At 43.0% G+C, this 1,153,433-nt stretch overlaps 1 protein-coding gene and 1 pseudogene across 1 annotated transcript; one reads left to right on the forward strand and one right to left on the reverse strand.

The window, feature by feature from the left end:
- The first annotated feature begins 145,150 nt into the window (after nt 1-145,150).
- LOC124788774 (lipase member H-like) lies at nt 145,151-625,814 on the forward strand. Its single transcript, XM_047256057.1, has 9 exons — nt 145,151-145,196; nt 185,294-185,432; nt 208,418-208,698; nt 472,617-472,716; nt 535,767-535,900; nt 571,540-571,788; nt 581,532-581,726; nt 617,585-617,741; nt 625,264-625,814. Exons 1-9 carry the CDS (start codon nt 145,151-145,153, stop codon nt 625,517-625,519), a joined length of 1,557 nt encoding a protein of 518 aa, XP_047112013.1. The 3' UTR covers nt 625,520-625,814.
- Nucleotides 625,815-885,243: 259,429 nt separating this feature from the next.
- Nucleotides 885,244-885,361, reverse strand: LOC124790647 (annotated as a pseudogene).
- Nucleotides 885,362-1,153,433: the final 268,072 nt, after the last annotated feature.

Below are 1,153,433 nucleotides of genomic sequence, written 5' to 3' on the forward strand. Positions count from 1 at the left end.
GCCGTGGTCGACGCATAGAACTTCTCCTATCTTTTCATCTCCGACTGCACGAGACATCTTCAGAAGTAAAACGGCGATCTGCAACCAGAAGTTGAGGGAGCGCCGTCTCGTTGAACACAAGAGCAATTGTACCCTGGGACTTACGCATAAATCGGCCGTAGCGGAACATGTTTGTCAAGAGGGTGATCATGAAGTAAAATTTAGTGAGACGAGCCCATCTCGACATCATCACATTATCATGCACGCATATATAGAAAGGTTACTGAGATATATAAACATCGTAACAATTTTATCAGGAAAGGGGTAAGAGCTAAATTAGATAAAACTGGATGTAAACGTTGCACCATAAGAATGATGATCAATTACCTTCAGTGGAGAAGGTTGGCAATACCAGACATAATCTCGTAACCGACGTCATGTGATGGATTGTGGTGCCCTCTACACTGCCTATATATTCGCCACTCCCTCGAGTTCTGATTGCAGTTCGCCACTTCACCTGTGAAGGTGTCTCCCGTAACCGGAGATGAAATTTTACGGGACGTTTTATGCATCGAACACGGCCTATCCACCCCTGAAGTTTTAAGTGAAGTGGTATAACACACGTGGCCATGATACACGACGTCAGAATTGTGGTCGCTAAAAGGTACTGACTTAAAAGGATCGGAGAAACGTTTCACGAATTTTGAATCAAAATTACTTTCAAACCCGACAACAAGAACTGCAGGCAATGAATAAAGGTCCTTTCATTGCTCACACAGGAACATGAAGACAACAGCAAAGTTCATCGGGCTGGAAAAAATATGATTAGTTTTCTGAAAACTCCCACACACTATTACGTCTCGATTGGTCTGCGAAATCATCTGACTTGAACCTCATAGAATATGTGTGGGACATGTTGGAACAGCGGGTAAAACACAGACATAAGCATCCGCGTAATTTGGTGGAATTGTGCGATAAAATCCGCGAGTCGCTTAACTTGAATGCGACGTACTTGCACAACCTTGTGGACTCACTTGCTAACCGAAACCAGGCGGTTATCAAGTCCATGGGAAGAATTAAACAGCATAAAATGATGGCACCACCATCAAACAAAATCTTCCGTCATGCTGTATAAGAATGGATGTGAGTGTAGAACAAAATGTGATAATAGTAAGATTAGATTTTGTTGATGTGCGCCTTACTCATTTCTGATGGAAGTTGTATACAGGGTGACTTAGCTTCCCCTAGCAACGGGGTTTATGCAACCTGCAACACCTTCAAAAACCATGCACGAAGTTTTCATTTTCTCTCACTCGTTATGTGCAAATTATTAGACTACTGAAATAATGAATGTGACCTTTTTGTAGGAAATTTAATGTAGTTAAATCTTGTATTGGGATACATTCCACTGGATGCCACGAGTTTCTAGTTATACAAGAAAAAGTACAAAAATGGCCTTCAAATGCACGTCCACCTCAACACTCATTCCTCACTAGTCAGCATTTCTAGTATGCTGTTGTTAATGGGACTCCCTCCTACCACTCTACAAAAATTTCGAACTTCACGAACTATTCCCGATATTCGTTCTTTTTTAGTCTCTGTTGGTTGGCTGATTTGGTGGGAGGGGACCAAACAGCGAGGTCATCGGTCCCATCGATTAGGGAAGGATGAGGAAGGAAATCGGGCATGCTCTTTCAAGTAAATCATCTCTGCATTTGCCTGGAGCGATTTACGGAAATCACGGAAAACCTAAATCAGGATGACTGGACAGGGGTTTGAACCGTCCTCCTCCAGAATGCGAGTCGATTGTGCTAACCACTGCGCCACCTCGCTCGGGTTTGGTCTCAATTGAGTGAGCTATTAAAGCACAATCATAGTCGGCTGTTTCTTTAATATTATCAAGTGAAACGTGCTCGTAAGGGTAATGAAAGAAAAACTACTTTTGCGAACGTTACACTAAAACTAATTACGTTGACAATTCAGTCCAAACTAAAGCGCTTACAAACACAGTAGTTTTGTAGTGAGAGGACCTGACCAATACAACGATGCAACTTTTTACGTTACGTTGTTAAAATACACAAAAATGCAATGCCAAATTTACACGAACATCAGTTTTACAATTTGTAAGTGCTCGATTAAGTTGGTGGCGTAACAAGGCCACGCAATGAAGATCAGAAAAGGTCGAATATCATAAATAATTCGTGCAGTCCCATATTATTGTACAGTGGTAGGAGGGAGAACTATGAACAACGTATCATGACAATGTATTAGAAATCCTGACCAGTGGGGACTGAGTGTGGGAGTAGGGGTGTGTTTGAAGGTCACTTTTGTACGTTTTTCTTGAATAACTCGAAAACTATGACCTACAGTGAAATTGTGTCCCAGTCCGAAATGTAACTACAATAAAGGCTCTAATAATTTTTTCTGTGGGAGTAACAGTTTCCACATGGCGAGCGAGAGAGCGTAAAAATCTCGCGCGTGGTATCTAAAGGTGTTGCGCAATCCATCGGTAGGGGCAGCTAACTCACCATGTATACATGTCTACATCTACATTTACTTGATTACTCTGCAATTCACAGTTAAGTGCCCGGACAGTAGAGGCAACAAAAGAAAAATTTGGGGTAGGAATACAAATTTAAGGGGGAGAAATAAAAACTTTATGGTTTGCCGACGACATTGTAATTCTGTCAGAGACAGCAAAGGATCTGGAAGAGCTCTTGAACGGAATTGACAGTGTCTTGAAAGGAGGATATAAGATGAAAATCAACAAAAGCAAAACGAAGATAATGGAATGATGCTGAGGAATTAGATTAGGAAATGAGACTCTTAAAGTAGTAGAGGAGTTTTGATACATGGCAAGCAAAATATCTGATGATGGTCGATGTAGAGAGAATATAAAATGTAGACTGGCTATGGCAAGTAATGCGTTTCTGAAGAGCAAAAATTTGTTACCATCGAGCATAGATTTAGGTGTCAGGAAATACTTCCTGAAAGTATTTGTGTGGAGTGTAGCCATGTATGGAATTGAAACATGGAAGACAAATAGTTTAGAAAAAAAGAGAATAGAATCTTTCTAAATGTTGTGCTACAGAATAATGCTGCAGATTAGATGGGAAGATCACGTAATTAATGAGGAGGTGCCGAATAGAATCGAGGAGAAGAGGAATTTGTGGGACAAGAAGAAGGGATCGCCAGGTAGGACACAATCTGAGGCATCAAGGGAACACCAATCTGGTACTAGGGGGAAGCGTGAAAGGTAAAAGTCGTAGAGGGAGACCAAGATTTGAAAACACTAACCAGATTCAGAAGTATTTGAGTTGCAGTAGTTACTCGGAGATGAAGAGGCTAGCACAAGGTAGAGTAGCATGGAGAGCTGCATCAAACAAGTCTCAGGACTGAAGACGACAACAACAACATGACTAATTTATGTGTACAATTAAACAGCGTCGTGCACTAACTGGACAATATACACTACTGGCCATTAAAATTGCTAACCACGAAGATGACGTAATACAGACACGAAACTTAACCGACAGGAAGAAGATGCTGTGATATGCAAACGATTAGCTTTTCAGAGCATTCACACAAGGTTGGCGCCGATGGCGACACCTACAACATGCTGACATCAGGAAAGTTTCCAACCGATTTCTCGTGTACAAACACCAGTTGACCAGCGTTGCCTGGCGAAACGTTGTTGTGATGCCTCGTGTAAGGAGGAGAAATGCGTACGATCACGTTTCCGACTTTGATAAAGGTCAGATTGCGGCCTATCGCGATTGCGGTTTATCGTATCGCGACACTGCTGCTCGCTTTGGTCGAGATCCAATGACTGTTAGCAGAATATGGAATCGGTGGGTTCAGGAGGGTAATACGGAACGCCGTGCTGGATCCCAACGGCCTCGTATCACTAGCAGTCGAGATGACAGGCATCTTATCCGCATGGCTGTAACGGATCGTGCAGCTACGTCTCGCTCCCTGAGTCAACAGATGGTGACGTTTGCAAGAAAACAACCATCTGCACGAACAGTTCGACGACGTTTGCAGCAGCATGGACTATCAGCTCGCAAACCATGGCTGCGGTTCGTGCAGCTGCGGCACAGACAGGAGCGCCTGCGATGGTGTACCTAACGACGAACCTGGGTGCACGAATGGTAAAACAACACTTTTTCGGATGAATCCAGGTTCTGTTTACAGCATCATGATGGTCGCATCCGTGTTTGGCGACATCGCGGTGAACGCCCATTGGAAGCGTGTATTCGTCATCGCCATAATCGCGTATCACCCGGCGTGATGGTACGGGGTGACATTGGTTACACGTCTCGGTCACCTCTTGTTCCCATTGACGGCACTTTGAACAGTGGACGTTACATTTCAGATGTGTTACGACCCATGCCACTAACCTTCATTCGATCCCTGCGAAACCCTACATTTCAGCAGGATAATACGCGACCGCATATTGCAGGTCCTGTACGGGCCTTTCTGGATAATGTTAGACTGCTGCCCTGGCCAGGACATCTCCAGATCTCTCACCAATTGAAAAAGTCTGGTCAATGGTGGTCGAGCAACTGTCCCGTCACAATACACCACTCGCTACTCCTGATGAAGTGTGGTATCTTGTTGAAGCTGCATGGGCAGCTGTATCTGTAGACGCCATCCAAGCTGTGTTTGACTCAATGCCCAGGCGTATCAAGGCCTTTATTATGGCCAGAGGTGATTGTTCTGGGTACTGATTTCACAGGATCTATGCATCCAAACTGCGTGAAAATTTAATCACATTTCAGTTCTAGTATAATATATTTGTCCAATGAATACCAGTTTATCATCTGCATTTCTTCTTGGTGTAGCAATTTTAATGGCCAGTAGTGTACACAAAAGCGTCAGTGTGGACAAAGAGACATAGATCTGAGCTCTACGTAGTAGTTACAGAACTCTGCTTGCAACGGACCGGCGGGAACACGACTGCCAGTGGCGTAGACGTAATCGGTTGATGCTCCGCCTGACGCCCTCGCAGCAGAGCTGGCGCTCTGTCGCTGCAGCCTGGGCGGCGTCTCGCATTTCCAAGCCGCGAAGTGGCCTCTGTTTACGCGAATCTAATTAAGCATGCAAGGCTGAATCCCTAGCAGCGTCGAGGAACGCGCATCTCGGTCACAGGCTGCTGCAGTCTCACTTTCTAAATTCATTAAAGCTTCATTTACACTGATTACGGCGTTTTAGGGATTCCACACGAAACCTCGGGAGTGTTTTAGAACTGGAATGTTGAAGTGACCTGATATCTTACAGATTAACTCTCAGCACGCTAGCCAGCGGATGTGCCGTGTAGCTTAACAATCCAGAAATCTGGCACTGGCAACACAGATACTAACTAGCGTAATAAGAATCCCGAGAAACGCACGCAGCTCTGAAGATATTTTATTCCCTGACAAGTATTTGTCCTTTCCATAATGAAAGCCGCTGCATACTATTGGCTGTAACGAATTATACGCGCTACGTAACAGGAAAATGTGATGAAATCAGTCAGGATGACTATTGGTACTTCCTCACTACAGAGAGCCACAAAACACTTTAAGAGAGAAATGCAAAGAAAAGGTGAGCCGGTTTTCCTTTCAAAGTACATTCACCGTACTAATTCAATGAAATACAAATAAGATAAAGATGAAAGGAAATTTGAAAAGGAAAGTACACAGTCCAGTCATATTAATGTGACCATCGCACATGTTCCACGTCAAAGTGCAATAGCCACTCACGGACGGCAGGTGGCAGCTATACGGGTGTGGGGTGTATAAAGCGTGTCGGGGGGATGCCGACAACAGTGCCGTCATTGTAATGCAGAAACGGCGCGATTGATGTGACGTCCAACTGGACAGGATCATTGGCTTTCGGGCACTTCCGAAACGGCTAAATTTGCAAGCTGTCAGCGTACCGCCGTGGTTAAAGTATACCGTACATGGCAAAATGGCGCTACCAAAAAAAAAAAAAAAAAATGGCTCTGACCAGTATGGGACTAAACTTCTGAGGTCATCAGTCCCCTAGAAATTAGAACTACTTAAACCTAACTAACCTAAGGACATCACACACATCCATGCCCGAGGCAGGATTCGAGCCTGCGACCGTAGCGGTGGCGCGGCTCCAGACTGTAGCGCCTAGAACCGCTCGGCCACTCCGGTCGGCGGCGCTATCCAAATCGGCGCCGAGGCAGCTGTGGCGCACCACGAGCCATACATAACATGGGTGAACGACAGCTGCAGGGATATGTACAGGCGAATAGACATGCAACTGTTGAGTAATTGACCGCCAGGATGAAACAAGGGGCTACTAACGGCGTCTCCTCAACGATCTCGCAGCAAACATTACTGCGTATGTGTATCCGCGGCAGGTATCTGGTTCATGCCGCCATGACGGGCCATAGAGGATAGGCTGCGGAGATGTGTACGCCGGAATCGATGTGCAACTGTTGAGCAACTGACTGCCCAAATCAGACAAGGGGCTACCAACATTGTCTGCTTAACGATCGTTCAGCGAACGTTGCTGCATATCGGTCTTCACAGCAGGCATCAATGCCTGCTGCTGTTCATCAGCGACGAAGGCTGCGATTTTCTCGCCAGTACAGCAACCAGACGTCCGCTTTGGACATCCACTGAGCGGCGACAGTTGGTCTTTTCAGATGAATGACGTTTTATGCTCCATCAGACAAAAAACAAACACCTTGTAACAATCGTTGCAAGGGTCCACGCCGGAGGAGGGAGCGTTATGCCTTAGGAAACGTTTTCGTGGCGTTCCCTGGGATGATCTCGTCATTCTGGAAAGCACAGTGGGTCAACCACAAGAATGTATCTATCCTTGGCGACCATGTCCATCCCTACATGCAGTTTGTTTATCCTCAGCATGTTGGCATCTACGAGCAGGACAATGCAACGTGTCACACAGCTCGACGGCTCATCATTGAGGCAGATGTCAATGCCAAGCACCTGGCTTGGCAGTCTGGGGACTCTGATCCCAAAGGCTGCCTCCTCCTTTACCTGGAGGATACTTTAGCGCTATTGGTCTATGGCCCCCACGAACATACCCATATCCCAGTTCGTTCTAACTGCCAGTCAGATGTTCTGGATGTGGCCATTTTCAAAAACATCACCACTCAGTTTTCACTGGAAGTTCTCGACAAACTGGCCTGCAATCATGACCCAGTACTACTGCACCTCACCGATGCTGCCCTTTCATTTGATGTTCGTTCCACTGTGACCCTCAGCGATTGGGACAAGCTTGGCAGTGTATTTAATAACACCATTCGACACGACCTCGACTGGACAACACCAGCCAGTATAGTCCGTGCTGTGGATTACCTTACCGTCAAAAGTACTGAAAGCAGTGAAACTCTCCACCTCCCCTGTACCTCAGGCTTTAACCCCCCTGGACGATTCGCCTTCCCTGTTACAGAAGCTGAAGATTCAAAAGAACCATTACCGCCAACGGTGGAAGCAGTTTCGCGATCCTCAGGACAAACGCCAAATGAGACGCCTCCATTGAGAATTCTGCCACTGGCTCGCCAACGGGAGGTCTGAACAATGGGAGGACAGAATGTCCGCTTTCCTCCGCCACCATAAGTGTGACAGGGCTGTCATTCGCCCCCTGCGGCGTTCTATTCTGGCCATCCTATTTGCACAGCAATTGGCTTGTCATTAATACCTTCCAAATTGTGGAAACGCTGGCGGATGCGTTTGAGGCCCAAAACCACCCCCTTGTCCAGGACCTTTCTCCAGATGAACTACAGGACGAACACGATATCCTGACAGCTGTTGCCACTTTCCGTAACTGTCCAACCCAGGCTTCCCCCCTCCTTACGTCTATGGCAGAAATTCAGCGTATGCTATGATGGAAACGTGGCCGGTCAGCCCATCGGTTGGATAGACTTTTTAAAAAAACATTTTTGCCATCTGCCGCGCAGGTCTTGGTCACCAAGATTTTAAACTGTTGTTTCACATCTGGCTTTTTCCCCCTCCAGTGGAAACAAGCCAAGCTGATTGCGATCTCCAAGCGGTTCGAGGACCCTGCAGTCCCCACCAACAACAGGCCCATCAGCCTCATAAATACTATGGCGAAGGTCCTTGAATCTGTGATCCTCCACCGACTTTCCCAACCCCTGGTGGCGGCTGGGACGATCCGACGTGAACAGTTTGGATTCACTTCGCAACTCTCTGCCGAAGTTCAGGTCCTATGGATCAATGAACACGTCAGCAAAGGCTTCAACAGCGCCAAGTCGACAGCTGCCGTTTTTCTGGACTTGCAGAACGTCTACGACAACATCTGGCAAGAGAACCTAGTACACAAGATGCTGGCGCAGACCCCTATACTAGATATTTATGTCAAGATCGTGGATGACTTCCTCTGCAGTAGGGCTATCGAAGTGGCTAAATGGAGAATGTGTTCCAGCATTCGCCAATTGTTGGTGGGCACTCCACAAGGATCAATGTTGTCTTCCATCCTTTTTAATACTTATGTTAATGATATGCTGGTCATCCCCGAGTGCACCTGGCATAATATGCTGACAACACAGCACTATATACCACTGGCTGTATCACTGACGCCATTGTCGCCCGTCTCCAGCGACAGGTAGACGCCACCATCAGCTGGTGCCGAACAAACAAAAAAATGGTTCAAATGGCTCTGAGGACTATGGGACTTAACATCTATGGTCATCAGTCCCCTAGAACTTAGAACTACTTAAACCTAACCAACCTAAGGACATCACACACATCCATGCCCGAGGCAGGATTCGAACCTGCAACCGTAGCAGTCACGAACAAACAAAATAGCTCTAAATGCCGCCAAAACTACGCCAGTCTATTTCACCAAGCGGTGCCCAGTCCTCCACCTCAATATTTCGATTGCAGGCGTGTAGGTGACCTGGTCCCCAACGACCACCTATCTTGGGGCCTGGATGGCCAACATGTTGCTCTTCCACCATCATGCGGAATATGCCGTCAACAAGGGGCTGGGTTTTGTACACCCTCCTCCACAGCAGGGAACCTAACTTGCATACCAAGCTCCACATCTACCCAGCAGTTATCCTGCCTGTCCTCACATATGGCTCCGCTGCATGTGAACGTTGCAGCGCCGGCAGAACAAGCTTCTCAGGTGGAGCCTGCACGCCCCGCCACTCACGACAATTGTGACTATCCACGTGGAAGAGGATATCCCCTCAAGACAACCATACACAACAATGCGTGGCGGTTACATGAGAAAGTGGATGACCTGCAGGACACTGTCCATGGGTTACGCCACGTTGGGACCACACTTCCAGGCCACTGACATCGACATCCGGTTAATCTAACTATCCTAGAGGAATCGCATTCCGACCACGGCTAACTATAGGCCTGGCATGCCCACCAAGAATGCATCCTTTGGCGGGACTGGCCCCATATTCTACGTCCACTACTTTCCCACCCTACCTGCCCACGATGGGCTAAGTTTTTCTGCCTGACTGATGTAGTACTGTCACCGTTGAAGATTGGTAGGGGACTCCAAGTCCCACCACCACTCCTCCAAAGTGTATTGCAGTGATGCAGCATTACTGCCCTATGGATAAATTTACTGTCTCACCAACACAGCTAGACCGCAAAAGACCAGTGATGCTGTATTGTACCATATCACATATGGAAAAAAACTCTTGTCCACCCCCACCCCCCCACTTCCCTCCTGTTTTTCCCCGCCAACCCTCTATTTCACTCCATTTCTCTCCCCTGAGTCCTTTTGCTTTCCCCTCCTCTGCCTTCCCCACTCCTTCTCGCGTCTGCCGTGACCCCCCCCTTTTACGTGTCTTCTCCCTCCATCGGCTCCCTCCTCTTTTCTTCCTCTCATCTGTCAGGGTCCTCCAACCCCTGCCCCCAAATCTGCCTTAGGCTGTGGTGTGCTATCTTCATGTCTAGTCTATAGTGCAGTTAAGTGTTCCCCTTTTTTTTAAGTGTTGCGTACAGAAACCGTAATGTCGCTATATGTGTTTTTTATCTCTTGCGAACAGAAACCAGACTGTCGCCGTGTTTCTTTTTTTTTTTTTTAATTTTATCTGTCTACTTTGTGTGTGTATTCATTCGCATCGTCAGCCCAGTGTTTTTCTATTTTATCTTCCACAACTATCCGCCATTTTACAGTTTTTAAAAAAGTCACCGTTTTATCGCTTGTTTTTTTATTGTTTTGCTATCTTCTCATTATGTTTTTAACTCTTCTGTAGGCTGTAGAGCGGCATATTAAGCTGCTGCCAGTCCCCCCCCTCCCCCCTCTGGGTGGGAATCGAAATTCAATAAAGGAAGAAAAACGCTTGTCCAGTCATAATAATTGCGCGGAAGACATACTCTTGTTGAAATGGAACGTTTAACAGTCGCCAAAAAGGTAGATATGGTGTTTATGTGGCTATTGTGATCAAAATGCCCAACAAGCTTGGGCTATGTATGTTGATGGTTATCCTGACCGAGAGCATCCAAGTGTACGGACCTTTTGTCGGATAGTAAATGTATTGAAAGTAGCTGGAAGAGTTTAGCCAAAGAAGAAGACGCACCCAAGAACTGTAACACATGAAGATGCCCGAATATGTGTTTTAGCTGCAGTTGAGGCTAATTTGCACATCAGTAGCAGACAAATTGAGCGGGTATCGGGAATTTCAAAAACGTCGGTTTTGAGAATTCTACACCATCATAAATTTCACCCTTACCATATTTCTATGCACCAGGAATCGCATGGCGATGATTTTGAAGGTCGTGTAAATTTTTGCCATTGGGCACAAGATAAACTACGAGACGTTAACAGTTTTTTTTTTCAAGAGTTCTATTTAGTGACGGAGCGTCATTCACAAACAGAGGTAACGTAAACCGGCATAATATGCACTGTTGGGCAACGGAAAATACCGATGGCTGCGAGAAGTGGAACATCAGAGACCCTGGTGGGTTAATGTAGGTGTGGAATTAAGGGAGGACATCTAATTGGCCCTCATTTGATAGATGGCAATCTAAATGTTGCAACGTATGCCGATTTCTTAATTAATGTTTTACCGATTCTACTACAAGATGTTTCACTTCATGACAGAATGGCGATGTACTTTCAACATGATGGATGTCCGGCACATAGTACGAGTGCAGTGAAAGCGGTATTAAATAGAATATTAAACAACAGGTGGGTTGGTCGTAGAAGCACCATACCATGGCGGGCACGTTTACCGGACCTTACATCTCGGAACTTCTTTCTTTGGAGAAAATTGAAAGATATTTGTTATCGTGGTCCACCAACAACGCCTGAAAGCATGCGTCAGCGCATTGTCAATGCATGTGCGACAATTACTGAAGGCGATCGACTCGCTGTTCAGAGGAATTTCGTTACGCGTATTGCCAAATGCATTGAAGCTGAAGGACATAATTTTGAGCATTTATTACGTTAATGAGGTTATTACGGTTGCTCACGCAGTAACAGCATGCGTTCACATAATTTATGATAAGATCACAAAAGTAAATGTATCACATTGTAATAACAGAAATAAAGTCCAAACGTAGCTATTTTTTGTGTTTTAATTAAAAAAAACTACAGGGTGATTCAAAAAGAATACCACAACTTTAGGAATTTAAAACTCTGCAACGACAAAAGGCAGAGCTAAGCACTATCTGTCAGCGAATTAAGGGAGCTATAAAGTTTCATTTAGTTGTACATTTGTTCGCTTGAGGTGCTGTTGACTAGGCGTCAGCGTCAGTTGATGCTAAGATGGCGACCGCTCAACAGAAAGCTTTTTGTGTTATTGAGTACGGCAGAAGTGAATCGACGACAGTTGTTCAGCGTGCATTTCGAACGAAGTATGGTGTTAAACCTCCTGATAGGTGGTGTATTAAACGTTGGTATAAACAGTTTACAGAGAATGGGTGTTTGTGCAAAGGGAAAAGTTCTGGACGGCCGAGAACGAGTGATGAAAATGTAGCACGCATCCAGCAAGCATTTGTTCGCAGCCCAGGAAAATCGACTCGCAGAGCTAGCAGAGAGCTGCAAATTCCACAATCAACTGTATGGGGAGTCCTACGAAAAAGGTTAGTTATGAAACCTGAACGTCAACTACCCGAGGCGATGGATCGGCCGCCAGGCAGCCCGTGACAGAGCACTTCATCACTGGCCTCCAAGAAGCCCTGATCTTACCCCCCGCGATTTTTTCTTATGGGGGTATGTTAAGGATATGGTGTTTCGGCCACCTCTCCCAGCCACAATTGATGATTTGAAACGAGAAATAACAGCAGCTATCCAAACTGTTACGCCTGATATGCTACAGAGAGTGTGGAACGAGTTGGAGTATCGGGTTGATATTGCTCGTGTGTCTGGAGGGGGCCATATTGAACATCTCTGAACTTGTTTTTGAGTGAAAAAAAAACCTTTTTAAATACTCTTTGTAATGATGTATAACAGAAGGTTATATTATGTTTCTTTCATTAAATACACATTTTTAAAGTTGTGGTATTCTTTTTGAATCACCCTGTACATTGTTACCAGCTATGCATCTAAATGGGTGAGGCATATTATAAGTGTTAGAATATTACAGCGTCATCCATCACAAAGCGAAACAAATGTCCCAAATGAAACATTCATATCTATTTACGTACTATACGAAACTGTAATAAAAATGGGGGTACTTATTTTAAAAAATGCAGTTTCTATCAATCTGACCTATTGCAGCGCCAAATAGTGAGCCATCCATAGCGCCATCTGTTTTGCGCCGTCACGTTCGAACAGATTTGTTCTTCTAATTTTTTCGTTTAATCCTAATTTCGTGAGATATTTAGTCCGGTCACTATCAATGGACCACCCTATATGTATAAATGGCTTGGTAGTAAGAATCGATCTCGAGGCTGGGGACATCTACGCTGTGAGAATAACTGACACTAATTGTACCTGGCGAGTCACTTTAATTTGGGTGCTCGTCGGCCTGATTGGCTAACTTCAACGCTAATTAACTCGGAAACGACGCAACGTATCAAATTTTTTTCTTAACATTTATTTCTCACCACAGCCTACCCAGTAACGCTCTTACAAGGCTGTCAGACTGTTTCTTAGAACCTTGAGTGTAATGGAGCGTGCTAGCTAAGTAAGAAGGAGAGGAAAGCGTCGTATCGAATCTGTGTGGCGGATCAACGACCATTGCCGTAGCGCAGAGGCAATGCTGAGTGTCGTTTATGTGCGAATTCCCACGCTCGTTTAGCCAAATGCTGGGCTTATACTTAATATTCACCTCAAAAAATATCATACACAAACAGGTAAAATGGGATAACAAACATGACTAAGTTAACAAGACTTACACGCAGATAGCGCACACTACATCTCTGTCGTAGATTGCCTTGACGACTGTGGCGACTCGAAGGGCATGAAGACACGGAGATAAATCGAAATAAAAAAAATTGCCAAATGATGAAAACTGCTAACCCGTACTGCTGGATAAACAATAGCTAGAAGAGAGTGAGCGAGCTAGAAAGAAAGAGAACTAATGTGCATGCAGACTTTTTTCGGAAGGATAGATAGAATCTATAAGTATCGACGATCTTAGAGATTTCTTGATCATACCATAAAGAGTACCTAATTTTTGGTAGTTGAGAAGTAACGGCTCTTTGAGTATTACGTACAAAAGTCAGTGAAAATGAATAGCTCAGCCATTATCAGCCATTTCACTCCCACTGCTTGATAATTGGATCTTCTACACCGCAATTTCTGTATTGCCTGTACTACCAGGTGTAACAAGATACTGTTAACCGCTGGACGTATTTGGCTTCCCCGAACTCAAGGATTTTGCCTGTAAGTGTCGCAACTTAGCGCGATTTCTGGGCGTCGGTGTGGACTTCAGTCAGCGTAGCAACATCCTTCAAATGCAATCTCTTCCTTACAGGCAGTTCAGTGCAACAGTATTTCGACCAGTCTTCCAGTACGCTTGATTTCGAAGCGGCTACACCAGTGACTCGCAAGATCACTATGAACATCCAATGAAATAGAGTTCTGGCATTGGTAATGTGCTTTGTTTATCGTGTTGAAGTGCGAGGTTTCTAACCAGTAGCTGGTGCCGGAGATCTCTTTGCTTCTTTTATGTAGCACTTCACAAATGTAGTGACTATGAATGAAATGAATGAGTGTGACATTAAAGATGTAGGCGTATCGCTATTTGATTATTAACTCCGCCGATGTTCGTTATTTTCTTCGAATTGTAAAGCTGACACTGTTAGGGCGAAGAACATCTGCAAGAGTTGCACTGTTCTTAACCGTGAGTGGCATGAGTAAAGTATAAACCGAAAATTATTAACTTAATTTCACAATAATTCTTCACCTGGTTTGGTTCATTCATTTTGACATACCCTGAGGTGACGAAAGTCGTGCGATAGCCATATGCATACGTACAAATGGCTTTAATATCGGGTACACAAGGTATAAAAGGTCACTCTATTGAGTGTCATTTGTACTCAGATGCTTCATTTGAAAAAGTTTCCGCCTGTATTATGCCTAACGACGGAAATTAATAGACTTTGAACAATTGGAGCTACACGCATGGGACATTCCATTTTGGAAGTCGTTAGGGAATTCAGTATTCCAAAAACCAGAAAGTCAAGTGTGTGCAGAGAACATCAAATTTCAGACATTACCTCTGACCATAGACAACGCAGTGGCCGACTGCGTTCGCTTAACGACCGAGAGCAGCTGTGTTTGCGTGCCAGAAGACAAACACACTGCGTGAAATAACCGCAAAAATCAATTTGAAAAGTACGACGAACACATTTATTAGAGCAGTGCGGTGAAATTTGGAGTTAATGTGCTACGGCAGCAGACAATCGAAGCTAGCTCCTTTGCTACCCTACAAAATCCCCTGCAGCCCCTCTCCTGGGCTCGTCACCATATCAATCGGACTCTGGACGACCGGAAAACTGTGGCCTGGTCAGATGATTCCCGATTTCAGTTGGTAAGATGTGATGGTAGGGTTCGAGTGTGGCGCAGAACCCACGAAGCCATGGACCCAAGTTGTCAGCAAGGCAATGCGCAAGCTGGTGGTGGCTCCATAATGGCTTGGGCTGTGTTTGCATTAAATGGACAGGGTTCTCTGGTCCAACTGAACTGACCGATGACTGGAAATGGTTGTGTTGGGTTGCTTGAAGATTTGCAACCATTCATGGACTTCATTTTCCCAAACAACGATAAAATCTTTGTGGATGACAATGCGCCATATCACTGGGCCACAATTATTCGCGACTGATTTGAAGAACATTCCGGACAGTTTGAGCGAATGGTCTGGCCACCGAGATCGCCCGATATCAATCTCATCGAAAATTTATGGGACGTAATCGAGCGATCAGTACCTGCACAGAAACCTGCACCGGCAACACTTTCGCAATTATGGATGGCTGTAGAGGCAGCATGCCTCAATATCTCTGCAGGGGACTTCCAACGACTTGCTGAGTCCATGCCACGTCGAGCTGCTGTACTACGCCGGGAAAAAGGAGGTCGGAAAGGATGGTAGCAGGTATCCTGTGACTTTTGTCACAAGTTACCAGTACGAGAGTGCTGTCAAAATGATTGATAAATGTGTATGTGTGAGGCTGCCATATTACATACTGAAATATCTTACTGTGGAGCTGACCCTGAGGAAGCACAATACCAAACTCAGGTGACCAGCAGGGTGGAGAACCACCGAAGATGGTCATGTAAATTAATGTAACACAAGGATGCTGTTGCACAACGTAAGCGTCTCATACAAACGAATGTTAGTAAGTGTCGCTCAATTAAGCATGAAACAAATGGTTAACATACCACTCACATAGATATATTAACGGGAGGAGAGATTTTTTAATTATGAGTTGAAACAAATGATCACTATAGCCATTAGATTAGAACTGCCCCCTGATATTTATGAACATCCGTTCACAAACGGACAGTGGATTAGAACTCTAAAGTATAACTATATGAAGATGCTCTCTGTTCTTTCGGACATGTCCGAAAGAACAGATACCATCTTCATATAGTTAAGGCTAACCGGCCATTGACCTCCTTCTTCCGTGCTGGATGCACACGCATTGTCCGAACTCTTACGGGACTCGGTAAGATTGTCTGCCGCGAGTAATCAGTGTAATGGGCAGGGACACTACGAATGTAGTGTGTGGACATTAAGTTGGGAATGTGGGTCTCACGGGGAGCGTGCAAGGGATAAATCCCTGCAGTCGCACTATCCTCTGTGCTCTCGGTGGCTCAGATGGTTAGAGCGTCTGCCATGTAAGCAGGAGATCCCCGGTTCGAGTCCCGGTCGGGGCACACATTTTCAACTGTACCCTTTGATGTATATCAACGCCTGTCGACAGCTTAGAGTCTTGAGTTAATTATCATTTCATTCTAAAGTATAACGTTGGTGCAGGTTGTTGAGGATGACGAAACACAGTTACGTTAATAATTAGTGACACGTCCAATGAATGTGTAAGCTGTTACATAAATACTGAAAGCACAGGGAGAGATAAGAGCGAACACCGCAAGACTGCCGAAATTGCGCATTGAAAGTGACAAGCAGGATGCTTGACTTTAAAATCGCGTACTCGACTCCTGATGGGAGCGAATTAACTTCTTGCCTCAACTACGACTTCGCATGCTACGATAGCCTATCTTACCGAACATGTGGATTGTCATTTCAGCCCTCTCTTTCTACTTAATACTTAAGTACAGACACCCTCCTAGTGGCAGCAAGGCTCGTCTCAACAGTAATCCTCCCCCCCCCCCCCCCCTACCGTCTTAACCTGGAGTCTTATATCTCCGAAAATCTAAAGTTAAATCATTACTCTGCAAAAGTCTACAGTAAAGTGTTTCTTCATCAAAAGCCTATAGAGAAGTGTTTACTCTCCCGAAGTGTAACACTAAGGTCCTCGTCCTGGTCGGCCTGGAACCTTGCAGTTTCTCGTCAGAATTTTGACAAAAATTCCAATTGCTGGCCAGTAAAACTCAAGCGAAGCTGTTAAAGAATCTCTTTCTCTCGTATATTTTCTCAGTGTTGAAACAATGGGGCTGTCAGCTATGGAGGAAGCCAGAGACTCTTTCCCACTGCATGTTGAAATTCTAAAAGGGGTCTATCCCATGCTCTGCATGTAGACATGGAAAGGAAATGCGGGCTTTCCAGAACATAACAGTACGACCCAAACAGAAGGCTGGATTCTGAATGTTTACACCAACGTTATTCCGAGGCGTCGTAACGGCACCTGGCTGGAGATCTGATATCTTGCTAAAACTCTTTTGTGAAGAATTTCATGTTTCTTTCGACATAAACACTCCTGTCTAATGAGCTGGGGGAGTGAACAGACGGGAATGCCAGTTTGGCTACCTGAAGCTCATGGCAAATTCCTCGTAAAAGGACCACTACCTTGCGCAGGCAGCTTGTAAGCTTTCAACTCTTCTAAACCTCCACCGTAAAACAAAGGAAAGGCAGAGAAAGGAACAGTGTAATGAACACAGCCACTGGCAATGTTAATCCAGATCTGCCGTTACAGAGCAGTATAACTGAACGATGTAACTGAACTACTACTTGGTCAAGAAAATTTGCGTATCATCCTCTGAAATACGTTAGTGGACAGTTTCAGAGAAAATGGCCACGTTACATTACCTCCTTTCGGAGTAAAATAACGGATGTTGTCGAAAGAGATTTAACAACACGTTGGGCAAACGTGACCCACTGGCCCCTCTCCCCTCCCCCGCACCCCCACTACTAGAAGGGCTCTGATTGTCACTCCGCTGTACAGTACACTACAGTACTTCATGCTCGGGAAATAGGTGGCTGCAGTGCGGCGGAGCGAATGAGAAACAACCGGTACGCGTGAAAAATCTTGACCGGAAGGAAGAACTGGGAAGAAATGTGGTCTATATTTTCGCGCGGGATCGAGTTCTGGGACTGACGTCTTTCAAGTGTGCTTCTTCTCCTCAAAGTACGAGGTGAAGTCGGTGATGTTAGTGCTGCCTGTGTGTAGCCGGGGTTAGTGGTCGTGTATCTGTAATTCCTCCTTCAAGTCAAACTTTCTTTATTTGTCTTACATGCACAAGATTTCTAAGCAACCTCTTTTCCCTTTAATGTACGTATGATCAGCTACTTCTCAACTGTCGTAATTCCACAGCCTGAAAGTGTCTTTGTTTTACTTGTATCTAACCTAAAATGTTCTTGTCTGTCCAGTATCCTTTGCCTCATATAAGGTGCAAGGGATTTTATATACTTCCAATCTTTCAAATTTTATCATATTGTTACCGAAGTTATGCCTCAGGTTATAGGTCAACAAATTATTCATATAAACATTTCATAAGCTTAAGTCTTCTGTCGTCCTGCTTTCTCAAAGTCGATACTTCTGCTTCGTACGAGGCCACGCTCCATACCAGGAATTCCACTAGTCAAATAGTGGAATTCTAAATTGTATCAATTTCGTGCTCCACATGTGCTTTTCTGTCGCAACTTTTTCTGTATTTCCTCTATATCCTCTTCTGTATTATCAACAAATAAAGGCATGTCATCTACGTATCGTTTGTAATAGATACTTTTCTTTCCCTTACATCCTGGTGAGATTTTAAAGTTTTATCTTCCAAGTCATAAATAAAATTGTAAGATATTGATTCTTAAATAATGGAACAACAGCAAAAGCATGTTTTGAATTTAAAACATCTGGATGAAAGTGAAATAGTAATTATTGTAACAGACCTAAGAATTCTGTTCCTCTTGCCTGGAAATTTTATTGTATTTAAGGAAATTCCTTCAAATAACCTCAGCCGTTCTTCTAACGGGAACAATGGAATACAAGCTCTTAGCCTCAAGTGAAACTCAGTACTACCTCACATCCGACAAATGTGTAATTCAAATTTCTTTGCAAGGGGTCCTTCCGTATAAAACTGAGAGAAAGATATTTTTAACGAAAGAACCGTTGTTGCCCCAGGCGGTATAGTAAGTAAAAGGAGAATTAACTAACGGGGGATACTACCTGGCTGAAATCGATAGCTTGATATTGTAAAACCTCGTAAAATTCCTTACTTTATTACGACATGAGAAGAGATATTTACACATCAATAAAAATTAAGGGGCTAAGAAATATTTAGTTTTATTACTAAAAATTTTTCGGCAAGGATACATTACATTTGTATGAAACACTTTGTATAAAAAATTAAGTTCTCGGCTAAAACCAATAAAATATGTTTGTCATCCATCGTGGATACGGGACAGCGCCGGTCATACATTTACCAAAGAAAAATCTCCAAACAGCAGTATGTTTTCAGAAGTGTCACTTAATTTACACGATCAGTTTCGGCATCTCATTAATGCCATCTTCAGACCCCTATGCACTCCATGTATAGAGAATCAGATATATAGCTGCATGCTTAACCGGAGCCACCAAAACATGGATTCCGCAAATTTTTTTTGTGAAGTGTGTACTTCGAAGACATCGGGTGTTTGGTGATTTTTCATTGGTAAAAATAAAATGTGTTGTCATGAAGTGTTAGTTTTGCATGTTTTATCACATTTGCCACATGCCACTCTGGCTTTTGTTTCGTAAGATTTCCGCCGTATATCGACAGCGTTACAGTTCCAATGTGACCTGAAATCGGCTGTCGGTTTTCCTGGGTCGTGGTGCTGCGGCACACTCAGCTGAAATATGACACAGTGCACCTCATTTCCCCCTACCTGCCAGTCCCCCTTGGATACACTGTTGGTAAAAATTTTTTAAGAGGATCAAACGTAAATCTATTCAAATTTAAATTTTCTGAAATGTTATCCACTTTTTTTTCTAAGTATTAATAGCAGCTATTAAAAAGTTTATTATATTGCTGAACATCAGTTAAAATATTCCGGGCAATATTGTGGCTGGCTGATTGATTGGAATTAGCTGCTAGCGCTCGCCTGGCAACTAGGGGGTGAGGAACAGGAGAACTAATTGCACTCACTGTCATTAAAAGCAATCGAATTACGTACTGCGAGGCTTCCTAACTACATGCGATAATACCATTATAACTGCAGCTGTTGTTAGCCATTTATTCTGTACTCGCGGCGAAAACGCCATTTATACCTGCTCTCCTGCAAAGGATAAACTTCTGTCTACAAAGCTGAAGGTCACAGATACTCCATGTAGTACTGTCACCGCAAGGAGCAGCATGTTTGGATCGTGTGTTGTACACTCTTTACACTCTAGGTATACATATGTAGCTTTTGTTGAGGTAACTATGTAATTTAACAGTCTTTGTAACGTTGTTATTATGTCTTCAGTCGGTCGTCGCGTGACTAGGGCCTCCCGTCGGGTAGACCATTTTCCTGTTGCAAGTCTTTCGATTTGACGCCACAACGGCGACTTGCGCGGCGATGGGGATGAAATGATGATGATAACACCCAGTCCGTGAGCGGAGAAAATCTCCGACCCAGCCGGGAATCGAACTTGGGCCCTTAGGATTGACATTCTGTCGCTCTGTCCACTCAGCTACCGGGGACGGACACGTCTTTAGTAAGGAGAGTGGATTGATGCTGCTCTCACCGCTAGTCTATCCTGTGTAAGCCTGTTCGTCTCTGTCTAACTACTACAAAGTACATCCATTTGAACTCACGTGTTCATGCCTTGGTGTCCCACTACAATTTTCAACCCCCCCCCCCTCCCCAAATTCCTTCCACTACCAAATTAATTATTCATTGATGTCTAAAGATGTGTTCTATCAACTAATTCCTTCTTTTCGTCAAGTTGTTCCATTAATTTCTCTTTTCCCCAATTCTGTTCAGTACCTCCTAATTAGTTTTCGATACACACATTTAATCTCCAACACTCCAACATTCTTCTGCAGCACCCCATTTCAAATGCGTCTATTCTCTTCTTCTCTGCGCCATTCATCGTTCACGTTTTACTTCCGTGCAAGGCTACACTCCATACAAATGCCTTCAGAAAATATTTTCTAACATTTACTTTTTATTCAATATTAACAAATTCTTTTCTTCAGAAACATTTTTCTTCCTATTGCCTATTTGGATTTTATATCTTCTAATTTGGACACTGTCACTTATTTTGCTGCTCAAATAGCGAAACTCTTATATTATTTTTAGTGTCTACATTATATAACTATTACACAATAAAAAAAGTTCGCACCACGAAGGTGTTATTCGAATAGGGCGGAAATCAGTATATGTAATGTTCTTGTACAGACAAAGAAATTAATAATTTCGGAACAAATTGGAAGATTTATTCAAGACAAAGAGCTTCACAAATTGAGCAAGTCAATAGCGCGTTGGTACACCTCTGTCCCTATAAGCAATTATTTGGCTTGGCATTGATTGATAGAGTTGTCGGATGTCCTCCCTAGAGGTATCGTGCAGATACTGTGCAATGGGCGCATTAGATCTTCAAAATCTCGAGACGGTTGAAGGACCCTGGCGATGATGCTGCAAACGTTCTCAGCTGCTGAGAGATCTGGCGACGTCTCTGGCCAATATATGGTTTGGCAAGCGGAAGATCAGCAGTAGAGACTCTCGCAGTATGCGGACGATTAGTATCTTGCTGAAATATAAGCCCTTAATGACGTGCGATGAAAGGCAACGAAACAGGACGTACTATATTCGACGTACCGCTGTGCTGTAAGGACGCCGCAGATGACAACCAAAAGGATCCTGTTATGAAATGGAATGGTGCCCCAGTCAGGCTGGTATTCCACCGCTGTCCGCTGCGTCTCCAGACACATCTTCGTTGGTCACTCGTTCTCATTTCGAAGCGGAACTCATCATCACCGAAGACAATTCTATTTCAATCAGTAATCGATGACATTACAGGCCGAAGACGTGTCTCGAGACGCGCCGGACAGCAGTGGGGTACGAAACTGACTGCCGCCCGCCATACGGCCCTACAACCAGGAGTTATGGTCTGGGGTGCCACTGAATTTCATTTCATAGCAGGATCCCCTTGGTTGTCATCCGAGCCACCCTTGCACCACGGCGGTACGTCGGCGATATTCTACGCCCCGTTTTGCGGCCCTTCATGGCAAACCTTCCAGAGCTTATATTCCAGCAAGTTGATGCCCGTCCAAACACGACGAAAGTTTCTACTGCTTGTCTTCGAGCTTGCCAAACCCTACCTTGGCCCACAAGGACGTCGGACCTCTGCTCAATTGAGAAAATTTGGCGCATTATGGGCAGGGCTTTCCAACCAGCTCGGCATTTTGACGACCTAACGCGCTAGAATTTGGCACGATATCCCTCATGTGGATATCCAACAACTCTATCAATCAATGACAAGCCGAATAGCTGCTTTCATAAGGGCCAACAGGTGGACCAACGCGTTATTGACTAGCTCAATTTGTGAAGTTCTTTTTCTATTGAATAAATAATCAAACTTTTCTGAAATTATAATCATTTTTCGTCAATACATGTACAACACATATACCGATTTCATTCCTAAACGGTACATAATTTTGTTATATCCTACAGTGTATTTTCGTTGCTGGCCGCTGTGGCCGAGCTGGTTCTAGGCGCTTCAGTCCGGAACCGCGATGCTGCTACGGTCGCAGGTTCGAATCCTGCCTCGGGCATGGATGTGTGTGTTGTCCTTAGGTTAGTTAGGTTTATGTAGTTCTAAGTCTATTGTATTTTCGTTTTGTTTTTGTTCGTTTTATAAACTGTCTACAGGGTAATATCCGTTGCATTCAGCTGATCTTTCAAGTCCTTTGCCGTCATGACAATATCATCGGTAAGCCTCAGAGTTTTTATTTCTTCCCTCTAAACTGTAATTCTCTTTCCAAAATTATCCTTGCTATCCGTTACTGCTTACTTAGTCTACGGAGTAAATAACGTCAGTGACAGGCTACAACTCTGTCTCACTCCATCCTCAACTACTGCTTTTCCTTTCATGCCCCTCGAGTCTTGTAACTGCCATACAGTTTCCACACAACTTTTAGATACCTTTTCACTCTCTATATTTTCCCCCACCACATTTAGAATTTCAAAGAGTGCTCTCCAGTCGACATTTTCAAAACTTCTCTCTAAATCCACAAATTCTATAAACGTAAGAAAAATCGTTCAAGTGGCTCTAAGCACTATGGGACTTAACATCTGAGGTCATCAGTCCCCTAGTCGTAGAACTACTTAAACCTAACTAACCTAAGGACATCACACACATCCATGCCCGAGGTAGGATTCGAACCTGCGACCGTATCAGCAGCGCGGCTCCGGATTGAAGCGCCTAGAACCGCTTGGCCACAGCGGCCGGCATAAACGTAAGATGTGGTTTTATTTAACTTGCCTTCTAAGGTAATTCATGGTGTCAGTATTGTCTCGAGCATTTCTACATTTCTCAGGAACCCAAATCGATGTTCTCAAAGGTTGGCATCTACAAATTTTTCCGCTCTTTTGAAAATAATTCGTGTCATTGTTTTTCAACTGTGTGTCATTAAGTTGATGGTTCTTAATGTTCACACCTGTTTGCACCTCCCTTGTCTGAAATACGAATTCTTACATTCTTCTTGGTCTGAATGTGTTCCTCCTGCCTCATATGTCTTCAGGCGAGGTGTAATAGTTTTATTGACATCAGCGAACTTCGACACTCTATCCCTTAACGCATGCGTTTCACAGTTAACAGAATAGACGGAGAATAGATGGGATACAGTGCTTTATTATGTAAACTGAAGGTGGACGGGGGCCAACGGCCTTACTGAAGTGGTAACACCTGTTCCCGTCAGATCACCGAAGTATAAGCGCTGTCGGGCTTGGCTAGCAGTTGGACGAGTCACAGTCAGACTCTGCAGAGTGATGTCAGCAAGCTGGGTGCACTCAGCCCTTGTGCGGCCAACTGAGGAGCTACTTGATTGAGATGCAATGGCCGGCCGTTGTGGTCGAGCGGTTCTAGGCGGTTCAGTCCGGAACCGCGCAGCTGCTACGGTCGCAGGTTCGAATCCTGCCTCAGGTATCGATGTGTGTGATGTCCTTAGGTTAGTTAGGTTTACGTAGTTCTAAGTTCTAGGGGACTGATGACCTCAGATGTTAAGTCCCATTGTGCTTAGAGCCATTTGAACCATTTAATCACATTACCCTCCATATACGCATCCGATGACGTCTAATGATGAGGATGACACGGCTGCCGGTCGGTACCGTGGACCTGCAAGGCTTGTTCGGACGGTATTTGGTTTCTGTTTGAAGGTGGAGGGGGGAGAAAGGAAAAGGAAGGGAAAGAACAGATGACATCAGCTGCATCGGGACTTTATGTGGAATCAGAGGCGACGCGTGAAGTATGTGTGCTGGACAGGGATTCGAACCCGGAATCTCCTGTGTATTACGGAGTTGCGTTAACCGCCGCGCCACCCGGAGACGGAGTTTTATCATAAATGCCTGGACTAGTTTGGCACGCTCCCCAGCTAAGACAAACTCCCACCTATCCACAGTCCCCGTCTCTGTCCTCCATGCTCGCTGATTTTAGATTCCTGCTGGAGATCGAATGTAAATGTGCATCAGCACTAAGGGTTGTGGATTCACTGCCCGTCGTGGCAAATTAATTACATGAACGTGTGGGGCCTTTTCTTTCAAACGTGTCTGAAAGAACAGATACCACACATTCATCTAAGTACTTTTATTGCCACATTTGCCTTTTCAATGTTGAAAAACGTAGATAAATTCATCACCAATTGTGAAATGGAGAGTGGATACATGATGTACACCAATATTACCGAAAACATTTTCTGGGTATTTTGAAGTAACAGACCTGTGGTCTCCGGTTGTTAGAGTTGCGTTTCGTTTCATTTTCAACCTCAATTTACCTTTGTATCTCTATTTCACTAAAAATATTTGCACAACATCTACACAGACATATATGGGTTCATGACTACTTTTTATACTATTACTCTGCCGTTCCGTTACTTGGGAAGAACGGACACCTAAATCTTTCTTGGCTAACTCTGATCTGTCTTATTTTATCAAAAAGGTCATATCTTCTTATACAGGAGGCATTTAACGCAATGTTTTGTCATTCGAAGGAAAAGCTTGGCGATTGTAATTTCATGAAAAGACCTCGACACATTAAAAATGCCTTTGGTTTAATAATTACCACCCAAACTCCGTATTATATCCGTCATACTATCTCGCCTATTTAGTGATAATGAAAAACGAGCTGCCCTTCTTTCGTGCAACCGAAGTTCACCGGAATATTTTTAGTGCGCACGTGGATGATCTCACACGTTTTATTGTTCGGGGTCAGTTGTCACTTTTCTGATCTTGCAGGTATTTTGTGTAAATCATTTTGTAATTCGATTAGATCTTCCGATTTCACTAGACGATTAATTACTGCATCATCTTAAACAATCTAAGAGGATAGATTAAAACAGCAGATCACCTACAACAGTTCCTTGGGGAACACCAGATATAATTTCGGTTTCGCTAGATGACTCACCGTCGATCACTACGAACAGTGACATTCCAGAAAGGGGAATCCAGAAATAACGAATCCAGTCGCACAGCTGATACGACACTCCACAGGCAGGCAGTTTGAGAAGAAACCACCTGTGTGGATGATGGTGATGATGATGATAATTGGTTTGTGGCGCACTCAACCGTGCGGTCATCAGCACCCGTACAAAGTACCAATTTTTACACAGTCTAAACTTTTTTCACACTCCAATCAAGCCACTGTCAAAAATCATGATGATGGTGATGATGATGATGACAACACAAACACCCAGCTCCCGGGCAGACAAAATCCCCATCCGGCCGGGAATCGAGCCCTTGGCCCCGAGATCCAGAGGCAGCAACGGTAGCCACTCGACCACGAGCTGGGGACACCACCTGTGTGCAACAATGTCAAAGGCTTTCCGGAAATATTGTAATAATCATCTTGATGTCTCGAGTCGATAGCACTCATTACGTCGTGTACGTAACGTGTCAGTTCTTTCTCAAGAACGATATTTTCTTAATCTGTGATGGTTTTTTGTCAATACATCGTTTTCCTTCAAGTGTTCCATAATTTTGAGACACAATAAACAGGGTGGTTACAATTAAATTTTTACTACTTGATCCAGTATAGACAGAAAACTACGCACTGTACGGATATCCAAATTTGGAGAAATGATGTTCAAACTGCGTTGCAGGATTTACGTTTTAGCAGCGTTAATATCATGACTTGCCGTTAGGCGCCAGTACTGGTAAGGTGACATACGGCTGTAACACAAACATCAGTGTGCATTTCAGATGCAGACAGTCAACATGGATCTGGACGAGGTGAGCAGGGCTTTACTCGTAAAGCTGTTTTATCAAAACAACAGCAGTAGAGGTGCTGGTCTTCCCGACTATCGACGCATTAAAAAAATGAAGAACATGATTCGCATTAACTTGCGATTTGGAAAATATCCCTCGGAGAGGCCGACGGCCAGTTGCGCCACAAATTTTTGAAGAAGTTAGTGTTTACATGGCTGACAACACTGGAGGCAACGTGTGATCTACAAGAAGTGTACGAGTTCTGTAATGATAATAGAACACTACATAGTCCACTGTTCGAAAAGTTGGGCAGTAGTAGAGCAATCTCTAGTGCTGTTCCAGGTTCTCATGGATGTAGATGTGCATCATACTAAAAAGTCTAGATTACTTCAAGATGACGCCTAGCATATACTACAAAACAGGCGCAAATTACTAGTAATTTATTAAAACGTGAACATGTCCAATATTTAACTCTCAAAACAATATTTTCCTCAGATATGACATGTATTTGACATTTTCGCTTACTTCGTTCATTGCAGAACGGTAGTTTCATATCAGAGTACAATTGTCTATAACTTGATATAAATGTCTGAATAACTGTTCTATTAGCACACAGCCGCATCTGTGCTACGACAATACTGTCGTCGTAGGTGATGATTAGAAGTGGTTGATGATAACACAGAGACTCGCTTGAACGGCTCCACAATCAGACATAAATACACTGAAGCAAGAAAAAACGTATAGGCATGCGTATTCAAGTACGGAGATATGTAAACAGGTAGAATACGGCGCCGCCGGCGGCAACGCCTATATAAGACAACAAGTGTCTGGCGCAGTTACTGGTGCCACAGTCGAGGGTTATCAAGATTTAAGTTGGTTTGAACGTGTACCGTGAATATCAGGAATCCGGTATAATATCAAATCTCAGACATCGCTGCGGCCGGAAAGAGATCCTGCAAGAACGGGGCTAACGACGACTAAAGAGAATCGTTCAACGTGACAGAAGTGCAAACCTTCCGCAAATTGCTGCAGATTTCAGTGCTGGGCCATTAACAAGTGTCAGCGTGCGAACCATTCAACGAAACGTCATCGACATGGGCTTAGGAGCCGAAGGCTCACTCGTGTACCCTTGATGACTGCACGACACAAAGCTTTACGCCTCGCCTCGGCCCATCAACACCGACAATGGACTGTTGATGACTGGAAACATGTTGCCTGGTAGAATGAGTCTCGTTTCAAATTGTATCGAACGGATGGACGTGTAAGGGTATGTAGACAACCTCATGAGTCAATGGACCCTGCATGTCAGCAGGTGACTATTTTAAGCTGCTGCAAGCTCTATACTGGTGTGGGACGTGTGTAGTTGGAGTGATATTGGACCCCTGATACATCTAGATACGACTCTGACAGGTGGCGCGTGCGAAAGCATCTTGTCTGATCACCTTCATCCATTCATGTGCATTGTGAATTCCGACGGACATGGGCAATTCCAGCAGAACAATGCGACACTGCAGACGGCCTGAAATGCTAAAGAATGGCTCTAGGAACACTATTCTGAGTTTAAACACTTCCGCTAGCCACCAGACTCTCCAGTCATGAACATTATTGAGCATATATGGGATGCCTTGCAACGATCTGCTGGGAAGAGATCTCCACCTCTCGTACTCTTACGGATGTATGGACAGCTCTGCAGGACTCAAGGTGTCATTTCCCTTCAGCACTATTTCAGACATTGCTCGAGTCCATGCCACGTCGTGTTGGGGCACCTCTGCGTGCTCGCAGCGGCCCTACACGATATTGGGCACGTGTACTTGTTTCTTTGGCTCTTCAGTGTATCTTTCCGACAGTGGCGGCGAAAGGAAAGACATAGGGACGTTTCTACGCCGACATCTCCGATTCGTTAATGCTTTTGGCAACGACAGTCTACTTGTGGTGCTGTCGTGTGGTACCAATTTTTGCTTAAGATCTCTTTCTGCTGACTACACCACAGGTTTTAACCTGAAACTTAAACATGGTATGCAATTAACGAATGTTACCCTCTCATGAGGAAATTAAAATATATTTCTTTCAATGGTTCAGTCGATATTTCTCTTCCGCCAGTCCTTACAAATGTTTCCACATAATTTTGCACTTACTCTCGTTGTCGTACGACCATTCGCTTTTCGTGGAGGCTCTCTCAAGTAGCGAAAGTTTAATTATAACCACTCTGTGTATTCCAAAATAGTTCTAGACACTGATGTCAATCATATGGACCTATAGATCGGAGATTTACTTCTGTTTCAAAACTTCAGATGAAAACTCTGTGCCGGACCGAGACTCGAAATCGAGACCTTTGCCTTTCGCGGGTAAGTGCTCTACCGACTGAGCTACTGAAGCACGACCCACGACCGGTCCTCATAGCTTCAATTACGGCAGTATCTCGTCTCCTACCTTCCAAACTTAGCAGAAGCTCTCCCGCAACTGACACAAAGTCTGGACCGAAAGACTTGCCTTCATTAACTGAGCTAAATTGCCTCGCTACACCGATGGCGTCTTCATCAAATTTTTTCATGTTGGTAGCCGCTCCTGATTGGAATTCTTGAATATATACTGCATTTTCTTTGGCGAAAGAATTTCGGAAACATTGCAAATATCAGCAGTGTGTGCTGTGTGTCTTGTTCAGAAACCAATTTGTTCTCTGTACTTGCTGCTGAAAGCGGTACTGCCCTTGAAATTCTTCATCCTCGGGCTTTCATTCAGAACTACTCGGTTCTGTCCTGCCTTTGTGTTCCCAGCAGTGTTACTTGTATGTTGACAGTGATAAACAGCACAATGGATAGGTTTACTGATAACGTAATAAGCAATGTGTTTCGTATTGTACGTTTTAGTGATTCCATATTACAGGCTTTTTCACTATTATGAAGATATTTTTACATAAAAAGGTAGGGTAACAATCTGAATGAATCGTAATTACATGATTACTATGTAACGATCACCGGAGACCATAGGCCCCTTATATCAATATACTGAGAAAATATCCTTGAACAATCTCCGAAATTTCCTCCATGAGTTGGGGTCCACCTCGTATAATTATGACAGTTAGCTGTTCTCTTGAACTTGTGTACTTCCCAATATTTATTTCATTTTACACAGGTTTACATAGTGATGAGCTAATATTTTCGTCACTAGGTAACTCGATAATGTTTGGAAAGCTAGCAAATTCTTCTCTATGCCCTTTCTGCTACCACTATCTTCTTTTACAAATACATATTTCTGATGTAAACATTATGTATTTACACAGAAGAGCCAAAGAAACTGGTAGACGCGCCTAACATTGTGTAGGGCCCCACGAACACACAGGAGTGCCGCAACACAACGTAGAGTGCACTCGATTAATGTCTGAAGTAGTGCTGGAAGGAACTTACACCATGAATCCTGCAGGACTGTCCATAAACCCGTAAGAATACGAGGGGTGGATATCTCTTCTGAATAACACGTTGCAAGGCATCCCAGATATACTCGGTACCGTTCATGTCTGTGGAGTTTGATGGCTAGCGGAAGTGTTTAAAGTTAGAACACTGTTCCTAGAGCCATTATGTAGTAATTCTGGACTTGTAGGGTGTCCCATTGTACTGCTGGAATTGCCCATGTCCGTCGGAATGCACAATGGACATGAATGGAAGCAGGTGATCAGACAAGATGCTTCCGTACGTGTCACCTGTCAGAGTCGCATCTAGACGTATCAGGGGTCCCTTATCTTTCCAACTGCACACACCCCACACCATTACAAAGCACGTAGCGGCTTGAACAGTCCCCTGCTGATATGCGGGCCCCATGGATTAGTGACGTTGTCTTCACATCCGTACACGTCCATCCACTCGATACAATTTGAAACGAGACTCGTCCGACCAGGCAATACCTTTCCAGTCATCAACATTCCTATGTCGGTGTTGACGGTCCCAGGTAAGGTGTAAAGTTTTGTGTCGTGCAGTCATCAAGAGTACACGTGTGGGCCTTCGGCTCCGAAAGCCCATATCGAGGATGTTTCCTTGAATGTATCGCACGGTGACACTTGCTGATGGCCCAGCATTGAATTCTGTAGCAATTTGCGGAAGAGTTGCACTTCTGTCACGTTGAACGATTCTCTTCAGTCGCCGTTGACCACGTTCTGGCAGGATATTTTTCCGGCTGTAGTGACGTCTGAGATTTGATGTTTTACCGGATTCCTGATATTTACTGTACAGTTGTGAAATGTCGTATGCGAAAATCCCCCGCTTCATCGACCTCGTAGATGCTGTGTCCCATCGCTCGTACTCCGACTATAACACCACGTTCAAGCTCACTTAAATCTTGATAACCTGCAATTGTAGCAGCAGTAAACGATCTAACAACGGTGCCACACACTTGTTGTCTTATATAGGCGTTACCGACAGAGCGCCGTATTCTGCCTGTTTACATATCTCTGTATTTGAATCTGCATGCATATATCAGTTTCGAAGGCGCTTCAGTGTAATTTGCTGTTCCACAGAAGTTCAGTACAGTTGTTTTACGTGCACCCTTCTAGCCGAAATTGTTAGAATAATGAAAGTGATAATTCTATGTCGTATAATGTGTTATTTCGTAGCCTTCTTTTCTGCCTCATAGTCCTTCTGAAAGGATATGGAGCTTCAAGAATTTTGAGGTAAGGAATTTTTTAAAATTACAACCATGCCAAGCAAGAAAACTCAATGGAGGTCGTTGACATTATTCTTGAGCCGGCAGTGATCGTTTTTGTGGTATTCATTGAACGCTAGAAACCTTTCTAGTAGCATTCAGTCTAATCTTAAGAATTTTCAGTCGTTTATTTAACTATAGTACCCTCCGTAGGAAAAAAGGAAGTTATACTAGAAACTAATTTTGAATCTTAACAAGGACTGGCCTTGTGAAATGTTATTATTATCGTAATGAGGCAATCTCTTTTTGTATTTAAGAATGAGAGGGTCGCTGCAGTGTAAATAACAGCATAACAAACTTGACCATTAGTCACCAGATTCTCAAACTTTTGTTCCCATAACAAAATACCATCAAAAGTAAAATGTAATTTTTATTAATTAAGTGATTTTGTAGCAGTATGACATACACGTTTCCTCAGTTAAACAGACCATCTGAAGCCATTTCGTAGACGCACCACCAATTGCAGCCTTAATGAAATCGCCCTTTATAGTGAAATGAGGGAAATAGAATAATTAACAAATCAAAATTGCCTGAGGGAGCAGATATTAGGCGTATGATGTTTACTACATGGCCAACAAAAATCAGGGGGCGAAAAAAGGTTTTGAAAAACAAATGTACGTTCCAATAGAGAACAAAATGTAAATTTCAGTGTCCGTCGCCTTCTACTATTTGAACCTAATGTTTCCCTCAAATCTTAGTGTTACAATTTTTAGTTATATGTTTAGACTCGACGCGCAGGTTGTTGTAACCGTCGTCATCTGTCACAATTTTTTAGTCGAAACGTACAGTCACTATGACACTGTGCCGTCAGTCGTTATTACATTCTTTCTTGGGATAAATATTTCCCGTATTTCTCTGTAAGGATTGGGAAAATCAATGGTTTCATCGCCTGGTATAACGTTACTGTAGGAGAGTTGGCAAATGTAGGCTTAGGATGTAACCTCGTACAAATTCGAAAAACTGCAGCAAGAAACAGGCGCTTCATTTTTTAAAACGAACGTATCATTGGAATACGAAGCCAGTGAATTGTAATTACCAGGTGGATATAAGGTGCAACTGATATGAAAAAAACTGTTTTCTAGGGTAACTCACAAATATTTCAGCACATCTGTACCATCATCAGCAGGTTTTCTTTATTGAAATCTGTGAAATGTGGACATATGTATTTTAAGTGGTAATTAATCTACGAAAATTAGGCCTAAAGAACAGTTTTTCTGTTATTATCTTAATTATACATTATACGCTCATGTAGGACCATTTGTAGATTATCATATGGTTTTAGGTTGTCATCTGCAACCAAACGATGTTAAAATGAATTTGGTTTGCGAGTTAACACAACACTTTATGTTTAAGTGTAATTCTGTTGTGTCAGGGTATTTCGCCTGTATATTTGGTATTACTTACATTTTGATTTGGCAGATACTTTATTTTTTGCGTTTTCATGAGTCATTGAGAAGCACACACAAATACTGCATATATTTTGTCGATTTTTTTTTTGTAACGAACACTTTCCACTTGACCAAAACAAAGTGCAAACAGAAGGACACATGATAGACAACACAACGCAGAGAAGGCTCAGAACACAGGAAACAGCCACAGATAAATTCAACAGATCAGGCATATATGAACTCAAATACTACACATGCCAATCAGTATACTTTGGACTAACGTGCTAGAATTTTAAGACAAGATATTGAGACAAGCTCAGGGCCCTGAGAACTAACAGCTCACACTGCACGTATGCTGACCACCTAATAGCCCAACTACAATAGAAAAAGATTGAAAAATACTAAATTCGAGTCACATAAAGTGACTATACCATAAACTAACAAGCTTCCATATACAAAACGCAACAACAAATATTATAAACGAATATACCACGCTATGAAAAGGCACCGTGTAACTCAGCGGAGGAGCCTTACAGAAAATACAACAGAAACAGTTAATAAACGCACGTACGCACGCACGCACGCACACACACACACACACACACACACACACACACACACAGTGACAACGTTTACATTGTGTTTTGATACAGTGAAAAGTATTCGTTACAACTAAAATTATGGAAAACATGTGTAGTATTTGTGTGTGCTTCTCAATAGCTCATGAGAAAACAAAAGAAAAATACGCCAAAGCGAAGCGAAAGTAATAAGATATTCACGAAATATCCTGACACAACATAATTATGTTTAAACATAAAGTGGTGAAATCAGATGGAAGTGTAGGGTTCCAGAGATCTTTTCATGTCCCAGACATACATATAGATTCAGTTCGGTTGGCATGATGTTTTTGTGTTATAGGAGGTGTCTGATGGGAATAAACAAGGAATCGCTTCATGGGAAACACAAGCAGATACCGCCTAAAGTAATATAGGTATGTGAACAGGGGAATTTTCTAATTCACATCTCAGTACGGCCTCCACGATGCTTCATAATAGGAATAGTGTCGTTTTATCTGCTGCCTCACTGGAGTCGTTAGAAGTTATCATAGTATGCCAAGTAGCCACCTATCATTTCGAGAGGGTGAAATGGCGGGAATGAAAACGCGCCGCAGACTACTCTCTGGGAGTGGAGTTGGGTTGTTCAGTTCCCGGGCCGGCTGTGCTGTCGCAGCCGACAGAGCTTTTTCTTGCTGAAGTGCGTCACTGGTCGGGGAGCGGTGGGGGGGGGGATGGTGGGGGAGGGGGGGGGGCGTCTCGGCCTTTTACTGCCGCCAGGCATGCGGGGCGCCACGGCGCTCTGTTATGTGGTCGGCTTGCGGGTTTCCGCAGATTTTCTCTGGCGAACGTGTTGTAGCCGTCGATACTGCCACCGCCACGCAGCCATTGCCTTCTTTTGCGCCTTAGGCTCTTTTTCACACTCCCATCGATCAAGTGCCATCTACAGTGATCTCTCAAAGACCTTCAATTGAGTAGATCATGATACTCTCTAAGATAAACTTAAGTTTTATGGAATTGACGACTTTACACACTGCCTGTTGTGATGAATAAGTCAGACAATGCCCCAAAGGTGGAAAATGTTATTGACTGGGGTAAAAATCACATAGGGGTTCCTCTTAACATTCAACAAGCTAAATCGGTATTTTTTGCAGATTACAATAGTTTTACAATAAATGCCGTTGTAGAGAAAGCAACGAAAATGATAGTAAATGATATTTTTCAAAGAATTATTAAGTGGTTCTCTGAAAATGAACTCTTCCTAAATTTTGAGAGAAACACACTACATTCACTTCTGTGCAACATACAGTCAGTCACAGCAACAGCTGATGAAGCACATGATGAGTCAGTAAGTATGGTAGAATGTTCCAAATTTTTGGGTGTGCATATAGATGAAAACTTGAACCGGAAGAAGAAAACTATGTAGTTCATTCACTTTTCCTCTTCGTATAAGAGCTAACCGTGGAAACAAAAGCATCAGCTTCGTGAGATATTTTGCATATTTCCACTCTGCAACGTCGTGCGGGATAAGTTTCTGGGGTAACACATTGCATAGACAGAAACTACCGAGTGCGCAAAAGCGAACAGTAAGAATGTATGGTGTTAACCCATGGACGTTATGTAGGTGCCCTTTCAAAGAGCTAGGCTTTTTAACTCTACCGTCACAGTACATATTTTCGCCGGTGAAATTAATCACAAATAATCCATCCCTATTTGATAAGAACAGTGATGCACATATCTACAACGCGATCTTAATACCCATTTTTAAAGCTGTCAGTGGCTCAGAGAGAAAGTTCAATATGAAAAAAAAAAACAAAAAAAAAACAAAATTATCCTTTGCCCAATAACATAAAACGTCTGGCAGTTTACAAAACAAGTTCTAAATCTAATTTAAAATCGTTTCTTCTGTACAACTCGTTCTATTTGTACTTAAAATCTTGTTTTTAGGTGTAGTTGCGTAAGTAGGAACAAAGTGATGTTTTCTATAATGTTAATAGTAATCATCCATGCATACATAACCTGTAAACCGACTCGTTTCACATGATTTCGATAAAAGAATCGTTCATATGATCTATACAACATGTAACTAACTAGGCAACGAACTATGTAACTAACTAACTCTCCTCCTATACTCATCAAAAAAAGTTTTGCATCACCTTGGTTCCGAGAATTCCAGAACCTGTACAGAAAATTGGAATAGAGATCAACATAAACATCATATTCGCCCTTTTCATTGCTCATGAAAACCACACACTGCATGTTGTACCACCATACAGCGATACCTTCAGAGGTGGTGGTCCACATTGCTGTACACACCAGTACCTCTAATACCTAGCAGCACGTCCTCTTGCGTTGATGCATGCCTGTATTCGTCGTGGCATACTATCCACAAGTTCATCAAGGCACTGTTGGTCCAGATTCTCCTACATCTCAACGGCGATTCGGCGTAGATCCCCTACAGTGGTTGGTGGGTCACGTCGTCCATAAACAGCCCTTTTCAATCTATCCCAGGCATGTTAGATAGGGTTCATGTCTGGAGAACATGCTGGCCACTCTAGTCGAGCGTTGACGTTATCCTGAAGGAAGTCATTCACAAGATGTGCACAATGGGGGCGCGAATTGCCGTCCCTGAAGACGAATGCCTCGCCAATATGCTGCCGATATGGTTGCTCTATTGGTCGGAGGATGGCATTCACGTATTGTACAGCCGTTACGGCGCCTTCCATGACCACTAGCTGCCTACGTCGGCCCCACATAATGCCCCCCAAAACAGCAGGGAACCTCCACCTTGCTGCACTCGCTGTATGGTGTGTCTAAGGCGTTCAGCCTGACCGGGTTGCCTCCAAACACGTCTCCGACGATTGTCTGGTTGAAAACATATGCGACACACATCGATGTGTTGTTGGGCCTATCTGTACCGCGCTGCAAGGTGTGGTGGTTGCAAAGATGGACCTCGCCATGGACGTCGGGAGTGAAATTGCGCGTCATGCAGCCTATTGTGCACAGTTTGAGTCGTAACACGACGTCCTGTGGCTGCACGAAAAGCATTATTCAACATGGTGGCGTTGCTGTCAGAGTTCCTCCAAGCCATAATCCGTAGGTAGTGGCCATCCACTGCAGTAGTAGCCCTTGGGCGGCCTGAGCGAGGCATGTCATCGACAGTTCCTGTATTTCCTTATCTCCTCCATGTCCGAATAACATCGCTTTGGTTCACTCCGTGACGCCTGGACATTTCCCTTGTTTAGAGCCCTTTCTGGCACAAAGTAATAACGCGGACGTGGTCGAACGGCGGTATTGACCGTCTAGGTATGGTTGAACTACAGACAACACGAGCCGTGTACCTCCTTCCTGGTGGAATGACTGGAACTGATTGGCTGTCGGACCCCCTCCGTCTAATAGGAGCCGCTCATCCATGGTTGTTTACATCTTTGGGCGGGCTTAGTGACATCTCTGAGCAGTCAAAAGGACTGTGTCTGTGATACAATATTCACAGTGAACGTCTGTCTTCAGGAATTCTGGGAACCTGGGTGATGACTTTGTTTGATGTGTGTATCTTCATTCACAAATATCAAAGTTTGTGCATGTGTAAACTTAAAGTGATATGACGTGCTTTGTTAGACTCACATTCGAACCCAGCACGTTATCATTTGTGAAGTTTTGGACTACCAGAAGTCAGACGTGGACCTGTAGAGACGAACAGTAGTTAAATATTAGTTTATTTCACCAGTAGGGAGACATACATATGTTTGAACTGGAAATAACGTGAGGAAGAGCTCTGTTCTGACTGGGAGTCGAATCCTCAAATATCGTTGTTGACAAGAGAAAGAGCTCAGCCAGCCTTTGTGGCCGAGCGGTTCTAGGCGCTTCAGTCTGTAACCGCGCGACCGCTACATTCACAGGTTCGAATCCTACCTCGGGCATGGATGTGTGTGATGTTCTTAGGTTAGTTAGGTTTAAGTAGTTCTAAGTCTTGGGGACTGATGACCTCAGATGTTGAGTCCCATAGTGCTCAGAGCCATTTGAACCATTTTTTTTTTTTGAACAAAGAAGTTAGAGAACCTACAAGGAAGTTGCGATATGTGGTTTGCATACAAATCAGGCGGAACGCAATCTAGGTCGTTCGGATTCTTTTGAGCATGTTACTCTACATTTAGAAACATGCCACAGATAAAAAGTGCTAATGTGTCTTGTCTAGGCCCCGTGCCTTCATGCCACTGAGCTCATCTTAACCGCCATCAAGCTAGGTGTGCATGCCTTCTACAGTTTCCGTGCATTGTGGGCAGTTATTGTGAGGCTGTGGACCAGGATAGATCTCTGACGCATCTTATGTTGCATGGAGATCTTTCCATAAAGCTTAGCCACCTTCGTAAGAGCTAAAGGTGTACGGTACACGCTACTTAGTTGGTCCCTATTGATCAATAACTGACAGCGCATGTTTTCAGTGAACCGACACGTTATTTCTTTGCAATAGCTTAACGTTATGTCACTTGTATGATTATCAGAGGCTAGAAACTAGCACACTTCAACGTGGTGGAGGAAGAACATTGTTGCAATATCGCTAAAAGAAGCATTTCGGCATTCAGGGTCAGATAACTGCTCTGTTTTGTGCTTAGGGGTCCAACGTCACCATGTCCATCGAAGTGTTATTGTAACAGCTGCTGCTAATAGTATTTCATATAAGCTCCAAATCTAGGCTGTGGAACTAAAAGAACTACTTCATGTATTCATTGGTCTAGTGGTTTCTGTGTGTGTGTGTGGTGTGTCTGTGTGTGTGTGTGTGTGTGTGTGTGTGTGTGTGTGTGTGGAAAGAAAAATAAGCCTATTTTGTATAAATAGGGATCGCGGTAAACTCTCTTGTGACAAATATGTCGTTTAGGTAACAACTTGTTTTTGCTGCATCTGCAAAATGACCGCAGAAGCAGACTAAGGAAATAGGGATACGTGAAAATCATCACGGTAGTGTGTTTTGACAGTACTGAATTTTGATCTCACAAATCTTGCTGATTGTACAGGATATGAAATTTATTAGAAAATAAACGAAATAACTGTGTCTCGTAAAGACTCAGTCACCAGTCACGTAAGGCGGGACGGAATATGTGGCTTCGGCTTGGCGGAGTCGGGCATCTAGTATCATTTTAGAAGCGGGCGAAGAAACGAGACCGGTTGCCCACTTTGAGTGACACAGCCACTCGTAACTGCTGGAAACCTTCCGTAGACGACTGCTGAGATCAAACGTCCTCCAGAGTCCGCCACGAGGCCTCTGAAAAGGTCAGGGTGGACGAAGCATACCGCTAACCAAGGCTTCCAGCAACTCGTAGTCTCCAAGGGAACGAGAGTTTGCCTAACGACGTTTTGAGTGCTGACAGGCTGTGTTTATTCAGGAATATCTTCCGATGGCATTATTCACGGATTTCTTTGGTGTATACTCCTATTTTTTTCCTTCCTTGTTGTGGCAAATCCCGCAAGGATCCGAACAGTATGCAGAGGTAACTCATGCTTTGCATTTAGGTAACTTCTACTCTAGGAAAAACTGAACCGCACATTTCGCCTCAATACAACGACAATTATCATCATATTTTGGAGGAAGTAGAGTGACTGTTGACTCGTTTTGGTGCACGTACTCTCAGAATTGTGCTTGGAGATCTCTTTTCGAGAAACATAGTCTGTCTTGAAGCGTCTCCAATTGCAGTTTGTTGAGCCCCTCTGCGACACTGCCCCGCTGTTGTAATGGTACACGACGGTTATGCCCTGTCACTTTGCAATTTCTTGTCAGTGGTCAATACTTCCAATAATGGTGGATGAAACACATCCTTGCCTTGTACTGCTATGAGCAAAGTCAAACATTACAATCAGAGTGAGTTATGCTTTACCGCTATGTAAAGTGCATCCCTTCTTTACATTACAGACGATCGCTAAACCCTTGCACAGTCAGTCTTGTAACAACACGTCTGAAGCGATATTCTAACCAGTGATTCCAGTTCTAAGGTTTTAAAGACTATTAGTACGTGATAAATACAGCATGGTGTTTCTCCTGTATTGATCAGACTAAAGACTGTTAGAACCAAACTTGCTTTAACGATCGCTGTAACTAATCCTTCACGACCATTTCATGGAATCAGCATATCCCACAAAATATTATATCATTACTAGGTAATACTCAGTCGAAGAAGAAAAAGAAATGATTAGTTGTGAATCAATGTACTCGTTCAATATAAACTAATCTTTTAATGTTATTCGTTTAAACTATGCCACTATGTAACTTCGAATACTTGACTCTACGGACCACAGAATATACCGAGTGTCGTTCTTTTAAAATGACTTGTCAAAGCAACTATCTTCTCCTAAGTAAATCTCACTAGTCATCATTCCTTAACGCCCGTCAGTCCTTCTACGGAAAGCATAAAATAACTGTAGTAGAAAATGACTAATCTTAATAGCGATACCAAAGCTTACACACGCTTCACGAATCGTGAACTAATATTTATATCCCTGACACTGAATATCAACCGTACACAATAACCTCTGCATTAAGAGCCTACAAAAATGCCGGCCGGGGTGGCCGAGCGGTTCTAGGCGCTACGGACTGGAACCGCGCTGTTTCTACGGTCGCAGGTTCGAATCCTGCCTCGAGCATGGATGTGTGTGATGTCCTTAGGTTAGTTAGGTTTAAGTAGTTCTAAGTTCTAGGGGACTGATGACCTCAGAAGTTAAGTCCCATAGTGCTCAGAGCCATTTGAACCATTTTGAACCCACAAAAATAATTTATTTATTATACGATATTATACAAAACGCTAACTAAATTTTAAGGTTACCTGTTTATTTGGTTATTCCCGTTCCCGCAAAACTGGATGGTTTTAGTCTTCTTTTGTTCTTTAACGTTCTCAACAGGCAAGCAAAGACATATTTTACCTCAGACAGCGATGAACTACTTACCGCTTCTTTTGATATTTCATTAAAGTTCATTTTGCAATAATATTTCTTTCGATAGTCTTCATCGAACTGGTACCTGGAATGTCACATATACGAGGCCTATTCGGAAAGTAAGGGACGATTGATCGCGAAACGGGAGCCACAGCGAAAATTAAAACGGCTTTATTTGCAACAGTTAGCTACAACTTCTAGCTAGTTGTTTACATAGTCGCCGCTTCGACTTAGACATCTATCGTAGAGTTGTACCAGCTTTCCAATACACGCCTCTTAGAAGGCAGCCTCCTGTATTTTTCGACAATTTTCTACCCTGAACCGCAGCTCGTTGTCTGTGTCAAATGTTATCTTCACAGCCAACTGTTCATTTGTGAAGAGAAGACAATCAGAAAGAGCCATGTCCGTACTGTATGATGGATGATCAAACATTTCTCATCGAAGACGCTGCAGAGGCGTCCTCGTTGCCCATACAGTTTGAGGCCCAGAACTGTCATGAAGAAGTAAATGCATGAAGTGAGGCGAAATCTCTCCCCGGCAGACACCCATACTTGGCGGGAGACATTATTTTCTATGCATCTTTATACTCCCACTTGTGGGGCGGTGGGTGGAAGTATTGTTATTATATGTTCCTTTTGGATTTGTTTATTGCTGTTGTTTGCCGTTCTCAACACTGGCTCTCTAACTACAATATTGGCAACCAGAAAGTGATTAGCAAAACGTGAAGCCAGCAATTAGAATTCCTAGTGCCCACTTCATCTGAGAAATACATTTATAGCTACAGCTTATAGCTCTGAGGAATTAGGAGATTGTCTGGGATTCATAATCAAAAACGATTCTCTCTAAAATGTTCACTATATTCTGAAAGTCACAGACCAAAAAGAATCTGCACAATCCAACTACCAGAGCAGTTCAGAGTCTAATGCGCTGATGCAACTATAACTGTTCAAATTAAATGTTTAAATGAATGTTCGCCATAATTTGATGATAATGTTCATCAAACGCCACGCTAAATAATGGTAGAATGTCTGTCCCGTGGCGGCACGTGAAAATACGACGTACACAAACTTAAGATAGATCATTAAAGTCATCCGAGAATTAACACTTCACTCGAAAATGATTTCATGGTTACATGTATCCCAAGTAACTTATTACGGCATCCGAGGCTGTTTATAGCAATGATACCGACGCGACGCGGCTCCCGGCACAGTTGGTGCGCTAATCAGCGTCTGGAGAGAACTGGAGCCTTTTTCCTCGCACAGCGTTCTTATATATAAAGCCGCGGTGCGGACGGCTAAGGGAACGCCTGATCAAATCCGCTCTCCCGACTAGCCGCTGGGCTAGTAATGCACCACTTTAAGTTATCGAATAAATCATTGTTTCCTTTGCTGATGGCCGATGAAGCTCTCAATTTAAATGTGCAATCAGCACACAGGTAAGTAATCATAATAAAAGTCTGACGTGGCTAAGTCAAATATTTTTGGCGAGAGAATTAATTTAATTACACTACACGCAGTATACGAGCTCTGAACTTGCCCTTTGGAGATACGCTATCGCTATAGTTTTATATTTATTCAGTTGAAACTTCTCACATCTTTATAATTATAGCGAATCTCCCTTCTACTTAAATTTAAACATCCTAGCCTTATTTATTCGCCTACTTAATCTATCTTGCTTCCTTCATTTCTAAGACAAAAACCAGAAAATCATGAATTTCAACAAAAATTTTAATTTGTGAGATTCAGAATACTGTTTCTACTAAATTATTATGCAAAGGGAATCTAAATATAAATTTTTAAGTTTCTATCTCTTTTCTGTTGCGCCAATGATTTTTACAGAAAAACATCCAAATTTTGAAAATGGTTAAAGTTATTGAATTGATATCCAACACATATTGATTTAGTATTACTCCTGACATGCTAGAAACGTTTCAGGTTATTTACTTGATTTTTAAAGCATTGCGCAACATTTATGACGTCAGAGCTAGTTACAGCGGACTAGGCTGGCACACAGTGAAAAGACTGACGTGAATTTTATAAGGCGTGAGTATGCTGCTTCCCTACACACTGTGCGCTCATGATTGAGAAGAGCGACATAACGCTATCTACGGGCATCCTAGAGAGAGTGCCCAACACACCTGTGCAAAGCTTCATCGGATTTTCACTGTTGCTTCAATCTAGCGATCGATCGTTCCTTATTTTCAGAAAAGCCCTCGGACTTATTTCTTGTAGTTGGAATTGTTCTTATACTATGTTTTCGATATCATTTAGTTCATATAATTATATTATTCTTTCGCAAACCAACGACTCAGAGTACTTTTCAAAACTTTCACTGTAATTCTGTTTTACCTGTTTTTCTTTATTTAACTTATTCTCACCATTTAGATCAATAATATTTCTTTCTTACTAAATGCAGTTGAAATTATTACGCATATATTTCTAATAATTTTTCTTTCTCTTTCCTTTATGTTCTCTTTTGACTCGTTGCACAGATATCCAATAATAGATCGTGAAATTGTTCTTGAAACATTTTATGGGATAAATTGGATTTTATTTTTATAAACACCAAGTTCTTCAAGAAATAAAATGCCATTACAGTGATTCGCCGACGTGCACGAGCCTCCGAGTGCGCCAAAAGAACTGACCGAACTCTATCAACAACAACAAATGTCTCCACCGCCAAATTTACCCTACATTTAACATTGGTAACCAAAATCTCAGCCTTTTTAGGCACTGGTCCCTGACTAACTCTCTGTCCCAAGAATTATTCAACACTTCAGACACTCGTCACAGATATCTTCTTAATGGCTCCTTTGCTATTCCAAGTAATTTAATAAAATCAGCAGAAAATCTTTACACAATTTCGAACCAGTTATGAGTGACGATCCACAGTTGCTCAATAAAAATTACGAACTTTGATTCGTAAATTGGGCATCTAAATTGACTTCAGCAGTACTGTTTATTGTTAACAGATGAAAATTTGTGCTCGATCAGGGCTCGAACCCTATTTCCTGAATTACGCTAGTGGTCGCCACAATCACATCGGCTATCCGAGCAAACCTCTAGGACCGACCCAAACTTCCATGTGTCACACTTGTCCACATCTCGTAAGGTTGGCAAGCACGCGCGCGCACTCCGCACTCTCTCTCTCTCTCTCTCTCTCTCTCTCTCTCTCTCTCTCTCACACACACACACACACACACATACACACACACACACACACACACACACACACACACACACACACACACACACACACCCTACGGGCCGGTTGTACAAACTCCGGTTAGCAGCCGGTTAAGTTCTATTTTTGGAATAGCGAGGAAAACGCGTTGTACCAAACCCAAATAGGGTTTAACCGGACCGAAATTCGGAATAACTTAACGGGCGATTTCGCGCTGTGTTATAACTGGAGAATAAGTTCTTGCTGACAGGAATAATGATAGAATCAGACAGTGATGAGAAGATCTTGACGGAATTATTTGCTAGAATGAGGAAGGAGAAGAAAGTGTGACGTCGCCTCAATTACTTTGAAGAATATGACGATTCTGAATTTATATGCAGATTTCCTCCGTTGAAAGAAGACGTCATTCGTTTTTTAGATCTTGTACGTGAGAAAATTAAGTTTATGACTGACAGGTGAGACTATTTCTATGTTTCTTAGCATATGCCATTTATTTGATTTATGATATACTGTCATGTTATTTATGTAAACTAGCTGCGTAAAGTGATAGTTCATAGCAAAATAGCTTCATTTATCAGGCATGTGTTATAATTACTGTGGTGTTAGAAAGAACTACTTTGTTTTATATAGCAGACAGTGTCAAAATAGACCTAATCTAACCGAAAATCCACACTAGTCTTGGGCGCTATATATATTAACACTTGTTTCAATATTAGACAACATTATGATTTTTAATGTAATAAAACGTTTGATAGTACACTATTGCGCCTAGTTTACTCGTCATATTATATCTATAGGAGAAAATGTTGTTCACTCTTATCTCCCACTGGGGCAATAACTTTCCATCTTTTAGTTAATGCTTCAGAACAACAAAATTGTCTGCTACATATCGTTTTTCCTATAAATTTGTTAACTCCTTATGCTTACTGAAGCTAAGTTTAACACAGTAATATCAATAGCAAATTAAGTATTTCCTCTTCTATAAAACACGCCATAAAATATAGCTGTTTTGTTTCCCAGTTACTAGTATTATCCATATAAGTACCTCCATATTTACCATAGCGTAATAGTTATCTGTGTGTTATAAGAGCGTAGGTACTTGTCAGGAATCTTTAATTATTTAACCTTCATAATCATAAGACTGGAAGGCGTCACACAAATTGCCTCATGCACTTCTTTTCTTCCTTCCAGAAATGACTCTGTTCCACCAATGAGCCACCTACTACAGACACTCAAATGCTTTGTCTTTGGTGATTTCATTCTGTCCACTGGAGATTTCATTGGTACTGACAAGGAAAGAGCCAGCAGGATTTTAAAACAATGCGTATGGCAATGTGCAACAAGCATAAGAGACACTTGGCATTAAAATGAAAGTAAAATCAACAAATCTGTATTGATTAATATACTTCCAGTCTGAAATAATTTGTTTTAAGTTTTCTTTTCTGATCATAATTATAAGCTTCATGCTCCCTATTTAGCAGGTACAGTTCTCTCTTTCTTGTCGTGTTACTTTTGAAGTAACACCTTCCGCAACTCTGCTAATTCTTTTACTTTCGAGAGTAGGTATTTTTATTCTGAAAACCAAATTGGCAGTTTTAAGCTGGGATGATTGTAGAAATGACAGAACAGAAAAGTGAAGGTGTCACGTCTCCAGCTACTTCACCTTTCCTCCCAGTTTACGTATTTCTGCTCGATATGACTGCATACCCCAAGATTGTGTATGAAATAGCTACTGATCTTCAAACATTTTGGGTGAGATACAGTAACAGCCTCCCGTCTGGATGCGTGCCGTAGGTACATTTATTCCTCAGAAACATAAAAGTATTATCGTTCTTCACTGTAAATCTTAGTATCTCTTTCTTCGTATATGCCCCCTGTATAATTATTAATAGTCATGACATCATAGAAACAGCATCTGTATGTGCCCAAGAACTGCAAATAGTGTATGCACAAACAGTGTTCAATAATTCAGCAAGGGGACTTTTTGTAGAGCACCCACTAACAAAAGCAAGCTAGCCAGTATCACGGCTCAGAATTGTTAGTCAAATTGGCTTATCTGTGTTGTCACGGTTTGTTGGAGACTATGAAAAGATTATCTGTCTCACAAAGCAGACTGCATTTCAAAGTTGCTACTATATTAGGTGCTTTCTTACAATTCATCATCTATCATACAGCTCCGTTTGCCGGAATATTGTCTTACCTAGAAATGTTGCATCTGAATCGAACTGACTGTGGCGTCCTTCAGTTGACAACATATGACATCGTGTATTTCATTGCACATAACTTGGAACTTAACATTCCACATAGGGACCGAGGGGCCGCCATCAGTCTGTAGCCTCTGCTGCATGCACAAACAGTGATGATATATATGTGTTTGGTTCTTAAATAAAACAACAAATACCTCATCCCTTAACTAACTTCAAGATACTTCGTTATATGATTCATATAAGCACCTTACAAACTTAGTTACATGTTTGCACTAATCTTTTTGTTGCATGAGACCGCAGAAGTTTTCGTTTTTCCTAATATGCTCTTGAAATCATTTACAGATCGAACAGCCTCGAAGCAGTCTAAACCGCATATTTTTGCGATCAGCGGGGATATCGCTCATGTTAAATTCACTATTTCTGCAGACGACGATGAAATAACTACATAAAGACGTGCGCGAAAATACCCAGTGTGTTGTTGCCAAATTAACTGGACTGGTACGCCATATCAGGAATAGCTACCCGGAAAATAAAATGGCTTCGAACAACGCGCACTCCAAGTTAACCCGTGGTTGCCCATTCTTCGGTCACTTAGGGATCTATCCCTGTATTTATTCCGAGATTGTACAGTTGGCTCTAACTAATTGCTGTCAGAAAGGGATAGTCGATATGATCGTCGTTTTAACCTGTCAAGGCATGTAATATTTATTATTTAAATATACAGTGTCTGTGTTGACAATTCCCATGAAACAATGTTCTTCAGACGTGCGTGCATTTGTTGAAGTCTGCCTAACGCCTTTTTCCTCAAGTGCATACCTGTAGTCTGGGTCCTCGGGGACTCTGTTATAAGGTCTCAGTCTGAAAGAGGTTTGTTGGGAGTTTGTTATCTGCATTTCTGGAATTTGTACATGCTTTGATGTCTCAGATGCTAAGCGGCAATTTTAAATCGCTTATTATTCGTGCCCAGTCTTTGGTCAGAGTAGCTGTGTTGTTGAAAGATATGTTTGATTCTGTCATCGCTGCTTGGCAGCGAGGAGCGCAGGAATTCTATCGTTCGAGCAGTATTGAGAGGAAGTGCATCTGAGGTTAAGTAAAATAATATGTTTTTGAATATTGTAAAATAGAGGAGAAATATTTGGTTAGTGATTTAGAATGAAATGAGATGTAAGGACATTAAAAAAGTCTTATGAAGAGTAATGAAAGTAATATTTCGTTATTTAGTGGCACAGCACTCGCGCGTAGTTAGGCTCAATTATTGAATGAGACATCCATATCAGGGAACTTTAGCTTTTTCATTAAAGATTTTGTAATTTTCCCTGTAAGGTATTTTTTATGTTTATCAGTTACTTGCTAACATTTGTGAGAGTAAGAGTTTGATATCAGTGTTGCCCTTGGTCAATGTTAATGAGTGTTGTACCATGAATTTCATACAATTAACAATATATCAGGTAGTTTAAAAACAGTTTCTATAGAAATATTTCACCTACAAGCATTGTCCACATCCTTGATCCAAGTAGTTTTTATTTAAAGGGGTGTCTTAGAGATGTGTACAAAATAGTTTACTTGTTGTCTGGAGTATTGCACTAAGCTCTCAGCAACTGTAGTTAGAAATTTGTAGCTGGCGCACAGAGAACAGCAAGCACCGTGTTTCCAAGCTGTTGCATTACGAGGTAAGATACTTTCATTTCAGGATCAGTTTGCAACGAATATTATCAGCACGCAGGGATCATTTCATGAACAGCATTATTAGGCAGGTCATTAACGCACAGGGACTATTACGTTCAATTAAAGAGCTTGATAGAAAAGTTCAGGAGTTAATCAGTGTGCAAATTTTGTTAGAAAGATTATAAAACATGGCCAAATTCATGTTGTATTCTCGCACTCAGATATATTTGGTTTGTCTCGCAGTTGGAAAGTCACCCAAAGCTAAACAACGGCGAAGCTACAACCATCCAAGGAAGCCAGTACGAATTCAAAAAATCGAACGAAATAAATTTGTAACGAAAACTTTCAAGCCGTACTGGTCCTTTTGGGTTGGGGTTGTTTGGGGGAGGAGACCAGACAGCGAGGTCATCAGTCTCATCAGATTAGGGAAGGATGGGGAAGGAAGTTGGCCGTGCCCTTTCAGCGGAACCATCCCGCAATTTGCCTGGAACGGTTTAGGGGAAATCATTAAAAACCTAAATCAGGATGGCCGGAAACGGGATTGAGCCACCGTCCTCCAGAATGCGAGTCCGGTGTGCTAACCACTGCGCCACGTGGCACGGTACTGGGTTCAAAAATGGCTCTGAGCACTATGGGACTTAACATCTATGGTCATCAGTCCCATAGAGCTTAGAACTACTTAAACCTAACTAACCTAAGGACATCACACAACACCCAGTCATCACGAGGCAGAGAAAATCCCTGACCCCGCCGGGAATCGAACCCGGGAACCGGGGCGTGGGAAGCGAGAACGCTACCGAACGACCACGAGCTGCGGACACGGTACTGGGTGTAGCGTAACTTTACACTAGCACAGGAAAGATTGAGTTAATGAAAGGAGTAGGCCACAATTATCAAACATGATTGACTTTATTACAATATAACACTCTGAGCAAGTTTCATTCCTTCGTATTTATTTTAAAAAAAGGGAAAAAATACTACAGAACATAAAATTTTAAGACAAAGTTTCTCATAAAAACATTACTCTAATTAAATGTAGAAATCTCAAGAAAACAAGTTCAAGCAGACAAGTAAATGACTTTAGAGTTAACTTCTGCAGTAGTTCAACACAGGATCATCAAACAACATTAAACGAACTCGTGGTTTTAAAATCAAGCCACCACTCACGCAGCTACAAATGCACCAAGAGATAATGGTTGTAATAGGAGGCGTATACTCAAAGCAGGACTACACAGCTTTCCTTTCGTTACACACGAACCGCCGCTCTCGGTACGAGCCCTTTCACTCTCCAACAATCAACAGGCCCAGCTCGCCCGTCTCCTCAGGCAGGTCGTTGTACACACGGGAGAGAACACAAAGTAACAAGACAAGCTTCTAAAACACACTAACAGATGGTGTTAATTCAACAAGCCTCAAAAACATGTTCATACGTGCTTCAGGGAATACAGGCCAGACAGTAAACTATGGCCTGGAAAACTTCAAGCAACCAATTGGTCCAGTAAACAAAATAAAAACATTTTTAACCACACTTGATAAACCATCAAAACATGGGCATTTCACTACTAAGGAAATCGTCCAGGACAGGCAGTTGGCACAGATTGAAGTAGCTGACGAGGATTTCGAATGAGGCAACAAGAGGCAGCAATACATTAAATCACGTTGTTACCGCAGTTCATGGGCTGAAATTTTGCTCACCCAACAGAAAACTATCCATGGTTCCAATGCTGTCGTAAGCGGAAACAAGGCTGTCCACTCAGAGTTCCGTCAACCAACGAACGTCAGAATCACCAACGCCAGTACCAGCAGTCTCAGTTCTACGCGTTGCCGGCTTATACTGCCGTCCAGCGTGTTTCCAAACACAGTGCATGCGCGACTCACGCCTCCTAGCGGCTCCGTGTTCTCTCTCTCTCTTCACGTGCCTGGCCTCACGCGCGCGCTATATAGGCAAACTTTACGCCAGACGGGATCGATAACCGCTACGTCGATGCGCACACATCACTGCTCTTGTGGATCTGTGTTTATTAGGATTATTTGCTTGCTTCATTGCCATTTACTCGCTCCTTTCACTTGTACCTAGTGTCGTCAGCCTTCATGTGTATAGATATACAGGGTAGAGTCTGTGTAGAATACCGTGGTCGACAGATGCGCAGACGGCAAGCGAGAGAGGTAGTGGTGGGCCTTGCGAAAAGGTGCCACAGGGAAAGGCCGATCGCTGGAGGGGAAGTGCAGTTCTAAACTGAAGCCTAAATTCACATTTTTTATTAATATAGTGCAGATCAATTTTCTCGATGTTGTTGACAGTTAGAGACCTCCACTGAAGCCTAAAGAAAAATTCCATCTATTAACTAAGCTTCATACGCAGCAACGTATTACGTGATGAGCACCAAACGCAGAATCATAACGACTTCTATTTTTCATCGAAAACTTTTCGAATTTCGCACAGCGTTTTACTTCCAAGTAAATATCACAATAACTACGACCATTAACGAAATGATGGGCTATCATCGTGAGCTTGACATATAAAGCTACAAGTTTAGCAAAATCGAATTTTTTTTACCGATTAATTTCTGTAAAATCGTTTGCGAAAGATTGCAGGGTGTGCGCCTCGATTCCTTCATCGCTAACCAGCCATAAGGTGGCAGGCAGTGTCGGCCTCCACTTCTGAACAAATGAACGAGCTTGTCCAGCACGCCGGCCACGTTGGACGAGCGATTCTAGGCGCTTCAGTGTGGAACCACGCGACCGCTACGGTCGCAGGGTCGAATCCTGCCTCGGGCATGGATGTGTGTGATGTCCTTAGGTTAGTTCGGTTTATGTAGTTCTAAGATCTAGGGGACTGATGACCTCAGATTTTAAGTCCCATAGTGTTCAGAGCCACGTGAATCTTTTTTTTTTTTCCCCAGCACTTTGGACAAAAACTGGTTACTGCGCATCCGCCACCTTATCCTGCGTGGACTGTAGTTACAATTAAAGTGTAGTTACTCACGGAGGTAATCACTTGATGGCAGCGAAACAGGGTAGATATTCTAATTTGTTAATGCAAACCCGGTTTACACTGGAAAAAAATAGTTCCATTTTTGACCACCAGAAAGCAAATCTTCCGCTGTAGAGTATCTTGTCGACGTCCCAGTGATCATACTGAAGAAATGGTGTAAGTGGGAGTTAATAATAAAATAACATTATGCCTTTCACACTTATTTGACATAATCTATTATATATGGAAACGTTTTTATAAGTCTTTCTTGCGTTCACAGCGCCAGATTTGCACCTGGTGACGAAAATCAGAACTAATTTTTTCTGGAGTAAATCGGTTCTATACAAACGCATTAGAACATTTACAACGTTTAGATGGCATACAATAATCACAACCCACATTGGACCTCTGTGAGTGGCTGCACTTTAATTATAACTACCTGGTAGATCTATAAATCGTTATTTTTGCACACGACGGAGAACGTGGAGTCCACTCTCGAAATAAAGGGTTTACACACATCTGACGCGCAAATAACGGCGTTGAGTCTTTCTCCCTGACGCTGGTGTGTCAGCACGCTGCGCAAGTGGAGCCGAATTCCGGCCGCATTCCAGCAGCGCCGCCGCAGGGCAGTTCCTGCCGCTGCCGGCACTCGGCCGCTGCGGCCTAACCTAATAGACGGCGCGGAGTGGCGTCGATCCCAGCTGGTGCCGAGGGGGGCGCGCACCGGACGCACGCCGAATGGAGCGCCTCGATCAGGACGAACATTGATCCTGAAAGGGCGTCACAACACTGCGGCCGCGCTCCGGCACTGCCAGATACTCTGCTAAAACTGCTCTGGGGGGCCGAGAATGACTGTGGAGTCCGCCATGAATGCCAGGTCATGCGTTATGCACACAAAATTGGGCTAAATGCACATATAGAACAACAAATGGATGCATTAATACGGAACAAAATGAATATAAGTAAAACCACAATGATGATATGCACATATACAGATGGCGATAGTAACGCGTACACAGGGTATAAAAGGGCAATGCATTGGCGGAGCTGTCTTCTGTACTCTGGTGATTAATGTGAAAAGGTTTTTGGCGTGATAATGGCCGCACGGCGGGAATTAGCACACATCGAACACGGAATGGTACTTCGAGCCATCATTAGGAAATTTAGTATTCCTAGTTCCTCAGTGTAGAGGGTGTGTCAAGAATACCAAATTTGACGCATTACCTCTCAGCACGAACAACGCAATGGCAGACGGCCTTCACTTAACGACCGACAGCAGCGGGATTTGCGTAAAGTTGTCAGTGCTAACAGACACTGGGAGAAATAACCACAGAAATCAATATGGGACGTACGACGAACGTGTGTGCTAGGACTGCGCGGTCAAATCTGACGTTAATACGCTATGGCAACACACCACCGACGCTAGAACCTTAGCTAGCAGCACGATGTCTCCTGCATCACCTCTCCTGGGCCCGTGATCATGGAACAAATTGGAACACAATGATGACGCTTGGATTATAGCAGCATGCGTATGTCACAGTGAAAGTCAGCTGCCTAAATGTACGGGACTTGGCGCTTAAGGAAAGCTACAGGCAGTGGGCGCTAAGCGTGTGCCCGTAAGAAATACATCCAGGCTGCACTGAGAAGTTTTTTTTTTTTTTTTTTTTTTTGCGTCATCATATTCTTTTGATTGGTTTGATGCAGTTGGAACCTACGTCCTCAGTCATCTGCTGGATGTATTCCAATATCTAACTTTCTCCAGTTTTTGCCCTCTACAGCTCCATCTGGTACCATTCCCCGATGTCTTATGTCTTAACAAATGTCCTGTCATCTTGTCCATTCTCCTTGTCAGTGTTTTCCATATATCTCTTTCCTCTCTGATTCTGTGCAGGACCTCCTCATTCCTTACCTAATCAGTCCACCTACTTTTCAACATTCGCTTGCAGCACCACATCTCAAATTCTTCGATCCTCTTCTGTTCCGGTTTTCTCACAGTACATGTTTCACTACTATACAATGCTGTGCTCTAGACGTACATTCTCAGATATTTCTTTCTCAAATTGTAACTTTCCCGTATATAAAGATTTCCTGTACAAAACTGACTGAGAATTGAAACCGATAAATTTTGGACGTAAGCTGCGCTACGTCATGGCTCTATGAAATCAACCTGAATAAACTGCAAAATTCTTATCCCATAATGCTGTCGCCGGATAACGCTGTCTATATATCTGCTCCTAAATGGCACAGCTTAGTGCAATGCTGGCCTATCTACTACTACTGAAAAACATTTGTCTGAGATCTGCATTATTAGAAAAAACTAACTTTGCCTGTTGACGCAGCTGCATAGCTGGTCCTCTGATTATTAAACAACACGTGACTATGATCTAGGAAAATCTGTAAAATATTTAAATTCAAGTAAAGGATTGGTAAAAAATTATGTTCTGAAAAACCTTATTATTGCAAACATTTCAGCAAACTATTACAGAAAAGAAATTGAACATTACAAGTCTGACTTAATTAGTGCTGACAAGTCACAAAAAGATTGAAAAAAATTCATATTAACACCTCAGACAACAAATTTAAGTACGCGCATGGCGATGAAGAGTTTCAAAGTTTACCTTGCACTACATGGGAATGAACTGCGCTGCACCAGCGGCGACTGCTATTGCTCTCACATGGCTGACAACTGTACTGCAGCGGTGTGCTACTACGACTTCTGAGTAACAGGGACCTATTGCGGCAGCTCTGTAAGAGCGAGCGATTATTACTGCTGCCGACACTGCTCTGACCTGCGATTCTATTGCAGCAGATATGTTTTATATCGCAGGCAGCGCGTGAGCAATACATCGAAATGACATTTGGTCCAGTAGGGTAGCGAACAGTAAAACTCTTACATAATGAACCCCTTACAAAATTAAGGGCTCTGTTTGATACTAGTAGACTTCTCTTGACCAGGAATGCCCTTTTTGCCAGTGCTAGTCTGCTTTTGATGTCCTCCTTGCTCCGTCCGTCATTGGCTATTTTGCTGCCTAGGTAGCAGAATTTCTTAGCTTCATCTGCTTCGGGACAATACCCGCCAGGGTATCCGAGAGCGCTAATGCTCTGCTGATTAGACTCGAGTAGGCGCGTCGGCCCCGGATCGAATCCGCCCGGCGGATTAACGACGAGGTGCTGGTCAGCCTGCATGTGGTTTTTTGGCTGTTTTTCACATCCCACTAGGTGAATACCAGGCTGGTTCTCACTTTCCGCCTCAGTTACACGACTCGCGGACATTTGAAAACGTTCGCACTACCATGGCTTACACTAGACGCATACAGCTGGAGTACACTCATTCCATCCTGGAGAGGTTTGGGGTGGCGGCAGGAAGGGCATCCGGCCACCCTCGGAAACTAACACTGCCAAATCAATAGTGACACGGCCGACCCCGTGTGACGCGGGACAAAGGCCCCAAGAGAGAAAGAAATCTACTTCGTGGCCATTAATCCTGATATTAAGTTTCTCGCTTTTCTCATTTCTGCTACTTCTCATTACTTTCGTCTTTCATAGATTTACTCTCAATCCATGTTTTCTACTTATTAGATTTTCATTCCATTGAGCATATCATGTATTTCTTCTTCACTTTCACTCTGGATAGCAATGTCATCAGCGAATCGCATAATTGATATACTTCCATCTTTAATTTTAATTCCACTCCTGAACCTTCCTTTTGTTTGCATCATTCCTTCTTCGATGCACAGATTGAACAGTAGGGAGGAAGACTACATTCTTGTCTTATACCCGTTTTAATCCGAGCGCCTCGTTCTTGGTCGTACTCTCTTATTATTTCCTCTTGGTTATTGTACATATTGTATATTACCCGTCTCTCCGTATAGCTTACCGGTATTTCTTTCAGAATTTCGAACATCTTGCACCGTTTCAAACTGTCGAACGCTTTTTCCAGGTCCACGAAGCCTTGATTTTTCTTTAGTCTTGCTTCCATTATAAACGACCTCGTCAGAACTGCCTCTCTGGTGCCTTCATCTTTTCTAAAGCCAAACTGGTAGTCATCTAGCACATCCTCAATTTTCTTTCCCATTCTTCTGTATATTATTATTGTCAGAAACTTGGATGCATGAGCTGTTAAGCCGATTGTGCGATAATTCTCGCGTTTGTCAGCTCTTACAGTCTTCGGAATTGTGTGGACAATATTTTTCCGAAACTCTACCCACGTCAATAGCCGTTTTGTTGCCACTTCCCTCAATGATTTTAGAAATCCTGATGGAATGTTATCTATGCCTTCTGGCGTATTTGATCTTAAGTCCTCCGAAGCTCTCTTAAATTCTGATTCTAATACTAGATCCCCTATCTCTTCTAAATCGACTCCTGTTTCTCCTATCACATCAGACAAATCTTCCCCCTCATAGAGGCCTTCAATATACTCTTTCCACCTATGCGCTCTCTCCTTTTCATTTAACAATGGAATTCCAGTTGCACTCGTAATGTTACCACCCTTGCTTTTAATTTCACCGCAGGTTGTTTTGACTTGCCTATATGCTGTATTAGTCCTTCCGACTATCATTTATTTTTCGATTTCTTCACATTTTTCATGCAGCCATTTTGTCTTAGCTTCTCTGCAATTCCTACCTATTTCATTCCTCAATGACGTGTACTTCTTTGTTCCGGAATATCCCTGAATGTTTTTTTACTTCCCTCTTTCATCGATAAGATGAAGTGTCTCGTCTGTTACTCATAGTTTCTTCGCAGTTAACTTCTTTGTACCTACGTTTTTCTTCCCAACTTTTGTGATTGCCCTTTTTATAACTGTCCGTTCCTCTTCAACTGCACTTCCCACTGAGATACTCCTCATTGCAATATGTATAGCCTTATAGTTCAAGCAAGTCTCGTCATCCTTTAGGACATCTGCATCCTACTTCTTTGCGTATTGATTCTTCCTGACTAATCTGTTGGAAGTTCAGCCTACACTTCATCACTAGTACATTGTGATATGAGTCTATATCTGCTCCTGGGTACGCCTTACAATCCAGAATCTGATTTCGGACTCTCTGTCTAACCATGATGTAATCTAACTGAAATCTTCCTGTATCATCCGGTCTTTTCCAAATATACCTCCTCCACTTGTGATTCTTGAACAGAGTATTCGCTATTACTAATTGAAATTAAAGAACTCAATTAGACTTTACCCTCTCTCATTCCTAGTCCCAAGCCCATATTCTACTGTATCCTTTTCTTCTACTCCTTCCCCTACAACTGCATTCGAGTTCCCCATGACTATTAGATTTTCATCTCTCTTTGTTTACTGTATTACCCTTTCAATATCGCCATATGCTTTCTCTATCTCTTCATCTTCAGCTTGCGAAGTCGGCATGTATAACCGAACTACCGTTGTCGGTGTTAGTTTGCTGTTGGTTCAGACAAGAAGAGCCATATCACTGAACTGTTCACAGTAACATATTCTTTGTCTTTCTCCTATCTTTCTCTTCATAACGAATCCTACTCCCGTAATCTCATTTTCTGCTGCTGTTGATAATATCTTACACTAATCTGACCAGAAATCCTTGTCTTCTTTCCATTTCTTTCACTGACCCCTGCTATATCCAGATCGAGAATTTGGGTTTCCCTTTTCAGATTTTCTAGCTTCCCTACTACAGTCAAGCTTCTGACATTCCAAGCCCCGACTCGTGGAATGTTATCATTTCGTTGATTATTCAATCTTTTGCTACCGGTCGGAGTGGCCGTGCGGTTCTAGGCGCTACAGTCTGGAGCCGAGCGACCGCTACGGTCGCAGGTTCGATTCCTGCCTCGGGCATGGATGTGTGTGATGTCCTTAGGTTAGTTAGGTTTAATTAGTTCTAAGTTCTAGGCGACTGATGACTTCAGAAGTTAAGTCGCATAGTGCTCAGAGCCATTTGAACCATTTGAGCCAATCTTTTGCTCATGGCCACTTTCCTCTTGGCAGTCCTCTCCCGCAGATCCGAATGGAGGACTATTCCGGAATCTTTAAATGGTTCAAATGGCTCTGAGCACTATGGGACTTAACTTCTGAGGTCATCAGTCCCCTAGAACTTAGAACCACTTAAACCTAACTAACCTAAGGACACCACACACATCCATGCCCGAGGCAGGAATCGAACCTGCGACCATAGCGGTCGCGCGGCTCCAAACTGTAGCGCCTAGAACCGCTCGGCCACTCCGGCTGGCCGGAATCTTTAGCCTGCGGAGAGCTTATCATGACACTTCTTCAATTAAAGGCCACATGTCGTGCGGATACACGTTATGAGTCTTTAATGTAGTGGTTACCATTGTCTTCTGCATCCTCATGTCATTGATCACTGCTGATTCTTCCGCCTTTAGGGGCAATTTCCCACTCCATGGACAAGTGTGTGGCCTGAACATCAGTCCGCTCTTTCACCCTGTTTGACGAGGCCGTTGGCAGAATGAGGGTGACTTCATATGCCGGATGTCTTCAAAATTTAAGGGGTGGTGGATTTCGAACCCGGCACCCCTTAATGTGGTTCCTCGAAGTGATTCTGCCACCAAGCTTTTCAATTGGCTGACTCATGTCAAAGCTCCTACGTTTGCCAAGACATAACTCACAGATTCCGTCCAGTTATGTACTATCGCAGTAGACAGACAAATGACTACAAACTCCTTGAGGGTGACAAGTGCCTATGCTCGCGCTCGTGAATACGCGACATGAAACATGCCTTTCAACTTTAGGTAATAAACGTAACAGGAGCGTCGTATAGGAGGCGCGCAAACGGTATGCAGTATGTGAACGGTAGGAAGCAGAGTTACGGTGTACAAAGGGGATAGCAAAGGGAGGACTGCAGCTGCTATGAAAGATTGCAATTGAAACATAAGATGAAAGTAAATAGAGTGATGCTGACGAAGCACATTGGTTTGTGCAAAGATTGTGAAAGCGTAAATGGCTACAGGGCAGACTACTGGTCCTTTTGTTCTATCCTTGACGATCAGGGAACGCACGTACACACACGGAGGAGCACAGAGATCTGACGCAACAGCTGCGGGCCGTCATTTGCCGGCCGAATGCCGAGCAAACAGCCCTGGCGCCGTGCCACGTGCTGTACTTGCAGCCTCACTTGGCTGTTGTGGGCTGACCGGATGTCGCGACTGGAGTAATGGTCGGGTCTTAGGCCGGCCTATTGAGCGCAACATTCTCATCTCCACTGCAAAGAGCACCTGGAGCGCCGTGAGGTCGGACCAAAGTCACCACGTCCCGTAGCCCGCCACGTAGACTTGGGTAGAGTACCACCGAGCAAGGTGGCGTAGTGGTAACAAAGTGGGGCGCAGTAGGGAAGGCAGTTATCAAAGAAACAAGTGGGTTTCGACTATATAGGTATTATTTCCCGCCAGATTAAGTTGACAGTTAAAACCGCTCAATATAACAGGTTTCTGGAAGAACCCATTTTCGATTTTCTTTCCCATTACTTCCTGCAACAAAAGCAGAAATCGAATAAAGACAGAAAAACTTTCAATCTCAGTTTCAAGACGGATAGAATCAAAATATCAAATTAAATAAAACTTAATACTTCGATAGTTCGCTGCTTTTCCCGAAAAGTGTTAAGTTGCTGAATGCTACAAAAAATCTCCTATTGATTCTAACTTTTTTGAAATTCTTCTCAAAAATCATGTTGTAATTGCGGATCATATCACTATTTGGCCGTTACAAGTAGTCAGTGCTAAGGGGTGAAAAGTGAGGTTGAAGGACTGTTTTTCTTGATAATTTTTCCTTTCTCAAGGTCTACTAGTAGATAAAGCCATAATATGTACTCACAGACATCAGATTAGCTACTTTCTATTTTTATTGTGTACTATGAATGAAATTTGTCAAATTTTTAGTTTATTAGTGTCCTATAATTCCTTCTTTTATTATGTCACAGTAATGGCAGATAAATCTTTAATCTTTTGAAGAAAATGAAGCATTGTACTTCACTACTACGTCACTTTGTAAAAATATTTCCAAACTAAGGTTGGTATCATTATGCAATACGACAGATGTCCGGCGAAGACAGAGAGAAACTACGGTATAAACCAGGCGTGCGGGCAAATTTAGCACACTGCACGTACACACGTACCTTCAGCCACCACACACAGCAACAGAGACATTATTGTTTGAGCAATGATGTACCAATTCTTATACCATGTCTTTTTTGCTCGTTTCTGTTGGTGTTCTTACTAAAATAGCATTCATCATTTCTCCAATTTTCTACGAAAACTCACTACTTCAAAGCAATGTAAATTTCACGAATAAAAATTGCTTCTTTTTTAAAAACGGTTTATTTAAAATCGAAAAATTTTAGTACTGCTCTTATGGCTAATTGATATTTCGGTTTTTACTCGGGTGTACTAAAAAATAAAAGAATCATATCTTATGTTATGTCGGACGTTATATGTTTATAAGAAGATTAAATCATTGGCTGTTAGTTCGTGCATTGAAGGGTTTGTGGGTAATGAGGGTGGCTTATTACCTTTTAAAAAAGACCAAACAAATAACCGAAAAATATCGGTTATTCAGAACTAAAATGCCGGTATTGGATTTAATCGTCGGTTTGTTCATCTCTAATGCTCAGCTGGGAGAGGACCTGCTTCAGTTCCTCATCCAAACATCCAGGTATAGGTATTCCATGGTTTTCCTGAATCATTTAAGCCAAATGCCGGGACGACTGACTTGAAAATGATATATCAGTTTTCCTTCCTCCCTCTACCTGAGATCTTGTTTCATGTCTAGTGATATAGTCATTGATGGGACCACTGAACGTTTTTCTTTTATTATTCCTTTCGTATCACTCAAGAGCCGGACTAACGAGAGATCTGTGGATGAGCTGTACTTCCTTCGCTCGTTTCTCCCTTACCCTGCCTTAGAATTACCGTCGACTCTTGCTAACGTGAAGTTCGATAAATCGACTTTCTCGATAAATGAACTTGTTGTCAAGCCCCCTGAAAAAAATTGATAAATCGGAGAAATCCCATGTATTTTTGTACATTTGATAATTTTAAGCGACTGTCACGAGAGACTGTCCTGCAACACTACATAATTCGAAGTCAACAGTTATGTAGCATTGTGTAAAACTGTTTCGTCAGTTATTCAGTAAATTCTTTCGTCATTCGATACTTCGTAACATTCCTTTCCTTCCTCAACAATGCGTAACTTACTAGAGTACATAAATATGTCATAAAAAAATACTCCAAAAGAGTGCTTGAATTCCGCAGAAACGATGCAGATTACCGAGGCTGTGGATAATGGAGTGAAAGAAAAAGAAAGAATGTACCGAACAGTGTCGGGGTCCTGTCATTTATGCTGTCGATAATCCCGAAACAGAATGATAAGATTGCTGAAAACGTATCATGAAGCGGGAGGTAGTGGATCCGGCGTGGCGAAATCCCATGCCTTGAAGAATACTCATCGAAATGATAGCGTACAGAAAATAAACTATCTGTCGGACGTTATATGCTTATAACAAAAGTAAATCATTCGCTGTTAGTTTGGGCACTGAAGGGTTCGTGGATAAAGAGGGAGGGTGTCTTATTATCTCTAAAAAAAGATAGAACTTCATTCTTAAACAGATTTACCAAAGAAAAGCGGGAATATTGATGAAATAGTTTGCGCAGCACAGAAAAATTAATGTAATTTAAGTTTTTTTATGTATTTTCGGAAATCAGCATGCGACTTTGTTTCGAAACGTTAAAATAAATAAAAAATAATCAAGTACGTAAAGAATCGAATTTCTTTTCATTTGACTTCTAGTTGATAGTTTTTGCTTTCCTTCGTAAATAAATTTATTTAACGTGATCCTAATTTCACCTTCATCATTGGAAGTTCAGTTATATCGAGCTCTCAACTGTTTAATCTTTTTATTACGTCCCTTGAAATTCGAATTATCGATGATCGACTGTATGTAGTCCTTCTACATTAATTCACTCCGGATGGATACCCCAGATGTAACTGGTTCCAGAGGTAGGCCAGTGCTAACCCAACTGTCACGTCTGTCGATCTAATAACACGTATTAGATCACACTACATAAGTGGTGGGGCAGGTGCCAGACTCTGCAGGGAGTGCTGATCGTTTCCAGGTATTCCAGCATTTACAACTGAGTTCCTGACAGAGCGACCACTTCATTAGAACTATGTCGTCTAGGAAATACATCAGAGGGTTAGCCATGAAATCTCTCAGATCAAAAGTAGTTGCTGCTCTTTTTCCCATGTCTGATTACTGAAAATGAAGCACTTGATTTCGTTTGCTTAGAAGTCTTCAAGACAGTAGCATACCTATTCTGACTTGGAGTAAGGGAGCATGTTTTGTTCATTGCTGGCAACGGATGTGAGGTGGTCGCTCAGTACAGAGAACGCTATGCTGCAACTGTTAGGGCCTGGAGCTCTACCTTAGGACTTTCTCCTGTCACTTACCAGTTAGCTACTCCTTGTCAATGTGTGTTTACTGTGAGGAACGCCGAGTTGCACTGCAGTTCGTAGTTCACTTTAAAGAGAAGGTCTGTCTGTATGCAGAGCAAGTCAATTCAAATGCCGGAGGAAAGAACGAAACACCACCTCCAATTCGACCATAGTGCCGAAACCGTCTCTCAGTTGATGACAGCTTTATCTTTGCCTAAGAGTAAGTTCCTTGACTATAATGCAGCTGACCACAACTTAGACCAACAAAAGCATAAGGACCATTTCTTACGTTTTCGTAAGTGTTACTCACTCTTTTATGACCTTTTATTACTTTCTTGAGAAATGTTTTTTCTAAAGGTATCACCACTGTGTACGTGTACACACGTTCTTACTAAGCGCTTGATAGATTTCTCTATTTTTTACAAAAAGAGCTCTGTATCTCCATTTTGTCTAAAATAAAATAAAAGACACTTCAGCGACGGAAGAGAATTAGCGTTTTTAAGAAATGGCTTTGTGATTTCAGAAGAAAAATACATTAAGCATCAAGAGCAGCAGAGCACAACGTCTCATTAATTATTCTGCAGACTGGTTAACGGTTAAAACGTTACAGAGTGTCTCTGTAATCAGGAGGTGCTAAACACATGAAAATCGTTCCGCAGCACAAATCTGTAAGGTTTGGGGAAAAAGCAGAAGAAAGAAAAAAAATTAGTTTACCTGCGCCATAAGAGAAGAGGACGTGAATTTTGGGACTGCTGATGAAAATAAAAAAAGCTGCCACGGAATGCACCGACGAGAGAATGGCATCGTGTGTCGGGAGTTTCAAATTGAAAAATTTTACATAAACGGATTTCTTCTCTTTTTTGCGGGTCGTATGATAGATGCTATCACTTTTTGGGCCGCACTGAAACTTGCTTTGGGCCGTATGCGGCTCGCAGGGCCGGGATTGGGCACCCCTGAGGCAGAGCATTTTATTATCACCGTGCAATGCAGATGCACGAAAGCTGCACAGAGCAACCCGTCACTCACTTGCTGCGCCACCGGAGAGGCCGTGTCGGCCATGTTCGGCTAGTTACCAGTAATCCTCTGCGGTTCGTCATAAAACCCGGTTTAAATGACGCCCGCGTTTACATATCTGCGGTGTGCCTGCGCCTGCGGGAACAATCCCATGCCTGGTCAGTCAGTGGGCCATTCCAACGCTAATGCCTGGCGAAGCCTTTGACATGGCCGAGCTGACAGGTACATATGCGGAGCCCAACGTGTCCATCAAGACTGTCCTTTTAAAAAATTATACGACTGATAGAACTGCAGCTGTAGCGCACGGGACCTACGTTTGGGGATGGGAAGTGGAGGCAGAATTTTAACGTTATAATACAAAATTTGTAACTAGTGGACACATCGCAAATTTAGTACAGATTGGCTATACTCCACCGAAACTGCAGCGGACTGTCTGAAAGACAAACATCGCACACAGTGCTTATCGCAAGTGTGAACAGTTGTAATCAACTGTGAGGGATATTTTCTGCATCTATACAGCTATCAAGGACGCGAAATGTTAGTGGTATTTGTTATTTAAGATGAACATCAACAAAAGCAAAAATGGATAATGAAATGTTGTCGAATTAAATCAGGTGATGCTGAGGGAATTAGATTAAGAAATGAGACAGTGAAAGTAGTAGATGAGTTTTGCTATTTGGGGAGCAAAGTAACTGATGATGGTCGAAGTAGGAAGGGTGTACAGTGTAGACTGTCAATGGCAAGAAAAGCGTTTCTGAAGAAATTTGTTAACATCGAGCATACATTTAAGTGTCAGTATTAGAGAATAACCATGTATGCAAGTGAAACGTGGACAATAATACAAGCTTTCGAAATGTGGTGCTACAGTAAATTGCTGAAGATTAGATGGATAAATTACGTAACTAATGAGGAGGTACTGAATAGAACTGGGGAGAAGAGGAATTTGTGGCACTACTTGACTATAAGAAGGTATAGCGTCCCCAGTGAAATAATACGAAAATATTAAAAAAAACAGTATTTATAAAGAAGAGACATTTAAAAATTTAATAATATGTATTTTTATCATTTCTCTGTGTAGGCTTCGAGGGCAAAGAAATATAACAAAATGATCTAAAGAGACGACACGACACGCTCTTTTGTTAATTTTTTAGTCGTCTTCACTTCTTCTCTTGTCTTGGTTGCGTGTAGACGGACATCTTGCGAGTGCTGGCAAATGTAAGCATATTTGTATGAATTAAGCAGATAATATATTGATTTAATATTATTGTGCACTTTTAATTTGTAAGAAGTGATCCCGATTTCATGTCCGCCTTCCTTGAATTAACCTGCATTCAAGTAATTTACAGTTCAACAATCGCAGCGGCCGATGCAACCAACGGCGCCATTACGTGGCGATATTAACTTATAAAAAATTAGCGGAAGCGAAAAACTCGTCCGCTATTAACATAATATTCATTTTTCTCCACAGCCACATGAAGTTGCAGAAAATACGTAGCTTTAAGATTCTTATTTTCAGTACCATAGCCGAGAGCCAGAGCCAGGACTCCGACTACAATAGAATGGTTAACGGAGGTAAGAAAAAATACTCTCGCGCGTGTGTGGGCCGTAATTGTAATTAACTACTAAAGATTTCTTGCTTTAAAGTGATCTGACTAGCCGAGGAAATTTATATGAAAAGTTTATTCCATGGTTCAACTTATATGCTCGCGTTTCAAGATTCAGCGAGTCTAACATTCATTAACGTAACAAATAATTTAAGATTAATGTTGTTAAAAAGGAGAACTTCACAAAAGCATTTAACCGTAAATCAAAATAGAATGAAATATCATTTTTATTAAGGCCCACCATGTAAGTCGGCAACAATCAAATAATGATAATAATAATAATATATTAAATTACGGCGGCCGACGGACGCGAGATAGGGTTGGTTCTGAGGCATCAAGCGATCATGAATTTAGTATTGGAGGGAAGCGCGGAGGATAAAAATCGTTGAGGGAGACCAAGGCGTGAATACACTAAACAGATTCAGAAGGTTGTAGGTTGGAGTAGAGACGAAGAAGCTTGCACGGGATAGATTAGCATGGAGAGCTGCATCAAACCAGTCTCTGGATTGAAGACCACGACAACAACAACAACAGATTACAAAATATCTCGATGAAGCTTCTTTTGAAGATGAAAATGAGGATCAACGGAATGAAATCAAAAAGCTCCTGCAAGCGTCGTAAAATGCACGACGGAAAACAGTTGTCATTATTAGTCCTACGAATTTAAAATGCGTATGTAAAAGATGCTAAACAGATGACTTAGACGAAATTTCTTCTTGGTGTGATGAATGAATGCTAGCTCTAAGTATAGAAAAATTTAAGTTAATGTAGGTGAGTAGGAAAAACAAACCCGTAATGTTAGAATACAGAATTAGTAGTATGCTACTTCATACAGTCTCGTCGTCTAAATATCTGGGCGTTCCAGCAAGTGTCGTGAAATGCTTCCCGGATGAACAGGATAGGAAATCGGAAGTATTTTTTTCAAGGGGACCATCCCGGCATTTGTCTTAAACGACAGAAGGAAATCATGGGAAATCTTAATAAGGATGGCCAGACGCAGTTCTCACCATTGCCAAGACAACACACACCACTCCGCTAGATACATGTCTAAGTATGAGGGTGTGATAAAACAAATGTTATGACATTACAGAATGTGTTCCATGGTACAAGAAGGAGAAGTAAAGACAAAAAATGGTAAGGGTAGAAAGAGTTTGGAATTTTCACAAACAAATCAAAATACAGTTTGGTTATAGTTAAACTTTCGTTACCTGAGCTAGTGCAGACCGAGTACTATTTACCGTACGGGTACGCAGCTTTATAGGAATGATCTATTTTTTTTACGGACCTTGGGAATGATGTTTAGACAGTGTGCGGCAGAATTTACGTTGTTAGTAGTGTTAGTGCCATGACATGCCGTTAGGTGTCGGTACTGGTGCGGCGACGTAGGATTGAAACACAAATATCAGTGTGAATTACAGATGCAGACAGTCAACATGGGTCTGGGTAAGGTAAACAAGACTTTACTCGTAAACGTATTTTACCAAAACAACAGTAATAGTGCTGCTGCTTTTTGCTAGTATCGACGCAGTAAACGAATACGGAGAAGTACTCTTTCTGCATTGAGGTTCAAGAACATGAGTCGTAATGTCGAATTAACTGGCGATTTGGGAGTTACTCTGTCACTCGCCACAAGACCGATGGGTGGCGCTACATGTGTAGACAGAATTTGCCGCTAATAGGTACGCACAAAACTTTTACAAAATATCATTACCGCAGTGAACATATGCAACTACTTCATTGCTCGTGACCTGTATGTTAGATATTACAAGAGAAGTCCTGAAAGCAGATTAATATGCACCTGTTCACATTAAACTATTTTTTTACAAAATTACCTTACATCAGTGGATATACAGAACATCTTGATTACTCGTAGACTGTATGTTAGAAGTTATTAGACAGCTCCAGAAATCAGATTAATGTTCTAATGCTCAAATCAAACTGTATGTGGAACTGTACTTACTTATTTTCTAACTTACGCGTGTTACGTATCGTCATACACTCTCCAGTCACATTAATGTTACCACCGGTCAAAATCCTGAATAAGCGTCTTTCGCAGCGCGGACCGCTGCAATAAGTGCATGAAGAGAGTCACTGAGGCTCTGGAAGGTACCGACTGCAGTGCAGTGACCAGCTGCACTAGGCTTCTCGTCTGAAAATCCATGGCACAAACAACCCCATCCAAGTGGTCCCACAGATTCTCGACTGAGTTTAAATCCGGATAGTTTGGTGGTTCAGGGAAGTTCGGTAGACTCATCCTGGCGCTCTTCCAATCACCCACTTACGCTGTGACACGTTCCACTGCCCTGCATCACGCGTCCGGCCATCCTGATTTAGGTTTTCCGTGATTTCCCTAAATCGCTCCGGGCAAATGCCGGGATGGTTCCTTTCGAAGGGCACGGCCGACTTCCTTCCCCGTCCTTCCCTAATCCGATGAGACCGATGACCTCGCTGTCTGGTCTCCTTCCGCAAACAACCCAACCTAACCCCACTGCCCTGCTGGTAGATGCCATCGTGCCGAGGAAAAGAAACAAACTTCACGTAGGAGTGGACATGGTCGCCAAGGCTAGCTGCATACTTGTGTTGATCCATTGCGTCTTCTAGAATGACGAGATCACCCAGTGAATACCACGAAAATATTCCACAGACCATATCGCTCCCTGTTTGGCTCTGGACTCTTCCGAAGATTGTTGCAGTGTATGTTGTCGTACAATAGGTGTCATCCTGTAATCAAGTTCCGGCATTCCTCCGAGTGTTACGGGTAGCGGTTGAATAGTAATGGGTCGTGATGTTTTCCTAACAGTTTCAGCGTTTCTCGCAGTCTGTACTGTCATGCGTTGCCATGTCACCGGTATGAGAGGAGCGCTGCACGTTTAATAGTTCATCAGAGTGTTAGTCATATGGAACGGGTGATGATCTTTCACGATATTTACCTTTACGGGCATGTATAAAGGCCTGCCACACAGTGGCTGTAGCCTTACTGATATTCCTGCCCGAAAATCTGCCGACCTTGGCAGTGGAAAATAGATCTTTTAATTTTTATATGTATACTTTCGCAGACGAAAAGCAATAGAGCTATATAGGTAAACGCAGCATGTTGGCTATAGCGTACATGGCATTAGCAGTTGGTGGGCGGAGACATTTGGGAGTCATCCAGCTAATCGCTGTGGCATACGAAATTCAGCGCGGAGATGAACCCCGTGCCAGGAACGCCGGGAATGTACGAGAGGCGTTCAATAACTAACGGAACACTTTTCTGTGAAAGCGGGTGGGTTTTCTTCAGGACTCAACACACCATATTATTCTTCCCTCTTTTGGCTACAAAACCATTTCTCAACATAATCTCCGTTCAGTGAGACGGCTTTATGCCACCTTACTACGAGCAGCTGTATGCTCTCATGGTACCACTGTACTGACCGAAGTCTGAGCCAACGTCTTACCACATCATAGCACCCCCATCATCCACATATTGCTTCCCGAAGAGAATGTCATTCATTGGGCCATAACAGATGGAACTCGTAAGTTGTGTGAACCGGGCTGCAGGGTAGATCAGGAAGAACAGTCCAATACAGTTTTGTGAGCTGCTCTCGAATGCGCAGGGACCTTGCGTTGCCGTGGAGAAGAAGACTTGTTCGTTTGCATTTCTGTAGCGACGAACACGCTGAAGTCGTTTCTTCAGTTTCGTGAGGGTATCACAATACAGTTCAAAGTTGAAGGTTGAACCATGAGGCAGGACGTCAAACAGGATTACCCCTTCAGAGACCCAGAAGGCGTCGCCATGACTTTACCGGGTGACGGTGCGGCTTTTTTCTTCGTAGGAGAGGTGGTGTATCGCCACTCCATGGATTGTCATTTTATTTCCGTTTCGATATGTTGACGTCATATTTCATCGCCTGTGAGGATGTTCGACGAAAAGTTTTTAGCCTTGTAACGCGCGAGCAATTCCACGCGCATGATCCTTCGTTGTACCCAAACAGATGGACTAGTGTTAGCACTGCCAACAGACACATCCAGTTTACCTGCGAGATGTTTGATTGTAATCCGTCGATCAGCTCGAATGAGAGTGTCCGCACGTTCCAAGATTGCAGGAGTCACAGCTGTGTGCGGCCTTCCGGTACGCGGGAAATCGAACAGGTTTGCGCGGCCATGTCGCAATGATGACAGACGCTTCGCCCAACGACTCGCCGAGCTTTTGTTCGTTGCCAGGACTGCGTAGACATTCCACAAGCGCCTATGAATTTCTGCGATGCTCTGGTTCTCCGCCAAAAGAAACACTCTCCTTGCGACGCATCTCCTTACAGACGTCACTTTGAACGCTACGTTCAGCGCCGCCATCTATTGGAACCTCATGAAACTATAGGGACTGAAGCGAGAATATTCCACGATGTCCTACAACAAATTCTGCATTTTTTAAACTGAAATTGGCAGAGAAAAAAACCTGTGTTGCGTTACTTATTGGACTCTGCTCGTAGCAAGGCAGTTAGGAACAAAAGTGGAAATCTGACAAAAATAGATGACTGTCAGTAAACAGGAGCGAGATTGTTGGGAGTTCACATTGAGAGGGAGTACGAAACAGTCGCTTTGACATGGACAATAGATTTCCACCGATTCCCAGCTTTGAGGCTGAAATTACATAAAAAATGATCTTGTTAACTGCTTTAAGACATGTTAATGATTAAATCACCAGTTGTACAGTTGTTTATCGCCTGATATCATTACACTACCAGGTTTCAGGAACTCAGCCCCATCTTCAAGTATATCTATAAATAGTAGATCGAAGCTCCAGAATTCTTTCTCCTTCAGTTAACTGACGGGATGCATTGACGTTACGAGTAACTGTTAGGTGTTATCTGCGTGCTGTCTTCCAATAACAGTTCTGCCCTCTAATCGGCACTTTCAGGATAACGCTGGTTAGGTGGTTGATTTGGGGGGGCGGACCAGACAGCGAGGTCATCTGTCCTATTGGATGAGAGGAGGATGGGGAAGGAAATCGGCCGCGCTCTTTCAAAGGGGGCATTCCGGCATTTGGCTGAAGCGATTTAGGGAAATTACGGAAAACCTAAATCAGGACAGCCGGACGCGTGTTTCAACCATCGTCCTCCCGAATATGAGTCCAGTGCGCTAATCACTGCTCAGGGTAAGGGCCACGTATGTCAGATACAACTTAAAGGTTCTTGTTGCTCTGGCACATTTGCCATGTACGGCAGATGTGTTGCCTTTCAAGTTAGCTTAGACGTGAACGCTTCGTCATATTATTTACAGATATACGTGAAGATGGGATCGATTCTCTAAAACCTGGTAGTGTAAAGACTTCAGATAATAAATAACTACATAATTGTAGCGGATGTTTTAATCATGAACATGACATACTACAGTCGTGGATGTCTCGTCAGGAAAAAATTATGTTCATTGTGACAGGTTAGCAATGGATTTAAAGGCCACTAATTATTTATGTGCATGTGGGATTTAGTTTAGAGACGGTCAACATGACTAGTTTTATCATAAGGGTTAGACGTTTTTCTTAATGCCATAAATCGTTGATGACAGTTGAGAGTGATATATACACTCCTACTGTAAATGGTTGTTATTTCCAATGTAAACTGCTTGCTTACGTTATGCATCGTCAAGTCACATTAATATGACTATCGCCTACGTTAGACGTCGACATGCGAAACCATTCACAGGCGCAGGTGGCAGCAATAGCAGTGGAGGGTACATAAAGTGTGTCGGGTGGACGTTGAAAACAGTGCAGTCATTACGTAATGCGGATACGGAGCGATTTACCTGACGTCTAAAAGGCTGAAGGGTGCAAGAATTTCAGAAAATTGCAGGTTTTTGTAAACTGTTCGCTTTACCTCTTTGGTAAACAGAGACACAACATCAAAACTGACGTGCAAATCCGTGGGAATGAGACACAAAGACTTCAGACGCTGAATAAAAACCAGAGTATTGGAAATACTCCAGACATGGGAACTGAGAATGGACGCTAAGTACTTGGCTGAGTACCAAGTTGTAAGTAGGAGCGCCTAAATTGCTAACAACAGGCCGAAGAGGAACTCCATGCTTTCCTTAGGCAAACCGTGTAATCTCGGTGGGACTGCAGCACAACGTCGAAATTCTTTAAGAACTCTCCTTCAAAAGTGAAAGCGTCTTGCGTTTTATACTTTCAGTTGGATCTTTCTCCAGTCTTCGGTTTGCCGAGTCTGCAAGCAAAAGCTCTATTATCAATAACAATTTATGGCGTTAACGTAAATTTCAAGCCGTTATGTCACAATGATTGCAAATCATCCTAAAAAGTTTGCGAAACGTAATAAAGTACTGTTCTGTGCTACATGGAGTACATAGCCATGGGTTAAAATTAGGCAACTGTTCTCCCGTGAAAATATAATAGTTACTAGAATCAATACTAACTGTGATGTGTAATACACGGTATAATGATCTTTTTTCCTAATCCAGTGTAAGTGCTTATTATTGATAATAATATTAAACATAATAGGATTTTCTGATTCTTGTAACTATTATGTCTTAATTCTCACAGGCGAAAAATTACTTAATTTTAACCCATTATCATCTACATCGTGCAGCATACAATAGTACTTTATTAAGTATCGTTCCACTTTTAGAATAAATGTCACCCTTTTTTCTGTAGGGAATTTCAAGAATCAACAGAGTATTTATTTAATTTTTGTATGGTTTCCATCGCATATAGTCGGGGTTTATAGTGATTTTGCTCCATAATGCATGAGGTACAGATAGCAGTGACCAAATCTGCTCATGTACCATGAAGTGAATAAACTAGGAGTTTTATTAAATGAGATAGCCTACTGATTTGTAGTGTAAGAGTTTGCCGATTTTCCCTTTCTTAATTGCAAAAATGTTAATGTTTCAGTTCAGTAGTCAGTCAAGTTTTGATCAGTTAATTATTTTAAGAAGTAGAGTAGGCTGAAAAGAAAATTCTTGTTTAATTCTGTTGAGGAAAGGATTTTGGATGGTAGATCGCGCTGTATACAAAAAGCACAAATGGAAGAGACAGCCTAACCCCACAGTCAAAACAACTGTTGAAAAAGAATGTAGTTTAGCTAACGTTAATATGTCGTCAGACAGAATTAACCTTTGTGAGAAGGAACATATTTGAAGTGGGAATAGACCGATAACTTTCCCTTGTGGTTTTGATCATAGCACGAGGACGGTACGTCACAGAAATTAACTGCGTTAGAGCGCTGATAAATAACAGCTCTGACAGGAATAATTATGTGAAGTCCGTCCCTGCTTCCAAAATAATGTGTGTTTAAAAGACGCAGATGAAATATTTGGTTATGGATGTGTTATTTTATTTTATTTTTTATTCCAGTGCGCCTGAGTCATTTATTCGAGGGACCGGTAATTTATATACTCGTATTACTGCAGCTAGTTTTCAGCTTTAATACCGGTTAGCACTACAGTGCGTGTGCGTTCGTTAATTACTCGCCTACGCTGTACGTGAGCGGACCGCTATTACCATCGACATTACACTGTTATAAAAATAAAAGAAACAGGTAGAGGTCACATCGGATTTTTATTTGATTCTGTAATACTGCTGCAGCTAACACAGTTAAGGGCACATAGCGAGCAATGCGATACAAACAACATTTTACGTATGTCATTGCTCTACCGTGAAAAAATCATTTCAACTTTTTAAATGCGTATGTACTGTAGCCTAATCTTTTTTGCCATGTCATAGTTTTGTACAGTGGCGTAAGTAGGTTAACTTGCTCCCAGGGTAAACAATGTCTTTACGCCACTCCCTTTTCCCCTTCCCGTCATCACCTTCCTCCACGTGCACGCTATCACTGACGACATGCTACTCTTTTGTGTAATCCTCCTCGCTGCTTACCTGTTTATTCGTTTATTGAAATCAATGCGACTTTACAGTGACATAAAAAGTACACATTTCACTCACCATTTTTTGTATGACACAAATACCAGAAAAACTCGAAACAACTCACAGTTCAAAGTCGCGCTGCTTGCAGTATTAATGCGGTTTCTTCTTCATTATTTCATTGCCTATGAATGTAAACCCATAATTAAAGCAATAAATCGGCAGGTGTGGACGGATGTCGATGCAGTTTTACAGAGTGCTCTTCGGCATTGCCCACTTAGTTTGCATTTATCACGAATCTCTCGCTCAGGATGAAGTCCCATGTTGGACTGAATCACATTATTTTTCTATTTTTCTTTCTTTTCTTTTTTATGTATAAGCTATATGTAAACTGAATGAACTATTAGCCAAAGACACCGTCAAAGGTAAGTAAAAGAGTTGTTTTGTGGCAAGGATAATGTTTTTATACATCATTAAATATCCGTATGAAACAAAGTAAGAAATACGTTTTTCAATTAATTCATGCATATATCTTCACCCTTTTGTTTTTGGGAAGTGATAACTTACGGACGTATGCTTGGATGCGTCGTACCACAATTGTTAAAAATGTGTATTTTAACTGTTTATTAAAAGTATTATAAAAAGTTATTATAAAGGGAATACTTATTTGCACGTTTGTAAGTTCAAATCCTGTCTGTTCATCACTTCACTCGCCGCCGAGATCCTGCATCAAGATGTTCAGTGCAGATAAGAATAATTAACGCCATATCTGGAGGAGCGTTCCTGCAACGATATTGTCGCACTCAGGGCTAAGCACAATGCAATTAATATGAAGGTAATGACTCAGACTTTATAGGTACCTATTCAACTTGGTCTCCTTATACTAAAAATATTGTGCTTCGAGTGGCAGATTGACAATTTCGATGGTTGCGGTAGTTATTTGGTAACGCACACTACTGGAAGCAGCAGTACGTAATGCAAATTATGTTTATTGACCTTTAATGTAATGATATTAAAGATCTGTTGATACTGGTATCAGTTAAAGTTCACCCAAGATTGTGCACATTCATAAATTACCTTGAAACCTTTTTTTAGCTATTCTTCCCAATCATTTTTTCCAGTTATTCAAGCAATTATTAATCCATTTCCATTTCCACATCTCTGTTCAAGGTGACTGAAAACAGGTTCACGTGACGTACGAGCGACAGGCTTATTACATGTTACTAATTTTTCGGGAAGTATTTGACAAGGTATCTCACTGCAGACGGTTAAAGAAGCTCCGCGTATGCCGAATAAGTACTTAGATACGTGAGTGGCTCGAAGACTTATTCAGTAATAGAACCCAGTACGTATATGTAAATGATTTGGCGGAGAGGGTGACCAGCGGTTGCCGGCTCTTTGCTGATGACGATGTAATGCACGCTGAAGTGTCGTCGCTGAGTGAGAATGAGAACTTACTCTAAGTGTATAAATATTTAAGACAATGCATATGTGTAGAAAAAACACCCTTCTAGTGTTGGGACACAGAATCAGTGGTGCGCTGCTTGACACAGACACGTCGATTAAATATGAAGGCATAACGTTACAAAGCACTATTCGCTGGAACTCCTGGACCGAGTACTGAAGGTCGGTGTAGTAAAGGCGTATGGTCAACTCCGGTTTATTACGAGAATTCTAAGAAAATGTAGCTCATCTGCAGGAGACCGGCACGCCTTCCCGTTCGGGAAGCAGCGTGTTAGACCGTGCGGCTAATTTGGGGGGCTCATTATCATCATAGTACTGGACCACTGTTATAGTTAAAATTTCTGATCGACTTGCTCATTTAAATGTGGAACATTGTATTCCAAGAGAACATTTTATTAATCTGTATATTGAGCGAGGCTTTAATGGTCGATAACAGTTGTAACTTATCAAGCAGTCCTGGGCCAAAGTTTTGGCTCGTAGTTAAATAAATCATTTATTCATTTATTCTTGCTAGCTTGACACTATATTGACCTCATTTAAATGTGGAACATTGTATTCCAAGAGAACATTTTATTAATCTGTATATTGAGCGAGGCTTTAATGGTCGATAACAGTTGTAACTTATCAAGCAGTCCTGGGCCAAAGTTTTGGCTCGTAGTTAAATAAATCATTTATTCATTTATTCTTGCTAGCTTGACACTATATTGACCTCAGAGTGAGGTCGCTGCTACGTTCAGAGCGGAGGCCTGGCCTTCATGAGGACCTCCCATACTTCATTGCGGATTGCAGCGAGCTCTCGCTAATGTCTTCACAAGTTGGGTGTGGCAACGCTATCTCTGTACTATACCATTAGAGGTATCATTATGTCCAGGCCAAACGCCCAACAAAAGTGATGAATTCTTTTGTGCAACTGGTAAGAAGACGTTTCGAATAAATGTTTAAAATAATTGTTTCCCATTTCCCCCGATTTTGATACGTCCCTTACAAGATTTTTGCATTTAAACACTCCTTTCATTTTATTTGTGGTCCTCATCTGCCTCGAATTTCAAAGCGATAGATATAAAGCAGGAGAAACCGTAATCCAATTATAGTTATTAGTGACACTATTGTATTCAAAAGTGTCATAGCATTCATAAACTGCACAATCGTTTCAGTCTTTTCTTTGCCCCGAAATGATGCAGTGCGATATGCATGCGGTTCTTTCACGGAGTTGCACTAATCGGCTTTATTTCCACCAAATGCGGGGATAGGGGTAGGTGTCGTCTTTACGTCAGCTACGTATTTCTCCATTGTATTGCATTTTAAAGGCACGTCCTCAACACATTGACCCGAACTAAACTTTGTTATCTTGCGACTCCCTATACTGTACGTTTTGTCACATGTGTCTAATTACCTCGAAGAAAGTTGGAAACCAACAATTTTCATGTCAACTGCAATTCGAAGGGCGCGGCCTTCCAAACCTCCCTCCTGTTAATTGTGCATCATCTCTCACGAGCAGTTCTAAGCTTTTCCGAATAGTTTTCCTTCCGCACTTTCGCGAATTTCATTTTGATGCATATTTTTTGTTTTTTTTTAAAGTCTCTTTTCTGTTTACGCAGTTCACATTCAGATTTTGCGAAACGGAACCGCCTTTGCACCCTGCTTAATTATAGGCGTTTTCTCTCTTATGCTTTTGATAAAAAATTTACAGCCTATTCACTGTGACTGAAAGCTGTTACTGTATATGTTTTCTTTGGGCTAGTAGATACTCTCTTTCTGGAATAGTATTGGAACAACAATCACTATACCAACCACAATTCATTGTATCGTCAATTATTATCAACTTCTTCTAAAGTTTCCATAGTTTCTAACGAAAAGTCGACATCTTTCGAATAAATGTCCAAGAAACAGACAAATGCTGTTAGCCTGGATATATGAAGAAAGTGCAATGAATATTGATTCGGTTTTATTTCCATTATTAACACTTGCAGAAATTTATTTTTCAATTACGATCGCATTGTGCTCTGTTATCTGTTTACCGACGTTCCGTCAGTCATGTACTTATGCCCGCTGTGTTAGCCATACGCAGTAAGTTATGGCTCCGATAGGGACGTACATTCCTCCAGCGGCCTGGATGTAGCACCATTTAAAAGTTGTAATATTATAGGTACAGGACCACAGGTTTCTGCTTCTTGTGGCTTTGATGAAAGGTAACTGAAGATACAGTGGAAGCAAGGTAATTCAGAAGTACTTTGTGTACTTTACATCTTTCCAGATAAGATACACTGAAGCGCCAAAGAAAATAGTATACACATGCGTATTCAAATATAGAGATACATAAAGAGGCAGGATGCGGCAGTGCGGTCGGCAACGCCTATATAAGACAACAAGCGTCTGGCGCAGTTGTTAGATCGGTTACTGCTGCTACAATAGGAGGTTATCAAGATTTAAGTAAGTTTGAACGTGGTGTTATAGTCGGCGCCCGAGCGATGGGAAACGTCATCTACGAGGTCGATGTGGTGGGGGATTTTCCCATAGGACCATTTCACGATTGCACCGTGGATATCAGGAATCCGGTAAAACATCATATCTCCGCTGTCGCTGCGACCGGAAAAAGATCCTGCAAGAACGGGACCAACGACGACTGAACAGAATCGCTTAACGTAACAGAAGTGCTGCCCTTCAGCAAATTGCTGCAGTAAACGTCTCGGCTGGGCTCGTTAACACCGACATTGGCCTGTTGATGACTGTAAACATATTGCCTGGTCGGACAAGAATAGTTTCGAATTGTATCGAGCGGATAGTCGCGTACGGGTATGAAGACAACCTGTATTTCAGCAGGGGACTGTTAAAGCTGGTGGAGGCACTGCAATGTTATAGTCGGCGCCCGAGCGATGGGAAACGTCATCTACGAGGTCGATGAGGTGTGGGATTTTCCCATAGGACCATTTCACGATTGCACTGTGGATATCAGGAATCCGGTAAAACATTATATCTCCGCTGGCGTGTGCAGTTGGAGTGATATGGGACCCCTGATACGTCTAGATACGACCTTGACAGGTGGCATGAATGTAAGTATCCTGTCTGATCACCTGCATCCACTCATGTCCATTGTGCATTCCGGCGGACTTAGGCAATTCCAGGAAGACTATGCGACACCCCACACGTCCAGAATTGGTACAAAGTGGCTCCAGAAACACTCTACTGAGTTTAAACACTTCCGCTGGCCACCAAACTCCCCAGAAATGAACATTATTGAGCATGTCTGGGATGCCTTGCAACGTGCTGTTCAGAACAGATATCCACCCCGTCGTACTCTTGAGGCTTTATGGACAGCCCTGCAGGATTCATGGTGTCAGTTTCCTGCAGCACTCCTTCAGACATTAGTCGGGTGCATGCCACGTCGTGTTGGTGCAATTCTGCGTGGTCGCAGGGCCCCTACACGATATTAGGCAGGTGTACCAGTTTCTTGGGTCCTTCGGTGTATATCACGCAGATGTTCCGCGGTGGAATCCTCTGCACTATTGAGGAACCAGTACGCTTCGCGATCAACAAAGTTGCGCAAGACGCGGCCTTGAACAGTAACCTGTCGCTGGAGGCGGAAGCGAGCGCGTTTTGAAGCGTGACAGCCATGGGAAGTGACGGCGAGCGGGCGGTGGGAAGGCGACCTTGCGAGGCGTGGAGTGCCGAGGCGCTGTCATCGGCGCGCAGGACAGGTTTCGCCGCCGGCAGCTAGCCAAGCCGGCGCGTGGCTGCGTGTGGTCTGCAAGTGGCAAGGTGAATGCTACACGCGTCGCGCTAGTGCTAGGTCGCCGCCTGGGAAGCCCGCCAACGCCGCCCCAGTGGACGTGACCGCTCGCCAAGGTTCAGCGAGTTGTTGCTGGTTGTGCGAGTGGCACTTATGCGGAGATAGAATGTGTTGACATTACTGTGGACCTTAAGACACTTCATGTTGTTCCTCAAGTAGGATACGCCGGCCGGTCCCCCGCCACTGCTACGTGCTACTGGAAAAAGCCGCTTAGAGTAAGCAATTGGGACAGTTATTTACAGGTTCGTCCGAGTAACGATCAGAAGCAGTCATGATAACACAGATGTGTTCGGTCCAGACATTCCCCTAGTTCCATTGGGTTAAATGTGTTCGATTGTTGGCGAAAAATGGTCATGACTAGCATCGACTGGTCACAGGAATTTCTTCAGGCGATTCCAAAGCGTTTACTAACCTTCCTCCAAAGAGATAAGCCCGCAGATGAGCGCAACCGTTTTTGTTCAGTCTAGTAGCCTTCTCGTTGAAGAAAACAACTAGTAGATTTCTGCTAGCCTTTTAAAGGGGCGCCTGCCGAGGTGGCCGAGCGGTTCCAGGCGCTACAGTCTGGAACCGCGCGACCGCTACGGTCGCAGGTTCGAATCCTGCCTCGGGCATGGATGTGTGTGACGTCCTTAGGTTAGTTAGGTTTAAGTAGTTTCCAAGTTCTAGGGGACTGATGACCTCAGCAGTTAAGTCCCATAGTGTTCAGAGCCATTTTTAAAGGGTCGGCACGTCTGAACCATATGAAAATTACACTAAGGTGATAAAAGTCATGGAGTAGCGATATGCACGTATACAGAGGGCGATAGTGTCGCGTACAGAAGGAACAAAGCGGCAGTGCATTGGGGGAGCTATATTTCGTACACAGGTAAATCATGTGGAAAGGTTTCCAACGTGATTACGTCATCACGAAGGGAATTAACAGACTTCGGACGTGGAATGGTAGCTGGAGCTAGACGAATGGGACATTCCATTTCGGAAATCGTTAAGGAATTCAATATTCTGAGATCCTCAGTGTCAATAGTGTGCAGAGAATAACAAATTGCAGAAATTACCTCTCACAATGGACGACCCAGGGGCTGACGGTCTTCACTTGTAGACAAAGAGCAGTGACGTTTGCGTACAGTTGTCAATTGCTGGTTTGTGTGTTCATTGCCAACAGTAGTTATGAATCTGGTTGCAGCTTAATTTAACCAATGTGAATGTAACAGTACTGTATGCTGACAAGTAACACCGCGTGAAATAACCGCTGAAATCAATGTGGGACGAACGATATTAGGACAGTGCCGCGAAATTTGGCGTTAATGGGTTATGGCAGTAGCCGACCGACGCGACTGTTTTTCATAACAGGACGACATCACCTCTGCTGGACTCGTGAGCATATATATTGGATCCTAGACTATTGGAAAACCCTGACCAGGACACATGAATCCCGATTTCAGTTGGCAAGAGATCACGTTATGGTCCGAGTGTGGCGCACACTCCAAGAAGCCATAGACCGAAGTTGTCAACAAGGCACTGTAATAGCTGGTGGTGGCTCCATAATGATGTGGGCCGTGTTCACATGGAATGGATTGGATCCTCTGGTCAAACTGAACAGATCGTTGACTGGGAATGGTTATGTTCGACTATCTGGAGACTATTTGCAGCCATTCATGGACTTTATGTTCCCAAACAACGTTGGAATTGTTATGGATAACAATGCACCATGCCGCCCGGCCACAATTGTTCGTTTTTGGTTTGAAGAAAATTCTGGATAACTGGAGCGAATTCTTCTACAGAAATGTATTGTATATATAAATCCTGGTGCATTGAAAGCAAATGGTCCCATTATTCTCTGTTCACTTCCAAAATGAATAATTTTTGCCTTAGGTCACTCCTTGTATTCGTTACTACAAATGATATACGAGGGGCGACAATAAAGTAATGAGACTGATGTGAAAAAAATGTTGCTTACCATTTTAGTCGAGTTTAGTGTTGTCTCCTTCAAAGTAGTTCCCTTCTGATTGCACACACTTTTTCCAGCGCTTCTGCCATTGATGGTAACATTTCTGGAACTCATCTTCTGTTCCACAGCTTTTTGGACATCTTGCCTTGTTTGAAAATGGTGTCCCTTGACCGCCGTTTTGACTCTTTCAAATACAAAAAAGTCGCATGGAGTGATATCTGGTGAATAATGTGGCTGTGGTAGTACTGAAATTTGTTTTCAGATTAAAAATTGCGATACTGACTGCTGTTGTGGTGTAAGATTTTTGGGGACCATTTTTGCACAAGTCTTTCTCATACCAAGATCTTCTGTTATTACTAGACGAACCGTTTCTCAATTGATGTTCAGTTCTTCTGCAATCATTTTCATGGATAATCTTCCATCAGATCGTACGAGTTCACGCACCCTGGCCATATTGACATCCGTCCGTGAGGTGGATGGTCGTCCACTGCGGTCATCATCTTCAACATTCGTTCTGCCTTCACTAAACAGTTTATGCCAACGAAAAACTTGAGCTCTTGGCATAACCTCCTCTCCAAAAGCCTTCTGAAGCTTACCGCAAGTTGTCGTCGCGTTTTCACCCAATTTAACGCAAAAAGGAATAGCATACTGTTGTGCAATGTAATGCGGTTCCATTTCCGTGACGAGAGACATAAACACGTGTTAACTTATTACAGCACAACTCACGAATGAGCAGTTGTATCGATGTGCCGCTTGGACTAGAAGCAGCTTATAGACCAAGGTCAATGATATTGTGCCTACACATGCCTGCAGGGTTGCCACATCTTGCGAAGAAAATCAGTCTCATTACTTTATTGTCGCACCTCGCATATACATTGACTTGGCTTACTTTAGAGGGGAGGTGGCATGAATAGCAATATGCATACAGTACTGTTTCATACACATAAGCTGCAACCAGACTTATAACCACTGTTGCCAATGAACACACAAAACAGCATTTGCTCAAAATATTTGGATGTGTGATTGGGCACATTTAATAGCCAGTCGCAAAGTAACAGCAGTACACTCAAAAATGAAATATTTGCTAAATATCTTGCTCAGAAGTCTTAATTAAACTGCCATTAACTTACCCGCTGTCATAGGCCTGCCAGTGCAATGATAAAATTTTGAAAGGCATGCAAGTGAGTGACTACTTCTCAATAGCAAACTGAGGTGTGGTCTTGAACACTTAAATTGATACTACATTAACTGTTTGTGCCTTTCTAAACACAAATGGCTTTTCAGTATGAAATTAATACGTTTACATTTATGTTCGTTAATATACAGAATGACAATAGCACCAGCCACACGTTTGAACATTGGTCACATTGCAGCCACTCCCTATTAACTTCACCAGTGATAATTTTTCTTGAAATTAGATCATTGCCATCACTTGTAAATTACTAAGTATGCATATAATCGAAATATATTAAAAAATACTCAGGATGTTAATGAGGACGGTGCTAAGTAACACGAATAATTCAGTTTTCAGGAAATTAGATCATTGTCATCAGTTGTAAATTACTAAGTATGTATGCAATAGAAATATTTAAAAAATACGCAGGATGTTAATGAGGAAAGTGGTTGGTAACAGGAATAATTCAGAACTGTATTACTGTTTCTCAGCGTGTTAGATGTTCGCTCCAAGAAGCGGCGATCACAAATGGAAAGTAGAAACGTTTGAGCAGTACAAGAAGAGCAAAAGTATGAGTTAGGGCTACTGATGCCCAAAGAACGAAACGCTGAATATGCGTTCGAGAAACGATAAGGCATCATGAAGATCACAACGATCATGCGCAGTAGAGACAGTTCGAAAACGATAGTGGGTTGTCGTGATACCTTTGCTCAAACGAAGTTATAGTTCATGCCAATCTTGCTATTTCCTGGAGGAGAAAAACACAATTCCTGCTGTCTACGCTACGCTACCCAACTAAAGCGGAGAAACATATGGCAGGCTTTTTAAAGCTATAAAAACCAACGTGCCTGCATGGAACCCCGCGTATTGCATGATAGTCCTCGAAACTGCTATCGTCTAATCAGCCTAAAGACTTTGTAAAATGAGGCTTAAGAGGCTGTGTTAAAGTCTGCGACTATGGCGTGTTAACGCGAGCTGATTGACAACGAAAGCTTGTCACAGACACGTGAAAACATCGCGAGCACTCTGAGTAGTTAAAGAAATATGCGGAAGCAGGGTTACGTCGGGATGGCTGTGTTACGATCTTACTTGCTGATGGATAGGAATGCATGTGCGGTATGTTGAGTGACCAAAACGATGGATATTCATACGCAACGCAAATGTTGGCGCTGCACTACCGCGGCTGCTGCCATGCAGATCAGCTGGGTAGCGGCGACTCGCATTTAAATTAAGTGCCAAGTGCAGTAAACATGAGGCAACTGCGGCATCCGGACGGCGACTAATGGAAACCTTCGATTACGTGCAGGTATTCCTGACCAGAAGGAGCTATTTTTTTTTCCTCACTGGTAGGTGTGCGTTCGCTTACGATATCCTATGGATTTGTAGAACATTGCCATGGAGCGCATTGCTTAAATAAGATATGTTTGCGACTATTTTTTTATTGTATAGCAAACAGACGGGTGTTATAAGTTTAACATGTGTATCTCTGTATCTCTCTGTGGCATTGTGGCTCCAAAACGGAAGGTCTGACTTTAATTTTTTTAATTATTATTTGAAAGTTAGTTTAATTGGGACGGTTCTTAGCTATGTTACGTGAAAGTCTGTTCACCCATTTAAATTTCACCAGCTAAGTGTTTTCTTCTTGGTAGAACATGATAATAATATTAAAGAGGAAAATACTTCACAATGTTCTAGATGTGTTATTCTGTTTAGTATTAAAAATGTTTTCCGCCGGTGCGCTCTCTTGATACACGCAACGCAATGCATAAGAGGTACAACAGGTTTCGTAGTATCAGATTGTAGAGCTCGAAAAGATACATACAGGTTTCCGAGAACATACGTTTATGTTTTACGGTTGACCAACAGTGATGGCTTTTGTTTGTTGAAGCCGCCCGTTTCAGCACCTAAAAAGCAGAAAAATGTTGATCGTGACTCAAACGTAAAAGACAAACATATGATCACTCAGACTTTTTTGTAGTTCTTTTTGAGTTCTACAATTCAGTACTAAATCAAATGATTTTGCTGTATGAGTTTAGGCAGCCTACAGCAAGACAGCACAATCGCAGCCCCCTCTTTTCCGACCTGATTTAGAATTATCGCCTATGCTTGTTGTTTATGTTACCTAAATTAGTCAATATACAGGGTGGTCCACTGATAGTGACCGGGCCAAATATCTCACGAAATAAGCATCAAACGAAGACAACTACGAAGAACAAAACTCGTCTAGCTTGAAGGGGGAAACCAGATGGCGCTATGGTTGGCCCGCTAGATGGCGCTGCCATACGATAAACGGATATCAGCTGCGTTTTTTAAAACAGGAAACCCCAATTGTTATTACATATTTGTGTAGTAAGTAAGTAAATATGAATGTTTTAGTTGGACCACTTTTTTCGCTTTATGATAGATGGCGTTGTAATAGTCACAAACGTATAAGTACGTGGTATCACGTAACATTCTGTCAGTGCGGACGATATTTGCTTCGTGATACATTACCCGTGTTAAAATGGACCGTTTACCAATTGCGTAAAAGATCGATAGCGTGTTGATGTATGGCTATTGTGATCAAAATGCCCAATGGGCGTGTGCTATGTATGCTGCTCGGTATCCTGGACGACATCATCCAAGTGTCCGGACCGTTCACCGGATGGTTATGTTATTTAAGGAAACAGGAAGTGTTCAGCCACATGTGAAACGTCAACCACGACCTGCAACAAATGATGATGCCCAAGTAGGTGTTTTAGCTGCTGTCGCGGCAAATCGCGCGAGAATCGGAAATCTCAAAAACGTCGGTGTTGAGAATGCTACATCAACATCGATTGCATCCGTACCATATTTTTATGCACCAGGGATTGCAGGGCGACGACTTTGAACGTCGTGTACAGTTCTGCCACTGGGCACAAGAGAAATTACGGGTCGATGACAGATTTTTGGCCCTTATTTTATCGATGGCAATCTAACTGGTTCAATGTATGCCGATTTCCTACGTGATGTTCTACCGATGTTACTACAAAATGTTTCACTGCATGATAGAATGGTGATGTACTTCCAACATGATGGATGTCCGGCACGTACCTCGCGTGCCGTTGAAGCGGTATTGAATAGCATATATCATGACAGGTGGATTGGTCGTCGAAGCACCATCCCATGGCCCGCACATTCACCGGATCTGACGTCCCGGATTTCTTTCTGTGGGGAAAGTTGAAGGATATTTGCTATCGTGATCCACCGACAACGCCTGACAACATGCGTCAGCGCATTGTCAATGCATGTGCGATCATTACGGAAGGCGAACTACTCGCTGTTGAGAGGAATGTCATTACACGTATTGCCAAATGCATTGAGTTTGACGGACATCATTTTGAGCATTTATTGCATTAATGTGGTATTTACAGGTAATCACGCTGTAACAGCATGCGTTCTCAGAAATGATAAGTTCACAAAGGTACATGTATCACATTGGAACAACCGAAATAAAATGTTCAAACGTACCTACGTTCTGTATTTTAATTTAAAAAACCTACCTGTTATCAACTGTTCGTCTAAAATTGTGAGCCGTATGTTTGTGACTATTACAGCGCCATCTATCACAAAGCGAAAAAAGTGGTCCAACTAAAACATTCATATTTCTTTACGTACTACACGAATATGTAACAAAAAGTTGAGGTTCCTATTTTAAAAAAACGCAGTTGATATCCGTTTGACCTATGGCAGCGCCATCTAGCGGGCCCACCATAGCCCCATCTGGTTTCCCCCTTCAAACTACCCAAGGTTAGTTCTTTGTAGTTTTTTCGTTTGACGCTTACTTCGTGAGATATTTGGCCCCGTCACGATCAATGGACCACCCTGCATACCAGAAACGTAGTCAATGAAGATATGTGTGAATGAAAAAAAAACAAAGAAACAAAAAAAAGAAACACGCAAATCGTATAACTGAAAAAGATATGGAGTCGCTATTTCGTGTTTCGTCCCGGAAAATATTTGTGCGACTACGGGCATAAAGTGATGATCGTATTGTTGAAACTTCTACGTTATATTTTTACTTAAACTTCTGAATGCAACTGAACCTTCCTAAACTGCTGAGTGAAACTGAACGTACGGTCACTTCACTTGTTTTTATCATTACAACACTGACCTACAGAATTTTTCCTGACAAATACAACTCAAACTCATTTATGACCCACAATATACAAACGCAACGCAAACTGACTGCAAATAATTAACACCAAAGAATGGCCCTGAATTAGAAGAAATCCTTCAATAGCTTACACTTTCTCATAAGTCATTTACCTCACAGAAAATCTTCATGACACGAACGACAGCAGTAACAGCAACTACAGTCAGCTAAATAAAAAGATTCTAACTACTATAGGCTCTAACTACTAATAGGCATGTGGTTAGCAAAGAAAAGATTTTGTTGCAGAAAAAAAATGTATTTAGCAGATTTTGCCTTATTCATGTGACATCCAGTTCCAAAAGTTATATAATCATCAATAATTCCATTATCCAAACATTAACAGATAATCAATCATCATTTTATAATCCATTTTCAACCAACACTAAATCTCCATGATGGACACACATCCAGACCGTCCGCTCGCTCTAACACTTCCTAACTTCCATCACTGATAACTATTAACTCCCTGCTGCGAGTCAGTCCAACCACAGAGTCTCTTAGTGAGGACGCAGAGCGCTGTCAGTGATATTAATGCAGTCTACAGCGCTGCCAACATACAAACATATAAACAGACTACTTACACTGTGTCTACTAGTAAAATATAAAGTTTAAAAAGCAAGAAATATAACTTAAATATAAAAAAGGATAGAAAAAAACTCTAAAAGTAAAAAAAAAATGCATTGTCCATTTAAATTTAACGTAAGCAATAAAATTTCGATCCAAGTGTCATCGCATCTGGGTACCGCCAAGTAAATACAAGCACCAAGGAAACTGGTACAGTTATGCGTATTCAAATACAGAGACATGTAAACAGGCAGAGTACGGCACTGCCGTCGGCAACGCCAATATAAGACAAGTCTCTGGAGCAGTTGTTAGATCGGTTACTGCTGCTGCAATAGCAAGTTATCAAGATTTAAGTGAGGTTGACCGTTATGCTATAGTCGGCGCACGAGCGATGGGACACAGAATCTCCGATGTAGCGATCAAGTGGGGGATTTTCCCGTAAGACTACTTCACGAGTGTACCGTGAATATCAGGAATCCCGTAAAACATCAAATCTCCTTCGTCTCTGCGGCCGGAAAAAGAGTCTGCAGGAACGTGACCAACGACGACTGAAGAGAATCGTTAAACGTGACAGAAGTGCAACCCTTGCGCAAATTGCTGCAGAATTCAGTGCTGGTACATCAACAAGTCTCAGCAAGCGAACCATTCAACGAAACATCATCGACATGGTCTTTCGAAGCCGAAGGCCCGCTCGTATACCCTTGATGACTGCACGACAAAAAGCTTTACACGTCGCCTGAACCCGTCAGTACCGACATTGGACTGTTGATGACTGAAAACGTGTTGCCTGGTCTTACGAGTCTCGTTTCAAATTGTATCGAGCGGGTGAACGTGTACGGGTATGGAGACAACTTCATGGACCCATGGAACCTTCATGTCAGCAGGGGACTGTTAAGGTGGTGGAGGCTCTGTAATGGTGTGGGGCGTGTGCAGTTGGAGTGATATGGGACCCCTGATATGTTTAGATACGACTACGACATGTGACACGTGCGTTAGCATCCTGTCTGATCACCTCCATTCATTCATGTCCATCGTGCGTTCCTGTGGATTTACGAAATTCCAACGGGGCAATGAGATACCCTACATGTGCAGAATTGCTACAGGGTGGTTAGAGGAACTCTCTTCTGAATTTAAACACTTTCGCTGGCCACCAAACTCCGCAGAGATGAACACTATGGAGCATATCTGGGATGCCTTGAACGTACTGTTCAGAAGAGATCTCCGCCCCGTCGTACTCTTACGGATTTATGGACAGTCCCGCAGGATTCATGTTGTCAGTTCCCTCCAGCACTACTTCAGACATTGTTAGAGTCCGACGCCACGCCGTGTTGCGGCACTTCTGCGTGCTCGCGGGGGCCCTACTCGATATTAGGTAGACGCACCAGTTTCTTTGATTCTTCAGTGTAAAATAAAAACAGAAAATATTAGAAATGATAATCCATGAAATTTAAATACAAGTAAGCTACCTAGGTAACATAGGCAAATATCGAAACAACAATATCACATCGTTACTCCGAAAAATTCGCAATCTTCAACGACGCCTGCCCTCACACGACTGCCTGTTCGGGACGTCATACTTGGTCACGGCGCTCCGCACATCTCGCGCCGCGCGACTCGCGCTCGGTGTCTTGCATGCGTGATTTAGTACGCTGTCATCAAACCACTGCTGGATATAGGTCTTGTAAGGTAGATTAACGCATGAAACCAAGTTTGTACTAAATTATTTACTGGTTTTCATATTTTATATAATATGTAATTATATCATCACTAGCTACTATGAGGTGTGGATGCGGGAGGCACAGGCCTGGAGGAGATCATACCCATCAATAATGAAAGTATGCTGTTCTAGAAAGGATATCTGAGATTGACTTCTTATTTTTTTATTTATTTAGCGGCCCTCCGATGCGACGATGCTTGGATCGAAATATTACTACCTATATCGAACTTAAAGGGGCAATACATATTGCTTTGTAACTTTCCAGGGGTTTGTTTGTGTCAGTATTTTTTAAATTTTTAATTTTTTGTGGTACTGATGTTTCCACACGGTTGCTTTCTACAGAACATACAATTATTGGAAGTTTTGGCATTGATCACGACTGTTTTAACGCTATTCTCTGTCAGTAAAGAAATGACTGAAACTTTCCATTCAGTTTTTCGTGAATGTGTATGGTATTGAATCTGAAAATAACAGAAAGAAAGAAAAATATTAACACTTCAATTAAAAATACATTTACCCAAGAGAATACTACTATAACAATGTGTGACCGCGTCACAGACTCACTAATGGAAGATCTCAATATTAACACTCCTGGTGTGGAAAACTATTGACACTATTTAAGGCGAACAAGGCACACGAAATTCTAGTCAGAATGTACACCGAATATGGAATGCGGAATTCGCCCGTTTCCTAGCTTATATCTCTCGAGAATCCCTCGCGCAGCGAATAGCGCTGTGTGACCGGAAAAGAACGAAGCTATGACGTTCTAGCAGGACAATAAGCATGTCTCACAGAATCATCCTGAACGATGGAAAAAAACCACCAGTGTGAAACAAAGCTTGGAAAACAATAAATGGGGGGCTAGGACGTTTCAGTGTTCCCACAGTTACGTAAGGCGTTCCACGCAGTACACATCGCTGATTACAGACCAATATACGATCATACGGAGTATCTTCGCTAATATGAGATAATATGAGAGGCGTCTTGGAAGGATCTGCGGTTCTCGGCGACAGTTAACTATCCACAATTCACCGAATCCGTTCTTAAACGAGACGACAGAGGCTGGGATGACCAAGTTATTCTTCAGTGGTATGCTTCTCTTACATTCCACTACAAGATCCGTGGGTTGACGCATGGCATGACACGTAGCAGTTACCTTTCTAGCGCTGACTGCAGGAATGATCACTTCATACAGCACACATAGCCTCCACATACTCGGATGCTCATCTACCTGTCCACAGTGTCTCATCTCGTGCCGACCGCTGTGACGGAGCGGTTCTAGGCACTTCAGTCTGGAAACGCGCGACCGCTACGGTCGCAGGTTCGAATCCTGCCTCGGGCATTGATGTGTGTGATTTCCTTAGGTTAGTTAGGTTTAAGTAGTTCCAAGTTCTAGGGGACTGATGACCTCAGATGTTAAATCCCATAGTACTCAGAGCCATTTGAATCATTTCTCATCTCGTCTAACATAATCTTCGAGCGACCACAACCTTTAATTGCCTGAGAAGCTTTCAGAAAGTCCCATCCGAGAATGACGTCATGACTACACTCTTGTAAGACGATGAATTCTAAGGGCTGTGTATGGCCACTTATACCTACACGAATGATCCATCTGCCTGTAGGTTTTACATATTTCCCATTACCCACCTTCAACAGAGATGTTTCGCTGTCGACGAATACGGTTTTCTGCAACTGGCGACGGTACTTCTCTGAAATGACTGAATATGAGTCCACAAGAGCTTGAGCTGGTCGGCCGTCCATGAAGATAACGACGTAGTTTCCTATCATTTTTGTAGTGATCGACGGCGGAAGATTTTTCTCTTAGGCAGCCTCTCCTCCAAAGGAGGTCGCGCCCTTTAGTTTTCCAGGTTGCGGCGGCCAGGTGGTCGGCTGGAGTTTCTAAACGGCGATGGAGACCTTGATCTGCGTGTTGGGGAGCGTCCTCTCCAGCGGCTAGCTTGCGGCGATGGTGACCTACGTCGTCCTGCACCCACATATTGTTGTTCATCTTCATCGTCCCGGAGTTGGCGTCGACTAAGATCGGTCTGCTGTCTTCTGGCGCGGTCGTCATCAAATATCCGCCGCCTTTCTCGACAATGGCGCACCACATGTCCCGGTCGTCCGCAGTGGAAACATACTGGTTGGTTACCCTGGGTCCTCCAGACATCAGTCTTTCTTGTTGCCCAAACAGATTCCTCATGCGGCACTGTAGGAACGTAACTTCGCCTGGGTTTCGACTTTTTTACCGTTTTAAAGGGAAATGAAGGACGATTCAATGTCTGTACGACTTCTTCCCTTATGACCTCTTGAAGCGTCTCGGTTTTCTGCTCACCGTGCAATCCAAGTGCCTTCTGAACTTCCTCTCTCACTATGTGACGAATAACACTTACTATATCAGTTTCTTCCTCCATCAGAGACATCGATACGACGTTTGGAAGCCGTTCAAACTTCTTGCGTGTAATTCTTTTTTGATGCATTGTCTCGATATACAGGCATCATTTTATGAACTCGTCTGCTGTCGAAACCTCCTTCAGGAGTAGGGCTTGATAGTTGTCCTCAGCAACACTCTTCATTAGATGTGCAACCTTATCTTCTTCCTTCATTCTAGGATCCACTGTTTTTTCCCACAGCTCCAAGACGTCTTGAATGTAGGATGCTGTCGTTTCTCCTGGACGCTGTTCCCTGCACTTTAATTTATCTTCAGCCTTGCACTTCTGTCGTTGTGTGTCGCCGAAATACCTTCGCAGTTCCGTCTGGAATACTTCCCAGCTTGTGAACTTCTCCTCGTTGTTCTCATACCATTGCTTGGCAGTGCCCTCCAAACAGAAAAATACGTTAGCCAAAAACACGGTGTCATCCCATTTGTTAAATTTGGCTATACGCTCATATAACTTCAGCCACTTGTTTGGATGTTGTCCATCGTCACCAGAGAACCCGGAAGGATGTCCCATGTGGTGGCACACAGTTGCTGTCATCGTGACGTCCTCTTATTCTTCTGTCTCCGATAGATTGCGATCTGTCGAATATGGTTCGAACTGGGGTTTCTCGCCACATAAAAAGCCCGATGGGAGCCACTGTGTCGTCGATAATGTGCGGTATCACAAATTCCAATACCGAGTGCCTCCACCAGAATAATGTCACGTAGAAGAAGGTGTAAGTAGATGAATGACGAACACTCACTTCACTTAACGAAGGTTTATTCAGCACTTGCACATATAACAGCGCGGAGCGAACTGCAAGTTAAGTTTTAGAATTTATTACATTTTGTTTTCATAGTTATTGTTTTTATTGCATTAATTTGTTGAGTTCGTTTATTTCATTTCTGAAACCTTTTCCGTTTGTATTGAAATTTTGTCGAATTTGTGTCTTTCTGTGTCATGATAATGGACTTGACGGTTTCTGATTATGAGTTTTTTGGCATCGATAAATGTGGACAATAATTTTCTAATGTATTAGGAAAACATAAGGCAATAGAATTGGCAATTAATTATTTGCTTGTTGCTTTGGTGTAAGAAGGGTGATTTTGCCTTTGCTTTTGATTTCACTTTAACTACACTCCTGGAAATGGAAAAAAGAACACATTGACACCGGCGTGTCAGACCCACCATACTTGCTCCGGACACTGCGAGAGGGCTGTACAAGCAATGATCACACGCACGGCACAGCGGACACACCAGGAACCGCGGTGTTGGCCGTCGAATGGCGCTAGCTGCGCAGCATTTGTGCACCGCCGCCGTCAGTGTCAGCCAGTTTGCCGTGGCATACGGAGCTCCATCGCAGTCTTTAACACTGGTAGCATGCCGCGACAGCGTGGACGTGAACCGTATGTGCAGTTGACGGACTTTGAGCGAGGGCGTATAGTGGGCATGCGGGAGGCCGGGTGGACGTACCGCCGAATTGCTCAACACGTGGGGCGTGAGGTCTCCACAGTACATCGATGTTGTCGCCAGTGGTCGGCGGAAGGTGCACGTGCCCGTCGACCTGGGACCGGACCGCAGCGACGCACGGATGCACGCCAAGACCGTAGGATCCTACGCAGTGCCGTAGGGGACCGCACCGCCACTTCCCAGCAAATTAGGGACACTGTTGCTCCTGGGGTATCGGCGAGGACCATTCGCAACCGTCTCCATGAAGCTGGGCTACGGTCCCGCACACCGTTAGGCCGTCTTCCGCTCACGCCCCAACATCGTGCAGCCCGCCTCCAGTGGTGTCGCGACAGGCGTGAGTGGAGGGACGAATGGAGACGTGTCGTCTTCAGCGATGAGAGTCGCTTCTGCCTTGGTGCCAATGATGGTCGTATGCGTGTTTGGCGCCGTGCAGGTGAGCGCCACAATCAGGACTGCATACGACCGAGGCACACAGGGCCAACACCCGGCATCATAGTGTGGGGAGCGATCTCCTACACTGGCCGTACACCACTGGTGATCGTCGAGGGGACACTGAATAGTGCACGGTACATCCAAACCGTCATCGAACCCATCGTTCTACCATTCCCAGACCGGCAAGGGAACTTGCTGTTCCAACAGGACAATGCACGTCCGCATGTATCCCGTGCCACCCAACGTGCTCTAGAAGGTGCAAGTCAACTACCCTGGCCAGCAAGATCTCCGGATCTGTCTCCCATTGAGCATGTTTGGGACTGGATGAAGCGTCGTCTCACGCGGTCTGCACGTCCAGCACGAACGCTGGTCCAACTGAGGCGCCAGGTGGAAATGGTATGGCAAGCCGTTCCACAGGACTACATCCAGCATCTCTACGATCGTCTCCATGGGAGAATAACAGCCTGCATTGCTGCGAAAGGTGGATATACACTGTACTAGTGCCGACATTGTGCATGCTCTGTTGCCTGTGTCTATGTGCCTGTGGTTCTGTCAGTGTGATCATGTGATGTATCTGACCCCAGGAATGTGTCAATAAAGTTTCCCCTTCCTGGGACAATGAATTCACGGTGTTCTTATTTCAATTTCCAGGAGTGTATTTCCAGCGAGGCCATCGGTGTAGCACTGAACACAAAACAAACACTGCACTCAGCACTGAAAGAGAACTTCACAGAAGCACTTTGATGGTTTTTCTGGGATGGCTGGTAGGCGTGGCGCGGGCTGCAGCGGCGGGCTGGGGCGGCGGTGGGCGTTGCCATGGGCCGCTGCCCTCCCTCAGCTGGGCTCCGTACGCGACGGTCAGGCTGGCGGTGACCACAGGGGGGGCTGGCACGGCTCTCTTGTAGCCTGCCTCTATGGCGATTCTCAGGAAGTTGTTTCCTTCCCATAAGTACGAGAGGTATTTCATGACATCTTCCTGGTTTTGTTCTATTATTACATACATTGTTTGACCTAGGATCCAAGTGGTGCTTTGTTTCTTTGGTGGGGGGAAAGGTTTTATGTCCGGGGCGGTTAATAGTTCGATGTTTATCCTTTCAAGTGTACTTCCGATTATCAGTGCCCATAATTGTTTCTTTAATCCGCATTGGAAGCGATGTTCCAGAGTATCGTTTTCATTACAGGTCTGACATTTTCCTGATGGTCTGAGGTGAATTGCTGCTAACCTTTCATTTGTGGGTACAATGTTGTTTATTGCTTTGTACCACGTCGCTTTGACGTTCTTATTGAGTGTGCTTTCGTGCAGGTTGAGCCACACTTGTCTCCAATTCTGCGCGGGTTTCTTTGCTTCAATCTTGTTCCGTTTCAGTTCCTCTCTCAGTTCCGCGTAGAGCTTTTCGGTCGTCCTGGTTCTTGTGTCTCCTGCTGTGTCTAGTACGTATCCTTTTTGGATGAAGTCTTCTCTGAGGTATTTTAATTTGTAGGGTACTGCTGATACGTTTACTGGTGCTTCTTCTGAGGCTGGTCGATTCCTAATTATCAGGGCGGCTGTGAGGCTGTTTGGGTTCTTCTCTGTAATGTTGATCAGACGTTGTATCAGCAGTGCGGCGCATTCCCTCTGTACGTCGATCAGGCCTACTCCTCCTTCGTGGATGCCTAGCGTGCACGTGGAGCACTGCACTTTGAAAATTTCTCGACGCTGGAGGAGGTAATGTATTGCGCCTTCAATGGACCTTGGTATTTCCTTTGTCGGGTAGGATACTTGTGCTGGAAACCAAACTTTGGACAGGAGTTGCTCGTTAATGAGCCTCGCCTTCTGGAACAGGTCCAGCTCTCTATTGACATTCGTTCTGGCGATTCCTCTTATCGTGTGTAACACTTCCCTCCAATTTTGTGCCACCATTTTCATCGGGCACGAGCGTAGTTTCAGCCCTAGGCACTTGTATGTTTCCAGGACCTTGTACCAGGTAACTTTCGTCTTGCATCTTGTTGTTGCCAATCGGTAGTGGGGCCGGTTTGTTCTTGTTTATTTTAGCTCCTGCTGCTTGCGCGGACGTTTGAAGGACTTGGTTTACTTTTTGTTGAGGTCTTCTCTGTCTCCCACGAAGAAACCAACGTCGTCAGCGTACGCTTTGCATTTCAATGTGGTGCCATGCAACGTGATTCCTGTAATGGTGTTTTCTATTTTTCTTAGCAGCGGGTCCAGAGCAATGGCGAGCAAACTCATAGAGAGGGGACATCCTTGTCTTACTGATCTCTGTATTTGGATGACTTTCGTATTTCGGCCGTTTACCGACGCCTGTGGTGTGGAACTCCTAAGGATGTTCTTAATGATTTTAATGAATGGTTCGCCGAGGCCGTATTTTTCCATCGTTTTGAATAGGAAGTCGTGGTCCACGCGGTCGAACGCTTTATTGAAGTCTGTCGATATTATTGCAGCTTCTGATTTATTTACTGCTGTAATGCCGACGCAGCCTCTGTATTCGCCTATGGCCTCGAATATTGTCCTCCCCGGTAGGGCACATGTCTGGTGTGAGAGCTTATTACTTTTGCCATGATTATTTTTAGTTTGTCCGCCACGCATCTCACAGCTATTCTATAATCTGCGTTTAGCAGCGTGATGGGGCGGTAATCTTTCACTTTCCGGGGCGCATCTTTTTTCGGAATTAGTATTGTGTTTCCCATTGTGAAGTCTTCTGGCAGTTTCTCTCCCTGTATTATATCGTTGACCACTTCGGTGATCGTGTCGCTTATTATGTCCCAGTATTGGATGTAGAATTCGGTTGGAATTCCTTCCATTCCTGATGCTTTTCCAACCGCACTGGATTTGACAAAGTTGTGTATGTCGTCTTTTTCCATGTGTGCCACCACCTCCGCCTTTTCTGCGTCTGTCAAGTCGTGGAGTAGGGTGTCTGTTGCTGCTTCGCTCGCTTCTTCTCGCTCGAAGAGTTGGCTGAAATACTCGTGTACAAGTTTTAGGATCTCTGCTGACGCTTCTGTGGTGGTTCCGTCTTCTTTCTGCAGGTTTTTGATCTATTTTTGTTGTGTCCTTCGGACTGTTCTGTGTTTGTGGTGAAATGTGACCGGTTCTTCTTACACTGTCCATAAGGGCTGACTTCTTCATTTTATTGCTCCAGTTTGTTCTTTCTGCATGTTTACTAGTTTTGTTTTTGTGCGCCTTAATTTTGACAGGAGGGCTGGGTGATCGTTCGTCTGGGCCAGAACTCATACAGTACATATACAGCTACAGAACATTCCAGTACAAAGATGCTTGACATTTATGGATACTTCTATAATGTGCTCGAACCGAATACAGAAATTGAAATTGTACAGTCCAGGTAGGTTTTGAATTGATGACCCTCCATTCAACAGTTTATTTTAATAACCACTACACCACGGCGTACCTCAGCTTCTTTTGCGACAGTATATTTGCAGCCCTCTGCCGCTAGATTCACCGAATTGTGACGAGTAACATGGCGGTGTGTAACGTAACTATATCGGAGCATGAGAAGTAGCGTGTTGTTGGGTTGGGTTGTTTAGGGGAAAGAGACCAAACAGTGAGGTCATAGGTCTCATCGGATTAGGGAAGGACGGGGAAGCAAGTCGGCCGTGCCCTTTCAGGGGAACCATCCCGGCATTTGCCTGGAGCGGGTTAGGGAAATCATGGAAAACCTAAATCAGGATGGCCGGACGCGGGACTGAACCGTCGTCCTCCCGAATGCGAGTCCAGTGTGCTAACCACTGCGCCACCTCGCTCGGTTAGCGTGCTGTAATCCAGTTTCGAATTCGAAGGGTTTATCCAAACATGGAGCACCCTCTCCTTTAGCATGACGATGCCAGTCCACACACAAGTGCTGCGACATCTGTTACAGTCCGACGCCCTGGGTTCACTGTCATTGATCATCCTCCGTACAGTCCCAACTTAGCTCCATCCCATTTTCATCTATTTCCAAAACTTAAGTAACACCTACGAGGACTCTACTTTTCTAGTGATGAAGAGGTGCAAGCAGAGGTAAGGTTGTCAACAAAGTCAGATATTCTACAGTGACATTATCAACAAACTAGAAGGGAAAAATTTGTTCGTCGTCAGGGTGACTATGCTGAGAAATAATTATGTAGACATGAAAAATAATGATGTAGAATATTAGTAAAGTAGGTTTTATTTTTAAAAACTTTAAGAATTTACACATAAAAAATTCTGAGGTATTATATGACATGAAGTCATTCTCGAACATCAGACAGCAATGATAATTGAAATATAGGTTTCTGAAACCGGTCTGCGAATAAGATGGATCATCTCCCCGAACCAAAAACCATTTTATCTATTTTAATTTTTATCCCAACCAGCAGACCGAACGTTAATTAATAATTCTTATTTTCAGTTGTCACTAAAAACTTCGTCCGCAGCTCGTGGTCGTGCGGTAGCGTTCTCGCTTCCCGCGCCCAGGTTCCCAGGTTCGATTCCCGGCGGGGTCAGGGATTTTCTCTGCCTCGTGATGACTGGGTGTTGTGTGATGTCCTTAGGTTAGTTAGGTTTAAGTAGTTCTAAGTTCTAGGGGACTGATGACCATAGATGTTAAGTCCCATAGTGCTCAGCGCCATTTGAACCAGTGAAAACTTGAGTTGCGATCGCGGAAACAGCCTGTATAATGAGAAAGAGAATCTCTAAACGATTTGTGACGTATTTGTTCTCTTACTGATATCTGGCAAACCTATAGTACCCATAAGGGTGGTGTTGCTTCAGTCTATTGCTTTAAAAAATGCAGTACTGACTGTACTGCACATAGGTGGTGCTCTCACCTTGCTCTTTTGGACTTTCCAGACACGTAAGATCATAGCGGCCGTCGCGTCTGCTGATGCTTAAAGCTAGCCAAAGCAAACAGTAGAAAGGGAGGAGACACGTCGTATGGGTTCATATGCTATATGAATATTCTTTTATTTAATATAATTGAAGACAAATTAGTAGAAAAATGTTGATATATTCAAGTGTGCTACCCTAGCGGGGACCATCACAGTGAGATATGGGCTGTCAAGTATGGGTACGAAGGTTACCGTAGTGAGAGCTTACTCCACATTAGTTAGAAAAGAAAGTCTTCCTGTTTTTTAGTTGCTGCCACGAGGATTTACTTAATTTTGTTGTCTGAGCTATTGTTAACCATAAAGAAAGCATGACCGTTCAGAAAGACGAGCACGAAAGCAGTTTGTCAACGTCTAGTAGTGGATTCCGAAGCTGTGACGGCCTTCGGCTATGTGGCCATTGCCTGGTACGTCGATAGCGTAGACGTGTTTCGTGCGAGTCTTTCTCCGACCCCCAGGTTCGTTCTTCCTCTATTTATCCAGATGGGGCTTCACACAGTCTCTCTGGATCGTTGTAATTTTTTCTTGTTTTGTATTTTTGAACGTTTAATAGTGTGTTCTAAGTCTTGTACTCGTAGAAACGATCTCTTGCAGCTCAACCAATATGTAATTTTTCATGACGATCATAACCACAATCAAGAGAAATAGATATGACTATCTGGGGACACAGCTTTGTGTGCTGGGTCTCAGTTGTCGCCACGGTAGTTTCGTCGTCTTAATTTATTGATGCAGCAGCAGGACTTACGATACTAATGAGGGAGATCGTAATGATGTAAAAAGTGCGATCTTACATAATTTGTTAGACGTTGAATATTTTTTGTCTGTTATTTTAAATATTAGCTTAAATGTTTTGTATAAATGTGTTGTAAGATTATCAATGAACTGCATAAACAGAAATACCTCTCAATATATGTATTCCTTACTGTCATTTCTTGTTAACAATATTAGCTTATTCCCAAAAATTCCCGAGTTAATACTCGGCAGAAATAAAACCTGCATTTGGATCGGATTTCCTTAACTCTTGTGCAGAAAAGTGTGCATCCATCTTCAATATGCTACCACTCTAATTCAAAAATATTCGTAGTAATCCACTCGTTTTCAAACCGAAACTGAAGAGTTACCTCATGTGTGACTCCTTCTATTCTGTCGAGGAATTCCTCGAAAAATTAAGCTGATTCTTGTTGTACAGTTGATTGCGATTAATTAAGCTTATGGATTGACTTTTTTTCGGGTTCATAATCATTTCATTTTTATCTGTTATTACTTTTATGTAGTAATTTCATGTGCTGACACGTTACATGACCTTGGAGATTTGCTCTTCAATTTGGTCCTACGGAACTTGACGTGTAAATAAATAAAAGAAAATAAAATAAACCTCAACGGCGGAGAAGACGGAGAAGATGGACTTCGGTACGGGGGAGTTGTCGAAAGAGGCAGCCTGTTCTCAATCGGTAAAATGGACAAGAGGACACGACGGTTCCACGTGTTAGTGGCGGTATCTCGATAGCGTCGGTTCCACATGTTAGTGGCGGCTGAATCACTGAATCAGTAATATTCCGGGCTAACAACATGCTGGTCTGTGGTTCATGGTGTGGGTTCCTGTAGTCATGTCGTAGTTCATGAACCACGGGGAACGTATGAGTGCCCAAGTAAGTGGTCCCGACAGTCCGGATACCAGTTACTTTGGAATAAGGCTGGGCACCTCGGACATATTCTGAGTCGTGGTCACCTTTGTGCTCATACGGCAAAGACTACCAAATCCACCGGTTAGTCCCTCAGCCGTTAGGGGTAAAACCCAATGGGACTCGGGGCAAGTAAGGCTAGCAACCTGCTTCCCTGGTACTTTAAATATGATGCTGGCAACAATCAGAGCAAAATGCCTCGGACCTTTGGAGGTGACGGAGTCCCACCTCTAACTGACAAACCAGGGACTCCTAAGATACGACTTGGCAAACAAATGGTAATGAGATGGGGAGCTATTAATATCAATGGGGGCTACTCTGGTAAGAAGGTAGAGCTGGCAGAGGCTGCAAGTAAGATGGGGCTGGACGTTTTAGCTGTTAGTGACATTCGGGTAAGGGGTGAGAAAGAAGAGGAAGTGGGAGAATAGAAGGTCTACCTGTCAGGAGTCAAAGCAGGAATAGCACAATGGGGTGTAGGGCTTTACATCAGGAAAGAAATGGAACCCAGCGTAGTTGCAATAAGGTATGTAAACGAACGACTGATGTGGATAGATTTGACAGTGTCTAGCAAGAAAATTAGGATTGTGTCAGTATATTCGCATTGTGAAGGGACAGATCAAGATAAGATGGATAGTTTTTATGAGGCACTTAGTGATGTAGTTGTTAGAGTAAAGGACAAGGACAGTGTTCTGCTCATGGGTGATTTTAACGCCAGGGTTGGAAATCGAATAGAAGGGTATGAAAAGGTTATGGGTAAATTTGGAGAGGATATGGAGGCCAACAGGAACGGGAAACAACTCTTGGATTTCTGTGCCAGTATGGGCTTAGTAATCACAAACTCCTTTTTTAAACATAAGAACATTCACCGGTATACTTGGGAAGGCAGGGGAACCAGGTCTGTCATTGACTATATAATAACAGATCAGGAATTCAGGAAGGCTGTGAGGGACACACGTGTATTCAGAGGATTCTTTGATGACACTGATCATTATTTAATCTGCAGTGAAATTGGGAGTGTGAGGCCGAAAGTGCAGGAGGTCAGGTCCATGTGTAGGAGGATAAGAGTGGAGAAACTTCAGGATAAGGAAATCAAGCACAAGTACATAACAGCGATCTCAGAAAGGTACCAGTTAGTTGAATGTAGTCAATTACAGTCATTGGAAAACGAATGGACAAGGTACAGGGACACAGTACTAGAAGTGGCTAAAGAATGTCTTGGGACAGTAGTGTGTAAAAGTAGGATGAAGCAAGCAGCTTGGTGGAATGATACAGTCAAGGCAGCCTGTAAAAGGAAAAAGAAGGCGTATCAAAAATGGCTACATACCAGAACCCAGGTAGACAGAGAAAGTTATATTGAAGAAAGAAACAAAGCCAAGCAGATAATTGCAGCATCCAAGAAGAAATCGTGGGAAGACTTTGGAAACAGGTTGGAGACTATGGGTCAAGCTGCTGGAAAACCATTCTGGAGTGTAATTAGCAGTCTTCGAAAGGGAGGTAAGAAGGAAATGACAAGTATTTTGGACAGGTCAGGAAAACTGCTGGTGAATCCTGTGGATGCCTTGGGCAGATGGAGGAAATATTTTGAAGAGTTGCTCAATGTAGGTGAAAATGCGATCAGTAATGTTTCAGATTTCGAGGTAGAATGGGTTAGGAATGATGATGGAAATAGGATCACATTTGAGGAAGTGGAAAAAATGGTCAATAGACTGCAGTACAGTAAAGCGGCTGGGGTGGATGAAATTAAGTCGGAACTCATCAAATACAGTGGAATGTCAGGTCTTAAATGGCTACACAGGATAATTGAAATGGCCTGGGAGTTGGGACAGGTTCCATCAGACTGGACAAAAGCAGTAATCACACCAATCTTTAAACATGGAAACAGAAAAGATTGTAACAACTACAGAGGTATCTCTTTAATCAGCGTTGTGGGTAAAATCTTCTCAGGTATGGTTGAAAGGAAAGTGCGAGTATTAGTTGAGGACCAATTGGATGAAAATCAGTGTGGGTTTAGGCCTCTTAGAGGTTGTCAGGACCAGATCTTTAGCTTACGGCAAATAATGGAGAAGTGTTATGAGTGGAACAGGGAATTGTATCTATGCTTTATACACTCCTGGAAATGGAAAAAAGAACACATTGACACCGGTGTGTCAGACCCACCATACTTGCTCCGGACACTGCGAGAGGGCTGTACAAGCAATGATCACACGCACGGCACAGCGGACACACCAGGAACCGCGGTGTTGGCCGTCGAATGGCGCTAGCTGCGCAGCATTTGTGCACCGCCGCCGTCAGTGTCAGCCAGTTTGCCGTGGCATACGGAGCTCCATCGCAGTCTTTAACACTGGTAGCATGCCGCGACAGCGTGGACGTGAACCGTATGTGCAGATGACGGACTTTGAGCGAGGGCGTATAGTGGGCATGCGGGAGGCCGGGTGGACGTACCGCCGAATTGCTCAACACGTAGGGCGTGAGGTCTCCACAGTACATCGATGTTGTCGCCAGTGGTCGGCGGAAGGTGCACGTGCCCGTCGACCTGGGACCGGACCGCAGCGACGCACGGATGCACGCCAAGACCGTAGGATCCTACGCAGTGCCGTAGGGGACCGCATCGCCACTTCCCAGCAAATTAGGGACACTGTTGCTCCTGGGCTATCGGCGAGGACCATTCGCAACCGTCTCCACGAAGCTGGGCTACGGTCCCGCACACCGTTAGGCCGTCTTCCGCTCACGCCCCAACATCGTGCAGCCCGCCTCCAGTGGTGTCGCGACAGGCGTGAATGGAGGGACGAATGGCGACGTGTCGTCTTCAGCGATGAGAGTCGCTTCTGCCTTGGTGCCAATGATGGCCGTATGCGTGTTTGGCGCCGTGCAGGTGAGCGCCACAATCAGGACTGCATACGGCCGAGGCACACAGGGCCAACACCCGGCATCATGGTGTGGGGAGCGATCTCCTACACTGGCCGTACACCACTGGTGATCGTCGAGGGGACACTGAATAGTGCACGGTACATCCAAACCGTCATCGAACCCATCGTTCTACCATTCCTAGGCCGGCAAGGGAACTTGCTGTTCCAACAGGACAATGCACGTCCGCATGTATCCCGTGCCACCCAACGTGCTCTAGAAGGTGTAAGTCAACTACCCTGGCCAGCAAGATCTCCGGATCTGTCCCCCATTGAGCATGTTTGGGACTGGATGAAGCGTCGTCTCACGCGGTCTGCACGTCCAGCACGAACGCTGGTCCAACTGAGGCGCCAGGTGGAAATGGCATGGCAAGCCGTTCCACAGGACTACATCCAGCATCTCTACGATCGTCTCCATGGGAGAATAGCAGCCTGCATTGCTGCGAAAGGTGGATATACACTGTACTAGTGCCGACATTGTGCATGCTCTGTTGCCTATGTCTGTGTGCCTGTTGTTCTGTCAGTGTGATCATGTGATGTATCTGACCCCAGGAATGTGTCAATAAAGTTTCCCCTTCCTGGGACAATGAATTCACGGTGTTCTTATTTCAATTTCCAGGAGTGTAGATCTAGAAAAGGCATATGACCGGGTTCCTAGGAGGAAGTTATTGTCCGTTCTACAAGATTATGGAATAGGAGGCAAACTTTTGCAAGCAATTAATGGTCTTTACATGGATAGTCAGGCAGCAGTTAGAGTTGATGGTAAATTGAGTTCATGGTTCAGAGTAGTTTCAGGGGTAAGACAAGGCTGCAACCTGTCTCCACTGTTGTTCATATTATTTATGGATCATATGTTGAAAACGATAGACTGGCTGAGTGAGATTAAGATATGTGAACACAAAATAAGCAGTCTTGCACATGCGGATGACTTAGTTGTGATGGCAGATTCGATTGAAAGTTTGCAAAGTAATATTTCAGAGCTAGATGAGAAATGTAAGGACTGTGGTATGAAGATTAGCATCTCCAAAACGAAAGTAATGTCAGTGGGAAAGAAATATAAACAGATTGAGTGTCAAATAGGAGGAACAAAGTTATAACAGGTGGACGGTTTCAAGTACTTAGGATGCATATTCTCACAGGATGGCAACATAGTGAAAGAACTGGAAGCGAGGTGTAGCAAAGCTAATGCAGTGAGCGCTCAGCTACGATCTACTCTCTTCTGCAAGAAGGAACTCAGTACCAAGACTAAGTTATCTGTGCACCGTTCAATCTTTCGACCAACTTTGTTGTATGGGAGCGAAAGCTGGGTGGATTCAGGTTACCTTATCAACAAGGTTGAGGTTACGGATATGAAAGTAGCTAGGATGATTGCAGGTACTAGTAGATGGGAACAATGGCAGGAGGGTGTCCACAATGAGGAAATCAAAGAAAAACTGGGAATGAACTCTATAGATGTAGCAGTCAGGGCGAACAGGCTTAGATGGTGGGGTGATGTTACACGCATGGGAGAAGCAAGGTTACCCAAGAGACTCATGGAATCAGCAGTAGAGGGTAGGAGGAGTCGGGGCAGACCGAGGAGAAGGTACTTGGATTCGGTTAAGAATGATTTTGAAGTAATAGGTTTGACATCAGAAGAGGCACCAATGTTAGCACTGAATAGGGGATCATGGAGGAACTGTATAAGGGGGGCTATGCTCCAGACTGAACGCCGAAAGGCATAATCAGTCTTAAATGATGATGATGATGATGATGCTGGTCTCTGCAGTTCATAACCATGCTTTTTTTTACTGATATCTTTTAGATGACGCCGCTTGGAGGTTTCTAGGCCTGCGTTTGCTTTTTACCACCAGCGCTGAGAAGAGCGCAGTCTGATGGAACCGATGCTCTGACGAGGTAAGACCATCTCTAGTCGGACAACCGCATGGAGTAGACGAATTCGTTAGACCAATGCTAGCACTGAACACCGAAACCACAGACCAGCACAGACAAGCTAGTTGCAGCGGTAGTCGTACGCTGTAACTTGTAAGTAGGCTGTTTAGGTTTTCTTATTGTATGAAAATCACTGGCTGTGCTGTGTGCAGTCTGTGGCTAGTTTGCATTGTTGTCTGCCATTGTAGTGTTGGGCAGCGGCAGCTGGATGTGAACAGCGCGTAGCGTTGCGCAGTTGGAGATGAGCCGGCAGCAGTGGTAGATGTGGGGAGAGAGATGGCGGAGTTTTGTAATTTGTCATGAACTGCTATATATATTATGACTATTAAGGTAAATACATTGTTTGTTCTCTATTAAAATCTTTCATTTGCTAACGATGCCTATCAGTAGTTAGTGCCTTCCGTAGTTTGAATTTTTTATTTAGCTGGCAGTAGTGGTGTGCGCTGTATTGCAGTAGTTCGAGTAACCAAGATTTTTGTGAGGTAAGTGATTTGTGAAACGTATAGGTTAATGTTAGTCAGGGCCATTCTTTTGTAGGGATTTTCGAAAGTCAGATTGCGTTGCGCAAAAAAAATTGTGTATCAGTTTAAGCACAGTCCTGTACAATTGTTCAAAGGGGACGTTTCATATGTCGACCCTTAGCCGAGGATACCTCACTGGAATCTTCTGATTCTTTCTTGTAGTTTGTGTAATTAGTGTAGCTTTTGTTTATTGCTAGCGCGTAATTATAGAGAGAATTTCCTTTGTAGTTGTAGGTTTTCATTGTTGTACAGTAAAACAGTTGTGGCATGCATGTAGATTCGCAGCAAGTATTTCGCAGCTGCGCTTGCAATTAACTAGATATTATTTTCAGTGCTATGTTAATGTGTTCTCTTATTTTTGCTCTTCAAATTGTGTTTTTCTGTGTTATCGTGTGAAATATTGTGACAATAATGGCGTGTGAAAAACGTAACACTAGGCTCCAAAATAAACTGAGAAATAATAGTGACGACGAGCGTAGCTTGCCAGCACCACTGTGTAATGAATTAAGAGACGTTCAAAGTAGTAATTTGGTAACTGTGCATAGGGAAATGGAGCGGGCTGCAAACAATGGCGTAGACAGTGAAACAGGTAGTGAACAGGGAAGCATTATCGATCGATCGCTCGGCAACAGCTCGCCTCAGGAATCCGTAATGACAGGACACAATTTTGCAAATACTGTAGATTCAGGTTTTGCGTCCTCACCGTTTTCTCAAATGAATCAAGACACATTTTCCGCTTGTCAAAATGTGAATGTTGCCGGTGCAAATTCACTGCCGAAAAGCACTGAGGAACATGTTTCAGACACCAGTGCATTGTTATTACAATTCATGCAACAAATGGGACAAAAGCTTGAAAAGTTAGACACAATGGAACAAAATCAGAGACAAACACAGCAACAGTTAGACACAGTGGAACAAAATCTTAAAAAGTTAGACACAGTGGAACAAAATCTTAAAAAGTTAGACTCATTGGATCAAACTCTTGAACAAACACGTGAAGATTTAACTACTGAGTTACATAACATTGAATCGAAATCTCAAAAAGTCTGTAATGACGTAAAAACTCAAATTTGTGAGCATTTTCAACCTATTTTTTCGCGGCATGAAAATGCATTACAGAATCACGAAGCAGCCATAAAAGAACTGCAAACTACTGTTCATGAAAATCATGAGACCTTGCAAGCTAAATTTGACTCAGTTGCATCTACCGATTCGGTTACGCAACTTGCAAAAACTCAGGAAAACTTAAAGGACACAGTAGATACTCTGAAAATTGGTTCAGAAAGACACATGGAGGAAATTAGTTCATTATCAGAGAAAGTAGTTGAACTTTCGGATCAGCTAAATAATTTATCTACGAAGGTAGATGATAATCTGAATGACACAAAACCGGTAGTCTTTAATGACACAGAAGAGTGCGAACAGATTAGGAAACTGAAACAAAATCTGAATCAAATTAATACGCAACACCAAAGAGAAATCCGGGAAGTAAAAGATCAGATGACACAGGTAATACAAGAATTACGTATTTCAGAGGACACTCGCGCTCCAATACGGGAAGAGGGACATAGAAATACGGAACAGCCACAAAATAATAACACAGGGCACTTCGGAAATTATGAAAGAAATTGGCAAGGTACACCGAATTTTGAGATGGAACCGCCGAAACGACGTAACAATGACCGACATGCGACTCGCCGACATGATGATTTTGACTATAAGCTGTTCATTACTACACGTAAATTCAAAACATTTAAGAATTCTGACAACGACATTCATCCACAAGCATGGCTTCATCAATTTTCTCATTGTTTTCCTCCCAACTGGTCATTGGAGCACAGGTTAGAATTTATGTGTGGCTACTTGGAGAATGAACCAGATGTAAGAATGCCATCGGTCATTCACGATTGTCACAGTGAAGGAGATTTTTATCATGCCTTCCTCTCAGCATATTGGTCTCAAGCTACACAAGACTGAGTAAAACATAGCATCATAATGATGAAACATTTCGAACAATCTGAATTTTCCAGTCTTGTGACATATTTTGAAGACATGTTGCATAAGAATTAGTATCTTTCAAACCCATACAACCCCTCAGAACTCATCCGCATTTGCTTACTCAAATTGCCTGAACATTTACGACATATTATTTTAGCAGGACGTTGCAAAGAAGACATTGAGGCTTTTCAGGGACTGTTACAAGAACTGGAAATTGACACTGACAATCGGGGAACGCGGAAACAGGAGCACAACAATTACAGGTCACATCTGTCACAATTCCGCGATGAAAGAAATAATAACTGGACACGACAAGGCTATTCTCACAACACATATCGTGACCAAAACAGACACCACCCGTATGACAACCGTTGGCAGAGTAGTAATAATTACAGGGGAAGATCACCTCTCCGCAGTAGTGACTATCACAGAGACAATCAGAGAAACAGACAATTTGGGAACCAAAATAATTATTATCAAGTGAGACAGAATAACTTTAGACGCAACGGTCCAGCGCGCAGTTACGATTCAGGGAGAAATTCTCCACCACGTGACCGACAAGAAAGAAACTATGGAATCTACCGACATGACGACAGACGATATGTTCGTAACGACAGACCTGAATTGCATCAGAACTGGCGGGATTCAAACAGAGCAGGGTCCTCTCGAGGAGGTGAATTTGTAGAAGTTAGGTCTCCAAATCCCAATAACGACGCGCGCCAACAAAGAGATAATAGGCAATGACTCATACCGCTGGCAGCCACGAAACGTACGTATGAAACTGACGACGCAGCTGCCGTAGCTAGTAATTACGTAAAAATGGAAGACATTACGGACATCTTACTCCAGGAACACGACATAAAACATAACAACATTGCATATCCTGTGATTCACATTACTGTAAATGACGTAAAATTTACGGCAGTACTTGACTCTGGCAGTCCCATTTCAGTAATTAGTGAAACAGCTTTTAGCAAATGCAACAAATCGAACGATTGCCCCACACTTCCGTTACGTAAGATTAAATTACAAGGTGCAATCTTTGGAAAAAGTGTACATGTACGCCAACAAACCAATTTAGAATTCTTTTGTCCAAGCCACAGCTTCTCTATGAACTTTCTCATTGTTCCATTATTGTCGACGGAAATTATATTGGGAGTAGACTTTTTGAATGAATACAAAGCAATCTTAAACGTTCACGATGCTGAAATAAGTTTAGAGAAAGAAGGTAAGTCAATAGCTTTGAAATTTGAAGACTGGCTCTCAAACCATGACGAAGAAATTAATCGGCTTTACCTTCTGTTGGACAGCAGTTCGGAATTTTCTACGGAACTAGACACTAACAATCACTCTGCAAGTACTGACGGGGATGATATCGACGGCATATTTGAAACTAATTAGTTAATTCAGAATAAAATTCAAACAATTGAGAATTGTAATGACACTGATAGGCAGGACCTTTTTGAGATTTTACAACCACATTCCACAGTTTTTACTCACAAAACAGGAACAATCAAGGGATTTCAATACCAATTTCGTGTTCGTGAGCATACTAAATTTTGTGTTAGACCATACGTAATTCCAGCACATTATAGGGACCGTGTTAGAACAGAAATACAATCTATGCTTGACGAGGGCATTATTGAGCCTGCAGTAAGCTTATACAACAATCCGTTACATGTTGTTCAGAAGAAAAATGGATCGATCAGGCTTGTCTTAGATTCGAGACAAATCAATATTATCATTATTCCTGAAACAGACAGGCCGCAGACGATGGAAGAACTTCTTCAAAATTTTAATGGCGTAAAAGTGTTGTCTTCTATTGATCTCAGATCCAGCTTTTATCAGATCGAACTTCATTCAGAATGTAGAAAATACACAGCTTTCCTTTGTTTCGGCGTTTGTTATCAGTTTCGGAAACTTCCTTTTGGTCTGAACATTTCTTCAGCAGCATTCATTCGCGGGCTAAATTCCATATTACCTGAGTTCTTAAAACGTCACGTCACCTTATATGTGGACGATATTCTAATAGCAGAAGCTTCATGGGAACTACATAATCGCAACCTCAACAGTTTGTTACGTATTTTTGCAGAATCTGGAATTACAGTTAACTTGGAAAAGTCTGAATTCGGTAGGTCAAAGGTGAGGTTTTTGGGACATATTATTTCTTCTGAAGGCATTCAGCCGGATCCTGAAAAGTTAGAAGCAATCAGAGCCATTCCAGTTCCATCCACAAAAAAACAAGTCCGCAGTTTTCTAGGTCTCGTAAATTTTTACCGTCGTTTTCTGAATATGCAAATTCTTGTTACACCAAAACTTTGTTCTCTCACAGGAAAAAATACTATTTGGAACTGGGACGAACAAGCACAGTTGGAATTAAATTCTTTGAAAGAAGCGTTACTTAACGCGCCAATACTAGCTCATCCAGATCTGTCACAAGATTTCTGCCTTAGCACGGATTCTTCTAAAGTCGGTCTTGGTGCCCATTTATTTCAAGAAGCCACAGAAAATGACACTACTGTTCAGAAAACCATTGCTTTTGCTAGCCGAGTGCTAACAAAATCTGAAAAAAATTATTCCGTTACTGAATTAGAAGCTTTAGCTATCGTTTCGGCATTTAACAAATTCCGTTTCTTTCTTTCTGGTAAGCACGTAAAAGTATACAGTGATCATCGTGCATTACAATTTCTTATGTCTTCAAAATTAAATCATGACAGGTTAAAACGTGGGGCATTGTTTCTGCAAGAATTCCACTTCACAATAGTCTACATTCCCGGCAAGGAGAACATTGTTGCGGACGCACTGTCACGTGCACCGGCTGGGCTTGAGAAAAGTAACACAAAAGGCAACCTCGAGAAAAATTTCAGTATTCTTTACATTCAGAAAGTCGCCTTTGAAAACTTCATCACCACATCTTTAAAGGACATTGCTCATGAACAAGATAAAGATCCGATTTGGAAAGACATCAAGAGCAAATGGCATGAAAAGACACACACACAGATTCGGCATTATTATCTGGTTAGAAACAACATACTGTTCAAACGCTGCACTGTTGATGACAAGCTATGGGTACTTTGCATTCCTGACGATTTTGTTAATAAGCTCATTTGGTACATTCATTTCAGCTATGCACATTTTGGCCCACGAAAATGTTATCATATTCTTCGAACGACTTGTTATTTTAACAATATGGAAAAGAGAATTCGAAGAGTTTTGTCTATTTGTAAACTTTGTCAAAAGGCGAAACCATCTACGATCTCCCATCGTGCTCCGCTGTATCCTATCATTCCTTCTAAATTAAAAGAATTTGCTGCTGTTGATCTCATGGGACCGCTTGTCAGAACATCTAATGGATTTTCGTACGTTCTAGTCGCTGTTGAACTTACTTCAAAATTTGTTTCTTTCACTCCGTTACGTAAAGCCACTGGACGGTCTGTATCCAACGTCTTTGTTAAAAATTTCTTACGTGAAGTTGGACACGTTAGTAAAGTCATTTCAGATAACGGACCTCAATTCAGATCTGCTGTTTGGTCACGCATGCTTCGGAATCATAAAATCAAACCTGTTTTTATTTCATTGTACTCACCACATTGTAACCCATCTGAACGGATTATGAAAGAAATCAATAAGCTTTGTAGACTTTATTGTCACAGAGAGCATCAGCATTGGGACAGATATTTACACTTATTTCAAAATGTGCTGAATGAAATGCCTCATGATTCCACTGCTTTACCACCTACTCTTGTACTAAAGAATGAAGAACCACCGAACAGAATCAGAGAGCTTGTACCTTTCCCGAATACACGTAAACTTCGACACAAAGACATAATTGATTTGGCTCTTAAAAATATAAAATCTGCAGCAGACAAAAGGAGAAAACTACACGGTAAAGCAAATGCAAAGAAATTGTATATTGGTCAGAAAGTTCTCATTAAAGCTCATTCATTGTCACATAAGAAGAAACACTTGAGTCACAAATTCTTTCTAGTTTACAATGGACCTTATAGAATCCGACGTATACCACATGATAATTGCGTTGAAGTTGAAACTCTGCGTACTAGGAAGAGTAAAGGTTTACACCACATTTCACATGTAAAACCGTTTATTGAAAGATAATCTGCTTTTTAACTTTGTCTTTGCCATAAAACTTTTCACTTCACATTTCTAGTATGCTTTGTCAGACTTAAGAAACTGTTAACATGCAACAATGTTTGAAGTTAAATATCCAGTCAAGAACCAAGAGAACTTATTTAAACAGAAATTACGAATGCATTGTTATTGTGAACAGACGACACAGTGTTATTGTGTGTGTGCATTCTTGCTTGTTTGTTGCACGATTACGTAACGACTATAAGGCTCACATACTTAAAACATTTACCAGTATTGCTAATGAGATTTTAATGCAACATTTTGGTTTACTTGAAAATACATTATGGATTCAAGGTGCTTTCTGAGAGATACCAGATGACAAAGTGGTTAGTTTATTTGACAGCTACATGACTATACCACGACGCTACTAATGTGTGACACAATTTACCTTGTTGCTTTTGCGGTGTATCTGTTTTATATCTGCACAGTTTTTCTGAATTCTTCTGGAAAGTAAAACTTATTTTAGTAGTAACTTTTGTGGTATAGCTACAAGGAGACAGCCTTTTCTGTAGCGCAACAATACGTTACAGCACAGTACTCTCTTCATCACGGCAATAAGCGTAATAACTAAGATACCTATACTCAAAGCATTTCACTTTTGTTTATCATGAGGTAAGTACATTGACTTCTGCAGAACTTAGCTTTCGGAGGACGATAATTACGACACTTCCACAGAATTATCTTACAGCAAGACGCACATTTAGCGCTACAGGACACGCATTTGAGTGATTAATTTTGTACTTAAAACATTTATTTTTAAAGATATTTGAAGTACAATGATACAAAGTTTTTCCGTGATACATTTCATTCCATTGCAATAATCTGTAACACCTGAGGGTATAATTACATTAATCCTCAGAGGGGTACACGCTTACTTTGTGTACCATGTGTTTGGCAAGCACAAGGAGCCCTAGCTAATATGGTATTTGCTTATACAACTTTACACATCGGTACCATATTTCTCTGTCACAGAATTAAACAGCTATCTGATTATTTACCTGAGAGAGACAAACATTTATTTTACTACATCAGTGACAGACGTTTACGTAATTACACCGTAGGATAACTTCACACTTACGAAATTGTATGTTGTTTGTACTTGGTGAACTGTTCATATTTTTTCAGAACCATTGTGATACTATGAGAGCTTTGAATGATGTATTTGGTATGGGATCATAATTTTTAAAGTACGTTTGAGGTAGATGACATTATTGAAATGAGCAGAGAATTTTTTTTTGAAATTATTGGAGGAAGCTACGACGATTTTGAGAATTGACTGAGATGTTATGATATTATTATGACGACTATGTGTATTATGCTGTTGAGGTATGTTTATGATTAATAAGATGATGCTACCGTAAATGACGAATTTGATTATGTTATGTATTTATTACAATGAAATATTGAAGTGTCGCCGCAAGATTGACGTGTCGACGAATATGTATATGTGTAATAAGGTAAGGAATAATGAGTAGTGGTTAGGGACTCTGATTTGTGAAGAAGGATGTTGGAAACCAAGAATCGTACTTTAAGAGTTATGAAATGTGTGTAAATGCGTGAATGTATCACAATGCCGATGAAAACTTTTTGAACACTGTTATATTCATAGGATTTTGTTTCTACACATTTGAACGCAAATTCTCGACCTGTGAAATATTTTTATATGAGACTGTCACTGTAGCGGAAACTGGTGTCGTAAATATTTCGGTAAGAAAGTTAAGTGACCACCTGCACCTAATGTGTCGTGGGCACCCAGCTGGACGACAGCCGCCTTGAAAAAAGCCATTAGCGTGTGCCTTCCAGAGGCACAGGTGGAAAAAAAAGGGAGGCCATTATCCTCGCTATTGACGTTCCTTTGTAGAAAGCATCGGAAAAACGACACGGTCGAACTTGATAACATATGATTACACTGTGGAGCTCTTAATTTATGATATTTACTAAATTGCCTAATGAAATGATGAGAAACATTTTACATCCATTGTCTTTCTAGTTGAGAGATTCCTCATTTTGTTTAATATCTAGTTTCTAGCTGCACTGCAGCATTGGTTAAAATAAAATTTAATATATGTACTAATATAGTTATTTTATGCCTACAGATCCAGTCAATAAGAAATTTATGATCTACTTCCAAGAAAACGAGTGCACATAAATAGACATTTCCCTTCACAGGAATTGCATAAATAATTTCTTTACGATTTGGTAACTTATCTGCTAGTGTAAGTTCTCGTGATGCATCACTCTAGTGTTAAGATGTGACATAGGTATTAGACATGGCCATTTTTAATGTACTATTTTTTCTGCTTGAGCTTTGTCATGTTTAGGTATAAGTTATTTCATTTTCTGGTGCTGTTTGCCAGGCATAGTGTTACTGAATTTGACTTTGTATTACGCTGTTAAGCCAGTTTACTACGCATTTATTTTTCTTGCTTGCTGCACAGTGCCCTATATTAGTTGTAATATTGCAATTGCTTTGCCAGTTTGAACTTTTTGTCATTGATGTTTATATTAATTGTTTTGTGCTGCTGCATTGCCTCATTCCTTAGTTTAGTATCTGAGCTCAGTAGATTTAAGTTAGCTTAACAGGGGTAGACTATATAAGAGAATGAGTTGCGATGAAATGCATTGAGAAGTCATATGAAAAAAGTACAGAAAGCAGGTATAGATAGGACTTTTTGGAAATAATGAAGAACGAAGGGAAATCTCCAAGAAGTAAAGAAAGTTTTGTTCGCAAAATACTGCAGTAAAACAAACCCTGTCCTTTTCTTTTGTGTCATCCCTCTATATGTTTGTGTACCCTTGTGTATTTGTGTTTTTCCTGTCTTCATGTGTTTAGCTAATAAGAGTTATGTTGTAGAATTTTTCTAATAATATGTTATTTTCTTTGTAAAGATGTTTAGACATTATTTATTCTGTTTTGTTTTAATGCTCACATGTGAAGTTGATGTTTCGAAAGTTATTCAGACCTTTTATGTATGTACTTATGTCATAATTCCTGTAACACTGATGTATATGTTATTTTGATTCTTTTGTACAGTTTGTTACTACAAATGTTATCTGTATTGTTATGTTCTTTAAAGATGTATTTTGTACCTTTGTTATTGTATTCTCATGTTATAATATTGTAATTGACACCAGTTCTTCAAATTAAGTATCATTTCACTGCACACGTTTCTGTTGGTCATAGTATATGGACAAAATGTGAAAAGTAGGGACTGTTAGTGTTTGCACATGTGTTAATGATTCAGCAAGGGACTGGATAACAGCATTGCTGGTTCTAAGGACAATTCCAAAAACTTCGTGAGTGCACAAGTGGTGGTTATGGACTTGCTATATTCTCCGCAAGAATCTTCGATGGTGATTGTGCACCTGCACAGTCACAACAGATGGCTGCTGGCTATCTCTACAAGGACTACATTGGGGCTGCATCTTTGATGGCCCACCAATACCATTATCTCTACAGGGACTGCAGTGGGTCTCCACCTCTGGTGGCCCACCAATACCGTAATCTCTACCAGGACTACAGTGGGTCTGCTCTGTGATGACCTACCTACCAATACTCTTCAAAATTTCGACTGACTCTGCTGTGGGTTTGCTCTGTTGTGGCCCATTACTTGTTTGCATGTCAAGAGTCAGCACTGTCTTTCCGATGGAAGGACACTACTTCTTCAAGACTGCATGGAAATCCACTACTTCTGTGTGCATTCTCTTTTACTGTTCAGACTTTGAAAAAAAAGAAAAACACTGTAATTTTACTGTGATGAATCAGACTGTGAGAAAATTTTTTGACCAACATTGTATCAATAAGTGTGTGCATTTGATATCTTTGTTATTGTAATTATGAAAAATTTTATCAAATCATTATTGGCCACTGCCCAAAACAATTTGTAAAATTTTTTGTGGGGAGCATGGGGGCTATGTAAGTAGGCTGTTTAGGTTTTCTTATTGTATGAAAATCACTGGCTGTGCTGTGTGCAGTCTGTGGCTAGTTTGCATTGTTGTCTGCCATTGTAGTGTTGGGCAGCGGCAGCTGGATGTGAACAGCGCGTAGCGTTGCTGAGTTGGAGGTGAGCCGCCAGCAGTGGTGGATGTGGGGAGAGAGATGGCGGAGTTTTGTAATTTGTCATGAACTGCTATATATATTATGACTATTAAGGTAAATACATTGTTTGTTCTCTATTAAAATCTTTCATTTGCTAACTATGCCTATCAGTAGTTAGTGCCTTCCGTAGTTTGAATCTTTTATTTAGCTGGCAGTAGTGGTGCTCGCTGTATTGCAGTAGTTCGAGTAACCAAGATTTTTGTGAGGTAAGTGATTTGTGAAACGCATAGGTTAATGTTAGTCAGGGTCATTCTTTTGTAGGGATTTTCGAAAGTCAGATTGCGTTGCGCAAAAAAAATTGTGTATCGGTTTAAGCACAGTCTGTACAATTGTTCAAAGGGGACGTTTCAAACTTCGTTACCGGAGTTCGAAACTACAGGCAGACTAAGTCTTTCTGTCTTTCGACTAGCAATACAGCGAATCACGATCCACCTCCAAACTCTGCCCTCCTCACTGTCTAGTACGTAAATATTGTGTGGGAATACGTCCCGCCAGACGCGGCTTTCACGACCGTTCTTGCGGCACGTCCACTCGTTATAATCAAACCGTGTGAGCGACACACTTTGCGGGTCCGCATAGCTAATGCGACGCGTCTAGCTGTATGCTGGGGCCTCGGTTACGAGATCGCAGGATAGGCCGGAAGCGTTCCCAACCGGCTTAGGGCTGGCGTCTGGCCGCATTTGAATATGGTAATGCACAACTTCCTCTGCCGTCAGTTTCTGAGTGCCCTTCGCAAATGAGAAAGATTAAAGACGAAAATGACCAGCGGGTGGCAGGACGGGGCGCCACTGTTTTTTGTTTTTTTGTTTTGTTTTTAATATTAGTGCATTCTTGTCGATGCTGCTCAAACCTTTCCAGGCCTGTCCCACTTGATTTGATGGAAAATGTGACGTCAGCATCATTAAACCGGTCTTCCCCGGGCAGTTACTTTGCAAATTATACAGAACGAGGCAGAAACAGTCACAAAATTTCTGTTATCACCTCGGAAAAACAAAGTTAGTTAATTATTTTTTTGCTTGTTTGCGAGTCCTCGTACACACCGAAATAGAAGCGCCACCGTAGCGTAGCGGGCCAAAGGAGGAGACAAGTTAAAATGGCGCAGCCCATCGGTACGCACGCGACAGCATTTGCTTCATTACACTGAGGGCACAAAAGCCACGGGATAACGATAAGCAAATACAGAGATGGCGGTTGTATCGCGTACACGAGATATGAAAGTGCGGTACATTGGAGGAGCTGTCATTTTTACTCAGGTGATTCATATGAAAAGGTTTACGATGTGATTATGGCTCTATGACGGGAATTAACAGACTTTGAAAGCGGGATGATAGTTGGTGCTAGATGAATGAGACATTCCATTTCGGAAATCGTTAGTGAATTCTATGTTCCGAGATACACATTATCGAGCGTGTGCCGAGAATACGAAATTTCAGCCAGTACTTCGCATTACGGACAACGTAGTTGCTGACGACCTTCACTTAAAGACAGAGAGCAGCGGCATTCATCGTAGTTGTCAGTGCTAACAGACAAGCAACACTGAGTGAAATAACCTCAGAAATCAACGTGGGACGTAATACGAACGTATCCGTTAGGACAATGCGGTCAAATTTGACGTTATAGGCTATGGCAACAGACGACCGACGCGAGTGCCTTTGTTAACAGAATGACGTCGCCTGCAGTGCCTCTCCTGGGCTCGTGACCATATCGGTTGGATTTTAGACAACTGGAAGATCGTGGCGTCTCTATTTCAGCTGGTAAGGGCTGATGGTAGGATTCGATGACTGGAATATACCATTTACAGCCATTCACGAAATTCATGTTCCAAAACTGATGGATTTTTTATGGATGACGATTTGCCTTGTCACCGGGCTACAGTTGTTCGCGACTGGTTTGAAGAACATATTGGACAATTTGAGCGAATTATTTGGCCAACCAGATCGCCCGAGATGTATCCCACCGTACATTTATGGGACATAGTCAAGAGGTCATTTCGCGCACAAAATCCTGCACCTACAGTTATGGACGGCTATAGAGGCAGCATGGTTCAGTATTTCGTGCAAGGATCTTGCAACGACTTTTTGTGGGGTCCACACCGCGTCGAGTTGCTGCACTACATTAGGCAAAAGGAGGTCCGACATTATGTTAAGAGGTGTCCTATAGCTTTCAGCGCATATGCTGAAAAACTCCGAGCATAAGAACTGGATTCTTCCTGGGCTCATACCTCGAGTTCTGCTGTTGATAGAAAGGTATGGTCAAGTGTTTTGAATAGCCCTTCGGCTAGGGACCATTTTTACGCCCAACAGAAGGATCACTATCCTACAGTACAGCGTCAACGTACGAGCATTACACACTTCTTGCTCTGCATCTGCAATCCATATGCGTACTACGCAAATCAACGTACGCTGCATGGCGTAGCATGACTTATACCACTACTACTCATTTCCTTTCCTCTTCCACTGATATTATAGAGCGAGAGGAAAACGACTTTCTTAAAGACTCCGCACAAGTCCTAATTTCTCGCATTTTACTTTCATGAGCCTTACGCGAAATGTACGTTGACAGCAGTAGAGTCGTTCTATAGTCGGCCTCAAATGCCATTTCTCTAAATTTGCGCTGTACTGCCTCGCGGAAAGGGAATAGTCTTTCCTTCATTGATCGTTGTTAGAGTTCATCAAGTATCTCTGCAATACTCGTGTGCTGATCGAACCTACCGGTAACAAATCTAGCACCACAACTCTTCACTGATTCGATGTCTTCCTTTAATCCAACACTCGAACAGTGCTCAAGAATGAACGACACTAACGTTCTATACGCCGTCTGATTTATGGGTGACCTACACTTTCCCAAAGTTCTGCCACTACAGTGAAGCCAAGCATTCGACATCCCTACTACTAACATGGCGTGTTCGTTCCATTTAATATTGTTTTTTAACGTTAAATCCAAGTGAGTCAAGCTGCACCCCACTAACGCTGTATTACAAAGTTACAGGACTGTTTTTCCTACTTATCTTGCATTTTTCTACATTTAGAGCAAGCTGCCATTCATCACATCAACTAGAAATTTTGTCAAAGTCATCTTATATTTTCCTACCCCCACTCATTGATGACACCTTCACGTACATCACAGTGTCGTCAGCAAACTTCTGTAAGTCATTTATTCATATTGAGAATAAAACCAGTGCTGTCATACTTTCTTGGGGCACCTCTGACGATACCCTTGCCTCTGATGAACACTCGCCATCGAGAATCACCAACTGGGTTCTATTACTGAAACTGTCTTCGAGCCACTCAATATCTGGAGACCTAAACCGTGTGCTCGGACCTTCGTGAACAGTCTGCAGGATCAAATGCTTTCCGGAAATCCAGAAATATGGAATTTACCTGCTGCCCTCCATTCGTGGTTTGTAGGATATCATATGAGCAAAGGGTAAACTGACTTTCGCACTAGCGATGCTTTCTATATCTTTGACGGCTTTTGGACAGAAGCTTGTCTGTCTCAAGGAAATGTGTTAGATTCTAACACAGAATTTCTCAATAAGCAGCACTGACAGCCTTAGCCCACTCGATACTAAGTTCGTTTCGGCCTCACATCGAGAGAACCGAACTTCACATACCATGCAAGGTCATCGTCAGAAGACGCAAGATTGGTCATTAATTGGAACTTTTTGTGTTTTACCTCGAAGAGGCAGAATTCAGCTATGGCCCCTCGCACGCTCTGCATTCGAAGCACAAATCTGGACAGGAGAGTGTAGTCTGTAGCAATACAGACGAGGGAATAAGCAGGACGCTAGGACGCTGGTTATGAAGGACATTGACTCTTGTTTCCATTAGACTCCAAAAGTTGATTAATTCCCAATCATTTAGCACCAGCACTCACAAGAGCATCTCCTACCATATTGTTTCGCCATTGAATTCGATACTGTTGTTTTCGTGACATGCTGATCTGTATCGTAACCTGAGGAATAAGTTAGGAAGAAAGGTTCAAATCAAATGGCTCCAAGCACTATGAGACTTAACATCTGTGGTCATCAGTCCCCTAGACTTAGAACTACTTAAACATAACTAATCTAAGGACGTCACACACATCCACGCCCGAGGCAGGATTCGAACCTGCGACCATAGCAGTCGCATGGTTCCGGACTGAAGCGCCTAGAACCGCTCGGCCACCGCGGCCGGCAGGTACATAGGTGAAAGTATGGTTGTGAGTTGGTGAAGATAATGATGTGAATACGAAGTCTTCGTTGTGCTGAAATACTGTTCTCTGAGGCAGCCCAATGTGTAGTTTAGGGTGAAAGGTGAATATTAAATCTTTGTTATGTGCTCCGTGACATTCTTTGTTATAATGTGAGTGGGCTCTATATCTGACATAGCCTACGTCATTTTGCAAAATAATGAATAGCAAATCAAATGACTACTAAATGAGACAAGCATCACCATCACTTCGGTTTATTCCGTTAAAATTATTCACACAACAACTCAAAAACAATGGTAACAGTACCAACATAAAACCTCGGCATATCTGACAAAGGGGTAGTGGGGAAAGGAGGGGGAAGAGGAGATTATAATAACCATGCAAGTGGAATAATTGCAGTATCAAAGTTGCATCATGATTGCCATGGTGTTCACTGAGAGGCAGATAGTACTGAACCTGTGGTCGGAGCTGAAAGCAGACTTGATTGATTCTAAATGCAAGTCCTCGAAGTGAAACTTGAAGTGATCGGAATATTATAAAATTACTTTAATTCCCCTACTCATCAACTTGCAGTTGCTGTTCGATCCCACCATAGTAAATTGAAGGTAGAGGCTGAAGTGGCTGTAAAATCAGCCACTGGCGGCACCAGCGACCCTCACCAATAGCAAAGCCCAAATCAGACCAAATTTATTTAAGCCCATCGTTACATCAGCTCCGTTGGTGGCAGGCCGGTGGTTGTGCAGTCAGGCGGTGGAGGCACCTGAAGATCAAATTTCTCAAAGATGGCTGGCTATCAAGAATGAAGCGAAGTCTGATCAAAAGTTTACTAAAACGAAACCGTATATTCAGCGTTTTCTGTCTCTTACTGTATTTAGATTGGCTGGCATTCTGATCTTTCAAATGCTGAACAATAAAAATGCTTCTTAGAACGTACTGGTCCCCCTCCCAAGACTATCCGTCACTCGGTAAATCAGTAGCGTGCTTTCTACAATATTGCACGTAAAGAATTCTTCTCACTCCCTTTCAGTCTCTCTCTACGATCACTGAGCTTCTCTATCTAGCCTCTAGTTTGTTCATGTTAGCCAATTTTTGCAACTCATATGTCACATAAGCATTTGGTTTTTGTGTAGTCAAACGTCCAGTGGCGACTCACACCTTCAAAGGCCAAAAACGGTGCTCCCCTTTTCATTTTCGAGATGTTTATCTGTCGCATCCTGTTCTTTGCACAGAAAAACTCAGTTTTCTGCTTTTGTGCACAATGCTGCCTTCTGCTAAAAACGTTTCTCCTCCTTTGACTACTGGTTTAAACATTCGCAATAGAGGACTTGCGCCACATGAAGCCCTATTTACACTGCCGAAAAAAAAGAAAGATAATGCACCTGGAAAGACGACGTCGACTATGATTCGCTGACGTCATAAGCCACCTGGGGGCTTGTAGACATACTGACAATGATTCAACGTCGTCCGCCAAAAGACAGCGCAGTGGCATAGCTGTCAGAGTGTCATCTGTACCTATCTTTTAATAGGGAATAGCCGCAGCCAGAATGCTCCGTGTGGTGCAAACAAGTGAAGCAAGCAGGCAACCATGCCACGGGGACGTACTCGTGTTTCCTACAACATACTGGGTGATTTTCAAAGGGGTCAAATTGTGGACTTCCGAGTGGCGGGTTGGTCCTTTCGGAGAACTGCAACACAAGTTGGACGTACTGGGTCAGCTGCGCAACGATACTGGTATCAGTAGTCACGTGAACGTTCTTACACCCGTAGACAAGGTTCTGGACGTCCACGCGGCACAGAACCCCGCCAGAATAGTCGTATTTTAAGGGCAGCGGTGGAAGATCGTGCAGCTACTACAGCACGGTTAAGAGGACTTGATGGCGCAGAGGTGTGAACACGACCTGTTGCGGACCGGTTGTTAGCAGTGAGACTGCAGGAACACCTCTAGCCCTCCTTCCACTCTCGCCACAGCATCGACGTGCACGGCTCGACAGGTGCCGCCAGAGGAAATTGCAATGGACAGTTCCTATGAGTTAGTATGGACAGAAGCCATTCTTGGCATCCGCAAGACAATAATAATTGGGTCCTTTTACCCATCTCCCAGTTTAGAAGACACAATTGCTGAAAGGTTCAAAGAAATCTTGAGTTTAATTTCAAACACGTACCCGACTCTAATAATTATCGTTGGTGGCGATTTTAATTTATCCTCTATATGTTGGCGAAAATACGTGTTCAGATCCGGAGGTACGCATACAACATCGTCCGAAATCGTGCTAAATGCATTCTCTGAAAATTATTTCGAGCAGTTCGTTCACGAGTTCACGCGAATAGTAAACGGTTGTGAAAATACTCTTGACCTCTTAGAAACAAATAATCCTGAGTTAATAACTAGCATCAAGTCGGATACAGGGATTAGTGAACACAGGGTTGTCGTCTCGAGATTGAATATTGTAACCCCCAACTCCTCCAAAAATAAACGAAAAATATACCTATTTAAAAAAGCAGGTACAAATTCACTTGACGCCTTCCTGAGTGACACTCTCCACTCCTTCCAAATTAACAATGTAAGTGTAGACCAGATGTGCCTTGAATTCAAAGAAATAATATCGGCAGCAATTGAGAGATGTATACCAAATAAATTAACAAACGACGGAGCTGATCCTCCGTGGTACACATAAAGTGTCTGAACATTGTTCCAGAAGTAACGAAAAAGCATGCCTAATTTAAAGGAACGCAAAATCTCTGAAATTGACAGTCTTTTACAGAAGCTCGAAATTTAGCGCGGGGTTCAGTGCGAGATGGTTATAATAGTTTGCACAACGAAACTTTGTCTCGAAACCTGGCAGAAAATCAAAAGAGATTCTGGTGGTATGTGAAGTATGCTAGCGGCAAGACACAATCAATGCCTTATCTGCACGATAGCAATGGAACTATTATCGACGACAGTGCTGCCAAAACAGATTTACTGAACACAGCCTTCCGCAATTCTTTCATCAAAGAAAACGAAGAAAATATTCCAGAATTCGATTCAAGAACAGCTGGCAAGATGAGTAACTTGGAAGTAGACATCCTCAGAGTAGTAACACAACGTAAATCGTTTAATAAAAGCAAGTCTTCCGGTCCAGAATTTATTCCAGTTAAGTCCATTTCAGAGTATGCTGATACAATAGCTCTATACTTAACAATCATACACAATCGTTCGCTAGACGAAAGATCCTCACCCAATGATATGAAAGTTGCACAGGTCACACCAATGTTCAAGTAAGGTAGTAGGAGTAATCCAGTAAATTGCAGGCCCATATCATTAACGTCGATATGCAGCAGGATTTTGGAACATATATTGTCTTCGAACATTACGAATTACCTCGAAATTGATTGAAATACAATCAACACGGATTCAGAAAACATCGTTCTTGTGAAAAACAACTAGCTCATTACTCACTGTAAATGCTGAATGCTATTGATAAGGGATTTAAAATTGATTCCTTTTTTCTAGATTTCCAGAAGCCTTTTGACACTGTACCATACAAGCGGTTTGTAGAGAAATTGCGTGCCTGTGGAATATAGCCTCAGTTATGTGATTGGATTCTTGACTTCCTGTCATGGAGGTCACAGTTCGTAGCAGCTGATGAAAAGTCATCGAGTAAAATAGGTGTTATTTCTGGCGTTTCTCAAGGTAGTGTTATGAGCCTTTGCTGTTCCTTATCTATATAAACGATTGAGCAGACAATCTGAGCAGCCGTATTAGGTTGTTTGCAGATGATGCTGTCGTTTATCGACTAGTAAAGTTATCAGAAGATTAAAAGAAATTGCAAAATGATTTAGAAAAGGTATCTGTATGGTGAAAAATTTGGTAGTTTACCCTCAATAACGAAAAGTGTGAGCTCATCCACATGAGTGCTAAAAGGAATCTATTAAACTTAGGTTACACGAAAAATCAAAACTAAACGCCGTAAATTCAACTAAATACGTACGAATTACAATTTCAAACAACTGAAAATTAAAGGAACTATTGAAATTGAAAGGAATACATAGAAACTGTATTCCGAACCAAACACTGCATTTTGGTGGCAGGACACTCAGAAAATGTTACAGATCTACTAAGGAGAGTGCCTACACTATGCTTACCTGTCCTCTTTTAGGATACTGCTGCGCAGTGTGGGATCTTGCTAGAGAGGATTGACGGAGTTTATCATGAAAGTTCAAAGAAGGGCAGCACGTTTTGTGTTATCGCGAAATAGTGGAGAGAGTGTCAGAGACATAATACAGGATTTGAAAGCGATGTTATTAGAACAAAAGCGTTTTTCTTTGCGGTGCAATCTTCTCACGGAATTTCAATCACCAACTTTCTCCTTCAAATGCGAAAATATTTTGTATAATGAGAAACGAACATCCTAATAAAAAAAAGGGAAAATCAGAGCTCGCACAGAAAGATACAGGCGTTCGTTTTCTCCACACTCTGTACGAGACAGGAAAAATAAAGAACTATTGTGAAGCCGGTTTGATGAACCCTCTGCCAGGCTCTTAATTGTGATTTCCAGAGTATCCATGTAGATGTAGATTAGATGTCAATGTAGAGGACCACTTGAAATATGGCATGGCGTGACGGGCCGGCCGCTTTGGCCGAGCGGTTCTAGGCGCTTCAGTCTGGAACCGCTCGACCGCTACGGTCGCAGGTTCGAAACCTGCCTCGGGCATGGATGTTTGTGATGTCCTTAGGTTAATTAGGTTTAAGTAGTTCTAAGTTCTAGGGGGCTGATGACCTCAGCTGGTAAGTCCCATAGTTCTCAGAACCATTTGAACGATGGCGCGGCGTGATCTTCAGCGATGAAAGCGAATTCTGTCTGCACGCAAGTGATGGTCATTTGCGTGTGCAAAGTAGACCTTGTGAACACTATCTCGCAGAGTTCATTCGTCCAAGACGTATCGGCCACCCTACTTCTTATGGTCGGGAGGAGGGGGGATGGGGGAGGGCGATAAGCTACTACTCTCGTTCGTTTTTGAATGGTATACTAACCAGCGCTGGTACGTGCAGAATATTAGGCCTGTTCTTTTGATGGTGCTGCAATAGGAAGGTGATGTGTTGTTCTAACAGGTAGTGCTTACCCTCACTTCGTCCGTGGAGCCCAACGTGCTCTGCAAGACGTGCAGCTACTTCTCTGGTCAGCCTCATCTCCTGACCTGCCTAGAGTCAGACATGTGTGGGATATGATGGGACGAGAAGTGACTTGTGTGACTCGGCGACCAACAGCTCCTGCAGAACTACGTGAACAACCGACAGGCGTGTAATAATGTATCGCAGGACAGTACTCACCATCTGCACAATCGACTGGAAGCCAGAGTCAGCACTTGCATTGCTACCAGTGGAGGCAACACCTCGTACCAATATGACAGTTTCAGTGTGGTACCACAGAACCCCTTGTAAATGTAATCATTTCATCTATCCCATATGCATCGTAGCAATAATAAATCGAAAAGGGAGTACTAACTTTTCTTCCGGAAGTGTGTATATGTTCACGATGCCCCGGGTGCTCCAACGCAGCGTTTCAAAATGCTGTCCAGAGACTCGTGTGGGCTATTGACCTGCGCCTCCCCCAGCGCATCCTTCTGCGAAATGGCTCCAAGGATGTTGCCCCGCTTTAGTCCCCTGGCAGCGTGGCTGCTTCTGCACCGTCCCAAATCTACTTTCAATGCCCTTTCATTTACATAAGACAAGCAAATACGAATAAAGCATAAATGAAAAGTAAGTTTATATACTACTGGCCATTAAAATTGCTACACGACGAAGATGACGTGCTACAGACGCGAAATTTAACCGACAGGAAGAAGATGCTGTGATATGCAAATGATTAGCTTTTCAGAGCATTCACACAAGGTTAGCGCCGGTGGCGACACCTACAACGTGCTGACACGAGGAAAGTTTCCACAGATTTCTCATACACAAACAGCAGTTGACCGGTGTCGCCTGGTGAAACGTTGTTGTGATGCCTCTTGTAAGGAGGAGAAATGCGTACCATCACGTTTACGACTTTGATAAAGGTCGGATTGTAGCCTATCACGATTTCGGTTTATCGTATCGCGACATTGCTGCTCGCGTTGGTCGAGATCCAATGACTGTTAGCAGAATATGGAATCGGTGGGTTGAGGAGGGTAATACGGAACGTCGTGCTGGATCCCAACGGCCCCGTATCACTAGCAGTCGAGATAGATTACAGGCATCTTATCCGCAAGGCTGTAACGGATCGTGCAGCCACGTCTCGATCGCTGAGTCAACAGATGGGGACGTTTGCAAGACAACAACCATCAGCACGAACAGTTCGACGACGTTTGCAGCAGTATGGACTATCAGCTCGGAGACCATGGCTGCGGTTACCCTTGACGCTGCATCACAGACAGGAGCGCCTGCGATGGTGTACTCAACGACGAACCTGGGTGCACGAATGGCAAAACGTCAGTTTTTCGGATGAATCCAGGTTCTGTTTACAGCATCATGATGGTCGCATCCGTGTTTGGCGACATCGCGGTGAACGTACATTGGAAGCGTGTATTCGTCATCGCCATACTGGCGTATCACCGGGCGTGATGGTATGAGGTGCCATTGGTTACACGTCTCCGTCACCTCTTGTTCGCATTGACGGCACTTTGAACAGTGGACGTTACATTTCAGAAGTGTTACGACCCGTGGCTCTACCCTTCATTCGATCCCTGTGAAACCCTACATTTCAGCAGGATAATGCACGACCGCATGTTGCAAAAAGAGGTTCAAATGACTCTAAGCCCTATAGGACTTGATATCTGAGGCCATCAGTCCCCTAGACCTAGAACTTCTTAAACTTAACTAACCTAAGAACATCACACACATCCATGCCCGAGGTAGGATTCGAACCTGCGACCGCAGCGGCAGCACGGTTCCGGACTGAAGCGCCTAGAACTGCTCGGCCACAGCGGCCGGCTGGACTGTTTAAAGAAAATCTGTTACATAACATGTGATGACAGAGTGATGTGTAGCACAGCCCAAGTCTCAGGTTGTATTGGAAGGTGACAGTTTGGTTGCGAATTGGCAGCGAAGACTTCAGTTAACATGTTCCAGTTGCCATGGATGAACCTGTATTTTGGGTGGCCCGTCTTATCTGCATCACCCGGTAGCTTGGATTGCTTGTCTTTATTGTCTCAGCTTGCAGAAAGCGTTTCCGGCAGTTCGACTCGATCACATTTCGATACTGGATCGAGAACGATTTCGTGCTCGAAAGTGCTGATAATACCCTCATGAAGCTTACAACGTTGCAATTGGCCGGTGCTGTCGGTATGGTGACACTGATTTCGAATTGGAAGACCGCGGTGCTCAGCGGCCACAGAGCTCACAACGTCGCATCTGATCCCGCGCAGATCTTTTCAGGGGTCTGCAAGGGCTGAGCCGCCTGCAGCGTGGCGATACCACCGCATAGAGGCAGCCGCAGCGCCCATCCGTCCGACCGGTGCTTGTCTAGCGGAAAGACACATCTCCGGCATTATGTTGTCGTGTGTAGTGGACCTGTTAATCGTAATCCTCGCGGTAGGGAGCAGATAGGGTGTTATGCCGCGAGCCAGCAGAGCAGACGGCCGCTGCGGACAAGGCCCGGCGCGGTCACAATGACCCTTATCCCTCCCAGCGGAGCCGGCCGGGGCGTAGCGTTTCCAATAATCCGGACCGCGGTGCCAGTGGCGGGTGGAGGGGAGAGAAATACACACCGGACGCGCTTATAAGCGCGCCAATGCGATTCCGGTCGTTTTTGTGTCCCGCAGTCGGTGATGCGTGTATTACAATCATTTTCGGTGAGAAAAAACAGAGCACCGACATGAAACGGTTTTGTGAGGGACTGATTTTCTTTTTTTTCCGTTAGTCTTGTTTTATTTACGGCTAGCCTCGTGGGAGTGACGGACGTGCAGTGTCTGTCGGGCCGTCCACTTGTTTACACTGCCGCGGCGGTCAATACGCGCGGCCACGGCCGGCCTGTATCGTTTAAACCTCACCGGAGCGGCCCTCTTTACAAATCTGCCAATAAATCCCTGCCAGCGGTGAGCCAGAGCGACAACGCCGGCAGCGGTGGTCTTCGGAACTAGGACACAGGGAGAGGAAGGAAACTAAAGCAACGGCGGGGAACATCCTGCCATGTCCGCTCGATTCGTTCAGTTATGATACAGGATTGTTGTTGTTGTGGTCTTCAGTCCTGAGACTGGTTTGATGCAGCTCTCCACGCTACTCTATCCTGTGCAAGCTTCTTCATCTCACAGTACGTACTGAAGACTACATCCCTCCGAATCTGCTTAGTGTATTCATCTCTTGGTCTCCCTCTACGATTTTTACCCTCCACGCTGCCCTCCAATACTAAATTGGTGATCCCTTGATGCCTCAGAACATGTCCTAGCAACCGATCCCTTCTTCTAGTCAAGTTGTGCCAGAAACTCCTCTTCTCCCCAATCCTATTCAGTACCTCATCATTAGTTATGTGATCTACCCATCTAATCTTCAGCATTCTTCTGCAGCACCACATTTCGAAAGCTTCTCTTCTCTTCTTGTCCAAACTAGTTATCGTCCATGTTCCATGAGAAAAGAGAACGACTTGTATGAGTATCAAGAGCTCAGATGGGAACCCAGTTCTAAGCAAAGAAGGGAAAGCAGAAAGGTAGAAGGAGTATATAGAGCATCTATACAAGGGCGATGTAATTGAGGGCAATGTTATAGAAATGGGAGATATGATACAGGGTAACACAGCTAAAAGACTCCGTCCCAAATCAGAAAGAGTGGTGTCTGATTTATGGCCATAATTTTGTGCTAAGATTTCGTCTTCCGCTGCTGGAGACTTCATCAGAGACTTTAAGGTCTCACAAAGCTGTTACAGACTTAACACAAATTCAGCAAGCCGACCTGCACATATGTATCCAAGCAACGGTCGGTTCGTGACGTCATCAGACCGTTGCTTACGATCGCAGAGTCACGCCGACGTATGTTATGAGGATTGTAATGGGGAAGAGTTGGCACCGTTTGTTTCATTTAACACAAGGGCCCGCAACTTGTCTAATTTCAATCCTTCTTTTTTCCTGTTGAAACTGTTTCTGCGCTTTTCAATTTCTATGGCCCCTTTGTACATCCGAGCCCTGTAATTATTGTTGTTGTTGTTGTGGTCTTCAGTCCTGAGACTGGTTGGATGCAGCTCTCTATGCTACTCTATCCTGTGCAAGCCTCTACATCTCCAAGTAACTACTGCAAACAACATCCTTCTGAATCTGCTTAGTGTACTCATCTCTTCGTCTCCCTCTATGATTTTTACCCTCCACGCTGCCCTCCAATACTAAAATGATGATCCCTTGATGCCTCAGAATATGTCCTACTAACCGGTCCCTTCTTCTAGTCAAGTTGTGCCACAAATTCCTCTTCACCCCAATTCTGTTCAATACCTCCTCATTAGCTACGTGATCTAACCATCTAATCTTCAGCATTCTTCTGTAGCGCCACATTTCGAAAGCTTCTACTCTCTTCTTGTCTAAACTATTTATCGTCCTTGTTTCGCTTCCATACATGGCTACACTCCATACAAATACTTTCAGAAAAGGCTTCCTGACAATTAAATCTATAGTCGATATTAACAAATTTTTCTTCTTCAGAAACGCTTTTCTTTCATTGCCAGTCCACAATTTATATCCTCTCTACATCAGTTATTCTGTTCCCCAAATAGCAAAACTCACCTACTACTTTAAGCGTCTCATTTCCTAATCTATTTCCCTCATAATCGCCTGATTTAATTCGACAACATTCCATTGTAATTATTACATCTTACTAAAACCACTGTGTCCGAGAAACCAATTTGGTGGTTTCCCGGTGTTAAAGCATGATCTGCTACTGTTGATCTATCCGTCTTGCCCAGGCGACAATTGCTCTTGTGTTGCTTGAGGCGAGGGTTAATGCTACTTTTTGTAGTTCCTATCTACATTTGGCCGCAAGCGCGTAAGATTTTATATAACTTATTCCTGCTGTGCAAGTGGCGGGAGTAGGTTCCTTTCATCGTTCAGATGTTCGCGCACTTTTCTTGTTGGTTGAAACGCAGTATCTATATCGAGTTTTTGAGTACTTTGTTGATAAGATTTGTGATAGCTTTTACAAATGGAAGGAAAACTTTCCCTTTAGCTGGTTCTTTTTTCATTAGAAGCTCTAGGCCTGTAGGAAGTAGCGCTCTATTTTTCTCTTTATCGGAGTAGCCGTTTCTTTTGTAGGCCGTTCGTAAATGATCGAGCTCCTCCTCCAAGTTTCTTTCTTTCTTTCGCTTACGCCATAGTCCCGCAGCGATCGCAGGGTCGGCGTGGTTAGAACGGATTTGGCACAGTGAGTTTTAGGAGCGGCCAGATGCCCTTCCTGCCGCCACCCCATACCCCCAGGGATGGAATCAGTGTACCCCAGCTGTCTGCATCGAGTGTAAATCGTGAAAGAATGCGAACGTGTTTCAAATGTCTGCGACGCTTGTAACTGAGGCGGATCGTTGGACCAGCCCGGTATTCACCTAGCGGGATGTGGAAAACCGCCTAAAAACCACGTCTATGCTGGCACACAGGCCCTCGCCGATAATCCGCCGGCCAGATTCGATCCGGGGCCGGCGCGCCTACCCGAGTCGAGGAACAGCGCGTTAGCGCTCTCGGCTACCCTGGAGGGTGAGCTCCTCCTCCAAGTACTACATTATAAAAGGTCTAGCAGTATTCCAAATACCATCTGTGAAAGCGTATATAGTATAAATAAGGGTCTCCAGCAAAGAACGCTGCTTTGAAGTCGCATAATAGAATACAACTTTTTTGATGAAAATAAAGTAATTAACATATTATTTCAGTGTAAGCTTCATGCGGTTATGTACAATATATGATATACTCAAATGCCCTTCACTACTTTGCAGGCATATTCTCGTTCTTTCGATAAAATTATCCCTAACTTCTAGGCATATTTGCATGTTTAGCTCTGAAAGCTTGGTCTTGAGCTCTGGAGGTGATCGTGGTTCGTCGGTATATACACAAGATTACAAATCTCCATAGGTAGAAGCACGGTGTCAAATCAAAGATCTGGGTGGCTAGTTCACGCTACCATTCCTAGAAGTCATCCGGCTAGAAAATCTCTCTCGTAGCAAGGCCATTGCCGTAATCGATGTGTGACGTGTTGCGCCACCTTGTTGAAACCAGACCACCACCTCAGAAGCCACACACACTATCGAGCTCAGTCCACAACCCCTTTCATAACATACTGCAGTAGCGTTCGCCGTCAGATGTTAACATGTTTCCGGCGCCAATTTCCGAGAAGTATGACCCAATGACGCCATCAGCTCAAATGCCACATCTCAGTCACTCGTTGTGGGTGTAATGGCTTCTCCATAATTAATCGAGATTTTTTTCAGTGTACTAAATCCTGCAGTTTTGATTGTTTTCCTCACGAAATTGTAGTATCGTCGGTAGAGTGAGGTCCAGGTTACAGTTGCACCTCACGACGGCACCAGAAGCTAAAGGCATTTGCTACCAAATGCAGCCACAAAACAGTCGTCAACGAAGACACTTCTTTAGGAAGTTCCGTATACCACCGATGCCGGAAGATTACTTACGTTAGAGTGAAGTGACGATACGATACACAGAAGAACTAGTCGTCCGCTCTCAGTTTTGGAAGCACCCAATGTACAAATGCTTGCCGCTTTTTTGGTCGTTTGATTGCAGTTCTAATGTTAGATCGATTTTATAGACCCAAAGGCGCACATTTTGTTTCAGAAATCGTGTGTTGCCATTCATGAACAACATCCCAGGCGATATTTTCCAACAGGGTAACTCTCGCCCACATACCTCTGTTGTAACCCAACATGCTCTACAAAGTGTCGACATGGTTCCTTCGCCTGTTCGATCTCCCGATCTGCCTCAAATTAAGCACATATGTGGACATCATCGGACGACAACTTCAGCGTCATCGACAAACGGCCTTAACCGTCTGTGTATTGCCCGTCCAAGTGCAACAAAAAATGGTTCAAATGGCTTTGAGCACTATGGGTCGTCAGTCCCAGAACTTAGAACTACTTAAATCTAACTAACATGAGGACATCACACACATTCATGCCCGAGGCAGGATTCGACCCGCGACCGTAGCGATCGCCCGGTTCCAGACTGTAGCGCCTAGACAAATCTTGACCGTCTTCATATTCCTTGTCGATTTACAGATAAATTACATCAAGTGTCAGAGAAAGTGCTGAATAAATTTTGGAAAACACTTAAAATTTCTTATACAGAGTGATTTTTCTACCGTGTACAAACTCTAGGGATTGATAGATGAGAGGATGCGAAACAAAAAAAGGTCTAATAAACGTATGTCCGGAAATGCGTGGTTTCCATGCTAGAGACCATTTATTCAATCCTACTTTGTCACAGAGAGTGCGGTCTAATATGCGCTGGACCATGCAGCCACAGATACAGTATTCATGGTTTCCCCCTAAAGGGTGGTACTGTTTCTCATACGTCACGCCCTAGCATCCTATCGAATATTGTGACAATGATGGAGACCTCGGAGGATAAAAACTGATGCGTGGCCTATAAGAAGTGCTGGATGCAGAAGGATTTTTTATTTACTTCTTACTTTCTTCATCGGTTTCTGACAGGTGTGATGCAGAGCCCATCCACACTTATTTCCCTGCAGTTTTTACCCACTTCACCTCCTTCGTTGTCAGCAGTTTGGTATTATGCTTATCGCATAATTTCAATTCTGATACTTGTCGTTACTTTCGTCTTCCGTCCGTTAACTCTCAATGCATATTCTATTCAACTCATCGTGTAGTTCTTTTTCAGTTTCACTGAGAACAGAAATGTCGTCAGCGAATCTTATCACTAATATTCTTTCACCCTGCGTCGTAATTCTATTCTTTAACCTCTCTTTTAGTTCCGTCATTGCTTGTTTGATGTATAGATAGAACAGAAGGAGAGAAAGACTGAATCATTGTCTCTCACGCTTTTTAATCGTAACATACCGTTCCTCCTCTTCATTTTTTTTCTTTTTTTATTCCGTCTTTATTCTGGTACATATTATGCATTACTCGTCTGTTCCTACAGCTTAGAACTATTTTTCTCTAATTTTCGAACATTTTGGACCATTTTACATTATTTTATAAGTCAAAAATTCCTGTGAAAGAGTCTTTACTTCCACTATCAAGCGCAACGTCAAATCTCCTTCTCTGGTGCTTTTGGCTTGCCTAAGAGCAAACTGACCATCATCTAACAGATCCTCAATTTGGTTTTCCATTCTTCGGCAAATTACTCTTGTCAGAAACTTAGATGCATGAGGTGTTAAGCTGATTGTGCGTATCTTATCTATCGTTTCTGCCTTATTTGATCACAACCCTGACAGAGGTCAGTTAAACTTAGGCCCCAAAAACAATGCCCTGCGTCTTCCAAATCGCCTCCCATTTCTTCTGCTGTCATGCAATCAGACAATTCTTCGTCCTCAGAGGCCTGTGTACGCTTTCCACCTATCAGCTCTCTCCTGTTAGATAACAGTGGATTTTCCATTGCACTCTTAATTTTGACGCCATTGCCTTTGATTTCACCGAAAGTTGTTTTGAATTTTCTATATGCTGAGTCAGTCCTTCCGATGACCATTTATTTTTCGATTCCATCACACTTTCCCTGCAGCCATTTTGCCTTGGCTTCCCTCAAAATCCTATTTATTTCATTCCTATGTGATCGATGTTACTGTATTCCTGGTTTGCTGGGAACTTTTTCTACTTCCTTCTTTTGTCGATGACTTGAACTCTTTCTTCTGCTACCCAAAGATTCTTCTCCGTTACCTACGTTCTACTGTGTTTGTCCGTCCAACATCTGTGATTCATCGTTTTAGAGATACCCATTCCTCTTCAACATAACTGCCTAGTGAGGTGTTCATTATACCGTATCCTTAGAGAACTTCAAACATACATTAACATTTCTCAGCACTACACTATCCCATCTATTAGCATATGGATTCTTCAGGACGACTGTCTTAAACTTTAGACGTCTTGATCACTACTTAAGTATGATCCCAGTATATATCTTCTCATGGGTACGGCTTACAATCCAGTATCTGATTTCGGAAACTCTGTCCAAGCATTGTGTATACACCTGGGATCTCCTCCTGCCTCTAGGGCTTTTCCAAATCTACCTCCTTCATTTCCGGTTATTGAAGGTGTATTATCTGTTACCAGCTGAATTTTACTGCAGAACTCAGTCATCCTTCCTCCTCTCTCATTTCTACTAACGCGTCCATGTTCTCCCGTCAGTCTTCCTTCTGTTCCTCCCGTGCAGCTGCGTTCCAATCGTCCATGATAATTAAATTTCATCTCTCATTATGTGCTAAATTACTCGTTCAGTATCGTCATATACTTTCTCTATTTCCTTATGTTCTGCCTATGACACTGGCATATATATACCTGAACCATAATTTTTGCCAACCCTACAGCTGAACTGTTCACAGTAACTCTTTGCTCTCCCTTCCTGTTGTAATAGAATGCTACCATTAATTCAAACATCCACAGTAGCAGAAAAGATATTTACTGCTATTGTTCAATAAAATGGGTAGCAGGTGCTCGCTTCAAATATCAAGTCACACACTATCTTGAGGGCGGCACTAGAAAAGAAATATGGCAACGTAGTAAGAAATAACCAATGACATTTATTTAGAGTATGTTACAAAATAGTACTTCAGCGACATACAGTCCGATGCGTGGCACTTGATATACAAAATCTAGTACAGTGATATCTAAATAGCTTTGCTTCTCATGGTGGTCTGTGATATTTTCACTATGAGTACAGATAATTGTACACGGACTCGATACTGCCCTGTGTGTCCGTAAATAGCGACTACTAAGTTGGAATGTTGTCTTCTCAACGGAACTCGTAGAGCTATACTCGTAGAACTATACTCGTAGAACTATACTCCATTCCGTAGCTGCAGGAGCTGTACCGTAAATAGCGACTACTAAGTTGGAATGTTGTCTTCTCAACGGAACTCGTAGAACTATACTCCATTCCGTAGCTGCAGGACTTGTACCGAGCTGGCTATAGGAAATGTGAGCCTGCAGCACACTGTGCTCTGTGCTGGTGGCGGAGGGATTTCCATCTCCGCAAGAAGAAGGCGGAAGAAATGTAGTCTACAGTTGACAGCATTCCCTTCGGCGGCCTGGTACACAAGAATTCTATTGCCTTTATAACATTTTCTGCAACTGTTGATATTATTGCTGCACCACGTGTAAAGTGGGAAATGGAACAAGTTGCCATGAGTCACGTGTCACGTTTCGATATGCAGCTGTCCCACCCGGGGCCGACAGTTCTTTATTCTTAATTTTAAAGACAGACCACAAATTTAGATAGGGGAAGGATGGGGAAATAGACAGGCCATGTCCTTTTCAACGCAGCACTCGTCATGAGCTGTCTAGGAAAACAACAGAAAACATACACTATGTGATGAAAAGTATCCGGACAGACCCAAAACATAAGTTTTTCATATTAGGTGCATTGTTCTGCTACCTACTGCCGGGTATTCCAGTGTGGAATTCCTGAGTGATGGTCTGGATAGATGTCCGCCTATTACACATTACGAACCTCTTTAACTGTCGACGGTCTCTGTCAGGCAACAGACGAGGTCGGCCTGTACGCTTTTGTGCTGCACGTTACCCTTAATTTTTCCACTTCACTCTCACATCGGAAACAGTGGACGTAGGGACGTTTAGGAGTGTGGAAATCTCGCGTACAGACGTTCGCGTACAGACTTTCACGTACAGAGGTTCGCGTATGACGTTCGAAGTCCTTGAGTTCCGCGGAGCGCTCCATTCTGCTCTCTCACGATGTCTAATGACTACTGAGGTCGCTGATATGGACTAACTGGCAGTAGGTGGCAGGACAATGCACCTAATATGAAAAACGTATGTTTTGGGGGTGTCCGGATACTTTTGATCACATAGAGTATTTGGAAGACAGTTCTATATATAGCGAAGAAGGAAGATCTCGATAGTATCAGATTACAGCAATACTGGCCAACGCGTTGCGCACATCACGTTATTTAAGTACTTAGGTACGATGCTAAGAACTGGTGTGAAATGGTATGGTCACCTAAAATTAATGTTAGGGAAGGCTTTTGGACGATGTTTTGGAAGCGTTCTGTGAAAGCACGTAGTATCTGCAAAGGAAATCCCATGTAAGATGCTAGTGCAGAGTATTGTTCCGGGGTGTAGAGTCCTGTTCCAGTAATCATGACAACAGCCAGCGTACGAATTCAGAGACTCCCTACTAAGATCATAACTTTTAGGCGTAACCCATGGAAAAGTGTAATACAAAAAGTTGAGGAACTTAAATGGAAATTCTTGAAAGAGAGATGATTTTGTTTTCGTAAAGCCGTATTGGATACATTAGAGAACTTGTATTGGAAGAAGACTGATCCATCCTACGAGAGTGGAGTACAATGGAAATTCGATAATATTGGTAAGATGCGCCCTCCGCCAAGCACTGAGCAGTGGCTTGTGGAGTATACGGTTGGCCAGAAATAGCCATAATAGTTCTTTAGGCCGTTGAAAGGTAGGTTGTATTGAGAAACAACGGTTATGAAAAAATTCGATACCTTGCACCGTTTACGAGTTAATTAGTATTGAAATTAGGCAGTCTGGGCATTGTACTCGCTAATTGAAGCGGCCGGCCAGAGACAGTGTTATCAAAGGTGTTCTTTGTTCGATTTCCTGAAACCAAAAAGGAGAGCGTTTCAATAATTGTGTAAAGGACGCTACTAAGGCTCGAACCCGAGCCAAAGACTGAGCGAAAGGGAGAAGGAAGATTGCGGTTTAACGTCCCGTCGACATCGAGGTCGTTAGAGACGGAACACAAGCTCGGGTTGTTTCAAGGATGATGATGGAAATCGGCCGTGCCCTTTGAGAGGAACCAATCCGGCATTTGCATGAGACGATTTAGGAAAATTACGGAAAACCTAAATCGGGATGGCCAGACGCGGGCTTCAGGCGTCATCCTACCGAATGTGAGAGTCCAGTGCACTAACCATTGCGCCACATCAGTCGGCAAAGGCTGACAGTCTCGTGCTATGTGAACAACTGATCTTAATGATATCTGGCAGGCCGCTCGAATGAATTTGCCCACAGAAAAACCTGATTGGCTGAAAAACTGAGTGAACAACTTCATTATGGTCAAATTAGCATATAGAAGACTGAATCTCCTCACTGCGGGATTCGTAGCGAAAAATGGCCAACATGACGAGAACATAAAGTTGTCGTGCTCCAGGAAATTTGCTTCAACATCATTATCATCATCATTGCACAGTGTTGTAACTCCACGAACCAAGCGTCTCCAACCAAGCGTCTCCATCCAGTATGGTTATCAGCTTTGCTCAGAGTTTCCAGAAGAGGTAGACCGGAGATCTTAATTTGATCTATCCACCTGCTCACTGGTCTTCTCCTCGGTTTCTAGCCCTCAATCTTTCCTTCTATGATTATTTTCTCTACATTTCCTCCGTCTCTTATCACGTTATGGGTAAAGAACTGGGGAACCTTTGTCTGACACGAGAAGAAAGGCAACTAGAGATGTTGAGTTGTTCTTTTGGTTCATTTTATGCGCAGAATCCTATGCCATCACCAAAGCTCAAATGTATCAACACATTGCTTGTCTCTGGCCTCAAAAACCCATGTACCGCAGCCGCAAAAGGAGGCAAGTTTTTGAAGGAGGCGGACCGGTATGCTGTTCTTTATTGCTCTGTTAATTCAATCTTGGTATTCTTATCTCATCTTCACAGCTTTGTGTGTCGCAGATGGTTGACCCACAATAGGTGATAGAACGCACGAATTCCATTTCTTTTAATCGACATGTGAATTGGACTGGTGTTCCCAATCAGTTGTCGTGAATTTAGATTTTACTTAATATGCATATGATAACCCAAATTTCGTAACCCTCCACAACATATTTGACTGTGAGCCATTTTTGACATGTCAGGTAGTAGCGATTCCAGGTCACCAAAACTGACAACGCCCAAGAGAGCATCTCCATACCGCATCGAATGATGACATGGTCACAGGTAGACAAAGAAGGGCCCAGCAGGACCTGTGGAGTAAATTTACGTTTACGTTTACATTTACGTAGTTGATATTTACTTATTGGTTGATCAAACAACATTCGTGAATTCAGTTGCAGATTACCGTTCTTTGGTACATTCGCCTTGCTTCCATAATGTTCCTTGCTTGATTGTTTTGAGTGTAGTGACATATGACTATGCTTGTATATATTATACTAAATAATCAATTTAAAAAAATGCATACATAGTAAATATTATGCGAAATCAGCCCCTTACCGCGAATGGAAGAGAACATACACTACTGGCCATTAAAATTGCTACACCACGAAGATGACGTGCTAGAGACGCGAAATTTAACCGAGAGGAAGAAGATGCTGTGATATGCAAATGATTAGCTTTTCAGAGCATTCACACAAGGTTGGCGCTAGTGGTGACACCTACAACGTGCTGACATAAGGAAAGTTTCCAACCGATTTCTCATACATGAACAGCAGTTGACCGGCGTTGCCTGGTGAAACGTTGTTGTGATGCCTCGTGTAAGGAGGAGAAATGCGTACCATCACGTTTCCGACTTTGATAAGGCTATCGCGATTGCGGTTTTGGTATCGCGACATAGCTGCTCGCGTTGGTCGAGATCCAATGACTGTTAGCAGAATATGGAATCGGTGTGTTCAGGAGGGTAATACGGAACGCCGTAATGGATCCCAACGGCCTCGTATCACTAGCAGTCGAGATGACAGTCATCTTATCCACATGGCTGTAACGGATCGTGCAACCACGTTTCGATCCCTGAGTCAACAGATAGGGACGTTTGTAAGACAACAATCTGCACTAACAGTTCGACGACATTTGCAGCAGCATGGACTATCAGCCCAGAGACCATGGCTGCGGTTACCCTTGACGCTGCATTACAGACAGGAGCGCCTGTGATGGTGTACTCAACGACGAACCCGGATGCACGAATGACAAAACGTCATTTTTCGGATGAATCCAGGTTCTGTTTACAGCATCATGATGGTAGCATCCTTGTTTGGGGACATCGCGGTGAGCGAACATTGGAAGCGTGTATTCGTGATCGTCATACTGGAGTATCACCCGGCGTGATGGTATGGGGTGCCATTGGTTACACGTCTCGGTCACCTCTTGTTCGAATTGACGCCACTTTGAACAGTGGACGTCACGTTTCAGAACCCAAAATTTCATCGGGATACTGCACGACCGCATTTTGCAGGTCTTGTACGGGCCTTTCTGGATACAGAAAATGTTCGACTGCTGGCCAGGCCAGCACATTCTCCAGATCTGTCACCAATTGAAAACGTCTGGTCAATGGTGGCCGAACAACTGGCTTGTCACAATACGCCAGTCACTGCTCTTGGTGAACTGTGGTATCGTGTTGAAGCTGCATGGGCAGCTGTACCTGTACACGCCATCCAATCTCTGTTTGACTCAATGCCCAGGGCGTATCAGGGCCGTTATTACGGCCAGAGGTGGTTGTTCTGGGTACTGATTTCTGAGGATCTGTGCACCCAAACTGCGTGAAAATGAAATCACATCTCAGTTCTGGTATATTTGTCCAATTAATACCCGTTTATCGCCTGCATTTCCTCTTGGTGTAGCAATTTTAATGGCCATTAGTGTATCTTGGATGCGCTGGCCATTGGCAACGGGCTACAGCTCGTCCACGTTGGTGATTAATGACAAAATGTTCTGCCAGCGATAAAACGCAGTTCGCTTACGTTTTCCGTACTGCACGCTCGACAAGGACGCTTATTCCTTTCTGCATCGTTTCCTCGTAGCTCTTCATTACTCAGACGCTAATGCGTTGCTTACGGCAAGCGTCTGTTCATTTCACTCTCCTGGCAGCGACGCAATTGTTTCCTCTCCGCGTAGCCCCGTAAATTTCCCGCCGTCAGGGAGCGATACGGGTTTCCCTCGCCAGACTTGTCCGTCCGCTGCTTTCAAAGCCCGGAAACTGCTGAGGGAGGCCGGTATCGCGCGGCTGCTGCAGCCGAGTTCTCACGCCAGAGGCGGCGCTGTTCGCTGGTTGGACCCCGACTGGACGCGGGGTGGCCATTGTCTGCTGCTGCGCTCACACGGTTTCCCCCATTCTCCGCTGCTGGCCGTTTCTCCGTTCGCTGCCTCTACGCTCTGTAAGCAAACGCGCACTCTCGGTTCACATGCACTTCATCCAGAAATGATGTACGGTTATTGACCTAATCTTGTCGCTATACTACACAGGACGTTTCAGATAAAGTGTATGCCTGCGTAACTTACAAAATACTAGGTATAGTACACTATAGGAAAAAAAAATCGCAACACCAAGAAGGAGTCGTGCGACATAAACGAATCTTGGTAGGTGCGTTACTACATCTGGAAGATGACGACTATTAAAATTTCTCGCCAGTCGCAAAACAGTGGCGCTAGTAGCGCCACAATAAGAACGAAAATCAGGTTTGCCTTAAATACGCGCTGTAACGGTCTTGAGTTGCATTTGAGATTGGACCTGGTGAGTTGAAGTCGGTCAAGAATGCCTTTAAGGTAACAAAGACGCCTTTATCAACACCTCACTGAGTTTGAGCGAAGTCACGAGAAGCAAGATGTTCCTTCTGTAATATTTCAGAAAGATTCAGTAGGAATGCAGCTTCGACGCATGATTGCTGGCAGCGGTGGTCTCGAGAATGTACGGTCGCAAGAAGACAGAGCTCCAGACGGTTGGTTGGTTGGTTTGGTTTGTGGGGGTTGAAGGGACCAGACTACAAAGGCCGTCGGTCGCCAGCTCCGGACGGCCAAGTGGCACTACCGTCAGAGGCATCCATTTTATCCGAAACACCCTGCTTATGGCTGTCGGTCAGATTTGAAATTACAGTGCTGGTCATTAATACTGCTACGTCAGCAATATAATAAATAGCTATTATGTGTTTATAGTGTAGGCAACGGCCTTGCCGCAGTGGATAGACCGGTTCCAATGAGATCATCGAAGTTAAGCGCTGTCGGGGGTGGCCGGCCCTTGAATGGGTGACCATCCATTTTCAGTTAAAATGTCTCGTCTGTACGGTTAATAGCACTGGATGTGCGAACACTGGTTGTTGACACATGGTTCACAAGATATGAAACTTTAGGTACGACCGTGAGTCGTGTACGGATAACCCATAGCGGGCTATAGTATGGAGCATCCTTATGTCGTAACGGGACGACTTTCTATTCTTCTGGTTATGTAGACGAAGAGGAACAGCTTTCCTTTATCTATTTGTATAAAAAAAAGAAAAAAACCTTCCAAAATCCTTTTCCCTTTTTTCATATTTGTTTTTCTAGAAGTTTCTGTGTCTCCCTTAAAAAAAGATGGATAGAGCGTAATTATTTTAAAAAATGGTAAGACGGTAAGGCTCGTGATAAGTGTGAAATCTGGGTTCGAGTACCGGTCCGGCCGAAATTTTAATTGTCGTCATTCCATTCTACATCTGATTGTTGTCCACATTCTCAATTGCGAGTACATTTAATGAAATGTAATAATGTAAATGTAAATCTATTTTAAATACATTTTCCTGCAACAGAAAACTATGCCTTACATACTGAAATGTTAGAGTTTTTAAAGTTGTGTCTTTTATTCGTTTCGCTTTACAAATGTTGTACTGCTGGTTTGACAGCTTGACATTTTCGAAGGTGGTACACAGATGAAAGAGTAAAGTTAAGCACTGAAAAATGGAGTAATAATTTCACATTACGACTTTATTTTTATGTGTGTAGTTGAAAAAAGTTAAAAGTAGTAAGAAATAAAACAGTATTGATAATAAAAAAATATTAAAACATGTGAAGAGGTGAGATTTAATATTCATTTTATTGGTTAGAGGATTTCTGATCGGACATTAGCGGAATATGACTGACGTTGTCCAGGAATTCTTTTTTCCGGAGATCTTTTTGCTCATTAAGAAGTGTATCAGCCTGATTTTTCAAATGACTGAAAATTTAGATTTCTTCTAAGATATTTGTTTGCAGAATACAGAGTTTTTTGCTAATGTTTATGTATGTATGTTTTTTAGGAGATGTAGTTCAAAGGCGCTTGTGCTGCTATCGTTAGATTTTATGTGCTCTTTTGAACGCACCCAAAATTTCTACCGGTTTGCAGAACGGATAATTTGTCACAATCGTCACATCTGATTTTATATACCACTGACTTATTAGATGGGTCTGTTGTACTGGTGGAGTGTCTTATAACGTTACTAATATAGTGTTCACTACGGAACCCAATTTTTATGATCGCTTTTTTGAAATTTTTGGCTATTTTATTAGAAAAGACTCCATGATAGGGCACTACTAAGAACTTGGTTTTTTGTTTGGTTTTCTCTCTTTCTAAAGTAATTTCATTTGACTGTGATTTTTGTTTAACTTACAGTTTCTAGCTGCACATTTCTTCAATTATTTGCAGTTTGAAATTATTGACTTTAATTACATTTTCTAGTATTGCTGATTCTTTGTCGAGCTCATCTTTTTAAAGTTGAAAATACATTAATCTCCATATCACTGCATGTAGATATACTTTTTATGACTTTCTGGGCGACATTGTTCTTTACTGTTTAATATGTTTATAATGACTAGTTTTCGAAAAATTCTAATTTTCGCACTGAATTTTCTTTCTTTATTGTGATATCTAATAGTTTGATACAGTTATTTACTTCAGTTTCGTGTGTGAACTTGATTTTGTCATGCATAATATTTAGTATTGAATGGATGATGGCTATGGTTTTTTTTTGCGCCATTTAATAGGATTAATGTGGCATCAACGTAACGTTCGTAATAAACGACCTTGTTCGCTGCCTGTTTAAATTTTTCGAAAAATTTTATTTCAGTATGGTTAATGAATAGGTCGGGTAAGGTTTCTCCCATGCAAGTTACCCATGGCTAAACAGTCTGGTTGTGAGTATATGTCACCTTCAAAGCAGAAGTAGTTATATGAATGAGTTGTAATAGTAATTAAAACTTCCGGGCTAAGAAGCCGTGGTCCAATAGTAGAAATACTTCTCCCTGACGTTTCGTTGCCAGCTGCGGGCAACATCATCTGAGGTGCGTCTACGACTGGCTGCTAGGCCGTGGAGGTCCTGTTTATATAGAGCGCGTAGAGGGCGCCACCACTCGTCACGTGTTGTCAACAGTAAAACTATCTCCGGCTGGCGTCATTACTCTCGATCGAAGGTAATCGATTGTCACATCTTCGGTACAAAGTCGATCGCCATATCTTATCTAACTTCAAGCCTTCTTCTTTCCTGTTAAAACTATTGTGGTGTAAACAGGACCTCCACGGCCTAGCAGCCAGTCGCAGACTCACCTCAGATGATGTTGCCCACAGCTGGCAACGACACGTCAGGGAGAAGTATTTCTACTATTGGACCACGGCCTCTTAGCCCGGAAGTTTTAATTACTGAAGACGCCGGCCGTGAAAGCCTACACGTTATGATGAGTTGTAATAGTTCAACGAACTGGTGAATGGTGGCATGCATGTCTCTCAGTGACTCATGAAGTGATGGATGCGAGACCTGGAGTACATGCTGGCCAGGTTCGAATTCAAATGGTTGAAATGGCTCTGAGCACTATGGGACTTAACTTGTAAGGCCATCAGTCCCCTAGAACTTAGAACTACTGAAACATAACTAACCTAAGGACATCACACACATACATGTCCGAGGCAAGATTCGAACCTGCGACCGTAGCTACTGGCCAGGGAAACAGCCAAACACTGTTTCTGTGTAGACAGATGGAGACAACACGGGTAACATGTAGTCTTTCACTATCTTACTAAAAGTATCATGACCCAGATATCGAAGACAGGACACAGCCATTGGCCATATCACGTCAGAAATGTAGCGGCTCCCGTCAAATTGTCGGCTACCCGAACCAGAGGTGATCATGTAGTGTTTACAATGGCACCTCATACCCCATCACATCTGATGCTGTGCTCTTATGGCGATGACGAATGAAATCCGCCAACATTTTTTCTCCTGGGAGCATCAACTGACGGCTACATCCAACGTAAAGCTGCACACGGGACTGAGACCCTTCTGGAAAGACGAAGTTGTCGCAGTTGTGCGTCCAGTGTTGTCGTTGAACATGTGACTATCGGCGTTTCTCTGTCTGCTGCTGCGTCAAGGAAAACCACAACAGTGATGGCCCTGCTGACGGTCAGTAGTGCTCCGGACGTCCTCGAAGTGTCTGTGCAAATATTTGTCACACTGCAAGGATGCCCGTTTATGATTTAAAGTACGTCAGGTAGCTATACGAGCCTTCATTTACAGCCCTTCACGGCTAAGCGAACAATATGTCCGAACTCTCGGGTGCTGAGTTCCTGCATGAGTGCGGTTCTAGGCGCTACAGTCTGGAGCCGGGCGACCGCTACGGTCGCAGATTCGAATCCTGACTCGGGCATGGATGTGTGTGATGTCCTTAGGTTTGTTAGGTTTAATTAGTTCTAAGTTCTAGGCGACTGATGACCTCAGAAGTTAAGTCGCATAGTACTCAGAACCATTTCCTGCATGATGTTAAAAGTAGCGCCCCTGAACTCATTATTCCATATTTTCATGACATTCGTTGGATACCGACTAACAGCACATCAGTAATATTGCAGAAAGATAAACTTCATCTTTATAGGCCACAACCCAGCTTTCCTGTCGTCTTGGGACATGTGGATAGAAAGGAGAGAGGAAGCTGGGATGAATCTGTTAGTAAAAGAGTCTTCCTGGTCAATTTTAAATTTATGACTGCCAATTCCGTTCGACTTACAATACAATACAAATATGTGTCATTCCACCAGACGATGCACCGTCTCCTTTCCATACCCACGTCTCAAGAATATCATGACCAGGAAGTCAATACAATAAAGTCGATAGTCAGAAGTATTAAATTTAAATCTAAAATTGCCAAATCCTCCGTAAAAAAAAACTGAAGAAGTAGGCCAGATCTCTTCTGTGCCCAAGGAAGAAAATAGATAGACCGAAAAGGAAATGATGTAGTTTACCTTTTATAAGTAAAATTTCAAATAAGATAAGAAACATTTTAAAGCCGAAGGGTTTGTATTTGTTTTTCCAGGTAGATACTTCTCCAATTCAAAAGATAAACATTGTAGAAGTGAGGTTTGTAACATCGTCTGCCAAGATGTCAGTCTTGATATACTAGACAGACTAGGAGTCCAGTCTGCACGAGGCTCAGAGATGTCATCTGGCTATCAGATCCAACAGGAACATTTCAAATTTTCTAAACTGACCAAGTCGACTGTTAATGTGACTGTGAAGTAGAAACGTGAAGAAACAACAACAGCTAAACGAATATCAGGAAGACCGCAAGTACTGATGGGCAGAGTCCGTAGAGCGCTGTGCAGGGTGGCTGTAAGAAGTCACATAAAATCATTCTGAAGGAATCACTCGTCACTTCCGAAGTGTACCGGCAGTCCAGCTAGCAATAACAGTGCGTAAGGAGTCAAAAAAAGTGGGCTACGATGGTTGAGCAGCTCCTCACAAGCCACACATTTCTATATCAGTGATAAACGACGCCACTGGACAGCGTATGAATGGAAACGAGTGGCTTGGAGTGGCGAATCACGCTGTGGCAGTCCGATGTAAAGGTTTAGGTTTCACCTGCCGTGATGTGTAGTGCCAATAGTGAAGCGCAGAGGAGTTGGTGTTACATGGGGATGTTATTCGTGGTTAGCGTCTGGTCCTCTTGCTGCTCTTTATACATTAAAGCGCCAAATAAACTGGTATAGGCGAGCGTATTCAAATACAGAGATTTGTGAACAGGCAGAATATGGTGCTGCGGTCGGCAACGCCTACATAAGACAAGAAGTGTGTGGCGCAGTTGTTAGATCATTTACTGCCGCTACAGTGGCAGATTATCAAGATTTAACTGAATTTGAACGTGGTGTTGTAGTGGCACACGGGCGATGGGGCACAGCATCTCCGCGGTAGCGGTGAAGCGGATATTTTTCCATACGACCATTTCACCAGTGGACTGTGAATATCAGGAATTCAGCAAAACTTCGAATCTCCGACATCGCTGCGGCCGGAAAAAGATCCTGCGAGAACGGGACCAACGACGACTGAAGAGAATCGTTCAACGTGACAGAATTGCAACCCTTCCGCAAACTGCTGCAGATCAATTCTGGGCCATCAACAAGTGTCAGCGTGCTAACCATCCAACGAAACATCATCAAAATGGCCTTTCGGAGCCGAAGGCCCACTCGTGTACCTTTGGTGACTGCAAGACACAAAGCCTTACGCCTCGCCTAGGCCCTTAAACATCGACATTGGACTGTTGATGACAGGAACATGTTACCTGGTCGGACGTGTCTCGTTTCAAATTGCATCGAGGGGATGGACTTGAGCAGGTATGGAGACCCCCTCACAAATCCATGGAAGCTACATGTCAGCAAGGTGGTGAGGGCTCCGTAATGGTGTGGGGCGTGTGCAGTTGGAGTGAGGTGGGACCTGTGTTACGTCTAGATATGACTCTGTCGGGTGACACGTACGTAAACATCCTGTCTGATCACCTGCATCCATTCATGTCCATTGTGAATTCCGGCGGACTTGGGCAATTGCAGCAGGACAATGGGACACCCCACACGTCCAGAATTGCTACAGATTGGCTCCAGGAGCACTCTTCTGAGTTTAATCACTTCCGCTGGCCCCAAACTCCCCAGACATGAACATTATTGAGCATATCTGGGATGTCTTGCAACGTGCTGTTCAGAAGAGATCTCTACCCCGTCGTACTTTTACGGATTTATGGACAGCCATGCAGAATTCATGGCGTGAATTCCCTCCAGCACTGCTTCAGACACTAGTCGAGTCCATGCTACGTCGTGTTGCGGCACTTATGCGTGCTCGCGGGCTGTTCAGTGTAAAACGCTAAATGCAGAAGAAGATGAGCACATTTTAGAGCATTGTGTACTGGTTCAGTAGAAGAAGAGTTTTGAAGGGATGATTATTTGTATCAGCATGACAACGCACACTGTCGTAGCGCATCATCTGTGAGCCACGGTTTGTGGAGAATAACGTTCCTGAAATGGATTAGCGTGCCCAGAGTCTCGACCTGAACCCAACGGAACACCTTTGAGATGAGGAGGAACGTCGGTTTCGCTCCAGATACCAGTGTGCAACATCATTGTCTTCTCCGATTTCGACTGTTGATGAACAATGGGCTCCCATTCCTCCACAGACAGACAGACACCTCACTGAAAGTGTCCCCAGGAGAGCTGAAACCGCAAAGGCGAATGGTGGAGACGCCTCATATTAGTGCCCACTAATAGATAGTGCATCAATACGGTTATGTCTGATGAGCTTATCTTGAAACTGGAAATAACTTCTACGGTTGTTCTTTCTTTTTTTCAGTCGGTTGATGCCCTTAGTTGCTACAGATAAACTGTTCCAAGAACTGTAGTAAACTCTTTTTCGTCGCCTGTGTAGAATCTCAGGAGGTCGAGGCGTGTTTTTTTAAGTAAGTACCGTTTTGAAATTTAAAAAAGACGTGCTAAGGTATCTCAATAATTTTATTTTTACATGAAAGCCCGTACCTTCATGTACGCACTGACGCCATTACAGTCTGATTCTTCTTTGTTTAGGTTGTGTACTGAATGTTTAAGATGCCTCCGATAATCGTGAGTCCCGCCGACTGTGAAGTACAGGCTGTTATAAGATTTCCTAGTGCTAAAGGCCTAAAAGCGATCGATATTCATCGTGAGATCTGTGCAGTTTACGGAGAAACCTTTATGAGTGATGGAATGGTAAGAATGTGGGTGAGAGCATTTCAATATGGCCGCACAAATGTGCATGATAAACAAAGGATTGGGCGTCCTTCGGTCGTTAATGAAAGTTTGGTGCACGAAGTGGACAATAAGGTTAGAGAAAACAGACGCTTTACGATTTCCTCCTTGCGGTATGACTTTCGTAATATTTCTCGTAGTGTTTTGTATGGCATTATGCCCGATCCCTTGAATTACTGAAAATTCTGCGCACGTTAGATACCGAAAATGTTGACGGATGTGCACAAAACCAAACGTTTAGACAGTGCATTGACTTTCCTTGAGCGATACCACAACGACGGTGTTGATTTCTTAAGCCAAATTGTTACGGGCGATGAAACATGTGTGGCCTACGTCACACCAGAATCAAAGAAACAGTCCATGGAAGTTGAGCAAGGGCATCGTTTTGCTGCAAGACAATGCCCGTCCGCATATGGAGAATCAGACCAAAGATCTCATCACATCTTTTCGATGGGAAACTCGAAGTCATCCTCCGTACTGTCCCGATCTTGCGCCCCTGTTCCTGCACTTGAAGAAACACCTGGGCGGTCAGCGTCTTCGAGACGATGACGGAGTCAAAACAGTGGTGATGCAGTGGTTAACAAGTCTGGCGGCAGACTTCTATGAGGAGGATATTCAAAAGCTGGTACAACGTTATGAGAAGCGCCTCAATATTGACGAAAATTATGTAGAAAAGTAGATTAAGGTACAGGTTTTCATGTAAAAATAAAATTATTGAGATATCTTAACAAGTCTTTTTTTAATTTCAAAACGGTACTAACTTAGAAAACACGCCTCGTATCTCGTGCAGTCAACATGCTTTTCCATTATTCCGCGATTTAGTTCATTTTCCAGTGCCACGATCATTTAGCTCAGTATTTGCCATTTCGGCGGCCGGTCTGTCGCCCGTGGATATTCCGTAGTACTGCGGATAATGACACATTGCAAAGAGAGCGGGGTGCTGGGGGAGTCTACAGTTGCCGCAACACTTTGACAGCGCCGGCTGCCGGGCAGTGGCAGACGGAGACCGCAGCGGGCTGTTGTGGCGGGTCTGCGTGGCGAGAAGGAGTTTGGCCGGTCGCAAGCGTCACCCCAGCTGCCAGCGACAGCCACTGCAGCTGCCGGAGCTGCCGCATTGACGGTGCCTCTGTTCTCGCGACGAACATCTCTGCTAGTGTCGCTATGGATCCTGCTTGCGATATGAAACGCATCCTCGACACCTTCGAGGGTAAGAACTGGGAAAATTCAGTACTAAACGTATTTATCAGCGTAGACAATGTCGTAACAGAATGTTTTCGAAGGCATAACTACATTAATTGCCTCGATATAAAACTCAAGCAGACGTTTTATTCAGTGAAACAGTACACCAGCAGACCAAGAATGCGGCTGTATCCGGAGCTTTTCTTGGTGTTCAGTTTCCACTAACTGCTTTCTTGCATCAAGTAAAAACTGAAATCTACTTCCAGTGAGAAGAGAAGTGGAAAACATCAGATATAAATAATAGTATTGTGGATGTGCTCAACCTCACATATATTACGTGTCTTGGTTTCATAGCACATCAGTACACAGCACAGCTATATCTGCTGTTGCTCGGGTGAGATGCAATCGCGATTGGTTCCCTGCTTATCTGTATCACTTTAAGAAATTGTTGTGTACATAGTTCCGCGTAGTCAGTGCGTACACAACTTCCCCACTAGAGCGCGCCCCACTAAGCACAACAGCGCAGGCACAGCGCTCGTCCATCTCCGCACTACGAGATGGCGCTGCCATAGAGACGGACCAAATTCTGCTTCTGCTGATCCGTGTATTAATATGTAACGCAGCCAATGAGATTGCTGCTAATGTAGAAACTTTTCTCCTCGTGGATCACACTAGCGCAGTGATACATGAACGCACGAGGTATTATAACGACTGTACAGACCTCCAATTAGTCAGTCTGCACCAGTCTGTACCAGTTTGCATTTGTCTGTACCAGTCTATAGTCAAGTTTCAGTCTGCGCCTAATAAGATTACCATATTCCTGTACATAGCCATGAAGATAAATGTATAGACACTTTTGTCAAGTATCAGAGATATATGTGAGAATAAGATTAACGTACCAATACCAAAGGAACTTCAGATTGTGAATTATAAATAGCATCCACAACCAAGTTAAGTAATTTTTATGATTGTTATTATTTTAATAAATGTGTGTGAAAATTAATCAAGTTCTGTTTAAAGTTGGTCACCGTCAATCTGCTACTCTAAGCGTGCAAGTGGCATTTCTATCATCTGACCTAACGGCAGAAGATAAACATGCCACGATAAGACCACAAGACATATTGCTGACAATCGCCTACTTCGTTAGAGCGACAAGTCAAATAATCTGATGGTATCTGTACTGAAGGTCTTAAAGTATGCACACCACAGAAATACACACTTTTATGGCTGCAATAATTCACATTTGGGAGATATTAACCATTTAATCTTCCCATTTTCCAAGTTCTGGCAAATATACAGAACAATTCCTCTCAGAATTTCAATAAAGAATAATAATTAAATGAAAACTTTTCAACGTGGACTGTAGCGAGGCTCTGAATCCAAGCAATTCTTAGATGACTGGTAAAATTTATTTTAGTTAGTGATTTTAAAATCTGATCACAGTTCCATAGATATGGTGCAGTTACCACTTATGGTGCATAGTTATAAAATGGTTTGTATCTCAAAGAGCCCCTTTTTTTCTATTAACCAGCTTTTCCCTTTTTTGCTACTTGTTCGTTAATTTAATGTAATGAGTTCACTTCTACGTTAGGAAAAAACCAATATTTTGTAACTGATTATTGCTGAATAGTGTACATGTTTAAAGCTAAATAGGGGAAGTCACACAGATGGGCCGTATAAAACATTAACTGCTGTGCAATATAAATCCGTTCTGAATTTGCGTAGTGCATTCAAGCCGTTGACTCTCTCTCGAATTGTTGTCCACAAATTCACTGTTGCTTAGTGTCTTAGGAGATGTCCTATCAACGTATCCATTCTTTTAGTCAAATTGTGCTGTAAATTTATTTTCTTCCTTATTCGATAAAGTATTTCATCATTACTTACACGTCCACCTATCTATTCTTCTGTAAAACTGCATTTCGAAAACTTTCATTGCCTGAAATGTTTATTTTACAGCTGCAAACGTGACTGTTTTTAGTACACTGGAAGTCTAAATTAAAAAACGCCTTCAGTCACAAATTTTCGTGTATTATTAAATACACGACGCATTTCGAACCCCGTGGGTCCATCGTCAGGTGTAAATTGTCTTGATACACGGATTATTTCTACTTTTGAATGAGGTGACATGTAAGTTCTTGTCATGAAAAGGTTTGATGTTACGTTATGAATTTCGTAATTCAAAAGCGGAAAATATGTGCGATACAGTGGAGAAAATGAACATAGTAAACTTACCACATAATCCAATAAAAGTGATTTTAACTTTTCAACAGCATCACACACTGGTTTATTCAACCTGTTCTTTCATATCACTTCTCTTTGGAGACACATTTGCTTACACACTTTTGTAAAAACTTCACAGTTTTTGTTGTATGTGGTGTGATCAATGATAAATTTATTCGTAAGCCCAGAGATCTAATTATTAAACAATTGACGTATTCAGGGAATAACTTCAGAATAGGTCTTTAAAATTACAAAATTAACTCTGGCTTGCGAAATCTGTCTGGTCATTTAACGTAGATCCTGTTTTTCTGATTTAATGGAGGTGTATCTCCAATTGTTCTAACAAATTTAAGGACTTACCATTGGCTTCATTTGCAGTAGTGGCAAATTTTTTTCTATACTGTTCATGACACCTTTCGTTTCCAACATACGTTATGCAATAACTGATTTTTCGAAGTGGTTGAGCCTGAAAGCACTAATTTATTCTTGAAAACGGGCTTTGATGTTTCTGCCTATTTTCCCCACATAGTAGGTAGGACAACTCGGGAATAGTACGTTGTACGCTCCACTGCTATTGAATTTTTATGTATTTGATTTTATGTTATGGACGATTAAGTTTCCGAACTTATTACTAGTTGAGACTGTAATTGCTAATTTTTTTAAAAAGGTTAGCCATCTTTTCTGATATTCAGCCCAGGTATAAGATACTGGCAAATACTCTTCTTTCACAGTGTGGACATTTCTTACCTTACTTTTGTGTACCTGTCTGCCTAAATTATCCATTGCCTTTTTTATGGCAATGCTTTTTATTGTATCTAGCTCATTTCGAGGCCGTTTTTTTCTAAATCAAGAGAGTGTTGTCTGCGTAGCATGGACCTAAAAGAACCATGTTTCTGTGTTGTGGGATGGTATGATGAGTTTTCCAGTATTATGTCGGTATATGTGTATTTTTTGTGTATGTTGAACTTATGTTTTTGTTCATGGTTTGTGTTTTTAGGATCCAGCAAGTTTATGCTTTTGTTGTCCTCATGTTCTATGAGACGGAAGAATTTTAGTTGGATCGCATTTCTACCTATCGGAGGGTATGGATCAATTCATTAATTAGTCAATAAATGATGTAAATCCGAGTCAGTTTCAGTAAAAAATAAATTTACGAGGTTTATATGAATGGTTTACCCATATGTTGGCTGAAGGATGCAGTAATTCCATTTTCTAGCGGTGGCTCTTTTTTTCACATATCTGCTACTGACATAATTTATTGCGACATGTATGTATGATTAGACATGTTTTAACACATGACCCACAAACTATTTGTCAGGCATATGCGCTCCTCCCAGTTCACTTCTATCGAAACAGTTGCCTAATTCAAATGTACCTGAAAGATTCAGCAGGTAATTAAAAAAAATTATCTTCGATTGCCCTCACAGAATTGAAATATTCAACAACGCTCCGATCAGTTTCAATTTGTTAATTGCCTCTCCCTGTAAGAAATGTGTCTGAAAATTCCCTCCACGATACAATTGACTATACCAACTATAACAGTTTTCACGTGTTTTTCCTTAATCTTTGCTGTGGGTTTCGCTATCGTTAAAGATGCCAGTTTCTTACAGTTAAATTACAGTGAAAGCTCTACAGATTACTGTCAATGAACATACAATCGTTGACAAAGCACGCAGCCATTAATAATCCTGCAGAATTAGCGAAAGCATTAGTATCTCGCATATATGACAAGGATTTGTATTACGACTGCCACTAAGCCCTCTACTTAGTCACATATATGGGCTGATATTTCAATATCCCACATTACACTCAATGGATGAAAGCACTAAAAGCCAAAAAACGACTTTTCAGTGCCGACGAAAACCGGATTGCATTTTTTGCAGCAGCTCATACGCGCTTCATCATTTTACAACGAGCAGAGAGGGAGGTTTTTTTCTGTTCGCGACTTTCTGTCCACACATGCCGTGCATTCAGGGTTCATTCAGCCGGTTACTCGTCTAATAACAAGGCGTACCGCTTGCGGTTTTCTTTTTTAGTTGTTTTGTCATTAACCCCAAGTTTTATAGCTGCCACAGAATCCTGTGGAACATTCAAATTTTAGGCTACCGAATTTTTTTTTTGTTTAGTTCATGTACTAACCTCTCGTCGACGAACTCGTGTGTAGTGACACTCTATTCGGATGTACCCGGCTCGAGTGTGGTGGTGGAAGCATTTTTTATCTCTCATAATTTGCTGTCTAGGAGAGGAAATTCAGGTACACAGAAATACACGCTACTTCAGAATGAATCAAATAGGAAGTGCAGGGAAGCCTCATGAAAAATATGAAGGAACCGAAAACAGAAATGATTGTCGGGACTGACTCAGCATATAGAGAAGTCAAAACAACTTTCGGTGAAATTAAAAACATGGGCGGTAACATTAAAAGTGTAATGCGAAGTTCACTCTTAAGCGCAGAGGAGAGAGCGGATTGGTGGAAAGAGTATATGGAAGGCCTCTGTGAGTGAGAGGACTTGTCTAATGACGATTTAATAGAAGAAGCAGGAGTGGTGTTACAGGCAGAATTTAAAAGAGCTTTGGACGACTTAAGATCAAATAAGGCAGGAGGGATGGATAATATTCCAGCGGAATATCAGAAAATCATTGGGGGAAGTGACAACAAAACGACTATTCACGTTGCGTATAGAATGTATAAGACTTTCAGAACATAATCCACACAATTCCGATGACAGCAAGAGTCGATAAGTGAGAGAATTATCGCACAATCAGTTTAACAGCTCATGCATCCAAGTTGCTGTCGAGAATAATAAATGGAAGACTGGAAAATAAAATTGAAGATTAGTTAGATGATGGTCAATGTGGCTTTAGGAAAGGTAAAGCCACCAGAGAGGCAGTTCTGACGTTGTGCTTGATAGTGGAAGCAAGAATGAAGAAAAATAAAGACATGTTCATAGGATATGTCGACCCGGAAAAAGCGTTCCACAATGTCAAATTGTGCAAGGTGTTCGAAATTCCGAGAAAAGTAGGGGTAAGCTTTAGGGAAAGAAGGGTAATATGCAATATGTACAAGAACCAGTAGAGAACAATAAGAGTGGAAGACTAAGATTAAAAAGTGCGTAAGACAGGAATGTAGTCCTTTGCCCCTACTGTTCAATCTATATGTTGAAGAGTCAATGACGGAAATAAAAGGAAGGTTCAAGAATAGGATTGAAACAGAGGATGAAAGGATATAAATGATAAGTTTCGCTGATAACATCGCTATCCTCATTGAAAGTGAAGTAGAATTACAGGATCCGTTGAACGGAATGGATAGTTAATTCGTACGGAATGTGGACTGAGAGTCATTCGGAGGGAGACGAAAGTGATGAGAAGTAACAGAAACAAGAACAGCTGGAAATTTAACATCATGATTGATGATCACGAAGTACACAAAGTTAAGGAATTCTGATACCGAGGCAGCGAAATAAGCCATGACGGGCGGAGCAAGGAGGACATCAAAATCAGACTAGCACTGGCATAAAGGGCATTCCTGGACAAGAGAATTCTACTATTATCAAACATAGGCCTTAATTTGAGGAAGAAATGTCTGAGATGGTGGGCTTGGAACACCGCATAGTGTGATAGTTAAACACGGACTGAGGGAAAATCGGAAAAGAAGGGAATCGAAGCATTTGGGATGTGGTGCTACAAACGAATGTTGAAATAGATTGACAGATAAGGTAAGGAATGAGAAGATTGTGCGCAGAATCTGCGAGGAATGGAATATATGGTAAAACCCGCCAATAAGAAGGGACAGGATGATAGGACATATTCAAGATATCAAGGAAACACTTCCATGGTACTAGAGGGAGCTGTAGAAGGCAAAAACTGTAGAGTAAGTCAGAGATTGGAATGCATCCAGCAAATAACTGAGGACGTAGGTTGTAAGTGCCGCTCTGAGATGAAGAGGTTGGCACAGGCGAGAAATTCGTGACGGTTCGCATGAAACCAGTCAGAAGGCTAATGACTAAAAAGAAAAAGACAACGCTATACTTTAAAGCACTCATCACCGTCATCTACAAGACTCAGATACACATAACAGGTCGAAGAAAGGCAAAGCAAACCAACCTCCACTCGGACCTCGCCTACAGCGGCAGAGTGAGATTACCGCATCTATCCCAAATCTCAGTTTCTCTGTATGGCACTGACTTTTCCTGGCTCATGTACGTTACTCTCCATTGCGAAGGCATCATGAGAAGTGAAAGTATCTCATGTAATAAACAGGACTACCAAGACACGGTTCATTGACAAATAGCCAACACAGAATCACAAAATGTCGTTCTTATGAAACAAAACAGCCTCATTCCATATTTTTAGATTTCAAGAAGGCTTTTGACACCGTTTCTCACAAGCGGCTTGTAGTTGTCTATGGAGTATGGTCGCAGTTGTGTCACTGGATTAGTCATTTCCTGTCAGAAAGGTCACAGTTCGTAGTAACTGACAGAAAGTCATCGAGTAAAACAGAAGTAATACCTGCCGCGCCTAAAGGAAGTGTTATAAGCCCTCTGATGTTCCTGATTTTTGCGAAAGATTTAGATGAAAATCAGAGCGGCCTTCTTAGCCTGTTTGCCGATGTTTGCAGATGATGCATTTGGCGTCTTTTAAAGTGATCAGATGACCATTATTAATATATGCAAAATGATTTAGACAAGATATCTGTATGTGTGAAAAGTGGCAGTTGACTCTAAATAATGAGACGGGTCAAATCTTCCTTGTGAGTGCTAAATGAAATCCGGAGATTTGGGCTACACGATAAACAAATAAATTTAAATGCTGTGAATTCAACTAAATACTTTGGAAATACAGTGTCACGAATAACTTAACTTTGAACGAGGACATAGATAATGTTGTGGGGAAGCGAACCAAAGACTGTCATTTAGTGGCAGAACACACAGCAAATGCAGCAAGTCTACTAAAGAGGCTGACAGTACTACGCTTGTCCGTCCTCTTCTGGAGTATTGTTGTGCGGTGTGGGGCCCGCATCAGATAGGATTGATGGAGGACATCTAAAAATGTCAAAGAAGGGCTGCTCATTTCGTGTTATTACGAAAGATGGGAGTCAGTGCCAAGTATATGGTAAGCGAATTAGGGTGATGATCATTAAATTAAAGGCGCTTTTCACTGCGCCGGGATCTTCTCATGAAATTTTAATCACGAACTTTCTCCTCCGAGTAAGGAAATATTTTGTTGGCGGCCGCCTACATAAAGAGAAATGATCGTCGTAGTAAAATAAGAAAAATAAGATTTCACTCTATAAGATTTACCTATTAGTTTTTTCCTGCATGCTGTCCGACAGTGGAACGGTAGAGAAATTGCTTGAAGGTGCTTCGATGAATCCTCTCCCAGGCACTTGTTTATTGTAGAATAGTCATATAGATGTAGATGAAACATAGAACGTAATAAAACAATTTATGGAGTACATGTTTATATCCAAAACAATTACTGTACGAACATTTGTGAAATATCTTTCTAGTTTCGCTCTATGTGGACCATCTTGTGGCACTGGATACAAAGTCGTTTAGATCGACCATATGTTCAGTAATAACATTTCAAGTAAGTTACTACAACAGCTATAGTGTTCATAAACATATCCATCACTAAATATATTACTTCCGTGGAGCACCACTTTGCAAAAATATTAATAAAGCATTTTAATACACTCAAGAAGTACTTGGAGAAGCCGTTTGTGCTGCCATAATAGGTTTTTCGCGTCGTTGCAGTCACGTCCCTTTGCGTAGCTCGTGATTATTAGCAGTGCCTTTGTTTTGCGTTACTGTGGTGTTGCGTCAGAATGCTAACGTAGTGCGCTGGTCAGCGAAGCCAATTGAAATGGCTGGTAGACAAATATTTTTTCCGATGAAGAGGCGTGCGTAACAAAGCGGAAGTGATACAAAGCTGTATCTGTACACGGTTGCACATCTTTTAGTTTTTGAACGGTTCAAGACATCGAAACTAGTTTTTCGGTAAATTATAGTAGGCAGAGCGGCCCGTGATTTTGTTCTGTCGGTTCTGCGATTAATTCTTCCATCAAGTGAGATATTGATGCAAATACTTTTTTCCTGTTAGGCGGAACGGTTTACTCGTACTTCTTTTACGACTTGAAGCTCAATGAACAAGGTTATGTAAAGTGTGCTCCACGAAAGGTTATGTATAGTGAAACGCGTAAATGCGACGTGCTATCAGCTGGAAGCCTTTAATGTATGGACGTAATGCCTACCGAAGAACGGATGGGAATACTAAAAGAGCAGAAAAACGAAAACAACTGGTAATGCTTAGTATGAATGGGTGGCACATGCTTAAAAGCAAAACACACATTCAGTTGCAAAGACGGGTAACATTTTTTCTTAGCTGCATGACACATTTAATTGAAGTGGCAGCTTTGGAATAATGACTGGAAATATGAACAATATAAAAAGGCATCGGAATTTAATCGGGAAACCGAGTCAGCATGCGTCTTCTTTTTCTTTCTCCCTTCAAGGATCAGAATACGTCAAAATTTTGTTCCGGTGCTCATTTCATCCTAAGTCTACCCAAATCTCATTTTCCTTTCTGGAGCATCGTTTATTGCTAACTCCGAAGCTGGTTTCAGAAGTGGGAGTAGCACAAAGGACCATATGCATGCCACGGACGTATTTATAAGAAGGAACAATGAGTATACTCTTAAATTTGTCGGGGATTCTTATGTTTTAAAAAGCTTTTGACCCAGTTTCAACGCACGCTGTATAAACATCCCTCTGGAATCAAAGTTTTGATTCAGTGTTAGAATAAGGAATACTGTGTACGTCAGTGCTACATTTACCAGTAGACTTTGTCAAGAGAGAGCGATATTCAGACTAGGAAAAGCTATCAGGCCTGGAAATACTGTTCTCAGAGGTTTTCTGATCATTAAACGAGGAAAAAGTTATATATTTTACTAGAGCATATCTGAACAACTTTTCATTTTGATTCCTGTTGGCATCTTACCGTTTGACTCGGCTGTAGATCAAATTTAACAACAAATGGAAGAACTTAATGGAAAAATTGAAAGTGACACCTGAAAAACAATTGCAGTAACTCTAAAATAATGTACACTGCCTGACAAAAAAGTGAAGCACCCAAACGACTTGGCTGGATGTCAATGAAACTTCGTACTTATACACATCATCTGTAGATATTTAAATAATTAGGCTTGAAATTGTCTGTGACAAGTAGAAACAACCACCAAAGTGCATTTGTGTTGTTCGTGTTTAGTGTTGTTCCTAGGGCTGACTAGGTATATAATGACCGTGAACAGCGTCATATTTTGCGTGATTTCCGTGAAAGGCACGGAGATGCTGCGTACTCTTAGGAGACAGCTTTATCAGCACCTGACAGATTTTTAAAGTGGCCTTACTGCGGGTCTACACTTGCCCCTGGTCGAATCATGCAATATCCTGATTTGTGGGGCATTCCGACGTGACATTGGTTCGATGGACTGGTAGGAATGTGGGAGCAGGAATACTCGTAGTCAAACTTCCGGTCGGCCACGTCTGACCTCCACTAGGAAGGAACGCCGAACTGCACACCAAGCAGAATGAAACGTCTTTATATCTGTGACTATCGACCGACGACAAGTAATGGGCCACTTGCAACATCCTGTGTCATTCCGCACACTGGTTGGACTCAACCTGCAGCACCAGCAGCAGCAGTGGCATCACGCGTAGGTTGCAGTGAACGGCCCAGTACATACGGCTGCTTGAATGGTGCATGACCGCGAAGCATCGACTGCGGATGAATGGCGCCGCATTGTGTATAGTGCTGAGTCGCGGTTCTTCACTACCCCGCCTGGTCATATTCGGCGAGTACGTCGGCGAGCTGGCGTGAGGTCCCATTCTCACAGTTATTTAGATAGGGTTGGCGGTGTTACTCCCGGCGTCAAGGTGTTTATTTATATATTCCAAAAAAAGGCTCTGAGCACTTTCGGACTTAACATCGGAGGTCATCAGTCCCCTAGAACTTAGAACTACTTAAACGTAACCAACTTAAGGACATCACACACATCCATGCCCGAGGCAGGATTCGAACCTGCGACCGTAGCAGTCACGCGGTTCCGGACTGAAACGCCTAGAACCGCTCGGCCACAGCGGCCGGCAATTTATTTATTTATTGCCAAATTATAGACCGGTTACCTAAAAAAACAGATCGTACAGCTTACAATTTTCGTTATTCGTCTTTTTGCAGTGTTCTTTTCTTTTGTTTATTCTACATTAACAAAGAATAAAATTTTGTTGCTTTTTAAGAAGAATATAAAAAGGGGATTGGATAGAGGAGAGATTTGTTAGTACCATCGCCGAATGTGACTGACGGTGAATACCTCGGAATGATTTCTTCGAGCCGTTGTCACACACACACGCACGCACACACAATTGGTTGTTAGTTTTTTTTAAATTACCCTCACATATACCTACTTACGTGAAACAAAAGAACATCAAGTAGTGTTTCACATTGCTGTACTCTTTACTTCCTCATAGCACGTCGTGTTTATATACGTGAAGAATAAGTGAACTTCGTTTCCTTCCATAACAATGATTTAAACTTGAGAAAGCTAAGTAACATACGGAGTGCAAATGTACACATCAGATCAGTGATAAAAAGAATAAATTTCTTTTATTTTCGTCAATGATCACAAAACATTTGGTCCGCAGACTACAGGTTTCGGTCAGCAAAGACCATCTTTAGATCTGTTTTATAACACGTCCTATTTAATAAAGCCATAGCTCCATCGTCACAAAATATACACATAATCAGCTTAGTATCGTCGCACGTACACTCCTGGAAATGGAAAAAAGAACACATTGACACCGGTGTGTCAGACCCACCATACTTGCTCCGGACACTGCGAGAGGGCTGTACAAGCAATGATCACACGCACGGCACAGCGGACACACCAGGAACCGCGGTGTTGGCCGTCGAATGGCGCTAGCTGCGCAGCATTTGTGCACCGCCGCCGTCAGTGTCAGCCAGTTTGCCGTGGCATACGGAGCTCCATCGCAGTCTTTAACACTGGTAGCATGCCGCGACAGCGTGGACGTGAACCGTATGTGCAGTTGACGGACTTTGAGCGAGGGCGTATAGTGGGCATGCGGGAGGCCGGGTGGACGTACCGCCGAATTGCTCAACACGTGGGGCGTGATGTCTCCACAGTACATCGATGTTGTCGCCAGTGGTCGGCGGAAGGTGCACGTGCCCGTCGACCTGGGACCGGACCGCAGCGACGCACGGATGCACGCCAAGACCGTAGGATCCTACGCAGTGCCGTAGGGGACCGCACCGCCACTTCCCAGCAAATTAGGGACACTGTTGCTCCTGGGGTATCGGCGAGGACCATTCGCAACCGTCTTTATGAAGCTGGGCTACGGTCCCGCACACCGTTAGGCCGTCTTCCGCTCACGCCCCAACATCGTGCAGCCCGCCTCCAGTGGTGTCGCGACAGGCGTGAATGGAGGGACGAATGGAGACGTGTCGTCTTCAGCGATGAGAGTCGCTTCTACCTTGGTGCCAATGATGGTCGTATGCGTGTTTGGCGCCGTGCAGGTGAGCGCCACAATCAGGACTGCATACGACCGAGGCACACAGGGCCAACACCCGCCATCATGGTGTGGGGAGCGATCTCCTACACTGGCCATACACCACTGGTGATCGTCGAGGGGACACTGAATAGTGCACGGTACATCCAAACCGTCATCGAACCCATCGTTCTACCATTCCTAGACCGGCAAGGGAACTTGCTGTTCCAACAGGACAATGCACGTCCGCATGTATCCCGTGCCACCCAACGTGCTCTAGAAGGTGTAAGTCAACTACCCTAGCCAGCAAGATCTCCGGATCTGTCCCCCATTGAGCATGTTTGGGACTGGATGAAGCGTCGTCTCACGCGGTCTGCACGTCCAGCACGAACGCTGGTCCAACTGAGGCGCCAGGTGGAAATGGCATGGCAAGCCGTTCCACAGGACTACATCCAGCATCTCTACGATCGTCTCCATGGGAGAATAGCAGCCTGCATTGCTGCGAAAGGTGGATATACACTGTACTAGTGCCGACATTGTGCATGCTCTGTTGCCTGTGTCTATGTGCCTGTGGTTCTGTCAGTGTGATCATGTGATGTATCTGGCCCCAGGAATGTGTCAATAAAGTTTCCCCTTCCTGGGACAATGAATTCACGGTGTTCTTATTTCAATTTGCAGGAGTGTATTTAAAACATGGCGTAAACCGGCGGAGTCATACTAACAATAGCGCTACTGTTGCTGCTATTATGGACGATAGGGCTGTTGTCAATATGACTCCGACGCCACTCTGGCCTAGTTTACACCATATTTTAAATATGTGCGACGATACTTAACTGATGTGTATATTTTGTGATGATGTCATTATGGCTTTATTATATTACTAGGACGTGTTATAAAACAGAGGTGAAGGTTGTCATTACTGACCGAATTCGATAGTCTAAGGACCAAACATTTGTGGTCATTGACTAAAATAAAAGATATTTGTTTTGCACTTCCTGGATCACTCTTTTAATCAGCGTTCGTGTTACAACTTACAAAATCAGTGACATATATTTCGGAAAAACGCTATGGGACTTCTTCACGCAAAGTATGCTCTTACCAACGTTTCACAAATTACTGATGCTGTTTCCGTAAACCGAAACTTAAATTTTCGAAGTTATTACGTAGCTGAGTAGCCGCTGGAACTAGCTTTATGAGCTATTTAAATTTGAACTTGAACTCTTTTTCCTACTGCAAAGAACTTACGTTTCAATTTGTGTTGCTAGAAACTTTCTATTTTTCTCGAAAGATTTTCCTTCCAGGCGATAGTATACTATGCTTCTAATTCAGTTATACGACAGCTCGCTGTATATCAGACAGTAAGAACGTAAGTATGGCATTAGTAACAAAACGTTCTTCTGAGAAGAGGAAAAATTGCTGTGGAGAAGTAATACCGATTTTTGAAGCAAGTTAAATATTACTTTGGCGGGTTGCTTGGAGGAAACCGTTTCAAATTACTAACAGCTAGTGAGGAGCAGAGATGATCACTGACTCCATTGTTTTCATCTACATCTACATCTACGTCATTACTCTGCTAGTCCCAATAAAGTGCCTGGCAGACGGTTCAAGCTGTCTCTCTACCGTTCCACTGTCGAACGGCGCTCGGGAAAAACGAGCACTTAAATTTTTCTGTGCGAGCTCTGATTTCTCTTATTTTATTGTGATGATCAGTTCTCCCTATGTAGGTGGGTGCCAACAGAATGTTTTCGCAATCGGAGGAGAAAATTGGTGATTGAAATTTCATGAGAAGATCTCGTCGCATCGAAAAACGCCTTTGTTTTAATGATTGCCACTTAAATTCACGTATCATGTCTGTGGCACTATCTCTCCTATTTCGCGATTGTACGAAACGAGCCGCCCTTCTTTGAACTTTTCGATGTCATCCGTCAGCTACACCTGATGCAGATGCCATACCGCACAGTAATACTCCAGAATAAGGGCGGACAAATGTGGTGGAAGCAGTCTCTTTAGTAGGCCTGTTGCACCTTCTAAGTGTTCTGTCAATGAATCGCAGTCTTTGGTTTGCCCTACCCACAACATAATCTATGTGATCGTTCCAATTTAGGTTATTTGTAATTGTAATCCCTAAGTATTTAGTTGAATTTACAGCCTTCAGATTTGTGTGATTTATTGCGTAATCGAAATTTAGCGGATTTCTTTCAGTGCGTACTCATGTGAATAACTTCACAGTTTTCTTTATTCATGGTCAATTGCCACTTTTCGCACCATAAAGATATCTTATCGAAATCATTTCGCAATTCGTTTTGGTCATCTGATGACTTTACAAGACGGTAAATGACAGTATCATCTGCAAACAATCTAATACGGCTACTCAGATTGTCTCCTATGCCGTTAATATAGATCAGGAACAATAGAGGGCCTATAACACTTCCTTGGGGAACGCCCGGTATTACTTCTGTTTTACTCGGTGACTTTCCGTCTATTACTACGAACTGTGACCCTTCTGAAGAACGATGTCAAAAGCCTTCTGGAAATCTAAAAATATGGAATCAATTTGATATCTCCTGTCGATAGCACTCATTACTTCATGAGTATAAAGAGCTAGTTGTGTCCCACAAGAACGATGTTTTCTGAATCCGTGCTGACTATGTGTCAATAAATCGTTTTCCCCGAGGTAATCCATAACGATCGAACACAGTATATGTTCCAAAACCCTTCTGCAAATGGACGTTAGTGATATGGGCCTGTAATTCAGTGGATTATTTTATTCCCCGTTTTTGGATTTGGTGTGACAGCAATTTTACAGTCTTTAGTTACGGTTCTTTCTATGAGCAAGCGGTTGTATATAACTGCTAAATATGGAGGTATTGTATCAGCATTCTCCGAAAGGAACGTGACTGGTGTACGATCTGAACCGGAGGCCTTGCTTTTATTAAGTGATTTAAGTTGCTTTGCTAAGTTTTGGCAGCTGTTCTTGTTTGGAATTCAGGAATATTTACTTCGTGTTCTTTGGTGAAAGAGTTTCGGAAAACCGCGTTTAATAACTCTGCTTTGGTGGCACTGTCATCAGTGACTTCGAGCAGTGAAGGTATTGATAGCGTCTTGCCACCGAATACCGACACAGAGTTTCGTTGTGAAAATTATTAAAAGCATCTCGCATTGAAACTTCGAAAAACTTTGCCAATCTTGGGGATTTTGCGTTCTTTTAAATTTGGCATGTTTTTTCGCTGCTTCTGCAACAGCGATCTGACCCGTTTTGTGTACCATATGGGATCAGTACCATCACTTATTAATTTTATGTGATATACATCTCTCAAGTGCCGTCGATACTATATCTTTGAAATCATTCCACGTCTTTTCTACGCTTACGTGATCAGATCGGAAGGAGTGGAGTCTGTCTCTTAAAAAGTCGTTAAGAGCATTTTTATCAGCTTTTTTTAAATAGATGTACTTTGTGTTTCTTTTTGATGTTTTGGGTGTTACGGTATTCAGCCTAACAGCAACTATCATGTGGTCGCTAATCCCTGTATTCGTCATGATACTCGCTATTTGTCCAGGATTACTTGTCGCGAAGAGGTCAAGTATGCTTTCGCAACCATTTTAGCTTTGGGTGGGCTCATGAACTAGTTGTTCAAAATAATTTTCTGAGAACGCATTCAGTACAATTTCGGATGACGTTTTATGCCTGCCGCCGGCTTTAAATGTATAATTTTTCCAGCATATCGAGGGTAGATTGAAGTCACCACCGACTATAATTGTATGAGTGGGGTACCTATTTGAAATGAGACTCAAGTTTTCTTTGAACTGTTCGGCAACTATATCTACTGAGTCGGGGGGAGTGTGGGGCGGGGGGGGGGGGGGGGGGGGGAGGGGTCGGTAAAACGATCCAATTAATAGTTTAGTCCGATTGTCAAGTACAGCCTCTACCCATACGATTTCGCAGGTACTATCTACTCCAATTTCACTACAAGATAAAGTGCTGCTGACAGCAATAAATACTCCGCCACCAACTGCATTTCATCTATCCTTTCTGAACACTGTTAGATCGTTTGGCTGGGGCTAGTTCGCTGGAACTATTATCAGTAGCTCTAGGCGTCAACTTCTGGTAACAGTTTTGTCCATAGTGCTTACATTTTCTCTGTCATTCGACGCTGCAGTCCTTTAAAAATTTATCTTTTCACTGTATTTTTCTTAAATTTTAAGTTAATGTAATTTAGTTTTTCTTGTGTCCACTTGTCACATGTGCTGTGGACTGTGGAACATCTTTGTCAACGGTCAGCCTATTGTGACTCGTATTTTCTTCTCCTGCATGTGGATAGACAAGTCATATTTTTTATATACCGTGTTAAGATTTCACTCCACATAATTTCTGCTCCATAACAACTAAAATTCAATCAACTGTCCTTTGTCTGTTACTGTAGTTTCGAGCCCATCATGTTGCGGTCATAAATGTATGCATCAACTACGATTTTACGAAGTAATTGTTTTCGTTTACCTTGCTACTTGTTGTTTGTGTATCACCAGGCTAGGAGTTAGGTTTTATATTCAGAAGAAGGAGGCAATATAGTTTACAGTTTACATCAAATAGATAAAGACAGCGCGGAAAAAAAGAAGAATCGAATTACCACATAACGATTACTGCAAGCCGAGGTCAGTACGAGAAGCTCGAATCCTGAGGAGTTTTCATTAACTCTGTTTGACAGGTAGGGAGCCTCTTGCCATGGCTCGAAGTTGCTGATCAACAGACTTAGTGCAGGTGTCCTAGCCTAAACTCCTAACCTTTCCGCAGAGTCTCATTAGATGGGGACAGGACATGTGACACAGCTGACGATCATCCGTCCGTCAGTTAGGAGCAATCAGCTAGATATCAAAAGCACTTATCACATTCATTTACTGTGAACAGTTACGCAGGTTTCACGGACGCAGGGTGCCAATGTGCGAAGAATGATGTCCATCCCAATTTGCTCAGCGTTTTCCAGACGATAATTCCATTTGACTTTTGTAAGCTTCAGTCCACTCTCGCTATGTTCTGACGGTTTTTATATCTGTCACAAATTTCGTTGCAGGTAATCGGATATTGTTTGTTGGGGAAAGGGGTAAGATAAACAAGGGAACGTTAAGAGCAGTGACCGTCTGGATTGTACCGGTCAGACGTATCTCTTTTGATTGCAGCCTAAGCTGATTATATCTCAGTTTGACAATTAGTAGGATGCACTCAGCTTATATTTAATTATTTTGATGAACTCTACATGTAGTTATAGTCGCTGTTTGCTGGACAACAATTAGACTATAACAGTAGTGCAGTCTGCAGTCGCATCCATCATTACCTTTACAATGATATCTCTCTCAGGTTGGTGCCTTTCTGATGATATCCCCACGAAATTTACTAAAGTTCACATGGGTCCGTGTACAGGAGAATTACCGCTTCTCATTCTCCACAAGCGATTGTTAATCTTAAATTCGAACGCAACTTCGTTAATGACATCGTTATCTTCCCGCTGATTTCTTTAATTAATATTCTTCCCCTAATAAAATTGACTGCTGTCGACGTTTATCTCATTTTAAATATCCGCTGGTATCCAACATCACCTTTCTCCTCTTACGACTCTGCCTACCTCATACCTCCCCTTGAGACGTGACCCACAAGCTCACTCTCAAATACTCGACTACAAACTCACAACGTTCGAATCGAAAAACTCGCATTATAAGTGCGACAATGCATAACGAAAGTCCACCTCCAAAGATCTTGGGTTGCGGTGGATACGGTAGTAGTTCTCCTATTTCTTGCTTTAAAGTTTCCAATTGTGTGGATGATTAAGGAGTAAACGATCTAGCAAGCGTGTTTTACTACTGCCAACGTCCACTTTTCACCTCATAGCTAGTCACATTCTAAACACATTGGTCAAGACAAAATAAAAACGTCCGTTGCTCTCAATCTAGCAGGGTTCAGAAATAATGGCTGCTGGAGTTCTGTCAAAGTCTTCTAAGTATTCAGAGCGAATGTATCACGTTCACTAGCACCAAATACAGTACTGGCCACTAAAATTGCTACACCACGTAGGTGACGTGCTACAGACGCGAAATTTAAGTAACAGGAAGAAGATGCTATGATACGCAAATGATTAGCTTTTGAGAGCATTCACACAAGGTTGGCGCCGGTGGCGACACCTACAACGTTGTTTTCAGCAGTTGACCGGCGTTGCCTGGTGAAACGTTGTAGTGATGCCTCGTGTAAGGAGGAGAAATGCGTACCATCACGTTTCCTATTTTGATAAAGGTCGGATTGTAGCCTATCGCGATTGCGGGTTATCGTATCAGGACATTGCTGCTCGCGTTGGTCGAGATCCAATGACTGTTAGCAGAATATGGAATCGGTTGGTTCAGGATGGTAATACGGAACGCCGTGCTGGATCCCAACGGCCTCGTATCATTAGCAGTCGAGATGACAGGCATCTTATCCGCATGGCTGTAACGGATCCTGCAGCCACATTTCGATCCCTGAATCAACAGATGGGGACGTTTGCAAGACAACAACAATCTGCACGAACAGTTCGAAGACGTTTGCAGGGGCATGGACTATCAGCTCGGAGATCATGGCTGCGGTTACCCTTGACGCTGCATCACAGACTGGAGCGCCTGCGATGGTGTACTCAACGACGAACCCGGGTGCACGAATGGCAAAACGTCATTTTTTCGGATGAATCCAGGTTCTGTTTACAGCACCATGATGGTCGCATCCGTGTTTGGCGACATCGCAGTGAACACGCATTGGAAGCGTGTATTCGTCATCGCCATACTGGCGTATCACCCGGCGTGATGGTATGGGGTGCCATTGGTTACACGTCTCGGTTACCTCTTGTTCGCATTGACGGCACTTTGAACAGTGGACGTTACATTTAAGATGTTTACGACCTGTTGCTCTACCCTCCGTTCGATCCCTGCGAAATCCTACATATCAGCAGGATGATGCCGACCGCATGTTGCAGGTCCTTTACGGGCCTTTCTGAATACAGAAAATGTTCGACTGCTGCCCTGGCCAGCACATTCTCCAGATCTCTCTCCAATTGAAAACGTCTGGTCAATGGTGGCCGAGCAACTGGCTCGTCACAATATGCCAGTCACTACTCTTGATGAACTGTGGTATCGTGTTGAAGCTGCATGGGCAGCTGTACATGTACACGCCATCCAAGCTCTGTTTGACTCAATGCCCAGGCGTATCAACGCCGTTATTACGGCCAGGAGTGGTTGTTCTGGGTACTGATTTCTCAGGATCTATGCACCCAAATTGCGTGAAAATGTAATCACATGTCAGTTTTAGTATAATATATTTGTCCAATGAATACCCGTTTATCATCTGCATTTCTACTTGGTGTAGCAATTTTAATGGCCAGTAGTGTAAGAGTAGTATAGAAGAGTGACGTACATTGGTAGATGTGTCGTCGTCTCGCAACGGGGACAATGGAATGCATATGTAAATGCAGGAGCAGGTACGGGAACAGGGAAGCAGCGGCGCCGGTGGCGGCGGCGTGTGGCCAGGGCGCTGGCGTGTCAGCTGCCGGCGGCCAGCGGCACACATCTGTCAGAGCTCCGCCGACGCTGACTCGCTGCTTACCGCAGCCTGCGTCAGCGTTAGGTTACTGCCAGACCAGCGCCGCTGTTGCTGCCCGACGGACATAGCTCTTTCCACCGTGTAAAAGACGGCAGACGCGTCTCTCGGTTTCCGTCTTAAGTGGAAAGAGATAAAAAGTCGCAGTATCTCAATTTGTAAGGAACTGAGCGTCTATTAGACGTATGTATCGCACCACATCTCATTAATCTTCCTTCGTCCCATATAAGACATGCTTCTGCGTAAATACGCGTGAGACTGGAATGTGCGAGAATGACTGCGCACAGGCATCCTCTTAACGGCGGTATCTAACTTCCGCATTCACTGTGAAAAAAACTGAATAAAAGAATAACAAAAAGAAAAAATCCAAGTCATTCAGAAGCGGGCATTAACAACTGAAATTGTCAACTGAAAATATTGCGGTACATAACTGCAACACAATTAAAGGAACACATCCTCAAAACGCCGTAATTGTCTCCCATTACGAGGCATACGTTTGAAATTTGGCTCAAAGTTGTGCACAGCATTCATCTGTAATTATACCAAAGCGTTGCGCCCTGCAACATCATCCTCGGTCTCAGCGACGCTTCAAACAGCTACGAGTCGGCACTTTCCAAAAAAGGAACAGAACATAAAATTCATGTGATCTGTAAGGTGGGTTAATGATGTCTGATTGTCATCAAATTTCACCACAACTGTGCTCAGTGCCATCTTGGACGTGACACACGATAGGTAGGTCGTCACACTGCCCACCTTTTACCAACACTTCATCCGCTGTTTTGACGCCTCTGTGAGGGCCAGAATCGCAACGCCCAGCACTGTAATAACCTGATTTTCTTATGGATGGCCAAGGAGAACACCGCCGCTCAGAAACGACGCGATAAAGGGCTCAGGGGATGGCATAAAAGGGCGTAAATGGAACACATCTTTCCTAGGGGCGTTGATTCCCACACATTTCGCTGTCGGAAGCGACATTTCTCAGTGCAATGAGCAACAGGACGACATTCTTGACAACCTTTGATACTGCTGACGGCCCTTAAAGGTTTTGCCCTTCTCTAAGTGCGTTGTGAGAGTACATCCCCGTTGAGCGTGGTCGCACCACTCTGACGTGCAGCGCGTCTGTAATCTTTGCTCTCGTTTACGGGTTGGAACCAGTAGGGACTGTTCACAGCCATTCGATGAAACTGAACGTGATTCGAAGCAGGAAGGATGCTTATGCATTTTCAGCCTTCCTGTTTCGCTCCCCCCCCCCCCTCCCCCCCTGGCGTTAAGAAAAAGTGATCCCTTAATTACGAGGGTTGCCTAAAAACTAATGCACCGTATTTTTTCTTCTACAATTTCTTATAGAACATACGGCGAATTACACACACAAAAGAATGGTGTTTTATCTACACTCCCTATTTTTGCACGTAATCTCCATCCCGTGCTATGGCCTTCCTGCACCGTGAAACAATGGCGTGTGTTCCCTGTCAATACAAATCTTTGTCCTTGTGGCGGAGCCAGTCTTCACTGTTCTCAAACTGCTTCCACGAATGGCATCCTTTAATGGCCCAAACAAGTGGAAGTCCAAGGGGACTAGGTCAGAGCTACCGGGTGTGGCAGCCGTGGATGGTCTCCTCGAGCGCTGCAAAGCGTGGAGCTCCGCCGAACCGCCTTCTGATGACCTCACCCTCAGTACCTAGCCACTAACTGCAGTTCTGTAGACAGCAGATGCTCCATAGACATTGCACAAGCGTTTCTGAATAGTCCTCACAGTATCTTTCTCTGCAGTGAGAAATTCAATGACGGCACGTCGCTTGTAACGTACATTACCTACAGACGCCATTTTGAAAATGTCCTGCAGCTACGCTATCTGTCAGAAGTGACGAAAACTTGGCGCTCTCACTCAGGAGACTTCAAGTAATGCATACGTAGCGTTTCGCATTTGTAGCATTATTTTCGGCTGAGGAAAAAGAATGCGGTGCATTACTATCTGGGCGACCATCGTATATAACGCATAGTATTTATAAAAATCATTATGTTAATGTATGTATGAGGCTGCTGCATAAGTTCTCAGTGTTTTTCTTTGGGTATTAGTATTTCGGTTTATTGATCGATTGTCATTTTTTAATTGTAGTTCACTGTTGCTGCTTGAGTTTACACATCGTCGTTTTGTCATTTGGAGATAGTGAGTGGAGCTATGGACGTCAGAAAATCGAGTGCACCGCGAGACCGCTACGGTCGCAGGTTCGAATCCTGCCTCGGGCATGGATGTGTGTGATGTCCTTAGGTTAGTTAGGTTTAACTAGTTCTAAGTTCTAGGGGACTAATGACCTCAGCAGTTGAGTCCCATAGTGCTCAGAGCCATTTGAACCAAAATCGAGTGCCAAGTGAAGAAATCTGAATATTTCCTACATATTCTTCTGTTTGAGTTCAGTGGAGGTAGCCAGAAACATTTTCGCCGTGTATGGGGATAATCCAATTGGACAGAGTACGGCAATAAAGCAATTTTCTCGTTTTAAGGAAGATGGTTTTGACATTAGTGACTCTCCACCTTGAGGAAGGTCTTCGGAGTTTGATGAAGATCATTTAAACGCGTTAATCCATTATAATCCACTTCAGCGTACTCGAGAACTGGCAAATGTGACAAACTGTGATCTTTCCACCTACCGGGTGCCAGGTTGAGATTCATTGGGAGAGTCCTTAGAAAATGTAGTCCATCAACAAAGGAGGTGGCTTACAAAACACTCGTTCGACCTATACTTGAGTATTGCTCATCAGTGTGGGATCCGTACCAGGTCGGGTTGACATAGGAGATAGAGAAGATCCAAAGAAGAGCGCCGCGTTTCGTCACAGGATTATTTGGTAAGCGTGATAGCGTTACGGAGATGTTTAGCAAACTGAAGTGGCAGACTCTGCAAGAGAGGCGCTCTGCATCGCGGTTTAGCTTTCTGTCCAGGTTTCGAGAGGGTGCGTTTCTGGATGAGGTATAGAATATATTGCTTCCCCCTACTTATACCTCCCGAGAAGATCATGAATGTTAAAATTAGAGAGATTCGAGCGCGCACGGAGGCTTTCCAGCAGTCGTTCTTCCCGCGAAGCATACGCGACTGGAACAGGAAAGGGAGGTAATGGCAGTGGCACGTAAAGTGCCCTCCACCACACACCGTTGGGTGGCTTGCGGAGTATAAATGTAAATGTAGATGTAGAAGGGATGACATAAAAGCATACTCTGGAACGTATGAATCAATTTCAACCAAATTTTATACACTAACGCGAAAAAATGCAACATTCTCAAGGACAAACCTGTTTTATTGACAAGTGAGGTGGCAGATAGTTCATATTGTTGTAGTAGATGATAACATAGTCAGACCAAATGAAGCACACACGTCACGGTAATGGGTGCTCAAACTGTCGTATCAATAATACAGTATAGCCCCCTTTGGCGGCGAATCAAACGATTACAAAGGTATTGAACTGCATCCTGCAGTAGATTGTCCCTAGCATCTACCACCTTTTGTTTCAGTTGGTAAAAGGGTCTTACAAGTCCTGGAGAACTAGTTAATTCCCCCTTCATCGTGTCCAACATGTCGATTGGCGAGAGACCAAGTGATTTTGCTGGACAGGGCAGTTGCTGTACGTTACGAAGAACACATTGGGTCACAGAAGAAATGGAAATAGCACAAGCTGGTAACAGCCTGTGCAAAGTAGCGGGCAGACGTTAATTCACCGTGCAGACACATCAAATGTGACCACGAGTTGTAACTGATGCCGCCCCACATTTTAAAGCCAGCGTTGGAACCTGTCTTGGGTGAGTGCACTCTAGAATACGCCGCTCACCAGGTCCACACCATACACGTGAACGTCTACCACCTGCGTACAGACAGAACCTACTCTCGTCGCTGAAGACACCAAAGCGCCGTTTCACTTTCCAGTCAACACTTTCACGACACCAATCTAGCCATGCTTGGTGGTATCGTGGTGTCAATGATAGCCTGGCCAGAGGCACACATAATCTTAATCCTGCTGCAAGCAGGCAGTTCCCAGCGATCCCTGATGACTCAGTAGGTTCAACATGTAACGGATTTCGTCCCTGGATGCTGTTCGGTCTGCCACCGCTGCTCGCACAGTGGGTCGATCTTAAACTGCGTCTGTACGAGTACTATGCGGATGGAAAGAACCTGGTCTATTAGTGTGGGAATGTTCCACAGACCACTGCTGAGAGCTTCATCATGCCACCGACACACCGCGCCTAACACGTACAGCAGTACGTCGAAACGTCCACTCAACTTCCTGCAGACCCACAACGCGACCCCGTTAAAATGGCTAAACCTGTCCAACAGGTGTACATGTTGGGATATGCTTGTGGACTAGCGCAATTACTGCCTGCAGAGCGTCACAGACAGACCCCGTGCGCGCCATCTGGTCATCGAAGACCACGACAGAAGAATAACTAAAGCTAGAACCCCTTAGTATGCAAACATAGTGGTGCCACTGAACACAGTCCTTGAGGGTGTTGGATTTTTTGCCGGCCGGAGTGGCCGAGCGGTTCTAGGCGCTACACTCTGGAGCCGCGTGACCGCTACGGTCGCAGGTTTGAATCCTGCCTCGGGCATGGATGTGTGTGATGTCCTTAGGTTAGTTAGGTTTAAGTAGTTCTAAGTTCTAGGGGACTGATGACCTCAGAAGTTAAGTCCAATTGTGCTCAGAGCCATTTGAATAATTTGTTGGGTTTTTTCGGACAGTATGTACAGATGACTTATTATTTGTGTAATTATTTGGACCAAAATATTGTAGGGGTAGTATACTCCTACCACCCCCAGGAGTGAGGATTGGGATGGGAAGCCATGAAATGTAAAAATATTCGATGACGCCAGACATTAGTATCGAATCCATAATTTACGGTATCGCTTGGATCGTTGGTGACAATCCCGAAGATGTTTCATCAACAGGGATGGGAGCAGGGAAGGGGAATGGGAGCAAGATCTCTCTAACGATTGAAGTAATTTCTACCAGAGTTAGCAAATGTTGTGGCAGTACAACACTCACTGCACTTCTACGGAATGGGGGGGGGGGGGGGGTAGCGAAATTATAAGATCGTGTCGAATCTCCTTTTCCCCGGCGTAGTGCAGCAACTCGTCTTGGCATGGAGTCAACAAGTCGTTGGAAATCCCCTGAAGAAATTTTGAGCCACGCTGTTGTCAGTGCAGGATTTTGTGCACGAACTGACTTCCCGATTATGTCCCATACATGTTCAACGGGAATCAAGTCGGACGATCTGGGTGCCCAAATCATTCGCTCGAACTGTCCAGAATGTTCTTCAAACCGATCCCGAACACTGTGGTCCGGTGAAATGGCGCATTGTCATCCATAAAATTTCCATCTTTTTTTGGAAACGTGAAGTCCATGAATGGCTGCAAATGGTCTCCAAGTAGCCGAACATAACCATTTCCAGTCAATGATCTGCTCATTTGGACCAAAGGACCCAATCCATTGCATTGACGTTTTGTCATTTGGAGATAGTGAGTGGAGCTATGGACGTCAGAAAATCGAGTGCCAAGTGAAGAAATCGGAATACTTCCCACAAATTCTTCTGTTATGGGGCCACCACCAACATACAGTCCCTTGTAGACAGCTTGAGTCCATGGCTTGGGGGGATCTGCATGCCACTCGAACCCTACCATGACCTCTCACCAACTGAAATCGGACCTCGTCTGCCAGCCCACGGCTTTCCAGTCGTCTATGGTCCAGCCGATATGGTCACGAGTGGTGCTACAATGATGTCGTGCTGTTAGAAAAGGCACTCGCATCGGTCGTCTGCTGTATTAGTCTATTAACGCCAATTTCACCACACTGTCCTAACGGATACGTACGTCGTTCTTCGCATATTGATTTATGCCGTTATTTCAGGCTTGTCTGTTAGCGCTGACAATTCTAAGCATACGCCACTGCTCTCGGACGTCAAGTGAAGGCTGTCGGCTACTGCGCTGTCCGTGCTGAGAGATAACGTCTGAAATTTGATATTTTCGAAACATTCTTGACACTGTGGGTCTCGAAATATTGAATTCCTTAACGACTTCCCAAATGGAATGTCCCATGCGCCTAGCTCCCACTACCATTTCGCGTTCAGAGTCTGTTAATTCCCGTCGAGCGGCTATAATCACGTAGAAAACCTTCTTACATGGATCACCTGTGTGCAAATGACAGCTCCGCCAATGCACTGCCTTGTTTTACCTTGTGTACGCGATACTACCGCCATCTGTATATGTGCACATTATGCAACCTCATCTACTCCACTGTGTTTCCACGACATTCATTAACGTACAGACGACATTATGTTAAGGTTCAAAACGAATGTATCTCGAAAAAGTAGTTAATATCTTTGTCGGATAAAAAAGTAAAAGAAAAAGCGTAATGCGTTTTAATTGGTCCGTAGTGCTTATTGCTGTAATGCTAGCCACAGCTTTTGCGTTTCAGTTTCAACCGGCTACGATGAGTTCTCCGAGTAGTAATCTCATAGTGAATAAAAAATTTTAATTATCGCAGGAGGATTTTTTTTTTCAGCTGGTCCGGACGGCGGCAGAATTACTAATATATCAGCCAATCGGTGAAACAACACAAACAGGATACAATAAGCGTGAGTACACAAAATCTGTCTCTCTGTCTGTCTGTCTCTCTCTCTCTCTCTCTCTCTCTCTCTATGTGAGTTTTAATGGTGCATTGGGGTGCGCTTCAGTTCTTGCAGGCAGGAAATTAAAAAACACCGCCAGACCTCGTCCGCTTCCTATGGGGGAGATACTGGTGGCAGCGGTTTATTTTCCGGCAGCATGGACTGTAAACTTTAAATCAGGGATGGCCTGGCTTCATAAGATAGACGGCCTTTCTCTCTCGACTGACCGTGGACACCTTGGCTCGGTGATTACTACAGGTGCGCACAGAGTTTATTCCTATCCTGGCATACTGCTATATGTCACAGTACAATTCTATGATATTTCCGTTGGCAGGTGTAATTACAGTTTACACAGAAAAAAATATGCTAATATCCACAGTACATTTGTTCTCAAGTGTAGAGCGTAATTTCTGACAAGCAAGACTTTGATTTTCATGACTCCGAGTGTGGTGCCATTAACAAAAATACGGGAACATAGAGGAAAGTCACTTACGACTGATGCCTATCCATTAAAATACTCATCTCTCTTTGCTACACAAATATTAACTTGAACCCGCCATCTCTCAGATCACTTACAACACACGTTGTAATTACGAGAGGTAGCGTTTTTCTCATTTCTTCCATACTGTTGGAAAATTCACTTGTTCGTGTTAAGAGAAAATAGGTTTTTCTTTTAGCTGAAGGAAAAATCATCTTCACGTTTTCATTAAGTCGCTTTCTTTTCTGTTCGGTACAAATTTTGCAACTGATTTTAAACTAACTGTTCGATAACATAGAGACTTCAACCTTTCAACATACCTCAGAACTGGAAGACGAAGCGATATTAACTCGTTTTTCTTGTCTGGTGATTGGCGGAGAGCACTTTATATACCACTGCCAATTTCCATTTTCCCTGTTTCCATCGCGACTGGTTCGCGGGAAGAACGGCTGTGATGCCTCCGTGTAAGGTCGAATCTCGCTAATTTTTCCCTTCACGGTGTTCTCGCGAGATTTACGTAGAATAAAGCAATGAAGCAATATATTGTGTGACTCAAACTTAACTCTGTCGGAACAGGCCTCGGAAGACCCAACGGTACGGACCGGCCGCCTTGTCATCTTCAGCCCACAAGCGTCACTGATACGGATATGGAGGGGCATGTGATCAGCACACCGCTCTCCCGGCCTTATGTCAGTGTACGAGACCGAAGCAGCCACTTCTGAATCAAGTAGCTCCTTAGTTTGCCTCACGAGGGCTGAGTGCATTCCGCTTGCCAACAGCGCTCGGCAGACGGGATGGTCACCCATCCATGTGCTAGCCCAGCCCGACAGCGCTTAACTCTGGTGATCTGACGGGAACCGTTGTTACCACTGCGGCAAGGCCGTTGGCTATTGTGTGACTCAGGTGAAGAGAAACTGAAATAAACGTATAATTTATCTCATGTCCGGCTGGTCCCTACGGAGGTTCGAGTCCTCCCTCGGGCATGGGTGTCTGTGTGTTTGTCCTTAGGATAATTTAGGTTAAGTAGTGTGTAAGCTTAGGGACTGATGACCTTAGCAGTTAATTCCCGTAAGATTTCACACACATTTGAACATTTTTTATCTCATGTGTCTGTTGAAATCTCATCAAAATATTTGGAATCGACTGAAATTTTCACGCACACAATACTAAAAAGCAGCAAATAATTGTAAAAATTAAAATCAGTTTTAATATACCACTTTTTTTAACCGGACTAAAAAGTATAAAACAGTTTCTCCTAGTCCAATGCACATTCCTAATTCTGAAAACTTACGACTGAGTTTTTAATATCTATGACGATACATGTAAGATTTAAAGTGAAAAACGTGGTGTCAAATGGTTCAAATGGCTCAGAACACTATGAGACTTAACATCTGAGGGCATCAGTTCCCTAGAACTTAGAACTACTTAAACCTAACTAACCTAAGGACATCACACACATCCAGGGCCGAGGCAGGGTACGAACCTGCGACCGTAGCGGTCGCGCGGCTCCAGATTGAAGCGCCTAGAACCGCTCGGCCACACCGGCCGGCTAAACGTGGTTCTACGCAGTACATAATTGATGCATGAATTTTTCGCCTCCTTACTATTATTTACTGCACGCACCCTACGTTTCTCGTTTCAGGTATTACAAGTATTTTCATAGCTTTTAAAAATTCGCAATCACTCATTTTCGGGACTATATGTATGGGGTTCGGTGTCTTATGGGACTAGGAGAAATTACTTAATACTTTTTAGTCCAATTTAGAAACGAGACATATTAAAAATTCGTTTTTATTTCAATATTTTCTTAAAATCCATAGTTAGTTTGGAATTAATTCACAACAATAAATGCCCGTTGGGCTGGTTACCGTATCACAATCTGTAAGGCTTCTAGCTTATATTTGTTATTCGAGAAAAGTGATGTAAGCTGCATTTTCATTCTATTTCCCATACTTCACATGTGTATTCTGAAAATTTTTCAAATAGTAGTTTTCGGTGGTTGGTACGTTATGCCACAAAGGTTTCGAGTGCAAGCACTGTGATCTTTGTTTGCTAGTAGCATTGTCTTTACGTTAAGCATCCGAAGCTAAGCTGGTGAGAGAGTCGGCTATTGGCAGTGCTACTGAGCGGACTGAAATAGCCTGCAGGTTAATTGGGCAAGTGAAGATTATGAGGTAAAGCTATTGCTGCATTGCTTGCTTGCGCGTAATTGTGATGTGCTTGAAAAACGGAAAGTTTCAGTGGAGTCTTTATATTAATGGTTTGAGTTACTTAGTCCACTGTTCAGACGAGAGTAAGAAAAGTTGTCAGTTCACATGGCTTGCATTTTGAGGTTACAGATTTTACCACTCCATTACCGTTTTCAGAAATTAATCACGTCAGAGAAATATTTATTACAAAAAAAATGGTTCAAATGGCTCTGAGCTCTATGGGACTTAATATCTGTGGTCATCAGACCCCTAGAACTTAGAACTACTTAAACATAACTAACCTAAGGACATCACACACATCCATGCCCGAGGCAGGATTCGAACCTGCGACCGTAGCACTCGCGTATTTATTACAGAAGATAAATTTTAGTAATTATGGTTGTAATACTCAGACAATGAGTTTCAGTTTCTGATGTACAGATTTTTAAAGGTCAGTTACTTTCAATCATTTAGCAAATTCAAATTCAACCGCCGTCTTCTCAGGAAGGAATCTCATAGTTTATGATTATTTGTGTCGCCTCACTGCACCTTGCAGAATACGGTAAGATCGAAGCATAAGGTTCTTTGAATCGTTGCATGTCCTTGCTTTTCACTGTTCAACGCTTTTTATTTCCTTTTGGCTCGCTTGCTGCTGCGCTGCATACAGTATTCATCACTTTCAGCAGCACCGAGTTTTCATTACCACAGGTATGCCATAAAAATTTGTTAAGGGCAGTGTTAAAGCACTGTCAGGTTACAGTTAGATTATTTACAGCCAGTTTTGTTTTTCAATATTCATCTCAGATTCATTATAGGTAAAGGTTATTTCAAATTTCATTTCACATGCAGGGAGACTTATTATCACAGTGCAGTGTTACATTCACGTGTTTTGAAAATGTGCTTAGTAGGATTCAATACTTAAAATCACAGGAGATCTTAGCAGAAATGTTTCACTTATTTATTCTATCAAAGTTCGGCTGGTACTTTATGTAACATTTTATTCTGTTAGCCTGTTTGTTGAAATTGTAAGTCACGTATTGTGACGTGAGACTTGTAGTGCTACTCACTGTACTGCACAATACAGTTTCACAGGACACCTTAATCAGTTCACAGTTTTTTTTCTAATTAGTATGACTGAAGTTTATTAAAGTACAGTTGTATGTTTTTGAGTTTTGGCGACTCATATATCAGATAGCGTTTCAGTGATTACATCACTTGCGTTGTTTAGGATTACAAGACACATACACGACTTATAAAGAATAACAGTTCAGTTTACTCTAGTTTCAGTTCACAGGATTAAACGAAGAAAAGTTACAAATCACGATCGTCTTCGTTTTGTTCCAGATACACCAGAAAATCTTCACAAGTCATATAAAAAAGTGACGAAACAGCAGTTTCGTACATTAAAGGGATCAGCACTGCGTGTGACCGTGTACGGTTACACAGTACTTAGCTAAAAGGCGTACGTAGTAGAATTACATTGATGTCACATAATATGTGCGACCCAGCGGTACACCTGTAGAACAACAAAGAGAACTGGTCTCATCGCAATAAGTTATATCAGAAGAAACGCTTATGGAGAAAAAAATGGTTCAAATGGCTCTGAGCACTATGGGACTCAACATCTGAGGTCATCAGTCCCCTAGAACTTAGAACTACTTAAACCTAACTAACCTAAGGACATCACACACATCCATGCCCGAGGCAGGATTCGAACCTGCGACCGTAGCGGCCTCGCGGTCCCAGACTGTAGCACCTAGAACCGCACGGCCACTCCGGCCGGCGCTTATGCAGAAAAATATATAGTAATGTCGTCTATTCATGAAACATTCACCTATTGGACACGGGGATTTGTGTCAGACCTCCTCTACATCTACATCCATACTCCGCAATCCACCATACGGTGCGTGGCGGAGGGTACCTCGTACCACAACTAGCAACTTCTCTCCCTGTTCCACTCCCAAACAGAACGAGGGAAAAATGACTGCCTATATGCCTCTGTACGAGCCCTAATCTCTTGTATCTTATCTTTGTGGTCTTTCAGCGAAATGTAAGTTGGCGGCAATAAAATCGTACTGCAGCCAGCCTCCTATGCTGGTTCTCTAAATTTCCTCAGTAGGGATTCACGAAAAGAATGCCTCCTTTCCTCTAGAGACTCCCGCCCGAGTTCCTGAAGCATTTCCATATCACTCGCATGATGATCAAACCTACCACTAACAAATCTAGCAGCTCGCCTCTGAATTGCTTCTATGTCCTCCCTAATTCGACCTGATAGGGATCCCAAACACTCGAGCAGTACTCAAGAATAGGTCGTATTAGTGTTTTATAAGCGGTCTCCTTTACAGATGAACCACATCTTCCCAAAATTCTACCAATGAACCGAAGACGACTATCCATCTTCCCCACAACTGCCGTTATATGCTTGTCCCATTTCATATCGCTCTGTAATGTTACGTCTAAGCGTTTAATCGACGCGACTGTGTCAAGCGCTACACTACTAATGGAGTATTCAAACATTACTGGATTCTTTTTCCTATTCATCTGAACTAATTTACACTTATCTATATTTAGAGTTAGCTGCCATTCTTTACACCAATCACAAATCCTGTCCAAGTCATCTTGTATCCTCCTACAGTCACTCAATGACGACACCTTCCCGTACACCACAGCATCATCAGCAAACAGCCGCACATTGCTACCCACCCTATCCAAAAGACCATTTATGTAGATAGAAAACAACAGCGGACCTACCACACATCCCTGGGGCACTCCAGATGATACCCTCACCTCCGATGAACACTCACAATCGAGGACAACGTACTGGGTTCTATTACTTAAGAAGTCTTCGAGCCACTCACATACTTGGGAACCAATCCCATATGCTCGTACCTTAGTTAGGAGTCTGCAGTGGGGCACCGAGTCAAACGCTTTCCGGAAGTCAAGGAATATGGCATCCGTCTGATACCCTTCATCCATGGTTCGCAAGATATCATGTGAAAAAAGGGCGAGTTGCGCTTCACAGGAGCGATACTTTCTAAAGCCGTGCTGATGCATGGACAGCAACTTCTCTGTCTCAAAGAATATTCGAGAATCCTGCGACAAACCGATGTTCAGGATACTGGTCTGTAATTTTGAGGATCCATCCTTCTACCCTTCTTATATACAGGCGTCACCTACGCTTTTTTCCAGTCGCTCGGGACTTTACGTTGGGCAAGAGATACGCGATAAATGCAAGCTGAGTAAGGAGCCAATGCAGTAGAGTACTCTCTGTAAAACCGTATTGGAATCCCATCAGGACCTGGCGATTTATTTATTTTCAACCCATTCAGCTGCTTCACAACCCCAGGGATGTCTATCACCACGTCCTCCCTACGGGAATCTGTACGAGACTCAAACGGCGGTATGTTCTCAAATGGTAAATTTAAAATTTCAGCTTTCGTTTCCTTTAGGTGTGACTGATATAAGGGGCGATCAGAAAGTTTCCGTTAGAAGACTGTACAGTCCAGAATCGGTACGCCTATCAGGGAAAATTGCCGTGAGCATTGGATCAATCATCCTACGGACACAACAGATTGAATGTACCCGTTTGGCCAAACACCGTGTCCTGCTGCGTGAAGAAGTCCGTAACTGCCTGTTACACATCCTCTTCCGACAGGAAACGTCGCCCCTTCAAGCCCCTTTTTAAGGGACCGAAGGCGTGATTATAGTATGGGACGAGTTCAGGACTATAGGGTGGGTGCTCGAGTGTCTTCCTCCGGCTTTCGTTGCCTGTAACAATGCGCTCAAAGAACGTGTTGCCTCTTGGGCCGAATCGCTACCAGCACGGGACTTGGTGCACCGTTCTACAACGGCGGTTTTAGACAAACATGCTACCAATACGTTAGTTTTAAACTGCACCACTGCCTTAGAGACCTTAGTACTATTCTCTATTGATTTTCTTCTTTAATTATAGACAACTGCTTTTTGTAGATATACTATCTGATCAAAAGAATCCTATGCAGATGTCACAACAGGTGGACCGTTCAGTATAAAAGGAGATGGGAAGTACTGCTTTGCCAGCAGAGAAGCAGTAACAGCCGAACGAGTCGATCAGAAGAGCTCTGTGACTTCGAACGTGGACTAATCACTGGATTTCACCCGAGCAGCAAATCTACAAAGGGCGTTCAATACGTTTTGTACAGTCGTCTCTATTTTTTTTTATTTTTTGCAGGAGGAGGATGAAATTTTTTGTAAACTTACTTGGAAAATTTAGCTATACATTGAGTCTACTCAATGTAGCCTCAATCGGCTGTGACGCATCTGGCCCAATGTTCTTTCCACGATGTAAATGCACTTTGGTAAGATTCTGGGGATTGACTTTTACATCATCGCTTGACACAGGAAGTAAGGTCTCTCTCACTATCAAATGTTTTACCGCGCAGGTGGTCCTTCAGACGGCCAAAGAGGTAAAAATCAGACGGAGCCAGGTCTGGACTGTAGGAAGGATGAGGAACGATTTTCCAACCCATTTTCCTGATTTTCTCCTGCGTCATAAGGGCTGTATGGGGTTTGGTATTGTCATGGTGTAGTCTAATGAGCTGACCCTGAAGCTGTGGTCTGTAGGTCTTGATGGCACATCGCAGCTTGTCCAGTGACAAACAGTAACAGTCTCGGTTAATTGTGGACCCAGGTTCCAAAAAGTCAATGAAAATGACACCACACTGATCCCAGAAGAGGGAGGCCATCACCTTTCGGCCTGTTGTTCGTGAAAGTCTTGGTTTCTTCTTCCGAGGGGAACCCGGATGACGCCATTCCATGGATTGGGTTTTACTCTCAGGTTTGGACAAAAACTACCACGTTTCATCCTGGGTAATGACGCCGTCAAAACACTGTTTCCACTCTTCAGTAAAGCCTTCATGAGACCCTTGCATACATTCTTCCTCATCGTTTTCATTTCTCTTGTCAATCATCTAGGCACTCAACATTCACAGATTTTTCTGTACCCTAGTGACTGTACCAGCGATACCACACTACACTGTGACAAACGAGTCATTTCAGCAAGCTGTCGTGTCGTCACACATCTGTAATTTTGGATGATTTGATAAATTGTCTCCTGATTCATATCACTCACTGCTGTCGATGGTCTACCGCATCGTGGATTGTCTAGTAGAGAGAAATCACCTTCTTTAAACCTCTGCAACCACCGCTGGATACTGCTGCGATCCACTATGTCCTGCCCATAAACAGGCAGCATTTGCATCCCCTATCCCTTGCACTTTGGGCGGTTCACAGAGACCGCTATCTGCGAAAAATATAGCAATGTTCACCGAATTCCTTCAAAAGGTAAACATCTAACCAAGTTCGCTTTTCAGAGGCCACTGCGAGGGAAGTTGTTGTCTAAGCAGCCATAAAACCGAAGACCATTACGTTTAAACTGTTAGAAACAAGCACTTCTATTGGTGCACATTTCCTGTCGAATTCCCGCTTTGTCGGGCATTCTCTCTTGGAAGCCGCAGTTTCAGCCACCGTTTCCAGGTGAGAGTCCTTCTCTGAGAGAAATAGCCTAGTTTCAGTTCTTGTTGCTAGACTACGGAAGAGTAAGGACTTGGCACTGTGAGATCATGGAGTAACGACTTGTTACCCGACAACTGATGAGATGAGCCTTACTGTCATATAGAGGGGTGTCTCCATTTTTGCTCTGAATACAGAGGGCGAATTGCATTCAGTATCTCCATCCGCAACCACCGCTGCATTCACGCTACACAAGATTGGTAACATGGCTCATTGTTGGAAACACCAGTGCAGCAGCGATGCGATGATATTTAAACCCCTTCAGAGCCAAGTCCATTATTTTAACGTTTCGCAGTCAGCAAGTTGCTTTCAACATACATTATGGTGATCTCAGTGGTATTCGTATCTATTTTTCTCTGTTCTTTGCGTAATCAACTAACCACTCCCGCAGTCACTGGTCGTATAGCGAAATACTCTCACAACTACGCTTTTATCGTGCCTATCCACCTGTGCCGAAGTCAGTTCGTTCAGTTATAATCCCTTGCCTAGTTATTAAATGTTTATTCAGTATATTAGTGAATAATTCATGTGTTGAAGTTTTACATTAATAAAATAATGCGAGCGGTTCTAGGCGCTTCAGTCTGGAACCGCGCGACCGCTACAGTCGCATGTTCGAATCCTGCCTCCGGCATGGATGTGTGTGATTCCGTTAGGTTAGTTAGGTTTAAGTAGTTCTGCGTTCTAGGGGACTGAAGACCTCGGATGTTAAGTCCCATAGTGCTCAGAGCCATTTCAGCCAATAATGTGACTGTTATGGTGATTGCTTCTTTCTGTTATAGTCAGATGATCTTTCGACTCATTAACATATCTATATGTGCGATATGGTACCCATATTTTTATGCTTGATTGGACAACCACTATTTTCTCGTTTCTGTAAGAAGTTTCGGTTTGAGCAACACTGTCATTGCATGTCTATATATTTATTTCTCAACATAGACACCCTGGCGAGGAATACGTTTCCCCCAACGACAGAACGCTTTGTTGATACCTTCGCTATAGAATGTTTGACGTTGTTGATGGAGCCACTACCTCACATCTGCTTGCACCGCTTCACGCTGTCGAACTGAAGTCGTCGAATCAGTTCAAGTTTTGGAAACAGTACAAAATCAGATGGGGTCCAGTCGGGATTGGCTGGTTCAAATGGCTCTGAGCACTACGGGACTTAACATCTTAGGTCATCAGTCCCCTAGAACTTAGAACTACCTAAACCTAACTAACCTAAGGACATCACACACATCAATGCCCGAGGCAGGATTCGAACCTGCGACCGTAGCAGTCCCGCGGTTCCGGACTGCAGCGCCTAGAACCGCACGGCTACCGCGCCAGTCGGGATTGTATGGAACATGATCGATGATGGGAACCAAAGGCGTCGGACAGTTGGAGATGTTGAGGTGCTCGTGTGGGTCTAGCGTTGTCATGCTGAAGTAGATGGTGCTCCACGTGTGGACGAACTCTTCGAATTCGAAACTTGATTACATCACATTGTTTCTCACGGACCGGCTTAGTTATGTTACACACCGACATGTTGCAAACTTCAGTTCGGAGCTCTCCAGTGGCTGAAGGCAACACATATGTAGACAAGAATAATAAAAACGTTGAATGGTAAGAACGTTTGTTTAATTTAAAAAGGTCTTACAGCATTGTGTACTGCGTGAAGTGAGGAAAAGTTCAGTGACAATAATTGTTTGTATGGGCATGGCAACACATCCTGTCAAAAAGCGGCATCTATGGAGACAGTGATTTGTGGGAAGTAAAATTCCTGAAAGGGACTTACCCACCCGGAGTCGCGGAACACCCTTAATAGAACGTCAGCTTTTTCCCACATCCCGGATTCCATCGTTACTATCTTTCCCGGTTTCGACTCTTGAGGAAGAATGCGCTTTCATTCTCGCACAGATATTCAGACATCCCATTGAAAGTGACTCCAGCAGAGGCCAAGTTAGCATAAAGGCTAAAGGAGGACACACCACATATTAATGTGGATACTTTCGGTCAGACAGCGTTGCATTTCCCGTCTCCTACGTACTTTAGCCTTTAAGCGTCACAGACTTCCATACATCTCTTTTGATATTATATTTTTAAAAACATACTGTAAGCTACCCTGGTTGCTATCCTAGTTGTCAGTCGCAAAGTGGATGTCAAGAAATTAATAATTTTTATTTTCTTTCTATGTCGCTGAGGTTTTACATTCAGAACCTAGTCGTTCAAACCAGCTACGCGTGGCACTACGTAAATGCTGAATCTGAGGGCAGTACAAAGCTCGTACCGAGGCACGAAATAGCCCAGCATCCCTTGAATAGCCAATCAGGAGGCGAGGGAGAGGCCATGTGGATGACTGTATCCTTTGTCTGCGGAGACGCTTCTGACTGACACCCTCTTGTGCGTGGCTCAGGCAGTTTATCACTTTTTCTCTTGTATTCCAACTTTTCGTTTGCATCTTTATCTCTTATAAAATACGCTTGCACCTTTCTCTGCTACTCAGCTCGTGCTAAAATCTTTTAGCTTTCAGGCACCCTCCCCTATCGCCCATGTGACTAGCGTATGGTATTACCACATCCTTCCTCGTGGATCCCTTGGTAAACCTAAACAGCAATAAGCGCAGTCACTATTATCTGAGTATTTATGACATTTAATAGCTTCTGACAGCCTTCTGGCCCATTCCTCCCATATCACACATGGGCGTCCTGTACATTACTAAATATTGAGGAAGTGTTCAGATTTTTCTTTAGTCCTCTTGCTATTACCAAACACAACATTAGAGTTTCTTGGCTTGGTTCAAATGGCTCGGAGCACTATGGGACTTAACATCTATGGCCGTCAGTCCCCTAGAACTTAGAACTACTTAAACCTAACTAACCTAAGGACATCACATAACACCCAGTCATCACGAGGCAGAGAAAATCCCTGACTCCGCCGGGAATCGAACCCGGGAACCTGGGCGTGGGAAGCGAGGACGCTACCGCACGACCACGAGCTGCGGACTATAGTTTCTTCTTGAGTACTTTTCTCATAAGGTTGTGGGACTATAATACAGAAGTGCCACCCAAAACTATTTTTCAGTTTTGTATACAGCAAATATTATGTGATTATCTATCCTAGAAACCTAAAATATCATTTTTAAATTGAAAATGAAATGTGTTTTTGTAACCTATGTAAATTATTTCTGTAACATGATGTACTTTTATTGGGTTAATGCCGTTAGGGACGTTTGGGGAACTATAGTATTGTTTGTCAGTGAGTGACATGAGGAAGGTAGCCACGGTGCGAGACACTGCAGATCTTACGAATGCCATCAGCTGTCTGCGGCGGGGGGCGAGTAACTATTTCAGGCAAGATTAACGTATCTTAACTGTGCAGATAAAGGCGCGCGAGGTCTCGGAAGCACACAACAAAGTTAAGACTTTTAGCGGCTACCTTTTCATTGACATATTAATTTTCCATGCCCCCTCCACGGAGCCGAGCTTTCGCGAAGTATGGCGGACAAGGCGACTAGTGTGACGTCATAAGTTCGTTGTGGGGGCCCGTATTTCTCGTGCGCCCCAATTCAAGTAATATGATGACATAGCGAGCGCTCAGTAGAAGGACTGCAGTATCAGACACGAGAGTGAGTGGACGAGCGAGTTGCGTGTACAGTGGTAAATCAACCCTATGTAATGTGAATTTGTGAACTGTGTGGCAGAAGGGGATGACAAATGTGGGCAGATGCACAAGTCTTCAGGAACATCAAAGTCCTGCCTCTATAAGTGGTCATTACAAACTGAAGTGTGCACACTACACAGGAGCAACAGGGGCATTGTCGAGGGTAGCATCTCAACACCAAAGAAGAACTGTAAGATTTATTTCCGTTCACGTTAGTGATTTCAAGTGAACTTTATTTCAATAGTAAGTGTTGTACATACGACTTCAGTTTTCCAGTCTGTGTCATTGTCACACACATAAGTTCCAGATCCATTCCTGTCATTAAATATCCGAGTGTCGTTGCTTATAACCAAATCAACATTACTAAGAAAGAGTAATAATGCAAGTTTGTCTCCTTGTTGATCTGAAAGCATAAATGAAAGTGATTATTCAAGATGCCTCGGTAAATTAACTGTTCTGCTCTACAGTAATAATAATAATCAGAGGCAAAATTCATTCTTTTAAACTAAAATGAAGAAAAAGTAATATCTATTTAAATACCATATTACTGGCAAATCAACATTTACCTGAAACCACTAATTTTTACGCATTTCATTTTATGTCAATTGTCAAAGTATGTTATCTGTAGCACTGCGAATGTGGAAGGTCAAAAATTGTTTAGTTAAAAAATGTTCAAATGTGTGTGAAATCTTATGGGACTTAACTGCTAAGGTCATCGGTGTCTAAGCTTACACACTACTTAAGCTAAATTATCCTAAGGGCAAACACACACACACACACACACACACACACACACACACACACACACGCACACACACACACCCATGTCCGAGGGAGGACTCGATCCTCCGCCGGGGTCAGCCGCACGGTCCATGACTGCAGCGCCTCAGGCCGGTCGGCTAATCCAGCGCGGCAATTGTTTAGTCATCTGAGTAGTTTTCAGTTAGTTACAATATTACAATGTGTTTCGCTTGCAAATTCCAGAAACTTTGTGCATGTAAGTAAACGTTACTGTGAGGTTACGCAGAGATTATGTATTTAATTTATTAACGACTCAAAGTGATTGCTAATACTTTTTCATTTTTATTTTTTTCTGTGTTGTGTTGTCAAAAACGTGTGTACGAACCTACTGTTGTCACAAGTGCACTTAAACAGATGCATGATCATTGCTGTTCTCATTATCGTTCAGATACTGAACGGATATTGCCCAACTGTGCTGGTGACTGTGTTAATTACCTCTAAATTATTTCATTTGAGTTTGTTGTGGATTAATCGAGTTACGTGGTAGCCCTATTTGTTTTGTACTTTAGTGTGTGATTGGATTGTTTTATACTCACTATTCGAAATTCGAATGAGCAGAGAATAGAAGTGGAATAAGTTGTTCGTTGGGAGGATTTGTTACACAGTTCTCCCCTCTAAAAGTTATGTTTTCTTTCGGAACGATTTCCTTGTCGAAATTTGTTTCTATTAGTAGAACATGATCACGGTCAAACTTTCACGTTAATCGATAGTTCAAAGTATCTCCTCAGTTATTCACTGGATTCTTATGTGTATTAATCCGATCAGAGACTTAGAAGAATGATCTGTCAGATTTCATTCTCTCCTGTCTTCTGATGATAACACTTTCGTGTAAATACAGCTGAAATTACCTTCCAGTTACTGGACTGCTCACACTTTACAGTAACTCATGCAAAGCAAATCCGCCATAGTTGAGACACTGGAAGGACGTTTCTGGGGTGCAAATTCAGATCCCCAATCAGCCTTCTACGTGGTAGTGGTACGCAATACACCCTGTGCTACGTCTGGCGAAGTAGTGGTGTCAAGGATGGCGAAAAGACTAAAGTTTACGCTACGGTATTTTAATTTACGAAATAAATAATGTATTTAACATGTGAGCGAATCCAGCAGCAGTGGTATTTTCATATTTCAAGGTAATATGTAGGCTCTTCAACAATACAGTGAGAATAAAAATGGTTCAAATGGCTCTGAGCACTATGGGACTTAACATCTGAGGTCATCAGTCCCCTAGAACTTAGAACTACTTAAACCTAACTAACCTAAGGACATCACACACATCCATGCCCGAGGCAGGATTTGAACCTACGACCGTAGCAGTCGCGCGGTTCCGGACTACAGCGCCTAGAACCGCATGGACACCGCGGCCGGCACAGTGCGAATAATTTGGTAATAAGTTTCTTAGTTATAATGAATATAAAAGTGAGGTCTGTGCCTAGGGATTTATGTTCGGGTTTTGAAGCCTGAGACGTTGCAGAGAAGGTTTGCTGTGAGTGCTGTGTCGCTGACGTTATCTGTGATCGAGGAGGAACTGGAAGCATCGTCCTCTGGAGCGGAGTCTCGGGAGAGTCTGCTGGAGTGAGTCGGCGAGCAGTCTGTGTACTGCGCCCGTGGAGGTGCAGCCGCTGACCGAAGAGGGCACCATCACGCTACACGCGAGTGCCGGCTGTCCATCTGCCCCTTTTTCCGCTGTTGTGTACGGTTTACAGCGCCTTTGTGGATGCTACACCTATCACTTCATCTACATCTATATACGAGGGTTATTCGGAAAGTAAGGAACAATCGGTCACGAAATGGAAACCACAGAGAAAATGCGATGAAGTTTTGCCCAAGTGTGTTGGGCAGTGTCTCTAGTATGCCCGAGGATCGCTTTACGTCGTTCTTTTTAGTTCTGAGCACACAGGGAGTACATAAGGATACCTAGAACAATAGTGTCTCCCGCCAAGTACGAGGGCCTGGTGAGAAATTTCGCCTGAAGCTATGCAGCCAACATTACATAACTGTCTTGCGTTTTCTTCTTCAAGACAGTTCTCAGTCGCATTCTGCAGGGGTAATGAAGATGCTCCTCCATCGTTTTTAATTGGAAATGTGTGATTAGCCACAATATAGCCCGTAATTGTCTCCCTCTGAGTTTCATCTCTGCTCATATGAACCGCTGGCTACGAAGACAACATTTTGGCACAGACAACGAGCTGTAGGCCAGCGTAGAGAATTGGCGGAAAGCACTGGCGGCTGCCTTCTATAAAGAGGGTAATGGAAAGTTGGTGCAACGCTACGACAAACGTCTAAGTCGGATCGACGACTGTGGAGATAAGTAGCTGGAAGTTGTAGTTAACTGTTGCGAATAAAACAATTTTGATTTTCACTGTGGTTTCCATTTCGCGACCTATCGTTCCTTGCTTTCCGTATAGCCCTCGTACATACTCCACAGGGCACCTACGGAATGTGGTGGAGGGTACCCCTCACCAGTACTAGTCATTTCCTTTCCTGTTCCACTCGCAAATAGAACGAGGGAAAACCAATTGCCTGTAAGCCTCCTAATGAACCCAAATTTCACGTATCTTAATTTCGTGGTCCTTACGCGAAATTGGCAGAAGTAGAATCGTATTGCAGTCATAATCAAACTCCGGTTCACTAAATTTTCTCATTTGTCTTCCTCGAAAGAAACATGCCTTTCCCTCCAAGGATTTCCATATGAGTTCCCGAAGCATCTCTGCAGCACTTGCGTGTTGTTCGAACCTACCGGTAACAAATCTAGCAGCCCACCTTTGAATTGCCTCGTTGTTTTCCTTTAATCTGGATTCCAAACACCCGAGCAGTGCTTATCAATAGGTCTCACTAACGTCCCATGTGCGGTCTCCCTTTACAGGTGACCCACGCTGTCCCAAAATTCTCCCAGTAAACCAAAGTCGACAATTCTCCTCCCTCCCATACCACAAATCTCACATGTTCGTTGCATTTCATATCGCTTTGCAACGTTTCCAAAGATTACGGTTTTTTTTAACTCATCCGCATAAAAGTACATTTTTTACATTTACCTCTGGCTGAGATTCATCACACCGACCAGAAATTTTGTCTAAGTTATCTTGTATCCTCCTACTTCGACACATTACCGTGCACCACAGCATCATCAGCAAACAACTGCAGACTGCTGCCCACCCTGTCCGCCAGATTATTTCTGTATACAGAAGGTAACAAAGGTCCTATCATACTTCCCTGGGCACTCCTGGCGATACGCCTCACTTTCCGATATGAAGGGACGCGGAAGTGACGGGATTATGCTAGCGTGGTTCTCAGCCGTGTTGCAAGAGGGTAAACAGCCATCACGCCTGAATAGAAGGTGTTGTCTGTTTGCTGTGCTTCATCATTGTTCTGTTTTGGTAGAGCAATTTCGTCTGTTTCCTCTTTACTGCTGTGGTATAGTATAGCAGTGTGATGGGTATGTGAACTGTAGTTCATCAGTGTTTGAGTGCCGTTGTTTGGCAGACACTGCCGTTGATCAGTATGAGTGACGTTGTGTGGGATACCTTGTGTTGGTGGTGTATGAGCAACGTTGATTTAACCTGTCATTGTGGTTTACTATGGCGATGTCCTTTTCAGTAGTCTTTTCCGTCACGTTTGTGTCATGGATTGGACCGGTTTGACGTGGCCTGGTTCCATGATCTCATGTTTCGTTGAACTGGTTATATTAGTCTATTGACTATAAGATAAGATAGAGGCTTGTTTTGAATGGCAAGATTCTTCCTAGTTTGTCCCCTGCTTAAAATTATGGTTGGCTTTTCTTATTGAGTACATATCTTTCAGATCTGTTTCTTTTAAGTGATGTAGAGGAATGTGATATATGATTGAAAGTTTAATTTATGAAGGATGCCACCATTTCATTCCTTTTAAATACTTATTGCGCTAGTGGCACCGAGATTGTACAACAGATGGTGGAATATGCAGGGTGACGATTATTGAACTACATGAAAAACGTAAATTAAAAATTACTTACAATCTACGATGTGCACACACTTTATTCAACATGGAAACGTCACTACAGATATTGGGATTTAAGTTATGATATGTTCGATATGCGTGCATCATTAGCGATGATGTGGTGGCAACGAATAGCGAAATTCTGCATGACTCGCTGAAGTGTCGGCCCATCGACGCTGTCGATGACCTCCTGAAAGTCTGTTTTTAGCTCGGAAATGCTTTTTTGGCTATTGCTGTACACCTTGTCTTTAATATAGTCCTACAAAGAGGCGTCGCATGTGTTCACATCCGCAGAATATGGCGGCCAATCGAGGCCTGTGCCAGTGGCCTCTGGGTACCCCAGAGCCAGAATGCAGCCCGCAAACTGCTTCTCCAGGGAATCAGACACTCTCATGCTTCGATGGGGTCGAATTCCGTCTTGCATGAACCACATCTTGTCGAAATCAGGGTCACTTTGGATAATGGAGATGAAATGATCTTATACCGTTCACCAGTCACTATGCCATCAAGGAATATGGCACCGATTATTCTGTGAATGGACACTGCACACCACACAGTCACCAATTGAAGATGATGAGACTCCTCTATCGCGAAATGCGGATTCTCAGTCTCCCAGATACGCCAATTTTGGTTATTGAAAGTGGGTCTCGTCGCTAAACCAAACCATATTCATGTCAAAGTCCTGTTCGTCAATTCTGTGGACAATAGTGTTGGCGAAACACAACCGGCGTTCCATGGCCCTGGGGCTTAATAGCTGGTGGGTTTCAATTTTGTATGGGAAGAGATGCAGGCCTTCAACAGCAATGTGTCGCAGTGTTTCCCGATTGATTCCCACCTGTTGTGCAGCTCGTCTGATCGATTTCCTGGGGCTGGTTTGAAACACAGCGCGTGTCTGCTCGATGTTTTCAGGCGTTTTCACCCTTTTCGGACGACCGACATTGCCAACAGTGTCACGACGAACATTACCCGTTCACTCAAACTTGCGATTCAAATTCTTGATTGTTAGCACAGTTGGGCTGGCTGTCTTCAGCATGAACTCGGTCGCATACTTCCTTTGAGCCACAGCTGGGCTGTTATTGCTCGCATCGTAGGCCTTCATAAGCGCTATACGCTCAGGCACGCTGAACCGTGACATTTTCACATGCAAATGGCCGACAACAACAAGACACGTGTGCATCGGCATACTAATTCCCATCATGCGCCGCGGCCAACCGTGCTATTTGAACATCCTAACGCAAACCGTTCAGAAGTTATGACAATTTTATTTCATATAATTCAGTATCTATCACCCTGTATGTGAGAGCTGTGATTGCCACCATTTAACTCTGTTGAAGTTTAGTGCGATAATTGCGCTACTGTTTCGACAACGGTTCAATGTATGTGAAGCCTACTGATGTATGTTAGTTGTGTATGTTTTTATGGTCGTATGTAGAAGAATGTTTTTAAAACAAATGGAGGACGAACTTGTAAATGTCAAGGAGAAAGATTTACTTTCCTTATTGGTAAATAAGATGAAATGCAAATAGCTTTTAAACTGTGCTATGATCGTTGCTCTTACCATTAAGTGCAATATTGGATTGCGTATTTGCCAATAAAAGATGAATTATGTCCCGTAAAATCACCAGCACGTTCCACTTCCCACGCGCACATCCCTACCGCCACTTGCTACTAAAATACAGTCTTCAGCCTCGTAATCAGGAGAACAGGAATCTGAACTCGGTACCAAATGCGTTTCGAAATTCGTGTAGCCCTTCTCGAAACATCTTTTTTCCCCAACACTTTTCAAACACTGACTGATATGTGGTATTGTGGGTCATAAAGAGCAGTGGCGAAAAGAAGATCAAGGGCTGGGAAAAATGTGTTCGGTAAGAGCAAAGCTTCAGGATACTTCTTAGGTGTAATTTGTCTTGAAGATATATTGATCCTGTTCACACAAATTCCTACACAGATCTCATTAATTTTAATTGTTTTGCCTACTGTATCGTTTCCTTGGTCAGTTAATTCCTCTCTTTTTGTTAGTTTCTTTGTCTCCCTTTAACGATATAACCATGTACACTGATATGCCATTTGTTGAAGGAGATGGAAATGTCATAGGAATAGTGCTTTGTTGACACACCAGCAGCTTGAACCAAGAGTCAGCTGCTCATACACTAATCGTACGAGATACCTGTCTATCTTTTCTAACGTTATACGTTTTTCGGTATCGGCAAAGTCCGAATAATGTAGTTGTCGGCAAGGTTTTGAGAAGTGGATGCTTCTGTTAAAGAATATTATTTTTCTATAAAATCTGAAGAATTCTGAATAATTATTTCCTTATTATCTCTATGTTATATGAGTAAAGCGAACTCTTGTTATTACTTCGCCGAAGTTGTTTACCTCCAAATTCTGTACCGCCCGCTTAGATATTCTGACACTGCGAAGTTCCTCCCAGAAACAGCTAGAGTAGCTGTGAGTGTTTACAATAAAACAAGTGTAACATGAGGAAATTCCTACTACTATTTCAGCCGTAATAAGATACCTCTGCCATGTGCTGCATGTGAGATAGACATCTGACATAACTGTGAAACACAACAAGATTTATTTCGTTTGAGGCTTGTTTCCTTAAACGTTTCGGTAGCGTTATAGTGTAAACAACATCTGCACTCTGTTAATTATCAGTCAAGAAGTTATAGCAGGAAAAATATTGGAGATGTTCACTGAAACTGCGACTTACTAAAATTTTGTTGCACAAGTTACACATGAATGCAGCTTACGCATATTCAGTGAGGCTACTACATTGCCACGGTACGGTAGGCTGAAAGAACCGTTGCTGCAGAGATGAAACTGGTTTGAGCAACTGCAACAGGAACGGGTAAACGGTCGAGGCTGAATTTGATCAAGGACTGTGATAAAAAATGCACACAAGTTTTTCATGCATTCGAATCTGCTAACACTCTGAGGACGAAGCATTCCCACGAAACAGTCACCTACTTCTACACATTCTACGCGAGGGCGTGCGTTAATTTTTTTGCGTGTGTGTGTGTGTATGTGTGTGTGTGTGTGTGTGTGTGTGTGCGTGTGTGGGGAGAGAAAGAGAGAGAGAGAGAGAGAGAGAGAGAGAGAGAGAGAGAGAGAGAGAGGGAGAGAACAACAGAAAGAAGAGCTAGACGGAGAGCGAGGAAGAACGTCAGACGAAACAAACAAAACTGATGGGCTCGCGGAGGAAGTATGTGTGAACATTGTATGCATTATTGCGACACAAACAACTTAAATCGTAGTCACATAGTATGCAGTATCTTTAGCTATTTACATAATAAACTTAATCTGACATTCCATAGGCATTAACTTGGTAAACGAGTAATTGATGGTACGAAATTACTAGAAAAAATATTGAAATTCACGTAAGGGGTCACGAGAGTACTTGCTTGGAGCGGTTCCGACAACCACAAATCCGAAACTACAGTGTTTGATAGAAATTCAAAGATTTATGTTCCCCTTCAGGAGTTTAACTTTTCGTTCTAATATAATTTCAATATAACAATTTCAAAATTGAACGGCCCATAATCTACTATTTCATACTCCTAACCCTTAACTAATAATGTCCAAGTGACGTGTGGTTTGTGTTCTACCATCACGTGTCAGATCGTAAGTAAATACGCACTTGCTCACGAATGGATTTCTGATATCTGAACCTAATTCCAAATGACACTTCAAAACTGCTTCTAACTGACGAAAACTAATTTTACCAACAAGGTAGGAAACTTTTTCATCGAAGTGCAATTTTGGGGATATTTCTGAAACCAACGACTAGCATACTTTTCTCGACCTTGGCTTATATGTCACCACAAATGTGACGAGACTTCTTTTTCACAAAAAGAAACATCAGTTTAGCGGTGTTTGTTTCCCCTTCCTCCCCCCCCCCCCCCCCTGCAACTGAGATGATAAACGGGTATTCATTGGACAGATATATTAATACTAGAACTGACCTGTGATTACATTTTCACGCAATTTGGGTGCATAGATCCCAGAACAACCATCTCTGGCCGTAATAACGGCCTTGATACGCCTGGGCATTGAGTCAGAGCTTGGATGGCGTGTACAAGTACACCTGCCCCCACAGGTTCAACACGATACCACAGTTTATAAAGAGTAGTGACTGGCGTACTGTGACGAGCCAGTTGCTCGACCACCTTTGACCAGACGTTTTCAATCTGGAGAATGTGCCGGCCAGTGCAGCAGTCGAACATTTTCTATATCCAGAAAGGTCCGTACAGGACCTGCAACATGCGTCAATGTGAATAAGTGGTGACAGAGACGAGTAACCAATGGCACCCCATACCATCACGACAGGTGATAACGCCAGTATGGCGATGACGAATACACGCTTCCAATGTGCATTCACCGCGATGTCGCAAAAGACGGATGCGACCATCATGATGCTGTAAACAGAACCAGGATTCATCCGAAAAAATGACGTTTTGCCATTCGTGCACCCAGGTTCGTCGTTGAGTACATCATCGCAGGCGCTCCTGTCTGTGATGCACCGTCAAGGATAACAACAGCCATGGTCTCCGAGCTGATACTGCATGCTGCTGCAAACGTCGTCGAACTGTTCGTGCAGATGGTTGTTGTCTTGCAATCGTCCCCATCTGTTGTCTCAGGGATCGAGACGTGGCTGCACGATCCGTTACAGCCATGCGGATAAGATGCCTGTCATCTCGACTGCTAGTGATACGAGGCCGTTGTTGTATTGCAAACGTCCCCATCTGTTGTCTCAGGGATCGAGACGTGGCTGCACGATCCGTTTCTGCCATGCGGATAAGATGCCTGTCATCTCGACTGCTAGTGATACGAGGCCGTTGGGATCCAGCACGGCGTTCCGTATTACCCTCCTGAACGCACCGATTCCATATTCTGCTAACAGTCGTTGGATCTCGACCAACGCGAGCAGCAATGTCGCTATACGATAAGCCGCAATCGCGATAGGCTACAATCCGACCTTTATCAAAGTCGGAAACGCTATGGTACGCATTTCTCCTCGTTACACGAGGCATCACAACAACGTTTCACTAGCCAACAACGGTCAACTGCTGTTTGTGTATGAGAAATCGGCTGGAAACTTTCCTCATGTCAGCACGCTGTAGGTGACTCCACCGGCGCCAACCTTGTGTGAATGCTCTGAAAAGCTAGTCATTTGCATATCACAGCATCTTCTTCCCGTCGGTTAAATTTCGCGTCTGTAGCACGTCATCTTCGTGGTGTAGCAATTTTAATTTCCAGTAGTGTATATATCGTTCGGGTAGATTTAACACATTATAAAGTTGTTACAGAGAAATGATATTCACGAGTATTTGTTTTTTATAACGTCTTTAAGTTACTGAAACGCTATCGTTTCAGCTACTGGTTCAAACAGGCACTGCATAAAGATAACACATGACCAAGAAACAGGATGGCTAATGAATATAGTTCACAAATGTGAACTCGAGAAAAAAATATGAGGAGTTCACTGTCAAGGCAGATTGACAATATAAAATCACTGGAGAAAGTTCTGGGGCGGATATGGTACATTTGTAATGTGTCTCACATAATTAGACTATGACGGCAGTAATATTTCATAAGTAATTCAAGATATCGGTTGGATGTTATCGCGAAATGATAGTGTATTGTTGCATGGAAGTCGTATCCTCCTTTTATACGACAATACATCCTTTAAAGGTTAAATGTTTAAAAGTTTAATTTCTGACAAAAGAAGGGCAGATATATAGCTTACAAGAAAAGGAAAATGTTAAACGTTTAAATTATAAGTTACAGCCTCTAATAATTTTACTGTAATTGGGAAACGATACTGTGCTTATGGGCGCGATCGTTGTGTCACCAAACCCACCAGTCCCAACTAATTTAACAAGTTGAAATATACGTGACAGATTTTTGATTAGTGGAAAATTGTACGAAATGTACCTCCACTAAATAAAACGTAACGTGTTTTAAGCATCTCATCATTATTTCATCATAAAGTCACGCCAACAAAATATTACAGGACTTTCTCGTGTAGATGCTCGAATATGGAGAAGAACAAGAATAAGTCGTACATCGTTTTCTCATTTTTTAAAACATTAGTAACACGAAATTGCTGTAGATGGTAGGATTTGCACAAGAGGTAAACTTTCTGCAGCACAGTAAAGCCTTTGACGTTGAATCATAATGAATTGCTATAACATGTCGCAGGCCCAACTGATGTTATAGGCAAAATTATCCAAGAAGGTGCTAACTGCGAGGTCGAGTGTTGCCATCCCACCGTTCGATACAGGTCTACAGCATAGAAGTCTCGTAGCAGCTTCGCGGCTAACGAGTGACCCCTCGGTACATAACGAGTTTATCTGGTGCCTTACCGTTCTGCAACCCACAAGACCGATGTGACCTGGGGGTAGCGAAATAGCTCGAGCCGGGAAAACAATGTGCTATCACTAAATAACCAGAGCGGCCAGGACGCTCCTTGTTTGTGATTTTTCTTGTCTTTTGGTGAACTCTTGTATCCACTTCAACAAAAATTTCCGGGAAGTACAGTTCTAACCATATGGACGTGGTCTGCGAACGGGTCCTCGGCTCACAAAAAACACATTCTCCTAGCGGGTACACAGTCATAGCACGTCTGCCATCTTGGTGTGGCTGCAGATCATTAACCATTGGCCGCGGAATGCTATTGTATCGCCTACTTTCCACACGACATGTGCTGTCACCTCCTACATAGGTACAGACACGAAATTTAAAACTATATGCAGTATTCGGGCTTTGCGAGATTTTCATATTTTCTCGCTTGCTACGCGCAAACTATTAATCCAAAAAACCAGAGAAAGGAGCCTTTTTGTAGGAATTTCAATGTAATTAAACTTTGCACTACGTTACGTTTTCAAAGGAGGACACGGCTTTCGAGTTTCTCAGGAAAAACGTACAAAAGTGACTTTCAAACGCACATCCACCGTACACTCATCCCTTACCAGTCAGGATTTCTAGTTTGTTGTTCGTGGCACTCCCTCCTACCACTGTACAAATATTTCCTACTACACAAGCTGTTCCCGATGTTCGACGTTTTGTGCCTCTATTGACTGGGCTATTACGCCACTAGCGTAGTCAGCTATTTCGTTAACATTATTAATTTAAACGTCCCTTTAGGGTAATGAAAGCAAAACGTTTACGCTACAACTAACTGCGTTGAAAATTTGACCCAAGCTTAACCCTAAAGTTACAGCTACAGTTAGTAGCCAGAGGGAGTGACAAATAAAACCATATATTGTTCATTTTATGCTTTTAAAATTCACAAAACTGTTAGTTAAAAACATAAAACTCTTAGGTAAAATGTACACAAATGTGAGTTATACAATTTGTAAGTGCTCGAGTAAGCCGGTAACGTAATAGGCCAACCGGCAAAAAAAAAAAAAAAAAAAAAAAAAAAACGTGGGAAACAACTCGTGCAGCCGCAAATTTTTGTACAGTGGTAGGAGGCAGTGCCATGAAAAACATACTAAAAATTTCAACCAGTGGGGCCTGAGCGCGGGAGTGTGGGTGCGTTTAAAGGCACTTTTGTACGTTCTCCTTGAATAACTCGAAAACTACGACCTCTAGCGAAAATATATCCCTGTATAAAATTTAACAACATTATATTTCCTAACAAAAAGATCCCATTCATTTTTTTATGTATGACTGATAGTTTGCGCGTGGCTAGCGAGAGAATATGAAAATGTCGCGCGTGGTTTATATAACCAGCTATAACATTGACGGTTGCATAAAACGATATCGGTAGGTTCAGCTCAGTCACCCTGTATACAAAAGAGATTCCAAATAACGCTAGGGTCAATATATTCACACTGAAAACGCAAAAATATTCAATAGTAAATGATAAATTCAGAGCCAACAGCGGTTCTGCCACTTCACTGTATCAGCAGTATCTAGCGTTGGTAATTATTACTATTAATTACCTGATTCTAAATGCAATAAATGATGTAATCACAGCTAGTTAATTTATTTTCCCGAAGAGGTCCTGGAAATAAGAAAAGTGATTTTACATTACGTTAGTGTAGCTCAAAAACAGTATTTTTTCAGACACGAATTCATTTTCAAAATTATACCTAACCTAGATGACATGAAAATATATAACGATGTGTGTGGGATGATCAGAATCTATCGAAGCGTTACTGCTTTATGGCAGTAGAGAAAAAACAAGTCCTGGAGTACAGTGGCCTTGTAGAGATCAGCTGAAGTTAGCGGCCCTGGCGGAAAAGTTTCTCGTGCCATTCGCGAGGTGCAACCGCTTGCTAGTAAAGAGTAATCTTTTTCTAGAAGTAATGAGGCCTCGGTGACGCGGAATGGCACTGAGTTAGTCGACAACCTCGTGCCGGAGGCTGCAATTCTGCCATCGTTAGGCAGCCCTTTGCGCTACCTTACTGTAAGTAATTAGTAGAGAAGGACACATAATTTTGTTCTTCGAGATGCGGCTTCATTTTTTGGCTGCTGTGTCTCGATCAAGGAGCGTGTCTTTTTTATATGTAGTGCTACTTATCTACTAGGTGAATGCAAATATTTATAAAACCGTTGGAGACGTTAAAAGAACGGAAGACTTGATGGCAACAGTTTGGCTTCGATACTTCTACATTTGTTATGCCTATATGTGCTGCCAGTTCAAGTTTGCAGTTGTACGTGACCATTTTTCACTCAGAACGTCCACTAACATATTTCAGAGAATGATATCCAAATTCTCTTGATTCTGTAGTCATTCATTTCCCTTCTTTGTAATTTCTGATCTGGATTAGCATCGCCATTGGGTGTTTTAACTTCACTGTTTTTCTGCTTTTGGTAGGCGTTACGTAGGCCTGAAAGCTCACAGGTTGGATGGGCGAAGAAAATTAGCTGTTATAAAACTTTAATACTATCTTCCGCAGATATCAAGGCTGGCTTTAGCGTTTCCCCATCCCGGACTGCTGGAGGGAGCGGTACACATATTCCTTTTTTCAAGAAAACATGAATTTTCTCGCAGAAGCCCTTGAAGGGAAATAAAAGATCTCTAGACCTTTAACGGGATAGAAAAGAGTGGGAGATTGTTTACCGCTGTTTTTAATTCGTTGTAACTGGGAATCTCCACCCTCACTGGCGGCAAGGTCCAGTTCCGGCAGCAAGACTGCTGAGTTTAAGACGGCTCTTGAAGAAGATACTCCTTGGCAGATCGTTGGAGAGTCAGAAATTTGCTTTAGGTTTCTGTAAACTATACTTATTCTCAAGCTCCTGTAGAGTGTAAACACGTTCAGATTAGGACAGGAAAGATAACGGATGAAACGAGCCTTGTTATAGTTGGAAAGATGTCTATACTTAAGCACTAAGTACAGAAGGAAGGCTGAAGTCACATCTTCCAGCCGCTGCCGCTGCCAGACTATTTATTTACGCACTGCCCGATTGGTGAGATTGTGCATCGTTGAGGCCACCGAAATAGTTTAGAAACATCTAACTCGCTCGCTTCAGGACACGAGTATGTCGTCTTAATGTCACGTATCCAGCTTGTTGCTTTCAATGTGCATTTTTGGGAGTCTAATGGTTTTCGCTCCTGTCCTGTCTACCCGTATACTTTATACATCTAATTGACAACCTACGCAGTCTCTAGCGGTGTCCATGAAGTACTAACGTAAATGTGTTTATTCTTCCTTCCTATCTCTGCCAAGGTTTGTATTCCCTTGTCGGATTATTAATGATTCTTTTTAAGAAGCCATTGGGTAACGTTCATGTTCAAAGTCAATTAATCTGTTTGTTATTGTGTACATTTGTTTCCATTCATAGCTAGAAGATCCCTCCTCCTATTATTATACCTACGAGATCACCGAGCGAGGAGGCGCAGTGGCTAGCACACTGGACTCGCATTCGGGAGGACATCGGTTCAATCCCATGTCCGACCATCCTGATTTAAGTTTTCCATGATTTCCCTAAATCGCTCCAGGGAAATGCGAGGATGGTTCCTTTGAGAGGGCACGACCGACTTCCTTCCCCATCCTTTCCTAATCCGATGAGACCGATGACCCCGCTGTCTGATCTCCCCAAGACAACCCAACCCACCCTACGAGACGATTTCAATAAGTAAAGCAACACTTTTTTTTCTCAAAGCAGATTCGTTTTTCGAGATTTCGACTCCTCTTTTGGTTACAAAACCCTAATTTTCAACATCTCCGTTCAATGCGAGGGCCATGTGCCACCTTACTGGGTAGCCTGTGTGCCCACATGCTACTTCTCTACTGATCGACGTCGTAGCCTAGGCCTTGCTACATCAATAACCTGCTCGTCATCCATGTTCTGCTCTCCACGAAGTACATCTTTCACTTGGCCAAACGGATGGAAGTCGGAAGTTGCGAAATCCGGACCGTAGGGTGGATGAAGAAGAACACAATTCTGAGTAATCCAACTAGTGTGTGAGCTCTACCAACAGAGACATCTGTTTGAGCAACGAGGTATTTTATTGTGATCCGTTGTTAGACTCGAATGAGAGTGTCTCCACGTTCCAACACTTCAGGAGTCACAGCTGTGTGGGCTAGGCCGGTACGCGGAAGATCGGACAGCTTCGCGTGACTTTCTTGCGAAGATGACAGACGGTTCATCCAATAACTCACCGTGCCTTTATTCACTGTAGAGATACTGCAGGCGCTTATGAATATCTGCGATGGCTTGGTTCATCGCCAGAAGAAACTCAGTGACAGCTCTCTGCTTGGAACGCACCACTGTAACAGACGCCATTTTGAAAGCTACGTATAGCGCCGCCACCAATCGGGACGTCATGGAACTATAGGGGCTGAAGCGGGAATATTCCACAACATCCGACAACAAATTCCGCATTTTTTCAACCGAAATTTGCAGTGGAAAGAAGTGCTGCATTTCTTACTAAATGCCCCTCGTTTGTGAGTAATTTTGTACCCACTTGTTTCATGCTTAAACTGTCCACCCCTAATGTTCATTGAAATAATACGTTTTCCGTTGTGTGATAATATCCTTCTTTTCAATTAATTTTCGTGATTACTTTGGGTGGGTCCTCATTCTGCTGGGCGCCAGAATTTGGCTTTATGCATCCTAGGGCAATGCTTCGACCACAACCAACACCCAGCACAGGATAAAAGCCAAGAGTCGCTTGACACCAACATATTGGCCACACACCCTAATAACAGTCTTCCTGCCAATTTTCCATTTATGTCAAATTAATGACCTAAGCACATTATTGTTTTTAAGTCAGGTTTATGATGGGACGTTTTCTTTTTTTGTTATTTTATCACTTCAGAGAACTGTAGTTTTGACGTCGCGTATCAACTGGTAAGTGTCATCCTGTGGTAGCACCCCTAGGTTGGTGGAGATTTGGTATAATTAATTATTCACAAGATCATTGATCATTTCAACCGATTGTGTTTGTATGGTTAGTTGAAATACATTAACAAAGAACGATCACGAGATTAACGTTACCGACGATTCCTCTGAAAGAGCAACCATTCAGATTAATCGAAAGGTAGTCACAAAAAATTAATCACATAGAAAATTTTGTGGGGAAGTTGAACGAAACACTGCATTCTTAAATGGCGGAACACTTAGAAGATTTAACAGATCTACTAAGGAGACTGCCTACGCTATGCATGTATGTGCTCTTATAGTGTAGTACTGCGCCGTATGGGATCCTTATCAGATCAAAATGACAAAGGACACAGACTGTATTATTGCGAAGAAGGAGAGTGTCAAGGATCTGGTTTTTGGGGTGGCAGTCATTACAACAAAGGCTTTTTCCGTAGGGGCAAGATCTTTTCATAAAATTTAAATGACTAACTTTGTTCTTCGAATGCCAAAATATTTTGTTGACTCCTATACAGGATGTCCTTGGAATGTTGAAACAAAATTAGAGGGTTTATAGAGGGTGTCTTGAGGAAAAAATTGAGGTTACGAAGTGTCCGGAAACAACATCGAACGACTCAACAGAGCGTCGAAATTGTAGGCGCTTAAGCCTACCACAGGGCCACCTACCCATCCGGCAACAAACGTGCCTTTGTACACATTAGGAAAACTAACGGCAAATGGAAACCCGTGTGCGAAACTCCCTCTATAACCCCTTGAAGTTTGTCGCAACATTTCTGGGACGCCTTTTGTACGTAGGGAGAAATCTTCTTCTTTTTTCTTTCCCCCTCATCCCATACCTACAAGTGGTCGGCGTGATTAGTTATGGGATTTGGCAATGTTAGAGGGGCGCCGGATGCCTTACCTGTGGCTACTGCTTTACCCTCCGAGACGGAATTTGCGTACCGCAGCTGCCTCCGTGTAGTGTTCTGCGTGTAGTGTTATCCATGTCAAAGTGTGCGAACGCTCCCGAAATGTTTGCGAGCCGTGTAACTGACGCGGACACCGGCCCAGTACTCAACTAGCGGGATGTGGAAAACGACTTAGAAACCACATCCACACTGCTCGCCACAGCGGCCCTCATCGTTAATCCGCGGGGCGGATTCGATTTGCGGCGGTGCGCCGACGTGAAAACAAGAGATAACACGCCAAAATGTAAGTGTTCATTTTTCCCACGTGCTATTCGAAAGGGAAACAATGGAGTAATTGTGTGAAAGTGGTTCTACGAGGCCCCTGCCCAACAATACATTGTGAACTACGAAATAATCATGTAACTGTAGATGAACGTGCATCTGTTCGAGCCTACTTTCGGGATAAACAGCAATATCGTTACCTCGGAACCATAGGTGCAAGATGGGTGAGGATAGAAACACACTGTTTTGGCTGATAAATGCCAAGTAACTGGTGGATAAGGGAACTCTAGTAAAAATTGGATTTATTCTTAATGAATCTCAGTGTACATTCTGTGATATAAAACAAGTATACAGACTTCTGTTGAGTGTGGGAGAAGTCACTGCACTTTATTGAATTATCATGGGAACGTCGGTACTCTCAAGTGACTACGAAAACTATTGACCTGTCTTCAACGGCTAGCTTCAGAAAATCACCTGCGAAGGCTCTTCCATTACTGCCAGTCCAATTAGTTCCGCAGGCACGCATCACTTTCAGGAGCGACAAAAGAATTTGTCTCTGTTAACTTTCCTGGAAAGGTCAACTTTTTCTTAAGCCTGTGATTCACATTATCTTCGTCTTTTCCACGAGCTTTGAACGATGTCGCTGAACTTCCTGTCCCACGAAGCAGAATCGCCATTTCACGCAAGTGAGGGCCACGTGCCATCAAACGTCTGCCATACTGTTTCGTTATTTTCTTCATCCACACCAATGACTGTTTTAAATCTATATCTATGAATGTAGCTACAACATTAGCTTCTTAGTAAACACCCTGCTGTGTAGAATCCCAATGTCCATATCACTAGGAAATTAATTTTTTAATTGTTTTAATTGAGATTAATTTCCGGGAACATTACTATACATTACCGGTCACTTATTTCGCATTCACTTGTATCACTCAGTTATGTTAGCTACTTGCTGTTTCTTTGTAGTATTACGTATGTAATAACACCGAGTCGGTAACGTAGTCCGCAAGTATCAATATCAATCATTAAAATGTTCAAGCAGACTGTCCCAATGGATGGTGGTGTTCTCCGCTACACAACGAAGGCATCACTGACGAAAACGAAATGAGCCTACAAAACTCGCTGTAGAGCAGACATCAATCAGCAATGTAAGATTTACACTTCAATTCTTCTTTTATTTACGCAGTAGACGGTGCCAACCGTAACGTGGGAGCAGCTAATATCCTAGTTGGAGGGGCAAGTAAATTTATATATCCTCCACATTGGTTGCTTCCTCCTCCGTCGCTTCTCACTCACTTCCTCAAGCAGAAGTAATTGACAAAAACTGATAGCCGTCGGTCAAATAGCGTATATTTTGTTTCATCACCTGCTCGCCAACAGCACCCCTAGCGAAATAGCAACAAGAACTCCATGTTGGACATTAGCGAGCTCTGTAAGCGGTGGATGGCGCCCGACATCTGTTCGTAGGGCAGGCGTTTCTCTGTGAAGCTACTTAGGCCAACTAACACTGTAAAAATGACGCAGTGTTTTGTAACGAAGGTGCCAGATTAAACTGACAAAATTACCGAACATTGCCTGTCCAAAGAGTTTGCTGAGCTGAGGGTGAATACAATGAAACACATTGTAACCATTAAAGATTATATTTATTATAGCTAATTACAGCTTTCAACAATTTTTTCTGCCTTTAATGTTTTGGTAAAAGTCGCTGCATGTCGCAAACTTCAAGTTAGAACGAATGCACAGTTCTGCTTTCATAATATCGACACTCAATTAGTTTCTAGCGTCAGACCGTAAATGATTCATGTGGCTGAAGACCCTGCCCACATAGGAACAGCCACATGGAACCGCCACAACACTTGATGATTTTTTTTGTTAGACATTTCTTTTCTATTTAAAAACCTTCCCAACGAAAACGAGATCGTGCGCGTAGAAGCTTGACTTCGCAGTTGCTTAAGATTTCTCATCAGTATATGGATCTCTCAGTATAAAATGTCTAAATTCGTGATGTGAATGGAGTTCTTATATTATCGAAATACTAAACAGTTCAATAAAAAACCGATCACCGGCAACCACGTTTGTAACATTTCTGTCCCTGGAACAATAAGCTTCAGTTCTATGCTTCACTCCCTAGCAGAGACACAATGCATTACTTGATGTGTAATGACAGAAAGTGAGGTGAGGTGCGGGCAACCGATGTTACAACGAGCACACTTTCGTCAGAAATTGCACCAACTTAGTAGGCGTGTTCCTGATGTGATCAGCTGCTCCAGCAGAATATGTAGGGACTGCCCTCGGACGAGCGCGCGAAATCTAAAATTTTCATTTATAAATCTTCGTTTAAATACGATACAGATTTCGTTTGTAGTCGTGTGGAAAAATCTCTCAGTAATAAACTATCGTCCACTAAGTCCAGATTCCATTTTAATATCTTTTTTTAATAACAGTTGGATAATGAGATGAGGACTAATCAGTTCAAGGATCTTTGACTTCCCGCCGGATGGACGCCCAGCAGAGTTGTCGGGCTGCCTACTTAAGTCTTGTTGTTAGGGAGAGGTCGCGCATATAGTTCTAGACAAGTGGTCGTACACGACATGGGTTTCGGAGTGCTAAGAAGTCGCGACTCTGGGAGCAAAGCATAGAGGAACACAAGTTAGGCTGTTTAATGTGATTTGTGATCACTTTTACGATGTTTATAACGTGCAAGAATTATTATTATTACTATTATTTTGGAAATTTGTGGTAAGTTCCTGTGGGACCAAACTGCTAAGGTCATCGGTCCCTAGACTTACACACTACTTAATCTAACTTAAACTGACTTAGGCTAGGGACAACACACACACCCATGCCCGAGGAAGGACTACAACCTCCAACGGGGGTAGCAGCACGAACTGTTGCAAGGCGCCCTAGACCGCACGGCTACCCCGCGCGGCGAAACAGTTATATTAGTGAAGTGCATGTATGGTTAGTTTCGTCACGTGGGTACTTTGTAGACTTACGCATGTTACAACTTTTGTGGTAAGTTTATGGCTCTCCTGATGAAAGTACCTGCAAAAAAGCCGTTGGCCATGGTTTGGATTTTCATTTGACAGCATAGTGAGCCTTAGTCAGTTGAGTAGCAAGCTATTTACAGCCTCACTACAGGAACAGAGGACTGAAGACGTAAGTGCTTGCTACTGTGCAGGACGCGGACGACACTTGAAGACGCCAGGTGGGTGAACCTTTCCAGAATATCAGTGTTTTGCTTTGATTCGACAAGACACAAGTAGACACCTCACACGTCGTGCTAATCCAGAACGAATGGAAACAGCTGTGTGTGATGTGTGGTAACACATAGGAGGAAACACCAAAGCACATTCGCTCTGAGTGGTGGCGTACAGGAAGTGTACAAAATTATGGCAAAACAAAAACACAACGCATTACTACGACTAATACGGTGCAGGAAAACTGTGGGCATTCAAAGCAGCATTCAACCGTCTCGGAATGGGCGAATACAGGTTCTGTTTGGTTTTAAAGAGAATCTTATACAATTTTCCCATCAAAATAGAGGCAAGTTTACCTAACGATGGTGGACGTGGACAGCAATCACGCACCCTTCTCTCCAAAGTAGACCGCAAAAGGCTCAATAATAGTGAGATATAGTGACTACTGTGGCAGGAGATGTGCAACAATTCAACCTTGTGCTCACAAACGCAGCCCTGGACCATGCGAGCTGTGTGAACAAGGGTCTTGTCTTCTTGGAACACAACATTACATTTGGGAACAAGCATAGGATGGAACTCATCAGCCAAAGTGGTCACATAATGCTTGGCAGTAATACGACCTTGCAGAGTAACCTTGGAGTCCACGGAATAACATAATATGCGTGCGCATGTTTCATTCATCGGATGTAAACTCGGCCAGAAGTTGGTTACAGCCTAAAACAAGACTCATCCGACCAAATTATTTCCTTCCACTGCTCCATTGCCTAGGTTTTATGGCTTCGGCAAGACGTTTCCCTGTTACAGGCATTTGAGTCACTGTCATTTGATTTTGGGATTCCAGATCGCAGTGAAATTGTATGCTTATGGAGGCACCCTTATTGTTGTTTCAGTGCCGACAGGGTTCACGAGTGTGACATTCGGTTCTGCAGGGACTTTTGCAGCTGTCACCCTCTTCTTTTCCGTCACAATCCTCTTCAACGACTGTCGATCACTATCACTCAACACACAATTTCTGCACGTTGTGACTTAGCGGGTGATGTTTTCCTGCTTTACTTATCTGCGGTACAAATCTTCGATACGGTGCCTCTTGACACGTCAAATATTTCGTCTACCTGGTTTGTGAACCACCACGTGCGAATTCACTTAGCTCCGACGTAATGCGCTCAAAACTACGGAGAGCACTGTTCCAACCACGACTGAAACTAACAACGTATTAAGAACATTACACAGGTGCTGTGCGTGGCCAAATACACTGTGACAAACGTCATGGGATACAAGTATGCACATACGCAGATGGCGGTAGTATCGAGTACAGAAGGTCTAAGAGGGCAGCGCATTAGCGGAACCGACATTTGCACTCAGGTGATTCATCTGAAAAAGTTTCCGGCGTGATTATGGCCGTACGACAGCAATTAACAGGCTCTGAACGCGGCATGGTAGTTGGAGCAATACGCATGTGGTATTACATTTCGAAAATCGTTAGGAAATTCAGTATTTTGAGATCCACAGAGTCAAGAGTGTGCTGAAAATACCACATTCCAGGAATTCACTTAACGACTGAGAGCAGCGACTTATGGTAGGTTGTCAGTGCTAACAGACAAGCAACACTGCGTGAAATATCCGCATAAAGCAATGTGGGATGTACGACGAACGTATCCTTTAGGACAGTGCTGCGAAATTTGGCTTGAATGGGCTAAGGCAGCAGCACGACGTTGCCTGCAACGCCTCCCCTGGACTCATGACCATACGGGTTCGACGCTAGGCGGTTGAAAAACCGTGGCCTGGTCAGATGATTCCAAATTTCAGTTGGTAAGAGCTGGGTTGGGTTGGTAGGGTTCAAATGTGGCCCAGACCACACGAAGCCATGGACCCAAGTTGTCAACAAGGCAATGTGCAAGCTAGTGGTGGCTCCATAGTGGTGTTGGCTGTGTTTACATGGAACGGATTGGGTCCTCTGGTCCAATTGAATCGATCATTGACTGGAAATGGTTATGTTCGCTACTTGAGACCATTTGCAGAATTCATATTTCCAAAGAACGATGGAATTTTTGGTGGATGACAGTGCACCATGTCATCGGGCCACGGGAGACCGCGCTTGTTTTGAAGACCATTCTGGACTGCTGGAGTGGGTGATTTGGCTAACCAGATCGCCCGACATAGATTACATCAAAAATTGTGGGACATAAACGAGAGGTCAACTCTTGCACAAATCCTGCACCAGCAACACTTTCGCCATTAGGGCCGGCTGTAGAAGCAGTCTGGCACAATACTTCTGCACGGGACCTCCAATGATTTGTTGAGTCCATGCCGCGTGGAACTGCTGTATTACGCCGGGCCATATCATGGGGTATCTCATGACGTTTGTTACCTCAATGTGTAACAGCGCAATCTGCAGGCTTCGGTATCATCTGCATTTATGTTGAAGCAAGCACTTTTCGTGGTGTTTCCACACTTTTGTCAAAGACCTGTACTTCACTTTCATTTGCAGGAGTTTATTTTAAATGTTCGTCTGTGTTTTTGTTGTAAATGGATCTCTAGGCGCTATAGTCTGTTACCGTGCTACGGTCGTAGGTTCGAATCTTGTCTCGGGCATGAATCTGTGTGATGTCCTTAGGTTAGTTAGGTTTAAGTAGTTCTAAGTTCTAGGGGACTGATGACCTTAGAAGTTAAAGTCCCATAGTGCTCAGAGCCAGTTGAACCATTTTTTTTTTTTTTTTGAGGAACGAGGTTTCTTCCTGCTGCGTACCAGGACACATGGGTGTTGCGGCGAACGAAAGGGCGGATGTAGCAACCAAGGAGGCGTGTAGCGATCCTCAGTTGGTTCAGTGCACTATCACCTCGCTGTTGAGGAACAGAGTCGTATGTCGATGGGAATACGAGTGGCTAGAAGTCACTGCTGATACGCTGCGTGTAGTAAAGCTCACCACCCGGGCGTGGCGTACCTCCTTGCGGTCACCAAGACGGGATGAGTTCCTGCTCACTCGGCTTCGGATAGGGCACATTTCTATGACGGATAGTTCCTTTTTCCGGAAAGAGGATCCTCCAATGTGTGTTTTGCTTGTGATGTACAGTTAAGCGTGCGCCACAGTTTACTTGAGTGTGTTTTATTTTCGGACTAGAAGGTGGCGGGCCGGCCGAAGTGGCCGTGCGGTTAAAGGCGCTGCAGTCTGGAACCGCAAGACCGCTACGGTCGCAGGTTCGAATCCTGCCTCGGGCATGGATGTTTGTGATGTCCTTAGGTTAGTTAGGTTTAACTAGTTCTAAGTTCTAGGGGACTAATAACCTCAGCAGTTGAGTCCCATAGTGCTCAGAGCCATTTGAACCATTTTTTGAAGGTGGCGGTAGATTTGCCGGCAGATCTGCTTTCTGTTTTATGTGACGTTGAAACGAGTGTGGCTAGAGTTTTAAAACTTCGTGTTGTGTCTAACCTGTTTGCAAAAATGTTAGGGAGATGTTCTTCATGTGTTAACAGGGTGACTGGCTCAGCCACATTTTTTGTAAGTGGTCAGCCAGTCACAATTCCCTGTGTTTTTTTTTTTTTTTTTTTAGCTCTTGTGTAGTTTTGCTTCCCTTTTAATCCCACCAATAGCAACTTACACCCTTCTGCGTTGTATTAAGGCCTGCAAGATAGAGTGATTGTATGGGTCTACGCAAGTGAGCAGGGAGTGAGTGTTTGAGTGCCATTTTATAGGTTTTCTCCTCACTAAGCGACAGCAATTTTAGTCTTTTTATCCACATTTGTTTCTTTTAATTATAATTTTAATTAATATTGTGTTTATACTGGTTGCTGGTGACGAGGAAAGTTAGTTATTAGTATTTTATTTATGATCCCATTCATAAGCAGCCATATCACAGTCATCAGAGTCGCTCAAGAAAGTTGTAATTAAGCTTTACTTGTTTAATCAGTTGTTTAATCAGAATCGGACGATGACTCTCCTTGTCCGCAGTCTCAATGATTCGAAGCGATCTGCAATCCTGTGCAAATAAAATGTCTTGGTTTTCTTGCGTTGCGTAGTCGGGAAATATGAGATCAAGCGGAAAGTTAGCTTTGATAGAGATTAATTATCCGATGAAATAATGGAGCTCTTGGATCTAATAATTGCAGGTTCCTTTCCAATTCATCGGAAGTTCCGTTCTGATTACCAAAGAAACGACACCTCCGTGCAAATTTCCAATTAGAGAATACATATATAATGAAATTCCTTATACACCTTTGATGTAAATGCTCAGTATATATTTTCTTGAGTAGCATACAACATATTTTCAATCTCTTTCTTCCGGTAATCTCGATAGCAAAATTACAATTAATGAATGCGGCTATTCGGCACGGAGAAGATCCTAGAAGTCCCCTCAATACACCAGAGAGAATTTTACAAAGAGTAATTATGCGCTCATGGCATAGTAATAGTACTGTACTGCTTTGCGCATCGATTCTGCCAGTATATAGACGGTGAAGTAGGAAACGTAATTCACTCATAGAATTGTGCAGGGATAATTAGTAGAACATAAAGAGATATTACATAATATGTGTAAGGGCCTAACACACACACACACACACACACACACACACACACACACACACGCGCGTAAATTACAGTCACGTGTCGAGGACAATGTTTTTCTCGTAGGCAGAAGATACGTACTTAAGTAGTGAGGAACTAGGGTAGATTTCCTGGTTGATTCGTACTCCGTCTTTCTGTGTTGTCTTTTTTTCGATAAGTTTTTGTTCTCCCTCTGTGCTTGGGCTCTTGCTACAGCCCTCGGCACTGTCCTAGAGACAGGTAGCGCTAAAGTTCGTCTCTCTGGGCGGTAAAGAGGTAACAGTTGGGACAGAAGTTGGTCGGGTAGGTCGGGCGCGATTCATTCATGCCAGGCAGGTGGCAGGCTGGCTGCGTCAGAGCCGGCGGGCGCGTCACGCGCGGCGATTGCTGCTGCGGCTGGTGTGGCTGGCAGCGTGGTGGGAGCGCCGCGGCGGCGGTGCCGGTGCCCTCGGCCGCTGGCTGGCAGTCTGCAGTCTGCAGATGGCGCGCGCCGGCAGCCCGTGGGAGCACGAAGCACAGCTGTGGAGGAGCGCCCCGGCCGCCGGCATGTCGCCGCTGCTCCGCGCCCTGGCCGCCGCCGCCGCCTTCGCAGCACTCGGAGCCCAGCTGGCCGGTGAGTCCCCTGCTGCGGCACAAGGCCTTCGGCCACTGGGGCGCTAACGACCGGGTGGTAATTGTCAGAGGCGCGGGAGAGCCGGAGGCGGCCAGGGAGAGACAAACAGTGGGCAGTAGACTCTGGCGTGTGACTCGATCTCCATCAGGAAAATAAAACTGAAGATAATTTAAGGGGGTAGACCAGGGTGACTCGTTTTGGGAACCAATATTCTCGTTTTTTTTTTAAACAAAATAACAAAGAAATTGCAAATTTAACTTCAGATCTTCATTGTATACCCTTAACATAGTATTCTGTATTTTTAAGTAAAAAACTTGCACCCAGAAGGCACTGCACAACATCAACGAAAGCCCTTCGTGGGAGCTCTGGACACCATAATTTTCAAAGTAGAATAACATTTCAAATACTGCATTGAAACTGATGGTGTTGTTTAAAGTATAGGGATAACCAGAAAGTAACAAAATATAGAAATATCAACATTTTTTCCTAACGACATCGATATTTATCGCCAGTATCTACGTTATCGATGTTACGATTAATCGCCATTAAACACTGATTATCGAAACCAATACTTTTATTGCCTGTCTTTGCTTAACTCACAGGCACTCTAGTTCTCATCGGGGGATTTATTGCCCATTCCAGCTACTACAGTCCTTGCAGTCCAACAGTAAATGTCTTACAAAGGGCTTAATTTAATTTTACATTTAGTACTACAAAAGAGCTCCAGATTTGAACATGATCGTATTTATACTGCACATTCATGGAAGTATGTTACATCATTACAGCCACTGCAAATGGCAGGTACGAGGAGCAAAACGAACACGTTCGGTGACAGTGCTGTGTGAAAATGGTGGAAATCACCACTCCCTTCTCCCAACTATAAGGCAGAATGTGCGCTCGTTTATCCCCTGAGTACTTTTAACAGGAAAATATAGATCATTGTAAAAGTAACGTGGACTCGGCATAAAAATCACACTGCTGTTTAATGGAAAATTGGCTGTTTTTGTCTGAAATGTTTATGATAAGTACAATATTTCACGCACAGAAAACGTACCAGAAGTCTTTCACTCCACAGACTTCTCTCGTGTAGGTATGAACAAATAATATCTAAAAAAAAATCATGTTTCTATCCCGATAACGCCTATATCTACTATAAATATCGACACGATATACATCGACATTTGTAAAAATTTGCTCGCCCCTACTAAAGTAGCACTTAGGGATATGCAAAAAAAATGGTTTTTAACAAAATGGCGGCACCCTGATATAAAAGTCAAGTTTCTCGACAAAAAATCGGTGTAAAAAGGTGCACCAAAAATCGAAATTAAAATAAATCGCAAAAATCCTACGTACTACAATACAAAAAACGCCAACTCACATGTTTCCGAAAGGTATAATGTAATTGCAAGTATATTTCTTGAGTTATAGCTCCCGCCAACTAGAAAAATGTTTTGAAAAAAAAAAAAAACCGTAGCAGCTTGTGTTTTTTAACAGTGAAACTGCTCAAAACTTAAATCGGCACCAACAGTTGACCTTTTCTCGCTGATTTAGAAACACTCTCATTTTGTCGAAATTATATCGATTAACATTCTTCCTCTTACCAATGGAAGCGTTTTTTGCACGACTGGTATTGCTTTTCGAACCTTTTCTATCCGTATAAATACGTTTCTTCGTCACTTTCGACCCCTCACGTTTTGCTTCGTATTAAAAAGAAGCGAAATGACATGTCAAGCACGTGCTTGCAGATTGTTTACCAGAAACAAATCTTGTTACCAAGAGAAATCTCGTTGACAATAGTATTTTACTTGATGATAATGCCCTCTGTGAAGCTGGCCGAAACAAACAGGGCTCTTATTCCATCGGGAACTATTAAAGTGTTACATTGGTTGCATTCGAGCGCTCGGATGCGCCAGACGTCATGAATCGTGGTTTTAACATACTGAAACATTTATGGCACACTTTGTTCGAATGTATCTTAGAAAGAGACTCTCTGAGGAACACTTTAAGGCAATAAAAAATTAGGCTAAAAAATTCGATCCTATCGACCGCCTAAATTGCTGTGCGAGACCATTTCAGCCTTTCTATCAGTTTATCATACAACTGCGTTCCCACGGTTCCGTCAGCGATGGAAAGATTAGACCGTAATATGCAGGAAACTAGAAACTAGTCCCCTTTTTCAAAGCGACCGTTCCTGGAAGGGGCTGATACGAAAATCAGCGAGAACTTGCGCACAAGGGGAAATTACGGATTACTCTGCCCTCATCGATTTGTTTCGTGGTTATACCATTGAAGATCAGTGCCTAGCATCAACATCTTTAAAGAGCAGAAAATTAGTGCTTAACGTCCCATCGATAGTCAACATCCTTCCAAGAACGGTTGACAATATTGACTTAGAAGACATCTGGGCGCTGTTAAGTACAAAAACATTTCGAAACTTCTCTAAGAATCGTCCTAGCATAATTATTAGCGTCACCAGAAAATTTTAGTTGACCAAACATTTCTTCTTAAATTCTGTATCTCTGTAGTGTGAATAAACTGAACGACGTCTTGATAATGACTACGTCTAGTCTCAAAATTTGTACAACAGTACCACGTCGTACTATTGTATTTCAGCACAATAAAACACTTTTCTTAAGAAGCTTGCTTGCTTAGTGTTCCCAACTTGCAATTATGATATTGCTGGATCGATTTCCGCAAGAAGCAATTTATTCTTTGCTTTTATTTGTATCCTGTATTTCAAATCAAAGTGAAATTTTAATTAAAAATTCTAAATTATAATTTTTAAGACAATAACAATTTATTCTTAATTACCAAACATACGAAAATGTGGTTATGCATAAAAGTTTAAATTCACGATAAAAATGCTGAATGTGTTGTTGTTAAACAAAAGAAATTATGTATACAATGAGACCATGTTTAATATTGTTTTTATATTTATTCGCAATCCCTAGTAATAACAAAGCATTTTATTCTCTATTTGAAGTTTCGCACCTTCGCACCAAATTTTAATTTATTGAGCATACTCGTATTTTCATGCGATTAGTAATTAAATCCTATGTAATTTCCATTGAATTTAATTTCAGTTTGATAATGAATGTAGATTACAAACGCAGGTGAAACAGAAGGCTGCGTCTACCGAGAACTGAACCAGTGACCTCGGGATTTCCTGAACTGACAGATTGTCGCAGATATAGAAGACTGCTTAAAGCTTAGATTTTTTTGAAGTCTTAACAGCGTTCGCAAATCTTCAAAGTCGGTTCTTCTTGGCGCTTTTGAGCAGTGCTTTGGAACATTGACGTCTGGATACTGAACATTTACTGCTGTAACTAGGAAGGAAGTCAAGGAGGTTAGAGAAATACACGAGGTCCTTTTACTAAACAAAGATGAAAATGACAGCCACGCTTCTACAACTCTTGTTTATTAGGAACTGCACCATCTTTAGAAGGGCTGAACTGAAGCCGTCTTTCTTGAGTGTTGAAGGGAAAATACACGAGTAACAAGTCGAAAGTCACCCATCAGGGTCCTGGAAAACACAAGCTTTTCTTGACTGGAAGTCTTTGAAGTCTTGTTCATCCGCCTTCCTTTGTATGCATTTCCTCCTTTCCTTTACATCTTGCGAGTGTTTCATCAAATGTGTTTAACGCATACGACTGTCACAATTATGCCGTGCTATGTCGTGTTTCTGTTGACGATTAAGGCGGAGAAAAGGAAAAAGGAAGATCAGAGTTTAACGTCCCGTCGAAAGCGAGGCAATTAAAGACAAAGTAAAAGCTCGGATTATAAAAGGATGGGGAAGAAAATAGGCCGTGTACTTTTCAAAGGAATCAACCCGGCATTTGACAGGAACGTTTTAGGATAATAACGGAAAACCTAAATCAGGGTGACCGGGCGCTGATTTGAACAGTATGAAGAACGAATGGAGTGTAAACATTTACCAACGTGCAAGCCACACCTGGTGACCTCGACGTCTTACTTCTAACAGTGACATGAGACCCCAGAGTTCGAACCGAGTTCTTCGGGGTGAGCTCACCGCACTAGCCTGTGTACTTGACGGTAAAATCTGTAAGAGGGCAAGTAAATACTCAGTATACTTAAATGGCTCAATCGATAATCGATGTCTCTCAAAGACTAGAGAGCAATGTTTGAAATAAGTGCAACTATTAGATTTATGTAATCCGTGACTTCCCTGAATAGTTTCAGGCCTGTGCCGGGATGATTTTGTGAACATACTTGTGTTGTTTCCTCCCCAATGTTTGCCCAATCCGGCAGGTTTTCTTTCTGTAAAGATCTCGTCATCAGTGAAACGTTAAATGCTAAGTTTTCAGTTGTTTTTCTTTTGCAGGCTGAGAGTGAACCTCATTTACCGCTTATTGCGAAAGAGGTGATACGTAAATGACTATATTTTGATATAATCCAATTTATATCTTAGAATCGATGCGTGTCGCTCTTACGTTAAACCGTGAACCCAAACGAAGCAAATAAGTACAGTTAAACATGAGTAATCAGCCTTATCCTTAATACTGAGTGGAGCGTACATACACAGCACTTGTTTAAAAATTGAGAGTAACTCGGAAATCGATGCGTCCGGGACGAATCCTTACTCTGTATCCAATGTTCCACACACTTCGTTTTCCTTTCAGCGAACATACGTGGAAACTAAACATCTTATTTCGAGCCTGGACACAAAGGGGGAATGTTTGTGTTTCGCTATACCAGTTAGCCATGTAGAACTCAGTGGCCAAAGAAACGCCTTAGTCCAATGTAATGTACTTTTCACCATTACCAGAATACAAATGTCAGCTTCTACATAACTTCAAGGTTGACTATTTCTACCTGCGAAACCACAAACTACTATACGGTGACAATATCACTCTGAATCTGTCCAACAGTCTTCAGTGCAGACAACTTGTTTGTGAGGCAATGTCGTTCAAAGGCAGGAGACCCTTACAGTGCGACGACACTAAGGCATATCACATCTCATGTTGATAACCGATTGTCATTTTTTTCTCGTGTATCAGGACGGACAACAGTGTGTGTGTGTGTACATGTGAGCACTGCATATGTTGTACTGCGATTTTGTAGTTATAGATGAATATCAGAGAAAAATAGAAAACTGAACGACAGGTGATGCCGGCGCTCAGCTTGTTTCAGTTCGAAAAAATCAAACCAGTTGGTAAGATGTGTTTACACATCTCCCGAAGAAATCATCGCCAGTGTTTACAGTCGTCACCTTAGGACGCACCGCGAGCGAACACAGTTGACTAAATAAGTCGGTATACAAAACAGCTTTTAAAGAACTACTTCTCCAATGCTGTCTGCAGTGCCGACGCGTAAATCCCTGACTTCTCAAACAAGAGCGACCCATCTTTATCGCCATAACTCAAGCTGATGAAGGAAAATACAGCGGGCAAACAGCTCGTTGACACTGGTTTTGAAATGTACTGCATGACACAGAGAAGTTCAGCGCAAACAGCCGGTACACTTTGCAGTCTTCAGGACACGATTAGAACTGTGACAGTTCGCTAATCCCATAGCAAATCAGAAGATTCACCGTGACACACATTCTCGAGTTCGACGAAGTAAGTGTCTACTTAAATTTCTATAGTAGGTATCTTTCCGCTATTGATGAACAAAATGGTTCAAATGGCTCTGAGCACTATGGGACTTAACATCTGTGGTCATCAGTCCCCTAGAACTTAGAACTACTTAAACCTAACTAACCTAAGGACATCACAAACATCCATGCCCGAGGCAGGATTCGAACCTGCGACCGTAGCAGTCGTGCGGTTCCGGACTGAGCGCCTAGAACAGCTAGACCATCGCGGCCGGCTATTGATGAACACATCTGTTTCTTGTAACTAATCTACATTCTCATCTCTATTTACGTTTTCCGTTATTTACTTTCTTTAGTAACTAAGTGGAACTAATACACTACAGAGTTCATATGCACGCGAAGAGGAAATCAAATACCTTAGAAAAATTATACATCATTTACAAGAAATAGCGAAGAATCAGTCGTAATTGCAGATGAGTGTTTCGGAAGATGTGCCGACTGGAGACAAATTTGTATACGAATGCATAGCGTAATGTGGATTTTAAACCATTGGACGCGGCTAGAACCCCAAGAAAATTTTATCACGAGAAATTTGTGGTTAAATCGTGTCTTTCGTCATAGCCACCACAAAATGGATTAATATTAACCTGGTTTGATGTTCAGAATTTCGTCAGAAGGACTGAATGTTAGTCGTTTGGTAGTTGGATGTTATTTTTGGGAGACGATGTGAGGATTAATTGCTGTAAGTCATAAGACTAGGGTAGTATTCTGTGGATTACTGAATTAAACGAGCAAACAATGACAGAAGTTGTAGAACATTTAGTACGCAAAAACAGTTACAAACAGTCGGGGTAAAGAAATTTACCACACTTTCTTTCATTAACTGGAGAATGTTCTGATTGGGCATTTGATTATCTGATTATTCTTATCGTTCTTGGAGAGCGATTAGAGCAAATTCGTGCGGAAGGGGATTTGAACTAGTAGTAAGACTATGGTAAATTGAAGTCGCTAACATTTCACTGAAATGTACTATACTTTCCAATAGACTGAATAACAGCTTTAATTATGCTTTCGTTATGGCAATACTGAACCTTTGAGGAACTTATTGCTAGTCTACGTATAATCTTCTTACTATGGCAACATGACTGTTGCAACACATTTCAGCAGTGTTCGTTACAGTGACTCTCTCGTGTATAGTGTCTATTGACACCAGTTTACGAAAAAGCCCCGAGTCGCAGACTTCTCATTCTAGTGGATGCCATCAAAACTATCTTCCACTTAGTAGTACGTCATTTAGACATGACTCAGCCTATACGGGACAAATTTTATGTGGTATGAGTATTCGCTTCATCTCCATTACGATGTATGGAGTCTCCTTTCTTAATTAGTGCGTAAACGTGATTCGAACTAAAACGTTTTGGTTACGAAGCAAGTCTGATGCAAACTCTAACTGGAAAAGAAGTTTGAACGAGTAAATAGAAATTCCATAAATTATCATCACGTATCCGCACTTCAAAAGTATTTTCATGAGCAATTAAACGATATAAATGGAATTTTCTTTTCTTATTAAGAAGCATCTTTTTTCAACAAAGCAATGCCATTATTACAGTTAAAATTCTCACCTTTAGAAACATTGTAAATCGAAAATATCAAAATTTCCACATCAGGCTTTCGTACTAGCTGTCCCACAAAGTGGAATAATATATATCTTATTTTTCTATCAGCGAATACTACATATTGAATCCAGACATTTCAGAGTTTACGGAAATATTTTCCCTAGCACAGGCACTGACGATTTTAACGGCACATCCTGGCTCGTAAACAAGTGTCCAGAAGCGTAGTCACTATCCACACATTTCGTTGCGATTTATTTAACGTGTTTTTTATCGGGCTTGATACACACAGTAAAGTGAACGAAGACATCGTTTACCTCCTAATATCGTTTCGGACCTCCTCTGGCTGGCATAAAGCAATAACTCGACATGGCATGGACTCAACAAATCGTTGGAAGTCCCCTGCAGAAATATTGAGCCGTAACTGCGGAATTATTGTCGGTGCAGCATTTTGTGCACGAGTGACCTCCCTATCATGTCCCATAAATGTTTGACGGGATTTAAGTCGGGCGATCTGGGTGACCACGCCATCTGCATGGCCACATCATTCACTCGAATTGTCCAGAATGTTCTTCAAACCGGCGACATGGCGCCTTGTTGACAACTTAGGTCCGTGGCTTCGTGGGGTCTGTGCCAAGGTCGAATCATATCATCAGCTCTTACCAACTGAAATAGGGACTCGTCTGAACACGCCGCGGTTCCCCTGTCGTCTAGGGTCCAGCCGATATGGTCACGAGCTCAGGAGATGCGCTACAGGCGATAAGTGCTGTTAGCAAAGGCACTCGCGTCGGTCATCTGCTACCATAGCCCAATAACGCCAAGTTTCGCCGCACAGTCGTGACGGATACGTTAGTCGTGCGGACCACATTGATTTCTGCGGTTATTTCACGCAGTGATGGTTGTCTGTTAGTACTGACAACTCTACGCGAAGCTGCTGCTCTCAGTCGTTAAGTGAAGGCTGTCGGCCACTGCTTTGTCCGTCCTGAGAAATACTGCCTAAAATTTGGTATTCTAGACACACTCCTGACTGTGGTTCTCGGATACTGAATCCCCTTACGATTCCCGAAGTGGAATGTCCCATGCATCTAGCTCCAACTAACGTTCTGCGTTCAGAGTCTGTCAATTCCCATAGTGCGGCCATAATCACGTCGGAAACCTTTTCACATGAACCACCTGAGTAAAGATGACAGCTCTGCCAACGCACTGCCCTTTTATACCTTGTGTACGCAATACTACGGCCATCTGTATACGTGCACATTGCCATCCCATGACAGAACACGTTTGGCGGACACAATGAAACTATAGCAAAGTGAAGAATCGTTTCCCAGCTTTGCTTCTAGCCGTTAGGTAATTATGCTGAAGATGTATTCTCGTGCAATATTTTCCAGTGATTCCCCCAGAGCCGTTTTCATTGTGCTTGTCAGACACGGTGATGTATATTCCTGGTAACCTGGTACATCGAAGAACAGCTCCGTCTGGTGCTAACACAAAGAGGCGCGTATTTTACAATGGAGCTGACGTTGCGTTGCACAATCGCATGTTGCGTTGTTACAACTTGCACGTGGCACACGCTACTGTTGACGGACTCTGAGAACATTTATCGCAATGTCAGGGAAAAATGCGAGCTTCGGTAGCTAAGTATCCTACTAGTGCTTTATTTGCGTGTTTTGAGATTCTTGAATATACATCGTGCAGTAACATTAATGTGAACACGTTTCAAAAGCCTGCCGGTCGGTGTGGCCGTGCGGTTCTAAGCGCTTCAGTGTGGAACCGCGTGACCGCTACGGTCGCAGGTTCGAATCCTGCCTCGGGCATGGATGTGTGTGATGTCCTTAGGTTAGTTAGGTTTAAGTAGTTCTAAGTTCTAGGGGACCTCAGTAGTTAAGTCCCATAGTGCTCAGAGCCATTTGAACCATTTGAACCATCAAAAGCCTGAATAACCAGCATTTTCAGCTGGACTGGTGGGAGACGTGCGAGAAGAGACTCCGTGAGGTTCTGGAAGGTACTGACAGAGGTGTGGAACCATTCTGACTCCAGTGCCGCTGCCAGCCGCGTTAGATTTCTCGGCTGAGGATCCACTGTGCGAACCGCCCGATCTAAGTTGTCCCAGAGATTCTCGATGGGATTTCAATGCGGAGAGTTCACTAGGCAGGGGAGTACGCTAAACTTATCCAGGTACTCTCCGAACCACGCACGTACATTGGGACCTGTATAACACCTTGCATTGTCCTGCTGGTAGATGCTATCGTGCTGAGGAAAACGAACTGCACGTGGGTATGGACATGGTCCCCAAGAATAGATGCATACTTATTGTGTTCATCCACTGTGCCTTCTAGAATTATGAGACCACTCAGGGAATGTTACGAACACATTCCTGAGACCATAACTCTGCCTTCTTCGGCCTGGACCCTTCCGACGGCCATTGCAGGGTATTTGGTTTTTGTTCGATGGAGCATAAAACGAGGTTCATCTGTAAAGGCCACCTGTTCCCACACAGTGGACGTCCAGTTTCGCCAGTGAACAGCTGTCAGCGTGGATGCAAAAACAAGGTGCCTGCCGCGGAGCCCCCTAAATAGCAACGTTCGCTGAGCAGTCATTGAGTGGAGATCACTGGTAGTCCCTTGATTCATCTGGGCGGTCAGTTGCTCAACAGTTGCGCATCTATACGCCCGTACACATTTCCGTCGTTCATCTCTGTCATCTATGGCCCGTGGTGCACCACAGTTACCTCGGCGCAGGTTGTGGATAGCGCCATTTTGCCATTCACAATGTATTTTAACCACGTGAATAGTTTACAAACTTAGCCTTTACAGAATGCTTTCGTACGAACCCTGAAAGCCAATTATCATGCCCTTTTCCCCGCTATATAAGTCGTTACGTTTCTGTATTACGACAACGATTGCATTGTTGTCCGCGTCACCGACGCGCTTTGCATACCCTCCACAGCTAGTGCAGCCAGCTGCCGTCTGAGTGTGGTTAAATCGCGTGATGCCGAACGTACGCAGTGGTCACATGAACGTGACTGAACGGTGTACTATGTCTATATTAAAAACAGAGTGTACCATAATATGGAAAATTGACACAGGCGAGAGTACGCGATAGTAGAAATGAAAAGGTTCCAGTAAGCGTAGTTGAGCAGTCGAGCAGTTTGCGAGATGACTGCGAGTGTGTGGTTACTGGCCCCCGAAGACTTCAATATCATACAAGGGACAATCAAATGAAAACGAGACACTGGCAGAAAAGTAAGTAAACTGAAACTTCCTGGCAGATTAAAACTGTGTGCTGGACCGAGACTCGAACTCGGGACCTTTGCCTTTCGCGGGAAAGTGCTCTACTTGCCCGCGAAAGGGAAAGCTCCTGAGTTCGAGTCTCGGTCCAGCACACAGTTTTAATCTGCCAGGAAGTTTCTTATCAGCACACACTCCGCTGCAGAGTGAAAATCTCATTCATTAAGTAAACTATTTATTATTTCAAAAGTAATCGTCATAACTGATAATACATCAGCGCCACTGTGAGACAAGACTGTCAGTGGCTCCATGGAAAAACGTTTGCGATTGCCTGCGGAAGCCTGATTTTACCCAGGCGTGCACCTCTTCGCCCGAAGCAAATCGACATCCACGAATGTGTTTTTCTCAGGGCTCCAAAAATACGGAAATCGCATGGGGAAAAATATCTGGAACGTATGGAGGATGTGTAAGGGTTCCCCAGCGAAACTTCCGCAGCGTTGTCGAAACAGTTTTGAAAATATGTGGGTCTGCTCACGTCCTCCATCCGTACACTCCCGATTTCTTGCTGTGTGATGTCCATATTGTCGGGGGAGGGGGGTATGGGGACTTGACAGGCTGCGTTACTCGGAAGTTACACAACTGAATGCTGAAAACATACATGAAACAACGACATTCTATACGACTTCCTATGTGAAAAATAGCTCTCCGTATGTCCTATTTATGCAAGTATAAATGCCTTTATCTTCTGTTATCTGCTTTTCCCAATAGCCTGTGAACATTTAGGAATTGTGGCAAAGATAGTGATTTACAATTACGTAGTGTCAGCAGAAATAAATCTCGGAGTAACTGCATCAGCGGTAACTTACCTTCTTGCTGAAATTTTTACACGAAACAGAAAGTTCTACTAGGGAACGCATGTGCAACGTAACACAAATGGAAGAACCACACCACCCCGTCAAGGTGCATAAGAATTCTAAAAAGGACGCAAATACGGGTGACGGAAATTGGTGATTCCAGTAGATTACACACAGAACTTCGCCGTAAAGAGTAGGAGTATCTGTGTTCCTTCCGACCAGTATTACAGAATCACGAAAGAGTTAATGTTACATAGCCCCTGGAAACTTCGAAATGACTGGTAAAAGCTACTTGTAAGCACAGAGAAAAATTCAGATTGCTACCAGTTCTCAATCAATCGTCGAATGTGAGAAAAAGATCTGATGTCCTGCATCGGAAGTCTACACGTGAAAGGCAATGGAAACTGTACACCTTTACCTAACCTCATTATCAACACCGTTCGCTATCATATGAAATCTATTGCAATGCTTTCACCCTGTTGCGGTCGAACAGTTATAGCTAAGTTCGCTGGCCGAGTGTATCTACATTCATAGTCGACAAATGTTTGCAAAACTGTTTGCCACAGCTTGCTGTTCCAGGCGACGAACAAGGAAGAGCTGTCTTTGTCGAACAAAAATGAATTCTGCCGCCTAGCGTTCTCATTCGCCAAAGCTGTTGAGAGCTGTTAGCCTGTGGTAAGACAGGGTCGCACTTACTACTTTTGGCAAAGATATACCACTTTTTCAGCAAGATCCGACGCGTGACGGAATATCTGTGATGAAACAAGTGACCTACGCCGAGCGTGGTGGAATTACGTGATGCATGAAGGACACTCGTCCCAGAAAGGCCGCCTTTCGATATTCCAAGATAGCAGAGAACGGGTACATTAGAAAGCAAACCAGGCAATTCATCGCGCTAGCCAAAAATGCTCAAGTTAACACAGACGGTGGGTGGGCATCTAAATGCAATTGAAATGAAGTCCCTGATACGCCCTCCGTCGTCCCTCGAATTGTCTCAGAATGGTTTGAGAAACATTCCAAGGATGCTGATTTTTACTGAGTGTCATAGTGCAGTAGTAAGTTACTGGACTCGTAGTCTTTAAATCCCTTAAGGTTAATTCCGGCAGGATGTTTTTGAAACGGCATGGCCGAATTCCCTATCTATTCCAAGACCGTGCTGTCACGTCATTAACGGGACGTCGAAACGTAAACCTCTGGCTTTATCTTCTTCACTTTTAGTTTATATGACTTCCCAGATCATAAGACCTCAATCCTGTTGGCTTAAGCTGCAACAAGAGGCCTGCGACCTTCATGTGAATAATACGTACACCTTTTTTCAACAACTTTTTTCAACATCTTTTTTCATCACTTTATTTTGCCCCTAATACAACAGTTGTTACGATGTTTATTTGTTTGGGTGTTTCGGGCGTACCCATCATTAGAAGAACATATAAAAGGACTTAATACCTGGTATTTTGTCACATGAATACAAACTTAACAGTGAATGTCAACGATTATGTTAATTTTAAGTTTGTATTCATGTGACAAAATACCGTATATTAAGTCTCTCTATATGGTTTGACGATAGGCTGTACCCGAAACGCGTATACAAATAAACGTTTTCAGTAACAAATTAATTGTTGCTATTAGTGATCAAATGAAGCGATGAAAATAAAAATGTGCGTCTTATTCAGTCCTATGGAGCACATCGCAACGGGCCTGAGGCCTAATCCGTGAGTGGTGTTAAAGTTTGAGCAAATTTGAAACGCCAGCGAGTCGTGTGGGCCCGGTCGCAGATCCGGTCTCCGTCAGTCGTACGCGGCCGTGGATTAGGACGGCTCCACAGCGCTTGTGGTGTTTCGTGGAGACCATATCACCATGTATCAACTCCACCAGAGTGAAAACAGGCGCTATACTTGACTGGTTTAAGTCGTCAGTCTTTCGGCTGATACGATTCTGTCTTCCATATCCATCATTCTCTATAATCAAGTGTTGCACATTGTAGTCATTTTGTTTTATGTTCCCCACGCGCTGTTCCCTCCAGCGCCAAACTCATTATTCGTGGATGCAGCAGCAGATGACCCGCCGAAGTGTCTCTTCTTCTGGTAAAGATATTTCCTTATTTCGCACTTTTCTTCATTTCGTACTTTACATGTCCACTTAATTTGTAATACATGCTTCGTAGAATTCCCACATTTCACTTCCATACAATGGTGTGTTGCGGACGTACATTTTTAGGTAGTTTCTCCTCTACTTATAGTTTACGTAAGTGCTTTTACGTAGCAATCAGTTTTCGTTTGGTAGCTGTGATTGATTGTTTGCACTGCTTCCAAAATACTATAGAAACTGAATAAAAACGGACAGATTAAAACATGAGGAAATTATAATTTCTATATCAGTGACCAATGGTATCAATTCGAAAGACATGAAAAGAAAATGACGCCATGGCTAGGATTACCTACTGTAGGCGGCTGACGTCCTCTAAACAGTTTCTAAATGGTGACAGCTCACGGGACGTGGACGTCGCACTCGACTTGGATGTGACACACGTGAGCAACAGCCCTCACTGAGAGTCCATTAGTAGTTAGTCCACAGCATTAGGAGGAACCTTCCGGGTGACGCACAGACGGACAGGAGAATTACTACACATCTTGCTTCGTCCATCGTTTACTGAGTCATCAGGACCTAATAGTCCACCATCACACCATCGAATATAGCTTTCCTTCGTCAGTTACTGCCATGAGCTCAAAAATTCCTGTCATTTATTTAACTTTACTCTTACAATGCAAATCTTCACTACATATGTGATGTTCTTTTAACTAAAGAGTTGTAATATCTCGAAACTACACATCGGATCAAAAAAGTTATAATTCCAATTTGTTTGTCTCGGAAAGGACATCCGATGATGCCACATTCGATCCCCAACCCCACCCCGTGCGTGGATGGTGGTGGGGGGAGGGGGGTGCGGGGCCAATTATGCAATCTTCAATGGAAATCACTGTTTTTTTTATTGCAGATTACTATTCCATGGCAAGATCTCACGTTTGTCTGAAGCATTTTCTCGTTTCACTATAGATGGCGCTGTAGTCGGAGGAATAGAAATGGGCACACAATCGCAATTTACGAGATGATATTCAATGGCCCTTGAATATCCAATGGCAGTGGGACCCAACCTTCAGGCGTCGTGGGTAGGACAGGCCAATATTTCATAACTTCTAATTGGAAACCCCATTCAAAACGTTGTATTCTTCCGATATATCGAACAGGGGACTAATCGACGCGCCGCCGTGTCCGTGTAACGAACTACGACGTCTCATAACAGGCGACCAGACCTCACGTATCGCGCAGACGTACAAAACTGACGGGATCGTGTATACGACTGGAGATCACCTCTTCAGCGTCAGTTAACGCCTGAAGATGGTGTACTGAATCAGCGAAACTGGTAGGCAGGTGTTCAGTTTTATTACATATATTTTTAATTGCAGAGCTTTATGTTGCTGCTTCCTGTCGAACGCAGTGATTAGCACATAGGACTCGCATTTGGGGGGACGGCGGTTCAACTCTGTGTCTGGCCATCCAAATTTAGATTCTCAACGATTTCCCTAAACGCTCCAAGCAACATGGTTCCTTCGAAAGGGTACGACCGATTTCCTTTCCCATCCTTGAAAACAATCCGAGTATGTGCTCCGTCTCAAATCACCTTGATAATGGCGGGACGTTAAATCCTACTTTTCCTTCCTTTCTTCTTCTCCTTTCCGTCTTCTGTCATCAGCTTCAGGACCACGAGACACTAAATGAGAGAATTGTATCCATTAATTTACATATATTCAGAACATAGGTGGATTATCTTGTAGAACTCCCGCCGGAACCTGACTGTGGAAATTATTGTATACTTCAAGCATGGCCTTTTTCATGTATGCACGAACAGTTACTAAGTTTTCTCCATCCGATTTCCTGTAGCCTCATTTGTACAGGTAATGTAATAGTCTCTGACTTCGTAGCAATCTCCGAATGATTATTGATCATATGAAACCATTGTTAGCCTTTGCACTCTTTTATTCTTCAACATCAAAAATGTTTTGTTGATTCATTCACCCTTCATGTCGTTTATCTGTTTTCGCATATCGCTCGCTGTTCAATTTCGATATCTCTCTGCAACAAGGGAAGTGTTTAGTTTCCACTGCGATCTTTGGAGTGATTATTGCAGCCAATGAAAGCCTAGGGCGCAGTGTTGTCACGTGATCGCGTTGTATTTAGAGGAGGGAAGGGGTAATTTCCAGTCAATTTGGCAGTTGTACGGAAGCAGTTGTACTGAGGAATTCAGCCTCTTGTGAGATGAGCGCAGTCCTCTGTGGGCTTGCCATGTAGCGCAGGGCATGTTGTTATGAAGTAGCAGGAGTTGAGGAGTTGGCGCGTGTGAACAGCATGTTCTTGTGAGTTGGTGCGATCAGGCAGTGCTGAGCCGGAAGAGGCTGTTGCCACTCAGTTGCAGAGAAGGAATGCATGGCATTGGTATTGGTGTTGCGATATTAGTTTTTAGGTAGCAATCTATATCTTTGAACTGACTTTGACAAACACATGTTGCTTCTCTTTATGTATTACGCTCAGCGATTCGAGGTAAGGTGTTGCTGCTTCCCTCTCCTTACGGATTCGCGTGTATCTAGTGGCAGCGTGACTGATTAGATTTTCTAATGAACCACGTAACAGAGTGACAATTAAGCTGATCTCAGTATTCAGTACTGATTACGTTTGCGTTCAATATTTAACCATTGATCGGAAGTTTTTAAATAATTATTTTCATCCACCAAACAGATGGGAACAAGTTCTTTATTTTCTTAATATTGGCGATTCTGGAATCGAGCCAAATGTAATTGTATTAAGTTTAGCACATGCTACGTGCTGTATTAATTTATGCGAGGGTCTGATGTAGTAATTATTATATTAAACCGACCGTTTATTTGAATTTTCCAGTTTCTTCACCTTGATCGGACTAATACTCTCAGCTCACACTTTTTCTAAAGTAACAATAAAAATAAAAAAAATATTTTGCGTTTCATGTCGGTGTGGATTATAGCCTTTACTGCCTCAGTATGATTTTTATGAGGAGTCACAGATGTACGTTAGGGTCAGTTTTATAAAAGTAAGGTAAATCACACAAACGGACGATGAAGCCGGACAAGTTCTTATTCTTTTCAGGTGGTGTGGCGTTCTCAGTCCATGTATGAGTAACTGTATCTGTGAAATGATATACATTTTAACTAACTCCTTGGAGTAAGATAATCACCCAATAAATAAATTTACTGAAGTTCTTTCAATTACAATTGGTATAAATCTGTGGTTTGCTCCGCAGATTTCTGAGCATTGGCTGAAAAATAGTCCAGGTCGGTTTATTGTAAATGTTCCTTGATTTAGTCGCCCTGATGTGGCATCAGTTAGGTTTTTTAGTCTCATTCACTACCTCACAAAAATAGTAAATCTGAAAAGACTACGTCGATTTGTATCGGTTGACGCCATATGCCATCTGGCAGATTTGCTGATAATCGTTTCAGAGTAGTAAGCCAACAGAAACCGTAGTGGCGTAGCTACCAGAGCGCCACCTATGTATTCCCTATAGTAGGAAATGCTCACAGCCGGAAACCTCAGTGTGATGCAAGCAGGTAACCCTGGCACGAAGACGTACTCATGCTTCCTACAAGTAACTCACCGAGTTGGAAAGGGGGCAAAGTGTGGCCTTGGGAGTGGCGTGGTGGTCCTTTCGGAGAATTGGCACACAAGACGGGCGCGATGCATCAGTTCTGCAGTTAGGCCTCTATCAGTGGTCAGGTTAACATTCTCACACCCGTAGATGAGTTTCTGGATGTCCACGCAGCACAGGTGCCTGCCAGCGTAGTCGTATTGTAAGGGCAGCAGAGGCAGATCGTACCACAGCACAGATAAGTGGGCTTGTGAGCCCAGACGTGTCAGCATGAACTGTTGCGAACCGATTATTGACAATGGGACTGGCGGCACACACACCTGTAGCCCGTCTTCCACTCCCACCACAGTATCGACGTGCACGGCTCGATTGGTGCCGTCAGAGGATCGCTTGGAGAATGGAATGGCGCGCCTTGGTCCTTAGTGACGAAAGCAGGTCGTGCCTGCATGGAAGTGATGTTAATTTGCGTGTACGATGTGGACCTGACGAGCACTGTCTTGTAGACTGTATTAATCCGAGATACAATGGCCTCACCTCAGGCCTTGGGGTCTGGGGTGCGATAAACCACAACTTTCGTTCACCTTTGATGTTTCTATAGGGGACGCTAACCAGATCTCTTCTTCTGGCATTATTACAACAGGAAGGTGACGTGTTGTTCCAACAGGACGATGCTCGCTCACACACTATCCGTGAAACTCAGCGTGCTCTGCAAGACGTGCAGCAACTTCTCTAGCCAGCACCATCTCCGGACTTGTCTCCTCGAGCACTTGTGGTATGAGTAGGAACTAGAAGTGACTCGTTCGACTCGTCAACCAACGACTCTTGCAGAACAGTCAGCCTGCTTAACTGAAGGGTAAGATGCTTGCCTATCATGCAGCGGTCCCGGGTTTGATTTCCGGCCGGATTGGAGATTTTCTCCGCTCTTGGCCTGCGTACTGTGTTGTCCTCATCATCACTTCATCCTCATCAACGGCGTGCAAGTCACCCAATGCGGAGTCTACTGAGATGCATTCGGCGGCCGAATTTCTCCTTATGGGGCCTCCCTGCGAACAATGCCATCAACTGCATTGTCGCCAGTGTATGCTACACTACGTACTAATATGGGTGTTTCAAAATGGCTCGATACGCGGTATATAAGAACCGCTGGTGCTACTGATCTGTAAATTGATTGACGACTCCATAGAGTGCTGTGTGCACAACGACCATACACGTGAAATTAGAAAGAAGGTCAGCGTTGGCCATAATACTGATGGTTTATTGACAGCAAAATCGATTTTCAATAACATCGTGATCATCTTCAGTGCTGTAGTGTACAAATTAAACTCCTAGGCACTGGTGTTAAGTTATTATCAGTAACCAAAGCTATGAAACGATCACAATAACTCTGTAAATGTAACCATTTCATGTACTCCATATGCACTGTTGCAACAATACATCTTGAGTGAACTGGAAACCTCAAAAAGGGTGTAATATTTATTTATTTATTTTTTTGGCCGGATGTGTAGATAGGTCTATTTCCTTTTAAAGGACGCCATACAAACATTATACCAACGGTACAAACAACCCTTTTTCTTCCTCCGAGTGGATATATGGCGTAGTTACTTGTTCGTACACCAGTTTTGTTATTATTTCGTTCACGGTTTGCGTTTCTCAGCGCACTACGAGCCACTAAGCGGAAGAGTGAGGCTGGATTGGCAGAGTAGTTTGGTAAGAGGAAACGTAACAGAGTACAGAATAACAAATGAGAAGTGAAGTACGCCCTGGCCAGAGGAGAGGTAACGGCAGACACTTGAGACGGCCGAGTAGAGCGCCGCGGCTGAGCTGTGCAGCAGAGATAAGCCAAAGCAAGGCCGGGCACGGAGAGCGGCGGCGGCAGGTCGGTCAGGAGTGGCGGGGCACTACTACTGGAGCAGCTGGCGCGTCGCAGAGGCGGAGACTTCTCACCTGGGAAGCAGGGGCTGCCTTTCCCGATCTAACAACCATTTAGTTTTAATATTTTCTTTTTTTAAGTCAACGCACTTACTCACTAGTTTCCGTAAAGGGGTCTTACGGAAAGCCTGCAGAGTACTCGTCGAACTCTGACATAACTTCATTGCACTCTGGATGTCTGCGGTTCACAAATTTATATGCGGTATTAGAAGGAAGTTAGAAGATGGTAAACCTGGTGCATAAAATGGTTGCAACAACTGTCCGTACCTTAAATCCACCAGCTTCTCTGACTGCTGTGCCTTCGTGCGAATTCCCGTTGTCCTGAAGAGAACAATTTATTTTGTTGCAAAACAGACCTGTTGTCGCGGTTGATCTAAACGTTTTCTGGAGAATTCGTCAGTTATTTTTTTCCGTTTTGCAAAGTAATCATTTACGGACCCTTTTATACCCCGTCAAACACTGACAACGTCCTGTTCATTGAATGAAATCGGCATAAACTTTTTTCTTGTAACTATACTATTCCACCTACTACTTAGCTGTTTACCTAGCACATGGTAAGACAATGAACTCATCTTCGCTTGATACAAGTTTAGGTTTCTCGTAGTTTCCATAAATCGATAAAGGAAATTTCTGGGATGGTTGCTTCGAAAGGACATGGCCAATTTCCTTCGTTATCATTTCTTAATCCGAGCTTCTGTTGTGGTTCCGTCTCTAATAACCTCGTCGCCGACGAGAACAATGCGTTTCCTTCTTCATTTGTTGTTTCGTTTCTGCCTTAACGTTGATAAAATGATAATCACCATTACAAGTAAAACTACAATATCCGATGAGAAACAGCAGCACATCTGCGCGGCCCAGTCACTCCAATGTGACCACCGCCTACGTTTGGCGTCAACGTGCAGTAACCACTCACAGACGGCAGGAGGCAGCACTAGCAGTGGAGGGTATATAAAGCCGAAAATAGTGCAGTCGTAGTCATATTGCGGAAACAGAGCGATTTATCTGACAGCGGAAAGAGCGCGAGCATTCGATTTCGGGCCAAGAGTGGAAGCATATTCGAAACGGCTAAATCTGAAAAGTGTTCCAACTTTGGCACGGACAGCAGCGGCAACGTATTGTGGCATGGAAGCAATGAGGCCTTGGTAGACCGCCGCATGGAATTGGCACCACATCTGAACGCACACGTCACCTAATTCCCGTAAATTCGGAGGATGAGCACTGGCGCCATGTTCAATCGCATCCCAGATGTGTTCGATCGCATTCAGATCTGGCGAGTTGAGCTGCCAACACATCAACTGGAATTTGTCACTGTGTTTCTCAAACCACTCCAACACACTCGTGACATGGTGACATGGCGCATTATCTTGTTGAAAAATGCCACGGTGGTCGGGAAACACGATCGTCATGAACGGGTGTAGGTGATCTGCAACCAGTGTAGGATGCCTTGCACGAGCTCTGCTGGACCCATCGATGCCCTCGTGAATGTTCCCCAGAGCATAATGAAGCTGCCATCAGCTTGTCTCCGCCTCGCAGTACACGTGTCAAGGTGCTGTTCCCAAGGAAGATGACGGATTCGCGCTCTCCATCGGCGTGACGGGGAAGGTATCGAGGTTCATCAGACTATGCACCTCTCTGCCACTGCGCCAGCGTCCAGTACCGATGGTCGCGTGCCCATTTCAATGGTAGTTGCCGAAGTTGTGGTGTTAACATTGGCACCAGAAGCAATTTATCGTACTTCCTGGCACCAGAATCAATTTATCGTACTTCCTGGCTCCAAACTCCCCGAATTAAAACCCAGTCGAGATTCTGTGGGACAACTTCGATTGGGCTGTTCGCACCATGATCCTCAACCGGGGAGTCCAGCGCAGCTGGCCACGGCACTAGAGTCGGCATGGCTCCACATACCCGTCGGTATCTTCCAGGACCTCACTGACTCTCTTCTTGCGCATTTGGCAGTGGCCAGCGCTGCAAATGGTGGCTATTCAGGCTTTTGACAGTTGGTCACATTAATGTGACTGGACAGTGTATTAGTGGATATTAAATGGGATTTACCCACCCTTCTCCTTTATCATGGCTTGAACTACGTTGGGGACACTTTCAGTGAAGCTTTTCAGAGTATGTGGAGAAACTGTAGCCCATTCTTCGTCAACAGCCAAAACCAGAAAAGACAGTAACGTTGGACGCTGAGGTCTGGAATCTCATCCAACAGGTGTTCAGATTGGTTCAGGTCGGGACTCTGGGCAGGCCAGTTCATTTCAGAAATGATAATCAATGACACGTGTGCGTTCAGCTGCCCCCGTGTAAACTGTTGCAGCTAAATGGAATAGACTCCTTACTAACCTTCAAGAACTTGAACCAATTTCCGTTGGTGATTTTCCAAAATAAATAATTTTATGGAGGTGAGGCATTTCAGTTTATCCGTTGCACGTAGCACACACGACTGCTTTAAAATGCGGCATAAACATAAGTTTTTTTTTCAGTATAAATTTGCACTATTTTTGCAAGTACTACTCGTTTCCGCAGCTACTACAAAATATTTTCTTTATTTTATCTTTTTTCCTGTACAAACGTTTGTAACATTCTGTCGTGAGTAAAATTAGGAAATGCGATAGCTAACTTATTCTAAGTATTGAAGTTCCATGTGCATTGCTAGTTCAGCTAGAGACTATGCGTCCTCTGTGCCGCTGCCTGTTTATCCATGTCTTATTCTTGTTAATCCTATTCCAAAAATAGAACTCTTTCAACATAGCCCTCAGATTGCGGCAAGGCGACTCGGCAAGTTGACGAACTTGCCCTCTATATAGGTCTGTGCATTTCAAGACAGCTGTAGTTGGTAATACAGATAATGGGTTCCAAGTTTGTGAGATCGAAGCGTATGCTCCCCTTCGGCTTTTCCTGCTCGTGAATCGTGTTTTCTGGTTACGGACCACGCCGGAACTGAAACGGCTCGTGCTCAGGGTGCAGCACTTGAAGGTTTACCTTCAGAAATTAAACTCAGACCCGCCCGCGCTAACTCGCCGCTCCCTCGGTTCGGGGAGACTCGCTGGCCCCGGTCGAATCCACCCGGCTGATTTTTAATAACCATGGCCGGTGGGAAGGTCAACCTCGATGTGGTTTTCAGGTGGTTTCATACGTCGACTAGATGAATACCGGACCTCAGTTACACGATCTGAACACATTTTGAAAACGTTTTCACACTTTTGAGGTTCTTGAAAAGAGGTAGGACGGCCACATTCCTGGTGGTGTTTTGCTATTGCTGACTTAGTCTTCTGTCCCACTCGTATGTAACATTTATGCTCCGAAACGCGAATGCTAATGGGTCTCCCAGTTTCAGCAACATAGACTTCGCTGCATTCACACGGATGTTCGTAGACACTTGCAGTGTCGAGGAGCATTATCGGGATCTTTAGTGGTCCTCAACAAATCTCGGATCTTGCAACCACTCTGAAATGTAGGTCTCGTTCCTGCACGACGCAGAAACTTGCCTACACGGTCGCTGACACCTCTCATATACGGTATGCGAACAAATGGAAGTGTATATTCTGCACCTTTATCTGTTTTGTCACGCTGTTCCACATAACCCATTGTAAGTCTCTATTTTTGTATCGATTTTCACGGAATACTGTCTTGAGCTCGTTCAGTTCCTACTGTATGTGGTTCGCGTCACTAATCCGGAAAGCTCGGGCTGTCAGCGTTCTTTTGCGCTGGATGGTGGTGCGAATCCGTGTGTAGGTATCTGTTGGTGGGCTTCGGCTTCGTGTAGACTTTATGGCCTAGTTTGCCGTTAGATGTTTAGTACACCTCCACATCTAACGCGTTGTTACCTTCCGATCAGCACCCGAGTAGCACAGGCAATAGCGTACCGTACAGCCACCCCTCCATAACAACCTGTTCAAGCTGTCCAATGAGATCTCAGATATGTGACGTCGGTAGCCTCCAGATAACAAAGTGACAGTTTGTAAAGGAAGACATTCACCAGTATACAGCCGTGAAACTCCCTGAAGATGACCCTGAAGTCGTTCTAAACGTCAGCAATTTTGTTATTTTAGTAGTTTACAAAGACGTGGCCCAATATCCAAAATTGTGATATCCAAAAATGATACCGTCCTTGGAAGCCAACGAGTTTATAAAAGGCCATTTTATTATTACAAAAAATGGTTCAAATGGCTCTGAGCACTATGGGACTCAACTTCTGAGGTCATCAGTCCCCTAGAACTTAGAACTACTTAAACCTAACCAACCTAAGGACATCACACACATCCCTGCCCGAGGCAGGATTCGAACCTGCGACCGTAGCGGCCGCGCGGTTCCAGACTGTAGCGCCTAGAACCGCTCGGCCACCCCGGCCGGCTATTATTACATACCGAACGAGGTGGCGCAGTGGTTAGCACACTAGATTCGCATTCGGGAGCACGACGGTTCAAACCGCGTCCGGCCATCCTGATTTAGGTTTTCCATGATTTCCCTAAAGCGCTTCAGGCAAATGCCGGGATGGTTCCTTTGAATGGAAACGGCCGACTTCCTTCCCTGTCCTCCCCTAACCCGGTGGTACCGATGACCTCGCTGTTTGGTCCACTCCTCCCAAATTAACCAGTCTAACCAACTTATTATTAAATTTGAACAAAAGTAAACTACCTCAAAGTGTGCAACCACTATAATGGTTAACCGCGAATATCTTCAACTAGCCCCAGTCACTCCTGCTGATTATTACCTGTACACAGATGTTTCGCAATTAAGCCAGTGGTACCTGTTGTTCAACTATACGAATGTTTCACGACCAACAAAACAATCCAGAAGCGTCCAGACCATCCCGTGGGTGGAATGTACATAACGGGAGTGAGAGGTGAAGTCAAGCCAAACCTTGTGACGACTTGGTAATGCGGCGCAACTAATGAGACGTGAGAAGACAGAGGGGCTCATGCCTGACAAAGACTGGTTATGTAACTTGCAAATGAGACTTGCTCGTGACGCAGCACAAAAACAAGGAAAAGTTCCTTACGTATTATTTGCATTACATGCCACCGCAGCATTATGCTGCAGTTTGTTTCTCTTACTGAAAGCTGGAAGTGAACTTTTATGTAGCAGAGCTCACCACGTTCACGGTAACATGCAGACCAGGTGTTTCATACGTATATAGGTCCGCGGTGGTGATCTCAGTCACTTGTTCTGCATTCCCACATACCTCGAGCAAGTAGAATTCGTTTAATTGAGTTTGCAGCTTTTCCTTCGGCTTCAAGTGATGCTAGTAACAGGTACATGTATTACAATATCTGTTTCATCTATTTGTCTGATCAGTCAACGTTACGTGCAGAACTTTTCTCGTGATTTCACAATATAACATATGACGATATTCGGTGATGATATAAGCAACAAAAGACTAGTTGGTCACAAAAAAACCAAGCGCAATATAAATAAGAATAAGGACATGGCAACTTATCACCGTGATTATAACGGCTCAAATATTTCCGAAAAATAAACCACTATGGTTCATACAAAAGGATCACTCGATTACAGGGTGCGAAATTTACTGCAATCGCATTATTTTATAAAATATTGTTTGTCTTCTTACGTAATTATATTGGAATTAACGCTCAAGCTTTCAGTGATTCCAAGCCTTGGTCGCTGCCATACCTTCCACTGTGGTATTCTTTTAAAACTATTAATCGACCTGTAAATGGCTCTCGTACATTACAGAGACGCTGCAGCACAACCAACGAATATGCCAGTGCAGTAGCCAGAGATTATACCTGTATCTCTCATAGACAGATGCTGACTGGGCTACTCCTTCCGTCAGAATGTAAAGAACTCGAAGTAGTTGTCGGTAGGTTTTTATGCTGAATTTTTAATAGTAAAAATGGCCTTAAAATACATAAATATATGTACTAGCGAACGCGGCAATGCTAGGCATTTGCTAAGTATGTGTGGGAATTGGATGTATATCCTAATCTTCTTTTCCCCCGTTTTCTGTCCATGTCCTTCTCCTCCCTCTCTCTTTATCTCCTCCTCCCCCACTCTCTGGCCATCTTCGCCACCACCCTTCTCTGTCTTTCTACTTCTCCTCATTTGTTTTGGTCTTGAACTTCACTTATTGCTATTGCAAAACTAGATTCCCAAGGAGAACTCTAGTCAGAATCTGATAAATACAAGTTATTTTATGTGAAAACCGACTGCGAGGAAGAAAACAAAACAATACATTTCGGTGTATACAATTTTTGTTAAAAAATATTATAATGAGAAAGAATATGTACGACAGAAACAATGTTTCTAATGATTTAAATGCCCTACTATCGTAGTTAAAACTGATTGCGAGAAAGAAAACAAAACCGTGTATAATCACAGTAGACCAAATCACACCATTAAATCTTTAACATTATATATATATATTTCAGATATCCATATATGTATTCAAGAAAAATTTCAATAATGATATTATTATACAGAAAACTAGAAGATATAATTAGTCATTTTATATATAATGGGAAAATAATGTTAACCATAAATCGATTGAAGGGAGTACAAGGCTTTCCACAGGTAGGACAAAGTAACGCAAAGTTAACGTAGTCCGCCGTACAGTCTTATACATATCGTACACACTTTTGGGCCTTGGTGCACTCGATAAATGAGCTGTTTGTTGTTGGTGCTCGTGAATATACTGCTACGTATCCTCGTCGACGTCTTCAGACAAAAACATGTATCATTCTCTGGAGCTTCGCCTACGAGGGATAGGTTTCCTTTTTCCAGCATTACTGGAGGGAAGCCATCCACGGACTCGACCTATTCCAGCTAACGAGGAAGCCATTCGAGAATCTATACAGCAAGAAACTCAGTGAATTACAACTGATGCAGCAAGGAACATATACGTCTGACAACCTGACAACATGTGGTCGCTCCCCTTGACACGTTGCACGATGAACGACTGCATGTCTATCATTATTTCTGAAAGTACCACCAGCTTCCCGAAGTCAGCTTTCTGTGTATGTAGATTTGTGAATATTTCGAACAATAGCATGAAGCCAATGATGACTTCATTAAAAAAGTTTTTGGTACAACGGACCTGCTTTCATACGTGACGATATCTTCAATATGCACAACGCTCACTAATTGTACGTATGAAATTAAGCTATACGTCACCCGAGACTGTGGATATCAGATCTGCTTTAGCATGAGCTCATGGACAGGAATATTGGGAGACAATGTTCTGGGTCCCTAGATGTTACCGGACTAGTTTACTGAACAAAAGTGACATGCATTCCCACGAACAGTTTGCTTGTATCACTATAAGATATTCCACTTCTTGTTCGGCTGAAGATGTGGTTTTAACGTGATGGGAGAAATATGCAGCGTTATTGAAGCAGAGTCTTTGCTGGAAAACAGATCGATTGTGGACGTTCTGTTTTGTAGTGTCTGCATTCACCTGAACTCAATCCATTGAATACCTTAATGTAAACGTGGAGGAGCACGTTTGTTGTGCTATGCCGATGAATGTGAAAGAACTGATAGAGCGCTTCTGTACTGCTACTGTAACTGTCAGTGGGTGCTGCGAAAAGTTCAGGGAATATTGATACAGCGAGTCTCTAAATCTTTGGCGATGCATAGGGGTCTCTTTGAGGATTTGCTTTGGAGACTAAGGATGCTTTATCAAAGACATGCAATCACTGACTGCATATTTAAAACATTACGACTGGCCGCTCTGACTGAAAGCAATATGTATGTTTAATATTTCCATATATTTATGTTATATAGGTTACATGTAATTTATTTTTTACTGATTATTACTCTTCATGAAGTATTCTGGCATTTTTGAACAATAATTGTCATGGTCGACGTTTAAAAGAAACTATAGCTGTAGATATGCATAATTAAATAAAATTATTATTAAGTCTAACTAAAGAATTATCCATAATGAAAACGTTGGTCTTCTGGCTGAGGAAACATGAAACCGCGTTCTTTCGTGAATTTGAAAAGTAATCCTCTGAAATACACTCCTGGAAATGGAAAAAAGAACACATTGACACCGGTGTGTCAGACCCACCATACTTGCTCCGGACACTGCGAGAGGGCTGTACAAGCAATGATCACACGCACGGCACAGCGGACACACCAGGAACCGCGTGTTGGCCGTCGAATGGCGCTAGCTGCGCAGCATTTGTGCACCGCCGCCGTCAGTGTCAGCCAGTTTGCCGTGGCATACGGAGCTCCATCGCAGTCTTTAACACTGGTAGCATGCCGCGACAGCGTGGACGTGAACCGTATGTGCAGTTGACGGACTTTGAGCGAGGGCGTATAGTGGGCATGCGGGAGGCCGGGTGGACGTACCACCGAATTGCTCAACACGTGGGGCGTGAGGTCTCCACAGTACATCGATGTTGTCGCCAGTGGTCGGCGGAAGGTGCACGTGCCCGTCGACCTGGGACCGGACCGCAACGACGCACGGATGCACGCCAAGACCGTAGGATCGTACGCAGTGCCGTAGGGGACCGCACCGCCACTTCCCAGCAAATTAGGGACACTGTTGCTCCTGGGGTATCGGCGAGGACCATTCGCAACCGTCTACATGAAGCTGGGCTACGGTCCCGCACACCGTTAGGCCGTCTTCTGCTCACGCCCCAACATCGTGCAGCCCGCCTCCAGTGGTGTCGCGACGTGTCGTCTTCAGCGATGAGAGTCGCTTCTACCTTGGTGCCAATGATGGTCGTATGCGTGTTTGGCGCCGTGCAGGTGAGCGCCACAATCAGGACTGCATACGACCGGGGCACACAGGGCCAACACCCGGCATCATGGTGTGGGGAGCGATCTCCTACACTGGCCGTACACCACTGGTGATCGTCGAGGGGACACTGAATAGTGCACGGTACATCCAGACCGTCATCGAATCCATCGTTCTACCATTCCTAGACCGGCAAGGGAACTTGCTGTTCCAACAGGACAATGCACGTCCGCATGTATCCCGTGCCACCCAACGTGCTCTAGAAGGTGTAAGTCAACTACCCTGGCCAGCAAGATCTCCGGATCTGTCCCCCATTGAGCATGTTTGGGACTGGATGAAGCGTCGTCTCACGCGGTCTGCACGTCCAGCACGAACGCTGGTCCAACTGAGGCGCCAGGTGGAAATGGCATGGCAAGCCGTTCCACAGGACTACATCCAGCATCTCTACGATCGTCTCCATGGGAGAATAGCAGCCTGCATTGCTGCGAAAGGTGGATATACACTGTACTAGTGCCGACATTGTGCATGCTCTGTTGCCGGTGTCTATGTGCCTGTGGTTCTGTCAGTGTGATCATGTGATGTATCTGACCCCAGGAATGTGTCAATAAAGTTTCCCCTTCCTGGGAGAATGAATTCACGGTGTTCTTATTTCAATTTCCAGGAGTGTATATTTCATGGTCGGTACATCCCACTGTTGTATACAGAAATTTAGATTGACCAAGGAAGTGTTATTGTATTATATGGTTGGACTACTGTCAAGGTAAAATTTCTAGCGAGTCAGACAACTGGAGATGTTTCCGGCTGGAGTGGCCGTGCGGTTCTAGGCACTACAGTCTGAAACAGCGTGACCGCTACGGTCGCAGGTTCGAATCCTGCCTTGGGCATGGGTATGTGTGATGTCCTTAGGTTAGTTAGGTTTAAGTAGTTGTAAGTTCTAGGGGACTGATGACCGCAGCAGTTAAGTCCCCTAGTGCTCAGAGCCATTTGAACCATTTGAACTGGAGATGTTCCTACTATCACAGTATCATGATTATTGAAAGCGATTTTTTTGGTGTTACATAAAGCAATCAAAACTATTAAAGTATTGTTGTTCCCTATTGTGTTTGCGGATGTTGTTCTCACTTACGTCATCTTAAATTTTATAAAACCTACTTTGTTTCATTTCGAAGATCCAAGATGACTACATAGTGTAAACCTTTCTGTTATCGCTTACCACACACGTACCTTACATTCACGCTGTCCATCAACACAGATGCTTGACACCAATTACAAAGCATATGCAACACCCAAATATGTGTCAACGTGTGTGCCTTTTGATAAATGAAAGGCTCTGTGTTAATTAATTTACCTTTTTCTTAATGTGCCAAGCAATTCATCTACGTTTTAGCTGACTAATATCATTACGTGATCAAAAGTATCCGGACACCCCAAAATCATGCGTTTTTCATATTAGGTGCATTTTGCTGCCACCTACTGCCAGGTACTCCATATCAGCGATCTCAGTATCCATTAGACATCGTGAGAGAGCAGAATGGGGCGCTCCGCGGAACTCCCGGACTTCGAACGTGGTCAGGTGACTGGGTGTCACTTGTGTAATATGTCTGTATGCGAGATTTCCACACTCCTAAACATCCCACTGTTTCCGCTGTGATAGTGAAGTGGAAAAGTGAAGGGACGCGTACAACACAAAAGAGTACCGGCCGACCTTGTCTGTTGACTGACAGAGACCGCCGACAGTTGAGGAGGGTCGTAATGTGTAATAGGCAGACGTCTATCCAGACCATCGCACAGGAATTCCAAACTGCATCAGGATCCACTGCAAGTACTATGACAGTTAGGCGGGAGGTGAGAAAACTTGGATTTCATGGTCGAGTGGCTGCTCATTAGCCACACATCACGCCGGTAAATGCCAAACGACACCTCGCTTGGTGTAAGGAGCGTAAACATTGGACGATTGAACAGTGTAAAAACTGTGTGGTGAGTGACGAATCACGATACACAACGTGGGGATCCGATGGCAGGGTGTGAGTCAGTAAAATTCGGAGGCGTTTGTGTTATGGTGCTGTCGTGGTTTTCGTGGAAGGGGCTTGCACCCCTTGTTGCTTTGCGTCGCACTGTCACAGCACAGGCCTACATTGATGTTTGAAACACCCTCTTGCTTCCCACTGTTAAAGAACAATTCGTGGATGGCAATTGTGTCCCTCAACACGACCCAGAACCTGTTAACAATGCGTGATGACTGGGTGTTGTCCTTAGGTTAGTTAGGTTTAAGCAGTTCTAAGTTCTAGGGGACTGATGACCATAGATGTTAAGTCCCATAGTGCTCAGAGCCATTTGAAGCATTTGAACCTGTTCACAATGCACGGTGGTGGTGGTGGTTAGTGTTTAACGTCAATGCACGGCCTGGGTCTGAGTGGTTACACGACAATAACATCCCTGTAATGGACAGGCCTGAACAGAGTCCTGACGTGAATCCTGTAGAACATCTTTGGTATGTTTTGAAACGCCGATTTCGTGCCAGGCCTCACCGACCGACATCGATACATCTCCTTAGTGCAGCACTCCGTGAAGAATGGGTTGCCGTTCCCCAAGAAACCTTCCAGAACCTGACTGAACGTATGCCTGCGACAGTGGAAGCTGTCAGCAAGGCTATGCGTGGGCCAACACCATACTGAATTTCAGCATTACCGAAGGAGGGCGCCACAAACCTTTAAGTCATTTTCAGCCAGGTGTCCGGAGACCTTTGATCACATAGTGTAACTCCACTCTCCACCGATCGCGGGAAAACCTTTTTACCTTGCGAATATTTAGTCTGACAAAAATGTTGTTGTTCGTTAAAGAAAAGTGAAAGAATAGTCGGTCGGTGGTGATTAGAGGGATGCTGAGATGTGAATGCTGTGTAGTACAGCCGCTGGTGTTCGCGTCGTACCAGGCCTTGAGTAACCGTACAACCTATTTCTGTTGCCAAATGTGTGTTATTAAACCAGCATTTCTTAAAAACATTTCACCGAGTACTATGTAGTACTCTTCAACACTCAGTCTTTCTTTTTTTTTGAGTTTTAATTGCGAATAATACCAACAGCGCATTACGAAACAATTGTCATCATTACTTTCTACCGATGAAAGGTGCATTTCAGCTTATAGAATACTGACCTTGTCTTGTAAGATCCGTATCTCAAACCTCTGTTTGGTGAATAACAGAATAAACTGAACCGTTTACTCGTTTCCGGAAGTGCAGACGAAAACAGGCACATGGGTGACGCCTAGATATTGTTACCTTATTGAAATACAGAGGACAATCAACAAAACCGTGTTATAATGCTCCACCTTTGCCACTGCCATCTCCATTGCAAGATAAAGTTGGTCAGGTCCTCTTGGGTTCTTATTCTCAAGAGTAGATAATACAATAAACATTGGTTTGTGGCGAGGGTCAAATTAATTGATCGGAATGTTTTGAGCTTCTGCAGTTCAATTCATTCATTTATCGTCTCAGGATTGAAAGTTCTGGTGTAGGTTCTTCCTTTATTGGTACACTGTCAGCATACTGAAGTTTTTAAAGATCGAGTATTTGAGTTAAGTCCACATGATTAGACGTTGCGTGAATTGTCTTAAGTATTCCATAATAATCCATAGAAATGTATAATAGTTTTTTTTTTATAAGAAGAGAATGCCCCATTCGTTTATGTTTACAAATCATAAGCGTGCGTAGTACCAGATTTGTCATTTTCTGCGCTTTGAACTGATAATTAAGTTATCGTGTTATACTGCTGTATACTGTCTGTCTAGTCGTTCTGAGTTGAGCTGCACAAGTTTCCGCTGAATTTGCTCTTTATCACCTCGGTTACTCCCCTTTAGAAGTCGTTAATTTGCCCAGGAGCCTTCGCACAACAGACAGCAGAAAATAGCGGTTTCATGTTCATCGCCGTCATAAAGATAAGAGACATGGCTTGGAGTTGTGTTACGGTAAAGTAAGAGTGATAACGAGTGTTCTGATCATACTTGTGATAATATTCTGAATTTGACCTAACAAAGTAACAAAGCAGTAATGAAAGATTTGTGACGGCGTGTAACAAGAAGTGAAATGGTGTTTTTAACGGCGTTTCCTGTGCGATATTGCGCGCGCTATTACATTCAGACTCGTTACAATCTGGAAAGAGTATAAATCTTTTATGTGAGAAACATCTGCTCTAACTTTGCACAGAACGTAACTGCTTTTCTCGAGCAATATCCCCTTCAAAGTACGCCACTACTTACGAGTGCCAGATAAGCACTGCAGAAGTGCCTCATGAGTTACGAGTCGATAAGAGCTCAGTCCAAACACGTGCACGTTAAATATTATGTTTTTAAATTGTGCAACTTTACAGCTGCCAGACTTCCGTCTTTTTCTGATTCATTCGGTATATTTCTTCACCAACCGCTCAGAATCGCTATTCCACCCAGGCATCTGTGTTTCTTTCTGGTGGCTTGTGGTTTATAAGCGAAGGATAACAATACTTTTTCAGTTTTTCGTTATGTTAGGCAGCCTACGCCCATAAAAACTTACTGAGAGTCTAGCGAGGAAATACTTGATTTCAAAATTAGTCTAAGTTTCTCGAAAATTAAGACTGGTAGACGACGGAAGAAAACGGTATAATTTTTGTGAAAGTTGTAAGAATTTTGTACAGAAGTTTCGAAATAGTTCGAAAAGCTACTAACAGATGGTGCTCTAATCAAATCAAAAGTGCCTGTAAATAGTGCGCTGCAAGTCAGAGCGATCACTTCCACGAATGAAACGTTAGAGGAGGCTAGCGTACCGAAGGAAGAGTTTTAAATCATATATTCCAGAGAACAACAACTTTTTTCTGGTACTGGGCCATCACAGGCTAGAAACAGTCGCACGTCAACAAGGAATTGTTTTCAAAGAAGTTTTAATGTTCCAAAAACACCCGAATCGAAAACCATTCGGTAGCTCTTGGCCAAATTCCAACGAACAGGCAGTGCGGCTGGTGATCAAGCGGGGAATGTTGTTCCCAGGCACACTGTAGTTACTCTTGAAAATCTCGCCATGGTTTCTGGAATTATTCAGCGAAATACAAGGATGTATTGCAGCAGAGACTAGTTTGAAGTGTTCCAGCACGCAGAAACTACTAAGAGCCTACAAATCCAAAGTCAGCAGGCCATGTCTCTACGAGCGATGCGACGGAGGGTTTACTTTGCGAACCAGATTCTGATAATTCTTGATAATGAAGGAATTTATGTTCGATGCATGTCATTCATAGATGAAGCACACTACTACCTGAGCGCAGTCTTGAATTAATAAAACCGACGATTTTCGGGTACCGAAAATTCACATTCGTGTGAAGCGGAAGCATGTCATTCATAGATGAAGCACGCTACTACCTGAGCGCAGTCTTGAATTAATAAAACCGACGATTTTCGGGTACCGAAAATTCACATTCGTGTGAAGCGGAACCACTGTATTCTCCCCATGTTACTATTATGGCCCTTTTTTCATGTGAGAAACTGTCTCTAGTGAACGTTACGTTGCAATTTTGGAACAGTTAGTCGCCACACAGGCAGCTTTGGAGGATCTACTAGGTTGGTTGGTTTATGGAAGGAGACCAGACAGCGTGGTCATCGGTCTCATCAGATTAGGGGTGGGTGGGGAAGGAAGTCGGCCGTGCCCTTTGAGAGGAACCATCCCGGCATTTGCCTGGAGTGATTTAGAGAAATCACGGAAAACATAAATCAGGGTGGCCGGACGCGGGATTGAACCGTCGTCCTCCCGAATGTGAGTCCAGTGTCTAACCACTGCGCCACCCCGCTCGGTTCTACTAGGTACCGAGTGGTTCATGCAAGACATGGCCACACCGCATCACATCGGTGTTTCGTTTTCTTCATGAATACGTTGAAAATAGAGTCACTGCGTTGGGACTGCTTCGAATTTACTGCCGCGAGGATGAACTGGCCTCAATATTCGCTCGATCTGGCTCCTTGTGACTACTTTTTGTGGGGCACATTGAAAGACGTTGCCTGCCGGAACCACCCCACCACGCTGGACGAGCTGTCTGGCGTCTGAATCCATTTCCGTTAAGACCTTACACGACGTGACGGCAAATTTCACTGTTCATTTGCACCATCTCCGTACATGGAGTGGTGGACATTTCGAAAAGAATGTGATATGATTGCAGAGACTGCTTGCAGCAGACGGGTTTAGTTATGTACTCTCTTTTCGTGCTATTTCTATACTTCTGTAAAACTTCCGTATAGTATTCTTACAGCTTTCACAATAAACATTTCTTTTGTTGCACTCGTCTATCGATCTTTTTTCGATGTATTTAGTTTTGAAATCAGGGACTCCTTCGCAGGACACTCTGTATGTCCGTTTATGCTTTGTTTACTGGAAGCGTAGTTCTTGTAGAAAGATTACTGAGATATGGAGCAGTTCATCTCAGATGCAGGAATGGTTTTTGCCATGAATCCGAAATGATTCAGCTGGTCTCGTCTACGAGCTTATGTTACGTCAGGACGGAAACGGAGAACGATGTTACTACATTGCTTAGACAATGTAAATGTATGAACGGAAACACACCTATTAGTGTTGGTCAGCACGTTGCATTGCCCAGTCGTTTGCTATTCCGGAAACGAAGCCGTAACTGTTTTCTTCCTTCAGTTTACTTTTGTTGAGTAAGATATGTCTTTAGGTAGCAGGCACGCACCAGCTCTCTAATGACAATGGTGCGGCACGGTGGAATAGTTTACACGTTTCAAGGGATAACTTTTGATGCCAAATTAGTAGCCGAATTCTCTCGTACATTTGACGCTGAGAAAGCATTCAGTTAGCCGAAATGAAGACCTTTAGGTCTGTGAACCCCCGCAGCTAGCGTGTAGTGCCGATCTCCTTTGTCTCCTGGGCTCAACCATCCGACATTTTGTCAGTAAAAAGTTATCACTAATGAGGGGTAGCGTCAGTTTAACTCAAATTTTCCTTGTTCGCGACTCACAAGTAATGGCCTCATAGTCTAGAAATTAATGTTGGGAGACTGAACCAAATAATGAGAAGATTCAGAAGGAAGATTAGGATTTAGTATCTGGTCAACGAGGTCTTTTGAACAGATATGTTTTTCTTTACAGAAATACTGAATGTGCCAGGGATGAAATACATGGAGCGAAAGATTATTTGCATACAACTTGTACACAAATCAGACCGCACTTGTAAGAATCAAGAGACATGAAAGTGAAGCAATGGTCACGAAGGCAGTGAGACAGTGGTGTTGCCGGGCCCCAGTGTTACGTAATCTGTGTGTTGACCAATAAATAAAGGAAACCTATCAGAAATCTAGAAGAAAAATTAAAGCTCATGGAGAAGAAATTAAAACTTTGAAGTCTGCCAATGACAATGTAATTCTGTAAGAGACGGTAAGGGCTTGGGAGGGCAAATGCGTGGATTGGATAGTGTCTCGAAAAGAGATTATGAGATGAAAAACAACAACAATAAATAAATGAATTAATTGATAAATTAAGAAAGGGTAACGGAATGTAGTCGAACTAAGGATACGGAGGTAGTTACATTAGGAAATGAGATACTAAAAGTAATGGGTGAGTTTTGATTTTTGGGCAACAGACTAACGATGGCCGAAATTGTGACGATAGAAAAAGCAGTGTGGCAGTAGCAAGAAAAGCATTTATGAAACAGAAATGTTTGTGTACACAGAATATAAAATTAGGAAAATGCTGGTGGTAAGGTGTGTCTTAGCTTGTAATGTGCCGCACAGTACGCAGCCAAGCGTAAAAGTTTTCCTTCATTTCACTGGTTTTTCTTTTTCTTTTTTTTCCCACCCTTTCAAGTTATATTGGACTAACACATTTTACGATTTAATTTAGTTAAACTAGTACTAAGCTACACCACTTCCAGTAGTCACTGGACGAAACTGGAACTCTTGAGGCTGCTGTTTTAATAGAGCGTTCGACCTTGTGGGGAGCGAGGTCAGCGAGTTGCAAACTGGGCAAAATGAAGTACGCAGCCGTTTGGTCACTGTGTTGCCGACTGTAAAAGCCCGAACCAGGCAAAATAGGAAACTGCTTATTCCAAAATGGAACGCATTACAAGCGTATGCAGAATGGACTTTCTGAAACACATTTCTCGTGCTCTTCATTCTTCAAAAAATAGAAGAAACGGACTGTGATATTCTGCCATAAACTTTGTGACATGGTATCCTTTTATAAGAAAATCTAACAAGTTTTCCGTCAAGTTAGGGCTCAAGCTATGACTACTGCCGTCTCCTATTGTCTCCCTGCATCCCCATCCACTATCCCTTCCCTGCCATATTCCTATATTTTGTTCATCAGATATATTTCCCTTGGACATTTTTCCCTTGTACATTTTTTTCACTCCTTCACGCGGAACCCACTTAACAAGGAGTCATAATAATAAGTAGTATATGCAACAGCTAATGTGGGAAAGGATGTAGAACAAAATAACGGTGGACAAGTAGTGCTCTCTACCCCGTCACTCTACGCTAATAGCCGTTGTACTGTGGAAGTGATGAGCACACACAGGGAAATACATTGGAAAAACTCTGTTACCAAGTAGTAAAAAGAAATTTACTTCCAGAGAACTTCTTTTTTAAATGTCTTGGTTCTTTCAGATTGTGAATCATATGTATTTTATGCCAGTTCTTCGAAATTCACTTAAGCGCTTGAGCTAATAGCTCTTCCTCCTAGAATCGGACGCCAAAGATTGAGCAACTCTGGAGTAACGCATCCAAACTGATTACAACAAAAGTCGAAGCAGAAGGCTATCTTATAATGCAAGATCAGACCCACTGGGAAAACGAAGGCTTGACCAACAGCAAACTGTTAGTCCGTCTTAGAATATGCACCGTAATACTTTTCTTTTAAAACCATTTTATTCGATGAGGGGACTCAGCAAAAACTATGACCGACCTGAATACTTGCTTTGGTCGTCAGTTGAAGCTTTATGCTCTCCCTGTTTAACAAAATGTTCGAGTTTTTTATCGTCCGATTCAAATAATCACACTTCACTCCAGTTTTATAGTTTTTTCATGATATTTTTTCGCCAGTATATCATTTCAAACAACTTTTTTCTTGCGGCTAATTGCAGAGAACAATATACGATTTTCCGGCATTAAAATGTGTTGGTTTTTATGGTACGAAAATATTTCTAAAATACTGTTTTTAGAGGCATTTATTGGCTGATACCAACTAATGTTTCATTGAAACGACAAAGTTATCGTCACTGTCCATGCATGTGAACGTTTTTCAAAGTTCTCGGCAGTTCACACAAGTTCAATCAAATCTTCTGAAATTTCTTTGGTATTGACCGTCTTTAACTTTGTTTACTGTGTGAATACCGCGAATGTAGATTTTGCAGTTGACGTAAATCAATGCAAGGAAGTAACAGCAAATAAATATCATGAGAGATAAGATCAAGGAATACCTTCAAAGCATGAGAGTGGGGTGCTTGCCAATATCTTAGATCCCTGGCGGTAGTGACAATATGTAAGGGCTAAATTAATTGAAGTTTGTGTTGGGGAGGGCACTCAGTAGTTAGTGCAGCAATGTTGACCATCGTACTACGGTGGTGTAATGGCTAGCATTTCTGCCGAGCAAGCAAGAAGACTCGGGTTCGAGTTCCGGCCGCAACACAAATTTTAATTCATTTCGTCTGCTTCGATCATTATGAGACAATGTGTTGGGGAAATATTTGTTTTCACTGCAGCCACCGCCACTTGGTCTGTAGTTCCATCTTGATGGAACCATAATTCGTTGGTTTTGAATCTCATCCTCCTTTACGATGGGCCCTCAAAATTCAGCAATATTGACAACGTACCACACTATTGATACATTTTACACGTCAGGCGATCACACGTTAGAAACGAAGAACACTATCCAGAGGCCTGATATTTCGTTGCGCGAAACGTAAAGTTTAGTTATTAGTAAACTGTTAATATAAATGTATTTGCACAGTAACAGTGAATAAATTACTTCTGCGTTATTGTATTTTTTCTACCCAACCGCTCATCCTATGTGACCACAAACACCGCTAATTCATGCATCTTGTATTACCAATGAAGCTGCATCTCAATGCGCTGTCTTTCGTCCACTCTTGTACATCATTTTCATTGCCTATACGCCTAAGCCAGTTCCTCATACCGACAACGCCTCTTTCCTTATCCTTCCTACCCCCGGAAACGACAACGAAACCTTCAAATACATCTCAACGATTACCTACTGGTGCAACCAGTAGCTTTTGAATATCAGGTCTTCCAAGACGCAGGCAATAATTTCACCACGAACCACTTGATTACGATCTACAATCATCGTATCCGATTGAATAACACACGAAAATACCTCGCGCTAATCCTCGACCATAAACTAACAAGGAAACTGCACTTAATAATCATCCAACAAAAAGCCCACAACAGACTAGAAAAACTAAAAATCCTCTCCTACGCTAATGTGACGTGAAGTGCGGCTCCACCAAACTTACATAGTTTCTTCCAGATTATGGAACACCATGCAGACCGCTTCGTCTTTTATATCCGTCTGTCACCACATACTAGGGTCCAGTGTGAATTTATTAATTTCCCCACTCAACTATACAACATTGAACACAACTTCGGACTTCCTAAACTTCCTCGAACTTTACGCCAGTCACCCTATCGTTTCATTCCTATTAATCCTCGCCCTCTTCCACGCTTGTACCAACAGATCCACCAAATCTTACACCCCTATACTCCGCACATCCTGTCCAAACGGAACTCTAACCGCCTTCCCCACTTGATCGTAGAATCTGCCAATCTTTCCAGCTTTAGCAAAATACTCCTCTTCCCATCCACGTCAGTGTTCGGTCTCGCTCCTTTCGCCACTTTCTTCTCTCCGTTTCCAATGCTTCCTTTGGAATCTCCTTCGGCAAGTCTCTCACCCCGCGTCGTTTCCAAGACTAATTCCAACAACGCTGTTCATCTACTGCTGACTTCCAGAAACTCAGTCCAGGAAAGTGAAGTGCTCCCTTTTTGAAAGAATGGCCATCAATTGTCTGTTTTAAAAAAAGATGACAATATTTTACTTTAATGCTGCAGTATTTATAGCCTATTTTAATAGTTTTAAGAATATGTATGTATTTCACACTTAAAATTTTTTTAGTGACTGTATTTATACTTTTTATAAATACTTACGGCTAAAGAGCGGTAATGTACCGCTGCCAGACCATCGTCGTTCTGACGGCTATAGAATGAAATAATAATGAAGGAAAAATAAGTATAAAGGATGCTTTCGCTTTAAGAAAGGCTTGACAGCAAAAAATGCGGTATTACACATTCCAATGCGTCTTGAATGTTAAACTGCATATTTAACAAACAGAATGCAAAGAGTTGTTCAGAATAATTCAAATAACAATGGAGAAAGAAAAAAATTTAGTGACCTGAGAGAAACCATTGGGTCCACCAGGTTCAATTTTGGGGCCACTCCTATTCCTTATACGTCGGGATTTCAGAGTGTAAGATATACATGCGTGCCTACGGAGTATCGCATCTGTTGCACGACTGGATTTGCGATTTCCTGTCAGAAGGCTTACGGTTCGCAGTAACTGACGGAAAGTCAACGAGTAAGAATAGTAATAACTGGTATTCCCCAAGGAAGTGTTATAGGCGCTCTGCTGTGCTTGATCCATATAAACGATATTGTCCTACAATGAGGACGTTCACACCGTGGTTCTCGAATGGGCTCCGTGATGAAAGATCAGATTACAATCGTGGAGAAATTGAACGAATGGTAGAACGTTCCGACTATTGTTTACAAAGCCTTGGTGACTATGGTGAAAATTAGTGTCATGCAACTGTGCAAGCTTGCAGTGTAGTGCTAAATTAAAAAAAAAAAAGAAAAAAAAGACAACATTACTTTGACCGTCGTAAAAATGTGTAACTTACTTTTTGAAGTCTCTGGCATACGTGAACTACCTTCTGCTTAACATTCTTCGAGCAGAATCATTGCTTTTATCAGACGTTACTAGTGTTACAATACATCGAATTACAGAGTAAACGACAAAAGAAATTGTTAACGATGTTTTACAGAAACTTATTAATTGATTCTCAGAAAATGGACTCCCGCTAAATTATAGGAACACGTTATATTCAGTTCTGTGCAACGGAAGGTGTACGTTGCAAGTGATTCTCTGACGTGGAGAGGTAGGCACATCATCGTAATTCGTGGCCGATCCCATTAAAACAGTCAGAAGACTGATGACTGAAAGAAAACCGCTACGGTCGCAGGTTCGAATCCTGCCTCCGGCATGGATGTGTGTGATGTCCTTAGGTTAGTTAGGTTTAAGTAGTTCTAAGTTCTAGGGGACTGATTACCTCAGCAGTTAAGTCCCGTAGTGCTCGGAGCCATTTGAACCATTTGAACTGAAAGAAAACGACGTACCACAAATTTCTATGAAAACTTGAATAGGGAGAAGTATTTTTCTGAGCTACTCATATAGTTTAGCTACTATTGCGATTTGTATAATTAGTCTTGCAAACAAACCAATCAGCGACCTAAGATATTTTTCACTGTTCCACTCAACGTTATCTTATGGTATAATTTTCTGAGGTAGCTCATCACTTCGAAAGAAAGTACTGACTGCACAATTGCGAATAGTAAGAATATTGTGTGGTGTTCACTAGTAGTCATCTCGTAGTTCCTCGTCAAGGAGTCAGGCAGTATAACCGTATCTTCTCAGTATATATGCATTACTTAATAGTAAAATTCATCATAAAAAATCTACGACAGTTTAAAATGAACAGGGATGCTCATACCTACAACACCAGGAGATAAAAATGTCCCTTATTACCTATTATTAAAGTTGTCATTGGCTCAGAAAAGAGTTAATAAGCAACGACAAATAAATTTCACAACCATATAAAGTACCTGATATGCACAAAGCAAGTTTTAAATTTAACCTAAAATCATTTCTTCTGGGCAACTCGTTCTGTTCCAACGACAAATTTTCATTTGAAAACTGATAACCTATAAAGAAATAATAACAAAAACCATACTTTTTACGCGTTGTTACATGAAGTAAGAAATCTATGTGAAATATATGAAATGTACCCACATTTGCGAATATGGACAACGATCAGGTGTATAATGGAATGGCGGCAATGAAAATTTGTGCCAGCCCGAGGCTCGAATACGGAATTTCCGCGTATCGCGAGCGGTGGCCTTGTCATTAGGCTGTGCGAGCACGATTCGAGGCTATACCCAGAATTCCAAATTACGTCAACCATATGTCTACAACGTGCCCTCGTATACTCATTATGTATATTTCTGTACAGGAGAAATTTTAATTGAAAGTTGCTTGCTCGGTGTCGACGGTTAAATAAATTATTGGAATTCCTGTGTTGTTCAGGAGTAAATTGAAAACTTTCTTCCGACATGCATGCATGCGGCGACTACAGTCCTTATGAAATTCATAAACCATTGCATCGCACTTCTAAGTAACGAAGGCACTGCAGTATCGTATTTATCTGCCGCCACCAGGCAAGCGATTTTCAGTTAAAATGTCTCCACTGTATGGTAAAATACTTAAAGGATGTACGAGTACTGGTCGTAGATGCGTGGTTGACGACGTATGGAGGTCTGGGTCGGGTCGTGAGTTGTGCTTGGATACCCATTAGGGTTAGGTTAGCGGGAAATCGAGGTTCGAATACGGGACCGGCACAATTTCTCATTGTCTTTGTTCCAATATACAGCTGATGGTTGTCCACATACGCAAATACGAATACATTTCATGTGTTTCATAACGGTTGTAGTCGCTGCAGTTCCTGTTCCTTCGGACACGCATACTTCTGAACAACACAGGCACTGCAATATTTTATCGTGTGAGATATATGCATTCATTAATGTCAAAACTGTTCATGTACATGTGTACTGTAAACTGAATCGTTCTACATCATTTGGATAAAAAATCGTTCAAACGATATGCGGAGCACGAAACTAATTAACTAACTAGACGATGTCATCGACCTCCCAATTCCTAAGTACTCATCACTTACAAACATGCTCTCTGCTTTCGTTACACTGTATCGTGAGTACTGTATATGTAAGGCTGCAGTAGAAAGCGGTGATTAGCTAGCTGTAACGAGACACACTGACTGTTACTATAATATAGTAGATACACTGAACAGCCAAAGAAACTGGTACACCTGTCTAATCTCGTGTAGGCCCTCGCGAGCGCCGGCCAGAGTGGCCGAGCGGTTCTAGGCGCTACAGTCTGGAACCGCGCGACCGCTACGGTCTCAGGTTCGAATCCTGCCTCGGGCATGGATGTGTGTGATGTCCTTAGGTTAGTTAGGTTTAAGTAGTTCTAAGTTCTAGGGGACTGATGACCTTAGAAGTTAAGTCGCATAGTGCTCAGAGCCCTCGCGAGCACGCAGAACCGCCGCAGTACGACGTGGCATGGACTCAACTAATGTCTGAAGGAGTACTGGAGGGAATTGACACCGTGAATCCTGCAGGGCTGTCCATAAATCCATAAGTGTACGAGGGGGTGGAGATCTTTTCTGAACACCACGTTGCATGACATCCCAGATATGCTCAATAATGTTCATGTCTGCAGAGTTTGGTGGCCAGCGGAAGTGTTTAAACTCAGAGGTTTGTTCCTGGAGCCACTCTGCAGCAATTCTGGACTTGTGATGTGTCGCATTGTCCATTGCCCAAGTTCATCGGAATCACAATGGACATGAATGCATGCAGATAATCAGACAGAATGCTTACGTACATGTCACCTCTCAGAGTCGTATCTAGACGTATCCAACTGACATGCACCACACCATTACAGAGCCTCCACCAGATTAAACAGTCCACTGCTGACATGCAGGGTCATTGGATTCGTGAGGTTGTCTCCGTACACGTACATGTCCGACCGTTCGATACAATTGCCAGCCGGGATGGCTGAGTGGTTCTAGGCGCTTCAGTTTGAAACCGCGCAACCGCTGCGGTCGCAAGTTCGAATCCTGCCTCGGGCATGGATGTGTGTGATGTCCTTAGGTTAGTTAAGTTTAAGTAGTTCTAAGTTCTAGGGGCCTGATGACCACAGATGTTAAGTTCCCTAGTGCTCAGAGCCATTTGAACCATTCTTTGAATACGCATGCCTATCCAGCGTCTCTGGCGCTTCAGTGTGCTTAGGAAGGAGCTGGCTGTTGCCGCGACTCGCGAGAGCCTGCTCGGCAGCAAGTTTGGCCTCGCTCCGCCTCTCCAACAGGTGTCTGGCGGAAATTCCCCGGCGGGCGATTGGCGCGCAGCCGGCTCCTGGCTCCTGGGAGACGGTATTACGATGACGACAACACTGCGATTATACCTCCTCCCCTGCCACCGGTAAAAACAGCACCCGCCCGTCCGAGTCGCCTCCTCTTTTAAGCGACTTTAATCTCAGCCTTCCGGCAACGATAAATTCCATCCCTTGCCGTGGCGCGGCAATTTATAACGTGCACAATACAGACGGATCAGGCCCGCGCCGCCGTGCCCAGCCCATCCGCAAACATCTCCGGCGATAAATTGCTGCTCGCAAACAATTAATAACAGTCGCGGAGCTGCCGAGTGTTTGCACTCTCGCAGGATGACCCGCTTGCCGCAAGCGATCATAATATTCCCGTTGTTTACCCGTGATCACTTTTCTCGGTAGTTAACAGTGCGAGAAACAGATTTACACGCGCAGTATTTCATGTCGGTCATCCCGTTTGCTGTTGCGAAGAATCAAGTAGTTGTACCCCAACTCTGACGTAATGGTTCAAATGGCTCTGAGCACTATGGGACTTAACTGCTGAGGTCATCAGTCCCCTAGAAATTAGAACTACTTAAACCTAATTACCCTAAGGACATCACACACATCCATGCCCGAGGCAGGATTCGAACCTGCGACCGTAGCGGTCGCGCGGTTCCAGGTTGTAGCGCCGAGAACCTCTCGGCCACTCCGGCCGGCAACTCTGACGTACCATGTTGTATCAGTAAGTGTCTGCAATTGTTCTAATGCTCTTTAGGTTAACATTACGACTTCGCGCGATCGCCAGCAATTGTCTCTTAGCTTAGTGGCGGGTTTCAGTTCGCTTTCCACTCTTGTGAAGTAAACATGGCTAACAAGGGGACCTCGCCTACTCGTCACTAATGACTTCATCGAAATTTTTGAGATATGAAATGAAAGTGACAGAAGGTGGAGCTACAGATGGCCAATCATTTAGAATAAATAACACACTGACGGAAAAAAACCGCAGCTCCAAAAGGAGTTGTGCAATATAATCGAAAGTTGGTAGGCGTGTCTCTACATCTAAAAGATAATGTCTGTTCATATTTCGCACCAGTCGCTTAAGACTGGCCCTAGTTGCGCTATTATGAGGATAGATTTCAGATTTGCTTTAAATACACGTTGTAACGGTCGTGGGCGCCGGCCGGAGTGGCTGAGTGGTTCTAGGCGCTACAGTCTGGAACTGCGCGACCGCTACGGTCGCAGGTTTGAATCCTGCCTCGGGCATGGATGTGTTTGATGTCCTTAGGTTAGTTAGGTTTAAGTAGTTCTAAGTTTTAGGGTACTAATGACCTCAGAAGTTAAGTCCCACAGTGCTCAGAGCCATTTGAACCATTTGGCCGTGGGCGTTAGTTGCCTTTGAGATTGGGCGTGGCGAGTTTATGTTACTCAAGAATGCCTTTAAAGCGACAAAGACGCCTTTATGAACACCTCACTGAATTTGAACGACGTCATGTAATAGGGCTACGAGAAAATGTGTGTTCCTTCTGCGTTACTTCAGAAAAACTTGGCAGGAATATAGCCCTTGCACGTGATTGGTGGCAGATGTGGTCTCGAGAATGTACAGTCGCAACAATACTGGGCTCCAGACGGCCAAGTGGCACTACCGAGAGGGAAGGCCACCGTGCTCAGCATATGGCTCCGTCGCAGCAGTTGGTACCACAGTAACACAACGAATTGTTACAAATCGGTTACTTTAAGGACAGCTTTGAGCCAGGCGCCCTGTAGCGTGCATTCCACTGACCCCAGATCACAGCCATCTGCGACTTCAGTGGTGTCGAGCGAGAGCTCATTGGAGGGCAGGGTGGATGTCTGATGTGTTTTCTGATGAAAGCTGGTTGTGGCTCGGCACCAGTGATGACCGTGTGTTGGTTAGGAGGAGGCCAGTTAGGGACTGCAATCAACCTGTCTGCTCACTAAACACACTGGACCTACACCTGGAGTTATGGACTGGGGTGCGATTTTGTACGACAGCAGGAGCGCTCTCGTAGTTATCCCGCGCACCCTGACTGTGAATTTGTGCGTTAGTCTGGTGATTAGACATGCTGTGCTGCCGTTCCAGGGGGTGTTTTCCAACAGGATAACACTCGCCTACATACCACTGTTTTTACTCACCATATCTGTCTCCAATCAAGCACATACGGTACATCACTGGACGACAACTCCAGGGTCATCCATAAGCAGCATTAACTGTTCCTGTATTGACGGACCAAGTGAAATAGGCATGGACAGCCATCCCACAAACTGACATCCGGCACCCTTACAACAAATATATGCCCGTTTGCATGTTTGCATTAGAAATTCTGGTTGTTACACCGGCTATTAATGTACCAGCATTAGCCTGTGATTCTTGCAATGTCAATCATTTAAATATGGTACCTAGGCAAGTGTAATCCCGAAATTTCATTGCTTTACGTTAATTATTTTTTGCGGTTACGGTTTTCTTCCGTCGGTGTATTTTTGGCGCGGGTCGGGCGAGGCATGAGCCATTTACGTTAACGTAGTTTCCAGGCAGCGGTTGGCCAAGCATAAAGATTACAGAACGGTAATACGAGGGTCGTGGGGTCGAGTCTCCAAGAGGAAACTTTTTTATTTTTTATTGATTTTCAGATTTTACGTTACACGGAAAGTCACCTTCCATTTGTTCATACTCCTCTCGATCATTGACTTCTTCTGACTTAATCAACTTACCGTCGCACACAAACTTCGATAAAACTACCACTACTTCGTCTTGTATCTTACACTCCATTTGAATGTAAAAAAAAAGGAAGTTTAGATTTTAGACCCCGTCGACACTGGAGTCATTAGAGACGACAGTCTGAATGTGTTCTACAGTTATTACGGCGAAGTTCTCTGATGTGAGCAGATCATTATCAGCTCCGTTTTCAGTCGTTGCTTCGAAGCGTCGTTGTGAACATTATCATCGTTTTGTTATCCTACAGATGTTGCAGGTGCATCGATATATTTTCCTTACACTATCACACATTTTCAGTAGACGCGATACTTCTCACAATTATATCTCTGTGTACTTAGAGTATTGTCGACAATTCATGTTACTCCGTCGAGAGCTAGCAAGCGAACGACCTCTGCAACTCTAACTACTGTAGCATTGTCCCCAACGGACGATGTGCATTGTGCGCCAGGCGAGGACTGCTCTAAATAGAAATGAAAGTAACGGAATGCGATGTCCTGTACGCTTTAATTAAACCCCTTCTTAGAAATTAATTTTTTATAGTCCTTCTGGACGCTGTCACTTCAGGCCAAGTCCTACGCATACCATAAATTCTGACAATTTCGGTGATGAGTGGGTGTCATCCGCTTGTGAGACGTTATCCGATCGCACCACGGAAGAATAATGTTGTGTAATCGATTTTTGTTATGCAGACATGCAACAGAAGCTTATATACATAGGGGAATTTCAGCACAATACGGGGCAAATATTTTAGATCGACGAAATATTCAGAATCAGGCAAGCGAGCATGAAGGACGGGGAAAGAGCAGGACGTAGAGCTACATCCACTACTGAAGCAAGTCCGTTATGTTTTTGAAAAATCGACGAGTAACTGTTGGTGAAATGGCAAACCGAATGCCCATTAGTCATGGCTCTTCCAAGATAATATAGTATCGTTTATTTTATTCAGGTGACGCAGGAAGGCCAATCTTTCGTAGTAATGATATGTTTCTGTCTTATTTCCTTCCTCTGGTGTCTAGATTCCTTTAACTGTTAGATGTACTGAACTAATTTTCAGTCTAACTGAACCTTTCATTTATTAATGCATGCTGCCGTATGTTAGATTCCCATTTTCTATCAATATTTCCACTCGACTACATGCTCTTTGCTCAGGCGCAGCTCCGTTGTATAGTGTAAGGTAATTTTCTAATATTTCGTACCTTTCAACTTCTTTGTAGGGTTCCGTAGCTCTGTCGGTGAAAACGGAACCCTTGTAATAACTCTTTGTTGTCTGTCTGTCTGTCAGCTCGTTAGAGCCCCGTTCTTTCAGGAAGGGGGAGACTTATCAGGCTGAAAGCTATGTCGGTTACTAATGTCTACAATCCGTTGCGCAAACTCACTCTTCGAAACCTATAGGATACTTCCGTAGACCTAGGAACATGAAATTTGTAAATTTGAGAAGAAGCAAGATTTCACATTATGAATAAAGGAAAAGATCCGAAAATCGTTAATTTGTCAGTATATCGCTCGAAAAAATAGATATATTTTTTGTGATGATTTGATAACGTCTCTCTGTCCGCTAATACACTTTTTTTTAATATATATAAACGGGTAAACGTATCAAGTCCAGATGTGTGTCACATGCTAAGGTCTATGGTCCCTTGGCGGTGTTTCGAATTTTACACTCACGTATTGTACGTACTGAAAGATTCTAGCCGTTAGACAGTTATACCGTTAAGTATATTATGTTTTTTCGTATTGGGAAGTGCACAACTTTACATTTTTGATTGAAATCAAGTTGCCCGTCTTTTGAATCCTACGAAGATCTGACTGCATGTTTGTACAGCTTTTTTAGGATAGCATAAGTATTTCGCTATAGATAAATGCATACTCTACAAAAAGTCTGCCTTTACTTTTATGTTCTCTGTGAGATCATTAGTGTACAAAATGAATGACACATTTACCTGAAGCACGCCTGAAGTTACTTTTACTTTTGCCGATGACTCTCCGGCCAAGATAACATGCTGCGTTGTCTCTACTGAGAAATCTTTCACCCAATCACAAGTTTGGGTTGATCTCGGAAAATGTTGCAGGATTCTACAACAGATAGACGTCAATCAGACCTCAACGTAGTTTCGTGGAAACCTTCTGGTATCTTTGTTGTAGGCGAGTGTAACTTGCGCTTTCTTCTAATCGCTGGGTATACGTTCGTTAACATGGAGCCCTATTCATCTACAAATTCTGTGTATAAATTCCTTTGAGTCGTGAAGACTTGCTTAGTTTTAGCGATGTTAGCTGCTTCTCAACATCACTGATAGTAATATTAAGGGACTTGTGAAAGTATGTTACACATTGTCTGACGCCAAGTAACGTCAATTGAATGCTGCACTACACTTCGAACTGACGCAGGTAGATGAATATTTTTCAAACATAGTCACATCTGTCCACAACAGCAGGAATATTCTACCAATCTAAAATATAGAACCAAAACTCCCTCAACCCTCTAAATTGCCAGTTGTCATTTTGCTTGACCGACCAGTTTCAGTTTTACATCCCGCAAGTGAATATCGAAGGGATGGCTGTGTTAAGAAGAAAACTGCGAATACCAGTCACCGAATGCTAGCCCCTATTTTGACTGGATCAGGGATGAGATTCTTCCTACACGTCGGTCAGGGGACCTGAAGATGACGTAATGTAGCGCCGAACCTAGCTGCTCAAATAAAATAACAACTGGAAGTTTAGGAGGCTGAAGGTGTTTTGATTTGACACTTTACATTGAACAAACGAGATCCCATAACTACCTGTACACAGATGGACTTATAGAAATTCTACCAATCGTTCATTTCCTCGACGATGGAAATTCGCTCCTTGTCACGGAGTCATTCGAGAATCGCTGTGTGAACTTCCTCATCGTTGGAAAATACTCTCCCCCCTAGACGCTCTTTCAGTTAGCCGGGACATTATCGTCTGCTGTCGGTCCCGATGGCCTTCCTTGCCGCTCAGCATCACACATGTCTGTAAGTTGATTAAATTGCTGTCACAATTCCACGACGGCTGGAGGTTGCGTATGGTCCATATACCACCACAATTTCACTGTGATTTGTATGCAATTTACATGCTCTGCACACAGAAATTGTACTCAACGGTCTCCGCATAGGGCGAGATGTGTTACTTACTTTCTGAACTCCCTAGATACCTGTGTCACACGTTTTTCAAGGTACCCTCCTTAGTAAAGCTACATCCGAAATGGGAGCTCAGCTCTTCTGATTGTACTTCACTATCCTTTGTTTTAGCTCCTGTGTCATCGATGAGTGTCTGGACACTTTGGTGTCATTGATAACCTTGACACGTGACCAGAATTTGTTTGGGATATGTGGGAGGCCATTTGATGACACACTGCTACGGTGGTCATGTTGTACAAACTCATAATTGAGTGCGATTTTTTATTTTTATTGTCTTACATCAGTAAGGATTACTTTTAAATGGAACGTTGAACGTATGCTGGCATTCCTACAGTACAGATTATATAGTTTACATTTTTATAGTCGTATTAAATGAATGAAGGGCAGTGAAGTAGTACACTTTTGTCATTCTCATGTCCGTCTAGCATAAGACGTCTAGTTGAAATTCCTTGCTACTGTAACAGTTTCACTGCGATTGGAAAGTGGTGGCACAGTGTTCAGTGATGGGCTACCACGGCGTAGAGCTGGGGCTGGGTAGCGTCCGGGAACTATGCGTCATTGCAGGCGGAGGTCAACGCTCTCTGCGATTCGTGGGACAATGGGCTGCCCGTTGGTTTGCTCCGCACGCGGACTCCGCGTACCGCGTAGCTTCGCACGCCGCTCCACGCAGCGCGCGCTGCGTCAGGCCGGGTTTCGGCCGGCGCGCCGCCGAGTCCCGGGCAGCGGAAATAATAACTGCGCTGTGGGCTCCTGTCGGAAGCCACTTACCGAACTGCCGGCGCAAATACACGCGTACAGGGCACGGCAATCTGTCGGGAGAGGCAACCGCGACCGACACACTGGCCGACCACGGGCACATAATCGAATTACGTAACTCGCCGCGAAGCAGTTGTATTCAAGGTCACGTGTAGTGTCGGAAGTCCCCCGCGTACCAGTGCAAAGTACTTGTGGTCAATTAGCCCATCGCATTCAGGGCCAGTTTCATTGCACAGAATTCATTTGAAGTTACTCAGGAAAACACTGCAACACGTAAGAAATGCAGTTCAGATCACTTTCGTTTAGATTTCCGAAATTTTCAAATAATTGTGAACGATTAGAGAAAATTTTTTCTCATTTCTTATGCATCTGTGTGTGTTTATAATCATATAGAAGGACACTACACGTTTACTTAACAGCAAAATAGTTTCCAATTTATCTCGGACGTATAATATACTCGCATTTGTAATCTTCATTGACTGGTGGGCGCATTCTCGTCTTCAAAACTCAAATCCACAACACGGCTATGAATTTTCGTTTGAACTGTTGGCTGTTGACTGCGTTACGGACTGAACTGCTATTACACCTGACCGTTTTATAAATCTGCCTTTTACAGAACAGATTCATTCCTTTTTTTTTTTTTTTTAAAAAAAAAAGACCTACTGAATCACCCCTTTGTTTGGAAACTAGGGGAGTACCGACGTTTTCCTTCGAACTCTTGACTGTTGACTTCGATACTGCCTAAACTGCTAATACACTTAGGCGTTTTATAAATCTGCTTTTTACAAAATCAATCACACGTACATTAATAAAATTTTTCCGTCACCCATTTATTTCAAAATTTGGTGAGTACGAGAGTTGTCTGGGTACGTATTCACTAAAACCTATTTTTAGTGATTCCTTCCTCCTCCCATCCCCTCTCTGTTCATCTTGTCCTCCTCCCTGTCTCCGTCCTCCATCTCCAACCATGTCCCACTCTGTGTGCACGATCTCCTGCCCCTCTCACTGTCCATGTCCGCCTCCCTCTCACTCCCCATCTGTTCCTCCCCCTCGCACTGCTCATCTCCTCCTCCCTCCTGTGTCCAGGTACTCCTTCCGATTCTTCCCATCTCCTGCTCCCTCCTCTCTCTATCCATCTCCTCTTCCCTCCTCTCTATCCACCTCCTCCTCCTCTTTCAATTCTCTGTCCATCTGCTCCTCCCCCCTCTGTCTGTCTGCTCCTTTGCTCTCTGCCTATCTCTTCCTCCCACCTCTATCTGCTCCTTCCCCCTCTCCATCTCCTTCTTCCCCCTAATTATGTCCATTTCCCCCTTCCTTTTTCTACCCATCTTCTCATCTCCCTCTCTCTGTCCATTTTCTTCTTTCCCATCTCTCTGTTCATCTCCTCTACCTCTACATTCATTTCTCAGTCCATCTCGTCCCTTACCTCTTTCTGCCCATCTCCTCCTCTTCCCTTTCTCTGTCTGTCTCTTCCTTCCCCCTTGTTTCTCCACGTTATCACCCCCACCCCAAAAGAAGGTTGTTGGGTCTTACTCTCATAATATTTCTTTCCAGGTAGTAAGTAGTATGTGTACAAAGTTTGGTTGAAATAGATCCTGTCCTTTAGGAGAAGATGTGAAACATACATACATACATATATACATAAATACATATACTTTTGTAATATGAATGGATTCATAATATAGAAAACAAAAACTGGCTCTGTGGCAAGCGTATTCATTCATCTTAAAATGTGTATAGATCAGCAAGTCAAAAAACCTAAATTTGTGTAACATCAAAATCCTCTGTTGCCTCTAGGGCTTTTCTCGCAGCGTTCCCGAGCAACGTCAGTACACTGAGGTGACAAAAGTCATAGTATATCTCCTAAAATCGTGTCGGCGCTCCTTTTGCCCGGCGCAGTGCAGCGGCTCGACGTGGTATGGATTCAAAAAGTCGTTGGAAGTCCCTTGGAGAAATATTGAGGCATGCTGCCTCTATAGCCGTCCATAACTGTGAAAGTGTTGCTGTTGCAAGATTTTGTGCACGAACTGACCTCTCAGCTCTGTCACGTAAATGTTCGACGAGATTTACGTCGGGCGATGTGGATAGCTAAATTACTCGCTCGAACTATCAAGAATTTCTTCAAACCAATTGCAACCAATAGTGGCCCGGCGACATGAAGCACTGTCATCCATAAAAATCCCGTCGCTTTTTGCAGCAAAAGGTCTGCAATTAGCCGAATGTAGCCATTTCCAGTCAATGGTAGGTTCAGATGGACCAGAGAACCCAGCCCATTCCATGTAAAGACAGCCACATAATTATGGAGCCGCCACCAGCTTGCAAAAAGGCTTGGTAGCAACTTGGGTCCATTGCTTCGTGTGGTCTGCCCCATACGCGAACCGTACCATCAGCTCTTACCAACTAAAATTCCTGCTCATCTCACCAGGCCATGGTTTGCCAGTCGCCTAGGGTACAACCGACCTGTTCACGAGCCCAGGAGAGGTGCTGCTGGCCATGTCGTGCTGTTAGGGAAGGCAATGGCGTAGCTCGCCTGCTTCCATAGCCCATTAACGTTAAATTTCGCCGCACTGTCCTAAAGGGTAAGTTCGTCGTCCGTCCCAAATTGATTTGTGCGGTTATTTCAAGCAGTGTTGCTTGTCTGTTTGCACTGACAACTCTACGCAAACGTCGCTGTTCTCGGTCGTTAAGCGAAGGCCATCAGCCACTGCGTTGTCCGTGGTGAGAGGTAAGGCCAGAGATCTGGTATCCTCGGCACACTATTAACACTGTAGATCTCGGAATATTGTATTCCCTAGTCCTTTCCGAAATGGAATGTCTCATACGCCTGGCTCCGTGTACCATTCCGACTTCAAAGGCTGTTAATGTCCGTCCTACTGCCATAACCACGTTGGAAACCTTTCCACATAAATCATCTGAGTACTTATGGTAGCTCCACCAATCCACTGCCCTTTTGTACCTTGTGTACGCGCGCCATCTGTGTATATGCATATTGCTGTGCCATGACTTTTGTCACCTCAGCGTATGAGGTGGAACGTCACCTACTCGGAAGCAGGCTTGAATACGCAGAGACATACCATCAACGCTGAGCCATACCATAAATGAGATCACAATACAAATTGTCCCACTCTTCAGTGGCGATTATGAATAAGTCATGTCGACGTCCAAAAATAATTCGTTTCAACCCATCCCATACGTGTTCGATTGGGTTCACGTCCAGGGAACAGACAGACCACTCCATTCTGCTGACTATAGTATGGTGGAGGAGCGTGTTCGCGAGAACAGCACGTTGAGCACGCGAGTTATCATCCAGCGAGATTAAATTGTCACAAAAATGTTAAAGATATGGTCCCACTATTGGTTGCAGTATCTCGTCCTGCAGAGTAGAGCAGTGAGATTGCCCTCAACAACCACGACAGGTGTTTGGTCACCTTATGTCTTATGTAAAGCTCTCCCCCCCCACGAACATCATTCCACCAGCCCCCACACGACCACATTATTGCACATGTGGGACACACTGTTCGTGGCTTTCGATATCACTGGGTTGTCTCCAAACATATGGTCCGGGATTATCAGGGTACAAACACATCCGAGTTTTGTCCGTAAACAACGTCCGACGTCAACCCTAGCTCTTCCATTCTCCATGATTTCGTGCCAATCAGTACCGAAGCCCACGGTGTTGTGGTGTACGATTTGGTGCTCGCCATGGTCATCGGAAATGGAGAATCGCATCATGCAGTCGTCTCCAAATGGTTTTATGCGATATATGACGTCCTGTAGCTTCTTCGAATGTCAAATTCCATTCTGGAGCACTCAGTTCTCTTTTCCTTTGATTTAAAAGTCGTAGATATTGATGATCCTGTGCACACGGCGAACGTGGATGGCCTGTGCGGTGTAAGTGCTCAACACTAAATGTCAATCGGTGCCGATTCCACGTCCGGCAACATAACTTTGACTCCTATGTACACGTCGAGCAACTTCCCTGGGTGACAACCCTTCTGCACGTAAACGTAATGATGGGGACCCGATCATTAGTCACGACTGTGCTTCTGTAATGGGTCCCTACTGCTGCTTTTCTTTCAACTGATATTCTGAAATCCATTTGAGTGCAGCGCTCTACGTATTGGTTGCCCTCAGTATGAATATTTACAAACAGTGTCAGGAGGTGACCTTCCGATCGGTAGAGCAACAGTCACAATAACGACACACCTTACAGGAACCCCCCCACCGCTCGTACTAAACCACCAGAAATGTCTCAGTTTAGTTTGTGATTCTGTAGATTGTGGTATAAGGATGATGGGGACCCGATCATTAGTCACGACTGTGCTTCTGTAATGGGTCCCTACTGCTGCTTTTCTTTCAACTGATATTCTGAAATCCATTTGAGTGCAGCGCTCTACGTATTGGTTGCCCTCAGTATGAATATTTACAAACAGTGTCAGGAGGTGACCTTCCGATCGGTAGAGCAACAGTCACAATAACGACACACCTTACAGGAACCCCCCCACCGCTCGTACTAAACCACCAGAAATGTCTCAGTTTAGTTTGTGATTCTGTAGATTGTGGTATAAGGAGCGTACAGCATAATTGGCTACGCTTTCCCACCCGAGTTTCGCATTAATTAACTAAGTCCGTCCTTGAACTGACTTGTGAGCCGCCACGTAGGAATTCTTCCTACCTGTTATGTTGAGGTGCTCTCATAGTTTCATGTCCCCTTTGCAGAGCCGTAGCAACGCCGTCGGTTTCTGGAAAGTGCAGTACTACGGTCTATGTTTTACGTAATGAAGCGGGAAGAAGTTTCTTTTGTGCAAATAATTTTTATACGAGGTGTAAGTACAGTGAGCTTATTTAACTACCACCATAAAATGATTGTAAGCTAACTATTAACGGCACGAGAGTGTGATCTACCGCATAGCTAGATGGAAAGGCATCCTAACGACGACTGCCGACTATCGCGCACAGTCTGTACTTTGAGCGTACTTCCGTATGGTTTGTATAAGATCGTACATCTTCGGTTATGCCACAGTTACTCATTTATTTATTAACATCAACATTCGAAGCGTTGTAAAATTTCTGAAAGATAGTATTTATGACCCGTACACTCTTCCGACGTCTGAGTCGCGAAAGTCAGCTTTTGGTAGAAAATATTTATTTATAACAATTACCTGATTCGCACCAGAATAAATGTACTTTTCCTGCGTACCTCTCTGCTGACGTCACGAGCGATTTATGCATCGGCACCTCGTTCCACTGGCTCTGAAAGCACTAGATATCCAACTGACAGCGTGGAAACCTACCGTACGGCCCTTACTCCATAGGTACTGCAGCGTCGATGGGTTCACATATGTGATATATCAAAACTGGAAATAAAGTAAAAATCCACTATTATCAGCAAATAAGGGGTACCGTACAACCTTCTCGGCATATCAGGGTCATGTAAGATTTTTATTGATGTGTATATATTCTTTCCGTCATGCCAGCGGGTGTGGATAAAGTAACACTTTCCGACATGGAATACATGCTCCCATCATTGTCATATGGCTGGCTGGCTCTGAGCACTATGGGACTCAACTGCTGAGGTCATTAGTCCCCTAGAACTTAGAACTAGTTAAACCTAACGAACCTAAGGACATCACAAACATCCATGCCCGAGGCAGGATTCGAACCTGCGACCATAGCGGTCTTGCGGTTCCAGACTGCAGCGCCTTTAACCGCACGGCCACTTCGGCCGGCTGCCATATGGCGTTTATGTTTAATCAGTCACCGAACGTGTTTACATACGTAGGACTACAATCGAGACTGCCTTCTTCCGACAATACGGCATGGACAGGTCATAGTTTTTAGTGAGAGCTTTTGACCATACTGACCAGAATTTTTCTTGAAACGAGATTACAAGTTTAATACTGACAAAAGTAAAACAAGTGTAAAGTAATGTAGTCGAATTAAATCACGCGATGTTGGCGGAATCATATTACGAAAAGCCGGCCGCGGTGGTCTAGTGGTTCTAGGCGCGCAGTCCGGAACCGCGGGACTGCTACGGTCGCAGGTTCGAATCCTGCCTCGGGCATGGATGTGTGTGATGTCCTTAGGTTAGTTAGGTTTAAGTAGTTCTAAGTTCTAGGGGACTGATGACCACAGAAGTTTAGTCCCATAGTGCTCAGAGCCATATTACGAGAAGAGACACTAATAATAGTAGCTGAATATTGGTATTTGAGAAGCAAAATAATTGCTGATGGCCGAAGCAGAGAGACTTGCAGTACCAAGGAAAAAATTCTGAAGAAGAGAAATTTATTAAACTGAGTATAAATTTAAGCTTAGGAAGCATTTTCTGAAGATATGTGTGGCGTATAGCCTTGTACAATTGTAAAATGTGGACGATAAACATGTCAGATGTGATTAGAAGCTTTTAAAACGTGCTGCTACAGTTGAATGCCGAAGATCGTATAACAAATGAAGGAGTGATGAATGGAATTGGGGAGGAAAGAAGGTAATGGTACAACTTGACTGAAAGAAGGGGTCGATTCATACGACACATCCTGAGGAGTCAAGGAACAGTTAATTTGCTAATGGGGATGTGGGATAAAAATTGAGGAGGGAGACCAAAGATTCATTACAGTAAGCAGGTTAAAATAGGTGGAAGTTGCAGCAGTTATGTAGAGACGAAAAGGCTTCCAGAGGATAGAGTAGCACGAAGAGCTGCATCAAACCAGTCTTCGGACTGAGAACACAACAACAACGGCCGGATGTATGAATAAATCGTATAGTGCCATCAGCATTCAAAGGCGCAGGCATTAATCCTGACAATTTATTGAAAGATACTAATGTCATCTCTAACGTGAATACGAGTAAAACTGTAGCTTATGAACACGAGGATGAAATAAAGTCTTCCTATTTTCTTCAGTCGTAAGAATTAAATGTTACAAGGAATAGTACGTAATTACACAGAACAAACATTCAGGTTTGATATGAATCCTTCTGAAAGGAAGTTCAGGCTATTTTCGGTATCAGTGGTGAGTCTGCACTACATGACACAATTTTCATTTTACACTGTCTAGTCACATTAATGTAACCACCTGCCAAAAGCCGGAATAACCTTTTGCAGTGCGTACTGCTGCGAGACGTGCAAGATGAGAGTCAATGATGTTCCAAGAAGTCACCGGTGGGGATATGGAGGCACGCCGACTCTTGTGCCGTGGCCAGCAGCGTCGGGTTTCTCGGTTGAACAGCACGAGCGAGGCGGTCCCGCACAAACTCTACTGGGAGTGCGATAAACTGCTCCTGATGTTCTTCGAACTACGCACGTACACCACGAGCTGTGTGAAACATTGCGTTGTGGTGCTGTTAGATGCCATCGTGCCGAGGAAAATCAAACTGCATGTAGAGGTGGATATGGTCCCCAAAGGTAGAGGCATGTTTCTGTTGATCCACTGTGCCCTCCAGTATGACGAGATCACAAAGAAAATTTCATAACGCTCTCATCTCTGGCCTGGACCATTTACCGTCAGAGGCTTCACGGCACGCAAGCCAGCGGCCATCCTGCCCGGACTGTAAAACATGATTCACGTGAAAAGACCACCTGTTGCCACTCTATGCACTCTATGCACATCCGTGCACTTTAATTTAAAAACAGCTGAAGGCCAATAACTTAAAGCGCAAGCATAATCAGAAATTTAAAAGGCAAGTTTTATCTTAAAACAGTTCTTTAGTTAGACTGAAGTAAACAAGTTAAATTCAAACCGGCTGAAGGCCGAACACTTATGACTCCAAAACATTAATTTATTTTAAAAAAATACGGAAGTCCTTACATGAAACAGTTCTTTAATTTAGGCTCAAGGCCTTAAGAACAAACAACTGAAACTCAAACCGGCTGAAGGTCGAAGACTTAAAATTTCAAAAATTTCTTTTAAATGCCAAAGGCTTAGGTGACACAGTACTTTAAACTAGGCTGAAGGCCTTGTGAGCAAAACAACTCTAATTTAAAACACAAAACCGGCTAGAAGCCATACAAGCACCAACAACAAGAACAAATTTAAAAAAATAAGGCAGTACACATAAGGGCGCACAGATGTTCGAGGGTCGGCCTGTAATTCAAACATTAACGCTCGCTTAGATGAGACAGGCAGTCGGGCCAGCCATTCACGATTCTACAACAACCCAACCGACCGACAGTCAGCGGACCCACCGACAAGATAACTTCCACTTCACCCGACCAGGACACAACAGGAACAACGTAGAAGGTCTGATTCTTGAGTTTCTCCCGGCGTACTTGATAATCAAAATATCCACGGGTATGCTGCCGGTCTATAGTGTCCAACGGGCACAATATTTCGGCCATCATACATGTAGCCATCATCAGGTGAACTGAACGGACTGAGCTCCTGTGAACGTGCCGGCACGGAGATCCGTACGCTATGGCTGCTCAGAGGGAACTGGGTTCGGTCGCGGCGGCGGCCAATTTAAATACCCTCCGCCCGCGGCGCGCTCCCTCCGCCGTCCGCGCCCCGCGCCACGGTCGCGCGGTGGAACAGATTGCGACGGCGTCTGAGATGACGTCGGTGTGATGGCTCCGTCCGCCGTGGCCGTCACAACTATACGTTTGCTCGATTTACTCTTGATTAACCCGATCGCTGGTTCCCAAGCCTTGCTAAGATTATAGCCACAGTCACGGTTCATGAGGTCGTCATTGGTGCGAATTTCGAAGGCCTCTCTAACAACGCTGTCCCAGTATCGCGACGTCTGTACCAGAATCCTCGTGCGGTCATACTCCATGGCGTGATTTTCCGACAAACAATGTTCAGCGACCGCCGACTTGCTCGGATACATCAGTCGAGTGTGCCTCTGGTGTTCACGGCATCGATCCTCGACGGTACGCATCGTCTGACCAATATACGACTTGCCACATTGACACGTAATCTGGTACACGCCGGCCTTCCTCAAACCGAGGTCATCTTTGGCGCTCTCCACCAGTGCACGAGTTTTATTTGGAGGACAAAACACAGTTCCGACCCGGTGTTTCTTCAGAATGCGGGCGATTTTCCCCGAGAGTGCGCCTGTGTATGGAATAAATGCAGTGCCTACCTCCTCCCTCGTGACTTCATCCATCTCAACAGGTTGTGCTGCAGTGGTTGGGCGGAGAGCACGTTGAATCTGCCACTCTGAGTACCCATTTTTTCCGAAATACAGTTCTCAGATGTTCCAATTCCTGGGGTAGACTCTCTGCGTCAGAGATAGTACGCGCCCTATGTACTAGAGTTTTAAGTACCCCATTCCTCTGTGAAGGGTGGTGGCAGCTGTCTGCGTGCAAATACAGGTCAGTGTGCGTAGTCTTCCGATACACCCCATGACCTAGGGTGCCGTCAGCCCTTCTCTTGACCGTCAAGGAAAGGTAATTTACCCTCCGTTTCAGTCTCCATAGTGAATTTTATGTTGGGGTGTATGGAGTTTAGATGTGTAAGGAAGTCAAGGAGTTTATCCATACCATGTGACCAGATGATGAACGTGTCGTCCACGTAACGGAAAAAGCAAGTAGGTTTCCATACGGATGACGACAGGGCTTCCTCCTCGAAGTTCTCCATGTACAAATTCGCTACCACCGGTGAGAGTGGGCTACCTATGGCGACTCCCTCCGTTTGTTCGTAGTATTCTCCATTAAAAAGAAAATACGTGGAAGTCAAGATATGCCTAAAAAGTTCAGTGGTCTTCTCGTCAAACTTCTGACTAATCAATTCTAGTGACTCTCGCAGGGGTACCCTCGTAAACGAGGAGACGACGTCAAAACTCACCATGATATCTGACTCATCCAACCTGAAGCTATCAAGGCGTTTAACAAAATCCACGGAATTACGGATGTGATGAGGGCATTTACCCACATAAGGACTTAATATTCCCGTCAGGTATTTGGCCAACAAATACGTAGGTGCCCTGATGTTGCTGACAATGGGGCGTAATGGTACCCCCTCTTTGTGAACCTTCGGGAGTCCATATAGTCTAGGCGGTACCGGACCTTGGGGTAACAATTTCTTAGCGTCACCCTCCGGTAAATCTGCGTCCTTGAGAAGCGCCCTCGTCTTGTTCTCCACCTTCTTTGTAGGGTCAACGCTGATCTTCCGGTAGGAATCGTCATTTAGCAGGCTCTGCATCTTATCAGTGTAGTCCTTATGGGAGACGACAACTGTAGCACTGCCTTTGTCAGCCGGTAAGACAACAATTTCAGAGCGCTCCCTCAGATCACGAATGGCCGCCCTCTCTTTACTGCTGATATTTTACTTCATCGGCTTGGATTTCGTCAACGCACGACAAGTTTCACGACGTATTTCCTCGGCTGATTCTGGCGGAAGTAGAGCTGCAACCTGTTCAACAGCACTAACAATTTCTGCGACCGGAGTGAACTTGGGGGTGGGAGCGAAGTTGAGACCTTTCTGCAAAACCGAGACCGCATCATCACTCAACACCATGCCACTCAAATTGATGACAGTCTTGCACGGAACCTGCAGTGATGTCAAGGAGGCGTGAGAACTTAGCTGTTTGACGTCCCGTAGCCTTTTTATGGGCGGAATCAGCTGACACCCAGGTGACACCATCAATCCAATCCCAGGAACAAGAAGTGAACTTACTAGCCAGTTGCAAATGTAGTTTGAGTAATTCCTGTGAGATAAACTCAAGGCTCCGGCGGGTGAATTGCACTCTCTCACGTACCAATGCGAGGCTGGCTCGTTTCTTGATTCTCTTAGCTGCTGCAGAATCGATGTGATGCATAACCTTAGCAAAATTTGGAACAACATTCTCGGAACGACATCTCTTTAGAAAGGCAAGAGTACTTAGCAAACGACATCTACGGTGGCGCAACTTTTCAAATTTCTTCATGCTGCGATACATCTCCTCCCCGTAAAGGTGTATGATGTGATTCTTGAGTTTCTCCCGGCGCATTTGATAATCAAAATATCCACGGGTATGCTGCCGGTCTATAGTGTCCAACGGGAACAATATTTCGGCGATCATACATGTCGCCATCATCAGGTGAACTGACGGACTGAGCTCCACCGGAGGGTGGCTAGAATTTTCCAACTTGAAAATCGCGTTGTTGTTCGCGGGAATATCCCAACAGCCGACAACGAACTCTAAACGACACATTGTGAACAGTTGTGACTTGCTGGTAGGTTAAATCAAAACTCAACTTCCGTGTCAGGGACGGTGAGCCACGGACCTCGTAGCAATGGGAACAGCACCACCCACTCCGACACCGCGTAGAGACGGCCAGCAGGGTCCGTCCAAACTACGCCCCGTCGAGAATTCCTCACTGCTCCACGCCAACCGAACGACTCCTGAGAGCCACTACACCACAACATTTAAAATAACTTGTCAGTCAAAATCACACCAACTACAAGCAGTTTCACGAACACTTGCATGAAGAACTACACAGTGCTAACGGCAGTGGCTGTACATTAACAGGGACGAATCAGGAGTCGGCACACACAGCCAACCCATAAGCGATCGCCGGCCAAATACACGTCGTCCGGCAAGACGACCGGCCGACGACCAACCAAAGTCGTCCCCACTCCAATCATGTGTGTCGACAACCGTCGGGCGAATCATGGCGGTCCGGACCTCACTGCTGCCGCGCCCCGACCGAACTTGTGACGCGTGCCAAGTCAAACACTGCCAGGACCCAACTAACTCACAACAAACGACGACCGGGAAGTCATAGCAGACCAGCAAAGATAATACGGCAGGGCCTATGTCGATAAGCGCTGCTGCTGCCGCTCACGGGCAGGCAAGGCAGCAACTCAGTGACACAAGTAACTGAAACTAGCATAACGAGGTGGCAGTATGGCGAAAACAGGATGTTAAATAAGAGATGGCACGAACACGAGCCACGCACGGCTCACAATTGCATGTTGAGGTAGAACACAGGCGGTGTCCGCATTAATGTCACTGGACCGCGTATTTGTACTAACTCCTGCATCTCCATGGGAAGGTCGATGTATTTTCTGCTTTATCAGTGGGATCTAAATCGTGCGGGGTAATGTTTACCCGCGGAGGACGACGCGATAAAACAGAATCGTCGGTGCAGGATTAATTGTCCGGAGATAGAGGTGTTTTGTTTCCGGGTGTGGATGCTGCGGCTGGCACTGCGAGGGAGGAAGGACAGCGGGCGAGATAAAGCGGCGCCAGATGGGGCCGATAGGGAATTACTCACGCGGCGCGCGGCGCTGGGGTACCTGTTGCTTCAGGTCCAGGGCCAGCCCACTCTGCAGTGTCCACTGCCGCCGCTGGCGAGGACATCACAGGTTTTGTGAGGCTGCCTCATTTTGCTGCGGTCTCTCTCTATCTCTCTTTCTTAGCTGACAATCATTCCCAGTAGCGTAAGTAGAAACCGACCTGAAGGAAGTTCGAAATAGGTGCAGAAAATGAAGCACGCCAAAAATATTGAAAAAACTGTTTTTTAATCACGTAATATACTAACGTAGTCGAATTAAGTCGGGAGATGCTGAGGGAATTAGATTGGGAGCAAAATAACTGATGATGGTCGAAGTAGAGAGGATATAAAATGTAGACTGGCGATGACAAGGAAAGCGTTTCTGAAGAAGAGAAATTTGTTAACATCGAGTATAGATTTAAGTGTCAGGAAGTCGTTTCTGAAAGTATTTGTATGGAGTGTAGCCATGTATGGAAGTGAAACATGGACGATAAATAGTTTGGACAAGAAGAGAATAGAAGCTTTCGAAATGTGGTGCTAGAGAAGAATGCTGAAGATTAGATGGGTAGATCACGTAACTAATGAGGAGGTCTTCAGTAGAATAGGGGAGAAGAGGAGATTGTGGCACAACTTGACAAGAAGAAGGGACCGGTTGGTAGGGCATGTTCTGAGGCATCAAGAGATCACAAATTTAGCATTGGAGGTCAACGTGGAGGGTAAAAATCATAGAGGGAGACCAAGAGATGAATACACTAAGCAGATTCAGAAGGATGTAGGTTGCAGTAAGTACTGGGAGATGAAGGAGCTTGCACAGGATAGAGTAGCATGGAGAGCTGCATCAAACCAGTCTCAGGACTGAAGACCACAACAACAACAACAACAACAACAACAATATACTAATGCAATCTGCTACTCTACTCATTGGGAAAATTGCAACAACCAGAAGGAATGGTCTGAATCATTCAACAATCGGAGGATGTGTTGAGCAGTGGACCGTAACAAGTAATTAATACTGGAGAGAGATGGCGTGCATGTAAGCCCAGCAGAGTCCTCAGTTGTGTGACCGGCCCGGCTAGTGTTACGCCACAATTAGCTGCTGCAGAGCCGTTGGCCGAGCGGTTCTAGGCGCTTCAGTCTGCCACCGCGCGACCGCTAAAGTCGCAGGTTCGAATCCTGCCTGGGTCATGTATATGTGTGATGTCCTTGGGTTGGTTAGGTCTAAGTAGTTCTAAGTTCTAGGGGACTGATGACCTCAGAAGTTAAGTCCCATAGTGCTCAGAGCGATTTGAACCAAGTGAGAACTCAGCATGTGGGCTAGTTCGAACGGGGCAGAGTGATGGGTCTTCAGGAAAAGGGTTTATTGTACCCTGACACTGAGGCTCGCACGGGGCACCCTGCTACGACAGTGATGCACGTTTGCTGCCTGTGGAAAGAGTGGGTACTGGAGCACACAATGTTGCCACAGCACGGGGCTACTGTCATCTCGTCCGCGTAGCCGTAACCGACAGAACAGCTTCATCCACGGTGTTGGCTCCACGTTGGAGCACTGCTCCGGGTGTCGACATGCACGCGTAGATGTTTCGACGTCGTCTACTGAGGCCCATTGGTAACGTAAGGACTGTTGTTACGTATGCCATTGCGTTGGCTTCGATTGGCCACAAACCAGGAACGCCTCAGACTGCACTACACACGTCGACGCCCTTACTCCGGCGCTGAGAGCAAAGTGTAGTTTCCGGACGAGTCCCATTTCAGCTGGCCCTACAGCGATGGCCGCGTACATGTAAGACCCCCACCGTTGCAGGCGCAATCGGTTGGACTGCATTGTTGAGCAGCATGGCGGACAAAGGACAAGTCTGATTGTTTGTGGCGCCTTTGGTTATAACATGCGAACTCACGTCCTACCTATGGAGAGCAATGTGAACAGAAAACGCTTCGTGAGGGATCTCTTTGAGTCCGTGACAGTACCTCTCCTGTAGGTATATCGACATGCCATATTTCAACACGGCAATTTTAAACCATATTTTCCGAGGAATATACAAACCTCCTTCGAGAAACGACGGAGACCTGTGCTTCCCTGGCACGCATGCTTGCGTGACATATAGCCTGTTGAATATGTTTGGGATATGGTCGGTCAGCAACTTGTTCGTTCTGTTCCTCCTGCAACCAGTCCTTCGTGGACGCGGTTACGGACCGCTAGGGATGGTGGTTATCGCAGAAACAACCGGTTTTCGTCTACACCACTTCTTCTTGTCTCCAGGTTAGCCTGACTATTAAAACCTCTCTTAATAACCGGTTTCTAAAACAACCATTTTAGTTCTATATCACTGTTACTTCCAGTCATAAACGTAGACTTTGAGAAAAGAGTGAAAAATTTTAATGAAGGGGGAGGAGTAGGACATCACGATCGATACGGGCTCGAGGCAGCAACAGAAATCGGTCTCATTGTCTCCAACACAGGTTGCGAAGGTGAAAGAGACGGGCGCGGCGACAGCGAGAAGTCCCATGTTGATGACTTGCATCGTCACTTTTGTAAGATATCATTTTTCCCTCTGAATCAAGCACAAAATTAAAGGTTCAGTTACCATTCCTAGTTTACAGCACATCGATAAAATTATAGATATCTCTATCAAATTTACCTTCTTTCCAAAAAACATTGAGGATATTTACTACTTTGTCGACGGCCTTGCAGCACTGGTAACGTCGGTTCCCGTCAGATCACCGGCGTTAAGCGCTGTCGAGCTTTGATAGCACTTGGATGGGTCACTGTCTGGGTCTGCCGAGTGCTCGTAGGCCATGCCACACGTCACGGGTACATTGTCTCTGAAACGCTGTCTCAATTGTCATGTCGTTTGTTTGTTGCAAGTTTCTAACTGTAGGTATTGTTATTAAAGTATTGCTGATCGTTATCAGAGTTTCCATAACAGCTCAATATTTCGAAGCAATGGAAATTTTACGAATAAACGTTACTCGTTTATAAAACATATTTCATTTAAAATCTAAAAATTTGAGCACTATTGCTATGACAAATTGATATGTCAGTGTTTTGCGTGGTTATTAGTTAAAAACGAAAAAAAGACACCTCCGAGAAATATCGGTTATTCAGAAACAAAATACCGTTATAGGTTTTAACTGGTCGGTTTTTCCCACCCCTAGACCAGCTGGTAGTTTGTTCCCCAACAGCATATCCAGGCACTATTTGATTCCATGCCACGACGTCTACAAGCCCTGACAGCAGCTCATGGCAGCTTCAGTACGTACTGAATTCTCACGCTTGTACAGTTCTCTAATTGTAATCATTTATGTATTATCTTCTCCCTAATTTGTGGAATAAATCTCTTCGTAATCTCATGTGTGTTTCTTGGTGTATATTTTCACTAACAATAGTCTATTTCTTGCCGTAGAGACTAGCCAGGGTATTTCAAAAAGCGTCATCCAATTTCGCAAGTCCATATCTTCTAGATCATGGCTGTCCAACATACGGCCCGTGGGACACGAATAATCGGGCCCGCCATAGCCCGACGAAATTGTTTACGACCGACAAAGAACAAAATGTCAGATTTTTGGAGAACGCAAAATGGTTGAATGATTTTGCTTTCTTGGTTGACATAACTAAATATCTTGCCGACCGAAATCTAAAATTCCAAGGTGAAAATTAGCTGTGTGTAGAAACGTATCGATACATTCAAGTATTTACAAACACGCTTATCTTATTCGAAAAACACATAGGGGAAAGACAGTTGTGCATTGGGAGATCATGTCTCCGTGAAATCAAGAGACACTGGATTTCGAAAAGTCGTATCTTTGCTGCCAAAAATAAGGAATAAGTTTGAGGAAATATTCTCACATTTTAAAAATCAAGAGCCCTACGTGAAAATGTTCCAAAATTCTTTTGAGATTTAGACTGAAGACACCATGTTACGTCTACAAATGGAGTTGACTGAACTTTCAAAGTAATGAAAGCCTTAAAATAACCTACCATACTTTTCTCCAAAATGGACAGGTATAATTTTATAAAATTATATCTCACCCGATCAGTATCCTAACATATCCAAGTTACCACTTCAGCAGGTGTCCTTATTCGGAAGCACATACGTCTGCGAGCAGTTCTTTCTACGAATGAGAAATGTAAAATCTACAACGGGATCTTCGCCAGCAGGCGGCCAGGTGATCGAAATTCTCAGAATTTCGACACCGAATACACTCCTGGAAATTGAAATAAGAACACCGTGAATTCATTGTCCCAGGAAGGGGAAACTTTATTGACACATTCCTGGGGTCAGATACATCACATGATCACACTGACAGAACCACAGGCACATAGACACAAGCAACAGAGCATGCACAATGTCGGCACTAGTACAGTGTATATCCACCTTTCGCAGCAACGCAGGCTGCTATTCTCCCATGGAGACGATCGTAGAGATGCTGGATGTAGTCCTGTGGAACGGCTTGCCATGCCATTTCCACCTGGCGCCTCAGTTGGACCAGCGTTCGTGCTGGATGTGCAGACCGCGTGAGACGACGCTTCATCCAGTCCCAAACATGCTCAATGGGGGACAGATCCGGAGATCTTGCTGGCCAGGGTAGTTGACTTACACCTTCTAGAGCACGTTGGGTGGCACGGGATACATGCGGACGTGCATTGTCCTGTTGGAACAGCAAGTTCCCTTGCCGGTCTAGGAATGGTAGAACGATGGGTTCGATGACGGTTTGGATGTACCGTGCACTATTCAGTGCCCCCTCGACGATCACCAGTGGTGTACGGCTAGTGTAGGAGATCGCTCCCCACACCATGATGCCGGGTGTTGGCCCTGCGTGCCTCGGTCGTATGCAGTCCTGATTGTGGCGCTCACCTGCACGGCGTCAAACACGCATACGACCATCATTGGCACCGAGGCAGAAGCGACTCTCATCGCTGAAGACGACACGTCTCCATTCGTCCCTCCATTCACGCCTGTCGCGACACCACTGGAGGCGGGCTGCACGATGTTGGAGCGTGAGCGGAAGACGGCCTAACGGTGTGCGGGACCGTAGCCCAGCTTCATGGAGACGGTTGCGAATGGTCCTCGTCGATACCCCAGGAGCAACAGTGTCCCTAATTTGCTGGGAAGTGGCGGTGCGGTCCCCTACGGCACTGCGTACGATCCTACGGTCTTGGCGTGCATCCGTGCGTCGCTGCGGTCCGGTCCCAGGTCGACGGGCACGTGCACCTTCCGCCGACCACTGGCGACAACATCGATGTACTGTGGAGACCTCACGCCCCACGTGTTGAGCAATTCGGCGGTACGTCCACCCGGCCTCCCGCATGCCCACTATACGCCCTCGCTCAAAGTCCGTCAACTGCACATACGGTTCACGTCCACGCTGTCGCGGCATGCTACCAGTGTTAAAGACTGCGATGGAGCTCCGTATGCCACGGCAAACTGGCTGACACTGACGGCGGCGGTGCACAAATGCTGCGCAGCTAGCGCCATTCGACGGCCAACACCGCGGTTCCTGGTGTGTCCGCTGTGCCGTTCGTGTGATCATTGCTTGTACAGCCCTCTCGCAGTGTCCGGAGCAAGTATGGTGGGTTTGACACACCGGTGTCAATGTGTTCTTTTTTCCATTTCCAGGAGTGTATATCTCGAAATATCAAGGAACTCTGCACAAAAAAAAAAAAAAAAAATAAATAAAAAGACTTGTTGTTTATATCATTAAGTTTTTGTACCGACCGTACTGAAACAATTTCGAAAGACGAAATTAGGAATTTTGGCTTTTGATGTGTCACCTTTCGTTTTGGTGCCAATAAGGTCACTAAATGATCGAATAGACAACTCTGATCCGTTTAATGACTTTAAGTGACCGTAAATTCTTTGATCTGACCTTTATTTCAACCTGGATCTTTCTCATTGAGGCAATGTTCGTTGCACTGAATGAACTAAATGCGTGTCAATGGGTAAGTGCAAATAGAGTGCCTACAATGAATAAGAATATCATTCGTAAGATCAAGGAATTAAAACATAAGTCAAACATTAAAACAAATGTTCACTGTGTCAGTGACGTTGCAAAATATTGTGAAATTTGTGCTTCATATAGTATATAGTGCTCTGAATATCATAAGTTGTGTTAGTGTGTTAATCAACTGTACCTCACTCATTGCATCCCTGAGGCACTGGTTAATCAGGTAACTGCATCTCGGCCCAGAGGACACGTGAGTTGCCCACGCACACATGTAGATTCCGTATGCTCTGGGAGTATCAGCATAATGTATTTCCCTGGAGGACACTCGGTAACTGGAGATGTGCGCTGCGGTGTTGTGTTACTGGCACGGCTTTAACCCCGAACGGAATTTGCTATAGATTTTAGTCGGGCTCTTAATTTACTCCTACTCTTTAGTCTATTTCGCTAATGTTAAAAACTCTCCCTTGCGTAGTTCATGGACAGGAGTTCTTTCACATGCGCTATTTATACATCTTGAACCACACACCGTGTATCAGTTTCGAAAGCAGAGTATTGTTGGAATGCTACGAGTGCTTCTCGCGCCAATAAAGTGATACGATACAGTTAGAACAGTATTGGATCATGTCTCTTATGAGATGACTTTAACGGTCTTTATATTCATCCGTTATGGGTACGACGTGTTCTGGAGGGTGCTGCAACGTGGTACAGGTGCGTAAGAGATCATTTGACTATCAGGTAACTAAGAGGAAAGCTGCTGAACATGCTTAACGTTCAAAATGGAACTAGTAAATAAATTTAAGTTCTCTGATGCTCTGTTTTTTTTTGTTGTGACATCTAATTATTATTTATTGTAAATAATGTACCCCGTTATTGATACATGATGGTATTAAGGTTCTCATTATTGTATGTGGTACACTTTATTATTGAACTTAAGTGGGAATTACGAGACGTTATATTTTAGTACAAGTGAAATAAAGGCTACAGATATATATGTTATCTACAGTTAACTCTAGTCTATCTTGTACTTTTCTTCGCTTTACGCTGTTCTCGTTTATCATCTTACGCAAGTATAATACTTTACGATGTCTTCCAATGGCGCGGAAGTGGACAAAGAAAAATCGCTTTGTAGGAAAATCAAACAGTGATGAAAGGAATTTAAAATTACGAGACCACGGTACAGACACATCATTTTTAAGTGACATACACCTAATCTGAAACTAAAATACCTTAATACTACCGTTCAGTATATCTAGACTATTTATTAACACTCGTACATGAAAAAGTAAAGTAATGAAATGAGACATAATCAAAGTGACGAAAAAATTGCAATCAAAGGTTGTTTTAAATTTTACAAAAAATGGAAAACAGTGAAGCATATTTGGAAAGAGAAAGTGCCAACTCTTGCTTGCTCCTCTTCTCTAACAGCAAGCCCACTGCGGCGAACCGTTTGAGTTTGTAGTCTCGGGACGGAGACTGCGTATCCTCTACTGTAATCGAATATCAGCCAGATGTAACGGAATTTTGGACATTGTATCGGATCATTAAGTAACTGAGAAGAAACGATTTTATGGTTTCAGTTTCTTTGATCCTTTATTTGGGCCTTTAATGATAAAGTTTGTAGAAGTAAGCCAGACATCAATCTGAAAGTCGATTAGAACGCCGCAGTATTTACTAGTCGTCGTCTCGTTGGAGATGATATGTCGTTGCATTCCTCCAACTTGGGAACTTAATGACCCAATCGGAAACTGTATTCAATGTGGATTTTTCACATGAAGAAAAACTCTAAGAACACAAGCCATGAAAAATTAAGAAAAAGCAGGATCAAAAGCGGAACGAATATCGAACTTTTTCCTGTTACCAGGGTAGTTTTACTACCATCGATGGTATTTAACAATATTTCTGTAGCAGATGTAGTAATCATACTTCTGAGCCTCCACTAACTGCTTTGCTTCTGTTATATTAGATACAGCTGCCTGTGTTCTGGGCCTTGGACGAAATACATATGGACAAAATAAAAATGAACACACGAAACAACGGCAACACATGAAAGCAGTTGTATCCCCGTATTTCCCAAGCTGTACATTGTATTTGCTCTTAGTCACAATATCGTTCACCAATGAACAGAATATGTTAAACAGTCTGTATATTTCATACCTAGTTACAATTCAGTGCTAGATTCATGCACAAAAATTGTCACAGAGGTGTAGCATGTCTTCGTTGCAGATAACACTGCTCGCTGCACCCAACGGATGTCGCATCTCGGAAACGTTGTTGCCCGCAGTGAAAGCCGTGTCAGAAAACGTGACACACAGTGATGAGTGATCAGGTCGGCTAGGAATGTTGGAGAGCGACTTGGTGTGCTGGATAGTATGAGAATCGTGTGCACGTGTCTCTCTAACGATGTAGTAACGTTGTAGGAATGGGTAATGAAGCAGTTCCGGACGTAGTCTGTCACTCTATTCTGTGACTTCACGCACTATAAAGCCTGGAAAACCAAGAGATAACTGTTGGGATTACAACGAGCTTAAGGCAGTAGATAAGTCTTCCTCCTCTTTTGTTGAACCGATATATCATTAAAAAATGAATTAAACTTCAGGTCGGCCGGTGTGGCCGTGCGGTTCTAGGCGCGTCAGTCCGGAACCGCGTGACCGCTACGGTCGCAGGTTCGAATCCTGCCTCGGGCATGGATGTGTGTGATGTCGTTAGGCTAGTTAGGTTTAAGTAGTTCTAAGTTCTACGGGACTGATGACCTCAGATGTTCACTCCCATAGTGCTCAGAGCCAATTGAACTTCAGGGTCGGAAGACATGAGTGACGAGATTCGCTGATGGCACTGCAATCCTCTGTGGAAGTGAGGATGACTTACAGGACCTGTTCAGCGGGCAGTCTAGTTAGAGCAGAATATGGTATGAGAGTAAACCAAAGAAAGAAGGAAATGTTAGGTAGTAGCAGAGATGAGAGCAGGAAAATACTTATCAAAAAAATTGGTGACGATGCAGTAGACGAAGTCAAAGGAAACCCCCATCATGAAGCAAAACTCCGCATGACGGGCAAAGCGTGGAGGGTGTAGAAGCAGATTAGAACAGGTAAAGAAAGCGTTCTTCGTCAAAAGTAGTGTACTAGCTCCAAAAGTATGTCTAAATTGGAGAAAGAAGTTTTTACAAATGCTCGTCTGGACCACAGCACTATATGGAAATTAACTCTGTGCAGCGGGAAAATCATAAAACAAAAGAATCGAGCATTTGAGGTGTAGATTCACAAAGGGATTCTTTAAACTAAGTGGACTGGTAAGGTTAGAAATGAAGTTCTCCGCATAATTAACGAGAACGAGAATAAGTGGAGAACACTGATTAGAAGATGGCGTATGATGATAGGAAGGGCGTTAAGGTATCTGGGAAAGATATATGTTATTTTTCTTCGTGAGGTTTAAGCTCTTCCGTGCGTGTTTGCTAACAAACGAAGTTTGTTTTCGGAAGAGGTCCGCCTTGACGCAAAACATATTTCTTTTCTTTTCTTCTGTTACCCAAACATGTTTCGCTGAAGTTTCACCACCATCGGTGAGCTTCTATTTTCTTTCTATTAAAAGGAGAAACGATCTTTAGTATTTGTACACGTACAAATTGAAGTTACGTACAAATGTGAAAGGACTACAAACTTTTGTATTTACACCTTGTTCCCACACGCTGCGGTTTTCCTATTTCTTATTTTTAGGAGTAGAGTTGTTTTCCTGTCACATTCTGTCTTCTGCAACCATATAGAGCTGAGTGTAGAAAAGTTATTTATCTCTAAATTTTACTCAAATTCAAATGTGTGTGAAATCTTATATGGGACTTAACTGCTAAGTTCATCAGTCCCTAAGCTTACACACTCCTTAACCTATATTATCCTAAGGACAAACACACACACTCATGCGTGAGGGAGGACTCGATGCTCCGCCGGGACCAGCCGCACAGTCCATGACAGCAGCGCCCTAGACCGCTCGGCTAATCCCGCGCGGTTCAAATTTTACGGCTGGGACTGTTGTGGTTAGGCCTGACATCAATTAAACCTATGTGGAAGATTTTGTGTGTGTGTGTGTGTGTGTGTGTGTGTGTGTGTATACGTGTGCGTGTGTGTGCGCGCGTTTGTGTGTGTGTCTCGCAATACGTTTCATTTACTTTTTCTGGTTTCCCGATTATGTTCACTGCGAGATACTGCACTATTTAACATTCACTGTCAGTGTTCATCAAACTATGGAAACAAGATGGCGGAGATTTGAACAGTTGAATGTTTCGAATTCAGAACTCCAAGCCAGAACACATTCAGCCGTTCAACTGTAAGCCATCTTGTTTCCCTAGTTTGTAAAACAGTAACAGTACGTTTTTTCACAGTGACGATAATGGGGAAGTGTAACATTTCGCACACAGTCACACACAAGCGCGCACGTACGCACGCATACACACACACACACACACACACACACACACACACACACACACACACACACGTAAAATTTCGAGGTAAATAACTTTTCTACATTAAGTTCTATATGGCCGAAGATGACCGAATGTGAAAGGACAACAACTGAATGCAAACATAAAAAAAACAAGAAAATCACACCATGTAATAACGAAGTAGTTATAGAAAAATCTTGACGGTTTTTCAAATTTGTAAATGTTTTCTTGAAAACTCGAATTTATTCGTGTATAAATAGTAAAGAGCATTTTTCGTGTTTAATAGAAAGAGAATAAAAGCCCACTGACGATTCCGAAACTTCAACGAAATATGTCTGGCTAAAAGAAGAAAAGCTGACCTCCCTCCAAAAACAAATTTATGTTATTTTCGTTTAAACATATCAGAGTAATGTTTTAAGAATTGTTTATAGGTTAACAACCATCATTTCATCCATTCTTGAAAATGTATTATTTGTACCAAAGCAGAAGCACCCGCAGTGTACTTCGATTTCGTTCTTGCTACTGCTCCACCAAATCTTTTTAATTCTCTTATTGATTGAAATTACTACACGAAACTGTATCACTTTAAGTAATTTGTGTTATTCATGTAGCTCTACGAGATGAACTGTTTAATAAACCCTTCGCCACATAAACTGATTGTCGCAGTGCACATTTTGTACATCACCTAAAACAGACTCGTAAATTGGGACGGTCAATTTATGAAACACAAAGTCAGTTTTGTAGTCAAAATAAGACACGACATAAAACCTTTCTCCACATGTCTTATTACTTTGAAATTGTCCTGTGATTTAGTAACTAATTTACGAACACCTTGAGGGAATTTCAGGCAAGAGAATGCAGCTATCTTCTTTATCTCTTGTTGCAAGCTAACTATTTGGACAGCTGTTATTTAAGGTGCTCCATTTTAATCACTGTAAAAAGTGTATATGCATTTTTACTCTAAACACAAACAGAATAAATGTGCGAATACAAGAGTGCTGACAAAGTACTCTTGTCTACATAGACGGATAGGCGTACACATTCAGTCGAGAAGAGTCTCCAGGAGAAATTCTGCAGCAGTGGTCAAGGAGATAACGTTGTACATCTTCGTAATCTGTATAGTCGTCACCCACTCATTCTTTCCATTTATCGCGCTGTATCCAGTCATCATCGAAATCAAATCCACCCTGAGCAAGCGTATTTTTTTCTGGAATCAGTTTTCCAATGAGTTACGATGAATTTCATTTTTTAAGAACGAGTTTTTTTTCTATTCCGGAAGACACGTCGGTTTTCCTCCTCTGTCTGGTCTTTTCGCTGGTGGAGACTAAGGAGTTAGTGGATTCCGTGACAGAGAGCAAAATAATGAGATGTACGTGTAATGTTCGATAAACTTCTTTTACTTAACTTGAGGAACAACAAGTCCAGAGCAAAATCCAATAAAGTCTGTGTGGTAGGTGGAGTCCAATAGCCACAATAGGAACAGTGGCTGAGTGACAACGCTAAGACTAGACAGACAAAGCAGCATTAGCAGTCTAGACAAGCGATCGGTGCAGACTGGCGGCGCAGTCGCGTCGATTACTGCCAACTTCTAGACGTGGTCTGGCGCAACGTGGTATCGATAGCGCACGATACCACATTCTCATCCTAATCATTCTGTAACAGAGCATTCTGTAGTGATGAATAGGAGAGGACTTCCAATCTTTAGGCTTTCTGCTTCCTTTCATCAACTGACTACCATCGTAGAGCGGATGCCGGAAATGAGCGTGTGTACTTCCGGCAATGAATTTTAGCAGTCCCGTAGAAACTGCTGCCTGGGTTGTCTTCGATGGACCAGTCTCGTCAGTGGCTAGCCAATGGCAAATTTCCTCCAAGTGTTGCCAACACAGGAAAACGCAAAGTGTGTACCCTTAGGCAGAGGTGACAGTGGCAGCACCATCGGAGGATCCTGCCGACGACAGCGGATGTTTCCGAATCAGCACGCTAGTACGGGGGTGATCCCAGCCAAGCCGATTTAAACGCTCTAACGTACAAACTTCGGACAAATGTCGGTGGAATTCAGATCAGTTTGTTTTCTTCGGTCAGATCGGCCGACGTTCCCACAAGCAAAACATGCAGTGTGAGAAAGCGTTTTTGGCATCCTAAATGTGATAATGATAATAAATGACAAGGATATGTCATGGAATCTGTGGTCAGTAATCACTACTTTATCGTAAATCACAAATTTCGAACTACTTACATGTTTTATAATAATAATTAAAAAAAAGGTGAGAGGAAAAAGTGGAGTATGTATGTTTTGACGTTTTGAGTTTCTGTTGTGAATCATCTTGGCGTTGCGTGAGGTGTGCGTAATGTGTTCACGAATTATTACTTTGTTTAGAAAGTACATAATGTTCTGCGTTGAATGTATAAATTATTTGTTTCACTATTGCAGTTCGGGCCAACGGCGTTGACGTAGTGGTATCATCGCTTCCCGTCAGATCGCCGAAGTTAGGCGCTGTCGGGCTGGGCTAGTACTTGGATGAGTGACCACCCGGTGTTCTGAGTGGTGTTGGCAGGCAGGGTGCACTCAGCTCTTGTGAGGCAAACTGAGGAGTTAGTTGATTGAGAAATAGCGTCTCCGGTCTCGTAAAGTGACTTACGGCTGGGAGAGCGGTGTACTGACCACATACCCCTCCATAGCCGCATCCATTGACGCCTGTGGGCTGACGATGACACGGCGGCAGGTCGGTACCGTTGAGTCTTCATGGCCTCTTCAGGAGAATTTTTTTTATTGCAGTGTGAATCAATAGCAACAAGCGTTACATCACTATACGCGTCTTTTCCAGAGCGTTCGAATGATAGTAAAAAAGGTATAGCGTCCCATTTAAAAAACATGTACTTGCCTCATTATCTCGGTCAATATAAACGTTGTGATTTTTCTGCATGTACCAACGTATGTGCCCCATAGTCCGCTATGATTCGCCAAAAACCGCATGCCGGTACGTGCAATCGCCCCCGGAATAATGGGGATGTTATGTCTTACGCGACTCACCCTGTATATACCTGTTATCGCCAGAATTAATCCTTTCCATTGTAGGATTACAGCAATTATTATGACTGTTTGCTGGCGTTTTAACTCCAGAAGGATTGTGGTGGTTTGCAAATTTGGTGTATGCGTTTCCACTTTTCAGTGCCTTAAGTGTTCAGAGCAGCTTACTCTCAAATTTATGTATGCTTTTCACAAGTATGCTGAGTGACTGTCACTGAACGTTAAGCGAAATATGTCTGTTTTGCTGAGTGTCTGTAATCTTGTTTTTTACTGGTCGCCACCAGTCATGTTATATATCTGTAAAACTTGTTTCGTTATTTCAATAAGTGAGGCAAGAGATTCTAACCTTCTTGAGAGAACAGACTGTATCTAACCCACTTGATCCCCACCAAAAACCGACGGAGAAGATCGGACCCACTGCGACCGAACAGTCGGCCGATTTTATTAGGCGACCTCTAGCGACGGAGTATGCTGACCGTTTTCGGTGCCGCTGTGAAAGCAGCCGTGGGCAACGCATACTCGCGGTCGAAGTTCCTTTATACACCTTTCCAGTAGGCAAGGGAATGTGAGCGCATGGCGAGATGATCGTATGTTCATTCCTCTTTTGAAAGTGTAATTCGGCGTGAGCACATTTATCGCGCATCTGTCTCACGACTAGCGTTTTCCACGGCGCCGCACACACGCCCCGCGGGTCCTGCTACTCTTTATCTGCCACCTCGCACAGAGAGCTGTGCCGTTTGCGACGGGATAGCACTTAATCACTCGGCGCGGGACCCGCTCGCGGCCCTTTGTGCCGGGTCGCGGATTTCAGCGCCGCTTGCGAAACTCGCCGTCGCACCTCTGAGAAGCAGCCGCGGCCCGTCCTCCATTATGCACGCGTGCGTAACGCGAGCGCCTGCCCGTACGGCAATGCGATTACCGAGCCTGCAATATTAAACACGCTTTGCTCCAACTCTGCGGCAAACAGCTCTGCAGTACTTGCAGATTTGCTCATCAGACATTCCCTATTGGAGGGCGGTCAGCACCCGCCACAGGATCTGGCCGGTAAAGAGAAGTGCTCCAGATTGCTTCTCCGCTATTAAATGCGCCTGGGTACCTTAAACAGCCTAGGCGGACACTGGATATTACGCACAGGCGTTAACATTTCGTTCCATCGTGGCTCACATGATGGAATGAAATATTAAGGACTGCGTATAAAATCCAGTTTCGTTTCGTAGTATTTGTCCATCTTCGGTTGTGTGAAACAAATCTCTTCTACTCCAAGCTCTATGCTTTCAACATTTTGAGAAAAAGGAAAGTCAAGTAAATATTGTCTCTAAGGTACATACCTTAAAAACTATGAACACATCGTCCTCTTGGATACTATAAAACACATCTGTTCTACTGATAAAAATACCAACTTTTTCAACATACTCTCCGTTCTTTGCGACGGCCGTACACCACGTTACTGGAACGGCATATATGCCCATATGGAAGCACTGTGCTGGTTGAACTCAGAGGAAACGTTTCGCTGCATCAATAACCTCCTCATCATCCACGTAAAGCTTCCCGCGGAATGTATCCTTCATTGACCAAACAGATAGAAGTCTGAAGGTGCGAAATCCAGGCTGTTGGGTGGATGAGGAAGAACAGTCCAATGAAGTTTTGTTATCTCCTCTCGGGTGCTCAGACTTATGAGAGACCGTGAAATTGTCATGGAGAAGAAGAAATTCGTTCGCATTTTTGTTGCTATGAACACGATGAACTCGTTTATTGAATTTCCTGAGGTAGCACAGTACACTTCAGAGTTAATCGTTGTGCCATGAGGGATCACATAAAACATTAAACCCCTCACAATCCCAGAAGACCATCGCCATTACTTTACCGGCTTAGAGTGGGGCTTTGATCTTTTTCTTCGAAGGAGAGACGGTGTGTTACCACATCATGGATTGCCATTTTATTTCCGGTTCGATGTCATGATCTCATATTGCGTCGCCTGTGGTGATGTTTGACAAAAAATGGTCAGGCTGGTAATGGGCAAGTCAGTCCTCGCGGATGGCTCTTTATGGTCTTCCGTTAAACGGCGAGGAACCCAGGTTCCAAAATGGTTCAGATGGCTCTGAGCACTATGGGACATAACATCTGAACGTCAGTCCCCCAGAAATTAGAACTACACTACTGGCCATTAAAATTGCTACACCAAGAAGAAATGTAGATCATAAACGGGTATTCATTGGACAAATATATTATACTACAACTGACATGTGATTACATTTACACGCAGTTTGGGTGCATAGATCCTGAGAAATCTGTACCCAGAACAACCACCTCTGGCCGTAATAACGGCCTTGATACGCCTGGGCATTGAGTCAAACAGAGCTTGGATGGCGTGTACAGGTACAGCTGCCCATGAAGCTTCAACACGATACCACAGTTCATCAAGAGTAGTGACTGGCGTATTGTGACGAGCCAGTTGCTCGGCCACCATTGACAAGACGTTTTCAGTTGGTGAGAGATCTGGAGAATGTGCTGGTCAGGCCAGCAGTCGAACATTTTCTGTATCCAGAAAGGCCCCTACAGGACGTGCAACATGAGGTCGTGCAGTAACCAGCTGAAATATAGGGTTTCGCAGGGATCGAATGAAGGGTAGAGCCACGGGTCGTAACACATCTGATATGTAACGTCCACTGTTCAAAGTGCCGTCAATGGGAACAAGAGGTGACCGAGACGTGTAACCAATGGCACCTCATACCACCACGCCAGGTGATACGCCAGTATGGCAATGACGAATAAACACTTCCAATGTGCGTTCACCGCGATGTCACCAAACATGGATGCGACCATCATGATGCTGTAAACAGAACTTGGAGTCTTCCGAAAAAATGACGTTTTGCCATTCGTGCACCCAGGTTCGTCGTCGAGTACACCATCGCAGGCGCCCCTGTCTGTGATGCAGCGTCAAGGGTAACTGCAGTCATAGTCTCCGAGCTGACAGTCCATGCTGCTGCAAACGTCGTCGAACTGTTCGTGCAGATGGTCGTTGTCTTGCAAACGTCCCCATCTGTTGACTCAGGGATCGAGACGTGGCTGCACTATCCGTTACAGTCATGCGGATAAGATGCCTGTCATCTCGCCTGCTAGTGATACGAGGCCGTTGGGATACAGCAAGGCGTTCCGTATTACCCTCCTGAACCCATCGATTCCATATTCTGTTAACAGTCATTGGATCTCGACCAACGCGAGCAGCAATGTCGCGATACGATAAACCGCGATCGCGATAGGCTACAAACCGACCTTTATCACAGTCGGAAACGTGATGGTACGCATTTCTCCTCCTTACACGAGGCATCACAACAAAGTTTCACCAGGCAACGCCGGTCAACTGCTGTATGTGTATGAGAAATCGGTTGGAAACTTTCCTCATGTGAGCACGTTGTAGGTGTCACCACCGCCGCCAACCTTGTGTGAATGCTTTGAAAAGCTAATCATTTGCGTATCACAGCATCTTCTTCCTGTCGGTTAAATGTCGCGTCTGTAGCACGTCATCTTCGTGGTGTAGCAATTTTAATGACCAGTAGTGTACTTAAATCTATGTAACCGAAAGGCATCACACACATCCATGCCCGAGGCAGGATTCGAACCTGCGTCCGTAGCAGCAGCGCGGTTCCGGACTGAAGCCCCTAGAACTGCTCGGCCAGAGCGGCCAGCGAAGAACCCAGGGGACACACACCTTTGAGTACCCCAACTGGTGGACGATTGCATCAGTACGACCAACAGTGACGTCCAGTTGAGCAGCGAGATATTTAATTGCGATCCGTCGATGACACCGAACGAGAGTTTCTGCACATTTCAACATTGCAGGAGTTACGGCTGTGTGTGGCCGACCGGCACGGGTGAGATCGGACAGGTTAGCGTGACCTTGCGCTGATGACAGGCGCCTCGCCAACGACTCACAATGTTCTTGTTCACTGACAGGTGTCCGTAGACATCCTGCAAGCCCCTATGAATATCTGAGGTGCTCTGGTTTTCCTCCAAAATAAAATTAATGACAGCTCTCTGCTTGGAAGTTGGATCGCACCTCGATTACAGACGCCATTTTGAACGCTACATATAGGGCTTGAACAATATCGCACAGAAACATTTGTCAGTAATGCCACAAAGTTACTCAAAAATTACTGTCGCCATTTTCAGGAACAAATATACAAGAGAAATTGTCGAGTGTTTAGATTATGTGAAGGAATTATTCGGGTTATCTGGGGTGGTAGGACGACGGTCATCTAATAAATTATTGGAGTCTTGTGGTGATCTTGTATTTCTTTCTCTCACTTTCAGTTTCAGTGAGTAACATAAGATTTGTGACTTGAAACAGGTGCATAATTCTAATTACAAAATATTAATTAACATATATTATTGCAAAGGGCAAACAAATAAATTTGAGTTGTTAAAACAACGGTCTATTCTTTTGAGCATTTTAGCGGGTTAGTTAAAATCGAAGACTCACAGGGTGGCGTAGAGGAACAAAATACGTATGACTGACCGGGTATCAGCGAGGTTGTTTTAGGGGACTGTGGCAGCCTGCATATAATTCCAGATATTAGTTAAATAATTTGAATAAAATTCTTTTCGGGACGAGGCTGCGTCAATTTGGAACCAAAACCGCCGTTGAAATTGACGTTTGGAACTTCTTTCCAGCCGTCTTCTACGGGAGGCTATGAAGATCTCTGCTGGTGTGACAGGCGAATCGTTCGTTTTAATAGTGGTTTTATTTTCAAAACGACCCGACCTAATGTCCAAAATACATTAAACGAATTCGCAGTTGCTAATAATTACAACCATCAGCTGAGAATGGAATGATAACAATGAAAATTTGTGCCGGACCGGGACTCGAACCCGGATTTCCCGCTTATTGCGAGCGATTGCCTTACCATTTATTTCTGTTCGTTATTTTGTTCGGTATTGTTCGTTTCGTTTGGTCTGGGCGGACGTCAAATGACATACGTTGAATGTGATCGTTGATTCCTTTACTCAGTTTTTATTTATTACAGAGGACAACCACTCCCCTGACCGAACACGCTGAGCTACGGTGCCGGCACCATTTGGCTAACCGTGTACGGCTCACGGCCAGACCCAAACTTCTACATGTTATCAACCATGCGTCTGCGATCTGTACTCGTACATCCATTATGCATATTCCCTCACAGGACAGACATTGTACTTGAAAGTCGCTTGCCCGGTAACGGCAGATAAATACGATATTACAGTGCCTGTGTTATTCTGATTACGATGCAAAGTTCCTTTGGACATGCATGCATGAATTTCGTAATACCCGAAAGGATGTTGTTTAAACTGACCCTGGGCGTGGAACCCTTCGTACCTAAATCATTTAACACGTTCGGCGTGGAGTGTCGGCTGTGCATATGATTGGTACTAGCGCTTCAAGGGCACAAGCGCGTTGTTTTGATTCAGGGCGACAGCACTTAACTACGTACTGATTCACGCGTGGACCGCCGGGACAGACGATCAGCCGTGACACACAGCAGCACACATTAGGAGCAACGTCACACGCAGAATGAGTTAGCCAGAACCTGGTGTCGTTCGCCAAGCTTCCTGGCCTGTCTCATCACTGTGCAGCTCGCACCAACAATATGATGAAAGAGTTGACTGAGGAACGGCGCACAGTGCAGTGAGTGTCAGTGGAACTTAGAAAACTTCGCATGGTGTTGAAAATTTTACATTTGCTACAAACTCTGACCTATGTTAATGTTCAGGAATTTCATTCGATGCTCTGCTTGCTTTGCTCTGCACTATACAGTGATTGATTTATCTGCTGCAGGTTTTCTTAGAAACGTATGACAACCTTTCCTTACTGTCGGATTTATGTGTTGACATCGACTATATGTGGTGATCCCATGAAATACATATGTATCGGTCTGCTGGAGCAGGTGACCAGAAATCAAAGTCACTTCCACGGACATGTGTAAAGTTTTGTCGCCTGAACTGGAGGAAGACCATATCGACTATCAGTCACAAGGAGAGGGTTCTTGTGTTGTTGTTTCATAAGCAGTTTGAGGCATCGTTTTTTGCTGTAACACATCGAAGCAGTGTATGACTGCAGTTGTGTACACAGCCGTACATTTTCTTTTTCTACCATTACTTCGAATTCTGTGTCAGGTGCTAAACTGACATTAACATATATATCGATCCATTGGCTCTGACAGAAAGCTGGAGAGGCACTATTCCACCAGGCTGTGTTTAAAATATTGTATTGTCACTACTTTCGAGCATTGTCCACTCTGAAGTGCATTTTATATAGTAACCGATGTGGATACGACGCTGTCGATTCGTTAAAAAATCACGTGCCGTTCATATTTGTGGACAGCACAGGCGTCAACGGTCGTTTTCTTGTAATATTTACTACAAATCACACTATTCACACTTGTTCATGTGACTGTTTACATGTGCATGACTGCGTGAGAAAACCCTTACCGTAAATTATTTCTTGAGGGAAACAGAACATCGCCATGCAGATCGTTGGTGTGGCGGTGAAGTGGATATCATTATTTAGAGGAGAATCTTTGGTAGCGCCAACCATCGCATAATGTCGTCGCTACGTCCCGGTAAAGGCAGCACCAGAAGTTGCCCGTGGAGACAACGATCAGGCCCAACTATATCAGACGTCTGGCAGCAATGATTGACCTTCATCGCTTAAACTCAAGATCAAAGTCCTAACTCTCACGACATGTGTAGCAACAAACCCACGACAGCAATATCTAATATACAGTATCTTGTATCACCAGGCATTCTTCAAAATTCGCAATAGTCTGGCCTTTATTTCCGATTGATGTGATCAGATTGTTTGTTAATAACTTATATTGATATTCTGTTGTACTAGTTTTTCTCAAATTTCACAAAAGAACCTCATAATTGCTAGTAACTCCACTCTGTATCACTGCAAATAGTCATAGTTTTCAGAAAATGATTTCAATTGCATAATCAGACAATTACGGATCTTTCCACCGAATCATGCACAGTAAGTTGAATTTATGTTGAGGATCAACTGCCAGTCGATACACCTATTGTCGATTTTCTACACTTTTTCCTGCATTTCTCCACAGTTGTCTCGCACTGAGTCTTTGATATATGTAACAGCTCATCCGCTAATGGCTCCAGGAAGCTTACGAAATTTTCCAACATATCATGTGCACAGGGGGAAAACGATAACGATTTACATCGTACCACGGTGTATATAGAAAGTGGAGACGAACCATTTTGATACTTGCGGTATATCAAGAAACACCTACAGCGCTTGCGCGTCACGCTTTGTGTTCAATATTCCCTCGCTCTCTTCCAGTAAACTATTACTTCTAGAGAAAATATTATTGGATATTTTTGCAGGAAATTTAATGGAGTATAATTCTGTACCGAGATACATTGCCGCTAGAGGGCGCGGTTTTCGAGACGCATCTTGTTACAAAACTAAACTACTTTGCGTTTTCTACACAAATCTCATATTCATTATTTCTCTAGGGATAATAGTTTGCACAAACAGAACGAGAGAATACTGAAAATATCTCGCGGCTTACGTGAGCTGTTGCTTAGGTGGTATTCGTGGGCCAGTTTCAGGTAATTTTCCCCATTGACAGACCACAAGTAATATATATCAAATTGATCGTCTCGAATCCTTCACACCACTGTGATACGTTGTAAACAGTTATCATTTACACCCTGTATACATAGTTTACACTACCAAAAATAACAGTAACATCTAAATAGCCCTAACAGCAGTGTGGTATGATACAAGCTCAGTAGACCTGACGAGAAATTACAGAACAAAAATTTATTGAACCTGAGGATTTTTCTTCTGATACTGCGACAGTTTGAATGGCATTACGCCCAGAATTTTTCACTACTTCAATGCTCCCTATATTTACTTCTACTTTAGTTGGTGTCTTTGGAGCGAACAGCACCAGGGGTTCGCGAACGTTTGGTGACATGTCTTACACTCCAGATCGCATTTTTAAGTGTGTGTTTCGGAGTGAATTTGAAAACTTCTACTCTGCTTTATGTGATTAACGTTGGTCAAGGCTCGGCACAAGGGATTTCTGTCATAGAGAAATGGACGGAGAAACTGCACAAACGGAACCCAGTTACTGCTTCTCGCAGTAGTCTGTTGCTGGAGATAGTCTCTCAAGTTGTAACCGCCTCGTTACTCCATTTGTTGTTCGGCAAACACATTAAGGCCACATTACGTGCATTCACTGTGCTCATTCCGCTTTAATACGACAATTTAGGGCATCCGTTTGTCCTGTACCACCCCCTCTGGCCGTAATATGTTTACTTACCAAACGTTCTATGAACACATGTTGCTGTGAACAAAACTTTCGCAGTTTTCTCTCTTAACTATAGCGCTCTTATTCACTGAGTCTAAACATACGGTACGCTAAATTTTCTTCATGCATTACTTCGTCGATAAGTAGAGGAGTAGTTTTCCGGTTTCCTCGCCTTTAATAACTTTCCATCCTATATAACTGTCACTTTGTGGCGCTTTTAAAACTGTATAGCTTCAGTTTCAGTGACTCAGAGGAAAGGAATTCCGTTTATCTGAAGAGGTATCATTCGGAACGGGACAATTTTTCTAACAAGTTAACGGTGCCTTAAGGGCAGTTTAGCTTCTACTCTGAGGAAGCTCTCAGATCAATTGACGATCGCTACGATACTGCTGACCTGTTTTCAACTAGAATTCATCCATAAGTTGATGCACTCGATTCACTTAAGGAGTTTCGAGCGAACTGAAATGGCCATAGCACCAGAGCGTAGTCAGTGCAGTTTTTACGACCTATTTTCCGTTGGTGGATTATCGACTTACAACTACAATGTTTTTGCTAACCACTCGAAACGGAACTATCGCAATCTTTTCTTTATTTAATTCAATAATATAACATTTTTTCAGCATTTTTATATGCCTCTGTCAAGTTCTAATACTAACGAATACCTAAGGCACTCACGTAAACGTCCACAGTTACCATTCTGGGTTAGATGGCCAGATACTACTTAGAGTGATAAAGCAGAGCACGACGATAGTCATAATCAGACGCCTCCTGCTGTAGACACGCAGCTAGCTGACGAAATCCGGAGTATTTTCTTCCTGATAGTGTACAGAGAGCGACAGTTAAAAGTAACACGTTTTTTATCTGGTGATGGTTATAATTAATTTGCTAATTTTTTAGGGTTTCATACCTCATTCGGTATAAACAGAAACTTTGTTGCCCGTCCATGTGTCTGCCTGTCCGACTGTTCAGACCCCTTTTTCTCAGTAACAGGTCGACATATCAAGTTTTCCGCTGAGGTAATAAAAGTAATGGGATACTTCCTGATATCGTGTCGAACCTCCTTCTGCGCGCCATATTGCAGAAATTTAACGTGCCATAGACACAACAAGTAAATTGAAGTCCCCTGCAGAAAAATTGAGGCATGCTGCCTCTATAGTCGTTCATAATTGCGAAAGCGTTGCCGGTGTAAGAGTTTGTGCACGATCTGGCCTCTAGATTATGTCCGATACATGTTCGCTGGGATCCGTGTCGGGAGACCTGGGTTGCCATCTCATTCGCTCGAACTGTGCAGAGTGTTCTTCAAACTAGTCGCGAACTACTGTGACCCAAAGACTTGGCGCATTGTCAACCATAAGAATTCAATCGTTGTTTGGGATCAAGAAGCCCATGCATAGTTGCAAATGGATTCAAGAAAGCCAAACATAACCATTTCCACTCAATGATCGGCTCAGTAGGGCGAAAGGACCCAGTTTATGCCACATAAACACAGAGCACACTACTATGGAGCCACTAGCAGCTGGCACACTGCCTTGTTAACGACTTAGATCTATGGCTTCGTGGGGGTTTGCGCCACACTCGAATCCTACTATCAGCTCCTACCAACTGAAATCGAGGCTCATCTGATCAGGCCGCAGCTTACCAGTCTTGTAGGACCCAATAGATATGGTCACGATCCCAGGAGACGCTGGTTTCCATAGCCCATTGACCGCAGATTTCGTCAAACGGATACGTTCTTCGTAGGTCCCACATCGATTTCTCCGGTTATTTCATGCAGTGTCACTTGTTTGTTAGCACTGATAACTCTTCGCAAACACCGCTGCTCTCGGTCGTTGAGCGAAGGTCGTCAGCCACTGCGTTGGCCGTGGTGAGAGGTAATGCTTGATATTTGGTATTCTGTGGAGACTTTTGACACTTTTGATTGTGGAATACCATATTCCCTACCGATTTCCGAAATTGAATGTTCCAGTCGTCTAGCTCCAGCCACCATTCCGCCTTGAGAGTGTGTTAATACCCGCAGTGTGCAATAATCATGTCGGAAACATTTTCACATGAATCGCCTGAGAACAAATGACAGCTCCGCCAATGCACTGCCTTTTATACACCGTGTACGCAATACTGCTACCATCTGTGTATGTGCATATCGCTATCCCGTGACTTAACCTCACTTAAGTGTATGTCACATACTAAGCTCTACGGTCCCTTGAAGGTGTGAATAAGTTAAGATTCTAAGTCAATGCAATCAAAAGATACTACCATTTATGTCACATATTTTGAGACTCACTAACGAATTCACCAAAAGTTATACGATATTTCTCGTTGATCTAGAAACATAAAACCAGGGGCGAAGTAAGTTTTCACAGTCCAAGTAAAGGAAAAAATGCTAAAATTGTTCATTCTTAAATTGTTAATTTATAATCTATAAATTTATAAAGAAATATTTTTTTGCTATTTATATCCGTCTGTTGTCCGTCTATTAAGACCCTGTTTTCTCGGGAACTAATGAAGCTAAAATTTATGTCAAATACTAAGTCTAACGTCCCCTGGCGGTTAAAGCATCTAAGATTGCAAGTTAATGCGATCAAAAGATACGGCCATGTATGGTACATATTTTGTTACCCGCAAATTCACACATCACAACTTGTACATAAAGTATTTATAAGCATGTCGGGCTTGGTTATCTGTCTGCAAAGCGCTTGCGTGGAAACGGAGATTTAGCGAGATCGAATCTCGGCCGGAAGACGGGATTTTAAGACTAGACTTCATGTCTCATCGATGTGGTTCGTTAAACTATAGGTTCCCTTTTCTGATTGGGTAACTGAGGTAGGTTAGGACACATACGTCGTCGAAACGGCGGCTGATGGAAAGACTTGCACCAGCCCGCTGAGCCACAAGAAATCATTATCATCTATACACATAACTTAAGTTTGTACGGAACCCTCACATCGCGAGTGCTACTCGGACTTGTCCGGCTTTGCTCACTTATGAGCACTGTTATGAACGCATCTTGTATGAAAGAAACGAATGGCACCCGCACCGTCGCCTTAAAAAATTATCTTCAAATTAAAAGTGAATTAATAAAGATTCTGTCTATTGCGCATGTCAAATCAAACACCTTTCATCCGTCTAGTTTCCAAACTTATTTTATTTGGCAACCAGTTTCGGCGATTTACTATGCTATCTTCAGGCCCGTGACCGACGTGTACGAAGATTCCACCTCGGTTCTGGTTAAAACAGAGGCCAACATTCGAATACTGGTATTAGTAGGTTTCTGGTTGCTAAAGCGATCATTTCATCGTGTCGGACCTCTTTTCGCCCGCCATAGTGCAGCAACCCAACGTGGTACAGACTCTACAAGTCACTGGAAGTCCCGTGCATAAATATTGAGCCGTGCTTCCCCTATCGTCGTTCATAATTGCGGAACTGTTGTCGGTGCAAGTGTTTGTGCACGAACTGACCTCTTGATTATGTCCCAGACATGTTTGCTGCGATCCGTGTCGGGCGACCCGGTCAGGGCCCCGAAGATGGCGTAATAAATAGCCGAAACTGGTAGCCAAATCAAATAAGTCTCGAAACTAGACGGCTGAAAGGTGTTTGATTTGACATCCTGTATCCGACACCCGAGTCCCGCAACCATCTCTGAAAAGATCGACGTACAGAGAACTGTCTATTAATTTCGCCCATTGCTGACGGAGAGAGACGTCTAAAATACAATAAAAAGAAATGCACACTAAAGACGGAAGAGCAATGGCGAAATATGTTTGAGCATTGAAAGAGAAGACAAAACTGCGCCTTGCAAGATAATAGTTCTTCACCAGTTATTATAATTTTTTAAAGTTGGTTGAAACGTCTGTATCTTTATCACACCTTTGCTTCACCTTTATTTTCATTTGTTTTCTGAGAACATTCCACATAACTCGACAAGTTCGAGAACATCGCAAAAATGAACTTTCAAACAAAACGGTAAAAAGTTAGTACTTCAAACTCACAAATATTCTAAAATGCTCATAAATACTCTTACCTAGTCTTAAATCCAGTTTAGTATTCAGTAACGTCCTAATTTGACATCAAGTATTTTCAGTTATTACTGAGAACGTTTCAAAAATTGGAGGCCATTCGAAAACATACATAAATATTCGGTAACTTTAAAGAGAACTTCGAAATTTTCTAGAACATTTCACAACATTCTAGAACATTGGCGAATTTTCGAAAACTTTAAAGAACACTTCAGGATAATCTTCAACACTCTACACTATCCTAGAACATTCGAAAATATTTTAGGACACTCTAAAACATTCGTTGATATTCAAGAATATCTCGAATTTATAACCTTGCAACATACATTGATGTGAAAGACACGAAATATGTTCCGGTGACCACTGCGATGTGATGGCGACCGCTTCAAACATTCATATCTTCCCGACGAGAACAGCTACTAACTTTATGTAAGACTAGTATAGCGCCCAGCAGGCGTAACAAGGGTAGCGCCAGTCACAAAAACCAGTGATGGGCGAAGGGTGGGATTGGAGTATCGTGAACTTCTCCCTTACATATGGTTTCGAAATGGAAAATAGCAGAAGCTTTGCAGGGATGTGTTGGGCAGTCTCTCTAGTAAATCCTTCGATTGGTCACGTCTCTCTTTTCAGTTCTGAACTCTCAGTGAGCTCATTAAGATGCCTAGATAATAATGTCTTCAGCAAAGTGTATACTGAGAGATTTCGCCTGTTTTCATGCACCCAAGTAACATAATTGTCATGAATTAACTTCTTCATGACAATTCTCGGCCGGAGCAATGGAAACGCTCCTGCAGCCTTTTAGATGGGAAGTGTCTGATCATCGACCATACAGCCCCAGTTTGACTCCGTCTGATTTTCAACTCTGCTAACACGAACCGCTGACAATAAAGACAACATTTTGGTACAGATAACGAGCAGGAAAGCAGGATAGAGAATCTGTGCAAAGCACAGGCAGCTGCCTTCTATGAACAGGGCACTGGAAGGTTGGTACAACTATATGACAAATTACTAAATCAGAGCTGCGGTTATACGAGTATAGAGAAGTAGCTGGAAGGTGTAACTAACTCTGTCAAATAAAACATTTATGATTTTCACTGTGGTTTACTCTTCGCGATGTATCGGACCTTAATAAACGAATATTCGTCGTATATCGCTGCACAGTTACATATGAGCATTTTTCCAGGCAAAGCAAGTAAATTTCGAGTTCCCTTTCCACCTAAATCATCTGTAACTTTAAGCATAATTTTATTCCGACTGTGCTGTATACACTATTTGATCAAAAGTATCTGTATACCTGGATGAAAATGACTTACAAGTTCGTAGCGCCCACTATCGGTAATGCTGGAATTCAATATGGTTTTGGCCCACCCTTAGCCTTGATGGCAGCTTCCTCTCTAACAGGCATACGTCCAATTAGGTGCCGGAAGGTTTCTTGGGGAATTGCAGCCCATTCCTCACGGAGTGCTGCACTGAGGAGAGGTATCAATGTCGGTAGGTGAGGCCTGGCATGAATTCGGCGTCCCAAAACATGCCAAAGGTGTTCTATATGACTCATGTCAGGACTCTGTGCAGGTCAGTCCATTACAGGGATGTTACAGTCGTGTAACTACTCCGCCACAGGTCGTGCATTATGAACAGGTGCTCGATCGTGATGAATGGTGCAATCGCGATCCCTGAATTGCTCTTCAACAGTGGGAAACAAGAAGGTGCTTAAAACATCAATGTAGGCCTGTGCTGTGATAGTGCCACCCAAAACAACAAGGGGTGCAAGCTCCCACCATTAACAACACGACCACACCATAACATCACCGCCTCCGAATTTTGCTGTTGGCACTACAAACACTGGCAGATGACGGCCATCGGATCGCCACATTGTGTACCGTGATTCGTCATTCCACACAACGTTTTTCCACTGTTCAGTCGTCCAACGTTTATGCTTCTTACACCAAGCGAGGCGTTGTTTGGCATTTACCGGCGTGATGTGTGTCTTGTGAGCAGCCGCTCCATCATGAAATCCAAGTTTTCTTGCCTCCCGCCTAAATGTCACTGCACTTGCATTGGATCCTGATGCAGTTCCGAATTGATGTGTGATGGTCGGGATTGATGTTTGCCTATTACACATTAAGACCCTCTTTAATTGTCGGCGGTCTCTGTCAGTCATCGGACGAGGTCCGCCTGTACGCTTTTGTGCTGTCCGTGTACCTTCACGTTTCCACTTTACTATCACATCAGAAACAGTGGATCTAGGGATGTTTAGGAGTATGCAAATCTCACGTAGAGACGTATGACGCAAGTGACACCCAGTCACCTGACCACTTTTGAAGTCCGTGAGACCCGCGGAGCGCCCCATTCTGCTCTCTCACGATGTCTAATGGCTACTGCGGTCACTGATATGGAGTACCTGGAAGTAGGTGGCAGCACAATGCACCTAATATGAAAAACGTATGTCCTTTGGAGTGTCCGGATACTTTTGATCACGGAGTGTATACACACAAAGGAAAATTTAAATGGGCAGCAGTTTATACAATTTTGCTATTTAGTATAATTATGTAGGTATTTTTTCCTAGGTGCGCTCCTGGAAATATTTACTGTGTAAGTCAGTAAAACGCTGCACTGCACTATTTGTTTTCTACTCGTTACTCCTGCTAGAGAATGGAAGCTCTCCTACTGAATTAAGCAAGAGGCTCTGGTAATGTGGGGCATTCTCCGGATTTGTGTGACGGGAAGTGTATGGTCAGAATTCGACTCTTGCGCATGCTACACGAGCTGACGTTATAAGTGAAAGCATACTGCCCGTACTTGCATCACGTAGCCCGAGAATCGCTGTAAGTTATAAGTCACATACGAAATACCAAGAACTGGTTTGAGGATACCTGGTACAATAATGGCAGGAACGAGAAGTTAGGAGCAAGGTGTCCTCGCGGCCTAGGGTCTTTCACAGTCACAATGTGCTGCATCTCTGCTACGTGCTTCGTGGCGGTAATGATGCGGCGGCAGCAACTTACTTACCCGGTAGGGAAACGGCAGCTGAACTCCGGAAAAGAAGAGTTTTAGCAGCGGTTTGGACTCGCCAATAGAGACTGCATCAGAAGAAAGCTGATTCCAAGTGCGAATTACAAGATATTCTTCGGTGGAAGAAATTAAAGACGAGATGCTGCAACAGTGGGAAGGATTTTTCGCTTTGGTGTAGAGGTCTCTCCGCCACCACGGTTCTCGGACTAACGCTCACACCTCATTAAAATAAATCGACAAGCTAAAGGAAGCTAGATGACAACTATTGGTATTGTGAGACCCACCTTTATATCTCCTCTCTCATCTAAAAACAGCTTTTTTCTGTTGGCTTTAGCGAATAAGTTTTCGAGAAATATTCAATCGCAAGAGACCGAGTACTGCAGTGAGAATAATTTTACGTATGTTTTTTCTTAGGTATAGCCGGAGAGTACAATGTAATGGATAGATAGTTTCACTCCTTTTTCTTGATATATAAAGTGCCTAACAAAAAATGTGAAGCACCCACAACACGTGGCCATATTTAGTGTAACTTCGTACACATACACAGCATCGGCGGATATGTAAGTGATTAGAGTTGCAATTCTCTGTGACAAGTATAACGGCCAACAGAGTGTGTTAGTGTTACTCGTTCGAACAGTCGATGGGGGTACTGCCGGTCCGTAGTGTCCAACGGGCACAACATTTCGGCGATCAGATATGTCGCCATCGTCAGGTGCGCCGACGAACTGAGCTCCTGAGGGCGGGATGCCATCTTAAATACCCCCCCCCCCCCCCCTGTGATGCGCTCTCTCCGCGGTCCGCGCCCGCGGCCGCGCGTCTGTGTCGCTGAGACGCTGATGTCGACGTCTGTGGTGGCGTCGGTGTAATTGTCTCATCCGCCCTCGTCTCCAGTTCGTTTTCTTTGCTGAGCGTCTTTTTAATTAGAGTCAATGCTGGCCCCGCGGAGTAGTCGTGAGGTCAAGGGCGTCTTGTCACGGTCCACGCGGCTCCCCCCGTCGGAGGTTCGAGTCCTCCCTCGGGCATAGGTGTGTGTGTTGCCCACAGAGTAAGTCAATTTAAGTTAGATTAAGCAGTGTGCAAGCTTAGGGACCGATGACCCCAGCAGTTTGGTCCCATAAGATCTTACCACAAATTTACAAAATTTTACTCAATGGTGGTTCCCATGCCTTGCTGAGATTACAGCCGCAATCTCGGTTGATGAGTCCGTCCCTCGCACGAATTTCGATAGCCTCTCTAACGACGCTGTCCCAGTATTTAGATGTCTGTGCGAAGACCCTGGTATGCTGGTAGTCCATTTCGTGATTTTCGGACAAACAGTGCTCTGCGACCGCTGACTTGTTGGTGTACCTGAGTCGAGTGTGCCTCTGATGTTCTCGGCAACGATCTTCGATGGTGCGCACTGTCTGTCCAATACAAGTCCTCCCACACTGACACGGGATCTGGTATATGCCAGCCTTCCGCAAACCGAGATCGTCTTTGACACTTCCCAATAATGCTCGTGTTTTATTGGGTGGGCAAAAGACAGTTTCTACTCGATGTTTCCTCAATACGCGTCCTATTTTCCCCGATAGTGCGCCAGTATACGGTATATAGGCAGTGGCTACCTCTTCCTCTGTGACTTCTTCCATCTCCACATGCTGTAGTATAGAGGTGGGGTGGAGAGCGCGTCTGACCTGCCATTCCGAGTACCCGTTTTTCTGGAATGCAGTTTTCAGGTGTCCCAGCCCATGGGGCAGACTCTCTGCGTCAGAGATGCTGCGCGTCCTGTGCATCAGTGTTTTTAGCCCGCCCTCAGGAACTCAGTTCGTCAGCGCACCTGACGATGGCGACATGTCTGATCGCCGAAATATTGTGCCCGTTGGACACTATGGACCGGAAGTACACCCGTGGACTGTTCGAGCAAGAAATACGCCGGGAAAAACTGAAGAAACACAGTGTTACTCGTGTTTAGTGTTTTTACCAGGCATGGTAGGATACATGATGGGCGTGAATGGATGGATGGATAGGGTGGTTTTGGCGCACGACTGGAATATCGTTATCACCAGGACGAAAATGGAGTGGCTGCAAAATAAGCAGGAGTAGAAAACAACAACGAAAACTAAAAGTAAGAAAATTGCAGCACATCATGTCTCCACCTACCCTGTGGCACGATGACGAGGTATCATGTCAAAATTAAAAGTTAGGCTAAATCAGGAGACAGTGCTAGAAGAAGTTATAACAACATATCATGAGGCCTGGGTGGACGATCACAGGAAGAGAAAGGATGAGCCAGTCACTCTGGATCACAATAAAACCTCCAGCCTAAAAGCTGAGACCAGAGCTGGACACACGGACACATCTCAGAACGTTAAAACTTCGACCACAGTCACCTCGTGATCATCTAAAACAGAAGGCAGATCACTTCCCCCCCAAAATTCAATTCCGCTCTCTCATCACGACAGAGAATGCACTCAGTTAAAACGTGTTGTAGAGTTATTTGCAAGCCACAGGTATCACAGAATAGTGGATCCTCCCACCAGAGTAGAAAGTCTTGTGTAAGGGGACAGTGCCCGATTTGGAGGCTTGAAAGAATCACTTCATCCCGCCGAGCGACCGGCAAGATGAACGCCACGGCTGTGTACTTGACTTCACCAACCGCAGCTTACTGTTCCTCATGGCCAAACATTCCTCCTCCCACAACTGCAATGGGAATGAACAGTGTCAGATGTTGAGTGCAGTATACATATTTGTGGGTCATTCCGGTGTGACCGTTGTCCGAAGTCGGATTGCATTATAAGGGCAGACATGCTCTTCGTCGTTCTGACTAGCCACGTTTGACGACCACTAGGGTGGAGCACAGACTGCTGATAAATGGCGTCGCATTATGTTCACGGCTGAAGCGCGGTCCTGAACTACTCCGGATGACCATCGTGCGCGAGTATGGCGGCAACCTGGTCTTTCATTGTTTTGGAGAGGCACAGAGGCGCCAGATTGTGAGGAGCCATCTGGTGTGACTTCAGGTCGCGGCTAGGAGTGATTGAGGGAACTCTGACGGCACAACGTTACGTCACGAACATTCTGCGTCCTCACGTGTCACCTCTCATGCAACGGTATCGTGGTGCCATTTTCGAATACGACAAAGCTGGTCCACACAGAGCACGTGTCTCTATTAGCTGTCTGGGTAATACTGAGTTACACCTGTGGCCACCACAAAACCCTAGATCCGCACCTAACAAAAACTGTGTGGGGCCAGGGCTTGGACGGCACATTCATCCCAGTGCCAGTATGCAGGGTGTCAACCAAAACACTTTTAATGGGAACGGAAAACGAAAGAAGACCAGTAAAGGCGTTTAGGAAAGCCACACATTGCTCAAATATTAGATCACTAGAGGGTACAGTGATTTGGCCTTGTCTTTCGATCTGATAGATCCCTTCCATACCGAGTCCTTCATTCTCAACCTATTGGAAGACGCTCAAGAGGACGTCTAAGGGCGCGATGAATGGATCGAGCACTGAGAATCCCTACACAAGCGGAGCCGACAGAGGTGGAAAGTTAAGCTAGAGACAGGTAACGATAGGCTTAACTATCCTCATTAGAAATTTCCTTTGTAGTGACTGAATCACCTTTTTTATTGCGCTTTTTGCAATGTGTTCTTTTATAATTTTTTATAGTGTGCTGTTTTCCCCTTCGTAGTGTGGTTATTTCTTTCGTTTTGTCTGTTGTAGGCGTTACAGGCCGGTTAATGCATTACATGAGGATGATGGTGAAAACGTGGCTACCTGCTAGCCATTTACGTAACTGAATGTTTTTTAAAATCTCAGTCTTCTACAAAATTTGGTAAATATATTCCAGCCACAAACAGAACAATCTATTCAGAAAATTATATGTAGAGTTGAGTGTGTCATCAGAAAGAAATGATTTAAATTTGTTTTTAAAACTCATTGTCTTCCAACAGTTTAATTCGCAAGAGAGATGTTGAAATATTTTTATGCTTGTGAAATTTTCTCCTTTCAGTACAAGAGTAAGGGTTGATTGTGGCTAGTGGATCATTATGAATCTACTGTTTTGGAGATTGTGCCTGATTCTTCAAAACACCCTTCATAGGAGAGTAAATGTATTGCGACGCTGTGTTTAACATGTCTAAAGTTTTAAACCATTGCCTGCATGAAGTTCGAAAACGAACATGTGATATTATCCTTACAGCACGCTTCTGTGCAATGAATTCTTTGTCCATATGTGCAATTGCTATAGGAAATTTGTTCCATTTGTTATTGATTGAAAGGATGCACATTAAACAATTTTCGGATGATTTTATCACCAAAATAAGCAATTACATGTAGATCAAATAACCCAGAACTGAAGCCATTGGGCCGGCCGATGTGGCCGTGCGGTTCTAGGTGCTTCAATCTGGAACCGCGTGACCGCTACGGTCGCAGGTTCGAATCCTGCCTTGGGCATGGATGTGTGTGATGTCCTTAGGTTAGTTAGGTTTAAATAGTTCTAAGTTCTAGGGGACTGATGACCACAGATGTTAAGTCCCATAGTGCTCAGAGCCATTTGAACCATTTGAAGCCATTGAGAAGATCTGTAATATGTTATTTAGAGCTCAAGTAGTGATCAAGATGCACACAAAACAATGTCCTTTCGTAAAGGAATGCCGCATTCGTGAAGGACTGACAGAATAGATACCAGTGACCTCTTGCTAGAAAAAAAAAAAAAAAGCAGCGATCGAAGACGCCACAGTACCAGCAGCGTAATTACAGTAAGTTTGTGTACTTGCGTCACATTCAACAAAGCAAAGGAAAGCGTTTTAACTCGTCTCGACGTGTGAACAAAGCAAAGGAAAGAGTTTTAACTCTTCTCGACGTGTGAAACATGTCCCGGCTAACAGTAACGTGGTTTCTAGAGGAGCAGTGGTCAGGGAATTCGACAATTAGTTTACTTTCAGTGCACACATTTGATACGAGACAAGAAAGAGTGATGCAACGCTTCATTAGCATGATTTGCCGGAATTTGTGGACGGAGCCTCTGGAAGAACCGAAAGCGAATGCTGACGTCGTACGAGTACGCAACAACGGCCGTCATGTTTTGAAACTGTGGCTAGGTTTTGGAAGATGACCTGCCACTGTTTGAGTCATAAATCATCGACAGTGATGCACAGCGTGCAACTGGTTCGAGATAACTTTGCTAACAATGACGGAAGATACAATAACGCCTTAGTTGATCACATGTGCAAATGTGAAGATGGCATGCATTTGTTAGGAGTCTATAGTTTGTCTTTTGTTTGCAGTACGCCTTTGTAGTCCTGCAGAGATTTCAGAAGCCAATTTTTATACTATTATGAATAGCGATTCTTCCAATTGACTGTCTTTCGCCTGCAGGGAGCGCAGAACAAGAAACAAAATTCGCAATTGTGTGTGGATTATGGCATTGCTTGATTTCGGACTAATGATGTGGGTGGCAACCACAGTTGGTCAGTACACGATCCTTTGTATCATTTAACACTGTTCTCCGTATTCTCCGAAGAACAAGAGCAAGTTTGCTCCATCAAATGCCATTTTTGAACAGCCTGTTTTGCAATGGGCAGTCAAATGAAATTGAGACAGATGGGACAAAGTTAGTAAATTATTTATTATTTCAAAAGTAATCGCCATAAGTGTTAATGCATTTATCTCAGTGAAACAAGACGGTCAGTGCCTTCATGAAAATTGTTTGTTGTTGCCTACGAAACCACAATTGTACCGAGGCGCACATCTCTTCGTCCGATGCAAATCGGCGGCCACGAATGTCTTTCTTAAGGCTCCAAAAATATGGAAATCGCATGGGGAGAGATCGGGAATGCATGAAAGATGTGTAAGGGTTAAAGGCTACCAAGAGAAACTTCTGCGGCTTGTGGACGTGTTGTTTCGACTATGTTGCAGAAGTTTCTGTGGGAAGCCCTTGTACAGATTCCATGCTGTGCTAATTTCTCCCCATGCTATTTCCATCTTTTTGGAGCTCTGGAGACATTAGTGGCTGTCGAGTTACTCTGGAGGAGGGAGTGCACGCCTGAATGCAATCATGGCTCTTAGGCAACCGCAAACATTTTCCCGTGAATGAAATGGTTTAATTTATTGACAGTTATGGAGATTGCTTTTGAAACAATAAAAATTCACTTACTTATTTCACGTATGTCTCGTTTTCATTATTCTGCTCCTTTTAGTAATGTTTTTGTTCATATGTGTGTGAATTCCTAAGGGCCCCTGGACTTAACACAACTTAAACTAATTTATGCTAAGACCAACACACACACGCTTGCCCGAGGGAGGACTCGAACTTCCGGCGGGGTAATGTTTTTCCCCCCACACTTTGTTACTGGGTGACGTTTTGGGTGGGACATGTCGTAACGACGTGACATAGTGGTTGCCGTGCTCGCTGGACTAGTAACACGAGTGAGTCTGCCTGGAATATGCTTGGTACATGATTTGCAGAGTCACACGCCTCTTTTCTAGGTAAATACCACTCAATTTCTCTTTCATCTGCTTCACTCTACGAACCAAACATTTACATACGTTAATAGTCTGGAACGCCATATAGAAAGCTGTGTCTGTCGTACTAACACTGTTTCAGAACGTTGACAAACGTCTGAGCTGATATTGTCACCTACTTTATTTTTGGAGGAATCTACAGTGGTATATATCGGTAGGATTTGGTGTCAGAATTTTTTACGGATGTTTAGTAGATATGGAGAAGATAAACTGTCGTTTCTAGTGACTAATTTTGTAAAATAATGTTTAGTAGACTGAGAAAGGGCTTGCATCATTGTAAGTAAAATGAACGGGTGCCTTTTTCGTGTCAACTGCGTCAAATGCGTTTAATTTGAACGGATTCCATCAATACTTCCAGCTACAACTCGACTGTATTTCTCTTTTCTCTTTTTTCTCAGAAGGGTCCTCGCGAGCCACGTATTATTGCCTTGCTCTTTCCCTCTTCCTCCTGCTAATGTTAACAGCTCCCCTCGTCAGATGGTCCACTCACGTCAGTCACCTGTTTCTCAGCGACAAAGGCGCTGCCGTTCGTCTTGCCGTCGATTCCTTTTATTCACTTCGGCACGGCTCGACAAGGGACGACATTGTCAAACAACAGCACAAAAGGAAGAAAGAAATTTCCAGCAAGCAGCTTTCTTTGTGTTGGATCGATCACCCTCTCTTATGCCTTCAGTGGCTCATACGACTTTTCCAAACGCCGGTATTCTCACTGCGTTTCGACAGAACAGGTTACGATATCCCAAGAATAGCCTCAGATGAAAATAAACACATCGTTACTTCTAAAATAAATTTCTTTCTAATTTACAACGGAACCGTTCTGATCGCAGGCTTGAGGGTGAAGAGCAAAGTGAGCATTACTGTTTTCAACAAAAAGTAATGTGAGTGAATGGAACAACTTTGGTTTCAAACAAGACGCAGTGCAAGCCCTCGATATTGTCAGTGTTGTGGAGATACTCTCACAAGGGGACCTTGCGGTCTCAGAAAGTTAATTCGGGGCGAGACTTCGCATGTTGGTAGTATAGCTCAAGGCAGAGCACTCACAAAATTCTTATCTGGTCAGAAGTAGCACTGCATCATACCTGATGTAGCTTTATTTAGGACAATGTTTGCCGATCCCCAAAGGGATAGCGAAGTCGATACCGACAGAAGTATGTGGTTATGTGTGGCAAGGGCACGTATTCCGCGTCGCATCGAGAGCCTTAACACTAACAAATGGGCGAAGGAGGCCTAAGCCTAATAGATATTTACAAAAAAAACAACAGCTTTGTATTTAAAGAGAAATTTATAGTGCACTGAAAACCATCCCGGCACCGTCACACTTGCACTGCTGAAAGCCTCGATCCGCCGACGAATGTCGCATCGATCAATCCTAAATTAAAACATGTACGACAATTTTGCATCGAACTCAGGTAAATGCAGAGTATGAAACGGAACAAAACTGAGCAGAAATATCCGCATAAGAATTGGAAGACAGTCTGGAAAAACCTCGCGACATTGTTTTATCGAGTGAAGTAAAGAATTCCCGGTGCAATGTCGTCAATAATGTTGTAAGTACAAATGAGAGACTTAATACTACTGGTTTATGCGACACAAATCTATGTTAAAAATGCCTAACTGTGGACACGCTCTGAGAGAGATTCACATGTGGTTGGTATTTAGATATATGGAAGGACATCAATAGAAAAATAGCTTTCCTAAAACGAATTGATAGTAAATATGTAGCTTATCCCTGCATGGAAAACGAATAGTTCAAATGGCTCTGAGCACTATGGGACTTAACATCTGAGGTCATCAGTCCCCTAGAACTTAGAACTACTTAAACCTAACTAACCTAAGGACATCACACACATCCATGCCCGAGGCAGGATTCGAACCTGCGACCGTAGCGGTCGCGCGGTTCCAGACTGTAGCGCCTAGAACCGCTCGGCCACAACGGCCGGCTCATGGAAAACAACGCCATAATGTGGCTTTTCGGGAATTATGTCAATTACATTATTAACAAGAAAGGAGATGACAGCCTGCTGAAGTTCCTAATGTATATCGGAAAAGAGTATTTCCGCACACTCTCATTAAAAGATCACAAACTACAATTTGGAAATATGCTAAATATCGATTTCCAAAAGTGGGGTGTAGGATAAGCAACATGTAGTTGCTCAAGTTATTGTTGCGTAGAGTGTAGGGGTGATGGCAACAAGTAGGGGATAGCTGCTGAAGGCGAAGAAGTACGGTGGGGGCTTCGTGTGCCCCGAGCCGCTACGGTAGCCGCGAGGGGCTTAGCAGGAATGTCATCCCTCACACGCTGGTCACGTGACACGGCAAGTAATTACAAACGAAAATGACAAAGTACTTTGAAAGAAGAGAAAACTCGAACTAAGACTTGAAGAATTTAGATGAATTGTGGACTATAGAGGCTCTGTAAGCAGAAATCCATAGGTCGCTGATTCGAATCCGGCCCGTAAGAAATATTTTTACAGCGTACAACTGATACACAAGCTAACGTTTGTTCTTCGCGTGAGATTCCCCTTCACCGTATTGAATCTTCACCTGGGCGACCGTCAGCGCAAGGAGGAGCCCGAAGCCTTTACCTACCATGAGACGATTATGATTACTCAAAGAGACAAAATGAGTAATACATGAATGATTGAATATTAATACTGTAATTAGTTATATTTTGGCCACGATACAATTGATATGTCTGTTTTGCACTACTGAAAGTTTTATAATACGTGATATTATACTCTAATCTGCGCTGACAAATAAACCAACTTGACCAAAACAAAATATTAGATTGCGTTCTAGATTGTCATTCGAACCTATCTGTACGCTGGTTTTATTCTGTTTTCTTATTTTCTTAATTATTTTAAAAATTACAATAACTTTTAAATAAAGTTAATGACCTAAAGTATTATCAAGTAAATCACAAATAATTTTATTTTGTTTATGAAATGGCTATCAGAGGCTACTTAAAATGTGAAATACACTCGTCAAAAGTTTCTTTTTAAAACGCTGAATAATTTCAAATGCGTTTTTATGGACTTAGGTTAAAGTGTCAATTACTGTCATTAAAATGTTATTACAAAATTGAGCAATATTATAGGTATGTATTATAATTATTTATGATTTAATTGATAATACTTTAGGTCATTAATTTTATGTAACAGCTATAATTTTTAAAACAAAAAGACAATGAAACGGTAGCGGCAGGTAGGTAGGATAGAACTCAGATTGGCCGCAATACTGTCTAACATACTACTGACTGTGTTACTACACTTATCTGGCGCCTTGTTATTCATGACCCGTATACGAGGTGTATAATCGTATAAGCTACGTTTAACACTTTAGAGCCCTTTTTCTCGGAATTTTCTGGATAGTGCTCTCTAAGACTTCTGTGAGTGGACGCCCTTGAGGTATATTACTAACCTGCAAAGTCTCATCGCAAATGAATTTCCGCGACTGGAAGATCCCATTGTCAGTGCAATACATGTAAAAAGAGAAATCAGGTAAGAAATCAAACGAAATGTGATTGCTCTTTGATAAACTGCTGGAGACCTCGGTTTCCTTTTAACGAAATATCCCTGAACAAATGTACGAAATTTTGTTAGCTACTTAGCTAGTTACTTCCCCTTTCCGTGTTTTACGATTACATCTCGCTACGACACGGAACGAGTCAGTTTTACAATTACAGCACACCTTTAGTTTGAAAATTATAGCACAACTTCTAAGAGGGGAAATATGGCAACATGCTGACCATTTACATGATTTCTTAAGGATTGTTTTCATGCATTCAGTTATTTATGCTTAACTAAGTCTACTGTCTCTCTCTCCCTCTCTTAAACACGTGAGCGCGCCAACGCACAAGCGCCCCCCCCCCCCTTGCCCCTCTACGTGCGCGCGCGCGCACACACACACACACACACACACACACACACACACACACACCGCTGCACCATACATCCAGAAACTTGTCTGCGGACAAAAAGTAGTTGTCAAGCAGATGTTATTTCAGACATCAATGATGAAGAGGGTCTGTTGAACATTTCATGTAAGAAAACTTTTTGTGATAGTGGTGGTGCTTTCTGTTTTTGTGTGTTTTTATGATTAATGTGATTATCAAGAGAAGTCGAAAATAAGCTCTAACCTGGAAATAAAGCTTATATGGACCCCTGTCCAAACAAAACATTTTTTCCTCTACGTGGAAGGAATGTTTCCTGAAAATTTGGTCACACATTTTTGTTACACCCTATAGGAAGAAGATTACCTTCCCTCGAATATCCAAGAAGCAGTTGTCTATGGAATTCGGGTTTGCCCTGTGTGTCATGGCTCAGAAAACACTGAAAACATCTCTGTCGTCGTTTGAAGCGTTGCAAGCGACATGTGAGCGTCTTCCGTCTTGCACTGTAGTGAGTGAGGATCCCGGAGCCCAGGACATAGCCAGAGGCGTGTCCACAGACGCGGTGTGGAAGACGTTCGAGTACTGGCACTTGCCGATGTGACGTCATTTAAGGCGAGTGGCCTTCTTCCGAACACCGAGTTGGAGAAAATGCGCAGGCGGCCGGCAGAGCCCTAAATAATTCATCGGGGCGTGAGTTACGGGCGACGCGCCCCGCGCTGACTGGCAATTACGTGGGCCCTCGGCCGCCTCGCTCCTCTTTCCGCCCCGTTCTTGGGGCGCTGGCTGGCGGCGCACGTAATTCATTGCCCGCGGCCATACGTCAGCCGGAGTGGCGCCCTGTCATAGCTCCGCGTCACGCGGCAACCGCCAACCACTGTCCTCCACAAATGGAGGGCGCCGCTGCACGTAAAAACGGCGGCGACGTGCCGCGGAAGAATGTTGCTGGCGGCACTCGGGTATACGGCTAAACTGTGAGACAGATACGACACGATCAACGCCACGGAAGTAGAATTCAGATATGTAAAGCAGACATCTGATTTCTACAAACTGTTGATTATGTACTGCAACCAGTCATACATTGGTCTTATTTTATCTTACTCAAAAAACACCGTTACCGGTTTCGAATTAATACGATTCATCGTCACACGGGTTACATTACTTCGTCAACACATACATTGTAACTGAAGTCATTGAAATATCTCGAAAACTACAAATCGGATCAAAAAAAGTTCGGAGGGAGAATCCAGTGATACCACACTCAACCCTCCACTCCACCCCGTGCGTGGATGGATGGGGTAACTTTGAAATCTTCAATGGGGCCCCCGTTTTTTATTGCAAAGTACGTTTCTACTGCGTAACCTACTTACAATTTGTCTGAAGCATTTTCTTCGTTAAGCCATGCATGGCTCTGTAATCGGAGGAATAGAAACAGCTATACAATTGTAATTTACGACGTGCTACTCAATGGCGCTTGAATATCCAACAGCACGTGGGGCCCCACCTCCATGCTGCGATGGCAGGACAGGCCAGCATTTTATAACTTCTAATTGGAAATTTCATTCGCAACGTTGTATTCATCCGGCATATAGACCAGGGAACTAATCGACGCGTCATCGCGGCCGTATAGCGAACTACGAGGTATTATAACAGGTAGTACACAGACAGCCAACAGTTGAAAAGGGTCGTAATGTGTAATAGGCAGAAGTGTATCCAGACCATCTCACAGGAATTCCAAACTGCATCAGGATCCACTGCAAGTACTATGACAGTTAGGCGGGAGGTGAGAAAACTTGGATTTCATGGTCGAGCAGCTGCTCATAAGCCACACATCACGCCGGCAAATGCCAAACGACGCATCGCTTGGTGTAAGGAACATTAACGTTGGACGATTGAACAGTGGAAAAACGATGTGTGGAGTGACGAATCACTGTACACAATGTGGCGATCCGATAGCAGGGTATGGGTATGGTGAATGCCTGGTGAACGTCATCTGCCAGCGTGTGTAGTGTCAACAGTAAAATTCGGAGGCGGTTGTGTTATGATGTGGTCGTGTTTTTCGTGTAGGGGGCTTGCACCCGTTGTTGTTTTGCGTGGCACTATCACAGCACAGGCCTACATTGATGTTTTAAGCACCTTCTTGCTTCCCACTGTTGAGGAGCAATTCGGGGATGGCGACCGCATCTTTCAACACGATTGAGCACCTGTTCAAAATGCACGGCCTGCGACGGAGTGGTTACACGACAGTAACATTCCTGTAATGGCCTGACTGCACAGAGTCCTGATCTGAATCCTATAGAACACCTTTGAGATGTTTTGGAACGCCGAATTCTTGTCAGGCCCACCGACCGACATCGATACCTCTCCTCAGTGCAGCACTCCGTGAAGAATGGGCTGCCATTACCCAAGAAACGTTCCAGCAACTAATCGAACGTATAACTGCGAGAGTGGAAGATGTCCTCAAGGCTAAGGGTGGGCCAACGTAATACTGAACTGAATTCCAGCATTACCGATGGGCCGGCCGGAGTGGCATGGATGTGTGTGATGTCCTTAGGTTAGTTAGGTTTAAGTAGTTCTAAGTTCTAGGGGACTGATGACCTTAGATGTTAAGTCCCATAGTGCTCAGAGACATTTGAACCGTTACCGATGGAGGGCGCCACGAACTTGTAAGTCATTTTCAACCAGGTGTTCGGATACTTTATGATATATATGTATATATCCTCATATGCTAACTGAAGTGTCTCAGATCCGCTATCGTTATCCTCCACTGTCGGTGATACTAAAGTGCTTTGGAAGGATGTTGAAAATTAGGTGGTCCATCAAGATAAGAATATTCTCTGAAGATCAGGTGATGGAAGAAATCTGTGGGAAACACTGACACAAAGGAGGCACAGGTTGATAGGACATGTGCTTAGACATCAAGGCGTGACTGCCGTGATACGAGAGGGTAAAAACTGTTGGGAAAGAAAGGGATTTGAATTTATCCAGCAATTAATTGATGACGTTGGTGAAGAGGTTGGCACAGGAGACAAAGTAATGGTGGGCGGCTCAAACCAGTCAGAGAGGGGTTGATTGAAAAAACAAAAAGCCACTAGAAGTTTTCATCTCCTGTCCGGAAATGTGTTTTTCCTCCTAGTTCGAGTAGTTAATTTCTTTGCATTGGGTGTTAAGCATCGTTCTTAAAACTGTTTATCCATACGTGAAAGGAATATTAAACTCCAGAAAGGAAAATACGAATTGGAGGAGATTAATAAAGTGGGCTGTAATGTCAAGTGTTCGATTAACTGTTAAAACTGTTTCTGCTCAGGCATGTTATTTACTATTACTCACAAAGTTCTTCGACGTCGTTGATGCCCAGATACCACTTGCAATGTAAATGATAAGCAAGCAAAAATGTTGAATTCTGAACACTCAAGGAAACAATTAGCAGATGGAACGTGTCGACTCACCCAAATGTTGCTCTGCTGATCTCTAAACCCCCGTTGATGGATCTGAAATCATGAAACAAAAAGCCATCAGGAACAATTTTTTTTTAATTCTGCATATTTCTCTCTCAAAAAATAATTCAAACGTGTGCGTGCAGCATAGTTTCAGGAAAAGGATGACAACTCTGTTGGCCAGTTTCTAGGAGTCACTAAGATGTGTAACATAATCTATAGAATATATGCGGAATTGAGATTAAAATAATCAGTAGAGAGCAACAAAGCACAGCATCAGACTAGTCATATACTGTAAAAGAATAAACAAATCCCCACTATATAAAATACAGAATAGACACTACTGCCTGTTACATGGCGTCAGTCCACATTTTCTTAATGTGCACCGTGATTCTTGGTCCGTCTGGTTAGTACGTGCAAAGAATATATAAATAAAAGTATGGAGATTTTACTAATATCCGACTGTCTTTTGGAAGGAGTCGAAAGTATTTCACTTATTATATTTTGAAGTCTGATATATACTCTTGATCGCTGAGGTGAATAAAGGTTATTGGTGATACTTTTGCACTGAACAGCATAGTAAGGAAATAATTCACAGTACCATTTTACGCCTGTCCACAGGCTACGTGTTCAATAAAATTATCTATTTGTTGTCTGCTGCTAACGTTTTCATAAATTAATACGCAAAGTATCTGCATGAAATGAGCATCTGAAGTTACGTCGATGTAACGTGCCAACACTGGAAGGAATAGTAAGCATAAGTTGTGTTGCATGAGAACAAATGTCAACAACGCGTAGTGCCGACGACGACATTGACAGATGGGTTGGAGAGTACTACGTGCCTAACCACTTGGACATGTGTTGTTACTGATTTTTCGTGGGGATCAATGGGTTCAGGTAGATAGGAAGCCAAACAGTAGTGAGAACAGTTACCTGGATGACTGATTAGAAAACCGACATGCTGAATGAGGTGGAAACAGTACCTGACCAACGATGTTATCAGCATCACTTTCAGCGCGCGAAGTGGCACAGTGATTAGCACACTGGACTCGGATTGGGGAGAACTGACTTAGGTTGTCCGTGATTTACCTAGTTCGCTTCAGGAAAATGGCTGGATGGTTCCTTTGAAAGGGCATGGCCGCTTTCCTTTCCCATTCTTCCCTAATCCGAGGTTGTGCTCTGTCTCTAATGATCTCACTGTCGACAGGACGTTAAACACTAATCTCCTCTTCCTCCTCCTCCCCTGCATTACGCTCTTCGTCGTGGTTCATACGACGATCTTCGTCCATGAGGAACCCATACGACGTAGACTTTATCATGTCTCACGATTTCCTTTAGCGAATCAGCTTAGGTGTAAAAGTGTTCCTTGATGTTACTTTACTTTGCTCGAATTAATTTCACACTTACCATTCATCAGCACGAATTTTATCTTTCTTAACACTTTGCCGTCCGCACGTCTCGTACATAATCGCTTGGCACCGGTAGCGCTAGTTCGGATTACTTGGTTTTCGTAGGCCGCTTGTCACCTTTCCGTTGATGACAAGCTTCAAACACATTGACTTTTGTGCGCTTTAAATTTTCTGGAAATTCTCTATTTTGCCGTATCGTTCCACAAACTCGAATTTTCTTTTCAAGTAACTTCTCTGCAAGTTCTACACTGTTATAATAATCATCCATGCAGAGGTGATGCCTCTTTCCATCAGAAGGTGTCAGTAGTTCCAGCAACGTTTTTGCTAAAGGCTGTCCAGCGCCGGAATATATCTTGAATGAGGAAATGTATCCCGTACTCGAATCACACATCATCCGAATGAGCCTGCCGTATTTCGTAATTTTCGACGGATTGCAAACTTTAAAATTTAACCGTCTACGCCACGGTATCATTCCTTCATCAGTTGAGATGTTTTGGCTTATATTAAACGTTTCTTTAAACTTTTTGGAAAAATAATTAATTACGAATTGCACTTTGACAATCCGGTCGGCATTATCCAGTTTATTGTTGCTGTCGGAAAAATGTAAAAATGATAATATTCGTCCGAATCGGTTGTGGGACATCGTTTTGCGAAATATCGGTGTATCTATCAACGGATTCGTTGACCAATAATCATCGACCCTTGCTTTTTTTTTTACAATTCCCATAATGATAGAAAGCCCAAACGATTTTCTTAGTTCGGGTCCCGTAACGTCGACAAAAGTGGCATTTTTTAAATCCAGTTTCCTTCTATTGCAATTTTGACTGTAGTACTTGATGGTTCCGTTGCTAATATATTCAACTAGATCGTCCACAATACATAATTCTACGATATCATCGACGCTCTGTGTATTTTTGACATATATGTTTGGACCCGAGGGTCCTTCAAATTTATTATTGGTCCTCGGTAAATGAAAATCTGACAACTCTGCACTGTCTTCTACGTCTGATTCCGCCGGATCAGTAGGGAACCGTAGCGTTTGCCGCATTCTTCTTGGACGTATTTCACTATCTTCCTACGATTCTGCTTCACTTTCATATTTTTGATATCCAGTGTCTTCATCCCAATCAGCCAAGTCGTCCGGAATGTCAGACAAGACGTCCGCGCATTAATCGTAAACAATCCTATTGTCTCTTTCGTCTGCCATGATGAAAGGGCACAAGTACTTATAAAAACAAAAAACTTGATGACGTGTGTAACTTATTGTTACCTAAACGAACCACCAACAGATGCAAAAGATACTGAAGTGCTGTCGCCGGCCACTGCGCGACACTATGCTCACGACACCACTGTGGTGTCGCCGGCCGTTGACCGCTATTTCACGCACTACACCACTGTGGTGTCGCCGGAAGACACAGTGTTAAACACTGCCAGTTTTAGCGACATATTTCATTTGTTGATTTCTTTAACCTGGCAAGATGCCTAACCAGGCATTCTACATATTTTATATTATATACGCTGGTGTGCAAAACTAAGGACGAAAGTAACTTTCGTATGATGTCTCACCACCAAGTAACATAGTTCGACAAAACTTGGACAATACATAGACGCACCTGCTACAATATAGTACAGAAGGTAATTGAAACACATGCGTAGTAAGACGAAGAGAAATCACACTTTTACTTAAAGACGATAATTACACTTAAGTCACTGTGATTTATGATGGTCCACTGGACATTACAACACGGGGGACATGGTTCTTAATAGGGTGTGTGATCACCATGGACTACAGTGCATGCTCTGTAATGTGCTCCCATGCTGGCCACAAGCTTAGTAAGGAGTTCTTGTGAAAGGGCGTCCGGAACCGCGCGACTGCTACGGTCGCAGGTTCGAATCCTGCCTCGGGCATGGATGTCTGTGATGTCCTTAGGTTACTTAGGTTTAAGTTGTTCTAAGTTCTAGGGGACTGATGACCACAGTAGTTAAGTCCCATAGTGCTCAGAGCCATTTGAACCATTTGAAAGGGCGTTCCATTCCTTCAGCATCGCGGTTGACAACTTCTGGATTGTCGTTAGTGCATGTGCCGTGCTGTAATACGTCTGCCCAACGTACCCCACTCGTGCTCGAAGGGACTCAAGTCGAGAGAACGGTCAAGCCAGTCCTTTCACTTCACTTTCCAAGAGGTCCTCCACCTGTCTAGTTCGATGCGGTCGCGCACTGACAGAGACGAATGCACTCCTGAAAAACACACGTGGGGAAGGAGTGCAGTGTCACAGTAACGGTGACCAATGAGTGCACAGTGTTAAAAAGATTTGGAGGTTAGTACGCCCATGCAACACTATGTGCAACACTATGCCTGCCCACACCGTAATACCTGGACTACCAAACCGACCATCACTGAAGACAATTCTATTGGCAACGTTAATCCAGTAAGACAATGTTCCTGGGTGCATAACATGTTTTCTTTCTCCTCGTGTGAGAACACGGCCAGTATTAGCGTCAATGATCGCTTGGGTTGTCCAGGTGTTACAGTGTTGGGTGGCATAGTGTTGCATGGGGGCACTAACTTCTAAATATTTGAACACGGTACACTCCGTACTCCTTCTCCATGTTCGTCATTTCTGGGATCCCCTGACTTTATTTTTGTGAATGACAATGCTCTAGGCCGGCCGGAGTGGCCGAGCGGTTATAGGTGCTTCAGTTTGGAACTGCGCGACCGCTACGGTTGCAGGTTCGAATCCTGCCTCGGGCATGGATGTGTGTGATGTCCTTAGGTTAGTTAGGATTAAGTAGTTCTAAGTTCTAGGGGACTGATGACCTTAGAAGTTGAGTCCCATAGTGCTCAGAGCCATTTGAACCATTTTTGAAAAACCAGCGTTTGGGCCACGGTTGCAGCGGCCTTCTTCTGGGTCTAATGGTGCATTCTAGCTATGCAGTCTCCTTTATATTTTGTTGTTACTGTTCACTGCGCATGTCATTACGTCATAATTTTAAAAAGATAGTTAATCTCATCGAAGAAGGAGAGGGAATTTTATTTTAATAGGTTATTGCGGTGGAGGGAGAACGTACCCTCTGTTTTCTGTCGGCTCTTGTGTTATGTGCCTTAATTGGTGGTCATCGCCGAATGAGAAGTTGGCTGCTGTTTACCAAATGCTGGACGTCGGCCACACGGCGGCAGTTACTCGCCGGTAGTGCTCGTGCCTCGTGTTGACAGTGCGGTCTGTTGGGCTCTGATTGCTGGCAGCCAAGATGGGACCAGCCTGAGTCCATCCTCCCCGTTCATGTTATTAGGGTGTTTAAGTACTTCAATGGCGTCTCTGATTTTGCGTTTCGTCATAACCGGCTGCTTGGCCAACACAGGCTTCGCTGAATTTTATTTCTTTTCCGCAGTCCTGCTGATGTTCTGCCACTGCAGATTTGTTGTATTTCCATAGACGAATATAGCGCTCGTGTTCCCGAATACGCGTTGCTATTGGCTTACCAGTCTTGCCGATGTATGCCTCTCCACATTCGCATACCACCTTGTAAACGCCTGCAGTGTATAGTACATCCACCTTGTCCTTAGTGGAGCCTAGCTCGTCCTGGATCCTACGACCACTATAGAAGACAGGCTGCACCTCAACGCGGCGAATGTGTGCCTATTCGGTCACTAACATTTTTCACATAAGGCAAGCCCACTGTTGGCTGCAATTTGCTTACTTCTTGCTTATCTTTCTTATTTGCGTTCGTCGACAGGGCTCTGTAGATCGACTTATGGCTGTAGCCATTGGCTAGAAACGTTGCGCGTAGCATCTCAAGGTCAGGTGTAATGTTTTGAGCATCACTTAGGCGCTGCGCACGGATTGCCAAAGGACGGATGACAGAGTTCTTCTGCACTGGGTGGTGGTAGCATTGGGCGTGCAGATACCTGTCTGTATGTGTTGGCTTGCGATATACTCTGTGCCCCAGTGTGCCCTCCGTTCTCCTGTATACGTCGACGTCTAGAAATTGAATTGCTCCATTCTTCTCTACTTCGAGCGTGAACTGTATCTTCCCGTGCATGTTGCTAAAATATTCGTGAAACTTGTGTAGCTCCGCTTCACCATGAGGCCATATAGCGAACGTGTCGTCCACGTATCTGAACAAGCAACGTCCGTCTAAGCAATTATACTCCAAAGTTACTTTCGACGTTAAGTTTTGCACCCAGTGTACATTACCATAAGCATGTTGTACTATAGAATGAAATTTTCACTCTGCAGCGGAGAGGGCGTTGATATGAAACTTCCTGGCAGATTAAAACTGTGTACTGGACCGAGACACGAACTCGGGAACCTTGCCTTTTGTGAGCATGTGCATAACCAACTGAGCTACCCAAGCGCGACTCACGACCCGTCCCCATAGCTTTACTTCCGGCAGTATCTCGTCTCCTACCTTCGAAACTTCATAGAAGCTCTCCTGCGAACCTTGCAGAACTAACACTCCTGAAAGAAAGGATATTGCGGAGACATGGCTTAGCCACAGCCTGCCGTTTGTTTCCAGAATGAAATTTTCGTTCTGCAGTGGTGTGTGCGCTGATATGAAACTTTCTGGCAGTTCGTAGAGCACTTAGCAGCGATAGGCAAAGGCCCCGAGTTCGACTCTCAGTCCGGGACACAGCTTTCATCTGCTGGGAAGTTTCATATCAGCGCACAATTCACTGCAGAGTGAAAATTTCACTCTGGAAACATACCTCCTGCTGTGGCTAAGCCAGATCTCCGTAATATCTTTTCTTCCACGAGTGCTAGTTCTTCAAGGTTTGCAGGAGAGCTTCTGTGAAGTTTTGAAGGTAGGAGACGAGGTACTGTCGGAAGTAAATCTGTGAAGACTCGTGCTTGGGTAACTCAGTTGGTAGAAAACTTTTTCGCGAGAGGCAAAGGTCCCGAGTTCGAGTCTCGTTCCGACACACAGTTTTAAACTGACAGGGAGTTTCATATTGTACTACACTTAGGAATTAAAACTTACAATATCACATGCAAAATAAATAACACACACTTTATAGTTGTTTATCACAAGTACAACAATAAAAGGATATTACGGGATGGTAGGTTTTAATTACAAGCACTGGCAGTAATGGGCATGAGAGAAAGAGATGGAAGGGGGAGAGTGAAAGAGATGGAAGAGGGGGGAGAGAGAGAGAGAGAGAGAAAAGAGAGAGAGAGAGAGAAAAGAGAGAGAGAGAGAGAGAGAGAGAGAGAGAGAGAGAGAGAGAGAGAACGTGGAAATATAGTGAATATGAGGCAAAAGAAAATGGCTTGACTTATAGAGAAAGAAGCATAATTGGGAGAAGACAGCATCATTGGCTGCACAGTTTGAGAAAAGAGAAATTTGGTCATGTACGTTAATCTTTGTGGAAACGTTCTGAGAGTGACCAAAGGAAGTACTTCACCATCTTGTTAAAATATGAACGAACGGGACATGTGGCAAGTAAAGTTGGGTATCTGTGTGCGTGGCACACGCACCTGTTGGAGTAAAACAGTAATATAACAAAAGACCTGGCAACTGTTCGCCAAAGCTAAATCGGATGCATATGCAGATGGAGTTTCGTTGCTATTGCGGTAGTTAATGGAATGCAGATTGATTTCAATCGAGTGCGTCCGTTTTGCCGGCGGCTGAAGTGTGTATTGCGTTCGTCGGATAGGCAGTGTGGGTTTGTATTTCTGGTTTCCCTGTCCGTGAAGTTGTTATCGAGAGTTGGCGTGTCTGACCGACTTTCCTCTTACGCGAGCACCTCTGGAAACAAAATCGTCTGCGCTGTAAATTATTGCGAATGAAAGTCGGTTTCTGTCTTCGCAACGTCGGAGAACGAGCAGATCGAAATACTGATCCGTCAAACACCAGGCAGTGGTTTTGAGCAGATCGCAGGAGCCGTGATGAAATAAATGACGAGGCCCGCGGGGAAAGACGGCTGTGCCGCAATGCGTTGTGTCAGCGGTATGTGTCCGCAGAGTATGTACGCGGAACTGCGGAGTCGCGCTGACGAAGCTGCAGCCAGGAACGGCAAACAGGTCGTCGCCCATAGCTGCGGTACGTTACGCAACGCCGCCGTTGCCCTGGTGGTGTCAGCTGTAATATAGTCAGCACCATATCAACAGCATGCTAAGGCTTCTGGGTCTTCCTGCAATGCACTACACGCCTTCGCAACAGAAACTGATATCTCCTAGGAAAGAGCACTGTTATCATTGTAATATATAACATCGGAAAGTCTTGGTTTCAGTGTCAGACCCTACAAAGTACGAGGAATTATTGGAATTAATGAAGCAAAATTTAAACGTCCCGTCGACTACGAAGTCAATACAGACGGAGCAAAATCTCGAAGTAGCGAAGGATGGGTAAGGAAGTTGGCCATGCCCTTTACAAAGGAATCATCCCGGCATTTGCATGGAGTGATTTAGGGATATCACAAAAAACACAGATTTTGGTGGCCGGACGGTGTTTGAACCGACGTCCTCTCGAATGCGGGTCCTGCTTGTTAACCACTGCGCCACGTCGTTCAGAAAGGTATTAGGAGGACGTCGACTAATTAGGTGTTTTATTTCAAATTTGGACCCCCTCCACCCCTTTGTGAGATGTGGTCGGACCGTAACCCTACTCCACGTGAGGTTTACCCCGTAGTCTGATAAAAGCAAGTAAATATGAATCATTTATATGTTTTTATTAAAATTAATGAAACTATGTTTGTATGTAATGTGTATTAAAAGGTGTTCTTAACATGTGATAAAAATACTATATTTTAAACGAGCCAGCCCTGAGTACTATTCGCGTGGACAGAACAGAGACAGACGGACAAAAAGGCTCCACAGAAATTGTGCTAGCCATTTTGGCGGATCCCCAAAAAATGACCTTTCTTATATTATACACACTAAATGTAAAAAATTTTATTACTTTGTAGGCGAAACACGACATTGTTTGTACCTTCCTCTGAATCATATTATTACGTAGCTTTTCAATCTATTGATTAGCATGATCACAAAGAGAATTCTTGTCTGCGAACTTCAGCTTAGCATCCCTCCACAAACGTTTAACTTCTTGCTCGCATACTTGCTTTGACTTGTCGGTACGCCACTTATCATACTGTGCGTATTGTAAAAGTTCTGGTACGAATTCGTGTTGGACACAATAACATCAACTTTATATGCGTTGCAGAATACCGCTAATGACTCTCTGACGTGTGATTTCGACCAGCGGGGCAGAGAACCACCCAAATGAAATCCAACACTTGGGAGGCAGTTGTTGGAATTCGGGTAATCTTGGTCATGCACACGTGTGAAGGATCGGTTCAGGTCACAGAAGTCGTAAACAGTGGGGGGCACTTTAATATTTTCTATGCGCGGAATTAATTATTTAAAACAAAATGTTACCCGTTATAATAACGTATATTTCGTGAATTAAAAAATTGACGAGAGATCTTCATTTACATCCTCCTCCCTCGCTAAACAACATTTCGTCAGATTTTTCCGGACACCTCCTACCCCCCTCCTTCTCCTGTTTTGATCTGACATAAGCAATGAACGTCACTTTAAGGTCCAATAAAAATTGCAGTAGTACCTACTGGTAGTGCGACAGTCTAGCTGAAAGATAAATAACTGATTCTTGATTTACGAAATATAAGGACGTGTGCTTCAAGAAAAAAAGAAGAAGTCGTCAAATTTTATTACATTATAGACGACTCAAATTAGATTCAGTATTATTATTGGAGTGTATAAGGATAATAGTGCGTGAGGATACGAAGCGGCACGGTCGTATGGGCTCAGGTAAATCAAACGAGGAGCCAAAAAAAAAAAAAAAGGAAAGGAAAAGAAAAGGTACACCTGCCTAGTATCGTGTGCGGCCTCCACGAGCACGCAAATTCCCCGCAGCACGACGTGGCATGAACTCAACTAATGTCTGAAGTAGTGGTAGAGGGAACTGACGCCATGAATCTTGCAGAATTGTCCTTCAATCCGTAAGGGTAAGAACGGGTGGAGATCTCTTCTGAACAACACGTTGCAAGGCATCCCAGATGTGCTCAATAATGTTCATGTCTGAGGAGTTTGGTGGCCAGCGGAGGTATTTAAACTCAGAGGAGAGTGTTCCCAGAGTCACTCTGTAGCAATTCTAGACGTGTGAGGTATCGCATTGTCCTACTGGAATTGCTCAAGTCCGTTGGGATGCATAATGGACATGAATGGATGCAGATGATCCAACAGGATGCTTACGTACGTGTCACCTGTCAGAGTCGTACCTAGATGTATCAGGGGTCCCGCATCAGTCCAACTGCACTCGCCCCACACCATTACAGAGCCTTCACCAGCTCGAACATCCCCTGCTAAGATGCAAGGTCCGCGGTTTCATTAGGTTGTCTCCATACCCGTACACGTCCATCCGTTCGACAGAATTTGAAACGAAACTCGTCCGACCAGGGAACATGTTTCCAGTCATCAACAGTCCAACGTCGGTGTTAATGGGCTCAGGAGAGGCGTAAAGGGCATGGATGTGTGTGATGTCCTTAGGCTAGTTAGGTTTAAGTAGTTCTAAGTTCCAGGGGGCTGATGACCAGAGCAGTTAAGTCCCATAGTGCTTAGAGCCATCTGAACCGAGGCGTAAAGCTTTGCGTCGTGCAGTCATCAAGGGTCCACGAGTGGGCCTTCGGCTTCGACAGCCCAAATCTATGATGTTTCGTTGAATGGTTCACACGTTGACGTTGATGGCCCAACGTTTAAATCTGTAGCAATTTGCGGAAGGGTTGCACTTCTGTCACGTAGACAGATTCTCTTCAGACGTCGTTGGTCCAGTTCTTGCGGGATCTTTTTCTGGCCAGAGTGATGTCGGAGATTTGATATTTTATCGGAGTCTTGATATATACGATACATTCGTGATATAGAACGGGGTTGGGGGGATCAGATAGTGGCATCGAAAGTGCCCTCCGCCACACACTATTAGGTGGCTTGCGGAGTATGATGTAGATTTAGATGTAGGTGAAAATCCCCACTTCACCACTACCTCGGAGATGCTGTGGCCCATCGCTTGCGCGCCGACTATAACATCCCATTCAAAGACGCTTAAATCTCGATACCCTGCCATTGTAGCAGCAGTAATCTGACACTTGTCTTATATAGGCATTGCCGACCGCAGCGCCGTATTCTGCCTGTCTACATATATCTGTATTTGAATGCGCATGCCTACACCAGTTTCTTTGGCGCTTCGTTGTAATTTGTTGGTAGGTTACTGGGTAACTGCGGTTTGTTAGAAAATAGATAAGAGAACGCCTTATGAAACTCACGTAGGTCTACATTGTAGTACTGCTGACGTTTCTGGTACGTATATGCTGAAGCACCAACTCTCGGAACTCTGATTTGACGAGTTTCAAATGTCACAACATTGACCTCTCACTTAGTCGATCAGGAAAAGTGTGCGGAGTTCTTGTGGATCGTTCGTAATTGGTATTAAGTGACTTGGGATTAGTTCATCGAAGAGACTACAGCCTGATTTTTTTTTACCAGCCTTTTTCTATTCGAGCTTCTGCTAGGTGCATAATAACCTTGTAGGTTGCGGAAAATTAGACCTTACTGTTTATGTAAAGTTGAGAATGGACGGAGATTAAATTAGCAGTATTTATTTGAGCACGACACTGGGAACTAAAAAAAAAGAGTCGCCACAGTCAAGATGGCGTAACTCGTTTTGAGCGAACACTGCCACTGAGCGGAACTCCTTAGCGTCGTTCGCCGTAGAAGGCGTAGCGTCCGCAGCAGGGCGGCAGCGGCGCAAGTTGGTAATTCGATCAAAGGCTCTGCCAAGAATCTGCACGTGCTTCGCTTCGCGCACCGGAGGGTTCCCTTCTCGTACCGGTGGGAAGCAGTCAAGCGCCGGAGCGGACACGCAGTCCACCACTGAAGTGTACGTTCATCGAGTCGTACATTCGCACTTTGTGCCGTGAGCTGTTGTTTAGTCACGATTCACATTTTTTATGATCTGCTGTTTTCGTCTAATGCTTCAAAATAAGTATGCAGCTAACTTCACACAGAACACCAACTACCATCTACAATTTGGATTTCTTTTTATTTCGTGAACGGTTCAAGATATCGAAAAGATATTATTGGCAAACGAAAGTAGACTGAGGAGTATGTAATTTTGTTCTGTGGGCAATGCGCTTAACTCTCATATTAACGAGATACTGATGCAAATACAAGAAGGTGCTGATAAGTGCATGTTTTTTCAATTAAAATTGGTGTAGATTACTTGTGATGCTCTGGCATTAAACCTCGTTCTTTGCATAAGATGTGATACAAATTGCATACCGGTAATATTGTTTCCATTTTTATTTTTCTGTGCAGGTTTGAACATGGTGTAAGAAAATAGAGAATCCACAGTGAAAGAGAGTTGTGTTCTGATTAAGTATTTACTAAATGTCATTCGTACTCCGATACCAACAACTGGGTCGGCAGCACGTGGTCTAGTGGCTAGCGCTGCTGCCTCTTGATCGCGGGTCCCGAGCTCGATTCCTGGCCGAGTTGGGGATTTTCTCCGCCCGGGGACCGGGTGTGAAAGGGGCGAGGCTGGACTGTGTAAAGATGGGGAATTAGTACGGGCGCTGATAACAGCGCAGTTGAGCGCACAACAAACCAAACATCATCATCATCACCAAGAATAGGGTTGCTGCATTTAAAACAGAGCATTTCAGCACTGAGGATGAAGAGCGTCCTGGAAGGTCAATTAAAGTCACAGTTCTGCAAACGGTGGACGTTGTTTATTCCATGATCCTGGATGATCGAAGGATAATCGTTAAAAACATAGCCGAGACCCTGGGCATATCCTGAGAAGGTGTGGGTTTTATTATCCACGAGATCTTGGACATGAGAAAGTTCTCAGCCAACTGGATTCCAAAATGTCTCAATGCAGACCAAAAGCGTGTACGAGTGGTTGCTTTACAGTCCACCGTAGTCCAATTTCGCCGAGATCCTGTGGGGTTTTTGGATCGTTTTTCCGGACATGCAGGTCAATCTGCCCATCTATCCATCACTGCTGGTAACCAAGAATGGTTACTTTACATTTTATTATGACGAAGAGATATATTGTGCTAGGTTTTCAGTGATATTTTTGTAACGCTTGCGAAGTTTAAAATTTCTTGTTTAAAGGCAATAAAAGCTCAGTTGTACTTAATTTTACCAATCACTAACGAAATTACAAACCAGGAAGGAGTATTTACAACTTAAAAGATTTATTTAGTTGCTCGGATGTGTTACTGTACGATGTGCTTGCTTGGGGCTCCCGTGCACCGAATGATTGTAACGCAGAAACCTTGTCTGTAAGCTCCATGTACCACAGTTTTTCCAGACAAGTATGTTACGGGCTCCGTTACTGGCTCCGTTACTGGCTGTTAGGCTCTCTTTTCATATATTATCAATGTGCAATGTGTTTTTTGGGTTAGATGGTCTCGGGTAAGTACAGAAAAGGCAGCAGCCTCAAAGGCTTCGGGGAAAAGTCAGGACATTCGGGGACCAAGCAGCAATCGGTATTGTAATTGTAAACTGTCGAAGCTGCATTGGTAAAGTACCGAAACTTCAAGCGCTGATAGAAAGCACCGAAGCTGAAACCGTTATAGGTACAGAAAACTGGCTGAAGCCAGAGATAAATTCTGCCGAAATTTTTACAAAGGCACAGACGGTGTTTAGAAAGGATAGATTGCATGCAACCGGTGGTGGCGTGTTAGTCGCTGTTAGTAGTAGTTTATCCTGTAGTGAAGTAGAAGTGGATAGATCCTGTGAATTATTATGGGTGGAGGTTACACTCAACAACCGAGCTAGGTTAATAATTGGCTCCTTTCACCGACCTCCCGACTCAGCAGCATTAGTGGCAGAACAACTGAGAGAAAATTTGGAATACATTTCACATAAATTTTCTCAGCATGTTATAGTCTTAGGTGGAGATTTCAATTTACCCGATGTAGACTGAGACACTCAGATGTTTAGGACGGGTGGTAGGGACAGAGCATCGAGTGACATTATACTGAGTGCACTATCCGAAAATTACCTCGAGCAATTAAACAGAGAACCGACTCGTGGAGACAACATCTTGGACCTACTGATAACAAACAGACCCGAACTTTTCGACTCTGTAAGTGCAGAACAGGGAATCAGTGATCATAAGGCCGTTGCAGCATCCCTGAATATGGAAGTTAATAGGAATATAAAAAAAGGGAGGAATGTTTATCTGACTACCTAACAGATCAAATCGAAAATTTCTGTTCCGACACTGCAATGTTGAGTGTTTATGGAAAAAGTTCAAGGCAATCGTAAAATGCGTTTTAGACAGGTACGTGCCGAGTAAAACTGTGAGGGACGAGAAAAACCGACCGTGGTTCAACAACAAAGTTAGGAAACTACTGCGAAAGCAAAGAGAGCTTCACTCCAAGTTTAAACGCAGCCAAAACCTCTCAGACAAACAGAAGCTAAACGATGTCAAAGTTAGCGTAAGGAGGGCTATGCGTGAAGCGTTCAGTGAATTGGAAAGTAAAATTCTATGTACTGACTTGACAGAAAATCCTAGAAAGTTCTGGTCTTACTTTAAATCAGTAAGTGGCTCGAAACAGCATATCCAGACACTCCGGGATGATGATGGCATTGAAGCAGAGGGTGACACACGTAAAGCTGAAATACTAAACACCTTTTTCCAAAGCTGTTTCACAGAGGAAGACCGCACTGCAGTTCCTTCTCTAAATCCTCGTACAAACGATAAAATGGATGACATCGAAATAAGTGTCCAAGGAATAGAAAAGCAACTGGAATCACTCAACAGAGGAAAGTCCACTGGACCTGACGGGATACCAATTCGATTCTACACATAGTACGCGAAAGAACTTGCCCCTCTAGAGGACCGGAAGGTTCCAAATGGTTGGAAAAGAGCACAGGTAGTCCCAGTCTTCAAGAAGGGTCGTCGAGCAGATGCGCAAAACTATAGACCTATATCTCTGACGTCGATCTGTTGTACAATTTTAGAGCAAGTTCTTTGCTCGAGTATCATGTCGTTTTTGGAAACCCAGAATCTACTCTGTAGGAATCAACATGGATTCCGGAAACAGCGATCGTGTGAGACCCAACTCGCTTTATTTGTTCATGAGACCAAGAAAATATTAGATACAGGCTCCCAGGTAGATGCTATTTTCCTTGACTTCCGGAAGGCGTTCAATACAGTTCCGCACTGTCGCTTGATAAACAAAATAAGAGCCTACGGAATATCAGACCAGCTGTGTGGCTGGATAGAAGAGTTTTTTGCAAACAGAACACAGCATGTTGTTATCAATGGAGAGACGTCTACAGAAGTTAAAGTAACCTCTGGCGTGCCACAGGGGAGTGTTAAGGGACCATTGCTCTTCACAACATATATAAATGACCTAGTAGATAGTGTCGGAAGTTCCATGCGGCTTTTCGCGGATGATGCTGTAGTGTACAGAGAAGTTGCAGCATTAGAAAATTGTAGCGAAATGCAGGAAGATTTGCAGCTGATAGGCACTTGGTGCAGGGAGTGGCAACTGACCCTTAACATAGACAAATGTAATGTATTGCGAATACATAGAAAGAAGGATCCTTTATTGTATGATTACATGATAGCGGAACAAACACTGGTAGTAGTTACTTCCGTAAAATATCTGGGAGTATGCCTCTGGAACGATTTGAAGTGGAATGATCATATAAAATTAATTGTTGGTAAGGCGGGTACCAGGTTGAGATTCATTGGGAGAGTCCTTAGAAAATGTAGTCCATCAACAAAGGAGGTGGCTTACAAAACACTCGTTCGACCTATACTTGAGTATTGCTCATCAGTGTGGGATCCGTACCAGATCGAGTTGACGGAGGAGATAGAGAAGATCCAAAGAAGAGCGGCGCGTTTCGTCACAGGGTTATTTGGTAACCGCGATAGCGTTACGGAGATGTTTAGCAAACTCAAGTGGCAGACTCTGCGAGAGAGGCGCTCTGCATCGCGGTGTAGCTTGCTGTCCAGGTTTCGAGAGGGTGCGTTTCTGGATGAGGTATCGAATATATTGCTTCCCCGTACTTATACCTCCCGAGGAAATCACGAATGTAAAATTAGAGAGATTCGAGCGCGCACGGAGGCTTTCAGACAGTCGTTCTTCCCGCGAACCATACGCGACTGAAACAGAAAAGGGAGGTAATGACAGTGGCACGTAAAGTGCCCTCCGCCACACACCGTTGGGTGGTTTGCGGAGTATAAATGTAGATGTAGATGATTTCAGACTGCAAAAAGGAGACTTTATTTTACAGCTACAGCTCAGCATTGTAGTTTTACGAGGTAATGCAACCGCATTTTTTTTTCTCTGCCGAAAACAATGCTACGAATGTGAAACGTTAAGTATGTATTATTTTAAGTCTCCTCAATGACCGCGGCAAGTTTCCGTCGTTTACGACAGATAGCGTAGCTGCAGAACAGTTTCAAAATGGCGTCTGTAGGTGATGTGCCTTACAAGCAACGTGCCGTCATTGAACTTCTCACTCCAGAGAAAGAAACTGTGGGGAATATTCACAGACGCTTGTGCAAAGTCTAAGGAGCATCTGCTGTCGACCAGAAGTACAGTTAGTCACTGGACACGGAGTGTGAGGTCATCAGAAGGCGGTTCGGCGAAGCTCCACGATTTGCAGCAGTCGCGGAGACCATTTACGGCTGTCACACCTGACATGTTGCAGCGAGCTGCTGATGTCATTCGCGAGGACAGATTTATTACGACTCGGCAGTTGGCGCTGCATCTGTCAATCAGCAAAGGAAGTTCACACAGTGAAGCACTGGCTCCGCCACCAGGACAAGGATTGGTACCGACAGGGCATACACGCCCTTGTTTCGCGCTGGAGGAAGGCCGTAGAATGGGATATAGATTATGTGGAAAAATAGGGCGTGTGTCGATATAACACCATTCTTTCGTGTATGTAATTCTCATTTTGTTCAGTAAACAATTTTTGAAGAAAAAAAATGTGTTGCATTACTTTCTGGACAAGCGCCGTAGATAATGGTGTGTTTTGATAAATAAGGATTAACTAGCAAACTGACGCGGCTTCGCACGCGTAACAGTAAATGTCTAAGCCAGAACTACTTGTTTGACGCAACGGTAAGAAATTCTGCAAATTGACGTTCCTCCTGATTCAGTGTATCTATTAATGAAAGCCGTATCAAAATTAGCCTTCAGACAGAAAAAATGCGGTGGGGGACTTTAAATTACGTAAACACATGGCAGGAGCTGTGAGTTATTCAAAAGAAGGTTTATGTACGTATAATAGGCGTACGGTATGTATCATATCACCCCAAATAGACACTAACACTCGTGTGAATGTCAAATGATATATAGACTAGGTGCACTATACATGGGAAACAGGGAACAGGAAAGACTCAGGGCATTTGTCCATCTCCATAACCAAAAACTGAAATTGCACCAGTGAGGCTCACTTCATCATTTGGGTCTTTTGGGGCACCTGCTATTTCCTTTGTCGAGAGGAGGAAAAAACAAAGATTTAGGATCTATCAATTGTAGGCCAAATGTATGGTGCCCCCTTATATCATTAAATGATGTCTTTCCTAGTGTCGAGCTAAGATATGTCTGCAACTTTTTCTTCCATTACGAACGGTGAGTTGACTCTAGCGATCCTCCGCACGTCTTTGTCCCATCGATCTGGTGGCATTCCTTGTGGCCTTTCTCTGTCTCTTGGGCTGAATGCCAGCATTTCCTTTGTCCATTAGTTATCAAACCTTCTTGCAACGTGGCCGATCCATTGCCATTTCATGGTGGCTGTTCTCTCCAGGTTCTTTTTGGTCTTTCCTTGTAAATCTCATCATAGACTTTTTCATGCCTCGCATCAGACTAGGCTGGCAAGCATTTCGAAGACATTCAGTTAACTTAAGGCCAAAGGTGGAAGTAAAACAGAGAAAAATAATTTATGATCTAGTGTGTCCTCCTTTTTACTTACGGCTGTGAGATCTGTCTGTCGGGGAAGATCCTAGATTGAATTTATTCCTGTCGTATTTGCGAGGTCAGTGCAGTAGCTGCGACAGTATCTTGAACTGAGAACTGTGAGCTATAGGAGTGCGTTCGACCAGTCATTTGTGAGCAGGTAGTGCCAACTATTCGACGTGTAACGCTGTAGCGTCCCATATGGCAATGGAGCAACAAACTGAACACCCAAAATCAAGTGTTCAAGTCATTATCCAGAATATTTTGAAGAAGAAAAAGGTGTAAGCAAATTTTGTCTCGCACACTTTGACTCCCGAACAAAAACAACGAAATATGGGTGCTAGGCGTCGCTTGTTTGAAATGTAAAATGCGGACATTTATTTTCTGAAAAAAAAAATGGTTACAGGACGTGGTGTTGTCAATGAGAACCGACCACAAAACGTCATATTGTAGAACGGGTCTCTGACGGTTCGCCAAGACCGAAGAAGGTGCGAAAGCGACGCGCGAGTTGAACAACAAGCCAAAGAAAGACTTTTCTGATAATTTCATGTGGTTGTGGGAACGTTCTGTGTGTTGTACTCAAGCGGGGATGAGGTATAGAACACCCTAAGGATTAAAACCGTCATATTAATTTTTCTCTTTCTTTTACTAGTCCAGTCGTGAAAATGTTTGGATAGGAGTCGCAGACTAAAGGTATACACGAACAAATTCTTATAACGAAATAACTGGACATTTTGTGTTGATGGATAAATACTCAATAGATGGACATTCTCCAAGATGTGATCCTCACAATGCACCTGAGTCGCATGGCGTATGTGCGTCAGTGACAGGGCACAACTTTCTCGAAATGTTCGCGAACTATGCAGTTCCATAGGTGCCACCAGTCGTCAGTTTCCATCAGGACGGTGCCCTACCCCTGTGTCATCGGTAGTTACCCAATTTCTTCATGAGACGTTTCCTGAGCGTTGGATCGGAAAGGGGCATCCCCTTTCCTGGCCCCCAGGATCTCCCGATCTGTCTCTGCTGTATTTCAGTGCATGGGGCTTTATCAAGGATATCGTTTACAGTGCAAGTATTCGAGATCGGGCAGATTTGGGACAACGGATCTACGCCCCAGTAGCGCCCATAACACCTGTCATGCGCCGGCCGGTGTGGTCGAGCGGTTCTAGGGGCTACAGTCTGGAACCGCACGACCGCTACGGTCGCAGGTTCGAATCCTGCCTCCGGCATGGATGTGTGTGATGTCCTTAGGATAGTTAAGTTTAAGTAGTTCTAAGTTGTAGGGGTCTGATGACCTCAGAAGATAAGTCCCATAGTGGTCAGAGCCATTTTTTGAACCTGTCATGCTTACGAACGCGTGGCGAGAAGTATTGTGCCGTTGCGACATCGTCGAGCTACAAACGGTGCCCACACTGAACTGTTCCAACACGCATAAAAATGTTTAAGCTCCTGTGTACAATGTTGGTCAAACGAAGTTGTAAACGATAATAGGTACTGAAATTTGAATAAATATTAATGAATACCTCTAGCACGGACACCCTATATATTATATTAAAACGCGAACTATAACAATAAGTTCCGCAGCAGCGGTTGAGAAGTTCTGGTGCATAGAAGTATCAGTCAGGGCGGGCTAGGGCCTAACGCGGGTCGCTGCTGGGATCTTGGTTAGTTCTCGTGTTTTAATATCCCTGTTACTACATATCCATGAAACGAATACCGCCTGGACTAATCTGGAACCTCTCTGTCGGATGTGCACGTGAAATACCGCTTTAAAAATAATGTTGTTTTTAATTGGAAACAAATCCATCCCAGCCGTCGACGCTGGGCTTCGCTTGAAAGACGTGATGAGCGGTATCTGTTTCGTGTGACTCCAGCTACACACCACAGAAATGAAATTGTGAAGATCTGCCGAAACACCTGAGAAAATGCGCCTGGTGGCTGTTACGATAGACGCCCGGTACGTTACATTTTTTAAATTTATTTTCACCTGTTATATCTCCTTTCCTTCTTATGAATCGAAGATTTATCTTCGTTTGTGTGATTGTGACTGATTTTTATCGTCTTATTTCTCAGAGGCATTGTGCTTCTTTTACAGTGTCTTGATGGATACCTTAAGGAAAGTTTATTTCCGAAAAGCAGCCCTGTATACATGAAAACAAACCGAGCCAAGGGAGCTCGCTGTTGTATATCATTTCCCTCCATACCTGTTATTAAATTTTTATTTACTCAGGCATGAAGCCATTTGTCCACAGTGATCAAAGCGGGTTGAGCTGTATGCGTGTAGTACTACAATGAAGCGCGAGGGGCACCGGTGGTATTAAAAATACATTTTGTTTGTCAAAGCACATATTATATATTGTACGCTTCAGCTAGCCGACGCTTGCACAGTAATTACTATGTCGGCACAATTCACCCAACCGGAAAAACCGACATTAAATTCGGATCTGCACGTTAGAAACGCTGCACATGCCGTAAAAGGCGGCCGCCGACAGACATTAGGAAAATTACAGTATCGGAAATTCTGTGACCGGCGCGCAGCAGCCGGTAAATGAATTGAAACCGCCGTGGCGGCAAATTGCGCGCCTGTACAAAGGACAGACCTGCCGGGGCCGACCGGCGCCGCGGAAGCGGGCTACGCAATATGTGCGAGCAGGAGTGCGTGCTTGAGAGTGCGTGTCCTGGTGGGCGAGCCGTAGGGGAGACGAGGTAGGTAGCCGTATTACGCTCTACATAGCTTCATCTCAGAAGGGGCGCTTGTGCAAATAAAATCCGCACAATCTGTTATACGTAGGGACTTCACAAAGTAAGCTACACGTGTCCTCCAACGCTCAAGCCGTCGCTCACCGTCCATTTGGAGCGCTGCTGTCGCAGTGTGCAACTGAAATGAGCTGGGTGGCGTGACTGTGTGTGTGTGTGTGTGTGTGTGTGTGTGTGTGTGTTACCTCGCACGGAACGAGACAGCTAACGTTGACGTGGCCTTGGACGGGACATCAGGCCAGGATCTAACGGAGTAGTGGTTGGGGGGGGGGGGGGGGGGCAAACGGGGGTGTATCTGTCCCGGGCTACGATTTCAGGGCGCGCTAAATTCATATTCTTGAAGGAAAAACCGATTTTTACAAAGTACCTAGCATCCAGCGCATTTTGGTCTATGATTTTGAATATCATCTTTGTTGGTTTTTGAACACATACTAAGTTCATTTCCGAACGAATCGTAAGTTGACTTTCAATGTGTGTGTAGTGTATGTGATGTGTCTGCCAGGGGAATCCCCATCACATCAAGAAATAAAGAACTTGCCTGCAGAAATAAGGAGACGCGGCTCTACGAGCTGAGCCGAATAAACCCAAACAGATGAATATCAATGGCTGTCTTTTATGTGGTTGATTGGTTGTGCGAATTATAAGCATTTTTATAATTGTTATCAAAATTCGCAGATCCAGACTACCAGAGTGGAAACGAACTACTAACAGGCATATTATCTTCTTTGTGTATCCAAGAAAAAAAATTTTGACAGAAAATGTTTGCCTTATCGCAACACTACTAAGGGTCAGTTGTACAGTTCCCGATTAGCAGCTGCTTAAGTTCTATTATCGGAATAGCGCGAAAAACGCGTATTACCAACGTGTAATAACACCCAACCGGAGAGTAAGCGCGGGATAACTAAACCGGTGAGTCTGGCAGGGTTAGTGGAGTTAAATGGGGAACAAATTTTGACAATGGCAGGAATAGTTACAGAATTAGTGACGACAGGATTGTTTGTTGGAAGGAGGAAGGAGACGAAACGGGAATATCTCACAAATTACGTGGAAGAATATGACGATTCCAAATTTCTATAAAAATTTCGTGCTACCGTTACTTTTCGATCTCATACTTAAGAAACTGGAGCATATGAATGAAATGTGAAACTGTTTCCTAACGTAAAACTTTTTGCTCGTAATGGGCCTAATAGGCATTTGATATTGGTATTTCCCGAACTATATTCTGTCTTGTTTGTATATAATGTTGTTGTTGTTGTGGTCTTCAGTCCTGAGACTGGTTTGATGCAGCTCTCCATGCTACTCTATCCTGTGCAAGCTTTTTCATCTCCCAGTACCTACTGCAACCTACATCCTTCTGAATCTGCTTAGTGTATTCATCTCTTGGTCTCCCTCTACGATTTTTACCCTCCACGCTGCCCTCCAATACTAAATTGGTGATCCCTTGATGCCTCAGAACATGTCCTACCAACCGATCCCTTCTTCTGGTCAAGTTGTGCCACAAACTTCTCTTCTCCCCAATCCTATTCAATACTTCCTCATTAGTTATGTGATCCACCCATCTAATCTTCAGCATTCTTCTGTAGCACCACATTTCGAAAGCTTCTATTCTCTTCTTGTCCAAACTATTTATCGTCCATGTTTCACTTCCATACATGGCTACACTCCATACGAATACTTTCAGAAATGACTTCCTGACACTTAAATCAATACTGGATGTTAACAAATTTCTCTTCTTCAGAAACGCTTTCCTTGCCATTGCCAGCCTACATTTTATATCCTCTCTACTTCGACCATCATCAGTTATTTTGCTCCCCAAATAGCAAAACTCCTTTACTACTTTAAGTGCCTCATTTCCTAATCTAATTCCCTCAGCATCACCCGACTTAATTAGACTACATTCCATTATCCTTGTTTTGCTTTTGTTGATGTTCATCTTATATCCTCCTTTCAAGACACTGTCCATTCCATTCAACTGCCCTTCCAAGTCCTTTGATGTCTCTGACAGAATTACAATGTCATCGGTGAACCTCAAAGTTTTTATTTCTTCTCCATGAATTTTAATACCTACTCCGAATTTTTCTTTTGTTTCCTTTACTGCTTGCTCAATATACAGATTGAACAACATCGGGGAGAGGCTACAACCCTGTCTTACTCTCTTCCCAACCACTGCTTCCCTTTCATGTCCCTCGACTCTTATAACTGCCATCTGGTTTCTGTACAAATTGTAAATAGCTTTTCGCTCCCTGTATTTTACCCCTGCCACCTTTAGAATTTGAAAGAGAGTATTCCAGTCAACATTGTCAAAAGCTTTCTGTAAGTCTACAAATGCTAGAAACGTAGGTTTGCCTTTCCTTAATCTTTCTTCTAAGATAAGTCGTAAGGTCAGTATTGCCTCACGTGTTCCAACATTTCTACGGAATCCAAACTGATCTTCCCCGAGGTCCATTTCTACCAGTTTTTCCATTCGTCTGTAAAGAATTCGTGTTAGTATTTTGCAGCTGTGATTTATTAAGCTGATAGTTCGGTAATTTTCACATCTGTCAACACCTGCTTTCTTTGGGATTGGAATTATTATATTCTTCTTGAAGTCTGAGGGTATTTCGCCTGTTTCATACATCTTGCTCACCAGATGGTAGAGTTTTGTCAGGACTGGCTCTCCCACGGCCGTCAGTAGTTCCCATGGAATATTGTCTACTCCGGGGGCCTTGTTTCGACTCAGGTCTTTCAGTGCTCTGTCAAACTCTTCACGCAGTATCATATCTCCCATTTCATCTTCATCTACACCCTCTTCCATTTTCGTAATATTGTCCTCAAGTACATCGCCCTTGTATAGACCCTCTATATACTCCTTCCACCTTTCTGCTTTCCCTTCTTTGCTTAGAACTGGGTTTCCATCTGAGCTCTTGATATTCATACAAGTGGTTCTCTTTTCTCCAAAGGTCTCTTTAATTTTCCTGTAGGCGGTATCTATCTTACCCCTCTACCCCTTACCCCTCTACATCCTTACATTTGTCCTCTAGCCATCCCTGCTTAGCCATTTTGCACTTCCTGACGATCTCATTTTTGAGACGTTTGTATTCCTTTTTGCCTGTTTCACTTACTGCATTTTTATATTTTCTCCTTTCATCAATTAAATTCAATATTTCTTCTGTTACCCAAGGATTTCTACTAGCCCTCGTCTTTTTACCAACTTGATCCTCTGCTGCCTTCACTACTTCATCCCTCAAAGCTACCCATTCTTCTTCTACTGTATTTATTTCCCCCATTCCTGTCAATTGCTCCCTTATGCTCTCCCTGAATCTCTGTACAACCTCTGGTTCTTTTAGTTTATCCAGGTCCCATCTCCTTAAATTCCCACCTTTTTGCAGTTTCTTCAGTTTTAATCTACAGGTCATAACCAATAGATTGTGGTCAGAGTCCACATCTGCCCCTGGAAATGTCTTACAATTTAAAACCTGGTTCCTAAATCTCTGTCTTACCATTATATAATCTATCTGATACCTTTTAGTATCTCCAGGGTTCTTCCATGTATACAACCTTCTTTCATGATTCTTAAACCAAGTGTTAGTTATGATTATGTTGTGCTCTGTGCAAAATTCTACAAGGCGGCTTCCTCTTTCATTTCTGTCCCCCAATCCATATTCACCTACTATGTTTCCTTCTCTCCCTTTTCCTACACTCGAATTCCAGTCACCCATGACTATTAAATTTTCGTCTCCCTTCACAATCTGAATAATTTCTTTTCTTTCATCATACATTTCTTCAATTTCTTCGTCATCTGCAGAGCTAGTTGCATATAAACTTGTACTACTGTAGTAGGCGTGGGCTTCGTATCTATCTTGGCCACAATAATGCGTTCACTATGCTGTTTGTAGTAGCTTACCCGCATTCCTATTTTCCTATTCATTATTAAACCTACTCCTGCATTACCCCTATTTGATTTTGTGTTTATAACCCTGTAGTCACCTGACCAGAAGTCTTGTTCCTCCTGCCACCGAACTTCACTAATTCCCACTATATCTAACTTCAACCTATCCATTTCCCTTTTTGAATTTTCTAACCTACCTGCCCGATTAAGGGATCTGACATTCCACGCGTTTGTATATAAATGAGGTTGATATAAATAACCATTTGTGTCAAACCATCTGGATTATTTGGCATGTGTTAGAACTGCTGCAATATTAGAAAAGCCTATTTCGTTTTATCTATCAGACAGCGATGAAATAGACATATCGGTAATCAAATCGATAAAACACAGTACTCTTGGGTACTATTTATTTTAATAGCTTTTTTGAGTATTAGCAATGACATTTTGATTTTTCATGTAGCAAAACGTTTGACGAACTTTGTCTTCCGCAGAAAGGAAGGCACGCCGTATGAAGGTGTAGGAAGATTAGAGAGAAAAAATGCTGGGACCTAAGGATTGAAGAAATGTGTACTGCCTTGCTTCTCTCTTGTCTTTACTGGTTTCGTGTTTCCTAGGTTTAATGTAATGTCACACAAAAGAGAAAGTTACTTGCCAATACGCAATAAAGAAACAGATTTTCTGAAGAATTCTTATTCTCTCAGTCACAAATAATCCCACCCAGTAATAAGTGTGATATTTTTTAAGAGGGGGTAGATGTCAGACTGGCCGACTGGGGGTAGGAGACGCAATTCCACAGAGCGAAATATAGTGTCGTGCGATAGAAGAGTGCAGTGTGAAGTAGTGCAGCACTGCACTTTGGCACACTTAAGGCCAAATAACATGTCTTACATTCCCTCAAACATTTATGTCTTATATATCAAACTCTTCATGAAGATGTGCTCTACAAAGGGAACATATTTTTTAAAAATCGATTTCTTTTAAATTGTTGATGCCCTATCACAACTTCGAGTTTTGGGGGGTGGGAAGGGGGCACCACCATCAAGCTTCCCCGGTTCAGGGATTTGCGCTCCCGGCGCTCTCCAGCGGCCGTTGTCGGCTTTATTTGGCTCGCAAATCACACAGTTTCTTTACGAAAACTGACGCACGTAAAACAGCTGCGTTAACTCCGTTAGAGATTGTCGAAGAGAGCGGAGAAAATCGCGAAGAAGATTCTGGACTCGTCGAGGCTTCGGACAGCAAATTGCTGGTAGAGGAACATTACGTAATCTTGTACAACGATCTGAGAAACGTAGTAGTAGAAATTATTCATTAACTCAATTGAATTTTCATCTCGTTTTCGGTTTTAAATTGAAAGTAGTTAAGGAATCGTGGATAATGTCAGTTTGCGCATGCTCAGTACCCTTGATCTCGGTTTTGAATTGGCTACCGACACTCAGGAACAACGTATTTCATAACATAGATTGCAATATCGAGATTCGTTTCGTAGTTCCATTCGAATGAAAGGGAAGATCGGTAAGATACAAAAATGGGGCATTCCAAAACCCAGAGACAGGTATATAAATTTTACAGAAAGTTTAATAATGGCAAAAACTTCCAGTGTGTAACTTGTGTTCACTTTATAACATAGACTGGCAATCACATTAAGATTTCTGGCGATTGGACGAACATTTCAGTCATTAGCCTTTGCAACAAGAATTGCGGCAAGTACTTTATTTATAATAAATAACATCGACTTTTGAGATAATACTTCTAGTAAATGAATAAATAAGACTCAGAATCTCTTAGAAAACAAAACAGGAAAAAAAAGTTGGAAAGACGGGGATGTGAACTCTTTGTCTTTCCCTTCACAGCCCACAAGACTATCAACTTAGCTACGGTTTCAGTGTGGCTGCCAGACTCACGTATATATTATACGCTGTCTGAAGAGAGGATCTACAACTGTCATTATTTGATCCTTAACAATGAAAGATCGTGTCAAAACGATTTTTTGATGGATCGTCATTGTACCGTAGCACTGAAACGGTATACTTACATAGCAAGCAAGTTACAACACTAAAAATATCGAATACAGGAAGCCCTTATCTACCGAAGTATAGTGATAGGTCACTTTACCGTAACAAATCGTAGCTAAAATGACGCGTTTCCTACAGATGCTCAATTTTTTGATGCTTTGAAATAGCTCATATCCATACCAGGTACTCTGTTATAAAGGAAACCGGCCAAAAACATGGTTTAATTCACTTCAATATCGCGGCTCCTCATCTCTGCTTAGCGAAGAAAGACTTCGCAACTCACTGGCCAGGTTCCTCTTCCCGAGGCAACTGTCCGACATTCCAGATTCTCCATTTCATGCTACACAGTGTAGTGGAACGTGGAATCCCACGATGTGACGTCACCAGCTCGTCGTCCAAGTGCGTTTCCGTGTCCCGTGAGATGACGGCTTCAGAACACCGCGCAACAAGAGTGGCCCAAATGTTGCAGTTTCCTTGCAAACACAGTTCTGTCGTTTGACTGTAAACAGATGTGTCACAGTGTGCGACTGAAATAGCGCGACAACTGTAAAGTCACTCCAGATGTGAAGTACGTGGGACAGTATGATTATCGTGAGCAAAATGTCTAAATTGCACGCAGATAAACAGTAGGGGTATAGGGACCAAATGCAATGTCGCGACCCGCTGTAATGAAATGCTGCCAGCAATCAAGCCCTAGCCAGCCGGTGTCGGCGAGCGGTTCTAGACGCTTCAGTCCGGAACCGCTCTGGTGCTACGGTCGCAGGTTCGAATCCTGCCTCGGGCATGGATGTGTGTGATGTCCTTAGGTTAGTTAGGTTTAAGTAGTTCTAAGTGTACGGGACTGATGATATCAGATGTTAAGACCCATAGTGCTTAGAGCCATTTGAACCATTTTTGAATCAACTCCTCACGGATGTGGGTGACGCTGATCAGGGAGATCAGACCTTGCACCTTCCGATTTCATCTTTTCGGGAAGCTCAAAGGAAATCTTGAGGGGGAAGAGATATTCCAACTATGGCGACGTTTACACGACGTTTTTCGAATTGCTTCGTAACCAAGGAGCGGGTTTCTGTCGTCTAGGAACTGAACTATTGTTAGAACGTTCCAATCATTATTTTACAGGTTGCTGGCGTCTGTGGTGAAAAGCGTGTTTTTGTGCCACTTTGAAGTGTAGTGAAGCTCTGAGTAAAAGTTATTGACCTGCGGTAGTAATGTGTACCTCCAAAAGGTACACCTCCCTCATGTTGTTACCTATAGATGCTGTAAGTCATTGACGCTGTTGTGGTCTTCATTCCGAAGACTGGTTTCATGTACATTTCCACGCTAATCCTGGAAAGGTCATCTCTGTGTGATTACTATAACCTCCATGCTACAGTCGAGCCGGCTTCCTTGCATAACGTCCCTCCCTCACCACCCCACCCCCTTCCCCAATCTAATTTTCAACATTCTTCTGTAGCACCACATCTCAATCTCATCGATTCTGTTCTTTTGCAGTTTTGTCACAGTCGAGTTTCACTGCTGTACAATGCTGCCAACTTAACATATATTCTTAAAAATTCTTTTCTCAAATTAAACCTGATGTCAGCCATGTGTTGCTTTACTTCCAAGGTAAGAATTCCTTCACACAATCTTGGCTTTAGACACCGTTGCTCACAAGCGACTTCTTATCAAATGGCGTACCTATGAGTATCGTTCCAGTTGTGTGATTCTTGAATTCCTGTCAGAAAGTCACGTTCATAACAACTGACGGGAAGTCTTTGAATAAAACAGAAGTAATATCTGGCGTTCCCCAAGGAAGTCTATAAGCCCTCTGCTGTTCCTGATGTTCAAAAACGATTCAGGAGAAAATCTGAGCAGCCCTTTTAGATTGTTTGCAAATAATGCTATGCTGTCATTTACAGTCTTGGAAAGTCATCAGATGATCAAAAAAACTGCAAAATGATTTAGACAAGATACCTGCATGGTTCGAAAAGTGGCAACTGACTCTAAATAATGAAACCTGTGAAGTCATCCACATTAACACTAAAAGGAATCCGCTAAATTTCGGTTATACGATAAATCTCACAAATCCAAAGGCTGTGAATTCAACAAAATACTTTGGGTTTATAATTAAGAATTACTGAAACTGGAACGATCACATACGTAATGTTATGGGGAAAGCGAACCATAGACTGCGATTTACTGGCAAACCAATTAGAAAATGTAACAGGTTCTACTAAAGAGACTGCTTACTCCACGCTTGTTCACCCTCTTCTTGAGTATTGCTGTGCGGTGTAGGATCAACATCATCCCCGCCCCCGTTCTTCCTGGCTGCCCTTGCTACCCTGTACAACATCCTCCTCACCACTGGCTTTTACCCTGACCTGTGGAAGACTTCCCGTGTCCTGCTGTTCCCTATATCCAACAAACCCCCCTCTGACACCTATTCCTATCGTCCCATCTGCCTCACCTCCGTGTTCAGTAATGCCTTCGAGTCCATCCTCTTCCGCCGTATTCATCACCACTTCGTTCCCCTTGCCCAGTGTGGCTCCCAGCCCTCCTTCTCAGCCGACGGCCAACTCCTTAACCTTCCCAATCTTATTTCCCTCCAACGTATCTCCTGTCGGTCCACTATCTTTGTTTCCCTCGACCTCCAGAACACCTATGACTGTCTCTGACATCCCAGGCTCCTCTTCAGACTCCAGACTTATGCTCTCCCTATCAGTTTCGTATGTCTCACTGCTTCCTTCCTCTCCCGTCATCCCTCATATGTCATTATCCACAATTCCAACTCCTGTACTTTCCATCTCACCACTGGCCCCAAGGCTCTGTCCTTTCCCCTCTCCTCTATCTCCTGTATACTGCTGATATGCCCAAATCTCCCCTGCCAGTTCATCTCTTCCAGTTTTCTGATGACACCACTTTCCTGGCCCTTTATCCTACCCTTCAACGGTCCCAACGTACCCTCCAAACCCAACTTGCCCAGTTCATCACTCAGTGCATCCAGTGGTTCTTTGTATCAATCCCTCCAAGACCCAGGCAAACATCTTGGCTTGCACCACCTACTCCTCCTGTCTCCATGATTTCTACCTAACCATTTATGGCCGTCCTATCCACCTCACTCTTACCCTCAAATACCTTGGCCTCACCCTTGAGTGCAACCTCACTTGGACTCCCCATCTCCTTATGATCCAACACAAAGCCCACAATAGACTCCTCCTCCTGAAACTCTTCTCCAGCTGGACAAGGGGACTGCATCCTTCCACCATCCTTCACACCTACAAGTCCTTGATCTGCCACATCCTTTGCTACACCAATATCACTTGGATATCCACCCCTCCCAGATTCTATAAAGCCCTCCAAATTTTGGAATGCTGTGCACTTACCTTGCCTTCCGTATTTGCCTTTGTCCCCCACACACGTCTTCTATGACCTCATCCCCTTCCTCACCTTCTTCTTTTCCTTGAACACATCTGCAGCCTGTCCATCATCCACTAACTTGATGCCCCCCACCCCAGGTGTCCCCTTTTGTCTCCATCCCCAGCCCATTGCCATGCCATTACCATTCTGTCCCAAACTCTCTCCACAACCTCCACTTCCTTTCCCAACTCAACTTCCCTCCTGGATGATGAGCTTCACTCTGACATCTACTCCTTTTGCCAACTCTAACCCCACTTTCCTCCCCCTACTCCTCAGGGCTCCCTCTCTCCTCCTCTTCGCTTCCCAGAGTGGTTTCCTCCCTCTTATAGTCCCTCCTTTTCCTGTGCTCCTCTTCCGTGTCTCTGCACTGTCTCCTGCCTTGTCTTCCCTCTTCCTCTCCCATCCCGCCCATCTCCTGGCCTCCTTTTTCCTCTTCCTCCTGCCCTCCAGCCTCCGCACCTTCCTTCCCTCTTTTCCCCTCTTCATGGCCTCCAGTCCCTACCAGCAGTTTTTATTCGTGGTGAGTGCTAAATCGTTTCCAGCGATTTCTTAAGTGTCTCGCTCTGTGTGATTTGTATACTGTCGCCGACTTTTAACTTGTGTTTGACTCCAGTGTATTTTAAGTGCCCCACGAATTGACAGCTGTGTTCTTTTATATCGACTTTTTAACTGCCCTCAGTGCATGTCCCTGTGTTTGTGTATATTTTAACTTCCATTATCTCCATTTCTGTGTTTTTATATCCTCTTTTTTTTCCCTTTTATGTATGAGTTCCCCCTTTTTATATTTTTGTGAAGCCACTTGTCTGAAGAGTGGCGGGCTGTGCTGCTGCCAGTCCTCCCCTGCCCATATGGGGCAGGGGCATGAAATTAGAATAAAGGAAAAAAACAGCAATTAATAGACTTTGACGGGGAATGGTAGTTGGAGCTAGACACAAGGGAAATTCCATTTAGGAAATCGTTAGGAAATTCAATACTTCAAGATCCACAGTGTTGATAGTACGCCGAGAACACCACATTCCAGGCATTATCTCTCATCACAGCTAATGCAGTGGCCGACAGCCTTCTCTTAAGTCGCGTTTGCGTAGAGTTGTCTGTGCTAACAGACAAGCACCACTGTGTGAAAGAACCACAGAAATATGAATGGGATGTACGACGAATGTATGATGTTAAAGAGCGAGTACCTTTGGTAACAGCACAGCATCACCTGCAACGCCTCTCCTCGTGAGCATACCGGTTGTATCCTAGGCGACTGGAAAACTATATACTGGTCAGATGAGTCGCGATTTTGGTTGATAAGAGATGATGGTAGGTTTCGAGACCCCATGAAGTGGTGAACCCAAGTTGTCAACAAGCCACCGTGCAAGCAGGTGGTTGCTCCATAGTGGTGTGGGATTTGTCTATGTGGAGTGGACTGGAGTCCATTAGCAGTCATTCATGGACTTCATATTCTGAAGCAACATCGGAATTCTTATAGATGTTCGTGACTGGTTTCAAAACATTTTGAACAATTCGAGTGAATGATTTGGCCAACCAGATGGCTCCGCATGAATCCCATCGAACATTTATGGGACATAATCGAGAGGTCAGTTCGTGCACAAAATCATTCACGGGCCACACATTTGCAGTTGTTAATGGCTGTAGAGGCAACATGGGTCTATATTTCTCCAGGGGACTTTCGACTCGTTGTGTCCAGTCCATGTCGAGCTGCTGCACTACACTGAGCAAAAGGATATCTGACACGATATTAGGATTTTTGTGATCTCAGTGTACTTTTCGTTAAGACCTCTAAACATGCAGGCATCTGCTACACTGATAGCGGTAGTTCCTGCTATGCACAGTCTTTAATTTCTACCTGCTTCCTCGAAGACGACTTACTCTGAAAATAACGTGTCGTATCTGTTGGAAAGCCACTCTACACAGGTACCGGTGATTTGAAAACTACAGACGAACATTTCGATGTGCAGGGCTAATGTCTGCACGGGAGCACTGTCCCAGAAGAGAATTAAAGAGTATTAGAAACATAACTGGAGTAACTGGGAGGTGGCTGAATTGACGGTGGAGCTAATGTGGCAGGTGACGGCTGTCGCTCAAGACAGGCACGTTTGGCAGTTTAGGGCGCTCTGTCAGGCTCACAGGGAGAATGTAATGAACCGGCGTAACACGGCGCTAACCGCATCAGCGTCAGCGTTTTTAATTAACAGCGCGGCTGCACGCCCCGCGCCACCTGCCTCCCACCAGGGCGCAGTGTGGGGGCGGCGCACAGGAATGCGAAGCCGGCTACAGAGGGCGTCGCCCGGCCGCAGTCGCCCCCGCAGGCCGTGTAATTAATTAGGGGCGGCGGCGACACCTGCTGTGTTCTCACCTGGTAAACAACCTCGTCCCGCGCCGGGCTCCGTAAATCAGGAAAACGTCGCAAAGCGGCAACGGTTCACCAGATCGACGGTGGCGAAATGGCAGGTGCTTCACATCGTAGTCTTCACAGCCACAGTTAAATTTGATAGATGTATTTTCTGTCATAAGGGATACGTTGAGGTGACAAAAATCGTGGGATGTGTCCTAATACCTTTTCGAACATTTTTTTACCCGGCATAGTGCAGCAGCAACCCGAAGTGGCATGAACTCAAAAAGTCGTCGGACGCCCCCTGCAGAAATATTGAGCTATTCTCCCTCTACAGCCGTCCATAATTGCGAAAGTCTTGCCAGTGCAGGATTTTGTGCACGAACTGACATCTCGATTATGTCCCATAAGTGTTCGATATGATTCATGTCGGCCGATCTGGGTGGCCAAATAATTCGTTCAAATTCTCCAGAATGTACTTCAAACCAATCACGAACAGTTGTGGTCCGGTGACATGGTGCACTATCATCCATAAAAATTCCATCGTTGTTTTGGAACATGAAGCCCATGAGTGGCTTCAAATAGTGTCCAAGTAGCCTAACATAACTGTTTAGAGTCAATGATCGGTTCAGTTGGACCAGAACACCCAGTCCATACCATGAAAACTCAGCCCACACCATTATTGAGCCTTGTTGACTTCTTGGATCCATGGATTCTTGGGGTATGTCTCTCAGGACCCCAACCACCATCTCTTACCTACTGAAATCGAGATTCATCTGACCGGGCCATTGTTTTCCAGTGGTCTATGGTCCAACCTATGTGTTTAAGCCCATGAGAGGCGCTGCAGGCGATGTCGTGCTGTTAGCAATGGCACTCACCCTTTATCGTCAAATTTCGCCGTACGTTCGTAACGGATACGTTCGTTGTACGTCCCATATTGACTTCGGCAATTATTTCACACAGTATTGCTTGTTTTTTAGCGCTGACAAACCTACACAGCCGATGCTCTCGGTCGTTTGATTACCGTCGGCCACTACGTTGTCGGTGGTTAGAGGTAAGGCCTGACTCTGCGTGTCTCGGGATACTTCCGAAATGAAATGTCCCATGCGTCTAGCTCCAACTACCATTTCGCGCTCAAAATCTGTTAATTCCCCGTCGTGCGGCTACAATCAAGTCGAAAATATTTCCACGTGAATCACCAGAGTACAAATGACAGTTTCGCCAATGCACTCTCCTTTGGTTCAAATGCCTCTGAGCACTATGGGACTTAACTTCTGAGGACGTCAGTCACCTAGAACTTAGAACTACTTAAACCTAACCAACCTAAGGATATCACACAAATCCATGCCAGAGGCAGGATTCGAACCTGCGACCTTAGCGGTCGCGCGGCTCCAGACTGTAGCGCCTAGAACATCACGGCCACTCCGGCCGGTCCACTCTCCTTTAATAGCTTGCATAAGCGGTAGTACCGTCATCTGTACACTTGGTTATCCCTATCCTATGACTTTAGTTACCTCAGTTTACGAATTATTACGGCCCAATAGCCAAACTGTAAACGCGGTCTACCCATAAATAATGAAAAATTGCCACTGAACGCACAGAGGTACTTAAATATGGTCAACGGTAAAATAATTTGCATAGCTATGTACTGAAGCATAGAGCATTAGGGGATCGTTCATCATATCCTATGCAAAAAATTATTCAATATACGAGGACTTACTGAAAACTGATGCCTACGAATTTCTTATGTGAAGAATCTCTTTAAACAAAACAAAAATTGTTAACATTCTACAATTTTATTCTTCATGTCTACATAGTTATTTCATAACATAGTCGTCTAGGCAACGAATAGAATTCTCCCAACGAGATACCTGTTTCGTCCGTCACTGTAGTATGTTTGAATTTTTTGACGGAGCCACAATATCATCACCACTTGCTCCACTTCATCAGTAACAAAGTGAAGTCCTCGAAGCTGCTCTTTAAGTTCTGGAAGCAGATAAGATTCACATGGGGCCGATTAGGGACTGTATGGAGGACGATCGATGACAGTGAACCTGGTACGAGGGTTGTTGCAGATGTCGCAGCGCTTGGCGTGATGTGGCATTGTCATGCTGAAGGAGAACTCTTAGGATTCAAAACTCGATTACATCACGTTGTTTCTCACGGACAGACACAATTACGTTACGGAGTCACACGCTACAAGTCGGAGCCGTCTAGTAGCAGAGGGCTGTAAATACGTAGCCATGAAGAGTAAAGTTGTAGAATCTTGATCTAATAATCTTTAACAATTTTCATACAAAAAACTGGAGAAATTACTTTACAGAACGGCCCCACATATACTTTCAGCTTATAGCCAAAGGCAGTGCCATGAGAACGTTCCCTCGTATCTGTAATTACTGAAACGCTTTATCAAACCAATAAGACCATGACGTAACTCAAGAGCAAAAACTGCACATGCTACTGCAAATGGAGAATGCCTCTATATCACATATTCCACGAAATACGAGGGTTGTCCAGAAAGTAATGCATCGCATTTCTTTACTTCAACAATTCTTTATTGAACGTAATGAGAATTACACACATGAAAGAATGGTGTTTTATTTACACAACCTATTTTTTCACGTCATCTCCATCCCGTTCTATGGCCTTCCTCCAGCGCGAAACAAAGATGCCCTGTTGGTACCAATCCTTGTCCTGGTGAATTCACTGTCTGAATCACCTCCTCATCGTCCTCAAAATGTCTGCCAACTGCCGATTCGTAATACGTCTGTCCTCGCGATTGAGAACATCAGCTCGCTTCAACATGTCAGGTGTGCCAGCCGTGGATGGTCTCCCCGATCGCTGCAAATAATGGAGCTCCACCGAACCGCCTTCTGATAACCTCACCCTCTGTGCCCAGTGACTAACTGTGCTCCTAGTCGACAGCAGATGCTCCTTAGACGTTGCACAATCGTTTCTGAATACTCCCCACAGTTTCCCTCTTTGTAGTAATAAATTCAGTAACGGCACGTTGCTTGTAACGTAGATCACCTACAGACGCCAGTTTGTAACTGTCATGCAGCTGCGCTAATTGGCGCGCTCTCTCAGGAGACTTCAGATAATACATACGCCACGTTTCACATTCGTTGCGTTGTTTTCGGCTGAAAAAAAAAGTGGTGCATTACTTTCTGGGCAACCCTCGTATATCATCATTCTACAAGGAAGTGGAATGTACAGGGTGTTGACAAATTATTTATACAACAGTAACCTGTAATTGTGAAAAAGATAAATAACTTACAGAAATTTCCCATCTGTAATCAGTTTCCTGCCAATTCCTACTAAGCAACTCTTGATGTATGATGGCAACTGCTTGTGTTATCTATTGTTGCAGTTCGTCAATATTTTCCGGAAGCGAGGAACAAACATTTTGGCCGGCCGGTGTGGCCGTGCGGTTAAAGGTGCTTCAGTCTGGAACCGCGCGACCGGTACGGTCGCAGGTTCGAATCCTGACTCGGGCATGGATGTGTGTGATGCCCTTAGGTTAGTTAGGTTTAAGTAGTTCTAAGTTCTAGGGGACTTATGACCACAGATGTTGAGTCCCATAGTGCTCAGAGCCATTTTGAACCATTTTTTGAACAAACATTTTGTCTTTAATGTAATCCCATTCACAAAAGTCCATCGGGGTTAAATCAGATGATCATGGTGGCCAGGGCATTGTGCCACCACATCTAATCCAAGTCAGCACATTCCTATGGAGATATGCTTCAACTTCACGATGATAATGTTGTGGCGCTCCATTCTGCATACATACTGTAACATTAGGTATATTGAATTTTAAGGTCGCATGTCTCGTTGATTTACCATGACTATGAATGTAAGACCCTGACACGGCGTCCTATGTAATATACAGCCAGTTTCGGTGAAACGATTTTACCAGTTAATAACAGTTTCCCTGTGGTATTTAGTTAGTTCTGAACTCTGCTCTGCAGTAGCGGATTTGAATTCATGAAACCATAAACAACTCAGCTCACGCTCTGGACCGTTATACGACTCCGTGATGGCTGATGGAATAACTCATTTGCGCATGCCATCTTGTGGGAACGTCGGGGACCAACAGTCTTAGGCTGGATGTTATACTGCATTCACTGCTGTATCCAACATTTCTGTAAGCTGTTTACCCTTTTCACAATTGAAGATTACTTCTGTATAATTAATTTTTTAAACACACTGCGTGATCATCTGAATTCCAGATCAACGCTCAGTAACCTCCTGTTCTGCATCTTGATCTCTCTCTCTCTCTCTCTCACACACACACACACACACACACACACACACACACACACACACAGAGAGAGAGAGAGAGAGAGAGCAGGGCGTTTAGCATTAATGGGCTAAAATAGCACTGTGCGATTGAATATTCTGACTGTTCATACACTGAATTATCATTGATGAAACAAAGGCTGTAGCGACAACATTGCTGGCCGTAAGATGGCGTCATTCTAGCATGTAGCTATTTTATGTGCAATAATAAATGGATGACTTGGGTTGGGCAAAATAAATAACACAATTATTGGATTTATCTGATGTGTTGTCTCAGACAGTTTATAAAAGCTACGTTGACTCTCAATACAGGTAACACAAAGATCTAGCAAAAACCGTGAAATAACATATTCTCCAGATACCTCTTCCAGAAAAACAATAAACTATACATAATACTGAAAAAGATTATAAGATTTACTCTATAACGCAACGGATTGAGTAGATATTTCTCGACCCCATAAATCATCTTCTTCTAGTTTGCGAATGACGAGCGACTTGTGAGCTTTTGTGGCGATAAGAGCGTGGATACTACTTCACATTATAGTTCACAATAAGTTTTGTATGGCGAATAATTGCAACATAACTGTATGAATATTTAGATCACGCGACTGAAATGATACACACTTCGCCTATTAACCATCACGGCAAAGTAACTGTGAAGATCACACTCAAAATCTCCAACGTTGCAGAGCACCGAATCGCCTCACGCCGACGCTAGAACACAAAACAGACTGAAAAGCAAAGCGCATTCGAGTCTCTACTGACTCAAGCGCATCCTTCATTGACTAACGATAGGGGTAGCTTACCAAAGACGCAAACACATATCGTTGGTGTCACAGAGAGACTCCTCAAAGGGTCTGGCTCGCCTAATTGAAGCTGACCATACGATGTCTTTGCCGAATATTGCAAAGATCATCCGCAATTTTAAAAAGTAAAAACTGTGGACAAAATTAAAATCTTATTTGGAAACTGACTTCAAAATTATACTAGAGTTTGTCAAAATCGTAAAAACCAGAATGAATGGTCCCATATTATGTCTGGGAGCACGTGTAGAACAGTCTGCCAGCTATTCAGATTGGAGAGAAACAGCGCACACAGTCTAATGGTACCATTCTACAACGAAATGTTTACTGCAGTGGAACTTCATATGAGGCTACAAAACGCTTGCCTTTATTGGGAGCTGTGTAATCCAGCTAAATCCACGGCCAGAATTAGATCTCCCAACACCTCTCTCTTGTACTATCCAGATATAATCTGACAGCAAGTTAAATACCACGTAATCTGACAGCAAGTTAAATACCACGTAATCTGACAGCAAGTTAAATACCACGTTCAGTTCTTACTCGTATATAGATGGCCCTTGCTGTTGACTGCCTAAATAGTTGTTTAATTTACTTGTCTGTATCATAAGCTGGCGTTCGTTGCATTAGAAAAAAAAATCTAACACAAAAACTGTGTAACACAGAATTGGATGACGTACACTGAAGCGGACTGATATACTGTACACTGCCACATTCTGTTATTAGATTATCACAAAGATTTCAAAAGTACTGAGTGCTACTTCATTTACTGAATCCACATAGGCACAGAAATCAATGTCATTATCTGAAACGTCCTGGAAGATTAAACCGTAACCTGTCTCAGAACTCGAACCTGGAATCTCGTCTCTGGACAGTGTTCTTACTCTTACGGTTATATGGCTTTTCAGGAAACTTGACAGAGGGTTTCGCATGGCTCGACCTCAAGCAATGCCATGCTGTGTGACGTATACATTTTCGGTGCCTACAGTGTCACGTCTTTCAGTGTCACACAAATTTTTATTTTCAAAGGGGATCACTGAAGACTATTTCCATGGGTTCGCCCCTCAAATTCCTCCCTCATATCACAAAATTGTCGCCTGATGTAGTACAAACTGAAAAAATAAATTCCCTTTAAAGCACAGTTTCGTACATAATTTCTATTCAAAACCTTACACCTGTGTCACAGAACAAATTCTACATCTAGAATACTTTACACAAGTTTAAGGGAAGAAATGCTTCCGATAATTATTATAGTATTTAAAGAACATCAAAATATGAACAGGCTGAAATGAACAAACAGTACATGAAACTTCGTTAATCAATTTAACTGTAAAAAGCTAAGGAGCATATTATTAACAAAATGAGAAATATGCAAAAGTGAAATGTCAAAATGAGCACTTCTCAATTGGGAGTAAATCAAAACAATCAGAATGGCCGAAAGAGAGCACAATAACATGAGCCATAGACGAATAAGAGCTAAGCAACTAAGCAAATAAGAGAATAGGCAAGAATGAGATGCCAACAAAATGAGAGCTGGCTGAACTCCGTCGGCACTTATATACGGTTGCGCTTATATACGGCACCTTGCGGCCCATACGCAACACGCGCGCCTGCGACCGCAATGCACTCTTAGCGCTCGCGGCGGCGTCTAGCGGCCCGTACGCAAGTTGTGCCATTGCTGTCGCAGGTCGACCCTTAATCTATGATGTTACAGCTGCTACACTCAGATATTTGCTTTACATAACGCTAAAATAATGTTTCATTTACGATACTGTCGGTTCAACGAGCTAAGAAACCATTACAGAAGTTCTTTTCGAGTCATTCCCACATTCAGCTGAATGCACGAAAGCTCAGAATACAGTACACACTCGTGTGTAACGGCGGTGGTAATGCTCAGAGCAATAATATTCACTTTGGGTTTTTCCCAGCTGCTTCCTGGAGGAAAAAAAAAGGTGTGTGAAGCGACGGTGGTAATATGACGTTTTTATCGGTGCCTTACCCCTCCAAATCGACGGGAATTAATTCGTGATTTGACGCGCCCCTCCCCTTCCCCAAGCTATTATTTAAACATCGAACCCGGCGTGCCTCTACCCGCCAAAGGCTGGGGCATGGCCCATACGCCCACGCCCGCCCCCTCCCCCTCCCCCTCCCCCTCTCCGCCTTCACCTTGCAACCCCTCTCCTCCCATCAGCCCTCATTTGCATTCTAATAGCATTCGGTCTATTCGATTTGAAATTGAAATCAGCGTCTGCCGAACCGCTTTCGGCGCCGACAGGACGCCTTAGCGAATAGTTCCGCATCCGCTGCACGGCTGCACGGGGCTGTATACTGTACTAGTAGACTTCGTCGTAGATAACCTGTCCGGGAATTTAAATAGCAACACCGTGTTGTTCCACACGCGACGCAGTGCTCCGAATACTGAATACGAGAAGCGTATGTGCTGAGAGGTACAAGAGTCCGCTACTGTGATCGCACGTGCGCAAGAATTACTGGACACAATTTTTTTTCTTCTTCACTAGAAATTTGTTTTTCCTTTTGTTGAGTGTTACACTACATTTGAAACAACATAACTGTAAATCGAAACAAAATATCTTTATCAGCATTCAGAGTAATCTAAGACACCACAATGCCTCTTTTTATGAATTTATGATAGTTGCCTGTATTCATCACTTCATAAAATTCACTTTCAGACTTCGGCTGATTGAAACAACAAGTTACTGAAACCAGTCACATTTATTCTGCTTCTCATAACGGATTTCGAAAGATTACACTTGCACCATGTGGTGGATTACGTCAGTTAATAAGGCATGGATGTACTGTATTCAGCCGGCCGGTGTGACCGAGCGGTTCTAGGCGCTTCAGTCTGGAACCGTGCGACCGCCATGGTCGCAGGTTCGAATCCTGCCTCGGGTATGGATGCGTGTGATGTCCTTCAGTTAGTTAGGTTTAAGTAGTTCTAAGTTCTCGGGGACTGATGACCTCAGATGTTGAGTCCCATAGTGGTGGTGGTGGTTAGTGTTTAATGTCCCATCGACAACGAGGTCATTAAAGACGGAGCGCAAGCTCGGGTTAGGGAAGGATTGGGAAGGAAATCGGCCGTGCCCTTTCAAAGGAACCATCCCGGCATTTGCCTGAAACGATTTAGGGAAATCACGGAAAACCTAAATCAGGATGGCGGGAGACGGGATTGAACCGTCGTCCTTCCGAATGCGAGTCCAGTGTGCTAATCACTGCGCCACCTCGCTCGGTAGTCCCATAGTGCTCAGAACCATTTGAACCATGTACTGTATTCAAATGGCTCTGAGCACTGTGGGACTTAACTGCTGAGGTCATCAGTCCCCTAGAACTTAGAACTACTTCAACGTAACTAACCTAAGGACATCACACACATCCATGCCCGAGGCAGGATTCGAACCTGCGACCATAGCGGTCGCGCGGTTCCAGACTGTAGCGCATAGAACCGCTCGGCCACTCCGGCCGGCTTGACTGTATTATATTGCTTTGCAACGTGTCTATTTTAATTAACGTTCAAACCACCACTGGCAGATGTGACTGCAGATGCGCATCAAATTGCGAAATTTCAAAAGGAGACGTGCTTACATTACATAGTTTTTTTTTTACCTAGAGCTTAGTTGGTTTTATATGTTGTCTTCGTTGTCTACAGAGTATGATTGTTGTCTCCGGCTATTCCTATACGAAGAAATCTGAAACTTTCCAGGCTGTAAAGGCTCGATAGATTAATACTAAGTAATAAATGTTCACAATTTTTTCGTATTCTTAAACACTTCAAACAACCGGTTACCAAAAATAATTTCCATGTGCTGCCATGAGCTACAAACTCCATTTAGATACAAAATATGTCTACCCTTTACAAACGACATCGCAAGGGTCTCACCTACAACTATCCTTCCCGCCAAGTGACAGAAAACAGCGATGACATTTTTTGGTAAAGAATCTAATTATTTACATCGCTGTCAAAGATGTATTTAAATTTCCTTATATGTACGTAAAGATTAACAAAATGTACTGGAAATTCCGTAAACAACTTTATAAAATTTAGAATTATGTTTCTGTTCACAGCGAATGAAAGCAGTTTTGACTGCGTGAGTGAAAAGTAGTAATAACCTGAATACGAGAGGTGTCTTGAAAGTTAAGTTCCGGTCGGTAGCCACTGTGGTCCAACCACAGTGAAAATCCGATGAAGCTCTGCACTGATGTGTTGGGCAGTGTCTTCAGTGTGTCCGTCGACTGCTCCACCACGTTGTACTTTGCAGTTCTGAGCGTGCAGTGCGGGCTTGAAGATGGCTAGAAAGTAGGGTCTCCCACCAAATGTGGTTGCGTGTTGAGATATTTCGCTTGATTTAATGCAACCCCACATAACTTAACTTTCATGCGTTTCCTTCTTCGTGACAATATTCTCGGGTTAAGTAGATACCGGAGTTGTCTATTCTGTCGGACATATCCGACAGTGCAGACACCACTCATACCTATAATAGACTTTTTCATCAGAGAATTGCACGATGGCTGTTTGATGAAAAAGTTTCTGTGTGGATGCACAACCAACGTCCGAACTCCTGTGGAAATCAGAAATCTGTGAATAGGAGGAAAACGGGGCGGGGTAGTTGCGGTATGCCGAATGGGAAGTTGGGAATCTGGGTCTGACGGAAGGCGTGTCCGGACGGTCGAGGCGGTTAAAGTAAGCGTTTAGAGAAGCGGAGCATCCAGGTTCGACTCCCGGTCCGGCACAAGTTTTCCACTCTCGCCGTTGCACTGCCACAACGCCCTGTGCGGCTGGAAGCCATTATTTCCTTACTATCTCTTTTCCATCCTGTTTGCTTTCCGTTCCTTTCATCTCAATTGCTCACGAATGTTATCGGCTGCACAGAGCAGGGGCAATGAAGAGTCCTGCGGCGTTTTCGATGGGAAGTGTTCGGTTACCCACCATACATCCCGGACGTGCCTGCCTCTATATTCATCTCTGCTCTTATAAAGTGCTAGCGGTTCCAAGATACATAGATACATTTTTGGCACAGACAACGAGCTGCAGATCAGCCTACACAACTGGCGGAAAGCACAGACGGTTGCCTTCTATGAGGGTTGTATTGAACAGCTGGTACAACGCATCGACAAAAGTGTAAATCGGATAGGCAACAATGTAGAGAAGTAGCTGGAAGGTGTAGTTAACTGTTGCAGATAATGTATTTCTGATTCTCACCGTAGTTTCTATATCCCGACCGATCGGAACTTGCTTTGTAGACAACCTTCGCACCATTCAGTGGCCGCAAGTTGATTTCCAGTCATTCTTCTATCCACGTGCACTTTCTGCAACTTTAAGCAAGGAGCTACCGAGCTGAAGGGACATATAAATCATGATGTTGCTAATAGCAAAATAATTTTTTGGCTTCTACTGCTAGACAGTGTCACACATTTCCCATCGCCGTACGTATAATGCGTGCAGTCGTACCTTATTAACTAACATAAATCCACCTGTTAATGGAACACTTAAAAAAAAAGAATGATTGCAGTAATTCATAATTTCAATTGATATTCATAACGGTCACGATCAAGGCTGTCCTAATATGTTCGCATTATAGAAATTTCCAGTTTTGGAATAGAAATTGTGCCACTTGTTACTTAAATGCCAAGGGGCATTAAGATAGCTTAGGTAAAAAAAAAAGAATTATGAGTCGAAACAATACCTTTAGGCTTGTTGCCTCTTTGCTGCAAGATTTATCACGAAAGCGTAAATATATTTGGACAGTTTGAATCCTTAAGTCCTTGTGCTCTTAACTAACCCCACGTTTCACTGGCATTTACCGTCGTTTAGACATTTGTTGTAGCCTGCAGTCACCTGCAGAGCTGTGCCTTCACCTCATTAGAGAGGCTTATTACACAGGAAAGCCCATATTGCCTCATGGCGTGGGCACCGACAGTCGTGAACCACGACCGACTCGTGAAGCGGTGGGACTTCCTTTCTCGAGCGTATCTACAGATCGTGAACGCAGACTTTCGCTCTCGTTCTCGCTGGAGTTACGCAACACGCTTTCCTTATTCAGGAACAATTATGGCACTCCGTGCACGTATTTGAGTTGTCGCTGAATGACATGATCTTCAAAAGTATAATAGAGCAGCATCAGTATTTCATTTATAAACATATGGACGTATTTCGTGACAAATCTATAATCAACAGTTAGACTTGAAAATGTGCAGTATTTGCATACAGATGACACATTTCAAGTATATAATAACTGCTCGTTCTGCAAATTTTCCCGTCTGACTGTTGACCTACATCTGCTGCACCTATACTCTGAAAGCGATCTTATGCTGTGTGGCTGAGGATATACTGGTGCGGCACTAACAACCCCCCCCCCCCCCTCCTCCTCGTTCCTCCACGACTCCTGCTGTTTCTTACTTCAGTTGTGTCTGCGGGAAGAACGGTTGTCGGTATGTTTCAATACGAACTACAGTCTCTCTCATTTTACCTTCATGGTTGCTTCGTGAGAAAACTTTATGTTGGGTGAGTGTCTTAAGCGACGTACGCTCTCAGAATCTTAACTGTAAACCAGACGGTGATGCACTACTATCTCTTCTAGTGTCTACACAGGAACTGGTTAAGCGTTTCCGTGACGCTTCCGGTCTTACTAAACTAACTCACAGCGAATTGCACTGCTCTTCTTTGGTTATTCTCTACTCCCCCTATCAGTCCTACCTAGGACTAAGACTAAGGTGCGAAAGCAACGATCGAACGATAGTTTTTCAAGCTGTTTCATTCGTGGATGGACTACGCTTCCAGATGCAGTTTCCAATTAAGCTGTCTGACAACTACCTTTCTACCTTTTATGTGGCTAGTCCACCTTAAATCGTTCAATAATCGGTTGATAATAGGCTGAAGTAAATACGTTACTATCGAGACGATTCACTATGTCCGAACACAATATATGTTCCAAAGCCCAACTGCAAATCTGTAATTCAGCGGATCACTAATGTTTCCATTCTTAGGTATTCGCATGACTTGTGCAACTTTCCAGTCTTTCGGTACGGATCTATCGTTAAGCGAGCGGTTGTATACGATTGCTAAATATGGGGCTATTGTATCAGCATACTCAAAAAGGAAACTTACGAGTATGCAATCTGGACCGGAAGACTTGCCTTTGCTAAGTGCTTTAAGCTGATTCGCTCCACCGAGGATATTTACTTCTGATTTACTCATGTTGGCAGCTGTTCAAAATAGCTCTGAGCACTAAGGGACTTAAAATCTGTGGTCTTCAGTCCCCTAGAATTTAGAACTACTTAAACCTAACTAACCTAAGGACATCACACACATCCATGCCCGAGGCAGGATTCGAACCTGCGACCGTAGCGGTCACACGGTTCGAGACTGAAGCGCCTAGAACCGCACGGCCACAACGGCCGGCTTGGCAGTTGTTTCCGGTTCGAATTCTGGACTATTTATTTTGTCTTCTTCCGTGAAGGAATTTCGGAAATCTGTGTTTAGTAACTCTGCTTTAGTGGGACTGTCATCATTAACATAACCATTGTTATGGAACAGTGAGGATACTGATTGAGTCTTGCCACTTTTGTACTTTAAATACGTCCAGAATCTCTTTGGATTGTCTGTCAGATTTCGAGCCAGAGATTCATTGTAAAAGCTATTAAAAACATCTCGCATTAAAGTCCGCTCTGAGTTTCGAGCTTCAGTTGAACATCGGTAGCCTTAGAGATTTTGCGTTGAGTCGGCTGAACATGTGAAACTATTTCATGTGATACCAATGCATACAACTGACTTCTTTGATTTTAAAGATACTGTTGAGACACTGTTGTCAGTGCAGGGGTGTAATATATGAAAATGAGGTTTCATCAAAGTGTCTCATAGCGGCCTAAAATAGTTACACGAAAGTTTCTCTCTGAAACAGAAAAATGGAGAAATGTCAATGTATTCAAAAGAGAAAAGGCCACTGCTTATGTATTCCATGTAATACTTCATATGAAAAACCAGCCATGTGTGTCAGACGGAAAATAAGAAGACATGTAGACGATGTGATCATTTCTTCCTCAAAAGTATAAGAAGTTTTACAGTAGGCTGTGCAATGTCTGATCCCAAGAACTGAGCTGGGTAAAAGAAGCCAGTATTGGGAGTTTATTATTTTAATTTTACTTTTTGCTTGTACACTGTTTCAGATATATGAAAAACGTTCTATGCTAACTAGAATTCTACTAGTTAAACCATTACTGCTGTATTTATGAACTTTTTATCACAAATAATACATAGTGCTTCAGTATTAGTTACACTTAAAAACTCTGTTGGCAGTCAGAAGCAGTCAGTTCCATGGAATGGCACCTAGAACGTTCTTAATGAATTATTTATTTTTTATTGGCCTCACTGTTTGTTGCAGCAACGAGGTGAGCAGCATAATTCTGTGGTAACATAATAACTTCCCAATTTTTTAGATAAAAATAAGTTATGTACAAAATATGATACATTGTTTTTTGATCTGATAACGAATGTGGGATTTGGCACTTAGAACACTGACATCTCCACTCTTCAGACATCAAAATATAGAGACATGTTATGGATTCTATACTTAGGCAATACGACAATATGCTCCATAAATTAAAGCGAAATTTATGTAGTGGATTCTACACTTAATTTCTATAAGGTTAAGAGGAAAAAAATCAATAATAATTGTGTAATATTTCTTTATGTAACTGATTTTTAGTTGTCTACTTAATGGTATGTAGGGTTCGCCATATAGGGGTGAGTCAAATAGAAACAAGACAAATGGAAAAGTAAGTAAACTGTTTATTATTCCATAGCTGTTAACCATTACGTGGGTGATGGGATATGTATGTCCCTTAAGTAATACACAGTTTTGAGCGTTAAGACGTCTATATCTCAAATCTGTTCAGTGCTTGCATGTAGCGTGATGCTTTCGGAACTCGGAGAAAAATACTACCTTAGGGTGGGTATACAGAAAGCTGTGAGCAATAAAACTGGTCGGTGTGTATTTATAGCGTGTCTGTTTCACAAAATCAGAGCAGTCACCATCTACTCCAGTCCAACAACGTCTGAAGTAAGTAATTGTGTTTTCTTATACATCATAGACATTGCTTTGAAACACTACTGGACACTTGAGTGATTATTCTGGTTGGCACATAATTTGTATGCAGTAGGGCGCTTATGTGCTAGAAAACTTCGTAGAATGTAGAAACCTTTGGTGTGTGGAATGTGAAAGTCAAAACTTACGTTAAAAACTTGTGTGCGAGATTTCATGTTTTTCATTGTCAGGAGAATAAATGTGTTTGGTCCTGATTTGTTACACTTTATCCATAATTCCAATAGTAATAAAATCATTCTAAAATTAAAAATTTAACTGTGCAGATCCTAGTTTCACATGAGACCATGTGCCCACTTAGTTTCGTGGCATACACGTGTCTCTCCTCACCGATTTTCAAAATCGGTCAACTTAAAATTCTTTTGGTAGTGAAGGTGTGTTATTTATCACAAAGGAAGAGTTTTTGACCTTTTATTTTTCAAATAAATGCAAAATAAACTTTAGGTATGAAAGATTTAGTACATACTATGACTGTACTTAATGGTACGTAGAGTTCGTCACGGGCCTACGGAACCATCGTTGTACACAGCCGTGCATCTCTTCACCCGAAGCAAATTTATGGCTACGGATGTCTTTCTTCAGGACTCCATAAACATGGAAATCTCATGGAGAGAGATCGGTACTATATGGAGCATGTGTAAGGGCATCGCAGCGCAATTTTTTCAGGCAAGACAACCTTGGCAATGTGTGGGCACGGATGAAGAGGTGCATGCCTGGATGCAATCGTGGTTCAATAGGCAACCACAATATTTTTCTGTCAAGGCACTGGCGTCTTGTCTCACAGTGGAATAAATGTATTAACAGTTATTCCGATTACTTTTGAAATAATGAACAATTTACTTACTGTTTCTCCCAAGGGTTCTGTGTTAATCTGATTGCCTGTTACACACAGTCCAGTCACATTAATCTGACCACCGTCTATGTTCAACGTCAAGCCCAATAATCCCTCAGAGATGGCAGATGGCAGCACTAGCAGTGGGGGGTACATAAAACGTGTCGGGGGGATGCAGAAAACAGAACACTCGTTGTCGTGATGCGGAAACGGAGCGATTTTTCTGGCGTGCAAAGGGGCATGATCATTGGCATTCAGGCCGATGGAAGCAATTCCGAAACGGCTAATTCTGTAAACTCTTCTAGTGCCGCCGTGGTTAAGTATAGCATGCATGGCAAACTGGCGCTATCAGAAACTGGCGTCGAGGCAACTACTGTACACCGTGGGCCATGGGGCCATGGGTGACACTGGTGAACGACGACTGCGGTGATTTCTACAGGCGAATAGACGTGCGACTGTTGAGCAACTGACCGTCCAGATGAAGCAAAGGGCTAACAACAGTATCCCCTCAACGACTGTTAATCGAAAGTTGCTGCGTGTAAGCCTCCGCAGGAGCAGTATGGTCCATGTACCCATGCTGACTACTGTTCATCAGTACTGTTCATCAGTACTGTTCAACGCTAGAATTTGCTTGCCAATAACGCAACTGATGTCCATTTAGTGGCGATATGTAGCTTTTTCAGATGAATCACGTTCCATGCTCCATCGTACACCGGTGGCATGTAAGGCGTAAAACGTCTGAAAGCGAACCCCTGCAGCCGTTAAGGTCTACGGTATTTTTTCGTGGCGTTCCCTGGGTGATCTCGTGATTTTGGGTGGCGGAATGAATCAACACGAGCATGCACCTATCCTTGGGGACCACGTACACCCTTATATGCAATCCGTTTTCTCCTCGGCACTACTGCATCTACCAGCATGAAGAGCAACGTGTCACACAGCTGACTGTGCGTGTCCATGGTTTGAAGAGAACAAGGAGGAGTTTATGGAAATATACTTGCCACCAGACTCCTCGAATTAAAACCCAGTCGAAAATCTGTGGCACCACATTATTCGGGATGTTGTCCTCGATGGTGAGTGTTCATCGGAGGTGAGGGTATCATCTGGAGTGCCCCAGGGAAGTGTGGTAGGTCCGCTGTTGTTTTCTATCTACATAAATGAACTTTTGGATAGGGTGGATAGCAATGTGCGGCTGTTTGATGATGATGCTGTGGTGTACGGGAAGGTGTCGTCGTTGAGTGACTGTAGGAGGATACAAGATGACTTGGACAGGATTTGTGATTGGTGTAAAGAATGGCAGCTAACTCTAAATATAGATAAATGTAAATTAATGCAGATGAATAGGAAAAAGAGTCCCGTAATGTTTGAATACTCCATTAGTAGTGTAGCGCTTGACACAGTCACGTCGATCAAATATTTGGGCGTAACATTGCAGAGCGATATGAAGTGGGACAAGCATGTAATGGCAGTTGTGGGGAAGGCGGATATTCGTCTTCGGTTCATTGGTAGAATTTTGGGAAGACGTGGTTCATCTATAAAGGAGACCTCTTATAAAACACTAATACGACCTATTCTTGAGTACTGCTCGAGCGTTTGGGATCCCTATCAGGTCGGATTAGGGAGGAAATAGAAGCAATTCAGAGGCGGGCTGCTAGATTTGTTACTGGTAGGTTTGATCATCATGCGAGTGTTACGGAAATGCTTCAAGAACTCGGGTGGGAGTGTCTGGAGGAAAGGAGGCGTTCTTTTCGTGAATCGCTGCTGAGGAAATTTAGAGAACCAGCATTTGGGGCTGACTGCAGTACAATTTTACTGCCGCCAACTTACATTTCGCGGAAAGACCAGAAAGATAAGATAAGAGAGTTTAGGGCTCGTACAGAGGCATATGGGCAGTCATTTATCCCTCGTTCTGTTTGGGAGTGGAACAGGGAGAGAAGATGCTAGTTGTGATACGAGGCGCGTATGGTGCATTGCGGAGTATGTATGCAGATGTAGATGTAGATGTTCGCGCCACAGACCCTTAACCGTGAAACCTTGCGCAGCTGGCCCTGGTGCTGAGGTCTGCATGGTTCCACATCCCTGTCGGTACCTTCCGAAAGCTCTCAGAGTCTCTTCGTGCTCGTCCGCGCTCCAAAAGGTGGTTATTCAGGCGTTTGACAGGTGGTCACATTAATGTGACTGGACCGTGTCTTATGGACAAGGCAGGCCATAAAGTTCACTCAGAAAATAGATGAATGAAAAAGCAAATATTTGATTTTGTATTCGTTTTAGTAATATCAGGAGAAACCGACAAAAAAGGTGGAAGAAATGAAGACCGTACGCCGTATGGTGTCTCTCTTGCTGTGTGGAATGATAAGAAATTATTGGAGAAAGAAACCCAATCGGGACGAGTCAATCTCGGGGAGAAGATTGTGGTTGTAACACTAGCTTCGGAGGAAGGACGCGCTACGGCGGCCATCCGAGAGGCGCTCCGAAAGAGCGCGACCACGGCGGCGGCGGCGGCGGCGGCGGCGGCGGCGCATCGACCGCCAGTTTACGAGGCGGCCGCGGCGCGGCGCGGCGATAGCGGCCTCCTCAGCGTGGCGGCGGATACGGCCGAGATTAGAGGCAGGCGCGATGAGGCGTGAGCGGCGCCGGGCGCCGGGCGGCGGGGTGCGTGCCTTGCCGTGCCGCGCGGCGCTAAAGGCGGTCACCCGGGGCTGAGGCAGCCGGCGAGCCGGCCGCGCTCGTAAATCGGGAGGCGATGGCGGCGGCCGGCCCGAGACCCAGGGGACCATAAGCGGGGCCGGGCCTGCTGACGTCGCGATCCGCTCCTCTGGCAGATGGCTACTTGGAGGACACAGCTTTACTGTGTCTATCCTCTAACTGGGCGTGAGCGACAGAGGCGTCTCCAGAGTGGTTCAGGAGAAATGTCACGTACTTGTAGAGGTGATTATACATGTGAAAATAAACTGAAAAACTCCTATCAACAAGTGTCCGAGCTTCGGTAATTAATGGAATTGGAGCGGGTTGAAGACTACACACATCCATAAATGATTATGAAGACAATTGTGAATACTACACTACTGGCCATTAAAACTGCTACACCAAGAAGAAATGCAGATGATACACGCGTATTCATTGGACAAATATATTATACTAGAACTGACATGTGATTACATTTTCACGCAATTTGGGTGCATAGATCCTGAGAAATCAGTACCCAGAACAACCACTTCTGGCCATAATAACGGCCTTGATACGCCTGGGAATTGAGTCAAACAGAGCTTGGATGGCGTGTACAAGTACAGCTGCCCATGCAGCTTCAACAAGATACCACAGTTCATCAAGAGTAGTGACTGGCGTATTGCGACGAGCCAGTTGCTGGACCATCATTGACCAGGCGTTCTCAATTGGTGAGAGATCTGGAGAATGTGCTGGCCAGGGCAGCAGTCGAACACTTTCTGTATCCAGAAAGGCCCGCACAGGACCTGCAACATGCGGTCGTGCATTATCCTGCTGATATGTAGGGTTTCGCAGGGATCGAATGAAGGTTAGAGCCACGGGTCGTAACACATCTGAAATGTAACGTCCACCGTTCAAAGCGCCGTCAGTGCGAACAAGACGTGACCGGGACGTGTAACCAATGGCACCCCATACCATCACGCCGAGTGATACGCCAGTATGGCGATGACGAATACACGCTTCCAATGTGTGTTCGCCGCGATGTCGCTAAACATGGATGACACCATCATGATGCTGTAAACAGAACCTGGATTCATCCGAAAAAATGACGTTTTGCCATTCGTGCACCCAGGTTCGTCGTTGAGTACACCATCGCAGGCGCTCCTGTCTGTGATGCAGCGTCAAGGGTAACCGCAACCATGGTCTTCGAGCTGATAGTCCATGCTGCTCCAAACGTCGTCGAACTGTTCGTGCAGATGGTTGTTGTCTTGCAAATGTCCCCCTCTGTTGACTCAGGTATCAAGACATGGTTGCATCATTCGTTACAGCCATGCGGATGCAATGCCTGTCATCTCGACTGCTAGTGAAACGAGGCCGCTGGTACCCAGCACGGCGTTTAGAATTACCCCCCTCAACCCACCGGTTCCATATTCTGATAACAGTCATTGGATCTCGACCAACGCGAGCAGCAATGTCGCGATACGATAAACCGCAATCGCGACAGGCTACAATCGGAACGTTATCAAAGTCGGAAACGTGATGGTACGCATTTCTCCTCCTTACACGAGGCATCACAACAACGTTTCACCAGTTATCGCCGGTCAACAGCTGTTTATGTATGAGAAATCGGTTGGAAACCTTCCTCATGTCAGCACGTTGTAGGTGTCGCCACCGGCGCCAACCTTGTGTGAATGCTCTGAAAAGCTAATCATTTGCATATCACAGCATCTTCTTCCTGTCGGTTAAATTTCGCGGCTGTAGCACGTCATCTTCGTGGTGTAGCAATTTTAATGGCCAGTAGTGTACTTACGGAAGTGCTTTGTAGGCGCTGTGGTCTAAAGGATAATGGTGAGGCAGATGACTGATCCATTCTTCAGGTGGTGTTGAGGAAGTCCCCCACCCATTCCAATGCGCGTCGGAGGGTGTGTTGTGCTGCACATCGAACACCATCTCGGTGGGCTTTAACGTAGGCAACAGCGTCTGGTGATGCGAGCGACATCTTATTCATGTAAATACACGTTCGTAGCGTACACATCCCCCCTTCAATCGGTCCCATAAATAGAAGTCTAATTGGGATATGTCAGGTGATCAGGGAGGCGAGTAAATGGATCCGCCACGTCAATCCACTGTTGAGGAAATGTGTTATTGAGATACTGGGATACTTGTCTGATACAGTGAATCGGTGATCCATCATGTTGCAGGTATATTTGGCATTATTACTCCAATTTCAAGTCTTCCGAAAAAAGCTGGTAGGTCTGGTAGGTCTTCTGTGCATATGTTGTGAGTGCCACGCGATTTGGCAGGCACACAGGCCCTATCACCAGGTCATCAGTCTCACCATACAATATGGTCACTGAGAACCTAACTTGGAATCTTGTTTCCTTAGTGTCATGATCCATGTAAGAGAACTGCGGATGTTCACGATACCACTCTGTGTAAATACAGCCTTATCTGTAAATAAAGTCCATTGCACGACGTCTCTGTGTGCAGCCAACAATTCACAAAATGTTGTCTGTTTACTGAGTCAATTGGATACAGATATTGCGCAGGTTGCACATGGAGTGGATACAAGCCCTCAAAATGTAACATACGCCGCACTCGCATTTGTGGAATATCGAGCTGACAGCTAATGCGTCGTGTACAGTTGGTGGGACTCCATTGTAAGACAGCAATAATGTCTTTCCTTTCCTCAACTGACTGGACGGCTCCACATTATGATGTTATGTGTACACCAGATAGTGTTCTGGCTTCAAATAATGGAAAAAAACCTGGAAAATACCCTGACACAGGAGGTTCCTCAATCAGGAAAATGTCTTTGGTATTCTATCACAGCCCCACAAGCGCTGCCACTACAGTACACTTACATGTCTGCGTATTCTGCTTGGGTGAACGTATCCTACACGTTGGTATTCATGGACACAATGGACTTGCTCGGTTAATCAAAGCTCAAGCACGACACATACAGCCTTAGGACACCTCACTGATCCAACTCAGGATTACTTTGCCTCGGTGCGACGTCATAGTGCTGCCATCTTTTGGAGAGCCCCGATACTCTTGCAGGATGGATCAGTCATCTGTTCCACCATTATTCTGTCCACCACAGCGCCTGCACAGCATTTCAGTAATTAATATTCACGCTTGTCTTCATATTCATTCATGGAAGTGTGCAGTCTTCACCCCATTCCAGTTCCGTAATTATCGAAATTCGGACACATGTTCATAGGAATTTTTCGGTTTATTGTCACATTTAAAATCACCTCACAAATTTATGTGACATTCCTCCCGAATCACCCAGTATACCGCTGACGTTGTAAACACCACTGCTGTTATGCTACAAGAATGTGGCGATAGTGATTGTAGAATTGATGAAAACTGCCTGATCTCTGATTCCTAACTAGCAGAAACGTTTAGCTGTAGTTGCTAATTTACTGCTGTCTTCACTGCCGCCAGAGTGGAACCCCGTCTCGTCTCGTAGGTTTTCCTGATTGCTAGAGGAAACTTAGTCCGATTTACATTAGTTGTCACTTGACTTTTAAGGTTCATACATGCGGCATTGTCGCATAGAGTATTGTCTGCAGGCAGTCGCCACAGTGTATAGTTCTGCGGCGATAGAAAATGGCTTTAAAGCCTGTATCTTCCACAAAAGTCAAATAAAAAAATGTCGAATTCGCATACGATATAGACCTCTACGGTGTCTGTCAGTATGTCAGAAATAAATTCTTAATTTTCTATCAGGGAAAGAGTTAGAGTAATTTTGTTTTCAAACAGATTAAATTTTCACATTCATAAACATCTTCAGACGTATCACGTCATATCTCAAGAGCTGTTCTTTCGTTGATTATCAAAATCCCTCTCTCGGCAATGAATCTTTTAAAATTTTCGTACTGCAGTATTTTTCTGAGAACGGCTTTTTTATAGAATTGTGTCGATATTTAACTCGTGACAAGTACGAAGTGTAAAGGCTGTATCTCGTACAAAAATAAGATAAAAATTCTAAAATTTACCTGTAGTATCGCTCTCAGTGGTATCTATAAGCACGTCGAAAGTCTTTTCTTAATGCTAATTACAGCCGGTGTTACGTAGGTTATTGAAATAGGAGAGACGATCGCGTCTGGGAAAGCTTACTTCTTATCGTTGCATATCTTCAGAACTGTTACAAACATGAAATAACATCTTGGTCTCTATACAAAATGAAATGTATTTGAAATGCAGTCTAACTTAGCATAAAGAGATGATGGGAGTTGACTGAACAGTAATTCCTTAGTATCACAAGAGGAAAGAGAAGTTGATTGAAATAAAGACACAAACACAAAATTTAATGGAAGTAAGACATTCATTAAAGTGTACTATACACTACACACTAATCAGATAATGGGAAAACACCTCTTTAAGTCAGAGTCGGAGTCAGTGGAACCATCGGTCTCACTGCTCTTAGTGGCAGGTATTACCACGTCCTCGACGCACTATGGCAACACACCTTCGTTATTCCATGCTGCCTGTGTCTCTCTTTTCACATGATCCACACCTTTTGCCATTCTTCTGGTGTCACCTTCTCTAATCCGTCCTTCAAAAGGCGTTCCACTTCAGTCAACGTAATTGTTTTTTGTGTAGCAATATGACGCCCTATTCTATCGCGTCAGTTCGTGTGTTCCTTGTGAGGGTATTTTGAAAGAGAGAGAGAGAGAGAGAGAGAGAGAGAGGGAGAGAGAGAGAGAGAGAGAGAGAGATGCAAGACACAACAGGGGAATTCCACAAAATGAAGTCCGACAAATCTGATAAATACTTGTATATTGTTAAAAAAAGAGAAACACAAAGAAACACTGAATTTCGAAATAGCCTGCTAATTACGACTGTAACCACACACAGTTGATCAACCTACCCCGAAAGGTCTAGCTGAAGGACAAGACAAAAGAAACACGTAGCTGCAACATAAACAAGCTTTTTGATAACTCGCTCAAGTCCGATCAAAGAGGGGAGCACTGGGAGTTTTGTCAAATGCCTAGGACTAACCATTAGGCAAGCCTACGGTGATGTCAAAAACGGCAGGAAAAATTGGTCTGATACGTTTTAATGAATGACTAATTTCATCGACTTTCTGAATAAAAAATGGCTCTGAGCACTATGGAACTTAACTTCTGAGGTCATCAGTCCCCTAGAACTTAGAACTACTTAAACCTAACTAACCTAAGGACATCACACACATCCATGCCCGAGGCAGGATTCGAACCTGCGACCGTAGCGGTCACGCGGTTTCAGACTGAAGCGCCTAGAACAGCACGGCCACACCAGCCGACCGTTTGTTATAGTTTTGCAAATGCTTACACCTGTGAGTAACAGAAATGAACGCTAGTTTGCGAGATAACATTCTTGCAAGTCGGCAGCTTCCTGTAAATCATTCGCAATGAAATTAACTTCCTTACTAGCTGAAGCTTATCTGCATTCGAATATGTTCCTCTATACAGGGTGGATCAAGAAATTTTCGGAGGTGGTAATGTTGACCAAAACAAGAAAAATATGTCTAGTAAACATGGGCTCTCGCTCAGTCCGGAACCGCGTGACTGCTACGGTCGCAGGTTCGAATCCTGCCTCAGGCATGGATGTGTGTGATGTCCTTAGGTTAGTTAGGTTCAAGTAGTTCTAAGTTCTAGGGGACTGATGACCACAGATGTTAAGTCCCATGAAAAAAAAACAAAAAAAAACATGGGCTCTAAAATGCATACCTTAAGAGCTATGAACACTTCGATACTGCGAACACATCGCTTCCACTAAACAAGGGCTCATAGCTCCTAACTTACGCATTTTAGAGGCCATGTTTACTGGACATATTTTTTCTTGTTTTGGTCCATACTACCACTTCGGGAAGTTTGACGGTGGAGTTGTGGTTATCCCTGTAGATCAGCGCGAGCCACGGCACGCTAGACTAGACACGTGCAGCGTATGTGGGCCGAGGCCCGGCCTGTCACTTGGATTTGCTCGGTCCTTCTGAGAAGAACCGGGAACAGCAAGACATTCCACTTAGCACTGCGGCGCGGCATCTTGCTGTTGGCACCACTTTCTGAGTTGTGAATGGTGCCGTCAGCGCTGTTTTACCTTCGCTATTTGCTCTTGGTGGGAAGGGCGTTCACGGGTCCAGAGGCTGTCTGCTCAAAAAGAAGCAGTCTCGCAATCTATCGCCACAATCCTTTAAAATGAATGGGAATGACAGAAGAGAGGGGTGAGAATTCTCAATTCACGTAAGTGAAGGGTACTGCTTATCTGTTGTGTGAAGACATTATAGTAACATGCAGAAAGAATTTAAACTTTTAGAGTACAATGAAAGAGCAAGAAATTACAATGATAGACAGATGGGATTCATCGTTCTGTATGTCAAGAAGCACTTGGTGTTAAAATTTTCTGGCAAGGAGCACTGCAAGAAGTTGAGGGATAGTAAAATTTTTGAAGTCGCACCCATTATTCAGTTTTCAGTTCCAACAGTTTCCTATGAAAATGAACAAAGAGTATGGAGATTTCATATATTACTGCAAAGTACGTTGGTTAAGTCAAGGGGACTGCCTCGAACGGTTTTTCGATTTAAATCTCACTGCTGTTGGATTTATGTAGGAACAAAGATTGCATCACCAGGAATGCACTGCAGACTTCACATTTTAAGTGGATTTGACCGCACACCGCTCGCACCGAGACACTGCAAGGTAACTCCTTTCTGATTACATGGAGACACATTTAAATAGAAAATCTGACAGAAAGAATCTACTTCCCTGGTGTGACTGGCGTGAAAGAAGACGTAAGGTTTGAAGAATTCATTGTGGGTTTACTAGAATTACAACGATAGTTTTTTAAAGGTTTTGAGGACACTGTCAGTTTTACAACCGTTTTCAAGCTGTTTTCGAGACTATTCGCTGTTTCAGCTGAAAGCGCCTCTGTGGATATGCAAATGTAAGTGGCTGGCTGTATGCTGTTTCTTGTTTTACAACCTTCCAAAATCGCTTTGCTTTTATCTCAAATTTTTAGTACTGCGACATTTTCGGTAAACAACATATCTTTCTAAATTGTTTTTCTTTTATAATAGTTTAGGAACTCTGTCTCACTTTCTAATGGAATTGACAATATTTTATAGTTTAGGTCGACTTTCTTATACCTTACCTATTGTTATCCCCTTGCTTTTATTGGGCGTTGTTATCGATGTAGGTACTTTTGGATATGACTACTCAAAGTTAAGTTTAAATATTATACAGAAGTTAGAGAATATGGCACCTGGAATGTTTTGCGTGCAAGCTATATCGTAATTGTGGTCTAATAATATGTTTGAAACTCCCTAAAATTTTGGATTAGATGTCTTTCGTAGATGTGTAGCCTGATGGGATTATCCATAGCAACTTCTGCTTTTATTAATTAGCAACAATGATCAGACAGTCAATGGTCTTTTACACGTGCAACACAGTGTTCAGTTTCTATATTTGTAATAATATGATTTAATACTGAAGCTCATGATTTTGTTACCCTTATTGTAAAATTGACCAACTGTGACATGCTAAAACTGTGAAGAATGTGTATTTTATTCCCGTTTTGATCCGTGATATTTGTGTTTGCACTTACGTCTCCACATTGGGTTATCTTGCTCTAAGGAATTAGGAAAAGGAGTTTACATTTCCACTAGATCATCGGTAGACGCAAGGCACGACAATTTTTTTTTTTTTTTGAAAATGTCAATATCTATTAATCCAATACCGGATATTTCAAACTATCTCGTATCACTGACTGTAATGGCTCTGAGCACTATGGGACTTAACGTCTGAGATAATCAGTCCCCTAGAACTTAGAACTACTTAAATCTACCTAACCTAAGGGTATCACACACATCCATGCCCGAGGCAGGATTCGAACCTGCGACCATATCGGTCGCGCGGTCCCAGACTCAAGCGCCCACAACCGCTCGGCCACACCGGCCGACACATCACCGACTGTGGTAATGTCATCTCTGACTTCAAAATGCGTCCCCTTTTTTGATACAATAAGAGCTTGCCCTCTTGTATGAAGATGTATGTCGTATATCCTTATCTCTATACCAGTATCCGATGATGCATATTATTGTACAGTTTTAAAACTAAATTTAAACTTCAAATCGCTATATATTATTTTTTATTGACCACGTGTGGTCAGAGACCCACGCAGTATGCTTTCCCTAATCAGTACAACAAACCTCCCGTTCCCCGTCCTTTTCAGGTGTAGGCCCTGTTTTGTGAAACGCCATCAGTCAGTAGCGCCAACTGGCACCAGTGCAGCATGCCCAAATTCAGCGGTCGTAAGTGCCCTCTTTATCCCTGTGTTAACACATTTCACAGCACTACCAAATCATGGTCGATCATGACGCCGGAACAGCTCAACAAAGTGCACGTTGGTGTAACGAGTCTGAGAAGATATCTTGTCCAGGACACCACCTGTTTAATATGCCCAGTTCCTATTTAAACTATTTGCTGCCGTACCCACTATTACTGCCCCCTTCTTCACTTGCGAAATCGATATCTAAAGGCCGTAAGTCCTTTGTCACTTGACTCAACCCTGCACTAGGTTTAAAAATGGTGATAATTTAGCACTCTAACCGTAGCTTTTCCTGCAATTGAGGTTCTACACATCGCCCGTGGCTACTTCCCGGTAGCGGTGGTTTCTTCTTCCTGAAATGTTTGACACTTCAAGGATTCCTGAACACTGCTGGAATCTATTGCGTATTTCCTATGCCTTCTTCTAACTGATGTATCTCTTCACTTAACTGTGAGAAATGCTACAAATAAATGTTGAAAACTGTTTTTGTGTGCACAACGACTCTCTCTCACTTTTTGCTCCCCTCCCTCCGCTTCCCCCATTTTACCAGCTGCCAACTCTCAACCGACCTCCACTCCCATGTCTTCCGTAATCCTTAGCTGTTCTCTCCTTTCTTCCTTTAGCTGTAGCTGATGGGCACAGATTTTTCCATCCTGTTGCCGAATAAAATTATTTGTACTGCCTATTTTGTAGTTCGAGTCGAGAGGGCGTTCCTGCCACTCCAAATTACCTTCCCAGTACACACCCCACATGAAATCATTTCCCACAAACTACACCTTAAATCCCATTTCTCACTATCCCACGACATTTTTGAAAGAAAATATTAGTGAAATGAGAAATTATTCGTACCGTAGATTATGTAAATGTGCGACAAGGTATAACATTCACGAGTCCAATAACGTGGGCTCCATGTAAACAAATGGAAATAATACTGCTAATATTTTCATTTGCCGCCTTTCTTTTTACACGTTTTCATGCGATATGTTAGCAGAATGAATTTATATTTACTTATGTTTAAAGGGATTTGATATAATAAGTCTATTTAACAACATTAGTCTGAATTTATCGCTCGGCCAATTAAACACATGTTGGGAGTACTGCAAACTCAAAGTAGACACGGGGTAATTCGTAGAACGCACTGTAGAACGTCAACTCTTTACCTCTCTGTCAATCACAGCCATTAATTCGAGTATTTTATAAAAAATATAATCAAGTCAGGGATTACTGGCAAACTTTTACTGAATTTATCAACGGGAAAATTAGACCTAGATCGTGAGTATAGGAAGTTGAAAATAACACGAGTTATTTCCTAAAATACACTGTTTATGGTCAAAATATTACTTGTCTCACAACAAAAGACGCTAAAGACTGTCTTTGCTACAAGATATAATCAAATTAACAATTAAAACCTCTTAAATAACTTATAATTACACGCGACAAATACCAGTGCACCTCACTTGTCGGCGATCTTGGAAGAGTTGCTTTCTGTGTAAGGCTCAATCGTAGGTAAAGCAGGTGGCAGACTTCAGTTCATTGGTAGGATACTGGGGAAATAAATTCTACATGGAAATCGCTTACAAAACACTTGTGTGACCTAACCTAGCCGGCCGCAGTGGCCGAGCGGTTCAAGGCGCTTCAGTCTGGAACCACGCGGCTGCTACGATCGGAGGTTCGAATCCTGCCTCGGGCATGGATGTGTGTGATGTCCTTAGGTTAGTTAGGTTTAAGTAGTTCTAAGTCTAGGGGACTGATGACCTCAGATGTTAAGTCCCATAGTGCTTACAGCCGTTTGAACCATTTGACCTAACCTAGAATACTGATCAAGTGCGTAGGAGCGATTCCAAAGAGGACTAACAGGGATACTGAATGTATACAAAAAAAGGGCAGCGCGAATGGTCACAGGCTTCTTGGACCCAAGAGAAAGCATCAAGAAGATACTGAAGAAACCGAACTGTCAGAGCTTAAAGATAAATGCGGACTAGGCCTTGAAAGCCTAGTCACAGAGCTTAAAGAATTAGTTTCAGGCAATGCTTCTACAACCATACATCATTCTCCATGTTGCTCCCACTGTAGGGTTCTCGAAGACAAAGTTACACTACTTGCAGCGTCGGCGGAAGCGTTTAAAAAATCATTGTCCTCGCGCTCAATGCGTGAATGGGTCGCGAAGAACCTTTAATCAAATATTACAACAGGAAGTATCCTAGCCATGTATTTACTGTGCTTTACAGAGTATTGACGTAGATGTGTATACAGAGAGCGTGCAAGAGAAGCTCTCAGCTTCTCGTCGCATGGGCAGGCAGTGGGCAAAATAATATAAACGCCTTGCAATTTATGTACCATATTTTACGGACTATGAGATGCTGCAGGCTATAATGCGCACCTTAATATTTAAGCAATTTTAAAAAAAGAATTTTTACCATTTTTATCATTAGATTGCAAAGCTAGAATAAAACAAAATTTTTAGATTATAGAACCGAACTGACCTTTAAAATACCTGAAAATCACCATCTGAAATTTCTCCTTCTTCTTCTTCTTCTTCTTCTTCTTTCTCTTCCTCGTGATCGTTGTCCTCTTCATACATACAGGGTGACAGTTATTGAACCATATAAAATAAAATCGTCATAACTTCTGAACGGTTTGCGTTACGACGTTCAAACTGCACGGCTGGCCGTGGGGCGTGCTGGGAATTAATATGGTTTGGTTTAGTGACGAAGCCCACTTTCGTTTGAATTGGTTCGTTAATAAGCAAAATTGGCGCATTTGGTGGACTGAGAATCCGCATTTCGCGATCGAGAAGTCTCTTCACCCTCAACGGGCGACTGTGTGGTGTGCAATGTCCACTCATGGAATAATCGGTGTGATATTTCTTGGTGGCACTGTGACAACCAAACGGTGCGTGAAGGTTTTGGAAGGTGATTTCATCTCCATTATCCAAAGTGACTCTGATTTCGACAAAGTGTGGTTCATGCAAGACGTTTCTCGAAGCCATCGAAGCAGGAGAGAGTTTGGCGTCCTGGAGGAGCACTCTGGGGACCGCATTCTGTCTCTGGGGTACTCAGAGAGCACTGGCATAGGCCTCGATAGGCCTCCATATTCTCCGGATCTGAACACATGCGACTTCTTTTTGTGGAGCTATATTAAAAACAAGGTGTACGACAATAATCCCAAAACCATGCTGAGCATGTAAGGGGCCAGGGTTCGATTCCCGGCTGGATCGGAGATTTTCTCCTCTCGGGGACTGAGTGTAGTGTTATCTTCATCATATCATCATCCTCATCGTCACGCAAGTCGCCGAAGTTGCGTCACCTGGCAACAGGTCTACTCGACGACTGGTCCTAGCCCCACAACCTTTCATTTCCCGTGATAAACAATCATGCTAACACGGAAGCATCAAATTTCTAGTAGACACAAGTGCAGGGACGCAAAAGAATTGCTCGGTAACTGCCCTGACTGCAGGAAGAACTCAACGCAGCGTTGGTGCGAAGCTCATCCATTCTTTTCATATATGAGGTGCATATGGGCCAACACCTTGTCAGTAAACCTATCCGTACTGCTGCGTATCGCTGTTAATGCACTACAAACACTGTCTCAGAAACCGGCATCGCCGCTGTCGACAGCAGGTACAGTGAGAGAATGGAACACGTTTGTTTCCAAACAAGATATCCCGTGCACACTGTCAACGTTTGCAATGTTATGTGGATATTTTCAGTGCAGTACAGATGTAAATATAAATTTGGGTAAGAAATCATATGAAATCCAAGGCGTTCCAAGCTCCACATGTAAGAATAGCATATATAAGAAAATGCCTGCAGCTTGTGTTCCAGTAGCTAGCGTTGCTGCCTCTAGATCATGGGGTCCCGGGTTCGATTCGCGGCCGGGTAGTGGATTTTTTCTGTCCGGGGACTGAGTGTTTGTGATGTCCTCCTCACCATTATCATTCGTGACAGTGGCTAGATTGGACTGTGTAAAACTTGAGACGTTGTACGGGCGTTGATGAACGCGCAGTTGAGCGCTCCACAAACCAAACCTCATCGTCATCATCATACAAGAAAACATCAAAACTTCAAAGTGACGGGAGTCTTGTAACCCTAGAACACTGAAAGGGAGGAAAATGTTACACTGTTACTAAACCATTGTAAATTTTACTGCTCCATGTTTTATTCAAAGGACGACATAATTTATAGGTTATGCACTAATTAACTATAATTATAAGATTTCCAGCAGTATGTCACATACAAAATAAGTACAAAATGTCCTATTTCAAACCCTACAGTGATGATACCAAATCGACGGGAATTGGTACCAATTGAAATCGTAAATTTTACGAGGGTTTAATAATCTGACGTTAAGACTATGTGACCGATCCTGTCGGGCCATTAGTACCGAACCGCCAGCATACCAAATCGGCAGGAATTGGTGCCAATAGCAATCGTAAATTTTACGAGGGCTTAATAATCCTATCGGGCTATTAGTACTGACCCGCCGCCATGCCATCGTCTGCCGATGGCGTCATTTAGATGTGGTTTGGATTGGCAGTGGATCAGCTGAACGAATTCTCGGCCGTTGTCAGCTCCCCAGACCATGGAGCCGCTTCAACTAGTTCCTCATTTTGTATTATGGGTATGAGTCTATTCCTTTCCAGTCCTCCCAGAAAGAAAAAATCCCTGACAGTATTGAGAATCGAAACCGTGCCTTCCGCATAGCAGTGAGACACGCTTATCACTTTGCTACGAAAACAGACTGTATTTACTCAAAAATGGTGGAAATGGCTCTGAGGACTATGGGATTTAACATCTGAGGTCATAAGTCCCCTAGAACTTAGAACTACTTAAACCTAACTAACCTAAGGACATCACACACATCCATGCCCGAGGCAGGATTCGAACCTGCGACCGTAGCGGTCGCGCGGTTCCAGACTGTAGACTGAAGCGCCTAGAGCCGCTCGGCCACTACGGCCGGTTGTATTTACTGTTGTCAAGACTACCAATCTGAAAGTCGTACCTCGAACCCTGGTTAGTCAGAAGTATTTTCTTTTAGCGTTACTTAATCTATGTGAGAAAATGGAATTGCCATGTCGTTCAGTTCATATGGTTCAAATGTCTCTGAACTCTATGCGACTTAACATCTGAGGTCATCAGTCCCCTAGAACTTAGAACTACTTAAAACTGACTAAACTAAGGACATCACACACTTCCATGCCCAAGGCAGGATTCGAACCTGCGATCGTAGCTGTCGCGCGGTTCCAGACTGAAGCGCCTACAACCGCTCCGCCACCACGGCTGGCTGTGGTTCGGATTCCGTTAAACTGTGAATCCTATTGCAACTGGCTGGGTGGTTCTCACACACAGTTTGGAGGAAGAAAAAGTATCGTCTTATACAGCACACTGCTCTGTAGAGAAATACGGTGTTCAAACCTACCATACAGATTTCTACTCCATCTTCCGATCTCTTTCGTTGTTTCAATACACATGAGTCTGTCTCTTTCCACATCCTGTAACATTATTTGTAGAAGATATCACTGCTTTCTTTCATTCAGTTTTTGCACCATCTGACAATATTTTTATCAAAGTCTGAAAAAGGAAATTGGAGCGTCAGGGGAAATTGGGAACAGTAAGCTGATGTGCTGCCGTCCTCGAGTGTCAGTCTACGAAAACAACAAGATACAGTTATGTTTGGTGGAGAAGTATTGCACAGATTACAGGAAGACTGGAACGTCAAAGCGTTGAGTTGTTCAGTATGACAAAACGTAGCGGAGGGAATCGATATACGTCTGAAAAATATTTTCTTCTATGTATAAAACGTTCCTTTTAGCCATCTGATCCGTTTGTGCTATCTCCGATTTCTTCCTCCACCCTTCGCTGCTGGTAATATCTGCACATGGTTCTGAAACAGAGTAAAAATTTCACAAAAGTCGAAACTAATATCATTCTTCCATCTACGTCATTACTTATTGAAGCAGAATCGTTCTCATATCTATGGCCAGATGGTTTTGTTCAGTCTGCAAGTATCATGTAACGAAATAAATGTTATGTTTTGCAAACTTCTACTCAAACTATGTTAAATTTGCGCAGTTGCGTTAAAGAGCGCAGCTCCAGTTCCTCGTTGAAATAGGAGATGTGAACGGCTCGTGTTACAAACAAGCGGTAATCCAACTGTACGTGTTTCATGATTCGTGTGAAAGTTTTATAGCGCCTCTGACAAGTGTACGTATGTTTCGGTACTCGAGGTGTTAGGGCATAGAATTGAGCAGATTAGTATGCGAAACGTGAACTGAAAACAATTATTCGCGGTCGATTACTTCCTCCGTTAGACGCGTATATGACGATTCACAGTCATATGGATGAGGAGAAGTCTATTATGTTTCGAACATTGTCCGTATACCATGTTTCATTCAAGAACGAGATAGTGGACGAAATAACGGAAGCTATGAATTTTTTATGCATATTACGAGCACTTTACTCCCCAGAAACTTCACAAACACACGCGGAACAAAAAGAAATTCAGTAACTTCAAAACTATTGCTGCCTGTTGAAAGAAGTCTCCTCTTATTTATTCTTCACATTTACGAGTACATTATCTTCCTTACATACCGGTTGTGTGAATTTCATATCAATTCTTAGCAATAACCCTATACTATTTACACATTGTGATGTGCCAAGGTGTTCGCCACTTGGCTTGAAATCGCTTACTGTGGTGTTAATTGTCTTTTTTGTTGGCATTATCCTACATTTATCAATTTTTAGCTACCGTTCATTACACACAGCGGAAATGTTGTCCGGGTTTCCTTATGATCATCCGACGACGATTCTTTTCTATAGACAACAACACGGTCAGCGAGCAATAGTGCTGCTGATCCTATCTGAGACATCTTTTATGTATTCTAAAAATATCGGGGTCCTATTATACTTCCTTGAATAACATTCGATGTTGGGTTTGCTTTTGTGAAAGATTCGCTTTTCAGTATAAGATGAAAACTTCTATTAATTAAATGTTCATTGAGTCAATCACATTTCAGCGTTGATGATCACTATGATAGTTTCTTCATTAGTATCGACGACCTGGTTACATTGTCGAATGCCTTTCGAAAATCCAAGAAGACGGAAATTACCCGTTCACCTGCATCTGTTCTTTGCAAAATGTCGTGTACGAAGAAAGCAAGATGTGCGTTTTCCATAATCCGCGGTGTTTGTTTAAGATAGCTTCATTTCCTCCAGTAACGTCATGCTGTTTGAACTGACAATATGCTGCAGGATCCTGCAACACACCGACATTTTTGATATTTTGTAATTTTGTTCGTTCGATCTTTTATCTTTATTGTAAACGGCAGTTACCTATGCTGTTTTCCAGTCAAGCGGAGCTATTCACTACGCTAGAGATCTCATGTAGGCATAAAGACCATATACAGTGAGGATACCTTTAAATATCGTGTCTGACCTCCTTTTGCGAGGCGTAGTGCAACAACTCGACGTGGTATGGACTCAACAAATCGCACGAAGTCTCCTGCAGGAATACTGAGCCACGCTCCATCTACAGCCGTCCATAATTGAGATAGTGTTGCTGGTGCAGGCATTTGTGCACGAACTGACTTCTCTATTACGTCCCATAACTGTTCGATGGGGTTCATGTCGGACGATCTGGGTGACCAGATCATTCACTCGAATTGTCCAGAACGTTCTTCAAACCAGTCACAAAGCCGGCCGCGGTGGTCTCGCGGTTCTAGGCGCGCAGTCCGGAACCGTGCGACTGCTACGGTCGCAGGTTCGAATCCTGCCTCGGGCATGGATGTGTGTGATGTCCTTAGGTTAGTTAGGTTTAAGTAGTTCTAAGTTCTAGGTGACTGATAACCACAGCAGTTGAGTCCCATAGCGCTCGGAGCCATTTGAACCATTTGAACCAGTCACAAACAATTGGGATCCGGAGATATGGTGCATTCTCGTCTATAGAAATTGCATCGTTGTATGGAAACATGAAATCCATGAATGACTGCAAATGTTCTACAAGTAACCAAACATAACCTTTTCCAATCGATGATCGGTTCAGTTTGATCAGAAGACCCAGTCCACTCCATGTAAACGCAACACACATCATTATGGAGCAACTACCGCCTTGCAAAGTGTGTTGTTGACAACTTGGGTCCATAGCTTTGAGGGTCTGCGCCACACTCGAACCCTACCATCACCTCTCACCAACTGATATCGTGGCCCATCTGATCAGACCACGGCTTTCGATTCGTCTAGGGTCCAACCTACAGGACAGGAGCCGAGGAGAGGCGCTGCAGACGATGTGATGACAGCAAAGGTACTTGCGTCGGTCGACTGTTGCCATGACTCATTAACGCCAAATTTCGCCGCACTGTCGTAATTGGTACGTTCGTCGTACGTCCTACATTGATTTCTATGGTTATTTCAAGCAGTGTTGCTTGTCTGTTAGCCCTAACATCGCAACGCAAACGCCATTGCTGTTGGTCGTTGAGGCCGTCGGCCACTGCATTGTCGTTGGCGAGGGGCAATGTCTAAATGAGGTATTCTCGGGACACTATGGACACTGTTGAATTCCCTAACGATTTCCGAAATTGAATGCCTCACGCATCTGTCGCCTGATAAACAAAGTAAGAGCCTACGGAATATCAGACCAGCTGTGTGGCTGGATTGAAGAGTTTTTAGCAAACAGAACACAGCATGTTGTTCTAAATGGAGAGACGTCTACAGAGGTTAAAGTAAACTCTGGCGTGCCACAGGGGAGTGTTATGGGACCATTGCTTTTCACTACATATATAAATGACCTAGTAGATTGAGTCGGAAGTTCCATGCGGCTTTTAGAGGATGATGCTGTAGTATACAGAGAAATTGAAGCGATAGTAAATTGCAGCGAAATACAGGAAGATCTGCAGCGGATAGGCACTTGGTGCAGGGAGTGGCAACTGACCCTTAACATAGACAAATGTAATGTATTGCGATTACATAGAAAGAAAGATCCTTTATTGCACGATTATATGATAGCGGAACAAACACTGGTAGCAGTTACTTCTGTAAAACATCTGGGAGTATGCGTACGGAACGATTTGAAGTGGAGTGACCATATAAAATTAATTGTTGGTAAGGCGGGTGCCAGGTTGAGATTCATTGGGAGAATCCTTAGAAAATTTAGTCCATCAACAAAGGAGATGGCTTACAAAACACTCGTTCGACCTATACTTGAGTATTGCTCATCAGTGTGGGATCCGTACCAGGTCGGGTTGACGGAGGGGATAGAGAAGATCCAAAGAAGAGCGGCGCGTTTCGTCACAGGGTTATTTGGTAAGCGTGATAGCGTTACGGAGATGTTTAGCAAACTCAAGTGACAGACTCTGCAAGAGAGGCGCTCTGCATCGCGGTGTAGCTTGCTGTCCAGATTTCGAGAGGGTGCGTTTCTGGATGAGGTATCGAATATATTGCTTCCTCCTACTTATACCTCCCGAGGAGATCACGAATGTAAAATTAGAGAGAATCGAGCGCGCACGGAGGCTTTCCGGCAGTCGTTCTTCCCGCGAACCACACGCGACTGGCACAGGAGACGGAGGTAATGACAGTGGCACGTAAAGTGCCCTCCGCCACACACCGTTGGGTGGCTTGCGGAGTATAAATGTAGATGTAGATGTAGCTTCAACTACCATTCCACGTTCATAGTCCTGCTTCGCGCCATGCGGCAGTAATCAAGTCACCTGAATACAAATGAGCGCTCCGGCAGTACACTGCTGTTTTATACCTTGTGTACGTGGTACCACCACCATCTGTTTATGTGCGTATCGCTATCCCATGACTTGCCACCTCAGTGTATATGAGGCGGTTGAGACAAGGACCATGAATTATGTTTCCGTAGATGAAGTGACGCCGTTCGCTACAGACAGCACACCAGGCGTGTCGCTTCCCAGTTAATAGGTTGGCACCAGACGTCCAGAATAATGCTGCCAGAGGCCGCCACACGGCAAACGTGGCAGCCAAATGTTGGCCGCTCCACGGACACGCCCTCCTCGGCCGGCGTAGGCAGGTCCGCTATCGAAGTGTTCAAACGGCAGCCGCGAGCTGTCATCAGTCTTGTAATATCAGCCTGTGGGTACTCAGCGCCCCTCTGTCGCTACAGTTTAATATGGGCTTGTCTACGGACTGGGTCACTCTCTGAATGGCACTTTCGATTTGACTGTACTGGTAGTCATCAACATACTGTCAAGTAAACGATTTTTACCTAACTGTTGTTGTGTTGTGTCAGAACAGTTAAATATTGTTTTAAGGACTTCATGATGTCTTCAGCTGCCATTCCCTTTATTTCATGTACGATTGTACAATTTCAGCCTTAGGCAATTTTGAAGTATTTTATGGATGATTTTTTAGTAGTAAATTATGCCATGTGCGTCCTTGTTCCTATGACTCCATGTTATGCTCATAAATTGGGAAGGTTTTACGCATTTTTAGAAGCGCGTTACTTTCCAACAGTTGTTGCGAAGCGCTTATATATGCAAGAACTGCTCGAAAGTAAAAGTAAAATAGCGTAAAACATCTGTAACTTATTTTATAAGCATAATCATTCAGAACATTCATCGCAGCTAAAGACCCTACCGCACTGAAAATTATATTTACATATTGCTTTGCGATAGCAAGTAAATTTCGCAGCTTACTGACAGCATGAAATTACAGTTTACTTTTACCTCTGAAATTAAATTTTCCTGTGTCGAACTTGCTCGTAGAAGAACTCCGCACACAGCTGATAAAATTAAAATTTTACCAGCTGTGAGCGGAGTTCTGCCTAAAATCATGCCTTTCAACGGCTGAGGTTGCTCGGAGTGTAAAATAGCTTGCTCGCAGTGGTTAGCATGAACGGCCGTGATCAAAGCGATCGTGATTTTCATGTTGCCGCGAATTGTTGATCGTCGTTTTCTTGGACGCTTTTCGCATCACGAGGCTGTGGTTAGCTTAGGACATAAGTTTAAATTCTGGGCTACAAAACGCGTCATTATCCACAGTTCAGTCACTGGTCGTTTAAAATCAGCCGTTGAGAGAGCATATCCCATTTCCGTCATACCACGCGGCAGCCTTTTCCAACAATTATCCGTGTTGCACGTTGAGGTGAGATGTATACGAAGTTGCAATACTTTGTAAAAAAGTAACCTTGTAAAGGCCAAATTTCTCAATTCATCGTCATTTTCTCGGGCCTTGTTACTATGGATTTGGCGATGTTAGTGTCGGAGGCTGGCCGAATGCCCTTCCTGTTGCCATCCCGTACCCCTCAGGACGGGGTTAATGTACCCCAGCTGTCTCCATCTAGTGTCAGCCATGAAATAGTGCGAAAGTTTTTTGAAATGTCTGCGAGTCGTGTAACTGTGGCGGGACATGGGGACCAGCCCGGTATTCACCTAGTAGGATGTGGAAAACCGCCTAAAAACCACATCCCGGTTGACTGGCACACCGGCACACCGTCGTTAATCTGCTGGGCGGATTCGAACCGGGGCTCGAGTGCAGGAAGCAGCGCATTAGCGCCCTCGGCTAACCTGGATGGCAAAAGTTCCGAAGTCAATGGTAACTAAACTGGGCACAATTATTAAGGAATGTTATATGAATACACACATACGTTTTCATGCTTATTGAAATTACACGTTTTGAATTATAAGCAACTGTAATTTTTTCAGCAAAAAAAGTTAATGCAAATGTTACTCTTTTGAAAAATGTGACACAAGGAAATTAACGTATTTTTGTACAAAAGTTTGATATACCATTATACAAATATCCGTGGAGCAGAATATTAATACCTACTTTTCCTACATTTTTACATCTCTCAAAAAAATCTTAGGGATTTTCTGTTACATACATGCCTTATTATTGTGGTGAATGAAAATTCCTTTCACAGTATGTTTCACTATAGTATTGGCTAACTGCATGCTAAATTTAAGTACTAAACTGTCTGTGGTTTGTGGCGAAAATATACATAAGGTTGTGAAAATGTCAGTTGTGGAAAACCTGAATCAAAGATTTGACAGTGTTTGCAATAGGCCTTACCTTATCTGGGTGAACTAGTACAAGCGATATGCGTTCTTCTCTTCATTCTCAAGCAGTCCCTTCTTTGCTTCTCCTCTTATGTTAACTTGATTTACGAAATGAGGAACAATAACATCCGCTACTACACTTATCCTGTTATCGATTTCCTTCTGTATCGGTAGAGTGAAAGATCCTGGCTCAAGTCCTATCCTCTTTAGGGTCCGTAGTCTGCCAAGACTGACGCATTTAAAAACTAAACAGGCATCATCAGCGGCTGTGGAAACAAATGTTGCCGTGGGGCATGGTTTTACTGTCGGAGAGTTGTAACTTTCGGTAGGATATAGAATTTTTCCATGGACACACTGTAATAGACTTTTTGGATCTGCTGAACATTATGGCTGCATAACACTGGAAGAAAACACCGCAGGAATAAATAATTTGAGGAAACATTGAACAACGAAGCGGCGTGGCTCCGTGCAAGCTTCTCTTAGTTATTACATTTATCACATTCACGAGTGGAACTGTATGGTAATAATCAGGAATTGAAATGTAAGTAATAATTGAAGAGTGAATAAATTTTTTTCACAGTTTGGTCACTCTCGCGTACGCGCCCCTCCCCCTGACCCTCTATCAGTATTTGTGAAGTGACCCACCCTGCTTCTGTGTCGCCTACAAACGAGCGGTGGCCGGCAGCCGAAGTTGGCAACCCTGTAGCAACAAGTGACAGACGTTAACGGTCAAGTAGTTAGTAATTTTAAGCGGACGATGGTAATAAATGGACGGTGCTCGGAGACGGTGTGGCCTTGGACTGGTCTGGTAGCGCGGGTCAGCGGCGGAGGAGCAGGTGAGCCGTGTCCTGTCCCCTGCGGGGAGGACGGCCCGCGCTCTTGCCTCGGCATAATTGCGGCGGCTGCGTCGTCGCCGTCGCCGGAGTTGCGCGCCTAATGAACTGCGCGCTCCATTATTGGCGTCGCGGCGCCGCCTGGTGAGTGGTGAGTGAGCTCCTTGGCGATTATTGCTGCCGCCGGCAATTACACAGTGGGGGAGGCGCAGGCGCCAGCCTGATGGTGGGAAAGGCGGTCAGCTGGCGATCCGCCGTCGCAGGGAGGCGTTCCCATATGCACACAGGCCAACGCACCAATCCTCATCCGTTGTTGATGTGGTCTTGTCCTGAGACTGGTTTTATGCAGCTCTCCATGCTACTCTATCCTGTGCCAGCTTCTTCATCTCCCAGTACCTACTGCAACCTACATCCTTCTGAATCTGTGTAGTGTATTCATCTCTTGGCCTCCCTCTACGATTTTTACTCTCCACGCTGCCCTCCAATGCTAAATTTGTGATCCCTTGATGCCTCAGAACATGTCCTACCAACCGATCCCTTCTTCTAGTCAAGTTGTGCCACAAACTCCTTTTCTCCCCAATTCTATTCAATACCTCCTCATTAGTTATGTGATCTACCCATCAAATCCTCAGCATTCTTCTGTCGCACCACATTTCGAAAGCTTCTATTCTCTTCTTGTCTAAACTATTTATCGTCCACGTTTCACTTCCATACATGGCTACACTCCATACAAATACTTTCAGAAAAGACTTCCTGACACTTAAATCTATATTCGAGGTTAACAAATTCCTTTTCTTCAGAAACGCTTTCCTTGCCACTGCCAGTCTACATTTTATATCCTCTCTAATTCGACCATCATCAGTTATTTTGCTCCCCAAATAGCAAAACTCCTTCACTACTTTAAGTGTCTCATTTCCTAATCTAATACCCTCAGCATCACCCGACTTAATTCGACTACATTCGATTATCCTTGTTTTGCTTTTGTTGATGTTCATCTTATACCCTCCTTTCAAGACACTGTCCATTCCGTTCGACTGCTCTTCCAAGTCCTTTGCTGTTTCTGACAGAATTACAATGTCATCGGCGAACTTCGAAGTTTTTATTTCTTCTCCATGGATTCTAATACCTACTCCGAACTTTTGTTTTGTTTCCTTTACTGCTTGCTCAATATACAGGTTGAATAGCATCGGGGAGAGGCTACAATCCTGTCTCACTCCCTTCCCAACCATTGCTTCCCTTTCATGTACCTCGACTGTTATAACTGCCATCTGGTTTCTGTACAAATTGTAAATAGCCTTTCGCTCCCTGTATTTTACCCCGGCCACCTTCAAAATTTGAAAGAGAGTATTTCAGTCAACATTGTCAAAAGTTTTCTCTAACTCTACAAATGCTAGAAACGTCGGTTTGCCTTTCCTTAGTCCTTCTTCTAAGATATGTCGTAGGGTCAGTATTGCCTCACGTGTTCCAATATTTCTACGGAATCCTAACTGATCTTCCTCGAGGTCGGCTTCTTCTAGTTTTTCCATTCGCCTGTAAAGAATTCGCGTTAGTATTTCGCAGCCGTGACTTATTAAACTGATAGTTTTGTAATTTTCACATCTGTCAACACCTACTTTCTTTGGGATTGGAATTATTAAATTCTTTTTGAAGTCTGAAGGCATTTCGCCTCTCTCATACATCTTGCTCACCAGATGGTAGAGTTTTGTCAGGACTGGCTCTCCCAAGGCTGTCAGTAGTTCTAATGGAATGTTGTCTACTCCCGGGGCCTTGTTTCGACTCACGTCTTTCGGTGTTCTGTCAAACTCTTCATGCAGTATCATATCTCTCATTTCATCTTCATCTTCATCTACATCCTCTTCCATTTCCATAATATTGTCCTCAAGTACATCGTCCTTGTATAGACCCTCTATATACTCCTTCCACCTTTCTAGATCCTCATCCTCATCCGTAGATTCAGTAAATCTGTCATCGACCCGACGATTGGATTCAGCTTTACAGTACAGAATGATTCCTAGGTGCCTCAAGGGTTACAGAGGTACCTAATAATTACACAGACACAGAGAACAATGGTACACATCGATTGACAGACCATCTCTCCGAGTTGCAAATTCGTCATGCACGCCGTGACGTAGTTGCAGAGCTCATCACTAGGCGGCAGGCATGTCAGAACATATGCAGGGCGTCCCAGGAAATTTGCAACGAACTTCGAGGAATTGCAGGATATAGAAACCCGCTATCCAGAAACGTCATCCAACGACGCGACGGAGCATCGAAGTTATAGGCGCCGGCGCCTTGACATACGTTTCCACGAAGTAAGGATTTATTTCGCTGCTGATAGTCCTGTGTGGCCACACATGTTGTCGCCTCACTGGACACTGATGAGTGCTTCGTGGAATGGCTGGTAAATGCACATGTTGTGATAACGCCACGAGAAGTCCAATGTCAGAGACGCGAGAAGAACGGCCCCGTGCACATGCGGAACACGATTAATTAAATCCCTCTAACAAACACTAGCTGTCTCTCTGTTATCGTGGTACGTGAGCCAATGTTGGCTGTAGCGGCGTCACCTGACTTGCCTGCGGTTTGTTCACGATGGCCTGTACCAGGGCTCCATAGTTCTGTTGTGGCAGAAGTCAATAGGAGGTGGACGACTTCGAGCCGCTTATGGCTGCTACCAACACTGACGATCTAAAAGTGCAATACCCGTTTACAGTAGTCATAACGAAGTGATTTCCAGTAAGCACATGAGCAGTGACAGCACTGCGTGACAAAAGCGCGACTTTATCTCCTGTACCGCCTTGTCCCCCCTCGGCCGATGCGCTCTGGGACTGGTGGGCGGGGTTTACTTCCTCAGCTTCCCGTAAACCCCTGAGAATTTGTTCAGAACGTTGTGAACGATCTATCCAAGCCCACTTTTCATGCCGGCCGGAGTGGACGAGCGGTTCTAGGAGCTACAGCCTGGAACCGCGCGACCACAACGGTCGCAGGTTCGAATCCGGCCTCGGGCAAGGATGTGTGTGATGTCTTTAGGTTAGTTAGGTTCTAGGGAACTGATGACCGCAGCAGTTAAGTCCCATAGTGCTCAGAGCCATTTGAACCATTTTTGAGCCCACTTCTCATGCCGTGTGTATTACCATTAACATCATCTTGTACCACGAAGAATCACCCGTGCATCTCATATATGTTCTGTTGGCAACGTGGGTGATGTATTAGCGTAGGCTATCGAAGCTGGGGCCTGCTATCAACACATCCAAATTTTTATCAGTCAATCGTGAGACACACATCAGACCTGCTAGCATAGAGTAACGTGTAGCACTAGCTTGCGGGACTGGGAGATTAGCTGTACCCTAACTGAAACCACACATCCAATGGAGGGGCTGAGAATACAAGTGGTACATGTGACATTTGATATGAAACTGATCAAAGTGCACATTTGGAGAGCCAAAGTGTGGATCTCTTCAGAGAAAGAAGATGTAATGGTGAACTCTTGCAGGGTGCTGCACTCTGTGACGCTAAAGTGCAAGTTGGAAGACAATGTCTGGATTGCGTTAGACTGTAACTAGTACATGTGAAAAGATGAATGAAAGGAGAATGGCTGCTATCTTTAATTAACTCTTAGATGTGCATTTTCTTGAAAGTGCATAGATGGTGTACCGTGTAAGAGTACTTATTGAATTATTTAATGTGCGTTTAAATAGGTCCTATGTAAAACATTTGCCTGTCTGAATTGGTAGCTTGTCTTGTGAATTAGCGTTCATGAAGACATGGACTCAGTAAAGTCAGAAAAAAAGTAGTAAACTTTCTTTTAATTAAAGAAAAAACGGTTCAAATGGCTCTGAGCACTATGGGACTTAACATCTGTGGTCATCAGTCCGCTAGAAGTTAGAACTACTTAAACCTAACTAACCTAAGGACATCACACACATCCATGCCCGAGGCAGGATTCGAACCTGCGACCGTAGCAGTTGCGCGGCTCCGGACTCAGCACCTAGAACCGCGAGACCACCGCGGCCGGCTTTTAATTAAAGCCATGGGTTCCATTACAAAGGACAAAGTTGCTAAAGATACTGAAGGAAACAAGATACAATGGAAGAATATTAGATGGATCCAAATTAACAAAGAAACACCTCTGACAATGTGTTACACTTACGAACTAAACCGTTATCTTGAGGTTATAGAAGATAATTTTAGGACTCACAATATGGATCTCCCATCAATGCCCCTTCTTAAGCCTTTATATGAAGATGCCATTAAAATAAAATTTAAGAATTGTAAAAACCTTCAGGATTAAAGAACTTCATTTCTCCCATTAATTATGAGTTCTATAACAATACATACCCGATTCCCAGACAATAGTTACTATGAGTGGATTAAGGAGTGGAAAAAGAAGAGGACACGCTGAAAGAACGGCACCAGGAAGACTGGAAAGCGTACAACATAATGATAGAGCATCATGGGTGTTTCCACAGGAAGGACATTCTTAAACAGATACCACAGAAGGGGGAGATGTCGATTTTGTCGACAGTGGCTGTGAGGAGATAATGAAAAGTGACTGTGAATAATCTATCGTACATATTCGAGCCTCAGCAAAATATTTTCGTTTTGGTGTTTTTATTCTGTTTGTTTTTTTATCTACTGTGTGTTTCAGCTTGATATAGCAGTGTTACATTATTATTCACATTTTCTTGTTCTATAATGAACATAAATTGTACTATATGTATCATAGGTGTTTTACCTAACATCTTCAAATTAAAGTACAGTAAATAAAATGTTTTTGCAATTTCATCTGTTTTCCCTCAAAAAGTTTCAAGGCAGAAGGAATGTAAGTACACTGACGGAAAAAAAGCGTAACACCAAAAAAATAATTAATGTAGAATAATTAAATTTCGGGAATATGTTCGTCTAGGTAACATACCTAAGCGATTACATTGCAGGATTAGAGGTTAATGAAGCGCGAGATAATAGGCTGCAAATGTGAAAGCCTGGTACATTAACAACAGGTGTAGCCCCCAGAATGTTGAACACAGGCATGAAAACGGGCATGCATTGTGTTATACAGTTGCCAAAGGTCAGTTTGTTGGACTGACTTCCATGCTTGTGGCACTTTGTCGGTCAATACAGGGATGGTTAATGCTGTTTGTGTATGACACTGGAGTGATCATCCAGTGATGTCCCATATGTGATCGATTGGTGACAGATCTGGTGATCGAGGAGGACAAGGCAACATGTTGACACTCTGACGACATGTTGGGTTACAACACCAGCATGTCAGCGAGCGTTATCCTGTTGAAAAACACCCTCTGGATTGCTGCTAATGAATGGCAACACGTCAGATCGAATCACCTGTTTGACGTACAATTTCGCAGTCAGGGTGCGTGGGATAACTACGAAACCGCACCCAGACCATAACCCCAGGTGTAGATCCAGTGTGAATGTATGCTAAAGGGCGTCTGGCTCGGAGCTATCTTTGAAGTAACAGATCTGAAACAGCTTGTGTCACGGTGGTGCCAACTGCTGATCATACTTCTAGTGTAGATGCAGTATGATGCACCAGAGTCACACGCTGAACACGATGGTCTTCCCTCTTGCTAATGCGACATGGCCATGTGGGTCCCAGTCTTCTTGCGACCATACATTCTCGTGAGCACCGCTGTAAGCAATCATGTACAGTGGCTACATTCCTTGAAATCTTTCTGGGATATGGCAGAAGGAACATCCAGCATCTCGTAGTCCTATTACACGACCTCTTTCAAATTCAGTGAGGTGCTGGTAATTGGGTCTTTGTCACCTTAAAGGCAGCCTTCACTAATATCAACTCACCAAGTCCAGTCTCAAAGATAACTGGTGCTCACGACCGTTACAGCATGTATTTAAAGCAAGCGTGATTTGCGTCCTCATAGTAGTGGTAATAGCACCACTGTTATGCGACTGGCGTGAAATCTGACTGGACATCATCTTTCAGATGTAGAAACACGCCTACCAACTTTCGTTTATGTCACACATCTTTTTCTTTGTGCTGCTGTCTTTTTTTCCGTCAGTGTATTTAATATGTTCCATAAAATAATATAGGGAACTGCAATCTCTAACCGTATCTACAACTATACAGACTAACTAACTAGCAGATAAAATTATTTGATGTGTCAATAACAGTTCACACAATTTATAAATGACTAGTTGACTGTGGGAACCATTTACACACTAGGCTTAAGGAAGTACTTTATCACTTGTACTCTCAGCACTTCAATTGCTGAGTATGGGCCGGTGCACCGCCCAGCCTAACCGTGGCGTTTCGGCGGTTTCCGACGCTCTTCAAGGCAATTGTTGGGCCGGCACCAAATTCGACCTCAGAGAGTACGATACTAAAACAGGTGAATTACAGTAGCACAAGGAACAATGCTTTCACTATTCGCAGACAAATGGCATACACCATTTCCCTCCCTTATGTTATCTTGATGACTGTGCCGTCAGGAAGGCCATCGAGTCCCATGGTTAAATGACAAAAGAAAATTTTCTAAATCCTGAAAAAGTGGACCTTGTATAGGATGAGATAAACGCTAGTTAAAAGAATGAACGATACATGCATTGCTTTATACCATATCTGTACCTCACATATCTTCTGCTACTCTCCACAGAGTAAATATTAATCGTGATTTTTTGTTTGTGAGGGCAGACGGCCTTGAGAAAAACTCAGTTTTTCTTCTATTATCCACGCAGGTCTCTCTGAAGTTTCTGTATCATCAGTTTGCTCTATTATCGTTCTCATAAACAGGAAACAATGTTCTTTACTGCTTGCACACAAACAAATTTGAGTTTTGGAGAAAGTATTTACAGATTTGAGAAACAGACCAAGTTTTGTGTATGTATACTGTGTTACCACATGCTGTGGTTTTCTTGGCTCTTTTTTCAATTACACTTATTTTTCTATCCTAGTTTGTCAGCAGCAACCATATAGAACTTAATGTAGAAACGTTATTTACTTCAAAATTTTACAGATGGGACTGTTGTGATTAGGCTTAACGTTAATTAATTCTATAATTATAATGATGTCTTATGGAGCACGATTAAATGTAAGTTTTTTCAGATTTATTTGTCTTCAGTGCAGTAGTCACGCCATAGTCACAGTAAATTACAGGAAGTTTACATGACTAGTTTCGGTGAAGCACACTCACCATTATCAAATGCAACAAGTATGAAATAAGTCTGCTATTAACTATAAGAATCTGAAACACAAGTAACATCTAACCACAACACTTTCGTCATAGGAAACAATACTGTGAATGTACCATGTTAAACTGAACGTCGATATGCAGTAATGGCAAAGAAGCAACATCATTGCAGTTGATCGCTGTGAAGCCTTTATCTATACGGAACATTAAAATGTTAACGTCGAATATGTTGGATTAGGATCAGGGTTGTCCAGCTACTTGCATATAGAACCTGACAAGTGAAAATTTTGTCGTATTGATCTTAGGAAATCTACTGTTATTTGGAAACAACATGAGGTGGAACCGTTAACTGAAGTATCAGAACGCACCTGCAAAAAATTAACAATGGACAATTTTTTAAAAATAGTAAAATTTCCTAATAACACGATATGTATGTCTTCAGGTAAATAAATTTCCTTAGGTTACGTACAAAACTGTACCTTGATGAAGTTAATGAAATAACAACCACAATGTATGAATACTGTATATTATTATCTGCATATATTGTCTCCAAATCAACTGCTCAACTATGAGATAAAAATCTGCCACCAGCATAATTTTATGTGGATGATTGGATGTGTGGGTGATTGATGGGTGTGGGCGTGCTTATGGGTTGGTGTTGTCTGCTAGGGTTTTGGGAGAAGAAACCAGAAATCCACTGCATAGAACTGTGTTTTCGTATATTATTTGTATTCCTTAACTATGGATTTGCCAACGGCCTTACCGCAGTGGATACACTGATTCCCGTCACATCACCGGAGTTAAGCACTGTCGGATGTGGCCGGTACTTGGATGGGTGACGATCCGGGCCGCCATACGCTGTTGCCATTTTTCGGGGTGCACTCAGTCTCGTGATGCCAATTGAGGAGCTACTCGACCGGACTGTAGCGGCTCCGGTCAAAGAAAACCATCATAATGACCGGGAGAGCGGTGTGCTCACCACATGCACCTCCTATCTGCATCCTCAGCTGAGGATGACTCGGCGGTCGGATGGTCCCAGTGGGCCACAAGTGGCTTGAAGACGGAGAGCTAATTTTTAAAGTATGGATTTATGAATTTGGCAGTTTTATTGGGGACTGTTGCTGCATTTGAGAATTTCAACTTGATGTCTGTTGGGCTGTTTCATAACCACAATGTTCACCAAATGTAGAATGACAGTTGTTACTGTTTAGAACTCTCCTGTGTTCTGTGTACCTGGTATTAAAGTTTTCTTATCTACACGATACAAACTGATTTGCAGTCTTGGCATATCAGTGGTAATACTACACGCGTTTTTTGTCACCATCAGTAGAGGGGCCTCTATCAGTGACTAAATTCATCAAGTGAAAATTTCCGTCTGGCGCAAACGTCATTTAACGTCTATGTCCCGATTTACTATGTATAAATAAAATTCCCTCTTGACATCTGCGAAATAATTTTGAGTTTTCAATCTTCGACAATTTGTTTCACTTCTGTCGTCACGGGAACGCCTGTGGTGGGTCGGCGCGATCGGGGCCTGCTAATTGGCTTGGCTGCCGCGTGAACAGGAAGCCCTAATTAACACATGATACCGTGGAGGTTAGTGTCATCGCTGAAATCGCATCACTGGAGCAAAAAACACGGCACGCGCGAGGTTTATGCTCCACGTGCGAGCTTTTTATGGCTGTCTGGCCAAAAACAGTTTCAGGTGAACACACTGAGCCATACAGTAATCGGAAGCTGCATTCTAAAATGTCGCGTCTGGCAAATGATGTCCCACCATCGGAAAGCTGTTTGTTTGAGCGTAAATTTCATTCGCAGTCGAATCGTGCGAATATTTTTGGTAGCTCGCTGTAAATTTTATGTTAACTTCCATTTCACTAACAATGGAAGTTTTCGGTCAGAGCTTCCGTTGGACATTTCAACATTTTCGCACTCATAGTGGTAATCAAGAGACGTCTCAACAGACAGAAAAAATGGCTATTTACGTTGATGAGAATTTAAATTGGAAAAGGGACACATTGGAGCATTTAAATAACACATTCCAACTGTATTTGAGTTTCGTCTAATTGTGAGTCTTGGACAGAAAGACATCATTTAGTTGACGTGTACTGCTTGTGTGCGTTCTGTAATGTCTAAAGTGATGATGTTTTTGGGTAACTAATATCTGAAGAAGAAAGTTTTTAATGCACAAAACCGTATCGTAAGAAAAATTATCCGCTGCTCAACCATTATGATCTTCAAGAGAACTGCTTAACGAATTAGATATTTTAATTACAGCATCATAATAACGAATTTTATTGTGAAACTCGTTGTAAATGCAGCTTCGTAGCAATATAGATGTTCATAACTATAATACCGATATAAAGCCTACCATTTTATTCTCATGAAACGGCTGTTGTCGCCTGATTAATAATTTTTGAAATACTGTCTTAACAGAAAGTTATGGTCACGGAAAAATGATTCTGAATAAATGAACTTTGCACCAGAACAATGTTTATTAATACACTAAGCGACGTGCACTTACCAAATCCTTCGCATTACCAGACTTTTTGATTTTTCACTTGAAAGTATTTGCTCACGTAGCTGCTTATACTAACAATCTATCGTACAAGACCGCGCATGAAATTCTTAGATTATACTTGAGAATCATTGCATTGGCAATTGTACTATCTGAAGCATATTGTTATATAATCAGTAATGATTCATTTTTAATGCTTCCTGCGTTCGATTCCTTGAAGTACAGATTAATTTCTAAAATTTTAGGTACACTAGGATTTTACTTTTATGCGTTTCCCCTTAACACTTTAAATATTTCACCAAAACAGTGATGCGCTTCTTCCTTGGAATCGTTCCAGTAATATAATTTTTCAACTACAATCGTTTTGCAGAGAAGAGAGTGCAGAGAAGAGGGGAGTACTTCGTGGGGAGAAGAGTTGAAGACTTAGAAATTGAAGGATGAAGGAGAAGATAAAAACCGAAACTGAGATGGAAAGACAAGGTAGCAGGAGAGCTACGGGTGAAAGGATGGCTTGGAGAAGAAGAAGCACTGGATAGGCATTTATGGAGAAGGATCCAGCAAAGCAACACCGACCCAACATGACGCGGGAAAAGGCTGAGAGGACGATGATGATGAATCGTTTTGACAATGCAGTATTCATCGAAGAGTTCCGTACTATCAATTTTTACACAGCTTAATTTTTGGAATCAATGGTATACTTGATTCTACGTAACTTCAACATAATTTGTTTTTTCAACTGCTCCAACAAAATGAATTATAATTTGAAAACTGCTTTCCCCATGAAACCATATACTCAAGTGTTACATTATAGAATGAATGGACATAGGAATGAAACATACTCTGAGCAGCTTGATAATCGTCATGCAATTGTTTCAGCATAGATTTAACTTCAGAATTCACAAAATTGTTTCCTTTCCTACTTTTTATCTTTTTTATGAGTAATTCATAATAAGATATTGTCTCTGAAAGGCAGGCATTCCGCTTTTAAATTTCTCGAATACTCGTTCCAGAAAGACTGACTATGACGAAATCACAACCGTAATTAAAATTTCTCAATGTTGAAATCGAATTTCAAAGATAAAGGACAACCTGATTCAAAGTGGAAAAAAATGATTTTAGAGCAGGATATAAATTCAAAATTCTTTCAAGAGCAGGAAGTAATGTCAGTCATCTTGTGCTGGTGTAAGCTGAGAATTGACGGTTTCTGACATTTGCAAAATCACAAAACTCTTTTAGTTTTTTCACCCATGCAATACAAACATAAGAATACTTGTAAATTTGATGAATGGTATTCTGTTTATCAGGTGGCAGCTTCCCAACAGCTGTTTTCACAATATTGTGGATGATATGCGCAATGTATCCCGTACCTATAAGATAATTCCTACCAAGGGTTTACCGAGCGAGGTGGCGCAGTGGTTAGCACACTGGACTCGCATTCGGGAGGACGACGCTTCAATCCCACGTCCGGCAGTCCAGATTTAGGATTTCCGTGATTTCCCTAAATCGCTTCAGGCAAATCCCGGGATTGTTCCTTTGAAAGGGCGCAGCAGATTTCCTTCCCGTCCTTCCCAAATCCGAGCTTGCGCTCCGTATCTAACGACCTCGTTGTCGGAGGGAAGTTAAACGCTACTCTCCTCCTCCTCCTCCCCCCCCTCCCCCCCAAGGGCTACTTGTAGTTTATCAGAAACATATTCTCTATCACTTCTGTTTTTTCCACCATACATAATGTTGACACTGTCTGCAGATAAACACACTTGATTCTAGGCAGTGGTCATGCGTAACTGACATGAAGTTTTTAGGTATTAGATTAAAAGTTTCTTCTTCAATATAAATGAATGCCAATATTTTTTGATGCATCCCCCTTTCTGAAATGAAATATTTTACTAATACTAGAAGAAACTTCGTTGATTTGTGATTACTGGTATAAATTGGTAAACGTACAAAGCCTACATGGTCAAGATCTTACTAAAGAAGTTTTTTTGCATCAAGGAGTTCAAACGTTATTGGAAATGGCTTCAACTTTTGTGCAGTCCTTGAAACTGTAGCTATGGTTAAGACACAGGATACGGTATGCGAAAGTTCCCTCGGCTGCACGAAATATAGCCTCATTTCCTGGAATTCCACAAATTAGGCTTTTGCTATTTACTCATTTTATCTTGATAAAAAATAGAACTCATAACTGTAACTTGTGTTGTTCTCACTACATTGAACCGAGTTTAAATAAAAGTCTCATAGCATTTGCAATGAAGTACCAGGTTACTCTTCAACGATAATGTTATATGTTTCGTTATCACAGTTAATGTAAAAATTGTATGTGTCTGAATATCGAGGATTTGACTTTATTATAGCCCTTTAATAAAGTATGCTTATGCTGGCGATGATTTACATTTTTAAAAGTGTTTTTCATAGGAACAACATAAGCAGTATTTCTTAAGAAGTTTGAAACAAACTTATCCACTATTATTTTGGCGAAGAAGTCATTGATTTTAGAAGTTGTTGCAACAGCAGTAGAAGAAACCAACTTATGTTTATTTGATTTGTCGTGGTGAACAATACCAGAGTTCCCACAACGTGCAGTCGAAAATGTGGTATTGCACATTTTGCAGTGAACTTCATAACTGAGCTCCCGAGAAAAGGACGTTTCTCCCGTAAGTTAGAAGAAATGCTGCATTGGCATTTAGGCATAATAACTTAGTTAATGCAAATAACGACACACCACATCAAATGCCAAAACTAGACTAAGCAAACGTCACCTGTCTTCACTGTTCACATATGGCGCTAAACGAGGACAATAAGTAAGATAAGCTCCCATCCAGCTTTTCCCACAACAAAAAATGGCAGAAATAATTCGGTTTTTAAAATAGGAAAACGATGTCAAGAGAATATGAGACCCATTCGCATCCCAACACAAATTCTGTTAAAGCAAGACGAGAAAAGGGACTGTTCTATTTTTTACGAGACGAACGATAGGAAATTATCTCTATTACTATTCATGAAATCGAGATTAGTTCAAAATGTGATGAATAATGCTGCTGCCTAGATATATCATAATATAAAAGGAAAACCTAAATTTTATAACAAAACTAAGAGTGGTGTTCAAAACTTGTATCTCAAGTAAAACAAGATATTTTCACTTCTGTTATTAAAGTACATATTTTTTTCGCGGTTACAAGTAAGCTGGTGAGGACAACTGCTATACATTTTTTGTTTACATTTCTTACAGTGTCGTACACCCATTGTTAGTTTTGTTTGTAGACTTGTGTCAAATCAAGACGTAACTCGAGTTTTGAAGAACTACCTTTGTTGTCATAAATAAGTGCTGAAGGACAGAAAACCATTACGAACTGTCTATTTTTGTATGAGGCAGTATCTGGAGCAGCGTACTAACCTTTCAGTGAAACAACCATACACAAACGCTCATTTTATGCACAGGAATTATAGTTACTGCTATGCAGCTACATTTAAAAGGGAAAACGACCTCTGCTGAACAAGTGTTCATAGCTCTTAAGAAGTATAGATTTTAGAGCCCATGCTTACGAGGTTTTTCGCTACGAATGATCGCTCCTGTCATTGATCATTCTTTCTTGGACACTCTGTAAGAATGATGTATACAATCTATCCCGGAAGGAATGTACAGCATTCTCTGCGAATTTCATGCAATACATCTAGTATCTGCATTTGATCTATTCAGAAAATTTGTTTTAACCGTTTTCTTGGGAACATTTTTTACTCTGATGACTGCTCCAGAAATGCGAAAGATATTTTAGAGAGGAGAGTGGCTATTGTGGAATACTGTCCAGATCATATGTGGCCTCTAATTTTCCAAGAACATAGCCATGGTCACCAGTCTACAGCGCAATAGAAACAAGAATAATGATATTTGTGAAACAGAGAGAACGGCTACCTAAGAGAAACGAAACAATACAATGGCATAAAAATACAGTGGCATAAAATACAGTTATGAACAGACAGTTCGTGTGTAGCGTATTGTATACAGAGAAGGGAGCACGAATGATCACAGGTTTGTTTGACCTGTGGGAGAATGTTAGAGTGATTCTGGAGAAACTCAACTGGCAGACTCTTGAAAATATATGTAAAATACCTCGAGAAAGTCCAGTAATAAAGTTTCAGGAAACTGCTTTAAATGATGACTCTGGGAGTATACTACAGTCCCTTCGTATTCCTCACATAGGGATCGTGAGGACATGATTAGAAAAAATTACTGCACCCACAGAGGGATTCAGTCAGTCATTTCCTCACTCTACATATGTGAATGGAATGGGAAGAATCCATAATAACTGGTACAATGGAACGCGCCCTCTGCACTTCACGGCGGTTTGCAGAGTATGGATGTAGATATGGATGTAGTGTTTATTTTATCTTAATGTGCGGTGTGTAAAATTTGGTTATACATGCGATGCATGCAGACAATGTAGTGCTTTTCCATGATGGTTTTAGAAGTACTTGACAATGACAAATAGTCGAAATTAGCTATTCGCACAATTAAATAAAAATCACGTTGCAGCCGACTTAGAACTATATTTACCTTTATTAAATGTAAAAAGAGAAGAAACTGACTGTTTTCGTTTACTTAAACTACAACTTATTCATAAAGAACATATAAGTAATTGCAGCTTACTCGGCTCAAAGAGTTGTCTTTTCTCAAGAAAGGATGTACGTATGAGGATGCGTTTTGAGAGATTTGTAGATGTTTTACCTCAGTAACTCGCGGAGGTAAAGCAGATGTGAGGAACCACATTTCTACGAAGAATCATACACATAGATTCGCGATCTCATCGACATCAAACCCCATTTCTACATTCATGATTAAAGACGGTACCCAGGAAGAATTACTCGTTGCTTCTGCAGAACTGACAAGTTACCAAGCACCATCAGTCCCTCAGTTCTCTTCACTGTACCGTAAAACCGAACCCTGAACTGTATCCTGACTCCATGTCGCCGCCAAGTAGTCTACAGCCAGCGCCAAAGCCACAGTGATTGTTGAAAATGTTCTCGCCTCACACTCCGTGTCCGAATGCATAAAACAACTGCAAGAAGTTTCATTTTGCGGCATAGGCACTGATGCATCGATCCACAAGGCCTAAAAGATGTTTCCTTTAGTTGTTCAACACTTTACTGAAACTGACGGAATCCAGCAAAAGCTGTTGAAGTTTGATTTGTTGAATAACGAAACATCTGAGAGAATTGCGAAGTTTTGTGTAGACACTCTAAGACAACTGCAGATTCCTTTACACACATTAATCGCTTTTTGTGGAGACAATACCATCACCAACTTCGGAGGACTTCATCGACGCGGCCAGCGGAATGTGATTCACCAAATTAAACAAGAACTAGGAGAAAATGTGGAAGGAATTGGATGTCCTGCCCATATTCTCCACAATACTATATCAAACGCTGCTAGAGTATTAACTGTCGACAGTGAAATAATTGCCATGACATTTTTAAAATTTTTCAGTGCACACTTTAAGCACAGGGAACCTGAGAGAGTTCTGTTGGTATGTTCATGTCGATCGTCAGACGTTCTGTCTCACTCAAAACAAAGATGGCTGTCATTAATGCCCGCAGTTGAGAGAATTCTTAAGTTCTGGATTCCATTAAAATAATCTTTTGAAGCGGAAGAATGCCACCTGAAATAGTTTCAGATTTTTTAGAAGTCCTATCAGTGAAGTACACTTCATGTTTCTGCACTCATACTTGGGTCTGAAAAAAAAATATAAAAAGCGTGGAGAAGCACAAAGTCACGATAATTGAAATAAGAAATATATTAATCTATACTCAAAGACGTCTGAATGAAACGAAGATTGAATTTTATTGGCATGCAAATTAAGATGAATTTCAACAAATTAAGTATGACCACCTTAACAAGGGAATAATTAATTAGAATTTGAAATATGAGGAAGAGACAATGGCTTTCTATGCCATACCATTTGGTTACTTAGCGACATGGGCTATTTCTTTTAATACTTAATAAATATCAAGTATTTAATTGGATGACGCTATCTGAAATCCCCGGATTGGGTGATGATTGAAAACAGTATTATATACCTGACTAAAAATGGTGTGAAGATTTCAGGTCCCAGCGGAGGTTCGAATCCTCCCTCGGACATGGGAGTGTGTGTTTGTCCGTAGGATGATTTGGGTTAAGTGCTGTGTAAGCTTAGGGACTGATGGCCTTAGCATTAAGTACCATAAGATTTCACACACATTTTTTATTTTATTTTAGGCGACAGTTGTTTCCAGGAAAATATGTATCTGAAGTCCTTTTGAGCAGCTAATGGTGAGTCGGAAGAATGGAAGTCCAAACACTCCGAGGAAGAAAACTGGATTTACGCAAGTGGCAACTGCTAAAATTATGCGAGTATTTGTTTTCCATTCCCGCACACAACGCCACTGTGGAAAAGAGTGTATTCGTCGGTACCGGCCCAGTGGACTGATGAAACAAATCGACTGTTGCCAGGGACTGTGGAATCAGTGTTCCAGTATCAGTTTAACTGCAAGCTGACTTGCATGGAGTTTTATAAATACGTAGAAGGAAAAAAGCCACTGAAAAGGGTGAAATCTTCCGAAAAATTTGGTGTGCCAACTACCTCTGCCACACAAGTCCCATGTAATTGTGTTATACATAAAAAGTAATTACTATAAATAAATTTTTTACTCAGTCCTACACCACCATGTCAGAGTGCTCCGAAGACGTCTCAGCTAGAGATGACAAACCTAGGTCTGTTGACATTTCATGCAACCCAAAAGTATTCATAGTGTCCTCAAATATGTTTTCTTTTACTCAGTTCGACACCGCCATGTCAGAGTGCCCCGAAGAGCCGGCCGGAGTGGCCGAGTGGTTCTAGGCGCTACAGTCTGGAGCCGCGCGACCGTTACGGTGGCAGGTTCGAATCCTGCTTCGGGCATGGATGTGTGTGATGTCCTTAGGTTAGTTAGATTTAAGTAGTTCTACGTTCTACGTTCTAGGAGCGTGGAATGTCAGGTCCCTTAATCGGGCAGGTAGGTTAGAAAATTTAAAAAGGGAAATGGATAGGTTAAAGTTAGATATAGTGGGAATTAGTGAAGTTCGGTGGCAGGAGGAACAAGACCTTTGGTCAGGTGATTACAGGGTTATAAATACAAAATCAAATAGGGGTAATGCAGGAGTAGGTTTAATAATGAATAAAAAAATAGGAGTGCGGGTTAGCTACTACAAACAGCATAGTGAACGCATTATTGTGGCCAAGATAGACACAAAGCCCATGGCTACTACAGTAGTACAAGTTTATATGCCAACTAGCTCTGCAGATGATGAAGAAATTGATGAAATGTATGACGAGATAAAAGAAATTATTCAGGTAGTGAAGGGAGACGAAAATTTAATAGTCATGGGTGACTGGAATTCGTCAGTAGGAAAAGGGAGAGAAGGAAACATAGTAGGTGAATATGGATTGGGGGGAAGAAATGAAAGAGGAAGCCGCCTTGTAGAATTTTGCACAGAGCATAACTTAATCATAGCTACCACTTGGTTGAAGAATCACGAAAGAAGGTTGTATACCTGGAAGAATCCTGGAGATACTAAAAGGTATCAGATAGATTACATAATGGTAAGACAGAGATTTAGGAACCAGGTTTTAAATTGTAAGACATTTCCAGGGGCAGGTGTGGATTCTGACCACAATCTATTGGTTATGAACTGCAGATTGAAACTGAAGAAACTGCAAAAAGGCGGGAATTTAAGGAGATGGGACCTGGATAAACTGAAAGAACCAGTGGTTGTAGAGAGTTTCAAGGAGAGCATAAGGGAACAATTGACAGGAATGGGGGAAAGAAATACAGTAGAATAAGAATGGGTAGCTCTGAGGGATGAAGTAGTGAATGCAGCAGAGGATCAAGTAGGTAAAAAGACGAGGGCTACTAGAAATCCTTGGGTAACAGAAGAAATATTGAATTTAATTGATGAAAGGAGAAAATATAAAAATGCAGTAAATGAAGCGGGCAAAAAGGAATACAAACGTCTCAAAAATGAGATTGACAGGAAGTGCAAAATGGCTAAGCAGGGATGGCTAGAGGACAAATGTAAGGATGTAGAGGCTTGTCTCACTAGGGGTAAGATAGATACTGCCTACAGGAAAATTTAAGAGACCTTTGGAGAGAAGAGAACGACTTGTATGAATATCAAGAGCTCAGATGGCAACCCAGTTCTAAGTAAAGAAGGGAAGGCAGAAAGGTGGAAGGAGTATATAGAGGGTTTATACAAGGGCGATGTACTTGAGGACAATATTATGGAAATGGAAGAGGATGTAGATGAAGATGAAATGGGAGATAAGATACTGCGAGAAGAGTTTGACAGAGCACTGAAAGACCTGAGTCGAAACAAGGCCCCGGGAGTAGACAACATTCCATTAGAACTACTGATGGCCTTGGGAGAGCCAGTCATGACAAAACTGTACCATCTGGTGAGCAACATGTATGAGACATGCGAAATACCCACAGACTTCAAGAAGAATATAATAATTCCAATCCCAAAGAAAGCAAGTGTTGACAGATGTGAAAATTACCGAACTATCAGTTTAATGAGTCACAGCTGCGAAATACTAACGCGAATTCTTTACAGACGAATGGAAAAACTGGTAGATCGGACCTCGGGGAAGATCAGTTTGGATTCCGTAGAAATGTTGGAACACGTGAGGCAATACTGACACTATCTTAGAAGAAAGATTAAGAAAAGGCAAACCTACGTTTCTAGCATTTGTAGACTTAGAAAAGCTTTTGACAACGTTAACTGGAATACTCTCTTTCAAATTCTGAAGGTGGCAGGGGTAAAATACAGGGAGCGAAACGCTATTTACAATTTGTACAGAAACCAGATGGCAGTTATAAGAGTCGAGGGGCATGAAAGGGAAGCAGTGGTTGGGAAAGGAGTGAGACAGGGTTGTAGCCTCTCCCCGATGTTATTCAATCTGTATATTGAGCAAGCAGTAAAGGAAACAAAAGAAAAATTCGGAGTAGGTATTAAAATTCATGGAGAAGAAATAAAAACTTTAAGGTTCGCCGATGACATTGTAATTCTGTCAGAGACAGCAAAGAACTTGGAAGAGCAATTGAACGGAATGGACAGTGTCTTGAAAGGAGGATATAAGATGAACATCAACAAAGGCAAAACGAGGATAATGGAATGTAGTCAAATTAAATCGGGTGATGTTGAGGGTATTAGATTAGGAAATGAGACACTTCAAGTAGTAAAGGAGTTTTGCTATTTAGGGAGTAAAATAACTGATGATGTTCGAATTAGAGAGGATATAAAATGTAGACTGGCAATGGCAAGGAAATCGTTTCTGAAGAAGAGAAATTTGTTAACATCGAGTATAGATTTAAGTGTCAGGAAGTCGTTTCTGGAAGTATTTGTGTGGAGTGTAGCCATGTATGGAAGTGAAACATGGACGATAACCAGTTTGGACAAGAAGAGAATAGAAGCTTTCGAAATGTGGTGCTACAGAAGAATGCTGAAGATAAGGTGGGTAGATCACGTAACTAATGAGGAGGTATTGAATAGGATTGGGGAGAAGAGAAGTTTGTGGCACAACTTGACTAGAAGAAGGGATCGGTTGGTAGGACATGTTTTGAGGCATCAAGGGACCACAAATTTAGCATTGGAGGGCAGCGTGTAGGGTAAAAATCGTAGAGGGAGACCAAGAGATCAATACACTAAGCAGATTCAGAAGGATGTAGGTTGCAGTAGGTACTGGGAGATGAAGAAGCTTGCACAGGATAGAGTAGCATGGAGAGCTGCATCAAACCAGTCTCAGGACTGAAGACCACAACAACGACAACGTTCTAGGGGACTGATGACGTCAGAAGTTAAGTCCCATAGTGCTCAGAGCCATCTGAACCAGCCATTTTGCCCCGAAGAGGTCCCAGCTAGAGATGACAAACCTAGGTCTGTTGACATTTCATTCAACCAAAAAGTATTCAGTGTGTCCTCAAATATGTATCTGCCACGATCACGAGCAAAATTGGCAACACACAGCGAGTTTTAATAAAATCTTCGGCAAATTCTGAAGATACAGTCAAAGGCCGAGTAAATATACTGTACTCTTTAGCAAGAATGGCATCAGTACATTCGACACATGTCTCTGTCCTGCAGAGACCATATCTAAAACCTCTTTGAAAAGAAATGTGTTCCTAAAGGCAGTAAGAAATATGACACGGAAACCTTAATCAATAATCACCCACGATTACGAGATGAATGTGATGACAGCCTACATACATCCACCTGTTTTGAAGAAATTTCCTCGTCAGTTAACTTTTTATGAGACAATGAATTCTTGCACACAGATCAACCTGGCGATCTTTTAATTGCTCCGATTTCAGTGCCCATGTGTGTGTGGGAATCACACATGCCCAGCAATAATATGGAGAAAAAGTTTTTTTTGTTGTAGTTAAGCGACCCACAGTCATCTGGCTTGATGACACGTGTCTGTTTACCTTCTGTACCCGACACGCTGTTCGGTAAATTGGCTTCCTTTTTAATAAACCTTTAACTGTTGTTCCTTCGAGGAGTGGTGACACCCAGGATTTACTTTTAAATTACCTCTCTTTGATTCCTCATTCAGTAGGATAAGTAACAGAGAGGCATCTTGCAGTCATCAGACTCCATAACGGAACCGAAACGCGACTTCACGGCCACAGCGCCAGATCAAAGCTGCGCAGCATGACGACAAGAGAGTCGCTCCTCATTCGAGTAGAGCAGCGCCGCGTCTCGCAGCCGCGCGAGAAGGCTCTGAGAGCTGCAGTAAAACGCTTCCCGGTGGTCGCGTGTGAAGGGGCCTTACGCCGTCCTCACTCGGGCAAGGCAGCTAACGTTGACGTGGACGCTTACGGAACATCCGACCTCACGAGATGCAGCGTTGTCGGCACATGGGACGAGTTGTTTAACGTGATTTGCGCGCTCAGCGCTCTCCAGTGGCCGTTGTCGGATTTGTTCGGCTCGGAAGCCACAGTTTCATTAAGAAAACAGACGCGTGTAAAACAGCTGCACTAACTCGTATCGATCATCAAAGAAGAGCGGAGGAAATTGAGAAGAATATTCAGGACTTGTCGATGAACTGAAGAGTGAATTGGTGGTAGAGGAACAGTACGTATTGCTGTATGAGATTTTCACTCTGCAGCGGAGTGTGCGCTGATATGAAACTTCCTGGACCGAGACTCGAACTCGGGACCTTTGCCTTTCACGGGCAAGTGTTCTACCAGAGTTTCGGTCCGGCACACAGTTTTAATCTGCCAGGAAGTTTCAGTACGTAATGCTGTACAAGGATGTGAGATACAAACCAGTAGACGTTTTTCGTCAACTTAATTGAATTTGCACCCCTTTTTCCGTTTTAACCTGAATAAAGTTAATGTTTAGCGTCTAATGTCAGTTTACGCATGCATAATAGAGATATTCTCGATACTGCATTGACTACCGGCGCTTTGAAATAATGTACTTCATCACATAGATTTAAAGATAGGGATTCATTTCGTAATTTCATGCGAATGGAAAAGCAGATTTCTTTCGGAGCTGCTCACCATCATTGGAAAAAAAAAATTACCGGCAAGATACAAATATGATACAAACCCAGAGATAGGTACATATATCTTACAGCAAGTTTCATAATAGCAAATCCTTCCAGTAAGTAAGCTGTGTTTACTTTGAGACAGACTGGCAGTCATGATGAGATATCTGTTCTGCTAACTTACATTCCCCGTAGATGGGCAGCATTTCTACCTTCTCTTTGTTGGTGTACATTCTATTCACAGAACTCTTCAACTGACGATGGTTGCCGGAATCACGGGTGTGCATTCTACTTATGTTTACATTTGTCCTGTGTCAACATCAGCACGTGGATGTGTTCCATTACCCCGAGTACCTGCACTGCTGGGAGAATGGTTCAAATTACTCTGAGCACTATGGGACTTAACTGCTGTGGTCATCAGTCCCCTAGAACTTATAACTACTTAAACCTAACTAACCTAAGGACATCACACACATCCATGCTCGAGGCAGGATTCGAACCTGCGACCGTAGCGGTCACGCGGATCCAGACTGTAGCGCCTAGAACCGCTCGGCCACTCTGGCCGGCGCGATGGGAGATTCAACGTCAATGTTGTGTTGTTGTGTTATGTAATTAATAACGTTGTGTTTGAGTGAATGGTACACTGTGATCCATTTTTGAATAGGTCTTTAGGAGAGGAAATGAACTGCCGATTACAAAATACAGGGTGCCATTTAAAAAAGTCATACCGCTGTTCATATCTTTGTAAAAAACAAAGCTACAACGAAGGCAATCATGCTCATTGATTTCGCTCTGACGGCTAAAGGACATTTGCTTGAAACATTCTGTAATTTGCATCTGGACAAACACTTATTTAGGGTGGTCAAGATAAATGGAACACCCTGTTTTGTATCCACTTTTGAAATAACACAGCTATTAAAAGAATAAGAAACACCTCTAACCTTCAAGAAAGCAGAATTTGAGAAAAAAAATATTTAAAAGGAGGTATACTCGAAACTGCTACCATTTTATAGACTAGTGACGAAGCTCACAAGGCTATCAGCTGCGCTACAGCTTCGGTGCAGCAGACCAACTTCCTTCTATGAGCCGGCCTCGGTGGCCGAGCGGTTCTAGGCGCTACAGTCCGGAACCGCGCGACTGCTACGGTCGCAGGTTCGAATCCTGCCTCGGGCATAGATGTGTGTGATGTCCTTAGGTTAGTTAGGTTTAAGTAGTTCTAAGTTCTAGGGGACTGATGACCTGAGATGTTAAGTGCCATAGTGCTCAGAGCCATTTCCTTCTATGGAATAGACCGTTTGTACAAATGCCATTGTTTGATATTTAAATACAGATGCGAACTGTGCTAGAAAGACGCGTTTTTGATAAATCACAATTGTACCGTAGCACTGAAATGGTATACCTTCATCGTACATAAGTGTAACAATAAAAATGTCAACTGCAGTAAGGCTTGACCTACCGATATGTAGATTCCTGTCTTTTTATTATAACAAATCGTAGCTAAAACTATGTGTTTTCGAGAGATCCAAAATTTTCTGATACTTTGAAACTAATGTTGACCATATTACGTTCTCTATGAGACAGAAAACCCATCAAATGAGATGTTTAACGCCATAGAATGTGGAAGCTCGTCTGTTCTGCTTGTGACGTGATGCGATGGGTATTTGTTGTTGGTTGTGTTCCTCTCCTCGAGCACATGCATAAAAAGCCAGATTCTTATCCCTGGCTCCGCAGTGCAATGAAACGTGGATTTCCTCGCTGTGACGTCACCAGTTTCTTGTTAACGTGCGATTCCACGTCGCGTGAGAGGGCGGTATATGAGACTACAATGATATTCTTTGTCCTACCACTTACTCGATAATGGCAAAGCACGGAAGTTTGAGCTTTGAGGGGCTTCCGGGCACTGCGAGACCCTCAGAGTGGTCGGCGAAACTGGTACAACAGACGAGGACGTAACTGTAGGCCGCAGGCGGCGGCGTGCGGTCAGCTGTTTGACTCGCCACGCCCGGCCCGCGGTGCCGTGCGGTGAGGACCGGCAAAACGGCTGCGCAAATTAATTATTCAGCAGAGCGCGGCAGAGCTGCCCTGCGGTGCGTTTGTAGCGCTGGTGGCTGCCGGAGCCCTCGGCGCGCGCCGCTCAGTTTTCATTATTCCCCTTTGCGATTGATGTCGTGCCGCCCGAATCGTGCGCGTGTCTTTTTTGCACTTTTTCCTCGTGTATCGTTTCGGGTTCAGTGCTGAGCGTCAACTTGACATTTTATGCGCATACATTGCTACCCGTCAAAAAAAGCGCCACATTTGAACTGTCCTTTTTTTATTTGTACCCCGTCCTCTTGACAACATCTGACAAAATCACATCGACAAATCGAACGTATCGGTGCTCGAACTGACCCACTGAAGTAGCTTTGAGTACGAAAATTTCATTTGCTCAAAATATAAAAGCCTTCTTTGAAGGACCACTGTGTACCAGCCGTTTGAATAACCAAAAAATGTTAACGTGCCACCTGATGCAGGTTATACCAGCGCTGTAAAGGAAGCAGATGGCGAATTTCATAAAACTTCACTGATTTCACATTAATGTGTTTTCAGATTTCATTTTATCATCCAACCGCTTGCACAGCTGAAAGCTTACATCAACTGCAAACCACTGAAGTACATGGAAGAGAGTATTTGGCGTGATACACGTTTTATGGTGTCTTGCTGTCAAAGCCTGTCTAGAGAGCCTGAAGAATAACTGTCTAAATGCGTCAGCGCAGGCTATAACTACACTGTCCAGTCACATTATAGCGACCACGTGTCAGAAGCCTGAGTAACCACCTTTTGCAGATCGGGCCACTGCGAGCGGAAAAGAATCACTGAGGTTCTGGAAGGTACCTACAAGGATCTGGAGCCATTCCGACTCCCGTGCCTGCGATAGGTTTCTCAGTTGAGGATCCGTGCCGCTAACAGCCCGATCGGGGTGGCCCACAGATTCTAGATTAGGTTTAAATCCCGTAATACTGGTGTCCAGGGGAGTACGGTAAACTGATCCTGGTGCACTTCGAACCACGCACGTACACTGCGAGCTGTGTGAAACGTTGCATTGTCCTGCTGGTAGATATCGTGCCGAGGAAAAACAAACATGTACGGGAGGGCATGTCCCCAAGCATAGGTGCATAATTGTATTTATCTACTGTGCCATCCAAAATTACGGGACCACCCAGGAAATGCCACGAAAATATTTTTCAACTCGTAATGCTCCATCTTCCGGCCTGGACACTACCGACGATTGTTGCAGGGTATGTGCTTTCAGATATGTCACACTGTACACGTCAACGACCATCTGTCTACAGGAGAGTAGAAGACCACGTATAGCACCGACCGAGGTGGCGTAGTGGTTAGCATACTGGACTCGAGTTCGAGAGGACGACGGTTCAAACCCGCGTCCGGCAATCCTGATTTAGGTTTTCCGTGATTTCCCTAAATCGCTTCAGGCAAAGGCCGGGATGGTTTCTTTGAAAGGGGATAGGTCGATTTCCTTCCTCATCCTTCCCTATCCTGACGGGACCGATCACCTTGCTGTTTGGTCCTCTCTCTTGCAGCCACTTAGCGGGCGTCCATTTCCAGTATTGGTGTGCAAATAACTGAACGGTCGTTGAGTAAACACTGTTGCTGGCCCCTTGGTTCTTTAGGCGGTCAGTTGTTCATCTGTTGCACTTTCATTTACCTTTATATGTCTCTGCAGCTGTTGTTCATATATATCAACTACTGCCCGTGGTGCTTCACAGCTTCCTACATGCGCTGGTTTACCATGCACGGTACTCATTACCCACGGTGGTACGCGAAGTGTTTACAAAATCATCGGTTTCGGAAATGCTTCCACCTTTGACCCGAAAGCCAGTGATCATAAAAGCTAGTCCAGACTGTATACCAATTAGGTTCCTTTCCGAGTATGCTGATGCGTTAGCTCCATACTTATCATATACAACCGTTCGCTCGAGTACCCAAAAATTGGAAAGTTGCACGGGTCACACCAATATTCAAGAAAGGTTGTAGGAGTAATCCAATAAATTACAGGACCATATCTTTAACGTCGATATGCAGCAGCATTTTGGAACATATGTTGTGTTCGAACATTATGAATTACCACGAAGGAAATGGTCTATTAACACACAGTCAACATGGGTTTAGAAAACATCGCTCCTGTGAAACACAACTAGCTCTTTCTTCACATAAAGTGCTGAGTGCTATTGACAAGGGATTTCAGATCGATTCCGTATTTCTGGATTTCCGGAAGGCTGTTGACACTGTGCCACACAAGCGGCTCGTAGTTAAATTGCGTGCTTGCGGAATAAAGTCTCAGTTATGTGACTGGATTTGTGATTTCCTGTCAGAGAGGTCACAGTTCGTGGTAATTGACGGAAAGTTATCGAGTAAAACAGAAGTGATTTCTGGCGTTCCCTAAGGTAGTGTTATAGGCCATTTGCTCTTACTTAACTACACTCCTGGAAATTGAAATAAGAACACCGTGAATTCATTGTCCCAGGAAGGGGAAACTTTATTGACACATTCCTGGGGTCAGATACATCACATGATCACACTGACAGAACCACAGGCACATAGACACAGGCAACAGAGCATGCACAATGTCGGCACTAGTACAGCAATGCAGGCTGCTATTCTCCCATGGAGACGATCGTAGAGATGCTGGATGTAGTCCTGTGGAACGGCTTGCCATGCCATTTCCACCTGGCGCCTCAGTTGGACCAGCGTTCGTGCTGGACGTGCAGACCGCGTGAGACGACGCTTCATCCAGTCCCAAACATGCTCAATGGGGGACAGATCCGGAGATCTTGCTGGCCAGGGTAGTTGACTTACACCTTCTAGAGCACGTTGGGTGGCACGGGATACATGCGGACGTGCATTGTCCTGTTGGAACAGCAAGTTCCCTTGCCGGTCTAGGAATGGTAGAACGATGGGTTCGATGACGGTTTGGATGTACCGTGCACTATTCAGTGTCCCCTCGACGATCACCAGTGGTGTACGGCCAGTGTAGGAGATCGCTCCCCACACCATGATGCCGGGTGTTGGCCCTGTGTGCCTCGGTCGTATGCAGTCCTGATTGTGGCGCTCACCTGCACGGCGCCAAACACGCATACGACCATCATTGGCACCAAGGCAGAAGCGATTCTCATCGCTGAAGACGACACGTCTCCATTCGTCCCTCCATTCACGCCTGTCGCGACACCACTGGAGGCGGGCTGCACGATGTTGGGGCGTGAGCGGAAGACGGCCTAACGGTGTGCGGGACCGTAGCCCAGCTTCATGGAGACGGTTGCGAATGGTCCTCGCCGATACCCCAGGAGCAACAGTGTCCCTAATTTGCTGGGAAGTGGCGGTGCGGTCCCCTACGGCACTGCGTAGGATCCTACGGTCTTGGCGTGCATCCGTGCGTCGCTGCGGTCCGGTCCCAGGTCGACGGGCACGTGCACCTTCCGCCGACCACTGGCGACAACATCGATGTACTGTGGAGACCTCACGCCCCACGTGTTGAGCAATTCGGCGGTACGTCCACCCGGCCTCCCGCATGCCCACTATACGCCCTCGCTCAAAGTCCGTCAACTGCACATACGGTTCACGTCCACGCTGTCGCGGCATGCTACCAGTGTTAAAGACTGCGCTGGAGCTCCGTATGCCACGGCAAACTGGCTGACACTGACGGCGGCGGTGCACAAATGCTGCGCAGCTAGCGCCATTCGACGGCCAACACCGCGGTTCCTGGTGTGTCCGCTGTGTTGTGCGTGTGATCATTGCTTGTACAGCCCTCTCGCAGTGTCCGGAGCAAGTATGGTGGGTCTGACACACCGGTGTCAATGTGTTCTTTTTTCCATTTCCAGGAGTGTATATAAACGATTTGGGAGACAATCTGAGAATACTGCTGTGCGGTGTGGGATCCTTACCGGATAGGACTGACGGAGTAGATCGAAAAAGTTCAAAGAAAGGAAGCACGTTTTGCACTATCGCAAACTATGGGAGAGAATGTCACAGAAATGATACAGGATTTGGACTGGACATCATTAAAAGAAAGGCGTTTTTCGTGGCGACGGAATCTTCTCACGAAATACCAATAACCAACTTTGTCCTCCGAATTAGAAAATATTTTGTTGAGACTGACCTACATAGGGAGGAACGATCACCACGATAAAATAAGGGAAATCAGAGCTCGTACGGAAAGATATAGACGTTCATTCTTTCCGCACGCCCCGGTCCACAGAATGCCAGTTTTGCTTTCCTTGATGACGACTTACTCAGAAATAAGAAAATATGAATTGGTACAATATACTGAGAACTTTAACAAAATTACTGTCAGTGACAGATAATTTAAAAAAAAAGATACGATATAAATAGATTTTCATCAAAGACATAAATTTAATGACAGGCCAAATATCTGATTCATAAAACGATCTTGTAACAGCCATGCACAAATATACAGAACTAAATTAGATAATAGTAACGCAACGTCTTACAACATAAGTAAAAATTATATACACAACCAAAAATTGTACTGATAAATCTTGACTGTATCTAGATACCGCTTGAGAAAGAGCCATCGCCCAAACGTGCCAGTGGTAAATAAAACACAAAAAAGCAGTTCAGGTCGAATATTATTGCAACAGTTTGCATTCCATATATCTGTTCAATTCGAGCTTGTGCTCTTTCTAACGCCCCTGCCCCCTCCGTTGTGTCCAAACAGTGGGTGGCAGATTGTACACTGGAACATGGGAAACTAGGTACTGGCGAAAATAAAGTCGTGAGGACGGGTTGTGAATTGTGCTTGCTTGGGTAACTCAGTTGGACGCCGGCACCGTAGCTCAGCGCACAATAAAAAAAAAAAAAAAAAAAAAATGGATCAACGATGAACTTGAAAGGGTGCCATGTGACGTCTTCCCCGACCAAATTCAATGGACGATAAAGAACAAAATAAGGCAAAGGTCCTGAAGTCTTGTGTCGGTCCAGCATACAGTTTTAATACGGAACTCCGTGCAGACTGGAAATTACATTTAAGGTTTTAAACTGATCGGTCCAAACTTCCAAGCGGCAGCAACTGCGCTGGGGTTTTGGAGAGAAAACTTGCAAGTAGCAAATGATTTCCAGAATGAAAGTCCACGCTGCAGCGGAATGTGCGCCGATATGCAATTTCCTGGCAGATTAAAGCTCTATCCCCGACCAAGATTTGAAATCGGGACCTTTACCTTTCGCGGGTAACTGCTCCAGAGGCTGAGCTACCGTGTCTTCGCAGCTTCACTTTCGCCAGTACTCATCACCTACCTTCCGAACTTCACAGAAGTTCTCCTGCGAAACTTGCAAGACTAAGAACTCCTGGAAGAAAAGATACTAAGGAGACGTGGCTTAGCCAAGGCAAAGGCTCTGATTTCGAATCTCGGTCCGGCACACAGTTTTAATCTGCCAGGTAGTTCCACCAAGGGATTTATTTGGCATCTTAATCAGCGTCAACTTTGAATGGCAATCGCCTTTGTCCCTACTTACAAGGAGTCCCAGTTCATGTAGAGAGAAGAATGAGGAAAGTGGAGACGGTATCACACATCAATGAAACGGGTTAACCATGAAGAATGAGATTTACGTATTCTATCAGAATTCACAATCATACAGCAGAGAGTGTCCTTCACTGATATTCTGATTTTACTTACATACTTGGGAGACATTAGAGACATCGACCAGAAAGTACAGAAATCAACACATTAAATTACAAAATACCATAAATGCCACTTGCACTACTAACATGCTAGAAAGAGTTGAATACAAGTGATAACCCTAAAATGTTATGTATATAGAGACAGCTGAACCCTCGAGATAACGATCGAGGCGATGAAGGAAGGTGGTGTCGGCGACTTCTTACGTCATTCCGAGCGAAAATGGTGATGCCTATCACGAGCGACATTACTACCTTCTGCTCAACGAAGTGAATAGCTAAACTGTAACCCGACAGTGCCATGACGAAGCAGAGGGATTTCTCCTCGGAGTCTTCCTGTTTGAACGGTTAGTCCGAAGAGAAGCTGGTAAGAAGTGAGGCTGAGCTGGCCTGAGAGCAGCGGGAGCTTACAACCTCAAACAAATACGCCCAGTAGTCCAGTAGTAAGGGCTGACAGTACAGTGACCAAGGACTACGTGCAGGGACTTGAACAACTGAAAACGTTTTTATGATGAAGAACCTTTTTATTTCACTATCTCATTAATCAATCAACACGCTCCAGACACATTAACGTGACCACCACATATGTTCGACGTCAACGTCCAATAACCACAAACAGACGTCAGTGGAGAATATATAAAGCGTGTCCGGGACATGTGGAAAATGTGCAGTCGTTGTCGCACTGCAGGAACGGAGCGATTTATTTGGCGTCCAAAACGGCATCTACATCTACATGGATACTCTGCAAATCACATTTAAGTGCCTGGCAGAGGGTTCAGCTAACCACCTTCACAATTCTCTATTATTCCAATCTCGTGGAATGCTAGAGCCCTTAATCGGGTAGGCACGTTAGAAAAATAGTATGGCAGGATGAAAAGGGACTTCTGGTCAGGTGAGCACAGGATTATAAATAAAAAATCAGATAGGAGTAATACAAGAGTATGTCTAATAATGAATAAGAAAGTAGGAACGCAGGTAAGCCGCTATGAACAGTATAGCGAACGCATTAGTGTAGCCAACACAGACACTAAGTCCACATCCACCACAGTATTACAGATTTATACGCTCCGCAGATGATGAAGAGGTCGAAGAAATGTATGATGACATAAACAAAGTTACTGAGCTAGTTAAGGACGACGAAAAATTAATTGTGATGGGTGGGTGGAATTCGGTATTAGGAAAGGAAGAAAAGGAAAATAGTAGCTGAAAATAGTAGGGGGAGCCGCCTGGTAGAATTTTGCACAGAGCACAATTTAATCATCGCTAACGTTTTTTAAGAATCATGAAAGAAAGTTGTACACGTAGAAGAGACCTGGATACATTGAAAGGTTTCATATTGATTATATACCGGTAAGACGGAGATTTCGTAAGAGGATTTTAAAATGTAAGACATTTTAAATGCCACACGTGGAGTCAGACTGTGCAGTAAAGCTCAAGAAATTGCGAAAAATTAGGAAATCAAGGAGACGGGTGTTAGATAAATTGAAAGAACCACTGTTTTGAAAGTCTATGAGGGAGTATTAGCCAACAATTGACTACAACAGGAGAAAGGAATACAGTAGAAAACGACTGGATAGCTTTCACAGATAAAATAGTGGAAGCAAGAGAGGAGCAAATAAGTAAAAACACAAGACCTAATAGAAATCCTTGGACATCATTGGATATTTTTAATTTAATTGATGAAAGAAGAAAATTTGAAAATACAGAAAATGAAGCAGACGCAAGGGAATAGAAACAATTAGGAAACGAAACTTTCGTGAAGTGTTGGAGGAGAAATTTAAGGTTATAGAAGCATGTATCACTAGGGAAAAGATATGTATCTCTAGGGGAAATACAGATAACTCCTATAGGAAAATTAGAGTTCTTTGGAAGAGAAGATGCTGTATGAACGTTAAGAGTTCAGATGAAAAATCAGTACTAAGCAAAAAAGGGAAAACTGTAACGTGGAAGGAGATTATAAAAAGGGTATGTAAGAGAAATAAAATTGAAGGCAATATTATAGAAAGGAAAGAGGGTGTAGATGAAGATGAGACGGAAGATACGACACTGCCAGAAGAATATGACAGAGCACTGACAGACCTAAGACGAAACAGGTCGCCTGGAATAGCCCAGTGGGCGACATTCCCTCACAACAGCTGGTAAAATGGTTCAAATGGCCCTGAGCACTATGGGACATAACATCTGTGGTCATCAGTCCCCTAGAACTTAGAACTACTTAAACCTAACTAACCTAAGGACATCACACACATCTATGCCCGAGGCAGGATTCGAACCTGCGACCGTAGCGGTCACGCGGTTCCAGACTGAAGCGCCTAGAACCGCACGGCCACACCGGCCGGCAAACAGCTGGTATCCTTGGGATATACAGCCATGACAAACCTTAGCACCTGGTGCTGAAGACGTATAAGACAGGCGAAATACTATCAGAGTTTAAGAACAACTTAATTCCAATTACGAAGAAGACAAATGCTGACGAGTGTGACGGGTGTGAATGTGATCGAACTGTCAGCTTAAGAAGTCAAGGTTGCAAGATACTAACACGAATACTTTACAGAAGAATTGAAAAACTGGTGGAAGCCGACCTCGGGGAAGATAAGTTTGGATTCCGGAGGAATTTAGGAACACGCGAGGAAATACTGACCCTGCGACTCCTCACAGAAGACTTCCAAGAATAAGAACTGGAAGAGAGGCTTTAGAAGTGATAGAGAGATTTACTTATTTGGGAAACAGAATCCCAAGGGATAGTAGTGGCCGGAAGGAAACTTTGAACACAATACAAGGTGCCAAAATTGCACTTAATTTGAGAAAGAACTTTTTCACCAGCAAGGACATCAATATATAAATAGGGAAGCCGGTAAAGAGAGCACCTGTTTTGAATGAGATCCTATACGGGTGGAAAACAAGAGAGAGGACTGCCAGAAGACCTTGAGATTTTAGACTGCACATGCTTGATAAAGATCAGCTGGAGAGAGAGTTATATCTGTGAAAAGGTGCAGGGAAACATATCTCTCTGACAAACTCTTAGGACCTACTTTAAGTCACAATCACATCATTCGAACAATAGCGGAAGAAGTTGTTGAGGGAAGGATTCACCAGTCTAGCGACGAGCACGTGTGTAATACGGGCAGCATTTTATGAATGATGTTTGTGCACTTCGTATGTGGGAATGAACAGGAAGATAGTTAGTTAATTAGTTACGTGTTCCATTGATCAATAGCACGGAAAAACCGTTATGATGTTGAACGTGTCAAATGCACAAGAAATGCGCACAGGAAACAAGGTTTTTTTTTACATTATAGTGTTATACCTAATCATTTCTATTATCTATCCCATTCCCTTAAATGACACAAAATGCATATATTATATCTCCAGATTTATTTACTCATATTCAAGAATTCATCTATGGTATAGAAGGCAGGCAGACAGGAGAGTGGAAAGGTGCACAGCTGCAAACCAACCTCAGGGTTGAACACTAAAGAAGGAGACTTTTCAAGTCTTTAACTTACGACGTAAGAACGCCATCGTTGTTTTCTGTTTGCAGTTACTGCAATCACATGCCTGAAAATATCGATTACTGAAGTATGCAGCATTTCCAACATTTCATTGATGTATACTCATGATTTCTTTCAAAAAATGTCGGTCAGGAATTTCATTTCAAATATTGAGTTTCATTATTTTATTCAGACGGAAGAAGGAAACGACTATAAATTGTTCTTCCCGTCTGGAAGAAAAGACGAACAGGAAATTGCATTTCCTCCTCTCCTCCTCCTAACTTTTGACATTTGCCTTAGTGAATTCATAAAGAATGCACACTGTACTTCAGCTTCATCTGCTTCCATGGAGTAATGTGTTAATCGTTTGTCTTTGAGGCCCATACCTAATCTCTGTTTCGAAATGTGTCCGATCGAGTTCAAATTGTCACAATATAAATTTTGAAAGAAATCTCTAGTCGTGTTCATATTTTGTTAATTTGTAGGTAGCGACTAAGAAAATAGACTTTTTTAACAAAAACATTATTCCGCTGAACTAGAACCTTTTACATCTACATCATACTCCGCAAGCCACCTAATGTTGTGTGGTGGAGGGTACTTTCGGTACCACTATCTGATCCCTCCAACCCTGTTCCACTAGCGAATAGTGCGTGGGAAGAATGATTGTCGGTAAGCCTCTGTATTGGCTCTAATTTCTCGAATTTTCTCCTCGTGGTCAATAAGCGAATACGCGAGATGTATGTGGGCGGGGGGAAGTAATATGTTGTCCGACTCCTCCTGAAAAGTGCTGGCCCGAAGTTTCGATAGTACATATTTCCGTGATGCCAACGCCTTGTGAGGGGTCCATTTGTGCGTCGAGCCCGACTTTGTATTATAATTTCATGAAAAATGGCATGAAATGGTTATCATATGTAGAAGAGATTGTATCTTTGACACCACTGAACCAAAGATCTTTCTTGGCAAAATCGATTGTAAGTAGAAGCGGGTGGAGAGCAGAGGCAGTTGCCGTTGCACTCAAAGTTAGGATGTAAGACTTAAAGCTAGTGGCTAGCTGTGCGAATTTAGCTGTTGGCCTATGGACACAGCATAGTACAGTTTTGTAAGGTAATGAAATTTTGTATATTTAGTTTTAAGTATGCAGCAACGCAATGTGGATTTTGCTAATTCTAACAATACCGACCCTTGAATGTAGGAACCAAGTATCTTCCATCAGATGTAATGTATAGGTGGATTAGGTATACCCGATTTGTAATATTATGTGTGTTTTGTAATCCTGATACAGAGAAGTTAAATTTTGGAATTTATTTTGTCAAACGATGTTAGACCTTTCGTCATGTAACAATCCAAGTATTGTTCATTACGTCAGTAAGTGAGAATTAAAGAACAGCAGAGAAGTTCACTGATTTTGAAGTTAATGTAAAATGTTTCATATTAGATTTTGTGAAGGAGAGACTTTATTTTGAATATACTTTTCAAACTGAAGCATTCGGTCTTAGCATATACCGTTATAAGTACCTCATACCCTTGCATGTCGTAATTGTTTAAATCCAATGAGCATTTTCTAACAGAAATGATTTTTCAATCAGTCAGAAAAATATTAATGTGTCAGAAACAGAAAAGTATTAATGTTTTTAACAGTTTCAATGCGGGCAGCACTGCACAGCGCTGAGTCAATATCCAAAGTTATCACTGAACATTTGCAAGGTTGTTCATTTATCAACTAATCTACTGACATTATTTGTGCGAATCTATTTTACGGCCGGCATTGCACTTCGCTGTGCCAAGGTTGAATGTTTTCTATGCCTACTGTGGAGAGAACAGAATACCAAGAGTACATCCATTAACAAACGCGAATAATGCATTATTAAAGAACGTTACGGCCTCTCTTGTAACGTCTGCCAGAACCTTCCTCTTCCACCACTGTGTTATCCAGTTAGCTGGTCTGTAGAGCATAAATCATGAGATGCATGAAACAAAAAACAACTATTTTTTAACATCTGAGGTCCAGGTGTGAACAAAGGTGAAACATCAAAAATTCATGTTGATTTTTAGCTCGGGCATGGGTTTGGGTTTTAAATGTGCTGCCAACATATGCATGTATAATAAGCAGATACAGATCGTGATATGAAAACCTGAGCGAATATAAACTTGATGAATGCATTCCATTATGACAAGAATGCTTCAATGAAATAATGGATGTAATCTAAAAGCCAATTACAAAAATACTTTCTTTACTGTAGTCCACATTTCCCCCTCCTAGTGAAATAGTTAAATTGCCACAGACGGATCTCCCTTACAACTTTTACGTCTTTTCGATCTCCAGCTATTTAGACAGGACTTACAATTTTCTCATAATTATGAAGTATTTTTTTAATAATGTGTAAAAAAAGCAATCATCGTATCGGTAAGAAATGACAGTAAGACGGAGCTTGTTGCTGAGCTGATTATGGTTGTGACTGACACTCAATGGTGCTGAAATTTCTGTTTGGCTTCCTTGTTACGATAGTTAACAGTTGCAGCAGATGTGGTCAAGTCCAGGTCTCGGTGATGCAGAGAAAATATATTGTGATGCAACAGGATGTTAACCAGCAGACAATGAGTTTGCATGTTAAACGCGTGCATGTCTTTGGGGAGGTGGAGTGGTTTTTTTTCCCCGCAGAATGGGAAGAGAGGAGGGGAATTCTATACCTAGTTTCCGTAGCAGGCTTCTTCAAAGGATGTGGACTGTTCCATTTAGAGGCACTAGGAAAAGAAACTGTCGATGTCATTATTAAAGTAATCAACTCGTCAAACACCTAAAAGGAGATTATGAAAATTCCAGAATGTCTAACCAGAACGGCTGGTTGCAAGTGTGTCATATACGAATCCAATGTTCTCACCCTCCGTGGCAACTCGCTCAGTGAGTCAAGTAGTGAAATATTGGCCCAGAGAGAGGTATTCAGGAACAGGAAACGTCTTTCTGGAAAGGAAAATGCTATGAGAAGTAGAACAGGGCAATGCAGAACGAGAAATATGCAAGGAGCGATCCAAAAAGTTTTCGTTCAAAGGTCGTACAGACCAGAACCGGTTTGCCAATGAGGCAAAATCGCCGTGAGCACTGAAGTAAACATCCTAGCGACGCACCAGGTTCAAGATACTCGTTTGGCTCAACATGGTGTACTTCTGCCTGAAGAACTGCGTACCTGCCTGCTGCGCATCCTCGTCCGATAGGATCGTCCACCCTTCAAGGCTTTTTTCTTCTTAAGGAATGAAGCCTGATCATCGCGTTTGGGGACATTAGGACTATAGGGCGGATGCCTCCCACTTGAGGTGGCCTAACATCTGCGTTACGACATTTATGATACGGGGACGTGCGTTATCATGAAGCAGCCGCATCCATTCTCGAAGTTTGTCACAACTGCACGATGGTTGTTTTCCGCAGGCATATTGTTCTATATACTTTCTTCGTTCTCTGATGAATGTGTACCGGTGTTTCTCCTGTTTGGACGTTTGGAAACAGCGTTGCCATAGCTCATGTTTCCGTATTTACCGCACGCACGACGTCTGGATACGAGCGCCGTTCTGATCCCTCGCGTATACAGCGCTACTTATACAGGGTGTTTCCGTAATAGTATTCAAAATTTAGCGGGACATAGAGAATACACCACTGAACAATTTGAGGTAGAGAACGTGGGATCGGAGCAACCAGCATAAGGAGATATGGAAGTAAAACTTGTCTTCCGCTTTGTCTAATATTATTGTTTTCTGGTGTATTTAACTAACATGCGCACACGTTGGCACGTACTGTGCTGTTTATTTACATGTACATAATTAATTTCCTGCAAGTAAACTGGAAAGACGAGGCTGATTACTAGCAAATCATGAGGCTGGTTCGCCGGGCGCTGTGGCCGAGCGGTTGTAGGCGCCTCAGTCCGGAATCGCACTGCTGCTACGGTCGCAGGTTCGAATCCTGCCTCGGGCATGGATGTGTGTGATGTCCTTAGGTTAGTTAGGTTTAAGTAGTTCTAAGTCTAGGGGACTGATGACCTCAGATGGTAAGTCCTATAGTGCTTAGAGCCATTTGAACCATGAGGATGTTTCTGTTTACTTTACTTGTCCATAAGGTGGGTCTGTTGTACCGTATTTACATTGTCCCATGACAGAACGTGCTATGGATCAACAACATGAAGATCCACCGCCTCACTTCAGTTTGGGTGTCCGCAACTATCTCAATGCTTTATTTGATGGTCGCTGGATTGGAAGGGGAGGTCTCCTGACCCGAATCGCCTTTATTATTTTCTATGGGGATATTTAAAGTCGCTTGCGTATCAGACCCCAGTGGATTCGGAGATGGAATTAGTTGCCAGAATTGTAGCTGTCTGTGATGTTATTCGAAGCACGCTAAGAACATTTGTCAAGTTGCGTCAGAATCTTGTTCGCCGATGTCATACTTGCACTGAGGTTGTTGGTCGTCAGCTTCAGCACATTTTGTAAGATACAGTACAAATGGTTCATTGCGTCAACTAATGTAGACAAAAAAACACACAGTAATATGATTTTTTTGCTATTAGTTCCTTAAGCTGGCTTCTCCGGCCCCAGGTCCCCTACATCAAACTGATCAGTGGAGCATCCTCTATGTCGTGTTAAATTATTGCACGCCCTTAGGGAAACACCTTGTATATCCGCATCAGAGTGGTGCTACGTGTTACATGCGCAATGCCTTCAGACGGAAATTTTTGTATCGCCCTTAATAAAAACGGACGAATTTAATGTGTTCTTCAGGTAGTAGCACATGTCGCTTGTTAAACCTTCTCTGTCTTGTGTTTGAATATAAAAAAAACCCGTGTTTTGCCTTTTAAAATCATTTCGCTCATTGCTTTTAGCTTGCTAAGAAGTTATGTCAATAAAGCAGCTGACGTTCTCTAATGTCAGAAATCGATGTAGTGGTGGATGTTCGGGAAACGTCTTGGTGTTTCGGTACGCATCTTTGGGAGAAATAGTGAATTTTTGGTAGAGAACAAAGAATGAAAAGTAATTTAATATTGTACAAACCAGTATACATTCTCTAGAAAAATCGGGATAGAAAAATTGTAACTACTGGTAAAATTCGTAAATAGCTTAACGGCGTCGAGCGTTCAAAGAAAGAAAAGTGAAAAATAAAATCTACTAACAATTACTTAAATACCTAAATTCGTTCAAAGAGTTTCCTTGTATCCTAGCTATTTCTGAACATCGAAATTTGCTTTACTTGATTCTAGACTAGTAACCGACCTCCGATCTAGAATTCCAGCGTAGCAGTAACAATTTTTTTTAAGTATCTGGTCATACACGCAGTTCATATTAGTGATATATTTTGTTTTAACACACAGACACACACACACACACACACACACACACACACACACACACACACACACACACCTTCATAATCATCATCAACATCATCGACGACGACGGCAACTGGAACATAATAATACTTGAAGATGTTTATAATTTTCCATTTCAAAGTCACTCAAATAGTATTTTAATTAATATTGTAAACTATCTGTTCTCAAATAACTGCGTCCACATATCTGATCCACTGCTAGCTTGGTGTGTACCGGTATACATATAATCAGTCGAAAGATCGGGAAAAATGTGAAGAAACGGAAAAAGAAATGATCGTCGGGAAAACTGACTCATCATACAGAAATGTCAAAAGAACCTTCGATTAAATTAAAAGCATGGGCGGTAACATTAAGAATACAGAAAAAATTCTACTGTTCAACGTAGAGGAAAAAGCAAACAGGAGGAAAGAGTACAATGAAGGCGAGAGGTTGTACCACTTGTCTGATGACTTATAAGAAAGACATAGATTCAGTATTAAAGGCAGGATTTAAAAGTGCTCTGGAAGACTTGAGATCAAATAAACCAGAATGGATAGAATTATAAAATCACTGAGAGACATGGCAACCGCATGACTTTTCAAATAGGTGAAGGGGGGCTATTAGACTGGCGACTTACGGTCAGGCATTCGTTAAACTATCATACACACAGTTCCAAAGACAGCAAGGACAGATAGGAGCAAAACTATTGAATAATCATCTTAACGTCTCATACATTGAAGCTGCTGATGAGAATAATATATATATATATATATATATATATATATATATATATATATATATAGAAGAATCGAAAAGAAAATTGAGGATGTGTTAGATGGTCATCAGTTTGGCTTTAGGAAAGGTATAGGCACCGAAGAGGCAGTTTTGCAGTGCCCTTGATAATGGATGAAAGACTGGAGAAAAATGAAGATATGCTCATAGGAACAGTCGAACTAGAAAAAGCGTTCGCCAATATGGAGTTGTGCAAGACATTCAAAATTTTGAAAAAGGTAGGAGTGAGCTACAGGGTAAGATGGGTGATATAAAATATGTACAAGGACCAAGAGGGAACAATAAGATTGGAAGACCAAGAACGAAGTGCTAGAATTAAAGATGTTGTAAGATACGGATGCAGCATTTTGCCTCTACTTCAATCCACACATCGGAGAAGCAATGACGGGAATAAATGAGAGGTTCAAGAGTGGGATTAACATTGAGAGTGAAAGGATATCAATGGTAAGATTCGCTGGTGGCATTGCTGTCCTCGTAAAAGTGAAGAAAATTCACTGGATCTATTCAACGGAGCGAACACTCTAATGGGTTTAAAACATATAGTGGGAGGAAACCGGAAAACGACAAAAGTAATGAGAAGTACTAGAAATGAAAGTAGGGAAAAACTTAATACCAGAATTGGTTATCACAAAGTAGATGATAAGGGATCTGCTACTTTGGAAGTAAAAAAACCCGTGACGGACAATTCGAGAACCACGCATAAATCAGACTACCACTGGCGAAGAGGGTATTCCTGACCAATGGAAGCGCAAAGAATTGTAGGATAGTGAATTATGGACAGCGGAAACACGGAACAGAAGAGAATCGATGCGTTTAAGATGCGGTGTTACAGAAGGATGTTGAAAATCAGGTGGACTTATAAGGAATTAGGAAGTGCTTTGCATAACAGAATGACAGAACGTGTGTTGAGACAGCAAGGATTAACTCCTATGATGCTAGAGCGCGCTGCAGAGAGTGAAAACTGTAAGCACTGCGTTTCATTCGCAGTGAAGCGTAAATCTAATGTCAGGTAGTCGCATGTTGATGTTACTGGTTACTCTATTAGCTACATCATTTACAGTACGTTCCGCGACTTTCACAACAACACTTGCGTCATCTACAAAGATAATATTTTTTGAAAAAGCAAACAGTCTTGGTTACAAAACTGGATTTTTAAAATTTTATTTGTCCTCCAATGACGCGTATCGCCTTATACTAAGTATCTTTAGACTGGTTGGCAAAATACGGTGTTAAGCACATAGGACGGTGCGCATACAAATGTCCCAGTAGGGAGCCGCCTTGGTCAGAATTTGACAGTTGTACTCGCGGCATCCTATATGCTTAACACCGTATCCTGTCAGCCTGAAGATGCCTTGGAAAAGGCGAAACGCGTCGTTGCGGGACAAAATTAAAAATCCAGTTTTGCAACCAACACTACGTGTTCTTTCGTATTGTTACTAGTGAATGCTGTATCACAGCGCCATGGATTCTAAAAAGTAATATTTCTTTAATCAACTGTTACGTTTAATGGCAGATCACTGAGATGTGTCAAGAAAATCAATGGGCCCAGAACGGAACTATGTGTCACTTCCACCTGTAGGTGACCTCCGTCACACTCAAATGCCTTCCCTGTTTGTCGACACTGAGACCTACCTTCTACTTCCTACTTTCCAGATATGAAGTGAGCCGGTGATGGCCAAGCGATGCCTTGCGTTTTCTAGACGATAAAATGCTTTACGTTCCTTTAAAGATTTCCTTATGTTTCTATAGTTCAAGAAATGGATGAGAAAGCAATAATGAAAATGGTGACATTCCAGAATCAATGTCACATCATGGGTATAAACCCGTTCAGTTTGTGAAGGAAGAAAAGACGCCCAGAGACACGGTATTAACAACGGAAGCTGACCCTCTGTTGAAGCACTGCTGGCTGCCACGAGAATGACCTGTGCATTATACACGCTTCTGCCTGCAGTTATCTCCCAAGATCGTTAAGCAAGAGTAGCCGCAGTGGTAAATGTAAGAGACACCGCGTGCTCAAAATAATTTATTCTGGCGATGAAGCGCGAACATCTGGTATATGGCGCTCGTCATGGGGAGACGAGCAGAGGTAAGGGAGAACTGTGGAGTGCGGGATGAAAATGAGGGAGAAGAGGAGTACTGGAAGACGGCTCACGTCTTCTCCCGTCTCCTCGCCTCGCGCAGCCCCAGGAAAGCAGCGCCAAGTTGGCAGCGGTTCTGCAACTCGTCCGCCTCCGGAAATAAACTGCGCCCGAGCGTTCCAGTTGACCCTGCGCAGCCGGACTGCCGAAACGTGTTTATCCTGCAGCGAGCCCCGAGACGAGCAGGTGCTTGCCGCTACAGCGCAACATACCTTCGTTTGTGCTACAGCGTAGCACCAGTTCTGAATAACTTTTCCAGAAAAACCTAAGTTGCGTGCGACGCAAGTTAGAGGATATTTATTTATTTCTGTGGTCACTATGTCAGCAGATGCTTTGTAGCTTTTATAAAAGCAGATGCTTTACAGATGCAGCGATAGTCAGCTGCTCAGCCACTAACGCACTGCCTCTGCGTCAGCGTAAGGCAATAGCTATTACTGGGACATTTAGGTTTCAAGTTGTAAACGTAAAGACGTGTCAGAGCGGGAAAAAGGAGCGATCGATGTTTGTTTGTCTCCATGGACACACCGTGTTGCTGGATTTGTTGGTGTTTCGCGCAGTACTGTTTAACGTTTCTACAAGTAGGGGTGTAACACACATGGCCACGAAACACGACGTCAGAATTGTGGTCGGAATAACATCCTGGTTGAGAGAGACACAAGACGCGCCTCACGACTTGTGAATCAAGATCACTCCCAAAACCCAACAGGAACTGCAGCCGGCAGTGAATGAAGGTCTATTCCTACTTATTAGCGACAGAACATTGCGACAGGAACTGCATGCTATGAACGTTTGGAGTCGGTCATCTCGTAAGAGGCCATTCTTCACGTAGGCACATGAAAGTTTATAGGGCAGGATGACTGGTTTTCCGAGCACTCCCCCCCCCCCCCCCCCCCCCACACACACACCTTATTACATTTCGTTTGGCATTCAAAATGACCTGATCTGAACCCCATAGAAAATCTGTGTGACATGATGAAACAACGGGTAAAGCGCCGACATCAGCATCCTCACAGTGTGGCGAAATTGCGCATCAGTTCCTCAGTGAGTGGCTTAAGCTGGATGCGACGTACCTCGCACAACCTTGTGGACTCTCTTGCTTACCGAATCCAGGTGGTTATCAAGTCCAGGGCCGAAATTATATGCTATTAAAAGATGCTTGTAATGATTTCTGGAGGGGTTACTAATTTTTTCTACAGTGACCTTATTTCAATCTGACATTGCCACTGCCAAAAGTGAGTAATACTGGACTGCGTGTTGGCAATTTTATGTTACCCGAACAACCGACCTAACAATGTACACGTACTGTGTTGAGAAGGTCGTTGATTATCTGGGCGTGGCTGGCGTTTAGCATATTGATGCCTCACGGCTTGCCTTATGTCCAGTGGGACGTTTTCCAGAATTTTCAGCTTCTTATCTGTTAGGAACTGTAGATACTTGTAGTTGTTTGGAGTTGCATTAGTAAAGCAGTTCCTGAGAAGATTACACCACACATTAGCAGACCAAGATCGTTTGCTCACTTCTTTTAGTCGGCGCGAATTATGAGTCGATCAGTAAAAAACCTTCGTTCCAAATACCGATTTGCCCGATTTGCCCGCGGGTTGTAATTAATTCTTTATAAATAAACAAAACCTTCCTTAGAATTTCCCCATCATTTTACAGCTTCCGTGGCACTATTCGAAAAGCAGCTATCGATTTTGAAAGTCATTGCCATAACGCAACACCAGCAGAAGTCTCCGATGGAGACTTTTCCTGTCCTGCGTCGAGCATTAAGTCCGCGCCAGCAAGTTTAAAAGAGCGAGGCCGTCCGTCTTGCAACAGTTTCACATGCCTGTTGTCTTAACCTAAATGTCGACACGCCGCGCTCACTGGCCTCTGGCGTCTAATGCAGTGTCCCACCACGCCTTCTCACAAATTTTATTCTTAACCCGGTGCGGCGCTACAAAATGATTGAAAGCAAGGATGTAGGAGGTGTGTCAGACCATCGCTAGACTGTTGCAATTCAATGTTTCACACATGTTTTGTCACTGAAGTCCATCGAAGGATCTTCTCATTCTGACAGGAAAAAGGCATGTAGTTAGATATTTAAAAAAAATTGATTCCATAATTCGGCAACTCTAAACATTAAAAATTCCTGACAAACATAAGAAAATTCGCCACATTCTCCGCCTGTAACTCAACAGAAACTGTACCTCGATATATTTACCCGATCTGGCCTCTTTTAGCTCCCTCACACTGCATAGCCGTCCACGATGAAAATGATGGCAGCGTAGTGAGCCACAAAACGGCGCTCTACCGTCTACATCAGTGTCAGGTGCATGGCAGAGGGCACCATTTGTGAGGTGTTCATGCCGTTCAATTGTAGTGAGGAGTTCGGAAATAATGATCGCTTAAACATCTCTGAGCTTGCTGTAATGTCTAATCTTGGCTATACGATACCTAGAGGAGCGATACATACGCGGTTGCACTACATTCATGGAGTCATCGTTTAGAGCCAGTTCTTGAAAATTTGTTAGCAGTCTTCCTTTATGTGGTTTCCGTGTACAAGAGTCTGCCAGTTCAGTTTTTTCAGTATCTATGTAACACTTTCAAACAAACCTGTGACCATTCGTGGTGCCCGTCTCTGTATACGTCTCTGTTAGCCATATTTGGCCGGCCGGTGTGGCCGTGCGGTTCTAAGCGCGTTAGTTTGGAACCGCGTGACCGCTACGGTCGCAGGTTCGAATCCTGCCTCGGGCATGGATGTGTATGATGTCCTTAGGTTAGTTAGGTTTAAGTAGTTCTAAGTTCTAGAGGACTGATGACCTCAGTAGTTAAGTCCCATAGTGCTCAGAGCCATTTGAACCATATTTGGTACGGGTAGCACACACTTTAGTAACATTCTACGATGTCAAAAGCGTTATATTGGAGTTCTACCAATTTATCGAAGCCTGCTACCTACTGATCTACCACTGAACCTACTTGATTGTTCCATTTCATATTCCTGCATATTGTTTCGTACTTGATCGATTCCAGTTGTGATTCTATGACACTGCAGTCATACGAAGAGCATATTTTACATTTGTGAACATCTAAAGCACGATGACAATCTTTGCGCCACTTTGAAATCTTATTAGAAAAAATAGCTCAAAGCACTATGCGGTTCTAGGCGCTTCAGTCTGGAACCGCGTGACCGCTACGGTTGCAGGTTCGAATCCTGCCTCGGGCATGGATGTGTGTGATGTCCTTAGGTTAGTTAGGTTTAATTAGTCCCAAGTTCTAGGCGACTGATGACCTCAGAAGTTAAGTCGCATAGTGCTCAGAGCCATTTGAACCATTCCCTGCAAGGATTCCCGTCAAAGTTCATGGAAGGTCGGTAGTTTTAATCGAACCATCGGTAACAAACCATGCAATCCGTCTCTGAATTTCTTCTACGACTCCTTTAATCCAACCTGTTGGGGGTCCCATACATTCGAGCAGTACTTAAGGATGGATCGCACATGTTTTATACGCGATCTTGTTTGTAGATGAGCTACACTTCCCTAAAACTCTTCTTACAAAACCGGCGTCGACTGTCCGACTTCTCTAATACCGAACTTTAGAACTCGTCTCATTTCATATCGCTTTGCAACGTTACTCCTAGATATTTAATCTGCATTTAATCTGCAAAAGTCTGAGATCACTATTAATATTTTCTGTAATATAATCAATCCAGATCCAACACGTTCTCTTGGGCCCATCTGAAGTTACTTCCACGTCTATCGACGACCCTACAGTCAAAGAACATGCTGCGTCGTCCTTACCAAGAAATCCTCAACCGAGTCACATTTTTTTCTATGACAAAACATACCACCATACTTTAGATAATTAGCGTAGGTGTGATACTGAGTCAAATGCTTTTCGGGATTCAAGAGGTACTATCTACCTGACTGCATTATCCAAGGATTTCACGATGTCAAGTAGAATATCGCGTGTCAGGGTTCCATGGTCGATGTTTTCAGAAACCAGGCTTGTTGGTATGGAATTGGGCTACTCTGCTTGAGATAGCTTATTACATCTGATCCCGGAATACGTTGTAAGACTCTTGAAAAGAAGGATGTCTACGGTATTTTTGTGGATCACTTAAACTACTTTTTGTGGTCTGGTGTGACCTGTACTTTCTTCCGGCCAATGAGCAAGGTTTTCTTCTGTAGGGATCTGAAGTATATTACAGTTAAAAAAAGGAATAACTCAGCTAAAAAAATGTTTGGAATACTCTCACACAAGAAATAGTGCAGCGTTGATTACTGGAGTTTTCAATATAGATGATAAACTAGCTGCTGGCTGCGGATGCGCTCACAGGTCAACAGGTTTGTTATAATGAGTGATGTTGAGTAAACAGACTAGTAATTTATAAATATATGTGTACATAGTGGTGTAGAGAGGTATGTGTAAAAACGTATGCAGTGGCAGCGTGTAGACGCATAACGAATGATTTTCTAATATTTTGCTGTATGTCGAATCTGAAACAATGCATTATATTTAAAAAATGCCTCGATTCATTACAGTCGTACAGAAGTAGGGTTTTTAGGGGTTCCTTTGGCTCACCTAGTACTGGATGTGAGATTTTGCCATCAGACCAAACATGACACCGTTACTCCTTAAATTTCATTGCATTATAGTGCCTACATTTTTTGTCAGCCCCCTGGGATAGCTAATTTATGATTAACATAGTCAATTAATAAAACATGATCAAATTCAGTCTCACCAAAAGTCTCCCACTTTCCGCATGTAAATATACGACGTCACTCCGCATCTTGTACAGCCTCTAAATGACGCCTCGTTGAGAGTCCTAAAGCGTCTCGGAGGCTGTAACAGGCGCATGACCCTCAGCTCCTAACATCCGACGGGTTTGTGACTGTTCTACTGTCTCTGCAGCTCTTAAGGCCGTCTGATTTTCTGCGTCCAAGTTCGGCGGACCTAAGATTGCTTCGAGATTTATTGGATCCGAGTAACTTTCGAAGCTTGAGCTCTCTTAGAACTATGTGCTAAATCAGACTTAGGTTTGCAAGGCTTAAATTACTATAACTCTCGGGCTTACCGTCAGATTTTATTGCTTTATCTCTCCAAAAACTCTTCAGCTACGCCAAATAGCGTAGGAAGACAATATCATAAACCACGCGCACAGTAACATTGGATTTGCACTGTCATGGAATAATCTACAACACCAAGAGTCTTCAGCGCCGTCTGTATCCCACTCACGTATCGGTTGCTGAAAAAAGTTAGTAATACTCGTAAGTATAGGACTTTCTAAAGTGGCGTATGATCTTCTTCGACGTTCAAGTTGTCTCCATACTAAATTTCATCAGAATCGGTTCAGCGGCAGAGTCGTGAAACGTAACAGACAGAGTTACTATCGCGTTTATAATATACGAGATGTTTGGATTGTTATGGATTAAACATGTTGATGGTTGTAGAAGCGTTTTATTCTAGCTGTTACCCGCGGCTGCACTCGCGTATCGCTAAAATGAAATGTTCGTATGACTGTATTGACCATAAGACCTCGGTGAGAATATTTGGGAGCTTCGTACCAGTCTTTTTATTTGACGATGGCTTTGGCATTGATAATGACATAAAATGAGGACAATACACACATCCTGTCGCGAGCGGAAAAACCCGACCCGATCAGGAGTCGAACCCTTGACCCCATGATCAGGTGTCAGTAATTCTACCCGCATTACCACGAGCTATTCGAGCAGATTTGAATGCTACAAAGAATTTATAAGACACACGACGCTCCGCGGCTCAATACGACTGGCTTGTGACTGATATTAATATGTAAATATTTATTGAGCACGTAGAGCTTTGTATAGGCATTATATTGATTATATTGAATCGTATTATACAAAACATGTCAAAAAACAGAAGTATTTTCCCCATATGATAAAGCTGGAAAGTCAAAGAGTAAATAGCTCTTTCACACAGTAATTATTGTTCCATGCTTCAAATCAATAAATATGTTTTACTATGCACTTTCTGAAATAGCCTACGTTCTTCTCTAGCACTCTGCGTATCTCCATACGAAATTTCATCAAAATCTGTTCGACGGTTTAGTCGTGAAAGCGTAACAGACAGAATTACTTTCGCATTTATAATATTAGCATGGATTTATTTAAATATGCTGCATTGTAATTAACATTGCCTGGCATTATAACAGTTTCCAAACTGGCATCAGTTCATGGCTGCTGTAAACGTCAAGTTTTCTTACTTTACTGTTGGTATCAGTAAAAAGATGTTCGCCGTTCATATATCAAGAGCGTTCATGACTCATATGTTGAAACAGTTTCAGTGAAAGAGCAACCAATTTTACGAACATCAGACTGCTAACGGTAAAAAGATGAAATAAAGTTCTTGAACATGTGATAATGATATTCATTTGCCAAAACCAAATTTCACAATCACTAGTAGACATGGGAATACTTTTCACTGCATTGGCAAGAGGAAGGAAGGAAAGAAGGCATTTTGTTCTCCGTCACATAGTCCCGAAATCTTCTAAGTATCCCTCTCTCTGGAAGACCAAAATGACGAAGCAAAGTTTTCATACTTGTTTCACCATACGTCATTAGAGGTTTTCAGTCGAAGTCGATGAGTTCAGCAGTTATGCACTATCAGAGGTAGCAGTATCCTCTGTCTGCAGAAGACGGTTATTAATTCGTTGTTTTAGACAATGATAAAATCCGCTGGGCTCAAGACGTTTGATTTTTGATCCCCTTTCTTGCGCAATTCCTCTGAAGTTCAGCTATTCTATTGCTTTTAGACCTTCACGGCTCGGTTCCCTTTCTTCGAATATCAATAGCTGATTTCTGATTCTCCATTGGACAGAATGCAGAGTGATGTTCCGTGACTGTAATTCAAGACTTAGATCTGTTGATTTTTGAAGTGTTGACGTTTACATTTTCACTTTTACCATCCACTCCTGACTTTTCACTCTTACAAGAACTTTTGGCAAGTTTTAGCTTTTTAAATGCAGGAGAACAAGTACAATAGTTCGTTATTTTGCTGCTCATCTTACCTTAACCTCTAGACTAATTTGTAACGAAAGGAAAGACACACCCTGCAATCACGCATACAACCAACAAGAAGGGAAAAGTATGCCATGTATCGGCTCACTCTTAGAACAAGAAATCTGACTCACTGAATAGCTGCCAGCGATTCAGTAGTCGATAACGGTTGCCTGCTGCTTCGAAATTTTCGAAACAGTTACATGTATCGCTTTTCTCACCAAAAACTGCTTTGGCGTATTGCAATTACCAACATTAAAAAATGAAATAAATCTGAAATTTATCCGCGACAAACTTTCAAGTTCTCAACATCATAAAGACATTACTTTGTGGACAGAAAAGTTTAGGGATACGCGTCTCCCAGTGTTCTCCCAGAAAAATAGCACTGTTAATATATTTTAAGTGTAATAAATGAAAAGCACCAGTTTGCTTTTGTTCTACAATATTACTTTTATTGCTAACCGGTTTTCGTCTTACAAGGCCATCTTCAGACATAATATTGTAGAACAAAAGCAAACTGGTGTTTTTCCATTTATTATTATAATGTTGTTCTACCAAGAACCGACGGAAGATTCTGTTAATATTTTAAGTGTCTTTACAGTGGTACGAGAGTTACATTGGGGCAATACTCCGGGATTTCCATCTGAAAAGCAACACTTCAAAACATTACGCCTCAGCGGTTGTGTGAGAACCGACGTCGTGCTGTCGCTAATAACCCCTGCTTGGATACCGAGAGGACAGAAGCACCCTGCGCAAGAGGTAGTTAGCGTCATTTCTACGTCTCGTCGCAAGAGAGAGCGACCGCGCTGTTTACCCGGACTTGGGTCGGCCGCGTAGCCGAGTAAACAGCGGTAATCACCCGTTCAAGGCCCGCGGACGTCAAGGTCGCCGAGCAGTGGCGCACATCATGTTCAGAGGTGAAGCTGCACAAGTTACGTTTGCGAACCGCTGGAGAGCGGGGCCGGAGGGGTGGGAGGTGGGGGGAAGGGGGGAGGGGGAGGGGGCAGGACCAGAGGAAAATAAGTCTTCTACGAGGCGACGATGACACGGAGAATCGTACTATAATTATAAGACTTGAAGAACCAGACTGAGATACAATGGGAGAATCCTGAGGCAGTCCACCCACGAAGGAGGTAGCTTACGGAACCCACATTCAAGCGATACTAACTATTGCTCGAGAGCCTTGGAGCCTTACCAGATAGAACTAACTTATCAAATAGAGAAAATCCTAAGAAGATCAGTACGTTTCATAACCGATTTCTTACAAGGGAACCTCCCCATCGCACCCCCGTCAGATTTAGTTATAAGTTGGCACAGTGGATAGGCCTTGAAAAACTGAACACAGATCAATCGAGAAAACAGGTTCAAAATGGCTCTGAGCACTATGGGACTCAACTGCTGAGGTCATTAGTCGCCTAGAACTTAGAACTAGTTGAACCTAACTAACCTAAGGACATCACAAACATCCATGCCCGAGGTAGGATTCGAACCTGCGACCGTAGTGGTCTTGCGGTTCCAGACTGCAGCGCCTTTAACCGCACAGCCACTTCGGCCGGCGAGAAAACAGGAAGAAGTTGTGTGGAACTATGAAAAAACTAAGCAAAATATACAAACTGAGTAGTCCATGTGCAAGATAGGAAACATCTAGGAGAGTGCGAGCTCAGGAGCACCGTGGTCCCGTGGTTAGCGTGAGCAACTGCGGAACGAGAGGTCCTTGATTCAAGTCTTCCCTCGAGTGAAAAGTTTACTTTCTTTATTTTTTGCATAGTTATGATCTGTCCGTTCGTTCATTGACGTCTGTGTTCACTGTAATAAGTTTAGTGTCTGTGTTTTGCGACCGCACCGCAAAACCGTGCGATTAGTAGCCGAAAGGACGTGCCTCTCCAATGGAAACCGAAAACATTTGATTGCAAGGTCATAGGTCAACCGATTTCGCCACAGGAAAACACGTCTGATATATTCTATGCGACACTGATGACGGCATGTGCGTCACATGACAGGAATATGTTGTCGACCCACCTAACTTCTACACTTGGTGAATGGGTAAAAAGATTCTTCTACCTTGCCCGATTTAGGTTTTCTTGTGGATGTGATAATCACTCCCAAAAAAAAGTGTGAAAACATAAGAGTTTGTCACATAAACTGCAACAAATGGATGTGCCGGCCGAAGTGGCCGTGCGGTTAAAGGCGCTGCAGCCTGGAACCGCAAGACCGCTACGGTCGCAGGTTCGAATCCTGCCTCGGGCATGGATGTTTGTGATGTCCTTAGGTTAGTTAGGTTTAACTAGTTCTAAGTTCTAGGGGACTAATGACCTCAGCAGTTGAGTCCCATAGTGCTCAGAGCCATTTGAGCCAACAAATGGATGCAACAGTTTCACAGTCGCACAGTTTTGCCTGTGCTCTGTCAAACATATGTTTTTAACGTTTTCAAATTTTTCCGTGTGTAGACCGTCAAATCCTGCATATGTCCAAGCAAATCTGAACATGTCCTGGAATTTTGGAGAGCGAAGTTGATTATGTGTGAGTGCCTGAACTTTGATAATTGTCTGAAAATAAAAAATTAAACTTTTCACCCGGGGGAAGACTTGAACCAAGGACATCTCGTTCCGCAGCTGCACTCGCTAACCACGGGACCACGGCGCTCTTGGGTTCACACTCACCTTGATGTTGCCCATCTGGCACATGGACTACTCAGTTTGTATATTTTGCTTAGTTTTTTCATAGTTCCCCACAACTTCTTCCTGTTTTCTCGATTGATCTGTGTTCAGTTTTTCAAGGCCTATCCACTGAACCAACTTATAACTAATTCTGAGGGGGGGTGCGATGGGGAGGTTCCCTTGTTAGCAAGCGTGGAACACTCACGGAGACGCTCAGCCAGTCTCAGTGGCAGACGCTGCAAGAGAAGCATTGTGTTTTGGCTCTGTACAAGCACTAACGGTCCTGTAACAGTATATAAGGGTACACTCGAAGCTTCTACGTGAGTACACTTTCCATACGCGTTCAAGGAGCTGCAAGGACGTTCCAGCGAAATGTGTCAAGAAATTAGCATATAACGCCGGCCGAAGTGGCCGTGCGGTTAAAGGCGCTGCTGTCTGGAACCGCAAGACCGCTACGGTAGCAGGTTCGAATCCTGCCTCGGGCATGGATGTTTGTGATGTCCTTAGGTTAGTTAGGTTTAACTTGTTCTAGGTTCTAGGGGACTAATGACCTTAGCAGTTGAGTCCCATAGTGCTCAGAGCCAGCCAAATTAGCATATACAGAGCCGGCACATTCTACCGCATCCTGTTGGCTTCAAGAGTCTACACTCGTGGAAAGCAGTAATCATCGTAATTTTTTCATATCTGAATCCTCGCGAAGAATTTAATGCACTTACTGCGTTCAGGTGTCTTCAATACTAGCTTAAAAGCTCGCATTCGTTTTACGATATTCCATTGGCCCATCAAGAATATTTGCTGTGGTTCTCTGTATGACGACCTGACCTGTTCAACATGCTTTTGACAGCACACTTTCAGCGGCCGGAGTTGCCGTGCGGTTCTAGGCGCTACAGTCTGGAACCGAGCGACTGGTACGGTCGCAGGTTTGAATCCTGCCTCGGGCATGGATGTGTGCGATGTCCTTAGGTTAGCAAGGTTTAATTAGTTCTAAGTTCTAGACGACTGATGACCTCAGAAGTTCAGTCGCATAGTGCTCAGAGCCATTTGAACCATTTTTTGAACAGCACATTTTCAATCCATTAATCCATAAACAAATAATCTCAAATATCAATGAAAATATCGCACTTGAGGCTGATTCTACTTGAAGGTTACTGAAACACGAGAAAGAAAAATCTCGGAAAACTTTTTATTTAATCACAAGAGATCTATCGTGTTGCAGAAGAAAGCGGACGGAAACCACATTTTTACACTGGCTCAAACAGAATGCATTGCAGGCTCACATAGAAAATACTTAACTTATCCTAATCGATGAAGAACAAGAGCCTGCTAACGGAAGTTCCTGGAGACCCAAAAGGAACAGGAATTCAGGAAGAAAGCATACAAGACAGAGTAAAATTTAGACACCTAACTCACAAAGACAAAATTTGCAAGAAGTCTATTCTGGGTGGCCAGTAGACTGATTTTTTAAAAAAAAAAAAATAGACAGTGAGTGAAGAGAAAGGCACCAAGAGAAAAAGAAGAAAAATAATACAATATAAGTTCAAACGCAAGTTGGGCGTAACGAATAAAAAATCTCCACGGCTTTCTAACACATAAAAATAAATATTTAACAGCCTATTTATATATATACTCCGCAAGCCAACGTATGTCGTATACCGAGGGTACCTTGTGCCATTACTTTCCTGTTGTAGTAACAAATGAAGGGAGGAAAAAACGAGTGCCTACATCCCTCCGTACGAACCCAAATTTCTATCTTCCTGATCCTTGCAAGGAATGCATGTTAGCGGCAGTAGAATCGTTCTACAGTCAGCTTCAAATGCCGTTCTCTAAATTTTATCGACAGTGTTCTTCGAAAAGAACGTCTCCTTCACTCCAGGGATTCCCATTTGAGTTCCCGAGGCATCTTCGTAATACTCGCAAGTTGATCGAAACTACGGGTAACAAATTTCCAGGTTGCCGCTGAACTGCTTCGACGTCTTGCTTTATCACAATCTCGTGAGAATCCCAAACACCTGAGCAGTATTCAAGAATGGGTTGAACCAGTGTTATATACGCGGTCTCCTTTATGGATGAGCTACACTTTCCTAAAATTCTTCCCACAAACCATAGCCGACTATTCGTATTCCATAATACTGACCTTTCGTAATCGTTTCATTTCATAACGCTCTGCAACGTTATGCATACGTATTTAACGACGTGACTGTGTCAAGTAGCATAGTATTTGAACATTACAGCACTGTTCGTCCTATTCAGCTTACATTCACATTACATAAGACGAGGAATCTCTGTTTTCTCTATCTTAATACGCCATATGTCACACAAACCACTTCGCCGTTGTCGACATTGTTCATTGTGTCCACCTAAAACTTTCGAGAATACTCTTACGACGAACTTGCTTACTAACACTAGCGCGGTTTCACAAAATGTAACCGAACGAGGTGGTGCAGTGGTTGCCACACTGGACTCGTATTCATGAGGACGACGGTTCAGACGCTCGTCCGACCATCCAGATTTAGGCTTTCCACGATTTCCCTAACTCGCTCCAGGCAAATGCAGAAATGGCTCCTTCGAAAGGGCGCGGCCGGTTCCCTTCGACCTTGACACAATCCGAGCTTGTGCTCGGTCTCTCGTGACCTCGATGTCGACGGGATGTTAAACCCAATCTTCATTCCTTCCTTCGGAAGCATACCACGCTTTCACAGATATTTATCACAGCTACGAATCTAGTTCCGTTGTTCTGGAGCTTAAAACGGGTCACAATGGCAGGATAGATGTGCGGCTGCGGCCGTTCCAGGCCGTTCTCCTCACATTTTATCATATTGGCAAACCGAATTTGCATGCCAGACTCCCTTGCTTCATTTACTTTCCAATTCAGTCTCAATCGTCTACTTTCCACCTGTATTGTGAGTTAGTTCCACGAATGTTTAGGGATTAGCGTGTAGCAATGTAGGTAGCCCACCCCTGTAACATTTCATTCTTGTGGTAGTTCTTTTTTTTCCATTAAATGCATCTGGTCTTGACTAGGGGAACTCCTTTTCGCTCATGTGAAAGAAGGAGGAAATTTCACACTATGTGTAGGTGCTATCGGTCACTCAGAAGGCAGCTCCTGTGCTAGCAAGCCGAACGGACAGTCAGGCGAGCCTTTCAGGGATTATCCTCCTGGCTCAGCATCTGCAGACAACGAGCGGTGGAATTCAAGAAACTGGAAATTTGTGGTAAGGTCTTATGGGACCAAACTGCTGAGGTCATCCGTCCCTAAGCTTACGCACTACTTAACCTAACTGAAACTAACTTACGCTAAGGACAACACACACACCCATGCCCGACGGAGGACTCGAACCTCTGACGGGTGGAGCCCCGTGCACCGTGACAGGACGCCCTAGACCCCGTGGCTACCCCGCGCGGCGGAATGCAAGACTGGTGTCCTCTACAGCAGAACAGGAAACTACTAGTGAAATGGGTGACTACTCTGCCTGTTACTAATCTTCTGGTGGAGTCCTCAGTTGTCCACTTACCGTTATCCTGCTACGTGTGGTGTCCAGATATGTTTGATCAAGCAAAATCTACATCTCCAGATTTCCTAAGTTTGCCCTTTCCAGTGGGAACGCGGTGTGAAGCCGAACAAATTTTTCAAACTTTCCGACAAAAAATTGTGTACATAGGAACGGGACGTTTCCCATTTCTTTATTCACGTATCTCATCGGCAGATACATCTTTAAATTAATGGTGGGAGCTAGGGAATGGACTTCTACGTCCAGCAATCCTGATTTAGGTTTTCCATGATTTCCCAAAATCGCTCCAGGCAAATGCTGGGGTGGTTCCTTTGAAAGGGCACGGCCGACTTCATTCCCCATCCTTCCCTAATCCGATGAGACCCATGACCTCGCTGTTTGGTCTCTTTCCACAACCAACCAACCAACTTCTACGTCCCTGACTGGAAGAGCAATTACGCCTTTCCTTGGATTGGCTAGGAAAGACTGTGCCGGTTGCCTTTCTGAAGTGTGAAGGAAGGCTACCAAAAATTGAGAAATGCATTCGTAGTCGTATTCGGATGTGTATGGGTATTCGATTTCGAACTTCTGTTTTGTGATGCTAATCTGGACTCTATGCTTGTGCGCTTTTATCTTGATTCCGGCCCTATTCAAATGGTTCAAAGGGCTCTGAGCACTATGGGACTTAACATCTGAGCTCATCAGTCCACTAGAACTTAGAACTACTTAAACCTAACTAACCTAAGGACATAACACACATCCATGCCCGAGGCAAGATTCGAACCTGCGACAGTAGCAGTCGCGCGGTTCTGGACTGAAGCGCCTAGAACCGCTCGGCCTCAACGGCCGGCCGCTGGTGCATTCCAACGTAGAATATTAGTGGCCGGCTCGGCCCTGTGCCAAGTCTTCGAAGTTATATGATGATATGGAATTTACCGAATTAAGTCTCAGTCACTGTTATCTTATTTATTTTGTGATAAATACGTTTCTGAGAGTTACGCTACCAGCGTTATTGTTCTCTTATTTATTAATTATTAAACCTGCTCCTGGATTACCCTTATTTGCTGTTGTACTCATAACTATGTAATTACCTGACCGAAAGTCATGCCGGCCGGGATGGCCGAGCGGTTCTAGGCGCTTCGGTCTGGAACCACGTGAACGCTGCGGTCGCAGGTTCGAATCCTGCCTCGGGCATGGATGTGTGTGATGTCCTTAGGTTAGTTAGGTTTAAGTAGGTCTAAGTTCTAGTGGACTGATGACCACAGATGTTAAGTCCCATAGTGCTCAGAGCCATTTGAACCATTTTTCCTACTTGGATCTACGCGCTTCACGCATTGGTATGCAAGTCTTTCTGCAATGTAGTTCTTGCTTCAAAAGGGATTTTTCCGTTAACCACTCGTGTTTGTTTCGCTATCGAGTTGACTCACTGGAGCTGAACCACCTGGTGATGTTTCTTTTTGATTCTTTCTTTATTCATTGATGTGTTGTATGCTGTATTCCAATCATACTTAGCTTGTGTAATTTTATCATTTTGCAGTCACGACTGAAAGCATAATTCGTGTCCTTTATATGTCAGGGCACCATCCCAACCGTAATTGTCCAGCATCATGCTGGTGGCGACCCTAACAAGCACGCGTTTTCTTTCATTGTTCTATTTTATTTTAATTAAGTAAATTAATTCTCAGAATGTTTTATAACCTCGACGTGTATGTTCATGAGTAATTGTTACACGTTTTTGAATAAATATTCTTTTACTAGACTAAACTCTTATCATTCAGCAAACAGGAAAGTGAATTATACAAGTGATAGGCCCACATCCTCCAACCATAAGCAATAGGCAACGCCCCTGACGAGTTCAAGAACTTATCAGATAACGTTTCCCGGTATGGGCGGCAGCTGACTTTTCAAGTAGCCTATTTTCATCATGGAGTAATGTATCATTTTACATGATCTAGGGCGATAGATTCAGCATGAGTCAAATCCGCGTAACTACGGAGCGCCTGATGAGCAGGAGGTTGTGCTCACAGCACAACTGGCTTCTAGCGTGCAATGTGCCCTTTTTTCTGCGGCAGAAACTCCTGCTTAATTCCACCGAAAGGGTACCGACTACAGTTAAACTTTGACAAATAGATCCGGTCAACGAACTCTACGCAGTAAAATTGGCGGCTGTAACAGACTGGCACGTGATTTTAACATGGAGGTGCAACACAGTAGAGCGACGCTAAGTGATCGTCAGCGGCTCGTAAAGGAGGCGTGGAGTTGACGGCGGCGGCTGCGGCTGCGGCGGGGGCGGCGGCGGCAGTTGCGGGTGACGGCGGTGTCTAATAACCTGCGCCAGGGCCGGGGGCGGGCGCCGCGACGGCCCACAAGCGAGCCCAGGCCAGCCAGACGCAGGGGTGGGGGCGGGCGGCGGCGCCAGTAATCGCTCGGCTCGGCTCGCCGGCGCGAATTACCTCCGCAGCGCCAGCCGGCCGGCGCGCACTCTACGACCTCCAGGCGACTCGGCCGGCAGACTGTAACCCCTCGCCCTCGAGCCGTCTAGACTCCGTTACACCCCAGTAGGCCACGGATGCCGCCGACTGCGAGTGCGTGGCGCAGCGCGGGGCGTCTCGCAGGCACGCTCCACTCGTAGGGTCCAGATGTTCGTTAGAGAAGGCAAGGCTATACACGGAAGAGGCAATACCTACGCAGGTTGATAAAACTGAAATTCTACCCACCTCTCATTCCGAAACTAGGAAAATAATAAACTCATCCTTAATTAAAATGTCGCCTGGGATTGATGGCGTTTCCAACAGACTACGGAAAGCTTGTTCCTAAGAGATAAGGAAGATTCTTAGCCACATGCGTAATAGCTCACTGACTCAGGGAATTTTTCCTGATAGACTGAAACATGCTGCTGTCAAACCAGCAACTACCGCCAGTCTCACTTCTGACAGCTTTTTTCCAAAATTCTTGAAAAGGTGGTATGTTCAAGAGTTGCTTCACATACTTCTAAATAAAACATACTTACAAATATAAATTTAATTTTCAGAGTGGCTTTTCCTCAGAAAATACTATAAATGCTTTCATTGATCAAATATTAAATGCTGTGAATAACTGAACATCACTGTTGGGATTTTTTGTGACCTCTCAAAGGCTTTTTATTGTGTAAGTGGTGGAGCTATTCTAGGTAAGCTCAGTATTGTGGTACGAGTGAGACAGTGCACAAATTGTTTAATTTGCAATTTACTGGAAGAGTGCAGAAGGTTGATATAAATAAACACATCAAAAAAAGTTTTGCATCACCCCCGTTCCCAGAATTCCCGAAGACAGACGTTGACTGTGGATACTGTATCACAGACACAGTCCCTTTGACTGTTCAGAGATGTCAGTAACCCGCTCAAAGATGTAAGCAACCATGCATGAGCAGCGCCTATTAGAGGGAGAGGGTCCGACAGCCGATCCGTTCTGGTCATTCCACCAGGAAGGAGGCACATGGCTTATGTTGTCTGTAGTTCAACCATGCCTAGACGGTCCATACCGCGGTTCGATCGCGTCCGCATGGTTACTTTGTTCCAGGAAGGGCTCTCAACAAGGAAACTGTCCAGGCGGACAGAACCAAAGCGATGTTGTTCAGACATGGAGGAGATACAGAGAGACAGGAACTGTAGATAACATGCCTCGCTGAGAGCACCCAAGGGCTACTACTGCAGTGGATGAGCGCTACCTACGGATTATGGCTCGGAGGAACCCTGACAGCAACGCCGCCATGTTGAATAATGATTTTCGTGCAGCAAAAGGATGTCGTGTTACGATCCAAATTGTACGCAATAGGCTACATGATGCGCAACTTCACTCCCGACGCCAATGGCGAGGTCCATCTTTGCAACCACGACACCATGCAACGCGGTACAGATGGGCCCAACAACATGCCGAATGGGCCGCTCAGGATTGGCATCCCGTTCTCTTCACCGATGAGTTTCGCGTATGGCTTCAACCAGACAATCGTCGGAGACGTTTTTGGAGGAAACCCGGTTAGGCTGAATGCGTTAGACACACCGTACAGCGAGTGCAGCAAGGTGAAGGTTCCCTGATGTTTTGTGGTGGCATTATTTGGGCCGACGTACGCCACTGGTGGTCATGGAAGGTGCCGTAACGGCTGTACGATACGTGAATGCCATCCTCCGACCGATAGTGCAACCATATCGGCAGCGTATTTGCGAGGCAGTCGTCTTCATGGACGTCAATTCACAACACCAGTGTGCACATCTTGTGAATGACTTCCTTCAGGATAACGACATCGCTCGACTAGAGTGGTCGGACATGAACCCTATCGAACGTGCCTGGGATAGATTGAAAAGGACTGTTTATGGACGACGTAACCACCAATCACTCTGAGGGATCTACGCCGAATCGCCGTTGAGGAGTGGGACAATCTGGACCAACAGTGCTTTGATGAACTTGTGGATAGTATGCCACGACGAATAAAGACAAGTATCAATGCAAGAGGACGTGCTACTGGGTATCAGAGGTACGGGTGTGTACAGCAGTCTGGATCACCACCTCTGAAGGTCTCACTGTATGGCGGTACAACATGCAATGTGTGGTTTTCGTGACCAATAAAAAGGGCGGAAATGATGTGTATGTTGATCTATATTCCAGTTTTCTGTGCAGGTCACACGAGAGTGCAATGAACTCTAGCACCTGCATATGTTCACGTTAAAGTGCTAACAGTTATAAGAGAACATGGCTATTTGCATAGTGGTAACAGAAAATGACATATACTTTTTCCTTCAAGGCTTGGTCAAATTAAATAGTTTCAATAATATTACTATTACAGTGCACTTTATAATCAAAATTTGGACGTCGGTTCAATATTACTTTTCAAACATATTCATATCTGACTTGAAATATGGATATGGTGCACAGCAAAATTAGTTATTGTGCATAGATGAAGTCTCTCACTACTAAACACCTTTTTACTTAGAATGAAAATTAAATGGAATTCACTAACAGATTACTTCTCACTGTCTTTTGAATAAAGATGTTACTGTTTTCATTGATAGTTGTCTTTCTATTAATCGTTATGTAGCATGAGCACAATAGACAAACTGTGCATCCTGTTAGGACTTTAATATGCACTTTTAATACACAAGAGGAACCCAATATTGTTCAGAATTTGACTTGAATAGCAAGAGGAATTGAAACTTTCTATAATTAAGTAAATTTGTGCATTTGAACTACTTTCAGTGGGGGAGGGGGGGGGGGGGCGGCCTTAATCTTGAGCACTGTAGCAGAGCAAACTAAACACACTTTTAGTACATCAGTGAAACAAGCACTTAGCAAGGATGAGCATATAACTCTCAACAGTTGCAGTTCTGAACTTTTACTGCATTCAAACACAAAATTGAGATATTTGTAAGTTCCTTCCAACAAACAATATTAAATTTAGTACACTCTATTGCCACATTAATTTTAATATGCTTTCAATGAAGGACAGTCGGTAATCACTTTAGCATGAGAAGGACCCTAAGTGGTTGTGTGACTAGGGATAAAAAATCAAGGCACGTGTATGAGTTCAAGTATAGGTTACCTTGCATTTGCGCACACTAAAACACCCAATGAGCTGATCCTTCACTGTACATTATTATAGTGTTCCATTACAACGAATGCGCAATGTGGTGGCGATTGCATGTTGGTAGGTGGATTTGCAGGTAGAATTGCTGGACTCTGTCATTTCATGGTGGCGATGATAGATACCAACTACAGAATAGTTCCAGATCTTTATCCATCCATCCGAGGCATTGGAAAGCGTCTGGAAAAGCCTCTCTCGGAACCAGCACATTACACAACTTTTACATGAGCAGTTGACAGTTGATAGTTTGGTAGCTCATTCCCGACTGACCCTTGGTTCCACCTTTTCAACCTAGGCCAAGCACAACTTGCGCGCGCTACACAGTTCCGTTCCCGAGGGGAATCACAACACCTTTTACATACAAAATTACTAAGAACCCTAAGTGAATGTCAGCAGTTTACATAACAGTAAACAAACATTTTAAATAAAACAGAACATTTGCATATATTTGTAGGTCTACACAAAATTATTTAAATAAAATTATTTAATTTTAATGATAACCAAAGAGATTATGTGAGGAAGACAAAACATATAATTTGATCATATTGTACATATTACAAGGATTACACTTCCTACAGTCTAAAAGACATCAAAGTTTTAACAAAAAAGAATAAACACTCTCATGGTATCGATTCAATCAAACAACATTTACAGTTTTTTTTTTTATTTTAAAAAAAAATCTTTATTCTTGTATTTTATATGATACAAACAACCCACCACCTTATACAATTAGTGGGTCCTATTTGATACATTTGTATTTTATATTAGTACTACAGCTAACGCAATATATTACTTTTCTGTTGCTCACACTATGGGCACTTCTGTCTATCTTCCTTCATTATTTTATTCTACTTATGCTAAGCTACTTCTACCTGCAGCGTTTACATTTGTGCCAGAATAGTATAAACCTACATTGTTGGCCCTGTTCACCGAGCTAATCCCGGTGAACGTGCCCCTGGCACCGGGCTGGCCGGAGTTACGGTACGCTGCAGTACTATTCTAATGGTTTCTATCCTGCTTATCCTACGTCTACTCTATCTTAACCTAGTGTCAATGTTGGTGAGTGTCTCAAATCGGTAGTTGGGCGCACCCCACCTCCTAATCCTAGGCATGGCGGATTCCAGCCGTAAAGCGGCTGGCCAAGTCCTCGCCTCGGCGGAACAGGTCAGGTGCGCGGAGTCTAATTTGGGAATAGTTAGATCTTAATTGTTGTTCCTTAAATAGTCCCTTATCACTTTGAGTGATATTTCGTTGGATAATTTATTCAAAATTGTAAAGTGGTCCTCATGCCTGAGCAGGTGATACGTGTCATGGTTTGGTAATTGCTGACGAAGTTGCGCGGCTACATCGTCGAAGAGGTGGCACTCATACACCACGTGTTCCGGGGTGCCTGGTGTGGCCCCACAGTCACACGCTGGTGTCGCCTGTTTCCCAAACCGGCATAGATATGCCGGGTAGGGTCCATGACCTGTGAGGAAGTGCAGCAGTCCTCGTGATGGTGTGAGGTGTTTTAGTTGTAACCTTTCCCTAATGTTGGGCAGCAGTTCATGTGTTCGCCGACCGGTTTCCTCGTTATCCCATTGTTCTTGCCATAGTTCTTCCCCCCTTCGTTTGATTTCAATTTTGTTCTCCACGTGTATCCCCATCAAGTCAACTACTTTGTCCCTGTTTCCCTTTTTTATCCAGTACCATGCTGCCTGTTCCCGGATTTTAATGTCGAGCGGGCAGAGCCCCATCAGTACTGTTAGGGCTCCTCCAGGTGTAGTTCTGTATGCTCCCACTGATCTTAGTAACATGCTCCGCTGCACTCTTCTCACAGCCATGGCAGGCATAACCCTCGTGAGTCTGTGGGCCCAGATTCCTGATCCATAACCTACAATTGAAGTCAATATGCTGTTATGGTATAATTTGATTAGTTCTGGTGGTAAGTGGAATCGCTTATGTCCAATTGCAATGAGATGATTTAATGTTTCTAAAGATTTTTGTGTGACGGTGTCTATGTGTGATGCATATGTCCACCTCTCATCGACGACTACGCCCAGGTATCGCGCTTCATGGCGTCGAAGAACTGGTGAGCCGTCTATCCTCACAGTTGGATTTCTAACTAGTTGTCCTTTTAGGAGTAGATATGTAGATTTTGTTGGAGAAATCTTCATTTTGGACAGGTGGCACCATGTACTTAGGATTGTTAGGGCCCTTTCAATTTTCGGCTCTAAGTCTTCGCGGCTACGGCCACCAACCAGCAGAAGGAGGTCGTCCGCGTAGGCTATGCCCTCTAGCACATCGTCGCTGTTCTGAAGGTTGTCCAAAAGAGGTTCCATATTAACATCCCAAAAGAGTGGCCCCAGGACTGACCCCTGTGGGCACCCCCTGGTGATCTTCTTGCTTACTCTTCCGCTAGGGGACGATAGCCAGACCTCTCTATTCTCACAATAGCTCCTGAGACAGCCATATAGCGACGCTGGGCACTCCTTCTCTCGCAGTCGAAAGAAGAGCGAGGGCCACCACAGGTTGTCAAAGGCGCCACTGATATCCACCATGATGCCGACCACGTATTTGTGCGGGGTAGAGGCGCAGACCTCCGCAGCCAGGGCGATGGCGTCAGACGCCGATCTCCCGGTCCTGAAACCGAATTGTCTGTTATTCATCCCGCACAAAACTCGATGTGCTGCCAGTCTGTCTGCCAGCAACCTCTCAAAAAGTTTCCCCAGTGTGTCTAATAGACATATGGGCCTGTAGGATTTGGGTTCTCGTGGATCTTTGTCTCGACTTTTCTTGATTATTACAACTGTAGCCCTTTTCCATATTTGGGGGAATTTCCCGAGCCGCAGACACTCGTTGTACAACTTTGTGAGAGGTGCCACCAATTGGGGAGCCAGGAATTGCACCACCTCTGCGGTGATGCCGTCTGGGCCTGGAGCCTTGCCTCTTTTAAGGGCTTTTATTTGTGTAGCTACTTCTTCCTCGGAGAAGGGATATACCATATTGTTGTTTCGGTATTCCTCTAGATCTTGTCTCCGAATCTGCTGTTGTGCTTCAGAGTCATCATCTTCGCCATCGCCAGGCAGCAGGACACGGAGGAGGACCTCAGCAGTCTCCTGCCAGGTTTCCGTCATCCTGCCCTGATCCCTGACGGTGGACAACACCATGGGTGACCTGATCTTTTCCCGTACTAACTTGTATGGTACACCCCATGGGTCTGTAGCAAGTTGCGTTTGTACATATTTTTCCCAGCTCTGTAGCCTCACTGCTTTAAGCTCTTGCTGGAAGTGGTCCTTAGCCTCTCTATATCTCAGCAGCCAACGTTGCTTTTCTTCCCAGACGACACTTCGCTGGTAGTACCTCCTGGCTCTCCTGACCGACTGGCGCATCTGTCCCAGTTCGGTTGACCATGGTGACGGAGAGGCCACTACGGCTCTCCTCCTGGTTGGTACAGCGGCCTTTACCGCCCTTACGACTGCTTTCACCAGCTCCTCTGCGTATCCTTCGACATTTTCGTCACCGTCGGGCAATGTCGGTATTTCACACTCCCTCGCCAGACGATCCCAGTCAGCTCTGTTGTAGTTTAGCTGTGTCTCCCACCCCATGTCCCAGCGGCATTCTTCGTCTCCCAATGAGAATGTGATGAGATTGTGATCACTGGTTGTTACCCGGTCCCAGACCATCCAGTTTGTTACTCTGGTGGCGAGATTGGGCGTGACCAATGTAACATCAATGTTAGTGCCCTCGCCCCCACCTCCTGCGTAGGTGGGCGGGTTTCCTTGCTTATTGGCGACCATTAGCTGTAGCGCCATGATGGTCTCTTCAGCCTTTTCTCCTCGGTCATCTCGCGTGCCGCTGAACCACAGGGGGGACTTGGCATTTATGTCTGCTGTAATAACACATCGACGTCCTCGCAACGCCGTGGTTACTTGTGTAAGCTTGTCTAGGAATTCCTCTATTGTCCGGCCGTACTGGAAATACATGTTTATGATATACAGTACTCCAGCTGGTGTTTGTAGTTCCACAACGTTGCAGTGATCGTCGGAGAACTGGGAGAGAACTGTGGCTCTTAGCGCTTTATTGATGATCATTATAGCTGCTCTGGGTTCTGCTCCGCTGTGAATGACTTGCCAGCTTGCTGCCGCAAATGGAATTCGCCCAGCCAGGGAATATGGTTCCTGCAAACAGAGCACATCCAGACTCCTCTCCTCCACGACTCTGCGGAGTTCCTGCATGACTAATTTGCTGTTATGTGAGTTAATCTGTCCTACGTTTAAATGGGTCTCGTGCATAATATGTTCTAATATGCGATTCGGGCCAGTTCTTGTTCCAGTCGTGAGCTAATCTTCCATTTGTTATGACAGATTGACTGTAAAGTTCATCTAGATCGAATTTCTCATTTCGTCTATCAAATACTTTTTTGATCAGGTCACGCAGGGCTCCAAAGTCGGTGGGGAGATTCATTGTCTTCAGCTGTATTCTGTCGACAGCCTCCATCACCGAGAAGGTGACGTCTCTGCCGTATTCATGACCGACACGCACCACGTGCCTCAGGGCTGTGGTGAGGACCGCCGGCTCCTCCAGGCGTGCTAGTTGTAGAGCGTGTTCTGGGTTGGGGTGTACCCTATTGGGATCTACGCCCAAACCTTTTTGTATGCCAGAGTTGGTAGAAGAAAATGTACTGTTTATTATGTTGACTTGTATGTCTTGTTTCTTTGGTGCTTTCGTCTGTTGTTCTGCCACAGGATGCCCTTTTGGTCGTTCCAGCTCTTTAAGCGACCCTAGTCCCCGTCTTAGGGGAGAGGAAGCACCAATGTAACCACAGGGGTCCGTTTGTACGCCAGCATCTTTTGTATCTACTTTCATGATTCGGATATTGGTAACTCCTTGTAAGAACTCCCTAAATCTGCTGGCCCTTAGTGCATCCCTCACCCTTTTACTCGGAGACTTTCTCTTCGGCTTCCTGCCGCCTGATATGGACTCAGCCATAATCAGTTCTCGAGATAAGTCTTTGTTCTAATAACCTATATGTGGGGCAATTTCTTCCCGTGGCATTACAGTTCTTTTTTCCTCGTCTTGTACAAGGGATACGTATCCCTGTTTTGCCACAGGTTTTCCTGGTGTGATCTTCTGCACCACACCTGGAGCAAGCCGGCTTTCGCTCACAGTGTTTGTGAACGTGGTCCAGGTCTCCACAATTATGACACCGGGGAACTACAAGGTAGTCCCTAACGTTTACCGAGTGGAACCCCATGTAGATTCTGCCCTTAGTAGTGAGCTTACGCCACATATTCCCCGAAACTTCAGCTACATGGTGTACAACATCGCGCTCTCTGGTTCCAGTTCTAAAACGTAATTTGAACTCTTTTTTGAAATTGTCCAGGCTCATGTTCTCAAAATTTTGTTGATTTATTGTCTCATAGATGTCGTTCTCGTTTATTGCAGTGGGCACGTCGTATAGGATTACTAGGGGATTCCGCTTTTTGGGCGGTTCACACTTAACAACCTTTTTTAGTTGCTCATGATTTAATATTTTGTCCCGGTCTTCTTCAGTGGCAACATCTACTATAACAACGTTTTTTGTTGCCTTTACCTTGTTTATTTTTATTTTATCAGCTGCCGGGTTGATAGTAGTTGTAAATAATTCCTGTACTTTTTTGATATCCTGGCCTGGCAGGGGTCTTAGGAAGACAGCCGTGTCAGGCTTTTTGGATACCTTTTCAATAGTCTCTTTTGTGGTTTGTGTTTTGGTGGCCGCTTGTGCAACCACTCCTGCCCACGTTTTGGTGGGCTGTTTCCGTAGTCGTTCATTTTCCTTTTCCAATTCCTCGAGTCGTCCCTCGAGCTTCGCGCTAGCGATAGCCCAGGCGGCGAGCTCCTTCTTAATTGAGAGTACTGCTGTGTTACTTATTTTACCATTTTTGATACTAGTGTCTAACAATTGATTTATTCTAGTATGCCAGTCTGTCACGTTCTCTGCGTTCTGCCCCAAGCCCTCTTCAGGGGTGGGAACAGTAAGTGTCGAACACCTCGAATTAACACTCGACTCACTCGTCTCTTGGTCAGCCATGATTTATTGACGAGTGAAAAAAGTTGGGAGCCCGTCTCTTGCCCCGGACCGGCTCCTCTGGCATGGGGGGGGACTATTGCAGCTCGCCCACCGACCTCGCCCCTAGGTCAAGGGCACTTCAGAGCTGCAGGGTTCAACGCGCTGTCGCCAGCGCACTCGTCCCCATCGATGGCCTCGTCGTCGACGATTTCACACGACGCTCCTCGGCAATTGCACCCCTCACTCCGGAGAGGCGGATGCACCCCTCGCCCTTCGCCGCCTACTTGCCCGAGCTTCCACCTGAAGGCCAAGGACCCACTCCTACTCAGGTGGTGGGTCGGTCCCCCAGTCGTTCGGCGGTCTGGGCCCATCTAACCTAGCCAAGGCGATGTTACCACCTCCTGGGTTTGGCAGAACACGCCCCGGTTACCCAGGGGCGCGGCGAAGCACCCTTGCCGACTCGCGCCGTGATCCCACGCCGACAAACGAGGTCGCCGGCATGCAGAGCACCTGCTGGTCTGTGCCCTGCGAACAGAAAGGGACTGGTGTTCGGTCCCTAACATTTACAGTTTGTGAAGTAGCCACGAAATGGTCCGCGGAGCAGACTGTAGTTACCAAATGTCCCCTAGCTGGCTCCGCTTCATCTCGTTTTCGCCGCGGCGGGATGAACCTGGAAGGCCCTCTCAGAATTAGCGGGTGGCGCGGTACTGGAGGTACTTCGCAGCGCCCCCGTATTTGAGTTTCCTGTCGGCGGCGGCGCCTGTGCCGGCCTGTTTACCCGCAACCGCCAGATTAAAGCGGCCACCGCTGCTGCTCGCAGATGCGGTCGCCGATCGTTACGGTCCGCTGCCGCTGGCGGAAGGCGCCTGCCCCGAGGTGCATTACCCAAAATTGAACCACCGCCTGCGAGAGTTTCCTGCTAAGGGATATGCTTGTTGTGGTTTCCCCGCAAAAGCACGATATCTCTACGCAGTTCTCGGACACTGCTGATCGCATTTGTCAGTCACGCGTCCTGTCATGTTGCGTTTCATTCAATAGGTTTACACACCGTCTCTCAAGGAAATTAAAGAACCCAGAAGAAAAAGAAGCGGGGTCAGACATCGCAGGTTGAGAGTGTGTGAGATGTTATTCCAGTGGTTACAAAATCGAGTGAAATTTACATAGAACTTGACAGTACGAGCGGACTTATCAGTATGACGTTGCACCCACTCTGGCCCGGATGCATTCACTGATTCGGCTGGTAAGGCTGTCATGAAGCAACTGTATCTCATGAAGCAACTGTATCCTCCCCTGTGGCAAGATGGCCTACAGATATTGTAACTTGTTCTTGATATCCTGGACATACTAGTACTGGGATGGACTTGACTTCCGAGGTGGTGTCACACATGTTCTTCTGGAGACAGGTGTGAGGATCTCTCTGGCCACGGGAGTAACTCAACACCACACAGACAGTAAGAACGACCATGCTCCTATTGAAAAATGACTCTATGATACAGTTGCACGAGAGGTGAGACATGAAGATGTACAGCTGTGCCATAAATGTTCCCTCAATCACTACGAGCCACAGCCTGAAGATACCCGATGACTCCCCACAATATGGAGGTCTGGTAAAAACGCTGTGCCTCCCCAATACATTGGAAAAATAGGGCCTCTACGCCGGTTGCCGCCATAGACGCCGACGATGGTCAACCGCGGTAGTGTAGAACCGTGATTCATCGCTGGTCACAATGCGACGCCGTTCATCAGCACTCCATGTTTCACGACCAGTGCAACACTCCAATCGAATCCGTTTGTGTGGTAGTATTAACGGCAACCTACACGTGGCACGCTAATTTTAGAATCTGGCTGCTGCTGGTATCTGATCAAAGTTGTGGCATCGTGCAGAACGTTGCAGGGAGCCCATTACTTGTTCTCGGACGGCAGACGCAGATGTGAAGGGGATGTTCTTGGTGCACAATACGGCGATCCTCCCTTTTGCTGGTCAGACGTTGTCGATCGGAAGATTGACAACGAGTATAATTGCTCTTACGTTCCCATGCAATCCAACATTGGGCTACTCTCACATCCGAATGTCCCACGAATATGCATATTGAACGATTAGATCACCCGGTCAAATACTAACACACAGAGGCCTGTCAGGTGCTGATAATGCTGTCTCACACGAGTAAGCGGCATCTCCGCGTTCTTCACAGTGAACACTCAGCATCTAATGGTGTTCTTACCCCATATATCCCGCACCACGCCTGGTAACAACGCTAGACACAAACAACACGCGTGCAATCTGGTGACATTCTGTGGAAAAAACTTTAACGATTTATATACTGGTGGTTGTTGGTGTACGATGTTACATTCATAGCCGATCATGTCCTGTGGATGCATTACAAATCACAAAGTCCAAATCCGTCCGATAAGACTGACCTAGTTTGCACAGAATTCATATTTCCTTATCACTCATAAGATCGGAGAAAAAATCTGTCTTATATGTCGTTTGTGCTGATCGTCAGTAGAACAATGAAACTTTTTTTTTCTAATCTCTGGAATACGTGTATGAATTACACTCACGGCTGTATCGCCTGGGAGACACATGCCCTTGTTTTTTTGTCTGCTCCTTTTCTTTTCGTTATGTGATTGTCAACGAACATTAATAGCAAGTGGGAGTTGATAATTCGGCCAACTAAAGTACCTAACGATCTACTGAAATCTAATCTCCTGGGGATAGCGATGAAGAAAGTCATCGAAAACTCGAGACTGATATATCTGACGCGCCAAGAACTCCGTGAAGCATTTATCCAAGTAAAACTATGATGATGATGATTGGTTTGTGGGGCGCTTAACTGCGCGGTCATCAGCGCCCGTACACAGTCCCAATTTTTACACAATCCAATCTAGCCACTGTTAATAATAGTGATGAAATGATAATGTCAAACACGCAGTCCCCGGGCAGAGAAAATCCCCAACCATGGCGGGAATCGAACCCGGGATCCGTGATCCAGAGGCAGCAACGCTAGCCACTAGACCACGTTCTGCGGCCTAGTAAAGCTGTATTAGACAACAGCAGTTACTATAACGAAAGATGTTTGTAAAGGTACACGCAGGGAAATCACTCGTAATACAGTTAGCGTATAGTAACGTTTAGTGAAACTGTGGCATCCAGGCTTACTGAGAACCAGTCCTTCTTAATGTTGATTTCAAGGGCACTGTTGGGACTTGAACTACTGTGCTGATACGTCAGACGATGGTCTATTCACAACAAGCGATGTACAGCTTATGCAAGCACCGCTGTAAATGACCTCGGAAGTGTTTACACAGAGCCCACTGAGGTGACACAGGTGCACTGACAGACGCTGTGGTGACGTAAGATGTCGAGTATAGGCACGTGCTGGCCGTTTCTCTGTACGAGACGGAGGTAGTTTGAATTCTAGAAGAACATCTTGGTCGGCAGCTATCGTGAATAAAGTAACGCGTTATTGTCAGTGACCAGTACAGGCAGTATGTCACGAAAGTTCAAAATGAGACAATCGGAGCGTCAGGGCAACCGAATAGAAAATACAAGAGAATAAGATCTTTAAATTTTGCTGTTGCAATTCATTTCGAAGTTTCATAGCTCGTTAAAAGGAAAAACGTTATCGAAGTTACCGTTAGAGACTACCAGATACACAGCTGTGTTGAGGTCTTTAGTTCCGAGGCTGGTCGGATTCAGAGCTCCACACTAGTCTATCTTGGGCAAGCCACTTCACCTCTGCACAATTACTGCAACACTCATTCATTTGAACTTGCTCACTCTATTTAAGTCTTGATGTCGCTCTAAAATTTCCTCTCCATCCCGCAACCCCTAGACTCCGCCATTCTATTACCAAGATCACCATTCCTTGAAGCCCGAGGACACGTCCTGTCAACTGATCCCTTCTTTGTGCCACAGATTTCTTCTTTCACTAATTCGATTCTGTATCTCCTCATATCCAGTCTATCCATCTATTCTTCAACATTCTTCTGTAGGACAACGTTTAAAAATCTACTACTCTATTCGTATTCAAACTGTTTGTGTCCATATTTAGCCAGCCGAAGTGGCCGTGCGGTTAAAGGCGCTGCATTCTGGAACCGCAAGACCGCTACGGTCGCAGGTTCGAATCCTGCCTCGGGCATGAATGTTTGTGATGTCCTTAGGTTAGTTAGGTTAACTAGTTCTAAGTTATAGGGGACTAATGACCTCAGCAGTTGAGTCCCATAGTGCTCAGAGCCATATGAACCATATGTGTCCATGTTTCACTTTTATGCAAGGCTGCACTACAGCAAAATAATAGAAAAACTTACTATGACTTAAATTGATGTTAGATGTTAAAATACTTCTACACTCCTGGAAATTGAAATAAGAACACCGTGAATTCATTGTCCCAGGAAGGGGAAACTTTATTGACACATTCCTGGGGTCAGATACATCACATGATCACACTGACAGAACCACAGGCACATAGACACAGGCAACAGAGCATGCACAATGTCGGCACTAGTACAGTGTATATCCACCTTTCGCAGCAATGCAGGCTGCTATTCTCCCATGGAGACGATCGTAGAGATGCTGGATGTAGTCCTGTGGAACGGCTTGCCATGCCATTTCCACCTGGCGCCTCAGTTGGACCAGCGTTCGTGCTGGACGTGCAGACCGCGTGAGACGACGCTTCATCCAGTCCCAAACATGCTCAATGGGGGACAGATCCGGAGATCTTGCTGGCCAGGGTAGTTGACTTACACCTTCTAGAGCACGTTGGGTGGCACGGGATTCATGCAGACGTGCATTGTCCTGTTGGAACAGCAAGTTCCCTTGCCGGTCTAGGAATGGTAGAACGATGGGTTTGATGACGGTTTGGATGTACCGTGCACTATTCAGTGTCCCCTCGACGATCACCAGTGGTGTACGGCCAGTGTAGGAGATCGCTCCCCACACCGTGATGCCGGGTGTTGGCCCTGTGTGCCTCGGTCGTATGCAGTCCTGATTGTGGCGCTCACCTGCACGGCGCCAAACACGCATCATTGGCATCAAGGCAGAAGCGACTCTCATCGCTGAAGACGACACGTCTCCATTCGTCCCTCCATTCACGCCTGTCGCGACACCACTGGAGGCGGGCTGCACGATGTTGGGGCGTGAGCGGAAGACGGCCCAGCTTCGTGGAGACGGTTGCGAATGGTCCTCGCCGATACCCCAGGAGCAACAGTGTCCCTAATTTGCTGGGAAGTGGCGGTGCGGTCCCCTACGGCACTGCGTAGGATCCTACGGTCTTGGCGTGCATCCGTGCGTCGCTGCGGTCCGGTCCCAGGTCGACGGGCACGTGCACCTTCCGCCGACCACTGGCGACAACATCGATGTACTGTGGAGACCTCACGCCCCACGTGTTGTGCATTTCGGCGGTACGTCCACCCGGCCCCCGCATGCCCACTATACGCCCTCGCTCAAAGTCCGTCAACTGCACATACGGTTCACGTCCACGCTGTCGCGGCATGCTACCAGTGTTAAAGACTGCGATGGAGCTCCGCATGCCACGGCAAACTGGCTGACACTGACGGCGGCGGTGCACAAATGCTGCGCAGCTAGCGCCATTCGACGGCCAACACCGCGGTTCCTGGTGTGTCCGCTGTGCCGTGCGTGTGATCATTGCTTGTACAGCCCTCTCGCAGTGTCCGGAGCAAGTATGGTGGGTCTGACACACCGGTGTCAATGTGTTGTTTTTTCCATTTCCAGGAGTGTATTTCTAGAAATGCTTCACTGGTTATTGTCTGTCTACTCTCTACTTCGACCTTCACCAGCCATTACGATCCCGAAACAGCAAAAAAAAAATGGTTCAAATGGCTCTGAGCACTATGGGACTCATCATATGTATCCCCTAGAACTTAGAACTACTTAAACCTAACCAACCTAAGGACATCACACACATCCATGCCCGAGGCAGGATTCTAACCTGCGACCGTAGCGGTCACGCGGTTCCAGACTGACGCGCCTAGAAACAGGAAAACTCATCTACTACTTTTAGTGTCTAATTTCGTCATCTAGTACCTCTTGAATTACTGTAATAAGACTAGGCGATAAATTATCCTGTTTCTCTGCACACATTTGGACGAATACTCTTGAAGAAAATTGGTTCTGGTGTGACAAAATTAATCACTCAGTGCCTGGACACATCTGTCCAACCTCATAAATTAAAGCGAGAGAATTTGATCGTTTGATCTTACCTGTGGCAACAGCGTCGACAAGATATTCAGCGTTGATCAACGTTGTACACATAGCATGGTGATTAGGTGGCTCGTAGTCAAGACGAATAAAATGGAAAGCTTTCCTCCAGTACCAGTATTGTGTCTCTGGCATTGATGACGACTCTTCTGAATCATAAACAGCTCTAGCGATGACTTCGTCTACGCCTCTGTCAGTAATTGTAGGAGTGCCCGATGAAAGTGATGATGTGGCCTTCGAGAAACTAGATTGATTATCAGGTGAGGTCCCAGACAATAGCAGACATCGACGTTTCATTTGTTTTCTCAGAAGCGGTCCTCGAAATTGTTGCTACTCTCTGTAAAGTATCCGGAACCACGAGTTTGACAGAAAGAGACTACACGTCTGAAGGTGATCCTGTAGACGAGTAGTCACTGCAGTGTCATGTATGGCTCCGCCGTACTTACATGTCGCTTCTATTTTCGATTATCCTTGTATTGTACAATTACCACACTTCCAAAAGGGTAAGCATGCTGAGGAATGCTTATGTATCCTTAGCTTCTAAAAGATTCAACGGTTCTGGTTCCAAGGGAATCTGGTAAGATCCGGATCGCTTACGTGAACCAAGCGATCGATATGAGGTAACGCCTAATAAGTATGCAACACACCTAACATACAGGTAACTCCGGTGGGATTTTAATTGTCCAAGTTTACTAGGGAAACTACCGTAGTCTACACTTACTTATTATAGTCTACAGTAGCCTACGGTAGGTTTACAACTCTGGTTTCCGCCTCTGGTAGCTGAGTGGTCAGCGTGACGGAATGTCAATCCAAAGGGCCCGGGTTCGATTCCCGGCTGGATCGGAGATTTTCTCCGCTCAGGGACTGGGTGTTGTGTTGTCCCAATCATCATCATTTCATTCCCATCGACGCGCAAGTCGCCGAAGTGGCGTCAAATCGAAAGACTTGCACCAGGCGTACGGTCTACCCGACGGGAGGCCCTCGTCACACATTTCCATTTTTACAACTCTGGTAGTGCAACGTAGTCAAGACGGAGGAACAACTTCGTCGACAGAGTGTATGCACTTATAAAAAAAAAAAAAAACTAAGTACCCAAAGAGTGGTGGCGTGAGGAAACAGTTTCAGTGACAAAAACGGCGTAGTTCAACAAAGAAATCAGCGAATACAGAATATATCAGGCGAAAGAAAAAATATGTAGATTCACTGATATAACGATGAACCAAGACGAAAGTGTGAACTTTCCAACATAATTGCTAAAGTAGCTCAACATCCCGGTATCGCTTGGGAAAAAGTTCTGCCGGCCGAAGTGGCCGTGCGGTTAAAGGCGCTGCAGTCTGGAACCGCATGACCGCTACGGTCGCAGGTTCGAATCCTGCCTCGGGCATGGATGTTTGTGATGTCCTTAGGTTAGTTAGGTTTAACTAGTTCTAAGTTCTAGGGGACTAATGACCCCAGCAGTTGAGTCCCATAGTGCTCAGAGCCATTTGAACCATTTTTGAAAAAGTTCTTATAAATAAAAATATCGGAAAAGGAAAAGGCAAAGCAAACATGTATCCATATCACAAGCTCCACTCATTTTACCTAACTTACCAAACAGCTTTAAAAATGTTCCAAATTCCGCTAAGATTAGCGTGTAGTACGAATATAAATAAAACGTAAGGAATGAACCCAAAATAGTTGTGCTGCTCGCACGGACAACTATGCGTAACGTGTTCACATGTTGGAATGCCACAGAACGTATTCGCCTTTGCACCCTAAAGCAAAACACTAAATATAACATATAACATATAACAATATGCAATGAATGAGTGAGATGTTGCAGAAATGAGATGATTAATTCAACTCTTGTCTGTTTTTACCTACTGTGATTCCTGCTTGGTTTGTCGCCTACATCGAGAAGTGCCGTCTGATCGCACCTCTTTGGTGTTTTCTTCATTAGACACTGATATTTGTAGTCTAAGTTTTCGTTGCTCTGCAGAACTATGCTTTCTTGCGTTTTACACAACACTCTTTAACGCACACCATTTTTTGCTGTTTATTTTTATACTTGTGTTTATTGTGTTTTTTAGTGTTACCACCATAAATCCCGGGTTCGATTCCCGGCGGGGTCAGGGATTTTCTCTGCCTCGTGATGACTGGGTGTTGTGTGCTGTCCTTAGGTTAGTTAGGTTTAAGTAGTTCTAAGTTCTAGGGGACTGATGACCATAGATGTTGAGTCCCATAGTGCTCAGAGCCATTTGAACCATTTTTTTGAACCACCATAACATTGCCACTAACTACTATGTCTTTGATTGATACTGTTTCCTTTTTTTAGTTAACTGTATGTGTGTTAATCTATTTAATTACGTTGTTGTGTATTTACACAGTGTGTAAGAGCAATGAAGGAATAGTGAATGAGCGTATGGCATTGGTGCCCGGGAGACCCCTCGCGGGGCGGTTCGGCCGCCGCTCCACAAGTTCTTAACGCCACTTCGGCGACATGCGAGTAGTGATGGTGTGCGAAAAGGTGTGCTATGTAAAACGCAAGACATGAATATTTCTGCAGAACAACGAAAACTTAGACTACAAGTATCAGTGACTAATGAAGAAAAACACCAAAGACATGCTAGCAGATGGAATTTCTATATGTAGGCGAGAAACCAAGCAGAAATCACAGTGAGTAAAAGCAGAAATATTGTTAACGAACTGTTTTCGATCTTACAAACAAATCAAATTTCAAATATCTTTAATTACAGACCACTGAAGATGCTTTACCTCAATGAAGCGAAACGCGCCTGGTAAAAGCAAAACAAAAAACACGCGTTTTTACGAATAATATGGCCACACAAATGAAGAATCTATTTATGCATTCAGAGATATTCTCGCAGTGGTATAGGATTTGACATTTTAATAAAATGAGAATAGATACCTCAAATACCGGGAGTACGTAAAGTTCGGGAACACCATCAATTATTTATTGCACTGAAGTAAACGTTGTCAAGATGTCATACATATTGCACATTGCACTTTATGTACACCATATATACATAAACATGGCTTATACATGTTTTTATGAAGATAAGACAAGTGATCGGCCGTGACCTTCATGAAGGAATCATCCTTGCGTCTGCCTGAAAAGAATTAAGAAAACTAGAGGAAACCTAAATCAGGATGGTTCGACAGAAAAAAATTCCAACCTCCCCAATACGAAGTCAGTTTCGTAACAACTGCACTGCCTCACTCAGTTGGTCCTTATTGTACAGTGTTCGTTTGATCATAGACAGCTTGCATCAAATAACTTATAATGTGAAACATAGTTTGCACTGCATCGCTTTTCACGCTACGGACTCCCACTGGAGGGTTCAGGACCATAAACATGCTGCTACGCTACTTGCAAGTCTCCATGTCCTTCCTTCAGGCCGTCTGAAACGTTGAGATGGTACCCCCCCCCCCCCTCCCCCCGAGGAGATGTTGAGTTCATGAGAATGACATTACTATCATTACTAAGGAAAAATGGTATTCAGACCTCTTTCTACAATCAAAAGAAACTAAAAGACTTTTTCGGCCGGCGTCTATGAAATGACGTGTGGCTACGGCAAAGTGTACATAGGCGAAATGGGAAGAACTGTTAAAGAATGTATTAATAAACACGAATGCCACACGCGGCTGAGGCAGAGTATGAAATGAGCGGTAGAGGAATATCACGAGAACTGTGGCGTTTACATCGATTTCAATAACATACGTGTGCTGGCTAAGAAAACTTACATTTATGAAAGAAGAGTCTGAGAAGCCATTGAAATTTCTATGAATGCATGTAGCTTCAATAGATGGGACGGATATAGGCTTCCTGCATTGTGGCTCCCCGCCATCAAGGAAGTGAATACACGGCCGCGGCGTCCGAGCGATACAAACAACTTCCTCGAAACCATCTCTACGGACAATAATATTTTGGACAAACATTTCCCCTCTCATGTTCGCCAGTTTCGCTTGCAGTTAATGGTGTGGTCCTACCAATAGCAGTAGGAGGGATTTTAACGGTGTACTGTAAACTACGCCCACTGAAATTTGCGCCCAGTGAAATCTACGCCTAAAAAGGGTCGAAGAAGGGTCCACTAATCCCCTTCCTGGCAGGTAGAGGTGGTGAGGGATTACACAGAGGCTTCCGAGATCGTATTTTCAAGCCGTACTATACAGAAGGCTGCGATTATTAAGATTAATGTTAATAGTGCATCGATAGCTTTCTACAAGAAATCGATACGCGTAGCAAGACCATGGAACGCGTATCAGATGCTGTTTCAGATCCTAGTCATTTGACTGAAACTTCAGGAACGAAACTTCTACGATTATACAATGAAAAATTCAGTTGATAGTTGTCATGATATTTCTGAAGACGATATTTGCGCACAAATTTCACGACTAAAAAGGTTTTTCCGAAGCTGTTCCCAACTTCAAATTCGTGCTAAGATTTTTCTTAACTTTGTGTGTTTCGATAGCGTTATGCAATATAATTCTTTTTTCAGATGTCAAATTACTTAAGAATTATCTTGGGCCACTATCAGTCAAGCACTACTGTCTAGTTTAGCAGTTATTCAATAAAATGTTAGGTAACTAAAGATATCGATACTGATGAGGCAATTTTAAAATTTGCAGCCGAAAACGAAGGAAGAAGTTCTAAGCTACGTGCTATTCACCTTTCACTAAGGAGATTTTCGGTTACTTGTTCAGCTTCCTTAATAATTAGTTAGACTGATTAAAATATGCGTTCTACCTATTCGTTTTCATACATAAAAACTGTTTGCGAAGTATATTTTATGTTTTCGTGAGGTTGGCAATTTAGAGAGGGGGTGATGACAAAATAAAAGTTTGCATCGAATACCAAACTACGTAGCTACGCCAATGCGTAAACAATGAACAGCAGTCCGAATCAGAGTAAAATAATGGATGGGTAGGTAACCAAAAAGTGGATTCTTTCTATATTTCTGTAGAAATTCGAAACTGATCACAATAAATATCGCCGAGACGATCAATAACATTTAAATTGTGCATGTGTCTTATCTTTACATCATTAAAGTATGCGTATGTGCCTTGGAACCTTTATAAAGTGAATGAGAAGTTCACTCACAGAGACAGAGTTTATTTTCCAATGATATGTTTAATTTTAGCTCAGTATATCTTCATTTATCGTCATAACAACCTACCGAAAACAAATTTTGCGTTTGATATTTTACATCGCGTCAACTGTTGTTAACGTTAGAGATTTAGCTTCCACTGGGATCAGTGGTCATAGAAGAGGTTAGGAAGCAGCCATGGCCTCCATAAGGAACGGTCTCATAACTTGCCTTGAATGATCTGAGAAACCACGGCCACGGCCATAGAATTAAGCTCCGGTTTGTCAAAAGATTCAGATTTTCATCACACTTTATTCGGGCTTCGGTCTGGCTGAATGGTAAAAGTAAATTATTGTCATTTAGGCGTGTTTAAAATCAGGTTATAAGCGTCATCAATAGGCTCTATCTTTTTAAATTTTTTTACTTCTAAGTTGCTATTTTCAGTTTGTACATTTTGCTGACAAAATGACGTCAGGTTTTTATTGATAAGAGATAACGTTCAAGCAAACCTTGATCTGACCATCCTCTGCCTTCTTTTCTTACCAGTTTTTCCAACCTTTGATTACGTTTCTTGTAGACTGTTTTTCTTTCGTTTACCTTCCATACTCAGCTCTGCCCTCATTAAAGCGCGCACACAATTTTCTGCTGTCTTTTCATACGCCTAATGACGTCATTGATTTTAGGATTTGGTTTAGCAAGCATTTTATTAATTTATACAGCGTTGGTCGTTCGCTGGTACCTTTTGTAGCTCAAATGGCTCTGAGCACTATGCGACTTAACTTCTGAGGTCATCAGTCGCCTAGAACTTAGAACTAATTAAACCTAACGAACCTAAGGACATCACACACATCCATGCCCGAGGCAGGATTCGAACCTGCGACCGTAGCGTTCACGTACCTTTTGTAGCAACTCCAAAGATTGATAAGGTTTTCTTCATTATCCAACCATCTACCTACAAAGTAATAAAAAAAATGAGAAAGCCTGAGGATTTCCGGTGCCTGTGAACGTATCTCGAGCAAATCATCACCATCATCTTCAGGCCGTAGAAAAGCCAACGCAACACACGTGCGAATTTGTAGTCTCATTTCTTCATTTTTCTTGTATTCATGAGTAAATCCTACTTCTTGCACTTTTCTCCACAGAGGCTTTTTCAAGTGGAAATAACAACCATGCACTTCGGTTATCGGTAGTACAACTTCAATCGCAAAAATCGCTGCTGATTCGAAATCTACGGTCACGTTTGCAGCTTTCCATTGTGGAATATTTTCCCCCGGATTTCACAAGAGACGAATGTATGTCTCGTTTCTTTTGTTTGGTAATGATACAAAGGCTACTGGACAGATGTTTGTCTCATTATTTGTTCTCCCAAAGTGGGGGTGAATGGTGTATAACTGCGAAAACGGTTTGGTAAAGCACTTGAACGTACCATCCATAGAAATGTCTTGTTTACTTCTTAGGGCCTCTATCCCTGCTCTTCCGTTAAAAACTATTATCCTTTCCCCTAATTTGTCTTCGCTTAACAGAAAACTGCTGCCACCATTCATTGCTAGCAGTTCTGCTTTGAGGTCAGTTTCTTCTCTTGTATGCGGATCTCTTTCATTTCCCTGTGCTTTTGCCGCTAGTATTATAAAGTTCTCTTCGTTACTTGCTACTCTGGAATTTCAGTGACAAAATCACACTGTGGGTTATGTAGGGAGCTCTGCTCCTCTGAATATATTTTGAAAATAGAAGTCTCTTCCTCTTGTGCCCTTGTCTTTAGTTCAAAGTCTTCCTTACTTCCAACTGAGCATCAACCGGAGCTCCTCACTGATGCTCGAGTGAAAGAAGTACTGTCGAATCCTTGTTGTTAAGTATTCCTTTGCAGTGGTTTGCTTTATGGCTTGAACAGCGCCACGTCGTCTAGTTCTCATCACTATGTGTGAATAACCATCATAGTGACAACGTGGCTCACCGCGAATGGTCGTTGAAACTTCCTTATCGGAACTATTGTGACGGAAATACGCAAATCGCATGATGTCAACTCTGCAACAGCTACAGCGGTAATAAGGTTGTTTTTGTGCAGACAGTTGGATACCATGGTAGAGGAGAATTATCGGGGCTCAGTTCGGCCTTTTGTGGGGAGCAGGTAGTTTAACAGTAATTACGACGGTTCGGTCGCAGGTACTCCGTGATACGAAGGGAGCAGGTACTGGGCGCAGATTTCACAGTCCGATTTGGTGCAAATAACTCTAGGTCCAGTTTTCACGCATTCATTTTAACCAATAACTCTTCTCCAGCATAAGTCCGGGAAAAATCTCTTTCTAATCAATGACGTTTTCCCACCAATGGTAGCCACAGGAGTTTTAGCCAGTAACCCCCTTCTTCGGCATTAGCGCGGGAAAACTTCTCTTACTATCCAATGACGATGGCCCACCAATGGTAGCCCAAGGTTTTTTTACCTAATAGTCCCACTTCTCCAGCACAAGTGCTGAAAACTCCCCTTTATAAGAGAAGGCGACACTGCTCTCTGACAATGTTCAATCTACAATGGACAATAAAAGATTCTGAAAAAGACCCTAGGAGAGGGGTTGAAACACCGATTGTTCGAAGGAATACGATGCGGCTTAACAACCAGAAGACTTTAACTTCAGTTAACTTCATACTGTCGTGTTCTGCAAATCTTGGTACATGACTTCCATGTAAAAGGTCTACGCTTTCATAATGTGTTGTAATGAGACAAGGTGTTGTAGTTGTCCCCTTTCGTTAGTATCCCATACTGTGAATATCCTAAGTAGTCTTTAGTTGAGTAGTATTCCCTACTTATGACGTATGTTCCAGCTGCCTTTTCAAACCTGTATTTTTTGAATTTCTTTCATCTCCTTGGGCAATTTATCAAAGAGTAGTACTTTATCCCCTGATAGAGAATTCTGTTGAGTTTTTTTCCTTGTTTCGCCTTTGTAAATGTAAGTTCAGACTGGCTCTTGTTCCATGAGTACACTTAAAAATGTTAGTGAAATTCCTATTAACGTTTTCCCTGAAATGTACAACAGATTGACAGGTGTACTCACTTGGCGCCTTAAGGATGCCAAATTTTCCAATTAGTTTTTATAACGATCCCGGTTACTACTTTAAGGATTATTTTCACAGTCCTTTACTGCAGTTTAAAAATTTCTCCAAGTATTGTGCGTTTGATAAATAAAAAAAAGGAGCACTGTCTATGTCAGACCATTTTCTGAGCAATGTCACGCGATACTGCTTTAGCTGGTGGTGTAGATGTTCTAATCTACCAGTATGTCAGGTCCCTTGCAACGGAACAGAGCTACATTTACTTTTCTGTAACGAGTCATCTGTAACAGTAACGACTTGATATCGATAATATCGATGTTTGGCTGTGTGAAACCGATAACGAAGACTGTTCTTTAGTTAGTGTGTGCCTAACAGCTTACTGAAGTATAACTTTGTCATATATACAATTATTTTTATGCACGCATATGGTCAATATTTGTTCTCTTCTTGAGGAAAAAATAATTTACTGTACAGAACAGGGTATGTTCTTCAACAACTAGGGGAACCGCAACGATTTTCGGACTGCCAAGCGTTTCTCCCGTTTTTGTGCATCGGGACGCCTTTTCTTTGGCTGATGTCTCCAGCCCACAGATGGCGACGGACATAGCAGTTACTGGGTATTACTGGAGTGTACTTCAAGTAACGTTGATATTTGTTTAGAAATATGGTGCCATTTACGGAAGAAGGTGTGCAGTTTAGCACCTTTAGCAGTAGTAAGTCGTCTCATAAAAATTGTTGCCCTGGATACAAGATATTTCAGGCTAAATCCTGCGGTGCAAGGGTTGGGCCTCCATTACACCAAGAATTTTTCTGAGAGGTAGAAAATGTGGCGTCTCTTGTGTATGAGCTTAATGCGAGACGTGAGGATATCGTGAAAGCACATCTGCACAATATACTTTGGACTGTGGCCTAAAATGCGCGGTTTGAGGCGCCATTTTACGGATTGAGCGGCCCCTTCCGTCGGAGGTTCTAATCCTCCCTCGGGCATGGATGTGTGTGTTGTCCTTAGTATAAGTTAGTTTAAGCTGCGTGTAAGTCTAGGGACCGATGACCTCAGCAGTTTGGTACCTTATGAATTCACACACATTTGAACATTGAACATTTGTGGTCTAAAGGAAAGCTACAGACTTTCAGTTTTATATATGGAGTTTTACAGCACAGACAGGCACATCAGAGACAGTGTGTCTCTTGTTTCGTTGGAAACAATTATCAGTAATTTATGTTAACAAATTTTTATTGGTATCTTATGACTGTTTTTCAAAATACGCTTAAAATACAGTTTACTAACTAAAAAGGTATTTCTGTTAGCGTCAACTTTTGTGTTGTGAAGTACAACTGTGAGATGTCGCACTGCATTTATTCAATGGTTAATTTGACTTAGTTTCATAAGACTAAAATAAATTTAATAAAACAAAACAAGTAACTTTATTTCTATCTAAAATACTTAGTTAATTTGATTGGTTAAGTGATCTACGCTCTATATCTTGTTTGTTTTATTAAGTAAAGTTGAATTCATTCAAGAAAAATCTAACTAAAGATTATAAATTCAGCTAAAAGAACTTCTCTAAAAGTTTGCGCCTGCAGAACTGGCGACTAACTTCTGTAAGAAATACTGTTTTCTACTTGAGTACGTGGTGTTGCCGGGGTATGTGTATATCCCAATCTTCTCGTAGTTCACCCTCTCTCTGTCCCTCTTCACTCTCCACCTCCTCTACCCACCCATTTTCATTCCATCTCCCCCTGCCCCTCTCTCTGTCCATCTGCTCCTCCCGCCTCTCTCTATCCATCTGCTTCTCCATCCCTGCCCATCTGCTCCTTCGCCCTCAAATTCCACCTCCTCCTCCCTGTCTCTTTGTCTATCCCCACCTTCCCCTCTCTGCCCGTCCCCTCCTCCCCCCTCTTCGTCCATCTCCTTCTCACCCTCTCTCTGTCCTTTCCTTCCTCCACTTCTCTCTTCCTATCTCATCCTCCTCCCTCTCCCTCCTCATTTCCTATTCTATCCTTCCTCTGTCCATCTCCTCTTCTCCCATCTCTCCATCCATTTCCTCCCCCTCCCCCTATCACTGTGTCTACTTCCTCCTACCTGCTACCTGCGCTCATCTCCTCCTTCCCACTCACTGTCTGTTGACCTCTTGCTCCCCCCATCCTGTCTGCACGTTATCACTCTCACCTCAATAACAGGCTGGTGGTTCACACCCCACAGTATTTCTTTCCAGATCTTAACTAATACGTGTACCAAATTCGGCTGAAATTATTCCAGGTGCTTAGGCTGAGCTTTCCATCCGTTGCTTTGCTCGCGAATGCACATGTCAAATACATTTCACATATATTCAGTATATTTAATATGTATTTTTGCACTCATTTCACTTGTATCTCCAGCAATTTTGCCTTGCAGTTTCATTTTCACGTAACTCAATGTTTATGACGTCGCATTCCCTGACCATGTGTCGTACGATGATATAATTTTGCATGTACAATCAGTGGTATATGTCGATACTGTCTGCAAAATGTGTCGCGAATACAGATAGTGGTAAAGAAGTAATAAAGCACCATGCTTCATGCGGCAGTTGTACTGCATGAACAGTGGAAATGTAGTAAGTGATTATTTTGTGGGGGTTGTCAGCTAGAAAAAAGTCTCTTAAAGTTATGAAATTATCTTTAAATTTCGTTGCAGGCCACTAAGTGCTGTCATTCTTAAATACTGGATGAATAAAGTGTGGATATTATCGGGTCGTGGGGTACACTCATTTTTTATCCCCATCCCGACCCCTTTGAGGGGTAAGTGGTTCTTACTATGACAGCGATTCATTCCCGAGAGCGTCATAAATGTACCAAGTTTGGTTGAAATGGATCCAGTGGTTTAGGAAGAGCTGTGGGACATACATACCTATAAACGCACATCCATTTATGTAAGATGTGCATAATTACAGAAGAAAAATACTCAAGGTGAGTTTGTACTCGTTTCTGGTTCAGTACTGGCACTGTGGTTTAGAGGGAAATACTGCGTGACAGCACTGCCCCCCGCCCCCCATAAACGAAGTAAATACACTACTGGCCATTAAAATTGTTACACCACGAAGATGACGTGCTACAGACGGGAAATTTAATCGAGAGGAAGAAGATGCTGTGATATGCAAATGATTAGCTTTTCAGAGCATTCACACAAGGTGGGCGCCGGTTGTGACACCTACAACGTGCTGACATGGGGAAAGTTTCCAACCGATCGTGCAGCCACGTCTCGATCCCTGAATAAACAGATGGGGACGTTTGCAAGACAACAACCTTCTGCACGAACAGTTCGACGACGTTTGCAGCAGCATGGACTATCAGCTCGGAGACCAGGGCTGCGGTTACCCTAACGCTACATCACAGACAGGAGCGCCTGCGATGGTGTACTCAACAACGAACCTGGGTGCGCGGATGGCAAAACGTAATTTTTTCGGATGAATCAGGGTTCTGGTTAAAGCATCATGTTGCAGGTCCTATAAGGGCCTTTCTGGACACAGAAAATGGTCGACTACTGCCCTGGCCAGCACATTCTCCAGATCTCTCACTAACTGAAAACGTCTGGTCAATGGTGGCCGAGCAACTGGCTCGTCACAATACGCCAAGCCCTACTGTTGATGAACTGTGGTATCGTGTTGAAGCTGCATGGGCAGCTGTACCTGTACACGCCATGCAAGCTCTGTTTGACTCAATGCCCAGGCATATCAACGCAGTTGTTACGGCCAGAGGTGGTTGTTCTGGGTATTGATTTCTCAGGATCTATGCACCCAAATTGCGTGAAAATGTAATCACACGTCAGTTCTAGTATAATATATTTGTCCAATGAATACCCGTTTATCATCTGCATTTCTTCTTGGTGTAGCAATTTTAATTGCCAGTAGTGTAACTATAGCCTTTGTAACAGTCAAGGAGGTTTAAACACAGTCAACTTTTGCTAGAAAATTCAGTTCCAGCTATGCAGTACTCAAAGGTGTCGAAGTGTAATTTTAAGTAATCTTTTGGGGTGCACAGTTTACAATACGGTAATAGCTCGAGGTTGTAACAAGCTCCCGCAAATTAGGAGGCGCTACTAGCCGCTCGTAAAGGAGACGATAAGACTTCGCAACGTGTAGAGGAAACAGTGTACAGTGTCGCCACAGAGTGTTCCCGGACAGTACCTCTCTACGAGGTGGTGTTATTCCGCTGCTCGCCTCACGCCGCACGCCGCCTGCCAGCCTCCACGGGCCACTACGCCACGCCGCCGCCGGCGTCGGCCCTCGACTTCTCCAGAGCAAAGAGTGCAGCGCAAGCAATTACGCGAGTGGCTGGAGCCAGCCGGCTGCTGGCCGAGCGGCACTCTGCTCGACGTTTAGACAAGGCCGCCTAATGCCGCCTCTCGGTTTTTACTTCTCAGCGCGAAACGGCCACCTTCTCCATTGACGAGGAAAGCGTTTTTGCCGCCCCACTCCGACGCTCGTCAAATTTCCTTCCTCCCTCTTTTAGCGCCCTACACTTTTCCCAGGTTATTCTCCCCCGCACTTCCCTTGTTGCAGAGTTTATATAGCCCGTTATTTCCCGCAGATACACTGCTGCGGCTTCGTGATAAGGTCTTCGTGGTTATCGGTAGGCGACTCGGTGGACAATGGATCAGCACTTTCCGTTGTTTCGCTTCAAGTAGACCTCTCTACCATCCTTCAAATGTTAGCGTACTAACAACTGTTGACACTACCTACCGCTAACACATAGTGCTTGATATCATAACTGGGCAAACTTGCAAACCTTCACTTTTGTCAGAAAAGATAATTATTCCAGAATGAAATTTTCACTCTCAAGTGTGTTCTTTCTTCACTGCACTGTACAGATCGTTCGAAATTGCCAATTGGCATGTGACTTCTTTTACAGGATATCTACTACAACAATACGACTAAAGCCGTTTGTCACTTGGAAGTGAGCTAAAGCTCTAAACTGGCCAGCAGCGCCAAATAAAATACTTACTTTAACGTAACAGCCTGCTGGAAGTAATAATTATCTTGAAACTTCTTGGCAGATTAAACCTGTGTGTCAGACCGAGACTCGAACTCGGGATCTTTGTCATTCGAGGGCAAGTGCTCTGTGAAGTTTGGAAGGTAGGAGACGAGGTACTGGCGGAATTGAAGCGGTGTGGACGGGTCGTGAGTCGTGCTTGGGAAGCTCGGATGATAGAGCACGTGCCCGCGAACGGCAAAGGTCCCGAGTTCGAGTCTCGGTCCGGCACACACTTTTAATCTGGCAGAAAGTTTCAAGATAATTATTATTTCCAGCGGGCTGTTACGTTAAAGTAAGTATGTTATTTGGCGCTACTGGCCAGTTTAGAGCTTTAGCTCACTTCCAAGTGACAAGTGGCTTTAGTCGTATACTTGTAGTAAATATCCTGTAAAAGAAGTCACATGCCATGATGTGTACCAAAACAAGACCATAGCGCCCAGTAACGTGGGCTCTAAAATGCATACTTTAACAGCTATCGGCACTTGTTCTTTTTCGCTACTGTGAAACACATCCCTTCTACTGTAAGCTCTTGGCAATTTCGAAAAATCTGTACAGTGCAGTGAAGAAAGAACACATTCCTCTGTTATTGGCAATGGATACAGCATACGTGTGTTAGTGCTGTTACTGTAAACAGTACTCACAGTTTTGGGTGAAAGAAATGCATGCATTAGTTTTAATGTAACCAGTCTGTGTTTCGATAAGTTTGTTTAATGCTTTCACTCTGTACTTTTGCCACTCTACTTACTACCTTAATGGAAACACGGGAAATGCCAGACATGATTTTCTGCTATGCTCTGGCAAATGGAAGTAACCGTCAAGCCAACATCCTGTATGCTGCAAAACATCCAGAACGAATGGTTTCATCTGCAAAATTATAAGTTATTCTACAGCGTAAAAGCGTTCCACACAATTTAGTTTTTATTAGTTGTTAAATATTTCTCCAGTTATTTATTAGTTAATGTAACTGTTTTTGCGTGAGAAAAATGTAATACTTTCCTCTTAACCAATCTGCATGTCATCATTTTTCTATCTGTAACACCTTTTGTGTAAATAGTTCTGTGTACGTCGCACGTAACTTTATCTGTGTTTGCAATCTTCAGATGTCACCTGAAGATAGCCGAATAAGCTGAGAGCCAGATCTTGATCACATCAATATAATACTGCAGAACATTAGGAAATGTTCCGCATTTAACATTATTACAATCTTCTGTCAAGCACCGGTGGAAAATTCAATTAATGTTATTCCAAAAACTTATAAAAGCACAAACTGGTTCCATTAGAACTATTGTATGCGCTGCACTTACCGAGAACTGTGAATACGGTTTACAGTAACAGCGCTAAGGTATATTTACGGCATGCTGTATCCATGGAGAATAACGAAGGAATTTGTCCCTATTTGTTACTGCATTTTGTTGGTCGCTCCTAATTGCAACGAGCCTGCCGTAGAAGCGATGTGTTTTACAGTAGCGAAAATGAACAAACGTTCATAGCTCTTAAAGTATGGATTTTAGAGCCCATGTTTATACATTTTTGCGGCCCATACTACCACTTCCCAACGTGTGGAACACCTCTGTATACATGGGTTATGCATGTTTATTCCGACACAAACAACTTTCTGGGGAAGCCAACTACAGCGCAGAGACATAGTGAGTAACAACACTCAATAAAGATCCAAGTAATTATAAACAACAACAATTACATAGTCAAAAATGATGAGTTTTTCCAAAAAGCTGCATAGCTGTGTGAAGGTGCTTTATTCGCATCTACCGGTTTCACGTCAGTACAGAGGCCTCTTAAGGTTTCTTTGTCAAGAAGACAAACCACTGTGTGAAACTTTTGAAATGGTAGAAATACAGAATCATAGTGCTGACATTCAACATAACCGCTAAATAGCGTCAAGACACTATGCTTTATGAAGGGGAAGCTCCGCTCCTAGCCTGCTGCATGATCTCATCGGGAGCGAATAGGATTTAACATACGATGATAACGAAAGTGAGGACTTAAAATATCAATCTAGTTACAAACAAAATACGATACGAAATATTACATGAATGTAAGTTGGCCGTAGTAATAATTACTTTACATCTGCAGAAGATAAATAAAGATGTGTATGAAGAACCAATAAAATTATTTGTGAGAATGTCAAACTGCTTTCTACGGGCATTGCGCAAAATATTAAACTGAGGTGTAGACACAAAGTAAGCACAGAGACGACAGCCGTTGCCATGGCGACGGTATCGAGGAACATCTCGATGAACAGCGTCAATGGCGGGGAATTTGGTGCGCCAGAGATGTAACGACGTAAGGACGCCTTGGGTCAACCTGGAGAAAGGGCTCAAGGTTGTTCACGCACGTCTGTAGATATCTTTTGCAAAACGTAAAATAATTGTTACTACAGACATCTTACATTTATGTAACCTTTCATTTATTTTAGTCTTATCTAGGCTGATATTTTAAGTTCTCACGTACGTTCTCATCGTATGTGAAATATTATTCGCCACCAATGGGATAATTGCAGCGGGCGAGGGTGGAGCTTCGCCTTCATAACGCATGGTGTTTTGACGCTATTTATCAATTATCAAAGATCTCTTCCGACACTTTTCAGTGCTTCGCTCGTCGTCTCTTCACCATCTAGTGGTATAAAAACCTTTCTGTTTAATTCTGATCACGTATCCATATTTTATTGTGTGGATGGTTTGTATAATTTTGGTACCTGTTACCCTTCAAAGAAAATTATTCATTTTATTTAGGAGACATGGTCTGATGATGTTGATCTACTAGTAAATATGATAGAAACTGGTTACCACTGACATGCGATTCTTAATTTTCAGTAAAAACTTGCGACAAATAGAGATTATTATTTTAAATTATCTAATAAGATCTATGCTTGTCCCAATACTGTTAAAAAAAAGTCGTCTACAGAAACCCTGGAGATTACTTATGAATTGCCATATGTGAAGTTGGTCGATGTACGGAGGACATAAAATGTGGACTGGCAATAGTAAGAAACTAATTTCTGAAAAGAGAAATACTTAAAATACAAAATTTGTCTTCAGAAACTTGTCTAAAGGTATTATCTGGAGTGTAGCCTTGTATGGAAGGGAAACCATGGGCAATAAGTACGAGGACGCACGGAAAAGTAACGCCTCCGATTTTTTTTATGCGGAACTGTTACAGCTTTCAAATAAAACAAACTTTATTAGCATTCTACATCTTTGTTCTTCTTGTACACTTATTTATTTGGCAACATATTCAACTTGGTGTCGATCACATTACTCCAAACAAGAGACCAGTTTGCTGATACCGTCACTGTAGAATGTTTTTGACTTTATTGACGGAGCCACACTCTCACCTCTACTTTAACTCCTTAATCACTATCACAGTGAAGTCCTCGAAAATGTTCTTTTTCTGGAAACAAATGAAAATCGGATGGGGCCAAGTTCGACGGAAGATGTTCGATAAAAGTGAGCCCAACGCGTCGTATTCTCGCTGATGACGCAGCGTTCGTCTGTGGTCTGACATTTTCATCCTCTTCGAATTCGAAACTCGATTACAGCACGTTTCTTGCCTATCGACATAGTCAAGCTATACACCGCCATGTTAAGCGCTGCATTTCAGAGCACTCTAGCGGCAGAGGGCTGCAAATATGTAGACACAAAGAATGAAGATGTAAACCATTAATAACGTTTGTTTTATTTAAGCAAGCGCCTAGGAGTTTTCACACAAAAAATTTGAAGACATTACTTTGCAGCACACCCTCGTAGTATAAAAAGAAGGAATTTGAAAAGTGGTGCTGCTGAAGATTAGATGGATAGATTAGATGAGTAACGAGGAGGTATTGAATCGAAGTTGAGAGAAAAGAAAATTATGACACATCTTGTCTAAAAAGACTGATAGAACACATCCCGAAGCATCAAGTTTGACGATTGGATTAAAAATTTTAGAGGGAGAACGAAGGAAGTTGTAGTAGATGTACGTTGCGATAAGTTTGCAAAGATTCTTGCACAGGACAGACTATCACAGTGTGTTCTAGCAGATAAATATTCCGAACAAAACAACCAAAACACAATTAGGGTAACATAGTTTCAACGAAAATATTATCAACACTAGTTCTGAAATAATCATTTTAAATATAGATATTTGTTTTGTATTCTACTGAACACTGTAGCAAGCAATGTGCTGATAAGTTTTGCAACTTTTTCGCTGTTATCGCTTCTTTTGCTGAAAGCTGTGTTTCCTTTGTTGACAGCCGCTGGACCTGTGACGACGACCTCCATCACAGAGTTCGTGGGCAGCGAGTTCATTGAGCTGTCTGAGGACGACGACGTGCAGTTCCATCTGTACACGAGGTCAGTACCTCCCCAAAGACGCCCGGCCCCAAGTAGGCCTGTCACCTGTTGATCTGATAAAGGAGATTATGTGGTACCTGACTCTGGATAGGATAAGCGTTGTCTTAAAGAGCTGTTGCTCAACATTAAGGTGTAAACAATAATTGGCAAAAGTGTTGGAAATATGCTAGATACTAACTAAGGTGCTAAGAAATAGCATAGAAGTACTTCCAAAGCAAGATATCCAGATCATTGAAATCTTGGGAGCTTAATTTTTTCACAGTGAATCCTTACAAATACCACTAGCCAATTTCAGTTTGTAGAGGAAATTTTAAGTGCGTTCTGTGGAATGGTTATGCAAGTGGAACACGTATCATATTTAATTGTGGGTAAGCGATTGATGTTTCGATTGGATTCTAATTCTGCCGAAGACAGCTGGCAATTGCTTTGCAGGCTGAAACTCTTTGCGTTTGACAAGAGAAATAAAGAAGAATTTCAAATTCCTCTGTGGCTTCCTCACGAGAATGACTTTCTTCAGTCTACGGACCATGTTCAATAGTGTTATCACGAGACTCATTATCATTCACAGTCTTTTCAATCAGTGTCAAATGCACGGTAAGTTCGAATAGCACCAAGCGCCTTATGGACGTCGGTAGGCAGCAAGCAGCACGCGGCTGTTAGTCCAGTAGCCTATGCGTTGGAAATAAAACACTCACTGCCGAACATCACTGGTCTCGCCGGAAATAGACATTTATTCAGTACCTTTCACTCTTATTAGATTCAGACTGTCACTAAACAACTTTATATTAGAAAAACATGCGACAACTACAACCCTCCCCCTTCCATATACCAGTGCGTATTACTGCTTTCGTGACGGTGAGGTGCGCCGGCTCCGGATCGAATCCGCCCGGCGGATCAACGACGAGCATCGGCCTGGGGGTGGTTTTTAGGCAGTTTCTCACATCCCAATAGGTGACTACCGGGCTGATACGCAAGAACCGCCTCAGTTATATAATTCACAAACGTTTAGAAAGCTTTCGTACCCTTCCACATGAATCACACTACGCGCAGACGGTTGTGGTACACACATTCCGCACAGGGGAAGCGGAGAGAGTAACGGGGAGGCGACAGGAAGGGAATGCGGCCACCCTTAAAAATTAACCGTTCAATATCTGTTAACAACCACGCCGACCCTAGCAGATGCAGGACAAAGGAAAAGAAGAAAAAGATTGTTAAGGCAGCTGCAGTACTAAGATAAGTTGTAATTCGTAAACACTACAAGATACATACTAAGCGAAATCATTAGCAACGTTATAAAAATCAGCTAAATAAATTTTCTCTTTCTGAAATTTAGTGAACCAAGTATAGTGTATGGAGTTACTTTTCTCAAATCACATGAAATGTTTTTGGGGGATTTTACAGAATTTTTTTTCGAGCCGCAGCTATGTTCTTACAGAAGCCTTATCCAAAAATAAAATCTACTGAATTCAGTCATATACTGATAAGATTTCTACTGACGTACATGCTAAACGTAGAGGGATGTAAGGCTCACAAATATCGATAAGGCGTGTATCTTTCGTAATAAAATTACAGTTTTCATGCCACAGTTATTTCGAAGCAATAATACGGGGGTAACGAAATGAAAACATTACGTCGATTATTGTAACGCAAGTGCGAGATTTGATTCTTTCTTAGCGTACAGGGAATCTAGAAACTAATAGTTTAGCTGTTAATGTTTTTGTCACAGAAAGACTACTCCAAAGTGTTAAGTCCCTTTTAAGGTTAAGGTAACAAAGGACTTTTAAGGTTAAGGTAACAAAGGACATAGTGATTATAAAAGGAAAATAGGGAAAATAATCATTTGTTTGTTGAATCGATTTACTTATAACTTAACGAAATGTACAGTGAAAATTCTCTGCTACGGACTTTACAGAGATTCCTAGAATATAAATGTAGATATACTGTCATGGCGGCAAGTTTCCAGGAATCAGAAATATAACAGATGAAACGTATTAGTAGACTCGAAAAAAAAATCAAAAGAAATTTAATTTGACAGAAATCAAAAATTTACCGCCGAGTGGTCAGTACTAAACAGTTAATACAACTGTAGTACACTATGAAATTACAGTAGTACTGAAGAAAAAATATTCAGCGCTCCTCCATTGCTGAAAATATCCAGTACTTATAAGTAATTTTCCTCTTTCAGTATTAGTCCAGAGATTAAATATCACACCACTGATTAAATTACTGTACTGTCGTTGCTAGCGCCTCTGTGAATTAGGAAGAGCTGCCAAAACCACTTGAGCAGACTTTAATTATTGTTTTCAGGAAAAAGGAAGATACGCCCATGTTAATGAGTTACGAGACATACATCCCTAAACGTGTGGATTCCTTTCGTGTTGCTAACAAAAGTTTTTTGCATGCAAACTAGCTTGCACACGGAAGTTTGTAGGAACACTTCTATGACACATATATTCAGCTTTGGCACAGATCATAGCAATGCACGGAACACTCGCGGGAAATTAGTATCCCAAAGACGATGGGTCGCTTGCACGCTTAATGCTTTTGAAGAGGGAGGATTTTAAGTATACACTGTGAGGAATTCTTTCCTCTGCAACCGATAATTTTGGATGTAGCACTTCTGTTAGGGAGAAAACTTCGAATTGCTAACAGATTTAATTAGACACACATTTACCTTCCACAAAAATTTTATTTGACGTATTAGTTTCAGTCTCTGACATTCTGTTTTGCTAGTTGCCGTTTTGGGGAAAAATTGGGACTCTGACTAATTGACTCTTCCGTGGTTGTTGCCAGAATATTTTATATGCTGAGTGGCAAAACAAACGACACTGGTATAATTGTAGAATAATACACCAGTGTGTTGCGTTTTATCATTCAAGACTCACCTAGTTTGCTTCATATTATCGGCGAATGACTCTTCATTGCAACATTTCAAAATGGCCTCGTGATTATAAAGATTTAATGAGGACTTCGCTTTCTAATAAACGACGCTTCATAAGAACATTGATTTGATGCCGCTTGACATCTGATTCTCAGTTTACAACTCTGGACCCCTGTAAGACGCAATGATAAAACTGCTGTGGGTAGGCCTTGCGCCTTCTCCGCGGGCCATGTGATTGAAAGCAGTGCCTACGGTACTTTTGTGCCCGGGCTGTGTTTAGTCCGTCGTTCGAGCCACGACGAGCATTTCACTCAGAGTGGGCTTCCTCGGCCGGACATCGCTCTTAACATTAATAACATTATTAAGTTCCAAGCTATGGCCATAAAGGGCACGTTTCTTGACCCTGTAACCGGTACTACTCTGTCAAATACACTATGTGACCAAACGTATCCGGACACCTGGCTGAAAATGGCTTACAAGTTCGTGGCGCCTTCCATCGGTAACGCTGGAATTCTGTGTGGTGTTGGCCAACCCTTAGCGTTGATGACAGCTTCCACTCTCGCAGGCGTACGTTCAATCAGGTGCCGGAAGGTTTCGTGGGGAATGAAGTCCATTCTTCACGGAGTGCTGCATTGAGGAGAGGTAACGATGTCGGTCGGTGAGGCCTGGCACGAAGTCGGCGTTCCAAAACATCCCAAAGGTGTTCTATGGATTCAGGTCAGGACTCTGTGCAGGCCAGTCCATTACAGGGGTGTTATTGATGTGTAACCACTCCGCCACAGGCCGTGCATTATGAACAGGTGCTCGATCGTGTTGAAAGATGCAGTCACTATCTCCGAATTGCTCTTCAACAGTGGGAAGCAAGAAGGTGTTCAAAACATCAATGTAGGCCTGTGCTGTGATAGTGCCACGCAAAACAACAAGGCTTGCAACCCCCCTCCATGAAAAACACGACGGAACCATAACACTATCTCCTCCGAATTTTACTGTTGGCACTACAAACGCTGGCAAATGACGTTCGCCGGACATTCGCCATACCCACACCCTGCCATCGGATCGCCAGATTGTGTACCGTGATTCGCCACTCCGTATAACGTTTTTCTACTGTTCATTCGTCCAATGTTTAAGCTCCCTACACTAAGCGAGGCGTCGTTTGGCAGTTACCGGCGTGATGTGAGGCTTAGGAGCAGCCGCTCGACTATGAAGTCCAAGTTTTTTCACCTCCCGCCTAATTGTCATAATACTTGCAGTGGATCCTGATGCAGTTTGTAATTTCTGTGTGATGGTCTGGATAGATGTCTGCCTGTTACACATTACGACCATCTTAAACTGTCGGCGGTGTCTTTCAGTTAACAGATGGGGTCGGCCTGTGCGCCTATGTGCCGTACGTGAGAATTCACGTTTCCACTTCACTATCAGGTCGGAAACGGTGGACCTAGGGATGTTTAGCAGTGTGGAAATCTCGCTTACAGACGTATGACACAAGTGACACCCAATCACCTGATCACGTTCGAAGGCCGTAATTTCTGCGGTGCGCCCTATACTGCTCTATCACGATGTCTAATGACTACTGAGGTCGCTGATATGGAGGGCCTGGCAGTAGGTGGCAGCGCAATGCACCTAATATGAAAAACGTTTGTTTTTGGGATGGCCGGATATTTTGATTACATAATGTAGCTGCTCAGTTTGCCTCAGGCGGCTCAGTGTACCTCATTGTAGTCATCCCAGCAAGGATAAATCCCTGGCAGTAGCGGAAACTGGGCAGGGGCCCTCCACATGGCAGTTACGAGCGCTGGCCGCTCAGACACAGAGACGGACACATTAATAGCGAATTCATTAAAAGTCAGAAAGAAGAACACTTGATTTATACATTCAGCTAATATGTTGGTCATTTTTAAAAGCAAATTTTCGATAAATCGTTTTGTGGATTCCGAATATATTCGACATTCGTTTTATGACTGTTGATATTTTTGAAAATATCGGAAACCGTTATATCTATATTTAAGAATATATTGTCGGCTCTCGATAAAGCGAGGGAAGGTATCGATGTATCGACGGAAGAAGTACCGGCGTTCCGACCCATTAAAATACCGACCAGATTTTCTTTACTTCACGTCAATGGTGACCAGTTTTTATGTCATCAGTCTATAGGTTTCGCTCTATAATGACCATCTTCAGATCTGTTTTATAAAAACTTGTCATGGTATACCGGAAGACAGTATATTAGGACATGTTTTTATAAATTAGATCTGAAGATGGTCATTATATACCGAAACCGGTAGTCTGATGACATAAAAATTTGTGAAAGTAGACGTGAAGTAAAGGAAATTTATTCTGTTTCCGGGTCACTGTTCAATTCGCGCAGCTTGGGAAAAATATCGGCTTCACACTGTAAATGTATTGCCGGTTTTAGAGAGGTATATTTAAGTATCGATTTATTATTAGATATTCTGTACGTCAACAAATTCTCTGTCTGCCTATCCCCTTTAGAGCAAGAAGTGATAGGAAAACTATGCAAGTTTACGCTCGGCGATAACTGCTTTGCAAACAATGGTAACTGTATGTAGGTGGCACAATAAAAGGTGTCCGATGGGTCCGTCACTCGGTTTTATCACATGTCGGATTTGTCAGGAACACATCATGTCGACTTCCCTGTTTTTTTCATTTCTGTCACTAGGAGCTGTGTCAGCGCTTAGTGGTGGACCTGAAGCTTGGAGTTTCTGTTTGTAGCGTGAAATGCTGATTACGTCACCATTTCCCCTCATACGTCTCCGCCCACGGCAGAGACCAAACCTGTCATTTAGATTTGTGTTTAACATTTTCAACAATTGTTGTTGAAGACTGCCAATGTGAAAAAATAGCAAACTAGCTGCGTTAAAATTTTGTTTTTTTAACGCCACTGGTGTGCTATTTTTACACATCGAAAAATTTGTAATTCCATTCACATCGCGACTCCCTAGTGCAATCGCACTTCTTCTTTTGTGCCACCTATACTTGCTTCACACAGTCAAAGGGAAATATTTTGCGTGATGAAAGTTCAAAATGTAATAAGTCTCCTTCACACAGTGAAAGTAAAATTATGTTCTACTTCAGTTTCAAAAGAACAACTTCAAACATGTACCAAAAATTTTGAAAAAATATAACATAAAATAAAAATATTGGCATTCGATATTGCCATTTTTATATCGAAGGACAGAGTGTCACCGATACATATAGATATTTTTTGCAAAGAGTATCGATTTATCGATATTTTATTGACAGCCCTAGTTCGAATGAAAAGTACCGCTCCACTATGTTTGATGCAACCAGTAAGAGGTAAAGCACTCAGTCGCGAATAATGTTTATAGCATATCCAGATTTCGGACATTGTGTGGCCGTCCTCAGTGCTATAGGACATGTAAACAATCAGTTACAATAAGATAACGTGCATGTCTTATTGAATGCACAGTTGTATAACCCTTAAATGTGAGTCGATGATAAAATACATACCAATAAGACATGAAAACCACTTAAATCTGTACCGGGTGATCAAAAAGTCAGTATAACTTTGAAAACTAAATAAACCACGGAATAAAGTAGATAGAGAGGTAAAAATTGACACACATTCTTGGAATGACATAGGGTTTTATTAGAAGAAGAAGAAGAAGAAGAAAAAAAACAAAGTTCACAAAATGTCCAACAGATGGCGCTGGACTGCTACCGTGACGGGTGAGAGGTACGCCGATATGTTACAGAATCGCATCATCCCTAGCCTGCCTGATAAACACCTGCTCGAACTTACGATGTTTATGCAGGATGGCGCTCCACCCCATATTGCTAGACGCGTGAAAGATCTCTTGCGCGCGTCGTTTTGTGATGATCGTGTGCTCAGCCGCCACTTTCGTCATGCTTGGCCTCCCAGATTCCCAGACATCAGTCCGTGCGATTATTGGCTTCGGGGTTACCTGGAGTCGCAAGTGCATCGTGATCGACCGACATCTCTAGGGATGCTGGAAGACAACATCCGACGCCAATGCCTCACCATAACTCCGGACATGCTTTACAGTGCTGTTCACAACTTTATTCCTCGACTACAGCTATTGTTGAGGAATGGTGGTGGACATATTGAGCATTTCCTGTAAAGAACATCATCTTTGCTTTGTCTTACCTTGCTATGCTAATTATTGCTATTCTGATCAGATGAAGCGCCATCTGTCGGACATGTTTTGAACTTTTGTATTTTTTTTTTGTTATAATAAAACCTTATGTCATTCCAAGAATGTGTGTCAATTTGTACCTCTCTACCTACATTATTCCGTGATCTATTCAGTTTTCAAATTTATACTGACTTTTTGATCATCCGGTACATCGTTCCAAGTGAACTACTCATATCAAAGGTTGATTTCACACTGATGCCGTTACAGTTACAACACAACTGGTTTCGTTTTACTACGGTGACGGAAGTCGTGGGATACCTCACACTATCGTGTCGGACCTCGTTTTCCCGGCGTACTGCAGCAACTCGACGTGGCATGGACTCAACAAGTCGTTGGAAGTCCCCTGAAGAAAGATTGAGCCAGTCTGCCTCTATAGCCGTCCATAATTGCAAAAGTGTTGCCGGTGCAAGAGTTTGTGCACGAACTGACCTCTCGATTATGTCCCATACATGTTCGCTGGGATCCGCTTCGGGTGATCATTCGCTCGAACTATTCAGACTGTTCTTCAAACCAACTGGTCATACGTAAAGATGAATAACATCTTCGTTTGGGGCCACGAAGTCCATGAATGGCTGCAAATAATCATTTCCAGTCAATTATCGGTTCAGCTGGACTGGAAGATCCAGTAAATTCCATGTGAACACAGTGCACAACATTGTGGAGCCACCGCCAGCTGGCACAGTGCATTGTTGGCAACTTGGGTCCATGGCCTTCGTGAGGTCTGCGGCACACTCCAATCACATGGACCCTACCATCAGTTCTCAGTAACTGAAATTGGGACTCATCTGACCACGCCGGAGTTTCGAGTCGTCTAGGGTCCAACCAATACGATCACGAACCCAGGAGAGGCGCTGCAGGCGATGACGCACTGTTAGGAAAGGCACTCGCGTCGGTCGGCCGTTGCCATAGCTCATTAACGGAAAAAATCGCCGAACTGTCCTAAGGGATACGTTCGTCGTGAGTCCCTCATTGATTTTTGCGGTGATTTAATGCAGTGTTGCTTGTCTGTTAGCACTGACAACTCTACGCAAACGTCAATGCTGTCGGCCGTTAAGTGAAGGCATCGGCCCGTGCGTTGTCCGTGGTGAGAGGTAATGGTTGAAGTATTGATGTTATCGGCAATCTCGTGACACTGTGAATCTCGGTATGTTGAATTCCCTGACGATTTGCGAAATGGAATGCCCCGTGCGACTAGCCCCAACTACTATTTCGCGTTCAAAGACTGTTAATTCCCGGCGTGTAGCTACACTCACGTCGGAAATATTGTCACGTGAATCACCTGAGTACAAATGACAGCTACGCAACTGACTGCACTTTTATATCTTGTGTACTCGATAGTATCGCCATCTGTACTGACCCCATGCATTACCTTTACTTTACAATTCGTAAGTTTCATCACTGTATTTGTTATTTTGTACTTTTAAAACAGTAACGTATGTAAAACAAATAAGTTGGTTTTAACTAAAAATAGTGAGTAATGCTTTACATTTATAGATGGTGTTAATTATGTGAAGTAACTGATGACATTGGTTACTGCCGCACGGTTTACAACTGCACATAGTTTAAAAATTAGCAAACATTATGTTCAAAATACCTTATTTAAGAAATTTTTTAGTTAAATCTGTGTTACCTACTAAGCACAGCTGAAAGGAATTGGAAGACACTGTGGTGTCGTAGATTATCGTTCCAACAGCTGTGGGTTAAAAGGACCAAAAATCTTTCTTATTTAAAGTGTTCTTTCCCGTAAGTTTCACGTAGAAAAGCCAATAAACTTGTAGTAATTTGTGAATACACTATATTTGCCTACAGAAATTTTGCACTCACAAGCGATGTAGAAGGTGCGTTATAGGTCGTTCATGTTGTTACAGCCGGCCGGGGTGGCCGAGCGGTTCTAGTCGCTACAGTCTGGAACCGCGCGACTGCTACGGTCACAGGTTCGAATCCTGCCTCGGGCATGGATGTGTGTGATGTCCTTAGGTTAGTTAGGTTTAAGTGGTTCTACGTTCTAGGGGACCGCTGACCTCAGAATTTAAGTCCCATAGTGCTCAGAGCCATTTTAGTGTTGTTGCATTTGATGTTTACACTAGCTCACAAATTCCTCTTCAACCTTCTTTCTCTCAACTTGTAACGTTTCAGCTCATTAAAGGTTAGAGTTAGCTACTCTGTCGCTCTTATCGAACAATAAGTCGGTGAACAAGGCTTATGAATACCGAACGTATATCACGAAACGGTACAGCGCACGCTCTGAAAGAACTTCAGTTGGTCGTACGGTGCGGTACTGGTTTACAAAATTGAACGGAACTGTGAGAGCGAAAAAAGTTTTCTAATTATGTTGACCTGCATATTCCAAGTCTTACTTTCTATGGACGTTGTAGGAAAAAGAATTTTACAACAGTAGGGAAAAACGCCAGATTATTCGGAAACTCGACGAACTACGGTTCAGAAATTCTGAAATGCACCGGCTGCTCGATTTATCGGTATTTAATTCCGAGCTCACGCTCCAAAGGGTAAGCTGTCCGGGCGCGGATGCCGGATGGATGGCTTTAAATCACGATCGGTGCTTAAAACGGCCCGCTTTGCTGCAGTGGCCGAGTTCTGCCAATAAACACGGCGAGCCCCTCGAGAGCTGTGCCCGGCGGCAGGCAGGGGCGGCGGGGGTGGCGGGAACCAACGGGGGCCGCGGTTCACGTAGCTTAGCGTAGCAGCCGCACTCTTTGACGGGGAGGGACGGGGCTGGGCCGTTCATTTTTACCTGTGTACCTGCCAATCTCGCAGTCCGTTCCACGAGCGCGCTTCTAGTTCATAGGCACGGATGCGATTTTCAAGAAGCAGCTAAGCCGGTGATGTTCCATAGAAGAACTCATCCATACTTGTATCATAAAAACTGATATATATTCCACATCTTCTCGAAAACTACTGGACCGATTTCAACCAAACTTGATTCACATAACACTACCTGTTTGGAAAAAAATCACTGTGGGGGTACGGATCACCTATATATCAAAGGGATGGCGTCGTTTGTGAAAAGAAGTGTTGCCCACAACATGCGAATACCCATACTTTAGTCAACCAGTGTTTGAGAATCAGTGCACTCAGTGACTTGCAACGAACTTTGCACACAATTTCAAGACCTTTAGGAAACTTTCTTGTTGACAATCAGCACAAAATGGAGCAAGGAAAAGAGTTTACCACTTACCAATTCTTTTCTTTTCCTGTAGTAAAACAGCCGCATAAAGAATGAAGTTTCAATTTATTACTTTTTTACTACTATCTGTATTCGCAACACGTTTTGCAGACAGCACTTGTATATACCAATTAATGTACCAGTGAAATTATATCGTTGTAGGAGATATGGTTCAGGAGGTATGACACCATAAACACAAAGATGTGGAAGAAGTGCCGTATCATGCAGAACGTTTACATGTATCATTGTACGACACACAGTTCAGGGGATATGCCCGAAAAACAGCCGCATCATGCATGACACTATTACTTTTTCACAACGTATTTCGCAGACAGTAGCTATACACCCTACTGGACATACTTGCAAAATTATATTACTGCACAGCAAATAGTTCAGGGGATACGACTTCAAAAGCATTGAACTGCGTAGAAGTGAAGCTCCACGGCGAAATTTATATGAAGTATATTTGACATACGTGTAAGCGGGCGAAATCATGGGTAAAAAGCTTATCCTAAACCCCTGAAACGAGTCGACCAAATTTGGTACACATTTTAGTTGAGATCCGGAAAGACATACTGTGGGGGTAAGAACTACCAGTCTCCTATCGGAATGAACGTTCTAACGAGGAGAGCAAAGAAGGAATGAGGAGGGCGACACAAATAGGGTGGAGGAGGAGACTGACCGAGAGAGAGGGAGGGGGGAACGGATAGAGAGCGGAGAGGAGATAGAGAAAGAAAAGAGGATGATATGGCGGTGGGAGGGGGGAGGGGGGGAAGAGGTAGGTAGAGAGAGAGGTTGTGATGAGATGAAAAGAGAGAGGGGAAGCAGGAAATAAACAGGGAATAGAAAGAGATGGACAGACAGAGAGACAGGAGGAAATTGACGGAGAGTGGGGGGTGGGGGAGGGGGGTTTGAATTTAGTTTTCCATTTAATCTCCTCGTCACAAGCGTGCAAAGTAATTGGGAGTGATTATGTTCGGGGGTTGTATTTTTTAGTGTGCTCGACATCTAGATTTCAGCGCCCACGTGAAATTACTGAGACACTATCTGATCAAAACGGTATTCAATGCAGAAAACTTTCCACTGAAACAGCTGGCCGGGGTGGGCGAGCGGTTCTAGGCGCTACAATCCGGAACCTCGTGACCGCTACGGTCGCAGGTTCGAATCCTACCTCGGGCATGGATTTGTGTGATGTCCTTAGGTTAGTTAGGTTTGAGTAGTTCTAAGTTCTAGAGGACTGATGATCTCAGAAGTTAAATCCCATAGTGCTCAGAGCCATTTGAACCATATTTTTTTCCACTGAAATATATAATATACTCCTAGCCATTAAAACTGCAGTTTCCTGCAGGCAACAGCGTGTAACAACGATAAATCGCTATGACGTGTGCGACCTCATTCGATTTTTTAGTTTTCGTTCGTTTTATTTGCTGCCATTTACAAATGACCTGCCACCTATAGCGTGATTAAAATTACTTGATAGGTGACGCCTGGCGCTTGCCGCTACAGTGTTTCCACATTCGCTGCCGACGAAAGCTCTGTTATAGGCGACACACAAACACGGCGGGTCACTTCACAAATGCTGTTACCATGTAACGCAGAGCAATGTTAGAAGCGGCAGCACTAAAATCATTATAGCTTTGTTCCTGGCGTTTAAGACTAACTTACAGGCGTAAACTCAAGACAGAAAAATTTCAGCTTCAGCGGTAAAAGAAAACTGTAATTTCTCACTGTCATCGGTTACCTGAAACTATCCTCATACTGGCTACAAGAGCTGCCGCGTTGCCAACCAACCTGTGAGCAATCCTGAGTGGCACTTGGTTGCAGATTATAGGCGACACAAGCAGACTCGAAACGAAAAAGATAATGACAGGAAGAAAAGTAAGTGCAAATAAGGAAGTCAATACGATCAAAATGACGCGAGAAAGTATTAGAAATAAAAAAATTATTACATTAAAACAGTTAAGTGAACAAAAATAATAATCAAAGTCTTTTGCCGGCCGATGTGGCCGAGCGGTTCTAGGCGCGTCAGTCCGGAACCGCGCTGCTGCTACGGTCGCAGGTTCGAATCCTGCCTCGGGCATGGATGTGTTAGGTTAGTTTGATTTAAGTAGTTCTCAGTCTAGGGGACTGATGACCTCAGATGTTAAGTCCCATAGTGATCAGAGCCATCTGAACCAAAGTCTTTTGATTAGATTTAGAAAAATAAAAAATATCACTGTACATGACGAGATTCGAGCCTATGACCTTCCGCAAATGAGGTTTATAATGTACTCACTGCGTTACAGCATTACGCTGAGGAAGATTATTGTATTTATGACTCTGGTGATCCAGTCGCAATGACTGAGTGCAGCCTTCAAAAATTTGGTTTCATGCAATGTCGTGCGGAGCTTATCTAAAGTAAGCCGATTTCTATGATCAAAACAACTATAAATGTGACGCTGAATCGCCTATGTGCTGAAGAATCCAGTAGTGTTTGGTTAGTGCTGTGTATGAAAAGTTTTCTGTGTGTGTGTGTGTGTGTGTGTGTGTGTGTGTGTGTGTGTGTGTGTGTGTGTGCTGTTTCTGATGTGGTAATCAAATGCGATGAAACACGAAATAGATGGACCAAATCCAGAATTCGCGATCCAAACACATGAAGAAAGAAAGCCGGATAAGTAATTGGAAATGAACTAATAGTAGTGGCAGTTTCGCAACGGCGAACGATTCGGGCGTGACGCTGAACACACTGAAGGAAAACAGTTATAACGCATGAAGTGTCAACCATTAATCGGTCTGTGGAGACTAAGACAAGTCGTGTTTTTACAATATCAAACTGTGCATATACATAGTACAAAGCTCTTATTATTCTAACAAAGTTTTAATAATGTTACAGCTTCAAGTACTACTAAACTTCAAACTAAATTAGAAGCGGAACTGCCTAAAATTAGCAGTTAATGTATTATGAAGGCAGATAAATAGTGAACATAGTGTAGAGATTAGATTTGTGGAATACCAACGGCGATGCTGTCGAGAAGGGAGAACCTCAGAAAGACTTGCAGCCTCTCGGCTCTTGGCAGCATTTGTGTTATTGCTGATACTTGATTTATTTGCGTGGGGCCGTAGTCCAGGGCATAATTCTCTGCCTAACGTTTCGTATTCCACTGTTTGAGACTTCATCAGGAGCTTTTACGACTTGGAAAACAGTTAAAGTCTCAAACAAGCTCAGTGAATCCAACTGAAAAATGGTTCAAATGGCTCTGAGGACTATGGGACTCAACTTCTGAAGTCATCAGTCCCCTAGAACTTAGAACTACTTAAACCTAACTAACCTAAGGACATCACACACATCCATGCCAGAGGCAGGATTCGAACCTGCGACCGTAGCCGTCTCGTGGTTCCAGACTGTAGCGCCTAGAACCGTACGGCCACTCCGGCCGGCAGTGAATCGAACTGTTTATACGTATCCACGCAACAGTCGGCTCATGGCGTCATCAGATCGGTGACTAGATCGTGGAGTCGCTCAGATCTTTGTTACGCGGCTTGAAGTGGGAAAGAATTGGGGCCGTTTCTTTTATTTAGACCTATAGCCCTGAAACTTATGTAACAAACGGAGGACTGAAAGAAACTGTGGAGAACAAACCGACTTTTCGCATCTACACTGGGCGTCACATGAAAGACCAAACGAACAATATTTATTTGGCTGACTGCAGCTACACACAGCAAAAATTACATTGTAAATATCTGCCGAAACACCAGATAGAATGCATCTGACGAGATTTACGCGCAAATCCGGTAAATGTGTACTGACGGGAAGAAATCACAGCACCAAGAAGAAGTTGTGCGACATAAACAAAAGTTGGGGTTTCTAAGTGGAACGTCAGTATCCATGGAATGTAAACGTGCGGTGAGGGATAGTGAACTACCAGTTCATAGGCTCGTTTTTCACAGACGGAACATTGAATATGCGTAAGTATCGCAGCCTCCTAACAGACCATCTTCCACAGATGCTAGAAGAAGTTCCTCTGCAGACTAGGAGGAACCTGTGGTACCAACATGACGGCTGTCAACCCCATAGTGCAGGAAGAACTACAGCCTGTCAAAACGAATTGTTTCAAAATCGTTGGATTGGGCGCAGACGACCTGTACTTTGGCCGGTCCGTTCCTCGTTTTTGACATCTGTAAACCCTTTTCTGTGAGGTAAGCTGAAAGACGCTGTCTACAAGGACGTGTTAACTATACCCGATGATATGCAACGCATATTACTGCTACCTGCCAGGACATTTCTGCTGAAATGCTAGCACGTGTGCAGCAGTTTTCCCATACAACACTGGAAGCGTGTATAACCGCTGACGATGGTCATTTTGAATATAACCTGTGATGGTCAGTTGTATCGTTACTGGTCATAATCCATATAACTACGTATGCAGTTGTGTTGTTCTTTAGTGTGCGCTAGCACAGGCATTGAACTAGTGTCAGTATAGGAACTTTTCAAAATACGATATCTCGTAAACGATTCGGACTAGAATCCTAGAAAAAACACCATTGACATTCTAATTTACGCTACTTTTAATGTGTTAATGTCAATAGGCATGGTTCCGTTTAAAAAGTGTATGTTTGCACAAACATTACACTTTCTAAGTATTATCACAGTCTGTTGATTGACTAACAATATCAGCACCTGACTAACAATCCATTGTATGAAAGCTGCACATCAGTAGCAGTTTCCATTTCCGCAATATTTGCCGTGCAAGTTTTAGCTGATTCATACTGTTTACCATATGGGTACCCAACTTTATTGGAATGACTGTGTGCTGCAGGTTTTGCGTTGTTACTAGTGTTAGTATCACGACTAGGCTTCAGTCGCTGGTAGTGGTACGGCGACGGAGGACTGAAACGCAAGCGTCAGTGTGCATTACAGCCGCAGACAGTTAACATGGGTCATTACAAGGGGAGCAGGGCTTTACTCGAGGACTGTTTCATCAAAACAGCAGCTATAGTACTGATAATATTCTTCTCGGGTATGCAGCCGGATCATAACGTCTTCATGGCACAATATTTCCGCGGTCCAAGTCGCCGGCGAGATCGTGCACCAGCACTCTCACCTGAAGATGGCGGCCAGTTGGACCGCGGAAATATTGTGCCATGAAGACGTTATGATCCGGCTGCATACCCGAGAAGAATATTATCAATTATTACGCCGGGAAAGCCTTCGTAGTCACAGCAATAGTACTGCTGCTCTAAGCGTGTATCGACGCATTGAAGAAATACCGAGAGGTCCTCTTTTCGCACTGGAGTTGAACAACATCATTCGGAAGTTCAAATTAAGGGCGATTTGGGAACTGCTCCTGGGAGAGGCCGATGGCCAGCTGCACCACAAATTGTTGAAGACCTTTCTGTTTCTATGGATGGGAATGCTGGACGTTGGAGGTTGAAAATGATCATAGCGAGGGAGGTCGCGAGCATTGCACCTGAGATGTTGCGGATAGCGGTAGAACAATCTCTAGTACGGTTCCATGTTGTCGTGGGTGCAGGTGGTCGTCACTCCAAGCAACGTTTGCGACCTGGAACGTAAACATGGTATGCAATTAACAAACCTTACCCTCATACGTGGAAGTTAAAATTTGGTCTTTGTATTGTATTGTGTTGTGTTGTATGTTAACAGGGGGCCTAGAAACGACGGAGAGGCTCCGTCCCCGCCACATCCGCAGTCGTTCACAACCCCACGACGACTATCGCAGTGCACCCTCCGCCGCCCCACACCGAACCACTCTTTCCAGGTTATCGTGCGATTCGGCCCCCAGGGAACGTTTCACACCAGACGAGTGTAACCCCTAAGTTTGCGTGGTGGAGTAATGGTGGTGCACGCGTACGTGGAGAACTTGCTTGCGCAGCAATCGCCGACATTGTGTAGTCGAGGCGGTATAAGGGTAACCAGCCTGCATTCGCCGAAGCAGATGGAAAACCGCCTAAAAACCATCCACAGACTGGCCGGCTCACCGGACCCCGACACAAGTCCGCCGGACGGATTCGTGCTGGGGACCAAGCGCTCCCTCCTAATCTGGAGAGGGCAAGTTTGGTCTTACAATGGTTATTGATTATTTCTGTTCCGCATGTCCTTACAAATGTTCCCATGATGTTTCAATGTCCTACGACCACTTGTTTTTGATGAGGTCCCTCACAAGTATCGAAAGTTTAATGATAACCACCCTATACCTATATTAGATGCGAAACATCTCAAATCTTAAAATACCGATGGTTTCTATGTTTTGTAGACAGTGTAATTTCTCACAAAAACGGATGTGTGATTTGAGGAAGTTCACATGAATTGTGCACTTGTTTCTACTGTGAGACGGACTGGGGTAGCTTCTTGTTCCAACATTAATTCTAGTACCTTCGTCCTGGCTCCTCACGATTTTATCTGCAAGTCTGACGAGTGAGCGATCTCTTTTTTTCGACAGCTCGGAAGGTCTTCTTATGTACGATGCATGAAGCCTTGTAGACAGACAGCAACACGTTTCGACCGCTACAGTTTGAATCTCGACCTGCTTGTTGTTTCGCTACAATGTAGTCTGTGGTACGCTAGGGCTGCGTTGAAAGGTAGCAAGCGAGTGAGTGGTCAGCTCGCAGCAGTCCCGCGCCCTCGTATTTGACAACAGGAGCAGAGTTTCACGGCTCACAGCACTGGTCAGTCTCTCTGCACTCGGCGAATACCCGTCGCGGGTGAAAGAGAAGCCCCTTTGTAAGCACGGATAATGCGCTACCTGCGTCCTGCTATCGCCGGGACCTCATCTGGCCAGTGGCAAGCTCTCTCTTTGTCGCACGCTGACTTTCCACCTCAGAGGCTCCATTGTACAAGCTACCACCCGGAGCTCCAAATTCTGTCACTTCTATTGTGGACTTTCAGACGCCCTATAGTAACTGTTACAATTATCTAAATCGTTTCTGATCAATACCTGCACAACAATATTTCATCCATAAAGTGCGAGGATATTTAAAAAAAACTTCAGCTTCCTTGTGAAAGGAAATTGTAATTATAGAGAGTACCCGAATTTATGTGACAGCTTGTAAACGAGTGCTGTCGTGCGGAAGTCACGCTGTAAGTCAGGATACCAGGTACGTTGTACTGAATTTCTCTTTTTAGATCTTAAAACTTTTCGCTGTACCATGTGGAAATGTAGTTGTGACACGTTTCACGAACTGAAGCAGCGGTACGCCTTTCTTGCCAGAAACGTCAGTGTCGAACTTCCTTCGAAGAATACGTAGACCTTTTAACAAATTCATTACGTTAATATTACAAAATTGTCCATCTTTAACTAACAGACTGCCACAGGCCATCAGGCAGCACGATATGACATCTGATGTGTATGACATCGTATGTATCGAGCAGCCGTGTGATGTCACTTTTAGGACAGTTTGTGTCTGAAAAGAAAGTGGGACAAAAGTGTGGGCACAATCAATCTGATGTTGTACGGACATAATCGTTATACATAAAAAATTAATAATATAAGTCGTGATCGAAAAGTTTCAGTTTGAGGGCGTTGCTGTAGCATATATGTAACTTAGCATAACTCTGACGAGGGTATATAAGCACAGACATATGCGCAAGGCATTCGTGCTTTTCCGACGGGAAAGCGGTAAATGCGGAAGCGTGAGCTATGGAAATTTTAATATCAAATACGTCCAAACATGAGCAAAGTGCTGTTATTCTTTTCTTGGCTGCCAAAGAACAAACACCGGTAGACATGCTTTTTAGAATGAAGAATGTTTATGGGACAGCATTTTTGTCGAAAACCAGGAAACTGCATCATGATAACGCATGTCCCCACATTGCAAATGTCGTAACGTAAAAGTTATGCCAACTCAAGTGGCAGACACTCAAGAATGCTTATATCTACGCGTGCGATTACCACGACTTCGGTCCCTTAAAAAAGGCCTTGAAGGGTCAACGATTTTTGTGAGACGAGGATAAGCAGTAGGCAGTTACGGAGTTCTTCACGCAGCAGGACACGGTGTTGTAGCAAACGCGAATCTCCAATAGGTGCGTCGCTGGGATGATTGCCTCAATGTTCACTGCAATTTTGCCTGATTGGTATACAGATTCCGGACTGCACAGTCTTAGAACGGAAACTTTCTGATCGCCCCTTATAATGAACATTCTATGAGCTACATTTTGCATTGCAGCTGGAAAATGCATAGCCGAATTGCTTTTTGAGACCCGAGGACGGTCTGAATCTGGCCCGAAATCGATTGTCTTCAATAAATATAAGATGATACAGCTGTGTATTGTAACTAGTGATTCCTGCACAAAATATTCCACGATTTCGTCTAGCTCCCCTCCTCTCCACAAAATTGTTAAACATATAGGCCTTTTGGCCAGTCAGGAAACAGGAGCAAAAAATAGATATTGTCACTGGCCATTCCTCTGTTCTTGCTTCAGCACTTCTGTCCGGTGCTGCCCCCTGGCAAGACTTCGAGAACCCAGCTTGCTACCGCCCTCATGGCGAAATTTGTCGTCAGACTCACCTTGTCAGCTGCGACCGACACACATAGAAGGATTACGGAGGGCCCATCAATACCAGGCTGAAGAACAACCCCTTTCCCCAGTCAACCGGACATGGGGCCAGGTGACTACAGTACTGGACGGCCAGTATTAATGGGCGGCTAGGAAGTGATCAGTTACACTGTCATCTTTCTTCGACATACTCTCAGTCAGCATTATGTACTCATTAGACTGTTCGTTTCATTCTTCTTCACTTTCACTGAGGATAGCGATGTCTTCAGGAGAATCTTATCATTGATATTCTTCCATCTTGAGTTTTAATCCTACTTACTTTCTCTTATTACCTCATCGATGTACAAACTAAATAGTATGGTCGAAAGAGTGCATCCTCGCCTTACAGCCTTTTTAATCTGTGAAAATAGCTCTTGTTGATCATTGTTCCCTCTTAGTTTTTATAAATCTTGCATAGTACCAAACTTTCCCTGCCAACGGCCTTGCCGCAGTGGTAACACCGGTTCCCGTCAGATCACCGAAGTTAAGCGCTGCCGGGCTGCGCTAGCACTTGGATGGGCAGACCATCCGGTCTGCCGAGCGCTGTTGGCAATCGGGGTGTACTCAGCCCTTGTGAGGCAAACTGAGGAGCTACTTGACTGATAAGTAGCGGCTCCGGTCTCGTAAACTGACATACGGCCGGGAGAGCGGTGTGCTGACCACATGACCTCCATATCCGCATCCAGTGACCGCTGTGGGCCGGGGATGAAAAGGCGGTCGGTCAGTACCTTTGGGCCTTCATGGCCTGTTCGGGAAGAGTTTAGTTTAAACTTTCCCTACTGCTCCTATTTTTTTTCAGGATTTAGAACATTTTGCACCATTTTACACTGCGAACGCTTTCTTTTTAGATCGACGAGTCCTATGAACATGTCTTGATTGATTGAACAGGATTATGAATGTTTTAATTTTTGTTAAGTCTAGAGTCTATTATCAAAAACAACGCCAGAACCAGAGATATGCAGATTGAGGATCTTGCTCGCTCATACTCATTCGAGGAGGCCGCACTTGGACGTGGCGTATTCGAGTAAGGATGCTAGGAGCGGGCAGGCTGTTGTCGAACAAAGTGCTGTGGTGTGCGGAGGGCAGCGGCAGCCCAGTGTGGGCGCGCTCTCCACTCTGACGTTGTGGCTGAGGTTACCAGGCTCTGTGTACCTGCAGGCTGGCGACGCTTCTGGTACATTCCCACCACCCAACGCAAATACAGTCGTATCATTTAAACAATGCAGTGCGCGTACTGTCCTGCGTCTACAACAAACAAATTATGGAAACAGTTAAAAGTCTCGCAAACCACGTCAGTTGTTGTGTAAAACCACCACGTCACTTAATTGTTGCATACTATCGCAGCCACCAATATGCATAGTCAGTTTGAACGATATTAAAACTTTTGCAGGTATACATTCATCATTTTTCCGTACCTTTTCTGCATTTAGGAAATAATCTTCTCTCTAGTAAGTCATGTTAAGAGTAATCTCAGCATTTAAAATATCTTCTGTTTTGATAGCCACTATTTTTTTCGTTTTGTAATTAACCAGAAAATTACTTAATAGTGACGGTGTAAACCCTGGCTACTGCGTATGGTCTAAATGTTCCCAAAGACAGCTTTTGGTCCATTCTGTTAATATGACTAACCTGTGGCGTTTCCATTCTACAATTCCGAGGACAAAACCAAAATACATCCCCCAGGCGAAAACAAGGAATTGAACGAAGCAAATATCATTAAGGCTATTCGAGAAATCAGTAATAAAACTATATGGACACTGAAGACTGCTAAAATATTTACCTTTCCACTATCGATCATACATGCATTTAGCAAATCTGAAGTTTCTTCTACAAAATTAATTTCACAAAAAATTGGAAGGGAACTTTTATTATCTGTATGGTTGGCCACCGGCCAGTGTGGCCGAGCGGTTCTAGGCGCTTCAGTCTGGAACCGCGCGACTGCTACGGTCGCAGGTTCGAAACCTGCCTCGGGCATGGATGTGTGTGATGTCCTTAGGTTACTTAGGTTTAAGTAGTTCTAAGTTCTTGGCGACTGATGACCTCAGAAGTTAAGTCCCATAGTGCCCAGAGCCATTTCAACCATTTTTTTTATAGTTGGTCAACAAATAAGTGTCTATCTGCTTCACTTATTGGATGAAGTGTATAGCTTCAGAAGTGCTGACCTATGTCGATTGGCTTACCAGTTAGCGAAAACAGAAAGTCTACAACAGCCGTTTAAGAAGGGAGAACCAAGAAGAACTTGGCTAGATCTAGTTTTGTAACGTTATAAGAAATGGAGTAGAATTAATTTTGTTTATGATACAGAGTGCGGTATACTACAAGAGCGTAATAGATGTTTCTCCAGTGCAATTAGTCATCGCCGAGGAAAGTTCGTTTATACACTCCTGAAAATTGAAATAAGAACACTGTGAATTCATTGTCCCAGGAAGGGGAAACTTTATTGACACATTCCTGGGGTCAGATACATCACATGATCACACTGACAGAACCACAGGCACATAGACACAGGCAACAGAGCATGCACAATGTCGGCACTAGTACAGTGTATATCCACCTTTCACAGCAATGCAGGCTGCTATTCTCCCATGGAGACGATCGTAGAGATGCTGGATGTAGTCCTGTGGAACGGCTTGCCATGCCATTTCCACCTGGCGCCTCAGTTGGACCAGCGTTCGTGCTGGACGTGCAGACCGCGTGAGACGACGCTTCATCCAGTCCCAAACATGCTCAATGGGGGACAGATCCGGAGATCTTGCTGGCCAGGGTAGTTGACTTACACCTTCTAGAGCACGTTGGGTGGCACGGGATACATGCGGACGTGCATTGTCCTGTTGGAACAGCAAGTTCCCTTGCCGGTCTAGGAATGGTAGAACGATGGGTTTGATGACGGTTTGGATGTACCGTGCACTATTCAGTGTCCCCTCGACGATCACCAGTGGTGTACGGCCAGTGTAGGAGATCGCTCCCCACACCATGATGCCGGGTGTTGGCCCTGTGTGCCTCGGTCGTATGCAGTCCTGATTGTGGCGCTCACCTGCACGGCGCCAAACACGCATACGACCATCATTGGCACCAAGGCAGAAGCGACTCTCATCGCTGAAGACGACACGTCTCCATTCGTCCCTCCATTCACGCCTGTCGCGACACCACTGGAGGCGGGCTGCACGATGTTGGGGCGTGAGCGGAAGACGGCCTAACGGTGTGCGGGACCGTAGCCCAGCTTCATGGAGACGGTTGCGAATGGTCCTCGCCGATACCCCAGGAGCAACAGTGTCCCTAATTTGCTGGGAAGTGGCGGTGCGGTCCCCTACGGCACTGCGTAGGATCCTACGGTCTTGGCGTGCATCCGTGCGTCGCTGCGGTCCGGTCCCAGGTCGACGGGCACGTGCACCTTCCGCCGACCACTGGCGACAACATCGATGTACTGTGGAGACCTCACGCCCCACGTGTTGAGCAATTCGGCGGTACGTCCACCCGGCCTCCCGCATGCCCACTATACGCCCTCGCTCAAAGTCCGTCAACTGCACATACGGTTCACGTCCACGCTGTCACGGCATGCTACCAGTGTTAAAGACTGCGATGGAGCTCCGTATGCCACGGCAAACTGGCTGACACTGACGGCGGCGGTGCACAAATGCTGCGCAGCTAGCGTCATTTGACGGCCAACACCGCGGTTCCTGGTGTGTCCGCTGTGCCGTGCGTGTGATCATTGCTTGTACAGCCCTCTCGCAGTGTCCGGAGCAAGTATGGTGGGTCTGACACACCGGTGTCAATGTGTTCTTTTTTCCATTTCCAGGAGTGTATTTGTAGTTCTCTGAAGGTGGACTATTAAAATCACACGAGAGCCTGACATAGACCAACATTGATTCGTTTCTCTCCTGCAGTGGTTGACACTATGCTAAACCCTCGCGAAATCCATCGGCTTATGATCACGGCACTGACACCCTACAATAACCCGTGTTTACTTGTGAAAGCCGGCCGGTGTGGCCGGGCGGTTCTAGGCGCTTCAGTCTGGAGCCGAGCGACCGCTACGGTCGCAGGTTCGAATCCTGCCTCGGACATGGATGTGTGTGATGTGCTTAGGTTAGTTAGGTTTACTTAGTTCTAAGTTCTAGGGGACTGATGACCTCAGATGTTAAGTCTCATAGTGCTCAGAGCCATTTGAACCATTTACTTGTGAAAGAAGACAGACACCAGTGTCACTACCATTTCAAATTCTCTTTTCTTCTTTTAGATATATTTCACTCACAGTAATGTACGAGTATGGTCTAAAAGGTAGTGATCGGTAAGCTTCACACGATCATACTTATTCAAAGCAAAATGTGTAAATCAAGTGCACGTGCCTGATAGGTGGAGTTATTTCACAATGGTTGTTATGCATTATGGAAAGGTAAGTGGTTTATTAAGAAGCCACGATTTCACATTACTATATGTAAAAAAACAGATTTTTTTAGCCGTACACTTTCGTCAAAGTTGATTGAGAAACTTGATGCAACTAAAAAGTTACGCAAAATGAAATTTTTTTTTTTGCATAGGGAAAGTAAAGCTTTGTTGTAAAAGTAAGTTCATAAATGATGTTTCATAGTCTTTCGTACCTAAAAGTGTTTTTACAGCGTGAAAATTGAAGAAGTTGTTATCTTCCTTTCCCAGAGTGGAAAATTTGAAAATTTGTGGTAGCTTCCTATGGAACCAACTGCTGAGGGTCATCAGTGCCTAGACTTACACACTACTTACTCTAACTTAAAATAACACGCTAAGGACAACACACACACACACACACGCACACACACACACACACACTCACACACACATACCCATGGCCGAGGGCAGATTCGAACTTCCGACGGGGGGGGGGGGGGGGGGGGGGGGAGCCGCTCGGCGAACCGTGGCAATTCGCCCCAGACCGCGTGGCTGCCCCGCGCCGCCCCAGAATAGAATGTTGTGTTATTCGGGATAGTCGAAACAGCGTGACGGAAGTCGACAGCAGTTGCCCCAAGGGTGGAAAGCGACTACACTGACATCCGCTGGACTTTAATATAACTTCGTGCACTGAAAATTCGAGGGAGTATACACGCCAGATGCGCACTTCTGGTCAGAAATTCCTGTCTGGTGCCGTTATCTTTCCTAACGTCAAACTGAACATAATCTACCAGATCCTCCATTTACTTTTCTTGCAAACAATTTTGAAACGTGAGCCATTAAGTTCTGAGGTGGCTGTGACCCAGAAAAGTTGCACATAGAAAGCAAGAAGACAAACAACTCTACACACTTCATTAGTAATAACATTAATACAGACAATACAGACAAATGGGCTACCACTGGGTTAGCCGCCGGAAAACATAAAACATACTTCTGATGTAATATGCACTGTTACTGTCCGGAAAAATGGTTCAAATGGCTCTGAACACTACATCTGGGGTCATCAGTCCCCTAGAACTTAGAACTACTTAAACCTAACTAACCTAAGGACATCACAGACATCCATGCCCGAGGCAGGATTCGAACCTGCGACCGTTGCGATCGCGCGGTTCCAGACTGTAGCGCCTAGAACCGCACGGCAACTCTTGCCGGCCGCTGTCCGGTAGTTTTGTTCAAAAATGTTCACATGTGTGTGAATTCCTAAGAGACCAAACTGCTGAGATCATCGGTCCCTGGACTCACACACTTCTTAAACTAACTTATGCTAAGAACAACACACACCCATACCAGAGGGAGAACTCGATCCTCCGGCAGGAGGTGCCGCGCAGTCCGTGACATTGCGCATCTAACCGTGCGGCCACCCCGCGCGACAGTTTTGTTAATCGATAATACTTCTCAATTAGGTGTTCGTAATGAAACAGTCACTCTGAGTCTTAGTGTAATGTCTATGTGCAGACTAGCCACAAGTCGGACTCCCATCCTCCATTCACAATGAAGTCTATTACAGTTTAGTCCTCAGAGCCCACAGTCAACAAGGCGAGCGCTCGTGGTTGACCGAATGGCGGGTTATGAGGACTATACTGGTGAAGATGGAGAACTAGTCCGAGGCTGGAGTCCTCAGAGGCCTACGGTCGACGAGGAAAGACTGATAGGTTCGTTGGCTGGGACTGTCTGGTTCGGTGGCTGGGACTGAACTGCTGCTACTGCGACTGGTTCGGTAGAAAAGACCGAACTGGCTAGCTACGGCCATGTGTTGACATAAATACTGTAATTGTGGATGGATACGGCACTGCCCACTTGCGGCTACGTCATCCAGCGGATGCGAGTAGCGCCGTGATTGTCTCACGTGCTACTGGCGATGACACCGCTGCCTCTTGGCGAAGTGACGCTGCTGGTCGCAGTCGCAGATGCCATAATTTCTATGTCAATAACTTGTTGCTGTTCTTCTTGTCCAGCACTGTTGTGCCTGGTTATCAATGACGCAGTGCTGGAAGACCTGCGTTGCTACGCAGACTGTTTCGAGCGCTCCCGAGGCCGACGAGAATGATAGGCCGCGGCGCGTACGTCACGAAGGTAGGCTTGAACTCGCCCGCTATCTCAGCTCAGCAGACAAAATGCGTTTCTAAACCTCTTAACTCACACCTGGACGTGTACCTACTAACAAGAATTGCATCTGCTACTGGAATCTGCTATTATGAGGTCTTACTGATTAACAGTACTACAACAAAATTTAAGTTCAATTCTCGACATAAATGATATAACGGCTTGTTTGTAACATTTAGTCTCTTCTGCTTAACAGTCCTCATTTAATGAAAGATGTGGTGCCTTATGCAGCTGATGATCATTTTGACAGGATTTTAATTTTATTGTACCCCAGTACAGCCGTAACGAATTATTAGTACGCCTATGCACTTTCTATCATGTTAGGACTAATAACAATAAAATTCCATAATTATGGATTTCAGGAGAATATGCAAGTCTCGTTTGAACATACACACTCAGTTACGAGTTAATAGCTATAGAAACGCAGTTTTTCTGCTGAGTTGAGCGAGTGAGCGAGCGAGCGAGCTCGGCCTACCTTCGTGACGTAGGCGTCGCGGCCTGTCTTTCTCGCAGGCCTCGGTGCGTTCCACAATGACGCGGCTTCTACAGGCTCACGGTTCGGCAAAACGCAGAAACGACATGTATTGCTGGCAGCCTATCTGTCTGGCAACAGCAGTAGTTTTAGAGCTTATTTGCCCCTGCCAACTGCCTTCCCGATCTGGTAACACAGGTTTCCGTCAGATCACCGAAGCTAACAGCTGTTGCGCTTGGCTCGTACTTGGATCGGTCACCGTCCAGGTCTGCCGAGCGCTATTGGCAAGCGGGGTGCACTCAGCCATTGTGAGGCAAATTGAGCAGATATTTGATTGAGAGGTACGGACTCCGGTCATGGAAGCTGACAACTGACGGCAGAGAGGTGTGCTGACCACGTAGCCCTCCATATCCGCATCCTGTGACGCCTATCGGCTGGGTATGAAATGACGGTCGGTAGGTGTGCCTTCCAAGCGTCTTTGGACGGAATTATGTGCCCTTGCTATCTTTGGTATGAAATAGTTAATACATCACAGACTAGTCGTTTGACAATATGAAAAATGCATAGGTAGTTCTACAATTTTCGGTGGCAGTTTACTGGTTTACGTCGTAAATGTCTTCCAGCCGCCTCTGCAGATTCCAGTTTAATCCCATTGTTCGTATGCGGAGCACTGCATGTCATGATCTGCAAAGATGTCACAGACACAATTCATTTGTTTACTGTAGGAGGAAAGGGACAACCGAACCTACTTTGTATTCCAAGATGTTACCAATACGTATGATGGATATTATTTCAATTAAAAAAAAGGTTATGTGGTCCAGAAATATTCTGACAGCAGAGTAGTTAATGAGATCTCTGCACAGACTATGAAGACTGTCTGTTACTCGATAGATAAATTTAAAAATAACCATTCTACCACTGGAAATCTGACATGTTATTCTCATCTGGTCAACATTTTCTCTGATAATATGTTCCACAGAATTTTTAAAATTTGGTATACCAGTCCATTACAATACGATATCTAAGTTTGTCGAGAGGATAAGCTGGTTCAAATGGCTCTGAGCACTGTGGGACTTAACATCTGTGGTCATCAGTCCCCTAGAACTTAGAACTACTTAAACCTAACTAACCTAAGGACATCACACACATCCCTGCCCGAGGCAGGATTCGAACCTGCGACCGTAGCAGTCGCGCGGTTCCGGACTGAGCGCCTAGAGAGGATAAGCATTCCATGTGAACTAACGTACAGTAGATTTAATGGAGCATTGGATATGAAGCAGCCCAGTATAGCAAAACAGTGTTTCGCAGCTTGTTACAGGTGAAACTTCACCTAGAGAAGCATGCCGCCGTGGCCGAGCGGTTCTAGGCACTTCAGTCCGGAACCGCGCGAATGCTACGGTCGCAGGTTCGAATCCTGTCTCGGTCATGGATGTGTGTGATGTCCTTAGGTTAGTTGGGTTTAAGTAGTTCTACGTTCTAGGGGACTGATGACCTGAGATGTTAAGTCCCATAGTGGTCAGAGCCATTTGAACGATTTTCACCGAGAGAAGTGAAAACAGTGTCGCGCGGGGTAGCCGTGCGGTTTATGGCGCCTTGTAATGGTTCCCGCGGCTCCTCACGTTGGAGGTTTGAGTCCTCCGGCGGCCATGGGCGTGTGTGTTGTCCTTAGAGTAAGTTTATTTCAGTTAGATTAAGTAGTGTGTAAGCCTAGGGACCGAATACCTCAGCAGTTTGGTCCCATGGTACCTAATCACAAATTTCCAAAATTTCGAAGTGAACATAGTTTTGTCATCGACAGATGTTGTTGTTGAATACTTTTTGGGGGGAACAGGGTATTATTAAGGAAACGGTTAAACAGTAGCTCGTCCTTGATATGAAACATTACTGTACCATACACGTGTGAGTTGAAGCATAAGTGGGGACTATCGTTTGTAGTTGTTGATGTCTTCAATCCGAAAACTGTTTTGAAGCAGCTGCCCACGCTGGCCTATACTGTGCATGACACTTCATCTCAGCCTACATCCATTTGGATTGGCTTATTGCAATTAAGTCATGGTCTCCCTCTACAATTTTTACCCCGCCCTCCCCCCTCTCGCTCACCCCCTCCCAACACACACAAACACACACACACACACACACACACACACACACACACACACACACACACACACACACACATACCCTTTCTTTCATCACTAGATTCAAGATCTCTTGACGTCTCATAATGTATCTTATCTCCTGAGCACTGCTTTTAGCCAAATTGTGACACAAATATCTGTTCTCGCCAATTCGGCTCAATACCTCCTTGATCTACCCATCCAACATTATTCTGTAACAACACATTTCAAAAGCTTCCAATCTCTTCTTGTCTGTATTGCCTATGATCACAACGTGGAAAGGGCCCAGCAAAGTGCTCTTCCGCTTAGATAAAGCTGTTTCATCATCTGTTTGGTATTCCAAAACAAACAGGAGGTCGGCATCGAAATAGCTCACTGCTTTCCTTACTTCTTACTGTTAGCTTCCAATATACTGAAAAAATGGCTTGGAGGGAGTAATTTATCGTTAAATGATGAAGAGATTATCTGCGCTTCAACGGGTGTTACGAGGTGCAGGAAACAATTTGTTTCTGTAGAGCTGAAATATTTTGCATATGGTTGGTTGGTTGGTTTGGAGAAGGAGACCAGACAGCGTGGTCATCGGTCTCATCGGCTTAGGGAAGGATGGGGAAGGAAGGTGGCCGTGCCCTTTCAGAGGAACCATCCCGGCATTTGCCTGGAGTGATTTAGGGAAATCACGGAAAACCTAAATCAGGATGGCCGGACGCGGGATTGAACCGTCGTCCTCCCGAATGCGAGTCCAGTGCCTAACCACTGCGCCACCTCGCTCGGTATTTTTTTTTTTTTGCATATGCTGCGCCAAATGCAAATTATTGTAAGAAATATATGTTTATATGTAGGGTGTGTTATAAGAGTGGTCAGGCGCATTTTCTCTCGTGTTTCGGCAGATATCTGCAATTTCATTTTTGCAATGTGTAGCTCGAGGCAGCCCAAACAAGTACTGCTCATCACATGTCTCATGCGATGCCAAGCGTCGACGGACAGCGTCAATTTGTTTCCCGTAACAAACAAAATGATTTTTAAAGTAGAATTTTACACGCTTCTAAATTAGTCTGATGCTGCATTTATTTTATCGGGATGTAATAACAGACACTGTGAAATACGAAGAGCAACCGGCACTGCAGCAACGACTGAGCGGCGCTTCTGCATGTACGTAGCAGTCAGCGTGGACGGGGGCGGTGCTGTCGATGCTGAGGTTTTGGTTATTTTTCATTTTTAACTGTCCCTGTTAAGACATATCGATGAAGCAAATATCGCAGCAGATTACTTTGGGACCGCTATCTTTGGAATGGACACTTTTTTTTTTTTTTTTGGTCAATAGTCTACTGACTGGTTTGATGCGGCCCACCACGAATTCCTTTCCTGTGCTAACCTCTTCATCTCAGGGTAGCACTTGCAACCCACGTCCTCAATTATTTGCTTGACGTATTCCAATCTCTGTCTTCCTCTACAGTTTTTGCCCTCTACAGCTCCCTCTAGTACCATGGAAGTCATTCCCTCATGTCTTAGCAGATGTCCTATCATCCTGTTCCTTCTCCTTATCAGTCTTTTCCACATATTCCTTTCCTCTCCGATTCTGCGTAGAACCTCCTCATTCCTTAACTTATCAGTCCACCTAATTTTCAACATTCGTCTATAGCACCACATCTCAAATGCTTCGATTCTCTTCTGTTCCGGTTTTCCCACAGTCCATGCTTCACTACCATACAATGCTGTACTCCAGACGTACATCCTCAGAAATTTCTTCCTCAAATTAAGGCCGGTATTTGATAGTAGTAGACTTCTCTTGGCCAGAAATGCCTTTTTTGCCATAGCGAGTCTGCTTTTGATGTCCTCCTTGCTCCGTCCGTCATTGGTTATTTTACTGCCTAGGTATCAGAATTCCTCAACTTCATTGACTACGTGACCATCAATCCTGACGTTAAGTTTCTCGCTGTTCTCATTTCTACTACTTCTCATTACCTTCGTCTTTCTCCGATTTACTCTCAAACCATACTGTGTACTCATTAGACTGTTCATTCCGTTCAGCAGATCATTTAATTGTTCTTCACTTTCACTCAGGATAGCAATGTCATCAGCGAATCGTATCATTGATATCTATTCACCTTGTATTTTAATTCTACTCCTGAACCTTTCTTTTATTTCCAGCATTGCTTCCTCGATGTACAGATTGAAGAGTAGGGGCGAAAGGCTACAGCCTTGTCTTACACCCTTCTTAATATGAGCACTTCGTTCTTGATCGTCCACTCTTATTATTCCCTCTTGGTTGTTGTACATGTTGTATATGACCCGTCTCTCCCTATAGCTTACCCCTACTTTTTTCAGAATCTCGAACAGCTTGCACCATTTTATATTGTCGAACGCTTTTTCCAGGTCGACAAATCCTATGAAAGTGTCTTGATTTTTCTTTAGCCTTGCTTCCATTATTAGCCGTAACGTCAGAATTGCCTCTCTCGTCCCTTTACTTTTCCTAAAGCCAAACTGATCGTCACCTAGCGCATTCTCAATTTTCTTTTCCATTCTTCTGTATATTATTCTTGTAAGCAGCTTCGATGCATGAGCTGTTAAGCTAATTGTGCGATAATTCTCGCACTTGTCAGCTCTTGCCGTCTTCGGAATTCTCTGGATGATGCTTTTCCGAAAGTCAGATGGTATGTCGCCAGACTCATAAGATCCTGCTTTAATAATAGTTTTGTTAGTAACGGGGAACAAATCGACGTTTTACGTTGACACCTGGCGTCGCATGAAAGACGTAACAATAGAATGAAGGCTTTCACAAAGGGATGACATTATTTCTGTTCAGCCTTTTGATGTGTAAGGTCGTGCTCCACGAAGATATTCTTTCCTGAATTTTCTTCCAGAACTTTGCTGGTCATCTTCAGGGGCGTCGCTCCTCCGCTGAATCTTGAGTTGGCAAGACTCAACGGAGGAGTAACGGCTCTGAAGATGTCCGGTGTAAGTCTGGACGAAACGTTAGGAACAGAATAGTTTCGTGGAGCACGACCTTATACCCCGGAAGGTTTACCAGTAGCGAAGACATAATAGCAGTATTTTTTTGTTCTGACTCCGGCTACACATTGCAAAAACAAAACTGGAATAATAATCTGTGTTTTTTCAAAGTAGCTTATCTCTACGGATGTCCCCCCTTGCAGCCCTCATCTTCGTTAGGCCGATCTCCTACACATGCCTGCTCCGATTACATACTTTTGTTACCGCGTCACGTGGCAGCAACGCTAGCAGGCGACATCCAACGCCGCGGTGGGCAGTGGTCATAATGTTTTGGCTGATCAGTGTATAACTGTTTCTAACTAATTGTTTTACCAATCATATGAATGCACATTCCTCGGACTGATGAACAAATTTTTACTCCTCCTTTTTCTCTTGGGAAGCAGTCATCTGGTTCTTTTGAATATTTCCGCCATTTGTCTGGCAAAAATTTCATTCAAAACGGTCTACATGATTACGGTACTCAAAGAAATGAAAATAATTATAGTTGTGGTTGGTGTGTTGCACATCGCCAGAATTTTCTCTTCTGTAGCAACGTGTTCAAAATTCCGAAAAAAATAGGAGTAAGCTGTAGGGAAAGACAGTAAGTACGAATTGTACAAGATCCAAGACAGCGCCAATAAGACTGCAAGACCAAAAACAATTTGCCCGGTTTAAAGAGGTTATAACATAGGGATGCAATCTTTTTATGCCTACTGGTCAGTCTATACATCGAAGAATCAAAGACGGAAATAAAAGAAAGATTCAATATTGGAATTAAAATTCAAGATGAAAGGATATCAAAGATAAGATTCGTTGATGACATTGCTATCCTTAGCGAAAATGAAGAAGAATTACAGAATCTGCTGAATATAATAAATTGTCCAATGAGAACAGAATATGGATTCAGAGTAAATCGAAGAAAGACGAAAGTAACGAGACGTAGCAGAAATGAGAATGGCGAGAAAACATCAGGATTGATGGCCAGAAATTAAGAAATTCTGCTATCTATGCAGCGAAATAACCCATGACAGACGGAGCAAGGAGGACATAAAAAGCAGACTAGAACTGGCAAAAATAGCATTCCTGGCCAAGAGAAATTTATCGATGTCAAATATTGGCCTTATGTGAGATAGAAATTTCAGAAAATGTACGTTTGTAGCACAGGGTTATATAGTAGTGGAACATGGACTATGGGGACACTGGAGCAGAGGGGAATTGTAGTGTTTGTGATGTGGCGCTACAGAAGAATGCTGAAAATTAGGTGGACTGATAAGATAATCAGTGATGATGTTCTCCATGGAAACGGTGAAGAAAGGAACATACGGGACGGTCTGACAAGGAAAAGGGATAGGATGACAGGACACGTGTCAAGATATCAGGGAATCACCTCCATGGTACTAGAGGGAGCTATAGAGGGTGAAAACTGTAGGGGAAGACAGAGAATTGAATACATCCAACAAATAACTAAGTATGTAGGGTGTAAGTGGTATTCTGAAACGAGGAGGTGGATCAAAACAAAATGTCCAGACACTCTGTGACCAAAATGGTACTGACACAGAGGATGACAAACTAAAGGCCAAAATACTAAATGTCTTTTTCCAAAGCTGCTTCACAGAGGAAGATTACAGTGTAGTTCCTTCTCTAGATTGTTGCACAGATGACAAAATGGTAGATATCGAAATAGACGACAGAGGGATAGAGAAACAATTAAAATCGCTCAAAAGAGGAAAGACCGCTGGACCTGATGGGATACCAGTTCGATTTTACACACATGAAGGACCTTGCCCCCCTTCTTGCAGCGATGTACCGTAGGTCTCTAGAAGAGCATAGCGTTCCAAAGGATTGGAAAAGGGCACAGGTCATCCCTGTTTTCAAGAAGGGACGTCGAACAGATGTGCAGAACTATAGACCTATATCTCTAACGTCGATCAGTTGTAGAGTTTTGGAACACGTATTATGTTCGAGTATAACGACTTTTCTGGAGACTAGAAATCTACTCTGTGGGAATCAGCATGGGTTTCGAAAAAGACGATCTTGTCAAACCCAGCTCGCGCTGTTCGTCCACGAGACTCAGAGGGCCATAGACACGGGTTCACAGGTTGATGCCGTGTTTCTTGACTTCTGCAAGGCGTTCGATACAGTTCCCCATAGTCGTTTAATGAACAAAGTAAGAGCATGTGGACTATCAGACCAATTGTGTGATTGAATTAGAGAGTTCCTAGATAACAGAACGCAGCATGTCATTCTCAATGGAGAGAAGTCTTCCGAAGTAAGAGTGGTTCCAGGTGTGCCGCAGGGGAGAGTCGTAGGACCATTGCTATTCACAATATACATAAATGACCTTGTGGATGACATCGGAAGTTCACTGAGGTTTTTTGCTGATGCTGCTGTGGTATATCGAGAGGTTGTAACAATGGAAAATTTTACTGAAATGCAAGAGGATCTGCAGCGAATTGATGCATGGTGCAGGGAATGGCAATTGCATCACAATGTAGACAAGTGTAATGTGCTGCGAATACACAGAAAGAAAAATCCCTTATCATTTAGCTACAATATAGCAGGTCAGCAAGTGGAAGCAATTAATTCCATAAATTATCTGGGAGTACGCATTAGGAGTGATTTAAAATGGAATGATCATATAAAGTTGATCGTCGGTAAAGCAGATGCCAGACTGAGATTCATTGGAAGAATCCTAAGGAAATGCAATCCGAAAACAAAGGAAGTTGGTTACAGCACGCTTGTTATTCCACTGCTTGAATACTGCTCAGCAGTGTGGGATCCGTACCAGATAGGGTTGATAGAAGAGAGAGAGAAGATCCAACGGAAAGCAGCGCGCTTCGTTACAGGATCATTTAGTAATCGTGAAAGCATTACGGAGATGATAGATAAACTCCAGTGGAAGACTCTGCAGGAGAGACGCTCAGTAGCTCGGTACGGGCTTTTGTTAAAGTTTCGAGAACATACCTTCACCGAGGAGTCAAGCAGTATGTTGCTCCCTCCTATGTATATCTCGCGAAGAGACCATGAGGATAAAATCAGAGACATTAGAGCCCACACAGAGGCATACCGACAATCCTTTTCCACGAACAATACGAGACTGGAATAGAAGGGAGAACCGATAGAGGTACTCAAGGTACCCTCCGCCACACACCGTCAGATGTCTTGCGGAGTATGGATGTAGATGTAGATGTAGAATTCGTGGCGGGGCGCATAAAACGAGTCAGAAGACTGATGACTCAAGAACGAACCGCTGCGTCTGAGACTAGCAGACACAATGAACATTCTGAATTATTTGTTATACATATTCCTCTGTCAATTTCCCCTACAATTTTTGCCGTCTCTGACTCTCTGTAGCACCAGGCACGTTTTCCCTGATATTTTAACACATACCGGTGCCCTGAGGGTATTTCGCCTGTCTTAGACATCTGGTATATCAGGTGGAGTAGTTTTGTCTTGGCTCCCTCTCCCAAATATATCAGTAGTTCTGACGAAATGCCGTCTGCTCCAGTTTAGTCTTTCAGTGCCCTGTCATGCTCCACCGGCAGCATCGTATCTCCCATCTCATCATCGGACCATACAGCGCAACTACAGGCCCTCGGGAAAAATAGAGTTTTAAGTTCCTGTTTGCTTTACTCCGTTCCTATATCACTATAATGCCTGCCACCGTCAACGAACCAGTAAACGCTCCCCATGCATGGAGTGCCGTGCCTGGAAAGCAGAGGCACTCACGCCTGCGTGTGCAGCAGGGGCTACGGCGCCAGCGTGTGCCCGTCGGCCTCGCTGCTAACTGCCGGCTGAGCAGGTCGTTAGCCGGCGACACGGAAGGCTCGCCATATCGTCATCATTAGGCGGCGCAGGGTCGCTTATGGCGGTCATTCCAGAGAGCCAGCGGTGGAGGGGTTGGCGGGGGTGGCTTGGGCGGGCGGCGGGAGCAGCCATCCGTCCCAGTGGCCTAGCGTCCCAACGGCAAGCCTGCAGCGACGCTGGGGGCGGCGCCAAATGCGACGAGTGGTGGCAATATCCTCAATACGTCCTCCATTTCTGCACGCTCCCACTCGAAGGACAGTGTGTCTTCCAGATTACTTCAAGCGAAGTTCAATAAGTGATGCATCACTTTTTTTCTGAAGTTGTTTTTATTCACGATTCGTGTACGCCACATTATTCCCCAGTCTTTTCGCTATAAAACCTTTGTTTTCAGTATAATCTCTGTTCAATGCGACGGCCTTACATCGCCATAGTTGGAGGGCCTGTATTCCCGCCTGGTACCACCACTGTACTGATGACGTCTGAGCGAACGTCTTGTTGCATCAATAACCTCCCCATCAACCACATAGTGCTTGCTGCGGAATGCATTCTTCACTGGGCCAAACAGATGGAAGTCGGGAAGTGCGAGATCCGGGCTGTAGGACGGATGAGCATCCAATGATGTATTGTGATCCTTCTCGAGTGTGCAGAATAGTGTGACGGTTTCCGTTGTCATGGAAAAGGAGGAGTTCCTTTGCATTTTTTGTGGCGACGAACACGCTGAAGCCGTTTCTTCAGCTTCATTTGCGTAGCATAGTACATTTCAGAGTTGATCGTTGCGCCGTGAGGGAGTACATTAAACAGAACAACCCCTTAGAGTCCCAGACGCCCGTCGCTATGACTTTACCTGCTGAGGGTCTGGATTTGAAGTTTTTCTTCGGAGGGGAGGTGATGTGGGGCCACTCCATGGATTGCCGTCTTGTTTCCGGTTCGAAGTGATGAACCTGTGTTTCATCGCATGTGATGATGTTCGACAAAAAATTATCACGATCAGTCTCCTAACGCGCAAGCATTGCCGCACAGATCGATCTCCGTTGCACTTTTTGGTCTTCTGTTCGTCGGTGAAGAACCCAGTGCTCACACATCTCTGAGTACGCCAGCTAGTGGACAATTGTATCAGCACTATCGACAGGGACATCCAATTGGGCAGCGAGATGTTTCTTTCTGATCCGTCGATCACCTCGATTGAGAGTGTCCGCACGTTCCAGCACTGCATGTGTCACAGGAGTGTGCATGCAGCTGGCACGCGGTTGATCGGACAGGTTTGCGCGACCTTGTTGCGAAGGTGACAGACTGCTCGCCCATAGACTTAACGCACTTTTGTTCAATTCCAGGTCTTGATAGCCACTCTATAAGTATCTATGAAGGTTTTCGATGCTCTGATATTCCGCCAAAAGAAACTCAGTGACAGTTCTCTGTTTGGAAATCACCTCCGTCACGGTCACCTCTGTGAGGCTATGTATAGCGCTGCCACGTATCAGAACTTCATGAAAGTATAGGGCCTAAAGAGGGAATATTGGAGTTCGACCCAGAACAAACTCAATGTTTTCTTAACGGCAATTGGCTGAGTAAAAATGTGTTGCATCACATATTGGATACCCCTTGTAATGACTAACATTACTGCTACCACAGCTGGAATTTACTTCTCTATTCGGCTTTTGAGCTTTTGGCTGTATTACGATCAAAGACGTTTATACTGCATGAGCAGCTGATTTCGATGACGTGGCAATTTTTCAGTACTTGCTCATATCCTCGTAATTCTACGCTGTCATGCTGTGTGGATGTATGCGTTGCAGATTTGTTGTTCACATATACGAAAACATGCTGAAAAGTAATGCCTCCGAATTTTTTACGTGAAAACTCTTAAAGCCTTTTAAATGAAACAAACGTTATTAACATTCTACGTCTTTGTTGCCCAAAATCTGGTAACTGTAGTTCAAATGGCTCTGAGCGCTATGGGACTTAACTTCTGAGGTCATCAGTCCCCTAGAACTTAAAACTACTTAAACCTAACTAACCTAAGGACATCACACACATCCATGCCAGAGGCAGGATTCGATGCTGCGATCGTAGCGGTCGTGCGGTTTCAGACTGTAGCGCCTAGAACCGCTCGGCCACTCCTGCCGGCGGTAACTGTAGCTGCGCTTGCATATCAGTAGTTCTGCAATGATAAGCGGTGATGAGTAAGTAAGCATTATACATGCAATAACGTCAGCTGCCCTCATGTGTCTGCCTGTTTGGGTACACGGTGTTGCTGCTGAGTGGTGCACGCGGGCAAGCGAAGAGGAAGAGCGCGGATCTGTGCACCATGCTACTGAAGCAGCTAGACGCTGAACGCGTACATTATGCAACAAATTTAATAATTTTTATCATGGTTTATGTGCGCCGAAGTAAAAGAACGTGTTTCATCCCCCCCCCCCCCCCCCTGAACGCTTATAAGTGTCGAGTTCTTTCTGTCGCTTTCTGAGGTAGCGTATATTCTTCTCAATGCCGAATTTCATCGAAACTAATTCAGCAGTTTAGTCACGAAAACATAACAGAGTTACTTTCGCATGTGTTATGGTATGCTAAGGAAGTATGGATTGAAGACATTGAGAATAATAGAAGCATTGTATTCATTATGTTGAATCGTATTGTGTTCAACAAGTCAATCAACAAAAGCATTTTCACAAATACGATAAATTTCAAATGTCAGAAAATGGATACTTTTTCCCAATATTTTCCGTAATTCGCATAATTTTCTTCAAACAAATAAATATCTTGTACTATGCACTTTCTAGAGTATCCTGTGTTCTGTCTCCACGTTCAAGCTAGTTCCATAGAAAACGTCATCGAAGTTGGTTATCGGTTTAGTCGTGGGAAGATTACAGACAAACACACTTTCGTATTTATAAAACTTTAAATTAGGATATATTTTTTCCTTGATACGAACTTGATGAAATAAAGTCTATGCGTTGTCCTAAGCTACCTCATGAAAATTCACCTGGTAGATTTGGAGATCAGCGAAACATGACGTTTTTGCAGTTTTATTATTAGTAAAGAGGTCTACATATTTATGTTGAAACAGAGTCACCCTGGCGACGAACACATATCCCCCAATGAGAGAGACCAGGTTGTTGACACCGTCACGGTATAGGATTCGGCTTTGTCGACGGAGCCACAAGCTCACTTCTGCTTGCACCGTTTCATCTTTGTGAAACAGAAGTCCACGAACGTGTTCTTTAGACTTCGGAAGCAGATGAGAAGCGGATGGGGCCAATTCGACACACTGTGGTGTGTGATCGATGACAGTGAAGACAAGGCGTGGGACCGAGCGCGGTGGCGCAGTAATTACCACACTGGACTCGTATTCGGGAGGATGACGGTTCAAACCAGCGTCCGGCCATCCGTATTCAGGTTGCCCGCGATTTTGCTACATCGCTTCAGGAAAATAGGGGATGGTACCCTTGAGAGGGCACGCCCGATACACTCGCGCATTCTGCTCCATCTCTAATGACTTCGATGTCGATGAGACGTTAGACCCTATCTTCCTCCCTTTTCTTCCTTCCAATGCACGGGGTAGTTGCAGATGTCGCAGAGCTAGTATTTGGTCTGGCGTTGTCATGCTGAAGAAGGGGGTGCTGCTTTTGTGGACGGACTCAAAGCTCGACTACAGCGCGCTGTTTCCCACACCACGACATAGTTACGGTACGCTCCGGCATGTCACATGCTACAATTCGGAGCTCTCTACCGGTGGAGGGCTACACATAAAATATTCGGAGACTTTACTTTTCAGCATAACCATTGGCGTAGTAGGTTCTAACGAGAAGAACGTTTCAAACTCATCAGCGATTTTTTTGCTGCTCTGAGCACTATGGGACTCAACTGCTGAGGTCATTAGTCCCCTAGAACTTAGAACTAGTTAAACCTAACTAACCTAAGGACATCACAAACATCCATGCCCGAGGCAGGATTCGAACCTGCGACCGTAACGGTCTTGCGGTTCCAGACTGCAGCGCCTTTAACCGCACGACCACTTCGGCCGGCCATCAGCGATTTTAATAACACTAGTGTCAAAGTGTAAATCGGAAATCAGGCAGCAGAAGATGCATCCATATCTGTGGCAGACTGAAATTATATGCCAGGCGCCGGCCGGAGTGGCCGAGGAATCCTGCCTCGGGCATGGATGTGTGTGATGTCCTTAGGCTAGTTAGGTTTAAGTAGTTCTAAGTTCTAGGGGACTGATGACCTCAAATGTTAAGTCCCATAGTGCTCAGAGCCATATGAACCATTATGTGCAGGCTAGAACTCGAAACAGGAGCTTTGACTTTGCTATATCGTTACTAACTGAACTATCCATTCACGACGCGCGTCTCTACCCTCACAGCCTTTACCAGTATGGCCCTCATACTGCTAAACTGTCTTTTACTAGGTTCGGTTGTGGCTAAGTCATTTCTCTGCGATAAACATCATCTTAATGGAAGTATCTGGACAGCTATTATTAGACATTAATACGGGATATTTGAAACTTCCTCTTTTATGACAGCTTGCACTGACCTGGGAGCGCTTTCAGTGAGGTGTCTGATTGTCTGTGCAGGGATGACACCCAATTATGCCTCAACAGCCGAAATCAGAGAACGCTGTGATATAGGACTCTGGCGTCGGTAGCGAAATTGACGTTCTCTTATCCGGAAAGTGTTCCACTGTGTTCAGATATAGACTCTGGTCAGGCCAGTCCGTTTCAGGAATGTTATTGTCCATAAACCATTGGCTGCTTTATGACAGGATACATTGTCATGCAGATAAAAACATTCATCCTCTCAGAATTGTTCCTCTACAGTACACAGTACACAACGCTGTAAATTTTGTGTTGGTATCTTTCCACATTTGTCCGCTGCTCGTGGTCTCGCGGTAGCATTCTCGCTTCCCGAGCACGGGGTCCCGGGTTCGATTCCCGGCGGGGTCAGGGATTTTTCCTGCCTCGAGATGACTGGGTGTTGTTGTGTCGTCTTCATCATCATCATTCTGTAACGCCGGAAGTGCATATACTCCTATTTCCATCTATTGTACTATTATTTTTTTTCCTTGTTTTGTTACCTCAAGATATGACATTTCTGTCTCTTTATATATTGTAATTGTTTTACTGTTTGTATATATATATTTATGCACTCATGTCGATGTATAATTGGTTTGTTTCGTAAATATTATTTGTATTTTTACGCTGGGTCTTGCCTAGGGAAAACTGCTATCGAACGATTACGTCGATAGGTCGTGTGACGAATCAAAGTGTGTAGGATCTTTGGTAGTGTTAACTCTGCCGCGTGGAGCGCGGGCAGAACAGTGAGAGTCTGGCGGGAGTAGCGAGTGGAGCAGGTGTTGTGTGACGCTCCCGCGAGTTGCCGCGCTTTCGGGGTTTGGCAGCATGTAATTGCGCTCGACTCGCGATGATAGTTTCTGACATGGTGTCGCGGACGGGAAGCATTAGCTGGCGCACATCAAGAGCCCATTTCGCCTGGTGACCGTGTCGAGAAGAAGGCGCGCCAACATCCAGCTTCTGCAACAGCGACGGCCGACAATGAGTGACTGTCGCCACCTCCTCGATCGACGGCTTCAAACCTTCAATCAACCAACAAGGAAGACTAAAAGCACGTAAAGTTTCAGAACTGTATGGCAGACCTCAGCTTTTCAAATTGTTCCATTTGCCTCGCAAAATTACAGCAACTTAGCATGAACCTTTGTTGCTCATTGTCCCAATTGCATTGCCAAGCAGGGTCCCTTCCTTTTCCGAAATGAACCCGAGTGTCGTTGAAATTCAAACGCCAGCATTAAAATAATATAATTAGATTTCACTGCTTTAATTTCAAAGTTCAGTAGCTGGCTACAATATTTAGGTTACACGAGCACAAATTAAGAGCGCGAGTTTTGTTACCGTATTTTAGTTACCTGTGACTGCAGCTCAGCTTGGTACGTACTAAATTTTACTATTGTTAATTGTTCAGAATCATTTAATTCAAGTTCAAAGTTAATTCTCTTATTTCTAAATTGCGTAGATTCAAGTAGCTTTTGAAATGATTGTTGAGGTAGTCCAAGACTAACCTTATTTTACTGAATGTCGATGTGCTTCAGAAAGAAAGCTCACTATTAACTTCAGTCACTAAATTAACTTTCGATTTTCCGGTTTCATTAATTCTTTTGCTAAATTAAGTGTAGCGAAATTTATTACTTCTGACAAACTTTCAGTTTTCACACTACACGTGTCAACCTTCAGTTGCCACGCTTCTAGTGCTAATTATATGTGCAATAACCTTTCTTTTTCAGTTATTATAGTAATTGTCCATAGGACTGGCGACCGTGATTTACCCCAAATCTCAAACATCTAATTACCGCTAGTTAATTGTTAACGTAACGGCCGCACATTTACTTTCTTTATTAACTTTACCCCTTTTCAAAATTAATTTCCACCAGTTTCATTTGCATTTTTCCTTTCATATAGATGTAACCCTTTCCTCCCTCTTTACCGATCGATTAACTTCGGTGACGATTGCTTTTCCCAAATTTCCATTAGGTACACGCGGTTTAATTTTTCACTGTCATAAAGGTCGATAAGTGAGGGGGGAGGTTACACGTGGCGACCGTGACAGGACAATCTTCAAATTTGAGGTTGTTCTGGACACGAATTTTGCATTGTGCAAATCTCGTAACAAAGTACTGGTTACGAAATGGTCGATACGTCAGCGAGAATATTCGTGTGAGGAATCCTAATTAGAGTTGAGATTTTGCATTTATATTGAAAATTATTAAAATGAGTGAAGGCAACAATTACCAAAATTTGGTAGACTGGGATACGGAACAATCGGTCGAACAGTGGGAAACGCGCACAGCGGTACCCATTGTTCCGGGGCAGGCGGCTAGCATGAAAGATGCGACCGCCGAAACGCAACAAAGAGCAGAAATGGAATTCCAGACTTTAGAAAATGTTTCGGAATCGGAAGTGAAAATCAAATCTGAATCCCTTGATGACGAATACGGGGGGACAATGAAAGAGGAAGCCGCTACGGAAGTAAAACCGGTGGTTTCCGGGAATTTAACTGATTTATTGAATGTTTTGATTAACGAAATCAAGAGTCAATCGGCAGAAATTAAAGATCAGGCTGCCAAGCAAGAAGCTCAGGCTGCCGAGCAAGCAGCTCAGGCTGCCAAGCAAGTAGCTCAGTCTGAAAAAATTGAACGAATGCTAGACAATCAGAACAAAGCTATTAATATTGTTAACAACAATGTTGAAGTTGTTAACACAAAAATTGATAAAATCAAAGACGATATTGTCGTGATTAATACCGAAATCGGTAGCCTTAAACAGGAAATGATAGGCGTTCAGGCGGAAATTGCGAGCATAAATACTCGTTTTGATTCCGAAATTAGCAGAATCGAGAAAAGTGTAGGAGACGCAGTTGCTCCGATCATCGAGAATAAGGTGACGGAACAAATTCAATTAGTGAGAAAAGAGGATCAACAGAAGGTGGAAACTTTAAAGGCTCTAGTATCCGAAGTAGATACCAAAGTGACGAAGCAGGCTAATACCTGCGAAGAGAAAAAGAGGGAAGTGGAAACGCTTGCGACAACCACTTGCCAAGTAATTATGAGAGTGTCGGAATTAGAAAAGAAACTTGACGAAAAACAGAGCTATGTGCCAATCTGTGCACATAGTTCGGAATTGTTGACGAAAGAGGAGCGGTTCGACCCCTTGAAAAAAGGCGGCATACACGCGACGGATTTCATTAAAAATTGTGAAAGAGTTTTACCCAGATCATGGACTAATGAGAGAAAAATTAATGCGGTTATTGATGTGCTGGCTGGTGATGCCAAGCGTTGGGGCTTAAACCTCAACATTACGAACCTGACTTTTGACGAGTTTAAAAATTTGTTTCTGGCTGAATACTGGTCAGAGCAAAAACAGCAAAGTGTCTGGCGCGAATTTGTCGTATCGAGGCCTTTCGATGCGAATTCGCGCGGTTCGATGAAGGAGTTTTGTGAGGGCTGGATCCGCAAGTTGGAATATTTGCGTGACCGCCGCTCGGAATCCGAAATAGTCTGGGAACTCTACAAGAAGCTTCCAGATGATGCTAAACGCTATGTAGGAAGCAATCACAGGACAATCAATGATTTCCTGGGAAGAGTTGAGGACGAGGACTATTGGCGCAATAATCGTGACAGGGGTAGAGACCGTGGTAACAACAACGGGTACCACAGCAACCACAACAACGATAACCACGGGAATAATGCATACCGCAACCATGGCAGCAATAACAATAATGGTTCGGACCGTAATAACAATCGGTACAATGCAAATAATAACAGGAATGTCGGAAACCAGTATCATACTAACGTGATACGGGCTTCACAGAATAGTAATAACGCCAGAGGGTGTGATCAGCCGCCTCAGCAGCATCCGGGGAGCGTATCTGCTGGGACGAGACAGGGAAACCATTAGCCGCGCCGGTGAGGGGCCGAGCGGGCGTGGAGAAATTTTGGCGGCCCAATAACAGGAGAAAACCCAGGTATCGTCATTATGAAAATTCCGTATGGAATAATCAACGGCGGGAGAGTGTGCCAGTGTTAAGAGAAAAGAGTGCGCCCACAAGTAGTAGATCAGCTGTATACACGGCAGTAGAAAATACATTCGCTGTCAGTGAGAACAATTTAAGTAGCGTTCCGGAAATCGATTATAAAGTGGCAGCTGTAATACCCACAGCGGAACTGGAGATTGAGTTTAAGAATGATTCGCAAGTGTTGAAAGAAGATCAGATGTCGGATAAAACGTCCGTCATTGAGCGAGGGGATGCAGAGAGGGATGAGGTCTGGTTAAGGCAGTTCGGTCGCTTATACGACGAACTAAGAGATTATAGCGGCCTGTACGGGAGGAGTGTTTATAGGGAGCGCGGGCAGGATTTGCCGCGTCTCGTCCCACAGGAAGATAGTATTTGTGAAGTGATGGAAAGTTCTGGCCCTAACCGGCAGACTTTACCAGAAATAGTTGATGTTAATGGGGAGCACGAGCAAGATGCGTCGTGTTTCGTCCCGCAGGAGTTGAATGTTGAAGTAGTAGCTGAAAGTTCTGGCCCTAACCGGCAGACTTTACCGAAAGTTGTAATGGTAGAAGTAGCCGACCCATCCGACGCGAACATCCAGTTTAAACATTGCGAGAGTATTAAGGAGAAAGATTACGAAAATTTTAGTGATAGCCGGACACGATTGGTAGAAAAGCACATAGATTACAGCGAGTATGAGGTTAGAGCTGACATTATACGGTCAGACGATAGCAGTGTGGGTTGCGCAGATCCAGAGGAAGTAATTTCAGATGCTACTGGGCACATTCCTCCAGGTAGATTGGCAGATGAGATCAATCTGACCAAAGTGGAATCAACGAAGGTGACAATTAGTGAATTGATAGCAAAGCAACACTCACTAGTTGACGAGTTACAGGAAAAGGTTTCGGTATTGGAGGCGAAGCTAGAGACTAAGCCTCAGGACAAACGTGTTGAAATTAAAACTGTATTTGAACAGAGGCTGAAAAAGCCGCCAGATAAGCCGGATTTAGGATCAAAGCCGGATGGTTTTTTCTGGAATGACCTGGATATAGACGAGGATTTACTGTGGCAAAATAAAGAAACAATTGAGGACAAGTGTAGACAGATAGTAGTGTCTGTTAATATGCACGACCTACAACTAAAAGTGTTGATTGACACCGGTGCAGAATTGAGTGCTGTATCTGGGAAAATATTTGAGTTACTGAAAGACAGACCTGGCATCGTAGTTATGCCAGTAACAGGAGTGAAAATTGTCGGTGCTACTGGGAAGGCCAGTAAACCGGTCACAAAACAGATTTTTGTCAACTTCGAGATATGTGGGGCACGATTTGAACAAGAGTTTGTCGTCGTGCCAGACTTAACTGCGGAAGTAATTATCGGGTTAGATTGGCTATTAAAGTACCGTGCAGTGATTAATTGCGAAAGCAAAACTTTGACATGTACGTCCCAAGATAAAACAATAGTAGTTAGTTTTGACGAGGCAGGAGACGGTGTGCATAGGCAATACCAGCCTATACACATTGTTAACTGGCCGGATGGTATTGACGTAGGTATGAATCTGAACTACTGTAATGTGAAGAATCTCGGCATTGACAATAATGTAGAAAGTGAATTGGAAAGTATTGTAGAAGGTGTGTCAAACGTAACACACGAACAAAGACGAGGCCGACTTTCCCGTACCTACTGCCATCACAACCATAGGGCATGGGGCAAATATGAAGCAGAATTTAAGAGAATTATGAACACCTTGAGACATGAATCTACGGGATTTTCTCCAGAGGAAATCCTGTTGGATGACAGAAGTAAAAATTTAGTGGAAGTGATAATCAAATTCCCTCCACGGATTGACATTAGTATTGGTGTGAAAAAAAGATCGTTTGCGAGAAGTAACGAAGCTAAAAGCTGATGCTCGCATACGTCGTCATGACGCTAAAGCGCGTTTTGCTAAGTTTGCAATCGGAGACTTAGTACTTGTAAAAGCTCATGAGAAATCGAGCGAGATAGACCATGAAATCTCTAAATTTAAGTTTGTTTATAATGGACCATATAAAGTCATTGGTATACCTCACACAAATGCTTACGGAATATTGTAGACTTGAAATTGTACCAACCAAGGATTGATTAGTACCACAGATAGGGTAAATTGCACAGTATGTAGATATAGAGTGTAAGATTTAAGGATGTGCCATGTGGCGATGCTTTTGCCTGACCTAGAGGTCATTAAAGAAGTTGTAATTAATAAGTAATTTATGTTGATTAAATGATTTAAGAGTTACTGAATATTAATCAATTTAAAAATCCAAGCTGCTAGCTTAAGTTTTCAGCTGAGTCACAGTAGATTAAGCAATGTAAATATGATTTTGTAACTAGCTGTAAGATTCCATAAATATGTGATTTACTAGTCATTGCCGATGTACTTAGACGCTGTTTTAAGTTTCAGGCTAGTACATGCGTGTGATGATGGACAGTGTTGAGTTATCCACTGTGATAGTGTTTATGGACTCCTTGAGATTACTCGGGAGTGAGTTTTTCCGAAAGAATTCAGTGAAACGGACGTTCTGGAAACGCTGTCACAAGGGCGAGTGAGATCAAGCGTGCCGCACACGCGGGCGCAACAATACTGGCGAGGCGAGCCGCTGTCGGCTCTTGTGCCGCTGTTGGCTCTTGTGCCGCTGTCGGCATTCTTTGTACTTGCGAGTACGAAAGGCGGAATAGTTTTTCTTCCCGGACAGCTGATGTGAAAGAATTCTGCTGTCAATATTTATGTTTTTTTCGATCTACTGAATATTATTTTCTTGTTTAGCGTTAAGTGGAATCTCATGACGAGATATTAATTATGAAAAGGTTATGTAAAAATGTGTATTCTATGTAATTAATTATTAATTTGCGTATTTTGATCTACCTGTTATATGACCATGTACTCTGATTAATTTTGCAAATAGTATTCCATTTCTCATAGTGTTACGAATTTTAATGATTTTGGAATAGCTAAACCATTTTCTATATCTTCTATGAATTTTAATATGTTGTCAACCTGTTTTATTTTGTGCAAGATGACAGAGTGGAATAAGATTAGGAGTGTCCCCACTCAATTATTATGGTCTAAAAATTGATTTATGATTAATTAGACGAATGCTAAATTTTGTTGATGTTTTGAGCATATGCATTTCCGCTGTTTCTTTTTTGGGACATTTTCTGAGTCTGTTTACGTTACACGAACATCCTCAGACAATGTGGGGCACGTGTAACGCCGGAAGTGCATATACTCCTATTTCCATCTATTGTACTATTATTTTTTTTCCTTGTTTTGTTACCTCAAGATATGACATTTCTGTCTCTTTATATATTGTAATTGTTTTACTGTTTGTATATATATATTTATGCACTCATGTCGATGTATAATTGGTTTGTTTCGTAAATATTATTTGTATTTTTACGCTGGGTCTTGCCTAGGGAAAACTGCTATCGAACGATTACGTCGATAGGTCGTGTGACGAATCAAAGTGTGTAGGATCTTTGGTAGTGTTAACTCTGCCGCGTGGAGCGCGGGCAGAACAGTGAGAGTCTGGCGGGAGTAGCGAGTGGAGCAGGTGTTGTGTGACGCTCCCGCGAGTTGCCGCGCTTTCGGGGTTTGGCAGCATGTAATTGCGCTCGACTCGCGATGATAGTTTCTGACATGGTGTCGCGGACGGGAAGCATTAGCTGGCGCACATCAAGAGCCCATTTCGCCTGGTGACCGTGTCGAGAAGAAGGCGCGCCAACATCCAGCTTCTGCAACAGCGACGGCCGACAATGAGTGACTGTCGCCACCTCCTCGATCGACGGCTTCAAACCTTCAATCAACCAACAAGGAAGACTAAAAGCACGTAAAGTTTCAGAACTGTATGGCAGACCTCAGCTTTTCAAATTGTTCCATTTGCCTCGCAAAATTACAGCAACTTAGCATGAACCTTTGTTGCTCATTGTCCCAATTGCATTGCCAAGCAGGGTCCCTTCCTTTTCCGAAATGAACCCGAGTGTCGTTGAAATTCAAACGCCAGCATTAAAATAATATAATTAGATTTCACTCCTTTAATTTCAAAGTTCAGTAGCTGGCTACAATATTTAGGTTACACGAGCACAAATTAAGAGTGCGAGTTTTGTTACCGTATTTTAGTTACCTGTGACTGCAGCTCAGCTTGGTACGTACTAAATTTTACTATTGTTAATTGTTCAGAATCATTTAATTCAAGTTCAAAGTTAATTCTCTTATTTCTAAATTGCGTAGATTCAAGTAGCTTTTGAAATGATTGTTGAGGTAGTCCAAGACTAACCTTATTTTACTGAGTGTCGATGTGCTTCAGAAAGAAAGCTCACTATTAACTTCAGTCACTAAATTAACTTTCGATTTTCCGGTTTCATTAATTCTTTTGCTAAATTAAGTGTAGCGAAATTTATTACTTCTGACAAACTTTCAGTTTTCACACTACACGTGTCAACCTTCAGTTGCCACGCTTCTAGTGCTAATTATATGTGCAATAACCTTTCTTTTTCAGTTATTATAGTAATTGTCCATAGGACTGGCGACCGTGATTTACCCCAAATCTCAAACATCTAATTACCGCTAGTTAATTGTTAACGTAACGGCCGCACATTTACTTTCTTTATTAACTTTACCCCTTTTCAAAATTAATTTCCACCAGTTTCATTTGCATTTTTCCTTTCATATAGATGTAACCCTTTCCTCCCTCTTTACCGATCGATTAACTTCGGTGACGATTGCTTTTCCCAAATTTCCATTAGGTACACGCGGTTTAATTTTTCACTGTCATAAAGGTCGATAAGTGAGGGGGGAGGTTACAATTCATCCCCATCACGGTCGGAGGAAGGCAATGGCAAACCACCTCCACTAGGACCTTGGCTAGTAAAGCGGTGCGGGTGTCCCGCGTCGTTCCCCTACGCTCTGTAAAGAAGCATGGGACATCATTTCCATTTCATTCGTCCACATTTATCATATTCTTAAGCACAGTGATACCACACACGAATCACCAAAAACACGCCCATTCCGTAAAACCACCTCCTCCGTACTTCACTATTAGCACTACACATGATGGCAAGTGACGTTCTGCAGTCATTCGCCAAACTCAGAGGCTTGCATCGGGTTGCCACAAGGATCTGAGTGATTCCTCATTGCGAATCACTCGATTTCAGTTATCTTCTGTGTAGTGTCGGCGCTGTTCACAGCCCCTCAAATATCGCTTAGGATTGAATACAGAAATGTGTGACATACGAGGAGCAGCTTGACCATTTTACATTCCTTTCTTAAATCTCTGTGCACAGTCAATGTGGTAGCTGAACTGACGGTAGCACATTACTGCCCACGAGAGATTCCTTCCGCTGATTTCACGCTGTGTTTTACAACCAATCTTCGCAAGCTCAACGGTCCCTGGTCGTCTGTACGTGAGGTCTGGTCGTTCCTTCTTGTTTCCAATTCACAATAACATCACCACCAGTCGGCTTGGGTGGCTGTAGAAGAGTTGAAATGTCCCTTTTGCCTATGCTACTCAGTAGACGTCTAATGACCAGTCCACGTCGAAGCCACGGAGCTCTGTCGGCCGACCCAGTTTGCTGTCACTATGAGGGACGATCAAAAACTTTCCGTTCAAAGACCGTAGAGTCCAAAATCGGTATACTAATCAGGCAAGATCGCAGTGAGCACTGAGGCAATGAATCCTCAGACGCACAACTTAAAGACATCAGTTTGGTGAAAGACTGTGCCCTGCTGCGTGAAAAATTCAGTAACTGCCCGATGCACATCCTCGCCCGACAGGAGTTGCTGGCCCTTAGTGGCTTTTCTTAGGGGACTGAAGGGATGACAATCGCATGGGGAGACGACTATAAGGCGGGTGCTCGAGTGTCTCCCACTTGAGTTGACGTAGCTTCTGTTTTACGATATTTGCGACATGCGGACGTACGTTACCGTGAAGTAGCAGAACCCCGTCTCGCAGTAATCAGTGCGTCACATTTCCAACTGGCTTTAGAATTTCTTTGAACGAGACGATTGTGGATGACACTACCGCATCGTCGCCGCTTTCGTCTCCGGTTCCCAGTGCCGGCATCAGCTTTCGTCGCCTGCAACGCACGCAAGTTGCTGGGACACTAATGGCACACTGACGTCCTTGCCTAAACGTCGGTGCTCGTGTACCCGTGTCTTGGGCCGTACTATGCTGCGCGTACGCTACAGAAACCCTCTCGAGCGGATACTTTTTGCTCGCCCCTTATACAAAGCACTGTCAGCGTTAAATCTTCCAAATTTTAGACTTGAAAAGTAAGACGTCCAGTAGTTTATTGATTTACAAAGTAAGTATACTGCACGGGATTCAGGGTGTGGGTGAAGCACGTGTCACTAAGGAAAGGAATAGCGCAGAGGAAGCATGTATGACAACTATTGTTCGCAGAAGAGCATTTGTGAAGTCTGGAAGGTAGGAGACGAGGTACTGGCAGAATTGAAGCTGTGAGGACGGGTCGTGGGTCGTGAGTCGTGCTTGGGTAGCTCAGATGGAGCCGGCACGGTAGCTCAGCGTGTTCGGTCAGAGAGCTGTTCAAGGATCAACAACGAACTTGAACGGATGTCATGTGACGTCCGCAACGACCAAACACAACGATCAACAACGAAAAAAATAAAACCAAATAAAAAAAAGATGGTAGAGCAGTTTCCCGTGAAAGGCAAAGGTCTCGAGCTCAAGTTCCGGTGCAGCACACAGTTTTAATCTGCCAGGAAGTTTCAACTATTGTATAGTCTCATTGTGGATAGTTATTGTTTTTTTCTGAAGAGGAGTTGTAGGTAGTACTCGCAATCCACTGAGAATTGTTTCATCATTCAATACAAAAAAGGTGTTAAAGATAACCAGTACCAATTGTCTCACTCGTAGTCACGTTAATGTGAAAATGGCTCTTATGGCTCTAAGCACTTTAGGACTTAACATCTGAGGTCATCTAGGGTAGAACTTAGAACTACTTAAACCTAACTAACCTAAGGACATCACACACACCCATGCTGGAGGCAGGATGCGAACCTGCGACTGTAGCAGCAGGGCGGTTCCGGACTGAAGCGACTAGAACCGCTCGGCCACAGCGGACGGCACGTTAATATGGCCACCCGTCAAAAGCCTGAATAAGCACATTTCTCAGCGCGTACCGCTACGAGGTGTGCGGGAAGCGAGTCAGTGAGGTTCTCGAAGGTGCCGACGGGGATATGGCCAGCTGTGCCAGATTTCTCGGTCGAGGATACACGGCGCCAACACCACATTCGAGGTCGTTCCACAGATTCTCTATTGAGCTTAAATCTGGGGGGGTTTAGTGACCAGGGGAGTGAGGTAAACTCGCCCTGGTGTTCTTCGAGTCACACACGTATACAGCGAGTTATATGACACGTTGCATTGCCAGCTGGTGGACGTCATTGTGCTGAGGAGAAACAAACAAAATGTATTGGTGTATATGATCCCCAAGGACAAATGCTCACTAGAGTTGTTTCATTGTGCCTTTCTGAGTGACGAGAGCATTGCTTTCAGACGTTTCACACCATACACGTCAACGACCGTCTGCCCGACAAATCATAAAACGTGGTCCACCGAAACGGCCACCTGCCACCGCTCAGTGGACGTCCAGTTGAGGTACTGGTTGGCAAATTCCAGCCTTTGTCACCGAAGAGCAGCAGTCAGCATGGGTGCACGAACCAGACGCCTGCTGCAGAGGCCCATGCGCAGCAACGTTCGCCGAACGGTCGTTGAGCAGACATTGTTGGTAGCCCCTTGATCCGTCTCGGCGGTTACTCCACAGTTGCACGATTATTCGCCCGTATTAACCTCCGCAGTCGCCGTTCAGCCCTCTCATCTATGGCTCATGGGTCTATGGCTCACGGTGCTGTACAGTTCTCTCGACGGCGGTTTTAGATAGTGCCGTCCGTGGTATACTTGAACCATAGCGGCACGCGGACAGCTTACAAACGTAGCCGTTTAGGAAATAATTCCACCCATGACCCAAAACGCAAAAACCAAAAACCAATGATAACATCCTTTTTGACGTGAGGTAAATCGCTGTGTTCCCGCATTAGCACTGTTATCCACGCGCTCCCGATACGCTTTATTCAGGGTGATTCAGGAGGAATGTCACATAATTTTTTAGGTGATTCTACATGTGGATATAAACCGAAAATGTCCTATGATAATGTATGCGATATTCGATCTTTACGGGCGTGGAGTGGGTTGAAGACTACAGCATCCACGAATGATTATGAAGATAACTGTGGATATTATTTACCGAAATGCTGTGTAGGCACTGTGATGGACAGAATAACGGTGGGCCAGATGACTGATCCATTCTACAAGAAGTGCTCTAAATGTCCCCCATCCATCTCAGTACACTTGACAATGCGTTGGGGGAGGGGGAGGGGTGTTGTGTTGCACTTGAAAAATCATCTCGGCAGGCTTTCATGCGGGCATCAGCGTCGGTGATGCGAGTGACAAGTTCTTCACATGAATCGAACTTCATAACGTACACATACCCTTTTAACCAGCCCTATGAACAGAGGACTAATGGGGTTAGATCGGATGATCTGGAAGGCCAGTTATGGGTCCTCCACGCCCAATCCACCGTCAAGGAAATGTGTTATTCAGATAGTGGGATACTTGTGTGGAACAGTGAATCGGTGATCCATCATGTTGCGGGTACGTTTGCCGTCGTTGCTCTAGTGTCACGCCTTCCAAAAGTGCGCATGGCCTGAAGACTGCTCACTCACTTAACCCAGCATTGCACACTGGGTACGCAAGCAGCTGTTGGCTTGGTGCCATGTTACAGCGCTGCCATCTGTTCGAGAACCCCCAATCCTTTTGTAAAATGGATCAGTCATCTGTCCGACCATTATCTTGTCCACTATAGCACCTACACAGCATTGCAGAAAGTAATATTCACACTTGTCTGTAGATTCATTCACAGATGTGTGCAGCCTTGAACCCGCTTCAATTCTGTAACGATCGAAAATCTTAGTCATTAACATAGGAATTTTTCGCTTTATTTTCACATGTAGAATCATCTCGCAAATTGTGTAACATTTCTCGTGAATTATCCTGCGTGCCCTGCACCGCGTGTGCTACCTGTGGCCGTCTGTGAGTGCAGTTCGAAGTTGAACGTAGGCTGTGGTCACATATATGTGAGTGGACCGTGTAACACATCTAAAAGAACTAAGTACCACTTATCTTTGGTCTGTTCAAAAATAAAAGTGTTGAGACAAAATTCTTTTTCATTCTAGATAGTTGGATACTTATGTTGATTATGGTTGACCTATATCCGATTACTATCTGGGGTAATGGTCCCAGAAAGGTTGGGAGACACTGGTCAGTACAAATGAAAGCGGAAACTTGGGGCGATTTTTTGCATTCGCATTGAATCGTGATGGCGATAACACCATAGTAAGAGGCATTTTGCGTACTCCCTTGCAACCTGTGCAATTTAGTCACAAGTGTGCAGCGTGATTTTCGTAGAGAATGCCGCACTGCATCTCCTCGTTGCCTCAGCGATGGAATGGCCGTAAGACGTGTGCAGCTCTTGCGTTACACCACTGGCGTCCAAGGTCGCTTGCTGTCACGGTAACTTATTTTTTTCTGTATGTAGGTTTACAAAAGACGCCGGCTATGTGACTCTCCTTGCAATAACTTTACATGAACGGCGACGTTGCTGTGAATGCAGAAACTCCAGGTACGCAGGACTATGGAACGAATTGGACTTTCATTTGCACACTTGTCGTGCGTCCTGTGGAGATACTCAACATTTGTGAAGGATTAAAGAGAATTTTGACCCTAAACGCAATCCTATACCCCCACAGTGACAGGTGCATGCGTGTGGAAAAAATACCATGCTAAAATCGGATGGTTCTTTTGAAAATGAAACTTTATAGCTCTATGCGTAAGTTAAAGTTTACTCTCCGTTTCTGTCTTCTCTCAAGTGAAATATATGATCTTATATACTCGGATTGGTGTTTTTGAAGCATTCCGTAGAACAAGACGTATTTGGAAGCTAACAGTCGCTTCCTCACACTCCTTATTCTAAATCTCTGCAAAATAAGCTGCACTCGTGACCTGTAAGGGCTGAAGAGTACGACTGGTATACTTTGACAACGCTCAAACCGGCTTATAAAGCATACCGCAACATCTTCCCAGTATGCTACCAATTAGCATTTAGTCAACACTACAAAGTGCTTCGGCTTGTGAGCTGCCCTCCGACAATCGTTTCTTCGCAGAAAAACAACTAACCACTGTCGATGTACATCGGCAGATAACCTGTGTGTGTAGCGATGGCTGTATGCGCATCGAAATTAGGGTGATCCCTGAGACAAAACATGGAAGAAACCTGGCGAAAGTGTCCCAAAAAAGGTAAAGGTCACTTATGCGACAGGGAAAGTTATGGCACCCATATTTAGGGACTACCGGGGCGTCTTACTCGTTCACCACCTGATTCGGAACAACACAATGAAAGCAGAGAGGTGTCTTAATGTCTAGAGGAATCTGCGAACTGCCATCAAAAGAAAACGTCTTGGTTACTTACTTCATGACAATGCTCGGCGTCATGCAGCTCGAATAATCCACGCGTAGCTCGGAAGATATAGCTGGAAAGTTTTCCTGCATCCTCATTATTCACCAGGTCTTGTCCCAAGTGATTTTCACATGTTCTCCCAACTCATATGTCATCTTGGGTGTAAACACTTCAACACCGATGATGAAGTCGCATCAGCGTGAATAGCTGGCTACGAGCACTGGACCGGACCTGGTGCAACAATGGTTTGGAAAAACTTGTGTCACGTAACCAAAAATGCATGGAAAAACATGACAGCCATGTACAAAAGTAACAGAACCAATGTCAATAAAACTGTCTCAACATGATAAATTATGTGTAACTTTCTATAAAATGGAGAATGCACTAATGCAGCGTCATTTCTTGATTGCAAGACAGTTCTGTCTTCCATCTTGGCTTTTATAGAATCACTGTTGTTTACACGATCAGCTGATTTCAGCTGTTAACCATTTTCAAGTACGCACTGTAATATTCTTAAATTCTCATCATCGTCCTTTGTGGGTTGAAGCAAATGCAGATCTGTTACAGTGAACAGAGGCAAGAACAACATCCTATACAGCTGATTTCAGCTGTTAACCATTTTCAAGTACACACTGTAATATTCTTAAATTCTCATCATCGTCCTTTGTGGGTTGAAGCAAATGCAGATCTGTTACAGTGAACAGAGGCAAGAACAGCATCTTATACTCGTCACCGCTTTAAAATTACTATTGCCAAGGTGACATACGTACATGAACATAGAGCTAACAACGCTATGTTTGTGTAAACCTACAAGAAAGGATATCGCGGAGAAACGAGTGAGTCTCAACCTAGAGGATTCTTTCCACATTAAAAAAATAAAATCTGGAAAGTAGGAGAGTGGCGCTGGTAAGAGAAATGCCGTGCGGGCGAGAGGGGCGGAGTCATGAGTTGTGCATAGGAAGTTCAGTCGCGAAGAATGCTGCAAGCGAAAGGTGTCTCCGATTCGAATCAAGATCCGACACACCGTTTCAATCTACCATAAAGTTTGAATTTAGCATCCATTGACTCACACTGAATTTAGTCCGCACTTATCAAAGCACGAATTTCGATCAATCCAGAAAGGCACTGGCCCGTCTTGAGGAGAGGCACATGTTAGTTCCCTTGTCTCTCATCCTGATGTGGAAGAGCTACAATTCTAGCAAGTCTACTTTTCCTGAAGATGGAGGTTTTGTGCCTCTGCTGGTGAAGTTTCCAGCATCGTCGACTGAAATGGGAATCACGAGGACAAGTAGGTGATTCGAGCTCGCTGCGTTCTGTTTCCGTCAGAATAATTTGATATACACTGTCTGGAAAAAAAAATCTGAAGTACCCAGAAAGTAACCAGAAAACCGGGTCGGACGGCAACCTAATTTCCTACACGCACACATATCATCGGTGGGTATGTAAATGTTTAGATTTGCAACTCTGTGTGACAGATACAACAGTCAAAAGAGTTCATTGGTGGTGTTCCTGAATAGTGTTGGTACCGGGTCACGTAAAGTATCTAAGAGCGTAATCAGCGTCAGATAATGAGAGGTAAGTGCGGAGAACACGGGGATGCCGCGAAATCCTGTGAGACAGTGTTATCAGCAAATGACGTAGTTTGAAAAGAACCTTACTGTAGGTCTCCATTTCGCCGGCAGGTCGAATCGCGTATTATCCAGTTGTGTAGGGACGATTAGTGTGTGACAGTGGCCCGGTGCTAGACTGCGTGGGAACCTGAGGAGAAGCACACTCGCAGTCAAGACTCCAGTTGACCGTGTCTGACCATTGCAAAGAAGCGTTGCCGTTTGTGCACCAACCATACAGCAACTCTTCAACATTGCCCCTGCCTTATGAGAACAAGTAATAGACTGCTTGCAAAATTTTGAGTACTCCCTCTTCATTGGTTGGAGAATAGCAGCAGGCTGCCGTTGATACCACAACACAAAATGCTGCATTTGGAGTGGTGTCGTGATCGGGAAGTGTGGTCTACTGATGAATGTCGTCGCATTGTGTTCAGTGATTCAACAGTTCTGCGCTGTCCTGAATGGTTCAAATGGTTCTAAGCAGTATGGGACTTAACATATGAGGTCATCAGTCCCCCAGACTTAGGACTATTTAAACCTAACCAACCTAAGGACATCACACACATACATTCCCGAAGCAGGATTCGAACCTGCGACCGTAGCAGCAGCGCCTAGAATCGCTCGGACACAGCGACAGGCTGTCCTGAAAGACTGGCGTCGGTGAGCATAGGGGGACCGTGAGAGAGGTACTACTGTTCCAGCATTTTGAAGAGACACGCCATGACAAACAGCCTGGCATTACGGCGTGGTGAGACGAGTAGTATGGCTTCAGATGACGGCTGGTAGCCATTAATGGAACTCGGGCGGCGCAACGGTGCTTCACGGACATCCAGAGTATTCATATCTTATTTCTAATGCAAAGGTATTCGACAGGACAATACTCGTCCACACATGACTCTTGTCCGTATGGACTGTCTACGTGATGTTGAGGTACTTCACTGCCCAGCAAGATCCACAGACCTGTCCCCCATAGAACTTGTGAGGGATCACCTCTGGAGTCAACTCCGTTCCATTGCCAAATTCGAGATGTCGAGGACGGGCACAACAGTTGTGGGCTAGTTTCCCTCAGGAGAGGATACAACGGCTTTACGACACCTCTCAAAGCGAATCAGCGCATGCATCCAGGCCAGAGTGAGCTTAAAGCCATACTGATTAGCGGGCTCATACTGTCAAGTTCTTTGCGAGTTTGATTCGATTTTGTAATCACTGCAATAACATCACATTCCCTCTCCTTTCATCTGATTTCCTCCTCCCCTTCTCGGTGCTTCAGTTATTTTTCCCAGGCGGTGTATTTGCGTACAGTTCTCGTCAGGAAGTGTTGTGGTTATGTGTGCGTCAGGCGGATTCCAAACGCGGAACAGGAGCTAACGTTAACGATTTATCTTTGATCACATGGGACTAGAATGTCCAATTTCATACAGTGGATTTCCCGTAAAAATTGCTCCCTGCATCGTTCGTTCAACAAGGTCTCCCACTTCTGCTACTATGTTGATTCTTCCTCGCTACTGGCCAAACTGCCGTCAAGATTTAACTTTACTCCCTTTCTAGCTCTAAATGTAGAAAATGTAAGTTAATCCGGATGAGTGGGAGAAACAAACCGGTAATGTTTGGATACAGCATTATTATTGTCCTGTTTGACACAGTCACGTCTTTTAAATATCTGGGCGTAACGTTGCAAAACGGTATGAAAAAGAACGAGCATGTGAGGACTGTGGGAGGAAAGGTGAATGGTCGACTTCGGTGTACTGAGAGAATTCTAGGAACGGGTGGTTCACATGTAAAGGAGACCGGATACAGGATGCTGGTGCGACCTATTCTTGAGCACTGTTCGAGTGTTTGGGATCCGTACCACGTCGGATTTAAGGAAGACATCAGAGCAATTGAGAGGCGGGCTGCTAGATTTCTTACTGATAGGTTCGAACAACACGTAGGCGTTATGGAGATGCTTGGGGAACTCAAATGGGAATCCATGGAGGGAAGGCGACGTTCTTTTCGAGAAACACACTTGAGAAATTTAGAGAACAGGCATTTGAAGCTGACTACAGAACAATTCTTTTGCCTCCAACATTTACTGCACCTGAGGGACCACGAAGGTAAGATACGAGAGATTAGGGCTCATACGGAGGCATATAGACAGTCGTCTCTTCCTCGTTCTGTTGGGGAGTGGAACAAGAAATGAAATGACTACTATTAGTGGTACGAGGTAACCTCCGCCATGTGCCGTAAGGTGATTGCGGGGGGGGGGGGGGGGGGGGGGAGCGAGCGCGAACACTGGAATTGTATCGATCTTCGAAAAATTTAGACGTAAGTTCAGTTAAATACGACTCGCTTTAGATCCGTGATGTCATAGTCGATCCACTTACAGATGACATTTATGTAGCGATCGGTTAGTACGTACACTGGCATCGTTAGGCTGGCAGATTAAAAAAAAAAAGTTTGTAGTGGTCCGATCGTCCTATCTATGATTTCTGAAACGCCCTCACTTTCTGTCCGGTAAGATGGGCAAAAACAGCAGAGAGTAAAGTTATTACCGCTTTAGTGATTTGTGATGTTTATTTCTGACAAAGAAAGTGTGGTAGAAATGGTGGTGGAAGGGCGGCACGGGGAAGACCTACAAGAGCAAAAACTCAGACGTGCCGTTTGTGTTAAAGCACGCATTTCGTGCTCCAGCTGGGAGTAACGACTTCATTATCATAGATAACGAACCGTTTTTCCCGAGCCTCATGGACCTGTAGTGGACGCTGTTACACGAAATGGCCGTTTTTATTGTTTGTTACGGTGTTAATGCAACGCTGCAGCGCATTTCCTTAATTTCGCGCACCTAATGAGGGTGCGAAAGCGGTAATAAAGTCACCCCAAAAGAGGAGCTGCCGTGAGCGCCACGCACCACACACACTTTACCCGGCTGCGCCCTTAATAGGTGTAATGTTACCCGAAGAAAGCGAAGTTGTGCTTGGATTAAGGCGGCCTTCCGGCCTCTTAAATCGTGCGAAAACGGCGAAAGTACGTAGCTACCGGTGTACCTCTGAAGTGTTAATGTAGGTCGCGCTGAATGCGGACACTTCGTTATTAATGCAGCAGCTACGCCGATCACAGATGCTTATTTTTCTTATCGATAAACTAAATCCTCTAGTCACTTCTTAAAATATATTTTGCTGGAATTGGTTCCCCCGTCATACTGCGAACCTTTTATTCGCCACCGTTAATGGAACTTTTTTCGTTCTAACGGTCGTGTGGACATGAGAGAAATAAGAAGCTTAGACGAAGGCGCTTAATAGTGCTAAGAACTCTATACCATTACTCAGGCTTAAAGTAAATAGTTGTATCTGAAAGTGCACATACAATGAAAAATTACTCGCTGTACATTTGTTAGAGCCAGATGCAATTTCAAAATGTTTTACGCGTTTGTTTATCTTTCTAGTAACCAGCAACAATCAAATGAAGCATATGAGGAAATAAGCTATTTAAAAGTCGCACTCCGTTTTCTTTTACCTCACTTTTCAAAGAAAACTCCTCCTTTCGTAGCTTGCATGTTGTTTCTAGTGCAGTTACTGAACTTTCAGAAGTTTATGTCAAATTTATACAATCTCTCGAATGTAATTGATGCTCCTCACTGCAGCAACACGTACTTGGTTCGTTTCCATCGTTGGCTTCGTCTTACAGATACGTGTAATCGGAACGCTAATCTAGCCAGTTTATGAAGACATGTTTTCAGTTTATGCAATGAGTTTAAGATAAGCATTGCTTAAGTTTTCCTACTACTGCAGAAACTACATTGAAACTATATCCAATTTGATGATGGTATTAATATGGAGTCCAACAGGAATCTGCTTAGGTATACTACGTAACATGAAATCTTATGACGACACATGGGTCAGGATAGAAAATGAGAAGAAAATAGTACAGAAAATAATTTTTTAGGATAATCATATAAAATGAGAGTTGAAACTGTTGGTTGTAGGTTCATATGTATTCAATGAGATGCTACAGAATTTTCGGCATTATTGAGAGAGTTTGTGACGGAGTTCCCTATCTGTTATTCTACACTGGCTAGCAAGAGTCATAAAATTCCCTGTCTCATTGACACAGTGTGCTCGACAGGGAGTCAAACCCACTCACTACGTATGTCTCTTGAAATCTACATGTTTTTACTTGCATTGTTCACATTTCACTCTTCATTCACCTCGATATTGTACTTATACATATTACTTTTGTTCGAGGCAAAATCAACAAGTGAACTACCTACACCAGCACCTACATCTACCTACATACTCCGCAAGGTGCTGTACGGTGCATGGCGAAGAGTACCTTACACTGTTACAAGTCATTTCCTTTCCTGCTCCACTTGCAGACAAAATGAGTGAAAAACGACACTCTGTTACCTCCGTACGAGCCATATTTTTTTCTTATTTTATCTTCATGGTCCTTACACGAAAGCATACTTAAAGAAAACAAATTATGAGAAAAATCAAACTTAGAAATAAGATAACCCAAGTAGTTGGCGATCGTAGAATTGTCGCTCCTCTAAACTGTGTTGTATACCTTGAAGTCTTCTTTTGGAAGGGCGCAAGACCGGAACTCCGCTATGGTGGCAACTTTTGACGTTTATGTGAATTCGTGGTGTCTGACACCACGCTAGATCCGCAGATGCAATACATTTTTATGTAATTTGATGGTGGAGGTGGGAGAACGGAAAAGAAACGGGAGGGAAGGAACTATGAAAATGTGTGCCGGAATAGGATTCGAATCCACGATCTCCTACTTACAAGGCACCGCCATAAGCACACAGTGTTTTTTCAATTGCGCGGATTATCTCGGCGCTTCTCCCAGCCGACCCACATTCCTACCTAGATTTATCTATCCGCAGTGTAGAGACAGTCGGTACTTTGAGACGTCGAACATAACTGTGCATCTGCACTGAAGGTGGTGCGTTCATTACCTATCGAGGCGAATAAATTATATGAATGCGTGGTCTCTGTCCTTTCGTGACGATGGGCTATGATTCCACCACCTTCAGTGCAGGTGCACATTTAATTTCGGCCTCCAGCTGGAATCTCAAAGAAGCGAGCATGGAGGACATGGACGGGTACTATGGACAGGTGGCGCTACGTGGCGCCGAAATGGTCCGCGCAATTGTAACAAACACTGTCTGAGTGACGCAGTGGTTAACACAACTACCTCGTAACCAGGAGATTCCGAGTTCAAATCCCAGTCCGGCACACATTTTCGCTCTTCGCCACTGATTCCGTGTACAGTTCCAATGCAGCTAACACCAGTAGACCCTTTCCTTTCCGTGCTACCCCCCCTCCCCCCTCCCCAGCCTCCACCACCTTAGATTTACATAAAATTTCGATGTTTAACTGCCCGTAATGATCCTCCACAGCAAGGAGGGGTCATCCACGGCTTACTGAGGGTCGGCCTGGTAGATTTTCACGTGGTGTTCATTCTGGTCCTGTGTTGAATCAGCAGCCTGGGGACGAACTTGGCAGCAACACGGCGCATGTGGAGGATTGCCTGTACTTCTCCGTACGACATACCGATAATGGCAACAATGTTGAGGATTGTTCTGCGACGATTCTAATGCTCCAGTTCAAATCCTTGTTGGTGTACAGGGTGGTTTAACTAAACTTTCGTTACTTGAGAAGTACCCCACGAAAAAAGAGTGATCGTAGGACTATGAAATTTTGTGAAAATATTTGTAAGGACACGCGGAACAGAAATAAGGAGTAAACTATTAAAAGTAACATATTTTAATATACACACGAGAGGGTAACATCTGTTAATTGAGTGCAACTTTTACGTTCCTGGCTACAAACGTTGCTCAGTGTGACGACCATCTGTATCCACGACAGCCTGGAGCCGCACTAAAGTTACATTTCACAATTTTTCGTAACAATTTCAGAGCGATTGTCCATGGAATGTTCAGCTATATGAATATTCCTTCGATGGAAGAAACACCACACGTTCTTATAACTGATAAGTCTGGCTGGGCAATGGATCCACTATCTTCATTGCGTATGCATGAAAGGCGTACGACCTCCTGTGGGGATCTCTGAGTAGCGAACGGGAATACAATGGACAGCGATTGCGAATAGGTGGCGCTCGGTGGGAATGTGGATCGGCCGTGAGGCGTACCGAAGTAGACCGTGCAGTGGCGATAACTCTGTGTCCCGGACAGCGCAGTGGCTACCGCACTTGTCTGGTAAGCAGGAGATCCCGGGTTGGAATCCCGGTCCAGCACACATTTTCGCTCGACGCCGCTGAATCCCGCTTAAGGTCCCGCTGCAGCAGACAGCAGTGATCTCCCTTCCATTTACATAGAATCTTCAGCTGTAGTGTCACAGCTCGCGTACTGCTTGATGATCGCACTTTGCGTCCTGCGTTCTCAGCCATGGTAACGGTAAATTCGTCAACAGTTTGTGCCGCAATTGGTTGCCGGCGTATCCAAGGAGCAATTCCGAAATCGCCAGTTAATTGGAATTTACGAATCCTGTTCCTCAAACCCGGTGCTGAAAGAGCGCTGTCAGTATTTCTTTAACGCCTCGATGATGATGATGATGATGATGACGATATTTGGCTTGTGGGACGCTCAACTGCATGGTCATCAGCGCCTTACGCCTCGATACTCGCGAAGAGCAGTAGCATTATTATTGTTGTTGTTTTGATAAAACACCTTTACGAGTAAACTTCTACTCATCTTGTCCAAACGTGTGTTGACTGTCTGCAACTGTTATATTGGTGCTTGTGTTTCAACCCTGCTTCGCCGTGCCAGAGTCGGCTCCCAACGGCAAGTAATGACAGTATCACTAGTAACAACGCAAATCCTGCACGCACAGTCTGAACGTCATTTCTATGAATTTGGGTGTACATACTGTAAATAGTTTTCCGTCTACACTGCCTCGAGCAGGAGAAGTTTAATTATAGCCAACCTGTATTACAGTGGTAGTCTGGAAACGTTTTGTCACCCCATCTCTCATAACATTTCTTCCTGTGGTGCTCCATAATGCCCAAGAGGGGTGACATTAGCTAATTGCTAAATTATGAAATAAACTGTTCGTTCCAGAATAAAACAACAACCTAAGCAGGATAATGGCTTACACCAAGAAATACACAGTATTTTCCTCTACTGTTATAATCCTCCGCGTGTGACCTTTAGAGAACGACCCCAGGACGCTTCACTCGGCATGTTGGCTCTGTTTCCTATATCTGCTTTCCCGTACTTAACAGTGAATACAGGTTGCTAAACAAATGCCTGAAAGTTTCCACTCTGTCCACTAAAATATTTTTGAGGATAAGAATTCAAAATTACAACAGAACTCATATTAGCAGTAAAATACTTCTAAACTAACTATATTAAATGTTTGATTTAAAAATTTCAGTTAGATACAGAATAATATGTTACTTTAGCACACACACAGACAGATTTACAACTAAACAATCACAGCTTAGTATGGTGTGCTGATAAATTTCGGGCAAAAATCTTACAGTACCCTCACACAGAAAACTTCTTGAGCGCCTAGAACATTGTTATAAACTCGTCTTGCAGAATGTAATGGCTTCAAACTTTCTCCGCTGTCTTCCTTGACATTTCAAGTGAGCTGCATTGTTTTCTTCTCCAGGGCACACCCTCGCAGCTACCTGCGGCTGGAGGCTGTCGAGCAGACGGACTACGACCCGCGGCGGCGCACAGTGCTCATGGCGCACGGGTACCTGGGCTCTGGCACCACCGAGACCGTCATGATGATGCGAGACGGTAAGGGGGCGAAGCGCTCGCGGCCGCAAACTGCTCGCCTCACAAATGATGCGACACGCACAGCTTCCTCTCAAGTGACGCAAGAGTGTGAAAGGTCTCTCTCAACAAATTTACACTGTTTAATTTTCTCTTTCAGTTAGAGACCTTCTTTCGTATGTAACTTAATGTTTCAAATCAATATTGTCGCTCTGGTTGGGATGCTGCAGCAAATCGCTTGGAATTTTTTCTACACCACCGGTCTCCTGAAGCCGTTGCATGACTTCTGAGGCAGCAACTTTACTTGGCATGCTCGCCGACAATATTAGTCATTCGTGAGTAACAGTGTGCGCTTGTAATTACTTATATGCCACGATCCCTGGACAGTCGTTTCTTTGCGAAGAACTCCCGTCAAAGTCTAAAGTATCACAACTAGCAAAATTATTTCGTAGTTCTCATTTAGCTATTCTTGGCAAACCGAGAAAGTTAAAACAAATGGAAAACTTAATAATAGAATCAGTCTGTATTTTCTTTATAGTGTTTTTAATATGCCAGTATACATTGAATGAAGGAAAAGCGCAACATCAAGAAGGAATTGGGCGACATACACGAAAGTTGATAGGTGCTTATCTACATCTAAAAGATGGTGTCTATTACAAATTCACGCTAGGCACCAAAGAATGACACCAGTATCGTCACTATGAGGATGCCATTCAAGATTGCTTTAAGCATATGTTGTTCCTGTCTTGAGCGTTACAGGGCATTCTTGTTTGCAGTTGGTGAACATACACTGAAGCGCCAAAGAAACTGGGACTGAGCGTGGTGAACTGATGTTAGTTAAGAATGCCTTTAAGGCGGCAAAGATACCATTACCAACACAACACTCAGTTTGAACGAGGTCGTGTAATAGGGCTACGAGAAGCCGGATGTTTCTTCTGCGATATCGCAGAAAGAATTGGCAGGAATGTAGACACTGTAAATTATTAATGGCAGCGGTGGTCACGAGAACGTACAGTCGGAAGAAAACCGGGTTCCGGACGGCCACGTGGCACTGCCGAGAGAGAAGACCAGCGTATCGGCGCATGGCTCTGGAGCATCGTTCTGCATCTGCAGCAGCAGTTTGAGCAGCAGTTGGCACCACAGTGACGCGACAAACTGTTACAAATCAGTTACTTCCAGGGCAGCTCCGAACGTGACACCCTGTAGCGTGTATTCCAGAGACAACAAACACTGCCATTTGCGACTTCAGTAGTGTCGATCGAGGGCATGTTGGCCTGTTGTGTTTTCTTATAAAAGCTGGTTCTGTCTCGGTGCCAGTGATGGTCGTGTGTTGGTTGGGAGGAGGCCAGTTGATGGCCTGCAGCCGGTCTGTCTGCGTGCTACACACATTGGACCTACACCTGGAGTTATGGTCTGGCGTGCGATTTCATATGACACCAGGAGCACTCCCATTGTTATCCGACGCAACCTGACTGCAAATTTGTACATCAGATTGGTAATTCAACTTCTTGTGCAACCATTCAAGAACAGCATTCCAGGGGGTGTTTCCCTATAACATAAAGTTCGTCCACAAACCGCTGTTGTAATCCAGTACCTTCTACGGAGTGTCGACATGTTGCCTCAGCCTGCTGGATGGTAAGATCTGCCTCCATCCAGCACATGTGGCACATCATGGGACGACAACTTAGCGGCACCCACAAACAGCAGTTACTGTCACTCTATTGACCGACCAAGTGCAAGTGGCAAGGAAACCATCCGACACACTGACACCTGACATCTGTACAACAGAATGCATGCACGATTGTATGCTTGCATTAAACGTTCTGGAGATTACACATTTGTAATGGCATATCTTGAGCTTACATTAACCTGTGATCTATCAATGTTAATTACTTAAGTATGTTACCTAGAGAAATGTGTTCCCAAACTTTCATTACTTTTTACTAATCATTTTTGCCGTTGCGATTTTTTACGACGGTGCACATTTTCAGGTCCCAGCGTCGTTATCAGGACTTCTGCTCTTATATAAGGACCTTCATTGCGTTGTCAACATGGCAGACACAAGTATTTTCGAAAGTTACAGGGCATTCCTGTTTGCAGTTGGTGAATATACACTGAAGCGCCAAAGAAACTGGTTAAGGCATACGTATTTAAATACAGATATACACTATGTAATTAAAAGTATCTGGAAACCTATCTGAAAATGACTTACAAGTTCGTGTCGTCCTCCATCGCTAATGCTGGAATTCAGTATGGTATTGGCCCACCCTTAACCGTGATGACAGTTTCCACTCTCACAGGCATACGTTCAATCAGGTACTGGAAGGTATCTTGGGGAATGGCTGTCCATTCATCACGGAGTGCTGCACTGAGGAGAGGTATCGATGTCGGTCGGCGAGGCCTGGCACGAAGTCGGTGTTCCGAAACATCCCAAAAGTGTTCTATAGAATTCTGGTCAGGAGTCTGTGCAGGCCAGTCCATTACAAGGGTGTTATTGTCATGTAACCACTCCACCACAGACCGTGCGTTATAAACAGGTGCTCGATCGTGTTGAAAGATGCAATCGCCATCCCCGAATTGCTCTTCAACAGTGGGAATCAGGAAGGCGGTTAAAACATCAATGCAGGCCTGTGCTGTGATAGTGACACGCAAAAAAACAAGGGGGTGCAAGCCCCTAGATGGAAAACATGACCACACCATAACACCACCGCCTCCGAATTTTACTGTTGGCACTACATACGCTGGCAGATGGCGTTCACCGGGCATTCGCCATACCCACATCCTGCCATCGGATCGTCACACTGTGTACCCTGATTCGTCACTCCACACAACGTTTTTCCACTGTTCAATCATCCAATGTTTACGCTCCTTACACCAAACGAGGCGTCATTCGGCATTTACCGGTGTGATCTGTGGCTTATGAGCAGCCGCTCGACCATGAAATTTAAGTTTTCTCACCTCATGCCTGTCATAGAACTTGTAGTGGATCCTGATGCAGTTTGGAATTCCTGTGTGTTGATCTGGATAGATGTCTGCTATTGCACATTACGATCCTCTTCAACTGTCGGCGGTCTCTGTCAGTCAACAAACGAGGTCAGCCTGTATGCTTATGCAGTGTTCGTGTCCCTTCACTTTTCCACTTCACTATCACATCGGAAACAGTGGACGTAGGGATGTTTAGAAGTATGGAACTCTCCCGTACAGATGTATGACACAAGTGACACCCAATCACCAGACCACGATCGAAGTCCGTGAGTTCCGCGGAGCGCCTCATTTTGCTCTCTCACGATGTCTAATGACTACTGAGGTCGCTGATATGGAGTACCTGGCACTAGGTGGCAGCACAGTGCACCTGATGTGAAAAACGTATGTTTTCCGCGGTGGCCGAATACTATTGATCACATAGTGTATGTAAACAGGCTGAATAGGGCGCTGCGGTCGGCAACGCCTATATAAGACAACAAGTGTCTGGCGTAGTTATTAGATCGGTTACTGCTGCTACAATGGCAGGTTATCAAGATTTAAATGAGTTTTGTCAGTCATCGCACCATTAATTATATATGAAACAATGTGGAAATAACATGCTAGAACCCATTTTTTTAGCTCAAAACAGATGGAGTCAATGAGGTTGCGATTTTTCTCCTTCATAGTCTATGCTCGAATTTCACGTAATTTTTTGTGTGATATCTACATCATTGATTCATTTCTAACTATTACGTGTCATGTTTCTAAACAGACTATTATAATGTTGATCTTAAACAAACTGCTATCAGATAATACATCCAGTCAAAAAGTAAATATCAGATTTTCCACTTTGTGTATTACCTAAAACCATAATTGTGAGCTTACTGTACCCTTATCATCATCTTCCTTCATGTTATACATTTTAATGTTAGAAAAACGTCTTTTATGGGTCCTCTCCCAGTTTCTTCTGTCACCTTGAAGTTAGTTTGTTACGCTAAAATTTGAGCCATCCTTTTCTAACTGACATTTTACAATCTCACTTATGATATCATTATGTGTAAATCTCTCAGTGATTTGTTTGTATTCAAAGACCTTCTCTTATGAGATTAAAAACGTATTTTTCGAGATTTGTAAAAGTATGGTCTAAAATGAAACAACTAATGACCTTTCATAAAAAAAAGAACTGAATGTTTCGGTTACTATTGAAGAGTGATTCTGATGTACATAATGAAAAGGCCCCGATCTCCATTTGATCTTCTCCATATCTTCTTTTAATACGTTCCGATAAGGGTTCCAGTTTGATGAACAATACGCAAGAATCAGTCTAAGAAATGATTTTTAATTCACTGCTTTCACGAACGAATCGTATTTACTTGAAGTTCTTCCAATGAATTCCCGTCTGGCACCTGCTTTTCCTACAATTAATACTGTGAGGTTGTTCTACTTTAGGTCACTAAGGACGGTTATTTCCCGATACTTTACCGTTCTTAGCGTTTACAATGATTTCTCACTAGTAGCACAGTTTAACATTAAACTGATATATTTGCCCGGTTACGTGCAATACGTTACATTTGTTTACGTTCTGAATTCACTGCCAGTCTCTACATCATTCATCAATCTTTCGCTGGCCGACCTGCGTTTTACGCCGTCTTCTGGCATTGGAAACCTTTTGACAGACATCATCATCGTCGTCTGCGAACAGAAACTGCCCTATGACGCTCTCTTGAAGTACTCCCGAAGAAATCTTAGTTGATTTCATTCTGTTAAGAAAAACACACTGAATTCTATTTTCTAGGAAGTATTAAATCCACCTACAAAATGGATGCGATACCCCGTAAACTCGTATCTTCTTCACTACACTACACTGCGGAACTAATGGAATCCCTTAGAAAAGTTAAGGAACATGACGTCAACATGGGCGTCGTCGCCTAGGAGCCTCTGGATTTCACGGACAAACAGAGAGAGCTGGGATGGTAAGATTCCTGTTCCATGTTGATTTTTAAATATGAGATTTTCGTTCCTAGAAATATTACAATACCTGAGTATAGAACATGTTCCATAACTCTGCGACCGATTGACTTCAACGATATTGTTGTGGTTTTCAGTGCGAAGAATGGTTTGATGGAGCTCCCCATGCTACTTTTTCCTGCGCAACCCTCTTCATCTCCGGATATTACTGCAGTTTACCTCCTTTTGAATCTGCTTACTTTATTGATCTCTTGGTATCCCTCTACAATATTTAACCCCCCCCCCTCTCCCCCTCCCCCCCCCCCCCCACACACACAGACATTTCCCTTCAAAACTAGATTGGTGATCCCTTGATCTCTCAGAACGTATCCAGTCAACCGATTCCTTCTTTTAGTAAGGTTGTGCCACAAATTTATTTTCTCCTCAATTTCAATGAGTACCTCTTCATTAGTTACGTAATATACCCAAAGAATCTACTGCATTCTACTGAAGCACCACATTCAAAAGCTCCTATTTTCTTCTTGTCTGAACTGTTCATCGTCCATGTTTCACTTCCATGCATGGCTGTACTCCAGACAAATACCTTTAGAAAAAGACTTCCTATCGCTTAAATCAGTATTCCTTCTTAACAACTTTCTCTTCTTCACAATTTTCTTCTTGCCACCTCGAGTCTACATTTTATATCCTCTCCGCTCGACTGTATTCCGTTATTTTTTCTGCCCAAATAGCAAAACTCATTTACTACTTTCAGTGTCTCGTTGCCTTATCCAATTCCCTCAGCATACACACCAGCTGTTGCAGAACGTTGTGCCGACCACAAGAGATATATTAAACAAAGGGAGCTCGACAAGTCGGCCATAGCTGAACATTGCCTGGAAAACGGACACAAAATACAGTTTATATCGGGATTCCGTTATAAAACAGGCCGCTCAGATTAGAATGAATAGCAACAATTATAACAGGGACCAGGGTAACACACTGAGTAAGGCATGGTGGCGGGCTTTGGGTGTCGAAAGGAAGCAACGAAGGATACTTAACGCTTGTAGGGAGGCGGGAGCGGCGGTTTCAATCGTGGCGCCGCCCTCTCGCGCCACCAGATGTCACTCGGTACCGCAGAGGGCCGGAGCTGCTATGAGCTGCCCAACTCACTTTCCGCGCACTCGCCGTTTCGGCCCTCCCAGATTGGTGCCAGCGGCCGTTGTCATGGGTATATAAGAGGAAAAACGGGCCGGCCCCGGAATTCAGTAGGTTTACTCGTGAAGATGATGTGGAGACAGCCATCGAAAGCTTGAGAATTTTATTGGAATTGACGCGGCTTGCAAAACGAGAAGATTTCATACAGACATATCGCTGCGAAAGACTTCGAGGACACAAAAGACAGGATGGTAGGACATCTGCTACGACATCACGAAATAACTTCCATGGTACTAGAGAGAGCTGTAGGGGGTAAAAACTGCAGAGAAAAACTCAGAGTGGAATGTTGTGTTGTTGCGGTAGTTTTCAGTCCGAAGACTGGTTTGATGCAGCCCTCCATGCTAATCTATCCGAATAACTACTGCATCCTTCTGAATCTGTTTGCAACATTCGCCTCTTGGTCTCACTCTATTATTTTTACCGCCCCCCGCCCCCCTCCCACCACATACACTTTCTCCAGTACTAAATTGTCGATCCCATGATGTGTCTCAGAATGTGTTCTATCCACCGACCCCTTCTTTTGGTCAAGTTGTTCCATAAATATCTTGTCTTTCCGCTCCTATTCAGCACTTCCTCATTAGTTACGTGGTCGACCCATCAAACCTTCAACATTCGTCTGTAGCACCACATTTCAAAAGCTTTTATTCTCTTTTTAAAGGGTGACAATTATTGAAATATATGAAAAAGACGTAAATTAGTTACAAACTACGGCGTGCACACACTTTATTCAACATTTAAACGTCACTGCAGATATTCGGATTTAGGTTATGACATGTTTGATATGCCTGACATCATTGGCCATTATGTGGCACAGACGAATAGCGAAATTCTGCATGTCTCGCTGAAGTGTCGGAACATCAATACTGTCTATGACCTCCTGAATGGCTGTTTTCAGCTCATGACTGATTTTGTAGTTTTTTCTGCACATCTTGTGTTTAAAACAGCCCCACAAAATGGAGTCACATGTGTTCAGATCGGGAGAATATGGCGGTCAATCGAGGCCCATGCCAGGGGCCTCTGGGTACCCCAGAGCCAGAATGCGGTCCCTAAAGTGCTCCTCCTGGACATCAAACACTCTCCTGCTTCGATGGGGTCGAGTTGCATCTTGCATGAACGACATCTTATCGAAATCAGGGTCACTTTGGATAATGAGGATGAAATCATCTTCCAAAACCTTCACGTACTGTTCAACAGTCACCATGCCATCAACGAATATCGTACCGGTATACCGTGACTGGACACTGCCCGTCACAGTGTCAGTCGTTGAGGCTTAGGAGACTTCTCGATCGCGAAATGCGGGTTCCCTGTATCCCAAATGCGCCAATTTTGCTTACTGAAGATCCCATCCAAATGAAAGTGGGCTTCGTCGCTAAACGATAGTAATTCCCATCATGCCTCGCGACCAACCATGTAGTTTGAACGTCCTAAGGAAAACCGTTCAGAAGTTACGAAGATTTTGTTTCATATAGTTCAATAATTGTCAACCTGTATCTAAACTGTTTATCGTCCTTGTTTCACTTCCACACATGGCTACACTCCTTTTGTTGATGTTCATCTTATATCCTGCTTTCGAGACACTTTGTATTCAACAGCTTTTCGGAGTCCTTTGCTGTCTTTGACAGATTACAATATCATAGGTAAACCTCAGAGCTATCATTTATTCTCCCTGAACTTTAATTTCTATTCTCAATTTTTCTTTGGTTTCCTTTACTGCTTGTTCAATGTACGTATTAAACAACATCGGGGAAAGTTCATGAAATCGGGAGACTTATAACTCGACAAGAAAAAGATTTCTTTTTGAAGTCTGAGGGTATTCCACCTATCTCATACATCTTTCACTCCATGTGGAACAATTTTTTCATTGTTTGCTTTGCCGGGGTTATCTGCAGTTCTGACGGGATGTCGTCTATTCTCGGAGCCTTGTTTCGACTTAGGTCTTCTAGTGTACTGTCAGAATCTTCTCGCGGTATCATATCTCCCATTTCATCTTCATCTACGTCCTGTTCCATTTTTATAATATTGACTTCAAGTGCAGCTCTTTTGAACAGACCCTCCATTTTACCCGTCCACCTCTCAGCTTTCCCTTCTTTTCTTAGGACTGGTTTCCCATCTGAGCTCTTGATATTCATGCAGCTGTTTCACGTTTCTCCAAAGGCCTCTTTAGTTTTCCTATAGGCGGAATCTATCTTTCCCCTAGTGAAATATGCTTCTACATTTTATATCCTGTCTAGTTCGGCCATCATCAGTTATATTCTTACATTTGCCCTCCTGTCATTCCTTCTGAGCCATTTTGCCTTTCTGTCAAACTTATTTTTTAAACGTTTGTGTTCCCTCTCGCCTGCCTCATTGGCATTTTCATATTTTCCCCTGTCATCAGTTAAATACAATATCTCCTATATTATCCAAGGGTTTCTACTAGGCCTTGTCTTTTTACCTACTTTACCTACTTTACTGCAGTCACTGATTCCATCTCTCAGGGCTACCCCTTTATCTTCTACTGTGTGCCTTTCCCCTACTCTAGTGAATCGTTGCGAAATACTCCCTCTGGAACTTTCAAGAACCTCTGGTTTTTTCATCTTATCCAAGTTCCATCTGCTTGATTTCGTGCCTTTTTGCAGTTTCTTTAGTTTTAATCTACAGTTCATAACCAATAAACTGTGGTCAGAGGCTATGCCGTCCCCTGGAAATGTTTTGCAAGGTAAAATCTGGTTCAGAAATCTCTGTCTCACTGTTATAGAATCGATCAGACTTTCTGGCGTCTCCAGGTCTCTTCCACGTATACAGCCTTCTTTCATTACCAGGTTGCTACCTCTGTTATTTCATTCCACGTTTGAAATTACTTGTAATTTTTCCTTCTCTTCCTGTTTCTACTATCGAATTCTAGTCCCCATTACAATTAAATTTTCGTCTTCCTAAGCAATGTGAATAATTTCTTTTATCTCATTATACATTTCTTCAATCTCTTCGTCATCTGCGGAACTAGTTGGCATATAAAATTGTACTACTGTGGTACATGCTGGCTTAATGTCTATCTTGGCTACGATGACTCGTTCACTATCCTCTTCACGGTAGGTTTCTTAATTATTGAACCTACTCTTGCGTTACTCCTATTTAATTTCTTTTAGCCCTGTATTCACTTGACCAGAAGTCCTGTTTCTCTTGGCACAGAACTTCACTAAAATCTACCGTACCTTTAACCTATCCATTTCTCTTTTCAAATTTTCTAGCATACCTGCCCGATTAAGGGATCTAACATTCCATGCTCCGATTCGTAGAACGCCACCAGTTTTGTTTTTCCAGATGACAATATATACCTATAATTATCTGAAACGATCCTGATTAGTACTTCTTTTCAATCCCCTGGTACTCTTCGTTGCTTCAGCGACCTGCGATAAACTTTTGCTAGAAGGGGACCAAAAGTTTCACAAAATATCTTAGAATCACATACGATCCAGGTGCCTTTATTCTGTTAAGCAGTGTTTGTTGATTTTATGTTTCGCGATCACGTACCTCAAAATTTTCCATATCGCCGTTCGTGCTGTCAATAATTTTGCAAAAACGAAATGTGTATTCCAGGAGTCTTTCTGTCATCTTTCGCTTTGGTGCCAGTATCGTCACTGAGCTGCACAATCGATGAGTTCATTTCACTTACTGGCATCACGTAGGCATTAAGATACTAGGATTTTTATCAGATCAGCTGGAAAAATTTTACTTTCGAATTCGCTGCCGCGTTTCGCGTTTCTCTCCTTAATCTCAATTTGACTTGTTTCAGCTGTTATTTGTCAGCTAGGCTTCGACTTTGCGTAAATCTGTGACGAAGCTCCCTTCGCCTTCGTAGTAACTGTATTATACGCCTATTGAGCAACTCTGGAAACTTCTCATTCATTAAAACCATGATCATGTTTTACTGGTCTAAGGAATATTGTAAAATGCTTTTAATATTTAGCCATTTATGCTACGCATATTGATCTTCAGAGCGAAATATTAGATGTAGACTACTCAGATACTCTACAATTTGTACCCTGCTCTCTTGTGGAGTAAAACAATTCTCCTGTCTATGTTAACAGTCCATGTAACGGCTGCAGCCGTAGGTAGTGTAACAGCTCAGTAATCACTAATATCCTGCTCTCCGTCAAATGACTCACAGCGAATCGGTTTTCAGACTATCTGGTCGAAGTAATTTTCAGTGAACACATGAAGAACAACACGACTCTCTCTGCCTGGCATGACTCTCCCTTTCTACTGAAGTTTCCTCATATGACACTAACATAATCAGGAAATTTTATGGCGACGTTCTCCAAGATTTCTCTGAAGTATTCTGCCATCACGGTTCCTCAGACAAGTACTCTACCAAAGCATTCAATTACTATATTTACTTCACGCTTACCTTCATCTAGATATCTCAAATTCGTTTTCAGTAATAACTCCACAAGATATCGCCGAGATCCTTACGGCAATAAATACCTCGCCACAACTGGCGTCTAGACTATCATTGCGAAACATATTACAGTCTGAATTTAGAATTTCGATAATATTCATGTCCGGTGTCACCATAATCATATATACGAATATAATTTTATAAGCGAATATTAAAAACAGTTGGTAAATCTCACATGCCTGTCCGGACAACTTTCTTTATTGTAACTGAACATGTCAGCCTGTCGTATATACAGAAAGAGTATGTTGTGTCTCTGTAAGGCCTTCATAAAACACTTTATACTATGCGTTGTATGTCCAACCACGTAACTTTTCCATATCAAAATTAACAAATGCTTTGTCGACACTATTGAATGCTGAATGAGTAGAATAAATCAATCAAAGCTTAATGTTCATCACGTGACACCAACTGCCTAAAGCTTCTCGCTATGGTGTGAGAGTACACTTTGTGTACGGGGTTTGTGTTTTCCGGAATACTTAAAATATTTACCAAAACCTAACTTCCAGTCGATCTTGCATCGGGGAACTGGTGGAGTGGAGTAACGTTTCGCGGTATTCTGTGTTGTTATCGTGTATCTGGCGACAGCTGGAGTGCAGCGCTTGTACTGTAAGAAACGATAGCAATACGGCCGTCCTTTCAGTTCTGCCGTCGTCCGCCTACCGTGAAAGACTTCGCAGCGAATACTTCCTCTCTGACAGGAAGCCGTATTCATTACTCATCTGACTGCGGAACTGTATGCTGCCGAGATACTTTACAGTGTCTGCTATTACTAGCAGGAGAGCCCGAGGAGCTTTAGAAGAGCGAGTTCCTGGAATATCTATCAGATTTATGCGCAAGTTCCAGAGATGCGGGTGTATGTAGACGCTGCAGCTTTGCAAGTACCCGAAATCCAATACCGAGGTCTCCCGCGAGTTTCTTTCCTTCCTTCCCCTAAATTAATGTGGTTTCTCAACTACGTAGGACATAGACTGTCTCAGATAACAAACATATAACGAAACGACAGCCACTAAACGCTGTCAAAAGTGTCTCTCCTCATTACTTAACCATTAAAATATTTAGATGATCGCGCACGAGTATAACGTGCACATAAAAAATAGACTGATGACTGGATGTTGTGGCAAACACCACTAGAATGTAACTGCACTAGTACACGTATTTCTTGGAGCTCACGCTGCTACCTATTTAGGCAAATATTGCTTATCCGTTTTCGGAATGGATTTTCACAACATTAAGAAAAGATCAAGCGCTCGAAATACATAAAATAGATTTGACAGTTACGCCTGATAAGTGACTTTGGCATGGTTTTAGCTGCGTTAATTTAAGGTAGTTCCGACTGTTGCGAAAGTGTATCATTATACAAACTACTGCACGCGTGCCAGAAGAAGTTGCAGCAGCTTGTGATCACTTCAGCTAGCGTTACAGACTGAACTACGAGCATTGGCTGACTCATTACACTGATAATGAAACGTCCAATGCTTGTCGCTAGAACTTTTTTACTCGCGATGCGCATACCGACAGGACAATTTCCTGTTACGGTGTCACTCGGGCCCCTCTGGTAGCACAGAACTAACGGAAGCAAAGAAACGAAGAAAATAACTGTAAGTATTGAACAGTCACAGAAACAAAGATTAGCGAGTAGAATGAGATATTTCCTACCTGTTACAAGTAGCGTGTTATATCATGTCATATTTCTCTTACTGCGTCGCAGGTTTATCGGCTGACTTCCCCGTTCTCAATTTGTTTTCTGTGCTTACTCCATTTTGTTTAAGAGAAATTTCCTTCCCTCTTGCAATACTACATAGCAAAAACGTTTATGGCCTGACAGGTACTCTTAATGAGTATGGATTCCAGAGACACAAAATTGACATCTTTATCCTTAGTCTGCTGGGTGACGCATGTTCGACCTAATATTGACATTTGTTTATAAAAAATGAGGATATCTGTCAAATGCTTGTTTCCTTTCTTGTAATTTCTGGATGAGAAGTACATCTGGGCTTATATCTGTCATTCTACATGATTTGTTTGAATAACATATCGAAACAAGATACGCGGTTAAAATGACGAGGTTAGTACAAGTAACTTTCGTTTCCATACTAAAAATACTTTATACACGACAGATTTGTATTTATATGCACTATTATTCGTCATGAAAGGTTTACACCTAGGGAAAAGATTAGGTGTCTCATGATCAGAATTGTAAATTTGTAGCTCCTATCAAAGTCAAATTTCTAATCGTGTGCGTCAGTTTCGTTCCAAACTGTGCTATTATCCCGCCTTGGGCCACGGGGTACGTTTTAAAAATAGATTCTGAAATTTTATTTGACAACAACAGTAAGTCTTCAAAAAATGAATAAATAAATCGAATAATAATAATAATAATAATAAGTAATAATAATGACAATATAGAATGGAGCGGGTGCATGTTGCTTTGTCCTTGACAGGGACTGAAGGATTATATTGCGATCAGTTTAGCTGTGCTGTACACTATGTTAAGAAAATTTCGTTCACAGTTTAAGATAAAAATTATTCTCTTTTTAAACCGTTCTGTACAGCGAAAGGTAGTTAAGAAACTGTGCACTGCAAAGAGCAATTAGAATGCTCGTCTATAACCTCTAAATGAAACAGGAACCATCTTTGCCTTACCCAATATAGCTACAACTGCATAAACACAAATTAAATGATGACCCTACATTTTAAGAACTACATTGCATCGCATACTAGAGACTTAATTATAATCAAACGAGAAATTTCTCAGGAAGTTTCTTCATCAGCTTCAGAACAAATAAAAACAGTCCCATATTGACGCAAGTTTTTCTCCCTGACTCTTGAACGATAGTGAGAACTGTAGGAACGCAGTTCAAGCAAGCGTACACCTATGTTTGCGTGCTCATTGTCTGCGCATCAACGAGCTTCTAATGCAACAGGAATAGCAACGTTCCGTGGTTCGGTTTCCGACACGCACAGCTTGCGCCGAATTCTGAAGTCTTCGACCAGAGCGAGTCACGCAAGCTGTTTGAACAATGTTGGTCAGAGAGCTGCCAGACCTGCAACTTTTCGTTCTGTCGTAGCAATGCTTATCAATAATGCAACTGTCCCATTTTCTGTTCTGCGATGCGTGCGCTGGATTCATTTTTTGCCCGCCTCACTTGTTCCAATCTTGAAAGGGTAGAAAGCTTTGGAGGCGTTCTCACTGCATTCCATTGTGCGTACTGGGACCTTTGATTCACAGCTGTAGTTTCATATTTTTTTATGCGGCCGATTCTGTTTTGTCTTGCCGCCTGGGTGCTTCAGCAGACGGAAAGCGTGTCGTATATGCATCCGGCAATTGCGAAGAGTGCAGCGGATTGCATAGAGTTCAGGGACCAACTGTGTGTCTTGTCGTCCTGTCTCAAGAAAGCCCCAACATTACCTTACCTATTATCGCGGGATGTTGTGAGAGACAGGTAGCTAACAATTGACAGAGAACAGACATTTTAAAGCTCCACATAAATTCGTTTAGACTGGGTAAATAACAACATCAGCTGCATCATTTGTTAACCAAGTGTTCGACTGTGAAATTCGAAGCGCATTGCATTAGAAGGAAGTTGCGTCACTACGACTAGATGCTGGATGATAAGTTTGAACTAATCTGGAACAAGTAATGTACATTAGTGATTGGTGTGTTCTCTCGGGAAGGATGACAAAAGAAAAGTGACTTAAAAAAATTACAAGAATTACTCCATGCCACATAAAAATAACAGGCAATCTGACAGGGAGAAATGAATTAAAAAGAAGTGAGACGATGTTAGCTCTCAAGTTTTCTCTGCTTGAATGATCAACAGCGTGCTTCCGGGTGTTCTGCTAAGATTTTGTTTCCATTTTATCGGCAAAATTTCGACGATATAAAACGCACCATCTCTCAGCTTTACCCATTTGTGGTGGATGTCATGCTCCGTGACATCTTAGTAAACTGAGTGCCGGACTTCAAGCCTTGATTAAATTGAAGCCTCCGTTCCTATTTACTATGTTGTGTCACACCTTCATTTCGATAGACTCCTTAATTATGCAGTCCAAAACCTTGACGTTCGCACCACGATAGTCGTCTCATCGTATTGCTTTATAATGTTAAAGATGATCAAGCCTCAGGTGTGTATCGCATACCAAGCGAATGTCGCATGTTTTTCGTGGGGCAGGCTATCGGAAAGATGAACAGAAATGCAAAAAACATCAGTTACACAACCGACTGAAACAGTCGTTGCGCCACTGTAGGAGGATACAAGATGACTTATACTGATGAGCCAAAACGTTATAACCACCTGCTTAATTGCTTGTTTCTCCAACTTTGGAACTAAATACATCACTGATTCTGGATCTGAGGGATCCGACTGTTTGTTGGTAGGTTTGTGGAGGTTTGTGGCATTAGGTACCTACATATAGGTCATGTGATTTGTGTAAATAACAGGCATCCGATAGCGATCCAGGTGGGTTCCATAGGATTTACACCAGGTGACTTTTGAACTCCGAGATATCAATGTGAGTTCATTATAATGCTCCTGTAGCGCAGTTCTGGCCCCGAGACACGGACAATTATACTGCTGAAAGACGACATCGCCGTCAGGGATGACATCAAGCACGAAGAGGTGCAGCCGGCCGCTGTGACCGAGCGGTTCTAGGCGCTTCAGTCAGGAACCGCGCTACCGCTACGGTCACAGGTTCGAATCGTGCCTCTGGCATGGATGTGTGTGATGTCCTTAGGTTAGTTAGGTTTAAGTAGTTCTAAGTTCTAGGGGACTGATGACCTCAGATGTTAAGTCCCATAGTGCTCAGAGCCATTTGAACCATTTTCGAAGCGGTGCAGGTGGCTCGCAGCTGTCGGCGTGTCTTCGATTACTACGACAGGCCCCATAAAGCACCAGAGAACGTCCCCCATAGCACAGTACTGCTTCCACCACCCTGCGTACGTGGGGCGCGGCATGTTTCGAGCCGCTGTTCAAATCGATGACGGCGTCCGTGGAGACAACCATCGACATACTGTAGCAAAAATGTGATTCACTCAAAGAGCCGACACGTTTCCGTTGATAGATAGTCGAATCCCGATGATCCCGTGCCCCCTCAGTCGTAATAGACGATGGCCAATATGTGAAAACCTATGGGTTGTGTGCTGCGGAGCTCCATGTTCAACTACGTACGATGAACGGTATGCTCCGAAACACTTGTGCGTGCACCAGCAATGTGCTCTTTCGGCAAAGACGCCACAGACCAACATCGATCCTACTTTAGAGATTAGACTACCCTCCAAACCTCACGTTCTGTGTGGAGTCGTGGACGTGCAACCGTTTCGCACCTAGTGGTAGTTTCACTGTCCTCCTTCCTCTTTCCGTATATGCTCACGGCAGTGACACGTGAACATTCGCCCAGCTTCGTCGTTTCCGAGATACTCGTTCGTATGCTGTGCGTTATAAACACCTGCCCTTTGTCACAGTCAGTAATCTCAACATATTGACCCATTTGCAGCCCATATCTTCGTTAGGGTTGTCCTCCGTCCGTGTCTGCTACGCTTACGTTACTTTTGTTACCGCGTCACGTGTCCGCAACGCCACCAGGCGGCATCCAACGTCGCAGCGAGCAGCGGTCACAATGTTTTGGTTTATTAGTGTATAAGGAGAAGTCCCTAGCGGTGGGCTCGACTTTTTGACGCCATCTATACAGTGATGTACGTTAAGATCTTACGTAACACAACCCGAAGCGATCCTGCTGGACACTCATTTTTATTTCTGTCACTTTTCACGTAATTTTAATCATCGTATTAATTGTTTCATTTGCTCCCATTTTTCTTCCTGTAATTCTTTGTCCACTTTGAACCTTTGTTTATGTGGTTTTATCTATTTATATGGATTAACGTCGATGTAATTTGTTCCGTTTTACTATCCTGTAGTTTCGTCCATATTATTTCCGTTCCTCAGTTTGTTTTAATTTCGTTTTATTTATAATCCCTTCCTTCGTTTAAATCTTCATCTACATTACTTTGTCCGTAATGGAATAAAATTTTGTTAAATAACTGTGTGACGATTACCATCCAAAAAGATGTGTATCTTGCAACGAAAAATACATTTTAATGCCATTGAACAGACAATATAAATAGATTATTTCGTCGTCTGTTTTAACCAATATGTGGGCAGTTTCAAATGTTTAAATAGTATTATAGGTACATAAAGAAAATTAAATTCAATTGCATAGAGATTCCAAGTTGAAAAAGAATGATAAGAGGAAAAAAGTAAGACCAAATGAAAAAGTTACTACGGTGATTAAAATAATGTAGGAAAGGAACAGAAATAAAAAATTACCTTTAACCCAGTTAACTGAACAAAAGTAACGTTCATAGGCATTTCGATAAACCTTTAAAAATAAAAAAAATGCAAACCACCTGATGTGGTTCGAACCCACAAAGAGTTTGCATTAGAGGCCTGTTTCTTAACCACGACACTTCGCAACCAGTTTGTTGTACATTTCTTTATTTAAGCTGTAAAGAATGTCGTGAACTTCCGAAAAAAACGAAGGCCCACCAGAGTGAATGGTTGGAGGGTGTGATATGTGGGACCTTAACTTACATCACCATGTAGAGGATTAACTTCTCATGGTCGAGGTTCACAGTCCTGTAGAATTTTTTCAAGGTCATCATGTTCGTCATTGACTGTAGAAATTTTTATTTCACTATTGCAATTTTTGCCTTTGGGCCATTTTCAAGCGGTACTGCAAAAGATTTTGCTTCAGCACATGTGAGACTTAAGTGTCCTCCGACATGTATTCATGTCATGGTTTAAAACAGGCCCTTTCGCTGTAAAAATGCAGTAACATCAGAGCAATGTGAAGCTCCGTATGTCGTGAAATGATGTCGTCACTTACATCATTTCATGTCGTACGGAGCTTCACACTGGTGTGATGTTATTGCATTTGTATAGCGAAAATGCCTATTATAGACCGTGACATGTGTACGTGTCGGAGCATGTGCCGAAGCAAAATCTGTTGCAGTACTACTTGATAATGGTCCAAAGGCACAAATTGCAGTAATAAAATAAATAATTTCTACAGTCAACGGCATGTATGATGTCCTTTAAAAGAAACCATCAGAGGGTTTCAAAATGTACATCCCACCGCCGGAAACCTCTCCTTGTTAGATAAAATTTGTAGTAGGTGTGTTCTCGGTACCCTTCGCGCTGACATATCTGAATAAAATGTTCTCGTTGTTCAAGACCCGTCTGTTCGAATTGACGCTGCTTGAAAACTAAGAGGATTTTATTGTAGTAGGTGTGATGAGAGGCAGCTAGCTCTAAATATAGAAAAACGTGAGTTAATGCAGATGAGTACGAAACCTAAACCCACAATGTTAGGATAGAGCATTAATACTATTCTGCTTAATATATTCACCACATTTAAATATCCTCGAGTAATTTTACGCAGCGATATGATGTGGAACGAGCATTTGAGGTTTTTGGTTGGGAAGGCAAGTAGTCGACTTCGGTTTATTGGGAAAATTGTAAGAAATTGTGGTTCAGCTGCTAAGGGGACAGCATATAGAACGCTAGTGCGACCTGGCCTTGCGTACTAGTCGAGTGTTTGGGATCCGCAACAGGTCAGCTTGAATGAACGTATCAAAACAGCTCAGAGCCGGACAGCTAGATTTGTTGCCGGTAGGTTCGAATAACACGTAAGTATAAGGAGATGCTTCGAGAACTGAAATGGGAATACCTGGAGGGAAAGCGAGGTTATTTTCGCAGAACACTGCGGAGAGAGTTCAGAGAACAGGCATTTGAAACTAACTGCAGAATGGTTTCACTGTCGCCAATATACACTTTGCGTAAGGATTTCGAAGATAAAATACGACAAATTAGGGCTCATACGGACACGTGTAGACAGTCGATATTTCCTTGCTGAATTACCAAGTGGAACAGGAAAGGAAATGACTAATAGTGGTACAGGTACCCTCCGCCACACATCGTGCTGTGGCTTGCGGAGTTTGTATGTAGAAGCAGATGTAGAAACAACCACGCAAATCAGTTGTCGCCACGCATTGCCTCGAATATTACCATGAAATGAAATAGGATGAGATCAGTGTAGTAGCGCAAATGCGAGGATTCTAGAATGGCACAATTAAGGAGTCTATCGAAATGGAAATATGAGGAAAGCTAATAAACAGGGACGGAGTGATTGAAATAAGTTTATTAAAATCTCGCCTGGAAGTCATGTTTCACTGTAGTTACAGTTTCATCTGTGGTTTTCTTATTTTCTTCTATTAAATAAGAAAATAATCGCTATTTACTATCTATTCATTTAGAAATTTCGTTTTTGAAGGAAAGTGTTCACAAATTTGAAAACAGACAAAGTTTCCTATACCGAATGTTCAGAAAGAGTCTGAAAAGCGTGTAAGGCTATTGCGAGGTAGGCTGTGCTGAAACGTAAGTGTAAAGAAAAAATTATATAGGTTGCTCGGTTTCAGAGTTAAATAGCATTGAAGTTAGTTAGTCAGGCCGTTGAGCGCGCCGCAAATCCAAAACGCCACGCCAGAGACGGTGTGTCCAAAGGTGTTCTTCGTTTGGTTTTCTAAGACCACACAATAGAGCGATACAAAAAGTGATCATGGGACTGTGGTAGGGATTGAACCCGATCCAAAAGCTGGGCAGTCTCGTGCACTATCATCTACGCTACGAGAACAACTGACACTGAATGTACCTGGCGGGTGGTTTGAATATACGCTCTCAACCGTCTGATTGACTAACTTCGATGCTAATTAACTCGGAAGCGGTGCAATGTATACAAATTTTCCTAACAATTATTTTTCGTCACAACCTAACCTGCAGCATCCTTATAAACATTCCGACTGTTATGAGCACCCTGTGTATAAACTTGTCTGTCTGCATGACACTTTATTTCTTAAAATAGTTAATGCGTTTCAGCAAACCGCCATCGTCAGAGCAAAACCTTAAAGAATGAGTACAGCATGTTACGTCAAACAGTACATAATCGTACTGACGTGAGTATACACTTATTTTCGGTACGATCATGTACTATTTGACGTAATACGATGTGCTCATTCTTTAAGTTTTTGAAATGACAATTACTGAAACGAGTTATCCATTTGAAGGAAAAAGGTGTGATCCAGATAGACAGTTTTTGTAAGTGCATAATGGCGGCAAAATCGGTATAAAGGTTTCCTATCTTCCATTACCTTCATAATTAGTGCCCTACATACACTCCCATCTTCCAAGATGATAACGGCTGTGTTCACATTGTTTCACGCATGCGTTCCTAGTTTGCGGACACTCACGCACTGTATCGTACCTCGACAGGTCCGCTAAATATGTTTGGAATCATTTTTAAGTGACATCTATACGGGATTCAATGAGTGGCTTCAGATGGGTATGGCGTACCTGAAGAAACTTTTGGACGAGCTTCCTAGTGCAACTGAGGCAGTTATCTAGACGAGATGTTGCACGGTGTTAACAAGGTGTCTTCATGGGGCGACTAACTTTCGTTCGGCGTCCTTTTCTCAAGGGTGCGTTAGAAGCAGAGAAGAACGTGTTAGAGGAGGAGAAGCAGATGCGTTCGTTCGCAGCAGAAATTGGTGACCGAATGAATCGACCCAAGGACGAAATACGACGCACCATTCAAATATTAGAGCTTAAGAAAGCCAGCAAGTGTTCTAGAGGTACTTCAAGAGTTAATTTGAGAAATAGTGAATTAGGCTAAAACCCCTGCAACAGTGGAAGACCGGTTAGACACACACACACACACACACTAACAAAATTCAACGATCAGTACTGAGAATATTAAGCACCAGTTGACAAATGTGGGATATATTTACCACAACATATTTCGTGACTACTTCATCTCATTATCAAGTGCTATAAAACGGGGAAACAAATCTTACATCGCTATGCTACACACACTAACAACCATGTAGTTATCTGTACTGATCTGCACTATAGCATATTATTAAGTTTCTATGCCACAAGCCTCGTCGTAACTAAGAAGAAAGCAAGAAACATGCGTTGTCAGATATAAGACTCTTCCATGGACTTCTCTCGTTGGCTTATTATAACCTTGCAAGACTAAGTTGAAAACCAAAGGCAGATGCCTACAAAACCCAAAGATCATTGTATCCTGTAACACAGGAGAAGACAGAAACATCCAAAAGGCATATCTGGGCCCACTTTAGCGGTGTTCTCCTTGAGAAGCAGCAACCATCTTATTCTACTTAGCAGTGTTAGGTTCTAATCTCTCCTGTAGGTTATTCTATACGATCCAGTCACATTGACGTGACCACCACCTATGTTCGACGTCATCGTGGCAGTCTGTGGTATGTACAGCTCTGCAACTATCGTTGGAAAGATCTAGGCCGGAGGAGGGAGCATTATGGTCTAGTAAATGTTTTAGTGGAATTCTCTGGGTAATATCGTCATTGTGGAAGGGGCAATGGATCAACAGAAGCATGCATCTATCCTTGGGGAGCAGGTCCGCCCGTACTTGAAGTTTGTTTTCCTCGGCGCGATGATGTCTACTAGCAGTACAACGCAGCGAGTCACACAGATCGCAGTGTACGGGCGCGGTTCGAAAAGCACCAGAATGAGTCAAGCATACTCCCCTGGCCACCAGACCTCACGGATTTGAACCCAATCGAGAATTTGTGGGGCCTCTTCAATAGGGTTTTTCGCACCATGAATCCTCAGCCGTGAAACCTAGAGCAGCTGGCCATAAGATTGGACTCGGCGTGGCTCCACATCCCTGGTGGTACCTATCAGAACCTCACTGATTCTCTTCCTGCACGTCTAGTAGAAGTCCGAATGGCAAAATGTGGTGATTCAGGCTTCTGACAGGTGGTCACATTAATGTGAAGCACACATAGCAAATTAAGTGACGTACTGGTTTTCAAGAATTGTTGGGAATTGACATATTGTTCAAAGATTTCATATAGACAGTTGGGACTGTGATATATGCGTTACAGGATATCACTATCTTTTTTTTGTGTAGTTATCTGGCTTTAGTTTTCAACAGTGCCTTTTGAAAGTATTATATGCCAATATGAGAAGATAATGGGAGAGTTTTATGTTTGACATTGAATGTTTGCTGCCGACTTTTTAGGTTTGACGGGGCTTGGTGGTATGGATACTTTAAGGCATGCTATAGTGCAAAACAATACAGATATTTATATGGTTTTCAGTGTGTGTGGTACTGCGATGTATTTATTTGTTTCCTTCTTTTGTACCACTTGATAATGAAATAACGTAGTGCCGAACCATGTTGTGGTAATACATCATACATTTGGTAACTGGTGCTTAATATTCTCAGTACTGATGCATGAGACAACCGTACGATGAATTCACAACAAATAAAATTTAGCGAATATATACGTTAGTTAGGTTAGTTAATTTACCTATTAAAATTGTTATAGAAATCTACGAAAAAATAATTACGTTTATGCAAAGAGCTTCTGTGTGGTAAATGGGACCAGAATACAGCATCCTGGGCGCCAGAGAAAGGAGGACCACACGACTTCTTCTGAATATTCAACACTAGGAACGCAGAATTTTGAGCGTATACCGGGTTACCACTGCGATACCAGCGGAGAACGACAGAGCTGAGTTGGCGAATTACCGTCGTTTCGGCCTACATGTCACCAGCCCGCAAGTAGGTGCTCGCTGCGCTAGACAGAAGACCACGGGCAACCACAAACGTCGGGCCGTAAACTTTTAAATACCGTCGCGAAACGGCAACAGTTTAAAAACGGCAATAATTTGTGAACGACAATCTCTAGTTCAAGTACCGTTAGTAACTGAGCTGGTGTACGGGATAATTACAAAGTAGAAGCGGAGTGTTAGCTATGGCTGACATAGAAAAATTTACCATCCGCTGCACCAGCAGCGATGCTTTCTCCGGAGCACTGGTGATAACGTCTGATGCTCTCTGTGTTCCTCTTCACGCCCGTCAGGGGTTCATAGTGGCGGAAAGCTGAGCCATTCTGCAGCGACGAAATTCATAACAGAAAACCGCTTATAGGCAGGGTCGGGCTGATGACGTCCTTGTTCCGTGTGCCCGCATAAATGAGCTCTCTCTAAACTCCTCCCATTTAAGTCGCGGCTATAATCGTTCGAACCGAGATAACAGCAGCTTCCGCCTAATGTTCCCTGTTCATTTTCTCCACCGTTAACAATACTTTCCTCAGACTGCTAGCTTTCACCTTGTCTGCTGTCCGCGCTACCACGGTTTGACAGGGTTTCTTGTGAGTCATCTGCTGTGATAGTTGGTAAGCTCACCAAAAAAGAAAAATTGGACAGGTGCGTGTAGACCTGCTCACTGAGGTTACCATACAAACTTAATTATGTATTTGGACTGTTAATCCATTCCCAGAATCGAGGATATCACGATTTTAACCTATTATTGACACTGACACTGGCAAGACAACGGTTCCAGGGATTCCAAGACTTTCGGGAATGATCTATTATCATGTCTGAAGTCCGATAACAAATGACAAAACGACGTTTTTTCGTGTGATATAATTACAAATTAACAATTTTAGGATTTTTTCCTTCGGTTGTACTGTGAAACCTTGCTTCTTGTCATACCTCCTGATCGTAAGTGATCGCAAGCGTGTGGAAAGCTGTAGGCTTTGGTGACTGATACGATATTCCAGTGCCTGTTTTGCTCAGAAGTACGATGCAGTATTCCTTCGGACACGCATACACGTACGTGTGCAGGTTGTAGACACATGGATCACATTTGGAAGTTTGGATCTGGCCGTGAGTCGTGCTGGGATACCCCAATGGTAAGACGACCGCTAGCGATAAGCGGGAAATCCGGGTTCGAGTCCCGGTTTGGTACAGATTTTAATTGTCGTCATTCCATTATACAGTTGATGGTTGACGATATTGTCAACTGCGAAAAAATGCAATGTGTCTTATGAGTGAGTTTGCGAGTGTCAAATTATGTGACATAAATGGCTGCAACTTTTGACTGCGTTGATTTAAAGGTCCCACTGTTTTCCAGCGCCAAGGGATCGTAGACCTTAATATGTCACACATTTCAACTTGATACGTCTACCAGTTCTCGAGGAAAAGGGTTTTGAACAGTAGAACAGGCAGACAGATGAACAACAAAGCCATCCTATAAGGGTTCCGTTTCTACTGAAACGGAATCCTATAAACGTCATCTCGACTAGAGCTAGTGTTACACGGTATTAGCACGACGTTTTATGGGGATGACTAGCGGCCTCAATCCGAGAAAGGTTTCACAACTTTTTTCAGGAGTCCCAAATCCAACTGAACCCACTCATAGGTGATGAGGTCACGTAGGACTACAAAACTGTGTGGATGCTGATTGATGTGCTTCATTCACAGCGCCAAATAGTCCCAAAAGTACTCTACGAGATTCAAATTGGATGATTTAACGATCCAATCAAGATGCAATGGAGTACAGTGTGTTCGTCAAAACAGGGACGTATGCTTGCTGCTCTTCTGAGACACCTTTTGTCATACTGGAGGACGGGAGTGTTCACATTGTAACTGTAAAGATTTAGCAGGAAGGTCAACATTTGGTCACCGAGAATGTCGAAATTCTCATTCTACTTCATAGGTAGGCTCTAGTTATGCTATGAAAATATCGCAGACCCACATGTATCCTGAAATATCCCTTTCATAGTAGTTATGCAGAAAACGTAATCACTATTGCGTTATTAATGGGTGAGCGAAAAGTTCGGTGACTATAAGTCATGAGATAGTGATATAAATATATATAGGTGACGGTAGTATCGCGTACACAAGGCATAAAAGGCCAGTGCGTAGGCGGAGCTGTCATTTGTACTCAGATGTTTCATATGCAAGGATTTACGGAGTCATTATGGCCGCTCGTCGAGAATTAACAGGCTTTGAACGCAGAATGGTTAGTTGGAGCTAGACACATGGGACATTCCATTTCGGAAATCATTAGGGAGTTCATTATTCGGAGATCCTCAGTGCCAAGAGTATGCCGAGAATAGCGAATTTCACACATTACCTCTCATTGCGGAGAACGACAGAGAGTAGCAGCATTTGTGTATAGTTGTCAGTGCTAACAGACAAGCAAAACTCAGTAACCGCTGAAATAAATTTGGGACTGATGAAGAACGTGTCCGATAGGACAGTGAGACGAAATTGGGCGTTAATGGGCTACGGTAGCAGACGGCCGACGAGATCGCCTTTCATCGCCTGCAGCGTGTCATCTGGATTCGTGATCATATCGGTTGGACCCTAGACGACTGAAAAACCATGGCCCAGTCAGATGAGCACCGATTTAGGTTGGTAAGAGCTGATGGCAGGCTTCGAGTGTGGCGCATGCCGCACGAAGCCATGGACCCAAATTGTCAACAAGGCGCTGTGCAAGCTGGTGGTGGCTCCATAACGGGATGGGCTGTATTTATATGGAACGGATTGGACCCTCTGGTCCAGGTAACCGATCATTCGCTGTAAATGGTTATGTTCGGCTACTTGTAGATCATTTTCTTCAACCAACGATGGCGTTTTTATTGATGGCAATGCTCCATGTCACCGGGACAGTTGTTCGCGATCGGTTAGTAGAAATTCTGGACAGCTGGAGCAAATGATTTGGCCATCCACAAAGCTGACATGAATTTCATCGAACATTAACCGGAAATAATCCAGAGATCAATTCATTCACAAAAATCGTGAACTGTCAACACTTTCTCAGTTCTGGACGGCTGTAGAGGCACCATGGCCCGGTATTTTTGCTGCGAACTTCCTCCGACTTGTTGAGTCCATGCCACTCGTGGTGCTGCACTATACTGGGCAAAAGTAGCTTGGACAGGATATCACGAGGTATCACATGAATTTTGTCATTTCAGTCTACTGACTGGTTTGATACGGCCCGCCACGAATTCCTTTCCTGTGTTAACCTCTTCATCTCAGAGTAGCACTTGCAACCTACGTCCTCAATTATTTGCTTGACGTATTCCAATCTCTGTCTTCCTCTACAGTTTTTGCCCTCTACAGCTTCCTCTAGTACCATGGAAGTCATTCCCTCATGTCTTAGCAGATGTCCCATCATCCTGTTCCTTCTCCTTATCAGTCTTTTCCACATATTCCTTTCCTCTCCGATTCTGCGTAGAACCTCCTCATTCCTTACCTTATCAGTCCACCTAATTTTCAACATTCGTCTATAGCACCACATCTCAAATGCTTCGATTCTCTTCTGTTCCGGTTTTCCCACAGTCCATGCTTCACTACCATACAATGCTGTACTCCAGACGTACATCCTCAGAAATTTCTTCCTCAAATTAAGGCCGGTATTTGATATTAGTAGACTTCTCTTGGCCAGAAATGCCTTTTTTGCCATAGCGAGTCTGCTTTTGATGTCCTCCTTGCTCCGTCCATCAATGGTTATTTTACTGCCTAGGTAGCAGAATTCCTTAACTTCGTTGACTACGTGACCATCAATCCTGATGTCAAGTTTCTCGCTGTTCTCATTTCTACTACTTCTCATTACCTTCGTATTTCTCCGATTTACTCTCAAACCATACTGTGCACTCATTAGATTGTTCATTCTGTTCAGCAGATCATTTAGTTCTCCTTCACTTTCACTCAGGATAGCAATGTCATCAGCGAATCGTATCATTGATATCCTTTCACCTTGTATTTTAATTCCACTCCTGAACCTTTCTTTTATTTCCATCATTGCTTCCTCGATGTACAGATTGAAGAGTAGGGGCGAAAGGCTACAGCCTTGTCTTACACCTTTCTTAATACGAGCACTTTGTTCTTGATCATCCACTCTTATTATTCCCTCTTGGTTGTTGTACATATTGTATATGACCCGACTCTCCCTATAGCTTACCCCTACTTTTTTCAGAATCTCGAACAGCTTGCACCACTTTATGTTGTCGAACGCTTTTTTCAGGTCGACAAATCCTATGAAAGTGTCTTGATTTTTCTTTAGCCTTGCTTCCATTATTAGCCGTAACGTCAGAATTGCCTCTCTTGTCCCTTTACTTTTCCTAAAGCCAAACTGATCGTCACCTAGCGCATTCTCAATTTTCTTTTCCATTCTTCTGTATATTATTCTTGTAAGCAGCTTCGATGCATGAGCTGCTAAGCTGATTGTGCGACAATTCTCGCACTTGTCAGCTCTTGCCGTCTTCGGAATTGTGTGGATGATGCTTTTCCGAAAGTTAGATGGTATGTCGCCAGACTCATATATTCTACACACCAACGTGAATAGTCGTTTCGTTGGCACTTCACCCAATGATTTTAGAAATTCTGATGGAATGTTATCTATCCCTTCTGCCTTATTTGACCGTAAGTCCTCCAAAGCTCTTTTAAATTCCGATTCTAATACTGGATCCCCTATCTCTTCTAAATCGACTCCTGTTTCTTCTTCTATCACATCAGAGAAATCTTCACCCTCATAGAGGCTTTCAGTGTATTCTTTCCATCTATCTGCTCTCTCCTCTGCATTTAACAGTGGAATTCCTGTTACACTCTTAATGTTACCACCGTTGCTTTTAATGTCACCAAAAGTTGTTTTGACTTTCCTGTATGCTGAGTCTGTCCTTCCGACAATCATATCTTTTTCGATGTCTTCACATTTTTCCTGCAGCCATTTCGTCTTAGCTTCCCTGCACTTCCTATTTATTTCATTCCTCAGAGACTTGTATTTCTGTATTCCTTATTTTCCCGTAACACTTTTGTACTTCCTACTTTCATCAATCAACTGTTCTGTTACCCATGGTTTCTTCGCAGCTACCTTCTTCGTACCTATGTTTTCCTTCCCAAGTTCTGTGATGGCCCTTTTTAGAGATGTCCATTCCTCTTCAACTGTATTGCCTACCGCGCTATTCCTTATTGCTGTATCTATAGCGTTAGAGAACTTCAAACGTATCTCGTCATTCCTTAGTACTTCCGTATCCCACTTCTTTGCGTATTGATTCTTCCTGACTAATGTCTTGAACTTCAGCCTAGTCTTCATCACTACTATATTGTGATCTGAGTCTATATCTGCTCCTGGGTACGCCTTACAATCCAGTATCTGATTTCGAAATCTCTGTCTGACCATGATGTAATCTAATTGAAATCTTCCCGTATCTCCCGGCCTTTTCCAAGTATACCTCCTCCTCTATGTGATTCTTGAACAGGGTATTCGCTATTACCAGCTGAAACTTGTTACAGAACTCAATTAGTCTTTCTCCTCTTTCATTCCTTGTCCCAAGCCCATATTCTCCTGTAACCGTTTCTTCTACTCCTTCCCCTACAACTGCATTCCAGTCGCCCATGGCTATTAGGTTTTCGTCCCCCTTTACATACTGCATTACCCTTTCAATATCCTCATACACTTTCTCTGTCTGTTCATCTTCAGCTTGCGACGTCGGCATGTATACCTGAACTATCGTTGTCGGTGTTGGTCTGCTGTCGATTCTGATTAGAACAACCCGGTCAGGCCGGCCGCGGTGGTCTAGCGGTTCTTGGCGCTCAGTCCGGAGCCGCGCGACTGCTACGGTCGCAGGTTCGAATCCTGCCTCGGGCATGGATGTGTGTGATGTCCTTGGGTTAGTTAGGTTTAAGTAGTTCTAAGTTCTAGGGGAATGATGACCATAGATGTTAAGTCCCATAGTGCTCAGAGCCATTTGAACCAGCCAACCCGGCCACTGAACTGTTCACAGTAACACACCCTCTGCCCTACCTTCCTATTCATAACGAATCCTACACCTGTTATACCATTTTCTGCTGCTGTTGATATTACCCGATACTCATCTGACCAGAAATCCTAGTCTTCCTTCCACTTCACTTCACTGACCCCTACTATATCTAGATTGAGCCTTTGCATTTCCCTTTTCAGATTTTCTAGTTTCCCTACCACGTTCAAGCTTCTGACATTCCACGCCCCGACTCGTAGAGCGTTATCCTTTCGTTCATTATTCAATCTTTTCCTCATGGTAACCTCCCGGGGGCAGTCTCCCCCCCCCCCCCCCCCCCGGAGATCCGAATGGGGGACTATTCCGGAATCTTTTGCCGATGGAGAGATCATCATGACACTTCTTCAATTACAGGGCACATGTCCTGTGGATACACGTTACGTGTCTTCAATGCAGTGGTTTCCATTGCCTTCTGCATCCTCATGTCATTGATCATTGCTGATTCTTCCGCCTTTAGGGGCAATTTCCTACCCCTAGGTCAAGAGAGTGCCCTGAACCTCTATCCGCTCCTCCGCCCTCTTTGACAAGGCCGTTGGCAGAATGAGACTGACTTCTTATGCCGGATGTCTTCGGCCGCCAATGCTGATTATTTATCAAAATTTAGGCAGTGGCGGGGATCGAACCCGGGACCGAAGACTTTTTTTTTTATTATGAATCAAAGACGGTACCCCTAGACCACGCATACAACCCGTGTACTTACGTATTAAGCGTCCAATATACCGGTTTGTTCCCTATCATGCTGTAAACACATTTTCACACGCTTCCGTCTTTTTATTGACATATTTTTGAGTATTTCCGGTTAGATTCTGCGAAATGCATCCTCAACAGCACCACACAGTTCTCCGTTTATAACCTCACTATATGCAGATTCATGCGCCTTAATGACTCCACATAACGAGTTGTCAGGTGTGGTGAGGTCAGGGCTCCTTAGTGGCCATTTCAAGGGAGCTGTGATGTTGCTAATGAATCACGACCCATCCACCGTTCTGGAAAGTGTTCATTTATGAACTCGCGCACTGCAAGAGCGTAGTTCAAATTGGTTCAAATGGCTCTAAGCACTATGGGACTTAACTTCTGAGGTCATCAGTCCCCTAGAACTTAGAACTACTTAAACCTAACTAACCTAAGGACATCACACACACCCATGCCCGAGGCAGGATCGAACCTGCGACCGTAGCAGCAGCGCAATTCCGGACTGAAGCGCCTAGAACCGCTTGGCCACAGCAGGAGCGTAGTGAGGAGGCACTGCGTCTTGCTGTTACCATATGCGTTCAGTAAGGCCGTTTCCTTCAAGCTCAGGTGATAACCATGTTTGTAAAATGTTAAATAATTTACACCAGTCATAATCCCTTCAAAAAAGGTCGGTCCAAACAGACGTTATGACGTCATCGTTGCCCACATCACTACGTGAGTCTGGTTCCTTTGTAACTCGACGGTGTACTGGGGATTCTCTTTCGCCCAAACGACAATATTTCTAGCACGTGAGCTGCGATAAATGGCAGGTTCATCTGAAAACATCACCTTGGCACGAATTTCTGCATCCATAAACTAAGTTAACAAAGTACGGGATGCTAATACATGCTCGTTCCGTTCGGTAACCTGTAACTCGTTACGAAAGTGGTTCGAAAAGTTCTGACCTTAATATCTTTTTCACGTGATCCGGCATTGTTGTCCTCAGTGCACCGATTTCCGAAGCACGTTTACATGTCGACTTCACAGAATATTGTTCAATCGAAGCAGAGACTCCCCTACATCTCTCTTCGTGTGTCTTCTTCCTCTCACTCTGCGGCCTGTCTTTAACGCTGCCAAAAGCAAAAGCACGTCTTTCCCAATCCAGAAGTGTTACCTTTAGAGGTGGAGCTTTATTAAATCTCTCTTTAGGTGCTCTCATAATATGTTTTATTGTCTGCCGCGTGTATTGCCGTTCGCGCAACCAACACACTTACCACTATGCTCTCTGCAATAGTGTAACTACGATCGCTCACATATTCCATGGCTACGAATTAAAACTCGACTGCGACGGTGAAAACGTGTAAATATGAATTCCAATAACTGATAGGAAGTAACATAGCTACCAATCTGCATAATAACATTTCATACTAAACAGGGGTTATTGGGGTACGGGGACTTCTCGCCCGCTCGGTGCTATGGCTTTGATACGATTTATTAGCTGTGGGCATGTTAAAGTCTATTTGTTCTACCCATAGGTTAGAAATGAATAATTACATTAGACAGAACACTTACATCTGTACCCCGCACGTTAACTCACGATGTGTAGCGGAGGTTGCCCAGTGAAGGAATTTACTTCTGGTATCACCATCGTTTTTCCCTTTCCTTTCCATTCTAGAATGGCCCGTGGAGGAGAAAGGTCATCGATAGAGTCCGTATGATATCTAATATCACCGATTTTCTCTCATAAACATCAATTTCGTAAGGGTTTATTCACTGGGATATCCCAAGGGGTTATTCATCCGCCTATCGGAACGGTTGTTCTTGCTCCGCTCACATAGGCTCCTTTCAATACAGATATGTGATAGTTGTGTCGAATGTGTATTTGTGAAGTGTAGGTTAGTGAAATGGATCGTGTGCTGTGTGGTGTTAGGTTTGTGTCGCATGATGATGACGATGAGGTGGGAGAGGGTGAAACCTGATGCTGGCACATAGCCTGCTCCTCTCCATAGCAACAAGGGCCCGCCAAGCTTAACGTCCCCATCCGACTGACGGATCACCATCAACAGAGTTACAGCCCTCACTTGATGAGACACTGCTGTTTAAAAGCATCATTGGACTCGACCCCGTGACCCATTTCAAAAGAGGCAAAACTGCGATTCGTGGGGCCACACTACATGCGTCCAGTAAAACTGCTGTTCCGTTGCTGTGTTGTTTGTCCCACTCTTGAAGATGTGCGTCTTTAATAGCCACTGTTGGCAATGGCCTTTTTCGGGGTACCCGACTCCAAATGTCCACTGTGTGCAGTTCCCTTCGTATACTTTGTTCGGACGCTAGTTGAGATGAACATGGATTCACTGTTGTTCCATTCAGATTAGCAACCGATTGTCACTGACAAGGTGCAGCACTCGTCTTCACTTCCTGTCGGTTAGGATATATTTAAGATCACTTCTATCACGCCGTGTTATGTCGCTCAAGTGGTACAATATTCCTTGAAGACACGTTGGACAGTCGGCGATGGTACACCAACAAATCGGGGAACTTCGTTCACGAAGTACTCTTGAGCATGTACTGTACAAGTTCGAGGGCTATTCGTTGAAGGTCCGATAGTTCGCGGAATGAAAACCACAGTGAAAATCTAATTGGGCTTTGCACAAATATGTTGAGCACTCTCTCTAGTATGGCCGTCGATCGCGTCACGTTGTCCTTTTCAGTTCTGAGTGCACAGTGAGCACTTAAATGTGTCTAGAAAATGGTGTCTCCAGCCAAATGTGAGGTGCCTCTTGAGAGATTTCGCCCGACTTCATGCAGCCTACATATCGTAACCGTCAAGCATTTCTTTCTCCGTGACAATTATCGGCCACACACTGCAGGGGCAATGAAAGCGCTTCTGCAGCGATGTAGATGGGTAGTGTTTGATAACCCACAGTTCAGCACGGATTTGGCTGTCCCTGAGTTTCATCTCTGCTCACATGAATCGCTTACTATGAAGACAACATATTGGCACGGACAATGAGCTACACACCAGCCTTCTGTGACAGGTGTATTGATATGTTGGTTCAATGCTGCGACAAACGTCTTAAGTAGGAGAGTCGACTGTGTAGAAAAACGACTGGATGGTGTATCTAATGGCTGCAAATAATATTTTTTATTTAATTGTGGTTTTCATTTCGCGACCGATCGAACCTTAACATACGAACAGCCCTCATACGATGGCACCTTTTGTCACATCTTCTTCTCTTCTCGCACATGTTCCATACAATCGACTAGCACATACACCACCCCACTGCCATGACTTACGTTACCGGTGGAGCTTAACATGACTGCCTACTACAGATCTCCACCCCATACAGCGCTCTATGGCTGTCAGCGTGCTCTTTTAAGGCGGCGACTGATTATTATTCCGTTGGTCTACTCGTAATTATAATTGATTATTTTTAGACTTAAATTTTTCCTGTTCATTATAGTGACATTCAAGTGATAACGAAACAGCTCTGTTTTATAAAACTGATCAAGTCAATTAGCATTTTTTGGAAACCATAAAATCTCATACGCTTTCGATCAAGGTTTCCTGGAGGTACCTGTGTTTTAAGGCAAACGATGGAATTGCTAATCGCTTTTCAAATATCCGAAGTTATTAGCCCGCTCTGCCGTGCACAAAGTAGCTTGGATTTGGCTGAAAAGAACCGTAGCTTCTAAGAGCCCGCCTTGCCCAGCGTGTGTAAAAACTGGCGCTTCATAGTTTTAGTTTATTAAAAGTACGAATTATATAAATAGAGAAACTGACTGCATCATGTAATGATTTGTGGAAAGCAAGCTTGCCTGACCTTTCCGAAAGATGGCCTATGTCTTAACCAGCGTCTCACCTCGCTCGCTACTAGACAAATATGCACGTTTTCCCATGCTACGTGAATGTCCATTGTACAGAGCGTTTGGAAATTCCTGCTACAGACTTCTAACACTTGAAGAGAGCAGTGAGTATATAATATTTTGATGGGAACCCATGTCCGGTAACGTACCCTTTCCGTTCTAGGACGTTTTCAGTTCAGATGATTAACTTGATAAACTGAATGAAGCGTGAGCAGTGCAATTATTAGGTAACAGGTCGAACGGAAACCTAACGAAACTTCCATTTACCACTTTTTCTCAATGCCTTTGGTTCTCCGATACAGTAAACATGATTCGGTACACGTTATCGGAATACAAAAATGGTTCAAATGGCTCTGGGACTCAACATCTGAGGCCATCAGTCCCCTAGAACTTAGAACTACTTAAACCTAACAAACCTAAGGTCATCACACATATCCATGCCCGAGGCAGGATTCGAACCTGCGACCGTAGCAGTCACGCGGTTCCGGACTGAAGCGCCTAGAACCGCACGGCCACCACGGCCGGCTATCGGAATACACGGACATGCTGCTTCTGTATGGCGAAGGTAATGGAAGAGGTGCTAGTTTGCTGTGTCACGAACATTTTTCGCAACTAGCACGCTATCGCGAAACTTTTGCCCAAGTCACGCAACAGCTCCGAGAAAACAGGTGTTTCAGCTTCAGGAAGCAGCACTGTGGTGCTGCACGGCAACGCCGCATGTCCGAATTCTCGTTGCAGGGCAGACGTTAAGTGACGTCAGGTGACCATAGGACGTAGTGCACGTCATCATGTCTACCCTATTGCATACCAAGGCAAGACGTTCTGAGACTTTTCTCTTTCCATTAGCAGATGTGGACACATTACACATCTGAACAACGACACGTTTCCACACATGGTTTCCTATTCAAAACATTATGTACTCACTCCCCTCTATAAATCCTAGAAGTTCGAAACGGGAATTTCCAAACATCCCGTATTTGAAACCCATTACTGCATATATACCAACAAAACTTTATGCGCGTACGAGCTCATTATCTTTTACGATTCATATCAGCAAATATTTCTAATCGATAGCTACTGGTAGTACTTTGGTGTTATTAAATCGAATTGCACAGTTTTGTCTGCGGAAATTGGAAGCTGCTGAAACTAAAACGCTGAATGTTTTAAATTCAGTACTTGGTCTAAAACGGAAGGTAACTGTGGCAAATGTGGAGACTTAGGCTTTCAGTTTATAACATTTTCTGCATCATTGTGTAGTGTTTATGTCTCAGCAGAAACTGATAGTCGGGAAATCAAAACGTTTAGCACAGTTTAGCTTAGTTTTGCAAGTACATTCACTGAAAACAACAACACGCATTGCGTTAACGTACAATGTCTTTGCCAATGTTCCATAACGTCGTTAAAAATAGTTCACTTCATTTAAATAAAGATAGCTACATAGATAAAATGATACCAGTGTCAACTACACGGTGTAATAATCAACCCTTTCCATATTTTCACTAGTCATAAATCGTCCTTCGGTGGCAGAAACAGTTTACGAAACGATACGTGTGAGTTTGTGTCTTGTTGGACACCATCTATGGTGAATAGGTGATGCGTTTTGGCTGGCCTCCATAAGGAAGTCCATATTGTGATTTCATGTCTATAGCTAGGTGAATAATTTTGTTACTACATAATCAGCTATAGTGACTGATTGGTTAAAATCAGACATTCCGCTTTGATTATCATGCTACCGTAGTGATAGTTCTGCTGCACTACATACCAAAATACCACCGCAGCCTCACAAACGTGTGTGCCGCTGCTCCGAAACATTTCGGTACGATTTCAGCTTACCATTTGTTAAAACTGTTCGATGTGATACGATAACTATTTTAATTTCCCGGCTCATAAGTTTTAACTAGGTCACCGTTAGATTGGAAATTCTCAGTGTGTATGGAACGAGGATTAAATTTAATCCAAAGTGGGGTAGAGTGATGTAATGTAAGAAACTGGGGATGGGTAATCCGTTGCCTACGTCACTGGCAGAATTTTCAGTGTATATTTTTTGTAGACGCACGTCAAAGGACGTATTGGAACCGGAGATTGGATGTCTGGAGTTCATCAACGATTCGCAGTGGAGATTTGATGCAGGCAATATGCAAGCAACCAATCTAAACTCTCCCCTAACTGCAGAACGTGGTCAGATGCCGCTGGCAGGGCAGGGTAATATCGCTGTATTGCAGACACAGCTTATCGTATTCCCATTGTAAGTGCTAACTTTGTTGTTATTCGTAGATGGAACAACATATACAACATGTTCTTCAAATTTTGAAAAGCTGAATGTTATCGGGAATCTAATGTGTTTTCCGTATGTTTCTTGGGAGGAAATGTCACGGATATCGTGTGAGTTGAGGTACAATCATTAAAACAAACTCATTTTTCGTTGCGGCTAGATCTTCTCACGAAATTTTATTCACCTACTGTGACGTCCGACAATGGAAATATTTCACTGTCGCCAGCTTACATAGGGAAAAATCGCCGTCGTAATAAAATAAGAGAAATCAGATCTAGTACATAAAGATTTAAGTGTTCATCTTCCTGGCACCTGTTATGGAGTGGAACGGTAGAGAAATAGTCTGAAGGTGTGTGGAAGAACCCCCTGCAACGCTCTTCAGTGTGAACTGCGAAGTCGTGATATAGATGTAGGTGTAGATTGCTCTGGATACTAGTCCAGATTTTCCATGCTAATGTTTTCATCTCGAACCCATTTCCAACGATGTACAAGTGTCCAGTGTAACTGCATCTTTGACATCCCAGGGAGCAATACTTTTGACGCGGTGAACCTGTAGCAGCTGCGCCTCACTGTTGCAGCCGTGCTGGAGGCGGCGGACGTGCACTTCGTGGCAGTGCACTGGGGGCGGCTGGCGGACGGCGACTACCACGACGCGGCCTCCAATACGACGGTGGTGGCCGAGAGGGTGGCAGCCCTGCTGGACGCGCTCATCGCGGGGCTGGGCGCGCGCGATGCAGACTTCCACCTGCTGGGCTTCAGCCTGGGCGCGCAGGTCATGGGGCAGGTGGGACACGCCATGACGGCTGGCCGCGTCCACAGGATCACCGGTGAGTACTGCAGCAGGCGTGCCAACTGTCCAGTCGTGCCAGACGCTCTGCTTTGTCTAATACAGTGGTTCTTAACCTATGGGGTAATTACCCCTTGAAGCATAAAATGTAATTTTCTAAGGGGTAATAACAAATTCAATAGCGAATTTGAACAGTTCTCGAGTATCCGACCGGGTAGCGTCGTAATTTCTCCACTATATTTCGGCAGACGTTCACGCTGCCATTTACAGGTGGTTCCTGACGAATGCTGTGCTGTTGCTCTCGGCCCCTATATATACTGGTCGTTACCCCCTCCACCGTTCCTCTCCTGGTGTCTTCGGTGCGGCCGGCGCGGCGGCGACTAGAGGTGGTGGGGGAAGCGGCTCCTGCGTCTGAACTGGGGTCTGCAGTCTCCTCGATGTCTGGGACCGCATCTTTCTCTCCAGGCTGAGTGCAGTGTTCCTAGCGTGACTAAGTTGAAGGCCGCTGTCTTTATTAATTAGATCGTCCTGTAGTCGGATTTCGATGGCCTCTTTAGTAACGCAGTCCCAGAAGTAGGAGGATTGACAGAGTATTTTTGGTTTTTCATAGTAAAAAAATTGGTTCAAATGGCTCTGAGCACTATGGGACTTAACATCTTAGGTCATCAGTCCCCTACAACTTACAACTACTTAAACCTAACTAACCTAAGGACATCACACACATCCATGCCCGAGGCAGGATTCGAACCTGCGACCGTAGCAGTCCCGCGGTTACGGACTGAAGCGCCTAGAACCGCACGGCCACCGCGGCCGGCTTTTCATAGTCCATAGTATGGCTAGTCTTTATACAATGGTCAGCCACGACTGATATAGTGGCCTGGCGTAATTCGGTATGGCGCTTGCGTTCGCGGCACCTCTCTTCTACAGTGCGGAGTGTCTCCCAAATGTATGATTTTCCGCACTGACAGGGAATTTGATAAACGCCTTGTTTTCGAAGGCCTAGGTCATCTTCACTGAACCCAGCAGAGTCAAGGTCTTTACCAGGGTTAGGAATACACATTTCATATTGTGTTTCCCCAGGATTCTACCGATTCTTCTTGAGGTGTTTCCGACAAACGGAATGCACACCAATGACTTGCGTCCTTCTGTTTCTTCTTCTTGTTCTCTTGGCGCAGTCTGTCTGAGTGTGTGTCTTATTTGCATCAGGTTGTACCCATTTTTCCGAAATTTTGTCTCGAGGAGCTGCAGTTCTGCTGGAAAGCTCTCCTGATCGCAGATCGATCGTATCCTGTGAACAAAACGCCTTCACGCTGGGAGTTGGGGTGGCAACTGAAGGTATTTAGGTACAAGTCGGCGTGTGTAGGTTTTCTGTATACACTGTGCCCCAGCAAGAAGATGGCACCGTGTACGTGTGCCGAAATATTATGGAGAAATTACGACGCTACCGGGTCGGATACCCGAGAACTATTCAAATTGGAAATATGCCGGGAAAACTTCAGATCGCAAATTCAGTAGCGTTAAACTTTACGTAATGTATGTCTGTTTCGTAGAGGAGCTACAATGCCTATTCATTTCTCACGTATATCTCGTTTTAACTCTTGATGCTTACAGATGGCGCATAACGTTAGATATTTTATCCTTTCTCTAATTGCTTTTATGTTTATTTTACTACTATCACATTTTTCCATTTTCATTGCCATTACTTGCCACTATATGTTTTACTTTAATATTACCTATTGTATGTATTTCCAAACATATAAACGCTGCCTACTGGAACTTCCGGCCTCTTCGTCCGCAGCCGGCCGAAGTGGCCGTGCGGTTAAAGACGCTGCAGTCCGGAACCGCAAGACCGCTACGGTCGCAAGTTCGAATCCTGCCTCGGGCATGGATGTTTGTGATGTCCTTAGGTTAGTTAGGTTTAACTAGTTCTAAGTTTTAGGGGACTAATGACCTCAGCAGTTGAGTCCCATAGTTCTCAGAGCCATTTGAACAATTTTTTTCTTCGTCCGCATCCTGTCAGTGTAATATAGCGTGCACGTATCTTGTTATGCATCCACGACTGCTAGAATGTGTGCTGCGATATGTATGTTTCAAGTTTACATGTATGGCCCTATCTTAGCATTGCTGGATGTCTTCGCCGAAAGTAAGAATCGTCGTCATTTTTACGGTTTCAATTCGAATTTGGCTTTTCGTTCCCAGTTTCTGGCAGTTTAACAAGATTTTGGCTATTTATGACTGATGCGTTATCCGCAGTTGCCAAACGGAAGTCGTCCTCCTTTCTGTTTCTTTTTCCTATAGCATTTAAGAATTATTTCCCATCTTCTTATGCTAGCTAGGATTATCTATTTCTTTGATTGGCGACTCCATGGAGTGCTGTGTGCACAACGACCATATATGTTAAATTAAAAGGAAGGTCAATGTTGGCCGTAATATTGATGTTTTATTGATAGCAGAATTGATTTTAGATCACATAGTGATCATATTCAGTGATGTACAAATTAGTGTCTGAGTTTAATTCGTACAGCACTGAAGATGATCACCATGTGATCGAAAATCGATTCTGCTATCAATAAAACATCAATATTACGGCCAACGCTGACCTTCCTTTTCATCTATCTACTTCTACTTATTTTTTCCATTGTAGAAATTCTGAAGATGCCTCAAAAAGGCAAAACCTATAAGTAAATCTTCTGCTGTCATTCGCAACCGATGCTGTTTATCTTACTGACAATATAAAAACTCATATACAGCCAAGTTGTCCAAATGCGTCCTTGATTGTAAAAATAGATATAAGTTGCATTATTTTTGTGTACTACTGACAATTAAAGTTGAAATAGCATGAAAGCGACACGCAAGAAACTTGAAACTGGCATGAAGGGTACAACACGTTTCGATACGCAAATCAGTGGAACTGCAAAAAGTAGCAATGAATAATGCCATGTACATTCTGTGTATAGCTAAAGTCCATACAGTGGCATTTTTATTCGGAAATCGAACGGGAATGATTGCTGTTTGTGATACGATCGAGTTACGCCTCGTATATGAAGAAACGTCTGCTAGCATTCCGAATTCCTCAGTGGCAGCATCGTGGCCTATTGAAACTGAAGTTTATTGTTTAGTGTATTAGTGCTCGTGCTGGTCGACAACCCACGACCGTTACACGATTATGGTTGATGGGTTCAGGAGGACCGTGCTCGACGCCACGCAGGCTCTCAATGGCCTCGACCGCCTACAGTCCTCGAGGGAGGATGTGTTGTTCGCTTTGTGTGCGCAGGATCGTACGGCCGGGTCACGTCCTGGGGACTGAAAATGGCCTCATTAGCAGTAAGAGTAGTGCCGACCCGGACAGGACGACGGCGCCTGCAGCACCACCGACTGCCAGTTCGGCGACCATTTTGCAGAGAGAGGCGCGCTGTTATGCTGGTGCGCTCTTAATTCAACACCGGACGCAGCAGTAGCAGCAGGACTTCTTTTGGGACGAGTCCCAGCTCTGGCTACACCATCGTGTTAGGCATATCAGTATGTGGCATTTCCGAACAGAACGAACGTTATCAACTTGTATTCGTCTTCATAATACACGGCCTAGCACTTGGAGTAATGATACGGGGTGCCGTTCGAAATACATGTATCAGTTTTTCTTTGAGATGTGACATATGACCACGCAAGAGAAGTGCGACCATTTAATAGACATGTAAATTTTTTACACACTGCTTTTATGGTTACTGCAGAAAAATTTGTCACTTGAAGTTCAGCAACTCATCTATACTGACGCTCTTCGAGTAAACTCTTCTTCAGAATATCTGAAGAAAGTTTACAAAGTTAATGAGGAGCACAGCTTTCTTTAAATTAATAAAATTGACAAAACCTTATAAGAACATAAATTAAAATGAACATATCAGTGGAGGTAGGGAGTATGATATGGATAATATGGCGTCATCTATAAGTATCTAGCATCAGAGTACAACTGAGTAACAAAACATGACATTACGTACAAGGTAACAAACACGGCCACCGGGTGGCGTGAATACCAGCTCAACGTAGCGATGAACGCTTTCGACAAGCCAAACATAGGAGAAAAAATAGTTAAAAACAAAGAATGTTATTCAACAAAGACGGTAAAGACGGTAAGATATATCGTAACAACATAGCAAAACCAAGGGTAATACAATAAAAATAAAAACGAAATCTAAGGTAAAGGATAGGCTTGGCGGAGAAAACAGATAAAAACTAGGTGGCACATTAGTCATATGACGTACTACATAAAAAAGGCAATACATATGCATTACATTTCACAAAAGACGGAATATCATTAAGCTGCACTGCTAACATAGAGTAGAATTTTCGTCTATATAATGTGGCACAACTTGACAAAAAGAAGGGACCGGTTAGTAGGACATGTTCTGAGGCATCAAGGGATCACAAATTTAGCATTGGAGGGCAGTGTGGAGGCTAAAAATCGTAGAAAGAGACCAAGAGATGAATACACTAAGCAGATTCAGAAGGATGTGGGTTGCAGTAAGTACCGGGAGATGAAGAAGCTTGCACAGGGTAGGGTAGCATGGAGAGCTGCATCAAACTAGTCTCAGGACTGAAGACCACAACAACAACAACAACAACAACAACAACAACAACAACATCTGTGACTTCTCAGTTTATCATGCAGTGAGAGGTACATGTGGAAGAGTAACCAGATCTCATCAGAATATAAGACGAAGCGTGTCACAGCAGGTGGTCTGACCGAGCTTACACGAAGGAAGGAAAAATGGAAGATCAGGGTTTAACATCCCGTCGAGGAAGAGGTCATTGGAGATGGAGAACAAGCTGCAACTGAGGAAGGAAATCGGTCATCTTGAAAGGAAATTCCCCGGTATTTACATTAGGTGTTTTAGGGAAACCACAGGAAATCTAAATGTGTATGGCCGGCAGAGTATACGAACCGCTTTCCTGACAAATCCGAGACCAGAGTGCGCCACTGTGCTCGATGTCTGGACCATAAGAGGTTTCCCACGGAGAGACGGTGGCGCCGGAGTTTGTCCCACTTCTTCAAATCAAACAGACACGGCAATTTTAGAAAACTCTTGCTTGAGGCACTTACTGACTGTCCATGCCATACGGCAGTTGCTGCGGCTTCGAAAATTGTCGTGGTGGCGGGCATGGAAGGTAAGTCTAAAGCAGACTCACGATGAAAAACTTTGTAGACACCCACGCAGCATCTTTTTGTGGAGAGGTAGGAAAATAAGCAGAGAGAAAATTGGTTTAGGCAGCTGCTGTCAGTTCTTGAGTTGGATATTACGGGCCTCGCCGCGAGTCTTCCGCCGTCGGTAGGACGCGAGTACCGCCGTTTGCTTTGCGGCGACCTTCCCACTCACAGTGAAAGAAAAATGGGGCGCTGTTCTGCAGAAACCTAACAGTTACAGAGAAAGCGGAAACACCGTTGCGTTATTTATATATTCTCTCTTTGAAACGAGTCTCGAACTATTTGCATGCTTTCAACAGCAATGCACACCTTAGGCCTTATTGCTCTAGCAGTAGGTAAGTAATGAGTAATTACGATAGAAAAAAAGAACTACGTCTTTACCCCCAAACTACCTTACAGTGAATTGCGGGGATACTTCAGGTACAGCTGTCGCTGTCCATTCACGGATCCTGCAGGTGGCAACACTGGTAGTGGAGGGTATAGAAAGCGTGTCTGGATGGCGTGAAAAACTGTGCAGTCCTTGTCATATAACAGAATCGGAGCGATTTATCTTACGTCCAAAAGTACGTGACCACCGACTTTCGGGTTATGGGTGGAAGCATTTCCGAAACGACAAAGTCTGCGAACTGTTCGCGTGCCGCCGTGGTGAAGGTACAACAAGCATGGCAAAAGTGGCGCTATCCAAAAGGCACCGAGGAAACTTTGGTGCACAACAGGCCATAGATGACAGAGATGTACGATACCTACGGAGATGTGTACGAGCGAACAGAAGTGCAACTGTTGAACAACTGACCGTCCAGATGAACTACGGGGCTACCAACAGAGTCTCCTCAATTACCATTCTGCGAAATTTATTACCTATTGGTCTCCGCAGCAAGCCCCTGGTTCATGCAGCGATGCTAAGTGCTGTTCATCGGCTACGAAAGCAGGAATTTGCACGCCAGTACCGCAACTGGACGCGCACTAAGTGGCATCAGATGAGCTTTCCAGATGGGTCAAATTTCATGCTCCATCGGACGGACGGCCGTTGACGTGTACGGTGTGAAACGTCGGAAACCAAACAAGGAGGGTGCGTTAAGATTTCGGGAATGTTATCATGGCACTCCCTGGATGCTCTCGTCATTCTGGAGGGCAAACTGGATCAACACGATTATGTATCTATCCTTAGGGAACATGTCGACCCCTGCACGTAGTTTTTACTTTCTCGGCGCGATGACATCTACCAGCAGGACAATGGAACACGTCTCACGATTTGCAGTGTATGTGCGAGGTTCAAAGAGCACAAGGATAAGTTTACCGTACTCTCCGGGGCACCAGACATCCTGTATTTAAAGCCAATTGAGAATCTGTGGGACTACCTGGATCGGGCTGTTTGTGCCATGGATGCTCAATCGAGAAACCTAGCGCAGCTGGACACTGCGCTGCAGTCGGTACCTTCCAGAATCTCACTGACTGTTTACCTGCACGTCTCGCAGGGGACCGCGCTGAAAAAGTTGTTTATCCAGAGTTTTCACAGGTGTCGAAATTACTGTGACTGGGAAGTGTATTAGCCGGCCGGGGTGGCCGAGCGTTTCTAGGCGTTACAGTCTGGAACCGCGCGACCGCTACGGTCGCAGGCTAGAATACTGCCTCGGGCATTGATGTGTGTGATGTCCTTAGTTTGGTTAGGTTTAAGTAGTTCTAAGTTCTAGGGGACTGATGACCTCAGTAGTTAAGTCCCATAGTGCTCAGAGCCATTTGAACCAATTTTTTTTAGGAAGTGTATTACACTTCGTTCGGCACGCGACCGTAGTATTCAGTTTACCACTCGCCTACCATTGGAATGTTTTCTACGACCGACTGTTCGCGACCGACCACATCTGTAGACTCCACTTTAGCAAATGGGGAGCCGCCGCTGGCTTGAAAAGCAGCAGCTGTAAAATTTACTGCGGAGAACAGAAATGCTTAACCGCGCCTTGTCGTACCCCACAGAGATTTTGTTTTCATATCTGTCAAAATGCAGCAACAGCGACGTCAAAAGCGGGATATGGCATACAAAAAGGACCTTTTGTAATGTCTACCTCGCCTAACAGATTCCATTAGTAAGGTTAGACGGGATGTGTCCTGAGGGTGGCAAGGTTTTTGTTCCATGTGTTTTCTATAGAGTTTAAAACTTTCTGAAGACGATTTTAATGTGTTGTCAAGAAGGCTGACCCATCGAAGCGAAATTCACATTTTCCTGAGGTACTGTTTTAAACTTGACGCTGAACTGTGTAGGCTGATTTTGCTAATGGGAAAACTGCAGGCAACTATCACTGAGAAAATAAGGATGTCACAGGGATATACGGCGGGAAATGCATTCCAATGTAGGTGCGCTCACTTGAAGCTGGAGACGCGGTGTTGGTTTCAGTGATTGAAAGCACACATGGCAACACACCAGACAAGTGACAATGTTCTGCCTGTTCTAGTGCTTTAGCGGGACGGTGGTAATGACCATCGGTACCGATTCGGCGACATTGCCTGCGTATTGATTACTGGCGACTGCCTTGTGAGACCAGTCATCCTTCCGCACCACCTCACAAGCCAGGCATAATATAAACTTACCACAGGTGACCCTGCCTTCCCTGCTTGCGTGAACGAAAGGCGCCTACTAAATTATGAAGCTGCAGTTCGCTTCCACGATTCGAGCGGAGGCATCTTGACATCTATCACAACCACACATTCAGAATGAACCGGTGCTGAGTATGCCGATGCAATAGCTCCGTACTTAATCATATACAACCGGTCGCTGGACGAAAGATCCGTACCCAAAGACTACAAAGCTGCACAGGTCACACCAATATTCAAGAAAAGTAGTAGGAGTAATCCAATAAATCACATGCCCACATCATTAACATCGATATGCAGCAGGATTTTGGAGCATATATTGTGTTCGAACATTATGAATTACCTCGAAGAAAACGGTGTATTGACACACTGTCTACATGGATTTAGAAAACATCGTTCTGGTGAAACACAACTAGCTCTTTATTCACATGAAGTGTTGAGTGCTATTGACAAGGGATTTCAGATCGATTCCATATTTTTGGATTTCCGGAAGGCTTTCGACACTGTACCACACAAGCGGCTCGTAGTGAAATTGCGTGCTTATGCAATATCGTCTCAGTTATGTGACTGGATTCGTGATTTCCTGTCAGAGAGATCACAGTTCGTAGTAACAGACGGGACGTCATCAAGTAAAACAGAAGGGATTTATGGCGTTCCTCACGGTAGTGTTATAGGCCCTTTGCTGTTCCTGTGATTTGAGTGACAATCTGAGCTGCAGTCTTAGATTTTCTGCAGATGACGCTGTCGTTTATCGACTAATAAAGTCATCAGAAGATCGAAACAAAGTGCAAAACTATTTGGAAAAGGTATCTGTATGGTGCGAAAATTGGCAGTTGACCCTAAATAATGAAAAGAGTGAGTACATAGAAATTACAATTACAAACAACTTAAATTGGAAGGAACACATAGAAAACGTTGTGGGGAAGGCTAACCAAAGACTGCGTTTTATTGGAAGGACACTTAGAAAATGTAACAGACCTACTAAGGAGACTGCCTACACCGCTTGTCAGTCCTCTTTTAGAATACTGCTGCGCGGACAGGGATGATTACCACATAGGATTGACGGAGTACACCGAAAAAGTTCAAAGAAGTGCAGCACGTTTTGTATTATCGCGAATAGGGAAGAGAGCGTCACTGAAAATATACAGGGTTTGGCGTTTTTCTTTGCGGCGGAACCTTCTCACGATATTCCAATCACCAACTTTCTCCTCTGAATGCGAAAATATTTTTTGGACACCAACCTACACAGAGAGAAACGATCACCATGTTAAAATAAGGGAAGTCAGAGCTCATACGGAAAGATATAGGTGTTCGTTCTTTCCACTCGCTATACGAGATTGGAATAATAGAGAGTTATGAAGATGGTTCGGTGAACCCTCTGCCAGTCAGTTACATGTGATCTGCAGAGTATCGATGTAGATGTAGATGTGCTGAGGTTCCTCTCCCGCCGTACCGCCAAAACACTGGTACGGACAGAACAGCCCCTTTTGCCTGGTGAGAGCTCGTCTGTACTTTCAGTCATTGAAAACTACACAGTCAAAGCTCTTTATTTCCATCTTCACCTCCTTTGGAACGCATTTCCGGCCACATATCCATATGATCTCCTGTGCTCCTCGCCTTCTTCGAGTAGTTTCCTTCAGGCTGAGTTCTTAAGGTCAGGATACGCCGACGTCTCTCGTTCGTTTCTGCTTTCAAAGAAATGATCTGCCTTGGTTGTGGTTCAGTCATGAGGTACCAACTTTATTATTGGACCTCGTTCTTTGGGCGACACTACATTTTTTATCCACCCTTCGTAGGTAACTAGTGCTGCTAGTGCTATTGACAGTAGACGTTTCATTGTCCTGCTTTGTCCGAGCGCAAAGGACGGCTATGGCATGCACGAGTGTGATGTGTGGGTGCCAACATACGGCCCGGCCCACACGGGAGCAGTGAGCGCGGCGGCCCCTGCGGGCCAGCGTGCCCGCGGCGCACAGTGTTGTGAGGCGCGCCCCATGTTGCAGCGCTGGACCCGGCCAAGCCGCTGTTCGACTCGCGGCCCCTGCAGCAGCGGCTAGACTCGGGCGACGCCGAGCTGGTGGTGGTGCTGCACACGGCGGGCGGCATCGCTGCCTTCGCGGAGCCGCTGGGCCACCTCGACTTCTACCCCAACGGCGGCGTCTCCCCGCAGCCGGCCTGCGTCCGCGAGAACTTCCCTCGTAAGTAGCCTCGCACGTACATAGGGTCACTGACTATGATCAAATTTCGCTCGTTTCTAGTGAAAGTATCATTGATAAGATTGTTCTAAATTAATTATTCAGCAAACCTGCATCTGACTGCGTCTGTGAACTTCTTTCTTGCACTCCTCCATTTTGCCAGAAATGCAACATGTATTTGACTCAGCAATAAAATTTAAGAGAATAATGCCGTTTGTGCAATGGCATTAAGATGGTACTGGAAAATTAACTTTTGGCCCTGATGTTTACTTGGTTCTTTCATTGGTGGGTAACTTTACTACTCATTTTCATATTCAATTCCAGTAAAGAATTTGGATTATGATTCAAGCTGTTAGAAACACAATGTTGATCTCAATATATATATTGTTAAAATTTTAAGTCATACACAAAACCTACCGTAGCACGAAACACTCTTACAAAATTTTACCAAACGCTTACTGTGTCAAACCTTGGACATACAAATCCTAACTCTGAATATTATCTAACAAAACCAATTTGAAATCATTATATATCTTCTCTCATTTACGTGCTAAGGTTTGGTCTGGGGCAGCGAACGCGACCTACCTTACAGCTGTCACCACACGTCTGCTTCCTACAGGCACCTAGCTAGGACTCCTCGGTTTTTTTATTGCGCGCGCCCAGCTCTCTTAACCATCAAAGACTCGTTCCACCTTGCGGTTGGCAGCCACCGACTATTTTCTGGAGCTACCCTGGACCAGAATTTTGTGGAGGGATCTGTGCAGTTAGGACAGATTTCCCCACGAAATTCGTAAAAAAACACAATGTACGATACAATACAAAGCATATACAACCACTTTGCGGTTGGGAACTACCATTTATTTTATGGAGCTACCCTTGTCAAACTTTAGCACATACCATTCACTAGTACATACTTACAATGGAAGTGCGTCACTTCGAACGCTCAGTACCGCATGAAAATGTGCTTGGGGTACAACTAGCTCACAAAAAAAAAAAAAAAAAAAAAACAAAAAAAAAACCAACCGCGGTACCAGCCATTCGCATACAAAACTGCGCGTCTTCACACTTGAATGAACAGATTTCTACGAATAGGGGCTCATTGGAATAATGTTCCTTAGTTACAGCCTTATAATTTCCCCTTTTATTTGTGTGTTCATCTATATACCTGCTCTTTTAAGCGTTGTGAAGGCTTCTTTTATTGCTCTCGGCAGTCCTACAATTATGTTAAAATCATCTGCGTGTGCCAGCAGATACGAGTAATCTGTTTTTTCAGGATAGTACACCTTGTATTTGAAACGTCCCCTTTGAACAATTTATATAGGACTGTGCTTAAACTGACACACAATATTTTGTTAGCGCAACGCAATCTGACTTTCAAAATTCCCTACAAAAGAATGGCCCTGACTAGCATTAAACTATACCTTTCACAAATCACTTACCTCACAAAAATCTTCGCTGCTCAAGCTACTGCAATACAGCAAGCGCCACTACTGCCAGCTAAATAAAAGATTCAAACTATGGAAGGCACTAACTACTGATAGGGATAGTTAGCAAATGAAAGATATTAATAGAGAACGAACAATGTATTTACCTTGATATCATCATATATAAATATAGCAGTTCATGACAAATTACAAACCTCCGCCATCTCTCTCCCCACATCCACCACTGCTGGCGGCTCACCTCCAACTGCGCAACGCTACGCGCTGTTCACAGCCAGCTGCCGCTGCCCAACACTACAATGGCAGACAACAATGCAAACTAGCCACAGACTGCACACAGCACAGCCAGTGATTTTCATATTGAGCGCTACGTAACGTTGCCAATAAGAAAACGTAAACAGCCTACTTACATAGAGAAAACATAAACAGCCTACTTACATAGCCCCCATGCTCCCCACAAAAATTTTTACAAATGGTGTTGGGCACTGGCCAATACAGATTTGACAAAAATTTTTCACAATTACAGTAACAAAGATATAAAATGCACACACTTATTAATATTATGTTGGTCAAAAGATCAAAATTTCTCACAGTCCATAAAGACAGTCCACATTGTTCATCACAGTAAAAATGCAGAGTTTTTCTCAAAGTCCAAGCAGTAAAAGAAAATGCACATAGAAGTAGTGGATTTCCATGCAGTCTTGAAGAAGTAGTGTTGACCTTCCAACGGAAAGACAGTGCTGACTCTCGACATGCAGACAGGTAATGGGCCACAACAGAGCAAACCCACAGCAGAGTCATTCGAAGTTTGGAAGAATATTGGTAGGTAAGTCATCACAGAGCGGACCCACTGTAGTCCTGGTAGAGAGTATTGTATTGGTGGGCCACCAGAGGTGCAGACCCACTGCAGTCCTTGTAGAAATAATGGTATTGATGGATCATCAAAGATGTAGACCCACTGTAGTCCTTGAAGAGATGGCCAGCAGCCATCTGTTGTGACTGTGCAGGTGCACAATTACCATTGAAGAGTCTTGCGGATAATATAGCAAGTCCATAAACCACCACTTGTGCACTCACAAAGTTTTTGAAATTGTCCTTAGAACCAGCAATGCTGTTATCCAGTCCCTTGCTGAGTTATTAACACACGTGCAAACACTAACAGTCCCTACTTCTCATATATTGTCCACATACTATGACCAACAGAAACGTGTGCAGTGAAATGTAACTAACAAGTTAATAATGTCATGAACTGGTGACAATTACAATTTTATAACATAAGAATACAATTACAAAGGTACAAAATACATCATTAAAAACATAATAATACAGATAACATTTGTAGTACTGGCTTTACAAAAGAATAGAAATAAACATATACATGAGTGTTACAAAAATAGTGACATAAGTACATACATAAAATAATGAGAATAGTTTTCGAAACATTAATTTCACACATGAACATTGAAACAGAACAGAATTGTAAACAACTTTACAAAGAAAATAACATATTATTAATGCAACTTATATTTGAGGATAACAGTATTCCTCCTCATAGTGAATATAGCTTAGTATTAGAAGAGAAAAAAATTCTATGAAACAGTACACAGAGACAGGAAGAAAACAAATACTCAAGGGTACACAAACACATAGTGGGATAACACCAATAGGAAAGGACAGGGTTCGTTTTCAGTGTAACATTTGGTACTGCAGTCCAACCCAAAACTTCATATATCTTTCCTCTTATTTCATCCTTTGTTTCCACCAAAAAAATTCTATCTAAGCATGCTTTCTGTATTTATATGTTCACACATTTCTTACCTCAACATTTATTTCCAAGAAAATCCTACCTAAACCTGTTTTCTCAATGCATTTCTTCCAATTCATCGCAACTCATTCTCTTAGAGGCTACCCCCTCTTAAGCTAACTTAAATCTACTGAGCTCAGATGCTAAACTAAGGGACGAGGCAATGCAGCATCACATAACAAATCAACACAAACAGCAATGCAAAAAAATGCAAATTGGCAAAGCTAGCAGCATAAATGAGCAAAAGTCAAATTCAATAACACTATGCCTGGCAAACAGCAGCAACTTATACCTAAACATGACATAGCGCAAGCAGAAAAAATATTACACTAAAATGGCCATGTCTAATACCTATGTCACATCTTAACATTAGAGTGATGCATCACAATTTATTCTACAAAAGAAATTACCAAGTACTTGAAAAGAAAATTATGTGTTACTGTTATTAGTTCCTTCTTATTGTTCTTTCCTTTCCAAGTGCTCCTTTTTTTTAAAGAATGTGGATCATAAAATAATTATTTAATAGATCTGTTGACAGAAAGTGTTCACATTAGCAAATGCATTTAATTTTATTTTATGAAACCAATGCTGCAACACAGCTGGAAAACAGATGTCAAATGAAATAAGCAATTACGCAAACCAAAGCATAAAAACATCATTCAATAGCTATGTGGCATTTCGTAAGTCAGTAGCTCTCAATTCTCGTAGAAAGACACTTGTCATTATCAGGTTTGCAGATGTAAGAATATTTCCAAGGATAATGGCCTCCCCTTTTTTTTGTGCTACCTGTGCCGCTGAAAAGGGCTCGCAATAATGGCTTTTTCTCCAGGCGTCTGACACAGCTGGGTGCCCGCGACGCATTACGTGCAGGTGGTCACTTAACTTTCGTACGGAAATATTTACGACAGGAGATTCTGCTACCGTGGTAGTCTCATATAAAAATATTTCACAGGTCAAGAATTAGCGTTGCAAATCTGTAGAAACAAAACCCTATAAATATAACAGTGTCCAAAAAAAAATATTGGTCAGCATTGTGATACAGTCACACATTTCATAACTCTTAAAGTACGTTTCTTGGTTTCCAACATCCTTTTCATAAATCAGAGTCCCTAAACACTACTCATTATTCCTTACCTCATTATACATATACATATTCGTCGACACTTCTTCAATATTTCATCGTGAGAAATACGTAGCATAATAAACATTCCTCAACAACATAATACACATCGTCGTCGTAATAATAACATCATAACACTTCAGTCAAATCTCAAAATCGTCGTAACTTCCTCCAATAATTTCTAAGCCTAAAATAATTCTCTGCTCATGTCAAAAGTGTCAGCTGCCTCAAACGTACTTTAAAAATCATGATCTCATACCAAATACATCATTCAAAGCTCTCATAGTATCACAATGATTCCGAAAAAATATGAACAGTTTACAAAGTACAGACAAAATACAGTTTCATAAGTGTGAAGTTATCCAACGGTGTAATTGCGTAAACATCTGTCACTGATGTAGTAAAAAACATGTTTATCTCTCAGTTAAATGATCAGATAGCTGTGTAATTTGTGTGTTAGAGAAATATGGTACCGATGTGTAAAGTTGTATAAGCAAATACCATATTAGCTAGGGCTCCTTGTGCTTGCCAAACACATGGTACACAAAGTAAGCGTGTACCCCCCTGAGGATTAATGTAATTATACCCTCAGGTGTTACAGATTACAGCAATGTGGAAGTGTCGTAATTATCGTCCTCCGAAAGCTAAGTTCTGCAGAAGTCAATGTACTTACCTCATAATACACAAAAGTGAAATGCTTTGCGTATAAATGTCTTAGTTATTACGCTTATTGCCGTGATGAGGAAAGTACTGTGCTGTAACGTATTGTTGGGCTATGGAAAAGGCAGTCTCATTGTAGCTATACCACAAAAGTTACTACTAAAACATGTTTTACTTTCCAGAATAAAACAGAAAAACTGTGCAGATATAAAACAGAAACACCGCAAAAGCAACATTGTAAATTGTCACTCATTAGTAGCGTCGTGATAAAATAATCACTCTGTCGTCTGGTATCTCACAGAAAGTACTTTAAACCCAGAATGTATTTTCAAGTAAACCAAAATGTTGCATTAAAGTCTCATTAGCAGTACCAGATATAATGTTATTTTTCTCGGAGCCAGCCGGCGCACGTGTATGCCTGCGGTGCGAGTCATTGTCTGTCTCTTTGTTGCCGCGCGTCGTTACTGGGATTAGGAGGCCTAACTTCCACAAATTCGCCTTGCCGAGAGGGCCCAGCTCTGTTTAAAACTCGCCAGTTCTGATGGAATTCAGGTCTGTCGTTTTGTCGGTAGTTTACACAGTTTCTTTCGTGTCGGTCACGTGGTGGAGAATTTCTCTCGGAATCGTAACTGTGCGTCGAACTGTTGCGCCTGAAGTTATTCTGCCTCCCTTGATAATAATTATTCTGGTTCCCATATTGTCTATTTCTAAGGTAATCTCTGTCATATTCATTACTACGGAAATGCGATCTTTCTCTGTAACTATTACTCTGCCAATGGTTGTCATATGGGTGGTGTCTGTTTTGGTCACGATTTGCGTTGTAAGAATAGACTTGTCGTGTCCAGTTATTGTTTCTGTCGTCACGGAATTGTGACGGATGTGACCTGTAGTGATTGTTTTCCTGTTTTCGCATCCTGCGACTGTCTGTGTCAATTTCTAATTCTTGTAACAGTCCCTGAAAAGCTTCAATGTCGTCTTTGCAACGTCCTGCTAAAATAATATGTCGTAAATGTTCAGGCAATTTGATTAAGCAAATGCGGATGAGTTCTGAGGGGCTGTATGGGTTTGAAAGATATTGATTCTTATGCAACATGTCTTCAAAATATTTGACAAGACTGGAAAATTCAGATTGTTCGAAATGTTTCATCATTATGATGCTATGTTTTATTCGGTCTTGTGTAGCTTGAGACCAATATGCTGAGAGGAAGGCATGGTAAAACTCTCCTTCACTGTGGCAATCGTGAATTACCGATCGCATTCTTACAGCTGGTTCATTCTCTAAGTAGCCACACATAAATTCTAATCTGTGTTCCAACGACCAGTTGGGAGGAAAACAATGAGAGAATTGATGGAGCCATGCTTGTGGATGAATGTCGTTGCCAGAATTCTTAAATGTTTTGAATTTACGTGTAGTAATGAACAGCTTATAGTCAAAATCATCATGTCGGCGAGTCGCATATCGGTCATTGTTAGGTCGTGTCGGCCGTTCCATCTCAAAATTCGGTGCACATTCCCAATTTCTTTCATTACTTCCGAAATGCCCTGTGTTATTATTTTGCAGCTTTTCCGTGTTTCTAAGTCCCTCTTCCCGTGTTGGAGCGCGAGTGTTCTCTGAAATACGTAATTCTTGTATTACCTGTGTCAGCTGATCTTGTACTTCCCGGATTTCTCTTTGGTGTTGTGTATTAATTTGATTCTGATTTTGTTTGAATTTTCTTATTTGTTCATACTCTTCTGTGTCAGTGAAGGCTACGGGTCTTGTGTCATTCAGATCATCATCTACCTTTGTAGATAAGTTAGTGAACTGATCTGAAAGTTCGGCTACTTTATCCGATAGTGAAATCATTTCCTCTCTATGTTTTTCTGAACCAAGTTTCAGAGTGTCCATTTGTGTTGCAATCGTGTCTACTGTGACCTTTAAGTTTTCCTGAGTTTTTGCAAGTTGCATAACCGTATCGGTAGATGCAACTGAGTCAAATTTTGCTTGCAAGGTCTCATGATTTTCATGAACAATAGTTTGCAGTTCTTTTATAGCTGCTTCGTGATTCTGTAGTGCATTTTCATGACGCGAAAAAATAGGTTGGAAATGCTCACAAATTTGTGTTTTTACGTCATTACAGACTTTTTGACATTTCGATTCAATGTGATGTAACTCAGCAGTTAAATCCTCACGTGTTCGTTCAAGAGTTTGCTCCAATGAGTCTAACTTTTTAAGATTTTGTTCCATTGTGTCTAACTTTTGAAGCTTTTGCTGTGTTTGTCTCTGATTTTGTTCCATTGTGTCTAACTTTTTGAGATTTTGTTCCACTGTGTCTAACTTTTTAAGATTTTGTCCCATTTGTCTCTGATTTTGTTCCATTTGTTGCATTAATTGCAATAATAATGTATTAGTGTCTGGAATCTGTTTCTCTACGCTTTTCGGCAGTGCATTTGCACCGGGAACATTCACATTTTGACAAGCAGAAAATGCGTCTTGACTTATTTGAGAAAACGGTGATAACCCAAAACCTGAATCTACAGTATTTGCGAAATTGTGTCCTGTCATTTCGGATTCCTGAGGTGAGCTGTTGCCGACCGATCGATCGATAATGCTTCCCTCTTCACTAATTGTTTCACTGTCCGTGCCATTGTTTGCCGCCCGCTCCATTTCCCTATGCACGATTACCAAATTACTACTTTGAACATCAGTTAATTCATTACTCTGCGGCGCTAACACACTGCCTTCGTCTTCACTGTCATTTCTCAGTTTACTTTGGAGCCTAGTATTACGTTTTTCACACGCCATTATTGTCACAGTATTTCACACGACAACACAGAAAAACACAATTTGAAGAGCAAAATAAAATAACGTAGCAATGGAAATAATGTCTAGTTAATTGCAGCTGCGAAATACTTGGTGCAAATCTACATGCATGCCACAACTGTTTTACTCTACAACAATGAAAAACTACAACTACAAAGGAGATTCTCTCTACAATTACGCGCTAGCAATAAACAAAAGCTACACTAAATACACAAACTACAAGAAAAAATCAGAAGATTCCAGTGAGGTATCCTCGGCTAAGGGTCGACATATGAAACGTCCCCTTTGAACAATTTATATAGGACTGTGCTTAAACTGACACACAATATTTTGTTAGCGCAACGCAATCTGACTTTCAAAATTCCCTACAAAAGAATGGCCCTGACTAGCATTAAACTATACCTTTCACAAATCACTTACCTCACAAAAATCTTCGCTGCTCAAGCTACTGCAATACAACAAGCGCCACTACTGCCAGCTAAATAAAAGATTCAAACTATGGAAGGCACTAACTACTGATAGGGATAGTTAGCAAATGAAAGATATTAATAGAGAACGAACAATGTATTTACCTTGATATCATCATATATAAATATAGCAGTTCATGACAAATTACAAACCTCCGCCATCTCTCTCCCCACATCCACCACTGCTGGCGGCTCACCTCCAACTGCGCAACGCTACGCGCTGTTCACAGCCAGCTGCCGCTGCCCAACACTACAATGGCAGACAACAATGCAAACTAGCCACAGACTGCACACAGCACAGCCAGTGATTTTCATATTGAGCGCTACGTAACGTTGCCAATAAGAAAACGTAAACAGCCTACTTACATAGAGAAAACATAAACAGCCTACTTACATATTGATTGATGCCTCCATCTCTTGAAACCTTTAGCAAGTCTAAGTTAAACAGAAGGCTGGATAGTGAATTTCCTTGTCTTATTCCAGTGTTACAACATAGAAAAAGTAAGTAACTCGAATGCAGTATGGGCCGACTTCTAGTCTGCCGCCACGAGAGACATTTCAATGATCGCCTATACAAAGTCTAACGAGAGAAACTTTGGTAAGATGGAGCAGCAAAACATGAATAAAATATTGCTGAAAACACTCCGAAAATAACAAAATATTGCCAACTTCTTGACGCCTACTTCTTAAGGCGGTATAGACTTTACACGAGAAGGACCGTTGATTTTGTGTGATGACAAACTGAAATACCCCAAACAAAAAGCTACAAAATCGTAATTTCATCATCAGAATTCATTTTGTGCTTTACAATCAACTTCCTGCACCGACGTACAGCCCCGTGTTCCAATATTCTTGGCAAAATGCAGATTATGACACTGACGTACCAATATCATCGTTTGAAAATGTAATTAGTGTGGTGTTTGATACTGGACTGCTTGAATGCAGAAGCGATAATGAATGTGAAAAAATTGTTTAGTCAGATGTGTATATTTTTCTGTTTCACTTTGCTTAGATTCCTTAATTAAAATCCCAAACGCCGGCCGCGGTGGCCGAGCGGTTCTAGGCGCTTCAGTCCGGAATCGCGCTGCTGCTACGGTCGCAGGTTCGAATCCTGCCTCGGGCTTGGATTTGTGTGATGTCCTTAGGTTAGTTAGGTTTAAGTAGTTCTAAGTCTAGGCGACTTATGACGTCAGGTGATAAGTCCCATAGTGCTCAGAGCCATTTGATTTTTGAAAATCTCAAACCCGGACTTCCACTGAAAAGGTGCACAGAAAAAGTTTGTTGCTAAAACACTGTGGGCAGACAGTTATGACTTTGCGAAACGTGTCTTTTTGTTCCTATTATTCCGAAGTTTTGTTTCTCCGAGTTACCACGTTGCTCTCTTAGCCCTTGAATAGGTGATCTTCAAATGTCTCTCGTGGTAAGAGCCGCAGTTTTACATTCGAATGGCTCGTACCACTACTTTGGTGATGCGCAATTTATATTCTAAGCACATTTTTGTGCGCTGCTGAGCGTTCGATGTCACGCATTTCCCTTTGTAGCTGTAACAAAGGCAGCTATAATACAATGCATTTCTCAAGCTTTTCGGAGAACGCAGCAGGGGTGTAGAAAGCATCGCTCGTGCGAAACTCAGCTTGTGCCTTTGTCACATAATGCATATCCTGAAAACCACGACGGAAGGCAACAGGAAGAGTCAATATTCCTAGATCTTCGGAAAGCGCTTGACACTGCGCCGCACAGCAGACTATTAACGAAGACCCGAACATGACAGATTATGTTCCAGCTATGTGAGTGGCTCGAAGATTTCTTAAGCAATAGAACGCAGTGCGTTGCCCTCACAGAAAATGTTCATCAAAGATAAGGATATCATCATGAGTGCTCCGGGGAAGTGTGATAGGATCACTCCTATTCTGTGTACACGTAAATCATTGAAAGACAGAGTAGCAGAAATTTGTTGCTGGTTTCTGATGATTCTGTGGTGAACGGAAAGTGTCGTTGCTACGTGGCTGTAGGTCAATACAAGATGACAGACAGAATTTCTAGTTTGTGTAAAGAAAGGCAGTTTTGTATAAATGTAGGAAATTGTAAGTTAATACAGATGAGTACGCAAGAAAAGTCCTATATCATACGAATACAGCATCAATAGTGTGCTGCTTGACGCAGTCAGGTCGATTAATGTGCAGGCATGACGTTACAAAGCTGCATGAAATGGAACGAGCACTTAAGAACGGTAGTAGGCAAGTTAAATGGTCGACTTAAGTTTATTGGGAGTGTTTTACTAAAGTGTAGCGCATCTATAAAGGAAACCGACTACAGAATACTACTGCGACCCATTCTTGAGTACCGCTCGAGAGTGTGGAATCCTCACCGGGTCGGATTAAAGGAAGACGTCGAAGCAGTTCAGAGGCGTGCTGCTAGATAGATTCGATCAGCACACAACTATTATGGCGGTGCTTCATGGACTCAAAAGGGAATCTCTGGAGGCAAGACGACTTTCTCTTCGCGAGGAAATATTGAGAAAATTTGAGGGTGACTGTTGGAACGATTCTACAGCCACCGATGCCCATTTCGCGTGAGAACCAAGAAGTTAGGAGTAGATAAATTACGGGCAGCCATATAGACAGTGTTTTCCCCTCTCTTTATTTGCGAATGGAACAGGAAATGAAATGTCTGGTAGCGGTACAAGGTAACCTCCACCATGCACCAAGCGGTGCCTTGCGAAGTATGTATGTAGATGCAGATACAATGGGCTACATTCGAGTTACACTATTTTCTGTGTACTCTAATCATGTAGAATAAAGTGACATGTTTCTTCGGCAAGCATCAATAATAATAATAATAATAATAATAATAATAATAATAATAATGTGGTACATTCATGGCCAGGTTTACTCAGGAATCGTAACGAAATGAACATTTAGTCATCCATCATCATTATCGGTGGCACAACATGGCTTGGTAACTTAGTTGTTCTTTGTCAGACTATTCCATTCTTTCCTGTTGAGTGCCGATATCCTCGACTTCTGAATTATAATGTTCCTTCTGTCCTGTCTAAAGCATCGTCTCATTTTAGTCTTTGTATTTCAACCGGCCTGGTTCCTTCATGCACTTTATTAATTGTACAATGTATCCGAGAAGGAATGGTCAATATTCAGGGATACGGCAGGATCGATCATCAGAAGCATAAAAGTCGAGTAAACATGGGTTCCAACACGCATACCTGAAGAGCGAAGAGAACTTTTTTATCTTAGATACTGTGAAGTAAATCTCTTTTAGCTGTAAGTTTTTTGCTTTCCGTATTTTAATAACGGGTAGTGTGGACCAAAACAAGACAAAATTGTCTAGTAAGAATGTGCTCTAAAATGCAGACCTTAAGAGGTATGAGTACTTGTTCATCTTCGCTAATGTGATGCACATCTCTTCTAATGAACAAATGCTCATAGCTCTTAATGTATGCGTTTTAGGCCATGGCCACTAGCCTTTTTTCTGTCACATCCCTGAATATTGGCCATTCTCCTGGGACACCCTGTATAATTCATAATTGAATGCTCTCCTCAGATATAATTTTCTTCAGTTGGTCCGAAATTTCTCTCAAGATATGTCTTTCGAATATGCCTAGTTATTGCTTGTTATCGAATTTCGTTAGTGTCCAGGATACAGGACAGTATGTTAGCTGCGGCCTCACCAAAACTTTGTACATCATAGTTCTAATTTTCCTGAACGGCAACAGACATTTATAAGGTTTACTGAGGCCGTGGTAGCCCCTGCTAGCGGACAATCTTGGATTTCGAGCTGACATCTTTCTAGTTAGTGAAACCACGCAAAATGTCAATGAATCAATTTCTACGAATAGGGATTCATTGGGATAATATTTCTTAGTTACATTCGTAAAAGTTTTCTTTTTATTTGTGTATTCATCTATATAACTGCTCTTTTAAGGATTGTGAAGGCTACCTTTATTGTTCTTGGCAGTCTTGCAGTTATGTTAATATCATCTGCATGTGCCAGCAGCTAATATGATTTATACAGGATACTACACCTTGTATAGGTTCCCGCATCTCTTAAAACCTTTAGCAAGACTATGTTAACATAAGGCTGGGTAGTGAATTTCCTTCCCTTACCACCCATTGTGGTCACAGGACTTTATAACATATTCTGTGTCGCAAATAGTGTGTACATACTACATTTGCATCTTCATGGATACTCTGAAAATCACATTTAAGTGCCTGGTAGACGGTTTCACGAACTATCTTCACAGTAATTCATTATTATTTGCACTCTCGAACAGCGCGCGGAATAAACGAACACCTGCTGTATATCTTTCCGTGCGAGCTATGATTTCCCTTATTTTATTATGATGATCATTCCTCCCGATGTAGGCTGCTGTCAACAAAATATTTTCGCATTCAGAGGAGAAAGTTGGTGATTGAGCTTTCGTGAGAAGGTTCCTTCGCAACAAAAAACGCTTTTGTTTTAACGATGTTCACCTAAAATACTGTATCATGTCCGTAACACTCTCTCCCGTATTTCGCGATAATATAAAACGTGCTGCCCTCCTCGATGTACTCCGTTAATCCTATCTGGTAAGGACCCCAGACCGCGCAGAAGTACTCCAAAAGGGGACGGACAGGCGTAACGTAGGCAGTCTGCTTAGTAGACCTGTCACATTTTCTAAGTATTCTGCCAATAAAAGGCAGTCTTTCGTTTGACTTCCCCACAACAATTTATTTGTGTTCTTTGCAGTTTAAATTGTTCGTAATTGTAATTCCTAGGTATTTAGTTGAATTTACGGCCTTTAGATTAGACTGATTTACCATGTAACCGAAGTTTAACGGATTCCTTTGAACACTCATGTGGATGACTTCACGCTTTTCCTGCCAAATCTTTTCTAAATCGTTTTGCAATTTATTTTGATTTATGATGACTTTACTAGTTGGTAAGTGACAAAATTATCTGCAAACAACCCAAGATGGCTGCACAGATTGTCTCCGAAACCGTTTATATAGACGAGAAACAGCAGAGGGCCTGTAACACTACCTTGTGGAAGGCCAGAAATCACTTCTGTTTTATTCAAGGCATGTATATTCCGGTATGATATCTGTCCCATTTTCCCATGAATGAATCGATTCATCATGATTCGTTATTACACCTCGATTCATCTCGCCACGAATGCTCCACAGTGATAATCATTATTATTGTCCCGCACCGAAAAGATATGATTCGTTGAAATGTTACATGTGTTTGATGTAAGGTTAGAAAAAGTGGAAATAAAATTACGTAACTCGAATACAGTACGGGCCGCCTTCTACTCGTACTATTGCCTGACGGGCTCGTAAGCATTTGAGTCCCGATTTCCCAGAAGTTCTTGAGAAGCACTTCTTAGAACGGAAGCCCATCATGTTGACGATTTGATTGATATTTAATTAAGAAGCACTTCATCCAGAGCCGAACTCGTTGCCGCGCGTCTTATTTTTTGAGTGGGTAAAATTTAAACGAAACTGCTTATTAGTCTACTTGGGATCAAAACTTCATTAGTGGGAGAGTTCCATTTATTTACAGGAAGAGGCAATAATCGCATTATTCATTCTTAGTAAGGAGTTTGGAGTGGATGTCTTATGAAAAGCGTGTTTGCTTCAGCAAATAGCTAATCTGCATATTCATTGGTTCGCAATTTTGCGTTCCTGAGTCTTTATGGTTGACGCGATAGTGTCAAGAAGCTGATTTGCTGTTTTCCAAAATCGTTTAACTCAGAAGCTTTCCTCGCTTTGTAAGCACGGAGTACCTGTTATATAAACTTAAAGAAGGTCGCAAAAATTCGTAATTTATTGCAGTAAATGTAAATTTCGACTACACTTAGTCATCATCGATGCATTACCAAAGAGTGACATAAGTTACAACGTGTCTGAGCATAAACATATGACAAAATGACGCTATGCTATATAAGGGCTAGCATCATTTTGTCATGTGTCTATGCTCATCTTTACATGCTAGGTAAAGGCTAGTGTCATTTTGTCGTATATTTATGCTCAGACACATTGGGACCTTTATCAGTCTTTGGTAATGCAGGGATGATGACTATGTTATAGTTGAAATCTAGATCTGCCGCAGTAAATTACGGATTATTGCGACTGACTGCTGTCCTTCTTTGAAATTAAATACTCAACGGTCGCTGCGCACATAGGCATCCATTGGATTCCAACTTAATTAAAATACCCATTAAATGATTTTCGGCAAGCGTCAGCTACCTTCCTTGTGACCTATGTATGCATACTGCAACGATCCAGCGGTGGTTATTACCTGACAAACCGAAGCGTGGCTCGGCCTTTGCGGAAACTAACTCCTTCACGTTACTGAGCAGAGCCACATTCCAGTTCAGAGTAGTGCACATTGTTATCTCGCAGTGCACGCAATGAAAACAATCACGGAGAAATCTTTGTGGGAAGCCGCGACGATTTTCTGTTTACATCACAAAATTTATTGATGATGAGGAGGAGAAGGAAACGAGACTGCTCGAGGAAAATGTGTCTAAACGCACAAGCAAAGTATTCAAGTTGGGCAAGTCGATTTCATACAGCAGCTAAGATACGATGTTGAGCGGGGTGCTTCTGAGATTTAAACTGGTTCGTCAGAGGGGTTTGTCTACATTCTAGTTTCGGTGCTAAGTTGTTGAGCCAGACACCGTCGTGGAACTTACTGTTATTCTTGATGGATGATGAGTTTCCTTCATCTGCTGCGGTCTTCGGCGAGCTTCTCTCATTTGTCGCAGTCAATGTTAGATGCGTTCATATCAAGCTTGACGGAATCTTTAAAGCGCAAAGCAGGTCTTCCAAGGTGTCTCATGGCGTCAGTTATCTCACGAAGCAGTGTGTGGCGAGGAAGACGGAGAGTCCACACGACGTAAGTGTCACAGCCACCGCAGTGGACGTTCCTTGACAGTGATAATGTTTTCAGTGTTTGGACCACAGTCATTTAATAATGTGTCAATGATATTTCCACCATTTGACAGTACAACTTTTTTATATTAAATTACTATCATGATTTCGGTCCTAAGCCATTATCAAGTACAGCAGTACACAGCCTTTACGAACACTTCTTTGCACAAATAGAATAAAAAATACAAGATGTGATTATAAATGATGCATTAAACCAACAAACAGTTGGTATATGATGGTGCTGAGTCTCCTTGTCCTGTCAAAACAAAAGTGCCGGCCGCTGCGGCCAAGCGGTTCTGGGCGCTTCAGTCCGGAACCGCGCTGCTGCTAAGGTCGCAAGTTCGAATCCTGCCTCGGGCATGGATGTGTGTTATGTCTTTAGGTTAGTTAGGTTTAAGTAGTTCTAAGTCTAGGGGACTGATGACCTTAGATGTTAAGTTCCATAGTGCTTAGAGTCATTTGAACCATGAAAAAGTCAGGCTGGTGGGATCTCAGTTAACGTTCATCGATAATGTGTCAGATGGTCTGGTTCGGTGCTCCGAAGTCAGAGCTTGTTGCGGACTGTTCTTAATCCATTTGTTGCAGGTTGTACACACACACTCCGTGTCCTGTTTGGATGCGATTTATGTTCTTCCACTCAATCAGCGCCAGTTCAAAGCCATCGGGCCTCTGCAGAGGGTCAACAAGATTTCGTACTTCAGATGGAGCATTCATACTCCAGGTTTCACACCATTTGCTGTCAGTGGTGAATTTGCTATCAAAAGGCTATTGGGCCAGTCGCGGGGGTGGATTTCTGAAACTGAGTCGGTTTGTTGTCAATCCGGGAATATATTCATGGATAAAAGTTGAAGATTATTCAATATTTTGGAATCTTCTTTCATTGGGCTTTCTGTCTTCGTAACATAGGAGGGGCTGTGTGGCTGTGCGTTAGAAGCTAGTACAGCAGGGTAGTGCTTATGTTCTAGGAAAGGCTTCTCATGATGGTCTTGAGCTGGGTGTCTATCCTATTTATGTGAGTGGTGTTCAACCACACCGGAGCACAATATTCGGCAGCAGAAATCATTATTCCGAGCGCAGAAGTTCGAAGCCTATCTGGTGACGCTCCCCGTTTAGTACTGCAGAGATTTTTGGATAAGGTTGTTTCGGAGGTCTATTTTCCAAGAACCTCTTCACGAAATATTTCCTGTAAGGCAGTGTTCTATAACAGCCATTCCAAGATAATTTCCGTGATCGTGATAGAAAGCACTGCGATGTTCATACGGTCATCCAGTTTATAGTCTGCTGCTGCGTCGTTTAACTGGAGACTGCTGATTTCGGTTCTAGGAAGACTGGGCATGGGTGTTCACATGGTGAAATATATATATATAACTTGTTGAGATCATCAGTATTACTCAAGAGCCAATCTGAAGGAACACGAGGAAAATATTTGGAAAAAATCTTATAAAGGAGCTGAGGAAGGTAGAATAAGGCAGCTGGTACCCCACATTCCAATCAGAGCCTTTTAAACAGGAGGATATTTGCATTTTCTGAGCTCCAAAAGAATATTTTCCCACCGGTCCCCTTCTTCTCCCTGCTACAGCAGAGCACGTCACTCATATGAAAATAACTACAAGGGTCAATAAGATTTGTGTAATTTACTAATGTGAAATGGAAAGAAGTCAAAACTAATTTTACGCGTACAAAAATTTCGCATGTGCTTCAGTACTACAACATGGGATCCCCAGAAATGTTCTTATGATAAAGGAGACATTTAACAGCATATTTCTCAATGCTAAGTCACTTTTAAACTACTTTTCGCCTCACACCGGATGTTACGTGGGTATTTTACGTGAACAAATAGAGTAACATTCAACCTCTGTATCTCTAAAACGCGTAAAAATATCCAGAAAATTTTCAAGGCTGTTCCAGATTGGGATCTTAGGAACATAGCGGAATAATTTAAGGCTTTTGCTGTGCGTAGCCGTCTTACAATCGGCGATTCGGTTTTTGAATCCAAGAACCATGTTTTTGTGATGTTTTTCGATAATGGATAAGGATTTTTGAAAACGTGGAGGTGGCGCTTCAAGAGAATACATCGTTAGAATTTGATTTATGTGCTGCGGTTAGTTATTTAGATATCCACTGCTGATGGCAAAATATGGTGAAAATGGATTTTGTCGGATTTTCTGAGGAACTGGACATGAACTGAATGGTACCTTCGTAAGCCCCTTAAACGCACCGTAGACCACATCTAATGCAGAAAAAACCAACTGATTTGCTCCTTTTGCCAAAGCTGAAGGAAGTGTGAAATTTATAACTTTGACCATGTACTGCAGGATAATTGCAGTAAGACGGTACGTCTGTGGGTTTTACAAATGGTTCCTAGCCCAAGGGCTATCCAAAGCACTTGACCCTACCTTTTTCGTTGTTATGCACGGCTTTTTGGAACATGTGTAACGATACTTACAAGTAAACACCAAGTTCGAACTTCTTGTCCTAAGGAACTTTACGTAAAAGCTAGCAATGAAACTATAGTCTTATTAAAACTGTTAATTGACGTCAGTCACTTGCGGCAAAAGTGTTGCCATAATGGCTGTCGAACATCACTCGTTTGTAGGCGACACTCAAATACGGTGAGTCACTTCAAAAGTGTTGTTACTTAGAAGGTGGTGTAAAGCGGAGGAAAGTTGGAAGCGGCGGCCGTGAGGTGTGACCAGAGTTCGAGATGCTCTGTCAACAGCTGATTTAAGTGATACGTAACTGCGGCAGACGACGTATTTCGCAACCCTCAATTTAAATTTATGTCCAAACACAACCATACCCTCGTGAGTGCAATGTATCCGAGAAGTCAACAATCTTCGGCAGAACTATTAATCACGCTTGCTTGGTTCACGGTGATTGTAGCTAATCTGTACGAGAAAACTCGGCACAGTGAAATGTCATTTTCAACATTAAAAGCAAACTATAATTTCCCGCTTTCATTGGTTACCTGAAACAGTCTTCACACTGGCTACACGAGCTGTCGCATTACCAACCAATGACAAGGACGCCCATACCCCTTGCTTTCAGGGGGGAAAAATACAGTGTAGCTGAATGTCTCTTTTTTTCCTTCAAGATAATGATTTAAAAGTCAGTATTACCCAGGTTTTCGTAGGGTTGAAACTGGAACATTTTTGTAGGTACTTACAAGCTGCTATTCATCTTCCAATATATTATAAACATCCTACATCCCCAAGTCTTGGCTTCTCCCCGGCCCTGAAAACTATCAAGAAAGAATGCCAGACAGTTAATTCGACGTGCACTGACCAAATGTTGCAGCAGTCTGGCAACGACGAAAACTTTTGGCGTGACGTTGAGCGCTCTGATTGGAGGAAACCTGCTCCAGTGCGGTACATGTCAGCTAACAATTAATTTTAATCAGGCTTTAGAGAAAAATTCTTCTGTATGAGTGAGTTGAACATAAAAGGTGTCAGATAGATTAGTCGTCATATATGCAAATGAGACTAGATGGATTTTAAAAAGAGCGTTCTACATGAAGCATCAAAAATAACGCTGCCAGTGGTTTATTCAGACAAACGTGGATTCGTACACTGTGCAGAAATATTGTCATAGTATACGAGGAGTATTGTCAAAGTACAGTCTGCGTTTAATTGTTGTGCTGGTTAGGGTGTTGGCGTATGGACGTGAAGCGCCTGACAGCGTACCGCTTATACCTGTGTTCCTGCCTCCGCTCTCTGTTTATCGGGCGCAAACACTGTGGCGCTGACACCCTGACCAGGCCTTCAATACGCTTTGCGAATAATACAATGTTTGGACTGGGCAATATTCACTGCAGGGTTCCTGACAGTGGTGGGGACTTAGGACTCATCGAAAATCCTAGTACTGACGAATTTCTAGCGCTGCACCTGCCAACGCCCTTCAATACGATGTTTTCTAGTTATTAGTCACTCGTTGATCGCTTAATATATTTCTTTGTTCATTACACCGTTTCGGCTACTGCCACCATGAGATCAAAACTTACAATTTCCAAAACAATGTTCAGTGTCAGTATTAAAAGTTTAGACACTGAATCTTGTTTTGCAGTTTCTAAATATTGATCTGATAATGGCAGTAGCCAAACAGTCGTAATAAATAAAGAAATATATTAAGCAATCTAAACGGTTTCACTCTCAATGATCTCGGACCAATACAGGAAATGTATTTCTTTTGTTAACGTTCAGCCTCGCAATCAATTTCAGAGCGAGGTCATATTGAGCGGGAGATACACTGTGCAAATTGCGGTCGTCCGTCAGTCAAACTGCCTTGTACAAATAGCACGTACACCGGCCACGAGGAAGTCAAATGTCACGATGCGACCTTTGTGTCCAGCCGTCCATCAGCGCCAACTTAAAAGTTAATGGCGAAAATTTGCGGGGAGTCGGCCGAGCGACTGCTATAAACGGACGCAGGAATAGCCGTAGCAATTAGTTTCCGGCACCTACCATTTAACACGAAACTCCACAGCCGTGTCTCGTAAACGACAGGAACTTTATGTGAAGGCGAATAATAAATTAAATCGAATTTACGACGTCATTTATCGACTTCCCAGCACAGGAAATCTTCACACCAGACTCACGACTACTTCCATTGCAATGCGCTCTTCTTTTCTTCTTTTTACTATTAGGGACTCGAACAGCGGCGCCCACAGAGCAAGGGGCTGGGGACAGCAGCTGCAGCTGTCCCCCCCCCCCCCCCCTTCCACCCACATAGCGAAAAAGAAAGAACTTCGCAAACAGAACTCATATCCTGTCTTGCAGACAAAGTCTAAGACGTCTCAGCTTGACGAAAATTGTTTGTTACGGAATTCGACCTCCCTCCTACAAGAGCTGGCTGGTTACAATTAAGGTGCAGCTACTCGAGAAAGTCCATTGTGGGCTTTAATATTATCTTATGGCAGTGAAACTCGGTAGATATGCTGATGCGATGATACGCTATTGCGGGACCGATTTACTCTGGAAAAAATTAGTTGCACTTTTGGCCACCAAGTGCAAATCTGGAGCTGTGAATGCTAAAAGACGTGTAGAAATATTCCCATATGTAATGGATTAGGAACGGGACGTGGACGGACAGGGTTATACAAGTGTGCAAGACATTATGTTGATTTTGTTATTAACTATCTTGCTTGAGAACTGGTTTCCACACAGTCGTGCTCTTTTAAAACGGGAACCACACGCTGTGTAGCAAGGCCTCGATAACTTGCGGACACTACTGTACACCTGACAGGCACTGTAGGTGCATTATCTTCAAAGAAGAACGGACCAAGAGTAAAGATGCTTGCGAGTCCATACCACACGTTGATTTATGGCAACTCTAGTGGTTCTGTTTGCGTAACACGTGGTTCAACAGTTGTGTGTGTTCACTGCTCCCTGTACTGCAAGATGTGCCTCATCACTCCAGAGAATATTGTCCGGCCACATGTCATCAACTTCGATCCGTGCCAGGAAACGAAGAGCAAATTCAGAACGTTGCTGCGAGTCATAAGGTTTCAGTTGCCACACCGTCTAGATCTTGTACGGCTATCATTGTAATATTGACCGCAAATATTCAGTACTGTTGACTATGAGATGGACAATTCTCGTGACACTGCACGAACACTGATCACAGCCCAGATCACATGCAGCATGGTCAGCTACAACAACAGCAACCTAGTCAATAACTTCCGACGGAATATGGCGCCTTCCTCTTACAGTGGCCACACATAGCTCAGCCGTGTTTCCAGATTTCATTATGACCTCCTTTGAAACCGTTTAATGTCATCGGGCCGCTCCTTAGACCTTGCTGTCGGGGATACTCTCTCAATGCTACACTGTAATGCTGCCGTTCCCATACAGCAGTTTCACTGACGGGGCACGGTCTCTCTTCTCGACAGCCATACTGTTCACTCACATTAAGGTTTGTCAAATGACAGCGCGAATGTCATACCATCACACAAACAGTTACAGCGCCAGATTTGCACCTGGTGGCCAAAACTGAACTAATTTTTTCCAGCGTAAATCGGTTTCTCATTAAGGCATTAGCATATCTACCACGTTTCGCTGCCATACAATAATTACAGTCCACATTGCACTTCCGTGACTAGGTGTCCTTTATTTATAAGCACCCGGTATATACGATCTGGCGAACGGTCATGGACTCCAATAATCACTTCGAGTAAGGAGCAGAGGTCAAGAATACTAGACATACAAATGGAGAACTTGACGCAAAATAACAGTTAATGTTGTCCTTTAAGGTCCTATGAAAGCGATATGCCCTGGCTGGGCAATCTCACTCCTCACATCCATCCAGTTATCGGACATGTGATAAGGATTACAAATCCCATCCAAACTTCACAGCCTACCATACACATAGAAGGGGCTCCAAGTCGCCTCTTCGTTAGTATCGATGGGGCCTAGTCAGACTATCTAACGTAGATCTCGCTCCTCTGTTGAGCCTTTCAAACACTATCTCTCCGTCTTCTTATTTCGTTGCGAAGCATGGATCCTCTGGTCCAGGGATAAACCGCATATTGATGCATTTTGGATTTGGTGCTGGCATTGGATGCTGCACACAAAATGCACCGAAAGCAGAACAGATGTGTCCTTTATTTAGCAACTAAATACTTCCAGGCGCCTTTATTCTCGTGTCAACCAAAAAATTATCCAGTTCTTTGGCCATATTGTGAAAAGATATGGAGGCAATCTAGAGCAAATAATCATGGAAGGGAAGATCGAGGACAAGAGACCGAGGGAAGGAGCAGTGGCAAGTGAATGGATCATATCAAAAAAGATTTCCGGTCTACCTCTTGAGTAGGCTGCAAGAAAAGCTGGTAACAGTCCGGGATGGAGACGCTTGGATGATGGGGTCACGCCGCTCAGCAATGAGCAGAACGACTTTTTATGATGAGTAGGCAACTGTGATCGCAACATCCGCATTTTGGAAGTCTTCAAATATTGAGTTAATAAATTTTGTCTCGGAAAAACAGACGTATTAGGGAGTTCCGGAGTAGCGCCTCGTTTCATATGACTGCTTTCACCGGAATCGTTTCTTTGGCTGGGTTTTCTGAGCGTGAGATCTATTCACGTTCCCACAGCTCCCGTATGAGCACCTGCGTATTTCAAGCCAGCTGCCGCAAATGTGGTTCCATAGAAAATCCCAAAGTCGAAAGTCTCACAGGAAACATTCGATGTTGCACTCGAGAACCTTATAAGAAACTGTTAGACCGGAAAAGCCTCTAATGCTGTGTTATTTTATTCAGTGAAGAGAATTGGTGGTGACTGATTTGGATTTATCTAATGAAGTACACTGCGTCACATACGATTAAAAAGTGAACCATCAGAGGAGGTTGTAACGGAATCCAACGTCACAGATTGAGAGGGTATGTCGTGTTATTTCAGTGTTTACAAAATCGAGTCAGATGTACAAAGACATTGACAGTGTGGGCCTACTTATCAGTATGACGTTGCACCCCATCCCCCCCTCCAGCCTGAATGCATGCACTGACTGTTGAGAAGTGTGTCATGAATCCGTAGTATCCTCTCCCGATGCAAGCCGGTCCACATCTGTTGTAACTGATCCTTGATATTGTGGATACTGCCACAGGGTTGGAGTTCATGTCCGATCTGATCCCACACATGTTCTGTCGGGGACAGATCTGGGAATTTTGCAGACCACAGGAGTACCTCAAGGCCACACAGTTAATTTAGAGACACAGATACCATGTATGAACGAGGACTGTCCTGTTGAAAAGTGGCACCAAAATATTCTCACATGAGAAGTAACACATGTCCGTAATATATCGTTGTGCCATTCTTGTTCCCTCAATCACTTATCAACTTTATCTCGACGCCATAGCCTCTCCTAAATTTTGGAAAAATGAGACTTCTGCCCATATCATTGAGTGAGTTAGCGTTTGATAGAGTTTGGAAGGGGCCTCGTTATGGATCTCCATTTGGTCGGATGTCGTGTCAAATCCAGATTTGTGGGACATTAGGATGTGGCAGCGTCTCGATGTTGGATTGCATGGGGAGGAGAGGGCAGGCATACTCGTCATCAAAGTCACGGTCGAGCATACCTGACACCCAAAAGGGAGGCTCGCCACATTGTGCACCTTTTACAACGATTATACTGCATTTCATGTATCATATATGCATGGGACAAACACACTGTGCGTGAAAGAACATCGAACACCAGTGATACACCCGCCTTCTACAGCCCAACAAGTCTGCAATGGCTGAACACCGTACTTCCACTGGCCATACCATGGATTACAGGAAAGTCAAGATAGTGCTCACAGCTTCATCCTATCGCGATTCAGTGGTCAAGGGTAGTGTTGAAATACAATTACCAGACAATTTATGATAGTGTGAAGAGGATTTTAAGCTAGAAAAATCGTAGAAGCTCCTCATTTCACATCTGAGCCTCCATTACTTGGCATTCGAATACACGTCACCCAAATAATCAATCATATGGTTTTGTAAGCACTGTTGGTTTATTGACTCTATGCCTGTTTTGTTTTACTTTTGGTAGGTTGAAATCTATCTTTAACAACGTTATTGACTTTTGTCTAGTCTCAGCATGAAGTGAACAGGCCGACAGACTGCTCATTAATTAACTGTTACACGGATGTCGGGAGATTTAACCAAGCCTCACGGGGTACCTAACAAGAGGTTTCCAGACCGTGAATATACCTCTCGGTCGGTTTTCGTTCGCTTCGGAAAATGCTTCTCCCAAATTACCAGGGTGAGCGTGCAGATGAGCTCGCCCGATGCGAATACAGCGAAGGAGGACGGAGTGCTCTTCGCAGCTCGGCGTGGGGAGAGAGGTACTGGGGCATCCACGGCCTGAGACGGGCGTGCTTATCCTTTGAAGCGGGCCCTAATGTGCTGCAGAGACGAGGGGTGCGACTGCTGAGTTTCCCTGGCTGCTGGCGAAGGACAAAAGCGCCTTCACCGCCGACTGAACGCCGGGGCTCTCGGATAAACCTCACCAGAGCCGGCGCGCGCACCACCCAGCAGCGCCCTGCAGCAGCGTTCCTCAACCGTCATGTCGCGAATACCTGTCAGGGATGTCGCGAGATATTTGATGTCTCCCGATCTGCAAAAGGTAAAATGCGAGGGTTGGCTATAAAATGATGCTGTCACAGTGTAAGTACGCACGCGCCAAGTATGAACGATAAGTGGTAAAGGCGTTTGAAGCCTTCTCAATCGAATGCGACATCTCTGGTGCCTGAAAACAAATCACTGTGGCCGTGGCCTTCCTCTGAAGCCAAGTCAGTGTGGCCGTGGCCTTCCTTTGTGCAAGAGCTGCTATTTTACTTATTTCAAGTTTCTGATACCAGTCACTTTTTATTTTATGCTTAATCCAACATAATGCAACGCGTTTCGAACATGTTTTGTTCATCTTCAGGTGTTTATACATACATACATACATAGAGAAATGTTACTTAAAAATAAACAGTCTTAAACTAGATTAATCTAGAACACTTTGTCCATTGTTTTTTACTGTAGCTGCTGGCGTGGCATTTGGGTGGAAGGAGGGGGGGCAGTGTTTGGCCAGAAATCGAAATCAGTGATGTCTTCCGCTTGTTTTTCTTCTTTGTGGTTGACTATAATGGCAATCAGTGACATAATTATAATGTGCAATAGTGTAATGTCAATCAACAGCTCCGCCATTACACCAGTGATGGGAGTGAAGCAGCAAGATTATGAAATTGTAAGTGATCAACTGTCATATAAAAGCCTTTCACACTATTTTCGTAACACATAACTGATGCAAATCTATCTGCATCCTATACAGGCTGTGATATACATAGTCAGCCACAAAGAACAAAACCAGCAGAAGACATCACATCCTTCCACCCAAATGCCACACCAGTAGCTACAGTATAAAACAATGGACAAAGTGTTCTAGATTAATCTAGTTTAAGACTGTTTATTTTTAAGAAACATTTCTCTATGTATGTATGTATGTATGTATAAACGCCTGAAGATGAACAAAACACGTTAGAAACGCGTTGCATTATGTTAGATTAAACGTAAAATAAAAAGTGACTGGTAGCAGAAACTTGAAATAAATAATTATCCCACACAGTCACGGTCCACAAACAAAGCCATTATGGCTGAAAATAAAGTTACTATTTTGTTTTGGGGGAAAAATTATATGTGTAATTATAGAGCAACGAATTGTCATGAAGTTCTAAGTGAAACGTGGGAAAACTGCTACTGAAACCTATCTGTTACTAAGAGAAGTGTATGGCCAAGACTGTTTACCACGTACGCTACTTTTTGAGTCGTTCAAGTGTTTTCAAGAAGGTCGAGAAGACGCTGATGACGGCTCACGATTGGGACGTCCTTCAACATCAAAAACGGATGAAAATATCGAAAAAGCAAGTAATCTGAATCGAACTGACCGCTGGCTGAGTATTCCATCCATTGCTGAAATTGTAGCAATTGACAAAGAATGCTTAAGGCACATTTTATATTACCAATTTGACATGAGAAAAGTGCGTACGAAACTGATGCTGAAAATTCTCACGATAGGACAAAAAGAAACTCGTGAAAATGTCTGGACTGACACTCTGAATACCACAGAAAACGGTTCTAATTTTTGGAAAGAGTGATAACATGTGATGAATCTTAATTTGTCGTGAAGTGATGAATTTTTTTTTCTATATTCATGGAATTGTTCATCTTTACCGGGTTCCTGGAGATCAAATGTTAATTATAATTATCGTCACTATCTTGAGGTTGTTGATCAAGGCTGTGAGAAAATAAGAATAAAAGACCTGAATTGTAGAATAAGTCGTGGGTTCCGAATCAAGATAACGCACCGTCTCATACCGCATTGTCTATTAAGAGGTTTCTAGAGAGGTACAGCATTCTAGTGTTAGGTCACCCACCTTACGTGCCTCGCCTAGCACCACGTCCCTTTATCTGTTCTCCAAGGTTAGCTCTGTTTTAAAAGGAACAAAATTTCAGTCCGTTGAAGCAGTGAAAGTGATAACGCCACTCGTCATCAAGGAGCTCACAGAGGAAGACTTCCAGCACTGTTTCCAGCAATGGAAAATTCACTTGGAGCGTTGCATCATAGAGGAGTTTATTGGGGGTGATAACTATATGTGTGTGTTTTTAAAATAACATGTATTAAAGGCATAGTCCCGTTATTTCACAGACAGACCTCGCATGTAGAAAATTTGTCGCCAAATAGTTTCTTGCAGTAATAAACTTTTATCTCACAGTCGTTCCATAATTTAAGAAGTATTGTACGTACTTTTTGTACTTGCCGTTTTGCATTTAGGGAAAAAAAATCACTTGTAGGGATCTGCTGAAAGTTTCAAATGTACGTTGGTGTGCCGCAAAGGACAAAGGGTTGAGAAACGCGGCCATGTAGAACTTAACAGTGCATGCTACACTAAAATCCGAAATACATTTCGACGCTGATTATGGTATTCGATCACACAGAATGCGCAGCGTAAGACCCTATCGGTAGCGACAGTCTCCCACGGCTGTCTTCCACTGCTTGACAATTGCTAAGGAAAAGAGGCATTGTAGGACAGGAATAACTGGAGGCCATTACATACGTAACAGAGGTGGACAAATTTCGCCACATGGGAAAGGAGGATATCACACACAAATAATGTCCATTTTGACACAGGTCATACCGTCAGCAAAAAGATCGATATAGGACTCTGAGTGAGGAATATGTCCTTCTCGGGCACTGATGCACATTTTGCACCTGTTATTCATGATGGCTACCAAACTGTTGAGGAGCCTTTGGGGGATATTGTCCCACTTTTCTCTGAAGTCGGGTTTCAGTTTCTGCACGGTTCGAAGAGGGCTTGCTCATAGAGAAACACGTCTGCCAAGAGTTTTCCGGCCATGTTCTTTAGCGATTAGGTCCAGAGAGTACGCAGGCCATTACATATGCCAAATAACTTTACTTCCCAGTGTGTGCGATACCTCAGCGATCCAATATCGGTGGGCATTGTCGGCCATAAACAGAAAGCCAGGACTTACCGCACTCCTAAATAGATTGGCATGATCAAGAATAATTTCACTGCAGTATAGCTGTCCTGCCACCATGCCTCTCGCAAAGAGTGCAGCGGTGTTCGGCTGTAGTATGTAATGCCTACGCACACCCTAACGCCTATGCCATACCGATGAAGTACATGTTCTGTTGTGTGCTCCCCTCTGTCTCTCACGACACTAACTGGTGGCCAGAATCGCTTAACACATTGAAGCGGGATTCGTCGGAGATTATCATTCTAGACCACTGTTTCTAACCCCAACGTACATGCTCCCTCCAGCATTGAACTGTTTCCCAACGATGGCGTGGATGAAGTGGAATGCGTTCAACAGGCTTCCGAGCATACAAACCAGTCTGATTTAAACGCTGCGAAATGGTTCTCGCAGAGACAAGTGTACCGGTAACGGCTGGGCTGGAAGGTCTGCAGGAATCCACCTACGAGTGAGACGCCTGTTCCTTCTCGCCACTTGGGCTACGTATCGATCTTCTTGCGGTGTGGTTGCCCGTCTGCAACCACAGCATGCTTTTGCATGACATTTTCACCGCCAGCGACCTTTGTTAATCGTGAGATGACATTTTTTGACACACTCATTATTGTCGCCGCAGTAGTGACAATTTGACAAGTTTCGAGCCGTCCAACAGCCCGTCCATGATCGGAAGCACTCAAATGACGTCTTGTAGACAAGTTGCCATACCACACGGAATGTATCACTAATCGGCTCCACAACAACCTCCATCAAACATCGTAGTGTATGAACTGTCGAATGCATGCAGAGCGTTCGTGGACAGGCTTCGCTGCAATTAATACGTCCCGCTCTCTGCATTTTCTTTTACTGTCAACGGCCAAGTGTTCCGTAGCAATTTTCTGTTGTTCTGCAGCAAGTGTCAGTTGTTCCTGGACAATTATCAAGCAGTGTATTTCTGGCTGTTGATGCCATTCGTGGGATTGATACGTGTCAGTCCATTACACGTTTCATTGTAGTGCACTGTTATGACTGCAGCTGTGCTTGTGTAAGATGCCATATGAAATCCAGGAGAGGGTAGCTATAGTCTGATGATTCGTTCTTAGTCGTTTGAAGAAACACGTCAAGCGTTCGTAGAAAAACTTCCGAATACTAGTGCCCCATCGGAGAGTAGCGTACACGATTTAGTTAAGAAATGGCCTACAACAGGTTCGGTTTCAAGTGAAAAACGAAATAGGAAGCCTTAAGCATTCCAAAGGCCACTACAGATACTGGAAGATAATTACAATTAATTCAAAAACATCACCAAACAAATTGTCTAAACAATCTGGCGAGGCGTTCATGAATTAAAATTGAAACCATACCGAGTGCAACAACTGAAGATGACAGACGCATCGAAACAGAAACCGAGGCCGAAACGAGCTGATTATGGCAAACGGCCTCTCGAAAACCTTGTTGGTGGACATGTAGACCCGATATACGAGAGCGTGCAAAAAAGTTAAGCCTCCCAATTTTTTCAAGTGAGAACTATTAAAGCTTTTAAAATAAAACAAACTTTATTAATATTCCACACTTTTATTGTTCATGTCAACATATTTATTTCTGAACATAGTCGCCTTATAGACAACACGTTTCTTCCAACGGTGACCAGTTTATTGATAGACGAAAACAGGATGGGGACAAGCCTGGACTGTACGGAAGATGATCGACGAGAGTGAACCGAAGGCGTCAGATCGTTGCTGATGTCGCAGCGCTCTTGTGTGGTCCGGCATTGTTATGCTGAAGTAGGACTGCACCATGTGTTAACGAACTCTTCGAATTCATGCTTTCAGTGTCTCACCACCTACGTAGTTACGTTACATTACGAGATTATACACATTGCAATTAGTAGCCCTTTAACGTCAGAAGAGTTCACTACTTAAAGAGGATAGTGTATGCATTCAATCCCCACAATATTGATGAACAAAAGGTCAAAATTCAACGAGAAGTCAATGCGAGTACCAACAACGTTTTGCACCACACGGCTCTCAGTCTGATTGCTCGAGCATAAAAGCGTATCGATTCAAAATGGCTCTGAGCACTACGGGACTTAACATCTGAGGTCATCAGTCCCCTAGAACTTAGAACTACTTAAACCTAACTAACCTAAGGACATCACACACATCCATGCCTGAGGCAGGATTCGAATCTGCGACCGTAGCGGTCGCGCGGTTCCAGACTGAAGCGCCTAGAACCGCTCTGTCACAACGGCCGGCGAGTATGAATTCCCAGAGCCATCATTTGAACACCTTTTATGACAATAACGTCAATAATTGTAAAATTTAAATTACGTATCATTCACAAAATTTCTTTGCACCATAATCTATTGAGGATGACTCAGCTGCCTCTACAGATGGTGTTTTATCCAACCCACAATGTTATATCTAGCCTTCCAAAACCACTTTCTCTCTACGAGCAAACTACTAGTCTAACAGAAAAATGAACAGAACCTTTTCGTAATAAATTTCATGTAGTTAAATTTTGTATTGGGATACATGTCCGCTACAGGCCGTAGTTATCGAGTTATTCAAGAAAAACGGACAGAAATTACATTGCAACGCACCCCCACTCCCACGCTCAGCCGTCACCTGTCAGGATTTCTAGAATATTGTCCATGGCTCTCCTACAACTGTACAAAAAATTCCGGCTACACGAATATTCCCGAAATTCGTCTCTATTGACAACTCTATTACGCCACCAACATAGCCCGCTATTCCGTTGGCATCATTAATTAAACGTACCCATGAGGGTAATGAAAGAAAAACAACTTGCGGAAGCGTTACGGTAAAACTAATTGCATCAACAATTCGATCCAAACTTAACCCTTACAATAACAGTAATTCTTTAGTTTATGGTGATAAAAGTAAAAAAAAAGTTGAGTAAAATTTACATAAAAGTGAAATTTACAATTTGTAAGTGCTCAACTAAGCCGATGGCGTTATAAGACATTCAGCGATGACCAAAAAAGTTAGAATGTGTGACATGATTTTTGTACAGTGTTAGGATGGAGTGTTACGAACTACATACTAGAAATCCTAACCGGTGGGGCCCGAGTGTGGAAGGGAACTGTAGCTACTTTTGAAGGTCATTATGTACTTTTTTCTTGAATAACTCGAAAACCGCGGTCTCTAGCGAAAACGTGTCCCGTTACAAAATTTAATTACATTAAATTTCCTACAATGATGTCCTGTTCATTCTTTCTGTAAGATTAACACTGTAGCGAGAGAGAGAATATGAAAATCTAGCTGGCAGTTTTTGAAGGCCAGATATAACACTAAGGGTTGCATAAAATGGCACTGGTAGGAGCAGTTGAACCGCCTTGTAGCGTTGTTCGATCCCCCACGGGGCGTCTCTCCAAGTGGTGGATAGGAGAAAGACTATTAGACATGGGTGGTATTTGGAAAATGAAATAAGCGGGATGGACCAAACACTAACACAGGCGTAAACCCACTAGTGTTCCGCATCCAGCGGATATTGGTCAGTTTCTATTCACCAAGTTGGTGTGGCTGGTACAAATACGTTTTGATCTCAACAGTCAAGTGTTTAATATATGTGACCTCCTACAGACGTCACCACAACGAACCTCAACTTTAAAAATCATGACTGAACAACAGGAAAAACATCGAATACCCCAGGTCCCGTAAATGTGTTGGACGTCCCCCGTCACCGGCTTCTGGGAGACCAGGAACATGATAAAAAGGAAAAGAGTCACAGCTTCTCGAAACCTCTTCGCAAACACTATTTGGCACACTTAACACAAGTACGTTGGTCAAACTACGCAAACTTAAACAGCTTACAGATATACTAGAAAAATTTCACGACAAAATACAAGAGACGCGTTTCACGGACGAAAATCATTTCGAGACAGAAAACTACAGAATATACAAAGGAAAACCTGCTGACAGAAGAGGATCACCGACAATGCCTGGCACAGTGATTTGCAGTACGATAATCAGTTACAGTGAAAATCCTAGTTTTCAATTCAATATAAGAAAAACCTTCACAATAACGTTCCTATCAGGAAACAAAAGATACACACTCATCAACGCGCGTACACCGACAAACGGTCACAATAGAAAGTAACTAGAAGAAGACCATCAAGGTACTTGTGAACAGACCACTGAACGTAGAAACCAGGCATGGAACAAGTTTAGCAATAACAGAACAACAGAAACATGGCAGTATTTCTAGAAAGTCTAGAAAAAATCCTCGAAAGTTATTAGAAAAGTGAAAAGGTCATACGACAAAACTAGAGTAAAGACGTCAAGAGAAATAACATGAGAAATTTATACAGAATATTTAAGGAAAATATAAAGAGTTATCAGCCTCAAAATACCTGCTTGAAAAGAATTGATGGACCTCTGGAAACAAATACCCCTGTAGGAAACTGCAAACTTCTTAAAAAACGCTTTGATAACTTCGAGAAGCCTAAACAAAAACTACACCTCACGAAAAAGTACCAATCCAGATTCTAAACCCCTTATAATAACAGAGGTAGAGGAGATTATAAAACAACTAGATGACAACAGAGCCCCGGGAGAAGACGGCATTATCTCTGAGCTCTGGAAACGCAAAGACCAAACCATCACAAAGGAAATTCATAAAATTCTCACAGAAATATGGATTTTAGAGAAAATTCCACAAGAATGGAAACGTGCATTGATTCACCCCTTCCACAGAATGGGCGACAAGAGAGACTCCAATAATTACACAGGTATCTCATTGTTGCAGGCACATACAAAATTGTATCCAAGGCATTCTTCAACAGACTAGACCTTAACCTGATACAAAAGTAGGTGAATACTAAGCAGGTTTCAGGGAAGAAAGATCCTGTATTGAAACTGCTAACATTCCTGAATGTCAGGCAGAGGAGCAACGCTGTAGCCACATTCGTGGATTTTAAGAACAAATGTTCAAATGTGTGTGAATTCCTAAGGGACCAAACTGCTTAGGTCATCGGTCGCTACACTTACACACTACTTAAACTAACTTGTGCTAAGAACAACACAGACACCGATGCCCGGGGAAGGATTCGAACCGCCGGCGGGAACTCCATTGACAGACAGACTCACTTTGACACACTAGAAGAGTATGGAATACGCAGAAAAAACTGGGGTACATAACACTGACAGACACCACGCCCAAAATAAAACTGGTGGGTGAAATCTCAGAATTACTCGAGGTATATACTGGAGTCGGACCAAGAGATACTCTCTCATCTCTTATAGTCAACAAAGTCTTGGACCAAATTATCAGACAATGGGAAAAGGAAGTAAAGGGCTTTCAGTTAGGAAGAAAACGCGCAAATAAGACAAGTATAAAATGTCCAGCGTTCTCAGATGACCTGGAAATTCCCAGAAACAACAGATACGAAGCACAAGAAGTACAGGAGTACATACATGAGTCTCTGCCAAAACTGATCCGCAGATATCATGTGAGGAAATGCAGTACATGGAAAGAACACACAAACCATGGACACAAATAAGGAAAGGTTAACACAGTGGAAAAATTCAAGTATCTAGGGGAATATCTACAAATAGGAAGATCAAGTAAGACATCCGAAATACAGAAAAACTTCAGGAAGCGTACAAACTGACATGGAAGCACTACAATAAAAGAAACATTTAACGACAGGCCAAACTCAGATACTACAATGTAGTTGTACTACGAAAAGCATTTATGCATCAAAAACTACCACAATGGGAGCATCAGACATCACTGACACAGAAAAAAATAGAACGTTAAGTCCTCAGGAAAATTTTTGGAGCAGTACACAGAGATGGTATACGGATGAAGAGACCAACAGAGGAGTTATACGAACACACAGACAGACTCACAGGCGTGATCAGAAAACGTCGACTAACATCCTAAGGACACATACATAGAACAAAGACGATTTTTGATGTACTAATAGATCAAAAACACAAAAATAGGAAAAGAACTAATTGGTTTCAAGAAATATATGAAGACCTAAAACAAGCAGGAGTCAGTAGGAAAATGATGAATGAAAGGGGCCAATTCAAAAATAAATTTATGAACTTGAAATTTAAAGTCAAAGAAAAGAAGAAAACAGGGAAAATATGGACGAGCGAAGGAAATAGGAACACCGTCAAAGAATGAAGAGATTTTAAGGAATGAAACAGAAGAGGGAAACGAGAAACATTTAATTACGAGAAGGTTTTGTGGAAATTAAGCCACCTTCAATCCATAAAAAAGAAGAAATGACAGATTTACAATACTTGCAATTACAGAAGAATAAGTTTAGTGTTAAAGGCAGAAAAAACATCTCATCTAGAATTTAAAAAGTTACCGTGAACGACTGAATATGATCTACATGGAGACCAATTTTGATTCATGTAAAAAATGAGGACTAGGGGAGTATTTATGTAGTACGATTCCTGAATAGTTGGAGACCAAAGGTAAGCAGATACACACACTCTACTTTAATTGACTTAGAAAATACATGTCCTAGCAACGATTAGTAATAAAACCTATTCTGAATATTGAAAATGCTGCGTTTTGGCAGACGAGAAAAAGGAACCATGAACCACTTGTGACAATTTCTACATAAAAATTCAAAAAATAAAAAGGCCGCAGGCAACTTTGAAAAATTTCCATTTATGAATGAAAAAGTTTTTTCAAAAGTGCATTGCTCTTTGAACGTAGTGTATACACTTTTCTCACATAGATGACCTCCGCTTACATTCAGTTAGTTGGAAAGCTCATTGTTGTGTCATTTGTAATCGGCTATTGCATTTCATTAGTAACCAACACAACACTCATGGAATACTTGTAGCCCATAAATATAGAGGAAAGGAATTATACTTCGTTGTTCATCGAATATTAATTTAACGCTTTCCATTAGACAGGTCGTTCTTCAAGTGAAAAACTTTTGGTGCCAACTTACCAAGTTCTCTGCAACGCAGAATCTGAAAAAAAAAAGAATTTAATTAGGATATTGTGTCTAGAGAGTTGCCGAAAAAACAACGCACTGAATTAAAAATATTGTTAATCAGAGAGATTACAAAATCAGTAACAAATTACATTTTATTCTTTTACAGCTGTCAGATACTTCCGCAATAACTCTTCACAAAGTGCACTTTATTTCGATAATATATTATATTGAGAAACAAGGCAGTTATATTCTGTAGAATTTCTTCTAATCAGACATAATTTTTAAGATATTTATTGTTTTCGGGTTTTTAACGAGGGCATAAAACGGGGAAGGCTTATGGTAAGAGGTAAGGCAGAGTTAGGGAGGTCACGTCAGAGCCAGTACAAACAGTTGATTGTTCTTATTTCAGAAAAAAGAGTGCTCGATATGGCTGGGATATTCCATCTGGGGTCGTTCGGCTGTCGGGTGCAAGTCTTACTACTGACGCCACTTCGGCGTCTTGCGCGTCTTTGTGATGAACGTGAGATGAAATAATTAGGGCGATACGAACAGTCAGTCCCCAAATGCTGAAAATCTCCGACCCAACCGGTAATCGAACCTGGAAGCCCACGATCTTTAAGACCTACTGGAATTCTCCCAAAATGATACAAAGCACTTCGCTCTCCTCTACACTAAAAGTAATCCGTTGAAGTCATTTATGCTCTACAACTATTATCGTGGTTTGCTCAGAAAATACACGTCTGCGCTCGGCAATGTCCCATCACGGATTCTTTCTTTACACTGGCCGAAACCCACACGAATTCCCGAACACACTGCTAACGTCATTCGACAGTAGTTTTATGTAGGGCAGTGGGTAGCGCAGCTATTCTCTTTTTATTGTTCAACACAGATGACTCATGCCATTTCTCTGAAGTCCAATTCTAAGGCTCTTCCAGTGCAGAAAAAGGTATACAGTCGCATTATAAAAATCTACGCCGCTCTCATAAATCTGCAGCTACAAAAGTTAAAAATTACAGTTTCCCACTCTGTATGTTATAACTTAACGAAAACCACAACTCGGTATCGGGACTCGTTCTGGATATATGGAGACGACATTTCCTAGGTGCCTCGACCTGTATAAAGGGCATTCACAAGCCGACTACTTTAGTACCTCCGTTTTAAGAAAACCTAGTTTTTCACGCATTTCAATGCTTATGACGTCCTATCTCCTGAGCTACGGGTCTTACAATGATATAATTTTGCAGATAAATTCAGTTATATGTGTTTATACTGTCTGCAAAACGCGTTCCAAATACCGTTGGTAGTAAAGAAGTAATAAATTAAAACATCATACCTGATACTGTAATTGTACTGCATGAAGAGCGAAAATGTAGCAATGTAGCAATGAGAAAAAGTTTCGAAAAGGTTTGAAATTATGGGTGAACGTTGTTGGCAGTTGCCGAGTGCTCTCGTTATGAAGAAACTGGATGAATATAGTCTGGATAATTTGTGCGCCATGAGTTGCACTGCTTCAAAATATGTACACAGTTTGCAATTTTTATACTTGCGGTACTGTGTTGAAACATTAACGTAAGATTATACCTGTTAATGTGTAGATTACGGCAGCATTTTAAATTCTTAATTTCGGTCAGTAATTATGCGAAATATTGCTCCTGGTACGAATCTAGTGTGCGGACGGCTTGGACACTTGTGGCTAGCAGCTCGGTGTGTTGCAGTGGTGTGCTCGCACATGATGGCGCCCTCGTACCTGGCGGAGGCGGTGCGCCGGCCGGGCGCTTTCGTGGGCTCTCGCTGCACCTCCTGGGATGACTTCTCCAGCGGACGCTGCGAGGGGCAGGACGGAATCGCGCTGGGGCTCTTCCAGAACTACTCGTGAGTCATACAGTGCTGTTTACTTCGTGTGGACACCAGTATTTGTAAAAATCTAAACTTGAATTTCTTGCATTTTTTATTTTTATTTATTTATTTTTTCAGTCATCTGTTTTCTTATCGGTTTGATGTGTTGTGCTGCGAATTCCTCTCCTGTGCTAGCCTTGTCATCTCAGAGTAGCATTTACAACGTAAGTCGTCGATTGTCAGCTGGACGCCTCCGATCTCTGTGTTCCTCTACAGTTTTTAACCTCTACAGCTCCCTCTGGTACCGTGGTGCTTATCTCCTGACGCATTAACAGATGGCCTATCATCCTATCCCTGATTATTGTCCATGGTTTCCATATATTCCTTTCCTCACCAATTCTTCAGAGAATCTCCTCATTCCCTACCTTAGCAGTCCACCAAATTTTCGACATTCTTCTGTGGCATCACATCTCAGATGCCTAGATTCTCTTTTTTCTGGTTTTCTGAACAGTCCTTGTTACTCTACCATACAATACTGTACTCCAAACGTACGTTATCAGAAATTTCCTCCTCAAGTTGAGACCTGTGTCTGCAGACTTCTCTTGACAAGGAACGCCCTTTTTCCCAGTCCCATTCTCCTTTTATGTCCCGTTTTCTCCAGCCATCATCAGTTATTTTGCTTCCTAGGTAGCAGAATTCCATGACATCGTCTTCGTTGTGATCTCTGATTCTGATGGCAAGTTTCTCGCTGTTCTCATTTCTGCTACTTCTCATTACTTTCCTCTTTCTTTGCTTTATTCTAAATCCATATTCTGCACTCATTAAACTTCATTCCGTTCAACACATCCTGTAATTCTTCTTCACTTTCACTGAGAATAACAATATCATCAGCGAATGTTGTCCTTGATATACTTGCGTCATTGCTTCTTCGATGTATAGACTGAACAGTAGGGGCGAAAGACTACATCCTTGTATTACACCGTTTTTAATCCGAGCGCTTCGTTCTTGGTCTTCCTGTCTTATTGTTACCCGGTGGTTCTTGTGCATTCTTGAATTCTCCGTTTACAACTTTGATCCATAACATTTATTGGCTTCGTGATGACTGGGTGTTGTGTTTTTGTAGTTTTTTATACAACTTGCAGCCAATAGATGTAGTGGCTTGAGGTGGTAAGAAAAGCCATATCTGATACACGTGATGGTACGAACGTTCAGAAATGATGGAAGAAGAAAAATTTTCAGTTTGACGTAAGGAGCCCTCGTCAGGAAAAGAGGTTTCGCTGTACGATTTAATAATTGATTTATTATGTCTTTACGAGACGAGGAAATAATTTTCTGAGAAGAAATCTAGCAATGTATTTATTTATTTATACATGGTTCATCTTACAATGATGTAGGATTTATCATCATAGCTCAACGTAAATAAATACCTCCAAAACACACATACACAAAATATATGCAGCAAGTATTGTTTTATGAGGACAGGCAGTCGACCATGGCCTCGATGAAGGAGATATCTTGGGACTTGCCTGAAATAAATGAGGTAAACCACGGAAAACCTAAATGAGTATGTCCAGACAGAGCAAACTCTATAGTCCCGAAGATGAAGTCAGTGTCTAAACAACAGCACCGCCTCTTTCAGTTGGTCGGTACTATACTATATTCTTTGATACCTGAATACATACAATTTGCTCCAGATAACTTTATACTGTAAACGTCGTTTTGCTGTTCATCTCTGCACACATCAAAGACATCCACTGGTGAATCCAGAACCATGAACATACGATGATGTTCGACCAACAACGCGGTGTTTTACCGAATACAAGAGAACTGTATGTGACGATGCCATGTCAGTAAGTAAACATACTGAACAACTGTAGCTAGTGTAGCATCTTTTTCACGTTACACAGACGAATACAGTTACTGAAGTAATGTGGCAACTTAAATTTCAATCATCGTCAGCAAACCAATGGTAAGTTGGAGTAATTTTCGGTTTTGCTTATAATTTTCGAGTTGGACCCCGGTTACCTTCATGAAATTTGTTCACTTGCCTCTCCTTTGTCCCTAGAACATCATACCTTCATTATAGAAACACCTATAAATCTAGAACTTAATACTTAAATCATCATCTATTGGACAAATGAACGAAAGTTTAGTATTTTTTCTTATCTGGAGTTCAAAACGGTAGTAAACTAGTACTAACCATCATGTAATCAACCATTTTCAAGAGTTAAGTGACATTTTGGTTGTCTGGAAAACTGCTTTTGAGTCCGATGCTACTTCTTAGGCAAATATTAAGTTAACACTAGTGTTGGTATTGTACTGTAATTAATTGATTTTCCGTTCTACAGTGACCCTTATGGTTTATACTTCTTTAAGACGTTGCTGTTTAGTTTAATAACCATTTGCACTTGCACTCACTATCGATATAGCGCTTCCTTTTGTAATAAATATTTCCTTAATGTGAGGAAAAGGAATAGATGCATACAATTTGTCTTCTTCTGTAAACTCTTTGAATGTATATACATTGCATGACACGTTAAGTGCGATTCCGTGACGTAAACTACATCTGCCAGACTCAAATTTTTAAAGGAGTGAACGGATGTTTGTTATTAAACTGGAATTTATCGAATTAAGTCTCAGTCAGTGTTATCTTCTTTATTTTGTGATAAATACATTTCTCAGAGTTACGCTACCAGCATTATTGTTCTTTTATTTATTATTAGACCTGCTCCTGGATTACCATTATTTGCTGTTGGCACTTATAACTATGTAATCACCTGACCGAAATTCATCTTCCTCATATCACCGAACTTCCAACAATTCCTCCTAGATCTAACTTCAAACTCTCCATTTCCTTGTTTACATTTTGCAGCCCACAAACCCGATTAAGGATCTCACATTCCACGCTCCAACCCGTAGAAAGCCAGTTTTGTTTTTATGATGGCGACATCATCTGGAATAGTGCAACCGAAGGTCCGAATGGAGGATATTTTACCTCCAGAATATTTGACTCAAGTAGATGCCATCACCATTTAACCACACAGTTGAGCTGCATGCCGTCGTGAAAAATAACGGCTGTAGTTTACAGTTGCTTTCAGCCGCTTGCAGTAACGACACAGTAATGCCATATTGGTTGATGTTACAAGGCCAGATCACGCAGTCATCCATACTGTAGCCCTTGCAACTTCTGCTGCTCCTCTTCAAGAACCACACGTTTGTCTGACTTCTGCAGAGGTATCCCTCCGTTGCGGTTGCACGTGTTGTACGGCTATCTTTATGTAAGTAAATGAGGTACACAAATACCCCGTTTCGGCAAAGGCCATATTTCATCGAAGAGCATAATGAATGCATTATTGTTGTTCTAACACGAAGCAAATGCGCATCACAGTAGTACAAGTTTGTATGGCAGCTAGCGGAGCAGATAATGAAAGAATTGGAAAAACGTAGTATGAGATGCAAGAAATTATTCAAGTCGTTTAGAGAGAGCAAAGTTTAATTTTGATTCGTTACTGGAATTCGATATTAGGAAAATGGACGAAGGGAAAATAGAGGGTGAATGTGGACAGGAGGAAGGGAGTGAAAGAGCAAGCCGCTTGGTAGAATTTCGCACAGAGTATAATTTAATCGTCGTAAAAACTTGGCTTAAGAACCACGACAGAAGGCAATGACTGACGGAAACTAGAAAAAGGAATACACTAGAAGACGAATGGGCACCATTGAGAAATGAAATAGTGAAGGCAATAGAGGATCAAATATGTAAAAAGAGAAGCCCTAATAGATATTCTTATCATAGGCGATGCTGTCTTTAATTGATGAAAGGAGAAAATATAAAAATGCAGCAAATGAAGGAGGCATAAGGAGTAAAGTTGCCTAAAACATGAGATTGATATAAAGTTCAAAATCGCTAAGCAGGAATGGCTAGAAGACAGTTACAAAGCTATAGGAAAATGTATAACTAGGGGATAGATAGATACTGCGTATAGTAAAATTGAAGAGGTTCTTGGAGAAAACAGAAGCAGCTCTGCGGATTTCACCAGTTCAGATGGCAAGCCTGTAGGGTATGGCGAAATTTTCAGGAAACACTCGCAAAACGTAGAGGATGAAAATATGTTTAATGGCCCTGGGCCCAGAAACACTTTATTTTCATGTTAGAGCTCATTTTCCAAGGCACTTAACATATTACTTATATGTAACAAACAGAAACACAATGTATCAGCACCACATGAAACATTTTCCTAAGCGAAACGTTCATTGTTGAATGAAGTAGTCGGAGAAGTGTACTTGTGCAAGAAAATCAGTTGTTGACACTGTCTGCACACGCTATTCATGGCATGGATACAGCAAGTTCTCTTGCTACATTCTGCAGACAGTCATGTGATCAACATTATTTGTTTCAGCTAATTGCTGACCGCAAATGCTGCGGATTGCTAATGTTTATTTACGTCAGAGACAAAAATGGTTCAAATGGCTCTGAGCACTATGGAACTTAACATCTGTGGTCATCAGTCCCCTAGAACTTAGAACTACTTAAACCTAACTAACCTAAGGACATCACACACATCCATGCCCGAGGCAGGATTCGAACCTGCGACCGTAGCAGTCGCGCGGTTCCGGACTGAGCGCCTAGAACCGCTAGACCACCCCGGTCGGCTACGTCAGAGACAGCAAAGGGCTTGAAAGAACAGTTGAGAGGAACAGAAAGTGTCTTGAAAGAAGTATAAGAGATGAACATATAAAAACATAAGATTGATACACTGTAGTCGAATTATATTAGGCGACGCCGAGGAAATTCGATTAGGAACTGGGGCATTAAAAGTAGTAGATGATTTTAAAATTTCGGCATCAAAATAGCTCGTGATAGCCGAAGTAGAGAGGATGTAATGGCAAGAAAAGGGCTGCTGAAGAACAGAAATTTGTTAATACCGGAAATATATTTGCTTGAAGCGTAGCCTTGTGTGGAAGTGAAACATGGACGACAAGAAGTTTAGACAAGGAGAGAAAAGAAGTTACGGCAGATTGATGAAGATTAGATGGATAGATAATGAAACTAATCAGGAAATACTGACTAGAGTTGGGATGAAAAAAAATTGGGGAACAACTTGAATAAAAAATGAAATCGATTGGTAGGACATTCTGAGACATCAAAGAGTCATCACTGCAGTATTTGCAGGAGGTAGGGTGGAGGGAGTAATTGTAGAGGGAGACCAAGAGCTGAATACAGGAAGTTATAGTTGCAGTTGTTATTCGGAGACTTGCACAGGATAGAGTAGCATGGAGAGTTGCATCAAACCAGTCTTCGGACTGAAGAACGCAACGAGTAAAAAGTTCTCTGAAACCTTAACGGTTTGTAAATTTATAGAACTGCTTTCTGACGTCTGCGCTATCCCGATTTATTGGCCAGCAGACCTCTTCCTGGGGTTTTCCTGCCACACAGTGGTTCCGCGAGCTTTCCACTCCACGGAAGGTGTACATGCGCCAAGAACACTGTAGAACAGTCTGTAAAGAAGCTTTTTTTCCATGTACCGAATAGCCTAATCAGTTCCGACAAGTGCGTTAGCGAAATCATGCCTTCTCTATGTAACGTTTTGTGTATGTCTGAGATATATCAGTTCCGGAACTCTTTGCTATGGTTACTATCGTAATTTGATAAAGAAATACGTTAACAAATAAATAGTTTCATTTCGTCAACTTAGAGGTAGCCTGATCTTTTTGAATCACATTTAGGTGTAGTCTTTTATTTCTTATTATTATAAAGGACGATCAAAAAGATTCTGTTCGAAGGCCGTACCGTCCAAAATCCGTGTGCCTGTCAGGCAAAATCGCCATGAACATTGAGGCAATCATCCCACCAACGGACAAACTTGAAGATACGCGTCTAGTAAGACACAGCGTCCTGCTGTGTGAAAAAGTCCGTAACTGCCTGCTGCACATCCTCGTCCGACAGCAATCGTCGGCCGTTCAAGGTCTTTTTTGATACCGATGGGGACACAATCGCATGGGGAGAGATCAGAACTGTAGGGTACGTGCTCGAGTGTCTCCCAATTGAGTTAGAGAATCTTCTGCGTTACGACATTTGTGATATGAGTATGTCCGTTATCACGAAACAGCAGAACCCCTCGGTGTACAATTCCGCAACAGTGTTTGTCAACAGACATGTTGTCGCATACACATTCTTCGTTCTCCGATGGACGTCTATCGTGTTTGCCCTTTGCCAGCCAGGAAAAGAATAACAGCACGTTGGTCCTGTTTGGTTGCATTCGGTAATAACGTCGCTTAGTTCACGTTTCCACATTTACCGCACGCACATCGTATAGTCACGAATGCCACACTAATCATTTCTATACGTAGCGGTGCTTATATAACAGTATCGACGTCGCGCTACGTTGCATACACGCTGCAGCAACGCTCTCAAACGAAAACTTTCTGATCGCCCCTTATATTAACAGCGATTTAATTTCCTCAAAATAATGAAACGTAACTCGGCAATAAGAAATGAGAAAGCAGAAGGTGAGGAATTTGTTCAATACTATCGCGCAGTCGCTATGCAACATATAGGCCATAATGCTCCAGGAACGGAAGCAAAGAATAAGAAGACAAAACCGCCCCTCCACGACTTGAACGTCAGAGATAGAGCAGCAGTTAGTGTGGGCAAAAGCAGCATAGACAAAAATCGACTCTATCCTTTTGGTTGGAACCTCCTTGGTGGTCGCCTTAAGCGACATAATGGAAACCACAAAATGGTTAAAATGGCTCTGAGCACTATGGGACCTGAGGACATCAATCCCCTAGACTTAGAACTACTTAGACTTAACTAACCTAAGGACATCACACGCATCCATGTCCGGGGCAGGATTCTAACCTCCGACAGTAGCAGCAGCGCGGTTCCGGACTAAAGCGCCTATAACCTCTCGGCCACAGCGGCCGGCTGGAAACCACAGAAAAAGAAAAAAAAATATGAATGATCCATAGCCCTCCAGAATGCGAATCCAGCTATTTTGCTTGGTGATTCCTGCCAACCCCTGTAGCCGAGCGGTTCTAGGCGCTTCAGTCCGGAACCGCGCTGCTGCTAAGGTCGCAGGTTCGAATCCTGCCTCGGGCATTGATTGTGTGATGTCCTTAGGTTAGTTAGGTTTAAGTACTTCTTAGTGGACTGATGACCTCAGATGTTAAGACCCATTGTTTCCTGAACCTGAATTTGGATTTGTAATACGTCGTTAGGTATTTAGACGCAAATATGTGCGATATTTAGGACACGTTACAATATTCTAGTTATTTGAAGAGGAGTGGAGCAAGGATTCATCTGAGAGAAGGTAAGCAAGGCAGAATGGATATCGGTAAAGAATTTTGTGTCATCTTCATCTTGGGAAGGATGACGTCTACGAAATATTTGATGGTCGGGGAGGATGGAAGTATTGTTTGTTTGTCGATATTAATGGGATCCTCACATATCGCGACTTATTATCCTTCCGCTCACTCTTGTTCCCACCCAACAGCTAGGAAACTGCATGTAGTAAGGCAAATGAACAACATTTTTAGCATCAGCATTGTATGCCCGCAGGACGTTCGGCTCATTCTACCTGCGCACGGCGGAGCAGTCTCCATACGGCCTGGGGGAGGCGGGCGCGAGGCCGCCACAGCCTATGCTGGACCTGGACAACTCACTGGAGGCGGAAGGTGCCGCGCAGCGGCGCGAGGGGCGCATGCGTGACCTGGAGAACACGCTGCCTCCGGCTGGAGGCTCTGGCGCCGTGGCCCCGTGGGAGGCGCTGTTGCTGCTACTGGCTGCCACCAGCGTTGCCATGGCAACCACGTGACCTGCGCGGCCAGGTGTGCTCGACCACCTACGTGCCGGATAGCAGCAGTGTGGTGAACTTCCGAGCAGAACTGGCTGCAACCATGTCGCTGCCAGTGAGACTCGCGAAACAAGCTCTTTGAACAGTGTGCCCGCGTCAAATATTTACGCTCGGTGTGCGTTTTTATGTGGCTGTGAGGACTTGTGTTTCTTATAATAGACGCTCTTTGATAAATTATTCAGACGTTACTATATTATAAAATCATAAATATAGTGAGCCGTTAAGTGAAAATAAAAAAGTATTATTCGCAATAGAAAAAAAATACTGAATTGTTTGCTGTTTCATCTTTTGACATTGCAGAACATTACATATAGCCCATCTGTAAAATAAGTCTCATATTTACCTCAGAAACATTAGTTTTAGGTTTACTGGAAGCCTTTAAGGTTCTAATACATAACTATTTCATATTTGCATCTACATGACTACTCTGTAGTTCACACTTAATTGCCTGGAAGAGGTTTCAACGAATCACCTTCAAACTATTTCTCTATCATTCCACACTCAAATAGTGTGAAGGAAAAACGAACACTTAAATCTTTCCTTGCGAGGAAAAAGTTAGTGATTGGAATTTCGTTAAAAGGTCTCGCAGCAACGAAAAACGCCTTTGAAACTTCCTGGCAGATTAAAATTATGTGCCAGGGATCTTTGCTTTTCGCGGGCAAGTGCTCTACCGACTGAGCTACCCAAGGACGACTCAGGACCTCTGCTCACGGCTTCAATTCTGCCAGTACCTCGTCTCCTACCCACCATTCTGGAAAAACGCCTTTGTTTTAATGATTGACACCCCAAATCTCAATCATATCCGTGACACTCTGTCCCATATTTCGCGACCGTACAAAAAGAGCTGCCCTTCTTTTGACTTTTTCGATGTCCTCCGCCAATCCTATCCCGTAAGGATCCCATACTGCATTACAATACTCTATCAGAGGAAGGATAAGGTAGTATAGGAAGTCTCTTTGATGGATTTCTTGCATCTTCGAAGTGTTCTGGTAATAAAATGCAGTCTTTCGTTCGCTATACCCACAAAATTATGTCTATGATCGTTCTAATTTAGAATGATCGTAACTGTAATTCCTAGGCCATAATTAATAGACTTCAGATTTATGCGATTTATCGTCTAACCGAAATTTATCGGATTACTTTTAGTATTTTTGTGAGTAACATCGCACTTATCTCCGTTTAGAGGCAGATTTCACTTTTCACACCCACAGACAACTTTTCTTAATTATTTTTCTTATTGGTTTTGCTCTTCTGATGACTTTACTGGATGACAAATTACAATATCGTCCGCAAACCGTCTAAGAAAGCTGCTCAGATAGTCTCCTAAATCATCAATATAGGCCTATAACAATTCCTTAGGGAGTGCTGGGTATTACTTCTGTTTTACTCAATGACTTTCCGTCAGTTGCAAGGAACTATGACTTCTGTGAACGGAATTCACGAATGCGGTCGCACAACAGAGACGATATTACACAGACACGCAGTTACATTAGAAGCCGCTTGTGATGAAGGGTACCAAAAGGCCTTCTGGAAATTTAGAAATGTGGAATCTGTTTGAGGTCTCCTCTCGATAGCACTCGTTATTTCATGAGGATAATGAGCTATTTGTGTTGCACAAAAGCGACATGATGTGAATACGTGCTGATAATGCGTCAATAGAGTGTTTTTTCGCCTTAATTGATAATGTTCAGACATAGAATATGTTACAAAATCCTACTGAAAATTGACATTCTATGACTCTGTAATACGACAGATTACTCTTTTTTTTCTTGGGTATTGGTATGAATTGTGCAACTTTCCAGTCTTTAAGTGCGGATGTTTCGTAGAGAGAGCGATTGTACATGAGTGCTAAGTATAGAGCTACTGTACCAGCATACTCTGAAAGGAACCTATCTGAAATACTATCTGGACAATAAGACTTGTCTTCCATAAGTAATTTAAGCTGCTTCATTACAATGAGGAGTCTATATCTAAGTTACTCATGCTTGCAGCTGTTTTTGATTATAATAATGAAATATTTACTTCGTCATCTTTGGTGAAGGAATTTCGGAAAGCTGCATTTAATAACTGCGCTTTTGTGGCCCTGTCATTAGTAACAATACCATCGCTATCGCGCATTGAAGATATAGATTGTGTGCTGCAGCTGGTGTGCTTTATATACGATCAGAATGTCTTCGAATTGCTGGAAACAATCTTAATTGTTAATGGTAACAATGACCACACAGTACAAAACACAGACATCTGGCTGAAATCACGTGTCAAAAGTAATGAAATCCTAAATCCCGATAGGAATGAATATCGCAGAGATAGATTGAACGTTGGTTCAATAATGGTTCAAATGGCTCTGAGCACTACGGGACTTAACATCTGAGGTCATCAGTCATCTAGAACTTAGAACTACTTAAATCTAACTGTTATATCCTAGCCAATAATGCCACCCGAGCCCGCTGCCAAAAGGTTGCCAGCATCAAAGTCCGGACGCCGTCCGCATAAGCAGCGCCAGCGAGACAGGAAATCGCCGCAAGTCTGCGCGCGCCACCGCTGGCTTCTGGCTTCTTAAGCGCTGGAGTCGCGAGCGCTAGGACAGTTCTGTATTCGCCGCTCAGTTGTATACTCGCCACCGAATTGTGTACTTGCTAGTCAGTTGTGTGTTCATCGCAGCAGAGTTGTTGTTTGTCGTCAGCCGACGCTGACCTAGCCGCTCCGACTCGAACTAGACAGATTTCTGTAGACACGGAGTTCACTAATGTGTTTCTGTATCTTCGTTAATAAAGATAAGTACCGACTTTTATTTAATCAGAGTGTTTGGGTTTTCATCTTTCTGTTCACTGTTCCAGCGGACCGGTCGGCCCGCTATTAAAAGTGTGGCGGTGACTTCGTAAGCCGTTTCTACAGCGAATTGTTTGTCGCTACGAACACCGCCACAAAACTAACTAACCTGAGGACATCACACACATCCATGCCCGAGGCAGGATTGGAACCTGCGACCGTAGCAGTCGCGCGGTTCCGGACTGAAGCGCCTAGAACCGCTCGGCTGAACGCTAGTGGTGGTGTTGATTTTATAGCAACAAAAAATACAATATCTAATGTGTTTAGTAGGACTTCGAATGCGAAGCAATTAGGGCGAAGACAAGTATTAAATGTGAGTCAAACATGGGATGCTTTTATAGACCCACTGCCTCATCAGCAGTAGTGGCACATCATCAGAGGGGAAACCTGAAGAATATTTTGCGTGAATTTGCTAGTCATGATATAGTTTTAGTTGGAGATTCTAACTTGTCAGCTATTGATTGTAGACTAAAGTTATTAGGACGAGTACTAGGAACAGAGAAATTGTTCTAAGTGCTTTATCCGAGAACTACTGTGAGCAGTTCATTAGAAAACTGGCTTGTGAAATAACATCATAGACCTGCTGGTGATAAACACAGCCGAAATTATCGACTGAGTCAGCGGTCATAAGACTGTTAGATCATCACTGAATAACGCTGTAAATCGAAATACAAGGAAAGGTAGGAACATCTTATTGCTTAGGATGAGTGAAACGCCGTCGTCCGACAGAAAACTTCTATGAAAGCAAAGAGAGCTCCACTGCAAATTTAAACGTAGCCAAAGGTTCACAGGCAAACAAAAATTAAATGAAACCAAGGTTACCTTAAAGAGAGCTACGTGTGAAGCTTTCAACGAATTTGAAAGAAATATTCTGTTTACAGACTTACCAGAAACTTTCAATATCTTTTGGTCTTACCTTATATCAGTGACCATAATTGCATTGAAAGAGGGGATGACACAAAAAAGGTCGAAATCCGAAACGTCTTTTTCAAAACCTGTTTCACAGGGGAAGAACGCGCCGTAGTGCTCCTTTAAAACATCGCACATACGAAAAAAAAAAGAAACGTAGAAAAGGACATTCGACCTGACGCAATACGAATACGATTCCGCATAGAGTATTCAGAAGAACTTGCCCTTCTAGAAGAAGTATACCGTAGGTCTCTGGAGAAATGAAGTTTTCCTTAGAAAAAAGAACTGCTTGTATCCGTTTTTAAGAAGGGTTGCCGAACAGACGCACAAAACTACAGTCCTATTTCTCTCACGTCGGTTAGATGCAGAATTTTGTAACATTATTTTATGATTGCCTCTAATGATGTTTCTGGAGCCTGAAAATCTTCTCCGTAGGAACCAACAAGAATTCCGAAAATAATGCGAAATGCAGAAAGACCTGCATGAGATTGACGTTTGCTGCAGAGAGTAGCAGCTGGCTCTCAACAGAAATCTAACGTATTTCGGATACTGTTTATTGTACAATTACGCAACTGCTGAACAATCACTGGATGTATTTCCTTCCATAAAATATCTGGGACTATGTGTAAAGCGTCCTGAGAAATTTGAAATGGGACTACATAAAATTCATCGCAAGTAACTCAGATGCTAGATTGAGATCTATTGGAAAAATCGTCAGCAAATGTAGTCAACCAACAAAGGAAGAAGCTTACAAAACACTGTTTCGATCAGTATTTGAATATTGCTCGTCTTTATGGGATCCACCTCAGATATGACTGATCGAGGGAATAGAGAAGATCGAGAGAAGAGCAGCGCATTCGTCACAGAGATGGTCAACCAACTCCAGTGGCATACGGTGCAAGACAGGCGTATTACATCACGTTATGGTCCATTGGAAGAGGAATTCTTCCCGATGAGTTTATTATTCGTAGTTGAAAACTGATTTTTCCTGACAACGGAACGAAGTGTGAGAGCTTAATCGAATTAAAAGAGTTAGGAACTGAGTATACGCAAGTTGGATGCATCCATTTCTATACAGCCATTAGTGATAAGGTGCTTCTTTTGGTCACCTATTCCCTGCTTGATGATAAAGCTGCACGTGACGTTGAGTGAACTATTTTGATATTCACTGAGAAGAAGTTACTCTGTACAGTAGCGATTTTAGGGAAAAAGGTTCATAGGTGATAAGTGATGCCAATAAAACTGTACCTACAACGCTGATTGGCGACAATGAATAGATCGTACGATGATGTGATAGTCTGTTGCTCTTGTTTATCGCCTACAAAATGAGGCGACTGTCTGCTGTGAAGGTATTAAATCGTCTATAGAAAAGTGTAAGCGTAAGGTGTATTGACACGGATAGCTATAGTGTGGTACAGCTATTTTCTGTGTTGGCTGTAAAGGTGTTGACACTGTTCACCTACTGTTGAATAAGTGTTTCAACGGCAGAAATTAAATTCTAGTTACAATCAGGCTGACCACGAGTGCTGCTAAAGAATCTTCGTCGTTTGGCTTCAACGATCAGAAGTAGCTAGATAGTCTCCATCCATTCCAGCACTGTCTCCCCATATGTATGGTCAAATTCATATTCCCAGGTGGTGCTGTGAGTCGCTGTGAGGAAACGCTACTTTTTGAATGTCTTTTTATTTCTAGGTTTTCTGTTATTGAGGCCTAAATTAGAATGAGTACTAAATTATATTCTTACATACTTTTGACGTTAGTTCCAACAACTACCCCCAACAAATGTCATGTAAAAATTCTGATAACGTAGAGAATAAAACAAAAGATATTGACAGCTTTGAGGAGGAGGAGGAATATCTAATTAATTTCCCCTGCTCTTAATTAATGGTGTTTCAAGTGGTTTCTACAGTTTTGGTTAACGCCGTCGTACTTCTGCCATCTGTTAATGATTGGGACTCGACAACATTGTAGGATATGTCTCGCAGTACTGTGATAATCGAGTTACTTTCTGGAGTGACAAAGAGGAATCCTGCTGAATTCAATTGACTTTTTCTCAGTATCTGAATTAAATATTCTGGACGATTTTCACTTATGGTGTGTCGTCTATCAAGCGTGTGATTTTAGTCAACGGGGTCATTCTACACAGAAACTACAACTAATTTCGACTTTCCTTTGTGGGTTATCTGTCTTAGCCGTCACTAGCACAATGAGGGAGCACTGACAGCAATAGTTGCTCGCAAGGTCTGTGGCAACTGAGTGGCGCCAAGGTTACGTCGGTTCTAGCGTCCAGTATCATAGGAGATCAGCTTTTTATCTCTTATTTAAGACACCTACTGCCGCTGGGCTTCCTGAATGTGACGAATAATTCATGTCAAAACGATCTCACATGAAGCGACAGAACTATTTTCTGATGTGATTTCATCGATAGCACTCGCGCCATACGAGGCACAAACGTCTGAGCTTCTTCCACTTCCTTCACCCCTCTGTTCGATTCAAAGAGAAAAAAACGTCACAACTTTAAATTTTTTCCGTTTAACATTCCATTTTGTAACCCCATAAACAACGCTACCTTCAAAAATATGCAACGTGCAAGATGTCATCTCAAGAATAATAATAGAACCTGAAATAAGAAATGACAATAGATAAATGTACTTATAGCAACCTGCGTACCAACATGCGAAACAGAACTGATACGAATTTATGCAGTTACCTCGTTTCTCGGGGAAAATTGTGTCCGCAGTTGTAGATTACGTACTTAGCGTTCCCCACGTCATATACTGCGTGAGTTCTGATTACAACGTTGTACTGATAGTATCTTACGCTGAAAACCAAACTACAGTATTCAGTAAGCTTATGTTTGGCAGAGTGAATGCAGAAAACTTCCTCCGTTGGTTATAGGCTCAAAGCACAATGTGTTGCGATCACATGGGGCTGACGCCAAATAGCGTCAGGCAGCTGTAGAGCCGTCGAGCAGAAATTGTCGTCAGGAGAGGCAGCTACGAGCTCTTTCGTGAAAATGTGTTTCTGACGTTTGCCTATCGCTGGCGGGGTAGAAAATGAAGTACACTGTATATGAGCTTCCAATAGATTAATACTGTTTATTAATCTGCTGGAAAATCTGGTTCAGTAGCTCAGCTTTTCTTCTGCTCTGCGTGATGTTTACCTCGAACAGGTGGTGCAGCAGAGTAGCTCAAGTGAATGACAACACTTCTTGTGGAAACTTATCTGTCTTACAGTGTTGGCTGTTTGTGTAGATCGCTATTATGCGATTTTATTTCGCTGATTACAAAACCAAGTCTAAGGTACGTATTGGGTAGACAAGGTAGATAGGTAATGGCATTTCGACATAACAAGGAGATAAAAGTATTGAACAGGCTACAAATCACCCACAGAATCAGTGTGTCAGAATTCTCATGAAGTGTAGCACATCTGCTAATTCGGAATAAATCATTTCATTATTGTTAAATCCCCCCCCCCCCCCCCCATGAACCATGGACCTTGCCGTTGGCGGGGAGGCTTGCGTGCCTCAGCGATACAGACAGCCGTACCGTAGGTGCAACCGCAACGGAGGGATATCTGTTGAGAGGCCAGACAAACGTGTGGTTCCTGAAGAGGGGCAGCAGCCTTTTCAGTAGTTGCAAGGGCAACAGTCTGGATGATTGACTGATCTGGCCTTGTAACAATAACCAAAACGGCCTTGCTGTGCTGGTACTGCGAACGGCTGAAAGCAAGGGGAAACTACGGCCGTAATTTTTCCCGAGGGCATGCAGCTTTACTGTATGATTACATGATGATGGCGTCCTCTTGGGCAAAATATTCCGGAGGTAAAATAGTCCCCCATTCGGATCTCCGGGCGGGGACTACTCAAGAGGATGTCGTTATCAGGAGAAAGAAAACTGGCGTTCTACGGATCGGAGCGTGGAATGTCAGATCCCTTAATCGGGCAGGTAGGTTAGAAAATTTAAAAAGGGAAATGGATAGGTTGAAGTTAGATATAGTGGGAATTAGTGAAGTTCGGTGGCAGGAGGAACAAGACTTCTGGTCAGGTGACTACAGGGTTATAAACACAAAATCAAATAGGGGTAATGCAGGAGTAGGTTTAATAATGAATAGGAAAATAGGAATGTGGGTAAGCTACTACAAACAGCATAGTGAACGCATTATTGTGGCCAAGATAGACACGAAACCCACACCTACTACAGTAGTACAAGTTTATATGCCAACTAGCTCTGCAGATGACGAAGAAATTGAAGAAATGTATGATGAAATAAAAGAAATTATTCAGATTGTGAAGGGAGACGAAACTTTAATAGTCATGGGTGACTGGAATTTGAGTGTAGGAAAAGGGAGAGAAGGAAACATAGTAGGTGAATATGGATTGGGGGACAGAAATGAAAGAGGAAGCCGCCTGGTAGAATTTTGCACAGAGCACAACATAATCATAGCTAACACTTGGTTTAAGAATCATGAAAGAAGGTTGCATACATGGAAGAACCCTGGAGATACTAAAAGGTATCAGATAGATTATATAATGGTAAGACAGAGATTTAGGAACCAGGTTTTAATTTGTAAGACATTTCCAGGGGCAGATGTGGACTCTGACCACAATCTATTGGTTATGACCTGTAGATTAAAACTGAAGAAACTGCAAAAAGGTGGGAATTTAAGGAGATGGGACCTGGATAAACTAAAAGAACCAGAGGTTGTACAGAGATTCAGGGAGAGCATAAGGGAGCAATTGACAGGAATGGGGGAAATAAATACAGTAGAAGAAGAATGGGTAGCTTTGAGGGATGAAGTAGTGAAGGCAGCAGAGGATCAAGTAGGTAAAAAGACGAGGGCTAGTAGAAATCCTTGGGTAACAGAAGAAATATTGAATTTAATTGATGAAAGGAGAAAATATAAAAATGCAGTAAGTGAAACAGGCAAAAGGGAATACAAACGTCTCAAAAATAAGATCGACAGGAAGTGCAAAATGGCTAAGCAGGGATGGCTAGAGGACAAATGTAAGGATGTAGAGGCCTATCTCACTAGGGGTAAGATAGATACCGCCTACAGGAAAATTAAAGAGACCTTTGGAGATAAGAGAACCACTTGTATGAATATCAAGAGCTCAGATGGAAACCCAGTTCTAAGCAAAGAAGGGAAAGCAGAAAGGTGGAAGGAGTATATAGAGGGTCTATACAAGGGCGATGTACTTGAGGACAATATTATGGAAATGGAAGAGGATGTAGATGAAGATGAAATGGGAGATATGATACTGCGTGAAGAGTTTGACAGAGCACTGAAAGACCTGAGTAGAAACAAGGCCCCCGGAGTAGACGATATTTCATTGGAACTACTGACGGCCGTGGGAGAGCCAGTCCTGACAAAACTCTACCATCTGGTGAGCAAGATGTATGAAACAGGCGAAATACCCTCAGACTTCAAGAAGAATATAATAATTCCAATCCCAAAGAAAGCAGGTGTTGACAGATGTGAAAATTACCGAACTATCAGCTTAATAAGTCACAGCTGCAGAATACTAACACGAATTCCTTACAGACGAATGGAAAAACTAGTAGAAGCCAACCTCGGGGAAGATCAGTTTGGATTCCGTAGAAATACTGGAACACGTGAGGCAATACTGTCCTTACGACTTATCTTAGAAGAAAGATTAAGGAAAGGCAAACCTACGTTTCTAGCATTTGTAGACTTAGAGAAAGCTTTTGACAATGTTGACTGGAATACTCTCTTTCAAATTCTAAAGGTGGCAGGGGTAAAATACAGGGAGCGAAAGGCTATTTACAATTTGTACAGAAACCAGCTAGCAGTTATAAGAGTGGAGGGGCATGAAAGGGAAGCAGTAGTTGGGAAGGGAGTAAGACAGGGTTGTAGCCTGTCCCCGATGTTGTTCAATCTGTATATTGAGCAAGCAGTAAAGGAAACAAAAGAAAAATTCGGAGTAGGTATTAAAATTCATGGAGAAGAAATAAAAACTTTGAGGTTCGCCGATGACATTGTAATTCTGTCAGAGACAGCAAAGGACTTGGAAGAGCAGTTGAATGGAATGGACAGTGTCTTGAAAGGAGGATATAAGATGAACATCAACAAAAGCAAAACAAGTATAATGGAATGTAGTCTAATTAAGTCGGGTGATGCTGAGGGAATTAGATTAGGAAATGAGGCACTTAAAGTAGTAAAGGAGTTTTGCTATTTGGGGAGCAAAATAACTGATGATGGTCGAAGTAGAGAGGATATAAAATGTAGGCTGGCAATGGCAAGGAAAGCGTTTCTGAAGAAGAGAAATTTGTTAACATCCAGTATTGATTTAAGTGTCAGGAAGTCATTTCTGAAAGTATTCGTATGGAGTGTAGCCATGTATGGAAGTGAAACATGGACGATAAATAGTTTGGACAAGAAGAGAATAGAAGCTTTCGAAATGTGGTGCTACAGAAGAATGCTGAAGATTAGATGGGTAGATCACATAACTAATGAGGAAGTATTGAATAGGATCGGGGAGAAGAGAAGTTTGTGGCACAACTTGACCAGAAGAAGGGATCGGTTGGTAGGACATGTTCTGAGGCATCAAGGGATCACCAATTTAGTATTGGAGGGCAGCGTGGAGGGTAAAAATCGTAGAGGGAGACCAAGAGATGAATACACTAAGCAGATTCAGAAGGATGTAGGTTGCAGTAGGTACTGGGAGATGAAAAAGCTTGCACAGGATAGAGTAGCATGGAGAGCTGCATCAAACCAGTCTCAGGACTGAAGACCACAACAACAACAACAACATTGTTAAATCTGGGACAAATTGACGTCGGAAACTATCTCTCAAAAAATTCGTGACAGAGCTACAAAAATCGTGAGTGCCCGGACAAAAACGTGACTAATAGTCACCTTAGTTAAATGTTATAGAGTATATCTTAAGTCGTCAGGGAATAGTTTCTGTGGTAACAGAAAGTAAAAACTGTAAAGGGTGACAGAGACTAAATAATATATCCAACAAATGATTTAGGATGCTGAGTGTGAGTGCTACTGTGACATGAAGAAGTTGTCACAGCAGAGAAAATCTGGACTGGGCGCATCAAACCAGTCAGAAGATTGGTATAAAAAAGTGGCGTGAGTATCTGAAAATGAAATTCTGAATTTCGAAACTGTTTATGCTGTATGAGAGGAGGAAATAAGTAGCATCTCGAAAGAACTACACAATGAAGTTTATTCAGCTGCGGACTCAACACCTGAATTTAACCGAGATGATGAAAAACAAACAGAGAACAGAGAGAAGTACTGCGTTGTGTTCATAAAGACGGGAAGCGTTATCCTGTAGGTCAGAAATGTGCCAGAGACGTAACGGATTGCTGGTCTGCGTGACTAGAATCCGATACACAGTGTGCCATAATTTATGAGATCCTCCCGCTGTCAGGGCTCGCAATGCTGGACACGGTAGGCATCTGCTATTGTGACGACACACGCCAACGTCTCCTCATTGGATACCTGAAACGGCAACGTGGCGAACGAAAAATCAAGCGGTAGAGTTGTGTAATAGTGCACGCAGCTTCTTTTTCCGCTACTACACATTTACAAATTATGACACAAATATCGGTAATTAAAGAAATATAGTCTACATCGGTGACTGCGTTATTCAGACTTCTAACATAGTTCTAGGTGTATCAAGACAACATTTCTTGCGAATTCACGCAACTTTTGTCAGAAACGTAAAGAGACCAAGGGTGATTGCTCATTTCGTTTGGTACAGACGACTTCGTCAAAGAAATTAATCTCAGTAGACAACCACTAGTGGTACTCCCCTGTTAGACATGTCGGAGGAATACAACGTTGCGAATTGAGTTTCCAATTAGATGTTATGAAATAATATCCTGTCCTACTCTCGATGCATGGAGAAGGGGTCCCACGTGCCATTGGATAGTCAAGGGCCATTGAGCAGCAAGACGTAATTTACGATTGTGTACCCATTTATATTCCTCCGATTACTGCGCCATCTGTTGCGAAACGAAGGAAATGCTTCAGACAAAACGTATGTAGATTTGGCAGTAGGATCGAAATCTGCAATAGAAGACGGGGTTTCCCACTTAAGATATAAAAGTTGCACCCCCCCCCCTCCCACTCTTCCCCGCCACCTACCCACGGGGTGCATTGGCGGGTCGAGGTGATATAAGTGGATGTCCCCCTCCGAGGCAAACGAATTGGAATTATAACTTCGTTTGATCTGATGTATAGTTTTCGAGTTATTTCAGTGTCTTCAGTTGAAATAAACACACTGTATATCTATCTTTTAGAGCTTACCCACGTTGAATGACCTTATCGCTGTTTACGATAGCATTCTATAAACCTGGCAATCTTCTTCTTCTTGCACACACACACAGAAATCGCTTTTCGATGTTGGATGTTCACACATGACCATTCTGTTTAAGAAAAGAGTCTCGAGCTGCCTCCACCACCAATTTCTTCTATTATGCCTATTGATGCCATTGTATTGCTCCCGTGTATGGGAAATGGTACAATGTCTCTAGAATGTCTAGTCTTCTCCGTATTAAAGTAGGGATATGTGGCGTTACCGTTCTCTCCGACATCAGCTGGTAGAGAAAATAATCGTCTCCGAACTATTCCTTTACTGTGCGGGGTATACAATTTCATATAATGTGTTCGCATTCTCCCACATTTAGCGCTCTATTAAGCACGATAAACACGAAAAACACCCCCGTAACGTAACACCACCTTCACCGTATTTCATTGTAGGCACTACACATGATGGCAGGTAACGTTCTGCAGATATTCGCCAAACCCACCATCGGATTTCGACAGGTTGTAGCGAATTCATCACTCCAAATTACTAATTTCGAAACATCCACTGACCAATGGCGTCTCTCTTCAAGTCGCCACAAGCGTCGCATATCGCTGGCTACAGAAATGTGTAGCTTATAAGGATCTGCTCGACCAGTGTGAGCCTATTCCTTCGAGCTCCCTGCGCACAGTCAGTAAGGTGATAGATTGCTGGTAGCGCGTTTGGAACTCGCGAGTGATTCCTCCCGCTGATTTTATGCGATATTTTGCAACTACTCCGCAATGGTAGACGATCCTTATCCGTTATTACATGTAGTCTATGTGGTCTTTGCCCAGCTCTTGCTGATCCTCAGCGTTTTCACTTTACAGTCACACCACAACAGTCGATCTGGGCAGCTTTAGTAAGGTTTAAATGCTCCTGATGCACTTGTTATTCAGGACATCCAACGATTATTCACCGATCTGTAACACGAAAACTTTCTGAATGCATACAGTGTGCGTGGTGCTGCCATAATGGCTGTCCAATAAACAGACCCTACCACAAATTCGGGTTAGCTACGAAATTACAACCTTCCAGATAATAATCCTAGATCGGAGAATTCGTTGACTAAAAAGTTGTAAGACTTAATTGTTCAGTTTCTACAATTAGATGAATTTCTCTTGTGCAACGAATACCACCAATAGATAGCCTACATGGGGGACTATTGAATCGAAGGGAGGAACTAAATTTCCACATTCACCATCTGTGTAATGTAAGTGCTCAAAATAACGAAATTCTTCAAAAGTTCCTGGCTGTTACATCTGAATTTCAGTTGAAGCCACGCAGTGGCGGTAGCATACCAGTTCCATCCTTTTTCGGGGAACTGGCGCCCAAATAGGGGACCTACCTTGAGAGTCAAGTAAACTGAGCCAATCACTGTGGCGAGACAGCACCTGCTAATCGTTTCTTGCCTTTGTCATGTTGATTAAGGTGATTTTTTTGTTAGCTGCGGACGGATTCTATAGTGCGACGTCTGGGTATACGAACAGCATAGAGAGGCACTCCGCAGCCCCTGTCGGTTGCCGATGTTGCACGAGTACATCGCAGATAGTGGGAGGGCGACAGTTACCGCCATTCTGATACGCAAGCGTTGACTTCCACCACTTCGGAAGCAGCCTTGTGTTAAGACTGGCCGCTTTTGTCAGCATGCTCACAATAGGTGACGTACAACTGCGGTGGTTGCTTAGGGCGGTCACGTCGTTTTTCATTGCGAGAATCTTTCCTCACAACTCTCCCGATCGCCAAGTGTCCGGTTCCCGTCGTTAAAACATAGTACGCAACTCATAGCTAGAAGTCCTCACTTCCTTGATTCATTGCAATTAGACCTTCCTCGTCCTGTCTATGGCCCTGACCTATTCTCGTTGAGTTTGACGCAGTTTTTTAAATGTAATTCCTTGTTCTACAGCAAGGGAGCATCTTTGCAAGTCGTCCAGAATTGTGGATCCTTTCTATAAAATTATGTACTGCACACTTGGAAAGACGACATCGACTTTGATCCGAGTACGGCATATGTCACTTGAGGGCTAGAAGAAGTACTGAAAATGCTTTCGTCGTTGTCTGAAAACATATAGCGTAGTGGTATAGATATCAGAGCTGCTAGTTCACAGCCAGAATGTTCAGTATGGTGCAGACGTGTGAAACAAGCAGGCTGCCATGCCGCAGAGACGCACTCGTGCTTCCTACAGCCAAGTGAACGAGTTTGACAGGGATCAAATTGTGACGTTTCGAAGGGCGGGATGGCCGTTTCGGAGAACCGTCACACAAGTGCAGGTGCCGGATCAGTTGCGCAATTATGCTGGTATCAGCGGTCACGTGAATAATCTCACACCTGTAGACGAGATTATGGACGTCCACGCAGCAGAAGTGCCCTCCAGGACCGATGTATTGTAAGGGCAATAGTGTCAGATCGTGCAGCTACCACAGCACATAAATGAGGGCTTGTGAGCCCTGTGACAACACGAACTGCTACGAACTGATTGTTAACAGTGGGACTACAAGCACATGCACCTCTACCCTGTCTTCCACTCACGCCATAGCATCGACGTGCACGGTGCGACTAGTGCCACAGAGGGTGACTTGGAAGATGGAATGGCGCACCATGGTATTCAGAGATGAAAACAGATTCTGCCTATATGCAAGTGATGGTCATTTGCTCGTACGACGTACGCCTGCCGGGCGCTGTCTTGTACAGTGTTTTCGTCCACTGTGCAATGTGCAGTGGCACCACCACAGGTCTTACGGTCTGGGTTGCGATAAGCTACAACGCTCTTTCTCCTTTGGTGTTTCTGGAGGGGACAATAACCGGCGTTAGCTATGCGCATAATGTTGTTAGACTCATTTTTTCTCTGTGTAACAGGGAGGTAGTGTGTTGCTCCAACAGGGTCCTGCTAGCCCACACACTGCCCGAGAAACTCAATGTGCTCAGCGAGACGTGCACGAACTTCCCTGGCCTGCGTGATCTCTGCACTTGTCTCCAATCGAGCACGTGTGGTATATGATGGGACGAAAAGTGACTCGTGCGACTCGTCAGCCAACTCTTACAGACTTACGTGAACAGGTCGAGCGGTATGGTATAATGTATCCCAGGACAATATTCGCCATCTGTACGATCGGCTGTATGCCAGAGTCAGCGCCTGCACCGCTGCCCGTAGAGTTTACACCACATATTAATATGGATGTCTCAGCATGGGTTGATATCTGGTACCTCACAGTAGCTTGTGCTACGTATCCGTAAATGTAATCATTTGATATACTCCATATGCGCTGTCGCAACAATAAACATTTAGTGGATTGGAAACATCTAAATGGGTACATCAAGTTTTTCCAGCAGTATATCCCATTATTCCATTATTCTGCAACTTTCTTGTTGTCCCTTTTTCTTTCATTTAAACTGAACTCACTGGACAAAAGTTATTCACCCTTAGAGAAACGGTCTGATTTCTTACTGTCTGATTCCTTCCCTGGAGCTAATAACCGCCTGGATTCAGTTAGGAAGTGAGTGCACGATGTTGAGCAGGAACGTCACATCTATTTTAATTCATTCGCTGAGGATTTAATTGCGTATTTCCACCAAGTCGCGGGGACGCTGGTGTCGACGTTTTATCTGTTGTACGAAAATGTCCCACAGTTTTGCTATGAGATTTAAGTCAGGTGTTTTTACAGTCTATTCGAGATGGTGGGGGAGTGTTCAGAAAAGCAGTTACATATTCCTCGAGCGCGATGAACTTTGATGTTGCCTTTATATGGCTGTGTCAGCGATGTCGTATTGCGAGGTGACGGACTCCAAATGTTCACTGCATGCGATTCTCGTCGCAATGCTCTCGCGCTAACAGGTGGAGATCGACCTTCATAAGTTCTTGCAGCAACTACTGTCGAGTTTGGGAGCGATTTTGGCTTACAAGGCGTGAAACGTCTCCCCGGCCCCTCTCAGTCAGGTTTTTCTTTTTTTCCCCCACCAGAATTCTGACGTCATGTTTCGTGGCCACGTGTGGTATACCACTGCTTGTAGACACGTTGACAGTCTACCGCAAAACACCAATAAATGCAACAACCTCAAACATCGTATGGCCATGGGCTCAGTCAAACGCCCTTTTTTCCACTCTTTCATTCTTCTTATGTATCCCTGCTTAGTGTAATGCCCCTTGAAACATAAATATCTCATTGATCGCTACGGCCTTATGCTCACGTAGAGGCAGTGTGCGTGTGGTTGAGCGCGTGTTTCGATCGCTGCACCTTTTGTAAAGCTTAACGATTCATCTGTGTGTGCACTGATGTGACTAATTTTTTGTCGAGTGAGCTTATGAATTAGTTGATGAAAAGCCTGCGAAGTGAAGACGTCTTCACCGGCCAGGGATATAAGATTAGCAGGTAAGTACTATCTGATAGGAAAACGGCGACTGGCAGTGATTTCTCCAACTTTATTCATACCGTTCTTCAAATATAGAGCAATTTCTACAGTTCGCCATCAGTGAGCTCTCCTGATGGGTCAACTGTCTTCTTCCCGACAGTAAAATACCCCCGCCTTTTCTGAAGGGGGCGTGTTGAAAAATGATGCCCTCGAAGTCTTTAAACGAAAACTCTTAAAGCTTTTTAAACAAAATAAACGTTATTAACATTCTAGTTCTTTATTCTGCCTGTTTGCATCTTTATACAACAACATAGTCACCCTGGCGACAAATACATTTCTCCCAACGAGAGACTAGTTTATTGATATCCCCACTCTACAATCCATGACTTTTTTGATGGAGCCACAAACTCACCTCTAACTGTACCACTTCATCACTATCAAAGTGAAGTCCTCGAAGGTGTTCTTTAAGTTCTGGAAACAGACGGAAATCTGACGGGGTAAAGTCGGGTCTGTATGGAGGATGTCTGATGACAGTCAGTGGGTGAAAACAGATGGAAATCTGACGGGGTAAAGTCGGGACTGTATGGAGGATGTCTGATGACAATCAATCCAAGACGTTTGATTGTTGCAGATATCACAGCGCTCATGTGTAATCTGGTATTATCATGCTGAAGAAGAGAGTGATCCATTTATGGACGAACTCTTCGAAGTCTAAAATGGATTACATTTCTCTGTTTCCCATGCACCGACATATCAGGTGGCTATAATTAAAGTGCAGCTACACACGGAGGTCCAATGTGGTGTGTGATTACCGTACGCCAGCGAAAACAGGTACATATGCATTAATGTGGAACCGATTTACGCTGAAAAAATTAGTTTGTTTTCAGCACCATGTGCTAATCTGGCACTGTACGCAGTTTGTATGGCCATGTGTCATTTACATTGTCATTTGACAAGTCATAACGTGAGTGAGCAGTATCGCTATCGAGAAGAGAGGCCGTGCGCTGTTAGTGAAACCGTTTTATGTGAACTGCAGCAATTACAGTCTCATGTGTACATATTTCCAGCCCTCTGACGCTAGAGGGCTCGGAATTCTGGCGTGTAATTTGCCGATGTGTAACGTAACTACTAGTGTGTTATAATTAAAGTGCAGCTACCCTCGGAGGTCCAGTGTGGGCTTTAATTATCGTATGGCAGCGAAACTAGGCACATATGCATTAAAGCGGAACAGATTTGCACTGAAAAAAATAGTTTGTTTTCGCCACCAGGTGAAAATCTGGCGCTATGACTGCAAGAAATACTTAAAGAAATGTTTCCATATGTAGTGGACTAGGAAACGGACTTGGGCAGAAAAGCTCAAAGAAGTGAGAAATCGATAATGTTGATTTCTTACACAATTTTTTCATCCGTAAAAGGCGCGAGCAACAGTTGCTCACAGCAGTTCCAGTGAAATCTGAGCAACATGTACCTGTTTATTGGCCTTCAGATGACGGAGAGACCGAAGGTGTTCCTGGTAAACGCTTTCATTTAGATATCTCCAGAACTAAATGTCCCATAGATTCGCATCAGATGATCCTGCAGGCCATGCATTTTCAAAAACCTCTGGAGATAGCACGTTCGTGGAAAGTTACATTAGCAGGTCTTTCACAGAGCCAGCGACATGAGGTGTCGCCTCACCTTTCATGAAGCAGTGGTTTCCACATGGTTGTACTCTTACTAAGGAGGAATTACGTGCTGTACAGGGAGCTCTCGATAACGAGCAGACATGACGGTACACGTGACATGAATGCTTCGTGCATTCCTTTCAAAGGAGAACTGACCGAGAATAAAGTTGCTTGTGAATCCACACAACACAGCCACCTAAGGCTCACGTGAACAACACTTGGTTCAACAGCACCCCAAACTCAGCAGTTCTGTGTATTCACTGCACCCTTTAGTGTAAAATGTGCGTCGTCACTCCATAGAACTTCGCCCAGTCACATGTCATCAATTTCGATTCGGGCCAGAAAACAGCGAGCAATTGCAGGACGTTGCTGCGAATCATGGGGTTTCAGTTGCTGCACCGTCTGGATCTTGTACAAATACCAGTGTAATATAGATCGCAACAATTTTCAGATTGTTGAGCATGGGATGGACAGTTCTTGTGCCACTGCACGACCACTAACACTGCCTGGGGCACGGGCTGCATGGTTAGCTACAGCAACAGCAATGTCGTCTATAGCTTCCACAGGAATGGGTCAAACTAAGTCTTCGAGGTGCCACACCAAGTTCAGCCGTGTCTTCGAATTTCATTACCATCTTCCTTAAACCACTTTATGGTATGAGGCCACTTCTCAGATATTTTAGTCGGCGACACCCTCTCAGTGCAGCACTGTAATTGCTGCCGTTCACTTAAAACCGTTTCACTAACAGCGCACGGCCTCTCCTCTCGATAGCGATGCTGTTCACTCACGTTATGGCATGTCAAACGACAGCGTGGAAATCACGTAGCCATACTATCAGTATACAGCGGCAGATGGCCGTGGCGAAAATTGGCACAAATTTTTTTTTTCAATAGCTTATCGGTTCCGCATTAGTGCATTAGCGTATGTACATAGTTTCACTGTTATACGATAATTAGAGCCCACTCTGTACCTCCACGAGTAAGCTCCGTTCATCATAACAATAAACCTCATGTAAGCATTACACTATTCTCATTGTATTTCGTTTAACGTGGAACGGAAGCCAAGCTGTCTTGAGTAGCATCAAGTACGAAAGTGAGGGTACGTTTTATCACGTGCGTTACGCCTACATCGACTCAGCGATTATACGGGGCAACAGCTTTATCGACGCATTTAACTTGAACAGCACTGGCCACGCAAGTGATCCATCTAACCTGCAGTGATGTGAGCGGTTGCAGTAAAGACGTAAAAAGAGACAAGTAGAGAACGTCATTTAATTTTTAAACAGAAGGAAATTACTTATGGTAAAACACAGGCGATACCCTTCTTAGGTGACCTGACGGAATACTGAGACAGTATTGTATTTAAAAACAAGAGTGATGAAAATTTCTGACTTTAGCAAGGGTAAATTTTCTGCACGAGCTATGCGTGGCGTCAAAACGCATTACTAATCTCTCATATAGTTAAATATCGAATCCGCTGAAGATTTTCAGTCTGTCGTCTGGTAACCTCCGAGATTGTTCCATATACGACTCCGAGGAACACATTTCAGTACTGAAACGTTGATAACGAGGCGATCAGCAACAGAACCCCAATCAAAAAGTTCATATTTCCTCCTCCTCTTTGATAACGTGCTGTTCTGCATTTCGCCGTTGTTCGGCTGTAACGTGTCACAAAGCTTCGAGCATTAGTTCCAGCTTAAATGTTTTGTTATTTCTCGCAGCAAATCCCTTGACTAGGCTCTAGCTCAGCTCTGTTTGGTTCAGATAGCAGTGGCACAGTGACAAATGTAAAAATTTAGCATTTGTACACTGTGCTCCACGCCGTGAAAATTGTTTTCATTGTTCCTACGACGCTTATCGCCCTAGCTCGTGTGAGACCAAATCAGTCCTGCAAAACAAAACAAAAAAATGTCTCTGAGCACTATGGGACTCAACTGCTGTGGTCATAAGTCCCCTAGAACTTAGAACTACTTAAGCCCTACTAACCTAAGGACAGCACACAACACCCAGCCATCACGAGGCAGAGAAAATCCCTGACCCCGCCGGGAATCGAACCCGGGAACCCGGGCGTGGGAAGCGAGAACGCTACCGCATGACCACGAGACGCGGGCCCCTGCAAAACAGTGGGCATATTCAAATGAACAGTATCTGATTTTTCATTTTTCTCCAAAAAGATTGAGTCTGTAATGTTTTCTTAACTTCAGCAATCTTTAACAATATTTTACAAAATATGGATGTTTAAGACTTTTATATTCCCAACAAAAACCAGAATATTGCATGCAATATGTAATTAGGAACTATAAGATGTGTATTTCTCTTAAAAATGATCGTTATGTATGAATTAACATATATTTGATGAATTTCATGTTTAAATGCTCTAGCTATTCAAACCGAAAAGGATTGTAGACCACAGCGGAGTTCTAAGTCGCATTCCTAAGCATACATGATTACCATTCTATGACACTACCGATTACGCCACACATTAATCCACATACGGCCTCACAATTAGTACGTAGTGTTTCTGGAAATCCGTCAGAGATGATTTTTCAGTGTAAGCTTGTGAAAAACATTAAGAACAACTCGTTTCTCGTCATTAACGTTGTTCCGCGTGCATATTTCACTACGAAGCAGGAAGCAGTGTCATCCATTTTCACAGTACGTATCAACAGCGAGACCATCAGAGCACAGGCAGCGCTTAGGGAGATTGTGACTGAACATGATGTTTGAAATAAAAGAATTACGTAGCTTAAGTGTCATTAAAAAAGACGTTGATGGTTTTTGATACATCAGAACGTCTTACAGTTTCATTTACAGTGACATGTAATAAGGTATCTAATACGAGGGTGAGTCAAATGGAAACCTTAAATTTGTAATAACAAATCGAAATTTCGCACGGTTATCCTGTAAGTTGGTCAGTGTGCTACAAACAGCGTGCAGAATGGCCTGTAGGTGGCAGCATAGTGCAGATGCACACATACCGCCGCAGTATCAGAATAAAGATGGCCGCCCCACTTGCAACTTGACCAGGGAAGAACAGCGTTCTGTTACTCGGTTTCTGCGTAGTGAAGCTGTGAAGGTTCAGTACGGTGATGCATGTTTGTCACACCAGCAAGTCTACGAATGGAGTAGGAAGTTCACAAATGGCGTGACTTCAGTGGAAGATGCTTCTCATCCACGTCAGACGCGACGAGTTGTGACTCAACAGAACATTGCAGCAGTTGAAGCCATAGTCAAGGAAAACCGCCGAGTGGCACTGAATAACATTGCACATTTTTACAGGTTAGACATGGGTCAACGCACCACACTGTGCATGATGTGCTTCAGTTTCACAAAGTGTTTGCAAGATGGATGCCACGGTGGCAGCTGACTCCTGACATGAGAGAACGACGTGTTGATGCTTGTGAAGAACTACTTCGGCGCTTTGAACGAGAAGGTGATGGCTTCCTTCCAAGAATCGTTATTGGGGACGAAAGCTGTGTTCACTTCCACCAAGCGGAAACGAAGAGAGCGAGCAAGGAATGGCGCCATCCCTCATCACCAAAACCAAAGAAGTTTCGAACAGAACCGTCAGCGGGGAAGGTTATGCTGACTCTCTTTTGGGACGAAAAAGGAGTATTTTGGAGCATTACATGCCTAGAGGGACCACTGTCACCAGTGCATCATACACAGATCTCTTATAAAGTCATCTGCGGTCTGCAATCAAATCAAAGCGACGTGGATTGCTGTCAGCAGGTGACCTTTTGCAACACGACAACGCAAGGCCCACAGTGCCCGTACGACAGTTGCAACAATCACATACCTGCATTTTGAGTGTCTTTCTCATCCACCGTATCGCCAGACCTTTCCCCAAGTGATTTCCATATGTTTGGACCACTCAAAGACGCCATGGGAGGAAAGAAGTTCCGTTCTGATGAAGAGGTACGCCACGTGGTGCATGAGTGGTTGCGCGGACTACCAAAATAATTTTTTTCTTAAGGAATTTATGCACTTTGTAAGCCCTGGAAGACTTACTTTGAGCGTGGGGGAGATTATGTTGAAATATGATACGGCTTTGTACCACTTCTGCACTATAAATAATAAATAAAAAAATATTTAACGTTTTCATTTGACTCACCCTCGTATATAAGTTGGACCTAATTCCAGGAGCGAAGCAACACCAGTGTACGAGAGTTACGGCTGCTGACGAATCATCTCGTTTATGTTTGTTTACATCAGATTTATTCTTACGATGAAGGAAGTAAAACGTTTTAATTGTAAGGAAGCAGTAGGTACGCTACACACCGGTAGGTTACACGGTAGAGTTCGGAGCCCTGTAGCGTCAGAGGGCTGCAAGTATGTAGACGCGAAGAATAAAGATGAATGTTGATAACGTTTGTTTTATTTAAAAAGTGTTAAGATTTTTGAGGTAATAAATTCGGAGGCTTTACTTTTCTCGTATATTGGCTGGTATGGCTCACGCGACATCTAGTGGTCCATAGTGGAGTGAGGATATTTTTGATCAGACAGTGTACACGTGTCTACGGTGGAAACCACGTGGTACGTCGCAACCGCAGTGGGTGTGGGTGAGTGATGAGCGCCGGAGGAGAGTCTCGCTGTGCTGCGGTTAGCACGGCGTCCGCGCAGCGCGTGGCGGGGCCGCGCATGGCGCGCTATGCGCTCGCCGTGGCTGGCTCGCCGGCGCTGATTAATAGTGGCGGATTACGTACTGAGGGTAGGAGGGGGAGGGGGAGGGGGAGGGGGAGGTGGCTAATGATGCGCGCCTGCCACGGCGCCCGAGGCGCGCCCGTCGGCGGGATCCCGCCCAGGGGCAGGGCTGGCGCCGCCCGGGGCTCTGCCTCTGGTCTGCCCACCACCGCCTCATCTCCACAGCGCCAGTTCCTTCCCTACCGCCCCTTGTCTTGTTTACAAGATGTCTGGTGGAGCAAGCTACAAGGAGCGTTTTTAATGTAATTAACATTTTAAAATAAAATAAAAAACAAGCCCCTATTACGACTTATTTTTAGGTTTCCGTGCCTCACTCTGTGATGACGGAACCCTTAAAAGATCGATTTGTTGCTCTTTCGTCTGTCTGCCTGTCTGTCTGTCTGTCTGTCTGTCCGGCTATTAAGAACCCGTGTTCTCAGGAACGGATTGACGTGTCAGATTCAAATTTGTGCCACGTGCTAAGGTCTATGGTCTCTAGGCACTGTAAAAATTTTATGCTTCTCAGTCAACAAAATCAAAAGATGTGGCGATTTATGTTATGTATTGTGACACCTCTAAACTCACTCATCAATATCTATAGGGGTGCTCCCCGTTAATCTAGAACCGAGCAAGGTGGGGCAGTGGTTAGCACACTGGACTCGCATTCGGGAGGACGACGGTTCAATCCCGCGTCAGGCCATCCTGATTTAGGTTTTCCGTGATTTCCCTAAATCGCTCCGGGCAAATACCGGGATGGTTCCTTTGAAAGGGCACGGCCGACTTCCTTCCGCGTCCTTCCCTAATCCGATGAGACCGATGACCTCGCTGTCTGGTCTCTTCCCTCAAAACAACCCAACCCCCAACCGTTAACCTAGAATCATACAATTTTACAAGAAGCAATATTTCACAATACAAGTAAAGGAAAATATCCGATAATTGTTAATTTCTTATTACATCCACCGAAAAAATACTTTTTGTCGGTTTTTATCCGTCTACCTGCTGTCTGTCGGTCTGCAAAGAACCTCTTTCCCTCTAACAGTGTGGTTTATCAATTTTAAATTTATGTCCCCTGTGGCGCCATGACGGTGTACAAAATTTAAGCTGGTAATTCAATGCAATCAAAAGTTTCAGTCATCCGTGTCACATATTATGATGCTCTCAAATTCACTCAACAAGACTTGTCATTGATCTAGAATCGTGACATTCGGCAAGAAGCAATGCTTCAAAGTACAACTAAAGTAAAAAGTTTGGCGGTGCTGGATCTTCATGTTAGCATGACTTGCTTCACTCCTTTGTATTGAGGTCATACTGATACACCCAAGACTTGTCCATGGTCACTAGGTGGCTAAAGAAGTCATCTAGACAGGCCTGTCACACATTCAACGTTTCAGCTACTCGTCTAAACCATTTTAACCGTCGTAGGCTTTCACCTTCATTATTTTAATGGACCACGCATATAAATTACATTACTGGCCAGCTTCAGCTTTAGGCCGTTTTAAAATATCTGCAATATACTATCGAAAGTACAGTAAATGGGTAAGACGCATTGCTGAAAAACATTATTGTGTGTTGGAAATGTTTAAATTACGTACATTACATTAGCGATATCTGTGTCACATTTGAAAAACTAGTTTCGTGTTATCTGTTAGAGACACTTGTCCCCACACATACAGACGTACAACGTTACAAGTACGGTGTTGCACATACGAGACAGCTTACAAGCACAAATAGAACAACACGTCATGTAGCAAAAATACCTGACTGACAGCTAGCTTACTACTCCTCGCACATCCGTTTAACAGCATACCGTGTATTTGTACACGCTCATACATAACGTAACAACTAATCACGGAAAACGTGTGTGTGTGTGTGTGTGTGTGTGTGTGTGTGTGTGTGTGTGTGTGTGTGCGTGTGAATTCCTAAGGGACCAAACTACTGAGTTCATCGGTCCCTAGACTTACACACTACGTAAAATAACTTAAACTAACTTATCTAAGAACAACACACACCCATGCCCGAGGGAGGACTCGAACCTCCAGCGAGAGGGACCGCACAAACTGTGGGCTCTGAGCACTATGCGACTTATCTTCTGAGGGCATCAGTCGCCTAGAACTTAGAACTAATTAAACCTAACAAACCTAAGAACATCACACACGTCCATGCTCGAGGCAGGATTCGAACCTGAGACCGTAGCGGTCCCTCGGCTCCAGACTGTAGCGCCTAGAACCGCACAGCCACTCCAGCCGGCCACAGTCTGTGACATGGCACCTCAAACCGCATGGCCACTCCACGCGGCACGAAAAACCTGCTTCATCCCAAGATTGTGCTAAAACTTGTCATTTTGCAGCGACAAAGTTACCGCCAGAGCGAGCTATAGCCATATAATTACTGTCTTCTGTACGTGTCATTAGTTCTTATAACATTTCTTAGATAATGGGCTTTGACATCAGTTGTTTGGTTATTACTTACAACCATTACATGAATAATCAAACATTTATATTGCTGCAAGGATGCTACAAGGTCTTATTAAATCTTTTTAAAAACAATTTCTCTGTTTTGCCATTATCAAGAAAAAGAGATAGCCCTGTTGTCATTAGACAAATCATAAAATGAAGCAACATTATTGTCTATGCCGCTGTAGTAAAACAGCCCTTAGAGTTGATTAAAATCCTATGTCACACCGCTCTGTCAACTCTTGAAATTATTTACAATACTGTTAAAATACAAGCAGAGCGCGGAGAAAAAATATATTACAGACAATACATATATTGACGAGAATAGATTTTTTTTCATAGTAGCATACAAGAGAGAAACTGCATGCGAACACAGTTAAACAGCATGCATAAGATTTTCAAATTCAGAGTGGAATTAGGGTCGGTAAAGCGTATCAGCTTCCTTGATCTAAAAATACAAAATAGTAATTTGAAATATAAGTTTTGAGTTTATAGAAAGCCTACAACAAAAGATACTATGTTTAACACCTACTCCTGTTAGCCGGCTTCTCATAAAAAGCGTTCTTCCATTCCATGTAAGATCGCTTTAGGAGCCTTCCGTTAGAAAAAGACGAAATTCATAAAGAACTAAGAATATTAGAAACCATAGCTACAAATAACGGTTACGATTCAAACATAATTAACAAAATGTATAAGAAGTAGCTGAAAGCAATACAGTTAATAGAAAATGATGAAATCACGCTATATAGAGAAGTAAAAAAAGTTAAAGTAAAAAGAGAAAAGTTAAAGTACACTGTCGTGCTATATATCGTAACGATTTCAGATAAAGAAATGCGTGTGTATCGTAAGAATAACGTTCATATTAGTTTCCGTATGGACAACGCGTTGAATGACATCATCCATCACAAACAGAATAAACTGTCTTTCAATAATTTACAAAATATTGCAGTGATTGCGATAAATTTTACAATGACAAAACTTAGAGATATTTTAGCACACGATTTACAGACAAAGTGAAGGTAATCCATCAACGTTTAGTATGCATCTTGAGAGAAAGCAACCACTACGCATTAGACGTAAACTAAACATTAAATAATTTACATAGAACAGATAAGGTCAAAAGCATGGATACCTTGGTGGATACTGAGATATGAAAGCACCTCATAAAGCAGCCAGTACAAAGTGACTGTCCTTATCATCATGAAATCTGGTTGGTGGCTGCAGAGCAGCATCGTATATACGAATACAGTGGTAAATTTATCTCTGATAAATGACAGGCCTTAGCATGCCCTTTGGATGAAACACTTTTTCTGCGATTGGTAACAATTATGTTTATATATGAGTTCATAAAAGTACACAGTATACTGTTAAACAAATATGTAAGGACTAGTAAGATAGTTCTCAGTAGGGGTTTTACCTACATGACATGTTGTACAAGATGTACTGATTGGTTGATTGGTATGTGCAAGACCGTATTTGTAATTTGTAACTTTTGACAGAAATATGTGTGGAAACAAGTCCATGCCCCTATACAAAAATTGTTTACACGTACACACACACGAACACCCACACACACACACACACACACACACACACACACACACACACACACAAGCGCGCGCGCGCGCTCGCCTGCGCGTGCCCACACATCTTTGGTATTATACTGCAGATATCTGAAAATGGCCTAGGGTCGAAATTGGTAAGTAATGGAATTTATATGTTACATTAAAGGAATAAAACAGACAGCCTAGGCTGATTAAAATGAGACCGTTATTTAGACCATACACTGTGGCTATGGACCGTTACTTGAAGAGTTTCCGCTTCTGCCTTGAGCGGAGGACTTCTTGAATGGGTGTGAGCTGTTATGAAACCCAGAGGGCGGAGACCTTGATCGTGTTCAAAATGTGCTGCAAGATGCTTAAAACTGACCCATGTCTGTTTATCACTTTTTCCACTATCGACTCCATAGCGACGCGCCAGTCATCGAATGCCAGGGCCTGGATTTCTCTTGCTATTCAGGTGTTATTTACGGAGACATGGTCCAATCCTTCGTTTTCCACCATTCAGACTGCCGCTGACTCATTATGGATAGTTACCCGACGAATGCAGGAATCTAATTACCGGCGATAGATCGCCTTCTCAGTGTCCTATGCGATTTTCTTTTGACTCCTCTAGCGGTGTGCTACGGCTCTGTGAGATATATCTCAATACCTAACGGGATTGAAAATACGTACCACCAAACACACAAAAACTTAATTACGTAACTTAGTTTTTGAGAGTTAAAAGCTAAAACTTTTTAAATATTTCGCTGGTAAAGGCGTAATATAGAACATCCCACCGACATAGTAGTACCACTTCTACGATAGACGGAAATACATTGAAAGAAAAAAAAAATCGCAACACCAAGAAAGAGTTGTGCAACATAAACGAAAGTTGGAGGTCATGTTTCTACATCTGAAAGACGATGTCTGTTCAGATTTCACGCCAGTCACATAAGAATGACTCTAGTAGCGCTACCGTGAGGATGCAAATCAGGTATGCCTTAAATATGTGCGGAAGCGATCGTGAGGGTTAGTTGTCTTTGAGGTTGGACGTGGTAAGTTGATACTAATCAATAGTGCCTTTAAGACGACAAAGATGCCACTATCAACACCCTTCTGAGTTTGAATGAGTTAGTGTAATAAGCTTACGAGAAGCTGGATGCTCCTTTTGTGATACTGCAGAAAGACTTGGCAAGAGTGTAGCCACTGTGCATGACTGCTGACAGCGGTGGCCACCGGAACTTAGAGGCACTAGATGACCGGACTCCGGACGGTCACTGGGCGCTACCGACAGGGAAAACCATCATGTTCGGCGTATTGCTCTGGTGTATCGTACTGCATCTGCAGCAGCAATTTGGGCAGATGTTGGCACCACAGTGACACAACGAACCGTTACGAATCAGTTGCTTCAAAGACAGCTCTGAGCCAAATGTCCTGTAGCGTGCATTCAACTGACACCCAAGCCACCGCCATTTGCGACTTCAGAGGTGTCAAGCGAGAGCTCATTGGAGGGCAGGGTGGTGATCTGTTGTGTTTGCTGGTGAAAGCTGGCTGAACCACTGTGCCAGTCGTGATCGTGTGTTGGTTAGAAGGAGGCCAGTCGAGGGCCTACAACCAATCTGCGTCATAGACACACTGCATCCAGACTAGGAGTTATGACCTGGAGTGAAATTTTAAATGACAGCAGGAGCACTTTCGTTCTTATACCAAGAACCCTGACTGCAAGTTTTCACGACAGTCTGGTGATTCGAATTGTTGTTCAGCCATTCATGAACAAATTCCAGGGTGTGTTTCCAGCAAGATAACGCTCGTCCACATATTGCTGTTGTTACCCATCATGTTCTACAGTGTCTCGACATGTTGCCTTGGTCTGCTCGATCACCAGGTCTGTCTCCAATCGATTACATATGAGACATTATTGGACGACAACTCCAGCGTCATCCACAAACAGCACGAACCGTTCTTCTATTGACCGACCTAGTGCAACAGGCATGGAACTCCGTCCCACAAACTGACATTCGGCTCCTGTACAACACAATGCGTGTACGTCTATGTGCCTGCACGCAACATTCTGGTTGTTACGACGGTTATTAATATACCACAATTTCACATTTACGACTCATTCTCTCGCGCTTACGTTAGCCTGTGATCTTGCAATGTTAATCACTTAAATATGTTACCTACAGAAATGTATTCACAAAATTTCATTACACTGCATTAATTACTTTTTTGTGTTGAAATTTTTTTCCGTCAGTGTATTTGGGCAAAACTAATGAGCTTCGCAGGAGTACATAACGTAGTCTTAGTTATCTGTGCGAAGGACGACGAAAGGAAGATAAACCTTACTCACGTCTATTATTTCAGATGAGTTTAATCTCAAATGAGTATATTTTACCTTACAAATTCACTCATAAGATTATTTCGCGATACATTAGACGGAATTATGTAGCAGAAAATTCATTTAAAACCAGGATTTTTTTCGTAGTTTACGCACTGGTTTGAATGGTGTACCACCCTCATCATCATCATTTAAGACTAATTATGCCTTTCAGCGTTCAGTCTGGAGCATAGCCCCCTTATAAAATTCCTCCATGATCCCCTATTCAGTGCTAACATTGGTACCTCTTCTGATGTTAAATCTGTTACTTCAAAATCATTCTTAACCGAGTCCAGGTACCTTCTCCTTGGTCTGCCCCGACTCCTACTACCCTCTACTGCTGAACCCATGAGTGTCTTGGGTAACCTTGCTTCTCCCATGCGTGTAACATGACCCCACCATCTAAGCCTGTTCGCCCTGACTGCTGCATCTATAGAGCTCATTCCCAGTTTTTCTTTGATTTCCTCATTGTGGACACCCTCCTGCCATTGTTCCCATCTACTAGTACCTGCAATCATCCTAGCTACTTTCATATCCGTAACCTCAACCTTGTTGACAAGGTAACCTGAATCTACCCAGCTTTTGCTCCCATACAACAAAGTTGGTCGAAAGATTGAACGGTGCACAGATAACTTAGTCTTGGTACTGACTTCCTTCTTGCAGAAGAGAGTAGATCGTAGCTGAGCGCTCACTGCATTAGCTTTGCTACACATCGCTTCCAGTTCTTTCACTATGTTGCCATCCTGTGAGAATATGCATCCTAAGTACTTGAAACCGTCCACCTGTTCTAACTTTGTTCCTCCTATTTGGCACTCAATCTGTTTATATTTCTTTCCCACTGACATTACTTTCGTTTTGGAGATGCTAATCTTCATACCATAGTCCTTACATTTCTGATCTAGCTCTGAAATATTACTTTGCAAACTTTCAATCGAATCTGCCATCACCACTAAGTCATCCGCATATGCAAGACTGCTTATTTTGTGTTCACGTATCTTAATCTCACCCAGCCAGTCTATTGTTTTCAAGATATGATCCATAAATAATATGAACAACTGTGGAGACAGGTTGCAGCCTTGTCTTACCACTGAAACTACTCTGAACCATGAACTCAATTTACCGTCAACTCTAACTGCTGCCTGACTATCCATGTAAAGACCTTTAATTGCTTGCAAATCTCGTAGAACAGACAATAACTTCCTCCTAGGAACCCGGTCATATGCCTTTTCTAGATCTATAAAGCATAGATATAATTCCCTGTTCCACTCATAACACTTCTCCATTATTTGCCGTAAGCTAATGATCTGGTCCTGACAACCTCCAAGAAGCCTAAACCCACACTGATTTTCATCCAATTGGTCCTCAACTAATACTCGCACTTTCCTTTCAACAATACCTGAGAAGATTTTACCCACAACGCTGATTAAAGAGATACCTCTGTAGTTGTTACAATCTTTTCTGTTTCCATGTTTAAAGATTGGTGTGATTACTGCTTTTGTCCAGTCTGATGGAACCTGTCCCGACTCCCAGGCCATTTAAGACCTGACATTCCACAGTATTTGATGAGTTCCGACTTAATTTCATCCACCTCAGCTGCTTTATTGCACTGCAATCTATTGACCATTTCCTCCACTTCCTCAAATGTGATCCTATTTCCATCATCATTCCTATCCCATTCTACCTCGAAATCTGAAACATTACTGATCGTATTTTCACCTACATTGAGCAACTCTTCAAAATATTCCCTCCATCTGCCCAAGGCATCCACAGGATTCACCAGCAGTTTTCCTGATCTGTCCAAAATACTTGCCATTTCCTTCTTACCTCCCTTTCGAATACTGCTAATTACAATCCAGAATGGTTTTCCAGCAGCTTGAACCATAGTCTCCAACCTGTTTCCAAAGTCTTTCCAAGATTTTTTCTTGGATGCTGCAATTATCTGTTTGCCTTTGTTTCTTTCTTCAACATAACTTTATCTGTCTACCCGAGTTCTAGTATGTAGCCATTTTTGATACGCCTTCTTTTTCCTTTTACAGGCTGCCCTGACCGTGTCATTCCACCAAGCTGTTTGCTTCATCCTACTTTTACACACTACTGTTCCAAGACATTCCTTAGCCACTTCTAGTACTGTGTCCCTGTACCTTGTCCATTCGTTTTCCAATGACTGTAATTGACTACATTCAACTAACTGGTACCTTTATGAGATCTCTGTTATGTACTTGTGCCTGATTTCCTTATCCTGAAGTTTCTCCACTCTTATCCTCCTACATATGGATCTGACCTCCTGCACTTTCGGCCTCACAATCCCAAATTCACTGCAGATTAAATAGTGATCAGTGTCATCAAAGAATCCCCTGAATACTCGTGTGTCCCTCACAGCCTTCCTGAATTCCTGATCTGTTGTTATATAGTCAATGACTGATCTGGTTCCCCTGCCTTCCCAAGTATACCGGTGAATGTTCTTATGTTTAGAAACGGAGTTTGTGATTACTAAGCCCATACTGGCACAGAAATCCAAGAGTTGTTTCCCGTTCCTGTTGGCCTCCATATCCTCTCCAAATTTACCCATAACCTTTTCATACCCTTCTGTTCGATTTCCAATCCTGGCGTTAAAATCACCCATGAGCAGAACACTGTCCTTGTCCTTTACTCTAACAACTACATCACTGAGTGCCTCATAAAAACTACCCATCTTATCTTGATCTGTCCCTTCACAATGCGAATATACTGACACAACCCTAATTTTCTTGCTAGACACTGTCAAATCTATCCACATCAGTCGTTCGTTTACATACCTTATTGCAACTACGCTGGGTTCCATTTCTTTCCTGATGTAAAGCCCTACACCCCACTGTGATATTCCTGCTTTGACTCCTGACAGGTAGACCTTGTATTCTCCCACTTCTTCTTCTTTCTCACCCCTTACCCGAATGTCACTAACAGCTAAAACGTCCAGCCCCATCTTACTTGCAGCCTCTGCCAGCTCTACCTTCTTCCCAGAGTAGCCCCCCCCCCCCCCCCCGAGATACTTAAATCTCTCAGATGTAATAATCTTTGTGAGATAAAAGATTCTTGGTCTATTTATGGACCTTGGGCGAATGTGATTGAAACGAAGTGGAAAGACAGTTCGTACTCATATAGTGTTAGTTGTATCGATTTCCACAAGTGCAGTTTATTAAAATCACATAATGCGCCCCATTCACCTCCAGAAACTTCAGCTTAAAATATTTTCGTCTTTCGTTTTAATATCAGTGATATGTCAATAATCTTCATCACGAGCTCAATATTTATGCAAGACGACCCAGAACACAATCGACTAACTGATCGAGACATGAGACCAATGATGTCTCCAGATATTAATAGACAAATGGAGGGACAGTCCTGCATATTTGATTATTGTAGGTATTGTAATCTGTGGATATCATCAGCGATTTTACATTCAGTGCTGGATAGAGCTATCCATCAAAGTTCTCCATTCATCCTGCCTTCAGCGAGACATGTCCATGCTGTTCCTGGATGGTTTCTGAAGTCATCTACACACTCCACCTTGATTTAGGTCTTCGATTCGGGCTCTTTCAACCTGTGTGGATCGATCGAGGAACTTCTCAGGTCCACCTACCATCTATTCTGAAGGATACATCTCGTGCAAACTTTCATTTCATTTTTATCAGACCACGATTACGTCTTGATGTCTCGCCTAGTAATTTCCAAAATGAAGGGTGGTCATAGTTAAACGTTCGCTACTTGAGCTAGTCTAGACAGAAAACTGCTCGCCGTATGTGTTTCCAGCGTTATATGAGTTATGTTCATTCCGTGTTTTGCAGGATTTGCGTTGTTAGTAGCGTTTGTGTCATAACTTGCCGATAGGCACTGGAAGTGGTACGGTGCCGTAGGGTTGCTCTTCACTATCGACGCATGAAAGGAATATGGAGAGATCCTCTTTCCGCACCGGGGTTGAAGAACATGATTCAGAAGTTCAAGTTACTGGCTATTTGGGAATTGCCCTTGGGAGACAAAGAGGTCCAACTGCGCTACAAATTGTTGAAGTTACTGGTTGCCATGGCTGGGAATACAGGAAGCAATGTTCTTCAGGTAGTGCATAAGCTGTGTCACAACGGCTGAACATTCCATGGTCCACCGTTGTTTTGGACAGCAAAAGAGCAATCTCTGGTTCCAGGCTGACGGGATGCAGATTGTCGTCACATTGAACAACGTTTGTAATCTGGGGCGGAAACATGGTATCCAATTAACAAGTGCTACTTCTCATCAGGAAATTAAAATGTTTTTCTTTCAGTGCTTTATTCGTTATTTTTCTGCCGCGTGTCCTTACAAACGTTTCCACAAAGATTCATTGCCCTGAGATCACTCGTTTGTCATAGGGGCCATCTCATGTAACGAAAGTTTAATTATGAGGATCCTGTACGTCTCCCTTGTACTCGCTAAGTAGCTTCCCGTTTTAGAATGATTTTCTCACTTTGTGTCCAGATGTCACTGCCATAAACCAAAAATAGAATACCAATTGTTATTTTTTTATGTCAGACATACCGTAGGCTTATTACGGAGAAACCGTAGGCTTATTACAGAGAAATCTCTGATAGCTATGGATATCGATAACGTCAGTTGCACGACACTGCCATGGGCGGTGTAAAGGTGTATCATTGACGCCGGCTAAGCAAAAAAGACAAAAATCAAACTCCTTAATGACTGCACGAACCGCGGCAAAGCAGAGCTAACGCCATAGGTGTGCTGCACACGCCGGGTAAGTAATCGACTTCACTCACTGTACTCACGAACAAATACGCTTTCACACACACTATGGTCGGAACGGCATAAGAATATCCCTCACCCTCATAGCGATATTGCCAGCTTTCATCTGCCAAGCGAGGCGCTAACGGCTTCAGGCGAAAACAGTAGCCGTCTACTGTGCTGTGACAACACTGAGACGTTGCCATAGTGACGTTTACAAAATAGCCTTGCGTTATAGGTAGGGCCGTGCAACTGCCAGGGAGCAACTTACACCGACTTACCGGCTTTCATTTTATGTCCAGGACTTACTGCCCCAGAGTTAAATTAAGAACAGTTCCCATAACATGAATATGACCAAAATTTATTTGAGATTTCCTTTGGTGTATGCATGGCAAATGTCGGACCTGGAAACAGCTTCGCCACATACTGTTTGACAGGGTTTCGTGGAGGTTTTCCTTGGAAGTTTCATGGAGAATATTGGACTTGGTAACAACTTCGCCACGTACTGCTATGCCTACTCTTTAAGTATCGTTGCTGACGTAGCGGGGTTGAACGGTCGCCAGTCTCTCTTACACCTGCGAGACAGGGTTAAATTGCTGTAACAAGTCAGTTTTTTCCAAAAGATCATCACAAGAAAATATCACCTGCAAGACCTGATATTTTAAGGGTAAAAAATTGCACTTGCAAGGCATCAGCCCCAGTAATCGAGCCCATGCAAAAATTTGGGCCATGTATGTGACTGTACGCTGCTATGATCTTCTGAAAGTAGACAGTTTAAGAACATGCGCACACTCAGGTTGTTCGCTCTGCCTCATTGCAGCCCCTTAATGGCCGAACGCCAAGTACTGTACCGTGGAACGAGTAAGAGGTCTGTGACATTGTTACAACATCGTATGTTAATTGTGTTGAAGTGCACGGTTTCTAGTCTGTGGTGTTGCGTTGAACATTTCTATGTCGCAATTCACAAATGCATTGTATGTGAATGAAATTAACTAACATAGCTGTTGCGGTGTTTTCTTTGGATATTAAAGCTGGGGCTGTTAAAGTGAAGTACAATTGCAGGAGATGCAGTATTCTTGCACATGAATGGTAAGGTTAAATTGTAAATCGAAAATCATTATCATCATTTTGATAGTAGTTCTTCAGTTGCTTCAGTTGATTAATTCTGATTTTGAGGCCTATACATAGCTGCAGAATATCAATACGAGAAAATTGTTAAAATAATTTGAACATTTGTTTTTGCGTGAGGTTGACATATTATGTAATCATATTACTTATTTTTTCGCATAGAATAACACGTGTTCTCGAACAGGACTTCAAAATATGTTGGACAAACGTGTCCATCACGCGCCTCCTCTTCCCTCACCATCAATGTTCCGCGATTAAGAGCACTCTGGTTATCACTCCGCGATGCAGTGCTTTGCGCTCTGGCATCAGGCGGCTGCATTGGGGCGGAGCGAGCGACAAACAGTCGGTGGCGTGTGAAACATAAAAGCTGTACTTTCAGAAGTACGTAACTGCCTAATGTCAGAATTGCGGCTGACATTTTCTTGCCGGATCGATTGCAGAGGTTGGTGTCTTCCAAATTCGCAATTTTGTCCTTAAAATGTTATGTCAAGTTGGTGATACTTCCGTGTCATATCCGACAGGTAGGTATCACCAATACGAAGGCGTAACAGAAATGCTCGGATAACTCAAATGGAAATCCTCTGAAGAAAGGAGATGTAGTTCTCGCGAAATTCTCGTGGGAAAATTTAGAGAACCTGTGAGCAAAGGCAACTTTATCAGCACTATACTGCGGCTAACGTGTATCTCTCGTAGGGATCATGAGAGTAAGACAGATCAGGGCCCGTACAGAAGCGTATAGTGACTTTTTCCTCACTATAAACGCGAAAGTAATGTGAAGGAAAATTAATAATGTTTGTTCGATACACTCTTCACCATGCGCTGGGCAGTGGCTTGCAGTGTAAATGAAAGACCCGAGGAAGTGTAGTAGGCTCGTGCACCGTCGGTTCTGCACAAAATTCACTACATTCAGGAGGCAAAAGTCATGGCATACATCCTAACATCGTATCGGACCTCCTCTTGCCCGGTGTAGTGCAGCAATTTGGCTTGACATGGACCCAAAAAGTCGTTTGAAGTACCCTGGAGAAATACTGAGCCATGCTGCCTCTGTAACTGTCCATAATTGCGAAAGTGTTGCCGGTGCAGGATTTTTTTGCACGAACTGACCTCTCAGTTATGTCACATAAATATTCGATAATACTCATATGTGATGATCTGCGTGACCAAATCATTCGCTCTAACTGTCCAGAGTGTTCTTCAATCCGATCGTGAACAGTTGTGGCCCCGTGACCTAATTGGGGACATGAAATCCAGGAAGATGAGCTGCAAATTGTCTCCAAGCAGACGAACATAGCCATTTCCTGTCAAAGACCGGTTCAATTTGAGCAGAGGATCGAGTCCATACCACATAAACACAGCCCACACAATTATGGATCCACCACCAGCTTGCACAGTGCCTCGTTGACAACTTGGGTCCATGGCTTCATAGAATCTACGCCATACTCGAAGCCTACCGTCAGCTCTTACCAACTGGAATCGGCACTCATCTGACCAGTCCACGGCTTTGCAGTCATCTAGGGTCCAACCGATACTGTCACGAGCCCAGAAGAGACGCTGCAGTCGACAACTTGCTGCCAGCAACGGCATTCGCATTGGCCTTCTACTGCCATAGCGCGTAGCCTACTAATGCCAAATTTAGCTGCACCGTGCTAATGGACACGTTAGTCTTACGTTCCCCATTGATTTCTGTGATTACTTCACGTAGTGTTACTGTCTGTTAGCACTGACAACTCTAACAGACGCCGCGTCTCTCGGCAGTTAAGTGAAGGTCACTGCATTTCCGTGATGAGATCTAATGCCTTAAATTTGTTTGTTGACGCTGTGGATATCGGAAAACTGAATTCCCTAATGGGCTCCAAAATGAGATGTCCCATGCGTCTAGCTCCAACTACCATTCCGCGTTCAAAGTCTGCTAATTCCCGTCGTGCGGCCAGAATCACGTTGGAAAGCTTTCCACATGAATCGCCTGAGTCCAAATGACAGCTCCGCCAACACACTGCCCTTTTATATCTTGTGTACACGATGTATGTGCATATCGCTATACCATGACTTTTGTCACCTCGGTGTTTGTGTGTGTGTATATATAGATGGTTCATCCATCACAGGAACCGAGAATCTGGACGATATTTGTCTGTTATCGATGTCGATACTAGCAAGATACACGTCTCCCCGTCACTGAGAAAATGGGTTCTTAACGGACGGTCAGACAGATAGCTGGGTAACAAATGACAAGATATACTTTCGTGCGATATAATTAAAAATTAACATTTTTGGTTTTTTCCTTTGTTTCTACCGTCAAATCTTGCTGTTTTGCAAATGTCTTGATTTTAGGTCAGCGAAAGTATCCTATACAATTGGATGAGTGAGTTTGCGAGTATGCGCTATGCGACATAAATGCCTGTATCTTTTCATTTGATTGACTTAGAAGCTTGATTGTTTCACACCGCCAAGGGACTGCAGACCCTAGAATTTGACGTAAATATGAAGTTGGTATGCAATCTGTTCGTGAGAAAAAGCGGTCTTAACTGACGGACGGACAGACAGTCGGATAACAAATGATAAAAAGAATATCTTTTCGTGTGATATAATTACAAATTAACAATTTTCGAAATTTTTCCTTTGCCTGTTCTGCCAAATCTTACTTCTTACCAAATTTCACGATTATAGGTCAACGGGAAATACAATATTGGTCTTGATGAGTGAGTCTGCTTCTATCAAAATATGTGACTTGAACGGCCGTATGTTCTGACTGAATCGATTTAGAAGCTAAAGTCCATTACACCGCCAAGAGACAGTAGACCTCAGTATGTAACATAAATTTCAACTTTATACGTTGACCCACACCTGAGAAGACGGGTTCTAACGGTCGGATGGACATACACAGACACACGGACAGATAGATAACAAAGCAATCTTATAAGGGTTCCGTTTTCACCGATTAAGGTACGAAACCCTAATAACAAATTAATGCAGTGTTCTAACACTAGTTCAGATACTCAGTGAAACTGTTTCGGAAACAGTGGGTAAAATCTCTAATTTAGAGGCTGAGACAGAAAGCACAGCTTTCGTTCCGGTTGGTCACTCGACAGGTACGCGGAAATGCAGGTGAAACAGCTGTAGCGGGCGTCATGACGTCATACTTCTCTCTCTGCAATCCCTCCCTCCCTCCCTCCCTCCCTCCCTCCCCCCTCCCTCCCCCTCTCTCTCCCAATCTCTCCCTCTCTCTCCCTCTCTCCCCCTCTCTCTCCCCACACACACACACACACACACACACACACACACACACACACACACACACACACACACACCTGTGTAAAGTCTCACTACAAACACCTAACAAGCGTCTTATCGCTCATCCGTTCGTTTCTCATATCATAATCTCGAACTGTTCATCAAAAATTATAGACCTCTACATCACTTTCCACGAGTTTCAGTTTCGCTCTCTCGTGGGTTCCACGATTTTAACACGTTAGATAATTCTAAGCAGCAGTTTTATACAAACAATATACTTTATAAAACCTTGTCAGCACTATTGAAAAAGTGATGCACACTTCTCAATAGCTTTTCATGGTCATTTCAGTCCTTGTTGTAAACATCCGATTTGTTAAAACTGAAAGACATGACGGCATTTAACCACGATATTCCTACTGACTGTTATATCACTCTCGAAAATGTACGATAAATTGCAGACACTGATACCCAACTCCATTACCACATACATAAAGAATGAAGTAACTATTAATATGAAAGAGTTCAAGAATTACTGATACAAATTGAAACTATGCTGACAAACTGGAGTGGTCTCATCGTATCTATCAAACAGAATGTCTGAAATAACGCTGTGGAGCGTTATTCGTTATGCAATATTACCCTGATTTGAAACTCACAATATCTTTAAACTTTAACTCCAGATGTTTCTAAGCTAGAAAAAAAAATTGAGTTTTAATGTTCGTTTTTCAGTACTAAGTGATATACCTTCTTTTCCACATCGACCTTAAACTCTGCCTGCTAAATGAGTAGTCTTTTCATTACATGGTAAATATTCATGATGAACCTCCACATGACCGCTCCCGTTTCGCAACTTGGCGATATTCCAGTTTTTAGTTATTTTAACTATCAAACATTTAAGATTTAAAGTAATTCAGTTGTAAGTAAATGGATACTCATTAGCACTGAACATTACTGTTAATAGAGTTTTCTTTCACAGCATATATCTCGCTAACAAGATTTTCTTTTATTGGTTAGACGTACATACAATAAATGCGAAAAATTTCATTTGGGTCATAGTTTTATGGCACTGTGAACGGCATCGAAAATATGAACTAAATAGCCCTGTAAATTGAAAACTTGTGCCATTTCCGCTCTGTGGTGGACTGAACTTTGGCGGAACTGTGCAACAGGTTTCCTTTATATTTTCTGTACAGCCAGAGAAACTTCTCGCTTCACTGCATATACGTCCGCTAGCCCAAATAAAACCATATTAATTATTGCTTACAGATTAGTCAATTTCTACCAAAAGCGCCATAGAGCAAATTACATGGAAGACTGACGCTTTATTAAGACAAAATCGCATAAAAGAAAATGTGAGCATTTCCTAATTGGTGGTCTGTGCACCGCGCACGCAGCGCACGCCATGTACATCTTTCTGCTTTATCCGTCTGTGTACTACGCCAATTTTTATAGAAATTATGTAATGGTTGCTATACAGTTCCCCTGCGTTGGATGCTGTACATAATTTGTAGCATTACTTTGCACGGGTGCTCATAACAGAAAATATTTTAAGAGCGAAGCTAACTCAAGTAAAAGTATAATGTTCGTTCTCGTCTTCTTTCTACTCGAAGTCGTACAGATGCTAGCTACTGTCGGCTGTATGGTTCAGCCAATGGTTATGATGCCACTGCTGCCACTACTGCTACTACTACTACTACTACTACTACTACTACTAATAATAATAATAATAATAACAGTAATGGAGAAAATGGATATTCTTTGGGCTTCAGCGTCTTGTTCGTTACTATGCGTAACAAAATACCGAGAATGAGTGCGGTTAAATTTGTAAAATGGAAATGTGTCGCTTAAAAAATAGAAGACCCACAGAAATACTAACACAACATTTAATGGTTCGAGTCAACTCCTAAGAGTCTAAAAAAACAGTGTAAATGCTGAAAGATAAGAGACTAAAATATAGTAGAAAATACATGTGGCAATACAAAATATCGACGAGCTAGCCACACTGTGCACAGTAAAACGTTCACCCTAACAGTTTACGTAGAAATATGACAATTTTCAAAACTATAAAAGGCGTATCTATGTATAAGAGAACAACGTCCAATAAGGCAATGATTCAGTCCAAATATTACGATGGGAAAGCTAGTTTCAGCGACGCAGTGCATTCTGCACCACTCCGCATCTTATTCCCAACGGCTCATGAAATTCTGACTCAACTACGACAAAATATCTCACAACGCAATAGCAGATTGCCGTACAGAGCGTTTTCGACAAGTTTCCTTGGCGACTGTACAAGCTAGCTCGGCTCTCTGGACCGCAGCGAGACCTGATACTCAGTACTATGCTAAAACATTAAAAAGTTCGATTACATGCGATTTGTGTGCTTCAAAATTTTAGATGAATCGGTCACACGTGGAATTGACTGGTTCGCTTATACTTGACGTAAAGATTCAAAAGTTTATGTCCAGCATACTCTTGAACTGGTGGGGATTGTAATACCAGTGAGATGAACATAAAAACAGAAAACAGAAACATCCTATGACATGTGTTGTGTACAGAAAATGTAGGTTTCTCTTTAGTGGGGAGGAAATAACCAATAACTGCTCTTTGAGTCGCTTGGAATGCGCTGAACATGAGAAAGTAATGAAATTTACGAACAGGATAAGTGTTGCGTAAGCTTGAAATACAAAATACGAATGAAAGACATAATAAACTCCTATAATTAAAAAAATTATTAGTAACCGTTTTACCTCCATTTCTGTGCACGTGACTCTTGAAATATGTGGAAAGTTGCTTCTTCGTAATCGTTTGTAGGAGAATATTAGAAATGTTTAATATTTAGTCTGCGATACTTTCTTATATCAAAATTACACTAATTTCATTTGTATCCCTTATATGGTCTAACAGAGGCAATGGAATTTTTGCGTCGGTGAAGGAATGTTGTCAAGTATAAAGCAACAAAAGAAGTTTAGTTTGCACTATCGTACATTCCGTCAAAATATGCATTTTATGTTAACTTTTCTCCAAAACTAATTATATTTTCAAGTGTTACAACAAGCAAGTTGTACAGTTTTTCGAAAATAAGTTATTTTTCTGTTTATTTTTCCAAGGAGAAAAGCAGAAACGAGAGGAAAGAGAAAAATAATAATAGTACAGTCTATATTCCATTTCATTACATGCTGCTACCCCTGCTTTTGTTACGACACTGTCTTTTCGAGAAGAAATTTTAGGACATGCTCCTAGTTTTGGTGATCTGTGACAAGTATCTATCGAGACAGCCTATTACAATAAATCCAAGTATTTAACAAATCAAGAAATGGCTACTACTGATTTGTCTTTGTAATATAGACAAGCCAATTTCCGAGTTTTCAGTATACTTGAAGGTGAACGTTCTGATTACTTACAAACTCATTATACCTCAATAAAGTTTCTAGCCCTTCAAGGACACCCGTAAAGAAGAATCAGACAAAGAAGTAAATGATACTTACCTAAAGTACGACGACTAACAGTGATTTCGACTTGTAAATTTAATAATTTGACACCCGAAAACTTAGCGAAGACATATGCCAGACACCGGGTGAGATCTAAACCAAACGTTTAATGCGGTTAGGTTGTGAGAAAGACAATTCATTTCTACATCTACATGGATACACTGCAAATCACATTTAAGTGACTGGCAGAGGGTTCATCGAACCACCTTCACAATTCTCTATTATTCCAATCTCGTATAGCTCTGATTTCCCTTATTTTATCGTGGTGATCGTTCCGCCCTATGTAGATCGGTGTCAACAAAATATTTTCGCATTCTGAGAAGAGAGTTGGTGATTGGAATTTAGTGAGAAGATTCCGTCGCAACGGCAAACGCCGTTCTTTTAATAATTTCCAGCCCAGATCCTCTATCATTTCTGTGACACTCTCTCCCATATTTCGCGATAATACAAAACGTGTTATCTTTCTTTGAACTTTTTCGATGTACTGCGTCAGTCTTATCTGGTAAGGATCCCACACCGCGCAGCAGTATTCCAAAAGAGGACGGACAAGCATGCCGGCCGGAGTGGCCGAGCGGTTCTAGGCGCTTCAGTCTGGAACCGCGCGACCGCTACGGTTGCTGGTTCGAATCCTGCCTCGGGCATGGATGTGTATGATGTCCTTAGGTTAGTTAGGTTTAAGTGGTTCTAATTTCTAGGGGACTGATGACCTCAGATGTTAAGTCCCATAGTGCTCAGAGCCATTTGAACCATTTGAACGGACAAGCGTAGTGTAGGCAGGCTCCTTAACAGGTCTGTTACATTTTATGACGACTGTATTCCGAACGTAGTGAAGCAGATAACTGAATGAACCTATGATTTTGCGTCCCTTCAGTGACAACGCTAATGTAAGGAGACGAACCCACGTGGATATCGCCAACCGCTCCTCGTGCAGATACATGAGTGCAAGCCCCAAGAGTTCAGCCTAGCGCTCATAATTTGTCACCTGCGAAGCCAATTAGCGACTAGAGTGATATACATAGCTCCTTTTTCATGTAATTTAATTATTTCTCCCCGAAAAACTCAGTCTCCAGGTAAGCCTTCAGAATACACGAGGTGACAACTCGAAACCATATTCCGCTGATGATCTGTTCCAGAACATGACTGCAACAGCGAAAAGTGCCGATAGGACGAGGACAACCTGACTGCATCACAATCATGAATATGTCTGATTTCTATGAGTGATCATCAAGGACGCCAGGGTACGAATTACTGAATGTCTTGTGATAATTTTAATTATATTCTCAAGCTGTATAACGCAAAGTGTCGTGAATATTGTATAGTTACTAGCTTACTTTTTGATATCCAATGGAAGTGTTTGATGTGTATTGGTACACTGAATACTCATCAAACAAAAGTCTTCAACAGTCGATATGTTACGCTACAAAGGTTCGAGTACAGTCAGTGTGCTCTTTGGTTGTCAGTAGCATCGTCGTTGCCAGTAGCATTCACTGAGAAGTAAGTGAGCGTGTCGGGCACTGATAACACTGTTGTGCGGTCTGGAAATCCAGCAGAACATAGAAATGCAAACGTAGAGGATGGCGCTTTTTGGAAATATAGTATTGATTTGCGAACTGTGTAGGCTTTTAGGTTATGCTGTCGCTGCATCGCTTGTTCACGAGTAATTTATTATGAGTTTGAGAACGACAAATACTTCGCAATTTTCTCTTTATTGGTCCGAGTCAGTTTCATGGTATAGGTGAGATTCACTTGGCTTGCACTCAGAGTCATAGATGAACCACTCCTTTACCATTCTGGTAAGTAATTTCATGGGAGAGTAATATTTTTAGTAAGAAGTAAGTTTCGTAAAGATTATTGTAACTGTGAACGAAAGAGTTTCACAAAATAATTTTGAAATGCTATTCTCTTACAATCATTTAGTAAGTCGAAATTTTACCACCGTCTTCACAATAAAATTTTCTTTTGTAATTGTGTGTCGGCACATTGCAATTCGCGGAACACAGTGGTTGAAACTGAAGAATGATCTTCTTAGTGTAGCTGCAAGTCCTTCCACTGCACTTGCACAAGGCTTTCTTTTTTTTTAGCTGGTTTGCTGCTGCGCTGTATTTTAATGTTCACCACTTTTGAGCCGTAATGACGTACATTGGCACAAGTAAGTCATGAAAATTAGTTAGGATCTGTTCAACGTTATAGTCAGGAGACAACAATACATTTAAAATGGAGTATTGCATTTCAAGACTGTTATCAGCTTCAGCTTAGGTAAAGTTCAGTTCAGTTTTGATTTCATTGTCAGACAGTCTTACAGTGCCGTGTTATATTTGCGTGTGCATTATTTAATTTTCGAAATTTTATTTGGTCAGTTTTCGTTCATAGATTTGTGGAAAATTTTCACAGAAGCATTTTGAACATTTATTTTCCACTAACGAAGGTCTGTCTCTCCAGCTTGATGATATTGCCGTGTTTCTCCATGACGTTGATTGAGCCACAATTTTCTCAATATAAAAGAAAAGCATCTTACTTCAGGGGAAGCCCCCATCTGCTTTGAAAACTCAACTGTGCGACCGATTTCAGGCTGTGTCCTTCATTACGAAAAAAGAACCACAGTATCCATTCGGTATGGATTCTCGTACCATAACTGTATCCCATCGGTTCAGTTATGTAATTTTTCGTTGGATGATGACGAGCAAAGTCCGAAATCTGTCGACTATTAAAGTTTTTACAATGGCTGAGAGATGTTCTTGTAGCGAGGTGTAGTTCCCGAAATTGAGGCATATTGTGGAACATCAAATTTTAAAAATATTTTCCTAATATTCTGCGACGCTATGCATGCAATGGTTGTCCAACAAAACAAAAATATCTAGGCAGAATGTTGTGTAATCTGACAATGGTGACATCTTCAATAAGCTTTCAACTTTTCTGGAAGTTTAGACTGCAGTTTTGTGACTGTTCTCTAAGTCGATTGTAGTTGCGCTACAGATTCCTCAATGGTAGCGTTCTTGACATATGTCGGATACCATGCGTGAAATTCATCGTTTTCCCTCATGACCTCATCATGGCTGTAGTCCGCGCGCGGCAGGTCATAGAGGTGCCACTGATGACTGATGTGCCGAAAGAAACTTCGAAAGCAGAGGTGCGTCAAGGCTAGCCGAATAACTGGAATGGATCATACAATGCGGAGTTCCAAGTCTGGTATTTGCGTCCTTAAAACAAAATTCACCACGGATGGAATGGAGCAGCATACAGCCCGAAAAAACCACGATCAACCAGAGTGGTCTCTCCTGCAGCATTTCAGCGAATTTTTCTGCATGTTGGGCCATAAAACAGATGGGAGGTATATGGGGATAAATATGGCGGTTTTGGGATTTCAAATATAGAACATGTAGCGTCCATCAACATAAGAACTTTACATTCTGGAGGCAACGTTAAACTGTGATGGGTGTTTTTCTCCATTTCCCCAAGCCAATGAAAAGCACTCTTCATCTGTTTGGTTCAAAACCCAATGACGGAGAATACGTTCCTTCATTTCCCGATAACATGGAGAATGGGTTCTCTTATCAGGATAACGCTACGTCCCACATGGTCTAAAGTGTCAAAAAATGGTTAAACGAGCGTGACCAGGAGTTGAAAACAGTTCTATGGCTTCGTCTCCCCAGTCTTAAGCAAAGTGAGCATCTGTGACATCATCTGTTTCGCTCCATCAAACGCAGTGTTGAAAGCACTGATTCACAGTGGGAGTTCGAATTCTTGTGTTTCTGTCCAAATGTGGGCTATGGGATTTTATAGGTTCTCTTATATAATTTACAGCTATCTACGTGACACATCATTAGAAAAAGTCACAGCCTATTTCTTGCCCCATGCTTGTCGAGTCCGAGCGCGTGCTTCGTCTCTAGTGATCTTTCTGTAAGCAGAACGTTAATCCCTAAGATTTCTCTCCTTACCAAACCCAGCTCAACGGTTGTGTGAAGAGCAGTAGTCAGTACGGCTCCACGCATCGATTACGTGTAGTTGCTATTCATGCTGCAAACAGCAGCCTCTTTGGATGCCAGCTGGCGATTGTAATAAAGTAATAATAATAATAATAATAATAATAATAGGAATAGGCCTCCGGTATGTTCTGCCAGTCATAAACGGCGACGAAAAGAACAAACCATTAATAGGGTTAACCCCCTTTTAGTGTGATTAGTTGGTTCAGGACAGAACTAAAGAAGCCTCGGACAAGCGCCGTCATGGACGGGGACGACGCTTGAACCCTATGCCCGTCCACAATGGTAACGACACTGCTAGCCAACTGGAAAATGATTTAAATCCAAATAGAGGTGTTTTGCAGGATATGCTTCCTGCAACCACCCTAGAAGGAAAACAAAGACAGAGGATGAGATGGTCAGATGGAGTTAATCGACACCTCATGTTCTGTTATTACCAAGCAACAAATCTAGGAACCAACACAACTGGATACAGATCACAAGTGTACACAACATTTATTACCAGATACCCAGAATTAAAATTTTTAACAGAACAACGACTAGCTGATCAGATCCGTGTAATAATCAAAAATATCAGGATACCTCAGTCAGAATTAGAAAACATCAAACAACAAGTACAGCAGATACTGGAAGAAAATAATGTGCAATCAGAAGAAGAGGAAAATACAGTAATAGACTCAAACATCCCAGAGCAAACAAACAAAGAACAACACGCATCAACTAAACAATCAGAGGAAAACGAAATCTTAAGACAGCCACGAGAACAAGCACAAATAGAACACGAAGTAACACACATGTTAGATATAGAAGAAAAATTCCGGCTGGGATATATAGAATACAAAGACACAAATACAGACATTAGACCATTCTTGCATAGACCGCCAAATAGCCCACGAGTCGAAACAACAATAAAAAGTATCAACACAATCATACACAACAAAATAAATGTAAACACAACTATGGAAGAGTTACAACTACTGGTTTATATAGGAGCACTCACTACACTAAATATACACACTAGGCAGAGATCAGAACCAACCAACACACAGAAGAAACCCACAAAACCAGCATGGCAACACAGGCTATGGATCAGAATAGAAAAACTGAGAAAAGACATTGGACAGCTAACACAATTTATAAGAAATGAAATGTCAGAAAAAAAACGAAAAAGGTTAGGTAAAATCTCACAACAAGAAGCGATAGGGCAATTAGATGAAAAGAAGCAGAAATTACAAGCATTGGCGAAACGACTTAGAAGATACAAAAAAAGTGAAAATAGAAGGAAACAAAACCTAACATTCAACACAAACCAAAAGAAATTTTACCAGACAATAGATAACACACACATTAAAATAGACAATCCACCAAACATAACAGATATGGAACACTTCTGAAGCAACATATGGTCAAACCCAGTACAACATAACCGACAGGCATGGTGGATACAAGCAGAAACAGAAACATATAAGATGATACCACAAATGCCTGAAGTGATAATTTTGCAACATGAAGTCACCCAAGCAGTTAATTCTACTCACAATTGGAAAGCCCCTGGAGAAGATAAAATAGCAAATTTCTGGCTAAAGAAGTTCACCTCAACACATTCACATATAACTAAATTATTTAACAGTTACATTGCAGACCCATACACATTCCCTGATACACTTACACATGGAATAACTTATCTGAAACCTAAAGATCAAGCAGACACAGCAAACCCAGCAAAATATCGCCCCATAACATGCCTACCAACAATATACAAAATATCAACTTCAGTCATTACACAGAAATTAATAACACATACAACACAGAACAAAATTATAAATCAAGAACAAAAAGGCTGTTGCAAAGGAGCATGAGGATGTAAAGAGCAACTGATAATAGATGCAGAGGTGACATATCAAGCTAAAACTAAACAAAGGTCGCTACACTACACATACATTGATTACCAAACAGCTTTTGATAGTGTACCCCACTCATGGTTACTACAAATATTGGAAATATACAAAGTAGATCCTAAATTGATACAGTTCCTAAACATAGTAATAAAAAATTGGAAAACCACACTTAATATCCAAACAAATTCAAATAATATCACATCACAGCCAATACAGATTAAGCGTGGAATATACCAAGGAGACTCATTAAGTCCTTTCTGGTTCTGCCTTGCTCTGAACCCACTATCCAACATGCTAAATAATACAAATTATGGATACAATATAACTGGAACATACCCACACAAAATCACACATGAATGACTTAAAACTACTGGCAGCAACAAATCAACAACTTAACCAATTACTAAAGATAACAGAAGTATTCAGCAATGATATAAATATGGCTTTTGGAACAGACCACTGTAAGAAAAATAGCATAGTCAAGGGAAAACACACTAAACATGAAGATTACATATTGGATAACCACAGCGACTGCATAGAAGCGATGGAAAAAACAGATGCCTATAAACATCTAGGATACAGACAAAAAATAGGAATAGATAATACAAATATTAAAGAAGAACTAAAAGAAAAATACAGACAAAGACTAACAAAAATACTGAAAGCAGAATTGACAGCAAGAAACAAGACAAAAGCTATAAATACTTATGCTATACCAATATTGACCTACTCATTTGGAGTAGTTAAATGGAGTAACACAGACCTAGAAGCACTCAATACACTTATACTATCACAACACCACAAATATAGAATACATCACATACATTCAGCAACAGAAAGATTCACATTAAGCAGGAAGGAAGGAGGAAGGGGATTTATCGACATAAAAAACCTACAATTTAAGAAAATTCTTTATAGAACGAGCAGAAACTAGCAAAATACATAAAGCAACCACTCATATAAATACATCGGCTACACCACTGCAATTTCATAAACACTTCTACAACCCTTTAGATCACATAACATAAACAGATACGAAGAAAGAAAATTGGAAAATGAAAACACTACATGGCAAGCACCCATATCATCTAACACAGCCACACATCGATCAAGACGCATCAAACACATGGCTAAGAAAAGGCAATATATACAGTGAGACGGAAGGATTCATGATTGCAATACAGGATCAAACAATAAACACCAGATATTACAGCAAGCATATTATTAAAGATCCTAATACCACAACAGATAAATGCAGACTTTGCAAACAACAAATTGAAAACAGTAGATCACATCACAAGCGGATGTACAATACTAGCAAATACAGAATACCCCAGAAGACATGACAATGTAGCAAAAATAATACATCAACAACTTGCCTTACAACATAAACTTATAAAACAACACGTTCCCACATACAAGTATGCACCACAAAATGTACTGGAGAATGATGAATACAAACTATACTGGAACAGAACCATTATAACAGATAAAACAAGACCACATAACAAACCTGACATCATACTCACCAATAAAAAGAAGAAATTAAACACAACTAATCGAAATATCCATACCCAATACAACAAATATACAAAAGGAAACAGGAGAAAAAAAAATTGAAAAATACATCCAACTGGCTGAGGAAGTCAAGGACACGTGGCATCAGGATAAAGTTGACATTATACCAATTATACTATCAACTACAGGAGTCATACCACACAATATCCACCAGTACATCAACGCAATACAGCTACACCCAAACTTATATATCCAACTACAGAAATCTGTAATTATTGATACATGCTCAATTACCCGAAAGTTCCTAAATGCAATATAACATATACCGTACAGTTAAAAGGAAGTTACGCTTGACCAACGTCCGCATCACCTTCCATTTTTAACTAGACATAACGTTTGAGACAGGAAAGAGAAATAATAATAATAATAATAATAATACCGTGTACCGAGAGATAACTGCCCTGAAGACCACTGGCAGCGTGGAAGTATCAGACTGGATCTGTTGTAATTGTTTCTCGTTGGTCAAGAACGAACCTACGACCTACAGTACTGGACGAGCATCGCTCCAAGCTAGTTTTGCGACACTTTTAGTCTGCGTGCTTCGTGCAGTGTTGAGATACTCTGTCATGTTTCCTTAGCCCAGTTGTGTTTCCTGTCTACGTAGTGTTCGCTACTGATACCTTTGACAGTGGATAATTTATCGAATGAGTAAACACTTGTTTGTCCATTCGCGTATCTGGGAGCAGGGTAGCTGTATTTATTTGGCACTGAAATTCTATCGAGGTTGCCCATTAGATATTTATTCTTCTTCATAGTTAAATACGTTCAAGAGCTTTGCAGTAATAACGAAACTGCAAGGGGTCAATCGTTGCTCTGTAGGACGACTGTTGATACAGTGCATTTGGTGATATCGAACACACAGTTTAAACTGCGTCTTGAGCGAATCTTTATGATGTCCAATGGTGCTATGTAGGTTACGGAGATCAGGCCGTACGGTTTCTAAGGCTTCGCTGTCTCATTCTATGACCTGGATATTGTGCAAAAACATGTAGATGGATGAGAATATGATTATTTTGAATTAAGGGAATACTACTCCTAGCGGTGCAAGATCTTGAATGAACAATGACACACGTGTTTGTAAACTGTTGGCGTTTCATGACAACGATCGCTTACGAAGTGGCAGAGCTTTTCGTAGCGACACCCATCAGTTAATCATTACAGCCTTCTGTGAAACAGAAAAAGGAACCCAATCTGTCTTTAGCATGGTATACCACAGCCTACCATGTCAATTGCCATGGATCTATATTCCGTAGCTTTTTTCAGTAGTAAGTCCTGCATGTTGTAATTTTGATTGCAGTTGTTCCAGGCATTTTAGAGTTAAACTTACTTTGACTTCCCAGATCCTGTCCACCCACAACCTCAGCCTTGTGGATGCCTTTCCCTCACGTTACGTTTTTCCAGATATTATGTAATAAATGCACCACATTTGGCTGAAATTACTCTGGGTTTCCGGAATTATGTTGGAACCTACAGGTATATGTATTCTTGGACGGGCTTACAAGAGTTTTATTCAGTGAACGCGTCGACTGGAGCTCTATGAAACGAACAAGACAATGTAAAAGTGAACCATCACATGCTGAAAGAAAGAAGAAGTGATACGTAGTACACGATATACATCACTTAGACGTCCATAGAACTCTAGGGCTTTATCTGAACGCTGGTTGGACAGTGTAATCTATGGTATATGCTGACAGCTGAATCAATGGCGAGTTATCATCTACTGTAAAAAATATCGGTATTCGAGAGAGTTGGCTTTGTTTGTTGTTAATATCTGAAGCACTCTTGTAGTTTCACTGTATATGTTAATCACAGCTAATTAGTGCTTGCACACATTTTATTTACATAAATGAACAGGAGAGGACCGATAAACGGTTGAGAACGGCGTTATACGGGATTGGAGTTCAGTGGCAGCATGTATTTTAATAAATTGTGTGTAATGTGCTGCTACACACACACACACAAAGACACAGAGAGAGAGAGAGAGAGAGAGAGAGAGAGAGAGAGAGAGAGACGCGTGCACACAATCAAAACTACTCTATTATATTCCTTAACACCTGTGATGTATTTTCTTCGAACGTGGTTCCACGAGTAAGGTAAAAAGAACTCTGAATTAGATTCCCTATTCAGACTGAGGGGACGGTCATAGCTTTGAAACTCCTGCAGTAGATACAATTAGCTGTGTCGCGCTTCGAAATGCAGTTACACAAAATGGAGACGTTGGCTGATTTATGGTTGCCGATTGAAGTAACAAGTATAAGAAGCCTAAAGATTTCTACGCTTAAAGGACACCTCCATAGCTACAATTTATCCCTGACTAGCGGAAGTTTAGGGTGAGATAGGAATATCACGAAATCTCCTGTCATTTCAGTGGCAGGAATTTGATAACAGCACGCCGGCGTGGCAATCAGTTAACGAAATGTCAAAGTACTGAAATTAAAAAACGCAACAGAGTTATAAATTAATTATTTTCTGCATCTAATCTGTTGAAAAAATTCTAAAATGTCTGTAAAATACGTCAGTAGCGCGAGAAATGCGGTGTTTGGATAGGTAGTTGAAGGATAGTCAAATTTTTAGACCACACTATCGTCCTGCCGCCAATGTATTGCTATATCGTTGAAACGCTACATAGTTATAAATTAATTACTTTTCCACATCTCAGATATTGAAAAAAATTCTAAAATTCCTGCAAAATACGAGAGCAGCGCGAAAAATGCCATGTTTACATTTCTGGTTGAGTTTAATGCACGAAAGATGCTGTTTTATGTCACAACATTGCAGAAAAACGTCTGCAGTGTAAACGAAAGCACAATTTATCTTCCACACATACCTATATACACCAAAATAGTGCCCAAAACTTTCCTTCTACGATGGAACGTCAGTAGGACAGCAAGAGAAATTTTGGAAAAAGTCGGCAAGGAGCTTCTAGAAACGATTTCAGGGAAATAAAAACATCCCATGGCTATACCATATAGAGTTAGCCGACGCTAAAATGTGTGTTCTAGTGGAAGAGCTGCTTGGAACATTGTAGCATCTTAATGTATATGACTATTATCTTCTGGATTTAGACATAAGATTTTGCCTGGATTTTTGAGGAAGTGGAGATTTGCAACTACCTAATGTCAAACTACAACTTCTACATGGAAGGAGACTGTTAAAGAAACAGCAATGTGACGGTGGACAATGATAAGACAGTTTAAACAGACTTCTTAACTTGGATTATCTACAATTATAGAGATGCACAATAAATTTATATGACAAATAACAAGTTTAGTAGTAAATAAAGTTATTGTTAAAACCACCTTACATATTGTTTGGACTCGGCAACTCACTGCAACTGCCATCTCGTGGCATCTTCCAACCTGGCAGGTCAGACTGTGCAGTATAGTCTGATCCCTGTCGGGAGACCTACGTGCAGAAGTGGATCTCAGTTCCTTTGTGCGCTCAGGTTAAGATTAGCGCCGTTGTAGCGGCCGAGCAGGTAGCTTTGAGACCTCGCAGCGGACGGGCGTGTATATCTCTCAGCTAAGCCAGGAACCGCAGTTGCCGCGCTGCCTGCGCACGTTGTAAGGTTTATTACAGTAAACATTTATACCAGATATTGTGTTCTAACTAATTATTGTGAGTGGAAATAAGGGGAGAACAGTGAGAGAACAGTGAGTACTCTCGCACTATACACTCAACTCCAATGTACCACCACGGGAGGCAGAGACCATGAGTACATTGTTTGTGTTGTGTCTAGACAAGACAGCCTAGACACAATGAGAGGAAGCCGAAAGGCACGCGCTAAGTTAAAGCAGGATGGCGTGAGGTCTGAAACAGGATACGTAATGAATGCTATAAAGAAAAGTACGTAGCTTCTGGAATACTTAACTTTAATCCATCCTTTTGGTACATCTGGAGATTGTGGCGATACAAGTGAGACTCTTTAGACACATCCAATGTTACTAATGGCGTCTTGCTAGGTCGTAGCCATTGACTTAGCTGAAGGCTATTCTAACTACTGGCTCGGCTAATGAGCAATGCTTCGTCCATGTAGTCGCTAGCAAAGTCGTCCGTACAACTGGGGCGAGTGCTAGTCCGTCTCTCGAGACCTGCCTTGTGGTGGCGCTCGGTCTGCGATCACACAGTGGCGACACGCGGGTCCGATTTAAAACTACCACCTAGCAAGTGTGGTGTCTGGCGGTGACACCACAGTTTGGTCCCCCGGGCCAGATACAGTGACCAGGCGGAATTTACGTGCTCGCGGATTTAATTTCCGGTATTTGTGAACTTTAAGAAAACCACGTGCGTGCTGCGCACATTATCAGTTTCGTTGGTGACGGCTATCGAGTGTCCAAAGGCCTGTTCGAGACTTCAACAATAACAGCCTTAACAATGGTTATCGGGGACATATTTATGAACATTTCATGTGTCTCGAACTCAAATGCGAGAAGCAAACAAACGTGTCGGTGCCAGCGTCATCGGTGGCATCATCACCTGTTCCCGCCTAGTGCCGCTGGAGTCTGTCGTGCCAGCTGCCAGTGGCCATGACGCCGCTGCAGTTCCAGTCTGTACTGCCTCGTATTGCCGCTGAAACCTGATAAGTGCAACTGTTGGCTTCCTGCTATCATCTTCCCAATCCTAAAATGGAGCCCTCAGAGAAAACGAAATTAGCCAAGCAGAGAGGTGTAGCAAAGGACGGTCTCTCGCGCTTAGCGAGCTTTGTGCGGTCTGCAGACACTGCCAGCATCGAAATGATGGAATCAAAATTAAGTCGATTGACTCGGATTCAGACTGATTTTGAGTCGTCTCAAACACGGCTGGGAACTGAAGACGGATCTGCAGATCATAGTAAGGACAGAGCAGAATTCAAGGATTCGTGGGACTTTGTTGAATCCGCTCTCAAGGGTTGAGTGAAGAGGTACACCCAGCTTTCTCAGCCTCTGCGCTCGAATCTGTCGGGCAGTGTCAGTTCTTTGAAACTATCCGCTATTAACTTGCCAAATTTTGAAGGCGACTACCTTAAGTGGTCAATATATAGGGACACATTTTTGAGTTTCATTATGAATATCAGTTCAATTGATGATGTTCAGAAACTTCATTACCTTAATTCGTCTTCGCGAGGTGAAGAAAAGACCTATTGAAATATATACCTGCCACAGCAGGAAACCTATCGGTAGCGTGGGGACTTATTACGCAGAGGGATAATAACCCAAAAATAATTGCAGCCAGACATGCTAAGGCTTTGCTGTCCCTACCTACAGTCGGCCATGGGCAGTGAGCGATTATAGGCAGCTAATTAATCATGTATGTAGCATTTGAAAGCCTTAGAAGCTCTCAAACCTGATGTTCCACTTCATGTAGTTATTCTTTTGGAAGATATTCTGTCTAGTATGCGACCCAGGTAAAGATGTCTGGATCGACATTCACCGCATTAAATCAACTGATAGATTTATTTGGAAGCAAAATGTCAGCCCCTTGAGTTCATCAAGTTCAGGGATAGCACCTCAAGTGACCCACAAGGAAATTCCAGTAATTCAAATCAGCTGGCTAATGCTGGTACTTAGGAGTCATGTAATTTTTGTAATGAACTTCATGCTATCACTAAATGCAAGGGTCTTCAATCACTAAATATCGACGAGCGGCGAACATAAGTAACAAAAGATAAGCTTTGATTTTTGTGCATCCGCTCTGGTCATTTCTCGACTAAATGCAAGATTTCTCCTTGTAAGACCTGTAAGGGAACGCACAACATACTGCTCTACAAGCCTGCTGATCCAAGGAATGGGCAGAATAGTGAATCAGAAGGCCATTCCTTGTTCCATCAAGCTACGAAGGGGAAAGCAAACATCCATTTTAATGTTTTGTTGGCAACAGCTGTCGTCAACATTAAGGACAGCATGGGTAGACAGCAGGTTTGCAGAGCTCTGCTAGATAGTGCGAGTAAGCCATCCTTCATATATAAGAGCCTGGCAGAGAAATTAAAACTGAAACAAAGTAAACATTCGTTTCCAGTGAAAGGCATAAACAATGCCTTTGCAGCCTCAGTGTCTTACACCTGTAGTGTTGAACTGTTATCTAGGCTCAACGACTTTCATGTTAGAACCACTTGTGCTATCGTAGACCATGTCACCAGTGACCTACCAGCAAGCAAGATAGACACAAGGTCCTGTAGTGTCCCATGTAATCTTCTGCTCGATGGTCCAGAATTCAACAAGCCAGCCATAGTAGATTTAATTCTTGGTGCTGAGGTTTTCTTTGATGTTGTTTGTAAGGAAAGGCTGGTGAAACCAAGTCATCCTTCACTGGTCGAAACAAAATTTGATTGGATTTTGACTGATAGGATGCCTTCAGCTGCATGCAACATGCCTCGTTCTGCAGTGGTCTCGTGCTTTGTTAGAGGTGACAATTTAGATGCCAAACTGCAAGGGTTTTGGGAGAGAGGAATTGTCAACAAAAACGACGAGTAAGCAGGATAAAATATATGAGGCTCACTTTCAGTGCCACATGGCATGAGATGAAGAAAGGAGGTTTGTGGTTCGACTGCCAGTGAAACTTGAGTGTAAATCCTTAGGTGAATCACGACAACAAGCCTCTCAGAGACTGGGGAACTTGAGAGGAGATTTGAAAGGCAGCCGAATCTACAGGCGGAAGATGCTACATTCATGCTTGAATATGTTAACTGGGACAGATGGAGGTCTCTAATTCTCAAGGTATTATTGGTCTTAGGTGTTACCTTCCACAGCATGCTGTCTTCAAGGAATGCAGCTCCACTACTAAGTTGACGGTAGTATTTGATGGCTCTGCTGCCACTTCTAATGGAGTATCTCTCAATGAGTACTTGATGGTTGGTCCCACTGTCCAGCCAGATTTATTTTCCTTTATTGTAAAATTTCGCTTCTTTAATGTGGCTGTCAGCTGACATAGCAAAAATGTATCGCCAAGCGTCTCTCCATCCTGATGATAGGACCTTCCAGAGAATTCTGTGGCGGGAATCACCGCTTGAACTGATGCAAGAATATAGACTGTGTACACTCACTTAGGGAACTGCTCCTGCAGTCTTTCTTGCTGCTAAATGTCTTCAACACTTGGCTTTTTACGTGGATCAGCTATGGAAGCTGAAGCTCAGGAACTTCAAACCCAGCTGACTCAACTACTTGCATCTGGGCGGTTTCCACTGAGGAAATGGTGTTCCAATAGTCACAAGGTCATGGAAAAAATTTCTGTGCTGGACAGAGAAATCTCTTTGCCTTGTCATCTTACTGGTGAACTAGCCATTAAAACGTTAGGAATATTACAGCACCCTGGCTCTGATACATTCCAGTGCCATGTGCAGCTGAAGAGTCAAGCATCAATCTATGACCCACTGAGGTTTCTAGGTCCAGCTGTCGTAAGACGTAAATTATTCTTGCAGCACTTGCGGCAACTAAGCCTTGATTGGGATGAAATTCTTCCATCCAACCTGATTGATGAATCGAATGCTGTTTGTGTGCAACTGTCTCCCCTAAGTGGTATTTTGATTAGCAGAAAGATCATTCCTTGACCCCAGTATGTTAAATTAGAATATCATTGTTTTTGTCATGCTTCACAGTTGGCACATGGTGAGTGTGTGTACATCTGATATGTTCTTCCCAATAACAACGTGTTAGTCTCTTTGGTTGCAGCCAAATCTCGGGTTATCCCTGTAAAACAACAGTCTCTCTCTAGAATGAGATTATGTGGTACTCTGCTTCTTCTTTGATTCATTCACAAGCTGTCCAATGCGTTAGACATCATGGGCAGTGGCGACAATTTGTGGACGGACTCCACAATATTTCTTTGTTGGTTGCAGCGTAGTCCTGGTCACTGGAAAACTTCTGTTGCCAACAGAGTCTCTGAAATTGAGGAACTTAGTTCAGTTGCCAACTGGACACATGTCAAATCAGAGGATAACCCTGCTGATCACTTATCACATGGTATTAATCCAGCTGCTTTGAGTTCACTTGTTCTGTGGTGGTCTGGCCCATCATGGCTATCCACTTATTACCTTGGCTGCAACGCCTGTACTTCACTTAGTGTAGAAGATACCCCCAATAGGTACAAGTATCTTTGGTGTCAGTCATTAAACTTGATGATGGACTCTTGTGTAAATATTCAGCATTCAAGAAAAACAGAGTTTTGGCCTATGAACTGAGGTTTGCTAATAATACTGACTGCTGTTAGTACTGACTTTCATGTTTTTATGCAGTATACGGTATGATATAACAAATACGCCGGGAGAAACTGAAGAATCACATCATATACCTTGACGGGGAGGCGATATATCGCAGCATGAAGAAAATCGACAAGCTGCGCCACCGAAGATGCCGTTTGCTGAGTGCTCTTGCACTCCTGAAGAGATGTCGCACCGAGCAGATTGTGCCGAAGTTTGCTTAGGTCACGCATCACATCGATTTTGCAACAGCCAAGAGAAGTAAGAGACGGGCCAGTCTTGCCTTGGTACGTAAGAGGGTGCACTTTACTCGCCGCAGCCTTGAATACAACTCCCAGGAATTATTTAAACTTCATCTTAAACTGGCCAATCAGTTTAATTCGTGGACCTGGGACTGGGCGGATGATGTTACCTGGACGACAGCCGATTCTGCACATAAAAAGGCCACTGGATGTCAGATTTCAAAATTCTCATGTCTCTCGGATAAACCATCGCTGGAGGCACCATGCAAGACGATCATCAATCTCACTGACATGGAGCTGTCTCATGAGGCGGTTTCGGTTCTGGAGAAGGGACTCAACTTTGCTCCCACCCTTAGGTTCACGCCGGTCGCCGACATCATCAGTGCAGTGGAACAGGTTGCAGCGCGATTACCACCTGAAGCAGCAGAAGAAGTGCGTCGGGAAACCCGCCGGGCTCTGACCAGAACTAAACGTATGAAGACAAACATTACTAGTAGAGAGAGGGCGGCCATTCGGGACCTAAGAGAGTGCTCTGAGATTGTTGTCTTACCTGCTGACGAAGGCAATGCCACTGTTGTTCTTTCCCGTAAGGACTACATTGAGAAGATGCGGCGCCTGCTAGATGACGACTCCTATAGGAAGATCAACGCTGACCTCACGAAGAGTGTGGAGAACAAGACCAGCGCTCTACTGAAGGACGCGGATCTGCCAGAGGTGGACGCCAAGAAATTGTCACCTCAAGGACCTGTACCACCAAGACTTTATGGACTCCCTAAGGTCCACAAAGAGGCGGTACCTATGCGCCCCATTGTCAGCAACATTAGGGGACCTACTTACTTGCTGGCAAAATATCTGGCTGAATTATTTAGCCCCTATGTAGGTAAATGCCCTCACCATATCCGTAATTTCGTGGATTTCGTGAAACGTCTCGACAACTTCAGACTGAAAGACACTGATATCCTAGTGAGCTTCGACGTGGTTTCACTATTCAGCAGGGTGCCTTACGAGAGTCAGTCGAGCTTATTGGGCAGAAATTTGATGAGAAGACCACCGAACTCTTTAGGCATGTCTTGGCCTCAACGTATTTTCTGTTTAATGGGGAATACTATGAGCAAACGGATGGAGTCGCAATGGGCAGCCCACTTTCGTCGGTGGTCGCGAATTTGTACATGGAGCACTTCGAGGAGGAAGCCTTGGCGTCATCCAATTGGAAACCTACTTGTTTCTTCCGTTATGTAGATGACACGTGCGTCATCTGGCCCCATGGTAGGGAAAAGCTCCCAGATTTCCTTACACACCTAAACTCCATACATTCAAACGTCAAATTCATTATGGAGACCGAAGCAGAAGGAAGATTACCATTCCTGGACGTCATGGTCAAGAGAAGAGCTGATGGTACCCTGAGCCACGGTGTGTACAGGAAGAAAACACACACTGACCTGTACCTGCATGCAGACAGCTGCCACCACCCTTCTCAGAGGAATGGAGTACTAAAAAACACTAGTCCACAGGGCGCACAGCATCTCAGACGCAGAGAATCTGCCCAGGAATTGGAACCCCTCAAAACCGCGTTCCGAAAAAAACGGGTACTCGGAATGGCAGATCAGACGCGCTCTCCGTCCCACCACCACAGCACAACCTGTGGAGACAAGAGACACCAGGGAAGATCTTATCAACTGCCTTTATTCAGTAGAATGGCGCACTATCGGGGAAAATCGGCCGTATATTAAAACCGTCTTCTGCCCGCCCAATAAAACACGGGCATTACTGGGAAGTGTGAAAGATGACCTCGGTTTGAGGAAGGCCGGCATGTACCAAATTCCCTGTGAGTGTCGGAAGACTATATCGGACAAGCAGTACGCACCATCGAAGATCGTTGCCGAGAACATCAAAGGCACACATCCAAATAAGTCGGCGGTAGCAGAGCACTGTTTGTCCGAGAAACACGAGATGGATTATGAGCGTACCAAGATCCTGGCTCAGACCTCTAAATATTGGGACAGCGTTATAAGGGAGGCTATCGAAATTCGCACAAGGGAAGATCTTATCAACCGAGATTGCGGCCTCAATCTCAGCAAGGCTTGAGACCCGGCATTGTATGTAATTAAGAAGACTCTCAGCAGTACGTACTGGTGACCAGGGCAGACGTAGCAAGCACATCGACGCTACGACAGATTCCGACGCCCACGTCTTCGCGACCGCCGGCACGCGGGCGCGGACGGCGAAGAGAGCGGCCCCCGGGGGGAGGGGATTTAAATCGGCCGCCCGCCCTCAGGAGCTCAGTTCGTCAGCGCACCTGACGATGGCGACATGTCTGATCGCCGAAATATTGTGCCTGTTGAACACTATGAACCGGCAGTATACCCGTGGACTGTTCGAGCATGATATTAATACTTTATTGTTTTATGTCCTACATGTTAGTACTCATCGTGTTTCAGACGCAGTTTGACAGTGGCGTTTTGGTGGTATGGGCAACGCAAATGTTAATTTATTCATGTTTTATGTGCTTTGATATTGCGTCTAGCTATATTTTTATTGTCTTCCTTGTTTTGGTTTTGTTGTTTGTTAAAATTATAGTTGTTTGTAAAATGAGAAAACTCATTTTAGAGCGGGAGTATGTTTGGACTCTGCAACTCAGTCCAACTGCCATCTGGTGGCAGCTTCCAAACTGTGCAGGTGAGACTGTTCAGTATAGTCTGCTCTCTGTCGGAAGAACTTGCAACCTACGTGCAGAAGTGGACCTCCCAGTCCTTTGTGCGCACAGGTAAGATTAGCGCCATTGTAATGGCTGAGCAGGTAGCTTCGACACACCATAACGGACGGGCATGTATGTCTCTCAGCTAAGCCAGGGGATGCACTTGACATGCTGCCTGTGGGCATTGTAAGGTTTATTACACTAAACACTTATACCAGATATTGTGTTCTGTCCAGTTATTGTGAGTGGAAATAAGGGGAGGACAGTGAGTCATCTCGCACTATTCACTCAAACTGAAATGGAGCAAGAGCCTGTACGTACACATATTTTATATTGTGTCCAGACACACAACTACAAGAAAATTTTCCGTCTTCCTTGGCTTGGGAGCATAGTATTACCAGGATAGAGGGTAAAACATACAACTACAAATGGATCCTGTGTTTGACCCCAAGTATGACTGTTTAAGTGCATTAGACTCTGGCAAACAGTATTTACAATGCGCTCCACAGTACTCTGTGCCAGTTGTGTCCATGTGGCGTCAGTTAACTAACAACTTACGTAACAGCTGCAGTGCGATGTTAACGACGGCCTGCTGTTAGACCACAGCAGTAATAAGAATATCTGAAAATTGACTGGTGTGCAGATAATCCTTTCTGACACCCAGTACAGAGAAAAGCTTATAAATTACCCACTGTTGGCATACAGTTTCAATTACCTACTTATAAACAATGTGGAGTTTCTTAACAGTGACTCCAACAAAGCCAAGATAATTACTGCACAGATGTGCTATATTAAAGCAGGAGAAACATATTTCTCTCAATCCAGGACATTGTTCTCCACAGTAATGTCAGATATGGATATCGCCGAATTCGGACTGGTTGCCACAAACAATGTTATCCCACAAGTCCTAAGAAAAAGAATAAATGAATGGCACAGACTTATACTATTGCAGTTGCACATCTACTCGCCCTTAAAATCTCCACTGGCATCCTTTTCCCCTGCCTACTAGGCCCATGGTGCACCACAACTGCCTCAGCGCCAGTTTTGGATAGCGCCATTCTGCCATGCACGATGCACTTTAATTATGGAGGCATGTGAACAGTTTACAAACATAGCTATTTGCGAAATGCTTCTACCCTTGGTCCGAATGTGGTGTCACCGCCAGACACCACACTTGATAGGTGGTAGCCTTTAAATCGGCCGCGGTCCGTTAGTATACGTCGGACCCGCGTGTCGCCACTATCACTGATTGCAGACCGAGCGCCGCCACACGGCAGGCCAAGAGAGACATCCTAGCACTCGCCCCAGTTGTACAACTGACTTTGCTAGCGATGGTTCACTGACAAAATACGCTCTCATTTGCCGAGACGATAGTTAGCATAGCCTTCAGCTATGTCATTTGCTACGACCTAGCAAGGCGCCATTATCAGTTGCTATTGATCTTGCGATGCATGTACCGTCAGACCGACGTTCACCATTAATGGATTAAAGTTAAGTATTCCACCAGCTACGTCCGTTTTTCTAAATTCTAATTTCCTTGTCCTGTTCGAGACCTCACGCCAGCCTGCGTGAGCTAAAACGCGTGCCTTTCGGCTTCCTCTATTAATAGGGTGTTGACTCTCCTGCCAACCCACAACACCGAAAGCCATTTATCATGCCATTTTGGACCAGATAAATCGTTCCATTTCAGCATTAAAATTAAAACAACATTGCACTGTTTTCCGCGTTCCCTCCTCCCCTCATCTCCCCCAACACGTTTTATATACCCTACACTTCTATTGCTGCCACCTGCCATCAGCGAGTGCTTATTGCACGTTGACGTCCAAGGCAGGCAGTGGTCACCTTAATGTGACCAAACCGTGTATGTAACTATTCAAGGGCTTACTAGATCGATTGAAACGAATATAGTTGCATTTAAGGACGGCGTTCTTTCCCTTCAGTGGTTGATGTTACACTCATTTACGATTCACTGACACACCAATCCTGTGAGTACTAGTAGTTGAAAACACTGTATCGGATGGGCTAAGAGTCATGAAGGGATTATGGCAGTGAATAACTTATTTATTTGTTCTTTTCTCCTTTCTTTTGTTTCAGATGCTGTCAGAAGAAAGATGGGGGACTGCCTATAAAAAGTGTGACAATTGTAAATAAAATTAAACTCGTCGGCGATCTCACACAATATTATAGAAATTAAATGAAATATGACCTTTCCCTTATCCTTATCAAAAATATGTATCAAAACTAATTAATAAAGCTATTTCAACAGCCACATGGAAGATACTCTGTGTGAGCGTTGACTTTGGTCGTTACGCAACCTGCTTATCGGTCAGTGTTTACAAACATGACAAGCCAAATGAGATGGGCTTTAGGGTAACGGAAACCAATATGCCAAGCACGACTGACAATTGCAGACTGTGAAGTGCTCTGTGTGGTGTGGCATGACGTCAGAAACGACCATGCGAGCATACTTCTTTGAAGATGCTGAAGTTAATGCAGTGACAGTGACTGGTGATCGATATCGAAACATGATTATGACTGCTGTGCGTCCTGAATTAGAGAACATGCCTGAGATGTGGTTTCAGCAAGTTAGGGCTACAGCACACACAATAAAGGCCTTTTCGCGCATTGTATGGTCTCGAGAAAATCTAACAAGGGGAGGCCGCCAATTGTGAAATTCAGATTCGATTCATACTGCGCATAATAAAAGCTCATGGCCAGAGGTGTAATGTGGCAAAGCACCAAGATGCACTTCTCAGACGTTGTAGAGAAAATCGACAGTTAAAACAAATCGTTGTGATGAAATACTCTCTACGATTAATAATTTTGTACAGCGTCGTGGTGCAGTGGTAAGCGCTCGGGTTCGTAATCCGAAGGTCGCCGGATCGAATCTCGCGCCATGCAATTTTTTTTAATTATTAGTTTTTTGTAGTTCAAACATTAATGAATCGCTTATGCACGTTGGTGAAGGCGGATCGCTCTTCAATTGTACCGCCTCCATTTTTCCGTTTGTTTAACAGGGTGTACCAAAGCTCTCCCGTCCGCACTGATTTTCGACGATGTTATAAGTTGCGTTAGGGACCGCATCTACCTTCTTTCGAAGTTAGCAGGCAACTACGCTGTTATGCGGCGGCTCGTTTCGGCCCATTCAACATCTGTCCTTCAAGTGTAACGAGCGAGTAACGGAGTTTACATTTCATACCTGACACAGCAAATTTGTGTTCGTGGGGTCTCTATTCTAATTCGAACGTTTGACTTACGCTATACGTATTCGTTTCGGAATATCGTTTCTACGTCTTCCGTTAACTATTCGTGGTTAACATTATGAAGACAATTAATAACATTTGTGAAATACAACTTTGTTTGCGGAAAACATAATGATGTTCGAAGTCGCCAGTTTTTCCACGACAAACGACTTTCAACAACTTATCATATGCATAATTGTTACAACTGATTACCGGGAATTATATATATATAATCAGTGCGGACGTGAAAGCTTTGGTACACCCTGTTAAACAAACGGAAAAATGGAAGCTGTAAAATTGGAGAGCGATCCGCCTTCACCAAGATGCATAAGCAATTCATTAATGGTTTATATATATATTAGTTTTTGTAATATATATATATATATATATATATATATATATATATATATATATATATATATATATATATTACAAAAACTAATAATAAAAAAAGTTGCATGGCGCGAGATTCGATCCGGCGACCTTCAGATTACGAACCCCAGCGCTTACCGCTGCGCCACGACGCTGTAGAAAACTATCAATCGTAGAGAGTATTTCACCGCAACGGTTACTTTTAACTGTCGATTTTCTCGACAACGGCTGAGAAGTGCATCTTGGTGCTTTGCCACATTACACCTCTGGCCATGAGCTTTTATTATGCGCAGTATGAATCGAATCTGAATTTCACAATTGGCGGCCTCCCCCTGTAAGATAATCTGGCCCTCCCTTTCGCCTTCTCCTTGATTATTTTCTTTTGAGCTGTCTGACGGATAAAGACTATGTTAACAAACAACGAACAATACAGTAACTCTAGTGCTATTTTCGTGCACAAGTACAGGCACTCAGACCAGAAGTGTTGTTGACCCCTAGCATGAGTGATGTTACATAGGGCACACGTCTAATGAGGCCTATAATGGCGAACACCTACATGAGATTATATTCCACAAATAAGTTTAAACAGTCTCTCGTTCTTGGCCTCTAAGTCTGTGATATATCAGGAGAATCTAATGATAAGTAAAAACGTTCTCACAGTTACAATCCCTTCGTGACTTTTGCCGCACCCTGTAGATCTCCTACAATTTAGGAAGTATTTGGTGTTAATATCTTAGGTAACTCGCCAGTATATAGAAATTAAGACATCTGCTATGGAATACTGTATTATGTTATCAATCATATCTAAACGAAAACGAAAAAGGCGACATTCTTTTGATCAGTGTGATAATTTCAAATTTGTTTATAGTGAAGATACATGGAATAGAAGGGAGTGATGTTCAGATATCACAAATGTTAGTCAAATATATAGTCATGATGACTGACTTGAGTTGCAAGGGTTGAATTTCGACTTTTTCACTTCCATCGTGTGGTTGGGTATTGTTTTTAATAAACACAGCAGCTCCATTGTGTCTACAGTAAACTTCTGGTTGCGATGAGTATGAACTTGGTTTTCTCATATATACCTTTCTTTATTGGTAAGCACTTTTGTGTGATGAAAATGTTTTCACGTCCAAGAGATATAAGAGAAAAGGAAATTGCATATGTGTTAATTACCTCTTTTCAGAGAAAAGAAGTAAAACTTGTATTCTCATTTCGGTATTTACCTTGTAATTGGAAATTTTATAGCTGTAGCTAGTGCAGTACAAGGTGCATTTATTCCTTGTTGTGAAGAAAGCAGTCAGGATGTGCTGCTTTAAACCACTGGTAATATCACAATCCGAAATCTGGCTACTGACATGCTTCCAACTTTTTGATTTTTAGAGTTCCTTTTATACTGAGTACAAGGCACAGTGGAAAATGTACATGTGGCTAGGATGAATGGGAAGTGATTTGGTGAGGAACGTTAATTAAAATCTTTTTTAAATTGGGCTACGTATTTGCGTAGTTTCAGTTATAAGATGCAGCAGTATCATAATTATATCATTAAACGAGATTCAGCTGCTGTCTAACAAAATAATACGCTATAGATTATACGGCATGATGTCCACGTGGAGAAGTAATGTTCATGTTCGATAAATAATTCTATCAGCACCCCTTAGCTTAAAAACGAGAATTTTTGAAGATGTGGATTATTAACGAAAAAGTAAGTGCTTTAAATGTTTCGAAGAGGAACCGTTGGTTTTAACCAGCCCTGTATGTAATAATGTATTGTATTTCAGGTTTAGGTGGCTGTATCTACTAGATAAGACAGAATCAGAGTCTGTGATAAGCATTATACTGACCGAGGTGGCGCCGAGGTTAGCGCATTGGACTCGCATTTGGGAGGATGATGCTTCCAATCCTTGTCTGACCATTTAGATATAGATTTTCCACGATTTCACTAAATCTCTCAGACAAATTCCGGAATGATTCCCTTGAAAAGTCAGGGAAGAATTCATCCCCCATCCTTGACACAAACGCCAGTTCATGCTCTGGCTGTGATGACATCATTGTTGTTCAACCACAACCACCCATCCTTCGTTCCAAACCCGTCTACATTTTTAACCCACAAATCACCCGATGGCATGTGGCTGAGAGTTCTTCTTGTCTACTATTATTTCCGCCCATTCTCGATATGTTTGCAGATGTTGCATGTTAAGTATGAGTGTCAGTCATTTTGCGTAATGCATATGGGAGGAGTTAATATGTTGCGTAGCCATCACTAGAACATATACTTTCGAAGTTTTAACAATAACACTCAACATGGTACACAATCCTTCTCTTCATTAGCATTTCCGTTACACTCTGGCTATTACTAATCTCTCCTTTCGATCACTTATTAATTATTAATCCTACCGAGTAAGGGTTCAAACACAAACAAGCAATGCTGAAGTTGGTCCTAGAAAGATTTTGTAAGCTACTTCTTCCTTGGGTGAATTACACTCCCGTGGGATTCTTCCAGTGAATTTCAGCCTGGCATCTGCTTTTCCATTTGGGTATTTTTATTTGGTCGTCCCACGTTAGGTGACAACTGACACACATTTCTTACTGTTACTAATGGTTCGACCTTAATGGTACAATCAGACAATAATAGGTCCTTGTTCTGATTTACGCGTAGTATGCAGCGTTTATTTACAGTGAGGATCAATTATCTGTCTCAGACCTGCCAAGGTAACCAAGAGCACTAATGCGCTGCTTCCTGGACTCAGGTAGGCGCGCCAGCAGCGGATTGAATCCGCCCGGCGGATTGACGATGGGGGTCGGTATGTCAGCAAGCCTGGATGTGGTTTTTAGGTAGTTTTCCACATCACAGTGGGTGAATACTGGGCTAGTCCCCACGTTCTGTCTCAGTGTCACGACTTGCAGACATTTGAAAACACGTTGGTACTATTCCATGGCTTACACTAGGCGCAGACAGCTGGGGTGCACTAATTCAGTCCTGCGGGGTTTGAGGTGCCGGCAGGAATGGCATCTGCCAACTTAATAGTCTACAGGCCGACCCCGCATTGCTGCGGGAATAATGCCTCGAAACAGAAAGAAATCAATTATGTGTCTCAAAATTACATGTTGCTCTTTTTCTCATTTCGCTGTAATTCCCTGGATGCAAATGAAAGGGGATTCTCCATGATGCTGTCTGCAGATGATGCTATTACCGTATATGGTGTGCAAAAATTAACGATGACAATAAATTTCGCATGCTGTGTCACTGCAAATAACACAGCTCGTTGAAAATTGGACCATGCATGGAAAAATCTTCTACAGTATAGCATTGAAGGTAACTGAATGAAATGGCAGTGAGACGAACAGAAACGACCATTCTAATCACAGACAACAATTATACTCCAGTCACCGAGGTTCGTTGTGGTCCACTGTACATTGCAATCAGATGGACAAGGTTCATATTGAAGTGCGTGATCACCACGAAGAACAATACATGCGTTGCAACCATGCTGATCACAAGGTTGATAATGAGTTTTTGTGGTGGGCCGTTCCATTCTTCCACCAGTGCGGTTGACAACTGCTGGATGGTTCTTTGTGCATGTGCTCGTGCTTCAGTATGTCTCTACAACGTGACGAGCACGTGCTCAATGGTATTTAAATGGGGTGAAGAGGTAGGCTAGCTCATTCTACGAATATCGTCTCACTCCAACAGCTCCTCCACCTGCATGGTTCTATGCGGTTGCAATTTGTCATCCATGAAAATTATATCAGGCCCCAATGCACCTCTGAAGAGGCACATGGGAAAGGAGTACAGTGAGAAAATAACGTTGTCTGGTGAGTGTACCATGATCAAAGGTTTGGAGTTCAGCATGGCCAGGCAATGTATTTGTTCCCCACATCATAACACCTTAGATCTGTTAGATCCCTCTCACATCTTTTTAATTTTTAAAGCTGTACATTCGCTTTTGCTACTTGTTAAATGTTGGGGAACACAACCAACTTCTCTTTAGGTTTGCATGTTCGATAAATGATAATATGGGTTCGCACTTCTCATTTCCTTCCTAATCTAACTAAAATGAAAATCGAATCTTACAACAGACAACAACAAAAAGAGCATCAGAATATGCTAGCGTGTGTCTCTCTACTTGCACATTGACCGAGACGTGTACCTTCTGTGATTAAAAGTCGATTAAGGTTGGTTTCCACCACTGATTTCAGTGTGAACAGAACAGAAACAACTACAGGCACCCCTGTAATTAGCCTACTTTAATAGAATCTAGACAGACAGTTTTGTACTGCTCTTAAGAGATTAATGCAAAAGCAAGTCAGATCATATTGAAATACCAGTTTTTCGTTTGTGTGAGGTAATGTTCGGCTGGCCAAGTGTCACACATGAGTTGCGTGCCTCTCCGCCAAGGAGGTCTGTTGTGCCTTGCGGGCTATACAACGGAACCGCTACCCAGGGAAGCCTGGTAGGTGTTCGTCGTGGTCCGTTCTCAGTGGTATGCATCGGAGAGGACACTTCAGTGATTAACAGCGAAGACACGCCTATTGCGAGAATGGTAGTTCCAATCCAGAAAAGACATCTGAGAAACTGATGATCATTTACCACCTCCTCCCTCCCGCTCTCCCCCAAACGACATGCTGGCGCCAGTCGATATCTTACAGCCCCTAACAGCCGTACCAACGCCAAAGGTATTTACCAAAACTGTGGGGGAAGTATATTTGGAAAAGGCTGGGAGATACGAGAAAATTTCAGTTACAATACATCATGATCACGCAGAGATACCGAAATAAGAGACTGTATTCCAAGGCATACTCTAGATCATTATAGACTCAGACCACAATTAAGTAATGATGAACAGTAGGCTGAAGCTTAGGAGACTAGTCTTGAAGAATCAATATGGAAAGAGGTTGAATACGGAAATACTAAGGAATTAAGAGATTCCCTTGAAGTTCTCTGGGGCTGTAGATACGGCATTAACAAATAAGTCAATAGGCAGTTCAGCTGAAGAGGAATGAACAACTCTAGAAAGGGTAATTACAGAAGTGAAAAGAAAAGCATAGGCTCAAGGAAGGTAATTAAGAGGAAACCATTGGTAACACATGAAATATTTCAGTTGATAGACGATATTAGGAAGTACACAAGTGTGCAGGGAAATTCAGGAATATAGAAGTACAAGTCATTTAGTCGTAAAATAAATAGGAAGTACAGGGAGCTATAGTAAATGACTGTGTGAAAAGTGCAAGGAAATCGGAAAAGAAATGATTGTCGGAAGGACTGGCTCAGCGTATAGAAAATTCAAACCAACCTTCGTTGAAATTAAAGGCAAGACCGGTAATGTAAAGAGTGTAATGGGAATCCTACTCTTAAATTCAGAGGAGAGAACGGGTAGGTGGAAAGAGTATGTTCAAGGCCTCTGTGAAGAGGAGGACTTTTCTGATGAACGGATAGAAGAAGTAATAGGAGTCGATAGGGGAGAGGTAGGAGATCAACTATTAGAATCAAAATTCAAAAGACCTTTTGAAGGCTGAAAAGATGAAATAAGGCAGAAGGGATCGACAACATTCTGTCGGAATCTTTAAAATCATGTGTGAGACTGGCGACATGACATCAGACTTTTGCAAAAACATCACCCACACAATTCCAAATACTGCGAGACCCGACGGGTGTGAGAGTTATCGCATGATGAGTTTAACAACACGTACATAGAAGATGCTGACCAGAATAATACACAGAAGAATAGAAAGGAAAACTAAGCGTCCATTAGATGATAAGTTTGGCTTTAGGAAAGGTAAATGAAATTTCTGAGAATGTATGTCTGGAGCACAACATTGTATCGTAGTGAAACATGGACTGTGGGAAAGCCAGAACAGAAGATAATAGAAGCATTTGAGATTAATTCTACAGAAGCATTTGGTGAAATGGTAAGATAAGGAATGAGGAATCGGCGTGGAGGGCATTGTATGGAAAATATTGACTAGAAGAAGGGACAGGATGATACGATATCTGTTTCGATATTCGAGAATAACTTTCATGGTACTAAAACGCGCTGTAGAGGGGAAAAACAGTAATGGGAGGCAGAGACTGGAACACATTCAGCAAGTAATTGAGGACTAGGTTGCAAGTCATGTTTCCTAATTTTAGCATTAAAATCTTTCGCTATTCAGGAAGCAACGTTTGTTATATTGAATCTTGATTTACCATGACTCGCTCGTTAACCTCCCCGGTGCACGTATTAACTCTGGTACATGTGTAACCTTTTCTTAATACCATAGGTAACAAAATTATTTCTGCTATATCATTTGAAGTCGATTCAGTCGTGATCTCTGGAAGTAACACCTCTTTTATACTGTTTTTCTCAGTACCTGGTGGACATATCAAATGTACGTTATTTGTAACTAAGACAGATTAATACTTCCTGAACTGCCTGCTATTTTTGAACGAAGGCGTTTGCTATGTTTAGCTTTTCCCATGTGGGTAGAACTTTGTAAAATAGATAAGTAGTAATTGGAATTTTCTTGATATTATTTTGGTAGTTATTTAATTCCATGTGACTTGAAAATAAAATAGCCAAGGCCGCCAGCCATATGTATTTGTGAGGGACATTTGTTTCTTTCGACAGTTTCGTGCTACAAATTTTGCTCTAAAAACAGACAGCTTCCCCTCAGCATAAAGGATGTAGGATATATACCCGTACACTGTATTAATCATTGGTGCTCAGGCACCTGGTGACGCTAGTGTTAAATCATTAGCAGAATGTAACGGCAGTAGCTTGCATATTCTCTCTCCACATATTCGTTATTAACAGTAGACTACATTCTTTTAGCTCAGCTTGCCAGGATGCTTAGTTTCTCCGCACATATTGTTAGTTCAGACAGGTTTCAATCTGGACTACAAAAACTATCATACGCAACAATGTTCCCGGGTGTATAACATATTCCAACCTCTAGCCAAATGATATTATGTCCGCATTGTCGAAGATGATAGTTTTGGTGGTCCATGTCTTGTGGTGTGGGCAGGTATAATGTTGCATGGGCCAAACCTTAGAACACAATACACTCAACGTCAGCGTTATTATGACACAATACTCCTTCCCCATGTGCGACTTTTCGGGCTTGCAATCGGCCCCGACATCATTTTTAGAGATGAAAATGCGCGACCGATCGAGCTGCACAGTTAGGTTAGTGTTGTTTAACGTCACGTCGACAACGAGGTCATTAGAGACGGAGCGTGAGCTCGAGTTAGGGAAGGATGGGGAAGGAAATCGGCCGTGCCCTTTGAAAGGAACCATCCCGGCATTTGCCTGAAACGATTTAGGGAAATCACGGAAAACCTAAATCAGGATGGCTGGAGACGGGATTGAACCGTCGTCCTCCCGAATGCGAGTCCAGTGTGCTAACCACTACGCCACCTCGCTCGGTAACTGCACAGTTGGAGGAGCTCTTGGAACGAGAGGATATTCGGCGATTGTATTGGTTTGCCCGTAGCTGGGATGACGTACTGAAGCACTTGCACATGTACCAACAACCACCCAACAGTTGTCGAACGCGCTAGTGGAGAAATGGAACAGCGTACTACAAGAATTCCTGAACGACCTCTCGCTCTGATTTGTATGGGACGAGATGTCTACTTATACTGCGAGACCTGAATTCTCTTGGTTTACTACATACAGTATTTCAAGCTGTCTGCAAAATGCGGCATTCATTTCTAAAGACGGCCGGGGTGGCCGAGAGGTTCTAGGCGCTACAGTCTGCAACCGCGCGACCGCTACGGCGGAGATTAGAATCCTGCCTCGGGCATGGATGTGTGTGATGTCCTTAGGTTAGTTAGGTTTAAGTAGTTCTAAGTTCTAGGGGACTGATGACCTCAGAAGTCCCATAGTGCTCAGAGCCATTTGAACCACTTTTTCATTTCTAAAAGCGAAATGAGGTAGGTGTCAGAGTCAACAACTCTAAATTCCATGAATATGTGCTTCGATCTGCCAAATTATGTTCGTCGGTCGACCAATAATATTCTCTCAAGACTGTTTCTGGCCTCTAATCTTCGGTGACAGTCCTTGATCGGCTTAAGACTCAATTCAGTTTATATTACTGGAGCAAACCAACCGTATAAATATCACTGAAACAATTTATCAACTCCATCAGAGAAATTTTCGTGAATGATTGGCGCTTATTCAGTGTCCCTTCCCATTGGTTCTTACCCCCTTTTCCTGTCTGCTTATGAAACCGCGAGTTCCTATACGTCGAAGTTGGTACTACCTCATTACGGATTCCTCTCACCACCCTCCGAGTTAAGTCACGGAAATTATTCCGAGAGGATGCCAAATTCAATAAACTTAAAGGAGTGCTTCGTCGTACAAATTATACTGCAGTACAAAAGTAATACATTAGTCGATCAAGCAGGTCACTAACGCCTTTGAAGGCACAAGAGACCGGTAAAGTATTGTAGGATTTGGCAGCGTACTACACTCTGTATTCAGTCGGTTATTTAGAAGACATAATCTGCTCTAAAAATGTACAGTTCTGCCACTGGTATTTCCCAATTCTATGACTTTACCTCGCGCTCCTTTTAATTTACTTGTATCAATATTATCTGAAACTGGTCCACTGCTCGATTTCTGTCACCGCGTCCGTAATTGTATATATTTCAGTCACAAATTCCCGTTGAAAGTATGATGTCACTTTTGATTAGAGAAACAGTTTCGAAATACTGACGGTTGTGGGCGAGTCTAGTGGAGTTAATTGTCTGCTGTAAGGGTGACCAAAAGGTTTGCGTTCGAAGGCGGTAAAGACCAGAATCGGTATGTCAACCAGGCAAAACCGACGTGAACATTGAGACTATTATCCCACCGATGCACCAGGTTGAAAATACCCGTTTCGAAAAAGGCCTTGCATTAAGAAGTCCTTAACTGCCAGGTGCACGTTCTCATCCGACAGGAACCGTCGACCCTTCAAGGCTTTTATAAGGAACACGCCTGATAATCGCATGGGGAGAGATCAAAGCTACAGCAGCTCGTGGTCTACTGGCTAGCGTTGCTACCTCTGGACCACGCGGTCCTGGGCTCGATTCCCGGCCGGGTTGGAGATTTTCTCTGCCCAGGTATTGGGTGTTTGTGTTGTCCTCATCAATTTATCATCATCGTCATCATCATCATTATTCGTGACAGTGGCTCGATTCGACTGTGTAAAATTTGAACTGCGTAAATATTGGGACTTTGTACGAGCTCTGATGACCAAGCAGTTGAGCGCCCCATAAACCAAACATCATCACCAGGACGGGCCCTCGAGTGTCTGACGAATATCTGCGTTACGACATTTACTATATGGTGATGTGTCTTATCACGGAGTAGCAGCGCCCTTGTTACACCAGTAGTGCATTGTAGAAACCTCTTGCCTTGAACTCTGAAACGCATCAGCTGCTTCAAGCAAACAGCCGTAGATGAGGGGGCCTCCAATATCGACCAGCGTCTAGTATCTAATCGGGACCAGCACGAAAGTTGGCGCACCATTCCACAACGGTGGTTTTCGGCAGACGTGCTGCCCCATACATTTCATTCATTCTCCGACGGATGTCTACCGGCGTTTTTTCTTCGGCAGCCAAGAAAACAGTGTCACGTTGGTCCTGTTTGGATGTATTTGGTCATAACGTCGTCGTAGTTCACGTTTCCTCATTTACCAAGCGCATGTCGGAAAGACATGAATTCCACACTAATTCCTTGCCTACTTGTCGGTGCTTATGTACCAGCATCGGAGTAGTGCCGTGCTGCATATACGTTACAGCAACACCGTCAAAGGGAAACACTTTTTGATTGTCCCTCATGTTACGGAACTTCAAAGCATTGTCGATTGTACGACAGAGAGTAATACTCCCGTCAGAAACAGGCACAAAATCAGAACTGCCCGTCAAAGTACGATGGTATCTGACTGTCATTCTATAGAGGTATGCTGCCTGTGTTTTTCTTGAACAGAGGTCCTAGTACTCCAGCAATAGCAAAAAAAATAAAAAAAAATAAAATAAAAAAAAATGAAATGCTATACTTCAGAATCGTTGTCGCGTCGACATTCTAGTTCACTATATCACAATTTCCCAACTAAGGGCCGGCCGCGGTGGTCTCGCGGTTCTAGGCGCTGAGTCCGGAACCGGGCGACTGCTACGGTCGCAGGTTCGAATCCTGCCTCGGGCATGGATGTGTGTGATGTCCTTAGGTTAGTTAGGTTTAAGTAATTCTTAGTTCTAGGGGACTGATGACCACAGACGTTAAGTCCCATAGTGCTCAGAGCCATTTGAACCATTTGAGCCCAACTAAGGCACATGAAGAGAAAATTGACAAATCTAACACACTTCCACAGACGCCAGCCCAGTGGAACAGTATAAAATGTAAGAAAGTACGGACGCATCGAAGGAGTTTCCAAGAAAAAAAGGGGGGGGGGCAAAGGAGGGAAAACTAGGTCACGAGAGACCGGAAAAGGAGAGTGGTTATGTTCCTTTGAATGAAAATATCCCGGCATTTACCTTAAATGGTTTTTGTAGAATCACATTGCGCTTTAATCTGAGTATTTGAAAGGAATTAGAGCTGCTGACTTCTCCATGGCGACTCCATTGTCTTCCCACTGCGCTCCCTCCTTTCCTTGAGTGTAAAATTTCGCGTTCGAGAGATCTTACGTAATAAAGCTTCCACTGAATGCCATTTACATCAGTGTTTATCACAGAAACTATATCTTTAGTATTTACGTCCTAAATTTGTTCTATGACTCTCAATCAACAGTCGGAAAAAAATCAAACGAGTATAATGTACAGTCATTGTAAAGATGTCCTAATGTCATACTTGATACAAAACGTTTAACAAATTTTAACACGAATATTATTTGTGTCAAAATGACCAGCGGCCATGGTAATATAATTGTAAAGTATAACCAGCGGGGGTTTCAAGTTTCATAAGGTAATTTTACACTTTACGTATTGGCCTGCATTTTTCATATTTTAATTGGGAATGAAACTTCGACTTTGCAGTATAAAATGGAAATGAGCGTTTGGCGTCATTGGCCGGGAGGCCCCTTGCGGGGCAGGTCTGGCCTTCTTGGTGCAGGTCTTATTACATTCGACGCCACATTTGGCGACCTGCGCGCCGGATGGGGATGAAATGATGATGACAACACAACACCCAGTCCCTGAGCGGAGAAAATCTCCGACCCAGCCGAGAATCGAACCCGGCCCGTAGGACGGCAATCCGTCACGTTGACCACTCAGCTATCCTTCTTATTTTATTTTATTTTTTAAATCTCATTTTGTTCTTTTTTGTTCGTTGCATCTGCTCGGGGCGGACGTCGTAAGGCGTCCGTTAAAAGTTCGTTGTTGATCGATTAACTCAGTTTTTTTTTTTTTTATTACAGAGGGCAACTAACCCTCTGACCGACTACGCTGAGCTACCGTGCCGGCGTTTTGATGTCAGCTACCGAGGCGTACATTGCAGTATAAGACTGGCAAGTGACATCTTGGCTGCAACTGTGCAGCACAACATCTTTACCGAAGTCTGCTTCGATGTCGGCACCAGGGGCGTTCAATAAGTAATGCCAAACAGTTGTTATTCTGAAAGTAGGTTGGTTTTAGTCAGAACGAAGGAAGGAAGACTGGGTTTAGCGTTCCATCGCCATCGAGGTCATTAGAGACGATGTACAAGTTCGGAGGGCGTCAAGGGTGGGGAAAGAAATCGGCCGCGTCCTTTCACAGTAACCATCCCTGCATTTTCCCGGAGCGATTTCGGGAAATCATCGAAAACCTAAATCTGGGTGGCCGGACGCGTGGTTGAACCGTCTTTTACCCGAATGCGAGTCTAGTGTGCTAACCTCTGCGCCAACTCCCTGGGTGGTTTCATTCAGGATTGCAGTACACCACATTATTCCCCACTCTTTTGGCTACAAAACTCTATTTTTCATCAGAATCTCCGTTAAAAGCGCGACCATAGACGGCCTTACTGGGAGGGCCTGTATGCCCACATGCTACCACTCTATCGGTCGACATGGGGGCCAACGTCTTGCTGTATAAATAACTTCCCCATCATCCACGTACTGCTTCCTGCGGAGCAACTCCTTCATTGAGCCAAACACGTTACTATTCGTGATCTTCTGTTAGGCAGCGAGGAACACAGCGGGAACATACTTCGGAGTACCCCATCTGGCGAACAAGTTCGTCAGCATTGCCAACATAGACGTCCACTTGTGCAGGAAGGTGTTTCATTGTGATCCGTCCATCACCTCGAATGAGTGACCGCCTGTTTCAACACTGCAGGAGGCACAGCTGTGTGCTACTGGCCGGCGTGTAGGAGATCAGACAGGTTTGCGCGACCTTGTTGACGAGATGTTGATAGACGTTGTTATTATTGTCATTATTATTATTATTATTATTATTATTATTGCGATTGTTACTATTAGTGGCAGCAGCAGTAGTACAAGTACTGCCAGTACGAACTATATTAGCTCATAGTATTATTTACTTGCACTGTCCCTATACACTGACGAGCCAACACATTATGACCAACTGCTTAACAGCTTATTGAATCATCTTTGTAACGCAATATATAATCGATTCTACAGTTGGTTGGTAGATTTGTGGAGCTACGTAGCACCAGGCGTCTACGCACGAGTCATGTAATTCCCGTAAATAACTGACCGCTGATATGTGCACGTGGTGTTGGCTCTCGGCAGCGAGTCAGAAGGAAACCACCGGATTCACATCAGGCGAATTTTGTGGCCAAGACATTAACAAGATTTCACCATCATGCTCCTCTAACTACTGCAGCAAGATCCTGACTTCGAGACACAGACAATTATATGGCTCAAATGGCTCTGAGCACTATGGGACTTAACAGCTGTGGTCATCAGTCCCCTAGAACGTAGAATTACTTAAACCTAACTAACCTAAGGGCATGACACACATCCATGCTCGAGGCAGGATTCGAACCTGCGACCTTAGCGGTCGCGCGGTTACAGACTGAAGCGCTTAGAACCACTCGGTCACAGAGGCCGGCTGCTATTCCGTACGGTAGTATTTTGTTCATTAGGCGGCAGTGCGGAATTTTATCGAACGCCTTTTTGAAGTAAAAAGAAACTACGTCTACCTGAGCGCCTGTACCTAATGCTTTCTTGATTTCGTGGACGAAGAGAGTGAGCTGCGTTTCATAAGACCGTTGGTTTTGGGACTCACGTTGGTTTCTACAGACGAGCTTTTCGATCTCCAGAAATGTCACTCTGCACGAGAGTAAAACATGTTCCAGAGCTGTATAGCTATCCGACGTTAGAGATGTGGGCCCATAGTTTTGAGCGTCTGTTCGCCGAATCTTCTTTGAAACCGGAATAACTTGCGCTTTTTTCCAATCAGCAGCAGCATTTCGCTCCTACAAAGAGCTACGGTAAACAGTTGCTCGTAGAGGAGCACGTTCTTCTGCATACTCTTTGTAGAATCGTATTGGTATCCCGTTAGATCCAATCTTAAGTAAGGAAAGTGGAAAGCCTCGAGTCATTAATAGGACAGAGAAAATGCAGTGAGTCTACAAAGAAGATTATTAACAAGACACGCGTGGGACCCATCCTGGATCAATGCGGAGGTGTATGGGACCCATACCAAACAGGAGTAACAGATGATATTAAAAATTTAAAAGGATTGGCCGTATGTTGGTTTCATCGATATAGAACGTCACGCTTTGATAAATTACTTACAAGGCTTGAAGACCCAGTATGAAAAGAGGAATCTAGGAATATATTACATCCCTCACCTATCACTCCCGTACTGACCGCGAAGATAGGAGTAGGGTGGTTACAGAAAGCAGTGAGGCATTTACGCAGTCGTTCATCCCGCAGTCTATAAGCGAGTGGGACAGGAAGAATACCTCTTACATTTTACAGTGCCTGTCAGCCTGATTCTGAGACTGCAGTGTAGATGCAGACACGTGCAGCACGATCAGCACGGCGGTCGACGGTACAAAGCCTTTGCAGGAGCTCTGCACTACCGGGTCAAAGGCCAGAAGGAGCCGTGCCCCTCAATGCATTGACAATAGCCCAGGCACGCAGCGGAGCATGTCTGCGGGGTCCGTAATGCGATGTACGCGGAACAGCCACTAATGAAGGCAAATGGGCCGCGAAGGCAAGGCGGCCGTCTGACTGCTGGTCCCACTCAGCGGCCATCGCGTGCTCCGCCGGCCGCGTCCCCTGCTTAGCCTGTATGAACGCCAGACCTGTCTCCGGGCACGTGCAGAAAGCTGGCGAAGTGCAAAACAAAACTAACCAAACTCTCCATCAATGTCTTTTATAGCCAGTATTTTCTTATCTTCCAGTGGGTTATTGTTATTATCGTATGGTACTATAGAACTTGCACGTACTTCGTCAGTCCAAAGAGTTTCGAGAGTGTACAGCACTCCGCTTGTGACAATAACAATGTTTACCCAGGGAGTGTGGTTGTAACATACAAATCGCACATGTGAAGGCTGTGGTTGGAGATGCGCACATCGCAAAAGTTCTCTAGAGAAATCCAACTTGTTATCTTACGAAGACATTCCTCTCGAAGCAGATGACAGCAGCAGATCGTGGCCTCGTTGAGATGTGACGCTGTTAATCTAAAATTGTAGGGAAGCGACGAGCTAAAGGGCATCATGCGTTTTGAGGGATGCCACATTCAAGAAAGGTAGTAATCCACTAAATTACAGGCCCATATCGTTAACGTCGACATGCAGCCGGATTCTGGAACACATACTGTGTTCGAATATCATGAATTACCTCGAAGAAAACGGTCTTTTGACACACAGTCAACATGACTTTAGAAAATATAGTTCTTGTGAAACACAACTAGCCCTTTATTCACATGATGTGTTGAGTGATATTGACGAGGGATTTCAAATGGATTCCGTATTTCTGGATTTCCCGAAGGCTTTTGACACTGTACCACACAAGCGGCATGCAGTGAAATTGCGTGCTTATGGAATATCGTCTCAGTTATGTGACTGGATTCGTGATTTCCTGTCAGAGAGGTCACAGTTTGTAGTAATTGACGGAAAGTCATCGAGTAAAACGGAAGTGATTTCTGGCGTCGTCCAACGTAGTGTTATACGTCCTTTGTTATTCTTTATCTATATAAATGATTTGGGAGCCAATCTGAGCAGCCGTCTTATGTTGTCTGCAGATGACGCTGTCGTTTATGAACTAGTAAAGTCATCAGAAGATCAAAACAAATTGTAAAACTATTTAGAAAAGATATCTGTATGGTGCCAAAGGCCGGCCGGAGTGGCCGAGCGGTTGTAGGCGCTATAGGCTGGAACCGCGAAACCGCTACGGTCGCAGGTTCGAATCCTGCCTCGGGCGTGTGTGTGTGTGTGTGTGTGTGTGTGTGTTGTTCATAGGTTAGTTAGGATTAAGTAGTTTTAAGTTCTAAGGGACTGATGACCCTGCCAGTTAAGTCCCATAGTGGTCAGAGCCATTTGAACCATTTTTGGTGCCAAAATTGACCCTAAATAACTAAAAGTGTGAGGTCATCAACATGAGTGCTGAAAGGAATCAGTTAAACTTCGGTTACACGATAAATCAGTCAAATCTAAAGGCCGTAAATTCAACTCAATACCTAGGAATTACAATTACGAACAACTTAAATTGGAAGGAGCACACAAAATGTTGTTGGGAGGGCTAACCAAAGACTGCGTTTTATTGGCAGGACACTTAAAAATGTAACAGATCTACTAAAGAGACTGCCTACACTACGCTTATCTGTCCTCTTTTAGAATACTGCTTGACGGAGTACATCGAGAAATTTCAAAGAAAGGCAGCACGTTTTGTATTATCGTGAAATAGGAGAGAAGGTCTTACCGAAATCATTAAAACAAGGGCGTCTTTCGTTGCGGCGGAATCTTCTCACGAAATTCCAACCATTAAGTTTCTCCTCCGAATGTGAAAATATTTTGTTGACGCCGACTTACGTTGGGAGAAACGATAAGCATAATTAAATAAGGGAAATCAGACTCTCACGGAAAGATTTAGGCGTTCGTTCTTCCCGCGCGCTATACGAGATTGGAATAATAGAGAATTGTGAAGGTGGTTCGACGAACCTTCTGCCAGTCACTTAAATGTGATTTGCAGAGTATCCTAGTAGAGCTAGATGTAGATGTCTGTATGTCTTGCCACAGCACCACGTTCAAGCAAAATTACATCTCCACTCTTTGACAACAGTCACACATTAAGCTAATAACGCCTAACCACACTTTACAGTAATAGGATCGTCCGTGGCGATACTTAATTCAAATCTTATTTTGCGCAATTTTGGCCATGACGCGCGCCTAAGATTATGACACGTTTAATATTGTGATTTTCCTAACGATTCGACGCTGCCATCACCATAGTGACCATTTTACTTTGTCCGTTCTCCCGTTATTCTCTTTAATGAACAATTAATACTGTTTTACAGTAACTGACGGAAACTATCACTGACACGACCGTCCACTGTGGTCCCCACTACCAGACTGACGCTTCCAGCAAAGAAAACAGAGTTCTTCTGGCTCCACCATTTTAGCCAAACACAGCACAGAAAATTTTGTGCTACTATCTACGCTGAAGCCTTACTTAGCCAATTGGAAGTGAGGACGTTATTCCCAGATGGATGACGCCGTGCTAAGTCAGAAAAATACCAGTGTGGAATCTCCACGTGTCATCCTGCGCAGACTATTTGCCTTGTGACATATTGCACTACATTATGAATACTCGGTGCCCGTTTTACCGTAAGTGTTACATATGGATTGACAGATAATAGAGAAACGGTAAGATAGTGGTTTTAATGCTTCAGGTTTGCTACATAGTCCTCCCCCCCCCCCCCTTCCCCATTGCACCACTTGAATGCAACATACAAAACATTCATACAACGATTTGAAACTGCAGAAAGTCCTTCTCTCGCAAGTCACATTAACTTGAACATCGGTTATATAGAAAAAGCGTTGTCGGCGTTTTTCATATCAATCAATCCGCCGGAGGCGTCAAGGTGTCGTTTGGTAGGTTTGGCATCAATGTATACCGAACAAACTTTGCACATTCTTTCCTCTTCTTCAAAGAACACTGGAGAACGTCTTCAACACTCGATTTAGAGACGTTCGTCTAATGCGATTCGTGACACGACAACATGGAGACACCACGGTTACACGTCAACCGCCTACTCACAGCTGAATGCACTGGTGGAATGCACATCTCTCGTTTACAGTTGTTACTTTAAGCAGTCACCGTAGTTATTGCAATGACGCCGCTTATACGCCAGGAACGAAATCAGTCTGCGAAGATTTTGAATGGACAGTACGCTCGTATAGATGAATGCTAATAACTGAAAATAATATGGATACAACAAACTGATCTGCAAAAAATGAGAATCACACAAACTTACGTAACACTGTATCGGTACCTTCAGCTGAGAAAGCTGATATCGATGGCTGCAGCAAAGATTGCGGGGCATTAACCTCGGGGCGTTACAGACTGACGTTATATGATAAATTGTTCTTCTATTCTCAGAACATTAGTGGCCCTGCTTGCCTTCCTTGAGGCATATTCCATTTTCTTTTCTTTTCTGTTGAAGATTTACTACTGTTGGAACTGTATTTCCGTTGCCATTAAAGGAAAACATGCGATAGTGGAAGTACTGTATATGCTAATACAGCGTGTTGGGAAAGCTGCTTTGCGGTTACAACATATGTTGGAAAATGACATCCACCGGCGGGTATACAGTGTTTCCAAACGCATTTCAAACATATAATTATTATACAGTAAGACGTACTATGACGAAACTTGGAAAACATATTTACGGGTCTTCCAAGTTTAGATTGCACGTGTTCAGTATGTCTTCTTCCTGTGACATGAACAATATCACATCGATACTTAAATTCCTCCCATACTAGAGTAAGAATGTCCATTGTCACTGATATTATGGCAATACTGATCTCGTTATTCCACTTTTCTAGGTTCTGTGGTGGAGCTGGTGCACAAACGTTGACCTTAATGAAACCCCACAAGAGGAAGTCACAGGACGCGCGTGTGTGTGTGTGTGTGTGTGTGTGTGTGTGTGTTCCTAAGGGACCAAACTGCTGATGTCATCGGTACCTAGACTTACACACTACTTAAACTAACTTAGATAAGAACAACACACACACACACCCATGCCCGAGGGAGGACTAACTTCCGGCGGAAGGGGAGTAGTTGACTTCGTTTTCTTTTAGCTGGCCAATGAAATCACGGATCATTAAATAATAACGTTCACTGTTCAAGGTTTCCAGAAGAAAATAAAGGCTCAATGATGCGTCGCCTGAAAATTGCTAGCCACTGTCCAGTTTTCTGATTATGCGATGTCATTTCAAGTACAGAACAAGGATTCTTTGTTGGCCACAGTCGTATGTTTTGTGTGTTAACGTTATCAGGGAGATGGAACCAGGCCTCGTCTGTAAGTAAGGTGATCTCAAGAATATCAACGGTTTTCCTCTCAATAGCAGATATAAACCGTCTGCTGTAATGAATTCGCTTTTCGTGATCCGCACGTTTCAATTCTTTCACATTCTTCGGGAACGATTTCAGTGTTGGCCTAATTGCTTTGAGCACAGTTGCAAGCTCGATATCTTTTTCTCGTGCCAACTCGCGCAGCGATTGTGCTCGTCTCTGCGGCATAGAGTCAGAATGTCTTCCAGTTCGTTCGGCATCTAACACTGAGCCTGTCTCTCGAAATTTCTCAGTAATTCTACGAACCCGTAACGATGAGGTACAGCTGTATGAACCATAGGAAGGAAAGAATGAGAAAACGAAAGAATTTTATTCCATTTTACAAAATGAAATAGAAAAGCAAAACAAAAATGACTTAATGATATTACTTGTAGATTTTAACAAACTAGCAGTGGCCCGACCTACAACGAATGCAATTAGCACCCAAGGCGAAAGTGTCTTAAATAAAAATGAACAAGAAAAATCTCAAAATTATTAACAATTAAAAAAAGATGTTAACGTCATAACCGATAATAACTGATGCAGGAGTATCTAATTGACACAAAAGCATCTAACTGATACAACAGTAACTACCGTGTTTCTTTCCCCTGTTCTAGTCATCTGTTGCCTACTGCTCCCTCTGAAACTCTCAACAACCTGTGGTTCTTTCAGCCTTCCAGTTTCTTCTGTTTTGAATCTACAGATCATAACCAATACATTGTGGTCGGATTCCATCTCTGCCCCTGGAAATGTCTAACAATTTAAAATCTGGTTCCTAAATATCTCTCTTACCGTTATACAACACACCTGAACCCTTCCGGTGTCTCCACGTCTCTTCCACGTATATAACCTTGTCTCATGATTCTCAAATCAAAAATGGTTCAAATGGCTCTGAGAACTATGCGACTTAACTTCTGAGGTCATCAGTCGCCTAGAACTTAGAACTAATTAAACCTAACTAACCTAAGGACATCACACACATCCATGCCCGAGGCAGGATTCGAACCTGCGACTGTAGCGGTCGCTCGGCTCCAGACTGTAGCGCCTAGAACCGCACGGCCACTCTGGCCGGCACTCTTAAATTAAGTTTTAGCTTTATTAAATTAGGCTCTGTGCAAAATTCTACCATGCGGCTTCATCTTTCATTCTTTTCCCCCAGTCCACATTCACCTACTATTTTTCCTTCTCTGCTTTCTCGTACTATTGAATTTCAGTCCCCCATCCAAATTAGATTTTCGTTTCGCTTAACTATGTGAACAATTTCTTTTATCTTGTCATACATTTCTTCAAACGCTTCTTCATCTGCTAAGCCTGTTGGAATTTAACCTAGTACTACTGTCGTGGCTGTTGGCTTTGTGTCTATCTTGGCTCCAATAATGCGTTCACTATGCTGTTAATAGCAGCTTATCCGCATTCCTATTCTCTTATTCACTATTAAACCTAAACCTGCGTTACACCTATTTCATTTTGTATTTATAACCCTGTACTCATCTGACCAGAAGTCCTGTTCTTCCTGCCATCGAACTTCACTAATTCCCACTATACCTAATTTCAACCTACCCATTTTCCTTTTTAAATTTTCTAACCTAATTGCCCGATTAGGGGATCCACGGTTCCACGCAACATTCCGCAGAGTGCTAGTTTTGTTTCTCTTGATATTGAAATCCTCCTAGGAAGTGGTCTCCTGGAGAGACGGATGGGGGACTATTTTACCTCCGGAATGTTTTACCCAAGAGCATGTCACGATCATTTAACCATACAGTAGAACTGTAGGCCGTCGGGAAAAATTGCGGCTGTAGTTTCCTTTAGCTTTCAGCCGTCCACAGTACCCACACAGCAAGACCATTTTGCTTGATGTTAGAAGGCCAGATCAGTCAATTATCCAGACCGCCGCCGCTGCAACTACTGAAAAGGGCTGCTACCTCTCTTCAGAAACCACACGTTTGTCTGGCCTCTCAATAAATATCCCTCTGTTGTGGTTGCACCTACGGTACGGCTATCTGTATCGCTCAGGTACGCAAGCTGCTCCACCGACGGCAAGATCCGTGTTTCATGGGGGGAATTTTCCTTAAACTAAGATTTTTGCATTTCCAAAATCTGTGCTGAGACAAAGCGAGGATACCGGAGATCTAGTGAACAGCTGTTGTCTGCTGAATTGCAAGAAAGAAGACCGAAAACTGTTTTAATTGTAGCTGGGTACGAAGCATATGTGCAAAAAAAATTAACTCTAAGTTTAAGACAAATAGACAAAATAATTGTAACTGAGGACTGGAGTGGTTCTAGATTAGGAGAAAAACAATGGATAATATATTGAGTAATAAAAGGAAAGAATTTAATAATGAGACACACATAGCTTTAATCGACAATATGAGTGCATTTGGCAGATTAAACAGAACAAACATTTGGTAGTATTACAAGAAAATAAAATCCTGTGACACTTGAAATGGGTCATATGAAGCTCATAAAATGTTCAAATGTGCGTGAATTCCCAAGGGACAAAACTGCTGAGGTCATCGGTCCATAGACTTGCACGCTACTTAAACTAACTTATGTTAAGAACAACACGCATACACACCCATGCCCGAGGGAGGACTCGAACCTCCTGCGGGAGGGGGCGCGCAATCCGTGACGGCGCGCCTCAAACCGCGCAGCCACTCCGGGCGGCAAAAACAAGCTTATACAATGAAACTCAATTTTCAGTAAAAATAGGTAACAAAATAAAAAATGGGATTTATCTAATCAAGGAGTTAAACAAGACTGCTGCAAGTTTCATTCAGTTGACGTATAACTGAGACGATTAAAGCGTGCATTGACGACCAAAAAACAACAAAGAGAAAGTAGATAAAGGCCATTATATAAAAGTATTAATGTATGCTGACGAACAGACTAATAACAAATAGTGACAGAAAACAAAGTCGTCGAACAAGTAAGTCGCTTAAAGTATTTGGTTTCCAACACTTCTTCGACCATGATAACATTATAAAGAATAAAACAGAATAAATTCATGGTATCTGTGGAATAGTGAAAAGAACATTAAACAAAAAGACAACTAAAGAAACGCAACTGACCTTCTATAACATGATATATGCTCCACAGCTACTCTACGTATACGAGGCTTTGTTAGCAAGTAATAAGACACAAATTGCATAGTGACGTCAGAAATGAAATTCCTCAGATCAGTTAAGGTATGTAAACAAAAAGATAGTTTAAGAAACAAAGATATTAGAAATAAGCTTACAATATTTGCAATAACAGAAAAATCGACATATATAAGCAGAAATGGAAGGAAAATTAAACAGAATGTTACAATGCAGGTATCAGGTACCTCAAAAAAGTTCTGGGATATATATCCAAAGGGGAAAAGGATATACGTCGGCGGAGGAAGCGATGGAGCTAAGAAGCCGAAATCAAAGCAGGTTCCTCGTACCTAATCCATGAACGTAGATGGTAATGGTGATGGGGTAGGGGTGGGGTAGGGCAAGACGGTTGAATGCGAAGATATCATAAAACGATAAAGCCATCTGGTGAGCAATGGAGATGCTTCTGCTGCAAAGGGTATTGTTTATGGGGAACATTGGTTTCAACTTAAAAGTCATATCATTTGCCTTATTAAGAAGGTAAAATAGTAGTCATATAGGAAGATTCTGTGGCATAACGGTTAGTGCTGCAGAGTACTGAAATGGAGACAGCGGACTGAATTATTTCTTATGAACAGAGGTGTCCTCAGAGGGGAATAGTCGTCTTCGACCAGCTGAAGAGCGTCTTCAAACTCTTTGATCTATTAACAAAGGTAATGGAACTCTCATGAGTTATAACGTCACTTAACTTCGCAGATCGAGTAACAGTAGAGAGGGTGCCGTGGTGTAGCTGGTGAGACGTGACGTGGCGCATCATCTTGCGTTTCCATCGACGAGGCGTGCAAGAGCACTGAAGAGCCCCACGGGACGTGAGGCGTAATATCGTTAATGGGCGTCTGACGAGTCGCTTCGCTTCAATGGGGCGGCTAATTGTGGCGCCGAGTTTGGAGCGTCCGCCGCGAGTCTCCTGGGGAGTGAAAGAGCTTCAGACTTGGCCCAAGTGGGCGCGGGTTACTTGCAGAACTGCGGAGTGATTACGCCGAAAGGCAGGGACGGTAGAGATCGTATCTCCATGTCCTGCGGCATTTGAAATTCGCTGTATACTACCAGGACTGAAAAGAGGGATGTAATATTCTAAATTTAGGGCGAAATGAATGCCCTGTGGATGACGTCTCTTGAGGCATGCCACTTTATGAAATATAGTTGACTTTACAGATCTTTCCGCGGCTACTACACACTGAAATGGCAGGAACTTTGATATGGGGGTAGTTAAGTTCTGAGTCTGTAAAATGTCGACAGGTAACCTGTTTTATTCTGCTCCAACGCCTTTAAATTATACAGGCAATAATAAAAGATAACGTTGCAGAAAACAGCAATAATTAAAGTGATACGGAGCTATTTAGTCACTATTCAATTTTTGACAGAATCTGAAATAGCGTAAAAAATTGAAACTTTGCTGCAGAGGTACTCAGAAAACGTATCAATTATTTTGACGACTTGCAAAACAGGCGTTACGATAACCTTCATTTTAAAAACACTTCAAACACTTTTCAAAATGTTTAGATTCCGAAACCTTTGACTCAGACAATCTTTTAAATTCAGTAAGGAAAAATGTGAGGAAATTTCACAAGTTTTAAAACAGCCCATAACGAAAGGACGAAACACAAACGCATTTGATTCATAGACTCAAAACAGAACTCAGGGAACTGAAGTTGAACGCGTTAGCCAACCTAATATTAACGAGTTGAGTTAACCTTACCCATCACAAAGGTGACTGATACAGTTCAGACTGTAAAACACAAACAGGATACACTTGGCAATTATACAACCGAAATAAATCACAGATCGAGCACGGATCTTTGACTGCTGGTATGTCGACAAGTGAATACGAGTATACCGTCATTTTCAAGACACAAATGGAACGAGAGATCGCAACGCTTGGCAACTTTTACCCTCTGTGGGCGAGGCAACGGCAACCACGAACCAGAAGATGGCGAGTGCAGAAAGACATCACACATCGTAAGCAACTAGTGCCACCACGCAATACATGGTCAACGTTAGACGTCATCGACAATGAGACTGGACCGACGCCTGAATGTTTGCCGGTTATTCATTTTGGAAGTTCTGTCAAACAGGCCGGTTTGAAGCTCTGGTAAAAAAAAAAAAGAAAAAAAAAAGAAGAAGAAGAAGAAAAAAAAGGTTATTCCATTTGATGCGCGAGCGATTGATTTTTTCATATTTTTCACACAGTCATAACCAGTTTCGGTCTGTAAAGGTCATATTCAAATGCTACAACAGAGGTAAGAGAAGTTTATACAAAGACCTGAAACAAGGACAAAATATTTTCACTCGATCTACTTGCGAGCTAAGTATAGAGCTGTTAGCATTCAGTATTGGTACTTGTTTCAGGCCTTAATAAAAGCTTTATTTTTCTCCACTGTAGCATCTGAAGAAGGCCACTGTAGGCCGAAACCGGTTACGATTGTCTTTTAAATTATCTTAGAAAATTGCTGAGAGAGCTAGAACAGAAGCATGTCGTGTTTTGACTAGAGCATATTTTCTCGAGAGTAATGTTATGGCAGCAGTAAGGTCTATTTAGCGTTCTTTAGATTAAATTCTGATTTTGTTATGTTACATGGGGACAACGGCAATGCAAGGATTGTGGTGGACAAGAGGAATTAATGCGAGATGCGCTGCCTACTATCTGATCCAGCGTATCACAGATCGGTGGTGACGCCTAAAAAAAAAAAAAAAAAAAAAAAAAAATGCTCAGGGGAAGATTAACGTCTGCTGAAGGAAAAGCTGCTTGTTGTAAGATACAATCCAGAGTCTTAAAGCCTACTGTGCTACCCCTTCTGATTTATACAGCTTCCGAAGTTCTTTAAGGAAGGGGTTCCTCTTACAAGGAAACGTCACGAACTTGATCTCTTATTTTAAGGAGAAAAAATGGACACTTGCAAGATGTCAGCCCCAGCAATAGACCTACTTGAAAATATGGACAATTATTCTGGTAGTCCACAGTTAAGAGCTTCTGAATATAGAGTTTTCAAACATTCCTAAGCACCAACAGTCATTAATTCCGTCCCACTGCAGCCGCTTAATGCCCGAGTTCGAACTACTGTACGGTTGAGTGAGTGAAGAGACACGTGTTCACGTCCGTGAATCAACAGGCAATAGCGCTCTGTTCATTGAGCCCTTGTCCGTTGCTTCTAACCTGTAGGTGGTATCAGAGAGCTCTTTGCTTTGAATAGTTTTATGTTGCGATTCATGAAAGCAGTGTAAGTTAATGAGATGAATAAATCAGTAAAGAAGAAGTGTTGTGTTATTTGACTATTAACATTGCTGTTTCACGTCATTTTCTCTGGACTGAAAAGCTGACACTATTAAAAACCCCTGGAGTACATTAGCAGGAGTTTCTCTATGCATGATTGGAATGATTAAATTGTAAATCTAAAATCATTAACTACAGTTAATAATAATTGCTCAGCTGCTAAGGCTTATTTATTTCGATTTGGAGATAAAAACCCCGTGGGAACTGCACATATACCGGATGTGTTGACAAAACCAGAGAAGAACTATTCCAATGTGGAAATATACTATACAGGCTGACATATAGAACTAATATTTAGAAGTGGCTTATAGGAAGAACACAAAGAGGCAGAAAAGAAGAAGAAATTCTGCGAAGAACAGAGACCGCAGATAAGCCAGGGCAAGAAATGTTACTTTCTAAACTGAGGAGAAGGGAAGTCTGGTCCTAAGTGGGCCTAAGTAGGCATATCTATGCATGAGGTTGACAAGATACCAAGTTTTTTCGTGTAAAACAACGATTCTGGAATATCATTTCAAAACGCTTTCGGCAGATGTTACCTCCTACCCCCTAATCTTTCCTCGCCAACGACACCCTGCAAATAGGACACTGGTTGTCATTCTACTGCACAGTAATTCGCGCTCGGGCACTGCACAGCTACAGAGGTGTGGAGCCAGTTACAAGCAACCGTTGCACGCGAAGTTTAAGAGATATTTGTTCACATGGTCATAGCTGCAGGCTATCAGAATGATGACGGGATCGATTTCTGGGGCTCATGTCTTGTTAGTGTGCTTTATTCTCCTTAAAATATATGATGAAGATGGTGTTGTTTCTTTGTAAGACTTCAGTAACATAGATACTCCGACTTGCTGTACATCAAAACACTACACTTCCGCGACCACTAGTAGAGCAGTGTGCGCATCACGTTACGAACTCAGCAGATTTTGTACGTCTATTAGAGGGACTGTGTTTGAATATAGTAAGCATTGATGTCATTATTGTCTTCAGTCTTTCAGTTTCTATGTTGGGTTAATTACCGTTAACTGGGGTGCTGACTTAACAAAACTGTTTAGACAACTGTCGAGTTCCACTTACTTTTATGTACTATGAGCAGACAGTTGGAATTGCAATGTTGAGACATTCGTCGCCTCTTGTCATTTTCTTAATGGAAGTTTGCGAGGAATGTGCCTTGGAGTCGGTGCCATTGGAACCAATGTGCTTTCTTAGATATGTAGACAGTATGTTTGTTATTTGACCTCGTGGCAGCGCCAGTTTACACTGCATTTAGAACATCTCAGTCTAAGCCATACGAATATCCATTTCACTATAGAAGTGGAAAACGATGTCTGCCTTCTGTTCCTTGATGTGTTGGTCAGAATAAGTCGTTTAAAACAAGGCAATTCACACTGATTTGTATATTCAGTCTGACAGTTGTCACAGCTGTATTAAGGGATAGTTCATACCGTGATTAATAGGACCTATGTTGTCTCAGACCCTGAAAGTTTTTCAGTTGCATCAGATCACTTTACTGATACCTTTCGCCAGAAGGGCAGAGTTAGAACAAATCAGACACGCCTTGCGCTCTCTACCGACCATTAGCAGGTTGACAAATAAATGGTTACAATTTCATGAATACTGCTGAAAAATTGGATGATTTAGTCAAGTGAAATAGCTTCACAAATCCAGAAAGTCAATATCGCGCTGGTCCACCTCTGGCCCTTACGCAAACAGTTATTCAGTTTGGAATTAATTCACAGAGTTCTTGGATGTCCTCCTGAGAGGTACCATGCCAAATTTTTTGCAACGGGCATGTTTCTTTTTAATTTTTATTTCTTCTTGGGTCATCCGTCTTCAGACTAGTTTGATGCGGCCCGTCGCGAGTTGCTCTCCTGGACCATCCTCTTTATACCAGAGTAGCACTTGCGACCTATGTCCTCAATTATTTGCTGGATGTATTCCAATCTCTGTCTTCTTCTACTGTTGTTACCCTCTACAGCTCCCTCTATTACCATTGATATTGTTCTGTGATGTCTTAACAGATATCCCATCATCCTGTGCCTTCTTCCTGTCATTCTTTTCCATATATTCCTTTCCTCCTCATTTCTTTTCAGTCCACCTAATTTTTAACATTCTTCTGTAGTATCACATCACAAATGCTTCGATTCTCTTCTGTTCCGGTTTTCCCACAGTCTATGTTCCACTAATGCAATACTGTGCGCCGGCCGAAGTGGCCGTGCGGTTCTGGGCGCTGCAGTCTGGAACCGAGCGACCGCTACGGTCCCAGGTTCGAATCCTGCCTCGGGCATGAATGTGTGTGATGTCCTTAGGTTAGTTAGGTTTAATTAGTTCTAAGTTCTAGGCGACCGATGACCTCAGAAGTTAAGTCGCATAGTGCTCAGACCATTTGAACCAATACTGTGCTCCTAACGCACATTCTCAGAAATTTCTTCTCAAATTAAGGTCTATGTCTGATACTAGTAGATTTCTCTTGGGCATGAATGCCAGAGTTTTTATGTCCTCTTGCTCCATTCCTGCCTAGGTCGCAGAGTTCCTTAACTTCATCTGCCTCGTGATCACCAGTCCTCAACTTAAGTTACTCGCTGTTTACATTTCTGCTGCTTCTCATTATTTTCGTCTTTCTTCGATTTAATCTCACTCCATATTCCGTATTCATTTGACCATTCATCCCCTAATTCTTAGCCGAGCGTGATTAGCCGAGCGGTCTAGGCGCTGCAGTGATGGACTGTGCGGCTGGTCTCGGCGGAGGTTCGAGTCCTCCCTCGGGCATGGGTGAGTGTGTTTGTCCATCGAATAATTTAGGTTAAGTAGTGTGTAAGCTTAGGGACTGATGACCTTAGCAGTTAAGTCCCATAAGATTTGCCGGCCGAAGTGGCCGCGCGGTTCTAGGCGCTGCAGTCTGGAACCGCGAGGCCGCTACGGTCGCAGGTTCGAATCCTGCCTCGGGCATGGATGTGTGTGATGTTCTTAGGTTAGTTACGTTTAACTAGTTCTAAGTTCTAGGGGACTAATGACCTCAGAAGTTGAGTCCCATAGTGCTCAGAGCCATTTGAAGGAGCCCATAAGATTTCACACACATTTGAACATTTTCCCCTAATTCTTCTTCATTTTCACAGAGAATACCAGTGTCGACAGTAAATCTTATCATTGATATCCTTTCACCTTGAATTTTAATTCCACTGTTGAATCTTTAATTTGCTTCCGTCATTGCTTCTTAGGTGTATAGATTGAAGAGAAAGGACGAAAGACAACATCCCTGTCTTACATTCATTTTAATCCGTGGACTGCGTTCTTGGTCTTCCGCTCTTATTGTTCCCTCTTGGTTCTTGTCCATATTGTATATTAGCCGCCTTTCGACATAGTTTATCCCAATTTTTCCCGGAATTTCTCACAGCCTGCTCCATTTGACATCGTCGAACACTTTTCCCAGGTCGACACCCTATGAACGTGCCTTGATATTTCTCCAGTCTTGGTTCCATTACCAACCGCAACGCGTGAGATCGTTAAAATCCCGAGCTGCTTGCAGGGCCCTCCCCATAATGCTGCAAACGCTCTCAATCGGGTAGCGATTGCAGCAACCTTGCTGGCCAAAATGGGATATGGCAAGCACGAAGGCAAGCAGTAGAAACTTTCGATGTGTGCGGGCGGGCATTATCTTACTGAAATGTAAACCCAGGATGGCTTGCCATGAAGGGGAACAAGATGGGACGTACAATATTGTCGACGTAGCGTCATGATATAAGGGTGCCGTTGGTGACAACCACAGGTGAACTGCTGTGAAAAGAAATGGCAGCGCAGACCATTGCTCCTGGTTATCAGGCTGTATGGCGGGCAGCAGTCAGGCTGGCATACAGCTTCTCTCCGAGGTGTCTCAGGACGTGTCTTCGGCTTGAAATCTGGTTGTTTGGAGCATAATTGTCTTTTGTGATGAGTCCCGTTTCGAAATGAGCTCCAATGACCAGCATAGACATGTCTTGATACTCCCTGGACAGCGATGGGATACTTCTTCTTCTTGCGTTACGGCCTCTGTAGGACCACGGGTAGCCCCTTCGTGGACTGCATTTTCCTCTTCTTCTCCCAGAACCTCTTCATTCTTTCTCTTCTTCTCTCCCGCTCTTCTTCCGAGATCTTAAGCGTCCGTTTCTTCTGTCGGCTCCACTGGTGACACTCTAAGTTTTTCCTGTATTCTTTTCTGTCATTGATCTCCGGCATATTGGTCGGTGTATATTTGTTTCTCCAATTTTCCTTTCCTTCGACCTTGATCCCCAATTCCAACCAGTCCTTCCGAAGTTCAACAACCCACTTGGTTCCTGTCTTTCCCCTTGTCCTCCCTGTTGTTTCCCACACTCTTTTCGTCATTCTGTCCATACTCATCCTAACTACATGTCTAACAAACCTTGCCCTTTTGAATCTGATTTCCCAGGATATTATTCTCATGTTCCGGTACAATTCTTCCCTAGGTCTTCGCATCCACCTCTCTGCACCTCTTTTGGGACCTAGTATTTTTCTCGGTATTTTTCTCTCTTCTTTATCTAGTTGTTCTGCCCCATTTCTTCCTAGTGTCATCGTCTCAGCAGCATATAATACTGCATTCCTCACCGTTGCCTTGTAGTGGCTTATCTTTGCCTCTGTGGATATATTCTTTTTATTGTATATCTCTCTCGTCATGCAGAAGGTTGACCTCATCTTCTTTATCATCTCTGTTATTCCCTCCTTGCTCCTATTCCTTCCTATTATAAATTCTCCCAGGTATTTAAATTTGTCCACCATTTGCACAGTGCCTTCCGGTGTTTCCCAGTCTGCAGTGGTATTTAGCGTCTTTGTCTTGTTATAGGCGATCCTCAGTCCCACCTTTCTGGCTACCTTACTTAAGTTGTCGAGTTGTGTCTTTGCGCCTTCTTCCCTCTCACTTACTATTGCTATGTGATCTGCAAAGGCTAGACAGTCCACTTGAGCCCTGTTGTCCTTTATGTCCCCCAAATGGGTCTTTGGTATCCCCATTTCCTCGTTTATTGCTCTCCACTGCCTGATCACTTCGTCCAGTGCTATACTGAACAGCAATGGTGCCAATCCATCTCCATGTTTAACACCAGTCTTGATCCCAAACTCTTCTGACAGTGCTCCTCTGAATCTCACCCTTGCGTTTGTGTCTATCAGAATTTCTTTTATGAGTTCTTGTGTAGTTCCATCAAGTCCTCGGTTCTTCAAGATCCTAACAAGGGTGAGTCTGTCAATGGAGTCATATGCCGTTGTGAAGTCCACGAAGGTTATCGTTTTTTAAGGCCAGAGATGGGATACCAATATTATAGTTGCCCGCCATACGGAACAGGAACCAGGAGTGTTGTGTTCGTGTGCTGTTTCACTCCATAGCAGGATCACTTTGGTTGTCATCCACTGCATGCTTTCAGCAGAGCGGTAGGTCTATATTCTACGCGTCGTTATGTTGTCCTTTGTGTCAATCCATCGTGGGTTTACATTTCAAAAAGATCATTCCCGCCATCACATTGCTTGTCTTTGTGCTTGCCTAAAACTATCTTGACCAGCAAGGTCACCGGATCTCTGCACAATTGAGAGCATTTGGAGCATTACGGAAGGGACTTGATATTAAATCGGGATTTTGACGATCTAATGCTCCAATTGGACAGAATTTGGTACGATGTCCCTCAGGAGGTCAAAAAAAAAAATGGTTCAAATGGCTCTGAGCACTATGCTGAGGTCATTAGTCCCCTAGAACTTAGAACTAGTTAAACCTAACTAACCTACGGACATCACACACATCCATGCCCGAGGCAGGATTCGAACCTGCGACCGTAGCGGTCTCGCGGTTCCAGACTGCAGCGTCAGGAGGTCATCCACCTACTCTATCAATAAATACCAAGCCGAATAACTCGTTACATAAGGGTCAGAGATGAATCAACGAGTTACTGACTTGCTCAAGATTTTTAAAATTTTAATAATTTATTTGTTTGTAAATGTACATCAAACCAATTGATTTCCGTCCCATTCGGATAATTACTTCGAGGTGCGTTGTTTTTCTTGTCTCAGAGTGTAACACACAGCAATTTTTTAATTACTCTTCCAGGTTCTTGGTTGACGTGGCCAACCTTGACAATGAGTGGGCGTTAAACTTGGAAAATAATAATTTAATCATATTGTTGGAATTTTGTAAATTAGGTCTTTCGTTCTTAGGTGTAAACCTTTTTTTCGTAGTCTACCTCAGGATTTGTTAAATGTTGACAGTTTCCTGTTGGTCATAGTACAGAAGTATATCCTTACACATTTTCTTGTTTCTTAGTAAGTTATCAGTCAAGTCAGAGACCAGCCCAAACAGCAGTACGTGTTAAAGTGCGGCAAATGTCGGGATAGTTCCTTCGAAAGGGCGCGGCCGACTTCCTTCCCCCATCCTTCCATAATCCGATTTGGCTGATGACTTCACTGTTTGGTCCCTTCCTCCAAATCAACCAAACAACCGTGCCGAAGTGCCGCTTCCGGGACATGCAGGTGCGCCGGCTCCGGATCGAATTCACCCGGGGAATTAACGACAAGTGTCTGTGTATCGGCCAGCATGGATGTCTTTTTCAGGCTGTTTCCGACACCAACTAGGTGAATGTCGAGGAATACCGGGCTGTTACCCAAGTCCGCCTCAGTTACACGATTCGTAAACATTTGGAAAAAAATTTCCACACTAATTCATGTATAGCACGTATAGCACTACACATAGACGATTGGGGTTCAGGGGTGGTGAGAGGAAGGTCATCCGGCCATGCCTTAAATTAACCATGCAATATCTACTTCAGTCCATCTCCATAGCCGTGCGGTCAACAGGCCGTCATGCGGGAAGCCAGGTTCGGTTCACGGTGCTGCCAGAGATTTTTCCTTGGTGGGAGGACTGCCTCGTGATGCTAGTTGAGGAGATAGATGGCTGAGAGGTAGCGGCTCCAAGGTCGAAACTTCAACAACGGCCAGGAGTGTGGTGTGCTGATCCTATGCCCCTCCATACCGCATCCGACGTTGAATGACTGAGGGTGACACGGCGGTCGGTCGACTAACACGTGGTCTTTAGGGCCTGATCACGGGGTTTCCTCTAAAGGCACAAGGAAAGGTGAAGAAGAAGTTATCTGTCAGGTCATATCTAAGGCCATTACAGAAAGTGATAACTTTGCCTGTCTATAATTTGGTCTGAAATATAAACCGGATAGTGGCACTAATCTGAGGCGATGCACATTGGACTGGAGAGCTGCATCTTTGTACTTCGTGAGTGCTGAGAGTCTGCAGAGGTAACAGTACCAATAGGTGTTGCTTTTCCCTAAATGCTAAATGAGAGTAAGGTCTATATTAAGCTACAAGGGGTTAATTATAATTCAAGTTTTTCTCATTTTATCCTCATAATTTACCTTCAAAACGTAGGCGCAATGCAAGATTCTTTCCTTCGAGAAAATGGCGCCTGAATCTGGTGTGAAAATGACAGTATGGAACCCTTCTTCTAAACCAGCCGCTAAAATCTTCGATCGTAAAATACATTTTATTTCACTCTCGTTGGTTTGAACCTCAAAAATAAGTCATGCACAGATTTTCGCTAATTCGGCACTATTTCACTCTTAGCACATTCAGGTATCACTGTAATGACTAAGTCTATGGAAATATTTTCGCCTACTACTGCAATGAACACAGCTCAGATCAACAACAAATTGACCGTACACTTTTGGAGACTAAGTGTCATATAAACCATATAAGCTTTGACGAACCAAAGTTTGCAGGTACACAATTGCTCAGTTCTGAACCACGGTGGCCGTACTTTTAGGCGTTGCTGTATAGCACATGTCTGCATGAATAACCACGAACCCCTAGATGTTGGCAAATTCGTTCATATTAGACATATAGTTCATTTTTATTCGTTCACCATACATTTTTCTATCTAATTGTGTAATAATGTGCATCTGTATCAGAGATTTGTAGATTTTAAGACGATCTTATTTTAAAATGAGCTGTGCCAGTATTATTGCAATTTCCGCTTTTGTGTCATTTTAAAGCTTCTATAAGAACATAATACAAATTATTAAGAAAGTTGTAACATCAGAATAATATTATGTGTTACAAATTTGCTGTTTTTTAACATTCATACACATACAGGATTTCATTTTAAATTATGGCACAGAAGAAGTTAAAAATCAACGTTTTGTAGGACAGTGCCACTTTTGATGGTAATATAGTCAATGTTTGTTATCAGTGACATGGACAGATTTTTAATTTATATGCAGATTGCAGTCAACGTGCAGCAGAGTGTCACTAATCAGCTGTACATTATCGATCCTTATCCCTTTTATGTAGTGTAATCTTGAATGGAGCATCACAACGGGTTAAAAATTTGTACTTGAAGTACATTATAGTGAAAGTCTAAAAAAAAAAATTTTGAATTTATTGATTTTCTCTGTAAGTCCACGTTTGTGCCGAATGCTTGCGAGATATCTATTGTTCAATATAAATCGTCAAATCTAAACACTTTCAGCTGTCTAAATTTCCAGTTTTATTGTACATCTGCTACAAGTTTCAGCGTTACAGTACACCATCTTCCTGCCCCCTGACCGATGTGTAAGAAGAGTCCCACCTCTGTTACATTCAAAATGACTACCAGCATACAGTGACCGATATTTATAGACTATTACGCAGTCTACAGGTGATGATTGAAGGTTGATTCGGTGTAGAAGCTAGCGAGCAAAGCAAACCTGGATCTGCCTGCTCAGCTTTTTCTTACGCAGTGAAGGAGGTGTTATACGCGCTTCCTGATTACGTTTCCTGACAAGGAAAAATGCACAAGAATATCGTGACTCTGTGATAGGACTACAGGAATGGTGCATCCCATTGTCATGAAGCGATTCTGCACTCATGATACGTAGAGCGAACACAGCCGCGACAGAAAAATTACACCACGGTAGAAGCTACACGTCATGCACACTTTCAGTAATCAATGTTTAGTAACCTCGAATAGGGAAAACTGTGTCATTCGGCGTGTGTTGGATATCCTAGATGTTTTAGCCTTACGAACATTAACATTAATCGAAATTTCGTTGAAAATCGCTTTACTAGACGGAAATATTGTTCGATCAAGGAGTAGATGTCTTATTGTACTCCTATAAACAGTGTATTGTATCAAAAACAACTGTGCCTCCGATTTAAGACAGATGTAAAAGTTCTAAATGTGTCCTGGAGTACTGAAGCAATTAAACAAGTCTAAAGAAACATCCTTTTATTTTCTTGTAAATCAATAGAATTTTGTTCCCCATGGGCTGAATGGTGGTGAAAGTAACATCGTCACTACATGTTTGCGTTCAGTGGTATGCTCCATAAAATCGTAAGAAGAACTGCAGTAGTGAAATACTACCCGATTTCCTAAATCTCTATCGAGACACTCAAATTCTACTACATCGAAACGACGTATGACGAGGTCTCTCGTCGATCGGTTGCACACGTCACACACTCTCTATAGTAGTATCCTGCAATTCGTTATACAATGAAAAACCTTCTCTATTTGACGGTCTGTGTTTGCTGAATACTTCGATGGCGGGTAATGTGTGACAAATGTTTTCAGAGTGAGGAAGCAAATCATCCATCGACAGTTTCAAAACGACTTTCTTGTCGGGTGCCACACTAACATCCGCACACTTAAGTAGTATGCAGTAATGAAGAGGAATACACAGACAATGAAAGAACTTTCACAAAGCGTATGCTTATATCTATACTGCTACCATGGAACAAGACAGCTGAATGTATCCACGTTCACGCACTGATGCACACACATAAAGTTACAAAATCAGTAACGAGTGTTCGTTATCAACGCAGTGTACTACAGACTGAATTAAAAGTACCGGCTTTCAGAAGAAAGTGTTGTGTTTGCAGAGAGTTGGCTAGCGCTGTGCAGAGGGTAAATATAGCCAGCGTGAAAGCGATGCATTTGGGTCACGGCGCGCAAAAGCGTCATTAAGCGAACGGTCGTTTCTCACACGTAGTGCAGCGGTAGCTCGAAGGCTCTTAAGAGTATTGGAAAAGGAGAAACTGGATGTTTCGCCACAGACGGAAGGTTCTCGATTAAACTCGCATGTGTTATGAGACGTTCATTATGTTATTGAAGAGGGTATGAGAGCTGTATTACCCAATATTAATTCTGTATAAGCGCTCAAAACTTTGTACAGTATTCGTGTTTTTCTGAACTTCCATGATAAGCACAACAGAAAATTCGACTGATACTATCAAATCCAAACGATCTTGCTTAGGTGCGACATTATTGTTCACATACTTTAAATTGTTTACTTTGTATCCTTTCCTCTCAGTAGTTTGCTAGTGGATCGCCACGGTTTCCAAAAAAAAAAAAAAAAAAAAAAAAATCAAATGTGTGTGAAATCTTATGGGACTTAACTGCTAAGGTCATCAGTCCCTAAGCTTACACACTACTTAACCTAAATTATCCTAAGGACAATCACACACAACCATGCCCGAGGGAGGGCTCCAACCTCCGCCGGGACCAGCCGCACACCACGGTTTCCACTCGTGCACTAGTTCTTCCATCTCGCAAAAGGCTGCATCATGTATAGACGTCCAATGAACTGTTTTCACAAACTTCGTTCTTTACCAAGCCCAGGGCACATATCTGGTTTGCAAGAAATTTCACTTCAGATGTTCAAATGTGTGTGAATTCCTAAGGGACCAAACTGCTGAAGTCATCGGTCCCTAGACTTACACACTACTTAAACTAACTTATGATAGGAACAACACACACCCATGCCCGAGGGAAGACTCGAACCTCCGGCAGGAGGGGCCGCGCATTGCGTGACATGGCGCCTCAAACCGCGCGCCCACTCCGCATGGCTAATTTCATTTTATGCTCCACCATCAGAGAAGTTAAGCCGAAACGTCAAGGAACCAACGCTAAAAGTACAGACAATACTGACATACTTCCTTTCTTTGTGGAAAGAGAACTCTTTTTACTTAATAATAACGATAAACAAACCTGTTTCCAAATTCCTCCTTCAGAAATACACTCTTAGGCTGTCTCTTAGTTGAGTTGATCATCATTACTATTTCATTACGCGAAATACCCAATAAATGCAGTTCCACTGAACGTGATATAAAATGCCACATTCTCAGTGCTAGCCTTCCAGCTCCCCTACCACATTCACAGACTATAAGGGACTCGGAACATGGTTCATCGTTTTCTTTTTCTGCTTAAACAGTAACTCTGTAGATCCTATATACCATAGTCCCAGGAGACATTTCATTTCGTCTTCTCTCTCTGCATGGTTCAAACACAATCACTTTAATCTACACTAGAACTACCTAAGCCCCTAACCACTTCCAAATATAGTTCCAACATTCAACGCGGAACCAGTGTTACAATGAATGTTTTTCTCACTTTCTGCTACTGATTTATGCAGTCACTCAGTAAATGAACATAACCAACACATCGAATCCTCGAGTGCCAGTATATGTGTCTGTGATGATAGTGATCATTTATTTATATTAAAAAACTAAAAACCCACCTCGATTGCGAAAAAAGCACCTAGTGTTGTTAACCCGGGTTTCGGCGTAGATAACTACACCTTCTTCAGAACAACAATAAAAACCATGAGTGTGTAGTTATCTACGCTGAAACCTGGGCTAACACTCAAGACTAGGTGCTTTTTTCGCAATCGAGGCGGGTTTTTAGTTTTCTAATATATTAACCAACGATTGCTGATGCGCTGCGATGTTGAAGGTTCTTGATCATTTATTCCTTGTGTGCAGGCAGATGTTTGTGTTAAACGGTTGATGTCTCACTGAGTAGCTTAAGTGCACTGCACAACTCACTTGGTAATAGTAGTGAAGTATAATATGTTTTTTTTTTTTTTTTTTGAAAAGGCGCATTATCGAGACACAATTGGTCTGTTAAAGGTGTGAAGAATCACGGCTTTTTCGTCGGCAGCCGTACATATGCGATATAAACTGATGCGAAAAGAAGTCTCAGCACCCAGAATGAGTTGTGTAACGTAAAATAAAGTTGTTAGGCGCGTTTCTACATCTGAAAGGTGACGTTGCGGAAGAGTGGCGCTAGTAGCGTCACTAGGATGATGCAGATTAAGTTTTCTTTAAACACACACTGTAACGATCGTCAGCGTTAGTCGCCTTTCAGACTGGACAAGATGAGCTGATGTCAGTCAAAATGCCTTTAAGGCAACAAAGACACCGTTATCAGCAGCTCACTGAATTTGAACGAGGTCGTGTAATAGGGCTATGAGAATCTGGATGTTCCTTCAGCGATATTGCACTAAGACTCGACAGGAATGCAGCCACAGTATATGAATGCTGGCAGCGGTGGTCATGAGAATGTACAGTCGCAAGAACAGCTGTCTCCGGTCTGGTCAACCACGTGGCACTACTGAGAGGAAAGACAACTGTGTTCGGCGTATGGCTATGGCGCATCGTACTGCATCTACACCAGCAATTTGAGCAGCAGTTGGCACCACAACGACTCAATGAACTGTTACAGATCGGTTTCTTCAAAGACAGCTCCGAGCCAGACGCTCTGTGGCGTGCATTTCATTGCCCCGAAACCTTAGCCATTTGGAGGACAGAGTGGAGGGCCGTTGTGTTTTCCGATGAAAGTTGGTTCTGTCTCGGTGCCAGTGGTACCCATGTGTTAGAAGGAGGCCAGTTGAGGACTTACACCCAACCTGTATGCGTTCTAGACACACTGGAGTTATGATCTGGGGTGTGATTTCGTGTATCAGCAGGTGCAGTATCGTCATTATCCCACGTACTCTGACTGTAAATTTGTACGTCAATCTGGTGATTGTAACTGTCATGCTGGTATTCATGAACGGCATTCAGGGGGTGTTTTCCAACAGGGTAAAGTTCGCCCACATTCCGTTGTTGTAACCCAACATGCTCTACAGCACGTCGATATGTTGCCTTGGCCTAATCCGTCACCAGATCTGTCTCCATTGAAGCACACATTGGACGACAATTGGAGCGTCACCCATGAACAACATTAATCATCCGTGTATTGACCGACCAAGTGTAACAGGCACGGGACCCCATCCCACAGCCGGCCGGTGTGGGCGAGCGGTTCCACACACGACGCCATATGATATGCGGAAACTTGTGTTCAATGGGGTTGGGGTTCGACACATTCGTAATGTGTCGTGTACAGTCTTTGTCTGGAGTATATATGGAACGGGTAACGAGTGCAGGATGTAACTTAATTAAAGAAAGAAGTGCCGAAGCCGGCCGGGGTGGCCGACCGGTTCTAGGCACTTCAGTCTGGAACCGCGCGACCGCTACGGTCGCAGGTTCGAATTCTGCCTCGGGAATTGATGTGTGTGATGTCCTTAGGTTAGTTAGGTTTAAGTAGCTCTAAGTTATAGGGGACTGATGACCGCAGATGTTAAGTCCCATAGTTCTCAGAGCCATTTGAACCATTTCTGAACCCATCCCACAACCTGAACATCACTATCCATGCGCGTTTGCATGCTTGCATTCAATGTGCTTGTGGTTACATCGGTTGTTAATATACCAGCATTTCACATTTGCAATAACATATCTCGCGCTTACATCAACCTGCGATCATGTAATGTTAATTACTTAAATATGTTACCTAGACAAATGTGTTCCCGAAATTGCATTACCTTACACTAATTACTTTTCAGTAATGTGATTTTTCCGTCAGTGTATTTCGTGCAGGGGTTAGTACAAAGAAATGTCTCAAAATATTTTAAAATTACCACCACCATGGCCCACGCATAAACAAATGTCGCTTGCGCATCTGAAAATAGTTCATCATCAGAGATTAAACAGATCTATCATACTTGTTGTTGTTGTGTTCTTCAGTCCTGAGACTGGTTTGATGCAGCTCTCCATGCTACTCTATCCTGTGCAAGCTTCTTCATCTCCCAGTACCTACTGCAACCTACATCCTTCTGAATCTGCTAAGTGTATTCATCTCATGGTCTTCCTCTACAATTTTTACCCTCCACGCTGCCTTCCAATACTAAATTGGTGATCCCTTGATGCCTCAGAACATGTCCTACCAACCGATCCCTTTTCCTAGTCAAATTGTTCCACAAATTTCTCTTCTCCCCAATTCTATCAATACCTCCTCATTAGTTACGTGGTCTACCCATGCAATCTTCAGCATTCTTCTGTACCACAACATTTCGAAAGCTTCTATTCTCTTCTTGTCCAAACTATATATCGCCCATGTTTCACTTCCGTACATGGCTACACTCCATACAAATACTTTCAGAAACGACTTCCTGACACTTAAATCTATACTCAATGTTGACAAATTTCTCCTATCATACTTACAAATCAATAAATCAGCACAAATTATTGTTATGAGAACAACAAAAAACCTATATGAAATAATCGAATAACTTGATTAAGGGCTTTAGGTTGGCTTGGGCTGCGTGCTGATTCGTTATATTTCACCTCATGCACCAAACACTTAAATAAATTGTCATTTGAAAACATCTTTTATATACAATGAATGTTTCTTACTGAATATTCGGTCGCAGTTTAAATATTATTTATCAGAATCCAGTTAGTCTGTGCCCTGAATCCGCGTGCCTTCTTCCTCCAACTTGGCTCAGACTTCGCCCTCCTACAGACTGCAGACAAAGCCGTTGAAAATTAACTTATCGTTCTCATTCACTCCACCACATAATTAACAGATACAATTGACCTCCTTATACTATCTTCAAAATTACAACTCAATACTTGATAAATGAAGACAGCTATCAGCTCGTATACTGCCTCCCTCTATTGCTTACATAAAGGTCTGATATTGAACTTGATAATTAACAATTACAGAGCGTATATTAACTTTGACATTTCGCGTTCCTACATTTCATGGAGGTCTTTTTTTCCGCACCGGCCTCTCCATGGAACTCCTTTCTCCACCTCTGCAGGTAGGATCGTCTGACTGCTACCCACTTTTGTACAGTCACTGGACCGTTAGCTCTGGTGTCAGCATCTATGATTTAAAACACCTCCCAACAGTGCGGTGCTCACCACTTATCCTCTACTCTCGGTCACCAATATCTTTTCTCTGACGTTTGTATTTAAGGACGTGATACCTCTCATACGATACAGCCGTCATGATCAACACAGCAACGAAATATCAGCCAGCGTGCTTTATGCTGAAGAAAACGAGGACACACAAATCTCTTTGTGAGTAGTAACATTTGTTCCTTGCGTTTGTAGAAGAGTGCTCTTAATGACTTTAACTGGTGTAATAACTGATTAGAAATTTTCATTTTCTGTATACTGAAAAATATCGAGTTAGCAAATAGTTGTACAAAAGGGACAAGTTGCCATTGATTGGTTACCAATGACTGTGAAGAAAACTCAATCACGAATAGTTGTAAAGTGTGAAAATTCTGAAAAGTCGTAAAAGATATTTCACTAGAAACAGTGGCAAGTGTGAGAAATAGGACAAAAGCGTGAAAATAATTACCATTGGCATTGATGCTCGCACGGTTAAAAAAGTACAACACTAGAGAAAATTAGAAATAGTGGAAATGTGAGGAAAAACAGAAAGAAAATTTCGTTATCGAGACTCGCCCCCGTGATCTCTTGGGTACAAACACAAGGACAAGTGGGCTAGGGCAAGGGATCCACGGAATGATACCTCATGTTGCACCTTCAGTTCAACATTGCTTCCAGACATTCCCTACCCTAACAGTACTAACAAAATGGTACAAAGGTGATATTAACGACTTATTTCCAAGAACAGGCAAGGGAGCAAATTACACTTCCTTATTGTTTATTTATTATACATGATGAATTACCTAAAATTTGCACAGCAAATATTGCCGAAATGGAATGTGTTAGCCAATAAACAGATTGTAATAATACTTAGAATGTGCTCTTTTTATGCAAACGTACACACAAATGTAAAAATGCCTATTAACATTAACAAACTAAAAACTAGGGTAAATTAGAATGTCAGTGCAGTTTGTTGCGGTGTTCTAGTGCCAGTCTTTTACGAGATATCGTATTTTGAAAAGTTTAAACAGTGACACAAAAAATGGTTCAAATGGCTCTGAGAACTATGGGACTTAACATCTGAGGCCATCAGTCCCCTAGAACTGAGAACTACTTAAACCTAACTAACCTACGGACATCACACACATCCATGCCCGAGGCAGGATCCGAATCGGCGACCATAGCGGTCGCGCGGTCCAGACTGAGCGCCTAGAACCGCTCGGTCACACCGGCCAGCACAGTTACACATGTTTGTGCCATACAACTTGCGCAGTTGCTAGGTACGAAGTTGTTATGTTTGCTTGCAGTGTCCTTGTGTGTTTCTTGAGCGCAGTGTGACTTGCAATCAGTTAGTGTGTGACATCCCAAGCAGTAAATCGTGAGTGGGTGATGTGATTTAGTAATGCACAAAAAGCCGACATCCTCGTGGTGCGGCGAGTGTAGGAGTTATGCAGTTCGTTCTTCTACGGTGTATGCTGCAAGACATCCCAGCTGACGTCCACCATCTCGGCAATTATTTATCAAGCAGATCAACCAGTTACGTAAAGGTGGTAGCGAAACACCTAGACAATGTAATAGAAGGAAATAAATGACAACAGAAGAGGGGAAATTAATGTTCTTGCTGCTGTTGCAGTCGATACGCACATTAGCTCTCGCGCAATCGCAGGAGGAAGTAGCATGAGTCAGAGAAGTGCACCACCCATTCTCCGTCGACATAGGTTCCATCCCTACCACATCTCTCTCCATCAAGAGCTGTTAACTTCTGTACGTGTGGATTACGACAGCATACTACATTTACATCTACATCCATACTCCGCAAGCCACCTGACGGTGTGTGGCGGAGGGTACCCTGAGTACCTCTATCGGTTCTCCCTTCTATTCCAGTCTCGTATTGTTCGTGGAAAAGAGGATTGTCGGTATGCTTCTGTGTGGGCTCTAATCTCTGTGATTTTATCCTCATGGTCTCTTCGCGAGATATACGTAGGAGGGAGCAATATACTGCTTGACTCTTCGGTGAAGGTATGTTCTCGAAACTTCAACAAAAGCCCGTACCGAGCTACTGAGCGTCTCTCCAGCAGAGTCTTCCACTGGAGTTTATCTATCATCTCCGTAACGCTTTCGCGATTACTAAATGCTCCTGTAACGAAGCGCGCTGCTCTCCATTGGATTTTCTCTATCTCTTCTATCAACCCTATCTGGTACTGATCGCACACTGCTGAGCAGTATTCAAGCAGTGGGCGAACAAGCGTACTGTAACCTACTTTCTTTGTTTTCGGACTGCATTTCCTTAGGATTCTTCCAATGAATCTCAGTCTGGCATCTCCTTTACCGACGATCAACTTTATGTGACCATTCCATTTTAAATCACTCCTAATGCATACTCCCAGATAATTTATGGAATTAACTGCTTCCAGTTGCTGACATGCTACTTTGTACATATATGATAAGGGACCTATCTTTCTATGTCTTCGCAGCACATTACACTTGTCTACATTGAGATTCAATTGCCACTCCCTGCACCATGCGTCAATTCGCTGCAGATCCTCCTGCATTTCAGTACAATTTTCCATTGTTAGAAACTCTCGCTGTACCACAGTATCATCCCCAAAAAACCTCGGTGAACTTCCGATGTCATCCACAAGGTCATTCATGTATATTGTGAATAGCAACGGTCCTACGACACTCCCCTGCGGCACACCTGAAAACACTTTTACTTCGGAAAACTTCTCTCCATTGAGAATGACATGCTGCGTTCTGTTATCTAGAAACTCTTCAATCCAATCACACAATTGGTCTGATAGTGCATATCCTCTTACTTTGTTCATTAAACGACTGTGGGGAACTGTATCGAACGCCTTGCGGAAGTCAAGAAACACGGCATCTACCTGTGAACCCGTGTCTATGGCCCTCTGAGTCTCGTGAACGAATAGCGCGAGCTGGGTTTCACACGATCGTCTTTTTCGAAACCCATGCTGATTCTTACAGAGTAGATTTCTAGTCTTCAGAAAAGTCATTACACTCGAACATAATACGTGTTCCAAAATTCTACAACTGATCAACGTTAGAGATATAGGTCTATAGTTCTGCACATCTGTTCGACGTCCCTTCTTCAAAACGGGGATGACCTGTGCCCTTTTCCAATCCTTTTGAACGCTACGCTCTTCTAGAGACCTACGGTACACCAGATGTATCATGCACCTTTTTTAGTGATGAAGCCACATTTATCAATCATGGCGTGGTAATCGCCAAATCATGCGCTGTTGCTCCATTGACCATCCCCGTTGGCTTCTTCAGGTGGAACGTCGGCGTCCATGAAGTGTAAACATGTGGTACGGGATAGTGAACGATCAGCTCATGGGCCCGTTTTTCATAGACGGACCACTGAACGCGCACAAGTATCGCAGCCTCCTATCAGACCACCGAGCGAGGTGGCGCAGTGGTTAGCACACTGGACTCGCATTCGGGAGGACGACGGTTCAATCCCGTCTCCAGCCATCCAGATTTGGGTTTTCCGTGATTTCCCTAAATCGTTTCAGGCAAATGCCGGGATGGTTCCTTTGAAAGGGCACGTCCGATTTCCTTCCCAATCCTTCCCTAACCCGAGCTTGCGCTCCGTCTCTAATGACCTCGTTGTCGACGGGACGCTAAACACTAACCACCACCATCACCACCACCACCACCACCACCACCACCACCACTACCTAACAGACCATCTTCCACGGATGCTAGACGTTCCTCTGCCGGCTAGGAGGAACCTGTGGCACCAACATTATGGTTGTCCGGCGCACAGCGCACGAAGTACCACAGCATGTCTTCACGAATTGTTTCCAAATCGTTGGACTGGACGCATAGTACCTGTAGCTTGGCCGGACGCTTCGCCTGTAGAGTCCTTTCTGTGGGGAAAGCTGAAAAACGTTGTCTAGAAGGCCGTACGAATTACACCGGATGATATGCAACGACGTATTACTGCAGCCTGCTCGGACATCTGCGCTGCAGCAGCAGTTTCAACCAGACTGGAAGCGCGTATTTTGCCGCTGCAGGTGGTCAGTTTTGAACACAACGTGTGATGGCCAGTTCTCTCGTTACTGGTCAGAATCCACAAACGAGTGTATGCACTTGTGTTGTTCTTTAGTGTGTCCTACCACAGGTACCGTACAAGTGTTGGTGTGGGATGTTTTCAAAATACGACTGTCTCTTAAAAGAATCCTGCAATAAAAACCATTGACATTCTAATTTACCCTCATTGTAGTTTGTTGATGTCAATAGGTGTTGTTCCATTAAAAAATGTGTATGGTTGGAAAAAAATACACTTTCTTAGTATTATTACACTCTTTTGATTGGCTAACAATACGAACCCCTGACTACCAATCCATTCCGTGAAAACCGCATATCAATAGTATTTCCCATTTCGGAAATATTTGCTGTGCAAGTTTTAGGTAGTTCACCTAATGTAACGATCATATACGGGCCACATAGCTAGTTACAGGTTGTAAGGAGTGCAGGATGTAACTTAATTCCAGAAAGAAGTGCCGAAGCCGGCCGGTGTGGCCGAGAGGTTCTAGACGCTTCAGTCTGGAACCGCGCGACCGCTACGGTCGCAGGTTCGAATCCTGCCTCTGGCGTGGATGTGTTTGATGAACTTAGGACAGTTAGGTTTCAGTAGTTCTACGTTCTAGGGGACTGATGACCTCAAATGTTACGACCCATAGCGCTCGGAGCCATTTGAACCGCCATTTAATGCACAAATCGTTTCTAGATTTTCGTAACAAATCAGTTTTAAGTATTTCAAATTATCTTCGCTGATTTGTGTCAGCTTAGAAGGCTTAGGTCCAAGTGCTAAGAGCGAGGTTGAACAATACAGAGGCTGTGTGCTTCCATTATTAGAACAGCAACCCAATAGTAGTAGATGCTTGGATATAGCAGCATCGTACAGCATTAACAAATGAAGGAAACTGTACAGGCCTGCGATTCGTCTCGATATACGGTTTTAATATGTGGGGCCATCAAATGAAGACGGGTCAGATGGGGGAAAAAGTTAGTAAACTGTTTTCTATTTCAAAAGGAATCGTGATTACTGTTAATATGTTAATGCTAGTGAAACAGCAGATGGTCAGTGCCTTCATGGTAAAATTTTTGCTGTTGCATACGAAACCAAACCGTGAACCTCCTCACCCGAAGTGAATCGACGGCCACGGATGCCTCTCTCCAGGGCTCCAAAAGTATGTAAATCGCATGGGTAGTGATCGGGACTCTGCCGGCCAGGGTGGCCGAGCGGTTCTAGGCGCTACAGTCTGGAACCGCGCGACTGCTACTGTCACAGGTTCGAATCCTGCCTCGGGCATGGATGTGTGTCATGTCCTTTAGGTTAGTTAGGTTTAAGTAGTTCTAAGTTCTAGGGGACTGATGACCTCAGAAGTTAAGTCCCATAGTGCTCAGTGCCATTTAAACAATTTTTTTTTTGTGCAGAATTATTGATATTATCACAACTCTTAAGGATGTTCTCTTCCTCCTGACTCATCTTCTATAGTGGAAAGATGCATAAATAATACAATTTTTTGACAGAAGCCAATAATCGTGTGTGCGTTACACAGCCGACAAATAGAACGGCCTCCTGTAGGCGTGCGTTAATAAACGCGTATTCACGACTGTTATAAGCTTCTCGGCGGAGCACTGAATACATGCGGGCAATTACAAAAAACGAGATATGAGAGAGTAGGAAAAAAGCAGAGGAAGTCTTCCACGTCCCAAGGGTGAACGACGTGAACGTAAGGTCACAGCGGCCCCGGGGTCGTGCTGCGCGGCGCCCGGTGAACAACTTTCTGTTTGTTTTACGGCGCAGCAGCTGCCTCGACAAGTGCCCTGTTTGCTATCGCGAACGAGAAACTCCTGTTGGTGTCCGCGACACGGTGAAATAAAACAGTATACGCGGGGCCCTCGGGCACTCCTGGCTATTGCCGACATTTTACGACGGTAGAGGAGGGTGAAAGATTTAATCAACTGGAAAATACAATGAGGGAGAGTTTTTAATTAAAACTCTGCGATGAGGTGGACGGTGCGGGTGCGGTGGCGGAGGAGGCGGCTTGTCGCGTCTTGGGGGACAGCTGTGGGAGACGCGCCCCCACGCCACACGCCGGTGGCTGCGGGACCGCTCATCCCCCCGACGTCCCACCAGACCTCCGCCTGGGGCAGCCGCAGGCGCAGGCGCGGGCACACACACACACAACACACAGATCGACTAGGCAACTACTCAGCTAAGTGGCGGATGTCTCAGGGCTCCGTTCTTGGTCCATCGCTTTTCTTGGTAAGTGTGAATGATTTACTGTTAAATACCACATGTTGTAATATTTCTGGCTTATTCAGCCATCATATTAGGCTTCAGGAAGGTATTCCCAAGGCAGTGGAAATGCAAGAAGCATAGAGAGTGGGATGAGGTACCGGTGACAGATGTTAGATTCGGTGCCATTCCCGTGAGAAAGACCGCCTGCATGATGCTGCGGCTCTGTGATTGGCTGCTGTGTTCGGCGGTAGGGTGCCAAAACGTTAAACTTTAGTTGCTATTATTAATTAAACCTGTCATCCAAATTACTGCATTTAAAAAAAAATCTCTCAACATCCAGCTATCAATCAGTCATTTCAACGTTATTAAAATCAAAGTATTACTAAAACAAAAGAGTGACGATATTACTGCCGATGCACTTCGGTGTCGTTCGTGTCACGCCTTGCTGACGCGAAGTGTCTCGGGCAGTCCGGCTCTCCAGTTCTCACCGTTCCAGTAGACAGAAATGTTGTCTGTTATAGCAGTATTTGTTTCATACAGTTTTATTTACTACAGTTCTGACCGTCGCTAGGTACAGACACGTCTGTAATAGTAGTATCTGATTCATGTAATTTTATTCTCCAGTTATGACGGTTCCAGCAGACAGACATGTTGTCTGTGGCAGGATGTATTTCATGTTATTTTAGCCAGATATATAATGACGGTGGAAAGACATGTTCAATACATTGTGATCAAGAATAGTTTCTCGTGTCTATATCAATAAAAACGCGAGTGGCATCCCAAATGAGTTACAGTTTATTCGTAGCAGCAGTTCCTTGCGAAGTTAATTTCAGCCTCAAGAAAAAGAATCCACGATCTGCGTGCTGTTTTCTGCGCTGGGGACATCATCATCCTCATCATCCTCATCATCATCATCATCATCATCATCATCATGAAGACAGCAGGTTAGTGAAGTGTACAAGAACTTATGTATTCCACACAGGGCAGTGGAAACAACTAGCCGGCCGCGGTGGTCTCGCGGTTCTAGGCGCTCAGTCCGGAACTGCGCAACTGCTACGGTCGGAGGTTCTAATCCTGCCTCGGGCATGGATGTGTGTGATGTACTTAGGTTGGTTAGGTTTAATTAGTTCTAAGTTCTAGGGGACTGATGACCTAAGATGTTAAGTCCCATAGTGTTCAGAACCATTAAACCAAACAACTAGGCACCTCACGTGTACTGCATGCACAGTACAAATGTGCTCAGTCACACGTCATGCAGAGGAGGTAAAGAAGGATGAACACTATCTCACTTTTATTCCTTTTTCTTGCCGTAATGTATTTCAAAAATGTTTTTATTACCATGCGACAAAATTGTAACACACACACACACACACACACACACACAGATACACACTCTTACTCAGCTAAGTGGCGAATGTCGCAGAGCTCCGTTCACGGTCCATTGCTTTTCTTCAAATGAGTGGGTAGGTAGCCGGTAAATATGACTGGCGGTCCAGTAATGTTTATGTGGCCACGTGACGGGCGTGTGGTTCTGAAAGATGTGAAGTATAAAGTAAATGTTTTACAGAACAGGGTAGGGTAACGAGCTCTCTCGGTTTTCTCGGTGCGACTAATTAATGGTGAGCTTCCGTGTGTACTCCTTTGTTGATGTTTCCATTTTATGCACGATATCTCGGCGACCGACAAAACCGTCTTCTTCTGGTGCTGCGAATTTTGCTGTTATGTGCATCATTCGTTGCGTGGACTATCATGTACACAAGGCAAAAAAGACAGTGCATTGGCGGAGCTGTCATTTGTTCGAGGGTTGCCCAGAAAGTAATGCACCGCATTTTTTTTTTTTTTTTGCTTCAAGTAGTCTTTATTGAACATAACGAGATTTACACAAACGAAAGAATGGTGTTTTTTCTACACACCCTATTTTTCCACTTAATCTCTATTCCGTTCTATGGCCCACCTCCTTGCGAAACGAGTGCGTGTACGCCGTGTCGGTACCACTCCCTGTCCTGGTGGTCGAGCCAGTGGTTCACTCTGTGAATCACCTCCTCATCGTCCTCAGAATGTTTTCCACGAATAGCATCCTTTAACAGCCCCAACAAGTGGAAGTGCGAGGGGGCTAGGTCAGGTGTGTTAGGTGTGAGAGCCGTGGATGGTCTCCCCGATCGCTGCAAATAGTGGAGCTCCGCCGAACCGCCTTCTGATAACCTCACCCTCCGTGACAAGCGACTAATTGTACTTGTGTCGACAGCAGATGCGACATAAACTTTGCACAAACAGTTTCTCGTACAAGAGAGTTTATCACAAAATTACTATTAAAATGCTACTGATTTCTTTCTTTTTTTTGGATAGTTGGTGTGCTGAAAATCGTATACGTTTCATGTCCTTCATCTCAATAAAACTACTTTCCTGTAATTTTTTCTAGGCAAATGTAGCAAATTTTAAAAATATGTACATAGACTAAAAATGAACAGTTATTAAAAATATTACTTAAATGAATAATATTGACATAAAATGTTCAAATGTGTGTGAAATATTATGGGACTTAGCTGCTAAGATCATCAGTCCCTAAGATTACACAGTACTTAACCTAAATTATCCTAATGTCAAACACACACACCCATGCCCGAAGGAGGACTCGAACCTCCGCCGGGATCAGCCGCACAGTCCATGACTGCAGCGCCTTAGACTATTGACAAAAATATTGCATACAATCAATTAAATCTTTATTTGGAACAGGAACCACAGCCTTGATAAACTATCTTGACTTGGCTGTATGATACTGTTTGTGCTGAACCGAATGTCATGATTACGGCTCTCAATTTCTGCCAAACACGGACTGCCCATGAACTTGTGTGAGTGTAACCAATACATTTGTCTTTCTCGGGTTGTCCATTTTCCTTCAGGATGGCTACACAGCCGAAACATCGCACTTCACACAACAAAAATAAAATGGAAATGAAAAAGAGACGAAGTAGAAAAATTTACTTCCTTCACTGTTGTATCTTCGTAGTAAATACATTAGTAACTGTAAACTTTCTAAAAAAATTGAAAGTAGAACAACACCTGTATCTCTTTGTTTACAGCAGTTGCTGTACATTTATTGTGGAGTTCTATGTACAGGGCTGGACAAAAATATGGAAAGACCGCGAGAAATGCATGCTTGAACATAAATGCTGATGCTAGCCAAGCCTTCAGGTGAGGCTGCTGTATTTAACCACGAACAACACCTGTGAAATGTCCTCAATACGTTTCAGGTGTCAGTCGTGGCCAGAACAGTGTTCTGTTTACAGGTGAGACCATTATGTCAGAGATAAGTGATTTCGACCGTGAGCAAATTCTTTTTGTTCGTATGGTGATTATTTCCGTAATACAGGTAGCCGAAATTTTTGGTTTTTGAAGAGGCACCGTATCTAAGGTTTATACCGCACACGGGAGAAGCCGAAAAACATCATCCAGTAAGTCACAGCACGGACGAAAGAGTGTGCTAAGCGACGGTGACAGACGGTCATCGAAGCGGATTGCTGCGAAAAATAAGAGGATGACAGCGCAAAAGTCACTTCAAAACTGAATGTCGCACTAACGGACGCTGTATGCACTAAGACAACACGAATGAAGCTACATAAGCTGGGAATTGCAGAGCGAGCTGGAATTCCAAAACAACACATCAGTGACGCAAATGCCCGTAGTAGGAAACGTGCTGAAGTCGTAAAATCTGGACTATGAAGCAATGGAAGAAAGTCATTTGATCGAATATGTCTCGTTTCACTCCGTTTACAACTTCTGGCTGAGTTTATGTTCCGAGAGTGAAACATGGTGGAGGTTTGATGCTACTTTGGACGTCCATATCGCAGTATTCTATGGGCCCCATGGCTTCTCTTCAAGGTCACATTACTGTCAAAGACCAATTTGGCTGATCATTCTCATCTCATGATAAAATATTTGCTGTCCAAAAATGAGGCTGTGTTTCAAGACAATAGGACCCCTGTTCACATAGCTCGCATCGCGAAGGACTGGTTTTGTGACCACGATGATGAATTGTGGTATCTCTTCTGGCCGCCACAGTTACCAGATCACAACATTGCTAAGCTTATGTCGTCTACTTTGGAGAGAAGGGTGCATGATAAATATCCACCACCATCATCATCGTTACCTGAGTTTGCCACTGTTTTGAAGGAAGAATTATGTAAGATTCACTTGCATACAATAAAGGGCTTGTATTTATCCAATCAGAGACGACTGGGAGCTGGTTTGAGAGTCAACAGTTTCTCTGCACCGTATGAATCATGGTCAAGTTTTGCCTTTTTGATGTTTTCATATTTTTGTCCATCCCCTGTAATAAAGAACAGATTTTATCTCTTCCTCAAATATTGTTAATAGAGTACAAATTAATAATTAGAAATAAAAGAAAAAGGACTATAATTAAGAGTTGAGACTTTCGATTGATGTGAGCCGATGCCTAAATACTAATAAACTACGAGCACAGCAGCGTAAACTGCATTGGAACCTTACAGGTTTCGCACGTGTTATGTCTTCTTCGCACGCTATGTGATTCTTCAGCGGATACAGGACCGAGGGACAGATGCTGTTCATGAACAGAGACTTCAGATACTAATTTGTCTGGCGGCTTACGTATCTGAAAGTGCGGCCGACCGGTTGGGCAGCCGATACTGCACCACCCATGGTAGCTAACGAAGCTAATTAGCAATTTCTCCATGACTGGAAAGTGCCGCTGCTCTGCAACACTGTACTGAATTTATAAACATCCACTCCTTTTGCTAAAGGACTTTCATTTTAGTTCACAACCGGTTGCGCCTTTTGTATTGAAGCCACGGTCTACAGGTATCTGAAAATTGTACATTAACGTCTTAAACGGGCCTCCTTCACGGCTGTTACGAAACTAAGTGCCACAAGGGGCTTCATGCAACATAACGGACTCTTTCCGTGCGAAGGAGTTGAATTTGGCCGATCGCAGGCGCCATCTGCCAAGCGCTAAAGCTGGTGAATATCAGTGTGCTATAGGACGCACTCAGGTCGCATCTGTCCTGCAAACGTCTGCATTGGCCGAAAGCAAGAAAAATGCAGTAGCAATGACGTAGCTGAAAACTCGTCGTGAAGTACCATAGTAGTCGCGGGTGGATAATGGCCTCCGTTACAGGCAGTACTGCGAAATACGTGAAATAATATTACAGACGGATATTGCAAACATGTAGTACATAGTAATCAATTTAAATGGCTATTAGACAATGCAATAATAGAATGTCCACTGACAACTGCTTCTCGATCCGACAACTGTGTCAAATGGCATTCGCAATGGAAGGCAGGAAAGTAATTATCACATTTTCAGAACCAAGATATCGTTGAACAGCTGGTGGTAGAAGCTATCAGTTCAGTTACTCAGAACTGCAAAACGACTTACCAAACTAACGAAAAACCGCGAAGTATTATGCTTACGCTATTAATTAGTTCGTAATCAAGCAGCATAACAAAACTTGCTGATACCCAACAGAATGTGAAGCTAGAAGCATTATAGTATCATAACACGCTTTAAAAAGACCTAATATGACTAAAATGTCACAGAAAAAAAGATAAATAATAAGATTAAAGCTAAATATGTAAATTACGTTGGACTGGTGGGAGATATCGCAGATCAGGAAGCTTCTGCTGAAGGAGGAGACAATTTCCTACAAGAAAGACACTAGGCATACTTATGTATCAAACGACTTACGTAGAATGTTTCTTCTACATGATCAATTTACGTAGTTATTGAAAACATTAAAAAACGATCTGAAGTACCAACTGACGCAGGATCTACCAGTTACTCATGCTTCTTTCTTTTGATACCGTGCATAAAGTGCCATTTACAACAATTGTGAATGATACTTTATTCAAATAATTTGCATTGCAGAGTTAATACGTGCTCTGACGCAGATTTGTGACGTCATAAACCAGGGAGGACAGCTTATACGCAGGAAGCTACGCCGAATGAGGGCAGTTGGCTCTGTGGAACAGTAGAGAGGGAATCCTGCGGAGGTTGTTGGTGGATGCGGTAGCAGCGGAAGTTTCGTACAATGGTTCTGGCGACGTATCAGCCGCCTTAGCTGGTATGGCCTACATTCTTAAGTTCTTTGGTACTTATAATTTTTTTGGCGTTAATCTTACGTACGTTTTGATAAAAAGTTATGCTGAGGAGTGAATATGCTCAGCAGTGAATAGCTCCAATGAACCATAATGTTAGTTTGATGACAGGAATGGGACTATGGAACTGTGCTGTAATTTCTATGAACTGGTTGCGCAGTTTTAGCAAAAGAACCTTAGGATTCAGCGGAGATGGTCGTTGGTGTTTTATCACGCGTCTGCTTGTACCAAGTCCAAGATCCGTGGTTTCTAACTATCTCACCGATTAATATTTAGTGGAATAAACACCTATGTCGATCCAAATTACTTAAACTGGTCCACATATTCACGGAAAAAACGTTTTAGATAGTCGCTGCTGCTGTTTTATGAACGGATAACTATGACAGTACAGGAGTGCCTCAGACAATGCAGAACTGATCCACACGTTCATCTCTTCGGTCGGAATATGGTAAGGAGGTGATTTATGGAGTAGCAGCCATTCAGTATTTACGACTCTCGTCTCTCAGTCCGGTTTGTGAAGTCGTAACCGTTATCGTAGCGGGCGTCACGCGACAAATAAATGCCGGCTATCGCGTTCGACAGCGCAACGGCGTGCTAGCTCGATTCGAAACGAACCTTAATGCAATTCCCTGAATTCTCCCTGTCAGAATGTTTCACAAAATTTGGAACGCGACTAGGTGCATTACGTAGACTTCTGCATGGACTAAGACAAATAGCTGCATTAGCTATAGGACCCATTCTTTGTTCTATCACTTTTCTCATAATTCTGTGTCATCTTCCTTGTAGCTTCCATTTTAATGGTTTGTGCTGGAGAGTAAGTGACTCTGATACGCACGGCACATTCGCTATGCACCTATTATTATCCTATGAATGACTTTAAAGGGGTAAATTTCCCTACTTAACGAAGCAAAGCTTACTGTCAATTACAAGCATCATCAGTACTACTTCCTTACCGTCGTAGGCTGATCTCTTTTAGTATCCAAAAAGTTCGATTTTCTACAGGGACCACGTGCAAACAAGGTTCCCGCCGATCCATTTCAGTCACCACTCTGCTCAAGCAACAAATATTTTCATTTTCTGTAGCGGATGAGTCTCTTAAGGCCACGCAAAATTAACATTCTTTGAGCTTTCTACTAGCCCATGTAAAACAAGTGAGTGTCGCCCATGACTGGCGTTTGGTCCTTCCTTCTTATTCCTCGAAACCCCATGGTTGTGGGATTTTCCTGACTGGATCTCGCTCCTGTAAATTTGGCGGTCCTAATTGCTTAAAGTTGTTTGCCTTAGCCAGATCTGATTGATGTTTGGGTCTATTATTTCTAATCGTCCCATCAACTGGATTGGTCGCATACGATTTGGAACCGTGATATTAGAAATTATACATCTCTGTATTTTGCTACTGGGTTTTGGGTGATATGTTGCGTCTTTTATTCTTAATTCTAACATTTTTATCATAATTCTTCGTTCTCTTGCTTATGATTGTTGTTTTAATGGTTTGTGTTTGAGAGTAAGTGACTGTAATACGTATAGTACTTCTAGTTTATTCACTGTTACATGATGGTTGATTATGGAGTTCCAGGAAAGACATTTTGAAACAAACAATTTTTATTAAGTAAAACGAGATTTATGTTCTCTCGCTTCTGGATTCTATGACCTTATTTACGTAGCAGTGTTTTGTGAGCCATTGAACTAGGTACTTAAATTCTCTGACAGAGGATGCTTTGTCATTGCAAATTTTGAGTGCAGCTTGTGTTGTTACCATATTAGTCATCAGTTTATTTTGTTTTTCAGACGAAATTTGTAATCCTGTTTTCTTACGCATTCCTGTAATCTTTCAAGTTCTTTTTGTCATCAGTCATGTGTTTCGCAACTAGTAGTATATCATCTGCAAAGGCTAGACAATATAGTGTAATGCTATTGCTAGATCTTGGCTGTGCGTTCAAAGGCACACATCACGCTCAGATCTGAGGCAGTGTCTGTCTTCATTTACCCATCTTCTATTTAATCACCCTCAACGCAGAACTTAAGCATTTGGAAACGCAAGACATTTTAGAGCCTGTAATTCCTACAAACTGAATCTTGCCATTAGTTGCAATAAAAAGACTAGTTATCCAGTGAAAACATGAAGCAAATCCAAGAAAACATATTATCCACGGTTCTGGGTCTAGACGAAATTCTTACTGAATTAGAAGATCAAAAATATTTCCTATCGCCAATACTTGCCTTTAGTGTTCACTTGGCGGTCTATCAAACCATACGCTGTCCAATCCATTAATCAGATGACCTATCAAAAGCTGAGATAACTACCTTCTGCAGAGTGGACTTGCAGGAAGAGAGTCAATGACGTTCTGGAAGGAAAGTGGAACCTGCAGACTCCACTACCGTAGCCAACAGCGCTGCTTTACGGTTGGAGATCCATCCCAAGAAAATCCGAATCGCCAGTCGAGGTGATCGGACAACTCCCGATTGTGATTAAATTTGGGTGGTTAAGTGACCCAGCGACAAAGACCTTGCCGCAGTGGGTACACCGGTTCCCGTCAGATCACCGAAGTTAAGAGCTGTCGGGCGTGGCCGGCACTTGGATGGGTGACCATCCAGGCCACCATGAGCTGTTGCCATTTTTCGGGGTGCACTCAGCCTCGTGATGCCAATTGAGGAGCTACTCGACCGAATAGTAGCGGCTCCGGTCAAAGAAAACCATCATAACGACCGGGAGAGCGGTGTGCTGACCACACGCCCCTCCTATCCGCATCCTCATCAGAGAGAGATACGGCGGTCGGATGGTCCCGATGGGCCACTTGTGGCCTGAAGACGGAGTGCTTTTTTTAAGTGACCCAGTGGAGTACGGTTAACTAATTATGATGTTCTTTAGCCTAGGCATGTGCGCTGCATTGTTCTGCTTGTAGATGCCATAGTACCGACGAGAAAGATACTGCATGTAGGGGTGGACGTGGTACGCAAGAATAAATACATACTTGTGTTGATCCAATGTGCCTTCCACAATGACAAAATCACCCAGAAGATGCCAAGAAAACATTCCCCGGAACTACTCCGGCCTGGTTCCTTCCGACGATTGTTGCAACGCCGTACACTCCAAAGGCCATGTGTCCGATGGAGCATAAAATGTGATTCACCTAAAAAAGTCCAGTTGCGGTACTACATGCAAATCCCAGCCTTCGTCGCCAATGAACAGCAGTCAGCATGGTAAATGAATCAGGCTCCTGCTGCGGAGGCCCACACGCAGCAGCGTTCGATGAACGCTCGTTGAGGAGACACTGCTCATATCTCCTTGGTTCCTCTTGGCGGGCAGATGTTCAAAAATTGCACGTCTATTCGTCTTACACATTTCCGCAACCGCCATTTATTCCTGTAATCTATGGCCCGTGGTGCACCACACTTGTCTCGGCGCCGGTTTTGTACTTAGCCAGTTTGCCACGCACGGTATACTGTAACGACGGCGGCACACAAACGGGTTACATACTTAGCCATTTAAGAGATGCTTCCACCCTTTGTCCAAAAGCAAATGATCACGCCATTTTTGACCAGATGAATTGCTCCGTTTTCGCATTCAGACGACGATCGTACTGTTTTCCACGTTCCCGTTTATATACCCTCCACTGTTTGTGCTTCAGTGCTTCCACATACTGTCTGTGAATAGTTATTGCTCTCTTGGCGTCGAACACAGGCGATGGTCACATTAATGTGGCTGGGCCGTGGTATTATGGTTTTAATCCTTATCAGCACAAGAGGCCACAGTTATCTACCATCACGTGTAGTGCAAACGGGGATGTATGGAGGAGGAGGTGATGATGCGATATGGGAGTGTTTTTCGTGGTTAGGATGTGCTCCTCTTATTGTGCTTAATATGAACACATTTGACAACATTGTCTACTGCGTACAGCAGAGGAAGAGTTCGAAGGTGACAACTGTTTGTGCCAGCATACAGTGCACTCTGTGAGGCAACGGTTTATGAGCGATAATATTCCTGAAATGCACTGGCCTCCCCACAGTCCCGACTGGAACCCAATGGAACACCTATGGAATAAGTTTGGATGTCGACTTCGCTTAAGAATGCAGCGTCCACCGTGAGTACTTCCTCTTGAGGAAGAACGGGCTGTCGTTGTTCCACAGACATCACCGTCATTAAAAGTGTCTGCAGCAGAGTTCTAGGCGTTACAAACGCGAAGAATCGACACACGTCACTTTAATGTCCGCTAGCACGTGAACGGATACCTTCGACCAGATAGTGTATACATCCTTCCTTGAAGGAAGATGGAGTAAAATGGTTCAAATGGCTCTGAACACTATGGGACTCAACTGCTGAGGTCATTAGTCCCCTAGAACTTAGAACTAGTTAAACCTAACTAACCTAAGGACATCACAAACATCCATGCCCGAGGCAGGATTCGAACCTGCGACCGTAGTGGTCTCGCGGTTCCAGACTGCAGCGCCTTTAACCGCACGGCCACTTCGGCCGGCGAAGATGGAGTATGTTGTGGGTTGGCAGGAGAGCCAACACTGTATGAATAGAGGAAGCCGAAAGGCACGCGTTTTAGCTCACGCAGGCTGGCGTGAGGTCTGGAACAGGACAAAGGAAATTAGAATTTAGAAAAACGGACGTAGCTGGTGGAATACTTAACTTTAATCCATTAATGGTGAACGTCGGTCTGACGGTACATGCATCACAAGATCAATAGCAACTGATAATGGCGCCTTGCTAGGTCGTAGCAAATGACGTAGCTGAAGGCTATGCTAACTATCGTCTCGGCAAATGAGAGCGTATTTTTTCAATGAACCATCGCTAGCAAAGTCGGTTGGACAACTGGGCGAGTGCTAGGAAGTCTCTCTAGACCTGCCGTGTGGCGGCGCTCGGTCTGCAATCACTGATAGTGGCGACACGCGGGTCCGACGTATACTGACGGACCGCGGCCTATTTAAAGGCTACCACCTAGCAAGTGTGGTGTCTGGCGGTGACACCACAGAGTACATATCGGGCAGTGGCTACTTACACACAATCAAGAGTAAGGGATCAGATCAGATCAGAGTAAGGAACCCACAACTAAATCGTGACAGCGGTTACATCCTTAGCAAGGCGTGGGAACCCGCGATTACCCGGATTAAGAAGAAAAAAGGATATTTCCCAGAGTGTACCGACTTCGGTGGAGGAGGGAAGAAAACAAGAGCGGTGCCGCCAGACCCTCCTAAACGAGAAGACCTAGGACGGAGCGCCCGGACGGCGGGAGAACGGACACTGTACCTGGACTGCGCGCGGGGTGCGGGCCGCACCGACTCATAGGCAGTGCCTGAGGGAGGAGCGGGAGGGGGATTGTCCTATATATACATGGCGCCGGCCCACCGCGGGTCAGTACATCAGCGCAACTGATGCTGGCAACGTGGTCGATTGCCGAAATATTGTGACCTATGCACACTCACACCAGGCTATTCATCCGAGATTTAGCCGGCCGGAGTGGCCGTGCGGTTCTAGGCGCTACAGCCTGGAACCGAGCGACCGCTACGATCGCAGGTTCGAATCCTGCCTCGGGCATGGATTTGTGTGATGTCCTTAGGTTAGTTAGGTTTTAAATAGTTCTAAGTTCTAGGCGACTGATGACCTCAGAAGTTAAGTCGCATAGTGCTCAGAGCCATTTTTGAACCCGAGATTTATTTCGTCAAGAGTGACAAACTCTTGCATACAGGGTGGTTCATTGATTATGACAGGGCCAAATATCTCACGAAATAAGCATCAAACGAAAAAACTACAAAGAACGAAACTCGTCTAGCTTGAAGGGGGAAACCAGATGGCGCTAATGTTGGCCCGCTAGATGGCGCTGCCATAGGTCAAACGGATATCAACTGCGTTTTTTTAAATAGGAACCCCCATTTTTATTACATATTCGTGTAGCACGTAAATAAATATGAATGTTTTAGTTGGTTGGACCACTTTTTTCGCTTTGTGATAGATGGCGCTGTGATAGTCACAAACGTATAAGTACGTAGTATCACGTAACATTCCGTCAGTGCGGACGGTATTTGTTTCGTGATACATTACCCGTGTTAAAATGGACCGTTTACCAACTGTGGAAAAGGTCGATATCGTGTTGATGTATGGCTATTGTGATCAAAATGCCCAATGGGCGTGTGCTATGTATGCTACTCGATATCCTAGACGACATCATCCAAGTGGCCGGACCGTTCGCCGTATAGTTACGTTATTTAAGGAAACAGGAAGTGTTCAGCCACTTGTGAAACGTCAACCACGACCTGCAACAAATGATGCCCAAGTAGGTGTTTCAGCTGCTGCCGCGGCTAATCCGCACATCAATAGCAGACAAATTGCGTGAGAATCGGGAATCTCACAATCGCCGGTGTTGAGAATGCTACATCGATTGCACCCGTACCACATTTCTATGCACCAGGAATTGCATGGCGACGACTTTGAACGTCGTGTACAGTTCTGCCACTGGGCACAAGAGAAATTACGGGACGATGACAGATTTTTTGCACGCGTTCTATTTAGCGACGAAGCGTCATTCACTAACAGCGGTAATCTAAACCGGCATAATATGCTCTACTGGGTAACAGGAAATGTACGATGGCTTCGACAAGTGGAACACCAGTTACCTTGTCGGGTTAATGTATGGTGCGGCATTATGGGAGGAAGGATAATGGGCCCCCATTTTATCGATGGCAATCTAAATGGTGCAATGTATGCTGATTTCCTACGTAATGTTCTACCGATGTTACTACAAGATGTTTCACCGCATGACAGAATGGCGATGTACTTCCAACATGATGGATGTCCGGTACATAGCTCGCGTGCGGTTGAAGCAGTATTGAATAGCATATTTCATGATAGGTGGATTGGCCCACCCATTCACCGGATCTGGCGTCGACGGATTTCTTTCTGTGGGGAAAGTTGAAGGATATTTGCTATCGTGATCCACCGACAACGCCAGACAACATGCGTCAGCGCATTGTCAATGCATGTGCGAAGATTACGGAAGGCGAACTACTACTTAAGAGGAATGTCGTTACACGTATTGCCAAATGCATTGAGGTTGACGGACATCATTTTGAGCATTTATTTCATTAATGTGGTATTTACAGATAATCACGCTGTAACAGCATGCGTTCTCAGAAATGATAAGTTCACAAACGTACTTGTATCACATTTGAACAACCTAAATAAAACGTTCAAACGCACCTACGTTTTGTATTTTAATTTAAAGAACCTACCTGTTACGAACTGTTCGTCTAAAATTGTGAGCCACATGTTTGTGACTACTACAGCGCCATCAATCACAAAGCGAAACAAGTGGTCCAACTAAAACATTCATATTTCTTTACATACTACACGAATATGTAATAAAAAATGGGTGTTCCTATTTAAAAAAAAAAAAACGCAGTTCATATCCGTTTGACCTATGGTAGCGCTATCTAGCGGGCCAACCATAGCACCATCTGGTTTTCCCCTTCAAGCTAGACAAGTTTCGTTCTTTGTAGTTTTTTCGTTTGACGCTTATTTAGTCATACATTTGGCCCGGTCACGATCAATGGACCACCCTGTATACAGAAAAGTGAAGTTCGAAGGCGCTCTGACGGAATCTATTCTCGTGTTCCGGCTAGCGCCCTTTATAGTGCGTTCGCTATTCAATTTGATGATGATCAATAGTGTGATGATGCAGAAGACACGGAAACTACAGCATTAAAGACGCATAACTTGTATGGAAAGGAAATGTGGGCTGTAATTGAAAAACTGCCTTGTAGAACTCTCCATTAACAAATTAGTCCGAGATTCTGTCGTTTGGGAGAGAACATGAAAAAAAAAAGAAAAAACCGATACGGCGACATTCTACTAGTCTGGTCGTGGAATACCAAAAGTCTGAAAGTGATAGGGACGATGGGACGATGAAAAATGTGGAGCCGGCCGGTGTGGCTACGGTCGCAGGTTCGAATCCTGCCTCGGGCATGGATGTGTGTGATGTCCTTAGGTTAGTTAGGTTTAAGTAGTTCTTAGATCTCGGGGACTGATGACCTCAGATGTTAAGTCCCATAGTGCTCAGAGCCATTTGAACCATTTGAACCAAAAGTGTGGAAAGGGAAATGAAAAGGCTCACTCTAGATGCAGTAGAAGTCACCGAAGGGAAACGGAAATAAGATAAGACGACTGTAGAACAATATCAATGACAGCAGAGTATTGTATAAGGGAAGTAGGGTTCATTATGAATAGGACGGTAGCTCTAAGTCCGATTTACTATCAGTCGCCCAAGCAGGTCAGTAATAGGATTATTCCTATCCTAATCGACAGCAAACGAACGTCAAAAAAAATAGTTCAGGTACAAATGACGAAACAACAACTCGAAGATGAGGAGGTCGAATATACGAAGGCATTGAATAAGAAAAAATGTTCAAATGTGCGTGAATTCCTAAGGGACCAAGCAGCTGAGATCATCGGTCCCTAGACGTACACACTACATAAACTAACTTAAGTTAAATTAGGCTAAGAAAAACACAGACACCCATGCCCGAGGAAGGGGCAGCGGAATCCGTGACATGGCGCATCAAACAGCGCGGCTACTCCGCGTGGCCAATGAATAAGAAACTGTTGAGGTTCCGTGGATACTGAGAAAATGATAAACATGTACACATTCGATGATTTATCACATTTCACACTGGTACTGTTTACTACATGTTAGCACACACACAATCAATATGGACGAAACGGAAGTGAACAGAACAGCATGTAGCAAGAAAATTGTAGACACAGTCAAAGATAACACACACACATAGCTCGCCACATATCGATATCATTTAAATGGGTTTGACAAACTTTACACCCCCACTTCGAAACATTTAAATGATTTTCTTAAAAAATATCTAGACCCAAATAGTTCAGGAAATCATAATGTTTTTCTTTTCTCAATCCTTTTCTCATTATACTGCAGGCATATCAGCTGTTTGTAAGTAAAGAGTTTTTACAACTTCACTGGACACAGCTTCCCTTATATAATGATGTCGAACATCAATACGCTTCGACCTTTCATGATTTGAAGGATCAATAGACTAATTCAGGGCACTCTGATTATCATTAAATAATGTGACACACTTATTGTAACTTATCAGTTAATGTAACAAGTTAATTAAATAAATGGTCTCTGTGCTAGAAAGAGCAACAGTCTTTTGTTTTGCACTCTGCTGTGACACTACAGAAATACATAGCATAAAAATAAAATCAGTTTATGATTTTCTATCTACAGGACAATTTGCCCAATCTGCATCTACATAACCACATAACTATAAACCTCCTTTCCTAAATTTTAGTACATAATTCTTAATTTCCTTCGGATATTTCAGAATTCTCTTAGCACATATCCAATGTTTTTTAGTATAAGAATTATTGAACTGACTTAAATAGCTCACATTGAAAGTGATATCTGGTTTTATAGACACTGGTAAATACATTAAGCTACCTATTAGGGCTTGATAAGGTACATTAGTTTCTTTTTCATACAGAAATCAAGTTTATTTTCAATAGGAGGCTTAACAGTTTTACAGTCCATCACAGTGAACCTTCTCAATAATTGATCAATATGGTTCTCTTGACTTAAGGCTAGCACTCTTATAGCTTTGTCAGATTTGATTTCCATCCCCAAACAATTTTAGCCATTCCTAAATCCTTTACTTCAAACTCTCTACGAACTTACTTAAACCTACTTTTCAAAAATTCAGTCTCACTTGAGTCATTTGAAAAAATAGAAAAGTCATTAACATATAAAGCGATCATAGTAACTAAGTTTAATATTTTTTTGTGGTATTCAAAAAATTTAAAAACCTTTCTCACACCGACCTGATTTAGCTTCACTGGTCAGGATAGTAAAAACATGCGTATGTTAAGGGAATTTTCATTCACACAGTTCAGTACTGTTCTATCCTGATTAAATTGAGCTTAACTTAAATTCCGTAAGGCAGTGAAGCAATTTCGAAGTCTCGGTGCGACGAAACTTGTCAGTCGATCTCCTGAAAACATTTGTAATAATTATTAACTTTCGGTGATCACATGGGGAAGACCGGAGATCTGCTGGTAAGACCGTGTTAGCCTATTTATTTGAAGTAACTGGATATCTTGAGCATACAAAACGGCAGATTCGTCCAGTGTAAATCAGACGTTCCCCACTGATCCTGTGCAAAACATCGTAGTAAGCAGTTATATAATACGCGAACACACTTACTTTAGTTTAGTTCATGTATTAAATTCCTTCTCATACAGAATCTCATCAAGATGGCGACTAGCTCAACAATACATACATATACATCCCCCTCCTTTCACGGCTAATCGGCAAGCTCTCCTTCATTCTTTCATAAGAGAAAACATAGGTAGCAGAGAAGCTATTCCATGGAGTAAATGGACGCTCCAAGGAATAATAGGGCTTGAAACTACTTTGCATTGATAATCATCGTATATTAAAGTTTAGGAATCGGTAAGATAAGAAGTGATATTTCGAGATGTGTACTAAGTTATATAATTTGTAAAATTTCTAAAAATATCGCGGAGAGGCCGCTGCATGAGACATTACATAAGCCTTCATCTTTATGTTATGTAAACAAACAAAGTTACAAATCAGATCTCTTGTAACCTAGACAGCTCAAGGCATCATCTGCTCTTTGATTCCACACTCTGGATGATTGCTTTAAACCGTACATAGCCCTTTTTAATTTCAAACCTTTTCTTTTATCATTACAAAGATTTAATCCTTAGGGTTGTTGTAGGAAAATATCTTCTTTGATAATACCAATTACAAAAAGCAGTCTTAACATCAAGATGTGTAATGTACAGATCTAGTTCAACGGATAAAGCCATTAGAAGCCTAAGTGTTGAATGCCTTTCCACAGAGGAAAGGTCCAAGCACAATCAACTCCAGGTTTCTGAGTGAATCCTCTTGCCACCAGTCTGGCACAATGCTGCACTTCACCTTCACTGTTGATGTTTTTTTTTCATTTACACCCACTTACACTGCATAACACTTGCAATTTTTGGAAGATTTGCCACTTCCTACGCATTTTTGTCTTCAAAAGCTTGTATCTCGTCATCCATAGCGCGTTCCCATTCTCCTGCATCAGGTCTGCTGATGGCCTCCTGCACGGTTGTTGGACCCGCAAGTTGATCTGAAGTTCCAGCAGAAAAATAAATCTTATAATCATGAAATCTTCTATTTGGTTTGTGCTGCCTTTGTGTTCTTCTAATATTTTTTATTTCATGTTCTTGTTTAACACATTTTTAACATCGGTTTCTTTCTCTGATAGAACTGCCTCTTTTGAGACAGCATGTAAGTCCTCTCTCAATACAACATCAGACTTCTCATTTTCTTCAACCTCCACTGAGGTGGTGATTTCTTCATTATCCTTTATTTCAGTTCCTGCATCATTAATATTTTCCATTATCGTCACATCTCAGCTTATCACTACATCATTTGTCTCAGGGTTATAGAGTCTATAGCCGTTTGTAGTATTGCTATATCCCACTGAGATCATTTCTTTTGCCTTTTTATCCCATTTTCTCCTCTTGACTTTGGGAACATGCACCATGACCCTGCTTCCAATTATTCTGAGATGACTAATGTTGGGTTTCTTGCCAGTCCATACTCCCTAAAATTGAACCCACTCACCTATTTTGCAAATATACTGCATTATTAACAGCTTCAGCCCAAAATCTTTCATCAAATTTACCATCAAATAGTAAACATATTGTCTTTTCTACAACAGTTATATTCAGCCTTTATGGCAAACCGTTTTGTTCTCGTGTGTAGCTATTGGATAACTGATGATAATACCATGTTTTTTCAACAAACTGTCAAAATTCACTCAACAGAATTTTTTCCGTTATGTTCTTTCTGTTTTGATTTTTCTTTCTTGCTGATTCCCCACCATTTTCGGCAATCTTGAAATTTTTCAAAAGTTTTATTTTTTGTCTGTAGAAAATACACAAATCCCATTCGGGTGTAACCATCTTCCAAAATGAGAAAATACTTTGTACCACCTAATGACATAACTTCCTTGGGTCCACACAGGTCTGCATGTACTACTTCAAGTGGTTTAGAGGCTCTAGTGCCTCCACGTGGAAAAGATTTATTTTGTTTTTCAACCATTCTTTATTTGCTGTGAGATGTACACTAGCACCTGAATCAATACACCAGTCACTTCCGTCAAAAGAGTCACTTATAAACACTGCACGGAAAACATTTGAAGTTTTATTTCGTCTTGTTTCAATGTCACTGGTAGGACATTTACTTTTAAAATGTTCTCGTTTCTTGCGTTTATAGCAAGCAACGTCCTTCCTGTTTTGATTTCCCACTGTATTTCCATTTCGGAGAGGTAACTTTGGTTTACTTTGCCAACTTTTGGCCTTAAAAGCACTACCAGCTCCGGTGACATCTTATTCCATGTCAAGAAGCTTACTTTTGATTGCGTCCGTTGTGGTTGGAATTCCTGAATGCTCAATTGCCATTATCATGGAAGAATATTTTTCTGGCAATCCTGCTAGCAATAACGAACCAAACCAGTCATCCTTAATAGAAAAACCTGTTCCATGTAATTTCTGATCATTATCTACTATCTGGTTCTCATTTTTCTAGACGTGTTGACATCAGTGCTGTCAATAAGTCGATTCTCCTCGCAAAACCAGAGTCGTCAAACATTGATTTCAGTCTCTTCCTCAAGTGCACTGTTGTTCTTGCTTCTCTTATCTTCACATATAAAGATGGATCAATCGTAATAATTATCTTTGCTTTGGCCTTTGAATCTTCCGATAAAACTACTTCTGAGACACATTTCACTAATCCTTCGAGAATAAGCACATTTTCGATAGCGAACGCCCAATCTCCGTAGTTCACACGTCCTTTTAGCTTCGGCACATTAATTAGATAATTTGTCGCCATATTTGTCGAATCGAACAGTTCTTTGTGAGCAGCAGCAAACAATGGACTTTCAGTTACAACACGTGGGTTTTAAACAGCGATTCTTGATGCTTTTAACGATCAGTCATCTGGGTACCCGTTGAGGTTCGTGGATATTGAGAACATGACAAACATGTACACATTCTGTGATTTATTATAACATTTCACATTGTTACACTTTACTACATGTTAGCACATACACAGTGAATATGGACGAAGCGGAAGGGAACAGAACAGCATGTAGCAACGAAGATGGAGAAACAGCTCATAGCTCGCCACGTATCGATATCATTTGAACGGGTTTGACAAACTTAACAGAAAATCAACATATAAAGAGAGAGAAAAACTGAATCATCAAGGAAGATTGTAACGCTATGGAGGGGAAAGAAACAGAAGACAGTGTTGTGTGAGAACACCAAAGGATTTCCGAAAGAACATCATTCAGAGAAATCCCATGATATCAAAGGAACATTAATGCGGGAACTTGGGCAATGAGCTTATCAGCTTGTGCAACCAAGTTTCTGACAAGTATAGAATACACAAATATGGAAAATAAAATACGAAGATGTGTTAGATAGAAGACTATCAGTTTGGATTTTGAAATGGTTAAAGCAGAATATTTAAGATTTTCGAGGAAAGAACCACGACGGAACAATAGAAACGAAGGACGACCGGAGATGCATACGAATTAAAAAAGGGGTAAGTATTTGAAACAGTCTCTTAACTCCAGGTAATACCTACTGATGACAATGGATAGCTGAATGCTGTGTCTGTCACCGTGATGTGGTTTTCTTCAAGCTGTTTGTAAAACCAAATTCTCGACAGGTATCTGGCAGCCGATAAGTTGAGGCACTGAGAACCATAAGGGCGAAAAGCACACCATCATCAATTTTCAGATTTTAGCATGCATGCACACTCGTTACATGTTTTTATCTTATGTGGAACCAGATTTATCTGTGCTGTAGCTCAAGTTTTATATCTGGAGATGCACGAATAGCTGTCTGTTTCTCTTATATTCACTTCCACGTTGTATTGCATTGTATCGTATGAAACCGGGGACCTAGAAACGACGGAGAGGCTTCGCCCCGCCGTATCCTCAGTGCTTCACAACCCCACAACGGGTCACAGCAGTCCACCCACCCCCACGCCGCCCCACACCGAACCCAGGGTGGTTGTGCGTTTCGGCCCTCAGTGGACCCCTCCGGAAACGTCTCATACCAAATGAGGGTAACCCCAAATGTTTGCGTGGTGGAATAATTATGGTGTACGCTTACGTGGGAACGGTGTCTGGCCAGCAATCGCCGACACAGTGTGAGGCGGAATAAGAGGAACCAGCCCTCATTCGCTTAGGTAGACGGAAAACTGCCTCAAAAACAACCCACAGGCTTGCCGGCACACCGGACCTCGACACTAATCCGCGGGGCGGATTCCTGCTGCGGACCGGCGCGCCTTCCCGCCCGGGAAGCAGAGCGTTAGACCGTACGGCTAGCCGAGAGGGCCACTTCCACATTAGTTCAAACGACAAAGAATAATTTTGTTGCTCTGCGCTGCTCATTGTTATCTAGGATTTCCGACATAAATTAGTGTCTACATCACTGATGGTTTGCCTACAAATCTGATTTTCACAAACATCTGTTTTTCTGAAAGGTTTGTGCCTGTGCTTTGGGTTGTTATGTTTCTCAGTGCTTCATTTAGTTGCTGCAGCTGCAGTTCGAAGCGAGTTACCAAAGTAGCGCCGGCAGCCTGTAAGAGCTCAGGTGTAAATAGCTGCGTCACTTTTGCTTTTATTTCAAGACAAGGAGCACTGAAAAGCTTCCCATAGGCTCTTATGGGCAAACACACAGCGCTACTACAACCTTCGAAAACACTTTTAACAAGAAAGAAGTAGAATATGCCAAGAAAACAGCAATAAGCGAGAACACAGCTTTGTTTAACACCACTCTTAGTGAGTGACAATTTGCTTTTGAAACATACGGTAAGTTCAATGTTCTGTAATATGTGATAATAACCAGGAGATTAGGAAGATAACCTATCTTATGATGCCCCCTGAAGACTAAGCTTTGGAATAGTCAGAAGCTGTTGCCAAATGCATTAATGCGAAAAAAGATGGCTTCTGTTGTTCGTGAAACTTTTCGTAAAGCTGACAAAGGGAAAAGATTACGTCCATAGTAGTTCAGCGTGCTGGAGGAAGATCGTGTAAGGGCAGAGACTCGTGCAAAGACCTTTCCGCGATGTCGTGGTAAAGTGGTCACGGCGTTGAACTGTAAAGTGGACGAGCAGAGTTCAAAACTCCCTCCTAACATTTACTTTAATTTCTTTTTCACAGCATTATGAACGTCCGTCCGGTCACTCAAGTGTTTGTTCTCTTTCTGTCTTTCTGTAGTCTTGGCAGCTGTCATACTATGCATTGAGTATATAATATGAGTCATACGGTAAGAATACGTTACCATCTCAAGTTAACGTGATGAATAGCTCGAGCAGGCGAGATACTACGTAGACGCCTCACAGAAATGAAAACAACAAATAAACGGGTGAGAACTATTTACAACAAAGGAATTCAAGAGCCAAAACTTCCGAAACGGAACCCAATTTCAAAAACGTTAAAAACATATGTTTTGACAGAGCACAGGGAAGCTGTTGCTTTCATTTATTGCAGCTTATGTGACAAACAATTATGTGATCATCATTTTCTTGGGAGTGATCACATTCACATTCATACGAACACCCAAATCGGGCAAAGAGGCGTATCTCACTCACTTACTAGGCATACGTACAAATTAGGTGCATCGGTAAGAGATCCCTACCATATGATACACGTACGGTCACAAGTGCCGTGTATGACACACCAAATGTGTTCTTCGGTGGAGCATTCGGTTGACTTGTCGCTTAGTCACCAAATAGAACGAACAGCGAAAAAAAAAAAAAAAAAGAAAGTAGTGGCATGAGGGAGGCTTCAACATGGCTCCTCTGCTTGGCAGTCCAACATCTTGAGCACTTAACCACCACGCCGTTGCTCTCTCTAATTGTTTTAGAATGCACATTTTGCCCTTGGACCGTTCACTGGTTTTTTGTTTTTCGTTTTTTTTGTTTACAGTTCAGTACAAATTCTTCTTGTTGTTGTGCTTGATCCTTGTTCAGTCTTTGATTTTTCCTTGTCAGCAGAAAAATTCGTCGTTAGCTGTTGAAACTATCTATTAAATTTATCCCTCCTTTCAAAAGAGGCTAGTAAATGCTGGAAAACGCGGGTTTTACACATTTTTAAAATTTCAGTCATACTCATCTGGGGCTCACTAGTACCTAGGTAGTCATAGATTTGCTAAGTTTCTCAACAGTTGTTGTTGAGTCTAGCTCTTCAATAACTGCCATGTGTGTGAGAGCATGAACGGCTTTTCTGTTACCTAATTCTGAATGGCACACAGTCAAGACATGCCCGGCTCAACGAACGAACTGCTTGGCCTTGTCGGTAATACCATCAGCTTTCTCGAATTATAGAGCAACAGTCTTCCGGGTTATGGCGTAGAGTTAATGATGTAGTCTCAAGTACGAAACAGTCACCGTGCTGCCTCGGTTAAGTATCGGCATTTTCCTTGTATAAATAACTTTCACCTACTTTCTCTTATGAAATCTTTATCAAGGCGCCTCCTGGAGGCATGCAGTGTCCACATACATACGCTGAAACTTCCGATCTACGATAGCCATTTACCAAACCACTTACTTTTTTCGATATTTTCAGTGGGTCAGAGAAACGTAGCTCTCACATTCCACGACGGAACGCGAAATAGTGTAGCGTTCTACATACTTTTGAGTACCTTATTTGGTTTGCCAGCGGTTTCATATCATCTTAATTACTTATACCCACTCATACTTCCGACATCCAGTAAAACAGAAAGAAAGTGACGGGGCAGTACCTCATTATAATTCTAGGTGATCAGTATATACGGTCTCATTCATCAAAAACCTATTATTCCGATAACGGTACCTACTTTAATATATGCTTTCTTTATATATTTCTGTTGTTTGCCAGATAAAATTAGTTTTTTTGATAATTTCACATTTGTTTCTTTCTGTCAGTTATCTACACTAATTGTTCTATGAAAGTGTTTCAGTATTGCTGTCGATTGGATATAATGCTTAGTAGGCTATATTACTTAGTTTATTTATTTGAGCCCACTGTACTTGGCATATAACAGTCCGTTCGCTATTTGTCTAAGTATTTACGTGTCTGTAAGGAATTAAATAAACCAGTCATGGTTAATTTAGTAAGCAATATGTATGAATGCGTCAAAATGTATTAATAACGAACAGAAAAGAAGCACGAACATAAATTTACTGCAAAAAAATAAAGTAAAAATATCAGCACCCAACATAACTATTACATTAGAAAATTGTTGCAGTATCTCAGAATTATATTTGTCTCATTAGGTTACCTTCCATTCAGAAGGCTGTTACACGCAGCGACTTTTGTATTGACTTGTAAATAGTAGATTTCGGCTATCAGTCGTCCTTTTTAAATTTTGTCAGATCTAAATTTCAGCTGGAAACTAGCCATTCTCAATGCACTATTATGATAGTGCATTGAGAATGGGTAGTTTCTGGCTGAAATCTAGATCTGCCAATAAAATTTCAAAAGGACGACTGATAGCTGAAATCTATTATTTACAAGTTATGTTTGTCTCTCATTTTCCTCATGACAATGCCTCTGATTCTGTGCAGCTGTCTGTTTTCGAAGGCCATTGTTTTTATTTCAAGGTCGTTGTATACATACGGGAGCTTAGTAAAAAATTTTTATAGATTTTGCTGTGAATTCGTGCTTCTGCGTCGAAACTGGGGAGGCAGCAGATCCCGGCATTGCTTGAAGTGTCACGTCCGTGCACACCGATCCGGTAAGTCGTGCTACGGTACGCAAGCTGCACTGTTTTGTAAATTGTTTTTATTTGGCCGTGGAGGCAGATGTCTACGAATATCTGCAGCGTTACAAAAACCCTGCAACATATTACTATCTCATGACTATCATATGGAACGCTTTAAGGAGACTTGATTAAGGCTAGATGGAAACAGGCGCAATTCCAAAAACAGTTGTACCGTCTTCTGGCGTTCTGCTTTCTTAAAAAACAATCTTCATCTATATCTGCATGGTTACTCTGCAATTTACACTTAAGTGCCTGGCAGAGGGTTCATCGAACCATTTTCGTACTACTTCTCTACCATTCCTCTGTCGAATGGCGTGTGGGAAAAAGGAACACCTAAACCTATCCCTTCGAGCTCTGATTTCTCTTGTTTTATTATGACGGTCATTTCCCCTACGTAGGTGGGTGTCGACAAAATATTTTCGCTTTCGGAAGAGAAAGTTGGTGATTGAAATTTCATAAATAGATCTCGCCGCAAAGAAAACAGCCTTTGCTTCAGTGACTGCCATCCCAACTCGCGTATCACATCAGTGACACTCTCACCCCTATTGCGCGATAACACGAAACGAACTGCCCTTCTTTGCACTTTCTCGATGTCCTCCGTCAAGCCTACCTGGTAAGGATCCCACACTGCACAGCAATATTCCAGCAGAGGACGGACAAGTGTAATGTATGCTGTCTCTTTAGTGGGTTTGTCGCAACTTCTAAGTGTTCTGCCAACAAAGCGCAGACGTTTGTTCCGCCTTCCCCACAATATTATCTATGTGGTTTTTCCACCATTTTGTTCCGTTAAGTGCGACGTATTGAGTTCTGTCTGCAATGAAGTCTGGAATCCAGTCGCAATACTAGGTAAGCTCACTTTTTTTTCCACTAAGCGACAGTGTGCGACGATGTCTAATGCCTTTCGGATGTCAAGGAAAAGGAATTATCCTATGCGCCTTTGTCTACAGCGCTATAGGTTTGACGGAGGGACAGAGAGAGCTGAGTTGCGCAATATCTCCACTGGCGGAATCCTTGTTGATTTTTATGAGGAGATTATCGTTCATCTTTGGTTCTCCCCTGACAGCAGAGGTATCTTCCTGCAGGATCACTGTCCAGGTTACGAGGCCATAATGGTGCTGCAATGGTTTGAGGATGTTGGTAATGAACTCATGTTGATGTCTTGGCCAACAAATGCGGCTTATCTGAACTCGACGAAGCACATCCAGGACGCTCCACGGCGGAAGGTGGACCGACATGCTATCAAGCAAGTTGTCTTCAAATTTTGAATCATCAGTGTACGAGGGTCGTTCAGTAAGCAAATCAACACATTTTTTCGGCGAATTTCGGTTCAAAAATTCGGAATTTTCTATGAGACATAGTGCCTGTTGTGGACTGGCAAGACAGCCAATCCACAGTGACGGGTAACCGAAAGGCACGCGCTTAAACTCACTCAGGCTGGCGTGAGGTCTGAAACAGGATATGTAATGAATGCTATAAAGAAAAGTACGTAGCTGCTGGAATACTTAACTTTAATCCACAATTGGTGAACATTGGTCTTGTTGATACAGTATATGCCTCATTAGATACATAGCAAAGGATAATTGGCGCCTTGCTAGGTCGTAGCAATTGACTTAGCTGAAGGCTATGCTAACTATCTTCTCGGCAATTGAGAGCGTAATTCTCAGTGAACCTTTCCTAGCAAAGTCGGCTGTACAACTGGGGCGAGTGCCAGGACGTCTCTAGACCTGCCGTGTGGCGGCGCTCGGTCTGCAATCACTGATAGTGGCGACACGCGGGTCCGTCGTATACTAGCGGACCGCGGCCGATTTAAAAGGCTACCACCTAGCAAGTGTGGTGTCTGGCGGTGACACCACAGTGCCATATTCCCGCTTGAGTCCCTATATTTTCATGGAGTTCAAATAGGTGGCAGCGCTATACGTAGCCTTAAAAATACGGAGGTGGGTTCCAAGGAGAGAGCTAACACTGAGTTTCCTTTGGATGAAAACCAGAGCATCGCAGGTATTCATGGGCCCTTGCAGAATGTCTACGGAGACCTGGCAATGAATAAAAGCACGCTGAGTCGGGGAAGAGTCTGTCGTCTCTGTCTTCATCGTAACAATGTCACGCAAATCTGTCCGATCTCAGGCGAGCCGGTTGGTCGCAGACATGTGTGTCTCCTGCAATACTGGAACGTGCGGACACTCTCACTCGAAGTGATCGGTGGTTCGGAGTCAAATTCTTCTTCTCCATGACAACGCGAAGCCCCACACAAGTCTGCGTACCCGAGAGGTGCTCAAAAATCTTCTACCTCACCCACCATACAGCCCGGATCCCACAGCTTCTGACTTCCACGTGCTGGCCCAATGGAGAATGCACTTCGCGAGAAACGGTACGTGGGTGATGTGGAGGTTACTGATGCAGCAAGACGTTGCCTCCGCCGTCGACCAACAGAGTGAAACCATGCTGAGATACAGGCCCTCCCAGTAAGGTATCGTAAGACCGTCGAACTAAACAGAGACTATGTTGAAAAGTAGGGTTTGGTAGCCAAAAGAGTGTGGAGTAATATATTGTGCTGCAATCCTTAACAAAAAAAAAGCTTCTTTCAGAAAAATGTGTTACTTATTGAACGCCCGTCGAAATATACGAAGGTGTGCTGAAAATTACTGCCTCCGAACGTTATCTGTGAAAGCTCGTAAAGCTTTTTAAATAAAACAAACGTTATTAACATTCTACATCTTTATTATTCATGTATACATATTTGCAGCTCTCTTCCGCAAAAAGGACTCCTACTTGTAGCATGTAAAATGGTGGTGTGCAAAGTATCTGTGTCGGTGCGTGAGAAACAGCGTGCTGCAATCGATTTTCGAATTCGAAGTGTTCGTTCAGATATGGAGCACCCTCTCCACAAGCATGAAATGTCAGCCCGCACACGAGAGCTGCAACATTTGTAATAATCCGACGCTATGTGTTCACAGTCATCGATCATCCTCCACACATCCCCGACTTGGCCCCATCCGATTATCACCCGTTTCGAAAGATTAAAGAACATCTTAGAGGACTTCACTTTTACAGTGATGAAGCGGCCAAGCAGAGGTGAGGTTGTAGCTCCGTCAACAAAGTCAAACATGCTACAGTGACGGTGTGAAAGAACTTGTCTCTCATTGGGAGACATGTGTTCGTCGCCAGAGTGATTATGTTGAGAACTAAACAAGTTGACCTGAAGAATAAAGTTACAGAGTGTTAAGATTGATTGTTTTACATAAAAAGCAGTAAGCGTTTTCACATAGCAAATTCGAAGCCATTACTTTTCATCGCGTCCTCGTACGTACACTGTGCTATTTAGCAGGTTATCTAACACCTGTCGAATTTTTTATCAGGGGACTGAGGAATTCACGGTCGGACGAATTTAAACGTGTTTCAAAATTACAGTGGCCCGAGCACTGGCAGGTTGTCGGTCAAACGAGATAATGCACGTGACGGTCATAATGCCTTGCTGAAGCGCGGTGTGAATTGAGTGCGCTAATGAACACTGAGAGCAGCAGCAGTAATTCTGTTTTCACAAAAAACCGTTAAACACTACATAATAGCTTTAACTGCTGGAGTTATAACTGAAACGGGCCGACATCGTTACCGAGAGCCAGGAGTGATCATAGCCGGCGTTTGTCTGACGTTAATTGCTAATAACCCAGAGAGAGAGAGAGAGAGAGAGAGAGAGAGAGAGAGAGAGAGGGGAAAACAGTAGATGGAAGCGATAATGAAGGAGTTATTCTGGATTCATAAGCTGAAGATTGTTCAGGGTGGCTAAGAAGGGTAACACGGAATACACGCAGCATTCAAAGTAGCAGATGCAATCAGTACAACATATATTCTTGTTTTCCAGACTGTTAAAAGAAATAACGATTAACTGATGCAAAATGAAGCAGGGAAGAATTCCCAAAATTTTCAGACTTTGGTCTCTGTAAAATGGAAATTTAATTGACTATCTTACTCAGTTTTAGATTATGGCATTCACATTTTGTGTGTTTCAGTCTTTTTCTGTAATTACAAAAGTTACTCCGGAAAATTAAAGTTTTCCAAATCTCAAAACGCATTTCACTGTACATCAGGGTCCTGTACCTAGGAACAAACATCCCACTGAAATTTGAAACCGTAGCAATGGAGAAAATCTTGTCAACACTGTATTTAGTCGTCTATCTTTTACATTATTGCTCTACCACAAACCAATAATTAGGAAGTGAAATCAATTTTAGGCCAGGTTCTCATTTAAAATGATCGAAAATTCGATTTTTATTGAATTTTTTGAAAGGTGTATGTGTCTAGAACGTTGGGACGAAAAGGTTTTTTAACTTGAGCGTTACACAAGTTTCTACAGCCCATTGTTCGAAGCAGTGTCACGGCCGCAGCGGGACGCTCTCAATCGGAGACGCCCGGCTCAGGTAGAAAACTTGTCGTGCCGCGACGCACGTGCACAGAATGTTTTATATTGCAGTATTCATGCAAGAATATTCCCCGATAAAATGTGACGAGCAACGTTTGCAGGCTGCCGAAAGCAGCGTACCTAGCTAACCCAGATCGCCTTTTCTCGCCAAGGAGAACGAGGGAATTGCTCTCCAGGAACAATTGGAGTTAGAGGAAGGGTTGATATACGGGTCTGGAATTGCAGACTAAACGTAAGTAACGAAAACACTCCTTTGTCAAATTTTGGTCAAAATTGTGCAAAAAATAATTTTTGTTCGCCTTATTTGATTAGCTATTTTGAATTTTGGAACTCTATCTTCAGTTTTGTGTTTGGCGACATCAAAAATACGTAACATGCATTTTAATGCAAATTGAGCTAGTAATAGATACAAAAGTTTTCCCTAAACTTTAAACGGGTTTTTCACGAGAAACAATTTCTCAAAAGTGGCTGCAGCATGAAATAAAAACGGTTCAACCTGTTAACTTCTACCTTTGGCCCGCGAAAGTAAACGTTTTTCTTGGAAGCTTATACCTATAATACATGAAATATGTTGCTATTAACTGTTTTTTAAAAGGGATAGAGAAAGAAACCCTAAAAATCGAATTCAGCCGCGCCTGGTAGCCGGGGGGGTCTGAAGCGCCTTGCCACGTTTCGCGCGTTCTCCCCGTCGGAGGTTCGAGTCCTCCCTCGGGCATGGGTGTGTGTGTTGTTCTTAGCGTAGGTTAGTTTAAGTTAGATTATGTAGTGAGTAAGCCAAGGCACCGATGACCTCAGCAGTTTCGTCCCATAGGAACGTACCACAAATTTCCCAAAATCGAATTTAGAGTTCGATTTAGCACCACGTCGTTAAGCTTAAGGTTATTTCATTGTGGTTAGGTACAAGCACCCATAAATTTAATGCGGTGTCGACCAATGTTATCGATTTTTGACTTCAGATAACTCTTGAGGGGCTACACTACACGGATCTGCGTACTGCAGACTCGCAAGTCCTTGATCAGTCCATAATTATGGGCACAATTTTTTTTGTACTAAAAATCTGAAATAAGTTCAAGGAATAATCAATCATAGTCCCCAAATAGATCCTTTGTATGTCTTGTCATTGTCTAAAAAAAAAAATCCAAACTATGCCTTTTTTTGCTCATTCTAATGAGAACCTGGCCTTACGCAGAAGTACGAGTATTATGAAAAACAAGTTAGAAGTTATATAGTAAATTCTCGTTTTCAAGGGAGGCAAAATGGTTAAGACGTTAACGAAACTCAATTTATTTGCAAATGTAACACGTTCCAAGGTGAATGACTCCCCTCAGGCGACCAGATGGTTCACGACTGACGAATTGTGGTGTAATCATCCACACGATACATAACTGGTCTTAAAAATATAGGGCACTAACGACCCGGCCCGACTTCGCACGGGTAACATTAAGTACCTCTACGCCACACGCTTTGACTGGCGTAGCGTATTTTGTTTGAAGCAACGATTAAAATGAAGAGAACAACGATAAGTAAGTTAATATCATCACTTTCATATGACTTACGATATGCAAGCAGTGCAGGCTAGGGAAGTTGTCTGGTGGCACTAACGTTACGTGTTCCATATTGAAGTGGCGTTTAGAGTGACTGACATCTTATGGCACTGATGGAATCTCATCGTGGTGTAAGTAATGCGTTTACAATCAATGTAAATGTTGCATGTGAATCATGGGTGAATGTGTGTGTGAGTGGTTGATTATGTATCGAAGGCTGGCTGATGCGGCACATTAAAAGAAAAAATAAGAAAAAACGCGCGTGATCTACATGCTTAGCACTATACTTGGGAACCTTAGCACTCACCGGGATGCAACGGTGCGACTCATTGCCATGATTCGTTGACGTGGACTCTTTATGGCAGACTTCTTCACCGTGCCACGCTAAGAATCACTTCCACATGTAGATTTGGTACAAGGTAAGTTGCGCTGCTGAAAGGAGATATTGTACGTAAAGTAAGCTAAGTTACTGAAGCGCGTTTTCGGAAAACGTTTTACTTGAAGCGCAAAAAAGAAAAAGTAGAAAGCTATATACTTCGGATTTGCATGTTTTTTTTTTCTATGCAGTTGTTCTAAAATGATTCCAGGGAAACTATTGGTTACAAATATTTGATTATTTCAAATTATAAGTCTCGTGTCACAGCCTGATGATGAGGTAGATATCTTTTCGTTATTGGTCATATAACACTTCAAAGTTGAGTAACCGACAGCCCGTTGTTCGAAGATTTGCGGTGAATTAAGAGTGCGAATTGCGACTGAGGAATCCAATCCACGTTTCGGTTCTGAAAAACCTTCACATCAATGAGAGGTGACTGAAAGGCAGAATGAAAGGTAACTGACCACTCCGGGATCCGATACTGCTACCTTTCGGGTCCCTGTCTAATGCTCTACCATCACTTCTTCCTTTCTTTCGATTTTGTTCGTCAATGTTCTAATCATTTGGTCTGGGCGGACGTCAAAGGACACCCATTCAAGACCATCGTTGAATATTTCACTCAGTTTTTTGACCGAACACGCTGAGCTATCATGCCTGTAAACCACTCAACCAGAGTAGATGCGAAATTGGTCACGCTGTTTGCTAACTGAACGCACTGCTGCACTCTCGAGCTACGGCCGCTGCTCCACGGGTGGGACAACTTAAATTTAATTACTCGAATTCAGACATTTTATACGACCTTTTTATGAACCATACACAAAACCTTCCTCGTGAAACAGTTATGTATTAGTGAAAACCGGATCAAAATCCGTAGGTCCTGAGTTAACTGCACATACTCGTACAGCCGGACGGTAGGAGGAGACTTCAATTGCACCTGACATAATAATCTATAATTGAAGAATTAACCATATATTCGAAGTAGCCTTAGTATATTATATAGCACTTAAATATGAAGAACTTCAATTATTCACAAATGTAAAACAAAACACAATCTTATTTCTGACGACAAAATTGGAGAAAATGACAGAAACTGCTTGTGGCGTTACCCTGTCCACATTCCTTCATCTGATTCTAACATCAGTCACTAAACTGAAGTACCGACCAAAAATCACTACCTATTCCTACGGACAGTATCATCTAGGTATAAAACTCTCCCCTACAATACAAAAACGGATATGCTATTAGTGTATGAGGTGGCGAAGAAAACAATCTGTGAGTCGAACGGTGACAAAATTTGTACATCCGCACTTTTTTTACTATTATTCTCACTATGTACTAAGATTGCATTACGGAACATTGTTTGGATTTAAGCATTTGGAATAAAGGCTACAGTCTTACTGGATAGTTTCTCTTGGAACGTCAATCGGCGATCATATCTACACTTGTTTCCTGCAGAAAATTTTTTAGTTCCACTTCATATTCAACGATCATCCTGCCGAGGGAACGTAATTTATCTTACTGTGGTGTCAAATTGCTTATCGAGCGTTGAATTAGCACAAGCTGCACTCTATTCGTTGCTATGTGTTACCGTCATTTCATGGATTCAAGAAAAGTTTCCACACACACAAATTACTACGAGTTCCGTAACTGACGGAATACGAAATGTTCCAATGAATGCCTCACAAAAGAAATAAAAGTTTCTTTAAATTTCCACGAGAGTTCCTAACTGTCATTCTTCGCCGTGATCCCTCTCCAGACCTTTCCTCATGTTCAATGCACGGGTTGGTTAGTAGTTGACGCGGATTTGATACGCAGGTGCAATATTAGAACAGTTTACGCACCATCTTTATACGATGCCTAGCAAAAAGAAAAAAAAGTGAAACACCCAGAAGAGGAGGCAAAAAGGAAATGCGTTAGATGAGTATGTTCCAAGCAAGATCGTAAGAGATGGAAAAGAGCCACCGTGATACAACTGAGTCGGAAAACTGCTGCGGAAGCAAAGGGAACTTCACAGCAAACATAAACATAGCCAAAGCCTTGCAGACAAACAAAAATTACGCGAAGCGAAATGTAGTGTGAGGAGGGCTATGCGAGAGGCGTTCAATGAATTCGAAAGTAAAGTTATATGTACTGACTTGGCAGAAAATCCTAAGAAATTTTGGTCTTATGTCAAAGCGGTAGGTGGATCAAAACAAAATGTTCAGACACTCTGTGACCAAAATGGTACTGAAACAGAGGATGACAGACTAAAGGCCGAAATACTAAATGTCGTTTTCCAAAGTTGTTTCACAGAGGAAGACTGCACTATAGTTCCTTCTCTAGATTGTCGCACAGATAACAAAATAGTAGATATCAAAATAGACGACAGAGGGATAGAGAAACAATTAAAATCGCTCAAAAGAGGAAAGGCCGCTGGACCTGATGGGATACCAGTTCTATTTTACATAGAGTACGCGAAGGAACTTGCCCCCCTTCTTGCAGCGGTGTACCGTAGGTCTCCAGAAGAACGTAGCGTTCCAAAGGATTGGAAAAGGGCACAGGTCATCCCCGTTTTCAAGACGGGACGTCGAACAGATGTGCAGAACTATAGATCTATATCTCTAACGTCGATCAGTTGTAGGATTTTGGAACACGTATTATGTTCGAGTATAATGACTTTTCTGAAGACTAGAAATCTACTCTGTAGGAATCAGCATGGGTTTCGAAAAAGACGATCGTGTGAAACCCAGCTCGCGCTATTCGTCCACGAGACTCAGAGGGCCATAGACACGGGTTCCCAGGTAGATGTCGTGTTTCTTGACTTCCGCAAGGCGTTCGATACAGTTTCCCACAGTCGTTTAATGAACAAAGTAAGAGCATATGCACTACCAGACTAATTGTGTGATTGGATTGAAGAGTTCCTCGATAACAGAACGCAGCATGTCATTCTCAATGGAGAGAAGTTTTCCGAAGTAAAAGTGATTTCAGGTGTGCCGCAGGGGAGTGTCGTAGGACCGTTGCTATTCACAATATACATGAATGACCTTGTGGATGACATCGGTAGTTCACTGAGGTTTTTTGGGGATGATACTGTGGTACAGCGAGAGGTTCTAACAATGGAAAATTGTACTGAAATGCAGGAGGATCTTCAAAGAATTGACGCATGGTGCAGGGAATGGCAATTGAATCTCAATGTAGACAAGTGTAACGTGCTGCGAAGACATAGAAAGATAGATCCCTTATCATATATGTACAAAATAGCATGTCAGCAACTGGAAGCAGTTAATTCCATAAATTATCTGGGAGTACGTATTAGGAGTGATTTAAAATTGAATGATCATATAAAGTTGATCGTCGGTGAAGTAGATGCCAGACTAGGATTCATTAGAAGAATCCTAAGGAAATGCAATCCGAAAACAAAGGAAGTAGGTTAAGTACGCTTGTTCGCCCACTGCTTGAATACTGCTCAGCAGTGTGGGATCCGTACCAGATAGGGTTGAGAGAAGAGATAGAGAAGATCCAACAGCGAGCAGCGCGCTTCGTTGCAGGATCATTTAGGAATCGCGAAAGCGTTACGGAGATGATAGATAAACTCCAGTGGAAGACTCTGTAGGAGAGACGCTCAGTAGCTCGGTACGGGCTTTTGTTGAAGTTTCGAGAACATACCTTCACCGAGGAGTCAAGCAGTATATTGCTCCCTCCTACGTATATCTCGCGAAGAGACCATAAGGATAAAATCAGAGAGATTAGAGACCACACAGAGGCGTACCGACAATCCTCTTTTCCACGAACAATACGAGACTGGAATAGAAGGGAGAACCGATAGAGGTACTCAAGGTACCCTCCGCCACACACCGTCAGGTGGCTTGCGGAGTATGGATGTAGATGTAGATATTTCGCGAGTTGAGAGTGTGTATAATGTTACTTCGGTGATTACAAAATCGAATAAAAGTGAACTTGGCAGTAGGAGCCCGCTTGTTATTACGACGTTGCACCCCTGCTGATCTGGTCGCATGCACTGATTCGATTGGGAAATGTGCCACAAAGCCGTTGTTTTCTCCTCTGAGGTAAGTTGGCACACAACTGTTCTAACTGATCCTTGATATTCAGTATAGTGGCACTGGGACAGTGTTGGCAACCAAGCTGGTCACACATCTGTTCTCTGGGGGACAGATGTGGTGATCTTGCTCGCTACGTGAGTACTCCAGCATCACGCAGACAGTTTATTGAGACACGTGCCCTATATCGACGAGCATTGTCCTGTTGAAAAATGACACCACAATACTGTCGCACGAGAGGTAACACACGAGGACGCAGAACGTCCGTAACGTACCGTTGTGTCGTCAGAATCCCCTCAGTCACTGCTATCCGCGATCTGATGTCATACCTGAGCGTTCCTCACACCGTGACATCAGATGTTGCACAGTTGTGCCTCTGCAAAACATTGGAAGAATGGGAAATCTTTCTAGGAAGCAGCCATACTCGTTGACGTTCGTCATTCTCCGTAATGCCGAACCGCGATTCATTATTGAACACACCGCAGTGCACTTCGTTAGCAATCCTTGTTTTCAGGCCACAGCAACACTCCAAACGGAGCTGTTTGTGTTATGGTGCTAATGACAGACTAAGCATGGGACGGTAATTCCTTGTCCGGGCTCTTGTGCTCTCCGATCAGTGGTGCAGGATGACACAGAGTATGGTCGACCAGGACGTTGACGACTAGTATATTGGCCATCACGTTCACATGCAGTCCAGTATCGGGCCACTGCCACATCAGATTTCCACACAAATCTGGTTATTATGCAAATCTATCAGTTGGCCAAATGTAGACTCACAACAAGACCCCTTTTAAGCTATGACAGGTGCTGTCTCACACGAATGCCGTTCACAGTGATCTCTCAACATCTAACTCTGTTACGGCCGTTATACACCTTACCAGTCCTGGTAATAGCACTGAACACGTTCATCATTAAAGCTCTAGGATGGCCGATGCACCTGTCATGGAGAATTTCGATTTTAATTATTTACATATCCTCTGATGGGGTCTACGCATAAGAATTACACTGACATCCGACCATTTCTTCTGGATGCTTAACTATTTTCAGTTAGGCTCTGTTTTTAGATCGTCGCTCCAGAATTATACATTCTCGAGTCTTACTCAAGCACACGGTTATATAGTTATCACAATATTTCTTTTACGTATCCCTCTTGTATAGTCGCTATTCCTTAGATATTGGTTTTAAGGATCATCGCAATATAGTGAAACCATTAAATAAGGATTAATCTAATGAAAAACCTTATAAAAACAATCCATCATATCAAATCATCGGTAAACTGAAACAGTAGTAAGTTCCTTGAGTACTCACCAGTGGCAGAACTGCAGCTGTTTCTACATGCTGCCTTCAGCCGACCACTCCGGTCCCTTCTTCACACCTGTGAAACAAATCACAGTTTATGATAACTGCTAGAGCGACACAGGGGAAAAATGACTATATTTTGGGATGTCAAATCAAACACCTTTCAGACGTCTAGCTTCCAAACTTATTTTATTTGGCTACCAGTTTCGGCAATGTACTACGTCATCTTCAGGCTCTGTGTACAGACAACAATCCTAGCAGTATAAAACGGATAACCAAAAAAGGGAGCGTAGTGCAAGTCTTAATATACAGTGGTAATATGTACTACAGCCAGTACAGGAAGTTACATGAAGATAATTTAAGGAATGAAATAAGAGAATAGTAGCACACTGTATTAACTTAAAGTAGTGAGCAAAGTACATACGTCATATTATCGTAAAAAAGCAATCTACAAAACGAAGGACAATATTTCGTGCCAGGCATAAATAATCACGGTATAATGCTAATGCAATGCCCGGAAACAACTGGAGTAAAACAATATGGCTATATACTGACAAGTACCGACTGAACATAAAACATTTGGTTACATGCTGTCATATACTAATAAAATATGTACCACTTACTAGAGGTAAGCCCCTTAAGTACCTGTATCATAATATTACATATACTACTAATAACTAATAAAAGGGTAATATAAAAATACATCAGTGCAGATTATCGATCGCAAACTCGTAAGACGCAACTCATTTAGTAAAACTTTTCTAGTGAACCAAACTGTGAATATAATGTATTATACCGTAACGAACTCCCACTAAGCAGTAAGTTTGCGTTTTCCACATATTTCAATACTTACTGCTCGGTGGGAATTCGTTATGGTATTTCGCATTAGGTTCGTACTTTGGTACACTAGAAATGTTTTATTAAATAAGTGGCATCTTACGAGTTTGTGATCGATAAACTGCTCTAATGTATTTTTATATTCTCCTTTTATTAGTTATTATTAGTATATGGAACATGATGATGCAGATAGTTATAGGTCTGACCTCCAGTAAGTGGTATATGTTTTACTAGTATATGACAGCATGTAATAAAATGTGTTGTGTTCAGTCTGTACCCGTCAGTATACGACTATGCTCATTAACTCCAGTAGCTTCACAGGCATTGCGTTAGCATTATACCGTGATTATCTATGCATAACATGAAACATTGATCTCCGTTAAGTAGGTTCCTTTTTTACAATTATATGACGTATGTACTTTCCTCACTACTTTGAAGTTAACACAGTATGTAGCTGTTCTCTTATTTTATTTCTTAATTTATCTGTAACTTTACGTAACTTCCTGTACTGATTGATATTGTTATGTTAGTACATATTACCACTGTATATAAGACTTGCATCACGCCTCTTTCTTTAGGTTATCTATTTCATACTGGTATCGTTGTTGTCTATACACAGTGCCTGAAGATGGGGTAGTAACTCGCCGAAACTGGTAGCCAAATAAACTAAGTTTCGAAACTAAACTGCTGAAAGGTATTTTATTTGACATCCTGCATCGAGCAGCCGAATCCCGCAACCATCTCTGAAAAGATGGACATACAGAGATTTGACTAAATTATTGTCTTTGAGATACGACAAATTAATGTATAACAAATGTGAGGGATGCGGAATAAACTTATTCTAGTCTGCCTCTCTGTAGGATCTTCTCTCTCATTTTGTATGCATATCTTTTCTGTTGTTTTAAACCAGGTCATAAAATCGAGTGTTTCGGTAATTAATTACCGGTGATTCTCCGGCGTAACAGATGAACGAAACAATTTAAAAAGTCTTATAAACACGTCGTACACGGCCATCAGATACATGAAACCTTTTGCTTATCTGTGAATTGGCTCTGTAATCACGCACGTAGGAATTCCTTACGTTTTTCGAAATTCTAGCAACTGAACTTGTCTTGAAGAGACTAGGCTCTGTCTGTCACAGTGCAGCATGAAAGCAGGTAATGGAGGTGTAACACCTCGTTAAGAAACGTTGATCCAACTGGTCCGGCTGGTAGTTACTCGTAAGGGTATCTTTTTTAGATTTACGGTGAAGACAACATTTTTTAATAAGGGATGTGAGATTAGGGGCTCAGTGCTACAACTAACAGAGCAGAAACAGCAGCCTTCTCTGGTAGGCTTTGTACGTGGAGCAGCTGAGACTACAATCTTTACCCTTCTCAGCATTGGATGATGCTGTCAAGGGACATCTAACGTCTTGAATCTCGTAAGAAAAGTTCACGCTGCACTCTAACAGGTGAACAGTTCTGAAGCGGAAACAGAGCCATACCGAGCTACAGTACTGTCCAAGCTTCGTAACATCTGATACGCCAGCATAGCAAGTTTCAGCCTGGAGGGAAAAGTAAATTACATATCCCCTCCACGTTTTCTGTTTGCGCATAAAAACGATATTGCAGGATCTTTATTGTTTAAAAGTGCGATGCAGTTTTCCTTCGTACATGCATGCATGCATGTCCGAAGGAATTTTGCATTGTAATTCGGAATGACACACACATTGCAATATCATATTTATCCGTCGACACCAGGCAAACAACGTTCAAGTAAAATGTCTCCCCTGTACGGGAATATACATACTGGATGTACGAGTACATGTTGTAGACACGTGGTTGATGATATATGGAAGTTTGGGCTGGCCTTGAATGGGGGTCGGATAGCTATGTGGCAAGGAGATCGCTCGCGATAAGAGAGAAATCTGGGTTGGTGTCCCGGCCCGGCACTAATTTTCACTGTTGTCATTCCATAGTACAGCTGCTGGTTGCCCATATTCGCAACTGCGAATACTTTTTTTTTAGAAAAGAGGTTTCACAACGTTGCTTGGAATACACTGATTGGATTTATGAGATTTTCAAGGGTAAAATCAGTGGTGGCTGTTTATCATGTACTGATGTGCTACAGCACTGTAAAAATCACTCTGTAATGGTGCCACTTATCTTTGAAAACTATCTTGAAACCGTACTAAGATTACACCGTTTATCTCCGAATGCGAGCCAGAACTGACACTAAAATTACACCATTTCTCTTTGAATGTATGCTGGTATGCAACTAAAATGATTGAAAACATGTATAGCAGCGCTCTGTCCACGGTAACCAGAAAGCAGTACTGAGTGTTGAAATGAAGGTCAGACGCACCATGATGAACTCAGAAAGGACGAAGCTGTCGGGTTTTGACTGTGCATGCCCTGGTGTTACATTATCCCTAAAAACCTATGAGTGCTATGTTTCTCACAGCACGAGGTCAGTATTTTTCTTTCAAACCACGTGTAACGTTTTGTGCAGGACTGGAGTATAACGAATTTTAGAAGAGCAGTTGTCATAATGGCACTTTGGGCGAGTGGTGAAGTGTACTGACTGGCAATTTGTCAGCTTTGGCTCGATTCCCGTGCTACCAATATTTCTTAAATTTTATTTTATTCCTCAGAATTTACTAATTATAAAAATTACGTACATTTAAACACTTAAATTCATATATGCAAAATTAATACATTCAATTTAGTTATGACTTCTACCCCTGTAAATCAAAAGGCTATAAATGTTGGCAAGAGAACGAGCATACTAGGAAATTTTGTATGATCTGCTAAAGAGGCCCTTTTTTCATTGTATCTTCTGGGCGAAAGTGACATTTAAAGTGTTAGGTGGCATTATCTCAAACGTAAATCTCACAAGAGGGCGTGGGTCGATGCACACAGATCTGGCTCAGACTATGTGAGTAGAAGCAGCTAGATGCCCCTTTCAAGTTACTAGAATATTTCGCCTGAGTAGCCCGTAGGAAAGGTGAAGCACTCTTCAAAGATTTGAGTATAGAATATATGGGATTTTTGATCGGCAGTTCTCGTAATGGCACGGTAGCCTAGTGTTCCGACACACAGAATGGCCGTTTCTCGGCTTGGTTTCGATTCCAGCTGTTAGTAACTGAGTTTTCTCGTTTACATTATTCCTTACAACATTAAATGATAAGTTATAAAATTTAAATACATTCAAACAGTTCGGTTTATATACATATGATTAATACATTCAATTTAGTTTCGATTACTAGCCTTGCAAGTCAAAAAGGTATAGGTCACGAATTTGTACCACATTTGTAAAATTTTGCACGAGTTAGCACTGGGTCCAGTACAGGGATTAAAAGTTATCTACAACTTGTACAGAAACCACATTTCAGGTCTAAGAGTAGAAGGACGTTAAGAGAGCGACAGTATTTGAGAAAGCAATGAGACATGGTTGTAACCTACCAAAATATTGTACAATCTGTGCACAGAGCTAGAAGTAAAGGAAACCAAGGAGAAATTTGGAATATATGTTAAGTTCAAATACAAGAAATGAAAAATTTGAGGTTTGTCGTTGACGTCATAATTCCACCTGGAACAAAGGTCTTTGAAGACCACTTGAAAGGATTGTGCTGGCACTTCAAAAGAATTTAGAAGACAAGCATGAAAACATTAAAACAAGGGTAGTGGAGTGTAGTAAAATTATGCAGAAGATGGTGAAGAAAATATATGACAAAATGTGACACAATGTTAGGTGTTATTAACTTTTGCTATTTAGGTATCAGAACAACATACACCTGTAGAATTAAGGAGAATGTAAAATGTGTACAGGCAATAGCAAGAAAAGCTTTCCGAAACCAGAGAACTGCCTTAACATCGAATAAAAGATTATCCATTAGAAAGTGTTTTGAAGACATGACTGGAGTGTAGCTTTACATGGAATTGAAATGTGGACGATAAACAATGTAGAGAACAAAAGAATGTAAACTTTTCAAGTTTGTTCCAGGAGAAGAACACTAAATATAAGATAGATACATCGATTGAAGAGTTGTTGAATCGAATCGAGGAGAAAAGAATTTAAATGCACGATTTGTCTAAAACATTGGATACTTTCACAGGGCCCCTTTTTAGCCATCTCGTTATGGAGAAAAGTGTAAGGTCACAAAAACTGCAAATGGAGGCAAGGCTTGAGTGCAGTGAACAATTTCGGTTGTATGTAGGATTCTCTGGTCATGTAGATGTTAAAATATTTACTCAAGGCAGCCTACCGTAGCGAGTCGCATCAAACCACTCTTTTAACCATTATCTAGTCCCATAATGTCATTTTGACAGTAAAAAAATAAGTATACTCTTTTACAATTGTTGAAGTATGTTTTTGAGCGCGACAGTTTTTTCAGGAACTATAACGTGAAAACTTTTAATAACAAGGACATAATGCTGTAGTAATTAGGGGAGAAACCGTTAACAATCAATTAAATTCGCGGTGAATTTGGTAAATGTATGAAACTTAATCAATAGCTGTTCGGCCGTAACCTCGACTATATTATCGAGAGATTTAATGCACTAAATTACAGAACGTTGTCTCATTATCACACACAGCTTAACAATGAAAAATGCCGGTTCGTGGAAGCGAATCAGTGTTAACGTTCCATTGGGATAAGGACAAAACAACATAAATCCTCTTCGACAAATTGTTTTCACCGCAAATTTGTGGCGTATAATAGTTGTTTCGGTTTACGCTCAGTTTTGCCGCGAACATTCTAAATGGCACAGTATGTGTGCCGCTACAAATCCGTTCGTTTATAACGTGTTATCGTTACGAGCAGACAAATACCCAACATTTAAATGCCAGTAATAGATAACGTGTGTGATACATTTTCGGAAGTGTAAGTACACAAAGAAAAATACGAGAGAAGAGTGTAAACACAGGATTCAATCAGTTTTAATCTGTGATAAATGTTTGTCGCCGGAATGCGCAGTAAAAAAAAAATTCCTACACGGGAACTGACGATATGAGCCACGGTCCAGCAGATTAGCCACGTCACGCGGCTCTTTCTAAAGCGCAGTACGGAGTAACATCAGTATGGTTCTAATCTTTCTTGTCGCTTATTAGGCTGGTCTGCTATGACGTAATATTTCTTCCAATTGTAAATGCACGATGTAGCAGCGTCTGCGCTACGCCAAAATTTAAATTAAAAATGTTGGGCAATAGAGTAAAGTTATTACTAACCCGCAAATTGATATAAATTTCACAATGCTGTTCTAGACATGGTCCAATTGGATTAGTTATATCATGGCCTTGTTCCGACTTTTCAATTGATTTACTCTATAGCTCCGCTCTGGCGGGATAATCGATACCGAACGACCGCCATGTCATCCTCTGTCAGTGGCGCCTTGGATATGGAATGGAGGGTCATGTGGTCAGCAGACTCGTTGTCGGCTTTCTTGATGCTTGAATATTTGCTTCTCAATCAAATAGCTTCTCAACTGGCCACATGAGGCTGAGTGCAGCCTATTCCAAACCCTGGCATTACCGGAAATCGAACTCAGGTCCACCGCATGGCAGTCAGCCGCGCTGACCACCAGTGACAGGTAAAAATCCTAGGGCTGACAGGGGATCAAACCCCAGACATTTAAATCAGTAGTCTGACACTTTAATATTATTATTCTTCCATTTCAAACTATGGCAGAATTGAACAGGAAACATGAGAAAATAATATTTTGAAAAAAAAAATGCAAAAAGAAAATAACTGCGGCTCACTTCGAAGCGGGATTCGTCACTGAAGAAAATTCAATGAGATTCCAGGTCCCTGTGAGCAACGAAGACGTATCTGGAGACACCCTCCATAGCTGTGGAATACCACCATGACCGTCGCCCGCCATAAAGCCCGAAAACCAGGAGTAAATATGTGTTGCAGACAGGTGGGTGAACAATATACGCAGATGTCGTCAACTGGGAGAAGACGTGTAATTAGGCTCAAAGATGCCGGCTGGAGTAATCGGGGAACCGCTCGACATTTGGATAGGAGCGATGACACTATTCCACGATGCCGGCATGAACTGTGGGAAAAATGGCCGAATATAGCGTCAGGAACGAAGCGTTTGACCTAGAGAGACGACAGAACGTGAGGACAGAGCAATCTTTAGAGGGGCACTCAGAGCCCTGAATTCATTATTATCATCATCGATACGACGTGCAACTGATGTTTCAGTGACCACAAGGACAATTAATAAGCGGCTCACAGATATGGGGTTTAACTCACGGCGCCCTTTGCTCCGACTTCTTCCATTAACATCTGTACACCAACAAGCCCATTTGTGGTGGTTTCGAGTACATTCTGCATGAAATCTTGTTGGCTGGATTATAGTGGGCATTGTGGTAATCATCCAATCAACGCACCGGGTTGAAGATAGCCATTTGGTAAAAATCTATGCCCTTCTGCGTCGCTCGGCTCCAGACTGCAGCGCCTAGAACCGCACGGCCACTCTGGCCGGCGACTAATAAGGAATCACTTTAGCGAGCATAGGTGAAGGAACGCAACGATTATAGGTGACAAACCATTATATAATGCAAGTAGAATGTAAGGGAGAAGATGAGAACGATACTTGGAAAAGGGGTCTAGTTGACCGAAAGCGACTAGACCATTTGAGGATGCGAACTCAGTACTAAAGGATGATAGGGGAGAGTCAGTACTTATTTATGAATTTCAAAGGAGGTTTGTACGAAGTCACAAGTAACAGATGTCCTCCTATTTGTGAAATATAGCGGAACTTTTACGGGTGTAAGACCAAATGAGGAAGCAAGAATTATAAGTGCTGTTCGTGAGTGAAATTTGTGTAAATGGGGAAGTTCCATCAGATTTCGAAAATAACCTTGTTATTATTATTATTATTATTATTATTGTTATTATTATTATGAAAACAAGAGCAAATATGTGCGAAAATTACTTTATTTTCACTCTACTGTCGCATGCCCCGTCAATAGAAGAGTATTTTATTAGTAACACAAGACAAAGTAATTAGGAAATGACAAGTTTTATACTAGGAGAACTAGGGTTACTGGAGAACCAATTTTATTGTTGTGGTTAAGAATCTAGGGCGGATTTAGGAAAAACAAGGAACTGTAAAAGGAATTCATACATTAGACGAGAGTTTTTATAGTACGGAACGTAATAAAACGTAATCTTTTCTTAAGCTGTGATCTACACGTATTGACGGATCACTCATTCTCTTCATGCAAAGGAGGCCAAAATCACGAAAGGTAAGGAAGGTGGGGCAAGACTGCTCTTGTATGCATTGAAAAGGCAGTGAAGGGAATAGACTATTTCGAATTGAGAGTTGTCATGAAACAGAAAAACATCAAGATACTGCTTGCTGATGACACAGCAGCAGTTGCCAGAAGTGAACAGGGAGAGAGGAGGGCGTAACGGAACGGAACTTGTGCTAGCTAGCATCTATACTGTGCAAAAAAAGTAATCTAGGGTAATGATAAGCTAATGATAAGCTCAGCAAGCGAGAAAACTAGAGGGCGTAATGTTGCACTCGGGCAGTAGTTTCCTGAAGTCGTGGACAAATTTCTCTCTTAATAGTAGTAAATAGTGTGTTTTTTTTATAAAGTATAACATACAGGAGGTAGTACTATTCCAAACTAGACGAAATATCCATATAATAAAATGCCCTGAAACCAATACCTGTTCAGAAATGGGCCGTTTTACTCTCGACAAGTAATGTGTTGACGTAGGGCGCCACAAGAGATGACACAGTAAATGACAACAATAAGCACATCTGGGCAGATGCAAATCCTTGAGAAATCATAGAGGTATGGCATCCGGATCGCTCCGGTATCAAACTAGCGGCAGGAATTCTGGGTGACTGACTCATATGGTCGGGTGATATACTTTACGACACAGATTAACAGGTGCCTTGGAACGCTGATTTTTGCGCTATGGGTTACCAGCACTTCAGTCTTCTGACTGGGTTGAGGCGGCCCTCCACGAATTCCTCTCCTGTGTCAACCTCTTCATCTCAGAGCAGCATTTGTACCCTACGTCCTCAGTTGTCTGCTGGATGTATTCCAGTTTCAGTCTTCCTACACAGTTTTTACATTCTACAGCCTCCTCTGTTACCCATACAGGTTAATCCCTGGTGCATTAACACATGTCCTACCATCCTGTCACTACTTCTTGTCAGTGTTTTCCATACGTTTCGTGCTTTTCCGACTCTGAAGAGAACCTCCTCATTTCTTGTCACTTCACCTGGTTTTCAACAATTTTCTATAGCACCACATCTCAAATGCTACAGTTCTCTTCTTTTCCGGTATCCCCACAGTGCGTCTTCCACTGAATTACAATGCTTTGCTCCAGAAGTACATTTTCAGAAATTCCTTCCTCAAATTAAGTCCTATGTTTCACACAAATAGACTTCTCTTGCCCAAGAATGTCCCATTTGCCTGTACTAGTCTGCTTTCTATGTCATCCTTGCTTCGATCGTCATGGGGCATTTTGCTTCCAAGCTAGCAGATTTCCTCAACTTCGTCTACCTTGTGACCAGCAATTTTTATGTTAAATTTCTCGCTATTCTCGTTTCTGCTACTTCGCATTACTTTTGTCTTTCTGCCACTTACTCTCAGTCCCTCTTCTGTTCTCATTAAATTGTTCATTCTATTCAGTAGGTCGTGAACTACTTCTTCACTGCCACAGCGAAGTAGTCAGCGAATCTTGTCATCGATATCGTTTCACCCTGAATATTATCCCGTTCTTGAAAATTTCTTTTATTTCCATCATTGCTTCTTCGATGTATAGGTTGAACAGTAGGGGTGAAAACTACGCTCCTGTCTCTCACCCTTTTTAAACCGAGCACTTCGTTTTCTATCTTCCACTCTTATTGTTCCCTCTTCACTCTAGTACATATTGTATACCACCAGTCTCTCCATATGGCTTCCTTTTATTTTTCTCAGAACTTCGAACACCTTGCATCATTTCACACTGTCGATCGCTCTTTGTACGTCGACAAATCCTTAGAGCGTATGCTTCTGTTATCAAGTGCAAAGTCTGAACTGCCATTTTGGTGCCTCTATCATTCCTAAAGCCAAACATCCTCAATTTTCATTTCCGTTATTCTGTCTATTATTCTTGTCAGTGGTTTGGAAGCAACAGATGTTAAGCTGATTGGGCACTAGTTTTCGCATGTATCTGCACTTGCTATCTTCGGAATTGTGTGGATAACATTTTTCCGAAAGTCTGATGGTACGTCGCCAGTCTCATAGATTTTACACAACAGCTTCAATAGTTGTTTGGTTACCATTTCCCCCAACGAGTTTAGAAAGTCCGATGCTTTGTTTGATTTCAAGTCTCTTCCCTGTCGACTCCTGTTTCTTCTTATATCATCAGATAATTACTTCTCATTATAGAGGCCTTCAACGTAGTCTTTCAGCCTGTCTGCTTTGTCCTGTGCGTTCAGTAGAGGAATTACCGTTGCATTCTTGATGTTACCATTCTTGCTTTTAGTTTCACCGAAGGTTGTTATGACTCTTTTGACTTTTTATTATGCTGAGTCTTTGCGACAATCATTTATTTTTCGATTTCTTCACATATTTCGTGTATCCATTTCTCTTTAGCTCTCCTGCACTTCCTGTTTATTTCATTCCTAAGTTATTTATATTGCTGCATCTTTTTCCATTCCCGACTGTTGTTGTACTTCCTTATTTCAACGATCAGTTTAAGTATTTCTTCTATTACCTAAGGTTTCTTTGGAGTTGCGTTCCTTGTACCTAAGTCAGACAATCCAACATCTGTGAATTACATTTTTAAAGATATCCACTCCTTTTCAATTGAACTGCCTACTCTGATATTCCTTACCGCGGTATCCAAGGCCTTGGCGAACTTAAAACGTGTCTGATTATTCCTCATCACTTGAGTCACTTCCTTCCACACCGATTCTTCCGTAAGATTCGCATAAACTTCAGACTACTCTCCATCATTATTAAATTACGATGAATCTACATCCACTCCGGGGTGCACCTAACAATTCAGTATCTTATATTGGAATCTCAATTTGACTATGATGTAATCCAGCTGGAATTTTCCCACGTCTCCGGGTCTTTACCAAGTATACCTCCTTCTCTTGCTATTCTCAAACGGAGTACTCACTATTAATACCTGAAATTTTTTTGCAGAACTGAATTAGTCTTTCTTCTTTCTCAATACCACCACCTAGTCAGTATTCTACCGTAACGCTGTCTTCTGTTCCTTTCCCTGCAATTGCGTTCTAGTCCCTCATGATTATTAGATTTTCGTCTGTCTTTACGTACTGAATTATCCGTTCAGTATCCTCATATACCTCATCTTTTCATATTCTTCCTGCGACGTCAGCATGTATATCTGAACTATCGTTGTTGACACTGGTTAGCTGTCGAATCTGATAAGAACTAATCTACCGTTGAACCGTTCTCAGTAGCTCACTCTCTGTACTACATTCCTATTCATAACGAATTCTACTCCAATTATAGCATTTTCTGCTGCTGTTAATATTTCCCTGACATTCCAGACTCCGAGTCGCAGGATGTTAAGCTCCCGTTGGTTAATCCATCTTTTTCTCACGGTCACCTCCCCCTTGGCAATTCCCTCCCGGAGCTCCGGATGGGGGACTAGTTCGGAAACTTTTGTCAGTGAAAAAAATCATCATGGTACTTCCTTTGGTTACAGGCGCTATGACCTGTGGATCCACAGTATGTGTCTTTAGTGAGCCGCGTGGAGTGGCCGCGCGGTTTGAGGCGCCACGTCGCTGACTGCGCGGCCCCTCCCACCGGAGGTTCGAGTCCTCCCTCGGGCATGGCTGTGTGTGTTGTTCTTAGCATAAGTTAATTTAAGCAGTGTGTAGGTCTAGGGATTGATGAACTAAGCAGTTTGGTCCCTTAGGAATTCCCACACATTTGAACACTCTTTTGTCTTCAATGCAGTGGGTTCCATTTCCTTCTGCATCCTCAAGTCATTGATTATTGTTGATTCTTCCACCTTTGGGGGAAGTCTCCCTCTCCAAGGGTAAGAGAGTGGCCTGCAACTCTGCCCTTTCCTCTGCACTCTTTGACAAGGCCGTTGGCAGAACGAGGGCGACTTCATATGCCGGTAGCCTTCGGCCACCGTTTCTGATGATTTTTTGTTTCATATTGAAGCAATGGCTGGATTCGAACCCGGGACCCATGACGTTTTGATTACTAATTTAAGATGCTACCCACAGATCACCGGTGCATGTCTGAAGAACGTCACCCTTGCAGAAATACAGCAAGTCTAAGTTATCCATAACGGAGCACCGTCCCCTGTGCGACAGTACCTCAATTCAGTATTCTCTCAGCGATGGATCGGTCAAGGAGGTCTGGTACCATGGCCTACCAGTTCATCGGACCTGAATCCGTTGGATTTATGGTTCTTGAACATTTAAAGGCATTGATGTACGCTCAAATCATCGACAATGTGCAGACGTTACAGGAGCTTGTGGAAAATGAATGTGACGCAATCCGAATGGAGCAAGGAGTATTAGAAAAAGAGCTTGATTCACTGCGAAGAAAGGGTAAAAGTTGTGTCGGGATGCGTGGTAACCACACGCACCCTATAGTGCATACTTCTAAGTAACAGATAGATGGGCATGAGAGGGCGGATTGGCACGTACCCCAGCAGGTTTTGGTTTTCTGACGTATCATTATGGAAACTTTTCTGTTAGTGATGATCATATTACTGCTGTAGGAAATGTGACACTTTTTTGAACACCATTTATAGACATAAAAATGCTAGAAAGACAGAAGCAGGTGGACCGATTGAGTAAGGAAGGGAGACATTCTACAGTGACTGAACGAGAAAAAATGCCCTACCTAATAAAGACCACAATCGATTAAAGAGACAGAATCGTTGAATACTTATAATATGTGTGCTAGATGAAATTATAATTGAGGGGATGATGAAAGGAAATAACCGCAAAACATAGTGGCTCTCCAGGTGTTTCCGGAAGAATACAGTACTTAATTGAGAACAGTTAACAACAGCATCCTGAATATTTTGTGGGAGCAATCTCTCTCTGTGGATCATGAACAAGTGCTGCAGTAATTGCAGGAAACTATCTGTTTCGCACTTGCCATTCTTTGAAAAGTCAGAATAAGGATAGAACTTAGATATGCTCCCGTGGTGAGAGATGTACTAATTTAATTTATTCCGGTATGTGAATAAACTAATCACTTTATAATGGGAAGAGCAACACGCGGGGGCTCCTTCTAGCATCAAATTAACTATTTCTAGACGTCGACGTCGATGTCATAATAACCTGTGATATCTTCTGATTAGAGTTGCCCTCAGATTTACTTACCAATAATGTTTGAATTTTGGAAGAAAGAAACAAACCGGGTGAAAAATAAAACAAAGTTTGGCTTATCTAAGCCTCAGAAAAAATGTCAGACACAAAATTTAAAACTTAACGAGAACGGGGGCTATAATTTTGAAGCCCAGAAGGCTGTGGAAAAGGATGCCAAGAGTAAAATAGTACAAATTTCTATCGTGTTTTTTCTGTTGTAGATGACAGGTTGATATGAAGTTGCTAGTACACAAATGAGGCTGCTCTTGAGAACTACTGAAACAAGATTACCGTTATATTTCACACTGAAGGATGTGAGATCACTAAAGTAACTTACATACAGCTCCATTAATGTTGTAAGAGAGTATAGCAACAGATTCATAAACACGTTCACACATTTCAATATACTCCTCTGATGTAATGATGACACATACCGAAAGATATGCACTAGGAAACCCTGCAACTTTCACTGATTAGTCCCGACCTACAGTCTGTTAGTGCATGAAAAACAGGATGAGAATATCCCAAACAGTTATGGATTTTGTTTTATGAGACTGGCATTAACTACTAGAAGCTTGAACTTCAAATGAAATATGTATAATTTTCTCTGTGCGCGTAGGTATATTACTACGTTTTACCTAGTCCGCTGAAATGGTCCCATTTTCTGACTTTTTTCAGACAACCTTTCCATATTTGTGCATTACAAGAGTAGAAAGCTCAAACGTTGTAAGCGCCAAACCTCATATTAGTTATAAGGATCATATATCGATGGACCGTTTTTCTTTTCGTACATAATTTATTTACATAAAAAATGAGAAGGTATTCTGACACCGTAGAATTATGCGACTCACTAATAACTGCTCAAAATAATGATAAAGATTAGAAAATAAATAATTTATTTACAACAGCTACCATACCAAGGAAATGACTGGCTCCAAGTGTCAATAAGAAATTTTTTGTTTCAACTGACATTAATACTGAGGTGCTACGTTTTATTTGTGATAATACAAGCACAGAAATACATCAGTAATGTTTCAAGAAGTAAAACTGCGGTCAGCATAAACTACTTCTCATGTCTTTTAAAATTTTTGCGAAAGGATAACAACAGAAAATTTCTCAGTATTGACTACTGTGGTTTAAAGAACTCCATTATTGGGATCAGATGAGAAGTTTACTGTGGATTTCCTGCGATCTTCAGGTGGTCTCTGTTCTGTAACTTTGTATCTTTCGAATGCAGTGCGGCATGGCATACATCAACCATTACATTTCCTCTCTTGAGTATTCTGACACTTTTCATTCTTCTATTTCGAAGTAAGAATGTTTACCAGCTCTTTAAGATGTATGTGAATGGGACACTTTGGTCATACTGTATTGAAACACAATGTTTCAGCAGCATCTTAAAATCAAAGAAGTCAGTTGTACGTACTGAAATTACGCGGAATTGGTTCATAGCTTCAGCTGTTTCTACGGTCTTGTGTAAATGTTTCCGAACGACGGCTTCGCTTAACTTTCTTCTTGAACTTTGTTTTATTTTTGCTGAAACACAAATTACCTCCTTTCATTACGAAGATGTTTTACTTATACAGAGAAAAACTTGCACATACTCTGCTAGCGACACAGACTGTGCATCAACTAAATGGAGAGGACTTTGATGTGTGGCACTTTAAACTCCAGAGGGAAGCATTACTTGTTACAAAGGCCAAGCGCCATTTAGTAATGAATAATTTCTCCATGATACGGCAACTGGTACATGTCTAAAGACATGGAACACAATTCCGAGAACGAACAAAAAAGAAAAGTTCTGTAAAAAAATGGCAGTTAGGACGTTTGACATTTTCACTCTTCATTTAACTGGCTAGTATAGGGTACAGCCCTACCATTCTTTTAAGGAGAATGTACAGTTAACGTGTTACGTTCTCGGTGCTGAAATATCGACGGCACAAAGGATTCAAGAGCTTGCAAGAGATGAGTCTGTGATGTAACTATACTCATCGTCGTCAAAGAGGATGCATGACTGCTCAGGATCACTGAAAAAGACTTTACAGAGTAAATGTCGTCTTTGACAGTGCAGTAATGACGAAGTTCAAAGTGTTGAAGCTAACCTATAAAAAATGTAAAGGGAACACACCAGAAAAATACTAAGACTAAACGTCGAGAATGTAGTCTGTGTGTGGTTGTGTACGTGTGTGCGAGTGCCAGTGCGCGCGAACGCGCGCTCGTGTGTGTGTGTGTGTGTGTGTGTGTGTGTGTGTGCGCGCGCGCTCGCACTCGTTTCAGAGGACGAGATGGAGATGAGACGGACAACGTGAGCAAAGAACTGGACTGAACAAAGTAGGCGATATATTTAGTAAAAACAACCCAAGAAGACGAAGGCCTAAGCCGGTTCATAAACTGTTAAATAAGTGTTATTGTGGAACATTAATAGTGTGTATTCAAGTTATTAATCTATGCAACCATTTAAATTAGATTAACATCTCAATCACTTTAAACTAAATAAATACAAGACAGGAGCAATGTAGAAGAACTTGAAGAGGAATTATTTCAAGCAGAAAAACAGTAAAAGACATAATTGGCAGCTGCAACAGGAAAAAATAAGCTAAATTACGTGTCAGTGGTATGATGAATTACTCTTACTGTAACGAAGAAAAACACAGAATAAGACAGCAGAATGTATGGAGTACGTAGAGAATAAGAAAAAAGAAAAAAACACGAATAATAGAGGAACAGAATGGACCAGTGTGGGAAGAATTAGAGGAATGTAAGGCTTAAATGAAACTTAGGAGAGCGGAGGCACTGAGTTGTGTTTTGTCAGTTAACATTAAACGAGGAGTTATTGATTTTCAGGGCCTCCAGCATATTAAGTTCTAGCCTTTGTTAAATGGAAAACATGAGACTGTGTCTGGTAACTTTGATCTTCAATCAGCATATGCTCGGCTATTGTGGAGTCAAAATTCTGCAACCTCCAGCAGCGTTCATGATCATCCAGTCTAGTTGCTATGTCTCTGTCTGAATAAGCAATATAAAACTTATCAAGATCGAGGCAAGTAATTTTACATAAACCACAGTTGGGTAGTAATTGAGCCTTATCTTTGATCTTGAAAATATACTGTGCTGTGGCGTTCCTAACACTGTTAAGTAGTATTGCAACTATAAAATTTCAGTGTCTTAGTTACACTTTGTGACATTTGTCCTATATGGCGTTTTGGTATCAATACATCGATTTCAGAGTAAAAGTTTGTAGTTAAGCATTCATGGGACTGGATTTACTTATTGAAAACGTTCCTTTGGACTCCAGGAGTTCCCGTATTCAGTTTAGAAACCGTTCCGTAATGAGTCCTGTAGACAGCGCGAAGAAAGCCGAACCGCCGGCCGTAATCATTAAGAGAAACACGCCTATTGTCAAACAGTTGTCTGTGAAAGTCCACCGACAGTACCGGCCTCATAGGTATAAAGGAGTGTTGCAGCTACCGCAGAGGCACAGTGGTTCTCCATTCACAGCAGTCATGACACGCAAGGTAAGGCGAAACGTCGGCGCAGTCGCTCAGTCTTACACACGCTTGGTTTAAAGGGACTGATAAGTTAGAAGTTTCTCTTGGAAAAGTTTACAAGAGTACTACAAAATTAAACTTCTTGTCAGCATTTCATGGTTTATTGCTGTTTCAATTTTTCCTGTAAACTTTGTTGTAATATATGTTTAACCTGGCTTGACATTAATAAAATAATCATCTCTTAATAAACGAAAGTTGCATTTTTTTTAAATCTCAGAAGCAACAAAAAATTTCACTTTATCTGCAACATCAAATTGTAGAGTTTGCAGTGATTGATTTATCGTTTTTCATTATCATCTCCAAGTAGGTTATTGGGTTGAGACAGTTACACTATCAAATATGATTTTTCAGAAGAGCTTCTGTGAAGTTTGGAAGATAGAAGACGAGATACTGGCTGTTAGGACGGGTCGTAGTTCGTGCTTGGTTAGCTCAGTTAGTAGAGCGCTTGCCAGCAAAAAGCAAAGGTCCCGAGTTCGAGTCTCGGGCCGGTACATAGTTTTAATCTGCCAGGAAGTTTCAAAAAAGATTTTATTTCTAACTTCGGGCGTCCGTCAGTTCACGCTGTGAATCAAAAGTAACAGCAACATTCAATCACACATTTGGAACATAAAATATCTTTTAGGGTAGCCTTATCGTTTACCTTGCCGTTTTATGATACAAAATAGGAACTGTGAACAGTTTTTGTTGTTGGGAGGTAGGAAAGTGTGTTACCAACTGTTGCTCGTTATTTTCGGCTGCCGAAATGGTAAGTTCTCATTTATACTCGCTATCACCCTCCGTTACAACTTACGTAACCCACAGAAGGTCCTAATTCGTAATTATGTCACTCTTTAGGTGGAAAATGTTTTCTTATTAAATAAAACTGAACCCTTTGCATGCCACAGTCACAATCTTATTTGTTATGCAGTAAGCAGATAAGTGCGGATTGGTTGTTACCATGTGGCGTTTGGCCTCTTGTTACTGAAGCGTGCACTATGCGCAGAAAGAGGACTCAGATGGGTGAGCCATCTTACGTGAAGCCGGCTTAGAGATATTTCTTTTCTGGTAGGCTGCGGCCGCGTCTCCCGGGAGGAAGCAATTCAATTGTGCAGCCGCCACGGGAACGAAGACCAATGAAATACGTGCCTGTAGTGTGTCCCGAAAAATTTTGCCATCGATGATGGATCGTGTGATTTGGAAGCACGATGCTAGAACTTTAGATCTAGTCAGAACTACAACTAGTTGTTACACTCTTCTTATCACAAAATAACGTGAAATTTTTATGACAGACGCCTTCGAATAATTGTGAATAAACGATTAGAAGTAAACGCAAATTGCTCTACACTAAGTGACGCAGCCAGCCCCACGTCAGATAAAAACTTGGCGTGTATAACAAATGAGGTACACACTACTGCCAAAGCCGTCAGCTTCACGAGCATATCTGCTTTAGAGATCACATGTGTTTACTGATAGAGATTAACTAAGAAAGTTAACGTTTTAAAAATCCAAAACTGTGCAGAATAATGTTCAGAAGTGGTGACGTTATTCGGTATCAGCACAGTGATGGTCTACAACATCGGATTCACTTAAATAAAAAAGTTAGAATGTTTGAGCAAATCGTAGTTCTTCCCGATTGCACTGATTTGCGTATCAAATTTGCTGAGGCTATGTGAGTAATTTACAACTGCTTCATACAGAATTTCTTTCATACGCTTTTGTCACAGGTCTTGAAAAAAATTTGCAAAGATGTTGTGTAACAGTTTGAACTGAACGAAATATATACTAAAAATACCTTACGATGACCCTCGCGACTCCAGTTTAATCAAATAAGAAGAGCAAACTGCATGATATTTAAGTTGTTTTATCTTGCGTTTGCTCAATTTCCTTGGTCGAGTGATTAGTTTTACTTACCATTGTTTCAGAGGACAGGGTTCCGATATCCACGTGCAATGCCTATGCAAAGTGAATGAGAAGAGCACTTCGAAATAATATGAGCCATTCCCTGTCCTTTTAAATTCGTAAAAGGAGCGCATTTGCGAGTGGAACAGGGAACTTGTAGTGGTACAAGATACCTTCCACCTTACACGGTATCGTGGTGTGTGGAGTATACCGGTTGTATCACGTATGCATTTTCTCTGGTGTTTGGACAGATATTTGCAATTTCACTTTCGCATTGTGTAGCTGGAGTCAGGGCAAACAAGTACTGCTCCTCACGTTTTTCATGCGACTCCCACTGTATGTGGAAAGCGTCGGTTCGTTTCTCGTTAAAAACAAAATTAATTTTAAATCGAAATTTTGCTTGTCCATTCGACAGGGCGCTCCCAAATTAATCTAATGCGATATTCGTTTTATCGCTGTGAATTAACACGGACAGAACTCGAAGAATAAATGGCATTCCCACAGCGACTGGCCAGCTTTTCTGCATGACGGTAACAGTCAATGCGGGCCAGGGCGGTGCTGTTGCTGCTGGAGTACTGGTTATTTTTCGTGTTTTACTGTCCCCCATATACACACATCAAAAAAAGTCTAGCGTCACCTCAGTTCCGAGAGTTCCGGAACCTGTACAGAAAATGGAGTAGAAATCAACATCAACATCATTTCCACCCTTTACATTGCTCATGAAAACCACACATTGTATGTTGTACCACCATACAGCGAGACCTACAGAGGTGGTGGTCCAGATTGCTGTACACTGTTCAAAAATGTTCAAACATGTGTTAAATCTTATGGGACTTAACTGCTAAGGTCATCAGTCCCTGATCTTACACACTACTTAAGCTACATTATCCTAACGACAAACACACACACACCCATGCCCGAGGGAGGACACGAACCTCCGCCGGGACCAGCCGCACAGCCCATGACTGCAACACCTTATACCGCTCCGTAAAACACCATCGGTAGGGGCAGCTGACTTACCCTTAATAACTTATGGTGGAAAGAAATTTTGCGAATGATACGTAATTTAAATTTTGAATTTAATCCCGCGCGGCTTGCTGTACACACCGCTACCTCTAATACCCAGCAGCACGTCATCTTGCATTGATGCATACCTGTATTCGTCGTGGCATACTATCCCCAAGACCATAAAGGTACTGTTGGTCCAGATTGTTCCATTCCTCAACGGCGATTCGGCGTAGATCCCTCAGAGTGATTGGTGAGTCACGTCGTCCATAAACAAACCTTTTCGATCTATCCCAGGCATGGTCGATAGGGTTCATGTCTGGAGAACATGCTGACCACTCTAGTCGAGCTATGTCGTTATCCTGAAGGAAGTCATTCACAAGACGTGCACGGTGGGGTGGCGAATTGTCGTTCATGGAGACATATGCCTCGCCAATATGCTGCCATTATGGTTGCACTATCGGTCGTAGGATGGCATTCACGTATAGTACAGCCGTTACGGCGCCTTCCATGACCACCAGCGGCGTACGTCGGCCCCACATAAAGCCACCCCCAAACAGCAGGGAACCTCCACCTTGCTGCAATCGCTAGACAGCGTGTCTAAGGCATTCAGCCTGTACGGGTTGCCCCCAAACACATCTCCAACGATTGTCTGGTTGAAAGCATATGTGACACTCATCGGTGAAGGGAACGTGATGCCAAAATGAGCGGTCCATTTAGCATGTTATTTGGCCCATCTGTACCGCGCTACATGGTGTCGTGGTTGCAGAGATGGACCTCGCCATGGACGTCGGGAGTGAAGTAGCGCCTCATGCAGCCTATTGCTTGAGTCGTAACACAACGACCTATGGCAGCACGAAAAGCCTTATTCAACATGGTGGTGCTGCTGTCAGGGTTCCTCCGAGCCATAATCCGTAGGTAGCGGTCATCCACTGCAGTACTATCCCTTGGGTGACCCGAACGAGGCGTGTCATCCACAGTTCCTGTCTCATTGTATCTCCTCCGTGTCCGAAGAACATCGCTTTGGTTCACTCCGAGACGCCTGGACATTTTCCTTGTTGAAAGCCCTTCCTGTCACAAAGCAACAATGCGGACGCGATCGAACCACGGTACTGACGGTCTAGGCATGGTTGAACTACAGACAACACGAGTCGTGTACCTCCTTCCTGGTGGAATGACTGGAACTGATCGGCTGTCGAACCCCCACCGTCTAATAGGCGCTGCTCATCCATGGTAGTTTACATCTTTGGGCGGGTTTCGTGACAGCTCTGAGCAGTCAAAGGGACTGTGTCTGTGATACAGTATCCACAACCAACGTCTATCTTCGGGAATTCTGGGAACCGATGTGATGCAAAACCTTTTTTGATGTGTGTAGATAAAACGAATATCGCACTAGACGAATTTGGGAGCGCTCTATCGAATGGGTACGTAAAATTATGATGTACGATTTTGTTTGCAATGGACAACGAAGCGACGCTTTCCGTCGACACTAGGCATCGCATCGAATACGTGATGAGCAGCATTTGTCTGCGCTGTCTCCAGCTACATAACACGAAACTGAAATTGCAAATATCTGTCGAAACATCAGAGAAAATGCGCCTGACGACTCTTAGGAGAGGCACCCGGTATATGCAGATGTGGAGGAAGAATAGCTCTTATTCTCATGATGTTGGAGGAAGCTGAAAAATTTCCCTCCACTACTGGTTCTTTGCGTTTCTTTTATCAAAATAATTTGATTTAGACAACAAAGCAGTTTTTTTAGAGTAGATCATACTAAAGACTTGCGTGTGGTTTCCCTAGAAATACATTCCTTACACTTTGACGTTAGTATTTCATACTCCCTGTTTACAGTCGATTTGAAGACTTTGCTCTATTTTATACAATTTCACAGTATAGCCTCTACGAATTTAAATAGCCTAACAACCTCAAGTTTTATATTAACAACGCTGCAATCAGAACTTTCTCTTTCTCGTTTTTATCGACCCTGTCTTGAATTTCTATCAGTTTACAGAAAGCGGATATTCAGTGCAGTAAGAGAAAATAGCGTCCAAATCAATCTACATTCCATTACAATCAATCATTGACGATAATTTCGTGCAGGCAACATCTCTCTGAATCCATCATATAAGAATGCCACATACACTTACCTACTAAATTGTATTGGATGGTCAGAAACCCTCTGATAAGCTAGCGAGAGTGTTCTAGGGCAGGTCGTGCTGAGAAGTAACTGTTAACAAATATTCCAAACGATGTGCCGTTTGCGATTTAATTAGCATAGGCGTTAGCTAATTTAGTTGTTGCGCCCAAATTCAACCACTTGCACGTGCTAATATGCTGCAATACACAGACATCTGTAGGTCCCCGAATTATCACTTTGTTTCTCAGTAATTAAAATGTGCCTTTTTCGGACGTGATAAATTTGAACATGGTGAGCAAAAGCTACATATGTTCGGTTCAAGAAAACAAACGAAGGACATGATTGGGGACACGGTCACTGGCAGGCAGCTTGAATTTGCTCGCGGAACGACCTGATTGCTTAACTTCAATTCTAATTAAATCGCAAACAGCTCAACGTATCCAATTTGTTAATTAACGTTATTTCTCAGCACAGCCTATCCTGCAACATCCTTATAAGCTTTTCAGAGTGTTACTAACCACCTTGTGTATGTATATTAAGATTATCAGCTGCACTATTAGGATTTCGCGCAGAGCGTGCAATGTAACTTCTGTTTTTTCGTTCAGTACAACAAACTGCATTCTATCAGTTAAAAATTCATCGAGTCAGTTTCATGAAAGCACTCCTCATGATGATATCTTAGTTATTAACTGTCAATCAGGCAGCGTGTTGAACTCCTGACGGATTTATATAAAAACATAATCTACTCCCAAATAATGTTTAATAGAACTGTTGCTTCATAAGACGTTTTCTGGTGCCTAGAATGTGTTTCTTTTTGTTTGCCAACAAAAAGCGTTAACAGCAACTGCTCTTTGTACAACTTCCAGAAATCTGATGCAAAGCTAATAGTATCTCGACTGTATCGCAATCCTGATATTTTACTTCTATTCAAAACCAACATCTTTCTAATTCTTCATATTTTTTCACAGAGAGTCAGTAGCGGTGCCACAGCTTTCACAGATAGCCAAACAGCGGACGACCCTCCACTCCAGCCAGCCTTTCCACCTTCTCTGCAGGTGTCGCTCTCTTTTCCAGGCATCTGCTACCCGTTTACTTCTCCTCCATGAATTCCGTAATTCAGGCGTTATTTTCCACCAGCCCTGGCGGTGCACACCCACTAGCGCACCTGTGGCCCCCCTCTGAATTAATTACGCCTTCTGGACGGGACAGCTTCCCGAGATCTTCTTTTTATTTCCGCTCGGAACGCTGCTACGCAGTGAAACCGTGTTCTGTTTTTCTAGACGTCATCCGGTAGCAACGTAAACAGCTGCAGGGGGGGGGGGGGGGGGGGGGGGGGGGTGGGGGGAGGAGCGTTCTAGTGAGCTCCAGTGCTCTCATCACTAACGAATCGTTTCGTCCCATTACATTTCGAAAATAACTGAGTTGCAACACTAGTAACGTTTTTCTGTTAGTTTTGATGCAACAGGGGCCGCAAATGTAATTCAGTCCGGGTGATAACCTTTTACCACACTATCTGTCAGTAGATAAGGCGCAATGGTCCATGTTTTTGACATTAACGTACACTTTCAACTGAGAAGCTATTTTCAGTTGCATGCATGGCTGCAGTCCACTAGAATATCCATACATGATACCGATCCCAAGGACTGCAATTCAGACATTTAACTACGTATAGTTGGAGACTGACAGCCACAGCCAGGAGGCTGATAAAAAGAAATAAGATTTTCATAATGGAAAGAAATAATTTCGATCATTTTGTGTTCCCAAGGCTGGATAATGTAAAATATAAGAAAAATCGTTAAAGATATCGTGGTTTTTACTAGCATTTCTGATAACAGGAAGTTCTAGTACAACAGTAATCCAGCAGAAGAATACCATATAAAATTGCGTGAATGTACCAGACTTCGTGGAAGAGTAATGCCATCACGCAGCTTATTCTATTATTATCACTGGTATTTCATAAATAAATATTTCATTATTCAAAAGCACTCCACCAGTACACTTAATCACTGCACAGCTTCATGTCCAAACAACATAACATAGTTGGTCTCAGGCTGCACAGGATCTACGCAAAACAGTAACAATTCTGCGCCCATGGAAAAACATATCGTACAAGAAGCAGCAACAGTCCTCTGGGATCTTGATCACGTTTCACGAGAAGTAAAAGTGGTATAATTGTTCTTCACGTGCGATATTTCTGTTTTCATGTCAACTGTGAACTTTGTTGGTAAAGCTGTTAATGTCAAACACCTGGTAAAGGAGTACTCACTAGCGCGAGGAGCGCAGAGTCTAAAGAATGCACGAATGGAAACTTATTATATGGTCAATCTAATTTGTTTTTATACTGTTGTCTACTGCAGGAGGCTTTTACGCATTGTTATTGTTGTACTCTGCAGCTTATCCCGCTAGTCTATCCTATGTGAGTTTTTCCGTCCCTGCAAGACTTCTGCAACCTACATACACTTCAAGCTGCTTACCACAGTTAAGCACTGGTTTACTACTATACTTTTCTTCACTCCTCACACTTCCCTGCATTACGAAGCAAACTAGTCCTTGATTCCTCAGCATGTGTCCTGTGGACCTATCCTTTGTTTAAGTCAAGTTGTGCGATAGAGATCTTTTGACACTTATTCAGTGCGCTACCTCATCTTTAATTACTCGATCGGCCCATCTAATTTTCAGCATTATTCTGTAAGACCACATTTAAAGAGATTGACTCCTTATCTTATCTATTCCTTTATCTTACATATTTCACTTTCATTGTGAGCAATTCGGAACTTCGCCGAAACCTGTCTTTTATTAGAGACATAAAACGGTGTTTCCTTTTTGAAGCTGATGAAAATAGTGGAGTTCTGTACTGAGTAGCTTACATCATGCTTGTTAATATGTTGAAAGGTCGTACTGAAATGCAGTGTAAGTAAATTGTTACGAATGAAAGCAATATGGTCGACTGTATTATTTACTAAGGTAACAGAAACCCCCCCCCCCCCCCCCCACCACCACCACCACCACCACCACCACCACGTTTGGAATGGTACGACGAACACAGGAAATAACACGTCTTTCCAATACTCAAAAATTATTGGATTTTAATGTTTTTCAACAACTGTGACTTTTAACGGAAAGCTATTAACTGATTCCGACGCATTTCTGGCAATTCTCAAGGAACTGGAAGTGTCCGTATATAAAATTCTATGAAATATTATCGACTGCCATTCAGCAGTTACATACAGAACGAAGGGTTAAACTCTTTCACCTCAAATAACTTTTGATTTGTCGTAGTTATTTGTGATCTCTTTTGATCTAGACGGTTTGTGACGGCAGTTCGTGAGGAAAGGACCAACGTTTTCTAGTAACAGAGGCTCGGACAATCCATTGTGGGTATATTCAAGACGTATGTTCATCACTTATAACATTACTACTGCCACACATCGCCTACTGCTTCCCTCGTACCCCCTCATAGGTTACCAGACGCTTCTTTCTTTTCCAGAGCTCCAAAACTGCTCTACGAAATTGTCTTAACATCCACGACCTCAGGCAGTGAACAGCAGACAAATGACGCTTCGCTGTAAAATGGTACCTCTTGCAGATAATATCGAAATTTCTAGAAACATCCCCCGCCCAGCAAAGGTCGCTCGCCCTTGAGCCAGCCTCGTAGACGTGGACTTGGGAAAGACTGTTGTAAAGGAAAAAATATTGTCTGAATATGTAATGCCAAGGAATCGTAGAATTTCATCTTTGACAAAGTAAAAGGCAAAATAAATCGTAATACTTACGGAAACGAAAGTTATTTGCGTCCTTTTAGTAATCACTACGGTTTATTTAGAAAGAGAGCGCGTGTTTGAATGTGATTATTTGCTTATGAGTCTGCTATGCGTTTCATTGAAAGCAATGAAAAATCTACTCTGAAACATAAACATTCATTAGTAGTAGTATCAAAGATAATAAGCTGATGTCAATGTTTTTGTAATGCTTGTTATTGTACTTTACTTTCCGTGCACAAAATTGGGACTTAACCCTGTCAAAGTGGGCCTATACATAGAAAACGAGCGCAGGGGAGGAAATACAGGAGTCCCGCACCGCTGCACATAGTAAGGCGCAAGGGGAAGAGGTTTACCGTTGCCTTTCACCGACCAGTCATCAAGTGTCAAGATGTTCTGCTTCATGGGGATGAGCACTTTGAGTGATTGTACAGGGCAGTATTGGGTTTGCGTTGTTATGGATGAAGGGAAGAGAGAGGGTCAAACCAGGCGCGCAAACAGCTTACTGCTTTCGATGACCACCAAGGGGGCCACCGAGTTTAACGTTGCGAGCCGACGTACGGGTTACCATCAACAGTGAGATATGCTGCCACTGCGTGAGACACTGCTGAGAAGTCTGGATTTCAACCAACGAGATTAGTGCAGAGACTGATAATCAGGAACTTTACGCGAGCACCTCTCCTTCCACTGCTGACCAACTATTGACAGCGATAATTTTGTAGCACATGATCAGAACCGGCGTACCTCCGAGTCGAACGCCACGGCACAGGAGTGCGTTAGCGATCTCGGCAACGGAGGCGGATCCAACTTAATCACGCGTAGCAGATATTCACGTCTCCTCTATAATGTTTTAAAAGGCAGTGAAAATGTATTTCTATTCCTTTTATGAACTGAACCGCCTTATTTATATTCGAGACGTGTTTTGCATTTTACATTACAGCACCTACAATGCACTTACTCTGCGTGATAGCATCGTCAAAAAAACGACGAATGCGACTCCTGTTGTTATTTGGCAACTGAAATGTTTGACTTAACTTAGCTCAAACCGTAAGCGCAATACAGAATTTTAACCCAAGGAACAAACAGAAGTTTCCGATCAGCATGTTTCGTCTTCATTTATGAGATGGACCATTGTAAGATGTGCAGAAAGAGAGTATATGCGGTTCCGGACGATACCGACAGGGATGTGGGGCCATGCTAACTCCACTCATATTGCCAGTTGCACTAGATTACTCTGTTTATGATCCATGGCTCGAAAAGCCCGGCCGAGATGGTCCCACAGATTCTCGACTAGATTCAAATACGGGGACTTTGGTGGCCAGGGAGGTACGGTAAATTCATCCTGGTGCTCTTCGAACCAGACACATACTCTGCGTCGAGCGTGACGCGTCGCATTGTCGATTTGGTAGATGCCATCGTGCAGAGGAAAAGTACACTGCATGTATATCTACATGATTACTCTGCAATTCACATTTAAGTGCTTGGCAGAGGGTTCATCGAACCACAGTCATACTATCTCCTTACCATTCCACTCTCGAACAGCGCGCGGGAAAAACGAACACCTAAACTTTTCTGTTCGAGCTCTGATTTCTCTTATTTTATTTTGACGATCATTCCTACCTATGTAGGTTGGGCTCAACAAAATATTTTCGCATTCGGAAGAGAAAGTTGATGACTGAAATTTCGTAAATAGATCTCGCGACGAAAAACATCTTTGCTTTAATGACTTCCAGCCCAACTCGCGTATCATATCTGCCACACTCTCTCCCATATTACGTGATAATACAAAACGAGCTGCCCTTTTTTGCACCCTTTCGATGTCCTCCGTCAATCCCACTTGGTAAGGATCCCACACCGCGCAGCAATGTTCTAACAGAGGACGAACGAGTGTAGTGTACGCTGTCTCTTTAGTGGACTTGTTGCATCTTCTAAGTGTCCTGCCAATGAAACGCAACCTTTCACTCGCCTTCCCCACAATATTATCTACGTGTAGGGGTAGATATAGTTCCTAAGGACAGAGGCATAGTTGTGTCGATGAATTGTGACTTCCAGGATGACGAGATCACCCAGGAAATGCAACGGAAACATTGGCCAGACCAGAACAGTCCCTCCTCTGGGTTGGACGCTTCCGAGGATTGTTGCAGGGTATTTGCCTTTAGGTGTTTCACGAGGGACACGCTAACGGTAATCTGAGCGATGGAACATAAAACGTGGTTCATGTGAAAAGGCGACTGATCGCTATTCAGTGGACGTTCAATTGCGGTACCGGGGTGCAAATTCCTGCCTTCGTCGCCAGTGACCAGAAGTCAGCATGGGTGCACGTAACATGTGCATTCTGCGGAGGCTCATGCGCAGCAACATTCTGTGAATGGCGGTGGAGGAGACAATCCTGGTAGCCCACTGGTACATCTGAGGGACCAGTTGCTCAAAAGTTGCACGTCTATTCACCTATACACACTTCCGCAGCCGACATTAACTTTTGTCGTCTATGTCTCGCATTTCACCACAGCTTGGCATCGATGACTGTAACCACGGCGTCATGTGAACAGTTTGCAAACTGCTTACGTCCATAGCCCTTCTGGACTTCAGGTAAGCCGTCCAGGCCGGAGTGGCCGTGCGGTTCTAGGCGCTACAGTCTGGAGCCGAGCGACCGCTACGGTCGCAGGTTTGAATCCTGCCTCGGGCATGGATGTGAGAGATGTCCTTAGGTTAGTTAGGTTTAATTAGTTCTGAGTTCTAGGCGACTGATGACCTCAGAAGTTAAGTCGCATAGTGCTCGGAGCCATTTGAACCATTAAGCCGGCCACGGTGGCCGAGCGGTTCTAGGCGCTTCAGTCCGGAACCGCGTGACTGCTACGGTCGAAGGTTCGAATCCTGCCTTGGGCATGGATGTGTGTGATGTCCTTAGGTTAGTTGGGTTTAAGTAGTTCTAAGTTCTAGGGGACTGATAACCTCAGATGTTAAGTCCCATAGTGCTCAGAGCCATTTGAACCATTTGAACTTCATGTAAATCGTCCTATTTCCGCATTATAACAACGACTGCACTGTTTTTGGCGTCTCACCAGCACGTTTTATATACCATCGAGTGTTGGTGCTGCCACTTGACATTAGTGATTATTTCACGTTGATGTTGACCACAGGCGGTGGTCACATTAATGTGACTGGACCGTGTAGTTGTGGCATACACAGGAGCGTCCGGGTAATTCTACGTTTCACAGCGTCCATTCAGTTCTGTCTCCAGCAGGTTGTGGTGGTGGTGGCGGCGATGGCATTGCTGGGCATGGTGTCGGCGCAGCAGGGCTCTTCGGCTCCCCCGCAGCAGCAGCAGCAGCAGCAGCAGCAGCAACAAAGGCAGCTGCCAACTCCTGGGGGCTACTCGCAGGCGCCGCCGGCTGCCTTCCAGCCGCGCTTCCCCGCCGCCCAGCAGGGCTTCGGCGCGGGCTCCCCGTTCGGCCAGGGCGCCGGCTTCGGTGCCGGCTCGCCGTTCGGCTCTCCATTCGGCGGAACGCCCGCCTTCGGCGGCTTTGGGGGTGGACCTGCGGCCGGCGGAGCCCTCGGGCTCGGACAGGGACAGGGCTTTCCTGGCGGATTCGCCGGCTTCAGGCCGGGGGCGGCAGCGGGGCCGGGAGGCGCCTTCGGACAAGGTGAGTCCACGCCGACTCTGAAGCAACGCGTTGTAGTGGAACTGCGCCGCGCGGAGTGGCCGCGCGGTTTGAGGAACCCTGTCACGGACTGCGCGGCCCCTCCCGCCGGGGATTCGACTCTGCCCTCTGGCATGGGCGTGTGTGCATAGTTCTTAGCATAAGTTTAAGTTAGATTAAGCAGTATGTAGGTCTAGGGACCGATGAGCTCAGCAGTTTTGTCCCTTAAGAATTCACACACAGTTGAACAGACGAAATACGCTTATCGCAAACTTCTGTTTGTTCCTTGGGTTAAAATTCTGTCATTCCTAATGGTATGAAGCACAGATGGTGCTACTGTGATCATTTGAGTGCGGCAGAAGTGCTGTTACTTAAACCTATTACGCAGAAACTTAAGAACAGTTACTGGTGTTGCATGTATTACAAACACTGCTTGCTTGAACATAAACGCAGAAGACAGTCAAACTTGCAGATTGCACTGTTGTATTCGAACGTGAATGTCATCTGTGCAGTGTCCGCAATATGTCGCAAGTGGCAGCTGTGGTCAAAACAGTCTTCCGCGTGGTTGTGACTCCATTATGCCGTAGCAAGTGAATTCGAACGTGGAAAAATTATTAGTGTGCTTTTGGTGGGTGTGTCATCCGACCGTTTTTGCCATACTGTGAAGTAACTGAGGTAAAACCAGAATTAAAAGGAGAAATAAATCGGAATAGTTAATGGTCTACCAGTACCACTTACTGCCTGGTACGTAACAAACGTAGATTACGTCAGTCTGTTAAACTACTTGTTCAATTAAATACGAAGCCTCTATGAAGGCATCTTCCACTGGACTGTGACCGATCGGATGCACAGTGGGCCGTAATAGCCGACGGAGGGACAAACCCAGGAGAATTTGCAGAACGGTCTCCGACACCCACAAAAGCTGAACGCCAGGCTGTCACATTGGCCGCGCTTTGAAGAAGCCACCCCTTTGCACCGGACGCTGAAAGTCACTATACCGATTGTGTCCCCCTTGGTGCCGGCACACCAGAGTCTGTTTTTAATGAACTGTGTGTGGTAGGATACTAAGCACCGTTTTCGGCATAGAACAGGAAGAACGATTTTGTAAATAGATCGGTAGCAGCAGAACTTTTTCGAAATAAACAGACTGTTATAGATAACATTTGGGAGTGGAGTGGGAAACAGCACTGTTTACGATCCTATTGAGTTTGATACGAACACTGGCGCCTTCTGTGCCTCTCATACATCCTTCATTGTTTTCATCATCATGTTATCGTCTTTGTATATTTCCAGATCGTTTGACGATTTTATGAAATGTTCATTGGCTCCTCAACCCTTATGAGCTGTTGTATGCTGTCCTATTAACTCCGCATCGGACAACTTATTCTAGAAGTACACATATCATTGTGACAACTTTCACAACCATGTGCCTATGTGACATGGGTCATCTCAGTGCACTACTGCCATTCCGCAATGCCACTGATTCAACGAAAACACTATGATGAAAAGGGATCATGAAATTAAACCATTTAATACTGGGTTTATTATGTCTTGGGTTCATGAAAAGCTCATTATGTCGATCTGAAGTCCACTCAGGGTACATGCAGAAGCACACTATTCACGTTTTCATTGACTCAGCGATTGCCTTTTTCTTATTCAGTTCTCTCGCTGTAAGGAAAAAGGTACTGTTCTGTATCGCACAGTAATGATCACTCAACAGTAGACATCTACATCTACACTTCGCAAACCACTTTATGATGTTTTGCAGAAGGTATTTTCTGTACCAATATCACTTTCCCGTTTTCCTGTTCCGATCGCGTATGGTTCGCGGGAAGAACAATTTCTGGTAAGCCTCCGTTTGGGCTTTATTTTGATGGTCTGTTCGCGAGGCATATGTAGGTCGAAGTAATATGGTGATTTATCATTCTAGGAATGTACGCATGTGGAACTTTAACAGAAAACCAGGATGTGATACAGAACGCCTCTCTTCCAGCGTTTGCCACTGGAATTGACTGGGAATCTCCGAGACGCTTTCGTGCTTATTAAATGAACCTTTCACGAAACGTGCTGCCTGTCCTTAGATTTTTCTCTGTACTCCTTCTAGTAACAGTCCCAGCTCGTGGCCTAGTGACATACTCGATTCGGCGGCACATATACTAAAATTTATAGCCTCAGTAATCAATGTCTTCTCTAGTTCGCAGTGTGATTGTTTTCCAAAAAACTGGTTTCCGGGCAGAAAACTGTGACTTAAGCACAGTGAGAACAGTTTATTACTGGTTCCGTTTTCATGTAAATTTAGATTTCTGAGTTCTGATAATTCATAACGTACATCGCTGTCGTTACATACAAAAGTTGGGTCCCTTTGGTAATTAATTTTCACTCATGACACATGTTACTTGGATGATGCGGCGAAGCGATAGGTTCTGAGTATCAAAAATTCTGGAATGCTATACAAACAAAAGGTGATAACTAACTGAAGCTTTCATTTGACAGTAGCAGATATTTTAAAATGTGCGTCTAGACATGTACCTAACAGCTTAAAAATGCCAGTAACACTGTTTAAGTGCCTTACGGTAGAAGGGGAATATTATATTTATTCAATTTTCTTTTTCAGGTTTCCCTCAAGGATTCCCTGGTTTCAATCAATTCAGGAACTTCTGAGACCTGCATCAAAACCCACGTCCCTACACCAAAGGACTTTAACACTGCTAAGGTGTGGATTCCCAACTTTCACAGAATATACTCAGACTTCGGTCTGCGAAGAATGGACAACGTGTGAAATTGTTACAGCATTTTCTTTGACACCAATGAAAGAGATGCCATGTCTTATTCACATTACTTTGAAATAAAGTTCTTTTACATCTATGTCGTTAGCTTTATTTTTGAAGACGATGTTCACTGAAAAAATATAATGATTCAGAATCAACCTTCAGAAAAATAAAGCCTCACCCATTCATTTTATGACCGATTTTGAGTTCTTCGAGGATCGCCACGTGGTACGCATTCCTACACACTTCAGTTTCGGTTCTCAGTTCTTACTTATTTGTATATACATAGAGTTAAAAGTCTGTTTGTGGCTCAAGATAAACGAAATAGAAGAGCGAGTAACTGTTGATTCATTTCTACACGTTTATAGCCCGTTAATCACTCTAACAAAAATAAACGGTTTTAGTACAGAGTATGATTCACTATTAGGTGAACACTATCGTGTTGCAGGGAGGTGGAAATCGCTCAGCGATAATATTTTGAAACTTGTTTTGCATTTACTTCCTTTAGATTTCCAAATCACCGTGGTTTTTGGGAAAATCAATGCTCAGTTAACGGCGTCATTTCCCTGCTACGTTTACAGTAAGTATTTGTCTTCTGCTGCAAAGAATTTATCAATCAGTGAGAATTACTGCGTTACACAGCAGCTAAGAATTCCTTTTAAATGAATTTGAATTTTGGTACTCCATTGCACATCTCTACTCATGTACTTACCAACACTATAAAATTCATTGTCGTTTCTCGTTGGGCAGGTGTTTGTGTGTTATTCTATTTATTCCCGTCACTGCAACTAAATGAATTAACACCTACCCCGCTTTCCTTCTTGCCATTGCTTTCACATCAAATTTTGGTTATTTTGCAGGTCTCCTGTAACACTCTGTCGTTTAGCACTGAAGAGATTCACTGGAATTTGCCTTCACGTTTCCAAATCGTTTGACGGCTCTTCATGAATTGAGCCTACGTAACTCTGACGACCCCAGTCACATAGTAAATGATACTGCATGCTGAATGCCATCTCTACGCAGTCCTACGTATTACACGGTGTCGTGGTGAAGTGGTCACGTTGCTAGACTGCTGAAGAGGACGAGTCGTGTTCAAACCTCACACGTGCCACTTATTTTGCCACGCGGGATAGCCGCGCCGTCTTGGGCGCCTTGTCACGGTTTGTGCGGCTCCCCCCGTCGGAGGTTCGAGTGCTCCCTCGTGCGTGGGTGTGTGTGTGTTGTCCTTAGCACAAGTTAGATTAAGTAGTATGTAAGCCTAGGGAGCTATAATCTCAGCAGTTTGGTCCCATAGGAACTCATCACAAATTTCCAAAGTTTTCCTAGTATTACTGTTACCCTGTTGCATACAAATCCAAAATTCTGAAAATTTCACCGACTTTAAAGAATTGTGTTGAATCAATCCAATCATTTGTGTAGGTACTTTAAACATGCCAATCTGTATTGCTTCAGAAAAACTAATAACTTTGAATCTTACTAGACACCGCTTCAGTTTAGAATATGCTATTAACCGAATAACACTAGAAGCAAACTAATGATGGTGTATCGATCCAGAGAGGAAAACAATTTCCTTGATCTTTAATCTGACGTGTCATGAGTGTTTATATGATTCTCGGTCGTTCATCCAAATACAGGTCAATAGAACATCGAAATTTGAAGAAAACTTGATTGTTTGCTACGTTGTTAGAAAATCAACTCAGTCATCTTCCACAAGGAAATCTGTATGGAGGTGAAGTGAAAAATATCTACAAGTTTCTAATAATCACATAATAAATAACTGATTTTCAGCACTATCATATCGATGAAAGCTGTTTAAGTACAGGATCACAGTCAATTAGTTAATTGTAAATAACACATTAAAACCTTATATTGAATATTTCCTTTTAGCCGTGAAGTTGTTAGTAGCGGAAGGTGGGGTGAAGCGACCAGGGCGAGAAAATGACCATTGCATATATTTTTTTATGAACAGTGCTGCTGTCTGCCGAGGAGTGGTCCAATTAGTTCTAATATACACCATAAGTGTTGTCAGTGAATTTGATATAGGAAGTCCGTTCTGTTGTTGTGTAGCAAAATTTTTTCTGTTTTTCAGGGATCTCATTGAGGTAAGCCTTGATGTTCTTGTTATCCCAGTTAAACGTAGAGTAATACTTCTTTTCAATAGAAATGTTAGAACAACTTTTTTTGGCGTAAAATATAGTTCCCTGTTCTTTCTTTGGATTTGATACTTTCATCCATGAACCACTAACGTCGGCATGGCGTCCGATCGGGAGAAGGGGCCATACTACTTGTAGGGAAAATTGGCCAAAGTGTTCAGCCCAATAAGATGTAGTTCTTACTATGTGCCACACAGTAAAATAACTGATGTTGGCCGAGGAACAGAGCATATAAAATGTAGACTGGCAACAGAAAGAAAAGCGTTTCTGAAGAAGAGTAATTTGTTAACATCGAGTATAGATTGAAGCGTTAGGAAGTCTTTGCTGAAGGTATTAGTCTGTAGTGTTACCTCTCATGGGGATGAAACGTGGACGATAGTTCAGACAAGAAGAGAATAGACGTTTTTGAAATGAGGTGCTACAGAAGAATGCTGAAGATTAAATGGGTAGCTCACATAACTGATGAGGAGGTGGTGAATAAAATTGGGATGACAAGAAATTTGTGGCACAACTTGACTAAAAATAGGGATTCGTTGACAGGATACACTCAGACATTAAAGGACCACCAATTTAGTTCTGGACTGATGTATGGGGGGGGGGGGGGGAACAAAGAGAGAGACCAAGATGTGAATACAGTAAGCAGATTCAGAAGGATGTAGTTTGCAGTAGCAGTAGTTATTACATAGAAATAGGCTTGCACAGGACTGAAGACAGGGACAACAGGACAACACAACATCAAACATAATACTAACGATTTATTTCTAAATCCCTTTATATATTAAACTATCATCCAGAATTTTATCCCTTTGTTACGATTTTGAATTAGTTAATTGAAAAAGGCGAGATAATCTGGTACAGAAAAGAAAAGATTGGAGAATAGAGCACTTCATTGGCACAGGCAAGTATAGACAATGCCTAACCACAGGTGGCCTAAGAAGATTTTACATTGTGAACCGCCAGGAAGAGGAAGGAAAGAAAGCTCAGAGCTAATAAGGGAAAAATATAAACTGTAAGCAATGGGAGACGGATGATTGGAACGAAACAGACCTGCGAAAGTCGAAAACGACTATCTCCCAGGCAGAAACGCCGAAGAAGAATAGGAAGAAGCGTCCTAGAGAAAAACAGTAGGTGGCAAAAAGGAGAATGAGAAAATGTTTAGTGCGTTCGACAAAGAAATAGAAATCCTTCATTATGGTTTTGAAACGGAAAAGTGAGTTCATGGATTGTCGTGAACGATTTACGGAGATTAGAATACCAGCTGGAAGAGTGGAACAAAATTCTGGATAGTTCTAGCAAAGAGTAGGAGATGGTAAACAAAAACAACAACCTAATATTAGTTTTAGGAAACCTATCTCGATAGCTAGAGGACAATGTCAGCATAAACAAGTTTTTGATATCCTTAAAACAAGGCAAGAAAAACAATCTCATCCTTCCAGAGTGAGATTTCCACTCTGCAGCGGAGTGTGTGCTGATATGAAACTTTCTGGCAGATTAAAACTGTGTGCCGGACCGGCGATTCAGAGACATAACTAGGGTTCCAGATTTACGCGTTCCGTACTTCCCCTGAATAGCTTAAAGAAAAGATGATTCGTCTGAAATAGTCACGGTCGATTTCTTGCCCCTGCGCCCCCAAGTTCTAGAGTATAAATTATCTGTTACGACCTCATCCATGACGCGACATTGTATCCTAATCATCAGCCTCCTTTTTCATTGCTAAACCTGTACTCCGCTAATAATTCATGAGCTTGATACACTGAAAAGAGCTTACAGCGAGTAGCGATATTCAGATTGGCGCGACTTTTGCTATATACTCCGAAGAACCAAAGAAATTGATACACGTGCCTAATATCGTGTAGGGCTCACGCGAGAACGCAGAAGTGCCGGAACACGTCGTGGCATGGACTCGACTAGTGTCTGAAGTAATGCTGGAGGGAAATGACACCATGAACCCTACGGGGCTGTCCACAAATCCGTAAAAGTACGACGGGATAGAGATCTCTTCTGAACAGCACGTTGAAAGGCATCACAGATATGCTCAATAATGTTCGCGTCTGGGGAGTTTGCTGGGCAGCGGAAGAACTCAGTCAAGTGCTCCTGGAGCAACTCTGTAGCAATTTTGGACGTGTGAGGCGTCACATTGTCCTGCTGGAATTGCCCGACTCCGTTGGAATGCACAGTGGACATGAATGGAAGCAGGTGATCAGACAGGATTCTTACATATCTGCCACCTATCAGAGTCGTATCTAGAAGTATCAGGTTCCCATATCACTCCAACTGCACACGCCCCACGTCAGAACAGAGCCTCCACCAGCTTGAACAGTCCCCTGCTGACATGCAGAGTCCATAGATTCATGAGGTTGTCTCCATACCCATACACGTCCATCCGCTCGATACAACCTGAAACGAGAATCGTCCGACCAGCAGACATGTTTACAATCATCAACAGTCCAATGTCGGTATTGACGGGCCAAGGCGAGTTGTAAAGCTTTGTGTCGTGCAGTCATCAAGCGTACACGAGTGGGCCTTCGACTCCGAAAGCCCATATCGATGATGTTTCGTTGAATGGTTCACACGCTGACACTAGTTGATGGCCCAGCATTGAAGTCTGCAGCAATTTGCGGAAGGGTTGTACTTCTGTCACGTTAAACGATTCTCTTCAGTCGTCGTTGGTCCCGTTCTTGCAGGATCTTTTTCCGGCCGGGGTGATTTCGGAGATTTGATGTTTTCCCGTATTCCTGATATTCACTGTACACTCGCGAAATGGTCGTACGGGAAAATCTCCACTTCATCGCTATCTTGGAGATGCGGTGTCACATCTCTCGCGTGCGGACTATAAGACCACGTTCAAACTCACTTAAATATAGATAACCTGCCATTGTAGCAGCAGTAACAGAGCTAACAACTGCGCCAGACATTTGTTGTCTTATCTAGGCGTTGCCAACCGCAGTTCCGTATTCTGCCTGTTTACAGATCTCTGTTTTTCTTTGGCGCTTCAGAGTAGAAGCCATAATATATTCTATGTATTCCTATCAAACGCTCAACCTGCTATAAGTTCTTGTCAAAAGAGAAGTGGAACCAGGAGGAAATGAAGTAGCAAAATGATGAAGTTGGGTGCAAAGCTCTTGTCGGCTTTCGTAAAACGTAAGCGGAGGCTCGCAAGCGGAAGCCTTCATCGCTGGCGATAGGACGGTCTCGGCCACTGAGCTCTCTGCAAAGGAGAGTTCGTTTATGAGTGCAAGGAGAATTAAAACATGGATAAAAGAAACCGAGAGAGGAAATTCTGCGAGATGGACTACGGGACATCATTCCAGCAGCAGAGTTAATTACACTCGCGGGCGCCCAACTTCCTTGGCAGGTCCAGTCTGTCTGTGTAAAAGTTGGCTCAGCTCAGCTCCAGAGAGAAAGTGCGAGATAACAGGGCGCTGGGTTTCTCCCAAAGGGCACCTTGTCTGGAGGCACGGCTGCTCTCGTCTTTGCAACCGTACACAGATACGTCCTGTGGCACGCCACACAGTAGCTGCAGCACAGCAACTGAAAATCGTCAAAGGACTGGCTGTAGCGAAGAGCCAAGTCGAACAGACGAATGTAGCAATTTTTCTTTTATTTGTACTGAGATATTTGCATTCACTCCTCGAGAAAAATAATAAAAGAAAGCCTATAGACTGACAGGAAAACAACCACAACTACAACAGCGAATAGTAAATTATTATTTAACCTTCGAAAACGCCGTATTTATGGAGCTACGATTTTCAGGATCCATACACATAACAAAAATTTATGTCATGTGTGTGTGTGTGGTGTGTGTGTGTGTGTGTGTGTGTGTGTGTGTGTGTGTGTGGATGTATGCATATTCACATCTCCTAAACCATTGGCCCGATTTCGGCCAAACTTGGTGCACATATCAGTTACTGCCTGGAAAGAACTGCTGTGGGAGTAAGAACCACCTTCCCATAAAAGGGATGGGGTAAGAGTTGGGGTGAAAAATATAGCCAGTGACGCTCGAGAATCGAGAATTTATTCATGCAGTATTTGAAAATGAGAGCACTTAGCGACTTGGAACAAAATTTACACCTAATTACAAACCTTTACGAATTTTTTTCTCGCTGCAACCTCCACAAAATCGTGAGAGCGGAAAAGTTTGTCGCGTACTTCATTTTCGTTGTTCCTACAGCAATACTGCTACATCAGACATGATGTTGTAATTTATTACTTCCTTGCTGCTAACTGCTAACTGTATTCATGACTCATTTGGCAGACGGTATTCACATACGCCACAGAATGTACAAACAAAATTTTATCATAGTACGGCATACTGTTCACCAGATATGTCATAAACACCTGCATCGTAAATGACGCTCAAATTCATTACTTATTTGCTACTAATTATAACCGCAATACATTTTGCTACGGTATCCACATGTCGCGCTGAATGTACCTACAAAATTATATCATTCCGCGACACATACTTCTGGAGGTATGACATCATAAACGCTGTGATGAGTGAAAAACTGATGGAAGAAAAACTACCGCACCTTGTACGACGTTTAAATTTCTCTCTTCTTTGTTACTAACTCTATTCGCTACGCATTCCGACAATATTCACATACATCGCTGCATATATCTACAAAAGTTTTATCATTGAACAACACACGTTTCAGGAGACATGACATCATAAACACCGAGATCCGCAATAGACGCTATAGACGCCGAGCTGCTTGAAAACTAAATTACAGGGCGATATCCGCCAGAGATACAGATGATATATGTGTAAAAATATACGTTACATATACTATGTATATGTGAAATATATGTGACAATGCGCATGAGGACAAAGCCACCGCAGCTGCTACGGTTGCAGGTTCGGATCCTGCCTCGGGCGTGGATGTGTGGGATGTCCTTAGGTTAGTTGGGTTTAAGTAATTCTAAGTCTAGGGGACTGATGACCTCAGATGTTAAGTCCCATAGTGCTTGGAGCCATTTGAACATTTTGACTAAGCCGAAGGTAAACAACTCCTAAACCCATGGGTCCGGTACAACCGAACTTGGGTCATATGTTACATACTAATAATGGAAAGAAATACTGTGAATGTAAGAACCAGCAACCTCCGATTGGGGTGGTGGTGATACATGGGGATAGAAGGGGTGGAAATATTTGGACAGACAGAGAGGGGGAAGCAGGACACAGATATGAGGGAGGAGGAGATGGACAGAGAACGGCGAGGAGGAGACGGACAGAGAGAGGGAGAAGAAGGAGATGGACAGAAGGCGAGAGGGGGAGATGGGCAGACAAATGTAAAGTAAGAGAGAGAGACACTGTGGGGTGTAGGACATGGACGAAGAAGGGGAGGAGGGGGAGAAGGAGATGGACAGAGAGAAAGGCGAAGGAGATGGGTAGTAGGAGGGGAAAAGAGGAAATGGAGATAAGGCAATGGAGGAGATGGACAGACAGAGAGTAAGAAAGAGGAGATGGACAGAGAATAGTGGTGGAGAAGGTGGACATAGGGACGAGGAAGGGGGAGATGGACTAATAGAGGATTGGAATAAGAACATACGCTGGCAACGCCGGGTACTCAGCGAGTAGTTTACAAAGAAATTAGGAACTTCAAACCCACATGTGGTGCTACAAATAGAATCTTAATAGAATCTTGAAGTATGAAACATGAAAAGGAAAAAGGTCAGTATTCTGAAAGTAGGAGAGAGAAAGAGTAGAGGAATGAAAGTGTAAAGTGGGAGTTTTGATCAGATTTTGAACAAATTCTCGAGATCTACAGGCCTCAAACTGACAAATGGCCTCAACCATGTCTAGACACAAACAAATATACAGCAAACAATCTAGCTTACAGCTGCGATTACAGAAAGACAGACGTAGCTCACGAATGTTGCTACCACACGAAGATGCTTCCTCTCTAAATGTAGGTAGTTCCGTTAGTTTTATAATCATCCTTGGAGTAACGATTTGAAATTGTTAATTTCTTGTCGTAAATACGAGGGCAGTTCAATAAGTAATGCAACACATTTTTTTTCTGAAACAGGGATTGTTTTATTCAGCATTGAAATACACCAGGTTATTCCCCAATCTTTTAGCTACACAACACTATTTTTCAACGTAATCTCCATTCAATGCTACGGCCTTACGCCACCTTGAAATGAGGGCCTGTATGCCTGTACGGTACCATTCCACTGGTCGATGTCGGAGCCAACGTCGTACTGCATCAATAACTTCTTCATCATCCGCGTAGTGCCTCCCACGGATTGCGTCCTTCATTGGGCCAAACATATGGAAATCCGACGGTGCGAGATCGGGGCTGTAGGGTGCATGAGGAAGAACAGTCCACTGAAGTTTTGTGAGCTCCTCTCGGGTGCGAAGACTTGTGTGAGGTCTTGCGTTGTCATGAAGAAGGAGAAGTTCGTTCAGATTTTTGTGCCTACGAACACGCTGAAGTCGTTTCTTCAATTTCTGAAGAGTAGCACAATACACTCCAGAGTTGATCGTTTGACCATGGGGAAGGACATCGAACAGAATAACCCCTTCAGCGTCCCAGAAGACTGTAACCATGACTTTACCAGGTGAGGGTATGGCTTTAAACTTTTTCTTGGTAGGCGAGTGGGTGTGGCGCCACTCCATTGATTGCCGTTTTGTTTCAGGTTCGAAGTGATGAACCCATGTTTCATCGCCTGTAACAATCTTTGACAAGAAATTGTCACCCTCAGCCACATGACGAGCAAGCAATTCCGCACAGATGGTTCTCCTTTGCTCTTTATGGTGTTCGGTTAGGCAACGAGGGACCAAGCGGGAACAAACCTTTGAATATCCCAACTGGTGAACAATTGTGACACCACTACCAACCGAGATGTCAAGTTGAGCACTGAGTTGTTTGATGGTGATCCGTCGATCATCTCGAACGAGTGTGTTCGCACGCTCCGCCATTGCAGGAGTCACAGCTGTGCACGGCCGGCCCGCACGCGGGAGATCAGACAGTCTTGCTTGACCTCGCGGCGATGATGACACACGCTTTGCCCAACGACTCACCGTGCTTTTGTCCACTGCCAGATCACCGTAGACATTCTGCAAGCGCCTATGAATATCTGAGATGCCCTGGTTTTCCGCCAAAAGAAACTCGATCACTGCCCGTTGTTTGCAACGCACATCCGTTACAGACGCCATTTTAACAGCTGCGTACAGCGCTGCCACCTGTCGGAAGTCAATGAAACTATACGAGACGAAGCGGGAATGTTTGAAAATATTCCACAAGAAATTTCCGGTTTTTTCAACCAAAATTGGCCGAGAAAAAAAATGTGTTGCATTACTTATTGAACTGCCCTCGTAATTCATCCTCGTTACGTTACTGCGCAGAAGACATTTATTTTATGTAGGAAGTTCTTGACGATTTCTAACAACATTTTTAGCTTGTTAGTGGCTGACTGCTAAGGCGCCAGATTACAAATTCAGAGTCTTAGTTTCGATCCTCGAGTAGTCATATTATCTCTATCAGTCGCGTATCACTTCTTTCACTTCTGACAACATTTGTTAATGTGAAGAAAAGCAAAGAGGCACCGTCGCTGGTGTCCATGTTAAACTGCAAGCCCCCAGTAAGCTGCTGGGTATGTCAGCTCGAAGGTCGAAAGCAGACAACGGCAGACCACCTACAATCGGGCCGACCGCGGTGGTCTAGCGGTTCTAGGCGCGCAGTACGGAACCGCGCGACTGCTACGGTCGCAGGTTCGAATCCTGCCTCGGGCATGGATGTGTGTGATGTCCTTATGTTAGTTAGGTTTAAGTAGTTCTGAGTTCTAGGGGACCGATGACCACAGTAGTTAAGTCCCATAGTGCTCAGAGCCATTTGAACCATTTGATCCTACAATCGGAACAGGTCTAGTAAAGCATTGTGACTCATTGTGGCGTCCAACCAAACTTTCAAGTTGATGAGAGCTTTACATGGACGTCTTTTCATGCTTTCTACAGCGAGCATTCTCTCAATAGAACCACGAGAATATTACACTGAAGGAGGAAAAAAAAAAAAATCGCAACACCATGTAACGGTCGTGAGCGTTAGTTACATTTGAGATCGGACGTCGTGGTGAGTTAATTTTAGAAAATTCATGTTAACTTTGCTGTATTGAATTTTACGCATGTGTTCCGACCGTTTTCGGTTATCAGCCATCATCCAAATAGACAAACGAACAGTACATGCTGTTGACGAAAATATCCACAATCCATAGTCGGTAAGTACTGAATACCATGCTTAAAGATATTCGAAAAGAAGTACTTATAAAGCCAAAACCATAACGACTTTTACATTTCTTATATCATCCTACAGGTAAAGGTCATACTGCAGGTCATATTATGATACAAGTTAACAGCTATCAGGGAAACATTGTGACTCATTCAACTGAGACACAGAGGATGAGCAGCAACGATACTCGTAGAAACACACTGAACATATGGCACCGCATCAGAGTATGAATCGTCAAAGATATTACAATTCAAGAAACAAACCTAATTTAAAATCGACCATTATAAAAATATCCAACGTATAATATGAAATTTTTAACCATTATAAAAAGTTTGCCATGATTAAAATATGACAAACCTTTTATAATGTAATAATTTTTATCCACATGAAAATATTTTATGTGAGGTCCAGCGTAAAATGAACACTTTTCATAACAAAAAAGTTTTTAAGATCTGTAGATGACCCTAAAGTTTGTCGAAACCTGTTGTTTTAAATAAATATATATTTAGACGATCTTGTCTGTTCAGCAAGAACAACAGATCGATCTTTCGGTCTTCTCAAAATCAGAAAATTCAGTCAATATGGATGAGGCTGACCTCAAAGAACGACCGGTGCCTTTTGTCGAATAGTAACCAGCATCATTCTACAATGATGGTCTTCGACAGAGATGCTGACTCATATCTATTCTTCATTCTCCTACTGACGTCTGTCTGTGTTTGTGCTTCGGCAGCCAAGAAAAGAATAGCAGCAAGTCCTTCCAGTTTGGACGCATTTTATGATAACGTCGCCACAGTTCACATTGCCACGTTAACTGCACGCATGGCCCAAAACCACATACATCACACTAATCCGTTGCCGACATTTCAGTGCTTATATACCCCCATTGAAGATGCGCTGTGTTGCACGTACGCTGCAGCAACGCCCTAAAAGAGAAACTTCTTCATCGCCACCTATATCTTTTCCTAGTAATGTGGAATATACGTCAGCTCGAGTAACATGGCTCTATTGCGTTGTTCACCCACTTGGAATAGCCGGCCAGAGTGGCCGAGCGATTCTAGGCGCTACAGTCGGGAGCCGCGCGACCGCTACGGTCGCTGGTTCGAATGCTGCCTGGGGCATGGGTGTGTGTGATGTCCTTAAGATAGTTAGGTTTAAGCAATTTTAAGTTCTAGGGGATTGATGACCTCAGAAGTTAAGTCCCATAATGCTCAGAGCCATCTGAACCATTAAACCACTTGAAACAACCTCGCTCCAATCTGGAAAAAAAAAGTCGTGGAAACCTGTACAGTGCATTATTGATAAGAACGAAAAGGGAGGATATAGGATAATGAAACAAGTAAATAACCTCAATAAACACAGATCCAGCAACCAATTGTAACACCCCACCCGTTACTGATCTGGTTTTGGTGTGTGTTCACCCCAAGTAATAGACTAACAGATCAACAGAGAGTGCAAAACTGCCGCAATGTCGGATAACGCAAAGAAAGTAATAAGGCCCTGTGACTCCTGATTGAACTGCCTTGGCAGTGTTGACATTAATTGATTCAGAATTGATCCCTTTTAATTAAAAAGGGGTGCACATTGATGTTATATTCAACTATTGAACACCAGATGCAAATGTTAAACATAAAATTAATTAAGAAAGTGACTTGGGATTTCCACTACTTGATTGAAAACAGATGCAGTCGATTAGCACAGATGTATTTTAACTCACGACCTTCAATCATCACATTACATGACTCTCCTAACAGCCACTGGTAATAAATTGCGTTTGTGTGGAGTAAAGCGCGATAAATCAAAAGTAATTCCTATCGACTGACCCAGGCGTAATGCGAAGTGCGAAAAGAATTCTACAATATATGGCCCATGAAACCCTCGTGGAAACTTTGCCGACGTGATCCAACAAATTAATCAGTAGCCGGAGCGGGCGCAATATCACCGAATCCAGCGTGGCGGCGCGTCGTCGTTATGCGGACGTCGGCCGACCTCGTGGTGCTGCAAGGGTGCACTCATCTATTCACTCCTAGCTATCTTGCTCAGTACATAGCTGAACGGAAACTTTCTATCTCCAAGCTCAATCATTCCGTTTGCTAAGTCCTAAACTGCAGAGGTGCTCACTCCCTCTCAGGCAAGCTGAGTAAAGAACGCCATGTCCGCACTCTAGGCAAGCTGGAAACAGAAGACCCCTACGGAGACTTCTCCCAGTCCGTTCTTCGCCTCAGTTTCCCCTCCAGCAAAATCATTTACGCCAATTGCAGCGCAAGTCGCGTTAATTATGCGTCGCTTCCCAGCTCCGACCAATGCCTGCTCTGGGAAGGGAACAAATTCCCACAAAATTTCCCTTCCTCTCAACTTCTATTTAGCTCCTCCCAGGCCACCCATCAAGGTTAGCGTCTGCACAAACACCAATTTTTCCGGAATTCTGACTCCCAGGAGAGTACTTCAAATTCCTTGGTCCTATGTTCCCATTGGAGGCCGGCGTATTTCATTCTGTCGCTCTTCACCTGAAGTACTTCAGACTCTGGGGACCGTGAATTCAGTGTAAAGTTGCTATAGTCACGAACACACATATTTTGGCCTCTGTTGACCGCTCCACCGCAGCTTTGCGCGGCTTACTCGCATGTTTCACTGAAAATGGGACGACGGACATTTATCAACAGGCGTACAAGTTCTCCGTCTGCTTCCCGGTACACCAGTATGGGGTCAACCACCCACTCACAGTCACTTATCTTAAGGCAGCTGGAGGCCGCGCCCCGTTACCGCTTTCTCAGAGCTTGAGCCACCCTAAGCTGCTTATTGTCGCTTCCCTTCGCCACTCCCCAGCCGGCCATGGTCAACTCGAATATTTCCCTGGGATAAACCAGCCTCCAGTATCTCGACGCGTTTCTACAAAGTTTTCATGTTGTGTGAATTACTTTAAAACCATCACCTGACATTAATTATTCCAATACGCCCACACTATACCCTCTACAAGATTCATTGTGCCTTGTCAGTCATTTTTGTTCAGCCCAACTGTTCGCTCAAAGTGAGTTAGGTGATCTTTAATGACTTCATGGAAGGGGCATACTTCTTGCCGTCTTACACAGTAACTTCCCCAATAAAGAAATTGACAAAAGATGGTTATAGAACCATGTGCAGACAATGGTGGTGGTAAGTTGCTATGGCACCAAATGGCTCAGGCCATCGGTCCCAGGCTTACACAATACTTAATCTAACTTAAACTAACTTACGCTAAGGACAACACACACACACCCATACCCATGGGAAGACTCGAACCTCGGACGGGAGGAGCCACGCGAACCGTGGCAAGGCCCCTTTAGACCGCTCGTCTATCCCGCGCTGCTATAAACAATGTATAAATGGCTATCACAAAACACTGTATAATAATAAACGATTTCTCTGTGTATGTAAAAAATGTATTTCTAAATGATATTTCAAAGAACACATAAAACGAATTTTGAGTGACAGCCAGCCGAAGTGGCCTTGCGGTTCTAGGCACGTCAGTCTGGAACCGCGCGACCGCTACAGTCACAGGTTCGAATCCTGCCTCGGGCATGGATGTGTGTGATGTCCTTAGGTTAGTTAGGTTTAAGTAGTTGTGAGTTCTAGGGGACTGATGACCTCAGATGTTAAGTCCCATAGTGCTCAGAACCATTTGAACCACTTTGAGTGACAAATATTCTAAAATACTATTATCGATGAAATCCGATGAACAACTGAGTATGATAACACAGCAAAAAGATTATTAATTGTCAAGAAATTGAAGATTTAAATTGTTTTTATAAGAATCTACTATTTCAAGACGAATATATGACTAAAGACTGAGTGCAAGAACACCTTACAACGGAGTTCCCATGTATCCAAACTGCAGGAATGCATCTGAGCACAAGCGCTTTGCAGCAAGTGTTCCACAAGACCACCATTCCTGTGAAGGTAGGATTCAGCGCGTCTTCTCATCGACGGCCGAACACTTTAATAAATCCTATGCGTGTTAAAAACGCATAGACGAGATCCCAGAGTTTATCGGCACTTTCGGCAGCGCTGGAACACATCACAGCTATTAAATATCTTCACACACACATAAAAAAAGTGAGAATATTTAAGTCGGGGGACCTGAGAGGCAACGGTATTGGTGAACCAAGACCGATACATTTACTGATGAAGATTCGTGCTATGTATTCACGAACAGCAACATGAAAGCGTACCGATGCAACAACACGTGTGTGCCATATACGCACCCTTTAAAGGAACATTATCCAATAGTACATTAGCTTTTGTTGCAGGGAACGAAGGCACACATGACCAGTATTTCGGGCAGGTAGGAAATGTGGCCTTATCAATTGACCATCAACGACGCATATTCTGAAATTAACGGAAAATTTTCGCTGGCGTGTCGGTTCCGTGGTTAGAACGTAGTTTCCCACTAGCCCACACATTGGTGTTGTGGATGTTCACAATACTGTCCCAGGTAAAGCACATTTATTCTTTATATGACACTTTCATTTCCACATTGTGTAAGGATCTATTGGCAGAAGGCAACATAAACAGGAAAGTCGGTTGTGGCCAGGGCTTGTACGCTTTGTACATGATATTGGTACAACTGGCACTCATGTAGTATTCTCCATATGTTGGAGGGAGAACCGCTTTCTGGTGCGCAAAAAAAAAAGTTCAAATGTGTGTGAAATCTTATGGTACTTAACTGCTAAGGTCATCAGTCCCTAAGCTTACACACTACCTAACCTAAATTATCCTAAGGACAAACACACACACCCATGCCCGAGGGAGGACTCGAACCTCCGCCAGGACCAGCCGCACAGTCCATGACTGCAGCGCCTTAGACCGCTTCTGGTGCAATAATCCTAGTTCTTGTGTCTGGCATGGCATCCAGAAGTTCTAATACACGCTCCTCCGTTCGTCGCGACGATACTGTTCTTGATGTACATGCTGATCTGATTTAAATGGGCTGGTGTCACTCAGGTGCTGATGGGACCTAGTGACCACTCTGCCGTCTGGCTGTATGCGCTGAAGATGTTCTTTGTGATAGAATCGTGCTGCCTCGCGTGCGTGGCCATTAGCACGCCCGTATGTGAAGTGGATGTCAATCATTACTTCATTTGAAAACGTGTTTAAAGTGATGGTAATCGCTTCAAATGCTAGACGTGTACAATGAGCTTGCTATTCTCTGGAGGAACTGGTACTTGCAATACAATGCCGTGTTTATGCTACAGCCTCGATGCTCGAATATCAGCAGCACAACACGAAACTTGAGCTGTTTTTGGTTGGTCCCAGGTATCCCTTCACTTCACACTAGTGAAAGTAACGGACTCAACTAACCGACAGCGAAGTGACATCAACGAAGCTGCAGCATAAACATAGCTTTAGACATTAACAGTGCTGCAACACTGGCGTACCGAGGAAATCATTGCTTTCCGGAATTACGCTTGCTTCATTGCTCTCTACTCGCTATTATCGTTTGCACCCATAACTGTCAAACAGTCTGTATATTACGTAAAATTTAGTTTGAAGCCTACATTGTGGTATTTTACTTTCAGTTACTGAAGTCTTGTCCCTACGACTACATTGGCGCACACGGGATAAGGTATTCGAAAAGTGTTTTGATACCTTTTTTATTTATTTTTTTCAATACCGAAGATATACAAGCTGCCACAGAGTAGCTACACAGGAACTGTATAATTACTTTCTTTAATCCCAGTCAATGACAGTAAACACATTTTCGTTGGACTATCGATTTCGGTTCATAATGTTTACTTTCAGATTTGTCAGCAAAAGGGAAACTAAATACAGCTGTTAGACAATCTACATCAAGTAAACAATCAGTTATTGAATAATGAAGATTTACTAATTTCATACGTATTTAAAACAAACTTAAAATGTGATGAAGCATATCAAATTGAAACAGAAGAAACATTTCATTATTCTAACATGATCAAGCCAAAAAGGCATCGTCAAAATATGTAAACAAAATTAGTTTGGCGACGAACAGATACAAAAATATAGTGCAAAGCAGACCACAGTGCCTGGAGAATCGTCATAAAAATGGCGTTTCCACTGTGGTGCAATTGCGACGCAAAATACATGTTTGAGGCGTAAACTGGTCAGGCGTCATTTATGTACACACATCTGATATTTATAAATATATGTGCCATTAAGCAAAAACCGTACAATTAAATAAATAAAAACTATTCTCTAACTACACTGTGTTACAAGTTGTTTATTAGTTAAAAAGGAAATTTGTGGGTGACAGTATACGACGTCAATAAGCTTGGCGGTAACTTAATAACGGTAATAATATACGCTTGTTTCAAGTCTGAGGAGCTACCAAAATTACATAAAATGTTTTTAATAACATAAGCCAAACGAACAAACAGTTAAGCCTTCTGTTGGTGTAGCGATCAGACTGTGGCACCGTTAAGTATTGACCAGAGGAACACAATTTCCAGGAGGCTCTTCGTACCTCGCCACTCAATTAATTAGATCTTAGAATCAGTAATATACACTTTCCAATGCCGCATAGCTCTAGCTCCGAAAAGCCACCAAGAGCATATTATTACAAAGTCTATTCCTTATTCCTTCAGACATCCGTGTCTGTAGGAACAGACAGTGGTGACCAACTGCTGCCGTAGTAATATTACGACATTTTGTCGCAGTTGACAATATTTTTGACATCAGCTGAATTAGGATTGGAAAGCTTATCTATTGGTGACACATGAAAATATGTGCTAGACCAGAACTCAGACTCAGATTTCCCGCTTATCGTGACTGGTCGCATTAACCATCTCGGCTATCCATGAATGATTTCACGACAAATACAAACCTCCAGATGCCTAATATCTACGTCCCCACCGCTCGCAGCTTACCTATGTTCCACAAGAGGATTAATAAGGAAATCGTGTTCAACATTAGTGTCATTCACGTTTCATCCAGCTAGGTTGTAATACTTATTACTACAACGCATGATCCTCCAAACATGCATGCAAATCAGACCTACTGGTGACACTCGACAAAAATGTTGCGGATCGGGACTCGAACCTGGATTCCCCGCATACTGTCAGCATTCATCGCATAACCACTTCGGCTATCCGTGCACGCCTCCAAGACCGATCATAGCTTTCATATGTCGAACTCTCCATATACCTTATGCTCGCACTTCGTCGTTCCCACACAGGGAGAGACAAATTTATTATTGTCATTTTAGCTCTTAGAGGCATATATACTATGTTTATACCGTGTCTGTATCTTACGTTAGAAGGAAGGACCTCGCACAGTACCATACAGACACCGGAAAATACAGGAATTGCGAACTTTTATTTCACGCTGAGGCAGACTCAGATGCCGACAGTAACATTGTCTCTCTCTGTCCGAGAATTACGTAATGTGTGGGAGCACTAAGGTGTAGATCGGTCGGGGGGGGGGGGGGGTAGTTGTGCACGGATAGTCGAAGCAGTTGAGGTGAGCACTCACGATAAGCGGGAAGACATAAAAAATATTCTCAATTTAGGCAAAATTTCGTTATTCCAAGGATTTCTCGAATCCATGGTACGCCGAATCGCTGCTGTGTTGCGTTCCAAAGCTTGTGTACTGCCCTATTTAGAAGGCAGTCATAATGTTTTGGCTTAGCAGTATATCCGTATGACAGGTTAGATTAATCCACATGGTAGAGTCGGAGCAGCGGTGATACAGTTGTCAGGCAGGTGAAATAGATGAATGAAACAACGAAGGGTTGACCAGTCTTAGTGTGTACCTGTAAATTAAACACTCGTATATTCCTATACTCATTACCAAAATAATTTGATTGGTTTGGTTGGTCTGGTGGAGAGACCAAACAGCGAGGTCATCGGTCCCATCGGATTAGGGAAGGAAGTCGGCTGGCCATTTCAAAGGAAATATCCCGAAATTTGCCTGAAGTGATTTAGGGAAATCACCCAGAATAAGGGATGCACTACTTATTGTCGTTGATGAAGCCCTCTTCCAACACTTGAAAGTGTCCTTAAAAATCAAAACCGGCCATGTCTGAAAAAAGCAAATTTCGTAACGTAAGCTGTCAATGTTTTTTCGCTTATTGGTTTATCAGTAATATTAACCGAGAATCCCGTCTAGGCGGAGATACGATGTTACAGCGTTACACCGCATGTACATCTTATGATTGCCGGTAGACGTTTTTGTTTCATGGGCGGACGCACGAATTTTTTTGGGACGTGGCTTTGTTACGGCACTCTGTAACCGGAGCAGATATCTCGTAGGTCAGCCTTTATGGGAGCCGCTGCTTAAGATAACCTGGCCCATAACGCACAGCCGAGCACCGAGCGGCTAATTAAATGGGCCGCGTGATTGTGTGCGGGTTACGTGAGCTAATGGCATTAACGATTTAATTTTAAACGCGCTCTTACGGCGGCACGTGTTAACCAAGTTGTGTACTCGCATCACGCAACTCTGGGGCAGCGTTTCCTAAAGAGCCCTGCAGAGCGGGTAGCACGTAATCCCGGAGTAATCTCGTAACACTTAAGCCCTACATTGGGCGAGAGTCACTGTGTCAGATGCCAAAGGCAAGCGAGTATTATCCTGTACTACTATCATAATTGAGAGCACTAATAGACAATAAAGAGAAGGAAATATTACACTAGCGATAAAAAAAAGTGAAGCTCCCGGAAGACGTTTGGATGTCAACGTAAGTTCCTACACATACACGCCATCGGTGGGTATATAAATAATTAGAGCTTTCATTCTCTGGTAGCACGGCTGCCAGAGTGCATCAGTGTTGTTCTTATTTAGTGCTGTTTTTGGTTGGTTGGTTTGTGGGATTAAAGGGACCAGACTGCGATGGTCATCGGTCCCTAGTGCTGTTTTTGGAAATTTGTGGTAAGATGTTATGGGATCAAACTGCTGAGGTCATTGGTCCCTAAGCTTACATACTACTTAATCTAACTTACATTAAATTACACTAAGGACAACACACACACCAATGCCCGAGGAAGGACTCGAACATCCGACGGGGGGAGCCGTGCGAACCGTGACAGGACGCCCAAGACTCCGCGGCAACCTCGCGCGGCTTTTAGTGTGGTTACCTGGCCTTGTAGGGCATGTAACGGGAGTGAAAAGCATCAGATGTTGAGTGATCATTGTGAAGGACACGGAAATAGCATGTATTCGTCTGAGACCGTGTTATCAGCACCTGACAGAGTTCTAAAGAGGCATCTTTGTGGTTCTCCATTTGACTGGAACGTCGAATCGCGCAATATCCCGATTTCTGAGGCATTCGGATGTAACAGTGGCTCGATGTTGGACTGCATGGAAACGTGTTGACAGGCGTACTCGTCGTAAAGCTTGTTGTCGACAACACATGACGACTGTCAAGGAGGCCTGCCCTTCACGTCTGTGCCTGCAATTAGAGAAAATGTAACGGACTCTTTGAAACATTTTGTGTCACTTCGCCCCATTGGACGGAGATGAGGAGCAGCCGAACTAGGCATTACCGCCCCATGTGTAGGCTTCCGTGAACGCCATAACACCAACAGCGGCGTTTGTAATGTTGCGTGACCGGGAAGCACATACTTTTGATAAATAGGGTCGCATTGTGTCCACCGAGTCGCATTACAGCAGATGACAATCATCGGCAAATAAGTAGGCGACCTGGGCAGTGGTCTCATTGTTCCTATTTCTTAAATAGCGATGTTACTCCTGGGATCAGGGTGTGACTTCAGATCATTGCTGTTAGTGATTGATGGAACTCTGACGACACAGCAGCGATGACGCACTCACATCACAATCTAATGTGCCCCCCCCGACTTTTTCCGACGGAAGACGGATGCACCTGATCACCTCCACAATGCAGGCGTCTATCAAGTGTCATTTGGCTGCGGCAAAGTGTGTATAGGCGAAACGGGAAGAACTGTTAAAGAACGCATTGAGGAACACGAACGGCACATGCGGCTAAATCAAAGTGCAAAATCGGCAGTAGCGGAACATCACGAGAACTGTGGCTCTGACATCGATTTTAATAACGTAACTTATTCAGTGCAGAAATGACGGCCTTGTTTGAACCTATACTCTCCTCAAAGTACTTTTTATTCAATGACGAATTCTTTGAACAAACAGACGGCGTCGCCATGGGGAGCCCTTTGTCGCCTGTGGTAGCTAATCTCTTTATGGAGGACTTTGAGGAGAAAGCACTTGAGTCTGCTGTTTTAAAGCCTACGGTCTTCTGGCGGTACGTAGATGATACTTTTGCTGTATGGCCTCATGGCAGACAGGAACTGGAGAAATTCCTTCATCACTTAAACTCATTACATGAGAACATCAAATTTACGATGGAGATTGAAAAAGAGGGCACTTTACCATTTCTAGACGTGCTAGTACGCCGTAAAAATGATGGGTTATTAGGACATTCTGTGTACAGGAAAGCGACTCACACAGATCTGTATCTCCAGGCGTCAAGTTGCCATCACCCAGCACAAACAGCCGGTGTTCTCAGTACCTTAATACATCGAGCGCATATAATATCTGATGATGAAAACCTCCACGCAGAATTAGAACACTTGGAGAAGGTTTTCAAAGAGAATGGCTACACTTCTCGCCAAATAAGGAAGGCCATGCGCAACTATCATAACAAGAAGCAACGCACTGAGGACGCAGATGATGACTTTAAATCAACTGCGTTCCTTCCATACGCCGGGAATGTGTCGTCGAAAATAGGCCGATTACTGAAGAAAAATAAAATCAAGGTTATCTTCCGTCCACCAGCAAAGAACCGGGCCCTGGTTGGATCCGTTAAAGACGATTTACAACTGAAGAAGGCAGGCGTCTACAAAATTCCCTGTGAATGTGGCGCTGCATATATTGGCCAGACGACAAGAACTGTCCATGAACGATGTATAGAACATGAAAGATACACCCGTCTGCGGCAACCGTCAAAATCGGCAGTAGCAGAGCACTGTATTTCTTTGGGACATTCAATGGAATACAATGTAACAAAAATTTTATCCCCGGTTTCCGGTTTTTGGGATTCCGTAATCAAGAAATCAGTGGAAATACGTCTTGCCAATAATCTTATAAATCGTGATAACGGCTTTCAGCTGGATAAAAATTGGAATCCTGTTATTAAAATTATACAATCACAACGGAATCGACAGTGTCATTCGATACTCAATGACTAGATGAACCTTTATTTCCACCACCGAGGGCAGCACGTACAACTCGGCTGTGCTGCGCATGTCAACACCTGACGCATGCGCTGTAGGATGCCAGTACATTTCACATGCGCGAGATTCGGCATAAATATCGCGACTGCACCTGGGCTCTTCAGTAGTTGTGTACTCACCTGATGATAGCCGGACGTCTCTGGGCCGAAATATCGTGGCAGAATGTCGACGGGATCCGGCTGCATACCCGGAAATTATTAGAAGAAAAAACGCACTGCAAGTCACCTCGGCGGACAATAATATTTTGGGTAAACATTCCCCCTCTCTTGCTCTGCTCGTTTCGAATCTAGCCACTAATGACGACCAACCAATAGCGGTAGCAGGCATTTCATCCAATAACCCTTCTCCAGCATAAGTGTGGAACAGTGCCTTTCTATCCAATGACGATAACCGCCAATGGTATCCACAGGAGATGAGCTATCAACGCCCCTTCTTCTGTATTAGCCCATGACTATGGCCCACCAATGGTAGCCACATGTATTTTAACCAATACTATCACATCTCCAGCACGAACGCCAGAAAATTTCCCCTTTATAAGTGAACGCGACACTCGTCTCTGAGACAGTGTTCTAGCAGTAGTGGACACCTAAAGATCCTGAGGAAGGTCCCAGCAGAGGGGTCGAAACGTCGAACATTTTAGAAGAAACATGACGCGGCCTAATAACCCAGAAGATTTTAACTTCACTGCCAAGTTCTTTAGAAATTTGATTCGAGTTTGTAATGACTGAAACAACATCGCGTACCTCCTGTACCCGTGATTATCCATTTCGTTTACTCCTCCCATCCAGGACGCTGGGCTTTTATTTTTTCAGGCAGAGTGCATCACTGAGATGCCACGTACTTCAGAGGAGTACATGTAGTAATGAATATCTTTCGCAAGTTAAATGGTTCAGATGGCTCTGAGCACTATGGGACTTACCTTCTGAGGTCATCAGTCCCCTAGAAGTTAGAACTACTTAACCCTAACTAAGGACATCACACACATCCATGCCCAAGGCAGGATTCGAACCTGCGACCGCAGTGGTCGCGAGGTTCCAGACTGTAGCGCCTAGAACCGCTCGGCCACCCCGTCTTGGACTGAACCCATGCTCAAGACTGCGGCTGTAGGCAGTGCCTACCTGTTCCACCACCCCAGCCTTCCTCATAGCTAGCCCTAACTTGGAAGTCGTTCACCACCGTATCTCCCGAACTCTACAGAGGCTCTGGCAATTATCTGAGGGACGCTGCTCCATGGGAATAGGGCAAAATGAAGGGATTGACCTAACCAGCGCTCCAAGCATATTAGACATTACTTTCTTTTCTCTCTTTCTCTCTCTCTCTCTCTCTCTCTCTCTCTCTCTCTCTCTCTCTCTCTCTCTCTCCAGCGGCGTGCATACTGAGATGAATATTTGTGATAAAATTAAACTTGCGCGTCGGAGACGAGCTGACGGCAAGATGAAGGTATCAGACGGTTCGCGAGGCGTGGTAGGAAATGGCAAATGGTGGCGGACTGCCTACAAAAGGCATACATCCAGGTTCGAATCCCACACCAGAGCCCAGTTTTACCCTCTAACAGAGGTATGTCACAGCAGATGGAACCTAATAAACGGCTCAAGAAAGTTTTACATCGTTTCCTGACTTACATGAGTTTTTTTATTTTTATTTATTTATTTTCTGACCACAGCAAATCGATGCTTAATCTTACTACAGAACCGAGGCAAAAGCAAACGTACATTCCTAGTGTACCTGCGTGTAGTGCGCTGTCTCTATCCATGAATGAGGCGATGCGACTGGGCCATTTCAAGCATACAAGGAGACCACACGGCAATCGGATATACACTGAAGAGCTAAAGAAACTGGTACACCTGCCCAATATGATGTAGGACCCCAGCGAGCACGCAGAAGTTGTGCAACACGGCGTGGCATGGTCTCGACTGATGTCTCATGTAGTAATGCTGGAGGGAACTGATACCATCAGTCCTACAGGGCTGTAGGTAAATCCATAAAAGTATGAGGGGGTGTCGATTTCTTCTAGAAAGCACGTTGCAAGACCTGAAAGATATGCTCAATAAGGCTCATGTCTGGAGAGTCTGCTGGCCAGCGGAAGTGTTTAAACTCAGTCAGGTGTTGCTGAAACCACTCTGTAGTAATTCTGGACGCGTGGGATGTCGGACTGTCGTGCTGGAATTGCCCAAATCAGACGGAATGCATAATGGACCTGAAAGGATGCAGGTGATCCGACAGGATGCTTACGTACGTGTCACCTATCAGAGACGTATCTAAACGTGTCAGGGGTCGCATATCACTCCAACTGCACAAGCCCTACGTCAGTACAGAGCCACCACAATCTTACAGTCTTCTGCTGACATGCAGGGTCCATGGGTTCATGAGGTTGTCTCCATACCCGTACACTTCCATCCGCTCGATACAATTGGAAACGAAACTCATCCTACCAGACGACGTGTTTCCAGTCATCAACAGCCCAATGCAGGTGTTGACGGACCCAGGGGAGGCGTGTCGTGCAGTCATCAAGGGTACACGAGTGGGCATTAAGGCGAATATCAATTTGCCAAGGCACTCCGACGCAACTCTCAAAAATTCTCGAGGAAGTCGACTTCGAAATTTCCTCAGGATCGTTAAGACGCTAAAGTACGGGTCTGGAACTGGCTGCCCGGGGGGCCGATTCGGTTTTGGACCTGCCAACGGCCTTGCCTCAGTTGTAACGCTGGTTCCCTTCAGATCACCGAAGTTAGGCGCTGTCGGTCTCGGCTAGCACTTGAACGGGTGACTGTTCAGGCCTGCCGAACGCTGTTGACAAGCAGGTGCACCGGCATTTGAGATGCCAATTGAGGAGGTACTTGATAGGGAGAGATAGCGATCTCGGTGACAAGAATGGGCAACTGTGAGAGTGGTATGCTGACGATATGCCCTCCGTATACGTATCCAGTGACGCCTCCGGTTGAGGATGACACGGCGGTCTGTCGGTTCCATAGGGCCTTCCGATCCCTCATCAGACGGAATTGAGGATGTAATAGAACACTGCAACCGTTGAAACTGAAGGTAATTCATAATAAACTATCTGCAACCAGTTGCTTTTATAGGTGTTTATTTTTCCATGACATTTCATGACACCTGTGTACCAGTCTTCAGGTGTTACATTTATTTACTCATAGTGATAGCTAATTCTTTACTAACGGCGTTACAGAATTTTGCAAAGGAAGATTTTAAGACAGCCGTTCTAAAATGTCGTAAGTAAAGGTACGAAGTTCAAGATGCGTGAATAATTGGTTCAAATGGTTCAAATGGCTCTGAGCACTATGCGACTTAACTTCTGAGGTCATCAGTCGCCTAGAACTTAGAACTAATTAAACCTAACTAACCTAAGGGCATCACACACATCCATGCCCGAGGCAGGATTCGAACCTGCGACCGTAGCGGTCGTGCGGTTTCAGACTCTAGCGCCTAGAACCGCTCGGCCACTACGGTCGGCCGTGAATAATTGCAAGCATCTGAAGACAAGGTGAACGCAAAATGAATGTACTTTCAAAACATGTGTTTTGACGCAGAATTTGCTAGCATGACTTGACGGGAAAGGGATGCCTTTGATATAGTTGCGTTAAACCATAAACATTTACGTCATGTACGCTACAGTTTTGACTTTAGGTACTACGAGCGCTGCTGCTGTTCCAGGCGTCGAAAGGGCCCGCAACCTTAAGTGAGTACGTGAATCAGACCCAAAGGTCACCAAAGGTTGTCCGTGTCTGTAAAGTCAGACTGAATTCTTTCTTTGGGTTTCGTGGCTCTGTGGCAGAAAGTTCGTCTGCCACCTGGTTGACCCGAGTTCAATACCCAACTTCGGTAAAGTTTCAAACAAGGGTACACGTTCTATGAGTATTGCCATAAAGTAAAAAAAAATAATTTGTGAAGTAGTTTATTAATTTAAACTGTCTTTATTAATAATATTTTATAAAAATTGGTAATTACGGACATATATTAACTATGGTGACCGGATTTTTGCACGAAATATTTTGTTAGAAAGTGGAAGAGGTGCATATTTCGTGAAAATGACTACTGATACGTGTTAATTAGCATATGAATGATAAATTTTATATTTAAATTAAGTAGGTATTCGAACTGAACCTAAAAAAAGACAAAAGACAAGAAATAATGTTCGAAATGACACCTGAACTACCGTTTACCAATCTTGAGCGCTACTGATTTTTATTTTTGCCTGCCACAGTAGTACAAGTTTATATGCCGACTAGATGAATATGAAATGGGGGTAAGGAATGAAAGAAGAAGTCGCCTGGTAGAATTTTGCACAGAGCATAACTTAATCATAGCTAACACTTGGTTCAAGAATCATAAAAGAAGGTTATACACATGGAAGAAGCCTGGAAACACTAAAAGGTTTCAGATAGATTATATAATGGTAAGACAGAGAGTCAGGAACCAGGTTTTAAATTGTAAGACATTTCCAGGGGCAGATGTGGACTCTGACCACAATCTGTTGGTTATGAACTGTAGATTAAAACTGAAGAAACTGCAAGAAGGTGGGAATTTAAGGAGATGGGACCTGGATAAACTGACTAAACCAGAGGTTGTACAGAGTTTCAGGGAGAGCATAAGGGAACAATTGACAGGAATGGGGGAAAGAAATACAGTGGAAGAAGAATGGGTAGCTTTGAGAGATAAAATAGTGAAGGCAGCAGAGGATCAAGTAGGTAAAAAGACGAGGGCTAATAGAAATCCTTGGGTAACAGAAGAGATGCTGAATTTAATTGATGAAAGGAGAAAGTACAAAAATTCAGTAAACGAAGCAGGCAAAAAGGAATACAAACGTCTCAAAAATGAAATCGACAGGAAGTGCAAAATGGCTAAGCAGGGATGGCTAGAGGACAAATGTAAGGATGTAGAGGCGTATATCACTAGGGGTAAGATAGATACTGCCTACAGGAAAATAAGAGACCTTTAGAGAAAAGACTTCTACTTGCATGAATATCAAGAGCTCAGATGGAAACCCAGTTGTAAGCCAAGAAGGGAAGGCAGAAAGGTGGAAGGAATATTTAGAATGTCTATACAAGGGCGATGGCCGGCCGCGGTGGCCGAGCGGTTCTAGGCGCTACAGTCTGGAACCACGCGACCGCTACGGTCGCAGGTTCGAATCCTGCCTCCAGCATGAATGTGTGTGATGTCGTTATGTTAGTTAGGTTTAAGTTGTTCTAAGTTCTAGGGGACTGATGACCACAGAAGTCCCATAGTGCTCAGAGCCATTTGAACCAAGGGCGATGTACTTGAGGACAATATCATGCAAATGGAAGAGGATGTAGATGAAGATGAAATGGGAGATATGATACTGCGCGAAGAGTTTTACAGAGCACTGAAAGACCTACGTCGAAACAAGGCCCCGGGAGTAGTCAACATTCCATTAGAACTACTGATAACCTTGAGAGAGCCAGCCCTGACAAAACTCTAGTAAGCAAGATGTATGAGACAAGCTAAATACCCTCAGACTTCAAGAAGGATAATTCGAATCCCAAAGAAAGCAGGTGTTGACAGATGTGAAAATTACCGAACTATCAGTTTAATAAGCCTCGGCTACAAAATACTAACGCGAATTCTTTACAGACGAATGGAAAAACTAGTAAAAGGTGACCTCGGGGAAGATCAGTTTGGATTCCGTAGAAATGTAGGAACACGTGACGCAATACTGACCCTACGGCTTATCTTAGAAGAAAGATTAAGGAAAGGCAAACCTACGTTTCTAGTATTTGTAGACTTAGAGAAAACTTTTGACAATGTTGATTGGAATACTCTCTTTCAAATTCTAAAGGTGGCAGGGGTAAAATACAGGGAGCGTAAGGCTATTTACAATTTGTGCAGAAACCAGATGGCAGTTATAAGAGTCGAGGGGCATGAAAGGGAAGCAGTGGTTGGGAAGGGAGTGAGACAGGGTTGTAACCTCTCCCCGATGTTATTCAATCTGTATATTGAGCAAGCAATAAAGGAAACAAAAGAAAAATTCGAAGTAGGAATTAAAATCCATGGAGATGAAATAAAAACTTTGAGGTTCACCGATGACATTGTAATTCTGTCAGAGACAGCAAAGGACCTGAAAGAGCAGCTGAACGGAATGGACAGTGTCTTGAAAGGAGAATATAAGATGAACATCAACAAAAGCAAAACGAGAATAATGGAATGTAGTCGAATTAAGTCGGGCGGTGCTAAGGGAATTAGATTAGGAAATGACACACTTAAAGTAGTAAAGGTGTTTTGCTATTTGGGGAGCAAAATAACTGATGATGGTCGAAGTAGAGAAGATATAAAATGCAGACTGGCAATGGCAAGGAAAGTGTTTCTGAAGAAGAGAAATTTGCTAACATCGAGTATAGATTTAAGTGTCAGGAAGTCGTTTCTGAATGTATTTGTGTGGAGTGTAGCCATGTATGGAAGTGAAACGTGGACGATAAATAGTGTAGACAAGAAGAGAATAGTAGCTTTCGAAATGTGGTGCTACAGAAGAATGCTGAAGATTAGATGGGTAGATCACATAACTAATGAGGAATCATTGAATAGGATTGTGGAGAAGAGGAGTTTGTGGCACAACTTGACTAGAAGAAGGGATCGGTTGGTAGGACATGTTCTGAGGCATCAAAGGATCACCAATTTAGTATTGGAGGGCAGTGTGGAGGGTAAAAATCGTAGATGGAGACCAAGAGATGAATACACTAAGCAGATTCAAAAGGATGTATGTTGCACTAGGGACTGGGAGATGAAGATGCTTGCACAGGATAGAGTAGCATGCAGAGCTGCATCAAACCAGTCTCTGGACTGAAGGCCACATCAACAACAACAACAACAACAACAACAACAACAACAACGTGTTTTGCACTTCACGTAAATGCTCATAGAACATGCAACTTTATTTCAAAGTTTTCATCGACCTGGGACAGTACAGAAGCCAGCCATGTGGTAGACGACATTTCTGTCGCAAAGTTAGACAATCTGTCGCAAAATCGTCGTTTTTAGGGTATTAAAGACATTGGTGAAATGTCGAAGTCGAATTTCTCCAAAATTTTTTAGACATCATCGAACTGATTTGGGAAACTGGTATTCGAGTTCTCAGCTTCATGTGCCAACAAAATTAAAAACCTTAAAAATTCGAGTGTCATGTGATCACATTGTTAGACCGTGTGCGCACTGGCCTTCTACGGCCAGAAAGGCTATCGACATGGGAAGTTGTCTTTCGAATTGTACACCACAGTGAAGTTATAACAACAATTAACAACTATATGAAACACAGCCGCCGTCCACGATGAATACCTCCAGCAAATTGCTGCAACCTAACAGCTATGTTTTATAACTTCCCAGAAGAGAGTTGCACGCTGCCTTTTTGTAGGCATCATCTGGTGCTATTTTGTGGTTATTTTAATGAGGATACTGGAGCGATGTGTTTGGATATGTAGCCTTGAGATCGGCATGCTGCGGTGATGCGATGCTAGAAACGTCTCTATGGCCTCTTTTGTCGGCAGTAGAAAGTCTGTGACTCTTATTAGGTCAAGAGACGCCGTGGCACCAGCTGTCCACCGTGGGGTAGTCAGTTCTCTCTTAAGATTTGTTTCAGCTTACAGTATTGCATTACTCAGAACTGTGTTCTTGACGCAAAAGGTTGGCCAATCATGAAGACACTGCTTCATCCTAGTACCAACTTATTGTTTAAAAATGTCCATCTTGTGTGCAAAAAGAGGGAGAAGAGGGGAGTTACAGGTGTCTTCTTCTGCTTTTTCATGAACTTAGCAACAGTTCATGCCTGTCACATTGGCAACAGCTTGCTGAGTAGCACGCTAGCTGTTTAAGAGAATTTAAGTTCCCAAATGCGGTAGCATGATCCATATTCTGTGCAACACAGTATTTACTTACTTTGCCACCCAACTTGTATTGCTTAGTTTGGCCATAACTTATGGGTTCTTGTTGTGACGTTAACTTCGAGTTCTCCAGCTGTCAAGAAAGCAGATCTTGTTGTCCGAACTCTATACAGTCTTACACAATTTTTGGCACCTTCGTACCATGTTATCGTTATTTTGTAATTTGATCTGAGTTGTGTAGAACATTGCCCTTTGCTCATGTCACCGTGTTTAATGTCAATCATCAGAGCAAATAAATAACTGTTAATATCAATGTTGCCTTATATTTCAAGATCCTTTAACTTGTCACACAACTTGTCCAGCACAGTCGACCCATTAAAAAATAAATATATATCCTATTGTACACCCAACTCCTTCGGGTTACTGTGTTCTCACAGTGAACAGTTGTCAACAACAAAGAAAGTGTACTTATTATTTGGTGAAAGTGACGACGGATGTATTCGCTCAGTACGATTTGGTTTTACTTGTTATCTTGTGACAGTAACAAGCTTTGTACTCGCTCATCTTGTATTACTAAAAATTACTAATAGTATAGTAATTTCAGAAGAATTATTTCATTACCACGTCAGACAGAATTTGAATTCAAATGACACCACGGTCAACATCTTCGTTCTTGTGTGGTTCACTCTTAGATATTTTATTCGGTACCATGATAAAATGTCCTCTTTAAGAGGAGAAATTTCATACAAAAATTACTAGTGCATACAAACATGTCGTCGACAGCGACAGAGAAAATAAATGTTTATGCTAAGTTTATTTTAATAAACACGAAATTTTTCCTGAAATGGGCCATACGACGTTCTGCTCCCACACCTCACTCCATGGCCATCTTTTTCCTATAAAACTGAAGAGCCGGCTGGAGTGGCCGAGCGGTTCTAGGCGCTACAGTTTGGAACGAGCGACCGCTACGGTCGCAGGTTCGAATCCTGCCTCGGGCATGGATGTGTGTGACGTCCTTAGGTTAGTTACGTTTAAGTAGTTCTAAGTTCTAGGGGACTGATGACCACAAATGTTAAGTCCCATAGTGCTCAGAGTCATTTGAACCATTCGATCCAAAACTGAAGAAAAAGAAAGCGCGCGCGCACACACACACACACACACACACACACACACACACACACACACACATTCAGAGAGAGAGAGAGAGAGAGAGAGAGAGAGAGAGAGAGAGAGAGCGAGAGAGGGTTGGAAGAGGTGTTCTGTGAAAGAATCAAACAGATTCTGTGCCAACAGGTTGGCTCTGAATATAAAGGGGGATGGTGAGATGTGCACATTGATCTTTGTGTAGAGCGCTTCGGGGTTAATCCTCGCTGAAATCCCGGAAACCGTACACTAGAGTCGCGTTCTAAACACATTTCCTGGGAGCTTGTGTTGACGAGGTTTCCACTTGTTCCGGCAGTCGCAGCGCGCTTGCGAGCCCCTCCCGCGAAGCGCCACAGGAGTGGGGAAGGGCAGGGGCGGCCTTGTTTTACGGGCAGCCCTTTTAATTAAGTGCATCTCGCGGGGCGCAATTTACGCCACATAACACGGACCAGTCACGCACGGACGCCATGTTGCGTGTACCGCAGCGGCGCTGGCCGTCGGATGACAGATGACTCGCGACCGTCTGCAGTACACGCCCCTGTGCGGTTGGCAGCTGAATAGTTACAGGTCCATAATAGTAGTTGCGGCACAGGTAATTTGTTTCCTATGTTAGTGGCAAGTGCAAGGCTGTCAGTCTGCACGCATGTGATGTCTGTTTAGGTACATGCGGAGAACATGGCGTCTCTTTAATAACGGGTCGCTGTAGAACATGAACGGACACTAACGGCTCATCTATTAATATGTTATAAGTGGTATGACGCTGTATCTTGATTTCTGAATGATGTCAGTCATATTTTCAGCTTTAAATTCGTAAGACACTACAGAGATAACTGCTCTTTAAAGTAAGGTAATTTTTTCTGAACTTTAGATCGTACACTGTATGCCTCTACCTCTGCTACCCTGCGTGCCAGATTTTGATGTTCGCAATTTCTTATAGCAGCAAAATATTCTTCCGTATATCTTTACAACAGAGCGATTTCTTTTCTGCGCCGTTTGACGAGTGCCGATGCTTGTAAATGTTTCAAGACCTGTACTGTAGTAGGCTAATACTTCTTATCGGTCTTGTGGCCATAATGTCCGCCAACAAATTCTGAATGCCATGTCAGAGCCACAGCCTGATTGTCATGTTATGTACAGACCAGAGTGTGACTTGCATAAGAGTGATGCCGTCAAGACATGTCCTGTATAGTTATTTAACAGAGTTTACGTTTCTTGAAAGGACAGTGTGAAGTGGGCAACATCACTGAAATTCTGAGAAAAACAGGATTAAACTGTAGGGGAAAATCGGAGATGTACAGTACGCACAAGAACCAAGAAGGAACAATAAGACTTGATAACCATGAACGAAGTCCTCAGATTCAAAAGGGTGTAACACAGGGATGCAAACTTTCACACTTGCTGTTCAATCTATACACTGAAGAAGCAATGACGAAAGTAAGAGGAAAGGTTCAAGTGTGGATCAAAATTCAGGGTGAAAGTATTTCAATCCAGATTCACTAATGACAGTGCTATCCGCAGTGAAAGTGAAGAAGAATCTGTTGATTGAAATGAACAGTTTAATGAGTACAGAATAATAATTGAGAGTAAAATGGAAAAAGACCAACGTGATGAAAAGCAGTAGAAATAAGAGCAGCGAGAAACTTAACATCAAAACTGGTGACCATGAAGTGGACGAAATTAAGGAATTCTGCTACCTTGGAAGCAAAATAACCCCTATCGGGCGAAGCATGGAGGATACAAAAAGCAAACTAGCACAAGTGAAGGGGCCACTCCTGGCCAAGAGAAGTCTATTGGTGCCAAACCTAGGATTTAATTTGTGGGTGAAATTCCTGACAATGTACGTTTGGAGCATAGCGTTGTTTTGTAGTGAATCTCTGACAGTGGGAAAACCGGAACAGAAGAGAGTCGAAGCACATAAGACGTGGTGCTACCGATGAATGTTGAGAACCAGGATAACTGATACAGATTGAGGAGGTTCTCTGCAGAATCGGTGAAGAAAGTAACATATGAATACTTTTTTCAGTTCTAACATTTTGTTGACGGGGAACCAGCAACTCAATTAAATTTCATAAACTATTTATTAACGAATTTGTCAGCAATTGCCGTCCTTATATTAGCCGACTACTTTCAAATCTTACAGGTTCATTTTCGAACCTGGTCTACCCAATCTTCATAATGTACGTCAAAATGGCAACACACGCGTTGTGTCACACACGTGCCTCTTAGCAAGTCAGAATCAACATCTAGCTAATAACTGAAGATGTGCGGTTCAATTTCTGCTCTGAGATGAAGATGTTATCACAGGAGAGGAATTCTTGGAGGGCACCGTCAAGCCAGTCAAAAGACCGACAACTTAAAAAAATAGCGGAAACGTATTTCTTGGTAACACATATGGTGTTCATTGGCCTAAGAACAGCTGGACGTTACTAGCGAACCCCCTTGCTGATATTGTACACTTTCCACACGATAATATTCGAATAAAACTGTTCAATTTCACAGATGTTAAGGTCGAAGGATGAGGCTTGCATGGGAAGTAGTTAACCTCCTTTACTCTATTAAACTGAGGAAATAGAACAAATAGTTACCGAAAGTGAAAGCTGCATCAATATTAGCATGTTAGATTCCCGTTACTGTTTTACTGTGAGTAATTCTTATTCCACTCTTATGTACATACTTCACACTTGGTTGTAGCATAGTTGATGTAGTGTTTGTGGCAGAATAAAAGATATAGTTTAACAAAGAGCACGGAAGGTATTTTCGTGATATGTCGTTTCAGATGGCTAGGTATCAACTTCTTTGGGGACTACCTATTGAACAAATGTGATAAAATGGCAGTGTGAAATCTACAAATACCTGGTGTATAAGTGCGCTACATTCACGCAAAATGTAATCTGCAAAATCTTGTGTTATGCGATTTTTCCGTTGCAGACATGCGACGTAGAAACAACTGCCTTCGAGATGCTGGTAAGAATTTCACTTCCGCCGCCTTGCGTGGAGCTTGGGTCGCGGCTTTAATAACGGTCCCGCGAGCCGAGGGCTGACCACCACTTTTTGTCTCATACCCCGCCATATTGCTTCGTGGAGTGACGCTGAGTGCCATCGGGGGCCCATCTGAAACTAGATAGTTCCACAGAGCAGCGCAGCTGCGGCCGATTTTGGTCGTCCTTTGGCGGTTCTTTCTTTTCTCTTCAAACTGAATAATTTATTTGTATTTGTGTCTGGGACATGAAGTAAATACACTGCAATTGTTATCGACACTACATGTCACTTAAGTCTGCATTTGTCCCGGTGGAACTATAGCACTTCTGCAGTCAGGCTTCACAAAAATCTGTAACTGAAGCCCTTTAGTGAGTTTCATTGAGTAATTAGCATTCCACTTAGCTTTCTGATGTGCAGATACTCGGAAGTGAGACGTAATACCCGGGTGTCGTATCTACTGAAGCGCATTACGGTACACCAACCAATTTCCAAACCGTATTTGTTGATGCTATGCGCTGAACTCAGATGTGGGAGACACGAAGTTCGAATACCAGTACCGTCATGATATCAGAGAATCATTTAGTAGCAATGCAATGGAATTTTCCTGGCTAATTCTGGATGAACTTCTTTTTTGACGAACTGAATGATTTTTCTGTCTGTAATGCTTTCCTTCATTACTGTGGCGATTTTCTTGTATTCGTGCATTCATTTCAAAAAATACAAATTATTCTTACAAAATAACGGAAGGAAAGGAATGAAATACATTAAGACAAATATTAGCTCCTTGGCATCTTGGTTATAAAACCTAAGAATTTCCTCTGTTCTTGTTTCTAAAGCTTTGCCACCTCATATATACTCCGAAATGAAACAAAATGTGAGAAATAGAAATGGCTCGAGATGCACAATGTCAGGAACTCACACACTGGGCCGGAATGCACAGTCCCTATGAGTAAACTAATATCACTCTCAAGACAAATTTAGTTCTATCATTTTTTTAAAAGATATATGTATGTTTTTCTACAGAAACGATAACTGCAGGTGCAATTAGTGAAGGCTGACTTGGTGTCACTACTCAAGACCTTAAGCCTTTTGGGATACTTAAAGTTTAAGTAATGGAAACGGTGCCACAGTCTCTGCTGTTATGCTATAATGTTGTTATGCGTGTTGCCTACACTGTCGTGAAGCCTGCCGTAGGCGACCTTCGCTCTGTGCTTTGCGGCAAATACTGTGCGCTTTTGTCACCACTTAAAGTCATCGTATTTCAGAAGGTATGAGGTTTAGAACACTGAAAAGTAGTCTGCAAGCACTAATTGTGCTTCTAGTTTTTATTTCTGTAGAAAAAACATACATGTGCTCTAAAAAATCACAACTTTGTGTTGAAAGTAATGTTTCTTTACATTTATGGATTGTTCATGCCTACCCATTGTGCGAGGCCCTGACATCCCATACCAACTGCATTTGTCACATTTTTTTTCGTTTCGGAAATGTATGAAGTGGGGGAAGTTTAGTCGGGACACCCTGCATATGTATAAGGAGGGTAAAGGTGTCCCATAAAATTGAGTCTTGCCGTTCGGTTGTAAGAAGAATTTCCTTTGATATCTTGCTTCAGAAACACTCCATAACGAAGTACACATTCAATATTTTAAAAATTAACATGAGTCTTCCATGTACATTTTTATACACACACTGAGGCGACAATAGTCAGAGGATAGCGATATGCACATATACATATGGTGGTAGTCTCGCGTGCACAAGGTATAAAAGGACAGTCATGATTTCAGAGAATCATTTAGTAACAATGCAATGGAATTTCCCTGGACAAGTCTGCTTGGACTTGTTGTTTGACGAACTGAGTGATTTTTCTCTCTGTAATACTTAACTTCATTACTGCGGCGATTTTCTTGTATTCGTTCCTCCATTTCAAAAAATACAAATTTTTCTTACAAAATAACGGAAGGAAAGGAATGAAATACATTAAGAGAAATACTAGCTCCTTGGCATCTTGGTTATAAAAACTAAGAATTTGTACCCAGGTGATTCTGGCGAAGAGGACTCCAACGTGTCCGCCTGACGAGAATTAACACATTTTGAACGCCGAATGGTAGTTGGAGCTAGACGCATGGGACATTCCAATTCGGAAATCGTTAGGGAATTCAATAATCCGAGTTCCACAGTGTCAAGAATGTGCTGACAATACCACATTGCAGGCGTTACCTCTCACTACGAACAATGCAGTGGCCAACGACCATCACTCAACGTCCGAGAGCTGCGGCATCTGCGTAGAGTTTTCAGTGTTAAAAGGCGAGCAACACTTAGCAACCGCTGAAATCAGTGTGGGACGTACGACAAACGTATGCGTTAGGACAGTGCAGCGAAATTTGTCGTTAATGAGCTATGTCAGCAGACGATCGACGCGAGTGCCTTTGCTAAAAGTATGAAATCGCCTTCAGAGCCTCTCCTGGGTTCGTGACCATATTGGTTGGACCCTAGACGACAGGAAAACCATAGCGTGGTCAGATGAGTCCCGATTTCAGTTGCTAATCACTTATGGTAAAGTTCGAGTGTGGCATGGGTCCGAGTTGGTAGCAAGGCACTGTGCAAGCTGATGGTGGCTCCATAATGGTGTAGGCTGTGTTTACACGGAACAGACTTGGTCATTGGCTATAAATGGTTACGTTAAGCTACTTGTAGACCATTTTCAGTCATTCATGAACTCACGTTTCCAAAGAACGACAGAATTTTATCGATGTCAATGCGCGACGTCACCAGGGCACAACTGGTCGCGAATAGTGACCGAATGATCTAGCCAGCCAGATTGTCCGGTATGAATCCCAGCGAACATTTATGGGACATAACGAGAGGTCAGTTCGTGCACAAAATACTGCAACCTTCGCAATTATGGACGGCTGTGAAGCTAGCACGGTTCAGTACTTCTCCAGGAGACTTACAACTACTTGTTGAGTCCGTTCCTCGTTGTGCTGCTGCCCTACACCGGTGAAAGAAGGTCCGACACGATATGAGGAAGAATTCCATGGATTTTGTAGTCTCAATATGCAACTGAATGGCAAAAACCAGGAGACTGGATAGTGGAGAACTTTAAACGAAGAGGAAGATATTGATTGTATGAAATAATTAAAAGTACCGTGAGAACATTTATTACACACTACGTACAGGTCTTTATTTTCATGAGATAACATTACCGCATTCGTCTGACAAACAGCTCATCATGTTAGACTCAGGCAGGTAACACAACTTTCTATCGGTTCTGCACCACTGCTGCTCGTATTTCATGATTATTTCTGAAACTGTGTTGAAGTGGTCTGTAGGTTGACTCCACTTTTGCCTTAAGTTATTTTGGAGCGAGGAAGAATTACAGCACGGTGCCTAAACTGCAGTGATTCATAAGGCCTCCAGCAGTTCCCTCGATGTGACAAAAGCGTGAAATATAGCACCGTCTTGCTGTGTCATACCCCAGGGTCACAAGAAAAGACGAAGAAACATATGGTTACATAGGGTAAAGTTGCGTTGGTCGTACCACAGCCCACTTCGTACCCCAGTAATATCTGCTGCCACATTTATAAAATGCAGCATTAGGTAGTGAAAATTAAACTAAACAGTCGTGGGAATAAGCAGTGAGCGCACCGATGGCTGTCGTGACAGAAAAATAATTAACAATTAAGGTTGTTTGACTGTTTTTATTACGTTGACTCACTCATTTGTAAGCAATTTCAGAGGAGAATATTATGATAAAGTAATTGTTTTGTATCACGTCTCTTTTGGTGGTACTTTTCCATTACTTTAAGAATAATTAAACGGTAGAAAACGTTGTGATTATGGCTGTGGTTCTGGTTTGAAATTGTAGAGGTCTCACTGCCTAAGACGTACCTCTCGTACCGGTACGACACAGACGTTGTTGAAATTCTTTCGGCTGATAAATATGGCAAGGGAGCGTATAATAAGTGGAAGCAGAAGGATATGTACGAATCTTTACTGAAACATAGGAATGGTGAAATTGGATTTAACGAAGGATGTAGAAGATATACCGTAGCCTACGCTGGGTCGTCGTTTGACGGGTTTAAATGAAATATCAAAACTTTGAAGACATATGACATGATTTGAGATATGGAAGGAGGATTAGCGCAATATATAATTAATTTACATCTACATCTACAGCCATACTCCGCAAGCCACCCGATGGTGTGTGGCGGAGGGTACTTTGAGTACCTCTATCAGTTCTCCCTTCTATTCCAAGAGTCTAGTTTCTTCGGATAACTATTACTAAAGGACCAACACTTGCCTACCAACATGCCCGGAAATATCATCTAACGTTTTAGTAACAAAGAAAAGATATGGTATTATGTGTTTATGAAAGACCGTCTCATTTTGTCCGTGCAAGATCCCGAAGCAATATCGATGGCACGAAAGAAGGAGTCTGATAAGGAGAGTATTAATAAGTTTTTTGATAAATATGAAAAAAATGCTATATGAGAGTAAATTTACTTCTGACCAAATGCACAACCTGAATGAAACCGCATTATCCACAGTTCACAAACCATCTAGCGTAATTGCACGAAAAGACATAAACCACGTGGGCACAATAACAAGCGGAGAAAGTGGTCTTAAAACGATGTGTGTGTGTGTTTGTGTGTGTGTGTGTGTGTGTGTGTGTGTGTGTGTGTGTGTGTGTGTGTGTGTGCAATGAATGGAGCAGGCGAATTCAAACCTTCCATGTTAATATTTAAGCGCAACGTAATGTAGATGCCTTAAAAAGGGTAGCTCCATCAGACACAGCATTTGAATGCTCACAAATGGACGGATAATACGAGAACAGCTTGTCGGATGGCTAGAAACAGTATAAAAAATAAATCAGTTTCAGATTTTGTCTTTACTAGATGGACTCAGCATACACACCAAAAATTTAGAGGCAGTTCAGCTGTTTAGTGATTATGGTGTAATTGTGCTATTATTTCCTGCACATACGAGTCATCGTCTACAGCCATTGGACAGATAGTTCTTTAAAACTCTAAAAAGGAACTATAATGAATCGGTACCTTCGTGGCTACATTCAAATCCTGACAGTGTCATAAATGAAGCTAAAATCGCAGAACTCGTGCGTAATGCATAATCCAGATAAGTCTGTAAGAAAAAAAACAAAAAAAACATTAAACGGTCTTAAGGCAACAGTCCTATGGCCAAGTGAGAGAAATGGCGTCAAAGGATCAATCACACCAAGAATCGGATGATGGATCTGAAGCAACAACGCGAAAATCTGGAAGGCCGCCTAACGTTGCAATATCACTCGATGACCAGTCTGGACCTTCTACTATGACTCAAGAACGTGGACCGGAAAACAATATTGCAGCAGCTGCCGAAGTTAACAGTCTACAAATAAAGTCTAACTTGAATACTTCATCTCCTATCCCTTGTATAGTGACAGTTATCAAGACAAATCCAAAACGACCTGAACCAACAATGGAATTAACATCAGAGTCTTTCAGAAAGGAAACAGATCCAAATAAAAGGTAAATAAAACGAATAACGTATGCACAAACATATTAAAAAGAGACAGATCAACCGAAACTGTAATAAAAATTAAGACAACTTGAATTAGTTATGGGAAATATGAAATGTAGATCGAGCTGACTACATGAATCACCGTATGAGATATGAAGGTTGAGTACATTATCTATTTGCTGCTTTAGATAGTAAAATTAAGAATTATTTCTGTGATAAATACTGTATGTGCAAATCACTGATTTTCGATATGCTAAGTTACCCAACTTAATTTGTTAAGAATTTGCAATTTGTTTCCTACCTGTAATTTCATTACGTGTAAATATGGAAATAACGTTACGTTTGTGGTTTACAATTTGTTATTGTCACGTTTTGTTACATTATTCCATGTAAGTACGACTTAGACCATAGGGCATAAGGATTATGCAACGAGGCGCCTTAATCATACTGAAGGTACATATCTGAAAAATGTTGAAGAATGATTTTGCGATAAAATTTTTGTATCTGTGTGAAAGTTCGTTGATGCATTAAAAAATAAAAATTCGGTCTACGCAAGACGAATTGATTATTAAATTACCATACCAAATTCAGTAATTCTTCCTTAATGGGTACGACTTGAGCAAGCGTACCATATCATGAGAATTCTTTTCATGGGTCACCAGTTTTCTGACTGGAATGATTGAGGCCTACAATGACTTCCTCCCTTGTGCCATACTCTGTACTTCGGAGAAGCACAACGACCTCTTATTTTTGTAGCTTATATTCCAAGCTTATCCTTCAGCTATAGCTTTCGTCCGCTACACTCCGTCTAGTGCCATGGATGCTGTTACCCGATTTCTTAAAACATTTCCTGTCATCCAGTCCGTTCTTCTAGTCAGTGTCTTCTCCTGACCGACTCTGTGAAGAACTTCCTCAGTGTATTTCATTTTCAGCATTCGTTTGTAATGCCACATCTAAGTTGCTTCTATTCCCTTATTTCCAGACTAAACCTAAGTTTGATCCTACTAGACCTCTTTGAAGCGATGAATACCATCTTTGCTCGTGGTAATCAGCCTCTTACAGCCTCCATGCTTCATTCGCGTACTTTATTTTGCTTCCAAGCTAGAAGAATTCTTTCACTTCGACTACAATATCGATATTAAGTTTCTCGTTAGTAGGAACTGCTCCTCATTACTTTGATGTCCACCACCGTAGCTGAGGGTTCAGCGCGACGGCTTGTCGTGCCGGGGACCCTGGGTTCGATTCCTGGCTGGGTTGGAGATTTTCTCCTTTCAGGGACTGGGTGTTTGTGTCATCTTCTTCATCATCATTTCATCCTCGTCAACCCGCAAGTCGCCGAAGTGGTGTCACTTTAAGACTTGCACCAGGCGATCAAGTCTACACGCCGGGACGCCCTCGCCACACGACATTTCATTACTTTGATCTTTCTAGTGTTTACTCCCAAGATAGCAATGTCATCACCTAATATTATTATCAGCATAGTGGATGTTAATGTGCATTTAATGAACACTTTTTGTTGTCCAAGGAAAGGGTTCGCTTGTCACCTGCTGCTACATCTGGACACCTCACTCTGTTAGTCCGACTGTGTGGTGTGACGCTATTAGAACTAATGCTGATGGGTGGTTAACGACTGACCGACGTAACAGTATACTTTTGTAGAGATATCTAGTAATGTTGTAGTGGACGTTCATGTCAGCACTGCAATGAGTCTGTTGGAGCGAAGAAAATAGTACAGTAACAACACTATAGCAAGATGCTCTCCAGTACACTTTGTTTACACTTGTGACGCCACGTGAGCGGGTAATTGCCCTACCCATGAAATCACAAGCCTTGCCCGCCTTATCAGTGATATCATGACATATCAGTGATGCTTTTCTCTTTATCAATGAAACTTTCTTCTACATCTACATCTATACTCCGCGAGCCACCTTACGGTGTGTGGCGGAGGGTACTTATTGTACCACTATCTGATCCCCCCTTCCCTGTTCCATTCACGAATTGTGCGTGGGAAGAACGACTGCTTGTAAGTCTCCGTATTTGCTCTAATTTCTCGTATCTTTTCGTTGTGATCATTACGCGAGATATATGTGGGCGGTAGTAATATGTTGCCCATCTCTTCCCGGAATGTGCTCTCTCGTAATTTCGATAATAAACCTCTCCGTATTGCGTAACGCCTTTCTTGAAGTGTCCGCCACTGGAGCTTGTTCAGCATCTCCGTAACGCTCTCGCGCTGACTAAATGTCCCCATGACGAATCGCGCTGCTTTTCGCTGGATCATGTCTATCTCTTCTATTAATCCAACCTGGTAAGGGTCCCATACTGATGAGCAATACTCAAGAATCGGACGAACAAGCGTTTTGTAAGCTACTTCTTTCGTCGATGAGTCACATTTTCTTAGAATTCTTCCTATGAATCTCAACCTGGCGCCTGCTTTTCCCACTATTTGTTTTATGTGATCATTCCACTTCAGATCGCTCCGGATAGTAACTCCTAAGTATTTTACGGTCGTTACCGCTTCCAATGATTTACCACCTATGGCATAATCGTACTGGAATGGATTTCTGCCCCTATGTATGCGCATTATATTACATTTATCTACGTTTAGGGAAAGCTGCCAGCTGTCGCACCATGCATTAATCCTCTGCAGGTCCTCCTGGAGTACGTACGAGTCTTCTGATGTTGCTACTTTCTTGTAGACAACCGTGTCATCTGCAAATAGCCTCACGGAGCTACCGATGTTGTCAACTAAGTCATTTATGTATATTGTAAACAATAAAGGTTCTATCACGCTTCCCTGCGGTACTCCCGAAATTACCTCTACATCTGCAGATTTTGAACCGTTAAGAATGACATGTTGTGTTCTTTCTTCTAGGAAATCCTGAATCCAATCACAAACCTGGTCCGATATTCCGTAAGCTCGTATTTTTTTCACTAAACGTAAGTGCGGAACCGTATCAAATGCCTTCCTGAAGTCCAGGAATACGGCATCAATCTGCTCGCCAGTGTCTACGGCACTGTGAATTTCTTGGGCAAATAGGGCGAGCTGAGTTTCACATGATCTCTGTTTGCGGAATCCATGTTGGTTATGATGAAGGAGATTTGTATTATCTAAGAACGTCATAATACGAGAACACAAAACATGTTCCATTATTCTACAACAGATTGACGTAAGCGAAATAGGCCTATAATTATTCGCATCTGATTTATGACCCTTCTTGAAAATGGGAACGACCTGCGCTTTCTTCCAGTCGCTAGGTACTTTACGTTCTTCCAGCGATCTACGATAAATTGCTGATAGAAAGGGGGCAAGTTCTTTAGCATAATCACTGTAGAATCTTAAGGGTATCTCGTCTGGTCCGGATGCTTTTCCGCTACTAAGTGATAGCAGTTGTTCTTCAATTCCGATATCGTTTATTTCAATATTTTCCATTTTGGCGTCCGTGCGACGGCTGAAGTCAGGGACCGTGTTACGATTTTCCGCAGTGAAACAGTTTCGGAACACTGAATTCAGTATTTCTGCCTTTCTTCGGTCGTCCTTTGTTTCGGTGCCATCGTGGTCAACGAGTGACTGAATAGGGGATTTAGATCCGCTTACCGATTTTACATATGACCAAAACTTTTTAGGGTTCTTGTTTAGATTGTTTGCCAATGTTTTATGTTCGAATTCGTTGAATGCTTCTCTCATTGCTCTCTTTACGCTCTTTTTCGCTTCGTTCAGCTTTTCCTTATCAGCTATGATTCGACTACTCTTAAACCTATGATGAAGCTTTCTTTGTTTCCGTAGTACCTTTCGTACATGATTGTTATACCATGGTGGATCTTTCCCCTCGCTTTGGACCTTAGTCGGTACGAACTTATCTAAGGCGTACTGGACGATGTTTCTGAATTTTTTCCATTTTTGTTCCACATCCTCTTCCTCAGAAATGAACGTTTGATGGTGGTCACTCAGATATTCTGCGATTTGTGCCCTATCACTCTTGTTAAGCAAATATATTTTCCTTCCTTTCTTGGCATTTCTTATTACACTTGTAGTCATTGATGCAACCACTGACTTATGATCACTGATACCCTCTTCTACATTCACGGAGTCGAAAAGTTCCGGTCTATTTGTTGCTATGAGGTCTAAAACGTTAGCTTCACGAGTTGGTTCTCTAACTATCTGCTCGAAGTAATTCTCGGACAAGGCAGTCAGGATAATGTCACAAGAGTCTCTGTCCCTGGCTCCAGTTCTGATTGTGTGACTATCCCATTCTATACCTGGTAGATTGAAGTCTCCCCCTATTACAATAGTATGATCACGAAACTTCTTCACGACGTTCTGCAGGTTCTCTCTGAGGCGCTCAACTACTACGGTTGCTGATGCAGGTGGTCTATAGAAGCATCCGACTATCATATCTGACCCACCTTTGATACTTAACCCAGATTATTTCACATTCGCATTCGCTAATAACTTCACTGGATATTATTGAATTCTTTACTGCTATAAATACTCCTCCACCATTGGCGTTTATCCTATCCTTGCGGTATATATTCCATTCTGTGTCTAGGATTTCGTTACTGTTCACTTCCGGTTTTAACCAACTTTCCGTTCCTAATACTATATGCGCACTATTTCCTTCAATAAGAGATACTAATTCAGGAACCTTGCCCTGGATACTCCTGCAGTTTACCAATATTACGTTAACTTTTCCTGTTTTTGGTCTCTGAGGACGGACGTTCTTTATCAACGATGATAATGTCCTCTCTGGTAAGCCGTCAGGTATTTTATCGTTTCGCCCAAGGGGGGGTCCCTCTAACCTAAAAAAACCCCGTGTGCACGCCACACGTACTCTGCTACCCTAGTAGCTGCTTCCGGTGTGTAGTGCACGCCTGACCTGTCTAGGGGGGCCCTACAGTTCTCCACCCAATAACGGAGGTCGATGAATTTGCAACCATTATAGTCGCAGAGTCGTCTGAGCCTCTGGTTTAGACCCTCCACACGGCTCCAAACCAGAGGACCGCGATCGACTCTGGGCACTATGCTGCAGATATTAAGCTCAGCTTGCACTCCGCGTGCGATGCTGGTTGTCTTCACCAAATCAGCCAGCCGCCGGAAGGAACCAAGGATGGCCTCAGAACCCAAGCGGCAGGCGTCATTCGTTCCGACATGTGCTACTATCTGCAGCCGGTCACACCCAGTGCGTTCAATAGCTGCCGGAAGGGCCTCCTCCACATTACGGACGAGATCCCCCGGCAAGCACACCGAGTGCACACTGGCATTCTTCCCCGACCTACCCGCTATTTTCCTGAGGGGCTCCATAACCCGCCTAACGTTGGAGCTCCCTATAACTAATAGGCCCGCCCTCTGTGACTGTCGGGACCTTGCCGGAGAATCGGCCACTGGCCCAACAGGCGAGGCATCCTGTGGTGGCTCGGAAACGATGTCATCACCACTAGGAAGCACCCCGTACCTGTTGGAAAGGGGTAAGGCAGCTGCCACGCGGCCAGATCCCACCTTCGCCTTTCGGCCAGGCACGCGCGAGCCCACCACTGTCCGCCATTCATCCTGGAGTGATGGCTGACCGGTAAGATGCTCACTGCCGGAAGACGCAGCGACATCAGGGGTTCCATGTGATTCCAAGGCCACCGAAGTAGGCATAGGTCTCACCACAGTTGCCCCAACGCCACTACGAGCCGACGCCTGCGCCTCGAGCTCGATGAGCCTAACAGACAAAGCCTCCACCTGCCCCCGAAGAGTGGCCAATTCTCCTTGCGTCCGCTCACAACCACCACAGTCCCTACACATGACTATGTTTACCCTACTCTATACGGTGACAAATTCTCAAGATAATCTTCTGATGAGCTACTCTGATAATCAAGAAACACTCACTGAAATACGAGACGCGAAAACTACGCTAGGATTTCCCAGAAAAACTATTTAAAAGCTAAGCGCAGCAAATAAGTACAAAAATGCTTTATACAAACAGTACTCGCTGCTGCTGGTGCTCTCGCTCTGGCTGTCACAAGACACCTCTCCCATCACTCGCTTCCCTCCCATCTCACTCCTCCTCTCCTTTCCCCTCCTGTACTAAAACGAAACGGCTGAACACAGGGTAGTATTTTAACAGCTATTAAAATGAAACAGTCAGACACAATGCAGCTTCAGAGCAACCATCTTGGCCTAGCTAAAATGGCTCTGAACGATCTGAACTTTTTTCATCATTTTCAGAGTTAATTATCCAAAAAATTACGCAATTCCACAGATAAAACTTCATGAGCGAAAAACACACACACACACACACTCACACACACACACACACACACACACACACACAACACTACTTTAGTACAATTTTTTTACTTACGTCTGTGTTACGTGACATCAGTCACATCGTATCAGAACAACAGTCCGCACAAGAAGAAAGATTTTTCGACAAAAATCATAGATATCAAAACATTAAGATTTTCATTATCTTTTTATAATGTTTTATAAAATAAAAAATTATGTAGTTGACAATAATTATTTATTGCTTTATAAACGATGAAGTCGTTTTTATCAGTAGCACGAGAATACGATCAAAGTTCAGTCACATTCCACATACAATGCTGTCGTGAATATTATTTTGAATGAAATATAGGCGTGGATATTGCAACCTTCTTTAATTTTTCCTATAGACTAAAGTCCTGACGTTTTAACTGTGGTGAGCATGCAGCCCAAAAGATAAATCCAGTGACCACTAAATGTTCTGTTGGGAAGGTCTAAAATTACGTGCTGTTACTCAACAACCAAAGCAATTAGTCGGCAAGTTTGACATAAACATTGAATTTTTTGTATTGCTGACGTAATTTGCAGACATTTTAGATGTGTAAACAACATTGTGATACTTGAGAACCATCATAGAACAATTTAGACGAGAAAAATATTTAATTTTATGGACCCTTGTACCTGACACCAAGTGTGGTACAGTAATCAAACTTTGGACGTTCAAAAATACGGCTTTACTCGTAAGTTAACTCCATAAACATAGTATACATACACACACACACACACACATATATATATATATATATATACGATGTGACATATTATGTGTTATTGAAATGAATCTTCTTTGTTTGGAGTTTTATTTCATTGTAGTTACGGTCCTATATACATTTGTTAAGTTTTCGGTCAGCTACCAAAGAGCGCAGCCATTAGCGCTATTGACCTACAGCGCAGTTTATTGGTAAATAGTGAATATTAATGTGTTACGAAACATTGAGAAATATTTTCAATGTTAATGCATATAGCGAAGGTGGGAAATACAGGGTGAAGCGAAATTCGCGCACTCGGGTTTCGCAGCGCAACTCCTCACATGCCAACGATAAAAAAATGTATGTCACAAAATTTCGTTCAGCGAGTGCATCCGGCAGAAGGACGACGTTAAAGAGTGGCAAGCTGGCAACACTGTAACCACATGTATGGTAACTAGCTCTGTAAGGAGGTATTAGTGCTGCTGTCCAGTTGGCGCAGAGGGATTAGTTCTGGGTTAGCATGCAGGAGATCGGTGGTTTGATCCTGGGTTCTGTCATATGGTTTTTCTTTGGTAAATGTAGTCCCGGTGTTACAGTATCTGGCATCTTAATCGTCAATAGCGATTGCAGGGGGCCCTCTAGAAAACATTTGCACTTGCACACTACAATCTTAGAAATGGAGGATTGGTCAGCTTTGAAAGAAGCCCTTTCCACGTCGTGGGCGGGAATTTATTCGCACCACTTAATCTACTAGATGTGAAACCTGTTTTCTTTGGACCTCCTCCAATGATCCCACAGTTTAGTACCAACTATTATTCTTGCCTCGTTCAGGCCCATTGCATTTTGTTAGAGCCTTACTTTCCCAGTAGGATTAGCAACGTGCTTTGAAAATACTATCCAAACTCGGTTACTGTTTGTATGTGTTATCACCATGGTCCCACTAATTCTGCCTTTCAACACTGAGTCTGGTAACCGCATGCTGTTTAGTATGTACTATTATTATTATTACTCTATCGGTGGGATTGTGGGAACATCACGTCTATTACCCTTAGGGAATCAGTGTAATTCGAAACCGAACATTTCACAATTAGCGGTGTTGGTATGAATCATGCAGAACAATATCTGTCAGAGGGTAATACGCGTTAGGTGGAACAGCGCACAGGACTGACGGCGTGCTTATATTGTATGCACTGTTCACCAGACAGGGACTAGTTGCAAGCGGAGTAACGCTCCCGTGACAGACTCCAATGTACATGCAGACACGTATCGAATTTTCTCATTGTAAACCTCGAAACCAGTGTGGCAGACGTATGGCATACATAAACGATGAATATGTGGATATGATTCTGGTCCTTGGTGCATCTGATAACTGGGCTGGTGTTGCTGCTCGTGAATATGCTTGTAGATAGCCTTGTCGACGCCATCCAGATAATAATGTGTTTCGTCGTCTGGAGCTGCGCCTTCAGAAGTCAGGTTCTCTCCTTCCACAATCGCGTGACCGACGTTGTCCACGGACTCGCCATACTCCAGCTACTGAGGAAGCTATTCTGGAGGTCATACACCAAGAACCTCAGCGAAGTACACGTAGTGTAACAAAATAGCTGCGTGTCTCGCAACACAAAGTCGTTAACGTGCTGCACAGGTATGGGCTGCAACCCTATCATTATGCTTTCATGCAACACCTGCATCCTGCAGATCACCATCAGTTGATGCCATTCTGTGAATGGTTCCAACAACAACAGGAACCCAACGATGACCTTGTGAACCCTGTAATATAGTCGGATGAAGCAGCCTTCACTCGTGTGGGTATTTCAATACGCGCAATGCCCACCATTGGTGTGGGGTTAACCCACACGTCACCCGCGACCGTGAATATCAAGTTCGCTTTTGTATCAACGTCTTGGCCAGAATATTGAGCGACAGGTGTTTGGGCCCCTACATGTTGCCTGACCGTTTGACTGCACGAAGGTATGATGCATTCCTCTCAAACTATCTGCCTAATGTGCAGGAAGATGTTCCACTACATGTTAGGCAGAGGGAATGCTTCCAACACGATGGTGTACCTCCACACTCTGGAATTAATGTGCGACAGTATCTGGACAGAACATTTCCAGGGAAACGGCGTGGATGTGGAGGTCCAGTTGTAGGGCCCCTGCTTTCACCTGCCTAAATCCCCTGGACTTCTTCCTGCGAGTACACCTGAAGAAGCACGTGTACTCTACTCTGCCGGCGAATGTGGACGAATTGGTAGCGCGTGTTCATGCTGCTCTTGTTACTGTTGACGCAACTTTGCTGTGAAGGGTCCAGAGCTGTATGATCCGGCGGGTTGTGCAATGTTGGGACATGCAGGGATCTCACTTTGACATCTGTTGTTCTGACAGCGTATTCTATTGTGAAGGTCATGCGGTTATTTTCTTCTCAACACTCCTCCATTTTTGAGGTCACTTCCTCCCCTCCCCAGGAGATAGATTCAGAATTAAAAACTGAACCCTTCTCAACATCATGTATGAGGTCCACAAACGCATATTTTCCTAAAAATCGATAAAAGAAACTACTATGACCGTCGCTCATTTACGCATGAGGTATACACTGTTCAACGAAAGCGCCGCCGGCCGGGGAGCAGAGCATCTGTGTTCAGTTCCCAAATGTATTCAGCAGCTTCTTTGTTTCATTTGTATTTTTCAGTATCGAAATTTGTTGTAATAGTGTTGATAATGTAACTAAATCAATAATGAATAATAACAAAGTAGACAAATTTGTCAAACGTCTTAGATTAGTAAATAATTGAAATTTTAAACCTTGCTACTTGGAAACACTTCCGAGTAACACTGCTGCGAAGACGAATGTTCTATGAGCGTTATCACATAAGGGAGAAATCGAACGCTTGTCGCTGTTGGTAGCATACATAAAATAACGCAATCGTACACGATTAACAGTAATTCACAGCGCCTGAAAATTTTTTATTTACAGTTTTCCCGTGATTATCATGAACTAATGATTAAATTGGCTCTCAACGTATAGAGGAGATCAATCGTATAATTGAATCGTTAAAATGTTTACGTCACTTACACCAGATCAGGGATATCGGCAAATTCTGTTATGTACTAAACGTATCTTGAGGGCATTGTAATCCCAAAGTTGTTGATAACGAGTTTTGTCTGATATTAGATTCCTGGAGTGAACACACTAACACCGTCATGTATGACAGTATGTTTATGAGACGACGAGGGTCAACCGACTTGCACGGTAGAAGCACTACCGCCAAACTGAATACTCAGATGCTAGCCACGTGGTATCTATTTTTATCGGCAAGTTAAAAACTTTATTAGGGGCTTCAAAATTGCAGTCTGATTACGGAAACCCAGCGGGAATTGCAAACCCGCATGGATGCAATAACTATTCGCAGTATAATTCATGATCAACTTTCACCTCAGATTTTCCAGGCAATCTCATCTTATGTGTGATACACATCAAAATTAATTATTAGAAAAAGTAAACACACTCTACTTCCCGCCGAATCTTTGGATAGAAAGATCTAGTTGCATGAAGATTGTATTGGTGTTTTGAGTGTTTCGTGATTTGTTCGAATGTTTATGTGCAAATACCGCGCATCTAGCTGTCTGAAGAACACCGTGGACATGTAAAAGAGCAAGTGAAGGAGCCATTGTAATGGGATTATGGTTGAATTTTCAACTCTGCAAATACAAGTCGTTTGAGAAATTTATTCACTTGTATTTCTCACTGAATACTTACCTAATTAACCCTCCTATTGCTAACAATTTCGAAACGACTAAAAATACAAATGAAAGAATAATTTCAGAATACATGAGGATTACGATTGCCCCGTATGTACCTTCCAGGTACATAAGGGGCAGTCGTAAATGTTTCTTTTCTTGATTTATAGGAAAACTAGCTGAAAAACCCGGCATTGTCCGGGTATTTTTTTATTCCAATCTTTTATTAGTCCATCTTCTCCTGCCTGCCGTCTCACTCTGTACTTCTGCTCTTGCCGCATCTGTCTGTCCACCCTATTCCTCCTCCTCCTCCTCCTCCTCCTCTCTCCACACATCCCTTCTCTCTCTATGCACCCTTCCTACCTCCTCTCTAACCATCACCTCTGTCCCTGTCCGTCACCTCCAACCCTCCCCTTCTCTGTCCATCTCCACCACACTCTTTCTCAGTCCACCTCCTCCTGTCCCTCTATCCGTCCATCTCCTCTTCCCCTTCTTCTGTCTATCTCCTCCCCTTTCCTTTCTATGTCAATCTCCTGACCTTGCTTCTCGCTGTTGATCTTTTTCCTTTATCTTTCCATTTCCCAGACCCTGTCTCCTCCTTCCCCCTCGCTGTCCGTCCATCTCCTACTCCTCCCTCCTCTCTCCACGTTATCACGCTCACTCTAAAAGGACGTTGGTGGTTACTACCATTACAGCATTTTTTTCAGATTATTACTAAAGTATGTACAAGATTTGATTGAAATCGTTCCATGTGTTGGGAGTGAGCATTTTATACATGACTATCTCGCATAAGCGTATGTCAAAAATATTTCACTCGTATTTAACATCTTTCACAAATATCTGCACAAATATTTCCCTGTAATTCTATTGAATTTCACCCAGCATTTTCACACAGATTAATGTTTGTTGTTGTTGTTGTTGTTATTGTTGTCTTCAGTCCCCAGACTGGTTTGATGCAGCTCTCCATGCTACTCTATCCTGTGCAAGCTTCTTCATCTCCCAGTACCTAGTGCAACATACATCCTTTTGAATCTGCTTAGTGTATTCATCTCTTGGTCTCCCTCTACTATTTTTACACTCCACGCTGCCCTCCAATGCTAAATTGGTGATCCATTGATGCCTCAGAACATGTCCTACCAACCGATCCCTTCTTCTAGTCAAGTTGTGCCACAATCTCCTCTTCCCCCGAATCCTATTCAATAATTCCTCATTAGTTATGTGATATACCCATCTAATCTTCAGCATTCTTCTGTAGCACCACATTTCGAAAGCTTCTATTCTCTTCTTGTCCAAACTATTTATCGTCCATGTTTCACTTCCATACATGGCTACACTCCATACAAATACATTCAGAAATACATGGCTACACTCCATACAAATACATTCAGAAATGACTTCCTGACACTTAAATCTATACTCGATGTCAACAAATTTCTCTTCTTCAGAAACGCTTTCCTTTCCATTGCCAGTCTACATATTATATCCTCTCTACTTCGACCATCATCAGTTATTTTGCTCTCCAAATAGCAAAACTGTTTTACTACTTTAAGTGTCTCACTTCCTAATTTAATTCCCTCAGCATCACCCGACCTAATTCGACTACATTCCATTATTCTCGTTTTGCTTTTGTTGATGTTCATGTTATACTCTCCTTTCAATACACTGTCCATTCCGTTCAATTGCTCTTCCAAGTCCTTTGCTGTCTCTGACAGAATTACAATGTCATCGGCGAACCTCAAAGTTTTTATTTCTTCTCCATGGATTTTAATACCTACTCCTAACTTTTCATTTGTTTCCTTCACTGCTGGCTCAAAATACAGATTGAATAACATCGGGGATAGGCTGCAACCCTGTCTCACTCCCTTCCCAACCACTGCTTCCCTCTCATGTCCCTGGACTCTTATAACTGCCATCTGGTTTCTGTACAAATTGTAAATAGCCTTTCGCTCCCTGTATTTTACCCCTGCCACCTTCATAATTTGAAAGAGAGTATTCCAGTCAACATTGTCAAAAGCTTTCTCTAAGTCTACAAATGCTAGAAACGTAGGTTTGCCTTTCCGTAATCTATTTTCTAAGATAAGTCGTAAGGTCTGTATTGCCTCGCGTGTTCCAATATTTCTACGGAATTCAAACTGATCTTCTCCGAGGTCGGCTTCTACCAGTTTTCCATTCGTCTGTAAATAATTCGCGTTAGTATTTTGCAGCTGTGGCTTATTAAACTGATTGTTCGGTAATTTTCACACCTGTCAACGCCTGCTTTCTTTGTGATTGGAATTATTATATTCTTCTTGAAGTCTGAGGGAATTTCGACTGTGTCATACATCTTGCTCACCAGATGGTAGAGTTTTGTCAGGACTGGCTCTCACAAGGCCGTCAGTAGTTCTAATGGAACGTTGTCTACTCCCGGGGCCTTGTTTCAACTCAGGTCTTTCAGTGCTCTGTCAAACTCTTCACGCAGTATCATATCTCCCATTTCATCTTCATCTACATCCTCTTCCATTTCCATAATATTGTCCTCAAGAACATCGCCCTTGTATAGACCCTCTATATACTCCTTTCTGCTTTCACTTCCATGCTTACAACTGGGTTTCCATCTGAGCTCTTGATATTCATGCAAGTGGTTCTTTTTTTTTTTTGCCAAATGTCTCTTTAATTTTCCTGTAGGCTGTTCTATCTTACCCCTAGTGAGATAAGCCTCTACATCCTTACATTTGTCCTCTACCCATCCCTGCTTAGCCATTTTGCACTTCCTGTCGATCTCATATTCGAGAAGTTTGTATTCCTTTTTGCCTGATTCATGTACTGCATTTTTATTAATGTTTATGATGTCGTATATTGTTAATATATACGTACGTCCATTTCTATAATTTGTATGGATATGCATTTATTGGTCTAATAGACGGTGACTTAACATGATCGATTTTGAATTATCTATAGATTCTGTCACTTTTTAGTCAATTCAACGTCTTGAACTTTAGTGACGTTTTTCTCAACCACTGTGGTGTGTTCAGCCAAAATATCCATTACGTGATGGAGAAATACATCTATGGAAGAGGCAGGCGACCATTCAGATTTTTTTGTTATGGTTTTAGGGCGCAAAACTGCTACGGTCATTAGCGCCCGGTCTGTGACGTAGGAAAAGGTAAAAAACGAAACTGGAAACCAGCAGCAATGGCAACAGAACTCAAAAAATTGGAGAAACTAAAAACAGAAGGAAATCTTTAAAAAACCACTATAGAAGGGGGTTGGTTGTCCCCAAAAAGAGCTTCAAATGACTGACGTCATCTCACTGGCACTAATAAACTCGAGAACGTGATCGGCTGAGCGCATGTCATCTGCTAAAATGGAAGATATATCAGGCGACAGCTGTAGACGGACGCCTAACGGATTAAAATAGGGGCACTCAAGTAACAGGTGTCTTGCCGTCCACAGCTGAGAGCAGTGGGGATAGAGTGGGGGAAGATCGCCACTTAAAAGATGTCGATGGCTAAAAAGACAGTGCCCTATCCGGAGTTAAAATTACCTCCTCCCGACGACGCGTTCTGGAGAAAGAGGTCCAAGCACAGGGAAGAGCTTTCACATCCCGCAATTTATTATTGGGAAGTGTCAACCAATGTGCGTGCCATAAAAAAGCAACACGATGACATAAAAAACTCTGTAGATCGGCGAAGGGAATCATGCGAATAGATGGCCGAAGAAGAGAGACTACAGCCTTGGCCGCTATGTCGGCCGCCTCATTTCCACAGATACCAACGTGTCCTGGGATCCAGAGGAACGCCACAGAGACGCCCCACAAGTGGAGCAAGTGGAGGCAGTCCCGAATCCGATGGACCAAAGGGTGGACAAGGTAGAGATTTTGGAGTCTGAGGAGAGAGCTGAGAGAATCTGAACAGATAACATACTGTATCCGCTGATGGTGACAGATGTATTGGACAGCCTGGAGAACAGCGTAAAGCTCCGCAGTATAAACCGAACACTGGTCGGGAAGCTGAAACCGATTTGGGGTGTCGCCAACAATACAGGCACTTTCAACACCTAACGATGTTTTTGAGCCATCAGTGTAAATAAATGTGGCATGCTTCATTTGTGCGCATAGAGCAGCAAATTCCCGACGATAAACAAGTGAAGGGGTACCACCCTTGGCAAACTGACAAAGGTCACGGAGCAGGCAGGTCCGGGGACGGAGCCAAGGCGGTGCTGTACCCCAAGTTGTCAACAAAGTTTTAGGAAATCGGAAGGAAAGAGAATGGAGCAATTGACGGAAGTGGACTCCCGGTGGTAGTAAGGAGGCAGGGCTGCCTGCATACCCTAAATCCTAGGAGGCGTCGAAAAAAATGTCATGGGCCGGATTTACAGGCATGGAGCTAGCGTAACGACTCGGAAGGACGGCTCGCCGATTGGACAGCGGAGGTTCAGCAGTCTCAGCATGAAGGCTTTCCATAGGGCTGGTGTAAAAAGTTCCAGACGCTAAACGTAATCCACGGTGGTGGATAGAGTCGAAACGACGAAGAATAGATGGCCGAGCAGAGGAGTACACTATGCTTCCATAATCCAATTTCGATCGCACTAAGGTGCGATAGAGGCGGAGGAGGACCACTCGGTCCGCTCCCCAGGAGGTACCATTCAGGACACGGAGGGTGTTGAGGGATCGCAGACAGCGAGCCGAAAGATAGGAAACGTGGGAGGACCAGCACAGTTTTCTGTCAAACATAAGACCCAAGAATTTAGTGACGTCCGAAATCGGAAGGTTGACAGGTCCTAGATGTAAGGAAGGTGGAAGAAACTCCGTACGACGCCAAAAATTAACACAAACGGTCTTACTGGGAGAAAAGCGGATGCCGGTTTCGATGCTCCAAGAGTGGAGGCGATCGAGACATCCTTGAAGACGTCGTTCAAGAAGGCTGGTCCGCTGAGAGCTGTAGTAGGTCGCAAAATCGTCCACGAAGAGGGAGCCCGAGACATCAGGAAGGAGAAAATCCATAATTGGATTGATGGCAATGGCAAACAGTACAACACATAGCACGGAGCCCTGGGGTACCCCGTTTTCTTGGGAGAAAGTACGGGAGAGAGTAGTGTTCACCCGCACTCTAAATGTGCGCTCTGCCATAAATTCGCGAAGAAAAAGGGGCAGCCGACCTCGAAACCCCCAAGAGAACAGTGTGCGGAGGATGGCTGTCCTCCATCAGGTATCGTATGCTCTCTCCAGATCAAAAAATATTACTACTGTTTGGCGTTTCCGGAGAAAATTGTTCATGATATAAGTGGAGAGATCAACAAGATGGTCAACTGCAGAACGATGCTTTCGGAAACCGCATTGGGCAGGTGTTAAAAGACTGCAGGACTCCAGCCGCCAAGCTAAACGGCAATTCACCATACGTTCCAAAACCTTACATACACTACTCGTGAGAGAAATGGGGCGATAGCTAGAGGGGAGGTGTTTGTCCTTTCCAGGTTTAGGAACAGGAACGACGATAGCTTCCCGCCACCGTCTGGGAAAAGTACAGTCGGTCCAAATTCGATTATAAAGGCGAAGGAGGTAACGCAGACTATGGTATGGTAAATGCAGCAACATTTGGATGTGGATACCATCCGGTCCTAGGGCGGAATAGCGAGAAGAAGAGAGTGCATGTTGGAGTTCCCTCATGGAGAAAACAGTGTTGTAGCTTTCGCGGTTTTGAGAGGAGAAGGCAAGAGGTTGCATTTCCGCAGCGCGTTTCTTCGGGAGAAACGCTGGCGGGTAATTTGAAGAGCTCTAAATCTCAGCTAAGTGTTGACCCAATGAGAAGGAAATTGCGACGGGGTCCACTAATGTATCATGCGCGACAGTGAACCCAGAGACCGGGGAGAAACTAGGCGCGCCAGATAACCATCGAATCCGACTCCAAACTTCCGAGGAGGGAGTGAAGGTGTTAAATGAGCTAGTAAAGAAGTCTCAGCTTGCCTTCTTGCTATCGCGAAGACGCGAATGCATCGTGCACGGAACTGCTTATAGCGGATACAGTTGGCCAGTGTAGGATGGTGTCTGAAAACGCGAAGAGGACGGTCGCCGCTCACGAATTGGGTCACGGCATGCCTCGTTCCACCAAGGAACTGGGGGGGCGACGGGCCAATTCGGAGGTGCGAGGTATTGAACGTTCCACTGCTGTAACAATAACGTCTGTAATATGAGTGATCTCATCGTCGACGCTAGGAAAGTGACGGTCATCGAATGTCGCTAGAGACGAAAAAAGTGTCCAATCGGCTTGGGCAAACTTCCAGTGTCGCGGGCGCATATATGACAGGTGTGGCTGTAATCGAAGGACACATGGAAAGTGGTCACTCGAGTGTATATCATCAAGGGCGAACCATTCGAAGCGCCGAGCTAGCGGAACAGTACCGACCGAAAGGTCCAAATGAGAGAAATTTGTGGTGGAGGCAGACAAAAATGTAGGGTCCCCAGTGTTGAGGCAAACACTGACGTCTAGCAATAGTGAGCCACACGGACAAGGATGTGGAGATCTTCAAAGTGGGTGGTGGGCACTGAAGTCCCCAACCAGCGAATAGGGGGGTGGAAGCTGACCAAGAAGATGAAGGAATTCTTCTCGTGCCATTGGTGTGGACGATGGAATGTATACAGTGCAAAGAGAGAAGGTGTATCCAGAAAGGGAAAGACGGACAGCGACAGCTTGGAAGGAAGTGTTTAAGGGGATTGGGTGATAATGGAGAGTATCATGGAGAAGAATCATGAGTCCTCCATGTGCTGGAGTGCCTTCAACAGAGGAGAGATCAAATCGGACTCACTGAAAATGGGGGAAAACAAAGCGGTCGTGGGACGCAGCTTTGTTTCCTGAAGACTGGAGAGTAGGATCGTAAGAGGATCGACAATTCATCCCGATTGGCTCGTATGCCGCGTACATTCCAATGTATAATGGACATAGGGTGGACAGAAAATGGAAGAATGTGGCCAAGGTTGCCCTCAACTCAACGACAGCTCAGAACTTGCGACTGACAGCGTGGAACGGCAGTCAGCCGAAGGCAGTAGATCCTGATCCATAGGTTGTTCAGGAGCAGCTCCTGCCACCAGTGATTGGCCGGTTGATCGGCCGCCAGCAGTGCGCCTCGGCGACACAGAAGACGGCCGAGGGCAGCTACCGCCAGGTGGTTCTGTAGATGAGACACGCCGTGGCGGAGAAGGAGAAGAACTGGGTTTCTTATTAGCTTTCTTGGAAACAGGATGTTTAGATGACGGAGGAACTGATGGTTGTGGATTTGGGGTTCGTAAAAAATCTTCACGTGTAGGCTCTTTTTTGGAAGTCCGCGTGTCTGACTTTTGGGCTCGAGATTGAGCAGAACCCGATGAAGGGTAAGCCTTAGAGTGAGCAGACGAAAGTGGGGAGGTTGAACGGGCGATCTTTGCGATGGCCGATCTGACGACTGTGGCACTATAGGTGAGATCACAAGTCTGCGTGGCCACCTCCTTTGTTGGCCGAGGAGAGGCAAGGACAGTGCTGTATTTACCAGTCCGAGGCACAGTGGGCTTTCGACTGGCGAATAATTTTCGAGCAGTAAAGGTCGACACCTTTTCCTTCACTATGATTTCCTGAATGAGCTTTTCGTCTTTAAAAATGGGGCAATCTAGAGAGGAAGCAGCGTGGTCACCCATACAGTTGATGCAAAGAGGGGATGGAGGTGGACAAGCACCCTCATGGGCATCCTTGCCACATGTAACACATTTGGCCGGATTGGAACAGGACTGGCTGGTATGACTGAACCGCTGACACCGACAGCAACGCGTAGGGTTTGGGATGTAAGGGCGAACGGAGATTATCTCATAGCCCGCTTTTATTTTCGATGGGAGTTGAACTCCGTCAAATGTCAAGAAGACAGTATGGGTAGGAACGATGTTCGTGTCAACCCTTTTCATGAGTCGATGAACAGTCGTTCCGCCATGGTCAGACAGGTAGTGTTGAACTTCCTCGTCGGACAATCCATCGAGGGAGCGTGTATAAACGATCCCACGTGAGGAATTTAAAGTGCGGTGCGCCTCCACCCGGACAGGGTAGGTGTGTAGCAGTGAAGTATGCAGCAATTTTTGTGCCTGGAGGGCACTGACTGTTTCTAACAACAAGGTGCCATTTCGTAATCTGGAACAAGACTTTACAGGACCTGCAATTGCGTCGACACCTTTCTGAATAATGAAAGGGTTGATGGTGGTGAAGTCGTGACCTTCGTCAGACCGAGAAACAACAAGGAACTGTGGCAACGATGGAAGAACTGTCTGTGGCTGAGACTTGTTGAACTTACGCTTGTGAGCAGACATAGTAGAAGATGAGGAAACCATTGCGGAAGTATCCCCCATGATTACCGGCGTCTCCGATGGCGCTCTTCACTTATGGGGGTTCTGAGGACACTCCCGCCTTAGGTGATTGTTCACACCAGAGGTCACACCTCCCAAGAAACGGACAGAGGGACCAATCGGTACTTTCGGAAGGTATCAGCTCGGGTAATCACCCCTCCCTGGGCCTGGCCGTTACCAGGGGGTACGTACGTGTTCCACCTGTCTACCCGGGGCAGGGAATTACGCGTTACCCTGTCACCGGCTACGCATGGAAATGCGTGGGTCGGCCTTCAGTCATGCACAGGGAGGAAAAAAGAGAAAGGAAAGAAGAGAGGTCTCAAACGCCGCAGCGGAGAAAAGGGTGAAGAGAAGAGGTAAGGAAAAGAGAAGTACAAAGGAAGGACGAAGACTTGCAAGCAGAGAAAGCGAAGAATGTGTTACATTTTTTAGCGTCCGTCTCCAGACGTTGGCACAAAACATACTCCCAGAGGGGGAGAAAGGGAAGGAAAGAGGCGGAGGTGAGGGGGGGGGGCGAAGATGGGGTACGGGGAAGGATGCGGAAAAGGAAGGTATGCAGCCCGGAAAGGGAGGAGGGCCACACTAGCTCGGGGTCCCGTGCTCACTACGCATGTATCAAATGGTTCAAATGGCTCTGAGCAATATGGGATTTAACAGTTCTGGTCATCAGTCCCCTAGAACTTAGAACTACTTAAACCTAACAAACCTATGGACATCACACACATCCATGCCCGAGGCAGGATTCGAACCTGCGACCGTAGCAGTCGCGCGGTTCCAGACTGAGCGCCTAGAACCTCGAGACCACCGAGGCCGGCACTCATGTATCCACAAAAGAGTTGTGGACCCCCTGGGGGGGGCAGATTTATTTGAATCACTATACGAAATGTATCTCAGATTTGACCCAACTGATCTAAGACTGCTTAGATTCGCCGTAATCATCTGGAATTCCTGACCTATAAATGATGCAACCATTATAGCTCCATGTATATTAGTATCTTCCGCCGCGTCAGATGGTACCAGCACTTTCGTGGGCCAATGTGATTTGTCTATCTAGCCAGGCTTCTTCTTCAGATTCTCTCGACGTTAGATGGAACCACTGTTCTCACATTCTGCCATCACAATGTACCTGCCTCATTGTGTAATTACAGAAGGTGCGTAGTACTTTCCGTTTCGCCAACATTAGTACTTCATGCTATTCATTTGACTTACCTACAATTTTATTGCAACGCATGCATGCTTTATCGCCATGCATTCCATATTATGGGCACAATAACAATACAATGTGGCCAACCTTACGAAAACCCTCCCCTCAGAAGCGCTATTCCCCCTTCGAAATTCCTATCACATGTATCGCTCCTTCCTGTGAGCTCGTGACCAGGATACATCCACACGCCACCGGCACATACAGACACACATCAAGGACTGGCGCCAGACATCCGCCAGACTCAACACCACACTCCCCATCAACTCTTCCAGTAACCCTCTACCTCACTAACTGCTCCTCTACAGCAATCATCTAATACCTGATAAACCGAGCAAAGCTATTTTCCATCCTATCTCTCTAACAACTTCTCCACTCCTCATTTTGATTACTCTCTGTTCCCTATAATCCACACATGTACTAAAACTTCCAGTGTCTAGTACTTGGGCAACATACCACATACGGAATTAAATCCACCATCCACAGTACATCACGTAAGAGACATACTTCATAGAAAACGGTACACATCCCTTGGTCATGACTAGATCATCTATCGCCACCTTAAAGAGTGCTCCACATACTTACTCGCTGCTTTTGTTGGCTTTAATATCACTGTCCTCTCCACCGGCTACTATCCTTGGCTTCGGAAAACCTCCAAAATCTTACTTTTCCTCAATCCGCACAAAACCCCTATCAGTGCCTCATCCTATTGCTCCCTCTGTCTCACCTTGGTATTCAGCAAAGTCTTTGAATCCTCCCTCTCCCAATGCATCCATCAACATTTGAACCAACACCACCTTCTTCTAATCATGTAGTGTGGCTTCCACCCCAATTTACGGTCTAATGACCTGCTGTGGCACCTCACCCATCTCCTATCCCACCAACTCAACTCCCATAAATCTACTGTTATTATGTCGCTTGACCTGAAGAAAGCCTATGACCATGTATGACAATCTGGTCTCGTTTTCAAACTCCAGACATGCGCACTTCTAATTAACTATGTCCATCTTATTGCATCTTTCCTATCTAATCGCCCATCCCTTGTCACTATTAACAATACCTTCCAGCCTACTGCAGGAGTGCCCCAAGGCTCAGTTCTGTCTCCTCTACTTCATCTTCTCTACACTGCTGATATTCCCAAACCACTCCCACCAGTCCATCTTCTTCACTGCGCTGATGACACTACTTTCCTTCCCTCGATCCTACACCCTAGAAATCCCAAAGATCTCTGCAAACCCACCTCAATCAGTTACCTCCTTGTGTAACCAATGGCTCCTGAGCACCAACCCCTGCAAAACCCAGGCAATAATTATAGGGTGAACCACCCACATCTTCCACCTCCATAACTTCTAACTTTCCATTTTCTACTATCCTATCCTATCTTGCACTAGCCTCTGACTGGTAAGTAACATGGAAATCTCACCTACTATCCATCCAAAAGAAGGCTTCCAATAGGCTAGAACTGCTAAAACTAGCAACAGGCCAAACTTTGGGATTACACCCCATCCCGATCCAGCCCATGCTTGGTTATGCCAATGTTGCATAGATATCTGACCTGCGAAATTACTATCAGTCCCTGCAGATCCTCAAACGCGATGCACTCTGTCTCGCCTTCTGCATCTGTTTACCTTCCTCCCACAAGGATCCTATATCATGTTATCAAATTCCCACCTCCTTGTCACCAACACCGAAAACTTCTGTATATCCTTTACTATCTGTAAACTATATTCCAATGACCCCAGTGTCTCGCCCCTGATAACTAACCCTGGTATGCTGCCATACTTCACAAAGGTATCCATCCATCCCTACAGCTACATATCCTATCTCAATGCAACTTCAACCAACTTCCTGTCTCAGACAATAAGATCTGCCCAGATATTTATCCCTCCTGCCAACTTTTATCCTTCTCCACTTCTACCGCTCTACATCAGGGCTTCTCTCTATATTCCCTCTACACCCACCCCTATCTCTTTCTTCTTGTACCACTACCCTCCTCTTAATCCATTATCCTTCTTGCCCTCTGACCTTCCCACTGTCTGTATCTCCACTATCTGCTTCACCTCCTACCTGTCATCTCCATAGTTTTTACATTTAACAGATTCCTATCTCTTTACCCGCAACCACCTGCCTGCCACTTCTGTGGAACGTATTCTGTCCTCCCAGAATACTTCGTCACCCAGCGCAGGTGCTTCAGGTGTTAAGTGAAAGTGCAATGCTCCAGTGTTTTATGAGGAAGAATATCATCCCATCACAACTGTGTTTTTAAATTGTATGTTTCTTTGGTCTTCATTATTTTAACTTAAAATGTAAACAGTCCTCATTTTTATTTTTCTATAGTCTTTGTTATCTCTTTATAAATACTCTTAGCTGAAGAGCGGATTATTGTACCGCTGAAAGCCTACCACCCGGCCCATAACAGGCTTCGGGGACGAAGTAACAATAATAAAGAAAGTAAAGGAAAAATCTTACGAGAGTTGAACGTTTGGGTTTCGCTACCATTTCAAAGAGCTAATTTTGTTACATATAGATCTTCATTTCCATACTGTTATACATGTTCACATTTAATTCCATATAATTACTTGTCCAAATGGAATCCATTAATCACGAAACTATATGACCACCATGTCAGCATTACGATTGCCTAGGCATCAATTTTTATTAACTAATGATCCCAGCTCTACATCCTCAACCACAATATGCTAAGACGTTTTTTCGATGCCCTCATACATCGACTTCAAGCTGATCTGTTATACATTCTGATATAATACCCTCACAATTTTAAATACAAAATAAAGAAAAATAGTAATATTATCTTCTATTTTATTTGAAATTGTTGCTACTCATCTAGGCCTACCTAAGTGGCTACAATGTATGTCATCTATGTCATCTATGTCATCCACTATTAGTTCGACTATTGTATTACGATTACATTTTGTCATATTCATGCATCATTTCATTTTCTGATGGTTGTAGACTGAGGACAGCTGAGCTCTTATACGATCTAATACTATACCACTACGAAAAAAAAAGTTCACAGAAATCGCTTTTATTGTATGATGGTTCCTTTTTATTCAAGTTGTTGCAACTAATCTAGGATCATCTAAGTGATTCTGTTATATGTCATTTATTATATGTTCGTCTATTGTAATACACTACTGGCCATTAAAATTGCTACACCAAGAAGAAATGCAGATGATAAACAGGTATTCATTGGACAAATATATTATACTAGAACTGACATGTGCTTACATTTTCACGCAATTTGGGTGCATAGAACCTGAGAAATCAGTACCCAGAACAACTACCTCTGGCCGTAATAACGGCCTTGGTACGCCTGGGCATTAACAGAGCTTGGATGACGTGTACAGGTACAGCTGCCCAAGCAGCTTCAACACGATACCACAGTTCATCAAGAGTAGTGACTAGCGTATTGTGACGAGCCAGTTGCTCGGCCATCATTGACCAGACGTCTTCAATTGGTGTGAGATCTGGAGAATATACTGGCCAGGGCAGCAGTCGAACATTTTCTGTATCCAGAAAGGACCGTACAGGACCTGCAACATGTGGTTGTGCATTATCCTGCTGAAATGTAGGGTTTCGCAGGGATCGAATGAAGGGTAGAGCCACGGGTCGTAACACATCTGAAATGTAACGTCCTCTGTGCAAAGTGCCGTCAATACGAACAAGAGGTGACCGAGACGTGTAACAAATGGCACCCCATACCATCACGCCGGGCTATACGCCAGTATGGCGATGACGAATACACGCCTCCAATGTGCGTTCATCGCGATGTCGCCAAACTCGGATGCGACCATCATGATGCTGTAAACAGAACCTGGATTCACCCGAAAAAATGACTTTTTGCCATTCGTGCACCCAGGTTCATCATTGAGAACACCATCGCAGGTGCTCCTGTCTGTGATGCAGCGTCAAGGGTAACCGCAGCCATGGTCTCCGAGCTGATAGTCCATGCTGCTGCAAAAGTCGTCGAACTGTTCGTGCAGATGGTTGTTGTCTTGCAAACGTCCCCGTCTGTTGACTCAGGGATCGAGATGTGGCTACACGATCCGTTACAGCCATGCGGATAAGATGCCTGTCAACTCAACTGCTAGTGATACGAGGCTGTTGGGATCTAGCACGGCATTCCGTATTGCTCACCTGAACCCACCGATTCCATATTCTGCTAACAGTCATTGTAACTTAACCAACGTGAGCAGCAATGTCGCTATACAATAAACTGCAATCGTGATAGGCTACAATCTGACCTTTATCAAAGTCGGAAACGTGATGGTACGCATTTCTCCTCCTTACACGTCACCAGGCAACGCCGGTCAAAAAAATGACTCTGAGCACTATGGGACTTAACATCTGTGGTCATCAGTCCCCTAGAACTTAGAACTATGTAAATCTAACTAACCTAAGGACATGACACACATCCATGCCCGAGGCAGGATTCGAACCTGCGACGGTAGCGGTCACGCGGTTCCAGACTGGAGCGCCTAGTACCGCACGGCCACACCGGCCGGCGCAACGCCGGTCAACTGCTGTTTGTGTATGAGAAATCGGTTGGAAACTTTCCTCATGTCAGCACGTTGTAGGTGTCGCCACCGGCGCCAACCTTGTGTGAATGCTCTGAAAAGCTAATAATTTACATTTCACAGCACCTTCTTCCTGTTGGTTAAATTTCGCGTCTGTAGCACGTCATCTTCGTGGTATAGCAATTTTAATGGCCAGTAGTGTATGATTACATTTGGTGATACTTATGTAACATCTTAGTTAGTGAAGGTGGAAACTTATTCTTTCACAACTTGTATTTTATTTCTTATTTATATCGATTCTATGTTTATGTTGTGTCATCCAGTTAGTGAGTGCAAATCTGTCTTCTGTTTTAATTACTAACGACCGTCTCTTAACGTTGTTCACGATGCTACACAACGACGCACAATTCATGCTGTCAGTATATGAATTTCTCCTCGATAAAAGTAGCATAAATGTATCTTTGTCAAGTTGTTCGCGAGGTTCTGACATGTAGCTAATCGTAATGCATAGCGGTTTGTGAAATTACTATGACTTCCTTTCAGTGTTTATTGCTAGCGCCATCTACTGGAGTTAATCGACACACTTAGTTTGGCAGCGGTTCTCTTTGGACAGCTAACACCACTGTCAAATATCCTTATGTGAGATGAGAACTGTTTCACATTCAGTCTATGTGCTCACTTTCGTGAGCTGTGCACTAAAGTTTGATTTAAATGTAGATGCGATAGTAACTGAAATTTCTGTGTATGGAATACTGACATGCATACTTATGTTACTATCTGCGTATTTCCTGTCGCTAATTTTCTTGAACATTTTATCCCACAGCTTCAGTCTGATGATAGAATTTTGAAACGCGTAACGCTTAATAAAGAACTGTGCGATAAAGGCGTTTCTGTATTTCAAAGTTGTTCAGCCAAAATATGTTAGTCTTTCATTTTAGTGTACAAAAGAGACCTGTCAAATATGCACCGAATCAGCTGGGTATGTCTGGGACCCTCGCCTTGTAAATAGTAGTAAATCCGTGGAAAATTGTTTTTGTACAACCTTGTGAGGAGACTATGGTCAACGGCAGTGAATCGAAGGCAGCTAAGGAATGCCAAAAATATGTCAGTAGCACTGAGAACTACCAGACGGCGGTGTTTTGACTGTATCACTGAACAAACTGAATAGACAATCTGCTGCGAAATTGCTAATGTAGTCGTAGTGCGTTCACGGGACGTTTCGCTTACAAACACAAAATAAACTTCTACAGTGAATGAATGGGAGAAATCACACTGGGACCAATCCATCTGTTCTTTTGTGAAGTTTCTCGCGACGGTTCGCGATGAATCAGATTCGTAACACGTAAGACAGGCATTGGCTCCCGCGAGATGTTACGGCCGGAGGCGAGGCTAATCAAATGGCATTCAGGCTAGCGGGACGCGTCGGCCATTCTGACCTTAATGGCAGATTACAGTCGTTAACCGCGGCGGGAAGCCGGGCCGCGTTTACTGCCCGATTCACAATCAACCACCTTACATCTAGCGCGAGGAACTGCAATTTGACGCGCAACCCTCGGCCATCAGTGTCCATGAAATGTCTGTAGACAATGTGGTACAATGATCCTAAAACTTTTGGACGGCTGCCGCTTAAACAGGTATGACATGAGACCACTGCCCGTTATCGGTATTGCTTCCGCGTTCCGTAATCCGCATTAACATAGCAGGGATTGACAATGACGGCAAAGAGACCAACGTGTCTCTATGCTGCGCTGAGAGAATATTCAAATCATTAACAGGATTCTCTGTATTTTTGAGGAGTCGGTTATTTATTGACCACCATAAAACCTGGTAGAGATTCCTAGCTTTGGCTTTCCAATATAAAATCTGTAGAGTCAATGGCACCATTTTAACTCGAGCTTTCTTTACTCTGAATGAATACCTTAAGAAATGGAGGCTTATGCCAAATTTCAACAAGACGGAAGCTACTTCTTTTCATCTAAACAGCAGAGATACAAATCTTCAGCTGAAAATCTGTTTTCATAACACGCTGCTCAAACACCAAACGCGCCCTAAATGTCTAAAAGTGACTTTAGACACAATCTCATCTTTCAGACACATATTGTAAACATTGTTCCAGGACAGGGACATGTAACTGCGCGTTCCAGTTGCATTAATGTGTCCACCGTCTGTGTACGATGTCAACGAGCACTAACTACTCATGGACGGCAGGTGGAAGCACTAGTATTGGAGCGTACATAAAGTATCTCCGGGGACCACGGTAAACAGTATAGTCGTTATCCACGGGGACACTGCCGGTCTACAGTGTCCAATGGGCACAATATTTCGGCGATCATACATGTCGCCATCATCAGGTGAACTGACGGACGGAGCTCCTGTGAACGTGCCGCCCTCTGAGCAGCCATAGCGTACGGATCTCCGTGCCGCACGTTCACAGGAGCTCAGTCCGTCAGTTCTCCTGATGATGGCGACATGTATGATCGCCGAAATATTGTGCCTGTTGGACACTGTAGACCGGCAGTACACCCGTGGATATTTCGATTATCAAATACGCCGGGACAAACTCAAGAATCACAGTATAGTCGTTGTCATAATGCGGAATTTGAGCGATTTATATGTGGCCGAAAAGGGCATGATCATTGGCTTTAAGGCCATGGGTGGAAGCATTTCTGAAATGGTCGAGTCTGTAAACTCTGTTTATAAATCTTGGTTAAAGTACATCGTGCATGGAAAAATGGCGCTATGCAAAACCGGCGCAAAGACAGCTGTGATGTACCACAGGCCACAAATGACAGGGTTGAAAGACGGCGGCGGGGATGTGTAAGGGCGAATAGACGCGGAACTATTCAGCAACTGACCTCCCACATGAACCAATCGCCTACTCCCTGAATGACGTTGAAGCGAGCGTCGTTGCATATGGGCCGCCACAGCAGGTGCCTGGTTCATGCACTAATTGTGTCTGCTATTCCTCAGGGACGAGGAGTAGAATCTGCACACCAATGCCACAAATGGACGTTCACTGAGTGGCGACACGTTGCCTTTTCAGATGAATCGCGTTTCATGCTCCATTAGACAAGTGGCCTTTGGCATGTACAGAGGGAAACATCTGGAACAAAACACCCTGCAACACTTACGATCTGTGGAATGCTTACGTGGCATACCCTCGGTGATCTCGTCATTCTGGAAGGCGCAATTCATCAACGCAAATATACATCTATACTTGGGCACCACGTCTATCCCTACATACGATTGGTTTTTCCTCGGTACGGTGGCATCCGCCAACAGCACAGTGCAACATGTCACACACACTGCTGTGTACGTACATGCTTCGAAGTTCATCAGTATGAGTTAACCGTACTCTTGTGGCCACCAAATTCCCCTGATGAAAACCTAGTCGAGAATCTGTGGGACAATCTTGACTGGGCTGTTCGCGACAGGGATATTCAGACTAGAAACCTAGTGCATCTGACCACGGCACTGCAGTCGCTATGGCTTCACATTCCTGACAGCTCCTTCCAGAATCTCAGTGACTGTCCTTCTGCGCGTTTCGGAGCGGTCCACGCTGCAAAAGGCGATTATTCGTGTTTCTGACGGGTGGTCACATTAATGTGATTGGACAGTGTATATTATCCAGATGCTCAGTGGTGCTACATGAGGAGCAAATGCGATCACACTACGAACTTCAGAAGCAAGCCTGGTACAGTGAATAGCAAATACTGTACACCAGTCTGAGTGAATAATAATCACTCCAAAAAGATGGGCGCCAATTATATACACCAATGACGATCGTTATTGCGTCACGTCAGCTCCACTGTATTGGCTTTCAAAAATCTGCATACTGATTGCTCCAACTTCTCCCCCCCCCCCCCATCACCCCCACCTCCTTCCGACTTCTCTGCAGACAGGAAGCATTCATGAACAAATACAACCAGCCATGGACATTGGTGAACTGCAAAGCCACCAGGGCATAACGCAGCTGCCAAATATCGATCCCGATACCTACCCTGTCGTCTTGGTCATCAGTTCGTTGGTGAATCTTTCAGCCACTATGCAAATTGGAGGAACTGTGGAATGAAAGTGTCATTGTCTACGTAACTTTGGAATGATCGGTGGATCTGAACCCTCTCCTATTTGGGAAAGTCGTACATGGAAAAGTTTGGATACTGTATTTTTGTGCAGAATCTCTAAGCAAGAGGAGCAAACTTTCAACACCAAACTCTTACTGAGGAGCTCCACCACAATCAGACACCTTGTCGAAGAATGTGAGCTGAGACCATACCCTGGTAATTCAATGATGTTCTAACACACACAATCGTTGAATGGATAGCTGCAATCCGCAATAACATTGTTTTCTGTACGCTAGAGAAATAAATAAAAAAGCGAATTCGTGAAGCAGTGATTCTGGTGCATTCAACTCCATCAATTGGTCATCATATTGATAATCGCGAGGAGAGGACTAGGATTACAGGGCAGGTGCTTCAGTATCTCCCACTTGAATTGGAGCAAACAAAAATGCAACTTCATAAATCTATAGTTCAACTGACAATTCTATATGGCGCAGCAGAATGGAACACAACCTGCATACCAAGTATAAAACAACTACAAATTCTACAGATCACGTGCCTCAGATGGTCGCTAGCAATACCCTGCTGGACAAGGGTAACAGAGATGCATCGGGAATTAAACCAAAAATTCATAGAACAAAAAAAATCAAAGACCACTTCGAAAAGATTTTTTTTTTTAAGTGGCTTCATCAGAGACAGAATCCGCGCCTTTCAAATGCTGCTACAGTCGACCCACAACCTTGGCATCGGTATGAAGTACCAAAATGTTTTGTGTCCATACATAAGCAGGAGAACTCCATCTATGAATAAGAGTGGCCAAATTAAATCCAACTACGACAATTAACAAACAGGAAGAGACCCTAGCAAATGAAAAGTAATCGACTAGAGAAACAAAGAGAACAAAAATACGCAAGTACTAAGGACCCATCAGAGCCCCGCAGTCTTTCTGAAGGTGCAAACAAAGATTGTGAAAAAGCTAACCTTTTCTGCCACACAGAAAACAAATACCGCCAAGGGGGAGGGGGGGGGGGGATACACTTGGGCACAACACACTACGTAAAAAACGTTTTGCGTTACGATATTCGTGGTATGGAGAAGTGCGTTAACATGAAGCAGCAGGACCATACAACGACGGTGGTTGTCGATATACATGGTGCCCCGTAGACAGTGTTTATTCTCCAATGGGTTTTACTGGTATTGATCCTCTGACAACCAAGAAAAGAATAACAGTATGTTGGTCCCATTTGGACGCATTTGGAAATAACGTTGCCACTGTTCACGTTTCCGAATTTTCGGCAAGCACGTAGGAAAGACACGAATGCCACACTGACCTCTTGCCTATATGTCGATGCTTATATACCCGCATCGCAGTCGCGGTACGTTTCTTACACGCTGTAGCAACCCCCTCAAATGGAAACTTTTTGATCACCCCTTATAATTAGACAGACTCAAGACCTTAACTTTTGGATCATTAAGGTCCACCATACTGTTAGCTCTAACAAGTGCACAGGAGAAATTATAACTCGTGGCATAGCAATAGAGACGTAAGGAACCAAAGGTTAGTAGAGAGTTTTAAGTCCACCTCTTTAATGCCCTTATTTATGAAGTTTTTCTTGAGAGGTACGTCGGATCCTCAACGATCATTAATTCTAGGTGATTTTTGACCATAAATAGCATACAGCAGCGCTTCTTGGTTCGGTAAAGGACGATTTAATGCTCCAAGATGCCGTATCAAGTTCCCCTTCGACTGTGGCGTTACACATATCGGGCAGATGGGGACATCGATTTGTGAGAGATGCACGGAACATTTACTATAGACGCTATACTCTTACAGGCACACAGGCTTGTATCAACAACGGGCTGTCTATGAAGTATGGCCGTGTCAGAATTCTAGCACGAACATCATTTATTTGGAATGTGACTATCGTAGAAACAACAAAATTGCTCCTCTAGAGCTGTTTAACTGATACTGGTAGTAGTTTCAGTGTTGAAAAATCCTGCCCATTCATTGATTAACTCTCAAAGCCGTCGCTGCAGCTACGCTTCCATCGACGCATCAGTTATCTTAGCATGTTTCCGATGTCTGCATATGGTTTCCGTTCCTCGGCCAGTTACAAGACGTACACTAAATCTGCATCAACATTTTCGTAATGCTCCACAAGCCACCTAACGGTGCATGCCAGAGTGTACTTCCTGAACCACTAACTGATCCAATCTTCCCTCTTCCACTTGCGAATGGCGCGTGGGAAGAATGATTATCAGCGAGCCTCTGCGTTAGCTCTGTTTTCTCGAATTTTCTTGTCGTGGCCATTTCGCAAGATGTGAGAAGAAAGAACATGCTGTTCGACTCTTCCCGGAAAGTGCTCTCCCGAAATTTCAACAGTAAACCTCTCCGTGATGCACAACGCTTCTCATGTAGCGTTTGCTGCCACTGGAGATGGTTAAATGTCTCTGTAACGATCTCGCGACAACTAAACGATCCTGTGACAAAACACGTCCGTTCTTCGTTGGATCTTCTCTCCCTCTCTCTCTCTCTCTCTCTCTCTCTCTCTCTCTCTCTCTCATCAGTCCTTCTTAGTAAGGAGCCCACATTGATAAAAAATACTCAACTGTCGGTCGAATAAGCGCCTTCTAAGTCGTTTCCTTCAAGCATGAGTTATATTTCCTTAAGGTTGCTTCTATGAACCTCAGTCTGGCATCTACTGTTTTATGTGGTCATTCGACTTTACTCCTAGACATTTCAATACACATACTGTTTCCATCAAATTGTCATCAACACCGTAGCTGTACAGTAGTGGGTTTCTTTTCCTCTCCTCTGTATGCGCAATGTGTTACATTTATTGATACTGCGGGTTAACTGTCAGAGCTGCACCATTCATTAATCCTCTTACTGTCTTCTGGCATTGCTACTTTCTCATAGACAACCACAGCATCCGCGAAAGGTCTTAAAGAGCTTCCAACGTTTTCTACTAGATGACTGATATACATTGTAAACAGAAACGGTCCTATCACACTTCCTTGGGGTTCCCTCGAAATTATCTTTTTCCGTTAAGAGCGACGTGTTTAGTTCAATCTCCACGGAAGGCTAGAATCTAGTCACATATCTGTCTTCTTTCTAGTTTACTTTTTCATTTTTTTCACCAAATGGATGTTCGAGACTGTCAAATACCTTTCTGAAGTCAAGTAACACCGAATCAATCTGAGTGCCGATGTGGTGTACAGCGCTATGAATCTCATGAAGGAACAAAGAGAGCTTTGCTTCACAAGATTTCTGTGTGCGGAATGCACATCTTTGCCACACAGCAAAAATTATCTCTTTGGAGAATCAGTATCTGCCCGCCAATGGCATGGTGCGGGACGCACTTTTTAAGTGAGTCGGCTCGCTAAAAAGGACGGAAGATATAAACCAGAGAGGTCACCCCAAGAAGTATTTTAGGAAGTGTTTTCATTTTGAGTATGCCTGCGGTGTCACACGAATACCACAGATGTGTTTCTAAGCTCCACTTAATGACGGAACGACCGATGGATAATAGTTTTGGCAGGCTTAAGTGAGTATACCGAAAGTCAGCAGGATAAAAAGTAGCTGTTACTACTAATAATATACAAACACTTTGTCTATTTAGTGACATTAATTATAAAGCTCAGCAACCGCACAGCTATAATTCAGAAATAAATATCCAAATGACACATGGCCAGCACTGTAACTATAAAAAATAGAATACGAGACAAATAAATGAACAGCAACACCAAAGTGGCATGAAACAGTGATCCGGCACTGTCACATAGCAAAAAGAAAAGGAACGCTGTAAATTTATTGGATTCAACCTGGTATTCCTCGAGCAGAGAGCTTACCCTTAAGGAAAGCGGCGATAGGTAGTCCTCTGTGCAGCTGTTTTTAATTTGTGGCCCGCAAACCTCTGCTGCAACCGCACTTGTGCATCATTTGCTGTCTCCTCTAGCTTCACCCTGTAGTCATCAGGCAACTGGTGCATCCACTATATAATTCCAAAAGACGTTTTCTGTTAGGTTTCCAGAATGCAGGCTGACCTCCGAGGGCATCATTGATCTAATGTTATTATATCACTTAGAAAGTTTTCATTGATATGAGCAGTGCCTTAATAATCCAATGAGTTATGTTGGAAGTTTACCGTTATTCTCACCAACAAACAGTGAGAGGATAAATGAAAACAGATTACTTCTTGGCAGACTGAAACCGAGGACTGGCACTCAAACCTAGAATATTTTCTTTCTTGGACAGTGCTCACAGTCTGAACTATCCATGATCCGAGCTCAATGTTTAAAAAATGGCTCTGAGCACTATGGGACTTAACTTCTGAAGTCATCAGTACCCTAGAACTACTTAAACCTAACTAACCTAAGGACATCACACACATCCATGCCCGAGGCAGGATTCGAACCTCCGACCGTCGTGAGCTCAAAGTTATACTTCTCGCAGTATGTTTCTCGTGTTTTCCAATCTTCACAGAAGTTCTCCTCCTTATATTGTAGAACTCTCACTCCTGCAAGAAACGATGTCTCTAAGTGCATAGCTCGCTGAAGGCAAGGTTTCCAGTTCGAATATCGCTTCGGCAAACGGTTTTCAGTCACCCAGGATGTTTCAGAACAGCGTACACTTTTCTGCAGAGTGAAAGAGTAATGCTGTAAACAGCGACTGATTTTGTGGTGCTTGCCCCAGTGTGAGGGAGAGGTAAGTCATCACAGCAACGAAGAAAATCACGTCACACGCAGCGATTGTCATAAAGCAATTACTTACTTCATCCATTAAATTTCGGGAGTGTAGCCGCATAAATTCTATATCTTCTTTGTCGTCTTTTACTACTTAGTTTGTAGACCTTTCAACCATCTTCACAATGAGCCGCGGACTGAAGCTATTTAACTGGTTCCGTCGTTTTAACCCACAGATACGCATGCTCCAAAGAAGCTAATTGGCGCCAAAGAGTATGCGTATATTAAACCTGTGGCTACGCGATGCATCTGTGTTTCGATATCGACATATCATTATTTCTTGCACCGTAGCGATATCTTCTAGAGTTTCGTAAAGGAACTTGCGGATCTCATAATTTGTCCATGTTGGAACCGCTACGTATGTTAATTAAATTCTTCGCCGAACGATTTTCAGCTGCTTCTTTCATCACCGAGACGCAGACGGATGAAGTCAACGTTGAAGTTTCGTCATTTTCATCCGTTTTAGGACTCGGTGGTGAAAGAAGCACACGAAATTGGTTTGGCAAAGAATTTCATTAACACACTCCCTGGTTCCAACCTGGAGAAATGGAATTAGACGCTTACGTTAATAAATTCGCAAAGGCGTTGCTATAGTGCACCTAATAATGATACTTGGATTTTCTTGCGCGGTCGACCGCATAGCCGCAGATTCTGCTTATGCATACGTTTTGCCGCCGATCAGTGCCTCTGGCACTTGTGTATCTGTGGTTTAAAACGGCGGAACGAGTTCTGTAAGTTCTGTATGTCTGTTCTCTCCTAAGATGACCTAAATGTGTACAGCCGGAATATTAGAAAAAGACGAAGAACAAATACAGTTCATGCGGTTGCACTCCAGAAGTTTAAGGAATAGGTTGCTGCACCACGAGAAATATGAAGAGGCACATTGATTACTTACCTATTTGGAATTCGTACAAAGTGATGCAGACTCAAAGAAGTTGATTATTTAAGACGGTTCATGAGTGGGTTAAGTGGTTGTTTGTTATCCCCTCGCAGTCTATATAGTTCCACTTCGATCTCGTAACAACAGCAGCCGTATCGCGGTGTTTGCTTGCTGTGGGCGGGCTTCGCAGTTTGATCCGGGAACAGAGTCCATTAGAGGTAGAGGCAGCAGCATTTGTTTGCCCGACTGTCAGCTGCTTCTTACACGAGACAGATCTACTTCCTTATGCTACAGTTCAGTCCTAAAGATCGTGTGGTTTACACGACACTCGCTGTAACACACGCTTTCACAATTTCTATTTTCTGATTTTTTCATCAACGACTGCTCTCTTGAATTACTATTGCCTGTCGTTTAACACACAAGGTGCTCTGTATTACAACGTTGGCAATTGTATTATTAATAACATGATGAAGGCGTGTAAGAAACGTCAGTTTTGTATGAAGTGTCTACCGTGAATTCTGGAGGATACAAACAGGAAAGCTACAGACAGAAATGGAATAAATCTGCAACTTAAAAAACATGTCTGCATTAAAAAGAAAAAGTTATTTCTGCAGTTGCTGAAAGATGTTCGGTAACCGGGAAAAATTCCAGGAAATGGAAGGTGGCAAGAATTATAAGTATACAAAAGAAACGAGATGAAGAAGATAGCACAAATTACACGAGTGTATCCATTTTAAATGCTGCTCATAAAACGTATTAACTTACTGTCAGAAGTAGACTCCAACCAATAGCAGGAACATTCTTCCGAGAATTTAGTAAAGGCAGGTCTTTTGCAGTACTTGAGCAGCAGTTACTGAGCAGCGCTACTGTGGAGCGGCCGGCGGCCAGTGCTGGTCCGGACGGTGTTGTCGTTGCTGGAGTGCGGATGTTCCTCGTGTTTTACCCTCCCTGTTAATCCGTATCGATAAAACGAACCAGGCGCTAGATTACTTTAGGACTGATCAATCAAATGGGCACGTAAAATTCTGCATAAAAAATAATTTTGTTCGTAACGGGTAACAAACCGATACTTGCTGTCGGCACTGGGCGTCGTATTAAAGACTTGATGAGCTGTACTTGTTTGTTGTTTGTGGTGATCCAGTTACACAATGCAAAAAAGAGATTTTAAATTACTACCGAAGCGCCAGAGAAAATGTGCCTGACGATTCTTAGGAGAGGCACCATATATATATATATATATATATATAAGACAAATAATGACTCCCAAGAGAGCTGACGTACCTACAGTCCTAAGAACATTTTAGTCGTATCGGCACTGTAAATTTATTTACAATGATAATAAACTAAGAATGGGTCCGTCATTTTGCAAGTAAACAAATTATTAGTTGCTGATGAATCTCCCGGGCTTTGCTGTATGAACACAAATTATTATTTTGCTCTAACACCCAAACCTGTTTCACTACAGTTGTGGCAGCCTAACTGGGTTTTAGTTTTATTTTTCTGCAATACATACGTAAATGTATGTACACTACTGGCCATTAAAATTGCTACACCACGAAGATGACGCGCTACAGTCGCGAAATTTAACCGATAGGAAGAAGATGCTCTGATATGCAAATGATTAGCTTTTCAGAACATTCACACAAGGTTGGCGCCGGTGGCGACACCTACAACGTGCTGACATGAGGAAAGTTTCCAACCGATTTCTCATACACAAACAGCAGTTGACCGGTGTCGCCTGATGAAACGTTGTTGTGATGCCTCGTGTAAGGAGGAGAGATGTATACCATCACGTTTCCGACTTTGAGAAAGGTCGGTTTGTAGCCTATCGCGATTGCGATTTATCGTATCGCGACATTGCTGCTCGCGATGGTCGAGATCCAATGACTGGTAGGAGAATATGGAATCGGTGGGTTCAGGAGGGTAATACGGAACACCGTGCTGGATCCCAACGGCCTCCCATCACTAGCAGTCGAGATGACAGCCATCTTATCCGCATGGCTGTAACGGATCGTGCAGCCACGTCTCGATTCCTAAGTCAACAGATGGGGACGTTTGCAAGACAACAACCATCTGCACGAAGAGTCCGACGACGTTTGCAGCAGCATGGACTATCAGCTCGGAGACCATGGCTGCGGTTACCCTTTACGCTGCATCACGGACAGGAGCACCTGCGATGGTGTATTCAACGACAAACCTGGGTGCACGAAAGGCAAAACGTCATTTTTTCGGATGAATCCAGGTTCTGTTTACAGCATCATGATGGTCGCATCCGTGTTTGCCGACATCGCGGTGAACGCACATTGGAAGCGTGTATTCGTCATCGCCATACTGGCGTATAAGCCGGCGTGATGGTGCGGGGTGCCATTGGTTACACGTCTCAGTCACCTCTTGTTTGCATTGACGGAACTTTGAACAGTGGATGTTACATTTCAGATTTGTTACGACCGGTGGCTCTACCCTTCATTCGATCCTTGCTAAGTCCTACATTTCAGCAGGATAATGCACGACCGCATGTTGCAGGACCTGTACGGGCCTTTCTGGATACAGAAAATGTTCGACTGCTGCCCTGTCCAGCACGTTCTCCAGATCTCTCACCAACTGAAAACGTCTGGTCAATGGTGGCCGAGCAACTGGCTCGTCACAATACGCTAGTCACTACTCTTGATGAACTGTGGTATCGTGTTGAAGCTGCATGGGCAACTGTACCTGTACACGCCATCCAACCTATGTTTGACTAAATGCCCAGGTGTATCAAGGCCGTTATTACGGCCAGATGTGGTCGTTGTGGGTACTATTTTCTCAGGATCTATTTCGTGAAACTGTAATCACATGTCAGTTCCAGTATAATATATTTGTCCAATGAATACCCGTTTATCATCTGCGTTTCTTCTTGGTGTAGCAATTTTAATGCCCAGTAGTGTATTTCAAAACAATAAAGACAGAAAACCCACTGAGATGATGTGACTTCCTTGCACGCTATGTGGTACTTTAGTGGGTACAGGGGCGAGGAACGGATGCTGTTCGTGGACAGAGAATTTAGATATTAATTAATTCTACATGTAAAATCAAACAGTAAAAATAATACATAACTTCGTTGCTGTATTTGCAGCGCCAGTTGCTAACAGCAGATTTGAACGTAGAAATATTTACCGATAATAAAATGTCTATTCAGAAGGTGTCGAGCCCTGGCCACTATGTGTGTCTGTAAATGTTACTCAGCCGGCGAACGTACAAAATGGTGTTCAGTGCACGAACATTGGTCTTAAGTACAACCGCCGTTGGAGCTCCGCAAAAAGGATGCTTGCATCTCATTGCCAGCTGCGTAATCGTTCGTGGCAGCGCCCTCATGCCGCGGTGGTAGCTATAGGAAACATGGCGGCGTAACTGGCGGCGCACATATTTGAAAGTGGAGCCGACCGGATAGCGGCCGAAACCAAATGAGAATTCAACAACTGTAGTGAAACATTTTTGGGTGTGAAATACGTACATACACGTATATACTAACGAATGTAGATATATTAGAAAAATAAAAGGAAAACCCACTAACGATGCCACAACTGTGGTGAACCATGTTTGGGTGTTAAAGCAAAACAATAATTTGCGCACTTGCAAACCGGCGGACCTTTCCCTAATTCATCATTATTTTCTGCAAGACGGGAACTGAGCTCAAAATTCCATTATGTTAGTTTATTTTTAATAGTTTTATAATTAAAAGTATAAAAATACAAGAACTCTCCTTGCTCGAAGAACGAGAAAAACATCCCAGTATAACCTAAAAATGGACTTCGTACACAAAATGGCACATTGTCTACAACTTTAAGGAAATAATCGGATAATTTGCGCCAGTTATTGCATAACAGAGACTCAAATAACTCGGATGATAATGTGAAGGATTGAGTACAATGATTTGTATCATCGTCACCGGCTCGTGCTCTTCCACTGAATGCTGTCACGAACAGTGAGGTTGCACAAAGGCTATTACATAGTTTTGCGTACCACTGACTGAAATACAAAACAGTTCCACGGAATTGTACTCGTTGAGGCTTTCAGCAGAATGGTCTGCAGGGAGGGGGATAGAGGAACCGTGGCACGTTAGTAATTACTGGACTTTAATTCATCTGCGAAACGAACTGTCGGGAGGTGACGTTCAAATTACGCGGTAGCTTCACTTCGCTGATTGCGTTTCATGAATTGCCGCGAAGGGGCGCGCGGCGTCTGTGTCGCTTACGAAAATGTTTTCACGTTTGTTTCGCTGTCGAAACAATCATGGCACGGGACAAGGGAGGTCAGCGGTGGTGGGTGGCGTGGGGGGAGGAGGGGATGGGTTAGCGAGTCGGAACAGCAGCAACAGTGGGACAGTAGCCGAGGCAGGCGCGACGGAGAGAGGTGGCGCCAGAAAACCAGCAATAAATGCAAAGTAATCACAGAGGGGACATAATCTAAAGGAAATTGCTTTTGCAGAGGAAGACCTTCCGTCGTCGCCCAAATACGTGTGACTGACAGCCAGGGTGTCTCGTAATGGGGTGCTCTAAACTGAAAGTTGTAAGTTTCCTTTTTAAAATTGTTTACTTTATGATTTAAACCTGGACAATTTTCCTATCTCACTTCGTGTACCTGTGTTGTTATCCCGCAAACTGCATATGGTGTTATTACGAAAACGCTATCTGATGAAGTAAGTCGCCAAACTATCTGAAACTGTGAAACTGTGTACCCGTACTGCAGTTTACTTCTACTAATTAATTAGAGAATCTGAACTGTAAATTAATGAAATGGTCCTGTGTAATTCTGTATTATGCACTGCAGCGAACACTGCTACAGTCATGACATCACAAAAAGTGATTTTTAATTTGAACACACAAAACCAACAGAACAAAGAAAGAGCTACATAAAATTACCAGCCCAATTTTGAAAGAATAGAAAACATGATGTTTTTACTAAAATGCCCTACGAATTTACATGAGGAAACTGACTAAACAAAATTCCAAACATTAAATAATACACGCAAATGTAACACCCCACTGTAAGAATAAAACAGTCTGCGTAAGAAACGTAATTTCAAATGAACTTTCCATAAACTGAACCCGATAATAATTCACAAAAACAACACCTAACAATGAATGATACTATCTTAACCTTAATGTGACTAGCCCTAACAAATATTCGTAGTCTACCTGTGCAACGGAAGCTTTTTACGCCTCGAAATGATGAACATAAAGAATGCAGCGCAGCAGGAAACCAGTTAAATAAAAGAAAGTCTTGCACAGCGTGTATGCAAGGACGTGAAACTATGCTAAGCAAGTTAAGCTTCGATCAGTGTTTTCCACAAAGTGCACTGCGGCGACGCACATATCTAGAAAATGAACTTTGGTGATGAGATGTTGGAACAATTTAAATTTGCTACGCAACTGAAACGAAACTAAACTTTAAAAGAAAAACCTATATCCTGAATATTGAACTCATTCTTTGGCAATTACAATGATCTCTACAAAAATGACATTTTTTAATAAGTACAGTGTGTTTCAAAATGAATATACGGGTTTTAAGGCTTTGTAGCACATATTACATTCACCTTACAATTATAAATAATACACCAAACGAAAGAGAAACACAAACAGTTTTTTTTACAATTTTATTCTAACATCGAGTCCATAGGCGAGTTGTTCCGAAACCTTGATCAATGTGTCAGGAGTAACTGTTGCAATAACACTGTTTCTAGAGTCGGATAGATCAGTTGGTATCGGACACACACACGCATGATCACGTCAGATGGTGTGTGAACGTGGAGGTCATGCATAAAATTCTGCGTCAACCGGCCCCTTGCGCCCAATCCACCGGTCCGATACAGCGTCGTTTAACCAATCGCGCATTGAGTAATGTCAATGAGGCGGCACACCGTCTTGCTCCCAAATAAAGATGTGTTGTTCAGCTTCTTCCCATTGCGGTAAGGGCCATAGCTGCAGCACATCAAGGTAAGAAACATCAGTTACAGTTGATCCATCGAAAAAGAAAGGCCCATAAACTTTCCGCGGGATATTTCTTGGGGATAAGCGTGAAAGACTCGCACTCGTTCAACAAGTTTTTCAGTCTGTCTTTGTCATTCCATACTCTTCCCATTTTGCACACATATACAAGCAAAACTGTTTGAGTTGTTCTTTCATTTGGTGTATTATTTACAATTGTAAGTTGGGAGTAATAAATGCTACAACGCCTTAAAACCGGTATGTTCATTTTGAAACACACTGTGTTACCCTATGAGATTAATCATTGAGATGGTAAATAAATGGTGTATCTATAACTTTTGCGTGCAAACCGTATGAACTGGTAAGTGCTTAATCACGTCTGAACAATGAATCTAACTAATCCGAACCATTAAAGAATAATTTTCCACTAAAAACGCGTCATAAATTACATGCAAGCAAGCAGGGCCGCAGCAACAGTACCTCAAATGACTCTTAACCAAATCATATTTCCAAAATTACATACCCTCCGTATCTTTATCTCTCTGCTCTGCAAGCTGTCTCCAGACCGCTCAGCGGCATCAACAACACCCGTCTCCCTCACCAGCTTCTCTTAGACTGCTACAAAGATAACAATGTTGCTAACAACCAAAGATAACGTTGCTTGTACTCAGAACCTCTGTGGCGTGACGTATCGACTACTGAAAACCTCTCTTTGAAAAATATCCAGTATACAGCTATGAAATGCGGCACATCGAATGAAAACCAAGCTTACATCACTTTCCCACTTTTCTTGAATACCAAAAATGAGCTAGAACCCGTACAAAGCCCAAACACAATTTTCTAGGTTGTTTTTGATCACTTAGTCTAAATCTGACTTGGAAGAGCAGTTGAACGGAATGGACAGTGTCTTGAAAGGAGGATATAAGATGAACATCAACAAAAGCAAAACGAGGATAATGGAATGTAGTCAAATTAAATCGGGTGATGCTGAGGGAATTAGATTAGGAAATGAGACACTTAAAGTAGTAAAGGAGTTTTGCTATTTAGGGAGTAAAATAACTGATGATGGTCGAAGTAGAGAGGATATAAAATGTAGACTGGCAATGGCAAGGAAATCGTTTCTGAAGAAGAGAAATTTGTTAACATCGAGTATAGATTTAAGTATCAGGAAGTCGTTTCTGAAAGTATTTGTATGGAGTGTAGCCATGTATAGAAGTGAAACATGGACGATAACCAGTTTGGACAAGAAGAGAATAGAAGCTTTCGAAATGTGGTGCTACAGAAGAATGCTGAAGATAAGGTGGGTAGATCACGTAACTAAAGAGGAGGTATTGAATAGGATTGGGGAGAAGAGAAGTTTGTGGCACAACTTGACTAGAAGAAGGGATCGGTTGGTAGGACATGTTTTGAGGCATCAAGGGATCACAAATTTAGCATTGGAGGGCAGCGTGGAGGGTAAAAATCGTAGAGGGAGACCAAAAGATGAATACACTAAGCAGATTCAGAAGGATGTAGGTTGCAGTAGGCACTGGGAGATGAAGAAGCTTGCACAGGATAGAGTAGCATGGAGAGCTGCATCAAACCAGTCTCAGGACTGAAGACAACAACAACAACAACAATCTAAATCTGCTTCTAGAGACGGTTCCTGGCATGATGGCTTCTTTTTCTGGTACTATATGTCAGTGAAAATACCGGAGCAACGGACCAAATGCTAGTGAATGCTTTAAAAGAGCCCAGATCCCACTGGTACCCCTCGAGTGCTGCAGATGATGTGGATCTTTTAACATTTACATCTACATGACTGCTTTGCAGTTTACAGTCAAGGGCCCGGCCGAGGATTCATCCAAGCACTATCAAGATATTTCTCTACTGTTGCCCTTTCGAACAGCGTGCGGGGAAAATGAACACTTAAATCTTTCCGTGCGCGCTCTGATTTCTCTTATTTTGTTATGAAGATCACTTCTACATATGTAGTTGGGCGCCAACAAAATATTTTCTGACTCTGAGGAGAAAGTACGTGATTGAAATTTCATGAGAAGATCCTGCGGCAACGAAGAACGCCTTTGTTTTTATGATTACCATCCCATCTCGCGTACCACGTTCGTGACACCCTCCCCTATTCCGCGAAAATACAGAACAAGCTGCCCCTCTTTGAACTTCTTCGATGGCTCCGTGAGTCCTGTCTCATAACGATCCCATACAGCACAGTAACACTTTAGCAAAGGACGAACAAACTTAGTGTAGGCAACGTCTTTAGTAGACCTGTCGCATCTTCTAAGTGATCGACCAAAAAAACGCAGTCTTGGATTGGCTTTCCCCAAAACACTGTCTACGTGATCCTTCAAAGTTAAAAACTCCTCCCGAACAAGCCATGAAGGCCCAACAGTACCGACCGGCCGCCGTGTCATCCTCAGCCCACAGGCATCGCTGGATGCGGTTATGGAGGGGCACGTGGTCAGCACACCGCTCTCCCGGCCGTATGTCAGTTTCCGAGACCGGAGCCGCTACTTATCAATCATTTTGCCTCAAGGGCTGAGTGCACCTCGCTTGCCAACAGCGCTCGGCAGACCGGATGGTCACCCATCCAAGTGCTAACCCAGCCCGACAACGCTTAACTTCGGCGATCTGACGGGAACCGGTGTTACCAATGCGGCAAGGCCGTTGGCATTCAAATTTAAGCTATTCATAATTGTAATACATAAGTGAGTAGTTGAATAGACACCCTTAGATTTGAGTGGTTTATCGTTTAACCGAAATTTAGCCTTTTATTACCCATGAGGAAGACTAAACACTTTTCATTATTTAGAGTGAACTGCCAAGTTATCCTATGGTCCCCCTCCGCTGTCGTACACTGCAGTGAAGCAGTGGTGTTGCACCATTCGATTGGATACAATTAGCACACTAAGTTGGGTCGACGTGATACGTGACTGGACGACAGAAAGGAGCTGATATGTTTGGACGTGCCCATGACCACACCTTGAATAAAATACACCGGTTCGTTGGCGTATCTATGCGGTCTTTTCAACGTTTCTACAGGGACTGCTGTACCGCTCGCAGTCGACAATCGGCTTCAAACACATAAGTAAATGTCGCTGTCGGTGACTGTCCATCCCAAGTATTGGGTTCTGTATGTCGCAGACATTAGTGAGGTATTACACGCGTAGCAATGCAGAAAGGGAGTAGTAGGTGTCTGGTTGCGAGGAGTGTTTCAACGATGCACGATTTCGACTGATTCTCCAAATGGTGCAAGGCGTCGAGAGCATTGACGGACCAATGCGACGCTTTACCCAAAGTGTGTGCAGTGGGTAGCTGAAGCTGGTGGTGGTTCGCTGATGCTTTGGGGATATTTGTCGTATCATGACTTGGCCCAGTCGTTCAGGTTACTCAGATCGTAAACCAGGATGCTTATTTCGACATTTTTGGTGACAAAGTGTTGTCCTAGCTTGTACATCTTCATGATCAGTGTGCCGTGGACGATCCCATCTTCCAAGATGATACGGCGCTTTCACTGGACTGCACGTGTACGTTCCTGGTTTGTCGAACACTCTCGTACCCCGTCGAACAGTCTGGTACCCCATCGTACCTTGACTGGCCCACTAATTCAAGCAATATCAGTCGCTTAGAAAATGTCTAGGACTATTTGTAACAGCAGATGAAACGTCACATTCAACGTCTGCGCAGTATCGCAGTTCTACCAAATTTATTTATCAATCATAAACGTGAAGAAACTTTTTGCACGTCTTCGACGCTTAATTCAGGCCGTTACCAACGCTAGAAGCTATGCTAGATGGTATTAGTGTGATGTCTCGGTGCTTATGTTGATGTCCGTCCCTTATACCACGACAGTACCAAATAAAAATTATTTCGGTTTGACGCCTTGTCTAAAGTGATCGTTGACGTCCAGGGGGGAATTGGCCGTCGCCGAAATGGTGGAACCATTCAGCTGTTCGCCAGAAGTAATTTAAGGAAACTAGGTAAATTTAAAAAAATGAAAAATCCCTCAAATGTTTTCCGAAATGTTTTGTTTGAAAGTAACAAATAAAATAGATTAGAGAAACAGTTGACGCATCTCACTTGCTGTACATCATTTCGAACATCATTCAAAGGCCCGGCAAATGTTTCTGTAATCTATTCTATTTCTCCCTCTTAGACAAATCATTTCACAAAGTATACGACAGATTTTTAACTTTTTTTGTTTTCGAGTTTTGATCACAACACCTTAATTGCTTTCCTATCGTCTCCTGTTCCCTACATGTCCTAAATTTAGTACTTGATTTTAAGGGCCCCATTTTGATGGTTAAAAATCACACCAATGTAACTTTTCTGCACAAAATACATATACCATGAAGAGATGAACTTTTTTCTAATTCATTTACTTAGCTAACAGCGGCTGCTCGTGAAACATTTTAATTTTTCCTCAAATCACTCTTTTTTCTTAAGTACCCCAATTATTTTCAAGTTTTGTTTTGTTTCAAAACTAAAACTCGATCACATGAAGAGGAGTTTGATACCCCATTTGTCTACTTCCCACTCTTAATGAGGCATTGAAAATCCGGACAAAAATTTTCCCTCAGGTCACTAATTAAATATTTCTTAAGTACTCATTACATTCAAACAAATGTATTCCTTTAAGAAATTGAAAATAGGCAACACTGTGGTCATTTTGATACCCCATTTAACCATTTGCCACTCTTAGTTCGTCTATCAAAATTCGGACAAACCAGAGGGTAATTTAGTTTCGCTCAAACATTTGACCAGAAACGAGAATGTCTGACTTATGTAAGCGCAGTAAAATTTTTAAGTGATCTATTGCAGAGTTGGAAAGAAGAAATTTAGTCTGTAAGGAGAGTAACGACGTCAAAGGCTAACTTGTTATCATCGTTGACGTCGTCAATTGTAATGTGGCATGTGGTGAGAAGATGAAACATCATAAGCGATTGCGCCTGTTGGGGAATTCACCGTAAATGCTTTAGGGTAGCTACGGGAAAAAAGTGTTATCTGGATGGTAATCTGTGTGCCGCTCTCGCTAACTGTGAGTCCAGGCTCTTAACCGCGGTGCAGCCTCTCTCTCTGAACTTCGGGTAGTTTGTAAAAACACCAATTAGCGCAGACTGACAGCAATTCGGATTCGTTGTGGTTAAGTGAGATTAGCGTTGGTTTTGAATTAAGTGAACTATTGCTACATGTGTTAAGTTCCAATTAGTTTTTATTCGTGACTAGTTGTATAAGGAGACGGATGGATTTGTAATGGGGAGCCTTTCGTCAGCTATTTTTACCAGCCTTTTCACGGAAGATTTAGAGGAACGTGCAGTCGCCGGCATTGAAACCTGCTGTTATTTACAGTCTTACTTTTTATATTGGGTCTCATGGCAGTGAGAATCTCCACAGTGTTTTGAAACACTTCAAATCTACCTATCCGAATATTCGCTTAGCTATGGAGGTGGAGAAGAATGGTTGCCTTACTTTCCTTAATGTCTTACTTAAGAGGATGGGTGGTTGTACATCGGTATATGCAGTATACTGAAAGGCAGGTACCACTGATTTGTCTTCGGTCTGATAGTTGTCATCGACCGGCTCAGCGTGACGGTTTCAGTTGAGTTTCCGATCGCTGGAATGGGTCTAGTGAGATACCAATCAGACGCTCGTTGCACGACTGACCAATCGTTAATCGGATGAATTATGAAAATATGGAAGTGCCACAGAATTCTTGGTTTTTTGCCATTCACAGGTAGCTCTTTCAGAAGGTCTGATCCTGTTCAAACGGTGCGAAGTGTTTTTCTTGCGACCGTCACCCAACTCAGGGGCCCTTTACGTTCTGTAATGGATGACAACTGTTTGCGTGAGGAGAGTGTCTATCGAATCCTTTACGATTGTAGCGTGTCGCATATTCGTCAGGCTATCAGGACCGTGGAGAACCGGTGTATAGTGCATAAACGTCACAAACGCCTACAACTACCCGGTAAATTTATGACTGGAGATCGTTGTCTTGGTACCATTCATTCTATAGAATCCAGAGATTCAGGAGAACACTTCCAGTTCAAAAATGGTTAAATTGGCTCTGAGCACTATGGGACTTAACATCTAGGATCACCAGTCCCCTACAACTTAGAACTACTTAAACCTAACTAACGTAAGGACATCACATACATCCATGCCCGAGGCAGGATTCTAACCTACGACCGTAGCAGTCACGCGGTTCCGGACTTAAGCGCCTAGAACCGCTCGGCCACAGTGGCCGGCGAACACTTCCAGTCATTGGGATGTTTAAAGAAGCTGATAAGATTAAACTGTCAAGTGATGTTTCTGCCTAAATTTTGCCTGACTTCCTGCTCCCTCCACGGTCAAACAACAGAGGGAGGTAGCTAGCCCTATTTGCTCAGTCGTGGTTAATTAATGTTTCACTGTCGATAATGTCGAGCACTGACTACTTTTGCTGTGTGGCGGTACCAGTTGTTTACAGTATGTGTTTTCCCTCTCAATAAGCCGTTCATTTCTGTCTGACGTTGCCCCGCCCACAGTCGGTTTAAAAAATTTGTGGTAATGTCTTATGGGACCAAACAGCAGAGGTCATCGGCCCCTAAGCGTACGCACTACTTAATCTAACTTAAACTAACTTACTCTAAGGACAACACACATATCCATGCCCGAAGGAGGACTCGAACCTCCGACGGGGGGAGCCTCGCGGACCGTGGCAAGGCACCTGACCATTCACAGCGATCTCTCATTTCATTTGTGCTTTGTAAATAAAGGCGTATTTTCCTGTCTAAATATCGGTGGCAGTGCACGACGTCACCGGATTGCATGCCCGTAAGTTATCTGAAAGTTATTAATCAAATTATTAATTTTTAGCCTTTTTATATTATAAATCGAATATATATTACTAAACCGCCATTCCGGAAAGCAGTTACTGATGTAGGTTGCCAAATTAACGGTTTCCAGGGGCAACAAAAATTTGATTTTCGTTATTTCTTGTAATTATTGATCGAATTTAAAAATTTAAAATGGTGTCATAATTTTCTGATAAAGAAATATAATCTTACGTTAAGTTTTACACAGCAAGACGAATATTACAGTCTGGAAGTGTGTATTTTTTTCATCTCCATCTACATACACACTCCTCAACCCGCAGTAATGTGCATGGCACAGGGTACAATTTACCAGTACTAATCATTTCCTGTCTTGTTTCACTCGCAAATAGAGGAAGGGATAAATGATTGCTATATGACTGCATACGACCCCTAATTTCGCTCTTCTTATCTTACTCATCCTTACGCGGAATATATGTTGCTGAAAGTACAATCGTTCTGCAGTCGGCCTCAAATATCGGTTCTTCAAATTTTCCTCAATAATGCATCGCGGAAATAACATAGTCTTCCCTCCAGGGATTCCCATTTGAATTCGCGAAGTATCTCAGTAATAATAGCATGCAGATAGAACTTACCAGTAACAAATCTATCAGCGCACCTCCGAACTGCTTCGATGTCTCCCTTTAATCCAACATGGTGGGGATCTCAAAAACACGAACAATACTATAAAACTGGTCGTACTATTGTTCTATACTCCGTCTCATTTACAACCGTGCTGCACTTTCCCAAAATTCTCCAAATAATACGGAGTCGACCATTCACCTTCCCTACTAGGAACCTGACGTGCCCGTTCCATTTCATATCGCTTTGCAGTGTTACCCCAGGATATTTACACGACATGACTGAGTCAAACAGCACACTACTAATGCTATATTCTAACATTGCAGGACTGTTTTTCTTACTCATCTTCATTATCTTAATTTTTCCACATTTAGAGCTAGCTGACATACATCGCACCAACTAGAAATTCTGTCTACGTCTCTTGTTTCCTCCTACAGCCACTGAACGACAACACTTTCCCACACACCACAGCATCATCAGCTAACAGCCGCAGATTCCTGCTCATCCTATCAGCCAGATAATTTATGTGTACAGAAAATAGCAGGCCGTGGTGGCCGAGCGGTTCTAGGCGCTTCAGTCCGGAACCGTGCAGCTGCTACGCTCGCAGGTTCGAATCCTGCCTCGGTCGTGGATGTGTGTGATGTCCTTAGGTTAGTTAGGTTTAAGTAGTTCTAAGTTCTAGGGGACTGATGACCTCGGATGTAAAGTCCCATAGTGCTCAGAGTCATTTGAGCCATTTTTGTACAGAAAATAACATCGGTCCTATCGCACTTACATGGGGCACTTCTGATGGTACCATTAAGGCCCATTATAATTTCTCTTCTGTTCATTATGTCCCTATCAGTAAGCCACGTATTACTTACAATTTCTCCTGTACACCAGTTAGTGCAAACGTAATCGTGGATCTCAGTGACCTTGTAAGCTAACAACTTGGGTGTATGTAATAACTTTAAAAAACACAATTTAACAACAGAAGAGATACAGACTATCCGGTCTTCCGCAGTACACCTACAAAGTTATGACTGCTTGATGAAGTTGTGTGCACCACAATCACTGATTCATTAATTCGTTTTTTCATTTATTTCTTCAGCGTACGGAAAATTTGGTATACACAGTGCTGATACAACTGCCACATCATTCACATTGAAGTGCATTCTAAGGTTGATTCTTGCCACCGTGATCGAGCCTAACAGCCTCCATTGAGGGCAGAATCTTATGAAAGTGTAGCTCATGTGCAGAGGCTTTTCGTGAGGGCAACCATCTGTGCCATCTGAGAAATAGGCTGCTCCTGGAAAGTAACAGGCCAGTAGCAATTGCAACCCGCTACTAACCATCGCGGAATTTCGTATCTGCCGGGTTCAGCTGATGCCAGTCCACCAACCGACCGCGGGACCCAAAATTGTCTGCCCACGATCACCATTGATCAGGGCTGCCCTCTACATTGATGCCGATCCCATGGTCTATGTCACCACTGGCTCTCACACCCCTTCAACATTATCAGTGTAACCACTGTCGATCTATGTGGAGAGAGGTACGCAGATCTGTCTCAAAGTTCACAGTCAACTAAGACCTTTCGTCACCACTCCTCCCTCGAGTCACTGCAGGAGCCATTAGAAATCTAGTCGTTTCATACTGTGAGTGACCCCTTTCCCTTCTTTAGGGAAGGTGTCCTAATACTGCGATAGAGCTTCGACTCCAAGCGTCGACAGATGTAGTGGGTACAGGACAGCTGGACAGGTAGCAGCGCGATGGTAATTCACCTATTGACCAGCACGCCAGAAAGACTTCAGGTAAAGGTACCCCACTATCAGGGAAACAGAATAAACAGGAGTCAACGGCAGACCTCTCTTGTGAACATGCAACATTGATTAGATCGCTCTCTCGTACACGCTTGGCTTCCGGATTTATGGAAGCTGTTTGGACTCTCCCTACTCCCAAACTGGTTACAGATTAGAGTTCTCTTCGACTCTTAGGCAGTGTTTAGGTCTTATCACGACGATCAGGTACACCTTGTATTTTGTATAGGCCTATTCCTGTTCGTGTGAAATATATGCTCTTTGTTCTAGTCACTTTTGAACAACGTGCAGGAGATTTTCTTAACGTCATAGTTGTTAATGGACATTCTAATTGCATAAAGTGCTTTGGTCAGGTCAGTATAAATTTATAAATATTTAATAACATAGCATCCACTTAATCTGTCTCAGCGACGAATATGATTTTCGGCCGGTGTTTGTCATGGCTGCAGGTTGGGTTTTTTTATTTTCCTTATCAAGACGTTGACGGTAGCAAACAGCCTTTTAAAAATCTCTCTCCCACCCATGTTCAGAGTGAGTCGCATTGTTAAACTCAAGTATCCTGATGTCGTGACGTACTTTGTGAAGTGAGCACCTCATGAATTTAGTGGGTTCCAGGGAATTTTTGCTACGAAACGCCGTATCTGGTGAATTATAAGTACGGGTATGTGAGCAATGCAGGCTCACTTAATCCTGTTTTAAGCGTGTAACGTGTCTGCTTCAGTCAAACTACAATTTCGCCGTTGAATTTTCTACGGACACATCAGTAGCTACGTACTTCATGAAACAGAAGACCCTAAAATGGAAAAAAAACTAGGAAATGAGTGACTTCCAGTCCGCCCATCACTTATTCTGGCTAACGCATGAAGTTATCACTTACAGTTCCAGTATTTCATTATGAAGCTAGGATTGCTTTTCTGCAGTAAGTAATAATATCAAAGAATCTCATGTAGGGTAAAAACATACGCTTATTTAGATCTATTCATCTACAGGAAAATCTATTGAGTCATCCTATAGGCAATGAATGAAATACGTCAATGTTGAGACTGACAGGGAGAACGTGCAGCAGTAGTAGCAAGCAGGTTCTTAGGTATAAATCGATCTTTAAGTCCTGTTTTATGATTTTCAGAAGTATTTCTGTATGCAATTTAGTGAAGGTAAAGCTGAGCACTTTCACACAAACCGTCTGTCAAACAAAACACAGCTGCAGTTCACGTCTCATGGTGTGCTCCTTTGATCTTGGTAACAAGGAGTCAGTAACTGCTACCTGAGCGCTCTAGGCAAGCTCTCTTTTCTTAGAAAAGCAGACAGCAAATGAACAACTAACAAAAAACAAAAAGTAAAGAAGTCTTGGAAAGGACACGATAGGACAAAGTTACACAAAGGAACGGCTGAAACAATCCTGTTTAGAGAGACGATAACTATTAGTAGATACCAGTCATCTCAATCAGTGTCCGAAAAAATCTTTAACGTTTACCGCGGAAACGATTTTGGTTCTATGTGAATTACGGTGTTGGTTGTGTATCGCATTTCACAGTGTCAGTTTCTTTATTATGTTAACACCTCCATTTCATTTCCGCTCTGCTCCACAGCTTGTTACGCCACAATTTAACTATGGATTTGTTGCAAGTCAACTGGTAACTTCGAAATATGACAAAAATAAATTAAACATTGTGTAATAGGTGCGCTATTAGCTTTCACTACCCAGAAAGGGAAGAAGCAAGCTCTTTTGCCCTTTGTGTCTACGTCAGAGTACCGAATCAATTTCCTAACCTTATATTATTAACTAATAGAACTTACAAGCTACGATAACGCTTTCATACCGTATGGTACGGTAAATATTCATTAACATTTAATTTAATTCAATTTATTACCTGGCACTGGCAGAAACAGACTGCTCAGCTGTTTGACATCCAGGCCAACATGTACGCGTCGCTCTACGCTGTGCCGTTCTTGCAGCCTTAACAGTGCAACCGTTCCCAAAGTTCATTTTAGTTATTCTGACGACCGGGTTTTCATCCGGAGGGTTTTATGCGTATGTGGCTCAAACAGAGCTACGGTAGCCTGCGCAGTGAACTTCATCTGACAGTTTTGAATAATCTGATGATGCCTAATCTCGGCGAAACTCGTTATTTTTAAATAAAAATAACTTTGCAACCGTGACTGTTTTATTTTTAATGTAATCTAATAAAAAGAGTAGATAAATAGCATCGGGCTGTATGCCATTTAACCCTAGATACTTATGCACGTATTCTACAACAGTTCCACGTAACTTTTATCCGCCCTCAGCTGTGCTTAGCCAGTCTCGTGTAGCAGCTAGGGTACGTGATTCCTTTATCAGTTGGAAGCCAAGGGTGAGGATCCGTCTGACTCGCACTAAACTTCACGATTTTAAGCTGAGCGAATCGACGTTCGCCAAATTCTGTACCACAATTCAGACGTAAACTGATTGGTTATATAGGATTCATAAAATGCACATCTCCCACTAATACGACTCTTTTTATTTTTGAAACTTCTTAATACACTACTGGCCATTAAAACTGCTACACCAAGAAGAAATGCAGATGATAACCGGGTATTCATTGGACAAATATATTATACTAGAACTGACATGTGATTACATTTTCATGCAATTTGGGTGCATAGATACTGAGAAATCAGTACCCAGAACAACCACGTCTTGCCGTAATTACGGCCTTGATACGCCTGGGCATTGAGTCAAACAGAGCTTGGATGGCGTGTACAGGTACAGCTGTCCATGCAGCTTCAACGCGATACCACAGTTCATCAAGAGTAGTGACTGGCGTATTGTGACGAGCCAGTTGCTCGGCCACCATTGACCAGACGTTTTCAACCGGTGAAAGATCTGGAGAATGTGCAGGCCAGGGCAGCAGTCGAACATTTCCTGTATCCAGAAAGGACCGTATAGGACCTGCAACATGCGGTGTTGCATTATCCTGCTGAAATGTAGGGTTTCGCAGGGATCGAATGAAGGGTAGAGCCACGGGTCGTAACCCATCTGAAATGTAACGTCCACTGTTCAAAGTGCCGTCAGTGCAAACAAGAGGTGACCGAAACGTGTAACCAATGGCACCCTATACCATCACGCCGGGTGATACGCCAGTATGGCGATGACGAATACACGCTTCCAATGTGCGTTTACCGCTATGTCGCCAAACACGGGTACGACCATCATGATGCTGTAAACAGAACCTGGATTCATCCCAAGAAATGACGTTTTGCCATTCGTGCACCAAGGTTCGTCGTTGAATACACCATCGCAGGCGTTCCTGTCTGTGATGCTGCGTCAAGGACAAACGCAGCCATGGTCTCCGAGCTGATAGTCCATGCTTCTGGAAACGTCGTCGAACTGTTCGTACAGATGGTTGTTGTTATGCAAACGTCCCCATCTGTTGACTCAGGGATCGAGACGTGGCTGCACGATCCGTTACAGCCATGCGGATAAGATGGCTGTCATCTCGACTGCTAGTGATACGAGGCCGTTGGGAATCAGCACGGCGTTCCGTATTACCCTCCTGAACCCACCGATGCAATATTCTGCTAACAGTCATTGGATCTCGACCAACGCGAGCAGCAATGTCGCGATACGATAAACATGTCAGTTCTAGTAAAATCTATTTGTCCAATGAATACCCGTTTATCATCTGCATTTCTTCTTGGTGTAGCAATTTTAATGGTCAGTAGTGTATGTACTTACGTATGGATGTTCAATACCCCCTCCTAAACTACATCTATTTCAACCATGGTTGGTATATATGCCTCTTTCTTTCTGGAAAGAAGCACTGTGGGGTAAGAACCATCAGTCTTTGAAGTGGGTGAGGGTCGGGTTACAAAAGAATCGTAATACGCTGCATGCAGGCTACTAAACTGTATTCATCTAGTTTTTGAGAACGCGAGGACTTAGTGACTACTCACTGGAAGTCCCTACAAAATGATGAAAGGGGAAAAAAGATATCATTGACTATATTTTTGCAGTGAAAACGCTTCATCAGTCATTAAGTTTTTATTTGTATTGTATCCACAGATTCCACTAAGTGTGCCTGCATAAATATATTATTGCACGACACGTAGTTCAGGTGACATGTCGGCATAAACATTCAGCCGCGTGAAAACCTAAGTTTTCCTAAAACGGAGAGAAAATTGCCAAGGCTTTATTCACCTAGTGTTTGATGATGATAGCACTTAGCGACTTCCTGCTAATTCTGAGCATAGTTTCAAACCTATGAAAGATGGCAGTCCTTTCAAACCGCATTTCTTACACTTTACTCGCTCACTAGAGCTGTACAGTCATTGAGATTATAAGCGACGGTTGACACTGGTTATAGCGCTGAATTTAGCTTGACGTGTGCAGTCACAAGGTGGAGGAGATCAGCACTTGTTCCGGTTGGGCGACGACCGCGGCTGTGGCAGGTAAGGCTGAATAGTGCCAGTTCTGAAAATGCACCGGGCCGCAGTTGTGCGGTGGGCAACCGTCCGACTCTTTGTCATGGTGGTGGGAATCACAGAGGACGCACTTCGTGCCACAGGGAATTACCGGATACTTTGAGTGGAAAGGCTGCAGCAGTGGATCGGCTTCATTGACCCTGTAGCCAGAGGATAAACGCAGAACTTCTTCCGCAGAAGTAGGGCAGGAGTGCGAGAGTGGCAGTTGTTCCCAGAAAAAGCAAGGTGCAGTCCGTGTTTCAACAGGGCCCTCATATTATCTCCTGCGTCCGCTAAGATCGGTATCAGATTGTTGGCAAAAACATTTCTCGGAAGCGCGGCTTGTCGCTGGTCATTGGGTGGCTGAGAATGCAGTGATGTTTTTCCAGGTCACATAGATGCAACGGTCCGTGCGGCCTCCCGTGTGTGCAAAATGACAGCGTCTGCAGTCTACGACGTAAGAAATCGTCGCCTGTAGAAGTCCAGCACGGACAGTCTTTTCCCGAGGGAGGCTGTGCAGTACGTGTAGTAATGCGGAACCGTCACACGGGTGATTTTCGAGCTTTCGAATTGCGGTTTTACACTACTGATCGTTAAAATTGCTCCACCACGAAGATGACGTGCTACAGACGCGAAATTTAACTGACAGGAAGAAGATGCTGTGCTATACAAATGATTAGCTTTCCAGAGCATTCACACAAGGTTGGCGCCGGTGGCGACACCTACAACTAGCTGACATGAGCAAAGTTTCCAACCGATTTCTCATACACAAACAGCAGTTGGCCGGGGTTGCCTGGTGAAACGTTGCTATGATGACTCGTGTAAGGAGGAGAAATGCGTACCATCACGTTTCCGACTTTGATAAAGGTCGGACTGTAGCCTATCACGATTGCGGTTTATCGTATCGCGACATTACTGCACGAGCTGGTCGAGATCCAGTGACTGTTAGCAGAGTATGGAATCGGTGGGTTCAGGAGGGTAATACGGAACGCCGTGCTGGATCCCAATGGCTTCGTATCACTAGCAATCAAGATGATAGGCATCTTATCCGCATGGCTGTAACGGATCGTGCAGCCACGTCTCGATCCCTGAGTCAACAGATGGGGACGTTTGCAAGACAACAACCATCTGCACGAACAGTTCGACGACGTTTGCAGCAGCGTGGACTATCAGCTCGGAGACTATGGCTGCGGTTACCCCTGACGCTGGCATCACAGACAGGAGCGCCTGCGATGGTGTACTCAACGACGAACCTCGGTGCACGAATGGCAAAACGTCATTTTTCCGAATGAATCCAGGTTCTGTTTACAGAATCGAAATGGTCGCATCCGTGTTTGGTGACATCGCGGTAAACGCCCATTGGAAGCTTGTATTCGTCATCGCCATACTGGCGTATCACCCGGCGTGATCATATGGGTGCCATTGGTTGCTCGTCTCGGTCACCTCTTGGTCGCATTGACGGCACTTTGAACAGTGGACGTTACATTTCAGATGTGTTATGACCCGTGGCTCTACCCTTCATTCGATTCCTGCGAAACCCTTACATTTCAGCAGGATTATGGACGACCTCATGTTGCAGGTCCTTTACGGTCCTTTCTGGATACAGAAAATGTTCGACTGCTGCCCTGGCCAGCACATTCTCCAGATCTCTCACCAATTGAAAACGTCTGGTCAATGGTGGCCGAGCAATTGGCACGTCACAATATGCCAGTCACTACTCTTGATGAACTGTGGTATCGTGTTGAAGCTGCATGGGCAGCTGTACCTGTACATGCCATCCAAGCTCTGTTTAACTCAATGCCCAGGCGTATCGAGGCCGTTATTACGGCCAGAGGTGATTGCTCTGGGTACTGGTTTCTCAGGATCTATGCACCCAAATTGCGTGATAATGTAATCACATCTCAGTTCTAGTATAACGTATTTGTCCAATGAATACCTGTTTATCATCTGCATTTCTCCTTGGTGTAGCAATTTTAATGGTCAGTAGTGTAGTTTACGGTCGAAAACTCCACACAGAGCTTTCTGTGGACTGGGAGATAGTGAGTGGAGGACCTGAGATTCAATCGTGACCCGCGCAACAGTGCGGACGGAACTAGGATTCTCCGTGATCCATATAGAAATGAAGAAAAAATGGTTCAAATGGCTCTGAGCACTATGGGACTCAACTGCTGAGGTCATTAGTCCCCTAGAACTTAGAACTAGTTAAACCTAACTAACCTAAGGACATCACAAACATCCATGCCCGAGGCAGGACTCGAACCTGCGACCGTAGCGGTCTTGCGGTTCCAGACTGCAGCGCCTTTAACCAGAAATGAAGAGTCCGAACGAGACAGAGACTTGGCTTTTGAACATATAGGCTGGCTGACGCTGGATCTGACCGAGAGGAACTCCTAGCGGACAGGTCCACTGTCCGACTCGACGCCGGGGCGCACTATGCATCACATTTCGAGTTTTCTAGCTGTGTATGGTGAGCATTTCGCAGCAGAGGCACTAGGAATCAGTAGAGAAAATTGTCTTAATTTTCCGCGTGCCTACGGAGGCAGCAGTCGTTGTCTGATTCAAGCGCATTCTAGTAGCTTGTTTCCGACTTCACTTCACAATCGCTTCCAATTGAATTAGTCATAGTCAGATAGCGTTATACCTTTAAAGATGCAATTAAAATCATTGACTTTGGAATAACTTTGTGAAATGCCAATCACATCATTCTACTTTATGAATATTGGATATAGTATAATCAAGGTGTTATGTAGACCCACATTCACTTTAACGTGTGGTTTTGTGAATTAATCTGTCTTGGTAATTAATTCTATCTTTAATTTAAGTTCATAGGTTCCCGTAGTCACTTTCAATAATTTTATTTTCTTATATGGGAGATAATAGGAGTAGCCTTGTCGTGGGAAATACAGTGTGTCGTCTTCAGTGAGAATACACAGAGCCAACTTTTATTTTCATATGCGTTCATATCCCTTGTGCATAGTTTTCATAGAAGCATCACTGAAGTGGTGGCGGTGTCTTAGAGTTGTTGAAAGGTAAACGTTGACTACAGGCATCCACGTGCCTGCTCATCAGAGGGGCATCTTGAAACTTTCCTAATTTTTTTCCCTTCTAAATGTTTAAAGTGAAATGTTTAACGTTTTAACTAATTTGAATTGTAATCAGACGTTTACAAATGTTTTATACAGTAGAGTTAGATTCTTTAACGAATCAAGGGTTCACCGGTTACTATACGGAAAGAAATACTGTGGGGGTTAAGATCTACCTACATCTCATAGCGGTGGGAGTGAAATGGGACTGAATTGAAGCATAGCTCAGAAACACCTGGAACAAAAAAAAAAAAATGGTTCTGAGTACTATGCGACTTAACTTCTGAGGTCATCAGTCGCCCAGAACTTAGAACTAATTAAACCTAAGGACATCACACACATCCATGCCCGAGGCAGGATTCGAACCTGCGACAGTAGCGGTCACGCGGATCCAGACTGAAGCGTCTAAACCGCACGGCCACACCGGCCGGCCACACCTGGAACAATTTCAACCCAATTTGTTAGGTACGTGACTTAACATCTGCATGAAAACACTGTGGAAGTAAGATTCCCCTTTAACATTAGGGGTGGGGTTTGGATGAGAAGCGGTGACGTAAGAGTGTTCGAAAATGACCTTTTAGTATTTGTTTGCTGTTCTTAGGCATATTGGAATAATTTTAAAAGATAAAAATGCGCAGTTTGCCACCTATTCGTGCTATACAGCGTGTCAACCATTTCGCGAGAATGAACACTGCACCGAGCCAATTATTTCGTTCTCGTGTTTCTGGACCAAAGATTAAGCCACATGGCTGAATACCAGAGATAAGTTTGACTTCCTTTCTAGACGCTTGTGGTGTAAAATAGCAGAGAATCCAACTAAATGTGTATGCAACGTATTTCACACTTGCATATATTCGACATTTCCTCATGAGCCCATGGATAGATTTGCGATAAACTTGGTATTCCATCAGTTTCTCATTCGGATGGCGCTTTTGGCTATAGCGGTGTGATGGACGGAGAAGGGACTGGGGAGGAAGCGATGGACAGAGAGAGAGGGGGGAGGAGAGAAGATGGACAGTGAGAGCGGGGAAGATGAGCTGGATAAAGACGGGGAGTACAAGGAAATGGACTGAGAGACGAGGGAGATAAGATGGACTAACAGAAAACTGGGATAAATAAATACCCTGGCAATGGGTATGTGTGTATGTATAAGTGTGTTTCTACGTTTGTTCTATCGAGACGTCCCACTTCATAACGTTTATCGTGAATATCATCTGTGGAAAAATTACTGGATTAATTAACTAAGCAGAAAGATGTTAGATCCCACATTGATTCTACGAAGAACAGATAATTCTTGCATCAATAGCTTCTCGTAGATATCTGGAGTAGTGGTCCGATCTGTGTGATCGGGTAAGGTGCAGACGGTACACCGTTTTTAAAACGGCTGAAGAGCAGGCTCTCTAATACACTGCTGACCATTAAAATTGAAACTTCACCAAAGATAAAATCTAATGAATTTTACTGATCGTTCGCATACAGTATAGCAAGAAGATTAAATTGTGGGCATTTTCACGATGTACAGAGTGCAAAATTCAGTGCGCGGAACTTCACCCTCTGACAGCAACGACGGCTATAACACGGGATGGGTTCACATGGAATTGAGCTTGGACGAAAGACACGGGTACATCGTTGCGCTTTGCTTGAACCTGCGCTGGTGCTCATGAACCATACTGGATTGCGAATGGTATCGTGTTTGTATCTAGGCAATTGAAGGCCAGACGTTTTTATAGGTGGGAGATATCTGGAAGGTGGCAGCCAAGACAACTGTTTGACACCTTCCGTATCTAAGTTGGTGAGGACGGCACAGGCAACATGCAGTCTTTCATTAGCTTGTTGAAAGATAACAACACCGAGACCAGGAATATAGAATACAGCCACTGTCCTCGACACGTCATTCGTGTAACAACTGCTCTTCAAATAACAGTCTATATGAAGGAGAGGTAATCGCGCTGTGAACCCAATTGCACCTCATACCGTAACTACAGGTACTGGACCTGTATGAAGATGTTCGCAAAATGGTAATGATATTTCTCCTGTCAGTCTCCAGACATAGATATGTCCCTCATAGTGCTGTATGCGGAGCAAGGCCTTGTCTGGAAAAAAAAAAACGGTGTACCTACTCCTGTGTCCAGTGTTGTCGATGGGGTTGCCACAGTCGAAGTGACTCTCTCTTCTGCCGTCACCACGGTTGCCATTCTGACAATCTGTTGTGCTACAGCTGTTGCCCTGTTGTCCGTGTGCATAGCTCTTTTATACGCAAACAAACCTACTTCCCATGCCTGTATATATGTAACGTGGCTCTACGTTCTCGCACAGCAGAGTGAATAGTAGGCAAGCCCTTTCGGCCGCTAGTTGAGTGGGTGCACTGAGGTCCTGCATGGTGTCGATTATGGCTCTCCTGAGCTGAACGATTCCGTATTCGCATGACAGTCATGGGACTGCGATAAACGCGTCCAGCAATAATACTGAACGATAAAATGCAGCGTCGATAGTCTACTATCACACAGCTGTCGTATTCCGGTGGTCATAGGTGTATTTACACGAGGCGTAACACAATCTTCTCAGAAACATACAACCCTAAAATGCGAGTTATAATGAGAATATGAACACTTCTTTTATAGATAGAACGCAGATTACACCGCTGCTTGCTACTATTCGAAGTTGCGCTGAAATGGTAATCATTACCATACCGAACCATGAAGTACATTTCGTGCCAGTTTGACGCTTGTTGCGTACCTCCTTCGTGGAGTTGCAGTTTTAATGGCACCCAATGTATAACACGTAAATATTTTGCAGGGCTCTGTTTGCTCTAGTTAATCACGAAGCCCATAATGCTACAGGTACCGGTTGTACATTTAATATCTCGTTTATTTGTTTCCGTAAAGCACTCCACGTATTTACCTTCTACTGCGCAGCGCAAAAATATGGTATCCATAAAAGGATACCACTACTGTCTATCTAAAATAAATTCTTTTGCTGCAACTACCTCATATCATTTATGTGTTCATCTGCCGGGCTCCCGAGTTCTAAATGACGTCAATAATTTACAATACGTTATGTACCTCGTCAATACTGCGGCTACAAGTGGACCTTTCGAATAGAAACACATCATATAGCGCATACACTATGTGATCAAAAGTATTCGGACTGCTGGCTGAAAATAACTTACAAGTTCGTGGCGCCCTCCATCCGTAATGCTGGAATTCAGTATGGTGTTGGCCCACTCTTAACCTTGATGACAGCTTCCACTCTCGCAGGCATACGTTCAACCAAATGCTGGAAGGTTTCTTGAGGAATGGCAGCCCATTCTTCACGGAGTGCTGCACTGAGTAGAGATATCGATGTCGGTCGGTGAGGTCTGGCATGAAGTCGGCGTTCCAAAACATGCCGAAGGTGTTCTATAGGATTCAGGTCAGGACTCCGTGCAGGCCAGTCCATTACAGGGATGTTATTGTCGTGTAACCACTCCGCCACAGGCTGTGCATTATGAACAGGTGCTCCATCGTGGTGAAATATGCAATCGCCATCCCCGAATTGCTCTTCAACTGTGGGAAGCAAGAAGGTCCTTTAAACATCAATGTAGGCCTGTGCTGTGATAGTGCCAAGCAAAACAACAAGGGGTGCAAGCCTCCTCCATTTAAAACACGACCACGCTATAACACCACCGCCTCCGAATTTTACTGTTGGCACTAAGCACGCTGGCAGATGACGTTCATCAGGCATTTGCCATACCCACACCCTACCATCGGGTCGCCGCATTGTGTACCGTGATTCGTCACTCCGCACAACAATTTTCCACTGTTCAGTCGTCCAGTGTTTGCGCTCCTTACACCAAGCGAGGTGTCGTTTGGCATTTACGGACTGATGTGTGGCTTATGAGCAACCGCTCGGCCATGAAGTCCAGATTTTCTCACTTCTCGCCTGACTGTCATAGTACTTGCAGTACATCCTGATGCAGTTTGGGATTCCTGTGTGATGGTCTGGATAGATGTCTGCCTATTGCACATTACGACCCTCTTCAACTGTCGGCGGTCTCTGTCAGTCAACAAACGAGATCGGCCTGTACGCTTTTGTACTGTACGTGTCCCTTCACGTTTCCAGTTCACTATCACATCGGAGACAGTAGACCTAGGGCTGTTTACGAGTGTGGAAATCTTGCGTACAGAAGTATGACACAAGTGACGCCGAATCACCTGACCACGATCGAAATCCGTGAGTTCCGCAGAACGCCCGATTCTGCTGTCTCATCGTGCCTAATGACTACTGAGGTCGCTGATATGGAGTACCTGGCAGCACAATGTACCTAATATGAGAAACGTATGTTTTTGGGGGTGTCCGGACCTCTTGCAGACAACTCGCTACTTCGTTCAGTACTGCGAGACGACCCAGAGAAATATATGTGATAGTAGTCTCCCTCGGCGTATTGCAATGATAAAATCCTCTCGGCTGATAAGCTGAGTGGTTATGTCGTCTTTTCGCGACGTTTCAATGAGTTTCATACCCGTCACCTTCAGGCGGGAGTCATTACTGATGACAAATCTGCTGCAGTCAATGAGATTCCAAGCCCCGAAGAAGTGTCAAGAACAGCGGAGGGATAGCACCTGACTGGCAGGCGCTATTTTTTTTATGAGTCACCATTCTTCTGACTGGTCTGTAGCAATTGAAACCGAAGTCTTCAATTATTTGCTGGATGCATTCCAATCTCTGTTTTCCCCTTCAGTTTCTACCCTCCACTGAGTGCTCTGGTACCACGGATCTTAAACCCTATCTTAACAGAATCCTATCATCCTGCCCCTTATTCTTGTCAGTGTTTTCCATATATTCCTTTCTTTGTCGATTCTGCGTCGAATCTCCTTATTCCTTATCTTGTCAGACCACCTAATTTTCAACATTCGTCCGTAGCACCACATCTGAAATGCTTCGATTCTCTCTTCTATTCCATTTTTCCCACAGTCTATGTTTCATTACCATACAATGCCACCCTCTAAATGCACGGTCTCAGAAATTTCTTGCTCAAATTAATCCAAATATGTGATACTAGTAGATTTCTCTTGGCCAGGAATGCCCTTTTTGCCAGTGCTAGTCTGCTTACTCCGTCCATCATGGGTTATTTTGGCCCGCCCGGTTAGCCGAGGGGATAACGCACGGCTTTCTGGCATGGGCAGGAGCGCCTGGTCCCCGGCACGAGTCCGCCCGGCGGACTTGTGTCGAGGTCCGGTGAGCCGGCCAGTCTGTGGATGGTTTTTAGGCGGTTTTCCATCTGCCTCGGCGAATGCAAGCTGGTTCCCCTTATTCCGTCTCAGCTACACTATGTCAGCAATTGCTGCGCAAACAAGTTCTCCACGAACGCGTACACTACCATTACTCTACCACGCAAACATAGGGGTTACACTCGTCTGGTGTGAGACGTTCCCTGGAGGGGGGGGGGGGGAGTCCGGGGGGGGAGTGAGTCCACCAGAGGCCGAACCCTGGGTTCGGTGTGGGGCGACGGAGGGGTGACGTGCACTGCGGTAGTCGTCGTGGGGTTGTGGACCACTGCGGCTGCAGCGAGGACGGAGCCTCTCCGTCGTTTCTAGGTCCCCAGTTAAAATACAATACAGTGGGTTATTTTGCTGTCTAGATAGCGCAGTTCCTTAACTGAAAGTGTGAATTAAAAAACGCCTACAGTCAAAATTTTTGTGTTTTAGTAAATACACGACGTTTTTCTGATCCTGTGTCCATCAGCAGGTGTACATATATGACCTATTCTTAACTTACTTGGTGGTACCCCAAACCTGATATTGATTTCTCGCTACTCCCATTTCTGCCACTTCTTATTACTTTCGTCTCTTTTCGAATTTTTTCTCAATCCATGTTATGTACTCATTAAACTGTTTATTCCACTCGAAACATTCTCTACTTCTTCTTTACTTTCACCGAGGATAGCAACGCCAGTCGCAAATCTTGTCTTTGACATAATTTCAGGCTGAATTTTAATCCCACTCTTGGACCTTTCTTTTGTTTCGTTCAGCGCTTCTTCGATGTAAAGAATTAATAGAAGAGACGAAGGACTACAACCGTTGGAACCTTCAATTCTGCTTGTATTTTGTTTTTGACATGGTACATTAATAACAGGAGGGACAATTCTGACAGTACAACCCGGTTGAGCTGTGTCTTTTCAATCCTTAAAGCTAGCCTATCTGTGGAAAACCAGGTAGTAATTTTCACAAAAACAAAGTTTACTGTATTCTCTATTGATGCGTCTCTTCTTGGCTTTACAAGAACCCTTCCATCACTTGCAAACAAGACAAAATATGCTTCCTTACTCAAATAAAGTGATACATCGTTAACAAAAGCAAAACAGTAGTGCAAGAATGATCGAACCGTGTAGCAATCCCACTACAGTTGCTTCCCATACAGATGATCTGGCTGTGTCTTTTTTTTTTTCTTTTTTTTTCGAAGTTCAGAAGAAATGGCCTCAGGTGTGTTCAGTAAGTTGCCTTCCCGTTTCGCGGTCGATGAGGTTACACTTGTATCGGAGGAAATCTGTTAGCACAGAGCAACGCAGTGAGGCCGCAGTGTTTGGCGTGGGGTGTGACTGCGGGAGGCGCGGCGGCGTCGTCTGATCAGCCGCGGCCGCAGTCGTGGCAGCGTCATTAGGGCCTGCAGGCCTCGCGTGCTGCTGCGCGTGCACGTGGCGGAGGCGTCGCGTGCCTGCCCGTGCTCGTGCCGGCTCAGCGCGCTCGCCCCCCCCCCCCCCCCCCCCCCGAACCCTGCCGTCTTACAGCCAACCCCGCTCTTTCTGGGTCACTGAACCCGCCGTGTTCTTAGCGCTGTGCCCTGTTACCCCTTAAAAACACCTTAAGACTTTCCAGTTTTCCGTGTGAGAGCGTATGAAAAGAAGCGAGTAACTTGAATTTGTGCGACAAATGGTAGTGAAATAATTCGGCATTAGCGATTTAAGGAAGGTGATCTACACTCATGCTCATAATTTAAGGATAATTGCAGAATTTGGTGCCACACAACGTGGCACTACACAAAACTGGCACTAATAGCATAGGCACATAGGGAACACACACGCCACAGATCTGTAAGACCACGGTATTGGTGATAAGTTGAGATAACCGTCCCGAAACACATGTGCTACAAAACGCCACTGTTTCTTGCGCATGTACCCCGACATCAATATGGGATATGATCACCATGCACACGTACGCAGCCTGCACAATGGGTTGGCATACTCCGGATCAGGTGGTCAAGCAGCTGCTGGGGAAGAGCCTCCCATTCTTGCACCAGTGCCTATCGGAGCTCCTGAAGTAGGGGTTTGAAGACGTGCAGCCATACGTCAACCGAGAGCACCCCAGACGTGCTGGATGGAGTTTAGGTCTGGAGAAAAGGCATGCCATTCCATTCGTCTGATATCTTCTGTTTCAAGGTACTCCTCCACGATTGCAGCTTGGAGGGCGTTACCATCCATAAGGAGGAAGGTGGGACCCACTGCACCACTGAAAAGGCGGACATATTGATGCAAAATGAAGTCCCGATACACCTGACTTGTTATAGTTCCGCTGTCAAAGACATGCAGGGTTGTACATAAACCAATCATAATCTCACCCCACACCATCAAACCATGACCTCCATACAGGTTCCTTTCAAGGACATTAAGGGGTTGGTATCTGGTCCCTGGTTGACGCCAGATGAAAACCCGGTGATAATCATTGTTCACACTAGACCTGGACTCGTCCATGAACATAGCCTGACACCAGGCTTTACGGGCTCTCCTATGACCAGAGGTCAGTGGAATGCACCTTGCAGGTCTCCGAGCGAATAAACCATGTCTCTTCAGTCATCTGTAGACTGTGTGGAGACAACTGTTCCAGTGGCTGCGATAAGGTCCCGAGCAAGGCTACCTGCAGTACTCCGTGGCTGTCTGCGGGCACTGATGGTGAAATATCGGTCTTCCTGTGGTGTTGTACACTGTGGACGTCCCGTACTGTAGCGCCTGGACACGTTTCCTGTCTGCTGGAATCGTTGCCATAATCTTGAGATCACACTTTGTAGCACAAGGTGGGCCCGTGCTACGACCTGCTGAGTTTGACAAACCTCTAGTCACCCTAGTATTCTACCCCTCATAACGTCGTCAATATGTGTTCTTTGAGCCATTTTCAACACATAGTCACCATTAGCACATCTGAAAATTTCTGCACACTTACTCGCTGCACCGTAGTCTGACATGCACCAACACACCTCTGCGTATGTGGACTGCTGCCAGCGCCACCGTGCGACGACCGCAGTTCAAATGCACCGCATGGTCATACCCCGAGCTCATTTAAACCCGCAAACATCCCACCAGAGCGTTGTTTCACCATGTAATAGCATTATCCATAATTTATGAGCATGAGTGTATGATTTACTATTTTATTTGTGCTACGATGTCACAAGATTTACATTTCATGTTTCTAGACAACGTACACTATTTGATCAAAGGTATACAGACACCTTTTAGTGGACATTAATATCGAGTGTGGCCATCTATCGCCTTTACGGTGCCTTGAACTGTGCTGGGGACACTATCGATGACGTGCCTAAATGTCTGTGGAGGAATAGCATCCCCTTCTCTCTCAAAAACTGAAACCAAAGAAGGTAGCGATGTTGGACGCTGTGGTAAGGAGCGAAGTCGACGCTATAACTCATCCGAACGGTGTTCCATCGGACTCGAAACGGGACATTGCGCTGGCCAGCCCATTTCCGGAATGCTGTTGTCCGCAAATCATTGCTCACAGATGATGCGCTAATACGGGACGCATCGTAACACTGACACGAACAATCATCCGAGCAGCTCCCCTATTGTACGAAGCAGACAATACTGTAAAATGTATGTATGTCCTGGTGCATCTAGCGTTTTCTCAACTGCAGTAAGGAGACCACACCCTAACCGAAAAACATCCCTACACCGAAACAACACCTCCTCCGTATTTCACTGCTGACACTGCACATGACTACAGGTAACTTCACGAAAACCAGACCCTTTCATTGGGTTGTCACGGGGCATATCGTTATTCTTCACTTCAAATCACTGGTTTCCAGCCATCTACTGTCTGGTGGCAACGCTGTTTATACTGCCTCAAGCGGCATTTGGCGTTCACTGCAGAAATTTGTGTGTTACGGGGAGCTGCTCGATTACTGAACCCCATTCTTTTTAACTCCCTACGCACAGCCGTTGGGTTAAGTAGACTGCCGGTACTTGTTTTTGGAATGCGCGAGTGATTCTTTCCGTCTGATTTGAAACCACCCCCCGCAACGCTAAACGGGCCCTGTCCGTCAGTACGTGAGGTCTTCCTGGTCTTCTTTTAGCCTTGGTTGTCTCTTCGCATTTCACTCCACAATCACATCAATAACGGTCGACTTCGACAGCTTTAGAGTAGTTGAAATATTGCTAATGCATTTGTTACTCAGGCAACATCCAAAGACTAGTCGACGTCCGAAGTAACAGTACTCTCCTTACCTACCAATTCAGCTGTCACTACTTCTCTAATGGCAACACAATACTCCCCGCCTCCTTCTATACCGGCCAGCGCACTTCTCGTGGCGTCTACTGCTCAATTCTGTCTTACACAATGCCGTCCAGATACTTTTCAACGGATAGTGTGAACCGGATAATAAAAGCCACCATGTCAGTTTTCCCCATAATCGATAGCTTGCTGAAGTTGAGAGAGAAGTTGAAAGATAAAACTAAAATTATACACTGAAGTCGAATTAAATACCACGAGAAGACTATGGGAAACAATCTCTGAAACATAACAGAGGATTCAATCTGGAACCGCGCGACCGCTTCGGTCGCCGGTTCGAATCCTGCCTCGGGCATGGATGTGTCTGATGTCCTTAGGTTAGTTAGGTTTAAGTAGTTCTAAGTTCTAGGGGACTGATGACCTAAGATGTTAAGTCCCACAGTGCTCAGAGCCATTTGAGCCATTTTTAACAGAGGAATCAAAGTTACTTTGGAATGATCTATTGTGTAATGTCAAGAACAGAAATGAAATAGCAAGTAATCTGATAGATGTCTCTCAAGGTCAAGCAGCGCCATAATACTTGTTGTTAGAAACATTTGATAGAACTGTCAGTTCATTGCAAACTGTAATTGTTACCATAGGAAGAGAACCACAAAGCTTGGATTGAGGACACATACGATGACCCACTACGCTGCAGGGCTAACTTTAACAAAGAAATTAACATTTTCCTAGCTTGGTAAATAAACGTGATCAATGTTACTACCACTTGCTACCTATAACTAGAATTTACTGCAGACCATGGAAAGCAACCTTCATCCAGCCCTAATACGTACCGTTTGTGCACAACCTAAAGAAAATAGTATTTGTATTATAGCCGTTAATTATACAAATGAACTTTGAAATAAGTGTAGAAAAACGAAAACCATTAGTTGCCGTCAATATTTTTACTACTAAAGAAGAAATGGATGTATATTTTCTATAAAATTTTATAAATACGCGTTACAAGACCGTCGTTGCTCCAATTCTTGAGTACTGGTCTTAAGTGTAGGTGAACCACTTGATGTGTGTAGGATCGGAAAGTGTTGCGAATGATAGATTAAGGAAAGAGCGAGTATCATTAATCATACGTAGTGTTTGGTCGGCCCGGTGGTGTATGCCTAGGAGTTGATGTGTTCTAAGAACGAGAGAAAAAATAAAAACAAGCACACGCGGTGTATAATTAACTCCCTTTTACTTATCTTGAATAACAGTACGACCAGAATGCAGTCCGTTGTGTGAATTTGAGATAGGCCGGTTCGTCATACACAGTAACAACGGAGGCTAATGGTAACGTTTGGAGTACACAGGTAAAGCTCAACTAACAGCAGAATGAGACTAGCCTAGAGCGGCGCAGCGTCCTTTAACGTTTGCGCTGTGGTGGCGCTGGTCACACGAGCGGAGGAGGGCGTGTCAAGGAGCCAGCTTCAGTCACGTGGCTTACTGTCAACTTCAGGTGTGCATAGTGCAGCGTGGGGCCTTTGATTCTGTACCACATCGTTTAGAGCAGTGCTTCCCGAGTCTTCTGACACCATTACCAATTTAGTGGGACCAGATATTAGCCAGTAACCACTTTCCTGACCATCATCAACATTAGCAACTAGATGAACTTTAGAGTGCGAAATAATTTTGTTCGAGCACTTGTATTTTTAAAATGATGAAAGATAAAATAATATTTTTTTATAGAAAGAAAAAGCAAGTTTCAGTGTGTCGCAATTTTAACCTACAGCTCCTTCTCAGAAAAAAAAAGCTGACTACCCACACCGAGGGAGGACACTTGTTACAAAACATGTTTCTTCGCCGTCACTCCTCTCCCTAACGACACTTAGTTCACCTACACCCTCTACCCTAAATTAAAATCAACCAAAAATGTGTGCGCAACATTTACTTTGTAAAGCAATTGATTGCTGGACTTTTTACTCCTGAACTGGCAGAATTAGAAGACTTCAAGCTGCTACTGTTTTGTGTCTGACCACTGCCACCAAAAATAATAGATATATGTATGTAGGCTGCCAAAATGAAGGAGATCCAGATGGTAGTAAATCCTTTATTGTTCTGACTGTAGGTCTGATCTGCGGCTAATAATAAAAATAACAAATTCGCTTTTCAGCGATATAATACCCATTACATAGTCACTGTTACGTTGTGCTGTTGTGGTGTGAATAATAAACCACTTTCTGGTGCATTATAGGAACTGCCTGCAATCATGATACGGTATTGCCATGAGATATTTAGAAATATAAGTCTTAGCTTTACTGTCATACACTGAAGAGCCAAAGAAATTCGTACACCTGCCTAATATCGTGTAGGACCCCCGCCAGTACGTAAAAGTGCCGCAACACGATGTGGCATGGACTCGACTGATGTCTCAATTAGTACTGGAGGGAACAGACACCACGAATCTAGCAGGGCTGTCCATAAATCCCTCTAAGAGTGCGAGGGGTTGGAGATGTCTTCTGAACAGCACGTTGCAAGGCATTCCAGATATGCTCAATAATGTTCATGTCTGGGCAGATTGGTGGCCAGCGGAAGTGTTTAAACTCAGGAGAGTGTTCCTGGAGACACTCTGTAGCAATTCTGGACATGTGGGGTGCCACACTGTCCTGCTGAAATTGTACAAGTCCGTCGGAATGTACAATAGACATGAATGAATGCAGGTGATCAGACAGGATGCTTACGCACGTGTCACCTGTTAAGAGTCGTACCTAGACGTATCAGGGGTCCAATAAAACTGCAGTTGCACACGCCCCACACCATTGCAGAGCCTCCATCAACTTGAACAGTCCCCTGCTGACATGCAGTGACCATGGATTCATGAAGTTGTCTCCATACCCGTACACATCCATCCGCTCGATACAATCTGGAAGGAGACTCGTCCGACCAGGCAACATGTTCCCAGTCATCAACAGTCCAATGTCGGTGTTGACGAGCCGGGGTGAGGCGTAAAGCTCTGTGTCGTGCAGTCATCAAGGGTACACGAGTGGTCCTTCGGCTACGAAGGCCCATATCGAGGATATTTCGTTGAATGATACACACTCTGACACTTGTTGATGGCCCAGCATTGAAATATGCAGCAATCTGCGAAAGGGTTGCACATCCGTCGCGTTGAACGATCCTCTTCAGTCGTGGTCCCGGTTCTTGCAGCATCTTTTTCCGGCTGCAGCGGTGTCGGAGATTTGATGTGTTACCGGAATCCTCATATTCACGGTCCACTCGTGAAATGGTCGTAACGGAAAATCCCTACTTCATCGCTACCTCAAAGATGTGTCCCATCGCTCGTGCGCCGACTATAACACCACGTTCTAACTCAATTGTTGATAACCTGCCATTGTATCAGCAGTAGCCGATCTAGCAATTGTGCCAGACACTTGTCTTATATAGGCGCTTCCGACCGCAGCGGCGTATTCTGTCTGTATGTATGTATATATATATTTGAATAAGCATGCATATACCAGTTCCTTTCGCGCTTCATTATATATGCATGGTACAAAATACACTGACAAACCAAAACATTATGACCACTTACTTAATATCTTGTTTGTCCGGTCTGGACCGAAATATATCACTGATTCTGTGTATCGGGGATCCAACAGTTTGTTGGTAGGTTTGTGGAAGTTTGTGGCATTAGATGTCCACGCACAGATCGTGCAATTCGCACAAGTAACCGGTCGCTGATCTGCGTACGCGATGAAGGTGCCCGATAGCGGCCCATATGGGTTCCATAGGATTTACATCGGGCGAATTTGGTCGCCGAAACATCAACATGAGTTCACTATAATGCTCCTAAAAGCGCTGTAGTACGGTTCTGGCTCCGAGACACGGCAAATTATACCGATAAATGATGATATACGTTAATTAATCACCATCACTTTGAAGACTTGCATTCATATTTTGTAATGAACATCTTGCTGTCAACACTGGCCAAAGCTTCAACACGTTCTCTTTTTTAGTACGATCTGTTTTTTCTACTAACATCACGACAATCAAGTTACAACTATGTGATTACAATACTTTCATTTATGTGATTATTAGAATATTACCCGAGACCGTTTCATCTCAAGTCCCACGGTCTTACTAGAATAATATCACCATCGTTTTTTCAAATGTTTTCTTTAATGGAATAAACCGCATCAATTGAGATTCTTATTTCATTTTGTAGCCATTAATTCCTAATTCATCATTTCGGAAGGTGATTAATTAGCGTATATCAGATACAGAGCCCAATTTCCACGTCTTTGGAACGAAATATTATATCGTTGCAGTTTTGCACGGTAACGTAGTCCATTGTTCTTTGAACAGATCTTAGCACGCGTTTTCCAGCGCATGAGAGTGCAGCAATGAATGAAGTAAGATTGACGTTTGAGAAATTCAAGGCCGTATTGAAGTGGTACTGGAAGAACGAAAACATGATGGAGGTACAACTGCAATGGCATAATGAGTACGAAACTCAGCCACTGACATGTAAAACAATTTATGGTATTCGGGACAAATTTGAAGCCGATAGTACTGTTCAGGATGTGCATAAGGAACGGTATGGCCGATCAACAAGTCCAGCTTCCAGTGCTGCTGTTTTGGAACAGTTTATTGGGTCACCTCAGAAATCTGTAAAGCAGGGTGCACGTGAATGCGGAATAAACCGATCAAGCGTGCGACGGATTCTGAAGGGTGCAAAGTGGAAAGCGTACATTCCAAGATCGTTACACACTATGAACGAGGACGACCCGGATCGAAGGATGGAGCACTGCGAGTGGTTTGAAGGCCTACTTCTCGAGGATGAATGATTTGCAGGGATGGCTATCTGATCTGACGAGACGCAAATCAAATTGAACGGTACCGTATACCGCCACAACTGAGTGTACTGGGCTCCCGAAAATCCGCACGTTCGAGTGGACAAAAATGTTAATCTACTGGGTGTTAATGTGTGGCCTGTCTCCGCTCGTTTTGATTCACCCATTATTCTTTCAAAGTGCTGTAACCGGTGAGGTGCGTCTTCATATGCTGCAAACATCGATTTTACCTGCAATCCCAGAGGTGTTTGGAAATGAGAGATTTCACCTACAACAACATGGCGCTCCGTCTCACTACTACAGAGATTTCAGAGCCTATTTAGACCAAAATCTACGTGCACGATGGTTACGTCGAAGAGGAGCTGTTGAGTACTCACCACGTTATCCAGACCATACAGTGGTAGATCACTTGCCCGCGAAAGGCAAAGGTCCCGAGTTTGTCTCGGTCCGGCACAGTTTTAATCTGCCAGGAAGTTTCATATCAGCGCACGCTCCGCTGTAGAGTGAAAATTTCATTCTATAAACAATCGAACTATTTCGTTTTTACCTCTTGGAAAATTTCATTTTACCCCCAGGTTGGGACCACTGGTTTAGAGGCTGTGGTTACAGTACATTGTGGCTTCACATCGTGCTGAATTATCATAGAGATGATGCACAGTTCTGCTCTACCATAAAATTGTCCATCGAGGATGCTGTTGCCTACAGGAAAGTATTCTCGTTGGGCAATTATAAGGAAATGCGGAAATCTTGGACAAAATCTGCACTCGGTTCTCTAAATTTCCCCAGAAGGGTCTCGCGAGATCTATGTCGTCTTTCTTCCAAGGATCTGTGTTTCGGTTCCTCGACTATTTTCATTACTGTTTGATCCAGGGTTCACAGAACAGATAAGTTACGATCGTAACAGCGCGTCTCTGTATTCGTCCGATGCCTGTTGCCACGCCTGCTTGGTAAGGACTCTGGAGTTGATTGCATTAGCAATAGTACACATGTAGCGCGCCAAACTCGCTTTCTTCTGCCACTGTCCGCCTATACCGTGACTTTTTTCACGTTGGGACCTAGTCTCATATCATTTATTTATCTATTTATTTATTTATTTATTGTTCCGTGGGACCAATTAAGGAGAAGTCTCCATGGTCATGGAACGAGTCAATACATGAAATTATAACACGATATTAGAAACAGATAAAATGAAATATAAAAAAAAACATATTCAGGTGACAAGTCGTAAGTTTAAATGAAGAAAATCAACAATGTAGCACTGGAATTTGCTTAATTTTTTAGCTCTTCCAGGAGCTCCTCGACAGAATAGAAGGAGTGAGCCATGAGGAAACTCTTCATTTTAGACTTAAAAGAGTTTGGGCTACTGCTAAGATTTTTGAGTTCTTGTGGTAGCTTATTGAAAATGGATGCAGCAGAATACTGCACTCCTTTCTGCACAAGAGTCAAGGAAGTGCATTCTACATGTAGATTTGATTTCTGCCTAGTATTAACTGAGTGAAAGCTGCTAACTCTTGGAAATAGGCTAATATTGCTAACAACAAACGACATTAAAGAAAATATATACTGTGAGGGCAATGTCAGAATTCCCAGATTTTTGAATAGGGGTCGACAAGAGGTTCTCGAACTTACACCACATATAGCTCGAACAGCCCGTTTTTGAGCCAAAAATACCCTTTTTGAATCAGAAGAATTACCCCAAAAAATAATACCATACGACATAAGCGTATGAAAATATGCAAAGTAGACTACTTTTCGTGTTGAAGTGTCACTTATTTCAGATACTGTTCTAATGGTAAATATAGCAGCATTTAGCTTCTGAACAAGATCCTGGACATGGGCTTTCCACAACAGCTTACTATCTATCCGAACGCCTAGGAACTTGAACTGTTCCGTCTCGCTTATAATATGCCTATTCTGTCTGATCAAAATATCGGTTCTTGTTGAATTGAGAGTTAGAAACTGTAAAAACTGAGTCTTACTGTGATTTAGCATCAGATTATTTTCCACAAGCCACAAACTTATTTCATGAACTACATTATTTGTTACTGTCTCAATATTACACACAAGTTCCTTCACTATCAAGCTGGTGTCATCAGCAAACAGAAATACTTTTGAATCACCTGTAATACTAAAATATATAAATAAGAAACAGCAGTGGCCCCAGCACCGACCCTTGGGGAACGCCCCACTTAACAGTCCCCCATTGGGACTGAACATCACTACCACTCTCAATATTGAGGAGAATTACCCTCTGCTTTCTGTTCTTAAAGTAAGAGGCGAACCAATTGTAAGCTACTCCCCTTACTCCATAATGGTCCAACTTCTGCAGTAATATTTTGTGGTCAACATAGCCAAAAGCCTTCGTTAAATCAAAGAAAACACCTAGCGTTCGCAACTTTTTATTTAATCCGTCCAAAACCTCACAGAGAAAAGAGAATATAGCATTTTCAGTTGTTAAACCATTTCTAAAACCAAACTGAACATTTGACAGCAAATTATGTGAATTTAAATGTTCCAGTAACCTTGTATATACAACCTTCTCGATAACTTTAGCAAACACCGATGGCATAGAAATAGGTCTAAAATTGTCAACATTATCAATGTATCCCTTTTTATAAAGTGGCTTCACTACCGAGTACTTTAATCGGTCAGGAAACCGACCACTCCTAAAGGAAAAGTTACAGATATGGCTGAGAACTGGGCTAACATATATAGAACAATATTTCAGTATTCTGCTAGATACCCCGTCATATCCATGAGAGTTCTTGGTCTTTAGTGATTTAATTATTAACTCAATCTCCCTCTTGTCAGTATCATGGAGGAGCATTTCAGGTAACAGTCTCGGAACACTTTTTTCTAAGAGCGCTATATGATTCCCTGTTGGGACTAGGGGAAATACGGAAGCGTCCGATCCCGCCCGTCTGCTTTGACCCATGACGTCACAAATACGGCGGAAACAAAAACACACACACACTTTCCACAAGAAGCCTAATGACACTGACGGGACAAGCGCGGGAAATGGGGTGTTTTGGGTGGGGGGGGGGGCAAACTAAATATAAACAAATTTACACGCCTTGCGTAGCTACAACGTGTAAGTGAAGACAGCCATGCATGAATACCCACCCACTTCCCCAGGGGTCGTAACCCCTGCAACCCATAGAAGATAAAGATGCTTCAGGAGCTGATTAGTGTTTTTTGTCTTTTTTTAAAAAATCTCACGGGATAGAACGAACAGATCAGAAAGATAAATATAATAAACTAAAACAGAAATTGGAGGAAACAGATAATTAAAATAAGTAATAAATATTTTTAAATTTTTAAAAAATCTCATGAGATAGAACGAACAGATCAGAAAAGTAAATAAAATAACATAAAACAGAACTGGAGACAGCCACACTCAAACCAAACTCCGCGCCGTCATGACGTCACACACGACAACACCCTTACGTCACGGGTCAAAGCCGACGCGTGGGATCGGACGCTTCTGTCGACCCGCCTCTGAATTATCTCCTTATTTAAGAAGTGTTCAGATATACCAATAATTTCAGAGTCAACATCTATAAGCAGTTCACTAACTTTATTTCTAATACCTTGTATATTTTGATGAAATATACTAATTCCCTCATTACTCGGATACCTAAGCTTTGTCAAAAGTGATTCCCTTGTTAGAGAGACTTCCCTTAAGCAGGAATACCTATCAGCTGACTTCAATCTAAAAAAGGTGCAGCTCTAACACCCACTACTGCAGGAATTTTCCCATGAGTGATCCCACCAACCCCACCTATGCTGTCACCTATAAGCTTTGCCAACCTCCCCTTCCCATACCTGTTGAAGTGCAGTCCATGTCTAGTGAAACCCGTCCTGCTGATAGACTCCACCGACACCACTGAAATGTGACCCATGCTTTCTGTCATCAGCGCACCCCCAAGTCTCATGTTATTACGCCTGACGGCTGTATTAAGATGAGGCCGATCGTGACGCTGAAACAGTTCCACGAAATGCACATTCGTGTTGCCAGTCTGATTGGCTATCTTTTCCAGGTCACCATCTATGTTATACTCCCCATCCCTATCAATACTATTACCCGCCCCACCCACAATCACAAACTGATCCTCTTTAGTAAAATCCCTACATAACCCCCCCATGTTAACAGTCACCTGACCCAACCCTGCATTAGGCTTCACAATGCTGGTGACCTGGTACTCACTCCCCAGCACTTCCTGCAACTGCTGGCCTACACCTCTGCCATGAGAACTACCTAACAGCAGAACCTTCTTCTTCCTCTTCGACTTTGCAACTGTTCTAGGCACAGTAACTACTGAGGTCTGCTGCATACTTCCTACATCTACAGCTACTAGAGATTCCTCTCCACTAGACTCTGACAGTTGGTCATATCTATTGTAAACACTAATAGCGAAACTATCTGAAAATCTCCTTCAAGCAGATCTCTTGCCAACAGCCAGCTCCCATTCACAACCCCCTTCTCCCTCCTCATCCTATCTAGCTCCTCCTGTGCGTTTTTCAACTGCACCTGAAGGGCACAGATCTTACGCTCCTGCTCCTCTATCAACTTACTCTTGCTACATAACCTGCAGTTCCAGGAGAGGATCTCACCAGAATGCCCACTGGCTTCCCCACTGCATTCCCCCCAGTGAAAATACTTCGAACAAGTCTCACACCGCAGTCCACTACTCACGAACCTACGGCAAAGCCCACACTTCTCACTCATGGTAAAATTTTACTTTTTCTAAGTTCCGCTACTACAAAAAGAAGATGTTAAAAACCTGACTAAAATAATCACAAACTTACTCTACAAGGGAAGTAACTACTATTATTAACAGTATTAATAAACAACAAATGTGAATATAACAAAAGACTAATACAGAAAGAGAATCAAACGTCTAATGACACAGTAACGAAGCTGAAAACAGTTCCCAAAAGGTTCTTCTGAAATTATTTCACCAGAAAACACCAAGAACACCGGTTGAAGACTACTAAAGTTCCTAAATAAACCAATATACACAAACAATTAATTAGTACTTAGCTTTCGATGCGCCGCTACAGCTGCAACTGGTCAGCGCGGAATGTAAACACAGGCAAGAGGTTAAATTGCTCGATACGAAACACTCACAAATATCAGGTCACAACACAAGAAAGGCAGAGGTGAATGAAGAAACCACTAATACGTCAATATATAGTAAATATCACAAAACCCGTTAAAATATGTAGCTGAAACCTAAAAATATATGGAAACTTAGAGAGCGATCTCACACGCAGTCACTCGCTTATGACGTCACACCAAAGATCATAGAAAAAAAAAACACGGCAGTATAGCACTCTAAGCAAACGGCACTGTCCTACTGCAGTATAAAAGTTTGACTCAGTCATAGATGAACAAATGTGAACGATCACAATAGGTTCTTTAACTACTTACCAATATACTTAGGGATTATGGTGCTCTTTGATCAGAGGGAGTGATATGTTTGAACTGGTACTTCGAGGCTGTACATCGAAGACACCCTTTGAATTTAGATTAGCGCATACATGTGTGCGATCTCATCCTCAAATGTCACGCTGCACTAAATTACAGGGCACTAGGGCCAATATCAAACAGCCACGGTCTTACCAGCAGTGGGAATAAGAGAGAGTTTCATTCGCTACACGTTGAACTGGCGCTTGCAGTGCGAGCAGTGGACAGCAGTTTAAAAGTAAAACAATGAAAATTAGTGAGCTACGTTTTAGGTTCTATGAAGTGACTATTGGACAAAGCTTCTTAATGGTGTAATTTCTTGTACGAAAACTGAAGACGAGAATGCGTAGTTTTTGGAAGTGAATAACTTATTTATATAGCAGCATATTTAAGTGTCATGTGGTTTTGAGAAAGACAGTGAAGTATCTCAACCGAATGCCTATAATGAATTAAAATGTCTAACTTTGCCGATCGCACTCTTTCATGAAGGTGACAGTTTGTTGTCGGTGTCCTGACTCTTTCAACTTGTAAATCCTGAGCTGTTGTTTTATTATGATAGAACAGAGTACACTTTTCAGTACAGACAGTATAATAAGACATAAAAAGAAAGGATTACTATACCAATACAGACAACTACTGGACGGTGAATTCATGCCAGATATGAGAGAATTAAATACCGCGATAAATTTAATTAAACACTGAATTTCATACAGCGGGGAATTACATTCGCCTGTGGTCTGCAGGTTTTATACTGAACTCATTTCAGTTTTATTACGGTATTAGCTTCAGCAGATATTTCAAGAGCTGTACCACGTAATGAATGTGCATTTGGAAAAAAAATGGTTCAAATGGCTCTGAGCACTATGGGACTTAACATCTGTGGTCATCAGTCCCCTAGAACTTAGAATTACTTAAACCTAACTAACCTAAGAACATCACACAATTCCATGCCCGAGGCAGGATTCGAACCTACGACCGTCGCGGTCAGCGGTTCCAACCTGAAGCGCCTAGAACCGCACGGCCACACCGGCCGGCCGTGCATTTGGAAGTGCATCTCTTTTTCACTGTACTTGGTGGAAATAACAGGATTGTACAAAATTATGACGGGTAACATTCTATTGACAGCGTGAGACGTTTCCCATTAAGATGATTAAGATCAAATAGGATACTGCAATGCAGAAAGAATAACGAATAAAGAGAAATGCGACGTATGTTTATTGCAACGATTATATGAAAGGGTCCTAATCTATTAGCAAAAGGGAAGTATGCATTCTCGTGAACGAGTGGACTCTAAGCATGTTACAAACAGAGTTTCATAAATATTGTAATGTTATTTTAAAGGAAAAAGATGTGATGTACGGTACTAGACAGTGTTAGAAACGGTACGCACAGCAAAGAATTTAGAGATTCCTCACTAATGACAAAGGTTATCGGTAAAACAATCGTGGCACCAAAATGCATTATGGCAGTTGTCAACGATCGAGATGAAAATGACTAAGTCGTCCCAACGGATAACAGAGTCGGATGCATTTTCATTGAAGAGTTGGAATTTATACACCGGTATTATTCACAGTAATGAAACGGCAAGTGCGAGCGGACTTCAAAAGATAAATTGCACATTATCATGGCAGACCAAATAACTTTTACGGAACGCTGCACTGCACTTCAAAGGACACAAATACGTCACATTACTTTTCAACATAGCCACACATATTCTGCAATGCCCTGACGTCACGAGCCCCTCACATCGTAAACTTGCCTCACACCGACCTACGGTCAGTACCAAAGCTTTCTAGTCAACGTGCTTCTAAGCAATTTTTCCTAAATGAAAAGCTCATATTTAGTACTATTTTCACACATCGCTTTGAGGGTGGGAAGATATTTGATGAACGAAAGTTTCTATAGAAGTAATTTTCAATTGTATTATCCAAGCTAAAATAACGATACACCGCCGTCGTCACTGTGGTTTAAAGAGAAAGGACGAAAGTCTGTGCCAGTACTTTTATGACAGTTGCCGGCCGGAATGGCCGTGCTGTTCTAGGCGCTTCAGTCTGGAACCGCGTGACCGCTACGGTCGCAGGTTCGAATTCTGTCTCGGGCATGGAAGTGTGTGATGTCCTTAGGTTAGTTAGGTTTAAGTAGTTCTAAGTTCTAGGGGACTGATGACCACAGATGTTAAGTCCCATAGTGCTCAGAGCCATTTGAACCATTTTTTTAATGATAGTTGTGACTGAACGACGTCGCGAAACTAACACGAGCGTTTTGTATCCAGAATTTTCGATTCCACGATTTTAGCCTTTGTCCTTCAACGAGATCATATCTGCAAGACTAATTACGCCTCTAAGACTGATGTTGTGGTCTTCTGTTCGAAGAGTGGTTTGATGCAGCTCTCCAACCTAGTCCTTCATCCCTGCATAAATACTGTAACCTATCATCCATCTGAACCCTCTTACTGTAGTCTATCCTTGGTCTATGTCTATAGTTCTCACCCCCCACCCACAAACAACCCCCCGTAATAAAACTGACTATTCCTTGATGCATCACTATTTGACACGCGAGCTGATCATTTCTTTAATTCAAGTTGTGAGATACACGTCTTTTCTCTCCAATTCGATTCAATACCTCTTCATTAGTTATCCGATCTACCCATCTAAACTTCAGAATACTTCTGTAGCACTATATTTCAAAAGCTTCTGTTTTCTTCTCTGAAATGATTATCGTTCACACTCCACTTCCATACTAGGCTACACGCCACACAAATACCTTCATAAAGACTCCCAAATATTTAAATTTAATTTCGATGTTAACAAATTCTCCTTCGCCAAAAGTAATTTTATTGCTGTTGATAGTTTACATTTTACACCCAGTCTACTTCGGACACAGTAAAGTATTTTGCTGCCCGAGTAACAAGACTCACCACTATTTTCAAAGTCTCTTTCCCTACTGCAATATCCTCTGCATTGTTTGATTTCATTCCACTACATTCCATTACCTTTGTTTTACTTTGGTATGTGGTCACCTTACAATGTCTTTTCAAGACGCTATCAGTTCTCTTCAACTGCCCTTAAGGGCCTTTGATGTCTCGGACACCATTTTAGTGTCACTGGAAAACCTGAAAGCCTGTAATTCTTTTTTTCCGCACTTTCAAAATTCCTCCATGGTCTCCTTTAAATACTTACCTAAAAACAAATCACATAAATATATATGTGGCCGTGTACTTTCAACGATTCCTATTTTATCACGTGATACAGGACAACAGATTTGAGTAAGAAAAAATAAGGAAATAGCTGTTGTTGATGTTGTTGTGGTCTTCAGTCCTGAGACTGGTTTGATGCAGCTCTCCATGCTACTCTATCCTGTGCAAGCTTCTTCATCTCCCAGTACCTACTGCAACCTACATCCTTCTGAATCTGCTTAGTGTATTCATCTCTTGGTCCCCTCTACGATTTTTACCCTCCACGCTGCCCTCCAATACTAAATTTGTGATTCCTTGATGCCTCAAAACATGTCCTACCAACCGATCCCTTCTTCTAGTCAAGTTGTGCCACGAACTTCTCTTCTCCCCAATCCTATTCAATACCTCCTCATTCATTAGTTACGGGATCTACCCACCTTATCTTCAGCATTCTTCTGTAGCACCACATTTCGAAAGCTTCTATTCTCTTCTTGTCTACACTATTTATCGTCCATGTTTCACTTCCATACATGGCTACACTCCATACAAATACTTTCAGAAACGACTTCCTGACACTTACATCTATACTCGATGTTAACAAATTTCTCTTCTTTAGAAACGCTTTCCTTGCCATTGCCAGTCTACATTTTATATCCTCTCTACTTCGACCATCATCAGTTATTTTACTCCCTAAATAGCAAAACTCCTTTACTACTTAAAGTGTCTCATTTCCTAATCTAATTCCCTCAGCATCACCCGATTTAATTTGACTACATTCCATTATCCTCGTTTTGCTTTTGTTGATGTTCATCTTATATCCTCCTTTCAAGACACTGTCCATTCCGTTCAACAACTCTTCCAAGTCCTTTGCTGTCTCTGACAGAATTACAATGTCATCGGCGAGCCTCAAGGTTTTTACTTCTTCTCCATGAATTTTAATACCTACTCCGAATTTTTCTTTTGTTTCCTTTACTGCTTCCTCAATATACAGATTGAATAACATCGGGGAGCGGCTACAACCCTGTCTCACTCCTTTCCCAACCACCGCTTCCCTTTCATGCCCCTCGACTCTTATAACTGCCATCTGGTTTCTGTACAAATTGTAAATAGCCTTTCGCTCCCTGTATTTTACCCCTGCCACCTTCAGAATTTGAAAGAGAGTATTCCAGTTAACATTGTCAAAAGCTTTCTCTAAGTCTACAAATGCTAGAAACGTAGGTTTGCCTTTTCTTAATCTTTCTTCTAAGATAAGTCGTAAGGTTAGTATTGCCTCACGTGTTCCAACATTTCTACGGAATCCAAACTGATCTTCCCCGAGGTCCGCTTCTACCAGTTTTTCTATTCGTCTGTAAAGAATTTGCGTTAGTATTTTGCAGCTGTGACTTATTAAACTGATAGTTCGGTAATTTTCACATCTGTCAACACCTGCTTTCTTTGGGATTGGAATTATTATATTCTTCTTGAAGTCTGAGGGTATTTCGCCTGTCTCATACATCTTGCTCACCAGATGGTAGAGTTTTGTCATGAGTGGCTCTCCCAAGGCTGTCAGTAGTTCTAATGGAATGTTGTCTACTCCCGGGGCCTTGTTTCGACTCAGGTCATTCAGTGCTATGTCAAACTCTTCACGCAGTATCTTGTCTTCCATTTCGTCTTCATCTACATCCTCTTCCATTTCCATAATATTGTCCTCAAGTACATCGCCCTTGTATAAACCCTCTATATACTCCTTCTACCTTTCTGCCTTCCCTTCTTTGCTTACAACTGGGTTGCCATCTGAGCTCTTGATATTCATACAAGTGGTTCTCTTCTCTCCAAAGGTCTCTTTAATTTTCCTGTAGGTAGTATCTATCTTACCCCTCGTGAGACAAGCCTCTACATCCTTACATTTGTCCTCTAGCCATCCCTGCTTAGCCATTTTGCACTTCCTGTCAATCTCATTTTTGAGACGTTTGTATTCCTTTTTGCCTGCTTCATTTACTGCATTTTTATATTTTCTCCTTTCATCAATTAAATTCAATATTTCTTCTGTTACCCAAGGATTTCTATTAGCCCTCGCCTTTTTACCTACTTGATCGTCTGCTGCCTTCACTACTTCATCCCTCAGAGCTAGCCATTCTTCTTCTACTGTATTTCTTTCCCCCATTCCTGTCAATTGTTCCCTTATGCTCTCCCTGAAACTCTTTACAACCTCTGGTTCTTTCAGTTTATCCAGGTCCCATCTCCTTAAATTCCCACCTTTTTGCAGTTTCTTCAGTTTCCATCTGCAGTTCATAACCAATAGATTGTGGTCAGAATCCACATCTGCCCCTGGAAATGTCTTACAATTTAAAACCTGGTTCCTAAATCTCTGTCTCACCAATATATAATCTATCTGATACCTTTTAGTATCTCCACGATTCTTCCCGGTATACAACCTTCTTTTATGATTCTTGAACCAAGTGTTAGTTATGAGTAAGTTATGCTTTGTGCAAAATTCTACAAGGCGGCTTCCTCTTTCATTTCTTCCCCCCAATCCATATTCACCTACTATGTTTCCTTCTCTCCCTTTTCCTACTGACGAAATCCAGTCACCCATGACTATTAAATTTTCGTCACCCTTCACTACCTGAATAATTTCTTTTATCTCGTCACACATTACATCTATTTCTTCATCATCTGCAGAGCTAGTTGGCATATAAACTTGTACTACTGTAGTAGGCATGGGCTTTGTGTCTATCTTGGCCACAATAATGCGTTCACTATGCTGTTTGTAGTAGCTAACCCGCACTCCTATTTTTTTTATTCATTATTAAACCTACTCCTGCATTACCCCTATTTGATTTTGTATTTATAACCCTGTAATCACCTGACCAAAAGTCTTGTTCCTCCTGCCACCGAACTTCACTAATTCTCACTATATCTAACTTTAACCTATCCATTTCCCTTTTTAAATTTTCTAACCTACCTGCCCGATTAAGGGATCTGACATTCCACGCTCCGATCCGTAGAACGCCAGTTTTCTTTCTCCGATAACGACGTCCTCTTGAGTAGTCCCCGCCCGCAGATCCGAATGGGGGACTATTTTACCTCCGGAATATTTTACCCAAGAGGACGCCATCATCATTTAATCATACAGTAAAGCTGCATGTCCTCGGGAAAAAATACGGCTGTAGTTTCTACTTGCTTTCAGCCGTTCGCAGTACCAGCACAGCAAGGCCGTTTTGGTTAATGTTACAAGGCCAGATCAGTCAATCATCCAGACTGTTGCCCCTGCAACTACTGAAAAGGCTGCTGCCCCTCTTCAGGAACCACATGTTTGTCTGGCCTCTCAACAGATACCCCTCCGTTGTGGTTGCACCTACGGTCCGGCCATCTGTATCGCTGAGGCACGCAAGCCTCCCCACCAACGGCAAGGTTCATGGTTCATGGGGGGAAGAAATAGCTAATGATACAAAAGAATCGGTCACAAATTTAAAGGCGCAGTGCTGGAGCGGTCATAAGCTCCTAAACGTGATTCGTTAACTCAACTGTCGTCTATTGATCCGGGGGGCCAGGTTAACAGTATTATTTTTGCTGATGCAGGTGTATTATTGTTGCTACACTCATAGAAATCGGACTCACTCGGCATTAGAAATACGGCAGCGGTTGCCCAGGATTCACTCTTAAACTGAACACTACAACTCATGTAAACTTAATTTCAACATACAAGATGTTTCACGTATAAATCCGCGTTGCGTAGAAATCAGTACCGCTCTAGGAAGACTACGATCGCAGTATGATGCTCGAACCGTTATTCGGTCTGTGTGTGTGTGTGTGTGTGTGTGTGTGTGTGTGTGTGTGTGTGTGTGTGTGTGTGTGTGGGCGCGCGCGCATCATTTGGTGTGCGATCTGGAATACGTTTATTTTTGTTGCTGTACTTAGTTTCCGTTCACTACAGTTCACACCTAAGAAACAACGAGTGTTTTTTGTATTGAAATGTGCAAGAACAGAATCGTGCGCAGAATACTGGCTTCCACTGATACGAAAATTTTGCTATTTGTGCGTTCCGAATGTTTCGGTGATACACAGGTTGGCAATGAATGGGCTGGAACCGAGCTGGACCCACAAACATGGAAAAACTAGGTGTTTAAACCGATTGGAAACTGAGGTACTAGCACCATTTAGCACTTCGGGCTGGTGTGTCAAAAGGAATACTTACAAAGTTAATGGTTATGCTTCGACTTACCAATTCAGATACTGCTGCTCGACGACAGCACTACCACTACATTCTATACGCGCAAGAAAAGCGTTCTCAGTTTATGTGATATGACGCATCTCCTTTACGTATATCACGGCCAATCACGTAACACGATTTTGTATTCGTCTCTAGGGCAACGCCTCTCTGTTGGCACGCCGCGCTACGTGGCCGCGTGGTTTGAGGCGCCAGGTCACGGACTGTGCGGCTCCTCCTGCTGGAGGTTCGAGCCCTCCCTCGGGCATGGGTGTGTGTGTTGTTCGTAGCATAAGTTAGTTATGTAATGTATAGATCTAGGGACCGGTCACCTCAGCAGTCTGGTCCCTTAGGAATTCACACACATTTGAACACTGTAGGTACGTGAACCGCAACGTTATTTCAGAGAGCTAACGAAAAGTCCTTTGGTTATTTCGTGCAGTACAATACAAGAGCCCACAACACAAAGTTAATACGTCTATGACGGTTCCGCTGGGTGGTTTTGATGACAAGGTAGTTCCCCAAATTTCAATCCTAGTGATTATTTTCATTGGACAATGTATAGATACAAGGTGTACCCAAACAGTTGTTATACGGTTTAAATGTTAAGACTGTATTTGGCTTGTAATTTCAAGAATTTTGGCACCCTATATCAGGCGAGTGTTTGGCAATGTGTTCAGAAAATGTGAGGTTGCTCTTGTCGCTGAGGAGCACATGCCGTAAATAGAGATACGCATAATTTAGTAGCATTCGGTCTGAGACTAGTCTCATCTACCGAAGATGCGCCTGGCCGCTGTGCGCAATTTGCCGAGAGAGCTAGTCTATACACATCCCCCGTGAACAGCGACCAAGAGTTTCAGTCGTACTTGAACACACAATGGATGTTTTCGCGAAAATACGTGTGGCTGTTTGTAAAACTGACTATACTGTTTATTAAAATACCCATTAATAAGACCAAACACTCCTGCGGTTAGTCTCTGTATATCCATCTTTATACAGGATGATTGCGGGATCACGGTTAATTAATATAAAATGTGAAATGAAAAACACTTTCAGCCGCTTATATTTCTAATTTTATTTTATTTTTGCTGCCAGTTTCAGCGTTACATTACGACATATTTAGGCCCCCTGAACGACGTGTAGGAAGAATCCCACCTCTGGTACTATCGTAATAGGGGCCAGCATACAGTCATTATCCGTAAATTTTTTAACAACGCAGTCCCTTCGTTGATCTCTTCCAGACTGATTCTGACGTCAGTTTCTAATTGTTATGATATAGGCGCAAGACATGTTCGGTATGCTGTCCACCGCTTTCTCTGCGACAAGTTGAAGTCGAGAAAAACATGGGATCCACGGCAGATCTGAGTGTCTCGTTGCTCACATTCAAAAATCTTCGCGCAGTGCGTGCCATCAATTCGTAATTGAAGTACTGAACATAACATCTGTCAGGTAACCCCACAGCCGTAACTCTGGACGGCCAGGCTGTGGGGAAATGACGCTTGGTAATTCTATAATTAGCAAAATATGCACTATAACGGGAACTACGCGCAACCGCTGCGTGCGCAGTCTGCAAGTATTGCCGAACACCAGGGTGCGAGTGATGAGCATCTCCATATAGCCCTTCATCGAAAGAACTGCCCGAGGCTTTTTTGCAGGAAAATAATACGCCGCTGGGTAAAGAAAGGACTCGAGATCAATAACATGCGGTGGCACTTGTAGGAAACACACGAGCATTTGTCACCACAATAATCAGGCATCCGCAATGACTACACAACTGAATCGGTGATGATTATCGCCGACATTAAGACAGACAGCGCAGAGGGCTGAGTCCGCCAGACCTATGGCATGGAGCCGCTGATTAGTTGGACATTTCCCACAGGTCTCATAGTAACAAGTCGATCTTATATGCATCGGAAAGAAATTGTGACGGATGAGCGCCAAATCGCAGTCCACCGCAACAGTCGGAACTTGCGTTCTGCGACGTTACAGGTGCAGGTGCGTTCGTGGGAGTTCGGCACGTGTATAACTGAGTTCCACAATGAAGGCCACCGAGTGTGCAAACGCGGGCATGATGCGGAGAGGGATACTGGCACGAGGACGGTAAGTAAATGGTGCGTAACGGAGGGCTACACACTGGGCCATTGTTTGTGCGTCGTGGCGATATAAAACACTGCCGCATAGCAGCCGTCGTTTGTAAGACCAAGCCCTCCTGCACGCGGGGGGCGAATGAATGTGTCACAGCGCACTTTGGAGATGGATTCAGCCGTCGGAAAATATTTGAATGCCGCTTGAATACAACTTCTTATCGCAATCGGCAGCCGTAGAATGCTACATAGGCATTCAGGTAGGCAACACGCTGCAAATGATCGAGGCGGTGTAGGGAGCTGTGACTGATCATCATGAGAGTAATTCTCAAAACCTGGCGCAAGTTGACCGCCGCTGTACGGCGCGTTGACGACGTAAAGGTGATCCCAAGTCCGCAGCTCGTGGTCGTGCGGTAGCGTTCTCGCTTCCCGCGCCCGGGTTCCCGGGTTCGATTCCCGGCGGGGTCAGGGATTTTCTCTGCCTCGTGATGACTGGGTGTTGTGTGATGTCCTTAGGTTAGTTAGGTTTAAGTAGTTCTAATTTCTAGGGGACTGATGACCATAGATGTTAAGTCCCATAGTGCTCAGAGCCATTTGGACCATTTTTGGTGATCCCAAGATAGCAGAGATTTTAGACGCAGGGCAGGGGTGTCAGATCTTCCGGGGGTAGCCCGCGACCAATAGACAGCGTTGTGGATTTGTGCACATTTAACACACTTCCAGCGGCTATCTCATGAGCCTTGATGTTGTCGAGGATCCGTGAGACCTCCTACCGAGACGAACCAGCAGCAGGATGTCATCTGCGTATGCACGACATCGAAAGGTGTAAACGCGTAGTGAGTATCCAGACAAATGCATCGTCAGCAGGTTTATGAGTGACTCCAGCGCCACTGCTTAAAAGTATGTGGACAGTGGGCAGTCTTGTTGGACCGACCGTTGAATCGGTATTGGACCCACCCCGCGCCCACTGACCTGGAACAACGAACGCGCGCTGCTAAAGAGCAGCCGAATGATACTGATGAACCCCGCAGGGAAGCCCATCCGTTCCAAGACAGAGTATAGGAAGGCATGGCGCACAATGTCAAACGCCCTGTCAAAATCTACAGCAAAAATCGCCGCAAAAAGTCTGCATGCCTCTGCCAGTGCAATCACGTCACTACAGTCTCCAGCTGCTACGCCACTTGGCGTAGTTTGCGCGGTGGAGAGGACACGTGATTGGAGGGGTCTGCAGCGCGCCGCTAATAACCGCCCAGAAGTCTGCTAATCAGTATTTAATAATGTGATAGGGTGTTATTGTCCCATAGTAGTTCCAGGCGTCGGTTTATGAACAGGAATAATAATGTCCTCGACCAAAGGAGGTAGAATCGCAGCTGCAGACGTGAGCAGTTCATTATACATCTCCGTCCAACGTGTCGACTTGAGAACACAAAACGGGCGATAAAATTCAGTAGGGAGTCTGTCGATGCCTGGTGACTTGCACAGTGCACCAGTGGAGATAGCGATAGTGACCGCGGTGGTGAAAGGTTCCATTAATGTAACCCCCTCCTCAAGTGTGAGGCTGCTCGGAACGTCCACGGCGATAGGATCGTAATTCGGGACGACCCCACCATCGGCAAGTTAGACTCGGCGATAATGTTCGACAAACCTACCGACTATGTCTGCTTGGCAGGTGACCCGCTGCGCACGATGATCTACGAGTTGTTGACTAAGTTTTGTGTGCGCTGTCTGCGATTGTGCACAATATGATGCACGGAAGTATTCTCCCGCCATACCACATCAGGTCTGCGATCACGCACCGCAGTCCCCTGTAGATTCTGGTGTGTAATCGCTAGTAGCTTCGCCTTCATCATGCTGCGTTCAGTTTGTACTTCCGGGGAAGATGACTGACCATCAAGATCGCCGCGAAAGCTGAAGTAGAAGTCTATAGTGTTCCTCCACCTCCCTGCTGTAAATGATGAATGTATGCCGGAACATCGGTTTGGCATATTTCAGCCACCAGTCCACGACGGATGCGTAGGATCCAAGACGCCGTTCGCATCTCGTCCACGTCTCAGTGATACGTTGGCGACAATCAGGATTCTGCAGATGCTGAATGTTGAGTTTCCACGGTGCTCGACTCCTCCCAACATCCTGGCGGGAAAGGAGCAATGTACACATGGTCAGAGAACAGCCAAGGCCAGCGCTCTACGTCGAGCACCGCATCAGCCTACTGGAGACATAAATGCGGTCTAACCGAACAGCCGAATGACTCACGTGAAACGTGAAGCCCGGGCCGTCTGCGCGCCGTAACTCCCAGATATCCCTAGGGATAGATCACGAACAGCGAGATGCAGCTCCTGGCGCGATGTAAAATTCGCAGTTAAAGTCCCCTCCAAAGAGAAGATGTTCATGTCGACTTAAGAACAGTGAGCAGTCTCCTCTTCATAAAATTTTGCTCTTTCACGCCAACGTCCAGTACCAGAAGGCGCATAGACATTAATGACACGAGTGGAGTTAATTGTAAGAGCTATACCCCTGGCGTACAAAGACCGCCACTCCACGGCCGAGGCGATCTCCGTGAGACGCATAGAAGCAGTATCCTGCTCTCGGGGTTAGCGCTGTTAATGTACCTATTGTAACAGTGCAATGTCTAGTTCCAAAGCCCATATCATTTCTTTCAGCAGATGTATCTTGACCAGCGCACGGATGCCGCTATCATTCAGCGTCGCGATACGGTTTGCATGGAGCTGTGCCCTACCACCGTGGGGGGATGTGGTTATCTGCAGTGAAGAGCTACCGGCGTCCCTCGCACAACGCAGAAGTTGACACGAGCATGTTGCCTCCCATAGCGGTGGCGACTCCTGTACAGGGTCTGCTGCTCTTCAAAATCCTCGCTCCACGCCCGCGTTGACATCGTCGATATCCATATCTTCAACGCTGCCGACACTGCCAGATCGGCTGGTATTGTTCCTTCTTCGGTAAGCGCGTCATAAGCAAGAAAATTCCGTTCCGTCGATGTGAGAGCCACTGATGACCGCCGTTCCACAGACGCACTGGCGACGATGTCGTCCACGCTCTCAGACACTGAAACGTTGATTTCCTCAACAGGTAGTGTATCATTTGGACAGGGCGAAGAGTTCCGTTCCGATGTCCTACAGCGCCTCGTTTAGGGGAGCGTTGTTTACGCAATCGGACTTCCGTGTACGAAGGCGGAAAGGAGTCTCGTCGGTCAGGCAGATAGGCCGCCGTCGGGACAAAATTGTTCAAATGGCTCTAAGCGCTATGGGACTTAACATCTGAGGCCATCAGTCCCCTAGACGAACTACTCAAACCTAACTAACCTAAGGACATCACACACATCCATGCCCGAGGCAGGATTCGAACCTGCGACCGTAGCAGCAGCGCGGTTCCGAACTGAAGTGCCTAGAGCCGCCCGGTCACAGGCGCCGGCCCGTCGGGACAACCAGAGAGTCGACCAAGGAGGCACTTTCGACATTAGCGTAGTCCACAGGCGCAGCCGGAGCAATCGCCGGAACTGAGGACACGGTTGAAGTCACATCGTTATTCACCCCGTTCGCAATTAGTTCAGGAAAGAGCGGAACACTCCTTCAGCTGATCACGTGATTCTCAGAGCCGCCAGGTGGCCGGCAGCGACTGATGTGCTGCCGCTTATGTCATCGAAAGTACCGTAGAAGACGAGGGAAATACCACTCCTCCATTTGGTAGCTGCATTATCTGTAGCTGCAGACAGTCAGATCTGACGTGTCCCTCTTTTCCACACCCAGAACAAGCACGCGGCTGTCCGTCGTACATGATTACGGCCTGGCATCCGCTGATGGTCTGGTAAGACGAAACATGGCGGCGCAGATTAACTTTGATCTGACGCACCCTCTTAAGAACAGTGCATGTGCGGATTTGCGCCCAGCGTTCTGCCTTATGATCATGGGGAACGCCATACGGCCAGAAAGCCGCTATGACGTCCTCTGCAGGTACCTCGAATGGCAGTTCGAACACGCGAACAGTTCTTACGCCTAATCCCGAAAGTTCAACTTCGACCACCCCGACGTTACCGTCAGCGTGACAGAAAGTAGTTCCTGTTTGGTCACGTTCAAAACGCGGTCGCACGCAGTATCATTGATCATTTTAACGTGAACGTGTTGCTGAGAATCGGGAGGTGGATACCCAGAAGTTGCGATGGCCGGATGTTCGCCTCCTCACAGAGGAAACGTTCCACATTTAAGGCTTCCGGGCGTACAATTTCCGGGCAAAAGTTGAAACGTTATGTCGATTTCCCGAACTTATTTGCCGTGATCTCAGTGCGCGAAGCCTGCGCGCAGGAGGAAGTACGGCACGCCTACTCCGGGCGGCCGCTAAAGTCAGACTTAGCCCTAGACCACGGGTGCTTACTGTAAAGTAATTCAGCCTCATCAACGATGGTGCAAATTCTACTGGATAGAGGCCTCTCCCGACCTCGTTATTCATAAATGTTTTCAGCTGCTGCCTATTCCAATCACAGAAGTTACCTTGCATTGAGTCGTCTCCCCAAGCATTTATTGTAATCTTGCGAAGCCAGAAACGTAGTTAGTGTCCATTTAGCATCCATTCGGTTGGATGAAGTTCTCTCCATGCCTCTTGCATCAAAATAACTTCCTGTTGTTCTCCAGTATCTTCCGTGACCCATTTACTTACCTTCTTGTCTCTTTCCATTGCTCGCTAGACACCCGGTAGTTCTTCACATGTTCTACCACCGCAGGTCGGAAGTGAAAATAAACACTAACTGTAAATTTACTTTTTCTGGTACGTCGAAAGCCTCGGCTTAAAAATCGTTACCTGATCACAGCCTCTGCACATTATTTTTAATCTCAAGTTTATTTATTTTCCTGTGTCTCAAGTCATTGCCTTTAATTGCAGTAAGTACAAAAATTCATCCGCTGGTTGTTTCATTTCATGGTTAATTTTCACTATTTTTGTTACTATTTGCCCTTAATATATTAATTTCCAGATTACGATTTATTTTAAAGTCTACTTCCGAACTTGCTCCATTACGTTCTTCCATTAGTTGATGAATTTTCTTCTGTAGTATGGGTTAACAGATCGAGGTGATTGGAAGAAAGAAGTTGGTTCAGGTATAGTCTATAAACAATTATCCTTCCTTTTTTCCCCTTTCTAGTGCATTCAAAACAAAGGTAAAGCTAGTGATGTGTTTTTTCTTTTTTTTATAAGGTTGTAGTTTCTAAAACGCCCTTTACATTGCTCTATCTATAAAAGGCTGATACTGCCGTATCACTTGAATACGGACATAATGAGAAGCTTTAGAACAGCAGTAGAAGGTATTTCAGAGCAGAAGGGACTTTTGGGTATCCAGTAATTACGGAATTTGAGAACGTTCGCATTATCACCCGAATAAATATCTACGCGTTAGTATCTCATTACGCCCTGTAAAAAGAGAGCGGGTGGAAACACGCACGTACGGTACAAAGCGAGATGTATGTGTGATGGTAAAAGTTGATGGACTGAAAAAAAGGAAAATAATAAATTTCTGTGAAACGAAAATACTGCCTGGCTCGGTACGACGCCTTTAGCATCTCTCATCAGTATGGTACATTTTCACATTAATAACCCGCTTTTACTCACTCTGATGTCCATACCGTAGTGACGGGAACCGTACTGTCATGTAGGTACACTCTATAGCAGTTGTTAAAGAACGATAGAAATTATCTCTTATAACTCTGGCGCTTTGGCTTGGAAACAATAACGGGGCGAGCACTGGTTTGGGCTCCTCACACGTAGCATTTCAAGAATTCAGTTTTCATAGAGAGGCTATCACACGAACATCTGTGATCTGAAAGCGAACGTTAAGCATTTCACTGGAAATTCGTGCGAAAACTTAAAACTTTGTGTTCCCCTTATGGCAGGTCTTGTTATGGGGGAACCCTCGTCAGAGAGGTCCACCACATGAGCGTCTAGAAAAGTGATTCCAGTGGTGGTTTCCCGTTACCTTCCACTGGTGATGATGAAACGACAATGAGGACAACATAACGCCCAGTACCTGAGCGGAGAAAATCTCCGACCTAGCCGGGAACTGAACCCGGGCCCCTTGGCGTGACAGATCGCTGCGCTGACCACTCAGCTATCGGTGTGGACATTCGTGCGAAAGACAAGCCAAAAAGACACAAACACACTCACACACACACACACACACACACACACACACACACACACACACACACACACGCACAATTTGTGTTTGTTTTCAGTCCAGATATTGTTTTGATACAGCTCTCCACGTTAGTCTACCCTGTGCAACGTTCTTCATCCTTCTGAATCTGTTTAGTGTATTCATGCCTTGGTCTCCCTATGAAATTATTACCCTCCGTGCTTCCCTCCAATACTAAATTTATGCTCTATTGAGCCTCAGAACGTGTCCTACCAACCGATCCCTTCTTCTAATCGAGTTGTGCCACAAATTCTCTTCTCCCAATTCCATTCAGTACCTCCTCATTAGTTACATCATCTACCCACCTGATCTTCAGCATTCTTCTGTAGCACCACATTCCGAAAGCTTCTATTGTCTTCTCGTCGATTATACTAGTCCCATATCAGGGTAAATTAAATGCCCAGCTTCATACCACAGGTTAGGCTTACTGTGGAACCCCGAAGTGAATTACAGCGTGTTGTGTGAAGCAAAACGTGACGCAATGATTCCCGCAGCAGCGTTAGGACTGGAGTAGTAAATAGAGCCGACCCGTCCAAAACACACACACACACACTGCCTTCTCTTCATGGCCCCATTTTGATCCTCCTCCCAACACAAAAAGTGTGGAGTAGAAACTGCTACCACTGATTTCGCATTGGAATTTGTGAACACCGATATTCGTGCTTCATTATATTTATGGCAGACTTAGCCTGTCTCCCACCATCTTGCTGCTTCCGTGAGCGCGGAAATTATTTATCATCAACCTCCACGAGAACATAAAGCAGGCGGGCTCCAACTTTTGGACGAGGCGAGAGATGGAACAACGCTTCAAATTTATTCGGGCGCATTCTCGATAGAGCAAAGATTTCTCGCGCTGGAAAAACTCAATAAGCGAATACAAAATAAAAAAAAGAACAGGGAGAGGCGGGGGAATAGAGTGAGTTCGTTTATTTAGGGAGGAGCAACGGCGGAAACGAAATGTAGCGCTGGGTGGGGCAGACGGGCTTCAGAGTCGATATCGGCAATATCCGGAGCGATGCGATGCGGCGCGTCGCGACGCCACGGCCGCGACGCCGGGCTTTTTCTGGCGGCGGCGGTCGCTGTGAACGGCTGACACGCCCCCTGCCGCGGCCTCGAAGGTAACGCAATATTTGCGACGGCGCATGCGAGACAATACCTCACTAAAGGCAGAGATCTGAGGGACTGTCCAAACTGAGGCACCATGCGACGTGTTATCCCGCTTGCGCGATCCCTGCTGAGCTATGTACAACACTGACGGTACACCAATCAATTGCTAGAAGAAATGCAGTTCCAACTGATTAAGCGTATCAATTGTATATCTATAGTCTACTACACAATAAAATCAAAACGTTGTTTAACATTGTTTCGAAAGATTTCGAAAATTTCTTGACCGCTTTACTTCAAATTTTTACGCGTTCCTCTAATAAATATTCGGACGAACATGAGATTTATATTGTTCAAATATATTTAATACATAAATGAATCAATCTACTCTGAAAAGTCAAAGAAACTGGTACATCTGCCTAATATCGGTAGGGCTTCCGCAAGTCCGCAAAACGACGTGGCATGGACTCGACTAATGTCTGAAGTAGTGCTGATGGAAACTGGCGCCATCAATCGTGCAGGGCTATCCATAGATCCGTAAGAATATGAGGGAGTGCAGATCCCTTCCGAACAACCCGTTGCAAGGCATCCCAGATGTGCTCAATAATGTTCATGTCTGGGCAGATTGGTGGTCAGTGTAAATGTTTAAACTCAAAGAGTGTTCTTGGAGCAACTCTGTAGCAGTTACGGACGTCTGGGATGTCGCATTGTCTTGCTGGAAATGCCAAAGTCCATCTGTATGCACATTGGACATGAAGAATGCAGGTAATCAGACAGGATGCTTACTTAGGTGTCAACTGTCAGAGACGTATCTAGACGTATTAGGGGTCCCATATCACTCCAACTGCACACGCCCTGTGCCATTACATAGCCTCCACCGGCTTGAACAGTCCCCTGTTGAAAAGCATGGTCCATAGCTTCATGAAGTTGTCTCCATACCCGTACACGTCCACCGCTCGATACAATTTGAAGCGAGACTCGTCTGACCATGCAAAATGTTTCCAATCATGAACAGTGTAATGTCGGTGTTGGCGGGTCTATGCGAGCAGTAAAGTTTTGTGTCGTGCTGTCATCAAGCTCCGAAAGCCCATATCTATGAAGCTTCTTTGAATGGTGTACTCGCTGACACTTGTGATGGCCCAACACTGAAACCTGCAGCAATTTGCGGAAGGGTTTCACTCCCGTCACGTTGAACGTTTCTCTTCAGTCGTCGTTGGCCCGTCGTTGGCAGGATCTTCTTCCGGCCCCAGCGATTTCGAAGATTTGATGTTCTACCGGGTTAGTTAGTTAGTTAGTCCCCCCCATGAACCATGGACCTTGACGTTGGTGGGGAGGCTTGCGTGCCTCAGCGATACAGATGGCCGTACCGTAGGTGCAACCACAACGGAGGGGTATCTGTTGAGAGGCCAGACAAACGTGTGGTTCCTGAAGAGGGGCAGCAGCCTTTTCAGTAGTTGCAGGGGCAACAGTCTGGATGATTGACTGATCTGGCCTTGTAACATTAACCAAAACGGCCTTGCTGTGCTGGTACTGCGAACGGCTGAAAGCAAGGGGAAACTACAGCCGTAATTTTTCACGAGGGCATGCAGCTTTACTGTATGATTAAATGTTGATGGCGTCCTCTTGGGTAAAATATTCCGGAGGTAAAATAGTCCCCCATTCGGATCACCGGGCGGGGACTACTCAAGAGGACGTCGTTATCAGGAGTAAGAAAACTGGAGTTCTACGGATCGGAGCGTGGAATGTCAGATCCCTTAGTCGGGCAGGTAGGTTAGAAAATTTAAAAAGGGAAATGGATAGGTTAAAGTTAGATGTAATGGGAATTAGTGAAGTTCGGTGGCAGGAGGAACAAGACTTTTGGTCAGGTGATTACAGGGTTATAAATACAAAATCAAATAGGGGTAATGCAGGAGTAGGGTTAATAATGAATAAAAAAATAGGAGTGCGGGTTAGCTACTACCAACAGCATAGTGAATGCATTATTGTGGCCAAGATAGACACAAAGCCCATGCCTACTACAGTAGTACAAGTTTATATGCCAACTAGCTCTGCAGATGATGAAGAAATAGATGAAATGTATGACGAGATAAAAGAAATTATTCAGGTAGTGAAGGGAGACGAAAATTTAATAGTCTTGGGTGACTGGAATTCGTCAGTAGGAAAAGGGAGAGAAGGAAACATAGTAGGTGAATATGGATTGGGGGGAAGAAATGAAAGAGGAAGCCGCGTTGTAGAATTTTGCACAGAGTATAACTTAATCATAGCTAACACTTGGTTCAAGAATCATAAAAGAAGGTTGTATACCTGGAAGAATCCCGGAGATACTAAAGGGTATCAGATAGATTATATAATGGTAAGACAGAGATTTAGGAACCAGGTTTTAAATTGTAAGACATTTCCAGTGGCAGATGTGGATTCTGACCACAATCTATTGGTTATGAACTGCAGATTGAAACTGAAGAAACTGCAAAAAGGTGGGAATTTAAGGAGATGGGACCTGGATAAACTGAAAGAACCAGAGGTTGTAGAGAGTTTCAGGGAGAGCATAAGGGAACAATTGACAGGAATGGGGGAAAGAAATACAGTAGAAGAAGAATGGGTAGCTCTGAGAGAAGTAGTGAAGGCAGCAGACGATCAAGTAGGTAAAAAGGCGAGGGCTAATAGAAATCCTTGGGTAACAGAAGAAATATTGAATTTAATTGATGAAAGGAGAAAATATAAAAATGCAGTAAATGAAGCAGGCAAAAAGGAATACAAACGTCTCAAAAATGAGATTGACAGGAAGTGCAAAATGGCTAAGCAGGGATGGCTAGAGGACAAATGTAAGGATGTAGAGACTTGTCTCACTAGGGGTAAGATAGATACTGCCTACAGAAAAATTAAAGAAACCTTTGGAGAGAAGAGAACCACTTGTATGAATATCAAGAGCTCAGATGGCAACCCAGTTCAAAGCAAAGAAGGGAAGGCAGAAAGGTGGGCGGAGTATATAGAGGGTTTATACAAGGGCGATGTACTTGAGGACAATATTATGGAAATGGAAGAGGATGTAGATGAAGACGAAATGGAAGATAAGATACTGCGTGAAGAGTTTGACAGAGCACTGAAAGACCTGAGTCGAAACAAGGCCCCGGGAGTAGACAATATACCATTAGAACTAATGACAGCCTTGGGAGAGCCAGTCCTGACAAAACTCTACCATCTGGTGAGCAAGATGTATGAGACAAGCGAAATACCCTCAGACTTCAAGAAGAATATAATAATTCTAATCCCAAAGAAAGCAGGTGTTGACAGATGTGAAAATTACCGAACTATCAGTTTAATAAGGCACAGCTGCAAAATACTAACACGAATTCTTTACAGACGAATGGAAAAACTGGTAGAAGCGGACCTCGGGGAAGATCAGTTTGGATTCCGTAGAAATGTTGGAACACGTGAGGCAATGCTAACCTTACGACTTATCTTAGAAGAAAGATTAAGAAAAGGCAAACCTACGTTTCTAGCATTTGTAGACTTAAAGAAAGCTTTCAAATTCTGAAGGTGGCAGGTATAAAATACAGGGAGCGGAGGGCTATTTACAATTTGTACAGAAATCAGACGGCAGTTATAAGAGTCGAGGGGCATGAAAGGGAAGCAATGGTTGGGAAAGGAGTGAGACAGGGTTGTAGCCTCTCCCCGATGTTATTCAATCTGTATATTGAGCAAGCAGTAAAGGAAACAAAAGAAAAATTCGGTGTAGGTATTAAAATTCATGGAGAAGAAGTAAAAACTTTGAGGTTTTCCGATGACATTGTAATTCTGTCATAGACAGCAAAGGACTTGAAAGAGCTGTTGAACGGTTTGGACAGTGTCTTGAAAGGAGGATATAAGATGAACATCAACAAAAGCAAAACGAGGATAATGGACTGTAGTCAAATTAAATCGGGTGATGCTGAGGGAATTAGATTAGGAAATGAGACACTTTAAGTAGTAAAGGAGTTTTGCTATTTAGGGAGTAAAATAACTGATGATGGTCGAAGTAGAGAGGATATAAAATGTAGACTGGCAATGGCAAGGAAATCGTTTCTGAAGAAGAGAAATTTGTTAACATCGAGTATAGATTTAAGTGTCAGGAAGTCGTTTCTGAAAGTATTTGTATGGAGTGTAGCCATGTATGGAAGTGAAACATGGACGATAACTAGTTTGGACAAGAAGAGAATAGAAGCTTTCGAAATGTGGTGCTACAGAAGAATGCTGAAGATAAGGTGGGTAGATCACGTAACTAATGAGGAGGTATTGAATAGGATTGGGGAGAAGAGAAGTTTGTGGCACAACTTGACTAGAAGAAGGGGTCGGTTGGTAGGACATGTTTTGAGGCATCAAGGGATCACTAATTTAGCATTGGAGGGCAGCATGGAGGGTAAAAATCGTAGGGGGAGACCAAGAGATGAATACACTAAGCAGATTCAGAAGGATGTAGGTTGCAGTAGGTACTGGGAGATGAAGAAGCTTGCACAGGATAGAGTAGCATGGAGAGCTGCATCAAACCAGTCTCAGGACTGAAGACCACATCGACAACAACAACACCGGGTTAGTGATATTCACGGTATACTCGTGAATTGGTCGTACGGTAAAATCCCCATTTCATTGCTACCTCGGTGTTGCTGTGTCCCATAGCTCGTGCGCCGACTATAACACCTTGTTCAAACTCACTTAAATCTTGATCCATTGTAGCAGCAGTAACCGATCGAACAACTGCGCCTGACACTTGTCTTATTAACGCGCTGCCGAACGCAGCGCCGTGTTCTGCCTGTTTAAATATCTCTGTATTTGAATACGCATGCCTATACGAGTTTCTTTGGCGCTTCAGTGAATTTATGCCAATATACATACAGGGTAAAAATAACACCGCACTTGGTGAATTGCACGTTATTTCTTATGGCAACTCAAGACAAAAGTTTACGTAGCAAAACATAGCCCCTTCTACAGCCAATAGCTTCATTTGAGAAATGAGGCTCTGGCAACGCTGTAACTGCGTGCAGAGTGGCCTAAAACAAGTAACATGAACTCTGTTACTGTGCTGGGGCTGTCCCATTTGCTAAGTAAGATGAGGCAGTGCCATGGGGAACGGATATGCAGACTCATCGATTCTCACTCGCGCTCGCCGCAAGCTTTTAGTTAAAGCAACAGACTGTATCCAATTTACACCTGCACATTGCAGAGTCTTGTGTATTTCTTCCTGTTACTGTGACTTTATTTAAATGTTAAGGCTTTACATGAACTTCTTACAGACGTAAACGAATATTTTGTTTCGTACATGACAGAGATAAAGCCAACAGAAAATAGTAGTAGACACAGTAACATCCATTGAGGTGCAAAAAGTACTAAAGGTACGCTACATTAGATTGCACATTATGCTAGGCTAGATTAGATTACATTCAGTTTTCGTTCCATAGACCAAAAGAATGAGATGATTCCAGTGGGTGTGGAACATGTCTGAAACTATTGCATAAAAAGAGAAGTAGAACATCTGAATACAGTATTCACTTCTCGGGTCATTTGTCAGGGGATTCTCACTACAGTAAACTGGAACTGCTGATATTTACAGAATTAATACGTTGTCAGAATGAAACATGGTTATGCACTTTTAAGAAATTTACCATACACAAAGTACCTAATCTTAACTTTTGTGACCAAGTGCTGTCAAAACTAAAATCTAACTGGTATTTTTACTTAAGTTGGTCTAACAGTCCCTTTTAAAATATTTATCTATAAAGTAGAAGGATTTGCGTACCAAAAAATCTTTCAGACTCTGTGCCTTATATGAAACCAAGTTTTTAATGGTTCCTGGCAATTTATTGAAAATATGTACCTGAATATTGGACACTTTTTTTGGACCAAGATAAGTGATTTTAGGTATTTATGTAGATTTTTGTTATTGCTAGTATTGATACTGTGTATTGAGCTATTTGTTATAAATAGAGACATATAGTCTGCAACAAATTTCATTAAGGAATAAATATACTGAGGAGCAGTGGTTAGAATGCCCAGCTTTCTTCATGATGTTCTTGAATTTGCACCATAAATGGGACTTATGACAAGGTTTTTAATCTAAAATCTTTTTCTCGGTTTGACGAGTTACCTCAGACTATCATCCATATCACGTAACAGAATGAAAGTAAGCAAAGTATACAAATCTTTTTATATGCTTATTAATTCCATTCTGTACGTTTGACGTCCAGGCTTATCTTCTCAACAACGTTCACTTTAGAGAAGATGTTCAAAGCGACCACCTTGCGTTTGTTAACACTTCGCCGCTCACTGGTTCATACTTTGCTGGACCCTACGCAACACGCTTGCATCGACCATTGCCGAAGTGGCATGCACGCGTGCTATTAGGTCGTATACATCTATGAGTGGCGTACTATGAAGTAGTTCCCCAAAGTGTCCCCACAAATAAAAATATGGTGGATTAAGGTACGGCGAACACAGAGGATAGAAACTGTACTCCTACGACCAAGCCCTCCATGGAAACGATTCATTTAAATGGTTACACACATTCATTCCGAAGTGTAGCTGTGTACCAATATACTGGAACCACAGCTCTCACCGGCTGAGGTGGCCGAGAGGTTCTAGGCGCTGCAGTCTGGAACCACGCGGTTGCTACGGTCGCAGGTTCGAATCCTACCTCGGGCATGGATGTTTGTGATGTCCTTAGGTTAGTTAGGTTTAAGTAGTTCTAGGGGACTTATGACCTCAGAAGTTAAGTCCCATAGTGCTCAGAGCCATTTGAACCGTTTGAACCATTTGAGTCACAGCTCTCACCGACCGCTAAATGGAGCGTTTCCTAGCGCGTCGGACAAAGTATTGCAAAGAAACGTACGAAACAGGACCGCATTCAACTTGTCCGACGACAGGTTAGGGCCCAAAAGCTCTCCTCCCACGGTTACAGCCCACAGGTTTGCGCCAAAGCGTGCGCGAAAGCCGCGTTCACATGCGGGTAACAACAAGTAAAGGCTGTTGTGGAGGTTGATAATACCTTCACGAGTGGAGCTACATTCGTCAATACATATCACGTTATCTATAAAAAGTTCATTATCTTCCGCTTGGCGCAAGTCATTCAAAAAACTATACTTGTCGAATGTGGTCTTCTGGACCGTGGTGCTGAGTTAACGTGTTATGATATGGATGCAATTCTTCATTGTGCAACACTTCGACATCCAGTCTTTGAGACATCTGGAACTGCCTTTCAATTTCACGAGTACTTCATTGAGGTGATTTGTGAACGATTTCAAGAATCGCGTCCTCCGTTTGGTGAGTACGTGTAGTCCTTAGGCGACCACTGTCCATTACTTGTGGACGAAGATTACCGGCTTTCCGAAGGCGTTGCTCCAGGCGACAAAAAAACATTCTTTCAGGGTACCGGGCAGCACACGCACGTGTAGCAGCAGCCATCTTGGTTATTGGATGCACCCAGGCCCAGAAGCAAATCGACGTACTCATCGTTTGTGTTCTTCATCGGGAACCGCCCTACTTGAACTTGACAGGACCAGTTGTGGTTGTGTACTGCGCGGTTGGTAGACGGATGCCAGGAGTTTAATGGATCCCACTGTCATGTCATAGGCTACTGTCATGTGACAAAATGGCGTCCTGCTTGTAAACGACGAGAATAAGGAAACGGACATCTAAAAAGTAAAAGAAGAAATGTGACGAGGATTCAAACCATTACTCCATTGTGGATGTGGGTTTTATGTCTCAGCAATCTTTTTTTTCATCGTTACTTTTTTAATTATTGTCATTAAGGAGAGGAAGTGATAACACGTAATATTATATAAATTATGTAACAAATAATAGACATAAACTGGTTCTTTCTGGGCCGTAGCTTATCTATGGAATGATTAGTGTGTCCGCTTTTCCTCGTACCCGGGCGTTGCCACGATGCGATTGGTCGCGATCACCTATTTAGGCTCGCGTGGAACGATTCGAAGAGGAAAATTCCTCTGGTTATCGAGAGAGGCAGTGACCCTGTCAGTCGTCATCGTCGTCGTCGTCGTCGTCGTTGCACTGCTGGTCGTGCCGTGGTCGGTGGTGCGTCGTGCGAATCGGGAGTTTGTTTTGGTCGAGTACGGAAGTGACGCTCGTGACTAGACGACGTGGCGTGAGACTTCACGCTAACAACGCATCTGGGGCTTTGTCACATCTGGAGGACAGAGTAGCCGTGCAGAGGCCTAAATACAAATGCCTGCATCCTGTCACCGTGATAAGACTTCTGTCTGCCGCTGCCATCTTCAGCTGTGTTAAATCTGGTGGGTAAGCTGTTTCCCCATCCAGGATCGTTCTTGTACGGTTAATTGTTGGCTGGCCCTTTACGACTTTCAAGCTCAGCTGTGGCACCTCAGATATGCTGTCGCGTTTGTGTGTGGGAGTTCCTCGCCCTGTAGGTATCGTGTGCTTACAAGTACTGCTTGTGTCTATCGGGTAATTTACTTTGACCAACTCACGAAAACTGTGCAAATTATTCAAACTGTATAGAGCTTGCTTCCGGGAAATTCTGTTGGATTAATATCTGTTTTCTTAAAGCCCAATGCCTGGCAAATTTTATAGCCGTCACTGTGGTAAAGTCTGTTATGTTGTTCGAAGTATGTTGAATTGAATAGCAGCGTGCGTAGTCCTAATTGTAATGGCTTCTAAAGGTTGCTCTTGCAGTGTTTGGTTACGTACTGGTTACCTCTGCTTAACTGTGTGCGCAAGCAGCTCAAATTGTGCAATGCCATTTTAGTTATAATTCTAAAGGTGAGGTTTTATCTTAATCCTATAATGAACTGTGCTTTTACTGCTTTGCGCACTGCTAGAGTATTTGAATAAGCTTCCTACTTAAATCATTTGATGTTTAAAGTTGCAGTGGAAATGTCTTACGTGCTTTATAGTATTGCATTCTGCTTTAAGAACTTCGAGCTTATTGGTTGTTTTCAGGGATGAACATCTTGCATCGAAAGGTTGGCTGGTTTCACAGTTGGCATAAAACAGGCCATGTTCTGATAGTTCTTTGGCGTCTTATAGAAAGAACTTGTTGTTTCCTAAGCCGGCTGGGCTGCGCCTCGCGCGTTGCCGCGTGGTCAGTACAGCTACACTATGTGATCAAAAGTATCCGGACGATCCAAGAAACATACGTTTTTCACATTATATGCATTATGCTGCCATCTATTGCCAGGTACTCCATATCAGCGACCTCAGTAGTCATTAACATTGTGAGTGAGCAGAATGGAGCGCTTCGCGGAACTCACGGTGTTCGAACGTGGTCAGGTGATTAGGTGTCACTTGTGTCATACGTCTGTAAGCGAGATTTATACGCTCCTAAACATCCCTAGGTCGACTGTTTCCGATATGATAGTGAAATTGAAACGTGAAGGGAACGTACAGCACAAAAGCGTACAGGCCGACCTCGTCTGTTGACTGACAGAGACCGCCGACAGTTGAAGAGGGTCGTAATATGCAATAGCCAGACATCTATCCAGACCATCACACAGGAATCCCAAACTGCATCAGGATCCACTGCAAGTACTACGACAGTCAAGCGAGAGGTGAGAAAACTTTGACTTCATGGTCGAACAGCTGCTCATAAGTCACACATCATGCCAGTAAATGCCAAACGTCGCCTCGTTTGGTCTAAGGAGCGCGAGCACTGGACGATTGAACAGTGGAAAAATGTTATGCGGAGTGACGAATCATGGTACACAATGCGGCGACCCGATGGCAGGGTGTGGGTATGGCGAATGTCTGGTGACCGTCATCCGCCAGCGTGTATAGTGGCAACAGTAAAATTCGGAGGCGGTGGTGTTATGGTGCCGTCGTGTTTTTCATGGAGGGGGCTTGCACCCCTTGTTGTTTTGCGTGGCACTATCACAGCACAGGCCTACATTGATGTTTTAAGAACCTTCTTGCTTCCCACAGTTGAAAAGCAATTCGTGGATGGCGACTACATCTTTCAACACGATCGAGCACCTGTCCATAATGCACAGCCTGCGGCGGAGTGGTTACACGACAATAACATCCCTGTAATAGACTGGCCTGCACAGAGTCCTGACGTGAATCCTATAGAACACTTCTGGGATGTTTTGGAAAGCCGACTTCGCGCCAGGCCTCACCCACCGACATCGATACCTCTCCTCAGTGCAGCACACCTTGAAGAATGGGCTGCCTTCCCAAAGAGACCTTCCACCACCCGATTGATCGTATGCCTGCGAGAGTGGAAGCTGTCATTACGGCTAAGTGTGAGCCAACACTATACTGAATTCCAGCATTACAGATGGAGGTCGCCACGTACTTTTAAGTCATTTTCAGTCAGTGTCCGGATACTTTTGATCTCATAGTGTGAGTGGGTCTTGGACCGCGGAAGGCTGCTAAGTTTGGGAAGTACTATAATTGATGCATATATTCTACCTCCAACAGTTTTTTCCTGATTTTAAAGCTGTAGCTGGTAAATTATAATTTTGACTTTTAAAACTATTCGAAGAATTTCAACTTTCGGAGCCACCACCCTTGTTAGTCAGCTGTCAAATAATTTTGTGTAAAGTATTCGCACTGAACAAGTAGAATATCTGAAGTCTTTCCTTAAAACTTACTTTTAAGGAAAAAAAAGAAAACTATATTTTGCAAACAAATTTTGTCGCAAGCTAAAGCATAATTTCCCAGCTTTCAAAAATATTCTTTTCTTTGAAGGAAATCATTGCCAGTTATCTCAAACGTTACGCTTATTGCTCTGCAAGGTTTCCCTGAAATGTTGAGTATTTATTATTTGAATAATTAGTGAGTTTCATCATTGTGTCTCTGTGCTATTATTAACCGCGCGGGGTAGCCGCTCGGTCTTAGGCGTCTTGTCGCGGTTAGTGCGGCTGCCCCGTCGGAGGTGCGAGTCCTCCTTCGGGTATGGGTGTGCGTGTTGTCTTTACGTTAGTTTAAGTTAGATTAAGTAGTGTGTAAGCTTAGGGACCGATGACCTTAGCAGTTTGGTCCCACAAGATCTTACTACAAATTTCAAAACTTTTTTCTGTTCTATTACCAGTGTTCGTTATTTCGATACCTGGTAAATAAAGTTTATTGCTGAGAATCCTCTATGGACTTTGTCCTTTGACTCCCCGCAGCCTTGCGACCTGCTATAAGCATATCACTTTCAGTACAAAACGATAACTGACTGCATCCATCTCCTTGATCGTGTTTCTAGCTGACCTGTTGTACCACATGTTTTAGCTCTACAAGTCTTCTTTTTTTTCACAACTGAAAAGCAGGAGAGGGATCAAAACACTTTGAAAAGAAAACATTTCAAAGTAAACAAAATATACATTATTTTGAGTTTATGATGGTATCAGCCACCGAGCACTCTTCAGTAAGGAACTGATCCATGTTCTCGAATATCTAAGGGAAAGAGAGAAAGAAAAAGAAAATCTGCGCCGGTGGGCGAGTGTAAAGCGGTCCTCCCCGGCGTTTCTGCCTCCGGGCACGTCGTCTCTAAGACGTTTCGTCGTGGTCACTGTTTGCCTCTACATCAAAAATGGCTCTGAGCACTATGAGACTTAACATCTGTGGTCATCAGTCCCCTAGAACTTAGAACTACTTAAACCTAACTAACCTAAGGACATCACACACATCCATGCCCGAGGCAGGATTCGAACCTGCGACCGTAGCAGTCACGCAGTTCCGGACTGAGCGCCTAGAACCGCTAGACCACCGCGGCCGGCGCCTCTACATCGTCTTCAAACTCAGCTTCTCATACATTGGGCATTCCATCTGCGCAGCGATCTCGTAACGCACTTCGCGGAAATTAGAAAAAGTATTGTTGGTATTTCGGGTTGCAATCGCCCTATGTCGTTCATGCAAGTGGCCCGATTAGTGCAGCACACTCTTCGGGACGTCGCGAAGCAGATAATGCACCGCTTGAGCTCTTAACCATGTTAATGCTTTCGTTATGGCTCGTGGGTAGAACATTCTGTTCAGAAAAGAACATTCATAGGGTCAATGGCTTGTTGTCCTATGCGGAGAAAGAAGGAAATCATCTTCGCCACTAGATGCCATAGTTCTGCAGAGGGGCCGCACATTAAACGGTGGGCGTCGTCGTCTCTGACCTGACACACCTGGCATTACGGGGAGTTCAGGATATTGATGACACGGAGGCGGGATCTGGTGACTTGTTTACCGTTAACTACCAGGTAGCACGTTGTAAGCGTAGGTTTCCGTGGCCATTGTCACTGTCAATAAAATTCTTCTACAATCGTGACCGCACTGTGAAAATATAAAACTGTCCGACGTTTCGGCCACCATTGCATGAGACCTTCGTCAGCTCAGCACAGCCCTGAAGAACGTCGCTTGCAATGGTGGCCGAAACGTCGGACAGTTTTATATACTGGCAGTGCGGTTAACAGCACAGAAGTAGTTTATCGACAGGTAGCACGTTGTTAATCGTATCGGATCTTGAAGAGTAATACCGTGCTCACGAAGAATCCAAATGCTGCCAGTATGCGTTGATCGATCGTCTTCAGTATAGGAAGAATGTGTGCCTATTGGATGATACGCGACGCCAAGAAGGTATTTAAGCAGGCGACCCGTTCCGGGCGGCTTGGAGCAACCTATTGAAGTTGATCGCCGCCAAGCGTCGTACATCATTTGTGAACACGATCCCCAGACACTATGCATTGTCCCGTATGTGGAAGGATGCAACATAGTCAGCGAGTAGTCCAGTACCAATATTCAGGGCGACCGATTTGTCCACGTTCATACAGCTCCCCTTAACGGCATCGTATCTATTGATCCAATTCAACGCCACATTTGTGTCGTTGTTAGTCTGCACAACTAGTAATAAATATGTCGTCTGTATACTTGAAGGCCGCAGAGAAGTGGTTCAAGGACCAGTGCATGTATAATTGTGGATAAGGAACATCTGTTAATAGTAAGGGGCCCTACCAGTCGGCCATTAACAAGCACTTCAGAAGTACCTCTGTCTAGTGATCACATCACCGTGGCGTTGTAGGGCATTGGGAACTTCATTTGTGTCAACGCTTCCCTAATATAGATATGGCTGACCCTCTCAAAGGCGCGATCCAAGTCTATGGATATCAGAGATCCACGTAGGCGACATGCTTTCGCCAGTGCAGTGGAATCACGGTATTCGCTCAGTGACTCAGTGAGCTACGAGGGCTGGTAAGACTGGTTGTGATGCACCTTCCGATGGGCTACACGATGTGACAGTGTTGCCAGCTCCTCGTTTTCATACATTTTTCAAAATACACTCGATCTGATTTTGCTAGATAAACTTTCCTCTTGAATCTAGATGAGGAATCGTATGCCGACCTACAAGCGTGGCATTTTTTCTTCACCCTATATGAAGGCGAACCTTTGTTTAAAGTTGTTAGCAAAAACCTCGAGCAACAACTCAACAACTTGTCAAGGTTTCTGGGAACAAACAACGTTTCGCCAACGAAACTGGTATAGGCATGCTTAAACGAATACAGATATATGTAATCTTCCGAAACGCCTTCACAAAAGAAGACGAAATAAATATTCCAGAATTCGAATCGAGAACAGCTGCCAACATGAGTAACGTAGAAGTAAATATCCTCTGAGTAGAGAAGCAACTTAAATCACTTAATAAAAGCATGTTTTCTGGTCCAGACTGTTCCCTTCGGAGTATGCTGATGCATTAGCTCCATACTTAACAATCGTATACAACAGTTCGCTCGACGAAAGATCGGCACCCAAAGACTGGAAAGTTGCTCAGGTCACACCAACTTTAAAGAAAGGTAGTAGGAGTAATCCACTAAATTACAAGCCCATATCGTTAACGTTGATATTCAGCAGGATTTGAGAACATATATTGTGTTCGAACATTATGAATTACCTCGAAGAAAACGGTCTATTGACGCACAGTCAACATGGATTTAGAAAACTTCGTTCCTGTGAAACACAACTAGCTCTTTTCCACATGAAGTATTGAGTGCTATTGACAAGGGATTTCAGATCGATTCTGTATTTCTGGATTTCCGGAAGGCTTTTGACTCTATATCACACAAGCGGCTCGTAGTAAAAATGCGTGCTTATGGAATATCGTCTCAGTTATGAGACTGGATTTGTGATTTCCTGTCAGAGAGGTCACAGTTTGTAGTAATTGTCGGAAAGTCATCGAGTAAAACAGAAGTGATTTCTGGCGTTCCCCAGGATAGTGTTATAGGCCCTTTGCTGTTCCTTATCTGTATAAACGATTTTGGAGACAATCTGAGCAGACGTCTTCGGTTGTTTGCAGATGACGCTGTCGTTTATCGACTAATAAAGTCATCGGAATATCAAAACAAACTGCGAAAAGATATCTGAATGGTGCGAAAAGTGGCAGTTGACCCTAAATAACGAAAAGTGTGAGGCCATCCACATGAATACTAAAAGAAACTCGTTAAACTTCGGTTTCACGATAAATCACTCTAATCTAAAAGCCGTAAATTCAGCCAAATACCTAGGTATTAAAATTACGAACAACTTAAATTGGAAGGAACAAATAGAAAATGTTTTGAGGAGGGCTAACCAAAGACTGCGTTTTATTGGCAGGATACTTAGGAGACCTACTAAGGAGACTGCCTACACTACGCTTGTCCGTCTTCTTTTAGAACACTGCTGCGTGGTGTGGGATCCTTACCAGATAGGACTGACGGAGTACATGGAAAAAAGTTCGAAGAAAGGCAGCATTTTTTGTATTATCGCGAAATATATGAGAGAGTGTCACAGAAATGATACAGGATTTGGGCTGGAAATCATTAAAAGAAATACCTTGTTCGTTGCGACGGAATCCTCTCACGAAATTCCAATCACCAACTTTCTCCTCCGAATGTGAAAATATTTTGTTGACACCGACCTACATAGGGAGGAACGATCACCACGATAAAATAAGGGAAATCAGAGCTCGTACGGAAAGATATAGGTGTTCATTCTTTCCGCGTGCTATACGAGACTGGAAAAGTAGAGAAATGTGAAGGTGGTTCGATGAACCCTCTGCCAGACACTTCAATGTGATTTGCAGAGTATCCATGTAGATGTAGATGTAGACAGGGAGAATACGGCGGTGCGGTCGGCAACGCCTATATAAGACAACAAGTGTCTGGCGCAGTTGTTAACATCGGTTACTGCTAATACAATGGAAAGTTATAAAGATTTAAGTGAGTTTGAACGTGGTGTTATAGTCGGCGCACGAGCGATAGGACACAGCATCTCCGAGGTAGCGATGAAGTGGGGATTTTCCCGCACGACCATGTCACGAGTGTATCGTGAATATCAGGATTCCGATAAGACATCAAATCTCCGACATCGCTGCGGCCTGAGAAAGATCCTGCAAGAACGGGACCAACGACGACTGAAGAGAATCGTTCAACGTGACAGAAGTGCAAGCCTTCCGCCAATTGCTACAGATTTCAATGCTGGACCATCACAAGTGTCAGTGTTCGAACCATTCAACCAAACAACATTGATATGGGCTTTCGGTGCCGAAGGGTCTTTCGTATACCCTTGATGACTGCACGACACAGAGCTTCACCAAGCTGCGACATGGTTGCGAATTGAACAGTGACCCGAATATAGAATAAATTTCCTTTACTTCACGCCTATGGTCACAACGTTTTTGTCAACAGACTACCGGTTTCGATTTATAATGACCATCTTCAGATTTGTTTTATAAAGACATGTCCTAATGTATTGGAACGATAGTGGCATCGTCAAATGCGAAACACAAAATCAGCGGCAGAATCATCTATTGTATATAAGCAATGGTATATACAAGATTCATCTTGTCAACTGTTCCACATTAGCACAGTAGTGTTGTTAAGGAGATGACTCTTGCATATACCATTATTTGTGTACATTTGACGATTGTGGCGCTGATTTTGTGTTTCGCATTTGACGATACCTCTATCGTTCCAGTATCTTAGTAGATGTGTTTATAAAGGGGATCTGAAGACGGTCATTATAGATCGAAACCGATAGTCTGTTGACAAAAAGTTTGTGACCATAGGCGTGAAGTAAAGGAAACTTACAAAGCTTTACAACTCGTCCGGGCCCGTCAACATCGATACTTGACTGCTTACGACTGGAAAGATGTTGCCTGGTCGAATGAGGCTTGTTTCAGATTGTTTCGAGCGGATGGACATGTACGGGTATGGAGACAATCTCATGAATCCATGGACCCTGCATGTCACCAGGGGACTGTTCAAGTTGGCAGAAGCTCTGTAATGGAGTGGGATGTGTCCTGTTGGAGTGATATGGGACCCGTGATACGTCTAGATGTGACTCTGATAGGTTACACGTATGTAAGCATCCTGTGTGGTCACCTGCATCCATTAATGTCCATTGTGCATTTCGACGGACTTGCGCAATTCCAAAAGTACAATGCGACAAGCTGCAGGTCCAGAATTGCTACAGAGTGCTTCAAGGAACACTCTTCTGAGTTTAAACATTTCACCTAGCCACTAATCTGCCCAGACATGAACATTATTGAGCACATATGGAATGCCTTGCAATGTGCTGTTCAGAAGGGATCTCCAACCCCTCGTACTCTAACGGATTTATGGACAGCCCTGCACGATTCATGGTGTCCATTCCGTCCAGCACTACTTGAGACATCAGTCTAGTCCATGACACATCGTGTTGCGTCACTTCTACGTACTGGCGGGGGTCCTACACGAAGTTAGGCAGGTGTACCAGTTTTTTTGGCTCTCCAGTAAATAGGGGAAAGGAGTGAAGGGGTAACGTTGTCAATAAAAGTAATCTCGAAATGTTCTTGACCAATTTACTACAAATCTTTACATGATACTCTAATAAACATTGAGACGGGCATGACCGAAACAGTTTTTCCTTCAGAAAACAACGAACAAGTTTTCTGTTAAAACGGACTGAGCTGTGCTGTGTTGATGTTCTGTATTGTGCTATGAAAATGTCCAGTTTCGTTTTCTCCTTCGCAGTTATTTTTAAATACGACTGCGGGGCATTTAAATCCGTATACTAATTGTTCTTTTCATGTATATTGTTAGCCTTATAACTAATTTTAAACAAAAATTGTACTCAAAGCTATGTGCGGTTTTTCTTTTTCCTCCTGGAGAGTTGCATTTATGGCTTTACTGAAGTGTTGACGCAAATGAATTTCCCATTGCCCTAGATAGCCACGGTGGCGTTACTACAGAGAGCCCCACTTCCAAAGGGCTTGTTAATGACCGGGGACTAGCAGCTGCCGGCTAGCGAATTGCCGTCCCATTCGCAGGCTAACATTAAAACCACAACAGTAACGATGCGTCTGGACAAGTTCTGTGAGCGGGGAACATGGACTGTTGATGCATGGCGCCGCATCGTGTTCGTCAGTGAATCACAGTTCTGCACTGTCCCCGACCATGGTCGTCGGTGAGTGCAGCGGTGACCTAGCGGGAGGGCGGGGGGGGGGGGGGGAGGTTCTTTCCTTCCAATGTTTTGGAGAGGCAGAGCGGTATCACTCCTAGCGTCGTGGTATGGGAGTCATGGGGTATGACTTCAGGCCGCGTCTGGTAGTGATGAGGAACCTTTGTCGGCGCAATGGTAACTGACGAACACCCTGCATCTTCATGCGTTAAATACCATGCGGTAGTACCGTTCTCTCTACAAGACAATGCTTGTTCACACACTGCACGTGACCATGAACCGTATGTTTGATGTTGAGGTACTTTCATGTCCGTCAAGATTCCCAGATCTGTCCCCAATAGAACATGTTTGGGACCTACTTGGATGTAAACTCTTCACAGTTTTTCGTCCTCAGGACATCAAGGACCGGTTACAACAGTTGTTTGCCAGCTTGCCTAAGGAGAGTAGGCAACGGCTTTACACACTCTTCCCAAGAAAATCAATGCCTGTATCCAGGTCAGAGAGGATGCAACGTCATAGAGATAAGTAAGTTCACACTGCCAAGATCTTTGTAAATTTGACTCGATTCTGTAATCACTGAAGTAACATAACATGAACTCTCATAACGTGAAGAGCCATTCGTTTCCTCCTGCCCTTCTGACCAGTTCTGCATTTTTCTGAGGCACTCTACAAATACTCATTGTCACCATAGACCCACCAGTATCTAGCACGCGCTGATGTACATTACAAAGATCTTCACTCAAAGATTTAACATTTCCCTCGGAAAAAGTTCTTTAGCTTTTGGGCACAGGAAATAACCCCAAAAAATTTTGATCGTGCGTAAAATCTATGAACGCTACAAATAACTCAGTACCTTCTCTTGCTGACTACGGGTAATGTAGCGGATGATGATAAACAGAAGGCCGAAATTCTATACCTAGCTTTCAAAAACTCTTTTACGGTAGGACTGCAGCACCATTCCCCCTTCAATCATCGAACAAACGTAAGGATGGCTGACATAGTGTTTAACGTATCTGAGATTTTAAAACAGTTAAGATCCTTAGACGCCAGGAAGGCATCTGGCTCAGACGGCATCCCCATAAGATTATATGTTGACTATGCAATAAATATAGCACCATTCTTATCCATCGTCTATCAGAGATCACTGGAACAGCGGAAAGTTCCACGGGGCGGGAAGAAGACCCGCTTCAAAGCAATCTATAAAAAGGGTAGAAAATCGACAGCACATAACTACCGGCCAATTTCACTGACATCGATTTGTTGCAGAATAATGGAAGATATTTTGTGTTCAGACATAATCACCTTTCTAAACTCTGAGAAGCTCATCTGCAGAAACCAGCACGGTTTTAGGAAACAGCGGTCATGCGAGACACAGCTGGCTCTCTTTGTGCGTGATATACAACAGGCTCTAAATATCGGCTCCCAGGTTGATGCCATATTCCTTGGCTTTAGAAAGGCGTTCGAACCAGTTCCTCACTGTCGCTTGCTCCAAAAAGTGCGCGCTTATGGTCTATCCGATGACACATGCGGTTAGACAAAGTTTTCTAACAGACAGAGAGCAGTATGTCGTCCTGAATGGGGAGACTTGAACAGAAACAAGCGTAACTTCAGGTGTGCCCCAGGGCAGCATAATAGGTCTGCTGCTTTTTACGATTTACATAGACGATCTGGTTGATGGTACTGACAGCGGCATTAGACTGTTTGCCGATGATGCTGTAGTCTACAGGAAAGTAGTATCACTTGAAAGTTGTAAACAAATCAATGAGGATTTGCAGAAAAAAAAATGCGTGGTGTAATGTCTGGCAGTTATCTGTCAATATTAGTAAGTGTAACCTACTGCATATTACAAAACGAAAATCCACATTAATGTACAAGTACAAAATAAATGCCCAGTCTTTGGAAGCGGTAACATCCGTCAAGTACCTGGGTATGACTATTCGAAATGATCTCAAATGGAACGATCAGATTTCACAAGTAACGGGTAAGGTGAACTCTAGATTGCGGTTTTTAGGTAGAATACTGAAGCGATGCAGTCCTTTAACAAAGGAAATTGCTTAGAATACTCTAGTTCGTCCAGACTTAGAGTATTGCTCGTCTGTATGGGACCCTTACTGGTCGGGTCTGATTCAAGAGATTGAGAAGGTCCAATGAAGAGCGGCAAAATTCGTGACTGGTATATTTAGCCATCGCGAGAGCGTTACAGCTCTCATAGAAAGTTTGAAGTGGAACACACTTGCAGATAGACGACGCGCTAAACGGAAGGGGCTGCTCACTAAATTCCAAAATCCGATCTTCACCGAGGATGTAGAGCATATATTTTTACCACCAACTTTCAAATCGCGCAATGATCACCATTCAAAGATAAGGGAAATTACAGCTATTACTGAAGCATTCAGTCGCGCGATCCGCGAGAGGAACAGAGGGGTGGGGAGGGGAGGGGGGGGGGGGCGAAATATGACTTTGGCGCGAATTGTGCTCTCCGCCACTCACCCCTTGTCGGGTAGCAGAGTGTGTGTGTAGGTGTAGATACTCGAATGTAGAGGTTGAAAGTAACCGATGTGTGAGCAAATATATCGATCTAAAATGGTGTTAAAGAAGAAAAATGAAGAAAAGAACACCACACTGTACACAAGAGAAGGAGAACATAGCTTCAGATGAGTTTCCGTTCTGCGTTCAGGATTACAAAGGGCGTATCCGTGTGTGTAGACTTCGCTAAGAACGAAGCTTTCCAAATTGCATCATCGTACGCATCTAGAATATGGCATGATGGTATGAGGTGCCACTGGGTAGACAACGGAGTCATCTGAGTTTCGCAAGCTGGTAATTTGGTTAGTAGCCGCAACATTTCTGCTGCGTTAAAGCCGTTGATTGTATTGTATCTTCGAGTAGCGGCGTTCCAAGCTTCTCATGCCCCACAAACCTACGTTTTTGTGTATAATTTATAAACTATTCGTGAAAATGGGGTTGAACAATGGTGAATTAAAGTCCCTCGTTGCGTTTTGTTGTCTCTGTGTCAGTTTTGATACGGTTTTCATTAAGAGACTGAGTCACCAGCATGGTTTGTTTATATAATTTACTAGGGAATCCGGCAATGCTCCGCAATTGCTAAATCTATACATGGGTATTCGATTTAAGTCCTTATCTGCTCCCGCCCCCCCTCTCTCTGTCAGTCTCGGCTATACACACACCCTCCCCCCCCTCCCCCCCACGTCGCTCATGTTCTCCTCTGCTCTGGGCCCTGGCTCTAACCTTATATATTGTTATTAGTAACGGAACTTTGTTTGGGAACGAAGTCCATATGAATGGGTAAATGGGATGGGTAAGTCAGTTTGAATCTTTGATGTACGAGCCTTATTCGATTTGCCTCCAAACCGTGTCTACGCTCTTCGTCACTATCGCTAACTCGACGATCATATAGTTGGCTTCCGCTGCACGTGCGCCGCCCGATATTTCGACGCCTCACTGGTGGCATTATTTTTCCCAACGAAACAAAATATCAGTATTCAATGTGGAATTTGTTATTTTTATGGAAATGTGCAACAGCAGAACAATGTGAGCGTCGATTTTTTTTTCTGAAAATTCGAGAAAACTCGGTGGAGTCGTTCACAAGTACTTTCATACAAGCGACAATTACTTTTTAAGTATACGGATTCTGTTTCCGCAGTGGTATTCTAATAATAAGCAGTCAGGCCATAAATACAGTTATATGTTTTCTGCGTAAAACGAGTGCGAGTAAGAAAGCGAAACAGCACATCGTTGTGTATATAATTTTTGTTTAAAAATATACATAATGTTAAGTAATATTCATGGGCAATAACAATTTGTCTAATGGCTTAAATGCATTGCTATAGTAGTTAAAATTGACTACGAGAAAGAACATGAAACTCCACATTCTTACAGCAGAAAACAGAACAGTATTTTCTTTCTCGCAATCGGCTTTAACAGAGAACTTGTACACAGTTGTTTAAGAAATATATAGGCTATATCCGACCGGATCGTTAAGAGTATCACGAAAAGATTTGAAGTAAATTATTTAATAACTTACCGAGATTTTTGACGACAACATTCAAGTACTGCTTACGTATATGTAATAGACGGGTTAGCAAGACAAGGTATCCGGCCGTAGATATGCTCGCGAAGAAGGGTCTGGTGGGTTCATATACATCACACTGCTGTCATATGTTTGTTTCATTTAACGGCCCTGTTACGTCTCTGGTGTTCTGTGCAGGCCAGAGCGACGGTCTCCCTCCCGCCGCCATCTGAGTGCGGGAGGGTGACGCCGGGCGCGCCTTATCACGTCGCCGCCCTCACTTATCTGTGCTGACGTCACAGGGTGACGCAACCGGCCGCGGCTCCAATTACATAGTGCGCCCGCTGCACTGGCCCCTCGGAGCCATTTGCAGCAGTCACACCGCTATCGCCGATGCGTGGCAATACGAGGGGCAGTGAGACCGTCCCCACATGTTATTTTAAAAAGTTAAAGCAAAACAATTTCCGGTGGCTACCACCCTGAACTTATTGAAGCATTATCTTTATATATGTACTCTAAACAACACGCTTCGTGATAGAAGGATACTGAAGTCCTAAGTGCATTTATGCGCATAAATTTTTCATGAAATGACATTAACAGGAAAGAAGCAATTTTTTTAAAAATTTTTTCTTCGTTCATGATCAAAGTAAACGTACGTTAGAAGAGGAACGCTTGAAGTGCATAGAATTCTTACTCGTACGTTACAGCATCGATAACAAATGAAAAGATCGATCTTTAATTACCCTATCATTACTTTTGTATCTCTATTCTGCGTGGGCTCCGAGAGAGCCGATGTAAGTTTCAATACATTACCGTTTGCTGGTGATAAATGAAATGTTCATTATACTGAATTGTTTGTAAATATTTAAAATTAAGATACCTTTCTTATCTCCTTGTAATGATCATAATATTTTGTAGTGTTTCGATATTTTACAGCGAGCGAATACGAGAAGTTGGAAACGGATTGTCTGATGATGAAACGACTGAACTGTTTGTGTTCTTTCTTTTATTTTTCCCTGATTGAAGGTATAACCCCTCTGAGATTATTTTTGCCGCCCGTCTTCTTTATCCTTTCATTTTTCTGCGTAAGAATTTTTCTCGATTGATCGGTCTCGCATCATTGACCAATGACGTCATCCAGCATGCTCACTGGCCTGATATGGTCTCATTTTTTAAATCTCTTTGATGATGGAATATCTAGAAGTTAATGGATGTTAATTTTCACATTATTAACTTATCCGTGCCACACAATGAGTCAGAAAAAGGAATTTATGATTTCGTCATTGGAACGTGCATTCTCACATTATTGGCAATATTTTTGTAAAGTCGTTCACTGAGAAGTCTATCACTGAAACACTGCAATATATAAGATAGGCAAGTTTTATCGTTACATCAGCGTTGTTAGCCAGCGACGGTAACAGCCAAACCACTGTTTTGAATTATAATTTGTTGTTCACATCTGTATACCATACAACATTTGTTAAACATTCAGATCATGGTGCTCATCAAAAAGAAACACTACGTTACTATTACTACAATTGTTGACTTTTTCTGGAATAATTAATAACTATGAAATCATAAATCCATAGTTTCATTTAAACTGTACATTACGTTTTAATTTCAAACCTCATTGTACGTGTATCAATTACTGTTTAACAAATGTTTTCAACATAGTCAAAAGGATAGCCCACATGTTTGACAACAGTGATCGTAATGGAAGATACTAACATGAGTAAACGTTCCGAATTGCATGCTTTTCAAAACAAGCTTAAGACAAATAAGGTTATCTCTATCAGCAAAGCACACGTTTTGGTCCTACCACTAGCGAGATACACTGATCATTCATATTGAGAATTAAAAGTGTGGTCGAAATACCATCTAAGGTTAGTAAGGTTAGTTTTTCGCCACATGCTGGGTCAGTGACGCAGTGTTCATGCGAATGTCGCTTTCAGACAGGACAGCGAAAGGAAAATGAGAAAAGAAAAGTAAAAGCCAAATTAAATGAATCTGTCGTGGTAGAATAATGAACAGTAAAAAAATAGAAAAATCGATCCACGGCACGTGAGTAGACTGTTACAAGAGAGACAGACATCTCATGTTTGTTACGGAGATTTAAACAAAACCTTGAACGGTTTCTTAAACTGGACATTGTAGATCTTCTTAAGATGATGATACTCCCTTGCATGGTACAGTCAGAACTCTTGTAAGACAGAGCATTTAGAAGCCACACGCAGCTGTTGTGTTTCGCTGACTGGTACGTATACAAACCACAAATGCGGCAAGTTAATGGCTCAATACTCAGAACTGTGAAACTCACTAGTTTATAACATATGAAAGCACTTTCAGTGTTAGACAAATCATGGACATCATTGCAAGAATATAAACGGGTAATAATGGATTATGTACGCAAGGAAATTGTCCAGGATAGTATGACTGGTGCGAATGTAGTTAGTGGCACAAGTGATAGTTAAGATGGTAAAATACATTGAAGATAAGTGTTAGGTGTACGGAAAAATTACTGAACAGGGCTTGTGGCCGAACAAGGCTGTGTAGAAGTTAACCAAAAGTCACGCTACCCCAAGCCACTGGATTGAGGTTGTCAGTTGGACGACAGTTATAGGGAGACATGCTGCCAGTGTGTTTCGTGTAGAGTATGTTGAAAGCCGAATTTCGGCATATACTTGATAAAAGTGAGTACGGTGTGTTTGTGCGTGCCGCCAAGACCTTGCAAGCAAATTTCGCATCCTGGAGGTGTTATACGTTGTGTTAATCCTCCATCCCCATTCGTGGAGAGGGTTTTCGTTTGGAACTGCAAGGGTTTGAAGATATGTGTGTCTAAAGAGGGCATCTGCCAGCAACGACATAATACACGATGAGTGGTTTGCCCGTGTGTGCGCCGTAACTCCACCGTACACTCTCGCAGACCCATAGGTGTTATGTGGTACGATAGCACCTCCATCTTCCATCCATGAAGAAGGTTTGGTTTGGAAGTGCGGGATTTGGGTTCCAAGATATGAGTGTCAAAATAGGGGGCATCGCACCAGCTGACTTCTTATAGAAAGGCGGCAAAGCAGTGTGGACTCGAGTACCGGGGTGGCCAAGACTGGCTGGAATGTTCCTTATAGAATGTGGAAGAATACATTAAATGTATTCACACCTGCGAACAAGCATCAGATATGTAACCGAATGACAACAGTGATAATTTGTACGGGACTGGGACTAGAACCAGATTTCTCGCTTATCACGAGCGGTCGCCTTATCATTAGGCTATCCGAGCCCTACTCACGGACAGGATCAAGTTTCTTTATGTCGTCAAACATGTGCCTACAGCCTGTACTCATATATTCATTATGTATAGTCCCGTAAAGGGGAGACATTTTATTTGAAAGTCGCTCGGCTGTTGTTCAGTAGTAAACAGCAGTGTTCCTTCGGACCTGCGTGAGTGTCCAAAGGAACAGGCACTACAGCGACTACAGCCGTTGTGAAATACATGAAATTATTCGCAGTTGCGAATACGGACAGTGATCAGCTATATGATGGAATGATGACAATGAAAATTAGTGCCATACAGGGACATGACCCTGGTTCAGCTCTTATCCTTGCATGCGTGTCCAAAGAAACATTGCATCGTGTTTCTGAACAACACGGGCACTGAAATATCGTTGAAGTTAAAATCTTCTGGGTTATTAGGCCGCGTCATATTTCTACTAAAATGATCGACGTTTCGACCCCTCTGCTGGGATCTTCCTCGGGCTCATATTGTGTCCACTATCTAATGGTAAGGTGACCGCTCGTGATAACTAGAAAATCCGGATTCCTGTCCCAGTCTAGCACAAACTTTCTTTGTAGTCATACTATTACATAGCTGATGGTTTTCTATATCCGCAGCTGCGGATAGATTTTCTGTGTTTCATAATGCCTATAATAGCCGCAGTGTCTGTCCATCTGGACATGCATGCATGTCCGAAAGAACACTGTATCGTACTTCTGAGCAACAAAGACACTGCAATATCGCAATGCTTTAGAATATTCCAAAATGTTATAGAATCTTGCAAAAGATTTGAGAGTATTCTAAATCTCCGAGGAAATTCGGAAGTAATGAGAGGTGTATTACTTACAAATTCTGGACATTTTCGCAAATGCTTCCAGTTTGAAGAAACCATTTCTTTGGCGCACAGTGAGTAAAGTGCAATTAAGAACAAACATGAGAGTTCAAGTTCTCAATGACGAAGAAGCGTAACATTTTGTCGAAAAACTTTTACAAATTAGATTGTGTAACTGGCCAAACTGAACTAACAAATGACTTTTGTAACACTGACAACTGTCCAAATGACAGTTAAAGTTTTTCGGAACATTGTTCACGGCTACTCAAGTTGGTTATTTGAAAGACGTTTTAGCAGTAAGAAACAAAGCAGTTCATGAGATTAATTTAAATGTCCAAAAAAAGAAATGGTCCTGAACAGTTATCAAACAATATAACGGAAGCAGAAATAGTATCAGGTAAAGGTAAAGTAAAAACAGCATTTCTTCAGACGATTCCGCTCCTATCTAACGAACTGTCGTTTCAATTCGGAAGACTGCAATTTCCAATAAGATTAGTATTTCGTATCATTACAAATATGGCCCAGAGACAAACGTTAAAGTGTTGTATTAATGTGAAAGAACCATGCTTTCCTCACCATTAATTATAGAAAGATGAGAAATGTACTACATAAACAAAAATTTATAGATTAGTTAATTAAGTATGAAATATAGTGAAGAAACAAAGTTTTCTTTCATTAAATCAAATACAGTTGTATTCAGAATATAATGATTAGTATGCTATATAATTTCTGTATATGTGTAAGCAATTATTCGGCTTGTCACTGGCCCATAGAGTCGATGGATATTCTCCTGAGGGATATCGTGCGAAATTATGTCCAATTGGTGCGTTAGATCGTCAAAATGCCAAGCTGGTTGGAGAGCCCAGCTCATTTTCAGTTAGGTAGACAGAGTGACCTTTCTCGCCGATGTAGCAAGCACGAAGAAAAGCGGTATAAACTGTCGCCTTGTGTGGGCGGGCATTATCTGTCTGAAATGTAAGCCCAAGATGGCTTGGTATGAACGGCAACAAAACTGTGCGCAGAATATCGTCGACGCACCGCTGTGCTGTAAGTGAGCCGCGGATGACAACCAAAGGCATCCTGCTATGAAATGAAATGGCACCCCAGACCATCATTTCTGGTTGTCGGGCAGTATGGCGGCCACAGACTGTTGGGCTGCCCAGGGCCTCTCCGGACTCGGTTTCACACGCCGTCAGGGCTCAGTTCGAAGCGGGAGTCACGGAAGACATTTCCAGTCAATGAGATTCGAGGGCGAAGACGGCTGTGGAGACACGACTCTCAGCGGTGGGACACTAACTTGACTGTCATCCGCCATACGATCCGACATCCAGGAATGATATCTCGGGTGCCATTTCTTTTCATAGCAGGACCCCTTTGGTTGTCATTCACGGCACTCTTACAGCACAACAGTACGTCGTCGATATTCTACGCCCCGTTTTGTTGCCCTTCGTAGCAGGCCATCCTGGTTTTACATTCCAGCAACATTATACCCGGCCATAAACAGTGAGGGCACCTATTGCTTGTCTTCGTGCTTGCGAAATCCTACCTTGGCCAGCAAGGTCAATGTATTTCTCCACAAATGGGAACGTTTGGAGCATTATGGGCAGAGTCCTCCAACTGCTTCGGGTTTTTGTCGAGCTAACGTGTAAAATGATCAGAAGTTGGCATGATAGCCTCCAGGCGGATATCCAACAACTCTATCAATTAATGATAAGCCTAATTATTGTTTGCAATAGGGCCAGAAGTGAACCAACGCATTAATAAGTTGCTCAATTTGTGAAGCTCGTTCTCTTCAATTTATCATCCAGTTTTTCTCAAATTGTAATCATTCGTTTGTGTGTACTACCCTTACATCACATCTACCAATTTCCTTCCAACTCAGGTAATACCTTGGTGGTGCACCTTTACGGTGGTAGCTGTTGCGTTACTGGAGATACGAGTTCTAAACATTCTGCGTGGTGTCTGTTTGTTCTATATCGTGTCTCCCTACCACTTTCGCGCAACGACGCTCTGAGGATGTTTTTTAGGGAATTGACTAGTTTGAACCTGGGACCTGTTGCTGGTAAGGAGACGCCAGACCACACATGATATGTAGAATTCAGAAGAGTTCAGTGAGACTAGCGATGATATAACCAAATACTTAATGATTTCAGCGTCAGCTCCACTGCACTCCCTGTAAAAGAATCTTAATACTAACTAAATTCAGTGGAAGGGGTTCAAGGCTTTCCTATTTTTAGTTAGCTGGTAAAATAACGTCGAAAAAGCAGTTAAGTTTACCATTGGAAATTTTATTCTACTCACAAAATATCATTTATAAAAAGCACTATTGATAAAAGGAAATGTTTTAACACAGGATGGTGAAAACCAACTGCGTTCAACAAAAATGTGAACGAATATTCCCTGAATGGGTTTCCAAGTTCTACAATGGATCGAAGGATGACCTATGCCATATCACATCTATAATCTAGGTTTAAATTAAGTTTCAGAAAAGAGAAAACTGTCAAAATGGTCTACAGTGACCCTCAATTATCTTTAATTACTTATCTAACTTGTCGTAAATTAAAGTGGCTGATGTGGCTTCTCAATAACTATATAACAGAAAAATCATCACGTTTCAGATTTTTACTTCAAGTGGCAAATGTGAACACCATGAGCTTTAATTGACGATCGACACTAGTATTACGTAAAGGGGATGTAACAGATGAGACTTCTGCAGTTCTGAGTGAAGCCTTATGTGATCAAAAATGCGGCATCGCGTGCGTTCATTACCTTGTCGGTGTTCGTCAGGGGGCGGCGGCTGGCGCAGCTCCGTCCAGCTCGCCCTCTCGGAAGCAACTCTCTTCTAACGTCTCCTTACTACAATTTACCGAAGTTGGTTTAAAAAAAACTATCTGGCTGTGTTTTCATCTGACCAATCAGGGTCTCAATGTTAACCTTAAGCTCCGCCTACAAAAATTCTGTCCATCCAATGAGAAACGTTATACTTTTCGTGGTGGGGCAATGTTTTTAAAGTTTACAACGCAACAGAGAAGCGAAAAAGTCTCACGCTAAAACTTGCAGGTGGTGTGGTCCTTTTAGCGTTATCGTAAGATCTATACTGTTCTTCTGGAGGGCTCTATCTTTTAACGCGGGCTGGGGGGTGGTCCTAACGAAACAGAGACGCGAAAAAGTCTCACGCTAAAAACTTGCGGGTGGTGTGGTCGTAGCGGTTAGCTGGCGACGTGGGTGTCCGTCCCTTATCGTAGGGCCTTCTCACTTAACACGGTTCTGCTCTCGGCTTCTGTTCTCGTTTCTCCCCGCGGAACTGTGTCTGTCTCATGGTGGGAAGGTATGACATGCATTTAGGCATTCTTGTGTTAGTCTGTGGTATTCCATTTGCTAACTCGTTACTCGTATTACTTTGGTTAATTTAATATCACGATTTATTCGGAGCTATGTGACATACTACTGGATTTGCTTATCATGTCGGGGTTTTCATGGAAGGTGTTGGATTTGCCTGACACCTTACAGAGTGAACTGGTCGCAATCATATTGTGGTGGACACGAGAGCATTTTTCGTTTTCCACATCAATGTATATTTTAAGGGGGAAAGGAACAGTCACGGAATTTAGCTGCATCCATTAAAGGTAAAATAAATTTTTGAATATTTTTGAATGTTAACGAACGTTTTTGAATGTCCAAAAACATCCTTGAACGTTCTAGATTTTAAAATGTACTAATAGGTTGCTGAATTTTTTTAATGTTTTCGAATGTTTTAGAATGTATTCTGTATTCTACAAAGAAACGACTTGCAGAGTTATTTATTCCAAATTAGGGTACTGAGTATACTTCAGTGGGTTTGAGAGTGCTGATGTGTATCTTCTAGCATAACAGTGCTTTTTATTACGGTACATTAATATTTTTACTATTTTTGAATGTTCATTTACACAATTTTCTCGAGTGACGTATACTGTTCAAAAAAATAATAAAAAAAATTAAAATGAAAACCGTGTGAAGCGGGCCTTTTTCAGCTAGTAATGATGTAAAAGTAATACAATAATAATATAATAATAACATTTTACGTTACGTAAAATGTAAGCCAGGCCCTGCATTTCCTTAGATGAATGGGTTGAACCTTTCAAAACTGTACTGAGTGTAGTCGATGAAGGCGATCCTCCTCTGCCCGGGATTGATCCAAGAGTACTCTCTACTGTGGCAGCCTGTTGCTTGCCATGCTAATGAGTTACAAAATGTCGTAACTTGCAGTGACACAGAAAATGATGTTGCTACCGGATGAAGTTCGAGAAGGTACTAAATTCCGCAAATGGCGCTTTTTCGAACTACAAAACTACAAGCTGACACGGGTCGGGCGAAGCATGAGCGTTTCAGTTAACGTCCTTTGGAGGCACCAGTGAGATGGGTTCCTTGGACGCGAAAACAATTTATTGTTTTAAAATTTTGTTACTTGAACTTCAAATAATCAAAATAAAACCCGATATATTGCATTTATTAACGTTTTCATAAGAGGCATGAAGACAAAAGAGAACAGAAAATTTGGGATTACAAATAAATTTCTAAGAATTTTATCATCAGGTAAATAATTTGATCAAAAATTCTCAAAACAGTTCTTATCTTGAAACATGTACGTTTGAAATGTGATTGAAATTACGTAATCGACAGTAGCCTGCAACAAGTCTGTTAGAATGGGAACGGCACGCGAACGTGTGTTTTATCTATGATAAAAAAATGACGAAATTCTTCCAGCTGTATTAAGGTGTCGGTTTTATTGGCAACTAGTTTCGATGTTGTTACATCATCACCTTCAGGCCTTAAATACAACATACCATACATGAGCAACCAATGCAACAACAGTAATTTATGAGTTATTATGCAAACAATTCAGTTATAACCACATTACATAATGGATGATTTTAATGAAACTAATAATCTTTTTTTAGTCATTTCCGTTAAAATGCCATCACTCTGGACATTAGCCATTTACGTGGTATCACTAAGTACAAATGAAGCTGCATATGCACAATCGTTTTATTATAGGTTAATATCAGGTATTAAAAATGGGAGTATATAAAAGCTTAAGCGACAAGCCGTTATTCTAATGGATACTAATATAGGCGTGGAACATTGCAATTTTTTTAAAAAGTAATTAACTGTAAAAAACAGAACATACGCATTGCCAATCAGACATATGTCAGGTAAACTTCATTTTTACTAGTAGTGAACGGTGGGCAAGGTAGACTAAAGTTACGTTTGCAAAATTCTGTACTGTCGTCATACTAAAGTAACAGTGGCGTAATTTACTTAGACAACTTCGTTCCTAACACCACGAAAGAAATGGCAAGGGACCGAAAAAATGGTGTGAAACCCAGTTGATACAAGTTAGTCAATAGCGTAAAATGCATACCAATCAATTTAAAAAAAACAATTCATTCCAATAAAAGTATAAGTTAACACGTTGCTGAAATGATTTCTATGTTGGTGTCTCATCGAAGGCTATGACCAGAGTCTAAAGTAATCAATTCCAGTAAGTTTACATGGTCAATAGCACGATCAGGTGCATGGCGACGCTCTATATAGAAGCAATCTAGGTAATGCCAGTTGAAATAAACGGTCATATATGTAACCTATTTGTTGTTCCTCTAATAAATACACACAAACACAGCCACTCAGTAAAATACACGATGTGTACCTCTTGTATTAAGTATGTGATCTCGTCGAGTGTCAATTCGAGTTAATTACGATCAATGATGCGCTTAATCTGTATTTACTATGGACAAATAGTCTATTGGACCAATCACTACTACAACATGGGGATTCATTCATTTTACTTATCTTTATAATCCAGTTGTTGTGTTGAATTGGTAGTTAAAGCATATCGGCTACCCACTGATCTACAACAAACGAGCATGAAAGTTGGAAGCACAATTGTTTTGACTATAAGACCAATTTACCGATTAAGGTAAACTGACTCTAATAACGGATGTTTATAATGTACCAAGTATAATATCTGTCTAAGGAGGGCAAGTTACTCATCGAAGTGATAACTTATTGGACTCTATAGTAATTATAAGTGGATATAAACACGTGAACTACTATCTTATAATCAGTATTAAACAGAGCAATCTCTACATGCGGGGCACACAGTTCTAGTACCGCCAAGCAAGTTGACGTTTGTGGATAGCGATTATAAGTGGCTAACAATAGTTGTCGGTGGTGAGATGGGCGTGTTCTATGCGGAAGGAATGTAGTGACTAGTATGGAATGGAAACTAGTGGTTCACAGATCGTAACCAAGATGACTTCAGCACCAAGGATACAAAATCGTGGAAGTGTTCCACTTACAGTATCGAGAACGAAACTATTCGACGCATACATACACTCATCGAAGTAACAACATATTGCATTCCAACGTAGGTGTAATCCGGGTATAAATACGTGACCATTAACTTGTAATCAGTACTAAACAGAACAATCTCTACACGTAGAGGGGAAAACAATCCAAGTAACACTAACACGCGGAAAGCGGACGGAGAAACGGTCGTGCTTCGTTGTTATTACGTGAAGGACGTCTAAGTAGAGAACGGAGAAACGGTTGTGCTTCGTTATTGCGACGTGTGGGACGTCTGAGTAGATAACCATTTTGCAAGTAACTCACCATACTTGTTGACAGTAACCGTATATGTCTAACACTATTAGTCAGTGGTGGGATAGGTGTGTTCCATGCGGAAGGCACGTAGTAACTGATATGAAGTTAAAAATAGTGGTTCAAAGATCGTAACTAAGACAACTTCAGCACCAAAGATACGATATCGTGGAAGTAGTCCACCTATAGTATCGAGAATCAGAATATTCGATGCAAACATACGAAATTCTTGCAGATACGACGCAAACTACTCTGAATCAACTTCTAACATTTATCGTGCATATATTCTGAAAGTAACCTCATCATTGGCTGACAAACGTAGGGAAACATTTCATACAGATGAACATACAGTAAAAAGGACATATATTACATATCGAAATGTTGTCGTATAAAATACTTCGTCATATGTCTGATTGAAAAGCGCCTAGGTTGTGCATCGAAGTAGTAACAAATCTACATACAAGAAATATAATGGTCTTACATGTTTATATTTGAAAGATGTACAGTTGTTCACAACATTCTTTTTCCATATATACAGACATGTAATTCTACATGTAACAAAATTACAGCAACAGGTGCAAGACTTCCTGGTTGAAAGATGTAAAATAATAAGTCATAAAAGTAACATAAACCTAAAACGTGGGTTATGTGGGTTCTTAGTTACATAAGAGATTCCGAAAATTATCGAAAAATGTATTTTATCTCGTCGCTTATGTGCTTTCCCCCTGCACTGAACTTTCTTGACTATGAGAATGTAAACTGTTGATAATTTTAAACCAAACCAAAGCTGCGTGAATTTACATAACAAAAAAAAAACTGAATCTGATACACAACTATTGATTTGAAATTTGCTCTGGTAATAAAACAAATCTGGACCAATTTGAAAATAATGTTTCCTGTGCTTAATAAATGCCATCCCCGACATAATAAAATTTCTTACCTTTACCTGCGCAATGGTAATGCTCTTAGCCCTGTTCTCTGTTACTACTTTAAATTGTATAGTTAGTATACAGCTATGGTCCAAGACTGTTGCTTAGCATATATTTTAATTTAATTCAATATGACTGAGACAACAACTTCTTGAGCAAAATAGTTAATCAAAAACGACATGAATCTGGGAACTGGTATTAACTTGCGGTAAGTAACAATATGGCATTAACTTTAAAACTTGTATTTTGACTTTTTGAAAGTTAGTAATGCTCACAATTAACATACAGCAAACTCATTATATGTTAACAATTAGCTTTAAAAATCATTGGCTACGAGTGCTATACATTGTCTCAATCATCACTTGTGAATTTCTTGATGCATTTGGTTCAAATGGCTCTGAGGTCATCAGTCCCCTAGACTTAGGACAAACCTAACTAACCTAAGGACATCACACACATCCATGCCCGAAGCAGGATTCGAACCTGCAACCGTAGCAGCAGCGCGGTTCCGGACTGAAGCGCCTAGAGCCGCTTGGCCACAGCGGCCGGCTGATGCATTTGGGTCCATAGACAAGTATAAATGAATATCTCTGCAGAGTAACACGACCTTGTCCCTCAGGGACTGTCGAGAGGCCAGTATATCCTGGAAGAAAGGAACGCTGCTATGATGATTACCGTGTAAGCGGAATTTGGCGGGGTCGGATCGTATGGTCCTTCTGGGAAATAGGAATGAATGTCAGACAGATGTATTTAATCTGTTATTCAGCTTTAGAGATAATGGGTGAGGGCTGAGGTGGAATTCTGGAAACTGGCGACAAAGTCCGAGCACCATGTTGCATACCGAGGAAGCAACAATGGAAATATCTGTTACTGTAATTTCGTCACTTTTCTTCAAAGGCTGGCTGCTGCCTACGAAAGTGCCATAACAGTCACTGTGGACAACGACATGGCGTGACTTTCCTCGAACAGAGCTGTAACCGAGCAGACGTAAGACAAGCAGCGATTTCTGAAACCACAGTATTGCCAGTCAACCCGCCTAGTATCCGAATACTTAAATCCTGCGTATTTGTAGGGTCGTAGCAGTGAATGAAAGTAATGGAAAGTGGGAAAACTGTGTGCACTTAAGCAAAAATTGCTATTTTGATGCATTCATAATAAGTAACCTAAATCAGCTCTATGTACGACTGCTGTAGTTTTTCTGCTTTACTGTACTAAACAAGTTTGAATGTAAAAACAGTGCAAAGGAGTTAAACATCAAATGACACAAAGATGCAACTGTGCACGATTCTCCGTTCCATAGGGTAATTATTTGCAGTGGTTGGATAATTGTGCGTTTGAAAAAAGAAATAACGACTAATTGAATTACATGTCAATTTCTAATAAGAAATTAGAGTACTGCATTTAAACAATAATGACGAATGAGCACTCTCTTTAAAAAATATGTGCAGTCTGCAAAATGCTGAACAGGTCACTCGGAAAAGTCGCTGACTAGATGCAAGCTGACATTATTTTTCCAGTATTACACGTTTCGGACATTGTCAATATCAGATATCCTGTAACATCAGGTCGCACATAGATACAAAGTTTACTTGTAGTAGTAACGAAGCACACTAATGATTTGCTGATAATCGTGCTCCAACAGGTGACGTTCATACGTGTGAGCATGATGCTCCAGGACATCTGATGTTGGCAATGTCAGAAACGCGTAATATTGGAACAGTAAAGTATGCTTGCTTCCAAGCATTGACATTTTCCGCAGAGACCTATTCAGCGTTTTGCAGAGTGCACTACACTGATGAACCAGAACATTACGTCCGCTAGCTTGCTAGCTTTTCCGCTGGTTTTTGGAACGAAACTCATCACTGATTCTGCGAATCCGACAGTCTATTGATAGGTTTGTGGAGGTATATGGCATTAGTTGTCCACACACAGGTCAAGTGATTCGTGCAAATAACGAGCAGCTGATTTGCGTACCCGGCGATAGCATCCGATAGCGGCCCAGATGGGTTCCATAGGATGTACACAAGGCGAATTTGGTCACCGAGACTTCAACGTGAGTTCACTATAACGCTTCTCGAACCACTGTAGCACCGTTCCGACTCCGAGACACGGACAGTTATACACTGAAGAGCCAAAGAAACTGGTACGCCTGTCTAATATTGTGTAGGGCTCCCGCGAGCACACGAAACTGTTGCAACACGACGTGCCATGGACTCGACAAATGTCTGAAATCGTGCTGGAGGGAACTGACACCATGAATCCTGCAGGATTGTCCATAAATCCGCAAGAGTACAAGGGGGTGGAGATCTTTTCGGAACAGCACGTTGCAAGGCGTCCCAGATATGCTCAATAATGTTCATGTCTGTGGAGTTTGGTGGCCAGCAGAAGTGTTTAAACTCAGAACTGTGTTCCTGGAGCCACTCTGTAGCAATTCTGAACCTGTAATGTGTCGCGTGGGGTGTCGTACTGTCCTGCTGGAATTGCCCAAGTTCGTCGGAATGCACAATGGACTTGAATGGATGCAGATGGTCAGGCATGATGCTTACGTTCATGTCACCTGTCAGAGTAGTGTCTAGAATTATCAGGTGTGCCATATCACTCTAACTGCACACTTCTCACACCATTACAGAGAATCCGCAAGCTTGAACCGTTCCCTGCTGACATTGAGGGTCCATGGATTGATGAGGTTGTCTCCGTACCCGTACACGTCCATCCGCTCTACACAATTCGAAACGAGACTCGTCCGACCGGGCAACATGTTTCCAGTCATCAACAGTCCAATGTCGGTGTTGACACGCCCAAGAGAGGGCAAAGCTTTGTGTCATGCAATCATCAAGAATACACGAGTAGGCCTTTGGCTCTGAAACCCCATGTCGATGATGTTTCGTTGAATGGTTCGCAGGCTGACTTGTCGATGGCCCAACCCTTAAATCTGCAGCAGTTTGCGGAAGGGTTCAAATGGTTCAAATGGCTCTGAGCACTATGGGACGTAACATCTATGGTCATCAGTCCCCTAGAACTTAGAACTACTTAAACCTAACTAACCTAAGGACATCACACAACACCCAGTCATCACGAGGCAGAGAAAATCCCTGACCCCGCCGGGAATCGAACCCGGGAACCCGGGCGTGGGAAGCGAGAACGCTACCGCACGACCACGAGCTGCGGACCCTTGCGGAAGGGTTGCACTTCTGAAACGTTGAACGTTTCTCTTCAGTTGCCGTTGGTCTCGTTCTTGCAGGATCTTTTACCGGCGCAGCGATGTCGGAGATCTGATGGTTTACCGGATCCTTGATATTCAAGGCACGCTCGTGAAATTGTCATACGGTAAAATCCCCATTTCATTGCTACCTCGGAGATGCAGTGTCCCATAGCTCGTGCGCCAACTATAACTCCATGTTAAAACTCATTAAAATCGCGATATCCTGCCATTATAGCAGCAGTAACCGATCTAACAACTGTGCCAGACCCTTGTTGTCTTTTACAGGCGTTGCCGACCGCAGCGCCGCATTCTGCCTTTACGTACCTCTGTATTTGAATACGCATGCTTGTACAAGTTTCTTTGGCGCTTCAGTGTATATCACCGTTGGGGATGACATCACCCTTGAAGAGTCGCATGTCGCATATGATTCGCAGCTGTCAGAGTGCCTTCGATTACTACCACAGGTCCCATGCAAGCGCAGGAGAAAGTCTCCCATAGCATAATACAGCTGCAACCAGCATGTGTCCTTGGCGCGCTTTACGATTCGAGCCGCCGTTCACTTCGATGACGGCCTTTGTAGAGACGACCAGCATGCTATTGTAGCAAATATGTGATTCACCAGAAGAGCCGTTTCCATTGATCGAGGTCGAATCCCGATGGTCCCGTGCCCACTGCAATCGTAACTGACGATGTCGTTGGATCATCATGTGAATACGTACGGGTGGTCTGTGTGGAGGGTCCATGCTCAGCAATGCACGATAACCGGTGTGCTCCGAAGCACTTGTGCGTGCATCGGTATTGTGGTCTTTCGGCAGAGATGCCACAGATCAGCATCTGTCCTAATTTACAGAGCATACAAGCGTCTGAACCCCACGTTCAGTGAAGAGTCGTGGTCGTCCAACCATTTAGAGTCTTGTGGTAGTTCTATTGTCCTATCTCTTGCCGTAGATGCTCACGACAGTAGCAGTTGAACATTCGACCAGCTTCGCTGTTTTCGAGATGTTGCCAGGCTCTACGTAATAATAATCTGCCCTTTGTCAAAGTCGATTATTTCTATAGATTTCCCCATTTGCAGGCCATATATTCGCTACGGTAATCCTCCGTCCGTGACTGCTCCGCTTACATTCTTTTGTTACCGCATCAAATGCCCGCAAAGCCACCAAGCGGCAACCAATGTCGAGGTAGGCAGTGGTCATAATGCTTTGGCTTATCAGTTTATTTTTCAACATAGTCGCATACCTCCTTCATGACTTCATGTTGAAGCTACTATAATCTCTTAATTCTCACACGTGAATAATTTTTAGTTGTTCATTTCTTTGATAAGTAATCACGACAAACACAGTTTTGGGATGTCGTTTCCGTTACAAGCAGCATGATTCAAAGCAGCGCCACCAACAAGCCTGTACGACAATTATTTGTCTTTACCTAGTTCTCTACATATACAACACGGCTTAGAAGCTTCTCTAGTACGTTTAGTTAGTAATTTCAACGCACCAGTAAACTGATTACCGTCATCGACATCATAACAAATGCTGGAAACATACGTTACCTCCAGTGACCCTTGTGTTTCCCCCATGTTCCTGGTTTTCTCTTTCTTCTTTTCTGGCTGTTCAGTAAAGCACTGACGTACAGCTTTTCCATTGTTGCTATTAGACTCAATCTGTGGTTCTTTCATTCCGTATTTTCTACTTCTTTAAAGCTTCTTTTTCTTCTCTGTCAGCGCATCTTTACCCCAATCTGCCGCTACATACCAACGCGATCGGATTCTGTATGTTGAACTGTTATATTTAGACAACAAAAACAATGCAACGACACAATGAATTACAGGTTTCAATAAAATATTCAGATAAAAGTAGATCATTAATAATTGAAAGCTTACCTTTTTTATTTCTGTGTGCTGCAAATATCAAGGACTGTTCTATTTTATACGAGTATGTCTCACATTCAGGCATTCCAGTGCTCAAATGGCGGCTGTCTTTTCATTCCTTTTTGTTATTTGCAGGAGTCAGAAAAGGACAACACTAGTCGGAAGTCGTTACGTTGGTACCAATGTTAGTAGAAATGTTAAATTTTTACGATTACCCACTAACCACAATTATCCAAGTCTCCATTACTCAGGGTTATTGTGGGGAAGGGAGGAGGGAGGGGAGACCAGTGACTTTATTGCCGAACTTCATGGAACAAATATTGGGAAAGAGGTAACAGTGTGTTACGGATAGAACTGTGTCAGTATACATTGATTTAGTAGCGGAATATTCGTATGATTTTCTCACTAGGAAAAGGGCAACATTATCTGTAGAGCTTCTTCAGAAATATGACTGTGCAATAAATGACTTATTGGGTTGCCAAGTAAATCAGTTTCATTGTAAACGTGCTTCTGGATAAAGCCGGTGATGGCTGTCAGATCTTTTAGTTCAGAATCGCGCACTGTCGAATTCAGGCTGCCTCTGGACGTAAATTTTACAGGTGCGACATTCTTGCAGCAAAGCCAGTTCCACACGATAGAAGACCACATCTTGTAGCCTGAAGGGTAGTTTCTCAACCGCGAAGAGGAACTCAGGTTTTTGTCCTCCTCTGTCTAGTGGCCCCTTCGTGTGTTATTGAGTAGAGCACGCTTCCTAATTCTCGAAGGGCTGCAAATGCAATATCTCAGTAGATTAACATATATTTTGAATGATATCTTAGATTGGAATCTCCTGATCCTAGATGTAGACTTCTGACACTATCTGCTGCCACGATTATTCGGGAATCTTGTTCGCTATTATCCGTCCAGATAAAAGAACGCCATCTGCATGGTAAAAGATGGTAGCACCACCTATGGGCAGTTCTAGAACGTAGCGCTCTGTTGGACACACTTTTAAACTAAGTGTCAAACTCATTAAGAGTTTCAATACTCCTTATTTCTTTAATATTATTTCTGTCTTTAGTATTCTTTTAAATGGGTCCTTGAATTCTGCTCACTAAATTCAAACGTTTTTTTGACATGGGCCTTGAGTTATACAAAAAACTATAAATGAATTAGATCTCAAAGGTTTCGAGAATCTTTTATGTTCTGGCTCAGAAGACAGTATATTTTACAGCCACTCTACAAATGTTTGGGAATATTATTATACTTTAGCAGATTCTCTTGCATGGCTAAATAAACTTTTGTTATTTCAATGTAATGATGACACAGATGAAGTGTCTAAATTTTTGTTAAATTTGGTATCATGGTTTAATAGACAGGGCCTTTACCAATGGCAGGATAATAATTATGTACAAAATAAAAAATTAAACACTCTTTGTATTATTGGCCCACCAAACTCTGGAAAAAATTGGTTTTTTGATTGTTTCATTTCACTTGGACTTAATGTAGGCCACATTGGCCGATGCAATAATAAGACGAATCAATTTACTCTTCAAGACGCCGTAAATAGGCGTATAATCATTGGAAATGAAATTTCATTAGAAGAAGGTGCTACAGAGGATTTCCAAAAAGTTTGTAAAGGAATTGCATGCAACATTCGTGTAAAATATAAAGGAGATGCTATTTTAAGACGTACTCCATTACTGTTAATTTCTAATTCTCAGCCAATTGTATGTAGTCATCCAGATTTCAACAATGTCCGTGTGAGAACTATTAGGTGGAAAAAGTTTGATGAATTGAAAAATGCAATAAAAAGCCTTATCCTTTAGCATTCTTCTCATTGTTGCAAATGTATAATATTCCTTATTAAATAAAAGACAAGAATTTGTGCAATGTATAATTTTTATTGTCAATTATTACAACAAATAAAAATAAATTACAATTGTTACATTTCAATTACAATTGTTTAATTTCATATTGCCCCTTATAAACAGATGATTCTTCATTTCTTTTAACATTAGACATATAAATCATATCTGATACTTGAACATTTGATACAGTTGCTCTAGGGTAATGTGTCTCTAGACCATCTGCGTACACTGAACATTCTGCAATAACTTCAAACAACATTTGAGTATCAGTATATTTTGTATCATCACTATTTAAACTGCTTGTACTTAAAGCATATGCAGGATTAATGCCTACATGAAGACTCGGTTGAACATTTGTATCATGAAGTCTAATATTAAACCCGGCAGAAGGAATATCAGCTTTTTCTATTAAATTATTATATCCAGATGCTTCTGCATTTGTGACTGGAGTAACAGTTCCTACTAATTGTTCTTCCATTCTTGCTGGTTCAAAAGGGGTTAAAGAAAAACTATCAAATGACATAATAGGACTACAGTGCTTATCAGCATTAATATTATACCTCTGAATTACATTTTGAGCAGTACTTGTAATAGGAAAAATATCAACATTGGCTACTTTTGGAATTTTGAGAAAACCTAATGTTGGTGTATAAGTATAGTCAACAATAACACTTCTTGTTCGTGCATCTGCATCTACTTCAGAAACACAAGACTGTACACATTTCCAACCCCAATTATATAAACCCTTATCTTTTGAGCTAGAAACACACGCATAATAATATTTCAAATTAATGGGTTGTCCAAATTGATGTGCAGGCACTTTAGTAAGAAACTCTGCTTCATCATTTCTATAACCATACCATGACTTCCAAATGGAATCAAACTTTCGTTTATGATCTATGGCAGTTGTTTCCATAGGTGCATTTGCTGTAAATGCTGTAGGTTTTACATTAATACCCGGTATTTTCAAATTAATCCCTACACTTGTAATCATATTCTTATTTTGATTTAATGTTGCAAGTTCTGTATCACTTGAGTTAGTGGGAAAAGCAATTCTAGGATTTCGTGCAATTACTTTTACAGAACAATGAACAATTCTACTACCATCAGGTAATAAATCGAATTCAGAAGGTGTCATATACAAAAATGGCCTATAAACGGGAATTTCTGCTAAAGGAGTAACCATGCATACTACCTTTTCATGTTCAATCACTTTATATGCTAAACCATATGTGAAAAATCTATGTACTTTGCGATATCTTGTAATATTACCAGTATCTAATATAGAAGGAGCAGGTAACGGATCGCGCCGCCCGCGGTGGTATCGTGGTTCTAGGCGCGCAGTCCGGAACCGTGCTACTGCTACGGTCGCAGGTTCGAATCCTGCCTCGGGCATGGACGTGTGATGTCCTTAGGTTAGTTAGGTTTAAGTAGTTCTAAGTTCTCGGGGACTGATGACCACAGCAGTTGAGTCCCATAGTGCTCAGAGCCATTTGAACCAGGTAACGGATCAACACGAGTATTAGGAGAATCACCCAGTACGTTAGCAGATGGTGCTCCAGTCCCTGGTAACGTTTTTTTTTTTTTCTTAGATCCACCAGATTGAGCTGTTGCAGCCTGACGTTTACCTGAATCTACCTGCATTGGCGAACTCATACCTTCGTCACTATCAGAACAAGGTACTAAACGTGGTGGTTCAGAATGTTGTTGTGTTTCTTCTGGTCCTTCTTCGTCTTCGTCTTCTTCGCTGTCTGATACCTCGTGGTCTACGTGATGTTCATTTACAGAACTTGTTCCAGTGGCTGAACCAGATGTTGATGGGCGGTCGTGATGTATAGGCAAACCACGGCGAACACGAGACATTAGCCATTGTTCATAGGCACAGCGTTTCTGGCCTTCATGTATGAACTCCCAATTAGACCGTTCCCACGATGGAATATCATAATTCTGAAGGCAAGAAACGTTAAAATCAAATAATGAAAACCAAAAATATATGATACACAACATAAATTATATTTACATACCTGTTTTTTCGGCATTTGGTTGTTTCGGATACAAAGTTTTTCCAATACGTTGTTCAACAGCTGTCTTCAATTTCATGCCGTATTTTCCCACAAATGAATGCCAATTTCGTGTATGACTCCAGTCAATTGCGAAATCAATTATAGCTTTGGCATCCAACTGTTGAACTCGTTGTCTAAACTCTTCTTCTGTAAATGGTCGTTCTCTTGCTTCCTTTAGCAGATTATCGTATCCTACGTCGTGCTCTTTAGCAATGGCATCTGCTCCACTGCGCGGTGCGTCTATATTTATAGGATTTCCCGGTCCTACGTAATCACTGCCAGGTAAAGTATATCCTTTGTTCTGCACACGTTCAACTACTATTTTAACGCCGTAAGCAGCACCTGCGGCGGCAGCAGTTGTCGCACCAGCCGCTATCGCTATCTGCCCTGAACTTGTAACACCAGCTGTGCTAATTGCAGCCCCGTCCGTGACACTTTCAGATAACAAGGGCACTGTTTCGCTAGCGGTTTCTATATCTGAACTCTGGTGACCTTGACCACGATTTCGTGGTCTATTTGGGCGCCGCCGTCGCACGCCAATATTACTTTCTTCTGGCCTTGATTCTGGCACCCGTTCAAATTCAACTGTTTCGCCACTCGTATCCAAATCGTCGAAAGTTGGATTATCTCCATACCGTATACGAGTAGCAGCATCCTCTCTTTGCACTGTTCGAATATCATTACTGCTACGTGAACGATTAACATTTGTTAATGGAATTCTTTCCGCCATTTCAATATCTTCCTCGGGTCCCGGATATAAAACACCTCCGTCGTATTGTATAGAGCCTTGTTGCCCGTGCTTAAATACTAATTTACCCAAGACATTTTGCTGACTACACTAAATAAATTATTACCACCTTTTATATACATTACGTTATCAAACAGCACGTGTCGGGCAACCTTTTGCTGGCGTGGGTGCTTGCTCAGATAATTGTCCTAAAAGGACAAATTATCTCGGCGGGACAGTGACGCCGCCATCGTGACCTTGGAACCCCGGGGGCCCCATTTTTTTATCAATTGCTGACCCTCATGAATCGAAACATGACTGCGTCGCGTCGTTTCATGATTCGAGGGTCAGCAATTTTTTATGACTATGTAGCCTTCCCATCTCTGTTTGGGACGAGGAATGTTAAAATCGGATTTGCATCGTCGGGTATAGGAGTCTGGAAACAAAAGTATCAGTGTTGATTAAAAATATGCAGAAGACACCAAATAAGTTATAAAAATTACCTTTTTTGTTGCATATCTTGGCTCGCAGTTATGGATATAAATAATTTCGTCTAAATGCCGGTACTTTATATACTTCCGCATTCATAAGCTTAAACGTAAAGACGGATTTTAGTTAACGTTCACTAAAGTACTTTTAAAGGGAGTCGTGAAGGAGAATGCTCCTTCTCTGTATCAGAGGCGTTTTTGTTCACTGAGTCTATTTCTGGGAAGAGGCAGATAAAGAGTAGGCCTACTCAACACGTAAAGTATTATTATTATTTTCATGTATGTGGCCACGAAATTGTAGGTTTATTTAGGCATTGCTAATAGCTTTATTTATTTCAGAATTACGAATTTGATTCGTAATCAGGCTGTAAGCGGAAATTCAAGAGATATTACAGAAAGAATAGTGTTTCATTACTTATTCTGATTTTAAAATCTTTATTAGAGCATTGGGAAAACCCGAACCCTAACGATAGTCTGGAGTGATTCACAAAGCAGAAAATGTTATGCAAAAGAGAGTAGACTTTTCTGCACTATTCTAAATGCCACCATTTCGTTAGACGCTATTCACTCGTTGCCACATACATTCTCTATGCATTTTCGCAGTGATGATCCACATCCTGTTCGACTTCCGCAACAGTAGTTAGTATTAGACGTCGTTATTATGTTACCTGAAATAAAATGAACTAAATTATTATCGTTTTCGTCCAGTAGATGAGTAGGAGATTGGATCAAATTGTTGTAAATGTGTATTCGTCATTACAGTCACAGTAAGTCCTGCGATGTATGAGATATGAGCAACAAACTAAGATGCAGGACGTTTTCTTTGATTACTGTCACCTTCTGAAAGGCTCTTGAGGCCGACTTGTAAAAATTATATTATACGTCAAGGAAGTAGACAGCACTATTACACCGTAGAAACTGTTTTGGAACAGAAACAGTACTGCATCAGGATTTGCAATACAATGAGATTTAATTACATTGCAAGTATTTGTTTATTTCAGACACGTTTAAATAACCTTCTATTCAAGCACTTTTCTATCAATTCAGTTATTCAATTACTCGCTGGCGCGTGAAACAGGTTCTTCATTGAGAATCGGCGCTCTATACAGGACGAATCTTTAATGCTGTTGGTAATTTTGAAAATAAAGCACATTCTACATGTCCTCTACATGAGTACAAAAAACTCGTATTTTCATTTTCTCGCTTAAATTGAATTGTTATATTTACAGAACCAAGCTGGTTGATTTCCATATCGCAAATATCAAATATTTTTCATGGCATTCTCTCTGATAGGAATCACGATTTATAAAAGCATTTTTTTGCAATATTGTTCGCTGCATCTCTTTATCTGGAATATTGTATTTGATATCTCTTTCTTCAGCTTTCAAATAAATGAATATTATTGGAATTAATAGCAGTCGTGAAACCGTCGCATTTTAAGGAAATGCTGCTCTCGAAGTAGCTCATATATTTCAGGCTCTATAATTAAATATTAGCACAATACTGTAGCCCTGTTCGTCTTTAGCTGACGTTATTTGATGTGATAAGACAATTGAAACTTACATATAGATATGTCATGAAATTTCTTAGACAATGTTACAAGAACAACAAAAATGAATGATAAAATTATATCGTCGAAGAGGAACTATAAAATATATTTTTACATAATGGAATTTGATGTCATATTTCAGTAGTGAAAACTTCTCAGCGTCGCTGCTTATTGTATTCATGTTCGAAACATCATCGGGTCTACCAAAGGTATGAGTAACTTGGTGTCGCAAGTTATTCACGTTGACTTCTTTCAGTAATATGCACTAACACGTCGTATGTTGTCACGAGCAAACGACAGTCATTTGAGTGAGGGGCTAAGACCATGACATAAGCCTAAATTTGTTCTCCAATCATGGCAAATATCACCAAGACGTGTTGTATGCTTCAAAAGAAACACGGTGTGTCTCATCATGCGTCACTCCACGTAATGAAATTTTTGTATCAAACCAGTTCTTGGGGTGATCTAACTAATAAAGTGGCTTACTGCTTCGCTCATTCTGCCTCAGTCTTACACAGTCCACCCCCGGTATCTGAGTGGTGTTAAGGGCCCGGGTTCGATTCCCGGCTGGGTCGGAGATTTTCTCCGCTCAGGGACTGGATGTTGTGTTGTCCCAATCGTCATTACATACATACATACATACATTAATCCTTGTTCCATAGATCATGAATACGACATTTCGTAATGATGTGGAACGTGTCACTTTAACATAAGTTTTCTTTACACAGAATAATTAATTAATTTTTTATATATACGAAGACAGTAACTTGTTCTCGAAAGATTATTTCACACCCATTATGAAAAGTGACCGTGATTTCGACAAGATGCGGTTCATGCAAGACGGAACTAGACCCCACTGAAGCAGGGGAGTGTTTGACGTCCTGGAGAAGCACTTCGGGGACCTCGATTGGCCGCTATATTCTCCGGATCTGAACACATGTGACTCCTTTTTGTAGGATTATGTTAAAGACAAGGTATACAGCAAAAACCCCAAAACCGTTGCTGAGCAGAAAACAACCATTCAGAAGGTCGTCGACAGCATCCCGCCTTTTTTGAAAACACACTACTTTTTCGTGATTACGTAGGCTTTCCCGGCGTAAAAAGTCTTGAATGTCTCTTCGGATTTGCTGCCGGATCCTAAAATCAACTTGACTCAACATTTCGGCGATCCAGCTGGTCGCCATCTTCAGGAATATGCTGCTTCTGCTGATGAGTTCCGCTGAGAACGCAGGGGATCGGATCGTTTCGTTGCAACTTTTTTCGACGTATCGCCTCCTTAGCTGTCTAGTTTTCATTCTAAATTGAAGAGTGTTGAATCTTACATATATCCCCAGTGTTGCTAATCTTATGGCCTGAGATATGTGAGTGCCTTTTATTACAGCTAAGTTTAGTATTATGCGCTTATTCTAGAGGGTGAACATAATTGTTACGTTTTTATATCTAGATAGCCACAGGAAGATGTGACTGTAAAGCCAAGAAGTCGGTCGTGAGTCCAATTAAGAGGATATTCAAACAGCTCAAGCGGTTTTATAATTTCCAAGATACATATTCGGAGATGTGGTTCAGCTCACTATATAGTCTTTTAACTTCAGTTGTTTCATATCTAGCTGAACACGCTTACTTGACTCCTTTAGAGCTAAAAAAATTCCCGGGACCTTGGTTATTGTTGATTGTTGTGTTTTGCCCGCTGTTCCAAATAGTCTCATATATTTTCTATGGCATTAAGATGGGGTAATATAGGTCGCAAATAGGGTGCCTCACTGTTCACCAAACCAGGTTCATATGTGTGCATCGACTGTTGTCTTTGAAGACGGGAGTGTCTAGAGATTACTCCTAATGAAGATGCAAAAGAAAGAGAAACACTTCATCAATGAAAATGTTGAAATAATAATTCAAGTTCACGTTCATGGCAACATGAATGGGCGGGCCTAAGTTACGGTGCGAAGCAATACCTTCAAAGCACCACATAATCACCTGCGGCGTGAATTACACACACCACACACTGCAGCCTAAAAGGCCCATTGTATCCGATGGTGTTCGCGACAAATTCCATTGTATGAAGGGATAAAATCGAGACGCGTATGACTATAGCATACACCTGTATCTAGTTACCGTCCACTTTCTGTATTGTTTGGCTCACTAAAGACTGCAGCTATGAGCAATGATCGTCTGCGAAGTCCCCGACAACAGACGTCCATTGCAACAAGGTACTTAGCAACGTTTGCTAGAAAACTTTTTGAGATGGATTTAAAGTCACCGGGAGCGGCAATTTTTGTCGGGTTTGAAAGCGACTGTCACTGAAAACGCGTGATCCGTCTATCAGGTTCCTGTCGGCTAGAGCCATTTCATAACTACTGCTGCGAGTTGCCACGTGATGGACAGTCCGCGTTGATAAATCAACAAATTGGGCAATTCTATTCACGATGTGGTCACACGCACGTCAAAATCCGATAGTTCCTTTCACCATGACTCCATGCCGACCAACTTCACTGTGCTGATTCCATTCAGCTGACTGACACATTTACTCAGGACTTCACTGCTATGGCTTGAAACAGTGGTGGTGTGTCACCTGACTACCTGGTATCTGTTCAACACTATTTACTGCTCTGCAAAGCTAATGGTAAGCTCATTCAAGGGGATGACTGACACACGGCCCAGTCACATTAATGTGAGCGTCAGAAGCCTGAATTACCACATTTTCCAGCAAGGACCGCTGAGAGCCGTGCAGGAGGTTATGGAAGGCAGCAACTGGAATGCAGAGCTATGATGACTCCAGTGTCGTAGCTCGCAGAGCTAGTTTTCTTGGTTGAGGATCCATGGCGTTAATAGCCCGATCTAAGTAGTCCCACAGATTCTCGATTGGGTTTCAGTCCGGGGAGACTGATGGCCGAGAGAGTACGGTAAACTCAGCCTGGTGCTCTTCGAACAACGGACATACTCTGAAAGCTATGTGACACGTTGCGATCACCTGCTGGTAGATGCTATCGCAACGTGGAAAAATAAACTACATGCAGATATGGACATGCTCGCTACCCAACCATAGGTACATAGTTGTGTCGATCCATTGTGCAGTCATAATGACTAGATCACCCAGGGAATGCCACGAAAACATTACCCAGACAATAACGCTCTTCTGAAAAGGTCACCTGTCACAATTCAGTGGACGTCCAGTTGCGATAACGGTGTGCAAATTGCGGCGTGCGGAGGCGATGAACAGCAGTGCGCGTGTGTGCATGATCCATGCGCCTGCTGCGTAGGTCCATACGCAGCTTGAGGAGACACTGTTGGTAGCGGCTTGGTTAATCTCGGAGGTTAGTTACTCGACAATTGCAGCCGTCATTCACCACTGTCGTCTGTGGGCCCCCAGCACAGCTGCCTCTGCGCCGGTTTTGGATAGAGCCATTTTGCGATACACGATATACTTTAACCACGGCGGCACGCGAACATTTTATAGGCTTAGCCGTTTCGGAAATGTTTTCACCCTTGCCCCGAAAGCCAATGACCATGCCCTTTTGGACATTCCATAAATCGCTCCGTTTGCACTATTTGACAGTGACTGTACTGTTTTCCGCTTCCCCCCTGTAACGAAACTACTATTGTTAGGTGGGGAAGACACTGAAATTTTTCTGGGGCGAAAATTATAAACATCTAAAAGAGATTATTTGATTTAAGCAAAAAACCTAAAAAAATTGTCGTTTTCCTTGTGTTTCATAGACATCAAGAAACGTGTGATCATGGGGTTTTTTCTTACTGATCTCATTGGCCTCCACCACTCAAAGAGTTACTTTGAGAAAAATGTTTACTGCTAGAACAGTTTCCAAAACATTACATTTTAGTGATTAGTTCTGCAGTGGCACTTATATAGTTCAGTTCATTTCTTATACGTATCTTAGTTCGGTGTAGCTCTGAGTAATCTGCTTCCTGCTGCTGCTGAAGTAGTCGTTGCCTCGGTCCATGTCATCTGCTAACTGGATCAAGTTACGTGAATTCCATGAAATAATCCAGGTACCAAGTCGTTTTATAGTGGTTTATTTATGACAAGCTGCACCATTTCTTCTTAGTGCGAGCCCACTCCACATAACAGGCTACATAGTCACATTAATGTATTACAATAATTACATTATTGCACAGACGTGCGACTCAGTGGTTGCCTCTCAAAACTGTCTCCAACTGTCCATCCTTGAGTCCTGTGTTCCTCCTATTTATACGTTTGTTAACAATCAAGTCAGTGCAAACTTATTAAATTAACAATTAAAAGTTTAACATTTTTATGAGTAACTATCCACAAGACCTTGCTTATTTTATGCTGCAACTGGCGTACACAATAGAAAAGACTTTTACGTAGGATGTACATCATATTATATAAAATACTTATAACCTAAATACACTCCTGGAAATTGAAATAAGAACACCGTGAATTCATTGTCCCAGGAAGGGGAAACTTTATTGGCACATTCCTGGGGTCAGATACATCACATGATCACACTGACAGAACCACAGGCACATAGACACAGGCAACAGAGCATGCACAATGTCGGCACTAGTACAGTGTATATCCACCTTTCGCAGCAATGCAGGCTGCTATTCTCCCATGGAGACGATCGTAGAGATGCTGGATGTAGTCCTGTGGAACGGCTTGCCATGCCATTTCCACCTGGCGCCTCAGTTGGACCAGCGTTCGTGCTGGACGTGCAGACCGCGTGAGACGACGCTTCATCCAGTCTCAAACATGCTCAATGGGGGACAGATCCGGAGATCTTGCTGGCCAGGGTAGTTGACTTACACCTTCTAGAGCACGTTGGGTGGCACGGGATACATGCGGACGTGCATTGTCCAGTTGGAACAGCAAGTTCCCTTGCCGGTCTAGGAATGGTAGAACGATGGGTTCGATGACGGTTTGGATGTACCGTGCACTATTCAGTGTCCCCTCGACGATCACCAGTGGTGTACGGCCAGTGTAGGAGATCGCTCCCCACACCATGATGCCGGGTGTTGGCCCTGTGTGCCTCGGTCGTATGCAGTCCTGATTGTGGCGCTCACCTGCACGGCGCCAAACACGCATACGACCATCATTGGCACCAAGGCAGAAGCGACTCTCATCGCTGAAGACGACACGTCTCCATTCGTCCCTCCATTCACGCCTGTCGCGACACCACTGGAGGCGGGCTGCACGATGTTGGGGCGTGAGCGGAAGACGGCCTAACGGTGTGCGGGATCGTAGCCCAGCTTCATGGAGACGGTTGCGAATGGTCCTCGCCGATACCCCAGGAGCAACAGTGTCCCTAATTTGCTGGGAAGTGGCGGTGCGGTCCCCTACGGCACTGCGTAGGATCCTACGGTCTTGGCGTGCATCCGTGCGTCGCTGCGGTCCGGTCCCAGGTCGACGGGCACGTGCACCTTCCGCCGACCACTGGCGACAACATCGATGTACTGTGGAGACCTCACGCCCCACGTGTTGAGCAATTCGGCGGTACGTCCACCCAGCCTCCCGCATGCCCACTATACGCCCTCGCTCAAAGTCCGTCAACTGCACATACGGTTCACGTCCACGCTGTCGCGGCATGCTACCAGTGTTAAAGACTGCGATGGAGCTCCGTATGCCACGGCAAACTGGCTGACACTGACGGCGGCGGTGCACAAATGCTGCGCAGGTAGCGCCATTCGACGGCCAACACCGCGGTTCCTGGTGTGTCCGCTGTGCCGTGCGTGTGATCATTGCTTGTACAGCCCTCTCGCAGTGTCCGGAGCAAGTATGGTGGGTCTGACACACCGGTGTCAATGTGTTCTTTTTTCCATTTCCAGGAGTGTATCTTAATTATGGCTTCCTTTGTAAATGCAAAATATTGCGAACATATATTGGACAAGTGTGACCTACTAGTAAACAAATGGAATAATAAATTTTATGAGATTTAATATATTACGCGAAATCATTTATTATATTGGAATTACAGAACTTTCAAAACAGGAATGTAAAACAAAACGGTTGTTTTATTTCACTCAACACGCTTTACATACCCTCCAATGCTAGTGCTGCCACTTGCCATCTGTAAGTGGTTATCGTACTTTGACGTTGAACATAGGCAATAATATTAGAGACTGCGTCGTCTATTTCGTTCGTTGACCTTATATATGCTATCTACGTCACAGACAAAAAGATAGCTAGAAAACAGGAAAATATAGAAACAATTGTCAAACCAGTTGAAAGACAGCCGAGTTAAAGAAAATTGCTTGTTATTGGCATTCCTGTTGGGAAACAATCTGGAGAACTGCCCACCCGATGAGCACAATTTCACGTATGCCGATTTACCAGCCTGCACTTTCGTTATAGACTGCCGATGTCACAGCACAACGTCACGTTAAACTGTCTCATGTTTTGCACCACAGTCCGAATGACATGCCTAATGAAGTAGAATAATTGTACGATCTGAGATTCACAGTCATCATTCGATACGTTCGCACCTCGTCTATTGTTGATTAACGGATGATGCAATTATGTCCGCTGCGCAACAATGAAGAAACAACAATAAGCGTAATGATCGCAGCTTAGCTGAACTGCACTGTACTGGAGTACAAGCGAATCGTGTGGTCGTTGGGATAAGGGATCGACAATAACAGAGCGCGGACAGGAGAAAGTGGATATTTCTCATTAGTGGTGCGGTGCCAACAGGCGGCGCTGATTGACTGGGGCAGGAAACCTGATCCCCGTCCTATTTACGACTTTATCCAACACGATGACACTGCTACATATCAAAAGCAGGGGGACGTATGAGAGGGTTCGCACACGGGCAAGCCCTCCTGTGATAACAGCTGTTATCTTCGGGGCACTGCCCTTATCGACGTGGTTGACAACGGCTAAATGTCGATATTGTACGAGTACAATCACCATCAGCGTGTCGAATTTCCTAGGCCATCCTCTGGTAGAATTATCAGCGTTTCTGAATATTTAAATAGTGTTTAAACACTGTCAACTAAGTAATACCAATTAAAATTTTTAGTGGATAATCTAGATGTTCTGTGCCGGTATATATTAGAAAAAGGGAATTAATTTGACAGTTATGGAAGTACCATTGATGACAGAACAATCTGGTAGTTGAGGACTTATATACAATATTCAAGACGTATATTTTGCACTTCTCGTGAACTGATTCTTCCATCGGCTCTTCGTAGAACAGCTTCGTAATTACAAACGAAAAATACGTATTGTGTATGTTTTACAGTACTGTATGACATTCAAAAAACTGTACTTTCCTTTTACAATGTGGAAATTCCAGACATTCTCAGACACAGGATTTTCTACTTTCCATACAGTATGAGTGTATCTCCCGTCAGACGTAGGTAAAAATATTTGCAATGAATAATCTGTTTGTACGATCTTGTGCAAAAGATCACATCGTCCATAAATTATCCGTTAAAAAGTTACTGGATGAACGCAATACTTCGCAAAGAGGAACCTCCAGTACTACATCAGGAAATAAAATTTCAGTTATTATTAAGAAATAAATGCGTCGTTTTCTACTTCTCTCTCTCTTTTCCCTCCCTCTCCCCTCTTTCTCTCTCTCTCCCCCCTCTTGTTCGTTCGTTCCCCCCCCTCTCTCTCTCTCTCACATACACACACACACACACACACACACACACACACACACACACACACACTCACACTGCAGTGCTGCAGAGCGAGGCAGTTTTAAAATGCCTGCCTGTTTACTAACACTATAAGCAAAGCGAATGTACTGTGTTACTAGAACACACAGTATGAAACAAGGTAAAAGAAGCTGATTTTTTCACGTATTTCCTTCTTTAAACTCTTCTGACCTCAGGAAAGAGAATTAATTAATGTAGAGTATCATACATTACATCAGTGCAGTGTAGAATCTTTTTGGCAAACAAGTCTCCAATTTAAATGACTGCAAAATATTAGGTTGGTGTATAAGTTCGTAGCGTTTTTGTTTTCCATGTTGGCATACGGTTGCTATGGCTTTATTTACTGACTGCCATTTTTTATTTGAAGTTCACTGTTGGTAATTGTGTTTACATATCTGAAGATTGTGAATGGAGCTCTGGACGCTAGAAAATGGAGTGCCGTGTGGCGAAATCTAAACATTTCCGACATATTGTTCTGTTTTGAGTGCAACAGAGGGGTGACAGTAGCGGAGGTAGACAGAAAAATTTACACCGTGTATGGAGATTTTTCCTCAGGACAGAGTACGGGAATGAAACTATTTCCCCCTTTTAAGGAGGATCGTTTTGACGTTAGTGACTCTCCGCGTTCATGAAGACCTTCGGGGTTTGATGAAGATCGTTTAAACACATTAATCCACAACGATCCAAGTCAGTGTACTCGACAACTGGCAAGTGTGATAAAATGTGATGACTCCACCATAATGCGACATTTGTATGCAATAGGAAGGGTTCGAAAATAGGGTATATAAGTAACCCATGGTCTAAGCCAAAACCACAAAAATCAGCTGATGGCCACAAGTGCATTCCTGCCTGCTCGTCATCAGTTGGCTCGTGAGAAACACCGACCATTCTTATCCTGTATTGTTACTAGTGACGATAAATGATGTCTTTGTGCTAACGTAAGGAAAAGAAAGGAGTGGCTGAACGCAAACAATGCTGTAACTCCCTGTGCAAGCGCGCATACACAAAAGATAATGTTATACATCTGGTGTACTACGAAATGCTTCACCGAGGCGCAATAATCACTCCTGACATATACTGTCAGCAACCGAGACGTCTTGCAGCTTCAGACCAATCGTGATCATCTTACACATCCTCATTTTTTTCCATTCTTCTGTATATTATTCTTGTCAGCAACTTGGATGCATGAGCTGTTAATCTGATTGTTCGATACTTCCGAAAGTCAGGTGATATATCGCCAGGGTCATGCATTGTAAACACGAACGTGATTAGTTGTTGGGTTGTAATTTCCCTCACTGATTCTAGAAACTCTGATGGAATGTTATTCATCCCTTCTGTCTTATTCGATCATATGTCTCCCAAATCTCCTTTAAATTTTGATTCTGATACTAGGTCCCCTATCTCTTCTACATCGGCTCCTGTTTCTTGTTCGGCCATGCCATCGGACAAGTTCCCTCCCTTCAATGTACTCTTTTCACCTATCCGCTCTCTCCTCTGCGTTTAACATCGGGATTATCATTGCTCTTTTAATGCTACCACCACTGCTTTTAATTTCATCGAAATTTGTTTAGACTTTTCTATAATCCGAGTCAGTATTTGGACAATCATTTCTTTTTCGATTTCTTCACATTTTTCATGCAACCATTTCGTATTAGCTTCCCCGCATTTCCTACTTATTTCATTCCTAAGTGACTTGTATTTTAGTATTCCTGAACTCCCCTGAACATTTATGTAGTTCCTTCTTTCATCTATTACATGAAGTACAGTATTTCTTCTTACCCATTAGTCGTTTGCAGTTAACTTCTTTGTACGTATGCTTTTCTCTTCTAAATTCTATGACTGCCATTTTCAGAGATGTCCATTGCTCTTCAACTTAGCTGCCTACTGAGCGGTCACTTACACTGTAGCCTCAGAAAACTCCAAGCGTATCTCTTCATTCCTTAGTACTTCCGTATCCCACTTCTTTGCACACTGATTCTTCCTCATTAGTCTCTTAAATTTCAGCCTACGTTTCATCACTATTAAATTGTGATCAGAGTCAATATCTGCTCCTGGGTATGCCTTGCAGTATCCGATTTCGAAATCTCTACCTGGCCATGACGTAATCTAATTGAAATCTCCCCGTATCTCTCGGCCTTTCCCAAGTATACCGCCTCCTCTTGTGATTCTTGAACAGAATATTCGCTATTACTAGCCCTAATTTATTGCAGAACTCAATTAGTCCTGCTCCTCTTCACTCCTAGTACTAAGATCATATTCTCTCGTAACCCTTTCTTCATTTCCTTCCCCTAAAACTGCATTCCTATCCTCCATGAACATTAGATTTTCATCTTCCTTTACGTACTGTATTACCCGTTCAACGTCCTCATATGATTTCTCCAGCTCTTCGCCTAGCGATGTCGGCATGTATACCTGAACTACCTTTGTCATTGCTGGTTTGCTGTTGGTTCTGATGAGAACAACCCTGTCCCAGAACTGTTCACAGCAACTCACTCTCTGCCCTACTTTCCCATGCATAACGAATCCTAGTCCCATTATAGCCTTCTCCGCTATTGTTGATTTTACCCTAAACATATCTGATCACAGATCCTTGTCTTCTTTCCAATTTCATTTCATTTCATTGATAGCCAGTATATGTATACTGAGCCTTAGTATTTCCCTTTTCAGATTTCCTAGCTTCCCTACGAAGTCAGACTTCTGATATTCCACGCCCCGAGTCGCAGAAGGTTATCCTTTCGTTGGTTATTTAGTCTTGTTACAACTACTGCGTTTTTATATGCACTACAGTTGAAAATGTAGTGCTTCCGGCGAGTGAACTGAACTTCCCAGGAATAAATTTGGCTTATATACTTTGTAATCAGTGTGTCGCCTGTTTTAGTATCTTTGTGCAGGCAGATTCAGCCAGTTAACCACTCACGTACTCATGTTATCATATTTTTTTATCAATTACTATATGGACACAGCTGATTTGGAAGCAGTGCTATACACGAAAATGATCTGACGCTCCTTCAGTATTAGTCATCAAACAGAATAAACACATACGATCTACTGAAGAGTAGCATATTTGTTATTCGAGCTCTATGACGTCCTGCTATGAAAGCAGTTGTGTAAAGAGGACATTGGGTTCTCTACGCTTTTTTGTCCCTTTTGCTCAGCGGTATGTACGTGGCTATGAAACTAAATGGCCGAAAATGGAATAATTAAAATAACAGAAGGCTTACGCCAAAAGATTACAAAGTAAGACAGAAGAGGCTAGCTCTAGTATAATGCTATTGCACCTAAATGCGTCGAGAAGAAAATATCACCGAATTCGTGCAAACTTCCGTACAACATCTGCCATTGGCTGAGGTGGAGAAAGTGAGATAAACAACTGACATGAAGAAAGCCAGCGAACTCAAACTTATCAAAGGAAGAGCGACGAGCCACTGCAGTACCAGCAAACAACATCAACGTCATTGTCTTTCAAGCTGCCAAGGATAATGACTATGTGATAATAGACGTAAGAAATAATGATGATAAAGTGATAATGGTACTCAGGGATCCAAAATAGAAGGAACTTAAAGGAGGCCATATAGTTAAGGTCGTTAGCAAAACGAAAACGTGAGTTAAATAGTGCAGACTAGATTTTGACTGAGACAGTAGAGTAGAACCACAAGTTCCATTTGTGCCCAAAATATATGCATGAGCGAAGTTGCATGTCAACTGAGATCGACAGTAAATGGGGAAAAAAAACCTATCCAGGTGGTACACTTTGGCACAGAGTCTGGAGTGTGCCCACTAACGCCAACTGATATCCGTACGCTGTGTCCCACCACAACCCACAGCAGAAGTATTCACTGATCAAAATGGCTCACCGAATCTGTGACGTAATGTCGTAAGTGGAGAAATCGCTTAGGTACCCACATTCACAGGTAACGGATACAACGATTCCGTCAGCAGTATCGTGTATAGAAAGAACAAGTGCAAGAGGGGCAGGGAGGCGGAATAACCACACACCAATCTCCTATCGTACGTGCAGTAAGCCACTAGCCGAGTGGGAAAAAATTCTTCGTCTAACGTGCATTGAACCAATGTATTCAACTAACGAAAAATTTGAGACCTGCTGGCGTCAACCAAAGGTACCGTCGTACAATGCCCAAACTGGATGTTGTATATGATCACCTGTGAGTGCAGAATAGTTTACACTGGAGGAGCGGGACGCTCCTTAAGGAGCATGAGACGTCCGCCTCGGTAACTGCGCAGTCACTGCGACGGATTGCTAAGCGCAGGGCCCGGGTACGATACCCGGCCGGGCCGGAGATTTTCTCCGCTCAGGGTCTGGGTGTTCTGTTGTTTTTACGTTCATATCGTCATAGCTGACATTCCAATATTGTGACGGCTGAATGGGTGCGGCCGTAAAGCCAATTCTTAAAAAATGGTTGAGGGGAAAAATACTATTCAGGGAGGCTGAGTTGCCAGAGCCAGCTACCTTCATCAGGAAGATGAGGGAGGTGGTCAAGACAATGTAACGGCCCACCAACAGGAAACGTTCCACTGTCTTGGATGCCTCAGCAGCATCCAGGAAAAGAACAAAGGCCCTAACGGGGCTGCAGCACCGTGCTCGTCCTTGAACACTACCGCAGAAAGTACAAATCGTAATGGCCCGGCCTAACCGCCACAGAGCACTGCGGGAGCAGCACCACGTCACGAAAGAAGCTCTTTCCTGATTAGCCAATACGGGACAGCAAACTTCCATCTCAGATCAGGCTGTGTACACACTGAAAATGACCAAGTGATCAGGCTATCGTGGGAAGGGTAAGGCAACCACAACTATTACTGCCGTTGGAATACTGGCAAGCAGAACTGATACCATGCCGCTATTTCGCATGCTGACTTGGTTTAGTCTATGCAGGATGTCTCTCCTAAGAGTCGCCAGGCACAGTTACTCTCGTGTTCCGGCAGATTTTTGCAACTTCGTCCTTTGTTATGTATGAGGAGAGTCGGTTCAGACAAATATTACTCATCACATTTATATTGACTAAATATCCGCTTCAGTTGCCAGTAATTTCTTAATTTATTCCAAGACCAGTTTCAAAGCGTAAAGCTTTAATTTCAGGTGCCGGCAACAGCGAACTAGAGAAGAGCCTAATAGTGTGCAGGTACTGTGAGGTTAACATACCAACTGTGAAAAGTGGTGTTCTCACATAATTATGCGAACATAAATGTGTGGCGGTCGAAACATAAATGGACTCAGGAATAATGTAAACAAGTAAGTAACTGAACTCGTGCGTAGATCTGGCAACCACAGCGCCCGCCTGGGCAGCACGACACGCAAGTGCGTACGCAGACGACCCAGACGGCGGCTGACCGTGGCGGCGGAACGGGGTGACATAGGAGCTAATGATGTGGGGAACGGAAATAGATTGCTGTGAAAGAGCGAGAAACGGGGGCTGATGGGTCCTTTCGCTTACATAAATATGGTTCACAAGCTCTATACAGAATAGAACAACAAATAAAAACATAAATACTATAACATACAACGGGAGGAATCGGCAAAAATGACTAAAAGACAACGTGACATAGTACGAGCGCTGCCGAGAAAAGTAATTCACCGCATTTTATTTCTGAGCCGGAAACAATGCTACGAATGCGAAACGTTATTATGTGTTATCTGAAGTCTCATGAGCGAGCACACCAAGTTTCTGTCATTTCCGACAAATAGCGCAGCTGCAGGACAGTTTCAGAATGGCGTCTGTAGGTGATGCACGTTACAAGCAACGTGCCGTCATTGCGTTTCTCACTGCAGAGAAGAACTGTGTGGAATACTCACACACGCTTGTGCAAAGTCTACGGAGCATCTGCTATCGACAGAAGTACAGTTAGTCGCTGGGCACAGAGGGTGAGATCAGCAGACGGCGGTTCGGCGGAGCTCCACAATTTGCAGCCGTCGGGGAGACCATCCACGACTGTCACACGTGACATTCTACAGCTACCTCGGAATTCCACTTGTTTGGGCCGTTAAATGATGTCATTCGTGGATGACATTTTCAGAACGATGAGGACGTGATCCACACAATGAATCATAGGACAAGGATTTGTACCAACAGAGCGTACACGCCCTTGTTTCGTTCTGGAGGTAGTCCATAGAACGGGATGGAGATTACGTGTGTGTATTTGTCATTATGTTGAATAAAGAATTGCTGAAGAAACAATGCGGTGCATCACTTTGTGGGCAACCCTCGAACATAAGATTAGAGATATATAAGATAAAAATACAACTAGAACAATGGGTGCGGATGATAAATAAAAATACATCTAAAAATTGAGCAATAAGACAAGGAGAGATGAGTTGTGGTAGGAGAATGATGCCAGCTTTTAGGAACAGTACTCATGTATAGACAGTGTCTTAAAGAGCGTTTGTTTCACGTACGTGCGATCCCCGCCCCCCACTACTTACGTCTGGCTGGCCCTAACGCCACACATTTATGTTCCCATAACTATATAAGTACACCACTTCTCAAAACTGTAACTTTCATTTTCGTATGTCAACCCCATAATACTTGTAGCCTCCTCCTCTTCTTTGCAGTTGGTGTTACCCGAAGGTGAAGCTTTATGCTCCGAAAGTGGTTGTAGAATAAACTGGCAACTGAAGTGGATTTTTATTCTATTAATATGTTCCTCAATTGCTGACTTTCGCTTGATCAAATATTTTGTGCTCATCGCATGTCTCAAGCGACATCCAGACTCGACACAAAGCTTCACTTTGTATTCCATTGCTAACAAAATTATTCTTAAAGCGAAATTTCAAATGCACATTGGATACAGCGGCCCCGGATTAGTCTAGTGCCACATTCGTTTCATCAATAAGGACGGTAAAGGTGAAAGAAAAACCAGTGCTTCAGCAGCGATTGAGTACCATTATTGAGTAGCAGTGGCAGTCATCGCAAACCAGGTTCTTGGTATCACTGTTGGAATACCAGTTATTCCTTGTGTTTTACTGTTCCTGTTAATTCATATCAATAAACCGATTCTAACAGCTCTACAGAAAGGGCACGTTAAATTTTGCTTTAAAAATTAGTTTGACTGTAACGGGAAACAAACCGACGCTTTCCGTCACACTGGACGTCCCGTGAAAGACATGAGAGCAGCATTTGTTTGGGCTGATTCCAGCTACACAACGGAAAAACTAAATTGCAGATACCTGCTGAACACTAGGAAATGCAGTTGATAACTCTTAAGAGGCTTCCGTAGTCGCTGATGGCAAAATCTTCTGAGTTGCTATGTCGCGTCATAAGCCTCTACAAATTTCTGCATTGCTGAATGTTCTGATATCTGTCATGGTATCTTGTTCAGGATCCCACTGGTGTCCGAGGACAAATGAACACTGTCAAAAGACAGTGTCGCGTTCAGTTATATAAAGAAAATTTTGCGTGCTTTGCGAAAAATGTAGTTACTAAGTAAAAATATTCATGCTGCTCCTGAAATGTGTAGCAGATATTGAAAGAAAATGAAAATCCAAAATACACTATTGGCCATTAAAAATGCTACACCACGAAGATGACGTGCTACAGACGCGAAATTTAACCGACGGGAAGAAGATGCTATGATATGCAAATAATTAGCTTTTCAGAGCATTCACACAAGGTTGGCGCCGATGGCGACACCCACAACGTGCTCACATGAGGAAAGTTTCCAACCGATTTCTCATACACAAACAGTAGTTGACCGGCGTTGCCTGGTGAAACGTTGTGATGCCTCGTGTAAGGAGGAGAAACGCATACCATCACGTTTCCGAATTTGATAAGGGTCGGATTGTAGCCTATCGCGATTGCTGTTTATCGTATCGTGACATTGCTGCTCGCGTTCGTCGACATCCAATGACTGTTAGCAGAATATGGAATCGGTGTGTTCAGGCGGGTAATACGGAACGCCGTGCTGGATCCCAACGGCCTCGTATTACTAGCAGTCGAGACGACAGGCATCTTATCCACATGGCTGTAATGGATCGTGCAGCCACGTCTCGATCCCTGAGTCAACAGATGGGGACGTTTGCAAGACAAAAACGATCTGCACGAACAGTTCGACGACGTTTGCAGCAGTATGGACTATCAGCTCGGAGACCATGGCTGCGATTACCATTGACGCTGTATCACAGACAGGACAGCCTGCGATGGTGTACTCAACGACGAACCTGGGTGCACGAACGGTAAAACGTCATTTTTTTCGGACGAATCCAGGTTCTGTATACTGCATCATGATGGTCGCATCCGTGTTTGGCGACATCGCGGTGAACGCACATTGGAAACGTGTATTCGTCATTGCCATACTGGTGTATCACCAGACGTGATGGCATGGGATGCCATTGGTTACACGTCTCGGTCATCTCTTGTTTGCATTGACGGCACTTTGAACAGTGGACGTTATATTTCAGATGTGTTACGACCCGTGACTCTAACCTTCATTCGATCCCTGCGAAACCCTACATTTGAGCAGGATAATGCAGGACCGCATTTGCAGGTCCTGTACGGGCCTTTCTGGATACAGAAAATGTTCGACTGCTGCACTGACCAGCACATTCTCCAGATCACTCACCTATTGAAAACGTCTGGTCAATGGTGGCCGAGCAACTGGCTCGTCACAATACGCCAGTCACTACTCTTGATGAACTGTGGTATCGTGTTGAAGTTGCATGGGCAGTTGTACCTGTACACGCCATCCAAGCTCTGTTTGACTCAATGCCCAGGCGTATCAAGGCCGTTATTACGGCCAGAGGTGTTTGTTCTGGGTACTGATTTCTCAGGATCTATGCACCCACATTGCGTGAAAATGTAATCACATGTCAGTTCTAGTTTAATACATTGGTCCAACGAATACCCGTTTGTCATCTGCATTTCTCCTTGCTGTATCTATTTTAATGGCCATTAGTGTATTATTTTTATTGTTATTATTGTTCAACCGCTGTTTATGTTTCTCACTCGCTGTGTCTGGTGGTTTATTTCTATGATAACATGCATCCACGCAAACTGAATCCTGTACTTATCACCTCTATTGAAATTACCTTCATTCTTTGAAATTTAATGTGCTTTACGGACATTCCTTCTGTAAATATTGGTTTCTCTGACTATTACTCCTACGTTTTCTAAATTCATAAGCCGGTCTCATTCTTCTTGGTACTCCGCTACCGATGATTTTACATTTTCCCTGGAACGCTTGTGGCCTTTCTGTTCTTTATCGCATTATTTTACTGCCCCACTAATTTCGCCAGTGTATACTGTCAGTGTGGAGGCGGCCGGATCGTCTGTTGGAAGAAGTATTTTTATCTTATGTTGGCTGAAAATATTAGTTCTTTTATAATTTTCCCATACATTCTGTCATATTCGATAGTGCTCGGTCATAGAGGGACACAAACGAAATCCAATAAAAGGATCGAAACGTCGAGCATGGAAGAAGTTTGAAGAGAAATGTGAAGCGGCATAAAGTTACAGAAGTTTTACCATTATTAGTACAGAATGTATCGAAATTGATTATAAAATACGACGGTGTGCTGAAAAGTAATGTCCCCGAATTCTTTATTCTGTTCTCAAAATCGGTATTACATGATATGCATATTAATCGGTCGACTTTCCCGTTTTGCTGACGCAAGTTCTTACCCTTTGCCGCCAGAGCTCTCCTAATTCTAGCGTATAACATGGCGGTGTGTGAGAAGCACCGTGCTTTAATCGAGTATCGAGTTCCAAGAGCTTGTCCCTGTCCTTCAGCATGACAATGCCAGATCACTCATGGGAACTGCGACATCTGCAACAAGCCGACGCCTTGGGTTCACTGTCATCGATTATCCTACATACAGTCTCGACTTGGCCCCATTCTGCATCTATTTCCTAAACTTAAAGAACATCTCCGAAGAATTCACTTTGATCGTGATGAAGTGGTGCAAGCAGAGGTGAGGTTGTGGATCCGTCAACAAAATCCAACATTCTAAAGTAAGGGTATCAACAAACTGGTCTCTCGTTGAGAGAAATTTATCCGTCGCAAGAGTGACTATGTTGAGAAATAAACATGTTGCCATGAAGAATAAAAGTTCAGAATGTTAATAACTTTGTTTTATTTGAAAATCTTTAAGAGCTTTCACATAAATATTCGGGGACCTTACATTTCAGGATGTCCTCATATAAAAAGTTGGTCGTAGGAAAACATAGAGTGCTATGTAAAAAGGCACGCCTATAACAAAAGATCGAAAGTGAAACGTTTACTTGTTGTTTAGATATGTACCAGTTGATGCCTCTGTAAGTCACGAAACTGGCAGTCCCTAAATAAAAGCGGTCCAAAATGCGACTGTTGGTGGAGTTCTTGTTGAAAAATGTTCTTTTATCTTGTGTTGATTTCCAAAGAATTGTGCGGTATGTCTATCGACAGCGCTCAGCCGTACGGGGACAAGCGGAATCCTGAAGAAAGCCACAACAAAAGATAGAAACGTTGAGCGTGGAAGAAGTCTGAAGAGGAATATGACGTGGCCTAACGTTTCAGACGAATTATCGTTGTTAGTATAGAGCGTCACTGAACTGTTTATAAATTACCGGTATTATATCTCAAGTTAAAAAATGAAAAGAAATGCTTTGTATTACAAGGCGACTTCAAAAAGTAAGTTACTCCCGAAGTAACTTTTATTGAATGTTCACTACATTTCAAAGTAATGCAGATACATGACACTATTTTTCAACATAGTCGTGAAGTTCCTGTAAACAACATTCATAACATTCTACCCACAGTTCAGTTCCTTGATGATGGAAATCCGCTCCTTGAACATGGAACAGCTCGAGAATACACTCCTGGAAATGGAAAAAAGAACACATTGACACCGGTGTGTCAGACCCACCATACTTGCTCCGGACACTGCGAGAGGGCTGTACAAGCAATGATCACACGCACGGCACAGCGGACACACCAGGAACCGCGGTGTTGGCCGTCGAATGGCGCTACCTGCGCAGCATTTGTGCACCGCCGCCGTCAGTGTCAGCCAGTTTTCCGTGGCATACGGAGCTCCATCGCAGTCTTTAACACTGGTAGCATGCCGCGACAGCGTGGACGTGAACCGTATGTGCAGTTGACGGACTTTGAGCGAGGGCGTATAGTGGGCATGCGGGAGGCCGGGTGGACGTACCGCCGAATTGCTCAACACGTGGGGCGTGAGGTCTCCACAGTACATCGATGTTGTCGCCAGTGGTCGGCGGAAGGTGCACGTGCCCGTCGACCTGGGACCGGACCGCAGCGACGCACGGATGCACGCCAAGACCGTAGGATCCTACGCAGTGCCGTAGGGGACCGCACCGCCACTTCCTAGCAAATTAGGGACACTGTTGCTCCTGGGGTATCGGCGAGGACCATTCGCAACCGTCTCCATGAAGCTGGGCTACGGTCCCGCACACCGTTAGGCCGTCTTCCGCTCACGCCCCAACATCGTGCAGCCCGCCTCCAGTGGTGTCGCGACAGGCGTGAATGGAGGGACGAGTGGAGACGTGTCGTCTTCAGCGATGAGAGTCGCTTCTGCCTTGGTGCCAATGATGGTCGTATGCGTGTTTGGCGCCGTGCAGGTGAGCGCCACAATCAGGACTGCATACGACCGAGGCACACAGGGCCAACACCCGGCATCATGGTGTGGGGAGCGATCTCCTACACTGGCCGTACACCACTGGTGATCGTCGAGGGGACACTGAATAGTGCACGGTACATCCAAACCGTCATCGAACCCATCGTTCTACCATTCCTAGACCGGCAAGGGAACTTCCTGTTCCAACAGGACAATGCACGTCCGCATGTATCCCGTGCCACCCAACGTGCTCTAGAAGGTGTAAGTCAACTACCCTGGCCAGCAAGATCTCCGGATCTGTCCCCCATTGAGCATGTTTGGGACTGGATGAAGCGTCGTCTCACGCGGTCTGCACGTCCAGCACGAACGCTGGTCCAACTGAGGCGCCAGGTGGAAATGGCATGGCAAGCCGTTCCACAGGACTACATCCAGCATCTCTACGATCGTCTCCATGGGAGAATAGCAGCCTGCATTGCTGCGAAAGGTGGATATACACTGTACTAGTGCCGACATTGTGCATGCTCTGTTGCCTGTGTCTATGTGCCTGTGGTTCTGTCAGTGTGATCATGTGATGTATCTGACCCCAGGAATGTGTCAATAAAGTTTCCCCTTCCTGGGACAATGAATTCACGGTGTTCTTATTTCAATTTCCAGGAGTGTAGATTGTGTGAACATCATCGACCTTGAAAGATCTGCAATTTGCAGCTAATCAGCTCCTGTCTTGCATGGGCGTTGTCGTTCTTCTCCATTAGCATCAGCTACGTCTGTGCACCCTGGATCAAAGCGACGGGACTTTTTCACTACGGCTGAACGCGACATTGCACTGTATTTGGTCCATATGCTGCCAGACTTTCACGGTGAATGTGCGTGCCACTTAGTCGTTTTGCCCACAAGAACCGTACTTTCTGCTGTTCTTTTACTTTGGAGTACGTTTCCGGTTGCCGAGTCATTTCAGTCTACACTGCGACGCACGTGTTTTCCTTATCGCACCACACCTATGTCTGCAAGAATCCCGCAACATGTTCTCTCTTCTGACAATGCGAACCTATCGTTACATAGAGGTCGTAGCGCAGTTTGACATCTGCAGTCCCCTTGTATAAACTTATAATTTGTACAGGTTTGCGTCTGGACAGAACGAAATTATCACAACTCACTCCACAGGACAATACCAAGCAGTATATATCGTTGCAACACGCTGTCTAGGAAAGCAAGATCTACGTTGGACTTCGCGGTGAGTGCTGGAAACATAACACATTGAAATTCGGTATGAGACATTGTGTACACTACCCAATCTGAGCATCAAAGCATACATTACAGCTGCACAGAAATGCTTTAAAACACAGTAGGCAAACATGCTACAAAGGCACACCGTGGCATGTCAGTGAAAGGAACAAAAAACACGATCGCAAACACTGCAGTAAGTGGGCTGGATTATCTTTATCCTTATTTCATAGTAACGTCTGTCAAACTTCGGCTGTTTTCTAGTTGACTTTTCACTGGACATACAACGTAATTTGATAGGAGGGTTTACGTATCAACGAACGGGTTCAGGCAGGGCTGTAAGAGGAACTAATAAATTTTGTATCGTCATGTATTCAGTAGTGTCGAGACACATACCCGTTAAAAAGCATTCGTTTCTCGTTACTTTCTGTACTGAGCATTGGTACTGAAGTAGCTATTACGTGTATATATATATATATATATATATATATATATATATATATATATTTGCTAATCTAACAAATTGTGGGTATAATCGTGCACGTGAATTTGCCATCTGAGTGGGATCTCTTTCCTGAGCAGAGTTTGCTCTTCTACATACTGATGAACAGTGAACAGTCACCATGGCTGTACTGGCATTAATGGTAACAATTTAAGTTGCAAGAAATGAAATCGTTATTGTCTATATGTATTACTGAAAGAGGTGTATGTATACATGTATGTTTCGCATCTCCTCCTAATGCATTGGACAGATTTAATACAAACTTGGTAGAAATATCCCTTACTGTCAGTCAGTAATCGCTGTCTGTGGGGGAGGGGGGGGGGGAGGGAGTGGGGTGATAAGAATCACCGCCGTGCGGTTCTAGGCGCTACAGTCTGAAGCCGAGTGCGCGCTACGGTCGCAGGTTCGAATCCTGCCTCGGGCATGGATGTGTGTGATGTCCTTAGGTTAGTTAGGTTTAATTAGTTCTAAGTTCTAGGCGACTGATGACCTCAGAAGTTAAGTCGCATAGTGTACAGAGCCATTTGATAAGAATCACCTACCTATCATAGTAGGAAAGGTGAGACGTCATAAAGGACGAGATGCATGAGAAACTGCAGCATCACACATGACATCTACTTTGCTGCTTACTCTATTCGCAAAATGTTTCGCTGACAGTATCCACATACGCCGCTGAATGGACCTATACAATTGTATCATTGTACGTCACATAATTCAAGAGATATGATGTCATAAACTCTGAGAAGCGTGAAAAATGCCGCATCATGCATGAAGTTTTAACACATTTATTCTTTAGTACTAAGACACTCCCACAGGCAACTTAAGTTTAGGAACTCCCTGACCCTAGCAGCCTTCTGGGAGCATTCACCAGCGAAGTGCAGACGGTTATAGACGAAAACAACAGTTCTCTTATAGGGTTATGAAGAGGCGTTGCATAGAGACGTTTACAAAATAGCGTTGTAGATATGCGGAACAGCTGCACCCAACTGCCCGAACATGTAACTATAAATATTGTTTGTAATCGAGTTCGGAGTCAATTAAACTTAAGACAGAATTCATATTTGCACACTATATTTCTTAATTCGAACACTGTACTTACATATTTGTACATTATGCATATTTCTCTGTACGACAGTTTCATAATTTCAGAGTTGCTTTCACGAATACGTGAAAATGAATTTTTTCAGTATTACACTAGAAACACAGTTTATTTTCTGTTTTCGTTTCTAACAGAAAACTGGCGAAATGGATACGTGGGCAATGGCGGTTTTGTCAGCTTGTACAAAAATAATCCCAAAAAAATCGCCACCACTTCCTCATGTTGGCCACTAGAGGCATACACGGCCATTCTGTAGTCTGCGGACTGCCTCTGCAACGGCAAGGAGCTGGCACATATCAACGGTCGCAGGACGGTTGTTACTGATTTGCCGTACGGCGGAAACGATAGCGTGTGAAAAGAAGAAACCGAAGAATTGCGGATACTGCGGACTTCACCCGACTAGGAAACGAATTACATGCGGGGAAAAAATACAAGGAAAGTGACAAAATGTTTTCGGTACTGCGTCTCGGTAACCGTTGTATTACGCTAAGAATAAGAAACTGAAGGAACACGAGGACTGCCGTGTCTACGCGAACACTGGGGAAAGAAGACAAGCGAATAACGAAGCGCTACCGTTACTCGGAGTTCTCGGCGGGCAACGAGTTGGAGAAATACGAAAGCTTCCTACTTGGCCCGAGTCAGGCAGGAACTGTGATGACGAAGACAGGCGAATAACTAAACGTTTCTAGCAATAACGAAACGCTAATTGGAGTTACACAATAACGAATACATATGTTGTTAACAGAACTACTTTCAGTTCAAATTACTTAACAACGTAAAGCAAACAATTTTTGTAGAAACTGTTGTGTAATAACACCTAACACAAAAAACCACTCCGTCTTCAGGCTGCAAGTGGCCCGTTGGGACCATCCGACCGCCGTGTCATCCTCACTGATGATTCAGATAGGAGGGGCGTGTGGTCAGCACACCGCTCTACCGGTCGTTATGATGGTGTTCTTTGACCGAAGCCGCTACTATTCGGTCGAGTAGGTCCTCAGTTGTCATCACGAGGCTGAGTGCATCCCGGAAAATGGCAACAGCGCATGGTGGCCTGGATGGTCACTCATCTAAGTACCGGCGACGCCCGACAGCGCTTAACTACGGTGATCTAACGGGAACCGGTGTATTCACTGTGGCAAGGTTGTTGCCAACACATAACACACAATAGTGTAAGAGAAATTGTAAATAAAACTTTTGTGTCAGTTAGTAAGACTAAAATGTGGTTTAATAAAGTATAACTGCGACGAATGTATTCTTCAAACATCTGTAAATATACTCAATTTTTCGTGAATGATATATTATGTTCATTCCTTTAAAAATAGTTTACAACCGTATGAATATAATCTGAAAAGCATTATAATTTTCAGTTCAAAGTTGCTAACGTTTAATTTTCCCCATGGAAACCGGGAAACGCAGCTGTTTGACCCCTGAGAACGCAGGGCCCACAGCACGTTCTATATAGATAAATCGCCTCTGACTGCTTAAACAGCGGGAGCTCGATGAATCCGCAGTATGCGATTTCATACGTCCCCATTGTCATCGCCTCCAATTCTGTTATCATGTTAGGCATGAGCATATACTGTGTCTAGAATAAGGGAAAATCCTTTACGTTGCAAAGATTTTGTATAAAACAGATTTTAAGCTTCATTCACTTTTATTTCGCAATATTTATTGATTTCATGTGTTTTCGAGCATGCTGCTATCATCAGGCGCTTTACGGTTACGTATATAATATTTTTTCTGTATATGTTCCTTCAAAGCGTGATGACACTGATTGCTGATTTTGTACGTGTCCAGAAACATTTACTTATTTCAGTGTGCGTCTTAAGTGTCTCGTTTGTTTAAATCCTCTCAGTGATTTCCTTAAATATACACTGCTGGAAATGGAAAAAAGAACACATTGACACCGGTGTGTCAGACCCACCATACTTGCTCCGGACACTGCGAGAGGGCTGTACAAGCAATGATCACACGCACGGCACAGCGGACACACCAGGAACCGCGGTGTTGGCCGTCGAATGGCGCTAGCTGCGCAGCATTTGTGCACCGCCGCCGTCAGTGTCAGCCAGTTTTCCGTGGCATACGGAGCTCCATCGCAGTCTTTAACACTGGTAGCATGCCGCGACAGCGTGGACGTGAACCGTATGTGCAGTTGACGGACTTTGAGCGAGGGCGTATAGTGGGCATGCGGGAGGCCGGGTGGACGTACCGCCGAATTGCTCAACACGTGGGGCGTGAAGTCTCCACAGTACATCGATGTTGTCGCCAGTGGTCGGCGGAAGGTGCACGTGCCCTTCGACCTGGGACCGGACCGCAGCGACGCACGGATGCACGCCAAGACCGTAGGATCCTACGCAGTGCCGTAGGGGACCGCACCGCCACTTCCCAGCAAATTAGGGACACTGTTGCTCCTGGGGTATCGGCGAGGACCATTCGCAACCGTCTCCATGAAGCTGGGCTACGGTCCCGCACACCGTTAGGCCGTCTTCCGCTCACGCCCCAACATCGTGCAGCCCGCCTCCAGTGGTGTCGCGACAGGCGTGAATGGAGGGACGAATGGAGACGTGTCGTCTTCAGCGATGAGAGTCGCTTCTGCCTTGGTGCCAATGATGGTCGTATGCGTGTTTGGCGCCGTGCAGGTGACCGGCACAATCAGGACTGCATACGACCAAGGCACACAGGGCCAATACCCGGCATAATGGTGTAGGGAGCGATCTCCTACACTGGCCGTACACCACTGGTGATCGTCGAGGGGACACTGAATAGTGCACGGTACATCCAAACCGTCATCGAACCCATCGTTCTACCATTCCTAGACCGGCAAGGGAACTTCCTGTTCCAACAGGACAATGCACGTCCGCATGTATCCCGTGCCACCCAACGTGCTCTAGAAGGTGTAAGTCAACTACCCTGGCCAGCAAGATCTCCGGATCTGTCCCCCATTGAGCATGTTTGGGCCTGGATGAAGCGTCGTCTCACGCGGTCTGCACGTCCAGCACGAATGCTGGTCCAACTGAGGCGCCAGGTGGAAATGGCATGGCAAGCCGTTCCACAGGACTACATCCAGCATCTCTACGATCGTCTCCATGGGAGAATAGCAGCCTGCATTGCTGCGAAAGGTGGATATACACTGTACTAGTGCCGACATTGTGCATGCTCTGTTGCCTGTGTCTATGTGCCTGTGGTTCTGTCAGTGTGATCATGTGATGTATCTGACCCCAGGAATGTGTCAATAAAGTTTCCCCTTCCTGGGACAATGAATTCACGGTGTTCTTATTTCAATTTCCAGGAGTGTATTTTTGCCGAATAAGTCCCTTTCTGGCACACAACTCACAAAAATATAGACAACCCACTTTCACTCTTCCACAATAAGTTTACATTTCAAAGATTCTTAAATGCTAAGATAACACGTATTTCAGCTGCTAAGATGATACATAGGGAAAACTACAATCATTTTATACAAGAGTCAGGTTACCTTCCGTTCGAAAATTTGGTGCAGTCAGCGATTGTTAGGTGATTTATAAATTATAGAGCGCAGCAATCAGTCTTCCATTTTTTTCTGTTTGCAGGTTTTATTACGCAAATCCATAATTCGGCTGGTGCCTAGCCATTATGAATGCACTATTTTCTAACCTCGATGTATGTTAATTCCCTGTTGTTCGGGTGTCAGTCGCAGTTCTTTGAATATTCTCTATAACACACTACATCACGCCTCCTTTTATACTGGAGGGTCCGTAAGTCGTGAAGTGTAGTGGTCAGTTTGGCGCTACAGAGGCGTGTCTGGTTACTGTCGATCAAATAGTGAAGATAGTGATGAACGTTCTCTCGTGGAAAACCAACAGGAATGGTGACTAAACAATCAAGTGCAATGTCACACGTTATCAGCAACCAACAAAGACAATAGCCTCTTCCGTCCCATTAATCATTAGACAACTTCCCTCAAAAAACCTGGAGTCATTCCCGGAAACACGGACGCACTTTTGGGAATAGTCAAAGCAGTCCAATCATTAAGAGTACTTATTTGTGTGTGGTTATCTAGGAGGGAAATCTTAGCATTTGGTAGAGTGGTTTGCTGTGAGCACCGAAACACGTAAGGATCTAGAGAAGATGCTTTATGTCTCGTTCCGGCGACAAGGATACACTTCTACAGGGGTTATGCGGGTTGTACTGTTGGTGTATACGACTTAGACAAAATTTCTTGTTGCTGAAATGGTTGGCCGCTAGGTCTAAATGTGGAAAAATGCAAGTTAACGCGGATGAGTGGGAGGACAAATCTGTAATATTTGACTACAGTATTACTAGTGCCCTGCTTGACACAATCAAGTTGTTTAAATATCTGGGCGTAACGTTGTGGCCGGCCGGAGTGGCCGAGCGGTTCTAGGCGCTTCAGTCTGGAACCACGCCACCTCTACGGTCGCAGGTTCGAATCCTGCCTCGGGAATGGATGTGTGTGATGTCCTTGGGTTAGTTAGGTTTAAGTAGTTCTAAGTTCTAGCGGACTGATGACCTCAGATGTTAAGTCACATAGTGCTCAGAGCTATTTGAACCATTTTTTGTATCGTTGCAAAGCGATATGAGATGGAACGAGCACGTGAGAAATGTGGTCGGAAAGGCGAATGTTCGGTTTATTGGGAGAATTTTAGGAAAGAGTGGATCACCTGTAAAGGAAGCCGCATATAGGACGCTGCTGCGACCTATTCTTGAGTACTGCTCGAGTGTCTGGGATCCGTACCAGGTCGTATTGAAGGAAAATATCCAAGCAATTCAGAGGCGGGCTGCTAGATTTGTTAACGGTAGCCTCGAACGATACGTAAGTTTTACGGAAATGCTTCCCTAGAGAAAAGGCGACGTTCTTTTCGAGAAACATTATTGACAAAATGTAGAGAAGTGGCATTTGAAGCTGACTGCCGAACGATTTTACTACCACCAACAAACACTACACGCAAGGACCGCGAAGATAAGATTCGAGAAATTAGGGTTCATACGGAGGGATATAGATAGTTGTTTTTCCCTCACTCTATTTGCGAGTGAACAGGAAGGAAATGACTAGTAGAGATACAGGGTATCCTCTGCCACGCATCATACGATGGCTTGCGAAGTATCCTTGTAATGTAGATATAAAGTCCATACAGTTTGCGACTCCAGAAGAACGGTGCTGAACTCCACCTTCATCGAGTGAAATCGTCTAATTAAAGCATTAGTACACTAGGCGAAATTGAGAGCGCCTAAGGTCGAGCTCTCACTTCGAAGATTCATATCGCTGTCTCCGACAATGCGTGTTTTTGTGAGATCATTAACGTTAACAGCAAACATCATTCAGACGACCGAAGGCCGTGTCATTCTACTCTTTATTTAATAAGCGCTCTTCACGTTGTATAGTCGTCGTTGAGTTTATTCGTTACTAATTACTGCAGTGCCTGGTAATGTGTTATTTGTTGCCAATATTTTGCTCTAACTGTGGAGTGGTTCATTCATTCATATTCAAATGTCACAAACCATACCGTTTAAGTTATACAGACCTTTTATATAAGTACATTTCTCACGCGCTGTGGAAGAGAAATAGAGGTAAGAAAATTATTATTTTCTTCAAAATTTTTATTCAGTCAAGTGGTGTACATTCAGTCCCAGCACCTTCTGCCTTATCATTTTGTATTTTTAACTAGGGGAACGCTTCTGATATCTACAATATAACACATTATAGGATTAAAGTTCTCTTACAGAATTATAAAACTCTTTAGAAAACGTGTGACCACTTTGTTAATATGACAACCGTACTGTTGTAGTATAATATTCACTGCATCACGATTAGAATAATTATTTGTAAGTTCCTGTTTGCACTTTCATTTGAAATTTTTGTGAGTCATCATACACTTTCATATTCGTGCCTGAAATGAATATCTGATTGACACACGACTTTTAAATCGTCTTTCATATTTCTTTCGTATTTACACTTGCAACTAATAATTTCAATGTAAAAAACTTTGGAGAGGGATTCTGCTATTTGTGTGGCTGCGCTGGGAGTTTTATACGGAACAAACGTGTTTTCGTCTAGAAAACGTGATAAATGAGATCTGAGACTCTAAATATACCTCATGGAAGACAAACAAGTTAAAATGCCGTAAGGTTCCTGTCCCGGTGTTATTCTAGACTGCGAGTTTACAACGGAAGTAATTAAAAGTTGAGAACTGATTTCCGCTCGCAACTCAAAAATAAATTTGAGTAAATCGATTTACAAGGTAATTTGTTTGTTTATTTGCTAGGGAGTATCCGTTTACCGAGGAGGAAGAAATCTTCGGAAGCCGATTTCGCTTTCCATTAACTAAATTTGTTGGTCAACTAGGTGATACGTCCTTTCCTGAAAAACTAATCAGGACAAACGAATCTTATTTCTGCTCGCAGCATCATCGTTTGCAGAAAGGACACAGCAGCTTGTTTCGAAGAAGGTTCATCACTTTAGCCATGAAAAATTGATTTGCTTTGTTGAAACAGTTATGTTACTTTTTGCCTTTTATTTATTTATTTATTTTCAAACTAATGTATTTTATATTTTGTCTCTATGGAGAAGCCTCCATAATTTGGTTCTTATTTAGTCAACTGACAAAAATCACAATTACTGTACTGTAAAACCAGCAGCGAATGTTGACACCAACTACCTTCGCATCATAGTGGAGGCGGGTAGTTATGCATCGTATGTTTTTTTTCTTTGCAGGATTAATAGAAACAGCTGTCTGAATTTGACGGAGAAGCGGCTTCGACTTAGAATATTCTAGCATGGAACATTGTTCAGCATGGACGTAAATACCCATACAAATTTTCATTGAAAGTGACTTTGGAATGCGCTACATTTAACCGTTACAAATTCTGGCAAGGAGTGTTATTTCATAATCTAGAGAACTAACGTTTGCTAGCTTAGTGAGGCAGATCAGCAAATATGTAAATTACAGTGTAATCTGTTAAAATACTGAAAATGAATTTAGTAATCTGAATCTTGAAACAAGAAATTCAGCAGAGTAAGTGACGCAAGTAGTAACATATCAGATTCAAACAACTTACCTGAATACTTCCTTGTGCGATTGACAAACAAAAACATAAAACAAAATCGAAATTTATAGTACTTTCGACACGAAGTCGATACGTAACAGAAATATTTTAATTAAAAAAAAACTACTAAAATCTTTTAAAAACCTTTTGGCAACCCCATTAGCTATTAGTAGTTCTTTATATTATTGGATCCTACACAACCGGTTTCGCGATGATCTAATCGCTTCCTCAGCTGTATACAAATAACTAGTTTAAAATTGCTGCGTCCAAATACACTGTCTGCCAATGTTCGCATGGCGTTCGAATTGCCAGAACCACCTAAATTGGCTGGTTACAAGATGAAACATCTATAATTTTGTCACCAGTTGGAATTTTAGATGTTTCATGCTGTAACCACCCAACTTAGGCGGTTCTGGAAAATCGAAGGCCATCCGAACGTTTGAAGACCGTGTATCTTTATAGAACCAATGTTAAATTAATTATATGTATGTACCTGAGGATGCGATTATATTATCCCGAAACCGGTCGTGTATGATCCTGTAGAAAAGGAACTACTAACAACTAATGCGGATAGCAAAAAATCTATCATTTCTTAATAGTTTATCAAAAGTTTTAAAAATACTTCTATCTTGTATCTTAGCTGTGGATGCCCAAACAGTAAAATCGTATCTTCCAAAGACGGTAAAGCTGCCGTAGTAAGAAACATGAGTTTTTGGGCGACAGGCAACTTTTTCAGCTCCAAATTTGTCTCGACTATTGGTTATCGCATATGTGCTCTGGCGTTGCTAGAGACAAACTAAAAATGGGAGCAGTGAAAAAATACTTCAGGTATTCCTGGTCAAATATAGAGGCAGACAATTTCAGCTGGTATGACTAGCATCGGTGTTCATCTGTCTATATCCTCTGATTTCCAGTAATTGTTCTAGTATTACATAAGAAACCAGTCCCACAATTTCAAGATTTCGGTAGGAATTTGAATATTTTGTACGAGCTGCTATATATAATATCTTAGGAAAATCCAAACTTCGTTTTCTGTTTGATCACGGAAAATTTCAGAAACGTTTTTATTTTTTTCAGTTATCTGCGGATTTAGTTATCATGGGAATATTAGTGCCATAACACTTTTATACAGCTAACTGAACATTGTATTACATTAATGATATTTTTGTGTTACGATATTCGGACACTTAGAAAATGACGTTACATTTGACCATGTGGTTGCACTAGACCCAGACAGAAGAGGTACACGTATCCTCCTTTAGGGGTGAGTGTGGGCCGGTTGGGGGGGGGGGGGGGGGGTTGGAGAGTGCTGGCAGTAGCTTTAAGTTGCCTATGGGGGTGGAGACCTTATCGTAATAACAGCCTAGCTTGGTATGGTTGGCTCTCTGCGAAATTGGAGAAGTATCGTACTAGCCCGCCATTGGCTGGATATAAGACGTCGGAAAGGAAGGGAGGAATGACAATTATATCCTGTGTTAAAGCAGGTCTTATATTAAGCATACTGTTTAATGTATACTAAGAGTAATAAAAGGTAATATATAGAATAGGAATAACTGATGTTTGTACTTGAATCTGAGGGCCAGAATAGTTAATACCCATATAAGTATACATAAAATGCAACAACGAGGGCAAGTAGAAAGAAACTGAGAGATAAAGGAATGCGAGGAATTTGTGAAATAAAAGTACTAACGCGCAAGGAGTGGGAAGAAAAGATGTGTTGAGGTGTTTCATTGAAAAAGAAAGAACGAAGTTAGAATACTGGATGAATAAATGAGGATTTCCTTACTATTGGATGGCAGTAAATGGTGATTATCTCAATTATTCGGAAGGAATAACTTTTGTCCTAATGCAAAAAAGTGAGTGATACATTGCACCAGAGATGCACAAACGGTATTGGGAAACAAATTCGAGATGTTGTTTTTCTACGCTGAGGGTACAATCAGGATCTTGTGTTGCGACTGTGATGACAGAAGATGCATTTAACGAGGGAGGGAAACCATCGAGAAGTAAGCGAGCTGATGGCCTTAATAAATAAACGCAGCGTGCAATAGACCACATCACTCGTATGGTCTTACCCACCCTAACTGGGAGTACGTGCCACTGAAGTGCTCTAACTGTGAAATATTGCTGAAGTAAGGTACACAAATATTCATAAATAGCTCTAGTCATCTAAGTGTTCATTACTCCCGCCATGTCGGTTTACGTTGCTGTAGAAAATGCCTAGCAGAATAAATGGTGCCCAAGTTTCTGTATCGGATGCTTGCAAAAAATATGTTCCTAAGCTTTTGAAGGTCGGGGAGACTAACGGAAACGATAAATAAAACTAAACTACATCGAGGAGGAACGAAAAATATCACCTTGTAGATGAGTAGTAACGTTACAAATTACGTTAGTTCAGTAACAGTTTCGTTTCCTTAGAAAGTTCGTACTTGTATTTTAAAAAATGACATCTTGCAAGTACCGCCATAATTCTTTATTGGTCCACCGACTTTAAGCTTACGTTCATCTCTTAACACCATCAGTCCGAATTTCATCCCCCATGAGGTGCGAGAGTCGTGATAAAATCACCGTACAGACTGGAAAGTAGGATAAAACCAAGACTGAAAGCAAAATCGTGAACAAATATTCACACCTTTTGCTGAACAATATACCTTCAATTGTCAGAGCAATGACGTAGGGCATGGTGTACAGAAATCAAAAATAAAAATTAATCTGACGTAACGAAAACGAAGTTCCATGCCTTGTAGTACAAATACACTGACTCAGTAGCATTATCGGCTTGGTATTCTGCCGTATTCCGCATTTCACATTGAAACACGAAATCTAACGCGTTCGACGCAAGTCGAATACCCCAAAAATATCAAACTTGTACAAAGACAGCTGATATCCGGATCCAAGCGATCCTCGCCTCATGTGACGTCCTTAACCAAACTAGTTGTGATACAAGCCACACTAAATCAAACGACCACAGTTAACAAAGACATCGGCGTAAGCTACAGAAATTTAGTCAACGTAAACGTGATAAAACGGATGTAACACGTTATTCAGTAACAACGATGTAAAACAGATGACCTCTAAATAAACTGCTTTAAAACGGTATCTTTCATTTGAGTTGTTATATTACGTATATCTAATGGAGTTTCTACACTATTCGTTTTTCCCACTTCATTGATCAGAAAACATCTGTTGTGTCACACTGAAGTGATTTCATTCATCTTAGATACTGCAGCACTTAGAGACAATGAGCACTCATATTTTTCAACACCGGAATTTCCTTCCGCTATGGCGATTCCCATATAGTATAAAGGAAATAGCGAAACTCTAGTGAGGGCATAGAAAGAGAGAGAGATGGAGAAAATGTAACACGAATAGGGCAGATCAGAAACGTCCAAAAGGGAGAGAAATGTCTTTTGAGACACATCACAATATTTGCATATTCATGAAAGTGATTTAACAGGAGTCAAAACGCTTTGCAAATTTTACTCGTTACGTCAAACCCTACGGAAAGTTTCTTCCATGATCGTACTACGAACTATGGGAACACAGAAGGACCGTATATCCACCTCAAAGTTATTTAACTCTTATTATTTTTTATCCCCTCCGACGAGGACGGTGTTCGGAAACACATAATGAAGTTTGAATACCACGGCTGTCTTCATTACAAAGTTATTTAACTTGTCTTGTCTTTGATCGCATCCGACGAAGTCGATATTTGGAAATGGATACTGAAGATAGAGATTCACTGTTCTCTACATTGCACGGACCGATATTTTAGAGTCTTGTCAGGTGGTTACAAGCGACGTGATTATAGCTCATAATTTCTGTGTGGAGGCAATACACTGTATTTTGCTTGTTTCACAAATTTTATTACTGTTACTGCACAACCTAGGCTTCGGGATACAAGCCCATTTCCAAGTGCATTACTGATTCCCAAAGATGATGATGCACAGATAAACATGATGATAAGACAAAGATAGCCATCTCAACTTCTTTCTGTATCGATCCATCGCTTATGTAAAAAATTGCTTCAACGACCATTTTTAATAAATTACATAAAGAATGATTTTATCAATGATGCTGGAGTTAAATTCGTTATTGTGGTTGTTGTTTCTAGTGTATTAATTTTCTGGTCAAAGTCTTCTTTGGATACAAGTATAGATAGGAGACGACCATTGATAAAACTCTAGCTAAAGAGATGAAGAAGCAAGCCAGGTCCCTACTGTTTCCAATGAAAACCACAGACAAACTGGAAAAGAAATGGTCAGATTACCTTTTATAGGGAAAACATCAAACAGGATAAGTGACATATCGAAAGTTAAGGGTTTCTCTGTGTTTTTCTATGTTCCTCAGACAATAGGTAGTTGGCTGTTCAATGCAAAAGGCGAACAACCAGCCATCACAAAAAGTGGGCTTTATAAATTCACTTGCCTTGCTACATTGGACAGACGAGGAGGTCAATCCGCACCAGGCTTAAAGGACATCGAAGAAGCCTGATCGAGCCTTCGCAGAAAATTGCCTTAACAATAGCCACAAATACATAATAGGTGTACTAGTCTTACACACAGAGTGAAAGGGGGCTAAACTCAAGCAGTTAGAAATTTTAGAAATTACGAAACAGATGTGCACATCCACGCACCTATTATTAAAGGAGAAAACCCAAGTCAATAATTTCCCTCTTTTAGATGATATCACAATTCCATGACAGAAGTAAAACTTTGGCCTCCAGTCCATTAGTAAATAAAAAGTTCTGGGCTAACTTTATCCCCAGGTATGTTTAGTCATGTTAGTGTAATTGCTGAATTGTCTAATTCCATATGTAATTTGTTAAAAACGGTCATTGAAGTAATTCTACATTAAGCCATGGATCGATACATTAAAACGTTGAGATGACTAACTTTCCCTTGTAATGTTTATTTTTGCATTATCATCTTTGTAAGTCAGTAATGTACTTGAAAATGGGCTTATAACCAGAAACATAGGTTGTGGAGTAACAGTAATAAAATTTGTGAAACAAGACAAAAAATAGTGTTTGTTTAATTAATTTACAATGTTTCACAAAGACCCCACAGTTGATTCAATTAAAGCCGACTGTTTTATTTGTTGTGAGGATTGCCTATTTTTCATATGTTCGTCGAAGCTTATACATACAGAAACTAAATGCTAACTTAGGTAGCTTCTCACTCATTTGGGCAGAACTCTGTACCTAAGTGTGAAATGGCATTTCTGTTTGAAAGGCAGATGAAGCTGTATCACAATTAATTGAACATTAAAAATGGTACACAAAATTACAAAAAATACTTGTATGAGAAAATCAAGCAAGTTGAATATCAATACTAATGTGACTTTAAATTGTCGATGAACTAAGCAAGTTACTTCAGACATGGGGTACAACTTGGAATAATGGACACAGTGTACACAAGACAAAATGCCCGTAAGGTCAACTGAGGAGACACTTCTTGGAAGAAATAAGGGATATATCTTGAAATATCAATAAAGAATAATGACATAAAAGCATATTTAGTAATACGTTCTATATATGAGGATATTCAGGAGGTATGCAGAAGTGAAAACGATATGTTAAAAGAATAAGTGACTAACGCTTAATGAAACAAATACGGAAATACGTATCAAACGGGAAACACAGCTTTGACGGGCTCAAAATAAGATTGATATTACACTAGGATTAATGTAGCACAACCTCTACAAAGACGTCAAGGAAATGAACACAGTACAGGAAGGGATGAGTAAGAGTGATGTAGATACGTCAAAAAACTTGCCACAGCGTGTTAAATTTGTTATAGCTATTGTGGTTAAGTTTACTACTAAAATAAAGAACTTCCTATTCAGCGTTTCTTCTTACCTGATCGGAACATATCTCACAGAAATTCTTAAAAGTCATGTTTTATGTTATTTTGTAGCTAGTATTTGCACGCCAATACAAAAATTTTTGTAATGGTAAGTCATTTAACTGTACTTCATTTACTACAATGTTCATCTTTAACTCCATTCAACATCACAGAAACCTTCTCCACGGGGTGCTTTAGTACTAAATAATCGGTATTTTTCGGTATCTGTGTGGTCTCAGTCATAACAGGTCTGTTTCATTTTTTACTAATAACCGAGTAAAAATCAGAAATATCAATTAGCCATCGCAGCAGTTTTTAGTTTTTTAATAAACCTTTTTTCAAAAAAGTAGTAATTGTTATTTGTAAAATGCGCATTGGTTTGTAATATTTCTGTATTATAAACACTGAGCAAAGCGACCAGCCCTGTTTAGATAACAATGCCGACAGAAACGAGCAACAAAAAATGGCATTAAGAGTTGCTACAGCATTAGCTACACAGTAAAACCCCTGTTGCAGCGTGTCGTGGCTGAAGGTACACGTGTGTGTGTGCAATGAGCAAGACTTACTGCCACCTGGTGTGTACGGTAGTTGCTCGCTGTCGTCTCCGGGCACCTATTGTATTGCAGAATGGCATCAATCGTGCTCTGCAAATATTTTTACGAAGTGTTCACATGTGTGTAAATTCCTAAGGGACCAAACAGCTTAGGTCATCGGTCCCTAGCCTTACACACTACTTAAACTAACCTATGCTAAGAACAACACATACACCCATGCCCGAGGGAGGACTCGAACCTCTGGCGGGAATTTACGAAGTGATGGAGCAGTGAAGTACAATGCTTCATTTGCTTTAAGGGATTAAACATATGTCTGCCATTTCTATGAAATAGTAAGAGAGGGAAAAATAATAGTAACAGTAAATTAAAAAGTTAACAACAATTCATTCATAGTATACAATAAAAACAGGCAGTAGCTAATTGCAGACTGTTTCTACATAATATTCCTTTACCTGCTTATAGCCCTCGAAAGAGGACAAATTAATGTGAAAAACAGAGTTCTTCAACCTCAGTTATCACCCTTTCAAACTGACTATTTGTAATGCCCAAATAGTGGTATGACCCCGATCACAACATGATATTTGAACAGAGTTTCAAAAAATTATAAACCGTGGGAGAATACTGGCGATTTTTTTTTTTTTTTTTTTTTTTTGCACTCAGCCACTTATTACTTTTCGAGAAAAGCGATGACGGTGAATGCACTAAGTTTTCTTTTATTTGCGTACTTAATTTACTATCTTGATTCTATGTGTTTTGAAAATGAAGTCAAATTTTGTCAGTCTTTGTTCGATTTCTACGTTTATTGCAGCAAATAACAGGAACAAGAGACAGAAATCAGTTCTTTCATAAACCCGTTATTTTGAGCATTTTTAGCAATCAGGTTACACTGATATGGTAAAAAAACTTTATAACCGAAGACTGGTTATTTCAGCGATAATCGCCATCCCTAGGTTGACTGGAACAGCATTTTCAGCACGACCATAGACGGCAAATGCAGCGTTGTGGATTTACGCCCATCACCGAGTACGCGGAATTTTTCTCGGTAAGACAACGTCTTTCGATGTTTTAGTAGTGCGTGTTTGTCCAACTAAGCTGCTGTCATGCTATGCTGTATTTGCTGTGGATGTTGGTGGCGGCAATTCCGGGCATTTTCTATAAAAATGTGGTTTGAGGAGAAAAGAGTATTTAAATTTAATTTCTGTTTTCCTTTTCACCAGTGTCTTAACTCACACACACTGACGGCAGTGGTCAGAATAAATGTTATTCATACCCTCTAGCACAGTGGTTCCCAACAGGTGGTCCAGAGGGGTCCGCAAGATGCTATTAGAATAAAAAAATATAGATTAAATATATTTCGCATGATAACAGATTTTTTGTTTTGGCCACTTCCTGCATGAGCAGAGCTTCAGCGAACGCTAGCTTCTGCGTATAGTGTCTTCCTAGAGCCAACTGACACTACCACACTCTAGCGCAAAACTAGAATTAGATAGAGGCAAATAGTTCTGCTGTATGCCGTTAGACAGCGCGCGCTGCCTCTTTGCAGCTGACAACTGCCAGTCACTTTACACAGAAACTCGCCTTTCAGACGACAATCAGCTATTGTTAATTTATTGCCAGTGCTTTCACAGACTGTGTTGTTTACATATTCAGTAATCTGTATTAAAACAGTAGTGTTTGTAAAGCGTTCTTTGTCGCGGAAGCTACAGTTCGCGTAGTTAAAAATGGACCGTTGGCTAAAAAGTAGTTTGTTAAAACGAGAAAGGCCTACAGAAGTAATGGACTCAAAGGTCAGATTGAACTCATCTCATTAAGAACTGAAAATTAAAACTAACTGTATACTGATGGAGTACTCTGTTGTAGCTGTATATTTTCAAATAAATAATACCTTGTATGAAATTAGTGTTTTCTTATTCTTCACACATGTCTACTCAATGCCATCTCAAGTGTAGTACACTTGAAAGACCAATGCACTCATTTTAACTTTTTTCCTGTCATTTTCAGTTCATACTCAATTTTTATTTTTTTAAGGGGTTTGTTATACTAAACACCCAGATTTGAAGACAAAGATTTTGAGCAATAATCAAAAATTTAACATATACAATGATGACTAAATTGAAAAAGTTTTAAGCTCAATATCTTTTCAATAACGAATATGTCAATGATTTTTCTAAGTAACAAAAATAGAAAACGTACAAAAAGACTCTTAATTTGGCTTTTTTAGGTACTTGATACTGTGATATGACAAGGTACCAATCATGATCGATGAGGGGGTCCTCGAGAAAATTTTGTTGGGAACCCCTGCTCAAGCACATCAGTAAATATTAAAACATGTGGCCTTTTACAGTCCCTATGCTGTACTGTTTGTTAGCTAAGTAAGTACATTATGTTACTTTAACCGTTGCTGATGTAAGAGTCTAATTTTACCCAGTAAATATGACTGAAAAGTCACGTCTAAAGTAAGCTTCAATGGAAAGGAATGTTGCCTAGATTTCACTGTTCAGCCGTCATCTTTATCTTCGGATAACTGAATTCGTAACTGCACTCTTCAGCATAAAAATTGCTAGTTGAGGTGGGTTATTTTATGCACACACACTCTCTCGTTCCTGATTGGCTGTAGTTTTACGACCGTACATTCCGGACATGTGGTTATCTGAAAAATGTTGTTCGACTGGACATCCCATAGTCCGTTTCGATCTTATTATCACATATTTTTTCTCCTCATATATGTAGACTTCATTTCCAACAAGCAAATCACTACTACAGAATGCTGATAGTGGCCAGTGGAAAACAGGATCTTAACTTTAACGTAGTGTTACACCTAAATGTTTACTCTCCACAGCACACGTTCATGCAGGGCAAGGGATCATGGAACCACCAGCGGACTATTGCTCCACCATTTCACTTTCTAATGACGCGCGGGAAAAACGAACAATTAAATCTTTCTGTGAAAGCTCTGATTTCTCTTATTTTATCACAACGAACATTTCTCCCTATGTAGGTGATCATTAACAAAATATCTTCGCATGCGCAGGAGGAAGTTGGGTACTCAATATTTTCGAAACAATCTCTCCGCAACGAAGAAGGCCATTGTTTTCATGATAGCCACGCAGCTATCATATCATGTCTGTGACACAGATTCCTCTGCCGTTGCCGGCCGCGGTGGCCGAGAGGTTCTAGGCGCTTAAGTCCGGAAACAAGCGGCTTCTACGGTCGCAGGTTCGAATCCTGCCTCGGGCATGGATGTGTGTGATGCCCTTACGTTAGTTAGGTGTGCTTAGTTGTAAGTTCTAGGGGACTGATGACCACAGATGTTAAGTTCCATAGTGCTTAGAGCCACTTGAAGCCGTATCTGCCGTTCTTTGAACTTTGTCGATGTCCAGCATCAATCCTATATGGTAAGGCTTTCATACCACACAGCAGTACTCCCGAAAAGGACGGACAAACGTAGTGTAGGCGGTCTCTCTAGCACAGGCCCATCAAAGGCGTGCCCGAACTTCAAGCGGGCCGAGTGTGCAGTCCGAGTGCGGGCCACGGCTCGGTCTGATTAGTTTTGCTTCAAGCCGTGAATTGACGTAGGTCGTCACGATGAACTGGCAAACGAGTAACAGCGCTGCCTTATCTTTCCTCGCAATTTTGAACTGACACAAAGTAATGACATTTTTAGGGAATAAATAGCCCCCACCATTCATCGAGCTTGATGAATGGCCCGTGGAGATCGAATTTTAAATTTTCGCTCCATCTAAAAATGTTACAGGGCGCTGTACAACTTTGAACAGGGCTGACGTTTGCAGCAACCGTATACACAAATTTGAAAAATATGTAAAAATCAGCCAACCGGTTGCATAGGTTTTCTATATACCTTGACCAGGTTTCGTCACCTCTAAGGGTGACTTCATCAGAAGGTAAGGTAATTACCTAAAATGAGTATGTCAGATTAAATTCTTATCTAATAAAACTTACATTAATGTAAACGAGTGTAAAACAAATAGTACTTACATGAAGAACGTATCGTCAAAGATGTACAGTGATTTAAGAGCTGAGTTGCTCCAGTCATACATTAAAATATAAAACATAATGTTCTTCAAAAGGTCAAACATTAAATCATAAGTAACACCGGTGTGGTGTGCACCATTTATTGTCTAGAGTCAATTCCCACTTTTAGCACAATACAGATATCAGTAAGCTCTGTTATAAAAGTAAAGCTTGTTATATGAGTGTAATATATTTACGTCGTAGTCTTATAGTAGATGCGATTCCGTGACGAATGGCACTTCTTGCGGGATGCTATCGTTTCGTGTTATTTCCTTCCGGGAAACGTGATCCTTCTGATCATGAATGCGAGATAAATGGCAGAAGACGCGAAGTGAATCGCTGGGCCCACTTTGCTGCCACGCGAGGGGCAGCAGGTGGCATCGGCTGAGGCGCCACGGGCAGCGCTACACAACCCGCGCCAAACCACCGCAGCCCCAAAGCATGGAAGTATGTAGAGAGGCCTCTCCCGTGGCGAAGGACCGGAGAGCGAGTGCCCGAACCTCCCACAATTTGGATACCTACAGCGTCCAGCGCAGCACCAGTCACGCTGATGTTTTCTCTGTATTTACTCACTAACTCATCTCGCCTTTCTATCGGGTTTGCTTTAGACATGCTAGCTTCCAAGTTAACTATAACTTGACAAACTGCCTGTTGGCTACTGTCTCGGGTTCTTCGACCGACGTTTGTCTATTGATTTTTCTGACTTTTCGCCAGCACGAGTGGCTGGCTCAAAATGGTTCAACTGGCTCCGAGCACTGTGAGACTTAAACTGCTGTGGTCATCAGTCCCCTAGAACTTAGAAGTACTTAAACCTAACTAACCTAAGGACATCACACACATCCATGCCCGAGGCACGATTCGAACCTGCGACCGTAGCGGTCCCGCGGTTCCGGACTGTAGCACACGAGTGGCTGGCATTGTCAAATCTTCATTGCTGGTGGTGGACTGGAGTCGAGCTCGCGACCGCAGATTATGTGTACCTGGGGCGCCAACGTCCAAGGGTTTCTACCCAGCCATTTCCGGTGCGGTTCTCCTCTTGCTACCTGCAACAGCTGTTCGCTGTAGCACAGGAATCCGGGATCCGTTTACCTTGAGGCTTTCTTCTCTCCTGTTAAAGTTATTCTCGTGTTTGTGTATTTTTATAGATTGACTGAACAATCGGATGTGATAGCTCTTCTCTACAGCCAGAACTTGTGTCAGCGAATTTTACTATGTGGCCAGTCTCACACTGCGCGTGCTCTGCCACGGTCGACTTCTCCTCCTGCCACAGCCTGCAATGTCGCTTATGTTCTGTGACCGTGGTGTTGATTGGTGATCCAGTCATTCCAACGCAAACTTCACCGCATGTGCGTGGTATGTGGTATGTTCCTGACATTGCATATAGGTCCCTTTTCTCCTTTACAGATCTGAGACCGTCTTTAATCTTCTTTGTAGGTTTGTAAATAGTCCCTACACCGCGTCTGCGCAATATACGGCCGATTCTGTCCGTTACTCTGGGGATGTATGGCAGAAAGGCCGTACCAGACATTACTTTTCCGACGTGTCACTTCGCCGAGTGGGACACAGCGTGTATAGAAAACCGACACACAAGGACAGATATCTGCACAAACTGTCAAATCACCACCCGAGCCAGGAAAATATGCATGATTAATACGCTCGTCACGGAAAGACGACAAATATGTCAGCCGCAACACCTCAGACGCGAAATGCAGCACCTTGAAAGTGTTGAGTTACGGGTACTCCATCAGTTATCTTACAAGGATAACAGAGTCAAACACTCAGTGAAGTGACGACACATTGGAAAAAGAAATGCCTTTCTGCCGTATATTCCCATAGTAAGGGATAGAATCGGCCGTATATTGGGAAAACACTGCGTAGAGACTATTTACAAAGAGACAAAGAAAATTAAAGAGTGTCTCACACCGGTAAAGGAGAATCCCAAGAACACAGTTGCAAAGTCGGGAATATACTGCATACCATGCACATGAGGAAAAGTTTAAGTTGGAATGAGTGGACTATCAGTCAACACCACGATCACAGAACATAAGCGACCTTACAGGTTGGAGCAGGTGGAGAAGTCGGCCATGGCGGAGCACGTGCAGTGTGAGGCCGATCACATAGTAAAATTCGCTGACATGGAAGTTCTGGCTGTAGAGAAGAACTATCACACCCGCTTGTTCAGACAAGCTATAGAAATACACAAACACGAGAATAGCTTCAACAAGAGAGAAACAGCCTCAAGGTAAACGTGTCCTCTATTCGTGTGCTACAGCGGAAGACCGTTGCAGGTAGCAAGTGGACAACCGCACCGGAAATGACCGCGGAAAAGCCTTTGGAAGTTGGCTCTCCAGGTACATATACTAGTCTGCGGCCTCGAGTTAAGCTTCAGTCCGGTCTACCCAATGGGAGGCCCTAGTATATGGTACTTCCATTTGTCAGGAATGAAGGGTGAAGCTTTGATAATGCCAGCCACTCATGCTGGCGGAACGTTAGACAAATCATCAGACAATCGTCGGCCTAAGAACCCGCGACAGAAGCCAGCAGGCAGTTTGTCAATAAGTGGTCAAGAAACCCTTAACTATTTTCTACGACTACAACTTCACTTTTACAACTGCCGATGGCAGAAAGCGGGACTTTGTTTACGTACAGATGGGACCAATGCCTTCCAACAGTACTCGACAGTACACTATTGAGTCACTGTACATTGACGTTATGTCATAGTGTTTTTCTATTTCTGCGCATTCTTATCATCTGCTGAAATGGATAGTCATCGCATGAATATACGTTACCGAAGAGTATGCTCAGATGGAAAAGTGTTAATAAATAATGTAAATTAATTCTGTCGAGAAGAAAACCAAAACGTACGCTGAGTTTTTTTTAAAAAAAGTAGGGACTGGATATTTCTGGTTGAGAGGGAGGACACTGTAGCGTGGCATACACACTTAGAACAATGAGAGAAAATGTAGAAAGTACGAAGAAACCTTAAATAGTGATCTGAGCCCCAACTCCAGTTATTAGATCGTAAAACAACAATTTTAATTTAGTATCATTATCTCTAGAAAAACTTATTAATAGCAGTTGTATTTCACATTCGCTTCAGTTATCAGACTGTGACATAACTTTTCTTTTCCTACACTTTTCTGTAGAATACATTAAAAGCTGAAGTGTCGTCTCCTACATTCACAGCTGCATTGATCGACCGTAAATCAAGATTCATTTTCCTACTGCTCATTTCGATTGTTTTTCTATAGACATGTGTTCGTTCTAGAATGAGGCGCCAAAGAAACTGGTGTAGGCAAGTGTACTGGCTCTGAACACTATGGGACTTAACATCTGAGGTCGTCAGTCCCCTACAGCTAAGAACTACTTAAAACTAACTAACCTAAGAACATCACACACATCCATGACCGAGGCAGGAATAGAACCTGCGACCGTAGCAGCAGCGCGGTTCCGGACTGAAGCGCCTAGAACCGCTCGGCCACATCGGCCGGCAAGTGTATTCAAATGCGAATTATGTAAACAGGCAGAGTACGAAGCTGCGGTCGGAAACACCTAGATAAGACGACAAGTGTTTGTCGCATTGTTAAATCGGGTTTTGCTGTTACAGTGGCAGGTTATCAAGATTTAAGTGAATTTGAACGTGGTGTTCTAGTCGACGCACGAGCAATGGTTCACAGCATCTCCGAGGTAGCGATGAAGCGGGGATTTTCCCGTACGACCATTTCACGAGTGTACCTTGAGAAAACAGGAATCCGGTAAAAAATCAAATTTCCGACATCGGTGCAACCGGAAATGGCCCTGCAAGAACGGGAACAAAGACGAATGAAGAGAATCATCCAACATGACTGAAGTGCAACTCTTCCGCAAATTACTGCAGATTTCAGTGCTGGGCCGTCAACAAGTGTCAGCGTGCGAACCATTCAACGAAACATCATCGATATGGGCTTTCGGAGCCGAAGGCCTACTCGTGTACCCATGATGACTGCAGGACACAAGGCTTTACGTCACGCCTGGGCCCGTCAACACCGACATTGGACTGTTGATGACTGGACCCATGTTGCGTGGTCGGACGAGTCTCGTTTCAAATTGTATCGAGTGGATAGACGTGTATGGGTTTTGAGCCGGCCTCATGAACCCATGGGCCCTGCATGTCAACAGGGGACTGTTCAAGCTGGTGCAGACTCGGTAATGATGTGGGGCGTGCGCAGTTGGAGTGATACTGGACCTCTGGCACGTCTAGATACGACTCTGACAGGTGACATGTACGTAAGCATTCTTTCTGATCACCTGCATCCATTCATGTCCATTGTGCATTTCGACGGACTTGGACAATTCCAGCAGGACACCCCACACATACAGAAGTGCTACATAGTGGCTCCAGGAACACTCTTCTGAGTTTAAACACCAAACTCCCCAGACATGAACATCATTGAGCTTATACGGGATGCTTTGCAACGTGCTGATCAGAAGAGATCTGTTCCCCTGGTACTGTTACGGATGTATGGACAGCCCTGCAGAATTCATAGTGTCAATTCCCTCCACCACTACCTCGTACATTATTCGAGTCCATGCCATGTCATGTTGCGGCAGTTCTGCGTGCTCGCGGAGGCCGTACACTATATTAGGCATGTGTACCAATTTCTTCGGATCTCCAGTATATTTGTTGCAGTTATACCAAGTACAGTTCAGGAACTGTGTTACATCTTTAGTGAGCGTAATTATATCGCTCTTGCATCATTCGAAACAACCAACAGCAGAATATATCAGCAGTTCGCAGCACACTTAGTTAAAACAGTCATACATAAATGAGCGAATAAATTCAGTAATACAGGTAACGCTGTGAACAAAATAATATAGGTAATATTTTATTCTGAAACCAGGCAGCATAGACCGAAAAAAACAGTCAGCGTCATGAACTGATGACTCCCAATTCTTTCCGTTTCATTATGTTTTTCTTTTATTTACAGATTGGAAACATAGGAAAAGGAGGAACACGAGGCTGTTCCGCACTCTGCATATCAGGCGGCAACAGCCACGCACGTGGCTAGTAGCTGCCAACCTCGTAGCGGAGAATCCCTAATACATCTCAAATATTTTCTTGACAGTGACAGAACGTATCACTCTCCTTGCACCGTTAAAAACAATTCCGTTATTTTACCTACATTTCATTCGCAGAAACCTGTGCCCTAAAATCTACCAAACGTAAGCTGGCCAGCGGTTACCTGGTGTACTTTACTTTCAAGTATCAAAATCGATATGGGCCATAACGGAAAGAAAAGAAGTTGATTATCAAGCTGCAGTCAGAGCGTATAGGATACGGAAAAATAATATTTTCCTACCGAATAGTTTCCTCAAAATCGAATGAGAAAGACTGCATAACAGAGAACACTCATGAACTGAAGACAGTGTTGTTTACTGTTTCTAAGCGAAAACTGGAGTTTTGATTGACAAAGTAGCTACAGAGATGGTAGTAGCTTTGCGCCATCTGCGTAAAACAATTTATTAGGCAAACTGGATGACTTGAAATTTCACTCCCCATGTATCACGCGGTACGTGTTGCTTGGAGCGACCAGCTCACGAGTTATTGTTAGGGGGAAGCTTACTTGACACTCCTCGCGCGACGCGAAGGCTCCTCTATTTACTCCTACCCTGTGTGGCCGCAGCCGCCACTTAGCTCCTAACGACCTCGCAAAGGCCACGCCTGCAATCTGTAATTACTGTCCTCCCACTCTGTTTACGCAAGTGCTACAGGTAAACTGTAATGCGTTAACAAACATACGGTAATTACCGTCAAGTAGGGAACGGACTGCCATGTTTAAAAAGAAATGTAAGCTCTGCACATCGCGTTCACGCTGACTCCCTCTAGTGACAACTGTATGTACTGACCAACAGTATTAATTGATGTTATTACAATTCCGCTCCTCTCCCCCCAGGGTTTGCATGCTTCGCGCTGGTGTTACCAAATGGGAGTACGTAACGTGTTCATATGATTTAGGATTCTTAGCAAATAATCATGATTTTCTGTTACAATTCTACGTTCCATTTATTTAATACTCGACCTATATAACTAGTTTAACATATATGGTTCAACTCTGACGTTGGAATAAATACCTATCACCTGTTTTACAAGTACCTTTAGCTTAAGGTAGGACATCTTATTCTCCGTCATCACGTACGTTATTTAACCCGTTTTGCCCGTAAGTATTTAGTCTCTACTTAAAATAGTTCTAGGTACTTGTTTTCCAGCGGGTTTACAGGAAGAATATAAGTTAAATTTAATTCTTTACTTACACGGTCCTGAAAATTGATGGCAGCTTAATTTGTCATTGGGCACTTAAGGTAACAAATGGAACTCATTTCTAGATTTATTACAAATAATTATATTTTTTGAATCCTATTGTCACTACTCATGCACTGTGCAACAAAATTAAACGATCACTGTTTCGAAACCTCGTAACTGACTTCCACTGCGACGCAGAAGTTTGAAACTTGGCGAAATGGTTCCTGCAACCTTCCTCTGTAATGGTGGAAAAGCCTGGCGCCACATGACGTCACCCTTAGGCTCGATGACCCATGAAACAGCAACGTGTCGACAGATGCGCAAAAAGGCCAGGAGTGAGAAATTAATTTGACGAGTAAGGTGGGTTAATAATGGCGAGTGAGGTGGGTTACTGATGTCACATTGTCACCAGATTTGACTACAATTGTGTCCAACGCCACGGTGGACGTGTCACACAACTGGCAGGTCGTCACACCCCCCATTACCGAAATTTCACTTCTTCTTTTGACGTCTCTGTAACGAAACTCAGAACGGCTACACCCAGCGTTGAAATCATTCGGTTTTCTTACGGGTGATTCAGGTAGACAACCACATGACACTCTTCCGATGCTAGTTGCCTGCCTGCAGGCGTCTAGGGATACTTCGCAAGGTTCTCTGTAAACATATCGGTTATCGGTTTGTTAATACTTTACAGCCGGCCGCGGTGGCTGTGCGGTTCTAGGCACTTCAGTCCGGAACCGCGTGACTGTTACGATCGCAGGTTCGAAGCCTGCGTCGGGCATGGATGTGTGTGATGTCCTTAGGTAGTTAGGTTTAAGTAGTTCTAAGTTCTAGGGGACTGATGACCTCAGATGTTGAGTCCCATAGTGCTCAGAGCCAAGCCAATACTTTACAAATTCTTTATAATACTGACTTTATTTATGTTTTATTCCGACCAGTTCATTGCCGTCGAAAAATCAATCTGCAGCCAACATTACGACTGTCACAACTAAAAATATCGCTTATTTCGGGCTTTACAAGTTTGATATCTGTTTGAGAAGTTTATATGTAAAGGCACGTTTTTAAAACTCTCAATAAGTTTGGATGGGTGCTACCGATGGTATTACCGAACTGGGAGGGAGGGGGGCGGGGGCGCTAGAAGAAGCCTTAACGGTTGTATTCACCCATAAGTCAAAGTCACACCTCAATTTCTTGTCCAAATTTCGTCGAAAGGTTTCGACCAAACCTTTGTGTTTCCAACATGTTCACGAAAGCAAAATTTGCGGTCGTGTCGTACTCTAAAGGGGTATGATGGTGCTCAATGGGGATGCAGCTCCAAAATGTCCTTACAGAAGGTTCGAGTGTCATCAATGTCACACGTTGATAATGAGCTCGTCCTGTAGCAATGAGAACTGTTGTTTACGACAGCGAAAAGTTCGAGTATATATGCCCAAGGGAAAGGAGTGGTTTCATTGACGACTTTTTGCCATCCCCTGAGACCTTTTCGTGCCGATTACGAGCGGTGGCGTGTCTGGAGTGTTTTCCTCGGCAACTCATCAAAAAACCGCGTGGTTTCAACTGTGGGAGTCGCCGTTCTGACCTCCATCACAGAGGCAACAAGGAAGGGGTTAAATGTTGGTAAGATGGGGTGTGACGCTTTCCCATCGTGTGACACCTCCACGGTGCCGTTCGGCAGAACTGCGTTTAAATTCACTCCATTATGACGTCATTAACCAATTCTACACGTCATAATAATTGAACTCTGGCCTTTTCTTCGCATACGTCGACACCTTGCTGTTTGAAGCGCCTTCGAGAAACAGCGTGACGTCGCATGGAGCCATGGTTTTGCATCATTACACAGGAAGGTTGTATGTGCCTTCGAGCCAAACTTCAAACTTGGAGTCCCAATGGAAGACAGTTACGATGTTTTTAAACTTGATCCTTTAATTTTGTTGCACAGTATGAAATCCGTTTTGGCTCATAAGAAAAGCCCTCATCTCAATCATATTTTCCCTTACTCTTCATAGTTTAGCGGAATTTCAAAATTTAAATAGCCCTCACAAAACTGGTGAACTGGTACATCGTATTTCATACAAATATACACAGTGCGATTTCAACATACCTTGCATCTACGATACTTATATTTCGTTGACGATGAGATGATGTTTCCTGTCTTTCCTTACATCATCCAATGAAAGAAACCGTAATGATGGACAAGGTTTTCCTCTTGGGATGGCATGGGTTTTACAAATTTGAAGTGGAACATGCTTTCGAATCTGATGATATGGCAGATCATTTCCCAACCACCTATATAATAACCATCCCTGTAGGCAACATACGTAAATACGCCTAAGAAACAGAACTACCAGCATTTTCCAATCCCCATTTTTGTCCTATGTAGAACTGTGAATTGATTATTCAAATTAAGTCCTCCCATATGCAAGTTACATAGTTTCACAGCATCGGGCATCTTTACTCTTACTCTCTTTTTCGTTTCTGTTCAACTGAATCTTTCCACACTGCGCAAAAGTTCTGCGATAAATCGCAGTTGGAAAGAACAGATACTACTGCATTATCATTCCAATTCATTCACGTCAGCTGGCCATTAGATACTGAAACACATTTTCCCCTTTTTAGTTTTCCAAAGTCATTCTTCGATGGTAAAATCAATTGCTTTCCAAGGCAGTTCTCTAGCATTTCCGAGTACCACCCAGGTTTCTTCCACATAGTTCTTCCTGCAACGGAACTGATGTAAGCAAATAGTGAGAGTAGATTTTTGTTCCATATGGGATATTTCCATGCTGAATCAAACCAATCACAGAACGCACAGCCTAACCAAGACCGGTTTGAGGTATTTTCTAGTGTGTGCCACAATAAGTTTCTGCATGTATAATGTAGTCATTAACATTTGCCAAAATCCACAACTTGAAATCCCATCTAATTGAGTTAAGTTTGCCAAACGCTTCAACCTCATGCGTCCCTTAATATCCCTTAATATGTTGCACTAATCTCATCAATAGACACTGGATTATCAGAGCGAACTTATATGAAAGCGCCACTGAGGAAGTTGTACAGTGACTTCACTTTATGAAACCCATCTTCATTTATGTATGTGTTCTCATTCAAGTGTATATATAGCAAGATTTCCTCAGAGTTGTTTCGCATCATCCTCCTGCCAATACGATCTTTTATTTGGCACTCTATGACAATCTGAGAGCATCATTACTCTCAGTTCAGTGCATAATTCATCATAGAAAACATTCAAATCATGATAACTTTTCTGTGTAGCATATAAATTTGTTTAAGGAACAACAAAATTAATTAACTCCTTAGAGGAAAACGCTCTAAGAGATCTAAACGGGATTTTATTGTATTTGAAAGAAAATCTAATAAATATGGACCATATGATTCATTTTCCTCTTTCAGTTTACAGCCGACTTTTCCATTTGGCCCATAGCCGCGGTGGTGGGTTGTATTCTTGATTTGGTTCTCCAGCGTTTTGATGGGGTTGGATTTCCAGCAGAGTCGTCAATTTCTTGAACCACTTATTCCCCTCAGAGCAAAATTTTCAGTTAGCTTGCCCTTCTTCTTTCCCTTTGTATCTATAACAGGGGCTGGAGTCTCTGCGGAAACCTGAATTTCTTCTTGCCTTTGAGTTTTCTAACTCACGGCAAAGTTTTGCTTTCACGTCCCTTTTTTCTTTCCCTTTGTATTTACGGCGACATGTTCATTTTCCTCGAACTGAACTTGTGCCTGTGCCTTTAGTATACATGAAGGGAGATGAAACGGGTTTCCTTGAATTTCATCTGATAAATACGAATCTTTATCAGTACCTCCATCTGGTGCTTCACGAGGAGACATGTTATCAACAGATCGAATTATTCTGTTTCCATCCTCCTTAAAAATTATTATTTCACCATAAATTATCATCACACTTAAAAGGCAAGCGCTGGACGGAAACATAGGATGCCAGACATATTTTCCTAACATAAATCATACAAAAAATATCCAAAGAAGTCCTACGCTTAAGTTAGAGTGTTACAAGACAGCAAAAGAGATTTACTTCCAATATTCATACATTATCTTGTACCTACATATTTCGAGGAACTGTTCTCAACATACACACCAACAGCTTTAACATTCATGTGAAAAAACAATGAACTGTAAACTGATAGTTGGCCATTAATGGTTTAAGACACTCTATATTTCTATTAAGTATGTATGGATAAGACTGTGAGGTCGGATGCAGTGGTAAATATTTTCAGCATAATAGTGACATCACATTAAAGGCTGGGATATCTGTTGGATTTCTTCCATTGCACACGCTTTGAACTTATTGCATACAATCATGGCAGATAATAAACGACGTAGAATGAAACGATTAATTATTAGCTCTTCCAGTGTACTCGGTTCAGTTGCCACGCATGAAAGTTACTGTTATTTGAATCTCTCGCCTGTTTTCTGAAATTAAGTAATGTACGGGTTCGTTTCAGGAAGTAAACACTGCTTTTCTTTCTTTTTCGTTGTGCTATTAGTCTTCTTATTGGCTTGAAGCGGCCCGCCACTAATTCTTCTTTTATGCCAATGTTTTCATCTCGGAGTATTAATTGCACTCTACGTCCTCAGTTATTTTTTGCATGTATTCCAATCTTTGTCTCCCCCTATCTTCGGTTACAGTTTTAGCCTCTACCGCTGTCTCTAGTGCCATGAAAGTTATTCCCTACTGTCTTAACATATGTCGTGTTATATTGTCCCTTACATTTGTTTGCTTTTTCCTTGCATTACTTTCCTCGTCGATTCTGCAGAGAACGTCTTCATTCGTTGCCTTACCAGTCCACCTAATTTTCAACGTATTTTTAGAGCACCACATCCTAAGTGCTTCAATTCTCATCTTTTCCCGCTTTTTCCTACTGTTCTTGATTCACTCCCACACAGGGCTGTGCTCCAAACATACATTTCCAGAAATTTCTTCCTCATATTATGACATGAGTTTTGTACCAGCAGCTGTCTCTCCGTCAGAAATGTCTTTTTTGCTTCCACTAATCCACTTTTTACGTCCTCCTTGCCTCGTCTGTTATGTGTTATTTTGCTTCCAAGGTAGCAGAATCCCTTAACTTCATCTGCTTTGTTATTTGCAGCAACCCTCCTCATTACTTTCTGCGTGCTTCGGTTTTTTCTCAGTCCATATATTCACTATACAGTTCATTTCATTCAATAGGTCCTGTAAGTCTTTTGTACATCCACTGAGGATAGAAATGTGAGTAGCGAATCTTATTGCTTATATACTTTCATCCTGAATTTTAATTCCACTCTTGAATCTTTTATTTATGTCCGTCATTGCTTTTCCGATGTATGGAGTGAATAGCAGGCGTGAAAGACAGCATGTCTCTCTTACATCCTTCGTTCTTGCTCTTCCATTATTATTCTCCTGTCTTTGTTCTTGTGTGTATTGTATACTGCCAGTCCTTCTATAGCTTATCCATATTTTTCTCAGATTTCGAAGATCCTGCACCATTTTACACTGTCTAACGCTTTTCATAACAGACAGGTCCTATGAAGGTGTTTACGTACCATTAAAAATATTCGTAATAAGCTACAGGTATTTAAAATGACTTTTTCACTCTCTAAAATTACTCAATACATGACTAGTTAAGGATATCCTGAACACATGATGAGCTTTCACCGTTTTATATAAACTTGTCAAAGTTTTCCTTAAGAGTCAACGATCTGAAGTAAAAACGAAAAAAATCCCTGCACTCTTTTCCTCTAATTATATAAGACGAAATGCGAGGCACACACCGCAATATCAGAAAAACAGGGTCGCGGAGAAGGAATTAGAAACGTGTTGTCGTTACAAATCCAGTTACGTATATTGACCCGTAGATACAGTACACTATGAAATTTTGAAACCAGCAGATGGGAACGATATTACTTGTGTATCACTGCTTCGTTACAATCTTACAAAGAGAACCGCAGTTTTCATAAACTGATGTGAGAGACTTGCTTCTCGTAATTCGGAACAGCTACCCGCAAAGTTGGAGATTTACTTAGATAACTTTTTGAATGGTCAATTATCAAATCAATTAATCTGCAAAGAAGACTGACAGAGATGTGCCGTCGAGGTGAAACTCAGCCATACTGACATAAATAACGTAAATAATACTGGGTAGATAACAGTAGATAGCAGATATTAAAAATTATCACACTACCAGTTTACCGGTGGCTAGATCACTTGCGCCGTACACCAAAGATAACGGTGTTGGTTTAGTCGTGTTTGATTAGTGGAAACGTTTTACATGAAATTTGTTGACAGATTAATACTGAGTAGATACGGCAGCCGTATTATAGCCGGTGTTTTTCACAGGCAGGAGGATTACCTCCTCAGCTTTCAATTCACACCTGCTGAAAGATTAGATGTACCAGAAACAGTTTCCTTCTCAAGTCACGCAGACGATTTTCTGGTCACGTGCGTCTGGTAAAATGGAATCTTTATCTTCCGAATTTTGCTATGGTGGCATGTGTACAATCACAGAAATAAGTTCTTGTGTAGTGTCGTTCCGTCTCAGACATTTCATTTCCTGATGGTAAACATTTGATTACGATGGGAGACAACTTGGCTGCATGTAAATTAATTAAACCACATGTCTGTCAGAAACTCGAACACGAACCATCTGCGTCCCATTAGCTAAAAAAGCCCTAAAGTTTCTCAGCTGTCCCCAGTGAGAGGAGGAGCATTGAGCGTGGAAGTGAGTATGGCATACAGTTTCACTAAATATTCATCTACATACAAACTCATAAAAACACTATGAATGACGTATGGAACTTGGGAAGAATGACTGCTTACACGCCTCTATGTGTGCTGTAGTCAGTGTGATCTCGTCTTCATAATAGCTAAGGGGGCGATGTGCAGGAGAATCGCAGAATACCTCTAGGTTCTTCACTTAATGGTGGTTATTGAAACTTTGAAAGTGGGCTTTGCTGGATGGTTGGCGTCCACCTTCAAGAGTCAACCAGTTCAGATTCTTCAACACTTCTGTGATCATTCGTACCGCTCTTCTTTGTATGCGTACAGTACCCCCTGCTGATTCTATCTGGTATGAGTTCCACATATATTCTGAGATTGGGCCCACAAGTGTTTTGTAGGAGCTTTCTGTAGTGGATTGACTGTATTTTTCAGGTATCCTACAGATGAACAAAAGCGTGCCACTTGCCTTACGACTGAGCCTATGTGATAATTCCATTTCACTACCTGCAATTTGTTACTACTACTAGTTTTGACTCATTGATATTGTAGTTACAGGGCACTGCATTTGAAGTTCAAACTTTTACGTATTTGAACGTTTAAAATATGTTATCAATCTTTGTACCCATTAGAACATTCATGAAGATGTTCTTCGTGTAGGAAAAAGGAAAAAAAACACCCAAATCAGTTACTATAGTATGAGGTTCGTTGAAAACCCATTCACCTAGGTTTCGACGTCTTTAAACGTCATATTCAGAAGAATTAATGATTGACACATCATATATATATATATATATCATTAATATGTGTGTTAATCATTAATATATATATAATGCGTTAATCAATAATCCTTCTGAATATGACGTTTTTAAATATAAAAATCGAGGTATAAGGTAAAAGTAAAAAACAAATTACTGACTTACAAAGAATTTTTACACGTGTGGCTACGTGATGTGGAGTGCGTTAAATGTATAGCATCAGGCACAAATGAAACTCAAATCCACCTCCATAATAATAAAACCACAAATATCGTGTTGACTATCATCAGAAAGTCCTTCACAAATTCAAATTGAGTACCGATGTCGCGCCAATGTCTCTTGAGTTGAGAACAATTTAGGACGCGAGCGAGCAGTACATGTATGCGCGGAATACGTGCCAAAAGTGCGGGAAACAATAACACTGAAATAGCTCGAAAACTCTACTAAAATATTTCCGTAGAAAAGAGGGGCTTAGTACCGGTATGTTGGTATAAAAGACAAACATACGGCGTTTTTGTGGATTATCACCCAAAATTTTTCAGGACTGAAAGAATTAAGTCAAATGTAAATTAAATTAAACTATATTATTCGTAAGTGAAATCAAAGGAGAGAGAGGAAGTTAGGTGAAGGGAGGAAGTTAAATGATGGAAAACGATGGAAGATAAGGGGGGACGGAAAAGAGGGAAATTAAGTTAGTTATAATGTAAACGTCATCATAAATTCGTAGGAAAAAGTCAGTAGAACATGTACCAAAGTTATTACAAAATACATTAAAAGTTTGTCCACACACATAAGGAGCTAAATAATGTGCGGTCTCTAATAAAGACTGAAATACAATCTTATACAAAAGCAAGGGAAAGTGCAAACTAAAAACTAAAAATGTTTTTATTACTAACATCTTGTTTTCAAAATAGCTCTGAGTATTATGGGACTTAACATCTTAGGTCATCAGTCCCCTAGAACTTAGAACTACTTAAACCTAACTAACCTAAGTACATCACACACATCCATGCCCGAGGCAGGATTCGAACCTGCGACCGTAGCAGTCCCGCGGTTCCGGACTGCAGCGCCTAAAACCGCACGGCCACCGCGGTCGGCTAACATCTTGTTGCTAGGAAGCAATAATACCGGAGAAAAAATGGTATCTTAGTTACTGGCTGCATGAGTGAAATCCACCCTGTTATGTTGTCAAAAATAAGAGCTTGAAACTATGTGTTGGAAATAAAGATTTTCGGTTGAACCTGTTCATTTAAAAGAAGACCGTGTCGGTAGGCGAAATGTGTAAGATTTCCAATTCCTTCGACAAATCTATTCCGTAGTCTTTAACTTACTTATATAACAGCACTAACTCTTTCTGCTTCTGCAGGCCGGCCGGAGTGGCCGAGCGGTTCTAGGCGCTTTAGTCTGGAGCTGCGTGACCACTACGGTCGCAGTTTCGAATCCTGCCTCGGACATGAATGTGTGTGATGTCCTTAGGTTGGTTAGGTTTAGGTAGTTCTAAGTTCTAGGGGACTGATGACCTCAGCTGTTAAGTCCAATAGTGCTCAGAGCCATTTTTTTTTCTACTTCCGCAGCAAGTGTACGGTAAAAGTTCATTTGTGTACATCTCCATTGCCCAACAACTGTTCTTTGTATCTTGTTTTAAAATATCTCCACGTTTGTCCTACATGTGACCGGATATTTATGCCTGTTTGTCAGATACTACTTAATTGCACACAACTAAATGATCAACAAAAAATTTGAAGAAATTAATAGTGTCTTCCACGTTATTAACTCACAACTCAAGCATCACGGCACACATCTTGAAGATACTTCTGTCGATGATTCTCCATGCAAGATAACACGTTGTGATCTCCTTCCCAAGCTGGAATATATTTTCTGGAATATCACTTCAGAGTATCTTCGACATGTTAAAATAAAAGTGAAACTGGATTAATCACTCGTCTTTATCACAGGACATTATGGATGACATTTCTTCCATCTTCAAAAAGTCAGAATCCATATGTTTTACAAAATGTTGCGACCTTGTGAAATGATTTTAATGAGAACTGGTTAAATGTAGAAAAGGGCCACGGAGTTCTCATCTCATCAAGATAAACAAATCCACAAGTAAATAAATTTCACAACGTGTTCTCAGTTGAATCCTGAGTAATGAGACCTATGGAAATTTGTGACTAACATTTGCTGCTATTTTAACGAGTGGCTGATTGCTTCCTTGCCAAATGTGTTAATAGTGATGAAACCTGGATACATCATACATGGGAAGATAGAGAATGAAGCAAGGGTGAAACAACTTTCATTTCTGAGCAGTAGAGATTTGCTGGACATAACCACGTACAAAAACGGTATGGCAATGCTATTTTGAAACGAAAGTGCAGAAGTTGAAAGGTGACGAAACTGACATTTCGTCGAATTTCACATTAGCGATATTTGATATGCAAATTACACAGACTGACATATAGATCGAATTAATTTACTTTGAAAATAACATATTCCTTTATTTTATTAAAGATTATCTGGTAGTGATTGCCAATACATGAAGTACTTGTAAAAATTTTATTTCTTGAGAATTACGTTTGGCTGGGCTGGCAATTTCACTGACAGACGGCAGATCAAAGTGGGCCGAAGGACACAATTAACTTAATGTAGGTTGCAAAAGGTGACGCCGATGCCAAGTAGTACAGCGTTCACCCAAGTCCGTTGTATGTACTGGACACGATGAGGGGTGCCTGCTACAAGCTGACACAATGCGGACTGCAAGAAATATCGCAGAGGAGTCTTTGCAATTATGCAGGAGATGACCGCCATTCCCACTTCCAAAAGCCTCTTTCAGCGGTGAGTGGGTTGTCAAGCACAGTAAAGGTCCCAGAAAATGGGCAACAACGAGCATTGGCTAGAAAATGCAGAGAAGAAGGCACCATTCTGGCGCTGGAGAGCAATATACTGGTGAACGCTATGCAGTCTCAGTGAACGCCACAGGCATTTATGGTTCTGTGGTCTCGGCAGAACACGACAGGCGAGGTGTGATTCTCTTAGTGAGAGGCTGCAACTTTCTCGTTCCAAAAATACCTGTAGAAGGTCCCTCATATACATAAAGCAGACAGGGACCTTAGCAGGATCGTAGGAACCAACATGCTGTAATACAATAACGTGCTTCGCTGAAGCACCGACAGGGCAGAGCCGAAACAAACTCCTTTCTTTACCTGTAGGCCTCTTGGTGTGAAAATGTAGGAATTTGTTTGGTCATCCTCGTCCGATGTAGTAGTTCTGGAAAATTATTGAGAGGTGGGAGGACGCTCCAGGATTGGATGACTGCTTATGAGAAGCTAGGATTGGCTTTCAAAGAAGGGGTGAACATTACAAGGTAAGACAGGAGGAACTAAGGAGACACTACTGATAGTGAGAGAAGCAGTCATTTCACTTTGCAGCTCAAATTGGAGCGAGCTGCTAACAACAGCACTGGAAGACAACAAAATGAAGCTGTTAAAATTATGGTAAGATCTGCAATGGCTTCACTATGTACATGTCACAATGTACTCAGCAAATGCTAGAGTGTTCATGAGTTGTAGGAGGATGCCATTCTGGCATAATTCTACGAACTAAAATTTTGGCAATCACTGTAGTCATATGATGGAAACGGATCAGTGTACTAATAATGTAGTAACCTAACTATCTGTTCCTTGTCTTCAATCTCCACCAAACTCAGTTACTTGCAACTATTTCATGTTCCTGTGATAATTTCTCAGTAAACAGTATGTTATTAAACATGTTCGTGTTGTACTTCAGTGCAACTACTGCACTCGTTTTGTGTGAGTATTTATAATAAGCAATAGAACATATAGTAACTCTGGCTTTTTTTACATGCTTATCTCACCTGGTCACAAAATTAAATTAAAGTGTCACTATTCCACCACTTTTAAGGCCATAATTTAGCGTTAATTAAAAATAATTGCTCAACAAATGATAGCTTACAATCTTCATTGGGAACCTATATACTGATACATGTTAATTACCTAAATGCGTAGGCAGTGGGGTAGTATAAAGTTTCAGTTCTAAAAGGTAAAGCGGTCACCAACTATAAGGTTTCTTTAGAAACCACAGTACCATACTAGGCAAGGTACAATCAAGGTTGAATGCCCATTACCTTCCTTACACCTTACTCAACCAGTTATAGAGGACATAAAGCTTAACGTAGATTCCAAACTACAGTGCAGAGGTGAAAGAAATGATAATGACAGATAAAATTCCTAAGACTGACGACAGATCAAAACCCAAACCTGTCCTATTGGGCCGGCCGGGGTAGCCGAGCTATTCTAGGCGCTACAGTCCGGAACCGCGCTGCTGCTACGGTCGCAGGTACGAATCCTGCCTCGGGCATGGATGTGTGTGATGTCCTTAGGTTAGTTAGGTTTAAGTAGTTCTCAGTTCTAGTGGACTGATGACCTCAGAAGTTAAGCCCTATAGTGCTCAGAGACACTTTTTTGTCATGTCGGGGAAATACTCAACTGTTCGTCGTACTGAAGTCTCCAGAAATTGCATACGACGTGGGAGTCTGCGAAATACTTAATGTGGCAGTAGAATACAAGATCCCAAACAGTTCGTGCGATAGATATGAATGTGCCAAATTTCAACCATTGTGCTTGTCAGATATCGATGTCAAAGACTCAAATGATATTAATTGCTTCTTCCATCGCTGCTCGGTAGAAAAACTTCTGTTACTACAGGAAAGTATATATATGTTCCACAGTAGTGATTTACTTACTTACCCAGTTTTCGGGTTACAAGGCCATCAATGAGCTATAACTGTCTGATGATGGTCTTCTAACCAACACCGTTCAACTAAATAAATTTACGTTGTAGAAGATAAACAATTTTGTTTTTTTATTTATGATTTTTAAATTCCGTATATACTTCGTAAGGCACTAATATATACTTTGTTCTGACTGCTCCTCCTCCTCTCCCCCCCCCCCCCCCCCCGCACCGAGAACCCTTATTTGAGTGTGCCATTTTGATTCGTTGGGAGACCCATACTAAGGCAACATAAAATTTTTGTTAAATCGTAAATGCATTCCACACTTTTCTGCACGTAGCAAATGAGTCATACCTGAAAACAGGTGTTGCAGTCGGTTAGCGGGCTCTAGCGTGTCACAGTGTCACAAGGAAAACACGTCGAAGCTTCTGGAAGCCCCTGTGCTCTGCAGCACATGTCACCGCGTAACTAATTAGCGGTATCCTGTTTGACGTGTTCAACAACTCTGGGAGCTCCTGCTGTCTGGATTATAGCCGGCAATTGGCGATAATCCGATGAGATCAGCCGCGGGAATTGCCTTTTACGTCTGTGTCCGGGAAAAGTTCTATAATTAACGTTATCTTTCGCGGTCTGGCTGCATAAAAGGAATATACACTATCCACTCACAATAACATGACCACCTGTCAATAGCCTGCATAATAGCGTTTTGCAGCGCGACCGTCGCGAGAAGTGCAGGAAGTGAGCCGTGGAGGTTCCGGAAGGCACCGACAAGGGAATTGGGCCAGCCAACGCTAGGGTCGGTGCCATTTGCTGTAGGTTCCTCGCTTGAGAATCGGTAGTGTGAACAACCCAGTAGAGGTGGTATCACAGATTCTCGACTGGAGATTTCGGTGTCCAGGAGAGTACGGTGAACTCATATTGGTGCTCTTCGAAACACGCACGTACACTGCGAAATCTGTGTCCGTTGCATTATCCTGCTGGTAGATGTCTTCAAAAATGGTTCAAATGGCTCTGAGCACTATGGGACTTAAAATCTGTGGTCATCAGTCCCATAGAACTTAGAACTACTTAAAACTAACTAACCTAAGGACATCACACACATCCATGCCCGAGGCATGTTTCGAACCTGCGACCGTAGCAGTCGCGCGGTTCCGGACTGAGCGCCTAGAGATGTCTTGCATCCGAGGAAAAACAAACAGCATGTAGGGATGCATAGATGCGTAGTTGTGTTGATCCACTGTGCCTTCCAGAATGATGAGGTCACCCAGGTAATGCTACGAAAACATTCCTCAGACCATAAACATTCCTCTCCAGCCTCGACATTTCTGATGCTTGTTGCAAGGTGTTTGCTTTTAGGCGTTCCAAGACCAATTAAACACAAAGCGTTATTCATCTGAAAAGGCCACCTATCGACACTTAGTGGACATCCAGTTGCGATTCCAACTTTCGGCGCTGAAGAAACAGCAGTTAGCTTGGGTGTATGGATCAGGTACCTGTTGCGGAGGCCCATATGCAGCAATGTTCGTTGAACTGTCGTTGAGCACCCTTGATGGATTGGTATGTTTTGGGAAATGGACCCAATATTGCGCCTGAAATCGAAGGGGTGACCTGGTGCAGGTTTTCCACAGTTCTCGCAGTCCGGTAATTGGACGTTATGTCTGCTATATTTACTCGGTAATCAACATATATTTCCTTTCTCTTATTGTGTGCTATTTTCTGGATAATGTACGTGCCTGAACAGTGCCGCACCCGACTTTGCTTTCCGAGCGTTCGACTTGTGATATTTACGTTTGGTTTGCTTTTGATTCCACGAGTCTGGTTCGAGGTATTAATTTTTGGTCTAAAAATGTTGTCATGAGTCAAATTCGTCAAAGTATGGAAAGGAGCTAAGCTATATTTCAGATCACCGAGGCTTGCATGGGATCGGTTATGGTAATCGAAGGCACCATGACTGCCGTGGACTACGTGATCAGTGCTGCTGACGCCCTTCATCTCTTCATGCTTGATGTCTTCCTCAACAGCGATGAGTGCTTATAGGAAAATAACTGTCCATGTCGCAAGACCAGAACTGTGCTACAATGGTTTAAGGAGTGTGATAGTTAATTTGCTTAGCCACCGAATTCGCACGAGCTGAACTCGATGGAACACGTTTAGGGTGCTATTGCGGTGTCCATGAAACCACTGGCTCAGATTTCACGGCAACGACAACATATTGTAAAAGTTGTGCTCTGCGGTGTCCATGAAACCATTGGCTCAGATTTCACGGCAACGACAACATATTGTAAAAGTTGTGCTCACTTACTGAAGCGAAGTTATTTACCAGATTGGAATCTACTGAGCACTGTATGACATTTGGTACAGAATCTCGTTTAGAATAGTACAATGTAGCACTGGAACATAGTTAGGCTGGCTCTGAACACTATGGGACTTAACTTCTCAGGTCATCAGTCCACTACAACTTAGAACTACTTAAACCTAACAAACCTAAGGACATCACATACATCCATGGCCGAGGCAGGATTCGAATCTGCGACCGTAGTGGTCACACTGGTCCAGACTGCAGTGCCTAGAAGCGCTCGGCCACTCCGGCCGGCGAACATAGTTTGATAGACTTTTACACAGCAGAGGACATCAGTCGTAGAAAATTTTATTTAAGACACACTCACTAAAATTTCTTACAGCATCTTACGAAGAGAATTATACTCGGGAATTATAACAAAATCACGGATTACTCCTTTGTCCTCGCAGGATTTCTATCAGTTCCACTAAGTCGATGTAATTTGTGGAAACAAAAAAGTATTTTTAACCAAGAAGATCGTGGAATAGGCTCCAGTGTTCTGTGCAGTCGTCTCAGTAGTCTGTTTCACGACTGTTAGCTTCTGAATAAAATAAAATGTAGATTCGTGTGACTAGGGCCTCCCGTCCGGTAGACCGTTTGCCGGCTGAAAGTCTTCCGATTTGACGCCACTTCGAGGACTTGCGCGTCAATGAGGATGAAATGATGACGATTAGGTTCAAAAGGTTCAAAAGGCTCTGAGCACTATGGGACTTAACATCTGAGGTCATCAGTCCCCTAGTCTTAGAACTACTTAAACCTACCTAACCTAAGGACATCACACACATCCATGCCCGAGGCAGGATTCGAACCTGCGACCGTAGGAGCTGCGGGGTTCCGGGTTGAAGCGCCTAGAACCGCTCGGCCACAGCGGCCGGCTGATGACGATTAGGATAACACAACACCCAGTCCCTACCCAGCCAGGACTCGAACCCGGGCCCTGAGGATGGACATTCTGTCGCGCTGACTACTCAGCTACCAGGGTGGACAGCTTCTGACTAAATCGACATAATATGTTGTCGCGAGTGTGGAGTTAAAATACTTGTACAGATAGAGCATTCCCACGGCTCGGTACGTTCTCGTGTATAGCGCCTAGAATTACTGTCGTTTCGGTGAGTCAAATAGTTACAAACTAATTGGAAACATTTTTAACAATTCCAAAACAATTCCTGCTCTCCTAGTTTCGAAAGTATTTTAATTGAAAAGTAAAAATCCAATTACAGCTTTCGACACAAAGATATCAGATTTCAAATCAAGTAAGAATCAAGTAAGAATATTTCTTCATCCTGGAATAGACCGTACGAGTCATTTTTCTACAGGATGATTTTGCTAAATGGTGACAAACTGCAGGAAATGATCCCTGAGGCGATAAGGAGAATAAAAGGTCGTAAGACATATGGACGGAATTGCGTTACAAGTGAAGGTGAAGATGAAACGTATTTTTCAGGGCACATGAGCACAAACATGGCACGTGTGAATGCTCTGCCTGTGCTAGTGTCTTAACTCTATACGCAGGTTCGTAACACCGTATGTAATAAGGCCTGCACACGTGAGTGTTACAGGTCGATAGTCGCAGTTGTGAGTGTGGAGCTAAAATGCTACTACAGACAGAACATTCCCAGGCCTAGTGTGTTCTCCTGTATGGCTTGAATCACTGAATTCTTCATCGCCAGACATCTTTTATCTCGTCAGCGTATAAAATAGTTTTACTATAAACTTAAATCGAAAGTTTCGGCCATATTACAACGGCATTCCTCGGGACAAGACTAGGTTTGGTGGAGGAAAGGTGGCCGTATTTACTGCAGATGGTAGGTGTCAGTAGGACATATTTTTGAAACTTTACTGGTCGTAGCACGTAAGAGGCTAGTCATCATGGAAGGGGGATGGTAGGTGAGAAGCCGTTACTGGGCTAGCCGGCTTGTCGGTGACTGGCGACATTCCGAAAATCATCGCATGTCTTCTACTGGGCATGTTTTCCTTGTGGTGTGTGCGGAAATGCACTGACAGTTCTCCTGTAACTGTTTGATTAGACTGTCACGTCCGTGCCCGGTGAGACGACTGCTAGCGCCCCGTGGACTGGCATAGCTGACAACCAGGACACCAGAGGTTTGTAGCTGTCCTCCCTGTTGATGTTGTCTGGCTGCTTGATAATTTCAGTCACGTCTAGAATTTTTCATTGCCACGTCTACGACTCTTTCGCCATCTTACGGTCCTCCTGGAACAAGGTGGGGTGTTCACAGTAGCGGTGACGGTCCACTATCACCGATTTATTATGCTGTGCTAATCGCACGTAGCGTTCATGTTGCGCAAGGCTAATCGCACGTAGGGTTCATGTTCTGCTACTGGTGTCTCTGTCTTCCATCTGTAGGCAGCTCCGAACTCACAGGGTAGTTCATGTACTCTTGCAGTATTTAGTTTCTTGTGGATCCTGTGGCTGCTGCGGAAAATAAAATTTCACCCTTGTCGGCGGAGGACGTTGCCTAGCCGTTCACTGATGCCCATCACGTACGGAAGTGCAATACCACAAGCTTCATTTCTTTTCTTTCTTGTTTTATTTCGGTTGGCTATGACCGCCTTTCTTATAATTTCATAACCGTTGCCGCGAAACGTGCCGTGTAGCTCCCTCACTCTTCTTCGATTGTGTTAGTGTCTTTTGCCTGGTAGGTACGGGCAGTCAGCGGGTGCAGAACTAAATACTTCTGAGCTGGGTGATGGTGGCTTTCCGCGTGTAGGTACCGATTTGTATGGGTTGGCGTCCTGTAAACTTTGTGTCCCATCCGCAGTTCCATGTACCTCCACGTCCAAGAATGGTAACACGCCGTTGATTTCGGTTTCGTGGGTGAGCTGTACGTTTTTATCTAGGGGGTTTAAATGCTGAAGGAAGCTTTCCAACTCCGCCTCCCCGTCTGGCCAGATAATGAATGTGTCATATACATACCGCAGCCAGCAACGCGGGTGTAACAGTTCACAGGCTATGGCCGTTTGCCCAAAAGCTTCCATGAAGATGTCCGCTGGCCGGCCACGGTGGCCGAGCGGTTCTAGGCGCTACAGTCTGGAAACGCGCGGCCATTATGGTCGCAGGTTCGAATCTTGCCTCGGGCATGGATGTGTGTGATGTTCTTAGGTTAGTTAGGTTTAAGTAGTTCTAAGTTCTAGGGGACATGACCTTAGAAGTTAAGTCCCATAGTGCTCAGAGCCATCTGAACCATTTGAAGGTGTCCACTGCGACTAGCGATAGGAGGGATGCCATTGCCACTCCATATAATTGCTCGTAATATTTTCCCACCAAGTAAAGTATGTTGATGATAGGAATAAAGGCACGAAGTCACATAATTTATCTGGTGGAATATGCTCCTAAAGGATGGGATGTGTATGGTCTTCCCTTTAGGTATGTTGGTGAGGACAGACTTGACATCGAAAATAACCACAGTGTCAAATGCTTCAAACGGCTCTAAGCACTATGGGACTTAACACCTGAGGTCATCAGTCCCTTATACTTAGAACTACGTAAACCTAACTAACCTAAGGACATCACACTCATCCATGTCCGAGGCAGGATTCTGCAACCGTAGCAGTCGCGCGGTTCCAGACTGTAGCGCCTAGAACCGGCCAGCCACAACGGCTGGCCACAGTGTCAGTTGACTGTATCTGTTGCTCCTTAATTAGTTGTACAAAGTTGGACGAATCCTTCACATATGAGTCTGCTTGTCCCACACGTTTATATACAAACGAAATCAGTAGCTGTCCCAGAAGTTAACCCTGTGAAATGCGACTAGTAATTTGGCCCTATTCAGAATAAAATTTGTCACGAGAGCAGCATGAGCTATCAAACATGGCACTTTGCTTCATGTCAGGAAAAATCTGAAGTGCACCACTTGTGGATAGTGCATCGAAAGCCATAAACTTTTCTCCAAAGGAGCATACGCCGCCGAGTCCTACTGCATTTCCGCGCGCACCAGGAAGTAATCGTACCCACCAGAAATCAAGTATTGATTTTGCAGACTGTCGCCAGTCACTAATAAGCCGGCTAGCTCACCAATAGCTTCTTTCCTACCCTCCCGCTTCCGCCATGGCTAGCCTACTGTATTCTAGGAACATTAAAGATTCAAAAATATAACGTATTGACACCGATCGTCTGCAATACATAGAGCCATCTTTCCTTCACCAAATTCAGTCATGCCCTGAGGACGGCCGCTGCAGTAGGGTCGAAACGTTGGTTTTAGGTTTGTAATTAAAGTATTTTACACAATAAAGCAGTACAACACCCAAATAAATTTTAATCATCATGACATCGGCCGCGGAAGGCTACGTAGCTATATACCCTTCATCTCCACCTTCTAGTGCGGAAAGCACTTCCGGCCTTATACTCTCAGTGACGAGTCATGCAGCTTCTCCCCACTGAGTAGAATCACTCTGAATGACGAGTTTGCTTAGGTTGTATACACACACACACACACACACACACACCGTTGTCATAAACAAAGATACCAACTAGTACACCCTGCTGTTGTCAATGACACACATTTCCTCTCTGTTACCACAAAATAGAAAGCCTAGTCAGCGTGCTAAAAAAAAAGTAAAATGTCCAATACAATCATCAGTCAGAACATTATGACCCCCTACCCAATAGACGGTATGACCACCTTTGGCGTGGATAAAGTGGCGACGCGTCGTGGAATGGAATCAATGAGCCTTGATAGGTCGCTGGAGGAAGTCGCACCACATATGCACATACAAGTAACCCTGATGCCCATAAATTCTGAAGAGGCTCTGACGCCACGTTTAATTATGTGTTCGGTGGGATTCCGATCTGGCAACCCTGGAGGGTGGGAGGGGGGGGGGGGGGGACAGCACATCAATTGGAATTCGCCTCTGTGATCCTCAGACCATTCCATCACCGTCTTGGCCTTGTGACATGGCGGATTATTTTGTTGCAAAATGCCACTGCCGTCGGGGAACATGGTCGTCATGACGGAGTGTACATGGTCTTCAGCCATGCTCCTTGACCGTCATAGTGCCTTTCACGAGCTCTTTTAGACCCATGGATGCCCACGTGCATGTTCCCCAGAGCATAATGGAGCCGCCGTCAGCTTGTCTCCGTCCCGCAGTGCAGGTGATAAGGAGCTGATTCCTGTAAGACAACGGATTCACGCCCTCCCATCGGCATGATGAAGAACGTTTTGGGATCCATCAGACCATTGCAACGCTCCGCCATTGCGCCAATGTCCAGTGCCGATGGTGACATGCCAATTTAAGACATAGCTGTTTATGTCGTGGTGTTAACATTGACACATGCATGTGTCGTCCGTCGGCAGCGGTGATGCATCTTTACGAGTGTGTTCACACACACTTGTACTCTGCCTATCATTAAAGTCTGATGATAGTTCCACCACAGTTCGCCGCCAGCCCTGTTTTACCAGTTTACCTAGCTTACGAAGTCTGACATTTGTAATGATGTGTGGCTCCGCGACGTGTGGACGCGGTTTCACCTTGTGTTGGAGACACTCAGCCGGCCGCGGTGGTCTAGTGGTTCTAGGCGCGCAGTCCGGAACCGCGCGACTGCTACGGTCGCAGGTTCGAATCCTGCCTCGGGCATGGATGTGTGTGATGTCCTTAGGTTAGTTAAGTTTAATTAGTTCTAAGTTCTAGGGGACTGATGACCACAGACGTTAAGTCCCATAGTGCTCAGAGCCATTTTTTGGAGACACTCACCACGTCACTCCTCGTACACCCGAGAAGTCGTGCAGTTTTCAAAATGCTCGTGCCGATCCTGCTGGCAATGAGAATCTGCCCTCGGTCATACTGAGATGGATTGTGCGCCTCCCGCACTCTACACAAGGACAGCGCGCTCACTGATACTTCATGCACCGTGCGTCTGTCTGACTAGCACTCATTCTTAGCCAGGAGAAGTTGGTATCGCCTGGGCGGGTTTATATCGATAGTACGTCCGTGGTCTTAATGTCCTGGCCGATCAGCGTATATTTAAATAACACACGACTGTAAAAATGTAGTGAAAAACACAGTTACTTTTTCAAACTGTTCCAGAGTAGTTGGTTAATTTCCAAAGCTAATATTCAGCTATTCTAACCTCAAGGATCCGTCATAAAATAATTTACGTCGTGTCAACAGTAGCTATTACTGTTTTATGTACTTACACACGTATGTTACTCAGTAACTATAACAGTATATGTGTCCCAACTCGTGCTTCAAGTTAAGAGAACAGTTTTAAATAAGATACAAATTATGTTCTACATACACTCCGCCTTACGCAAATATTGCCGTTGAAGAAGGTCGCACAAAATACTACTTTCTACAGACAATGTTTAACATTTCTTAACAACTTTTACGAATGATTAGAGATAACCTATGGTTTCAGTTTCGTGCATTTTTCAATTCTTCGGCTTTTGACTGTCTGGTTAATACAATGACAGACATGTGCCATCGGTAAAGATAAATTCTTTCAAGTTCCACTAGAGCGCGAATATCGTCAGCTTCGCTTATTTCCTCATGATAAATGTAGTAATTTGAAGAGAAAATTCATTTGTGGTAGTGTTCGCGCGTATTTGGCACTCAACGACGTTTAGTGTTCTCATAGCTATTGTCGAATGTAGATATATACTCTGTGATGTACATGAGTTTGACGATCTACCACTTTTCAAACAAAATACAGTTCGAGAAAAAAGAAAAAACCCGAGAGAAGCATATGAAGAGACTGGTACCATACTCCAAAATGAAATCATAATTGTTGGACATGTAACTCTATTCCTTCACACGTTTTACACCATTTGCTGAACCACGTATCCGAATAAGAAAATGGCCATACAAGATGTCGAATCTTAAACAATACTTACGGACAATATTTAATAGATTTTACTTTGACTGGAGTCACAGTAATGGTAAATTTTTTGAAAGATGCTGCCGCCATTTGACTGCGATATTTTAAATTTTATCGTTATACAGTCCAAATTTTGGCATTATGCCAGTTTAAAGATCGTTTCATCTAAGTCCATCCCAGTCATTGCTCAGACACAATAGTGCAGCACATGCCTGTTTATTGGGTAGAAGTTTCATGTAACAGCTGAGATATAGGGCCCAGAAGTGAAAATCTGCAACTCATTTAGACATTTAAGAGATGTTTCCACTTCAACTGATGACAGATCTGGACTGTATCACTTGATCTGGTTTTCTGACAAGGCCTTGTATCTCATACCTGTCTGATGACTTTTGACACATAAATAAGGTAAAGAATCGTGGTGTTTATACACTGTTTTTCATGGTTACCCTGTTTCTGGCTTTTGTGATATATACTTCTATTGTTTATATCTGGTTTTGTACTTAAAATGGCCTAATACTGCAATCGGAATTGTGTAAGTATAAAATAAAAGTTATTACATGATAGCAGCATAATAAAAAAAGACAGTATTTAATATTACATAAAAACTTTTGCCAGTGATTACAATTAAACTTTGGTTTCAGTTTTGTGCATTTTTCAGTTTCATGGTTTTTGACTAACTCGTTAATACAGTGACAGACATGTGGCATCAATAAAGATAAATTCTTGCAAGTCACACTAGAATGCGAATATCGTCAGCTTCGCTTATTTCCAAAGAATAAATATATCAGTGTGAACAGAAAATTAATTTGTGGCACTGTTTGCTCATATCATGCGCTCCGCGACATTTAGTGTTCTTATATCTGTTGTCAAAAATAATTATTCTCTGTGATGTACATGAGTCTGACGAACCATCAGCCTTCAGACATGACACATTTTGGAGGAAAAAGAAAAGCGAGGAGGGCATTTGAAGAGACTCACCCGTACCCCAAAGTGAAGTCACAACTGTTGGCCACGTGACTACATATCTTACATGTTTTACACTCTTTGCTACACCACGTATGGGAATAATTGTTGTAAAACACCAATAATTTTATTACAGAACTATCTGATAAATCCGGCGTTTGCCGGGTATTTATTTATTCCGGTCATCTATTATTACCTTCTCTCCTTTCCCCCTTCCCCTGTCTGTGACTATCTCCTACGCCCTCCTCCCTCTCCGTACATTTCCTCCTCCGACAATCTCACTTTCCCCTTCTCCTCTATCTATTTGTGCATCTCGTCGTCCCCTCTTTGTCTATCAGCCTTTTCCTTCCCCGTCCTCCCTGGATAGCAACACTGTCACCACGACCCCACCCCAGTGCGAAGTTGAAAGTTTTTACCTCCGCGGTGTTTCATTCCAGATAGTAAGTATCGTATATACCAACTTTGGTTGAAATCTATCGAAGGACTCAAGAGGAGATGTTGAATGTATGTGTATGTGACATACGCTGAGGTGTCGAAAGTCGTGGGATAACGATATGGAGATACACAAATGGCGGTAGTATCACTTACACTAATTATGAAAAAATGGCAGTGAATTACCGGAGCTGCCTTTTATAGTCAGGTGATTCATGTAAAACGGGGTCCGATGTCATTACGGCCATACGACGGGTATTAACAGACTGCGAGCGGTGAAACATAGAGCTAGATGCATGAGCTACTCCATTTCGGAAATAGAGAATTAAACATTCCGAGGTTCATAGTGTTAAGAGTGTCCCGAAAATACCAGATTTCAGGCATCAACTCTCACCATGGACAATGCCGTGGCCTGTGGATTATACTTTACGACCTAGAGCGCGTGTTATTACCCTAAATCCCTCCAGGCAAATGCCGCGATGGTGCCTTTGAAAGGGCACGGCCGATTTCCTTCTCCATCCGTCACGAGCTTGTGCTTGGCCTGTAGTGGTCTCGTCGTCGACGGGACGTAAAAAACGTAATCATTCATCCAATACTGCGTGAAAAAACCACAGAAATCAATCGCAGAGGTACAACAAACGTATCCTTTAGGACAATGTGACTAAATTTGGCGTTAATGGGCTATGGCAGCAGACGACCGACGCGAATGCCTGTGGTAACAGACGACATGGCCTGCAGCGCCTCTCTTGGGATCGTGAACATACCAGTTGGACCCTAGGTGACTGGTGAGATGAGTCCCGATTTCAATTGGTAAGAGCTAATAGTAGGATTCGAGTGTGGTGCAGACCTCACGAAGCCATGGACTCAAATTGTCAACAAGGCACTGTGCATGCTGGTGGTGGGGACTTCAGGTTTCCGACGTGATTGTGGCCGCACGACGGGAGTTAACAGACTCTGAGCGCGAAATTGTAGTTAGAGCCAAAGCATGAGATATTCCACTTCGGAAATCGTTAGATAATTCAATATTCCGAGAGTGTCCCAGAGTACCAAGTTTCAGGTATTACCTCTCACCATGGACAATGGAGTGGCTTGTGTTTTTATGGATGACAATGCGCCATGTCACCGGGTTCCAGTTGTTCGCGGATGGTTTGAGGAACTTCCTAGACAGTTCGAGCAAATGATTTTGCCTCTAAGATCGCCCGACGTAAACCTTATAGCACTCCGTTTTCAGGCCACAAGTAGCCAATCGGAACCATCCGACCACCGTGTCATTCTCAGTGAGGATGCGGTTAGGTGAGGCGTGTGGTCAGCACACCACTCTCCCAGCCGCTATGATGGTTTTCTGTGGCTCGAGCCACTACTATTCGGCATTGGCATTACGAGGCTGAGTGCACCCCTAAAAATGGAAACAGCGCATGTCGGCCCGGATGGTAATCCATCCAAGTGCCGGCCACGCCCGACAGCGCTTAACTTCGATCTGACGGGAACCGGTGTATCCACTGCGGCAAGGCCGTTGCAGACATAAACCTTACCGAACATTTATGAAACATAATCAAGAGGTCAGGTGGTGAACAAAATCCCGCACCGGCAACACTTTCGCAATTGTATACGGCTAGACAGGCAGCATGGCTGAGTACTTCTGCAGGGGACTTCAAACGACTTGTTGAGTCCATGCCACGTCGAGTTGCTGCAGTACACCGGGAAAAGGGAAGATCGATACGATATCCCATGACATTTCTTATGTGTATATTGTACACATTTGTATCTGATTCCCTGTGTTTCACACCATACGACCCCAGAGAGGAATTAAATCGGTGGTGTTTAGCTGTGTGGCTTGATCTTAGTCCAAAAACTGTGATAAAATTATTAGTTAGTAGCAGTGCTCATTCTTGCAAGTTGGTTGACATATTGAGAATCACAAAAAGGTGACAAATTGCACCTAGTGTCTTCAAAAGAATCCCAGGTCAACTAAATACGGTGGATAAAAATCATCAGTGGTCTCTGAACATTTAGACATTGTTCCTGGGTGTAACACATGTTCACAACTTTCGTTATATGAAGGTATGTACCACATTCTTGAACATGGCCGTTTCGACGGTTTGTGTGTTATCAACATTATTGTGCGTCTATTCACGGGTGCATTCGTTCCTGACCTCAATTTTATGAATGACATTGCATGACAGCATCGAACTGCGGAGATGGATGGGTAGTTGGAGCGGAAGAATAATCGGCGAATGGCCTGGCCTGCAAGTTACCCATCGAGACGTGTGAGGAGCATTGGGGTGGGAGGTGGGGGGAGGGGGGACGAATTACAGCGCCTCTACAAGCACTTATGGCCACCCAGCAGCTGTTAATCGCGCTGGTGAAGGAATGGAACGCTCTACAACAAGAACACTTCACCAGTCTTGTGGCCAACCCGGGAACACGTTTCTGAGCATGCATTGACGTTCGTGGTAGTCACACACTTCGCGCCTTTTGTAACGTCGACGGGCCCGTTAGGAACCGCGGTGACGTCAATGTAATTATTGTCCTGAAGTAAAGGTGTAATTCCTGCTCTTCTCATTGCGTATTTCTTTCACTTACCTTCTGTACTAAATTGTAATATCACTTCATATGTGTAGTACGAGTTCAAATGGCTCTGAGCACTATGGGACTCAACTACTGAGGTCATTAGTCCCCTAGAACTTAGAACTAGTTAAACCTAACTAACCTAAGAACATCACACACATCCATGCCCGAGGCAGGATTCGAACCTGCGACCGTAGCGGTTTAGCGGTTCCAGACTGCAGCGCCTAGAACCGCCCGGCCACTTCGGCCGGCGTAGTACGAGTGTCAAAGTGCTATTTTACTTGACGGTGACGCGTCATGCTAAAGCAGCACTTGCCGCTAAGTTTTGTACACCTTTACGTAAAACAAGGACAGCAGTGGTCTCAGTAGTTAACCCTGTGGAGTGCCAGTAGTAATTTTCCCCTCTTCAAAGAAAAATTTATCTTGAGAGCAACATGAGCTATCGAACATGACTCTTTGCTTCCTATCAGCTAAATATGAAATGTAACACATATTGATTACAACGAAATCCATGAACTTTTTATCCAGATGAGCACACGCCGTCACTATCCAGTGAGCCCCTCGCAGGCAGAGATCAACAACAGCACAGGTCAGCAGCTCCACACTGGGGGCATGAGACACGGCGCCAACATAGAGCGGACATGTGCTGAAAGGACATCGGACACATCTCCACCTTTATATCCGGTGATGACGCTCAGATCTACCTCGTCTTCGTACCTCACAGCGCCGCCCAGTATGCTGCAGTATTATGGAAAAATGTACGATGTAGCTGTGACCCACATACAGATGCTCTTTAACGGTTTAGATTAGTGCCCTAAGGGTGGTGTTACTAGCCGCGAGCGATCTCCAACGTCTGCGGGACAACTTCCGAGGAATTGCTCGAATGATCAGTATGTAGACGCCTACCTTGCATAACAACAAGGTAAAGGAGGCGTGAACGAGTCACAGTATGAATTTCATGTACTCCTAGTATGAGAACGTTGAAAGTTGCAGTTGAACAAAAATAGCTTCGGTAGGTTTAATCTCGTTACCCAGGAACAATTGATCTTACTTTGTAATGAAGTGGACACATTATGGAAGTCATATCCCAAGTGTGAACACATTACCTATGTTGTTTTAGTTACCAATTACGTGTTCAAATGGTTCAAATGACTCTGAGCACTATGGGACTTAACTTCTGAGGTCATCAGTCCCCTAGAACTTAGAACTACTTAAACCTAACTAACCTAAGGACATCACACACATCCATGCCCGAGGCAGGATTCGAACCTGCGACCGTAGTGGTCGCGCGGTTCCAGACTGTAGCGCCCAGAACCGCTCGGCCACCCCGGCCGGCCAATTACTTGTTACATGAGCCATCGGTTCGATATAGCCTAACGATGTGGAATGAGTGAATTAACAGGATATTTAACGTAATTCGAATTTAATTATTGCAGCATGTTGAACATTTATGGATGAGTTTCTATAACATACATGTTTCTATAACATAGTGTAATATGACAGCAACCGAAATATAGTGGAAAATAAATGAACATATTTGCTCTCGACTACATGAGTTACAAGTTTATAAATAATTTTTCTTTCGTGGAATAACAGAGACCCATGCAAATAGTTTTGGTATGCCTTCAAATTTATCTTTGCTGTATGTTTGGTGTTCCCTATCATCAGGGAAGTGAGGAAATATTTTCAGTATGAAGTTTGGAATTTAGGAGAAGAGGTACTGGCGGAATTAAAGCTGTGAGGAGGGATGATGAGTCGTGCTTGGGTAGCTCAGTTGGTAGAGCACTTGCCCGCGAAGAGGAAAGGTCCCGAGTTCGAGTCTAGGTCCGGCACACAGTTTTAATCTCCCAGGAAGTTTCAGGAAATATTTTAGCAGTCGAATTATTCACTCCTGTCTGAGTGACGTGGATCGTAGTTTCCTTTTTTTTTTTTTTTTTTTTTAATATGGAACTGAAGGTGAACTTTATAAACGCCACTAGCAATATACCGTCACAGGAAAAATTGTATAGGGCACCAATTGTTGGATTAAGAACCAAGGCAGCCCAATGTAGAATAACTATTCCAATAAATTTCTATCATAAAATTCACTAAGGAATTACACACATTGACTGTGTGTTTCTGTTATCGTAATTGTTCTAGTTGCATAGTGGAGTGGCTGCTAATAATCCTAACAAGCTTATGACCACAAACAATTCAATGAAGAAAATAAGGTATAGGTTACTATACTGAACATTGTGAAACCACCGGCTAATAGTAAGTGCATTTGCTAGTGTTTATCACCTACAAGCAGGGCAACAATGTCACAGCCCATGGTGGCTGTAAGGCACGTCCATTTATCTATCACATAACGAGCTATACTTTCTTTTAATGACATCATGATGCCTATCCTCCCCTTCCCTCCGTCCCTCCCACCCTTCACCTCCATTCTCGAGCCAATTTAGTAGGTATTACAATTAAACAGTCTCAATGTAACTCTCAAATTACATAACCTTCTCTCGGACTGCGTTAAAATGATGCCATGTTCAAAAATATACAATGTTTCCACATAGAAATAGTAAGGAATATTCCCTTGAAATGGTTTCATGTTCAAAAAATTACGTAAGCTTCAGGTGAATTGCGTTAGTTTAAAATATATTGGCAGTAGTATCGCCAAAAAAGATTACAAAATCTTCATTCCATTGACAGTATGTTCACAAAACTTACGTAAAGGTCTTGTTGAGTTGCGTAAAGCATCATTGTTGGGGGAGGAAAACGACATTTTTCACACTACGAAAGTGTTATCACTATTATTAACAGAGTGATATTTTATTTACATTTTTAGATTAGATAAGATATACTTTTCGTTCCAATTGATCCATAGTGAGAGGATCCTCTAGGATGCGGAACATGTCAGAAAACATAAACATCGACAGATAAACAGATATGCTAATGTACCTTCCACATACCCCAAACGAAATTGCCCTTGTGTATGTGGAATCAGTCAAAAAAAAGTAATTCTTAGGTCACTGTAGCCCACATCATCAGATAAAAACATAAAATAAAAAACATTTCATGCATTTATTTACAATGAGCACATCACTGCATAAAATTTGTACAGAAGTCAGATTGCACACGGTATTAACATAACGTGGTATTATTACTAACATACACATACCAGTCGGTTCTGCTACGAAATACATTAGTGGAGTAGAGGGAGTTGGCCACAAATAAATTCTTTACACTCTTCTCAAACTTAACTTCATTATTAGTTAAATATTTTATGGCTGCTGGCATATTATTGAAACCGTGTACTGAACAACAGTTGACACCTTTCTGACTCAAAGTAAGCGACTTTCAGTCTTTGTGAAAGTTATTCGTATTTTTGGTACTGATTCCATGAAATGAGCTGTTGGTTTGAAAAACACATGTGTTGTTAGTGACTAACATCCTTAAGGAATAAATACATTTGGAAGCAGTAATTATTATCTCCAGTTCCTTAAACAGCCCTCTGCAGGACGTTCTTGAGTTTATACCACAAACAGATTGTATTGCACTTTTTTGAGCAAGAAAATTTCAGCTTGGCTTGATGAGTTACACCAGAAAATAGCCTTCTCAATATCGAAACCCTTTATAAATTCGAATTGCGATTTGGTTAATATTTTATTTGTGGTCAGACGGTTAAGAGGAAGACTGTATAATGTATTTTCAAAAATTTTTGAGAATGCAGTCAAAGAGAAACTGGACGGAAGTTTGATGGTATTTATCCATCTCTTTTCTTATAAAAAGTCTTAATTTAAGCATGTTTCAACCATTCAGGAATGTTATGATGATAAAAATCTGATTACATAAATAACCTATCACCAGCAACCACTAATACTTTCTTTTCCCGTTGTTAAATAGGCCAATAGAACTTGTTCAAATGTGCGTGAAATCTTATGAGACTTAACTGCTAAGGTCATCAGTCCCTAAGCTTACACACTACTTAGTCTAAATTATCCTAAGGACAAACACACACACCCATGCCCGAGGGAGGACTCGAAACTCTGCCGGGACCAGCCGCACAGTCCATGACTGCAGCGCCTGAGACCGCTAGGTTAATCCCGTGCGGCAACAGAACTTCAAAGTAATTTATGAACAGATTAAAATTACCTGCTGGTATTCGTTGTACACTTACTGTTATGAATGATTTATTATTGAATTCTACCTCTGCTGCAAACTCTTCGATATTCTGCTCTAGGCAGAATTTGTGAATGTCTGCATTATCAAATTTATGGCATTTCCTGATAAAAGTGGAACTCCTCCATCCTCCATTTCTGTCCTACAAAAATGAGGAGCCAACCTAAATCCTGCAACACTTAACATATACGTACCAGTGGTCACTTGATGTTCCGAGTCAGAATATGTCAATTGGGTCAAGTGATTCTGATTCATTAGTGCAGATAAGTAGTTCTTTAATTTTACTTCTCGGTCTCAAATATTTTGATACTCCAGAGATAGTTGCCATTTCACATCGACTGAGATAAAATTGGATGTAAATAAAATTTCTGTTGATTGGATGATATAATATGGCAGAATTATGCTGAAAAGAGGTGCTGCTCCTACACCTGTAACCACTGGTATTTTACCACGCATGGCAATGCCTCCCCCTTAAATTTCCTGCTATTAGCCCAGGCAGTTTACGCTTCCCTTTCTTGTTGTAGTGCAGGCAATGCCTAGTATAAACCCACCCACTGAGAGAACCAACAGGAATCACACTAACATGTGACCCTGGATGCGACTTAAGGAGCCGTTCGAACTCCAAATTAAGTATCCTGACGGAAGAGTTCAAATCAGGACACACTCTCTATTGTGTCCAGGATCTCTGTCTGCCGGTGCCCGGCCCACCCACAATAACCACAGTTTCTTCCTTGCTAAAGTATTTATAAAGGAAACCTAAATCCTCTGTCACCTGACCTGGACTAGCACTAGGTTTAAAAAATTGGTGATCTGGTATTCTAATATTAATTCATCTCCCAGAAGTTAGTCTACACGTTGGCATGAGAACTACAAAAAAACAGAACGTTCTTTCTGTGTCTGACGTCCCCACATTCCTACTCATTTTTCTACTGGAAGTTTGTTGTACCCTGTCTACACGTACCCTCTGGCAAGCGCTCGTCAGTTTCCAACTGGAGCAACAGGGCAAAGTTACTTGCTACGTTTACAACGAAGCTATCTGACTAAGTTCTAAGCCTCTTTCTTCTGTTGCCTGTTGCCAGTACCCAACTCTCCTTATCCTTCTCACTCCTTAACCTGTCCAGATCCTTCCTAGTCTGATCCATACCCAGTAAATTAAAATTTACGCTGCGTCTTACAAATAAGAATTTAAACAATGAACGGATATGTTATACATAACTTGCTGAAAAGGAAAAAGAACAATTAAATGAGATTCTTTAAGTATATTGCACCAAACTGTAAACAAAAATACGACTGAAATCGTCATTTACGATCTTTTCGCGTTTTCTATGTAAAGAAAAGTAAAACCTTTAATGGTAAACTTGAAAAACACACTAATATAGGTGTTTAATTAGTTATCGGTATTAAACTAAGTTTTGTTTCAGTCTAAATCACTTATCTGTATAAGGGCACAAAACTCGCCTGGTGCTGGACTACTACTACAATCCCTAGGCCTGTTTGAAGTTATGTTTAAAATAAGCTTTTGAGGAAGGCTGAAACATTTTCCAATCAACACTATGGTGCCAAGGCTGTCACATCATTGCACAAAATAAAGCTAAATAACACCAACAATCTAATCTTACGGCTCCAAAGAACGACACGTAAAAACACGCAACGTAACAAAATGACACAGGAACTTACCAAACACCTATTTGGGAGGGGAAAAAGGTATTTTGACCATATCTTTATTGCGATGTATCGGACTTCAAATTTTCGTAATACACAAATATAATTCATAATCCCCCAAGTATTAATGTAAACATGCTAAAGACAAGGACAGAACAATACTGAGATGAAAGGTCAGTATCTTCGAAAAACAATCTTTACAAGAAAATAAAATTATTTATTAAAATACACATTGTCTTCGAATAAAAAGCACACACGTAGGTTATTTATCATAATAAACAAGTAAAATTACAAATCTCTGATTGAAAACTAAATTATAATTTTACACCAGAATGAAATTATATCTGAAATATGTACGACTTTGGGCGCAAATAATACACGGCACTCTTGTTGTAACTTAATTATTCTATAAGCTTAAACAAGAAATACACCTGGCTTCCATTTTAGCACTACTGTTATAGGTTAAGCTCTACTTGTTGATGACAATGTTTGATGCATATACCACACGCCTGAGGTACAATATACCATCAAATAAATATTTCTTGATCTAAATTGTCTGTATTATTTATTAAAATTCATGTGGCTTGCTTATTTAGACTACTGAAACAAAATACAGGTCATTCTATGAGTGTAGTTTGACATTTGTAACAGGTATTAAATTTCTCCAAATACATTAAAATTGGTTCTGTAACATTGAAAAACTCACACGGACGTTACTGCTGATCTAACTTACAGTTAAAGTGCACTTGTCAACTAATTACCAAAATAAACACTGTTATCCCCATGATGTTGGCACTGACAACACCACATGCTTGCAAGTAGCACTTTCAGCTAGTTTCCCATTCACTTGTATATCTTCCCATGCTAGGAAAGCATTTAGCGGGGCACTGTGGTCAGAATGCCTACCACCAGCACCACTAGATATGTTACATGCCGGTTGTACATACCAGTGACAAAATCGTGTGCGAAAGACAGGCTTAGAGATTGCACCAGTGTGTAAATGAAGACATCAGCAAGTCTGGTCATGGTATCACCCAAGGAAGTTGCGACTTGTTCCAGAAAAATGTGAGACTTCTCGATGTCAGGAACACAGAAGTTGTTCCAACAAGCGAAACACATAGCCATATTTGTGATGCAACGTGCACTGGTAATATCTTGTCCATGGTATCACAAGCCATACCCCCTTTACTAAGATATCATGCACGGATTATTTACCTTGACCGCATGATTTCACAGGCCAAGATGGTGGATCCAAGAGATCAAGGTGGCGTTATGGTGGCAATGAGAAAACAGCCGATCCTATCACAGTATAAGGGGACTTTCAGTAAGTAGCTCAACACTTTTTTTTCTAAAAGCCAATTGGTATATTCCGGATTCCAAGAAACCATACTTTTCCGTACTCTTTTGTCTAAAAAACTTTTTTAACGTACTTTCTGTTCAGTGCGTCTGCCTTACCCTTACTGGGAAGGCCTGTGTGCCCACATTGTACCACTCTACTGGCCGACGTCTGAGGCCACGTCTTGCTGCATCAATAACCTCCCCATCATGCATGTACTGCTTCCCGTGTGGAGTGCATCCTTCATTGGGACAAACAGATGGAAGGTGTTATACGACGGCCAGGAAGTACAGCCCAATGAAATTTATGAGCTCCTCCCGGGAGCGCAAACTTGTGAGAAGTCCTGCATTGTGATGACGAACAAGCTTAAGTCGTTTCTTCAGTTTTCTGAAGGTAGCAGAACACAATTCTGAGTTGATTGTTGCACCATGAGGGAGGACATAAAATAGAATAATCCCCTCAGCATCGCAGAACGCCGTTGCCATGACTTTATCAGCTGAGGAAATGGCTTTGAACCTTTTCTTCGGACGAGAGATGCTGTGGTACTTCTCCATGGATTGCCGTTTTGTTTCAGGTTCCAAGTGATAAGGCCATGTTCCGTCGCCTGTGATGATGATTGACAAAGAATTGTCACGATCAGTCTCGTAACGTGTAACCCGTTCCTCATATACAATCCTTCATTGCTCTTTGTGATCTTCTGTTAGGCGGGAGGAACCTAGTTGGTACCCACCCTCAAATACTCCTACTGGTGGACGAGTGTGTCAGCACCAGCAATAGAGACATCGAGTTGAGCGGCGAGGTGTTTGTTTGTGACCCGTCGATCACCTCGAATGAGAGTGTCTGCACGTTCCAGCATTGCAGGAGTCACAGCTGTTCGATGCTAGGTGGCACAGGGGAGATGGGACACGTTCGCGCGACCATGTTGCGATGACGACAGACGCTTCGCCCAACGACTCACTGTGTTTTTGTTCAGGTCTCATAGCCTATGACTGTCTGTGATGCCCTGGTTTTCCGCGAGAGAAAGTCAATGACATCTCTGTGCTTGGAACGCACCTCCGTTACAGACGCCATTTTGAAGGCTACGTATAGCGCCGCCATCTATCGGAACTTCAAGAAACTATGGGGACTGAAGCGGGAATATTCCGCGACTTTTCACAACAAATTCCGCATTTTGTCAACCAAACCTGGTCAATAAAAATGTGTTGCATCATTTATTGAACACCCCTCGCATTTTACATGCAGTTGAACTGAATGCTATAATCTGGTAAGTCCGTAATGAAAAGTAACTACACTGTGCATATAAGCCCTTATAGTGTACAGAAAATGTAGGTGCCATCTTGGGTAAATATCTTGTGGTCTTCATAGCGGATATAGTGTTTCCCCTTGTTGCCACAAGCAACATTCATCGGGAAATTTATGTGATTGTCTTTGGCCGGTGCTTAGAGGACTCCAAACCAAATATGGCCTCAGTTACAGTGGACTCATCGACACTGGCAGTGCTGTGTCAGTTGGTGATTAACTGTGTTTTCCATGTACCTGCTGGGAGGGCTGATTAAACAGGAGGCAGTACAGAGGAGAGATCTATCTCACAGACACCATTATTCAGCTTCATGCCGGACGGACACCTAGTGTTTTTACTTGTGGCATATCCGAGTGTTGAGGCCGACACTACATGCTATGTATTGTGGGTATTTTCAAAAGCGACTGCTGTCTCTGTGATGTTGTACAGGTGGTTTCAAAAAGAAACGAGTTGAGAGCTGTACAGAGAAAATTGTTGAAAGTATCGTAACTGTTATTGCCTGTAGAAGGAAGTGCGGTCCTTATAGGAGCGCCGGCGTCCCAAACTCGCTACTAGCGGGTCAAACCCATGCGTCGAACATGCTCTCCACTCAGTCGTGCTGAAAACGGTAGAATAAATACTTCGTATGTAGTTCAAATGGGCGTGGTACGTTTCTCGGCAGTGGAAGGTGTGCGGGGAAAGGAAATTAATCGAAAAATGGCTCAAGCGTACGGAGAGCACTGCATGTCTGTTGAAGGATCACGGCGTGACACAAGCCAGTCAGGAAAGGACAGATTCAATGAAGAACAGATGTCGCTGGCTATTGACACGTGGCCTGAAACGCGACTCAGCATCACCGGTGTCATTTTCCAGCAAATAGACGCCTTCATTGTGCAAGAGTTGTGGTAGCAGCCACTTCCACAGAGCTCTGATTGAGCGGCGGAACTGCAACGGGTATTCAGTGCTCCCCGTATACTTGTAATATTTGTAATATTTATGGCTTTAGCAGCCATCACACCTAGTGCCAACATTCTCTCCTCAGAACGCTTGACATTACAGCATTAAGCAGACAACCATCTGCTTCTGGTACCTCATACTTGAGGTATCACTAGTACCCCTTTCGTGGAAAAATCTGCGAGAATTATAGTCAGTCACTATGTTTGGCATTGTGTACGGAGACAGAGAGCCGGAACGCTAATTTTCTATCATTAATTTCTTTTAAAAATTATGCAGTTATCTGTGTTTAGAGAGAGAACTTGGGAAAATTGCTACTGACCTGCGAATTGTTAAACAGACGGAAGATGAAGATCATGTTTCACAGTTTTTCGTGTTCTGCTGGAATAAATACGAGTAAAAAGCAACTAGGCACGAATGGAAAAAGTGTAACCTTAGGTAAAACAGTACAAGTAAATTTATAAAAGACATACAATGTCATTTTAAAAGTAAAATTCTTTTACGCCTTCAAAGACGTTCAGATGCTCGCACTCCTTTCGCTACCTGCTCTGCTTTTACAACCTCGACTTCACCTCCTTCTACAGGCAATAACATTGCGATCCTTTTAGCGGTTTTCATTCCATTGCTTGTGGTCCATTAATGTGTGAATGCACCTTATATTCATACACGGTAACTATTTTAAAACAGCCAGATGTCTGTCTCGCATCATTAGACTTGCTCAAGATTTCAAGTAGAAAAAAATATCTGTGATTTCATCGGTCAGCGATTCTTTAATAACACTTGTTCGGTATCTAATAAAGCTGAACTTTGGACTCACATAGTAGGCGTATCAATTGCCACTCACAAGGGACACTTGCTAAACCTATCACACTTCAAGAGACTACGGTAGACTATGCCATGGCTTCGCTAAATATTAATTACATGCATTTGGGCAATAAACTGGTGAACAAATTGAAACGCGTCAGCACTTTTGTTCCACGGACAGGGTGGGCAGCAATCTGCGGCTGTTTGCTGGTGATGCTGTGGTGTAAGTGAAGGTATCGTCGTTCAGTGACAGTGGCAGCATACATGACAACTTAGAAAAAATTTATAGTTGCTATGAAGAGTGGCAGCTTACTGTAACTGTAGAAAAAATGTAAGTTAATGGAGGTGAGTAGGATAAACAATCGATTGATTGTCGAATACATCATTAGTAGTGTGCTGCGCCGATTAAATATCGTAACGTTGCAGTGCGATATGAAATGGAAAACTGGAAATCGCTGGTAAGATACTATGGGACCAAACTACTGAGGTCATCAGTCCCTAAGCTTACGCGCTACTTAATCTAACTTGAACTAACTTACCCTAAGGACAACACACACACCCATACCCGAGGGTCGACTCGAACCTCCAACGGGGGGGAGCCGCGTAGACCGTGACAAGGCCCCCATAGACCGTGCGGCTACCCCGCGTGACTATGAAATGGAACAATTATCTAACGACGTTAGTAGGGAAGGTAAATGGTCGACGTTGGTTTATTTGGAGAATTTTAGGAAAATGTAGCTTATCTATTGAGGATACAGCGTATAGAACACTATTGCCACTCATTATTGATTACTGCTGGAGTCTGTGGGGTCACCACCAGGTCGGATTAAAGGAAGGCATCGAAGCAATTCAAAGGAATGGTGCTAGATTTGTTATCTGTAGTTTCGATCAGCACGTAAGTATTACGTATTATCGCGAGCAACTGTGGATAAAATTTAGTGAACCGGCATTTGAGGCTAACTGCAGAACGATTCTGCTGCCGTCAACATACATTTCGCGCAAGGAGCACGAAGAAAAGACAAATAAGGGTTTGTGCGGAGGTATATAGACGCTCGTTCTTCCCTCGCTCCATTTGCAAGTGTAAAAGTAAAGGAAGTCTTTAGAAGTGGTACAACGTACTCTCCGACGTGGAGCGAAGGGTGGCTTGTGGGTGTGAAAGGAAATGAAGATGACTGAAGCCTAAAAGACAAAAATATGACAAATGTAGAGTGTAAACAAGGGGCCATCAACTTTTAAGACTGTACAGTGAAGATAGATCGCCGGCCGGGGTGACCGAGCGGTTCTAGGCGCTACAGTCTGGAACCGCGTGACCGCTACGGTCACCGGTTCGAGTCCTGCCTCGGGCACGGGTGTGTGTGATGTCCTTAGGTTAGTTAGGTTTAAGTAGTTCTAAGTCCCATAGTGCTCAGAGCCATTTTTTGGATATAGATCGAAAAATAATAATACGGTACTAATTGAAAGAAATAAGTGTTAGATGCATACAAGATGGATGTCGGTGCCAGATTTGTTTTCAATACTGACCAAAAGGAACTTTGAGAACCAATTCATCAATAATATCTGGTCTCCAGAATGAAATTTTCACTCTGCAGCGGAGTGTGCGCTGATATGAAACTTCCTGGCAGATTAAAACTGTGTGCCCGACCGAGACTCGAACTCGGAACCTTTTAATATCTGGTCTGTTTTAAAAAGGATTCAATTATTTTTTGTTTCGGTTTTTCACATTTGGTTATCCGTCCTTTACCGCTACATCGACAAAATGAACTCGATTTCATTTGAAGGTTATGGCCACTGCTGTTTAAATGAAAAGGGAGCTGTTGTGAATGATTTACATTGGAAAACGTAAGAATAATAGTTAATGAATACTAAACAGGTTGAATGGACGCCGTGAGTGAAGAATTCTGTCAATAAAGGCATAGTATGGGAAAAAAATAAAAACGTTCCTCACGACAGTGCACCTTCCCGCAGTGATGATCTGGCAATGGAGAAACAGAGGTGTCTGAAATACTTGTTGTTTCAACATTCACCGTATTCATGAGATGTTAAATCTGTTTCAAGGTAATATGTTTTAGTAGCAGTTAAATAAGCAATACCACCCAATGGTAGAACTTCCAAAAACGCTATTTATGTTTTAAGTTTATTCAGTGGGAGAGTGTTCAACAAGATGTATTGACCTAACGAGGGATATGGTGAAAACAAATACACCGTCGAAGCAAAGGCCAGAAAGGGGCAGCATTTTAAGTCTGTTCAAATTTACACAAATATGAAGAACAAACCACAATCACCGCTCAGCGAACAGACTGTCTCTTACTACTTTTAGAAACAATAGTGCTGACAGCGGCGAGTTCTAACCATTTTGATCATCGCCCTGTTGGCAGCGAACGACATGAGAGGACGTTTCCGCGTCATCGGCAAAGCCACAGATGAACCCAGCGCCGGGGAGGCTGTTCAGTTGCAAACAAGTCCCACACATCAAGCGTGTCAAGTACGTAGACATCGACTCATGTCGATATACAAGATAGAGTCAGAAATTTGTAAATTTTCTGTTTAATTGTGTGACAATAGAACATTTTTATTACACTCAAATTAAGGAATTTATTTAACGTTTTATTGAAGACTAAACATTTCAGATAGTTCTGATAACCAATTTTTAAATTTCTGTAATTCAAAACATTTTATACATATTTCAGTACTTGTAATAAATATACCGATAACACAGGCTGCATCAGTACATTAATGATTCGGAACTACCATACTATCGGTATGGAAGTGCAATTCTCTGCCATACTGTCATATACAATGTTGAGTTTACGTTTCCTCATTTATAAAGAAACGCGAAAGTTGACGCTGGTGGTAGAAAATGTCCTCCTGTATTTCATGTAACATAGTGTGTAACACATATACTTCCTGAACCGTGTAAGATATTACATTTTTGGTCTCGCGTAAATGAACTGTGAAAAAGTCCTCACTCAATCACCGAGAGGAGACTGGGACAAACTTACGCAGATTTATTTTAGGAATTTTTTAAATCTCTGTCGTTAGTTGTGTCGTGTTTGAAACTGTTTAGTCTTTTAACATGGTTATCAAAGTATACCTTCGTACGTGTACTTATAACTCAACATTTAAATTTAAAATTCTTTAATAATTTTGTGTAGGCTCAAGTCGAGTGCGTAAACGTGCCCAGGGTATGAGGCAGGTTTACACGCCTATGGCGGTGCGTTCACACACGCTATGGGACAAAAAATGAGTAGACAAAACACACTAGTAAATTTTTTTTAATTGCACCCGTTACGGCCTACTCAGACGTTTCAGAGTTAATTGAAAGTCCTTCTCGTCATCATTCTCCGAGAAGCAATTTATGGGCACAAAATGTGTTTCCTGTGACAGTCTTTGTGAAGGAACCTATTATTTGTAAGGTGCTGGATTCATTATGATTTCTCTTTGATTGATAGTATCGTTTCAAGCAGTAAATACAAAGGAAATTTTCATCCTCTTCGTCGCCGGCCGGGGTGGCCGAGCGGTTCTAGGCACTACAGTCTGGAGCCGCCCGACCGCTACGGTCGCAGGTTCGAATCCTGCCTCGGGCATGGATATGTGTGATGTCCTTAGGTTAGTTAGGTTTAAGTAGTTCTACGTTCTAGGGGACTGATGACCTCAGCTGTTAAGTCCCATATTGCTCAGAGCCATTTGAACCATTTTTCATCCTCTTCGTCAGACTGTTGCAGGTCATCAGTGAAAGGAAGAAAAACTGGATGGAACATTCTTTGAGGCGGGAATGCTTGCTAACAGACCCTTTGGAAGGACTACTTACTGAGAGGAGATTGAGAGGAAAGAGGCGATACAAGGTGACAGAGGAAATAAAGTGAAGCGGAAATTACGTGGACCTGAAGAGGATAGTTACTATGTTAACACCTGCCTTTGTGCAGAACACTAATGAGGAGGTAGAAGTAGGTTTATACACTTCATTGTTCATGCTTTTAGCAACTTCTTATCCATTTCAGTTATGGTTCACACAGAATTCATTCTTTCCGGTTGAGATTTATTAGGTTCAAACAGCTTTTTTTTTAATACGATTTCTACATTTTATTCCACCAGGATGGCAATGCAAAATAGCGCTAAACGTGCCCCATCTTTACGTTTAAATTAGTTCTGAAATTACAGTAACGCCCAGGTTTTCAAATTATAAAATGTATCTTGTACAGTAAAATAATCTTTCGTAAACGAACATATATTTATCTATTCTGAACTCTAAAAGGTATGCTCCAAGGAACTTTGATGTTTGAGAACCAAACTTTACTCACATTGCACAACGACACAAATACGTTCTTCGCGCTAAGACTTTCACTCAAGCGAAGTTTGTGAGAACGGTCAGTAGATGGCAGTACTCATCTTCCATTGTCGTAGCTCTCTAGCAAGAATGACTCCTGAGAAAAGTGCTGTGTTGCCCTGTGTAAACGTGCCTGTCTCTCATACAGTGCGTTTTCATAGCTATATTTATGAACAGACCTGCTAATGTCAACTTCGTTTTTTCAGATACATCTTCCGTAATTTCTATTGCTAGTATCGTAGATCTAACGGCGTTTTATTCTTCAAACCCATTTAATACCTTCGGAGAAATTAAAATATTTAGAACTTAAACTTTAACTGGTTTGAACATGAAACCGATCGCTGTCTTACACGGAATTTCCCGTTGTTATACGGAAGGTGCGGCTTATATTGAAACAGCTAAGGGCGCCGAAACAGTTACTAAATAACTCATTTCATTCCGCGGCTATCTGGACACTGTGTCCTGCTGCCAAGCTACAGCTACTACTGTTACTCGGAACATAAGTTGATGTAATTGTGGATATTATTTTCGAAGCATAACTGCTACAACTGATTAGGATACAAGCTCACTCAGTTCCATTACGTGGTAGGATAAGTTTTCTCTTAAACTCCGAATTATTTAATTTAAAATCAGGCGTATTGTGTGTACTTGTAACTGTGCTTTGTGTCTCGTCAAGATCTGACCACGTTTCCTCAGCTTCTCCGTCAGCATCTCCATTAGTTAACTGATGCCATGAGTTTGGTGGTTACTGTGTCTCATTACACGAAATGTAAAACCAGCAGAGTAGTAGATTTTGTCGTGATTTTCATATCTCAGCAAGATTCACGAACCACGATTGACGGACTCCTGCATGATGTTGAAAGAATGTAAAATTCTGAAAGATAAAGCGCATAAGTAAATTGATTACAATGAAATGAATACCCCTAGCTGTATACAAGCGTTGATATAAGTCAACGGGGACAGTTGAAAATGTGTGCCCCGACCGGAACTCGAAACCGGGATCTCCTGCTTATATGGCAGACGCTCTATCCATCTTTTTTTTCCATTTTGTTCGTTGTTGATCGTTGTGTTCGGTGGTTGCCGACGTCACATAACATCCGTTCAAGTTCGTTCTTGATCCTTTCACTCAGTTTTTTATTACACAGGCCAACCAGCTCTCTGATCGAACACGCAGAGCTACCGACCGTGCCGGCAATCAGAGCCACCGAGGACACAGAGGATAGTGTGACTGCAGGGATTTATCTCTGGCACGCCTCCCGTGAGACCCACATTCCCAACTTCTTGTCCCGCACTATGAATAGTGCCCCTGACCGTTATACTCATTACTCGCGGCTTTTTGCCGATTTCCGTAAGAGTTCGGCAACTGTTTGTGCATCCGCACAGAAGAAGATGGTCAAATGGCCGGTGAGCCTTAACTGCATGTATATGTGAAGATGGTATCTGTTCTTTCGGACATGTCCACAAGAACAGATACCATCTTCATATATACAGGGTATTACAAAAAGATACGGCCAAACTTTCAGGAAAAATTCCTCACACACAAAGAAAGAAAATATGTTATGTGGACATGTGTCCGGAAACGCTTACTTTCCATGTTAGAGCTCATTTTATTATTTCTCTTCAAATCACATTAATCATGGAATAGAAACACACAGCAACAGAACGTACCAGTGGGACTTCAAACACTTTGTTACAGGAAATGTTCAAAATGTCCTCCGTTAGCGAGTACACATGCATCCACCCTCCGTCGCATGGAATCCCTGATGTGCTGATGCAGCCCTGGAGAATGGCGTATTGTATCACAGCCGTCCACAATACGAGCACGAAGAGTCTCTACATTTGGTACCGGGGTTGCGTAGACAAGAGCTTTCAAATGTCCCCATAAATGAAAGTCAAGAGGGTTGAGGTCAGGAGAGCGTGGAGGCCATGGAATTGGTCCGCCTCTACCAATCCATCGGTCACCGAATCTGTTGTTGAGAAGCGTACGAACACTTCGACTGAAATGTGCAGGAGCTCCATCGTGCATGAAACACGTGTTGTGTCGTACTTTTAAAGGCACATGTTCTAGCAGCACAGGTAGAGTATCCCGTATGAAATCATGATAACGTGCTCCATTGAGGGTAGTTGGAAGAACATGGGGTCCAATCAAGACATCACCAACAATGCCTGCCCAAACGTTCACAGAAAATCTGTGTTGATGACGTGATTGCGCAATTGCGTGCGGATTCTCGTCAGCCCACACATGTTGACTGTGAAAATTTACTATTAGATCACGTTGGAATGAAGTCTCATCCGTAAAGAGAACATTTGCACTGAAATGAGGATTGACACATTGTTGGATGAACTATTCGCAGAAGTGTACCAGTGGAGGCCAATCAGCTGCTGATAGTGCCTGCATACCTTGTACATGGTACGGAAACAACTGGTTCTCCCGTAGCACTCTCCATACAGTGACGTGGTCAACGTTACCTTGTACAGCAGTAACGTCTCTGACGCTGACATTAGGGTTATCGTCAACTGCACGAAGAATTGCCTCGTCCATTGCAAGTGTCCTCGTCGTTCTAGGTCTTCCCCAGTCGCGAATCATAGGCTGGAATGTTCCGTGCTCCCTAAGACGCCGATCAATTGCTTCGAACCTCTTTCCGTCGGGACACCTTCGTTCTGGAAATCTGTCTCGATACAAACGTACCGCGCCACGGCTATTGCTCCGTGCTAATCCATACATCAAATGGGCATCTGCCAACTCCGCATTTGTAAACATTGCACTGACTGCAAAACCACGTTTGTGATTAACACTAACCTGTTGATGCAACGTACTGATGTGCTTGATGCTAATACTGTAGAGCAATGAGTCGCATGTCAACTCAAGCAACGAGGTCAACATTACCTTCCTTCAATTGGGCCAACTGGCGGTGAATCGAGGAAGTACAGTACATACTGACGAAACTAAAATGAGCTCTTACATGGAAATTAAGTGTTTCCGGACACATGTCCACATAACATCTTTTCTTTATTTGTGTGTGAGGAATGTTTCCTGAAAGTTTGGCCGTACCTTTTTGTAACACTCTGTATATACGCACGGTGAACTTTTACCAGTTACTTATTTACAAATTTTAATCCATTTTTGAGGCATCCCGATCTCTCAATGTCGCTTTTGACTCACATCCCCCCGCCCCTCATAATCAATTAATAGTTCTCTTGTAGTGGCGTTGAACTCCAGCTTTCTTTTTCTCTCTTCAATTACCACACCAGGCTAGTCGACGAGTAACTCAATGGTAACTTATGCTCCGCTTTGCTGTTGTAGTAGGACCAGAATATGCTAGGGTTCTTGGTAAGGTACTGACAATGGCAGCTGTTGTACACTTCGCGACATGGGCTATGGAGGCGAGTCAGGTTGGAGGTGTAAGCAGTAAACATCCGGTGTTTCCCATGCACCGCATGTATTCGTCAGGCAACGTGGTTTACGGCGTGCTCGAAAGAATGCGATAGGATACGGAAAAAAAGTGATTCTACCTTTTCTCGAATTCCGAGCGAAGTAACGAGCTTGAGTCGTAATCTTGCAGAGTCGAATTGTCTGCATCATTTGGTATACGTTAAAAGCACTGGATAATACGAGTATCATACAACACTCCCGGACGTATACACAATTACATTAACCATTTCACGATATAGTCCAGTTCGCCTTGACGACGGATAACACTTTTGTCAATAGCATAATGCACGTCAATAGCCACATTCATGCATCTAATATACCGCAAAGAGTAGAAGCAGCAGCTATTGTATACACTATGTGGCCAGATGTCTGTAAAAATTCACTGCAGTTCTTTCTAACCACGCCACTCATTTAATTAATAGCGTATATGAACCCTTTTTTGCAGCTATTAGCATGTTTAACAGTGGGGATGAGATTCAATAACTTTCAGGTAGGGGGAACTCGCACTGTCTTTTTATGCTCCCTGAAACATGAAGAATAGTAACAGGCTGACCTTTCTAAAAAAACTGTAATCAATGTATACAGCATGTATAGTAGAAAAGCAAGTTCACTGGAAAGGCGATGAGGAAATGTCATCTGGTCTGTCCAGGAAGTATCTTTAGTTTTCTGTGAAACACGGAACGCTGCTTGCTCAACGAACAGGCGGATTCTGACGCTCATACAGAAAGACTCCAAACTGTTATCGTGGGAGAAGCTTGCCATTGAGTGAAATGATTTACGAAGAGTTACGTTTTTACGCAGTTTACGAGCGTTACATCGGGTGGTTGTAATTAAACTTTCCCTATTTAATACTCTATAATACGTAAACTAATTACTTTACTACTACCAAACTTGGCACTGTTAATGTCCAGAGTATGGGGTGCATGATTTCCTTGCGTCACAGCACCACCGTCCAGTTCCAACTACGGGCATTAGGTGCCGTGACCAGTCATCGTGATTCATAGTCTCGCACACCTGACCAGTCGCTGTGCACTTGTTGACGTGTCTTTCTCCACCTGTTGGAATCAACTGGAGGACTGGGCGTCGCTCCGGGAAGAGGTCGACGACCGGTTGCACCACAGCTGGTTGATGAAATCGAGGCAGTGCGCATGCGGCGTCACAACAGTTGAATATCCCGTGGTCCTTTGTACGGAAGGTGCTTCGAACCATTCTCAAATGGCATCCGTACAAGATTCATACCTTCCAGCAGCTTCCACCACAGGACGCACAACGACGTGTTGACTTCACTCTCCACTTTCTCGAAAGGATTGAAGTTGAAGGGGCCTGCCCCTGGACGATCCTATGGAAAGACGAAGCTCAGTTTTCTCTGACGGGTGAGGTGGATACACAGAATTGCCGCGTGTAGGGATCTTCACCTCCAGTCACTGTGAATGAAGTTCCTCTGTGTGGTGAATGTGTCACCGTATGGTGTGACGACGCGGCTACATTCTTCAATGGCCCATTCTTTTTTGAACAGGTTGGTGCTCAAGGACCAAAGTCGTGCGGCGTGAGTGGCCAGCATAACTGCGATATACTTCGCCGGCGTTTCATATCCGCCCTACAGGAGAGAGACATGCAAGATGTGGCCCAACTGCACTTTGGTCTTAAGTTCACCTGCTTCTCCGAAACACATTTGCAAACGATCGAATTATTGGCCAATCGTTCCCAAATGCTTGGCCGGCATGATCACTTGATCTTACTCCCTGTGATTTGTGTGTCTACCTAAAGGACAGGGTTTACCAGAGAAACATTCACACATATGCTGATTTGAAGCGCAGCATCAAGAGTGATAGCCAGCATACCTACGAACAAACTTCACTCTGCCATGCAGAGTGCAGTCCTGCGCTTTCAGACTCTTCTGGACACTGATGAGCGCCATATTGAGCCCTTTTTGTAGCAGTAATGGTATGGTGTAGCGTAGCAGCACATTAGAAGTGTTTCAGTTGAATTGATTCTCCATTATTCCTCTTCCTCACGTCCTTGACATTAATGCTACCAAATTTGGTACTCGTAGAGTAATTAGTTTTCTTGTTACAACGTGTTAAAGAGGGACAGTTAAATTATAATCATCTTGTACAGTCCCCAACGAAATCCGCTGTCTCCACAACAAACTGTCCGCGATGTATCCACAACTACCACAGATGCTCATAGTGTGCCATTGCTCATCTCTCCACGAAACCCCATTTCTTTCTCAGACTCAAACAAGGTGATGTTGTTTGCACTACTGTAAACTAACTCTCCCATTCTTTCTTGTGCCAGCTGCCTTTTCTGCTGTGGTACGAAATGGAAACGATTGTGCTGCGTATTGATGCAATTATTGTTACTGAAGTCTCTTGGAACAGATGAGAAGTGTCTGACGAATTGTTAGTACGAAATACTTTAGATCGCAACAATAGTTAATTATTAAGTCTCAAATGCATACGAGACTAGCGACTTCTCTTAGAATTTCCCTAACTGTTGCATTCGACAATCTGATCTCCAGTGCTGTCACTGAGCGCTAAATCTCGAGACGGAACTCCAGTACTTGATATCCCCTATAACAATGCCTTCCTTAGGTTTACTGAATTCTCTCTGTTATTTTATGTCTATGTAAGTGAAATATATTACGTTAAAGCTTTTGTAATATTGCTGGCTTTGCAGCCGTCATATTCTGATACAAGAAGCTCTTTTTAGAGCAGTTGGGAAGGCAGCTGTGACAAGATGACGCAATGTGGTGTGAGGCATCCATTAGAGGTGGTTTGTTCGGTACGGGTATAGTGAGAAAGAGCGCTTAAACTCTGGTCCTTCTCCACGATTGGCTGCTGCATTCGGAAGTTGCGCGCCAAAAAGACAATCTATTAGTAATATTAGACAAATTCAACAGTGTATTTAATTGAATTTCAAATTAAAGCATCTCTCGATAGCGTGCTAATATTCCATTATTTCACAAGTATTAGTAACCAACATAATAATAAACAACTGCGAAATGAAAAGGCAGGCGAAGCACTTCGGAGATCTTCGGACCGCGCCCACACTGCATGGCGGGTGAAGTGGTTTGGCCGTAAGATCAGAGCTCGTTCGGCAGCCTCGGAGGACGGACATGTTGTCTCCCGCTGTATCAGTTAGGACTTAATTTTCAATGTCTAATTTGTAAATATGAGAGGTGGTTGGGAAGCCTCGAAGGAGAAACACGTCTGTCGCGGTACCAGTTAAGACTTTGCTTGCAATGACTGTTTAAGAACAGTGTGATTGTAATTACAGAATTAAGTGGTTAATTATTTTGTTCAAGAATGGAAAATATTTGTAACAAAATATAAAGAGGAATGTAACTGTGCAGTTTCTCGAGTTCTGGCAATATAAAGCGAGCGCGATCCCGTAAAAGCAAACTACGCGGATATTTAATCATTTCTAAAACAAGAGTTCCTCACTAAAGGTTTCTTACAGCCTAAAGATTACGGATTCAAGACCTACGTGCTGTTTCCTGCGCAGGGGACAACAACCACAACAGATTGCAGGTTGCTGAACTTTTATTAGAACTTACGCATTCCACTCTGGGCGACGGAAGCAAATAGGCACCTCCCGTGTACTGCAGTCTTAGTACAAACGATATCAGTGACATGTCTTGTGTGATGACTCGGAGGAGGTATGAAGGAAAGAAATACTTTCGAGGGAAGGGATTTATCATACATACGTACATATCACCATCTCTTCTCACACTCTCACTCTCTTTTTCGACTTGTCGTACTTTATTTACATACTCTCGTATAGACAGACTCTATAGGGAATATATGTAATAGAATTTTTGAGCTGTTTTGGCCACAGAGACTGGGAATTGTTGCTGAGCAAGAGCACGAACCGCAAACAGTGTTCCTTGGTAATTTATTACTTATCTCTTTGACTGCTGTGAGGTATCATGGACGCTTTCCACTATCACGCATAGCGGGTAGTCCTAATAGCAACCAGTGTCTCAGGGAGAAAAGACATTACAGTCATTTTCTTCCGTCAGGATACTGTTGATAGTTAATTCCGAAAATTCTCGAGCATCTCATACTTAGCATATTCACGACTTTTTGACAATACGTCACAGACGTCTCCTTCAACCTCTTCACTCCCCAGACGTGACACCGATAGTACACGCTTGGCTCAGGTGTACTTATAAAAATGAATGTGTATGTAAAGTTAAAATCTAAAGTGAAAGGCATATGAACACACCACATGAAGATTTATAAAGGAAGGCACTAGGCAGAGAGTCGACTTATAGATTAAAATTTCTTTCATATACACGACGTGAATCGATCCAATACTTGTTGAATTATTGTAATGTTTATTGTGTTTTTAAATTATAAGGGTAACAAGGCCAGTTACTTGATTTCATTTTACAAAAATTATATTATTCGTAATTACATTTTACGTTATTTCATGATAAGGCTCGTTGTAAACTTTAACATTGTTTCATTCTTCGTAGTTAACTGTATTTGTTTTTCAGATGTACTAGTATAGCTTACGTACGGCGCTTACAATAGAATGTTCAAATAGTGTCGAAATTCGTTAAGTAATTTTTGGTTTCACTTTTGTACCAACTGTACAAAAGCTATCTATCCTGTGTATTAGGTACCTATATCGCTTCACGCTGTGGAATTAAGTTTTAAGATATCAACGTGTTCCGGACTATCATAATTTACAGATGCGATCCGCAGACTTTGCTCCACGGCAAATCAATAATTTCCAGCTGGAATACTATATCCTAATCGGGTTCAGATATTTGTGTTATTTCGTCGTCTAGGAACATTTTGACTAATCAACTATAAAGTTTTTCTTAAGAACAGCTTCTTACAGAAAAATACATTGAACTCCCTGGTTTCATCAGCGAGCAGGAATGTTTTTGTTGCAATTTATTAACAATGAATAATAGATTCGATTATGTATTCTAAATGTGGAATCTTGTGTATGAAAAAAAGTCGTTTAATTTCATCGATATTGTTTTCTTGACTCACTGAAATGACTGAAAAGGAAAGAGAGCACCATATTTAGAAACCCGCCCACAAGATGTGTTTGTTGGATATCGCACCTAGGACACTATAGCAAGATGGCAGAACGAACTCGAGAACGAGAACACGTACTAATATGATGATATCAAAGGAATCGTAGAATGTGTTATATTAATCTGCAAATCGGATGAAATCATTATAGGTTCTCTGTAACTTACGAACTCGTTGTGCATGTTGCAGACAGTCATAATAGGCCTTCTGCGTACTATCAGCTTGAAGGATTTCAACTTTGGTTTAAAGCTATGAACAGTAAATGTCCCAAGCTCGTGGTTTAAACATGTTTCTCCGTTTATCATTTGTTGCTACTGTAAGAAGGTGATCAAAGGCAAAGCCTGCATATTGGATTTACTCACTTTGGTAAAATACGTACGAAGGTGAATGCCTCGTTGCTCGGTCGACAGCGAGAAGCCACGGTAACGTAAGCAACCTGATGCCAGCTCTCCTATTACAGTGAGGACGCCCCAAGTTTATCTTCGCGGTTTCGCGCACTATACTGAGAAGAAACTGCGGCTGCCTTGGAGCCCCGCGTTATTAAAATCGAGGCGTTGTCTGCTCTTATACGCTGCTTACTCACCCCCGTCTTGATGAACACTTGCAGGTGAGAACTATTTTTCTTGAATCATTCATTAGGTTTTTAGCTGCCTTAAAGCGATAAATTTTATTCACTACAATGCTAGAAGTAGTTCTCAATTTCGTTTCTTTTGAAACATCTACATTTAATCTCCTTACTCGGTTTAGTTGCAACAGCTACTGACCAGCATTTGCCCATTGGGTTATAAGCTGATCAACTGCCTGTACGAAGGTTCTTATGTCAAAACATGACATTATAAAACGTGAAGCATAAATCATTTTGGACTCACGTGTATTTTATTTTTATATTACTTATCAAATTGTGGATATTTTCGTTCATTCAGTTTTTGGGTATCTCCTAACTGAAGTAAGGTGTCCATTGTTTAAAAGGATGTGCTTAAAATTACATATGAGTGAGATTCAAAGATGTCAGTCTCTTCCCTCTCTGTATGTGAATTCATGTTATCTTGAAAAATTCACTAACACGTTTGCTGCTGCAGAAAAATTTCGTCAAGTTATATTTTATGGGTCCTCCACTTCTTCATAAAGAACAACAGTCGGATCATCGCGTAATGGCATTTGTCAAGCAGTTAGGAATATTAAGTGTTAGATCGCACTGCACTTATGCTATGATTCCATTACATTACGCTGATAACCTTAATGTTGAGCGCCGTCAGCCATAAATCATCATCATCGGCATTACATTACTGAAATGAAACTGACATGCTATTCTCTCTAGTGGACACAAGATGTTCTCAGACACAAGTCAGGCTTTGGCTGTCTGCCAGACGTTTTATTTCAGTTGGAAGACAGAAGCACACCTTTTATATGCAAACGGTAGTTGCTCTCTAACAACGAATTTCTGAATGCAAACTACTGCTCAATTACAAACCTTTAAATGGGCAGCTCGTGAGCATATTAATCATTCACTGACTCTCTTGGACATTGCGACCCAATAGCTGGTAATCCACCTTTTGCACGGATAATAGCAGCGATGAGTCGTGCGTTAGAAGCAGTGAGGTCTTGGTAAGTCGCTGGAAGGAATTGGCTCCACATCTGCACACACAAGTCACCTTATTCCAGTAAATTCCAGCGAGACGGGCCATGAGCTCTGAAACCATGTTCAATCACACCCTACATGTGTTCGATCGAGTTCAGATCTGGCTAGTTATGGGGCCATTACATCAACTTGAACTCACCACTGTGTTCCTCGAACCAATCAATCACACTCGTGGACTTGAGACATGGCGCATAATCTTACTGAAAACTGCCAGCGCCGTTGGGAAACACGATCGTTATGAAGCGGTGTACGTCATCTACAACCAGTGTAAAATACTCCTTGGCAGTCATGGTGCCTCGCATGAACCTACTGGACCCATGCATGACCACGAGAGTGTTCCCTAGAACACATTGGAGCCGCCATCAGCCTGTCTCCGTCCTACAATACAGACATCAGGGAGCTGTTCCCCTGAAAGACGATGGATTCGTGCCCTCATATCGGCATCATGAACAAGATATCGAGATTTGTAATGATCTACCATTGCACCAAAGTCCATTGCCAAAGGCCAAGAGCCCATTTCCGTCGTAGTTGCCCACGTCTTGGCGTTAACATTGGCACATGCATAGGTCGCTGGCTGTGGGTGCCCATTGTTAGTAGTGTTCGGTACGCCGTATGTTCAGACACACTTGAACTCTGCCCACATTAAAGCCCGCTATTAGTTCCACCATAGTTCACTGCCTGCTCTGTTTTACCAATCTGCTAGCTTACAACGTCCGATATCTGTAATGATGGGTGCTCGTCCATCCCCACGACGTCTGGACGTGGTTTCACCACGATTTCGCCACGAACTGAAGACTCACCACAGCACTCCTCGAACACCTGAAAAGTCTTGCGTTTTCCTAAATGCTCGTTCCGAGCCTCCGTAGCATCAGAGACTTTCTGCGGTCAAACATAGATTGCGTTCCTTCCACATTCTAGACACGGACAACACGCTCTATGACACTACATTCACCGTGAAATGTGTCTGACTAGCAGTCATCCCTCGCCAGGTGACTCTGCTATCGACTGGATGGGTTTATATAAATAGCAGGTCGGTCGTCATAATGCTCTGGCTTATCAGTGAATATTAATTATAAGTAATACGTTCAACTATTGTCAGTTCTCACTTGCCAAATCATAACATTTTATTTAGTATGATCTATCGACCATGAAATTAGTTAGTTGACTAGGTATTAAATCGGAAAACTGACGAGTCCTCTTACATGTAGGAGTATGCTTCTAACTAGTATAATTTCTCACTCACTCAGTACCTCTGTACGAGGGATTATGAAATCGGCTTGACAAAATTTAAGTTTACTTTCCTCGGAGAAAACTAAAATAGAACTACCTACTTGTGTGAAAGTTAGCAATTAAAAAAATTATTAGTAACATAATTAAAGTGAAAAATCTTCGACATGGATTACAATGATTCGCAAAACGTTTTCGGCACAGGCACATTTCAGAAAAAATCTAAAAGACTGAATAATACCGCTTCCAGGAATGTACGTGCGTAGTACCACATTATGAAGTTCTATGTTTATAGTTACAGATAGTTACAGGCAAATCTGTTTCACATTAAGCATCACACATGAAACCAAAGGGTATTAACTAGTGACACAGCAAACTGATTACCAGTGTAACTGTAGTGTTCAAAGTAATAGGGATTAATCTGCTTAATTATATTATATTCTAAGAATAATGTTGCATTTGGTAGAGTGCAGGATAGCATCGTATTTTTACTGAAGAAAGGGAGGAAAAGCGGTTTACATGACTAATGACTGACGGATTGCTGAGGTGATGCAGCTGTAGCGGATACTAATGTTCAGTTCTACCATCATCAATAGAGGAGAAGTTGATGCACTCTCCCAGCAATGTGATTTGTCGGAACTGTGACATCAGAAGTCATTAGCAGGTTACCACAAGCTACGCATGGCTGACTTGATTAAGTCACTACCGCCAGAACATTCGAACGTACAGACGTTCAAGTACTCTGAAACTGTTCCACGACAGGAACCAGATACTGCCATAAGCTTGTACCGTATGTGATTGATTAACTTTGAGTGGACAGAAGAGGTCGTCCATATAGAAGTCAGGGGTTGGACCAAAAGCTACCAAGTGAGTGTGTCACACGAATGCGTGGCCTAAACATACTCTCAGTCCAGATTAACATATATGGGAAGAAATTTGATTAAGTGCTGCAAACAGCCATAGGTGGAGAAGGCTCCCACGAGAATGCTCATACTAAAGGAGTGTGAGAATGTCATTCAGGACTTACTAATGCCACACAAACTTGAAGTAACATTAACTTTGTGGAAGACAGTAATTATACTATCCTCACTTCCTTCTGTGCTTTTCCATTGGTGCAGATGTCATCCTTATATAGCCTTTTCCTGTGGTTTCACCCACATTCCCGTATGTGTGCAACACATACGTTGAACACAACTAATCTCCCTCTCACTCTGTCCAGTTCCACCTCCCTCTCATTCTGTTTATCCCCTCCTCTATCCACAACCTGTCCCCAACCCTGCTCATTGGCACATGTAGTCCCTGGAATTCAGTTCAATAAAGCAGGCTAGTACTGCTCTTATACATGTTTCAATGAAACAGACCAATAATACTCCTACAACACAGCAGTCAAACAGTGTAGTTACACACGAAGGGTCTGAAAAATCATTTACTTCCCCTGTTGTGTAGGCCCCCATGCAACGCAAGCTGATAATGCAGTTCAATACTATTCCAACACAATACACTTGTCATACAGGGCAGTCTACATGTCGTGGCCCAGGGAACTGTTTCTTGCCCCTAACATGCAGGCTAACCTGCAAAGCAGGTCGGTTTGGCAGGCTGCTTCTGTTCCCACAAAACATTCCTGCCATGTAGGACAGTCTGCAAGTCAGGGGATGGAAAAAAACACATTTTTTCCTGTATCTCCATATATATATATATATAATTTAGAAAATATTACAATACAACAAAATGAAAGCCTGCTACTAGTTAGTACTATGTGATATGTAAAGCAATGGAAAAAATCAACATTGTTTTTTTTTATAATTTATACCAAGTGGAACGAAATGTGTTGATGTTAACATGATGAAGTCTTATTTTTCTCTCAATGGCGAACACCAAACAGAAGTAAAATTCAAAATTTGAAGCTAATCTTCACATTATCTACATGTCTTTGTATAATTGGAGAATTATTTCAAACATTGCAAGGGTTGGCCATAATATGGACCTACATATGTCTCGATTTAAAAAGAAAATAAGCATTGCATTGTTTTGCACATAATGTTTTGTAATAAATTCCATCGTATGGGAGGCTATAAAATGAAAATATTCTGTGAACAGTACGACAAATTTGGTGATATTGTAGAAGTAGTTATGAAGTACCACTCAGTATAAGTATTTACAGTTATTAATATTACACATGCTATGCATCTTTATTACAAAAAACTGCTGAGTTCATCTGCACAATAATTTTTCTGGGTGTTGCGAGCGCACAGTAACATACCAGGTGATATAATTCAGTAATGCCTGTTTAATTTGTTTTAAATGATTGGAAGAACATAACTGTTTTCCATATACAGATGTGACGTGTTGTGAAGCACTGAGACAGTTCCTCAGATGTACTTTGGCGGCTCAACAGTAAAAAGAATGCTCACGGATGGTAAGTGAGCAGATTTGTGCCAATGTTTGAGATACTGATTTATCTTTTCAAAAATATTATATTTCCCCATGTATGCGTCTGTAATGGCTTTTCGTCACTTTTTCTGACGGATGAGAGGTCTATTTCTCTGAAAAGCGTTTATCGTCTAAGCTAAATTTTTTTTGAAAACACATGATTTTGCTTCCACTCTTTCATGGAATGTATAAACGAACTATGGATTACAAACATTTACATAACCCCTTTCTATGAAATTCTTTCCTTTTATAAATGAATGTAATCAAAAAACTTAATGGAACGAATTTGTGAATGCATTAATTCTACAGTGGAACAAATTTGTGAATGGATTAATTCTACAATGATGGACGTGTTTAGATAAATATAGAAATCATCTGACTTGCTGTACAAGACGTAAGAAAAACGTTTCCAGTAATTCACATGGCATCCTACCTTTTCCTTTCGCTCTGTTGATGATAATATTGTCATGTGGCCGTACAACATGGAATACTAAGTAGATTCCTGGAAAACCGAAAATATGTTCTCCATGGAACTAACCATCACACTCCATGGTTCCAGGCTGGATGTCGATGACAGCTTGGATATAAAATAAAAAACTGATGACCACCTGATATAAATAAACATAGTTATTGGGCACATAGCTTGGTCAAAAGATGTCGGTATTGTAGTAGAGCTTCAGGGCCCCTGTGATCCTTCGGGAGGGAAACTGCTCTTAAAACTGGAGGAATCATAATTAATCAACAGCTTGGGGATACAGAAGGCAATGGAAACTACTACATTTTCTTTAAAAAAAATGCTTATCTACGAGTAAATGAGGCCTGTAATTGAATAAATGGTGATGTCTCTGCTAGCTAAAGCTTCCGGATTAGTCTCTCATTTTCATCTCTGAAAGGGCACTAAGAAGGTAAGCAATTATGAGAAAAAAATTGGAAAACTAACCCAAAAATCCTGTTGTACGAGACGATGGTTGAATTGTTAAGTGTATGTATGAACTATGTAAGCTATAAAATCTGGAAAGCGAAAGGCAGAGACCGAATCTACATATAACAGGGGTCGATAAAGTGAATTATTTCTGATTAGACGAATGTAGGATGACATCAATAATAACAGAGAATTGTGCAACAGGGGTAAGATCGTTATGAATAGGATTGAAATGCAAACAGTAAGATTCTTTGAGAGAACTTCAATTCAAGAATTATTCTCATCAGACTCGAAACTAAACAAACTCCATAACTATAGTTCAGAGACAAATAACAACTTTGCAAAAACAGACATAATGTCTTATGGGATAACAGCAATCAGTGATTTTATAATGTTACTTTAAATCCGTCTTGATTGCAAATTTTTTTTATTATTCATATGACCGGTTTCGGTTCATTCAGAACCATCTTCAGATCTGATATTTAAGTTACAGGAGTAACCCGTCCAATTCAGCAACTTTCACATGCTACGTCACATGCTACGTAGCATGTGAAAGTTGCTGAATTGGACGGGTTACTCCTGTAACTTAAATATCAGATCTGAAGATGGTTCTGAATGAACCGAAACCGGTCATATGAATAATAAAAAAAATTTGCAATCAAGACGGATTTAAAGTAACATAACAAATAACAACATCACATGTAGAAGATGACAATATATAATAAATACTCGAGGAAAGAGGACGAGTAATTAATTTTATAAAAGGAGACGAAAATCAGTTATATTAGAATATTGTAGCAGGGGAAGAAGCAGAAGACAGAATTATGCGAGAACATGGTTCGATAGTAGGAATGACAGAGGTGAAATAATTCTTGAATATACAATAAATTTCAGTTAGAAAAGTAAAGAAAATGAAAATAACTTTCGAAGAATCTGGCACTATAGCCTTCAACCCTTATAAGAATACAAAAGTCATTTCATAGTCATCCACAAATTAGAGCGGACAAGTGGAAAGAGAACACTGAGGGGCCCTGCGAAGGGGAGGAAGTATCTGATGAGGCGATAAAAGATAAAATGTGTACTGATTTAGTGGGAAGAGGGTATCCAATATTAGCGTCACAGTTTGATAGAGCTTTGGAACACTTGGGAGCAAACAAGGCAGAAAGGATAGAGGACATTCCAGTGGGATTTCTAAAATCATCTGGAAAAGAGGCAGTCATACGATTACTCTAGTTATCACACAGAATATATCAGACTGGAGACACACTATCGAATTTGCATTAGAATCCCGGAACTAAAAAATATTAAAACAGTTTCTTACGTTTTGTCGACGGTGAGAAGTTGTTGAAAATTTAAAAAAAGAAAAGAAACATAGGAATACGTGTACGCTAATAATAGTTAAATGATTCGCAATATATAAAATAATCCAACGGAAGCAATAGAAACTGAAGATCAAAATAAATGTGCACGGGTAAAAAATGCGTAAGATAGTTTTACAAACTTTCTTTAGTACTTTTCAAACTTTGTGCTGATGAAGCAAATAATAGGAAGGCTTAAAAGCAGGATTAAAATTAAAATGGCAAGTTCCGCTGATGGCATTTCTATCCTCTAAGAGAGAGAGGAAGAGTTACATAACCTGTTGAATGGAATGAGAGTGAAACAAATAAAGGCGAAAGCACTAAGGAGATCAAGAAATGACTAATGACAAACTTAGTATCAAAATTAGGGGTTGGGTTGGGGGGAAGAGCCCAAACTGCGAGGTTATCGGTCTCATCAGATTAAGGAAGGATGGGGAAAGAAGTCAGCCGTGCCGTTTCAAAGGAACCATCCCCGCATTTGCCTGAAGAGATTTAGGAAATCACGGAAAACCTAAATCACGATGGCCGGACGCAAGATTGAACCGTCGTCCTCCCGAATGCGAGTCCAGTGTGCTAACCACTCCGCCACCTCGCTCCGTATAGAAATTAGGTATTATGCAGGAGGCGACGTGAAAGAATTCTGCTGCAATGGAAGCGAAGTAATGCATTACTGACGGAGTGCAGGCATAAGATACAAACTAGCACGGGAAAAGAGCGCGTTTTTGACCAAAGGAAGTCAAGTCTTCTGATATGAAACATAGACTTTAACTGGAGAAAAATATTTACCAGAATTTACGCTTGTAGTGCATCGTTCTGTGGAATATAAATATGGACTGTAGAGAGAGAGAGAGAGGAGAGAGAGAGAGAGAGAGAGAGAGAGAGAGAGAGAGGGAGGGAGCCGAAGTGGTTTCATTATAGAGGGGTGATAAAAATTAATTGAAGTGATGAGATAACAAATGGGAATGTTATACATAGGGCAACGAAGGAGGGAATATTTGAAAAAATAGTTCTGGAAGAAGGAACAGGATGATAGCACAATTGTTAAGGAAGCAGAGAATAGCTTGCATGGTACTACATGGAGATGTAGAGGCAAAAACTGCAGGGGAAGGAAGAAATTAGAATACACACAACAGGAGAGAAAGCTGTGGCGGACTAGAAGCACTTATGAGTGAACAGTCTCCCAGGTTAAGGAGCTATCGCAACATACATTGCCTGCGAAAATAAAAAAAAAGTAACAAAATAAGAAATTATACCTCCAGAAGATATGATACGGCAGTATTGGAAATAGCGTAGGCTGAGGAGCGGGTGGTAATTACTGGGGAGTTGTGGGGGCGTATACATTTCTTATGAAAATAATTAACTGATGACGTAAATACACCGAATAATTCTAAACAGGCAAATGTATAAAAATATACACAGAACTCATAAACATTACAGACAACCTTCTATTAGTGGCTACGAATCCAAGACAACTTAAAGCTTCCCAAATATGCACACAACGATAAACAGTAATAAAACTTTCTTAAAGAATATAAATTACACAGAACACGACCTCTGATTGCACTCAATGAATATACAGTAATTAAGGTTTTCTTAATGAATCCACAATGATCGAAACAAGACCAAATGTGTTAAAAACAGTATTAACGATACCAAAAAAGTTATGCTTAGCATTTCGGCGACCTAAAAACACAATAAATGGGCTCTAGTTTGTCGTGTTCGAAGCCCCAAAAATAAACAATGACATTAATATCTGCATTAATTATAACCATCGTATTATATTAATTTATCCCAAAGGAATTTCAATTTCTATATACATGTGCACCATGAAACTGCGATACAAATTTGCTTTACTGCAATGTACTCCAAGGACTGTATTAAATAATGTTGGGTAGGTGACTCAACCAGGCGTAACGAACCGCACACAAAACCACTTTAAGTCAGAATCACTGCCTATGTATTTACGTTAACTATAAGTACACAGTCGGTCGTATGGCGGGCAGACTTAGGGACAACTCGCCCTGGCCATTTGGAACCGCTACATGCAAGACACACACACAGCCAGTTACCCGCCTAGTCCTGATCTCCGGATACGGCAAATCTGAAGACCAAGAGAACACCGGCTGGCCCGTATGTCTAGCCTTCGGCACCGCTCGCTCATATTATCAGCCGCCAACTGCCACTTGGCTCCCAATAACTTTTTCAAGCCCGTACTGTTGCATTCCTCGACAACTGTCTCACTTCAGAGCGAAGAGAGCCACGGAAGCCCCGTCCTCCACACATAAGAGGCTGCACACGTTTCCAGCAACCAACTGCTACTCGTCTCCTGAGACACATGGTCCATGAATCCGCGGCTCTGTCACTGCCCAACACACTTCCACAGAGCAACACAACAGCTATAGGCCCATTCTCCTTACACTCTTGGCCACTCGCTTGTGCTGTCAGCCATAGACCGTGACTTGCTCCGTAAGCGCACGATCCGAGCCCACGTGTTCCCCCTGCCCGCCGACACACTGACACCTCAGGATCCAGCCACTCCCGGGCAAAGACAACTCTAAAAACAACAGCGGAGGGGTGGCATCCATGCGTCGGATGCAGATCATGAAGTCACTTGGCTCCCAAAGATCCCGGCGCTGGCGTCAAACTGTGGCCGATCCGCTGCAACACAGCACATTGTTTCCTTCCCTTACTCTCCTCCGTCCATCGTCTCGTTGTGGCGCTGTGATCAACTGGTTAATGGTTAGCACACTCTCCATAGTGGCGGAAATACATCAGCAGCCCTGACGAGCAGGGTCTGTCATTCACTGTGCCGTTTTCCGGCGAATCATAGCAGAGTTTCTACACGTATACTTCGTCTGCGGAGTGTACACGATTACAGTTGCAGTTCTCTGTGACAGAGTTACCGACCAGACTGCATTAGTGTAGTTCGTGTTCAGTGTCATTACCAGGACAAGTATGGTACACAATGGGCGTGAATAGTGTCACATATCGAATGACCGCTGTGAGGGACACAGATATGACGTGTACTCGTGTGAGGAACGTTATCAGCACGCTCGTAATGGACCTCACTGTGGCTCTCCATGCAGCCATCTGGCCGAATCTGGCAATATCCAGATTTTTGATGTATTCGGAAGTGACAGTGTTTTGGTATTGGTCTTTATGAGGGCAGGCATAATCGTCCTCAATGTTCTGGCCGACAACCACAAAGGTGGATCGCCATATTGTGCCCCGAGCACATTGTAAACCCCTCCACATCTACGCCACAAATACGAGAATAAGTAATGAACTCGCTTCAACATTCTCGCCATCCCGTACTATCGGTCAGAAGCTCGCAGCAGGCATACTAAAAAATAACCATCCCATGGTATGCTGCCGTTAACACCACTACAAATGGCTGCATTAGGAATGGTCCTGTCAGAGCGAGGCATGGACTGCTGAAGAACGGCTCGCATCATGTTCAGCAATGAATCGCTGTTATCCGCTACCCCGATAACCACCTTCGGCGAGTATGATGGCGAGCTTAGGAGAGGTCCCTTTCTTGCAAGCTTTTGGAGAGGTGGAGAGGGACGGAGTTGTCACTCCCGGCGTCAATGTGTTGGGGAGTCATTGGTTATGATTTCAAGACACGGCTGGTAGTTACTTAGAGAACTCTGACAGCAGAGACGTACGTCATGGACATCCTGCAGTTGCATGTGTTACCTCTGATGCAACAGTATCATGTCTCTATGAACTGTATGTGCGATACCGAGGTATTGCATCGGTCAAAAAAGACCCCAGATATGTCACCGATAGAACATGTGTGGGACGGACTCGACACGAACTCTCTCCCGGTGCCATTATCTAAGGTATCAAAGACCAGGTACAAGAGTTTGGAGGCCAGCTGACCCCAAAGAGGATATAACAGCTGTACGACACCCTTCCCAACCGAATCACTGCATGTATCCAGGCCAGAATGGGAAGCAACTTCACACTGCTAAGTCAAGGTCTTTATAAATTTGACTCGATTTTGTAATCACTAAAATATCTCACATAGCTCCTCGCCCGATAAGTTTCATTCCGTTCCTTCTCAACTCCTGGCTGCTTTACTTTTATTTTCGGGCAGTGTATAAAGTGCCACAGGGGACGCAGTACGTCAATGAGTATATAGTTATGACGAATAGTTACGAATTCAAAACGTCATGCAGTAAAAGACAAAAAAACCACAGTATGCCTAAGGGAACATCATAAACTGTAAAAACGAGATTTTCGTATTGTAGCGTGTTACTAAGATTCATATGATGGTTACGTATAGTGAGCCACAAAGTCATGGAGACGAGGCAGACGACGCACGTTGGTGACGTGTCCTGTTATCATTACTCACGTTTATGTGCGACTGATTTGAATGATCCATATGTTACACCAGTAGTGCGAGAGTGTTGAGAGATCGTCAGGGTTCACGGATGGTTTACTTTGATGTGAAAAAGAAAGACTTTGATCATTGTCCCACTAATAGTAACGGCAGAATCGGTAAATCTGTTATCGGGAACGGAAAGAAATTAAATGAACTGAATATCTCACAACTGCATATACGTGAATGCATCCTTTATCGACGAATGACACCGATGAATTCTCGGGAACTTAGCAGAGTTCGTTTCGGGGCGACGTTACGACATGTTTATTAATTTTCATGTGACTAAGTCAGAAAATAAATGGGAAACGTGTCGAAACGTAGATCCGTAACGAAGATATTACTCGGCTACCTCCTGGAGAATATCTAAAGAACTTCAGTAATTTCATTACAACGTTTTTCAAAATACAGTGTGACTCGTAACGTTTAAAAAACCCCGAAGCGACGTAGATGAGAATGAGACAAGTAATTTAATGCAAGACACTTGGGCCCGCAAATGTACGGAAATAACACAAAATTGGATGACAATTGTTGAACATGTGACGCCTCCAGATGACGTACCTCGCCAGTAGGGGGCTGTCTTACACATTGGTCTTCTAGGCTACTCTGTTTCCGAGTACCTTTTGTAATTGTGATCTGTCGCAGAAGAAGAAGTTACAAAATTATAGTCATCGCTGTAAAAAGCCAAAGCTGTTCTTGTTTTGTGTTTCTTTCCTTTTGTCCCTTCTTTCTCTGTTTACAGATTTCATTTAGTAAAGAACACGTTGGTCATTTACTGGTAGTGATGTAATTCGGAAGTTTATACTCACTTGCTTGCGATGCAATATGGTAGGTTTTTGTTGTACTATACTTTGCAGTTAATCAGCGGAGACCGTGAGACCAGTAAACAAATTAGTAAATATTTCTTCACTGTAAAAATAACTGTGGAACGCAATGCAAAAGAATATTGCCTGCCCTGAGCCCCACACGGTGAAGTATCGCACATAGGCACCGAAACACACTGAGGTATATATTTGACTAGGGTTGGTATGATCAGGTGAGACAGGCCAATAAGCTCAACGACGAGGTACGTCATATGGTGACGTCACGTGTTCAAAGAAAGACAGGCCGTGCTACACACATCACAGGACGTGACAAAGCAGGTCCTACGTGTGTCAGTAGCCGCTTCTAGCGGGGAGCTAGTAACTATCTCCGAAAAGTTTTATACTTCTTGACTGCGCGTTTAAATGCATACAAGTTCTCGATGGCACACAACAAAATTAAGATATTTATCTGGTACTTTATTAAATAAATACTGATTTCCCGTGGGTCCTGCATGGAGCCGAGCTTTCCCAAAGTATGGCCGACAAGCCTACTAGTGTAACGTCAAAAGTTCGTTGCAGGGCCCATATACCTCTTAGCCCCTTTCAACATTTGTCACACATTTTTAGGCATTTCCTGAAATTTGCGGTCCCACGTGTCTTACATTAAATTACCAATCTCAGCTTCATCTATATCGCTTCAGAGGTTTCTAAACGCTACTAATAATCACCCTGTTTTTTTTATGCTCTTGTAATATTACAATCGTTTTTGGAAATCAACTCTACTATTCTTAACGAAACTCTGTATATTTTTAATATTTTTTTTCTAAAAGAAGAGGATGTTCATTCAGTGTAACGTCCTTTACGTTGAACATGGGATAGCCGATCACTGATTGCCGATATTAAAAGGCTGCTGGAAACAAAAGGAAACGATTATGCAGCCGAGTACCGAATACTTTTACAGAAACAATCAATCACTGTTCTCGTTCTGGTGTGAAGTATTACTTCTAGCAGCACGCTTCTGAATTCCTTCGATATCATCGTTTAATCCGATTCTGTAGGGGATCCCAAAAATTGCAACAGTGTTCAAGAATGAGTCGGGGAAACATTCTCTTCGCTGTCTCTATAAATGAAGTACACTTTCCCTAGAATTCTTCCTATCGACCGAAGTCGACCATTCAACTGCCATACAAGCGAACGTATGTACTCGTTCCATTTCATGTCGCTTTGTATGCTTACATCTTTAATCGACGTGAGTGTGTCAGGCAGCACTCGGCCAGTGCTTCGTACGAACGTTACACGATAGTTTTTTCTACTCAGCTGCACTGATTTACATTTTCCCGCATTTAGAGCAAGCTGCCACTGATCACATCAAACAGACATTCTATGTGACAAAATAAATTCCATGAATGTGAATAACTTGGCTTGCCGGCCTTAGTGGCCGTGCGGTTTTAGGCGCTACAGTCTGGAGGCGAGCGACCGCTACGGTCGCAGGTTCGAATCCTGCCTCGGGCATGGATGTGTGTGATGTCCTTAGGTTAGTTAGGTTTAAGTAGTTCTAAGTTCTAGGGGATTGATGACCTCAGAAGTTAAGTCCCATAGTGCTCAGAGCCATTTGAATCAATAACTTGGCTTCAGATGTGTTAGGTATAGATGTACTACCTACTGGTAACATATGAAAATTTGTTCCGGACAGGGACTCGAATCTGGATTTCCCACTTATTGTGAGCGGTCTCGCCTTAACCATTAGGCCATTATTTAAGTAATGACACATGTGATGTTGTGACTTAAACTGTTTTAACCTAATCCGTGGAGATAGTCTGTGGCACAAACCGGTCGGTATTTGGGTTTTAATTAAAAAAGCAGCTGATGGTCAAACGTGAACTTTATACATTAACCATTAGTTTACGCGTGCACGCTTTCCAGACCGACCCAAACGTCCATTTTGTCACACTGTCTACAAGCCGATACCATATTTCCTACATTCATCACTAAATGCTCGCAGCTATATACTCTGTGCTTCCCCATCAGTGAGAATGAGACTAAAAGAATCGAGACCTTGACGTCATCGTATTTTACCCGCCTCGGCATGTAATATTTACTTGCATGTCTCGATGAACAGATATGCAATTAGAAATCCTATGCAAGTCATCATGTATGTTCCTACACTCACTCGAATACGGTACTTTTCCGTACACTAGAGCGTGATCAGCAGACAATCGTAGATAATTGCTCATCCCATCCGTTTTGTGGTGGTGGTAAGATCCTATGGGACCTAACTGTTGAGGTCATCGGTCCCTAGGCTTACACACTACTTCATCTAACTTAAACTATCTTACACTATGGACAACAAATACACCCACGCCCGAGGGAGGACTCGAACCTCCGACGGCCGGAGTCGCACTATCTGTTGCAAGGTGCCTGAGACCTGAGACCTCGTTACAGAGAACAAGAAAGGTCCAGTCAACCTTCTCTGTCACACTTCTCTGAGGCAGTCCTGCCGATACCTTTGTCTCCGATGAACGATGTCCGACCAGGACAACGTACTGGGTTCTGTTACTTCAGAAATCTTTGTGCCACTGTCACTCACATACTTGAGAAACTTTTATACAACTTAGGAAAAGGTCACTTAAGGCCTTCAAATTTATTTTTCGGAAAACTAATTAATTTCTGTTATCAGACATGCTTTTAACACAAAAGGGGGCAAACACACTGCTAAAATCAGCATAAAATCTACTGAAAATTTTATCAAGTATCAAAACAGCAAAATAGAATAAGGTTGTTCTCACGTGAGCCAACTACAAACCCATTTTAGGCTCAGACCAGTAATTATGTTTAAATGATTTGGAAGGAATCAAGTAACATAATAATCAAGACAGTATCTTGCGATTAAGCAAGTTAAAAAAAAAAAAAAAAACTTAGCTACCCGAAATTCATAGCGTGGACATAAAAGCATATTCCAGACGAGATGTTCAATTTTAACTAAAACTTTAAATATGGCTCCATAATTCAGAACATTAAGTAATATAGTCACTATTTAAAATTTATTAGCAGGCAGTGTTAACCAGCGCGCTAAGATAATTGCACCCGCACCTTGAAGGCAGCCAATAAACACCAAGCCTCTGCCGCCACCAGCCGCTAAGATACTGGCCGTGAAGCTCAAAGGACAAAGTAGGGCTGTTAACAAACACCACTTAGGTGAGATGTAGGACAAACAAACAGGTTAAGTAAATATTAACGGCCAACTTCTCGAGAAGTGATCAGCTTAAGGCCTCTTTCTATGCCCCCAAATTTCAAAAAATTTGTTTTTAACCAAATGTATAAAACACCAAGAATGTGTAGCAGTCGCGAAGGTAACGTCTCTTAACCATTTAGGTGAATAAAATTTGGTACAGGAAAACTTAATAAATGCCCAGAGAACAAGATATGACAGTTATTTAGCCAAACCACATGGCAAGGAATCTTGTGTGCACCAAACAGTTGTGCAAGGAAAATGGCAAGCTTACCTCTCATAATTAGGTCTTCAACCAGTGGCATTTAGACATGGATATATACAACGCAATTTAACACATATACAAAACACAGGACATTTCCGTTACGGCAAACGAAATATAAAATAAAAGATAAAATGAAAAATCCACAAAACACTTAAAAAATCACAATTTAACCAGAAAACATTTTGCCGCAGCTTATTGCCATAAAACTTTCACAGAACACGACGGCACAAGAAAACCGGCGCCCATATTAATGGGAAAATCTAACATTAAGGTTAACTACTGAATTTAGTCTTTCACACTACGCATAGACAACACAAATAGACTGCAATGAAACTGTCAGTGGTACAGAATAATCCCCAGTACAGGCACAATTACGTATACAGCAAAATATTCGGCTGACCAGAAATACAAATAATCTGAAACAACAGAACCTTGGCTCAAACAATTATGGTCAAACAAATGTTTCAGTAAGCTACCAAGCGCGGGAAATCGAGGTGGGCGTACTATTGTACTATTGTAATAGGGGGAGACTTCAATCTACCAGGTATAGAATGGGATAGTCACACAATCAGAACTGGAGCCAGGGACTGAGACTCTTGTGACATTATCCTGACTGCCTTGTCCGAGAATTACTTCGAGCAGATAGTTAGAGAACCAACTCGTGAAGCTAACGTTTTAGACCTCACAGCAACAAATAGACCGGAACTTTTCGACTCCGTGAATGTAGAAGAGGGTATCAGTGATCATAAGTCAGTGGTTGCATCAATGACTACAAGTGTAATAAGAAATGCCAAGAAAGGAAGGAAAATATATTTGCTTAACAAGAGTGATAGGGCACAAATCGCAGAATATCTGAGTGACCACCATCAAACGTTCATTTCTGAGGAAGAGGATGTGGAACAAAAATGGAAAAAATTCAGAAACATCGTCCAGTACGCTTTAGATAAGTTCGTACCGACTAAGGTCCAAAGCGAGGGGAAAGATCCACCGTGGTATAACAATCATGTACGAAAGGTACTACGGAAACAAAGAAAGCTTCATCATAGGTTTAAGAGTAGTCGAATCATAGCTGATAAGGAAAAGCTGAACGAAGCGAAAAAGAGCGTAAAGAGAGCAATGAGAGAAGCATTCAACGAATTCGAACATAAAACATTGGCAAACAATCTAAACAAGAACCCTAAAAAGTTTTGGTCATATGTAAAATCGGTAAGCGGATCTAAATCCCCTATTCAGTCACTCGTTGACCACGATGGCACCGAAACAGAGGATGACCGAAGAAAGGCAGAAATACTGAATTCAGTGTTCCGAAACTGTTTCACTGCGGAAAATCGTAACACGGTCCCTGACTTCAGCCGTCGCACGGACGCCAAAATGGAAAATATTGAAATAAACGATATCGGAATTGAAAAACAACTGCTATCACTTAGTAGCGGAAAAGCATCCGGACCAGACGAGATACCCTTAAGATTCTACAGTGATTATGCTAAAGAACTTGCCCCCTTTCTATCAGCAATTTATCGTAGATCGCTGGAAGAACGTAAAGTACCTAGCGACTGGAAGAAAGCGCAGGTCGTTCCCATTTTCAAGAAGGGTCATAAATCAGATGCGAATAATTATAGGCCTATTTCGCTTACGTCAATCTGTTGTAGAATAATGGAACATGTTTTGTGTTCTCGTATTATGACGTTCTTAGATAATACAAATCTCCTTCATCATAACCAACATGGATTCCGCAAACAGAGATCATGTGAAACTCAGCTCGCCCTATTTGCCCAAGAAATTCACAGTGCCGTAGACACTGGCGAGCAGATTGATGCCGTATTCCTGGACTTCAGGAAGGCATTTGATACGGTTCCGCACTTACGTTTAGTGAAAAAAATACGAGCTTACGGAATATCGGACCAGGTTTGTGATTGGATTCAGGATTTCCTAGAAGAAAGAACACAACATGTCATTCTTAACGGTTCAAAATCTGCAGATGTAGAGGTAATTTCGGGAGTACCGCAAGGAAGCGTGATAGGACCTTTATTGTTTACAATATACATAAATGACTTAGTTGACAACATCGGTAGCTCCGTGAGGCTATTTGCAGATGACACGGTTGTCTACAAGAAAGTAGCAACATCAGAAGACTCGTACCTGCAGAGGATTAATGCATGGTGCGACAGCTGGCAGCTTTCCCTAAACGTAGATAAATGTAATATAATGCGCATACATAGGGGCAGAAATCCATTCCAGTACGCTTATGCCATAGGTGGTAAATCATTGGAAGCGGTAACGACCGTAAAATACTTAGGAGTTACTATCCGGAGCGATCTGAAGTGGAATGATCACATAAAACAAATAGTGGGAAAAGCAGGCGCCAGGTTGAGATTCGTAGGAAGAATTCTAAGAAAATGTGACTCATCGACGAAAGAAGTAGCTTACAAAACGCTTGTTCGTCCGATTCTTGAGTATTGCTCATCAGTATGGGACCCTTACCAGGTTGGATTAATAGAAGAGATAGACATGATCTAGCGAAAGGCAGCGCGATTCGTCATGGGGACATTTAGTCAGCGCGAGAGCGTTACGGAGATGCTGAACAAGCTCCAGTGGCGGACACTTCAAGAAAGGCGTTACGCAATACGGAGAGGTTTATTATCGAAATTACGAGAGAGCACATTCCGGGAAGAGATGGGCAACATATTACTACCGCCCACATATATCTCGCGTAATGATCACAACGAAAAGATCCGAGAAATTAGAGCAAATACGGAGACTTACAAGCAGTCGTTCTTCCCACGCACAATTCGTGAATGGAACAGGGAAGGGGGGATCAAATAGTGGTACAATAAGTACCCTCCGCCACACACCGTAAGGTGGCTCGCGGAGTATAGATGTAGATGTAGATGTAGAAAGAGAAATACTGACCATAAATGCACAGTGTGGCAGATATTTGATATTCCTGTAAATATCCAGTGTGGCTTCCAGCACGTAGTCCTGCACGACACGAAATATCAAAGCTGGACAAATCACGGGGTGTGGACAAGATGCAGTACTCAGCTCAATATCATACCTCCAACTACACCAGTTACAGCAAGTCTTGACAAGAACAGGGCTAAGGGCAGACTGACCCACTATGTGCGGAACTCAGCCTGTGATGCCCTCTAGTCTGTCAGCCGTCACTCACTGCCTCACTCTTAACGCCCTACCACTGCTGCTCCAGGCCTACTTTAGGATTCGCTCTGCTAGACATAATCAGCGTCAAGCTACGATCGATTCACGCTGCCAGTAGTAGAGCCAGTGAATAATGACCGAAATAAAGACACGCAGGAACGATTACGAGCCCTCCACGGCTCAAACATTGTCAATAATTCTGCAGCAATCAGGCAGAATACGGCGCTCTGGTCAGCAACGCCTATATGAAACAAGGGTCTGGGGCAGTTGTCAAATCGGTTACTGCTGCTACAGCGACAGGTTATATAGTCAAAACACGAGCGATGGGACACAGCATCTCCGAAGTAGCGATGAAGTCCAGATTTTCCCGTACGACCATTTGACGAGTGTACTGTGAATATCAGGAATCCGGTATAATATCAAATCTCCGACATCGCTGACGCCGGAAAAAGATCCTGCAAGAACGGCACCAACGACGACTGAAGAGAATCGTCCAACGTGACGGAAGTGCTACCTTTCCGCAGTTGCTGCAGATTTCAATGCTGGGCCATCAACAAATGTCAGCGTGTGAACCCTTCAACGAAACATCATGAATAAGGGCTTTCGGAGGTGAAGGCCCACCTTGTATCCTTGATGACTGTACGACACAAGCATTTGCGGCTTGCCTGGGCCCGTCAACATCGACATTGGACTGTTCATGAACGGAAACATGCTGCCTGGCCGGACGAGTATCGTTTCAGACTGTTTCGAGTGGATGGACGTGTACGGGTGTGGAGACAGCCTCATGAATCCATGGGCCCAACATGTCAGCAGGGGACCCTTCAAGATGCTGGAGGCTTTGCAGTGGTGTGGGGCGTGTGCAGTTGGAGTGATATGGGACATCTAGACACGACTCTGACAGCTGACACGTACGTAAGCAACCTGTCTGATCACCTGCATGCTTTTATGTCCGTTGGCATTACGACGGACTTGGGCAATTTCAGCAAGTCAATTCGACACCCCACACTTCCAGAATTGCTACACAGTGTCTCCAGGAACCCTCCTGTGAGTTTAAACACTTCCACTGATCACCAAACTCCAAGATCCCCACACATGAACATAATTGAGCACATATGGCATGCCTTGCAAGTGCTGTTCAGAATAGATCTCCACCCCATCGTAGTCTTACGGAGTTATGGACAGCCCTGCAGGATTCATGGTGTCAGTTACCTCCAGCACTTCTTCAGACAATAGTCTAGTCCATGCCTAGTCGTGTTGAGGCGCTTCTGCGTGCAGATGTACAAGTTTCTTTGGCTCTTCAGTATAGTTCTCTGATGTAGTCTTCGAAAATTCGATGTTGTCCTGGGAAACACGTTTGAATAGTAAATTTCTTAGCGTTCTGTTTTCTGTCTGACCAGCATTACCTCATGCTCGGCTAACAAGTACTGCAGTTTTCCGATTCAATTTTTTTCACACCCGAGACGGAGCTCGTTGTCGATCCGTTATCGCAGTTGGAGCTCAGTGTTATTAGCAGGTGGTTGGCTAGCATGAGCGAGACGAGAGCGCTGGGCATGTGTTGCGCGTTATCTGCCGGCTAAAAGGCTTTGTGGCGCGGCGGCGGCTGAGCGCACAGCACTGGGCGCGGGGAGCGTGCACCTGCACCGCGGCTGCGCTGCACTGCACTGCAGCCTCTGATGTGCGCCCTTTGTACTCCCTACCGGCGACCGAGAGGCGCACCTCGACAGTTACAACAACACTCGCTTGCTATTTTTCTTGACCACCCCAAGTAATATTTAGCCAGAGGCCAATTAAAAGTAAACCGGATAAGTGTGACTCGTGCACAGGGGGTTCCGTGCAAATTACCTGTATAGTCAATTCATCGGGAATCTCGAAGATTTTTGCCTGTTATCGATATCTGTACTGGCACGATATCGGTTCAGGGAAATTCGAAGACTTTCGTGAATGTTTTAACTTTAAATTTTAAGTGGATACTTTGCGTAATTTCGCAATTGCTATTGTAATTTTTAATTTATTTCATTAATTTTGGTGTTATATTAACATTCTATGCTAACTGACAATTGCACTGATCTCACATATTTTGACACTAGCAAAATCGCTCGTTGAAACCTATAAATCTTTACCCGTTGATCTACAAACTCGAAATTTCGCAGGAAGCAAGGTTTCACACTACAAGTTCAGAAAAAATCCAAGCACTGCTAATGACACTGCCAAGGGACCGTAAATCTTAGTATGTGATGTACATCTGAACTCCATATCTGTTCCTCAAAAAGTGTGGTCTCAACAGAGAGGCAGACAGACTGTTGCGAAACAAATGAAAGAAAAGAAATTTTCCTATGATGTTCTTGTTTTTGCGGTCTTCAGTCCAAAGACTGGTTTAATGCAGCTCTCCATGCTACTCTATCCTGTGAAAGCCTCCTCATCTCCGAGTACCTATTGCAACCTACATTCCTCTGAATCTGCTTACTGTATTCATCCCTTGGTCTCCCTCCAAGACTTAATCCCCCACACTGCCCTCCAGTACTAAATTCGGGATCTCTTGATGCCTCAGAATGAGTTCTAAGAACCGATCCCTTCTTTTAGTCCGGTTGTACTACAAATTTCTCCTCTCTCCATTTCTGTTCAGTGTCTATTACTTACGTGGCCTATCCATCAAATCTTCAGCATTCTTCTGTAGCACCACATTTCAAAAGCCTCTATTCTCTTCTTGTTTCCACTGTTTATCGTCGCTGTTTCTCTGCCATATGTGGCTACACTCCATACAAATACTTTCAGAAAAAACTTCCTGTCAAATCTTTACTCGATGTTAGCAAATTCATCTTCTTCATAAGCGCTTCTCTTGCCACCGCCAGTCTACATTGTTGTGGGCTGGCAAGACAGCCAATCCACTATGACAGGTAGCCGAAAGGCACGCGTTTAAGCTCACGCAGGATGGCGTGAGGTCTGGAACAGGACAAGGTCTTTATAGTAGCAAAAATAGTACGTAGCTTCTGGAATACTTAACTTTAATCCATAATTGGTGAACATCGGTCTGATGGTACATGCATCACAAGATAAATAGCAATTGATAATGGCGCCTTGCTAGGTCGTAGCAAATGACGTAGCTGAAGGCTATGCTAACTATCGTCTCCGCAAATGAGAGCGTAATTTGTCAGTGAACCATCGTTAGCAAAGTCGGCTGTACAACTGGGGCGAGTGCTAGGAAGTCTCTCTAGACCTGCCGTGTGGCGGCGCTCGGTCTGTAATCACTGACAGTGGCGACACGCGGGTCCGACGTATACTACCGGACCGCGGCCGATTTAAAGGCTACCACCTAGCAAGTGTGGTGTCTGGCGGTGACACCATATACATTTTATATCCTATCTACTTCGATCATCAGCATATAATTTGCTGGCCAAACAGCAAAACTTATTTACAACTTAAAGTGTCTTATTTCCTAATCTATTTCCTCACCATCACCTGATTTACTTCGACTACATTCCATTATCCTCGTTTTGCTTTTGATGATGTTCATCTTTTATCCTCCTTTCAAGACACTGACCACTCCGTTCAGCTGCTCTTCCAGGTCCTTTGCTGTCTCTGACAGAGGTACAATGTCGTCAGCAAATCTCAAAGTTTATATTTCTTCTCCATGGATTTTAATTCCTACACCAAATTTTTCGTCTGTTTCCTTTACTGCTTGCTGAATATAGAGATTGAATAACATCGGGAATAGGCTGCAACCCTGTCTCACTCTCTTCTCAACCACTGATTCCTTCGACTTTTATAACTGCCATTTGGTTTCTGCACAAATTGTAAATAGCCTTTGCTCCCTGTGTTTTACCCCATTTTCACCGTTAGCATTTGAAAGAGAATGTTCAGTCAACATTTTCCAAAATTTTTCTCTACGTCTACAAATGTTATAAACCTAGGTTTGTCTTTCCTTAACCTATCGTCTATGAGAAGTCGCAGGGTCAGTATTGCCTTGCGTGTTCCCATATTTCTCCAGAATCCAAACTCATCTTCCCCGATTCGGCTTCTACCAGTTTTTTAATTCTTCTGTAAAGAATTCGCGTTAGTATTTTACAACCGTGACTTATTAAACTGATAGTTGGGTATTTTTCACACCTGTCAACACCTGCTTTTTTGGGATCGGAATTATTAAATTCTTCCTGAAGTCTGAAGGTATTTTGCGTGTCTCATACATCCTGCTCACCAGATGGAAGAGTTTTGTCATGGCTGGCTCGCCCAAGGCTATCAGTAGCTCCAACGGAATGTTGTCTACTCCGGGGGTTTTGTTGTCTGTGATATAATTACAAATTAACAATTTTGTGATATTTTTCCTATATTTTTAATGTAAAGACTTGCTTCTTGTGAAATTTCAGCAATCTAGATCAACAAGAAGTACTCTATAGGTTTTGATGAGTGAGTTTCCGAGTATCGAAATATGTCACGTAAATGGCCCCATTGATTGCATTGACTTAGAAGGTTTAAAGTTTTTACGCCAGAAGGGACCGTAGGCCTTAGTATATGGCGTAAGTTTATACTTGACAAGTCTACCCGTTCCTCAGGATAAATGGGTCTTAATAGTTGGATAGACAGACGGGCAGACAGACCGACCGACAGACGGACAACGAAACGATCCTGTAAGTGTAATGATTTTACGGACTGAGGTACGGAACCCTAAAAACGTATATGAAAATGTTGTTTAACTACCAGGGGGACATTACCCCGCAAAGATGTCTTTCTTGCAACTTTACTCGTTACGAACATGTGGACAGCAGTACGTCTTTACCTTAGTCGGTTAGAACGGAAACCTTACAGGATCACTTCGTTTTCCTCTGTCTGTCTGTTTGTTTGTCGGTCTGTCCGACTATTAATATCGCTGTTTCTCAGGAATGGGTATAGGTATAAATATGAGATTTATTTGACATACTAAGGTCCACAGTCTTTTCGAAGTGTACAAATTTCAAGCTTCTAAGTAAATACAAACAAAAGCTAGGGCAAACTCACTCATCAAAACCTATAGGGTGTTTTTGCCTTGACCTAGAATCATCAAATATGACGAGAAGGAAGGTTCCACAGAATAACTAAATGAAAAAAAAAAATCCGAAAATCGTTAATTTGTAATTATATCAAATAAAAAATCGTTATGAATATTTTAGCATACACCCACTAATATTAGGAACATAATTTACTGCAACGCGTTCTTGAGTCAAGCTCCCATTATCTGACTGTGTAAGTTAATTCTACATAAAAATGAACTTCAAAAGCACTCAAGGCGCAATTTATGTAGGATTAACTTAGACAGCCGGATGACGGGAACTTGAAGCCCGAAATGCGCTACTATGTATTATGTTCGTAGTAATAGTTGTTGTATGTTAAAATATTTATGATTTATGATGAATACCATAACAAACGCAACATCCGGTCCTTAAGATGGCGAATATTAGAATATGTAAATATATATATATATATATATATATATATATATATATATATATATATATATATATATATATATATATATATATATATATATATTTGCCGTTACAAACTTACATTGCACCAGCAATCTGACAAAAATTTCAGAATCTATCAGAATCTACTGTAGAGTTTTTTTTTTTTCAAGAAACGAGTAGAGTAATTCACCAGGAAGGTATGTGTGCATACTTTTGCAAGTATGCCGTTTTAATTGGCTGAGCTACGATGAAATGAAGTTCCTTACAGCTGTTAAGCGCAAGACCACCGACTACAGCGCTGACATTCTATGACAGGGACAAGTACACCATCTGTAAGCAAAGTAATAATAGTAACTGATGCAGGATTGAATTTCCATTGTTTGGTATGAGGTTCCGATATGCCATTAAATATATTGTTTTGTATGAGGTTCCGATATGCCATGAAATATTCACCGAAGCGTTCCACAGAATAATTGGCTTAACAACAATAGCCTTAGACCGGCTGTACCGTTTTCTTCTCTGCAGACATCCGTCGGGACGAGAGCAAACGAAGTCAACTCATCTGTAATTGCCAGTTAGAATAGTATGTTAATAAAACATAATATAAACGAAAAAATTAAAAAAGTAGCTGCAAAATTACACAATAAATTTAAACTTATAATTACAATATTCTCGGAAGTCTTGAAATCCCAGTCGATATTGATATCAATGTCGTTATCGATAAAAGGCAAAAATCCCCGAGGTTTTCGATACCCGCGACGGATGAACTATCTACACTGTTCAGTTACATTACCGTGGCCAGCTGTCAGCAGCCTGAATAACCACCTTTTGCAGCACGGAGCGCTGCTAGACGTGCAGGACGTCAGTCAGTGAAGTTCTGGATGGTACCTACAGGGGTTTAGAGCCATGCTGACTCCAGTGCCGTGGCCAGCTGCAACAGGTTTCTCGGTGAGGATCCGCGACGCGAACAGTCCCATTGAGGTGGTCCCACAGTGTCTCGTTTTGGTTTAATACTGGGGAGTCTGGTGGCCAGACGAGTGTGGTGAACATACCCTGGTGGTCTTCGAAACACGCAAGTACACTACGAGCTGTGTGACACATTGCAGTGTCCTGCTGGTAGATGTGCATACTTGTGTTGATCCATTGTGCCTTTGAGCACGTCGAAATCACCCAGGTAATGCCACGAAAACATCCACCCGACGATAACGTTCTCTCTTCTGGCCTGGACCTTTGCTTTCAGACATTTCACGCCATACACACGACGTGAACAGTTTACGAACTTACCCGTTTCGTAAATGTATCCACACTTGACCCGAGAGACAATGATCATACACTTTGCCGCGCGGGGTAGCCGTGCGGTCTGTGGCGCCTTGTCACGATTCGCGCGGCACACCGCGTCGGAGGTTCGAGTCCTCCCTCGGGATTGGGTGTTTGTGTTCTCCATAACGTATGTTAATTTAAGTTAGATTAAGTAGTGTGTAAGCTTAGGGACCGATGAAATAGTTCAAATGGCTCTGAGCACTATGGGACTTAACTTCTGAGGTCATGAGTCCCCTAGAACTTAAAACTACTTAAACCTAAGGACATGACACACATCCATACCCGAGGCAGGATTCGTACCTGCGACCGTAGCAGTCGCGCGGTTCCAGACTGTAGCGCCTAGAACCGCTCGTCCACAGCAGCCGGCAGGACCGATGACCTCAGCAGTTTGGTTCCATAAGACCTTATCAAAAATTTCCATAAATATCATACGCTTTTGGATTTCAGATAAATCACATCATTTCCTCATTACGACAAAGATTCTGTTGTTCCTTGTGCCCTACCCCCTCACCCCCTCCACCCTTGGCATGCTTTATACACCCATGACTGATAGTGCTGTCATCTGCCGTCTACGAGTGGTTATTGCACGTTGACGTCGAACATAGGCAGTGGCCATATTAAAGTTACTGGACCGTGTACGCATATAAATAAATCCTTAGGGAGCGACGGATTTTTTTAAACAGCACCCTATATTTTCTGTTCGGCAGTACACTTCTTCAAGACCTGTTCAAAACGTGTCAAAGTGTACCATACTCGTAATCATAATGACATTAAAAATGTACACAAAGTTGACTATACTGTACTAACGCACGGTGTAGTTACCTGGCGTAATGCTACTCGTCCACTTGCTCAAGATCACAGTGAACAAATAGAAACGCACGGAAAATGTATGTCCGTCATCCAGTCGGTAGTCTTCAGTCCTAAGTTTGTCAGAGTACAATGTACACCAACGAAGAAAAGACAGAAATTATACTCATGTGTGGAGAATGTCGTAAGGATGGAACTGGTGATGTGTTAGAATACGACGTACATTCGTTTTAGGAATGCCAATCTCCGGTTTAGGCTGTCATGTACTGATGTGTGACGCATTGTGACAGAAGAGAGAACAGTAGCTTCTGGGGCTTCGTTTGTGCGAGTTCTGTGACGGTTGCGTTGCCTTGTGTTGAAACTTCGGCAGATTTCCACTGACGGAGTAGGATTACGTCTACCTTCAACCACAGTAAAAGGAAAGGAATGATGATAGAGTTTTTAATCTAGACCTGCCTTTACTGTACTGAACATATCGTTTAAAGGCACTATATTAGTTAATTTCATGTAGCCATATTGCTAATAAAAAACATTATTGAAATTTGTTTGGGTCGTCAGTCTTTCATGTCTTATGCCAATAACTTCATCTCAGAGTAACACTTGAACCGTAAATCCTAAATTACTTGTTAGGTGTATACTGATCTGTCCTCTACGGCTCCCTTCTCGTTGTTCCTTGTGTCTTAACGCAGGAGGCATTTGGTATCCAAACTAAGGGCATATTTTTTATAATGAACGTAAAACTTTTACAGACAAAACAATGATGATCACAAACGCTTTTCTTTTATACTTACATTCTCAATTGCTTGACACTGAAGTTCTATTGTATTGTGAAGTCTGACTAATAGTGAACCCATTATTTTGTGAATTTAAATTCTGACCGTTTTTGTTGCAATTTTATATAAATTTACTCTTTTTTATGTAACTGTCCTTCTTTTAAAATTCTAAATTCTTTTAAAAAGTCAGTTAAGTGTAATTAAAATGCCACTGTAATTACCTTTCTTTATAGCACTAAAGGAAACATTTCAACTTAAATTATATAATAATCTACCAAGAAGGTCATAAAATTGAGGATAATACAAAATAGGAAATTTCTCACTTGAACTTTGCAGTTCACTTAGATCGTGAACACAATAAAAAGAAAACGATCTGCAAATAATCAAGCGTGCTAACAGCATCATTATTATGGAAGACACTGTTCAAACATAATAAATAATATTGTTCTAAGTTTTCAGTTTGCTCTCATTTAAGTTACAGTCTCAGGTATGTCACGTGAATCATTGACAAAAACTTCAGACACTGAAACTTCCTGGCAGATTAAAACTGTGTGCCCGACCGAGACTCGAAGTCGGGACCTTTGCCTTTCGCGGGCAAGTGCTCTACCATCTGAGCTACCGAAGCACGACTCACGCCCGGTACTCACAGCTTTACTTCTGCCAGTATCTCGTCTCCTACCTTCCAAACTTTACAGAAGCTCTCCTGCGAACCTTGCAGAACTAGCACTCCTGAAAGAAAGGATATAGCGGAGACATGGCTTAGCCACAGCCTAGGGGATGTTTCCAGAATGAGATTTTCACTCTGCAGCGGAGTGTGCGCTGATATGAAACTTCCTGGCAGATTAAAACTGTGTGCCCGACCGAGACTCGAACTCGGGACCTTTGCCTTTCGCGGGCAAGTGCTCTACCAACTGAGCTACCGAAGCACGACTCACGCCCGGTACTCACAGCTTTACTTCTGCCAGTATCTCGTCTCCTACCTTCCAAACTTTACAGAAGCTCTCCTGCGAACCTTGCAGAACTAGCACTCCTGAAAGAAAGGATATAGCGGAGACATGGCTTAGCTACAGCCTAGGGGATGTTTCCAGAATGAGATTTTCACTCTGCAGCGGAGTGTGCGCTGATATGAAACTTCCTGGCAGATTAAAACTGTGTGCCCGACCGAGACTCGAACTCGGGACCTTTGCCTTTCGCGGGCAAGTGCTCTACCAGCTGAGCTACCGAAGCACGACTCACGCCCGGTACTCACAGCTTTACTTCTGCCAGTATCTCGTCTCCTACCTTCCAAACTTGCCCGCGAAAGGCAAAGGTCCCGAGTTCGAGTCTCGGTCGGGCACACAGTTTTAATCTGCCAGGAAGTTTCATATCAGCGCACACTCCGCTGCAGAGTGAAAATCTCATTCTGGAAACATCCCCTAGGCTGTGGCTAAGCCATGTCTCCGCTATATCCTTTCTTTCAGGAGTGCTAGTTCTGCAAGGTTCGCAGGAGAGCTTCTGTAAAGTTTGGAAGGTAGGAGACGAGATACTGGCAGAAGTAAAGCTGTGAGTACCGGGCGTGAGTCGTGCTTCGGTAGCTCAGATGGTAGAGCACTTGCCCGCGAAAGGCAAAGGTCCCGAGTTCGAGTCTCGGTCGGGCACACAGTTTTAATCTGCCAGGAAGTTTCATATCAGCGCACACTCCGCTGCAGAGTGAAAATCTCATTCTGGAAACATCCCCTAGGCTGTGGCTAAGCCATGTCTCCGCTATATCCTTTCTTTCAGGAGTGCTAGTTCTGCAAGGTTCGCAGGAGAGCTTCTGTAAAGTTTGGAAGGTAGGAGACGAGATACTGGCAGAAGTAAAGCTGTGAGTACCGGGCGTGAGTCGTGCTTCGGTAGCTCAGATGGTAGAGCACTTGCCCGCGAAAGGCAAAGGTCCCGAGTTCGAGTCTCGGTCGGGCACACAGTTTTAATCTGCCAGGAAGTTTCATATCAGCGCACACTCCGCTGCAGAGTGAAAATCTCATTCTGGAAACATCCCTTAGGCTGTGGCTAAGCCATGTCTCCGCTATATCCTTTCTTTCAGGAGTGCTAGTTCTGCAAGGTTCGCAGGAGAGCTTCTGTAAAGTTTGGAAGGTAGGAGACGAGATACTGGCAGAAGTAAAGCTGTGAGTACCGGGCGTGAGTCGTGCTTCGGTAGCTCAGATGGTAGAGCACTTGCCCGCGAAAGGCAAAGGTCCCGAGTTCGAGTCTCGGTCGGGCACACAGTTTTAATCTGCCAGGAAGTTTCATATCAGCGCACGCTCCGCTGCAGAGTGAAAATCTCACTTCAGACACTGTCCTCGAGCTCGCATTACCAGTACAGTTAGTTTCACTAGCTGACATTATTGTTTTAAAAAACTGCAATGATCCTGTTGGGCCAATGTGTTTCTACAGGAGATATTTTTGTCTTTTGTTTTGTAGACAAGAAGAATACTACCTTTGAGCACTATATGAGGTGTCATTTCAGCCAGAGATTTTTCTCTTCTGCATAGACTGCGGTACTTCGAAATGTCATTATTAACTAACACTCCATCTTTTACACGGACAGAATTTCGTGTCTGTTGTGATTTCTTAATAACAATTCCTTTGATCTCATCTACTGGAAAACGCTACTGAGAAGGGGGCTCCAATTCGTCAGCAGCCTATGATTTCTAATCATTCAACTCACAAGCCACACTCAGATGAAAAATAGTTTCATGACTAGATAGCATCCGCATTCATCAGGGTCTATAAGGATGTCACGCCTCCTAACGCCTTTTCAGTTCTCCCAATAGTACGTTCTGGAGCTAGACTGAAATATTATGCCATCAAAGAATGTAAAAATAAGCAATAATTTTTGCCTGTTTATATGGTCACAATGTTGCCTAAACTAACAACACAATAATCGAGACAAGAATACTGCGCGTGGTTGTGAATTCACTGCCTGCAAGACTTGTCTTATTCTGTTGCGCAGTTAAGAATCCACTGCTCTCTAACTGGAAGACAATGGCTGATTTTAAGGTATATTCTTGTATTACCTGATAAGGATCTTCTTTAAACTGAAAACTCATTTTCGTAAGTTTGGTGACTTGGCCGGTTTCGGTAGTAGACGCCTCACAGTTCCTACCACCCAGTCCCATCTTTTTGTCATTATTTTTCACATGTTCCTCTCCTCGCTGATTGTGCTGACAACCATCCGATTCCTTATCATTACACCTACATTTCAACATCTTTCTACAGCACCACATCTCGAATGCTGTCCTCCCTGGCTACCACTTGCAACATAGCAACCAACCATACGGTCATATACCGCGGGTTGGCGCAATTCTGGCCCTCTAGCACCACCTCCTCTGGAGATCAAACGAAAACTGTCCACATCAACAGACAAATCCCGAATATTTTCAGTTGAATTTCCAGCAACCACCACGCTACCGTGTCGCGCCATCTAGCCGCAAGAGGCATATGCGTAACCGCAAAGGGCGCCGCCATCACTAATACCTTTCCTCTGTGCGAGTATTTATGTTACCACGTTACCGATCAGCCGCCAGTTCGCACTCCGGGCATACGGGCATACACCGGTTGTGTCTAGCATCTCAGCAATCGAGGTTCAGTGGCCAAAAATTTCAACCGTCTTCGAGCTCGCACCAGATGTACTTCGTCTCAGCTGCCCCTAAGATAATGTCTTGCTGCATTCTATCTTCAGTCATCCTTGAGCAGTCTACTGGTCTTCGCCGACCACGGCCAGAGGAACGCAAGTAACAGTGTCCCCGTGAACCAAGTAGTGCGGACTGGTGTTCCATACAGTTCTTTGCTACCTGGACACTGCAATGGTGAAGTGTTTCTTTTCCTCGGCCACGAACGCTATAAGGGTGACAACGATAACTGGCTCAGGGATTACGTCCCTATAAAATGACCACATGCAGACTATCAGAATTTTTGGGTTTGTGTTGTCCATATTGAGAAATACAAATATTTACAATTTTTTTTTAAGAAAGGATGATTTATTCAAAACAAGGAGCTTCACAAACTCAGCAAGTTGGTCCACCTCTGGCCCTTATGCAAGCAGTTATTCAGGTTGGCATTGATTGACAGAGTTGTTGGATGCCCTTCTAAAGCATATCGTGCAAATTTTCTCCAGTTGGCGTGTTAGATCGTCAAGATGGTTGAAGCGACTGCCCATAACGTTCCAAACGTTCTCAACTGGGGAGACTTCCGGCAACCTCGGTGCCAAGGTAGGATTTGGGGAGCACGAAAACAAGCAGCAGAAGCTCTCGCGGTGTGCAGTCACGCATGTTCTTGCTGAAATGTAAGCGCAGGATGGCTTGCCATGAGGGACAACAAAAAGGGGCGCAGAATGCCGTCGACGGGCCGTCGTGCTGTAAGGATGCCACGAATAACAACCAAAGCGGGCCTTGAGTGAAGAGAAATGACATCTCTTCCTGGACGTCAGACCATATGGTTGGTGACAGTCAGGCTGATATCCCACCGCTTTCCGGAGATTCTCTAGACACTTCCTCGCTGGTTATTGGGTCTCATTCCGAAGCAGGACTCATCACTGTAGACATATCTACTCCAGAGACTCCAGGCCGTAGACGTGTCTGGAGACGCCCCAGATAGCGATGGGGTAACAACCTCACTCTCGCCCTCCACACGATGCCACTAAGGTCCGTCATACAAGTTATAGCAGCACTCCTTCGTCATCGACGGCTCCTTTACAGCACAGCGGTACTTCGACGATATTATGAGCCCCTTTTCGTTGCCCTTCATGACAAGCCATCTCAAGCTTACATTTCAGCAAGATAATGTTAGCCCGCACTCCGTGAGAGTCTCTACCGCTCGTCTTCGTGCTTGCTGAATACCTTGGCACCAGGTCGCCGGATATATCCCCAACTGAGAACTTTTGGGGCAGTATGGGCAGGTTCCTGAAACCATCCCGGGATTTTGACGATCTAACGTTCCAGCTGGACATAATTTGGCACGATGTCCCTCAGTAAGATAACCAGCAATCAGTCAATGTCAAGACGAATAACTGTTTGCATGAGGGCCTGTGGTAGACCAACGTGTAATTAAGTTGCTCAATCTGAGAAGCTCTTTCCATTGAAGTAAATCAGGCATTTTTTTAAGCTGCAATCATTTAATCGTTTCTTTTCTGTACATGGGCATGACATCTAACGATTTCTGTCCCATTCGGATAATTCCTTCGTGATGCTTCGTTTCTTTGTCTTAGGGAATATTTTATTTGATTTCTCATCCCCATATACGTCTTTACCGCACTGACAATATCTGCAACAGTGTCGATGCCGATGGTATGTGCTGTTGGTATCGTTCGGAAACATACTTGTTTCATTCGTTAACGGTACTTGCTGTTGACAACAGTAAGGCCCATTTTACTATCCGTCCCCAAGCTGACGTTCAGTACTGCTCGTCCCTACCGCGGGTTTGTTTTTAAAGCAGTATTAGTTGTGCGATATCAGTGATACGTAGTAGTATGGACATGTATACTAATGAAGAGTTACTCGGCTAGTTTTTTGTGCAAAGGCTCACTGAATGCAATGGAAGCGCGGTACAACGAAGCTCTAATAAGATGTTCCTGTAGATTCAGAACCAACGAGTACATTAATGTGCTTTTACGTCTGTCTGTTGTATTGTACGAGGGCTATCCACAAAGTACATTACGTTTTGGAATTAAAAATAAATAAAGTATTTGAAATCTTTTTTATTACATACAGATGAAAGCCACACTTAAATACTACTTTTCTACATAGTTGCCATTTAAATTAAGGCACTTATCGTAGCGATGGACGAGCTTGGAAATTCCTTCGTCGTAAAATTCGGCCGCCTGCGCCTTCAACCACGTGGTTACCTCTTCTTGAAGCTGTGCGTCGTCATCAAAACGCTGCATAGCCAACCACTTCTTCATTGCTGGGAATAAATGGAAGTCGCTCGGTGCCAGGTCGGGACTGTACGGCGGATGGGGAAACAACTCCCACTTACGTAAAAGATTCGAGAACTTCACGAGTGGCATTTGCCGTGTGGGCCCAGGCGTTGTCGTGAATCAGCAAGATGTTTGAGCCTAACTTTCCCCTGCGCTTGTTTTGTATTGCTCTTCTGAGGTTGTGCAGAGTTTGGCAATACCTTTGAGAGTTTATTGTAGTGCCTCTTTCCAGGAAATCCACAAAAATCACACCTTTTCTGTCCCAAAACACAGTCGCCACGTGGTTGAAGAAGCAGGCGGCCGAATTTTACGACGAAGGAATTTCCAAGCTCGTCTTTAGACAGTGATTAAGACTTGTTAACTGAACATTACTTCTTTGATTCAGAGTAGTGTAGTGGAAATAGAGTGACATTCTTTATCAGTTTTTGTCAGAAACAACAAAATTGTTTACTAAGGTCAAATTACTTTCGAAAGCACAGTTTTCACTACGACCATGATTAGCAAATCTGCTTCTGATCATTTCAAATTATTCACAGTTACAATACAGTGCTGCATTTACGCTGTCATAATTTCTGCGTAGTGTATATAGATACAATTAGCCTTCAGCTTCCCATAGATGTACCTGACTTGAAAATTGTCAACACATTTAGATCATTACTGTGTAACGAAGCACCGACGACCAAGGGTCCCTGATGCCAAAATATTTAGAAAATATCCCTGAGCAACATCCGAAATTTGTGTATCTTGAATTTTTCCGGCGGATCTAATATTGCATTATCTTCCGGCCGTGGATCTGAGATAGTTAAGATATTGGCCACAGCGTCATTCTGCTGGGAAATACAATTACCGGACTCCTTTCTCAACCGAGAAGAGGGTTCCCAGCCCGACCAGTCAGGGAACCCCTCACTTCACGTCTGTGCTCCCGAAGGAAATATTGTTCAATGGCTATGAGCACTATGGGACTTAAGTGTTGTGGTCATCAGTCCCCTAGAAATTAGAACAACTTAAACCTAACTAACCTAAGGACATCACACACACCATGCCCGAGTCAGAATTCGAACCTGCGACCGTAGCGGTCGCGCGGTTCCAGACTGTAGCGCCTAGAACCGCTCGGTCACAACGGCCTGCGGAAATATTGTCCTAAGTCTCCTCTGCCTGGCATTCCCACAACATCTGCCATCCTTTCAACCACATAAATCCTAATCAGTGTTGATTTGCTCACTTTGTGCTTTCTCTGTTGTACTCTTACCGCCCTACACGTCAACACAGATTTCGTACAAAACTATGGTATATGCTGGACTTGGCCAGAAATGAAAGTGATAGAGGTTGGAACTCTAGATGGTCATGCGTTTAGAAAAATAGAGTTTCTGGCGCGCTTCGAGTGATGCATGAGCCATTTATATTAGGGTAGTTTCTAAGCAGCGACTGGCGCAGCGTAGAGGGTATAGAATGGTGCTACGAGGGTCATCCAGACACTATTTCTTTTCTTTTCTATTTTTACCTTACTTTAAGTCAAAAAGAGGTATACCGAAGTGATGCTGATTGTATTGTACTTACTGATACTTTCTTAAAAGCTATGAAAAAGGAAATTTTGGGACTGCAAATAAATTTATTGGGAGGGATTATAAGGCGTACACGATAACTTCTTATACAAACGTAGATAGTTTTATTATTTTATAGTTGCCGAATTACAAGTCTGGGGTGATATTAGTCGTAAAAACAGGGGAAGCAGTTGTTCTTGTCGTTTTGCACACGTTACAAACGCCGGTTTTTGATAATTGCAGGGTTGTTTCGAAGTTTCTCTACGAAAAAAGACTTGGTTTAAATTCATAGAAGATTCTCTTCCATTACACAGCATGATAATAAACCATGTATAATCATTTCGGCAAATATAGGTGAGTATAGCTTGGGATATACAATGGACTGTATGTTGATGAAGTCTTCTTGGGGTGTGATTTCTATTTCTCTACCGTCGAGATAAGATCAGTTTTAAAGCTTTTTGATCAAATTCATTATCAGATATTTTAAAGTGAATAGCGCAGGGTTACACTGGCGGTGTGTATTTGGGGGGCTGGGGTGGGAGGAGGGGACGAATCACTGTGGTAATACAAGGTGGAAACCCTTCCTTGCTTTGAAAAAAATCTCATTTTGTAATTGTCTTGATTGTCCTCCCCTCGAGTCAATTAGCAGACGAAATTTGTTCTCCTGCCCATAGGGTTTCATCACATCAAATACACTATATTAACTGTTATCTCGGTTTATTCGTGGTGTAAGTTACGTAAAAATTGAAAACAGAAGGATGTTTCCGCAGAGGGGCTCGATCCCACGACTTCCGGACTGCCATTATGTGCTCTTTCCGTCACGCCAACTGCTACATGAATATTACACTACCGTAAATGGCCGTTGCTCGCCCGAACCGTGCCAAAAGTGAAGCTTTTCTATAAACACTTGGTCATCTGGCGTTCAAGCTTCTGACACTCATTTCTGGCCAAGCCCTGGATATGCCATCAATTTGGACGAAATTGGTGGTGACGAGTAAGTGCGATCCTCCTTGTTAGTGTATAAAGCTAACTCCACAGTACTGTGTAAAACGATTGCAAACGACCAACTTTCAGAATGGCTGTAAGAATGACAGCCGAAATATCACAACAAGAATGAATAACATCCCGCATGCGCAGCCGGAAGATGACGGAATATTCGAAATTTTGTCTGTGGATATCGTCCTAAGCCTCTCTCTATGAAATACATTTTGTTCACAGCGTCATCCCTCTGATATAATTTGTATATGTCTGATGATTAGAACAGTATGAGTTCCATTGGACAAATAAAGGACATGTTGCAGGCGCTGGAGACGGTAAATAACGCTTTTAAGATACGAACGAAAAAGTATTTAAAGTGAGGGAGGTCTGCGTTGCAAAAGATCAGACAGGGCGGTCGTTAAGGACGTCTGCGAGCCGGCACGGAGAACGTTGAAGTGCGTGGAGAGGGGGTGGGGGGGGGTTGTCTCGAGCTGAAGAGCCCATCAACACGGGGTCATTACAGCCAGAGAAACAGCATCGCAGATAAGGATGACGGCGAAATTGGAGGGGAGTGAGGCAAGTTGTTGAAGAAAATAGGAATTCAATCTGGGGAAAGTACAGTGAAACTAAATCAAGATTTGAATTTCGCTCCTATTGAAAAGACGTTGGTAGCCGTGAACCAACATCCTTCCTCCCTCGACGAATTTCAATAAGGCTACAAACGTCACGCATTTGTGCAGAAATCTCGCATTAAACGTGATGGAGATTCTGGCGAAAACAGTACGAACAGAAATGTCTCTCTTACTCCTAAGGGCACAAAACCTCTATTCAATGAGAGCTTACCATTTCTTTAAGTCGACGAGGGATCAATCTTGGATAATTGTCTGGAGGAAAGGATGCGGCAGCAAACCACGTGGGCCTTTTGTAAAACAGTACATTACGTAAAACTATGGAAGTGTGGCGGTGTATTAATATTTAAAAGCGTAATTAAATGAAATTTAAACATTCGTCAAGTTTTATCATCACATAGCTACAGTATCACAAGAAAAAGAAGACAACAGGTGCACATGGAACACGGATATAATGAGCTGCACCTTCCGCAACACACAATATGATAGCTATCGAAGTATTAATGTGATCGTAGGAGCGAAATACTGTATGTGGAAATGGGCTAACTTTGTACCCCCGCACGTTTATTACGTTCGGAGCCATTGTTTCTGTAACAGTCTGCTCTCAGAAGACTTGGTACAACCTTCATAAATTTACGTTACGTAATTTTGCAAAGGCAAGTTTGAAAATTTTGTGGAATGAAAACCGGAAACAGCTGTAAGATCTCTTATATCGACCCACAACCGGCTTTGTAGCTTAAAGCCATACCTTCAGGTGGTTGTATGAATTACGTCATATGCGACCCAAATGTGGGAATAGATAAACTCAGCATTCACTGTCCAACCAGAAGTAATCCGCCAAGTGGGCATAGTGTCAAATTGTAAATTGATTGGTTGATAGTATGTCCACTTGGCGGATTATTTTGGTTGATTGATAGTATGTCCACTTGGCGAATTACTATTATCTGGGCAGTGAATATTAGGTCTTCTATCCATCCCAGTACTTGAGTCGCACATGACATAATTTAAATACCCATATGAATAAGTGACTTTAAGCTGCGAAGCAGGCTGTGATTCCGAATAACGAATCCTACATACAGTTGTTTGAGGCTTGCATTTCACAAGATGTGCATTCACAGATGTGGTTGCCCTATACACAAAGTTGTCTGCAACTCAGAAATTATTTGCGAGCTTCCAGTTACACATCTACCCAATATTAATCTTTTTAACAGCTCTTTGGTGACATTTACATGTATCAGCAAGATTAAATATCTTCATTTCAACTTTGTTCATTGAGTAGAATTTCCGACGCCGAGTTCCCCTTATATACCTTCTAAATACGCTTCTCTAGACTTCATTGTCCAAAACTGGTGTACTTTGTTATATCTTTAAAAGGGGAAGGAAATGAAAGTACACGTAACTTCCAGTGTGAGTGAAATTGAGGGAAGAACTCGAGCCTTGTCAATGCGAATAAAGGATTATGTCTCACGCCTGTCGAGTCTCGCATTTTCCCACTGGCTGAATAAAGCTTTCGATAAATGCTCGCAAAACTCTGAGTTTGTAGCAGGCTTTGTTCATAGCTCCATCACAATTCCAGGAAAAGAACAAGGGACGAATAAAGATTAATGACCTGGTAACTAAATAAATTCTACTGAGCGTTACAATTGCAGCTAAAACAGTGACGTTGCAAAGGCCCTTTCTTGGTGTTCCAGAACAATGACCAATATGTAGGTGCTACCAAAGCTGAAATTAGTGCAAATTTGATTAAACTTGATGCCCCAAAGTGAATTATTTTCAATTTACGAACCACCTACAGTTCTTATTCGTAAATAAGTTCCCAGTACCTTACTTTCTTCTGAAATGCAGCGCGAAATATTATACGTCGCAGAAATTTCAGAGTAATAATGGAAATAAAGATTTATAAAAAATACATCCATTTTGACAATACATCTGACTAGACAAAAGACAGATGAATTTGTTTTTCTGAAGCCAGAGAAACGTTCGATTTATTTTCATACAAAATTGAGAAAGTACAGACTTCCATTATCATTTATTACTTCATAGCTGCATTCAATATATTCATTATATCCTACTCTGTAACTGCTTGCATTTTCACAAATGGGTTATATGATCGATGTTATTTCATTGCCTTGAGCGATTAGAGACTTCGGGATGTCGAAGTTTAGCAAGAACAGAAAAAAAGTTTAAAACAAAATGCTAAGTTGAGAAATTTTTGTCCAGTGAAAAGTAAACAAACAGAAACTTAACCTAACCTGTGGATTCTTTTTACGCATTAACAAACAAAACATGTCGGACGTTTATTCCCAGCCATATCTGAGGTTTGCTGTCTAGCGCCTACGGTAAAACGTGCTAAATACGATAGAAAAAAATAGAGAGATACACAATAATTTGTTTATACAGTCTGTGTTGTTACTAGACTCGCAAGGTTATTCGTGACGTATTTCTGTAGCAGACTACATTTATTTCATGTCAGTGATAAAACATTTGTGTTAAATATTCTTTGCGTAATTTCGTGACAAATTATCGCCAGGTCTTGTTTCTTCTCCATTAAATTACTGCGTAGTTTCAGATTTTTTACACAGCAGTACTTCAGCAGTGCCATTTAACCTTTGTAGTCACAGTTCTATCTGCGCTTCAATAACAGGTTTTAATTTCATCTTGAGCTATGTTGTTGACTTGTTTCCGTCGGTGTAGTAGAAACTCGTATTTGCAGCTTCTTATCATATATTCTACATTTTACTTTTCCAATCAGGTGTCATTTTAGTATGAGCTTTGTTTGTGGGATAGACATAAAAATCTGAAATTTTTAATCCACTTTATGACATGAAAGCTGTTTATGTAGACCATTTGAAATATTTTCTGAATACTAGTTCCCGAATAAATTCCAAGCAAAACAAAGCCATTTTTAACATAGAGACTATTTCAGAGAGTCATGTTGGACTTGGTTTTTAATTCTTCAACGTGAAGACAGTTAGGGCGTCAAAATTTAAAAGCAATTATAGAACAACGCACACAACGGGAATTTAATAAATATGTATTCCTGCACTTGATCAATAGACAAATGACATATCCCCAAAATTTGTTTGAGATAATTCAAGAGTAATAACAATTGAGGTATCTCTTACACAAATAAATACGCTCTCTTCAGAATGAATCTTTCACTCAGCATCATAGTGTGACTCTATAGCAACTTTCTGGCAAAATAAGTCAATCTTGCAGACCGAGACTCGAACCAGAAGCTTCCATATCGCTAGGAGTGCTCTTACCACGCCCAGCTCGTTGGCAGAAAGACAGCGCCTGCGGTGCTGACTGATGGTATTTTGTCTTCATTTTCGTAGACGAAGTGCACTACGGAACTCATTTATTCTTTAGGTAACGTTATTGGGACTTCTGTGTGAATCTCTGTTCGCGTTGTGTGGCTATTCGTAATTTGAATTATTCACGAACTGGCGACACTGGCGAACGCTAAAAAGAAACGTACCTAGAGTATGATATTATTTATTATTTTTTGACATTTATCATTTTTTTAGTTTCGTTGCATATTGAATATATATTATGACGCCGGAACAGCTGGTAAAGTAGCACCCTCAGTAAAAATACTCTTTCAGTGCTGGCAATATTTTATGTAGTATCGTCGGTGTACGCTGGACAACATATTAGGGTCATTCAAAAAGAGACGAGTCGGAGGTTTGAATGAAAACCGCTGAGGGGACCGTAAAGTTATTGTCTACAGAAGAATGTATGGTCCCTGTAAGACCGCCGAGACCCCAAACTCGGCGCTAGAGAGATATGGGCGTACACCAACGTCACAGCAGAGCGAGCAGGTGCACGCGTCGACCTCCATTGTACTCAGTCGTGCTGCAAATAGGCTAATGGAGGCTTCAAAGGATGTAGTGAGTTTACTTACAGTGGAAGGTGTGCGGGGAACAGAAGTTCATCGCAAACTGGTGCCAGTGTACGGAAAGCACAGAATGTCGTTTGCAATTCTGACTCTGAGGCTGACCTCTGGATCAATGGCTACCACCCTAACTGACCGGTCTTCGACGATGAGAAGATCCACCTGCTGGACTGAGTGGTATTGGTAATGCGGTGTGGCGTTCCAGATCGTGCGTCACAGGCCAACTATATCCGTTATTCTTTGAACGGCTTTTGCCACGCTTTCTCCCTTGAACCGGACATGCAGCAGTCTTTCTACACTTGTCCCATTCTTTGCACAATTTCCGTTCACTGTACTCCAGCCGGCCGCTGTGGTCGAGCGGTTCTAGGCGCTTCAGTCCGGAACTGTGCGGTTGCTACGGTCGCAGGTTCGAATCCTGCCTCGCGCATGGATGTGTGTTCTGTCCTTAGGTTAGTTAGGTTTAAGCAGTTCTGATGACCTCAGATGTCAAGTCCCATAGTGCTTAGAGCCATTTGAACCATTTCACTGTACTCCTTCCACCGTCAGGAAAAGGTCTGCATCCCTTTGCTCATCTTTTGACGTCTCCGTTCCTGTGTTTACACCACGAATGAGTGTAATGGGCCGTCGATACATGTACATGATCGATCTATCGTCGCGTGGGTATACGACCACGTCCCTCTAGCTGCCAGTTTGGGATCTCAACGCTCTTACGTGGACCACTCCCTCTTTCGTGGGCAATGGCATCAAGATCACTTCAGTACTTTTAATTTTATACCTCTGGCTCGGTTCTTTTTGACTGCTGCAAGTATTTGCATCAAACAATTGTTCAGCACAACTTTTGAGGTGCAAACGCTTGAGGTGTGTGTTTTGATGTAACTGTAGTGGAACTGGCTCCAGATAACATTATGTTAAGATGAACCATTTGCACGCGTTTACAGTATAGTTGAATTTTGAGTGAGAAGGAATCTGTTATATTTTGTAGCATGCGATATTTTTCTGTATCGAAGTTTACATTGCAATTTTTAGGGAAAGAATGATTGTAAAAGCAAGGAACACAGTTTATGATTCGTGAATAATTGTTATTAGAAGGGGTGAATAATGCTGAAAAACAGGTGGACTGATAAGGTAAGGAATGAGGAGGTCCACAGCAGACTCGGCGAGGAAAGGTATATATGGAAAACACTGACAAGAAGGGATAGGATGATATGACGTGTGTTAAGACATCATGGAATAACCTTCATGGTACTAGAGGTTGCTGGAGACGGCAAAAACTGTAGAGGAAGACGGAAATTGGAATACATAAAGCACATAAGTGAGGACGTAGGTTGCTACTGCTACTCTGCGATGAAAATGTTGGAACAGGAGAGAAATTTGTGGCGGGCCGCAACAAACCGGTCAGAATGATGACGGAAAAAAAGAGAGCGATGAAAAAGTTTCCATTCGAAAGCCGCACGGTCCACAATCGGTATGCCAGCTAGGCAAAATCTCGGTGAGCACTGAGGCAATCACGCCACCGACGCACCAGGCTGAAGGTACCTGTTTGGTGAAATATAGTGTCCAGCTGCGTGGAAATTCAGTAACTGCCTGCTGCGTATCCTCGCCTGACAGGAATAGTCGACCTCTCTGGGCCTTTCTTAAGGTACCAAAGTCATGATGATCGCACGGCGAGAGATCAGGACTATAGGGCAGGCTTTCGAGTGTCTCCCGTTTGAGTTGGTGTAACTTTTCCGTCGCGACATTTGCAATATGGTGACGTGCGTTATCGTGAACCAGCAGCAGTATGTCTTGTCGCAGTTTTGCCTGGCGTGATTTGCGAGAGACATTTTGTCCCACGCATATCCTTCATTCTCTGACGGATGTCTACTGGTATTTGTTCTTCGGCAGGAAAGAAGTGAATAACAGCAGGATATTCCCGATTGGATGCATTTGGTAATAGTGTCGCTATCGTTCATGTTTCCGCATTTACCGAAGGCACGTCGGGAAGACACGAATGCCACACTAACCCCTGCCTACATGTCGGTGCACAATACTCGCATGAGCGTCACGCAACGTTACAAACGGTGCAGGAACGCTCTGGAAACGAAATTTTCATCGCTCCTTGCAATTAAAGCCTTCCTTTCCCATATCAGCACCAGCTACTGAAGGACCATGTAGACCATTATTTGAAAAAATCGACAGATTCACCCAACCTGCTAGTTATGATTAGCCGATTAGAGAAACGGATCTGGAGCGGAGAAGTGATATAGTGCTGCTGCAAGTACTGCAGTGGCATTGTTACAGGGGAAGCCTCTCATTGAGTAGTGCAAAGCGATCCGTGTCGTTCATTTTTTCTTGGTTATGAAACACATATGACGTAATGAAAATTTAGCTATCACTGAAGTGTGACAAGTCAAGCTAATTAATACAGGCGCACATATCGTATTTGTATAGCTACTTCAAGGCACTGGTAGCACTAATTTATTGATCCACTATCATCGGTAACTCTAGAACCAGCAGGACTGTTGAAAGTCGCGGAACTGTTCCATATGTTTTCGACCCTGCTTCTCGCCCTATGAGGCAGAGCCACACGACACTGCCGGCGACCGGTGTGGCAGGTGGCAGTGGGGACTGAGAACTGTGGTCGCGACTACGGGGCGGGGGCGGCGGGGGTGGCCGCCCCAACACCCGGCTGCACACCTGACGTGTAGAACAAAGCAATCTTGCGGCCTATTGATTTCCAGTCACTCTGCCGGCTCTGCCGTATTAAAGGCAGTGTCCATTATGTCGGAACGCCTCCCTTCCGAGACCTCGAGGACATTCGCGTATGTCAGTAGTGCCTCTGCAAAATCTTAGGCGATGATTGAGGCATGAGGTAGTACTGTTACCACTACACATATATGGATGATGCTCTAAAAATGGAAAAACTTTTTTTTCTGCAATCCACCACATGATAATATGCCTGTCAAAAGATTATTTTATAACATGGAGTCTCTTTACTGAAGCAGTAAACTTTAAATTGGATTTTAACCATCTCTTATTAGCTACATATGCATTTGATATGCCATGTCGACAATGAACAAAAAGTACCGTACTGCAGGGGGCAGAGTAAATTTAATGGTTGTCGTGATGTGGACACAGACGCGTTTCTTACTATAACAGAATACTATATATCTCACTTTACAAGCTTTCTCTGCGAATGCAAAGCAGTAATTCATGTAAAAACTTGGTATAAATTTAAAAAAAAAATTTTACACTATGTGGACAACGAGTACCTAATACGTTTCGTTCTGCAGCACACACGGCAACCTGAAGTGGTTGTCATCAGTGGATGCGCATGGTTCTTATTACATCATACTCTATATTTAATTTACACTATTTTTCTAAGCACAATAAACTGAATTACGCATAAAAATCCCTATAAATAAAGAATTTATGCGCGCCATATTCAAAATTAGTAAAACGTGTAGTAAAGCGGGAAAGATAGTAATCTGAAGTGGTAGTCGTGATACGAAAAGACACATGTCCCCAATTAGGTCTGTCTCTCATAGCGTACTACTATTCTAAGAAGGTAAAGCAATAATTCACTTGCTGTAAATAAAGCTCACTAGTCATACACGTTCTTTAACAATTTTGCACTTGCTTTTATGTTTCCGGCTAAAATAAATCACGTCAAAAATACTGTCGCAGTGAAAACTTTGCGTGAAAACTTGGTTAAGCTGTGAATCGAAAATTACGAAAAGAAAGGCTATGTTGAATAATTATTGTCAGAAATGTGTTCCATCTGGAAAGAATGCATTTGGATGACAACTACTCAAAATTAACCTCTGTAACACAAACAACTCGATTATTTTATTGCTCGGGAAAATTCGTTGTCATTGGCATTACTGGGCGTTATTCAACAGTGATTTGTCTGGCAGGTAGTTCCCGGTTGTCGAAGAACTGTAGAGGGGGCGTGTCTCAGTTTTTATAATTCATTATCAAGAATAAAACTCGACTAAAGTTCTCGTCAATATCTGCTGACGCCTTGCGAAAGAACTTTGCATTTTGGTGGTATTTTTCTTATGTGAGATACAGGCTGCCAATAATGGCAGTTAGTGCTAAACAGGACGCGCTTTTTGTAGTGACCGGCCTGGTGGGCAACAAGCGAGCGCCCAGTGCGGCTCGGTGAGCTGCCGGCGGCCAGTGGACTCACCCGTGGCGCGCGCCGTCGGCGGCGTCGCCCGCTGCTGGCTGCCGGAGTGCTGCTGCGGCGGCGCTGTGCTCCGCCAGCGGGGCAGGCGTCGGACTAGCGCCGCGACGCCCCGCGCCCCGACGCCGCGGCCCGGCCAGCCGCACTGCGCACGCGCGGCGGTCGACGTCGCGCCGGAAGCGTTGCGCGGTGGGCGTGCCGCCCGCCAGCCAACATTACCGTGCATACACTCTCTCGGGCCGACGTCGTGACTTGCACCTGCTGCGTAGCCCACCTTCGGTGACGTATCTACGGGATGTTCGGAAATTGCTGTTACGTACGTTTAGGAGAGTGAGTACATACGAGGATTGGAACTTAAATAGTGGCAACTGCACTACTGGCTATTAAAATTTGCTACACGAAGAGGAAATGCAGATGATAAACGGGTATTCATCGGACAAATATATTATACTGGAACTGACATGTGATTACATTTTCAAGGAATTTGGGTGCACAGATCCTGAGAAATTAGTACCCAGAACAACCACCTCTGGCCATAATAACGGCCTTGATACGCCTGGGCATTGAGTCAGAGCATGAATTGCGTGTACAGATACAGCTGCCCATGCAGCTTCAACACGATACCACAGTTCATTAAGAGTAGTGACTGGCGTATTGTGACAAGCCAGTTGCTCGGCCACCATTGACCAGACGTTTTCAGTTGGTGAGAGATCTGGAGAACCTGCTGGCCAGGGCAACAGTCGAACATTTTCTGTGTCCATAAAGGCCCGTACAGGACCTGCAACATGCAGTCTTGCATTATCATGCTGAAATGAAGGGTTTCGCAGGGATAGAATGACGGGTAGAGCCACGGGTCGTAACACGTCTGAAATGTAACATTCCACTGTTCAAAGTGCCGTCAATGCGAACAAGAGGTGACCGAGACGTGTAACCAATGACACCCCGTACTATCACGCCGGGTGATACGCCAGTATGGCGATGACGAATATATGCTTCCAATGTGCGTTCACCGCGATGTCGCCAAACACGGATGCAACCATCATGATGCTGTAAACAGAACCTGGATTCAGCCGAAAAAGTGACGTTTTGCCATTCGCGTACCCAGATTCGTCGTTGGGTACACCATCGCAGGCGCTCCTGTCTGTGATGCAGCGTCAACGGTAACCGCAGCCATGCTCTCCGAGCTGATAGTCCATTCTGCTGCAAACGTCGTCGAACTGTACGTGCCGGCCAGAGTGGCCGAGCGCTTCTAGGCACTACAGTCCGGAACCGCGCAATGCCTGTCATCTCGACTGCTAGTGATACGAGCCCGTTGGGATCCAGCAAGGCGTTCCGTATTACCGTCTTGAACCCACCGATTTCATATTCTGCTAACAGTCATTGGATCTCTACCAACGCGAGCAGCAATGTCGCGATACGATAAACCACAATCGCGATAGGCTACAGTCCGACCTTTATCAAAGTCGGAACGTGATGATACGCATTTCTCCTCCTTAAACGAGGCATCACAACAACGTTTCACCAGGCAACGCCGTTCAACTGCTCTTTGTGTATGAGAAATCGGTTGGGAACTTTCCTCATGTCAGCACGTTGTAGGTGTCGCCACCGGCGCCAACGTTGTGTGAATGCTCTGAAAAGTTAATCATTTGCGTATCATAGCATCTTCTTCCTGTCGGTTAAATTTCTCGTCTGTAGCACGTCATCTTCGTGGTGTAGCAATTTTGATGGCCAGTAGTGTATTTATTTACAGCTCGTACAAAACAGATACGTGTTTCAAAGTTTTAATGACCTTCATAGTAGTCATCAGCATTGTGTATAACTCGTTGCCAGCGATGTGGAAGTCGTAGGATCCTCTTAGCAGAGCCAGCCGTGTTCACAGTTCGAGCGGCGCGGTCTATTGCCCGACGAATTTGTAGCAGTTCTGAAGCGAATGCCGTGAAGTGTTTCCTTCAGTTCAGAAATCGAGTTGAACTTCTGAGGGATTAAGTCAGGGGAGAGCAGTAGGTGGTATAGCACTTAGCAGCCCCATCTGTCAAACAAATCAATGACATCTTGCACTGTACGTGCTTGAGCATTGACCTACAAAGTGATGGTCAGGTCCTGCAAAAAGTGACATCACTTCTGTCTCACTGCTGTTCATTTTTGGAACACAACCTATGACTAGCTTAGAGACAGAAGTGATGGCATGCGTAGTAACGGCGAGTGGCGAAGAGAGGCGAATTGCTCACACAGTGGAGCGTCGACCCGGTGCACTGGCTCTGCGATGGTAATGCAGACGCCGGAAGAGGCTTCATACGTCTGCGGTGCGGTGCGAGGCCAGCCAGCAGCGTCTATTATCTTTGCGTCAGGCCGCAGAGTTCCCCATACCAAGGCGATGCCGTTGCTCGGATTCGCAGTTCAAAATGTTCAAATATGTCTGAGGTCATCAGTCCCTAAGCTTACACACTACTTAACCTAAATTGTCCGAAGGACAAACACACACACCGATGCCCGAGGGAGGACTCGAACCTCCGCCGGGATTCGAAGTCTGCCCCGACAATGAAGATCAGGGGTGGGAGAGGTGGTGTTGGCTGCACGGACTGGACAGACGGGCAGAGGTCCCCCGTTCGTGGCCCGGTTGTCTCACGGACACGGACTGGGAGTGACTTCTCGCCCAGCCAGCCGAACGATTACGAGCTGGTTCGGCCTTGGCTAAGTACTGCTTCCACCCGCTAATTACGCGGCAACAGCGATGTTTCTGGATCAAGTCGAAGCGTCTGGGGCGTGTCGACGTGTATAAGATGTAGGGCAACCGGCAGTATGTCGGGCAAGCTGCTTCGATTACGTGATATCGGGCCGTGGCCTGGTCCCGACGACACAAGAGCTAATCACGCAGTTCAGCGACGAGCACTTCCTGTCTGGCTGTGGCGTCGTCGCAGTTCTGGGCTCTGACTTTTGCCCCAAGTTCTCCTATAGTTTTATCCCGCTACATTAAAAATATTTCACTGAATTTGCAGTCTTTCCAATTTTACGTAATGTTTGGCAGTCATTTAAAGTTATTTACAGGAACGTTAAGACCCTTTTCAGCCCTTTATTTGTCACCGCTATTCACTTTGGACATATTTTCGTATGCGTGCGGGGACAGCACGTCATAAAATTTTCCTGATAAAAAATGCATATTAAACATTTTGGTGACTTCAGAACTCTTGAATTTCGGTAACGGATAATGATATCGAAAAACAGTCCGTCCTAAGAACGTATGGTACTATTTCGCCGATTGTCTATGAATAGAATTTATAGAAGTGGCCATCCTCACAGCTGTGCCAAAAGCAATGGTTTTTCGGGTTTATCTTGATAACGAGTACAAATTTTCGAAAATGGAATAGTGGAGTTCCCAAACGAAAATTTGAGCAATTTGCTACTGTTAGTTATTCAGATATTTGCGCTCCACAGTGCAAGAACGGCTAAAAACCGGTTTTTGCGGTTTTCTGCGTAAAGACGGTAACTTGGAATATCAGGATTACGGTGACCAATAATGATATCGAAAAAAGTTTCAAAGTTCCCCGAGATCATCATCTTCGTAAGAAACTTAAAAAATTTCGACTGCCTGCCATGAATAAAAATTATAGAAACGGCAATCACCAAAATGGTACTCCTCGTACCCGAAAATCACGATTTTTCGGAGACGTCTCAGGAACCGCCGATGAACAAATGGGGCTTTTATAAGCGACGTAAGATCCACCTTAGGCAACGCCTAATGTAAAGGAACCACCTGATTTGCTCAATTTGCCTGTTGGATAACTACAGTGAGCTCGTTCTTCCAATAAGTCTCTAGGCCAACAAGAGCTATCCAAAACACTTGACGCCACTATCTCTGTGATCAACACCTCCTGAGAAATGAATTTTCTGTATACGGCATTTTGTTACATTTTGGTACCGTGTAGTGTCATGTACGGACCGTTAGCAGAATGTTATTGTTGTGGTCTTCAGCCCTGGGACTGATTTCATGCAGCACTCCATGCTGCTCTATCCTGTGCAAGCTTCTTCATCTCCCAGTACCTACTGCAACCAACATCCTTCTGAATCTGCTTAATGTATTCATCTCTTGGTCTCCCTCTACGATTTTTACACTCCACGCTGCCCTCCAACGCTAAATTTGTGATCCCTTGATGCCTCAGAACATGTCCTACCATCCGGTCCCTTCTTCTTGTCAAGTTGTGCCACAAACTACTCTTCTCCCCAATTTTATTCAATACTTCCTCATTAGTTATGTGATCTACCCATCTAATCTTCAGCATTCATCTGTAGCACCACATTTCAAAAGCTTCTATTCTCTTCTTGTCCAAACTATTTATCGTCCATGTTTCACTTCCATACATGGCTACAGTCCATACAAATACTTTCAGAAACGACTTCCAGACACTTAAATCTATACTCGATGTTAACAAATTTCTCTTCTTCAGAAACGCTTTCCTTGCCATTGCCAGTTGACATTTTATATCCTCTCTACTTCGACCATCATCAGTTATTTTACTCCCGAAATAGCAAAATTCCTTTACTACTTTAAGTGTCTCATTTCCAAACCTAATTCCCTCAGCATCACCCGACTTAATTCGACTACAATCCATTATCCTCGTTTTGCTTTTGTTGATGTTCATCTTATATCCTCCTTTCAAGACACTGTCCATTGCGTTCAACTGCTCTTCCAAGTCCTTTGCTGTCTCTGACAGAATTACAATGTCATCGGTGAATCTCAAAGTTTTTATTTCTTCTCCGTGGATTTTAATACCTACTCCGAATTTTTCTTTTGTTTCCTTTACTGCTTGCTCAATATACAGATTGAATAACATTTGGGAGAGACTACAAACCTGTCTCACTCCCTTCCCAACCACTGCTTCTCTTTCAGGTCCGTCGACTCTTATAACTGCCATCTGGTTTCTGTACAAATTGTAAATAGCCTTTCGCTCCCTGTATTTTACCCCTGCCACCTTTAGAATTTGAAAGAGAGTATTCCAGTCAACATTGTCAAAAGCTTTCTCTAAGTCTACAAATGCTAGAAACGTAGGTTTGCCTTTCCTTAATCTTTCTTCTACGGTAAGTCGTAGTGTCAGGATTGCCTCACTTGTTCCAATATTTCTTCGGAATCCAAACTGATCTTCCCCAAGGTTGGCTTCTACTAGTTTTTCCATTCGTCTGTAAAGAATTCGCGTTAGTATTTTGCAGTTGTGTCTTATTAATCTGATTGTTCGGTAATTTTCACATCTTTCAACACCTGCTTTCTTTGGGATTCGAATTATTATATTCTTCTTGAAGTCTGAGGGTATTTCGCCTATCTCATACATCTTTGTCATCAGATGGTAAAGTTTTGTCAGGGCTGGTTCTCCCAAAGCCGTCAGTAGTTCTAAAGGAATGTTGTCTACTCCCGGGGCCTTGTTTCGACTCAGGTCTTTCAGTGCTCTGTCAAACTCTTCACGCAGTATTGTATCTCCTATTTCGTCTTCATCTACATCCTCTTCCATTTCCATAATATTGTCCTCAAGTACGTCGCCCTTGTATAGACCCTCTATATACTTCTTCCACCTTTCTGCTTTCCCTTCTTTGCCTTCTGAGCTCTTGATATTCATGCAAGTGGTTCTCTTTTCTCCAAAGGTCTCTTTAATTTTCCTGTAGGCAGGATCTATCTTACCCCTCGTGAGATAAGCCTGTACATCCTTACATTTGTCCTCTAGCCATCCCTGCTTAGCCATGTTGCACTTCCTGTCGATCTCATTATTGAGACGTTTGTATTCCGTTTTGCCTGCTTCATTTACTGCAATTTTATATTTTCTCCTTTCATCAATTAAATTTAATATGTCTTCTGTTACCGAAGGATTTCCACTAGCCCTCGTCTTTTTACCTACTTGATCCTCTGCTGCCTTCACTACTTCATCCCTCAGAGCTACCCATTCTTCTTCTACTGTATCCCCCCCCCCCCCCATTTCTGTCAATTGTTCCCTTATGCTCTCCCTGAAACTCTGTACAACCTCTTTTTTTATCAGTTTGTCCACGTCCCATCTCCTTAAATTCCCACCTTTTTGCAGTTTCTTCTGTTTTAATCTACAGCTCATAACCAATAGATTGTGGTCAGAGTCCACATCTGCCCCTGGAAATGTCTTACAATTTAATACCTAGTTCCTAAATCTCTGTCTTACCATTATATAAGCTATCTGATACCTTCTAGTATTTCCAGGATTCTTCCATGCGTACAGCCTTCTTTTATGATTCTTGAACCAAGTGTTAGCTATGATTAAGTTATGGTCTGTGCGAAATTCTATCAGACGGGTTCCTCTTTCATTTCTTTCCCCCAATCCATATTCACCTACTATGTTTCCTTCTCTCCCTTTTCCTACTCTCGAATTCCAGTCACCCATGACTTAAATTTTCGTCTCCCTTCACTATCTGAATAATTTCTTTTATCTCATCATACATTTCATCAATTTCTTCATCATCTGCAGAGCTAGTTGGCATATAAACTTGTACTACTGTAGTAGGTGTGGGCTTCGTGTCTATCTTGGCCACAATAATGCGTTCCCTATGCTGTTTGTAGTAGCTTACGCGCACTCCTATTTTTTTTATTCATTTATATACCTACTCCTGCGTTACCCCTACTTGATTTTGTATTTATAACCCTGTATTCACCTGACCACTATAACCAACTTTAACCTATCCATTTCCCTTTTTAAGTTTTCTAACCTACCTGCCCGATTAAGGGATCTGACATTCCACGCTCCGATCCGCAGAACGCCAGTTTTCTTTCTCCTGATGACGCCGTCCTCTTGAGTAGTCACCGCCCGGAGATCTGAATGGGGGACTATTTTACCTCCGGAATATTTACCCAAGACGCCGCCATCATCATTTAACCATAGAGTAAAGATGCATGCCCTCGGAAAAATTAGGGCTGTAGTTTCCCCTTGCTTTCAGCCGTTCGCAGTACGAGCACAGCAAGGACGTTTTGGTTAGTGTTACAAGGCCAGATCAGTCAATCATCAAGACGGCTGCCCCTGCAACTACTGAAAAGGCTGCTGCCCCTCTTCAGGAAACACACGTTTGTCTGGCCTCTCAACAGATACCCCTCCGTTATGGGTGCACCTACGGTACGGCCATCAGTATCGCTGAGGCACGCAAGCCTCCCCACCAACGGCAAGGTCCATGGTTCATGGGGGGGGGGGGGGGGGCGATAGCAGAAAGAAGTACGATAACATTAGTGGGTGTTTCTGGAGCTGCCTCCTCTGGCAGCTACAGCTGATCTAAGCCGGCAGGGCATGTAGTCCCATTGAGCATGGATGCATACGGATAAATACAATGAAAGATTTCACGACCATTTATTGCTCATGAGTATTCCCAGATGTTCGGTCGCTGTCCATAAAATCAGGAATCAGCAGTATGTAAATATCCAGCACAAGTCTAGACGTATCTTAATTGTTTAAAATTCAGGTACATCACTCCAACCTGAGTCAACTCTGTGCCAGAGTTCATCAATAGTAGTGGCTGGAGGGTGCCAGTATCTTGTCAACTCAAATGTTTTCAGTTGGTAGAATATCTGGAGAACGTGCCGAACAGTAGTTAGGCCACAAGTGTTCTGGCCCACTCTCCTTTTTTGGCAAATTTCCACCTCCTCCCTCACCCCCTCCCCCATGACATCATCTACGGATATTGCTCTATTGCTAGATTTCCCTGACGTAGGCCAGCGCCCTACGTATAAAACAATGGGAAAGTAAGAAGTTTGTAATAAATTCAAAAAATTGCGGTAAACTATTATTTGGTAGAAAATTCAATAACAGCTCGGTTGTGCTGCAGGTTTAACCCGCACTCCTATAATGTCACTACGGAAATATAGATAGAACGCTCTTGCTAATGTGCTATGATTAGCGCATTTCAGCTCTGATGCAGTACAGCTTCGCTGAACATACGAAATCACGTTCACGTAAAGAAAAGGTATTCAAATTCGACTTGAATGGACGGAACGAGACTTGTGAGATAATTTTGAACTGAAGTGATACAACTTCCAGGAAACAGCTTTCATTCAGTTACAATATTTCACAGAAGTTACAGATTTCCATTTTCAATTACACACGCAGATAAAATCTACAGCAGATTCTATAAATAATTACTATAGGAATATAATACAGATCATCACGCTCTTAAGCACTATGTTATACTTGTCCTTTCATTGTTGATAAAATCTTTCCAGGCGATGTATTATTGCAAATCATGTTCTTCCCCTAAGGCAGTAATGTCTATCCTGCACTCTGAGACAAAATTCGAAACATAAATCAAAACCGTTTCGAATGAAAAAGGCCCACTGCTTTCATTATTTGAGGATGCCTTGCGTAAAGGGACAGTATATCATAAAAAACCCTTCAGGTTCGTCCACAGCAGATATTAAACTCACATTTAATTGTGAGATGCAGCTTCCTTGTACGTTACGTGGGACTTGTATATGAGATTTTGCGGCTTATTGCCCTGATGTGCTCTTGCCTTCATTAAATAAAGGGGGTATACACCGCTTCCTAACTCTCTTGAATGTAATTTCGCCATTTAGGTTAAATGTAAGCCATTATGGAAACAGCTAATCAAATACTGCACGCTACGAAAACAACGAAGTAATGAGAAAACTATAAGGAAGAGAAAGAGCCAAGTATCATAAAGAATTAACAGATTTTTCTGTAGCACACAACAGCATTATTAATGTTTCTGCGAAAGATGGAATTAATTTCGAATTACATAATATTAAACATACATGTATGACATCTAGGAGATGACATCACTGGTTGCTTCGAGTATGAAATAGAGTACTTTCCAAAGCGGATATACCGGATGTCTCAGAAACAAGTTCTGCTATTGTGGGATGATAGTCTCTGTATAGGCAATCATTTTAAGTGTACGAACAGTGCATTCGCCTTGCCTGGAGGAAACATCACTGTACATTGTGATTACTGCAGTACGAGGGTAATCCCAGAAAAGCAAGGTCTCTTATTTTTTTGTAAGCACAAAGACCTGTTTATTTCTACAGTGGTTTACATCAGTTTACAGCTTGAACATTTAGCTATTTTTCGACGTAATCACCATTTCTGTCGATGCATTTTTGTAGGCGTTGTGGCATGCCCATGTCATTCCAGCTCGCCGCCGTGCTGTTCAGAAAGTTATGAACCTCTTCTTTCACCTCGTCGTCGCAGCTGAATCGCTTTCCGTTGCTGGGCGCCAAGTCACGACTATAGGGTGGGTGGGTGATAATGTTCCACTGAAACTGTTGCAGGAGAGCAAGGGTTTGGCGAGCTTTGTGTGGGCGAGCGTTGTCATGGAGAATGTGTACGCCTTTGTTCAACATTCCTCTTCTCCGGTTCTGAATTGCCCGTTTGAGTTCTTTCAGTCTCTCACAGTACCTGTCAGCGCTAATTGTGGTCCCAGTGTTTCAGCTCCGACGACAAGGTGAAAGAAGAGGTCCATAACTTTCTGAACAGCATGGCGGCGAGCTGGTATGACATGGGCATACCAAAACTGCCACAGCGTCTACAAAAATGCATCGACAGAAATGGTGATTACGTCGAAAAGTAGCTAAATGTTTAAGGTGTAAACTGTTGTAAACCATTGTAGAAATAAACAGGTCTATGTACTTATAAAAAAATAGGAGACCTTACTTTTGGGATTACCGTCGTATATACTCGAAGTTAGTGCCATTGACTTGATGGCATAACTCAAGTCGTCAATCCACGGAACGGTGGACATTGGGTGACGTTTCAATGGCTTCTGCAGCAACAGCAATTCCAGCCACGAGTTCTTCCACAGTGTTACAGGAGTTTGACACACAAGACCCTTCAAGTGGCTCGAAAGATAAAAATCTAGTGCAGTGAGATCTGGCGATCGTGCAGTCCAGTGAACAGGTCAATTACGACCAATCCAGCGTCCAGGCTACTGTCTGTCCAACAACCTTCTCACTCGATTTGTGAAATGGAGAAGTGCCCCATCATGCTGAAAGAATATTCGTCTTCTGGTTTTACAGTTAGACGATATGGAAGAATGCAAGGCCCCATTACTTGGTTGTAAATAATTCCACCCCAAATATTAACTGAAAATCGTTGCTGACAATGGTGGACGCTCGTACCTCGAGGATGGAAATTGAGAATGTTGAACAGTCCTTCGCGGTGAAAGTCGATTCATCAGTCCACAGAACGGTGTTTGCGAAGTCGGGAGTTAGTATTCTTTGCTGCAAAACCCATACGTTAAAGTCGTTCCGAACTGGAAAATCGATGATTAGAGGGTCCTGTACCTTACACAACTTGTAGGGATGACGACGATCACGCGCTAAGTTCTCCAAACACTACTATAACTAGCATTTGGAGTATGAGCAACGGAGCGTGCGCTATCTGAGGGACTGTTGTCGAATATTTGTAGTACTTGTTCCTCGAAGGCAGTATTGCGTACACTCCGTGGTCGACCTCGAACATAAAAATCTCCCTCTAATATGCCGCTTTCATGGAGACGATCATTTACAGCAGCCGGTGTTCTCTGACTTGGTATTCATCTGTTTGGATAACGTTTTGCGTCCAAACGCCATGGTCCTTCCATAATTCCGGTAGCACCAGTACTTGTTCCTCGAAGCCAGTATTGCGTACACTCCGTGGTCGACCTCGAACATGAAAATCTCCCTCTAATATGCCGCTTTCATGGAGACGATCATTTACAGCAGCCGGTGTTCTCTGACTTGGTATTCATCTGTTTGGATAACGTTTTGCGTCCAAACGCCATGGTCCTTCCATAATTCCTGTAGCACCAAAGGTCAAGTGCATATTTGCAAGTTCATTCCACGTGAAATGTTACATGTCCTACTCGTGACAAATAATCCTTTTACATTCAGAAGTGCATACCATTGTTCCACAACACACCGCCTTACTTTTGGTACGACATTTGAGTACGAATTATGTTGAGGTGGAAGCGAAGTATACAAGCGAAAGATCACTTCGGCTACGCAGCACTGAATGAGGACGAAGGGAACTAGTACCGAGTTTCTTCGTTAGGGTGCGGGAACCAATGAAAACAACTGACACTACACATCCAAACTTGCGGATACGTACAGCTAGTTATCGCACCACCAGGTGGACCGATGACTTTTTGAGGTCGCCTACCGTCGTAAATATGAGTCAACAACCCTGTGTTCGTATACTTAAAATGATTGCCTGTACCCAACCTATCATACCACAAAAATTCTTCACCTCTTTATGAAATACCCGGTATATATTTGAAGTACTATGTGAAAGACGTTGAAAGGTTTAACACTGGAAACAAAATATAACCCAAATGTTACAACATTACACTCTAATATGAAAGAAATATAGGCTTGCGTGTTGCAAAGTTGGTAAGAGCCAATTAATTCAGTATAACGCGCGCTCCCGTGCAGGAAGCTGAACTACGCCCTGTAATCAATACAAGAAGTTTCTCTTCCTTTTGCATAAACGGTCAGGTGATGGGATTGAAAATATCGGTATTTGATAGAAGTTGAGAGGCTAGTGCTGAGCATCTGACTCCAGCTGGCTTAACATGTATAATTGTGCTTCAGATGAGGACAGAATTAAAAAAGAAGTTATAAAAGTGTAAATTCCGCATTAGAGTACAACTGACATGCGTACGACCGCAGAACATCGCCATTCACAATCTCAGCTCTAATATTTCTCATTCTGGTTTGTGCGAATTTTTCGAAAGATGCTCTTGAACTTTCTTTTCTGTGACATTTCGTCAACTTTGTTTTTGGCTACTACGAGAAATGTTTTGAAAGTTACTTCGAAAGAGAGTATGGTACATCAGGTGAGAAACAAACGCTATGTGAAGCCATACCCGTTGCTGGCTCAATGACGGAAGGGGAGTTAGAAGAGGAGGGTTAACGTATGCGCACAACACAGAACAAGAGAGAGTAACAGCAGACCGACGTGCCCGAGGTTATTCGAGTACATGTAACGATGGCAGGTGGACGTATACTGACAGAGTGGTCGCCAGTGAGAGTGCGTGATGTTATCAGGTAAGCAGGAGCATGTAAAAATAGTGTGTCCACCATCCATGAACGCCTACAGATCGTGTATGGCGACGAGGTCATGACTAACGAAAATGGTTGGTCGCTGGTGTTACATGTTCAGAGAAGAAAGGCAGACTGTGGAGGTCGGAGGTCGAAGTGGGTATCTCTCCACATCCACGAATGAAAACGACATCACTAGAGTACTGAGCATGGTGTTAGTGGAGAGGTGCGTAACGGTGTCAGACGTGACGTCCACACTGCTCAGGCCAATCACATGGTCCATGGTGTGTTGGATTACGGAGAAGTGTCTACAAGATGGGTGCCAAGAAACGTGACTCCGGATCGCAAGAGTGCATGAAGGGGAATCAGCCTAGATCGCATGATGCGCTACGTGTGGGAGGGAAATGAGTTCCTTTTCAGAATCATCACAGGTTATGAGACGTATGAGCACCACCTTACCTCAGAATACGAAGCCACCTCTGTGACATGGAAGCATTCCAGCTAACCAGTGAGGAAGGAGTTAAAGCTTTCATCCTCCACGGGAAATGTAATGGCCACAGTGGTCCGGGACGTGGAAGATATGATTGTGTTTGTTTGCTCCATTAATTCACCATCAATGCGGCACGCTACTGCAACACCATCACAAAACTCAGGACCGCCATTCGACGAAAGACACCAAGGCTCTTGAACGAAGGTGTTATGCTCTTGGACGACAACACAAAGCCACGCCAACAAGACTCACACAGTATCAGATTCGTCGCTTTGGATGGGAGACCTTGCATCAGCTAACCTACAGTTCCCCATCATCCCATCGAACTTTCACCTGTTTCTGCAGTGAAAGCCACACTCTCGGAACGTCACTTCAAAACCAATGCTGGGGTGAAGCAGGCTGTGCGATAGTTCCTTGTTTCGAAGGACATTGAGTTTTACCAGTGTGGTTTCCTCAAACTAATGTCATGCTGTGACAAATGTCTCAATTTCGTTGGTGACTATTTCGAAAAATACTGTGAAGTATATAGTGCGTGATGCTGTGGTGTATTTGTTTTCGGCAATAAAGTTTCCGTGACGAAACTTACTTTCGGAACATCTCATGTAGTAATGAAAGACCCAAGACTACAAAAGTTAGTCCTCCATCCACACCATTACATTATCATTTGGCCACATTCTTCAGAAAATTCTGGTAGTTCATCAAAGTTCATTCGAAGTCCCTTTTTTCGGTACAATGACTCTTGTCTACCACGTCTCGCTTTTTACATCTAATAGTTGCCTTCTTTGTATGACTTTGCATGATTTCGTCCTGGAGCGTCTGATGACAAACAAAATTACGTGAATAAGTATCTCGTAACTCATATGCCTTCTGATAAAATAAGATAATATTTTACCTCTTCCGAAAATTCTTGTCTTAATTACAAATGGTACGATGATGACTGATACGTATCTGCCATAATAAGTGTTAAAATCTGTTTGCTGTTATGAAAATGTACTTACGAAAGAGATGAGTCATGACTCTTGACACAGTATAACGGCTGAGTTTGTGAAGCGCACTTTTGATACCGTGATTGATAATTTATCAAAAGAGTGAAATTTTTTGTATTAGTAAGTCATTATTGTGATATTCCTAGCAGGAGGCGATTAACATCGTATTAACACATTGTTCCAGAGATTCCTTCTTCCATAGTATAAAATGTTTTCCTTTTGAGTCTGTTTCATCAACTGACTCTTTCTTTTTCAGTCATTCAAAAAATTAACATATGTCTATTGTCTTACGACAATGGTCATATAACTTATAATGAAATTATCTTTTCCTTCACCCAACGATCACTGATATTGCTGTTAATTATATCGTGGTTGTATTTCTTGTGGTTCACAGTCTCGTAAAATTCGTTGAAAAATTTCTTGTTCGCCATTGACTGTACGTAATATAAAAATCCACATTGCCATTTGAACCTTTTGGTCAGCTTCGACTGGTTAACAATCAAAAGGTTAAACATACCGCTAACGTAATACATACATATTTTACAGTGGAGTCACGAATATATGGATTAAAAGACGCTAAAAATTTGTAGAAGTATGCTCCATTTTCATAAATAAACGGAAGCAGTTTGTTTTCTGTCATATGCATTTTCCTTCTATTTTTATTAATGAAGCATCTTCAGCGGCCTGTAATACACGTTTGTTTTTATGTATATGATAATGCATTATGTAGATTATGCAATAGTTACAACTACATGGGAAAACGTAACATAGTAATATACTTCTAACTACTACATAATTCATTATTATATACACATAAACAAACGTGCGTTACAGTTCACTGAAAAGCTTCATAAATAAAAGAATTCTAAAGAAACTAAAAAATTTAATAAATGACGAGGCTAAAAATTACTTGTGTGTTATAACCACATGAATAGTCATCAGTTGAAGAATAAAACTGAGGTGAGCGTCTTGTGCTCGTGACGGCCATAGTCATGTACATCATCTACTTAAATATTCAGTAGGTCAGTATATCCAACACACAAAGAATGTTCCGGATTTGAGTCCCTGTCTGGCACACAATTTTAATCTACCTGGTATTTTCAAATCAGCGCAGTCACCGTTCCAGGGTGAAAGCTTGATTCTGACAATTACCTGTACTTTCAACATGACTCTATGTTATTAATCATTATCTTTTCGATACCATATTGGCTTCACAGTCTACAGATCAGTTCAGCATCAGCAGCGCGGAACCAAAAAAATGTATGTTCAAATTCCTTATTTCATGTCACACAAATGCCTCAAGCTAATACTCTGCCTAAAATCATTGACTTGTCCTGCTCTTTTATCTCTTTACTGTGGGGTCCTCTGTTACACAAACATTAGCTTAATCGTCTGCTGTGTGTTTAATTCACGGTAAATTCAAATATCATTGGGGTGGCCATACGTAAACAATGGTCGTTAATTGGAGTGTTGATATCCTGCTCAATTCTCGTTGTTGTTCTTCCTACCGTACTCATTCCGAACACATGATTGACGCTGCCCTTCACGCTAGTCTATACTGTGCAAGCCTCCTCATCTATGCATAACTGCTGCAACATACATTCATTTCAAACTGTTTCTGTATCAAGCCTTTCTCTCCCTCTACGATTTCTATTCCCTTTCCATTACCAAACTGACGATTACTTGATGGATCAGGAGGTGTCCTGTCAATCCAGACCTTTTAAAAGTCAAGTATTCCCTCTTCATTAGCTATCCGATCTACCGATCTGGCCATCATTCTTCTGGAGTACAACACTGCTAGTATGGACTGCTTGACGCACACTAGCCTCCGCACATCTCTACACCGCTGACAAATACCTTGAGAAGAAGACTTCCTAATACATTTATATTCAATGCTAACAGAAATTTCTCAATTTTAGGAAAGATTCCCAATCAATTGACAGTCTGCACTTTACATTCTCTCCACTATGGCCATAGTCAGTGATTTTGTTCTCCAGATAGCGAAGAACATCTACCACCTTCGCTGTCTCATTACCTAATGTAATTCCCTCAGCATCACCTGATTTACAGACCATTGCCCATTTATTAATTTTGTGAGAAGTCAACGTATGGTCTGTTTTCAAGGTGCATACATTTATATTCAATGCTAACAGAAATTTCTCAATTTTAGGAAAGATTCCCAATCAATTGACAGTCTGCACTTTACATTCTCTCCACTATGGCCATAGTCAGTGATTTTGTTCTCCAGATAGCGAAGAACATCTACCACCTTCGCTGTCTCATTACCTAATGTAATTCCCTCAGCATCACCTGATTTACAGACCATTGCCCATTTATTAATTTTGTGAGAAGTCAACGTATGGTCTGTTTTCAAGGTGCAACCCATGGATTGCTTTGTAGCAAAAGTGTCGTACAGAAATATTTCCTATCTTCATTTACCTATGAGCATTCAAATTACGTATAGCTGCTGCGCTGAAATAGTTTGACGTGTCTTGCGAAGGATATGTCATCTGGTCTATAAACTCTCAAGAGCTAAGTAGTAGTAGTGGTATTAGTAGTAGTAGTTTTATTCATCCGTATATCTCTTTTTACAAGGATATAGGACATGTCAAAGTATTTACAAGTTTAGACCAATTTAAAATAAGCTATTTCGTATACACATATATTTACAGACTTCTAGTTAGAAAAATGGTTCAAATGGCTCTGAGCACTATAGGGCTTAACATCTGAGGCCATCAGTCCCCTAGACTTAGAAATACTTAAACCTAAGTAACCTAAGGACATCACACACATCCATGCCCGAGGCAGAATTCGAACCTACGACCGTAGCAGTCGCGCGGTTCCAGACTGAAGAGTCTAGAACCGCTCGGCCACCACGGCCGGCTTCTAGTTAGAGACAATCAATAGATTTACTCCTGTTATACAACACTTTTTTTACAAATAACTTATTTAATAATGTAATGTCACACTGTTCACTGATATCTCACTATCAGTCACTGCACACACTATACACAAATTATTTCATAACACTTCAGTGACTACACGCCCAAACACCAAACAAACACACTGTTGATCTCTGGGCCATTTTCTGTACTGCAACTCTCCATTTGCTATCCTGAAAAACTGAGTCAGCATCCCTCCATAATGAGTGAGATGTTGAGTTCAGAAAGAGGAAGAGGTGTTGGTACTGAGCTAGCATAACGGGGTAAGTATTTCTAGAAAGGAAAAAAAGAAAGAAAGAAACAAAGTGAAGGTGTTACATGGAATGTTGGATGTTTCATAATCATAATAATAATCATCATCATCATCATCATCATCATCATTATTATTATTGTTAATTATTTGTAAAACATTTTTTTATGAAACCCCTGCTCTTTTTTAACTAAATAATCCTTCAATGTATAGAATGTATTGCATAACAGCTACTTTTTAGCTGCCTTTTTAAATAAGTGTATTTTTGCAATTTCTTTAATCTCTTTTGGTAATTTATTGTAGAAAAAGTACCCGCATGTTCTCCGAACTATTGTGACTGCTGCTTAAGTTCCTTAAGAACACCATGCTTTTAGTATCACGTAACATGAACTGCTGTACAACGCTGGAGATTCTGTATTACTTGACTGAGGAAGGTGACAGAAGATCATGTACGCATTTTTAAAGAGTGTACACATCTCCACACAAGAATACCCTCACCTCCTGCCTCAACGGCGCCCTGCTGGTAGACGGACAAACCTCCTAATACGCTATTTGATGTGATCGTACTATGAAATTCCTTATATCAGCGGGTACTGCGACTCGATCCGATTTCCGTACCACGTTCCCCTGTCTTAGAACGTCTATTGGCGGTATTCCTGCATCCGCGGTATAAAGTGCGGTTATAAGAAAGGGAGGCTTTTGTTACCATGTAGCATGCACGAGCGATATATCGCAGTGGTAATGCACTGGAATGTCCGGGAGGACAGTGATTCAAATCCCTTTCTGGCCATGGAGGTTGGAGCTATCCTTCATCTCTCTCTAAAGAGCTTAGGGAAAATTCCGGCCTAGCTCCTTATAAAGGGAACATCTACAACTGGTCCAGGGAATAGGCTGCTTAACACTGAATCATGTACAGTATTAAGCTATCATCACACTCCTATTCCACATCGAGCAGGAGAAGAATGAATGTCGATGTTTCTCTGCTTGCTACAAAATCAATATAATTTTGACTACTCGCTCTCTTCGCGTTCCCCAAGCGAACGACATGTAGGGATTAAAATTATATTCCTAGATTCCTCAGTTAAAACTGACTCGTGATACTTTCTAAGTAGGCTTCCGTGGCATAAGTTGCTTCGATCATCAAGAGTCTGCCAAATCAGATTTCTTACCTTTTCCGTGTCGCTCTCCTCTGAACCAAACAAACCTGCGACCATTCGTGTCGCCAATCTTTGAATAAGTGTCGATATCCCCAGTCAGTCCTTCTGTTATGCGTTCCACAAGTCTGATGAGTGCTATGTGATGGGAAGCGACACTATGTGATCAAAACTATCAGGAGACCCCCTCAAAACATACATTTTTTTCATATTAGGTGGCATTGTGCTGCCACCTACTCCCAGATACTCCGTATCATTGATATCAGCACTAATTACACATCGTGGGAGAACAGAATGGGACTCCCCGCGAAACTCCCTGACTTCGGATGTGCTCAGGTGATTGGGGGACACTTGTGTCTTACGTCTGTACCCGAGATTTCCACACTCTAAATATTCCTAGGTCCACTGTTTACGGTGTGATAGTGAAGTGAAAACGTGAAGGGACACGTACAGCACAAAAGCGTACAGGCCGAACTCGTCTGTTGACTGGCAGAGACCGCCTACAGTTGAAGAGGGTCGTAATGTGCAATACGCAGACATCAATCCAGACCATCACCCAGGAATTCCAAACTGCATCAGGATCCACTGCAAGTACTATGATAGTTAGGTGAGAGGTGAGAAAACTTGGATTTGATGGTCGAGCGGCTCCTCATTAGCCACACATCGCGCCGGTAAATTGCAAACGACGCCATGCTTGGTGTAAGGAGCGTAAACATTGGACGATTGAACAGTGGAAAAACGTAGTGCGGAGTGACGAATTACGGTACACAATGTGGTGATCCGATGGCAGGGTGTGGGTATGGCTAATGCGCGGTGAACGTCATCTGCGAGCGTGTGTAGTGCCAACAGTAAAATACAGAGGTGGTGGTGTTATGGTGTGGTGGTGTTTCTCATGGAGGGGGCTTGCACCCTTAGTTGTTTTACATGGTGCTATCACAGCACAGGCCTACATTGATGTTTTAAGCACTTTCTTGCTTCCCACTGTTGAAAGGCAATTCGGGGAAGGCGATTGCATCTATCAACACGATCGACCACCTGTTCATAATGTACGCCGTTTGGCGGTGTGGTTACAAGACAGTAACATCCTTGTAATGGACTGGCCTGCAGAGAATCGTGACCTGAATCCTATAGAACACCTTTGGGATGTTTTGGAACGCCGACTTCGTGCCAGGCCTCACAAACCTCTCCTCAGTACAGCACTCCGTGAAGAATGGGCTGCAATTCCCCAAGAAGCCTTCCAGCAGTAGACTAAACGTACACCTGCGAGAGTCGAAGGCGTCGTCAAGGCTAAGGGTGGGCCAACACCGTATTGAATTCTAGAATTACAGATGGAGGGCGCCACAAACTTGTGAGTCATTTTCAGTCAGATATCCGGATACTTTTGATCACATAGTGTATGTCCTTTGTAGACTGACCGAGTTCTGCCATCTGCCTTACCAAAGAGGCCTTACGTGATCATTTCATTTCATGCCATGCTGTGTGTTACATCCAGCACCCAGGTATTTGTACGTGTTGACTGATTACGTCAGTTATTCGTATTGTAATCATAGGACACTAGTTTTTCCTTTTGCAATCTTTTTTTACGCTTTCCACCATTTTCAGTTCTTATAAAGATATGACTGAATATGTTTTATGAAATTTTTTCTGATCGAAATACGAAGGCGTGCTGAAAAGTAATCCCTCAGAACTTTTTATTCCGATTTCAATATCAGCTCAGGTATTACACGTCATGCACATTACTCGGTCGACTTTCCCGCTTCGCTAACGCACCCTGCAACCCTCTGCGAGTATACGGCTCTGAATTGTAGCGTGTAACGTGGTGGTGGTGTGCAGCGTAATTGTGTTGGTGTGTGAGGAACAGTGAGCTGTAATCGAGTTACTAAACGCAGGAGAGCTCGTCCACACGTGGAGCATCCTCTCCTTCAGCATGACAAAGCTTGACCACACACGAATACTGCGACATCTGCGACTATCCAATGCCTTGGATTCACTGTCATCGATCGTCCTCCATAGAATTGCTCCATCTCACTTAAACCTGTTTCCAAAATCTAAACACCTTCGAGGGCATCACTTTGATAATGATGAAGTGATGCAGACAGAGGTGAGGTTATGGATCCGTCAATAAAATCGAACATTTTATAGTGACGCTACCAAAGACCGGTCTGTCTTTGGCAGAAATATGTTAGTTTTCTTTGACAGAAACGTGTTCATCACCATGGTGACTATGTTGAGAAATAAATACGCTAATATAAAAAAATCGCAACACACAAAAAATAATTAATGTACAGTAATCAAATTTCTGGAAGACATTACTCTAGTTAAGATACGCAAATGATTAACACTGTAAGATCAAAGCTTAATGTATGGGCGAGGTAGGCCACTCCAAATGTGAAATGTTGGTATATTAATAACCGATGTAGCCGCCAGAATGTTGAATGCAAGTATGCAGAGTGCCTGCAATGTGTCTTGCAGGTTCCGTATGTAGTTTGAGAGATGGTGTTCCATGCGTGTTGCAGTTGGTCGACCAACACAGGGACGGCTAAAGTTGTTTGTGGCTGGCGATGGAGTTGTTGTCCGACGATGTGCCGCATGTGGTCAGTTGGAGATAGATCTGGTAATCTAACAGGCCAAGGCAACATGCCGACACACTGTACAGCACGCTATGTTACAACAGCAGTATGTGGTCGAGAGCTGGAAAACACCCATTGGAATGTTGTTCAAGAATGGCAGCACAACAGGTCGAATAAGCAGACTGGCGTACAGATTTTCAGTCAGGGTGTAGGATGCATGGGATAACCAAGAGTGTGTTCCTGCTGTCACACGAAATAGAACCCCAAACCACAATTCCAGGTGTTGGTCCCTCAACTGGACTCCTCCTGACCAACACAAGACCATCACTGGCACCGATGTAGAACCAGCTTTTGTCAGAAAACACAAACACCTCTAACCTGCCCTCCAACGAGTTCTCCCTTGACACGACTGAAGTCGCAAATGACTGGTTAGGAGGCCAATGAAAAGCACGCTACAGGACGCCTCGCTCTAAGTTGTCAAAGTAACCATCACTGTGGTGCCAACTGGAGTTCAGGTTGCTGCTGCAGATGCAGCACGATGCGACAGAGCCATACGCCAAACATGGTGGTCTTTCATCTCAGTGCTGTCACGTGGCCGTTCATATCCCAGTCTTCTTGCGACAGTAGATCACCTTGACCAACGCCGTCAGCAGTCATATCTAGTGGCAACATTCCTGCCGTGTCTTTCTGAAACATCACAGAAGGGACATACAGCTTCTCTTAGACTTGCTACAAGACCTCGTTAAAACACAGTAAGATGTTGACAATGTCCTCTTCGTCGCCTTAAAGGCATTCTTGACCAAAATCAGTTCACCACGTACAGTCTCAAAGGGAACTAACGCTGACGAGCGTTACTATGTGCGTTCAGAGGAAACAACATCTGCAGCTTCATAGTGGCGCTACTAGTGCCATTTTTATGCAAGTTTCGCGAAATTGGAATAGACGTCATATTTCAGATGTACAAAATCACCTACCAAATTTCGTTTATGTACACAATTCCTTCTTGGCATTGCGATTTTTTTTCCTCATTGTATGTAGACGTGAAGAAAAAATACGTAAAATGTTAACGAAGTATGTTTTATGCAAAAAGCATTAATAGTTTTCACACATAAAATTTGGCGGCATTACCTTCCAGCCCTTCCTTGTATTTCATTATAGAGAATTGCATTAGCAGTGAATAACGTGTGTTTACTATTAATGTTTTTAGTCAGGTGGTTAAGATACTATATGAAAAGCACAGGTGCCAACACAGTTCCCTGGGGGGAAGCGTTAAGTTACTTCTATCAGTAACTCTCCGTCCAAGGTAACATGTTGCGTCCTACTTACCAAGAGATACTCAGGCCCGTTACAGACTTTCTTTGATACCGCACGTAATTGTAGTTTTGTTAATAAACGTTGGTGTCATACTTTTTGGAAGCCACCTGGTTTCCTACATCTTTGGCTTTCAGGATCTCATGTGACAGAAGGTCGACTTGTGTTTCACATGATCCACCTTTTCTAAATCCGTGCTTGCTGGCGCGGAGGAGGTCATGCCGTTGGAGAAATATCATTGTGTTTGATATCCGAGTATGTTATAGGATTCCAACACGATAGGAATCAATTAGATAGGACGGTAGTTTTGTAGATAAAGTCTCCTATCCTTTCTGCAAAAGTGTGCGATCTGTGCTTTCTTCGAGTCACTGGACAAATTTTTGTTCAAGGGGTATACAGTTTTGCGGTAAAAAAAAAGTTTAAATTGATAAACCGAAACTGAGGCGACAAATTGGGTCACCCCTCGTTGGATGCTTAATATAATGTGGCACATTAGATAGGACTGTAGTTTTGTGGATAATGTCTGTTATCCATTCTATTATCCTTTTTGTAAACAAATGTGCCCTGTGCTTTCTTCCAACGACCGGGCGCAATTTTTTGTTCAAGCGGCGTACAATTATGCGGTAAAAACAAGTTTTAATTGATAAACTGAAGCTGACGCTGCAAATGGGGTCATCCCTCATTAGGTGCTAAATTTGGTGAGGCAAATTAGAATTGTTAACTAGAAAATGAGACTGGAAACGAGATCGCACTGAAAGTAAATTGACTGAAGGGTTAATACATGGAAATATCTATATGAATTTGTGTTTATAATAGGATCAACAACGCAAATAAACTCTAAACACGGATTTGGATGGATATAGAAACGACTCATGAATTGGGCATTTGCTGGACGGGAGAGGGAGTAGGAATGGACCATTTTACCACACCACTTGACGAAATCAGTTTTACGCGGTGGCACACGCGGCAGATGCAATGTCGGCGTAATACATCAATCACCCCTCATGAAATGTACGTCTGGCATTAACAGCCAGCAACTTTCATCTACAATATTCTGTGGCTTTTGAGATGGCTGACCTAACCCATCAGGTATAGCTCGGTCCCAGCGACGAAGACGGTGTTGTTGCACATTCTCTCATTGTCTTTTGTCTGTGTTCATTATTTCGCAGAGGTGGTGTCAGTGCGATGTTAAAAGGCTGTGAGCAAACTGGAAAGATTCGATCATCAGATCACAAGGAAGATCCGTTCGACATGGAAGGAAAGACATACATGTCACAAAGTGACGACAGAGATCGGCATAGATGCAGGGATCTAACTTTTAGTCCGATGACTGAATTGGCATGCCTCCAGAAGGCAAGCTCACTATCTTCCTCCTCCTGTTCGATTCCTGTCTGCATTGCCGATACACTGGCTGACTAATCTATCATTGGTTCATTACACAAATTGTTTGTAGTGATTCCTCTGCCAATTTTATTAAGGAGTTCCTCATTCTGTCCTCCAGGGAGCTGAACCTTCCTGAATATTGTCTTTGTCATTGGTGGGTTCAACTTTCAATCCCACCAAATAAACCATCGACACTTCGTAGCCACGTCTCCTAGTTTTAACGCAGGGTACGAAAATTTCGCATCTTTCTGCGGCTGGCCTGTAACCTGGAAAATTCCGTGTCACTCTCAGTTTCTCCAAGTTGCGACACCATTCAAGACTGGCTGCTGGGTCTTTAGCGAGTTCATCATCAGTAACATTGATTTTAAATGTTTTTCTGCGCCGGCCGGGGTGGTCGAGCGTTTCTAGGCGCTACAGTTTGGAACTGCGCGACCGCTACGGTCGCAGGTTCGAATACTGCCTCGGGCATGGATGTGTGTGACGTACTTAGGTTAGTTAGGTTTAAGTAGTTCTAAGTTCTATGGGACTGATGACCTTAGAAGTTGAGTCTCATAGTTCTCAGAGCCATTTGAACCATTTTTTGTTTTTTTGTTTTTCTGCATTCTTAAGCTGCCGAGAAAGCAGCGACTCAACAACAAACCTGATTGTTTGAAATGGGAATGCCTGTCCTTTGCTAAACTGTCCCCAGGTATTTGTGACTAAGTGGTGTTCCCCTTTTGCCCTGCAGGCTTTAAATGTGTCAGCCCTTTTCGAGCACAGCAAACACTTCTGTTAACCTGTACCTGTGTGCCTTTTGGGTAACCTCACGCACAAGCTGCAGCTTCAGTGTCTCCTCTTGTTCCGAGCGAGTGGCGACAGAGTAATACAGCATATTACAGATAAATGAGAGCTAATTCGGCCTCAAATTCTGTACAGTATTCGACAGAGGTCCCACCGGGCCGTGGATTCTCGTTTAATTTTAGTTGTTTTAGCTGTTTCTGAACGACACTAACAATAATGTGTGTATCACTCATATTTAGTGCAGTCAGTAGTTAACTGTATCTTCCTTGTTGAAGGAAAATTTGAAAACGAAGTTCAGCATTTCTGCTTTCGAGTTACTTCCTTCCAAATCCTTCACCAACTCTCACTCGTTCTCCATTTCATTTCTAATGATCTGGTCCTCTCGTAGATGTCGAACAGCAACCTTCCTTCTTCATTCCCTATCCCAGGAAGCAGCTTTGGATGGCATCTCTACTCACCGCTTGTCCCTGACGAACATCCTCCATAGACAGACGCCGGCAACCCGTGGAGTCAACACATTGTAGTTCATGACATTTGACGCTGTAGGTGGTAATTTCCCTCAAACCATGTTTCAAGGCGTATACTTATTTATTACTTATTTACTTTATTTATTTGTTGCAAAATTATAGATCTGTTACTTGAAGTTTTAAAACAGGTCGTACATCTCACAGTTTTCGTTTGTCATCATTTTTGTAGTTTCTATGTTTTGGTTTTACCTATAACATTTTACGAAGAATAATAATCCTTTAAATTAGCAACAAATTAAGTTTGAAAAATAGATAAAATTTCATTGTTTTAAGAAGAATATAAAAAGATAGGATAGGGCAGATTTTTGTTATTGCCATCACCGATTGTGACTGGCGGTATACCCTTGACACGTCGCCACATAAAACGCCTGCACGACCATAGAGAGGGAGTATCCTGAGTTTTGGGAAATCTCAGTCCAGCCACGATGAAACGCGCTTTGGCAGTGCAGCCCCACTTACAGTCGCCTGTCACATTATCGGCCAGAACACTGTCTCATGAATACTATTAGTATGACAAGCCGAACTACTCCAACAATCGGACTGCTCATAGGTAAGTAATGTTAGGTAATATTTCCATATCTTGCCTTTGTTTCGAAACTTCAAAGTTTATTATTTCAGTTATTATCTTCTCGTGGTGTAACCTCATTATAAAGTCAAGAAAACAACCTGAAACATGTTATTAACCTACTTACGTAGGAATGTGGTGTTAGTAGCGATTCACACACTCGGACAACGATAAACTGTAACAAGTACTTATATATACAGTCATAACTTCTATTATGATTGCCTGCTGATTTATAATCGTTACAGTTTGATGTAAGTTTAGGTGGGATTAGACAGGCATCGCAAATACGCTGGTTTGTGAATTTCTAATGAGTTTCATAGCCAACCTTTCTTACACACATTTTACGTTTCATCTACATAAGTTCTTACATTACTGCCTGACCTGCGTAGATTATGACTTGGAATATATCTGTTGATATTACTGACAAAGTAGTTACCGAATGAGAATGTGTAGAGGTATAAGCACTGGAATCGTACACAACACAGGCAAGGAACAAATCTATTTTCGGCACTCCATATTTAACTTCCGTTTCAGACTGCAGAGTTTTCTGCTTGTTATTTGACTACAATTAATCAAATATATAGATAATAATGTCTTTTATATTACTCACCGTAAGGTGACGTAGCTCATGAGTTTCAATTACACAAAAATACGCTCTCAAGGCTTCGTAACATTAACCTGATTCCTCATCCTGAGCTTCGCCTTGTAGCGTCTCGTGACTACTGTCTTGGAGCAAGGCTTCTTTTACATTTTATTGCCGACCTGTGTGAATAACTGTTGCTTCGTTTCACTCTGAATTCCTTGACGGCATGCCCAGTAATAGATCGTATCTGATTCTCGATGCTGCATTAAAGGGCTATCGCCTTTCCGCCTCATCACCTGTTTTATTTCTTTTATTTTCTTTAGTTCCTTTGGATTTCTGTGTCTGTGGCACATGATCACGGACGATAGTATCCACCAAGAACTCTTTTCGTCACAGAATGAAAGGTAGCACAACAAATGGAAACATCAGTGACAATATTCCGCAGAGCATTAGCTCTATAGCTTATTCGACTTCATGAGTACTCTATCGGTTGTGTGTTCTACCAACACTGCTTTTGTCATCGCACGATCTGTCATTCTTACGTTAGGCAGTCCCTGTACATTCAGCATTTGCGCATGTTGCAGCCAACATGGCTTATTTGGTAATTTGAGTCAGAATCGGATCCACGTTTAGTTGTTTTCGTAGATCAGCATTTCGAGTGATACCTCAGACATATACGCATAGAGTGTTTTCACTTGTGTTAGTGGAATTACATTCCTGTATAACTTGCCGGTCGTCCACATTGAAAGAAGTAACGGTGATAATTTTATAAAAAATGAGCTCTTTTCTTCACATTAAATACTTTATTCCTTTTTCTAGAGATGATATCTACCCTGGTTCGTTTTACAACTATATCTCTGGGTCTGTCAAAGCTTACACAAAATCACAAGTTTAAGATATGTTTTAGTGGCATATCATCTTCATTTGGATCTTACTGTGTGTTTTGCTGTGAGTGTCATTGTTATAAATTTCGGCACTGGGGTGATTAGTTTATAACTTACGGTCTGCTACCTGCTAGATTTCCTATCGTTTACCACAGAGTTACTCGATCGTCAGCCAATAATTGTTTTTATTGTGAAATTACTATTTAATTTTCAATACAGATTTTCATTTATTTATCTGTTCTATATGGATTTTCCTGTTTCGACTTAGGTCTTTCAGTCGAAACAAGGCCCCATGAGTAGACAACATTGCATTAGAACTACTGAAAGCCTTGGGAGAGCTAGCCATGACAAAACTCTTCCATCTGGTGTGCGAGATGTATGAGGCAGCCGAGATACCCGCAGGCATCGAGAAGACTAAAATCATTCCAATTGCGAAGAAAGCAGGTGCTGAACAGGTGTCAAAATTTCCGAACTATCAGGTTAGAATGAACAAACTGACGAAGCCGACCTCAGGGCAAATCATTTTGGATTCCGGAGAAATGTAGGAACACGCAAGGCAATATTTCTCATAGAAGATAGGTTAAGAAAAAGCAAACCTACATCTATAGTATTTGTAGACTTAGAGGTAGTTCTTGACAGTTTTGACTGAAATACACTTTTTGAGAACCTAAAGGTGGCAGGAGTAAAATACAGAGCGCGAAAGGCTATTTACAACTTGTACAGAAACCAGACGGCAATTGTTAGAGGCGAGGGGCATGAAAATGAAACGATAATTGAAAAGAGAATCAGATAGGTTTGTAGCCTATCCCCGATGTTATTTAGTCTCTACGTTGAGAAAGCAGTGAAGCAAGCAAAAGAAACATTTGGAGTAGGAATTAAAGCCCAGGGAGAAGAGACAGCGCATAGCTTGGAAGGGCAGTTGAATGGAATGGGTCTTGAAAGGACGATAAAAATGCAGTGTGGCTAGGGCCTCCCGTCGGGTAGGCCGTTCGCCTGGTGTAAGTCTCGTTTTGATGCCACTGCGGCGACTTGCGTGTCGATGGGGATAAAATGATGATGATAACACAACATCCAGTCCATAAGCGGAGAAAATCTCCAACCGAGCCGGGAATCGAGCGCGGGCCGTTAGGTATAACATTCCGTCGCGCTGGCCACTCAGCTACCAGGGGCGGACGATATAAGATGATTATAAATAAAAGTAAAACGAGAATAATGTAATGTAGTCTAATTAAATCAGGTGATTTTGAGGGAATTAGATTAGGAAATGAAACACTTAAAGTAGTAGATGAGTTTTGCTGTTTGGGCAAAATAAGGAAGATACGGAATATAGACTGGCAATGCGAGGGAAGTGTTCCTGAAGAAGAGAAGCTTTTTAACATCGAGTATAGATTTAAGTGCCAAGAAGTATTTTCTGGAAGTATTTGCATGAAGTGCAGCCACGTATGGAAGTCGCACATGGACGGTGAACAGTTTAGACAAGGAGAGAATAGACACTTTTGAAATATGGTGCAACAGAAGAATCCGGAAGATTAGATGGGCAGACCACTTAACTAATGAGGAAGTACTGAATAGAACCGGAGAGCAAAGAAATTTATGGCATAACCTGACTATAAGAAGGGATAGGTTGGCGGGACACATTCTGAGACACCAAGGTATCAACAACTTAGTACTGCAGGGAAGCGTGGAGTTTAAAAATTGGAGAGGGAGACCACGAGAGGAATACAGTAAGCAGATTCAGAAGGGTGTAGCTTGCGGGGATGAGGCTTGCACAGGATAGAGTAGCATGGAGACCTGCATCAAACCAGTCTTTGGACTGAAGACCACAACAGAAACATGTATTTTCTCTCTGCTAAAGTACTGTATTTAATGCGGCTGAACATATGTTTCGGAGTGTTCGAAATCCTCGTCTACAGAGTCCAACGTAGATTACTAATGGAGGAGAGAGATTACACTCTTCTCTTAAAACAGTAGATTTTTGATTTAATAAGTACTATTTATTTCGATTTTTGTTCTGTCATGCAATGGCTTCACAAAATGTCACAAATAATTGAAAATTCAACATAACAACCTACTTTATTTGACACAGTTAAGCGTTAAGTAAGAGTAGGAAAAACTACGGCGATGGCTTACCTGCAAGAAAAAAATGAGCCTACCTGTGGAATTATTCGGAAAAAGAATGGAAAACTGAAATCAGAATGACTGGATTAGATTAAAAAACCTGAATCCTTTTCACCTTAATCGTTCTTTATTACTTTAGTATCAGTTTGAGTGTGATTAACTACAGTAGCACTTAATGAATCCATATCTTCTTGGTAAACTTTTTCAGAAAAATCTGCCATCCAGCTGCCATATTCTTTCTTTGGCTGGGAACTGTACAAATGCAGACAACCTTTTCTAAAATCTCCCTTTTATGTCGAAATGCAGACCCAGCGGAATAACATAAGACTCTTTAGTACTCTATAAGTAAACCACTTACCACCAAAAGTAAAGTGGCGTTTACGTTCATCGTACACGGCAGTATAACGTTCTGCACGCCACGCAAACAATTAGCAAACTCGTAAAATAAAAATAGTAATGTTTTAGTGCTGTTACTATGCAGAAGCTCACAAATTCTTCTATATAACTATTTTAAATTATTATGATACTGAATCCAGAAACGGAAATGTCATTACTAGGAAATCCACTGCGATACAGTGAAAGTGACCGAAGTTAGCCAAAAGAAAAACGAATTCCTTCCCTAACTTAAACAATTAGAAAACTTTTGGAAGTAGGCATCTTCAGACTCTTAAGACTGATCTCCACTTTGTAAATAGCGGCTACGTACTCCATGACTAAGTAATTAATGAGTTAGTTGAAGAGCAAGTCCAACACAGACGACGTCTGAGGTAAACAAATTTAGCTTAAAAGATCCGACAGCGCTATTTGTGAACTGTATTTTACCATTAACTGGCAGGTTGTGGTACTATTGGTATTCCATTAAACTAAACTGATGAAAAATCATAACTACTATTTTTTCCGTTATTTTTTGTATAATTGTTTTCTGTACTGTCACGCAGAGGTTTTGCTTCCAACATTACCATTCCACATACTGCGCAAGATGCTCACTTTTTTCGCCTGTTTCTGATGTGTCTAACCATACGCAGACTACCATAATGGCTTGGCGATAAAAGAAGAGTATTTGTATTATACTTATTGCCGATTATATCCGTTCATCTTTCCATCTGTCAGAAGTTAAACAGATGTCTTCCATAAAACGTTGGCATTTACATCACACTGATGTCTGCTTGCAACAGTGGCCGACGGTTGGTATTTTAAATCACCCGACCCCGTGATCACACATCCACTAAGTTGATATTGAAGGTGAGGACAGCCGCGAAAGCTTAGGCTCACATCCTTACTGCTGATAATTCCATACATAATACATCTTCCTTTCTGTGCCATCGGTAGGATGACGCTAGTTTAAAAGTGTTCTAACGCATATTTTCCATGATAATGTAAAAAAAAGAACGCATTAAGACAACTACACGTTGCGAGTTCCCTTTTGCTTTGTATAGAGCAACTAGCAGCCCACTCTGTTAATTTAATGCCATGTACCTGGTCACCTGGGCAGGCAACTGCAGAGTAGAATTTGAACTAATATTGTCCATCACACATCGTGCTCATTGACAGGAGAAGACGAAAAGTGAACAACAAAATCATAATTACAGTACTAATAAATTTATCACTCTGTTTACTCCGACAACGCTACATAGTTCTTCATTGGCCAATTCTTATGTTTCTCTGCCAGGAACGGTGGAAAAAAACTTTTCAAAATGTTACCTTATTGTCTCATACCCAAACCAGAATATCTTATATGTTACGGCCAAGCAGCATTTCCAGAAAGAGTTTTCGAAATTCTTCCATAGCAGACTAAAAGTGCTGCCAAAATTATACCATTTCGGTAATTTTTTACTAAATATCTTAAACTTACCTTTTGCTTTAAGTTATTATTTATTAGAAGCTTGAAGAGATGTAATTATGTATTCAGGGGCGTACAATGATCGCGCACGTAAGAATTATACTACATGAAGTAAAATCTTAATCAGTAGATAAATACACAAAGTTTAGAAGAAACAAGAATCTTGCTCTAGGCAATCCATATTTTCTTTCTTCATTTTTTTATTTGTATTGTTTTACCATTACATGGTATAGTAACTAAAGAAATAAATAAACGGGCTATTATGTGGCTTGGTGGGTAACTAAAGCACATTTACCGCGACATAATTTAAATTTTTTTCAACTTCTTAAGTATATATCAATACAAAGTATAAATAGTATAAATTCTTCTTGTCTTAAAAATTATAATAGATTGATCTTTTATCGTAATGATGCGTTACATGATGCAATGAATGGAATTATGTGAAATCTATGTGGTTATAATGCCAATGGAATAAACAAAGTAATACAACCGGTATAATCATATTTATTATGCCATAAGTGACATGACATCGAAATTGTAATGGTTATTATGTACATCTTCTGACATACATTATGTAAGTATTTTCGTGCATTATTACACCCATCATTTTCCAAATGTACCGCTCTACAATTATGTAATCTGTGGGGTTTTGGGCATTATACTTCTTAATTTGTGTTTTACCTCATTCACTTTCTTCAAACTAGCATTTGAGAACGGCAAGCTGAAAATTTCCGTCACCAGCTTTCTGACAGTCGAGAATTTCCGTGCACCATCAGCATCCTCAAAGGTCGCCACTTCGCCCCAAAGTGACTTTGTTCCATGTTGGAATGGGAGAACTCACCATTCATCCAAGGCATTGTCAACATTGTCAGCTCCTAGGAATTATTTAAGGAATTATCTCCTGAATTTCTCGGCGTAACTAAAGTTTTACATACCGTTGTTTTGTAGCACTTAAATAGGTGTGGTCAGTTATACCTATCGCTTAACTGAAACTAAATCCTACGTTGATTCATTCAATATTCATCACATAATCTCTGAACCTCTCAAATCTTTTCTCTTGATGTTGTTTGATCACTCTGGGGGAACTAAAACTGACAAAGAACTCAGCAGGAAGCTATGAAGTTCCGATACTAGCTTAGAGATTCAACATTCTCAGCCCGAAACATGCGATTACAATCAGTGATTGTTTTCAGTCTGTTTCCAAAAATAGAAGATACAATTAGAATTAATTTTCCCACTCTGCTGCGGAATTCACGCTAATAGGAAACTTTTTGGCAGATCAAAACTGTGTGGCGGGCCAAGATGAAGGTAGGAGACGTGGTACTGGTGGAAGTAAAACGGTGAGGAGGGGTTGTGAGTCGTGTTTGGATCTCTCAGTACGTAGGGCACTTGGCCCTGCAGGGAAAAGGTCCCGAGTCCGAGTCTCGGTCCGGCGTACGGTTCAAATATGCCAGGAAATTTCGGAAGATATAGCTGGGCTTTGTTTAAAGCATAAGATCCAATTTTTCAGCAGTATAGAATGTTTTTTGTAGTTAGACAATTTCAACTGAAGCTCTAAAGCAGTCCATTGATCTAAAATTTTGGTAATGATCCCTATGCGAGCCGGGCAGCGCGTTCCATTCTGAGCCGTTTCTTTTTGGCTAGTGTCTCATGCAGCAGAGGATGTTCAATATGTTGTTTGTTACTGCATGAAAACCAGTTGTGCCTTCTACAACGATGTATTCTAAATGCATGGGCTATACTTCGCAAGCGTTTTTGTGGCAACGTACAATGAGTGTGGCACTACTGACAACAGTTAGATGAGACAGAGATTCTTTTAAAACTGCAGAGACTGAATGATGCTCTCCTACCACCATATTAGTGTCTTCCACATCAATACATATTAACTTATTTACATCAACTCCTCCTATTTCGAGCAGTCTACTGAATGTCATATTTTCCGTGGTTTGTCTAAAAAAAACACTATGATGCACAACATTTTCTTGGTGTCAGTGGACGTACTCTCATCTGTTATCATCGAATAAGGACGCTTGCCAGTGTCTTCAAGGAGGACGTCAAGCAAACAAGTTGAAATCACATTATCAATCAATTCTGCACCTTTAGTGTGATGCAGTTGCATTCCTGTGGGTACATAGTCAAAATTAGTGACATCTTCCAGATGGTCTAAAATGCTCCTCAATGAAGGCTGCCACTTTCAGCTCTACTAATATTCTGTCTCTAAGTGTATTCGCATCATAAAATGTTGTTAATTTCTTATTGCTGCAACCAACATGTGAAAACGTGAGGGCCTGTAAATGGTTCTTACAGCTTGCATAGTCAGACAAATTTTTTATGAACTTGTAGCGCGCATTCGTGCATTTGCATAGTTTGCAAAACGCTTTGGTTCCATCGTCTTTTGGACATGTGAGCAGCCTGGAAACAAATATCAAATCTGACGTTACAGAAATTCCGCACAAATGGGCTATTTTTACTGAACGTCCATACCAAGCAAGCTAAAAGTGTCCATAGACTATGATACCGAATTCAGACCCACAGACTAAACCTAGGACCACACTGCTCCACTCGTTTCTGAACAAAGGCAGTCAAAATTATTTGTGTGTGTCTCTTCGGTCGATCATTGGTGGGTGCTTAGTCCGTCATTCGGCGTCGTCTGATCCTATCGTCTGTATTCTACAGAAACTTTAGCGATCGGTCAGATTTATTCCACTAAAACAAATACAATCTCATGACACCAGCAAAAGCTATCATTAATACGCAAAGCTAATTTTTATTTTAATGGCACGCAAACCAACCCGAACACTCACGTAGCTAATCCAGTACAAAAAGAAACACAGACTTAGAACATATTTCATCACTCTACAAGTACTCACTGATTTCAGTAAGTAGGTATCACAATCGTACGATTTCGTAAGATGTGATTTCGCCATAATGGTATTTATTCTAAAAATGAAATGAAAGTTGTTTACTTCCAGCTTTTTTGCTTTCACTTAGACAGGATTGAAACTGTAGTTTGCATCAAATAAAGTGTCTATAAACCGCAAACGTTTAGAAATTTAACAAAAAATTGTGATTCGGCTTCCAGTGGAGGCCGATACCTTAGCATAATAATTAGTTTAGATAATACATTCCTACTTCCTCACTTTCAATTAATATACCGTAAAAACAATATGCAGACAAA

This window comes from Schistocerca piceifrons, chromosome 3 (assembly GCF_021461385.2).
Source record: "Schistocerca piceifrons isolate TAMUIC-IGC-003096 chromosome 3, iqSchPice1.1, whole genome shotgun sequence".
NCBI classification, from domain to species: Eukaryota; Metazoa; Arthropoda; class Insecta; order Orthoptera; family Acrididae; genus Schistocerca; species Schistocerca piceifrons.

Bases quoted from the DNA above. Each gene is read 5' to 3' on its own strand.
- LOC124788774 (XM_047256057.1), top strand. From the start codon at position 145,151: ATGGATCCTGCTTGCGATATGAAACGCATCCTCGACACCTTCGAGG. The intron at 185,433-208,417 runs GTGAGTCGGCGA...CATTCATGCCAG, and splicing joins TCTCGGGAGAGTCTGCTGGA to GCAGGTGGCAGGCTGGCTGC. The intron at 617,742-625,263 runs GTGAGTCATACA...GTATGCCCGCAG, and splicing joins GGGCTCTTCCAGAACTACTC to GACGTTCGGCTCATTCTACC.